At 38.0% G+C, this 1,126,537-nt stretch overlaps 4 protein-coding genes across 4 annotated transcripts; 2 read left to right on the top strand and 2 right to left on the bottom strand.

Annotated features, from left to right (window-relative positions):
- The first annotated feature begins 6,588 nt into the window (after positions 1-6,588).
- Positions 6,589-105,755, top strand: wmd (serine-threonine kinase receptor-associated protein wmd). Its single transcript, XM_090388044.1, has 7 exons — positions 6,589-6,717; positions 19,063-19,202; positions 47,379-47,529; positions 62,895-62,994; positions 84,424-84,561; positions 99,924-100,060; positions 105,451-105,755. The coding sequence occupies exons 1-7, from the start codon at positions 6,603-6,605 to the stop codon at positions 105,669-105,671; spliced, it is 1,002 nt and encodes a 333-aa protein (XP_090244170.1). The 5' UTR covers positions 6,589-6,602; the 3' UTR covers positions 105,672-105,755.
- An 11,802-nt stretch (positions 105,756-117,557) lies between these two features.
- Positions 117,558-209,239, bottom strand: ND-ASHI (NADH:ubiquinone oxidoreductase subunit ASHI). Its single transcript, XM_090387517.1, has 5 exons — positions 209,128-209,239; positions 200,383-200,600; positions 181,160-181,227; positions 154,582-154,672; positions 117,558-117,786 (listed from the first exon to the last, which is right to left on the bottom strand). Exons 1-5 carry the CDS (start codon positions 209,222-209,224, stop codon positions 117,727-117,729), a joined length of 534 nt encoding a protein of 177 aa, XP_090243643.1. The 5' UTR covers positions 209,225-209,239; the 3' UTR covers positions 117,558-117,726.
- An 18,753-nt stretch (positions 209,240-227,992) lies between these two features.
- Positions 227,993-459,152, top strand: LOC150076349 (uncharacterized). Its single transcript, XM_090387328.1, has 12 exons — positions 227,993-228,237; positions 228,401-228,608; positions 270,800-270,926; positions 330,220-330,564; positions 359,241-361,408; positions 373,312-373,485; positions 392,020-392,094; positions 395,230-395,330; positions 404,343-404,441; positions 418,905-418,984; positions 445,035-445,133; positions 458,994-459,152. Exons 4-12 carry the CDS (start codon positions 330,395-330,397, stop codon positions 459,037-459,039), a joined length of 3,012 nt encoding a protein of 1,003 aa, XP_090243454.1. The 5' UTR covers positions 227,993-228,237; positions 228,401-228,608; positions 270,800-270,926; positions 330,220-330,394; the 3' UTR covers positions 459,040-459,152.
- Positions 459,153-496,308: 37,156 nt separating this feature from the next.
- LOC150076348 (phospholipase D1-like) lies at positions 496,309-1,098,278 on the bottom strand. The gene is made up of 27 exons (XM_090387327.1): positions 1,098,236-1,098,278; positions 1,080,843-1,080,916; positions 1,080,671-1,080,740; positions 1,049,174-1,049,321; positions 1,010,947-1,011,075; positions 995,991-996,099; positions 971,048-971,113; positions 951,862-952,022; positions 915,041-915,190; positions 891,851-892,000; positions 859,881-860,049; positions 831,471-831,581; positions 816,812-816,948; positions 806,035-806,239; positions 792,064-792,213; positions 764,215-764,303; positions 753,577-753,612; positions 711,840-711,982; positions 706,122-706,240; positions 681,512-681,634; positions 634,520-634,630; positions 620,050-620,141; positions 582,526-582,689; positions 558,166-558,233; positions 518,541-518,758; positions 506,261-506,384; positions 496,309-496,533 (listed from the first exon to the last, which is right to left on the bottom strand). The coding sequence occupies exons 3-27, from the start codon at positions 1,080,684-1,080,686 to the stop codon at positions 496,309-496,311; spliced, it is 3,213 nt and encodes a 1,070-aa protein (XP_090243453.1). The 5' UTR covers positions 1,080,687-1,080,740; positions 1,080,843-1,080,916; positions 1,098,236-1,098,278.
- Between the last annotated feature and the right edge of the window lie 28,259 nt (positions 1,098,279-1,126,537).

Here is a 1,126,537-nt window from a genome sequence, read left to right as displayed (position 1 = left end):
AAGTTCGTGGTGCATCATGTTGATGGAAGGCTCAGAATTTTGCGAAAACAACATGAATCCATGGACCCATCATGTCTGACGACTACTGTGCAAGGTGGTGGGGGCAGTGTTATGGCGTGGGGAATGCTTTCTTGGCACACGTTGGGTACATTGATACCCATAGATTCATGTCATCCTGCCTAAACATCGTTGCTGACCAAGTGCATCCGTTCATGTTGACAGTTTATCCTCAGTCAGATGGCGCATTATCCTGCTGGAAGTAATTCCAGCAGGATAATGCGCCGGTGCACAAAGCCCGAATCACTATAGAATGGTTCGAGGAACATGACAATGACTTTTCTTTGCTTCAGTGGCCTGCTGAAGTCCCCAGATCTCAATCCTATTGAACATTTTTGGGATGAGCAGGAAAGGGCTGTTCGCTGCATACCTAAACCTCCGTCGAATCTCAAGGAACTGCGTAATACACTCATGTCTGCATGGTACTCCATTCCTGCACAACATTTTCAGTATCCTGTTCAATCCAGACCTAGACGAATTCAGGCTGTTTTGAAGGCTCAACACGCTGCTAGGTAGGTGTACCTAATAAAGTGGCAGCATAGTGTAGAAGCAAATTCATCAATACTCAAGGGTTACCATTGTGAACTGGTAGATTGGTCTGGGTGCGAGGTTAGCCTGTGCAGCCGTTGCTCCTTAAAGCTCTTCAAACAGAGAAGTTTTTCCTGATTTATTTTCTGCTTTATTAGTTTAAATTGTCACATTAACTTATTTTCTAGAGTAGCTTTATATTCCTAGTACGATACTTAGTTTAAAGTTTAACTTAGACAGAGATTTTGTAGATATTACTTAGTATCGGTAACGGTATCAAATCCACGTGTCACAAATTGAACGAGAGGTCTTTTTTTTTTTTTAACCAAATTTTTTTTTTAACCAATTGTTATATCAAATTATCTTCTATAAGTAGATTATAGACCTAGTGAGGATCCTTAGTTTATTCTAAATTGAGATAGCGAGATTTCGAAGCTAATCAATACTTACGAGTCCGTAGAAGTACCGTTCGAGAATTCCCGCCATTTTCACACGATAGCATAAGCTTAGTGTAGTATAGTGCATCATATAATATTGTCAATTAATCAGTAAATCTATTAATCTTGATAAACTTTATTGTCAATTAAATTGTATTTTTAACTCTATATATATATAACGACTTAATCGTAACAAATAATTGATACATAACTATAGTGGTACACGTGATACGGAAGTTGTATAAAGGGAACTCGTAGAAAACACTAGATACCGAAAAAAAAAAAAAAATAATATAACATAACTGTTTGGGATATAACTTAAGGATTTAATTTTTGTTTTGAAATTTTATTGAAATAAATCGGAATCATGACTCTGACCAGAGCAGCAAAGCAAAAGGCTCAAGCTAATGGGAGTGCTGTGGTTCAGGGGAGAACTGAGGGGGGCAGTTGCCCTCTGAATCACATGCTTTTAAAATGCACTGTTTGCTTGATGTTTGCGGAGCAGTCGGGTACGGGACATGATACTGCCAAGGGGGATGTCTTTGTGTGTGCACGATGTAAGGAGTGCAAGGAAATCAGGCGACAACTCAGCGTTGTTATGGGCCTTTATGAGAGCTTGAAGGACAGGGTGGATGCCCTCGAAGGAAATAAATTGAGGGGCCCATCAAGCTCTCAGCTGCCCACATCAACGCCAGAGCTTGCACTTGGTCATCAGGCAACACAGAGGCAGCTCCCTAGGCAGAATGCGCTGGTCCCACAGGAACTAGTAGTTGTTGGTGACTCTATTGTCAGGGAAACGGGGAACATGCTTTGTAAAAAGGATAGGTGGAATAGGACCAGGGTATGTCTGCCAGGGGCAAAGGTTGATGACGTTGTAGAGCGGATATCATCTTTTAAGGGCACGAAAGGTGATATAGTTGTACACGTTGGCACTAATGATATTAAGAGTAGGAGACCGGCGGAATTACTCAACAAGTACAGGTCACTGTTGAAAAAAAGCCATGAAATAGGGTTGAATTTGAAAGTGTCTGCAATTCTGCCCAGACACGATAGGAGGGACTATATGATGAGAGCCTTGTCGATCAATTCGGCCCTGGAGGGATTGTGCAAGGCTCAAGGGGTAGAATTTTTTTCAGCCTGGACTGTACTTGTTAACAGGAGAGATTGCTTCTACAGGGATGGGATACACTTAAATAGAAAGGGTGCAAGAATTTTTGCTGATGCTGTCGAGGCAGTGTTAGGTGGGTCGGAAAACTGCTAGTTGGGGGGGATACAAGGACTAATAGATTAACAGTAGCCACTGGCAGAGGTGGAAGTGATTCTTGCACTGCTTCTATTGAAATGAGCAGAAGCCTGAAAAACAAGATGCAGGATATTTCAGAGACTGCTGGTAGTCATTGCGGTACAAGTAAACACATGGGTTGTGTTAGGGTAGCTAAGAATAGAAACAGGTGCATGTATACCTGCGTGTACAGCAATGCTAGGAGTTTGGTAAATAAATTTGATGAATTTGAGGTATTGCTCAAAACATCAAAGGCAGATATTGTTGGGATATCAGAGACGTGGTGTCACACAGATATAAGTAATGCGGAACTGGAATTTGGGGAATACAATGTGTATAGAAAGGATAGACAGGACAGGAGGGGAGGAGGGGTTATGCTATTAATTAAGAAACACATAATGTCCAAGGAAGTGAAGCCAGTCGACATCGATGGACAGGGCAGTGTCGAGTCAGTTTGGTGTGACATAAGCATAGGGAAATCAAAATTGAGAGTAGGAGTGTGCTATAGGCCTAATGACTCTGATGAGTATAATAAGATATTGTACAGGGAAATAGAGTGGGCCAGTAAATCAGAGAGTCTCATAATGGGGGATTTTAATTTCCCAGATATTGACTGGAATTTGTGGGTTGGTCACTCGCACACTAGCAAGGCTTTTGTGGATTTATTGGATGATTGTTTTCTACATCAGCATGTTCGTGAGGCAACAAGAGGGAGCAATACTCTTGATCTGATTATCAGTAGTGATTCTTCATGCATTAAGAATCTGCAGATAAATGAACCACTAGGTGGCAGTGATCACAGTGTGTTGAAGTGGGATTTACTCAAGGAGGTAACTACCATCAGAGGTAAAGGGAAGGGCTTTTGTTTTCGTAAAGGCAACTATGATGGTCTGAGACAGTATTTAAATTCTGTACAGTGGGATCAACTGATGATGTTACCAACAGCAAACTCAAAATGGGAAGCATTCAAGGAACTAATCTTGGAGTCTACCAGGCTTTACATACCAAGTAAGAAATATTGTTCAAGGTTTAGGCCTAAATGGTTGTCAGATGAACTAATGAGACATGTGGCAGAGAAACAAAATGCATGGGCTACTTACAAATTAACACGTGACACAGAAGCCTATGATAGATATAAGTTGGTCTGTAACCAAGTCACAAAGGAGATTAGGCAGGCAAAGGCAGACTACGAAAAATCCTTGGCAAAGGATGCAAAGAAAAACAGAAAAGAGTTCTTTACATATTTGAACTCGAGAAGGAAAGGGATGAATCAGATTGGTCCACTGGATATTGATGGTTCAACAGTTGAGGATCCTGCTCAGGTGGCTAACAATCTAAACGAGTATTTTGCATCTACATTCACGCATGAGGAGTTATTCAGGAAGGAGAATGATGTAGGTAAAGTAAATATTGGCAGTGAGCTGGATGATTTTGTAATAACTGAGAGGAAAGTGGAGGAGAGATTGTTGAGGATAAACATAAAAAAGGCACCTGGGGTAGATGGGATCTATCCAGTTATATTAAAGGAGGCAGCCAAGGAAGTATGCAAACCCCTAGCCATAATTATGAGAGCTTCTTTGTACTCAGGGGAGGTTCCCATAGACTGGAGATGTGCAAATGTAACCCCAATTCACAAAGGAGGATCAAAGGCTGACACAAGTAATTATAGACCTGTTAGTTTAACTTCTGTTCCAGGTAAATTAATGGAGGCACTGGTTAAAGAAGCACTGCAGGATCATCTAGACAAGAATTCAGTTATATCTCAGACGCAGCATGGTTTTGTTAAGGGCAGGTCTTGCCTGACCAATTTGATTGGATACTATGATGTGGTCACAAAAGAACTGGATGCAGGGAATAACTTTGATATTATATATTTGGATCTTAGAAAGGCTTTTGATACTGTTGCACATGGAAGACTGCTGCACAAATTGGAGCAGCGTGGCATTGGAGGCAAGTTGCTGCTATGGATAAGGGGATGGTTGAGTGGCAGAAGACAGAGAGTGGTAATCAATGGACACTGCTCAACGTGGACTAATGTTATTAGTGGAGTTCCTCAAGGTTCAGTGTTGGGTCCGTTGTTGTTTTCGGTGTTTATGAATGATATTGATGATGGGATATCAAGTTTAATGTTCAAGTTTGCAGATGATACAAAGGTTGGCAGGGTCGTTAAGGACACTACTGACGCTATGCTGCTGCAACAGGATCTGGAAAGGTTGAACAGATGGGCTGAGAGGTGGCAAATGAAGTTTAACATTGACAAATGTAAAGTACTACATATGGGAAACAATAACCCCAGAGCAACGTATCAACTCTGCGGTACTACACTGACAGTAGTGGAGAATGAAAAGGACCTGGGGGTAATTGTGCAGGCAGATATGAAGTTCTCTGAGCAGTGCAGACGAGCTGCAAGAGTAGCTCATGGTGTCTTGTCAATGATATACAGGAATTTTTCTAGCAGGGATAAGGAGGTGATTATTCCCTTGTATAACGCAATGGTTATATCTTGAGTACTGTATACAGGTCTGGAGGCCTCATTTCAAGAAGGATGTAGAGCTGCTGGAACGGGTACAGAGAAGGGCAACAAGATTAGTGAATGGAACAAAGGGTTGCTCTTACGAAGAAAGGCTTAAGTTTTGCAAATTACAGTGTCTGGAGACTAAGCACCAGCGAGGTGATCTGATAGAGGTGTATAAAGCCTTGAATGGTTTGAGTATGCTCAATGCCAATGGGATTCTTCATCTTGCTCAGAATAATCACCTCAGAGGGCATAAATTCAAATTGAGGAAGGACGGATGTCGGATACATGTGCGGAAATTTGCCTTTGGCCACAGGGTGGTTGGTTGGTGGAACCGACTTCCATCACTTGTTGTTGAAGTTGATAGCCTAAACAAATTTAAAGCTCAACTGGACAGGTATTTCGAACGAACGGAGGGGTGAAATGGGAGTGGTTTTTTTTTTTTTTTTTTTTTTTTTGGCTGATGCTGAATAAGCTTGCTTTCTTGCATCATATGCCTCTACTAATGCTAATGCTAATGCTAATGCTAATGCTAATGCTAATTGTAATGGACTGCTGCAATTGTATATTAGTATTAGTAGTGCTAAACGATGCAAGAAAGCAATCCTATGTGCATCAGCCAAAAAAAAAAAATAAAAATAAAAAATAAAATAATATATATAAAACCCTTCCTATTTCACTTGTTCAGTCCTTCTAATAATTTCGCTAATTCTTCCTTGAATTTATTTAAGATATTTACTTCCATAACAACAAGTGGATGTTTGTTCCTATAGTCAACCACTTGCTGGCTAAAGGCAAACGTCTCTACATATATACTGCAACCATCCTTCCTCAATTTGAATTTATACCCTTTCATGTGCGTAGTCTGAACAAGAGGAGAATCCCATTAACATTAAGCTTGCTCAATCCATTCAAAGCTTAAAACATCTGAATCAGATCAACTCACAGTTGCCTGGTTTCCAGGAGCTGCAGTTTGCAGAACCAATTTCGGTGCCCTTCTCCGTGCTCGATCCAGCAGCTCTACATCCTTCCTAAAATGAGCATTCTAGATCTGTATGTAGTGTTCAAGGTGTGGCCTGACCTTTGCCTTATACAACGGAGTAATCGCTTCCATATTTCTGCTAGATAATTTCCTGTACATCATTGACAAAACACTATGATCCGTCCTGATAGCCTGTCTGTACCACTCAGACTTACCTCCATGTCTTTTTCATTTTGCATTGCACTGTAGTAACACCAAAGTGACTTACTAACACGTTACTCTGGGGTTTAATGCTAACCATATGCTAATATGGTTAGCAGTAACCCCATATATTACTGCTAACCAGTACTTTGCACAATAATAATAATAATCTGCCTAACTTTTCTAGATCCTGTAGCAGCAGCATACTGTCATGACTATTTTTAACTTTTAAATATAAAGTTTTCCAAACCCTTAAACGTGTTTTAATTAATTGAGTAAACACAATTATTATTATATTTTTTTTTCTAATAATGACATTGTTTTTCAGTACAATGTCATTATTTTAAATATCAAAAAATTGTATAAAATTGTACACTGTATTTTAAAAAAATATATACTGTATTTGTACACCCTCCTAGACCACTGGCTATTCAGGGGGTGAACCTAAGGTTAATAAACAGTTGATAATAATAATTATTTAGGCAATATTTTTTATATTCCAGAATGTTGGAATGTGGAGGTGGTTGCCCTTTCTGAAGATATTTCTCGTGGATGTTGGAGTGCCATCTATTGCTAGAAAGTTTGGTTCGAGATGTAAACATGTCAGGTTTAAGGCAGACGTCGTTAACTTGTAGTGGTCATACGCGACCAGTTGTTGATTTAGCATTTAGTCAAGTTACTCCATTTGGTTATTTTTTAATATCTGCATGTAAAGGTAAGCTTCATTGATAAAAGGAAGCAGAAAACGTGTGAACGAATATGAGAATGTTGCTACACCGGCAACTGCAGAACATTCTTATATTCAGTCATTGCTCCTTCGATCTTTAATTTGTGTTAAATCATAATTATTAATTAACTGTTTTGCAGTTTTTTTGCTGTTATTTAGTTTAGTCGCCCAGTTTAGTTTTGTGTGTTTGATGAATTTTATCCTGCATTGTTTATTTGGTAAGTTATATTTTATGATTTAGGAAGTGGTCAACAACAGTGTATCGCCACGTGCACTTTCATTCATCTATTTCGTGTTCTGTTAAAAATATACCCATAACGCGTCAGTTTAAATACCCATGAACATCGGTTTAAAATGCCATTTTTAGTTATTAAGAATTATATGTAAATTAATCGGAAAAGTATAAAACTTTTCAGTGATAAAACTAATTAATTCTAAAAGCCTAAGATTGTAGTTAATAGATTCTATCATAAGGTTCTATACTGGTTTCTCAGTTGTGTGCACGATAACCAGAACCGGCCCCAGGGCTATGAACGCCGCGTGCGAGATTTTTTAGTGCTGCTCCTCCAACTTCCTATTCGGGATAGCGACTTGAGATTTACAGCAGTTCAGTGAATTTGCGGATGCAACCCTGTGCGGTTGCATCGCTCGATCGCCTCTGAAGATAACTATCATTACTGTGTTTTGTGCTGTTAATTGTGATTGTCATTACAGCCAGGAAGTCGGCAAATAACTATACCTCTTGGAAAGTAGTGTGGCCATTTGCCACAATATTACACTTACGTAATCATTTTATTTTTATTATTATTAGTCCTATGATGCAAGGAAGCCTGAGGCTTATGCTGTACCAGCCAAAAAAAAAAAAAAAATTCCCGAGTTACCCTGTGAGAGAGATAGAGAGAGAGGGGGAAAGGAATCACCAAGAAAGAGAAGAATGATGATATCTAACTGAGGACCCTGGGTTTGCCAAGCCCATACTCACCAGATGTGAACCCCTGGGGTCGTGTAAATGCAAATGATTACGTGTATATAGTATTGTTGGTTGTAATTTATTTCTGAAAATGTCAACCTATAAATTTCAATTTAATGTTCTATTGTTGAATTTTCTTATGCATAACCTTGGTAATATTTTTCCCCCCTAATTCCCTTCCTCCCCAGTTTTAATTTTTTTTTTTTAACTTTGACAGATGCATTAGAATGAAATTCAGAAATCGCACCACTTGATTAGAGTTCTATTTCAGTACCAGATGATATATTATAAAGATCTAATTCAATGTCATCAATTTCAACATATTGCCCATCCATCCCTTTTCCTTTTCAGTCGTGATGTCCCAGGCTGTGGATCCATTATAACAACCGTTTAGGATAAAAAAAAAAAAATTATAGGAAAACACTTACATATAGTTTTATCAGTAGGCACACACTGAGGATGTTTTGTTTTTCACAAACTAAAGAATTAAAATTCAGTAAGCATAATAACTTTTCTTCTTGTGGAAAATACTGAACTATATGAATAACTTAAACATAAGCAAAGACAAAAATACTGAACTATATGACTAACTTCAACATTAACATCATTGGCTGTATTGTGATGACGATTACACTTCGTCCTTCCTTGCTTCGTTCACATTGGAACATTATACAGTAGTGTTGACTACTCGATTGAATTGTGATATTTGTGATATTTTGTATTTTTTAAGATGTCCTTGGTAGCTTTCAGAAAATGTCTATGCTTAAGAAACGAGGTGCTTATTCCTGCTGGGGCCTCCGTAGCCAGGTGAGCAGGAGCAGCAGTGCATAGCACATGCTTCTTGATTAGACCGCGGTTCGAGCTTGTGACCATCAAATACGGAGGATTCGGAAAGGTCAGGGAATGACCACCGCATATCCCCAGAGCAATATGGCCTTAGTTGCTAATGCTCCCAAAAACCAAATAACAACAACAACTTATTCCTGGCTTCAAGATGTTGGCATTATTGCAATGGAGTTATATTTCCCCTCATTACGTTAATCAGAAAGAATTAGAAGAGTTTGACAAAGTTTCTAGGGAAAATATACCATTGGTCTCGGATGGGCAAAAATGGGATTCTGCTCAGATATAGAACAGATCTGTGGAACAGATCCGCAAACTCTCGAGTCACTTGCGGTCCCAGAACTTATGCAGCTGATCGGTGATGATAGCATCGTCCGGGGAGATCTGGTGCTGCTTCTCCCAAAAATGCTTGGCCACGGTGGACTTGCCATACTCCGCATTTCTTATTGCCTTAGTGTGCTCCCCCAGAGATCTTTGAGACGGCGTTTTGTTTCCCCTACATAACACTCCCCACATTCCGGGCATCTAATACTATATACGACCCCACTTGCATTCTCTTTTTGAATGGGGTCCTTTACTTGTGACACAATTGTGTGCAGCCTCCACCCTGGAAGCTGCACACGTGTCTGATAATTTCTTAGTATTCTAGTTATATGATCGGTTAGACCCGGATAGTAGGGAATATATGCAGTGGATACTGGTGTAAAAGATTCGCCTCTCCTCTGATTTCCTTTAATATATTTTTCTATAATCCTCTGGGGGTAGCCACATTTTGTAAGATCCGTCGTGACGTGTTCATACTCTACCTTCCTATCCTCGGAGGTACTACAGTGTGATTTTGCCCTGTCAACTAATGTTCTAACCACACTGTTCCTATGATGGCTGGCCTGAGCTGATGCTATTAAGGCAGTGTTAGGTGGATTAGAAAACTGCTAGCTTGTGGGGGTACACAGAATAATAGATTAACAGTAGCTGCAGGCAGACGTGAAAGTGATTCTTGCACTGCTTCTATTGGAACATTCAACAGCTTTGAAAGAAAGGTGTTGGGGAGTTCAAGGATTGACTGCTGTGAGTCATCATAAAACAAGTAAATATACATCGGTTGTGTTAGGGTAAATAAGAGTAAGAACAGGTGCATGTATACTTGCTTGCACATCAATGCTAATAGTGTAGCTGGGATTTCAGAGATGTGTCATTCAGATATAAGGGATGCAGAATTTGAATATGGGGAGTGTAATGTATACAGAAAGGACAGATAGACTAGGAGAGGGGTTATCTTAGTTAAGAAGCAAATAAAATAAGCAATGTATCCAGTTGATATGAATGGTCAGTGCAATGTTGAGTCAGTTTGGTATGACATTAAGCACAGGGAAAGCGAAAAGAGTAGGAGTGTGGGAGTGTGTTATAGGCCTATTAGCATTAGTAGCATCATATGCTGCAAGAAGCAAGCTTATACAGCATCAGCCAAAAAAAAAAAAAAAACTTTTCATTTCACCCATCCATTCACTCCAAATGTTTGTCTAGTTCTGCCTTAAATTTATTTAAGCTGTCAACTTCTACAACAACAGATGGAAGTTTGTTCTAGCAATCAACCACATGCTGGCTTTCCTTAATTTGAATTTATGTCCCTTCAGGCGATTAATCTGGGCAAGAAGCAGAATCCCATCAGCATTGAACTTGCTCAAACCATTCAGGGTCTTATACATCTCAATCAGAACAACTCGCAGGTGGCCAGTCATCAGACACTGTAATCTGCAAAACTTAAACTCTTCTTCGTAAGAGCAACCCTTTGGTCCATTCACTAATCTTGTTGCCCTTCTCTGTACTCGTTCCAGCAGCTCTACATCCTTCCTAAAATTAGGCCTCCAGACCTGTATACAGTACTCCAGGTGTGGCCTGACCATTGCCTTATACAAAGGGATAATCATCTCCTTACACCTGCAAGAAAAATTCCTGTATATCATCGACAAGACACCATGAGCTAAACTTGCGGACCATCTGCTCAGGAACCATCATATCTGACTGCACGATTACCCCCAAGTCCTTTTCATTTTCTATCATCTCGAGTGTAGTATCATACAGTTGATATGTTACTCTGTGGTTACTGCTACCCATATGCAGTACCTTACATTTGTCGATGTTAAACTTCATTTGCCAGCTCTCGGCTGAGAGCTGGCAACTGAAGTTTAACATTGACAGATGTAAGGTACTGCATTTGTTCAACGTTTCTACATCCTCTTGCAGTAGATACTGTCATTAGTGTCATTAACAACCCCGCCAACCTTCGTATCTCCTGCAAATTTAGACATTAAGCCTGATATACCTTCATTAATATCATTAATAAATACAGAAAACATCAATGCACCCAATACTGAATCCTATGGGACTCCACAAATAACATTAGTCCCCGAAGAGCAGTGTCCACTGATTACCACTCTGTCTTCTCCCACTCAACCATCCCTTTATCCATTGCAGCATTTTGCTCTTAATGCCATACTGCTCCATTCTTTACTGTAGTCTTCCATGTGCAACAATATCAAAAGCTTTCCTAAGATCCAAGTCATCATCATCAGCCATTTTCAATCCACTGCAGGATGAAGGCCTTTCCAGCAACTTTCCAGTCCCTCGTGTTTTGTGCAATGGCCATCCATTTACTACCCACAAACTCATGAATTTCATCTGTACATCTCCGTCGTCTTCCAGGTTTTCTTCTAGCTGATCTCGGGTATCATTCTGTTACTTTCTTACTCCCTCTGTCATCATGTCTTAGAGCTATGTGTCCTGCCCAAGACCATCTTAGTTCTTTAGTTTTGATAAGAATGTCCTTTACTTGAGTTTGTTGCCTGATCCATGTGTTTCTCTTCTTATTTAACAGTCTGATTCTCAATATAATTTGTTCCATGGTGTTTTATATTAATTTGCTTTCTCCGTTAGCTGTGATATTATGTGAAGGTGATCCTTAGTTGAGAATCCTGTTCTAAAGCCAGCTTGATATTTCGGTTGATTCTCATCAAGTAGCCTTCTAATCTGTTAGTAATGACCCTTGTGAATAACTTGTAAATGTGGGATAGCAAGCTAATCGGTCTATAATTACCAATTTCTGATTTATCTCCTTTCTTATACAGCAAAACTATGATTTGCATTATTCCGCTCCTTAGGCATCACACCTTTTCTAATGCATTTTGTGAAGAGGCTTGCCAGTTTTTGTGCCACGTCTCTTCTCCCAATTTTAACAACTCTACGGTAACTTCATCTTCCCCCAGGGCTTTCTGATTCTTCATTTTCTTCAATGCATGTTCTACCTCATCAGGAAGGATATCGGGTATGTCGTATGTGTTACTAATTTGCGACCCATCTTCCCCACTGCTGGCGTCAATTCCTCGCTCCTTGTATAATTCTCTGTAATAGTCTTCTGCTATTTGAATTATGCCTTCTCTGCTATTTATAAGTACACCATCAGTATTCTTCCGTTTCATTATCATTTGTCTTTCTGTATTATTGCTCATGGCTGCTGATTTAAGTCCTTTGTTTTCCCTTAATGCTTGTTCTACTTTTCTTGTGTTAAATTTTCTTATGTCCTCTGAGTCTCTTTCTAGTGGCTTTGCATAACTCAGTATACTCAATTTTATTCTTGGCAGTGTTTATCTTGCTCTTCATTTGTTAGCTTCGGTTCATCATGACAAGTGTTTCTTGACTAATTTTTTCTTCTTTGTATTTATTTTTACTTATAGGTTTCTTGGGCTTTATCGCTGTCAGAAAGTTGTAATATTCCTCATCGATATCTTGGTCCTGAGCAGTCTGCAGAAGCTCAAACTTGTTCTTAAGTTCCAGTACATACTGCTTTTTCTCCTCTTCTGTTATCCCAAATACCTTCGTATTATTTACTCGAGTCAAGTTTTTTCCTTTCTTTTCTTATATCTATATCAAGTGTGACGCTTACCATTCTATTATTCACGATATATCTTCTGTTAGTGAAGATGAAGTCGATTTCATTAGTTGTTAATCCATTTGGACTCTTCCATGTCCACTTTCTGTTCACCCTTTTCTTGAAAAAAGTGTTCATTACTGATAATCCTCGAGATTCTGCAAATTCCACAAGTATTTCATTTCTTTCACCAATTCCAAAATTTCCTATAGTTCCCCTATCTGTGCTGTTTTATCTCTTTCCAACCGTAGCATTGAAGTCCTCCATAATGATAGTGTAGTGGGTTTTCTGCTTGTCTAGGAGACTAAATTTCTGTGTATATTTTTTCAACCTTTTCATCATCATGGCTCAATGTTGGTGAATAAATCATTATAACCTTTATTTTGAATCTCTTAGAAAGGATATACGACGGAAAGGATAAGATCCAAGTATATGATATCAAAATTATTTTTTGCATCCAGTTCCTTTGTGACCACATCATAGTATCCAATCAAATTGGGCACCTCCGTAGCCAGGTGGGAAGGAGCAGCAGTGCGTAGCAGGCACTACTTGATTAGACTGGGGTTCAAGCCTGTCACCACCAAATACGGAGGATGCAGAAAGGTCAGGAATTGACCACTGCATATCCCCGGAGCAATATGGCTTAGTTGCTTATGCTCCTAAAAACCAAACAACAACAACCAATCAAATTGGAGGCTTGAAGTGGTGGAACCCATGTTTAGTCTCTAGAGCTAAGTTCCGGTCAACCCTTCCCTATCTCTTCCATCATGCAGTATGACTGATGACTTTTGAGGTTATGATGAACATCATGGCGAGATCCAATCTTCCTTACATTTCTAAGGTACAGCTCTAAAATGGTGTTCGCAGGCCTGCCGCTAGTTAGTACACCGGACTGAACCTATTGGTAACTCTCTAGGAGGCTTCCGGATCAGCCAGTGTATAATCTTGCTACCTCTACTCTACCAGATAGTGACTGGAGGGAGTCCGAGTAGTGTGTATGCGGGGAGCATTGTTGAGGCCACGTTATGTCAAGGATCTGGGTATATTTTTACCATGTGTACGCCATATCCAAAAATTTCACTTCATACAGCATGTCCCACCCACTTTTTCTTACTATTGAATACACCATGAATTGTCAAACTAATAGAGCAAGCTTATCTGCGAAAAGATCTAAACCTCCCAAACACTTACTCATTCATTTCACAAATATACGTGGTCTCAGTTCTAATCTCAATGATGTCCAATTCCATTTGCAGTCCGCCAAACCCCATGTACTTTTCTGACAGAATCTCAGTTATCGGTTGATTCAACTACTGTTCATCTCAAATTCTCAAATTATTTGCTGTATGATTCCTTTCGCCTCAAAGGTGGTACTTGTGCATATGTCTGTTCTGATATTCCCTGTCAGAGACTTGGCAATTTGGAATCTCTTCTCTTTGATCTTCTCTGGCTTAAAATCTCTCTACCTCATTGTGTCAAATTCATCTGTTGTCTCTACCATTCTCCAAACTTCACTAATCACTTGGATTTCATTACAAAAATTTCAAAAATTTCAAAAATTTTCAAATGGAGTAATGAAAAATTTCATTACTTCATTAATTTCATTACAGCATGTCCCACCCACTTTTTCTTACTATTGAATACACCATGAATTGTCAAACTAATAGAGCAAGCTTATCTGCGAAAAGATCTAAACCTCCCAAGCACTTCCTAATTCATTTCACAAATATACGTGGTCTCAATTCTAATCTCAACGATGTCCAATTCCACTTGCAGTCCAAATGGAACTCTTTTGACTTCCTCTCTTTGCAACTTGACATTCTCCAGTGCAACTTTCCTAACTGAGGTAATTTTCCTTGGTGATTTTAATGTTCACAATTCCAGCTGGCTTCCGTTTTCTAGTCACACCAACCCATCTGGTTGAGATGCTGAGGCTTTTGCAATTACTAATGACCTTGCACAGATTGTTCACTTACCTACAAGAATACCGGACAGTCCTAATCATACAGCCAATACGCTTGATCTTTTTCTCACAAACAACCCTTCTAAATACACGGTCGAAGTGAGAGGTCCTTGAGGCACTTCAGATCACAACTTGGTGATTGTTTCTTCTCCAATGGAACCTTTATCTCATGGCTATTCCCAACCTCGTGTTGTTTGGCATTACATGAATGCAAAATGGGATGACCTGCGAGATTTCTTTTCTTTTTTTCCTTGGTCGGATTAAACTTCTGATGTCAATGTTTGCTCAGATCATGTCAGTGAAATTATTCTTGCAGGAATGGAATCCTTTATCCCAAATTCCACTTTAAAATCTCGTCCTTTATCTAAACCTTGGTTTTCCAATAAATATGCTAAGGCTGTTCAAGAGAAGAATGTTGCATTTTGTAATTGGCTTGTTTCTAATTCTTCAGTTTCATTTTCTGCCTACACCAAAGCTCGCAACAATTGTAAAGCAGTTATTAATCAGTCCAAACTAGAGTTTGAACAGGCTAAGAGTAGAAAACTTGCTTCTTGCCCTAATGGTAGCTGAGAATTCTGGTCTCTTGTCAAAGGTATTGGCCGCAACTTTTGTCCATCTCTGCTTCCACCTCTGTCAAAACCAGAAGGTTCTGTTGTCACTTCGGCCAACAATAAAGCTGACCTGCTACATCCCATTTTTCTTCAAACTCATGTATTAATGATCTTGGTAAAACACCTCCCACCATTCCCAACATGCTCCATTCAATGCCTCCTGTGGTCTTCCGTTAAAAGGATGTCAGAAAGATTTTGATGAATAAGAAAGCTCCAAGTCCTGATGGTGTTTCTCCACTTGTTTTGAAAACCTGTGCTCCTGAACTTACCCCTGTTCTTTGCCACCTCTTTTATACTTCCTTATTCCAAAGGTGTTTTTCCTTCTGCTTGGAAATTTGCTCATATCCAGCCAGTTCCTAAAAAGGGTTACAAATCCCTCCCATCCAATTATCGTCCCATTGCAATTACTTCTACTCTTTCTAAAGTGATGGAGAAATCAATTAACCACCAACTATTAAACTACCTAGAATCCTTCCATCTGATCAACAATATGCAGTATGGATTCAGTCAGCATCTCCACACTGGTGATATTTTGGCTTACGTTACCCATATATGGACAATTTCAATGAAAAAGTTCGGTGAAACACAAACATTTGCTCTTGACATCTCAGATGCTTTCGATCTTGTTTGGCATAAATGTCTTCTAAACAAGCTTCCATCTTATGGTTTGACAACTTTTTTTTTTTTTTTTTTTTTTTTTTTAATTGGTTATCCAGCTTTCTCTCTGACAGCTCACTGAGGGTGCTGGTAGATGGCTCTCTGTTTTCTAACTTCTCCACTAATGCTGGTCCCCCAAGGTCCAGTTCTTTCCACCCACGCTTCTTGTATATTAATGACCTTCTTTCATTGACTGGAAATCCTATCCATAGTTTTGCTGATGATAGCACATTGCATTCCACTTTCCAGTTTCAGAAACCTTGCCCTCAGTCAGCTTAAACTTCTCGAATATCCACTACCAATTCCTTATATGCCGATCTCCAGGTAATTCTCCAGTGGGACAAAGACGACTTGGTTTATTTCAATCCTAAAACTCAGTCCTGTCTTATATCTTGAAAAAAGGATTCTTCTGCTCCCATGCTTACTTTGGTGACACTCCGATTTCTAGGCAAGATATATCTCTTTTGCAGATTACCCTGACTTCTAATATCTCTTGGCACAAGCACATTAGAAATAGTGCTTCCTCTGCTTCTAAAAAAACTTGGTTTTCTCTTTCACTCTCGGCGTTACTTTTCTTCCGAACAGCCGTTCACTCTGTATCATGGAATATTGTTTCCACATCTGAGGCGGTGCCCCCAAAACCTCCCAGGCTTCTAGATTCCATTCAGAAGAGGGCAGTTGGGTTAATTAACGACTCATCTCTAACAGTCTCGTAGATGTACTGTTTCTGCTGCATGCTTTTTCTACAGATACTTCCATGGGCACTGTTCTTCTGAATTGGCTTCTATAATTCCTGATCTTTCAAAACAGTCCGAACACATGCCGCCACCAGCCAACATCCATTTACTGTCCAACGTCAAACTCACACAACCAACTTTTCATCTTCCTTGTTTATTCATTCAGCTGCTGTTTACTGGAACAACCTTCCTTCATATGTCTTTCCTGAAAATTACAGTCTACAGAAGTCCAAGTCTAATATCAACAAAGGCTGACATTAGACTTGGACAAATATCAACCTAGGGTCAACAAAGGTTAACGTTAGCTTGATATCTTCTCTCATCTTCTCAACTTCTGTTCCGGGTAAAATAATGGAGTCGCTGGTTAAAGATGCATTGCAGGATCATCTAGACAAGACTGCAGCAATAATTCAGACACAGCATGGGTTGGTTAAGGGAAAGTCTTGTCTGACAAATTTGATAGGATATTATGATTTGGTTACAAAGGAACTGGATGCAAAAAATAATTTTGATATCATATATTTGGATTTCAGGAAAGCTTTTGACACTGTTGCGCATGGAAGACTATTGTACAAATTGGAGCAGAATGGTATTAAGGGTAAGTTGCTACAATGGATAAAAGGATGGTTAAGTGGGAGAAGACAGAGGGTAGTAATCAATGGGTGCTGCTCTTCTTGGACTAATGTTATTAGTGGAGTCCCACAGGATTCGGTGTTGGGTCCACTGTTGTTTTGTATATTTATCAATGATATTGATGAAGGAATATCAGGCTTAGTGTCGAAGTTTGCAGATGATACAAAGGTTGGCAGGGTTGTTAATGACAGTAATGGCAGTGTGCTACTGCAACAGGATCTAGATAATTTGGGCAGATGGGCTAAGAAGTGGCAACTGAAGTTTAACCTTGACAAATGCAAAGTACTGCATATGGGTAGAAGTAACCCCAGAGAAATGTACCAACTGTATGGTACTACACTTAAGGTGGTAGAAAATGAAAAAGACCTGGGAGTAATTGTGCAGGCAGATATGAAGTTTTCTGAGCAATGCAGACAGGCTGCCAGGGCAGGTCATGGGGTTTTTTCAATGATATATAGGAATTTTGCTAGCAGGGAAAAGGAGGTGATTATCCCACTGTATAAGGCAATGGTCAGGCCACACCTTGAATACTGCGTACAGGTCTAGAGGCCTCATTTTAGGAAGGATGTAGATTTACTTGAGCGGGTACAGAGAAGGGCAACAAGATTGGTGAGGGGAATGAAGGGATCCTCTTATCAAGAGAGGCTTAAGTTCTGCAAATTGCAGTGGCTGGAGACTAGGCACCTGCGCGGTGATCTGATTGAGGTGTGTAAGGCCTTGAATGGGTTCAGCACGCTGAATTCTGATGGGATCCTTCCACTTGTTCAGATTACGAACCTAAGGGGGCATAAATTCAAATTAAGAAAAGACAGATGTAGATTGGATGTGCGGAAATTTGCCTTTAGCCAGTGGGTGGTTAATTGCTGGAACAAACTTCCATCTGTCGTTGTGGAAGTTGATAGGTTGAATAAATTTAAGGAGGAACTAGACAGGCATTTGGAGGGAATGGTGTGTTTTTTTTTTGCTGATGCTGCATAAGCTCATACATTTGCTTTCTTGCATCACATGGCACTACTACTACTTCCCACCCAAGCACGGTACTAAGTACTATAGGTTCTAATACTTCTTGTATTTGTGGTTTTCATTAAAAAAAAAAAAAAATATATATATATATATATATATATATATATATATATATATATATATATATATATATATATATATACACATCCAATGCATTTTTCTTCTCTGCCACCAAGTCTCGTCATTTCTTCTGATATCCATTTAGGTATAAGCCTAGAACAGTATCTCTTAATTGGTATTAAAAACCCTAGTAGCATCTATGATTACAACGGTGAATACTTCCCATTTAGAATTTGCTGTTGGTAACATTATCAGTTAGTCCCACTGCATAGAATTTAAAAATTGTCTGAGATCACTGTAGCCACCTTTATAAAAGCAAAATCCCCTCCCTTGCCCTTGACAGTAGTTACATCTTTAAATTAATCCCATATCAATACATTGTGATCACTGGTACCTAGTGGGTCTTTTATCTGCAGATTTTTAATGCATGAAGGGTCACTTCTGATAATCGGATTAAGAGTAATTCTTTTTCTCATTGCCTCTCATTTTTGTTTTCCTAGCGCTTATGTCACACCAAACTTACATTATGCAAGACTGGTTAAAAAATTATCCTACTATATTCAAATGGTAATAGCCATTTTTTTATGCCAAATTTTCTATATAAATTTTGATAGAATGTAGCAGTGTGAGCAGCAATCTTAGCACATTTTTTTTGTAATTAGTCCTGGCCTGCATTACGTTTTATTATTAGTACATGTCTGAAAAGAAAAAATGTAAATTATCACTAACTAGAGCTTTATTTCTTTTGCAGTTGCTGTTGCAAAATTTAAAAAAAGAGTAACACTGTTTATAGCAGCATTGTCTGAACAAGTCATAATGTTGCTAATAAATACTAGTCATAAATTAATTTCATATACCTTCTTTAATATTCAGATATGATTATTAGTATTCACTTATTATTCATTTGTTAGATGGGAAACCTATGTTACGTCAAGGTGATACAGGAGACTGGATTGGAACATTTGTTGGGCATAAAGGTGCTGTGTGGGGTGTAGCTTTGAATAAAGATGCCAGCAAAGCAGCTACTGGAGCAGCTGACTTCACAGCAAAAGTAAGCCATTAAGATATTTTTACTGATATAAGCTTCTGGATAAGTAGTATTTTTGTTAGGCTATATCATTTTCTTTCTAGTCGTGCTGCTTAATATTGAAGGACCAAATGCTTTTTGAAAGAAGTTTTAATGTTAAAAGAAAGTTTAAGTTATTATTATGATAACAATAACAGTGTGTGTATTTAAAAAAAATATAAATAAGAATTGTAAAGGAGAGCCATACGGTGAAAACTTTTTAAACATTCAGGCATAAAATTTAATGGAGTTTTATTTGAGAAAAAAAAATAGCTCCTTCAGTCACCACTAGAGGGCCATGGTTGAATTGTAAAATAATACTCATTTACAGAAATTATGGTTGTTAAGTATATTAAAGATGTTTTGTGGATTTACCTTGTTGATTTCTAACTTTAAGTAGATGAATTATAACATTACTCACACTTAATCGCATTAAGCTTGTAGAGATGGCTGTAACCTCATGTTGAAGGTTGTTCATTTAAAGATTAATGAAACATGGATGTTTTTGTAAACATAGCCTTTCAGATATCTCCGTAGCCAGAAATCTGCATGAGTGAAGTGTAGTGAATGTCGAGGCCAAGCAATTGGGAAATTCCTACTGATTATTTTATTGGCTGCAAATGCTTTGCATAGTAGAATAGAAACTTTTTGAATAATATGTGGTGGCACTCCATCATGCATGAAGACATTGGTGCATTGCAGGACAATGCTTGTAGCATTGTCCTGCAATGGTTCCATCAGAAGCGAGCTTTTCAAGAAAGAATGACCCGAAGATTAAATGAAAACTATAAAACCATCCCACACAGTCACCTCTGCAGAATGGGAGTGACCTTCTGAAATTGATATGGCTGATTTGAAAATCAAACCTCTCGACATGGGCACCTGTATGTGATGAGGGGGACCTCCCAGTGACACTGCTGGTCCTCTAGATTAGCATCACTGGGTTCCAATGCCCACAGCCTAGGTTCCAGACTAACATTATAGGAATCCAGCCTGTTTGCTGTGTGTCGCAGCCTGTGGAAATTTGGAAAGGGCAATCCTGGTGGTTGAGGGGAGCCCAGCTTCAACACACCACTTTGGCCCCTGCTTTGACAAGATAGATGGTCCTGGATGGCTGGCTAGGATCAATTGGCTAGTGGGTTTGCCTGCAAGGGTCAGTCACGTCAGTTCCTTGCCTTTACCCTCATTATCCGAGGGACAGGATTCAGGCTGGCAGCAGTGTGGGTATGGTGTCTAGGTAGCCTTGGCATTCTACTCCCAAGTGCATTTATTGCTTGTTTGCCCAGGCACTGAACCACAATAAAAACTAATATGAATCCTGATAAACTTATTTTGGCCCCAACCCCGTGCCTATCTGCAAATACGGATTGGAGAGACAGAAAGTACTATGCTGTAAAGAGACAGCAAAGGTATGTTCGTGTTAGATGGTACCTGGGATTTCTCCCATCTCCGTGTGTGTTTTGCTGTATCGAGGACAGTACACTGTCAAGCCAGAGACTTGAAAGTGTGTGGGCCATGTCTGTGCAGTGTGATATGTTGTGCCCATTGTTTATCCGGCTTATTGGCCGCCAGGCCCCTAGTGGGGCCCGACGTCCATACCCTGCCATGTGGAGGCTAGCCAGGTGTATTCAGTATCACAACAAATTGCTCTGGCAGGTCCTGCCATCTAGTTTCCTGGGATTTCAGTGGCTAGGACCTATTAAAAATAATAAATATTGCGTTTGACATTAATGCTTAATGGGATTGCTGTTAGGAAATCGCCGGTTGGGGTTGAACGCTAAAGAGATGTGTTAAAGGCCAAATAGGTCGGGCAAAATTTTGATGTTATTAAATTTAGACATGTGAGACTATACGCTAGATAAAAGCTAATAGGTGTTAGTTGTCTTAGAGATTTACACAAAACCGGTAGAATTTAGACATTGATTATAATTTGGTGGCATTGTTAAGGGTGTACTCGGTCGATTTAGTGAGGGGGGAGACTGAAGACTGGGGGGAAACAGATAGAAGAATAGGGACGATAGAGTAGGCATCCCCAAATAGGTCAGTGGAGACGAACCCCACCAGGCGAAGTCTGGGGGGTAGGCAGGGAGGAGAGGAGACAGAGATCTGTCTCCTGCTTGGGGATGGGGTTTTAAAGGGAACCAGGTTAGAGGCCGCAGAATGTCTTCGTCGGTGTCATGTCCAAGCAGTGTCGAATCTGGTATGAAGGTCAAGCTGCCCATCCCGCTCCGGGGGTGGGATATGTTAGCTGCCAGTGGGGAACCCAACAGGTGAGGGGAGTGGGAGAGACACACATTTACTTCATTCATAATCTGCATTCTCAATCTATTTGCATTCTTTTTTTTTTTTATTATTATTTTTTTTTATTTTTTTAAAATACTTTTTTCTTATTTTATATATATTTTTTCCCCAAGTTTTTTATATATATATATATATTTTTTTTCACTCAACTCATTCATCTTTTTCTCACACACCAGGAGGGGATGCAATGATGTGTAGTGTAAATTTAAATACTAATTAAAACTAGGATTAGTGTGTACTTAACTGTAGCATTTATGGTTTGTGTTCTTTTTCTCACACGCTTACACTTTTATTCATTCTTCTAGCTCTCATCTCATTTATTCTACTCTTACTTTCTGTACTGCACTCTCTGGGCACAGCAACTTACTGTTATTCTTCAGTTGTGGTGCACGCCTAGCCGCAAGGTTTTTTTTTTTTTGCAGGCCAGGGGAGAATGCAGTGATAGTGTTTATGTGGTTAGTAAATGTTTGTTGGTACAGTACAGTAATACCCCGACTTACGCGAACTCGGAGTTACGCGGTTCTCGATTTTTTCGTTTGGCAACGCTGCCGCCCACTATCTTCAAGGTCGTTTTTCATATGTTATCGATATACGGTGCGACGGCGGAGAATGAGAGCAAAAGATGAACAAAATTCAACTTTGCTGCTTTTATGTTTTTTATATCAGTGAAGGGGAAACACATTTCACCATAATAACGTAAAAACCAACACAATTCCAGCTATCGGTATAATCGCAAATGCAATTAGATCGAGTTTAGTACCAGTTTATAACAGATTTCACTAGCAGAAACGCAAATGGATTTTTATTGTTTTATGGTAGTAACCCCTAGAAATGTGAGGTGTTAATAGTGTATCTCTGCCTTTATGGTGTTGTTTATTCAGTTGCTACATGCGTGCAGCTTTGTTTATGCGTATCAAGCGTGCCTCCTCGTTTTGTAATTGTGCTTTATTCCCTAAAAATGAGTAAAATACTTAATTAAAAGGTGTGAAAAGGAAGCTTCCTGGTGAAGACACTGCAGATTCAGAGAGAAAAAGAAAAGCAATTATCGATAAACAGAGGCGGACTGGATCAAAAATTCTTACCCGGGAAAATGTATAGTGGCCTCATACTATGGTTTATGGCCAAAATCACACTGGCCCACCGGGGTTTCCCCGGTAAGGCTTATGGCCAGTCCGCCTCTGTCGATAGAGAAAAAATATGAAATTGTGAAACGCTTTGAGCGAAATGAAAGACCATGTGATATTGCACGTGCTACAGGCCTAAATGAAGCAACGGCGAAAAGCACATGACAATTGCAAACTTGACAGGTTGAAAATTGAAAAGGGCTCAATTGTAAAGGGCTTAAAAATTTTAGAAAACATAGACTCCAATGAAGAACGCGTTATAGCTACAAAGCAAGGAATAAAAAAATTATTAGCTTGCTACGAAGAAATTCTGCGTGAAAAAAAGAAGGCGCTGTGTCGTCAGACGAATTTGTTAGATTTTATGAAGCCATCTACATCGAAATAACTTTTTTACCTAAGTCATTTGTTTTTTTAATACATATTTTGTATTAATATGTATAAAGAACTGCAATTTTATTAATATTTTTCTTCTAAACTAGTGTTTTTGTTAGTCCTTGGTCCCAATTAAGCAAAATTTATATGTATTTATATGCAAAGTTGTACCCCGACTTACGCGAATTCGACTTACGCGATTTTCGTCGGACCCACCTATCGCGTAACTTCGGGGTATTACTGTATATATAAAGTAATGTAAGCTATTTTTAACTTTGTATTCTTTCGGCCAATTACATTTGCTGTTCCACTCATTCCCATTCACTCTCTCTTTCCCTCATGCTAGGTCACTCTTTCTTTCACCAAAACTGCCATTTATTCCCTTTTACCATAATTCCTAGTTCATTCAGTGCACAGCCTATTCATTCTATCTTTCATTTTCATTCATTCATTCATTCATTCATTCATTCTAATCTTTCATTCATTCATTCATTCATTGTATCTTTCATTTTCATTCATTCATTCTAATCTTTCATTTTCATTCATTCATTCTATCTTTCATTCATTCATTCATTCATTAGAGTCTGCTGACGAGGCTAGTAGGAGCCAGACGTGTTCAAAGCTGCTAAGTGGATTTTTTTTATTTATTGATTTGAAATTATTGTTTTCTAAAACTTTTGATTTAAATTTAGTAGTATAGCATTATTTTGTGATTTTCTGATTAATCTGGTGTATTTATTCTTTACTTGGCCTTGTAATTGCATAAAAGTGTATCGGTAAGGATATCAAATCCACGTGTTACAAGTTGCAACTCCGCTGAACGAGAAGTTTTTTAGCCATATTTAGCCACTTTATTGAATATTTTTTACATCAAATTATTTTCTGTAAGGAGCTTATAGACCTAGTAAGGATCGTTAGTTTATTCTGAATTGAGACAACGAGATTTGAAAGTTAATCAATACTTAGGTGTCAGTAGATTTACCGTTCGTAACTTGTCGCCTCTGTCATAGATAACGATAGTATAGTATAGGTTATAATATTGTCAGTTGATTGATAGTCTATTAAACTTGTTGAACTTCGTTGTCAATTAAATTGTACTTTTAACTAAATACATATTACGACTTAGATTACAAACATAACATAATTAATTAATACATAATTGATACGGAAGTTATATAAAGGGAACTCGTAGATAATTAATACTTGACACTAAAAAATATATATATATACCGTTATAACTGTGTTGGGATACAAGTTTAGGGTTATAATTTTGAACTGAAATTGAAATTAATAGAAATCATGACTCAGAGCAGCAAAGCAAAAGGCTCAAGCTAATGGAAGTACTCTAGCTCAGAGGAGAACTGAGGGGGGCCATTGCCTTCTGAATCACAGCCTTTTAAAATGCACTGCTTGCACGATGTTTGTAGAGCATTCAGATATGGGACATGATATTGCCATGTCTTTGTGTGTGTGTGCGAGATGCAAGGAGTGTATTGAAATCAGGCAACAACTCAGCGTTGTTATGGGCCTATATGAGAGCTTGAAGGACAGGGTGGATGCCCTCGAAGGAACTAAATTGAGGGGCCCATCAAGCTCTCAGCTGCCCACATCAACGCCAGAGGTTGCACTTGGTCATCACGCAACACAGCGCAACCCACAAGGTAGAATGCTAACTACTAGGTCCCACAGGAACTAGTAGTTGTTGGTGACTCTATTGTCAGGGAAACGGGGAACATGCCTTGTAAAATGGATAGGTGGAACAGGACCAGGGTATGTCTGCTAGGGGCAAAGGTTGACGCTGTAGAGCGGATATCATCTTTTAAGGGCACAAAAGGTGATATAGTTGTACATGTTGGCACAATTGATATCAAGAGTAGGAGACCGTCAGAATTACTTAACAAGTACAGGTCACTGTTGAAAAAAAGCCATGGATTAGGGTTGAATTTGAAAGTGTCTGCAATTCTGCCCAGACACGATAGGAGGGAGTATATGATGAGAGCCTTGTCGATCAATTCGGCCCTAGAAAGATTGTGCAAGGCTCAAGGGGTAGAATTTTTTTCAGCCTGGACTGTACTTGTTAACAGGAGAGACTGCTTCTACAGGGATGGGATACACTTAAATAGAAAGGGTGCAAGAATATTTGCTGATGTTATCGAGGCAGTGTTAGGTGGGTCGGAAAACTGCTAGCTTGGGGGAAGACAAAGACTAATAGATTAACAGTAGCCACTGGCAGAGGTGAAAGAGATTCTTGCACTGCTTCTATTGGAATGAGCAGAAGCCTGAAAAACAAGATGCAGGATATTTCAGAGACTGCTGGGAGTCATTGCGGTACAAATAAACACATGGGTTGTGTTAGGGTAGCTAAGAATAGAAACAGGTGCATGTATACTTGCGTGTACACCAATGCTAGGAGTTTAGTAAATAAATTTGATGAATTTGAGGTATTGCTCAAAACATCAAAGGCAGATATTGTTGAGATTTCAGAGACGTGGTGTCACACAGATATAAGGAAAGCAGAACTGGAATTTGGGGAATACAACATCTACAGAAAGGATGGACAGGATAGGAAGGGAGGAGGGGTTATGCTATTAGTTAAGAAACACATAAAATCCATGGAAGTGAAGCCAGTCGACATCGCTGGACAGTGCAGTGTCAAGTCAGTTTGGTGTGACATAAGCATTGGGAGATCAAAATTGAGAGTAGGAGTGTAATATAAGCCTCTGATGAGTATAATAAGAAACTGTACAGTGAAATAGAGTGGGCCAGTAAATCAGAGAGTTTTATAATGGGAGATTTTAATTTCCCAGATTTTGACTGGAATTTGGGGGCTGGTCACTCACACTAGCAAGGCTTTTGTGGATTTATTGGATGATTGTTTTCTACATCAGCATGTTCGGGAGGCAACTAGAGGGAGTACTCTTGATTTGATTATCAGTAGTGATTCTTCATGCATTAAGAATCTGCAGATAAATGAACCACTAGGTGGCAGTGATCACAGTGTGCTCAAGTGGGATTTACTCAAAGAGGTTTTTTTTTTTTTTTGGTAGTTGTTTGGCGCATTGGCTTCTGTGGCCATAGTGCACCTCCCAAAGTTTTTGCAGTACTTTGATCCAAGCCCGAGGCGGGATTCGAACCCGCGACCTTGGGGTTGCCAGGCAGGCACTTCACCTGGCTAGCCCGGTCAGCACTCAAAGAGGTAACTATCATTAGGGGTAAAGGGAAGGGGTATTGCTTTTGTAAAGGCGACTACGATGGACTGAGACAGTATTTAAAGTCTATACAGTGGGACCAAAATGATGACGTTACCAACAGCAAATTCTAAATCGGAAGCATTCGAAGAATTAATCTTGAAAGCTACTAGGCTTTACATACCAACTAAGAAATATTGTTCAAGGTTTAGGCCTAAATGGATGTCAGATGAACTAATGAGACATATGGCAGAGAAGAAAAATGCATGGGATACATTCAAATTAACACGTGACACAGAAGCCTATGATAGATACAAGTTTATCTGTAACCAAGTTACAAAGGAGGTTAGGCAGGCGAAGGCAGATTACAAGAAATCTTTGGCAAGGGATGCAAAGAAAAACAGCAAAGAGTTCTTTACTTATGTAAACTCGAGAAGGTGGTCTACTTGATATCGATGGTTCAACTGTTGATGATCCTGCTCAGATAGCTAACCAACTAAATGAATATTTTGCATCGACATTCACACATGAGGAGTTATTCAGCCAGAGGTGTATTCAACTCTGGAGTAAGCTAGAGAATCTTGAAATAACTGAGAGTAAAGTGGAAGAGAAATTGTTGAAGATAAACACAAGAAAGGCACTGGGGCGGATGGGATCTATTCAGTTATATTAAAGGAGGCAGCAAACCCTTAGCCATAATTATGAGAGCTTCCTTCCTTGGACTAATGGGAGGTACCCACAGACTGGAGATGTGCAAATGTGACCCCAATTCACAAAAGAGGATCAAAGGCTGACACAAGTAATTGTAGACCTGTGTGTTTAACTTCTGTTCCAAGAAAATTAATGGAGGCACTGGTTAAAGAAGCACTGCAGGATCATCTAGACAAGACTTCAGTTGTAGCTCGGACACAGCATGGTTTTGTTAAGGGGAAGTCTTGCCTGACCAATTTGATTGGATACTATGATGCAGTCACAAAAGAATTGGATGCAGGGAATAACTTTGATATTATATACGTGGATCTTAGAAAGGCTTTTGATACTGTTGCACGTGGAAGACTGCTGCACAAATTGGAGCAGTGGCATTGGAGGCAAATTGCTGCTATGGATAAAGGGGTGGTTGAGGGTGAGAAGACAGAGAGTGGTAATCAATGGACACTGCTCATCGTAGACTAATGTTATTAGTGGAGTCCCTCAGGGCTCAGTGTTGGGTCCATTATTGTTTTCTGTATTTGTAAATGATATTGATGATGGTATATCAAGCTTAATGTCCAAGTTTGCGGACGATACAAAGGTTGGCAGGGTTGTCAAGGACACTACTGACACTATGCTGGTGCAACAGGATCTGGAAAGGTTGAGCAGATGGGCTGAGAGGTGGCAAATGAAGTTTAACATTGTCAAATGTAAAGTACTACATATGGGAAACAGCAACGTATGAACTCTGTGGTACTACACTGACAGTTGTAGAGAATGAAAGGGATCTGGGGGTGGTTGTACAGGCAGATATGAAGTTCTCTGAACAGTGCAGACAGGCTGCAAGAGTAGCTCATGGTGTATTGTCAATGATATATAGGAATTTTTCTAGCAGGGATAAGGAGGTGATTATTCCCTTGTATAAGGCAATGGTCAGGCCACACCTAGAGTACTGTATACAGGTCTGGAGGCCCCATTTCAACAAGGATGTAGAGCTGCTGGAACGAGTACAGAGAAGGGCAACAAGATTAGTGAATGGAACAAAGGGGGTGCTCTTACGAAGAAAGGCTTAAGGGTTGCAAATTACAGTGTCTGGAGACTAGGCACCAGCGAGGTGATCTGATAGAGGTGTATAAAGCCTTGAATGGTTTGAGCATGCTCAATGCTGATGGGATTCTTCCTCTCGCTCAGAATAATCACTTGAGAGGGCATAAATTCAAATCGAGGAAAGACATATGTTGGATAGACGTGCGGAAATTTGCCTTTAGCCAGCAGGTGGTTGGTTGGTGGAACAGACTTCCATCCCTTGTTGTGGAAGTTGATAGCCTAAATAAGTTTAAGGCTCAGCTGGACAGGTATTTCGAACGAACAGAGGGATGAAGTGGAAGTGGTTTTTTTTTGGCTGATGCTGCAGAAGCTTGCTTTCTTGCATCAAATGCCTCTGCTAATGCTATCTTTCATTTTCATTCATTCATTCTATCTTTCATTCTTCTTTCATTCTACATTGTGTCCCCTTGCTACTAGCTTACTGATATTGTTCAGTTAATCTGCTTCCCTGGCTGCCTGTACATCTCTCTCCCCTACATGGTTACTTATTTGGTGTTGGCCCCCAGGTTCCTATACATGGCAGGGTAGTCCTGGGGAGTTTTGTTATGTCAGGTTTCTGTCAGGGTGCAGAATACTGCTATCCTAACAGTTTAAGTCATCGTCTGGGCATGGTGGGAAACTTGGGCAATTTTACTATTGATTATTGTTTAATTGCTGGGGGGACTGAATTGCCATTCTTTGCATTGCTCTGCGCATTTCGAATACTTTGTGTGAAAGATGTAAAAACTTTATAATTTTGCTCTTCTATGATGAACAGATGTTATTCTCCCCTTGGAAGGGGACCAATCTGTGCTATTAGCTCTGTTCTGGGGATGTTATACAAAGGGTACTAGAAAAGTTTTGCAATATGACGCAACAATGAATCACAGGAAGCTGCTTGTTGCTGCATGTTGAGACATGTTCATACGTGCATAGTAGCTGCCGCGCCAAGTCGATGGGCTCAGTTATTCATTAGTAGTGAGAGTGTAAAGTGATTGCGATGGCATCGTGGTCACGAAATGAGATAAGGACAGTTTTGCGGTATAATTTCGTGCGTGGTTTAACCATAGACCAGTGCTTAGAAGAAATGACTCTTGCACTAGATGATGATTGTCCACATCGTACAACGATATTCAGGTGGTATAGAGAATTCCAAAGGGGAAATTTCACTCTGGAGGATTCTGAGAGGCCGGGAAGGCCACGAACGTCAGTTACGGAGGAAAACGTTACTGCTGTGAGGAAAATACTTGACGAAAACAGGTGAGTGACCTACCAACAGATAGAGGATACTTTGGGCCTAAATGCACCAGCAATTCGTTCGATTCTGCAAGATCATTTGCACGTGAAGAAACTTTGTTCTCTCTGGGTGCCGCATCAACTGACTGAAGAGCAGATGACACGACGTGTGACTTGGTGCCGGTAGATGTTAAAAAACTTTGATAAGGGACAATCTCGGTATGTGAACAACATCGTGATCGGTGACGAGACTTGGCTGTACTATTACGATCTGCCGACCAAGGCTCAAAACAAAGTTTGGGTCTTTGATGATGACGACACACCCGTAATTGTCAGAAAATCCTGATCTGTAAAGAAGAAAATGATAGCTGTATTTTTCAAATCGAGTGGAATTGTGGAACGTGTCGTTTTGGACACGCAGAAGACAGTCACAGCTAAGTGGTATACTGAACAATGCCTGCCTAAAGTCATTGGATCTATGAAGAACCTGCAGCCAAAGTCAAGAATGGACACCTGGTACCTCCATCACGATAATGCTAGAGCTCACCGCGCCAAAGCCTGCACCGAATATTTGACCACGACAGGACTGAAACTTCTCGAGCACCCTCCCTACAGTCCAGACCTTGCTCCCTGCGACTTTGTACTGTTCCCACATGTGAAAATGAAGCTAAAAGGGAGGCGGTTTTCCAGTGATGAGGACCTTCTACGGGCTTGGGACAACGAGTGTGCTTTACTCCCTAGTGAAACTTGGCAGAACTGGTTTAAAGATTGGTTTCGGAGGATGGAGAGGTGTATTGAATGTAGAGGAAATTACTTTGAAAAAATTAAATAAACAAAGCTGTATTGCAAAACTTTCCTAGTACCCTTTGTATATTATACATTCATATAGAATGTGTGCCCAGTCTTCACTTTCGCTACAGGTGCAGTTTGGTCATCGGTCAGGCCTAAGGAAGTTTTAGGGAGCCGTGACCTGTCAATATAAATGTTGTAAAAAGTCCAGGGGCATACCACTTAGGTGGCTTTGGGCTAACCATTGACACCCATGGCAGAAACCATTTGGTAACCAGACCTCTGGTTTCCTGCTCCCGCTTTGTTTGCCATAGCTCGTGGAGCTTTGTGGCTATTCTTTTTCTTTTATCATTGAAGGCGATCCCCAGAAATTCTGTGGGTATGCCCTTTTTAAATCTATAATATAAGCCTCTTTTGGCTACTTCCAGGTAAAGTGGGAGAGTTCCGGACAGCAACTGTAGTGCAGGTGTGCTTACTGTGCGACATGCTCTGGTAATAGTGAGTAGTATTGTCCTTTGTATCGATTCTAATTTATTCCTATTTCTTACTATGGCTGAGCGGAAGAACCACGCACTGGCTCCATAGGTGATAACAGGTAGGAACATTGCACGGTATATAATTGCCAGGGTCTCAGCAAACTGAAATACCATTAGGGCCTGTCTCTGCTTACATCACAGAAAGTATTGTCCATGCAGCTGCAGTTGCAGTTCCAAAAATATCCAGCCGGTTTCCACTATTTCCCAAATCTTGATGGAATTCAGAATGCATAGTATCAAAAAAGCACAAAACCAAAGCCTGGAGGATAATCTGCCAATATCCCATTATTTAGACATGTATGTGCGAAGCACGTTTTATCTGACATCAGAGCCAAAGGAAACCTTGGATCCGTTTTACATCATCCATAACTCAAACTGCTAGCTCAAAAGTAGTCTGGGATAAGGTCTGGAAAATGAAGGGAAAATATCCACCAAGCCCTTCAGTGATCCTTGAGCACAATGGATGCCCAATTGCAGATTGAATTGTGATTGCAAATACTCTAGGGGAAACATTTGCAAAAATCACTGCAATAACATCATTCCCCCATAGTTTTTGGTCCTGAAAGAGAAAAGTGAGAAACGTTCACTAAACCTCTTCAAAAGTGCTTGAACCATATAAAAAACTCTTTACACAGGAACGGTAAGTGCAGCACTCTCTCTCATGCACACAAGTGATGTGGGGCCAGATGACATCCACTACGAAATGATAAACCACCTCTCACTGCAATCAAGTACTGTATCACCTTTTAATTTTGTTTAATAGAATTTTTTAACAAACAATTTCTGGATTCCTGGCAAAAGGCAATTATTCTTGCCTTCCCAAAACCAGGAAAGGATCCTAGAAATCCAAGTAAATATTGTCCTATCTCTGACAAGTTGTTTGTGCAAAGTCCTAGAAAGAATGGTTAATGCAACCTTGTATGGTAATTTGGAAACAAACAGTCAGCTTTCCAGGACACAGTGCAGTTTCAGAAAAACAGATCCCTCTGGACCCTTTAATCCAACTGGAAACTTGCATTTGTGATGCTTTTATTAAATCCAAGCATCTGGTAGCAATTTTCTTTGATATCGAAAAAGGGTATGACACAACCTGGCAATCTGGCATATTACAAGACTTCTATAACTGTAGTCTTAGTGGTAACCTTCCTGTTTTTATTAAAAACTTTCTTTTGAATCTCCAGTTTCAAGTCAATTTAGGATCCACACTCTTTTGAGTGTTTTTTTTCACTAGAGGCAGTCCCACAAAGATCTGTTCTAAGGGTCACATTTTTCACAATCAAAATAAACTCTGTTACAGAACAATTTCCACCCATGATAAACAATGCCCTCTACGTTGAAGATTTTACTATATTTTGTCATTCATGCAATATGAGGGTCATTGAAAGGCATCTGCAGAAAACCATCGAAAATAATCATCCCAGTTGTGGCAGAAGTCAGATTCCTCTGACTTATTTTCAACAAGAAGCTGATATTTATACAACATTATTCGTCAACTTAAGACAAGGTATGTTAAAGGGTTTAACATCCTTCATGCCCTTTTGTCAACTTCATGGGAGGTGCAGATTGTTCTACCCTTCTTTGTCTCTACTGAGCCCTTGTCTTCCAAACTCAATTATGAGTCTCAGGTTTACGGTTCTGCTAGAGATAGTGTACTTCAGTGGTTAGATCTAGTTTGCCATCTGGACAGCCACTGGAGCATTTCACACATCTCATGTCCAAAGTTTTTATGTTGAAGCAAATGAACCATCTCTATCTCTTCGACATAAGTAGTTGTCCTTACAGTATGCCTTTAAAATCCCTGCCAGACAATCCCACATGGGCATCGGTTTTTAAGCCATGATGGGAAAATCTGTACAACACCCATTGGACTGCCAACAGACCTTTTGGTATTTGGATCCAAGCAATGTTAAATGGACTAAACACGATGGTAGACAATGTTGCCCAGTCACCAAGGCAATTTCTTCCATCCTGGCATGCTCATCTTCCAACTTGTGACTTCTCCCTTAAAATCTGGGAGAAGGCTATTACACAGTCAGCTGTCTACCAGCAACTCTTTGCATCACATCGAGCGTAGGATTCTGACTTTCTGCCAGTCTATACAGACTGCTCGAACTCAGAATCTTAAGTGGGATCTGCTGTTGTGTTTCCTCACAAAACTTTATCTAATAAGATCTCACAAGAAACTAGCATTTATACTGCAGAGTTGCACACAATAGAAATAGCCCTTGATTACATTATAAATAGTGATTACTAAAGGTATATGATTTATAGTGACTCCTTAAGCGTGTTACGGGCTCTACTATTGATGAGGTATAACCCTCATTCGGTCCTGTCCTGGATTCGGCAGATGCTTTTTTTCTCTCATTGAATCAGAATTTGACATTCACTTCTGCTGGATCCCAAGCCAGATTTGGATCCGGGGAAATGAATTAGCTGATACTGCTGCCAAATCGGCCATTTCCTTGGATAATCATTGCCTGTCAGTCTCCTGTACAGACTACAGGCAAATAATATGCTCTAAATGATATTTCCAATGGCAAGATTCTTGGCACAGACAGGCCTCAAATAAATGACATCACATTAAACTGGTAATCATGTATTGGCAGTCCAGTCTATAGTGTCTGAAAAGAGGAAATTGTGCTTGCTTGACTCTGCATAGGTCATAGTCACCTAACACACTCCTTTTTGCTGAGGGCAGATGGACCCACCTATGTGTGAGATATATAACACTATTTTAAATGTTCGTCATGTTTTTATTGAATGTCCTGTTTTCAGAAAAGCATTTTTTAGTGCTTTTAATAATCTGGCTGAACCATTTACACTCAATTAGATTTTAGGTGACAGAGACGTGTCTGACATTTTTAACTTTGTACGCTCGATTTAAAGGACTCAACTAGTCAAAATTTATATACGAAATTTTAAGTTTATATTTTTAATTTAACTATATACCATAGTATGTCATATTTACTTTTTTAACATGGTAGCCTGTTTATAGCCTACCAAAAATGTTTGTATTGGCTTTATTTTGGCGCATTATGGCCTCAGCTGCCAATGTGCCATTAAAAACCAAATCATCATCATCATCATGAGAATGAAATGTGACTCATAATTTTTCACTGCCCTATTCAAAAATATGCTTTATCATTGCCGATATATTTAAAACATAATTTGGTTTAATTCAGACTACTCAGTGGTGGAAAACAGCAAAATCGCAGCCAAAATAAATTTCAAAGATGTCCAACTGTGAATAGTCTGTGGGCTTATGAAATGCCAAATCCTATGAAGGACAAAAGAGGACTCCTGGTTCACCTTTGCATCTATTATTAACATGTTAATAATAGTGAGACAGCTTTTCTGTTTCAAACATTAAATATTAGGCCATGTGGCACAGCGTTTGTCACAGTTCACTATACTGTTCAGGCCATGTGACTCTGTATACCATCACAGAATATTCTTTAGCATAAAATAAATCTAGATGGCCCAGCAGACCAAAATATGATTTCTATCTGCTGGGCCATCTAGATTTGTTTTCAGTTGTTTTTTTTTTTTTTTTTTTTAATAGGTCATGGTGCAGTGATCATGATAAAATTATATTTAAAGAAAATGGTGGTCCTAGGAATCTTTTTATTAACATCATGGTATTTAACATAATTAGTAGAAATACAGAAACAAGAATAACATAACGTGTATCAAAATTCAGCCATTGAATAGTAGTTACCATGATTCCAAACTCTGATCCTGTAGTGAAATGGATTCAAGTTAACTACTTAAGATAAAATGGTTGATATGCTGGTGGAAACCTTTTATGACATTTGCTGTTCCTGATTTGCAAAATTCCAGTAGTTGAGGAGCAGTCAGTGCTAAATTTTGCAGCCAAGAAAGACCTGTCATGTAATAAACCATTTCGAAGATGAATTTGCTCAAGCTTTAGATTCAGGTCAGGGTGGCGTTTATTATACAATGGTGAAATTTCAGACAATCACTTCAAACACCCTCTCTAATTGCCCTTTTTTTAGTACAGAATTATTACATACTTTGTGTTATTGTTTATTCAAATAATCAATTAATAAAGATAAAATAGTCAATATGAATTGCAGTGTTAGAAAATATAAAATTTGCAATAGGACAATATTTAAATGTTAGCTTACAAAAAATGAAAGTTACTTTTAACCTTCAAGTTCGCAGCCTAATCTTCCATTTTTGACGTCACTGTTGTCATGTCTTGAAAATGTTGTTGGTTCATTGAGCAAAGATGGAGCATCTTTATTAATCGAATTTTTATGATTTAGCATTTTTTTGCTAGAATTTTCTGATATTATTGAATCTGAGGATAAAAGTAGGTAGTTTAGATCTTCATTTGTAGAAACATGTAATGATTTTTCTTGTATGGTATTCTCTAATAAATTTAAAACCTTTATTTTTTGCCTCCTGAGCTTCTTTGCTTAACCGTCCAGTTGGTAATATGGCATGCTTAATAACTTCATACCTATGAATTAATATTTTGTGCACTTTACAGGCATATAAAACCATGGATAATTAGTCACAAATAATCTGGTAGTTTCTTTAGCATAATTGTTAAACTTCTCGGCATTGATGTTGTATCTGCTTTATGTGGTCTTCAAAATTATTCCAAATCAGCTCTTTGTTTAATCCTGTTCGTGATGTTAGTTCAGGATTACAGAAAAATGCTCTTGCAGTGTTTCTATTAGTGGAACCAAAACCAGGTTTTGGCTGGTCCACTAAAATTCCTAATTCTTGTCTCAATTTGTCAATAATTTCTTTTTTCATATTTTGTGCTTTTGATTGCTCCTCTTGCTTTATATTTTGATTGCTCCTCTTGCTTTATAAGTCTTAATGTCCAGTCAGTAGCTGATATGTAAACGACATTCTAAAAATCATATCCAGAAATGCAATATTGATAGACCAAAAGTAATTAGCATTAGCATTAGCATTAGCAGAGGCATATGATGCAAGAAAGCAAGCTTATTCAGCATCAGCCAAAAAAAAAAAAAAAAAAAAAAAAAACACACCACTCCCATTTCACCCCTCCGTTCGTTCGAAATACCTGTCCAGTTGAGCTTTAAATTTGTTTAGGCTATCAACTTCAACAACAAGTGATGGAAGTCGGTTCCACCAACCAACCACCCGCTGGCCAAAGGCAAATTTCCGCACATCTATCCGACATCCGTCCTTCCTCAATTTGAATTTATGCCCTCTGAGGTGATTATTCTGAGAAAGATGAAGAATCCCATTGGCATTGAGCATGCTCAAACCATTCAAAGCCTTATACACCTCTATCAGATCACCTCGCCGGTGCCTAGTCTCCAGACTCTGTAATTTGCAAAACTTAAGCCTTTCTTCGTAAGAGCAACCCTTTGTTCCATTTACTAATCTTGTTGCCCTTCTCTGTACCCGTTCCAGCAGCTCTACATCCTTCTTGAAATGAGGCCTCCAGACCTGTATACAGTACTCAAGATGTGGCCTTACCATTGCCTTATACAAGGGAATAATCACCTCCTTATCCCTGCTAGAAAAATTCCTGTATATCATTGACAAGACACCATGCGCTACTCTTGCAGCTCGTCTGCACTGCTCAGAGAACTTCATATCTGCCTGCACAATTACCCCCAGGTCCTTTTCATTCTCCAACACTGTCAGTGTAGTACCGCAGAGTTGATACGTTGCTCTGGGGTTACTGTTTCCCATATGCAGCACTTTACATTTGTCGATGTTAAACCTCATTTGCCACCTCTCAGCCCATCTGTTCAACCTTTCCAGATCCTGTTGCAGCAGCATAGCGTCAGTATTGTCCTTAACGACCCTGCCAACCTTTGTATCATCTGCAAACTTGGACATTAAACTTGATATCCCATCATCAATATCATTCATAAACACCGAAAACAACAACGGACCCAACACTGAACCTTGAGGAACTCCACTAATAACATTAGTCCACGTTGAGCAGTGTCCATTGATTACCACTCTCTGTCTTCTGCCACTCAACCATCCCCTTATCCATAGCAGCAATTTGCCTCCAATGCCACACTGCTCCAATTTGTGCAGCAGTCTTCCATGTGCAACAGTATCAAAAGCCTTTCTAAGATCCAAATATATAATATCAAAGTTATTCCCTGCATCCAGTTCTTTTGTGACTACATCATAGTATCCAATCAAATTGGTCAGGCAAGACCTGCCCTTAACAAAACCATGCTGCGTCTGAGCTATAACTGAATTCTTGTCTAGATGATCCTGCAGTGCTTCTTTAACCAGTGCCTCCATTAATTTACCTGGAACAGAAGTTAAACTAACAGGTCTATAATTACTTGTGTCAGCCTTTGATCCTCCTTTGTGAATTGGGGTTACATTTGCACATCTCCAGTCTATGGGCACCTCCCCTGAGTCCAAAGAGGCTCTCATAATTATGGCTAGGGGTTTGCATACTTCCTTTGCTGCCTCCTTTAATATAACTGGATAGATCCCATCCACCCCAGGTGCCTTTTTTATGTTTATCCTCAACAATCTCTCCTCCACTTTCCTCTCAGTTATTACAAAATCATCCAGCTCACTGCCAATGTTTACTTTACCTACATCATTCTCCTTCCTGAATAACTCCTCATGCGTGAATGTAGATGCAAAATACTCGTTTAGATTGTTAGCCACCTGAGCAGGATCCTCAACTGTTGAACCATCAATATCCAGTGGACCAATCTGATTCATCCCTTTCCTTTTCGAGTTCAAGTATGTAAAAAACTCTTTTCTGTTTTTCTTTGCATCCTTTGCCAAGGATTTTTCATAGTCTGCCTTTGCCTGCCTAATCTCCTTTGTGACTTGGTTACAGACCAACTTATATCTATCATAGGCTTCCATGTCACCCATTAATTTGTAAGTATCCCATGCATTTTTCTTCTCTGCCACATGTCTCATTAGTTCATCTGACAACCATTTAGGCCTAAACCTCGAACAATATTTCTTAGTTGGTATGTAAAGCCTGGTAGCCTCCAAGATTAGTTCCTTGAATGCTTCCCATTTTGAGTTTGCTGTTGGTAACATCATCAGTTGGTTCCACTGTATAGAATTTAAATACTGTCTCAGACCATCGTAGTCGCCTTTACGAAAACAAAAACCCTTCCCTTTACCTCTGATGGTAGTTACCTCCTTGAGTAAATCCCACTTCAACACACTGTGATCACTGCCACCTAGTGGTTCATTTATCTGCAGGTTCTTAATGCATGAAGAATCACTACTGATAATCAGATCAAGAGTATTGCTCCCTCTTGTTGCCTCACGAACATGCTGATGTAGAAAACAATCATCCAATAAATCCACAAAAGCCTTGCTAGTGTGCGAGTGACCAACCCACAAATTCCAGTCAATATCTGGGAAATTAAAGTCCCCCATTATAAGACTCTCAGATTTACTGGCCCACTCTATTTCCCTGTACAATATCTTATTATACTCATCAGAGTCATTAGGCCTATAGCACACTCCTACTCTCAATTTTGATTTCCCTATGCTTATGTCGCACCAAACTGACTCGACACTGCCCTGTCCATCGATGTCGACTGGCTTCACTTCCTTGGACTTTATGTGTTTCTTAATTAATAGCATAACCCCTCCTCCCCTCCTGTCCTGTCTATCCTTTCTATACACATTGTATTCCCCAAATTCCAGTTCCGCATTACTTATATCTGTGTGACACCACGTCTCTGATATCCCAACAATATCTGCCTTTGATGTTTTGAGCAATACCTCAAATTCATCAAATTTATTTACCAAACTCCTAGCATTGGTGTACACGCAGGTATACATGCACCTGTTTCTATTCTTAGCTACCCTAACACAACCCATGTGTTTACTTGTACCGCAATGACTACCAGCAGTCTCCGAAATATCCTGCATCTTGTTTTTCAGACTTCTGCTCATTTCAATAGAAGCAGTGCAAGAATCACTTCCACCTCTGCCAGTGGCTACTGTTAATCTATTAGTCCTTGTATCCCCCCCAACTAGCAGTTTTCCGACCCACCTAACACTGCCTCGACAGCATCAGCAAAAATTCTTGCACCCTTTCTATTTAAGTGTATCCCATCCCTGTAGAAGCAATCTCTCCTGTTAACAAGTACAGTCCAGGCTGAAAAAAATTCTACCCCTTGAGCCTTGCACAATCCCTCCAGGGCCGAATTGATCGACAAGGCTCTCATCATATACTCCCTCCTATCGTGTCTGGGCAGAATTGCAGACACTTTCAAGTTCAACCCTAATTCACGGCTTTTTTTCAACAGTGACCTGTACTTGCTAAGTAATTCCGCCGGTCTCCTACTCTTAATATCATTAGTGCCAACGTGTACAACTATATCACCTTTTGTGCCCTTAAAAGATGATATCCGCTCTACAACGTCATCAACCTTTGCCCCTGGCAGACATACCCTGGTCCTATTCCACCTATCCTTTTTACAAAGTATGTTCCCCGTTTCCCTGACAATAGAGTCACCAACAACTACTAGTTCCTGTGGGACCAGCGCATTCTGCCTAGGGGGCTGCTTCTGTGTTGCCTGATGACCAAGTGCAAGCTCTGGCGTTGATGTGGGCAGCTGAGAGCTTGATGGGCCCCTCAATTTATTTCCTTCGAGGGCATCCACCCTGTCCTTCAAGCTCTCATAAAGGCCCATAACAACGCTGAGTTGCCGCCTGATTTCCTTGCACTCCTTACATCGTGCACACACAAAGACATCCCCCTTGGCAGTATCATGTCCCGTACCCGACTGCTCCGCAAACATCAAGCAAACAGTGCATTTTAATAGACTGTGATTCAGAGGGCAACTGCCCCCCTCAGTTCTCCCCTGAACCACAGCACTCCCATTAGCTTGAGCCTTTTGCTTTGCTGCTCTGGTCAGAGTCATGATTCCGATTTAATTCAATAAAATTCAAAACAAAAATTAAATCCTTAAGTTATATCCCAAAACAGTTATGTTATATATATTTTTTTTTCGGTATCTAGTGTTTTCTACGAGTTCCCTTTATACAACTTCCGTATCACGTGTACCACTATAGTTATGTATTAATTATTTGTTACGATTAAGTCGTTATATATATATATATATATATATATATAGAGTTAAAAGTACAATTTAATTGACAATAAAGTTTATCAAGATTAATAGATTTACTGATTAATTGACAATATTATATTATGCACTATACGACACTAAGCTTATGCTATCGTGTAAAAATGGCGGGAATTCACGAACGGTATTTCTACGGACTCGTAAGTATTGATTAGCTTCCAAATCTCGCTATCTCAATTTAGAATAAACTAAGGATCCTGACTAGGTCTATAATCTACTTATAGATGATAATTTGATATAACAGTTGGTTAATAAATCGACTAAATTTGGTTAAAAAAAAAATTTGGTTTGTGACACGTGGATTTGATACCGTTACCGATACTAAGTAATATCTACGAAATCTCTGTCTAAGACCAACAACTCAGCAGATAATGCTGAGTTGTTGGTGTCCTTGCTGATACCCTGTCCGAATTGTTCATTTCTGTCGGTTTTGCTTTACAAGTATAGCAAGTTTGTGTGGAATGCATATTTGTCATGGCATTGAGATTTTTCCATTTACCATGGTAAGACTTTCATCAACCGGTGAAATACCACCACTTTGCTTATTGGTGGCTTGAAGTGGTGCAACCCATGTTTAGTCTCTAGAGCAAAGTTTCCGGCACCCCCTCCCCCCATACTTCTCCTTCAACCCATGCACGGTACTAAGTACTATAGGTTTTGATACCTTTCGTGTTTGGGGTTTTCATAAATAAAAAAAAAAAAAAAAAAAAAAGTACCAGTTCATAATTTACAATAATATCTTTGCTTACTCTAGTTGGATTGAGTTCATATATTTGTTTTTGAATTTATGCAGTCTCTTTCAGTCACCTCCTCAGGTTCTATAGTGAAAATAAACTTCATTGCTCTGCAAAATCTTGTTGATGATGGGGCCAGATTTTGTCTGACTTATTTTTTGTTTTCTGTATAGCACCATACAGGGGTAGAAATGAAAGGACAAAAACTGAGGAGCTATCTTCGTCTTCTGAAAAATGTTGCTTATAATAACTTAGCCCTGTACTATCACAACCCTACTTACATGTCATTGTAAATGTCTTATTCTCACTTGGCAAAGTTTGTAACACATTTTCCTGCAAACAGCAAATTTGTTGTGTTGTTAGATCCAGAATATTTTGTATTTTCACCTGAATACTTATTGAGTTCTTGGTAATCAGAACAGATGCCACTGGGTACCACTTCTTTTTTTTGTCTCCAAAATCATATTTCGAGAAGGATAAATGTGTAAATTATGAGCTTTTGCTTCTGATTTTATCAAGAGATCTGCTCTTTACTCAATTTTGCATTGATGATCAAAGATAGTGCCTCTTCTGCACTGTATTTAATGGACTGGTTTTGGCCACTTGCTGAGAGCTTATAAGCCTGCTTGTATTTGGCCCTCGGGTAATATCGTGAAGTAGGAAAGCAATTGAACATTTACATTTTCTCAGACTGGTTTGGGTTGCAAAAGATAATTCTTTCAAGATGTCTCGCTGGCCAACTTTCTGATTCTCATCTGCTTCCCTTGAATTTTACATTCTTCAAATTGTTTTAATGGACAACCAAGTCTTCTGGATGAGGTTGGTGTATTAATGTGTTCTGCTTGTTAAATTTTTAAGCTCGATTTTAGCCACTCAGTGTTTGAAGATTCGAATTTTTTATGTTACAGCTACATTTTCTCCAACAGCCTATGTTTTTTATAAATTTTAGCAGTGCCTCTTCAAGCAAGTCTTTGTTTATGTCTGCTTTGGTATGAAAAAACCCTTTGAGATGGGAATGCAGTTCTGTCCTCGTCAAACTTTTATATTTGTACCACTCGGAGAATGAGTTCAAATGTTTCATTGTGTTGGACATTCCTATAAAAACTACAATAAAGTAATATCACATAAACATGCACTTTATTTTAATAGCAGCATTTATTCAATAACCAATGATGGGAAATAATATAATTGCACTGCAAACAACTGCAATTTTTTATAGCACTATGAGCACTTTGAAGTTACAAATATTGGACATATTAACTTAATACTAAGCTAATTTGTGACAAATTTTATAGAAAATCAAAAAAATGTTAACTGATTACCTGATTGGGGACCAGCCATTTCAGCAAAATCACAAATAAAGCACACCACTTGTACATAGCAACTGTTAGCAACAAACGAAAAATGACAATTGAAAGTGCGTATTGATGCTAGAGATTGTAAACCAAGTTTCCTGGAAGCACACACCATTATGTATTAGTATTTCCTGGCAGGATTTATTGTTTAAAGTACTTGGAAATGTCTACAACAATACAAAATACTCAATTAAAAATTTTGAAATTTGGAATTCTTTTGTACTACGGATTTAATCTAGACCATTGCGTGCTGGTTTGAAATTTCACCATTATGCAATCAGATTTTCTGTTATAACACCTCTCTGTCAGTTTGGAGCCATGCAGTTGTCGTTCCTTTTCCTTAAGACTGGGAAAGATTGCCTAATCCAAGGAATTATTATCCTGAATCTTTGAATTGTCTGGGTAAATAATTAGAACAAATGGTTTGCGGAAGACTTGGTGTGCCTGGTTGCTGGAGAAATGGAATGTATTATTTCCATGAAAATTTGGTGATAGGATTGTTAATTATTGTGTTAGAGTTTATTCTAGCACAATATTCCAGCATATAAGTTGACCTTTGAAATACTAGGTTTTCAGCCTGTGTTTTGTTGGCCTCCTGAGGAGGTTTTAGGTCCAATTATGACTTCATATTCCCCATCTCTTACAGTAATCTATTTATATAAATAAAAGTGAGTTTCAAATTTTTGGGTATTACTCAGAATGGAAAAGTCTGAGAAGCACCATATTTTCAATGCATGTTTCATTGATTTTTAATAATCAAAATTTCTTTGTGACCACATCATAGTATCCAATCAAATTGGTCAGACAAGATTTCCCCTTAACAAACCCATGCTTTGTCTGAATCATTACTGCAGTCTTGTCTAGGTGACCCTGCAATGCTTCTTTAACCAGTGACTGCATTATTTTCACCAGAACAGAAGTTAAACTAACAGGTCTGTATTGACTCATGTCACTCTTTGATCCCCCTTTGTGAATTGGGGATATATTTGCACATCTCTAGTCTGCGAGGGCATCATGAGTCCAAGGATGCTCTCAATAAAAAAATTGTATATTTAAATTTTAAAAAAATTATTTTAAAATAAATAATTATTATTGCTAATTCCATTGGCACCATGATTTTTTAAAACTTTTCCTGGAGAGGACCTCCAGGACCTCCCCCCCCCATTCCTATAGGGAATTTCTCAGCATTCTGGAAGTTAGCACTAGCCAATTTCTTAACAAGCTGCCTGCACCTTTTACTTCAAGCAATAAATACCCGTTTTCACATCTCTATCTCTGAACACAAAAAAGCCAGATTAAAATCTTGGATATCTGAAAGACTAAAGACTGGACTCTTGACAAAATATACCAAATTTCATTTCTCTAAGATGAACTACTATCCTTCTGTAGAGCCTCAAAGATGATAGTTTTTGCTGTGTGACTGACTCACTCATCAGTATTCTAACGTATTTCTGATTAAGGTAGAGTGCAAATTTGGTACAGTTATAGGATAGTCTTTCCTGGTAATGGGAAAATTAACAACACTATGACAAGTTATCTAGGGTCTACATCTGTGGTTCCAAATTTTTAAAATATACACGCACACGGTTAAATATGCATCTTTCTGATAGTAGTAGGGTAGAGACATGACATTTAATGTTGACATGGTGTATCAGTTTAATAGGCTTGATAAGTAGATTCCAATGTACTGCTTGTTTTTAGATTGGGGAACAATCCCCCCCCCCCTCTAAATTAAAAAATTTAATATTGATATGCAGGGTATAAAATTAACCTGTTTGATGAGCAGATTCCAAATGTATTACTCATTTTTAGATTTGGTGGGAGATAGTCTCAAAAAAAAAAAAAAAAAAAGAGAAAAACGTTTTATATTGATGTGGGGTTTTATGGCATCACTATTATACCATATCAGTATAACAATACCCTTGCAAAAAGATTTGATATCTCAACAATCAGAGAAATGACAAACTGCAATTGTTGGAAGAGACCAACAAATTGAGAGTTATTTTTAACAATCTGGTAAACAGGTATGCTCCTCCTCCTGTTTTCATGAAACTGATCATTACAATGAATTCTTCATGATAGAAGTAGAGGTTTGACAGAATGTACTGCTTGTTTTTAGATTTGGATGGGGATGCCCACCCCCCCAATAAAAAAAATTAAAAAACATTTTATATTGACATTTTGTCTCTTCGCAGCATCAATATTGCAAAACTCTGCAAAAAAATTTGATATCTAAACAAAAAACAAATGCATAAAAAAGTTAGTCAAGTTCTTTTGCAAGCTTTTTAAAAAAAAAAATACCACGATGAAAAGGCTTGAGATTGAACAGTGATGCTAAGTTCATCATAATCTCAGACATGAAAAGCATTGATACCAAAAAGATGTACTAAGTTTGTTATAGGTTCAGCCATGAAAAGTAGTGAGATGAAAGAGTTATGCTAAGTTTGCCATTGGCTAACCAGATTAAAAGTTTCTCATACACTTGGTGGATTCACCACCTTACAAACTGGATTGAATTGCAATTTAAATAATGTGGTGAATCTACCGAGTGTATGACAGACTTTTTGGTTATCCAATCTGGTTAGCCAACAGCAGACTTAGCAGAACTTTTTTATTTCATTGCTTTTCATGGTGAGCCTATAACTTGACACATCCTTTTGATATCAGTGTTTATCATGGCTGAGTTATGATGAACTGGGCATCACCTTTTCATAGTGAATGTTTTTGCAAAGCTTGCGAAAGAATTTGGCTCACTTTTTTACAAGTTGTGGTTTTTTTTTTTTTTTTTTTTGAGATTATATTTCAAAAATAAAAAGTTCTGGTTAAACCTAATTTCATCTTAAAAATATTTTAAGATATTTTATTCTTATTTGTTTATTTTCTCATAAATACTTTTTTTCTTTTAAGTGTGATGTTTCTTTCCATTAAAACTTTTATTTTAAAATTTCACCCAAAAATAAATTTCCCATCTTTTTCAGAATTTTAACAAAAAACTTTTTTTTTTTTTTGTATTGGATTAATTCTAAGTATGGTTGGTACTTTTCTTAAAGCATAAATATAAAAATCTTGGATTGTTAGTATTATGATATAGTGAACAGATTGGTTAAGAGAACAACTTAAGTTTTTTCACATTTCTTGGTCATTAAGAAACTTGGAGAATGTTTACCCTTTGCTTGACTTTAAATTGTTTTTTATGAATCATTTTGAAAATCCTGTTGCCATACTAGCATGTTTTGTTACTTGCTTTATTATTATACTCAGTTTATCCTTTAATGCTTCTTTATGAAAATATTTAATATGTAATTCGGTCATGTTATTTGGTAATTGAACACACCATTGTAATATAGTGTGTACATTACCTAACCATTGTCTGATGTGGACTCTGTGTTTACTTACATCTCACTTAAGATGCAAAGTCCTGCAGCCTGTCAGGACAGATTTTTCTCTTTAATACAGATGCAGTTCATCCATTTATGTATTTTTTATAATGCTGATCACATGTGTAATGCTTAAGACATTAGTTTACACAAATGGAATTTGTGTGAACTCAAACTCTATACAAATGGAATATTCTTGGCACTTGGCCAGCCAGGTGACCAACTAAAGTGTGTACGAAGTAGCATATTGTAAAAATACCATCATATAACCCATTGTGAAGTGATGGAAAATATTGTAAAACAAAATTGGAGTTAATTTTTATGATCAGTTTTATAATGCAGTTCTCATTAAGGATTGTTTTTGGAGGTGAAACTGTGCTTATACCAGTTTAAGCACAGTTTCACGACCACAGTAATTGTTTCTAGAATTATTTTCATATTTCCTATGGCAAGACACAGTTATTTATATTTTTCTGTATGAATAAAAGTTTTAAATAGTGTAATATTTCTGAGAGCCACAGTTTGTGTCCAACAGCACGTGAGTTAAGCAGTGATTTGGTGAACTCTGGTATAGAAGTTTTCAATCCCAATTTATGTTATTTGGTTATTGAACACACCTTCATTGTAACACAATGTGTACATTACCTAACCATTTTCTGATGTGGACTGTGTTTACTAACATCTCACTTAAGATGCAAAATCCTGTAACCTATTAAGACTTCCATCCTGTCTGAACAAAGAGGGTATTTCTGATCTGAATGACCTGTTAGTTTGAAAAGCCATTTTTAAGTTGTTCAACCTCGTCTGCCAATGTCGATGAGGAAGATGTGAGAAACATTGCATGAAGTACACTTCCTTATATTCCCTCCTATGATGATTCAGTCATAGTGTGAGGATCCATTGTTAGAAAGGTAAACTGGGATTTTCTCCAATGCTTATTCTACCATTTCTGAGATTGCAGAGCAGTCTAACCAATGTGCTGCTTTTTCTCCTCTGGATGTTTTATGCATCCTCCTGTAAGGTTGCATGATGTTTACTATGTGACATTGCAGATTTTGTGTATTCTTCTCTAGTGTCCGGGGGGGGATGTGGGGGTTTCCTTAAAGGTTGATTAAATTTTTTGTCACTCGAAATCGATTTTTATGCTTAGGTTGTTTTCATGCTGAGGTGGGAATGAAAGAAAAGCAGATTGTGTTTTAGCATGTTTTGTTTTTTTGAGGGGGGAGATTGTTGTTCTGGAGGTGGCTCTTATAATGGCTTTGTTTACAAAATATCCAGGGTAGTGGTTGTAATCACTACCCTGGGTATTTTAGGGTAGTGATTACAAGGATTAGGATTCTAATATTGAGCTCCTTATCAGAATCTTGGTGCTTACTCAGAGGGTCCATCCCCCCACCCTACAACGCCCAATTTAATGGTCGCAGTGGAAATCCACACTTTTGCGGGTATCAGTCAGCTTTCTATAGACAGTTGTTCTGAAAGCAGGAATCATTTTTTTGATGGAGAGAAAATTCCAGGAAGGAAAGATGACTGTTCTCTTCTTGCAGCAACTTAAAAGGAAATTTAGAACATTGCACATTGAGAAACTCATCCAGGATATTGAGGCCATTCTGCCATATCACCAGAACATTGTCAATACCTTAACATCTCTCAAATTAAGATCAACCATTCCAGAAGGCCCAGGATCATTTTAGCCACAGTAACTCTTGCACCTAGAAATCAATCATTCCAGAAGGGAACAGTCCCCCCCACTAGTTTCATTGAAGCTAGCAGTTCATCCAGGCATGATGGAATGATTCTTTCTAGCACATAATAAATGAGTGCTTTCATTCTGACCATTGGGATTCATTTGTTCAAGTGCATAGATCCTCACTGATAAGACGTCAATTAGTGTTGAAGTGGCTATTTGGAAAGTGACAGAAATTTCCATGGTTTAGCTAATAGCCATCATGAGGTATTCCAAGTATTGATAATTTCAAGTATTAATGTTCATGTTAATGTTAATGTTCATGTTAATTAATGTTAATTCTTGTTAATGTTCGTGGTATAGACTTATGAAGTTTACTGAGTCAACAACATGTTCTTTTATTACTGGTTTTATTTTCCCAAAATGTTTAGAGTAAAAGTATATTGATCTTTATTTAAAAGCATTTGATTTTCTTTTACCTTTATTGTTGCATTAACATGCTTATTATGTAAATCACTAACAGAAAAGCTTTAATAATATTAATTGCATGTAATTATTTTTTAGGTGTGGGATGCTGTCAGTGGTGAGGAACTTCATAATTTCCAGCACCCTCATATTGTAAGAAGTGTAGATTTCAGTCATGATAATGACAAATTACTTACTGGCAGTAATGAAAAAAATATCCGTATTTATGATTTAAATAAATTAGATGCAGGTGTGTTATTAATCTTTTCATATTTAAAAATGTTAACTGATTTATGAAATATTTATATATCGATATTTTAATTTATTTTTATTTAAATAGGTGAGAGTTGTAACCCATTAAATATAAAAAAAATCTTGAATAACTGAACTTATAGCAGTTTTAACACAAGAGCAGAAACTTTCAGAAGATTGAATTTTAGATTTTCATCAGGAAATTCCACACAATATGTTTCAATTGATCTTAAACATACTGTATGGAAATTAATCAAAAAATGCCAACTAGAGTTTTGTCCATAATATAGGGGAAAAAAAATTGACAATTATAGTGATTTAATTATTATAGTTAGAATTTTTATTTTAATTTTTTTAAATTTGTAATTATAAAATAGATAAAACCATGTTGGCTTTTTAAAATTGATGAAAACAGGACTTTGCTTGTTTTAAATGTGAGGATTTTAAACTGCCTAGTTTAAGGTGATGTTCTTAAAGTGGCAAAGTTTGTTCTGCTGTCACAGCAGAACAAACCTTGCCATGTGTTTGAGTTGTCTTGGTATTGCACTACTTTTAAATTAATAACATTTACAAAAATATTTATCTGCATTTCTTTGAAAGATGAGACACTCCTATGATAGTCTCTTTCAGGCATTGTTAGGATCAGTTAGAAATCTAATTGATCCCTTATCAGAAAGCAGGTGATCTCTAGTAACAGTTCCCTGATGAAACAATGGAAAGTAGTTCAGCGTGAGCATGCCATACAACATCCAAGCTCATATCAAACATAAGTGAGGTTACAATATCACAGGAGACATGAACAAGACATGACTGCAGTTATAGTTGAGGCATAGTATGGGTTTGTTAAGGGGAAGTCTTGTCTGACCAATTTGATTGGATACTACGATGTGGTCACAAAGGAACTGGATGCAAAAAATAATTTTCATATCATATACTTGAATTTCAGGAAAGCTTTTGATACTGTTGCACATGGAAGACTGCTGTACAAATTGGAGCAGTATGGCACTAAGAGGAAATTGCTGATAAGGATAAGGTTAAGTGGGAGAAGACAGTGGTAATCAATAGACATTGCTCTTCGTGGACTAATGTTATTAGTGCAGTCCCCCAGGTTTCAGTGTTGGGCCCCATTGTTGTTTGTATATTTATCAGTGATATTGATGACGGTATATCAGGCTTAATGCCCAAGTTTGCAGATGATACGAGGGTTGGCAGGGTTGTTAATGACAGTAATGACAGCACGCTACTGCAACAGGATCTAGAAAAGTTGGGCAGATGGGCTGATAGGTGGCAACGGAAGTTTAACATTGACAAATGCAAAGTACTGCATATGGGTAGCAGTAACCCCAGAGTAGCCTACTAACTGTGTGATATTACACTCAGGGTAGTGAAGAATGAAAGGGACTTGGGGGTAATTGTGTAGTCAGATATGAAGTTTTGTGAGCAGTGCAGGCAGGCTGCCAGAGCAGCTCATGGGGTCTTGTCAATAATATACAGGAATTTTGCTAGCAGGGATAAGGAGGTGATTATCCCTTTGTATAAGGCAATGGTCAGGCCACACCTTGAGTTCTACGTACAGTCTGGAGGCTTCATTTTAGGAAGGATGTAGAGCTACTGGAATGAGTACAGCGAAGGGCAACGAGATTAGTGAGGGGAACAGTCGAGTGATCAGGAGTGCGTGTGTGGTAGCATACGCTCTTTGAGTGGACTGTGGTTCGAGCCTGTAACTGCTAAATGCGATTAACAATTTGTATTGGTTGATTTATTGTACTCTACGGACCTGGTGGTCCTGCCAGAGTATAAACAAGAACAAAGGGTTGCTCTTACCAAGAATGACTTAAATTCTGAAAATTGCATCTGGAGACTAGGCACCTGCGAGGAGATGTGATTAGGTGTATAAAGCCTTGAATGGTTTGAACAAGTTCAGTGCTGATGGGATTCTTTCTCTTGCTCAGATTGCACATCTCTGAGGGCATAAATTCAAGTTGTGGTTTTTTTTTTTTTGGCTGGTTCTATATAAGCTTGCTTTCTTGTTTCATATGCCTGTGCTAATGCTACTGAATCTCATTAGCCCACTAGATATGATTGGCCTAACTACTGAAATCCTGTTTAGGCTGCTGATAAACTGAATAAATATTTTGCATCATTCACACTTAAGTTTTTAGGAATGTAGGATACTAGAAGCACCTAATTCTAACTTTAAAGTAAATTATTTTATGCTAACTGGGGCTTAGAGGGGAACAGGCATTCTGTGTGTTATCAGACACTGTTTAAAACACTGATGGATCCAATATCTTTCTATCTCAGAAGATTTAGGAGATGTCCGGTTGGCTTGCCTCCCTATAATCCACTCATGCACACCTTCTCGATGGTAAGCCCTGTTACATCACTTAGGTGGCTACGAGCATGTAAGTGGTTCTCTTCAAGATGCCTGGTCAGCGTGAAGAGGAAAAGACCAAAAGACCCTCCAGCACATGACAGCACAACAAAACAAGTTGTCCTCAGTCCCTAGCGACTTTCACTCCCCCTCTTACGGGAGAGGATCTTCCACTCTGATCTTCCACTCTGATCCTCTAGCGAGAGGATCAGAGTGGAAGCAGATGGTGCTACGAATTTCTTGGTACAACCAGGCTGCCATGCACAGAAACTGAACTTGGCCTGTTACAACGTAAGATCGCTCATCGGTGAAGATGGGATATTAGAGCTGGAAAAGGAATTAGAAAATGTGAATTGGAATATCTTTGGTTTGGCTGAAACAAGAAGGAGAAATGAATCACTTATAAGTTTATCAAATGGAAATCTGCTGTACACCAATGGAAACAGTAAAAGAAGCAAAGGTGGAGTTGGCTTTCTGGTCCATAAAGATATAAAAAACAACATTTTGGAATTCAAAAGTACATCACCAAGTGTGTCAAGACTACTACTCAGGATTTCTAACAGGTACAAGCTAAAGGTTATAATGATTTATGCACCAACATCGAGCCATGATGATGAAGAGATTCAAGAAATGTACACTGAAATTGAGTCTTCTAGATGAGCAGAAAACCCACTACACTCATTTTGGGTGACTTCAATGCTAAGGTTGGAAAGAGACAAAACAGCACAGAAAGGAGAACTATAGGAAATTTTAGAATTGGTGAAAGAGGTGAAAGAATTGTGGAATTTGCAGAATCTCAAAGATTGTCAGTAATGAACACTTTTTTTCAAGAAAAGGGTGAACAGAAAGTGGACATGGAAGAGTCCAAATGGATTAACAATTAACGAAATCGACTTCATCCTCACTAACAGAAGATATATCGTGAATGATGTTACCGTCCTCAACAAGGTAAATGTTGGAAGTGATCACAGAAGTGCCTCCGTGGGCAGGAGGGGCAGTGTGTAGCACACACTTCTTGAATAGACCAGGGTTCGGCCTGTGACCACCAAATACGGAGGATGCGGAAAGGTCAGGGAATGACAACCGCATATCCCCGGAACAATATGGCCTTAGTTGCTAATGCTCCTGAAAACCAAATAACAACAGTGATCACAGAATGGCAAAATGCACACTTGATATTGATATAAGAAAATAAAGGAAAAAACTGACTCGAGTAAATAATACGAAGGTCTTTGAGATAACAGAAGAGGAGAAAAAGCAGTATGTACTGAAACTTAAGAACAAATTTGAGCTTCTGCAGACGGCTCAGGACCAAGATATCGATGAGGAATATTCCAACTTTCTGAAAGTGATATTAAAGTCCAAGAAGCTATAGGTAAAAAGAATTTTACCTATAGGCGAAAAATAGCAATGTTTCGGGCATTGGAAAGGCAAGGCATAGATACCCCATATATTATGATTTTGAATAAAATATATGAGAATGCTACCTCCTTTATTAGACTAGACAAAGACAGTAGCAAACTCAAAATTGAGAAAGGAGTTCAACAAGGAGACACAATATCTCCAAAGTTGTTTACTGCTGCCCTTGAGGAAGCTTTCAGAAGATTAGATTGGTCGCAGAAAGGAGTCAATGTGAATGGAGAATACCTAAACCATTTACGATTTGCAGATGACATTGTGGTCATAAGCGACGATCCCAAAGAATTAGAGGAAAATCTAAATCAGTTATGCAGAGTTAGTAAGGATTTTGGACTAAAGATGAATATGGCTAAAATAAAAGTAATGATGAACAAGTATGCCACAGAAAGGGATATAATGATTGAAGGAGCAGTAATTGAAAAGGTGGAGTCATATACTTATCTGGGACAAGTCATCAGCTCTAATAATGATAAATAGCTGGAAGTCAAGAGAAGAATAAATTTTGGATGGATAGCATTCAGGAATATAGTCACATACTGAGGAGCAATATCCCAATTTTTCTGAAACATAAAATAATGAACCAATGTATACTACCCACCATGACTTATGGAAGTGAAACTTGGGTCCTCATCCAAAGAATGGAGAAGCTGAGAACTACACAGTGAAGAATGGAACGAATTATATTGGGAATCAGATTGTTAGATAAGAAGAGAAACACATGGGTTAGGGAGCAAACTCAAGTAAAGGACATTCTTATCAAAACTAAAGAACTAAAATGGTTTTGGGCAGGACACGGCTCGAAGACATGATGACAGGTGGACTAAGAGAATAACAGAATGGTACTGAAGAGGAGCTAGAAGAAATCTTGGAAGACGACGCTGATGGACTGATGGAATTTATGAGTTTGTGGGTAGTAAATGGATGGCCATTGCATAAAACACAAGGAACTGGAAAGTTGCTGGAGAGGCCTTTTCATCCTGCAGTGGATTGAAAATGGCTGATGATGATGAACTGAGAGGAAAGTGGAAAAAAAATTATTGAAGCTAAAAATAAATAAGGCACTTAGTGCTGATAGGGTCTACCCAATTATATTAAAAGAAGCAGCAAAAGAGATAGTAAACCATTAGCCATAATTATAAGAGTATTCTTGGATTTGGGGGGGGGATCAAAGGGCAGAGTAAATAATCACTGAACTGTAAGCTTGATGTACTGTTCCAGGGGAAATAAAAGAGTCAGTGGTTAAAGAAGTAATGCAGTATCTTACTGACAGGACTGAAGTTATATATTAATAACAACATGGATATGTTAAGGGGCAGTCTTATCTGAGCAGTGTGATTAGCTACTTTGATGCAGTAGTAAAGGAACCGGATGCAAAAAAAATTTAATTTTGATGTCATATACTTAGATTTCAGTAAAGCTTTCAATATAGATTCACATAAAAGACTGCTATACAAGTTGAAGTAGTGTGATATTAGGGACAGATTACTGCTATGGATATAATGATGGTTGAGTGGCACGAGACAAAGTGGTTATTAATGGTCAGTGATATACAGTACTTTTAGCTTCTGGACAAGGAGATAATTATCCTGTTGTATAATGTAACGATTAGGCCACATCTTAAATATTGCATACAAGTCTGAAAGTGTTATTTAAGGGTGTGGATCTTCGCTGCCTATGGTGACAGATGAAAGCATTATTGTTCATGTTGAAGAAATCTCTTATGTTGATTGAAAAGGGAGAATTTTTGTTTCAAGTAACCATTATCCCATACACCACCTCCATAAAGATTATGGGAAGCAGGCTCAACATAAACAGAAAAGTTGAAGCTGCTGTTTGTTGCTATAGGATACTTCTATAAAATGAAGCAACAAGCTAAGCAAGTATAGCCAGGGACTCCTCATTTTGTCCTCAGAACCTTAGCTATCAGCTTCAAGCAGTGAATGAGTCATAATTTTTTGTTCCCTCTTTATGTTAGTTTTAATTTGTCACTTTTATAATAATGAATATATAATTATATATAAATATGTGTAATGTCATATGGGTTAGTGCAATTGCATAATTTTTATAAGTAGCAAATTACCCAAAGCAGATAAATGGCATCATTTCAGTTTTTTTCTCATATTGTGAAGACCTTCACAACGGGTTGCCATGATATTGCACTACCCCGAATAAGTAACACTTCACCAATGGAGAAGACTATTTTTACTTATCCTCAGCAGATATGTTTCAATGATATGTTTCAGTTTCAGTGCTATTTGGCCTCTCTTTGGTGGGTGGGAAGGTACCCTGCTGTTGCAATCGTGACAACTCATTTATGAAGCATGACTGATGCGATTTCACAAACCTTACGTCAGTAAATTCCCACGTAGCTTTGAGGCCTTTGCCCTAGAATGCTTTTAGTTTAAATTACTGCACACCGTCAAGCATCTCTCATATTGTGGAGTTACACTTCATAACTAAATTGTTATGATTGCAACAAGAGTGGGTACCTGCCCACCCATCGAAGAGAGGCCAAAAAGCCTTGGAACGGTGTCGTCTGGGTGGTGGTGGTGGTGTCCACTGATGATATGTAACAATACTCTTTTCTATTGGTGAAGCATTACTTATTCGAGGTAGTGCAATATCATGGCAACTCATGAAGGTCTTCACAATATGAGACATAATTAAAATAATGCCATTTGCCTACTTTCGGTAGTTTGCTACGTATAAAAATGATGCGATTGCACTAACCTATACGTCAGTAAACTCCTATATAAGTTGAGGCCTTTGCCGTAGAATGCTTTTAGTCTAAATGTGTATACTGTATATTTACTTTCCTTATTATTATTATAAGTATGTATGCACTGTCTCAGGTCACCATTTTTGCTTAACAAATGACTTAAAGCAGTGCCTCTTCAATCTGTTTCATATCATGGCACACATAGAAATAAGCAGTATTTGTACAGTAAGCTGGTAATAAGCTGTGAAAGTTATGGGAACAGCATATAGGGTATTTATAGAAAATTTTTATTAAATCTTTTTATACACAACAATTATGTTGAGAAAATGCAAAAACATAGTATTAGAGAAAATATACAGGGTGATTCACTACCAGTGCGACAAACTTGCAGGAGGTGTAGGGGGCACAAAGACGAATCGGAATCACATAGCATTGCAGGATCCGAAATGCCAATGGGAGTGGTTTTCCAGCGGGATCGCGCGAACAGCGATCCTGCTGGAGGTTTGCTGCCATTGCAGTTTCTCCCTGCATTCTCGGTAAGCAGACGGTGCATGTTATCAGTAGTGGCAGTAAAAGTTGAGAATGATGTATTGATTGACATGTCAGCGTGACAGGCAAAGTTAGGGAACCTTACTTTCTAACTTAACCTTTAGGGTTAGGTTAGGAAATAACATAACCTAACCACTGAGAACAATTGGAAAGAATGCAGAGAAAATAAAAGCAACATTTTTAGCATTATTGCTTTTTATATAAAAGCAATCGTAATAAAATACTTACATATTTTATTATGATTATTTATTTTGTATGGTAATGTGTTGGTTACAGATGTGTTCAGTCCTGGGTTGTTGGCATCTAACCATATTTTTCCCCATAAGGCCTGTTATTTATATTGCATGGTTTTGCATTGCACAAGGGTTTCTAGGAACACAACTACCATGTTATATTTTTCTTGGCGCTGTATAACCATAGTTGTTTTTGTGCCAGTAAAATCAAAATCAATCAGTCAATCAACCATGTTATATAAGGACTGATTGTGCTTCAGTTTGATATCTGGTTTAATGCTTGAAAGAGCTGAATGCAAGTCCTAATCCAGATTTCTTAAAAATTATCTCTTTAAATTCTTGATAGTAATCATCAACAAAAAAGCTTTGTTCACACAAGTAAGTGGTAGCAAATGGCAGAAAAATATTTACTGCTTCCTTTTTCTCTGATTGATGGAAACAACTTTTCTACATTTAGCCAGGGCACCTCCGTAGCCAGGTGGGCAGGAGCAGCAGTGCGTAGCACATGCTTCTTGATTAGACTGGGGTTCGAGCCCGTGACCACCAAATACGGAGGATGCGGAAAGGTCAGGGAATGACCACTGCATATCTCCAGAGCAATATGGCCTTAGTTGCTAATGCTCCTAAAAACCAAATAACAAACAAACAAAAACAAACATTTAGCCAGAATTTGAATAACAGAATCTCTTTAAGCATGACTGCAACAGTGCAATCATGCTTTAAATATAATAGCTCTTCCTTTTGTTTTACTGACAAATCTAATTTTAAAATATCTTGTGATGATAGTGGAAATGGATTTTGAACACAATTGAACTGTTTAATTTCATTTCAGGTAGTATCAAAGATGTAGTAGTAATGACATGTGATGCAAGAGAGCATTATTTGTCTAGATGCAAGATATAGCAGCAGCCAAAAAAAAAATACTTCACCCATCTGTACCCTCCAAGAATTTATCTAGTTCTCTTGCATTTATTCAGCCCATCCACTTCCATAACAACAGGTGGAATCCTGTTCCTACAATCAACCACCTGCTAGCTGAAGGAAAACTTTTGCACATCTATCCTGCAATCCTTCCTCAACTTGAATATATGCACACTCATGTGTTTCAGCAAGTGTTAAAATAACATTAACATTTAGCTTGCTCAATCCATTCAAGGCTTTAAACACTTCATCAGATCTCTCTCTCTGCAGGTGCCTAGTCTCCAGACACTGCAATTTGCAGAACTGAAGCCTTTTCTAGTAAGAACATCCTTTTGTCCCCTTCACCAATCTGGTTGCCCTTCTTTGCACCCATTCCAGCAGATCTACATCCCTTCCTAAAGTGAGGCCTCCAGACCTGTATACAGTACTCAAGATGTGGTAATTATCCCGTTGTACTCACTTGAATACAAAGGGATAATTACCTCCTTATCCTTTCTAGCAAAGTTGCTGTACATCCTTGACAAAACCCCATGAGCTGTTCTGGCAGCATGTCTGCAATGCTCAGAGAATTTCATGCCTTACTGCACAATTACCCCAGGTCTTTTTCATTCTCCACTACCCCGAGTTTAGCACCACACAGTTGATAAGTTACTCTGCTGTTACTGCTGTCCCTGTGCAGTACCTTTCATTTGTCAATGTTAAACTTCAACTGCCGTTTCTCTGCCCATCAACCGAATTTTCCTACATCTTGTGGCAGTAGCTCACCCTCATGACTGTCATTAACCACAATGCCAACCTTTGTATCACTGCAAACCTAGACATTAAGCCTGATTACCTTCATCAGTATCATTGATAAATATTGAAAAAACAATGGACCTTGCACTGAACTGTGGGAAACTCCATTAATAACATCGGTCCACAAAGAGCAGTGCCCACTGATGACTACTCTGTCTTCTTCCACTTAATCATTCCATTATTTGCAGCAGTAACCTACCTTAATGTCACATTGCTCCAGTTTTTACAGCAGTCTTTTATGTGTAACAGTATCAAAATCCTTCCTGAAATCTAAGTGTATGATGTCAAAATTAGTTTTTGCATCCAGTTCCTTGGTCACTGCAGTAATCTTTCAGATTGCTTAGACAAGACTGCCCCTTGACAAATCCATGCTGTAATTGCAGTATAATTGCATGCCTTCTGTAACCAGTTATTCCATTATTTTACCTGGAGGTCAGTGTAATTACATGTTGCCTTTTGGATCCCCCTTTATGAATTTAGGACATATTCACACATTTCCAGTCCATAGGGACCTCCCATGAATCCCAGGATGCTCTCATAATTATGTCTAAATGTGTGCTTACCTCCTTTCTGCCGCCCTTAATTAATATAATTGGATAGATTCCTTGTGCTCTAGGTGCCTTTTTTGTGCCCATCCTCAATTTCTCCTCCACTTTCCTTTCAGTTATCACAAAGTCATTTAGCTCCTCTCTATTTTGATAAACTTGTGGCATACCCCTTTACCTAAAGAATTTCTCATGTGTGAATTTAGATGCAAATTACCTATTCAATTTGTCCGCAACCTGAGCATAGCCATCAACAGTTACCCCATAAACATCAAGTGGGCCAATGTGATTCCACTCCTTCCTTCTACTGTTAATATAAGCATAGAAGTCTTTGGTCTTTTTCTTTGCATTTTTTTCCAGAGACTTCTCATAATCTGCCTTAACTTGACTAACCTCTTTTGTGACTTGATTACAAACTAATTGATATCTATCACTGGCTTCTTTATCAGCTGATAATATATATACATCCCATGCACTTTTCTTCTCTGCCAAATGTCTGAGTAGTTCATCTAACATCCATTTAGGTCTTAGCCTTGAACAGTACAGTGGATCCCTGCTTTTCGATATTAATCTGTTCCAGAAACACCATCATATCCTGAAAATATCATAATGTGAACCCAATAACACATTGTTTTTTGGTAATTCGTTCCAAGATCTCGGAAATTGAAATTTTCGATGTATAACTGAGCTATTTATCTCACTAAAAGGTGATTTTTAAAATGGAAATTATACATATTGATTAAAACTAATATATAGATTAAAGCACAACACAAAAAATCACTTCAACTAAAGGATGCAAAACAAAACATGTAGCCAACACATTTACAAACTCTGCTATTGGCTGTAAGGACCACTCAGACAAGACTACGTGGTTCGGTCGGAGACAATTGTAAGCCCATCCCATCACAAAGTGAAATAAGCTTTAGGCACTAGGTAACATGATCACTCTTAGTGGAATCAGCTGCTTTAATTTCAAAAAGCCAATTAAAATCATTAAAATGCACTACACTTTCATCGTTATCATATGTTCAGTTATAAGAATCAATTTTGAATGCCTTTGTGATATTTTTCTAAAGCACATTTTTTGAGGTCACTAACATAAAACAATTTGCAGTTTTTGGTTTATTGGGTTTTTCTGTTAGTGCAATTTATTATAAATGGGTAGTAAACTCAATCTTATTGCATTTGCAATAATACCGATAGCTGGAATTCTGTAGGTTTTTTTTACGTTATTATGGTGAAATGTGTTCCTTCAAATGCGGTCCTTTAAATTTTACCCTCCCCCCAAATGTTAGTGAACAGAAATATCAACTAGTTAGTATGTACAAATTACAGTATGTATTAATTAAGCTATGTATGTTAGCCTAAATTTATTTTGCTGCCCTGTGGAAAATATTCTTCTAATTTTAATGCATCATTTAATTTAGTTAATTGGTAATGTAATAAAGTGTAAATTTGTGATCTTTACTTTTATAGCCCGTGTATAAAATCCTCCTATTTTCACTTATTAGAATCGCCATTTAATAGGATTAAAATTCAATTCACAAACGTGAACACAATAACCGGTGCTTATCAAATATTGTATAGTGAACAGTATTTTATTATGGAGAGTCAATCGTAAAGCAGTTTGATCGTATAATGAACCAAGCAGGGATCCACTATATTTCGTTGTTGGTATGAAAAGCCTAGTAACTTCTTTGATTACTTCCCTGAATACTTCCCATTTAGAATTTGCTGTTAGTAACATCATCAGTTGGTCCCACTGCACACAATCCAAAAACTCTGAGACCTCTGTAGTCATCCTTACAAAAGCCGATTTACGAAAGCCTTTGCCTTTACCCTCAACAGTAATGTCGTTAATTAAATTCCACATTAGTACACTGTAATTACTGCCACCCAGTGGGTCTTTTACCTGCAGATTCTTAATGCATGAAGAATGTACGGCGATAGGCAGATTAGGAGTATTGCTTCCTCTTGTTGTTTTTCTAACATGCTGCTGTAGAAAACAGTTATCCAAGAAATCTACAAAAGTCTTGCTAGTTTGTGTGTGACCAACTCATATATTCCAGTCAACATCTGAAAACTTAAAATCCCCCATTATGAGACATTCTGATTTGCTGGCTAACTCTATTTCCCTGTATAGCTGTTTGGTATACTCATCAGGCCTATAACAAACTCCTACTCTCAATTTTGCTTTTCCAGTGCTTTTATCACACCAAATCAACTCAACATTGCACTCTTCACTCAGTCAGCTGGATACACTGCCTTAGATTTAATATTCTTCTTAACTAAGGAAATAACCCCTCCAACTGTCCTGTCCTTCCTGTATACAAGTACCTCCCATATTCAGATTCGGTATCACTTATGTCTGAGTGGCCTACTATTCCTAGAATGTGTGCATTCGATGACTTAATCAGTACTTCAGATTCATAAAATTTGTTTACAGTGCTCCTAGTGTTAGTATATGTGCATGTATTCCTACCCTTAGTTACCCCTAATACAGGCATGTATTCATTTGTTCTTTGATGACCCACAGCAGGACCTGAAATTCCAGGCACTGCTTTCCAGGTTGCTGTCCATACCAGTAATAGCAATGCAAAAATCACTTTTACCTTTGCCCGTGGCTTTAGTTACACTATTAGTCTGTGTACCCCCCCATCCCCCAAGGGCACCTCCGTAGCCAGGTGGGCAGGAGCAGCAGTGCGTAGCACACGCTTTTTGATTAGACTGGGATTCGAGCCCGTGAGTACCAAATACGGAGGATGTGGAAAGGTTAGGGAATGACCACCACATATCCCCTGAGCAATATGGCCTTAGTTGCTGATGCTCCTAAAAACTAAATAACAAACAAATAACAACCCCCCCTCCCCAAGCTAGCAGTTTTCCGACCCACATGCTTCCATAGCATCAATAAATATTCTTGCATCCCTTTTGTCCAAGTGTATCCCATCCCTGTAAAAACAGTCTCTCCTATTAACAAGCATATATCATGCTGATAAAAATTCTACACCATGAGCCTTGCACATTCTCTCCACGGCCAAATTAATTGACAAGGTTCTTAACAAATACTTCATCACATCATGTCTAGGCAGAATTGTAGGCACTTTTAAATGCGGTCCTAACTTCCGACTTTTTGTCAACATTGTCCTATACTTGTTAAGTAAGTCCTCAGATTTCTTAATCTTAATATCAACAATATCACCTTTTGTGCCCTTAAAAGATATCTGCTTTTGTTCCTGGCAGGCATATTCTGGTTCTATTCCACCTATCCTTCTTTCACACCATACTTCTGTTTCCTCTGACAGTAGTCACCTATAATAACCTGCTCCTGTGGGGCATGGTCATTCTGCCTTGAAGATTGCCACTCTGTTGTTTGATGCACAAGAGTGAGTTCTGGCATTGAGAGCTTGATGGGTCCCCTATTTCCTTCGAGGGCTTCTACTCTTCAAACTCTCATAAATGCTTATCAGAATTCTGAGTTGGGCCATAATTTCTTCACACTACACCAGCATACACAAAGACATTCTCCTTGGTTGGATCATGTCCTGTTCCAGAATGTTGCACATTTTTTTAGGCTGTGATGCATTGGAGAATCGTCCCCTTCGGTTCTCCCTCAAGCCACAGCAATCCTGCTACTTTGTGCCGGTTGGTTTGCTGCTCTAGTCTGAGGGCACGATTTCCGTTTAGATACAGTTTAATTGATTAACAATTTCCTACACTACGCTAATAGATCCCCAAATGCAGTGATATGTATTACACTATCTAGTTTTATGTTATATGTTATGCTGTCAAGTTCGAGATATACCTTACGCTATACCATAATGATCGCAATGTTAAATTAGTTATATCCTTGCTAAAAAGTAAAAAATCCTCAGCTAAATACAAAAATTATATATGTCCAACTAGTGATTAGAACCTTCGAGCTACTTATTTATCAGAATTAAAACCTTACCATTCCTCTGCACTACTCATTATATGCAACGATATTTGCGCCAAAGAACCAATACAATAATACACAAAAAACAGATAAGGTTTTTTGTAATTTCTAAAAAACTTATCTGTTTTCATGAGCATAAAATTCTGCATTCTGGCACCTGTAATCTCGTACCCAACTTATAATTTCGTATTCATTGTTGCTCCACAAGTCCTAATACTTTTTATACTTTTTCTTTAGGATTTAAATTATAATACTGATTAAATATCAGAAGTAGGCCATTTCTTTACCTCATTTTTCCAAATTAGAATTTTATCTTCGGCTCCATTAACTTTGTCCGCACAACTTAACTTATTCTCGTAGGATCCTTGCAGTTTTTGATTAAGTTCATTCAGATGATCAGATATATCAGTTAAGTAGACCATTTTTTGAAGCCAATAATTATCCTTCAGAAATTTGTATATTGAGAGTCTTTCGCAAAAATTTTTGAATTCTTTTTCTTGACAAAACTTCCTTTGAACTGTCAACACACTTCAGTATGAAACAGCAAAGATTGGTATTCTAATTCAATTTCTTTGCATAATGCTGAAAACAGATGGGACTGTAGTGGTTTTGATTTTATTGGATTTGCTGTTTTGTAATATTTAATGTGGATTTCAAACCTACAGGCAGACTTTTTGATACAAGGGCTTCTATGTGAAGAAAACAATGTATTATTTGAATCACAGGGTTTTCAAACTTGAGCTCTTGCTGCAAATCGCTTTAACCCTTCCTGTTGTTGCAGCTGCCATTGGTACAAATGCTTACACAGTTTTTCCACAAAATTTTATTTCTTTCAAAAGTATTAATTTAGTTTGCATCAATGATTCTTTGGATTAGTATTATTTCTAAGTCAACTGACATATTGACAATGCATCTTCAGTTAGTGTTATCTGAAAGTGGTACCTTTTGTACTTCCTTTGCTTTATTGGTCCCAAACACAGTGTTGACATCCTCCAGATCGGCAAAGTGAGTGATTCTGCAATTGTTTGAGACTTTTTTTGGCTATAGCTATTAATTGTGCGACTTTGTAACTTGCTTCTTGAACACAGTCTCAAGCTGTCGGAACTGATCTCACGAAAGAACTTTGTTTCTTGTTTTGTGTTTGCAGATGTTTTTAAAAGTTTAAATCTTTTTCCTCTTAAGGCATGTTTCGTGATAAGGTGCTGATGTAGTTTCCTTGGCACCATTGCTTCATTTGACAACTGTTCCAGACAAATAAGACATTTAGGTTGAGGAGGAGAACAGTTATTGAGGAACACAAAATCAAATTTCAGATAATATTCATATGTTGCCTTGGACTTTTTTGTTTTTTTGGGAACACTATTCAGCTTGTAAATCTAATGACTTCAACTTTATTTGAAATTTTGCCCATTATGATCAGCATATAGTTGCAAAAATTAAATCTGTTTAATTAGATTTATAATTATATAATAACAAAGATAATAATAAATAATAAGTATACTTGCTTTCTTTGCATCATGGGTTAGGATCCTTAGATCCTCAAAAATCAAATTGTTGAGCACAAGAATCGAATATTTGGCCGAGTGGGGGGGGGGATTAAAACCCTGATGTGATTGATTGTTTTTAAGCTTCACTTTAGTTCTGTACATAAATGTTAGTAGAAAATGTTTCTTTCTTTCTCTGGCTACAAAATGGTTGTTGATTAGTGTTAAGTGTGAATGAACACTGAAATCAGAATAATAGCACCATAAATCAATTGGACATTCCATTTATTATTATATACCTCCCACAATTACTTTCAAATTAATTAATTAAATTAATTTCAAATTAATTAAAGCGTTAACTGAAATATTTTGACATTATTTCACTAGATCCTCAGGTATTTGGTGGACATCTCTCACCTGTTAAGCATGCATTATTTCTTCATGATAATAAAAGAATTGTCAGTGCCTCAGATGATAAGACTGTAAGGTATGTATTGTTCTTTACATTTGTTAGGTGTATACAGCATGCTGAAAAGTTTTCGGAAATTGCATTTTTGATATTAAATCTCCAAACCTTTAGAGTGGTGGTTTTCAACTTGGGTGCCACGTAATTTGGGTTAAGTTACTTAAACATATATTTTTTAAAAATTTATATATTTATTTCCTTATAAAAAGGTACATTCTTATTATTGTGTTCCATAAATCACAATGACAGTATTTACATATGTAAACTGATCATTCTATTTACAATTCCAAAATAAAAAAAAAATACAAAAAAACCTCAGTTATAAAAGATAAATTTCATTACATACACCATTATGCTACAGTCAACCTTTTGTGCTCCCTTGTCGAGTGGGACTTGACATGACACAAACTTGTACCCCAGGAATTATGTATCGAATTAAGCTCGACGATAAGTTGCTTACATATATTGAAGGTATATTTGGCTACTTGGAAGAAATCTTTATTTGGATATATTATATTTTCCTGGAAATAAAAACATTTTAAATTTACTTTGTGGCAACAAGACACAGCACTGCGGAAGTAGCGTGGTGCAAAAGATATTAATTTTCATTACAAATAATGACTAAAGAGATTGGATAATCAGCTGCTATGTTTACCTACGTACTGTACTGACCCATTGCCAACACAAATTTCAGTTAGTAAAATACCCTTGATAGTGAGATGGACAAGTTTGTTATGAAGAAAACATGATGATAATTGTAGTGAAGGCAAAAAAGAAGACATGATGATGATTGTAGTGAAGTCAAAAAAGAAGACAAACATCAAGATGATTGTGGTAAAGAAGACAAAGGTAGAGGTTCGAGTAAAGAAAGAATAATTATAACTGTTCCCTCTTCGAGCAAGTCTGCTGTGAAAGTAAGGAAGAAAAATTGTCAGTATTTGGACAGTTATTTGGGACATGGATTTACTTGGTGTGGGGATAAAGGTAGTCCTGGCCCAAAATGCATTATTTGTGGTGACATATTGTTCAAAGAAGCAATGGTACCTAGTAAATTAAAGAGACATTTAACTCTAAAACATAGTCATTTGGCTAACAAGCCTAGAATTTACTTTGAGAGACTTTTAAATAACCAAAGAAAGCAGTCTGAGTTTTACCAAAATAGCCAAAATTTATAATAAAGCTCAAGAGAAGTAGTAGCCTCTCTAATGCTATATCATTTCAGTGAAGTTAAAAAAATTCCTCTTTCCGATAATACCATTAGCAGACGGATTAGTGATATGTCGGCAGGTATAGAAGAAAGTGTATGTGCCTCAGTGAAGAAAAGTGAGATTTTTGCACTCCAAGTAGATGAATCAACTGATATTGGAGGAAAGGCTCAACTACTTGCATTTATTCGCTTTGTCCATAATGATAAAATAGTAGATCAATTTTTTTGCTGTAAAGAGCTTGAAGAAACAACGATAGGCCAAAATGTTTTCAAAACATTAAGTACCTACTTGGAAATTCATGGTTTCTGCTGGAAATCTTGTGTGGGAATTTGTACAGATGGTGCTCCATCAATAGTCTGCTCAGTGAAAGGGTTTGTATCTTTAGTGAAGAAAGTTAACAGTGATGTCATAAAAACACATGGCTTTCTTCATCTTGAAGTGCTGGCTGGGAAAACATTCAGTAATGATTAGAAAAGTGTTCTAGATGCAGTTGTGATAATGGTTTACCATATAAAAGACTTAAATCGCATCTTTTTGCCAAGCTTTGTGAAGAAGTTGGGGCAAAACATGTTAATATTCTCCTTCATTGGAAACAAAATGGCTTTCTAGAGACAGTATTGCCATGAGTGCTTGAACTGTTGGTTGAGATTTGTTCTTTCTTTGCCATTGAAAAGCAAGAAGAATTTTGTATGTTACTTGCAGATGATAATTCATATGCCAAATTGTCATTTAATTGATATCTTTGAAACTTTAAACAACATTAATTTCAGTATGCCAGGCAAAGTTGAAAATATCTTATCTTCAACTGACAGAATCAAAGCTCTGAGAGATAAGTTAAGTTTGAAGGGAAGCAACGTGGATATGTTTCCATGCATTTCTACAACTGAGAATAAAGAAAAAATACCATTGAGTTCTGAGCATCTTGTAGCACTGGAAAAAAACATTCAGTACCCTTTTCCAAACTTACATACTGAAGACCAAGACTGGTAGAGGAACCCATTTATTGCATCAGTTTTAAGTCATTCTAAGCTCAGTGTCAAGATCAGGAGGAGTTAATTGAAATGCATAATGATGGCAGTTTGAAATTAAAATATAAAGAAGTATCTATCGACGAATTCTGGTTAGAGATGAGGAATGAATATCCTCATATTGTGAAAAAAGCTGTGGTAATTCTTTTGCAATTTTCTGCACCTTACCTATGTAAGTTATAAAAACTAACAACTATAAAAAACCACTAAAAACCACTATAAAAACTAACAAAGAGAGAAACTACAAATGATTGGGGAAGAAATGAGAGTATATCTCTCCAGTATTCCACCTAATGGATTGGGTGCTAGAGTACATGTGAACAGGCAAAGTTTTTACGGGTCCAGCAAATAGAGAAGTGTTTGCTTTTTTATTGACATAAATTGGCATATTAATTTATTTTTTAGAGTTGCTTTATATTCCTAGTAACAATACTTTAGTTTAAATTGAATTTAGATAGAGATTTTGTAGGTTATACTTAGTATCGGTATAGGTATCAAATCCATGTGTGGACAGGTTTTGCAGCTCCTGCGAACAAAAAGTTTTTAATTATACTTAGCCACTTTACTGACTTAATTGTTAGATTAAATTATTTTCTATAAGTAGCTTATAGACCTAGTCAGGCTCCGTGGTTTATTTTCAATTTAGATAGTGCAATTTGTAAAGTAAATAATACCTCGTATCTGTAGATTAACCGTTCGTAACTTGCCACCATTATACGATACAATGTGTGCTAGCGTAAGGTTTAACGGAAAACTAGATAGCGAGTATACTAGTATCAATTAATCAGTAAAATTTATTAATACTTATTAAATTTCATTGTCAATTGAATTGTACTTTTTTAACTAAATAAATATAGTGACCTAGTTATTACAAACGTAACATCATAAATTAATACATATAAGTTGACAGGGGATAAGAAAGCCATATAACATAACTCAGAGATAATATTCGATACCAAAATACATATATATACTGTTATAACAGCATTTGGATATAGGTTTAGGGTTATATTTTGTATTGGAATTTTATTGAACTTGAATAGAAATCATGACTCAGACCAGAGCAGCAAAGCAAAAAGCTCAAACTAGTGGAAGTGCTGTGGCTCAGGGGAGAACTGAGGGGGGGGGGTTGTCCTCTGAATCACAGCCTATTGAAATGCACTGCTTGTTTGATGTTTGTGGACAATCAGGAACGGGACATGATATTGCCAAGGGGAATGTCTTTGTGGGTGTGCGATGTAAGGAAATCAGGTGCCAACTCGGCATTGTTATGGGCTTATATGAGAGCTTGAAAGACAGGGTGGACCCTCGAAGGATTTAAATTGAGGGGCCCATCAAGCTCTCAGCTGCCCACATCAATGCCAGAGTTTGCACTAGAACATCACGCAACACAGCGGCAACCTCCAAGGCAGAATGCGCTGGTCTTAAAGGAACTAGTTGTTGTAGTGGACTCTATTGTCAGGGGAAACGGGAAACTTATTGTGCAAAAAGATAGATGGAACAGGACAAGGGTGTTTCTGCCAGGGGCAAAGGCTGATGACTTTGCAGAGCAGATATCATCCTTTAAGGGCACAAAAGGTGATATAGTTGTACACGTTGGCCCTAATGATATTAAGAGTAAGAGACCGGCAGAATTACTTAACAAGTACAGGTCACTGTTGTAAAAAAGCCGTGAATTAGGGTTGAATTTGAAAGTGTCTGCAATTCTGTCCAAACACGATAGGAAAGAGTATATGATGAGAGCCTTATCGATCAATTCTGCCCTGGAGAGATTGTGCAAGGCTCAAGGGGTAGAATTTTTCTCAGCCTGGTCTGTGCTTGTTAACAGGAGAGACTACACTGATGATGTTACCAACAGCAAATTCAAAATGGGAAGCATTCAAAGAATTAATCTTGGAAGCTACTAGACTTTTCATACCAACAAAGGAATATTGTTCAAGATTTAGGCCTAAATGGATGTCAGATGAACTAATTAGACATGTAACAGAGAAGAAAAATGCATGGGATACATATAAATTAACATGTGACACAAAGCCTATGATAGATATAAGCTGGTCTGTAACCAAGTTACAAAGAAGGTTAGGCAGATGAAGGCAGATTACGAGAAATCTTTGGCAAAGGATGCAAAGAAAAACAGCAAAGAGTTCTTTACTTCTGTAAACTCTAGAATGAAGGGGATGAATCAGATTGGTCCACTTGATATCGATGGTTCAACTGTCGATGATCCTGCTCAGGTAGCTAACAAACTAAATGAATATTTTGCATCGACATTCACACATGAGGAGTTATTCAGGGAAGGGAATGCCAGAGGTGTATTCAACTCTGGCAGTAAGCTAGATAATCTTGTAATAACTGAGAGTAAAGTGGAGGAGAAATTGTTGAAGACAAACACAAGAAAGGCACCTGGGGTGGATGGAATCTATCCAGTTATATTAAAGGAGGCGGCAAAGGAAGTAAGCAAACCTTTGGCCATAATTATGAGAGTTTCCCTGGACTCAGGTGAGGTACCCATGGATTGGAGATGTGCAAATGTGACCCCAATCCACAAAGGAGAATCAAAGGGAGACACAGGTAATTACAGACCTGTTAGTTTAACTTCTGTTCCAGGGAAATTAATGGGGGCACTGGTTAAAGAAGCATTGCAGGATCTTCTAGACAAGACTTCAGTTATAGCTTGGACACAGCATGGGTTTGTTAAGGGGAAGTCTTGTCTGACTAATTTGATTGGATACTATGATGTAGTCACAAAGGTTGTTGTTGTTGTTTTGGAGTTTCTGGCGCAAGGGCTACTTTGGCCATATTGCGCCTACCAAAAGTAGTGAAGTTCTATGTAGTCACAAAGGAACTGGATGCAAAGAATAACTTTGATATCATATATTTGGATCTTAGAAAAGCCTTTGATAATGTTGCACATGGAAGACTGCTGCACAAATTGGAGCAGTGTGGCATTGGAGGCAAATTACTGCTACGGATAAAGGGATGGTTGAGCGGGAGAAGACAGAGTGGTAATCAATGGACACTGCTCTTCGTGGACTAATGTTATTAGTGGAGTCCCTCAGGGTTCAGTGTTGGGTCCATTGTTATTTTTTGTATTTATAATGATATTGATAATGGTATATCAGGGTTAATATCCAAGTTTGCAAACGATACGATGGTTGGCAGGGTTGTTAAGGACACTAATGACAATACACTGCTGCAACAGGATCTAGAAAAGTTGAGCAGATGGGCTGAGAGGTGGCAAATGAAGTTTAACATTGACAGTTACAAATGTAAAGTACTACATAAGTGGAGCAGTAATCCTAGAGTAACGTATCAACTCTGTGGTACCACACTGACAGTGGTAGAGAATGAAAAGGACCTGGGGGTAATTGTGTAGGCAGACATGAAGTTTTCTGAGCAGTACAGACGGTCTGCAAGAGTAGCTCATGGTGTCTTGTCAATGATATACAGGAATTTTTTTAGCAGGGATAAGGAGGTCATTATCCCATTGTATAAGGCAATGGTCAGCCACACCTTGAGTACTGTATACAGGTCTGGAGGCCACATTTTAAGAAGGATGTAGAGCTGTTGGAACGAGTACAGAGAAGGGCAACAAAATTAGTGAATGGAACAAAGGGTTGCTCTTACGAAGAAAGGCTGAAGTTTTGCAAATTACGGTGTCTGGAGACTAGGCACCTGCGAGGTGATCTCATTGAGGTGTATAAAGCCTTGAATGGTTTGAGCATGCTCAATGCAGATAGGATTCTTCCTCTTGCCCAGAATAATTGCCTGAGAGGGCATAAATTCAAATTGAGGAAAGACAGTTGTACGATAGATGTGTGGAAGTTTGCCTTTAGCCAGCGGGTGGTTGATTGGTGGAACGTACTTCCATCTGTTGTTGTAGAAGTTGATAGCTTAAATAGATTCAAGGCAGAACTTGACAAACATTTGGAGTGAGTGGATGGGTGAAATAAGGTTTTTTTTTTTCTTTCTTTCTTTTTTGCTGATGCTATATAAACTTGCTTTTTTGCATCATGTGCCTTTGCTAATGCTAATATCAAAAAGATCTGCAAATTACACCAGGCACAAATATCTCATTGAAAAGTTTACATAAACCAACAAGTGTTTAAATACCTTCCATTGCATGGTATCTTTTTAATTTTTCAGTGATCTATAATTGATGTTTATTTAGTACCTCTCTATAAAGAATAAAATTATTTTATGAGTGTATATAATTTGTATTATAACTTGTAATTCTGTTTATAATTATATTATTATAATAACTATCATATAACTTTTTTTTTTTTTTTTTTATATTATATATATATATACACACGTGCCACAAAATAAAATAAATTACTTAAGGGTGCCATTATTAGAAAAGGTTGAAAACCACTGCTCTAGAGGTTAATCTTGTGTTTGGCAACCAACTTTTAGGAAAATGCACTATTTGAAATATGTATAATGGTGGACTCTTGGTTCTGCTTTTTAGTTGAATAATTATTAATGTTATGAAGTATAATGATAAAATAATAATATTAATTTGTTAATTTGAAATACTCCATGACATCAATAATTTTTGTTTAGTTATTAATGTCATGGAGAACCTCTGATATACTTAGTGAGGCATTATGATTAATTGGTTTATCCATATTCTACTTTTAAATTAAATTTTTGTTATGTATAATTAGTAGTTAAGTTCACAAAATTAGTTTCAGGCATAACATAGTTCATTATTTGAAAATAAAATAATTACAATAATATTAAATTACAAACATCTCAGAAATGAGAAACTTCTTTAAAAAAATTTAAAAAAAAATTACAAACATGTATGCATATACATCAGCTTTTAGAGTAAAACATTGAATATATTTACTTTTTTTTGTTTAAAAAATAAGTTGTATTCACTGATACTTAATTTCACAAAAGAAGCGAAAACACCATACAATAGTGAAAATTTTTTTTTTTTTTGACTCTCTGGGAATCAAATTATCAAAAATATGATGGAGCCATTATATGGTGATTGTGCATTATACAGTGAGATGATTTTTTTGATTGATTAATAAGTAATAGATAACTGAACTAGTTAAATGAGTTAACTGCTTACTATTGACATGCAAAAAGGGAGCAGCTTGTTCACTACATGAAATCAAGGTACAAACTAGTACCTGTATGAATGAAATGCAAATATGACTTTTCACTAATATTTAAATGATGGTCACCATATCATATGCCGCCTCCATAGCCAGGTGGGCAGGAGCGGCAGTGCGTAGCACACACTTCTTGATTAGACCGGGGTTCGAGCCCGTGACCACCAAATACGCAGGATCCGGGAAGGTCAAGAAATGACCACATCATATCCCCGGAGCAATATGGCTTTAGTTGCTAATGCTCCTAAAAACCAAATAACAACAACAACCATATCATATACAGACTACAGAGATAGTATTAAATGAGTAAATGCAGATTATGGATCTCTGGGCTTTAACCTTTTAATAAACACTAAGTCATGCATTAGACAACTGAGGATATTTACCACATTTAAATTATGATACATACACAAGTTACTTGTAGTATAAATTGTGATACATACACAAAGTTCCTGTTTCCTATCAAAATGAGACCTTATTAGTATTAATACAATCCACTTTGATTTGGATCACTATTTGTCTCTGTAAAATTGGGTTGTCACCAGTTTTAGGGGGAAATGTGTACAAATCCTATGGTATCTTAACTTGACCTGGAAGTCGTAAAGAAATTTGTAGACTTTTTAACTTTCTTTGCTGTGTAGACACTGCTCTTACTCGGAACTTAAAGGAATGTTCAGGTAAATGAGCAATTTCTTCACACTAATGTAGGTCATTATCTCCTGACTGTGCATATATGTAAAGTGTGTTTAGGTTCAAGCGGCACCAGGGGTTTCCCCCATCTCCGCATAGTTTACATTGTGGGTGAACCAGTTGACTGGAAAAGCCAGAGATTCAAAAGTGTATGGACTTTGTATATGTGTGATGCCTTGTACCGTTGTTCATCTGGTCATTTAGCCGCCAGACCCCTACTGAGGCCCGACGTTGTCCCACTTTCGCCCCGTGGAGGCAGACCAGGTACTCACTAGTATATAGTTCACTCTGGCATGTATGTAGTGTCCATCTCATCAAACTTCAGATTTTACAGAAGTTGCTAATTGCCAACTATATTACTACATCAGCATGGCATTATAATCCATCTGCCAAATGTTCTCTCATAAACTGTAGTATAGCTATCATAGTGCCGACCGGGCTAGCCGGGTGGGTAAAGTGCCTGCCTGGCAACCCAAAAGTTGCAGGTTCGAATCCCGCCTCGAGCTTGGATTAGAGTACTGCAAAATCTTGGGAGGTGCTTTATGGCCATAGAAGCCGATGCGTGAACAACTAACTAAAACAAAAAAAGAAGCTATCATAGTTATTACAAAAATTTTGCAGTACTGTGTATTTATAAATTCGTATAGCTTAATTTAACAACATTTAAAGTTTTTATGGTATCAGTTAAAATGTAAATAGTTTAATTAAAAGTGACATTTTAATCTGGTTAAAAAATGACTGAACACATCTCAACAAGCATTTTTTCTTTCAAAAAAAAAAATAAATAAATAAAATGCTGCCACTTACCTTCACCAGCTCGACTTTTACTGTTTGAGGAAAGGTGTGGCTTACCTCAATAGTTCATTTGGGATATTTTCTTGTAACAATTTCATTTTAAAATAAAATATACTTAATTTAATCACACAGGCTGTCTTCAAAACAACTTTGTACTTTGTGCATTTCACATATATAATATTCAGACTTTAGTGCCAACTTTTTAATGTTGGTTGCTCGAAATATTAATTATAACATGGAACTACATTTTGGCAGAAGAGGAAATTCAAAAGTTAACTGAGATGGACTATATATGTGGAACATAGTACAGTAGAGAATAATGGCACCTTTGGGGATTGTTAGGGAAACTGAGAGTAAGAACATGTGCATGTATACCAATTCTAGGAGTATAGTAAATAAATTTTATGAATTTGAAGTGCTGGTAAAGATATTAAAGGTGGATATTGTTGGAATATCAGAGACGTGGTGTCACACAGATATAACGAATGCAGAATTGAAATTTGTGGAGTACAATGAGTACACATTGTACAATGCGAGTAATTAGAGACCTGTTAGTTTAACTTCTGTTCTGAGGAAAATAATGGAGTCATTGGTTAAAGAAGCATTGCAGGTCACCTTAACAAGACTGCAGTTACTGGTTAAAGAAGCATTGCAGGTCATCTTAACAAGACTGCAGTTATTGGTTAAAGAAGCATTGCAGGTCACCTTAACAAGACTGCAGTTATAGTTCAAACACAGCATGGGTTCGTTAAGGGGAAATTTTGTCTGACCAGTTTGATTGGATACTATGATGTGGTCACAAAGGAACTGGATGCGAAAAATCAATTTGGTATCATATACTCGGATTTCAGGAAAGCTTTTGAGACTGTTGCACATGGAACACTACTGTACAAATTGGAGCAGTATTGCACTAAGGACAAGTTGCTACGTGGATAAAAGGATGGATTGAATTTGAGGTGCTGGTCAAGACATCAAAGGCAGATATTCTTGGGATATCAGAGACATGGTGTCACGCAGATATAAGCAGTGAAGAATTGAAATTTTGGGAGTACAATGTGTACAGAAAGGGTAGGAAGGGAGGAGGGGAGTTATGCTGTTAGTTAAGAAACACATAAAATCTAAGAAGGTGCATCCAGTTGACATGAGAGGACAGTGCAATGTTGAGTCAGTTTGGTGTGACATAAGCACTGGGAAAGGGAAAATGAGAGTAGGAGTGTGTTATAGGCCTAATGACAATGACTGAGTACAATGATCAGTTGTGTAGAGAAATAGTGGGCTAGTAAAACAGAATGTCTCATAATGGGGGATTTTAACTTTCCAGATATTGACTGCAATTTGTGAATTGGTCACTCGCATGCTAGCAAGACTTTTGTAGATTTATTGGAAGATTGTTTTCTACAGAAAAATGTTCAAGGGGCAACCAGAGGGAGTAATACTCTTGATCTGATTATCAGCAGTGATTATTCATGTATTAAGAATTTCCAGATAAAGGAACCACTAAGAGTAGGTAAGAGTAATCACAGTGTACTGATGTGGGATTAACTTAAAGATGTAACTACCATCAAGAGTAAAGGGAAGGGTTTTTGTTTTCATAAAGATGACTACAGCGGTCTCATTTTTTTAAATTCTGTAAAGTGTTATCAACTGATGATGTTAAAAACAGTGAATTCTAAATAGGAATCCTTCAATGAATTAATCTTGGAAGCTACTAGGCTTTTCACTCCAACTAAGAAATACTGTTCAAGATTTAGACATAAATGGATGTCAGATAATCTGATGAGGCATGTGCCAGAGAAGAAAAATGTGTAGGATGCATATAAATTATCAGGTTACACAGAAGTGTATGGCAGATATAAGCTAGTCTGTAATCAAGTCACAAAGGAGGTTAGGCAAGTGAAGGCTGATTACGAGAAATTCTTGGAAAAGGATAGAAAGAAAAACAATAAAGAGTTCTTTACTTATGTAAACTCTAGAAGGAAGGGGATGAATCACATTGGCCTACTTGATGTTGGTGGTTCGACTGTTGATGATTTTGCTCAGATAGCTGACAAACTGAATGAGTATTTTGCATCTACATTCACACATGATGAATTCTGTAAGGAAGGGGAGGACAGAAGCTTACTAAACTCTAATTGGAAGCTAAATGATTTTGTAATAACAGAGAGAAAAGTGGAGGAGAAATTGTTGAAGTGAAACATAAAAAAGGCACCTGGGGCAGACGGAATCTATCCAGTTATATTGAAGGAGGCAGCAAGGGAAGTTAGCAAACCAATAGCCATAATTATGAGAGCATACTTAAATTCATGGGAGGTCCCCATGGACTGGAGATGTGCAAATGTATCCCCAATTCACAAAAGGGGTTCAAAGGTGACAAAAATAATGTTAGACCTGTTAGTTTAACTTCTGTTCCAGGGAAAATGATGGCGTCACTGGTTAGAGGTGATACAGGAACATCTAGACAAGACAGCAGTAATAGTTCAGATGCAGCATGGGGTTGTTAAGGGGAAGTCTTGTCTGACCAACTTGATTGGATACAACGATGTGGTCACAAAGGAACTGGATGCAAAAAATAATTTTGATATCATATACTTGGATTTCAGGAAAGGTTTTGATACTGTTGCACCTAGAAGACTGATGTACAAATTGGAGTGGTATGGCATTAAGGGTAAGGTTACTTCAATGAATAAAGGGATTGTTGAGTGGTAGGTGGCAGAGAGTGGTAATAAATGGACACTGTTCTACGTGGACTAATGTTATTAGCTAATTCAACCAGGGTTCAGTGCTGAGCCCATTGTTGTTTTGTATATTTATCAATGATATTGATGAATGTTCAAGTGTGCAGATGATACAAAAGTTGGCAGGGTTGTTAATGACACAACAGTATGCTATTGCCACAGGAACTAGAAAAGTTAAGATGGGCTGAGAATTGGCAACTGAAGTTTAACATTTACAAATGCAAAGTACTGCATATGGGTAGCAGTAACTTAAGAGAAACATACCAACTGTGTGGTACTACACTCAGGGAGGTGGAGAATGAAAAAGACCTGGGGGAAATTGTGCAGTCAGATATGAAGTTCTCTGAGCAGTGCAGACTGGCTGCCAGAGCAAGTCATGAAGTTTTCAATGATAATATAGGAATTTTGCTAGCAGAGACAAGGAGGTGATTATTCCTTTGTATATGGCAATGGTCAGGCCACACCTTGAGTATTGTGTACAGGTCTGGAGGCCTCATTTTAGGAAGGATGTAGAGTTGCTAGAATGAGTACATAGAAAGGGCAACAAGATTGGTGAGAGGAACAAAGGGCGTGCTTACGAAGAAAGGCTTAGGTGCTGCAAGTTGCAGCATCTGGAGAATAGGCACCTGCGAGGTGATCTGATTGAGGTGTATAAGGCTTTGAATGGTGGTTTGAGCTAGCTCAGTGCTGATGGGATACTTCTACCTGCTCAGATTAAGAACCCGAGGGGAGCATAGATTCAAATTGAGGAAAGACAGTTGTAGAATAGATGTGCGCAAGTTTGCCTTTAGACAGCAGGTAGTTGATTGCTGGAAAAGACTTCCGTCTGTTGTTGTGGAAGTTGATAGCTTAAATAAATATAAGGCTGAACTAGACAAACATTTGTAGTGACCGGATGGGTGAAATGGGAAGGTTTTTTTTTAAATTTTTTGGCTGATACTATATAAGCTTGCTTTCTTGCATCATATGCCTCAACTAATGCTAAAGAATGGTTGAGGTGGAGAAGACAGAGAATGGTAACCAACATACACTGCTCTTCATGGATTTATTTTATTAGTAGAGTCCCCCAGGGTTTGGCGTTGTGTCTATTGTTGTTCTGTATATTTATCAATGATATTGATGAAGGTATATCAGCCTTAATGCAGATACAAATGTTGGCAGGGTTGTTAGTGACAGTAATGACATTATGCTACGACAACAGGATCTAAAAAAGTTGGGCGGATTGGCTGAGAAGTAGCAACTGTAGTTTAACAAAGTGACAAATGAAAAGTACTGCATGTGGGTAGCAGTAACCCCAGAGTTACCTACGAACTGTGTGGTATTACACTCAGGGTAGTGGAGAATGAAAAAGACCTGGTGGTAGTTGTGCAGTCAGATATGATGTTCACTGAGCAGTGCAAACCCCATGACCTTCCAGAGGAGGTTATGGTTTTTTTTTTTTTTTTTTTGTTAATGGGATACAGGAATTTTGCTAGCAGGGATAAGGAGGAGATTGACCCTTTGTATAAGACAATGGTCAGGCCACACTTCGAGCATTGTGTACAGCTCCAGAGGCTTTAACTTAGGAAGAATCTGGAGTTTCTAGAGAGAGTACAAAGAAGGACAACAAGATTGGTGAGGAGAACAAAGGGGTGCTCTTACCAAGAAAGGCTTAAGTTCTGCAAATTGCTGTGTCTGGAAACTAGACACCTACGATTTGATGTGATTGAGGTGTATAAGGCCTTCTTGCTGAGATTACACACTCAAGGAAGCATAAACTGAAATTGATGAAGGACAGTTGTAGAATAGATGTATGGAAGTTTGCCTTTAGCCAGCAGGTAGTTGATTGCTGGAACAGATTTCCATCTCTCGTTGTGGAAGTTGATAGCTTAAATAAAAATAAGGAAGAACTGAACAAACTTTTGGAGCGAATGGATGGTTGAAACGGGAAATGTTTTTATATATTAATTTTTTGTTTGGCTGATGCGGAATAAGCTTGCTTTCTTGCATCATATTCTGCTACTAATGCTAATGTTAATTGAAGGTGCTGTTATTTCAATTTTTCCGTTATCTAGAAATTTTTATTTTTATAATATTTAATGCAGAAATAATGAGGCTATATAAGAAATAGAGGTCAACAATGCAATTTTATTAACTGCACATAAAAAACATAAACATCTTATAATATGTAAACATAAAAAAACATAAACATTATTAAAAACGAAAATTATAGTTCCTCAGAGCGAACGGTTTAATATACTTAGAACATACATACAAAGAACGGTTTAATATACAAAAAGCTTTCGGCTGAGTAGACAGCCTTCTTCAGTTAAACAGAAAAAAAAATATATATATATATTAAATTAAATGTTCTAAGTATATTAAACCGTTCGCTCTGAGGAACTATAATTTTCATTTTTAATAATATGAATCCGGAGCGCATAGGCCTCTTTCACCAAACATAAACATGCTTTAGTATAAACATAAAAAAGGGAAAAAAAATTCTATTCTATCTGATCATCTTTGAATATGTCTTCTTTAGATGTAGAGGGTTCCATTTCTTTTAGGTTTCCATTGCTTCATCTGTAGCAGAGGATACATTTTCTTTAGGAATAGTAAATGCTTTTTTCAAAAATTTTCTTATAACACTTTGTTTCATTGATGTTCATTTTTTTGTTATTGTGGTGTTTCACAGCATGTGTGCTTATATTACTTCTTCTTATAGTAAAGCTTGGATTTTGTTCAAAAAACGAACAATATTTTCCATGCTTGATTCTGCAGTAGCCCAAGTTATCTTTTCAGTTGTGTCAATGTCCTCTTCTACATCTGAACAAAGTGCATCATCTAGTTTCTCAGGAGTAATGACATTATCAGTGATTTCTTGATCTGAGACTGATTGTGATAATTCAACTTCATTATCAGTAGTGAGCCATGCATCAATATCTCCAACTTCAAGTCTATGTAAAGCAGGGGTTCTTAACCTTCTTAGTTCCACGGACCCCTTTGCCAGTTAGGTGAATGCCATGGACCCCTTCTCAGAATAATGTTTTTAAATGCATAAAATAAAATTACAAAAAAACCAGTTTAATGAAATAGTTACCAAAATTTAAAAAAACATTATACAGTAATATGTTTCTTTCTTAACACATTGAATAATAATACAATACATTTAAAATATAGGAAAGTTGAAGTTAAATTTTATTTTTTAAGGACATATCAGTGTGACGATGTGTTTATCTTGAATAAGAACATTAAACTGTGGTGTGGTATCTGACAAGGCAACACGCATGTCATGTTGGACATCTAATCGATTTCGATTTTTTGTTTTCATTGTTACAAGTGCTGAAAATCCCGATTCGCACAGATATATCGTTGCAAATGGTATCAAAGCTTCCATAGCTCGCTTTACAAGACGAGGATAGGCTTCTCTCAGGGAACATCAGAATTCTCCAAGGCTTTTTGAGGTAAACTCCAATCGTAGTAAGTTTTTTGACCTAAGATCAATGAGTTCATCTTTGGTTAAGTCAACATCTTCGATACAGTTTATATCAGAAGAGGTGGCAAAAGAAGTTTAACATTGACAAATGTAAAGTACTACATATGGGAAACAGCAACTCCAGAGCAACTATCAACTCTGTGGTACTATACTGACAGTGGTAGAGAATGAAAAGGACCTGGGGGTAATTGTGCAGACAGATATGAAGTTCTCTGGCAGTGCAGACGGGCTACAAAAGTAGCTCATGGTGTCTTGTCAGTGATATACAGGAATTTTTCTAGCAGGGATAAGGAGGTGATTATTCCCTTGTATAAGGCAATGGTCAGACCACACCATGAGTACTGTATACAGGTCTGGAGGCCTCATTTCAAGAAGGATGTAGAGCTGCTGGAATGAGTACAGAGAAGGGCAACAAGATTAGTGAATGGAACAAAGGGTTGCTCTTACGAAGAAAGGCTTAAGTTTTGCAAATTACAGTGTCTGGAGACTAGGCACCTGCGAGGTGATCTGATAGAGGTTTTTTTTTTTCTTTCTTTTTTTTTTTAATGTGAACCCCAAACACAAGAGTTATTAGAACCTATAGTATTTAGTACCATGCTGGGGTTGGAGGTTGAGAAGACGAAAGAAGATATTTGTTGACATTGGATTTGAACTTCTGTAGATTGTAATTTTCAGGAAATACGTATGAAGGAAGGTTGTTCCAGAAAACGGCAGTTGAATGAATAAATGAGGAAAATGAAAAGTTGGTTCTGTGGGTTTAAAGTTGAACAGTAAATGGATGTTGCTTGGTGGCGGCATGTGTTCGGACTGTTTGGTAAGAGAGAGAGCGGGAATTATAGAAGCCAATTCAGAAAAACAGTGCCCATGGAAGTATATGTAGAAGAGGCATGCAGCAGAAACAGTATGTCTATGAGAAAGCGAGTGGAGAGACTATTAGAGATGAATCATTAATTAACCTAACGGCCCTCTTCTGAATGGAATCAAGAAGCCTGAGAGAGGTTTTGGGAGCACCACCCCAGATGTGGGAACAATACGTTAGAACAACAGAACCATCTGGTTTGGATAGAGGTGGGAGCAGAGATGGACAAAAGTTGCGGCCAATAGCTTTGGCAAGAGACCAGAATGCACAGCTACCATTAGGGCAAGAAGCAAGTTTTCTACTCTTAGCCTGTTCAAACTCTAGTTTGGGCTGATTAATAACTGCTTTACAATTGTTGCGAGCTTTGGTGTAGGCAGAAATGAAACTGAAGAATTAGAAACAAGCCAATTACGATATGCAACATCCTTCTCTTGAACAGTCTTAGCACATTTATTGGAAAACCAAGGTTCAGATAAAGGAAGAGATTTTAAAGTGGAGTGTGGGATAAAGGATTCCATTCCTGCAAGAATAATTTCACTGACTCGATCTGAGTAAATGTTGACATCAGAAGTTTTGAAACAGTAATCTGACCAAGGAAATGAAGTCGCGCAGGTCATCCTATTTTGCATTCTTGTAATGTCAAACAACACGAGGTTGGGAATAGCCATGAGATAAAGGTTCCATTGGAGAAGAGACAATCACCAAGTTTTGATCTGAAGTGCCTAAAGGACCTCTCACTTCAACCATGTACTTAGAAAGGTTGTTTGTGAGAAAAAGATCAAGCACATTGGCTGTATGATTAGGATTGTCCGGTTCTTGTAGGTAAAGGAACAATCTGCGCTAGGTCATTAGTAATTGCAAAAGCCTCAGCATCTCGACCTGCTGGGTCGGTGTGATGAGAAAACGGAAGCCAGCTGGAGTTGTGAACATTAAAATCACCAATAAAAATTACCTCACTGTTAGGAAAGTTGGACTGGAGGAAGTCAAAGAGCTCTAAGTGATTAGTGGAGTTGGGAGAACGGTAGAGACAACAGATGAATTTGACACAATGAGGTAGAGAGATTTTAAGCCAGAGAAGATCAAAGAGAGGATATTCCAAATTGCAAGTCTCTGACAGGGAATATCAGAACGGACATATGCACAAGTACCACCTTTGAGGCAAAAGGAATCATACAGCGAATAATTTGGGCATCTGAGATGAGCAGTAGTTGAATTAACCGATAACTGAGATTCTGTCAGAAAAAGTACATGAGGTTTGGCAGACTGCAAGTGGAAATGGACATCGTTGAGATTAGAATTGAGACCACGTATATTTGTGAAATGAATTAGGAAGTGCTTGGGAGGTTTAGATCTTTTCGCAGATAAGCTTGCTCTGTTAGTTTGCCAATTCATGGTGTATTCAATAGTAAGAAAAAGTGGGTGGGATATGCTGTATGAAGTAATGAAATTTTTGGATATGGCGTACACGTGGTAAGAATATACCCAGATCCTTGACATAACGTGGCCTTGACAATGCTCCCCGCATACACACTACTCGGACTCCCTCCAGTCACTATCTGACAGAGTAGAGGTAGCAAGATTATATACTAGCTGATCCGGAAGCCTCCTAGAGAGTTACCAATAGGTTCGGTCTGGTGTACTAACTAGCGGCCGACCTGTGAACACCGTTTTAGAGCTGTACCCTTGAAATGTAAGGAATATTGGATCTCGCAACGACGTTCATCCTTACCTCAAAAGTCATCAATGATTCTGCATGATGGAAGAGATAGGGAAGGGTTGACCGGAACTTAGCTCTAGAGACTAAACAAGGGTTCCACCACTTCAAGCCTCCAATAAGCAAAGTGGTGGTATTTCACCGGTTGATGAGAGTCATACCACCACCTAGTACTGCCTAGTAACATAGAGGGGCGGCATTCCTCCATGTGGTGTGGGCGCCACACCTCGACCCCTGCTTACTTTGGTTCACACCTGGGTGGTTATCCACCATGTACTTGTGCATAGAGGTGTATAAAGCCTTTAATGGTTTGAGCGTGCTCAGTGCTGATGAGATTCTTCCTCTTTCTCAGAATAATCACCTGATAGGGCATAAATTCAAATTGAGGAATGACAGATGTAGGATAGATGTTCGGAAATTGGCCTTTAGCCAGCGGGTAGTTGGTTGGTGGAACAAACTTCCATCCCTTGTTGTGGAAGTTGATAGCCTAAATAAATTTAAGGCTCAGCTGGACAGGTATTTCGAATGAACGGAGGGGTTAAGTGGAAGGTTTTTTTTTTTTTTTTTTTTTTTTTTTGGCTGATGCTTCATAAGCTTGGTTTCTTCCATCATATCCCTCTACTAATGCTAAATTGCTAATGCTAATATTCAGAGAACTTCTTTTGATAAAGTCGATAACTTTTATGGCTGTTGACAATACTTCTTTCAGGGTTGTTGGAAGAGTCTTTGTTGCCAGTGCATATCTGTGTAAAAAGCAATGAGTAACGACGACTTGAGGAGCTTCTTTTTTCACTAAAGTAGCAAAACCAGATGTATTACCAAGCATTGCAGGAGCTCCATCAGTGCAAAGAGAATGAAGTTTTCCTTTCCATTCAAAGTTTTGTTTGTGAAAAAAAACTTTTTACCATTTCGAAAACGTCAACGGCCTTTGTAGTTTCCGAAAGAGACTCACAAAATAAGAATTCTTCTTTGATGGCGTCAGCATGCACATAGCAAACAAAAACAAGGAGTTGGCTACATTGAGAAATGTCTGTAGTTTCATCCAATTGCATACCGAAGGGGAATGGCAAGGCTGCCATTTCCTCGATGACCTGCTTCAAAACATTAAAAGACACATCAACTATTCTAGAATGTATTACATCATTTGACAAGGGAACAGCTTCCAGTTTTTTTCTCTGTTCCAGTGCACAGACCAGTTCGACCATTTCCAGTGCACATGGCTTTACTAAAGTCTCTCCAATAGTGTGGGGCTTCTTTTGCTTGGCAATCCGGTAAGCAACTTTATAGGATGCTTCAAGAAAAGGTTTTTGTGAAATGGCAAATCCAAGTTTTGGAAGTGTCCCTGATTTTTCGAATTGAGATTTTTTTGCATGAAAAAAACCAGCATCTTTAGATGCATTTTCAGCATGGACAGACTTGAGATGGTCTTTCAGTTTTGCTGGCTTCATGCTTCCGTTCGCAAGAATTTTTCTGCACACAAAACACTGCGATATTTGAGTCCTGTCACGTCACGTTCATTAGTGCAAGTGAAACCAAATAATACATAGTTTTCATCATACTTCCTTTTCTTCGACATTTAAACTTAAATTTGGTCTGTAACAAATGTTAAATAATTAATGTAAAAATAATTAATGCAATATTAGCATCTAAGAAAGACATATACGAAGACTGTATGCATCGACAGACACATGGTGGGCGTGCATACACGCCTGTAGCACTGCAGGGGCCTCCACCGTTGGACCGGTATACACTCACATAGCAGCGAGGTACATGTTTGAACATACCTGGTTTACACTCGTAGCCAGCGTGTCTATTCGTGTTAAAAGTGGCCTACTAGGTGCTGATTTGCCGGATAGTTTGCCAGCTACGTCGCACGATAGTCTGTCCACAGCAGGACTGCAATCAAGTGTGATCTAGCGGCAGGTCTAATAACTGCCATAATTTCAAAGTAACGATGAGCGTAAGCAATTTTTCGAGATATTCAATAACTAAAATATGATATGAAAATATCCGTTATTTCTATTGGTGAATACAGATACAGCTAATACAGTTGTAATTTATCACATACATTCATAAGTGAAGGAAATTAATGAGTTGATTTTTTTCCCATCCAAGCTCACGGACCCCCTGAAATCCTTCCATGGATCCCTGGTTAAGAAACCCTGATGTAAAGGATTTTGTTGTGGTGGATTGAACTGTTTGCATTATTTCTTCAATAGTGCTTTGCCTTGATCTTGCATTAAAATCATCAATATCATCTTCATCAGATGGTAAGTCGGCAGGCATGACACTTGGCCATAATTTCCTCCATGCTCTCACAAGAGTGATGGGTTTCACAGTATTTGAAGCATTTGCTATAGAATATGTTGCATCTTTAGTTGTGAAGGGCTGTTTAAAGTTGACATATCCTTTGCTAATCTTTCATAAAATCACGTCTGTAATGGCATTTAAAATTTTAGATAATTCCTTGATCCATGGGCTGAATAAGAGAAGTGACATGGGATGGTAAATAACAGGAAAAAATATTTCCACAATCCGAAATTAATTTGGATTCATAAGGATGGGCCCTACAGTTATCAAGAAGTAAGACACATTTAGAATTTGGACTCTTTTCCCCATATCACGAAATGCTGAATGAATTCATGAATAACCAATCTTGAAAAATTTCCTTATCCATCCAAACATTTTTTTTTTTTTTTTGGCCTTATAAGTGACCGGCAAATGCATAATTCCCTTCAAGGCTCCTGGATAATGGTATTTACCATTCATTAAAAGCTTAATTCTGTGTTGGTCCAATGCATTTGCACACAATAAGAACTATCACTCTTTTTTTTTTATTTTGCTTAAAACCACTTTCACTTTTTTCTTTGCAACCTGCCAATGTTTTTTGTGCAAACATTTCCAGTAGAGACTGGTTTTTTTCAGCATTATGTATTTGGTTAGCTGTAAGCTTGTCATTAACAAGCTTCTGAAATGTTACACTGTATTCTTTATCCACCTCTGTCAGCAGACTGTTTTTCTCCCGCAATGTCTAATTTTCTAATTCTGTGTCTTATCTTAAATTTAGTACTCTCCAATCGTTTTAATAAAAACCAATCATGCAGCACTTTTTATCTAAGTTTTCTAATTTTTGCTTGTGTAAAATTTTTCTGTCAGCTATCTTATTGCTAGGTTCTGAACATGCAGTAAATTCTAAAAGTTCGCGCTTTGAATGTTTAATATCATACAACATTGACGATCCAATAATACACTCCTACTTACGGCCCATTCTATTTTCTATATTATATCAAGTTTGTCAGTAAGCTTTCCTTTTCTTCTCTGTATGAGGCTTATTAATGTTAGGAGCCATACTGTGGGGTTTTTAATTTAAAATAAATGTAAAACAACAGTATAATCCGTGATATCAGTACAGAATTCACTTTCAAAATGGCAAACATAAATGCAGTAATCGTGTGACTTGCCATTTTCTTTTTTTTCAGCACTGCAAGACACCTGCACCATATGTAAACATCCAGCCTCAACATGCAGTTAGCTCAAATGTTCTGTTATTTGGGGTCGCTATTTCAACAGTTTACTATAATTCTGTTGCTCTGTTAACTTTGTTGAGCAGTACACTTGTTGACCACTCATCATATAGATAGTTTCTCTTTATTAAATTCTAAATCTGTCCATTTCTAGGGCTGGAAGCCATAAATCGCTATATGTGTTTTGTTTGTTTTTTTTAAATACAGTACAACTTTCAGAAGTTTAGTTTTAATGTCATTCTTGAAATTTCATATTTATTGAAAAAAAAAAAAATGTATTTTTTGGTAACTAGGTTTTGGGACAGAGATAGCTGTCAAGAGGTTAAAAAGTTAGAATTTAATACTCCTCCAAGTAGTCTAGAAGTTTCTCAGGATGGTACTATGCTGATTGTAACCTATGGGCAGACTGTTAGTTTTTGGAATACCTTAACGTAAGTTAAAACCATGATACTCTATTAACATATGCTTTAGAAAACAAATACTGTATTTATTGAATCAATTTGAAATGTGAATAACACTAATTAAACCACTTGAACTGTGTTATCAAGTGAATTTTATCTGTATTACATTAAAAAAGTTAAACTTACACACAATAGAGCTGCTTAATAATTGGTGATATTTCTGGTTTCCACATTGAATACGGTCATGAGGCCTAAAAATTGAGATATTAATGAATCAAAATTATGCAAAGTTAATTTAGCTGCAGGGAATTTCATGAAGATCAGTAGTGAGGAAGGATGCAGTCTTTTTGTACTTGTAGGTCCGTCTTCTGTTTTGATCAGTGTGTATTTATCTTGGAAAAGGAACTGAAATGGTTGGGGAGGGTCTTAGTAAGTATTCACCTTTCTCTCCCAAGAGTTGCCCCTCCCCTTAACGCAAAATTGTATATGAATGAAATAACTAATAATAAAGATAATCAGTATACAGCCACTCCCTGACTTACGTAGCGGTTGCGTTCTGTGGAACTCTACACAAGTCGGAATTTCCCTAAATGCTTATGTAGCACTCGCAAATTTGATTGAAGCAAAAAAGAAATGTTCAACAAACATGTAAATAGAATTATTTATTCAATTTTTTTATCTCCTGCATGGGAAAAATTACAAAAATTTCAAAATTATAAAATTACAAAAAGAGAGAGGAGACAGGCATAACCGTCAGCAAGTTTTACATTTTGAGCATTGTTGCCAGAATCAACTTTCCAGCTGATAAGCATGCCGCTGCAGAAGTTTAGGCCTGTGGAGATTTAGAAGGTGTTTTTTCTAACACATCACAAAATTTCTCTGTAGCTGTAGAATCGGCACTGGCGACTTCACCGCATACTTTAATGTTTTGGAAACCAGCGCAATGCTTGGACATATTAAACCACCCGTTGCTTGCCACTAACTTGGCTTGAGGTTTGCCATACTTATCCTTAATATCTTCATAAATACTTCTTGCTTTTGCTTGAATGGCCACTGGACTTAGGGGCACTTGCTTCTGAATATGATTTTCCATCTTCGATATAGCACCTGAACGCTGTTTTGTGATCACTGTTGATCTTAAATTCGTTGATCCTTTAACATGTTCTTTTATACACACACTGTCCCTTAAAATAGTATTCACAGCAGCGAGACCTAATTCCTTGCAATAGATGACAAACTTTGTCCTGCTTCATACTGCTTAATTAATTATCTTCATTTCTAAATCAATTTTGTTTTGTGTGCTAGCACTGCCAGCACCTTGCACTTTCCATTGGTCCCTTTCCCTTCATCATAAGGGAAAGGGACCAATAAGGAAAATTTATTTATGTCTTTTATATGATTGAAGATTTCAGTGAAGGAGGAACTCATTTCATCATAATACCGTAACGTAAAAACCCACACAAGCATGTGTAAATACACAGCTGTGTATTTACACATGCACATAACTGAAAAATATATTGGACAGATTTCGTTCTATTAGTGAGCTACTGAAAATAGTATGGATTGGTAGTTCTCTTTTCTGAGATTTAATCTGTCAGTCTTCATTCACTGACCTTGTTGGGTTCACTGTCTTCTGAAAATGTCATTGTGTTGGATTTTAAAGCTTAAATTATTCTGTAAATTGAATTTTCAAAAAACAAACATTAAATCATAGATTAAAATTTAACTGTTAAATTCCAATATATGTTAATCTAAAAGTTGTTAATTGACTTAACTCATCAAAAAAAGGTTTAAAGACTTACTAACTGTATAGAGTAGGAGACTGTTGAGAAGGGGAAAGGAAAACTATATTTAAGAATCGTTTGCAGCCTAGAACCTGAAGGTACGGGAACTGTCCTTGAACCAGTCATATTTTCAGCTGAGAAACCTTTGGGATACAGGCTATCCATCATTTGTGTATGCATATACAGAGTAAAAAAAGCTTCAATTTAAGTTTTTTAAATTGTAATAGAGGAATGTGATGCAAGAAAGCAAGTTTGAGCTTATGTAGCATCAGCCAAAAAAAAAAACTAATAATAATAAAAATAATAAATAAATTAAAAAAAATTCACACAACCATTCCCTCTAAAAGTTTTTTCCAGTTCCTACTTGAATTTATTTATTTATTTAAACTTCCATCTGTCATTCTACAATGACAGATGGAAGTTTGTTCCAGTAATCAACCACCCAATGGCCAAAGGCAAATATATGCACATCTATTCTACAGCTGTCAATTTGAATTTATGCCCCTTAGGTTCGTAATCTGAGCAAGCAGAAGAATCACATCAGAATTCAGCGTGCTCAACCCATTCAAGGCCTTATACCCCTCAATCAGATCACCTTGCAGGTGCCTAGTCTCCAGCCGCTGCAATTTGCAGAACTTAAGCCTCTCTTGGTAAGAGGACCCCTTCGTTCCCCTCACCAATCTTGTTGCCCTTCTGTAAATGCTCAAGCAAATTACAACTTCCTATAATGAGGCTTCCAGGCCTGTATACAATAATCAAGGCATGGCCTGACCATTGCCTTACACAAAGGGATAATCACCTCCTAGCAAAATTCCTGTATATCATTGACAAAACCCCATGACCTGCTCTGGCAGCCTGTCTGCATTGCTCAGAAATACACACAATTACTCCCAGGTCTTTTTATTTCCACTACAGTGGTAAAAATATATAAAGTCAGTTTTCATGCTCATTTCTTGTTGATTGCTGACATAGCCATCTGCACTACTGCTCTAGTGTGAATAGAAATGGTGACAACACTGCTGTGGAAAGAGCGCAGTGCAATTTTTGGATGGAAGGAACATTGTCTATGGCACAAATTTCATAAAAGGTTCAGTAAAACTCCATGGTTAGCGTAAGACTTTTTATCTACTGATGTTCTGTGTACCACAGTAAGAAGGCTAGGGCCTTCCACAAATGAGGAGACCATTGAGGAAGTGAGAAAGGGTTTCATTAATAGTTTACACACAGAACCTATATCTTTAATTATAGGGCCATATAGAATTTGGTGTGGTGCAAAAGAAAAAAACAGCATGGAAAGTGTTGTGCAATCTTTTTCTGAAGATCTGATCCATGTATGCACTTTTTGACTTGCAGCTTTAGCTTTAAGCTGGGAAATCTACAAGTGAAATAATATAATTTATAATTATATATTAACTAGTTCTTATATGCTTAACAAAGAAAACATTGTTTAGCAACGAGTGCATGTTAGCACGGTGAATACACACAGTGAGTATTGGTGGTGGGGGAGTTAAAAATAATAGTCTTAAATCTAGAAAACTAATTGTACATTTTTAGGTAAATGCACACAGTTTATAGAGATATCAGTAGGTGAGTAGTGTTGCAATTGAAATAGGATGCACACACCTGATAATTTAGCAAATAATGTTATTTAGAAAAAGAAAAAAAAAAACTAATGAAAACAGCTACTTTTTTGACTTAATATGTTAATTTTTTTTTATGTTACTGTATTAAACTATTTACATTCAAAAACTGAATGAAATTAAAAACAAGAAAATTAATTAAAAGAATTTAACGAAAAAATTGCAAAACAGTTTTCCTTCCTGAAGCTGACAACGCTTTTCAACCTATATCATGATCACAGGAATGAAAATTACTGAATATGGATGAGCACGAAACTTAAATATGAATTAATTGTCTTCACGCACATGCGTAAAAGCCCACAAATTGGAGATCAGATATGGCCAGCAAACATTAACAGAATTCTCGTGTAATTTAATTTCTACGGTTTCTGCAATTAATAGTCGCATATAATTATGTTGAACACTTAAGTATTTTGGCCTCGTTAAATAAAAAAGTGTTTTTCGTTAATGGCGTGAAAGGCTTATTTTGATGCTGCTGAACGAGAAGCACAAACTGAGGCCGCATGTTGATTAACATGAATATTCAGAGGAAAACACATCGAACCTTGGTAAGATGAGTTGCAATCACCGCAAGAAATGTATAACAGGTCATTAATTTGTGTTGCGAATGAGGAAAGGACTGAGCGATTGTTCAGTATAGTGTGTAATTTCCGTATTGGCCTGGCCACAATTTCAAATTCGGTATCTTTAAAGAATCTGTTAAGCTGTATGTCCCACTGTTCAACATATGGGACAGAAATAAAGTATATTTTGATATTACTATTGTTGGTTTGTCTAGTATTTTGTATCCTATCCTTAGCTTGTACCCTAATTTGGTTTATTGTAGCCCCTGTTTAAGAATCTCTCGTTAATATTTGTATTTCTGAGCCAAAAGCAGATTCCGTTGTTGAATATTTATAGGCACTTAGAAATTGATTAAAGATAATCGATCTTTTGTAGGTGAATGGGTGATAGCTGTTATAATTTAGAAGCATACCTGTGTTTGTAGGTTTTCGATAAATGTTAAATTGAATTTTATTCGAGTCCCGAGCAAGTGTGAAATTTAGAAAATTTAATGATTTAGTATCTGTATCTTCCCTTTCCAATGTAAATTTGAGTCTAGAATGAATATTATTAAATGTATGTAAAATGTCTTGGATAGTACTACTATCAGTAATAACTAGAACATTGTCTGAATACCTCCCATAGTATGTGATATGGGGTCAAAAAGGTGTCAAATGTATATGCTCAATCATTGAGAGAGAGTTCTGTGATATTAAGCCGTTCAGGCTGAATCCCAATGGCAAACCAAAAATTTGTTTGTACACTTTGTCTCGAAAGGTGATATAGGCCTCAACTAACAGTTTAAGTGAAAAATTTCTTTAATAGGAAGCTTCATATAATTAATAATTAATAGTAACGCTATAGAGTTACTATTTAACATATCCCAAATAATATCTAATGTGTATTCAATGTTTACATTTATAACGAGGTAACATCTAGTGGGAATAAATTGTCATTATTGCCAAGTCTGCAGTCCTTAGGGTTATTAAATAATGTATTGTAGTTCTTAATCAAATCTTAAGCCTATGACTGATTATAGAAAAATGCAAAGAATTAAATGTTCCAGTCATTTTATGTTTTATAGATTATGCAAAATTGTGTTCAACATGAGAAATTATGGGAAATGATGACTATTATGGGTTTCCCAATCCACATAATTCAGCTGATTAGGCTACTGTACCAAGAACAGGAAGGAACTGCGAGAATGAACACGGGAAACATGGACTTTTTCTCAATAGGTAACAGTGTCAGGCAGGGCTGTATTTTGTCACCTCACCTTTTCAATCTTTATGCCGAAGATATCATACGTGAAGATTTAGAGAGTGGCATCAAAATTGGAGGACTGAAGATAAACAACCTTCGTTATGCAGATGATACTGTGCTAATTTGTAATTCTAAGGATCATCTTAAAGAAACTGTAAGGAGAGTATGTAAAGTAAGTAAGAAAAAAAGGATTGTTTCTGAATGTGTGTAAAACTAAAATTATGGTGATAATTTGATTCCAGTCAGTAAGGTGAAGGTTAATGGGCAAGATATCAAAGAAGTTGATGAATTTGATTACTTAGGGTCAAGAATAAATAAAAATATTGACTGCTCAAACGATGTAAAGAGACGACAGGCAATTGCTAAAATGTTGGTCGCTAATCTGATAAAATTATGGAGAGATCATGATCTGCCCCTAAAGATGAAACTGAGAGTCATTGATTCATTTTTCCAGTTGCCACTTATGGATGTGAAGGATGGAATCTGAAAAGAGTTTACAGGAAGAAAATTGAGGCATTTGAAATGTGGTGTTACAGGAGAATACTGCGTATTTCTTACTTGGATCGAAGAACAAATGAGTGGGTATGAGTGAGTGAATAAAATTGGCAGGCCTAAAGTTCTTCATAGCATCAACCAAAGAAAACTCAAGTTTTTTTGTCATATAGTAAGAAGGGAAAACTTTCTGTTGAAGAATATAATGGAAGGAAAAACCGAGGGGAAGAGGTGCAGAGGAAGACCTGCAACTAGGTGGAAGGATGGGATCAGTGAACTTCTGGGCATGACACTTTGCGATGCCACTTGTATAGCACACGATCGATGCAGTTGGAGGAATTTGTTGGTGGCCACAACAGCTCCTCAGGGAGCTATGTGACTGGAAGAAGTTCTTAATCCCAAATTGTATCGCCTGTCTAAAGGTTTTATAATGCTATATACATGAGTGGCCAAGGATGAAAATGCTGAGTTTCTGTAGGAAACAATGGGCCGAATAGGAAATCCAGTCTTATGTAATTTTACCTGACCGAAAAGTGCAGGAATATTGTATATTCTCACATACTATGGGAGGTATTTAGACAATGTTCTAGTTATTACTGATAGTAGTACTATCCAAGTAAATTTCACCTGAAATATTTTCATTTGCTTGAACAATTTTATTCCTAGAAAATAACTTTTACCTGTTTTTTTTTTTTTTTTTTTTTTTTTTTTTTTAGGAGCATTAGCAACTAAAGCCATATTGCTCCAGGGATATGCAGTGATCATTCCCTGACCTTTCCGCATCCTCCGTATTTAGTGGTCACGGGCTCGAACCCCGGGCTAATCAAGAAGCGTGTGCTATGCACTGCTGCTCCTGCCCACTTGGCTACGGAGGCGCCACTTTTACCTGTAATAATTGCAGTACTGTTATCAGTACTTTGCAATACAAAAATTTCTATATCTTTGCTATAATTATTATTACTATTATTATTATTTTTTATTATAATTATAATGAATTAGAGTATGAATCAGAGCTGTAATACTCAATATGTTCTACGTTGATAATAATATTAGTAAAATAATAAGAGGAGTTTACCTCTTATTATAATGAATGCAATTTAGGTACTGTGATGTAGTGAGTAGATGCAAGTAATATTCAGTATACAATTTAAAGAAATACTAAAATTATATTGTTTGTATTATATAACTTGTTAATATAAGGGGGTGACCAAAAAAGATTGAGACTAATTTTCCTGCATATAATGTTTGTTTGTTCGTTTGTTATTTGGTTTTTAGGAGCATTAGCAACTAAGGCAATATTGCTCCGGGGATATGTGGTGGTCATTCCCTGACCTTTCCGCATCCTCCGTATTTGCTGGTCATGGGCTCGAACCTTGGTCTAATCAAGAAGCGTGTGCTACACACTGCTGCTCCTGCCCACCTGGCTACGGAGGTACATATAATGTAGAATGATTATTAGTGATAACTTATATACATTTAAATCTCAGATATTCATCTCCAACAAAAATAATGCAAGCTGTTCTTGTTAATCTTAGCTTAACAAGAACAGCTTTCAGCCGTATGAAGTTAGGAATAGATCATGCCATCTTTAGCAATTTCTCTCTCTCACTCACTCACTCAATCATAAAATTTATTAATTTAAACTGCATTTTAAGGAGGGTGTGTGATAAAGTCTGCAGTATGAGTTTAAAGGAATGTACAGTATTCTAAACTATTGACTGAACCCATTTGTCTGCATTCTCTCCCTCCCCTTCCTAACCCAATTCTACTATGACCTTTAATTTTGAAATTTTAAAGTACTAGGAAGTGCTAGATAGCCGAGTAATGAGCACAGAGGAGAGGAGAGAAAGGAATGAAAGAACTGATTATCACTTAAATGTAAGATTAAATTATTAATGCAGCACCACTTTTTTTAATATAAAAAAAACAAAAAAAAACACTATTTTAAACTTAAATGCTAGTTTCGTACAACAAATTATTTAATACAACAATATATGTTGTATTTGTTTAATACAACAAATTTAAAAATCTGTGCATAAACTAGGGATCATCATCTGGTGACCTGCAGTCCATGGAATGTTTGATAAGTTAAAATGCTGCAAAACATAGAGAAGCAAGTAGCAAGTGGGATACTTTTTTTCTTAATAAAAAAAAATCAAATGGATTTATTAATTTTATATGCATCTTTTGGTGCTTTGCAGCAAGTAATATTTTAATTTTCTGTTTTGTCTGATAAATGTTAAGATAAAATGCAATGATTGACTATATAATACATGAACTTTTTAGGATCATTTGCTTATAAAATTTTTGGTGTCTCCACCATTTCTTCCTGCCTGTCAGCCTCCACATGTGAAAACTCCAGTAGACAGAATTTTGTGAAATTTTATGATTTGCTTTTTAGAAATATTTATCAAGCCATCCCAAATTTCTCTCGACCCGGCACAGCATGGTTTTAGGAAAAATCGCTCAACACTAGACCTACTTATAAAATTAGAAAACAATACACAGAATGCCTTCATCTGAAAGGAACATCACGTCATGATCTGCTTTGATATAGAAAAAGTTTGATACGGCATGGCATTGTGGAATCCTTCAAAACCTATACCTCCTTGGATTATGTGGGCATACTCAAAGTTCTTTCCGCAACAATGGGGGAGCAGATTGATATACATTTCTCAATGTTTATTGAGCAATAATTCGTTCCAAACTAGATTACGGAGCAGCTGTATGACTCGGCAAAACCAAGTGCACTGAGATGGCTAGACCCCATACACCACAGTGCTCTCCGTATAGCACTTGGAGCTTTCCAAACTTCACCTATACAAAGTCTTTATGCAGAAGCTTATGAACCTTCACTACAACATAGATGACAGAACTTGCTACTACACTATGCCATCAAGATAAAATCCATCACCGATCATCCAAATAGAGAGGTTCTGTTTTCATATAATTGGAAAAACATATACCAAGCCCATCCCTGAATGAATCTACCTGCCAACATCCTTCTGAAAGATTTACTACTAAGCCGAGAGCTTAATTATGACATTGTAGCTACTATGATTGCACAGATCATTCCACCATGGTGTGTAGTTCAATGCATATATGACACGTATTTTCAAATCTGGGGGAAAACTACTGTATGAAGAATAAACTACCAACAGTTACATGCAGCATAGAAAGAACAATATCCACATCACACTTTCATATATACAGATGGGTCTAAAACAGAGACTTGTGTAGGAGCTGAGATTCATTTTGAGGATAATACCCTCATCCAACAACTCCCAAAAGAATGCAGTATTTTTACTGCCGAATTACAAGCCATTTCGATGTCTGTAAACCAAATCAAACACAAACAGCATAATTTTCACAGACTCGCTTAGCTCTGTTATTGCTTTGCAGAATGCAAATACCACAAGACGCCCAATCCTACAACATATCCAATATTCAGTATCAAAGCTATTACAAAGAAATCACAATATCAGATTCTGCCGGATTCCAGGCCACACAGGAATAACTGGAAACGAAAGAGCAGACAAAGCAGCAAAAGAAGCTTCCACCTCTGATTATGCCTTTCACACAATACCATATACAGATTACAAGTCCTTGATGCACCAAAGAAGTATAAAACAATGGCAACAACACTGGCTAGATCAGACTAACAACAAAAAATTTGGCTAATTAAAGAAACGCTTCGACTGTGGCCTACTAGCTTCCGATCAGATAGACAGGAAGAAGTGATTCTCGCTCGATTGCGAATTGGGCATATACATATGACTCACTCTTACCTACTCAGAGGTGAAGACCCCCCCACTCAATGCCAAAACTCTCAAGTTCTGCTGACTATACATCACTTCAGGGTGAACTGTCCAAAATTTCATAGAGAACGTCAAAGAGCCTTTCAAACAATAATGAATACACAAAACAACCTAATGCTTAAAAGAATTTTAGATGACCGGCCAAATATTACCAGTTTTCTTCTTCCTTAAGTTAACTGGATACTTTCAAAACATAAAATTAATAGTATACCATTTATAGAGAAGCTACATGAATATATATATATAGCAGAATCTTGGTTCTGTCCTAAAGGAAAGTGAAAAAATGCTGATATACAAAACTCTCCTACCTAGGCTAGGCGCATTATAGCCTAAGCTGCTCTTGCACCAATAGCTTTTAAATAACAACAACATCCCAAATTTCATCAAAATTGGGCAAATAGAAATAAAGCGATTTATTTTTTTCATACATATCACACAGGCTAGCCATATATTATATTGGTTGCCATGTACACATTGAAGGAATGAATGGTCAATATGGTGGACGCATCTGCCTACACCAAAGTTTGCAACAATTGTAATGCATTTATTAAACAGTCCAAGCTGGATTTTGAATAGACTAAGAGTACAAAACTTGCTTCTTGTGCAAATGGTAGTTGAGCATTCTGGTCTCTTGCCAAAGCTATTGGGCACAGCTTCTGCCCTTCTGTATTCCTACGTCTGGTAAAACCCAATGGTTCTGTTGCCACCTCAGCTAAAGATAAAAGACTACCTGCATCCTACTTTTCTTCTAAGGCGCCTCCGTAGCCAGGTGGGAAGAAGCAGCAGTGAGTAGCACACGCTTCTTGATTAGACCGGGGTTCGAGCCCATCACCACCAAATACAGAGGATGCGGAAAGGTCAGGAATGACCACCGCATATTCACGGAGCAATATGGCCTTAGTTGCTAATGTTCCTAAAAACCAAATAACATAACAAATAACAAACTTTTCTTCTAACTCTCGTAATAACCCAGGTAAACCACCTAGGTTATTATATCAATGTTAAGTCAATATTGAACATTCAACAGTGTAATTATGTGCTTACAGCTTAATTGTGAATTGATCTTGAACTTGGGGAGTTGAAGTTATGTTATGAGGAGATGTGTAACACATTATTTCTACTACAGACGGTTTTGTGAAATTTGATTCGACCATGGCCTTCATGTTTCCTCATGAAGTAAGTTGCGTGACAGTGAATAAACTTTGGCAACTTAGTTTTTCACAATTATCTCTTCAAGAAAAAAATGCAATTGAAAAGGAAGGCCGCCCCACACCAGAGATTCAAATATCTCAAACGGGAATAAGTAATAATAAGAAATATATTTGCAGTTTTAATACTGAATGGTGGCAAAGGAAAAGTTGGCTTTGTGGTTGTGAAGTTAGAAATGCTTTGTTTTGTTTTCCATGTTTACTGTTCGGAAGCGACTTAACGTGACAAGAAGTGGCTTTACAAACAAACAAAATGAAAGAAAAAACTGGAAAACACGAGAGTTCGAAGAAACATACTGATAATGTGATTTCGCTATTGCTTTTAGGAGGTGTAAATATTAAAGAACAGCTTAGTGAGGCCTACAGACTTTCGATCTGCGAGCATAACAGAAAAACTAAGAATCATGAGGTATTATCTAAAGTAATAGACTACATTAAATTTTGTTGACAGTTTGAAATTCCTTTATGTGGACATGACGAAAAAGACTATTCTGAAAATCCAGTATTCAGAGGATTAATAAAATTCGCTTCTAAATTAGATTCCAATTTAAAGAACCATTTAGAAAGTAATGCGGCATTTAAAGGCATTTCGAAAACTATTCAGAATGATATTCTTGACTGTTTGCTGCAAATATGAAAGGATGAAATAAAAAAAAGAAATTAAAGAAGCTTCATTCATGGCTGATGACACAACAGATGTTTCAGAACATACACAAATGGTAATTGTTCTGAGATATGAACTGAATGGAGAGTTTTTGGGGGTTTTTCATTCCAGAAAACTAAACGGTAGATGGAATATTGAAGTGCATTCTAGATCAGTTAGACATAATTTCCCCTTAAAGGAAATACAGGTGACCCCCCCCTTCCCCTGCTTAACGCTGATAATTTGTTCTGGAAAAACAGAGTGCTAAGTGAATCAGCACTAAGCGAGTGCCGTATTCCCATAAGGTAACATATGTACTGTATTTGTGAGTTGCGTCAATGCCATAGGATATTTCCTAATCAATAATAAGCAGTAGTGAAAAGATGCACAAATGTCGGTCAAAATATTTAATATTCAAAAATTTGTACATATAAAATATTTTGCATTACATACGTATATAATTATGTGGTAACTACATTACGTATCAAAATTAAACTTAAAATTCCAATTAAAATCATAAATTTATTAATCCAATGGCCCTGGACTGTCGAGTTTTCATATCTTTGGTCAATTTTGGGGTTGTAGTTTGGCCCTCTTTGTGGTAAACTAAAAGGGGTTTTAATTTAACTCCCCCATACAGCGTTGCTACCCAACGATAAAGCCTACCGATCCTTCGCCGCTTTGAAGCTTGGCATGTGGTTTTCTTCTTTCATTATGAAACTTCTTTTAGGCATTCGTTTCCATAAAAGTCCTGTTTCTTCTATGTTAAAAACTTGTTGAGAAGTATAAAAATAATTATGAGAAGTATTTCAATAATTTTAACAAGTTCTTTTTTGAAAGTTTCGGCTCCTTGATTTGCACTTGATAAAGACTAGTTAGCTTCTCCCTGGATTTTAAATCTTTCAAACCAGCCGTTACTAGCTTTAAATTGTTTCACATGTTTTTTTTGAGGTGGCCTTTCTTCAGATCATCATATAGGCTAATTGTTTTTTCTTTAATGATATTTAACTTAAAGGAATTCTGCATTGGATGTTATCTTCAATAAAATTATTTAGGTCTCTCCATTTCCATCATAATAGCCAGTTTAGCTGCTTGCAGTGGAACAGCTGTTTTCCCGCTGCTAAAATTAATTATTTATTTTTTATAATTGTTCTTACAGTTAAACCTGCCAGTCCTAAATTATTGCACACATCCACTTGTCGTTAACCAGAATCGATTCACTTCAAAATGTCTAATTTAATTTTCAAATTCAGTCTTTTTCTTACCTTTATAGTCTTCGTACTGTATCCAGACCTTGTTGCTTTTTCATTCTTATCCGCCATTATTAACTCTTTGAAAATATAACTGAGTTGCATTAATTACCATACAATGTTCAAGTAAACTGTCCATTTTGGATGTCTAACACTGTACTGAATGATGACTAGACTACAGATAAATGCCTATAATGCAAATATTACAAGCAATATACTTGATCATTTTTTAAAATGTTGATCTCAGCAGTATGTAACAAGTCACTGTACTGCAATTAAATTAGCATGGAAGACAATTTCGCCAAGCGTGGAAAAATTCCTCAACTCAGTGTTAAACATGCAAAAATTCAATCTGTATGCTGGTAAAAAAAGAGTGTTATATTGAGCTGTGACAGCATTATTGTGAGTTATGGGTTATATTATAAGACCAGCGTTATAGCGAATCAGCATAAATCGAACCATGTTATAACAAGGGCCTGCTGTACTCAAAAACTGGTTGCTCAGACATTTTATGCCGCAAGTGTGATGAAAGGCAAGAAAGGGGGAGTTCAGGCTAAAATAAAAGAAGCGTACAATAATGCACATTTTATTCACTGCTATACACACCAACTGAATCTGATGATGAAAAATGCAGCATGTACTACCTGAGTTTCAAGAATATTCTTTTCGAACCTCATGTCGATACCAACATTTTTCTCGAGATCATTATAGCATCTCTCTGTTCTGCAATCATGTGGACAGCCGTGTTCCCTGTCCTTCCCCTACAAGATGGAACTTCAATATATGCACCGTGAACAGCAATTGTGAAAATTTTGAATCCTTAAAAAAAAGTGCATGGAGGAAATACAAGCTACAGCAAATGCAGATAAGACGATTTCAGAAGCAACTGGAATTCTGCACATCTTGAGTAATGAAAAATTAGTGTTCTGGTTAGAACTTTTCCATCAGATAATGCCTCATATGGAAGTTATTTATAATCAAATGCAATATTGAGAAATTGGCACATTTAAAATACATGAATATATAGCAAACTTTAAGAATGCCATTCTAAATATCAGGAATTCAAAGTACTGTGAAAATCCTTCAAAAACACTCATGATTGAAGTGAAGGAAGTATGCGACTATGTAAGTGTTGACATAGGTGCAAGATATTTTTTTATAAAGCAATTAATTGCTGCTAAATTGTTCAACAAGGAGTACTTTGTTATTTTTTGTACGAAAATGCCCTTGGAAGAGGTAAGGGAGACTACTGAGGCATATCCCATGATTGAAAGAGGAAAACTTCTGACGGAATTGCAAGTTTTCTACAGCAGACATGATCTACACAATTATTGCAAATTAATTGACGCTGAAATTTATCTCAGAAAATAATCTAGTCAATGTTCTTACAAAACTCATAAAAAAATTCTTTTGCCCATTCCGATGACTACTTCAGAGCCCGAACACTGCCATTAGAGATTAAAAAGAATAAAAACATTTTTAAGGAGCACTATGAATCAGGAAAGACTAAATGCTCAAGCAATGCTTTCAATAGAGAAAAGCTTGGTCAACAGTGCGCCAAACTCAAATGAAAGTTATTAATCTATTTTCAATAAATAAAAACCGAAGAATGGATTTAATCTTTAAATCAAATTTCAAGATTGCCCAAGTCTGTTAATGGTAAATGTCCAGTTGTTTTGTAGTATTTTTAACTTGCTTATTATTATTACTATCTATGTCTACATGTCTTATAACCAAGGCAATTTAATGTAACTTTAAGAAGCAGCACCCCCATACATCAGAGTTACAAGCCACCACTGGATGCGAGCAGCAATTAAAGTGAAGCCAAGTTTCCTTCATGGGTAAGTTCTTATCAGGAACTAATATGGAATCCATAACAGCTTTTCCCTTATGTAGGAATAGCACTAATTTTGTGGGAATGGACCAAGGCTTGGGGAGGATTACTGTCAGCAGCCGTACAACCTTTTACATCATCGGGAATGGATCACTGAAGACAGGGCGAAAAAATGAGATGATACCAGTAGTCCTTCCAAGTACCTCAGTAACTGAGGAAAGGTTTCTTTTCATGAATGGTAATGGCTTACCCATGGATTGTGGCCCTTGTCAACATGCTGAATGACAAGGGTGTCAACTACATTGACCAGTCACTGACTAGATGCCCCCTTCTTGCCCTGTTTTGTGCATGCTTTGGATGCACTGGCAGATGTATTGCTAATTGAATGGGACCATCTGTGTTTACATAGCAGCTGGAAAATGCCATTGTTGAAGAATGGTCAAGGAGTATATTTGACTCCAGGACTTAACTGGATAACCAATATAGTGGTGGTAGCAGGGGGCTGTACACCATACTAGGGACTCTCCTCCCCCTTCATGATGTTCATGTGAGTAATCACTGTTTACATAGTTTGTTTTTCTTCATTCCATTTATTTGTGATTAAAAAGATCTGTGTCCGTATGAATCCTTTTTTGCAGCTAGATTTATCTCAAGATATTTCCTCATTATTTGAGCAGCATGGAATCATGCTGTGTAGGTCAACCCCACATGCCATGGTTCTGCTTCTTTCAAAAAAAAAAAAATTTTTTCCCCCCCATTTAAAAAATAGCATGTGTGAATACATAATAAATTCTGTTTTAAAATAAATTTACCTGAATAAAATATTGTCTTAAAGGAACAAATATATAAAAAAAAAAAGTTTCCATCAAAATTGATAACATAAATGTATCTTACCTTATTGATATTAAATGTTTCAGGTGTGAGAAAACAAAAGACTTTGAGATTCCAACTCAGATATATTCAGCATCCCTGCATCCTGATAAGACTGTTTTTGTGTGTGGTGGGGAAGATTTTAAGATGTATAAATATGATTATGACACCGGAGAAAATATTGGTGAGTTAATTTATTCATTATTATTTAGTTTTTAATATTAACTTGTAAATAATTCAGTTACTTGGCAGGTTGAAATGGTCTCTAATGGTTGGCAGCTATTTGCTTTCCAATATAGCCAGGTATCCATTGGCAGTTATGGAACCTTTTATAAACTTCTCTCTCAGGTGACCTCTGCGATGTGAAATGCACCCCCATATCATTTGGCTTGTAGGGAATTTCACTGTAGACTCCATGTAGTCCGGATGGTATTCTTCACCACGTCTACGGCGAATCGTTTGTCTCCCATCATAGCCATGCAGGTTGAATTTCTTCTCATCCGAAAAAATAACTGACTTCCACTGCTCAGGGATCCATTTGACATGTTCCTTACACCAAATTAATTGGACCCTTTTCATTTTTTGTGTGAGGAGGGGCTTCTTCTTAGAACAACGGGCTACAAGTCCATTTTTGAAGAGGCATCTTCTGTTATTGCACTTGCTACCGCTCCTGTATGTTCTTCCCATTCTCTTTTCAGCTCAGATGAAGAAGCTTTACGGTTTTTTAGACATAAGCGTTTCAAAACGCAGTCCTGTTTTGGCGTAGAGACTCATTTGCATCTGGTTCCTTTTTTCCTATCAGCAGAACCAGTATTCTTGAGTTCTGCTCACTGTCTACAAGACACTCTATAAGCAATATGACGGGAAGAACATCCTTCTTCACATAAAGCAACAATAGCACTCTTTCTTTGTTGTGTCAACTGCACATAACTCGCCATCCTGACACAAGCAAGGAATGACTGCAACTTTTGCAGAGCTTGCTTATATAGCTGAAAGTAACAGCTGATGCAATATTACGTCATCACCTACGCGTGTAAATCTTATCTGATGCAATCTGTAAGAAATATTGCCATATACTTAACATTATTTGGACGACAATTACAATGTCAACCAGATCGACAAACTCAGTACCAGATTTTCTCATCTACGGTGGATCTCAAAGCAGCAGCTGCTACACGTCCGACATCCTGCCACTGTTAAAAGGTTCATCACCTCCACCGTCTACCCTGCCATTCTCTATGGTGCAGAAATATGGGCCTCTGCTGCACATACAAACCTTAAGCGGGTGTACACTGCTGAATACTGGCTACTGAAATGGGCAAATAACAAGCTTCGGCTACCTCCCGCTACCACAACTACCATGATGGCACAAGCACTCGACATCCCGAGGTTGAAGTTCCTGATCGTTGAAAAGAGGCTGGTCTTCACAGCCAAACTCATCTCAGGCCAAATATCATCTCCAAATATTTGGAATGCTTGCTCGTGGAGGATTCCACAGCCAAGCCTAAGGTCGGTACCAGCACTTGTGGCTCACCACAACAGGCTTGCACTCACCGAAAGATTTCTGCCCAAGCAGATGCTCGCTGCCCTCAACCGTGTGGACGCCGACATTGACACCATAATAAGTAAAAAGAAGGACAGACACAACTTTATCAAAGCTCTTGAAACCTGAATCACTGCCAAGTTGTATTTGTTTTTCTTATTTGTGTTCAGCTCCTTGTTTTTATTATGTATTTGTATTTCTTTTTGCATTTGTAATCTGTATTTTGTAGCCTTTTGTATGTGTTCGCTATATTTTGTAGCCATTTGAATTTGTACTTATGTTATCTATATGTGAACCCCTGGCGCTCGTTGCTGTGATGGGATATTGTGCTGTAATTCTACTTCACAATAAAGATTTATTTATTTATTTAATTTTAAGGGGTGATGCATTTTCTTTGAACACAATGTAGATGACCTGAGTGATTTATTTATTCAAACTAAAACAGTAGGTATATCAAACCTTTTTACCATCACAAGTTTCTCTGAAATTCAAAAATTACACTATGTTTAGGTGAGACAGATTCCAGCACTTCTGCTCCTGGAGGGAGGGGTGGCTATACTTGTCAAAAATGTCATACCTTCAAGACATCTACAACTACAAACCCCCTTAGAAGTTGTAGCAGTTCGGATGACAATGGGAATATCATTAACCCTTGCATCCGTTTATATCCCACCGAATTATCCCTGCTCTTAGACTGAAATTGACAATCTTTTCACACAACTACCACCTCTTGTCTGTTTACTCGGTGATTTCAACAGTCACCACCCATTGTGGGATCCTCCACTATGGTACAAGAGGCCAATTAATTGAAATATTACCAGATAACCACAACATGATTCTGATTAAATTCTGGCTCTCCAACTCATATTCTTCAACTAACTACAGATGCTACATCAGCCATAGATTTATCCATATGTTCAGCATCTCTTTTTCCAAGCATGGAATAGTCAGTGCTGAATGATCCATTCCACAGTGATCATTTTCCTATCATCAGTTCAATCCAAACACAGGTCATGTCATGTCCTAAAAGCCGTACTTCTTGGAATTTTCATAAAGCAGACCAGAAACACTCTTCCACTTATGTCCTACTTGACAATCCATACGTACAGAAACAGCATATTGATGATGTAACTGATCACATTACCAGCCTTATATTTGCAGCAGAAATTTCCATTCCAAAATCTGACCAGCGTAAGTGTGTACTCCAAAATCTATGGTGGAATGAAGAATGCTCCAAAGCGAAATGAGAAAAAAACTGTGCTTGGAACCAGTTTTGCAAATTCTCACCTACCACTGACCTAATTGCTTACAAAAAACTCGAAGCAAGACAAATTAGGAAGAAAGCAAAACGTAACTCCTGGATTAACTTTGCCTCAACTCAATACTCCTCAAACGCCTCAACAAAAATACTGATATCTGAATTATCTGGAAAAAAATACAAGCTCTCAATGGGAAATTTGTACTGCTGCAGTCCCCAATAATGCAATGGAATGGGCATGACCTATCCTCCCCAACTGATATTGCAAATGCTTTAGCAGAATCCTGTTATAACATTTTTGCTTCATCCTTTAGTTTATCTGAGCTCAAAGATCCTTGAATAAATCTCCAAATAGTGCAGCAGGACCAGACTGCATTCACTATAGTATGCTAAAACATCTTTGTGAAACCGATCTCTACACACTATTACTCTTTTTTAACTGGATCTTCTCAAAAAATACATATCCTCTGTCTTGGCATCATTCCTATGTTTGTGCTATCCCAAAACCAGGAAAAGATCCTTCTCTAATTCAGAATTACAGACCAATATCATTGACAAGCTGTTTGGGCAGAATCTTTGAAAGGATGGTACATAAGAGGCTCACCTGGATTCTAGACTCCCAAATCATTCTTTCTGATCACCAATATGGCTTCCGTAAAAACAGGTCTACCTGAATCGAACATACATAATGCCTTCGTCACGAGGCAACATCTAGTGATGGTGAACTTAGATATTGAGAAAGCATTTAATACTACTTAGCGTCAAGGTATTATTAAAGATATGCATCAGTTGGGGCGGAGAGGCTACCTTCTTCAAATCATGTAGAACATTGTAAGATTACACACCTTTCAGGTCCGATATTGAAACATGCTTCAGCATCTCACATTCAAGAAGAGGGTGTCCTGCAGGGTTCCATATTGAATGCTACCCTATTTGCGATTCGGGTCAACAACATATTGGATCTTCCAAAAACCATTCAAATATACATGTATGCAGATGACCTTGCCATATTCTGCCAGTCACAAAGTATGAATACTGTTGACAGTTACAAATTACTCTTTCCAGAATACAATCCTGAACCTTATGTAATTGATATTGTCTTGGTGAGCAGAAATCCACCACTACTCACTTCTGCAAATTATGTTCACTTCATCCTGATCTAAAGATCAATAATGTTTCAATTCCACTTGCTCACACTGTCCATTTTCTTGGCCTGGTACTAATAAAAAACTGAACTTTGAACCATCTGTTTGAAGAAGTTGAATATTCTCTGGGTGTGTGTCATCCATGTCATGGGGTACTCATCGACATACTTTGATCCATCTTTATAGGGCTCTCATCAGGTCCTGCTCAGACTATGGCTCTTCAGCGTATGACTCGGTGAGGAAAAGCACTTTAGAGTGCTTTTACTTCAAACTATGTTAAACACCATCCAGCATAGTGCTCTGAGAATTTCTCTCGGGGCTTTCAGAACCTTCCCAGTTCAGTCTTTACATTGAGGCCCATGAACATCTCCACAAAAACATTACTTCTCCTGTATGCTGCAAAAATCTGCAGTCTTCCTTCTCACCCTAATAGGAGATGCCTATACAATACCGAATGGGAGTCATTTTATAATAGCAAACCAAATGAAAACCGAGCTGCTCCCCTTAGACTTAAAGAACTAGCTGAATCATGGAATATAGAAATTGGTGATGTATGTCAGGACATGACACCATCAGATCTACCTTGGACAAATATCTCTACAATTTATGATGACTATTTTCAATAGTGGGGAAAGAACACCTTATCTCCTTCCAGTATCACACAGTTACATGCAGCTTATCTAACTGAAAGGCATGGAAGTCTATACAGATGGATCAAAAACTAAGACCCAAGTAGGTGCTGCGGCAGTCTTCCCATCATTCACCACTTCTGTCTCATTACCAGTCGAATAATGCCCTTTTTGCCACAGATTTAAAGATCTTTACCCTAAGTAATTAAGACTGCTGTCTTAATTACTTAGGGTAAAGACATTAGTCACTCTTAAAACTTTCACATATCAATAAAATTACTATCGCATGTTCAAATTAATGTGAATTTTGTAGTGGTTACATAAAATTGTGTGTGTTTTTTTTCCCCTCATATAACAGTACACCCAACCTAAATGGGCATGTAGCACGACTGCTGCCACTTTTTAACATAGATCTTGAAAGCTGTATCAGCCTGTCACTTCTTTAGTTTAATCAGTTATTCTTTTTTAATATTCTGTTATAAATCTTAGATGGCTTAATTTTTGTGCACCAGCATGGATTGCATCATTAGGTGACATTTGTCAGAACTTTTTTATCATTTATTTCTGTTTGATTGTTATTTTTATGAATTTTTTTTCTGTCATGGTCAACAAAACAAGGAAATTAAAGATGAATGACAATTTGTTTTGATTTTGTCATTTGGGACATAGAAAATTGGCCTGCAAGTTATCTGTATTATGAATGAAAGTTAAAATTACTGGTACATAATTAACGTGACTAAATCAGCAGGCCTGCACTTTGAGATTTATATAAACACATACTTATTTTTCTTAGCTATACGAAGTTTTCTTTATTTTAGTATAACCAAATAGTTATTTCAAATCTTAATTTTATGTGAACCTTGTTTAAAGTTTTCTTGTATTTAAGATACAAAACACTTGCTTCCTCCATATGCTAAATAGGATTTCACTGTATTTAAAGCTGTTGTTGAGATATACACGTATAAGGTATTTTGACTTTGAATATATTGCTCATTTCAGAATCATTTAAGGGACATTTTGGACCAGTTCATTGTGTAAGATTTTCTCCTGATGGAGAGCTCTATGCAAGTGGCAGTGAAGATGGAACACTCCGTTTGTGGCAAACTACAGTAGGCAAAACTTATGGACTTTGGAAGTGCATCATGCCAGGGGAGAATGTTGGTAATGAGACTGCTGATGGAGCAGGAGGGGATGGCCCTACAGTGAAGGCTGAAGCTTAAGCATTATTGTTAGTTCTTGATTGACTGTGGCACATTCTGAGTGCTGAAATTATAAAGTGAGTTTGTTTGTAGCCAAGTGTTATTTTACAGCCAAGTGTTATTTTACAGTTCCTTCTTGCTGATTAATGAGAGCAAGAAATATTATTTTCTGTAATAAAGAAAGTAATTAATAAAGAACTTTATCTGCTGAAAGTTCATAAACTCTTTACCACAAAAGAAAATTGTGGTACTGTATATTGTTAATTTAAAACATGCAGATATATTATCTGCATTTTAAAGTTTTGCAGAAACATAAATAAACAATTTTGGGCAGTGGATTTTTATCTTACTTTGTCTGTGTTACTTATCTGACTACAGTTTCAGAGAGGAAGCAAAATATAGGATGCTGCTTCTTGGTGAATTTTTCAAGTAAAAGTGTATTTCAAGTGTATGTCTCCCTCCACTATTATAGTTGCAATAAAAATACAGTAAACTTCTGTTATAACACTCCCACTTACAGCACTATCCTCTTTTTACATTCCTTTCTTCTGGTCCCATGATTAACCCTATATGCATTTTTTCAATAGCTGCAATTTTGTTTACTTCACAGAAATTGTTCCTGGTGATTGTTTATTTCATTTTAGTTTGAACCTTTGAAGGAATGTAGCTGCTCTTTACAACTCACTGTCTATCTATTCACTGTTGTATTTGCAAGTCCCTCTTTTTTAATTCAATATTATTCATCTGCTTTTCTTTATGGTATAGTAATAGTGTCTTTTGTGGGTTCATACAGTGAATTTCTTAAATGACAATAGTATTATCTTTCTTCTCCTTAGAGATTTTTTTTTACATCTTGCGACAGGTGACGATTGTCAGCAATCTTAAACTTCTGTCAATTGCATCCTCAGTTTAACAAAGATGCTTGCACAACTTCTAAAGGAGACCCCTTTTGTTTTAATTATAAAAAAAAAAATTTTTATTATTGAATTTGAAAATGGTAATCTTAATTATGATATGCTAAACTCAATTAAAAGCACTGAATTGAAAGAAACCAAAAATAATAATAAAAAAGTTATAATTTTTAGAATTTAAGGTCACTCATCTGGATTGGAACATAGCTCTTGGTTTCTGGCAGATGCAATACATTTTCATGTTTTGGTTATTCACGTTATCCCGTACAACACATACTTCAACACTTTCACTCTGACACAATTGATAAATTGCGGCAATCGCTCTAATGTGGTTAGAGAATTTCAGTAAACCTCGCATAACATTTTTATGCGGTGATACCCTGCTATTATGTTGGATGTAATTTTTCAACATTTCCACTCTTTTTGAATCCCGCTGTTGACTTGGAAGTAAAAAAAAAAAAAAAAAAAAAAAAACATTGAGAAATCCCTGTATTTTATTTTGTTGGGAAATCTCCGTGTTACGTTCTGTGCTATTGAACTTGTGGAAAAATCTAAATTTCAAAGTTTTATTACTATTGGATAGCACACCAGGCCATCCAAAAGATTTTAAGTCATCCAAACGTTGAAGTTATGTTCCTACTGCCATAGTTATACTAGGTTAATACAACTTCTTTCATTCAGCCATTATCAAGGCATTATATCCACCTTTAAAACTCATTACATCAGAAAATCGTTACAATGGATTTTGGAAAAAATTGATTCCGAATCTATTGAAGTGATCTCATGGAAATATTTCTCAATTGTGGACTGTATCAGAATCATAGCTTTATTGCTGAAAAAAAAGTAAAACAGTCAGCATTAAATGCATGTGGAAAATGTATGGCCATAATGAGTTCATATGGTCAAACCATCCGAAAACTGAATCGGTGTGGTAGGAGGGGAAGGTTTTGATTATATGACTACTGAAGCCCTCGTTGGTAGAACAGTTGATAGAATCGCCCTCCATTCCACACCGGGTGGAAAAGACCTAAGTTTGAAACCAGTCTATGATGGAAGGAATTTTTCATAACATGGCTGAGTTAGTTGAGCAAGGGTAGCATAGTTTTTTCTCCTGGAAATTCGGGTTTTTCATCCAGCAAAACAGAAAATCGACCTCGGGACACAAGCAATATATAATATACACAGATTAACATGGTCTTAGTTGCTGATGCTCCTATTCCGATAAAAAAAAAATAAGCTGGCGAATGGATTTGGTGAAAATGGCAACGAGGTAAAACCAAATCAATTCAGAGAATGATAGCGCAGATGAAAATTCTAAACTTCCATATTTATTTGTAAAAAGCATATGGGAAGGCATAAAGTTAGCCAAGCAATTAGAATCTTATTTTTTGAATGCAAATTCTTGAATGAAAGGAGTCCAAGGTTCAAAAGGGAACTTCAAAAATGCTTAGTTCCATACGATGAAATTCACAATGATTGATGCCAGGTGGGCAGAAGCAACAGTGCGTAGCACACACTTCTTGATCAGACCGGGGTTCGAGCCCGTGACTACCAACGGAGGATGTGGAAAGGTCAGGAAATGACCACCGCATATTCCCGGAGCAATATGGCCTTAGTTGCTAATGCTCCTAAAAACCAAATAACAACAACAACAAAGATTGATCAAGCAAACAAACCCGGATTACTGATTTCTAACAAAAACACACCAATCTAGAATGGTTTTTGTTAATGAAATGTATTTTTTTAACATTTGGAACATGACCCCCCCTTTTCATACTTTTTCTTAGTCCCGTATAACACAGTTTCGCTCAACACATTTTATAGGAACCTAACTACCGTACTATGCGACGGTTACTTGAATATATCAGTATACACCGATGAGCCAAAACATTGACCAGTGAATCGTTATGCAAATTGAAGCAACTGCAGGTGAACTATGGTGCAGGTTGGGACACGGTATAAAATACACCTGATACTGAGCTCCGATAATCAGTGTTTTTACTCTTGTTCTTCAGGCAGTGGACTTAAGTGAGTTTGACAAAGGCCGAATTGTAATGGGCAGATGACTGGGTCAGCGCATATCCAAAATGGCAAGGCTGGTGGGTGCTCACGGTCAACCGTGGTTAGTACCTACCGAAAGTGGTCAGAGGAGGGAAACCCATGAACTGCTGACGAAGTATTGGATGACTACGGCTCATCGATGCTAGCAAAGGCTCTCCCGAATGGTATGTGGCAACAGAAGGGCGACCGTGATGCAACTCGCCAGTAATTGAAATGATGGTGATGGAAGTAATGTGTATTACTCCCATCACAAAGTACACTGAACCCTGCTGAAAATGGGGTTGCATAGCCGCAGGCCGCTCAGAGTTCCCTTACTAATCACTGTTCACCGGCAACAGTGCCTACAATGGGCACACAAGCATTGAAACTGTATCTTGAGTGATTGGAAGATCGTCTGGTCTGTTGAATCACGTTTCCTGTTGCACCATGTTGTTTGTTTGTTGTTTGGTCTATAGGAGCATTAGCAACTAAGGCCATATTGCTCTGGGGATATGCGGTGGTCATTCCCTGACTTTTCCGCATCCTCCGTATTTGGTGGTCACGTTGCACCACGTGGACAGCTGGGTATATGTGCGTCTAACTGGGGAAGTGATGCTGCCTGGATGCATCGTGGGACAAAAACAAGCCAGTGGTAACGATGTCTGGCATCTCCCAAAGCATGACACCGCCCAGGCATGGATGACGACCCTGGGATACCCCGAGTCCAGTCATCCATGTGCCGGGCACTCTGACGTCTACCACCTACCTAAACATATTGCTGACGAGGTACACCCTTTCATGGCAACAGTCTTTCCCTCTGGTGGTGCCATCTTTCAGCAAGATAATGCACCATGCCACACACCACCCAGATTGTTCGAGACTGGTTCATGGAACATGAGGAAGACCTCCAGGTCCCTGGCCTCCAAATTCCCAAGACACCAGTCCTATTGACCATCTGTGGTTTGTGTTGGAACAGCAACTCTGATCTGCAGCGTCTCAGCCACGGATTACAGGAGTTAAAGGATCTGCTGCTTACGTGTTGGTACCAGATACTACAAGACACATTTAAAAATCTTGTAGTGTCCATGCTTCGCCGGGTACGAGCTGTTTTGGCTGCGCATGTAGGACCAACATCATATTAGGTAGGTGGTCATAATGTTTTGGCTCATTGGTGTATTTTCATGTATATTAGCTGGTTAAATACATTTTCGCTGATGAAACCAAAGCTGTATGGCAAGATTAGATGCCTGTCGCTGGCATCTCAGACGAAATGTGGGAATGGGAGTTGCCTAGAAGAAATATAGACACTTGCCCAACTGGCATCTGTTAAACTAAACAAATTTAATGGTTATTTGATGTTTTGTAATTCATAGTATATAGAAATGAAAGTAGAAAATACTGCATAACAGTTACAGAGAATATTGGTGGGCAAAGGTACATGGGGGAAATTTCATTTCATTTATAAACTGTAAAAAATTAAAGAGTGAAGAATGCCATACTAGCATTGGAAAGTTAATATTATGAGATTTCATAAGTTTAACCTGGATCATCTCATCCTTTTTTCAAGAGGTAACCTGCCTAATCTAATAAAGTTATTTCACTAGAGTGAAAAAAATAGTTCCAAAGACAATCTTCCAATGCTCTGAAGCTTCACTTCAGAGCATTTCATGTTTGTCTCACCTACCATATGCCACATTATGAATAATGTATCACTCAAAGAAAGCTTATTTAAACTGCTTTAAAAGATCTGATCACTGTTAGAAAAAATAGCAGTTGTCCAATTATTGAATTTTTAATTTGGAAAATGTCAAGATAGCATATCAAGATCCTCAAAGGGAATATTCTAGTTATTGCTGGTGGCTACGATTAATTTAAATCAGGTTTTACAAGTCAGGTCTTGTGAAATTTTAAATGCTACCTATCAAATTGATGTCAACTGGGCAATAATTACAATTCTAAAATCAAGTAGCCTGTATTGTAGAAGTTTGTTCTAGTCAGCAGTAACTTTCCTTTAGACTTTCTCATGCAAACATGTCTAATTTTTATATTATCAACTTACTTGTATTGAGACAGGCTTATATTAGGTTGGGACACCGATATGGTCACTGAAACTGCTATATAGGCAGTTCTCGCTTTACGAGTTTTTTTCCCCAAGTATCAACAAAATCGAAAATATGTACATTAATTGCAAAAAATGAATGTTAAACATTCATAAATACCGCATTTCAAACCACGTGTGTAGCTATACAATACAGTGTACTTCATTTTACGATATTAATCAGTTCCAGAGACACCATCATATCATTAAAATATCGTAATGTGAACCGAATAACACATTGTTTTTTGGTAATTTGTTTAAAGATCTCAGAAGTTGAAAATTTCACTGTATAACCATTTCTCTCTCTAAAATGTCATTTTTACGATCACGAGGTCGTGAGCATGGTTTGTAAATTGTATTAGTTACCAATTCAAATCATTAAAATGCACTACACTTTCATCGTTATCATGTGTTCCCTTATAAGAATCAATTTTAAAAGCCTTTATGATATTTTTCTAAAGCACATTTCTGGAAGTCACGACCATAAAACAAAAACAATTTGCACTTTCTGATTTATTGGGCTTTTCTGTTACTGCAAACAATTATAAACGTGTAGTAAACTCGATGTTATTGCATTTGCGAAAATACTGATAGCTGGAATTGTGGGTTTTACATTATTATGGTGAAATGTTTCCCCTTTACTTGAAATTTTTTTTTATTTTTTTTTATTTACTATCAGTTTATTAACACAAGGTTCACCCCCTGTACAGCAAGTGGGCTAGAAGGGTATACGACGGATAAGACTGCTGTTATCTTCACTTGTATAAAAAACAAATTTTCAGAATTTTCTCTTCATTTCTTTTTTTTTTTAAGCTTCATAAACTTGTTACTCCACGCGAATCGTGTTAGTTGCAATTTGTGTGCTGTTAAAAAATGCTTATGCGTGCAATTGTGAAATTTATAATTAAATGAGATTATCTTGGAAACAAATGCCTCTTGAAACATTTCTGAAGAAGACAACGCCTTGTGCAACAAACTGACGAGTGCCGAGTCAATAATGAGTGATCGAGTGTGCATTTAGTCTATGACGAAGAATAAACATTCTTTAACATTTGTAAGTCATAAATAATTTCTCTATTATGATATCGGTGTAGATACACCATAGTTTACCCATAAATTTGAACTACGTATGTAGTGAGAAAGGCATCGTTTTAATTGTATCTCATATTGTGGTTGCCTTCACAACGAGATAGCGGGTATTGCACTACTTCAAATAATGCTTCTCTAGTAAAGAAGACTACTGGTATTTATTTTCAGGAGATACCACCACCCAGACGACCACTTCGAAGCTTTTTGACTCCATCATCAGTGAGTGGGCAGGTATGCAACATGCCATCACAGTTGCGAAGTTATTTCCACAATATGAGAGATGCCAAATGGTGTATAAAATAATGTATTAGAAAATTTCATTTTCTAATACATTATTGGGGATACCACCACCCAGATAATTGTCTAGGTGGTGATATCCCCTGAAAATAAATATGTTGTCTTCTCTACTAGAGAAGCGTTATTTATTTGTAGTAGTGCAATATGCGCTGTCTCGTGAAGGCAACCACAATATGAGATACAATTAAAACAATGCTTTTCTCACTACATATGTAGTTCAAATTTATGGATAAACTATGGTGTATCTACACAGATATATAGTTAATTACCTAACCCCATAAGAAATTATGCCTTGTGCAGTTCATTTTCTAATACATTATTTTATAAACCATTTGGAATCTCTCATATTGTGGAAATAACTTTGCAACTGTGATGGCATGTTGCAGTACCAGGGTACCTGCCCACTCACTGATGATGGAGCCTAAAAGCTCCGAAACGATTGTCTGGGTAGTGGTATCCCCTGAAAATAAATAACAGTAGTCTTCCCTACTAGAGAAGCGTTATTTATTTGAAGTAGTGCAATACCCGCTATCTTGTGAAGGCAACCACAATATGAGATACAATTAAAACAATGCCTTTCTCACTACATATGTAGTTAATTTATGGGTAAACTATGGTGTATCTACACCGATATTATATAGATAATTTCTCTATTATTATAATTTGTTTGATTTCACAGGCTACGTTTTCATTTCTTTCAATAAATCAATCATTGTTTTAACAAACTAATTAGCTAATTAATTTCGTTGTTGAGAAAGTAACTCCTATTTTTCACCTTATGTGTGTGGGAAATAAATTCCCGCTTTACGAACGCGCTCTAGGAACGAATTAACTCGAATTACCTGTATCAGAAGCCTTCAGGGGACTTAATCTTAGATGCTACTAGGCTTTTCATACCAACTAAGAGATACTGTTCAAGGTTCAAGCCTAAATGGATGTCTGATGAACTAATGAGGCTTGTGGCAGAGAAGAAAAATGCATGGGGTGCATATAAATTATCAGGCGACAGAAGCCTACGACAGCTATAAGCTAGTCTGTAATCAAGTCACAAAGGAGGTTAGGCAGTCGAAAGTAGATTACAAGAAATCTTTGGCAAAGGACCTAAAGAAAAACTGCAGTTCTTTACTTATGTAAATTCTAGAAGTGGATGAATCAGATTGGTCCACTTAACATAGCTAGTTCGACTATTGATGATCCTGCTCAAGTAGATAATAAACTGAATGAGTATTTTGCATCTACATTCACATATGACGAGTTATTCAAGGAAGGGAATGTGAGAAGTTTATCATACTCTAACAGGGAGCTAAGTGATTTTGTAATAACTGAGAGCAAAGTGGAGGAGAAATTGCTGAAGTTAACCATAAAAAAAGGAACATGGGGCAGATGGAATCTATCCAGTTATAATGGAGGCAGCAAGAGAAGTAAGCAAACCCTTAGCCATAATTATGAGAGCGCCCTTAGAGTCAGGAGAGGGCCCCATGAACTGGAGATGTGCAAATGTATCCCCAACTCACAAAGAGGATTCAAAGGGTGACACAAATAATTATAGACCTGTTAGTTTAACTTCTGTTCAGGGAAAATAATGGAGTCACTGGTTAGAGGTGATATAGGATCACCCAGACAAGACAGCAGTAATAGTTCAGATGCAGCATGGGTTTGTTAAGGGGAAGTCTTGTCTGACCAACTTGATTGGATATGATGATGTGGTCACAAAGGAACTGGATGCAAAAAATAATTTTGATATCATATACTTGGATTTCAGTAAAGCTTTTGATACTGTTGCACATGGAAGACTGCTGTACAAATTGGAGTGGTATGGCATTAAGGGCAAGTTACTTCAATGGATAAAGGGATTGTTGAGTGGTAGTAAATGGACACTGTTCTACGTGGACTAATGTTATTAGCTAATTCAACCAGGGTTCAGTGCTGAGCCCATTGTTGTTTTGTGTATTTATCAATGATATTGATGAATGTTCAAGTGTGCAGATGATACAAAAGTTGGCAGGGTTGTTAATGACAGTATATCATTGCAACAGGATCTAAAAAAGTTAGGCAGATGAGCAGAGAAGTGGCAACTGAAGTTTAATATTGACAAATGCAAAGTACTGATATGGGTAGCAGTAACCCAAGAGAAATGTATCAATTGTGTGGTACTACACTCAGGGAGGTGGAGAATGAAAAAGACCTGTGGGTAATTGTGCAATCGGATATGAAGTTCTCTAAGCAGTGCAGATAGACTGCCAGAGCAGGTCATGAAGTTTTGTCAATGATATATAGGAATTTTGCTAGCAGAGACGAGGTGATTATTCCTTTCTATAAGGCTAGGCCACACTTTGAATACTGTATACAGGTCTGGAGGCTTCATTTTAGGAAGGATGTAGAGTTGCTAGAACAAGTACAGAGAAGGGAACAAGATTGGTGAGAGGAACAAAGGGCGTGCTTACGAAGAAAGGCTTAGGTTCTGCAAGTTGCAGCATCTGGAGAATAGGCACCTGCGAGGTGATCTGATCGAGGTGTATAAGACCTTGAATGGTTTCAGCAGGCTCAACAGGATACTTCCACTTGCTCAGACTAAGAACATGAGGGGGGCATAGATTCAAATTGAGGAAAGACAGTTGTAGAATAGATGTGGGGAATTTTGCCTTTAGCCAGTGAGTAGTTGATTGCTGAAACAGACTTCCATCCATTGTTGTGGAAGTTGATAGCTTAAATAAATTTAAGGCTGAACTAGACAAAACATTTGGAGTGACTGGATGGGTGAAATGGGAAGGGTTTTTTTTTGGCTGATGCTGTATAAGCTTGCTTTCTTGCATCATATGCCTCAACCATCATATGCTAATCTGATATATGAGGAGCATTCAATATATTATCTACCTACCTATGAAGGAAATGAGATAGACACAAAAAACCTGGTTTTATTTTTCATTGTAACTCTCCTAAACTTCAATACACTTGTTCCATTTTGTTGGCAATGAAGAAATACCAGACAAAATTGTTTGTTCTGTCCTTCAACAAATGCAGAAACAGCAGACCAGTTCATTATCATCACCAAAGCGACATCCACATGCGTTTATCTTCAGGTGTTGAAAGAGGAAATAGTCACTGTCATGTTAGGTGGATGGTTCAGTTCTGTCAAGTCACATTCTCTCAAAGCAGCAGCAGCAGCATGTGACCTATGCACTGGTGTGTTCTTGTGAAGAAGCAACACACCTCTGGAAAGTTTTCCATGGCATTTTTCCTTTATAATTATAATCCCTTAGGTTGTACAGTAGGGATGCATAAGACTTCCCAGTGGCTGCCTTGTGTTCCAAGTAGTAAATGTTCAAAATTTCCTCATCATCCCAAAAAATGATGGCCATAATCTTGCCAGCTGAAGGTTGTCTGAAATTTTTTGGGTGGGAGAGAACTCTTATGCTTCCATTGCATTGATTCTTGCTTTGTCTCAGGATTCCTGTGACAAACCCATATTTCATCACCCATAACAATTCTGGAGATGAAAGTTTCAGGATCCCTTCTGTAAAGCTCTAAATTCTCTACACCACCGTACCAGAATTGCTTCTGCAGGGATCAGAAATCTGGGAACCCACTGACCTTAGTCATCCCCAAACTTTCATGGATGGTGGTTATAATTGTTTCCTCAGATATGTCACATTCCCTAGAGACTTAATGTTTACCATTTATTGACAGACAACTCTCTAGACATTGACGCAGACTGGTACATTTCTGAAGTGGTTGCTATTACAGGCCTTCCTGAACGTGGATCATCTTTGATGGACTCTCTATCACAGTTGAATTGTTTTGACCAGAATTTCACCTAGTACTCTGAAGGTGCACTGTTGCCATACACAGCCACCATCCTTTCATGGCCCATTTTCTTCTTTGGTGAGAAATGTGATGACTGAACAATGCTCCAATTTCAACAAATCCATAATTTGATACAGGTGTCTCTTTCTGTTACAGCAGCACAACCTAAAAACAAAGTGGGATCAAAATTAGTATGATTCAAGTTGAGATATGTAGGAACATGATGAATCATTTAAATATAACTATGGGAAGTACCGTGGGTAGATAATTTATTAAATGCCTCTCATAGCAGTTTCAATTACCATAAATATGTCTGTAGGCCTTCAAGGAGACAGTAGTAAGATTGTGAATGCAAGATGCCACAATCAACTGAGATAAGACTTCCAGTATGGAATGATAATAGGTTACCACATAAGCAGTTGGTCTGCATGTGACATTTCATTGCACCTAAGGGTACTTGATGTGATCTGCAAATGAAATCAGACTGGTGCTGAAATCTTCAAAAAAAAAAAAAAAAAAAAAAAGGGGCCCAGAAAACGTCCAAATCTAGTGGACAATGACAAAGAGAGCACTGCAAAGAATCATTCACTTTGAAATCAGGTTAATATTGCAGCACACACTGGCCCTCAGTGAGACAATTAGGATCCATGTCAATGATAGTATGGCATGCAGGATATGGCATGATTGTGCAGTTGTATACACCACTAATCACCCTGACTAATGGCAGATAGTTTGATGTAATTCACCATTCTTGGACTGCAGACCAATGGAAAGCTGTGCAATGAGTCACAGTGCATGGTCCCTTAAAAGCGTGGCAAATGACCAAAAAAAGCTTCCTACCAGACTGTTGGTTCTGACAATGAAGTTTAACAAAGGCAGCATTAAGGTCTGGGGCTGCTATTTTTCATGGTCTAGCTTTGTGTAAGGTTTTGGACTAATGTAAAACTGCTTTGAAACAAGTCTCAGTGAATGATCTACCAGTCTGATGGTTGTTCCTGGGTGTGGCAGATGTATGGAAGAGGTAGTGTTGGTTTGGGACTGTTTTTCATGGTTTCTTTTTTTTTTGAACAAAACCACAAATGCCAATGTCTGTCTAGATGTCCTGGACAATGTGTTACCTACGTTGTAGCAGCACATCAAGGAAGGTCTACGTGTACCAGCAGGAAAATGCTCCACATCATACGGCTTACATTGTGATGGAAATGTGAATTACATTGTGGAAACGTCCTCCGATATTTTACAGTCTTTTGTAAACGTGTTTTGAGGTTGTCAAAGGCTAAAGGTTTCAGTTTTCCTGTTAATAAACATTATTTGTAGTAATACAGGTGTCTGGATATTAATGGTAGAGCAATGTAGCTTATTCATACATTTTTCACGAATAAGGAGATATAGTAAGGCTTACTGTGTGTGGTAAATCTTAGTAGAAGCCTTTATGTCTGAAACTTAAGGTTACCTCCTCCTCATCATTTACACATGCCACAATCTAATACATTTAACTGACACACCACACTTGTTTCATGGAGTTTCTTTCATCTGTTATATCATTTATCTTAATGTGATGGAATGTCTGCTGTTTGGCAAGTTAGAAAATGAGTTACAAATACAACTTTCAATAAAAGCATTTTCTTCCTATATACCAAGGTGTCAAAAATAGAGTAACAACTGAACTGACATTGGAAATTATTTATTTCTATTTACAGTTTTCTCTTCTGTAGCTTTCCTCCACTTCAATGAAGTGATAAAGATCTAAGAAATTATTTTAAATTAATTTTTACTTCTGTATAGATTCGTCACATCGGAGAAGGTTCATATAGTCAGGTTCATAAGTCAACCATAATTACTCAAGAGGTTCAAAAGTATAGTGGATTACTCCTGGTTGTGGATACTGTTTAGGTACCTGTAAGGGGGTAAAAGTAAAAATGCTTATTATTAGTACCAAAGAAAAGACATGATATAATATTGTATATATGTACACAGTAAATATACATGAATCTGGCCTTTTTATTATTAAAAAAAATATATTTTTTAAATAACTAACATTGCTATGGAGGAATTAGAGGAACGGATATTCTTGAGCTCATCTGTACTGATTACAATGTGGTGCAAATATGATATCTTCACCATCATCCCACATGGTTCAAAGTCAACACTGTTAGAGTACCTCAACTCCTTATCACTGTTCATCCAGTTCACTTTGGAGTTAGAAGTAAATGAGTCTCATCCATTCCTGGATGTTCCAGTGAAGCGAGTGGGTCTACGCCTGGAAACCTCCGTGTACCGTAAGCCAATGTGGTGCAGGCAGTTTAACTACAGATCAGCCCAAGCCCCTTGCCATCTAAACAACACTGCATGCATTCTATTCTCTCGAGCCTGGAGCCATTCCAGCTCAGAGCATCTAGATTTTCAGAGTAAAAGCTGGCCTAGTCAATTGTGGGTACTCAACCCATGTATTAGACAGATGCTTGCTATAAGCACAAGAACTTGCAACTCATCTAAGGCTGTTGTCCCCACGTGACAGTATGCCTACATTCCTTACTATCCGGGCACATCGGACCAGATTTCTAAGATCCTACGCGAGTACTGCATGAAATGCATACAACTCCCTGGTAGGAGCTTACGTTTTTTGGTCTCGAACTAAAAACTCCCATCATCCCTATCTTACGTAGTATACCACATAACTTGCCATGATTACGACAGTTGCTATATAGGGAAGAGCTCAAGATGCCTTCAGGATCACCTCGCAGATCGATTTGCCTAGGTGACACTGATCACTCCACAATCGTGAAACATTTCTGGTCAACCCATCATGACCTTAACCCCAGACGCGATTGTGAAGTGATCGACCAATCCCAGCATTACCGTCACTGCCTTTGGCTAGAATCGTTAAATATATCGAGCTGTCCAAAAGCACAAGATGTGGCAACTAACTCCCATTAATTGTTCAGCCATTTGCACGTTGATTGTTGTTTTATTATTTTTTATATATATATATATATATATATATAAATAAATAAAAAGCCTTAAATCGCTGCAAGGGTACAAGATGTGGCAACTATCTCACATTTCACTAACTTCCATTAATTGTTCAGTCATTTGCACATTGATTGTTGCTTTATTCTTCCTATTGGTGTAAAATTGTAATGTGGTGCCTCCAACCATTTGGTACACTTCTCACTCATGAATTCCACTGTTCACCCCCCCCCCCTTAAAAAATATATATATGTAAAAAAGCCTCGAGTCCAAAAGCCTTAAATTGCTGCAAGGGTTCAAGATGTGGCAACTATTTCACATTTCACTAACTCCCATTAATTGTTCATCCATTTGCACATTGATTATTGCTTTGAAGGCTACACCCCATCTTCGAATCAACAGTTTTGAAACTCGACAAATGCTGGCAGCAATCCCATACACAGCTGTGCACCAACAATGAACACCACTCTAGTGAATGAATGTTTGCACAATCTCGCAACCATGTGTGCATCTGAGTTCGCACAACTCATTTAGTATTTGTTTTATTCTATCTTAACGTCTATATTTTGTTAGTATTCTGTATGCTTTTATTCATTTGCTGAAGGAGGGATTCGTTTACCCTGAAAGCTATGAATTAGTCTTAACTTACTTAATTATTAAAAATCTAGTTATTGTCTCTACTGGATGTGCTGTATTAGCATTAGTAGAAGCATATGATGCAAGAAAGCAAGCTTATGCAGCATCAGCCAAAAAAAAAAAAAAAAAAACCCACTTCCATTTCACCCCTCCGTTCGTTCGAAATACCTGTCCAGCTGAGCCTTAAATTTATTTAGGCTATCAACCTCCACAACAAGGGGTGGAAGTCTGTTCCACCAACCAACTACCCGCTGGCTAAAGGCAAATTCACACACATCTATCCTACATCTGTTTTTCCTCAATCTGAATTTATGTCCTCCCAGGTGATTATTCTGAGCAAGAGGAAGAATCCCATCGGCATTGAGCATTCTCAAACAATTCAGGGCTTTATATACACCTCTATCAGATCACCTTGCAGGTGCCTAGTCTCCAGACACTGTAATGTGCAAAACTTAAACCTTTCTTCGTAAAAGCAACCCTTTGTTCTATTCACTAATCTTGTTGCCTTTCTCTGTACTTGTTCCAACAGCTCTACATCCTTCTTAAAATGAGGCTTCCAGACCTGTATACAGTACTCAAGGTGTGGCCTGACCATTGCCTTGCAGCCTGTCTGCACTGTCCGAAAAACTTAATATCTGCCTGAACAATTACCCCCCAGGTCCTTTTCAATCTCTACCACTTTCAGTGTAGTACCACAGAGTTGATACATTGCTCTGGGATTACTATTTCCCATATGTAGTACTTTACATTTGTCATTGTTAAACTTCATTTGCCACCTCTCAGCCCATCTGCTCAACCTTTCCAGATCCTGTTGCAGCACCATACTGTCAGTAGTGTCCTTAACAACTCTGCCAACTTTTGTATCATCTGCAAACCTGGACGTTAAGCTTAATATACCATCATCAATATCATTTATAAATACAGAAAACAACAATGGACCCAACACTGAACCCTCGGGGACTCCACTAATAACATTAATCCATGATGAGCAGTGTCCATTGATTACCACTGTCTTCTCCCCCTCAACAATCCCTTTCTTCAAAGCAGCAATTTGCCTCCAATGCCACACTGCTCCAATTTGTGCAGCAGTCTTCCATGTGCAACAGTATCAAAAGCCTTTCTAAGATCCAAATATATAATATCAAAGTTATTCCCTGCATCCAGTTCTTTTGTGACTGTATTATAGTATCCAATCAAATTGGTCAGGCAAGACTTTCCCTTAACAAAATCATGCTGTGTCTGAGCTATAACTGCAGTCTTGTCCAAATGATCCTACTGTGCTTCTTTAACCAGTGCCTCCATTAATTTTCCTGGAACAGAAGCTACTTGTGTCAGCCTTTAATCCTCCTTTGTGAATTGGGGTCACATTTGCACATCTCCAGTCTATGGGTACCTCACCTGAGTTCAAAGAAGCTCTCATAATTAAGGCTAAAGATTTGCTGCCTCCTTTAATATAACTGGATAGATCCCATCCACCCCAGGTGCCTTTTTTATGTTTATCCTCAACAATTTCCCCTCAGTTATTACAAAATCATCTAGCTCACTGCCAGAGTTTACTTCACCTCTGGCATTCCCCTTCCTGAATAACTCCTCATGTGCGAATGTAGATGCAAAATACTCATTTAGTTTGTTAGCCACCTGAGCAGGATCATCAACAGTTGAACCATGAATATCCAGTGGACCAATATGATTCATCCCTTTCCTTCTAGAGTTTACATAGGTAAAGAACTCTTTTCTGTTTTTCTTTGCATCCTTTGCCAAGCATTTCTCATAGTCTGGCTTTGCCTGTCTAACCTCCTTTGTAACTTGGTTACAGACCAGCTTATGTCTATCATAGGCTTCCATGTCAGTCATTAATTTATGTTTCCCATGCATTTTTATTCTCTGCCATATGTCTCATTAGTTCATCTGACATCCATTTAGGCCTAAACCTTGAACAATATTTCTCAGTTGGTATGTAAAGCCTAGTAGCTTCCAAGATAAATTATTTGAGTGTTTCCCATTTTGAATTTGCTGTTGGTAACATCATCAGTTGGTCCCACTGTATAGAATTTAAATACTGTCGTAGAGCATCGTAGTCGCCTTTACGAAAGCAAAAACCCTTCCCTTTACCCCTGATGGTAGTTACCTCTTTGAGTAAATTCCACTTCAGCACACTGTGATCACTGCCACTTAGTGGTTCCTTTATCTGCAGATTCTTAATGCATGAAGAATCACTACTGATAATCAGATCAAGAGTATTACTCCCTCTAGTTGCCTCCCTAACATGGCGATGTAGAAAACAGTCATCCATTAAATCCACAAAAGTCTTGCTAGTGTGTGAGTGACCAACCCACAAATTCCAGTCAATATCTGGAAAATTAAAATCCCCCATTATAAGATTCTCTGATTTACTGGCCCACTATTCCCTGTACAGTTCCTTATTATACTCATCAGAGTCATTAGGCCTATAGCACACTCCTACTCTCAATTTTGATCTCCCAATGCTTACGTGAAACCAAACTGACTCAACACTGCACTGTCTAGTGATGTCGACTGGCTTCACTTCCTTGGATTTTATATTGTTATTCGGTTTTTAGGAGCAGTAGCAACTAAGCCATATTGCTCCGAGACTATACGGTGGTCATTCTGTGACCTTTCCGCATCCTCCGTATTTGGTGGTGACAGGCTCGAACCCCTGTCTAATCAAGAAACGTGTGTTACACCACACTGCTGCTCCTTCCCACCAGGCTACGGAGGCGCCTTGGATTTTATGTGTTTCTTAACTAATAGCATAACCCCTCCTCTCTTTCTATCCTTTCTGTACACATTGTACTCTCCAAATTCCAGTTGTGCATTCCTTATATCTGTGTGACACCATGTCTCTGATATCCCAACAATATCTGCCTTTGATGTTTTGAGCAATACCTCAAATTCATCAAATTTATTTACCAAACTCCTAACACTGGTGTACACGCAAGTATACATGCACCTGTTCCTATTCTTAGGTACTCTAACACAACTCATCTGTTTACTTGTACCGCAGACTCCCAGCAGTCTCTGAAATACCTATTTTTATTATCTTAAAGATAATTCTGTTTTGCAGAATTATCTGAAACTTTATTGCAGCTTCCAGGAGCGTTTCAACATGTTTTCTCATGTTGAGCTTGCAAAGATTTGTTTCAAACTTTTTTATAGTAATGATAGCTGAGGGTCTCATTATTCAGGTCAACATTATGTTCAAGTACGTTCGTTTTGTGAGCCCCAAGAACCAAGGATATAATACCCTGTTCTCCCAGGACCTATCGAATGGGTGTACCACCCGGCTAAAATTTAAACGATTCTCACAGTCCTGTATGATCATGATCAGTATTAATTCGAACATACTATGCAATCAAGGTCAATGTGACAGGAGCATATAGTGTTAAATTATGCAATCAATTTTTGCTCTGAATCATTTATAAATAACAGAAAATTTTATAATATTGTGAAGTATTACACTTTCCCACCCAGCTACTTCATAATGCTACCTGGCTGAAAAAATTTTCTGGGGAGGGACACTGTATATACTCTTATGTGAAAAGTCTAAAAATACTGTAAATATCTAGTATGCTGGTGGCATCCACACACCTTACAGAAACTTGACTGAGCCCCTGTGATAAAAGACAATATAACATGGTAGATAACTCTCATCACATTAAGAATAGTGGTGATACATTAACCCCACTTTCCTTAAAGACTAGCAGTGGTGAAATCCTCTGCCGTTTGGTCTCCAAGACAAAGCTCCAGTATTCCTTACATTTTGTGGATACAGCTTTAAATAGTTTAGAGATCCACTGCTAGATATTCCACAAGATCAAACCTACTGGTTTGAACTTCTAGCAGGAACCTGGATCAGCCAGTTGAGACATGCTAATGAACATATTTATACAGGTCTATATCACTAATCTGGTTCCACCGCTAATTCGGACATAATTTCTGCAAACGTAATTTCAAATTTCCCGGGTCGGCGCACCAACTGCCGCTACTGTTTTCGTGGCATTGGTTGCAGCACAGAGTACTGCTGATGCAACTTGCATCGTGCCAACCGGTGATGCAGGTTGCAGCACAGAGTACTCTGTGCTGCAACCTGCATCACCGGTTGGCACGATGCAAGTTGCATCAGCAGTTGGCCCGAACTCGTTTACACTAGCAAACCATTCCCACTTCTTTTTCTGCATTTATTATTATAACCTGCTCACATTTAGCCCCAGCCATGGTTCTAATGCATAAAGGAAGTGTCTCTCGTGGTTTAAAGCACAAACACCGTACATTGCCCATAACAGATAAAGTTGAACTTCTGAAAAAAACTTGACAGCAGTGTCTGTGAGAAGTTTAACTCTGCTTAATTGTAAATTCCAGCAATTTCTCTCAGTTCCTCTTATTTTAGTAATTTTCTTTTGCTTTTTTACAACACACCTGTACAAACTTTTGTATATATGCAACATAAAAAAAAAAGACTTTTTTGATATTTTAAGCGAAAAAACGACAACACTGACATTACAATATTTATTTTAGAATTATAATCAAATTATTTGCTAAATATTTTTTGGCCTCCGAGGAATTTTTTTCTTAAACTAGCTTGGCAGTCAACGTGTTAAAGGTGGTTAGCTGTTGGGTAAACTGTATGTGCTAAAATAACCACTGATGATCCGGCAAACTCACTAATTCGGCACCCCACAGGTCCCAACGCTACCAGATTAGTGATGATCAACCTGTACTATGATAACACTTTCACTGCTGTGTCTGCCTTACGTCAGTCTCTGGTTTAATCCTGTCATGCTAAAACATCAATTGGTGCCCTATGTATAATTTTTGATTACCATGGCAGCCAATTCTGCTGTATTATATTGTGTGTCATTAGTGAATTGCTGGCTCAAAGAGTGTGCTGTGATTATTTAATAATTAGTGATATTTATCAGTTCCAGGAAATCAACTATGCATTTAGTTTGATACAATCTATCTGGAACCCGTTCTGCAGTTTTGTGAACTAATCAGGTAAAAATTTTTTAAGGTAAAAATTAAAATAAGTTTAATTAATTTACAAGAAATATATATAGGGTATGCCCCTGGGGCTTGATTTTAGACTTGATGGTTCGGAATTTGTTCCCAGACCAATGGTTAAATGAAACATGGAAACTAAGGGCCAGTTATGTAGAAAACTGATATTTTTTGGTAATTTCAGAGCACATTTAAAGGACACCAAACCTTGTACCACACGACCTCAATGAGTGACTGTAGTTAGGACTTTTTTTTTTATTGATAGAAATATTTTGTTGGTTACTAGCAAACCATAACTGGCTAGTACTAACTAACAGATTTCTGCCAAAGCAAATGCTGCCCTCACCACAAGTGATTGACAGGGACCTCCAAGAAGCAATCAACAACAAAAGATACAGGAAGAGAATCCTTGCTGAACTGAAAATTTAGAACTGTGCTTTTGCCTGAATAGTCTCGATGTATATCATATAACATGTATGTATTTCTCATATAGATCACTTTGTATGTTTATCTCTGTTTTCAGTATGATGTAAATATGTATTGTAAACCCCTGACACAACCATGCTGTGACAGGACTAATTGTATGTAGGTCATACTACAATTAAAGATTCTAATCTAGTTAGATGTACAGAAAAGCAATTTACTGTTTGCAGTTTTTTTTTAATTAATTGTGATTAAAAGAAAAAAATAAATGTTTCTGTTGACATTAAAAACTAATTTATCTGGGAAACATAGTAAGAGAAAAATAGAAGACTTATACAATATATTGAAACACAACAAAATAGATTCTCTTGCATTTCACATGCGAAAGCATCCCTAATCACTGCCAGACAGCAGTTTTGATTTTATCACTGCTACTCTACTGACAGTTGAGCCCACCATTTGGCAGCCTCAAGCATCAGCAAATTAACAGAACAGACTTACTGAAAGAACTAAACCTCTCCAAAACTTCTTAATTCATTTCATAAACATCTAGCTTTAGTTACTGTACATCTCGTTAACGTACATCTTTGATGCACTATGATGTTATCCTTGTAAACAACTGTTATAACTGTACACTCCCCTCGCCAGCTCAGAGCACCATTTGCACAGATAACAGCCACTATACACCTAGATGTCTGTCATAGGGATCTGCAACCATGCTTCCTGCAAGGTTTTTGACAGTGCTGGAATACGTGATGTTGTCCATACATCCCACTTCCCATTCCAAAACTTTCCACAGGTGTTCCAATGAATATCTTCATTGATATCTTCATTGTGTTCCTTGAACTACTTGTGCATAGTGCATTATTGTTTTGGAAGATTCTGTTTTGGTCCTGGAAAAAAATGCAACATTGCAGCGTGCACGTGGTTTCCTAAGAGCTGCCCGTGACCTTATTAATGAAACAGTCCATGTGCACAGGTGTTCTAGTTCTTGACAGCAAAACATGCTCCACATTAAGCATCCACCTTGGATATTTGGTATGTTGAGGGTCTTGCGGCTCCTGGGATTTCTCCCATCTCCGCGGTGTTCTCTGTATCGAGTGACAGTACCAGCAGAGATTTAAAGTGTGTGTATCGTGTATAGTGTAGTCTGTTGTGCCCATTGTTCATCTGGCTTATTGGCCATCGGACCCCTGATGGGACCCGACGTTGCCCATACCGCGCCACGTGGAGGCTAGCCAGGTGTTACCAATAAGGAATCAGTACTCTGGCAGGTCCTGCCACCTACTTTCCTCAGATTTCAATGGCTAGGACCTATATATATATATATATAAAAAAAAAAGACATTGGTTTAATCGCTGTTGGTGCTTTGTTTGGTCATAGAGATTTGCCTTAAGAGCGAGAATGGATTGTATGCCGGATGAGTTTTATTTTTGGCCGAAAAGGGTCAGGCAAGCAATTTTCGTGTAGTTACAATTTTGACATGTGGGGCTGTGCACTGTGAAGGTAGACAGATTTGGGTGGGGAAAAGGAAGGCTGGAGGGTAGAAAAAGAAGAAAGGGACCGATAGAGGAGGTGGCCTCCAAATGTTCAGTGGGCATGCCCATGCCACACCAGAGGGAAAGTGGGTTTTGCAGGGAGACAGGGGTGTCCCCCCACTGGGAAAAGGAGATAAAGCAGGCCCGGAAAGGTGTCTGATCTGGGTCGCCATTTGGCTAGTTGGCAGCAAGGCTGCAATCTAAGTCGTTCACTTTGACTCTCCAGGTGGTGGACTTAGTCTCGGCATAGGCCAGGATGCGTCACCTGCACGTGACAGGCCAACTACATCTAGGTCCCAGTGTTTGGTTGCATCCAGTTAGGACTCAGTTGTCTTTCAGTTGCTGTAGATTGTCCCCATCACTTGTGTTCAAGTCCTGTAGTCACACAGCTCAACTGCAGTCAATGGCCAGGTGTGTTCTTTCTGTCCATCGGTGGTCCAAAGTCTGAAGTTTGTTTCAGGGTGGTGGGAGTGCTCTTTGCCTCGCGAAGAGAGTTTGAGCAAAAAGCGTGAAAGCCTTATAGTTTTCTTCTTCGTGCAGCACTATGTCCTCCTGATTTCTAAGGATGGAGCGTAGTTTGGTAAACAGCAGGCCACGGAGGTCTTCATATATATTAAATTCATAGAGCAGGTGCTCCCAAGTTTCTTCTTGTCCGCATCTACACTGTGCTATGTCCGAGATTCCAAAATCGTGTAGCTTCTTCCTGAAGGAGCCATGCCCTGTCAGCAGATCAGTGGTATGAAGTCCAGGAGAGTACCAGGTCGGGGAAATAGGGTAAACATGTCCAATGTCTGGTATGAAGCTTCTAGTTATGCGGCCTTTAGTGGAGTCATTCCATCGATTCTGCCACACTGTTCTCATGTGGTCTGTAAGACGTCTTTTTTCCTGTGGTCTAGTCAGAGTTGGGTCCGTAGTGTATCCCAAATGTGTGATTACCCTTCCTTTGGCGTGTTGGTGCAGCAGCCCACGGCCGACAATGTCTAAGTCCAGAGGGAGACATCCCGCAAGGACCTGGAGAACGTGGGTGCTCACCGTGCAGCATGCTCTGGTTGTTGTGAGGAGAATTATTCGATGGATGGTTTCCAATTTCCTTCTGTTAACAGCAGTGCTTGCCTTAGCATACCAAGCTCCAGCTGCATAAGCCAGTGCCGGGATGAAGAATGCCTTGTAGAGGATGGCGAGTGCCGTCTTCTTCAGACCCCAGTCTCTGCGTGTAACTCTAGTGAATAGGCCGGAATATTTCCTGAATTTTACTCTGAGGTAACTAATATGCGGTGTGAAGCTGAGGTGTCTGTCGAGGATAACGGCAAGATACTTGACTTCTGTTTGGAGTTTAATGGTTGTTCCATTTATCTTGATCTGGGGAGGCCTCCTGGGATCAAGGGAGCCCTTGAGGAGTATTGAATGTGTTTTTTCCGGTGAGATGTTCAGTAGGTTCCCATTTGCCCATTCTTGCAGAACAGAAATGGCCTGATTTGCATGGGTCTCCAGCTGTGTCCTGCTGTGTCTTGCAGAACAGAAATGGCCTGATTTGCATGGGTCTCCAGCTGTGTCCTGCTATTAGCCTGCAGCATCAGTATAAGATCATCGGCGTATTCCTGCGTTCTTATATTAGGGATTTCCATATTGAGGAACTCATCCAGCACAAGAGTCCACAGAAGGGGCCCCAGAACTGATCCCTGGGGGCAGCCTCTGTGGACCTGCCTGGAGAGAGTGGCAAAGGGAGCAGTCACTGTAATCCTTCTGTCATCCAAGTATGATCTAAGGCAGCAGAAAAGGTTGCCTGGAATTTGGGTGCGCCGAAGTCTGGCCAGGATTCCGGGCCACCAGAGAGAATCAAAAGCGCCAGCAAAGTCTATTGATATGAGGAGAAAATACTTCATGTCGCGGTTTTTTGCTGCCTCAATTATGTTTTCCAAAGCGTCTGCCGCCGAGTGTCCTCTTCTGAAGCCGAACTGGTTCGGCGACATCATGTTCACTTCCTGGAAGTGAGTCTCTAATCTATGGTATAGAAGCCGCTCAAAAAGTTTGCTCAAGGTAGAAAGCAAAGCTATGGGTCTGTACGATGTTGGCTTATCCTGGGGTTTGGTTGGATTCTTAAGTATAAGTCTTATTCTTGCTGTTTTCCACTTATTAGTGGTAATAGCCTTCTGAAAGACAGCGATTGAAGAGATTTAGAATGATGTCTGGTATCTTCTCTACTGCCTTTTTGAGCATCTCTGGTTCAATCATGTCGTCACCAGGGGCTTTCCCGTTTTTAATGTTTGCTGCTGCTATGCTCAGCTCCATGATTGTAAAGGGGGGGGCTCAACTGCCGTGGTACAATAAGAGGAGTTTTCTTCATAGAGTTTTCTCTGTTCCTCAGTCTGGGGTTCAGTTTTAGGTAGGAAGATGTGGTCTAATATGTTGTCAATTGATGATTTCCAGGTTCTGGTATAACTTCCCGGTGCAGTTTCGGTGGCTGTAACCACTTCCCCTCTTGGGAGCTTGTTAGCGACAACTCTATAAACAATTCCCCATGGGTCAGCATTGCCATTTGCACTGACCAGAGTTTCCCATGTTTCTTTTTTCTTCTGCTTAATCTTGGCCGTGTAGTTATTTCTTGCCTCGCGATACCTCTGCCTTAACTCATCCAGCTCCGCCTGTGGCCAGGTTCTGCGTGCTCGTTGGAATGCTTTTCGGGCTCTGTTTGCTCTGTGTCTGAGGTCAGTTAGTTCTGGTGACCACCAGGGAACAGCTCTGGGAGCCAGGTGTTTCTTTTTTATGGCTATGTCCGCTGCGTCCGTGATTAATTTTGTCACCTGCTGCTGGAGGTCATTTAAGTTTTGGCCTTCAGTACGGATATTTTCTGCTCCCATCATCAGCGTCCATTCGAAGAGATCCAGTCGGCTTTGGGAATGGCATACCTTGGCGAGAGAAATCTGACGATCTGTCTTGGAATTAGGGTTCGGTGCAGACTGAGGGTTTTTTTTTTTTTTTTTTTTTTGATTTGGTAGTTGTTGGCGCATCGGCTTCTGTGGCCATATTGCATCTCCCAAGGTTTTGCAGTACTTTGATCCAAGCCCGAGGCGGGAATCGAACCCGCGACCTTTGGGTTGCCAGGCAGGTACTTTACCCACTCGGCTAGCCCGGTCGGCCCTCAGACTGAGGGTTATAACCCTATGATCAGATGTGGTCCAATGGTCCTGTACCTCCCAGGGGGTGAGGTGTCCTGCTATTGTGCGGCTTGCAAGGGTAAGATCAATGTTTGCTTCCCACATTGTACTTGAAAACGTGGGAAGTTGATTTGGTAGGTTCAGGACAGTAAAGCTACTGCTTGCTATGCACTCCTCCAGTCGCGTCCATTGTGTGTACCTCTCCTATCTGGCATCTCACTATGCCAGGCCGGGGACCTGCAATTTGCATCCATTCCAATAATAATTTTGGCACTCGGAAGCTGGCACTGTAAGGTTTGCAGATATGTTGTGATGGGAAGAATGTCCTCTCCCGGTCTGGCATATACTGAAGAGACGTAAAATTCCCCCAGCGATGAGGTAATGTGGGCACATACTGCCCAGTTTGTGCAAAGGTCGGTTACTTTTGTAACCATGAGGTCTGGGTTACAAACCACGACAGCCGCCCAAGGAGTGTCTCCTTCCACTTGGACAATCTTGAACTTTAGAGGGTAACCTCTTACTTCTCTTATTATGTGTATACGGCTCTTGGAGTATGAGCATGTCCAGGTTTTTTTCACTAGATTTCTTAACTAGCTGAGCAGCAACTGTCTTAGAATGCTGTGCATTATGTTATGCAATTTTTATCCCAAAGTGATTGTATTGTTTTGGATTACTCCCCATAATCTATCCATAGCTGTTGTGTACTCCTTCCTTTATTGTATGTTGGGCAGGCGCTATCCCTTATTGAGTGGTCATGTGGCAGCTTCAGGGATTTGCAGTTGATGCAGACCGGGGCTTCAGCTTTGTTTGGACAGTCTTTATATTCGTGGCCATCTTTGGCACAGTGGCCACATGTAGAGTCCGTTTGCCTGCAGGTGTGTGTCGTGTGGCCAAAACGACAACATCTGAAGCATTTGGGGACAGCCACATACTCCCTGTAGTGGTGACTGCCCCAATTTACATATACCCTTTTCTGTTGCTTTATGGATTTCCAGGCAACTGTGGACAGCTCCAGGACCCAGTTGACAGCACCCCCAGTCCTGGCCCTGGTCTTGAACCTCAGTGTGATGTGCTGCTCTGGCGTTCCGTCCCGTTGCAATTCATTGAGATTTTTACCTGTAGATTTCTTGGACTAACTCTTCAGTGGTGATATCATTATCTATGTCATGTATCATTATGCAGGGCCCTTTTTCCCTAGACGGTTCGGCAAGCAGCCCCAGCGAGGATATTTTGGAGTTTTTTAGTATCCCCTGTATGTCTTGTTCCGTTTCAGTTTGAATGATCACACCAACATTTCTCGTTTTCCTGATGGATTTTATTTTTGTGTGTTTAAAGTCGTCCTTCAGATTGTCCATGATGGTCTGTTTAACTGCTTGTGTGTTTCCGGTGCTGCTGGTTTCAAAACTACCAGGTGGGGTCTGGTTAGCAGGGTTTTCTTCTGCCCCATTTTGGGGCATCCTGTATTCACAATTGTGATATTTATGTTGTTCCTCAGCGTCTGTGAGTATGTGGGAATGCGCTGTGGCATTTGGTTCGTTCCACTGATTTGGAGGACCTCTAGCTTGGCTTGGGCAATCTCCTTTTCAAGTTGCGTCTGGACTAATATCGTCTCCATCTTCATCCAGATGGAGACTATCTCTGCCCTAAGGACTGCTGAAACCCTGTTTGTTTGTTCCTTGAATAAGCTCTCTAGTGCCGTTCGCAGGGCAAGGGACTGTTCCAGGGCCGTGCCCAGCGGTAGTGTCAGGTCTAACGAGGTGCCCTGAGATTTGTCCGGGGGTTTCTCCCCGATGTTGTCTACCTGTATCACAGGTTGTTCAGCAGGATCCTTATTCTCGCTTTTAGAGCGAGTCACTCTTTCCATATTTGGTGTCACATATTTTTTGTGTTTTCCTTTGTCCATCTTGGATAGTGGGCACCACATCGGCATGTTGCCCAGGTATTTGGACTTATCCAACTAGAACACTCATTTCCAGTCCTCCAGAATGCTGTTAACACCACAGCATTTGCTGTTGATGATAATGATTAGCAGTGCAGAAAGGGTCTCTCTTGGGTCACCTGCTGTGATCCCCCAAATGTCTGAGCATGCAGCACATCATTTGGGATACTGTTCTTGCATATCCCATATTGCATTGCAAAGTCAACTGTTGCATAGTGACCTGCCATTCAGCCCATATAATGAGTTGCATCCTTTGGTCACCATAAATACCCACCTTGCATAACCAGGTGTTCTAGTTACAGTTCTGTCAGTGGGAGGTGGTTTGACCCGTTCAACATCATTTTATGTACACCTTAACCACAGCAGGCTGAGAGCAACTGACAAGATGTGCTGTTTCTGATAAGGAAGAACCTGATGCACTAGCTCCCACAATCACGCCCTTTTGAAACTCCATGATATCTTTACTATGTCCCATATGCAAATTACCACTGCTCTAGTGCATGAAGCTGTTCAGCTTTTTATACTACAAGCTATGCACATAGTCCATTATTAAGGATGGGGTGATCAATGAGTGTATAAAGTGTGAAACACAAAAATGGGTTTGGGCAGTGCTAAGTACTTCCACCCCCCATGCCTCTAGCGACATAATTAAAAAAAAAAAAAAAAGCAAACATGGATTGATGAATTAAATTCCATTTAACCGGCTAATGATTCAAGAGAAAACAAAATATATTTGCAAGAATCTGAAAACTTGTATGGGAGGGGAAGGAGGATAGTAATTTTCATCCATTTAATGCAAGTTGGGAGTGGTTTTTAAAGATACAAGATCTGCACAGGACTGCATAATAAAATTTACAGAAGTTAATAGTGCAGATTTAGAAGCCATAGGTTTCCTCATCTGCTTTCTAAAATTATGGCAGGGGAATACAGTGGTATTTTGTACCAAAGTGACATATATTTAGGACATGTCATTTAATGCATTGTGAATTCTCACCCTCAAGTTAAAGTAGCATTCCTTCCCCCAAACACTGTCTCTACCCCAGCCTATGGATCACAGGGTCATTTTCACCTTTAAGCAGTATTATTTGAGAAGAACCATGGCTCAGGCCATAGGGAAGGAATGAACAAATGAAGGAAGAATCTTGGTAGCAGTTGACCTAAGAAAAGGTTTCCATTCCATGATCTACACATGTAAAATAAAAAAATGCACATATTAAAATATCAGAAAGATATTTATCCACTTTTCTCAAAAAAAAAGCAGCATACTAATGAAAATTTAGACCACATACCGAAAAAATAAATTTACGCACAATATTATAAGTCAAAAGGAACTAACTTGAAATATACAAGCCTTATCAGAAAAAATGTGCAATGCATAAACCACAATGAAAATAGAACTGAAAGAAACATACTTGAATTTAAAAGTGACTTCCATTACAATCTTGAAATAGTACCACTTAGCTATGCCACCTCATTTGTTTGTTCATATCTGATCCAAATTAAATTTACAATACTGTGGGGGGGGGTGGCAACATCTTGACAGAGTACTTCTATTGCAATCCACCATCTTTAAAACAAAAGTTACAAAATTGTCTGCCCAGCTGCACTGAAATAAAATGTCATCTTCTGAAATAGTATTATCTAATAAATTGGAAATATCTGTTGACCATTACCAGATTTGATAAGAGATTTCAATTTTGCTGCTATAATGTTTTTGTTATAAACAATATAAAAGTAACCTGTGATACTTTTTATTTTCAGAAGAAGAAAGGCTAAAACACTTATTTTTTCAATACACAGGAAATCCCCTTATAACACGGTACTTCTACAATATGGTTTCACTCTAACATGACTGATAAATTGCAGCAATCCTTGCACTTGTTAGTTAGTTATTTGGAGCATTAGCAACTAAGGCCATATTGCTCCGGGATATGTGGCAGGTCATTCCCTGACCTTTCCACATCCTCCGTATTTGGTGGTGACGGGCTCGAACCCCGGTCTAATCAAGAAGCCTGTGCTATGCACTGCTGCTCCTTCCCACCTGGCTACGGAGGCGCCTCACAATCCTTGCATGGTACTTATATAACACGATTTTGCTCTAATGATTAGAGAATTGCGGCAAACCTCACATAACACAGTAATTTTTAGCTTTTTTGCAGGGGAAACCCTGCTATTATGTTGGATATAATTTTTAAACATTTCCATTCTCTTTCGTGAATCCCCACTGTTGATTTGCTAGTAGTTAAGCAAACAAATTATTGCAGAATCTCCGTATTTTATTTTGTTGGAAAATCCTCGTGTTATCGAACTTGTGCTTGTTTGAGAAAAAAACAAATTATGATTTCGAAGCGTGGAGTTCGTGACTTTTAAGATTTTTGTTAGGTTATTTTGGTTTTTATTTGGTTGTTTTTAAATTTTTCCAGGTATGTAATTATTAAACTTTGTTCTTAAGAACTAGACTGAAATAATTTCTTTCTTTGTTTTGAATTAAATTCCAGCCCTACCTAAATTCTGCCCTCTAGAAAGTTTTTTTGGTTTTTAGGAACATTAGCAACTAAGGCCATATTGCTCCGGGATATGCGGTGGTCATTCCCGGACATTTCTGCATCCTCCGTATTTGGTGGTGACGGGGTCAAACCCAGGTCTAATCAAGAAGCGTGTGCTACGCACTGCTGCTCCTTCCCACCTGGCTATGGAGGCGGCTCCCACTAGAAAGTAAAAAAAAGCACCCCTCAAAAGAAACTATTTCTCTAGAATCAAAGATACAAATTTTGGATCATCTTAAAAAAGGGGAGAAGGTATCATACATTGCAAAAAGTTTAAATTTAAATGAAATAATCCAGACCATAAAGAAAAATGAACAGAAAATTAGAACTGCTGTTGCTGCAGGATTTTTAATTTCTGCAAATATGACAGCTCATCCCCGAGCGCCAATAAATAAGAAAATGGAAAAAGCACTCAGTATTTGGATTGATGATGGCAGTAAAAAACAGATCCCATCAGATGGCAATGTAATTAAACAAAAAGGCACTAAAAATTTATAACCATTTATAAGAGAATAAAGAATCCTCTGTTAACACGTTCGCTGCCGGTCATGAGTCAGCATGCCATCGTCGTAGCATGGCATAGAAGGAGGAGACTGTCGCCAGAAGCTGACTGTGCTTCCATAACCATAAAGCTTGAAAATTGATAATAAGGGATTGTTAGGTATACCATATCAATATTCAAGTGTTTCAAAAAGATTTTGAGATTCACATGCCAGCGCGTGATAGGAACTGGAGGTCAAATTTGGCTGTAAATGCTGCATCACGCGCTGGCGCGTGACACAAAAACATAACAATATAGTATGTAAATAATAAAACAAAAAACATGGTAACATTGAGAAATACGTATTATTTTTGTTGTAAAAGAAAATATTTAATTTCAAAGACAAATGGACTCTTAAAAAAAAAAAAAAGAGGCAATCTCTTAATAGTTAACGAGTACATAACATAAAATTCATGTCGGGGGGAGAGAGAGAGAGAGAGAGAGAGAGAGAGAGAGAGAGAGAGAGAGAGAGAGAGAGAGAGAGAGAGAATAATTTATATTTAGTGAAAAAATTTCTAAATATAAATATATACAGGGTGTCTCAAAAATATTGGTACAAACGTTTAGGGGAGGTAGGTAACATCTAAAGGAATGTGAATCGCATAAGAACCCATAACCGGAAACTTCACCATAAGTTGGTACACAGCGCTGTTCATCAGTTCGCGAGAGGGAAAATTTCTGGTTTACTCATTCAAGCAGTAGTCGCCGCATGAAGAGCATGCATCGATATACGAATTGTGAGCTGGCAGACATGCACCTAGTGTATGGATTAGCAGAGGGCCCACACAGTGTGCGCCCCCATGCAGCACAACATCGCTTCGCAATAAATGTGTGGGCAGGTATGGTCGGTGACTGCTTAGTTGGCCCATACCTGTTACCATCCCGCATGAACTCCGCTAAATATCGGATGTTTCTTGAACAAGTTCTACCAGGGTTACTTGACGATGTTCCTGCAAATGTGAGACGCAACATTTGGTTTCAACATGATGGGGCACCTGCCCATTATGGAAGATGTGTTCGTGACCATGTGAACAGGCGTTCTGGCTGTCGATGGACTGCCCATTGTGGACCCATTGCCTGGCCCCCACACTTACCTGATTTATCGAGCCTTGATTTCTTTCTGTGGGAGACCCTCAAATCTATCGTGAATGAATCGGCTGTGGAGACGGAAATGGATCTCATTGTGAGACTCATCTGCGCTGCTGCTACTGTCAAAGAAACTCCAGGTGTGTTCGACCGTGTCAACCAATCCATGCTGCATCGGTGACACGCATGCATCGCATCTCATGGTGGAACCTTCGAGCATCTGTTGTAACATCATGAAATGCATCCATCTCGTACTCCATTGTTAATATTATGTCAAATAAATGTTTGCCACTAATTTACTCTCTTGTGCCTCTGCTACTACTTTCCCGTGACGTTTTCGGTTATGGGTTCCTATGCGATTCACATTCCTTTAGATGTTACCTACCTCCCCTAAACGTTTGTACCAATATTTTTGAGACACCCTGTATAAAAAAACATTTCAATAAAAAATAAATAACTGTATGATAATTTACGGGCATTGTGTGATGTCACATAATGACGTATGTGAAGACATAAATTATGTTAATGAAACAGTATATTTAATCGATATCAGAAATTGATATGCACCAGTACAGATTACAAATACTATGTGTAAGAATGTTACTTATGTATAATGTTCACACAATCTAAGCAATAGCCGGGTGATCCTTCACAAACACTGCAGATATAGATTGTATCCTTACATTTCCCTTTGGAATAGCAATGTTTGCATTGCTTCTTCAATATCTTTCCACCTTTTCTTTCTTCCCACGGTTTGAGCACATTCCAGTTCAGGTACATCATGCACAGTATGAGGGAGATCAGATGGCTGTTTCAATAAAGATCTGATCACTGATAAATGGAAAAGTCATAAAGTTGCATCTTGTTTTGTGAATATTTAGTATAGATATGGTGTGCATTCATCATTATTAGTTGCAAAATATGCATAAATATTTTTGTAGGCCACCTAATGGTTTTCCTTTCGCAAGGATAATAGGCAAGCATTTGATCTTACTTGTCAATGCCTGACATAAACCTATTATATTCAATTATAGGCAATGTTTTTGATTTCATTTTGCCTCGTTTGTTCTGCATTTCCACCATATCATTTTGGTATTCTGTAGATATGTAACTGACATCTCTTCTGTCCTTCCACTTAGCAATCATTACACTACGGGCACACCTTGATAAAGTTTCCCCTTTCTTCAGCTTTTTTTCTCGAACCTCTTTCGGAAATGTTTTCCTATTACTTCTGATTGTCCCAGTACAATGTGTTTGTCTATCAGCGAGACACTTAACATTAGAAAGTAAACAATGATACTCAACAAACAATTATGTGTAGAGTAAGAGATATTAGAAAGAAAATGGCTACATTGTTCTGATCAACATATGTTTGCGAGCAAATTTTTTCTCACATGAAATTAAATATTTAAAAAAAAAAACAGAACAGATGAGCATCTTCATTAGGTATTGAGAATTGGTGTCAACAAATTTTCAACCACAATTTGAACAATTATCTAAATATATATTCAGTTTCAATCATCTCATTAAATGTTATGTTTTGTTCAATAAACATTATTGTGTATTGTACTTAATAAAATTTTCAAATATTTTAAATTTTAGGTGTATCATTATATTTATTTATTCACCTTAATATTGAAAAGCAGTGATCCTTTTCAGGTTGTAAGTTTTCTAAAGTGAGCATTTAAAAGCAAAAGTAAAGTATTTTTTCAAAAAACAAAATTAAGTCATATTTTTATAATTTTAATAAAATCTAAAAAATAAGTCATTGACAGATTTTTTGCACAAAAAAAATTATGTACCAGGTACATAATGAGTTGCTGCCGCTCTACTCTGAGACTGATAGTGTCACTGGTAATGTCACAGCAGCAGCCATTAAAAATGTCTTTACTACAGGAACTCATCAATGAAACTGGTACAGTAAAATAAATAAAAAAAAGTATTACTGCATTATTTTTATTGAAAAAATAATTTCAGTACAATGAAATATAATGAATGGAATTTTTCTTTGTACTAGTGTACAATTAAATAATTCGTATAAAATAGTATTAATATTAGCAATGGCTACGTGGTGCAAGGAAGCCTGTCTTATGCTGCAGAAGCCAAAAAAATAAATAAATAAATAAATAAAATAAATAATAATAATAAAAAAATAAATAACAATAATAAAATAATAATAATTAATAAATAAGAAAGAAGGAAATGGACAACCTAAGTGTTTCCCTCCTCCCGTAGGTAATTATCCAGCTGACCTTTGAATTTCCCCAAACTGTCAGCCTCTATCACCCAAGTACGCAACTTATTCCAGTAATTTATAACTTGCTGGCTCAAATAAAACTTCCTGCAATCCAGTCTAAACATCTCCCAATGTAACTTGAAATTATGGCCCCTAGTTCTAGAATCATTTATAACCATTAAAATTTCATCCCCATTCATTTTGCTTATGCCTCTCAGAGCCTTAAACACCTCAATCAAGTCTCCTCTAAGGTGCCTAGTTTCCAAGCTCTGCAACCCACATATTCAAAGTCTTTCCTCATATAGATGCTCTTTTGCTGATCTCACCAGACAAGTTACCCGTCTCTGGACCCTTTCAAGAAGAACAATGTCTTTCTTTAGGTGCGGTCTCCATACCTGAACACAGTATTCCAAGTGTGGTCTAACAACAGCCTTATACAATGGGATTATGATGTCCTTATCTCTACTAGCAATTGTCCGATACATCATCGACAGGACACCATGGGCCTTCCTTGCAATCTGTCTACAATGCTCAGAGAACTTAAAGTCTGACTGTATCGTAACACCCAAGTCTCTTTCCTCCATTACTGGCTTTAATTCAACTCTGCCAAGTGTATAAGTTATTTTGGAGTTACTGTTCCCCAAGTGCAATACCTTAACTTTGCTGGATTAAGGCATAGCTGCCATTTTTCTGACAATTCCTGAAGTCAATCTAGGTCATTCTGAAGCAGCTCTGCTTGGCGGTGATCATTAACTACTCTACCAATCTTTACATCATCTGCAAATTTGTCATCACGCCCTCTATCCCTCATCGATGTCATTTATGAAAATCCAAAACAACAGTAATCCTAATACTGATCCTTGGGGAATCCCACTTCTTACATCAACCCAATCTGAGGAATAACCATTTATCATAACCCTCTGTCTCCTGCCCTGAAGCCATCCAGCTATCCACCTAAGGATTTTACTTGTGATTCCAACCTGTTCCAGCTTATAAAGTAACCGCTCATGTGGGACTGCGTCAAATGCTTTGCTAAATCCAAATAAACAATGTCGAAATTATTCCCAAAGTTCAGCTCATGAGTGACCCTGTCAAAATAGCTGACCAGATTAATTAAACACGATTTTCCCTTTACAAAACTATGCTGAGTATCCTTCAGAATTCCATTTCTATCTAAATGATCCTGAATTCAAAAACTGACCATAGTCTCCATGATTTTCTCTACTACTGAAGTTAGACTAACAGGCTGGTAATTTCCTACTTCACTCTTAGAACCACCCTTATGTATTGGAAATACATTGGCACTTTCAAATCCAACGGAATCACTCCCGAGTCCAGTGATGCTCACATAATTAGCCTCAATGGTTCAATGCACTCACTTGCTGCCTCCCTTAAGATTATAGGGTATATGCCATCAACCCCAGGGGCCTTACTGGCCTGTAGGCTCGAAAGTTTTTTTTTATTAAATAAACATGTGAATCATTAATTACATTTTTTTCAACTTCACTCCCATAATTTCTCATTGACATTAAGGTTTTTTCTTCTGTAAAAATTGATGCAAAGTAACTGTTGAGTTCATTTGCAACTTCCGCTGGGGTTTCTAATACTATCCCATGTCCATTACATAAGGGTCCAATCTGGTTTGTTCTTCCCTTTGCATTTATACAGTGTCTCAAAAATACACGCCATAACTTCAGGAATAAGTTCCTCATATGTAGACAATAAAAATATTTTATACCAACATAGTTCTGGAAATGCTTGGTTTCCAAGTTTTGAAGGTCTGTCTATGACACTTAACTGTTCACATCACCTTATAGTAATTGTTCAAAATGTGCACCTTCCACCTGAATACAGGCCTCACATCGACGTCTCATGGGACTTGAAGACGATGCCAAATTCCTGGCATGTTTCGTATTGTCTCACAACCTGCCACAATTCAATTGCAGAGAGTTTCCACATCAGCTACCGGAGTCGAATACACCAATGACTTTAAATGGCCCCACAAGAAATCTAGTGGGTTTAAATCAGTGGGGTATGGAGGCCAGGCAGTCGGCCCCCTTTACCTATCCACCGATTAGGAAACCTTCAATTCAGGTAATTGCGGGCTAGGTGGCTGAAATGTGCGGGAGCGCCATTGTGCATGAAGTGTGCTTGTTGAAGAATGATCAGTGGCGTGTCGTCCAAGAAATCAGGCATGTTGTTTTCCAGAAAGTTTCTGTACGCCTGCCCTGTGAGTTTGTTTGGAAGTACATGGGGGCCCAAATAACTTATCACCAAAAACACACACCCAGATGTTTTTGGTGAACCGCTGTTGGTGATGTGATGGAAGAATTGCATGTGGGTTTTCCTCAGCCCATACATGCTGATTGTGAAAGTTTTAGATTCCGTCTCGTCTGAACTGTGCTTCATCTGTGAATATCACTAAGGCAGGAAAGTTAGGAATTGTACCACACTGCTGCAAGAACCACTGGCAGAACATTACTCGCGCAGGGTAATCTGCTGGTGACAAGGCCTGTACCCGTTGCAGATGGTAAGGATACAGTTGGTGTTCTTGCAACACTCTCCAAATAGTCAAACGTTGAACAGCCAGTTGCATTGCTATTCTGCATGTGCTGATTCCAGGAGTGGCATGCACAACATCCAAAATCTCCTCCTCTACTTCAGGAGTCGTAGATCTTGATCGTCCTCTGTTGGCAGCATGAGGTGTAAAGGTCCCATATTCACAAAGGTGGCGATGGATACCTTCAAACGTTTTCCTGTCTGGACATCTTCGTTCTGGGAACCTTTTGTGGTACAAACGACGAGCCTCCAGAGCTTTGCCATCCGCCGAACCGTACATAAAGTGCATATCCGCTTGCTCCTGATTTGAGTATATGGTCGGAATGGAAAACCACCAGATTCTGTCAGTACCTTGTGATCAAAGTTGGATATCTCTCGCCCTCCGTTGGTCAAGATCAACAACATTCGTCTCCCCATAGTTAAAGAGTACAAGGTTCTAGGAGTGGTAATTGATTCCAGTCTCAATTTTATTCCTCACTTGACAAACTTATCATCTAAAATACGTAGATTTACTGGTGCAATAGTTAGGGTGTCCCGTGTTGAATTGGGACTCTCCAGATAAACTTTAAGGATCTATTACAATGCAGTTTTCCTCCCTCTAATCACGTATGCTACCGGTGCATGGTTTCACAGGCACGGCTCAAACACTTCAAAGCAAAACTTGCCTCATTGCAGAGAACCATTTTGCGGTGTTTAGTTAAGGCATGCAGGACAGTCTCGACGCAAGCTCTGCAAGTACTAGCCGGAACATTACCTTTAGACTTGCAGGTTACTTATAGAGGATTTTTATACAGACTGAAAAAGTAGATTGAAACCGAATTTCTTGGAATAACCATCAACCTTCAAGATGATGCTAAAAGAGAAAGAAGGAGACTGTGGAACGAGTTAGTTAACATCTGGCAGTCTCGATGGGATACAGCTCCCGTTGGTGCAACAACGAGAAAATTTATACCACAAGTTTCATTTCTCCTTGATAAGCATGTTCAATTGTGGTTCTGCATGGACATATTCACGTCCTACCTGTTGACAGGACATGGATCGATGAACCAGAGTCTTTCTAGGTTCAATTTATCACAAACAGACCTCTGTTCGTGTGGATCACCAGAGAGTTGGGATCACATCTTGTTTCATTGCTTGTATTTCTTCGAAGGCATTCAGTGTCGACAGATCTCAACAGAATGCAGCACAATGGTTCTGCTGATGCATAGCTGGTTAGATCTCCTTTAATAATATATAAACTCAAATCCTCAAGAAGTGAAATTTTTCCTCGGCCTGCAGACAAAATTAAGTGCTTTCTTTCTTTCTTTCTTTCTTTTATGCATTTATATATTATCATTTTTTTTTTCTGTTTACTAATTTATTTTTTATTATAATTTCTTGTTTTTTTTTTCTTTTTTTTAGTAGCACCACTACCTTCTTCCATTTTACTTATATTTATTATTATTTTTTATTTTATTTTATTATTTTATATATTTTATTTTACTTTTTATTTTATTTATTTATTTTTTTATTATTTGTTTATTTATTTTTATAAATGTTTTATTTTTGAATCCAGTTTTCATGGTGCTGGATTCCAAATCCAGCACCATGAAAACTGGAAGAGATAAGACGCCTGCGGGAGATAAGACATTCCAGTTAATAACTTGGGAACCAAGCATTTCCAGAACTATGTTGATATAAAATATTTTTGTCTACATATGAGGAACTCATTACTGACGTTATGCCGTATATTTTTGAGACACCCTGTATATGTGAAGAATGATCACATGGGTGATCGTTTTTTTTTTTTCCCCTCTGGAATGGGCCCCCAGAGGATCCTGGCCTACCTTCTGACAACATTAGGTGGGTCAGAGTCTCTCTTGAGACAGTACATGCTTTACATGGACTGGCCCACCTTCCCGTGGTGTGGACGAGTACCCAGAATCATCTGCCCAGGTGACTGATGCTTCTGGGTAGCCAAGCGGCCAGAACAGAACAACAGAACACATGCAAAATACACACATATCTGGCCCATTTGTAGTGATACTGTTCTTCACAGAGATACGAGGCGGAGTTGAACAAATGTTCTAGGAGCCGCCCTTTACATATACACATGTCCAGTACCTTGTGATGAAGGAAATCACCTGCGGGAGATAAGACATTCCAGTTAATAACTTGGGAACCAAGCATTTCCGGAACTATGTTGATATAAAATATTTTTGTCTACATATGAGGAACTCATTACTGACGTTATGCCGTATATTTTTGAGACACTCTGTATATGTGAAGAATTCCTTATCCCCCCCGCTCCATGCCAGCGATTTCTCATAATCTGCCTTTGCTAGCCTAACCTTTTCTGTGGCACTATTACAGATCAATTTGTAGTTGTTATACGCTTCTGTACTTTTTATTGTTCTGTAACTTTTCCATGCTGTCTTTTTCTGCTCAATCTGGCAACTTCCTTATTCATCCAACTTGGAATCCTCCTCGCAGAGTATATTTTTAATGATATATATGCATTCAAGGCTTTTGTGATTAATGTTTTAAAGGTATACCATAGTTCAATTGTATTCGCTCTCTGTGAGCTATCTACCCAGTTAATAGAGGCCATGTAGCACCTTGAGCCGTCGTAATTTCCTTTCCTGAAGTTATAACCCATTCCTTTGCCTTTAACTACTGCTACCTCTCTCTTCATCATCCACCGTAGAACTCCACGATCACTTTTTGCTACTGGTTCCTGTACTGTCAGCCCTATTATGTCACCTGGTTCATGGGTGATGATGAGGTCTACAGTATTGTTTTCTCTAGTACTTTCCCTGACATGTTGATACAAATAGCAATCATCTAGCTGATTTAAAAATTTTGTTCCCCACGTGAAGTTTTCCTCCCATTTGCTCCAATCAATTAGAGGCAAATTAAAATCGCCCATAATAAGACATTCACACTTACTTGCCATTCCATTTGCATGTAGAGGTTCTTATCATAACCTTCACAATCACCTGGCCTGTAGATTACTCCCACTCTCAATTATACCTTTGCTTCCAACTATCTCACACCATACAGATTCTATATTAGCATGCGAAATGTCTGAATCCGGGAAGGCTTTCGTTGCGCTCAGGCTACTTTTGATAAGAAGCATAACCCCACCACCCCTTCTATCTTCCCTATCCTTCCTAAATACATTATATATACTGTACTGAAACTAGTCATCCCCTATCTCCGGGTGGCACCACGTTTCCATAAGCCCAATTATGTCAGCATTACTTGTCCTAACGAGCAGTTCGAATTCATTCATTTTATTGACGACACTTCTGACATTACTGTACAAACAATTAAGACAGTGTTCTTGTATAGTTAACTACCCTGGCACAACCCTTAAAGTTATTTATTATATTATTATAAATATATTATAACAACACAAATTATTGGCCTATGGTAACTGAAATAAGATATATAATTTTGACACTCAAATAATTTTAATTTCCAAGTGAATACTCCATCGATTGTTGTTCCATTATGTGTAGTATTTACTAAAGTATTTGACTTAATATCTAAATTGAAGACATGTTTCATAAATTTACAAAATTTCTTTCCAGCCTCAGAATTTAATTCTAGATGAAATCATCAGCGAGAACTATAGGTATACGATCCAGTGGCTCTTCCAATAATTTTCCATCTTAAATGGAATACGGCATCAAATTCTTGTTTATGAATTTTTGAATTATATCTAACATCCCCGCCAACGATGAAAATAGATTCACTATTGAATTTACACAGAGATCCACAAATGTCTCCAATTTCATCTGATACCGCTGTCACACTGCTGCTATTATGTTGTGCAAAGATATGTGGTGTACTGATGACAGCTGAACCTTCATGTTGATATATCGCAACACCACCACTATGAACATCTGACCTTTTAAATTGAGTCACATATTGGAATGGTTTAAGTAATATATGTTCATATCCAACCACGTTTCACTTAATATCAATATTTTGGATTGCTGTAAGATTGTGTCCATTTTGATATCTCGAACATGGGCCCATAAACTTTGTACGTTTATCGACGATATAGATATACCACTTTGTATGAAATTTTGCAGTTCATCCTGTAGAGACAGTAGCTTATTATTTTTCAAGCGATCTAGTTCAGCACAAAGTTTTATATTACTAGTAGCTTTGCCATGGTGAAATGTGAAATCGTCGTGAGGATTTGTAATATTTATAACCTTGCAATGAGGTCACTCGAGATAATGCAACGTATACAAGTTGCTGTTGATGATCTTTCTCATAATTATATACAACTTTGTCGAAGGTCCCTCCTTGAGATTTATGTGCCGTCAAAGCACATACTAAAGGAAATTGTGTACGTCTACATGTTAATTTCCTATTGTTCTTGAATGGAATCATAGTTGATCATTTTATAATAGGTACAGACTGACTAGGTAAATGTTTATCTTTTCACATATTGTTTATAACGAGATTGAAGGTTATGTCCTATTTTTGACTCTGGAAATTTCATCCATACTCATTTAACTGTTTCATCTTCCTCAAATTCGAAATATACTAAAGTACCAATTGCACCGTTTACCAATCCATCGACCACATCTATATTTGTAGTAATCATGTACAGTTTTTCTTTCAATAATGGTAGAATGTACGGAAGTCCTGCAGTTTCAGTCACTGAAATTTTATGAATTTTATTTTGCATACTTGCTAATTGTTCAAAATGATACCAGTTATCTGATAATTGTTCTTCAGAATGATATCCGTGGTATAAATCTTGTGCAACCACTTCATGGGTTTCATCTGCAACTAAAGCATTTGTATTATAGACATTTACATCAATATTTCTTTAAAGTAGTTGAATCCCTTGTGGATTAGTAGCATCTTCTTTGATAACAAATCTCGATTCTATAATTTTAAGTTCACCTGGTAATAATGCTTCTCCAATTGCCTATTTTTGTAAAAATTTTGGAAAATGTACTATTGGACTGTCAAACAACTTGTACTAATTCATGAAATTGTAGTGAATGCCATAATTCTGGCGCAATCAATGAGTTCTTCAGGCATTTATATATAGGTGTAGCATGCACTGGAGGCAATTGCTGTAAATTTCCAATGAAGTATATATTCATACCTCCAAATGGTATTTCATGACCACCAGTTATCTGCTTTAAATGAATATCTATAATCAATAATAGTTCTGCACTAATTATACTACCTTCATCAATTATAATAGTATGTACATTGAAATGCAGTTCTATATTGTTGAAGAATTTCATTACTAAGTTGAAGATTATTTGATACATTATAAAAGTGATTATACGTTTCCATCAATAATTTAAGAGTAAATGTCTTTCCACAGCCAGCAGGTCCAGTGAGAAATACTTGTATCGTTTCATGTATCTGATTATCAATATTCTTCAGATGGTAAGACATTCTCTCGCTTCCTAATGACAGATGATAATTTATCCATCACCGCCATTCTCATCTCTTCATCAATAGTTTTCTTGGTAAAGAAATCATCATCAATTTCTTTTGATTTAAGAAATTCTTCATTTTTTCCCACCACCAGTCCATTTTCATCATTCTCATCAAGTTTGATACAAAGTTGCCTACAAATTGCTAGCATCTTTTCAATATCAATATCAGATTCAAACTCTTTTCTTCTCAAGGTAATTATCTCTGTTGGTTTCATAAAGTTCAAAATATTTGTTTTCATTCAAAATTTCATTTTCCTCATTGATAAATGGCATATGTAAAAAAGTTACCATTTTGCGTATATGTTCAGGCATAGTAGAACTCTGTGGTTGAATTTTATTATGATTCGGAATAGTTTGAATTTCTAATTTCCTTTTCTTCCATTCATGATATTCCTTCATTATTTCAGCTTGAGTTTTTTTGGGTGCAGTTTGAAAACTCCCAGGCATAACGAAACACTTGTTGAATTTCATCTGGATTCACATTTCTGTCCAACTTCCATTTCTTTTTTTCACGATATTCCTTTGAACGCTGGACTGTAGATTTTGGCACAGTCACTTGCGTATTAATCATTATGCTGATATAATGGTATAATGTAGCACGTCACTGCTCCATTGTACTTGTTGCGTACAATTGAGTTTTCTTGGGTGCATGTGTTGTACTTGTTGCGCCACTGCACGCAACAAGTACAACATATGCAAATCGGGTTTCGTGACGATTTCTAGGTAATGTAATGCTTTTTTCCAAATAACGCCAGTAAAAATGTTTCTAACATCAAAAGTGTTAGGAATTTGCATTTATTATATATGTAGCTTGAAATTAAGAAACAGTAACATGAAAGCAGAAACTTCCTTTTACGTGTAACAAAATATGGAAAATGTAACACACTAATTTTTCTTGAATCACTCAGTGCGGCCCATGAAACAAATCTAACTTTGAATATGGCCCCCGAACAGGAAAAGGTTGGAAACCACTGCCGTAAAAGATTATCCTTGAAGTCATTTGAAAAATTTGAAAGAGTAGATCCTTCTGGATATGAGTAATTGCAAACTCCTTACATACACAATATTTACTTTAATAAATAAGCATTACGTTATAAACCCTATAACAAGTCCTTGTTCACATGAATAACGATGAAGAACAAGGAAAAAATTTGTTCTCAAACTGTTGACTTCATGTTAGCATTAGTAGAGGCATATGATGCAAGAAAGCAAGCTTATTCAGCATCAGCCAAAAAAAAAAAAAAAAAACACACACCACTCCCATTTCACCCCTCCGTTCGCTCGAAACACCTGTCCAGTTGAGCCTTAAATTTGTTTAGGCTATCAACTTCAACAATAAGTGATGGAAGTCGGTTCCACCAACCAACCACCCGCTGGCCAAAGCAAATTTCCGCACATCTATCCGACATCTATCCTCAATTTGAATTTATGCTTTCTGAGCTGATTATTCTGAGCAAGATGAAGAATCCCATTGGCATTGAGCATGCTCAAACCATTCAAAGCCTTATACACCTCTATCAGATCACCTCGCCGGTGCCTAGTCTCCAGACTCTGTAATTTGCAAAACTTAAGCCTTTCTTCGTAAGAGCAACCCTTTGTTCCATTCACTAATCTTGTTGCCCTTCTCTGTACCCGTTCCAGCAGCTCTACATCCTTCTTGAAATGAGGCCTCCAGACCAGTATACAGTACTCAAGATGTGGCCTAACCATTGCCTTATACAAGGGAATAATCACCTCCTTATCCCTGCTAGAAAAATTCCTGTATATCATTGACAAGACACCATGAGCTACTCTTGCAGCTCGTCTGCACTGCTCAGAGAACTTCATATCTGCCTGCACAATTACCCCCAGGTCCTTTTCATTCTCCACCACTGTCAGTGTAGTACCGCAGAGTTGATACGTTGCTCTGGGGTTACTGTTTCCCATATGTAGTACTTTACATTTGTCAATGTTAAACTTCATTTGCCACCTCTCAGCCCATCTGTTCAACCTTTCCAGATCCTGTTGCAGCAGCATAGCGTCAGTGGTGTCCTTAACAACCCTGCCAACCTTTGTATCATCTGCAAACTTGGACATTAAACTTGATATCCCATCATCAATATCATTCATAAACACCGAAAACAACAACGGACCCAACACTGAACCCTGAGGAACTCCACTAATAACATTAGTCCACATTGAGCAGTGTCCATTGATTACCACTCTCTGTCTTCTGCCACTCAACCATCCCCTTATCCATAGCAGCAACTTGCCTCCAATGCCACCATGCTCCAATTTGTGCAGCAGTCTTCCATGTGCAACAGTATCAAAAGCCTTTCTAAGATCCAAATATATAATATCAAAGTTATTCCCTGCATCCAGTTCTTTTGTGACTACATCATAGTATCCAATCAAATTGGTCAGGCAAGACCTGCCCTTAACAAAACCATGCTGCGTCTGAGCTATAACTGAATTCTTGTCTAGATGATCCTGCAGTGCTTCTTTAACCAGTGCCTCCATTAATTTACCTGGAACAGAAGTTAAACTAACAGGTCTATAATTACTTGTGTCAGCCTTTGATCCTCCTTTGTGAATTGGGGTTACATTTGCACATCTCCAGTCCATGGGTACCTCCCCTGAGTCCAAAGAAGCTCTCATAATTATGGCTAGGGGTTTGCTTACTTCCTTTAATATAACTGGATAGATCCCATCCACCCCAGGTGCCTTTTTTATGTTTATCCTCAACAATCTCTCCTCCACTTTCCTCTCAGTTATTACAAAATCATCCAGCTCACTGCCAATGTTTACTTTACCTACATCATTCTCCTTCCTGAATAACTCCTCATGCGTGAATGTAGATGCAAAATACTCGTTTAGATTGTTAGCCACCTGAGCAGGATCCTCAACTGTTGAACCATCAATATCCAGTGGACCAATCTGATTCATCCCTTTCCTTCTTGAGTTTAAATAGGTAAAGAACTCTTTTCTGTTTTTCTTTGCATCCTTTGCCAAGGATTTTTCGTAGTCTGCCTTTGCCTGCCTAATCTCCTTTGTGACTTGGTTACAGACCAACTTATATCTATCATAGGCTTCCATGTCACCCATTAATTTGATTGTATCCCATGCATTTTTCTTCTCTGCCACATGTCTCATTAGTTAATCGGACAACCATTTAGGCCTAAACCTTGAACAATATTTCTTAGTTGGTATGTAAAGCCTGGTAGCCTCCAAGATTAGTTCCTTGAATGCTTCCCATTTTGAGTTTGCTGTTGGTAACATCATCAGTTGGTCCCACTGTATAGAATTTAAATACTGTCTCAGACCATCATAGTCGCCTTTACGAAACCAAAAACCCTTCCCTTTACCTCTGATGGTAGTTACCTCCTTGAGTAAATCCCATTTCAACACACTGTGATCACTGCCACCTAGTGGTTCATTTATCTGCAGATTCTTAATGCATGAAGAATCACTACTGATAATCAGATCAAGAGTATTGCTCCCCTTGTTGCCTCACGAACATGCTGATGTAGAAAACAATCATCCAATAAATCCACAAAAGCCTTGCTAGTGTGCGAGTGACCAACCCACAAATTCCAGTCAATATCTGGGAAATTAAAATCCCCCATTATGAGACTCTCTGATTTACTGGCCCACTCTATTTCCCTGTACAATATCTTATTATACTCATCAGAGTCATTAGGCCTATAGCACACTCCTACTCTCAATTCTGATTTCCCTATGCTTATGTCATGCTTATGTCACACCAAACTGACTCAACACTGCCCTGTCCATCGATGTCGACTGGCTTCACTTCCTTGGACTTTATGTGTTTCTTAACTAATAGCATAACCCCTCCTCCCCTTCTGTCCTGTCTATCCTTTCTATACACATTGTATTCCCCAAATTCCAGTTCCGTATTCCTTATATCTGTGTGACACCACGTCTCTGATATACCAACAATATCTGCCTTTGATGTTTTGAGCAATCAAATTTATTTTCATCAAATTTATTTACCAAACTCCTAGCATTGGTGTACACGCAGGTATACATGCACCTGTTTCTATTCTTGGCTACCCTAACACAACCCATGTGTTTACTTGTACCGCAATGACTCCCAGCAGTCTCTGAAATATCCTGCATCTTGTTTTTCAGCCTTCTGCTCATTTCAATAGAAGCAGTGCAAGAATCACTTCCACCTCTGCCAGTGGCTACTGTTAATCTATTAGTCTTTGTATCCCCCCCAACTAGCAGTTTTCCGACCCACCTAACTCTGCCTCGACAGCATCAGCAAAAATTCTTGCACCCTTTCTATTTAAGTGTATCCCATCCCTGTAGAAGCAATCTCTCCTGTTAACAAGTACAGTCCAGGCTGAAAAAAATTCTACCCCTTGAGCCTTGCACAATCCCTCCAGGGCCGAATTGATCGACAAGGCTCTCATCATATACTCCCTCCTATCGTGTCTGGGCAGAATTGCAGACACTTTCAAATTCAACCCTAATTCGCGGCTTTTTTTCAACAGTGACCTGTACTTGCTAAGTAATTCCACCGGTCTCCTACTCTTAATATCATTAGTGCCAACGTGTACAACTATATCACCTTTTGTGCCCTTAAAAGATGATATCCGCTCTACAACGTCATCAACCTTTGCCCCTGGCAGACATACCCTGGTCCTATTCCACCTATCCTTTTTACAAAGCATGTTCCCCGTTTCCCTGACAATAGAGTCACCAACAACTACTAGTTCCTGTGGGACCAGCGCATTCTGCCTAGGGGGCTGCCTCTGTGTTGCCTGATGACCAAGTGCAAGCTCTGGCGTTGATGTGGGCGGCTGAGAGCTTGATGGGCCCCTCAATTTTCCTTCGAGGGCATCCACCCTGTCCTTCAAGCTCTCATAAAGGCCCATAACAACGCTGAGTTGTCGCCTGATTTCCTTGCACTCCTTACATCGTGCACACACAAAGACATGTTGTAAGAATCTCTAATCCAGTGCCCCCCCCCAACTTAATCTCTCACAGTTCCATATTTCTCTCTTTATTTCCATTTAGTCTAACATGGTTAATTTCTTAATAAGAAATTCAAAGTTTCTTAATGTAAAAGACAGTTTTCTTTTCAAAATTTCCATCTTCTCTATTATTAAGAAGTTCATATTGCTATATACCTTGGTGAATCCCATTCCATGCTCTGCTAATTCCAACTCTTTCCTTCATTAACATGTTTGTTGTGTTATCTATGCAAGTTTCAAACCTCCCCCACCCATTTTGTTTATATATGTTTTGCCAAATTATTTTACAAATTTTGTAAATTATCTATCTGCTCTTATTGAAGCTAAAATTAACTTTCCTTCCTTGGATGTCCCAGTCACTAAAAAGAATGACAAGCTACACTTGCAAATTTACAGAAACCTGACCCAAAATGGGTCAGGTTTCTGTGCCCAACCATAGGCAAAAAAATAAATAAATAAAAATACGTACTATCAAAAAACTATCAAAGGGATACTATATCCTGCTGCTCTCTTCGGGTCCATTTGACCTGAAATAATTCTCAGCAATTTTTTGTTTATTAATATTTTTCTTTATTATTTGACGATTTTGTGTGTAATCAAGTAAAATGGTGTTAGACCTTAAGTCAATTTATAAAAAAACTTTCTCATGTTATCAAATCAAAATTGTTACATATACTCCTAAGGTCAAAATTCCTGAATTCAAGAAAAATTAGAAATTAAATTGTTTTATTTTTTATCATTGTTGGCTGCATATGTGATGTTTACATAAATTTATGAATGCTATTGCAGTGTCTGGACACTAGGCACCCAAGGCAATCCGAGGTGTTCAAAGCTTTGAATAGATTGGTTAAGCTCAATGTTGATGAAATCCTTCTGCTTGCTCAGACTGCACACAAAGGGGCTTAAATTCAAACTGAGGATGAATGAACGAGGAAGGAAGAATTCAAACTCGGGATGTGCAGAAATTTGCCTTCAGCTAGCAAGTACTTGACTGTTGGGGAAATCTCTTATTCAGTGTTGTAGATGCACGTAGTTTGAAAGGCAATTGAAGCCTATGCTTGTGTACCATACGCAAAATCCTAGGGTTTTAAAAGGATACAGCCATTGAACTCTTACAGTCGTTTTGCATTCAAATAAAAAAGCATGGATGACCATGCTTCAAAGCCCTATTTGAAGACTGGTTTAAATCTTATTTCTGTCCAACAGTTAAAGCCTATTGCAAGGAAAATAATCTTACTTTTAAAGCTGCTCTGTTGCTTTTACATAATGCACCTGGACATCCATCAGGATGTCCAGGTGCTTCATCTAAAAATTATCTAATTATCTAAAGTGCAGAATCCAGGTGCATCCTGGACATGCACCTGGATTCTGCACTTGGCAACTTAAACGAAACAGTTGCCTTTTACCGGCGAATACGACTTTGTTATTGCAACCCATGGACCAAGGGGCGAGTGCAACTTTCAAGGCTTACTGTCACCATAGAACATTTGCACAGGTACTTGAAGCTACAACAGGAGACAATGCAATTTCTGTACCAGAATTTTGGAAAAAATATAAAATACGATTGGCCACTGAAAACATTCATGCAGCATGGGAAGAAGTGACAGCCAGCAATATGAGAGCAGTTCGGAAGCATCTTTTAGCCCACAGTGCAAACGATTTTACTAGCTTCAAAGATGCAGTTCAAAAAGTTATTGAAGACATAACTAATATTGGTAATGATCTTGGTTTCAAAGACTTGAATACGGCTAACATTCGAGAATCACCGAATTCGCATTCAGAACAGCTAAGTGATAACGATCTCCTTCAAATAGATGAACAGTGTGTGTACGAAGAAGCTGAAGAAAAAGAGTGCGAGCCAGATGACAATGTTACCCCAAAGGCGATAATGGTAAAGAACTAGGCGAAATCTTTCATATCACAGAGAACTTCAAACAAAAGGTAATGGATGTTGACCCTAACATCGAAAGAAGCACGTTATTTTGCCAGGACCAAGAGAAGCTCGTTGTCGGCTATCAGAAATTAATTATACGATGAAATAAAGAAAGTCAAAACTGTTCAAACAACTGTGTTCAAATATTTCCGTAGCAAATAGTTTCTTCATTATGTATTTTATGCAATAAACATTTAATTCTATAATTATTTTTATTGCTTTTACATGGTATGCAGTTAAAGTTATTTAAAAGGTATTTTTAAAATTCTTTATGGACATTCTTGAAGGTAATGGACCAATTATAATTTTTCCTATTGATTATTATATTCGATTAACATATTTCCATTTTGCGCAATGCGCTAGCGGGACAAATTAATCATGTTAATCGAGGCCAGCCTGTATATATGGGGAAAAGAGTTTTAAACAGATGTGCATTTTTTAATGCTATAAGCATTAAAAAATGCACAACACCACTAGATTGACCATGGGATGGAAAAACAGAGTTTTAAATACAGGACAGAATTGTAAGTAAGAGCACTATAATTGCAGTTTACTGTATGTTAAAGGTCATGTGATCACATTCACAGTTTAATACCTTCACTTCCGCTTATATTTATATATGTATGGGTCCTTCTGCATGCTTTGGGGTGCTCGAACAAGTAAACACTGCTTTTTAGTAAATGGAAGGAATTTCACTGTGAAGAATCATCACTCCAAATAACATGGGAATCTGCTGTTTGCAGCGTTCAACAGAGGAATTTGAACAATATTCAGAAGCTGCATCACTTGAATAGAATTCTATTCCGGTTTCTAATTACGCATTATAAGGAGCTAATTTAATGTTATCAGTTTCAACACTGTCTGTCCCTGTTCCTTTTTAGCTCTGATGTTCCAGGCTGTGAATCTACTGTAACAACTCTTTAGGGTAAAATTTTATAGGAAAACACTTCTTACACAAAATTTTATCAGCAGGCACACACACTAAGGATGATGTTTTATTTTTTGCAAATTAAAGAATTAAAATTCAGCAAGTGTAACTGTCAAAAAAATTTTATCTTTTTTTCTTGTGGAAAATATTAAATTTGCTAAAATAGCTAAAATAGCAAAGAACATATGAAACTGTAAACCAAATATACAACTTTTATAGTGCTCTTCAGATAGTGCAATTGACATTAAGCAAAGTCCAAGCCATAATGCAAATAGCCCATGGTTCAATCACTGTGCTGCTATCGAACAGTTGCTCATTTCATGTGCCGTTCCTTTTACAGTGCTCATTTATTGACTGCAACTAAATGGATGCAAAGCTGCATTCTGGCAGTGAACAATGTGTTAACATGGTGTCAACTGTTTTTTTTTTTAATAAATATAGTGATAAAATATATATTTGAATGTTTTAACAAAATATCAATGTTAATTTGTTAAATGTTAAGAAATTCCTCACATAGGCACTTAAATTAGTAAAATTGGTAATTGGCATGCACTGCTACATGCAGAAATTGATTTAATTGGGGCATTACATATAAGTTTTTTTGTGTGTAATGGGAATTTTTTTTGTATGTAATGGTAATTTAAGGGGAATTTCCATATCTGAATTTACAAAAGGGCAAGTCTACAGCAATATATATACAAAACAACCTTTAATAATAAAATAATAAGATGCTCACCACAGGTTTTTTTGCTTTGTACATTTCCCCAACCAAAAGGAGAGCAGACACGGTTAAGACAGCACCCAGAAACATAAGAATTTTAGCATATCTGAGGGAAAAAAAAACAAAAACAAATCAAGCTAGGGTTTATAATGGGTTTCAGGACCTAAAAACAACGGAAAAAAGTTCATATAAATATACAGTAGAAAGTCTACATAAAGACCCCCCCCCCAAGGGAACGAAAAAAACGGTTGTTATATTGATTGTTCATAAAACAGCATGAAATATTATAATGTGTAGGATGTTAAAAAGAGGGTTGCTATAAAGAGCTTCGACCGAATGTCCCAAATTGCTTAATTGGAACATATGCTTAGTCCTTATTTTTTGTGTTCCAGAAATAAACCAGAAAAACACCTAATAAACTACAAGATGGCCAAAAATTAACTTTACAACTCTCATTTCAAATAATTCCTATAATAAAAACAAAACAATAAATATTTTAACATAAATGCTTTATTTGAATCTTGCAATTATTTGTAGAATATAATGTCAGCCAAATGGCCACCTCTTGCTGCCACACAAATGTGAGCTCTTTCAAGAGCATTTCTCATAACATTTACACAAATTTCAGGCGATATTTCAACTATTGCTGCTCGAATATTGTTCTTTAGTTGTTCAATCAACGTTGGCTTGTTGGACAGACATGTCCTTTAAGATAACCCCCACAGAAAAAAGTCTGCAGCAGTTAAATCTGGCAATCTTGGTGGCTAGTCGATGTCACCGCTTCTGATTAATCGGTGTGGAAACATTCTCTTCAAAATTTCAATTGTGGCTCGTGCTGTGTGACATGTAGTGCCATCTTTCTGAAACCACGTTTTCCAAACTAAGTTCATCCAATTGCTGCGACAGAAAGTTCTCGATCATGGCAAGGTAGTGGTAGCCATTCACAGTTACAGGCATTACCTGCAGCGTCTTCGAAGAAATAAGGTCCAATAACACCTCCTGACCAAATTGCACACCACATTGTCACTCTGAGAGGCTGTAATGGTCGCTGATGAATCACTTGTGGATTTTCAGTGCCCCAATAGCTGCTATTCTGTTTGTTAACATAACTGCTGAGGTCAAAATTGGCTTCGTCAGTCATTATGATTTTCTCATTAAAATTTGGGTTTTCGTTAGAGATGAGTAAGATTGAATTACTGTAGTTGAGACAGTGTTCATGGTCTCGAGGCTGAAGTCCTTGAATCAACTGTAACTTATATGGATACATATGCAAACCTACCTTTTTTTGAGAATATTCTGCAGACAACCGTGAAATTCCAATTTGTTGGAAAAGTCGTCTTGAGGACGTTGTCGGTTCTTCAGCTACACTTTTACGCACGATTTCAGTATTCTCCACTGAGCGTGCACTTCTAACGTGGCCTGACCTTGGTCTATCTGCCACAGCACCACTTTCCTCGAAATTAGCCACTAAATGAGTAATTGTGGGTCTGGAAGATGTATTGTTTCTGCCAAGAATTGGACGCAATTTTCTGAGGGTCACCGTTACTGACTACTGATTTTCGTAGTACGTTTTAATAATAAGAATGCATTGTTGAATCTTTAAGCACTCCATAACAAATTTGCCGTGTCTACACTGCTCGACAGTCAAATCAAAATGATGGCTGTTATAAGTTGTAAAGTTATTTTTTTGGCCACCCTCTATAATAAATACCTAATAACTCTCGTGATGTATGCAAGCATTACTTTTACCCATTTGATCAGATAAAAATGAAGCTATATTATCCTTGTTTGCCTTCCAGAACAAGCAGTGTGGCTGAAAAAATATGTATCATGAATGTCACTGGCAAAATTGCTTGCTTTACCTTCATTCAAATGTATCCCATCTCTACAAAATGTTACTATCTACAAACAAGTGTAGACCATGCTGATAAAAAATTTCTCCCAGAAGCCCTGCAGTCCCTCACACTGTTAGTTAATCCACAAGGCTTTCAGCATACTGTGCCTGGGCAAAATTAGACATACACGTGCTGAAAAAATGCTGAGTTTCAGCATTTTTTCAGCATGGTCCTATATTTATCCAAAAAATCTGTGGTTCTTACACATTTAATATTATCAGTCACCCACACATATAACAATACTCTCTTTATCCCCTTTAAAATCTAGCAATCTGTTTCTCCTGACAGACACCCTGGTTATTGGCCCCCATATTTATTACAAGAAAACTATCTATTTCCCAATACACTTGATTATTCTGTTTGTTTGTTTGTTTGTTATTTGGTTTTTAGGAGCATTAGCAACTAAGGCCATAGCTGTTGGAATGATGTAGAGCTGTTGGAATGAGTACAGAGAAGGGCAACAAGATTAGTGAATGGAACAAAGGGTTGCTCTTACGAAGAAAGGCTTAAGTTTTGCAAATTACAGAGTCTGGAGACTAGGCATCAGCTAGGTGATCTGATTGACGTGTATAAATCCTTGAATGGCTTGGGCATGATCAATGCTGATGGGATTCTTCCTCTTGCTTAGAATAATCACCTGAGAGGGCATAAATTCAAATTGAGGAAAGACAGATGTAGGACAGATGTGTGGAAGTTTGCCTTTAGCCAGCGGGTAGTTGATTGGTGGAACAGACTTCCATCCTTTGTTGTGGAAGTTGATAGCCTAAATAAATTTAAGGCTGGGCTGGATAGGTATTTGGGATGAACGGAGGGATGAAATGGGAGCAAAAAAAAAAAAAAAAAAAAAAATTTTTTTTTTTTTTTTTTTGGCTGATGCTGCATAAGCTTGCTTTCTTGCATCATATGCCTCTACTAATGCTAATAACTTTTAATTTGAGACTGGTATAAACCTTACATAAAAAAAAAAAAAAAAACAGTTGAGCAATGATTACCAGCTAGATTGACCTTTGAACAGATACCACAGGAATGTATTTAAAGAGTGATAACTAGTACGAGAACAGCCTATGACCATTCCTGCCTAAGTTGCAATATCTTTGGATGAAATATCCAATGTGAATCTTATAACCACTATTAAGGTAAGAATTAAACTAACAATAATATTACAGTAATTAAGCAGTTACCAAAACTTTATTTACTCTGAACTTTATCTACTGTGAACTTAGAAATTTAAACTTACAAGGTACTGAAAAGAATATAACTTAGCAGAATTAGTTTTAGAAAAGGTAAGACAAATTTAAAAATATTACAGAAAATAACTTCACAAAATTACCAAAATTAAATTTATAAAATTACAGTAAGAAAATCCAAAATATTTAAATAAATTAAGGAAAAACTAGGGAAAGGTTGAATATAACCCTGTCAAGTTCCCTGCCAACTCCAATTCTTCCTACTACTATGTATGGGTTGAAATTAAAGAAGACAGAAAATAGGCTGACATGAACTTGAATTTCTGCAGATTATAATTTTCAAGAAATACATAAGGAATATAATTCTAAAGAACAAAAGCAGAAGGCATAAATGAGGAAAAGTCAGTTGTGGTATGAAAATGAACTGTGAATGCACAATGACTGCTTGCAGCACATGTTTGGATTTGTTAGGAAAAGTAATGAATTACAGATGCCAATACAGAAGAACAGTGCTCACAGAAGTATCTACAGGAAAGGCATATAGCAGAAACTGAATGTTTTATAAGACAGAGAGAGTGAAGAAACTAACAGATAGGTTATTAATTTTAATTAATCTGACTGTCTTCTTCTGAATAAAGCCTAGAAGCTTGAGAGAGGTTTTATGGACACCACCACAGATGTGAGAATAATCCAGGATAGAGTGGGTTTGAGATTTGTACAGTCAGCAGCTATTTAGAAGAGCAGTAATGCCAAGAGTGAAAAAGAATCCCCAGTTTTGTTTGCTGCAAAGAAGAAACATTTGTGATGTGCTTATGCTAAGGCACAATGCAAATCAGGGTAATCCCCAAAAGGAACACAATCTTGGCTAGATATCTGAAAATAATCAAGATGAGCACTGAAGCAGTAGACTTTTGTGTGCTGACAGGACTTGAAGACAGGACTTCAATTTAGAAGGACTGAAGTTAAATAAGTTTTCTTCACACTATTGGAAAATAACCTGGAGATCAGCATTTAAGAAATTGGTAGTGGATATTCAATACGGTGAAGCTGTTCGAAAGTGGAGTATACCGTATTATCATCAGTGAAACTATGAATAGGATTTCAGTCAGTGGTCATTAATACACAAGGAAAAGAGTGGGACAAAGAACTGAGCCTTGGAAACACCCTTAGTTGAGAAGTCAGAAGAGGCAATTCACCTGAAGTAGAGTTAAAGAGAAAACTGGCTACCCAATTGCAAAAAAAAAAAAAAAACAGTTGATAATCCAGGGGCTTGTTTAGAAGATCTCTATACTAAATATTATCAAAAGTATTAGAAATTCAAGAGAAGCTGCTTGAGTTTCACCAAATTTTTCCATTAAATCTGTCCATCAGTGATGAGTAACATAAGCTAATAATATCACCAGCGGACTGACACTGGCAGAATCTATACTGGTGATTACTGATCAGATGGAAGGTTTTGATACAGTTTAAGAGTTAGCAGTTGATGGATCTCTCCATTATTTTGGAAGTAGAGGCAAGTGCAACAGGATGATAACTGGAAGGAAGAAATTTGTCTTCCTTTTTAGGAATGCTGAATGAAGAAATTTCCGTGTATAAGGAAAAAACACCAGCAGAAAAAGAACATGTAAAAGGGTAACACAAAACAAGAGAAGAGGTTTGGAGAACAAGTGGAGACATGCCATCTTAGAATCAAGATTGTTCGAAATTCTAAAAACTTGTCAGAAAGCATCAAGTTGTTTGTTATTTGTTTTTTTAGGAGCATAACAACTAAGGCCACATTGCTCCGGGGATATTCGGTGGTCATTCCCTGACCTTTCCGCATCCTCCGTATCTGGTGGTCACGGGCTCGAACCCCAGTCTAATCAAGAAGCTTGTGCTATGTACTGCTGCTCCTGCCCACCTGGCTACGGAGGTGCCAGAAAGCATCAAGTGAAGTCTATTTGGTACTGTAGGAAGTGGTTTAACAGAATCACTGATAAAATAGTAAGGCAGCTCTAACTTTAGCTGAAAATGTAACACAGCTTTCAGGTTGTACTGGAGGAAAGCATATAGATGGACAGCCCCATGTGCACTGGAAATGGTCGAACTGGTCTGTGCACTGGAACAGAGAAAAAAACTGGAAGCTGTTCCCTTGTCAAATAATGTAATACATTCTAGAATAGTTGATATGTCTTTTAATATTTTTAAGCAGGTCATCGAGGAAATGGCAGCCTCGCCATTCCCCTTCAGTAGGCCAACAGCTTTGCCAAGTGATCAGAATGTGCAACAACCATTTGGACAAAAAATAACTTTTCTTCTCATAGCCTGATAAACTTAGTTTGGACTGCTTTACAATTGTTGCAAGCTTTGGAATAGGCAGAAAATGAACCTGGAGATCTAAACTGGGGGCTCGAACCCCAGTCTAATTCAAGAAGCTTGTGCTATACACTGCTGCTCCTGCCCACCTGGCTACCGAGGTGCCAGAAATCAAGCGAAGTCTATTTGGTACTGTAGGAAGTGATTTAACAGAATCACATAACAGCCTTAGCAAATTTATTTAAAAACAATGGTTTAGATCAGGGTTTCTTAACCAGGGGTCCGTGGAAGGATTTCAGGGGGGTCTGTGAGCTTGGATGGGAAAAAAATTAATTCATTAATTTACTTCACTTATGAATGTATGTAATAAATTACAATTGTATTAGCTGTATCTGTAGTCACCAATAGAAATAACAGATATTTTCATATCATATTATAGTTATTGCATATCTCGAAAAATTGCTTTCGCTCATCATTACTTTGACAGTTATTAGACCTGCCGCTAGATTGCACTTGATTGCAGTCATGCTGTGGACAGACTATCGTGCGACATAGTTGGCAAACTATCCAGCAAATCAGCACCTAGTAGGCCACTTTTAACACGAATAGACACGCTGGCTACGAGTGTAAACCAGGTATGTTCAAACATATCCTACGGTTTAGATAACAGTTGAAGTGTGTAATTTAACCTTTTCGCTGCTATGTGCCTGTCGATGCATAGAGTCTTCATATATGTCTTTCTTAGTTGCTAATATTGCATTAATTATTTTTACATTAATTATTTAACATTTGTTACAGACCAAATTTAAGTTGAAATGTAAAAATAATTAATGCAATATTAGCAACTAAGAAAGACATATACAAGGACTGTATCCGTAGCCGAGTGGGCAGGAGCGGGAGTGCAGTAGCACACGCTCTTTGAGTAGACCGGGGTTCAAGCCCCTGACTGCTGAATACGGTCGATCTGCCAACCCGCATTGGACCAGCGTGGCAGATTATGGTTCATTTCCCTCAGCATGAATTGTTGAGGCTTCCACCCTGCAGTGGGTTGATAATGGCTGCACTTTACTTTATGCATCGACAGACACACGGTGGGCGTGCATACATCCCTGCAGGGACACTTCCAAAACTTGGATTTGCCATTTCACGAAAACCTTTTCTTGAAGCATCCTATAAAGTTGCTTACCGGATTGCCAAGCAAAAGAAGCCCCACACTATTGGAGAGACTTTAGTAAAGCCATGTGCACTGGAAATGGTCGAACTGGTCTGTGCACTGGAACAGAGAAAAAAACTGGAAGCTGTTCCCTTGTCAAATAATGTAATACATTCTAGAATAGTTGATATGTCTTTTAATATTTTTAAGCAGGTCATCGAGGAAATGGCAGCCTCGCCATTCCCCTTCAGTATGCAATTGCATGAAACTACAGATATTTCTCAATGTAGCCAGCTCCTTGTTTTTGTTCGCTATGTGCATGCTGACGCCATCAAAGAAGAATTCTTATTTTGTGAGTCTCTTTCGGAAACTACAAGGGCCGTTGACGTTTTCGAAATGGTAAAAAGTTTTTTTTACAAACAAAACTTTGAATGGAAAGGAAAACTTCATTCTCTTTGCACTGATGGAGCTCCTGCGATGCTTGGTAATACATCTGGTTTTGCTACTTTAGTGAAAAAAGAAGCTCCTCAAGTCGTCGTCACTCATTGCTTTTTACACAGACATGCACTGGCAACAAAGACTCTTCCAACAACCCTGAAAGAAGTATTGTCAACAGCCATAAAAGTTATAAACTTTATCAAAAGAAGTTCTCTGAATCATCGTATTTTTAAAAGATTTTGTCAAGAAATGGGAGCAGAATATGAAGTGCTTCTCTACCACACAGAAGTGCACTGGCTTTCAAGAGGACAAGTCTTGAAGCACTTGTTTGAACTAAGGGCAGAAGTTTCACTTTTTTCTGAAAGAAAAAAAAAGAAAAAGAAAGAAAACCCACTCTTGGAACATTTTGAAAGGAAGGGTTGGCTTACCTGGCAGATATTTTTCACCATATGAATGAGATAAATCTTTCCATTCAGGGTCATGAAGTCACCATTATGGATGCAACTGAAATATTACAAGCTTTCTTCGCTAAGTTACCAATATGGAAGAAGAGAGTAGATATTTTTGAGTTGTTTAGCAGCAGCTCTCTAATTTTTGAACAGGGCTCACTGATTATTTTGGAAATCTGAAGGAATACGTTAACAGTATTGTCATAATTTGACTTCTTCATAAATTAAATTAAATTAAAAAATTTATCTCTTTAAACTTTTACGGTAATTAATTCATTCAGCAGCTTATTATAGCGGAACTCACCTCAAAATCTGTGATTCAAATTTGAAATTCATAGGAAGTGAAATGTAAAAGGAATTTAAACTGTATAAAAACTTAAAAACATGCCCTGAGGAAGGAGAAGTGTACTACTTTTTCCCAGGTTGTCATCTATAAAAGAAAATCTGGAACAGGGTACGAAAAACTGAGAGTCCCAATACAAGACTTTTGATATTGTCCTCATCAGTTGGTTTATGTGATGAAAAAAGGAGGTAACCGATTTATAGCATTTCAACTCCAAGGATGCACAACTGTATCACATGTGGGGAACTTAACACGTGTTAGGCACCATATCGGTGAAAGGTTTGTCAGTAGTTTAGTGTTTAATACCTCATATGAAGTGTTCTGTCGAAACCACTCTATAGCTAAGGCTTCATATTGTATGAAGTAGTAATTGGAATTCATAAGTAGCTACTTCATAACTAGCTTGTAATTGGAATTCAACCTGATTAAAGTTATTGTAAGGCACCTCCGTAGCCAGGGAAGGAGCAGCAGCAGTGTGTAGCACACGCTTCTTGATTAGACCGGGGTTCGAGCCCGTCATCGCCAAATACGGAGGATGCAGAAAGGTCAAGGAATGACCACCGCATATCCCGGAGCAATATAGCCTTAGTTGCTAATGCTCCTAAAAACCAAATAACAACAACAACAAAGTTATTGTGGAATCTATTAATGGGTTGTGATTAAAAGGTTGTGCATGCTGACTGAATTCAGTAACGGAATGGTTGTTCAGTAACAGAATTTTAATGAGTTCAGTAATGGAATGGTTGGATTTTAGACTATTATTAAAATCCAATAAGATAAACAATATAATAAGATATATAATATTGTTTGTATCTTGAATGTTGTATTTTTACGTTTGTCTGTAATTGCTGAAGAAGGTTCCTAGTCTATTGTACGAAGGAGAAACTAGTGTGATGTCTGTGCCTGAAAAAATGCTCCAAAGTTGTCGAGTAAACTCACTATGGTATGAGAGTGTTACTGGTATTCTGTGTGTATAACCATTGTCTGTTCTATTATGTGAGGATTATTAATTCTATTTTTTACTCTAGTTATAGTATCCTGTATTAGTTGTTTTTGGCATTTCCTTGTAATAAAGGTTTTAGTTAAGTATTATAGTTCTGTTTCTATATCTCCTTGTGAGTGACTGCATTTTACGGCATTATAAATCTGGTTGTATAAGACTGTTTTTTTTTTTTTTGCACTATAAGGATGGTGAGAATGAGAAAATTAACAGTACTTCAAGCCTTAGCTGAATAATTATTATATAACTTTTAAGGTAAGAAATTGATTTTGGTTTTAATCAAAAATATTTCTGATTCTTGTTCATTTAGTTCTAATTATACAAGTTACTCTATTATAATGGTCTCTGTAGAATTAAAGATAATTTTGAATGTTAAGATATACACTGAGTGGACAGAAATCATGGGATACCTGCTAGTAACAGGTAGGCCCACCTCTTGCCCAGATAAGGGCAGTCACATGGCGAGGCACTGAGTCGACTAGTTCACAAAAGCGTTCCACAGGTATTTCCATCTATGCTTGCTGCACTGCTGTCCATAATTCCATCGCATTCCTGGATAGAGGATCCAAAACTCTAACAGACCTATCCACAGCAACCCAAAGATGCTCTACACGGTTCATGTCCGGTGAACAGGGAGGCCATTCCATGGTGGTAAAATCTGCAGAATGCTCTTCGAACCATGTTCTAGTCACCATGGCTCTGTGGGGAGGTGCATTGTTCTGCTGGAAGATTCCACTGCCCTGTGGGTGCACGATGACCACAAAGATGACTGTCATCCTTGCAGACCACCTGCAAGGATGGACACGCAACCTGGACCATTCAGAGCTGCGTCTAGAAGTACCAGAGGTCCCAATGTGTGCCAGTTGAACATGCCCTAGACCATCCACCTGCCTGAACAGTTCCTTTTAACGAGTTCAGTAATGGAATGGTTGGATCTTAGACTATTATTAAAATCCAATAAGATAAACAATATAATAAGATATATTATATTGTTCATATCTTGAATATTGTATTTTTACGTTTTGCACGAAGCTATGCACCTGACATGACAGGTGCTTAGCTTTGTGCGGTTTCAGCCAGATATGCACCCTCCCGTCCGCTCGAAATGACTGGAAATGGGACTCGTCTAACTAGGAGACCCGTCTCCAATCATTCAAGGTTAAGTGCCAATGTTCTTTCACCCAGTTTAGGCATAGAGTCCTGTGTTGTGGTGTTAGCAATGGGACTCTGATGAGTCAGCAGATCCCATAACCTACTGTGGCTAATGATCACCTGATGGTCTTTGTGGAGACCTTTCTGGCACCTCCCTCATTGAAGTCGGCAATGATTTTCACCATTCTCACCCTCCAGTGAAGCAAGGGGGCTGCTGTATCTCCTTTCTAAGGATGCGACTAAGGAATGTCTTGGCTTCACGCTAGATCCAGCTAACAACCTAAAAATAGAGAAGAAAAGACTTTGACTCATATCTGCTGCAAGTGTGGCAGAGGTGCTGAAACGATTCAACCAAAGGTGAAATCACAAGAAAATTCATACTGGACATCTGTAAAGTTTACCCCAAGCTGCCCCACAATGATTTTTGCCTGGATTATATGCCTCTTACCAGGACATGGAGCAATCAAGGCCAAGCTCTGTGCTCTAGGCATTGAAGAAGATCCTACATGCTCCTGTGGTGGCCTAGAGAGCTGGCAGCATATTATGCATGAGTGCCAACTTTATGATGACTGGATATCAAAGGTATAACCCCAAAAAGGCAAACAGGCAGTTTTTTGCAGAATATAGAGCAGCTCAGCTGCAAAAACAGGAAAATGAGTGGTCTAGATCAGGCAACTGTAGCCCAGACAAGCAAGCACTGACTATGACAAACATTTTAACAAAAACAGCATATCTGTCTATCCCACGGAAAAAAACCGAGGAAGCAGGCAGTCCCCTGAACTGACTGTACTCAGGAGAAGGGTGCACCAGGCGAGGAGAAATTTTTAAAGAGCCAGAACATCTTGGCCACAAAATGAGGTGGATGTACTGAGAGATTCTTACAGAACTCTCAGGAATCAGTATACAGCCCTCATAAGGGACAAATAAAAAAAAAAAAAAAAAAAAAGGGAATGCTGGAGGCACTTGGTGGGAACCACTGGAAACAATAATCCCTGGAGAGTTGTCTACAGAATAGTGACCAACAAGCTGCCAAGAGGAGATGTCTTAGAAACTACTGTCAAACCAGATGGAACCCCAACCCTGTGTTCGGCGGACTCTGTAAATAACATCCTAGACAGTATTATTCAGACCAAAACTGTGGATCATTCCCCCATCCAGCTGGACATTATAAGAAAAAACACTGAATATGACAATGCCAATATTGAACCTCTGTTTACTATAGAAGACTTAGAAATAGCACTATCTAAAACCAAAAACAATAAATGCCCAGGTTTTGACCTCTTAGAAGTTGAGATTATCAAAACATTAGCAGAAATAGCATCAGACGAATTAATAGCACTAAATAATAACTGTATGACAGAAAGTATATTCCCAAAAATATGGAACAAAGCTGTATTAAGATTAATTCTCAAAAACCCTGAGAAACACCCCACTAATCCCAAATCATATAGACCAATAAGCCCTACTCCCTGTACTAGGGAAAATATACGAAAGACTAATATAGAGCAGATTAGCCCAATACTACATAGAAGCAGGTTTACATTCCAACAGTCAATATGGTTTTAGGGCAACTCTACAGAGGATGCAATACACCACCTACTGATAACAGTTAAAAACTCAGAGGAGAAATATATGCAATCTCTATTGACTTTGCTGGGCATTTGACTCACTCTGGTGGCCTAGTGTCCTTAGAAGACTCCGCCAAGCAAATGTCCCACAAAACCTATACAAGATAATAAACTACCTTACAGACAGAAGTGTCTCAGTGCGCACAAGGTTCCAGGAATTGACAAGCCCTGTGAATAAAGGGTGCCCACAGGGTTCAATCCTTGGCCCTTTCTTCTGGAACATTGTTCTGGACAAATTTTTGGCCTTGGATCTGGGCCCTGTGGAAAGCCTGGCCTTTGAAGATGACAATTTTCCTTGTAAAAGGTAAAATGTGAGTGGTTGTAGAACAAAGATCAAATGCTGCCCTCTTGTATCTGCAGGAGTGGACACAAATGCACATACTCAAAATATTGCCTGAAAAAACCAAACAAATACTTCTATAAAAGGCAACTTGGACATAAGAAAATGTTCACAAATTAAAATTAACACAACTACTATAAAAATAGTTACAGAACTAAAATATCTTGGAGTGGGCTTTGATTCTAAATTAACTTTTTATCGAAGTTTAGTGAGAAACGAAGAAAGTGAGAAATTATGCAGGTATGATTGACAGGATTGGTCGATCAGACTGGGGGCTCAAAAGAAAGACCCTGGCAATCATATACTGGTAGGAAGGGGATGCAATGTAGTGTTCCTACCTGTTATCACCTATGGAGCTGGTGCTTGGTTCACCCACTTGGGCATAGTAAGAAACAGGAATAGATTAGAATCGATACAAAGGACAATACTTCTCACCATTACCAGAGCATGTTGCACAGTGAGCATACCTGCGCTACAGTTGCTGGCTAGAGCTCTACCACTTTACCTGGAAGTAGCCAAAAGTGGCTTGTATTATAGACTTAAAAAGGGTATACCCACAGATTTTCTGGGGATAGCTGGTGACATAGACAACACCATTAAGGTTGAAAGAAAAAGAATAGCTACAAAGCTCCATAAGCTATGGCAAACAGAATCGGAACAGGAAACCAGAAGTCTTGTTACCAAAAGGTTTCTGTCACAGGTGACAATGGACAAGCCGAAAACCACCTAAGTGGTATTCCCCTGGACTTTTTACAACATTCATATTGACAGGTCACGGCAATATGAATGTTGTAAAAAACTCCCTAAAGGCAAAACTAACCTCCTTAGAGCTGACTGATGACCCAAATTGCACCTGTGGCAAGAGTGAAGACTGGGCACACATTCTGTATGAATGTATAATTTATGACATCCCCAGAAAGCTAATAACACAAATTGGCCCCCTTCCAAGGGGAGAAGAACATCTATTCATTACAGAAGAGGAAAATTATAAAGCCTTTACAACCTTCACACAGAAAGTATTTGAAATGTGCAGAACTATCCAAAGAATGGCAATTCAGCCCCCCAGCAATTAAATAATAATCCATAGTTAAAATCGCCCATATCTCCCACCACACCCAGATGATGACCTAATAACTGTCGGGACAGCGGTATTCTACACCTTGATATGGCAAAACCAGATTGATCTGGGTACCCCCCAGGACTACCCTGCCATGAGTAGGAACCTGGGGCCACCACACCAAATAAGTAACCATGTGGGGGAGGGAGATGTACAGGCAGCCAGGGAAGCAGATTAGCTGAAAAATATCAGTAAGCTGGTAGGAAGGGTTTTTTTTTTTTTTTTGGAGCATTAGCAACTAAGGCCATATTGCTCCGGGAATATGCGGTGGTCATTCCCTTGACCTTTCTGCATCCTCCGTATTTGGTGGTGACAGTCTTGAACCCCAGTCTAATCAAGAAGCGTGTGCTACTAACTGCTGCTCCTTCCCACCTGGCTACAGAGGTGCCCAGGTAGGAAGGGGATGCAATGTAGAATGAAAGAAGAATGAATAGGCTGGTCACTGAGTGAAAGAGTGAATTAGGAATTATAGTAAAAGGGGGAAAAAATGTCAGTTATTTTCGTGTCGGACCCAACACGAGGGAAAGAGAGTGATTGAATGTTATAGTGAATGGGAATGAGTGGAAGAGCAAATGTAATTGGCTGAAAGAATACAAAGTTAATAATAACTTATACTACTTTATATATATTAACAAACATTTACTAACACAAACACTATCACTGCATTTTCTCCTGGCCTGCAAAAAACTTGTGGCTAGGCCTGCACCACAACTGAAGAATAATAGTAAGTTGAGGTGCCCAAAGAGTGCAGTGCAGAAAGGAAGAGTCCAACAAATGAAATGAAAGCCAGAAGAATGAATGAGAGTGTAAGTGTGTGAGAAAAAGAACACAAACCATAAATGTTACAGTTAAGTTCACACTAACCCTAATTTTAACCTTTTACTCTTTCTTATTTAGCTTAATTATTAAGCATTAGTATTTAAATTACATTATACACCATTGTATCCCCCCCCTGGTGTGGGAGAAAGAGATGGATGAATGAATGAGTGGGAAAATAAAAAAATAAATAATATATATATATATATATATTCTAAATTATAAAAAAAAAAAAAAAGTATAAAAATAGAATGCAAGTAGAGTTAAAACGTGGATTATGAATGAAGTAAATGTGTGTCTCTCCAATCCCCCTCACCTGGTGGGTTCCCCACTGCCAGCTAACATATCTCACCCTTAGAGTGGAATGGGCAGTTTGACTATAATATCGGATTCGACAACCATCACCGATGAAGACATACTGTAGCTTTGCTGCCAACACGCATTTGGCAATCTGAACTGGGTACCCTAACCCGGTTCCCTTTAAAACTCCATCCCCAGGCAGGGGAGGGAGGGAGGAGACGGGTCTCATCAAAGCCAAATTCAAATCAGCGTCAAAAAATTCAACTGCTTTCTTGTAAACCTTTTTTGGTATTTCGAAATTCTAGTGTTCATCACCCCCCCCCCCACTTTATATATATATATATATATATAGGTCTTGCCACTGAAATCCTTGAAATTAGGTGGTGGAGCCTGCCAGAGTACTTAAATAATCTACTGGGTGGCAAAGTGTGGGCAACGGTGGGTCCCAACAACTAAATGGTCAGAGAAACAACAGAACATAACACTACACAACAAGCCACTCCCCACACCCTTTTTAAATCTCTGGCCTCCACAGAGTTCTGTGTCACTTACAAAGAATACAATGCAAAGATAGGGGAAACCCCTGGTGCCATCAGACAACTAACACACTTGTTGTACCTATATACATGCCATGCAGTGGTTTCATCCACTAGCAAGAGGAGTGAGAGCATCGCTTTGCCCAGAAACCCCATGAATTCTGTCCTTTCAGAGTATTTCAGTATTTATCCATTTTAAAACAAAAAAACTATAGTTCTGTTAACAGTGTTTTATGTTTGGTCAAGTCTAACAATGTGAACATTACACACATTGCAATGCAAACTAAAACTAACACAGCTGCTGATACATATAGAAGGAGTGAAACAAGTGGCTTATGAATTTCCAGAAATACATAATGTTTATTATAATTACAAAATACTAAAATGAAAATTAGGTAAAGCAATGGTTTCTTACTTGTTTCTGTTCTCAAAAATGAGTTATTTGACTGGTTATCAATTAGTTTGACGAAGCTAAATGGACATCTGGAAGGCACCTGATTTTCCACAGGATTCAAAGTTAAACATATACAGTTTAATATGATCCATGGAAGCAAAATTTAGCTAATACTCTAATATGCAGAGGTATGAAGTTTACTACATATTTAAGAAAGAAGACTTGACATTGACAAGCTGTTTTGGAGAAGGTTAATTTGCTAAATTTTCTTAATATCCATCGTGATTGCATACTGTTGTGGAATTGGCATACTGTCATTGTGAGGGATTTACTGAATGCAGTTACAGATAACCAATCTTGTGCTTATTCTTTGCTGAGAATCCCGTTACAGTCACATTACAAATTTGACTATCACCATTGTGGTGTTTTGGCTCCCTCCATCCCCACATCATGGAGGAAGCCAAAAGACCACGATCATTCTGATCACTTAGAACAGTGCTTCTCAAACTTTTTTGGATCACCCCCCCCTGGTTGGATCACTTCTCCCCTAAAAAAAGCCCTCACCAGGGCTTTTTTTTAGCCCACTAATATAAAGTGAAGCTAAATAACTGAAATGAATATTTGTCTGTTTGCCTCCAAAAACGTAAATGCAGCCCTGCACATGTGTGTGAATTATAAATAAAACTATTTACTGCACTTTATTCCTTCTTCGTAAAAAATTACAACTACATAAATAAAGTCAGTTGTAGTCACTTAAATTAAGTCATAAAAATTAAAGTTAATTACATAAGTCATGATATTAATGGAAATAGTTAATTATATTTTAATATTTAATGCGATGGATGAGCTTGGTGGAGATTTATTAGCTTATCAATATTAGGTTTAATATTTGTAAGCAGAAGTCGTAAATCACCAAGTTTAACAACATCCAGACAATTTCTTTGTTTTGTCAGCAATTAAGATACAGCATTGAAATCTGTTTCGACTAGATATTCATTTTCAAGGGATAGTTAGTCTGTAGCACATTGACACGGGTGGCTAAGGCTATTTGTCTGTTCAGCCTAATCATATCATTTATGTAGTCAGCATTTGGTCAAAGCAATTAAAGGTGCAAATTATTGCAAGCCACCTGTTACACACAATCATACCTAACGCCCCCCCTGTCATACACCGTCATGCCTATCGCCCCCCCTTCATGCCTAACACCCCCATGGATAATTCAAACACTCCCCAGGGGGCAATATCGCTCACTTTGAGAAGCACTGACTTAGAAGATCAAATTTGCTGAATCCATCATGATTGTATGCCATTGTAATATAGTTAGGAAAGAGCCATACACCTAGCAGAATTTGTTGGGGTGATTTTTACACTTTCAAGGCATGATGATGAATGTATTTCAGTGATTCATTAGATCTTAACTGAAACAATTTATAATCAAATAATTAAATTATGAAATAACAGGATATAGATATATTCCAATGATTACAGAAGCACGAATTTATAAACAGTAATAATAAATATAGATTAATTATATTCATTTAGGTTGACTGAATAGGTACAAGAATAATCATTGTCTCATCACAAAAACTGGACATGCTAGAGGAAAACTAAAATAAGATTGGGAATTAGTGTCCAAAGAGTCAATCTAGCCCACATTTTTTTTTCCCCAATGAAGAATATCTGATATGAGATTCCAAATTATTGTCTGTGACAGGGAATATCAGAGTGAGCATATGCACAAGTACCACCTTTGAAACAGAAGGAATCATAAAGCAAATAGTTAGCACAAATGAAATTAGTAATAGTTGAGGCAATTGATAATAATTGAGATTATTAACTAAGAAATTATGAAATTATCAACTAAGAATAGGAAAGTTTAGAGCTTTTCACAGATACGTTTATTCTGTTAGTGTGATTATTCATAATGCATAATGAAGTGAAAGTAATAGGATTTTATTTGAAGGGGGGAAAAAAAACCACAAAAACAATGGTTGTATGGGATGTTCATTCTTCATTACGAGTGTTCACCTGTGCCAGCTATATGATTATTAATTAATAATATATTAATATATTAATTTATTTTTAACTTTCTTTATTAGTAAATTAATAAGAGGAGTATACCTCAATATAGTACGTGGAACACTTCCGTATGATACCCTCCAGAAATTAAAACGGAAAAAACGACAACTTACCGGTACATTAAAGTAAAATATAAATAATTAAAGTAAAATATAAATAATTAAATAATCAATTTAACACAATTCAAAATCAATTCAAAACAATTAAAATTCAAATTAACACAATTAAAAGAATCTAACGAAAATATTGAATCTAACGAAAATATTGAAAACGATTTTCCTTCCTGAAGCTGACAATGCTTTTCGACCGACTGTCGTGATCACAGGAATTTTCATTCCTGTGATCACGACAGTCGGTCGAAAAGCATTGTCAGCTTCAGGAAGGAAAATCGTTTTCAATATTTTCGTTAGATTCAATATTTTCGTTAGATTCAATATTTTCGTTAGATTCTTTTAATTGTGTTAATTTGAATTTTAATTGTTTTGAATTGATTTTGAATTGTGTTAAATTGATTATTTAATTATTTATATTTTACTTTAATTATTTATATTTTACTTTAATGTACCGGTAAGTTGTCGATTTTTTCGTTTTTTCCGTTTTAATTTCTGGAGGGTATCATACGGAAGTGTTCCACGTACTATATTGAGGTATACTCCTCTTATTAATTTACTAATATTATTATCAACGTAGAACATATTGAGTATTACAGCTCTGATTCATACTATCAAATTAACTTTCTTTATATAAAATCAATTTACGTTTGTTTCTGAAGTATACCAATGATGTTTTTAGATTAAACATTGGAGAGGAAACAACTTCTCACTCAGGGAAAAAAATGCCATTAATTAAGCAAAATTTAAATTACAAAATTATAAAATCTAAACAGTAATACTTAGTATTTTGGCATCAAATTCAAAAAGTTCCGCTTATATATAGCAAACAACCTAAACCTAAAATTAAGCGAGATAGACCCCAATGCCTTTTAACTGAAACATTTTGTATTATACAAAACTTTTATGTACTTTTATATTATAAATACTGACATCTGTGTTATCAGTGTGAGAGTGCACACGCATTTCAGATTTTAGCCAACATGGTTGCTAAATACAGTTAATGACTTATTATTGTCAAAATTATTGGTTGTATACTCCTCTAGTCTATGTAGTCATGCTGGAGTATAAAAAGAATACATATATTTATTTTTTTACATTATAATACAAATACAAACTTTTATATTTTCTTATCTACTAAATTATTTTTCTGCAGCTATGATATATATATTCATTGTAATAACTGTACATTTCTTCAGTTTTTGATGGAAATAGGTTATTAAACAGAAAAAAAAAAAAAAAAAAAGGAAAAATAAGGTAAATTGCAGCCATTATCAACCCACTGCAGGATGGAAGCCTCCTCAACAATTCATGTTGACAGAAATGGACCATAATCTGCCACACTGGTCCAGTGCGATTTGGCAGATCAACCGTATTTAGCAGTCAGGGGCTTGAACACCAGTCTACTCAAAGAACGTGTGCAAACAATAATTAATAGTTTATATTAATTATTGTGCATATTTTATTTTGACTGAAAAAAAAAAAATTTTAATTCGAGAATAGTATCAAATTACACAAAAATTATATAGGTGGTAAATATGTTTTCAACTAGTTTTGTTCAGGAAAAGTTGTTTTGATTTCCATAGTGGAGGGAGGAGATTAGAAAATAATATTTGGTAAAAGGAAGTGTCAGACTCAAAAATGTTGGCAACTGATGTATAAATAATATATATAGCTTTTTTTTTACATTTATACATATTATATAGTGTGTGCACATGTAATCTGTACAACTTGGAATAATTATAAGTTTGAAGTGCATAATGCAATGTGGTTTTTGCACATTGTAAAGCAATTGAAGTTTATTACAATGGATTCTTTTTTTATGTTCCAACTAACTGAGCAACCCCAAAACCCAGAAAATGAACTACATCCCAAGAGAAGGCATAGTGTGCATCATGGATGTCAGATAATATACAAAAGGACACCACCAAGTAGACCATCAATACGTAATAGCATAAAATTGTAGAGATTGGAAGTTTCTCACAGCAGCCAGGATCCAGGCATAGAAGCATGAGCTAAGGATGTGAACAGATCAGAGAATCATTCGTATGCAGTCCTCAGAAATTTGTATGCATATATGACTACATTGTGTACCAAAGGAAGTACACACAATATGGAAGATCACTAATGCTGCTTCAACAATCAATGTACTCATGCTCAAGAAAACATGGAGAGAGCTAGAGTATTGCCTAGATATTCTCTGGATGACAAGGTGGACTTGCAGTGACGTGGACTAATGACAATAAGCAAACAAATTGTAAGATATTTTCCGCAATAAAGTAAACCCCATTAAAATCAGTATTCTCATTTCCTTTTCACAGCAATTCTAAGTTGTAAAGGTTTTGCGTGGTCACCCTGCAATATACACTGAGTTTCTAAATTATAATGACAAAATTATAGGGGCAATACCAAAATAAGTAAAAAATTCTTATAAACATAGATCCAATTCTGAGCTTGTATCTGAGCTCTCTCATGAAGTTCTCTATTGATGGCAAATACTATCTATAGAGAACTTAATTAAAGGAATCTTTCTGCATAATAACTAGTTGTATTTCTTTGACCTTTAAAGTACAAAAGAGCCTGTTTGCAATGATTCTAACAGCCTGTTGATTATACCCATGAGTAATGGGCACAAAGCTGTTCACTGAGGAGTGAAGTTTCACTCTTCATTTTAATTCTCAACTCACTTTCCTCTTGCCTCTGGAGGGATCAGAGAACCAGATCCCATTCTGCTAACATTGTGGAAAGACACATTTGGAAGTGTGGTTTGGTGGTGTGGGCTAAAACCTTCATATAGGTAAAACAGTTCATGTTGAGAATGCAACTGTTAATACCAGAAGTATCAATCCCATTCATGTGTAAAAGACTATGAAAACTCGGTGAATTAATCCTTACACAAGAAGGGGAATTGATACTTCCATCACTAATCAGTGAGGGAGGGCCTGTGACTGACAATCTTCTTGCCTAGAGGCTCCTAAACAAACTGTATTGGATTATGGTTTGGTGATATGGCTGGCCAGTCCATATGGGCTATAATCTCTCTCTCTGAAGGTATTTCATTAGGAGAATTCTGTGAGGACATGAATTACTGTCCTTTGAAAAAATGGCTTGGACCCACTGATGCTGCGAAAGGGTGAACAAAAGGATTATAAATCTCACCTCAATATTAAGAGCTGTGAGAGTTTCTCGCAGGAACACATGGAAATCTGTATGGACAATGACAGTGATTTCAGCACACACTATTAAATAATTTCCTCTAAACGTGTTTTTTTTAGCATTAGAAGGGCACATGATGCAAAAAAGATAGCTTATATAGCATCAGCAAACACACACACACACACACACACACACACACACACACACACACACACACACACACACACACACACACACACACACTTCTCATTTCACCCATTCACTCGCTCCAAATGTATGTCTAGATCTCACAATGTTAGCAGAACCTGGTTCTCTGCTCCCTCCAGATGAAAGTGGGTTGAGAATTCAAATGAAGACTGAATCTTAACCCATCAATGAAGATCTCTATGCTAATTGCCCCTGGGTCTAGTGAACAGGTTGCCAGTCTGTTCACTAGATCAAAGAGCAATGGGCATGGACAGTCACCTTTTGAAATTAAGGCCAAGATAAATGTCATTCTGTGTGAAGATGCCGTGACAACAGCCTTGTACAGCCAGAAATAAACTATTCACACACTTTGTACATTAGCATAGGCACATGATGCAAGAAAGCAAGCTTATATAGCATCATCCAAAAAAAAATAATAATAATAAAAATAAAAACCCCCTTCTCATTTCACCCATCCACTCGCTCCAAGTGTTTGTCTAGTTCTGCCTTGAATCTATTTAAGCTATCAACTTCTACAATGACAGACAGATGGAAGTTTGTTCCAGCAATCAACCACCCGCTGGCTAAAGGCAAACTTCCACACATCTATCCTACAACTGTCTTTCCTCAATTTGAATTTATGCCCTCTCAGGCAATTATTCTGAGCAAGAGGAAGAATCCCATCAGCAATGAACATGCTCAAACCCTTCAAGGCTTTATACAACTCAATCAGATCACCTCGCAGGTGCCTAGTCTCCAGACACTGTAATTTGCAAAACTTAAGCCTTTCTTTGTAAGAGCAACCCGTTGTTCCATTCATGAATCTTGTTGTTCTCTGTACTCATTCCAGCAGCTCTACACGTGTCTTAAAATGAGACCTCCAGACCTGTATACAGTTCGCAAGGTGTGGCCTGACCACTGCTTCATACAAGGGGATAATCATCTCTTTATCCCTGCTAGAAAAATTCCTGTGTATCATGAGCTACTCTTGCAGACTATCTACACTACTCAGAAAACTTCGTATCTGCCTGCACAATTACCCCCAGGTCCTTTTCATTCTCTACCACTGTCAGTGTAGTACCATACAGTTGATATGTTACTCTGGGGTTACTGCTTCCCATATGCAGTACTTTACATTTGTCAATGTTAAATGAGTTGGCATGTCTCAGCCCATTTGCTCAACTTTCACAGATCCTGTTGCAGCAGTGTACTATCATTAACAACTCTGCCAACCTTCGTATCATCTGCAAACTTGGACATTAAACCTGATATATCATCATCAGTATCATTAATAAATACAGAAATGGACACGACACAACACTGAACCCTGGGAGACTCCAGTAATAACATTAGTCCACGAAGAGCAGTGTCCATTGATTACCACTCTGTCTTCTCCCACTCAACCATCCCTTTATCCATTGTAGCAACTTAATGCCATACCTCTCCAATTTGTACAGCAATTTTCCATGTGCAATAGTATCAAAAGCTTTTCTGAAATCCAAGTATATGACATCAAAATTATTTTTGACATTCATTTCCTTTGTGACCACATCAGAGTATCCAATCAAATTTGTCAGACAAGACCTCACTTCAACAAACCCATGCTGCGTATTAACTATTACTGCAGTCTTGTCTAGATGATCCTGCAATGCTTCTTTACCCATTTAATTCCATTATTTTCCCCAGAACACAAGTTAAACTAACAGGGCTGTAGTTACTTGTGTCACCTTTTGAACCCCTTTGTGAATTGGAGATACATTTGCACTCTTCCAGTCCATGGGAAACTCCTCTGAGTCCAAGGAAGCACTCATAATTATGGCTAAGGGTTTGCTTACTTCCTTTGCTGCCTCCTTTAATATAACGGGATAGATCCCATCCACCCTAGGTGCCTTCCTTATGTTTAACTTCAACAATTTCTCCTCCACTTCGCTTTCAGTTATTACAAAATCACTTAGCTCCCTGTTAGAGTTTGATAAACTTCTGGCATTCCCCTCACTGAATAACTCCTTATGTGTGAATGTAAATGCAAAATACTCATTTAGTTTGTTAGCTACCTGAGCATGATCATCAATAGTCAATCCATCTATGTTAAGTGGTCCAATCTGATTCATCCCTTTACTTCTAGAGTTTACATAAGTAAAGAACTCTTTGCATCCTTTGTCAAAGATTTCTCGTAATCTGCCTTTGCCTGCCTAACCTCCTTTGTGAACTGGTTACAGACCAGCTTATATCTATCATAGGCTTCTGTGTCACCTGTTAATTTATATGTATCCCATGCATTTTCTTCTCTGCCACATGTCTCATTAGTTCATCTGACATCCATTCAGGCCTAAACCTTGAACAATATTTCTTATTTGGTATGTAAAGCCTAGTAGCTTCCAAGATAAATTATTTGAATGCTTCCCATTTTTAATTTGCTGTTGGTAACATCATCAGTTGGTCCCACTGTATAGAATTTAAATACTGTCTCAGAGCATCGTAGTCGCCTTTACGAAAGCAAAAACCCTTCCCTTTACCCCTGATGGTAGTTACCTCTTTTAGTAAATCCCACTTGAGCACACTGTGATCACTGCCACCTAGTGGTTCCTTTATCTGAAGATTCGTAATTCATGAAGAATCATTACTGATAATCAGATCAAGAGTATTACTCCCTCTAGTCGCCTCCCAAACATGCCGATGTAGAAAACAATCATCCAATAAAACCAGAAAAGTCTTGCTAGTGTGTGAGTGACCAACCCACAAATTCCAGTTAATATCTGGGAAATTAAAATCCCCCATTATAAGATTCTCTGATTTTCTGGCCCACTCTATTTCCCTGTACAGTCTCTTATTATACTCATCAGAATCATTAGGCCTATAGCACACTCCTACTCTGAATTTTGATCTCCCAATGCTTATGTCACACCAAACTGACTCGACACTGCACTGTCCAGCCATGTCGACTGGCTGTATTTCCTTGGATTTTATGTGTTTCTTAACTAATAGCATAATCCCTTCCTCCCTTCCTATCCTGTCTATCCTTTCTGTACACATTGTACTCTCCAAATTCCAGTTCAGCATTCCTTATATCTGTATGACACCAAATCTCTGATATCCCAACAATATCTGCCCTTGATGTTTTGACCAACACATCAAATTCATCAAATTTATTTACCAAACTCCAAGCATTGGTGTACACGCAAGTATACATGCACCTGTTCCTATTCTTAGCTACCTTAACACAGCCCATTTATTTACTTGTTCCGCAATGACTCCCAGCAGTCTCTGAAATCCCTAGCAACTTGTTTTCCAGGCTGCTGCTCATTCCAATAGAAGCAGTGCAAGAATCACTTTCACCTTTGCCAGCAGCTACTGTTAACCTATCCATATGTGTATCCCCCCAAGCTATCAGTTTTCCGACTCACCTAACACTGCCTCAATAGCATCAGCAAATATTCTTGCACCCTTTCTATTTAAGTATATTCCATCCCTGTTGAAACAGTCTCTCCTGTTAACAAGCACAGACTACGCTGAGAAAAATTCTACCCCTTGAGCCTTGCACAATCTCTCCGGGGCCCAATTAATCGACAAAGCTCTCATCATATACTTCCTCCTATAAGTCTGGGCAGAATTGCAGACACTTTCAAATTCAACCCTAACTCACAGCTTTTTTTCAACATTGACCTGTACTTGTTAAATATTTCTGCCGGTCTCCTACCCTTAATATCATTAATGCCAATGTATACAACAATATCACCTTTACAGCGTCATCAACCTTTGCCCCTGGCTGACATCAATTTCATGGTTTGATTTTTTCACATGCCCCAAGAATCAGTTTAATTAGCTTTTTTTTTTTTTCTTTTTTTTTTTAATTCTCTTTTGTGACATCTGTTTCCAAATCTCACTCCAGGACTACCAACAAAAAATGCTTCATTTAAAGACCTTGTACAGGGCTCCCAGAGACAGTTTAGCATTTTGAACCAGTATCATAGTCTGCTTACAGTGCTGCAAATCACACTCACCTGGCCTCTTCAGTAACACGTCAATTGAGGGTAAACATTTATTTTTGTTAACAAAGGCTTGTAGACTGCAGCTCTTCCAAGAAACTTAATGTATACAGCTCCTTACATGTCATGGAAATGCTTATAGCTCCAAACTGAGATTCTGTAATGTGTGATGCAACTATGTAAACCCTATTATGTGTAACTGATATCTTTAGAGTGTCTTCAATAGGACAATCAATAAATGCAGAAAACAGAGTTCCAAAAACAGACCTTTTTTCTCCTACCTCTAGTTATATGATTTCCATTTTGCAACAAGCTGTGCACATGTTTTTTTATGGATGCTTGTTTTGTTTCATAAATGACAAGTATTTGGTTCTATTTTAAAAAACATTTGTTTTTCTGTCTGTTCCTTAACTTTTGAGTACTAGCATGCTTGTAAATCAACGATTCATGAATTTTAGTTAGAATTATTTGGTAAACAGTAAGAAGTTGGCAGAAGACAGTGAAAAAATAGATCACATAAAAAAAAAAAAAAAAAAAAACATGATAAAAAAGAGGCTAGAGCTGAAAAATAGAAACTAACAACAAATTCAAGAGGAAACTGGTGCCATTAACCACAAAGAGAAACAAACTATGAAAGGTTTTAAGTCAAACAGTTTCAATAATACTGTTTACTGTTACCTAATTGCAACTATTTTATTATTAGTTATAATTCTTTAAGCATTTTTACATATGGTATTTTTTTAAATAAAATGCATAAGCTACTGTAACTATAAATATTGGGAAAAAAATATCTAAAAATACATGCCCTGTATGACCAAAAGGATTTGGATGTCCCTCCACAGATACTAGTACTATGCTAGAAGTCGCTTGAGTAAGTATATCAGCTCAGACATATTATACAAATCTCACGGAGTTGCCCATGCACTATTTGAAATGACAGTATGACTTGCAATACAGAACTTAGAATGTGGAAGTTGGATGCCCCATTAATAACCTTTCTGTGTGCTGTGCTTACAACAGTGACTTAGTTGTACCTCTCAAAATCCACTGTGCCAGATGTATTAATTAGCTATTATTCAAAGATTGAGGATACAGATCCTATGTCTTTGAATAATATCTAATTAATATGAAATAAAGATCTGGACAGTGTCACAGGACACACTCAATGAACCATAAAGACGGTTGTTATCTGTGGGAAACATCACAGGGCAGGTCCAAGGGGTACAGGAACATCTGAAAGGCCATCGACCACCTGTGGGGAGCTACTTACTCTTAGGTTCAATGGGAGGGCAGCTGTGTCTAAGCCCAATATTATTCTCATTGATGTTAAATGGTGTATGGAGCTGTATAGTTCTAACATTCATGACTAGAACAGTGGAAAATGGTACTATTTGAATGACAAATCTCACTACACAATGTTTCACTCTGATAGACATGTTTAGATGTGAGATTGCCCTGAGAGTACATTCTGTTTGAGTGTATAATCATAACCATGAATTTGGTGGAGGCACACTCATAGTATAGGGTGGTTTCAGGTGATTGGACTTGGTCTTGATGGTAATTTCTGAAATCACAAAGCCAATGACTTACTTGAATATTCTGGACAATTATGTGGTATTTACATTTAAGTACTATAGAAACAGTTCCTGTCAGTATTGGCAAATATTCCATATCATACAGTGAGAGTCACACAGGACTGATTTGTGGGCAAAGACATCGAAAAATTGAATGATAGGCTCACAGCATGTACCTTAATCCCCACTGAACACCTGTGGGATGAGTTGGAGCATTAGATTACACTGCAACCAAGGTGGCTCCCTTCCAAAATGATTGGGGTAGCTGCTTTGTGGAAGGAACTGATTCTGGCCAACAATTATTGAAATTAGTGGAAATTGAGAATGTCACAGGCCAAAAGCGGTCCTACTATGTATTAGGTTTTTGAATCAAAATCTTTTGCAACTACTCAGGTAGTTGCAAAAGAAGAATAATTTGGTCATACAGTACATACAGAAATGTATAAACATCAAACTTACTCTGGATATTCATGCTTGATATTAACATTGATTCTGTCTTCACCATATATATCACTGTCAATATGAAGCTGAAATAATACAGAAAAGTAAAAAGATTAAAACTGTTTCTACTGAGCTCTACTTTAAAAACAGATGCTATATACACATGTACTGTACATTTTAAGGCAGTCATGAGAATTGAGATATTCACTGCCAAATGTATTATCATCATACAGAAACATGTTTTATGAATTTGGCATGCAATAAATATTCCCTTTTCTATACTCAATGTCATAGATCTGATAACAGATGTGAATTTTGATCTGCTCATCCCATGTTTTTGGATGACACAGACTATTCACATGCTCACCAACATAACTTTTTTAAAAAATTGTTGATGAGCATAACAATCTGATTTTTCTCTTCTCATATTCTAATCATTTTATAACTAGGAAAAGTCTCTGAAATTATTTCGTTTCGTATATTCTGCAGCTCTCTGACAATTTTATTGCATTTCCACAGGCAATGTTTCAATTTGGCAGTTTATACTTAAATAACACATCGGGCTTACACTGCAGACAGGGGCAAGAATTGTTTACTTTCAGTTGGCATTTGGCCAGAAAAAAAAATTTACTCAAAAATATTGGTACACAATATTGTCATCAGGTTAAAAGAAAAAATAAATAAATGCTGCTATTGTCAATATGTCTTTTTATAGTAATGGTTTCCAAAATGCAAGGCACCCCTTAAAAGTGAGGAACACATTGGATTTTCTGGGATAGTTATTATTTTGTAAAACTGAAATGATTACAATATTGGTCAAAATTTGATATCACAATGTCAGTGATCAATTGCTAAAAGCATCAGCTCCTAAACTGTGGGGGGAGGGACACTCTCACTACCCCCAATTATAAAATTTTTTCTTATTCCTGAAATCTTCCTGAATTTTTTAATATTTGTTTAAAAAAATCATCAACACAAAACAATTTTTAATTTTCAAATTTATATCGTGAAATATCAATTTTTATGGTAGAAGGTAGAGGGGACTTGTGCTGTGACTGGTAGTGGGGTATATACAGGATGTTTCAGGAGGTGATAAAGTAAAAAAAAAAAAAAAAAAAAAAAATGTTAATACAACGCTGATCCTATTTTAAACTACTCTGGAGTTCTGGCTGTTTCAAGGTGCATGCAAGAAAAATAAACAGTATTAATGAGGTGGGTTCATTACATTTTATGAGATATACCCCAACTATCTATTCAAATTGTCTGCCACAGTTTTCAATTCACAAACCTACATGTTCCAAACAAGAGTTTTGCTGAGTACGAGAGTTTCTTTTAAAAAAACAGTTTTATTGAATAATTTCGGGTTTTTCATGTACATAAGCACAACATCCACAATCTGATGCAAGAAAATTAATTCCTCTCCATGGGTGCTTTGATCTTGTAGCCCATTCCTTTCATGAAACCCCATAAAACAAAATCAAGTAGAATTAGATGTGGCACCTAGTGTAAATGGCTTTAACTAGACTGACCAATCTCAATTCTTATAACACCAATCCAAGTAAACAGTAATTTGATGACAAAATGTAAAGACACTCCACCGTGTTGGAAAACCATCCTTCTTCTTGTCTCCAAAGACATTTCATTTATTAAAATCAGCAATTCATTCAACGGGAGGTTCAAATAATTGCCAACAGTTAAACACTGATCAAAAACAAATGGTCCAATCAGACTGCCCAAACATTCACTGAGAATCAATGTAAAAAAGTTCCATTCAAAATTGATTATACCAACTGAGGCTGAACGACTGTATTTTCTGTTTTTTTTCAAGTTTTTGTAAAATGGTTCAAGATGTCACATTTACTCAATAGTAACGGCAAATGATGTAAAGAAGCAAGCTCATACAGCATCAGAAAAAAAAAAAAAAAAACACCTTGCCACATCGCTTGTCCATTCCCTCTAATAGTCTGACTAGTTTTCCCTGAAATTTATTCAAACTACCCACCATAATACCAGATAAAAGTTTGTTCTAACAATTTCATGACATGCAGGGTCAGCCACAAGCATGTTCAACTGGTTGTGTCAAACAGGGCCATCTGCTCAAATGGTCTAAATAATAATATCACCCGCATCTTTTCTGCATTTCTATCAATGAGCCTCCCATCTTAATGTCTAGTTACCCACATTATCGTCACTCCAAGAGTGCATATGCAAGTCAACTTGAAGATTGCTAGAAGTAGAGTTCTAGTCTAGTTCTCAATGTGTATGTTTTGTTTGATATTGAACATAGGACGTTATTTAAAATGTAATTTCTATGTTACACTCACTTTCGATAATATCTGTATTGTTTTTAAGTTCTGGAGGTAAGGAAATAACGAACAGGACCCCACAAAGTAATTCTTGAACGGGACCCCGCAAATATTGGGGCCGGCCCTGACTACATACTAGCTGAAAGCAAATTAAAATCCATTCTGCAATCATCCTTCGTAAATTTAAATTTATGTCCCTTGTGTGTGCTGTCTGAGAAAGAGCAAGGATACTATCAACAATTACACTTTAAACAATTACACTCACATTTTCTCACAGGTGCCTATTTTCCAGCTGCTGCAATTTATGGAACAAGTCTTTTTCGGTAAGAGTTCTGTTTGCTAATTTCATTGCTCTTTTCTGCATCTGTAACAAGAGCTCTACATCCTTCCTAAAATGAGACTACTAGAGCTGTATGCAGTTATCATGATGGGGCCTATACATCCTTCCTAAAATTAGGCTTCCAGAGCTGTATGCAGTTATCGTGATGGAGCCTAAAAATTGTTTTGTACAACTAGATAATCACCTCCTCATCCCTAATGGCAAAATTCCTGTATATTACTGACAAAACACTGAGCTGCCCTAGCAATCTGCCTGTTACTACTCAGGGAATTTCTTGTTAGACTGTACAACTATCTCAAGGTATTTTTTGTTTTCCACTTCCTTGAGTGTGGTACTGCACAGTTGGTATGTTATTCTGGGATTACTACTACTCATTTGCAGTAGTAGTTGCATTTATCAGTGTTAAACTTCAATGTCACTTCTCAGCCCATCTGCCTAATTTTTCTAGATATTTTGCAGTAACGTAGCATGATTACTGTCATTAACTATCCCAACAACCTTTGTATCATTTGCTAACTTCATTATAAATACCAATGATCTCATATCAAGAGGAAGGATGCTGTCAGCATTTAGCTTAATCAATTTAAAGCCTTAAACACCTCACTCAGATCACCTTGCAGGTGCCTAGTCACCAAACACTACAATTTGTAGAACTGAAGCCTTTCTTCATAAGAGAACACTGTCTTTACAATCACTAATCTCATTGCCCTATTCTGCACTTGTTCCAACAGATCCACATCCTTCCAAAAATCATGCCTTCCAGACCTGTATGCAGTCCTCAAGATGTGGCTTAACTACTGCCTTATTACAATGGGATAACCACTTACTTGTCTAGTGGAAAAATTCCTGCATATCATTAACAAAACATTATGAGCTGCCCTGGCAGCATATCTACACTACTCAGAAAACTTCACGTCTGACTGAGCTCCCAGATATTTTTTTTTATTCTCCACCATTTTGAGTGTGGTACTACAATTGGTACATTATTCTGGGATTACTACTACCATATGCAGTACCTTGTATTTATCAATATTAAACTTCAATTTCCACTTCTCAGCTCTTCTCCCAAATTTTTCTAGATGTTGTTGCAATGGCATATTCTGATTGTTGCCACTAACCACCCTACCAACCTTTGTATCATCTTAAAACGTAGACATTAAGCCCAATATATACCAATTATCCCAAAATGCTCACCCACATTGAGGACAACCCTTGCTGTTAGGCAACTTGTATAGTTTTGAGCTCTACGTAATTGTCATTTTCTATCACTCATTGCTGTCAGCTGTTCTAAAGTAACGGCAAACTAGTCATCCAAACTTTGCATGACTAGGTTCCCTGTGAACTCCAATTCCAACACTATTCAAAAGGTCTGCTGACAAGGCTAGTGGGTGCCAAATGTGTTCTTTTTTTTAAATGAAAACCCCACACACGAGAGGTATTACAACCTATAGTGCTTAGTACCATGCTTGCGTTGGAGGTTGAGAAGACAAAGGTATTTGTTGACATTAGACTTGAACTTCTGTAGACTGGAAATACGTAAAATACGTTTTTTCAGGAAATACGTAAAAAGAAGGTTGTTAAAGAAAATGGCAGTTGAATGAATAAACGAGGAAGATGAAAAGTTGGTTCTGTGAGTTTGAAGTTGGACAGTAAATGGATGTTGGCTGGTGGCACCAAGTGTTCGGAATGTTTTGAAAGAGAGCGCGAGAATTATAGAAGCCAATTCAGAAGAACAGTGCCCATGGAAGTATCTGTAGAAAAGATATGCAGCAGAAACAGTATGTCTATGAGACAGCAAATGGAGCTCTGTTAGAGAGGAGTCATTAATTAGCCTAACTGCCTTCTTCTGAATGGAATCTAGAAGCCTGAGAGAGGTTTTGGGAGCACCACCCCAGATGTGGGAACAATGTTCCATGGTAGGGTGGATTTGCTATTTCTATAGAGTGAACAGCTGTTTACAAGAAAAGTAATGCTGAGAGCAAAAGAGAAAACCAAGTTTTTTAGATGCAGAGGAAGCAATATTTGTAATGTGCTTGTGCCAAGAGAGATTAGAAGTCAGGGTAATCCCCAAAAGAGATATATCATTTTGCCTAGAAATCGGTGTGTCACCAATGATAAGCATAGGAGCAGAAGAATCCTTTTTGCAAGATATAACAAAAGACTTAAGTTATAGAAGGATTGAAATCAACTAAGTTGTCTTTACCCCACTGGAGAATTACCTGGAGATTGGCATTTAAAGAATTGGTAGTGGATATTTGAGAAGTTGAAGGTGATTAAGCAGGGCAAGGTTTCTCAAAATGGCAAGTGGAATGCAATATGCTATCATCAGCAAAACTATGGATAGGAATTCCAGTCAATGGAAAAAGGTCATTAATATACAAGAGGAAAAGAGTGGAGGAAAGAACTAAATCTTGAGGGACACCAGCATTAGTTGTTGTTGTTATTTGGAGCATTAACAACTAAGGCCATATTGCTCCGGGGATATGCGGTTGTCATTCCCTGACCTTTCCGCATCCTCCATATTTGGTGGTCATAGGCTCGAACCCCGGTCTAATCAAGAAGCGTGTGCTATGCACTGCTGCTCCTGCCCACCTGGCTACGGAGGCGCACCAGCATTAGTGGATAAGTTAGAAGACAGAGAGCCATCTACCATCACCCTCAGTGAGTGATCAGAGAAAAAAACTGGATAACCAATTACAAAACAAGTTGTCAAACCATAAAATGGAAGCTTGTTTAGAAGACCTTTATGCCAAACACGATCGAAAGCGTTTTAGATGTGAAGAGCAACTGCTTATGTTTCACCGAACTTTTCCATTGAATTTGTCCATAAATGGGTAACATAAGCCAGAATATCACAAGTGGATCAACACTGACGGAATCTATACTGGTGATCGTTGATCAGACGGAAGGTGTCTTGGTAGTTTAAGAGTTGGCAGTTAATTGATTTCTCCATTACTTTAGAAAGAGTAGAAGTAATTGCAATGGGACGATAATTGGATGGGAGCGATTTGTCACCCTTTTTAGGAACTGGCTGGATACGAACAAATTTCCAAGCAGAAGGAAAACCACCTTTGGAATAAGAAAGTGAAAAAAGGCGGCAAAGAACAGGAGTAAGTTCAGGAGCACAGATTTTGAGAACGAATGGAGAAATACTATCAGGACCTGGAGCTTTCTTAGCATCACAATTCGTCAAAATCCTTCTGACTACCTTTTGATGGAAGACCACAGGAGGCAATGAATGGAGTGTGTTGAGAATGGTGGGAGGTGTTTTACCAAGATCACTGATATATGAGTTGGAAGGAAAATGGGATGCTAGCAGGTCAGCTTTATCCTTGGCTGAAGTGACAACAGAACCATCTGGTTTTGACAGAGGTGGCAGAAGATGGGCAAAAGTTGCAGCCAATAGCTTTGGCAAGAGACCAGAATGCTTGGCTACCATTAGGGCAAGAAGCAAGTTTTCTACTCTTAGCCTGTTCAAAATCTAGTTTGGACTGATTAATAACTGCTTTACAATTGTTGCAAGCTTTGGTATAGGCAAAAAATGAAACTGAAGAATTGGAAATAAGCCAATTACGATATGCAATGTTCTTCTCTTGAACAGCCTTAGCACATTTATTGGAGAACCAAGGTTTAGATAAAGGACGAGATTTTAAAGTGGAGTGTGGAATAAAGGATTCCATTCCTACAAGAATAATTTCACTGACACGATCTGAGCAAACTTTGATATCAGAAGTTTTGAAACAGTATTCCGACCAAGGAAAAGAAATCTCGCAGGTCATCCAATTTTGCATTCTTGTAATGCCAAACAATACGAGGTTGGGAATAGCCATGAGATAAAGGCTCCATTGGAGAAGAGACAATCACCAAGTTGCAATCTGAGGTGCCTAAAGGACCACTCACTTCAACCGTGTACTTAGAAGGGTTGTTGAGAAAAAGATCAAGCGTGTCACTGTATGGTTAGGATTGTCCGGTATTCTTGTAGGTAAAGGAACAGTTTGTACAAGGTCATCAGTAATTGCAAAAACCCCAGCATCGCAACCAGCTTGGTCGGTGTGACTAGAAAATGGTAGCCAGCTGGAGTTGCGAACATTAAAATCACCAAGAAAAATTACCTCACTGTTAGGAAAGTTGGACTGGAAAAAGTCAAGTTGCAAAGGGAGGAAGTCAAAGAGCCCCAAGTGATTAGTGGAGTTGGGAGAACGGTAGAGACAACAGATGAATTTTACACAATGAGGTAGAGAGATTTTAAGCCAGAGAAGATTGAAAAGAGGAGATTCCAAATTACCAAGTCTCTAACAGGGAATATTGACACGGACGTATGCACAAGTACCACCTTTGAGGCAAAAGGAATCATACAGCTAATAATTCGGGCAACTGAGATGAGCAGTATTTGAATCAACCAGTAACTGAGATTCTGTCAGAAAAAGTACATGGGGTTTGTCAGGCTGCAAGTGGAATTGGACATCGCTGAGGTTAGAACTGACACCACGTATAATTGTGAAATGAACTAGGAAGTTTTTGGGAGGTTTAGATCTTTTTGCAGATAAGCTTACTCTATTAGTTTGACAATTCATGGTGTATTCAATAGTAAGAAAAAGTGGGGGGGGGGGACATGCTGTATGAAGTAATGAAATTTTTGGATATGGCATACACATGGTAAGAATATACCCAGATCCTTGACATAACGTGGCCTTGACAATGTCCCCCCGCATACACACTACTCAGACTCCCTCCAGTCACTATCTGGCAGAGTAGAGGTAGGAAGATTATACACTAGCTGATCCGGAAACCTCCTAAAGAGTTACCAATAGGTTTGGTCCGATGTACTAACTAGCAGCCAGCCTGCGAACACCATTTTAGAGCTGTACCCTAGAAATGTAAGGAAGATTGGATCTCACCATGATGTTCATCATAACCTCAAAAGTCATCAGTCATACTGCATGATGGAAGAGATAGGGAAGGGTTGACCAGAACTTAGCTCTGGAGACTAAACATGGGAGGTTCCACCTCTTCGAGCATCCAATAAACAAAGTGGTGGTATTGCACTGGTGTATTGATGAGAGTCATCTATCACCTAGTAAAAAACATGTATAAAACATGTGATGAAAATGTATGGCTGCAAACAGATTGTTGCTTTGGTACAGTAACTTCATTAGGGTATGGTGAATAGAAGAGCATTAATGTTAGCAGAATATGCAGTCATTCACTTTGGTATGATGTACGTAAAGGAAATGCTACAGCTGCAGCTACCAAATACCTGCACTGTTTTCCAACAAGGTGACACACTAATTGGCATGTGTTTGTCAATGTCCACTGAAATATGAGGAAATGAGGTACAGTGAAAGAGCATCACAATCGAGGCTGGCCCTGATTGTGATGTGTTTATGTGTATATCTCCTCTTCCTCTGCTTGTGTATATCCTACACAAGCAGAGGAAGAGGTGCTGGATATCATGAGAATTGATCCCTCCACCAGCACATGAAGAGTTGCTGCAAGAAAGGGTCATCCCAAAACCTTTGTTTGGTGCACACTGCATGAACACGGGCTGTATGCTTACCACATGCACAGAGTTCAGGAGATTCACTTCTGCATGAGCAATTTTGTTTATGGATTCTTAATCATATCAACAAGGGCCCTGACTCTCTTGTCAATATCCTGTTGACTGATAAGGTAACGTTTACACGAGATAGGATTTCAACATGCACAATCTCCATACATGGTCAGTGGAAAATCCTCACACCAATCAGTCATCTTGTTTCCAAGTGGAGTTCCAAATGTCAATATGTAGGCTGGCATTGTAGGAGGCAACTTTATTCATCACGAGTTCCCTGCCCGCCTAAATGCTGATCATTACTTACGCTGATCTTGATCATTCCTCTGCAAAAAGGAATGTTTTTGCAGAGGAATTTGCCAATGCTTCTAGAAGATGGTCCTTCAAACTGTACATGCCAATATGTGGTTTCAGCATGGTGGAGTGCTTCCACATTTTGGACGACAAGTAAGAACATTCTTAAATGATCATTATTGGAATTACTGGCTTGGCCACCATGCTCTCCTGACCGTAACCTGTTGGATTTTTAGTGTGGGGTTACATGAAACGAATTGTTTATGCAACAGAGATTAACAACTGAGATGATTGGTTGAATCGCATCCACAAAGCTGCCATTGCTATTAAAAACAACACAGTGCTACTTGCATGTGTATGGAATTCCTTCTTGCACCATGTCAAAGCCTGTCTCCTGTCACACGGCACTTATTTCGAACATCTTTTGTGATATTTCCTTTGATCGTGCTTCAGTTTAATTTCAATACTAATAAAATTCATTTACTCCTAGTGTACAATGTTACTGGGTTTCTGAGAACTCTTCAATTCAAAGCTAAATTTTAATCAATGAACATTTGTTCTGGATTTATTGTTAACCATGTATGGTACAAGTAACATTATTCAGATACTTAGTAATAATTAAAATAAAAGCATTTTTAATTAAAGTAAGCCTTTTCATAATGATTGCTTTTTTATAAATTTACTATTATACGTAAAAAGTTAGAAGCAGAAATGACGTCACTGATCCAATGCTCTTACTCAAAACCCTGCATGAGCAATTGTTCCTACTTCAAACTGAGCGTAAACTTTTATTCTTGTATTTTAATGAACCATTCCCTCAATAAATATCGATGTCAGTTTTCAAGGACACCCCATACATTGTATGGGGGAAATGACTTCTACCGCTACTACTGATAACACACGCCATCTGTAAAAGTTGTTCTCCAATTTTAAAACAGCGGGAGGGGGGGGGGATAAACACCCCAAGACTGAGGTAGTCTGGAGGGTGTACCTGTAAGTAAATTTCAGCCACGAAAACATTCATGAACTCCAATAATCTGCTTTTAATAATGAGAAAAAACTATTCAATACATTGTTATCGACTTCTACTGCCACTACCGATAACACGTACCGTCTGTTTGCCGAGAATGCAGGGAGAAACTGCGGTAGCGGGAAACCACTTTGTCCAGTAAGTTTCCCAAAGTTTTCCATGGTTCTCGTGTTGGCTTTCTTTACCTTCACTGAAAAGACTTTTCAATTACTCAGATGACAAATACTGCTAAAAAACAGGTGAAGAAATCTTGGAAATGGATCAAGGGTAGCAAGTCTGCATCAGCAATGGGAAAAATCAATCCATAAAAGCTTGATGCCAATTAATTGATGATGGCTTCTGGTCATTAACCAAAGAGATTAATGTTTACAAGCAACAGCAAAACTAACCAATTTGGAAGAACTAAAAAAATGATTTAAGCATAAATAAACCAGCGTAAACTCAAAATGAAAGTATGTTTGCCCAGTTCCTCCTTAAATTTATTTAACTTATCAACTTCCACAACGACAGATGGAAGTTTGTTCCAGCAGTTAACCACCAACCACCTGCTGGCTAAAGGAAATTTTCTGCACATCTATTCTACAGCTGTCCTTCCTCAGTTTGAATTTATGCCCCCTTAGGTTCGTAATCTGAACAAGTGGAAGGATCCCATCAGAATTCAGCGTGCTCAACCCATTCAAGGCCTTATACACCTCAATCAGATCACCTCACAGATGCCTAGTCTCCAGCCGCTGCAGATTGCAGAACTTAAGCCTCTCTTGGTAAGAGGATCCCTTCACATTCCCCTCACCAATCTTGTTGCCCTTCTCTATACACGCTCAAGCAAAAATGCATCCTTCCTAAAATGAAGCCTCCGGACCTGTACGCAGTATTCAAGGCATGGCCTGACCATTGCCTTATACAAAGGGACAATCACCTCCTTTCCCTGCTAGCAAAATTCCTGTATATCATTGACAAAACCCCATGACCTGTTCTGGCAGCCTGTCTACATTGCTCAGAAAACTTCATATCTGACTGCACAATTACTCCCAGGTTTTTTCATTTTCTACCACCCTAAGTGTAGTACCACACAGTTGGTACATTCCTCTGGGGTTCTACCCATATGCAGTACTTTGCATTTGTCAAGGTTAAACTTCAGTTGCCACTTCTCAGCCCATTTTCCCAAATTTTCTAGATCTTGTTTACTGTCATTAAGAACCCTGCAAACCTTTGTATCATCTTGAAACTTCGACACTAAGCCTGATATACCTTTATCGATATCATTGATAATTATACAAAACAACAGTGAACCCAACACCAAACTCTGTGGGACTTCACTAATAACATTAGTTTACGAAGAGCAGTGCCCATTGATTACCACCCTCTGTCTTCTCCCACTCAACCATCCTTTTATCCATTGTAGCAACTTACCCTTAATACCATTCTTCTTCAATTTGTACAAGTCTTCCATACGCAACAGTGTCAAAAGCTTTCCTGAAATCCAATTATATGACATCAAAATTATTTTTTGCATCCAGTTTCTTTGTAACCACATCATAATATCCAATCAAATTTGTCAGACAAGACTTTCCCTTAACAAACCCATGCTGTGTCTGAATTATTGCTGCAGTCTTGTCTAGATGATCCTGCAATGCATCTTTAACCAGTGACTCCATTATTTTACCCGGAAAAGAAGTTAAACTAACTGGTCCGTAATTACTCGTGTCACCCTTCAATTCCCCTTTGTGAATTGGGGACACATTTACACATCTCCAGTCAGTGGGGACCTCCCCTGGGTCCAAGGATGCTCTCATAATTATGGCTAAGGATTTGCTTACTTCCTTTGCCGCCCTCCTTCAATATAATTGGATAGATTCCATCCACCCCAGGCGCCTTTCTTATGTTTAACTTCAACAATTTCTCTTCCACTTCGCTCTCATTTATTGGAAAATCATTAAGCACCCTGCTACAATTTGATAACGTTCTGGCATTTTCATTCCTTAATAACTTCTCATGTGTGAATGTAGATTTGAGGGATGGGGTACAGTGAGAGAGCATCACGACTGAGGCCAGCCCCGATCATATTCTGCACAAGCAGAGGAAGATGTGCTAGATATTGTAACGTTAGATCCCTCCATCAGCATACGGAGAGTTGCTACAAGAATGAGTCATCTTAAAACCTTTGCTTGGCACACTCCCTGTGACCATGGGCTATATGCATACCATATGCAGAGAGTTCAGGCATTGCAAGCAGTAGATTTACTTTCACGTGTGCAATTTTGTTAATGGATACTTAATCATATCAATAGCAGCCCTGACTTTCTTGTCAATATCCTGTGGACCAACAAGGCAATATTTACGTGAGATGATATTTCAACGTGCACAATCTTCGTGCATGGTCAGTGGAAAATCCTCAGATGTTATTCAACAATCCTGTATCTGAGTTGGGTTTAGTGTTAGTATGGTTTCCAGCATCATAGGAGATAACTTTATTCATCACGAGTTCCCTGCTCGCCTAAAATCTGATCATTACTTACAGTTTTTGCAGAGGACTTTTCCAGCGCCTCTGGAAAATGTTCCTTTAGGTGTATGTACCAATATGTGGTTCCATTATGATGGAGCGCCTCCAAATTTTGGGCAACAAGTAAGAACATTCTTAAATGAACATTGCCAGAATCACTGGAATACAGGTGACTTGTTCAATCACTTCCACAAAGCTGCTGCTATTAAAAGCAACACAATGCTATTCGCAAGTGCATGGGATTCCTTCTCATGCCACCTTGAAACCTGTCACATGGCACTCATTTCAAATATCTTTTGTGATATTTCTTTTGATCATGCTTCAGTTTCATTGTAGTACTATTAAATTCATTTATTCCTGCTGTACAACATTACTGAGTTTCTGAGTGCCCTTCAGTTCATGGCTAATATTTTCATCAATGAACATTTATTGTTCTAGATTTATTGATAACATTATTCAGATACTTAGTAATAATTAAAATAACGTTTTTACATAAAAATGTTTTTTTATGTAAAAACGTGTGCGTGCGTGTATGCGTGCACTTATGTGAACACACTGAGTTGGCTTTGCACTAGAAACACCTACCTAATACAGTGGATTCCAGTTATTTGGGCCACCGGGTAATCGGGGCAGCCGTTTATTTGGGGCAAATCTTAAAAAACAGAAACCAATCAAGAAAATAGCCAGAGTTTACTTCGCTTAATTGGGACAGCATGACGTTTAATCGGGGCAGGAGACCACAGCACCCTACGATTGTCTCCGACGATACCACGTGGTTCATTCGAAATTTTGGAGGTCACAATCATAAAACAATAAAAACAATTAACAGGCTCCTGTTTATTGGGCTTTTCTGTTGGTGAAATCTGTCATAAATGGACAGTAAACTAGATCTTACTGAATTTGCGATAATACCGACAGCTGGAATTCTGTGAGTTATTATGGTGAAATGTGTTTACACTTCCATGAAATCTTCAATCATATAAAAAAATTTATTTTCAGATCTTCTCTTCATTCCTATTTTTAAAGCTTTGTAACTCGTTACTCGGTTCTCACTTGCAATTTGTGTGTGCCATGTTCTTTGTTATTGATTGCTTATCTTTTTACTGTTTTAAATTTTAACCCCCAAATGTCAGTTAACAGAAATGTCAACTAGTTCGTATGTACATATTACAGTACGTATTAATTCTTCCAATTTTCACGTATCATTTAATTTTTTTAATTGGTAAGGTAATAAAGGGTAAATTTGTGCTTAATAAATCTTTGCTTTTATAGCATGTGGATAATATTCCTCCTATTTTTGCTAATTAGAATCGCTGTTTAATAAAATTAAAATTAAATTCACAAACATGATCACAATGACAAAGACCAATAGATTGACAGTAGCCACTGGCAGAGGTGAAAGAGATTCTTGCACTGCTTCTATTAGAATGAGCAAAAGCCTGAAAAACAAGATGCATGATATTTTAGAGACTGCTGGGAGCCATTGCGGTACAAGTAAACACATGGGTTGTGTTAGGGTAGCTAAGAATAGAAACAGGTGCAGGTATACTTGCGTGTACACCAATGCTAGGAGTTTAGTAAATAAATTTGATGAATTTGAGGTATTGCTCAAAACATCAAAGGCAGATATTGTTGGGATATCAGAGACGTGGTGTTACACAGATATAAGGGATGCAGAACTGGAATTTGGGGAGTACAACGTCTACAGAAAGGATAGACAGGATAGGAAGGGGGGAGGGTTTATGCTATTAGTTAAGAAACACATAAAATCCAAGGAAGTGAAGCCAGTTGACATCGCTGGACAGTGCAGTGTTGAGTCAGTTTGGTGTGACATAAGCATTGGGAGATCAAAATTGAGAGTAGGAGTGTGCTATAGGCCTAATGACTCTGATGAGTATAATAAGAAACTGTACAGGGAAATAGAGTGGGCCAGTAAATCAGAGAGTCTTATAATGGGAGATTTTAATTTCCCAGATATTGACTGGAATTTGGGGGCTGGTCACTCACACACTAGCAGGGCTTTTGTGGATTTATTGGATGATTGTTTTCTACATCAGCATGTTCGGGAGGCAACTAGAGGGAGTAATACTATTGATTTGATTATCAGCAGTGATTCTTCATGCATTAAGAATCTGCAGATAAATGAACCACTAGGTGGCAGTGATCACAGTGTGCTGAAGTGGGATTTACTCAAAGAGGTAACTACCATTAGGGGTAAAGGGAAGGGTTATTGCTTCCGTAAAGGTGACTACGATGGACTGAGACAGTATTTAAATTCTATACAGTGGGACCAACTGATGATGTTACCAACAGCAAATTCAAAATGGGAAGCATTCAAAGAACTTATCTTGGAAGCTACTAGGCTTTACATACCAACTAAAAATATTATTCAAGGTTTAGGCCAAAATGGATGTCAGATGAACTAATGAGGCATATGGCAGAGAAGAAAAATGCATGGGATACTTACAAATTAACACATGACACAGAAGCCTATGATAGATAAAAGTTGATATGCAACCAAGTTACAAAGGAGGTTAGGCAGGCGAAGGCAGATTAAGAAAAATCCTTGGCAAGGGATGCAATGAAAAACAGCAAAGAGTTCTTTACTTATGTAAACTCTAGAAGGAAGGGGATGAATCAGATTGGTCCACTTGATATTGATGGGTCAACTGTTGATGATCCTGCTCAGGTAGCTAACAAACTAAATGAATATTTTGCATCAACATTCACACATGAGGAGTTATTCAGCGAGGGGAATGCCAGAGGTGTATTCAACTCTAGCAGTAAGCTACAGAATCTTGAAATAACTGAGAGTAAGGTGGAGGAGAGGTTGTTGAAGATAAACACAAGAAAGGCACCCGGGGTGGTTGGGATCTATCCAGTTATATTAAAGGAGGCAGCAAAGGAAGTAAGCAAACCCTTAGCCATAATTATGAGAGCTTCCTTGGATTCAGGGGAGGTACCCATAGACTGGAAATGTGCAAATGTGACCCCAATTCACAAAGGAGGATCAAAGGCTGACACAAGTAATTATAGATCTGCGAGCTTAACTTCTGTTCCAGGAAAATTAATGGAGGCACTGGTTAAGGAAGCACTGCAGGATCATTTAGACAAGACTTCAGTTATAGCTCGGACACAGCATGGTTTTGTTAAGGGGAAGTCTTGCCTGACCAATTTGATTGGATACTATTATGCAGTCACAAAAGAGCTGGATGCAGGGAATCGCTTTGATATTGTATACTTGGATCTTAGAAAGGCTTTTGATACTGTTGCACATGGAAGACTGCTACACAAATTGGAGCAGTGTGACATTGGAGGCAAATTGCTGCTATGGATAAAGGGGTGGTTGAGGGGGAGAAGACAGAGAGTGGTAATCAATGGACACTGCTCATCGTGGACTAATGTTATTAGTGGAGTCCCTCAGGGCTCAGTGTTGGGTCCATTGTTGTTTTCTGTATTTATAAATGATATTGATGATGGTATATCAAGTTTAATGTCCAAGTTTGCAGACAATACAAAGGTTGGCAGGGTTGTCAAGGACACTACTGACACTATGCTGCTGCAACAGGATCTGGAAAGGTTGAGCAGATGGGCTGAGAGGTTGCAAATGAAGTTTAACATTGACAAATGTAAAGTACTACACATGGGAAACAGCAACCCCAGAGCAACGTATCAACTCTGTGGTACTACACTGACAGTGGTAGAGAATGAAAGGGACTTGGGGGTGGTTGTGCAGGCAGATATGAAGTTCTCTGAGCAGTGCAGACGGGCTGCAAGAGTAGCTCATGGAGTATTGTCAATGATATACAGGAATTTTTCCAGCAGGGATAAGGAGGTGATTTTCCATTGTATAAGGCAATGGTCAGGCCACACCTAGAGTACTGTATACAGGTCTGGAGGCCTCATTTCAAGAAGGATGTAGAGCTGCTGGAACGAGTACAGAGAAGGGCAACAAGATTAGTGAATGGAACAAAGGGGGTGCTCTTACGAAGAAAGGCTTAAGTTTCGCAAATTACAGTGTCTGGAGACTAGGCACCAGCGAGGTGATCTGATAGAGGTGTATAAAGCCTTGAATGGTTTAAGCATGCTCAATGCTGATGGGATTCTTCCTCTAGCTCAGAAAAATCACCTGAGAGGGCATAAATTCAAATTGAGGAAAGACAGATGTAGGATAGACGTGCGGAAATTTGCCTTTAGCCAGCGGGTGGTTGGTTGGTGGAACAGACTTCCATCCCTTGTGGTGGAGGTTGATAGCCTAAATAAGTTTAAGGCTCAGCTGGACAGGTATTTTGAACGAACAGAGGGGTGAAGTGGAAGTGGGTTTTTTTTTTTTTTTTTTTGGCTGATGCTGCATAAGCTTGCTTTCTTGCATCAAATGCCTCTACTAATGCTAATGCTAATGAATCAGGAAAGACTAAATGCTCGAGCAATGCTTTCAATAGAGAAAAGCTTGGTCAACAGTGCACCAAACTCGAATGAAAAAGTTATTAATCTATTTTCAACAAATAAAAACCGAAGAATGGACTTTGTTTTTAAATAAAAGTTCAAGCCTGTTAATGGTTTGTTTGTTTGGTTTTTAGGAGCATTAGCAACCAAGGCCATATTGCTCCGGGGATATGCGGTGGTCATTCCCTGACCTTTCCGCATCCTCCGTATTTGGTGGTGATGGGCTCGAACCCCGGTCTAATCAAGAAGCGTGTGCTACACACTGCTGCTCCTGCCCACCTAGCTACGGAGGCGCCCCTGTTAATGGTAAATGTCTAGTTAATGTTTTGTAGTATTTTTAACTTGCTTATTATTATTACTGTGTATGTCTACATGTCTTATAACCAAGGTATTTTAATGTAACTTGAAGACGCAGCACCCCAAACATCAGAGTCACGAGCCACCACTGTATGTAACATCTTTTAAGCATATATAGCATTAGTAATGGCCATATGGTGCAAGAAGCCCAAGGCTTATGTTGCACAGCCAATAAAAAAAAAATGATAGAAAGAAAAAAGTAAAATAATAATAATAATAATAATAATTAAATAAAATAAATAATTAATAAAAGGAAATGGATAACCTATGCGTTTCCTTCCTCCCATAGATAAGTATCCGGCTGATCTTTGAATTTCCCCAAACTGCCAGCTTATACCACCCTTGTAGGTAACTTATTCTAGTCATTTATAACTTGCTGGCTAAAATAAAACTTCCTGCAATCTGGGCTAACCTCCCCCCCCCCCGCACACATAATTTGAATTTATGGCCCCTAGTTCTAGAATCATTTATAACCATGAAACTTCCGCCCTCATGCATTTTACTTTTGCCGCTTAGAGCCTTAAACACATCAGTCAGGTCTCCTCTAAGGTGCCTGGCTTCGAAGCTGTGCAACTCACATATTCGAAGTCTTTCCTCATGTGGAGGCCCTTCTGCCAATCTCATCAGGCGAGTTAACTGTCTTTGAATCCTTTCAAGAAGCTCAATGTCTTTTTTTAAGTGTGGTCTCCATACTTGAACATAATCAAATGTGGTCTAAAAATAGCCTTGTATAATAGAATTATGACGTCCTTATCTCTACTAGCAAATGTTCGATAAATCATTGATAGTACACCATGGGCCTTCCTTGCAACCTGTCTACAATGCTCGGAGAACTTCACGTCTGACTTTAGTTCAACTCCATAAAGTGTATAAGTTATTTTGGGGTTACTGTTCTCCAGGTGTAAGACCCTGCACTTTGCTGGTTTAAAGCAAAGCCGCCACTTTTCTGACCATCCCTGAAGTCTAGCTTTTATTTTAAAAGCTTTTGAAAATGTTTTCACAAGTTTTAAAACGAAAGTTTAAGATTTTTTTAATTTATTTTTTATTTATTATTTTTTTTTTATGAAAACCCCAAACAGAAAGGTAGCAAAACCTATAGTACTTAGTACCATGCATGGGTTGAAGGAGAACTATGGGGGGGGGGATGCCGGAAACTTTGCTCTCGAGACTAAACATGGGTTTCACCACTTCAAGCCTCCAATAAGCCAAGTGGTGGTATTTCACTAGTTGATGAAAGTCATCTACCACCTAAGATAAAACTTTAAGAATAAAAGCAAAATAAAAGACAGAATAAGTTTTTCATTGTGTGCTGTTTTAAAAATATTTAAAAAATTGAGTTTTTTTTTATATTAAAGAATTGTTAAAAAAAGTTAATTAATTTGAGCCTAATTTTTTTACCAGCCACTTTCCTGTGTTTGACAATTTCCATAACCAGCTAGCAAATAAAAGTCAACCATAAATCTGCAAATGAAATCAATAATCGTCAATACTAATGTAATAATAAAGGTAGATTATTTTATTTTTAATATTGTGGATAATAATGATGGATGCATGCAGAACTGAACTGCCAATGCATTGGAAATTTCATGTCCATCAGCCTGCCAATGACTGCTATATTTTGTATGCCAGACTTTGCTAGCTAGATGCCAGTACTATAAAACTGGCAAATATTTATAAAAATTAAAATGACAATTTAATTATGTAATCAGCTGCTTAGAATGTAACGTCCACTAACAATAGTAAAACAACAATCTTATTAGTGACCAAACACTTGTAATCTGAATTACATTATCCACCAGAAAATTATCATCAAATTACACACCTCAAACTGAAACAACGTATAAGATACAAAATAAAAATAAATTAATGTTAGACAGTTTTTTTTCCCTCTAAAAGTAATTTTTTAAACTCATGACATTCATTTTTATTATAAACTCATGGCATTCTCAACAAAGTCCAAGCCTAGTGCTACATGAATAGGTGCAGAATGCCCAATACTCAGATCTGATTTTTTTTTATGGAATACTTCTGCAATTCCAACAAAATCATGGATGCAAATCAAGTCAAAAACATACTGAAGGAATATTAAAATTCACATTTACATCACTTTCTGATAGCCATTAAGTTTTTTTTTTTTTTTTTTTGATGTATGACATAAGATAAAAAACAGGTTTACCATAAAAGAAACTATTAATAGCACCTAAGGAATGCCAAATTCAAATTAATTTTAGTTTAGTGACTCTGTGACAGGTAAATCCATCAAGTGTGAAAAGAGGAGAGAATTTAAAAATTGACTTTTCTGAACTGGATGATAGACTTTTCTGAATGGGCAATGGGACAGATGGCCAAAAAGTATGATGGATGGTCTTAGCTATGGTGAATAAGTGAATAACATAAAATAAAAAAACTGAACTTACCGGTTCACAATAATATCGTTTTAATACTGGAAAATCAAATGGCTCGTGGGAATCTCTAGCTTCAGCTGATATAGGTGGTAATTTTGGATAGTCACCATATCCACTGCCTTCAGGATATGGTTCATAGTCTCGGAGAATTAATCCATATTTCTTAGCAGCTGCTTCTCGTTCTTTTTGGGTCTTTGGATAAGGGCCTGGCATCCAATCTTTATCAAAATCTACAAAAAAAAATAATAATAATAAAAATAAAAATGAAAAATAAATAAAAATTTAATACAGAGTCCCCTAGCACGTTATTAACACTTAAATCTAATTTTGTCAGTTTTGTGGAAAAGCTGAAGGATATATTACAAGTAAAGTTCTAAAACCATCTGTAGAAAAATAGCTTGTTGATATTGCAAAACCTGACAGGCATAACTGAAATAATGTTGCTATTTCACAGATGTCACTTGGCTTCACTTGGAGCAGGCAGGCATGTCAAAAATTTGGCCTGCCCAATGATATTGTTTTAGTAGCTCACACCGATCAGGTCACGTAATGTAGCCAGATGTATTCTAAATTCTCTAATCCTGGCAGAAAAGACTATTTGATACACATATTCATTGACTTCATATGCAGTGAGTTCAAGAGCTGCGCGGGAATAAACTTAACGGCTGGTAAGAGTAATTAGTCTTTGCCTTCTTCATTCAAACAAGACAACTGCCCAGTTGTCTTCTTTGGATGAATATATTCTGTTTCTATACTGTATTTATAAAATCCATCTGATACTACTGTTAGCAAACTAAGCATGAGATCAAAAACCAGCAAGACTGTTTCAATGCATTTTATTTGATTGTTGGGACCTTGTTTACAAGAATTTATGCAAAACAATAAATTTCCACATACTGTATAGTAACAGTATATAGTATATTGTAAATTTGCATAAAACCTTTGATATTATGATAACTTCAAAAATGATGCACATTAACTCTTCATTCACTTTTAGGAGTTTAGATAAGGGATAGAAAAACATTTGACTAAATTTTAGTATAGTGTGCCCCTGGGTATGGTGGTTGAACAGTCAGAGGCTACGTGATGAACAGGTCGCATTAGCATTAGCATTAGTAGAGGCATTTGATGCAAGAAAGCAAGCTTATGCAGCATCAGCCAAAAAAAAAAAAAAAAAAAAAAACCACTTCCACTTCACCCCTCTGTTCGTTCAAAATACCTGTCCAGCTGAGCCTTAAACTTATTTAGGCTATCAACCTCCACCACAAGGGATGGCAGTCTGTTCCACCAACCAACCACCCGCTGGCTAAAGGCAAATTTCCGCACGTCTATCCTACATCTGTCTTTCCTCAATTTGAATTTATGCCCTCTCAGGTGATTTTTCTGAGCTAGAGGAAGAATCCCATCAGCATTGAGCATGCTTAAACCATTCAAGGCTTTATACACCTCTATCAGATCACCTCGCTGGTGCCTAGTCTCCAGACACTGTAATTTGCAAAACTTAAGCCTTTCTTCGTAAGAGCACCCCTTTGTTCCATTCACTAATCTTGTTGCCCTTCTCTGTACTCGTTCCAGCAGCTCTACATCCTTCTTGAAATGAGGCCTCCAGACCTGTATATAGTACTCTAGGTGTGGCCTGACCATTGCCTTATACAATGGAATAATCACCTCCTTATCCCTGCTGGAAAAATTCCTGTATATCATTGACAATACTCCATGAGCTACTCTTGCAGCCCGTCTGCACTGCTCAGAGAACTTCATATCTGCCTGCACAATCACCCCCAAGTCCCTTTCATTCTCTAGCACTGTCAGTGTAGTACCACAGAGTTGATACGTCGCTCTGGGGTTGCTGTTTCCCATGTGTAGTACTTTACATTTGTCAATGTTAAACTTCATTTGCCACCTCTCAGCCCGTGAAGGACATGAACTGAGAAAAATAGTTGCAATTAGAAGGAAAAAACACTTACAGGGAGGGTCACGTTTTTAATAGATTTTCATTTTTGGCTAGTGAAAAAAGGTTAGGTTTTTACACCACTTCGGGACAAATTAAAGCGAAGAAGGGTGTTTTTTAATAGGCTTTCATTTTAATTTATCATTTAGTCCCTGCTTTCCAAGCTTACTATCTCACTTTCGGCAATTAGTCGAAAGCACATTACAGAGAAATGCCACTTGATGAGCAAAAGGTTACTTGACATGGCCGCTCTCTCTTCTTGTCTGGAGTTCTGTGATTGGCTGATTATTAGGAATGCATAGTTTCTTTTAAATGCTAATATGCTTGTGAGTTTAGTGGGAAGTTTGTTAGTTGTTGTTTGCCGTGGTTCAGTGTGGATGTCCTCGTGCTGGTGAGTTTTTCTTTGGTTGCTTTCATTTCTTCATGCTGCTGCTGCTGCCATTATTTGTTTGCTTCCTTGTGTTTGTTTCTGTTCAACTGTAATGGACTGAGTGACTGCAAAAATGTTGTTTCTTTCACAAAATGATGGTTGTAAGAGAGATTTATTTATGTCATGACCTTCTGCTTGTCACGAGGCTTTTCTCTATGACTAGTCACATGACAGGAGGAGGGAGCAATCATGTCATTCACTTCGATTGTTTATTGACCATGCCCAGGAGTACCCCGTTCTAAAGTATTAACAAACATTTTCTGTACTAAAGACAGAAAATGTTTTTCTGTCCTTTAGCACAGCCAAGCATGGTCTGATGATGGGTTCAGGCAAGGTTCATGAAACGTTACCTAATTGTATAGCACATTTAGTCAATAAGGCTAAACAAACTAACTTTATAAAAAACACACGTGTTATAAAAGTGGTTATTTGGAGATAAAAATTTCACGGAATATCACCACATAACTTCATTTCATAATTATAATGAAAATGTATCTACAATGCTGTAGCCCTCCATAACAGTACAGTGGTTTCGCAGCTTGTTACATGTTTGAAGAGGAGGGGTCTAGGTTCGAGTCAAATCTCTTCAATCAAAGCTATAGTTAACTAGTCTAAGGCGAAGAGAGCAGAGTTCCTGCCATTAATTATCATGGTATTTTAGTGTGCACAATACAAATGAAGCCAAACCTGTACAAACATAGGCTGATCTTTAGAATAGGGTCCCACTCCAGACTGTCCCCAAGAAGGCAGTGATTGATGGGTGAAGACTTCACCTACTAACTTCACCCCGCAGTTCTCCTTGGGTATCATCGGAGAGTTGTAGTCGTGTCATGTACCAAAACACGTGATTAGCTCTGCATACTATAATGAATGATTCATGATGCCACAAACCATTCCAGGCCGAACTGTGCCAACGAACTACGGGAAACTTACCGGCCAACTGGCTGCTACTGCCGCAGTTTCTCCGGTCAGGGTGAATGCTGAGTATTAGCAGGGGTTTGAGGGAGCAGCAGCACTCAATAAAAAAAAAAAAAAAAACACCTTAAAATGGAGTTAACATGATGTGACACATTCAGTTATGATTAACATTTTGCGGATACAGTTTACATTGATGTGGTTGTTTATTTGGAAATTACATTTGCTACGTGAGTTAGGTATTGTGAAAAAAAGTCATGATGATAGTAAGTAAGCAAGTCTGTAAGCAGGCAAGCAGGTAAAAAAATATATAAATGAAAACAAATAAAGGCACCCACATTAAAATGAATTCAGCCGAAATAAATTTAACAGAAACTACAGGAACCTCACCAGACAAACTGGGTTGCTGGCTGAAGCAACAATTAAATCCTAAATATTATGGTTTTTTCTGCTTCCACAGTTTCTCCCTTTGAGGCTGAATATTTGCAGGGTTTGGGGGCAGTAACCCCAATGCAAAAATTAATGTCTTATTTAATTGTCCTCTGATGAATTTTTGTTTGCTTTCCTTCGTTTGTTTGGAATGTCACATGGCATTCACTGTTTTTCCTTTGTTTGGAATGTCACATGGTGTTCTTTATTTCCCTCTGTTTCTTCGGATGTGCTATTCTCCCACCTCTTCTCAGTTTTCTAATTAGATTATTAGGAATGCACAAAAAAAATAATAATAAAAATTGTTTGTTTATCCTTGTTTGGGCCAGATAATTACTTGGGGGTGTGGGGGCAGTAAAAAGTTTTTTTTTTCTCTGGGGTCCACAGAAAAAAAAAAAAAAAAAAAAATCTGAAATGTCATCTGATGAAAGTGACGTGCCTACTCTCTCCCTCTCATGAGTAGTTTGATTAGGAATGCGTAATTTCCTTCATATTCAGTTTTGAACTTGTGATTCTCTTTTTTTGTTTGCCTTCATCTATGTGGATCACCACGTGCTGCTGATTTGCTTTTGCCTCAGTTTTGATTCTGTGCGATTGTATGGTTTGAAGAAAGAGGAATGTAAAGCTGAATAATTGGTGTATGAATGAGAAATTAATAGCATCTGAATATAAGTGTTTTCAGTGTGGATGTAGGATGAACTTGATGGAGTGTAAGGATCACATGGATGGATTTAAATGGGTGTGCAGAATGATCAGTTTGACTTCTACCTTGCAGAATGTATGTGGAGACGAAGTCATTCTGGCAGCAGCAACTTCATGAGGTCGTTTCTCAAAGTAATTAAGAAAATTTACAAGTAGGCAGGCAAGGACATTGAATGATTGTTTCCCACTGATCACATGGGTATTTTTCTTTTTGTGGGGGTTTTTCAGAATTTTTTTTTTGTTTTCGGCAACTTCACAGTCGTAGTTAGTCACTGACATGACTACAAAAACTGCTGAAATGGCAAGAATTGGATGAAAGCAGTGAGGGGATGGGGCTACAACTGCCCGATCACTGCCTTCTTCCTCTTCTTCTCCTGCCATTTTGGAAGGGATGGACCCTGTTCTAAAGTAGTAGTGGCAGTAGTAGTAATGGAGGTATGTCATGCAAGAAAGCAAGAGTATGAGTTTATGTAGCATCAGCCAAAAAAAAAAAAAAAAAACAATTTCACACATCCAATCGCTCTAAAAGTTTGTCCAGTTTCTCCTTGAATTTAACTTCCACAACAACAGATGGAAGTTTGTTCCAGCAATTAACCACCCGCTGGCTAAAGGCAAATTTCTGCCACATCTATTCTACAACTGTCTTTCCTCAATTTGAATTTATGTCCCCTCAGGTTTCTAATCTGAGCAAGCAAAAGAATCCCATCAGAATTCAGCATGCTCAACCCATTCAAGGCCTTATACACCTCAATCAAATCATCTCACACGTGCCTAGCCTCCAGTCGCTGCAATTTGTAGAACTTAAGCCTTTCTTGGTAACAGGACCCAATTTTTCCCTTCACCAATCTTGTTGTCCTTCTCTGTACATGCTCAAGGAACTCTAAATCCTTCCTAAAATAAGGCCTCCAGACCTGTATGCAGTACTCAAGGTGTAGCCTGATCATTGCCTTAAACAAAAGGATAAGTTCTGACCTGTTCTGCAGCCTGTTTGCATTGCTCAAAAAAATTCATATCTGACTGCACAATTACTCCCAGATCTTTTTCATTTTCTACCACCCTAAGTGTAGTACCACATAGTTGGTACATTTCTCTGGGGTTACTTCTACCCATATGCAGTACTTTGCATTTGTCAATGTTAAACTTCAGTTGCCACTTCTCAGCTCATCTGCCCAAATTTTCTAGATTCTGTTGCAGCAGCAGCACACTGTCATTAACAACCCTGTGAACCTTTTTATCATCTGCAAACTTTGACATTAAGCCTGATATAACTTCATCAATATCATTGATTAATATAGAAAAAACAGTAGACCCAACACCAAACCTTGGAGGATTCCACTAATAACATTAGTCCATGAAGAGTAGCATCCACTGATTACCACTCTATCTTCTCCCACTCAACCACCCTTTTATTCATTGTAGCAATTTACCCTTAATATCACACTGCTCCAATTCATACAGTAGTCTTCCATGCACGTGTCAAAAGCTTTCCTGAAATCCAAGTGTAGTAAGTCCCCGACATACGTAAGAGATACATTCCAAGGCTTCTTGCATGTCGAGTTTTACATAACTCGGGAATGACTAATAAAATATTGCTACTATATCCCTGATATGCCAACATTACAAAAACCACAATATCCTCAGAAGAATGAAGAAAAATAGTTATGTATTTTTCAATTAATTAGTTATATATTTTTTATTAGTTCAATTAAAACTTTATCTGGGGACAGCAATGAATCAGCCGGAGTGGCACATAAGAAAAGAAAACATAAAAGGAAGAAAAACCACATGTTATTGTACTGTAAAAATTGATATGTATTTCGTAGGTTGGTTATTAGAGTTGACTTCATTATCGCCAATCCCTTCACTGCTTCTCATATTGACTTTGTCCTTTATTATTGTGTTCACATTGACAAATCTAAATTCCGTGCGATACTTGTTAATGTTTGACCATTTTCATATGCTTATTATTTTAATTTTCTGATCCAAATCGATCACTGTCCTTTTCTTGGTAGATTTACTAGTATCGCTGTCACTTGTTCTCTCTTAATGGAAATATAACAGTCAAAGTGAAATTTTCTGTAGAGAACTTTGCAGGGTTAAGGCAAAAACACACTATTATCACCTCACACAAAATCTAATACTCATATTTTACTAAAGTACATTTCTGGAGATCACTACCATAAAACAAAATCAGTTTACTGGGTTTTGCTGTTAGAGTAACCTATTATAAATGGGTAGATAACTCAATGTTATTACATTTGCCATATGATAATACCAATAGCTGGAATTCTGTGGGTTTTTACATTATTATGGTGAAATGGTCCCCCCCGACTGAAATCTTCAGTAATGTAAAAAAACAAATTTTCAGAATCTACTTTTCAATACTATTTTTTAAGATTTGTGATCTTGTTACTCCGTATCTGACTCGTGCAATTTGTGCATGCCATGTTTGTCGTTATTGATTGCATATTTTTTTTTTTACTGTTTTAAATTTTACAATCCTAAAAAAAACTTAAGTCAGGGACTTACTGTATATGATATCAAAATTATTTTTTGCATCCAGTTCCTTTGTAACCACATCATACTATCCAACCAAATTTGTCAGACAAGACCTTCCCTTAACAAACCAATGCTCTGTCTGAATTATTACTGCAGTCAAGATGATCCAGCAATGCATCTTTAACCAGTGACTCCATTATTTTCCCCAGAAGAGAAGTTAAACTAACTGCTCTGTAATTACTCATGTCACCCTTAGATTCCCCCTTTGTGAATTGGGGATACATTTGCACATCCTCAGTCCATGGGGACTTCCCCTAATCATAATTATGGCCAGAGGTTTGCTTACTTCCTTTGCCACCTTTATTATAACTGGATAGATCCCATCCACCCCAGGTGACTTTTTTTACGTTTAACTTCAACAATTTCTTCTCCACTTTGCTCTCAATTATTACAAAATCATTGAGCACCCTGTTACTGTTTGATACACTTCTGGCATTTTCCTCCCTTAATAACTCATGTGTGAATGTAGATGCAAAATACTCATTCAGTTTGTCAGCAATCTGAGCAGGATCATCAACAATCTGATTCATCCCCTTCCTTTTAGAGTTTACATAAGTAAAGAAGTCTTTATTGTTTTTCTTTGAATCCTTTGCCAAGGATTTCTCATAATCAGCTTTCACTTACCTAACCTCTTTTGTGACTTGATTACAGACTGGCTTATATCTGCCATAGGCTTCTGTGTCACTTAACAATTAATATGCAAGCTCGCACATTTTTCTTCTCTGCCATGCCTCATTAGTTCATCTGACATCCATTTAGGTCTCATCTTGAACCTAATCTTGAACAGTATTTCTTAGTTGGTATGAAAAGCCCAGTAGCTTCCAAGATTAATTCCTTGAAGGCTTCTCATTTAGAATTTGCTGTTTTTAACATCATCAGTTAATCCCAAAGTATAGAATTTATAAACTGTCTGAGACCACTGTAGTCACCTTTACGAAAACAAAACCATTCCCTTTACCCCTGATCGTAATTATATCTTTAAGGAAATCCCACATCGGTACATTGCCACCTTTTTTTTTTTTTTTTTTTTTTGGCTGATGCTGCATAAGCTCCTACACTTGCTTTCTTGCATCATGTGCCACTACTACTACTACCTAGTAGTTACTTTATCTGCTAATTCTTTATACACGAATAATCACTGCTGATAACCAGATCAAGAGTATTATTCTCTCTGGTTGCCTCTCGAACATGCTGCTGCAGAAAACAATCATCCAATCTTGCTAGTGTGTGAGTGACCAACCCACAAGTTCCAGTCAATATCTGAGAAGTTAAAATCCCCCATTATAACACAATCTGATTTATTGGCCTATTCTATTTCTCTGTACAATTGTTCGTTGTGCTCATTAAACTTATTATTATTATTAGCCATATGGTGCAAGGAAGCCTGAGGCTTATGCTGCACCAGCCAAAAAAATTTTCTGAATTATCCCGAGAGAGAGTTATAACACACTCCTACTTTCTTTTTTGCTTTCCCAATGCTTATGTCACACAAACTGACTCAACATTGTACTGTCCATCTATATTAACTGGATGCACTTCCTTAGATTTTGTTTTTTTAATTAACAGCATAGCCCCCCTTCCTGTATACATTGTACTCCCCAAATTCCAATTTTACCCAAACACTGAAATATGATGCCTAAGCGTTGATACACCTAAAATCCAAGAACGTGAATGATAGTAGGAAATTATACATGAAATATTGTTTCTCTACCCGTTAACTGAAAATAAATCGATCAACTTGATATCATGCAACAAATGACTTAATACCCACATGATCGAACAGGTACAGCCGCAACAGCTTTCAGACCACAACCACACTTAGATTTCACAAGCATTAAATAACGACAACCTTTCAACAGTACGGCCATGATTAACGAAGTTCACTTATTCGATTGCGCCACCTTTAAAAATGTGTTATACCTATAAACATATTTTTATTTCAAAATACTGTATATACACTGTGCTGCCACTTTATTAGGTACACCCCTGATGTGCACACAAATGGTTTTTCCCACAACTTTGCAAGTCACATGACCACAGTTGTGGATATAAATGCAGCAGAACAACCTTTCTAGTATCAGTAAAGCGTACAAATCATAGTAAGAATTGGGAAAAGGAGTGATCTAAGGGACTTCAAACGTGGCATGGTAGTAGGTGCTAGACGTGCTGGACAAAGTATCTCTGAAACAGCAGTTCTCCTGAACTTTTCAGGCACCACAGTTTCAAGGGTGTATCGAGAATGGTGCAACTAACAGAAAACGTCCTCTCAATGGCACGCCTGTGGAAAAAAATCGCTTGTTGATGAGAGAGGTCAGAGGAGGATGGCTAAATTTTGCAAGCAAACAGACGGGCCACAATGTCGCACATCACGTCAGAATACAATTTTGGTGCGCAGAACAAAATATCGCAACGGACCACTAGTCGCACTTTGTCGCGAATGGGCTACGACAGCCGACGGCCACATCGTGTACTGTTGTTATCAATTAACAACAAGAGAGCACGCCTCGTGTGGGAACAGCAACACAAGCACGGGACTATCGAGAATTGGAAACAGTTACTTGGTCTGACGAGTCGACTAGCCGCACTTTGTCGCGAATGGGCTACGACAGCCGACGGCCACATCGTGTACTGTTGTTATCAATGAACAACAAGAGAGCACGCCTCGTGTGGGCACAGCAACACAAGCACTGGACTATCGAGAATTGGAAACAGTTACTTGGTCTGACAAGTCGAAGTTCCTGGTGCATCATGTTGACGGAAGGCTCAGAATTTGGCGAAAACAACATGAATCCAAGGACACGTCATGTCCGACTACTGTGCAAGGTGGTGGGGGCAGTGTTATGGTGTGGGGAATGTTTTCTTGGCACACGTTGGGTCCATTGATACCCATAGATTCACGTCTGAATGCCACATCGTACCTAAACATCGTTGCTGACCCAGTGCTTCCGTTCATGTTGACAGTTTATCCTCAGTGAAATGGTTACTTACAGCAGGATAAAGCGCCGGTGCACAAAGCCCGAATCACTATGTAATGGTTTCAGAAACATGACAGCCACTTTTCTTTGCTGCAATGGCCGCTCAGTTCCTCGGATCTCAATCCTATTGCCATCTTTGGGATGAGCTGGAAAGGGCTGTGTGCTGCAGGCCATCGAATCTCAAGAAACTGCGTGACACATTCTTGTCGGCATGGTACTCCATTCCTGCACAACGTTTTCAGCATCTTGTTCAATCCATGCCTAGACGAATTCAGGCTGTTTTGAAGGCTAAAGGAGCCTGAACACGATACTCGGTAGGTGTACCTAATAAAGTGGCAGCACAGTGTTTATATTTTTATTTTTGAGATAACATAAAATGCCTTCCGAGGGAAAAGGAACCACATATAAAATACTTAAATTGAAGCTCTCCATATCCGGCAAGACTTACTCATTTGTAATCGCTGCTCACAATATCATTTTTTGAATAGTTTTATGGCCGGCCAGCATTTCATCGCGAAACTAAAACTCATCCCACCGCTACTAATGCATTAGCATTAGTATTAGTAGAGGTATTAGCATAGTATTAGTATTAGTAGAGATATTAACATAGTATTAGTATTAGTAGAGATATTAACATAGTATTAGTATTAGTAGAGATATTAGCATAGTATTAGTAGAGGTATTAGCATAGTATTAGTAGAGGTATTAGCATAGTATTAGTATTAGTAGAGGTATTAGCATAGTATTAGTATTAGTAGAGGTATTAGCATAGTATTAGTATTAGTAGAGATATTAGCATAGTATTAGTATTAGTAGAGATATTAGCATAGTATTAGTAGAGGTATTAGTATAGTATTAGTATTATAGAGGTATTAGCAGAGCATTAGTATTAGTAGAGGCATTAGTATTAGTAGAGGTATTAGCATTAGTATTAGTAGCGGTATTAGCATTAGTACTAGTAGCGGTATTAGCATTTGTAGAGGTATTAGCATTAGTATTATTAGCAATGCATTAGCATTACTAGAGGTATTAGCATTAGTATTATTAGCAATGCATTAGTATTAGCATAGTATTAGTATTAGTAGAGGTATTAGCATAGTGTTAGTATTATAGAGGTATTAGCAGAGCATTAGTATTAGTAGAGGCATTAGTATTAGTAGAGGTATTAGCATTAGTATTAGTAGCGGTATTAGCATTAGTACTAGTAGCGGTATTAGCATTTGTAGAGGTATTAGCATTAGTATTATTAGCAATGCATTAGCATTACTAGAGGTATTAGCATTAGTATTATTAGCAATGCATTAGCATTAGTAGAGGTATTAGCATTAGTATTATTAGCAATGCATTAGCATTAGTAGAGGTATTAGCATTAGTATTATTAGCAATGCATTAGCATTAGTAGAGGTATTAGCATTAGTATTATTAGCAATGCATTAGCATTAGTAGAGGTATTAGCATTAGTATTATTAGCAATGCATTAGCATTAGTAGAGGTATTAGCATTAGTATTATTAGCAATGCATTAGCATTACTAGAGGTATTAGCATTAGTATTATTAGCAATGCATTAGCATTAGTATTATTAGCAATGCATTAGCATTACTAGAGGTATTAGCATTAGTATTATTAGCAATGCATTAGCATTAGTATTATTAGCAATGCATTAGCATTAGTAGAGGTATTAGCATTAGATTATTAGCAATGCATTAGCATTAGTAGAGGCATATAATGCAAGAAAGCAAGCAAAAAAAAACCCTTCCCGTTTTACACATCCATCCAAAGATTTATCTAGTTCGGCCTTGAATTTATTTAAGCTGTCAACTAACACAACGACAGATGGAAGCATGTTCCAGCAATCAACTACTCGCTGGCTAAGGGAAATTACCGCACATCTGTTGTACCATTGTACTTCCTCAATTTGAAATATACACAAGAAATTCAAGAGAAAACTTAAAAAATTAATTATCATAATTAAACCGGGCGTTTACAGAGAAATCTATGGATTTATCTGTGAATTTTATCAGGAGAGCTTTCGCAAAGCCTGTTAGCTCTGCGAAAGTTCTCCAGCAATATATTAATGGGAACTCTTCTGGATGGCATTTACATTTATGTGATATTGTAGTTGGTTACGGATCGCGCGGTAGTACAGAGGTTGTTATCGCCGGCCTAGGCTCGAACTACCGATAGTGATGAGAGAAATATGTACTGCCTTTTCACACTACCATTGATCAAGTTGGTCTCGGAGGAGAGTACAAGGTTTTTCCCCTGAAAAAAAAAATTTTTTTCATTCAGCAAAGAAGAAAATTAATAAGAGAACACACGCCATTTACAGAAAAAAAAAAAATTGCGCTTTATGATATACATCTGCAGGTAATACTAAGGGGAAAAGGATCTCGTTTTTGCTATGAGGTGTATTACTATTAAGTTTACATAACAATAATAATATACTGAGTAGGCCCACCTTTCGCCCGGATAAGGGCAGTCACAGGGCAAGGCACTGAGTCCAGTAGCTCACGAAACCGGTCCACAGGTATTTCCATCCATGCTTGCGGCACTACTATCTATAATCCGTCGCATTCCTCGGTGGAAGATGCCAAGCTCGAACGGACCTCTCCGCAGCATCCAAAAGATGATCCACAGGGTTCATGTCCGGTGAATGGGGAGGCCATTCCATGATGGTAAAATCTGCGGTATGCTCTTCGAACCATGTTCTAGTCACCACGGCTCTGTGGGGAGGCGCATTTTCCTGCTGAAAGAGACCATTGCCGTGTGGGTTCACTATGACCACGAAGGGATGCAGATGGACACGGAACCTGAACCGTTCAGAGATGCGTCTAGACGTACCAGAGGTCCCAACATGTGCCAGTTGAACACGCCCCAGACTACTACCGACCGTCACCTACCTGAACAGTTCCTTGTTGACATGACGGGTGCATAGTTTCGTGCAGTTTCCACCAGATACGCACCCTCCCGTCCGCTCGAATTAACTGGAAACGGGACCAGGAGATCCGTCTCCAATCATCCAGGGTCCAGTTCTGATGCTCTTTCGCCCAGTTGAGGCATAGAGTCCTATATCGTGATGTCAGAAATGAGACTCCGGTGGGTCGGCAATTCCCTTAAACATGTTATTCCGAAAACGGTGTATTTCTGATATATTATTGATACTGAACGGGGATAGTGCAATTTCTGTACCACCTCCATAGGGTTCATGTCCGGTGAGTGGAGAGGCTGAGATGGGGAAACTCCCGGTGCCGTTTGAAACTAAACACACTCTACACTCTACCACCTCCACAATGAGAGCGAAATCAAACTGTTCGCTGACGACCTACCATTGTTCACCAGCAGCGATCTTACAAAAGCGGATGTGTCGAATTTCGATCGGGAGCCAGCACAGCCACTGGAGATGCACCAGTGGCTGGAAATGGAAACTTAGACCATCAACTCCTAACTGTGACTTAATCCTATTAGAGGCAATTAAACTGGACCTGTTTTCTCCCGACAATGGCCAATGATAAGGCAAGGAAGACCCAAGAAACATCCGGAGGAGGAAAAATAAAAATAAATGCCAGCCTCCTGAATGTACTTCTTGTTTGGGATAATGGATCGATTACCTGACAGTGACTGTTGACATCGGCGACCCGAACGGGGTGCTCTAGCTCAGTTGACTTTTAATCTCCCTATCCCTTGGACAGGGGGGAGGAGTCGGAAAACTGTCCCCTCCCCTCCTCCCTGCTCCCCTTTTTTTCCTGGTGGGGCTTGTCCCCACTGGCCAGGGTGGGGCTATCTTGCCTATCATCCATTGTTTCTACCTGTCCCCCTCCCTCCCTCCTTCAGACTCTACCCCTAATCTAACTTTTCACATCACATTTTTTTTACTTTATTTATTTGCTTTTATTATGATTATTATTATTATTTTTTTTTAATTAAATTTAATTTTTTTTTAGGCTGTTGCCACCGAAATCTTCATAAATTAGGTGGCAACGCCCGCCAGACTATTTAAGTGATCCCTTTACTGCCTGATCTGCCTCCTCGGGGTTAAGTGTGGGCAACAGGGAGTCCCACTAGGGGCCCGACGGCTAAATGGCCAGAAGAGCAACATAACACTACACTATACAACGCTAACACATTATACTTTTCAAACTTCTGGCCTTCGCAGAGTTCTGTGATATACAAACGGAGTACAAAACGCGAAGATGGGGGAAACCCCTGGGGCCGTTAGACATCGAACACTTTACACTTTACTTTTGCCACCGCCACACACCGTGGAGATGGGGAAAACCCCCGGTGCCGTCACACAACTAACACATTAACACCCCCGCCACACAACTAATATACTGAATACAATTCTACAGGAACCACAGAGCAAGCTGACATCTGATCAACAGACGATCTGTCAGGTAAATGATGCATATACCACGCAGAGGATGGAACCACAATTTACAATGGACGCTGCAAGCAACTGTGCAAATGAGAAACAAAAGATGTCCTGTCCCAGATTTGCTGTAGCCAAAGATTATCAAGAAAGTGGTAGAAATAGCCCCAAACCTACTACTCCAACTATTCAACCGCTGCCTCATGGCGGGAAAATTTCCAACTAGCTGGAAATTTCCAAAAAACTGCAAATTTGAGGCTGGTTATAAAAAATCCAACCAAGAAACCGGATGTGCCGGACTCCTATAGGCGAAATGCTCTGCTCTCCACGGTAAGCAAACTGTTCTAGAGACTCCTACACATGACAATTACTAGCCACTACAACTCAGCAAGCCTCGCCTCTAGCAGACAACATGGCTTCAAACCAGACTCATCGACAGTAGACTCGAAAACCTTGTCCAAGCAGCAAAACAGTGTTCCATGAAATACTTCCTGGTTCTTTCAATTGACTTTGCAAGGCATTCGGCTCCCTTGGTAGCCGAGCGTCCTTGGCAGACTCCGGGAGATAGGCCTACCGATGAATCTATACAACACTATAAGATTATACCTACACGACAGAAAAGTGGAAGTTATAACACCGTATCAGAAAATAACGAGACCCCATACACAAAGGCTGCCCACAGGGTTCGGTGCTGGGGCTGCTCTTATGGAATGTAGTTCTTGATGATTTCCTTTCGATGGACCTTTGAGAAGTTAATAGTCAAGCGTTTACAGATGACCTCACTCTGGAGGCAAACTCAAGGGGCGGCTAAGAAATCCAGGCAAACAGGGTGCTGGAAAAGCTACTGGAATGGACAAAGTTTCACTCATTGACAATTTCGCTGACAAAGGTGGGCTTAATCCTATTAAAAGGGACACTAGACACTCGTCCGCCCCGCACAGATTAAAATTGAGGGCGCAACCACAAACCTTAGCGCGCAACTAAAGTATCTTGGAATCATTTTAGACTCAAATTTATCCTTCAAGCAACATGTCCTCTACCTAAAGGAGAAACTCAGAAAAACACGGCCATGATTAAAAGAATCACTAGAAAAGACTGGGGACTGAAACGAAGAACTATGGCACTCCACTACAAAGCGATTTTTTTCCACCGGCAATAACCTACTGCTCGCTGGTAAGATTTACAAAGGCAGTTACAGTCATTAACAAAAAGAATTCTTGACACCATCCAGAGTAATATTCTATTAACTATAACTTGTGCCTGATGTACGGTGAGCACCCATGCCCTACAAACCCTGGTGGACGTGCTCTGGTGGATTTCTCCTGTAAAGGAGAAATCACAAGAAAATTCATACCCTAGGTCAGCAGAGTCTACCCCAGGGCCCCGCATTGGTTCTTCCCACAATTACGCACTACATACCTGCTATCGGGCCATGGTGCTATAAATGCCAAGGTAAATAATATGAGAATTGTAGACGACCCAAAACAGTGGATGCGGAGAGTTCGAGACTTGGCAACACATAATGTATGAATGTGAATACTATGAGGATCTCCAAAGCATTGTGATAATCAAGACTACATACCTTCCCCGTAACCGGGAACACCTTTTACTGGACAAGGAAGAATACAAAGCGTTCAGTAAGTTCGTGCAGGATCTTTTCGTAAGGAGGAGGACATTGATTGCGCTGCATAACAACTCAGGAGATTAACAAAACACCAAACGAACAATAAAAGAATAGCAAAGAACCTAAGTAACATCACAACAGAATGGTGCCCCTATCAACAAATCCTTACTGACTGAACACCCAGAAATGACACCTAAACTTGACGCTACTAATTAGAAAAGGCAATAAACAAAGGGGAGGATGACTATGGTGACCCGACACTGATGACGGATGTGTCCCCAATCAGCCTCATGTCTGTTGGACGGAACTGACTACCCACAATGCGCCAAGTAGTAATACAAGAATCCCCACCAAATCGGAAACTAACAAATGGAAGAAATGGAAATACAACTGAAGGATGACAAATACCAATATATGGAATGACCTTCTCGTCCTACCAGTCGGAGTGTTAGGAACCGCATCCCGAAGCTGACCATCCGCCATTTGGCGATCTAAACCGGGGACCCTAATCCGGTTTCTTTAAATCGCCTACTCCTGCCTGGTTCCCGGCTCCCCCTATGCCTCCACGGGAGGGAGGGTGGCGCCACTGTTCTCTCTCTCTCTCTGTCTCTCTGTGGTTGTTTGTGTGTTTGCTCGTGTTAAATTAGTTTGTATTTGTGGATATAAAATATTCTAACACCCGCCATGGATTTCAACTGGAAGAATTAATCATCTAGGACTCTCAGGTGAATTTTTGAAATATTCTGTATGATAGATTTAAAGAAATCAACGATTGAAATATTTACATATGTAATCGTGTATATGCTATGGCTGCCATTACATACGTTTCTAGGGCGATGATATAGGCTAATGTTTACAGCTGCGTTAATGAATTAACTACTTGTTGGTGATTATACGTATTATAATGATATACTATAATGCCTATGTTATCTGCCACAGTGTGTCATTTGATTTATTGCAATGCTTATAATTCGTTAACTGCTCTTGTACACATTGCGATTACAAGTGACTGCCGTTACTTGTAAACAAAGACGCCGCCCTTGTTGTTTATATCGCCGCGATTACCGGGGAAGTGACTTTCATCTGAAATACTGGCTTAAATAATAACAAATACTGGCTTAAATAATAACAAATACTGACTTAAGTACATATACTGAAGCCATCCCTCCACGCCACGTGGCCGAGTGTAGTGCCTTCACAATTTGTGTGCAATTTTCTATCTCTCCGTTCTCCTGATAGTGAGATCGGAAAAGTGGCAGCAGGATATTACTGGAAAGAGGGAGCATCCCTCAATTACAGGCAGCCAAACTGAGTTTTCCAAACACACTACTTGTACGCAAACGAACGTGGCGAACTCCAGTAAAAATGCCAAAAAAGTGTGACAACAACCCCACTGCAAGGGAAAGAAATGTACTTATCTCAGTGGAAAAAGAATCTAATGAAGGAAATGCAGAGAAAACTACCAACAACCCTGCACCAAAGGATAGTGAACCTCGGTGAAATCTCGCCAGAAGAAATCTCCATAACGCCGGAGGACCTAAGAGCTAAACTTGACAATTCACAGGAACCTTCCATCCAACTAGTGGACATTTTATGTAAAGAGTTCCCGGCAAGGACACAAGAACAGAAAGACACCACAATAAAAGATGCGGAGGACCCAGAAGAAGTTCAGACAGCTGATGAGACTTCTCTTGATACCTCCACAATAGACTTCGTCATTGTTCTTAGAGGATATCTCCTAGACACCATGAAACAAGGTTCTCAAATCACAGAGAAACTGATATCAGACATAACAGAAATATGGAGCCATCTGGAAAGGCTTCTACTAGAAACAGCGATAGAGAAGGAGAAGGTAAAGATGGCCCTCCAAGAGAAAAAAGTACAACTAAGAACTTTACAGAAAAATACCAGGAAACAAAAGCAGAAGAGGAAGGGAAAGCGACTCAATCAGTCAAACCAGCCAACTCCCCCGATAGCAATACTGATACCCCATGCCCATAACACGGAGGCCCATGCGCACTGCTTGACATCAACGACTATCCGCATAAACCCACACATATAAGAAATGGATAAGACTGCCCAAAATTCATTTCATGGATGTACTGGATGCCCGAATAGGCAGAGCAACCCACCTATAACAGAAATAAATGACGAGCTAGAAGATACCAGACTCAGCCCTGCCTCCAAAACGACAATAGTTGTAAGATCACATAGCGAACCAAAAAAGCGACAAGACCACTCAGGCTCCGAAGTAGCAGTCTCTGACTTAACTGATGCAGCCAAACAAACAGAGACAACACATATCTTAGATCCCAGCCTGCCCGAGGGCACTGTCCTAGAGCAGTGTTGACCCTCAGAATACAGCTCGAGGATTTAACGAAGAAATCCTGTAACAGCATCACCACCGTCCTCCATGGAGACATTGTGATCCTTTGGAGCAAATTAGAAACAATCCTACTAAATACTCACCTAGAGTCTGAAAAGAAAGCCGCCAAGCTTGAAGTATTCCTTGAAAATAGGGGCAATCAAATGCCACAGCACACCCCTACCTATGCAGACGTGCTGAGAACCGATAAACTGCCCAATGTGATAAACAGACAAGTCCTAAAGAAGAAATCAACTAAGCAATCACACTAGTAGTACTTCGACCGCTTGACAAGTGTTCACCAATCTAGTGAAGGGGTTAAAACCCAAGTTATGCCCATTTTGCGAGAATAATTTAAAACAACCAGAATTAAGACAATACGAAAGACAAGAAATATAGGTGTTATTGAGACGGAGTCTACGGAGGAGGCTGAGAGAATCAAACAAAATCCAATGATCCCACGCTCGTCCTAGCAGCTGATTCCCCTGAAACCAGAGGACCCTCCATAATAATCTTCGACCTGGACAGGGATATTACTGCAGACCAACTCACTCAGGAGATATATCAACGCAACCTCCTAAGCTACTTATCCAACCAAAATAATCAGAAACTCATAATCAGAAACTTGTTGAACTGGCACCAAGCGCATGGCAGTTTCTTTATATGCAGTCAAGAATTTACATACACTGGAGCAGCCACCGCTTTCGTGAGCACGTGGCTGTTACCCAAGTGCTTTAAATGTTGCAGATTTGGGCACACATCCCACACCTGAGGTCAGGCTGTATCCACGTGTGGCCACTGCTCAGAGAAAGGGCACAATTATAACACCTGCCCAAACAAAACTCAGCAGCCCGTCTGTGTGAACTGCAAAAGCCTGAAGATGGACAATGCCCACTCAATCAGGGACAACAAGTACCCAGTATATCAAAATGCAGGAGTTACTACCAAACAAGAACCGATTATGGCTCCACACCCTAAAGGATTCAATGCAACTGTGATCAAAATCTTCCAAGTCAACGCACAGCAGGCACCAGTTATGCCTGACCAAGTTCGGCTAAAAGCGGATGAAGAAAACTCGGGTCTCATTATACTTCAGGAACCATATACCCACATGGAACTGTAAACATGAGATGGAATACTGATCTTGGGATTAGATTTTAATTTCCGAAATTAAAAATCTACAGATATTTTTATTTGTGTTTTCCTTCATTTCAGATGACATTCTGAAAACGGAGGACTGCATGCGACAGCGTTTCGCGTAACATCTCATTGGGGATATTGGCTACATGCTGTTTAATGCTTGCTTTCAAATCGACAAGCGTCTGTATGACGCAACTGTAAACTCTGTCTTTCAGGATCCCCATATCCAGAAATAACAGGGATTGATATCTGTGATTGGGCTGGCCAGAACTGCCGAGAGTCTCTAGAAATGATGCGATCATTTCCGAATGTTGAACGCAGCAGTTCCTTCACTTGTCGACCAAAGTGGGGAGGGGACACCATCTTGCATGAACATTATGGTCTCCCAGCATTGCCTTTCTTGCAAAGCGGGAATGTTACCGTACACCTTATGGGGCCATGAGGAGTAGACTCTTCAAAGAAAAATTATCTGATTATAAACTGTGCTGTGAATCCCTACCATGCTGTAACGTATGAGCTTTGTAGCGGTCTTTCATGCAGGGCAGATGGACGAGAAATTCCCCATATTTGGCAGTTTTGTGCAGTTACAGCCCCCATGAAGAGTGAAATGTGCCTCATCAGGCCACAAGGTCATTCGAGCTAATGTATCATCAAGCTTCATACATGCTAGAAATCGTAGAGCAAAGTCTATTCGTTGTTGCTGATTACAAGACTTTAGTTCTTGCACTACGTAAATCTTGTATGGGAACCAGCGTAAAATTATTCGAAGCACTTTACGTACAGTAGCCCAAGGAACGTCCAAGTCTCTTGACACACTTCTGGCACTACTGACTGGTAGAATTTCGTGTTCTGATCATTGCAACTGCCACTTCATCCACTACTTCCGTTCCGATATATGGTCGTCCCCTGCCTGGAATTACACCTAACTGCCCGGTCGCTTCAAATTTCTTTATTAGTTTTCGAAGCCCCATGGAGCGAGTCAAAGGTCCTTTACGGAATCCATTAAGTTTAGTGCTGCATTAGCATTACTATTATTCTTGAAGAACAGTTTTACTAAAAGAGCACGTTCCTTTTTTGTAGGAGCCATGATGGTTATTGACGGTGGCGTTGGCCTTTCTGCTTTTATCTAACAGGATGCCATTTCGTAAGAAGCGTATCGTGAAGTAAATGACAACTTTTACATATGTGCACCGCCGGTTTGCCCGTGGTGGCGAATATTTGAACTTTTTTTCCTCTACAAATCGCTTCCCCATACCCTAAATGACATACCCACCGATTTTCACGGCGCTAACTCTAACCATTTTGTCACTAGGGTCTCCTGAATAGGGAAACTTATTTTATAACCACCTTACATTACGAAATATTTGAATAGATCTAAAAGGTATATCAGATCGATTAAAATGCACATCAGTTGTAGATTAAACATTACATCAGTCTGTAATCTAATTACTCCTGTAAATGTATAATTGGCACTATATCATTATTAGACATATGGTGCAAGGAAGCCTGAGGCTTTTGCTGCACAAGGCAAAAAAAAAAAACTTCTGAGAGAGAGAGAGAGAGAGAGAGAGAGAGAGAAGAATGATTATATCCAGCTCAGGACCCTATAGGTACTCAAAATGTATTAAAACATTGGCATAAAAGTACTAAGTGGACCACAAAGCCAAAAGAACCTATAAGGACTAAGGTAGCCTGTGTTGGTTTAGGGGCTCATATCTTGTGAGTATGGGTTTGGCACAACCAGTGTCCTGAGCTGCATATCATCATTCTTCTCTTTCTTGGTGATTCGTTTCTACTTTTACTCTCGCTCTCAGGGTAACTTGGGAATTTTTTTTGGCTGGTGCAGCATAAGCCTCAGGCTTCCTTAAACCATATGGCTAATAATAATAATAAGGGGCGCGATGGCCCAGTGGTTGGTTACGACACTGGACTACAAGCCTGATGGACTCAGCTCCATCACGCTGGGAGACTGGTATAATAATAGTAATAAATAATAATAATAATTAATAAATTAATAGTAATAAAATTAATAATTAAATTAATAGTAATAAAATTAATAATTAAATTAATAGTAATAAAATTAATAGTAATAAAATTAATAGTAATAAAATTAATAATTAAATTAATAGTAATAAAAATTAATAAAATAAATAAGCATCGTGAAAATTGCTCCAAGGACCTACCTACCCCAAGGTCGGAGTGGCGGCTAAGGCAGATTGTGGCGTCATCTGGCGTCATTCGCGAGAACTACCACTGGACATAAGCCGAGGCTAAACATGTCCACCTCCAATAATGGATGATGTCGCAGAGAAATATTAATCATACTGCATCGAGTGTGGCGCAGGATAAAGTCACTTGCGTTCAGGCAAGTGACTTTATCCTACAAGTTCAGGCAGAGGGGTCGGTTTGAAAAGTCAGAGAGGGTCTCCTGAGGAAGACAGTGGAGCGAGTGGCGATGTTCCCCGTATGACTACCACAAGAGAAGTGAAAGACCATCCAGCCCCACCAACTGGAAGTGCTTCCTGGGCAACTGCGCTAGTGACCACCCAGGAAGGGAGAAAACGCCAATGCATGTAGAGGAGCATCGAAATGAATTCTTATATCATGCACGCATACTACGAAATGACGAAGCTGGAGACCGATATGACAACTTACAAGGCGAGACTACATACCAAGTGGCTGGAACGATTCCCGGATATTCAGGCCAGCGAATAGGGGACCAGAGAAGGACCATCATCACAAAGAACCAAATAGCTCCTGCACACTTGGAAAAACACAAGCAGACAAAGAATATGGAACCAGAGGAGGAAGAATATACCACTGCCGAACCATAGGAGGAAGAGCAAGAGGAAATACAACCTACAGCAGCTGAAGTGGAAACAGACGAGGTCATGATATCCAGAATAGAGGACGAGTGGAAGAAGGCCTTAACAGAATCCGAAGGAATGGACCCCACAAAGACTCACGTGATACGGAAGCAGAGGCCGAATAGGACCTTGTGGAGAGTCACAGACCACATGAATCGGCACATAATACCGCATTACCTCGAAAGCAATGGTGCAAAACTGGAGGCCATTCACACACAGCTGTCTATTGTGCTGCTGTATCAGCCAGAGGATTAATGGAAGAGAAGCGAGAGACCGGCAGCAGAAGAACCGAATACAGAAGGAACCACCAGCTTGGGCAAGAAGACTTCAGCAGAAGATAGAAAAATTAAGAGTCAAAATAGGCCAATTCAACCCAGACTACCAACGGGGCAATAGGAGTAAGAAATTAATTGGAAAAGTGAAGAGCATCCTCAAGAGAGACAGCGTCCATAGAAAACATGAGACAAAAAAATCAGAGAATAGGAGAGTAATTGGACACATTGAAGCAGAACCTCCTTGCACTCAGCGAGAGATTACGCCGATACAAAGAAAGCTCCCAGAGGAATATAAACAACCGAAACTTCGATGAGGACCAAAGAGGCTTCTACAGGAATCTGGGAGAAGACGGGAAACAAGGGAATGGACCACCCGAGAAGAAGCCGATTGAGGATTTATGGGGAAATATATGGAGCAGAGAAGTAAAACATAACAGTCGTGCCACCTGGATAGAACTAGAACGCAAGAAAACCAAGGATGTACAAAAAATGAGAGGGCGGGAGATTCGGGAAGAAGAATTAAAACAGACGATCAAAAACTCTCACAACTGGCGAACTCCAGGAACAGATAACGTCCAAAACTACTACTGGCAGAAGAAGCACACTTGCACACACAAGAACGTGGCAGAGCAGTTCACCCGAATGATAAGGCACCCAGAGACCATCCCGAAGTTTCTCACACAAGGAATCACATATCTGAAGCCTAAAAATGAAGATAGCAGAATCCCGACGAAATACAGGCCAATCACCTGCTTCCCTACAATGAACAAGATCCTGACCAGCTGCATAACCAGGAAGATAACAGCCCACTTGGAGAACCAGAACATAATGGCCGAACAGCAGAACGGATGCAAGTGGCTGAGCAAAGGATGCAAGGAGTAATTAACCATAGATGCTGCGGTTATGGAGCAAGCCTACAAGAAGCGCCGCAATATGTACACAGTCTACATCGATTACTGCAAGGCCTTCGACTCCGTGTCTCATAGCTGGCTAATAGAGGTGCTGAATATCTACAAAGTCAATCCGATAGTGACAAACTTCCTAGGAGAAACGATGGCGAAATGGAGTACCACCATTAAGGTTGAAAACATCACAACCAGGCCATCCCCCATCAGGAGAGGAATCTTTCAGGGAGCCCATTGTGGTTTTGTCTTGCATTTAACCCGCTATCTACCATGCTCAATAGTAGCAAGTACGGATATAACCTCAAAGAAGGAAGGAAGAACCTGTACACCCTCACCTACCTGATGTACATGGATGACATCAAGCTCTATGCAGCAACCGAGAAGCAACTCCAGCAACTACTCCGGATCACCGAAGAATTTAGCGAGAACAGGATGGAATTTAGTCTAGAAAAATTCGAGACCCACACACTGCACCAGGGAAAATTAGTCGGCCAAAACTACGAGCTGCTGACTGGTAAAGAGATCGAAGCCATGGCAGAGGGAGAGGCTTACAAATACTTGGGAATGATACAGGCTCAGCAGTTAGAGCACAAGGAAATTAAGGCCTTCTTGACCGAAAAATACCATCAGAGGCTCAGAAGCCTGCTGAAAGAAAAGCTGAACAGAGGGAACACAGTTCAAGCCATAAACACGGATGCATTCCCAGTGCTAACCTACTCCTTAGATTGGACTAACACCGAGCTGGAGGATATCAGGAGAAAGACATAAAAAAAAAAAAAAAAAAAAAATGATGACCAAGAGCCGCCAACACCACCCGAAATGTGAAGTGGAGAGACTGACAATTGCCCACAAAGTAGGAGGAAGGGACCTGATAGACTTCATTGAACAACAGAAAACAGCGATAGTTAACCTGATGGATTACTTCCAGAAACACACAGTAGCAACACTCCAGCAGGACATAAGGAAGATAAGCTGTATACCCCACTCAACCTAAGCGAGGATTCCCCCCCCCCCAAACCACTAGGTAGAAACGAAGCTAGAAAGGTGGGCAGAGAAGTCACTCCATGGCAGACACTATAATCATCTCCATCAAGATTACACAGATAAAATTGCTTCCAATGCATGGCTCACGAACTTGGCGCTCTTCCCTGAGACTGAAGGATTCATGCTCGCCATCCAAGAACAGGTAATCAACACCAGGAACTATAGAAAATACATTGCCAAGTAGCCCCGAGTGTTCGATGACTCATGTAGACGATGCCACCTGGCCTCAGAAATGATCCAACACATCACCGCGGGATGCAAGGTGATCACCCAGACTGAGTACACTCATAGACACGACCAGATAGCCAGGATAATGCATCAGAAGCTAGCAAGGAAATACCAGTTGACCAAAGAAAGTGTACCATACAACAAGCAAGAACCCCAGGGACTGCTGTACTGGGACCGCGCCATAATAACGGATAAGACCATCCCACACAGCAGACCGCACATAACCCTTGTGGACAAGATGAAAAAGGCTACCTACCTGATTGACATAGTGGTGCCCAACACTAGCAATGTCCAGAAATCCCATGAGGAAAAAATTAGGAAGTACACGAACCTGAGACATGAAGTCAAGGAGATGTGGCATATTCAAGAAGTATCGACCATCCCGATCATTGTGTCAACCACCAGTATGGTGCCAAAGACTACATAGCAGCCTAGCAACAATAGGTCTCCCAGAGAACACCTACAAGTAACTCCAGAAAGTCGCAATCCTGAACACCTGTAGGATAGTCAGAGATTTCCTCGACCAACAGTAACACCAGACATTACAACCGCCCTGTGTACTTGGCAGTAGTACCCGTCGCAGATTGGAACCCCCCAATCAGGGAGAAATAATATAAGAGCAACAATAATAATAATAATTGCTGTACCATAGAAATAAACATATAATAAGCAATTAACAATTATAATTAGCAAACATATAAATAAAAATATATAATAGAATAAAAGAAAATAATGATTATGCAGCTAATTATTGATAACATTGAATGGTACTTTTTTGAGGACTAACACCATTCAAAATATCCCAACCAATAATTAGCAAGGCTATCTGTTTCTGATTGTTATCTGCCTGTTTAACTAGCTCCAAATAATAAACATAAATGTAATCTATGCTAAACTTTAAATTTAACAGCAAACAGACAAGGTAATAGCTAGCTCAACAGATAGCTTTGAAACAAATAATGCAGAAAAAGAGTGCCAACCATAATTTTCACTTCAGTTGTAGTGTTTTTATTTATTTTATACATGTGCAAAAGAAAACTTATGCTGGCTTAAGGAGAAAGGGGGTAAAAATAAGTATAGACAGTAGTATTACTTCAATTTCCCTCGAATTACTCTAATACAGGGGTTCTCAATCACGGAGGAATTTTAGGGTTTCGGGGGGGGGATTGGGACCACAGATTGACAGGCTGAAACTGTTGGAATATTGATCCTCCTACAATTCTACAGATTGTACATAATCTACAGGACATCACATTTTATTGGATGTCACATATTGAATTACAAATAACCATAAATAGTTTACTTTTTTATCTTTTTGTAATGCACCTTTTGAGTCAGACAATTTTGGAAAGGGGGGAATGACATCAATTTTGGAAAGAGGGGAATGACATTAATTTTGGAAGGAGGGGACAATGACATCAATTTTGGAAAGGGGAGAATGACATTCTGACATATGGTGAAAAGGGAGCATGGGGAAAAAAAGTTTGAGAACCACTGCTGTAATAGATCTTGAGCAGTTAGAAAGTAAAAAGTGAAAAGCAAAGGAAATAGCGTTTTATTATTATTATTATTAGCCACATGGTAAAAGGAAGCCTGAGGCTTATGGTGCACCAGCCAAAAAAAAAAAAAAAAAAATTCCCGAGTTACCCTGAGAGAGAGACAGAGAGAGAAGTAGAAAGGAACCACCAAGAAAGAGAAGAATGATGATATCCAGCTCAGGACCCTGGGTTTGCCAAGCCCATACTCACCAGATGTGAGCCCCCGGGGTTAAATATATAATTGTACTTTGGGTTTACTGGGAGCGTAACTGTCTGACAGTAGGGCAGCTAACGCAGCGACTCGGCCAGAGCAGCCATGTGAATCAAGAACTGATGCTCCAGGAATGCTGGGATTTTGGGTTGCCTAATTATAAGATTACAATACCCATTTGACACATTCAGTCAAGTCGAATGGAAGAGGGGGTCGTCGTTCTTACAGCGCTTGCATAAAGTGGAATAAATATCGTATGCTTTATGATGTTAAGTTGGGAGGATCATAATGGAAGATTTTACAAAACGAGACGCGCCTTAATGAATTACCTTATTTTTAATATTAAGTATAATGTGACATTACCGACGAGAGAAATGGACCGAACAGCATTTCTCTGTTCTTCGGTCCGTCCGAGCCTTGATTGTATAGTAACAATTTGTATTGTACGTACTGCATGCTCTAGAATGGCTGGTTAAATATTCAGATTAAATGGCAGATTAATTAAATTGCAATAATTCACATATAATTGTTACATCCCTCCACCTTCCTATAAAAATATCACCATCATCATATTTCTGTCACCTTGAAAAACAGTGGATCGGCATATATTCTCAGTTTACTACTGTAATTTGTTATAATTTTTCTCTGTTAACGTGTGAAATACGTTTTAAGCTTAAACCCTGACAATATCGATGTTTTATTATTTTTAGAGTATCTTCCATATCAAAATTTTCATTAGAACTTTTCATTTCATTGCTTTGTGGTTAAATCGGTACCAATAGAGAAGTCTAAATATGAACACAATATTCGTATATTATGATCGTTGCCCATGGTACAATAACCAGATTCTTTATTCCGAAAGTTATAAATCATCTGTTATTAATATAGTTTAATATTAAAAAGAGATAGTAGTTCAGTGTAACAAATGCAGTTCAGTGTTTTGTTTCATCAGTGTATTGTGGCTGCAATGCTGTCACGCAAACAAGGCAAAACGGAACCAGTTTCAACAGTGCTGGTTTTAAAGTGAAATATGAAGGGGATGGAGAAAGAAGCGGTTAATTTATCATCATTATTCCAGAAGATGTTATTATAAAATGAACTGCTTCATGTGTTGGATTCAGATTTAAATATCAGTATGGTGCACTTCGTTCGTATGCCATCAAAATTTTTTCCATTGCTTATTTTAACCCCGTCAACAGAAGTAGTGTTAGATTTCTACTGCGCGTGGAATGAAAACACTTCATATTTGCGTATCTCGTAACACATCGGTTTATTCAGGAGTAAAAGACAATAACCCAATATCTTCGAAGTGCGACTATAACAAATGTACTTGAATACTGTACGTACGTTTTCATTTTCAGTACTATTTCTGATAGCTACTTTATCATATGGCAGTTCAATTTTTAAATTCCCTATGTTTGCCTTTACTTTCTATGACGCTAATACTCATCTTAAATGATGTCTGAGTAGCTAGCTACAGTATTGTTGTATTGTTTTTTCAGAATCGTTGACTTCAGGGACACTGCCCTGCTGCTATTTTTGGGGTATGCACCGGAGCTACAGTGTTAGCACCGAATTGCCTACATAAGCCACGTGTCTTAAGTTGGGACGATATCTCTAGCCGAATGCTTTTTCTCTCGAAGTGCCGATAACTGACGCGATAGGTTTGTTTCGTCTGCTGGAGTGTCTGCTTGCTTTGAGCAATTTATGGTATGTATGAGAATTAGGTTGAGCAAAACTTAAGTATGTTTTCTTCATTTAAAGAGAGGCGAAGTTAGTTTCTCGGTGTTTTTATTAGGAACTTCTTTCAGTATTCTTTCGCCTTGTAACTTTTACATTTCGTCCATTATTTTTTAAATGTTCGTCTTATCAATAAAGTTAGGATTTAACAGATTTAGTGTTCACATCGTAATATCGGTTTTGGAAACCCCTATACGTCCACTGATTTTTTTCTAAGATGACGTGATTAATGCTGTGTTTAAAAATAAATTGTTATCAAGTATTGAAGTGTAAGAACTGAAATAAACTTGCAAATTGCAGAACAGTATTATTCCAATTATAAATTACACTTTCAGGTTAGCTTTATTTGCAGTCTACAACCAGGTTTTGTGGAATATTCATAAATGAATGTGTCATACCGAAATGATCAGATATTCATTTTTTTTTAATTTTATTTTTTATATTTTTATTAGGCTGGTGTCCCGTATTACTCCTTATCGAGTAGAATGCCCCTTATTTTTCGAGTAAAGGTAAAAGTGGCCCTTTTAAATTGGTGCTGGTACCATGAATTAGTAACCTACAATGCCACCTTGGTACATGTATTACTGGACTTTGTTAGAAAATTGTTATGCTCACGTAGAACAGCTTAAAAACACAATGTACAGATATAGTGTTTACTGTGAAAATATCTAAGTTAGTTAGTTACAGCTGTGGTAATGAGGAAATGTATGTGGACACACATTAAGACAGTAGTTTTCAACTGGGGTGCCACGTAATTTGGGTTTAAGTTACTTAAACTTATTATTATTTTAAAAAATTTATGTTTATTTCATTATAAAAAGGTACATCCTTATCTTACCTATGTGAATTAGGATTTTCTGTGCTTACCACTATAAAAATTAACAAGAGAGAAAGACTACAAACTATTGAGGAAGAAATGAGAGCATGTCTCTCCAACATTTCACGTAATATCAAAAAGATCTGCTAATCACACCAGGCACAAATATCTCATTGAAAAGTTTACGCAAACCAAGTGTTCAAATCAAGTGTTCCACTGTGCGGTATTTTTTTAATATGGTGATCTGTAATTGATGTTATTTACTACTTCTGTATAAAGAATAAAAATATTATATAAGTATATATAATTTGTATTATGAATTGTAATTTTTTTTATAATTATATTATTATAATAGGTATCATATAACATATTTTTTTAATATTATATACATATATACAAAGATAGAGAGAATTGGATCTAACAGGCAGAAAACTGAGTAGGGGTACCACAAAATAAACTAAATTACTTAAGGGTGCCATTATTAAAAAAAAAGGTCGAAAACCACTGCATTAGGATATTGATCGTATCCTCAAAAAAAAGAAAAAAGTGCACAACGAGTAGACTATGCTAGTTTATCACAGCAATCAAGCAGGCACAATAAAGTCAGAAGTCTTATGGGCACCAGAGCTGTTGTAGTGTATAAACATATTTTTTTTTTTGTGATTAGTTTCATCATCATCAGCCATTTTCAATCCACTGCAGGATGAAAGCCTCTCCAGCAACTTTCCACTTCCTTCTGTTTTGTGCAGTGGACATCCATTTACTACCCACAAACTCGTGAATTTAATCCATCCATCTTCATTGTTGTCTTCTAGGTTTTCTAGCTCCTCTTGGGTACCATTCTGTTATTTTCTTAGTCAATCTGTCATCATGTCTTCGAGCTATGTATCCTGCCCAAGACCATTTTAGTTATTTAGTTTTGATAAGAATGTCCTTTACTTGATTTTTATGCCTAATCCATATGTTTCTCTTCTTATCTAACAGTCTGATTCCCAATATAATTCGTTCCATTCTTCGCTGTGTAGTTCTCAGCTTCTCTTCCATTCTTTTGGTGAGTGCCCAAGTTTCACTTGCATAAGTCATGGTGGAGAGTATACACTGGTTCATTATTTTACTTTTCAGACAAATTGGGATATTGCTCCTCAGTATGACTATATTTCCTGAAAGCTATTCATCCAAAATTTATTCTTCTCTTGCCTTCCAGCCATTTATCATTATTACAGCTAATGACTTATCCCAGGTAAGTATAGGAATTCACCTTTTCAATTACTGCTCCTTCAATGATTATATCCCTTTCTGTGGCATACTTGTTCATCATTACTTTTATTTTAGCCATATTCATCTTTAGTCTGAAATCCTAACTAATGACCAGGTTTAGGCGCATTATAGCCTTAGTCGCTAATGCGCCAATAAAACCCAAGCAGCAACAACAACAGCCTTACTAACTCTGCATAACTGATTAAGGTTCTCCGGGATTATGGCTTTTGGTCACAATGTCATCTGCAAATTGTAAATGGTTTAGGTACTCTCCATTCACATTAACTCTTTTCTGTGGTCAGTGCAGTCTTCTGAAAGCTTCCTCAAGGGCAGCAGTAAACAACTTGGGAGATATTGTGTCTCCTTGTTGAACTCCTTTCTCAATTTAAATTTGATACTATCTTTGTCTAATCTAATAAAGGAGGTAGCATTCTCATATATCCTCAAAATCATAATATATGGGGTATCTATGCCTTGTCTTTCCAGTGCCCGAAACATTGCCTTATGCTGTATGGAGTCAAATGCCTTTTCATAATCCACAAATGTCAGGCATAATGGTGTTTTATATTCATTTGCTTTCTCCATTAGCTGTGATATTACGTGAAGGTGATCCATAGTTGAGAATCCTGTCCTAAAACCAGCTTGCCCTTTTGGTTGATTCTCATCAAGTATTCTTTCTAATCTGTTAGTAATGACCCTTGTGAACAACTTATAGATGTGGGATAACAAGCTAATTGGTCTATAATTTCCAATTTATGATTTATCTCCTTTCTTATGCAGCAAAACTATGATTGCATTATTACACTGCTTAGGCGTCACGCCTTTTTCTAATGCATTTTGTGAAGAGTCTTGCCAGTTTCTGTGTCATGTCTCTTCCTCCCAATTTTAACAACTCTAGTGTAACTTCATCTTTCCCTGGGGCTTTCTGATTCTTCATTTTCTTCAACGCATGTTCTACCTCATTAGGAAGGATATCAGGTATGTCGTATGTGTTACTAATTTATGATCCCTTTTTCCCCACTGCTGGCATCATTTCTCCGCTCCTTGTATAATTCTGTATGGTAGTCTATTATTTGAATTATGCCTTCTCTGCTATTTATAAGTACACCATCTCTATTCTTCAGTTTCAGTATCATTTGTCTTTCTGTATTACTGCTCGCTGTTGATTTAAATCCTTTGTTTTCCCTTAATGCTTGTTCTACTTTTCTTATGTTAAATCTTCTTATGTCCTCTCTGAGTCTCTTTCTAGTGGCTTTGCATAATTCAGTATACTCGATTTTAACCTTGTCGTTGTTTATCTTGCTCTTCATGTGTTGTCTTCGGTTCATCATGACAAGTGTTTCTTGACTTTTTTCTTCTTTGGATTTCTTTTTACCTATAGGTTTCTTGGGCTTTATCACTTTCAGAAATTTGTAATATTCCACATCGATATCTTGGCCCTGAACAGGTCTGCAGAAGGTCAAACTTGTTCTTAAGTTCCAGTACATACTGCTTTTTCTCCTCTTCTGTTATCTCAAAGACCTTTGTCTTTGATTACATTTATATCAAGTGTACATTTGTATGATACATTTATATCATTTTGTGATCACTTCCAACATTTACCTTGTTCAGGATGTTAACACTGTTCGCAATATATATTCTGTTAGTTAGGAAGAAGTTAATTCCATTAGTTGTTAATCCATTTAAGCTCTTCCATGTCCACTTCCGGTTCACCCTTTTCTTGAAAAAAGTGTTCATTACTGACATTCCTCTAGATTCTGCAAATTCTACAAGTCTTTCACCTCTTTAATTTCTTTCACCAATTCCAAAATTTCCTATAGTTCCCCTTTCTGTGCTGTTTTGTCTCTTTCCAACCTTAGCATTGAAGTCCCCCATAATGATAGTGTAATGGGTTTTCTGCTCATATAGAAGACTCAATTTCTATGTACATTTATTCAACCTCTTCTTCATTGTGGCTCGATGTTGGTGCATAAATCATTATAACTTTTAGCTTGTACCTCTTAGAAATCCTGAGTAGTAGTCTTGACACCCTTGGTGATGTACTTTTGAATTCCAAAATGGGCAATGGTAAAGAAAGCCAACACGATAACTTACACGGAAAATTAGTTTCCCGATACGGCACTCTAGCACTGATTGCTCGGTAAACAGACGGTAGGTGTTATCGGTCTGGAGCAAAGTCGAGAATGATATATTGATTGACAGGTAGGCATGGCAAACGATGTGCTGCTTGGTGCGTGAACACAACACACGATAACCGCGTTAGAATCTTTTTAGTAGCACTGAGATGCACTAATGGTAACTTGCTCTAATGAACACTTTCCATAATGATGAAAAAGGTCAGGTTACCTCCACTTGAATCCCATGGGAGCTTGAATCCCTCCTGAAGTGGAGGGGTAACATAACCTTTTTTCTTTAGAATCACAATCATATTTAGAAATGCATTCATAAAAAAATAAATTTTTTTATGACCGTTTTTTTATTTTCTTGTTCAATAATATGTCCTAATGGTGAAAAAAGGTCAGGTTACCTCCACTTGAATCCCATGGGAGCTTGAACCCTCCCGAAATGGAGGGGGTAACATAACCTTTTTACTTTAGTATCAAGTGAACTAGCACATAAATTGTTTATTAACAAAATATTATTTTTTTATTACTGTACTTTTATTTTTAAAGACACTCGTGTGGATACACACGTATCATAACATCAATCAACACCTCAACAGCTATTCACTATATATATATATATATATATATATATATATATATATATATATATATATATATATATATATATTGAATCTTTCTTTCCTTATATTATTTCCTAACCTAACGTTTAAGTTTAGGTCACTAAATATAAGGAAACCTTTTATATTATTTCCTAACCTACCATTTAAGGTCAGGTTATAAAATATATGAAATATAATGAAAAATAAAGAAACCTTTTCCTTTTTTCGTAACGAAACCTAAATCAAAAGTATAGTAAAAATACTCATAAACTCCAAAAATCTGCTTTTAATGACGAGAAAAAAAACATAATGAAGAACATATAAAAATGAACGGAACGAAACTTTTATTAATTTACTTTTCATCAAAAAATCAACCAACATTTTATTTTCCCTACAAATTTCTTCATCTTTAAAAGATTCATCGCTACTATTACTTGTTTACCATTCATTACAAAACATTATGCACCATTCTTTACTCACAAATACACATTATAATGCCAACCAATGACTACACAGTAGCTTGTCCTCTGTCGCACCCACCACCAATCATTTCATCGTTTGCCACGCTTACCTGTCAATCAATATATCCTTCTCGATTTCGGCTCCAGACTGATAACATCTACCATCTATTTACCGAGCGAGCAGCGCTAGAGTCTGGTGTTGGGAAACTAATTTTCCGCGTAAGTTATCCGACGTTTCTCGTCATTCTCGTGTTGGCTTTCTTTACCTTTTATTTTCTTGTTCAATAAGGTTCTTTTTTATTTTCTTGTTCAAAAGTTCCTTCAAGTGGTGGAACTCTTGTTCAAGTTCCTCCACTTGAAGATATAAAAAACAAAATGTTTTTTTATACCTTTATGGACCAGAAAGTCAACTCCACCTTGGCTCCTTTCCCTGTTTCCATTGGTGTACAGCAGATTTCCACATGATAAACTTATAAGCGATTCATTTCTTCTTCTTGTTTCAGCCAAACTGAAGATATTCCAATTCGCATTTTCTAATTCCTTTTCCAGCTCTGATATCCTATCTTCACCGATGAGCGATCTTACGTTGTAACAGGCCAAGTTCAGTTTCTGTGCATGGCAGCCTGGTTGTACCCAGAGATTCTTAGCACCCTCTGCTTTCACTTAGGCGCCTCCGTAGCCAGGTGGGAAGGAGCAGCAGTGCGTAGCACACGCTTCTTGATTAGACCGGGGTTCGAGCCCGTCACCACCAAATACGGAGGATGCGGAAAGGTCAAGGGAATGACCACCGCATATCCCGGAGCAATATGGCCTTAGTTGCTAATGCTCCTAAAAAAAAAAAAAAAAAAAACCAAATCTGCTTTCACTCTTATCCTCTCGCTGCATAAGAGGGGGGAGTGAAAGCTGCTGGGGACTGAGGGCCATTTGTTTCATCGTGCTGGAGGGTTTGGTCTTTTCCTTTCACGCTGACCAGGTGTCTTGATGAGAACCACTCTACATGTTTGTTGCCACCTAAATGACATAACAGGGCTTCAGGGCTTACCATTGAGAAGGTGTGCATGAGTGGATTTTAGGGAGGCAGGCCAACCGGACTTCTAAATCTTTTGAAATAGAAAGATATTGGATCCATCAGTGTCTGATAACACACAGGATGCCTGTTCCCCTCTAAGCAAGTGATTAGTTTATCACTTGTGAACCATTTTTTCAAATATAAATTTTCAATGGGTACCTTAAGTTTTAATAATGAAAATAGCTATCAATATTAATAGTGGCAAATGATGCAAAAAAGCAAGTTTATACAGAATCAGACAGGAAAAAAAAAAAAAAAATCCTATTTCATCTATCCATCCCCTCCAGTAATTTTAGTTTTTCCTTGAATTTGCTCAAACTATCCACTTCACACAGCAACAGATGGAAGCTTGTTGCAGCTATCAAACAACAATCTGTTGAGGACACTCTCTTCCTCACATCTATTCTACAACTATTCTTCTTCTTCTTGAATTTGAATTATGCCCCCTCATGTGGATAGACTGTGCAAGAGGAACAATCCTATTAGCATTGAGTTTGTTCGAGCCATTTAAAGCCTTAAACACCCAATCAGATCACCTTGCAGGTGTGTAGTCAATAGATGCTGCAAATTGCAGAACTGTGTATCTTGTAAGTTTACCCTTTTGTTGCCCTCACCAATTTCCTTTGCACCCATTTCAGCAGATCTACAAATTTCTTAAAATGAGCCCTCCAGTCACTAAGTAGCTGAAAGGGGGGGGGGGAACATTCAAAACGTTCATTTTATAACAGTGGCATGTCATAATTGAGAAACAATTGCATATTATGGTTCTAATGCATTTGCATATAATGGGGAACACTATAAACAAATTTGGTGAAGTGTCCTGTTTTCCAAACATATAACACTGATAGATTAAATATGGTGCAGTGGAGCATCCTTTTAGCCATAGCTATATTTATTATATTATTATTATGAAGAGGCAGGACTTAAAAAGTTAAGTAAAACAAACAATACTGTGTGGGTGAGTTTTTTCTTTGTTTTATTTTATTTTACTTATTTTTTTATTTTGCCTTTACTACTTTAAACCCTACCTTGAAAAAAAAATCTTCCTATCAAGATTTTAATTTAGCACCCTCGTGCCTCCAAGGCCCACTTTTGCTACCTGACTCGTATACATAGTATATTTCACAGAAGACTGCTCAGGAACTGAGAGTAATTATCCCTTCTTTCAGTTGGCATCCAGGGCTATTATACTGAAACAAAATTCCATTTCAACAAGCAAAGTGTGTCTCTGAATAACTAACTCAAGGTTATAACCAAACATGGATTTTATTACAATTACATACACAATTATATATATACACATGAATTGATAATGTATAACATAACATACAATGGATTATTCTAAAATTGCTTAGTTATATATATAGTTGTTTCTACTACATGCTTTCCAATAGCCTTACCTTATATTAGGAACAAAGATGCTTGAAACAAGGTTCCTTGCCTTTCACCTATTATTTATCCTTTCTTCCCATTTTCTATTTTTTTTCTTTTTGTTATACAATTTCTACTCCTTTCTCTCTTGTAACTTACACAGGATACACTGTTACATTCCTTAAATGGTCACCTTATTTCCACTTCTATTACAACACATTCAATTATACCTCTATGGCATTAATAACACTTTTTATTATTAAATTTTAGATATGCCATTGATCATATTTCCCTTCATTTATTACCACAACTTCAAAAATTACTCTTAATTCCTTATTCCTCTTCCTTGTACATTTCTTATCCTGCAGCAATTACAGAACTTAATCTGATCTAACCAGAAAAATGTATTCAGAAATGCCTTTATTGTTAGGCTTATACATAAATTTTATCTCCTTATCTTTAACACTTCTATTCTTACTACAAATCCTTCCATTCACTTTCTTACTTTAACCTAACCTCTTTCCCACTATTACTCCACTCATTACCCCATTCTAAATTAATGCTTAAACCAACCATGTTTGCCTTAGATTAGATTTACCCTTTTTTGGTTCATCCATCTAATCCTATCTTTCTCATTGAATTTCCCAAATATCGCACTACAATCCTTTCTCTAACCTGTCACTTGCTTAATATAACTTATAATTTTTTTTTTTTATGAAACCCCAAACACGAGAGGTATTAGAACCTATAGTACTTAGTACTGTGCTTGGGTTGGAGGTTGAGAAGATGAAAGAAGATATTTGTTGACATTAGACTTGAACTTCTGTAGACTGTAGTTTTCAGGAAATACATATTAAGCTAATTATTAACCTAACTGCCCTCTTTATTATTAACCTAACCATAATTAACCTAACTGCCCTCTTCTAAATGGAATCTAGAAGCCTGAGAGAGGTTTTGGAGGCACCGCAGCCCCAGACCTGGGAACAATATTCCATGAGAGGGTGTGTTTGTTATTTGTACAGAGGGAACACCTTTTTGGAAGAAAAGTAAAAGCAAAAGAGAAAACCAAGTTTTTTTGGATGCAGAGGAAGCAATATTTGTAATGTGCCTGTGCCAAGAGAGATTAGGAGTCAGGGTAATCTGCAAAAGAGATATATCATCTTGCCTAGAAATCGGAGTGTCACCAAAGATAAGCACAGGAGCTGAAGAATCCTTTTTGGGAGATATAAGACAGGACTGAGTTTTAGAAAGATTGAAATCAACTAAGTTGTCTTTGCCCCACTGGAGATCGGCATTTAAGGAATTGATAGTGGATATTCGAAAAGTTTAAGCTGATTGTTGAGGGCAAGGTTTCTGAAACTGGAAAGTGGAATGCAATGTGCTATCATCAGCAAAACTATGGATAGGATTTCCAGTCAATGAAAGAAGGTCATTAATATATAAGAGGAAAAGTGTGGGGGAAAGAACTGAACCTTGGTGGAGCAGCATTAGTGGAGAAGATAGAAGACAGAGAGCCATCTACCAGCACCTTCAGTGAGTGGTCAGAGAGAAAACTGGATAACTAATTACAAAAAAACAGTTGTCAAACCATAAGATGGAAGCTTGTTTAGAAGACCTTTATGCCAAACACAATCGAAAGCCTTTGAGATGTCAAGAGCAACTGCTTGTGTTTCACCGAACTTTTCCATTGAATTTGTCCATAAATGGGTAACGTAAGCCAGAATATCAACAGTGGGTTGACACTGATGGAATCAATACTGGCAATTATTAATCAGACAGAAGGATTCTAGGTAGTTAATAGGTGGTGGTTAATTGATTTCTCCATCACTTTAGAAAGAGTAAAAGTAATTGCAGTGGGAGGGATTTGTAACTCTTTTTAAGGAACTGGCTGGATATGAGCAAATTTCCAAGCTGAAGGGAAAAAAACTTTGGAATAAGAAAGTAAAAAAAAAGGCGGCAAAGAACAGGAGTAAGTTCAGCAGCACAGGTTTTGAAAACAAGTGGAGAAATACCATCAGGACCTGGAGCTTTCTTAGCATTAAGATTTGTTTAAAATCCTTCTGACATCCTTTTAACAGGAGGCATTGAATATTGCATGTTGGGAATGGTGGGAGGTGTTTTACCAAGATCATTAATACATGAGTTGGAAGAAAAGTGGGATGCTAGCAGTTCAGCTTTATCCTTGGCTGAAGTGACAATAGAACCATCTGGTTTTGACAGAGGTGGGAACAGATTTGGTCAAAAGTTGTAGCCAATAGCTTTGGCAAGAGACCAGAATGCTCGGCTACCATTAGGGCAAGAAGTAAGTTTTCTACTCTTAGCCTGTTCAAAATCTAGTTTGGACTGATTAATAACTGCTTTACAATTGTTGTGAGCTGTGGTGTAGGCAGAAAATGAAACTGAAGAATTGGAAACAAGCCAATTACAATATGCAACAACATTCTTCTCTTGAACAACCTTAGCACATTTATTGAAAAACCAAGGTTTAGATAAAGGACAAGATTTTAAAGTGGAGTGTAGAATAAAGGATTCCATTCCTACAAGAATAATTTCACTGACACGATCTGAGCAAATATTGATCAGAAGTTTTGAAACCGTAATCTGACCAAGGAAAAGAAAACAAATCTTGCAGGTCTTCCCATTTTGCATTCTTGTAATGCCAAACAACACTAGGTTGAGAATAGCCACGAGATAAAGGCTCCATTGTAGAAGAGACAATCACCAAGTTGTGATCTGAGGTGTCTAAAAGACCACTCATTTCGACCCTGTACTTAGAAGGATTGTTTGTGAGAAAAAGATCAAGCGTGTTGGTAAAGAAGGGTTAGGATTGTCCGGTATTCTGGTAGGAAAATGAATAATCTGTGCGAGGTCATTAGTATTTGCAAAAGCCTGAGCATTTCGACCAGCTGGGTTTATGCAACTAGACAATGGAAGCCAGCTGGAGTTGTGAATATTAAAATCACCAAGGAAAATTATCTCACTGTTAGGAAAGTTGGATTGGAAAAAGTAAAGTTGCAAAGAGAGGAAGTCAGAGCTCCAAGTGATTAATGGAGTTGGGAGAATGGTAGAGACAACAGATGAATTTGACCGAATGAGGTAGACAGATTTTAAGCCAGAGTAGATTGAAAAGAGGAGATTCCAAATTACCAAGTCTCTGACAGGGAATATGAATATCGGAATGGACATATGCACAAGTACCACCTTTGAAATGAAAGGAATCATACAGCGAATAATTAGGGCAACTGAGATGAGCAGTGGTTGAGTCAACCGATAACTGAGATTCTGTCAGAAAAAGTACATGGGGTTTGACAGACTGCAAGTGGAAATGGACATTGTTGAGATTAGAATTGAGACCACGTATATTTGTGAAATGGACTAGGAAGTGTTTGGGAGGTTTAGATCTTTTAGTAGACAAGCTTACTCTATTAGTTTGACAATTCATGGTGTATTCAGTAGTAAGAAAAGTGGGAGGGACTTGCTGTATGAAGTAATAAAATTTTTGGATATGCCATACACATTGTAAGAATATACCCAGATCCTTGACATAACGTGGCCTCGACAATGTCCCCCACATACCCACTACTCGGACTTCCTCCAGTCACTATCTGGCTGAGCAGAAGTATCAAGATTATACACTAGCTGATCCGGAAGGCTCCTAGAGAGTTACCAACAGGTTTGGTCTGGTGTACTAACTAGCGGCCGGCCTGCAAACACTGTTTTAGAGCTGTAATTTCGAAATGTAAGGAAGTTTGGATCTCGCCATGATGTCCATCATAACCTCAAAAGACATTAGTCATACTGCATATGGAAGGGATGGGGAAGGTTTGACAGGAACTTGGCTCTGGAGACTAAATATGGGTTCCACCACTTCAAGCTTCCAATAAGCAAAGTCGTGATATTGCACCGGTTGATGAGAGTCATCTACCACCTAGAACTTACCATTTACTTAATACTCTGGTGAGCTGTCATCATAAGGGTCTTCCACTTCTAACTCTAATTTAGGGCCTTCCTGCATTCTAGGGCTGCTACCTTTGGCTTTCTAAGGCTGCTTCCCTCTGCCTTCTAGGGCTGCTTCCTTCTGCTTTCTAAGCTTTAGACATTCTTTAGTCTTGTGCTGTCTAGGTCTGGCCTCCGTAGCCAAGTGGGCAGGAGCAGCAGTGCGTAGCGCACACTTCTTGATCAGACCGGGGTTCGAGCCCGTGACCACCAAATACGGAGGATGCGGAAAGGTCAGGAAATGACCACCGCATATTCCCGGAGCAATATGGCCTTAGTTGCTAATGCTCCTAAAAACCAAAATAGCAACCTAATAACAACAACCTCCTCATCCTACTTTCCACAAGTTGGAATTAACTGCTTGGTTAATACCAGTTTACAGGTTAGGCCTCATCAGGGCTGTCCTTCTTGAGGATGTTTCTTTGGCGAACTTTATCATCTATATTTTCTTTGGTCTTCTTTCCTTTCCTTTTTAACTAACTCCCCCTCCATGTTCGCGCACTTTCCAAACCTGGGCAGCAAAGAACTTTCTCACGATATCACCCTGCGAAAACTTCATCCATTCTCCTTAAAGGCTCTCTCGACCTGTGTAGACCACCCCAAATTAAAATTGATGAGAGCACGATAAAATTGGCACCACAGTTGAAATACTTAGGTATTCTCCTAGACAGCATACTATCTTTTCAGTGACACCTTAAATACATCAGAACGAAGATCAGGAACTACTTGGCCCTGGTGGCCAGGGTCTCACGTAGAGACTGGGGCATCAAGGAGAGAATGCTGGCACTCTATTATAAGACAGTTTTCATCCCGGCAATCTCATATGGTACAATAAGACCATGCTAGTAGTAAATAGAAGAACACTGGATTCTACCCAGTGATCCATCCTCTGCGCCATAATCTGCACCTGCAGTACAGTGAGTACTCCAGCCTTACAAGTAATACCAGGAATGCTCCCACTAGAAATCGTTAGAACTGGAATGCTCTATTACCTTTCCAAAGGACTCCCAGTTACCTTCCTGAATTTTACAACTGATCCCACTAATAATAAGAAGGCAAAAAAAGTACGCTTACAGAACCACCTGCTGAAGGAGTGGCAAAACAGATGGGCTGGTACCACCAAAGGAGAGATCACCTGCAAGTTTTTTCCACAGACAAATAGAGTATACCCGAAATCACCATCATGGTTCTTCCCAGGACTTCATACAACGTACTTAATATCAGGGCATGACCCCTTCGATGCAAAGCTTGCTGGCTTCAGACTCGCAGAAAACCCACATTGCAATTGTGGAGAGAAAGAAGACTGGAGCCATCTTATGTTTGACTGTCCCATCTACGAAGACCTAAGATGTATTCTGATTACAAAAGTGAGATATCTTCCAAGAGGAAAAGAATTTCTCCTCCTTGAAACGGAAGAAGATTATAAAGCATTGTCACGATTTGCCCAGGACCTCTTCGTGAGAAGGGTGCAAATTGCCATACACTGAGGAAAAGAGGAAATGCCAGCTGACTATGACAACCTAAAGACATATCATATCATCAACCAGCATTTCTCCTCCTTTAAATGGAAGAAGATTAAAACTGAAAACTTGATGTCAGACTGCAAGCACAACCTCAACAACCTGAACTCCAAGTACGGGACTTGTCCCAGGAATGACCCACAACCCTCGAAGTTGATGTCTCTTTAGAAGAACTAGAACTTAAATAGAAGACCCACCATGGACTTGACCTCATTGCAGCTCTGCTGCCGTCACAGGAGATCCTATACCTGTGCTCTCGTGCATGGCACTTTCTTTCCACTTCCCTGGGGAGGGGAGGAGATGGTTTCACTGTCTCTTCCCCTTCTTGCCCTCCTTTTCCTCCTGGTGGGACATGGGCCTGCCCCACTGACCACAGGGGGTCACTTCCTCTATCGACCACTGACTTCCAGTTTCCTCCCTCCAGCCTTCGGTCTTTCCCCCTACTCTGTTCACTTTCACAGCATAATGCCACACAGTCTAAATCTTTGACCTGTGGATCCCCTTCCCTATTCACTCCATATTTCTGACTTTCCCCCGTGTCTTCAGTCCCCTACTCTGCCTAAACACAAGCGAATGTCCCACACAATGTCAAAATTCCAACTGCATAGAAAACCCTTCTTGGCCTTAACCTTTCAGCGACTACTTCCCAATACTATTAAATTATTATTATTTTTTAATTATTATTTTTTTTAAGGTCCTTGCCACTGAAATCTCAGGAAATTAGGTGGCAGGACCTGCCACAGTGGAAACTTAAAATTGCTTGGTACCTCGTCTGCCTCCACGAGGCATAGTGTGGACAACGTTGGGCCCCAGCAGGGGTCTAGCGGCTAAATGGCCAGAAGAACAACGATACACTTACAAAATCCATACACTTTTAAATCTGTGGCCTTCCCAGTGAACTGCTACACCTACAATGAAAGCAACACGGAGATGGGGGAAACCCCTGGTGCCGTTAGACACAAATACACTATACACTACACACACACCCTTATATTTCTGACACTCATGACTACTTCTTCTCAACTTTGTGTGTCGCACTTTCTTCCTTTCCTCTCTTTTATCCCCCACTATGTTTTTAGCTCTTGCTCACTTACTAACTTTCCACTTTTCCGCAAACCCTAAACAAATTATCGGTAAACAAATAATACATAAAAGTATCAGTAAGGGTATCAAATCCACGTGTTACAAGTTGCAGGTCTGCTGAACGAGAAGTTTTTTAGCTATATTTAGCCGCTTTATTGACCAATTGTTACATCAAATTATTTTCTATAAGTAGCTTATAGACCTAGTCAGGATTCTTAGTTTATTGTGAATTGAGACAGCAAGATTTGGAAGTTAATTAATACTTAAGTGTCCGTAGATTTACCGTTCATAACTTGCTGCCATTGTTATACGACACAACATTATATCCCGAACTAGATAGCGTAAGCTTAGTATAGTATAGTATATAATATAATATTGTAAATTAATCAGTAAAATCTATTAATCTTGCGCCTCCGTAGCCAGGTGGGAAGGAGCAGTAGTGCGTAGCACACGCTTCTTGATTAAACCGGGGCTTGAGCCCGTCACCACCAAATACGGAGGATGCGGAAAGGTTAGTGAATGACCACCGCATATCCCCGGAGCAATATGGCCTTAGTTGCTAATGCTCCTAAAAACCAAATAACAAACAACAACAACAAACAACTATTAATCTTGTTAAACTTCATTGTCAGTTAAATTGTACTTTTAACTAAATACATATAATGACTTAGATTACAAAATTAACATAATTAATTAATACATAACTTGATACGGAAGTTATATAAATGGAACTCGTAGATAATACTCGATACTGAAAAATATATATAGCGTTATAACTGTGTTGGGATACAAGTTTAGGGTTATAATTTTGTAATGAAATTGAAATTAAATCGAAATCATGACTCAGACCAGGGCAGCAAAGCAAAAGACTCAAGCTAATGGGAGTGCTGTGGCTCAGGGGAGAACTGAGGGGGGTAGTTGCCCTCTGAATCACAGCCTTTTAAAATGCACTGCTTGCATGATGTTTGTGGAGCAATCGGGTACGGGACATGATATTGCCATGGGGGGATGGCACTTGGTCATTACGCAACACAGCGGCAACTCCCAAGGCAGAATGCGCTGGTCCCACAGGAACTAGTAGTTGTTGGTGCCTCTATGGTCAGGGAAACGGCGAACATGATTTGTAAAAAGGATAGGTGGAACAGGACCAGGGTATTTTTTTTATGTTTTTATGAAAACCCCAAGCACGAAAGGTATCAAAACCTATAGTACTTAGTACCATGCATGGGCTGAAGGAGAAGTATGGGGGGAGGGGAATGGCGGAAACTTTGCTCTAGAGACTAAACATGGGTTTCACCACTTCAAGCCTCCAATAAGCAAAGTGGTGGTATTTCACCGGTTGATGAAAGTCATCTACCACCTGCATGTCTGCCAGGGGCAAAGGTTGATGACGTTATACAGCGGATATCATCTTTTAAGGGCACAAAAGGTGATATAGTTGTACACGTTGGCACTAATGATATTAAGAGAAGGAGACCGGCAGAATTACTTAACAAGTACAGGTCACTGTTGAAAAAAAGCCATGAATTAGGGTTGAATTTGAAAGTGTCTGCAATTCTGCCCAGACATGATAGGAGGGAGTATATGATGAGAGCCTTGTCGATCAATTCGGCCCTGGAAAGATTGTGCAAGGCTCAAGGGGTAGAATTTTTTTCAGCCTGGACTGTACTTGTTAACAGGAGAGACTGCTTCCACAGGGATGGCATACACTTAAATAGAAAGGGTGCAAGAATATTTGCTGATGTTATCGAGGCAATGTTAGGTGGGTCGGAAAACTGCTGGCTTGGGGGGGATACAAGGACTAATAGATTAACAGTAGCCACTGGCAGAGGTGAAAGTGATTCTTGCACTCCTTCTATTGGAATGAGCAGCAGCCTGGAAAACAAGATGCAGGATATTTCAGAGACTGCTGGGAGTCATTGCAGTACAAGTAAACACATGGGTTGGGTTAGGGTAGCTAAGAATAGGAACAGGTGCATGTATACTTGCGAGTACACCAATGCTAGGAGTTTGGTAAATAAATTTGATGTATTTGAGGTATTGCTCAAAACATCAAAGGCAGATATTGTTGGGATATCAGAGCCGTGGGGTCACACAGATATAAGGAATGCAGAACTGGAATTTGGGGAGTACAATGTGTATAGAAAGGACAGACAGGATAGGAAGGGAGGAGGGGTTATGCTATTAGTTAAGAAACACATAAAATCCAAGGAAGAGAAGCCAGTCGACATCCCTGGACGGTGTAGTGTCGAGTCAGTTTGGTGTGATTTGCTGAGTAGGAGTGTGCTATAAGCCTAATGATTCTGATAAGTATAATAAGAAACTGTACAGGGAAATAGAGTGGGCCAGTAAATCAGAGAGTCTTATAATGGGGTATTTTAATTTCCCAGATATTGACTGGAATTTGTGGGTTGGTCACTCAAACACTAGCAAGGCTTTTGTGGATTTATTGGATGATTGTTTTCTACATTAACATATTCGGGAGGCAAATAGAGGGAATAATACTCTTGATCTGATTATCAGTAGTGATTCTTCATGCATTAAGAATCTGCAGATAAAGGAACCACTAGGTGGCAATGGTCACAATGTGCTGAAGTGGGATTTACTCAAAGAGGTAACTACCATTAGGGGTAGTAGTAGTGGCATGTGATGCAAGAAAGCAAGTGTATGAGCTTATGCAGCATCAGCCAAAAAAAAACAAAAAAAAAAAAACCACACCATTCCCTCCAAATGCCTGTCCAGTTCCTCCTTAAATTTATTCAACCTATCAACTTCCACGACAGATGGAAGTTTGTTCCAGCAATTAACCACCCGCTGGCTAAAGGCAAATTTCCGCACATCTATTCTACATCTGTCCTTTTTTAATTTGAATTTATGCCCCCCTAGGTTCGTAATCTGAACAAGTGGAAGGATCCCATCAGAATTCAGCGTGCTCAACCCATTCAAGCTCATATACACCTCAATCAGATCACCGCGCAGGTGCCTAGTCTCCAGCCACTGCAATTTGCAGAACTTAGCCTCTCTTGGTAAGAGGAGCCCTTCATTCCCCTCACCAATCTTGTTGCCCTTCTCTGTACACGCTCAAGCAAATCTACGGCCTTCCTGAAATGAGGCCTCCAGACCTGTACGCAGTACTCCTGACCATTTCCTTATACAGAGGGACAATCGCCTCCTTTTCCCTGCTAGCAAATTCCTATATATATCATTGACAAAACCCCATGACCTTCCCTGGCAGCCTGTCTGCATTGCTCAGAAAACTTCATATCTGACTGCACAATTACTCCCAGGTATTTTTCATTTTCTACCACCTTAAGTGTAGTACCACACAGTTGGTACGTTTCTCTGGGGTTACTTCTACCCATATGCAGTACTTTGCATTTGTCAAGGTTAAACTTCAGTTGCCACTTCTTAGCCCATCTGCCCAAATTATTTAGATCCTGTTGCAGTAGCACACTGCCATTACTGTCATTATCAACCCTGCCAACCTTTGTATCATCTGCAAACTTCGACATTATGCCTGATATACCTTCATCAATATCATTGATAAATATACAAAACAACAGTGGACCCAACACCAAACCCTGTGGGACTCCACTATTAACATTAGTCCACGAAGAGCAGCCCCCATTGATTACCACCCTCTGTCTTCTCCCACTTAACTATCTTTTTATCCATTGTAGCAACTTACCCTTAATACCATTCTGCTCCAATTTGTACAATAGTCTTCCATTTGCAACAGTGTCAAAAGCTTTCCTGATCCAAATATATGATATCAAAATTATTTTTTGCATCCAGTTCCTTTGTAACCACACATAACCAATCAAAAGGGAAGGGTTTTTGCTTTTGTAGAGGCAACTACGATGGTCTCTGAGACAGTATTTAAATTCTATACAGTGGGACCAACTGATGATGTTACCAACAGCAAATTCAAAATGGGAAGCATTCAAAGAACTTATCTTGGAAGCTACTAGGCTTTATATACCAACTAAGAAATATTGTTCAAGGTTTAGGCCTAAATGAATGTCAGATGAACTAATGAGACATATGGCAGTGAAGAAAAATGCATGGAATACATATAAATTAATGGCTGACATGGAAGCCTATGATAGATATAAGCTGGTCTGTAACAAAGTCACAAAGGAGATTAGGCAGGCAAAGGCAGATTATGAGAAATCCTTGGCAAAGGATGCAAAGAAAAACAGAAAAGAGTTCTTTACCTATGTAAACTCTAGAAGGAAAGGGATGAATCAGATTGGTCTGCTGGATATTGAGGTTGAACAGTTGAGGATCCTGCTCAGGTGGCTAACAAACTAAACGAGTATTTTGCATCTACATTCACACATGAGGAGTTATTCAGGAAGGGGAATGCCAGATGTAAAGTAAACTCTGGCAGTGAGCTAGATGAATTTGTAATAACTGAGAGGAAAGTGGAGGAGAAATTGTTGAGGATAAACATAAAAAAGGCACCTGGGGTGGATGAGATCTATCCAGTTATATTAAAGGAGGCAGCAAAGGAAGTAAGCAAACCCTTAGCCATAATTATGAGAGCTTCTTTGGACTCGGGAGGTACCTATAGACTGGAGATGTGCATGTGACCCCAATTCACAAAGGGGGATCAAAGGCTGACACAAGTAATTGTATACCTGTGAGTTTAACTTCTCTTCCAGGAAAATTAATGGAGGCACTGGTTAAAGAAGCACTGCAGGATCATCTAGACAAGACTTCACTTATAGCTTGGACACAGCATGGTTTTGTTAAAGGAAAGTCTTGACTGACCAATTTGATTGGATACTATGATGCAGTCACAAAAGAACTGGATGCAGGGAATAACTTTGATATTATATATTTGGATCTTAGAAAGGCTTTTGATACTGTTTCACATGGAAGACTGCTGTAAAAATTGGAGGCAAATTGCTGCTATGGATAAAGGGATGGTTAAGGGGGAGAAGACAGAGAGTGGTAATAAATGGACACTACTCATTGTGGACTAATGTTATTAGTGGAGTCCCTCAGGGTTCAATGTTGGGTCCATTATTGTTTTCTGTATTTATTAATGATATTGATGATGGTATATCAAGCTTAATGTCCAAATTTGCAGACGATACAAAGGTTGGCAGGGTTGTTAAGGAAACTACTGACGCTATGCTGCTGTAACAGGATCTGGAAAGGTTGAGCAGATGGGCTGAGAGGTGGCAAATGAAGTTTAGCATTGACAAATGTAAAGTACTACATATGGGAAACAGCAACCCCAGAGCAATGTATCAACTCTGTGGTACTACACTGACTGTGGTAGAGAATGAAAAGGACCTGGGGGTAATCGTGCAGGCAGATATGAAGTTCTCTGAGCAGTGCAGATGGACTGCAAAAGTAGCTTATGGTGTCTTGTCAATGATATACAGGAATTTTTCTAGCAGGGATAAGGAGATGATTATCCCCTTGTATAAGGCAATGGTCAGGCAACACCTTGAGTACTGTATACAGGTCTGGAGGCCTCATTTCAAGAAGGATGTAGAGCTGCTGGAACGAGTACGGAGAAGGGCAACAAGATTAGTGAATGGAACAATGGGTTGCTCTTACGAAGAAAGACAAGTTTTGTTAATTACAGTGTCTGGAGACTTGGCACCGGCGATGTGATCTGATAGAGGTGTATTAAAGCCTTGAATGGTTTGGGCATGCTCAATGCCGATGGGATTCTTCCTCTTGCTCAAAATAATCACCTAAGAGGGCATAAATTCAGATTGAGGAAAGACAGATGTAGGATAAATGTGAGGAAATTTGCCTTTAGCTAGCGTGTAGTTGGTTGGTGAAACAGACTTCCATCCTTTGTTGTGGAAGTTGATAGCCTAAATAATTTAAGGCTCAGCTGGAGAGGTATTTTGAACGAATGGTGGGGTGAAATAGAAGTGGTTTTTTTTTTTTTTTTTGGCTGATGCTGCATAAGCTTGCTTTCTTGCATCATATGCCTATGCTAATGCTGATACTCTGGGATTACTGTTACTCATATTCGTTACTTTGCATTTGTCAATGTTAAATTTCAATTGACATTTTTCAGCCTATCTGCCTAATTTTTATAGATATTGCTCCAGTAACTTGAGTACTGCATACAGGCCTCTGTATCCAGTACTTGAGTTACTGGAGCATTACTAATCTTGAGTACTGCATACAGGCCTCTGTATTCAGTACTCAAAGTTATTGTCTGGAGGTCTCATATTAGGAAGGAAGGATGTAGAGCTGCTGGAATGAATACAGAGGACAGTGGGGTTAGTGAGAGGGAAGAAAGGGGTGCTTTTTCCAAGAAAGGCTTTAGTTCTGCTAATTGTAGCATCTGGAGACTAGGCACCTGCGAGGTGACCCGATTGAGGTGTATAAGCTTTGATTGGATTGAGCAAGCTCATTGCTGATGGGATTCATCCTCTTGCTCAGATTATGCACTTGAGGGGGCATGAATTCAAATTGAGGAAAGACAGTTGTAGAATAGATGTGCAGAAATTTGCATTTAGTCAGCAAGTGGTTGATTGCTGGAACGAACTTCTGTCTGTCATTGTGGAAGTTGATAGCTTAAATAGATTAAACAAAGAACTGGACAAATTATTGGAGGGTTGGATATGAAATTTATTCAAACAACATTTATTTCCATTTTTCATAGCACTCCGAATATAGTGGGCGCACACTTTATTTTTTTTTTTTGTAAGCTAAGGGTGGACAGATGCATTCACACCAGACAGAACTAAAAGATCCAGCATCGTTTTCTATCTGGTTGGTAGGGTGAAGAGTGAAGGCAGATCATCCCGAAGGTTTTGGGCCTGAATTATACAGTGCCACATACAGTTTAGTGGTTCAAGTTGTATAGGGGAGGTGGCATTTGTATTTTGTTTGAGGTTCTGCCTTCTTGTTTCAAATATAATTGGAGCATACTGTGTGAGAGCTTTGTAGTACTCCTCTTCAGTGATAAAGAGGTGGCCAGTCCTTGAGATAAGTAGACTGCAGGGCATCGTAGATTCAACACTAGTATAGTAAGTGTTTCCAATATTCAAGTGCACCACAAATGCATCAGATAAGCCAATGTGTATCAACTTGGGCTTGAAGGACATTCCTATTAATGGGACATGGGTCCTATTAATAGGAATGTCATATACAGTCCAGGGAGAAGTGGGTAAGTCAGGGTGGTGATTTGGGGGGGGAATCCACATTGGTTTGGAACCGCCTTGTCACTTGTTCCTTTGTGGACTGTTCCCAGTTTGTTTGTCACTGCTGTGTAAGCGTAGTGGTAATTCGTTTGCTTTCTCTCTTTGAGTTAACTGCGAAGTCTAGGGTGTTACTCAAATGATTAGTTGGCATAGCTTTTCTAAGTCTATGATAAAGACCTTGTCATACTGTTTCCAAATTCAGGAGGAGAGTACATGCCAAGACTTGCTGGGCAGGGATACTCACTGTACAGCAAGCTCTGGTTATGGCCAGTAGAACATTTCTCTGTTTACTTTCTAGTTTTCTTTAAATTGGTAGTTTTGATGGTTAACATAGATTTTCCTCTTCTCAAATACTTGTGCGGCAAAGACCTGGAATGCCTTCAGTTTGTGTGGGTTGTCTGTTAATTGGTGTAGTTGTTCCTCATTGTAGATGGAGAATTCCCTCTTTAGGTTGTTTCTTTGCTCTTGGTAGAGGGCGCAGTTGAGGAGCACATGCCTCCAATTTTCCTCCTGTCCGCAGTGACAGTGGTCTCTGTCAAGGAGTCCTAGCTGTGCAGTTTGCTATTTAGTGACCCATGCCCAGTGAGAATGAAAGAGGACTGGAGGGTTGGGGAGAACCACTTATTGGTTGCTTTGGCTGTAGTGAAAGTTACCTGTGGAAGGAAAACCCTGGTTACAGTGCCCACAGGCAAGGTGTCCCATCTGGTCTGCCAGAGTTTTGCCATTTCATTATAACAGCGTGTTTTTCTTGTTTAACTTCTGTGTTTAGGTTGATCTCTACTCCTGCTATTGCTGTTGTGACACGTTTCTTGATTCTGTAGGATAACTCCCTGAAGATAATATGGAGGTCCAATGGTAGGGCACCAGTCAATACAGTAAACCCCCGCTATTCGTGGGGGTTACGTTCCTGAGAAATGTCGCGAATACCGAAAACGCGAATACTTAGTTGTGGCTCCCATAGTAATAAAAGCGTTCCGTTCAAAAGTATGAAATATATAAGAAAAACTAGTCTAACATTTTGTCTATGTATGTATTATATGTACCTTCATAATATGACTATGTACATAGACAGTACATGGTGAAATGCAAGCATATGACTTCGAAATGAAAATAAGAAACAATTTAATATTAAATGTAATATTTGTTAGAAATTTCAAATAAATCTTTCAAACCAGCGCCTTTGCCAGCTAAAAAACTTTTCCCGTCAGTGCTATCACCAGTTTCGCTAAAGTGTTGATAAAGGAGTTTTGCCTTTTCACGAATGATGAGTGAACTTAAGGGAATTTTATTTTGAGTTCGGTCTTCTATCCACAGATTTAAAGCTTTTTACATCACGAGTTATAGAGCAAATTTTTGAAGCAATTAGCGTGTTTTCACGGACACTACGGCAAATTTTTTCTTCCGATTTCTTGATTGATCGTACCGTTGATTCATTGATTTTATAATGTTTTGCCACTGAGAAGACACTTTGACCATTAGAAAGTTTGTCTAATAACTCAATTTTATTCGCTAATGTCATCACCTTCTTTGATATTTTCATATTTCTCTTGTTATTCATAGCCATATTTTTGTAGGGGTTAGAAAGAACTTGTCCACAATAAAGTCACTTTCTTCCGTTAACACACTCGAAAAAGTCTGTTTTACTCTGCAAAACGGTAGATTTATCACTTTTGTAAGCATATCAATTTATAAATTGATAAATTTATTCAATTTATAATCATATAAATTAAAAGCAAACGACCAAACCTTCCATGACAAGCGCATAACACATACTGAACAAGGATTAGCGAGAAACATCCACGTTAGCGATTTTGTCACCCCTCTCCCCCCACCCACTGAGTGCTGTTTTGACCGGGAAAGATAATTTTAGCCATGCCCATGTTTTTTTGTGGCGGATAATATTCACGGCGCTTTAAAATTCACATTTTTTTAGGTGTCATTTTATATTAAATCGGCGATCGCGAATACGCGAACCCGCGAATACAGATACCGCGAATAGCGGGGGTTTACTGTACTTGTAATGCAGCCATGGAGACTCTGCGGCAAACTCGATGGGAGGCCAGCAGCATTGATCTTTGGATTGAAGCTAATTTTCCTTTCATTTTACTGTTCACGACCTGGTGGAACCAGACCCCTGCTGCATATGAAACAATGGGCAGAAAAATCACCTTATAATAGAGGTTCAGGGTGTGCCTTGAGAGCCTCCACTCATTCCTTGACACTCTAACCATGGATGCAGAAAATTTCTTCATTTTGTTGTGGATATGCTGCAGGTGTGGGAGGAAGGAGAGTCGATGGTGTATTATTACACTGAGAACTCTGGTTTGTTTGGTGATGGGGAATCGAATTCCGGTAATTTTGACCTGGGTCTTCTCAGATCTAATCTGGTTTTAAACACCATCATTCTGGATTTTGTTGGGCTGATCCCGAGTTTATTCAGTGTGGTCCATGATATTAGACTAGTGAGAACCGTTTGGGCTGCTTGTTCTATTGCCGTGTGTGATTTTCCAGAGACAGCGATGGTCAGATTGTTGGTGAATGCTATTACTTTTGTTTTTTCAAATGTGTAACTCAGCCAATCTTGGAGAACCAGGTTCCAAATCAGGGGCCTCAGCATAGAGCCCTGGGGGCACCCTGATGGATGGCCTTTTGGATTTGGAGGTGTTTCGATCTAATTACAATTGACCTGCTTGTGAAGTAGCTTCCTAATAGCCAGTAGAGGATTTTTGGGCACTCTGCTTTTCAGAGGCAGTCCAGCGCACTCTCCCACCAGACATTATCGAAAGCCTCCTCAAAGTTGATAAATAGTGCTAACTCATACTTAGCCTGAGACATCTCCAGGTGGAGAACTAGATCAGTGAAGGCATCTTTGCAGTGTCGAATCTGTACTGGGCTGGTGAAATAAGGTTTTTGCTTTCAAACCAGAGGGTGATGCAAACAGTAAGTTGTTCGAGCATTTTCCCGAGTTAGTATTTGGTTATTGTTATTGGTCTATACTTGCAGGGGTCTGTCAGTAATTTGTTGGATTTTGGAATAAGACTGAGCATGGCTACCTTCCAAGCCCGTGGGAAACGGGAATTTTCCAGGCATTTGTCATATAGGAGCAGAAGATGATGTGGCTTCACTTTGTAGAATCTGATTATGAATGCATATTGTATATCAGGGGTGGCCAACAAGTTGATCACAGCTTTAATTTTGGCCGATCAAGAATTTTAAATATATATAAATAAATAAGATCCCCAGGGGATCACATCTGGTGAGTATGGGCTTGGCACACCCAGGGTCCTGAGCTAGATATCATCATTCTTCTCTTTCTTGGTGATTCCCTTCTACTTCTGACTCTCTCTCTCTCTCTCAGGGTAATTCAGAAGTTTTTTCTTTTTTGGCTTGGCAGCAGATGCCTCAGGCTTCCTTGCACCATGTAGCTAATAATAATAAATAAATTAGTCAAAATCTAAATGTTATTATTATTATTAAGCACCCCACTGCATACGCTTATTAAAAAACGTTGAACCAGATGACCTCCTGTTGCCGCGCAGCTAGACTTTAGTGAAAATTCACTCAATTACAATGTTTTACAATGTAATTGTATGTGTCGAATTCTTGTTTAGTTTACATAATATTAATAGCTGGACAGTACTTATATGTTAATTTAATTTGATTTAAAATGAATACTATGAAAAGGAGTAAAACGTATTATTTTCATCAAGAGTGGGAACTAGAATACTTTTTTGTAATGATAAAAGAAAAATGTTTGATTTGCAATGCTTCTGTGGCTACACCCAAAGAAGGAAATTTAGAAAGGCACTTCGACGCACTACATGATAAATTTCTGTATTCTATATTCATCAGTGATAATGATGATGGTATATCAGGCTTAATGTCCAAGTTTGCAGGCAATATGAAGGTCGGCAGAGTATACTGCTGTATAATGACAGTATACTGCTGCAACAGGATCTAGAAAAGTTGAGCAGATGCGCTGAGAGGTGGCAACTGAAGTTTAACATTGACAAATGTAAAGTACTGCATATGGGAAGCAGTAACCCCACAGTAACGTATCCACTGTGTGGTACTACACTGACAGTGGTAGAGAGTGAAAAGGACCTGGGGGTAATTGTGCAGGCAGATATGAAGTTTTGTGAGCAGTGCAGATGGACTGCAAGAGTAGCCCATGGTGTCTTGTCAATGATATACAGGAATTTTCTAGCAGGGATAAGGAGGTGATTATCCCCTTTGTATAAGGCAATGGTCAGGTCACCCCTTGAGTACTGTATACAGGTCTGGAGGCCTCATTTTAAGAAGGAGTAGAGCTGTTGGAATGAGTATAAGAAGGGCAACAAGATTAGTGAATGGAAGAAAGGGTTGCTCTTACGAAGAAAGGCTTAAGTTTTGCAAATTACAGTGTCTGGAGACTATGCACCTGCGAGGTGATGAGCATGTGCTCATCACCTCGCAGGTGCCTAGTCTCTAGACACTGTAATTTGAGCATGCTCAATGCTGATGGGATTCTTCCTCTTGCTCAGAATAATCGCCTGAGAAGGCATAAATTCAAATTGAAGAATGATAGTTATAGGATAGATGTGCAAAAGTTTACCTTTAGCCAGCGGGTGGTTGATTGCTGGAAAAAAAACTTCCATCTGTCGTTGTAGAAGTTGATAGTTTAAACAGATTCAAGGCGGAACTAAACAAACATTTGAAGTGAGTGGATGGGTGAAATGAGAAGGGTTTTTTTTTTTTTTTTTTTGGCCGATGCTATATGAGCTTGCTTTCTTGCATCATGTGCCAATGCTAAATACCAATTAGATTTTCCACCTAATAGTGACCTTAGAAAAAATAAATTAAAAGAACTTAAATCCAGATTATTTGCAGAACAAAATTTCTTCGTGACACCTAATTTACAATCTAAAGCAGTAACTATAGCATCATTTAAAGTGTGTCATCTTTCTTGCAAAAAAATGCAAACCATTTTCTGATGGTTAATTCATCAAAGATGCATTTTTAGAAAAACAGATTTTCTTTTTGAAAATTTTAACAACCAAAATGAAATTAAAAGTGCTTTTCAAGATCTGCAATTATATTGAAATACTGTGATGCGACGCATCGAAAAAATTAGTAAAAATGTGAGCGAACAATTGCGTGCTGATATTGCTAATTGTGTGTCCTTTTCTTTACAACTGGATGAATCTACAAATGTCAGTGATACAGCTCAATTGCTTGTTTTTGTTCATATGGTTTTCGATGATTCTGCCACTAGAGAAGAACTGCTGGGTATGGTTTTGTTAAATGAAAGAACTAGAGGTCTTGATATATTTAACGCATTCAAAAATTTTATTTAAAAAATTAAATTACCACTATTTAAGCTCGTTTCAATAACAAAAGATGGAGCTAAAGCAGTGGCAGGGAAAGTGCAAAGTGTGTTAGTTGTCTGATGGCACCAGGGGTTTCCTCTCACCTCTGCGTTGGGTACTCTGTGTAGCACAGAACTCTGTGAAGGCCAGAGATTTAAAAAGTATGTGGGGAATGGACGGATGTGTAGTGTTGTGTACCGTTGTTCTTCTGACCATTTAGCCATTGGGCCCCCTGTTGGGACTCACCATTACGGCACTTGGCCGTGGGGAGGCAGGTCAGGTACCCAGTAGATTTTTATACTCTGGCAGGCCCTGCCACCTAGTTCCCAAAGATTTCAGTGGCAAAGGCTTATGTAATAAAATAAAATAAAAAAGGGGGTTAATGCTAGAAGGCCAACCCCCTTTTAATATAAAAGGCCAAGAGTAATGTAAGCATGGTTTAAATTTGGACGTTATTAATTGATAAGTTGTGTGGGGAGTACACTGCAAGATAGGCAGAGTAGGGGGGAGCTGAAGGCTGTGAGGAAAAGACAGAGGTATGGGGACGATAGAGAAGGCGACCCCAGAAAGTCATTGAGGCAGGCCCAGGCCTCACCAGGAGGAAGAAGTGGGTGGCAAGGGGGAGACAGGAACCAATCTCCTCCCCCCGGGCCGGGGAGGAGAGTAAAAGAAAATCAGGCTAGAGTGCTCGGTTTGATCGCCAATGTGGCTTATGGCAGAAAAGCTGCTGGTGTCTCCAGTGTCTGGGTTTTGAAGTCTTCAGTGGGATCAGGTTAAAATCTCTCTACCTCATTGTGTCAAATTCATCTGTTGTCTCTACCATTCTCCCAACTCCAAAATCACTTGGAGCTCTTTGACTTCCTCTCTTTGCAACTTGACTTTCTCCAGTCCAACTTTCCTAACAGTGAGGTAATTTTCCTTGGTGATTTTAATGTTCACAACTCCAGCTGGCTTCCATTTTCTAGTCACACCGACCCAGCAGGTCGAGATGCTGAGGGTTTTGCAATAACTAATGACCTAGCACAGATTGTTCATTTACCTACAAGAATACCGGACAATCCTAATCATACAGCCAATACGCTTGATCTTTTTCTCACAAACAACCCTTCTAAGTACACGGTCGAAGTGAGAGGTCCTTTAGGCACTTCAGATCAAAACTTGGTGATTGTCTCTTCTCCAATGGAACCTTTATCTCATGGCTATTCCCAACCTCATGTTGTTTGGCATTACAAGAATGCAAAATGGGATGACCTGCGAGACTTCTTTTCTTCTTTTCCTTGGTCGGATTACTGTTTCAAAACTTCTGATGTCAATGTTTTGCTCAGGTCATGTCAGTGAAATCATTCTTGCAGGAATGGAATCCTTTATCCCACACTCCACTTTAAAATCTCGTCCTTTATCTAAACCTTGGTTTTCCAATAAATGTGCTAAGGCTGTCCAAGAGAAGAATGTTGCATATCGTAATTGGCTTGTTTCTAATTCTTCAGTTTCATTTTCTGCCTACACCAAAGCTCGCAACAATTGTAAAGCAGTTATTAATCAGTCCAAACTAGAGTTTGAACAGGCTAAGAGTAGAAAACTTGCTTCTTGCCCTAATGGTAGCTGAGCATTCTGGTCTCTTGCCAAAGCTATTGGCCGCAACTTTTGCCCATCTCTGCTCCCACATCTATCCAAACCAGATGGTTCTGTTGTCACTTCAGTCAAGGATAAAGCTGACCTGCTAGCATCCCATTTTTGTTCCAGCTCATGTATTAATGATCTTGGTAAAACACCTCCCACCATTCCCAACACGCTCCATTCAATGCCTCCTGTGGTCTTCCGTCAAAAGGATATCAGAAGGATTTTGATGAATCTTGATGCTAAGAAAGCTCCAGGTCCTGATGGTATTTCTCCACTTGTTCTCAAAACCTGTGCTCCTGAACTTACTCCTATTCTTTGCCGCCTTTTTTTCACTTTCTTATTCCAAAGGTGTTTTTCCTTCTGCTTGGAAATTTGCTCATATCCAGCCAGTTCCTAAAAAGGGTGACAAATCCCTCCCATCCAGTTATCGTCCCATTGCAATTACTTCTACTCTTTCTAAAGTAGTCAGTGCCACAGTGGCAGCGTTGATCATCTGTGATGCCCAGAGACATTAATTTTTCTTGTATCGACCCGTGTCCTGTGAGGAGGTACGTTATGTACAGGCTAGGGGAAAACCAGCTTGGGGCTTTTGGGAATGTGAACGTTACTTCAGGGATGAATTTCTTTGTAATTGCTCCCTTAGTAGATGTCCATCTGTCCTGCCAGGCTTGCTGCAGGTGAGCGAGAAGGCCTTTTCTCTGTCTTGCGATTGATTGCTGGGTTGGTGGTGAATCCAATGGTGGTAGTGGAGATTCCTTTGGATAGATGATACAACATGCTGCATCTAATTATTTCAAGATCTAGAGGGAGGACTCCAGCGAGGACTTGGAGAGCAGGAGTGCTCACCGTGCAGCAGGCTCTGGTTGATGGTAAGTAGTATTGCTCTTTGAATGGTGGCTAATTTCTTCTGATTCTTGACAATAGTTGCCCGATGATACCAGACCCCTCAGCATATGAGATGGCTGGAATAAAGACTGCTTTGTAAAACAGAGCTAGGGTACGTCGGTTTAGACCCCAGTCCCTGCGGGTGACCCTTGCCACCAATGCTGTGTAATTTCTTATCTTCTTTTGGATATACTGTAGGTGTGGGAGGAAGGCCTGTTTTGAGTCCAGGATTACACCAAGGTGCTTAAGCTGGGTGCAGTGCTTGATGGTTGTGGCATTGATCTTAATCTGCGGTGGTCTGGTTGAGCTAAGGTTCCCTTTCAGGAGGATGCTGGAGGGTTTTCTCAGCCGAGATTGTCAGGTTGTGTTGGGTAGCCCACTCCTGGAGGAGCCAGAGCACTTGGTTAGCAGAAATTTCAAGCTGGGCTCTTGAGCTGGCAGGCATGGAAAGGATTAAATCAGGGCATCTTAACGTCATCGCATTGTGCCAAAAGGATCATGAATTCCCAGATTTTTTGAGTTACCTCTGTATCATCCACCAACAAGTGTTAGCCAGCGAAAGATTAAATACTAAAAGTGTTATCGACATAGCTTTCAAAATCATGAATTCCATCAGAGGACAATCTCTTTAAAGGAGACTTTTCAAAATGCAACTCGCTGAAAATGAACCAGATCTGATATTACACAGATGTGAGGTGGCTGAGATGGAGCAAGTCTCTACAGAGATTTTGAAATTTGCTGAATGAAATTAAAAAAAATTGTTGATCAAACTTTTTTGGCGAGTTGATTATCAGCAACTACAAGATATAGAGTGGTTGTGTGATCTGGCTTTTTTGGCAGATTTTACTAGTAAATTAAGTGATCTGAATTTGGAATTACAAGGCAAAAATAAAAATATAAATATGAATTTTTTGCAATGGCTAAGGATCTAAAAGAAAAAAAAATTCGATCATATTGCAAATATCCAAGGTCATTTGCAAAAATATCCTGTTTTTGAATTTAATTGTGAGAAATATGTTTCTGAAGTTGAGAAAGTTGTGGATGATCTTGAAACCAAATTCAGGGATTTTAAAAGAGTTGGAGAAATTGTTCAATGTATTTCTTATCAATTTAATGTTGACTTAGATATGAAACAAATTTCATTAAAAATCGCTGAGATTTTTCACATGGAGAAAATATTACTTGAAAATGAAATTATTACTTTGCAAAACAATATCTTCCTAAAAGCCAGATCATCAGAAAAAGATTTTTGGAAATATGTTTGCCGAGAAAAGTATCCAAATGTAAAAAAATGCAGTAAACTTTTAAATTCTTGTTTTGGTTCCACATATCTATGTGAATCGGCCTTTTTGTATTTGAAACAAAGATGAAGAAGTGCTCTACTCTTACAGACTTGCATACAGAAGATTCTTTACGGTTGGCTTAATCATAGTATATCCCCGATTTTGAAAGCTTGGCAGATGACATTAAGACAAACTTCACATAAATTAAAAATTGAAATACGTATGAATTTAAAATAAGAATTATGAATTGTATTTAATTTTAAAATTTATAAACAACATTTTTCAATGTGTGTTGATTAACTTTTTTAACCACGTGCAATGAAATTCTTGAGATGGTAGATCGCAGCATATTTTGAAGGAAAAAAGTAGATTGCCTCACAAATTAATTTGGCCACCCCTGTTCTATATGATCCATCCCCAGACATTTTTTGATGTTTATTTTTGACAGGGCAGAGTCAAGCTCTTGCAGTGAGAAGGGATCTGCTTGAGAGTCCGTTGTATATTCTGTGTTTGCTTTGGTGATGATCCGGTAGGTTCCCTTGGGGGTCATCCTCTGGGAATAATTTATCAATTATTGATCTGAGTCTGTCCAGTTGGTCGTTCAGTTGTCTGTCCAGTTGGTCGTTTCTGCACTGTCTGTTTTTACTGTGCCGTATATGTCCGTTGTGAAGATTTTATCTCTGGCTATCTTATAGAAGAGTCCCCATGGGTTGACGTTTCCTGATTCTTTTACAATTTCTGTCCAGGTTTCTTTTTTCCATATGGCAATAGCTTTAGTATAAATATTCTTCTTGTTTAGGTACTGTCTGTGGAATTGGGCAACGTCTGGCCAGTTGTTGCCCAATTCCACAGATTGGACAAGGGCTGGCTAGTCTCGGTGGTTTTAATATCTCTTCTATGCCTAGTTGACCTCTCTGCAGAGTTTGGTGATTTCTGCTGTCCATCATGCACAGGGCGTATGTCTTTACACCTTAGTTGACCGGTATGCTGCTTTGAGGATTGATTCTTGGATTATAGCAGTACTCCTCAGGGGCAGTTTGTTTGTATTTGGTTGGGGTCTGGTCATGAATGTCACCCTTAGTGGAGTCTTCAAATGTTTTACAATCTGTCATTCTCAGTGAGAACCTAGTAAACTCTGGAATTCTTGTGCTTTTTTTTGTCACTTGTTTCTTCTGTACAATGGAGAAGGAGATGACTTTGTGGTCGCTGAGGGTCCAGTCTGGAACTGTCTTCTATTCCTGGACCTGGTCCCTCGGGTCATTGGTGGTTATTGTGACGTTGATATTTGATTGCCCTGTAGAGCTGCAGTAGGTGGTTAAATGGTTTGGTAGGTTTTGTATCTGTAGATTTCTGCTTTGTATGAGTTCCTCCAGCAGAAGTCCTCAGGCATCTGGTGTTGTGCTGTGCCACATCCCGGATTTGGCATTTATGTCTGCGGAGATTAGCATATTGCATGTACCAAGGAGGTTGAATGCACAGTCTAGATATGCAAGTGAATCCTCAAAATTTCCTGCTGGTGGGCAGTAGAGGGAGATGAAGCAAAAGGACAGTGTATAGTACCTGATTTGTATACATGTTGCTTATTTTGTGCAGAGCCCATGGATGACCAGCACATCAGTTTTCTTATTTCAGATTATTATGCAAGTATTGATAGGTAGTATGACTCTGGTTTGAATGGAGTACCTGGGATTTTGTGTGTACTCCCCAGGGGGATTTTTGTGAGGAAGGGCTCTTGGATAGCTATTATATCTATTTCATGGTCCTCTGCGGCCTTCCTGATCTGCCACAGTCTGTGACCTATGTCCATTTATTTGCATTAATTTGAGGCTAAGTAATGTGTTGTTCCCTGCATATTGTCTTGCGTTCTGCCTTGGTGCCGCAAGTTTGATTATCAGTTTTTTGTGTCATTGTTGGCCTAGCCATCCGTGGTCCTTAGTCTTGCTGTCTCTAGTGATCTTTGGTATTCTGGGCATGTCGATTCTCTGACTGAGTGCTGATGTTCCCTCTTCCTTCTTTTACAGTTAACACAGCTGGGAGAGGGGGGGGGTTCATCCTGATTTGGACACTCTGCCTGCACATGTCCACTGCATGCACAGTGGTCACAGGTTAGTGAAGTGTGAGTGCAGTGTTGGGATATATGACCGAATGCCAGGCAAAGAAAGCACTTAGTTATAATTGTAAAAGGTCTGAATCTGTGTGCTGTGCATCCCAAGTAAAGTGTCTAATGTCACGACTTTCCTAAATAGGTTGGGGGACAATGTTATCACCCAGTGGGACATTGCGCTACTTCTGTCCTTTGGGCTAAATCTGAATGTGGTCTTGTCCTTGAGGTCCTCAAATCTAACTCCTAAGTCTGTCAGTTCTTATGGTATAGATCTTCAATCATCATTATTAGCCAGATTCAGGATGTCGTACACAAGAATTGATGGGCTGTTGAGCCTAGGGAGGGGGTTATGGCCACCCCGCCACCCTAAATACTGTCCAGGTCATTCTTAGTGGTGGTTTCCAATAGGACTTCTCCATTGTAGATTGGTCTAAGAGATTTAACTTTAACAGTTTTGAAATCTTTCCTCAGGGACTAATTCTTTAATCTCCACACTGTTTTTAAATTCTGAGTCTTGTGTTGCTCTCAGCATAAGAGTATGCTGAGGCTTTTGTGGTTGGGGCTTTTGTAGTCCCGAGTTCTTCTTTTGGTGCCTGGGACGACATTGGCAGAGTTTTGGCTGTTGCCCAGGACACTGGTATATGATCGTACAAGCAAGCTGTCTGTACAACTAGTTGCATTCTGATCTTCAGGCTCAATTGAAGAAGGGATGGTCTTGGTGAAAGTATCCACCACCTTCTCCAGAATAGATGACTTCTGCCTGAGTTTATTGTTTGCTGCCTTCAGCTTTTCATTCTATATAAGTGAGGTGGTGATAGCATTAGTAGAGGCATACGATGCAAGAAAGCAAGCTTATGCAGTATCAGCCAAAAAAAAAAAAAAAACCTTCCCATTTCACCCCACCATCCATTCATTCCAAATGCCTGTCCAGCTCAGCCTTAAATTTATTTAGACTATTAGCTTCCACAACAAAAGATGGAAGCCTGTTCCACCAATCAAGTACCCTGTCTAAAGGCAAATTTCCACATCTCTATTCTACAACTATCTTTCTTCAGTTCGAAACTGTGTCCCCTCAGATTCTTAGTCTGAGCAAGAGGAAGAATCCCATCAGCATTCAGCTTGCTCAACCCATTCAAGGCTTTATACACCTCAATCAGATCACTTTGCAGGTGCCAGGTGCTGCAATTTACAGAACTTTAGCCTTTCTTTGTAAGAGGCACCCCTTTGTTCTCCTCACCAATCTTGTTGCCCTTCTTTGTACTCATTCTAGCAACTCTACATCCTTCCTAAAATGAGGCCTCCAAACCTATAGGTACTCTAGGCACTACAATACTCTAGGTGTGGCCTGTTGCCTTGTATAACTGGATAATCACCTCCCTGTTCCTGCTAGCAAAATTCCTATATATCGTTGACAAGACTCCATGACCTGCCCTGGCAGCCTGCATGCACTGCTCAGCAAACTTCATATTTGACTGCACAATTAACCCCAGGTCTTTTTCTAGACCTTGGGGGGTAATTTTTTTAGTTTAATATTTAATAATTTTTATATTTTTATATTTAAATATTTTTAATATTTAATAATTTTAATAGTTTCTAGACTTGCCCAGAGCTCTTGCACATAGTTCCCTGCCGACCTTGTAAACCGGTTATTGTCATGATTGACAAAGGCAACCAGGTTTTTGTGGAGTACGATCACAACTTGGTGTAGAGAGGTGGCATCTGTTGCATTGTTAATTGGTGAGGTAGTATCTGGGATGGCCAGCCTTTTAGAAGCCGGTAGCCCAGCTGCGACTGATTTGTCCAGTGCCAATTGCAAGGATGGTTTGTTGGAAGCTGATGCTGGGTTTACTACAGCTGTATTTGTGTTGAGTTGGGTGCTGCATTAGCAGCATCTGCAGCTGGAGTAGAGGCTGAGGCTGCAGCAGTGGCTGTCGCTGTAGGAGGGATGGCTGAGGAAGCTTGCACATATTTATCTAGGGGTCCATTTAGGACATTGGTCCTTCTAAGGATGGGTGAAGCCAAAGAGAACATGCTGGTGGTAGTGTTTGTGATAACTGAGGGCAGGGTTTTGCTGAGCCATTTTAGTACCTCAGGTAAGAATGAAAAATTGCGCCCCACTGTTAATCATGGCAATGTTGGCAATTATTTAATCTTTCTTTTGGCGCCCCTTTCAGCTTTTAATCTGAGGCAAGAGCCGCATTTACCTCACCCTCAGTATGGCTCTGGCTGAGGGTGCAGTAGTGGGAGGCGGCAGATGCATGGCAGCAATTGGAGTCGGAGCGTTCACGAGGGATTCCAAGATAGATGCTGCTACAGGCGTGGACACAGAAAAGTAAGTCTAGTTCTGTAGGATTGGTTTCATCAAGTGGTGCAGCAAAGGATGCACTGATATCTCTCACCGTAGGATTAGTAGAGGTGGATGGAGGTCGGGATTTTGACCTCTTCTTGGTCTTCTTTCTCTTTTCTTTTGATTTCCCTCCTGAATTCATGGTGGAGTAGGTGACAGATGGATCCAAGTCCTCTGCTGCCTCTGGTGCTGAGTATCTAGGTGCTCATTATGAGCTCTAGGTGCTCTAGAGCTCATAATTTATCCAGTCTGTTTGATTGTATATAAGGATAACCAGTGCTGTGAGAACACTTAGAATATTAGTCTACTAATATTCTAAGTGTTCTCCTTAAAATTTGGGATTAGTCAGTGAATTTTCAGAAATTAAGTTCCAACTTCTACCGCACCGTGCCGCTGCAATCAGTGGAGAGGTGACTGCGTGTTGCTCCTGTGGTGATGTGTGACAGCATGCTTACTCTATTTAGCCTTGCCTTGTTCCAGTACATTCATACGTTACCTGTCTGTCCAGTCACTTGATTAACACTAATTTGCATAAAATCAAATTTCAACCCAGTTATCTAATGATGACGTCTCAGAATACATATTTAACAACACTATAACACTATTAAATCCAGTGAGTAGGTTCTGTCCACACCACAGGCAAGGAACAGCCAACTGTAGTGATCCTACGATGTCACATGACTTGTTGGGAACAAAGGCTTTTGTTCTTCGACTTCTGGGAAGAAGCAGTGGCCGTCCGAATGGAATGTTATTTTCCAGACTAACTACAGTACCCCCACAACTGCACTTAGAAGCTATTTAACTTCAAAATTTTTACCACTTAACACTATATAGTCAACTGCAATACTGATGATACATAATTTAGATCTAATTACTGCATTATTTTCACTAAATTCCATCATTGAAAAATTAGGTAATATTGATGGCATAATCTATGTGGCATGCCGTTATGAACAAGCACATGGCAGTCAGTACATGCCCCAAATTTTGAAATGGAAGTTTGCCACAAAAATGGTATCAATCAACTCACCAACCCAAAAGGAATCCAATGGACACTTTTAAATACTTGCTGAATCCAAAAACTCACTAAAAAATTTGACTAAACACAGAGCACCAAAATCATGCGTCTGACCAGTACTTGGTCAGCACCACCTATATCTAGTTGCCAAGTAGTTGGCACAATACCACTCTCTTCAGAAGCTTACTTAGCACAGGTAGCAGATATCATTGGCTGTCATCAGATCTTATCGGCTATCAGCCGATAAGATTTGGGTTCGGTAGGTGGCTGCTTCACATTTTTTTTTTTTTTTTTTAGATTAGTGTCCATTTCCATGGGTTGGGGAACACCCCATGGGCAAGGCAGTGATTGTAGCGGTGCAGTAGTTGGTCTAGGAAGGCTGAAGCAAATTTCTTAATGCCCTCCACCTCCAGATCTGCTTCAGGGCATTTGTTATTTTTTGTGCAGTCTGGAGCAACATCTAGTTCAACTCATGCTCAGGCTACTCACATGGGGGACATAAATTCAAATTGAGGAAGGATGGTTGTAGGATAAATGTGCAGAGGATTGCTTTCAGCCAGTGGGCAGGTTGAGAGTTGGAATAAACTTCCATATATTGTTGGGGAAGTAGGTAGTTTGAATAACTTCAAGTAAGAACCTGAGATATTAATTATTGGAGGTGATGGATAGGTGATGTGGGAATTTTTTTATTTTATTTTTTAATTGATGCTTTATAAGCTTGATTTCTACTAATATGTCACTACTAATAATAATAATAAAGGACTGCTGTGCAAATTACTGCTCTGGATAAAGGGATAGTTGAGTGGGAGAATGGTTATTAATAGATGCTGCTCTTCGTGGACTAACGTTATTAGTTGACTCTCCCAGATCTCTGTGCTGGGTCCATTGTTGTTTTATGTTTATTAATAGTATCAATGAAGGTATATCAGGCTTAATGTGTAAGTCTGCAGATGATACTAAGGTTGGCAGGGTGGTTTAATGACAGTAATAAAGTTAAGTCGCTGCAACAAGAACTAGAAAAATTAGGTAGAGGCTGAGAAATGGCATTTGAAGTTTAACACTGAACCAATGCAAGGTACTGCATATGAGTAGCAGTAATCCCAGATTAACATATGAACTGTATGTTAATCACTCAGAGTAGTGGAAAATGAAAAAAAACCTGGGGTTAACTGTGCAGTTAGACATGAAGTTCTCTGAGCAATGCAGACAGATTGCCAGGACAGCTCATGGTTTTGTCAATTATATACAGGAACTTTTCTATCAGGGATAAGGAGGCTATTATCCCGTTGTACAGGCCAGTGGTTAGTACTGTCTGTATAATGAGTACTGCATCTTGAGTGTTGTATACAGGTCTGGGGGCCTCGTTTTAGGAAGGATATAGATCTGCTGAAATGGGCACAGAGAAAGGCAATGAGATTGGTAAAGGGAAGAAAAGGGTGGCCTTACCAAGAAAGGCTTTAGTTTTGCAAATTGCAGCATCTGGAGACTCGGCGCCTCCGTAGCCAGGTGGGAAGGAGCAGCAGTGCGTAGCACATGCTTCTTGATTAGACCAAGGTTCGAGCCCGTCACCACCAAATACAGAGGATGTGGAAAGGTCAGGGAATGACCACCGCATATTCCGGAGCAATATGGCCTTAGTTGCTAATGCTCCTAAAAACCAAATAACTAACTAACTATCTGGAGACTAGGCACCTATGAGTTGATCTAATTGAGATGTTTAAATCCCTCAATGGATTGAGTAAGCTGAATGCTGATGTCATTCTTTGTCTTTCCAGCTACACAAATGAGGGAGGCATAAATTCAAATTGAGGAAGGACAGGTGCAGGATAGATGTGTGGAAGTTTACCTTCAATTTGCGGATGTTTGATTTTTTGGAACAAACCTCCATCCATTTTTGTGGAAGTGAATAGTTTGAATATTTTCAAGGAACTAGTCAAATTATTGGGGGGTGGGTGATGGACAGGTGAGAATTTTTTTTCCCCCTTTGGCAGATTCTTTATAAGCTTGCCTTTTTGTACCATTTGCCATTACTAATACTGTAAACTGTATGGAGGGTCTCTGCTTTCGAAAGCCAAATTGATTGTCATTTAGCAAAGTTTGGGTTTTTGAAAGCCAAGTTAAGCAGTTACAAATCATTCTTTCCAGAGTTTTCTCATGACAGATGGTAATTCTGGTGATTTGATAAATCTTTCCCATCTTTAAGAATGCTTCAGTTATTGAATGGTTCCAATAACTCTGTTAAACAATTTCTTGAAAAATATGGTTGTAGTAGTTTAGTAGGCTTTCTAAGTCAGTGTCATTCAAATGTTGCATTGAGTTAAAATTTCCATTGGGACTAGCAGCACAATAGTTACCTTTGGCTACAGATTGATTCAGCTCTAATAGCTAATAATCAAGGATTTGACTGTTGGGCATTTGTGGCGAGCAGATATATCTTGGGGTTGTTCTCTTCATAGGGATTACAGAGAGTTAGAGATTTGAGGGGATTAGTGGAGTAGAGTAGGATTACAGAGGTTTGAATATTGCTTTTAAGTAATTTATTTAGTTTATTATAAAGTTTAGTTTGATATAATTTTTTTTCCCTGTAATAGTTTGTAAGCTGTATGGAGGGTTTATAATATTATAAATATAATTTTTGAAAGTTACTTTCATTGATAATTAGTAAATTTTACAATGGTTGTTACAAGATCCACCTTGAACACTTTGTCAGAGAGTATCATAACTCATATGGAAATAGCCGATGGCGATTTCTGGGTGAGTCATGATTTTATCCTTTGCAGAACCTGTGGCATGTATTCCAAGGTCAACCTAGTGGATAATCATAGCTCACCTGGCGATTCTTTTCTTTGTCACCATTGTACAGATTGTACCAATCTTAAGTTAAAATTTGGTGCATTGCTAGAACAATTTGAGTCACTGAAAAAAATGGGTGCCTTTTCCCTTGAGAATAATGACTGGGAGCTCATCAGGGAATCAAGACTCTAATAACCTACCAAGTGATACACTTCCGATTCAGGCCCCAGAACAGAATAATCAAGTGCAAACTATTCTGGTTCAAAAGGACTTAGTTCTGTTAGGAGACTCCGTTGTCAGGAAAACGGGAAATATTTTTTGTAATAAGGATAGGTGGACTAGAACCAGGGTATGTCTGCTGGGAGCAATAATTAATGATGTCACCAGCAGATTGTCAGATTTTAAGGGGGGTAAAGAGAATATATAATTAGAGAATAATATATAAAGAATAATATATATTCTCATAATTAGAGAATAATATATAAAGAGAATAATAAGAGGGGCTTAGAGGGGAACAGGCATTCTGTGTGTTATCAGACACTCAGTCTAAAACACTGATGGATCCAATATCTTTCTATTTCAGAAGTCCGGCTGCTGTGCCTCCCTAAAATCCACTCGTGCACACCTTGATGGTAAGTCCTGTTATGTTACTTAGGTGGCAACGAACGTGTAGAGCAGTTCTCTTCAAGATGCCTGGTCAGTGTGAAGAGGAAAAGACCAAACCCTCCAGCACGACGAAACAAATGGCCCTCAGTCCCCAGCAGCTTTCACTCCCCCCTCTTATGCAGCAAGAGGATCAGAGTGGAAGCAGAGGGTGCTAAGAATTTCTGGGTACGACCAGGTTGCCATGCACAGAAACTGAACTTGGCCTGTTACAATGTAAGATTGCTCATTGGTAAAGATAGGATATTAGAGCTGGAAAAGGAATTAGAAAATGCGAATTGGAATATCATTGGTTTGGCTGAAACAAGAAGAAGAAATTAATCACTTATACGTTTATCAAATGGAAATCTGCTGTACACCAATGGAAACAGTGAAAGGAGTGAAGGTGGAGTTGCTTTCTGGTCCATAAAAATATAAAAAACAACATTTTGGAATTCAAAAGTATATCACCAAGGTGTCAAGAATACTACTCAGGATTTCTAAGAAGTACAAGCTCTTAGAAATTAACACAAGAAAAGTAGAACAAGCATTAAGGGAAAACAAGATTTAAATCAGCAGCCATGAGTAGTAATACAGAAAGACAAATGATACTGAAATTGAAGAATAGAGATGGTGTACTTATAAATAGCAGAGAAGGCATAATTCAAATAGCAGAAGACTACTATAGATAATTATATAAGGAGCGAGGGAATGATGCCAGCAGTGGAGAGATGGATCACAAATTAGTAACACATACGACATACCCGATATTCTTCCTGATGAGGTAGAACACGAGTTGAAGAAAATGAAGAATCAGGAAGCCCCGGGGGAAGATGAAGTTACTGTAGAGTTGTTAAAATTGGGAGGAAGAGATATGACACAAAAACTGGCAAGACTCTTCATAAAATGCATTAGAAAAGGTGTGATGCCCAAGGAGTGGAATAATGCAATCATAGTTTTGCTGCATAAGAAAGGAGATAAATCAGAAATTGGAAATTATAGACCAATTAGCTTGTTATCTACAAGTTGTTCACAAAGGTCATTACTAATAGATTAGAAAGAATACTTGATGAGAATCAACTGAAAGAGCAAGCTGGCTTTAGGACAGGATTCTCAACTATGGATCACCTTCACGTAATATCACAGCTAATGGAGAAAGCAAAGGAATATAAAACACCATTATGTCTGACATTTGTGGATTATGAAAAGGCATTTGACTTCATACAGCATAAGGCAATGTTTCGGGCTACAATTTGCAGATGACATTGTGACCATAAGCCATGATCCCAAAGAATTAGAGGAAAACCTTAATCAGTTATCCAGAGTTAGTAAGGATTTCAGACTAAAGATGAATATGGCTAAAATAAAAGTAATGATGAACAAGTATGCCACAGAAAGGAATATAATCATTGAAGGAGCAGTAATTGAAAAGGTGGATTCATATACTTACCTGGGATAAGTCATTAGCTGTAATAATGATAAATGGCTGGAAGTGAAGAGAAGAATAAATTTTGGATGGATAGCATTCAGGAAATAGTCACATACTGAGGAGCAATATCCCAATTTGTCTGAAACGTAAAATAATGAACCAATGTATACTCTCCACCATGACTTATGCAAGTGAAACTTAGGCACTCACCAAAAGAATGGAAGAGAAGCTGAGAACTATGCATTGAAGAATGGAATGAATTATATTGCGAATCAGACTGTTAGATAAGAAGAGAAACACATGGATTAGGCAGCAAACTCAAGTAAAGGACATTCTTATCAAAACTAAAGAACTAAAATGGTCTTGGGGAGGGCACATAGCTCGAAGACATGATGACAGATGGACTAAGAAAATAACAGAATGGTACCCAAGAGGAACTAGAATAAAACTTGGAAGACAACGACAGAGATGGACAGATGAAATTCATGAGTTTGTGGGTAGTAAATGGATGGCCATCGCACAAAACAGAAGGAACTGGAAAGTTGCTGGAGAGGCCTTCATCCTGCAGTGGATTGAAAATGGCTGATGATGATGAAAGAGAATATTATTCATGTGGGGAATAATGATATTAAGCACACACTATCTGATGATTTGTTAGACAAATATAGGACCATGCTTGAAGAAATGCTGCAAGTTAGGTCACAATGTCTATTTGTCTAATATTCTGCACAGACATGATAAGAGGGATTATATGCTGAAAGCCTTGTGGATTAACTCAAGACTTGAAGGACTCTGCAAGGCTTTTGGGGGAGAATTTTATCAGCTTGGCCCACACTTGTACATAGAAGGAATCTGTTTTGCAGAGATGGGTTACATTTAAACAGAGGTGATGCAAGGGTTTTTGCCAGTATTACTGAGGATACCTTAAAGCATGGTTTCCCAAACTTGTTCCATGGAACACTAGTGTTCTGTGCGATGTGAACAAGTGTTCCGTGAAAATATCTTAATTAATAAAAAATTATATATATATATTTAATATATTTTTTTCAACTTAGATTTTACGTATCTGAAGCGTATGATTAGTCAAGCATACCTGCTTGATTAGTTAAGCTGGTATGCTTGACTAATATAGTTAATTGCCATGACAAAGTCATAAAAAAAAGTTTGTGCAAGAAATAACTTTGACATTATTTTCCTTGATTTCAGTAAAACTTTTGATGCGGTTTCCCATAAAAGGCTATTGTACAAACTGAAACAAATTGGGATTAATGGCAAGATCCTTCATTGAGTTAAGGGATCTATCTAAAAGGTAGAAGACAGAAGGATAAAATTGGTGAGGGGTGCTTTTTGTATGAGTATTATTTAACATAATTTTTTCCCAGTTATTGACAGATCACATACTGTACATATGACATTCACTCAATAACTTTTTTTTTTTAAAGTAAAAGTTTTACATAAAAATTAATTTTGAATGGATTTTTAAAATACTTTATACATGTTTTACTGATAGAAATGGGGCAGTAACGATGCTTTATTTTGTTTTTTAAAATAAAATATTTTTTAAGCATTAATTATGTATTTTTAGTTCAAAAACCAAATAGCCACAAAAGACAATAAGTGTTTGGTAAATATGCTGTAAGATAGAAAGTGTTCCATGATATAAAAAGTTTGGCAAATGCTGCCTTAAAGGTTCAGGGAAACTGCTAGTTTGGGGGGGGGGGACAAAGGTAATATAGATACGTGTTTATCTGATAATATTGGTCAAAGTAACACTTGCACATATCTAGAGTGCTTGTTAGTTACTGCAACAGAACATATTAGCATTAGCATTAGCATTAGTAGAGGCATTTGATGCAAGAAAGCAAGCTTATGCAGCATCAGCCAAAAAAAAAAAAAAAAAAAAAACCACTTCCACTTCACCCCTCTGTTCGTTCAAAATACCTGTCCAGCTGAGCCTTAAACTTATTTAGGCTATCAACTTCCACGACAAGGGATGGAAGTCTGTTCCACCAACCAACCACTCGCTGGCTAAAGGCAAATTTCCGCACGTCTATCCTATATTATATATTAGCAAGATGTTTTGACGGCAGAAATGTTTCAAATGAGTGGGTAGCTAATGCCAGGGAAGTGAGCTTAAATAACTTTAAGGAGTGTGTCAGGGTAGTTAACTATACAAGAACACCAAGTCTTAATTGTTTATAGAGTAATGTTAGAAGCATCGTCAATAAAATGAGTGAATTTGAACTGCTGGTTTGGACAAGTAACACTGACATAATAGGCTTTACGGAAATGTGGTGCCACTGGAGACAGGAGGATGATGAGTTTAAGTAGGGTATGTATAATGTATTTAGAAAGGATAGGGCAGATAAAAGGGGTGATGGGGTCATGCTTCTTATCAAAAGCAGCCTGAATGCAACGAAAGCTTTCCTGGATTCAGATGTTTCGCATGCTAGTATAGAATCTGTATGGGTTTGAGATAGTTGGAAGCAGAGGTATAATGAGAGTGGTAGTAATCTACAGGCCAGGTGATTGTGAAGATTATGATGAGAGCCTCTACATGCAAATGGAATGGGCAAGTAAGTGAATGTCTTATGGGTGATTTTAATTTGCCTCTAATTGATTGAAGCAAATGGGAAGGAAACTCCATATGGGAGAACAAAATTTTTAAATCAACTAGATGATTTTTATTTTTGTATCAATATATCAGGGAAAGTACTAGGGAAAAGAATGTTCTACATATGGTCATCATCCATGAACCAGGTGACACAATAGGGCTGATAGTACAGGAACTAGTAGCAGGAAGTGATCACGGAGTTGTATTGTGGACGATGAAGAGAGAGAGAGAGAGAGAGAGAGAGGTAGCAGTAGTTAAAGGCAAAGGAAAGGAAATTACGACGGCTTAAGGTGCTACATGGTCTCTATTAACTGGGTAGATATCTCACATTATAGCCATAGCAGCTAATGCACCAATAAATAACCATCTCTCTCTCTCACACACACACACACACACACACACACACACACACACACACACACACATAGGAAGTGAATACAATTGAACCTTTAAAACATTAATCACAGAAGCCTTGGATGCGTATATACCATTAAAAAAAATACTACACGAGGAGGATTCCAAGTTGGATGAATAATGAAGTTGCCAGATTACTTCAGCAGAAAAAGATGGCATGGAAAAGTTAGAGCAGTAAAAGGTACTGAAGCTTGTAATCTATAATAGTGCCACAGAGAAGATTAGGCTGGCAAAGGCAGATTATGAGAAATTGCTAGCAAAGAGTGGGGGGATAAGGAATTCTTCATATATATAAATGCAAAGAAGAGAAAAACAAACCCGATCAGACCCTTATGTAATGGATGTGGGATAATATTAGATACCCCAGCTAATTGTTGCAGATGAACTCAACAGTTACTTTGCATCGATATTTCCAGAAGAAAAACCCTTTATGTCAAAGAAATTATGGGAGTGAAGTTGAACAGTATGTAATTAATGATATTGAAATTTCACATGAGTATTTAATGAAAAAACTTTTGAGCATTAGTAAAGGCACATGATGCAAGAAAGCAAGCTTATATAGCATCAGCCAAAAAAAAAACCCTTCTCATTTCACCTATCCACTCACTCCAAATGTTTGTGTAGTTCTGCCTTGAATCTATTTAAGCTATCAACTTTTACAATGACAGATGGAAGTTTGTTCCGGCAATCAACCAGCTGATGGCTAAAGACAAACTTCTGCACATCTATCCTACAACTGTCTTTCCTCAATTTGAATTTATGCCCTCTCAGGCAATTATTCTGAGCAAGAGGAAGAAACCCATCAGCATTGAGCTTGCTCAAACCATTGAAGGCTTTATACACCTCAATCAGATCACCTCACAGGTGCCTAGTCTCCAGACACTGTAATTTGCAAAACTTAAGCCTTTTTTCGTAAGAGCAACCCTTTATTCCATTCACTAATCTTGTTGCCCTTCTCTGTACTCGTTCCAGCAACTGTACATCCTTCTTAAAAAAATGAGGCCTCTAGACCTGTATACATTACTCAAGGTGTGGCCTGACCATTGCCTTATACAAGGGGATAATCATCTCCTTATCCCTGTTAGAGAAATTCCTGTATATCATTGCAAGACACCATGAGTTACTTTTGCAGACCATCTGCACTGCTCAGAAAGCTTCATATCTGCCTGCACAATTACCCCCAGGTTCTTTTCATTCTCCGCTGACCGGGCTAGCCGGGTGAGTAAAGTGCCTGCCTGGCAACCCAAAGGTCGCGGGTTTGAATCCTGCTTCGGGCTTGGATCAAAGTACTGCAAAAACCTTGAGAGTTGCACTATGGCCACAGAAGCCGATGTGCCAACAACTACAAAAAAAAAAAAAAAAAAAACTTTTCATTCTCTTAAAATTATAGGCTATATACTTTATAATTTTAAGGGAGGCAGCAAGTGAGTGAACCATTGAGGCTAATTATGAGAGCACCACTGGGCTCGGGAGTGATTGGAAAAGTGCCAATGTATGCCCAGTATAAGGGCAGTTCTAAGAGTGAAGTGGAAAATTACCAACCAGTTCATCTAACTTCAGTAGTAGGGAAAATCATGGAGACAATGATCAAGAGTGGAATTCAGGATCATTTAGAGAGGAATGGAATTCTGAAGGATTCTCAGCATGTTTTTGTAAAGGGAAAATCATGTTTAACAAATCTGGTTAGCTATTTTGACAGGATAACTTGTGAGCTGGATTTAGGGAATAATTTCGATATAGTTATTTGGATTTCAGCAAAACATTTGAATCAGTCCCACATGAGCAGTTACTTTATAAGCTGGAACAGGTTGGAATCACAGAGAAAATTCTTATATCGATAGCAGGATGGTTTCAGATCAGGAGGGAGAGGGCTGTGATAAATAGTTATTCCCCAGATTGGGTTGATGTAAGGAGCGGGGTTCCCCAAAGATCAGTATTAGGACCACTGTTGTTTGTTTTTGATTTTTATAAATGACATTGATGAAAGGATAGAGGGCATGATGTCAAAATATGCAGATGATGTAAAGATTGGTAGAGTAGTTAATGATCACCTCCAACCAGAACTTCTTCTGAGTGACCTAGATAGACTTCAGGGATGGTCAGAAAAATGGCAGCTATGCTTTAATCCAGCAAAGTGTAAGGCAGGCGTCGGCAACCTATGACCCGCGGGTCACCAAGTGACCCATTTGATAATTTCAAGTGACCCACTTGAGTTCCGCAAATAAAGTATAATATATAAAAATAAATTATAAAACATAAACATGAAACAAACACTTTGAGAAAATATAAATAATAAGATTAACATTTTGGTTTGATTACAAAGTTGCAGAAATGAACATAGGCGGAATACAGCGACATTGTCCTTACGAATCTCATCATTACTCGACGAGCATTTATTCACTCCTATTGGTCGGCTGGGCTGTGTGCCACCTGAAGCCGACCAATAGGAACCCTGCCCACCTGCTGATCACGCATCTACTCTTGTTTACGTTTACTTCATCTTTAACGTGAATAAACAGTAGTTCAGTTCAAAAGCACAAGAACAGTTACCTAAGCGAAATAATTATTATTTTTATTACCATGGACAAACAAACAGCAAAAAAGAGATTATTTCAAGATGTGTGGACTGAAAGGTATGGAAAATGGTGACAAATTGATATGTACTTTATGTACAGATATAATTACCGCCAGGACTTACAATATTGAGCGACACTTTTCTTCAAAACATAAAGATGTGAGTGAAATGCCAAATGATGAAAATTATGAATACATTGCTAAAAGTGTATTAAATTATGGAAAACAAAATAAATTTTTGAAGAGATTTGTTACCAGCCACAATTACGCTACATCTGCCAGCTTTGTTCCAGCTCTTAGTATTGGTACCGACGGAAAACCATTTAGAGACGGTGAATTTTTTAAAAACGCATTCATAAATTGTTCCGAACACTTGTTCAATGACTTCGCAAATAAAAAACAAATAATTGAGAGAATTAAAGAAATGCCATTGTCGGCCAGAACAGTTCAGCGTTGCATTGAAGATATGGCAAAAAATATTGACGCACAGGTCAAAAATGATTTGTTATCTAGTGAAGTAATTAGCATTTGCACTTGATGAAAGTACCAATGTAAATAATATGGCTAGGCTGGCAATTATTATTAGATTTGCATCAATAAATAGTTCGAACGTCAATGAAGAACTATGCGTTCTTGCTTCAATGAATGACACGACCAAAGGCATTGATATTTTGCGTCAAGTACAAGAGTTTATAAATTTCAAAAATGGGAAAATATTGGATTTAAAAAGTAAATTGTTTTCCATAACAACTGATGGTGCTCCAGCTATGAGAGGAAATTGGCCACCCACTTTTATCGTTCCATTGTATCATACATAAAGAAAATTTATGCAAAGGCATCTACGCAACAACTTAAGGATGTAATGGAAAAGGTTGTTAAGATCGTAAACATAATAGTAGTACGATCTGCATTAACACACAGGCACTTCAAAGCTTTTTTGGAGGAAATTGAATCAAAATATGTAGATTTGCTGTTACATGCTGAAGTACGATGGTTAAGTTGAGGCAAAGTTCTTAATAGATTTGTAGAGTGCTTTGATGATATACAAATTTCTTTACGACATCAGTGAAAATGATCTCGAACTCAATGATAAACAATGGTTTTTAAGACTTTTGTTCTTAACAGACATAATGAACCATTCTAATGATTTCAACGTACGACTCCAAGGAAATAACCACACAATTTTGAAAATGTACGAGGAATGGAAGAGTTTTTTTTTGAAATTAATATTATTTGAAACTGACATAAAAACTAAAATATTTCTTTTCTTTCCCTTACTAAAAAGCTAATATGAGAAAGAAAATATTGATGAAAGCAATCTAAATATGTTCGAAAGTTGTATTTTGAACATTAAAAGTGAATTTGAAAGTAGATTTCAAAGTTTTAAGAAGCATGGTGAAATGTTTACATTTATAATACAGCCCGACAAAATAGAGGAAAATGTTTTAGATTTGCAGTATTTTGAATATCTAAAATTTACAATTTAAGTTTAGAAATGATTTATTTTAAAAGTTCAATGTTGTGGACGGACAAATTCAAGACGTTGCGGAAAGATTTAGAAAACACAGAAGATAATCATCTTCTCATGATATCGTGTTGGGCATCACTTCCTACGAAGTTTTCATCTTTGAAAAAAATTGGCTTTGCCATTTTGTCCGTGTTCGGTTCTACTTATAAATGTGAGCAAATATTTTCACACATGAAATTTATTTTAAGTAAGAACAGGAGCAGATTAACTACCGAAAATTCAGATGCTTGTATTTGTCTTAAGGTGACTAAGTATGAATCAGACTTGACTAAATTGACGTCACAAATTCAGCATCAGGGGAGCCATTGATAACGAAGGGAACGCTTGATAAATAAAGTTCATAAATTATTAATGAACTAAAACTTGACAATTATATTTGTTTTTATAATAATTAGAATTATAATTTTGTTTTTTTTTATATTTAGTTTAAAAAGAGTTTAAAAGCATATTGCAATAGTTTTCTCAATAAAATTTATCTTATTATTCACTAACGGACTGTTTTTTAAAATGAAAATACCCATTGACCCAAACCATCTTCTTAATAGTCACATTTTGGTTGATTTTGACCCGCAGCCAAAAAAGGTTGCCGATGTCTGGTGTAAGGTATTGCACCTGGGGAACAGTAACCCCAAAATAACTTGTACACTTGGCTGAGTTGAACTACAGATGGTAGTGGAAGAAATGGACTTTGGTATTACGATATAGTCAGACATGCCTTGTAGAAAGACTGCAAGGAAGGTCCGTGGTGTCCTATCGATGATTTATCAAACATTTGCTAGTAGAGATAAGGATGTTATAATCCCATTATATAAGGTTATTGTTAAAACCACACTTGGAATACTGTGTTGAAGTATGGAGACTGCACCTAAAGGAAGAAATTGAGCTTCTTGAAAGGGTCCAAAGATGATTAACTTGCTTGGTGAGATCGGCAAAAGGGCATCCATACGAAGAAAGACTTCGAATATATGGATTGCACTGCTTGGAAACTAGGCACCTTAAAGGAAACTTGATTGAGGTGCTTAAGGCTCTGAGAGGCATAAGTAAAATGAACGAGGATGAAATTTTCACAGTTATAAATGATTCTCGAACTAGGGGCCATAAATGCATGTTACGGGGGAGATTTCACACTTTTACTTTTAAGTTATATACAAATTTTTGGATAAGCCTTCTCAAATATAGGCAGCATTGAATGTGTTAAGTTAAAAAAAAAAATCTTAGTTTAGATTTGAATGCATTTAAGTTGAGGGTCCTGTTATTGAAAATTACTGTTTTCAAAATAGGATCATGGTCTTGATTTAACCTTAGATTGGTAATGGTACTGATGTTTAAAGGAAATGGATCATAAATTTTATATGTCAATATTTGAATAAAATGTCTTATTTAAAAAATATGCAGTGCACGTATTATTATTGTATTAATTGCCATTATCATTGGCATACAAAAATTAATCCAGGTAAACTTATTTCCTGATGTTTTCTGCATATGGTGATTTCAAAAATGGCACAATTGCCATAAACTCATTAAAAAAATGTTTGCCTGTTCCAGGTAAAGTCTGAAAAGGAATCTTAACTCACAATGTATTTTTGATAGCTCTTCAGATACAGGCTTAATAGTAAATTGTTGTTGCTGTAGAAGCTCTATTACAAATTTTAAAAACTGGCTACTAAAGTTATTGATATGAAAAATAAGTATAATTTCTTAATGACTGTAAGAGATTTTTGAAAATCATAGACCATAATGATAAAAATGACTAACAAATTTGAGATAGTTACTGATGGAAGGATGGCACTGCTAGGGGATGGGGGGACTGTCATTCTACACTTTTCTATGTTTTATAAAATTATGGAAGACATTGTTTTGTTAAAACAAAGACAAAACTCTGTTAGTTTTGTCTTTGGTTTCTTTGAAAACTTGTTAAGGGTCAAAATGACTCGCATGCACTGAATTTTCATGCGGTCCACAATTAAAAAAAAAAAAAAAAAAGGTAACGTGCAACCATTATCAACCCACTGCAGGAGGGAAGCCTCCTCAACAAGTCCACAATTACTTCATCATAACAAAGAAATTACTTCCTTATCATGGAGATGACAAGAAATAAATAGTATAGAAAGAAAATAAACATTTAATGTAGATCATAGCAAAATTGAAAATAATCCGAAATGTATCTGTGTGTTAGATATACATACCTTACTGTTTTATGGTTAAAGAAGGTAGAAAAAGGTTAGCTATCAAATATGTAAGGTGTACATTCACATTTGAAGATCTTCTACCCTTTTTTTTTTTTCATTAATAAAAGTAATACAGTAATGAAACCTTTATTTTTCAGTGTAATTCCCAGAATTTAATTCGCTTCAAATCCATGGATAGAGTAGTAGTAGTAGTACTGGATTTGGTCAAGTAGTATTAATCTTCAGTGCAAAAAGAAGCTTCTTTAACCCATTGTTATTGCACAGGGATTATTTTCACTTGATTCTCATTCTTGTTCTTTTTTACTTTGTTCATCTATTTTGTAACACACAATACCTATCAGAATGGTTTTGCCCTTGGTTTCTTTGAAAACTGTTGTAAAGGGTGAAATACCTCTCATGTTACGAATTTTCATGCAGTCGACAATTACTCCATGTTAAGAAAGAAATTACTTTCTTATCATGAAGATGACAAGAAGTAAAATAGTACTGAAAGAAAACAAAAATGTAATGTAGCCCATTGCAAAATTGAAAATAATGAGAAATATTTTTTTTGTAAGTGGAAAAATGTCATTTTAGTTGGGTAAAAATGGATCAAACTTAATTTTTCTTATATGTGGCACTTAATTGAAGGCATACTAGCAAGATGTATAGTGACCTATTTCAAACATCCAATTTTAACACTTTGCACCAGTTCACATTTGGACAGTTGACAGCTGGCAGCCACTCATTTATAAGAATACAGCTATTCATTTCTTTCTCTGTTAGCTTTGAAATTGGAGACATTTTTAGTCTGACCTTTAAGATGAAAATTTAAGGATTAATTATATAAATAACATTACTACAAGAGCATTATTCATTATAATTTTATGTTATTTAGAGTATATATTTGAAAAAAAATTTAACTGAAAAAAAATGAAAAACTTTTTTTCTATTACACCTTGTTTCTTCCATTTAACATTCTCTCCCACCCCCTTTTCTTCCCCCATTAAATGTATTTATTTATTTATTTTTGGTTTTTAGGAGCATTAGCAATTAAGGCCATATTGCTCCGGGGATATGCAATGGTTATTCCCTGACCTTTCCGCATCCTCCGTATTTGGTGGTCACGGGCTCGAACCCCTGTCTAATCAAGAAGTGTGTGCTACACACAGCTGCTCCTACCCACCTGGCTACGGAGGTGCCCCATTACATGTGCTATTTAATATATATATATATATATATATATATTGCTATTAATGCAAGTGCTGTGAGAAACTTATTAGAGAGTTTAAATGGGAGGGAGGGAGTAACATGGATGAAAATTTAATTGCCGTGTGAACAGCAGTAATTGCCTCCCCCCAACAACATTTTTAAAAATCATAGAGTTTATTTAAATTTTAACACTACGCCTAAGAGTAAAGAGTCTTCAGAAAATGATAAAAATCAGCGAATACCCCGGTATCATTGATTTTTATCACGTGGCCCTAAATTCTTTTTTTTTTAGGAAGATGTAGTAGTAGTAGTAGTAGTAGTAGTAATGGCAAATGTTGCAATAAAGCAAGCTTATGTGGTATCAGCCAAAAAAAAAAAAAAAAAAAAACAGTACAGCCACCCATACACTCCAAGATTTTGTCTAGTTTCCCTTGAATTTATTCAACCTACCCACTTCCACAACAACAGACAGAATCATGTTCATCAACTACACGCTGGCTGAAGGCAAACTTCCACACATCTGTCCTGCAACTATCTTCCTCAACTTGAATTGATGCTTCCTTATGTGTAGTTTCAGCAAGTGGAAGAATACCATTAACATTCAGCTTACTAAATCCAGTCAAGACTTTAAACACCTCAATCAAATCTCCCTGCAATGATTGGTCTCAAGATGCTGCATTTTGCAGAACTGAAGCCTTTCTAGTTAAGAGCACTCTTTTGTTCCCTTCACCAATCTAGTTGCCCTTCTTTGCACCCATTCCAGTAAATCTACATCCTTCCTAAAGTGAGGCCTCCAGTCCTGTATAGCATTAGTAGAGGCATATGATGCAAGAAAGCAAACTTATATAGCATCAGAAATACAGTGCTCAAGGTGCAAACTAACCATGGCCTTAAACAAAGGGATAATTACCTCCTTATCCTTGCTAGCAAAGTTGCTGTACATCATTGACAAAATCCCATGAGTTGTCCTAGCTGCATGTCTGCAGTGCTCAGAGGATTTCATACCTTACTGCACAATTAACCCAGGTTTTTTTCATTCTCTACTACCCTGAGTTTAGCACCACACAGTTGATAAGTTACTCTGTGGCTGCTACCTATTTGCAGTACCTTGCATTTGTCAATATTAAACTTCAGCTTTTTTGTGTGTGTGTGTGTGTATAGGTAGGGTGGCTCCTAGAACATCCGTTCAAATCCACCTCGTTTCTTTGTACGTTGAACAGACTCTGCAAAACAGGCCAGCGTGTAATAGTGCAATGTTCGTGTAGTTTAATGCATGTTATGTTGTTGTGTTATGCTGACCTCTTGGCTAGGCGCCTCCGTAGCCAGGTGGGAAGGAGCAGCAGTGCGTAGCACACGCTTCTTGATTAGACCGGGGTTCGAGCCTGTCACCACCAAATACGGAGGATGCGGAAAGGTCAGGGAATGACCACCGCACATCCCGGAGCAATATGGCCTTAGTTGCTAATGCTCCTAAAAAAAAAACCAAACAAACAAACAACAAACAAACCTCTTGGCTACCCAGAAGCAGCTATCACCAGGAAGGCTGCTTCTAGATACTCATCCACACCACGGGAAGGTGGGCCAGTTCCAGTAGATGGGACGCATAAGGTCTCAGGTTATGAGACAACAACACTTAAAAAAAAAAAAAAAAAAAATCCTCTGGGGCCCAATCCAGAGCTTAAAAAAAAAAAAAAAAAAATATATATATATATATATATATATATATATATATATACTATCATTGAATTATATTAAATATTAACATAAACTAAATTATAATAAAGTGAATAAATAAATAAATAATTAGGCGTTCATTAGAGGCAGTGACATGCAATTCCTCCATATGAAGCTGAAATACATCCAATATTATAAATTAAATAAAATAAAACATAAGCCAGTAGTATGGCAAAAACTGTAGAGCGAAAATTAACATAAAAATAACCCAAATAAACAAACGAACGAAAAAAAAGAATAGACATACTATTATGGCTATTCTTTTTTTCGTTTGTTTGTTTATTTGGGTTATTTTTATGTTAATTTTCACTCTACAGTTTTTGCCATACTACTGGCTTATGTTTTATTTTATTTAATTTATAATATTGGATATATATATATATATATATATATATATCCAATATTATAAATTAAATAAAATAAATAAAAATAAAATAAATAAATAAAAAAAAAATTAAATAAATAAATAATAATAATAAAAAAAAATCCTCCTCATCATCACCATTAGTCTCTTGGGCATTCTGGACACACTTCAGTAATGTTTTCAACACACTATTTTGGTTCAACTGTTTAACAGGCGTTTCCTCAGTTCAAAGGCTCCCTTTGCAAAATCCTGGAATAATTGAAATACACTCCTATTAGATACGAACACCTCTTCCCGACCTAACTCATTTTCAGCAATATTTTCCTGATTATTTCCGTGACATTATCATAAATTATACACACATATAATATATGGTGCCAACTTTCAACCTCACCACAAAAACAGAGATCTGTATCCGAAAGTCCCAACTGAAATAATTTCGCTTTCATCGAGCCGTGACCTGTTACTAAAAATGATGTTTGTAAACTTGGTGTAAACCAGCTTCGAACTGTTCTGTCACTTAAAAAGGTAACATCAGGAATAAATTTCTTTGTCACTCGACCAGAAGATACAGTGTCCCATCTTGTTTGCCACAAGTTAACAATCTCATTTAAACATCTTCTCTTCTCCCTCTTAATGTCAGAATTTATGTCAACTTCTATGCCGACAAGTCTAGTAGATATTTTCTTCTTAATGCCATAGCATTAAACTTCAACTGCCATTTCTCAGCCCATTGACCCAGTTTTCCTATATCTTGTTGCAGTAGCTCACCCTGATCTGATCATTGTTGTTAACCACCCTGCCAACCTTTGTGTCATCTGCAAATTTAGATGTTAAGCCTGATATACCTACATCACTATCATTGATAAATATTGAAAACAGCAATGGATCCAGCACCGAATCTAGGGGAACTCCACTAATAACATTAGTCCATCAGTGCCCATTGATAACCTCTCTCCCCCTCCCTCCCTCCCTCCCTCCCCCCTTCCACTTAAACATCTCATTATCCATAGCAGTACTTTACTTTTAATGCTAAATTGGTTCAGTTTGTACAGCAGTATTTTATGTGCAACAGTATTGAAGCCTTCCTGCAATCTAAGTATAAGATGTCAAAATAATTTTTTGCATCCAGTTCTTTGGTCACTGCATCATAGTAACTTATCAGATTGGGTAGACAAGACCACTCCTGGACAAATCCATGCTGTGATTCAGTATAATTGCATGCCTGGCCAAATGGTCCTGCATTATTTCTTTAACCAGTGATTCCATTTATTTTTCCTGGAACACATTTAGCTAACAGGTCTGCAATTACTAATGTTACCTTTTGATTCCCTTTATGAATTGAGGATATATTCATAATTCTCCAGTCCATAATAATGCTTTCATAATTATGTCTAAGGGTTTTCATAATTATGGCTAAGGTATAATTGCATGCCTGGCCAAATGGTCCTGCATTATTTCTTTAACCAGTGATTCCATTTATTTTTCCTGGAACACATTTAGCTAACAGGTCTGCAATTACTAATGTTACCTTTTGATTCCCTTTATGAATTGGGAATATATTCATAATTCTCCAGTCCATAATAATGCTTTCATAATTATGGCTAAGGGTTTGCTGCCTTCTTTAATATAATTGGATAGATTCCATCCACCCCACGTACCTTTTTATGTTCGTCTTCAAAATTTCTTTTCCACTTTCCTTTCAGTTATCACAAGGTCATTTATCTCCTCGTTAGAGTTTGAGAAACTTTTGACATCCTCTACCCTAAAGAATTACTCATGTGTGAATGTAGATGAAAAATACCCATTCAATTTGTCGGCAACCTAAGCAAGATCATCAACTGTTAACCCATAGTCATCATGGCTCAATGTGATTCAAACCCTTCCTTCTACTGTTAATATAAGCATAGAACTTTGCTATTTTTCTTTGCTTTCTAGACTTCAAATACTCTGCCTAAGCTTGACTAACCTCCTTTGTGAGTTGATTTATATGTACCCTACGCTTCTGTATCACCTGATAATTCATATGCATCTCGTGTGCTTTTCTTCTCTGCCATGTGTCTCAATAGTTTGTCTGATGGTCATTTAGGTCTAAGCCTTGAACATTATTTTTTTATTGATATGAAAAATCTAAAAGCTTCTTGACTTCCCTGAATACTTTCCATTTAGAATATTTATTATTTGCCGTTGGTAATGTTATTAGTTGGTGCCACTGCACAGAAGTTAAAAACTGTCTGAGACCTCTGTAATCACCCTTACAAAAGCAAAAGCTTTCCATTTACCCTTGACAGTAGTTATGTCTAATTAAAATCACAGCACACTGTGATTGCTGCCACCCAGTGGGTCTTTTAACTGCAGATTCGTAATGCATGAAGAATCACTGTTGATAACCAGATCAAGAGCATTGTTTTCCTTTCGTTGCCTCTCTAACATGCTGCTGTAGAAAACAGTCATCAAAGAAATCACAACAGCCTTGCTAGTGTGTGAGTGACCAACCCACAAATTCCACTCAACATCTGGAAACTTAAAATCCCCCATTATGAGACATTCTGATTTGCTGGCCCATTCTAATTCCCCGTATAGCTGTTTGGTATACTAATCACAGTCATTAGGCCTATAACACACTCCTACTCTCAATTTTGTTTTTCTAGTGCTTATATCACACCAAACTGACTCAACATCGCACTCATTGCCCATGTCAACTGGATGCAGTGCTTTAGATTTAATATTCTTTTTAACTAAAAGCATAACCCGTCCACCTCTCCTGCCCTGTCTGTCCTTTCTGTATACATTGTATTCCTCATATTCAAATTCAGCATGACTTATGTCTGAGTGACACCATATCTCTCCTATTCTTACAATGTCTGTATTTGACAACTTAATCAGTATTTCAAATTCATCAGATTTATTTTCACTGCTCCTAGCATTAGTGTACATCCACATGTTCTTACTCTTAGTTACCTTAAAACAACCTTTGTATTTGCTTGTTCTATGCTGACTCCCAGCAGCCCTTGAAGTCCCCAGTACCTCGCTTTCCAGGCTGCTGCTGATTCCAGTAGAAGCAGTGCAAGAATCACTTTCACCTCCGCCTGTGGCTACAGTTAATCTATTAGTCTGTGAATCCCCCCAAGGTATCAGTTTTCTGACCCACTTAACACTGCTTCGATAGCATCAGCAAATATTCTTGCACTCTTTATATTTAAGTGCATCCTATCCCTGTAGAAACAATCTCTCCACCACGCTGAGAAAAATTCTACCCCATGAGCCTTGCACAGTCTCTCCAGGGCCGAATCAATTGACAAGGCTCTCATCATATACTCCCTCCTATTGTGTCTGGGCAGAATTGGAGACGCTTTCAAATTTAACCTTGACTCGGCTAAGGTAAAGAAAGCCCGCATGAGAAGCATGCAAAAGTTCGATGAAATTTACCGGTAAAAGTACTTTGCTGTAATGGCATTTGTATTGTTGCTTGCTCGGTAAACAAACGGTGGGTGTAATCAGTCTGTAGTAGAAGTTGAATCTCATGGGAGCTTGAAACCCTCCCGAAGTGGAGGGGGGGTAACCTAACCTTTTTTCTTTAGAATCACTAATTGAATCACGAACAGAGTCATATTGGAAGTTCTGGCGTCGTAAAAAATGTTCATAATGTAGTTTCACCGGTAAACTTTTTCGAATTTTTTTTCTTAATAAACAAGTTATCCAATAGTCCACCAGTAATTCTAAAGAAAAAAGGTCGGGTTATCCCCTCCACTTCGGGAGAGTTTCAATCTCCCATGGGATTCAATTTCTACTCCTGATGGATAACACCCACTGTATGTTTACTGAGCGAGCAACAATAGAAATGCCATTATGGCAAAGTACTTTTACCGGTAAATTTATCAAACTTTTGCGTGCTTCCCGTGTGGGCTTTCTTTACCTTCGCCCCAATGTGTATAACATTGTCACCCTTTGTGCCCTTAGATATCTGCTCTACAATGCCATAAACTTTTGCCCCTGGTAGACATACCCTGGTCCTATTCCACCTATCCTTTTTGCACAATCCATTTCCCATCTCCCTGACAATAGTCACCAACAATAACTAGCTCCTGTGGGACAAATGCATTTTGCCTTTAAGATTGCTGCTGTGTTGTCTGATGCAAAAGAGCGAACTCTGTCATTGAGTAGAGCAGCTGAGAACATGATGGGCCCACCATTTTTTTTCTTTGAGGGTGTCTACCGTACTCTTCAAACTCTCATCAGACACCCATCAGAGTGCTGAGTTAGTGCCTAATTTCTTAGCACTTCTTGCACTTAGCACAATTTATTCCTTGGCTAGATTTCTCAAATTCATTGAAAGAAACTTACTGAAGAATACTGGCTGCTAAGATGGACATTTTACAAAAGTCCATGTACAAATAATACAATGCCCAAAGATGGATATTTTACAAATCCAGTCTTCAACTTTTTTTTTTTTTTTTTTTTTATCTCAGTCCTTTCTGAATGAATGTGAGCTTTTTTCTAAATATGTTAAACAAAAGCCTACTCTTTTGTAATTTATGTCTAAAATTTACTATCCAAACATTGGAAAAATTATAAGATTGCAAGTTATAAGATCACAGACAATGAAATCAAAAATGTTGTCTTAATTGTTTATGGAAATGGCTAGACACTTCCCATTTAATCTTGTTGCAACTAGTAACTTGCTTCGGGTTGACCCATTGTGGTGAGCCCAAATAAACTTAAGAAAAAATTGTAGCAGGTACTTGCTTTCTTATTCTGTATCATACTATACAGGGTGATTCACTACCAGTGCAACAAACTTGCAGGAGGTGTAGGGGGCCACAAAGACGAATCGGAATCACATAGCATTGCAGGGTCCGAAATGCCTTCGTCATGTGGTAGAGGACGTTGAACGGGAGGTAGCGTGAACAGCGATGCCGCTGGAAGTCAGCATTTGCGAACCGGTTCCCGAGGCAGTAGGATGGTCGCGTATTCAAACGTTGAACTGGCCGACATGCACCTCGCGTATGGAGCTGCGGACTGTAACGGGCGTGCCGCTCTGTGCTTGTACCAGGAACGGTTCCCGCACAGGCGTGCTCCTCATCATACGATTTTCGCACGTGTGCACAGAAGGTTACGTGAGACTGGTTGTTTCACGAGAGGTACCATGAATCGAGAGCGAACGACGAGGACGCCAGACAATGAAGAGAATATCCTACGTCTTGCAGAAGGGAGTACGAGTACTCGAGCGATAAGCCAACGATTGGATATTTCCCAATCCACTGTATGGAGGATACTGTCAACAAACCAAATGAGTTCATACCATCTGCAATGCGTCCAATCATTGGAGCCTGCAGATTATTCACTCTGGAGGACTTTTACTACTTGGTTTCTTCAACAGAAACGGTTCGCAAATGCTGACTTCCAGCGGGATCTCTGTTCACGCGACCTCCTGTTCAATGTCCTCTACCGCATGACGAAGGCATTTCGGACCCTGAAATGCTATGTGATTCCGATTCGTCTTTGTGCCCCCTACACCTCCTGCAAGTTTGTCGCACTGGTAGTGAATCACCCTGTATACATGTAGAATGTCGTATATCTAGTAAACACCTTGAAAATAGAATTGTTTATATAAAATCTCACTTTTTAGGCATGTTTGCACATATTTATGCATATCTTTATGGCTTTAATCATGCCTGTCCGTCTGTGTCCAAGTACAACTTGACTCCCAGTGGAAGGATTTTCATGAAATTGTATAGTTGAGCATTTTAAAAATATTCGTTCAGCCATGCCAAATTTCATTAAAATCAAACAAATAGAAATCTGGCAATTATTATTTATTTTTTTCCATACAATTTGTAGGTAAAAAGAAATTCAAAGATTAAAGGTAGTTTTTTTTGCAGTATTGTTAGCTTTAGACAGTTTGTGCATGCTTCATGTGTATTGTTATGCAAGAACTCATTAATGTGGTGTCACTTGTGAAGAGATACATACTGAGAGGTGGTGCCTCCATAGCCAGGTGGGCAGGAGCAGCAGTGCGTAGCACATGCTTCTTGATTAGACTGGGGGTTCGAGCCTGTGACCACCAAATACGGAGGATGCGGAAAGGTCAGGGAATGACCACCACATATCCCCGGAGCAACATCGCCTTAGTTGCTAATGCTCCTAAAAACAAAATAACAAGAACAACAAAACATACTGAGAGGTGTGGCAATCAAGTTCTCAGACTGGTGCAGTTTCAGTCATGTTTGATGAGTTTGAAAATAAATGGAAGTGGTATGTTGTAGTTCAAACTTCCTCCAACAGATGGTGGTACAGAGGTTGCCCAATAGGTTGACAGGTTGCGAGTAACAACCAGGTTTGTTAATAGTGTTAATGTTCCATGTCACAATTTTGCAATGGAGCAACAAACAAATATAGTTCATTAATATATTCAGTGTTATTCAGTTCAAATTTTGCTTTAAACTGGAAAAATCTGCAACAGAAACATATGAAATGTTAAAAGCTGTTTATGGTGATGAAACGTTAAAGTTGTAGCAGTGTGTTTGAATGGTATAAGCAGTTCAAAGTTGAAGACGTGAGGAAGTTTGCGATGACCCAAGAAGTGGGCACCATCAACTTCTTGAAATGAGGACAGACTTGCAAAACTTTGGGAAATTGTGACAAGAGATTTTCATTTGACCATCAGAATGATGGCTGATGATCCATCAAATTCTGCTTGAAGATTTAGGTAAAAGGAAGGTATGTGCAATATTTGTGTTGCCTCACGGATGAGCAGAGGCAACAAAGAATGTCATAATGTGATTACTTCATCCAGACTTGTCAAGACAATCCAAATTTCCTTGACTCTATTGTTGCTGGAGATGAGTGTTGAGTGTTTTAGTGTAACTCATCAACTAAGTATCAGAGCATGCAGTGGGCTTCAAAGTCATCGCCAAGGCCCAAAAAGTTTCGTTTACAGAAGTCCAAAATTAAATTGATGCTGATCATGTTTTTCGACATGTAATTCACAAGGAATTTGTACCTGAAGGGCAGAGAGTCAATTCTGCATTCTGTTACAGTTGCGTCAAAGACTATTGACACATTTCCCTGGTGAGGCCACAATTTTGAGAGAAAGGCAGCTAGTTCTTGCTTTAATTTAAGGGAAAAAAAATGAACATGCCTGAAATGCAGTGCACTACATCAGGGCCGGATTTAAACTTGTTGTGCCCTAAGCTATAACATGTAAGAGGCCCTTCTCTCTTACAGTTCACCTATGACAATATTAAAAAACAAAAAAAGGATTTTTAAAGATGGAGCGAGGCCCCTTGTAATGTGAGACCCTAAGCTGTAGCTTGTTTAGCTTATGTGTAAATCTGGCCCTGCACTGTATGAATTAAGTGACTTGTTTTTTTGTGCCTTGACACATATTTAGTTTAATCATTGGTATGGTATTAAACTGTTAGTTTTGGAAAATTTCTGTTATTAACATTGTATGTCTTTTAGTATATTCAGTATATATATGTTGGGCAAATTAATGGCACTGCTCTCATTTTCAGCCCTTTTTTTGCATTTTTGGTTCAAAAATACACATTTAAATTTTTTTATGAAAAAAAAAAAATGGGAACTATGAAATTTATATCCTTGGGACAAATAAATTTCACAAATAAAATCTCACATTAACTTTGCTGGGGGGTGGGGAAATTCAGGCATGATATTACTAATGGATAAAATGTTGACTAATGGAAGTTTTTTTTTTTTTTTTTTTTTTTTTAATGGCAGTATATGATTTTTATGACATCACACAAACGACAAACACTTCAATTATTAAATTAGTTATTTTTAGCTTAATTTTTATCTTTAATTTTAATTGCAGAATTAACAACAGTTAACAATCCCTGTTAACTCTTGTTAAAATTACTACATTTACCATAATGTTTTGGCTGTTATGCCATAGCCCTTGACTACTGAAATTTGTTATTCAGAGGCTGTGGCATAATAGCTGAAATTTTACAGTAAATGTGCTATTTTTCTGGACTTTACTTATTTTTAACAAGGGTTAGCTTTGTTAATTTTTATGTAACTGCACAAGATAGAAAGCAGAATATAACTAATAATAATTATAAAATCATTATTATTATTTATTATTAGTAGTGGCATATGATGCAAGAAAGCAAACTTAAAAAGCATCAGAAAAAAACCCCTCTTGCTTCACATGTTCATCCCCTTCAATAATTTTTCTAGTTCTTCCTTGAATTTATTCAAACTATCTTATTTCCACAGTAGCAGATGGAAGTTTATTTCCAACAATTAACCGACCACTGGCTGAGGGCAACCTCTGCACATCTATCTTGCAAGCATCCTTCCCCAATTTGAATTTATGCTCCCTCGTGTGTAGTCTGAGCAACAGAAAAAATGCCATCAGCATTGAGCTTGCTTAATCTGTTCAAAGCCTTAAACACCTTAATCAGATCACCTCAAAGCTGCTTAGTCTCCAGATTCTGCAATTTGCAGAACTAAAGCCTTTCTGTATGGACCACCCTTTTGTTCCTTTACTGATCTCTTTTCCTTTCTTTGTACCCATTCCAGCAGATCAACATCCTCCCTAAATCAAGGTCTCCAGATCTCTATGCAGTACTCAAGATTTTGCCTACAATTGCCTTATACGATTGAATAATTACCTCCTCATTCCCGCTAGCAAAGTTTCTATATATCGTTGACAGAACCCCATGAGCTGTCATGGCTGCCTGTGTGCATTGCTCAGAGAACTTCTTTTCTGACTGCACAATTGTCCCTAGGAATTTTTCATTTTCCACTAAGTGTTATACTATACTATCCTGAGTATAGTATCACAGAGTTGGTACATTAATCTGGGATTACTGATACCAATATGCAGTACCTTGCATTTGTCAATGTTAAACTTCAACTGCCATTTCTCAGACAACCTTTTTTTTTTTTTTTTTTTTTTAGATCTTATTGCAGTAGCTTACCCTGATTACTGTCACTAATCACCCTGCCAACCTTAGTACCAACCTTTATCAATATCATTAATAAATATAGAAAACAATAACACTGGGAACTGAACTGGTTTCTTCACTAATAACACTAGTCCATTAAGAGCAGTATCCATTGATAACCATTCTCTGTCTTGTCCCACTTAATCCTTCCTTTATCCAGATTAGTAACCTGCCCTTAAAGCCACCCTGCTCCAATTTGTATAGCTGTCTTTTATGTGAAACAGTATCAAAAGCTTTCCTGAAATCCAAGTATGATACCTAAATTATTTTTTGCATCTAGTTCCTCTGCTACTGTATCACAGTGTCCAATCAGATTGGTTAGGCAAGATCGCTCCTTAACAAATCCATGCTGTGACTGCAGTATAATTGCATTTCTGTCCAGATAGTCGTGCATTAATTCTTTAACCAGAGACTCCATTATTTTCCCCTACAACAGAAGTCAAGCTAACTAGCCTGTAATTACTGATGTCACCTTTTGATCCCCCTTGTTAAATGGAGATACACATTTGCACATCTCCATAGGGACCACCCCCAAATCCAAAGATGCATTTAAAAAAATTACCTGTACAGTGTCCCTAAATAATTCAAGATTTTATTACATTGAAATGTCAGTATAATGAATTCATGTGGGTAAACGAAATATATTCACTATAATGAAATTTTGTCCATTCAAGCCCAGTAAAATATATTTAGAACAATAAATTACATATTAAAGGATTATACCAAGTTTTATTAAAATTATGCAATTTTTATATTTTTTGAATATAGTTAACACCAAATGGGAAGTGTTTGGCAAAATAATCCATGAAGCTGCTAAGCTTTTTTAAACTAATTAGAGGAATGTTCAAGGTTTTGGCCAAAACAGATATCTGATGAACTTAGTGGTAGAAAACAAAATTCACAGGATGATTATATATTGTCAAGATGTCGAGAATCTTAGAGTTAATATAAATGAGTCCATAATTGAGTTAATCAGCATGTTAAGCACACATAGATAACTTATGAGTAAGAGAACAAAGAAAAAAAAAAGAAAAAGAATTCTTTGCTTGTGTTATAACTAGAAGGAAAGATCTTTAAATTTAAAACTCTAAATACACATTTTCTTAAATTATTATTATTTTTTTCTGTCATATAAGTTAGTGCATTAGTATCATTTCTATACACAGCGAACAACCAAAGTTGTACAGTGGCATCATTACATAACATCTCATATTGTGAATTCCTTCCCAGTGAATTACCTATTTCATTATACCTCAAATAAGTAATCCTTTCCCAATAGAGAAGACTATTGTTACTCGTCAGTGGGCACCACCACCACCACCCATATGTCCACTTCAGGGCTATCTGGTCCTGAAATGATGAGCAGATAGGTACCTTGATGGTTTTAACAGCTGATAATCCAGTTGTGAATTAATTTCACAATGAGAAATGCCAAGTGGGATGTAGTTGATAACAGCTGACAGCCCAGTTCACAACTGGGCTGTCAGCTGTTATGCTATCGGGATACTGACCCACCCACAAACCTATGAGGGGTCAAATAGCCCTGAAACATCAGGTGTCTGGATGGTGGTGCTCACTGAGAATAAGTAACAGTTGTCTTCTCTATTGAGGAAGTGTTACTTATTCTAGGTATAATGAGATAGGCAACTCATTATGAAGGAATTCACAATACCAAGGAATTCATAAAAACCAAGGAAGTGAAGCCAGTCGACATCGCTGGACAGTGCAGTGTTGAGTCAGTTTGGTGTGACATAAGCATTGGGAGATCAAAATTGAGAGTAGGAGTGTGCTATAGGCCTAATGACTCTGATGAGTATAATAAGAAACTGTACAGGGAAATAGAGTGGGCCAGTAAATCAGAGAGTCTTATAATGGGAGATTTTAATTTCCCAGATATTGACTGGAATTTGGGGGCTGGTCACTCACACACTAGCAGGGCTTTTGTGGATTTATTGGATGATTGTTTTCTACATCAGCATGTTCGGGAGGCAACTAGAGGGAGTAATACTCTTGATTTGATTATCAGCAGTGATTCTTCATGCATTAAGAATCTGCAGATAAATGAACCACTAGGTGGCAGTGATCACAGTGTGCTGAAGTGGGATTACTCAAAGAGGTAACTACCATTAGGGGTAAAGGGAAGGGTTATTGCTTCCGTAAAGGCGACTACGATGGACTGAGACAGTATTTAAATTCTATACAGTGGGACCAACTGATGATGTTACCAACAGCAAATTCAAAATGGGAAGCATTCAAAGAACTTATCTTGGAAGCTACTAGGCTTTACATACCAACTAAGAAATATTGTTCAAGGTTTAGGCCAAAATGGATGTCAGATGAACTAATGAGGCATATGGCAGAGAAGAAAAATGCATGGGATACTTACAAATTAACACATGACACAGAAGCCTATGATAGATACAAGTTGATATGCAACCAAGTTACAAAGGAGGTTAGGCAGATTACGAGAAATCCTTGGCAAGGGATGCAAAGAAAAACAGCAAAGAGTTCTTTACTTATGTAAACTCTAGAAGGAAGGGGATGAATCAGATTGGTCCACTTGATATTGATGGGTCAACTGTTGATGATCCTGCTCAGGTAGCTAACAAACTAAATGAATATTTTGCATCGACATTCACACATGAGGAGTTATTCAGCGAGGGGAATGCCAGAGATGTATTCAACTCTAGCAGTAATCTACAGAATCTTGAAATAACTGGGAGTAAAGTGGAGGAGAAACTGTTGAAGATAAACACAAGAAAGGCACCCGGGGTGGATGGGATCTATCCAGTTATATTAAAGGAGGCAGCAAAGGAAGTAAGCAAACCCTTAGCCATAATTATGAGAGCTTCCTTGGACTCAGGGGAGGTACCCATAGACTGGAAATGTGCAAATGTGACCCCAATTCACAAAGGAGGATCAAAGGCTGACACAAGTAATTATAGACCTGTGAGCTTAACTTCTGTTCCAGGAAAATTAATGGAGGCACTGGTTAAAGAAGCACTGCAGGATCATTTAGACAAGACTTCAGTTATAGCTCGGACACAGCATGGCTTTGTTAAGGGGAAGTCTTGCCTGACCAATTTGATTGGATACTATGATGCAGTCACAAAAGAACTGGATGCAGGGGATAGCTTTGATATTATATACTTGGATCTTAGAAAGGCATTTGATACTGTTGCACATGGAAGACTGCTACACAAATTGGAGCAGTGTGACATTGGAGGCAAATTGCTGCTATGGATGAAGGGGTGGTTGAGGGGGAGAAGACAGAGAGTGGTAATCAATGGACACTGCTCATCGTGGACTAATGTTATTAGTGGAGTCCTCAGGGCTCAGTGTTGGGTCCATTATTGTTTTCTGTATTTATAAATGATATTGATGATGGTATATCAAGTTTAATGTCCAAGTTTGCAGACGATACAAAGGTTGGCAGGGTTGTCAAGGACACTACTGACACTATGCTGCTGCAACAGGATCTGGAAAGGTTGAGCAGATGGGCTGAGAGGTGGCAAATGAAGTTTAACATTGACAAATGTAAAGTACTACACATGGGAAACAGCAACCCCAGAGCAACGTATCAACTCTGTGGTACTACACTGACAGTGGTAGAGAATGAAAGGGACTTGGGGGTGGTTGTGCAGGCAGATATGAAGTTCTCTGAGCAGTGCAGACGGGCTGCAAGAGTAGCTCATGGAGTATTGTCAATGATATACAGGAATTTTTCCAGCAGGGATAAGGAGATGATTATTCCCTTGTATAAGGCAATGGTCAGGCCACACCTAGAGTACTGTATACAGGTCTGGAGGCCTCATTTCAAGAAGGATGTAGAGCTGCTGGAACGAGTACAGAGAAGGGCAACAAGATTAGTGAATGGAAGAAAGGGGTGTTCTTACGAAGAAAGGCTTAAGTGTTGCAAATTACAGTGTCTGGAGACTAGGCACCAGTGAGGTGATCTGATAGAGGTGTATAAAGCCTTGAATGGTTTGAGCATGCTCAATGCTGATGGGATTCTTCCTCTAGCTCAGAATAATCACCTGAGAGGGCATAAATTCAAATTGAGGAAAGAGATGTAGGATAGACGTGCGGAAATTTGCCTTTAGCCAGCGGGTGGTTGGTTGGTGGAACAGACTTCCATTCCTTGTAGTGGAGGTTGATAGCCTAAATAAGTTTAAGGCTCAGCTGGACAGGTATTTCGAACGAACAGAGGGGTGAAGTGGGTTTTTTTTTTTTTTTTTTTGGCTGATGCTGCATAAGCTTGCTTTCTTGCATCAAATGCCTCTACTAATGCTAATGCTAATACGAGATGTTATGTTCACTGTGTAGGGAAATGATGCTAATAGTATAGTATAGTATTCACCATATAGTGCAAGGAAGCCACTGGCTTTTACTGCACTGAAAAAAAAAAAAAAAAAAAAAAAAAGCAAAAAAAAAAAAGCAAAATATATACTGCTCTTCAAAAAGGTAACTATCCAGTTGGCCTTTGAATTTATTCAAACTGTCAACCCCAGCTACCTGCAAGGACAACTTGTTCCAGCAATTAATGACTCACTGGCTAAAAGAAAACCTCTTACAATCTAATCTAAACCTCAACCCCTGTAATTTGAAGTTACGACCCTCTAGTTCTGGAATTTTTTTTACAACAGTAAGAATTTTACCTTCATTTATTTTACTAATCCTTCTCAGAGCCTTATAACCCTCTACACTAATTAATACACTAACTTATGTTAATACATTAGCATCATAGACCCAACTCGTACTGTGGATACTCCAACGGTACTTTACCCAGTGCAGGACTTTAATGTTAGTACTGAAAGTAAAGAAACAAAAACTGTTGTGGTTATATTTGTAAATCAAGTGGGAAAATTGACGTGAAATTTATGGGACTAGTCTGTAGTGCTTGCACACTTTTGTGTTATGGTTGGGATCACCTTGACTGCAGTTAGGACGATCTGATTAGGATTATCTGAATGCATTATATTCTGATTTGATGATCCTGGTCAACAATCCATTTATGTGACAATGAAATAGCAAAATAATCACAAAATATGTAAACACTGACTGCTCATCTGACCAATGATTATTAGATGCTTTATAACTAACACTCATATAACTGTTTAGAAAAAAAGGTGAGTGGAAACAATCACTTTTTCTAAACAGATAATGAGTGTTAGTTATAAAGCCAATGTCATTTGAAGGTATACGAAGAAGGATTTAATTCAAAAAGTAGCCAGTAAAGAGTGAGAGAGCTTAAAAAAAAAAAAAATGCACTCATCCAACAGATGAATATGATTTTTATGAATGGCCATTGCCCTTCATGCACCAATGCTACAAATGGGATCCCAAAAGTTTTGTTGCTGAGGTCTCAATGTTTATAATATTTATTAATGATGTTTATGTAGGTTTTTCAAGTATAATGTCTTAAGTTTGCTGATAATATGGTGTTGGAAAAGTGGTTAGCGATAGTGTAATCATAATATGCTACTTCAAGGCCTAGATAAACAATCAGAAAACTGGCAGTTGAAATATAACACTAGAAAATGCAAGAGCTTGCATATGGTAGCAGTAATCACAAGATAACATGGGCATAATTAAGCTTAAGATAGTGAATGTCAAATAGAACAATTTGACATTAAGTTCTCTGAACAGTGCATCTCAAGGGGTTCCAGCAAATAGTATATACCAATCTTGCAAGCAGGAACAAAGAGGTAATTATCTCTTTGTATAAAGCAGTGGTTAGGCCACACCTTGAATACTGCACACAGATTTGAAAACCTAATTTTAAGTTTGGTGTAGATCTGTTGAGAGAGTAACAGAATTAGTTAAGAGCTAAAAGGGCCTTCTTAACAAGGACTTGAATTGTATAAATTTCAAAGTTTGGAAACTAGGATGTGCATGGAGATCCAATTGAGATATTATTATTAGCTATATGGTGCAAGGAAGTCCGAAGCTTATGCTGCACCAGCCAAAAAAAAAAAAAAAAATTGGATGGGAAAGATGAAACTAATTTTAAATTCTTGTTTTTCAACATGAGGTAATTAATATGTATGAAAAAGTCTTAAAAAAGCATCGTTTTTATTTTTTAAGGCCAAACTTCTTCAATAACAAAACAGTTAATATTGCAGATTGATCAGAAACACAAAACTTGAGGAATTCATAAATTGGCCTTGTCACTTGTATAGATTTTGTTTAAGGGTTTAAAAGGGTTGAGTAACTGATTGCTGCAATAAACACTAAACTAGCATTGTGCAGGTTGGGCGTTTTCATAAATTTTAAGAAGATTGCACAAATTAGCATTAGTATTATTAGTGGCAAACAATACAAGAATGCAAGCTTATGCTGCATCAGCAAAAAAACTTCCCATTTCACCCATCCATTTGCTCCAAATGTTTGTCTAGTTCTGCCTTGAATTTATTTAAGCTGTCAACTTCTACAACAACAGATGGGAGTTTGTTCCAGCAATCAACCACCCAGTGGCTAAAGGCAAACTTCCACACATCTGCTCTACAACTGTCTTTCCTCAATTTGAATTTGTCTCCTCAGGTGATTAATCTGGGCAAGAGGTAGAATCCCATCAGCATTGAGCTTGCTCAAACCATTCAAGGCCTTATACACCTCAATCAGATCACCTCACAGTTGCCTAGTTACCAGACACTGTAATTTGCAAATCTTAAGCCTTTCTTCGTAAGAGCAACCCTTTGTTCCATTCATTATTCTTGTTGCCCTTCTCTGTACTCATTCCAGCAGCTCTACATTCTTCCTAAAATGAGGCCTCCACACCTGTATACAGTGCTCAAGGAGTGGCCTGACCATTACCTTATACAAGGGGATAATCACCTACTTATCCCTGCTAGAAAAATTCCTGTATATCATTGACAAGACATCATGAGCTACACTTGCAGACAGTCTTCACTGCTCAGAAACCTTCATATTTGACTACACAATTACCCCCTAGGTTCTTTTCATTCTCTACCACCTTGAGTGTAATACCACACAGTTGATATGTTACTCTGGGGTTACTACTACCCATATGCAGTAACTTATATTTGTCAATGTTAAACTTCAGTTTCCGACTCGCAGCCCATCTGCTCAACATTTCTAGATCCTCTTGCAGTAATGTACTGTCATTAGCGTCATTAATAACCATGCTAATCTTCATATCATCTGCAAACTTAGACATTAAGCCTGATATACCTTCATCAATATCATTAATAAATATAGAAAACAACAATGGACCCAACACTGAACCCTAGGGGACTCCCGTAATAGCATTAGTCCACGAAGAGCAGTGTCCATTGATTACCACTCTCTGTCTTCTCCCACTCAACCATCCCTTTATCCATGCTAGCATTTTGCCCTTAATGCCATACTGCTCCAATTTGTACAGTAGTCTTCCATGTGCAACAGTATCAAAAGCTTTCCTGAAATCCATGTAAATGATATCAAAATTATTTTTTGCATCCAGTTCCTTTGTAACAACATCATAATAACCAATCAAATTTGTCAGACAAGACTTCCACTTAACAAACCCATGCTGTGTCTGAACTATTACCGAAATGTTGTCTAGATGATCCTGCAGTGCTTCTTTAACCACTGCCTCCATTATTTTCTCGGAACAGAAGTTAAACTAACAGGTCTGTAATTACTTGTGTCACCCTTTGATCCTCCTTTGTGAATTATGTCACATTTGCACATCTCTAGTCCATGAGTACCTCTCCTGAGTCCAAGGAAGCTCATAATTATGGCTAAGAGTTTGCTTACTTCCTTTGCCACCTTTAATGTAACTGCATAGATCCCATCCACTCCAACTGCCTTTTTTATGTTTATCCTCATCAATTTCTTCTCCACTTTGCTCTCAGATATTAAAAAATCATTTAACTCACTACTATAGTTTAATACACCTCTGGTATTCCCCTTCCTGAATAACTCTTTATGTGTAAATGTAGATGCAAAATACTCATTCAGTTTGAATCAAGTGGACCAACATCAGTATCAAGTGGACCAATCTGATTCATCCCCTTCCTTCTAGAGTTTACATAAGTAAAGAACTCTTTGCTGTGTTTCTTTGCATCCTTTGCCTGCCTAACCTCCTTTGTGACTTGGTTGCAGACCAGCTTATATCTTCCATAGGCTTTTGTGTCACCTGTTCATTTATAAGTATCTCATGGATTTTTATTCTCTGCCACATGTCACACCCAGGTTCCTGAGCTGGATATCATCATTCTTCTCTTTTTTGGTGATTCCCTTCTACTTCTGACTCTTGTTCTCTCTCTCTCTCTCTCTCTCTCTCTCTCTCTCTCTCTCTCTCTCTCTCTCTCAGGGTAATTCAGAATTTTTTTTTGACTGATGCAGCATAAGCCTCAGGTTTCCTTGCATTATATAGCTAATAATAATAATAAAATACAGGCAAAATACAGGCCAATCACATGCCTCCCAACGATGTACAAGATCCTGACCAGCTGCATAACTAAGAAGATATCAGACCACTTAGAGAGTCAGAACATAATGGCCGAACAGCAGAAAGGATGCAAGGAGCAATTAACCATAGATGCCACAGTTATGGAGCAAGCCTTCAAGAAGCACTGCAACCTATACACGGCCTACATCGATTACCGCAAGGCCTTCGACTCCGTACCTCATGGCGCCTCCGTTGCCAGGTGGGCAGGAGCAGCAGTGCATAGCACACGCTTCTTGATTAGACCGGAGTTCAAGCCCGTGACCACCAAATATGGAGGAAGCAGAAAGGTCAGAGACTACTGCATATCCCGGAGCAATATGGCCTTAGTTGCTAATGCTCGTTAAAACCAAAACAACAACAAATCCGTACCTCATAGCTGGCTAATAGAGACCCTGAAGATCTACATTGTCAATCCGATCGTGACAAACTTCCTAGGAGAGCAACAATGGTGAAATGGAGTACCACCATTAAGGTCGAGAACATCACAACCAGGCCAATCCCCCATTAGAAGAAGAATCTTTCAGGGAGATGCTCTGAGCCCACTATGGTTCTGTCTAGCACTCAACTCGCTATCCACCATGCTCAATGGCAGCAAGTATGGATATAACCTCAAAAAAGGAAGAAAGAACCTGTACACACTCACCGACCTGGATGTACATCAGGTGGGTGAGGTACATCCAGGTACATCAAGCTCTGATGTGGCAATCGAGAAGCATCTCCAGCAACTACTCCGGATCACTGAACAATTCAGCAAGGACATCAGGATGGAATTTGGTCTAGGAAAATGCAAGACCCACACACTGCACCAGGGAAAATTAGTTGGCCGAAACTACCAGCTGCTGACTGGTAATGAGGTCGAAGCTATGAAAGAAGGAGAGACTTCTAAATACCTATGGATGATGCAGGCTGAGCAGTTAGAGCAAAAGGAAATCAAGAAGTGCCTGACTGAAGCCTGCTGAAAGCAAAATTGAATGGAGGAAATACAGTTAAAGCCATAAACACCTACTAACATACAACTCCAGCACTAACATACACATTTGGGGTCATAGATTGGACTAACACCGAGCTACACGATATTGTGTGAAAGACAAGGACAATGATGACCAAGAGTTGCCAACACTACCCACCACCTGAAGTCAGCAGTGGAGAGAATAACAATACCTTGGAAAGAGGGAGGAAGGGGCCTGATAGACCTGATAGAACAACAGAAAACAGCGATAGTTAACCTGAAGGATTAGCATTAGCATTAGTAGAGGCATTTGATGCAAGAAAGCAAGCTTATGCAGCATCAGCCAAAAAAAAAAAAAAAAAAACCACTTCCACTTCACCCCTCTGTTCGTTCAAAATGGCGCCTCCGTAGCCAGGTGGGAAGGAGCAGCAGTGCGTAGCACACGCTTCTTGATTAGACCGGGGTTCGAGCCCGTCACCACCAAATACAGAGGATGCGGAAAGGTCAGGGAATGACCACCGCATATCCCGGAGCAATATGGCCTTAGTTGCTAATGCTCCTAAAAAGCAAATAACAAATAACAAAAATCGTTCAAAATACCTGTCCAGCTGAGCCTTAAACTTATTTAGGCTATCAACCTCCACCACAACGGATGGCAGTCTGTTCCACCAACCAACCACCCGCTGGCTAAAGGCAAATTTCCGCACGTCTATCCTACATCTGTCTTTCCTCAATTTGAATTTATGCCCTCTCAGGTGATTTTTCTGAGCTAGAGGAAGAATCCCATCAGCATTAAGCATGCTTAAACCATTCAAGGCTTTATACACCTCTATCAGATCACCTCGCTGGTGCCTAGTCTCCAGACACTGTAATTTGCAAAACTTAAGCCTTTCTTCGTAAGAGCACCCCTTTGTTCCATTCACTAATCTTGTTGCCCTTCTCTGTACTCGTTCCAGCAGCTCTACATCCTTCTTGAAATGAGGCCTCCAGACCTGTATACAGTACTCTAGGTGTGGCCTGACCATTGCCTTGTACAATGGAATAATCACCTCCTTATCCCTGCTGGAAAAATTCCTGTATATCATTGACAATACTCCATGAGCTACTCTTGCAGCCCGTCTGCACTGCTCAGAGAACTTCATATCTGCCTGCACAATCACCCCCAAGTCCCTTTCATTCTCTACCACTGTCAGTGTAGTACCACAGAGTTGATACGTTGCTCTGGGGTTGCTGTTTCCCATGTGTAGTACTTTACATTTGTCAATGTTAAACTTCATTTGCCACCTCTCAGCCCATCTGCTCAACCTTTCCAGATCCTGTTGCAGCAGTGTAGTGTCAGTAGTGTCCTTGACAACCCTGCCAACCTTTGTATCATCTGCAAACTTAGACATTAAGCTTGATATACCATCATCAATATCATTTATAAACACAGAAAACAATAATGGACCCAACACTGAGCCCTGAGGGACTCCACTAATAACATTAGTCCACGATGAGCAGTGTCCATTGATTACCACTCTCTGTCTTCTCCCACTCAACCACCCCTTTATCCATAGCAGCAATTTGCCTCCAATGTCACACTGCTCCAATTTGTGTAGCAGTCTTCCATGTGCAACAGTATCAAAAGCCTTTCTAAGATCCAAGTATATAATATCAAAGCTATTCCCTGCATCCAGTTCTTTTGTGACTGCATCATAGTATCCAATCAAGTTGGTCAGGCAAGACTTCCCCTTAACAAAACCATGCTGTCTGAGCTATAACTGAAGTCTTGTCTAAATGATCCTGCATTCTAAATGATTACTTCGAGAACAACACAGCACCACTCCACGAGACCATAAGGAAGATAGATAAGTGGTACACCCCCACTCAATCTAAGCGAGGAAACCCCTCCTGCCCAGACAGTAAAAGAAGCAAAGTTAGAAAGATGGGCAAAGAAGACACTACAATGACCTCCATCAAGATCACATCGACACCATTGCTTCCAATGCATGGCTCACAAGTGGGACGCTCTTCCCAGAGACTGAAGGATTCATGCTGGCCATCCAAGACCAGGTAATCAACACCAGAAACTATAGGAAATATATCGCAAAGGAGCCCAGAATGTCAGATGACACATGTTGGCGATGCCACCTGGCCTCAGAAACGATCCGACACATCACCGTGGAGTGCAAGGTGATCACCCAGACTGAGTACACTCATAGACACGACCAAGTAGCCAGGATAATACATCAGAAGCTAGCGAGGAAATACCAGTTGACCAAAGAAAGTATATCATACTACAAGTACGAACCCCAGGCAGTACTAGAGACCCGAACCCACAAGCTGTACTGGGATCGTGCCATAATAACAGATAAGACCATCCCGCACAACAGACCGGACATAACCCTTGTGGACAAAATGGAAAAGGCTACCTACCTGATTGACATAGTGGTGCCGAACACTAGCAATGTCCAGAAAACCCATGAGGAAAAAATTAGGAAGTACACGAACCTGAGACATGAGATCATTCCATTTTGGCCTCCATTTGTGAATCCACTCCCTAGGCCGAAGCCTATCGGTGGCTAATTCAAAAATGGGAAATTATGTCTAAACTGTGAATTCAACTTGTTATATTTAAATTAAACGAACAACGAAATGAACAATAAATGAACAAAATTTACTTTTTGCGTGGCCACTTAGCCTCGTGCAAGGAAAATTAACTTTGAGTTTCTCAATTCCGTCAATCTTAATGGCTCGAGTTGACGTCCCTGCCACGAGGAGGCATGCCTCTACTATCTTTGTGTTAATCTACTTCTTTTTTTAAAAACATTATTTACATATTTGTTAAAATATGAGAATAACCACTTATCATTGGCATTCTGGAGAGAGAGAGGGTCTCTCTCTCCAGAATGCCAATAGAGAGTTCCAACTGAATTCTTATGTCAACATATAGGCCGCAGTTCAGCATCACACATTCTGATGTCTCGGGTTCTCCACATGAGCACAAGCCGGTATCATGTAAGCCAAGTTGACATAGTCTAGAGGCCAATCCATGTCCTGTTATTATGAACATGGCATGTTAACCAAATTGAAGCCAATTTTTCTTTTTAGGATCAACTATGTCAACTTTTGGTAAGAACATAAAGGTCTGACGCCCTTTTTCTGATGTTTCCCAATGTTCTTGCCATTTTATCTTAATTTCATCAAGAAATCTTTTCTTTTCTAATTTTACATTGGCTTTAGTATATTCCTTATTTTCATCCGGACATGTGCTTATGCCCATTATAGTCTTCCTTATATTCCTTTTTGTTAGATATGCTAGGCCTGCTGTTAGTACTACATACTGTGCAGGTATTCTTCCAGAAACAACATGCAAAGCTTCAGAGGACACTGTCCGACATGCCCTAGTAATTCCAAGCAAGGCAAACCTTTGTGCTTGCAATAAATATTTTTGAATAATTCCATTATTTATTCTATGAACCCAAGCTCCGGCACCATAACATATTATTGGTACAAACAAGCATTCATACAGTAGATTTAAGGCTCTACCTTTAATGCCCCAGTCTTTTCTTATTACTCTCTGGAGCTTGGCATATAATGTTCTAATTTTATTTTTACGTACTTTACATGTTCCTTGTAAAATAAATGTTCTTCTAACATTAGACCTAAATATTTTGTTACTTTGGCATATCGAACAGCACTCCCCATCAGTTTCACAGTTGGAGCCCTATTCATACTTAATTTACCCTTTAAGAGCATCTGAACAGTTTTATCCTTTGAAATCTGCAGCCTATGTTTTAATATCCAATTTTCCAAAATTTTCAAAGCCTCATCGGCTTTACTCTCAATAAATGATCTAGCATTCCCTTTTATCAAAATAACTAAATCATCGGCATATACTATTCTCATAATACCAGACGTTTCCATATTTAGATACTCGTTGAATACTGTATTCCAAGCAAAGGGGCCGACTACTGAACATTGAGGACATCCTCTAGTAATTCTTTTTACAATCTGGTTATATTTCATTTTAACAACTACTTCTCTTTCAGAGAAGTATTCCTCAAATACTAAATATAAAGTTATATTACATATTTCTTTTATTCTGGACAGGATGCTCTTCCAGCAGAGATGGTCAAACGCTCCTTTGAAATCAATAAATATGCCAAGCACATATCATTCTTCACTTTCCTCAACTGTCTGCATCATTTTATAAATCGTATCCTCAGTCGAGACTCCTTTCTTAAAGCCATACTGGCACTCAGAAGTCATATTATTAAAATTATTCTTCATCATCAGGCAATTTATACATATTCTTTTGTATGTTTTTCCAATCACCGAAAGAAGTGCTATTGGCCTATGGGAACTTGTTTCATTTAACATTCGATCTGTTCCTTTTATTAATAATGATATTCGAGCCCTTTTCCACTCTGCCTGAAAAGCACCCTCCTCCAGACATTTATTAAACATATTTACATATAGTTCTGGTACTAATTTGAATGTCCTTTTTAACACAGATACTTTACCTTATCAAGGCCCGGTGATCTACCATCCTTTACCTGGTCTATTGCTTGCTCCACTTAATGTGGTGAAAATTTTTCTTCTGGTATTACTATACAATTCTGATCCCTTTTTTGCCCTAAATTTTCATACTCACTATCTTCTGGAAAGAGATCCTCCAAGATTCTGCTGACAGAGTCTTCCCAAGTTAAGGTTTGTTCACGATCGTCACCTATGGTACACGTTATGTCAGATAGGTTCCTTTTGTTAGTTATAATTTTAAAAATGGAATTCCAGGGATCTCTGGATCCTTGTTCACTTACGTACTTTCTCCACATTAACTGTTTGGCCTTGCTGACAGCCTTTACATAATCTTTCCTGTGAACTCTATAAATTTCCTTATATGCAATACTGAGTTCTATATTCCCATTTCTTCTTGCTTGCTGAAATTTTCTTCTACTATTAAAAGTTTGTTTCCTTTTGGTCATCAGTTCAGCATTCCACCAGAATACAGGTCTATTTACACTTTGTCTTTTTCTCATGCTTTTAGAGCATGCATCATTTAATATTAGAGTAAGCTGTTCTACATATTGCTTTGATGTCAAGCTTTCCCAATCTATTCCTTCAACTCTATTTAAAAAGACATCATCAAACCTAGGCCACTTCCCACCTTTCTCCTTATATCTATCTACATCATAGTATGTTCTTATACAATCATCTTTGCCACATGTAAAAGAGATGCCATTATGGTCACTTGTTGTATAGTTCTCACGAACTGTCCAATCTTTTATTTTAGCAATAATGTAATGAGTTGCCAATGTAAGATCTATATAAGATTGCCCATGTACTGTGGAATAAGTTGGAGGGTATCCAAAATTATTTAGCGCTTCCATTCCTGAGGCAGCTAAGAATTCCTCTAGCAATAAACCTGTATCATCGGATACTTCGCTGCCCCAGAGCAGAGAGGAGGCATTAGAGTCCATAGCGACTACTACCCCACATAGGAACCAATCATGCTATACATCTTATCTAAATAATCAACATATTGCTCGATACCCACTGAAGGCTGACAATACACTGTAACCACATTTAATTTTCCAAAAACACCTTGTAATTCACAACATATATAGTTCTCACTACTTAATGCTAACACTTTAGTAACAACAATATCCACATCTTTTATTATTATGGCCGTCATTGGGTTTCTACCACAAGAAACCACCTTATAACGATTAGGGTATCCTAGTACATTCCCATTTAGCACATTGGCTCCTGTAGGAGAGCCACTGAAATGTCCTTCTCCATTATTTTATTTACCCGAAGTGCTACAGCTTTAGCTTTTTGTGCATTTAATTCAAACCTTGAGTTTTTTACCCATAACATATTTTTCTTTTATAAATTTCCATAGCTTTTTGATATTCTGGACACTTCTTATCCACAGTAGCAGCATGTGCAACATTTTTCATTTTTACCCTTACAATTACAACATTGAGGCTCTCGTCCACTATCTGGACAATCCTTATATAAATGTCCTCTTGAACAGTGACCACATCTCGCATCTCTCCTACAATATTTTGCAACGTGGCCGTAGGCTAAACATTTGAAACATTGTGTTAGACTAGATTTCTTTAAATTTATATGCCATCCATCTTATGAACAACCTACTCTTTTCTTTTGCAATTTGCCATAAAATAGGTGCTAGCTGGACAACCCAGTTATTTAAATGTGTATTCTTATTCCTATTAACAGTTAAAATTTCAGCACTTTTCTTTAAACTTGTTCTCACTTATATCACTGTCCTTGAAGTTCTTAAACCACAGTTGCAAAAGTTCATCTTTTTCCACCTCCTGCTCTACATCAAACAGGACTATCTTGGGATGTATTGGTCTTGAAATTGTATATCTTAGGCCCAGATCTTAAATTTTTAGAACATGCTTTTATCTCGGAAAGGTCATCATTCGCTTCTGCTTCTACCAACACTCCCCTATCTCGTGAGCCGCCTCCGTAGCCTGGTGGGAAGGAGCAGCAGTGCGTAGCACACACTTCTTGATTAGACCGGGGTTTGACCCCATCACCACCAAATACGGAGGATGCGGAAAGGTCAGGGAATGACCACTGCATATCCCGGAGCAATATAGCCTTAATTGCTAATGTTCCTAAAAAAAAAACCAAAAAACAAACAAACCCTATCTTGTATTGTCTTTTAGATTCCGGACTTTCAAATTTAACAACATAGGTCTGACTTGATTTAAGATATCCGATTTCACATCCTCACTAGTTTTATGTTTATCAGTTGTGTCTTTAATTATCATGATCTTTGGCATCACATCTTTTAAATTGCTTTTTACAGCTGAAGAATACCTCTGTTTATTTTGTTTTTCCTCTTTTCTCTTTAGTCTGTCCTTCAGTAAAACATTCTCTAAATACACTTCTTGAGCTTTCTTCTCCAAACTGTCCCACTTATCCATGATAATCCTTATGGTTGCAATAGGGATTTTACTTTGGACATCCCACAAAAACGAATTTAACTTAGCCCTTGCATCTCACACATAATCAAAACCTTCTGTTTCCGGTCTTTCACCAATACTTTCTTCTTTGCGTTTCCTTTTCTTCCTCTTTTCACCATCACTTATATTTAATTCTGATCTTTCATTTACCCTTTTATGTTTTGCTTTCTTTTTGGGACCTTTCTGCAAGTTTTGAGACGTAACGATGATGACCTCAACTTTACAGGTGCCCTTTGCAATGTTTTCCCACCGAAGACTTCCAATTCTGTCAGTTCTTGGGTCTGAGACAATGTCTCCTTTCTTATATGCGCCTCCGTAGCCAGGTGGGAAGGAGCAGCAGTGCGTTAGCACACGCTTCTTGATTATACCGAGGTTCGAGCCCCTCAACACCAAATATGGAGGATGCGGAAAGGTCAGGGAATGACCACCGCATATCCCGGAGCAATATGGCCTTAGTTGCTAATGCTCCTAAAAAACCAAATAACAACAACAACTTTCTTATATCATCCCTTTCATCTTCTGTATGTTCACTTGTGGCTGCCAGCAATTCCCTATCATCCATAGAAATCAAATCCTCCTAACTCGAGGAAGACATTTTATGTATATTATAAAACAACTATATATATAATTAAAAACTGAGAATCAAAATTGAAAATCAGTAACTATTTACAAATTTACAATACAGTAATACCCCGACTTACGCTACCCCGACACGCGAACTCAGAGTTACGCGGTTCTTGATTTTTTTGTTTGTTGTATATCTAAAATTAGCTTACCAGTCATTTGGAAGTCAAATAATAAAGCTTGGGTGACAGCTTCCGTTTTTGAGGACTTGTTTGGTCACCACTTCATACCCAAAGTTGAACTTTATTGCAAGTCTAAACAGATTCCATTTAAAGTGATGCTTCTTATTGACAGTGCACCCGGTCACCTTCCTGCCACCCTAATTAATTTCGACCCATGTGTGAAAGTTGTGTTTTTGCCTCCAAACACAACCAGCTTGCTTCAACCGATGGACCAGGGAGTCGTCAAAACATTCAAGGCTTACTACACGAGGTGTTTGTTTGCACCTCTGAATGAAGCTATGAGACAAAATAGTGAGATATCTGTTAAAGACTTTTGGAAACAATTCAATGTTTTAGATGCCTTAAGAATCATTGAAGAATCTTGGGATGAAATTCACAAAAAAACATTGAATGGTGTCTGGAAGAAACTCTGTCCATTTTTTTTTTCAAAAACGAGACGAGACGAAAACAATGCCAGAAACTGATCATGTTGCTCATGTGATAGAAGTTGTTAATCTTGCCAAGCAATTAGATTTGGAAGTCAAAGGTGATGATGTCAACGAGCTGTTGGATTCACATAGTCAGGAGCTGGCAAGATTAACAACTATGATTTTTTAGTGTTTCTCACCAATCATTGAAGTAAAAACGAAAGACGAAAAACCAAATTCTTAAAATTTTAATATTTACAATAAATTTTGGGACTGCAAGTGGCTCGAGAGCTTACGAATTAGTTCTTCTATTGAGAATAATATAAATAGAGATAGGGGCACACGTATTCATCCCCTCTTTGAGGCGGTAATCCTTGGAGGGGATGAACGTTTTTGCCTGAAACACTCCTGAGCCATTTCCGATTCCGACGGGACAGTATACGTTTACGTGAGATGCACCGTGAACCTGCTGGTATTTAATGATGTACCGCAGAATAGAAGTACACTGTTGAGAAAGAAGGCAGAAGCCTTTGAAAGCTTCAGTTAGTATTTTAGCGCTTTTAACCTAGTATATTTTATTGTATTTTAAATTCGGTATCTGTATTATCACCTTGTATATTTACTGCATATCACAGTTGTCTTATTTTAAAATTGCTATCATCAGTAATATGGTATTTTGTTTTGTCTGTAAATAAATTTATTGTAAATATTAAAATTTTAAGAATTTGGTTTTTCGTCTTTCGTTTTTACTTCAATGGTTGGTGAGAAACACTAAAAAATCATAGTATGAATATACCCAACCCCAGAGCCTATTTGATGAAGATTAATGACTTCTTCAATCCAGAACTTCAGACCCAGTTCCGCCAGAAAAGCACATGACAAATTGCAAGCTTGACAGAAGGTCTCAGCTCAATTGAAAAGGGCTTAAAAATTTTAGAAAGCATAAGACTCCAACGAAGAACGCGTTATAGCTACAAAGCAAGGAATAAAAAAATTATTAGCTTGGTACGAAGAAATTCTGCATGAAAAAAAGAAGGCGCTGTTAGACGAATTTGACAAAGTTAGACGAATTTGTTAGATTTTATGAAGCCATCGACATCGAAATAACTTTTTTACGTAAGTCATTTATTTTTTTAATACATATTTTGTATTAATATGTATAAAGAACTGCAATTTTATTAAATATTTTTCTTCTAAACTAGTGTTTTTATTAGTCCTTGGTCCCAATTAAACAAAATTTATATGTATTTATATGCAAAGTTGTACCCCGACTTATGCGAATTCGACTTAAGCGATTTTCGTCAAACCCACCTATCGCGTAACTTCGGGGTATTACTGTATATTGTAAGTGAACAAGGAGGAGCTGTTAATCCAATTTACCGAAATGGAATATTAAAATGCACTTAGAAACCATTCAATAAGTGCTCTAAAATAACTCCACCCAAGTTTAACGGGCGGAGGTCCCAGAGACTTAATAACTTTTGCTTGAAACAATGTTAGTGCCTACAAAGGCAAAACTCCAATACCAAAGGGCACGGAAATGCTCACAATAATAATCCCAAAAATGAGGGCACAGAAATGCTCACAATAATAAAGCCCAAAAGTGAGGGCACGGAAATGCTTCGATTTACCTCAGGAGGAGAAAATTTATAAACCTTCTCTTGAGTTGAACTTATAACAAGAACCTCGTCCCCTTTTCTGGCTCAACTTGGCCAGGCAGGGGATTCACCCCTATCTGCCCACCCTGAACCACGAGGAGGTGTGAGCCCGGACGCTGAGCTTTCAGCCTTGGACAAAAAGACAAAACACCTGTGTCTCGCACAAGTATGGCACACTTACTCACTCAGTAAGAATCAACTAATTGCCCCAGCGTCGCCTCCGGGGCAGACATGAGATCAAGGAAATGTGGCATATGCAAGAAGTATCAATCATCGTGTCAACCACTGGTATTGTACCAAAGACTCTACATAGCAGCCTAGCAGCAATAGGTCTCCCAGAGAACATCTACAAGGAACTCCAGAAAGTGGCAATCCTGAACACCTGTAGGATAGTCAGAGATTTCCTCGACGGACAGTAACACCAGACATTACAACCACCCTGTGTACTTGGTAGCAGTGCCCGTCATGGAGTGGAACCCCCTAATCAGCGAGAAATAATATAAGAGCAACAACAACAATAATAATAATAATGTCTCATTAGTTCATCTGACATCTATTTAAGCCTAAACCGTGAACAGTATTTCTTGGTTAGTATGAAAAGGCTTTCAAGATCAATTCTTTGAATGCTTCCCATTTAGAATTTGCTATTGGCAATGTATGAATACACACGTTGGTAACATCATTGGTCCCACTGTATAGACTTTAAAAACTGTCTCAGACCTATGTAGTCACCTTTACGAAAGCAAAAACCCTTCCCTTTGCCGCTGATGGTAGTTACCTCTTTGAGTAAATCCCACATCAGCACACTCTGATTACTGCCATCTAGTGGCTCCTTTATCTGCAGATTCTTAATGAATTAAGAATCACTATTGATAATCAAATCAAGAGTATTACTCCCTCTGGTTGCTTCCCGAACATGCTGCTGTAGAAAACAATCATCCAATAAATTCACAAAAGCCTTGCTAGTGTGCGAATGACCAACCCACAAGTTCTAGTCATTATCTGGGAAACTAAAATCCCCCATTATAAGAAAATCTGATTTACTGGCTCACTCTGTTTCCCTGTACAGCTGTTCATTATACTTATCAGAGTCATTAGGCCTATTGCACACTCCTCCTCTCAATTTTGCTTTCTCAATGCTTTTGTCACACCAAACTGACTCAACACTGCACTGTCCACCCATGTCAACTGGATGCACTTCCCTAGATTTGATGTGCTTCTTAACTAATATCATAACCCCTTCTCCCTTCTTATCCTTTCTATCCTTCCTGTACTCATCGTACTCCCCAAATTCCATTTCTGCATTCCTTATATCTGTGTGACACCACATCTCTGATATCTCAACAGTATCTGCCTTTGATGTTTTGACCAGCACCTCAAAGTCATCAAATTTATTTACTAAACTCCTCGCATTCGTGTATACGCAAGTATACATGCACCTGTTCTTATTCTTAGCTACCCTAACACAGCCCATGTATTTACTTATTCCGCGATGACTCCCAGCAGTCCCCGAAATCCCTAGCAACTTGTTTTCCAGGCTGCTGCTCATTCTAATAGAAGCAGTGCAAGAATCACTTTCACCTCTGCTAGCAACTACTGTTAACCTATCTGTATGTGTATCCCCCCCCCAAGCTATCAGTTTTCCGACCCACCTAACACTGCCTCAATAACTTCAGCAAATATTCTTGCACCCTTTCTATTTAAGTGTATCCCATCCCTGTTGAAGCAGTATCTCCTGTTAACAAGCACAGATCAGGCTGAGAAAAATTCTACTCCATGAGCCTTGTACAATCTCTCCAGAGCCGAATTGATTGACAAGGTCCTCGTCATATACTCTCTCCTGTCGTGTATGCGCAGAATTGCACAATTTCAAATTCAACCCTAACTAATGGCTTTTTTTTTAACATTGACCTGTATTTGTTAAGTAATTCTGCCATTCTCATACTCTTAATGTCATTAGTGCCAGCGTGTACAACCATATCACCTTTTGTGCCTTTATCTGCTCTACAACATCAGCAATTTTTGCCCCTGGCAGACATACCCTGGTCCTGTTTCACCTATCCTTTTTGCACAATATATTCCCCATTTCCCTGACAATAGAGTCACTGACAACAACTAGTTCCTGTGGTACCGGCAGTGATGAAGTGGGACCAGCAAATATGATGAATAAGTGGCTATGCCCTTTTACTTTGTTGGCTTTAGTTCAGGTATGCTATCCTAAGAATATATAATATTCTCCAGTTGGTTGCAATAAATCGGTTAATTGCCATTGGGTTCAGACATAACCATTTCATCATTACCTGTGGAAGCCAGCCAACTTTGCAAGGAATGTTATTATACCATTCAAATGTGTTATTAGTATTACTAGTGATTTTTCTGCTCATTAATTTGATTTGAAAATCTAGTGATCTCTTTTTAATTTTTATGTACTTAAGTTACATCTGTAATGCTTGAATATGATGTGATTGCTTGTTTTTGAAATTCTTTCACTTTTATTGACTGAAGATGGAATTTTCAAATAAATTACTAGCTGCACTAGCTTTCAACCAGATTGGCCGTAGTTGGTCTCAATGGCTCCCAACAATTTTGGCTCCTTTTTTTTTAATGTAGTGGTAACATGCTATAAATGCTACGGCACGAGCAGTGATTGCTGCCTAGCCACCCTGGATAGTCTGTCCTTGTTTGCAACTTTTAAAGCAACTTGGTCACTTTTACTGAATTTTTTTGCTATTGGCAATGTATGAATACACATGTCCACAGTGGAGCCATGCCAGTACTTGAATGATTTGAAAAAAAATTACAAATTACAAAAACAAAACTAATCCAACATTAGTTCAAGTGTTTTGTCAGTTACTTTCACATGTTTTCTTGGCCCTGTATTTCTGCATTTCTATAGTAAGTAAGGTAGGGCATGCACCAATATCAGTTGTGAAAATGGACTGGTTTCACTTTGTCCCTTGCTCCATTTGTCCACCTTATATGAAAAAGAATCAAGGGGAGGCCCATTAACAGATCCTAGTATGTCATATAAGTTATATATATAAGTGTGTGTGTGTGTGTGTGTGGGGTGGTGGAAAATGAAAAAGACATGGGGTAATTGTGCAGTCAGATATGAAGTTCTCTGAGAATGCAGACGGGCTGCCAGGATAACTCATGGGGTTTTGTTAATGATATACAGGAATAAGGAGGTGATTATCCCACTGTATAAGGCAGTGGTTCACATCTTGAGTACTGCATACGGGTCTGGAAGCCTCATTTTAGTAAGGATGTAGATTTGTTGGAAAGGGTGCAGAGAATGGCATCGAGATTATTGAAGTGAATGAAAGGATGGTCTTATCAAGACAAGGTTTAGTTCTGCAGATTTCAGAATCTGGAGGCTTAGACACCTGTGTGGTGATCTGATTGAGGTGTTTAAGGCTTTAAATGGATTGAGCTAGTTCAATGCTGGTGTAATTCTTCCTATTGCTCAGACTACACACACATGGGGGGGCATAAATTCAAATTGAGGAAGGATAGTTGCAGTATAGATGTGGGGAGGTTTGCTTTTAGCCAGCAGCTGGTTGATTGTTGGAATAAACTTACATTTGTTGTTGTGGAAGTGGGCAGTTTGAATAAATTCAAGAAAGCACTAGATAAATTATTGGAGGGGATGAACAGGTGATGTGGGAGTTTTTTTTTTCTGCCGATGCTTTCTGACAACTTATCTACTAACAGGGCATGGGTCCCTCCGGGCTAAGTTATTTGAGCATGGCCTGGAGCCTGATCCGTACTGCACATGTGGGGAACATGAAACGTGGATTCATGTACTTCTTAACTGTCCATTGTACTCTCGGATTTAACCGAGAGTACAATGGACAGATTTAATGTCTGCAGTTCCAAACTTAATATAAATGTCTTAGTTGAAGACTATAATAATTTTACTGCTCTGCAAACCTTCTCAAGATCAGTTTTCATATTGAGGACTCAGCTAAGAACTTCAGCTTCTTCTTCTGGGAATTGACTTCACAAATGACGAAAAGATTTAAGTGTACAAAAGGTTTAAGTGTAAACAGAAGATTTAAGTTAATTGCTATTGTGTTGACTTACATGGATTGCTATTGTGTTGACTTACATGGATTGCTATTGTGTTGACTTACATGGATTGCTATTGTGTTGTTATGTTAGCGTTGCATTGATTTTGGCAAATTGTTATTGACAAGATTTATGTCAATTGTTATTGTAAAGATGTATGTTTTACAATATATCAATCTGACTCATACAAACTTTGACATAATAAAACAAGTTTGCCTAAATAATGCAACTCTAACATAACAAACACAATAGCATCATGTAAGTGAGGATAATTTGTGGAAGTTCTCCACTAGTAATTCATTTGTTGACACCCACTGGTATTGTACTACATCCGGTGGGTGCGGGACTTGTGCATTTGGCACAAATACATAACGTAAACCCGGGCCTAGAGAAGGGCACCGGGCAACGGCTGTCTTATATTGGCGGTGGTAAAATACCTTGCATGTTTTTAGGCAAGATTTGTTGAGGTTCTACACCAAAACAGATGAATTAGGTGGAGATGGGCTTTTGCCTAGGAGCCACCCTTGACTCTGGGATGCACATACGAAGTGCACCAGGAGGTATAATATGTCTTATTTATGTGTAACGAGAATATTAATGTATATAAAATTGTATATATATATATATATATATGTAATAATTGTGCGTGTACAAATAAATGGAAAAAATGCCGATGCTTTCTAAGTTTGCTTCCTTGCATCATGTGCCACTACTACTAATAATAATATCACTGAATTATGTCCATCCCATCCATAATGGACTATGCTGCATAGCTTGCAGTATAAAAGCCAAATGGCTTCCTACGCTAGCGCAGTGGTAAGTTGCATCTGGTCATGCAAGTCAAAGTGATAAAGTAGGGACATAGTAAAGATATTACAGAGTTTCAAAAATGCACAATTGTGGAAGCTTGTGCATTGGGTACTTTCAAAATAATGTCTTGTCAGTTGCTCACAGTCCACTATGGTTAAGGCTTACAAAGAATGGTGTTGAATGGGTCAACCGCCTCCTGCTGACAGAACTGTAAAGATGCTTTCTAAGTTTGCTTTCTTGCATCATGTGCCACTACTACTAATAATAATATCACTGAATTATGTCCATCCCATCCATAATGGACTATGCTGCATAGCTTGCAGTATAAAAGCCAAATGGCTTCCTACGCTAGAGCAGTGGTAAGTTGCATCTGGCCATGCAAGTCAAAGTGATAAAGTAGGGACATAGTAAAGATATTACAGAGTTTCAAAAATGCACAATTGTGGAAGCTTGTGCATTGGGTGCTTTCAAAATAAATAAATAAATAAATTTTCTGTTTATACTCCGGGACGACCAAACGGTCAGAGGGGTTCACAAGATATACAGAATACAAGAAACAGCACCGTATTCAGCAGTCACGGGCTTGAACCCCAGTCACTCAAGGCACGTGTACTTATGCACCCGTGCGCCTGACCACTTGTCAGTTGCTCACAGTCCACTGTGGTTAAGGCGTACAAAGAATGGTGTTGAATGGGTCAACCACCTCCTGCTGACAGAACTGTAAAGAATTATATAAGGTGGATGTTCATGGTTAGTGAAGAGTGCAGTGCATTGTATGGGCATAATGGCAGGTCACCAAACGACAGTTGACAATGCAACAGTATGGAGAATTCAGGAACGATATCCCAAATGACAATTTGCTGCACACTCAGCTGTATGGAGTTCCACAGCAGACAACCTAGGGATATCCCTCTCCTCACTGCTGATCATCATTGATGGTTAATGTTGTCGTGTCAGCAACACACTTGTTGGACAGTGGAGAACTGGAAATAAGTGTGCTGGTCAGATGAGTCCAAATACCTGGTACAATATGCTGATGGACACCTCCTTGTGTGGTGGAAGTAGCACAAGTTCATGGACCTATCATGTATGGTGCCTATTATCCAGGCAGCTGGCAGTGGTTGCTTAGTATGGAACATGTTTTGCTGGCGAGAACTAGAACCCGTGGTGTAAATAGACCAGTGTTTCACTGGTGAACAGGTCTGTTGGCAGCTCTTAGGAGATTATATGCACCTTGCCATGTTGTGTTTTTTTCCGGGACAAAAATGTGCAGTGTCATTGGGCCTACACCATGCACAAGTGGTTTGAGGAACACAGTGAAAGATATCACCCATCTTGGTTGACCTCCAAATTCATGTGACCTCAATCCAGTTGAACACCTGTGGGATGTTTTGGAATGGGAAGTGAAGTGTATGAACATGAAACTGTCATTTATTCTCGCACTGTGGAAATGTTTAAAAGTTTGGAATCACAGTGTATGACAACAGTTTTTGTTAATTTTTTTGAAATTAGCTATGACAATGCAAGGCTTAATATAAAAATTAAACACAATACAAATTATTTTAAGATTTTTTATTAAGTATTGAAAAATTTACAGCAAAAAAATATTGAAATGATAAATATTAATAACTACTGATTTTTCATCAAAATATTCACGAGATTTTGTCACTGCATTATGCAGATGTGGCATTCTGGTAATTATTTTTGTAATAGTGTCTTTAACAGGAATTTGGAACAATCTTGACTAACATTGTTCCAAGCAATCTGCAAGGTTTCCCATAAATTTTGTGAAGATGAGCAGACTTCATGGGCTTGATGATCTATTTGAACTCATAAATGCTCTATTACATTTAAGTCAGGTGATTAGATGGCCACACCATAATTTGCAATACCCCTTCCTGTTGTTTAGTTGCTAGAAAGTTCCTGCACAGCTGTGAGCTGTGCTTCAGGTCATTGTCTTATTGTAATATAAAATGCCTTCCATAAAGTCTAAGTCCAGCAGATATTGCATTATGTTCAAGAATGTTTTTGTCACCCACTCTGGAAAAACAGATGTCTAGTGGAGTCACTGCTTATATTATGTTGGATTTACTACTGTGTTTGACTGTAGGCACTAAACAATATGGCTCCATTTTTTCTTCAGTTGGTTGTCTCCCATAAACTCTATGGGAGATGGTCAGCTGAAGCAACGATAAATTCTATGCTTTGATTCAAAAATTTCAAATTTGGAATCACCTGTCCACAGCACGCTTTTCCACTCTTCAATTGCCTAATGTTGATGACTGTTAGTCCAAGCCAACTGTTTCTTTTGATTTTCTGGTTTTAAGAAGGGTTTTCAGACTGTTATATGACCACAGAGTTTTACAGTGGATGTGGACATGGGAGTTTCTCTGTTCCTATTGAACTCAGCTTGGATTTCAGGTGCAGTAAGTCAGTTCCATTTAGAAATCAATTATGGTCTTATCTTGTGTTATCATTGTTACGTGTGGTTGTCGTGATCATGATTTGGCCTTTAAACTGCTAGTATCCTTGAATCATTGAATGGTAGCTTGTACTCCTTTAAATGAAATACCTAGTTTTTTGCCAGTACTTTTCATGGAATAATTATCTTTATACAGAGTTATAATAGCACTTTTCTTCAACACTCAATCCCTTTTTTCTTGCCATGTGTATCACAAAACTCACACCAAACACATTTTCAGAATGATGGGTGTTTGATTTTATAAGTCAGCTCTTAATTCCTGAATTAATATTACTGCAAAACACTCTAGAAACTTCTACAGTCTTCTATAATATTGAAACGGTGTTCGCACGCCGGCCGCTAGTTAGTACACCGAACCGAACCTATTGATAACTTTTTAGGAGGCTTCCGGATCAGCTAGTGTATGATCTTGCTACCTCTAATCTGCCAGATAGTGACTGGAGGGAGTCAGAGTAGTGTGTATGCGGGGAGCATTGTCGAGGCCACGTTATGTCAAGGATATGGGTATATTCGTACCACGTGTACGCCATATCCAAAAATTTCATTATTTCATACAGCATGTCCCACCCACTTTTCTTACTATTGAATACACCATGAATTGTCAAACTAATAGAGCAAGCTTATCTGCGAAAAGATCTAAACCTCCCAAGCACTTCCTAATTCATTTCACAAATATATGTGGTCTCAATTCTAATCTCAACGATGTCCATTTCCACTTCCAATCTGCCAAACCCCATGTACTTTTTCTGACAGAATCTCAGTTATCGGTTGATTCAACTACTGCTCATCACAGATGCCCAAATTATTCGTTCTATGATTCCTTTCGCCTCAAAGATGGTACTTGTGCATATGTCCATTCTGATATTCCCTGTCAGAGACTTGGCAATTTGGAATCTCCTCTCTTTAATCTTCTCTGGCTTAAAATCTCTCTACCTCATTGTGTCAAATTCATCTGTTGTCTCTACCGTTCTCCCAACTCCACTAATCACTTGGAGCTCTTTGACTTCCTCTCTTTGCAACTTGACTTTCTCCAGTCCAACTTTCCTAACAGTGAGGTCATTTTCCTTGATGATTTTAATGTTCACAACTCCAGCTGGCTTCCGTTTTATAGTCACACCGACCCAGCAGGTCGGGATGCTGAGGCTTTTGCAATTACTAATGACCTAGTACAGATTGTTCATTTACCTACAAGCATACCGGACAATCCTAATCATACAGCCAATACGCTTGATCTTTTTCTCACAAACAACCCTTCTAAGTACACGGTCGAAGTGAGAGGCACTTCAGATCACAACTTGGTGATTGTCTCTTCTCCAATGGAACCTTTATATCTCATGGCTATTCCCAACCTCATGTTGTTTGGCATTACAAGAATGCAAAATGGGATGACCTGCGAGACTTCTTTTCTTCTTTTCCTTGGTCGGATTATTGTTTCAAAACTTCTGATGTCAACATTTGCTCAGATCGTGTCAGTGAAATTATTCTTGCAGCAATGGAATCCTTTATCCCACACTCCACTTTAAAATCTCGTCCTTTATCTAAACCTTGGTTCTCCAATAAATGTGCTAAGGCTGTTCAAGAGAAGAATGTTGCATATCGTAATTGGCTTATTTCTAATTCTTCAGTTTCATTTTCTGCCTACACCAAAGCTTGCAACAATTGTAAAGCAGTTATTAATCAGTCCAAACTAGAGTTTGAATAGGCTAAGAGTAGAAAACTTGCTTCTTGCCCTAATGGTAGCCGAGCATTCTGGTCTCTTGCCAAAGCTATTGGCCGCAACTTTTGCCCATCTCTACTCCCACCTCTGTCCAAACCAGATGGTTCTGTTGTCACTTCAGCCAAGGATAAAGCTGACCTGCTAGCATCCCATTTTTCTTCCAGCTCATGTATTAATGATCTTGGTAAAACACCCCCCACCATTCCCAACACGCTCCATTCAATGCCTCCTGTGGTCTTCCGTCAAAAGGATATCAGAAGGATTTTGATGAATCTTGATGCTAAGAAAGCTCCAGGACCTGATGGTATTTCTCCACTTGTTCTCAAAACCTGTGCTCCTGAACTTACTCCTATTCTTTGCCGCCTTTTTTCACTTTCTTATTCCAAAGGTGCTTTTCCTTCTGCTTGGAAATTTGCTCATATCCAGCCAGTTCCTAAAAAAGGGTGACAAATCCCTCCCATCCAATTATCGTCCCATTGCAATTACTTCTACTCTTTCTAAAGTAATGGAGAAATCAATTAACTGCCAACTCTTAAACTACCTAGAAACCTTCCGTCTGATCAACGATAGCCAGTATGCATTGCGTCAGTTCGATCCACTGGTGATATTCTGGCTTATGTTACCCATTGATGGACTAATTCAATGGAAAGGTTCGGTGAAACATAAGTAGTTGCTCTTGACATCTCAAATGCTTTTGATCGTGTTTGGCATAAAAGACTTCTAAACAAGCTTCCATCTTATTGTTTGCCAACTGTTTTTAGTAATTGGTTATCCAGTTTTCTCTCTGATCGCTCACTGAGGGTGATGACTCTCTGTCTTCTAACTTCTCCACTAATGCCTGTGTCCCCCGAGGTTCAGTTCTTTCCCCCACTCTTTTCCTCTTGTATATTAATGACCTTCCATTGACTGGAAATCTTATCCATAGTTTTGCCGGTGATAGCACATTGCATTCCACTTTCCATTTTGAGAAACCTTGTCCTGCTCAGTCAGCTTCAACTTCTCAAAAATCTGCTACCAATTCCTTAAATGCCAATCTTCAGGTAATTCTCCAGTGGGGCAAAGACAACTTAGTTGATTTCAACCCTTCTAAAACTGAGTCTTGTCTTATATCTTGCAAAAAGGATTCTTCTGCTCCTATGCTTATCTTTAGTGACACTGATTTCTAGGCAAAATGATATATCTCTTTTGGGGATTACCCTGACTTCTAATCTCTCTTGGCACAAGCACATTACAAATATTGCTTCCTCTGTATCTAATAAACTTGGTTTTCTCTTTCCCTCTCGGTGTTACTTTTCTTCCAAACAACTGCTCACTCTGTAGAAATCGCAAATCCGCCCTGCCATGGAATATTGTTGCCACATCTGGAATGGTGCCCCCAAAACCTCTCTCAGGCTTCTTGATTCCATTCAGAAGAGGACAGTTAGGTTAATTAATGAGTCATCTCTAACAGAGTCTCTCCACTTGCTTTCTCATAGACGTACTGTTTCTGCTGCATGCCTCTTCTACAGATACTTCCATGGGCATTGTTCTTCTGAATTGGCTTCTATAATTCCCGCTCTCTCTCTTTCAAAACAGTCCGAACATGTGCCGCCACCAGCCAACATCCATTTACTGTCCAACTTCAAACCCACAGAACCAACTTTTCATCTTCCTCATTTATTCATTCAACTGCCGTTTTCTGGAACAACCTTCCTTCATACGTATTTCCTGAAAATTACAGTCTACAGAAGTTCAAGTCCAATGTCAACAAATATCTTCTTTCGTCTTCTCAACCTCCAACCCAAGCACGGTATAAGTACTATAGGTTCTAATACCGCTTGCGTTTGGGGTTCACATAAAAAAAAAAAAAAAAAAACAATACTTCCACTTTCTAGAATATTCTGGAATAATCTACAATATTCTACCACATTCAAGTATCTCTAGAATTAGCATTATATTAGCAAATGCTAATTCAGTATCAGCCAAAAAAAACAAAAAAACTTCCGATTTCACCTCTCCATTCCCTTAGTTCTTCCTTAAATTTATTTAATCTATTATCTCCCACAACAACAGATGGAAGTTTGTTTTGGCAATCAACCACCCACTGTCTAAATGCAAACTTCCACACATCTGTTCTTCAACAGTCCTTTCTCAATTGGAATTTGTCTCTCTCTCTCATGTGTGTAATTTGAGCAATAGAAAGAATCCCATCAGCATTGAGCTTGCTCAATCCATTCAAAACCTTAAACACCTTAATCAGATCTCTCATAGGTGTCTAGTCTCCAGATGCTGCTAATTGCAGAACTGAAGCTTTTCTTGGTAAGAGCATATCTTTTTTCCCCTCACCAATCTTGTTACCCTTCTCTGTACTCCTTCCAGCAACTCTACATCCTTCCTAAAATGGGCCCGCCAGACCCATATGCAGCACTCGATGTGGCCTGACCATTGGGATAATCACCTCTTTATCTCTGCTAGCAAAATTCCTGTATATCATTGAAAAAATCCCATCTTTAGAGAACTTCATATCCGACTGCACAATTATTACCCTTAAGTGTTTTTCATTTTCCACTACCCAGAGTGTAGTACCACATAGTTTGTATGTCACTCTGGGATTACTGGTACTCATATTCAGTACTTTGCATTTGTCAATGTTAAATTTCAATTGCCATCACTCAGCTTATCTGCCTAATTTTTATAGATATTGCTGCAGTATCATACCATCATTACTGTCATTAACTAGCCTGCCAACCTTTGTATCATCTGCACACTGGCGCCTCCGTAGCCAGGTGGGAAGGAGCAGCAGTGCGTAGCACACGCTTCTTGATTAGACTGGGGTTCGAGCCCGTCACCACCAAATACGGAGGATGCGGAAAGGTCAGGGAATGACCACCGCATATCCCCGGAGCAATATGGTCTTAGTTGCTAATGCTCCTAAAACCCAAATAACAAACAAACAATAACAACATCTTCACACTTGGACATTAAGCCTGATATGCCTTCATTAATAATTATAGAAAACAACAGTGGGCCCAATATTAAAAACAATGTTCTACTATATTCAGAAACTTCCTACACCTTTCTTAAATATTGTTTCAGTTTTTTTGATTTTGATACATGAAAGAAAGTATTTTAATGAAAATTGGTAAACGTGTTGTTATTATTTTAATAAAAACTTTGAAAATTAAGAAAAATGAAATGCGATTCCAAACTTTCAGGTTGGAGTGTATATATAAAGTTTTATTTAGCATTAGCATTAGTAGAGGCATATGATGCAAGAAAGCAAGCTTATTCAGCATCAGCCAAAAAAAAAAAAAAAAAAAACACACACCACTCCCATTTCACCTCTCCGTTCGTTCGAAATACCTGTCCAGTTCAGCTTTAAATTTGTTTAGGCTATCAACTTCAACAACAAGTGATGGAAGTCGGTTCAACCAACCAACCACCCGCTGGCCAAAGGCAAATTTCCGCACATCTATCCGACATCCGTCCTTCCTCAATTTGAATTTATGCCCTCTGAGGTGATTATTCTGAGCAAGAGGAAAAATACCATCAGCATTGAGCATGCTCAAACCATTCAAAGCTTTATACACCTCTATCAGATCACCTCGCCGGTGCCTAGTCTCCAGACTCTGTAATTTGCAAAACTTAAGCCTTTCTTCGTAAGAGCAACCCTTTGTTCTATTCACTAATCTTGTTGCCCTTCTCTGTACCCATTCCAGCAGCTCTACATCCTTCTTGAAATGAGGCCTCCAGACCTGTATACAGTACTCAAGATGTGGCCTAACCATTGCCTTATACAAGGGAATAATCACCTCCTTATCCCTGCTAGAAAAATTCCTGTATATCATTGACAAGACACCATGAGCTACTCTTGCAGCTCGTCTGCACTGCTCAGAGAACTTCATATCTGCCTGCACAATTACCCCCAGGTCCTTTTCATTCTCCACCACTGTCAGTGTAGTACCGCAGAGTTGATACGTTGCTCTGGGGTTACTGTTTCCCATATGTAGTACTTTACATTTGTCAATGTTAAACTTCATTTGCCACCTCTCAGCCCATCTGCTCAACCTTTCCAGATCCTGTTGCAGCAGCATAGCATCAGCAGTTACCAATCTTTGTATTACCAACCTTAACAGCCCTGCCAACCTTTGTATCGTCTGCAAACTTGGACATTAAGCTTGATATACCATCATCAATATCATTTATAAATACAGAAAACAACAATGGACCCAACACTGAACCCTGAGGAACTCCACTAATAACATTAGTCCACGTTGAGCAGTGTCCATTGATTACCACTCTCTGTCTTCTGCCACTCAACCATCCCTTTATCCATAGCAGCAATTTGCCTCCAATGCCACACTGCTCCAATTTGTGCAGCAGCCTTCCATGTGCAACAGTATCAAAAGCCTTTCTAAGATCCAAATATATAATATCAAAGTTATTCCCTGCATCCAGTTCTTTTGTGACTACATCATAGTATCCAATCAAATTGGTCAGGCAAGACCTGCCCTTAACAAAACCATGCTGCGTCTGAGCTATAACTGAATTCTTGTCTAGATGATCCTGCAGTGCTTCTTTAACCAGTGCCTTCATTAATTTACCTGGAACAGAAGTTAAACTAACAGGTCTATAATTACTTGTGTCAGCCTTTGATCTTCCTTTGTGAATTGGGGTTACATTTGCACATCTCCAGTCTATGGGTACTTCCCCTGAGTCCAAAGAAGCTCTTATAATTATGGCTAGCTCTTATAATTATTGCTTACTTCCTTTGCTGTCTCCTTTAATATAACTGGATAGATCCCATCCACCCCAGGTGCCTTTTTTATGTTTATCCTCAGCAATCTCTCCTCCACTTTCCTCTCAGTTATTACAAAATCATCCAGCTCACTGCCAATGTTTACTTTACCTACATCATTCTCCTTCCTGAATAACTCCTCATGTGTCAATGTAGATGCAAAATACTCGTTTAGATTGTTAGCCACCTGAGCAGGATCCTCAACTGTTGAACCATCAATATCCAGTGGACCAATCTGATTCATCCCTTTCCTTCTTGAGTTTAAATATGTAAAGAACTCTTTTCTGTTTTTCTTTGCATCCTTTGCCAAGGATTTTTCGTAGTCTGCCTTTGCCTGCCTAATCTCCTTTGTGATTTGGTTACAGACCAACTTATATCTATCATAGGCTTCCATGTCACCCATTAATTTGTATGTATCCCATGCATTTTTCTTCTCTGCCACATGTCTCATTAGTTCATCTGACAACCATTTAGGCCTAAACCTTGAACAATATTTCTTAGTTGGTATGTAAAGCCTGGTAGCCTCCAAGATTAGTTCCTTGAATGCTCCCCATTTTGAGTTTGCTGTTGGTAACATCATCAGTTGGTCCCACTGTATAGAATTTAAATACTGTCTCAGACCATCATAGTTGCCTTTACGAAAACAAAAACCCTTCCCTTTACCTCTGATGGTAGTTACCTCCTTGAGTAAATCCCACTTCAACACACTGTGATCACTGCCACCTAGTGGATCATTTATCTGCAGATTCTTAATGCATGAAGAATCACTACTGATAATCAGATCAAGAGTATTGCTCCCTGTTGTTGCCTCACGAACATGCTGATTATGTACATTGTATTAAATTATTGTTTTATGTTTTGTATATGTGCTATTTAAATTTTGAAAAGGATGGTATGCATGTCAGTGCACACCCTGTGTATATTTTTTATTATATTATTGTGGGGTTTTGATTCTTGACAAGGTGTACAAAAAATATATTTTAGGTTCACACATGTCAAACTTTCAACTTCTGAAGACTTCTTATCTCAAGTTTCATTAAATTTGTTAAAATTGAATTATTCCTTTATTCAAGCCACACTTACCTATTTCAGGATCCTTAGTTTATTCTAAATTGAGACAGCGAGATTTGGAAGTTAATCAATACTTTAGAGTCCGTAGAACTACTGTTCGTAATTACCGCCATTGTAACACGATACAGCATATACGGAATTCGATAGCATTAGCTTTGTATAGTATAGTGCATAATATAATATTGTCAATTAATCAGTAAATCTATTAATCTTGTTAAACTTCATTGTCAATTAAATTGTACTTTTAACTATATATATATAACGACTTAGAGTACAAACGTAACAAATAATTAATACATAACGATACTGAAGTTATATAAAGGGAACTCGTAGATAACACTCGATACTGAAAAATAAATATAGCGTTATAACTGTGCTAGGTTACAAGTTTAAGGTTTTAATTTTGTTCTGAAATTGTAATTTTATTGACATTAAATCGAAATCATGACTCAGACCAGAGCAGCAAAGCAAAAGGCTCAAGCTAATGGGAGTGCTGTGGCTCAGGGGAGAACTGAGGGGGAGGGGGGGAGTTGCCCTCTGAATCACAGCCTTTTAAGATGCACTGTTTGCTTGATGTTTGTGGAGCAATCGGGTATGGGACATGATACTGCCATGGAGGATGTCTGTGTGTGTGCACAATGCAAGGAGAGCAAGGAAATTAGGCAACAACTCAGCGTTGTTATTGGCCTATATGAGACCTTGAAGGACAGGGTGGATGCCTTCGAAGGAAATAAAGTGAGGGCCCATCAAGCTCTCAGCTGCCCACATCAACGCCAGAGCTTGCTCTTGGTCATCTTGCAACACAGAGGCAGCCCCCAAGGCAGAATGCGCTAGTCCCACAGGAACTAGTAGTTGTTGGTGACTCTATTGTCAGGGAAATGGGGAACATGCTTTGTAAAAAGGATAGGTGGAACACCTATCCTTTGTAAGGACAGGGTATGTCTGCCAGGGTATGTCTGCCAGGGGCAAAGGTTGATGACGTTGTAGACCGGATATCATATTTTAAGTGCACAAAAGGTGATATAGTTGTACACGTTGGCACTAATGATATTAAGAGTAGGAGACCAGCGGAATTACTTAACAGGTACAGGTCACTGTTGAAAAAAAGCCGTGAAGTAGGGTTGAATTTGAAAGTGTCTGCAATTCTGCCCAGACACGATAGGAGGGAGTATATGATGAGAGCCTTGTCGATCAATTCGGCCCTGGAAACATTGTGCAAGGCTCAAGGGGTAAAATTTTTTTCAGCCTGGACTGTACTTGTTAACAGGAGAGATTGCTTCTACAGGGATGGGATACACTTAAATAGAAAGGGTGCAAGAATATTTGCTGATGCTATCGAGGCAGTGTTAGGTGGACCGGAAAACTGCTAGCTTGGGGGGAGACAAAGACTAATAGATTAACAGTAGCTACTGGCAGAGGTGAAAGAGATTCTTGCACTGCTTCTATTGGAATGAGCAGAAGCCTGAAAAACAAGATGCAGGATATTTCAGAGACTGCTGGAAGTCATTGCGGTACAAGTAAACACATGGGTTGTGTTAGGATAGCTAAGAATAGAAACAGGTGCATGTATACTTGCGTGTACACCAATGCTAGGAGTTTATTAAATGAATTTGAGGTATTGCTCAAAACATCAAAGGCAGATATTGTTGGGATATCAGAGACGTGGTGTCACACAGATATAAGGAATGCAGAAATGGAATTTGTCGAGTACAACGTCTACAGAAAGGATAGGAAGGGAGGAGGGGTTATGCTATTAGTTAAGAAACACATAAAATCCAAGGAAGTGAAGTGAGTCGACATCGATGGACAGGGCAGTGTCGAGTCAGTTTGGTGTGGCCTAAGTAAATCAAAATTTGAGAGTAGGAGTGTGCTATAGGCCTAATGACTCTGATGAGTATAATAAGATACTGTACAGGGAAATAGAATGGGCCAGTAAATCAGAGAGAGTCTTATAATGGGGGATTTTAATTTCCCATATATTGACTGGAATTTGTGGGTTGGTCACTCACACACTAGCAAGGCTTTTGTGGATTTATTGGATGATTGTTTTCTACATCAGCATGTTCGGGAGGCAACTAGAGGGAGTAATACTCTTGATCTGATTATCAGTAGTGATTCTTCATGCATTAAGAATCTGCAGATAAAGGAACCACTAGGTGGCAGTGATCACAGTGTGCTGAAGTAGGATTTACTCAAGGAGGTAACTACCATCAGAGGTAAAGGGAAGGGTTTTTGCTTTCGTAAAGGCGACTATGATGGTCTGAGACAGTATTTAAATTCTATACATTGGGACCAACTGATGATGTTACCAACAGCAAATTCAAAATGGGGAGCATTCAAGGAACTAATCTTGGAACCTACCAGGCTTTACATACCAACCAAGAAATATTGTTCAAGATGAACAAATGAGACATATGGCAGAGAAGAAAAATGCATGGGATACATACAAATTAATGGGTGACATGGAAGCCTATGATAGATATAAGTTGGTCTGTAACCAAGTCACAAAGGAGATTAGGCAGGCAAAGGCAGATTATGAGAAATACTTGGCAAAGGATGCAAAGAAAAACAGAAAAGAGTTCTTTACCTATTTAAACTCAAGAAGGAAAGGGATGAATCAGATTGGTCCACTGGATGTTGATGGTTCAACAGTTGAGGATCCTGCTGAGGTGGCCAACAATCTAAACTAGTATTTTGCATCTACATTAACACATGAGGAGTTATTCAGGCAGGGGAATGTCATAGGTGAAGTAAACATTAGCAGTGAGCTAGATGATTTTCTAATAACTGAGAGGAAAGTGGAGGAGAAATTGTTGAGGATAAACATAAAGGCACCTGGGGTGGATGGGATCTATCCAGTTATATTAAAGGAGACAGCAAAGGAAGTAAGCAAACCCCTAGCCATAATTATGAGAGCTTCTTTGGACTCAGGGGAGGTACCCATAGACTGGAGATGTGCAAATGTAACCCCCAATTCACAGCGGAGGATCAAAGGCTGACACAAGTAATTATAGACCTGTTAGTTTAGCTTCGGTTCCAGGAAAATTAATGGAGGCACTGGTTAAAGAAGCACTGCAGGATCATCTAGACAAGAATTCAGTTATAGCTCAGACACAGCATGGTTTTGTTAAGGGCATGTCTTGTCTGACCAATTTCATTGGATACTATGATGTAGTCACAAAAGAACTGGATGCAGGGAATAACTTTGATATTATATATTTGGATCTTAGAAAGGCTTTTGATACTGTTGCGCATGGAAGACTGCTGCACAAATTGGAGCAGTGTGGCATTGGAGGCAAATTGCTGCTATGGATAAAGGGATGGTTGAGTGGCAGAAGACAGAGAGTGGTAATCAATGGACACTGCTCAACGTGGACTAATGTTATTAGTGGAGTTCCTCAGGGTTCAGTGTTGGGTCCATTGTTGTTTTCTGTATTTATAAATGATATTGATGATGGTATATCAAGCTTAATGTCCAAGTTTGCAGACGATACAAAGGTTGGCAGGGCTGTTAAGGTTGGTAATACAAAGATTGGTAACTGCTGATGCTATGCTGCTGCAACAGGATCTGGAAAGGTTGAGCAGATGGGCTGAGAGGTGGCAAATGAAGTTTAACATTGACAAATGTAAAGTACTACATATGGGAAACAGTAACCCCAGAGCAACGTATCAACTCTGCGGTACTACACTGACAGTGGTGGAGAATGAAAAGGACTTGGGTGTAATTGTGCAGGCAGATATGAAGTTCTCTGAGCAGTGCAGACGAGCTGCAAGAGTAGCTCATGGTGTCTTGTCAATGATATACAGGAATTTTTCTAGCAGGGATAGGGATGTGATTATTCCCTTGTATAAGGCATTGGTCAGACCACACCTTGAGTACTGTATACAGGTCTGGAGGCCTCATTTCAAGAAGGATGTAGAGCTGCTGGAACGAGTACAGAGAAGGGCAACAAGATTAGTGAATGGAACAAATGGTTGCTCTTACGAAGAAAGGCTTAAGTTTTGCAAATTACAGAGTCTGGAGACTAGGCATCGGCGAGGTGATCTGATAGAGGTGTATAAGGCTTTGAATGGCTTGAGCATGCTCAATGCCGATGGGATTCTTCCTCTTGCTCAGAATAATCACCTGAGAGAGCGTAAATTCAAATTGAGGAAGGACGGATGTCGGATAGATGTGCGGAAATTTGCCTTTAGCCAGCGGGCAGTTGGTTTGTGGAATAGACTTCCATCACTTGTTGTTGAATTTGATAGCCTAAACAAATTTAAGGCTCAGCTGGACAGGTATTTCAAACGAACGGAGGGGTGAAATGGGAGTAGTGGTTGTGTGTTTTTTTTTTTTTTTTTTGGCTGATGCTGAATAAGCTTGCTTTCTTGCATCATATGCCTCTACTAATGCTAATGCTAATATGTTATTATTATCACTTAATTTGCATAAACCTTGGCTGTGCTTGAGTATTGCTCTTACTTTATTGGATAGAACTAAATTATTTTATAAATTATTATTTTTATTTATTTTTGGTTTTATTTATGATCTGTTGTTTGTATGCCATGTACACTAACTCTGTCTGCATTACTCATTTTAAATCCATAATGAACTACATGTGGGACATTGTTTGAACTGTGCCATTTTTGTTATTTTATTGAAACTTACCTAATCTACATGTTAGTCGTTCTACCTAGTAGCATGAGGCCTTTGCCTTTAAATATTTTATAGTTTATTGAAACTTCTAGAGAATACCTTGTATACTTCATTTAAGAAAATTGGTCATTATTTATATTTAAAACAATTTTATATGGATATATTTGTTGACTTTGTGACAATTTCTAATGTCTGGAATATTTTATTTCTAGGGTGAAGTAGATGGCATCACAGTTCCCATATCAGTTTTCATCATCCTGAAGTTTCGATACTTGCTCTATCCTCAGTTTTTAATGAGCTGAGGATAAAGTAATATTTTAAAATAAGTAAGGTATTTATTTCCTTTTTCTTTGAAAAAGGTAAAAAGAGAGAGAGAAATTATCATTAATGGGTGCTATGTTACCAAGTGGTATCATGCAAAGTGTTGCTTCTGTGGCAAATGGTCATGTATCTGCATCTAGATTTTCTCCTAAAGTTGGGAAGAACTCAAAGTATAAAGTTTCAAAGACTCGCTTAAAATCTCAAGCCAACTCTGAGAACAGGATTGTTGAAATTCAGTAAGTAAAAAAAAAAAAAAATTTCAGTTTTTATGCGTATAAAAAATTTTCATTTTTTATGGGTATTTTATGGTTATAAAAAATTTTTCATTTTTTATGGGTATTTTATGGGTAATCATTATGTTTAACATGTAGGTTAGTCCAAATGCATCATTTTAACATAGCTATCTACCAAAGTAGATAAATTAATTAATTAAATTGGAATCGTTTTTGGTTATATTTCATATTGTGAATGCCTTCACAACGAGTTGCCACGATATTGTACTACCTCGAATAAATAACACTTCACTAGTGGAGAAGACTATTTTTATTTATTCTCAGCAGATACCACCACCCAAAGGCATTCACAATATGAGGTATAACCAAAACGATGCCAATTTAATTAATTAATTTAACTCTTTGGTAGATAGCTATGTTAAAATGATGCATTTGCACTAACCTACATGTTAGTCATGCTACTTTGTAGCACGAGGCCTTTGCCCTCGAATGCTTTATATCATTATAATGTTAAAAGTTGTAAGTTGTTCAACAAAAAAAATATGTGCATAGATAATCCTCTATTTACAGCGTTTCCATTTATGTTGTTTCACTATAATATCAGTAGTTTCCTATACAAGTCACAGATTTTTTGTGACAAGTCACAGACATTGTGAATATTGAGGGATGTATCAAAATTATTTTTGTTTATGCAGCAAGACCAGCACATACACACCAGTTTATTATGCTGCTTATGTTGGATTATACATATGCAAAGTAATAATGTACAGGTTCTCTGACACTTTATTACATTGGACAGCAAAAGTACAGTAAGACCTCACTAATTCAGACCCTCTAATTCCATCTGCCCTGTTTTTTATGTATATATTTTATTCGTGCAGAATGGAGATTTTTCCCAAATTGAAAATATAATGATACATTTCATAGCACCTTTACAATTCATTCAAAGGTTTTATAGTCACTTTGTAAACAAAGTAAAATCATTCAAAAGGAAAAATTAAATGCAAATGAAAATATTGAAGAATGATTAGATAATGCATGCACCTGCACATCTTTCTGCTGAAATTTTGTCATACAACAATGGTAATATTAAATGGCTTTTCTGACCTCCCAATACTACAGTCCTCATATAACTTGTGGATCACAGATTCATACTCAACTATAAATGTTTGTATTGAAGGAAATAACTGTAAACTATCTTTATTATTATTATTATTTATTTATTTTTTTATAATTGTGACAATGAGCATGATGCAAGAGGAGAAAATCCATTATCTGATATTAAAAATTCTGACATAAAAAAGTATCATTTACAATTGGTTTATAAGCCAGAATGAAGTCGAGCACAATAGTAACTGAATCGGAAAATCTTTTAAATGATGACGATCATTATTAATTTAGATGTTATCAAAGATGAAGAATGTCAAAATGTGTTTGCATTACAATGGTGAAAAGGATATTAATCTGGGTTGTGAGAATGTGGTTAGAAGATGAGGCTGGATATCACATGGTCAGTGCAAAAAGAAATAGCAAACAGCATTTCAAGGATGTGGGGAGGGACCTGTAGGCAAAACGGAAAGCAAAGAAGGAAAAAAAAGTTAAATTGCATAAAGGTTACCTTGATAATGATACTGTTACCAAATTTGCTAATTATGATGAGGAATTCAAAAAATATTTTTACACTTTTAAGAGAAAATTCTATAATTAGCATAGCCTTTTAAAGAAATAGAACTTACCTTGTTTACTTTAAAAGGAGGTAAGTTCTTTTCTTTCTCACATTCTCACAACCCAGATTGTGCCCCGGCTGCAGAGTTCTTTTTTTAACTCTGCAGCCGGGGGGCACTACCCCCCCCCCATGAGGTATAACTCGAAAATAACAAGCCTGCATTAATTGTTGACTGAAGATAAAAGTATGATTTTCTGTACGTTAGACAAATTTTTACTTGGTTTAGTTATTGAATTTTCATGTTTTCTAGGTTTATATTGTGATTGCACCCAACCCCACCAGTTTTTTACTTTTAACTTGCAGTAACACAGTTATGAGAAACTGACTGTTACTGATGCTACAAAGCTTAGAATTGTGTGTTTGTTTCTAGTTCAAGTTATTTATAAAAGCCTCAGACTTAATCTAATGATTATTAATGGTTATAAATTACATCTTTTTGAAAGGTTCATTTAAATATTTATTATTATTTTTCAATAGTGAACATGGAAAGTGATAATCATTTGGGATAGAGTGAGGCACACAATTTCAAATTTTGTTTGCCAAATTTGAAATAAATTTTGAAAATGAAGTGAATAATAGCATATAATTATATGCAATTTTAAAACTATTTATACATATAATAAGCAGAAATATATGTACATGTGCACGTTTTAAATTTTGCATGTTTTAAAGGTTTTTTAGTTTCAAAATGAGCAGAGGCTAAGATTCATTTCCATATTTTAGCCTATAATGGTTTTTAAATTTCAACAGAATTATTTTTTTTTTGTTTTTTTGAAAATAAAATGTATAAAACACAGCACTTTTTAAATATTTAATTTTTTCAATTAAAAACTATTAAAAATGTGTACAGTAAGTATTGAATCCATTAAGAGAAGATAAAATATTGGCTCCAAGCAGAATTCAAAAAACCCAAACTTTTTTTCGGAAATTAAAGAAAGTTTACACCTGTCATGTGCAGCATCACTGTTTGTAACAGTTAGGGGGAGGGGGTACCATGACTGCAGAGTTAAAAAGCTACCAGGGGAGCATTCAATAAATTATTTAATTATGTATAAATATAGTGCAAGTGCATCAGAAATACATAGCTATATCTGAATAAATCAAAATATTCATCATCATCATCAGCCATTTTCAATCCACTGCAGGATGAAGGCCTCTCCAGCAACTTTCCAGTTCCTTCTGTTTTGAGCACTGGCCATCCATTTACTACCCAAAAACTCATGAATTTCATCTGTCCATCTCCGCCTTTGCCTTCCAGGTTTTCTTCTAGCTCCTCTTGGGTACCATTCTGTTATTTTCTTAGTCCATCTGTCATCATGTCTTCGAGCTATGTGTCCTGCCCAAGACCATTTTAGTTCTTTAGTTTTGATAAGAATGTCCTTTACTTGAGTTTGCTGCCTAATCCATGTGTTTCTCTTCTTATCTAACAGTCTGATTCCCAATATAATTTGTTCCATTCTTCGCTGTGTAGTTTTCAGCTTCTCTTCCATTCTTTTGGTGAGTGCTCAAGTTTCACTTCCATAAGTCATGGTGGGGAGTATACATTGATTCATTATTTTACGTTTCAGACAAACTGGGATATTGCTCTTCAGTCTGTGACTATATTTCCTGAATGCTATCCATCCAAAATTTATTCTTCTCTTGACTTCCAGCTATTTATCATTATTACAGCTAATAACTTGTCCCAGATAAGTATATGACTCCACCTTTTCAATTACTGCTCCTTCAATCATTATTTTCCTTTCCGTGGCATACTTGTTCATCATTACTTTTGTTTTAGCCATATTCATCTTTAGTCCGAAATCCTTACTAACTGTGCATAACTGATTAAGATTTTCCTCTAATTCTTTGGGATCGTGGCTTATAACCACAATGTCATCTGCAAATCGTAAATGGTTTAGGTATTCTCCGTTCACACTGACTCCTTTCTGCGACCAGTCTAATCTTCTGAAAGCTTCCTCAAGGGCAGCAGTAAACAGCTTCGGAGATATTGTGTCTCCTTGTCGAACTCCTTTCTCGATTTTAAATTTGCTACTGTCTTTGTCTAGTCTAATAAAGGAGGTAGCGTTCTCATATATTTTCTTCAAAATCATAATATATGGGTTATCTATGCCTTGTCTTTCCAGTGCCTGAAACATTGCCTTATGCAGTATGGAGTCAAATGCCTTTTCATAATCCACAAATGCCAGGCATAATGGTGTTTTATATTCATTTGCTTTCTCCATTAGCTGTGATATTACGTGAAGATGATCCATAGTTGAGAATCCTATCCTAAAGCCAGCTTGCTCTTTTGGTCGATTCTAATTACTAACAGATTTCTAATCTGTTAGTAATTTACTAACAGATTTACTAACAGGTCATTACTAACAGATTTCTAATCTGTTAGTAATGACCCTTGTGAACAACTTGTAGATGTGGGATAACAAGCTAATTGGTCTATAATTTCCAATTTCTGATTTATCTCCTTTCTTATGCAGCAAAACTATGATTGCATTATTCCACACATGGGTTGTGTTAGGGTGGCTAAGAGGAAGAGCAGGTGCATGTATACTTGAGTGTACACCAATGTAGGAGTTTAATAAATAAATTTGAAGAATTTGAGGCATTGCTCAAAACATCAAAGGCAGATATTGTTAGGATTTCAGAGACGTGGTGTCACACAGATATAAGGAATGCAGAACTGGAATTTGGGGAGTACAATGTCTACAGACAGGATAGGAAGGGAGGAGGGGTTATGCTATTAGTTAAGAAACACATAAAATCCAAGGAACTGAAGCCAGTCGACATCGCTGGACAGTGCAGTGTCGAGTCAGTTTGGTGTGACATAAGCATTGGGAGATCAAATTGAGAGTAGGAGTGTGCTATAGGCCTAATGACTCTGATGAGTATAATAAGAAACTGTACAGAGAAATAGAGTGGGCCAGTAAATCAGAGAGTCTTATAATGGGAGATTTTAATTTCCCAGATATTGACTGGAATTTGGGGGCTGGTCACTCACACACTAGCAAGGCTTTTGTGGATTTATTGGATGATTGTTTTCTACATCAGCATGTTCGGGAGGCAACTAGAGGGAGTAATACTGTTGATTTGATTATCAGTAGTGATTCTTCATGCATTAAGAATCTGCAGATAAATCAACCACTAGGTAGCAGTGATCACAGTGTGCTGAAGTGGGAGTTACTCAAAGAGGTAACTACCATTAGGGGTAAAGGGAAGGGGTATTGCTTTCGTAAAGGCGACTATGATGGACTGAGACAGTATTTAAATTCTATACAGTGGGATCAACTGATGATGTTACCAACAGCAAATTCAAAATGGGAAGCATTCAAAGAACTTATCTTGGAAGCTACTAGGCTTTACATACCAACTAAGAAATATTGTTCAAGGTTTAGGCCTAAATGGATGTCAGATGAACTAATGAGGCATATGGCAGAGAAGAAAAATGCATGGGATACATACAAATTAACACGTGACACAGAAGCCTATGATAGATACAAGTTGATCTGTAACCAAGTTACAAAGGAGGTTAGGCAGGCGAAGGCAGATTACGAGAGATCCTTGGCAAGGGATGCGAAGAAAAACAGCAAAGAGTTCTTTACTTATGTAAACTCTAGAAGGAAGGGGATCAATCAGATTGGTCCACTTGATATCGATGGGTCAACTGTTGATGACCCTGCTCAGGTAGCTAACAAACTAAATGAATATTTTGTATCGACATTCACACATGAGGAGTTATTCAGCGAGGGGAATGCCAGAGGAGTATTCAACTCTAGCAGTAAGCTAGAGAATCTTGTAATAACTGAGAGTAAAGTGGAGGAGAAATTGTTGAAGATAAACACAAGAAAGGCACCTGGGGTGGATGGGATCTATCCAGTTATATTAAAGGAGGCAGCAAAGGAAGTAAGCAAACCCTTAGCCATAATTATGAGAGCTTCCTTGGACTCAGGGGAGGTACCCATGGACTGGAGATTTGCAAATGTGACCCCAATTCACAAGGGAGGATCAAAGGCTGACACAAGTAATTATAGACCTGTGAGTTTAACTTCTGTTCCCGGAAAATTAATGGAGGCACTGGTTAAAGAAGCACTGCAGGATCATCTAGACAAGACTTCAGTTATAGCTCAGACACAGCATGGTTTTGTTAAGGGGAAGTCTTGCCTGACCAATTTGATTGGATACTATGATGCAGTCACAAAAGAACTGGATGCAGGGAATAACTTTGATATTATATACTTGGATCTTAGAAAGGCTTTTGATACTGTTGCACATGGAAGACTGCTGCACAAATTGGAGCAGTGTGGCATTGGAGGCAAATTGCTGCTATGGATAAAGGGGTGGTTGAGGGGGAGAAGACAGAGAGTGGTAATCAATGGACACTGCTCATCGTGGACTAATGTTATTAGTGGAGTCTCTCAGGGTTCAGTATTGGGTCCTTTATTGTTTTCTGTATTTATAAATGATATTGATGATGGTATATCAAGCTTAATGTCCAAGTTTGCAGACGATACGAAGGTTGGCAGGGTTGTCAAGGACACTACTGACTTTATGTTGCTGCAACAGGATCTGGAAAGGTTGAGCAGATGGGCTGAGAGGTGACAAATGAAGTTTAACATTGACAAATGTAAAGTACTACATATGGGAAACAGCAACCCCAGCAACGTATCAACTCTGTGGTACTACACTGACAGTGGTAGAGAATGAAAGGGACTTGGGGGTGGTTGTGCAGGCAGATATGAAGTTCTCTGAGCAGTGCAGACGGGCTGCAAGAGTAGCTCATGGTGTATTGTCAATGATATATAGGAATTTTTTTAGCAGGGATAAGGAGGTGATTATTCCCTTGTATAAGGCAATGGTCAGGCCACACCTAGAGTACTGTATACATGCCTGGAGGCCTCATTTCAAGAAGGATGTAGAGCTGCTGGAACGAGTACAGAGAAAGGCAACAAGATTAGTGAATGGAACAAAGGGGTGCTCTTACGAAGAAAGGCTTAAGTTTTGCGAATTACAGTGTCTGGAGACTAGGCACCAGCAAGGTGATCTGATAGAGGTGTATAAAGCCTTGAATGGTTTAAGCATGCTCAATGCTGATGGGATTCTTCCTTTAGCTCAGAAAAATCACCTGAGAGGGCATAAATTCAAATTGAGGGAAGACAGATGTAGGATAGACGTGCGGAAATTTGCCTTTAGCCAGCGGGTGGTTGGTAGGTGGAACAGACTTCCATCCCTTGTCGTGGAAGTTGATAGCCTAAATAAGTTTAAGGCTCAGCTGGACAGGTATTTCGAACGAACAGAGGGGTGAAGTGGAAGTGGTTATTTTTTATTTATTTATTTTACTTTATTTTTTTAAATTTTTTATTTTTTTTTGGCTGATGCTGCATAAGCTTGCTTTCTTGCATCAAATGCCTCTACTAATGCTAATGCTAACTGCTTAGGCATCACACCTTTTCTAATGCATTTGTGAAGAGCCTTGCCAGTTTTTGTGTTATGTCTCTTCCTCCCAATTTTAACAACTGTACAGTAACTTAATCTTCCCCCGGGGCTTTCCGATTTTTGATTTTCTTCAATGCATGTTCTACCTCATCAGGAAGAATATTGGGTATGTCGTATGTGTTGCTACTTTACAATCCATCTTCCCCACTGCTGGTATCATTCCCTCGTTCCTTGTATAATTCTCTATAGTAGTCTTCTGCTATTTGAATTATGCGTTCTCTGCTGTTTATAAGTACACCATCTCTATTCTTCAGTTTCAGTATCATTTATCTTTCTGTATTACTGCTCGTGGCTGCTGATTCAAATCCTTTGTTTTCTCTTTTTATGCTTATTCTACTTTTCTTGTGTTAAATCTTCTTATATGCTCTCTGAGTCTCTTTGTAATGGCTTTGCATAACTCAGTATACTCAATTTTCTCCCTGTCAGTGTTTTTCTTGATCTTCATTTGTCGTCTTCGGTTCATCATGACAAGTGTTTCTTGACTAATTTTTTCTTCTTTGGATTTCTGTTTCCCTATAGGTTTCTTGGGGTTTATCACTTTCAGAAAGTTGTAATATTCCTCGTCGATATCTTGGTCCTGAGCAGTCTGCAGAAGCTCAAACTTGTTCTTAAGTTCCAGTACATACTGCTTTTTCTCCTCCTCTGTTATCTCAAAGACCTTTGTATTATTTACTCAAGTCAGTTTTTTCCTTTCCTTTCCTACATCTATATCAAGTGTACATCTTACCATTCTGTGATCACTTCCAACATTTACCTTATTCAGGATGGTAACATCATTCACAATATATCTTCTGTTAGTGAGGGTGAAGTCGATTTTATTAGTTGTTAATCCATTTGGACTCTTCCATGTCCACGTTCTGTTTACCCTTTTCTTGAAAAAAAGTGTTCATTACTGACAGTCCTTGAGATTCTTCAAATTCCACATGTGTTTCACCTCTTTTATTTCTTTCCCCAATTCCAAAATTTCCTATAGTTCCTCTTTCTGCGCTGTTTTGCCTTTTTCCAACCTTAGCATTGAAGTCCCCCATAATAATAGTGTAGTGGGTTTTCTGCTCATCTAGAAGACTCTCAATTTCAGTGTACATTTCTTCAACCTCTTCATCATCATGGCTCGATGTTGGTGCATAAATCATTATAATCTTTAGCTTGTACCTCTTAGAAATCTTGAGTATTAGTCTTGACACCCTTGGTGATGTACTTTTGAATTCCAAAATGTTGTTTTTAAAATCTTTATATTAGTCAGAATATTAGTCAGGTATAACTTAAAACGGCATAAATCAGATATAACTTAAAATGGCATAAATCAGATATAACTTAAAACGGCATCGTTTTAAGTTATATCTCATATTGTGAATACCTTCACAACGAGTTGCCATGATATTGCAATACTTCGAATAAGTAACACTTCACCTAAGGAGAAGACTAATGTTACTTATTCTCAGATGGATACCACCACCCAGATGGCACCGTTTCAGGGCTATTTGGCCCATCTTCAGTGGGTGGGTAGGTACCCGAGTGATGCAATGATGGCAAAACAGTTATGAAGTATAACTCCACAATATGAGAGATGCCTGATGGTGTATCACTCGGGTACCTACCCCCCCACCGAATAAGGGCCAAATAGCCCTGAAACGGCACCAGGGGGAACTTGATGATGTCGGGAATTTCCAAGAATAGGTAACAACTTCTCCCTCTCCACTGGGGAAGCATTGCCTATTCGAGGAGTTTGAGTTTTTGAGTGGTGTGAGTTGAAGGAGTTACTGTCCCTTTCATTCTTCTACACCTTTTCTTTTCCTCTTCCACTCCTACTATTACTTTCCCTCTATCTTTTTGCTTTTCTAAGTCTAATAGGGACAACTGGATAGTCAAGTTATTATTCCACACAAATACAAAATAGCCGTGAAACGGTGCCGTCTGGGTGGTGGTGGTATCCATCTGAGAATAAGTAACATTAGTCTTCTCCTTAGGTGAAGTGTTACTTATTCGAAGTAGTGAAATATCGTGGCAACTCGTTGTGAAGGTATTCACAATATGAGATATAACTTAAAGCGATGCTGTTTTACTAATATTCTGATTTATTCAGATTAGCTTTGTATTTCTGATGCGCTTGCACTATATTTATACATAGTCTAGACCAGGGGTGGGCCACATCCGGCCCGCAACGATGTTGAATCCGGCCCCCTCGGTAAATGCATAAATATAGAAAATCCATACCTGACTACACTCGCCGTAAACGTTCGGCTTAATTCGGTGCAATCGGGAATCGTGGCCAGTACAACAGTAACCAAGTGATTCTACGCAGCGTCAAAGAGTTATTTCCTAATTATTATTGTAGCATCGATCGAAAGAAGTTCCTTTGGGTTTGACTTCTTATTGAAAAAAATAATATTGGCCTTTTCTAATTATTACAATTTTTAATTTAATATAATTTATAGCCCATAAAATGAGCCAATTAAAAAAAAAAGAAAAATTGATGCCGAATGCCGCATTTTCAATGATAATTGGACATTCAGATATTTTTTTAAAAAATACATTAATAATTTGGTAATTCAAGTAATATAACATTTTTTAGGTTCTGATTTTTTTTTATTAAATTGTTCAATCTATTCCGGCCCGCATCATGATGCGAAAATTTCATTCGGCCCGCATCATGATACGAAAATTTCATTCGGCCCGCTGACGAAAAAAGTTGCCCACCCCTGGTCTAGACTCTTCCATAGCTTGAGGCTTATGCCCTAAACGCTTTAGTTATTTTCTATCTATGAAGGAAATGAGATAGGGGCAAAAATCTGTTTTTATTTTTCAGTGAAACTCCCCTGAACTTCAATACTTGTTCCATTTTGTTGGCAATGAGGAAGTACCAGACAAATAAAATTCTTTTTCCTGTCCAACAAAGAATGTAGAAACAGCAGACTTCAGTTGATTATCATCAGCAAAGCAGCTTCCACGTAAGGTTTTCTTGAAGTGTCAAAACAGGAAGTAGTCACCGGGGGCCAGATCTGGCCTTTGAGATGAATGGGTAAGTTCTGTAAAGTCACAGTCTCTCAAAGCAGCAGCAACAGCATGTGAGCTGTGACTGGTGTGTTGTTGTGAAGAAGAAGCACATCTCTGGAAAGTTTTCTGTTAGGTTGTACAGTAGGGATGCATATGACTCCCCAGTGACTGTCTGCTTGTGTTCCAAGTAGTGAATGTACAAAATTCCCTCAGGTGGCCATAATCTTGCCAGCTGAAGGTTATGTCCGAAATGTTTTGGGTGGGAGGGAGAACCCTTTTGCTTCCATTCCATTGCATTGATTCGTGCTTGGTCTCAGGATCCCAGTGATGAACCCATGTTTCATCGTCCGTAACAATTTTGGAGATGAACGTTTCAGGATCCCTTCCTTAAAGCTCTAAAAATTCTCTTTTCAACACGGTATTCTGAATTTCTTCTGCACATGGGGTCAGAAATCTGGGGCCCACCTTGCACTGACCTTAGTCATCCCCAAATGTTCACGGGGGATGGTTAAAAACTGGTCCCTCAGATATGTCACATTCCCTAGAGATTTGGGATACCTATAAATGTCTGTCATTCAGCACAAGGGTTTCCACAGCTTTGCACATTACTGGAGTGGTCACTGTCACAGGCCTTCCTGGATGTGGATCATCTTTGATGGACTCTCTTGATCCCACTATGTTTTTACGTTGTGCTGCTGTAACAGAAAGAAGGAAGACACCTATATCAAATTATGGATTTGCTGAAATTGGATCATCAAGCTTCTCACCAAAGAAGAAAATGGACCAAAGGCCATTCACGAAAGGATGGTGGCTGTGTATGGCAACAGTGCACCTTCAGAGTACCAGGTGAAATTCTGGTAAAAACAATTCAAGTGGTAGATCCCACAGTTATATTTCGGTGATTCATGAATCACTGAAATATAACTATGGGATCTACCTTAGCTAGAAAATTTATTGAATTCCCCTCGTAATTGGAGAATTTTCACATTCTTGGAAATTAAAGCTAAGCTGTAAATCTAATCTCTGTTTGAAGAGAAATGAAGAATGATGTTATGAAACTACATTTCAACAAGACCTCTACTGAACAGAAAATTTTCAATTTCTTCAAAAATGCAAATATAATTATTAATACAAATGCAGATATAGTTGTTAACCTTTAACACATTAATTAAAGTTAAACGTTAAAAATCATTTTGTTTTTTTGAATGATTTGAACTCTTTATATACAATAAAACTGGAAACTCATGAGTAAACATAGTACAACAAGACTAAGAAGAAGATGGAAAAATTATCTATCCTAAACTCAACAAACAGAATGAAAAGTTGTTAGTAGCAGTATAAACTTTGTTTTGAATATTTTCCTGTTTTTTTTTTTTTTTTTCGTTTTCTTTTCATCATATTTGTGTTCATGAAATCACCCATAACAAGACATTCACACTTGCTTGCCCATTCATTCTGCATGTAGAGGTTCATATCCTACTCTTCTGATTTTTAGTGTACCCCTACTTTCATTTTACCTTTGCTACCAACTGCCTCACAACACAGATTCTCTACTGGCATAGGAAGTTTATGAATCTGGAAAAGCTTTTGTTATTCTCAGGCTCCTTTTGATAAGGGGTGTATAAAATTAATTATATAAGTAAATTAATAAACAGACTAAAATCAGACTACAGGAGTTTATGTACAGTTAGTATGTTCATCTAAATAACATACTGTATTTCAGGAAATGGTTTCACCCTCCATGGTTAAGATGTATGCCTCTTTGATATCTATTTCCAACAATGGGGAAAACATTTGGTGACCAATCACAATGTTAGAAAATTAGCATACATCCAGGGCTATTCCTAGAGTTGCAAAGCATACACTGACAAATTAAAAATGACACTGGAGTGTAAGTGTAAAGTGTGTTTAGAGTCAAACAGCACCAGGGGTTCCTTCATCTCCGCATAGTTTTCATTGTCATGTGATACAGTACGCTGTAAAGATCAGAGGTTTAAAAGTGTGTGGATCTTGTGATGTGTAATGTCATGTACCATTGTTCTTCTGGCCTATTAGCCACTGGGCCCCTGATGGGGCCCAAAGTTGCCCACGCTAAACCTTGTGGAGGTTGACCAGGTACACCACCAGTTTTAGATTTTTACTCTGGCAGGTCCTGCCACCTAATTTCCTGAGATTTCAGTGGCTAAGAGAAGAGAGCATGCTGTGAGGGTTGTACGCTGAAAATGAATAGTGCCAAAAGGTCAAGTGTTTGATTTTGATGTTTTAATTTTTGAAGTGTGGGATGTCTTCTGTTTGTTTAGACAGAGTAGAGGGGGAGACTGAAGACTGTGGGAAAGGCATAAATATGGGGATAATAGAGAAGGCACCCCCCAAGGAGGTCAGTGGAGCAGGCCCATGCCCTACCAGGAGAAGAAAAGGGGGTGGTGAGGAGGGGAGGAGATGAAAAAAGACCATCTCCTCTCCTCCACCCCGCCGGGAAGAGGGAAAGAAAGAGACCAGACAAGGCGCCCAGCTCAGATCGCCAAAATGGCGTGAAATCACAGATAAGTGTCTCAGTTTAGGTTGAAAGTGGTCATGCATGGGAGCGGAGACCCATCCAGGTTTGTGTCCAAACCAGTTAAGTCCACAGTAGTTAGTATGGTCCTGTCGTCGTCTCAATCGTTGAAAAGTGGGTCACGTTGTGCAGAGGTAGTCATTCATCAGACAATTCAGACTGCTGTCTGGTCCAGGGTAAGGTTCAGATGTCATCATTGGAGTCCTGTTTCACTAGGATTGAGACCGTTTCCCAAAGGTAGTAGGTCAAACGATCCATTCTCTTGGTTTATGCAAGTGTCATATTCGGTCTATGGTTCTGATGTCTATGATTCTTAAGGGAGTGGAAGAGTTCTCTGCCTTGCGAAGACATTCTGTGCAAATTGGGTAAATGCATGGTAGTGGTCCTCATTCTGTGTAATCTGATGTTCTTGGTTTCTCGGCAAGAAGTGTATTTTCATAATTAATATTCATTGCAGATCCTCATATAAGGGACAGTCGTGGGTAAGGTGGTCCCAAGTTTCATCCTGTCCACAGGAACAATGTGGATTCTCAGAGATGCCAAAGTCATAAGAGCTTTCTTCTGAAGGAGCCATGTCGAGTGAGGAAAAATGTATGGAGGCCAGGTGAAAACCAGGCCAGAAAGTGCAAGTAGACTTGTTGAATTTCAGGGAAGAATTTCCGTGTTACTGCCCCTTTTGTCGATGACGACCATCTGTCTTGCCATGTTTGTTGGAGGTCGGCAGTAAACCGTTGTGTCTCAGATTTATTGGTGTTCGCAGGGTCGGTTGTGAAGCCAATTCAGGTGGCAACCCTTCCTTTTGATAACTGGTGGAGTAGCCCACAGTGCACAATTTCCAGGTCCAGGGAAAGAGATCCTACAAGGTACCTGGAGCAAGTGGGTGCTGACCGTACAGCATGCTCTTGAGATTGTTAGCAAAATGGAACACTAGATGGTATCCAATTTATGCTTGTTCACGGCCGTTGTTGCTTTCTTATACCAAACACCAGCTGCATAGGATAAAGCCAGGATGAAGATGGTCTTGTGGAAGAGAGCTAGTGCCCTTTTTTTCAGGTGCGTGTGCGTGCAGCTGCATTTTTTTTCTCATTTCAGTTTCCATGGCTATAGAATGCATTGACATGCATCAACAACTTGCCCATTTCCTAGGCCATACTATACACTGACTCTTTGAGTGCACTGCCTCCTTTACAAAAAAGCCTATCACCTTCTCACCCAATAATGAAGCAAATCTGAATCTGGATGTGGTATTTTCAGAACATTAATATTCAGAACATTCCAGATATTGACTGGAACTTGTGGGTTGGTCACTCACACACTAGCAAGACTTGTTGATTTATTGGATGATTGTTTTCTGCAGCAGCATGTTCGAGAGTAACCAGAGAGGGTAATACTCTTGATCTGGTCATCAGCAGTGATTATGTGTGCATTAAGAATTTGCAGATAAAGGAACCACTAGGTGGTGATCACAGTGTACTGATGTGGGATTTACTTAAAGATATAAATACTATCAGGGGTAAAGGGAAGAGTTTTTGTTTTCATAAAGGTGACTACAGTGGTCTCATACAGTTTTTAAATTCTATACAATGGAACCAACTGAAGATGTTGCCAACAGCAAATTCTAAATGGGAAGCATTCGAGGAATTGATCTTGGAAACTACTAGGCTTTTCATACCGATTAAGAAATAGTGCTCAAGGTTTAGGCCTAAATGGATGTCAGATGAACTAATGAGACTCGTGGAAGAGAAGAAAGCATATAAATTATCAGGTGACACAGAAGCCTATGGTATATATATGTTAGTCTGTAATGAAATCACAAAGGAGGTTAGGCAAGCGAAGGCAGATTACAAGAAAGCTTTGGCAAAGGATGCTAAGAAAAACAGCAAAGACTTCTTTACTTATATAAAATCTAGAAGGAAGGGGATGAATCAGGTTAGTCCACATGATATCAGTGGTTCAACTGTTGATGATCCTGCTCAGATAGCTGACAAACTGAATGATTATTTTGCTTCTATGTTCACACATGAGGAATTCTGTACGGAAGTGGAGGAAGCTTATTAAACTCTAACAGTGAGCTTAATGATTTTGAAATAATTGAGAGCAAAGTGGAGGAGAAATTGTTGAAGTTAAACATAAGAAAAGCACCTGGGGTGAAGGGATCTATCCAGTTATATTAAAGGAGGCGGCAAAGGAAGTAAACAAACCCTTAGCCATAATTATGAGAGCATCCTTGGACTCAAGGGAAGTCCCCACAGACTGGAGATATGCAAATGTATCCCAATTCACAAAGGGGGATCAGAAGGTGACACAGGTAATTACAGACCTGTTAGTTTAACTTCTCTTCTGGGGAAAATAATGGAGTCACTGGTTAAAGATGCATTGCAGGATCATCTAGACAAGACTGCAGCAATAATTCAAACACAGCATGGATTTGTTAAAGGAAAGTCTTGTCTGGCAAATTTGATTGGATAATATGATGTCGTTATAGAGGAACTGGATGCAAAAAATAATTTTGATATCATATACTTGGATTTCAGGAAAGCTTTTGATACTATTGTGCATGGAAGACTACTGTACATATTGAAGCAGTATAGTATTAAGGGCAAATTGCTACAATGGATAAAAGGGTAGTTGAGTGGGGGAAGACAGAGAGTGGTAATCAATAGATACTGCTCTTTGTGGACTAATGTTATTAGTGGAGTCCCCAAGGGTTCGGTGTTGGATCCATTATTGTTTTGTATATTTATCAATGACATAGTTGAAGGTATATCAGGCTTATTGTTGAAGTTTTGCTGATGACACAAAGGTTGGCAGGGCTGTTAATGACAGTATGCTAATGCAACAGGATCAAGAAAAGTTAGGCAGACTGGCTGAGAAGCAGCAACTGAAGTTTATCATTGACAAATGCAAAGTACTGCATATGGGTAGAAGTAACTCCAGCGAAACGTACCGATTGTGTGGTATATATCGCTGGGGTTTCATTCTCTACTACCATAATACACTTATGGTGGTAGAGAATGAAAAGACCAGGGAGTAATTGTGCAGTCAGATATGAAGTTTTCTGAGCAGTGCAGGTCATTGGGCATTGTCAATGATATGCCAGCATTTTGCTAGTAGGGAAAAGGAGGTGATTATCCCTTTGTATAAGTACTCAAGGAATAGCTTGACCATGCCTTGAGTACTGCGTATGGACGACTCATTTTAGAAAGGATGTAGTTTCTTGAGTGAGTATAGAGAAGGGCAACAAGATTGGTGAGGGGAACAAAGGGGTTCCCTTACCAAGAAAGACTTAAGTTCTGCAAATTGCAGTATCTGGAAACTAGACACCTGCGAGGTGATCTGATTGACGTATGGGTTGAGCAGGCTCAATTCTGATTGGTTTCTTCCTCTTTCTCGGAATATGAACCTGAAGGGGCATAAATTCAAATTGAGGAAAGACAGTTGTAGATTAAATGTGCGGAAATTTTCCATTAGTCCGCAGGTAGTTGATTGCTGGAACAAACTTCCATCTGTCGTTGTGGAAGTTGAAATCTTAAAATAAATTCGAGGAACTGGACAAACGTTTAGAGGAAATTGATGCACAAAATGGTTTTTTTTTGACTGATGGTACAGTCAGAAACATAAGCTTGGTACAGTCCTGCTACATAAGCTTGCTTTCTTGCATCATGTGCCTCTGCTACTAGTACCAGTCGTTCTCTGTTGGATTCTGGAAACGTGTTGGCATTCCTGGGAATAAGCATGCAAATCAAGCTGCCAAAAAATCCTCTTTCCTCTGATCTTGCAAACTTTCAATCACTATATACAGATTATAAGTGCATCATGGAAAGGGTTAAGATACATTTGACTTTATTTATTTGGCAGACCAATACGTAGTAAATAGAAATGAAATGAATCACAGAACAGTAGTTGTGGCTGATATTTCTTTGTGGTTCTTTATTGCTTCAGATGAAATAAATAGGAGGAAGTAGTACTACTTTGAGTATATATTGGCCATACATATGTTGATTTTTTTCTACTTATGCGGTATGATCCATTACACTGTAGTGGATCATACCTCATAAGTGTCCATTATTCACTGACAGTGTCCATTATCAAAGCATCTACATTACAGGTTTTATCATACATACAGGACCATTGATATTATCACATCTTATAAGGAATAATTTAAATATTGATGAATTATTTGTGTTTTTAAAGTGTATTTAGGTTTTGACCATTTTTAATATACAGGTAATCACCGTATAACATGTTACTTCTATAACATGGTTTCACTCGAACACGGTGATATAATTGTGGCAAATCTGCATAATGCAGTATTTTTGAGCTTTTATGAGGGGGGGAATCCTGCTGGATGTAATTTTTCAACATTTCCATTCTTGTTTGTGAAGCCACACTTTTGACTCGCTTGTTGTTCTGCAAAAAAAAAAAAAATGATTGAGAAATCCCTGTATTTTATTTTTTTTGGAAAATCCCCATGTTAGATTCTGTGTTATTGAACTTGTGCTTTTTTGAGACCATAAAAAATTGACTTCGAAGCATGTAGTTTGTGACTTTTAAGGTTTTTATAAGGTTATTTTGGTTTTATTTGATCATTTATAAATTTTTTGGGTATGTATTACTAAACTTTGTTCTTAAGAACCGTATTGAAATAATTTCTTTGTTGTGAATTCCAGCCCTGAATTCTGCTCCTACGAAAGTAAAAAAGCACTGCTCAAAAGAACCTTTATTTCTCTAGAATCAAAGATACAAATTTTAGATAGTCTTAAAAAAGGGGAAAGATATCATACATTGGAAAAAGTTTAAATTTAAATGAAGCAACAATCTGGACCATAAAGAAAAACGAACAGAAAATTAGAACTTCTGTTGCTGCAGGGTTTTTCATTTCAGTAAATATCACAGTTCACCTACGAATACCAATAATTGAGAAAATGGAAAAAGCACTTGGATTGACAATAGCAGTAAAAAACAGATCCCAATAGATGCAATGCAGTTAAACAAAAGGCACTAAAAATGTTATAACCATTTAAAAGAAAATGGAGAATCTTCTGTTAATCTGGAGTTTATTGCCAGTAAAGGTTGGTTTGAGCAATTTAAAAATCACTTCTCATTACATAATATAAGAATTTAAGGGAAAAGTGCATTGGGTGATAATGAAGCTGCCAAGAAGTATGCAGAGGATTTCAGAAAATTATTGAAGAGTATGGATACACGCCACACATCAAGTTTTCAAGGCTGACGAGACAGGTCTTTGGTGGAAAAAAATGCCCAACAGAACATTTATTTCAGAAACAGAGAAAACTGCACCAGGTTTTAAGGCATCAAAAGATCGTGTAATGTTACTTATGTGCAGTAATGTATCAGGAGATTACATGATAAAACCTTGCTAGTTTATAGATCCTCTAATCCTCATGCAATGAAAGGTGTAAATAAAAACAAATGCCACACAGATATATTGGAAAGCAAATATAAAAGCTTGGTAACTACCAATTTTTTTTGAAGAATGGTTCCTAAATTTTTTTGTGCCAGCTGTGCAAAATTATTTAAAGCGAAAAAAATCTAGATTTCAGTTTTGTTACTGTGCTTGTTATTGGTTATCGGTTAATGCGCCAGGCCATCCAAAAGATTAAGTCAGCATTTCTCAAACTGTGTTTTACATGACCACTAGTGCTCCGTGAGATGTGAACATGTGTTCCACGAAAAATCGCAATTAATAATTAAAAAAATAAAATGAATTTTGCATATTTTTAGCATACACCACTTTTGTATCATTATAATATTTAACATCATTTTTTTTTTTGGTTAATATACTGGCATAGACTAATAATCAAATAGACCATGCCATGGAACACTATTTTGGCGAGCTTTGCATAGAGAAGTATGCGTAGAGATAATGACACCTACAAAAAAGTAGCAGTATAGTGATCTAATATGTGATTCATATGCGATTTAGCCTGGAGTACATGGGTTGGAGAGGAGGAGGAAGCGAACTGATAACATAACTAAACTCACTTCCTTGTATAAATTTTTTTTGATAATTATTAGTACAGTAATACCCCGAAGTTACGCGATAGGTGGGTCCGACGAAAATCGCTTAAATCGAATTCGCATAAGTCGGAGTACAACTTTGTATATATAAATACATATATATTTTGTTTAATTGGGACCAAGGACTAACAAAAACACTAGTTTAGAAGAAAAATATTTAATAAAATTGCAGTTCTTTATTAATACAAAATAAAGATATTAAAAATGAACATATTAATACAAAATATGTATTAAAAAATAAATGAGTTACGTGAAAAATGTTATTTCGATGTCGATGGCTTCATAAAATCTAACAAATTCGTCTGACGACACAGCACCTTTTTTTCACGCAAAATTTCTTCGTGGCAAGCTAATAATTTTTTTATTCCTTGCTTTGTAGCTATAACGCGTTCTTTGTTGGATTCTGTTTTCTAAAATTTTTAAGCCCTTTTCAATTGAGCTGAGATATTTTGTCAAGCTTGCAATTGTCATGTGTTTTTCTGGTGGAACTGGGTCTGAAGTGTCGGATACTTCAGTGACGTTTTGCTCACGCATCTCTATGAGCTCATTCATTGTCAGCTCCTGACTATGTGAATCCAACAGCTCTTGACATCATCACCATTGACTTCCAAATCTAATTGCCTGGCAAGATTAACAACTTCTTCTATCACATGAGCGACATGATCAGTTTCTGGCATTGTTTTCGTCTCGGTTTTGAAAAAAAAAACGGACAAAGTTACTTCCAGACACCATTCAATGTTTTTTTGTGAATTTCATCCCAAGATTCTTCAATGATTCTTACGGCATCTAAAACATTGAATTGTTTCCAAAAGTCTTTAACAGATATCTCACTATTTTGTCTCATAGCTTCATTCAGACGTGCAAACGAACGCCTCGTGTAGTAAGCCTTGAATGTTTTGATGACCCCCTGATCCATCGGTTGAAGCAAGCTGGTTGTGTTTGGAGGCAAAAGGACAACTTTCACATGTGGGTTGAAATTAATTAGGGTGGTAGGAGGGTGACCGGGTGCATTGTCAATAAGAAGCATCACTTTAAATGGAATCTGTTTAGACTTGCAGTAATGTTCGACTTCGGGTATGAAGTAGTGACCAAACCAGTCCTCAAAAACGGAAGCTGTCACCCAAGCTTTATGATTTGACTTCCAGATAACTGGTAAGCTAATTTTAGATATATACCAATCGAAAACATCAAGAACCGCGTAACTCCGAGTTCGCGTAAGTCAGGGTATTACTGTATTTCAAAATATTATTACTAAAATATTTGACCATAAATTTATGGTTGAAATGAAAAAGAACTCAATATTGTCACACTTCAAAATGAGGATGAACAATCGCAGCCTTTTGTTCTCCAGAAATCCGAAGTAAATAAACAGGAACCAACTAATAAAAGACGAAAACGAAAGTATGATGACAGTTATTTGAATTTCGGCTTTACATGTGTTGGAAATAAAGATGCTCCTGATGCACAGTGCATTGTATGTAATAAAATATTAGCAAATAGTTCTTTGGCTTCCACTAAACTTATGTTTGTTTTGTAAGTGTTCCGTGAATATGTTATGAGATGAAAAGTGTTCCGTGACTAAGAAAATTTGGGAAACGCTGATTTAAGTAATCCAAACGTTGAAGTAATGTTCCTACCACCGAATATAACTTCTTTAATTCAGCCTTTAGATCAGCGTTTCCCAATCGGGGTCCATAGAAGCTTTGAGGGGGTCCACAAGAAAAAAATTGTATTTCGGGGTTCCATAATATGAGCTAAAGGGTTCATGATAAAATATTATAAATAAAATAATTTGTTAAATAAAAATAAATAAAAAAAATAATAATAAAATAAACTAATGTCATAGAAAAGTCCAGAAATTCACAGTTAGAAGATACTCGTATTTTCTGGAACCTTCTTTAGTTGACGCAAAAAAGAAATTTCTTTCGATAGAAAATTCTTGAAGAAGAAAACATTTAAGCACCGACTAACCTAGAAAGAGTCAGTCAGTCAGAGGCAGTCATTTCATTCTATAGTAAGTAATCGGCATCGTCGTGGTGAAATCTATTGTTTGTGTTATTGAACATTATTGTTCTAGTGAACTATATTTCCATTAGTACCTACAAGCAGCGGCACGCTGCTTGTAGGTACTAATGTTGGCAAAAAGGGCAATTGCCTTGGGCCCCAATCAACAGGGGGCCCCAAAGTCCCCAAATCAATATTCTATAAACTTATTTTTGTAGTAAAAAAATCAGAAATTAAATTTCGCTCCCATATCTGGGGACCCTAGATTGCAGGTGTGATGCAGGCATATGGCAACGTATAAAATATAAACACCTTGGCGCAGGGCAGAGCGCATTGCCGTGTACAGACCAACCCTATCCTGTAATGTATTTTCTACGGGACCTTAGAGTCTCATTCTGCCCCCTATTCTGCTGACGAGGGTCGAAGGACTTCCAGTGCCCTCCAGCGGCAAAATCAGCACGGTAGTAAATGATATCTACTACTTATCAACAGTAACCAGAGCAAATATATAACTGAATTTTATTGTTTTTATTTCAAAATAGAAACCATCTCCGTGAAATGGGCCATTATAGGTGTCGATCTTAAAATCCTATATCACATTACACGGTTAGAAGAATAAAATTCAGTTACATTTGCTCTGGTTATTGTTGATAAGTAGTAGATATCATTTACCACCGCATTGATTTTGCCGCTGGAGGTCCTTCGGCCCGAATGGGATTTTAAGATTGACAACTATAATGGGCCGTGTCATCCCCGTGGTACAGATAGTACATATGGCTGATCGCTGATATCAACATAGTGTGTGCCAACAAGTGTATTGTTACCAATAAGTGTATAAGTTACAAACGTTGTTTAATAAATAAAGAGAAAATTCGAGGTAGGTACTAATACTAGTATTTTGTTTGTTTTGTTGTTAAAATATTTATTTTATATTTAATACTGATTCTAACACATGATTTGGCACAGGCTCTTTCCCGCGATAATGTACAATTAATTTAAACAAATTTTCTTTCATTTTATTTTCTGTAATTGGGGTAGAATACTGGATTTCTATTTTACATTGTACATTCAAATATTATTTTACTTATTTATGAAAAACGATTAGATGAATAAAGTAAAAAAATAATAAATTATACAATATACGAATATAAAAATAATATTTTAGGGCGATGAAAAGAATGTACAAATCTGGGTTTCAAAAAAGAAAGAAGCAGAAAGAAAGAAAGAATTAGAGAGGCAGAATTTAAAAAAGAAACAAACCTCATTACAGGATTTTGTAGCAATAAAAATCGAGATGACAGCAGCAAAACAGAAGAAAATAAGATAGAAAATGAACCTTCCAACTCTACAGTATCAGCCAGTGTTATTATTGATCAAATTGAAAACAATACCAACAACGCAACTGTTTACAATATTAATGATAACAATGATAAAAATATTAATACAAACAATATCAATGATAATAATGATCAAAATATTAATACAAACAATATCAATGATAATAATGATAAAAATACAAATGCAATACATACAAATAATATCAAACATAAAACATACACTAGTAAATAGTGTATGTTTTATGTTTCTCAATAAAACAAATTTCGCAAAACTCAATAAAATCACAAATGATTTTATTGAGTTTTGCCTTCGTGAAAAACTGCAAAATTTTGGAAACATTAAAAATTCAAATCGAAATTTTAATTGTGATGGAAAAATCATTACAAGAAAATTAAACAAATCCCATTTCTATATAAGTAGAGCTAATGGTACCACAGAAAAAAGAGTGGTTAATATTTTCAGAAACCACAAAATCTGTGTACTGTTTTATTTGTAAATTGTTTTCAGTTAAATCAAAAAAAATGATTAGTTACTGGATGTAATGATTGGAAACATATTGTTGATATTTTAAAAAGGCATGACGAGTCTAAAGAACATAAGGAAAATATGTGTGTGTACGTAAAGCGCTTGAAAAGTGTAGGAAGAATTGATTTAGAGTTGATAAAAGCTTATGAAAAACAAAAAAATTATTGGCGCGAGGTTCTAAAAAGAGTTGTTGCGACTGTGAAACTGTTAGCTTCATTAGGGTTGGGAGTCCGAGGGCATGATAGTAGTGCAGGAAATTTTATGAGTTGCTTAGAATACTTAGCTAATTTTTATGTTTTTGAAAACCCACTTAGAAACTTATGGTAAATGTGGTAAGGGAGAGGTGAATTATCTTTCTAATACTATGTGTGACGAATTCATACATCTAGTGGCCGCTAACATAAAAAATACAATTATTAATGAAATCAAACAGGCTAAATACTTTTCACTTATTGTTGACTCTACTCCCGACATAAGTCACACAGATCAATTATCATTTATTATATGATATTTAGATAAAGAAAATAAAATTCAGGAATGTTTCTTGTCTTTCCTACATACTGAAAAGCATGATGCTAGCTACTTAGAAAATATTATAACTTCAAAATTAACGGAATATGGTTTAGATATCCAAAACTGTCGAGGACAATCTTACGACAATGCAGCCAACATGTCCGGGATATACAGCGGGTTACAAGCAAAGATTAAGAGCATAGTAAAACTGCATTTTATGTCCTTTGTGCAGCTCATAGCCTAAATTTAGTGGGAAATTCTGCTGCAGAAGCTTGTGCAAAAGCACTCCATTTCTTAGGTTTTATTCAAAATTTATTTGTATTTTTCTCTTCTACAAAGAGATGGGATATTTTAATGAGAGCAACTGCAAAAGGAAATGTAACATTAAAAAAAATTGTTCTACAAGATGGTCCTCAAGAGCAGATGCAATTTTAGCTGTTAAGATGAATTTTTTAGCCATAAAAGAAACTTTATTTAAAACTTTTGAAGATTGTAATGAAAAACCTGTAACAAAATTAGAAGCAAAAAAGCTATATGAAACTTTGAAGATTTTGAAACAACACTTTTATTTTTCATATTGAATGCAACTAATAAAAGTCTTCAAAATAAAAATTCTGATTTACACAATGCCGTAAATCTTTTAAAATTGTTATCTTTGTACATATCAGAAGACATTCGAAACAACAATGAATTTTTTTGATACTATAGAGTCAGAATGTTTTGCATTAACAAACAATACAAATTATGAGTCAGACAAAGGGAGAAAACGCAAAAGAAAATTACATTTTGATGAGAAAAGAGATGGAAATGAGGATGTGCAACTGGCAGGCAAACAAGGATTTATAACGAATTGTTTGAATGTTATCTGGGATCAGTTGGTATCAGACATTCAAAGACATGTTGAGGCTTATCAAAATATTTTAAATTATTTTGCCATATTAATAAATATCAACTTAAAAGAAATTTCGCCAAATGAGTACGATGAATGTATTTTAAATTTAATAAATACATATTCAAATGACATCGATGTTAGTACTTTTAAGGAAGAACTTACCCACTTTGTACATTTTGAAAAAAAATGAAAATTTAAATTCTCCTTTATTAATGTATAAAGCGATTCAAGAAGGGCTAGTTTCTATGTTTCCTAATGTGGACATAATTTTAAAAATATATTTAACCATACATGTTTCTAACGCATCGGCAGAGCGTTCTTTCAATGTACTTAAAAGAATTAAGAATTACATTAGAAATTCTTTAGTCCGAGAAAAATTATGCAATTTTCAATATTATGCATTTAAAATGGGGTTGATTGTAATGAGCTGATTGATAATTTTGCAGCTCAAAAAGCACGGAAAGTGAACATATAATAATGTTCTTAAAATTTTCATTGTAATTACGACTTTTATTAGGTAATTTGTTATGTTCCGTTAAGAATTATTTTTAATTTATAGAAATTTGCTTTGTTATATTAAATATATATTATTCTAATTCTCGTTTAATTAATCTAGTTTATTATTTATTGCCATAAAAGTACTTAAACACCAATTGAGTTCATTTATGACTTTTTCTTGTGGATTATACTTAATCTATGTATAAAAGTTCTTTATAAATGTCATACATGTAATTTTGTTTTATTTTTAATAAAATTATATCTACAATTATTATTATTTAGCTTTTTGCATGGGTAAGAGTATACCGGAGGCGGAATATCCCCCCCCCCCCAAAGAAAAATTTAGCACTATACATGGGCCCCCCAAATTCAAATTTGCCCGGGCCCCATGAAGCTATAACACGCCGCTGCCTACAGGCATTTCCAACATTAAATATTTAATGTTAATAATATTATTATTGTTTTCAGATTACCCATGGCTCGCAAACAAGAAAACAAGACAATATTTGACTGAATATCTGCTGTATGGTTTTATTGAATCACCAGAGAATATCACAAAACCAATGTGTCTTATATGTATGTATGACTGTGCTGTCTAATGATAGCATGAAGCCAAGTAAGCCATTTCGTCACCATTTGGAGACAAGGCACAGCGAAAAGAAAAATAAATCAGTGGAGTATTTCCGAAAACTACAAGACAATTTTCGAGGAAGAAACAAATTGGATTAGATTTTTAGTAAACAAGCAAGCAATAAAGATAGTGGTTTATTAGCATCATATGAAATCAGCAAAATCTGGAAAGCCACATAGCATTGGTGAAACTGTCATCTTGCCTTCGATATCAATTGTAATTTCAACAATGTTAAACAAAAATGCACGTGAAATTACCGATAACCTTCCTTTGGGCAATAACACAATATCCAGATGCATTGATGAAATGTCTGAAGATGTAGAAAATCAACTTATTGCTCAATTATGAGTGAAACAGTTTGAAATGCAACTCGATGAATCAACTTTGATGGGCAACGAAGCACTTTTATTGGCATATGTAAGATGTATGGATGATAATCAACTCAGAGAGGAAATGCTTTTTGCAAGATTCCTCAAAACAGATACTAAAGGTGAAACAATATTTAAGGAAGTCTAATCTTATTTTAGAGAAAAAAATATTCCATTCGAAAATTTAATGGCTTGTGCTACTGATGCGCTCCTTCTATAGTCGGTAGGTACAGAGGGTTTATCACTCATTTAAAAAATGCATTGCCAAAAGTATTTTGCATACATTGCGTGATTCACCGCCAACATCTGGTGGCGAAGAGATTGAGTGGACGTCTTCATGAAGCCTTAACTCTTGTAATAAAAGCTGTCAACCTCATTAAGGCTAATGCTCTTCAAGATTGTCTCTTTCGCAAATTTTGTGATGAAAATGAAGAAGGATTTGACCGTCTTGTACTGCATACAGAGGTGCAATGGTTGTCTAAAGGCAATTGTCTTTGTTGCTTCGTCATCCTTTGGGACAGTATTGTATCATTTCTAAACGAAAAGTTGATTGGAAAACAGTTGGTCACCATGAAAACAGACATATTTTACCTCTCAGATGTGTTTGAAAAACTGAATTCTCTTAATAAGCTGCAGCAAGGACATAATTGTGATTTAATATCTAACAAAGAAGCCATTAATGCATTCCTAGGAAAACTCAAATTGTACAGTCTTAATATCTCACGCCATGCATTTGACCAGTTTCCAAACCTTGCTTCAGTTAGCAGTGATTTAAAAGATGATTATTGTGTTGTGTATGTTGATCATTTAAAAAAAAAATTATGAAGACATGCAAGTTCGGTTCAAGGACCTACTAGAACTGAACATCCCAGATTGGGTGCTGATTCCATTTGGGGTAAATGTTGCTGATGTTGAAATTGATTTACAAGAGGAACTTGTTGAATTGCGGTCTGATGAGACAGTCCGAAGTCTATTCAAAAAAGGAAAGCATGATGTATGGAAGAATAGTGACATTGCATGTAAATATCCACTTTTATGGTAGAAAGCTAAAATGTATGTCATTGTTTTACTCAATCTTATCTTGTGGAATCTGGCTTTAGTTGTGTAACACAGTTGTTAACAAAAAATCGTAATCGACTTGATACAGTAAAAAGAGGTGATCTTCATCTGACTCTCACAAAATTGGAGCCAGATATTAAAATGCTAATATCAAAACATCAGCCACAAGGATCTCATTAGTAGGGCCTATTTAATGGATCCTATTTAATAGCCTTAGGAATAAATTTATATATGTTGTTTGAAATAGTATTTAAAAAAAATTTTTTTTTACTAATTCTGTCATTACAAGTAAAAATATGTTTCAGTTTTATCAATTAAAGTTTTCAAAATTTGTAATTTACATTTTTTATATTATATTGGAATTGTTTAATTATTAGCTTTTACTAACCTACAAATAAATATTTCATTTAGGAATATTACATATGCGTGTATGGGGATCCACATACGTAAAGTTAGGACTCAGGGGGTCCACAAGCAAAAAAAGTTGGGAACCCTTGCTTTAGATCAAGAATTATAATGCCTACCTTTAAAACTCATTATGGATTTTGGAAAAAATTGATTCCAAATAAATCGAAGTGATGGAGGCATGGAAACATTTTTCATTTGTGGACTGTATTGGAATTATAGCTTTATCGCTCAAAGAAGTAAAACCATCAACATTAAATGTGTGTAGGAAAAATGTATGGCCAGAGTCAGTTCATTCTGGAAATATGGTCGAACTAGCAGAAAACTGAATCAGTGCGATAGTAGAACTTGCAATAGAACTTGCTAAATCGGTAGGAGGGGGAAGGTTTTGACGATGTGACTATTGGAGACTTTAAAGAGTTACTAGTAGAAAAAGAGGCTGCCGAAGCGGATTTGGTGGAAATGGCATTGGAGGTAAATCAAGTCAATTCAGAGGTGATAGCGCAGATAAATTCTGATGTTCCAAATACGGGAAGGCATAAACTTAGCCAAGCAATTAGAATCTTATTTTTTGAATGCAGATCCTTCGACTGAAAGGAGTGCAAAGTTCAAAAAGGAGCTTAAAAAATTCTTAGCTCCATACAACGAAATTTACAAAGATCTATCAAGCAAAAGCAAACAAACCCAGATTACTGATTTTTTAAAGCGTGCGGAAGATACACGAAATCTAAATGCTGCAGAAGAAAGTTCAGACGGTGAAGATATTCTGCAACAGAGAAAACGTTCTAGTTTGTTTGTGCTTAGCAGCAATGAGGAGGAAAAAAATTAAATGAATGTACATTATCTGACATATATGTATCACAGTTTGTAAGACATTTGTTCAGTTATTACTATTTTTAATAAAAATTAAGTTTCCAATAGTTTTAAAAAAATGGTGTATTTTTGTCAGCTTTTGGAACATAACCCCCTCATTTTTACTGGTTCTTAGTTCTCTATAACACGGTTTTGCACTACACGAGATTTTATAGGAACCACCATGTTATACGAGGGTTACCTGACTTCATTGTAATTTAATGATAGTTTATTCTGCAAAGGAAGTGGAAACACCTAGTGAATGTGTGAAAAGGCATAATTAGCCTTAGTTGCTCTTGGGCTAATAAACAATAATAACTCTGTAGATATTTTCTCTATAAATGTTTTAGTAGATTTTGAGTTGGTTTGCTTCAAAAATAATACAAGGCAGAGATTACTATTTTTATGGAGAGGTGCATGTTTTGTTTTTCTGCCATTTTTTCATGCTAGTAGTAGTGTGAATGAATTAATGTAGCAGTGATTTAAATGCTTTAACTGTCTTTTTTTTTTATAAGCTTCCTTACCAAAGGTCAGTGACATGATTATTGCATAACAATTTAGTTCTTTCACTGATTAAAGCAATAATGTTTAAAAATAATATTATGACTATTAATAAAAGATTAATGTAGGACTTATCTTTTATACCAGAAACAGTTGTGCTATTTTCGCTCTATTAAAATGTAAAGAATGAATAGTAATTTAATAGAAATCATCTACATCATATTAGTTCTTCAAAGAGTAGTCTGATTTATCTACTGAGAACTTCAGTAATTTTCTTAATTCTCTAGGAAAGATTCTAATTCCAAAGCATCAGGTGCTCTTGTGGAGACAGCTGTTGCTGAAGACTCTTGGCATGATAGCAGAGTGGACAATGATGGTGAATTCTCTTATTCTTTATCTGACTGTGACATTTCTGCAATTCCCAATTCTGAAGGTGGTAGTGCTATTATATCCAACCCTGATACTAACAATTTTACCAAAATTCTTGCTAGTAACTGCACAAATAATAATATTAATATCTCCTGCATTAATAATGAATTATGTAGCAATCAGCTTGTTATCCCTCCTGAATGTGCTCAGTTTGCTTTTCCTGTGAATGAAAATGGTTTTCTTAGTAGTAGCCGTTCTGGTTTTAGCTCCAGTAAGGAAAACATATTTTACGATACAAGAACTTCTCCACCTAGTCACTGTAATGAATATTTTGTCAATACTGTTGTCAGTGAAGATTTGGAAAGTGAAATTAATTCTCTGTCTTTACCATCTAATTCATTACTTGGTAATCAGAAGGAGCTTCATCATATTAACAGTCAGAGTTCACTTACCATGCAGGTGGAAATTGATAACAAAATTGCTTACCAAAGTAGTAACAAAGAAGATAAGAAATGCATTCCTATTTCAGGTTGTGAAGAGGAATTATTATATAATTCAAGGAATATTAATGACCCAGTTTTGTCTGATTGTTATGTCAGTTGCCAATTGTCAAGTCCTTCATCAGAAGCTATTACTGATTCTGTGACTCATGATTCAAGAATTAGTGTTGTTAAAATGAGTGATAATAATTCTAGTATTACACAGAAAGTTATTGGATCTGATAATTTGGACTCTAATGGAATTCTTCCTGTTATTTCTAGTCTTGATTATCATTCTAATCATAATATTACATGTGCCAAAGACATAGAATCTCCTCTTCTTCTTCCTCCTAGATCTGAATGTTTTGAGTTATCAGAACCTGATTTATTTAGATTAAATGGGTTTGATGCCATTATAGTTAATTCAGAGTGTTCCAGTTTGAGTTTGAATAATTCTAAACCAACTGTTTCTGGTGTTGATAATCCTACTGTATTTGATAATAGTAATTTTAATTATATTGCTAGGCCAGTTGATGCAGCATCGATTTGTAATTTGGATTGTTCATTATATGCTAATTCTAAATCTGATAGTTCAAAGCATATTACCCTAAAACCTCAATGCTCCAGTTTCCCTGCAAAACTTGAACGTTCTGTGAATATTGCATCTCCTAAATCTGATTCCAATAATTTATGTTATATTCAGGATTGTAGCATTAACTGTCCACCTATTTCTCATTCAGACAAAAACAAATCTTCCTTGTCTATTTCCACTAGTGTTAACAGCAACACTTCTGTTAACACTTGTCTTTCCTGTTCCAGTAGTCCAGAGTCTTGTATCTCCAATTCTGGCAGCATAGGTCTGTTTCCCTCTTCTAGTTCTACTAGTCCTAATAATCTTTCCTTAGTATCCAGTTCTCAGGGCTCTTTTCCTGATAGTTGTACTACCACTTCTAAACTTATCAGTTGTACTTTGCCATCTATGGATCTTCAGCCTGAATTTCTTACTGTTCATTCCCATTGTGAAACTGATTCTGTAAGTTCTTTATCTCAATGTTCTGAAATGTCACATTTTGCAATTGGCAATAACATAGTTAATATTAAAACCTCTTGTGATGCATCTCCTTCCTCAAGTTCAAAAAACCCGAAGAACACACCAGTTGCATTAGACCCAGTTTCTGAGCCTGCTTCTATTAGTTCCACTGATGTCACTAATAGCAGTATGGTTGCAGTATCTCTTGATCCTAAAAATGCTGAAAATACTGTTTGTTCTGAAAGTGTGTCTTCTGTTACTTGCTCCATTAGTACTGTTTTAACGCCTAACAGAATGACTGCTGTATGTGTGAACTCTAATATGCATAATGATGTTTTTCTAAATATTTCATCTCCTGACAAAACTGATTCTAATATAGCAACCACTATTGCTAGTAGTCCCAGTAATAGTAGCCATTCTCTCCTAAATACTGATCAAAGTAATTTAACTTTATCTCCTAATAACAATTGCTTTAAACCTAAAAAGTCCAAGAATCATCAGCAGAATGAGTCTACCACTGATAATGGATTCTCTAGTAGAACTTTTTTTCAGAGCATTCCTTCAGTTTATTATGCAGGTGAGTATCCTTGTGACTGATAAAAATTATCTTTATTTGTGATATTAGTGAAATAAATGCACAATGTGATTATATTTATTCTTATTTTGCTAATTTTTCTCATGAGATTATAAAAAATTATTCCTTTTGATCTGAAAAAAAAAAAAGCGTCATGATATATCATGATGCTTTTTTTGGTAAATTTAAATTTAGTAAATTTTAAATTAAGGGAAACATTATGAATATATATGAAGTGTACAGGGTGTCTCAAAAATATTGGTACAAATGTTTAGGTGAGGTAGGTAACATCTAAAGGAATGTGAATCGCATAGGAACCCATAACCGGAAACGTCACAGGAAAGTAGTAGCAGAGGCGCAAGAAGCAGAAATGACACAAGACAGTAATTAATGGCAATCATTTATTTTACATAATATTAACAATGGAGTACAAGATGGATGCATTTCATGATGTTACGACAGATGCTCGAAAGTTCCACCATGAGACGCGATGCATGCGTGACACCGATGCAGCATGGATTGGCGGACACGGTCGAACACACCCGGAGTTTCTTTGACAGTAGCAGCAGCGCAGACGAGTCTCGTCACGAGATCCATTTCCGTCTCCACAGGCAATTCATACACGATAGATTTGAGGGTTCCCCACAGAAAGAAATCAAGGCTCGATAAATCAGTGAGCGTGGGGGCCAGGCAACGGGTCCACCACGGCCAATCCATCGACGCCCAAAACACTTGTTCAAATGGTCACAAACACACCTTCCATAATGGGCAGGTGCCCCGTCATGTTGAAACCAAATGTTGCATTTCACATTTGCTGGAACATCGCCAAGTAACCCTGGTAGAACTTGTTCAAGAAATATCCGATATTTAGTGGAGTTCATGCGGGATGGTAACAGGTATGGGTCAACTAAACAGTCACCGACCATACCTGCCCACACATTTATTGCGAAGCGATGACATGGGGGCGCATGGGGGTGCACACCATTTGGGTTGTCATGAGCACACACATGAGCATAGTGCTGATTGAATAAGCCTTCCCGAGTGAAATAAGCCTCATCCGTGAACAAAACATAGGCTGGAAAATTCAAGTCTTGAACACTTTCTTGGAGAAACCACTGCGCAAAAGTCACATGTGCAGGATGATCTTGGGGGAGCAGTAACTGATCCCTTTGGAGATGAAAGGGGTGTAAGGAATCGTCGTGCCAGACACGCTGTACACTGCAACAAGACATTCCTAAGGCAGAGGCAACGGCACGTGTGCTGGTAGTAGGATTATTCTGGACGGTATGCAACACACTTTCTTCCATGGTGGGAGTTCGTGTCGAACGTGGTCTGCCCGCACTACTCCTCTAAATGACCCATAATCGCACAAATTTTGATGCACACGCACAAACAAATGGTGGTCCGGTACATGTCTGTCTGGGAAGCGTTCTCCATAAATTCATTGAGCGGCTCATCCATTGCCTTCTGCTAATCCATACACTAGGTGCATGTCTGCCAGCTCACAGTTCGTATATCGATGCATGCTCTTCATGCGGCGATTACTGCTTGAATGAGTAAACAAGAAATTTTCCCTCTTGCGAACTGATGAACAGCGCCGTGTACAGACTTACGGTGACGTTTCTGGTTATGGGTTCCTATGCATTTCACATTCCTTTAGATGTTACCTACCTCCCCTAAACATTTGTACCAATATTTTTGAGACACCCTGTATACAGTAAAACTTCACTAATTCAGACCCTCCATAATTTGGATTGCCCTCTGTTTTATGCAAACATTTTATTTATGCAGAATGGAGATTTTTTTTTTTTTTTGGTAAATGAGAAATACAATTCTGAAATTGTTTCATAATGGTTACAGTCACTTCGTAAAAGAATTGAAACTTGATTCTCAGGTTCTGATGGTATTTCTCCACTTGTTCTCAAAACCTGTGTTCCTGAACTTACTGCTGTTCTTTGCCGCCTTTTTTCATTTTCTTATTCCAAAGGTGTTTTTCCTTCTGCTTGGAAATTTGCTCATATCCAGCCAGTTCATAAAAAGGGTGACAAATCCCCTCCCCCATCTAATTATCATCCCATTGCAATTACTGCTACTCTTTCTAAAGTAATGGAGAAATAAATTAAATGCCAACTCTTAAACTACCTAGAAAACGTCCGTCTGATCAATGATTGCCAGTACGGATTCCGTCAGTGTCGATCCACTTGCGATATTCTGGCTTATGTTACCCTTTGTGGACAAATTCAATGGAAACGTTCGGTGAAACACAAGCAGTTGCTCTTGACATCTCAAAGGCTTTCAATCGTGTTTGGCATAAAGGTCTTCTAAACAAGCTTCCATTTTATGGTTTGACAACTGTTTTTTGTAATTGGTTATCCAATTTTCTCTCTGATCGCTCACTGAGGGTGATGGTAGATAACTCTCTGTCTTCTAACTTCTCTACTAATGCTGGTGTCCCTCAAGGTTCAGTTCTTTCCCCCACTTTTTTTCCTCTTGTATATTAATGACCTTCCTCCATTGACTGGAAATCCTATCCATAGTTTTGCTGACGATAGCACATTGCATTCCACTTTCCAGTTTGAGAAAGAATTCTTGAATATCGGTACTGGATATTTAAACTTCTTGAATATCCACTACCAATTCCTTAAATGCCAATCTACAGGTAATTCTCCAGTGGGACAAAGACAACTTAGTTGATTTCAATCTTTCTAAAGCTCAATCTTGTCTTATACCTCGCAAAAAAGGATTCCTTCTGCCCCTTTGTTTATCTTTGGTGACACTCCAATTTCTAGGCAAGTTGATATATCTCTTTTGGGGATTACCCTGACTTTTAATTTCTCTTGGCACAAGCGCATTAAAAATATTGCTTCCTCTGCATCTAAAAAACTTTGGTTTTCTCTTTTGCTCTCAGCATTACTTTTCTTCTAAACAGCTGTTCACTCTATAGAAATAGCAAATCTGCCCTACCATGGAACATTGTTCCCACATCTGGGGCAGTGCCCCCAAAACCTCTCTCAGGCTTCTAGATTCCATTCAGAAGAACAGAGCTTCTCCACTCGCTAACAGAGCTTCTCCACTCGCTGTCTCATAGATTTACTGTTTCTGCTTCATATCTTTTCTACAGGTACTTCCGTGGGAACTGTTCTTCTGAATTGGCTTCTATAATTCTCGCTCTCTCTCTTTCAAAACAGTCTAAACACTTGGTGACACCAGCCAACATCCATTTACTGTCCAACTTCAAACTCACAGAACCAACTTTTCATCTTCCTCGTTTATTCATTCAACTGCCATTTTCTGGAACAATCTTCCTTCATACGTATTTCCTGAAAATTACAGCCTACAGAAGTTCAAGTCTAATATCAACAAATATCTTCTTTTGTCTTCTCAACCTCCAACCCATGCACTGTACTAATTGCTATAGGTTCTAATACCTTTTGTGTTTTGGGTTTTCATATAAAAAAAAAAAAAATTCAGACCTTTCATAATTTGGATTGCCCTCTGTTTTATGCATACATTTTGTTTATGCAGAATGGAGATTTTTTTTTTGTAAACGAGAAATACAATTCTGAAATTGTTTCATAACGATGGATCAGCTGTTGATGATTCTGCTCAGGTGGCTAAAAAACTAAATGAGTATTTGCATCTACATTCACACGAGGGGTTATTCAGGAAGGGGAATGCCAGAGGTGAACTAAACTCTGGCAGTGAGCTAGATGATTTTGTAATAACTGAGAGGAAAGTGGAGGAGAAATTGTTGCAGATAAACATAATAAAGGTACCTGGGGTGGATGGGATCTATCCAGTTATATTAAAGAAGGCAGCAAAGGATGTAAGCAAACCATAATCAGAGCTTCCTTGGACTAAGGGAGGTACCCATGGACTGGAGATGTGCAAATGTGACCCCAATTCACAAAGGAAAATCAAAGGGCAACACAAGTAATTATAGACTTGTTAGTTTAACTTCTGTTCCAGGGATATTAATGGAGGCACTGGTTAAAGAATCACTGCAGGATCAGCTAGACAAGACTTCAGTTGTAGCTCGGACAGAGCATGGGTTTCTTAAGAGGAAGTCTTGTCTGACCAATTTGATTGGATACTGCAGTATCTATTGCTGCTATGGATAAAGGGATCGTTAAGTGAGAGAAGACAGAGAGTGGTAATCAATGGACACTGCTCTTCGTGGACTAATGTTATTAGTGGAGTTCCTCAGGGTTCAGTATTGGGCCCATTGTTGTTTTCTGTATTTATAAATGTTATTGATGATGGTATATCAGGCTTAATGTCCATGTTTGCAGATGATACGAAGGTTGGCAGGGTTGTTAATGACACTAATGACAGTAAGCTTCTGTAACAGGATCTAGAAAAGTTGAGCAGATGGGCTTGAGAGGTGGCAAGTGAAGTTTAACATTGACAAATGTAAAGTACTACATAAGGGAAGGAATAACCCCAGAGTAACTTCTCAACTCTGTGGTACTACACTGACAGTTGTAGAAAATGAAAAGGACCTGGGGGTAATTGTGCAGTCAGATATGAAGTTTTCTGTGCTGTGCAGAAGGTCTGCAAGAGTAGCACATGGTGCCTTGTCAATGATATACAGGAATTTTTCTAGCAGTGATAAGGAGGTGAGTTATCCCCTTGTATAAGGCTATGGTGAGGTCACACCTTGAGTACTGTATACAGGTATAGAGGCCTCATTTTAAGAAGGATGTAGAGCTGTTGGAATGAGTACAGAGAAGGGAAACAAGATTAGTGAATGGAACAAAGGGTTGCTCTTACGAAGAAAGGCTTAAATTTTGCAGATTACAGTGTTTGGAGACTAGGCACCTGCGAGGTGATCTGATTGAGGTGTATAAGGCCTTGAATGGTTTGAGCAAACTCAGTGCTGGTGGGATTCTTTCTCTTGCTCAGATTACTTACCTGAGAGGGATTAAATTCAAATTGAGGAAAGACAGTTGTAGGATAGATGTGCAGAAATTTGCCTTTAACCAGCGGGTGGTTGATTACAGGAAGAAACTTCCATCTGTAGTTGTGGAAATTGACAGCTTAAATAAATTTAAGGCAGAACTAGATAAACTTTCTAAGTGAATAGCTGGGTGAAATGAGAAGGTTTTTTTTTTTTTTTTTTTTGGCTGATGGTTTATAAGTTTGCTTTCTTGTATCATATGCCCCTTGTTTAAGAATTTTTATTGAGTGGAATCTTTAACTTATCCAAAAGCATCGAAAGTTAAAAAAAACCAAAAAAAAATCCCCGCTAAATAACCTGACAGTGTCGTAGTCTTGTACCATTTTGTATGCAAAATCATTATCCGTGATATACTCCTCCACCCTATTCTCAAAAATTCAGGAACCAATTAAACATGTGTAAGGCAGATGCACCCTTTATTTTAAAAATAGTTTCAATCAGACACTGTAAATGAAAGATTTTCAAACAGATTAGACCTGTATTTTGGGTTGTGGCCAACATTTTTCAAGATGGCAAATTGCAATTAGATAATGATGAAGAGAATTGCCTTATGTTGTAGTTATAATTTTTTGTGGGTCACCTATTTGTTTGCTAGATAAAATTAAATTGAAAGTACAAAAGCATTGCAATAATCAATAAAACACTAATTATAATACAATGAAATATCTTTAAAATATGCCACATTGCAATTTTTAATAGAATATAGAATTGCACAGTAATTAGAAAGTTTTGCTATCTTTTCTACAATTAGTATTCATTCTATGATACTAATTGTTCTGTGACTGCTGTATTTTGTTGAAATCAGTAGATATCGGTTGAACAGTTACACTTAAATATTAGAGGTTTAGCACCTTGCATGGATACAAGTTATTCTAAATTAATAGCAGGTCTTTCCAAGTTTGCTCCCTTTGAGAAGACCTTTTATCTGCTCGACATTGTTTTGCTAACAGATACCCAGAATTTGATTTGAAACGACAAGAATGCAATATTATTTAGTATATTGGGCTTGTCTTTTGGTAGGAAATAAGTCTTTTGTATAATTTCTATTTGAGAGATTCAATAAATAATGTAAAATTGCATAAATAATGTTGAGTTAAATTAATTATATAATTTTAAATTTTTTTATGAAATGTTATATTAAATACATTGAAATGTTTATGTTAATTCTGTAATTAATAGTAAGTACAGCCAGGCCTTGCATAACGCGAGTTCGATTAAAAAGATCGCATTTTTCAGTTACCGCTATTTGAAAAAATTATACCACTTTTCACTTTACATGAAGCAAATTTCCAGTTAACGCAATCTTTTTTTTTTATGCATTAGTTGAAAAAGATTTGAATCGTGCATCGGACGGGCAATAAACAAATGGCGGTCTGCTGCCCGCCTCAGTGTGTTCCATCAACCATCGGAAGAAGACGTGTTATTTGTCTGTCTCCTGCTAATAAAGTCAATGCAGACTTGCATTTAAAAATTTTAAATGAGCCAGATGAAAATGTTACTGCAAAGGAGATAACGGTAAAAGAACTAGATGAAATCTTTCGTATTGCAGAGAACTTCAAACAAAAGGTTTGAGGTTCTCTGCGATATTTATTTTGCCAGGGCCCAGAGAAGATTGTTGTCGGCTATTAGAAATTGATTGCTGAAAAGAAAGTCAACACTGTTCAAATATTTCCGCAACAGTCATTTCGTCATTGTGTATTTTATGTCAGAGGTTCCCAAACTTTCTCGGTTCACGGTGCCCTTAGTGTCTCAGTAATTTTTTCACAGTGCACCTAGACCAAAAGAAATACCTAAAAGTCTCATTTATTAAGTAGTTTGGTCCAAACAACTTAAAAAGAAATACTGAAACTGTGAACTACCTCGAGCTAATAGTTCGCGCAGTGTCCGACAGATGCGAGTATCGCTGTATTTCCCTCGAAAATTTAAAATATTCTGCGGCGCACAGTTTGGGAACCATTGTTTTATGCAATAAACATTTAATTCCATAATTATTTTCATTATCTTTTACATTGTATACAGTTAAAAAGTTATTTTAAAGGTATTTTTAAAATTCTTTATGAACATTCCAGAAGGCCAAGGATCAATTATAATTTTTCCTATTGATTATTATATTCAATTAACGCATTTCCGTTTTGCGCGATGTGCTCTCGCGACGAATTAATCGAGGCCAGCCTGTAATTATATATATTTTAATTACTTACACAAGTAATTTTTCATTTACACATGCACATACGGGATGGTGAAAAGTTTCTAGTCTCTTGTAGAGGGAATGCTGGAGAGTTGTGAAAACCCATTTATTTTTCAACTGGTCAACCCCCTTCCTTCCGTCAACACACTTTCTGCCTGGCCACCTCTGTAGCCAGGTGGGCAGGACCAGCAGTGTGTAGCACACGCTTCTTGATTAGACTGGGGTTCGAGCCCGTGACCACCAAATACGGAGGATGCGGAAAGGTCAGGGAATGACCACCGCATATTCCTGGAGCAATATGGCCTTAGTTGCTAATGCTCCTAAAAACCAAATAACAACAACATCATTGGGTTAGAATAATACTTAGTATTGATAGTGGCACCTCAGAAAATCAACCATGATCACTCCTTCTGAACTCAGAAGACGGATGCCATGACTTTCTCAGCCAACTTCTGCACTCGTCGAACCTTATTATGAGGGATAGAAGAGGGATGCTTCCACTGTTTCTGTTGTTTTTTTGTTTCAGGGTCGAGGTGGTTCACCTATGTTTTGCTCATAGCGAAACACCGCTCCCAAAACTGAGCTCCATTAGTTTCAAAAATGCTACACAATTTCATGACGACACCTCACTCTTTTCCACTTCTGATCTGCATTCAGTGCTTTAGGGATATATGATAAGTGGAACAGGACCAGTGTATGTCTGCCAGGCACAAAGGTTGATGACGTAGAGCAGATATCACCTTTTAAGGGCACACGTTGCCCTTAATTGTACACGTTGGCACTAATGATATTAAGAGTAGGAGACCGGCGGAATTACTTAACAAGTACAGGTCACTGTTGGAAAAAAGCCATGAATTAGGGTTGAATTTGAAAGTGTCTGTAATTCTGCCCAGACACGATAGGAGGGAGTATATGATGAAAGCCTTGTCGATAAATTCAGCCCTGTAAAGATTGTGCAAGGCTCAAGGGGTAGAATCTGTTTCAGCCTGGTCTGTACTTGTTACCAGGAGAGACTGCTTCTACAGGGATGGGATACACTTAAATAGAAAGGGTGCAAGAATATTTTCTGATGCTATCGAGGCAGTGTTAGGTGGGTTGGAAAACTGCTAGCTTGGGGGGATACAAGGACTAATAGATTAACAGTAGCCACTGGCAGAGGTGAAAGTGATTCTTGCACTGCTTCTATTGGAATGAGCAGCAGCCTGGAAAACAAGATGCAGTATATTTCAGAGACTGCTGGGAGTCATTGCGGTACAAGTAAACACATGGGTTGTGTTGGGGTAGCTAAGAATAGGAACAGGTGCATGTATACTTGGGGGTTCACCAATGATAGAAGTTTGGTAAATAAATTTGATGAATTTCAGGTATTCTCAAAACATCAAAGGCAGATATGGTTGGGATATCAGAGACATGGTGTCATACAGATATAAGGAATGCAGAACTGGAATTTGGGGAATGCAATGTGTACAGAAAGGATAGACAGGATAGGAAGGGAGGAGGGGTTATGCTATTAGTTAAGAAACACATAAAATCCAAGGAAGTGAAGCCAGTTGACATCACTGTACAGTGCAGTGTCGAGTCAGTTTGGTGTGACATAAACATTGGGAGATCAAAATTGAGAGTAGGAGTGTGCTATAGGTCTAATGACTCCGATGAGTATAATAAGAAACTGTACAGGGAAATAGAGTAGGCCAGTAAATCAGAGAGTCTTATAATGGGAGATTTTAATTTCCCGGATATTGACTGGAATTTGTGGGTTGGTCACTCATACACTAGCAAGGCTTTTGTAGATTTATTGGATGATTGTTTTCTACATCAGCATGTTTGGGAAGCAGCTAGAGTAATACTCTTGATCTGATTATCAGTAGTGATTCTTCATGCATTAAGAATCTGCAGATAAAGGAACCACTAGGTGGCAGTGATCACAGTGTGCTGAAGTGGGATTTACTCAAAGAGGTAACTACCATCAGGGGTAAAGGGAAGGGTTTTTGCTTTCGTAAAGGCAACTGTGATGGTCTGAGACAGAATTTAAATTCTGTACAGTGAGACCAACTGATGATGTTACCAACAGCAAATTCAAAATGGGCAGCATTCAAAGAACTTATCTTGGAAGCTACTAGACTTTACATACCAACTAAGAAATATTGTTCAAGGTTTAGGCCTAAATGGATGTCAGATAAACTAATGAGACATATGGCAGAGAAGAAAAATGCATGGGATACATATAAAATAACACGTGACACAGAAGCCTTTGATAGATACAAGTTTATCTGTAACCAAGTTAGAAAGGAGGTTAGGCAGGCAAAGGCAGATTACGAGAAATCTTTGGCTAGGGATGCAACGAAAAACAGCAAAGAGTTCTTTATTTATATAAACTCTAGAAGGAATGGGATGGGATGAATCAGATTGGTCCACTTGATATCGATCAGTCAACTGTGGCTGATCCTGCTCAGGTAGCTAACAAACTAAATGAATATTTTGCATCGACATTCACACATGAGGAGTTATTCAGCGAGGAGAATGCCAGAGGTATATTCAGCTCTGTCAGTAAACTAGAGAATCTTGTAATAACTGACAGTAAAGTAGAGGAGAAATTGTTAAAGATAAACACAAGAAAGGCACCTGGGGTGGATGGGATCTATCCAGTTATATTAAAGGAGGCAGCAAAGGAAGTAAGCAAACCCTTAGCCATAATTATGAGAGCTTCCTTGGACTCAGGGGAGGTACCCATAGACTGGAAATGTGCAAATGTGACCCCAATTCACAAAGGAGCATCAAAGGCTGACACAAGTAATTATAGACATGTGAGTTTAACTTCTGTTCCAGGAAAATTAATGGAGGCATTGGTTAAAGAAGCACTGCAGGATCATCTAGACAAGACCTTCAGTTATAGCTCAGACACAGCATGGTTTTGTTAAGGGGAAGTCTTGCATGACCAGTTTGATTGGATACTATGATGCAGTCACAAAAGAACTGGATGCAGGGAATAACTTTGATATTATATATTTGGATCTTAGAAAGGCTTTTGATACTGTTGCACATAGAAGACTGCTGCACAAATTGGAGCAGTGTGGCATTGGAGGCAAATTGCTGCTACAGATAAAGGGATGGTTGAGGGGGAGAAGACAGAGTGGTAATCAATGGACACTACTCATCGTGGACTAATGTTATTAGTGGAGTCCCTCAGGGTTCAGTGTTGGGTCTATTATTGTTTTCTGTATTTATAAATGATATTGATGATTGTATATCAAGCTTAATGTCCAAGTTTGCAGATGATACAAAGGTTGGCAGGGTTGTTAAGGACACTACTGACGCTATGCTGCTGCAACAGGATCTGGAAAGGTTGAGCAGATGGGCTGAGAGGTGACAAATGAAGTTAAACATTGACAAATGTAAAGTACTACATATGTTAAACAGTAACCCCAGAGCAATGTATCTCTACCACTGTCAGTGGTACTACACTGACAGTGGCAGAGAATGAAAAGGACCGAGGGGTAATTGTGCAGGCAGATATGAAGTTCTCTGAGCAGTGCAGACAGGCTGCAAGAGTAGCTCATGGTGTCTTGTCAATGATATACAGGAATGTTTCTAGCAGGGATAAGGAGGTGATTATTCCCTTGTATAAGGCAATGGTCAGGCCACACCTTGAGTATCGTATACAGGTCTGGAGGCCTCATTTCAAGAAGGATGTAGAGCTGCTGGAACGAGTACAGAGAAGGGCAACAAGATTAGTGAATGGAACAAAGGGTTGCTCTTACTAAGAAAGGCTTAAATTTTGCAAAATACAGTGTCTGGCGAGTTGATCTGGTAGAGGTGTATAAACCCTTGAATGGTTTGAGCATGCTCAATGCCGATGGGATTCTTCCTCTTGCTCAGAATAATCACCTGAGAGGGCATAAATTCAAATTGAGGAAAGACAGATGTAGGATAGATGTGTGGAAGTTTGCCTTTAGCCAGCGGGTAGTTGGTTGGTGGAAGAGACTTCCATCCCTTGTTGTGGGAGTTGATAGCCTAAATAAATTTAAGGCTCAGCTGGACAGGTATTTTGAATGAATGTAGGGGTGAAATGGGAGTGGGTTTTATTTATTTATTTTTTTTTTTTTTTGGCTGATGCTGCCTAAGCTTGCTTTCTTGCATCTACTAATGCCAATGCTAATGATCCATCTTGAAGAAGCCTCCTTCATTCCTGAAGCATTGACCACACAATTGTGGGAGATGTTGATTATTGTGTCAATGTGCTTCAATGGTATTCTGCAGCTTTGCAAGATCCGGTCATGAATGGCATCCATATTTGGAGGTGTCCTCACAGTAACTGAACTCCCACTGTCAGGTGTGTAATCAACATTTTCTCGTCCATACAAATTCTGCAACTCAGTTTTGACCATAGTGTATGAAGAAAAGATTCCTCTAATATTTGCTGCACATCTTTATGAATTTCATTCAGTGACATTCCCTTCAAATGAAGGTACTGAGTGACTGCATGGTGCTTGATTCTCTCAGCAGTCACCATCCTCATTCACCATCCACACTTGAACACCCTCTGTAAAGGAGAAGAATATAGTTACAAACCTAAAATTTTCTGTGAACACAGAAGAAGAGTCATAGCACAGATTGGCAATATTGTCTTTCATGAAAACCTTTGATCTATATTGGGCTAAAAACTTTTCAACTCCCCTCATACATACGCAGATATACAATTTTTATGTATATTATTTAGTTGTCTTTGCTTTATTAACAAAAGCTTATTTATTTCTTTAGATGTATCGCAAACTTCTTGTGATGGTGCACATATTTTACCTTTCCGTTATCCTTTAGTATTTGCAACACACTCTGGCTGCTATAGATTTATTCCTCGACACCCTGATGAGGTAGAAATTGGGAAAGGAGACCCAGTTTTTGTTCAGAAGGAATGCAGTGATCTTTGGTTTGAAGGTAAAATTAAATTAAATGTGATTATTTTTAACACTTGAATTGTGTCTGTTATGCCATTGTTTCTGCATGTATATATATAAAAGTCAAAAGTTGGTGGCTGTGATGTCTTTTAGAAATCTGTGAATAATTGACTTTTACATTGCCAAATAATATGTTTTTCATGTACTATTTAACAATGACTATACTTGGACCTCTTGAAAGGAATTTTCCCATTTTATCATCTGTAAGTTGTTGTGGTCCTGTTGATTCCCAAGCTTCATATAATTTTTTTTTTTTGTATCAGCTTTACTCGTTTTACAGTTTGTTTTGAAAAAAAAAAAAAGGAATATATTTATCATTTATTTCTTCTCGTATGTTTTTTTACTTCAAAACCCAGAAATAAGCAACATTTTTCTTTAGTTAGGCTAATCAAAATTATGCAAATTTTAATAAAATATGTATGCACGTCTGACAGTAATTTTGGTAGCTTCTGTATGGCAAATGTTGAGGCATTTGTAAAGTTGCTAGTTCGATTTATTTATTTTTTGTTTTTGGCCATCTGGTAGATTGGATATTGTAATTTCTAGATGGCTAATCATAGTTGTCTTTTAAACAACAGAATCAGAAAATGACTTAATACCAATAATACAGTCTTTTAGTTCATGAGAGTAAAATTTTGATATGTGTGCCTATTACTTGTTATATGTACCCAAAGCCGCATGAAGATTAAGCACCAGATGCAAATATTTAATGTTGCCTAATGATAAGATCTCACTGGTGCCATTTATTTTGCCACCTTAGATCTGACACAGATGTAGTCATTTTCAGGCTTCCATCATAACATGGCCTTGTGAGAAACATTTAAAGGTGATGTGGATGTTCATAAAAATTGAAATGGCAAACTGCTATCTCAGAAATCCAGGAAATATATGAAGCTGTGAAAGAGTTTTTATCCTGTGTATTGATGGTTCAAATGGACTCCTTTCCTTGATAAAGAATAAATACTAGTAAATGAAAATGGGTCATAGTTTGAAGTTGAACTAAACTGAGTCTAGGCTCCTAGACTCAGTTAAGTATCATTACTGTTTCCAAAATTAATGTGGACAAATAACTGTAACTGGCTATGGTAATTGCCAATTATTCCTTTTGTCCACAAGATGGGTTCTAATATGCCTCCGTAGCCAGGTGGGAAGGAGCAGCAGTGCGTAACATACGATTCTTGATTAGACTGGGGTTCGATCCCATCACCACCAAATACGGAGGATGCGGAAAGGTCAGAGAATGACTACCGTATATTCCCGGAGCAATATGGCCTTAGTTGCTAATGCTCCAAACAACAACAAAGCCGGGTTCTCATGAGTTAAAACAACACTATACTTATTAACTAGTCAATATATTAAGTAAAGGCTTAAAGGTCTGAGAATCTCATTAATATCAAAGTGTTAAATACAACTAGGCTGAAATATATTGTTGATAGCCTTAAAAGTTTCTAAATGCACTCTGATAAAGAAATTTTTTGATTAAATTACAGATGAAAACAAACAAAAGAAAAATGAAATGTAAGAGACGGAGACTTCGGTGGCATTTTTTGTTCTCAGGGAAAAGCCACAAGATCCCCAATTACCATCAAACTCATAGCATTTCAGTGACTGTTTGAAGCAAATTAAATTGCTTCCAAATCCATGGTCCATATATTATGTTCATATCAAGGAACTGAAAAAATTAAATAACCCACTTGTCAGCTGAACAATAGAAAAAAAATGAGGGAAGAGGGTTGCCACATCAATAACCTTGAATTTATGAAAATATTGTTAAATAATTTTTGTGTTATGTAGTGGAGTACATAATTTTTTTATTACACTTGGTTGTATTATGGCAGTCTTGAAGTATGATTGTAATAGTAATAGTATTTGCCATATAGTGCAAGGAAGCCACAGGCTTTTGCTGAATGACATCTCCTTGGTCAACATAAAGAAACAAAGAACAAGGAAACATTTTTATACAAAGTAAAGTTCATTAATGTAAAGTAAATCTAAAGTAAATAAATTCAGACCGTCTGTGATTTTGACTGCCCTCTCATTTTATGAATGTATTTTATTTATGCAGAGCACAAATTTTCCTAAATGAGAACTTAATGATATAATTGCAAACTTTTTTTAAATTAGTTTCACGGTCAATTTATAAAAGAAGTAAAATCACTCAAAAGGAAAAATTAATGCGAATTTCATTTGCATTAATTTTTCAAGAGCTTTTCTTACCTCAAGAAAAGAGCTTTTCTTACCTCAAGAAAAGAGCTTTTCTTACCTCTCAATACCGCAGCTCTCATACAACCTGTGGATCAGTGAATCATACTCAATTGTGAATGTTTGTATCAAAAGAACAGTTCGAAAAGTGTTTGGTTTTTGAAAATTCTGACAGTAGTCAATATTAAAAATTAGAGTGCAAGTGCTGTTAATAAAAGTGGGCTGTGTGTTGGAATTAAGTAAAGCAGAGTACTGTAGTAAGTGCATGGAAAAGCTGTTAAGCAATGATGATGTTGTTATTGATTTAGGTGGATTTAGAAATGTGTTGACAAAAATGGTGAAAAGGATTTTAATTTGGGGGATGTAAGAACATGGCTAGAAGATGAAGCTGGATATCATATGGTGATGGAATAAGAAACAGTGACAGCAAATGAAGCAGGAAGTGAAGAAAAAGAGGAGAAAAAGTTAAAATTATACAAAGGGTACCTTGATATTTTGTCAATTCTGATGAAAATAATTCTGATTTGAGAAATATTTTTACACCCTAAGAGAAATGAAGAATGATGTTATGATGTCATTCTTCATAATGGTTCTAGAATGGAACCCTTATTCAATACAAAATTTTTAGTCTCTTCAAAAGAGGTAATAGGTATAGTTATTTTATAGTTATTAACATTTAAGATGTTATTTAATGTTTATAGTTTAAAAAATCATACCATTCATGTTCTTATTTAATTTTGAACTCATATTCAATTTTTGAAAATATAAATATTTTGATGAAAATAGTTACGACTAGGGATTGTTTCCCGGGATCCCGGTTGATTTTTGCTGCGGGATTTATCCCGGGATTTCCCGGTCTGAATTACTAACTTTAATAATCAATACTTACAGTCTTACACACACATTATAAATATATATATATGTGCGATCATCGTGCACTGGCAAGATTCTTCATAATTTGAGATATCGTCAGCAATAAAGATGTGTATTATTTTAATTTAGAAAAATATTTATTTTCATACATTACATTTGCTATATATATATATATATATATATATATATATATATATATATATATATATATATAAAGCGAAAGGCCAGCACTTTCTTACATATCTGTATAATGTCATTGTCGTCATTTCTCGAGTCTCAACTGAGTCGACTCGAGCTCGTACACGTTCACGATTATACATGTCATTTGTCCTAGAAAGATCCTCTTGCAGTTAAGCTGCTTTATATATATTTTATTGTTTTAATATTTTGTGACGATGGAGAGATCAAAAACATTCGTCTGGCAGTACTTCATTAAATATAATCATAATGAAGAAGCAAAGTGTAGTCATTGTGGTGCAATACTCAAATGTAGAGGTTTTTCTACAAGTGGCTTGCTTCAGCATTTAAAAACTAAACATTCTATTGAGAAGCCTACGTCGGCAAATGATTGTAACCTCAAACATTCTGCAGGGGATGAATCTGTAGAAAGCTCTTCGAAATGTTTAAAAAGTGTTCATTCTCAGTCAACATTGTTTAGTTTTTTAAAGAAAGACACAAAAGAAGAAATCATTGCAAAGCTTGTAGCTGTAGATGGATTTCCTATCAGTGCCATATGTAAAAGTGAATTTATTCAGCAAGCATTCAGTGAAAAAGGTTTGCTTCTTCTTAAAAATCCCAATCATGTTATGCAATTAGTGTATAAACAGTATAATATTATAAAAGAAAATATAATAAAAGAAATTGAACAATCATTAAAAATGGTAAGAGATTCAGCCTTTCTCTAGACCATAGGTTCCCAAACTTATTTGTCCTACCGCCCCCTTTTCAGAAAAAAAATTACTCAGCACCCCCCCTGGAAATCTACCTTCTTTAAGCGAACAAACAGAAAGATATAGTAAAAAATTTGCGTTTTTTATGTATCTATATATTTACCTATATCTTAAAACATAGTAGTAAATAAAGATGTTGTAAATAAGACGCCTTGAAGCTTGAAATTATAAAATTATTTATTAAAATCAACCATAATAACATTCGCATTACACACAGAAAATTAAGATAATGAAGGATAATATGAAAATAAAAATTATGAATAACATTAAAAATGATCCTAATGAGGAGGATGAACCTGGTGCGCTGCTATCAATGTATTAATCCTCGGCTCTATTTTTGTCAGCAGTATTCTTAAATCACCGCGATTCGCTATTTGCAGTCGGTTTCTTTTTTTTGTTAACAAATTTGTGACTGCACTAAACCCACGTTCCGCTAAATATGATGAAGGAAATGCAATTAAAAACTTTTGTATTATAGCCCATAATCCAGGATAAACTATAGGTATCTGTTTTTGCAGTCAGAATTGTTGGTAGCCATCTTTGTATTTAAATTTCAATTCTTCATTTGTTGTTACCTCTATCAGTTCTTCTTGTAATTTTGGAGATTCTTCTGTGTTTGTACTTGAAAAAGGATTCAGAACCCAATCGGGTATGTTCATTTTTAAAATATCTTCAAATGGTTGATCGAAGTCAGAATGGAGAGCATCCAAGTACTAACAATAGGTCTTCATCATATTTTTCTACTGTTGATAAATTTGGAAACTGGCTGAATTCCCCTTGTCCTAAATTTTGTTTGTACAGAAGAAGTTTTGCCACAAATGCAGAAATAACAGCTTTTGTTTTTATTAAATTCAGCTCATCGCCTTGAAGTTGTAGATTTGTTTCATTAAATTTGTTAAACAAGTCTGTCAAATAAGCTATGTCATTTTTGGTATCAAGTTGGCTCGTAAAGCATCATCTTTGTTTTCCAGAAACTAGCACGGAGTTAAAGAGATTATAAAACCGATTCAAACAGGTACCTTTTGATAGCCAATGAACTTCTGTATGAATCAGCAAGCGATTGAATTCTTCATCGTTTTCAATACAAAGTTGTTTAAACAATCTGTCATTCAATGAATTGATTCTGATTTTGTTGATTGTTTAATGACATAATCTAATGACCTATTTAGGCATTCACTCAGATTTTTGGCAACTAAATGATGATGGATGACACAGTGTACAGTGAATGCATTCGGCACTGCCTTTTTTAAATATGCAAGAAACCTCTATAGCGCCCTATCATTGCTGGAGCACCATCAGTAGCAACTGATAAGATATTACTCAGGGGTATTTCTTTTTCTTTAAAAAGCTCTTCCAATGCATGAAATATCGATTCTCCTTTAGTATCAGTTTTCAAATTTTTAGCAAATAATAATTCATTGCAAATTTGTTCTTTTATGAATCACACATATGCTAAAAGTAAGGCTTCATTTCCTGGCAAAGTTGACTCATCAAACTGTATAGAGAACTGGGATGTGTTTAAATACTTACATAATGAGTCTTCAACATCTTGAGCCATTTCATAAATTCTTCTTTGCACTGTATTACTGCTCAAAGAAATTTTATTGATAATATCAGACACTGGCATGTGCAGCATAGTGCGTATTACCTCACTTACAGCTGGTACAATTAGTTCTTCACCAATAGTATGCGGTTTTCCCATTTTAGTAATCAGTAATGAAATGTTGTAAGAAGCACGCAACCCATCATCGTCATCTTGTTTGGATGCTGTTGCAAAGAGTTTTACCAATGTCAGTTCTTTCAAATGTTTTTGTTTAAGTGCTTGAAAATAAAATAAATCCTTATCTTTTTTATCAGCATGAACTTTTGCCAAATGTTCTCGTAGTCTTTGAAGGTTTCATAGCTTCATTTGATAAAACTCTCTCGCAGATCAAACCCATTGGTAATATATTGTTTGTAGGCGACTGAATAAAGCCATAGTTCAAATATTCAGTACTATATTGTCTACATTTTTTATTAAATTCGGCCATAATATTATCTGTAGAAAAAAATTATATAATTAATATTTCTACAGTCGGAACCAAAAATCTTTGCAATAGTTATGTTATACTTATTAGAATAGTGTCCACAACATCAGTGGTTTTTGTGTAAGATGGCAAAAGACAAACTAAAATACTAACAAAACTAATAAACCAGGTTTTGTTCTTTGCTCAGCATTAGATATATTTCATCATCATCATCATCATCAGCCATTTTCAATCCACTGCAGGATGAAGGCCTCTCCAGCAACTTTCCAGTTCCTTCTGTTTTGAGCACTGGACATCCATTTACTACCCACAAACTCATGAATTTCATCTATCCATCTCCGCCTTTGTCTTCCAGCTCCTCTTGGATACCATTCTGTTATTTTCTTAGTCCATCTGTCATCATGTCTTCGAGCTATGTGTCCTGCCCAAGACCATTTTAGTTCTTTAGTTTTGATAAGAATGTCCTTTACTTGAGTTTGTTGCCTAATCCATGTGTTTCTCTTCTTATCTAACAGTCTTATTCCCAATATGATTCGTTCCATTCTTCGCTGTGTAGTTCTCAGCTTCTCTTCCATTCTTTTGGTGAGTGCCCAAGTTTCACTTCCATAAGTCATGATGGGGAGTATACATTGGTCCATTATTTTACGTTTCAGACAAACTGGGATATTGCTCTTCAGTATGTGACTATATTTCCTGAATGCTATCCATCCAAAATTTATTCTTCTCTTGACTTCCAGCCATTTATCATTATTACAGCTAATAACTTGTCCCAGATAAGTATATGACTCCACCTTTTCAATTACTGCTCCTTCAATCATTATTTCCCTTTCTGTGGCATACTTGTTCATCATTACTTTTGTTTTAGCCATATTCATCTTTAGTCCAAAATCCTTACTAGCTGTGCATAACTGATTAAGATTTTCCTCTAATTCTTTGGGATCATGGCTTATGACCACAATGTCATCTGCAAATCGTAAATGGTTTAGGTACTCTCCATTCACATTGACTCCTTTCTGCGACCAGTCTAATCTTCTGAAAGCTTCCTCAAGGGCAGCAGTAAACAGCTTCGGAGATATTGTGTCTCCTTGTCGAACTCCTTTCTCAATTTTAAATTTCCTACTGTCTTTGTCTAGTCTAATAAAGGAGGTAGCACTCTCGTATATTTTCTTCAAAATCATAATATATGGGGTATCAATGCCTTGTCTTTCCAGTGCCCGAAACATTGCCTTATGCTGTATGGAGTCAAATGCCTTTTCATAATCCACAAATGCCAGGCATAATGGTGTTTTATATTCATTTGCTTTCTCCATTAGCTGTGATATTACATGAAGGTGATCCATAGTTGAGAATCCTGTCCTAAAGCCAGCTTGCTCTTTCGGTTGATTCTCATCCAGTATTCTTTCTAATCTGTTAGTAATGACCCTTGTGAACAACTTGTAGATGTGGGATAACAAGCTAATTGGTCTATAATTTCCAATTTCTGATTTATCTCCTTTCTTATGCAGCAAAACTATGATTGCATTATTCCACTGCTTAGGCGTCACACCTTTTCTAATGCACTTTGTGAAGAGCCTTGCCAGTTTTTGTGTTATGTGTCTTCCTCCCAATTTTAACAACTCTACAGTAACTTCATCTTCCCCCGGGGCTTTCTGATTCTTCATTTTCTTCAATGCATGCTCTACCTCATCAGGAAGAATATTGGGTATGTCGTATGTGTTGCTACTTTGCAATCCATCTTCCCCACTGCGGGCATCATTCCCCTGCTCCTTGTATAATTCTCTATAGTAGTCTTCTGCTATTTGAATTATGCCTTCTCTGCTGTTTATAAGTACACCATCACTATTCTTCAGTTTCAGTATCATTTGTCTTTCTGTATTACTGCTCATGGCTGCTGATTTAAATCCTTTGTTTTCCCTTAATGCTTGTTCTACTTTTCTTGTGTTAAATCTTCTTATGTCCTCTCTGAGTCTCTTTCTAATGGCTTTGCATAACTCAGTATACTCAATTTTCTCCCTGTCAGTGTTTTTCTTGCTCTTCATTTGTCGTCTTTGGTTCATCATGACAAGTGTTTCTTGACTAATTTTTTCTTCTTTGGATTTCTGTTTCCCTATAGGTTTCTTGGGCTTTATCACTTTCAGAAAGTTGTAATATTCCTCGTCGATATCTTGGTCCTGAGAAGTCTGCAGAAGCTCAAACTTGTTCTTAAGTTCCAGTACATACTGCTTTTTCTCCTCCTCTGTTATTTCAAAGACCTTTGTATTATTTACTCGAGTCAGTTTTTTCCTTTCCTTTCCTACATCTATATCAAGTGTACATCTTACCATTCTGTGATCACTTCCAACATTTACCTTATTCAGGACGGTAACATCATTCACAATATATCTTCTGTTAGTGAGGATGAAGTCGATTTCATTAGTAGTTAATCCATTTGGACTCTTCCATGTCCACTTTCTGTTCACCCTTTTCTTGAAAAAAGTGTTCATTACTGACAGTCCTTGAGATTCTGCAAATTCCACAAGTCTTTCACCTCTTTCATTTCTTTCACCAATTCCAAAATTTCCTATAGTTCCCCTTTCTGTGCTGTTTTGTCTTTTTCCAACCTTAGCATTGAAGTCTCCCATAATAATAGTGTAGTGGGTTTTCTGCTCATCTAGAAGACTCTCAGATATATTTATTTGATATTAAATTGTCAAATATCAAACTAAATTTATCAAGAAATAATTAATTAAAAAAAATACATTAATATGCAATTAAGAATTGATTAATAGTTTTTATTCAATTTTCTGTTATTTATATAATTGTTCCTTATTAACACACGTCTTATTCACCAATTAACACGGATGATTCAATAGATAGAAATAAATATTACTGGTTAACAGTTTTTTTTTATGATTTCACTCCTCTGATTTCACTAATAATGCAATAAAAATATTTTATTATTAATAAACACTAGAAGCCATAGAAATGTACAGTAGATATGTAAGAAAATGTATAAAAATATTCACATGTAAATTGCTGTTTTATTGAAACAACAATAATACAATTTGCTTTATATGTGATCCGTAATCCGTAAATATCGAATATGAATTAAAATTTTTGAATTGAATACTATTACACTTACACTATTGTTAACTGCTTGTCACACAATTCAAAAACAATCTAAACTAGATTTCATACATGACGCCTATTTATAGTATCTTCTCAACAAGTCATTACATGCACATATTCTCGCTGATGTAAGCTGGACTCGCCGACAACGCCTAACACGCTCGCCTACCTGTACTTACTTGTTAAGACCTGTCGGTGGACTTGACCGCCAATCGCTTATAACTTGCATTTTGTGTGTGTACCTGGAAAATAATGTTTCACTGTTACACAACAGGTGAAACATGTATGAATAGTTTTTCTAAATTTTCTTATCTTCTCTTCCTTCTTTATGCTTTCATCGCCCCTTTATTTTTATTAAACGCCCCCCCCAAATGCACCCGAGGCTACTGTCACCCCCCCTGATTGTTCCACTGCCCCCTAGGGGGCGGTATCACCCACTTTGGGAACCAGTGCTCTAGACGAATATTTGTCGCTTAAAAACAAACATTATTTAAATATCAATGTTCATCAAGATAAAGACAAATTTTGGAATCTAGGAATGATTGCTATTAATGGTAGAATAAATGCCGAAAAAATGGTTGAAGAAGTTATTGGAGTTTAAATTATCAATAGAGCATCATATAGTTGTGTGCGTAACGGATGGGGCGTGTGTTATGGTGAAATTTGGACAGTTGATAGATTGTGAACATCAGCTTTGCTATGCCCACGGTGTACACCTTGCAATGTGCGACGTTTTATACAAGAGACAGAATGATTTGGAAGGTGTAATTGAGGTAGAAACAACTGAAGACAGCGAGAAAGATTTAGAAGAGGATGAAATGGAAAATTACGATTCAAATCTAAGCTTTGAAAACAATCCTGATAAGGAACAAAAATGTGATTTCAGAGATGACCTATTCTCCGGTACATCAAACATAGCTAATATCATTAATAAAGTTAGAACGATTGTGCAAATGGTTCGAAAGTCTCCCTTGAAAAATGATACTCTTCAGAATTATGTTAAATCTTCATTCAAGCAAGAAAATTTAAGCCTAGTATTTGATTCTAAAACTAGATGGAACAGTTTGGTAGCCATGTTAGACCGATTCTTACAGTTAAAATCACAAATTGAAAAAACAATGATTGAATATAACATGAAAAATCCAATATGTGAAGCAGAGTATACAGCTCTTAATGACCTTGTGCATGCGTTGAAATCGGATCGCAAAACCTTTGCAGTGTCGTGATGCGACACTTCTTACTGCAGAGGGAGTTTTTTCTGTCATCATACAAGAACATTCTGAGCAAAATCTATTTTTTTGAGAAAAGTTCAGGAAGCACTAATTTTAAGGATAAACGAGAGAAGGCAAAAAGCTTTGGTTGGATTATTGAAAGTATATAAAAACTGGAAAAACATATTATAAAAGAAATAGAAAAATAGTAGAAACAGAGTTGCAACCATTTCCAAGCAAGTCAGCCTTGTTGGTTACAGCAAAATGAATAATAACTCGTCTTGGGTTTCCCTCTTCTGAATCATCGCAATCTGATTCATCACATTCCGACTCTGAGAAAGAGTGTGACAGTGAGAGTGAAAGACAGCAAATGCTTTGTGAGAAAGTGGCGCGTCAAATCCAAAAGCAAACTGAATGTGTTTCTAAAGACCCTCAACATGAAGCTGAAGGTCAATCACTTGCAAAAAATATATCCAAGGAGTTCGAAATCTTTGAGGCAACTGGTGAAAAAACAACAAATGTATTAAAATTAATTGACGCTCTCGAATCCATACCACCAACATGTGTAGAAGCTGAAAGGTCCTTTTCGCCTGCAGGACTATTTATAACCAAACTTAGAACTAGACTCAGCGATAAAAGTGTAAATTGCTTATGTTTCTTACGTTCATATTACATGTCAATTGCCAAATCAGTTTCAAAATAAACTACAGTGAAATAAATTTTTGTTTAACAATGTAGTCACTAGTCTGTCAAGGTTTAAAAAGAACATGTTAAGTTTCTGAAAAGTAAGTTTTGAATTCGTTTCAATTTGTATAATTATATATATAATTATTCACATATATATATATATATATATATGTGAATAAATAAAATGCTGTGAAATTTTCAGTTTTAATTCCACCTACAATAATCCCGGGATTACTGAAATCCGGGAAAAAGACAATCCCTAGTTACGACGCTTGACCAGAAACAGTTTAAATAGTTATGGTGATGGCAGCCTTCGCAGTTAATTGAGGTTGACAGTTTGAAGTAATTCAGAAGTAAACTGGATAGTTAACTATGTGAGGAAGAGAGCACATAATTTTTGTTTTATTATTATTATTTTTTTGGCTGGCGCAGCAAAAATTCTGTGGCTTCCTTGCACTATATGGCTAATACTAATGCTATTTCAAGTTGCCCATTACTAATTGAAGCAAGGAGGGGAACTCCATACAGGGAACAAAATTTTGAAATGAACTGGATGATTGTTATAAGGGTAAGAATATTCTAGAACTGATTTCATCAGCTAAGGTAAAGGAAGCCTGCACGAGAAGCACGCAAAAATTTGATGACATTTACCGGTAAAAGTACTTTGCCATAAAGGCATTTGTATTGTTGCTCGCTCGGTAAACAGACGGTGGGTGTTATCGGTCTGGAGTATAAGTTGAATCCCACAGGAGTTTGAAACCCTCAGGAGCAGAAATTGGGATTCAATTTCTGCTCCTGACCGATAACACCCACCGTCTGTGTACCGAGCGAGCAACAATACAAATGCTGTTACGGCAAAGTACTTTTACCGGTAAATTTAATCGAACGTTTGCGTGCTTCTCGTGCAGGCTTTCTTTAAAGATAGCCTTCTCGTGCAGGCTTTCTTTAACTTCGCCATTTCATCATATTTCAAAATGCCATCATCAGCAAACCTGATAGCATTATGGAACGAACAGCACTGTAACCTTTTATGGAGAGTGTGTATGGAGTTCGATATTGAAGAATATGGGTTGCAGTTGTTAATGGTTAGGGCATGGGTTTTAAATCAGTAAAGGGTAACTATGATAGGTGCTGCATGAATGTATTTAAGATGCCATTATCCACTTTAACCAGAAATAATTCTGTGGTCCAGCATTATTTCTGGTCCAGCTTGAAAATGAAAAAAATGAATAATGAATATGAGCTCTTTAAAAATTACTATATAAAACTGATTGATAAATATTATAAAAAATGTTTTAGACATTTTAAATGTTTATTACTTATATGAGTTTAGTGCATGGTATTTTTTGAAACATTCACCAGGATGCAGTCCTAGTTTTTTGGAGTATATCTCTCAATACCAAACTGTTTCTTTTCTTCCACCGTTGCCACTTTCTTCCTTTATAGAAATTTTTTCATATAGTCCCAGGTTAATAATCACACCAAAAAATCCTTTAGTTCATTTATTGAAACCGAAACCCAGTCAGATCATATGGAACAATCAGGACGTAGTTTATTTGAAAGTTTCTTTGGCATAATTATTTTTTAAATTCAGATTTTCGTCAAACAAAGAATCAGTAAAAAAGAGCTGAAAATATTCAAGTTCAGTTTTTGAATACAATTAGTCCCTGAATTACGTAACTGTGGACTTATATAAATTTTTTTGGTAAAATCGTAAAGATACTCTCTGTATAATTTTTAAGAGTGAAGTCAAATGAAGGAAGAATAAATATAAGTTTTTATTTTCATTGTCATACAAATTATGTTGGATAATAACCTGTGGTGTAACTGGAAGCTAGGTAAATAACTAGAGTTAACATTTCATTTTCTGCTTTAAAAATTCTGAAAAAATATTTGACAATGTGTTTGAGACAGGTGAATTACATCGAAGCACCTCAGAAAACCCCCCACAATGTTCAAGCCTAGTGGACTGTGTCGAATCAGTTATTTCTTCAGAGAATTACACTCTAGCCCTTCATCTCTACATCCTTTCCTTCCTTTCTTTCTGGATTGCAGAGTCAGTTCAGTTTTGTTTGAGAGTGAAGTGGAGCTTTTGTTTGTATTTTGTAAGTAATATTTGTTACACGTCGGGATTTGAGGTGAAGTTGAAGTTCACGTTGTCTTACCATTTTCAATGGCTTCACATCAAACTATCATCATGTAGTGTGCACTTCATTTACATGTCATAAGGTGTGACAGCATCTCTTGTAACTTAACCCTGTGTAGTTCTTTACAGAAAATTTAATTTTGACCGTTATAATAGTAGTAGTAGTGGCATGTGATGCAAGAAAGCAAGTGTATGAGCTTATGCAGCATCAGCCAAAAAAAAAAAAAAATCGCACCATTCCCTCCTATCCAGTTCTTCCTTAAATTTATTCAACCTATCAACTTCCACAACGACAGATGGAAGTTTGTTCCAGAAATTAACCACCCACTGGCTGAAGGCAAATTTCTACACATCTATTCTACATCTGTCTTTTCTTAATTTGAATTTATGCCCCCTTAGGTTTGTAATCTGAACAAGTGGAAGAATCCCATCAGAATTCAGTGTGCTCAACCCATTCAAGGCCTTATACACCTCAATCAGATCACTGTGCAGGTGCCTAGTCTTCAGCCACTGCAATTTGCAGAACTTTAGCCTCTCTTGGTAAGAGGATCCCTACATTCCCCTCACCAATCTTGTTGCCCTTCTCTGTACACGTTCAAGCAAATCGACATCCTTCCTAAAATGAGGCCTCCAGACCTGTACGCAGTACTCAAGGTGTGGCCTGACCATTGCCTTATACAGAGCGACAATCACCTCCTTTTCCCTGCTAGCAAAATTCCTATATATATCATTGACAAAATCCCATGACCTGCCCTGGCAGCCTGTCTGCATTGCTCATCCCTGTAGAAGCAGTCTCTCCTGTTAACAAGTACAGACCAGGCTGAAAAAAATTCTATCCCTTGAGCCTTGCACAATCTTTCCAGGGCCGAATTGATCGACAAGGCTCTCATCATATACTCTCTCCTATTGTGTCTGGACAGAATTGCAGACACTTTCAAATTCAACCCTAATTCATGGCTTTTGTTCAACAGTGACCTGTACTTGTTAAGTAATTCTGCCGGTCTCCTACTCTTAATATCATTAGTGCCAACGTGTACAACTATATCACCTTTTGTGCCCTTAAAAGATGATATCCGCACAACGTCATCAGCCTTTGCCCCTGGCAGACATACCCTGGTCCTGTTCCACCCAGCCTTTTTATAAAGCATGTTCCCCGTTTCCCTAACAGTAGAGTCACCAACAACTACTAGTTTCAGCGCATTCTGCCTTGGGTGTTGCTGCTGTGTCACGCGATGACCAAGTGCAAGCTCTGGTGTTGATGTGGGCAGCTGAGAGCTTGATGGGCCCCTCAATTTAGATCCTTCGAGGGCATCCACCCTGTCCTTCAAGCTCTCGTATAGGCCCATAACAACGCTGAGTTGTCATCTGATTTCCTTACACCCCTTACATCGCGCGCGCACACACAAAGACATCCCCCATGGCAATATCATGTTCTGTTCCAAAGAGTTCGGCAAACATTTCACAAGTTGCACATTTTTTAGGCTGTGATGCGTTGGAGAATCGCACCCCCTTCAGTTCTCCCCCGAGTCACAGCACTCCTACCACTTTGTGCCCGTTGCTTTGGTGCTCTAGTCTGGGGCATGATATTTTAAATTAATAAGATCAATAAATTTAATTAAATGTCAATACTACGCTATCTAATAGAAACAGTGATGCGTATTACGCTATATAATTATACGTTAGAGCTACCTAGTTAACACAATTAAAAATTTGAATTCTCTACCACCCTATACAAAAACAATGGCTGCAAGATTCGAACGAAATAACGGTTTTACGTATATTAAGTAGTAATCTACAAAAACTCTTTATCTAAATTAAAAATAAAAATAACCAGCGCAACTAGAACTATAAGACTACGTATAAAGTACAATATAAAATAACAATTAGCTAAATAAAAAGGCAAACACTTATCGCTTTTTCGGAGCCTGTAAATCACAGCTGTAATTTTTAAAGAGAGTCAGTGTCCCCTCAAACATTAACAAGTATTGCATGGAATTTAGATTTGTCAGTGTCAACAGTGAATGCGATAATAAAGGACAAAGACAGAATATGTGAAGGGATCGGCACCAATGAGTCAACTATAATAACCAAAGCTAGAACGGGACTAATAAGCGAGATGGAAAAGTTATTTTATTTATTGTGTGGATGAAAGATCAGATCTGAAAACACATCCCCTTAAGCCTCCACCTCATCAAAGCAAAATCTTGTGCCATTTTTGAGGATCTTAAGAAGAAGAGTGATGATGCTGAAACTACCTTTGTTGTGAGAGTCATGTTGGTTTTATAGGTTCTGTAAGAGAAGTGAATATCATAATGTTATCATAAATGGTGAAGCAGCAAGTGCAGATGGTGAGGCTGCCGAATAATTAAGGACAAATTGGATGAGATTATAAGTAGTGGTGGTTAATTGCCACAATAAATATTTAATGTGGATGAGACTAGCTTTGCTTGGAAAAAAATGCCTAGCAGGACTTGTATTTCTATTGAAGAAAAATCTGTGTTGATTTTAAAGCTGCCAAAGACAAGGTAATGCTCTTAGTGGGGGGTAACATAGCTCGTTATAAACTTAAACCTTTACTGGTTTATCACTCAGAAAACCCGCAGACTTTTAAGGGCATTGACAAGAAATCACTTCCTGTACACTTCAGGGCTAACTCAAAGGCCTGGGTGACAATAACCATGTTCGAAGAATGGTTTCTGACATTCAGGAGCCAATAACTGATATAATTTCTGTACCCTTTTGTCAAATGATGAGATTGTCAATATAATAATAGTATAATTTAGTACAATATGGAGATATTGTAAAAATTTTTCAGTATGATTTGCAAAATTATTGGTGTTCAATAATAAATATCCTTGCTGAAGATCAGCCACATCAGCTAGTTTCCTCCTAGTGATAAATTACTGGATACTGCTAGAACTCAACAAATACTATAAAAAAAAAAAAGAAAAACCATGTCTGAAGCTCTCTGAGAATTTTAGTTCTCCATCAGTGAGGAGAAAGGACACTTAAGGAACATAATAACACAAATAGCAAAAATGGGTGCAAACTCTTTTGTAGGCAGACTACATATTTCCTGTTGCTGTGTGTGTGTCACATGGTCAAAGCCATGTCACACAGATTATCTTCTGGCTGTTTTGGTTGCTGACTCATGATGGTTTTGTGGAGATGGAATGTGATGACATTTGTTTACCATCCAGGATTCCAAGAGGCTGTACCAGCAACAATGCTAGACTGGTGCTCTGTTGCTAGGGTAAGTTGGTTGGTTGGTTTAGGGCTTCATCGTGCATGCAAGTGTAAAAATAGTGTTTACCCAGCAGGGTAAAAATACCCTTGGCAGTGTAGAGTGATCTGATAGGAATCTTAGTTTAAAGACATACTGCACCGCTAGCTGTTGATGTCTGGTGGACAAAGATGGTTCATTTGCCATGACATACAAACTACAGTAGGAGACTTATGGCAAACCCATGTGGCAACATGAATAGCACCATGATGAACTGGATCCCACTGTCTAAGGATATTTTCTGTCTTAGCCAGATCATATGGTGGAGCATCATAATCTAGTTTCGATCGAATGAGAATTTGGTATAATCAGAGTAAAGTATAGTGATCTTCTCCCCAACTGGTTGATGACAAGATAAACATAAGACAAACTATATGAAGAAACTCAACATGTAGCATACATGTTGAGTTTCTTCATATAGTTTGTTTGCAGTTGGCAGATATGCCCAAAGGTCAACTGCTTATCTAGTATTAGTCTTAAAAATTTTACATGTGGTTTTACAGAGATGAACCCATCTAATTTCAATTCTGGATCAGGGTGAAGATTTCACTTGCAGCAAAAATCCACAAATTTTGATGTTGAAAGTCAGAATCCATTATTTAAGGCCCATGTGCTGATATCATTCTAAAGCTGCACTGATTGTTGATGAAATATTGTTTGCTCTAGGTATCATACTAATCTTGCAGTGACCAGTCTTTCCAAGACTTTACAGACACAGTTGGTTAGGGCTATGGAGCAATAGCTATTTGAGATGGAAGGATCCTTTGGGAAAGCCAGAACGATTGTTTGAAGCCAAGAATTAGAAAAAAGCATCCTCTCTAAAGATTCGGCTATAGAGGATGAGCAGAAAATCCATTGATGTTGCTGTAAGATTTAACATCTTGTAATGTCAGCAGGTCCAACTGCGATCGCTTGTGACAGTGAGAGTGCTATACAGGGTTCTTTCATTGTAAAAATTCTATTGTATGGTTCAAGTCTATTAGAACAGAAGTTTAGTCTAAGTGTTTCTAACTGGTCCTTGTTTAGGTAGGAAGGAGGTTATGGTCTTGTGATGGTAGAGCTATCATGAGAGCTAGAATGATGTGAACAAAATGGAGATTGTGTGTTCTGAAATGTTTTCAGAGCAGAATTATAGTTTAGTCTCTGCCAGGCGCCTCATAGCCAGGTAGGAAAGAGCAGCAGTGCGTAATACGCGCTTCTTGATTAGACCGGGGTTCGATCCCATCATCACCAAATACAGAGGATGCGGAAAGGTCAGGGAATGACCACCGCATATTCCTGGAGCAATATGGCCTTAGTTGCTAATGCTCCTAAAAACTAAATAACAATAACAATAGTCTCTGCCAGAATAGAGAGAAACAAAATAGAAGATTTAGGCCACATGGTCCAGGCTTAATGTTCTATTTTGTCTCCCCTATTCCATCATTCATCTCCCCATCATATTCTTATAAAAACTCTGTGCATTTAATAATCATTATTTATCATTCTGTCTATAATGCCAAAAAAAAAAAAAAAAAGTGCAGTCACATTTTGTGTTATAAAGTTGGAAATATCTGTTATTGCATGTATTTATTCCAGATTGCTGAGAAGTGTTGTTTCGAATTTCTAAAACCTAAGGAGTGATAATCTCATTGTCCTTTTTGGGTTGTTGCAGATGATTGTTTGAACACAGGTTGTCATAGAGGAAAAAAAGTTTTAATCATTCATAATGAAATTTAAGTTTACTTATGTGTAATAGTCGGTAAATGCAAATTTATTCAGATAAATTTTTTTCTTTGAAAAAATTCTTTCCTTATTTGACTTTTTTTTACTAATCACATTGATTTATTTGATTTCATTTCATTTCATTAATTTGTAAATGTGTGTATTACAATTATATTTTCTGAATCTTGCACCAAAAATTTATTTTTTTTAAGGTAGCAGAATACCTTTTTGATAATCATTCACTTATTTTTTGCAATAAGTAAATTTAGATTTTTTTTTTTTTACCCCATTCTTAATTGTTCATTAATATTTTTGTGTGTTAGGTATAAATCTCAGGACAGGTATGGCTGGAATTTTCCCTTGCATTTATGTTAAATGGAGCTCTCCCCAAAGAATAGGTAATCTTATTATTTGTATTATAATTTTATTAGATTTTTTTAAGTGTGTATATACCCTTCCTTTTGCCCACAGGTAAGTCAAAGTCAGGGTATACACATTAAAAAAAAATGGAAAAATATTATATTTGGAAAGCTTTTTTTTTTTGTTTGTTGCAGAAGGATAGTTTTAGGTGCATCATGACTGCAATAATGAACCAAGGCAATAAAGAGGCCAAGGTTTGGAAAATGGCAAAGCATCTGATGAGAGCCACAGTACATAAGCTAATTACTTGGAAGGGTAGGTACATTAAGAAATATTATGAGAAATCCTTAGCTGAGAACAGTAGCAAAGAAATCAACTGTATTGGCTTCCTTGATATATGTGGTCATAATATTGATGAACCCCAGTTGGTCGCTGATGAGCTGAATAAATATTTTGTATCCACAAAAGCTTTTAAACTTCAGGATATCATTGGTCTAGCTAATACTACTTGGAGGTGAATGATTTTATGATAACTAAAAAGGCACCAAAAATGAAATTATTATAATTAAAAGTGAAAACTACTGGAAACTGATGGAATTTATCCAGTTATATTCAAAAAAGCAGCAAAAGTGGTCATCACACCTTTATTATAATGAGAGTGCCTTTAGATACAGGTGTCAAACTACAGATGTAAATTTGACTTCTGTGCCAGGGAAGGTTATGGGGTTCTTAGTTAAGGAATGTAAAGCAGATCACCTGGACAGAAATAGAATTATAGGGAAACACAGCATGGCTTTGTTAAGGGAAGATTGTTTGATTAATCTGATTAACTACTGGATGGTTGTCATAAAGGAATTTGATGCATAGAATAATTTTGACATAATTTACTTAGATTTCTGTAAAGTTTTTAAATACAACTTCACATGAGCAGTTTTATAAATTAGAGCAATATCTCATTAGGGGGCAAGGGTTGGTTAAGTGGTAGGAGACAAGGAGTAGTTATCAGAGGCCACTGCTGTTTATGGACTAATGTTGTGAGTAAGATCTTGCAAAGTTCAGTGCTGGATGGTTAATGACAGTAATCAAGGTGTGTATTACTTCTTATTTGGTCTTCTACTTGGTTTGAAGAAGATAAATAACACTGTGTATCCTACTACTGTGTAGCCTTTATTTCATTTGCCATCCTATTTGTGTTTTTACATTGTTCTTTTCTATTATATATCTACTTGCCGACTGGGCTAGCCGGGTGGGTAAAGTGCCTGCCTGGCAACCTAAAGGTCGTGGGTTCGAATTCCGCCTCAGGCTTGGACCAAAGTACTGCAAAAACCTTGGGAGGTGCATTATGGCCACAGAAGCCGATGCACCAACAACTACAAAAAAAAAAATATATATATATATACACTCATTAATAGATTGTATGTTTCCTAATTTTTTCACTTAGCTTTATCTCTTAATGTTTTAAGAGTTATTTTCATTAATTTTTTTATTTCTTTAGTTTCATGTATTCGTTTTGTTATTGCTGTTGTACCTCTTGTCTTAGCTGCATACATTATTACAGGTCTTACTATAGTTTTATGTATTTTAATTTTAACGTGCTACTTTGAACACAACTTTAAACTAAAAGACATTTCTTGACAAGTTTACTGACATATGGGTTAGTGCAATCACATAATTTTTATGCATAGTAAACTACAAAGGTAGATGAATTGGCATTGTTTTAATTGTATCTCATATTGTGAATACCTTCATAACAAGTTCCCATGATATTGCACTACCTTGAATAAGTAACGTTTTACCAATGGAGAAGACTGTTGTTACTTATCCTCATTACCTTTTCAAGGCTTTTTGGCCTCTCTTCAGTGGGTGGGCAGGTGATATCCACTAGAATAAGCAACAATAGTCTTCTCCATTGGTAAAACGTTACTTATTCGAGGTAGTTTTAATTTTAACGTGCTACTTTGAACACAACTTAGTGTTCAAAGTAGTGCAATATCATGGGAACTCGTTATGAAGGTATTCACTATATGAGATACAATTAAAACAATGTCAATTCCTCTACCTTGGTAGTTTACTACATATAAAAAGGATGCAACTGCATTAACTAACCAATGTCACAACTTTAAATTATTTGGAGGGCTGAAAAATGGCAGCTGACATATAATGCTTGAAAATGCAACGTTTGGTATCTGGATAACAGTAATCCAAGGGATGTGCTACATAGGTAGCAGAGAACTCAAGACAGCTGATAAAGTAAAAGACTTGGGGGTAATTATATGCAGTTTGATGTAAAGATCTGTGGACAGTATAGACAGGCTGCTAGGCTAGCTCATTGGGTTTTTTTGGTGATATACAGGAACTTTGCTAGTAGAGACGAAGGGATTATTTATTTATATAAAGCAGTGCTTGGTTTGCATCTTGAATATTGTATTTCAAGCTTGGAAACACAATTTATAAAGGGTCTCTGTTGGAAAAGGTATAGAGAAGAGCAACAAGATTAATTAAGGGTATTATTGTCAAAAGAGGGAGAAACTTGATCTAAATTAAAAGTGTTTGAAAACCAGGGTGACATGATTGCAGTTTTAAGGCTTTAAAAGATTGAGTAAACTAAATGCTGAAGGCATATTTACACTTATTCATGTGACACATCCAAAGAGGTAACATTAATTAAAATTGACAGAGTATAATTCCAGAATCGATATCTGAAAATTTTCCTTTAGTCGAAGAGTGATTCATTGTTAGAATAAACTTCCATTGGGTCTTGTAGGGCTTGGAAGTTTGTCTGAATTTAAGGAGGAATTGGACAAATGCTTAAAAGAAATTGATAAATTAAGTGAGGTAACACTGGTTGCACTTTCCATCTTTTTTTTTTTTTTTTTTGTGAGGGGCCGTAATTGCATCATTCCAGTACCACAGCAAAAGTACTTCTGTTCTCTCTTTTCAGATTTATTTGCAGTTACCCTTTTTTGCACTACTGCAGAAATTACAGAATATGTTTACTGGCTTAATTTGAAATAACAGAATAATTTAAATTGATTAATGCTGCAAATGTTGCATATGTACTGGATGTGGCTAGTTTTGACTCAGTTTCTTTTTTTATGCACGTGTTTTTGAAATCTGGTAAATCTATTCAATTAAATACATTTTATTATGTATACGTGATTGAATCTTTTCAGGTAAGGGGTTTGCAAAAGAACGTTATGTGCTAGACTTCCTTGGATCAGTTGTGATTGATGCTTCAAATGGTAGTAATACTTTGAGACAGGCTATAAAAAAGGTTGGTATTTTTTGATGCTTATTCAATTTAGTGAACTTTGTATTGCATGGTATTTTGGAAGGTTTGTAGAGCTGAACTGGATTTTTGATTTTCACAATCACTGCTTTAAAGGAAAATATCCAGCTTTTTATCCAGAATTTTACACAAATGTTGTACAGTAATCAATTATATAGAATTATTTACAGCTTTGAAAAAAATACAATAAAATATGGATAACAACATAAAAATTAAACATTCAGGAAGTCAATTTTAAAAGTTGGCTTCCTGAATGTTTTTGGGAACAAAAATATCAGCCATGTTAATTAGTTTCATATCTTGAATTACTGGACTCAAAGACTAGTTCATCCTAAGAAGAGAGAGGAAGAACACATTTAAATTATAAATAAAACAGCAAAACTGAAACGATCATGTTATAAAGTTAGAGGAATTAAATGAAACCATAGGGCATTGTAATCTCTGTGATGGGAACTCTGTTGCTTGAAATAGGAATTAAATAAATTTAATTTGAATATGTTCAACTAGATTTGAAAGGTATTTCTGGGAAGGAAACCAAGAAATGGTAAAATTAATTGCTTAAAAAGGATCACAATAGCAGCTTTGTTATTGAAAGCTTAAGTATTACTTTCAAGAAACTAAGAAGCTGAAAAGCTTTGGGAACAATGTTATTTACATGAGCTAATGGATGAAGACCAAGTTGCGTTGTAATATCAAAATCTCTGAAGTGATCAGCAACTTTGATCCCTTCATGAGTGACATAATTCAACAGTACTAAAGGTTTAAACTAATGCCTAGAAAAAACTGACATATCTTACACTTCCTTGCATTCAATGACATTTTCACTGAGCCAGTATAATGAACTCAACAACTATAAAATATGAGCATCAGAATTGATAATTTTGTAGACTTTAAGATCATCAGCAAACATTTGCCATTTAACATTGAAAGTTTGGAGTGCCAATGAAAACTTAAAGTATATGATGAACATAGGAGAGCCTTTGGCACCTTGCATGAGAAAAAAGTGAAGGATGAAGCCCCTTTGAGAATGACATTTGCTGATCTGTTATTTAATAATTGAATTATACAGTCAAGTAAAGATGGTAATGCTCCATAAGGAGCATTATCACCTTTACTTGACTCTTCTTATGATTTCATTTACTTTTGGGTGAACAGAGTCAAAAACTTTGGCTCCATCTAAGAATAGAGACTCAATCTGATGACTCTGATCCAGATTAACACATGTAAAAACAAGGCCAAATTGGAATAGGTTGATCTATGGGGATTTATATAGGTTGATATATAAAAGATGAAGCTATACACTCAAATTCTTGGAAGAGCGCAGTTTTGAAGGTCCTGGCTAAAAGGTTAATAATCAAGATGGGTTGGTCATTATAGGGATCAGACCCATCTCTCGATTGTGTCCCTTCAACTGACAATATTTTAACTGTTATTTTTAATGTCAAAGATCATATCACCACAGGTCCTGATGGGCATCCAGAAGGAGTGCAGAAATTGAACATATTTGTAAGAATTGGCACTAATGCATTTAAACAATTTTTAAACAGAGTGACCAGTAGCCCATCGGGACCTATGGTGATATGCTGTATGACTTTAGAAATAGCAGTTAGAATATCATCGGGCTGAAGTTGAAATGTTCCTGAATATCAGCAATTTACTGAGAATAGTCAGGAACAGTGTTGCAATTCAGAGAGAGGAATCTGAGAAAACTTATGCAAAAAAAAGTTCACCTTTTTGGCAGGAGGAGAAAAGCAAGAATAATGTTCATAAAATAGAGTAGGTATATGTTTTGATTGTTAAACTTTTGACAAAACTTCCAGAAAGGTTTAACTTTGAATCACATAAAGGATATTCAGTGGACCTTGAGATACTGATTGAGCTGAGAATTGGTTAATTTTTTTTAACCTTTCATCTGAGATCCTAGAAAGCTGCATACAACAACTGGGTATGATTCTTAATAAAATGCTTGAGTTAGAGATCCTTGGAGTGGATCATATTTACAAGCCTATTAGACATGCATGGGGAAAGCCTTCCCACTTTGAATTAGATCCTTTTAATGGAACAAATGACAAAATCTCATCACAGAGCTTGTCATAAAAATAATCAGTATAGCAATCAAATGAACTGAAATCAGGTGTGTTCTTCCAGTCAGATTGGAGAAAAATCAGGTAAGAGATGCCCAGTCTACTGATTTGAAACATCACAATGATTTTATAAAACTGTGTAGTTTGTACTGTCAAAAACTAAATCCACTACGATTGGAATATGGGAAGTTGGGATTACCATACCTCCCTGTGACACATGAAGGACAAGTGTAAAGTGCGTTAGTTGTCAGATGGCACCAGGGGTGTCTCCCCATCTCCACGTTGTATTCTTTGTAAATGACACAGAACTCTGTGGAGGCCAGATATTTAAAAAGTGTGTGGGACATAACACTACACAACTGGTTTGTTGTGTAGTGTTATGTTCTGTTGTTTCTCTGACCATTTAGCCGTTGGGCCAATAATGGGACCCACCGTTGCTCACACTTTGCCGTGAGGAGGCAGGTTAGGCACCCAGTAGATTATTTAAGTACTCTGGTAGGCTCCCACCACCTAGTTTCCAAGGATTTCAGTGGCTAGGCATATATATATATATCTATAAAGGGGGGGGGCTGAGTACTAGAATTTGGAAAGGCCGAAAGGGGTTCACAAGAAAGCGGTAGAATTTGGCGGCATTGTTAGGGGCGTACTCGGTTGGTTTTTTACTGAGAGAGAAAGAGGGGGGAAGACTGAAGATGGGGGAAAACAGGTAGAAGGATGGGTTGGCTGAATTACCCTTCTTTGGATAATTCTATGCATTTCGAATGCTTTCTGTGAAGGTTGTAAAGGCTTTATAGTTTTCCTCTTCTATATACACCAAAATTGAGAGTCTTCTAGATGAACAGAAAACCCACTACACTATTATTATGGGGGACTTCAATGCTAAGGTTGGAAAAAGGCAAAACAGTGCAGAAAGAGAAACTATAGGAAATTTTGGAATTGGTGAAAGAAATAAAAGAGGTGAAAGACTTGTGGAATTTGCAGAATCTCAAGGACTGTCAGTAATGAACACTTTTTTCAAGAAAAGGGTGAACAGAAAGTGGACATGGAAGAGTCCAAATGGATTAACAACTAATGGAATTGACTTCATCCTCACTAACAGAAGATATATTGTGAATGATGTTACCGTCCTGAATAAGGTAAATGTTGGAAGTGATCACAGAATGGTAAGATGTACACTTGATATAGATGTAGGAAAGGAAAGAAAAAAATTGACTCGAGTAAATAATACAAAGGTCTTTAAGATAACAGAGGAGGAGAAAAAGCAGTATGTACTGGAACTTAAGAACAAGTTTGAGCTTCTGCAGACTGCTCAGGACCAAGATATCGACGAGGAATATTACAACCTTCTGAAAGTGATAAAGCCCAAGAAACCTATAGGGGAAAAGAAATCCAAAGAAGAAAAAATTAGTCAAGAAACACTTGTCATGATGAACCGAAGACAACAAATGAAGAGCAAGAAAAACACTGACAGGGAGAAAATTGAATATACTGAGTTATGAAAAGCCATTAGAAAGAGAGACTCAGAGAGGACATAAGAAGATTTAACACAAGAAAAGTAGAAGAGGCATTAAGGGAAAACAAAGGATTTAAATCAGCAGCCATGAGCAGTAATACAGAAAGACAAATGACACTGAAACTGAAGAATAGTGATGGTGTACTTATAAACAGCAGAGAAGGCATAATTCAAATAGCAGAAGATTACTATAGAGAATTATACAAGGTGCGAGAGAATGATACCAGCAGTGGGGAAGATGGATTGCAAAGTAGCAACACATACGACATACCCGATATTCTTCCCGATGAGGTAGAACATGCATCGAAGAAAATGAAGAATCAGAAAGCCCCGGGGGAAGATGAAGTTACTGTAGAGTTGTTAAAATTGGGAGGAAGAGACATAACACAAAAACTGGGAAGGCTCTTTGCAAAGTGCATTAGAAAAGGTGTGACGCCTAAGCAGGGGAATAATGCAATCATAGTTTTGCTGCATAAGAGGGGAGATAAATCAGAAATTGGAAATTATAGACCAATTAGCTTGTTATCCCACATCTACAAGTTGTTCACAAGGGTCATTACTAACAGATTAGAAAGAATACTTGATGAGAATCAACCGAAAGAGAAAGCTGGCTTTAGGACATGATTCTCAACTATGGATCACCTTCAAGTAATATCACAGCTAATGGAGAAAGCAAATGAATATAAAACACGATTATGCCTGGCATTTGGGGATTATGAAAAGGCATTTGACTCCATACAGCATAAGGCAATGTTTCGGGCACTGGAAAGACAAGACATAGACACTCCACATATTATGATTTTGAAGAAAATATAGGAGAGTGCTACCTCCTTTATTAGACTAGACAAAGATAGTAGGAAATTTAAAATTGAGAAAGGAGTTCGACAAGGAGACATATCTCCGAAGCTGTTTACTGCTGCCCTTGAGGAAGCTTTCAGATTAGACTGGTTGCAGAAAGGAGTCAATGTGAACAGAGAGTACCTAAACCATTTACGATTTGCAGATGACATTGTGGTCATAAGCCACGATCCCAAAGAATTAAGAGGAAAATCTTAATCAGTTATGCACAGTTAGTAAGGATTTTGGACTAAAGATGAATATGGCTAAAACAAAAGTAATGATGAACAGGTATGCAGAGAAAGGGAAATAATGATTGAAGAAACAGTAATTGAAAAGGTGGCGTCATATACTTATCTGGGACAAGTTATTACCTGTAATAATGATAAATGGCAGGAAGTCAAGAGGAGAATAAATTTTGGATGGATAGCATTCAGGAAATATAGTCACATACTGAAGAGCAATATCCCAGTTTGTCTGAAACGTAAAATAATGAACCAATGTATATTCCCCACCATGACTTATAGAAGTGAAACTTGGGCACTCACCAAAAGAATGGAAGAGAAGCTGAGAATTACACAGTGAAGAATGGAACGAATTATATTGGGAATCAGACTGTTAGATAAGAAGAGAAACACATGAATTAGGCAGCAAACTCAAGTAAAGGACATTCTTATCAAAACTAAAGAACTAAAATAGTCTTGGGCAGGACACACAGCTCGAAGGCATGATGGCAGATGGACTAAGAAAATAACAGAATGGTACCCAAGAGAAGCTAGAAGAAAACCTGGAAGACAAAGGGAGACATAGATAGATGAAATTCATGAGTTTTTGGTTAATAAATGGATGGCCAGTGCCAAAACAGAAGGAACTGGAAAGTTGCTGGAGAGGCCTTCATCCTGCAGCGGATTGAAAATGGCTGATGATGATGATGATGATGATGATGATGATGATGATGATGGCAGAGTAGAAAAATACATGGGATACATATAAATTAATGGGTGACATGGAAGCCTATGATATAAGCTGGTCTGTACCCAAGTCACAAAGGAGATTAGGCAGGCAAAGGCAGATTATGAGAAATCCTTGGCAAAGGATGCAAAGAAAAACAGAAAAGAGTTCTCTTTACCTATGTAAATTGTAGAAGGAATGGTATGAATCAGATTGGTCCACTGCATATTGATAGTTCAACAGTTGAGGATCCTGCTCAGGTGGCTAACAAACTAAACTAGTATTTTGCATCTACATTCAAACATGAGGAGTTATTCAGGAAGGGGAATGCCAGAGGTGAAGTAAACTTTGGCAGTGAGCTAGATGATTTTGTAATAACTGAGAGGAAAGTGGAGGAGAAATTGTTGAGGATAAACATAAAAAAGGCACCCGGGGCGAATGGGATCTGTCCAGTTATATTAAAGGAGGCAGCAAAATAAGTAAGCAAACCCCTAGCCATAATTATGAGAGCTTCTTTGGACTCAGGGGAGGTACCCATAGACTGGAGATGTGCAAATGTGACCCCAATTCACAAAGGAGGATCAAAGGCTGACACAAGTAAATATAGACCTGTGAGTTTAACTTCTGTTCTAGGAAAATTAATGGAGGCACTGGTTAAAGAAGCACTGCAGGATTATCTAGACAAGACTTCAGTTATAGCTCGGACACAGCATGGTTTTGTTAAGGGAAAGTCTTGCCTGACCAATTTGATTGGATACTATGATGCAGTCACAAAAGAACTGGATGCAGGGAATAACTTTGATATTATATATTTGGATCTTTAGAAAGGCTTTTGATACTGTTGCACATGGAAGACTGCTGCACAAATTGGAGCAGTGTGGCATTGGAGGCAAATTGCTGCTATGGATAAAGGGATGGTTGAGGGGGAGAAGACAGAGAGTGGTAATCAATGGACACTGATCATCATGGACTGTTATTAGTGGAGTCCCTCAGGATTCAGTGTTCGGTCCATTGTTGTTTTCTGTATTTATGAATGATATTGATGATGGTATATCAAGTTTAATGTCCAAGTTTGCAGACGATACAAAGGTTGGCAGGGTTGTTAAGGACACTACTGACGCTATGCTGCTGCAACAGGATCTGGAAAGGTTGAGCAGATGGGCTGAGAGGTGGCAAATGAAGTTTAACATTGACAAATATAAAGTACTACATATGGGAAACAGTAACCCCAGAGCAACGTATCAACTCTGTGGTACTACTGACAGTGGTAGAGAATGAAAAGGACCTGGGGGTAATTGTGCAGGCAGATATGAAGTTTTCTGAGCAGTGCAGATGGGCTGCAGGAGTAGCTCATGGTGTCTTGTCAATGACATACAGGAATTTTTCTAGCAAGGATAAGGAGGTGATTATTCCCTTGTATAAGGCAATGGTTAGGCCACACCTTGAGTTTGGTATACAGGTCTGGAGGCCTCATTTCAAGAAGGATGTAGAGCTGCTGGAACGAGTACATTGAAGGGCAACAAGATTAGTGAATGGAACAAAGGGGTGCTCTTACGAAGAAAGGCTTAAGTTTTGCAAATTACAATGTCTGGAGACTAGGCACCAGCGAGGTGATCTGATAGAGGTGTATAAAGCCTTGAATGGTTTGAGTATGCTCAATGGCGATTGGATTCTTCCTCTTGCTCAGAATAATCACCTGAGAGGGCATAAATTCAAATTGAGGAAAGACAGATGTAGGATAGGTGTGCAGAAATTTGTCTTTAGGCCGCGGGTAGTTGGTTGGTGGAACAGACTTCCATCCCTTATTTTGTGGAAGTTGATAGCCTAAATAAATTTAAAGCTCAGCTGGATAGGTATTTCGAACAAACGGAGGGGTGAAATGGGAGTGGGTTTTTTTTTTTTTTTTTTGGCTAATGCTGCATAAGCTTGCTTTCGTACATCATATGTCTCTGCTAATTCTAATGGGAAACATACATAAAGGGATAAGCCAAAACATTACGACCAACCTAAGGTGATGTTGGTCCTCAATGTGCAGCCAAAACAGCTCGTACCCAGCAAGGCATGGACGCTACAAGATTTCTAAATGTTTCTTGTGGTATCTGGTACTAACATGTAACCAGCAGCTCCTTTAACTCCTGTATGGTCAGTGGTTGAGCCGCCGCAGATTGGAGTTGCTGTTCCAACACAAACCCAGGTGCTTGATGGGATTGAGGTCTGGGGAATTTGAAGGCGAATGCAATAACTTGGAGTCTTCCTCATGTTCTGCGAACCAGTCTTGAACAATCCGGGTGGAGTGGCATGGCGCATTATCCTGCTGAAAGATGGCACTGCGTGATGGGAAGACCGTTGCCATGAAAGGGTGTACCTGGTCAGCAATGATGTTTAGGTAAAGTATTATTCAAAGTATTTTATTAAATTTTTGCGGGCTTCAGGGTTTCCCCTATTCGCCCAATGATGTTTAGGTAGGTGGTAGATGTCAGGGTGCCCAGAACATGGATGACTGGACCGAGGGTATCCCAGCAGAACATCGCCCAAAGCATGACACTGCCACCACTGGCTTGTGTTTGTCCCACGGTGCATTCAGGCACCATCACTTCCCCAGGTAAACAATGCACACGTACGTGGCCATCCACATGGTGCAACTGGGAACGGATTCATCGGACCAGATGACCTTCTTCCAATCACTCAAGCTCCAATTTCGATGCTCACATGCCCGTTGTAGGCGCTGTCGCCGGTAAACCATGGTTAGCATGGGCACGTGGAGCATCCTGCGACTATGCAGCCCCATTTTCAGCAGGGTTCGATGTACTGTGTGTTGTGACACATTACTTCCGTCACCAGCATTCCAATTACTGGCGAGTTGTGCCACAGTCACCCTTCTGTTGCCACGTACCATCCAGGAGAGCCTTCGCTCACCTCTAGCATCGATGAGCTCTGATCATCCAACACCCCGCCTGCAGTTCGTGGGTTTACCCTCCTCGGATCACTTTCGGTAGATACTAACCACGGCTGACCATGAGCATCCCACCAGCTGTGCCGTTTCGGATATGCTCTGACCCTGTCGTTTGGCCATTACAATTTGGCCTTTGTCAAACTCACTTAAGTCTGCTGTGTTTCCCATCTGAAGAACAAGAGTAACACTGATTAATGGAGCTCAGTATCAGGTGGTTTTTATACTGTGTCCCGACCTGTCCACACGCCATAGTTCACCTGCAACTGCTTCGATTTGCATAACGACTCGCTGATCATAATGTTTTGGCTCATCAGTGTATATGCAAAAATTTGCTTTCAGCTAGAGAATATTCGATTGTCGGAACAAGTTTCCATCTGGGTAGTTTGAAAAAATTTAAGGAAGAATTAGACTGTTATAGTGGATAAACAGATAAGTTGAGTTGTTTTTTTTTTTTTCCTTTCTTTCTTTCTTTATTTTATTTTATTTTTTTTTGGCTGATGCCATATGAGCCTCCTTCCTTCCTTCCTTCCTTGACACTTCTGATACTAACATTTTATAACAAGAATAAAAATATTAAGTTTTTTTTTTACATTCAGTATATGGTTAATAATTTTATTCCAGAAAAAATAACATTATGAAATATTCTGTTTCTCATTTAGGTATCACACTGTGCTTCCCAGAAAGATAGCTATATTTCTTGTATTTTGGAAATGTATCCACTTGAAATTCGATTAGTGAGTTACACAGTTAGTTCTCAGGTAAAGTGATTATGGATACTAATGCCATTATTCTTAGCAGTATTATATTTAAAAAGAGTATTTAAATATTGATTGGTAATATCAAAATATATAAAATATTACATTATATAATAAGCCACTATAATGTAATTTAAACTAATATAATGTGCAGTTAAATAAAACAAATAAATAAATAAATACCTATTTTATAGTTAGTGGTCAGGTACCAGGAATTCCTGTTTCCATTTAACACGGAAAATCCTGAAACTTTTTATCATTGATTCCTAGAGAATTTTAAAAATTGCCAAGAATATTTAGTGTTTTAAAATTACTTTATAATTACATTATACATTGAACTTCTTAGTGTAAAGTTAGTGAGTGTAGTTCTATTGCTTGCGATTTTTTTTTTTTTTTTTTTTGAAAAATACTTTTATGATTTCTTTGGAAAAAAAAATTTTAAATGTCACAGCTCATGGATTTGGCTTGGAGATCATAAAGTGCACAGCTATTCATTAATATAATGTCAAATGTTACTTATCCATTGCCCAGTAGATTGTAATGGCGTGTTGGTTGAAAAAATGCTGCATCACATACAGCTGGCTATCTTGTGGCTTTTGCACTGCATGTTGTTTGTTATTTATTATTTTTGCTTAGTTGCTGTCAGTTCTGCCGCAGAAACAGGCCCGTTTAATTTATGCATAAAGTCTAAAAAGCGTATACCCAGGTTGACAATTTAATTTGCATATGTATGTACATTAATTTTAATCTTTGTTACCAAGTTCTGTGCTGGTGCTCTTCTTTTTGAACTAATCTCATTTGAATTGTAAACACTTTCTCCATTGTTATTGTTGTACACGTTGCCACTAATGATATTAGCAGTAGGAGACTAGTGGAATTACTTAATAAGTACAGGTCACTGTTGAAAAAAAGCCTTGAATTAGGTTTGTTGAAAGTGTCTGCAATTCTGGCCAGACACCATAGTAGGGAGTATATGATGAGAGCCTTGTCGATCAATTTGGCCCTGGAAAGATTGTGCAAGGCTCAAGGGGTAGAATGTTTTTCAGCCTAGTCTGTACTTGTTAACAGGAGAGACTGCTTCTATAGGGATGGGATACACTTAAATAGAAAGGGTGCAAGAATATTTGCTGATGCTATCGAGGCAGTGTTAGGTGGGTCGGAAAACTGATAGTTTGGGGGGGTTACAAGGATTATAGATTAACAGTAGCCACTGGCAGAGATGAAAGTGATTCTTGCACTGCTTCCATTGGAATGAGCAGCAGCCTGGAAAACAAGATGTAGGGTATTTCAGAGACTGCTGGAAGTCATTGTGGTACAAGTAAACACATGGGTTGTATTAGTGTAGCTAAGAATAGGAACAGGTGCATGTATACTTGCATATACACCAGTGCTAAGATTTTGGTAAATAAATTTGATGAATTTGAGGTATTGCTCAAAACATCAAAGGCAGATATTGTTAGAATATCAGAGACATGGTGTCACACAGATATAATGAATGCAGAACTGGAATTTGGGGAGTACAATATGTACAGGAAGGATAGACAGGATAGGAAGCGAGTAGGGGTTATGCTATTAGTTAAGAAACACAAAAAATCCAAAGAAGTGAAGCCAGTTGACATCGCTGGACAGTGCAGTGTCAAGTCAGTTTGGTATGACATAAGCATTGGGAGATCAAAATTGAGAGCAGGAGTGTGTTAGCATTAGCATTAGTAGAGGCATATGATGCAAGAAAGCAAGTTTATTCAGCATCAGCCAAAAAAAAAAAAAAAAAAACACAACCACTACTCCCATTTCACCCCTCCATTCGCATTCGTTCGAAAACTGTCCAGCTGAGCCTTAAATTTGTTTAGGCTATCAACTTCAACAACAAGTGATGGAAGTCTATTCCACAAACCAACTGCCCGCTGGCTAAAGGCAAATTTCCACACATCTATCCTACATCCGTCCTTCCTCAAAATGGCCTAATATGCTATTGGTGTCATTAGGCCTAATGACACTGATGAGTATAATAAGAAACTGTACAGGGAAATAAAAAGAGTGGGCCAGTAAATCAGAGAATCTTATAATGGGGAATCTTAATTTCCCAGATATTGACTGGAATATTTGTGGATTGGTCACTCACACATTAACAAGGCTTTTGTGGATTTATAGGATGATTGTTTTCTACCTTAGCATGTTCGGGAGGCAAGTAGGGGAGTAACACTCTTGATCTGATTATCAGTAGTGATTCTTCATGCATTAAGAATCTGCAGATAAAGGAACCACTAGGTGGCAGTGATCACATTGTGCTGAAGTGGGATTTACTGAAAGCGGTAACTACCATCAGGGGTAAAGGGAAGGGTTTTTGCTTTAGTAAAGGCGACTACGGTGGTCTGAGACAGTATTTAAATTCTATACGATGGGACCAACTGATGATGTTACCAACAGGAATTCAAAATGGGAAGCATTCAAAGAATTTATCTTGGAAGCTACTAGGCTCTACATACCAACTTAAGAAATATTGTTCAAGGTTTAGGCCTAAATGGATGTCAGATGAACTAATGAGAACATATGGCAGAAAAGAAAAATGCATGGGATACATATAAATTAATGGGTGACATGGAAGCCTATGATAGATATAAGCTAGTCTCTAACCAAGTCACAAAGGAGATTAGGCAGGCAAAAGCAGATTATGAGAAATCTTTGGCAAAGGATGCAAAGAAAAACAGCAAAGAGTTCTTTACCTATGAAAAAAAACTCTAGAAGGAAAGGGATGAATCAGATTGGTCCACTGGATATTGATGGTTCAACTGTTGAAGATCCTGCTCAGGTGGCTAACAAACTAAAAGACTATTTTGCATCTACATTCACACATTAGGGGTTATTCAGGGAGGGGAATGCCAGAAGTGAATTAAACTCTGGAAGTAGGCTAGATGATTTTGTAATAACTGAGAGGAAAGTGGAGGAGAAATTGTTGAAGATAAACATAAAAAATGCACCCGGGGTGGATGGGTTCTATCCAGTTATATTAATGGAGGCAGCAAAGGAAGTAAGCAAACTCTTAGTTCTAAGCAAACTCATAATTATGAGAGCTTCTTTGGACTCAGGGGGGTACCCATAGACTGGAGATGTGCAAATGTGACCCCAATTCACAAAGGAGGATCTAAGGGCAACACAAGTAATTATAGACCTGTTAGTTAACTTCTGTTCCAGGAAAATTAATGGAGGCACTGGTTAAAGAAGCACTGCAGGATCATCTAGACAAGCACTTATAGCTCGGACATAGCATGGTTTTATTAAGGGAAAGTCTTGCCTGACCAATTTGATTGGATACTGTGATGTGTTCACAAAGGAACTGGATGCAGAGAATAACTTGGATATCATATATTTGGATCTTAGAAAGGCTTTTGATACTGTTGCACATGGAAGACTGCTGCATAAATTGGAGCAGGTGGCATTGGGGGCAAAATGCTGCTATGTATAAAGGGATGGTTGAGTGGGAAAAGACAGAGAGTGGTAATCAATGGACACTGCTCATCGTGGATTAATGTTATTAGTGGAGTCCCTCAGCGTTCAGTGTTGGGTCCATTGTTGTTTTCTGTATTTATAAATGATATTGATGATGGTATATCAGGCTTAATATCCACGTTTGCAGATGATATGAAGTTTGGCAGGGTTGTTAAGGCCACTAATGACAGTACGCTGGTGCGACAGAATCTAGAAAAGTTGAGCAGATGGGCTGAGAGGTGGTAAAAGAAGTTTAACATTGACAAATTTAAAGTACTACATATGGGACGCAGTAACCCCAAACATCAACTCTGTCGTACTGCACTGTACACTCACAGTGGTAGAGAACGAAAAGGATCTGGTGGTAATTGTGCAGGCAGATATGAAGTTTTCTGAGCAGTGGAGATGGTTTGCAAGAGTAGTTCATGGTATCTTGTCAATGATATACAAGAATTTTTCTAGCGGGGATAAGGAGGTGATTATCCCCTTGTATAAGCCAATGGTCAGCCGACACCTTGAGAACTGTAAACAGGTCTGTAGGCCTCATTTTAAGAAAGATGTAGAGCTGTTGGAACGAGTACAGAGAAGGGCAATAAGATTTGTGAATGGAACAAACGGTTGCTGTTACGGTGAAGGAATTAAGTCTTGCAAATTACAGTGTCTGGAGACTTGGCACCTGCGAGGTGATCTGATTGAGGTGTATAAAGTCTTGAATGGTTTGAGCATGCTCAGTGCTGATGGGATTCTTCTCCTTGCTCAGAATAATCACCTGAGAGAGCATAAATTCAAGTTTGAGGAAAGACTGATGTAGGATAGATGTGTGGAAGTTTGCCTTTAGCCAGCAGGTAGTTAGCATTAGTAGAGGCACATGATGCAAGAAAGCAAGCTTATGCAGCATCAGCCAAAAAAAACCAAAAAAAAAACCCTTCCACTTCACCTCTCCGTTCATTCGAAATACCTGTCCAGCTGAACTAGTTGATTGGTGGAACAGACTTCCATCCTTTGTTGTGGAAGTTGATAGACTAAATAAATTTAAGGCTGAGCTGAACAGGTATTTGGATAGAAAAGAGCGGTGAAATGGGAGTGTTGTTTTTTTTTTTTTTTTTTTTTTTTGGATAATGCTGCATAAGTTGGCTTTCTTGCATCATATGCCTCTACTAATGCTAATGCTAAAACCACTCATAGAAGCAATTTACAAAAGTCATTCCTTGATAAGTCTTTGAGAGTGGGTATTATTGCTTTTTGAGCTTCCTTGTCTGAGTCAAAATGCTAAGCCCTCAGTGCAATCTTCTGCTTATGGAAGAAAAAGAAGAAATGAGAGTGGGGAGTGTGCCAGTATATCTGCATCTATTAGCTGGATAACATTAGCATTAGTCGAGGCATATGATGCAAGAAAGCAAGCTTATGCAGCATCAGCCAAAAAAAATAATAAAAAAAACCTAATTCCAATTCAACCCTCCATTCGTTCGAAATACCTGTCCAGCTGAGCCTTAAATTTATTGAGGCTATCAACTTTTCCACGACAAGGGATGGAAGTCTGTTCCACCAACCAACTACCCGCTGGCTAAAGGCAAATTTCCGCACGTCTATCCTACATCTGTCTTTCCTCATTTTGAATTTATGCCCTTTCAAGTGATTATTCTGAGCAAGAGGAAGAATCCCATCAGTATTGAGCATGCTCAAACCATTCAAGGCTTTATCCACCTCTATCAGATCACCTCGCTGGTGCCTAGTCTCCAGACACTGTAATTTGCAAAATTTACGCCTTTCTTCATAAGAGTACCCCTTTGTTCCATTCACTAATCTTGTTGCCCTTCTCTGTACTCGTTCCAGCAGCTCTACATCCTTCTTGAAATGAGGCCTCCAGACCTGTATACAGTACTCAAGATGTGGCCTGACCATTGCCTTATACAAGCGAATAATCACCTCCTTATCCCTGCTAGAAAAATTCCTGTATATCATTGACAAGACACCATGAGCTACTCTTGCAGCCTGTCTGCACTGCTCAGAGAACTTCATATCTGCCTGCACAATTACCCCCAGGTCCTTTTCATTCTCTACCACTGTCAGTGTAGTACCACAGAGTTGATGTGTTGCTCTGGGGTTGCTGTTTCTCATATGTAGTACTTTACATTTGTCAATGTTAAATTTAATTGCCACCTCTCAGCCCATCTGCTCAACTTTTCCAGATCCTGTTGCAGCAGCATAGTGTCAGTAGTGTCCTTGACAACCCTGTCAACCATTGTATCATCTGCAAACTTGGACATTAAGATTGATATACCATGATCAATATCATTCATAAATACAGAAAACAGCAATGGACCCAACACTGAACCCTGAGGGACTCCACTAATAACATTAGTCCATGATGATCAGTGTCCATTGATTACCACTCTCTGTCTTCTCCCCCTCAACTACCCCTTTATCCATAACAGCAATTTGCTTCCAATGCCATACTGCTCCAATTTGTGCAGCAGTCTTCCATGTGCAACAGTATCAAAAGCCTTTCTAAGATCCAAGTGTATAATATCAAAGTTATTCCCTGCATCCAGTTCTTTTGTGACTGCATCATAGTATCCAGTTAAATTGGTCAGGCAAGACTTGCCCTTAACAAAACCATGCTGTGTCCGAGCTATAACTGAAGTCTTGTCTAGATAATCCTGCAGTGCTTCTTTAATCAGTGCCTCCATTAATTTTCCTAGAACAGAAGTTAAACTCACAGGGCTATAATTACTTGTGTCAGCCTTTGATCCTCCTTTGTGAATTGGGGTCACATTTGCACATCTCCAGTCTATGGGTATCCCCCCTGAGTCCAAAGAAGCTCTCATAATTATGGCTAAGAGTTTGCTTACTTCCTTTGCTGCCTCCTTTAATATAACTGGATAGATCCCATCCACCCCGGGTGCCTTTCTTGTGTTTATCTTCAACAATTTCTCCTCCACTTTACTGTCAGTTATTACAAGATTCTCTAGTTTACTGCCAGAGTTGAATACACCTCTGGCATTCCCCTTGCTGAATAACTCCTCATGTGTGAATGTCGATGCAAAATATTCATTTAGTTTGTTAGCTACCGAGGAGGATCATCAACAGTTGATCCATCGATATCAAGTGGACCAATCTGATTCATCCCTTTCCTTCTAGAGTTTACATAAGTAAAGAACTCTTTGCTGTTTTTCTTTGCATCCCTTGCCAGATTTTTCTTGTAATCTGCCTTTGCTGCCTAACCTCCTTTGTAACTTGGTTACAGATCAACTTGTATCTATCACAGGCTTCTGTGTCACGTGTTAATTTATATGTATCCCATGCATTTTTCTTCTCTGCCATATGTCTCATTAGTTCATCTGACATCCATTTAGGCTTAAACCTTGAACAATATTTCTTAGTTGGTATGTAAAGCCTAGTAGCTTCCAAGATAAGTTCTTTGAATGCTTCCCATTTTGAATTTGTTTTTGGTAACATCAGTTGGTCCCACTGTATAGAATTTAAATACTGTCTCAGACCATCATAGTTGCCTTTACGAAAGCAATAACCCTTCCCTTTACCCCTGATGATAGTTACCTCTTTGAGTAAATGCCACTTCAGCACACTGTGATCACTGCCACTTAGTGGTTCCTTTATCTGCAGATTCTTAATGCATGAGGAATCACTACTGATAATCAAATGAAGAGTATTACTCCCTCTAGTTGCCTCCCAAACATGCTGATGTAGAAAACAATCATCCAATAAATCCACAAAAGTCTTGCTAGTGTGTGAGTGACCAACCCACAAATTCTAGTCAATATCTGGGAAATTAAAATCCCCCATTATAAGACTCTCTGATGTACTGGCCCACTCTATTTTCCTGTACAGTTTCTTATTATACTCGTCAGAGTCATTAGGCCTATAGCACACTCAATTTTGATCTCCTAATGCTTATGGCACACCAATCTGACTCGACACTGCACTGTCCAGCTATGCCGACTGGCTTCACTTCTTTGGATTTTATGTGTTTCTTAACTAATAGCATAACCCCTCCTATCCTGTATATCCTTTCTGTAGACGTTGTACTCCCCAAATTCCAGTTCTGCATTCCTTATATCTGTGTGACACCATGTCTCTGATATCTCAACAATATCCGCCTTTGATGCTTTGAGCAATACCTGAAGTTCATCAAATTTATTTACCAAAATCTTAGCACTGGTGTATATGCAAGTATACATGCACCTGTTCCTATTCTTAGCTACACTAATACAACCCATGTGTTTACTTGTACCGCAATGACTTCCAGCAGTCTCTGAAATACCCTACATCTTGTTTTCCAGGCTGCTGCTCATTCCAATGGAAGCAGTGCAAGAATCACTTTCATGTCTGCCAGTGGCTACTGTTAATCTTTAATCCTTGTAACCCCCCCAAACTATCAGTTTTCCGACCCACCTAACACTGCCTCGATAGCATCAGCAAATATTGTTGCACCCTTTCTATTTAAGTGTATCTGATCCCTGTAGAAGCAGTCTTCTCCTGTTAACAAGTACAATCCAGGCTGAAAAAAATTCTACCCCTTGAGCCTTGCACAATCTTTCCAGGGCCAAATTGATCGACAAGGCTCTCATCATATACTCCCTACTATGGTGTCTGGCCAGAATTGCAGACACTTTCAACAAACCTAATTCAAGGCTTTTTTTCAACATTGACCTTTACTTGTTAAGTAATTCTGCCAGTATTAAACATTACAGCATATCTAACATATTAAACAGTTGTTGTTGTTTTTTTATTTAGTTTTTAGGAGCATTAGCAACTAAGGCCATATTGCTCCGGGGATATGCGGTGGTCATTCCCTGACCTTTCTGCATCCTCCATATTTGGTGGTCACTGGCTCAAACCCCGGTCTAATCAAGAAGTGTGTGTGCAACGCATTGCGGCTCCTGCCCACCTGGCTATTGAGGTGGCCTATTAAACAGTAGAGCAGTGTGTAGTCTGACATCATGATGAAAAAAAAATTGTTTATCTGAAAACTCAAGGTGGTTGTTGAGAATCTCAGAACACAGCTTTTACATTAAGATTTGAACATAAAATTCTTTATTAATGATTATAGCCACAAACTGTTTGATAAGAATATGTTTCTAGTTGAAAATGCCCACCACCAATGTTTTGTGGAAGAGAGGCTAGCTTTCAACTTTTCAGGCATGGTAAACCGTGATGTTTCCAATTACTCAATTGTTGTATTGATTTTGGATCATAATGATTGAAGGATTCAATGTGAAGAAATTCTTCACCTTGTCTCTCAAAGCATGTTAGCATTTCTTTTACACACTTTCATGCAGTTTTGTTTCTGTTCACATTTTAAATGGTGTGGGATCAAATGAGCACAGATGTGCAATATTTTAAATTGCCCTGTAACAGTTGTATATGCACTACCATATGAGATGGACATTCTGCTGCTGCTTAAGTGACAGAATGAAAGCATTCTATCTTCATCCAGGATCTCCTGGGCCTGGGCAAATCGCAAAGGCCTAGGAGATGTTGGATGAAGATAGTGGTGGAAAACCTCAGCTGTCCAGACTGTGAGTTGTCAGCCACACCCACAGATTCTTGACCTTCTTTATTGCACCTGTACCACTTGAAATTTGCAGTTTTTTTCATACACTTGTTTCCATAAACCTCTGACATTTATCTTAATTTCTTTAGCACTCATACCCATCAGTTATAATAAATATAACAACCTTTCATTATGCATATCACAAAGGCCACTTCTCACAAAACAGTTCACACTTACATCACATAACTAAGGCCACTTTTCAAGTACAAGGCAACATGTTGTTTGCAACTGTCTCAGCATATTCTTGGACATTTGCTGTCCTGCCGTCTACTGGTAGTTTGACAAAACTTGAGTTTTCAAGTTTTGTCAGAAACTTTTGCTGCTATTCAATGAATTAAATGGTCAGCCTGAGTAATAATCTTGATTCATTTTGTTATATAGGACATTGACCTTGACATCCCCCCCATTCACCAAAGCAATCACTTATATGTACTATGTAAGTGATGTTTTTTCTGTTTGACACATCCTGAACTTGAAAGAAGAAGAAGAAGAAGAATCAAGCAATTATATACACAGTAAACTGATTATGTCAAATTATGGATCTGGACTTTCAGCCATCTATATCAATGATGCCTCACTTGATTTTGTAATCAGAATTATGTAATCATGTTAGAAACCTGAATTTATCAAATTAAGGTCACATTAGACAGAACGTTTGAAGTCACATTAAATCCAGTAAGAAATGTTTTAAAATGGTCACTGCGAAATTCCTAGGCAATGTTATGACAGAAAATTATGTTAATGTTTTTAAAGAATGCTGCATGCCTTTTTAAAAATGGGCTACATAGTGAAGGCAGAATCCAACTATGATGGCTGACTATTGTTGGGGCATACTTTAGAGAAGCTTCAGATGTCAGATATAAAAGGAAAAAAATGAACAAACATATTTTCTGTTTAATTTGTTAATGTACATTATTAATAATGATACAATTTTATTTGTATATAAATCTTTCATTACCTTTCTCTTGAAAATGGTGGGTGATACAAAATTTTCAAGATCCATTTTAAATTTGACTCATTCATATTTACTAGAATTACCTATTTCCCTTTAAAAGAAAAGAAAAAGAATTCATCTTGTATGATGTTATCAACAATAATTTTTTAAAATAAATTAATGTACACCTTTTCACTCTTACAGAAATGGCACTCTTCAATTTTACTCTTTAACCAGCACATACAGAATCTCATAAAAGGGTGAATATTGGTTGTTGTGCTTCAAGCACTATTAGACCATTTTTGTCCTGATGATGACACTATAATGCCTTGCTGGAACAAGTCAGGAGAGGAAATTTCATAATTCATTTTAATTATGATATTGCAAATTAAAACGTAGTAGTAGAGGCATGTGATGCAAGAAAGCAAGCGAGCTTATGTAGTATCAGCCAAGAAAAAAAAAAAATTCACACATCCATTCCCTCTAAATGTTTGTCCAGTTCCTTCTTGAATTTATTTAAGCTATCAACTTTCACAATGACAGATGGAAGTTTGTTCCAGCAATCAAGTACCCACTGGCTAAAGGCAAATTTCCACACATCTCTCCTACAACTTTCCTCAATTTGAATTTATGCTCCCTCAGGTTCATAATACGAGCAAGAGGAAGAATCCCATCAGAATTGAGCAGGCTCAATTCTGATGGTGTCTCGTCTCCAGATGATCCAATTTTCAGAACTTAAGCCTTTCTTGAAAAGAGCAACCCTTGTTCTGCTCATGAATCTCACTGCCCTTCTCTGTACTCATTCCAGCAGTTATACATCTTTCCTAAAATGAGACCACCAGACCTGTATGCAGTACGCAAGGTGTGGCCTGACCATTCCCTTATATGAAGGGATAATCACTTCCTTATCCCTGCTAGCAAAATTCCAATATATCATTGACAAGACTATGAGCTACTCTTGCACTGCTCAGAAAACTTCATATCTGACTGCACAATTACCCCCAGGCCTTTTTCACTCTCCACTATCCTGAGTGTAGTACTGCACAGTGGTTATGTTACTCTAGGGTTACTGCTACCTATATGCAGCACTTTGCATTTGTCAATGTTAAACTTCAGTTGCCACCTCTCAGCACATCTGCTCAACTTTTCCAGATCCTGTTGCAGTAGTGTACTGTTTGTACTGTCAGTAACAGCCCTACCACGATACCTAAGATGATACCAGTCTTCGTATCATCTGCAAACTTGGACATTAAGCCTAATATACCTTCATCAATACAATTGATAAATACAGAAAACAACAATGGGCCCAACATGGACCCCTGGGGGACACCACTAATAACATTAATTCATGATGAGCAGTGTCCATTGATTATCCACTCTCTGTCTTCTCCCATTCAACTATCCCTTTATCCATAGCAGCAACTTGCCCTTAATGCCGCACTGCTCCAATTTGTACGGCAGTCTTCCATGTACAATAGTGTCAAAAGCTTTCCTGAAATCCAAGTATATGATATCAAAATTATTTTTTGCATTCCGTTCCTTTGTGACCACATCATAGTATCCAATCAGATTGGTCAGACAAGACTTCCCCTTAACAAATCTATGCTGTGTCTAAATTATAACTGGAGTGTTGTCTAGATGATTCTGCAGTGCAGTGATGCTAGTCTATGGTAGATATGGTATATCTATCATAGGCTTCTGTGTTGGCTGATAATTATCAATTTATATGTGTTGCCTGATAATCATCAGGCAACACACATAAATTTTAATTTACGTGCAACACATTTAAATTATAATGGTTTATTATAATTTATAATTATAATAAACCATTAAATTATAGTTTTCTTCTCTGCCGCGAATCTCATTAGTTCATCTGACTTCCATTTAGGCCTAAAACTTGAACAGTATTTCTTAGTTGGTATGTAAAGCCTAGTAGCTATCAAGATTAATTCCTTAAATGCTTCACATTTAGAATTTGCATTAGAATTAAAATTTAAAAACTGCCGTGTCTTACATCACTGTAGTCACCTTTATGAAAGCAAAAACCCTTCCCTTTATCCCTTATGTTAAATACCTCTTTAAGTAAATCCACCGTCAGTACACTGTGATCACTGCCACTTAGTGGTTCCTCTATGTGCTGGTTTTTAATGCATGATTAATCACTGCTGATAATCAGATTAAGAGTATTACCCCCTCTGGTTGTGTCTTGAACCTGCTGCTGTAGAAAACAGTAATGCAATAAATCCACAAAAATCTTGCTGGTGTGCAAGTGACCAACCTACAAGTTTCAGTCAATGTCTGGAAAGTTCAAGTTCCCCATTATAAAACACTCTTATTTACTGGCCCACTCTATTTCTCTGTATTTAAAGACTAAATGCACAAGGCATAATTCCATATGGTTTAAATTAACTATATAATATCGGTGTAGATACACCATAATTAACCCATAAAATTAAACTACATATGTAGTGTAAAGGCATCGTTTTAATTTTATCTCATATTGTGGCTACCTTCACAACGAAGGTAAGCAACTGCATTGGAAATTGTCACTTATGGGCTTTGACTGTTAGTGATTACAATTTCCCTGTTTTTTTTTGTCCAGTTTTTATTTATTTTTTTATGTAAAGAACAGCCTTTTTTCATTCTGCTCATTCCTTTGTCTTCAGAGGTGATCAAAGGTTGTAGAGGCAATTTTTAAAACATATCCAAAGAATAGATTTTTACAAGTGTTTAGAGTAGAGGTTCTGAAACTGTGCGTTGCATTGCCCTGGGGAGGCACAATAATTTACCAGGGGCATCATGGACGATGTAATAGTTTATGTAAGATTTCCATGGCAAATATTAAAAATGTATTAAGAATGATTTTTTTGTACTATTAGATATCAACTACTATTTGATCTGTATTATTAATGTAAATAACAGCATATTCAGAATACAACCGCATTGCATTCTGAATATGCATAGTGTCTTTCTCGTGGCAATGTCTTATCACGCATATATGAATTGAGAATGGAGATCCATTCATATCTTCATACAGAATCTCACTGCAATGCTAAAGACTTTGTGGGGCGCCTCCGTAGCCAGGTGGGAAGGAGCAGCAGTGCGTAGCACACGCTTCTTGATTAGACCGGGGTTTGAGTCCGTCACCACCAAATACGGAGGATGCGGAAAGGTCGGGGAATGACCACTGCATATTTTGGAGCAGTATGGTCTTAGTTGCTAATGCTCCTAAAAACCAAATAACAACTAAAGACTTTGTAAACAATGATTTTGTTTATAAACTAGCTTATCTTTGCAATATATTTGATAAATTAAATTATTTGATAATCAGATTTATTATCATATCATATTTGATATAATAATAAATGTGATAATAATTGATATATTTAATAAATTTCCTTGAAGAGATAAATTAATTTATCTCTTCAAGGAAATTACACCAATGTTCTACAACTGTCAGACAAAGTTTTAGCCTTTAAAAGGAAACTAGAACTTTGGAAGAAAAAAAATAAAAGAAGGTAAAAACGATTGCGTCTCACTTTTACATCATTTGTTACAACAAAATGAAGTTCATTTTAATGAAGAATTAAAATCAGTAATAGTTGAGCATTTATCACAACTCCATGCACACTTCGAGAAATATTTTACAGGAAATTTTAGGGAGTACATATGGGTTAGAGATCCCTTCAATATTTGTCTACAGTTGAAGAAGAACAATTTATTGATCTCGCATCAGACCTCTGCATCACACTGAAAGCAAAGTTTTTGTTGTTATCTTTATATGAATTTTTGTGTTTAGCAAAACACAAATACCTGGAATGTAGCAATAAAGCTTTGTGAATACTAAGCTTTATTGGATTTTCGGCATTGGCAGTCATTAAATATGAGTACAGATAAAAATTAAATATTGAAAAAGAAATATGTCGCCATTTCGAAAATGACACCTAGGTTTAATGAATTATGTAATAAAAAGCAAGCACATACATCACATTAATGTTTTTTTAAGAATAAAATAATATCTCGATTATTATTTAATGTATTAATAATTATTGTATTAACATAGTGAAAATTAGAAATTGCACAATTACAGATGTTTTACTTCAAGGGAGGCATGGGCTCAGAAAGGTTGAGAACCATTGGTTTAGAGAATGACAACAATTTGATTTACATTTAAGTATTAAAAATTAAGAATGGATTTTTACAAGTTTTTTGGAGAATATTACAACAAAATTTTGATTTACATTTAAGTAAATTATTAAAAATTTAATTGTTTTGAATTATCTTTATATTTTTGAAATAAAGTAATCATAGTAGAACAGTACTAGAGGTTGTAAATATAGGATTTTCACTTTTTTTTTTTCATTTATTCCTAATTTGCTGTGAACAAAAAAAAATGTATTTAGTTGTGGCATTGCTTTTCTTATAATTTGTATAATACTGTTAAAAATGCATTATATTTTCCTCTGTTTAGGCTCAGTGTGTCCCTCACAAAGAATACCATTTTGATCTTATGAATATAACTACTATTGGATGCTATCCCAAAGATGGCAGGTATACCTCTTAGGTTACATTACAGAAATTTAAAACTTGTAAAAATAGAATTAATCAGATGATAGTCATAATTTATTTAGCCATAAAGAATTTTAGGATAATTAATTTCTTGATAAGGTTACTGAATGTTAACAGAATGTGTATTATGTGCAATATTTTGAACCTTGCCTGTTTGTGTTGTGCACAGATAATGTGCCACTGTATGCCTACTTGCAAAGTTTCCACAATCCTAGGGCCGCCCCATGTGCCAAGCATTTCTGTGGCCAAGCAATCTGCAACTTTCTAGAGCGACTGAGTTTTTCCCTTGTTTTATTTCATTTTATGTCTTTCTGTTAATTAGATCTACTTTTTAAAAATATAAAAAGAGAGCCAGGAAAAGGAAATCTCTTTATTAGTTTGAACATAGGAATTAGTATGGCAACAAGCAAATGCTTGTTGCCATACTAATCATATCAAAATCAAATCACGCACACCATTTTTTGGCCCTACAATTCTAGCGCTATTCCCCACATTTTTTTTTTTTTTTTTAAGGTCTTAGCCACTGAAATCTCAGGGAATTAGGTGGCTGGATCTACCGGAGTAATTAACTTAAACTATTGGTGTACCTCGTCTACCTCCACAGGGCTAAGTGCGGGTAACGTTGGGCCTCAGCAGGGGTCCAGCAGCTAAATGGCCAGAAGAACGATACATAACACTACACTTACAAGATCCATACACTTTTAAATCTCTGGCCTTTCACAGTGAACTGTTACACCCACAATGAAAGCTACGTGGAGATAGGGGGAACCCCCTAGTGCCGTTTGACATCAATATGCTTTACACCCGTGCTTTTTTTGAGATGGTGCGCAATGGTACGGCATACCGCACCTTTATTAACAGTGACGTGTGACATTTGGATGCAGTGCACTTTGAAATTTGTAATATTCCGTAATTTTTTTCACATGTTTACCTACTATTCAAATAAGCTTAAAATTATTTAACTAAATTTGTATTTTTTACTGTCTATATTTAAGATATTTTCTATATAAAACTGTATAACCATTTTTATAATTCTAAATTACTCAGTCGGGCCTCCGTTCAGCGAATTATTTTGAATTCCCCCTTGGAAGTTACATTTAAAATAGTTTCCATTGAGTGAGAAAATTTTCATATAGTGAATAGATTAAGAGAGAATTAGCTCGGTACGCACTGTTTGAATTTCTGGCATTCAGGCAATTAGTGCTGCTGTGCGAACTAAGAGAGAGCTAACACATTCTACAACTTAGTGGTACCTGGTAAAACCTATCCGACCACCTGTCCCACATACGGAGGAGTCGCCCTAGTTAAGAGTGAGCAGATCGTGTATTCCCAATGGGCTCTGGCCCACCTTCTACTGCAGTGGTGTCCAACCTTTTCCTGGCAGGGGCCATATTCAAAAAAATTCAGTAAGATTTCTTTAGTGTGTTATATTTTCCATATCTTGTTGCATGTAAAAGTAAAACAGAAATATTTGAAAATTTTATTAAGTACAATACACAATTACATTTACTGAACAAAACATTTAATGAGAAAATATTTTTGATAATTAACAAAATTTAAAATGCTGTTTTAGTTCACCTTCCTTGCGGGCCATTGGTTTGGACACCTTTGTGAATCAACTGTAAGTGCCCTGTTCGAGAATTAGAAAAGTGATTTCCTTTTACCCCGACAAATAATTATCTGTTGTTTTGCGGAAATGCGTTATCCACATTTTTCCGTAAAATGTCACAGTACCTGAATATCCGAATGACACCGACATTTTGTACAGTTCCAAAAAACCAGAAAAGAAAAAATTTAAATTTAAGAACTAGTGACAATACCGATGACGAGAGAAGGAAAACGAGGACAACGAAGGTATTAATCCTTCTAAACATGAATTGTTGGCATTTGGTGAAAGTGAAGTTAAAAAATTGTCAATTAGGTTACAGTTAAATGAAAGAGATGCAATTTGTGGATATCAGGGGTGTCGAAATCCATTATATCTCATTGATAAGAAGGTTTCAGAAGGATTGAAGCATTTGACGAACACTCTGAGTTTCTTCACTACAGTTTCTAAAAATTGTAGGCCCACCGCTGACCCACTTCGATCTAGCAAAATATGTCAATTTGTGGCTGCTTCGGAAACGTCATTCAGCAACCGACACACAAAGAGGAAGTAAAGAAGTCGTCATAGGACAGGGGTCGGCAACCTGTGGCTCGTGAGTCACATGCAGCTCTTTTAACATGTAACTGCAGCTCTTTAACTTTACAGCTCACATGAAGCACAATTTTAAATGGAGTTAGAGGACTTAAAAATCGAGGACATATGGAGTGCAAGACCTGTCTTAAAACTGAAATTAAGAATTTGGAGAGGCAAAAGGCTGCCCTTGCAATATTACATAAATGGACGGCAATAGATGAGTTTAAAATGCAGACCAAATTGTGTTCGATGTGTGGTGTAGCTTACCGGACCCATATATAAATTTTGAAAATATTTGTGTTTGGACTTCTCAATTTTTGGTTCGACATATTTCTGCCAGCAAATATTTTTGAACATGAACTATATTAAAAATAAATCAAGAAACCGTCATCTGAACAATGCGAGCATGTTTAATTACGACATACTTGCATGATGTTGGAAGACACTTGCTCAAGAAGTCCATCATCAAAAGTCACATTAATTTGTACCTAATTGGATGTTTGTTTGTTTTTTCAGTATTAATAAATATTATTTCAAAAAAAAAATTTATTTTTTAATAAACACCTTCCCATTCTATTCCATTTCTTAAACAACTCTTGCCCTCCCCCCAGCTTGAGCTGAGGTGCAGCTCTTCGGATTCTCTCTCTCTTTTTTTTAATTAGATCAAAAATGGCTCTTCACTAAAAAAAGGTTGTCGAACCTTGTCATAGGGTGTCAGATGAGAACTTAATAAAAATTGGAATATTCTACAAAAACTTTATTATGAAATTATTTTACTTATGTTATTATTTTACTCGCATTTTACTTATTTTTTTATATATACTTGAATAATAAATTTATACTTAATAAACTGTGTGTTAATACACTTAATTTGTTGTACTTATTCTGAAAACATTACTACTAAAGTAACAATATCAGGAAAAAAAAATTTTCAGAGTACTTTTCATATCCTTTTAATTTTCAGTTTTTCCTGATAGCAAAGAATGAGTACTGGCACCTATTTTTTTTTACAAAAAAAGACTGCTTTACACTAACTCCTATGCTTGGCCACAAGTGGCACTGCTCCTACCTCCCCATGGCAAGGCCGGTAACCTGGGTGGAAAAGCTAATCCCCCAGGGAGGTTATAGGAGCCAACATGGAAAATTATCCAGCATTAGAGCCTCTGAGCTCAAAAAGCACAGATTGGTATAATTCAGATCAAGGTAATGTGCAACATAAGTGCTTAAAAAGAAGATAATCACCAACCATAGTATCCAACTTTCCTTATTATCCATTTCTTAAGTAGTCAATCAGTGAGCAAACTCTCTCCATTCATAATACAGAGATTCCTATAAAATGCTGCTGGATTGCTTAAAATGGTCAAAAGATTATAGTCATGGGGTTTTACTTGTTCTGAATATTTAGTTCTGAATATTTAGACGACACAGTCTAAATATTCAGAACTGTTGTTAAAGCTTACAACATTTGGGGGAATTCCTGTTAAAATCTCTCCCCACACAATCTAAATAGTTCCAAAGGTGTTGAGATCTATTGAATGTAACAGAAGAGTAACAGTTGTGCAAGAACTGAAAGAGCAAAAGGTCATACAAGCTAAGAGAATTATAACTCATAGGAATGGCAATCTCATTCCAACACATAGCATAATACTCATGCTCAATAATACAAACTTACCAAATACTGTTAAAGCTGGTTACCTAAATTGTCATATCTGCCCCTATATTTCAAATCCAATACGCTATTAAGTGCGAGAAATTTGGACACTTTCAGACATGTCGAGGAAACATACCCCAGGGGCTCACATTTGGTGAGTATGGGTTTGGCACACCCAGGATCCTGAGCTGGATATCATCATTCTTCTCTTTCTTGGTGATTCCCTTCTACTTCTCTCTCTCTCTCAGGGTAATTCAGAATTTTTTTTTTTTTTTTTTTTTTGGATGGTACAGTATAAGCCTCAGGCTTCCTTGCACTGTATAGTCAATAATAATAATAATGTGCCCAAAATGTGCTCCCAGGATCACACTCAAATAGACTGTACTGCAACATCTCCAGTTTGCCCTAATTGCAAGGAGATCATCCTGCATATTCTAAAAATTGCAGTTATGGAAAATTGGGAAAAAAATTATCAGGAAGCAAGATGACTTATCAGGAAGCAAGATGACAAATACTGAAAGATTTGTAACATTTGCATAGGTACTGTGTACCTATGCAAATGTTACAAAGAAATATAGCTCAGTTGCTACACAAACCAATTCCGTGTAACAAATCGCTTGATGAATGGGCTAGAGCTCATTCAGTTCCTCAGCCATATTTGAAGCAAAACAACAGAGACCAAACTTGTAATACCCCGATTTCCATCCCCTCTATTAATGGCATCAAGTCCCAAAGTGAGACCAGGACAGCAAAAGCTGAATCCTCTACTAAGAGCCAAATTAATACTGCAGAAATGGATATAGATGACAAAACTCGAAGAATCTATAATAGAAATTTCTGCTGAAGAAGATATGGACAGTGGACAGCCTACCTTTCCTAAAAAAGATAAAATTAAAATAGATTGCTATAAGCCTACTGCCTCTAAAAAGCATCCAGATCATTCTACCACTAAAACTAAATAATGCAGTGCATTTTACAATGGAATTGTCAAGGACTACTTACTAATACAGATGAACTCTATGACCTAATCCAAGATTTTAATCCAGCAAAGATTTTGTTTATAGGAAGCATATTTAACTCCACAAGTGACCCCTCCATAAAAAAATATACTTTGTACAAGCGTGACAGGAATGCAGCAACTGCAGCCCATGGAGTATAGTTGTTTTAGTATCCATTACTAATTCATCTAGGCAAATCTGGTTAAAAACTAATTTAGAAGTTGTTGCTGTATAAATAGAACTTGGAATAATTTTATCTCTTGTTTTATTTGTCTTCCACTGAATCAAATGTATATACTCAGAGACTTTGATGAACTCCTTGCTAAGATACCACCTCCTATTTGTTTAATGGGTGACTTTAATGGACACCACCCATTGTGGGGAAGTCTAGATATGGATAAAAGAGGGCAGCTAATAGAAACATAACTGACACACAATCTAACTTTACTGAACACAGTGCACATACTTGTGTTCATTTTCTCACTGGAGATACTTCTGCCATAGATCTGTCTATCTGCTCTCCTGCTTCGTAACCAAGTATACATTGGGCAGTATCGGATAATCCACATAGTAGCGACCATCTTCCAATTATTTGTAAATTCCAAACTAGCTCCGCCAATCTGGAAACTCACAGGAGATGGAAATTTTCAAAGGCAAACTGGATAAAATTTTACTTAAGTACAGCTTTAGATAAACATTTCATTCAGAATCAATCAATAGATGAAGCTACTGACCATATCACTAAACAGATACTAGCAGCAGCTGATAAAGCTATTCCTCAGTCATCGACTCTTCCATGCAGGCTCAAAAACTGCTGGTGAAATGATGAATGTAATAGGGCAAAAAAGGAAAAGAATAAAGCTTGGAATATTTTCCATAAGCACTACTATTAACCTTATAAACTATAAAAAACCCAATGTTAAACACGATAAATAAGAAGAAAAGCTAAGAACGATTCTTGGATACAGTTCGCATCCACAAGCACAAAAAAAACACTGAAACTAGATTAATCTGGGGGAAAATCCAACTTCTGAATGGCAAATATTCATTGTCATCCTCTCCTATATTGATCTGTAATGGTCAGGAACTATCAGGAACCCTCAAAGACATAGCAAACGCTTTTACTGAAGTTTTTGCCAAAATATCAGCAGCAAATTCATATGATGCTCCATTCCAACAAATTAAAGAGGCAGCAGACAAGCACAAGTTAAATTTCAACACTAGTCTCTCTCTCTCTTCCATATAATCAGCCTTTTACAATATCTGAATTAAAGGAATCTCTTAACAGAGCACTTAGTAGTGCAGCTGGCCCTGATGTAATTAATATTTTTTAACAGAATTTTTCAGGAACATGGAAAAGATCTCTCTGATCCGGTTAATTATCACCCAATTTCCTTAACTAGTTGTCTGGATAAAACACCGGAGAAAACGGTTCTCAAGCTGCTCACCTGGTTTCTAGGTCACATAACATCTTGCAAAAAAATCAGTATGGCTTTCGTTAAAATAGATCTGCATTAGAAATCAATGCAGAACTGTAATTTGGGGAGTACAACATCTACAGAAAGGATAGACAGGATAGGAAGAGGGAGGGGTTATGCTATTATTTAAGAAACACATAAAAACCAAGGAAGTGAAGCCAGTCGACATCGCTGGACAGTGCAGTGTTGAGTCAGTTTGGTGTGACATAAGCATAGGGAGATCAAAATTGAGAGTAGGAGTGTGCTATAGGCCTAATGACTCTGATGAGTATAATAAGGAACTGTACAGGGAAATAGAGTGGGCCAGTAAATCAGAGAGTCTTATAATGGGAGATTTTAATTTCCCAGATATTGACTGGAATTTGGGGGCTGGTTACTCACACACTAGCAGGGCTTTTGTGGATTTATTGGATGATTGTTTTCTACATCAGCATGTTCGGGAGGCAACTAGAGGGAGTAATACTCTTGATTTGATTATCAGCAGTGATTCTTCATGCATTAAGAATCTGCAGATAAATGAACCACTAGGTGGCAGTGATCACAGTGTGCTGAAGTGGGATTTACTCAAAGAGGTAACTACCATTAGGGGTAAAGGGAAGGGTCATTGCTTCCATAAAGGAGACTACGATGGACTGAGACAGTATTTAAATTCTATACAGTGGGACCAACTGATGATGTTACCAACAGCAAATTCAAAATGGGAAGCATTCAAAGAACTCATCTTGGAAGCTACTAGGCTTTACATACCAACTAAGAAATATTGTTCAAGGTTTAGGCCAAAATGGATGTCAGATGAACTAATGAGGCATATGGCAGAGAAGAAAAATGCATGGGATACTTACGAATTAACACATGACACAGAAGCCTATGATAGATACAAGTTGATATGCAACCAAGTTACAAAGGAGGTTAGGCAGGCGAAGGCAGATTACGAGAAATCCTTGGCAAGGGATGCAAAGAAAAACAGCAAAGAGTTCTTTACTTATGTAAACTCTAGAAGGAAGGGGATGAATCAGATTGGTCCACTTGATATTGATGGGTCAACTGTTGATGATCCTGCACAGGTAGCTAACAAACTAAATGAATATTTTGCATCGACATTCACACATGAGGAGTTATTCAGCAAGGGGAATGCCAGAGGTGTATTCAACTCTAGCAGTAAGCTACAGAATCTTGAAATAACTGGGAGTAAAGTGGAGGAGAAACTGTTGAAGATAAACACAAGAAAGGCACCCGGGGTGGATGGGATCTATCCAGTTATATTAAAGGAGGCAGAAAAGGAAGTAAGCAAACCCTTAGCCATAATTATGAGAGCTTCCTTGGACTCAGGGGAGGTACCCATAGACTGGAAATGTGCAAATGTGACCCCAATTCACAAAGGAGGATCAAAGGCTGACACAAGTAATTATAGACCTGTGAGCTTAACTTTTGTTCCAGGAAAATTAATGGAGGCACTGGTTAAAGAAGCACTGCAGGATCAATTAGACAAGACTTCAGTTATAGCTCAGACACAGCATGGTTTTGTTAAGGGGAAGTCTTGCCTGACCAACTTGATTGGATACTATGATGCAGTCACAAAAGAACTGGATGCAGGGAATAACTTTGATATTATATACTTGGATCTTAGAAAGGCTTTTGATACTGTTGCACATGGAAGACTGCTACACAAATTGGAGCAGTGTGACATTGGAGGCAAATTGCTGCTATGGATAAAGGGGAGAAGACAGAGAGTGGTAATCAATGGACACTGCTCATCGTGGACTAATGTTATTAGTGGAGTCCCTCAGGGCTCAGTGTTGGGTCCATTATTGTTTTCTGTATTTATAAATGATATTGATGATGGTATATCAAGCTTAATGTCCAAGTTTGCAGACGATACAAAGGTTGGCAGGGTTGTCAAGGAATTGATTACCACTCTCTGACACTATGCTGCTGCAACAGGATCTGGAAAGGTTGAGCAGATGGGCTGAGAGGTGGCAAATGAAGTTTAACATTGACAAATGTAAAGTACTACACATGGGAAACAGCAACCCCAGAGCAACGTATCAACTCTGTGGTACTACACTAACAGTGGTAGAGAATGAAAGGGACTTGGGGGTGGTTGTGCAGGCAGATATGAAGTTCTCTGAGCAGTGCAGACAGGCTGCAAGAGTAGCTCATGGAGTATTGTCAATGATATACAGGAATTTTTCCAGCAGGCATAAGGAGGTGATTATTCCATTGTATAAGGCAATGGTCAGGCCACACCTAGAGTACTGTATACAGGTCTGGAGGCCTCATTTCAAGAAGGATGTAGAGCTGCTGGAACGAGTACAGAGAAGGGCAACAAGATTAGTGAATGGAACAAAGGGGTGCTCTTACGAAGAAAGGCTTAAGTTTTGCAAATTACAGTGTCTGGAGACTAGGCACCAGCGAGGTGATCTGATAGAGGTGTATAAAGCCTTGAATGGTTTAAGCATGCTCAATGCTGATGGGATTCTTCCTCTAGCTCAGAAAAATCACCTGAGAGGGCATAAATTCAAATTAAGGAAAGACAGATGTAGGATAGACGTGCGGAAATTTGCCTTTAGCCAGCGGGTGGTTGGTTGGTTGGTGGAACAGACTTCCATCCCTTGTGGTGGAGGTTGATAGCCTAAATAAGTTTAAGGCTCAGCTGGATAGGTATTTTGAACGAACAGAGGGGTGAAGTGGAAGTGGGTTTTTTTTTTTTTTTTTTTTTTTTGGCTGATGCTGCATAAGCTTGCTTTCTTGCATCAAATGCCTCTACTAATGCTAATGCTAATGCAAACAGCAGAAATGCTTTTGTTAGAAATGACCATTGTGGTAAGTTTGGATTTAGAAAAGACATCTATACAGCATGGCATTTTAGTATTCTATGGGATCTTCACACCTTTGGACTACGATGCAGGTTGTTTATTCAAAGCCTTCTCCAGGGCAGAACTTTTCAGGCTAGTTATCTAAATGCTCTTTCTAGAATGCATATACAGGAGGAGGAGGAGGACATTCCTCATGGATCTATATTGAGTCTTCTCTATTTAATAAACAATCTCATATATGATATTCTAAGCACAGCAGATGACCTCCTGCCAAGGGAAAAATATGAATTCCATCAAGAGGCAGCTTCAGATCTCAATTAACAAAATAGAGTTCTGGATGTCTCTCAGTGCTACCACTTATCAGCACAAAAATCCATCCAACTGTATTCATTTCTGTAAAAAATGTAAGCTCCACCCTCAGCCTGAATTACAAATTAAAAATTTCGCCATACCTCTTTCCAATAGTATTAGATTTTTCGGCCTAATCCTGGACAATAAACTTCATACAGCACATTATATATCTGAGAATCATTTGCTTGAAAAAAAAAAATTAAATATTCTCAGAGTACTATTTTCATCAATGTGGGGTGCTGACCAATACACTCTGCCTTGACTATATCGGGTATTAACCAGATCTCACTTGGATTATGGATCTCCAATCTATGATTCGGCTAGATACCATCCATCACTGTGCTCTAAGGATTGTTTTAGAGCATTCAGAACACGCCCTGTACACAGTCTGTATATAGAGGCACATGAACCTCCACTCCATCTTTGGAGGAAAATGTTGCTAATCAGCTGCGCAACAAAAATGCAAAGTCTTCCCTTTCATCCTATCTAACAATACTTATTTGAGCCCCAAAAGACCACCTTTTATGACAACAAACTAATGAAAACAAGCTAGTTGGAATAAGGTTACTACAATTAATACAATGCTGGAATTTACATATTGATAATATCTTTCAGGAAGCAAACATATGTGTTTGTTTTCTCATTCCAACAATGAGGGAAAAAATCAAGCAGCAGATCTCACCATCAGGAAACTCCCTGCTAAAAATTCTCATTATTTTTAAATATATATCAATGGCTCAAAAACAAGTAGGACAGTAGGTGCAGTGGCAGTTTCTTCGGCCTTTTCTAGTTCTGTGTTTCTTCTAAATGAATGTAGCAGCTATTCTGCTGAATTTTTGCAATTAAGATAGCTCTGGATCACATGATTAATCTGTCCAGTAAGCAGTCTGGCCTTAGTAATCCATGTGTCATAAAACAACATATCCACCAACCAATCAACCGCAATCCTAGGTTTGACATAGTATCATTATTTTCAAGTATTAGGTAGTTAAACTGATAAAATTCTGTTTTATCAGTTTAACTGATTGCAAAATATGAAATTATCAGTCTGATTATTAAACTGGTAATTTATTAAATTCTTGTTTCGATATTGTTTGATATGAAAACAGAAATGTTGAAAAAAATAATTTTTTTTATAGTGATAGTACTACACAGTTTTGGTTAGGGTGCACTTATATTGCCAAGTTGTGGAAGAAGAAAAAAAATTTATGTCCATCTGTTATGTAATGTTTTCATTTGGCTGATGCTGTGAAATTTATATTTTTTCAAATTTAACCTACTATCACATTAATGCTGCAGTGCAGGAGTGTCAAACTCAGATATGCTTTCAGGCCATGCCAACAGCTCTTAGGGACTTCAGCTGCATTAGTTTGTTCACAGCATATGCTGGTATGATATTACTAAAAGAAGCATATTAAATCTTTTGAAAAAATGTATATACTGCCTGTTCGCCAGTAGAAGATATTTCAGTGCCTTGGCAACCGGAACAAACCATTTTGCAGAAAAGTAAAGGAGCACCTGACTGAGCAGTATATATGAAGTACAGGAACTCCCCAACTTATGTAATACTCAGCTTACGGAAATTTGACTTTATGTAAGTTTTTGCTGGCCAGTGCAAACTTAAAAAAATCGTGGAAATGTATTTTGCATATATTCCCATAGGAATAAATGGAAGTATCGTGAAAATATCGTAATGTGAACCCAATAACACATTTTTTTTTTTTTTTTTTTTTTTTTGTAATTCGTTCCAAGTCCTTGAAAGTTGAAAATTTCTCTATATTACTAAACTATTTATCTCTCTAAAGGGTCATATTTATAATGCAAATTGCACTACCCTTTCATTGTTATCATATGTTCCCATTATAAGAATCAATTTTGAACGCGATTCATTCAAATTTCAAAATTGAAAAAATTTGAAATTCGAATCAATTATTTTCGAAAGCACGTTCTGGAGGTCACGATCAAAAAACAATAAAAACAATTTGCACTTTCCAGTTTATTGGACTTTTCTGTTACTGTATCTAATTATAAAGGGTAGTAAACTCGATCTTATTGCATTTGCGATAATGCCAATAACTGCAATTGTGTGGGTTTTTACGCTATTATGGTGAAATGTGTTCCCTTCACTGAAATCTTCAATCATATAAAAAACAAATTTTCAGAAACTTCTCTTCATTCTTATTTTTTACGTATTACAATGATTAAGGAAAAGGGGCTGGCACTGCCAAGAAACAAAACAAAATTGATTTAGAAATGAAGATGAAAATGATTAAGAAGTACGAAGCAGGACAAAGTTTGTGATCTATTGCAAGGGAATTAGGTCTCGCTGCTTCAACATTGAATACTATTTTAAAGGACAGTGCGCATATAAAGGAATATGTCAAAGGATCAATACACTTAAGATCAACATTGATCACAAAACAGCATTCAGGTGCTATACCGAAGATGGAACAGCTGTTAATAATATGGATCGAAAATCAGATTCAGAAGCGAGTGCTCTGAGTCTAATGAACACTCAAGTAAAATCAACAAGTATTTATAAAGATATTAAGGATAAGAACGGCAAACTCCAACTGAAGTTCGTGGCAATGGGTTCGAAGCAACAGGTGGTTTAATAGGTTCAAGCATCATGCTGGTTTCCACAACGTTAAAGTATGCGGTGAAGTCACCAGTGCCGATTCTGCAGCTGCAGAGAAATTTTGTGATGTGTTGTTAAAAATTATTGATGAAGGCGGCTATTCAACGCAGCAAATTTTTAACGTTGACGAGACTGCTCTGTATTGGAAAAATATGCTGGATCAAACATACATTGCGAAAGAGGAAAATACAATGCCAGGTTTCAAGCCGTCAAAAGATAGGGCCATGCTCTTGCTTGGGGCTAATGCAGCGGGATATTACAGATTAAAACCACTGCTTGTGTACCATTCTGGAAATCCTTGTGCATTTAAGGCCATGATTAAAGCCACCCTACCCCAGGGGCTCACATCTGGTGAGTATAGGTTTGGCACACCCAGGGTCCTGAGCTGGATATCATCATTCTTCTCTCTCTCTGTAATTCAGAATTTTTTTTTTTTTTTTTTTTTGCCTGGTGTAGCATAAGCCTCAGGCTTCCTTGCACCATAATGCTAATAATAATAATAATACCCATGCATTTCCGATAGAAACAGAGAGCATGGATAACAATATCTCTCTTTGAGGATTGGTTTAAATGCTGGTTCATTCCAGAGGTTGAAAAATATTGTAAAGACAACAATGTTCCTTTCAAGATTTTGCTTCTTTTAGATAATGCTCCTGGACATCCTATGCATCTAGATGATTTCAATTCGAACGTGAGAGTCGTATGTCTACTGCAAAACACGACTTCACTCATCTAACCTATGGGTCAGGGTGTTATTTCGAATTTAAAAGCATACTATTTATGCACAACATTTGCTCAGGCTTTGTCTGCAGTAGACGGTGAGAAAACTTTTACATTAAGAGACTTTTTGGAAACCTTACAATATTTACCACGCCATCTTAAATATTAATAAGGCCTGGGCTGAAATTACTAAAAGTTGTTTAAATGGTGCATGGAAGAAAATATGCCCACGGCATGTAAAAGGCTTCAAAGGATTTGAAAAAGATGAATCATACGAAGAGGTTATATAAGATTGTAAAGGTTGCAGAGCTACTTCAGTTGGAGGTTGATGCCAAAGACATGGAGGAGTTAATAGAGGAAGAAGAGAAGGAATTATCTAACAAAGAACTTATTGACTTACAGGCAGCGCTAGTGAAAGAAGAAAATGCTGACGAAGCTCAAGATGAACCAAACAAGGAGCCGAGATGCTTAATCACCAGAGAGAGAGATGGCAATGGTATTTCGTGAAATTGCATGCATCAGCAATGGCGAGGTTTGAGAATATGGATCCTGACAGCGAATGATTCTTAAAAGTTAACAGAAGGGGTGAATAATATGCTTGCTTGCTACAAATAAATCTACGATGAAAAGAAAAAAGGCACAGTCCAGTCATTCATTAATATGTTCTTTCATAAGGTTGAGCGGCCGACCCCTTCTAAAAATCTCACAGCAGCGTACTTATCAGCTGAAGATGTTGATTCTGGCAACGATGCTTGAGAGGTAAAACTTACTGACCTTATACCTGTCTCCTCTGTTTTTTTGTAATTTTACAATTTTGAAATTTTTTTAATTGCATTCTTTTGTAATTTTTCCTGTGCATGAGATAAAAAAATTTAATAAATACAATAAATAATTCTATTCACATGTTCGTCGACCATTTCTTTTTTGATTCAATCAATTCAGTAAGCACAGTTACGAGTGCTGCACAAGCATGGGGGAAATTCTGACTTACGAAGCGTTCTGCGGAACCCAACCCTTACGTAAGTAGGGGAGTTCCTCTATATACTGCTATCATAATATATTACAATATATGCTGAGTGATCACTGAATTATGACCATCCCTATGGAAACTGAATGTGACCTGTTGACCACGTGAGGTATGGGAGTGCGGAGTTAGTCGACCTACATAGCATAGATAAGGTGTCAATGGTTCAGTAGGTAGTAAAATTCTGAGCGTGATGGGTAAAAGGAAGAATTTATCGCACTTTGAGAAAGGACAGATGGTGGGTGCTCGATGAGCTGGTGTCTCGATTTCCAAAACGGCTGAACTGGTGGGGTGTTCAAGAGCCGCCGTTGTTAAAGTGTACCAGGACTGGTGTCAAAATGGTCAAACAATGACCTGATAGCAAAAATTGCAAAGATCAGCAAAAGGTTTACGTTACAGGTGAGCACCAGGTCCGACAAAGTGTACAGGCACAGCACTGTTGAAGAGTTGACTACCCAATACAACATGAGCCAACCCGGAACAATATCTGGCATGACCATGCATCGTACGTATGGGCTAAACCAGCAGACGATCCCTATGGCATCCTCTCCTAACCAAGGTTCATTGGTGTTAAAGACTCGCCTGGTGCAAAGAGCATGCAAGTTGGATGTTAGAAGAAGGTGTGCTGGTCGGATGAGTCACGTTATTTACTCCACACCATGGATGGTCATGAATGGATTTGACGTCAACAACATGAGGCTCTTGATCCATCATGCATGGTATCAAAAGTGCAGGCCAGTGGAGTTGGTTGTATGGTGTGGGAATTGTTTCACTGGCAGGAACTTGGACCCCTGGTGCATGTGGAACAATCAGTGGTCAGTATCAGTGGTCTCCGCTATTGTCAACTGCTTGCTGACTGTGTACACCCCACTAAGCCGACTGGGCTAGCCAGGTGGGTAAAGTGCCTGCCTGTCAACCCAAAGGTCACGGGTTTGAATCCCGCCTCAGGCTTGGATCAGAGTGAAATGCAAAAACTTTGGGAGATGCATTATGGCCACAGAAGCCAATGCACCAACAACTAACAAAAAAAAAAAACAAACCCCACTATGTTACACTTTTTCCCAAATGCCGATGGTGTCTTTCAAGATGACAATGTGCTGAGCCATTGGGCACTGGTTGTGCAGTTCTGACTTCCAGCGTATCGATTGGCCTCCGAACTCCCCGATATCAATTCCATAGAGTGCTTGTGGGAAACTGTGGAAAGGCATATCAGGTGTCTGGATATACCAATCACCTCCATAACTGCATTACACACAGCTTGGTTGGCCATACCTCCCGAACACTTCCAACATATTGTTGAATCAATGCTGTGTCGGATAGCTGCTGTACTGAGGGAAAAAGGAGAACCTGCGAAGTATTAGGTAGGTGGTCATAATTCAGTGCTCACTCAGCGTATATTATAGTACAATACTGATTACAGTATATTACAATATGGCAATAACGAGAAATAACTACTAACTACTAAAACATGTTATTTATTTCACCAGTTGCATGCTCTCTTTACTTCCTGATCCCCGTTTCAGAGAATAGAAGTGCCTAAGTAGCCACATCCTCAAGCATCTTCCAGTGGCAACATACCATATACACATATGTAATTGTGAACTTTATAGAAGACAATGAAATAGTAAGAAAGAAAGAAAGAAAAGAGAGAGGGAAAGGAAAAAAAGACAATATTCATGAACTAGGGTTAATGATAGACCAACCCAACGAGCATGATGGTTAATAGTTTTAAGGGCAGAGGAATGAAGATAGATGGAGGAGTGGAGAGAAGTGAAAGAATAACAAGAAAGAGATAAGTGAGTGAAGAAAGGGAAAAGATTAGTTAAGAACTCTAAGTGAAACAACAGTAGTAAAAGAGAAAGATAATGGGGAAAGGGATGTCGATTAATGAAGAGTAGTTATCAGGAGAGAGTAAGAAAAATAGAAGACAGATAAAGAGGAATAGCAAGAAGACAAGACAAGAGAAGAGATGGAGTTAGAATGGAACATATAATAAAACAACATCATTAAAAAATGATATATTTAATACTAAATTATATAATATCTAAAGAAGAGTGGATATTTTTATGCTACGTACAATCTCCAATCTCAGCATCTTTTTTCAAGGACCAGTCACTGAAATTGTAATGAAAAAATAACATCAAGCTTGTCTCTGTTTCTGATATAAAATATATGCCAAAAAGGCATTGGTTAGTTAGAAACTTTGGGAAAGTAAGTTTGAAACTAAAGTTTCTAATTTACTAAAAGGTATTAGTTAGTTTGAAACTAAAGTTTCTAATTTACTAAACGGTATTAGTTAGTTAGAAATTAAAGTTTCTAACTAACTAATACTTTTTTTGGCATATATTTTATATCAGAAATAGAGACAAGCTTGATATTATTTTTTATATACAGTTTCTGTGATTGCTTCTTGAAAAATTATACGTTGCGTAAAAATATCCACTCTTCTTTAGATATTATCATTTAGTATTAGATATGTAATTTTTTAATGATATTGTTTTATTACATGTACCAGTTTAACACCATCTCTTCTCTTGTCTTCTTGCTATTCCTCTTTACCTTCCTCCTATTTTTTTTAACTCTCTCCTGATAACTACTCTTCACTAATTTACATCCTTTCCCCCATTATCTTTCTCTTTCACTACTGTTTCTACACCTAATGAGTTCTTAACTAATCTTTTCCATTTCTTCACTCCTCTCTTTCTCTCGCTCTTGTTATTCTTTAACCTTCTGCCCACTCTTCTATCTTCATTCCTCAGAATCAGTTTAAGCCCTAAAAACAATAAGGAAACTTTATATAAACCTATCCAAAATCGCAGTTTTCTGGTTACAGTCTATTTTATATTTCAACAGTTATCCATCTTTTTTAAAGTACTCCAAATGACTATATTGCACTTGAATATATGCCTGAACGTGACATGTTGCAGTCTGCCCGATGCATTAAAAAATTCCAGATATTGTTCAGATTGCCCATTGCCACCAATAATTCGTAAAAACTTTCTTTAAATTTAAAATACCAAATTTTCCACAAAACTAAGTGGAAGTTTATTCCAGTAGCCAATTACTCTTTGGTTGAATGCAACTTTCCACACATATATGTAATCTTTAAAATCAGTTTATATTAATGTGCTCTTGTGTGTGTGTGTGTGTGTGCGCGATTTCCTATCTGAGAAAAAGCAAGGATGTCATCAATATTTAGTTCACTTAACCCTTTTACGGCCTTATACACTTCAGTTAGATCACCATGCAGGTACCTAGTTTTCAGAGTTTTCCAATTTATAGAACCCTAGACTTTCTTGGTAAGAATATCCTTTTGTGTCTCAACTAATGTTGATTTTCTTGGCATCCTTTCCAATAGTCCTACCTGAAATGTGGTGTCCAAAGCTGCAGTGTTCCAGATATGGCCTTCTCATTGCCTTATACAATGGGGTAATTACATGTTAGTTCCTGTTGGGAAATTTCTTGTATGTCACTGACAGAAATCTGTGGGCTGTTCTAACAGCCGTTTGCACAGTACAGAGATTTTATGTCAGACTGTACAGAGATTTCATGTCCGACTGCACAATTACCACTCGGTCTTTTTCCTTATCAATCAACTCACGTTTGATGCTAGCTAAATGATACATTCCTCTGAGATTATTGCTATCTAAATGTGGAATTTTATCGATGTTAAATCTAAGTTTCCACTTTTTAGCCCACCCACTTAGTTTATCTAGATCTTCAAGTAGCATACCCTGATTACTGTCATTAACCAATGTGCTCACTTTTGTATCATCAGCAAACTTAGACATCAAAATTGAAATACCTACATTGGGGTTATTAATAAATATTAATGACACTGATGTAGGTATTCCACATTTATCTATGTTTATAACTATGTTTTTAAACTATGTTTATAACTACTCTTTGTCTCCTATCAAAACCTGCCCCATTTCTGTAGTAGTAATTTTCCCCTAATGCCACACTGCTCCTATTCATACAACAATACAAATTGGAGGTGGTGCAGTATCAAAGGCTTTACTTGAAATCTAAGTATATGATGTCAACATTATACTTTGTATTCAGTATCTAATCAGACTGGGGAAGGCATGATCTACCTTTAACAAATCTGTTTTATGATCATCTTACTCCTATCAAGATGATCTTGCATTACATATAACTGTTGATTACATTATTTTCCTGGCACAGAGGTTATACTTACAGGTCTGTAGTTGCCTGCTTCTTCCCCTGAACCACATTGATAGGAATCCAATGTATCTTTATTATGGACAAAGGTTTAGCTACCTCTTTTGCAGCTTCTTTGGACATAATTGGATAAATTCCACCAGTCAAGGTGTTTCCTTCACTTTTAGCTGCCTGCTTCCTTCACATTCAGCAAATTTTAAAATGTTCTGTGAAAGCTGCCAACCCATGGGGTTCATTTGATATCTAGAAATTTAAAAATACCAATAATGGTACTTCCTGATTTGCCAGCCCGCTCTGTATAGGTATTCATTATACACTTCACAGCTATTAGGCCTATAACACACTCCTACTCTTGTCTTTGTTTTTCCAGTATTTGTCTCATCAAACTGACTCAAAATTACACTGGTCTGTGTCTATTAGTTGTACTGGTTTAGAATTTGTGTGTCTTAACAAAATGCATAACCCACTTCTGTCATGTCAGGGACAGGGAGGTGATTATCCCGTTATACAAGGCAATGGTCAGGCCACACCTAGAGTAATGTGTAGAGGTCTGGAGGCCTCATTTTAGGAAGGATGTAGATTTGCTAGAACAAGTACAAAGAAGGGCAACAAGATTGGTGAGGGGAACAAAGGGGTGCTCTTACCAAGAAAGGCTTAAGTTCTGCAAATTGTAGCACCTGGAGAGTAGGCACCTGCGAGGTGATCTGATTGAGGTGTATAAGGCCTTGAATTGGTTGAGCAAGCTGAATGCTGATGAGATTCTTTCTCTTGCTCAGATTAAGAACCTGAGCAAGAGAAATTGAACCTCAGGGGACACAGTTTCAAAGTGAGGAAAGATAGTTGTAGAATAAATGTGCTGAAACTTGTCTTTAGCCAGCGGGTAGTTGATTGGTGGAACAGACTTCCATCCTTTGTTGTGGGAGTTGATAGCCTAAATAAATTTAAGACTGAGCTGGACAGGCATTTGGAACGAATGGAGGGGGAAATGGGAGTTTGTTTTTTTTGTTTTTTTTGGCTGATGCTGCATAAGCTTGCTTTCTTGCATCATATGCATCTACTAATCCTAATGTACATCTTTTCTGTACATTTATGATTGCCATATTTAAATTGTGCTTTCTCAGTATCAAGAATGATGCCATATTTTTGTTATATGTACAATGTCAGCATTTGATGCTTTAACCAATATTTCAATCTCATCAACTTTATTTATTGTTCTGTTGCATTAGTGTATAAGCAAGGAAATGTGTGCCTGCCTATGTTTTAGTAATTCTTGAAGAGCCCTTGTAACTGTTAGTATGTGAACCCCAGCAAGCCTTTGACTTTTCACAGCTTACTTCCCAGGCTGTTCAATTTCCCAGTAGAAGCACTGCAAGAATCAGTGTTGCATATGCTTGTGGCTACTGTTAAACAATTAGTCAGTGTATCCCCCTCCCAAGCTAGCAGTTTTCCAACCCACCTAACATTGTCTCAATATCATCAGCAAATATTCTTGCATCCTTCTATTTTAAGTGTATATCATTCCTGTAAAAACACTCTCCCCTGTTAACAAGTACAGACCATAGAATTATACTTATAGTAATGACCACTCTTCACTCTTATACTACATGAATATTAAGATAGAGTATTCAGTTAATAACTAAATTCCTATACTTCAAGGTGACCTTTCAGAGAACCTTGCCATTACCCATCATGAAACTATATATTAGATGTTGTCAGCTGAATGTCTCAATCCCTACTATGTATCCTGTAGAGAATTTCTCGATCTCTACTGTATTCTCTACAAAATACACGGTAGGGATTGAGACCTTTGGCTGACAGCTGAAGGCACCCAGTGCCAGTACCCATCATCAGACCATATCTTAGCTGTTGTCAGTCCCCTGCTTGCTGAATGTCTTGATCCCTACTGTGTATTCTGGGGTGGGTTCTAATGTTACGATGGATAGCTTTGATTGAGGTATATGGCTCTGAGAGGTAAAAGTAAGATAAATGATTCTAGTACAAAGGACCATATATTCAAATTATGGGGTGGAGAGGTTTCGACTGGATTGTAGGAAGTTTTCTTTTGGCTAGCGAGTTGCTAATTATTGGAATAAGTTGCCTCCATGGATGGTTGAGGCTGATAGTTTGGGGAAATTCAAAGCTCAGCTGGACAGGTTCCTGTGTGAGGAGGATGTCAAATAGTGGTTTATTATTTATTTTTTTTTTTGCTGGTGCAGCAAAAGTCCAGGATTCCTTGCACCATATGGCTGATACTAATACTAAATACTCTTTAGAATTTGGCTCCATATGGGGAAATTTCCATGCAGAATGAGAAACACCAGTGGAATAAAAGCATGTAAAATGATGACACAAAACAGGAGTTAGCTATAAATGCAGGTAAGAAAGAAAGAACAAGCAGGATTTCAGAAACTTCTTGACATCAGGATTGCTCTAATATCCTTTTGTTAGAAGGATAAGGAAGGCATTGGGATGAATACTCTTTGTATAGTTGGAGGAGATTTGCCAAGATTAGTGTTATTAAAATGTAACAGAGGTAGAAGTACGGGTGGACAGAAGTTTCACCAATATCATTGAAGTTTAACATTGACAAATGCATACTCTTTGTATAGTTGGAGGAGATTTGCCAAGATTAGTGTTATTAAAATGTAACAGAGGTAGAAGTACGGGTGGACAGAAGTTTCACCAATATCATTGAAGTTTAACATTGACAAATGCAAAGTACTGCATATATAGGCATTAACTCCAGAACAGCCTACCAACTGCATGGTACTACACTCAGGGTACTGGAGAATGAAAAGGACCTGTGGGTAATTGTGCAGTTAGATATGAAGTTTTCTGAATAGTGCAGACAATGTGCCAGAGTGGCTCATGGGGAAAATTTCCTATAAGGAGGTGATTATTCTTTGTATAAGGCAATTGTCAGGCCACACTTTGAGTACTGCTTACAGGTCTAGAGGTCTCATTTTAGGAAGGATTTAGAGTTGCTAGAACAAGTACAGAGAAGAGCAACAAGACTGCTGAGGGGAACAATAGGGTGTGCTCTGACCAAGGAGGGCTTAAGTTCTGCAAATTGTAATGTCTGGAGGCTAGGCACCTGCGAGGTAGTAATGGAGGCATGCATGTGACGCAAGAAAGTAAGCATATGAGCTTATGTAGCATCAGCCAAAAAAAAAAATACTAAAGCCCTGAAAGCTTGATTGCCATTTGGACACAGAAAACTTCCTATTCTTAATATAATGATGTCAATGTCATTACTACAAACATTAGATTTTCTGAGTTTTGACATGGATATTTAGACTAATTAGTAGTAGTAGTGGCACATGATGCAAGAAAGCAAGTGTAGGAGCTTATGCAGCATCAGCCAAAAAAAAAAAAAAAAAATCACACCATTCCCTCCAAATGCCTGTCCAGTTCCTCCTTAAATTTATTTAACCTATCAACTTCCACAACGACAGATGGAAGTTTGTTCCAGCAATTAACCACCCGCTGGCTAAAGGCAAATTTCCGCACATCTATTCTACATCTGTCCTTTCTTAATTTGAACTTATGTCCCCGTAGGTTCGTAATCTGAACAAGTGGAAGGATCCCATCAGAATTCAGCGTGCTCAACCCATTCAAGGCCTTATAGACCTCAGTCAGATCACTGCGCAGGTGCCTAGTCTCCAGCCACTGCAATTTGCAGAACTTAAGCCTCTCTTGGTAAGAGAATCCCTTCATTCCCCTCACCAATCGTGTTGCTCTTCTCTGTACACGCTCAAGCAAATCTACATCCTTCCAAAAATGAGGCCTCCAGACCTGTACGCAGTACTCAAGGCGTGGCCTGACCATTGCCTTATACAGAGGAACAATCACCTCCTTTTCCCTGCTAGCAAAATTCCTATATATCATTGACAAAACCCCATGACCTGCCCTAGCAGCCTGTTTGCATTGCTCAGAAAACTTCATATCTGACTGCACAATTACTCCCAGGTCTTTTTCATTTTCTACCACCTTAAGTGTAGTACCACACAGTTGGTACGTTTCTCTGGGGTTACTTCTACCCATATGCAGTACTTTGCATTTGTCAAGGTTGAACTTCAGTTGCCACTTCTTAGCCCATCTGCCCAAATTATCTAGATCCTGTTGCAGTAGCACACTGCCATTACTGTCATTAACAACCCTGCCAACCTTTGTGTCATCTGCAAACTTCGACATTAAGCCTGATATACCTTCATCAATATCATTGATAAATACACAAAACAACAGTGGACCCAACACCGAACCCTGTGGGACTCCACTAATAACATTAGTCCACGAAGAGCAGCACCCATTGATTACCACCCTCTGTCTTCTCCCACTTAACCATCCTTTTATCCATTGTAGCAACTTACCCTTAATACCATTCTGCTCCAATTTGTACAGTAGTCTTCCATGCGCAACAGTATCAAAAGCTTTCCTGAAATCCAAGTATATGATATCAAAATTATTTTTTGCATCCAGTTCCTTTGTGACCACATCATAATAACCAATCAAATTTGTCAGACAAGACTTTCCCTTAACAAACCCATGCTGTGTTTGAATTATTGCTGCAGTCTTGTCTAGATGATCCTGCAATGCATCTTTAACCAGTGACTCCATTATTTTACCCGGAACAGAAGTTAAACTAACTGGTCTGTAATTACTCGTGTCACCCTTCGATCCACCTTTGTGAATTGGGGACACATTTGCACATCTCCAGTCCGTGGGAACCTCCCCTGAGTCCAAGGATGCTCTCATAATTATGGCTAAGGGTTTGTTTAGTTGCTTTGCCGCCTCCTTTAAAATAACTGGATAGATCCCATCCACCCCAGGTGCCTTTCTTATGTTTAACTTCAACAATTTCTCCTCCACTTTGCTCTCAGTTATTACAAAATCATTAAGCACACTGCTACAATTTGATAACCTTCCATTTTCAAACTGTAATAATTCCTCACGTGTGAATGTAGATGCAAAATACTCATTCAGTTTGTTTGCTATCTGAGCAGGATCATCAACAGTCGAACCATCGATGTGAAGTGGACCAATCTGATTCATCCCCTTCCTTTTAGAGTTTATATAAGTAAAGAAATCCTTGCTGTTTTTCTTAGCATCCTTTGCCAAAGATTTCTCGTAATCCGCCTTCGCCTGCCGAACCTCCTTTGTGACCTGATTACAGACTAGCTTATATCTGCCACAGGCTTCTGCGTCACCTGATAATTTATATGCATCCCATGCATTTTTCTTCTCTGTCACGAGTCTCATTAGTTCATTTGATAACCATTTAGGCCTAAACCTTGAACGATATTTCTTAATCGGTATATAAAGTCTAGTAGCTTCCACGATTAATTCCTTGAATGCTTCCCACTTAGAATTTACTGTTGGTAACATTGTCAGTTGATCCCACTGTACAGAATTTAAAAACTGTGAGACCACTGTACTCCCCTTTACGGAAGCAAAAACCCTTTCCTTTACCCCTGACGGTAGTTACCTCTTTGAGTAAATCCCACTTCAGCACACTGTGATCACTGCCACCTAGTGGTTCCTTTATCTGCAAATTCTTAATACACGAATGATCACTGCTGATAACCAGATCAAGAGTGTTACTTTCTCTGGTTGCCTCTCGAACATGCTGCTGCAGAAAACAATCATCCAATAAATCCACAAAAGTCTGACTAGTGTGTGAGTGACCAACCCACAAGTTCCAGTCAATATCTGGGAAGTTAAAATCCCCCATTATAAGACATTCAGATTTACTGGCCCACTCTATTTCTCTGTACAATTGTTCATTGTACTCATTCAAGTCATTAGGCCTATAACACACTCCTACCCTTATTTTTCCTTTCGCAGTGCTTATCTCACATCAAACTGACTCAACAGAGCACTGTTCATCTATATTAACGGGTGCACTTCCTTTGATTTTATGTTTTTCTTAATTAACAGCATAGCACCCCCTCCCTTTCTGTCCTGTCTATCCTTTCTGTACACATGTACTCCCCAAATTCCAGTTCTGCATTCCTTATATCTTTGTGACACCACGTCTCTGATATCCCAACAATATCCGCCTTTGATGTCTTGACCAACACTTCAAATTCATCAAATTTATTTACTATACTTCTAGCATTGGTATACATGCAAGCATACATGCTCCTATGCCTATTCCTTGTTACCCTAACACATCCCATATACCCAACTATTCCATGATGACTGCCATCCGTCCCTGAAACCCCCAACACCCCTCGCTCCAGGTCTCTTCTTATTCTAATAGAAGTTGTGCAAGAATCACCTTCACCTCTGCCTGCGGTTACTGTTAAACTATTAGTCTTTGTATCCCCCCAAACTAGCAGTTTTCCGACCCACCTAACACTGCCTCGATAGCATCAGCAAATATTCTTGCACCCTTTCTATTTAAGTGTATCCCATCCCTGTAGAAGCAATCTCTCCTGTTAACAAGTACAGTCCAGTACAGTACAATTGGCACATAATAGGAAAGCAGATTATTGATAGATTATTGTACACTCCTTAACTTTTACTGAAATAATGTTCTCATGAAACATTTTCTCTGATGGGGTAAAGCTTCAATTTTGAAAAAAAATTATGTGCAATACAATGATATTTTCATATATTAATAATTAATTTAAAATAAAGCCATAAGTGGTTTTTCTGGAGCTTGAACCAATTTTGAATTCTTATTTTTCTTGCCTTTTAATGGTTTTTAGTTCTTAACCACGTGGGCTTTAGTAATGTAATAAGTATATTGCTAAGTTAATAACTGAATAGGAAAGGTAAGTGATGTGGATGGACATATAGTAATGTAAATGAATTTACTTTGAGAAAATATAAAGGTTGTTTATTTCATTACTTTTATTGATGAAGGTATATCAGGCTTAATGTCCAAGTGTGCAGATGATACAAAGGTTGGCAGGGTTGTTAATGACAGTAATGGCAATGTGCTACTGCAACAGGATCTAGAAAATTTGGGCAGATGGGCTGAGAAGTAGCAACTGAAGTTTAACATTGATAAATGCAAAGTACTGCATATGGGTAGCAGTAACCTCAGAGTAGCCTACCAACTGTGTGGTACTACACTCAGGGTAGTGAAGAATGAAAAGGACTTCGGCGTAATTGTGCAGTCAGATATGAAGTTTTCTGAGCAGTGCAGGCAGGCTGCCAGAGCAGCTCATGGGGTCTTGTCAATAATATACAGGAATTTTGCTAGTAGGGAAAAGGAGGTGATTATTCCTTTGTATAAGGCAATAGTCCAGCCACACCTTGAGTACTGTGTACAGGTCTGGAGGCTTCATTTTAAAAAGGATGTAGAGTTTCTTGAGTGAGTACAGAGAAGGGTAACAAGATTGGTGAGTGGAACAAATTTGCAGAATTTAAGGCTTAAGTTCTGCAAATTGCAGTGGCTGGAGACTAGGCACCTGTGAAGTGATCTGATTGAGGTGTATAAGGCCTTGAATGGGTTGAGCCTCAATTCTGCTGGGATTTTTCCTCTTTTACATCTATCAATTCTCTCTCTTTCCATTTTTAAGGCATAAGTGGAGTGGAATAAGATTTTTTCCCTCCACTTTCTGGTGGTAACATCTCAGTGCAATAGTTATTAAAAATCAGCCGGCCAGGCTAGCCGGGTGGGTAAAGCGCCTGCCTGGCAACCCAAAGGTCGCGGGTTCGAATCCCGCCTCGGGCTTGGATCAAAGTGCTGCAAAAACCTTGGGAGGTGCATTATGGCCACAGAAGCCGATGTGCCAATAACTACCAAAGGGAAAAAAAAAAGGGATTAAAAATCATGTTAATTACTCCTCTGCATAATCTCAGTAAGAATTAGTAATGAATTTTCTTCAGATTTTACAATTAAAATGAGTTGCTACACCAGAAATATTTCTTAAGTGTGGTGAAAGATTTCTGAAGCTTTAACAGCATATGTAATTGGCAAACTTAAATTTTTAATATATTCCCTTTTGTTTAGTTTTAATTAACCTTCATCTTTTCTAGATATTTTGGATTTATTACCAGACATCCAGACCATTCAAAATTTGCCTGTCATGTTTTTCAGAGCTACACTCCAGCACAGAAAATTACACAAACTTTAGAGTGAGCATTTTTAAATTTCCTTTTTTTAAATATTCAAGTAGATTTTTAAAAATAAGTTTATGGTAATTTTTAAATAAAATATTCCAGTTTTATTTTTTTGTTTTTGTGAGAAACATTCAGACCTGCTGACTTACAAATTTTAAAAAAGTTGGGGATGTTTTAATCCAAATTTAGTCTTGAAACTATTTTCCTGATATACTCTATGAATTTTACATTAACGTTTGATCACTAGTGAACAGTCAAGCCTCAACAGTTAATAAACTTATGCTGTATTCATTTTAAGTGAAAAATGTTTTGGCAGCTTTAAATAGCATATAAATTCAACAAATTTGAAGTGCATTACTGTGTTAGGCACATGATTATGGAGAACATTCTGTTTCCTCAAAAGATCGACACAAAGTTCTTCGTGTCAAAGCTTAGTTGTTATTTCCGATATAGAAACAAATACTACCTAATGGTTCTACCTGTCTAATATCTTATTAAATTTAAAAAGATGCATTACTGTTTTAGGTGCATGATCAGGAGAACATTCTACTCCCTCAAAAGATTGACACTAATGCTTGGTCTTATTTCTAACTTAGAGACAAATACTCTTATTCGTAGTTCTGCCTAAGTTGTTATTAGCAACTTAGGTTGAACTGTGGGTAACTTTGTTTCTATGCTGGAAATAAGACCAAGCCTTACTGCTCAGTTATTGGTGTTGATACTTTGAAGGAGCAGCATGTTCTAACAGCCACGTACCTAACACAATAATGCATTCCAAATTTGTTGATTTTGACTGCTGTGTTGAATTATATCCTGCAAGCCTATATTACTGTAGTATATAGATTGCTGAAGACTATTTTTAACTTGGGAAGTGTGCTAACAACACACATTTCATGTTACCAGTGAATGGGCTGTTATTTATGAGGCTCAGCAAAAATAACTGCTGGGCTTGATTAGAAAGTTTTACAATACTTACTGAAAATGCCATTTAAACAGTTGAGTGTGCTATTCTAAATCTCTTTAAAAGATAAAATATATCCCCCCCCATGTGTGTATTTTATCTTTTAATTAAGCCATATTTGTTTTTTCTTTGTGTGTGTGTGTGTGTATATATATACATATATATATTTATATATATATGGTGGTAGAGTAAATGCAGTTCTGTAGTTAGAATACTAGTACTTTGTATGAGTACACATAAAAAAGTTTTCAGAATTTCATGAAATAAATGCAAGAACATATTCTGCAATTTGTGTAGGCAGAAAACAAAGCTGAAGATTTGATACACACCAAATGAGATCTTCACTCACATGATCTGAACAAACATTAGAATATCCACCAAGGAAAAAGATGAATAGGACTATCATGCAGTTCATCCTATTTCTCATACTTTTAATGCCAAATGATACAGGGCTGAAAATGGCCATGTGAGAGAAAGAGAGAAGAGACTATTACCAAATTGTGATCTGAGGTGCCTAGAGATTGACTAACATGGAATGTGTATTTTGGAGGGCTGGGGTGTGTGGTTAGGATTGTAGGGTATTCTGGCATGTAAGCAAACAATAAAGTTATTAGTAATCAAAAAAGCCTCAGCATATCATCCAGCTGGGTCTGTGTAACTAGAAAACTGAAGTAAGCTAGATTAAAATTACCTCACTGTAAGGAAAGTTACACTGGAGAAAGTAGTTTCGAAGGAAGGAAGTCAAAATGTTCTTTGTGATTTGTAAAGTTTGGAGAATGATAGAGGCAACAGATGAATTCGACAGAATGGGGTACGGAGATTTTAAGCTAGAAACACGGTGCCATTCAGACATAAGAGATGCAGAATTTGAATATGGATAGTACATGTACAGAAAGGACAGGAGTGGGGGAGTTATGTCGTAGTTAAGAAGCACATAAAATCTAAGGCAGTGCAGTGTTGAGTCAGTTTAGTGTAACGTAAGCACCGGTAAAACAAAAATGAGAATGGGAATGTGTTATGGGCCAAGTGACTGTGATGTTGTATAATGCACAGCCATTCAGACAAATAGTGTGGGCCAGTAAATCAGAATGTCTTATAATGGGAATTTTAACTTTCCAGACATTGACTAGAATTTGTGGGTTGGTCAATCGCAGAGTAACAGGACATTTGTGGATTTATTTGGATGACTGTTTTCTACACCAACTTGTTAGAAGGGCAACAAGAGAACGCAGTACTCTTAACCTGATTATCAGTAGTGACTCAATGCATGAAGAATCTTCAAATAAAAGCACCACTAGGAGGCAGTGATCACAGTGTAATGATTAGCATTAGCATTAGTAGAGGCATATGATGCAAGAAAGCAAGCTTATGCAGCAAAAAAAAAAAAAAAAAACCACTTCCATTTCACCCCTCTGTTCGTTGGAAATACCTGTCCAGCTGAGCCTTAAATTTATTTAGGCTATCAACTTCCACAACAAGGGATGGCTAAAGGCAAATTTCCGCACAGCTGTCCTACATCCGTCTTTCCTCAATCTGAATTTATGCCCTCTCAGGTGATTATTCTGAGCAAGAGGAAGAATCCCATCGACATTGAGCATGCTCAAACCATTCAAGCCTGTATACACCTCTATCAGATCACCTCGCTGGTGACTAGTCTCCAGACACTGTAATTTGCAAAATTTAAGCCTTTCTTCGTAAGAGCAACCCTTTGTTCCATTCACTAATCTTGTTGCCCTTCTCTGTACTCGTTCCAGCAGCCCTACATCCTTCTTGAAATGAGGCCTCCAGACCTGTATACAGTACTCAAGGTATGGCCTGACCATTGCCTTATACAAGAGAATAATCACCTCCTTATCCCTGCTAGAAAATTCCTGTATATCAATGATAAGACACGAGCTACTCTTGTAGCCCATCTGCACTGCTCAGAGAACTTCATATCTGCCTGCAAATTTACCCCCAGGTCCTTTTCATTCTCTACCACTGTCAGTGTAGTACCACAGAGTTGATGCATTGCTCTGGGGTTGCTGTTTCCCATATGTAGTACTTTACATTTGTCAATGTTAAATTTCATTTGCCACCTCTCAGCCCATCTGCTCAACCTTTCCAGATCCGGTTGCAGCAGCATAGCGTCAGTAGTGTCCTTAACAACCCTGCCAACCTTGGTCGTCTGCAAACTTGGACATTAAGCTTGATATACCATCATCAATATCATTTATAAGTACAGAAAACAATAATAGACCCAACACTGAACCCTGAGGGACTCCACTAATAACATTAGTCCACGATGAGCAGTGTCCATTGATTACCACTCTCTGTCTTCTCCCCTCAACCATTCCTTTATCCATAGCAGCAATTTGCCTCCAATGCCACACTGCTCCAATTTGTGCAGCAGTCTTCCATGTGCAACAGTATCAAAAGCCTTTCTAAGATCTAAATATATAATATCAAAGTTATTCCCTGCATCCAGTTCTTTTGTGACTGCATCATAATATCCAATCAAATTGGTCAGGTAAGACTTTCCCTTAACAAAACCATGCTGTGTCCGAGCTATAACTGAAGTCTTGTCTAGATGATCCTGCAGTGCTTCTTTACCCAGTGCCTCCATTAATTTTCCTGGAACAGAACTGACAGGTCTATAATTACTTGTGTCAGCCTTTGATCTTCCTTTGTGAATTGGGGTCACATTTGCACATCTCCAGTCTCTTCCAATGAAAAATAGAAAAGAACTCTTTTCTGTTTCTCTTTGCATCCTTTGCCAAGGATTTCTCATAATCTGCCTTTGCCTTTGCCTGCCTAATCTCCTTTGTGACTTGGTTACAGTCCAGCTCATATCTATCATAGGCTTCCATGTCACCCATTAATTTTTATGTATCCCATGCATTTTTCTTCTCTGCCATATGTCTCATTACTTCATCTGACATCCGTTTAGGCTTAAACCTTGAACAATATTTCTTAAGTTGGTTTGTAAAACCTAGTAGCTTCCAAGATAAATTCTTTGAATGCTTCCCATTTTGAATTCGCTGTTGGTAACATCATCAGTTGGTCCCATTCTATAGAATTTAAATACTGTCTCAGACCATTGTAGTCGCCTTTACGAAAGCAAAAAACCATCCCTTTACCCCTGATGGTAGTTAATTCCACCCTTTGAGTAAATCCCAGTTCAGCACACTGCGATCGCTGCCACCTAGTGATTTCTTTATCTGTAGATTCTTAATGCATGAAGAATCACTACTGATAATCAGATCAAGAGTATTACTCCCTCTAGTTGCCTCCCAAACATGCTGATATAGAAAACAATCATCCAATAAATCCACAAAAGCCTTGCTAGTGTGTGAGTGACCAACCCACAAATTCCAGTTAATATCTGGGAATTTAAAATCCCCTATTATAAGACTCTCAGATTTACTGGGCCACTCTATTTCCCTGTCCAGTTTCTTATTATACTCATCAGAGTCATTAGACCTACAAAGTAAAAAACGTAAAGTGCAGCCATTATCAACCCACTGCATCTGCAATCCCACTGCAGGATGGAAGCCTCCTCAACAATTCATGCTGAGGGAAATGGACCATAATCTGCCATGCTGGTCCAGTGCAGGTTGGCAGATCGACCGTATTCAGCAGTCAGGGGCTTGAACCCCGGTCTACTCAAAGAGCGTGTGCTACTGCATTCCCGCTCCTGCCCATTCGGCTACGGGCCTAATACGGAGGCGTATTAGGCCTATAGCACACTTCTACTCTCAATTTTGATCTCCCAATGTTTATGTCACACCAAACTGACTCGACACTGCACTGTCCAGTGATGTCAACTGGCTTCACTTCCTTGGATTTTATGTGTTTCTTAACTAATAGCATAACCCCTCCTCCCTTCCTATCCAGTCTATCCTTTCTGTACACATTGTACTCCCCAAATTCCTTATATCTGTGTGACACCACATCTCTGATATCCCAACAATAGCTGCCTTTAACGTTTTGAGCAATACCTCAAATTCATTAAATTTATTTACCAAACTCCTAGCATTGCTGTACACGCAAGTATACATGCACCTGTTTCTATTCTTAGCTACCCTAACATAATCCATGTGTTTACTTGTACCGCAATGACTGCCAGCACTCTCTGAAATATCCTGCATCTTGTTTTTCAGGCTTCTGCTCATTCCAATAGAAGCAGTGCAAGAGTCAATTTCACCTCTGCCAGTGGCTACTGTTAATCTATTAATCCTTGTATCCCCCCAAGCTAGTAGTTTTCCGACCCACCTAACACTGCCTCGATAGCATCAGCAAATATTCTTGCACCCTTTCTATTTAAATGTATCCCATCCCTGTAGAAGTAGTCTCTCCTGTTAATAATGTGGAAGTTACTTAAAGATATAACTACTATAAAGGGCACAGGGAAAGACCTCTGCTTTTATAAAGTTAACTACAATGGTCTCTTACAGTTTTTGGAATCAATTCAAGCGAGACCAAATGTTGATGTTACCAACAGCAAATTTTATATGGGAAGCATTCAGAGAAGTAACTATAGAAGTTACTAAGCTTTTATACTATCTAAATGATAGTGTTTAGTCCTAAATAGATGTCGGATGACTTGATGAGACTGGTGGCAGAGAGAAAATGTGTGAGATGCTAATTAATTATCAGAAAATTCAGAAACCTGCAGCAGGTATAAACTGGTCTGCAGTCAAGTGACCAAGTGAGTAAAACAAGCTATCGTGGATTGCGAGAAGTCTTGGGCAAAAAATGCAAAGAAAAGTAGCAAAGACTTGTTTAGTTATGTAAACACTAGAGGGAAAGGAATGAATCACATTGGTCTGCTAGGTATGAATGGTATAAGTGATGAACTTGCCTGGGTTGCTGACAAACTGAGGAATTTTCACACACGAGGAATTTTTTTAGGGATGAGGATGCCAGAAGTATATCAGATTACAGGGAGGTAAATGATTTTTTCATAACTGAGAGGAAAGTGGAAGAGTCATTGATGCCAAATATGAATAAGGTGCCTGGGGAAGATGGGATATATCCATTATATTGAGAAAGGCAACAAAAGAGGTCTGCAAACTTTTAGCAATTTTCTTTGCAGAAGTGGGTAGTTTGAATAAATTTAAGAAGAAACTAGACAAATTATTAGAGGGGGGTCAGACATTTGATATGCATAGTTTTTTTTTACCCCAATTTAGTATAGCTTTTTCTCTTGCATCATTTGCCACAACTAAGATCACCTTTGAAGTGAAGAGAATTGTAGACCAAATAATTATGGCAAATGAAGTGAGTGGTGGCTGAGATTGGAACTAGGACCACATATATTTGTGAAATGGATGAGGAAGTTATTGAGAAGTTAGATCTTTTTACAGATCAATATGTTCTGTTAGTTTGACTGTTTGTGCATTGAGAAAATAAGGTAAAAATAGTGGGGGAGGCATGTATGAATTAATAAAAAATTTGCATATGGTGTATACACACACACACACACACACACACAGTAAGAACATACCCAGTTCCTTGACATGATGTGGCCTGAACATTGTCCTCCCCCCCCCTACATACTACTTGGACTCTCTCCATTTGCTGGCTGGCAGTATAGAGGCAGTAAGTTGATCTGGATGCTTCCTAGAGGGTTAAAAATAGGTTCTGTCCAGTGGGCTATCTAGAAGTCAGCCTGCAAACTGTTTTAAGGTGTTTGAAGTGTAGGAACATTGTATCTCACCATAATGCCCATCTGCAACCAGAATATGGTTGGGAAATTGAAGGTGTAGTGTACAAAATGAGACAAAGTTTCTCATTTTGTACACTACAAACACTATTGTTTGCAAAAATTTTGTACAAATTTCTGTAGAAATTTTGTACAAAATTTCTGCAAACAGTAGTTCCTGTGAACTTCACCATAAATTGAAGAGGTTTGTAGTATTTCTCATGACCATCAGTTTTATAAATGCGATACTGTAAACAATGAGACAAAATTCATGGAATGCGACACACAAGTAATAGATATGTTGACATTATTATACTGCTATTATGTACTATGCTACCCTGGTTACTCACAACTCACTCATTGATATGATTCATTACCCATGAGGACAAGATTACCCATGTTGGTATGCACATTTTATATGGTTTAAATTCTTTTTTTACTAATCATATTTTCATGACATAAATTTGAACATAAAAATGGTTTGTCATTTTATATGGTTTTGTAGTTCATGATTAATGTTTAATATTTCAGAAATAAAGACTTTTGAAACATACATTTATAAGAACTTTTTTTTATTTTTAACTATAGAAGGTCCCAGATGAAATTACATTGGCCAGTGATCATATACAGGCTTGATTTCAATTTGTTGGTACAGTTGATGTTGGGATGACTAATAGGTTCAAGCATGGCATTTAATTACCTGATGAAAAAATATTAGCATTAGTAGTGGCAAATGATGCAAGAAAGCAAGCTGGTACAGCATCAGCCAAAAAACACACAATACAACACCTCTCATTTCACCTTTCATTCCCTCCAATAGTTTGTCTAGTTCTTCTTTGAATTCATTGAAGCTATGCACTTCCACACACCAGATGGAAATTTGTTGCAGCTATCAACCACCCACTGGCTAAAGGCAAAATTCTGCACATCTATTCTGCAACCATCCATCCTTCCCCAGTTTGAATTTGTGGCCTCTAATGTTTGTGGTTGGTTTGAGCAAGAGGAAGAATCCCATCAGCCTCAATCCATTTAAAGCCTTAAACACTTCAGTCACATCACCTCGCAGGTGCCTAGTCTCCAAATGCTGCAATTCACAGAACTGAAGCCTTTCTTGGTAAAAGCACCCCTTTATTTCCCCCTCACCATCTCGTTGCCCTTCTTTGTACTTGATCTAGCAGCTCTACATCCTTTCTAAAATGAGGCCTCCAGACCTGTATGCAGTACTCAAGATGTGGCCTGACCATTGCCTTAAACCAGTGTTTCCTAAACTTTTTGTTACAGAACACTTTTCATCTCACAATATATTTATGGAACACTTACTAAACAAACACAAGTTTAGCGGAAGCCAAAAAACTATTTGCTAATATTTTATTACATACGACGCACTGTGCATCATGTAAAGCTGAAATTCAAATAACTGTCATCATACTTTCGTTTTTGTCTTTTATTAGTTGGTTCCTGTTTTTTCACTTCGGATTTTTGGGGAACAAAAAACTGCGATTGTTCATCCTCACTTTGAAGTGTGACAATATTGTGTTCGTTTTCATCGAGCACAGTTGCAATACAAGAAGTACACTTGCTTCTCGCTTTAAAGTTCCTTTTTTCAACCACAAATCCATGGTCATTTAAATAATAATAATTCGAAATACTGATAATTATCAAAAAAAAATTTACAAGAAAGTGAGTTTAGCTATGATATTGGTTCACTTCCACCTCTCCTTCAACCCATGTAACTCCAGGCTAAATTGGATACGAATGCCATATTAGACCACTACATTGCTACTTTTTTGTACATGGCATTACCTCTAAGCATACTTTTCTATGCAAAGCCTGCTAAAATAAAGTGTTCCCTGGTCTATTTGATTATTAGTCTATGCCAGTATATTAATAACCGAAAAAAAAAAAAAAAAAAACAATGTTAGAAATTATAATGATACAAAAGTGGTGTACACTACAAATATGCAAAATTTAATTATTAATTATGAATTTTTGCGGAACACTTGTTCACATCTCACGGAACACAGTTTGGGAAATGCTGCCTTAAACAATGGGATAATCATCTCCTTATCCCTGCTAGCAAAATTCCTGTATATCACTGACAAGACCCCATAAGCTAAGACCCTCTTGCAGCTATAAACATGAGTACTTCATATCTGATTGCACAATTTCTCCCAGGTTTTCTTCATTTTCCACTACCGTGAGTGTAGTACCAGCCAGTTGGTATGTTATTCTGGGGTTACTGCTACCCATATGCAGAACTTTGCATTTATCAATGTTAAACTTCGATTGCCATTTCTCAGCACATCTGCCTAATGTTTCTAGCTCCTGTTGCAGTAGCATAATGTCTATACTGTCATTAACCACCCTTTCAACTTTTATATCATCTGCAAACTTGGACATTGAAGAAGGCATATCATGCCTTCTTCAATATCGTTGATTAATATAGAAAACTGCATTGGGCCCAACACCGAACCCTGGGATAATAACATTAGTCCACAAAGAGCAATGTCCATTGATTACCACTCATCCATCCCTTTATTCATAGCAGCAGCTTGCCCTTAATGCCACACTGTTCCGGTTTGTACAGGCATTTTTTATGGGCAAAAGATTTCCTGAAATCCAAGTATATGATATCAGAATTATTTTTTGCATCTAGTTCCTTTGTGACCATATTGTAGTATTTAATCAAATTGGTCAAAACAAGGTTTTCTCTTAACAAACCCATGCTGTGTCTGAAGTATAATTGCAGCCTTGTCTAGATGATCCTGCATTTGCTTCTTTTACCAGTGACTCCATTATTTTCCCTGGAACAGAAGTTAAACTAACAGGTCTGTGTCATATTCAGTGAGATGATAGGCTGAAAGGCAGATTTTGAGACGTAATGTACAAGATTACTGAAGCATAGAGGAAGTGAGGTAAAATATAGATGGTATAATGTTTGGATTATGAATGAGAGCAAGGTTGCATTTCATAAACCAAAGAGCTTTTAAGAATGGTACAGTGAAACTTTGTGTAAGGGACTGAGAAAAGATGTTTAGAATCCAGCTTTACACCTAAAAATTTATTTAGTTTCCAGAGGGAATTATTTTAGATTGGATTCTAGGAGTAAATGGTACGTGCTGTGTCTCTTAGGGATTGATACACAAATCAAAAAATTCAGTATAATCCAAGAAGTCATCATTAAGTTTTTGAGTCATACACAATGGATAGAAGGCTGACATTCCTGGAAGAGGTTAATAAACATAAATGATTAGCATGTCAAACTGATTGGTGCAATAGAACATCCAATAATATGTCTGTCTGTTATCACCCTGACAGAGGAATCCGAAGGTGCTATAAAAATATGTAAATATTTTTATAGTAAGCAAACAACAAATAAGATTATGCAATGCCTTTAACAAATGTAATGTAATGATATATGCAGCTGACAGATTTGAAGGGGTTGGATCATTGGTTGTCAGCCAGATGGTCAGTGCAAAAAATTGCCATTTGTGGGGATCATGATGACTAATGGAGAGAATCAGTTGACACAATTACAATAGCCATTTACCTTATGCCATCATTCTTAATATGTTGATGGAAAGTTATGTTGAAACTATTCAACAACTGGCATCTTCTGCCCTTTCTATGTTCTATTCCAAACATCATTTTTTAACTGGGCAATGCCTATCCCTGTATGGCTCTTTATACCGACAGTGCCTAGAGGATGCGGACAGGTGCCTCCGTGGCCAGGTGGGCAGGAGCAGCAATGTGTAGCATACGCTTCTTGATTAGATCGGGGTTCGAGCCCATCACCACCAAATACGGAGGATGTGGAAAGGTCAGGGAGTGACCACTGCATATCCCCAGAGCAATATGGCCTTAGTTGCTAATGCTCCTAAAAACCAAATAACAACAACAGGATGCGGACATGCCTCCATGTTCTCGAGATTTGTTGCATGCTGAATGCATTGGTTGTTCAGTGACCTCTGCTGCTCAGCTCTTGCTACTGTAGCACAAGTGCAAGAAGTGTCTTAATGTTTATCAAGATAACATTTGCCATCTTCTCAACCATCTACTGTAATGTTTGGCTGCTAGTATTGTTGTTTGTGGAAGCTATACTTCATATTGATATGCTTCGCATTTTCCTACATAAACACTGAAGGAGTAAATCATTCTTGTGTACACTGAAATGACAGAATTCATGGGATATCTGGTTCCTGGGCAACGCGATGCTGTCACCCAACTCGCTAGTGGACAAACCCACTGCTTGGCAGGTATATAGGTACACTGCATTCGTGTAGAGAGTAATTCTGTGTCAGTATGAGTAAACGTGAGTTAACTGACTTTGAAAGAGGGATGATAGTGGATGCCTGATGCATAGGTAATTCTATTGCCGAGGTGGTACAGAAATTGCACTATCCATGTTCGACAGTATCAAGAGTGAATCAGGAATATGTCATTTCAGGAATAACATCTCATCATGGACAGCGCTGTGGGCAGAGAAAGGTGGTAGATGAACATGGCTGTTGACATCGTTGTATTGTTTTAGCCAATGGGAGAGCGAGTGGCACAAATCACCGCCGACTTCAATGAGGGAGGTGCCAGAAACATCTCCACCAAGACCATCAGGTGATAATTAGCTCCAATAGGTTATGGGGAGTCGCCAACCCACCGCAGTCCCATTGCTTATAGGACTCTTTGTTTCAAACTGGGCAAAAGAACATCAGCACTAGACCTTGGATAATTGGAGATGGGTCTTCTCTTGGTCCAGTGAGTCCCGTTTACAGTTATTTTGAGCAGACAGGAAGGTGCATATCTGGCAGAAACCGCACGAAGCTATGCACCCTGTTCAAGCAAGTGGACAGTCAGTAATGGTCTGGGGCATGTTCAACTGGCACATGTTAAGACCTCTGGTACGTCTGGACACATCTGTGAACAGTACAGGTTACGTGTCCATCCTTGCATACCTTCTGCATCCCTTCATGGTCATCATGCACCCACAGGATAATGGACTCTTCCAGCAGGTGACTAGATTTTGAACTCAAAGCATGCATTCCTTTCAGTGTTGCAGTTTCAGTAAAATCTAAAAGTGTGCAGTTTCAGTAATGAGCAGTGTATTTCTTGCCTTTTCGATAGTCCTTCTAGGGCAAGGATCGGCAACCTGCAAGTGGCCTCTAACTTTTAGCAGACATGACAAACGCGGCATGCAGCAACGTGAATATAGCATTAGTTTTGCGCAAGCACTTCTCAGTTTAATTTGCCTGTGCATCATGAGCAGAGCACACATAATCTTTTAGTTAGTTAATCTTTGTGGCTGTGGTGGGAACAAAATAATATGCTTGTGTTTGTGATAGGTACATGAATTCATATTATAAATCGCTTGACTTTTTTAAATAAGTGACGTGGTATTATTAAACAAGGGAAATAAGAGGACTTTAAAATTGCTATCATTTTTAAAATGTCAACTCAAAAGAGAAAGATTAAGCAAGAAAACTGGGAATTTAAGAAGGAATGGACTGAGTCGTATGCATTTGTGGCAAATTCTACAGGACTTTGGAGAGGCAAAAGGCTGCCCTTGCAATTCTACACAAATGGATGGTGATAGATGAGTTGAAAAAGCAAGACCAAACTGTGTTCGATGCATGGAGTAGGTTACCGGACACGTATATAAATTTGAAAATATTTGTTTGGACTTTTCTCAGATTTTGGTTTGATGTGTTTCTGCGAGCAAATATTTTCGAACATGAACTATATTAAAAATAAATCAAGAAACAGTCTGAACAATGTGAGTCTCTCAGCATGTTTAAAGATGAAAATTACGGCATACTCACCTGATGTTGAGAGACTCGCTCAAGATCAGCAGCAAAAGGCACATTAATTCCTACCTAATTGGATGTTTGTTTTATTTTTTCAGTATTAATAAATAATATTTCAAAATAAAACATCTTCCCCCTCTATTCCATTTCTTAAAATCTCTCCCCCCCCTGCCCCCAACCAGCTTAAGCTGGGGTGTGGCTTTTTGGATTCTTTTTTTTTTTTTTTTTTAATTAGATCAAAAATGGCTCTTCACTCAAAAAAGGTTGCCAAGCCCTGTTCTAGGGAATGATTAAGATTTTTTAAGCTTTTTTAATTTATAGCATACCAATGTAAAAGAAAAACTTACTAATAAACATTCATGTATGGCTGTATTAAAAGTATCTAAACTTTGGGGCACGAAAATCAGCCAGCTTTGACCAGTTAGATTTCAGAGTAATTAAAAAAAAAATAATAATAATAATACTACTACTATGACTATGAAGATGTTTCATTTCATATGCTGAGATATCCACATTTACACAACAATCACATGAAAGTGAAAAGTTTGAGTATTTATGGTACAAGGTTAGAGTAAATTTAAATCGCAAGTTTTTTTTAATTATATAAAAATCTGTTCCAGTTGAAATTACTTTTCAACTAAGAGCAAAATTTCTTACAGTTAGTTTGAAGTTATTCTTTTTTAATTTAGATCAGAGTTTCTTATTCTGAAGACTCAGTGAATTTCAAAAAAATTTTACAGAAAATGTATTATATAGTGAGCCAAAATTGTTTTATTGTGAAACTTCAAGCATAAAAGCAATTATGTGCCACATTCATTTTATGTATTAATTAAACTTTGAAATGAAAATTTGTTCAGGTTTAATATTTAAAGAATAGGGAGCATTTTTATATAAACCTAAGTAGCATAAATATCCTTGGTGTGGCAAGGAAATCCAAGTTTTATGAGGGAAAAAAGAGGGGGGATCTGCAGCCACTTAACTATTAAGAGCCACTGATTTTAGATCTGTGTTATCCCCCAGCATAATAGTTATTTGACTATTATGCTGGGGGATAACACAGATCTATGACTTGAGTGAACTCTGCTCATTCGGGCAGAAATGAGTTAGTTCACTCTAAGGGGGATCCACATGGATGGTATCTCTCTGTCTTTTAGCTTTCCCGAGAACAGAGAAATTGGTCTTAAAACACGTGCAACTTAGACAGTACATTGTTACTCCAATTTGACTTAGCAGTAAGTTGCTTTTTTTTTTTTTAAGCTGTAATATCCTCTGCCATACCTTTTTAGCTATAAAAAGGTATGGCAGAAGATAGTCTGAATACAGAAACAGAACTGTAATATTATTTTGGAAAGAAAATGGAATGATCCCAAATTCAAGTTATGGGTAATAGCTGATTTCAGAAATTGATTTTCATGTCTTAATATTTTCAGGGCTTCTCTACGTGCTATAACAGGTGTTTCCATAGATGAATGTTAGAAAAAGGAGCCAACTTTGGTGCTAGTGTCATTGTTTGATTTTGTTCATTTCTAAAGCTCATTTTTTGTATATATATGTATATAATATAATTTAAATAAATGCTAGATAGGCAGTTGAGGGTAATAATATTTATATAAAGAGATATAAAATGATATTTTATCTATTAATTGAAAAAATAGCTAATATTTGTTTAAAAAAACTAACTTATGAAAAGTACAAGGACATCATGTCATACTTTGCTAGCAAAGTTTCAATTACCTAGTAAATGCACAGTGGAATAAACTTAATGTTTCCACAAGTTGCCTTGGTATTGCACTACTTTCCTAACTTTTTGTAAATAATATTAAAATAAATCATTGTAAATGTTCAGTCAAATTCATTGATTATTGATAACATTCTCAACAAATAAGTTGTATGAGATAAAACCAAATAACAGTGTTATACATCTTTTTCTGTACAAAATTAAAGAAATAAATAATAAAATAATGGAAATAATTTTAAAATTTTAGAAAATCTGAAATGTGATTTGATTGTCATTGGTTGCAGAAATTATTCTTGCTTCATTTTTAAAATATTTTAATTACTTTTTTTTTTAAATCATATAATCACTACAGTCTTATATATGTCTTTCATGTGTAAAGATCAGATATATACATTTAAAACTGTTTATCCTTTAATTTAGTGCACAGTACAGCTTTTAAGTGCTTGTTTTATTCTCTTCTTTCAGTTAAATATAGACACTATTCTAGTTTGGTTTAAGGATTACCTATTTGCACTGTGTTGTTAATTGTCATTAGGGAATTATTTCATCTGGGCAGTTATGAGATTTTTTTTAAAGTTATTTGTCAGCCACTTTGCCGCTGCTTCATTTTATTACAATTATCATTTAAGTGCAAAGGTTTATACACTTGCTTTAATAGTTGGTGATACTACTATCTCATGTTAAAATAGCTTTATTGTAAAACCTGCATTTTCAATATATTTCTGGTCAAAAATTTTTAATACTTATTCAAAATGAGGGATATATTTGGAAAAAACATCATTGGATGTTTTAATTACATTAATTTCTATATTGTCATAGTTTTGACAGCTATAGTGGAAATATTTATATATTATTTATTTATTTATTATTTGTTTTTGTCTTAGGGCATAAATTTGTCTGAAAATGTGTGCTTATCTCCATAAAATGTCATATTTATGTTCTTGAATCATACTTTGTTGAATTTTTCAGCAGTACCATATTGATTTAATTATTATTTCTCTTAATAATTTTGAAATATTTTCTGTTCACTGTAAACCCTCTGACTTACACAAGAAATGTGGTCTTAAAGGATACATGACTTGTATAATTAAGCACATCTAAATAATACATTAAGCAAATGGAGATTGCATTCCAGACCATTGGAAGTTGTCACCATACCATACTTTTAAGTAACTTTATATCATTATTATGGATAAGTCACTAAATAAAGTTGATGGGTTGTTTACACAAGTTTTATTACAATGAGAGTACTAGTACAGAGGGGTGTCTTTTTGGAACTTTTAAAATAACCATTTGCATTGCCATAAAAAAGAAACATGAATCTATCTTTGGTTGTCTTGACTAGTAGCACTTTTATTTTTTAGGAATATACATAGTGGTTGGCATGCACTTTCAGCAAAGACCCATCTTATTTCAGATGGGTCTTTGCTGAAAGTGAAAGTTATCAGATATGTCACCATCAGCATTTAAAGCTTATGGTGATATGTATCTGATAACCTTAAAAGATTTTTGTGCCACCTGGAAAATAAGTAGCCATAACCCAATCTACACTTCACTTGTGAGCCTTAATTGTAATGGTTTTATTTTTTTATTCATCAATTTTTAAGTTGTTTGTTGAGTCCCCAAAGTAGAACTTAGACAAAATATTTAAAACTATTTTATATCAAAAGGAAAGCCTAAAATACTATTGCCTTTTTGTTGATGTTTCTGATTCAACTTTAGGTATCTGTTGTCAAGATAAAGTTAAGAGAAATGAAGGGGGGTCAAGAAGTTCTGAGAACAGGGTATATGAAATATATTAATACTTATAAAATATGTTATTTTGATAGCTTAATATTTTGCAAAATAACATGAAAAGAATTATGTCAATGTCTTATACAGTTTCTAAAATTTACTTATGTTGGTAGGTGGAAAAACAACAGGGGAATGAATATCCAGCAAATCAAGCATTGTTCAGTAATCAAATTTTTGATCGAAGAGAGCAGAAATGCTAAAGAAATCCATGAAAGAATGTTTGGGGAAGTATTACCCATTTATGTTGCTGTTGCAAGATGAGTTGAAAGAGTTCAAAAGCGGACAGGAGTCACTTGAAGATGATCTACGGTCTGGCAGCTATCCAAAGCAACTGATTCTATAATGATTGATATCATTGAAAAGAAAAAGTTAGAAAACAAGAATTAAAGTGTCTGAACTTGAATAGGTACTTAACATTTCCCATGGAAACATTTTAACAATAATATACGAGCTATAGGAAACGTCCAAGGTTAAAGTTTGTGCAAGATGGGTTCCCAGAAACCCAAACATAAGAGGTTGAATCCAAATTAGAAAGTATGCAGTGCATAAGGTATCTTCAACTCCGAAAATGTTTTGAACCCAACCATCAGCTAGAAGTGTTGGCCCTCAGTTTTCTGGGATATAAATGAATTATTGTTAATCGATTATCTTTCACCCAAAACCACAACAACAGGGGAAATAATATGCCAACTTTATGCCTAAGTTAAAAGCTAAAATTGGGGTTAAAAAGATGAGGCAAGTTGGGTCATTGTGTTTTGCCTCTCTGTGACAATGCACTTGTGCACAGGCTGTTCGCAAATGAACATCTGAACAATAAAACCACTCATTCCCTCTACAGCCCAGATCTGGTTCCCATGTAACTATTATTTTTTCTGAAAAATAAAATATAATAAAAGAATTTGAAACTACAATTACTGAATTGGAAGCCAAAGGATCTGGTTTAAGCTGGCTAACTAAAATATATGAGAGCAGTCAAGAGGTGGAAACAATTCATAACAATTAACAGGTAATAAGAATGTGAGAGGAGTTTAGACACACACACAGTGGTGAATTTTCCCAAAATTGTAGGCAAAACTCTTACTGTCTAGCAAAATACTGAAATACTTCCAGGAGACATGAGGATGTACATAATTATCAAAAATGCATATTGTTTTTAATTCTCAAATTATTTATTAATTATTATTTCTATATCAATATTTCTTAAAAAAATTTAAGATATAAATAAACAAGTACAGCCATGCCCCGATTAATGTAAGGGTTGCGTTCCATGGAACTCTGTGTAAGTCAATTTCCTCCATGCTTGTGCAGCACTCACAACTGTGCTCACTGAATTCATTGAATTAAAAAAGAAATTTTTTTTTTTTTTTTTTTTTTTTATGAGAACCCCAAACACGAGAGGTATTAGAACCTATAGTACTTAGTACCGTGCTTGGGTTGGAGGTTGAGAAGACAAAAGAAGATATTTGTTGACATTGGACTTGAACTTCTGTAGATTGTAATTTTCAGGAAATACGTATGAAGGAAGGTTGTTCCAGAAAACGGCAGTTGAATGAATAAATGAGGAAGATGAAAAGTTGGTTCTGTGGGTTTGAAGTTGGACAGTAAATGGATGTTGGCTGGTGGCGGCACGTGTTCGGACTGTTTTGAAAGAGAGAGCAGGAATTATAGAAGCCAATTCAGAAGAACAGTGCCCATGGAAGTATCTGTAGAAGAGGCATGCAGCAGAAACAGTGCGTCTATGAGAAAGCGAGTGGAGAGACTCTGTTAGAGATGAATCATTAATTAACCTAACTGCCCTCTTCTGAATGGAATCAAGAAGCCGGAGAGCGGTTTTGGGGGCACCACCCCAGATATGGGAACAATATTCCATGGCAGGGCGAATTTGCGATTTATACAGAGTGAGAAGCTGTTTGGAAGAAAAGTAACGCCGAGAGCAAAAGAGAAAACCAAGTTTTTTTTGATGCAGAGGAAGCAATATTTGTAATGTGCTTGTGCCAAGAGAGATTGGAAGTTATGGTAATCCCCAAAAGAGATATATCATTTTGCCTAGAAATCGGAGTGTCACTAAAGATAAGCATAGGAGTAAAAGAATCCTTTTTGCGAGATATAAGACAAGACTGAGTTTTAGAAGGGTTGAAATCAACTAAGTTGTCTTTGCCCCACTGGAGAATTACCTGAAGATCGGCATTTAAGGAATTGGTAGCAGATTTTCGAGAAGTTGAAGCTGATTGAGCAGGACAAGGTTTCTCAAAATGGAAAGTTGAATGCAATGTGCTATCATCGGCAAAACTATGGATAGGATTTCCAGTCAATGGAAGAAGGTCATTGATATACAAGAGGAAAAGAGTGGGGGAAAGAACTGAACCTTGGGGGACACCGGCATTAGTGGAGAAGTTAGAAGACAGAGAGCCATCTACCATCACCCTCAGTGAGCGATCAGAGAGAAAACTGGATAACCAATTACTAAAAGCAGTTGGCAAACCATAAGATGGAAGCTTGTTTAGAAGACCTTTATGCCAAACCCGATCAAAAGCCTTTGAGATGTCAAGAGCAACTACTTGTGTTTCACCGAACCTTTCCATTGAATTAGTCCATAAATGGGTAACATAAGCCAGAATATCACCAGTGGATCGACACTGACGGAATCCATACTGGCGATCGTTGATCAGACGGAAGGTTTCTAGGTAGTTTAAGAGTTGGCGGTTAATTGATTTCTCCATTACTTTAGAAAGAGTAGAAGTAATTGCAATGGGACGATAATTGGATGGGAGGGATTTGTCACCCTTTTTAGGAACTGGCTGGATATGAGCAAATTTCCAAGCAGAAGGAAAAACACCTTTGGAATAAGAAAGTGAAAAAAGGCGGCAAAGAATAGGAGTAAGTTCAGGAGCACAGGTTTTGAGAACAAGTGGAGAAATACCATCAGGACCTGGAGCTTTCTTAGCATCAAGATTCATCAAAATCCTTCTGATATCCTTTTGACGGAAGACCACAGGAGGCATTGAATGGAGCGTGTTGGGAATGGTGGGAGGTGTTTTACCAAGATCATTAATACATGAGCTGGAAGAAAAATGGGATGCTAGCAGGTCAGCTTTATCCTTGGCTGAAGTGGCAACAGAACCATCTGGTTTGGACAGAGGTGGGAGCAAAGATGGGCAAAAGTTGCGGCCAATAGCTTTGGCAAGAGACCAGAATGCTCGGCTACCATTAGGGCAAGAAGCAAGTTTTCTACTCTTAGCCTGTTCAAACTCTAGTTTGGACTGGTTAATAACTGCTTTGCAACTGTTGCGAGCTTTGGTGTAGGCAGAAAATGAAACTGAAGAATTAGAAACAAGCCAATTACGATATGCAACATTCTTCTCTTGGACAGCCTTAGCACATTTATTGGAAAACCAAGGTTTAGATAAAGGACGAGATTTTAAAGTGGAGTGTGGGATAAAGGATTCCATTCCTGCAAGAATAATTTCACTGACACGATCTGAGCAAACGTTGACATCAGAAGTTTTGAAACAGTAATCAGACCAAGGAAAAGAAGAAAAGAAGTCTCGCAGGTCATCCCATTTTGCATTCTTGTAATGCCAAACAACACGTGGTTGGGAATAGCCATGAGATAAAGGTTCCATTGGAGAAGAGACAATCACCAAGTTGTGATCTGAAGTGCCTAAAGGACCTCTCACTTCGACCGTGTACTTAGAAGGGTTGTTTGTGAGAAAAAGATCAAGCGTATTGGCTGTATGATTAGGATTGTCCGGTATTCTTGTAGGTAAATGGACAATCTGTGCTAGGTCATTAGTAATTGCAAAAGCCTCAGCATCTCGACCTGACTAGAAAACGGAAGCCAGCTGGAGTTGTGAACATTAAAATCACCAAGGAAAATTACTTCACTGTTAGGAAAGTTGGACTGGAGAAAGTCAAGTTGCAAAGAGAGGAAGTCAAAGAGCTCCAAGTGATTAGTGGAGTTGGGAGAACGGTAGAGACAACAGATGAATTTGACACAATGAGGTAGAGAGATTTTAAGCCAGAGAAGATCAAAGAGAGGAGATTCCAAATTGCCAAGTCTCTGACAGGGAATATCAGAACGGACATATGCACAAGTACCACCTTTGAGGCGAAAGGAATCATACAGCGAATAATTTGGGCATCTGAGATGAGCAGTAGATGAATCAACCGATATCTGAGATTCTGTCAGAAAAAGTACATGGGGTTTGGCAGACTGCAAGTGGAAATGGACATCGTTGAGATTAGAATTGAGACCACGTATATTTGTGAAATGAATTAGGAAGTCCTTGGGAGGTTTAGATCTTTTCGCAGATAAGCTTGTTCTATTAGTTTGACAATTCATGGTGTATTCAATAGTAAGAAAAAGTAGGTGGGACATGCTGTATGAAGTAATGAAATTTTTGGATATGGCGTACATGTGGTAAGAATATACCCAGATCCTTGACATAACGTGGCCTCGACAATGCTCCCCGCATACACACTACTCGGACTCCCTCCAGTCACTATCTGGCAGAGTAGAGGCAGCAAGATTATACACTAGCTGATCCGGAAGCTTCCTAGAGAGTTACCAATAGGTTCAGTCCGGTGTACTAACTAGCGGCCGGCCTGCGAACACCGTTTTAGAGCTGTACACTCGAAATGTTGAAATGTTGGATGAACATGTGAATAGAAGTATTTATTCAATTTTTTATCCCATGTGCAGGAAAAATTGCAAAAGTGTGCAATTTAAAAAATTTCAAAATTATAAAATTAGAAAAAAAGAGAGGCATTAATGTCAGTAAGTTTTACCTCTTGAGCATTGTTGCCAGAATCTATGTCTTCAGCCGATAAGTACGCCACTGTGGAGATTTAGAAGCCGCTCAACCTTACGAAAGAACATATTAATGGATGACTGGACTGTGGCTTTTTTCTTTTCATCATAGATTTCTTTGTAGCAAGCAAGGATATCATTCACCCCTCTGTCAACTTTTAAGAATCGTTCGCTGTCAGGATCCATCTTCTCAAACCTCACCATTGCCATCTCTCTCTGGTGGTGAAGCATCTCGGCTCCTCATTTGGTTCATCTTGAGCTTTGTCAGCATTTTCTTCTTTCACTATCACTGCCTGCAAGTCAATAAGTTCTTCGTTAGATAATTCCTTCTCTTCTTCCTGTATTAACTCCTCCATGTCTTTGGCATCAACCTCCAACTGAAGTAGCTCTGCAACCTTTACAATCTTATGTAACCTCTTTGTATGATTCATCTTTTTTCAAATCCTTTGAAGCCTTTTACATGCCGTGGGCATATTTTCTTCCTGGCACCATTTAAACAACTTTTAGTGATTTCCACCCAGGCCTTATTAATGTTTAAGATGGCGTGGTAAATATTATAAGATTTCCAAAAAGTCTCTTAATGTAAAATTTTTCTCACTGTCTACTGCAGAAAATGCCTGAGCAAATGTTGTGCATAAATAGTATGCTTTTAAATTCGAAATAACACCCTGATCCATAGGTTGGATGAGTGGAGTCATGTTTGGTGGTAGAAATATGACTCTCAACATTTGAATTGAAATCTAGATGCATAAGATGTCCAGGAGCATTATCTAATAGAAGCAAAATCTTCAAAGGAATGTTGTTGTCTTTACGATATTTTTAAACCTCTGGAATGAAGCAGCATTTAAACCAATTTCTCAAAGAGAGATATTGTTATTCATGCTCTCTGGTTCGATCGGAAATGCACGGTTAGGGTGGCTTTATTGATGCCCTTAAATGCACGAGGATTTCCAGAATGGTACACAAGCAGTGGTATTAATCTGTAATCTCCCACTGCATTAGCCCCAAGAAAGAGCATGGCCCTATCTTTTGAAGCCTTGAAACGTGGCGTTGTCTTTTCCTCTTTGGAATATATGTTCGATCCAGCATTTTTTTCCAATACAGAGCAGTCTCCTCAACGTTAAAATTTTATGCATTGAATAGTCGCCTTCAATAATTTTTTCCAGCACATCACAAAATTTCTCTGCAGCTGCAGAATCAACACTGGCGGCGGGCACCTCCGTAACCAGGTGGGAAGGAGCAACAGTGCGTAGCACACGCTTCTTGATTAAACCGGCGTTCGAGCCCGTCACCACCAAATACGGAGGATGCGGAAAGGTCAGGGAATGACCACCGCATATTCCCGGAGCAATATGGCCTTAGTTGCTAATGCGCCTAAAAATAAAAAAAATCAACACTGGCGACTTCACTGCATATTTTAATGTTTTGGAAACCAGCGCGATGCTCGAACCTATTAAACCACGCGTTGCTTGCCACGAACTTGGCTTGTGGGTTCGCCGTACTTATCCTTAATATCTTCATAAATACTTCTTGCTTTTGCTTGAATGGACTCAGGGGGACTTTCTTCTGAATCTGATTTTCCATCCATATTATTAATAGCAGTTCCATCTTCAATATAGCACCTGAACACTGTTTTGTGATCACTGTTGATCTTAAGTGTGTTGATCCTTTGACAAGTACTTTTTTTACGCACACTGTCCTTTAAAATAGTATTCACTGTTGAAGAAACAGCGAGACCTAATTCCCTTGCAATAGATGACAAACTTTGTCCTGCTTCGTACTTCTTAATTAATCATCTTCATTTCTAAATCAATTTTGTTTCAATTCCTGGCACTGCCAGCACTTGCACTTTTGTTGATCCCTTTCCCTTCATCATTGTAATACGTAAATAGGAATGAAGAGAAGTTTCTGAAAATTTGTTTTTTTATATGATTGAAGATTTCAGTGAAAAGGGGGGGGGGACACATTTCACCATAATAATGTAACAACCCACAGAATTACAGCTATCGGTATTATCGCAAATGCAATAAGATTGAGTTTACCACCTGTTTATAATAGATTGTGCTAACAGAAAAGCCCAATAAATTGGGAAGTGCAAATTGTTTTTATTGTTTTATGGTAGTGACCTCCAGAAATATGATTTAGAAAAATATCATGAAAGCGTTCAAAATTGATTTCCTATAACGGAACATATGATAATGATGAAAGTGTAGTACAATTTCCATTATAAATATGACCTTTTAGAGAGATAAATAGCTTAGTAATATAGTGAAATTTTCAATTTCCAAGGCCATGGAATGAATTACAAAAATAATTAAAAAAAAACACAATATTATTGGGTTCACATTACAATATTTTCAAAATACCTCCATTTATCCCTAGAGATGCAAGTACGTTTCCATATTTTTTTCAGTTTGCACCAGCTGGCAAAAACTTTGTGTATGTCAAGTATTATGTAAGTCGGGGAGTTCCTGTATTGTCAAAACTGAACAAAGTACATGTTTTCATTAATTTATATTATTTATGGTGCATATACATACATTGCAATTAATAGAAGATTTAGAGTTAAATTTAATCTGAGTTGCTAGAAACACATATGTCAGTCATGACACTATGTGACATGACTGACACTGTCTCTGGCCTAGATGTGTCACTTTCTGGTGCACTTGTGATGATGATGATGTGGGTATTAAGACATCCTTTGACAAGTATTGTAACTTTCTTTTGGGTCGCTTCCTGATACTTGAAATGTATGAATCTGAGGAAATCAAAAGTTGATGAAGAACATCTTCTATTACAGTTATTCTCGAAAACCTTTGCAAAAATTCCACACAATATTTATATTTTTGTTACAGGTCTCCTGTACCTCCTCTGAAAGTTTTCCAATTGCCAGTATTACAAAATAAATAACATGAGGGCTGTTTTCAGTATTTTATGAACTGTAGTAGTGCATATTATACTATCGGTACTAATAGACAAATTTTTTTGCAATTTCTAAGGCGTACGCCTGGAAATCATCAACATTCGTGTCACAGATGTTTGATATGGTTTGCAAAATTACTTGGACCTTTTCGATCACGTCTTCATCCACACCTATTATTGAGGACAATGATGAGTTTTCCAAAAATCGCTGAGCCATATTATTATCATTGGTACTTCTATATCCTGGCTTTAATCTGTAACAGTCAGTCCTAATGGTGACTTGAACTGCTGTATGCTCTTTGTTTTTGACAACTGTCTTCTTCTGCTTGCAATTTCTACTTATATATGGTCAGTTTGTACACCAAATACAACAGACATTTAAATATACATATCATGCATGTTATGTGCTAACTCCAAATCTCAAGCTTTGTTTTGTTAGTCTTTTGCTTCTCTGAGCAGATGTGGTCTTCAAACCTTCATTGCTTACCTTCCCATCTACCACCATGAATCTCAACATATTGTACATCTTTTACCATGACTTGGTATTTTCATGAATGAATTGCAATCTTATGGGTCTGCAAAATCAGGTTGATGAAGGTCGAGAATTCTGCCACAGGATTATTTTATTCTTGTCATCAGATTCACCAACTATTAGTTGAAGTGGCACAAATGATGTCACAAAGGTATTAGCATCTGAGCTACTTTCATCTAAAAATTTCTGTTTGTATTCACTCTGTCCTGAACTGCCATCACAGCCCACCTGGAGATGAGTTGTAATTTTGATAGTTGATCAGGAGTTGGTGTGCTGAGGGACATCTCTTTGCATCAGTAAAATAAGCTGAATTGTGTTATCTAACAAACTAACAAACACCAAGTTAACTTCAGCATTTGTCTCCGTTATCGTGATACCTTTGGGATAGCATTGTTTTTTAGCTTCATAAACTGCTTCGTAGTTTGGGAAATTTTTGTGCATTTAATCTGATAACTGGTATTTCATTAATTTTACCTCTACAATCATTCATAGTTCTTTATCTTCAGACAATAAAGTAACAGGGTGTAAACTACTTCTGTATGCTTTCCAATATTTTGAAGCCCTTGCAGGTGTAGAAAATGTCAGATCTTTTAGGACTTTGGTAGCATCCAATTCTCCTGAAGAACAGAGACTCATCCGGCAGCATATGACAGCTCAGAAGAATTTGATTGTAATTGTAACACTTCAGTATTCCAAAGCTCAGGACCCTCAACTGGAAAACTTATGTTTGTTTCAAGCCACTTCTGGTTTTTATTAAGAAGGTACTCATACTTTCTTGATGCTGTTTTGCCATTAAATCTTGACTTAAAAGTAAAATGTGATACCAGCTGTTTTAATTCATTTGGTAGTGTTTCTGAGGAGTGAGTTATTTTTCTCACACGTGCTTGTAAATATTCAAATAGTGCCTCGAATTTTGTTGATAGATTTCTCATGGTCTGAACCATCTTCTTTCTTTTCAAAGTAATATGCTCAGCTTGAGATCCTGTAAAAAAAAAAAAAGTATAACATAATTCGTTGTCTAACAGAGACTGGGAGATGTATTCTGGCATATTAAAAATGTCTGGGAAAGTCAGCAATTGCATTCTTTATCTACAAGAATTGCAAATACTTGAATAAATTTTTTACACTATTTGATAAAGGACTAAAAACATTGTAACACTATGCTCACAGCTTGACTATGAGTAGCACTGAATAGGCAACTATACCATTACATAAAAAAAAAAAAACATTATCAGTTTTGAATTAGTTGGCTACTGAAATTTTAAAAATGGTAAAGTAATAAAATCATATAATATAACATATCCTACAAACCTCCAGGAATGGAATCCACGTTCTTACAATTCATTCACTTCAGAAACAAAATATTACTTTGTTTCCAAAGCAGAATACTATCATTACTGCCATGTGTAAACTTGAAACACAACGCAGCCAAAATCAGACTAATGCTGCAGTCCAATTTAGTGGAATGGTGGGAATCACGTCACTTGGTGCCAAGGTCATTCACATTTCTACTGGTATGCCCCACAAAAAAGAACATTTACTTTTTAGGTTTTGCCCACAATTTTGAGCAATTTCACCTCTGTGAGACAGATCAAATTTAATCTTGAGCTTAGAGATTATAAAATTCCCCTCACATTGCCTTTGTAATTCAAATATGGAGAAGACTGTTACCTTCTTAAGTAAGTATGGATTCTATTATTATTATGAATTATACATGGTTCTCTTATGCATTTTAGTTAGCTAGCTTAAATCAAGTCCTCTGACTTTCAAATAAGCAATTACCTGACTAAAGGTATTACAAACCCACAGATATTGTTTAGAAGTTAATTAACCATAGGTGCATTATCCTTGCTTTCTTAATTTAAGTATTGTGTTCTCTTATTAACAGATTCCCAAAGTCAAATCTGAAACATTAACAAGTATGAAATATTATTTAGTATTGAGCTTGCCTTTTGGTAGGAAACAGGTTTCTATTTCATAGTCTCAAACCTTTAAAATTATGTAAATAATGCAGTCTTAAGTGTTTAAATTTTTTACACACTTAAATTAAGCCTGTGCCTTTTACAGTGTATTCATAATTTTTGCCACAACGATCATACATCCAAAATGTTTTGGGCTTTTGAAAAAAGAGCAAAACATAATATAATAAAAATAATTATCATGCTATTAAAAATTAACAACTTTTTTGAAGGAAAAAAATAAATTAGAAAAATATTTAAGTTTTGAATTTACAGTACAGCTTTTATGTTTCTTCAGATATCAGTTCATCAACACATTTAAAACTATATCCAATAAATTAAATGAATGACAGAATAATAAAATCATTAGTAAATTAGCAAGAAATACCTATGTCAAAAGAGAAAGATTAGATTAGTTATAATAATTTGAGAATTAACCTGATTTTCCTTAAGCGTATAAATTAAGATAAAAATACAAGGGAAATCGAATGGATGTAAATGAAAAGGAATATGATTAAAATTAAGTTTTGAGTATGCCTTGATGGCATTTATTATTTAAATATATAATATGTACAAATATCTAAGACAAGACAGCAAATTCAACATTAAATTAGTAAGAAATGTTTATTAAATATTTCTTCCTATTTAATAAACACATCAGATTTATAAAAGAAAGTCTACATTATTTACATTATTATTGTAAACATTATTTTTTAAATAAGTTTGAATCCAAATGATTAATTATCCTTGCCGTAATGATAGTGCAGATGATCTATGCATGTATAACTCAGTTGTAATAACTTAAGAATTTTTTGATGATTTTAATGGGCAGTGAAAAGTGACTTTGTCTAGTAAGGAAGTGGTATTTATCTCTCCCATAATTCATTTGTACAGAAAGCTGGAATTTAAAATTTCTCTTCTCCCTGATGATAAAATGTTAGTATGTAAGCCATTCTTTACAATTTTTCAAGTTAATGTTGAATTGGAGAGTTATCTCCAAAATACTCTTGTACTCTTTCAATAACTTTTATTAGGCTTTGTTTCCAAGTTATGATTGTTAAGTATATTCAGATCATTGAATGTCCTAAATAGAATCTCCATAGTTTTTGAAGGTTTTCAACAACTAATGTCAAGTATCTTTTTTCATTTTCTCACCCTTCAACCCAAGCATGGTACCAACTATTTTAGGTTCTAATACCTTTTGTGTTTAGGGTTTTTATATTTAAAAAAAAAAAAAAAAAAACCCGGTGGGGCTAGTCGGGTGGGTAAAGTGCCTTCATGGCAACCTAAAGGTCGTGGGTTTGAATCCCACCTCGGGCTTGGATCAGAGTAGTGCAAAAATCTTGGGAGGTGCATTATGGCCACAGAAGCCGATGTGGCCATAATATGCGCCAACAACTAACAAAAGGGGGGGGGGGAAAGGTGCAATATGATTTTTAAAATTGGCATCAGAGGTGTATGTGATGTCCAGATCTGGTATTGTTGGAATGAGTTATGAGTATGTTCTCCAAAGTATATGCAAATTTTACTTCTGCTTTTCTGAGGTATTCCCTAACAAAATAACTGCCAATTTTTAAAGATTTATTTTTAATTTGCAATTTATTATCCAAGTTTGAATGTGGCTTATATCTCTTTGCAGATCACTACAGTTGTCAGTGATCACTCGTGTAAGAAAAAAAATAGTTATCCTTTAAGGCAGTGGTGAGATTGTTTATGAATAAGGAAAAAGGAAAGTGACCTAATGAGGAATCCCTGTGGAACAATTATTCCTCATACTTACTGTAGCATTTTTTCTTGACAAAAAACTTTGTCCACTGTAAAGCTTGTTCTGTTATACCCATGCAATTAAACTTATAGGTCAGAAAATTAGTAGACAGAATCAAAAGCTTTCCTAATGTTGATTCACATTGACATTATGATGCTGACACTTTGATCAAAACTGGCTTTGGGGTCTTCTGCTGTTTGATTCTCTTTTTTGCTTTTGCACTCGTTGATCAGAGATGCTCTTCATTTTTGCTTTAATGGTATTAGTATCCACTGGATTGGTTGTGTAATAATTCTTTTATCATGCTCTTGTTCACTCTCATAGTGTGCATGTTTGACTTATTGATACCATAAACACATCCAAGAGCTGGATGTATTTATTGCACCTTCACCTCTTTCAAAATGCTTTAATACGGCTTCTAGCACAGGAAAAAACACAACTGCATAAAGTATCTTGTGTGAAATTTATTAGGAAATTAGAGAAAGCTACAATAACGTATTATAGATTGGTGGGTGGGTTTTCCTTGATGTTTCAGGAGCTACCTTGTTTTTTTTTTTTTTTTTTTTGAGGCTGTAAAATGGGGGAAGGCAAATCAACATTACTAAATTTTGCTTAATAGATAAAACATAAATAACAGTAATAATTTATTCCTATATAAATTGTAATAATAACTTATTCCTAATTAAATGTGCATCCTAGCATTGTCTGTCCAACTTCTAAAAATTTTTCTGCTGCCCTTGTTTTTAATCCACATCCTGGTATCTATAAGCTTTTATTTTCCCTTCTAATGCACGTGGCCTTCTTATGTAGAAAAAATGATGGGGAGGGGGCAAATAAGTTCACATCCATATGCTACAATTTCTTTAAAAATATACAATCTTAAACAATCAACTGCATTTTAAACCATTTAAATATTTAGGTCAGCTGAAGTAAACAGAAATAAGATGAAAACTACTAAGACCTAGCTGCCCAAGCAATAAATATCTACCTTATATTGCAACTTTCATTCTTCTCTTTCTTGGTGATTCCCTTCTATTTCTCTCTCTCTCTCAGGGTAACTCAAAGTTTTTTCTGGTACAGCATAAGCCTCAGGCTTCCTTGTATCATGTGGCTAATAATAATAACTTTTTAATTTCTCTAATAATATTTGAACATAATTTACACAGTCTTGGGTTCTTTTCCGTGCTATTTCTAGTCCTACATAACAAAACAACAGAAGACCCACTAAATTTACAATACATTTTTAATATCTCCATCTTAAATTCCAGGCTCAGTATTTTGTTATTTTCCAGAGCACTTTTTTACTAGACATAACTATACTACAATTATGTATAATACTTTGTGTACATAAGCAAATAAAATTGAGTTACTGCAAAACTAATAAAACAAAACCCTGAGATTTGAAAACAATAACAAACATGGTTGTATGTATACAGTGCATGCATGTTTCCAACATGTACCTTACATCAGATACAGAAAGCATGGCATGTGAGAAGGTTCTGGAATTTTTGTGAGAGGAGTAGAAGGACATCCCATCCAGAAGTTATTAAAAAGCAAAGAGGGCTTGCATCAGTTAGGCATTAAAATGTAAATCATATATAAGTGAACTTGCATAAGTCAGGTGTTTACAGTAGTACAGTTTTTAAATGTGCCAAACATTTATTGCCATGTTCCTGTATAGATTGTTATTTATTCCTTGATAAAATTTTTATTGTTGATGTTTATGTAGTGATCACTCACAATGAAAAAAAAAAAAAAAAAACCCCTGTACATATGTGTTTGTGTATTAACTGAAGCGTATTGTAAAATTAAGTTTTTTTATATTTTTGCAATGATTATATTGAAAGCATTATGATTCTGAGAGGTGAACTGTGTATAGTTTTGGTTTTAAATAATAAAAACATGCTCTTGAAGGAAAAGTAGCAGTAATTTTTATATAAAAGCAGAAAAATAAATTTTTTTGTTTTCTCATTGTTACAATTAAAAGCATTAAAAAAATTGTAAAATCAAAAACTTTGCAGCTAAATTCTTTTAAATATTAATCTGTTCTTATTTTGATCTGACTGCCCAATATTAGAGTGAAATAATTTCTAAAAATCAAATCAGAATTTAAAACAAAAAAAGACGACGGTACAACAAAATATTTAGGTCAATCCCAGTGAGGTGCTGGTCTCCTTTGATGTGGACAAAATGTTCACAAATATCCTTGTTGGAGGAGACTAAGAATGTCCTGAGCCAATCCCTGGGAAATTCTCTTAACATGGTATCCCCCCCCCCCTAAATTTCCATAAATAATAGATCCAATAGTCAGACAAAGCTGTTTCAATTTTCTTAACCAACATATCCACAATAGCATTAGAAGAACAGGTTCTGGATAACATCTTCAAGTTATCTTATTGGGGCATTGGTACGTTGACAATTTACTTACAATTAGCTATGTGGGCAATAAGAACTCCAGAAATTTTATATGTTTATTAATAGCTCCATCCCAAAATCTCTTTAAAAACTGAATCTAAACAGGTTAAAAACCTTGCCTTTTTTAGATCTAAATTTAACAATTCAAGAAGCATGATTCCTTACTACAATATACAAAAAAATAATTACACAACGTAGGTAGTTTAATTTATGGGTAAACTATGGTGTATCTACACCAATATTATATAGTTAATTTAAACCCATATGCCTTGTGTATTGAATCTTCAAATATTACAAGAAAATAATAAACACAGGTTTTACATCCCCTTGTTCATTACTTAATTCGAAAACATTGGTTATTTCAAATTATTTTTCTGCTCATTAATGTAAGAAATTTATCTTTAATTTGAAATCTGGCTTATGTTGAGTAATTCAAAGTCAGTCGTGTGGTTTTTACATGAGGAATTTGCTTTGCCATACTACTTATTTGCATAATTATGAATTTATGTTTATTCATTGTAATTAACATGATTCAACTTGGGAGAATATTGTTACGATGATCACTAATATGCTTTAGTGATCATCAACTCCAGACAATACTGTCTGGAGTTGATGATCACTCCAGACAGTATTGTCTGGAGTTGAATGTGCTACAGGTAAACATGTCTAAACGCTGTACATATATACAAGCCGAACACTTTCCACAAAAGTAGAAGTGATTAATGAAGTAGTAAAAGGAATAAAGAGGAAGTTTGGAATATGGAATTCTGCTGAACATGCTGTCCACTTATCTGGAAAACAAAGAGAATATAATGGAATCTTGGAATTCATAGGATGAACAAAGAAAACTGCTTAGAGGGGCTGATCTTCTAAAAGTGTGTATTAAAGTAGTTTAAGTAGGTATTTGACAAAAACATTTCATTGAGTGGACCAATAATAAGAACAAAAGCAGAGGATTTTGCTAAAAAGTTGGGAATGAGTAATTTTAAAGGAAGTTCGGGATGGCTGGCAGGAATTAAAGAAAGGAACAACGTTACATTTAGATAAGCTTGTGATGATAGTGCCTCAGTGGATGAAGAAGCAGCATATGATTGGATTAACAGTCTCCATATAAATTACAGAAGTATGAACCAAGAAATGTTTTTAATGTTGATGAAACTGGTTTATTTTTAAGTGTATGCCGGACAAAACATTTTCTTTTAAAAGTGATCCTTGCAGCAATGGAAAAAATAGTAAAGAAAGAAAGAAATAATGACAGTTTTGGTTAGAAAAAATATGGATGGCTTAGCAAAACTGCCATTGTTAATGATTGTAAAATTGGCAAAACCTAGTTGCTTCAGAAAACTTAAAAGCCTACCAGTGCAGTATGAGTTAAACAAAAAAGCCTGGATGACTAGTGAGCTCTTTAAAGGTTAGCTTGTTAAATTAAACAAAACATTCTCTACTAAAAATAGGAAAACTCTGCTCTTTCTTAACAACTGCATAGCTCACAGCAGTATCCCTCATTTGAAGGCGATTGAGGTAATCTTTTTACCACCAAACGTAACCTGTGTAGTGCAAACAATGGATCGGGGGGTGATTCAGAATTTGAAACACATTTGTCACAGGCTGATGGTGGCAAAAATTGTAGTTACCATTTCTTTAAAACTGTAGGTCAAAATTAATCTTTTGGATGCCAGTCAGATGATCTTGAAAGCATGGAAACAAGTTAAGCTACAAACTATTGCAAACTGTTTTTTTTAAAGCTGGGTTCAAACCATCTTTACAAAATAAAAACATGGTGGCTAACTTGCCTGTATAAGTTACTCCGATTCCAGAGCCTTAAGAATGGAAGGAACTGAAAACAGATATTTCATATGAAATGTATGTTAAAGTTGATGACGATGTGGCTATATCTGGAGAACTTATGGACATTGAGATACTCAATGATGTAACGAAGAAAAATAAGGTTGGATCATCAGAAGAGGACAAAGAACCTGTTTTTGTGACAGAATCAATACCTACAGCTAGCAAAGCAACTGAAATACTTGAACAGTTACGTAGATTTATAGAAGCACAGGACAATGTGAATGATAAAAGTTTTCAATCTCTGAAATAACTAGATTTTGCATTGTATTTAAAAAAGGAACAAAGAAAGCCAGACAAAAATTACTAGCTTCTTTAAGTAACTTTTTTAAAGGTATGTACATCAGCACTGTATAGCATTTGTACAGCTGTTATGCATTATTGATATTTCTTTTTTTTTTCATTAGCTTTCAAAATAAATCCACTAGAAGTTTGCTGCAAATTTTGGACTCTCCCTTCATATCATTAAACAAGCCTCTTGAATACTTTCCTAGAATCTGAGTAACTACAGTAGATTATTTAAACCCAGGACAATGTGTATACTATATGTTGGATAGAATGTAAATTTGTTTTTTTAAACATCAGACCAAAGTTCCAAAACTCTTCCAAAGTAAGGAAGATAATGTCTCTATTCAATACGGGCCTCCTGTCACCCATGAAATGTCAGCAATATTTTTTTTAATAAAAATAGGTGGACTAAAACCAATGTGAATTTCAATATTAATGATATTGAAATTCACATGATTATTTAACGAAAAAACTTTTGAGCCTACAGGCGAGTAAGGCTCCTGGGGTTTATGGCATAAACCCTGTGATTTTAAGGGAGGCAGTAAGTGAGTGCATTGAACCATTAAGGCTAATTATCAGAGCTCACTGGACTCGGGAGAGATTCCGTAGAATTGGAAACATGCCAATGTATCGCCAATACGTAAAGGCAGTTCTAAGGATGTAGTGGGAAATTACCGACCGGTCAGTCTAACTTTAGTAGTAGGTAAAATCATGGAGGCAATTATCAAGGGTGGAATTCAGGATCATTTAGATAGAATTGGAATGCTGAAAGATGTACAGCATGGTTTTGTAAAGGGAAAATCATGTTTAACAAATCTGGTTAGCTATTTTGACAGGGTCACTCAAGAGCTGGATTTGGGGAATAATTTCAACATTGTTTATTTAGTTTCAACAAAGCATTTGACTTATTCCTGCATCAGTGATTACTTTATAAGCTGGAACAGGTTGGAATCACAAGGAAAATCATAAGTTACCTACATGGGTGGTTGAGGTTGGGGAAATTCAAAGGTCAATTGGCTAGTTATTTACCGGAGGAGGGAAATGCATAGGTTGTTTATTTCCTTTTCTTTTATTATTTATAAGGATATTTAGCTTGCTGAGAAAAACAGATAACATTTTTCTCAGCAGGAGCACAGGTTAAATAAACAAGTTACCAAAGCTTTTGGACAGAAGTTGTCCTTCCTCAATGGAAAAAGCATTAATACAAAAAATAATAAAGAATGCCCAGTCATGTGGTCATGCAAGGTGAAATGTATGCCACATGTGCAGAAACAATTAGCAGTTGGATGGGTTGATTCCATTGTCATTTCACCAGCGGATAAGAGATGTTGAACTGTTGTTCTAAATCATTCGGTCTACGATATGAAAGCCTTATCTCTCCTACAGGGCACCTCTGTCTATAAGCCTGTACCCAAATCTCCTGTGAAGATCCTAGAGCAATGGGAGACCAGAGTCAACAGTCAGAGGGAAGCGCATAGGTTGTCTATTTCTTTTTGCTCTTATTAATTATTTTTTAAAAATTTTCTTCTTGTTATTAATATTTTATTTTTATATTTATTTTGGCTGGTGCAGCATAAGCCATGGGCTTCCTTCACCATGTGGCCATTGCTAATACAAAAATACTAATACTAAGTCTGACAAAATCTCTGGATCCTTGCGTTGGTGACTACATGCCTCTGGATGTCAGATTCCACAGTTCTACAGATTACCAAAAGTCCACAAGCAAGGTGTACCCTTATGACCCATTGTCTCCTGTTGTAATTTCCTGACATATGAGTTGTCAAAGTTCGTTGCAAACCAGCTTTCGTCCCTGGTAGGCAAGACCGTTTGTATGATTTCCAACAGCGGAGAGTTTCTGAACCTGGTTTCCGGTCTAATGATTTCAGATCAGGTTATGGCCTCGTTTGGCGTAGTATCACTCTTCACTTCAGTTCCCGTCCAACTAGCCATCACATGTGCCAAACAACTCCTAGACAATGACCAAATCCTGGGCAGTAGAACTTCACTATCTGCAAACGTTTGTGCCGCCCTCAAGTTGTACCTGACTGGTGGTGTGGTTATGTATGGTGAATCCCTTTACCGTCAAATTCATGGCACAGCCATGGGTGCACCTGTCAGCTCGGTCACAGCAAACATTGCTATGGAGGAACTGGAGGATTGAGTGTTTGTGGGTATGCCAGATCCTATAGCCTTTTGGTATTGCTATGTCGACGATGTGTTTGTCATCATTCCCTGTGAGTCAGGATACCGACTTTTTCAACACCTCAACTCTCTGTCACCTTTATTCACTTTATTCAGTTCACCATTGAATTGGAGTCGGACAATGCTCTTCCCTTTTTGGATACCCTTGTTTGGTGTGAAGACATGCATTTAAAGACCTCTGTCCATCGCAAATTGATGTGTGCTGGCCAATTCAACTACTGGTCAGCACATGCTCATAGTCAGCTTCTCGGTACCGCGAGAGCCCCTATTAACCCGTGTCTGGACCCACTCCAGTTCTACGCATGAGAGGTGCGCTGAGATTGTTAGAGTAAAAGCAGACCTGGCTAAATGTGGCTACCCTAGAAGGACCTATGATGGGGGGTGCAGGGAGTATATCGTACCGGGTCTGGGGTCCAAAAGGGGGGCCCCCCGGAGCCAAAGTATTAACTGTAACCTATATTATATGTATTGCAACAGTTCATAGCTTATCTATAGAACTTTTGTGGCCTAATGATGATAACTATGATCGCCAGCTTGGCTAAGCCTATTCAAAAGATCAGGCATCACATATTGTACATTCTGATAAGCCAATGATTTATGCTACAAAGAAACTTAAGTAGGTATGCAATTTCTACATGAATCATGAAAAGTAAAGTGTATATTAATATACAATATTAAAAATCAGAATGTCTTTTATCATTGGCTGGTGAATGTTGATATTGCTTGAACTTAGCTGTAGTAGCATGTTCTCTTAAATGACAATTTATGGCAGTACTACTACTATTAATACTAGTCTACTACCACTACTTCTACTACTACTAAATTATTAGTATATAATATTTTTTGTCTTATTGTCTTTTTTTTTCCCTTTTTTCAGATATAAAAGTATAAATTATAAATCATCTCTCCAAAATGTATTCTCACAAGTCAGGAGCCAAGAAAGAACAAGAGGAAAATGAAAAATGGGGTCAACAAACGCTCTTTCAATTTAGATTAAGTGCAGCTTCAAAAAATTTTTCATTGAAGCTCACCTATAGAATTGGAGCAAGAAGAAACTGTTGGAAACCTCATCCCCAAACAAGGAGCAGTTGATTTGGGTAATCATGCACAGGATTTTGATGAAGGGGTAGATGCAGAAAATGAAAAACAGAAAGAAATAGACATACAGGCACATGTAGAATGAATTTGGGAAATGAGAGGGGTAATCATAATGTAGGCCTTGACATTGGATGTATCACAACCAAGTTTCCATCTCAAAAGGAAATAGAAAAGTATGTTACGAATGGTCCCTCTGCCTAAAACGTTCCCAAAAGATACCTGCAATCAAGTTTTCCCAGAAAGCATAGTGATATTTCAAAGCACCAATGGAGAACTACATGCAAGAGACTGGCTTGTCTGGAGTCAACAGAAACAAGCATTATATTGCTTTCCATATCGATTATTTTGGCACAAGATAGTCAATAGTCTCAAGACTTACACTTCTGTGTCTAAATCTGCTTTGAAAAAATCAAATCTAATAAAGATTTGATTTCAAGTGGAAATATCTCATCATGTCTGAAAGTGATATGGAGAGAAAAGTTTTATCTTTATCAGAGCAATATCCTGCTGACCTTAACTGTGATGATTTTGTAAAAGAAATGCAACATTTACCCTCAGTACATAAAGCAGACTTTGTAAATGCACAGTTAAAGCCATTAGATCTGTTGATTAACAGAGTACAGACTTGGTGGCCTGTTTCCAAATGTTTGTGTTAGCTTAAGAATACTATTAACAATTCCAGCAACAGTAGCTTCTGTAGAGAGGTCATTTAGCAAACTCAAGCTGATTAAGAATTATTTAAGGTCTACAATGTTTCAGGAATGTCTTGTGGATTTGGCCAGGCTAAGTATTGAATCAAACATTGCCAGAACAATTAATTTTTATGCTGTGATTTGAAATTTTTCATAAAAAAAAGGCCAGGAAAGCTCTTTTTTTAAAGTAAATACTAAGCCTATCTACCTTTTTTTTTTACTTTTTTTTTTACTTTTTACTAATAATTGTCTTCTGATGATCTGATCTGCATGTGGCGTCTCCCTAACCAGGTGGGAAGGAGCAGTAGTGCGTAGCACACGCTTCTTGATTAGACCGGGTTCGAGCCTGTCACCGCCAAATATGGAGGATGCGGAAAGGTCAGGGAATGACCACCGCATATCCCAGAGCAATATGGCCTTAGTTGCTAATGCTCCTAAAAACCAAATAACAGCTCTGATCTGCACTGCAATTTAAAAGGATGTTTCAATGTGAATTCTTTCTCCTTATTTGTATTGTAGCATAAACAAAGATGTTCAAATCAAATGTGCTTTCTTCTCTCTGACCCTCTTTTATTTATATTTATCATGGAGGGAGTATAGGAGATAAGACCTCAAATGCAGAAAATCAACAGAGTGCTCCATTCCACCCCTCTCTCATCTTCCATACCCTTTTTGGCCTTACAGGCTACAGCTTATGGCATAAAACCATAATGAATAAAAACAGGATGACTAATGGAGAAGGGAAGGGGGCCCGAAAGAAACTTTGTACAGCCTGATAAAATTCCTCTCAGAGCCTGCCTACAGGATGCAAAATACGTTTCCACAATTTTTTTAAGTTTGCACTGGCTGGCAAAAAACTTATGTAAAGTTGAATTTGTGTAAGTTGGGGGGGTTCCTGTACATTGTGAATTCCAGACATTTCCAAATGCCGTGGTTCCTTCTATGAAATTTTAACATTATAGAGAGAATATATTAGAGACTGCATTGAAATAAATTTATATATACAATTAACCTCCGTATAACGTGGTAGTTTGGTTCCTACAAAAATCTCTGTAATGCGAAACCGTGTTATACGGGACTAAGAACCAGTACAAAAGGGGGGGGGGGTAATAACTTAATATTTTAACTTTCTTTTTATAATAGTAGTAACTTAAATAGTAATAACTGAACAAACATCTTACCTTACAAACTGTAATAATTATATGTGAGATACTGTACACTCATTTAATTTTCTTCCTCTTAATCGCTGCTAAGCACAATCTGTTCTGCAGCATCTAGATTTTGTGTGCTTTCTGCTCACTTTAAAAGTCACGAACTGCACTCTTTGAAGTTATAATTATTTTTTATGGTCTCAAACAAGCACAAGTTCAATAGCAGAGAATCTAACCCAGGGATCTCCCAACAAAATACAGTGAACCCCCGCTTTAAATGATATGTGAAAATTGGAAGAATATTTTCCAGTTAGCAAAATAAAAATAAATTCTCGATTACTTACATAGCTTAATTAATACATACTGTAATATGTACATACTAACTAGTTCATATTTCTGTTCACTGACATTTGGGGGGGGGGGGTTAAAATGTAAAACAGATAAGCAATCAATAACAAAGAACATGGCATGCAGAAGTTGCAACAAACATGATACGCATAAGTGAGATATGGAGTAATGAGTTTCTGAAAATTTATTTATGTTTTTTATATGATTGAATATTTCATGGAAGGGGGACACACAGTTCACCATAATAACGTGAAAACCCGCACAATTCCAGATATCAGTACTATAGCAAATGCCAGAAGGTTGAGTTTACTACCCGTTTATAATTGATTACACTAACAGAAAAGACCAATAAACCGGAAACTGCAAATTGTTTTTATTGTTTTATGGTTGCGACCTCCAGAAATGTGCTTTAGAAAAATATCATGAAGGCGATAATGACTAGCGAGTCAACAGCAGGGATTCACAAAAAGGAATGGAAACGTTGAAAATTACATCTAACATAGTAGCAGGGTTTTCCCTAGCTCAAAAATACCGTATTATGTGAGATTTTCCACAATTCTCAAACTGTGTTATAGCAAAACTTCATATAAGTACCGTGTTGTGTGAGGATTGCTGCAATTTATCAACTGTGTTAGAGCAAAACCATGTTGTAGAAGTACTGTGTTATTCGGGGGGTTGCCTGTACAGTGACCTCCCATTAATGCTTGCTAAACATAATAATGCCAAGGGAAAGTGAGTATTAGGAAGGAGAAGATAGGTGGTCAACACTCACTCCTGATTGGGCATAGAGGGTCTCTAGGGTACTGGTCAAGTGATATATCCTTCATTGAGCCATCACTGCAGCAGACTGAACCTCCAGCTTGGTAATGTGGTGGTGCTATTGCCTCTGCTGGAGTGGAAGATTGGAGGCTTTCCTGAAAGCTGCAGTTTGCTTTGTGATGTAGAATTGACTTGTCCTGAGTGATGCTGGTTCTAATTTGTTTTCTTATTGAAGTTATGTATGATTGGGTATGGCGATTCTACTAATGTTTCTTTTCACTGTTTTATTGTAATCTTTCCATATATGAAAGGCCTCTTTGAAAGTCTCTTGATGGTGGTGAGTGACATTCAACACTTTGGAAACCATAATGAAAGAGACATGGTCTTTGGAAATGATGCAAATGTAACATCACACAAAGTGAGAAAACACTGCCCAAAGTGACACACCAGACTGTTTCTGAAGACCACACCTTTTGCACTGTGGACCCCAAAGTGATGAATGTTGCCCACCATCAAAAAGGGAGAGATTTTCAACAGCTCTTTCATATAGAGAAAAATTCTAATAAAACAGTTGAACAGAAACATTGATAGAACACATTCCCAAATCCAGATAATTCTATTCAATATAACCAGCATCAATCAGCAAAACAATGGTTAATTTGACAAAAAAAAGCCATAGTCTCAGATAAACCTCCAACTCAGCAGTCAATAGCCCATGTGACAGCCAAGTAGGAGTTTCAGCTTGTGGCACTGACAGCTCATCACACAATCAGCATGTCTTGCAAAAGAGAATCTAGTCCCCCCCCCCATGTCCAATCGGGACTATAATTGCTAACCACCTGACCTCTTTGTCTCTGTCTTCCTAATACTTTCCCTTGGCGTCAATGTCTGGTGAGCATTAACAGGAGAACACTGTACAAATCATTTTATCGGAATGTACTCTGTAATTATATTCTCTCTTTTCAGAACACTATAGCTCTTCAGAGGAAGAACTATAGTGTTCTGAAATGTCAGGAATTTATAATTAATAGTTAAATTAAGAATTTACAGTCGAATCTCATTAATGAGTCCTAAATTTTCACATTTTGTAATAACAAGGTTCCCCAAAAGTGTCAATTATTTTACCTTTTTTTTTTTTGCTTTTTTTTATGTAAACCCCAAACACGAGAGGTATTAAAACCTATAGTACTGTGCTTGGGTTGGAGGTTGAGAAGACGAAAGAAGATATTTGTTGACATTGGACTTGAACTTCTGTAGACTGTAATTTTCAGGAAATTTGTTCCAGAAAAGGGCAGTTGAATGAATAAACGAGGAAGATGAAAAGTTGATTCTGTGAGTTTGAAGTTGGACAGTAAATGGATGTTGGCTGGTGGCGACACATATTCGGACTGTTTTGCAAGAGAGAGCAGGAATTATAGAAGCTAATTCAGAAGAACAGTGCCCATGGAAATATCTATAGAAGAGGCATGCAGCAGAAACAGTACGTCTATCAGATAGTGAGTGGAGAGACTCTGTTAGAGATGAATCATTAATTAACCTAACTGCCCTCTTCTGAACAGAATCAAGAAGTCTGAGAGAGAGAGGTTTTGGGGGCACCACTCCAGATGCGGGAACAATATTCCACGGTTGGGCGTATTTGCGATTTGTAAAGAGTGAACAGCTGTTTGGAAGAAAAGTAACACTGAGAGCGAAAGAGAAAACCAAGTTTTTTTTGATGCAGAGGAAGCAATATTTGTAATGTGATTGTGCCAAGAGAGATTAGAAGTCAGGGTAATCCCCAAAAGAGATATATCATTTTGCCTAGAAATCGGAGTGTCACTAAATATAAGCATAGGAGCTGAAGAATCCTTTTTACGAGATATAAGACAAGAATGAGTTTTAGAAGGATTGAAATCAACTAAGTTGTCTTTGCCCCACTGGAGAATTATCTGGAGATCGACATTTAAGGAATTGGTAGCAGATTTTCGAGAAGTTGAAGCTGATTGAGCAGGACAAGGTTTCTCAAAATGGAAAGTGGAATGCAATGTGCTATCATCGGCAAAACTATGGATGGGATTTCCAGTCAATGGAAGAAGGTCATTAATATACAAGAGGAAAAGAGTGGGGGGAAAGAACTGAACCTTGGGGGATACTGGCATTGGTGGAGAAGTTAGAAGACAGAGACATCTACCATCACTTTCAGTGAGCGATCAGAGAGAAAACTGTATAACCAATTACAAAAAACAGTTGGCAAACCATAAGATGGAAGTTTGTTTAGAAGACCTTTATGCCAAACACGATCGAAAGCCTTTGAGATGTCAAGAGCAACTGTCTGTGTTTCACCGAACTTTTCCATTGAATTAGTCCATAAATGGGTAACAAAAGCCAGAATATCACCAGTGGATCGACACTGACGGAATCCATACTGGCGATCGTTGATCAGACGGAAGGTTTCTAGGTAGTTTAAGAGTTGATGGTTAATTGATTTCTCCATTACTTTGGAAAGAGTAGAAGTAATTGCAATGGGATGATAACTGGATGGGAGGGACTTGTCACCCTTTTTAGGAACTGGCTAGATATGAGCAAATTTCAAAGCAGAAGGAAAAATGCCTTTGGAATAAGAAAGTGAAAAAAAGGCGGCAAAGAACAGGAGTAAGTTCAGGAGCACAGGTTTTGAGAACAAGTGGAGAAATACCATCAGAACCTGGAGCTTTCTTAGCATTAAGATTCGCCAAAATCCTTCTGACGGAAGACTACAGGAGGCATTGAATGGAGCATGTTGGGAATGGTTGGAGGTGTTTTACCAAGATCATTAATACAAGAAAATGGGATGGGATGGGAATACATTATTACAAGAAAAATGGGATGCTAGAGGGTCAGCTTTATCCTTGGCTGAAGTGACAACAGAACCATCTGGTTTGGACAGAGGTGGGAGCAGAGATGGGCAAAAGTTGCGGCCAATAGCTTTGGGAAGAGACCAGAATGCTCGGCTACCATTAGGGCAAGAAGCAAGTTTTCTACTCTTTGCCTGTTCAAACTAGTTTGGACTGATTAATAACTGCTTTACAACTGTTGCTAGCTTTGGTGCAGGCAGAAAATGAAAAATTAGAAACAAGCCAATTACGATATGCAACGTTCTTCTCTTGACCAGCCTTAGCACATTTATTGGCAAACCAAGGTTTAGATAAAGGACGAGATTTTAAAGTGGAGTGTGGGACAAAGGATTCCATTCCCGCAAGAATAATTTCACTGACACGATCTGAGCAAACAGTGACATCAGAAGTTTTGAAACAGTAATCCGATCTGGGAAAAGAAGGAAAGAAATCTCGCAGGTCATCCCATTTTGCATTCTTGTAATGCCTAACAATACAAGGTTGGGAATAGCCATGAGATAATGGCTCCCTTGGAGAAGAGACAATCACCAAGTTGTGATCTGAGGTGCCTAAAGGGCCTCTCACTTCGACCGTGTACTTAGAAGGGTTGTTTGTGAGAAAAAGATCAAGCGTGTTGGCTGTATGGTTAGGATTGTCTGGTATCCTTGTAGATAAGTAAACAATCTGTGCAAGGTCATTAGTAATTGCAAAAGCCTCAGCATCTCGACCAGCTGGGTCGGTGTGACTAGAAAATAGAAGCCAGCTGGAGTTGTGAACATTAAAATCACCAAATAAAATTACCTCACTGTTAGGAAAGTTGGACTGTAGAAAGTAAAGTTTTAAAGAGAGGAAGTCAAAGAACTCCAAGTGATTAGTGGAGTTGGGAGAATGGTGGAGACAACAGATGAATTTGACACAATGAGGTAGAGAGATTTTAAGCCATAGAAGATCGAAAAAAGGAGATTCCAAATTACCAAGTCTCTGACAGGGAATATCAGAACGGACATATTCACAAGTACCACCTTTGAGGTGAAAGGAATCATACAGCGAATAATTTGAGCAACTGAGATGAGCAGTAGTTGAATCAACCAATAACTGAGATTCTGTCAGAAAAAGTACATGGGGTTTGGCAGACTGCATGTGGAAATGGACATCATTGAGATTAGAATTGAGACCACATATATTTGTGAAACGCATTAGGAAGTGTTTGGGAGGTTTAGATCTTTTTGCAGATAAGCTTACTCTATTTGTTTAACAATTCATGGTGTATTCAATAGTAAGAAAAAGTGGTTGGGATTGGGACATGCTGTATGAAGTAATTAAATTTTTGGATATGGCGTATACACAGTAAGAATATACCCAGATCCTTGACATAATGTGGCCTCAAATGTCCCCAGCATACACACTACTCGGACTCCCTCCAGTCACTATCTGGCAGAGTAGAGGTAGCAAGATTATACACTAGCTGATCCGGAAGTCTCCTAGAGAGTTACCAATAGGTTCGTTCCGGTGTACTAACTAGTGGCTGGCCTGGGAACACCGTTTTAGAGCTGTACCCTTGAAATGTAAAGAAGATTGGATCTCGCCACGATGTTCATCATAACCTCAAAACTCATCAGTCATAATGCATGATGGAAGAAATGGGGAAGGGTTGACCGGAACTTAGCTCTGGAGACTAAACATGGGTTCCACCACTTCAAGCCTCCAATAAGCAAAGTGGTGGTACTGCACCAGTTAATGAGAGTCATCTACCACCTAGTACTGCCTGGTAACACAGAGGGGCCACATTCCTCCATGTGGTGTGGGTGCCACACCTCGATCCCTGCTTACGTTGGTTCACCTGGGTGGTCACACACTGTGTGCTTGTGCATGGAGGTTATACCCAGGATTACTAACAGTCCCACCATCGTGAAGGTGCAAGCAGAGAATTTGGCTGTTACAGTGGACCCAATTTCGGACTTCACTGAAATTGAGTCCACTTGACTTTCACCCAAATATCAGTTCCATCAGCGTTTTAGACTCCCAGATAAGAAGTACAGCTTGTCTGGCATATCTGAGAGAATGTCTGTGACAACCTAAAGGACCTAATACATATGTATATCTAAGAATATTGTGTACATATTGTATATCTAAGAATATTGTGTACATATTGTATATCTAAGAATAATAATACATAATAATATCAAAAATAAATCAATTTAAATTAATAAAATTAAACAGTAAAAATAAAACTAAATTAAAAAAAAGCCTTGTCTAACCATACAGTAATAGGAATAACATATTTTTTAAAGATTTTATTTTATTTTATTTGTAAGATAAAGCAATTAACGAAAATGAAAATATTGTACAATATATGTTTTCATATATATATATATACACACACACATACAATATTTTAGTATCACAGTAAAAAGAATTACAATCTTAATATAAAAGGACACATACAAACCATTAACTTTTTAATAAATAAATCTAATTTAAAGAATCTAATTTTGTTTGCACATTTTTTGTCCTATATGCATTTTTATCTACAGCACAGATATCATCAAATGCAATAGTTGTTTCTTTATGAACTGCAGGCCAACACATACTCCATTATGTTCGATGCATTTTAGGCATCTTTTTTTAGATGGCAGTGTGTGCGCTACTCACAACAAAAACATCATTGTTTTGTTTGGTGCTCAGCAGCTCTTCTGGTGTTGGCGTTACAGTGGTAGCAACTTCATCATCCGCCTTAACAAACCCTTCAAATTCACCAACAAAATCCATATGCTCCTTCAAATTCCTCCATTCCTCAATGTTGCTATCACATTCGTCTTCTGGACCATTTTTTTTTTTTTTTTGATGATATTCTCTCCAAAGCCACTCTTTCTAAAGCACTTGATGCAATACTGTCCCAGGCAATAACAAGATTATGGATAGCATCCAAGGCATTCCAATTTGGCTGCAAATTGTTCCCTCCTTTATGTTGCAGATCAAATACCTTATCAGGTGGGCTCTGTACGCTCTCTTGAGGTTATAAATAATGCCTTGATCCAGTGGTTGCATTAAACTGGTGGTATGGGGAGGGGGTAAAAACAACAGCCCTATATTTGTCAATTTAAGTGTCTCGGCAGAATGCTGTACAACAATCTAGAATCATCAAAATGTTCCTTTTTTCTGAAGCCATTCTTCTGTCCACTTTTGATAACCTAGACTGCAAAATGTTGACTGTAAGCCAAGCATTTCTATTGGCCTCATAATTACAGAGAAGCCGACCGGGCTAGCCAGGTAGGTAAAGTGCCTGCCTAGCAACCCAAAGGTCGCGGGTTCGATTCCCGCCTCGGGCTGGATATCACGATGGTGCCGAACCAACCGGTTGGTTGGATATCCCGGCCACGATACACGAAGGAAGCAAGAAAAAACTGGTTCCTTCGTGTATTGATCACATCATACGAAATATATATATATCACAGAGAAGTTGGTTAACTTTAAAACATCTTGGCTTGAAAAAACTTACCAATCGCAAGTGGGTGCAGTTTTGTACTGCCATCTGAATTGCAGCATAACAGAACAGCAAGCCTTTGTTTACTTAATTTTCCACCATGACAAGACTCTTCTCAAACAGCAAATGTTTTGTTTGGCAGCAAATTATAAAATAAACCTGTCTCATCAAGATTAAAAATATCCTTTGCCTCATATTTTTCAAGAAGGGACTGTACAGAACACAACAGTCTGTAGTATTTTCTTTGTTGACTAATTCAGACTCACCATAAACATTCTGCGAAACCAAGTTATTCCTGTCTTTAAATCTTTGGAGCCAGCCATTGCTGCATTTGAAGTCGCTAATTCCAAGTTGCTGAGCTAGATAATTTGCCTTTTCTTGCAAAATTGGATCTGATATCAGCAAATTATATGCATGCATTTGTTGGTACCACTCAAAAAGTTTTTGTTTCAAGCTCCTCGTGTTTTGCACCACAAATTTGTTTCCTGGTTTTCATCACTGCTCCAGTGTCACACACTTCAAGTCTTTTTTGGTTTTTCAGTATTGTAGATAAAGGGATGTATTCCTTTGCAATGTCCATTTTGCTTCTTCCCATCCTATCAGCCTCTTATATAATTTTTAGTTTAATTTCCAGGCTTAATTCCATTTGTTTACGTTTTGTCACCATAACACTGCTAGATAAGATTTAATATAAACAAATTTTAAATTAATTTAATTTGGACAAGTTCCAAAAAAGACATCAGCTCAGATAAAATGGCACAAAAAATGGATTTCTTTATACAGTAGCAAAAGACTTTGAACTGGGGTAACAATTGCAACTGACCTTATTCCTGTGGAGAGCGAGGGAGCACATGTAAACAACTTAGAAAAACATTTTATTCTTTTATAAATTTAAAAATTCATCCTTCAGAAAGATGTTTTGCAGAGTGCACTTGACGTAGCTACCATAAACTGCTTTTATTTACACAAAACTAATTTCTAACAAGTCAGTGCCATCCTTCTGGAAGTAGGGAGCCGGGTGGCCAGAGGCAATAATTGGACAGCTCTGCCAAGATTTGTATTAAACATACAAAATGACTATTTATTTCTCACAGGGTGAAAAAGAACTTTGTAATACATATTAACCGAATTTTGTAATAAATGAATATATTTACATAGAAAAGCCTATCCTTTTGCAGGGAATTGGTATGTGCTTCATATAAATGAGTACATTTTTTAAAACGAGTTTGTATTAAAGAGATTTTACTGTAATTAAATTTTGCTTATTCAGTGCAGTGTGCCCCCCCCCCCCAAAAAAAAGAAGAATACCCAATTTATATAAGGCGCCTCCGTAGCCAGGTGGGAAGAAGCAGCAGTGCGTGGCACACGCTTCTTGATTAGACCCAGGTTCGAGCCCGTCACCACCAAATACGGAGGATGCGGAAAGGTCAGGGAATGACCACTGCATATCCCGGAGCAATATGGCCTTAGTTGCTAATGCTCCTAAAAACCAAATAACAATAACCAATTTATATATATTCCCTATGCACCTTTAATAAGCAAACAAATAGCAAAAATTTCTAGAAAGTTGGGAACTAAAAAATTTAAAAATCTTTCCCTATTCCAAATCTACAACACTTGCAACCAAAGCTCCTGTTTACAAACTACAGTGTGGAGGTTATAATAACGTCTTACCTGACAGAGTAAATAGAGATTGTTTATTGGAAGTTTTACCAAACCTTAGTTATAACAGATAGTATATAAAAGCAATAGATTCTATGGAAAATCTGCTATGGCTGAGCATGTCAGGGAGGAAGATCATCAAATTTTTCCAACTATGCAATTATTGTCAATTGTTCACATAGGTATTGGCACTGGATGTGGCCAGAGAGCTTATGAATTTGTTCTTCGGAACATAATATTATTAACAGAGATAGGGGAGCTCATATTCATCTCTTTTTTGAAACCACGATCCTTCCACCTGGCACACTCCTATACCATTTCTGGTCTCCATGTATGTGTGGAGAATAATTTCTATGCTCCTCCAGTGACATGTAACAAGAGCTGTGATCTCGATGGTATTATTATTTAAGGATGTACTTTGGCTGTAAAGTTGCACTTTTGACAAAGGAGATGGTTGCCCTTGAAAGTTTTAGTGTTGTTTTTATCACTTTCCATACCTTTAATCAGTATATATATATTTTAATATTAAATATACAGTTTTATCCTGTGTTTAATTTAATTTTATTAAAGTCTGTGTCATATATGTGGGTTGGTGTATCTATGGAAGTTATTATGAGTGGTTAACAACAGCTAGTTTTAACATCTGGAGATTATATAAAGAAGCATTTATGATTTGGGGCAATAGAAAGCAACATAAATGGCCAAAGAATTGCTTAACTTTCTTGCTGCTTCTTTTAATATAAATGGATAGATTCCATCATCCCTAGGGGTGAATTGTTTACTTTTAGCTGCAGCAATTTCTCTTTCATTTTCTTCTCAGTTATAATAAAATCAATTATCTCCCAGTTATAACATGGTGTATATTGTTCCCATCACTAAAAACCTCTTCATGCGTGAATGTAAATGCAAATTATTAAGTTTTCTGGCAACCTGAATAGGATCATCAGTAGTTATACCATTCATATCTAGTGGGCCAATGTTGTTTATCCCTTTCCTTCTAGTGTTAACAAGGAAATTTTCTTTGCATTGTTAGCCAAGGACATCTCATAATCTGCCTTAGCTTGCCTAAACTCCTTAGTGACTTGATTGCAGACAGACTAGTTTTTACTTATTGTAGGTTCCATGTTGCCTGCTAATGTATAATCGTCCCATGCATTTTTCTTTTCTGCCACTAGTCTCATCAGTTCATCTGACATCCATTTAGGTCTAAATCTTGAACATTATCTCTTTGTTGGTATAAAAAGCTTAGTAGCTTCTCTCATTACTTCCTTGAATGTCTTTCATTTAGAATTTATTGTTGGTAACATTACTGAATAGAATTTAAAAACTGTCTGGGACTATTGTGGTCACTTTTACAAAAGCCCTTCCCTAACCTTGATGGTAGTTATATCTTTTGACAGCAGTTAGTCAAAACCAGAGAGGGCCTTCAAAGGGTTTAGCATAACCTACTGCAGGTCTGTAAGATAGAGTATCATAACCACAATTAAAATCTTGAGAGAAAACAGCCCTTATAAATATCTAATAGCTAACATATATGAACGTGAATGAGCAGAACATGCTAACAAGTATGCAGACATGATTAACTGTTTGAAAGAGTAAAATGCCGTGATTAATTGTGAGTTGCTTCAGGATTTACAGAAACTGTTGTTTGTTGATAGATGTGAAAAAAATTAGCAAAACTGAAAAGAGGTGGTAGATTTACAACACATGTAAAGTGCAGATAACCTTATTCAGACCCAATAAGTGAAATTGTGAGGAAGAAATGACCCTCAGGCCAAGAAGAAAAGGAAACCGTCCCTCTAGTGAAATATATCACAAATTAGTGAAGACAGAGAACTTGATGTGTTGACTACTGAAACCTGGGGTATCACTTCTGCTCTAATCAGTATAAACACGACTACTGGAATGCAAATGAGAAAAAGCTTCTTAATAAGTAACAAAGCTGTGAGCATACAAAACCCTGGAAGAAGAGAAAGAAAAATCTATTGGGGGAAGGGAGAAGACATTCCATGGCAAGTCTGAAATATAATGAACTTGAAGTGCTTCATGAATTTTGCTAAACCACTGTTACTACAAGTGACTAATATTCTGCTTAAAGAAAAATTTCTCCCTGTATATGTGATGTACTACATATGGTTATTTTGTTTCCTGCATCCTGAGGGAACGTTATGAATCATTCAACAGATAAAGCTACCTGCAAGAAACTTGAACAATGTACTTGACTACTGCTATTGTGACCTCTTACAAATAGTTCTTTCCCTCAAAAATTGGGGGGAGGAAGCCAAATCCTCTGCAAAAAACAGAACAGAGATCCAATAGGAAACTACACAGTGATAAAATAATTCATAAAAATTATTTTCAATATCATTACTACCTTTTATTCTTTAAAAGCTAGCAATACCAGAGGCAGATTGATGGTGTCAAACAAACAAAAATTATAAGAAAAGGAGCTTACCATATCTGTGGCTATGGATCTAACAAGAAATAGGATAGCACAGAGGGAAATAGCAAATGGAAGGCTAATAGACCAGGACTAATTTTTACTTTCACATCTACTGGATATAATAGATTTGGATGATGATGATGATTTGAAGTCAGTACTTAATTAAAATAAAGCAGAATCACTACTGCAGAATGTTAAAAAAAATAAAATAATTTTGAATGATATTCATTGGAATGATTCATATTCCTAGAGAATTTTGTTGTAACTAGATTTTATCGTACTTTTTTTAGTTACAACAGATGTACTATAAGTGTTCTTCTTCTTCTTCTTTAATGCTGCCGAATGGCGTTTGCGACTTCGTTTTGATATTGTTCTCTGTATAGCGCTGCGTGTAGAATTTGTGCTGTTGTCATGTGAAGCCAGGTGTTGATGTTATCTAGCCATGCCATTTTCGGTCTGCCTGGGCGTTTCTTGCCTTCGATCTTTCCCTCCAGGATGAGTGGTAGTAGGTGATATTTTTGTTGGTTCCTAGCGATGTGACCTAGGTATTTGCATTTCCTGCTGATGATGGTTTTGAGCAGGTCCCGTTCCGTGTGCATGTCCTGCAGGACCTGTGCGTTGGTTATCTTGGCTGTCCACGGAATTTTCAGCATTCTTCAGTAGAGCCACATTTCGAAGGCCTGGAGCTTTTTTGTAGTGGCTGATGTTAGAGTCCAGGTTTCTACACCGTAGAGCAGTATTGGCCAGATGTAGCATTTCAATGTGCGTAATTTGAGCATGATGTTCAAGCTTCTGTCGGTGAGGAGGGTTCTCCATTTGGTGAATGTCTGCCTGGCTTGTTCAATTCTGCTTTTGATTTCGGCCTCATGGTTCAGCTGGTCATCAATGAGTACTCCGAGATACTTGAAGCGGTGTATTTGCTCTAATTTTTCGTTGTTTAGTTTGATCGTGATTTTGCTTGCAGTCCTGCTGACCTTCATCACTTTTGTTTTCTTTTTGTTGATTCGTAGCCCCCATGCTTGGCTTTCTATGTCCACTTCGTTCAAGATGGTCTGTAAATCTTGTTCTGAATCCGCTATTAGTGCTGTGTCATCGGCATATCTTAAGTTATTGATGTAGTGTCCGTTAACGTTTATGCCGATGTTCTTGTCAGCCAGTGTTTGGTCGAAGATCATTTCCGAATAGATGTTAAAAAGAATGGGAGAACTATAAGTGTTATGTTCTTTAAACAAAAAACTGCATATTCGTGTACACTTTCCTGTAAACCCAGCTTTGAAAATTAACACTCATCCAAATTCTGTTCTTAAATGGAAACAAACGTTCAATTGTTTTTTCACTGCAAAATACCAGATTGCTACACATACAATATTAGAATCATGATGCCCTGAGAAACAAAAACTTTATACTTTCTAAGAGTCCATATTTTTAACGTGTTGTCTAGAGCCAAAATTTAAATCTAGTGCCCCAGGAAAATTTAAATTTATGGATAAACTACGGTGTATTTACACTTATATTATATAAGATATTAAAGTAAATTCTCTACAAAGCTAAAAAAAATTGTCAGGATTGTCGGTGATGTTGAAATGTTCAAAATAGATATAAAGATGTATTGTTCTTTCACTACATAAATTATAAATCAGTATAAAATTTAAACAACTGTTCCAGCTGGATGTACTATGGAAAAGAGTCACACACACACAAACCTTGATGGTTTTTTCCCAAATAAAATATATGAAATCTTTTTTCTTTTTTTATAACAAGAGAAAACCTCTGTTATATAATGTAATTTTACTCTTTTAACTAATACCAATTTCTTCAGAGAACTTATTTAATGGATACAATATATTACAGACAGAGAACTCTTTGCCACTAAAACATACCATCTTAATATAAATACCTGCATGAATAAATTTATTTTTATTGTGAACCATTTATATTTATGAAAGCCATCATGTAATAAGAAATTAATTTTTGATAATTTGCTACATTATGTCCAGAGAGAATTAGGCATTAACCCTTCCTTTGTTATTCTTGGTGGTATAAGAGTTTCTTCACATAAGAAATAAAGTGGCATTAATACTATATGACCTTTTACTCTTTCTAAAAGTTTACTACCAGTTTCTGTATCTGTAATGTTCAATCCCTGTTTGTGCAGGTATTTCCACAAAGAATCAAAGTTGCGAACTTCATCACTGGGAATACACTGGAAGACCTGTGTAAGAGAGGATGATTGGATTCGACATGGCTTATTCATAACAATGTTTAAAAAAATATATATAAATTGTATACATATATGAGAAAAATATGTTTTCAAGCCTATACTATCATTTACAAATTGGAATAGTACCCAGCTTTTTTTTTTCTAATTTCATAATTGAGAGAAAACCTCTGTTATATGATGTAATTTTACTCTTTTAACTAATACCAATTTCTTCAGAGAACTTATTTAATGGATACAATATTTTATAGACAAAGAACTCAGCTAGTAGCCAGCTAGTACTATTCTAAATATAAACTTTAAAACATGTTTCTGATTTATATTATTTTTATTGATTATGTAATGTTTAATTGTATCACAGTTTCATTAGGAATCACTAATACATTGTCATATAATTAAAAATTGCTGAAAAAAAAAAAAAATGCTTTACCAGAGAATTTGGTAAAGGAGTAAACCAATGTGGTATTCGTTTACTCCTTTACCATCAATTGTAGATTGAACATTACATCAGTCTGTAATCTAATTGGTATTATATAGGTATTCAAAGTGGATTACAATATTGGCATAAAAGTACTCAGTGGGCCATACGGCCAAAAGAACCTATAAAGATTAAGATAGTCCGTGTTGGTTTACATTGCTATACCCTAGAAATAAACATATAATTACCAATAAAATAAAATAAATTTATAATGATTATGTAGCTAATTATTGATAATCGGATACATTGAATGGCACTTTGTCGAGGGCTAACACCATTCAATATATCCCACCAATAATTAGCAAAGCTATCTGTTTCTGATTGTTATCTGCCTGTTTAACTAGGTCCAAATAATTAAACATATAGGAGAAACCTATGCTAAACTTTCAAGATAACAACTAGCCCAACAGATAGCTTTGAAATGAATAATTTTCACTTCAGATGTGGTGTTTTTTTTATTTATTTTATACATGTGCAAAAGAAAGCTTATGCTAACATAAGGAGAAAGGAGGAAAGAATAAGTATAGTAATAGTACCTAAATTTCCTTCAAATTGCTCTAATAGATCTTGAGGTATACCTCAAGGTCTATTAGGGAAATTGAGGTACTATTGCTATACTTTGAATACCTATACAGTACCAATTTTATACGTATATGATTAAATATTGGTCGATTAATTAAATTAAGTGGTATTTTACTATAGGTATTAGTGTGTATACGGATCAGGTAATCAAGCTAGCATATATAGGCTATCTTAAGTCTGTTTGGCTTATAAACATTAAGTTAATGTAAACATATTAAATTACTATGAAGAAATCAATACAAAATGATAATGAAAATTAAAATATCAGTACTAAGTGATTATGAAAATATCAATACTAAATAATAATGTGCTGAAATTTTTGAGAAAACATTCCATCACATGGCCATCAATCCACTACTTCATCAGGGGCTTGGAGCGGATCGATAGCCCGTCTGAAGGGATGTCTCATACCTATCCGTTTCTGTTGTCCCCATACCAGTTTTGCCATTCATTATTTCGCTAATATATATATAAGGGATATTTTTAGATTAAGTAGGTTTTTTATTTAGCTTTAGATACGTATAATGATTTTAGGTTTAATTTAAGAATTGGTTTGAACTTAATTTTTAAATTTGTAAGCAACCGTAGCAGCAAACTGGGATAGGTGACACAAAGCCCTTTTTTGTTTTATATGTAGTAAAGTTATTACTGCGCAGTCGCGCTAATTGTATATAGTGGTGTGATGTTGAATTAGCTTCAGGGCCCGATATCTTATGTCAATGCGTGTAGGGGGGGTTGGAGTCGGGAGAAACCTTCCGAAATGAAACGATGGTAGAAATAATGTTTAATATACATGAAATATGTTTATGAAAATGGAAGAAAATTACTATTACAAATGTGTTTACAATGTTTTTACAAATGTTTTTGCCATTCCTGGGACTGGGCCAGTATAGCTTTTCTAAATATCCCCAGGGGCTCACATCTAGTGAGTATGGGCTTGGCACACCCAGGGTCCTGAGCTGGATATCATCATTCTTCTCTTTCTTGGTGATTCCCTTCTCTCTCGCTCGCTCGCTCTCTCTCTCTCTCTCAGGGTAACTCAGAATTTTTTTTTTTTTCTTGGCTGGTGCAGCATAAGCCTCAGGCTTCCTTGTACTATATGGCTATTAATAATAATAATAATAATAATAATAATAAGACATAACGACCCGTATATGTCCAATGGAATGGCTATTTACATATTTACAGCCTCCTACTAAGTGAATATTTACCCCGTGTCACTATGTGTGATATTGTCATTGTTTTGTGGGAGTAAGCTTCCGGTGGTATTCTTAAATTTTTAAAAATACCACCAGAAGCTTACTCCCACAAAACAACATGACAATATCACACGTAGTGACACGGGGTAAATATTCACTTAGTAGGAGGCTGTAAATATGTAAATAGCCATTCCATTGGACATATATGGGTCGTTACGTCTTAGAAAAGCTATACCGGCCCAGTCCCAGGAATGGCAAAAACATTTGTAAAAACATTGTAAAAACATTTGTAATAGTAATTTTCTTCCATCTTCATAAACATATTTCATGTATATTAAACATCATTTCTACCATCGTTTTACCATCATTTCTACCATCGGAAGGTTTCTCCCGAATCCAAACCCCCCCCCCACTCATTGACATAGGATATCGGGCCCTGAAGCTAATTCAACATCACACCACTATATACAATTAGCGTGACTGCGCAGTAATAACTTCACCTATCCCAGTTTGTTGCTACGGTTACTTACAAATTTAAAAATTAACTTCAAACCAAAAACTATAAAACGATTCTTAAATTAAACGTAAAATCATTATATGTATCTAAAGCTAAATAAAAAACCTACTTAATCTAAAAATATCGCTTATATATATATTAGTGAAATAATGAATGGCAAAACTGGTATGGGGACAACAGAAACGGGTAGGTATGGGACATCCCTTCAGACGGGCTATCGATCCGCTCAAAGCCCTGATGAAGTAGTGGATTGATGGCCATGTGATGGAATGTTTTTTTAAAAATTGCAGCACATAATCATTTAGTATTGATATTTTCATTTTCATTATCATTTTGTATTGATTGCTTCATAGTAATTTAATATGTTTACATTAACTTAATGTTTATAGGCCAAACAGACTTAAGATAGCCTATATATGCTATATATATATATATATATATATAGCATATATAGGATATATATATATATATATATGATATATATATATATATATATATATAGCATATATGAGATATATATATATATATATATATATATATATATATATATATATATATATCTCACTCTCGATCAACAAGAAACAAGTGAACAGTTTAAGAAAGGAATTCTGTGTATTCCTTTCTTAAACAAGAAAAATTAGGGCCTGAATTTTTGTCTCTGACCATTGAAAATATTGTTAAAGCAAATTTATCTGCTGTCTAATTGTTTGGTATGACATTTTGAGCCAAATAAACATTACAAGCAAAATCCTCTAAGGGAGCGGTTCCGAACCCCAGTGGTTCGCAAAAGTGTTCCGGGGGGGGGGGGGCTTGCACTAAAAAATTCTGTAGTGGCATTTGCTTAGATTTACATAGGTATATTTTCGTAAACTACAAAATAGTTTAATATTAATTTATGCAGTTTGGCTCAAAATTTATATTTAGTTATGGTTTTGGGTCACATGCTCTTACATAGCGAGCATGCACATCAGGATGTTAGTAGGGGGGAGGATTGTCTGCAAACACTCCAATATGTATTGCACCGTTCAGTCATGGATCAGACAATTTTGTGTGTTAATAATAGATGTTTTGTTGATCATTATTGGTGTCCCTCGCAATTGCTGATAAGCCATTGATATATACATTGTGTCCCAATAAAGAATGGTAGTAAATGACATTATAACCCAAAGATCTTGAACCTGATTGTACAAAGCAGTCAGGTAGCTTGTGTAAAAGCTTGTGGGGGCTGTGGTAAAAGGGTTATAAAACATAACTAATAATAAAAAAAGATAGAATAAAGTAAAATTAAATTAAATATAAAGTTAAAAAAATTTCTAACAAAAGCGAAATAAACCATATCTGCCACAATTCTTTATAATTAGTTTACTATCTTATAGTATATCGTGTTAAATAAATATGTTTTCCATATTAAATTTTTTTTCGCTCTCAAAGACCATTGTTATGTACAGCACTTAATAATAATTTTATATTATTATGCAATATTACGCTTATAAAAATGTAGTACTGGAAATATTTGATAATAAAAATTCAGAATTATATGATTTCAGAGAATACAGACTTAGTGGTTCACGATACGTTGAAAGGGATTTGCGAGTCAAAAAAGGTTAGGAACTGCTGCTTTAAGGGATCTATTTTAATGTTACAACCTGTCTCCCTGCTTTTAGAATCAATTGAATACCTTAAAAATTGCAGAACAGGTGATAATTTAATTGCCTTCTAGATCAGTGTTTCCCAATTTGTGGTCTGGGACTTAATGCTAAAACAATTTTTTTTTTTTGCAGTAGGCAACAGTCATATTAACATTAGTGGGAAATATGATACACCTACAACAAACCAATGTATACCACATATTAATTATGACTACATATCATTGTATTTAAAAAATAGTTATTAATATATTTCATGACAGGGTGGATGCCCTCGAAGGAAATAAATTGAGGGGCCCATCAAGCTCTCAGCTGCCCACATCAACGCCAGAGCTTGCACTTGGTCATCAGGCAACACAGAAGCAGCCCCCTAGGCAGAATGCGCTGGTCCCACAGGAACTAGTAGTTGTTGGTGACTCTATTGTCAGGGAAACGGGGAACATCCTTTGTAAAAAGGATAGGTGGAATAGGACCAGGGTATGTCTGCCAGGGGCAAAGGTTGATGACGTTGTAGAACGGATATCATCTTTTAAGGGCACAAAAGGTGATATAGTTGTACACGTTGGCACTAATGATATTAAGAGTAGGAGACCAGCGGAATTACTTAGCAAGTACAGGTCACTGTTGAAAAAAAGCCGTGAATTAGGGTTGAACTTGAAAGTGTCTGCAATTCTGCCCAGACACGATAGGAGGGAGTATATGATGAGAGCCTTGTCGATCAATTCGGCCCTGGAGGGATTGTGCAAGGCTCAAGGGGTAGAATTTTTTTCAGCCTGGACTGTACTTGTTAACAGGAGAGATTGCTTCTACAGGGATGGGATACACTTAAATAGAAAGGGTGCAAGAATTTTTGCTGATGCTGTCGAGGCAGTGTTAGGTGGGTCGGAAAACTGCTAGTTGGGGGGGATACAAGGACTAATAGATTAACAGTAGCCAGTGGCAGAGGTGGAAGTGATTCTTGCACTGCTTCTATTGAAATGAGCAGAAGTCTGAAAAACAGGATGCAGGATATTTCAGAGACTGCTGGTAGTCATTGCGGTACAAGTAAACACATGGGTTGTGTTAGGGTAGCTAAGAATAGAAACAGGTGCATGTATACCTGCGTGTATACCAATGCTAGGAGTTTGGTAAATAAATTTGATGAATTTGAGGTATTGCTCAAAACATCAAAGGCAGATATTGTTGGGATATCAGAGACGTGGTGTCACACAGATATAAGTAATGCGGAACTGGAATTTGGGGAATATAATGTGTATAGAAAGGATAGACAGGACAGGAGGGGAGGAGGGGTTATGCTATTAATTAAGAAACACATAAAGTCCAAGGAAGTGAAGCCAGTCGACATCGATGGACAGGGCAGCGTCGAGTCAGTTTGGTGTGACATAAGCATAGGTAAATCAAAATTGAGAGTAGGAGTGTGCTATAGGCCTAATGACTCTGATGAGTATAATAAGATATTGTACAGGGAAATAGAGTGGGCCAGTAAATCAGAGAGTCTTATAATGGGGGACTTTAATTTCCCAGATATTGACTGGAATTTGTGGGTTGGTCACTCGCACACTAGCAAGGCTTTTGTGGATTTATTGGATGATTGTTTTCTACATCAGCATGTTCGTGAGGCAACGAGAGGGAGCAATACTCTTGATCTGATTATCAGTAGTGATTCCTCATGCATTAAGAACCTGCAGATAAATGAACCACTAGGTGGCAGTGATCACAGTGTGTTGAAGTGGGATTTACTCAAGGAGGTAACTACCATCAGAGGTAAAGGGAAGGGTTTTTGTTTTCGTAAAGGCGACTATGATGGTCTGAGACAGTATTTAAATTCTATACAGTGGGACCAACTGATGATGTTACCAACAGCAAACTCAAAATGGGAAGCATTCAAGGAACTAATCTTGGAGGCTACCAGGCTTTACATACCAACTAAGAAATATTGTTCAAGGTTTAGGCCTAAATGGTTGTCAGATGAACTAATGAGACATGTGGCAGAGAAGAAAAATGCATGGGATACATACAAATTAATGGGTGACATGGAAGCCTATGATAGATATAAGTTGGTCTGTAACCAAGTCACAAAGGAGATTAGGCAGGCAAAGGCAGACTATGAAAAATCCTTGGCAAAGGATGCAAAGAAAAACAGAAAAGAGTTCTTTACATACTTGAACTCGAAAAGGAAAGGGATGAATCAGATTGGTCCACTGGATATTGATGGTTCAACAGTTGAGGATCCTGCTCAGGTGGCTAACAATCTAAACGAGTATTTTGCATCTACATTCACGCATGAGGAGTTATTCAGGAAGGAGAATGATGTAGGTAAAGTAAACATTGGCAGTGAGCTGGATGATTTTGTAATAACTGAGAGGAAAGTGGAGGAGAGATTGTTGGGGATAAACATAAAAAAGGCACCTGGGGTGGATGGGATCTATCCAGTTATATTAAAGGAGGCAGCAAAGGAAGTAAGCAAACCCTTAGCCATAATTATGAGAGCTTCCTTGGACTCAGGGGAGGTACCTATGGACTGGAGATGTGCAAATGTGACCCCAATTCACAAAGGAGGTTCAAAGGCTGACACAAGTAATTATAGACCTGTTAGTTTAACTTCTGTTCCAGGTAAATTAATGGAGGCACTGGTTAAAGAAGCACTGCAGGATCATCTAGACAAGAATTCAGTTATAGCTCAGACGCAGCATGGTTTTGTTAAGGGCAGGTCTTGCCTGACCAATTTGATTGGATACTATGATGTAGTCACAAAAGAACTGGATGCAGGGAATAACTTTGATATTATATATTTGGATCTTAGAAAGGCTTTTGATACTGTTGCACATGGAAGACTGCTGCACAAATTGGAGCAGTGTGGCATTGGAGGCAAATTGCTGCTATGGATAAGGGGATGGTTGAGTGGCAGAAGACAGAGTGGTAATCAATGGACACTGCTCAACGTGGACTAATGTTATTAGTGGAGTTCCTCAAGGTTCAGTGTTGGGTCCGTTGTTGTTTTCGGTGTTTATGAATGATATTGATGATGGGATATCAAGTTTAATGTCCAAGTTTGCAGATGATACAAAGGTTGGCAGGGTCGTTAAGGGCAATACTGACGCTATGCTGCTGCAACAGGATCTGGACAGGTTGAACAGATGGGCTGAGAGGTGGCAAATGAGGTTTAACATCAACAAATGTAAAGTGCTGCATATGGGAAACAGTAACCCCAGAGCAACGTATCAACTCTGCGGTACTACACTGACAGTGGTGGAGAATGAAAAGGACCTGGGGGTAATTGTGCAGGCAGATATGAAGTTCTCTGAGCAGTGCAGACGAGCTGCAAGAGTAGCTCATGGTGTCTTGTCAATGATATACAGGAATTTTTCTAGCAGGGATAAGGAGGTGATTATTCCCTTGTATAAGGCAATGGTAAGGCCACATCTTGAGTACTGTATACAGGTCTGGAGGCCTCATTTCAAGAAGGATGTAGAGCTGCTGGAACGGGTACAGAGAAGGGCAACAAGATTAGTAAATGGAACAAAGGGTTGCTCTTACGAAGAAAGGCTTAAGTTTTGCAAATTACAGAGTCTGGAGACTAGGCACCGGCGAGGTGATCTGATAGAGGTGTATAAGGCTTTGAATGGTTTGAGCATGCTCAATGCCAATGGGATTGTTCATCTTTCTCAGAATAATCACCTCAGAGGGCATAAATTCAAATTGAGGAAGGACGGATGTCGGATAGATGTGCGGAAATTTGCCTTTGGCCAGCGGGTGGTTGGTTGGTGGAACCGACTTCCATCACTGGTTGTTGAAGTTGATAGCCTAAACAAATTTAAAGCTCAACTGGACAGGTATTTCGAACGAACGGAGGGGTGAAATGGGAGTGGGTTTTTTTTTTTTTTTTTTGTTTTTTTTTTGGCTGATGCTGAATAAGCTTGCTTTCTTGCATCATATGCCTCTGCTAATGCTAATGCTAATTTAATCTGTTTTGTGGGCTGTGGCTTCTCAAATATAAAAGCAGTGTTCTAGATGATTCAAAAAAAAAAAAAAAGATGATTAAAAAAAAAAAAAAGTTGCAAATTGAAATTGGAAATCAAACCTGAATTTGAGAAAAACAAGAATTTGCCCAAAATAGAAAGAAAATATTTAGACAGTATAATCCAGTCTGAAAGGCAGGTTTGAGTTGGTCATAAAGCATAACCATAAATTCCTACATGGATTTAGAAATTCTGTGTATAGCTAGTGATCAGTAAACTCATCTTCATCATTGATTAATACAAAGAATTAAAATATTTGTGAAAAAACCATTTCAAAGGCAATTTTCTCAACTGAATCTCTTGCAATTCATGTGCTCGAACAATTTGATGGCATCATTAGTAAATCTTTTCACGGTGCTGAGAATTCTTTTAACATTGCCAGAATCAGTGGCCAGTGCTAAAGGGAGCTTTTTCAAAGATGAAGTTAATCGAAACCTACCTCCATTCCACAATGACACGAGATTGGTTCAATGGACTGGCAACCTTATCATTTGATTATACTGTTGTCAATGGTTTAGAGCCGGATGAAATAATCCAAAGATTTACAGCTACTAAAGCAAGAAAAGTTAATCTTTGAAGCAGAAAATTTAATTTAATAAATTATATTATTTTATTTTTGAACTGATGAATCTTTTTCAGCATATGAAGGGGATAGGCATGGGTGCCAAACCAAAGTTGGCTAAGGATGCTACGACCCTTTGAACCAATTCTATTTTGCTATTGTACTTGTATTATATACAAGGTGTTTCATAACATGTGGGCCATACTTTCAGGATAAACTTAAGACCTAAAAACAATAAAAAAAGTTTACATAAACGTAAGCCAAAAATAAATTTGTTTTTGAGTTACAGCACTTTCTGTGTTCCTGAAATTATCTGGTAACAAATGTGCGGTGGTCTCTAGGCAGGCAAACCACATTATAATAGCATAGGCAGGCAGGTATAAAATTTGATTACTATTCTGATGTGCACGGCCTGAATTCATTCTGGAACAGTATTTCAGTATGCATACTCATAATCAGTTTTAAGTGCAATTCAGTGAGGGAGGAGGGGGGGGAGACCCTTAAAAGTGAGATTGCTTTCTTATTGTTTTCTTTGGATTGTAAAGTGATAACTTCTGTTTGGAAAATGTGCTAGCTTTTATGCAATTAACTGTAATCTTAGTTCAACTCTATCAGGTATAGCTTGGAATTTCCCAAACAGTTCTTTTTGTAAAATTATACTAGTAATTTTCAGCTAATTTACAAGAGTATACAATATTAAAATTAAAACTATACGTACACGTTCGTAAACTATTGTATTTTGAGTTGCTATTTTCAGCCACACATCCTTGAAAAAATGTTCAGAAATAGGATCAGATACATCTATTTTATCATCTGGATTTTCCAACAGTCCCAAATGCTCTCTATAAATAAATAATGAGAGAACCTTAATACTTGCTGTTAATAAAATATTTTATTATGGTTATTCATGTTACTGATGTGAAACACCTCTGGGGGCACCTGCAACTAAATCTGACTGGTCAAAAAATGTCATGGAAGCAACGTCATCTGTGGCTTTCACCAGAGGCACTTCCCACACTCCTACCACTAGTCTGTGCTGAGCACTCACTAGTAATGCGATCAGAGCACATGATAAATTTTTCGTGACCAGTACGATATCTCGAGTTCTAGTGAACTGATAAACAAAATTCAAATGGCATTTGTTTGAATTTCATCAAACGAAATTAGAAAAACACGATAAAAAAATAAAACTGCATGTGTACCTTATATGCACAAAAGATGTTTTATGAAAACATACTAAACTTGGAAGAGGTTAGTGAAATCCAAGCCAATTACCCATTTGTTGAATAGTATGACTGCAACAGTACAAGTATTTGTCATATGACTGCAACAATACAAATATTTGTCAATTTCTTTTTTCATCTCGCATTTTCGTTACACTTGATTGTTAGGTGGCACTATAGAAGTTTTCACATCAAAAAGTGTATCAAGTAATGTTAATATGTCCATGTTTTAATATTATTTCGTAATCAACATATACAAATCAAAATATCTAAAAGAAACGTGAAGATTGTTTCACATAAAACCATCTATGGCACGTGCCATTTTTTAAATTTCATATTTAGGCTTACCATTTGGAATTACATTTTCCATGTATTGCTAAATTAAATGGCAGTCTTAACAGGGAACTCAATTGTGTGGGAGGCAGGAAACATTCTGTAAGAAAGACAAATGGTGGACAGATCCAGCATATGTCCACTTGGGAGCAAAAATTGACAAAGTAACAAATAATTTAATATCATAATGGTTCTAGTATATGCATGGTAACGTTAACAAACCTTACTAGACCCATTGCTTCTGACAATTAGTTAGCTTACTGAAGAACATAAAATTTATATTCTAGAAGAAATCTCCCTAGTGTATATTTTTCTGCAAGATTTCCATGACTGCATTTCTGACAATGTTGGCACAGAAACTCCTACTGTGCAGGATTACTGTTTCATGTTTGTTCTATCTATCTGTCCTTGTGAACTTTTCTTCTGCTGTCTATCCTAAATCCTTTTAATTTCTGTTTCTTTTTTGTCCCATTAACTTTTGTTGATGGGTGAGATTATTGCTGGTGCCTTCAGTTTGGGCCACCGAAAATACAGGATTTTGTTGGCACCCACTGGTTTCACATTACCTCTAGTGGGTGCAAGATTTTTGTCCACAATGTGGGATGGTACACAATAGTTGTGGCCTACTTCCCTGTGGCATAGAGAGGCAGTGGCAGATTCAGAGTAGGGGCACATGTCCCCTACCCAGAATATTGTATATTCTGAGTAGGGGCACATGTCCCCTACCCAGAATATTGTATATTCTACCTTCGGAGAATATACAATATCAATTATTTAACATGGATTAACTCTAGGTTTGAGGGGTTCTGCTAGACTTATGAGGCATTATTTTTCTTTCCACAGTCAGCCTTAGATAGTAGATGGAATTTATTGTGGTACTCACTTAAACAGAGAAGGTATAAGTGGTTTGCTAATGCCATTGAGGAGGCTTTAAAGGTTCAGAGAAACTTAGTTTGGGGGGGGGGGTGCTAGGAAAGTCGGCACTCAGTTGGCTCAGGTCAATGGCATGGGACAAAGTTAAAATTGCACCCTCCCGCTCTGATGGCACTTGCGTGAAACCATTGATTACACTACACATTGAAAGTAAAAAAAAAGTCAATACAGCCACTATATGGTTATGTCTGGACACGTTATTTCGCGATCCTGATTTTTTGTGGAAATTACTAGTTTAAAATGCGTAATCAGTTTAAAAAAGTATTCTACCTGAAAGAGCTTATCTAGGGGATTCCCTAGGTTGAGATTAGTTTACTATCTACTGGGAATTTAGTAAATTACCAGCATTTATATTTATGTCCTTTGTTGCCGGACTACAATGGTCACCATGTGCCTGGCAGGCAGGACCATAGAGAGGCACTGATGTAAAGCAGTAGTCACGTTGGTAGTTTACATTTGACCTTGGGAGGTGCCCAAACTGTGTTTAAAACTGGGCAGAAAGACTGCTCTACCAAACTGTGCTGCTAACTGCCGAACTTGTATAAAATCGTGTTATCTAAACCAGAAACATTGACTCTGTACTCCCCCCCCCACCATAAACTGTCCATGTTCATGGTGAGTTCAAACTTTTTAACTGTGCAACCAATGAAAAAATTACTGTTGCCAACATCTCTGGAAGCCTCCAAAACCCCATAAGAAATTAGTTCCATCTTCCTAGGGACATTTTTGCACCCAGCTGTTCTCCCCCCCTCATTAGTGACCCAGGGGATAGCCCAAAACATCGCCAGCACTCCACGAGGTGACTCTAAATGCACGGACTTGTGTGATACCTTGTTTTATTCAGAATTTTAGTTCCTACAAGAAGGGGAAACCTACCCAATTATTCGGACACTTGTAAATCCAAAACGAGCAAATCACCCCAGGAGCAACGACAGGCAGCCTGAAATCCTGCAACTGGATTCCAACCATGAACTGACAACCACAGACCACCAGGGAGTCCCTGAAGATCCAAGGCCGATTCCCCCAGCCAAAAGAAAAAATCGGAAACAAGTAGTTCCAAAGACAAACAGGGAGACCAGAAGCTAGAGTGAATCCAACGACATTCTGGATGTCATTGACTCCCAACAAGTTGACAAACCAGAAGAAACAAAGCCAAAAGAAACCCGTTGGACCCTACCCTCCCAGAAGGGCAGCCTATGGATCAGGCTCTTATACTTCAAACAGTCTTGGAAGACCTGTTCAGAGAACAAAGCAACAGAGTGTCTGCAGACCTCAGAGGTCAAATAGTCACATTATGGACCAAACTTGAATCCATCCTCTATAAAACATACCTGGAATCAGAAAAGGCCACAGCCAAATTAGGCCTACACCGAAGAAAGAGCAATAAACATGCAACAGCGCACTCCTTCCTATGCAGACGTGCTGAGGATACTTGCACTGAGTGGCTGTATGGCCACTCAGTGCAGGTATCCAAATCAGCCGACCCAACCAAAGGAAAAAGTTACTACCCACCAACCCAACTTGGTGGTGCTCAGACACCTAAACAAAGAGGGCAGCCAGACCAATGAAAGCATAAAACAAATACTAATTGAGAATTTCTCAGAGGACCTAAGAACCACTAGAATCAAAGCAGTAAAGAAGACTAGAAGTCCAGGGGTGGTTATCGAGACTGCGACAACAGAGGACATAAAACAGATCATGGACATCCCCAAAATTGGAACATTAGGACAAAAGCTGAGTCCCAAGAAGAAAAGGGTCCTTCAATCATAATATACGATATTGACAAAGACACCAAACCAAACCAGAAGCAATCAATAAGAAACTTATGAAACCATATCCCTAACCAAGTTTCAAATGACCATGTGGTACCTAAGCACATTACTAAGACCAAGTCTGCTAGCACTGTAAATTTGGTTGTTGAACTTAAGTTGAACTTACCATATGCACTACTTTGTAGTGCATTACCGTATGCACTACAAAGTAGTGCATACGGTAATGACTAATGACTAGGTTTCTAATGACTATGGTGGCCCACCCCGTGGGCCACTTAGTCATTAGAAACCTGGATCTTACAATAACCAGAATCACCCACCTCCGCACAGCTTGGATGGCATGTGCATACGTCATATCAGTGTTAGGGGCCTTCTGTGTAATTGTGCTCTACTGCCAACCAGGTGAGGACATCATGGCAGCCACCAGGTATCTCAAAAACGTCACAAACATCCTCCATTGACCAAAAAATAATTATAGGAGTTGATGCAAACTGTAGATCGCCAGCATGCACAGTCACACTCTGGATAGACGGGACAAGGAATGAGCAGTGCCTGGAGGAATTCCTCTCCACCTCAACCTTCTCTGTGTTGAACAAACCAAAAAACCTACCAACCTTTTGTAACCTCAGGTGGGAGTCCACTATTGATGTATCCCTCGCAACCAGGAACACAGTAGGACACAACTGATTGGAGGGTTTAGGATGCTTGGACCACGTCCGACCACACGGCCCTGACCTTCCAATTAAACCAAGACTACCAGAGACATCACTCTACAGGAAGAATGCTTCATAGATATGCCATAACACACAGCTGATTGGAATCTTTTTCCAAAACATCACCACTGAAAATAATGTTCGCTAACCAAATATGGATGCAACCCAGGACCCGGATGAACTGCAAAAAACAGTTGTTGCAATCATCACCAAAGTGACAAATGCCGCAATCAAAACCAGGAAGCCTACCCCAGGTGGCGTCCCTTGGTGGAACCCTGAACTTCAAAGACTTCGGAAAGAAGTACAAAAGAGCCAGAAGCCCGTGGCCTGCCCCGGAAGTAGATGTACTTGGTAAATCTTAAAAGGAGGCAAGAAATGCATATACCTTACTCATCCGCCAAAGTAAGCAACAATCTTGGGAAACCTCGTCAAAAATTCCAACCTCTGGGAGGTGGTCTATAAAGTGACCACTAACAAGCTCCCCAGAGGGGAGGTGATGGCAACTACCAGGAGCCTGCTAGGAGAAGTCACAAACTCATGGGAGGAATCAATTAACAACATACTGGATGTGACATTCCACCCACACGTAAACCCACAAAATGCCAGAACAAATCATTATCTTCCAGGAAAACGACAAATACTGGACAGGTGCCAGGAAACGACCCTTTGCATTGGAGGAACTCCAAGCGGCCGCATGCCTCATCAAAGAAAAAAATGCCTGGTCCCGGATCTACTGGAACCAGAGATTGTTAAGAAAGTAGTCGACATAGCCCCTGATCTTCTCCTAAACTTCTATAATTTATGCCTTAGAACTGGAACCTTCCCCAGAGAATGGAAGACAGCTAATGTCAAGCTAATCATCAAAAATCCCAACAAGCCCCCAGAACAACCAAAGTCCTACAGGCAAGTCCTACTGCATACAAATAGTCCTACTATTTGTATGCAGTAAACTTCTTGAAAAGCTCCTTCTGACCAGAATTCAAAATTACTACCTTCAAGCAAACCTGGCATCATCAAAATAATTTGGCTTCCAACAGGGAATGTCAACGGTTGACACTCTGCAAAATCTCTTGACACAGGCTGCATCCACTGATCAAAAATACTTCTTGGACATTTCCATTGGCTTTGCCGGGGCGTTCAACACTCTCTGGTGGCTGAGCATCCTGGCTCGACTTAGGATGACTGGCATGCCTAAAAATCTTTACAACATAATCAAAAGTTATCAGACAGATATCAAGATAAATACCCTGTACAGACTGCTTGCGAGATGACTCCATAGAGGCTGCCCCCCAGGGCTCTGTACTAGGACCAACATTGTGGAACATAGTTATGGGCGAGTTCGTTAATATGGACATTGGCGAAGCTTCCTCACAAGTCTTTACAGACGACCTTATCGTTATGGTGGCTGCAAACAGTAGATCACAACTTGAAGGGAAGGCAAACCATGCCCTTCAAATCCTGCAAACATCGGCCAAGACACACCTCCTCATGATTTCGGAGACCAAAACAGACACCATCCTCCTTCGGGGAACTCTTGATTACAGAAGGCCTCCTCAAATCAAGATCGGCACAACCACACTGTGGCTATCTAAATAGCTCAAGTACATGGGAATGATGCTCGACATCACACTCTCTCCTTCAAGGTGCACCTCCAGTACATCAGGAAAAAAATCAGATGCTACACGGCCCTAGTCACCAGGGTTGCTAGGAAGGACTGGGGACTGGACTGCAAAACACTCAAGCTCTTCTCTAAAGCTGCCTTCATTCCAATAGTTACTTACGCTTCAGGAGTATGATACTTCAAAGTCACCATGGCAGTCAACCATAGAATATTAGAATCCACCCACAGAGCTACTAGCTATTACCTGGGCCTGCAGAACAGTACGCACTCATGTTTTGCAGGTGCTGGAAGGAACCCTCCCACTCGATCTCGAAGTGGCAAGATGTGGAGTCCTCTATGAACTATCCCAAGGTAAAGCATGCTCCTTCGTGGGCTTCAATGCGGACCCTGCAATCAGTCGCTCGATGGAAAAGAAGGAACTTACTACACATTTCACAAAAAGTTGGCAATCCCAATGGGACAACATCCCCAAAGGAGAAATCACTAAAATTCCTCCAAAATGTGTGACAAATTATTCCCGAAAGTACCACCATGGTTCTCACTAGACTACATTCAACCTTCCTATTCACTGGACTCAGAGCCGAACTCACAGCTCTGGGCATTACTGACGATCCTGCCTGCTGCTGCTGTGGAGAGTTGGAGAATTGGCACCATTTATGCATGAATGTCACAGCTCTATGATGACCTCTGCTGCCAGCTTATCACTAGGATCATCTTCCTGCCTAGAGACCGGGAAAACCATCTTGACAGCAAATAAGAATATATAGCTTGTTTGTTTGTTATTTGGTTTTTAGGAGCATTAGCAACTAAGGCCATATTGCTTCGGAAATATGCTGTTTGTTTGTTATTTGGTTTTTAGGAGCATTAGCAACTAAGGCCATATTGCTCCGGGATATGCGGTGGTCATTTCCTGACCTTCCCGCATCCCCCGTATTTGGTGGTGACGGGCTTGAACCCCGGTCTAATCAAGAAGCGTGTGATTCGCACTGCTGCTCCTTCCCACCTGGCTACGGAGGTGCCTTCGGGAATATGCGGTGGTCATTCCCTGACCTTTCCGCATCCTCCGTATTTGATGGTGAAGGCTCGAACCCCGGTCTAATCAAGAAGCGTGTGCTACGCACTGCTGCTCCTTCCCACCTGGCTACGGAGGCACCTAAAATATATAGCTTTCTCCAAATTTGTAGAAGACCTCTACAAGCAAAGATGTAACCCGATTGCACAACAACTCAACCAACCATGATAGCCATAAAAATGAGAAGGAAGCCCCAGGAAGACAGCAGAGTCTGCACTATGAGAGAGAGAGCTAGTGTGATGAAGCTTCTAATGAGGCACCTGCCTCCCACCTTTTGGCAAACTGAGCCAAGCACCCTAGCCAGCCCACTTCCTTTCCTCTCCCCTGGCATGTGGACATGTGTTTTTGTAAGGGGCAGCTCCTAGAATGTCAGTTCAACTCTGCCTCGTATCTCTGTGAAGAACAGTATCACTACAAATGGGCCAGATGTGTGTGACGTGTCCCCTGTTGTTGTGTCTGGCCGCTTGGCTACCCAGAAGCATCATTACCTGGAGGAATGATTCTGGGTACTCGTTCACGCCACGGGAAGGTGGGCCAGTCCCATAGTGCTCATACTGTCTCAATTTGAGATTCTGACCCACCTGAGGTTGCCAAAAAGTGAGCCAGGATCATCTTCCTGGACATTTATACTGATTGGGCCAGATTCTTCTGGGGGCCCACTCCAGAGGAGGAGAAGAAGAAAGAAAAAAAAAATATATATATAAATAGAATAATAATAAATAAATAATAATAGTAATAAAATAATAAATAAAAAATAAATAACAAAATAAAAATAATAAAAAAAATAATAAATAAATAAAAAGAAATAAACGTGTATATATATAAAAATAAAAAAATAAATTATCTGTTTATACTCCGGGACGACCAAACGGTCAGAGGAGTTCACAAGATAGACAGAATACAAGAAACAGCACCGTATTCAGCAGTCAGAGGCCTGAACCCCGGTCACTTAAGGCATGTGTACATATGCACCTACGGCGGCCTTCTATATATATAATAATAAACAATATGTGGGATAAAAAAAAAATAATAATAAAAAAAAAATTATAGATTAATAAAAAAAAGTCTTCTGCTGACTCCCACTTTAGTACTAATTTTTACTCTCATAATCTCAGTGAACCACCTTTCGTCTTCTTTTAAATACTTAGCAAATTCTTGCAATTTCTGAAAAGGTGCTCGAGTTGAGAGAAGATTCTCTTCTTCCCCAGGATGAAAATTAGAAACACAGCTCTACATTTGCAATCGTAAATCATCTCCCCTGACAGGGGGGAGGACAACTTCTTTGCCCCCCCACTGAGAAACCATGAAGATGGACAAAAGAACTGAATGAAGATTGAACAGTGGCTGGCTTTGGTGGCCTAAGCCAAGCACTCTTTAACTCCCCTTCCTGGCAGGGAGACGAGACGACTCGTCACCTCGCTCTCCTGCTACCCCATTCTCCCTTTGGTGGTTCATACCACTGCTAAACTTGGGGGGTGCCTTCCTTGTAGCCCCAATACTTCTACCTGTCACCCCACTGAGCCTTCAATCTCTCTCTCTCTCTCTCCCCACTCTAACTTTTGCAACCATGTATGTCAGCCCTCAGACTAAATTTAACCTGAACCCAAAATTCAATCAACCTTTAATTCTTTTGGAATAGCATTACTAAAGTGATAAGCCCCCACACATTACTTTTTTTTTTTTAGCCCCTAGCCACTGAAATCTCCAGAAACTAGGTGGCAGGGCCTGCCAGAGTGTTGAATATAAAGCTACTGAGTACCCTGACCTGCCTCCATGGGGCAAGTGTGGGCAATGGGGGGGGCTCCCACCAGGGGCCCAATGGCTAAATGGTCAAAGATACAACATACCATGACACTACACAACAGGACACTGCCCATATACTTTTTATAAATCTCTGGCTTTCACAGACCTCTGTATTACACCTACAATGCATACAATGCGATGCGGAGATGGAGGGAACCCCTTGTGCCGTTAGACATCAAATGCTTTACACATTGAAAGTGAAACTGTAACTGAAGTAAAATCTATCAATAATTTTGGATCACTAGAAAATACTTATAAGTAACTATAAACGGTGTATCAGGGCTGTTAACAAAACTTAATTTGTTAAGACTGTTTTCGATATAGTAATGCCACAAATACTTACTAAATTAAATGTTACCAAATTTGGGCCTTTGATCAAGTCAATTAATGCTGATGTCACCGAGTTTACTGAGACATGGTGCCATCAGAGATATGTGATAAAGAAAATCAATTCAACTGATACTATGTGTTCAAGGGAGGGAGGATCAGGGGAGTTTATGCCTCTCATCAAATGCTGCCTAAAGGTGGCAAAAATATTTCTGAGTCAGATCAAAGTAACACTGATGTTGAGTCAGTGTGGAGTGAAACAACTTGCAGAAAAGGGAAGATGATAGATGCTACAGCCAAACAATTCTGAGTAATATGACAAAAATTTCTAAGCAGATTGAATTGAATCTCTAAGCAGCCAAACAACTCTGAGGAATATTATTATTATTATTATTATTAGCCATATGGTGCAAGGAAGCCTGAGGATTATGCTGCACCAGCCAAACGAAAAAAATTCCCAAGTTACCCTGAGAGAGAGAGATTCAGAAGTAGAAAGGAATCACCAAGAAAGAGAAGAATGACGATATTATCCAGCTGAGGACCCTGGGTGCACCAAATCCATACTCACCAGATATGAGCCCCTGGGGTGATATATGACAAATCTCTATGCAGATTGAATTGTCGAGAGTGCGTGTGTGCGTGCAGCGGCATAGCCAAGGCTACATTATGTTGAGGAGCTGGTTATTATCTTTCCCTGTGTACTGCCATATTGAAAAATTTTATCATTTCATACAACATATCCTCTCCCACACACACAACTTTCACTTCATCATGAACAAAGAATCATTAGTAGTGTAGTCAAACTAACAGAACAAACTTATCTGTAAAAAGATCTCAACTTCCCAAAAACTTACTAATTCATTCCACAAATATATGTGGCCTCAGTTCCAATCTAAATGATTCCAATTCTACCTACCTGCAATCTGCCAAACCCACTTACTCCTTCTGATAGAATCCTAATTATTAGTTGACACAACCACATCTTATCTCAATTACTCTAATCATTGGCTCTATAATCTTTTTGCTTCAAAGGTACTACTTGTGCTGATAGTACTTCCATTGATATTCTCTGTCAGACTTACTAATTTTAAATCTCTTACTTTCCTAACATTTTAATGTTCAGAACTCCAACTGACTTCAGTTTTCTAGTTACAAGGACACAGTTGGTTGAGATGGTGAAACATTTTGTGATTGCCTTACACAACTTGGTAGTAGGCTGCATTAACAGTGACACAGCTTGTTTATTTACCCACCAGAATACCAGACAATCCTAATCAAATACCCAATTTTCTTGATCTTTAAATCACCAACAACCCTCCAAATTACACAGTCCACGTCAGTGGTCCTCTAGGAATCTCACAGATCACAACTTGGTAATGGTTTCTTCTCTGATGGAGCCTCTCTCCCATTATCATTCTCAGCCTTGTGTTCTTTGGCATTAAAAGAATGAGAAATGGGATGATCTGCAAGATTTATATTTTTATTTTCCATGGTCGGATTACTGTTTTAAATCTTATAATCCTAATCAGACTCTGTAAGTGAAATTACTTTTGTAGGGATGAAATCTGTTATTCCTTATTCCACTCTAAAATCTCATTCTTTAACTAAACCTTGGTTTTGCAATAAATGTGCAAAATATGAACATAGCATATGACCCAATTAGCTTGTATACAAATCTCCAGCTTTATTTTGTGTCTACACAAACTCACAACAGTTGTAAAAAATTATTAATCGATTCAAACTCAATTTTGAACAGGCTAAGAATAGAAAATTTCTAAATGGTAGCTAAGCCTTCTGGTTTCTGGCAAAAGCTATTGGCCCCAATTTCTGTCCCTTCATAGTTTCACCTCTATTACAACCTGATGACTCTCGACATACTCAGCTAAAGATAAAGTTGACTTAGTAGTATCCTACTTTCCCCTCTAACTATTGTATCAATGAACTTGGTAAATTACTGCCTGACTTACAAAACATATCCCATTCAATGTTTCATGTGGTCCTCTGACAGAGAAACATCATTAGAAAAATCCTGAATAATCTTGATGCCAAGAAAGGTATAGGTCCTGATGGCATTTCTCTACTTGTTCTCAAATCTTGTGAGATATTACTCCTGTTTTGTGTTGCATTTTTACATTTTCTTATTCCACTAGTGTTTTTCCTTCTACGTGGAAATTTGATGTTATTCATCCAGCTAATACCTAACAAGTTAGTTAATGTATGCAGTAAAAATCTAACACACATTTCAGGTGTGTTGGATGTTTATTTCTTAAATTAATTCCATCTATGTTACAACCTGATGGTTCTGTGACATGATCGTGGTCACTGAATCATCTGGTTGATTCACTAGTGATATCTTGACTATTTTAAAATATGTTACTATCTTTAGACAAATTGAATGGAAAATTTCAGTCGCACTCAAGCAACTGATCCTAACAGGAAGGTTTTTGATTGTGTTTGGCATAAAGGACTTCTAAACAAGCTTGCACCTTATGGTTTGCCCTCTACTTTTTGCAAATTGGGTAGACAGTTTTCTTTCTCTGCCTGCTCACTGCAGGTGATGGCTAATAGCTCTCTTTCAATTTCTCAGCTGGCAGCATTCCACAAGGTTCAGTTCTTTCTCTTGCTCTTCTCTTCTTGTGTATTAATGATCTGCCTCCATCAAATAGAAATCTTATCCACAGTTTTGCCAATGGTGGCACACTACATTTCACTTACCAGTTTGAGAAACCTTGATCTGCACAAGAAGCTTCGACTTCTCAAATATTCTAATTCCTGAAATGCCAATCTCAAGCTAATTCTTCAGTGGGATAATGAAATTTAACTTCAATACCTCCCAAACTCATTCCTATGTTATTTATCACAAAAAAGAGTCTGCTGCTCCTGGGATTATCTAATTTCCCCTTCCAAACCTCTCTCGGCTCCTAGATTCTATCCTAGAGAGAGAGAGGCAATCAGGTTAACCAATGACCTGCCTCTAATCAAGGAATGTGTCTTTTCCTCAACATATAGAATTAAAAATGGATACAAGTCCTGTTATTTATAATAATCTATATTTTTCTTAGTATGAAGCTTTTTTCAGCTCTATTTTATTTAATTATGTTTATGTGTATCAATCAGATACCACTATCAGAATCTCATTATTACATTATGGGAAACACACTACACAGATTATATAAATTGCACATTCAGCAACATTAATACCTGAATAATGTTCTACGTAAACTTCCTGAAAAATAGCCAGATTCAAATGGTTCTTCATTCATTTGTGATTTAAAAAAATGAGTATCCTCTATTATAATTGCAATTTCACTATCTCTTCTTCCCAAAAGGCTGCGATCGTTGATATTGGCTGAACCAATGATAGTTACACAATCATCTACAATCATTAGTTTACTGTGAACATATACCAACTCAGTAACCTAGATTAATAAACAGATAGGGAAAAAAATTAATATTTTATATATTGTAATTTTTTTTCACAAACTAGGAAAATTTTAAAATTTGAATGAATTTTCTATAAAATTCTGTCTCTTAAATTATTGATTTGGCAACTCTTAGAATATCTCACTCAAACAATAGAAAATAAAAAAATAATAAATAATTAGGATGGGCAAGAAAAGGAAATAGTTCTTTCCTAGGAGAGGAAGAAATCTGTAAGCTCTTCATTTGCATTTTAGCATTTCATTTCCTTCAACCCCTTGAATTCGCTCAATAATCTACAACTCTTAAAATACAGGAACTCCCTGACTTATGTAATACTCGACTTTACATAGGTTTTTGCCGGCCGGTGCAAACTTAAAAAAATTGTGGAAACGTATTTTGCATCCCATAGGAATAAATGTATCATGAAAATATCGTAATATGAACCCAATAACACAATTTTTTTTTTTTTTTTTTGCAATTCCTTCCAAGTCCTTGGAAGTTGAAAATTTTGCTATATTACTAAGCTATTGATCTCTCTAGAAGGTCATATTTATAATGGAAATTGCACTATACTTTCATCGTTATCTTACGTTCCCATTATAAGAATCAATTTTGAATGCCTTTGTGATATTTTTCTAAAGCACGTTTCTGGAGGTCATGACCATAAAATAAAAATAATTTGCACTTTCCAGTTTATTGGACTTTTCTGTTAGTGCATCTAATTATAAACGGGTAGTAAACTCAATCTTATTGCAATTGCGGTCATACCAATAACTGCAATTGTGTGGTTTTACACTATTATGGTGAAATGTGTTCCCCTTCACTGAAATCTTCAATCATATAAAAAACAAATTTTCAGAAACTTCTCTTCATTCCTATTTATGTATTACAATGATGAAGGGAAAGTGACCAACAGAAAGCGCAAGTGGTGGTAGTGCCAGGAAACGAAACAAAATTGATTTAGAAATGAAGATGAAAATGATTAAGAAGTACGAAGTAGGACAAAGTTTGTCATCTATTGCAAGGGAATTAGGTCTTAGTGATCACAAAACAACATTCAGGTGCTATATCGAAGATGGAACAGCTGTTAATAATATGGATGGAAAATCAGATTCAGAAGCGAGTGCCCCTGAGTCTAATGACCATTAAAGTAAAAGCAACAAGTATTTATAAAGATATTAAGGATAAGTACGGTGAACCGCAACCCAAGTTCGTGGCAAGCAATGGGTGGTTTAATAGGTTCAAGCATCGCGCTGGTTTCCACAACGTTAAAGTATGTGGCGAAGTCACCAGTGCTGATTCTGCAGCTGTAGAGAAATTTTGTGAAGTGTTGGAAAAAATTATTGATGAAGGCGGCTATTCAATACAGCAAACTTTTAAAGTCGACGAGACTGCTCTGTATTGGAAAAAAATGCTGGATCAAACATACATTACCAAAGAGGTAGTATGAATCAGAGCTGTACTGCTCAATATGTTCTACGTTGATAATAATATTAGTAAAATAATAAGAGGAGTTTTCCTCAATATAGTGCGTAGAATGAAGTGTTCTACGCACTATAGTGAGGTAAACTCCTCTTATTATTTTATTAATATTATTATCAACGTAGAATATATTGAGCAGTACAGCTCTGATTCATATTATCTAATTAATTTTTAAACTCTTATTGACTATTTCATTCACTTCCTGTCTCTCCAGCAGTATACAATCGATACACACAACTATGGGAGATTTTTTGAAGAAGAGTTCTACGCACTATATTGAGGTAAACTCCTCTTATTATTTTACTAATATTACCAAAGAGGAAAATACAATGCCAGGATTCAAGGTGTCAAAAGATAGGGCCATGCTCTTGCTTGGGACTAATGCAGCGGGAGATTACAGATTAAAAAGCACTGCTTGTGCACTATTCTGGAAATCCTCGTGCATTTAAGGGCATCAATAAAGCCACCCTATTCGTGCATTTCCGATCGAACCAGAGAGCATGGATAACAATATCTCTCTTTGAGGATTGGTTTAAATGCTACTTCATTCCCAAGGTTGAAAAATATTGTAAAGCCAACGATGTTCCTTTCACGATTTTGCTTCTATCAGATAATGTTCCTGGACAGCTTACGCATCTAGATGATTTCAATTTGAACGTGAGAGTCATATTTCTACCACCAAACACAACTTCACTCAACCAACCTATCGATCAGGGTGTTATTTCGAATTTAAAAGCATACTATTTGTGCAAAACATTTGCTCGGCCATTGTCTGCGACAGACGATGAGAAAAATTTTAAGGTAAGAGACTTTTGGAAATCTTACAATATTTACCATGCCATCTTAATAAGGCCTGGTCAGAAATTACTAAAAGTTGTTTAAATGGTGGATGGAAGAAAATATGCTCACTGCATGTAAAAGGCTTCGAAGGATTTGAAAAAAGACGAATTATGAAGAGGTTACATAAGATTGTAAAGGTTGCAGAGCTACTTCAGTTGGAGGTTGATGCCAAAGATGTGCAGGAGTTAATAGAGGAAGAAGAGAAGAAATTATCTAAGAACTTATTGACTGGTAGGCAGTGATAGTGAAAGAAGAAAATGCTGACGAAGCTTAAGATGAACCAAATGAGGAGCCGAGACGCTTCATCACCAGAGAGATGGCAATGGCATTTCGTGAAATTGCATCAGCAATGGCGAGGTTTGAGAAGATGGATCCTGACAGCGAACGATTCTTAAAAGTTAACAGAGGGGTGAATGATATACTTGCTTGCTTGCTACAAAGAAATCTATGATGAAAAGAAAAAAGCTACCGTCCAGTCATCCATTAATATGTTCTTTCATAAGGTTGAATGGCCGACCCCTTCTAAATCTCCACAGCCGTCAACCTCCGCAGCAGTGTACTTATCAGCTGAAGACGTTGATTCTGGCAATGATGCTCGAGAGGTAAAACTTACTGATGTTATGCCTGTCTCCTCTCTTTTTTGTAATTTTATAATTTTGAAATATTTTTAAATTGCATGCTTTTGTAATTTTTCCTGCATGTGAGATAAAAAATTGAATAAATACAATAAATAATTCTATTTACATGTTTGTCGAACATTTATTTTTTGATTCAATCAATTTAGCGAGCACAGCTGCGAGTGCTGTACAAGCATGGGGGGAAATTCCCCAACTTACGTAAAATCTTACTTACATAGCATTCTGCAGAACGCAACCCTTATGTAAGTCGGGGAGTTCCTATACTAAGTCTGCATACATTCATTTTATTGAAATGTTATAAGGAGATTTTATTTTCTGATATAAAATCAATGCTGTGGATTTATAACTGCTGGCATACCATTTCAGAAAAGATACAAATTCTCCATATATTTTTCATCACAGCACATAATTTACATAATTTTTCATTTGCATTCCTAAGACACAGTCAAAGTCTGATTATCAGTGTGTAGTTAATTTTTCTATAGTAGATCATGATATCATTGGTGTTGTATTGTTTTTTATTAATATTAATAAAGATATAACCATGCAAGGAACCCACACTTTTTAGTAACAGCTTTAAAAAAATTATCACTTGAGTGTTCTTTACTTAAGTGTTCTAGATGTAAAATTTAGGTAACAAGTTGTTCCAACAGGTAATAATAACTTTCTAAAAGAGAATTTTCTTAAATACAGCTATACTATATTTGCTTAATTTAAGAATATGTTCTCTAGTTTGTGCCATCAGCAACAGAAAAAATATTTAATTTACTAAAACTTTTCAGTGTCTTCAATACTTGATGGTCTGCTTACAAATGTGTGCGCTTAAAACTACAATCTCTCTCTTCTCTCTCTCTCTCTCTCTCTCAAAATACTTCTTTGTGCCAATAACTAACCTTGTTACTGTTTCTGCACCTTTTCCAGCATTCATTCACCAGCTCTCAGGGGGAGAAAAATAGTACTAGTACTGAGAAATTTTCATGTAGTAAGGAGGCAAAATTTTCCTCTTTGCATCCAGGAATTTAGAACACAGTTTTTAAATTTTGCAGTGCTCAGAGAGCTTCATGCTAGATAGCACAATTACATGGTGTCACACAGTTATAAGCAGTGCAGAACTGGAATTTGGGGAGTACACTGTGAACAGAAAGGATAGACAGGGCAGGAAGGGAGGAGGGGTTATGCTGTTAGTTAAGAAACACAAAATATAAGGAAGTGCATCCAGTTGACGTAGATGGACAGTGCAACGTTGAGTCAGTTTGGTGTGACATAAGCAGTGGGAAAGCAAAAATGTGAGTAGGAGTGTGTTATAGGCCCAACGACTCTAATGAGTACAACAAACAATTGTACAGAGAAATAGAATGGGCCAGTAAATCAGATTGTGTTATAATGGGGGTTTTAACTTCCTAGATATTAACTGGAACTTGTGATCACTCAAGAGTGGATTTATTGGATGATTGTTTTCTGCAGCAGCATGTTTGAGAGGCAACCAGATAGTGTAATACTCTTGATCTGGTTATCAGCAGTGATTATTAGTGCATTAAGAATTTGCAGATAAAGGAACCACTAGGTGACAGTGATCACAGTGTTCTGATGTGGGATTAACTTAAAGATATAATAACCATTAGGGGTAAAGGGAAAGGTTTTTGCTTCCATAAAGGTGATCACAATGGTCTCAGACACTTTTTAAATTCTGTACTGTGGGATCAACTGATGATGTTATCAACAGCAAATTCTAAGTGGGAAGCATTCAAAGAACTAATTGTGGAAGCTAATAGACTTTTCATACTGATTAATTCCATTTAGGTCTAAATGGAAGTCAGATGAACTAATGAGACTCATGGCAGAGAAGAAAATTGCGTGGGATGCATATAAATTATTAGGCAACACAGAAGCCTATGGCAGATATAAGCTAGGAGGTTAGGTGAGCGAAGGCCGATTATGAGAAATATTTGGAAAAGGATGGAAAGAAAAACAGCAAAGATGCTTTACTTATATAAACTCTAGAAGGAAGGGGATGAACCAGATTGGTCCACTTGATATCAACGGTTCAGCTGTTGATGATCCAGCTCGGAAACAAAGTGAATGAGTATTTTGCATCTACATTCACACGAGGAGTTATTAAGGAAGGAAAAATGCCGGATGTTTATCAAACCGCAACAGAGTGCTTAATGATTTTGTAATAACTGAGAGCAAAGTGGAGGAGAAATTGATGAAGTTAAACATAAGAAAGGCACCAGGGGTGGATGGAATATATCCAGTTATGGAGGCAGCAAAGAAAGTAAGCAAAACCTTACCCATAATTATGAGAGCATCCTTGGACTCAGGGGAAGTCCCCACAGACTGGAGATGTGCAAATATATGCCCAATTCACAAAGGGGAACTAAGGGTGACATGAGTAATTACAGACCAGTTAGTTTAACTTCTGTTCCGGGTAAAATATGGAGTCACTGGTTAAAAATGCATTGCAGGATTATCTAGACAAGACTGCAGCAATAATTCAGACACAGCATGGATTTGTTAAGGGAAAGTCTTGTCTGACAAATTTGATTGGATATTATGATGTAGTTACAAAGAAACTGGATGCAAAAAATAATTTTGATATCATATACTTGGATTTCAGGAAAGTTTTTGACACTGTTGCACATGGAAGATTACTATACAAACTGAAGCAGTATGGTATCAAGGGTAATTTGCTACAATGGATAAAAGGGTTGTTGAGTACGAGAAGATAAAGAGTGGTAATCAATGGACACAGCTCTTCGTGGAGTAATGTTATTAGTGGAGTTCCCCAGGGTTTGGTGTTGGGCCCACTGTTGTTTTTTATATATTTATCAATAATATTGATGAAGATATATCAGGCTTAATGTCGAAGTTTTCAGATGATACAAAGGTTGGCAGGGTTGTTAATGACAGTAATAGAAGGTGCTACTGCAACAGGATCTAGAAAATTTGGGCAGATGGGCTGAGAATTGGTAATTGAAGTTTATCATTGACAAATGCAAAGTACTGCATATGGTTAGAAATAACCCCAGAGAAACGTACCAACTGTGTGGTACTATACTTAGGGTGGTACAAAATGAAAAAAGATCTGGGAGTAATTGTTCAGTCAGATGTGAAATTTTTGAGCAATGCAGATAGGCAGCCAGAGCAGGCCATGGGGTATTGTCAATGGTATACAGGAATTTTGCTAGTAGGGAAAAGGAGATGATTATCTCATTGTATAAAGCAATGGTCAGGCAACACCTTGAGTATAGTATACAGGTCTGGAGGCCTCATTTTAGGAAGGATGTAGAGTTGCTTGAGTGTGTACAAAGAAGGGCAACAAGATTGGTGAGGGGAATGAAGGGGTCCTCTTACCAAGAAGGTAAGAAAGGCTTAAGTTCTGCAAATTGCAGTGGCTGGAGACTAGACATCTGCAAGGTGATCTGATAGAGGTGTATAAGGCCTTGAATGGGTTGAACATACTGAATTCTGATGGGATTCTTCCTCTTGTTCAGAATAATCACCTGAGATGGCATAAATTCAGATTGAGGAAAGACAGATGTAGGATAGATGTGCGGAAATTTGCCTTTAGCCAGCGGGTAGTTGGTTGGTGGAACAGACTTCCATCCCTTGTTGTGGAAGTTGATAGTCTAAATAAATTTAAGGCTCAGCTGGACAGGTATTTTGAACGAAGAGAGGGGTGAAGTGGAAGTGTTTGTTTGTTTTTTTTTGGCTAATGCTGCATAAGCTTGCTTTCTTGCATCAGTATACTAATGCTAATGCTAATGATTATTGTGATTAATGACCCTGCCAACCTGTGTATTAATTGCAAACCTACACATTTCCTGATATGCCTCACAAATCAAAAATTCCATCTTTCTGTCATTAACAATTTTCTACCTACAACCAACTGAACTGGTACACATATTATAACCGCTCTATTTGGTTATGTAAATTAATAAATTATTGTTACTTTTTGAGATATATTCTCTCTCTTAAAATGTGAGGCAACTATACCAGAATTACTATAAAGGTTTTTTTTTTTTCAATGTGGAGAATTCTTACTGAATAACATCTAGTTCAATATAGTTCTTATTGATGCTGATGGAATCTTCAGTTTTGGAACGTAAAGAAGGCACCATAATTTTAGATTTTTCCTATTACTGTCAGTGCCAGGTAGCTGCTTGAAAAAATTCTTTGATTATGACCACTGATCATCCATTTTTCAGGATATAAAATAAAATAAAATAAAATGAAGAGGAGTATTCAATAGAAAATATATAATACAATAATTTTAAACACAAGTGCTGCCAAACTACATGCCTAACTCTATTGCAAAACTCAAAATAAGCTGAATCTCTATTTCAAAAAAATTTGCTTTAAACCACAATTGCTGCTCCCTGCAAAATCTGAGAATTAGCATTACAACAGTCACCCAACTTAAAATATTTAGAATCCAAGAAATTAGAGCTAATCCTCTGCCGATGAATTTTTTTATTATTTTTGCATTAGATTTTTTCTTAAAGGAAAAAATTATTTTAAAAAAAGAATGCTTATCTCTAAACTAACTTAATTTGAAATATTCTACTTTTAATTTTTTTTTCCAACTTATAAAGATACTTAATAACTAAATAATAAATAATTAAAAAATTAGAGAGATTATTTTTGGTATCTTTTAACTTAAAACTTAACTTCAATCTTTGTAATCATTATTATCCTTTTCTGGTTATAGTAAATCTATATTATCTTGTATTACATTGGAAAAAACAAATTAAATATAATTCTTAGCAAAAAAACTTACGAGTAGAAGTAGTCATAGTAATGGAGCCATGTGATGCAAGAAAGCAAGTGTATGAGCTTATGTAGCATCAGCTAAAAAAAACAATTTCACACATCCATTTCCTCTAAACGTTTATACAGTTCCTCCTTGAATTTATTTAAGCTATCAACTTCCACGACAGATGGAAGCTTGTTCCAGCAATTAACCACCCGCTAAAGGCAAATTTCCGCACATCAGTTCTACAACTATCGTTCCTCAATTTTAATTAATTTCCCCCCCCCCTCAGGTTCATAATCTGAACAGGAGGAAAAATCCCATCAGAATTCAGTATGTTCAACCCATTCAAGGCCATATACATCTCAATCAGATCACCTTGCAGATGTCTAGTCTCCAGCCACTGCAATTTGCAGAACTTAAGCCTTTCTTGGTAAGAGGACCCTTTCATTCCCCTCACAAATCTTGTTGCCCTTATCTGTACACACTCAAGCAACTCTACGTCCTTCCTAAAATGAGGCCTCCAGACCTGTATACAATACTCAAGGTGTTGCCTGACCATTGCCTTATACAATGAGATAATCATCTCCTTTTCCCTACTAGCAAAATTACTGTATATCATTGACAATACCGCATGGCCTGCTCTGGCTGCCTATCTGCATTGCTCAAAAATTTCACATCTGACTGCACAATTACTCCCAGATCTTTTTTCATTTTGTACCACCTTAAGTATAGTACCACACAGTTGGTACATTTCTCTGTGTTTATTTCTAACCATATGCAGTACTTTGCATTTGTCAATGATAAACTTCAATTACCAATTCTCAGCCCATCTGCCCAAATTTTCTAGATCCTGTTGCAGCAGCACACTGCTATTATGCTTTTCATTCTCTACCACTGTCAGTGTAGTACCACAGAGTTGATACGTTGCTCTGGGGTTGCTATTTCCCATATGTAGTACTTTACATTTGTCAATGTTAACCTTCATTTGCCACCTCTCAGCCCATCTGCTCAACCTTTCCAGATCCTGTTGCAGCAGCATAGTGTCAGTAGTGTCCTTAACAACCCTGCCAACCTTTGTATCGTCTGCAAACTTGGACATTAAGCTTGACATATCATCATCAATATCATTTATGAATACAGAAAACAATAATGGACCCAACACTAAACCCTGAGGGACTCCACTAATAACAAGTCCACGATGAGCAGTGTCCATTGATTACCACTCTCTGTCTTCTCCCCCTCAACCACCCCTTTATCCATAGCAGAAATTTGCCTCCAATGCCACACTGCTCCAATTTGTGCAGCAGTCTTCCATGTGCAATAGTATCAAAAGCCTTTCTAAGATCCAAATATATAATATCAAAGTTATTCCCTGCATCCAGTTCTTTTGTGACTGCATCATAGTATCCAATCAAATTGGTCAGGCAAGACTATCCCTTAACAAAACCATGCTGTGTCCGAGCTATAACTGAAGTCTTGTCTAGATGATCCTGTAGTGCTTTTTTAACCAGTGCCTCCATTAATTTTCCTGGAACAGAAGTTAAACTCACAGGTCTATAATTACTTGTGTCAGCCTTTGATCCTCCTTTGTGAATTGGGGGTCACATTTGCACATCTCCAGTCCGTGGGTACCTCCCCTGAGTCCAAGGAAGCTCTCATAATTATGGCTAAGGGGTTGCTTACTTCCTTTGCTGCCTCCTTTAATATAACTGGATAGATCCCATCCATCCCAGGTGCCTTTCTTGTGTTTATCTTCAACAATTTCTCCTCCTCTTTACTCTCAGTTATTACAAGATTATCTAGCTTACTGCCAGAGTTGAATACACCTCTGGCATTCCCCTCACTGAATAACTCCTCATGTGTGAATGTCGATGCAAAATATTCATTTAGTTTGTTAGCTACCTGAGCAGGATCATCAACAGTTGAACCATCGATATCAAGTGGACCAATCTGATTCATCCCCTTCCTTCTAGAGTTTACGTAAGTAAAGAACTCTTTGCTGTTTTGCTTTGCATCCATTGCCAAAGATTTCTCGTAATCTGCCTTCACCTGCCTAACCTCCTTTGTAACTTGGTTACAGATCAACTTATATCTATCATAGGCTTCTGTGTCACATGTTAATTTATATGTATCCCATGCATTTTTCTTCTCTGCCATATGTCTCCTTAGTTCATCTGACATCCATTTAGGCCTAAACCTTAAACAATATTTCTTAGTTGGTATGTAAAGCCTAGTAGCTTCCAAGATAAGTTCTTTGAATGCTTCCCATTTTGAATTTGCTGTTGGTAACATCATCAGTTGGTCCCACTGTATAGAATTTAAATACTGTCTCAGACTATCGTAGTCGCTTTTATGAAAGCAAAACCCTTCCCTTAACCCCTGATGGTAGTTACCTCTTTGAGTAAATCCCACTTCAGCACACTGTGATCACTGCCACCTAGTGGTTCCTTTATCTGCAGATTCTTAATGCATGAAGAATCACTACTGATTCATGGTATGCAACAAGATCTAGACAAGGCAGATGTGCTGAGAATTGGGAACTGAAGTTTAATTTTGACAAATGAAAGATATTGCATATGGGTAGTAGTAATCCCAAAATAACATACAAAATGTAGTACCACACTCAGGGCAGTGCAGAATGAAAAAGACCTGACAGTAATTTTGCAGTCAGATGTGAACTCTGAATAATGCAGAGAGGCTACCAGAACAGCTTTTATGGTTCTGGTAGCCTCTCTGTCAAAGGTTAATGACAGTAATCAAGGTAAGAGCTACTGCAACAGCATTTAGTAAAATTAGGCTTATTGACTGAGAAATGGCAGTTGAAGTTTAACATTGACAAATGCATGGATTACTGCTACCCATATGCAGGAGTATATGGGTTTCAGTAATCCATGCTGTTCTATGGGTTCTGCTGGAACGAGTGCAGAGAAGGACAATGTGATTAATGAAGGGGATAAAAGAGTACTCTTATCAAGAAAGGCTTCATTTCTGCAAATTGCAAAATCGAGATAGGTATCCATGAGGATATTTGATTGAGGTGTTTAAGGCCTTGAATGATTGAGTAAGTGCAATGTTGGTGGCATAAATTGAAATCGAACAAGGATGGTTGCATGGTAGATCTGCAGAAGTTTGTCTTCTGCCAGTAGGTGGTTGATTGTTGAGACGGGCTTCCAGCTGTTGTTGTGGGGGTGCGTAGTTTTGCTGGACAGGTTTTTGGAGGGGATGGACGGGCAATGTGGGTAGGTTTGCTTTCTCACATCATTTGCCATTGCTAATACTAATATATTTACAGAAACATACCATCTTTCATAACAAATTTTTTTGAAAACACTTTATGACATTTTTAATTTTTGGTTCCTGTTTCGATTAATTTCCACTGTTGTAACCTAGTACCAAGGTGTTCTGCTTGTTCTTTAGATAAGTTTAAATCATGAACTAAGTCATTCAACTCTTTTTGCTTGGTGAAGTGTGGTTCATTATAACATTCTCGTTGGTAGTCCAAATTTGCTGAAATGATCAGTCCAGCAAAGTCTGTAACCAAGAATACTTGCTATATTCATCACTGTTTCCTTTATCCCATAATTTTTGGGGATCGATATTGGCTGGTTTTCATTATGTTGTTGTTTGTTATTTGGTTTTTAGGAGCATAAGCAACTAAGGCCATATTGCTCCGGGGATATGCGGTGGTCATTCCCTGACCTTTCCGCATCCTCCGTATTTGGTGGTCATGGGCTCGAACCCCGGTCTAATCAAGAAGCATGTGCTACGCACTGCCACTCCTGCCCACCTGGCTACAGAGGTGCCTTTCATTATGTGGAACAAGCCTTATTGTGATATGTTAAGTTATATGATGCCCTGCTTCTTTCTTTGGTCATCCCCGGTATTTTTATCATGCAGAAATAGCAGTCATCAAAGTGGTTGTGCAGTTCTTGTTATACCATAGGAAAAAACAGCAAAAGGCATACTTTTTTCATTTTCCCAGTTAGCCCTATCCTCAGATTTGTAGTGTAGATGATATAGCACATAGGTGGAGCCAAAGTTTTGTTTTGATCACCAATCTTGCAACCAGAGTGTGAAGAATATGCATTTAGTAATACTGTGGATTTTCTTCCTCTGAATTTTTGTTGTAAACTGTCCACACTACACTCACAGCAGAAATTATTATGGTGATTCAGACAATTCCTTTGCTTCTACTTAAATATTTTAATAATACAATTCTAACAAAACCACACAGAAGAAGCTAACATATGCAATAGATACAGAGATAAACTGTATGTATGCTCACACTACAACTGTCTTTCTATTATTGAAAGAGAGGAAGCAGGCAGACAGACAAGGTTGAACATGTTAACCTCCCAACATTACTGCCACAGATGGCAGTATTGTGATGCAAAATTTTAAGAATTATTTGTGAACTGTACCCATAAAAATTGGCTGCAAACAGCTGATGTATTAGCGGAGGTAAAAATCATGTTGGCCAGTGTACTTTTGGTCATGGAAATCATTCAGTTATGCTATTCACTAGAAAATTCATCTGCAGCAGGGTAGCTCAGGCAATCACTTCAGTGAAGTCTTTTGTTCCATTTGAAAGCAGACTTGTTTATCTCATTAAAACTTTGTTGTTAGGCCAAATTTAATTATATTTATTTTAAATTCTTGCACCATTGTGTTTGCTTACAATTTTGCCATATATTCCATGTGGGGCTTTTGGCCTGTTATATAATGAGAAAAATTAATGCAAAATTTGAAGTTAAATCATAATTGCTTTGGTTATTATTTTTTCCATATGATTTCTTTCATATGATATTATTTCTTTATAACTCAATGTGTATATTGAGATGAAGAGAATTGGTGAAATGCTAGCATGACTTTTTTTTTTAATTTCTGTATTTATTTTTTATAGATACATTAATATTACTAGTGGAAAATTAGGCAATAAAGCAAACTTATACGGTATCAGCCAAAAAAAAAAAAAAAACCCTTTCCTACATCACCTGTCCGTTCTTTCCAGTAATTTGTCTGGCTCTTCCTTGAATTTATTCGGGCTGCCCACCTTCGCATCAATAGGTGGAAGTTTGTTCCAGGTCAACCACCTGCTGCTGGCTGAAGGCAGACTTCTGCACAGCTATCCTGCAAAATTCACCCCAGGGATTCACATCTGGTGGGTATGGGCTTGGCACACCCAGGGTCCTGAGCTGGATATCATCATTCTTTTCTTTCTTTCTTGTTGATTCCTTTCTACTTCTCTCTCTCAAGGTAACTCGGGAATTTTTTGTCTGGTGCAGTATAAGCCTCAGGCTTCCTTGCACCATATGGCTAATGATAATAATAATAATAATAATAATAAATAAAAAAAAGTGCTTATCTTTACCCTGTTTCTTTATTACAACTTCACTTGGAAATATCATCATAGCGCGTAACAAAACTTGTGAAAAGAAAAAAAAGCATGTGCATATGAGTGCTGCACAGAAATTAAATCTGTTAGAGAAGTCAGACTGTACTTCTCTATCATCCTCTCACCAGTGTAAGTTACAAGTAAGTGTAGTCTAGTCAAATCATAAACTAACCTGTATACAGTGTGTCTCAAAAATATTGGTACAAACGTTTAGGGGAGGTAGGTAACATCTAAAGGAATGTGAATCGCATAGGAACCCATAACAGGAAACGTCACGGGAAAGTAGTAGCAGAGGCACAAGAAGAAATGACACAAGACAGTAATTAGTGGCAAACATTTATTTGACATAATATTAACAATGGAGTACGAGATGGATGCATTTCATGATGCTACAATAGATGCTCAAAGGTTCCACCATGAGACGCGATGCATGCGTGACACCGACGCAGCATGGATTGGTGGACATAGTCGAACACACCTGGAGTTTCTTTGACAGTAGCAGCAGCGCAGACAAGTCTCGCCACGAGATCCATTTCCTTCTCCACAGGCGATTCATATACAATAGATTTGAGGGCCTCCCCCACAGAAAGAAATCAAGGCTCGATAAATCAGGTGAGCGTGGTGGGCCAGGCAATGGGTCCACCACGGCCAATCCATCGACGCCCAAAACGCCTGTTTAAATGGTCACGAACACACCTTCCATAATGGGCAGGCGCCCCGTCATGTTGAAACCAAATGTTGCATCTCACATTTGCTGGAACATCGTCAAGTAATCCTGGTAGAACTTGTTCAAGAAAGATCCGATATTTAGTGGAGTTCATGCGGGATGGTAACAGGTATGGGCCAACTAAATAGTCACAGACCATACCTGCCCACACATTTATTGCGAAGTGATGTTGTGCCACATGGGGGCGCACACGATGTGGGTTGTTGTGAGCCCACACATTAGCATTGTGCTGATTGAATAAGCCTTCCCGAATGAAATAAGCCTCATCCGTGAACAAAACATAGGCTAGAAAATTCAAGTCTTGAACACTTTCTTGGAGAAACCACTGCACAAAAGCCACACGTGCAGGATGATCTTGGGGGAGCAGTAACCGAACCCTTTGGAGATGAAAGGGGTGTAAGGAATCGTTGTGCCAGACACGCTGTACACTGCAACGAGACATTCCCAAGGCAGAGGCAACGGCACGTATGCTGGTAGTACGATTATTCTGGATGGCATTCAACACACTTTCTTCCGTGGCGGGAGTTCGCGTCGAACGTAGTCTGTCCACACTACTCCTGTTACCTCTAAATGACCCATAATCACACAAATTTTGATGCACACGCGCAAACAAACGGTGGTCCGGTACATGTCTGTCTGGGAAGCGTTCTCCATAAATTCGTTGAGCGGCTCGTCCAGTGCCCTCTGCTAATCCATACACTAGGTGCATATCTGCCAGCTCACAGTTCATATATCGATGCATGCTCTTCGTGAGGCGACTACTACTTGAATGAGTAAACCAGAAATTTTCCCTCTAGCGAACTGATGAAAGTGCTGTCTACTGACTTATGGTGAGGTTTCTGATTATGGGTTCCTATGCGATTCACATTCCTTTAGATGTTGCCTACCTCCCCTAAACGTTTGTACCAATATTTTTGAGACACCCTGTATATTTCTTTATGTATATTGATTTAACATAAATATACATTGGTTAGGTCAGACTTACTTGTAACTTACGTTGGGAGAAGGACAATATACAATATCAGGCTTTGGTACATCTATTTCCCACATCTGTGAGGAATATGGCATGAGAAAAACAAACTGTATCAGTTTGTTGTTGTTGGAGTGGGATTTATTGGCACAAGGGCTGCTATGACCATATTGCGCCTGTTACTTTGGAGTGTTTGTCAATATAGGAAAGGAGACTATTCTAGAAGTCATTGTATGCGTTGATCATTTTTAGAAAAGTGAACAGTTCTGATAAAGTGGCATCATTTCCAAGTATGTGGCTTAGTTGCAGAGGATTTTGTGAGCTAATTAAAGATCTGAAACATGCGATTCTAGCTGAATGATAATGTGTACACTCAATGATAATATGTTTTACAGTAAGTATGGAACTACAATGCGGGCAAAGTGGAGGATCTTCTCCTAGCAGTAGAAATAGGTGTGTAAGATGTGTATGGCCAATTCGTGCTCTTGCCAGCACGACCTCTTCCTGCCTGTTTGATTGGGAACTGGATCTCCATAGCTGTGGATTCTGTTTTATTTCAAGAAGTTTGTTACCTGTTTGATTATGCCACATTTCAGACCACATCTCAGTACATATCCGCCGTATGACTGGTTTATAATCAGAAAAAGGAACTGGGATGGAATCAAAGCAAGTGGGGTGTTTTGCTGCTTCGTCTGCACGCTCATTTCCTGGAATTCCAACGTGGCTCGGTATCCAGCAAAACGTGACAGTCCGCTTATTTTTGTTGAGTTGGCATAACTGTGACCTGATTTGTGAGAGAAGTGGATGCAAATGTTGTGATTTATTCTGAGGGCATTCACCGCACTTAAAGAGTCTGTATATATTATTACTTGGGTGTTTGGAACATCGTTAAGGAGTTTTAAAGCCATTTTGATTGCGTATAGTTCGGCCGTAAAAACACTGCATTCAAGTGGTAATTGGACAGAGACAGTGCATGTAGGACTCGTTACTGCAGCTCCCACGGATATATCAGTTTTGGAGCCGTCCGTGTATATCTGAAGACTGTGAGCATTGGTCAATGCGTGATTCGCATGTAGTTGTCTAAGATTGTGGTTCGATAAGGAGTGTTTTCCCCACTGAAGAAAATAGTCGTCGCAATGAGGTATATACATTGCCCATGGTGCTTGTACTGCGTCTGTAGCTTGAAAGATATTTCCAAGGTAGATGTTCCAATTTTGAGTTACCTCTTGTAGCCGAATACCAGCAGGTTTGTTTTCGTTGGGTTTATTTCTATATAAGTTTTCCCACTGCGGTTCAAAAAGATATGTCCAGATGGGATGAGACGGGTGACTACGTAATTTGACTGCATAACTAAGAAGCAATACTTTTCTCCTAAGATGTAGTGGAGGTTCATTGGCATCTATATACATACTTTGCACTGGGGATATCTTAAAGGCCCCTAAGGCAATCCTGATAGCACTATGCTGGACTGGATTGAGCCAAGCCAATGCTGTCTTTCGTGCAGAATCATAAACTGGGGCTCCATAATCTAGACGAGATCTTATTAAGGTTCGATATAGATGTAGAAGAGTGAAGCGATCGGCTCCCCATGTCATGGAAGAGATAACTTTGAGGATATTTATCTTTTTCATGCACTGAGTTCATATTTGTCGTATATGTGCCTGAAAGGTAAGTTTGGTGTCAAGTATAAGGCCCAAGAACTGGATACTTTTGCTAAGTGGTATTTTTGGGTTCCTAATATTAGCTCTGGATCTGGATGGAGCTGCCTCTTTTTGCAAAAATGGATAGCAGTTGTTTTTGTTGCAGAGAGACGACAGCCATTGTGGGATGCCCACGACTCTATTTTGTTTATCGAGAGCTGCAATTGTCGCTCAATGGAGCGCATGCTTTGTGAATGATAGGATATAGTAAGGTCATCTGCATATAAATAGGTGTCAACATTAGCCGGAATATTTTCTGTTGCATTATTTAGCCTAACCACAAAGAGCGTTGCACTTAGAACTGATCCTTGTGGGACCCCTTCTTCTTGGACAAATGTACGGGAGAGTGAATTGCAGTAATGCACTTGAAAGGTCCTGTTTTCTAGAAAACTCTGTATGATAAGGGGTAGCTGACCACGGAGCCCTGTGGCATACAGATTTTGAAGTATGCAGTACCGCCAGGTGGTATCAAAGGCTTTTTCGATATCCAAGCAAATCATGACTAGATGTTCTTTGCGGATAAAAGTATTGCGTATGTTGGATTCTGCCTTGGCCACGAGCGTGAATTATTTTTTCTAGTGTCTTACCAAGGCAACTGCTGAGAGATATTGGCCGCTAGTTTCGTGGATCTGATTGATCCTTTCCAGGTTTAGCAAAGGCTAGAACTATTGAGTGACGCCAAGAAAGAGGAAAGTAGCCATCTGAGAATATCCGGTTGAAGTATATTAGTAATGAATTCAAAGCTTGTTTGTTTAAATGTTTAAGCATTATATAGTATATCCCATCAGGCCCTAGTGCACTATCACCCGACCTATTTAGACAGCTCTCTAGTTCAAATGGTGTAAAAGGTCGATTATATGGAGGAGATGCCCTTGTATTGAAGTTCAGGTTATGCTTTTCTGCGTTAGCTTTTAGCTGTTTAAAAGTAGACTCATATGCTGATGTTGCAGATATTTGGAAAAAGAAATCTGCCAGGGCATTTGCAATTTCTATTGGAGAGGAGAAGTCTTTACCTTTCCAGCTTATAATGAGCATTGATTCGGGGAACAGTTTACCATTCAGCTTTTTGATTTTATTCCAGATTTTTCTAATCTCTGTATTTTTAGTAATAGTGGAAGCGAACCGGATCCAAGAGTCTTTTTTCGCTTTTTTCTGCACATAACGTGCCTTTGCTTTAAGTTTCTTAAAATTAATCAGGTTGTCAGTTGTTGGATACTTGCGAAATCGATTCCATGCTTTATTCTTTTCTTTTTTAGCATCACGGCATGCATCATTCCACCAGATATTGGCATGTCTGCGAGGACCGGCTGTGGTTTTTGGTATAGCACAGGTTGCAGCTGTTATTATCTGTGCAGTAATGTGGTCGGTAACTTTATCTATGGACTGGCTTTTGATGACTTCATTATCAAAGGAAATTGAATCTGTGAACCTGTTCCAATCTGCTTTTGAAAATTTCCATTTTATGCGGCTGGCTATATGTGTGTGGTTCTGTTTGTTTGTTAATTTGCAAATAATTGGGTAATGGTCACTGTTTAGTGGGTAACTTGAAACTAACCACTGAATGATTGGGAATAGTTTTGGGGAACGTATTGATAAGTCTATGGCAGTAGATACTCCAGTGGGAAAATGAATATAAGTGTCAGCACCAGTGTTTAATAATGTGAAATTCTGGCTGTCAAGAACTGTTTCAATACGTTTTCCTCGTTTGTCTATCTGGGGAGATCCCCACATAGTGTGGTGCCCATTGAAATCTCCTAGTAGAATGAAAGGAGATGGAAGCTGCTTTATAAGGTCCTCCAGTTCTTTCGCAGTGAATTCTTTGTTTGGGGAAAGGTATACAAAGACAATGGTTAAAGTAAAATTTAAAACAATATGTACCGCTACAGCTTCTAATGTGGTCTGCAGGGAGATCTGTTTTGTAGGAACTTTGTTGTCAACTAGTATGACTACACCTCCTCTGGTTGAGTTAGTATTGCTTCTGTCTTGTTGATAGATACTATAATTTTTAATCACTGGGTCACCTGCGGGGTTAAATTGGTTTCTTGCAGGCAGAGGCTGATTGGACTGTGCTGTTTGATTAGGTCATAAATATCAAATATATTGCTTTGTAGACCTCTACAGTTCCACTGTATAATATTCTGCATTATTTAGTTTTTGGGATTGGGTATGGTTCTGTCTGTTTTTTATATCCAGCCTGCTTGTGTCGTTCTGGTTTTTGGGAAGTTAGGACGCCCAATGTCCATATCATCTTCTGCATGTAAATCTAATATTGTCTCATCCTGCAGGGTACCAGCATCAATGTCCATATTTCCTGAGCATGGTTGTTGTGCAATATTTGGGGATGATGCTTTCAATTTCACAGTTTCTGGTAGAGTATCAGTTGCAGTTGGTGGGACTGTTAGCGGAGTATTGTTAGCACAAGTCACTTTACATTGTTCTGTGGGTGGCTGCTGTGGGAACGACAGCACTGATCGAGCCCAATCGGCAATTGAGGTGGATGGAGGTACTGTGACTGCCGTTTGTGTTGTAGCTGACTGGTATTTTTTGGCTGCCGCAGCATAGGTAATTTTTGGTATACTAAGCATAACTGTTTTCCTAGCTTCCTGGTAGGTGACCTTTTGTTCAACTTTGTATTTCTGAATCTCTTTTCCTATCCTCCAGAGTTCACATGATTTTGAGTATGCTGGATGCTGGCCTTTACAATTTGGGCATTGTGGCGTTTCTGCATTGCAGTCCGTTTGTGAATGAGCTTTAGAACCACAGTTTGGGCAGATGGCGTCTCCTCAACATACTGTTTGCGAGTGTCCAAATTTTTTACACTTGAAACATCTGATTGGGTTCAGAATGTAGGGACGTATTCGGCAATTACGGTATCCGGCTTTGACACATGATGGTAAGGTTGGTGTACTAAATGTGAGGATAATATTCCTAGTGGGAACAAGTTCACCATCTTTTTTAATTATTATCCACTTTGCTTGAACTACCTTTTGATCTTTTAGTTCTTCCACTATCTCATCTTCAGTGACATTCATCAGGTCCCACTCTGCTATTACTCCTTTGGAACTATTTAAAGTGGCATGAGGGGTGACCTGTACTGGTATTCCGCCGAAAGTTGATAATTTCAGTAGAGACTGAGAATGCTGGTGCTTAGTTGTTTCGACTAGCAGATCTCCAGATCGGAGTCTTTTCACCATTTTCGGTGAACCAGCCACACTTTCCAAACATTTCTGGATTAGAAATGGTGAAAGTGAATTCACAGATTTGGCAGAAAGAGAATGTAATATGAGGAACGCTGGATATTCCTGCTGATTCTCATTTTTGCGTAGTCTCTTAGATTGTGATTCGTCACGTTTGGGTTCATTTAACTCATGACATGAGCGTCTAGGCTCAAGTACTGGAAAGTTGTCATAATCCATGGTTGCTCCTTTTAGCCCCAGAGGATAATTTTTCCTCCAGGTTACCGGCCCCGCCACGTGGAAGCAGGAGCGGTGCCCCCAATGACCAAGCAATTAGAGATTAGTGGTTAGTGTGTTATGTATGTTATTTCTATATACAAGAAGAAGAAAGGTACCTTTCCTTTTTTTTTGAAAAGCTTACTTCTTTATTTAGAAGAGCTGAAAATAAATAACTTAGCAAATGAACACTTGAAATTTCTCTGAAATCTATTAACTCTAGAGAAGGCGCTTTGAAATTCGCTTTTAGATTCGCTTTGATCACTTGCTTGGCACTCGGGGCCACTGTATCAGATATTGTAAAAAGCATGGCCTAAATAACTACAGGCAGCCTATTCTATTAAACCTTATCTCTCATGAGGGCGACTACAGTGGTCTCAGACAGTTTTTAAATTCTATGCAGTGGGACCAACTGATGAAAGCAGTAGTAGTAGAGGCATGTGATGCAAGAAAGCAAGTGTATGAGCTTATGTAGTTACCAACAGCCAATTCTCAATGGTAAGCATTGAGGGAAGTAATCAAAGACACTCCTAGGCTTTTCATTGCAAAAAAAATCTAAACCTTGAACAGTATTTCAAAGAAGAAATACTGTTCAAGGCTTAAACCTAAATAGATGTCAGATGAACTACTGAGACAGAGAAGAAAACTGCATGGGATGCATATAAATTATCAGGTGATACAGAAGCCTGTACTGTATCACCTGATGTAGGACTATGGTATATATAAATTAGTCTGCAATCAAGTCACAAAGGAGGTTAGGCAAACTAAGGCACATTATTAGAAGTCTCTGGTGAAGAAAGCCAAGAAAAGTAACAATGACTTCTATGCTTGTATTAATAGTAGAAGGAAGGGGTTCAATCACATTGTCAATGGGTTAACTGTTGATGACCCTGCTCAGGTTGTGGACAAATTTAATAGAAATTTTACATTAAAATTTACACATGAGGAATTCTTTAGGGAAGTGAATGCCAGAAGTTTATCAAACTCCAACAAGGAGCTAAATGATTTCGTAATAACTGAGAGGAAAGTGGAACAGAAATTTTTGAAGTTAAATATAAGAAAAGCACCTGGGGTGGATAGGATCCAACCAGTTATATTACGGGAGATAGCAAAGGAAGTAAGCAAACCATTAGCTATAATTATGAGAACATCCTTGAATTCATAAGAGGTCCCCAAGATGTGAAAATGTATCCCCAATTCATAAAGGGGGATGAAATGGTAACATGAGTAATTACAGACATATCAGCTTAACATCTGTTCTAGGGAAAATAATGGAGTCACTAGTTAAAGAAGTAATGTAGGACTATCTGGACAGGAATGCAATTATACAGCAGTCACAGCAGGGAGTTGTTAAAGGGCAGTCTTGTCTAACCAATCTGATAGGTTACTATGATGCAATGACCTAGGAACTGGGAACAAAAATACAGTGGACCCCCGCTTTAAATGATATATGAAAATCAGAATATTTTCCAGTTAGCAAAATAAAAATAAATTTATGCTTATATACATAGCTTAATTAATATGTTCTGTAATATGTACATACTAATTGATATTTCTGTTCACTGACTTTTTTGTTTTTTGTTGTTGTAAAATTTAAAACAGTAAAAATGATAAACAATTAATAACAAAGAACACGGCATGCACAAGTTGCAACAAACATGATACGAAGTAATGAGTTTCTGAAAATTTATTTATGTTTTTATATGATTGAATATTTCATGGAAGGGGAAACACATTTCACCATAATAACGTGAAAACCCACAGAATTCCAGCTGTCAATACTATAGCAAATGCAAGAAGATCGCGTTTACTACCAGTTTATAATTGATTACTCTAACAGAAAAGACCAATAAACTGGAAACTGCAAATTGTTTTATGGTAGTAACCTTCAGAAATGTGCTTTAGAAAAATATCACAAAGGCGATAACAACTAGTGAGTCAACAACAGGGATTCACAAAAAGGAATGGAAACATTGTAAATTACATCTAACATAATAGCAGGGTTTTTCCCAGCAGAAAAACTCAAATATACCTTGTTATGCGAGATTTCCTGCAATTATGAAACTGTGAGGGCATGTTATATAAGTACTGTGTTATACGTGGATTGCCGCAATTCTCAAAGCATGTTAGAGCGAAAACCGTGTTATATGGGGGTTGCCTGTAATATCCTGTTTACCCATAAATTTAACTACCTGAGTAGTGTAAGAGCAACGTTTGATTTTATCTCATATTGTGGCTACCTTCACAATGAGATACCAGGTATTGCACTGCTTCGAATAAATAACACTTCTCTAGTCGAAGAGACTACTGTTATTTATTCTCAGTGGGCACCACAACCCAGATGGTGGTGCCCACTGTTTTGGAGCTTACTGGTTCACTCATCAGTGGGTGGGCAGGTACCCCGATAATGGAAACATGCCATCACGGTTGTGAAGTTAATTCCAAAATCAAACGATGCCTTTACACTACTCTGGTAGTTTTACCACAGATTAATGTACCACAGTTTACCCACATTTATGGGTAAACTGTGGTACATTTACACCGATATTATATAGGTTAATTTCAACCCATAACGCATTATGCCTTGTGCATTTAGTCTTCAAAATATTATCATTATCTTCACCATTTGGCATCTCTCATATTGTGGAATTAACTTCACAACTGCGATGGCATGTTTACATTATCGGGGTACCTGCCCGCCCACCGATGAGTGAGCCAACAAGCTCCAAGACAGTGCCATCTGGGTGGTGGTGCCCACTGAGAATAAATAACAGTAGTCTCCTCAACTAGAGAAGTGTTATTTATTGGAAGCAGTGTTATTTATTGGAAGTAGCCACAATATGAGATAAAATCAAACGTTGCCTTTACACTTTACAGGTAGCTAAATTTATTGGTAAACTATAGTGTATTTACACTGATATTATATAGTTAATTTCAACCCATAACACATTATGCCTTGTGCATTTAGTCTTCAAAATATTTTCAGTGTTTCTAATACATACATAGTATGGATCAGAGCTGTAATACTCAATATGTTCTACGTTGATAATAATATTAGTAAATTAATAAGAGGAGTATACCTCAATAAAGTACGTGGAACACTTCCGTATGATACCCTCCAGAAATTAAAACGGAAAAAACGAAAAAATCGACAACTTACCGGTACATTAAAGTAAAATATAAATAATTAAAGTAAAATATAAATAATTAAAGTAAAATATAAATAATTGAATAATCAATTTAACACAATTCAAAATCAATTCAAAACAATTAAAATTCAAATTAACGCAATTAAAAGAATCTAACGAAAATATTCAAAACGATTTTCCTTCCTGAAGCTGACAATGCTTTTCGACCGACTGTCGTGATCACAGGAATGAAAATTACCGAATCAGGCTAAACCTGCAACTTAAATAGTGATTATGTGTCTTCGCGCATGCGCGTAAAGGTCCACGCATCGGAGATCAAATATGGTCGCCGAACATTAACAGAATTCTCGTGTAATTTAATTTCAACGGTTTCTGCAATTAATAGTCGCGTATAATTACGTTGAACGTTAAGTATTTTGGCCTCGTTAAATAAAAAAGTATGTTTTTCGTTAATGGCATGAAAGGCTAATTCTGACGCTGCTGAACGAGAAGCACGAACAGAGGCTTCGTGTTGATTTACACGGATATTGAGAGAAAACCGCGTGGAACCCTGATAAGACGAGTCGCAATCACCGCAAGAAATGTTGTATACTAGATCATTAATTTGTGTTGCGAACGCCGAAAGAACCGAGCGATTGTTCAGTATAGTGTGTAACTTCCGTATAGGCCTAGCTATAATTTTAAATTCGGTATCTTTAAAGAATCTGTTAAGCTGTTTGTGCCACTGTTCAACATATGGGACAGAAATAAAGTATTTTTTGATATTACTATTGTTGATTGGTGCAGTATTTTGTATCCTATCCTTAGCTTGTACCCTAATTCGATTTATTGTGTTAATGGGATAACCCCTGTTCAAGAATCTGCTAGTTAATATTTGTATTTCTGAGTCTAAAGCAGAATCCGTCGTTGAATATTTATAGGCATTTAGAAATTGATTAAAGATAATCGATCTTTTGTAGGTGAACGGGTGGTAGCTATTATAATGTAGAAGCATACCGGTGTTTGTGGGTTTTCGATAGATGCTAAATTGTATTTTGTTCGAGTCCCGGGTAAGCGTGAAATTTAGAAAGTTTAATGACTTAGTATCCGTATCTTCCCTTTCCAATGTAAATTTGAGTCTAGAATGAATATTGTTAAACGAATGTAAAATATCTTGGATAGTACTACTATCGGTAATAACTAGAACATCGTCTAAATACCTCCCATAGTATGTGATACGGGGACGAAAAGGTGTCAAATGTATCTGCTCAATCGTTGAGAGATAGATCTCTGACATTAAGCCACTCAGGCTCAAACCCATTGGTAATCCAAAAATTTGTTTGTATACCTTGTCTCGAAAGGTGATGTAGTTAGCCTCAACTAATAGTTTAATTAAGTGAAAAATCTCCTTTATAGGCAGCTTCGTATAATTAATCGGTGTCGAGTTTTTATTTAACATATCCCAAATAATATCTAATGTGTATTCAACGTTTACATTCGTATATAATGATGTAACATCTAATGAGAATAAATTGTCATTGTCGCCGAGTCTACAGTCTTTAAGATTATTAAATAATGTATCGTAATTCTTAATCCCAAATTGTATAACCTGTCTAAAAGGTTTTATAATGTTATATACATGTGTGGCTAAGGCTGAAAATGCCGAGTTCCTGTAGGAAACAATAGGTCGAATCGGAAATCCAGGCTTGTGTAATTTTACCTGACCAAAAAGTGCAGGAATATTGTATGTTCTGGACTTCAATTCCTTCAACTGAACCATAGTAATGTAGTCGTTTTTACGATATGTGGTTAACGTTTTATTGTATTGATTTACCAAATTGGTAAACAGTGTCGGGTCCACTTCACAATAAGTGGAGCTATCAGATACAACTGAATCTAACTTATCGATACACACAATTATGGGAGATTTTTTGAATGGCTTGGTACAAAATTACATTAAATCTACACTAAGGTACTCGGCCCAAAGTTACCATATTTCTTTCCTAAAATATTGCCTTCAAAACAACATCGTTCCGAAGTTTGCCAGGGTGAATTTAAATCAAAAAATTTCAGGCATAAAACAACTATCACTGGCGACATCACGTAATATTGTTAAGCTTGCCTTAAAATCTCGATATTCGGATAAACAAAAATACCTTTCCCAGGTTAGGAAGCTTCGCGATAAATTAAAAAATTATCTACATCCGAACGATTGGTCTGTATTGAAGACCTCCATAGGTTTGCGACGGGAAGCACAAGCCTCAGAAATAAAAAACAGACACATTAATAAGTTGCAAACATTATCGAATAGTTCAAGACACGTTCATGCGAATTCTAACACATTGTCGCGAGCTTGCGACCAAGGTCACACGAGTTGGGTGACATCCCCCCCACAGACACATAACGCACTACCACAGAATATGTCGGCTAGTTCACGAATACCCCCTCACCCAGTATCCAACGAACCGACATATCAACAGGTTACAAATCTTTCCTCGTGTACACTATCGCAGGACCAGATTTCACTTTTATCCAAAGGATTAAATTATAATTTACCACCTCGAAAGCTGCCAAAAAAACAATGCGTAATTGATTTTGAATTTGGACTTCGTAGTGTTCCACAAAAAGATGTATTTATTCAACAAGTTAACCAAGTAGTGAATAACATAAAAGAAACACGACTTCCTAAATTGAATACACATGACAGTTCAGCTTTACGAGAACTTCGAGAAAATAAGGACATTATTATACAGAGGGCAGATAAAGGAGATACAGTGGTAATACTAGATAAACATGATTATATTAATAAGTTAGATTCAGTTGTATCTGATAGCTCCACTTATTGTGAAGTGGACCCGACACTGTTTACCAATTTGGTAAATCAATACAATAAAACGTTAACCACATATCGTAAAAACGACTACATTACTATGGTTCAGTTGAAGGAATTGAAGTCCAGAACATACAATATTCCTGCACTTTTTGGTCAGGTAAAATTACACAAGCCTGGATTTCCGATTCGACCTATTGTTTCCTACAGGAACTCGGCATTTTCAGCCTTAGCCACACATGTATATAACATTATAAAACCTTTTAGACAGGTTATACAATTTGGGATTAAGAATTACGATACATTATTTAATAATCTTAAAGACTGTAGACTCGGCGACAATGACAATTTATTCTCATTAGATGTTACATCATTATATACGAATGTAAACGTTGAATACACATTAGATATTATTTGGGATATGTTAAATAAAAACTCGACACCGATTAATTATACGAAGCTGCCTATAAAGGAGATTTTTCACTTAATTAAACTATTAGTTGAGGCTAACTACATCACCTTTCGAGACAAGGTATACAAACAAATTTTTGGATTACCAATGGGTTTGAGCCTGAGTGGCTTAATGTCAGAGATCTATCTCTCAACGATTGAGCAGATACATTTGACACCTTTTCGTCCCCGTATCACATACTATGGGAGGTATTTAGACGATGTTCTAGTTATTACCGATAGTAGTACTATCCAAGATATTTTACATTCGTTTAATAATATTCATTCTAGACTCAAATTTACATTGGAAAGGGAAGATACGGATACTAAGTCATTAAACTTTCTAAATTTCACGCTTACCCGGGACTCGAACAAAATACAATTTAGCATCTATCGAAAACCCACAAACACCGGTATGCTTCTACATTATAATAGCTACCACCCGTTCACCTACAAAAGATCGATTATCTTTAATCAATTTCTAAATGCCTATAAATATTCAACGACGGATTCTGCTTTAGACTCAGAAATACAAATATTAACTAGCAGATTCTTGAACAGGGGTTATCCCATTAACACAATAAATCGAATTAGGGTACAAGCTAAGGATAGGATACAAAATACTGCACCAATCAACAATAGTAATATCAAAAAATACTTTATTTCTGTCCCATATGTTGAACAGTGGCACAAACAGCTTAACAGATTCTTTAAAGATACCGAATTTAAAATTATAGCTAGGCCTATACGGAAGTTACACACTATACTGAACAATCGCTCGGTTCTTTCGGCGTTCGCAACACAAATTAATGATCTAGTATACAACATTTCTTGCGGTGATTGCGACTCGTCTTATCAGGGTTCCACGCGGTTTTCTCTCAATATCCGTGTAAATCAACACGAAGCCTCTGTTCGTGCTTCTCGTTCAGCAGCGTCAGAATTAGCCTTTCATGCCATTAACGAAAAACATACTTTTTTATTTAACGAGGCCAAAATACTTAACGTTCAACGTAATTATACGCGACTATTAATTGCAGAAACCGTTGAAATTAAATTACACGAGAATTCTGTTAATGTTCGGCGGCCATATTTGATCTCCGATGCGTGGACCTTTACGCGCATGCGCGAAGACACATAATCACTATTTAAGTTGCAGGTTTAGCCTGATTCGGTAATTTTCATTCCTGTGATCACGACAGTCGGTCGAAAAGCATTGTCAGCTTCAGGAAGGAAAATCGTTTTGAATATTTTCGTTAGATTCTTTTAATTGCGTTAATTTGAATTTTAATTGTTTTGAATTGATTTTGAATTGTGTTAAATTGATTATTTAATTATTTATATTTTACTTTAATTATTTATATTTTACTTTAATGTACCGGTAAGTTGTCGATTTTTTCGTTTTTTCCGTTTTAATTTCTGGAGGGTATCATACGGAAGTGTTCCACGTACTTTATTGAGGTATACTCCTCTTATTAATTTACTAATACATACATATACTGAGTAATTTTAAATTGACAGTTATTTGGGATACAAATAGTTTCAGTGGTCTCAAATGGATTTCAACTACAGTTTCTGTCTCTTTATGTTTATTTTGCAGTGAATTCTAAGTTTGTTTAGCATTATGGTTCTTTCCTTTCATAGTTTGGTGGCATAACTGCTGCAGCCATACAAATGAGTGGCTTTGTTCCTTGTTTGATCAGTTTATGAAATGCGATTTGTCAGTCATGATATCTCAGCAGCAATCTGAGAAGTATAGGACTTGTAGCTAACATTTCTTCATCTTTTATTTTTCATTCTTTCTTTCTACTGTTTATTATATTTGTGATATTTCACAATTTAGACCTTGGCTCACTCAGTTGCTTCGAGTTCCGAGATCTCTCTCTCTCTCTCTCTCTCTCTCTCTCTCTAGCCCGGCAACATTTGTATTTTAATATTAATTTTTAGCTTTTTATTGGCAACATTATTTTTCTTCCATGTTATTAAATTAACTTACTTTGCCATTTCTATCTCTAAATCTTGGAATTACCATGATTTTAGTCTGCTAGTCTCTTTGGCAACTTTATATTTACTACCCTTTTAGTTCAAAATTATTCTTGGCTTTTATTTTTTTTTTGTTATCTTAATTTTATTTATATTTCATGGTACTACTGCTATTTTTAAAAAATCAATTTATATAGCTTACTGTGGAAGAAGGACCAGGGAACTAGCTCTCCCCCCCCCCAGCAACTAACAAAACATATGCTGAAAAGATGGTATCAATCTGACTTTTCCCTCATGTGATGCTCAAACAGTGAAACTAATTTAGATTTGTGTGTGTGTGTGTGTGTGTGTGTGTGTGTGTGTGTGTGTGTGTGTGTGTGTGTGTGTGTGTGTGTGTGTGTGTGTGATCTTAAAAGCTTTCCAGGAACCAAAAAACATGTTAAAAAAATTTACTTTTTGCACTCAAGTAATGTTTAGACATTTAAGCTAATTTAAATTTCTGTGGGGGGGGGATTAATCCTGAAAAAACCTTCCCAGAGACTAACAGAACATACTCAAATCTGATATCAACAAGGCTTTTCCTAATCAAGAAATGCCAAATATCTGAAATATACTTTGGGTTATGTAGAGAAATAATTCTTATTTGGGAGGGGGGGAAATGAACAGGCCATGAAAAATAATAAAAAAATTGACAAATTTCCACTGGCCCAATTTTAGCAAAATTTAGGATGCTTGTCAGATTTTTCTACAGGATACAAATATAAAATTTCATCAAAATATGTCCACTGGGAGTCAAGTTGTTAGATGTGGATAGACAGATGGATATGTTGAAGACAACAGGTACTTTATATACAGGCATACCTCGAATAACGAATAGGATGCGTTCCACAAAATTACTTCGTTAAGCGAAACTTCGTTTTCAGAGGTAAAAATACTATGGCCAGAATAGGGATACGTTCCTACGTAAAGAAAATGAAAATCTTTTTTTTTCGAACAAAGAAAAGTGTTATTAAATAAACAGTCAACTTACATACAAAGTGAAATCACATTTTAAAATATGAGTCTAAAGTTGATTGCTTATGCTTTTTTTCTCTTTCATTTAACAATTGCCTATACGGAGTTATTGCATTTAACACTGATCGCTTAACAATAAAACTTCTTCCTAAATCAGGATCATTTTCACCAAAAAAATTTAAAAACGTTTTCAATGTCATTTAAGCACCTTTTTAAATCTTTGGTTGTTAACACTTTTTCGGCAGGAACTTCTTTAACTTCATCTTCATTATCTTTGTCTTCGTTGCTAACAGGGTTTTCTAAATCTTCCACTGAAAAACCATCATCTTCTGCATTCAATAAATTTCTAACATCCTCTTCATCGACATTTTCGAAACCTATTGATTGAGCCATCTGGATAACTTCATTTCTAATTTCTTGGATGTTATTTTCTTCTTCTAGTACAACTTCTGGCCATATTTTGCGCCAAACTCCATTTAAGCATTTCTTAGTGACTTCTTTCCAAGAACTATCAATGTTTTCAATTGCGTTTTTAATGGTGTAGTTTTTCCAAAAAGTTTTAACTGTCATTTCCTCTTTATCCTCTAGTTCAGTTAAACTGCTTAATGCTCGACGCAGATAATAAGCTTTAAATGATGCTATTACTCCCTGATCCAATGGTGGAATCAGGGAAGTTGTGTTTGCTGGAAGGAACACAACTTTGACAGGAATGCATGTGTCCACCGTGTTAAGATCAGTAGGATGTCCCGGAGCATTGTCTAACAACAAAAGAGCTTTTTCTTCAAAGTTGTTTTTTTGACAATACCGTTTTACTTTAGGACAAAAGTGGTTAACAAACCAATCAGTAAATAACTCCTTGGTAACCCACGCTTTTCTATTTGCTTTCCATATTACAGGTAAATTCATTTTTCTGTTACCTTTTAACGCCCTCGGATTTTCTGAATGGTAAACTAATAACAATTTTAATTTATAATCACCAAAGGCATTTGATCCAAAGAGTAACGTTAAATGGTCTTTGGCTGCTTTGAACCCAGCAGCTGATTTTTCTTCAATAGAAATGAAGCTTTTTGTTGGTAGCCGTTTCCAGAACAAAACGCTTTCGTCAACACTGAACACCAAATTTGGTGGAAAATTTTCACGTTCAATTATTTCCTTTAGTTTTACTGGAAACTTATTTGCAGCTTCTCCTGTTAATTTTACACTATGAATCCTGGCCCGTTTTTTAAATTTCTCGAACCAACCACGAGAAGCCCCAAAGGTTTCCGTAATTTCTTCAGTTTGTTTAGATTTCAGGTGATTAAACTGGAATATTTTTTTAATGTTAAATGGGGCTTGAAATTGCGGACTTCGTTATATCGAAGCTTCGTTATCAGAGGTAACGTTAACCGAGGTATGCCTGTATTTGCAAATGAGTTCAGTGTTGGGCCACTGTTTTCTATATTTATCAATGATACTGATGAATGCATATCATGCTTAATGTCTTGAGATTTCAGATGATACAAAGGTTAGCAGGGCAATTAATGACAGTAAAGATGGTACACTACTGCAAAAGGATTTAGAAAAGTCAGGCAGATCGACTGCGAAATGGCAACTGAATTTAACATTGATAACATTGCAGGCAGATATGAAGTTCTCTGAGCAGTGCAGACGGGCTGCAAGAGTAGCTCATGGAGTATTGTCAATGATATACAGGAATTTTTCCAGCAGGGATAGGGAGGTGATTGTTCCATTGTATAAGGCAATGGTCAGGCCACACCTAGAGTACTGTATACAGGTCTGGAGGCCTCATTTCAAGAAGGATGTAGAGCTGCTGGAACGAGTACAGAGAAGGGCAACAAGATTAGTGAATGGAACAAAGGGGTGCTCTTACGAAGAAAGGCTTAAGTTTTGCAAATTACAGTGTCTGGAGACTAGGCACCAGCGAGGTGATCTGATAGAGGTGTATAACGCCTTGAATGGTTTAAGCATGCTCAATGCTGATGGGATTCTTCCTCTAGCTCAGAAAAATCACCTGCGAGGGCATAAATTCAAATTGAGGAAAGACAGATGTAGGATAGACGTGCGGAAATTTGCCTTTAGCCAGCGGGTGGTTGGTTGGTGGAACAGACTTCCATCCCTTGTGGTGGAGGTTGATAGCCTAAATAAGTTTAAGGCTCAGCTGGACAGGTATTTTGAACGAACTGAGGGGTGAAGTGGAAGTGGGTTTTTTTTTTTTTTTTTGGCTGATGCTGCATAAGCTTGCTTTCTTGCATCAAATGCCTCTACTAATGCTAATGCTAATAAATGCAAAGTACAAAGAGTAGGAGACCGGCGGAATTACTTAGCAAGTACAGGTCACTGTTGAAAAAAAGCTGTGAATTAGGGTTGAATTTGAAAGTGTCTGCAATTCTGCCCAGACACGATAGGAGGGAGTATAGGATAAGAGCCTTGTCGATCAATTCGGCCCTGGAGTGATTGTGCAAGGCTCAAGGGGTAGAATTTTTTTCAGCCTGGACTGTACTTGTTAACAGGAGAGATTGCTTCTACAGGGATGGGATACACTTAATAGAAAGAGTGCAAGAATTTTTGCTGATGCTGTCGAGGCAGTGTTAGGTGGGTCGGAAAACTGCTAGTTTGGGGGGATACAGGGACTAATAGATTAACAGTAGTCACTGGCAGAGGTGGAAGTGATTCTTGCACTGCTTCTATTGAAATGAGCAGAAGCCTGAAAAACAAGGATATTTCAGAGACTGCTGGGAGTCATTGCGGTACAAGTAAACACATGGGTTGTGTTAGGGTAGCTAAGAATAGAAACAGGTGCATGTACACCTGCGTGTACACCAATGCTAGGAGTTTGGTAAATAAATTTGATGAATTTGAGGTATGCTCAAAACATCAAAGGCAGATATTGTTGGGATATCAGAGACGTGGTGTCACACAGATATAAGTAATGCGGAACTGGAATTTGGGGAATACAATGTGTATAGAAAGGATAGACAGAACAGGAGGGGAGGAGGGGTTATGCTATTAATTAAGAAACACATAAAGTCCAAAGAAGTGAAGCCAGTCGACATCGATGGACAGCGCAGTGTCGAGTCAGTTTGGTGTGACATAAGTATAGGGAAATCAAAATTGAGAGTAGGAGTGTGCTATAGGCCTAATGACTCTGATGAGTATAATAAGATATTGTACAGGGAAATAGAGTGGGCCAGTAAATCAGAGTCTTATAATGGGGGATTTTAATTTCCCAGATATTGACTGGAATTTGTGGATTGGTCACTCGCACACTAGCAAGGCTTTTGTGGATTTATTGGATGATTGTTTTCTACATCAGCATGTTCATGAGGCAACAAGAGGGAGCAATACTCTTGATCTGATTATCAGTAGTGATTCTTCATGCATTAAGAATCTGCAGATAAATGAACCACTAGGTGGCAGTGATCACAGTGTGTTGAAGTGGGATTTACTCAAGGAGGTAACTACCATCAGAGGTAAAGGGAAGGGTTTTTGTTTTTGTAAAGGCGACTATGATGGTCTGAGACAGTATTTAAATTCTATACAGTGGGACCAACTGATGATGTTACCAACAGCAAACTCAAAATGGGAAGCATTCAAGGAACTAATCTTGGAGGCTACCAGGCTTTACATACCAACTAAGAAATATTGTTCAAGGTTTAGGCCTAAATGGTTGTCAGATGAACTAATGAGACATGTGGCAGAGAAGAAAAATGCATGGGATACATACAAATTAATGGGTGACATGGAAGCCTATGATAGATATAAGTTGGTCTGTAACCAAGTCACAAAGGAGATTAGGCAGGCAAAGGCAGACTACGAAAAATCCTTGGCAAAGGATGAAAAGAAAAACAGAAAAGAGTTCTTTACATATTTAAACTCAAGAAGGAAAGGGATGAATCAGATTGGTCCACTGGATATTGATGGTTCAACAGTTGAGGATCCTGCTCAGGTGGCTAACAATCTAAACGAGTATTTTGCATCTACATTCATGCATGAGGAGTTATTCAGGAAGGAGAATGATGTAGGTAAAGTAAACATTGGCAGTGAGCTGGATGATTTTGTAATAACTGAGAGGAAAGTGGAGGAGAGATTGCTGAGAATAAACATAAAAAAGGCACCTGGGGTGGATGGGATCTATCCAGTTATATTAAAGGAGGCAGCAAAGGAAGTAAGCAAACCCCTAGCCATAATTATGAGAGCTTCTTTGGACTCAGGGGAGGTACCCATAGACTGGAGATGTGCAAATGTAACCCCAATTCACAAAGGTGGATCAAAGGCTGACACAAGTAATTATAGACCTGTTAGTTTAACTTCTGTTCCAGGTAAATTAATGGAGGCACTGGTTAAAGAAGCACTGCAGGATCATCTAGACAAGAATTCAGTTATAGCTCAGACGCAGCATGGTTTTGTTAAGGGCAGGTCTTGCCTGACCAATTTGATTGGATACTATGATGTAGTCACAAAAGAACTGGATGCAGGGAATAACTGATATTATATATTTGGATCTTAGAAAGGCTTTTGATACTGTTGCACATGGAAGACTGCTGCACAAATTGGAGCAGTGTGGCATTGGAGGCAAATTGCTTCTATGGATAAGGGGATGGTTGAGTGGCAGAAGACAGAGAGTGGTAATCAATGGACACTGCTCAACGTGGACTAATGTTATTAGTGGAGTTCCTCAGGGTTCAGTGTTGAGTCCGTTGTTGTTTTCGGTGTTTATGAATGATATTGATGATGGGATATCAAGTTTAATGTCCAAGTTTGCAGATGATACAAAGGTTGGCAGTGTTGTTAAGGACACTACTGACGCTATGCTGCTGCAACAGGATCTGGAAAGGGTGAACAGATGGGCTGAGATGTGGCAAATGAAGTTTAACATTGACAAATGTAAAGTACTACATATGGAAACAGTAACCCCAGAGCAACGTATCAACTCTGCGGTACTACACTGACCAAGAGTAGCTCATGGTGTCTTGTCAATGATATACAGGAATTTTTCTAGCAGGGATAAGGTGGTGATTATTCCCTTGTATAAGGCAATGGTTAGGCCACATCTTGAGTACTGTATACAGGTCTGGAGGCCTCATTTCAAGAAGGATGTAGAGCTGCTGGAACGGGTACAGAGAAGGGCAACAAGATTAGTGAATGGAACAAAGGGTTGCTCTTATGAAGAAAGGCTTAAGTTTTGCAAATTACAGAGTCTGGAGACTAGGCACCGGCGAGGTGATCTGATAGAGGTGTATAAGGCTTTGAATGGTTTGAGCATGCTCAATGCCAATGGGATTCTTCATCTTGCTCAGAATAATCACCTCAGAGGGCATAAATTCAAATTGAGGAAGGACGGATGTCGGATAGATGTGTGGAAATTTGCCTTTGGCCAGCGGGTGGTTGGTTGGTGGAACCAACTTCCATCACTTGTTGTTGAAGTTGATAGCCTGAACAAATTTAAAGCTCAACTGGACAGGTATTTCGAACGAACGGAGGGGTGAAATGGGAGTGGTGTGTGTTTTTTTTTTTTTTGGCTGATGCTGAATAAGCTTGCTTTCTTGCATCATATACTTCTACTAATGCTAATGCTAATACTCAACATGGGTAGCAGTAACTCCAGAGTAATGTTCGAACTGTGTGGTACTATATCCTGAAAAAACCTTCCCAGAGACTAACAGAACATACTCAAATCTGATAGTGTAAAGTGAAAAAGACCTGGGAGTAATTATGCAGTCAGATAGGAAGATCTCTGGCAATGCAGTCAGGCTGCCAGGAAAACTCATTGGGTTTTTTGAATGATATACAGAAATTTTGATAGCAAGAATAAAGAGGTGATTATCCCATCACATAAGGCAATCATCAGGTTTGTTTGTTTGTTATTTGGTTTTTAGGAGCATTAGCAACTAAGGCCATATTGTTCCGAGGATAGGTGGTCATTCCCTGACCTTTCCATATCCTCTGTATTTGGTGGTTACGGGCTCAAACCCCAGTCTATCATGAAGCGTGTGCTACGCACTGCTGCTCCTGCCCACCTGGCTACAGAGGCGCTGCAATCATCAGGCCACATCTTGAGTACTGCATACAGGTCTGAAGGCCTCATTTTAGGAAGGATGTAGAGCTGCTAGAATAAAGAAGGGCAATGAGATGGTGATGGGAACAATGGGGTGCTTTTACCAAGAAAGGCTTCAGTTCTGCAAATTGCAGCAGCTGGAAACTAGGCACCTGCAAGGTGATCTGATTCAGGTGTTTAAGGCTATGAATTGATTGAATGAAGGCGTTGATCTGATTTGAATTCAATGTTGATGGGATTCTTCCTGTTGCTTAGACTATGCACATGAGGGGGGACAAATTCAAATTGAAGAAGGACAGTTGCAGAATGGATGTACAGAAGTTTGCTTTTAGCCAGCAGGTGGTTGACTGCTGGAACAAACTTCCATGTGTTGTTGTAGAAGTTTCTAGCTTCAATAAATTCAAGGAAGAAGTAGACAAACTATTTGAGGAAATGGATAGAGGATATGTAAAATGGGAAGTGATGGGTTTTTTTTTTTTTTTTTTGTGGCTGATGCTGTATAAGCTTGCTTATACAGCATGAGCAATTAAGGAAGCAATTTGCTACTACTAATGAAATAAAACAAGACAATTCATTTAATTTTTTTATTGCAAAACTGAGCCTAAGCATCTTCCATGGCCTGCATAATCACTAGACTTAAATGTTATTGAGCCACAAGTTTAGTTGTACAATTTTAGTTTATTTTACTGAAAAGATGGTTCTTAGCATATATTTTGGGAAATGCTATCATTCACTTGGCATGAATTTTTTAATTTTTTAAAATTTTTAAAATTACGTTAAGTAAAATGGCCATGATTTAATGGTAATTTCTATTCTCCAGGTCCACCCCAATTGATGGAAAGAGTACTGAAGACTGCTGTCATTTCAGTTTCAGTTGGGAGAAAGAGAGATGGTGATTTAGGCAATTCACATTTTGCTTGCTGGGGTACCCCCTCCCTGTCCACTTGAACAGGTCAGAAAGTGAATTAGATGCTTTCGTGATGCCTATTCTATGGTTCCCACCCCCACCTCCAGTCTTTTATTGTTTGACTCAGTCTCTCCTTGAGCCTTCCATCATTTACCTGGTCTCTTTCTTTCTTATTAATATTCACTTTCATGATTTGCAAATGAATGCTATATCAAGGAGGTTTGATGGCGCATAGGCTACTTTGGGCTATATCAAGGAAAACAAGAATTAAAACTTGAAACATCCACTGATATGAGTGGAGAATTTCTGATAGTGTAATCATATAATTATTGTTTGTTTGTTTGTTATTTGGTTTTTAGGAGCATTAGCAACTAAGGCCATATTGCTCTGGGATATGCAGTGGTCATTCCCTGACCTTTCCGCATCTGGCGGTGACGGGCTCGAACCCTGGTCTAATCAAGAAGCGTGTGCTACGCACTGCTGCTCCTATATAATTATTCAAATGAGGTTCAGATAGTAGAGGAACTCCTGGGTAACTCGGAAAACAGTAAAGGGCAAAACACACATTACACTCAGATAAGTTTGTTCTATTAGCCTGACTGTTCATGATACATTTGGTACATAAAGTAAAAGTAGATGGAGGGAATATGTATGAATTAATGAAATTTTTGTATATTGTGTGCACAAAGCAGGAATATACCCTGTCTCCTTGATATAAACCCCAGGGGCTCACATCTGGTGAGTATGGGCTTGGCACACCCAGGGTCCTGAGCTGGATATCATCATTCTTCTCTTTCTTGGTGATTCCCTTTTGACTCTCTCTCTCTCTCTCTTAGGGTAACTCGGGGAATTTTTTTTTGGCTGGTGCAGCATAAGCCTCAGGCTTCCTTGCACCATATAGCTAATAATAATAACATGGCTTTGATAATGCCTCCCATACGTGTGCTATTGTATGTGACTGGCAGAGTAGAGGCAACAAGATTAACTTGCTGAGCTGGATGGCTCCTAGAAAGTTAAAACATGTTTGGTCTGATGACTATCTAGCAGCCATAAAGCTGTACTCTGATACCCACCATCTCGCCATCATAACCTCAAAAGACATCACTTATACTGCATGATAAAAATCTAAACAATATTGTTTGCTACACATTAATACTTATCAGTTTGTTAAATACAACAATTATTAAAAATATTCTATTTACGATTAAAACATATACAAAAGCACATGTAAAAATTTAATTTTTATGTATATTTTATGTTTGGAAAAAGTTTATTTTTTGTTATAAATAGTTTCATTTCTGTGGCAAAGCATGTAATGAGTGGTTTATAAAGTGGCTACTGTGGCAATGTCTGTGTAAGTTAGCATATCATACTAACACTTTGAAACTTAGTAATGCTGGTAATTTTTGGAGAGAAAGTTAATGGCACAGCTAGTGCTAGTCCATGTTGCTAATGGACAGCTTATGATGACAACAACGTAACCCGTATTCAGCTAGCTGTAAAGAAGTAAAATTATTAGAATATTTATTTTTCCAGATATTTATTATTATCTGAGAAATTATTTACTGTATATCACTTAAATCTTAATTCATTTATGAGACAAACATACTGATCCTAAATGTCCATCTGCTAGCAATAATTAGTATTGTGTTAAATCCTCCATAAAGTAAGTTAAGATATAATTATTGATTTCCTTGATGCAAAAATCCTGTATATGGCAGTGTAAAACTACTTTGTATCACTCTAGAAGAATCCATCATTCCAGAAATCAAGTTTCTTAGAGATTTTAGCTTACAAGTTTGTTCAAAATTTAGTAATTAAATATTCAGAGAGGAAGAAGGAATCTTGTTCATTTCAGAAAATTTCAGGTATGGAGCATTTTCTTCCCTAATTAAACCTAACTAGAAGAGAAACTATACCACAGGAGGTATTTGGATAATGTATTCACTCCTCAGCATCAGTTAAGAAATAGTAACTGCAAGCATAATTATCACCTGTAACCTGCACTGTTAATTTATGGGATATTATTTTCTTCTCTAACAATGTTCTAATTGACATTAGAACATTGTTAGAGAAGAGAACATTTATAGGCAGGAATCCAGGAAGTTCTCTTTTCTTGCTTTTGCACCTAAACCAACTTTAACTTGTATTTTACCAGGCATCTGTAGCTTAGTAGTCAGGAGCGGGAGTGCAGTAGTACATGCTCTTTGAGTAGGCTGGGGGTTCAAGGCTCTGACTGCCAAATGCGGTCGATTTGCCAACCAGTTGGACTAGCATGGCAGATTATGATCCATTTCCCTCAACATGAATTAAATCATTGAGGAGGCTTCCATCCTCCAGTGGATTGATAATGACTGCAGTTTACTTTTTTTTTTTTTTTTTTTTACCAGTGATTGTATGTTACACTGTGTTATTATCACAATTATTACTGCTGTTTTAAATAATGCATTCTTTGAGATGTTAAAAGTTATCATAACTAAATGTTAAAGGAGGTCTCTTCTTGCACCCAATTGACTATTTAGCATTAGCATAGGATGATGCAAGAAAGCACACTTATACGGCATCAGCCAAAAAAAAAAAAAAAAAAAAAAAAAGTCTTCCCATTTCACCATCTGTTCACTTCAAAAGTTTGTCTAGTTCTTCCTTGAATTTATTTAGAGTTATATGTCATTTACAGGCAGGAATCCAGGAAGTTCTCTTTTCTTGCTTTTGCAACTTTAATTTTAGCACATTTAATTCTGTCTTGTGAATTAATCCTGGTGATACCTTAATTGTTTTATCCTAATTAGTAGCCCAGGTAAGTATTCTAGTAAATTTGCATTTATCAGAATGGTGGATAAATGCCAATATTTATTTTGCATATTTTACAATACACATTGGTCTTGGTAAACAACTATATAAAAGAAATGATTTATGTATAATTAGTAATTAAAAAATTCAAATTTCCTTAAATATGAAATTTGTAGGTTTCCTCGAGTGAATGAGTTTCATTTTGAATAATGTCATCATTTTTGGAAAAGAAGTCAATTATAAACTAGATGAACCAGGTTAAAATACAGAAGAAAAAATTTTTACCCACCAGTTTGTTATGTAGCTTGCCATGATTTCTTAATCCATAAAAGCTCAAATATATGGTGGGATCCTTTACTGAAATAAGTATGATGTTTTAGTATTCTGTATAATTTACCAAATTAATATATTAATTTAATTAACTCTAGCATTACTAGGATTACACAATATATCATGGTAAAACTACAAACAGGATCACGCTGAGGAATTCTTGTGCCTGTATGCAAAATAAGTTTAATTGTCCCTTTCCTTTTCTTTCGTTTAATTTTGAAACCAAAAAAATAAAAAAACATTCAAAACTATGCTTAAATATAATGCTTAAATAAATGAATACACATTACATTATAGTTATAAATATTTATTATTTGTAGAAGAATAGGAGAAATTACCTCAATTTGATACGTTGAACACTTCTGTATGATCCTCTCCAGAAATTAAAACAAATAAAAGATTAATGCAAAGTGATTACGATAAAAAATCAATTGAACACAATTCAAAAATTAACTAAAATTCAAAAAAAACAATTTAAAAAAATTAATTAAAAAATCAATTAAAGTTGATTTTTTACTGTAATCATTTTGCGCTAATCTTTTATTCGTTTAATTTCTGGAGAGTATCAGAAGGATGTGTTCTATGTATCGTATTGAGGTAAATTTCTCTTATTCTTCTACACCAAGGTGTAGAAGAATATTCTAATTATCTAAATTATCTTGGTTTTAGAAAATTACCTAAACCTTGGTTTTAGATAATTAGAAATTATCTAAATTATCTTGGTTTTAGAAAATTATCTAAACCTTGGTTTTCCAATAAATGTGCTAAGGCTGTTCAGGAGAAGAATGTTGCATATCGTAATTGGCTTGTTTCTAATTCTTCAGTTTCATTTTCTGCCTAACCAAAGCTCGCAACAATTGTAAAGCAGTTATTAATCAGTCCAAACTAGAGTTTGAACAGGCTAAGAGTACAAAACTTGCTTCTTGCCCTAATGGTAGCCGAGCATTCTGGTCCCTTGCCAAAGCTATTGGCCGCAACTTTTGCCCATCTCTGCTACCACCTCTGTCCAAACCAGATGGTTCTGTTGTCACTTCAGCCAAGGATAAAGCTGACCTGCTAGCATCCCATTTTTCTTCCAACTCATATATTAATGATATTAATGATCTTGGTAAAACACCTCCCACCATTCTCAACACATTCCATTCAATGCCTCCTGTGGTCTTCCGTCAAAATGATGTCAGAAGGATTTTGACGAATCTTGATGCTAAGAAAGGTATTTCTCCACTTGCTCTCAAAATCTGTGCTCCTGAACTTACTCCTGTTCTTTTCCACCTTTTTTCACTTTCTTATTCCAAAGGTTTTTTTCCTTCTGCTTGGAAATTTGCCCATATCCAGCCAGTTCCTAAAAAGGGTGACAAATCCATCCCATCTAATTATCGTCCCGTTGCAATTACTTCTACTCTTTCTAAAGTAATGGAGAAATCAATCAATCGCCAACTCTTAAACTACCTAGAAACCTTTCGTCTGATCAATGATCGTCAGTATGGATTCTGTCAATGTTGATCCACTGGTGATGTTCTGGCTTATGTTACCCATTTATGGACTAATTCGATGGAAAGGTTCGGTGAAACACAAGTAGTTGCTCTTGACATCTCAAAGGCTTTCAATCGTGTTTGGCATAAAGGTCTTCTAAACAAGCTTCCATCTTATGGTTTGCCAACTGTTTTGAATAATTGGTTATCCAGGTTTCATGACCTTCTTCCATTGACTGGAAATCCTATCCATAGTTTTGCCAATGATAGCACATTGCATTCCACTTTCCAATTTGAGAAACCTTGCCCTGTTCAATCAACTTCAACTTCCCGAAAATCTGCTACCAATTCCTTAAATGCCGATCTTCAGGTAATTCTCCAGTGGGGCAAAGACAACTTAGTTGATTTCAACCCTTCTAAAACTCAGTCTTGTCTTATATCTCGCAAAAAGGATTCTTCTGCTCCTATGCTTATCTTTAGTGACACTCCGATTTCTAGGCAAAATGATATATCTCTTTTGGGGATTACCCTGACTTCTAATCTCTCTCTTGGCACAAGCACATTACAAATATTGCTTCCTCTGCATCTAAAAAACTTGGTTTTCTCTTTTGCTCTCGGCATTACTTTTCTTCCAAACAGCTGCTCACTCTGTATAAATCACAAATCCGCCCTACCATGGAATATTGTTCCCACATCTGGGGTAGTGCCCCCAAAATCTCTCTCAGGCTTCTTAATTCCATTCAGAAGAGGCCAGTTAGGTTAATTAATGATTCATCTCTAACATCTCGCTTTCTCATAGACGTACTGTTTCTGCTGCATGCCTCTTCTACAGATACTTCCATGGGCACTATTCTTCTGAATTGGCTTCTATAATTCCCGCTCTCTCTTTCAAAACAGTCTGAACACGTGCTGCCACCAGCCAACATCCATTTACTGTCCAACTTCAAACCCACAGAACCAACTTTTCATCTTCCTCATTTATTCATTCAACTGCCGTTTTCTGGAACAACCTTTCTTCATACGTATTTCCTGAAAATTACAATCTACAGAAGTTCAAGTCCAATGTCAACAAATATCTTCTTTCGTCTTCTCAACCTCCAACCCAAGCACAGTACTAAGTACTATAGGTTCTAATACCTCTCGTGTTTGGTTTTCACATAAAAAAAGAAATATTGATATCAATGTAGAACATATTGAGCACCATAGTTCTGTTATATACTATCAAAACAGATATTACATAAAATATACATTAATTAATAGATATATACAAATACTATATAACACAACAATAATGAAAAAAAAAAAAGAACAAATTTATTAATTATATATAGATATAATATACATATATAGATATAATATACATATATAGATATAAAAATAAAAGTATCTCAAATTTATAATGGCAATACCGTTTAAAGCAAGAAAACTTTTTTTCTGGCTTTGGCAAGTGAAAACTGTAACAATTCTGTGTAAATCAAGGTAAATCTGAATAAATTTCTGTTTAAATCTGAATAAGTTATCAAATGTGGATTTGATAACTTATTCAGAGATACTGTAGTTAGAAAATGATTTTTCTATAATTAGTAAAATTATAAAATTTTTTTATTAATTTTAATATAAAAAAAAAAAAAAAATCACCAGTGGCACTAGTCAAGGAAGAGTTAAAAGAATTTGTAAAGAAAGTGCGATTATGGCCAAATATGAAAAAATGGAAAGTTTCAGGTAATAATAATAATAAATAAATTATTAATTAAAGGGTTTTTCTACTTTAAAAATCAGAGAATACTTATTACTTTTACAATAAACCTTGGGCATCCATCTCAATAATGAATAAACAACAAGAATGATCTAATTTCAATAAATATATGGAATAAAAATAAGACATTGAAAGCTATGCTATTAATTTTGAGGCGTCTCCGTAGCCAGGTGGGCAGGAGCAGCAGTGTGTAGCACACACTTCTTGATTAGACCGGAGTTCAAGCCTGTGACCACCGTCACAGGCTTGACGGTGACTTTCCGCATGGAAAGGTCAGGGAATGACCACCGCTTATCCCCGTAGCAATATGGCCTTAGTTGCTAATGCTCCTAAAAACCAAATAACAAACAAACAACATTAATTTTGAGTTAGTCTCTCTTTACTCATCAATAAAACAATTTCACTCATTTTTAAATTTGCAAAACAATACATTTATCTACCCTTCAAACACTCAACCATCCAATCAAATTCACCCTATTCCATTTGTTTATTCTGGCCAAATATTCTCATGTTTGACTTTGCTGTAGCTCTTAGCAAATTTGCAAACATGAACATGTGGATAACCACTTCCAGTACTGCAACAATAAATTAACTCCCAATAACTTCATTTATGTCACACATTCAAAACTAACAAAACTGTTGTTTTTGGTACAAGTTTTTTCAATTGTATAAACACTGTATAATAATAATATGATTATCAGCAAACCTTTACTACAAATTACACTTCTGCAGTACATGACTGTGTCCCCAATTCAAAAAGGGGAATCAAAAGGTGACATGAGTAATTACAGACCTGATAGTTTAACTTCCGTTCCAGGGAAAGTAATGCAGGACCATATCTAGACAGGAAAACAATTATACTGCAGTCACAGCATGAATATGTTAAAGGGTGATCTTGTCTGACCAATCTGATTGGATACTATATTCAGTAACAATGGAACTGAATGCAAAAAATAATTTTGACATCGTATATTTGGATTTAAAGTTTTTCATACACCTGCATATAAAAGACTGCTGTAAAAACTGGAGCAGTATGGCAGACTTTTTGAGCTCCTGCAAATGGATAAGTTTTTTGTAAATTTTTACCATATTCTTGATTAATTAACATATTAAATTGTGTTTTACAAATAGATTAAACAGATTTAGTAGCTTATTTTTTAAATTTAGCTAGTGATTTTGTAAGTTACGACTTGCTACTCATATCGCTATTGTATCTGTGTTTTAGTGCGGATATCGCAGTACATAACAAGTAGTGCAGAAGAATAGTAGGGTTTTAATTGTGAATAATAGTATTTTGAAGATTTTAATCACTTGTTGGGCATATATCTTTCGTATTTAGGTAAGGATATAACTAATTTAACACTGTGATCATTTTTTTTTTTTTTTTGTAGTTTTTGGCGCATAGGCTTCTGTGGCCATAATGCACCTCCCAAGGTTTTTGCAGTACTTTGATCCAAGCCCGAGGCGGGAATCGAACCCGCGACCTTTGGGTTGCCGGGCAGGCACTTTACACACCCGGCTAGCCCGGTCAGCATTTTGATCATTATAGTATAGTGTAATTTGATAGCATATATCTCAAACTTGATAGAATAAGGTATAACATAAAACTGGTAGCGTAATACATATCACTGCATTAACTTTGTGTAGTATTGTCAATTAATCAATTAAATTTATTAACCTTATTAATTTTTATTGTTAATTAATTAAATTCTATTTAAATGGAAATCATGACCAGACTAGAGCAGCAAAGCATCTAATAGCGGGAGTGCTGTGGCTTGGGGGAGAACCGAAGGAAGAGATTCTCCAATGCATAACAGCCTAAAAAAATGTTCAACTTGTGAAGTGTTTACGAACCTTTCTGAAACAGGACATAATCTAGTCAAGGAGAATGTCTTCTTTGTGTCTGTTAGGTGCAGAGAGTCAGAAAATTAGGTGCTAACTCAGCATTCTGATGGGTGTCTATGAGAGTTTGAAGAGTAGGGTAGATACCCTCAAAGGAACTAAAATGGGGGCACATAAAATTCTCAGCTATCCAACTCAATGGCAGAGCTCACTCTTGTGTATCAGGCAATGCAGTGGCAATCTTCAAGGCAGAATACGCTGGTCTCACAGGGACTAGTTATTGTCAGTGACTCTATTGTCAGGCAGATGGGTTATATATTGTGCAAAAAGGATAGGAGGAGTAGGGCCGAGTATGTCTGCCAGGGGCAAAAGTTGATGACATTGTAGAGCAGATATCATCATTTAAGCGCACAAAGGGTGATACTGTTGTATACATTTGCACTAATGACATTAACAGTAGCAGATCTGCAGACTTATTTAAGGAAAAAAAGTTGTGAGTTAGGGTTAAATTTGAAAGTGTCTGACCCGATAGGAGGGAGTACATGATGAGAGCCTAGTCAATCAATTCGGCCCTGGAGAAATTGTGCAAGACTCATGGGGTAGAATTTTTCACAGAGTGGTCTGTGCTTGTTAACAAGAGAGAGACTGCTTCTACAAGGATGCAATACACTTACTTAAATAGAAAGGGTGCAAGAATATTTGCTGATGCTATCGAGGCAGTGTTAGGTGGGTCGGAAAACTGCTAGCTTGGGGAGATTCACAGACTAACAGATTAACAGTAACTGCAGGCAGAGGTGAAAGTGATTCTTGCAGGGCTTCTACTGAAATGAACAGTAGCCTGGAAAGCAAGGTGCTGGGAATTTCAAGGACTGTTGGGAGTCATCATGGAACAAATAAATACATGAGCTGTATTAGGATAACTAAGAGAGAGAGAGAACAGGTGCACATATATTTGCATGTACACCAATACCAGGAGCATAGTAAATAAATTTGATGAATTTGAAATGCTGCTGAAGACATCAAAGGCTGATATTGTTGGAATATTAGAGAAGTGGTGTCACACAGATATAAGGAATGTAGAATTGGAATTTGGAGAGTACAATATGTACAGAATGAAAAGACAGGACAGAAAGGTGACATAAGCTCTGGGAAAGCGAAAATGAGAGTAGGAGTGTGTTACAGGCCTAATGTCTCTGATGACTACAACAAACAACTGTACAGAGAAATGGAGTGGGCCAATAAATCAGAATATCTTATAACTGAGGATTTGAACTTTCCAGATATTGACTGAAACCTGTGGGTTTTTCACATGCACACTAGCAAGATTTTTGTAGATTTATTGAATGACTGTTTTATACAGCAGCATGTTCGAGAGGCAACCACAGGGAGTAATACTCTTGATCTGATAATCAACAGTGATTATTCACGCATTAAGAACCTACAGATGCCAATTCTTAGCCCATCTGCCCAAATTTTCTAGATCCTGTTGCAGTAGCACACTGCCATTAATATCATTAACAACCCTGTCAAACTTTGTATCGTCTGCAAACTTCGACACTAAGCCTGATATACCTACATCAATATCCTTGATAAATATACAAAACAACAGTGGGCTCAACACCGAACCCTGTGGGACTCCACTAATAACATTAGTCCACGTAGAGCAGCGTCCATTGATTACCACCCTCTGCCTTCTCCCACTCAACCACCCTTTTATCCATTGTATCTTACCCTTAATACCATTCTGCTCCAATTTGTACAGTAGTCTTCCATTATCTATATAATATCGGTGTAGATACACCATAGACAATTCTTAAGAAACTACGAAGTAGTTGTTGCAGTAGGCATCATTTGCTCTGTTTCTCATATGTGCTCTGCCTTCACGACGAGTTGCCATGATATTGCACTACCTCGAATAAGTAATGCTTCACTAATAGAGAAGACTATTGTTACTTATTCTCAGTGAGTACCACCACCCAGATGGCACCGTTTCAAGGCTATTGGCATATCATCAATGGATGGGCAGGTACCCTGGTATTGCAGACATGATGACCCAGTTGTGAAGATAATCACACAATATGAGAGATGCCAAAAGATATATAGATTTAAATCTATACACCTTTTGGTACTCACTGAGAATAAGTAACAATAGCCTTCCCTATTAGTGAAGCGTTACTTATTCGAGGTAATGCAATATCATGGCAACTCGTCATGAAGGCAAAGCACAATATGAGAAACAGAGCAAATGATGTCTACTACTACAACTACTTCGTAGTTTCTTAAGAGTTGTCTATGGTGTATCTACACTGATATTATATAGATAATAAACTCTTAACTCTTAACGTATTATGCCTTGTGCATTTAGTTATTTTTAAATAAAGTAGTCTTCCATGTGCAACAGTGTCAAAAGCTTTCCTGAAATCCAAGTACATATCAAAATTATTTTTTGCATCCAGTTCCTTTGTAACCACATCATAGTATCCAAATCCAATCAAATTTGTCAGACAAGAGTTTCCCTTAACAAACCCACGCTGTGTCTGAATTACTACTGCAGTCTTGTCTAGATGATCCTAGCCAAAGTTACCAAATTCTAAATGGGAAGCATTTAAGGAATTAATCTTGGAAGCTATTAGACTTTTCATACCAACTAAGAAATACTTTTCAAGATTCCTAAATGGAGGTCAGATGAACTAATGAGACTCATGTCACAGAAGAAAAGTGCATGGGATTCATATAAATTATCAGGGGACAGAGAAGTCCAAGGTATATATAAGCTTTTTTTTTTTTTTTTTGGTAGTTGTTGGCGCATCGGCTTCTGTGGCCATAATGCACCTCCCAAGGTTTTTGCAGTACTTTGATCCAAGCCCTAGGCGGGAATCGAACCCGCAACCTTTGGGATGCCAGGCAGGCACTTTAACCACCCGGCTAGCCCGGCCGGCCCTATATATAAGCTAGTCTGTAATCAAGTCCCAAAGGAGGTCAGGCAAGAGAAGGCAGGTTACGAGAAATATTTTGCAAAGGATGCAAAGAGGAACAGCAAAGACCCCTTTGCTTATGTAAACCTTAGAAGGAAGGGGATGAATCAGATTGGTCCACTTGATATCGACGGTTTGACTGTTGTTGATCCTGCTCAAGTACCTAACAAACAATGAATATTTTGCATCTAAATTTACACATGAGGGAGGAGAATGTCAGAAGTTTATCTAACGATAACAGGGAGCTAAAGGATTTTATAATAACTGAGAGCAAAGTGGAGGAGAAATTGTTAATGTTGAACATAACAAAGACACCTGGGGTGGATGGGATCTATCCAGTTAAAATAAAGGAGACAGAAAAGGAAGTAAGTAAACCTTAGTCATGATTATGAGAGCATCTTTGAACTCAGGGGAGGTCCCCACGGACTGGAGATGTGCTAATGTATACCCAATTCACAAAGGGAGACCAAAGGGTGACACAAATAATTACAGATCTGTTAGTTTAACTTCTGCTCCAGGGAAAATAATGCAGTCACTGGTTAATGAAGCAGTGCAGGATCATCAAGACAAAACCACAGTTATAATTCAGACACAACATGGGTTTGTTAAGAGGCAGTCTTTTCTGACCAATTTGATTGGATACTATGATATGATATGATCACAAAGGAACTGGATGCAAAAAATAATTTTATGTGATATACATGGATTTTAGGAAAGCTTTTGATACTGTTGCAATGTAAGACTGCTGTATAAATTGGAGCAGTATGGCATTAAGGGCAAGTTGCTGTATGGATAAAGCGATTGTTGAGTGGGAGAAAACACAGAGTGGTAATCAGTGGACACTGCTCTTCATGGACTAATGTTATTAGTGGAATTCCCCAAGCTTAGGTCTTGGGCCCATTGTTTTTTTCTGTATTTATCAATGATATTGATTAAGGTGTATCAGGTTTAATGTCCAAGTTTCCAGAAGATACAAAGGTTGGCAGGATTGATAATGACAGTAACGATGGTACACTGCTGCAACGGGATCAAGAAAAGTTGAGCAGATGGGCTGAGAGGTGGCAACTGAAGTTTAACATTGACAAATGCAAAGTACTGCACTTGGGTAGCAGTAACCCCAGAGTAATGTACCAACTATGTGGTACCATACTCAGGGTAGTGGAGAATGAAAATTACCTGGGGGTGATTGTACAGTGAGATATGAAGTTTTCAGAGCAGTGCAGACTGACTGCAAGAGTAGCTTGGGGTCTTGTCAATGATATACAGGAATATTGCTGTCAGGGATAAGGAGGCAACTTTCACCTTGTATAATGCAATGGTCAGGCCAAACTTTGCATACTGCATACAGTTCTGGAGGCCTCATTTTTAGAAAGGATGTAGAGCTGCTTTGTTCCAATCACCAATCTCATTGCAGGAGGGCAATGAGATTGGTGATTGGAACAAAGGGTTTCTCTTACCAATAAAGGCTTAATTTTTGCAAATTGCAGTGTCTGGAGACTAGGTACCTGCAAGGTGATCTGATTCCACCTGTCATTCTGGACGTTGACAGCTTAAATAAATTAAAGGCAGAACTAGACAAACATTTGGAGTGAATGGATGCGTGAAAAGGGAAAATGTTTTTTTTTTTTTTTTTTTTTTTGGCTGATGCTGTATAAGCTTGCTTCCTTGCATCATATGCCTTTATTAATGCTAACTAGCTGTACCTGTTGCAAACATTTCACAATTGGTGGCAGAGTTTTTCTCTAGGTGTCCTGAAGAAATGTGTTTTGTCATGATCAGGTAACCTAGTAGGTGTCGATTCCTTTCTTATTTCTTGTATCTGAGGAAACATAAATTTTCTTTTGTTTCACCATCTTTCTGATTACTCAAAATGTGCACATTGTGTAACAATATCACACGTACAAAATGTAGTACAGTCTCTATAATACTTCTTTGAATACAACATTTTTTATATTCTTGTGCCTTTCTGGTAACATTATCTGAAAATGGAATGATCTGACCCAAGACAGTGCTACATATAATGACTACATATAGCGCTAGTAAGCAAAATTACAACTCTATCAAATGTTTGCCCTTGACTTTTATTTATAGTCATCGCAAAAGCCAGCTGAATAGGAAACTGCCATATCTTAAATGAGAATGGCAAAGTCGAATCAGATGGAGTCAAATCTACACTCGGTAAGAGTACTTGGTTTCCTTTAGCTTCTCGTGTTATTATTTCTACATCCAAACAATTCTGATGCATAACTTTAACTATAAGTCTCGTATCATTGATCAATCCTTCTGAAATTGCCATATTCTGCAGTAAAATAAAATTATTCACATTTAAAATGTAAGGCTTGACAATGAACAGTGACAATGACCTTTCACTAAGTAAGCAAATACTGTGACATATTAAATTTTTCGGATCCTTAAATGCACATTTCAGACCAATACTGGATGCATTTGCAGGAGCACAAAAACGTGTGTTTCTTCTTTGCTGCAAGGTACATTCAACATGACCAGTCAGAGAAGCATGGGGATGTAGTGGGGCTAAGGTAGGCAGCACTAGTAGACAAAACTGGCACATTCTATAAAACAAAACTCTTTGGAATTGTTATATTTTCCCATTTTCCTGCACACCTAGGAAGAAATATCTTCAATTTGACCACTTCCAGCCCAATCGGTTAGGCCTATCAATCACAATGGCTGTCTCAAAAAAAGACGCCCATATTAATATAAGATGTGAAATAAGGGCAAGTTACTGCTCAGGATAAAAGGATGGGTGAGTGGGAGAAGACAGAGAGTAGTTATTAATGGACACTGCTCTCCATGAGCTAATGTTATTAGTGGAGTCCCCAGGGTTCAGTGCTGGCTCCACTGTTGTTTTCTATATTTATTAATGATATTGACAAAGATACATCAGGCTTAATGTGTACGTTAGATGATATGATACAAAGGTTGGCATGGTGGTTAATGTTGTTTTGTTTTTTAGGAGCATTAGCAACTAAGGCCATATTGCTCCAGGGATCTGCAGTGGTCATTCCCTGACCTTTCCGCATCCTCCATATTTGGTGGCCACGGGCTCGAACTCTGATCTAATCAAGAAGCATGTGCTACGCACTGCTGTTCTTGCCCACCTGGCTATGGAGGTGCCATATCATGTTGCAATGTAATAATTTCATTTTGAAGTAATATTTTCTCCATGTGAAAAATCTCAGCTATTTTTTTCTGCAATTTGATTCATATCTAAGTCGACATTAAATGGATAAGAAATATATTGAACAATTTCTCCAACTCTTTTAAAATCACTGAATCTGGTGTCAAAATCATCCACAACTTTCTCAATTTCAGAAACATATTTCTCACTATTAAATTCAAGAACAGGATATTTTTGCAAATGATCTTACATATTTGCAAAATGATCGAATTTTCTTTTCCTTTAAGATCCTTAGCCATTGTCAAAAATTGATATTTATATGCAGAAATACTACTAATTATGTCACCCACATTTTTATTTTTTTCCCTTGTAATTCCGAATTCAGATCACTTAATTTACTGGTAAAATTAAGTGATCTGAAAAGCCAGATCACACAACCACTCCGTATCTTGTAGCTGCTGATAATCATCTCCCCAAAAAAGTTTGATCAACAATTTTTTTAATTTCATTCAGCAAATTTCGAAATCTCCGTAGAGACTTACTCTGACTCAGCCACCTCACATCTGGTTGTAATATTAAATCTGGATCATTTTTGTCAAATTGCATTTTGAAAAGTCTCCTTTGAAGAGATTGTCCTCTGATGGAATTCATTATTTTGAAAGCTATATCCATAACACTTTTAGTATTAACTTTGGCTGGCTAAGAGTTGTTGGTGGATGATACAGTGGTAACTCAAAAAAATCTAGGAATTCATCATTCTTTTGGCACAATGCGACGAATGCATTAAGATGCCCTGACATTGCTTTAGCTCCATCTGTTGTTATTGATATGAGCTTAAATAGTGGTAATTTAATTTTTTCAATAAAATTTTTGAATGCGTTAAATATATCAAGACTTCTAGTTCTTTCATTTAACAAAACCATACCCAGCAGTTCTTCTCGAGTGACAGAATCATTGAAAACCATACGAATGAAAATGAGCAATCGAGCTGTATCACTGATATCTGTAGATTCATCCAGTTTTAAAGAAAAGGACACATAATTAGCAATATGAGCGTGCAATTGTTCACTCACATTTTTACTCATTTTTGCGATGCGTCACATCACAGTATTTTGAGACAATTGCAGATCTTGAAGAGCACTTTTAATTTCATATTTGTTCTTAAAATTTTTAAAAAGAGGATCTGTTATTTCTAAAAATGTGTCTTTGATGAATTGACCATCAGAAAATGGTTTTCATTTTTTTTGCAAGAAGATGACTCACTTTAAATGATGCTACAGTTACTGCTTTAGATTTTAAATTAGGTGTCATGAAGAAATTTTTTTGTGTGAATAATCTGGATTTAAGTTCTTTTAATTTATTTTTTCTAAGGTCACTATTAGGTGGAAAATCTGACTGGTATTTACCATGGAGTGCATTGAAGTGCCTTTCTAAATTTCCTTTTTTGGGCATAGCCCCAGAAGCATTGCAAATCAAACAAGAACATTTTTCTTTTATCATTACAAAAAAATTATTCTAGTTCCCACTCTTGATGAAAATTATACGTTTTACTCTTTTTCATAGTATTCATTTTAAATCAAAGGGTATTAAAATAATGTACATGCTCTCCAAAACATAACTGCGTGAATTTTCACTAGACAAGCCTAGCGGTTGCACAATGACAAGAGTAGTCACACAGTTCAATGGATTTGTAATAAGTATGGGGCACATAATAATAATAACATTTAGATTTTGACTAATTTATTTTTTATATATATTTAATAAAATTATTCGTGATCGACCTAAATTAAAGCCTCGATCGACTTGTTGGCCACCCCTGATATATAGGAATTTTTCTAGCAGAGATAAGGAGATGATTATTCCATTGTATAAGGCAATGGTGAGACCACATCTTGAGTACATCACATCATACAGGTCTGGAGGCTTTATTTCAGGAAGGACATGGAGCTTCTGGAATGTGCAGAGAAAACGGCAATGAGATTATTATTTACTATTATTATTATTATTATTAGCCATATGGTGCAAGGGAGCCTGAAGCTTATGCTGCACCAGCAAAAAAAAATTCCCGAGTTACCCTGAGAGAGAGAGAGAGAGAGAGAGTAAAAAGTAAAAAGGAATGATCAAGAAAGAGAAGAATGATGATATTCAGCTCAGGACCCTGGGTGTGCCAAGCTCATATTCACCAGATGTGAGCCCCTGCGGTTAAATTAGCGAAGAGAACAAAGAGTGCTCTTACCAAGAAAGGCTTCAGTTCTGCATATTGGAGTGTCTGGAGACTAGGCACCTTGGCACCTTTAAAATTATTTTGATCTGGTTGAGGTGTTTAAGGTTTTGAATGCATTGAGTAAGCTTAATGCTGATGGGATTCTTCAACTTGCTCAGACCGTACACAAGAGGGGGGCACAAATTCAGATTGAGGAAGGACAGTTGTAGAATAGATGTGCGGAAGTTAACCTTTAGTGAATGGGTGGTTGATTGCTGGAACAAGCTTCCATTCATTGTTTTGGAAGTGGACAGTATGAATAAATTGAAGAAAGAACTAGACAAGCTTTGGAGTTGATGAATAGGTGAAATGGAATTTTTTTTTTTTTTTTTTTTTTGGCTGATGCTGTATAAGCTTGCATTCTTGCATCATTTGCCCTTAGACTATTACTATTCACAAATGAGAATAAAAGGGTGATGTCAGCAATTACAGACGTATAAGCTGACTTCTGTTCTAAGGAAAATAATATAGTCAGTGATGAAAGAAGTATTGCAGTATCATCTTTACAGGAATTGCATTATATGGAAATCACAGCATGGATTTGTTAAGGGGGATCCTGTCTGATCGATCTGATTAGCTACTATGACGTAGTAACAAACTGGTAACGAACTGGGGGCAAACAATAATTTAAAATAATTTTGACATAATAAATTTATATTTCAATAAAAATTTTGACATGGTTACACACGAAAGAATATTGTACAAAACTGGAGAAGTCTGGCATTAGGGGCAAGGTACTACTATGGATAAATGGACAGTTGAGTGGCAGAAGAGAAAATGTGGTTATAAATGGGCACTGCTCTTTTCGAACTAATGTTATAGTGGAGTCTCTCAGTGTTCATTGCTTGGTTCATTAGTGGCTTTTTTTCTTGGTTGATGTGCTGTATAAATTTGTTTCCTTGCATCATTTTCCACTACTAATACCAGTATTAATGGTATTAGTGTCTAAGTTTGGAGATGATAGAAAGGTTAGTGACAGGCTCGAGACAATAAGCTTAACATGCTTTCATTAATATCATTAATACTGGTATTAGTAGTGGAAAATGATGCAAGGAAACAAATTTATACAGCACATCAACCAAGGAAAAAAAGCCACTAAATGAACCAAGCAATGAGTTTTGTGGATGAAAAAAAAAAAAAAAAAAGAAAAAGAAAAAGAAAGAAAAAATCATAATTGTCAGATTTGTATTTGTCTGATTTTAATGAAATTCAAAATGGCTTGACAAATCTTTTTGAAGGCCTAAATATAAAATTTCATAAAAATGTATGCACTAAGAGCTGAGTTATTACATAAAAATGGACGAATGTGGTGAAGATGATAGGTGCATTATGCATATATTTTCTATACATAGCTTATAGACCTAGTCAAGCTCTGTGGTTTATTTTGAATTTAGATAGCACGATTTTGAAAGTAATTAAAACCTCATGTCCGCAGATTTACTGTTCATAACTTGCCGCTATTGTTATATGATACGTGACCCGAACTAGATAGCGTAAGGTTTAACGGAAAACTATATAGCGAGTATAGTAGTATCAATTAGTCAGTAAAATTTACTAATCATATTAAATTTCATTGTCAATTAAATTGTACTTTTTTAACTAAATACACATAATGACCTAGTTTTAAACAAACATAACATTACAAATTAATACATATAACTTGACAGGAGACAAAAAAGTCATATAACATAACTCGGAGATAATATTCAATACTGAAATACATATATATAGTGTTATAACTGTATTGGGATATAAGTTTAGGGTTATATTTTGTATTGGAATTTTATTTGAAATTGAATAGAAATCATGACTCAGATCAAAGCAGCAAAGCAAAAGATTCAAACTAATGGGAGTGCTATGGCTCAGGGGAGAACTCAGGGGGGAAATTGTCCTCTGAATCATAGCCTTTTGAAATGCACTGCTTGTTTAATGTTTCTGGAGCAATCAGGAATGGGACATGATATTGCCAAAGGGAATATCATTGTGTGTGAGATGTAAGGAGTGTGAGGAAATCAAGCGCATCCTCAGCGTTGTTATGGGCCTATATGAGAGCTTGAAGGACAGGGTGGGTGCCCTCAAAGGATTTAAATTTAGGGGGCCATCAAGCTCTCAGAGCTTGCACTTGAACATCACGCAACACAGTGGCAACCCCCAAGGCAGAATGCACTGGTCCCAAAGGAACTAGTTGTTGTTGGTGACACTATTGTCAGAGAAATGGGGAACATATTGTGCGAAAAAGGATAGGTGGAAGAGGCTTAGGGTATGTATGCCAGGGGCAAAGGTTAAGGGCACAAAGGGGATATCGTTTTATACATTGGCAGTAATGATATCAAGAGTAGGAGACCGGCGGAATTACTTAACAAGTACAGGTCAATGTTGAAAAAAAGCAATGAGTTACAGTTGAATTTAAAAGTGTCTGCAATTCTGCCCAGACACGATAGGAGGGAGTATATGATGAGAGCCTTGTTGATCAATTCAGCCCTGGAGAGACTGTGCAAGGCTCAAGGGCTAGACTTTTTCTCAGCCTGGTCTGTGCTTGTTAACAGGAGAGACTGCATCTACAGGGATGGGATACACTTGAATAGAAACGGTGCAAGGATACTTGCTGATGCTATCGAGGCAGAGTTAGGTGGGTCGGAAAACTGCTAGCTTGGGAGGATGTAGAGATTAATAGATTAACAGTAGCTGCTGGCAGAAGTGAAAAGGATTCTTGCACTGCTTCTATTGGAATGAGCAGAAGCCTGGAAAACAAGATGCAGGGGATTTCAGACAATGCTGGGAGTCATTGCGGTACAAGTAAACATATGGGTTGTGTTAGGGTAGCTAAGAATAGGAACAGGTGCATGTATACTTGCGTATACACCAATGCTAGGAGTTTGGTAAATAAATTTGATGAATTTGAGGTATTGCTCAAAACATCAAAGGCAAGATATTGTTCAGATGTCAGAGATGTGGTGTCACACAGATATAAGGAATCCAGAAATGGAATTTGAAGAGTACAATGAGTACAGGAAGGATAGGAAGGGTTATGCTAATAATTAAGAAACACCCAGTCGACATGGCTGGACAGTGCAGTGTCGAGTCAGTTTGGTGTGACATAAGCACTGGGAAATAAAAATTGAGAGTAGGAGTGTGTTATAGGCCTAATGACTCTGAATAGTAAAATAAACAACTGTATAGGAAAATAGAGTGGGCCAGTAAATCAGAGAGTCTTCTAATGGGGGATTTTAATTTCCCGGAGATTGACTGACTGGAATTTGTGGGTTGGTCACTCACACACACAAGCAAGGCTTTTGTGGATTTATTGGATGATTGTTTTCTAACATCAGCATGTTCGGGAGGCAACTAGAGGGAGTAATACTCTTGATCTGATTATCAGTAGTGATAATTCATGCATTAAGAATCTGCAGATAAAGGAACCACTTGGTGGCAGTGATTACAGTGTGCTGAAGTGGAATTTACTCAGAGAGGTAACTACCATCAGGGGGAAAGGTGACTAGGGTGGTCTGAGACAGAATTTAAATTCTATACGGTGGGACCAACTGATGATGTTACCAACATCAAATTCATAATGGGAAGCATTCAAAGAATTAATCTTGGAAACTACTAGGCTTTTCATACCAATTTAGAAACATTGTTCAAGATTTAGGCCTAAATGGATGTCAGATGAACTAATTAGTATTAGTAACGGCCGTATGGGGCAAGAAAGCCTATGGCTTATGCTGCACCAGCCAAAAAAAAAAAATCCGAACAAAAAAATGATATAAACAAAAATTAAATAAATAAATAAATAATAATAATTAATAAATAAATAAAAATAACAAAATGAAATAAAAAATAAATAAAAAGGAAATTAATCCTATCATCCTATGCGCTTCCCTTACCCGAAAGTACTATCCAGATGACCTTTGAATTTCCCCAAACTGTCGGCCTCTACCACCCATGAAGGCAACTTATTCCAATAATTTATAACTCGCTGGCTAAAATAAAACTTCCTGCAGTCCAATCTAAACATTTCCCCCCGTAACTTGAATTTATGTTCCCTAGTTCTAGCATCATTTATAATCTTGAAAATTTTGTCCTCATTCATTTTACTGATGCCTCTCAGAGCCTTAAACACCTCAATCAAATCTCCTCTAAGGTGTCTAGTTTCCAAACTCTGCAACCCACATATTCGAAGTCTTTCTTCATAAGGACGCCCTTTTGCCGATCTCACCAGGCGAGTTACCCAATAAATTAGACATGTAGAGAAGAAAAATGGATGGGATTCATATAAATTAACAGGTGACAGAAGCCTATGATGGATATAAACTGGTCTGTAACCAAGTCACAAAGGAGGTTAGGCAGGCAAAGGCAAATTATGAGAATCTTTGGCAAAGGATGCAAAGAAAAACAGCAAAGAGTTCTTTACTTATCTAAACTCTAGAAGGAAGGGGATGAATCAGATTGGTTCATTTGATATCGATGGTTCAACTGTTGATGATCCTGCTCAGGTGGCTAACAAACTAAATGAATATTTTGCATCTACATTCACACATGAGGAGTTATTCAGGGAGGGGAATTGCAGAGGTGTATTAAACTCTGGCAGTGAGCTAGATAATATTGTAATAACTGAGTTATATTAAATAATCCAGTTATATTAAAGGAGGCAGCAAAGGAAGTAAGCAAACCCTTAGTCATAATTATGAGAGCTTCCTTGGACTCAGGGGAGGTACCCATGGACTGCAGATGTGCAGTCCATGGGTACAGTCAATGGTGCAGTCAATTGTGACACCCAATCCACAAAGAGGGAACAAAGGGAGACATAGGTAAATAGAGACCTGTTAGTTTAACCTCTGTTCCAGGGAAATTAATGGTGGTACTAGTTAAAGAAGCATTGCATGATCATCTAGACAAGATGATCAGTTATAGCTCAGACACAGCATGGGTTTGTTAAGGGGAAGTCTTATCTGGCCAATTTGATTGGATACTATGATGTAGTTGCAAAGGAACTGGATGCAACCCTTTATCCAACCAACATTTTGCCTCCAATGTGGCATTGGAGGCAAAATGTTGCTATGGATAAAGGGATGGTTGAGTGGGAGCAGACAGACAGTGGTAATCAATGGACACTGCTCTTCGTGGACTAATGTTATTAGTGGAGTCCCCAGGGTTGAGTATTGCGCGTTCTTTGTTGTTTTCTGTATTCAGCAATGATATTGATGATGGTATATCATATCAGTATAAGTTTAATGTACAAGTTTGCAGACGGTACGAAGGTCGGCAGGGTTGTTAATGACACTAATGACAGTACGCTGCTGCAACAGGATCTAGAAAAGTTGAGCAGATGGGCTGAGAGATGGCAACTGAAATTTAACATTGACAAATGTAAATGCCTATGGGAAGCAGTAGCCCTAGAGTATCGTATCAACTGTGTGGTACTACACTGACAGTGGTAGAGAGTGAAAAGGACCTGGGGGTAATTGAACAGGCAAATATGAAGTTTTCTGAGCAGTGCAGACAGTCTGCAAGAGTAGCTCATGTTGTCTTGTCAATGATATACAGAAATTTTTCTAACAGGGATAAGGAACTAATTATCCTCTTGTATAAGGCAATGGTTACGCCACACTTTAAGTCCTGTATACAGGTCTGGAGTCATAATTTTAAGAAGGATGTAGAGCTGTTGGAACAAGTATAGAGAAAGGCAACAAGATCAGTGAATGGAACAAAGGGTTGCTCTTACAAAGAAAGGCTTAAGATTTGCAAATTACAGTGTCTGGAGACAAGGCACCTGCAAGGCGATCTCATCGAGGTGTATAAAGCCTTGAATGGTTTCAGTATGTGCTCAATGTTGATGGGATTCTTACTCATGATCAGAATAATCGCCTGAGAGGGCATGAGGGCATAAATTCAAATTGAAGAAAGACAGTTGTAGGATAGATGTGTGGAAGTTTGCCTTTAGCCAGCGGGTGGTTGATTGCTGGAACAAACTTCCATCTGTCGTTGTAGAAGTTGATAGCTTAAACAGATTCAAGCTCAGAATAAACAGATTCAAATATTTGGAGCTAGTCGATGGGTGAAATGAAAAGGGTGTGTGTGTGTGTGTGTGTGTGTTTTTTTTTTTTTTTTTAGCTGATGCTATATAAGGTTGCTTTCTTGCATCATGTGTCCTGGGTAATGCCAATACGCTGTTGGCCAGAGAGTAAATGATTGTTGGTACAAACTACCATCTGGAGATGTGGAAGTTGGTAGCTTGAATAAATTTAAGGAATTTGACATTATTTTATTAGAGGGAATGTACAGATGAGGTGGGTAGTGTTTTTTTCACTTTTATTTTTTTGGAGGATATAAGGTTGTTTGTATTCCTTGTATCATTTGCAACTACTATTACTACAACTAACAATAAATCATTCAGGCAATAGTACATTCCATTTCTCTAGTAGACAGGATAGTCACTACAACAGAATCCAATCTAATATTTTATTTAGACAGCTCATTCAAGGTTATGTGGTGATAATGCTTTGGATCATGGGGGTCTTTCCTAATCTTAAGAAGGATAATCGCATGCCTCCACACAGAGGATAGCTATTGCTACAAATATTCAATTGTAAAAGGCTAACAATATTTAGACTGTTGGGAGAGTGAAGTTTTCATCCTGACCTCAAGCAGTGTTTGTAATTGCATCTAGAACTTCAGAAAATTCAGCTCTTGCAATAGTCTCTTACATGCATGCAAAGCCCTTCTTGGTAGCAAAATTTAAATTTGACAGTACTTTGTTGACTCTCAACTGCTAGAATTCTAGTATTGATATTAGTATTAGCAAATGTAAGAAATCAAGTCTATACAGCATCATCCTCCCTCCCCCTCCACACACTTCTCAAATCACCTGTCTATTGCATCTAATAACCTTTCCAATCCTTCAGTGAATTCATTCACTACCCATTTCAAAAACAGAAGCAGATGGAAGTTTGTTCCAGCAATCAACTACCCACTACCTTAAGATAAATTTCTGCACATCTATCCTGCAACCATTTTGCTCAACTTAAATTTGTGGCCCCCTCATGTGTGTAGTCCAAATTTAAATCCATTCAAATTTAAACACCTCACTTAGATCTCCTTGCAGGTACCTAGTTGCCAGATAATACAATTTGCAGGAAAGAAGCCCTTCTTAGTTGGAGCACACTTTTGTTACCCTCACTAACCTATTTGCCCTTCTCTGCAGCTGTTTTAATAGATCCACACCTTACCTAAAATGAGGCTTCCAGACCTGTATGCAGTACTCAAGATGTGGCTTAACAACTGCCTTATACAATGGGATAATCACTTCCTTTCTCTACTGGAAAAATGTCTGTATATCATTGACAAAAACACTACAAGTTGCCCTGGCACCATGTCTGCACTACTCAGAAATTTTCATGTCTCACTGCACAATTACTCCAAGTATTTTTTATTCTCCACTATTTTGAGCGTGGTACTACACTCAGAATAGTGGGATTCTGAGATTCTGGTATTACTACCCATATGCAGTACATTGCATTTGTCAATGTTAAACTTTATTTGCCACTTCTCAACCCATCTGCCCATTTTTTCTAAATCTTTTTGAAGGAATATACCCCAACTGCTCTCATTAATCACTCCACCTACCAATATATCATTTGCAAACTTGGGCATTTAGCCTGATATGCCTTCATAAATATCATTAATAAATACTGAAAATAACAATTAGCCCAGTACTGAATTCTAGGGAACTCTACTAACAGCAAGAAGAATAGTGATAACCACTCTTTCCCTTCTCCCTAAATCTTTTTGAAGGCATATACCCCGACTGCTCTCATTAATCACTCCACCTACCAATATATTATTTGCAAACTTAGGCATTAAGCCTGATACGCCTTCATAAATATTGAAAATAACAATTAGCTCAGTACTGAACCCTAGGGAACTCTACTAACAGTACAATAAGAGTAGTGATAACCACTCTTTCCCTTCTCCCATTCAACCATCCCTTCATCTATAGCAGCAGCTTGCCTCTAATGTCACATTGCTCCAATTTATACAGCAGTCTTTTATGTTCCCCATATAAGTATTCCACATATACGTCGACAGCTTTTCAGAAATCTGAGTATACGATGCAAAAATTATTTCTTGCATTGTTTTTTGTTACTGCATCATATTATTTATCAGATAAGATTGTCCCTTGACAAATCCATGTTGTGACATCTGTATAATAGCTGAATTCTTGTCTAGATGATCCTACATTACTTCTTAGTGAACCAGTGACTCCATTATTTTGCCTGTAACAGAAGTCAAGCTAACAGTTCTGTAATCATTCAACTCTTTGATTCACCTTAGTAAATTGGAGATATATTCAAACATCTCTGGTCCATAGGGACCTTCCTTGAATAGAGTGATGCTCTCATAATTATGGCTAAAGGCTAAAAGTTTGATTACCTCTTTTGCTGCCTCTGTTAACATAATTGGATAAATCGTATCCATCACATTGTTTTATTTACATTTAGTCTCAATTTCTCTTCCAATTTCCTGTCAGTTATCACAAAATCATTTAGCACCCTGTTAGAATTGATATATTTCTGGCATCCCTATCCCTAAAAAATTCTTTATCTGCAAACTCAGATGCAAAATATCTATTCAGTTTATCAACAACCTAAGTAGGTTCATCACCAGTTAGAACATTCATAATATTCAGAATATCCAGTTTTCTTAACAAGCTTCCATCTTATGGTTATCCAACTGTTTTTTGTAATTGCTTATCCAGTTTTCTCTCTGATTGCTCACTGAAGGTGATGGTTTGATTTGATTTGGTAGTTGTTGGCGCATCGGCTTCTGTGGCCATATTGCACCTCCCAAGGTTTTTGCAGTACTTTGATCCAAGCCCGAGGCGGGAATCGAACCCGCGACCTTTGGGTTGCCGGGCAGGTACTTTACCCACTCGGCTAGCCCGGTCGGCCCTGAAGGTGATGGTAGATGGCTCTCTGTCTTCTAACTTCTGCACTAATGCTGGCGTCCCTGAAGGTTCAGATCTTTTCCCTACTCTTTCCCTCTTGTATATTAATGACCTTCTTCCATTATCTGGAAATCCTATCCATAGTTTTGTCAATGATAGCACATTGCATTCCACTTTCCATTTTGAGAAACCTTGCCCTGCTCAATTAGCTTCAACTTCTCGAAAATCTGCTACCAATTCCTTAAATCCAGATCTCCAGGTAATTCTCCAGTGGGGCAAAGACAATTTAGTTGATTTCAATCCTTCTAAAACTTAGTCTTGTCTTATATCTCGCAAAAAGGATTCTTCTGCTCCTATGCTTATCTTTGGTGACACTCCGATTTCTAGGCAAAATGATATATCTCTTTTGGGGATTACCCTGACTTCTAATCTCTCTTGGCACAAGCACATTACAAATATTGCTTCCTCTGCATCTAAAAAACTTGGTTTTCTCTTTTGCTCTCGGTGTTACTTTTCTTCCAAACACCTGTTCACTCTGTACAAATCACAAATCCACCCTACCATGGAATATTGTTCCTCACATCTGGAGTGGTGCCCCCAAAAACCTCTCTCAGGTTTCTAGATTCCATTCAGAAGAGGGCAGTTGGTTAATTAATGACTCCTCTCTAACAGAGTCTCTCTACTCGCTGTCTCATAGATTACTGTTTCTGCTGCATGGCTTTTCTACAGATACTTCAATGGGCATTGTTCTTCTGATTGGCTTCTATAATTCCTGCTCTATCTTTCAACAGTCCGAACACGTGCCGCCACCAGTCAACATCCATTTACTGTCCAACTTCAAATTCACAGAACCAACTTTTCATCTAGCTCGTTTATTCATTCAACTGCCGTTTTCTGGAACAACCTTCCTTCATACGTATTTCCTGAAAATTACAGTCTACAGAAGTTCAAGTCTAATGTCAACAAATATCTTCTTTCATCTTCTCAACCTCCAACCCAAGCATGGTACTAAGTACTATAGGTTCTAATACCTCTCGTGTTTGGGGTTTTCATAAAAAAAAAAAAAAAAAAAAATCTGCCATAGCTTGCCGAACCTTCTTTGTGTCCTAATTATGGACTAGTTTATATCTACCATAAGGTTTCTAAATCACCTGATAATTTATATGCATCCGATATATTTTTTTTCTCTTATGGGTCTGATTAGTTCATCAGATGTCCATTTAGATCTACGCTTTAAACAGTATCTCTTATCTGGTATGAAAATTCTGGTAGCTTCTACAATTACTTTACTGAATTCTTTCAATTTAAAATTTGTTGTTTGTCGTTAGTAACATCATCATCAGTTTGTCCCAATGGTAGAATTTAAAAACTATGAGACCGCTGTAGCCACCTTTAAAAAAAGCAAAATCCATTCCCTTTCCCTTCGGCAGCAGTTTCATCTTGAAGTAAATTCCACATCGGTACACTGCAGATTCTTAATGCACAAATATTCACATCTTATAATCAAATAAAGAGTATTATTTTCTTTTATTGCCTCTTTAAAAGACCAATGTAGATGTGAATGTCTAAAACAATCAAAATTCAATATATGAAGAATGCTGCATATTAATGCAGTGAAAATCACTCAGTCACCACATTTGCCTGTCATCTGGGACAGTGAACTAGTTTGTTTGTTATTTGGTTTTTAGGAGCATTAGCAACTAAGGCCATATTACTCCCGGGATATGCGGTGGTCATTCTCTGACCTTTCCGCATCCTCCGTATTTGGTGGTCACAGGCTTGAACCCCGATCTAATCAAGAAGTGTATGCTATGCACTGCTGCTCCCAGTGAACTAGTGAAGCTAAACAAAAGCCAATATTATGTATATACACAAGAGTTAATTACTACATAAAAATAATACCTATACTTATAATTATAATAACTTACTTTGATGAGAGAGATACTGGAGAAGTGAATTTGGACCACGGCACATAGATGTATAATTCCAATGACTTATTGCCTGGATTGCCATTCCACTTGCTGTACCAAGTTCTCCTGCAAATGCTGGTAGTAATGGCATCATAACATATACCCTGAAAACTCGCTTTTCTCTTGAAATATAAAAATAAAATATATAGCATTAAAAAAAAAAAAAAAAAACAGTAATGCATGGTATATATAAAACAACCTAAATTAAATTATACAAGGCTTCAGACTGACGTTGTAGAGTGGATATCATCTTTTATGGACACAAAAGGTGATATAGTTGTACCCGTTGGCACTAATGATATCAAGAGTAGGAGACCGGCAGAATTACTTAACAAGTACAGGTCACTGTTGAAAAAAAGCCGTGAATTAGGGTTGAATTTTAAAGTGACTGCAATTCTGCCCAGACACGATAGGAGGGAGAATATGATGAGAGCCTTGTCGATCAATTCAGTCCTGGAAATATTGTGCAAGGCTGAAGGGGTAGAATTTTTTTCAGCCTGGACTGTACTTGTTAACAGGAGAGACTGCTTCTATAGGGATGGGATACACTTAAATAGAAAGGGTGCAAGAATATTTGCTGATGCTATCGAGGCAGTGTTAGGTGAGTCGGAAAACTGCTAGCTTGGGGGGATACAAAGACTAATAGATTAACAGTAGCCACTGGCAGAGGTGAAATTGACTCTTGCACTGCTTCTATTGGAATGAGCAGAAGCCTGAAAAACAAGATGCAGGATATTTCAGAGACTGCTGGCAGTCATTGCGATACAAGTAAACACATGGGTTGTGTTAGGGTAGCTAAGAATAGAAACAGGTGGGTGTATACTTGTGTGTACACCAATAGTAGCATTAGTAGAGGCATTTGATGCAAGAAAGCAAGCTTATGCAGCATCAGCCAAAAAAAAAAAAAAAAAAAACTTCCACTTCACCCCTCTGTTTGTTCAAAATACCTGTCCAGCTGAGCCTTAAACTTATTTAGGCTATCAACTTCCACTACAAGGGATGGAAGTCTGTTCCACCAACCAACCACCCGCTGGCTAAAGGCAAATTTCCGCACGTCTATCCTATATCTGTCTTTCCTCAATTTGAATTTATGCCCTCTCAGGTGATTATTCTGAGCTAGAGGAAGAATCCCATCAGCATTGAGCATGCTCAAACCATTCAAGGCTTCATACACCTCTATCAGATCACCTCGCTGGTGCCTAGTCTCCAGACACTGTAATTTGCAAAACTTAAGCCTTTCTTCGTAAGAGCACCCCTTTGTTCCATTCACTAATCTTGTTGCCCTTCTCTGTACTCGTTCCAGCAGCTCTACATCCTTCTTGAAATGAGGCCTCCAGACCTGTATACAGTACTCTAGGTGTGGCCTGAGCATTGCCTTATACAAGGGAATAATCACCTCCTTATCCCTGCTGGAAAAATTCCTGTATATCATTGACAATACTCCATGAGCTACTCTTGCAGCCCGTCTGCACTGCTCAGAGAATTTCATATCTGCCTACACAACCACCCCCAAGTCCCTTTTATTCTCTACCACTGTCAGTGTAGTACCACAGAGTTGATACGTTGCTCTGGGGTTGCTGTTTCTCATGTGTAGTACTTTACATTTGTCAATGTTAAACTTCATTTGATACCTCTCAGCCCATCTGCTCAACCTTTCCAGATCCTGTTCCAGCAGCATAGTGTGAGTAGTGTCCTTGACAACCCTGCCAACCTTTGTATCGTCTGCAAACTTGGACATTAAGCTTGATAGACCATCATCAATATCATTTATAAATACAGAAAACAATAATGGACCCAACATTGAGCCCTAAGGGACTCCACTAATAACATTAGTCCACGATGAGCAATGTCCATTGATTACCACTCTCTGTCTTCTCCCCCTCAACCACCCCTTTATCTCTAGCAGCAATTTGCCTCCAATTTCACACTGCTCCAATTTGTGTAGCAGTCTTCCATGTACAACAGTATCAAAAGCCTTTCTAAGATCCAAGTATATAATATCAAAGCTATTCCCTGCATCCAGTTCTTTTGTGACTGCATCATAGTATCCAATCAAATTGGTCAGGCAAGACTTCCCCTTAACAAAACCATGCTGTGTCCGAGCTATAACTGAAGTCTTGTCTAAATGATCCTGCAGTGCTTCTTTAACCAGTGCCTCCATTAATTTTCCTGGAACGGAAGTTAAGCTCACAGGTCTATAATTACTTGTGTCAGCCTTTGATCCTCCTTTGTGAATTGGGGTCACATTTGCACATCTCCAGTCTATGGGTACCTCCCCTGAGTCCAAGGAAGCTCTCATAATTATGGCTAAGGGTTTGCTTACTTCCTTTGCTGCCTCCTTTAATATAACTGGATAGATCCCATCCACCACGGGTGCCTTTCTTGTGTTTATCTTCAACAGTTTCTCCTCCACTTTACTCCCAGTTATTTCAAGATTGTAGCTTACTGCTAGAGTTGAATACACCTCTGGCATTCCCCTCGCTGAATAACTCCTCATGTGTGAAGGTCGATGCAAAATATTCATTTAGTTTGTTAGCTACCTGAGCAGGATCATCAACAGTTGACCCATCAATATCAATGCTAGGAGTTTGGTAAATAAATTTGATGAATTTGAAGTATTGCTCAAAGCATGAAAGGCGGAAATTGTTGGGATATCAGAGACATGGTGTCCCACAGATATAAGGAATGCAGAACTGTAATTTGGGAGTACAATGTCTACAGAAAGAATAGACAGGATAGGAAGGGAGGAGGGGTTATGCTATTAGTTAAGAAACACATAAAATCCAAGGAAGTGAAGCCAGTCAACATCGCTGGACAGTGCAGTGTTGAGTCAGTTTGGTGTGACATAAGGATTGGGAGATCAAAATTGAGAGTAGGAATGTGCTATAAGCCTAATGACTCTGATGAGTATAATAAAAGAAACTGTGCAGGGAAATAGAGTGGGCCAGTACATCAGAGATTCTTATAATGGGGGATTTTAATTTCCAACATACTAACTGGAATTTGTGGAACTCACACACTAGCAAGGCTTTTGTGGATTTATTGGATGATTGTTTTCTAGATCATCATGTTTGGGAGGCAACTAGAGGGAGTAACACTCTTGATTTGATTATCAGTAGTGATTCTTCATGCACTAAGAATCTGCAGATAAAGGAACCACTAGGTGGCAGTGATCACAGTGTGCTGAAGTGGGATTTACTCAAAGAAGTAACTACCATTAGGGGTAAAGGGAAGGGTTATTGCTTTCGTAAAGGTGATTACGATGGTCTGAGACAGTATTTAAATTCTATACAGTGGGACCAACTGAAGATGTTACCAACAGCAAATTCAAAATGGGAAGCATTCAAAGAACTTATCTTGGAAGCTACTAGGCTTTACATACCAACTAAGAAATATTGTTCAATGTTTAGGCCTAAATGGATGTCAGATGAACTAATGAGACATATGACAGAGAAGAAAAATGAATGGGATACATATAAATTAACACGTGACACAGATGCCTATGACAGATACAAGTTGATCTGTGACCAAGTTACAAAGGAGGTTAGGCAGGCAAAGGCATATTACGAAAAATTTTTTTGTGAGGGACAAAGAAAAACAGCAAAGAGTTCTTTACTTATGTAAACTCTAGAAGGAAGGGAATGAATCAGATCGGTCCACTTGATATCGATGGGTCAACTGTTGATGATCCTGCTCAGGTAGGTAACAAACTAAATGAATATTTTGCATCAACATTCACACATGAGGAGTTATTCAGCGAGGGGAATGCCAGAGGTGTATTCAACTCTGGCAGTAAGCTAGAGAATCCTGTAATAACTGAAAGTAAAGTGGAGGAGAAATTGTTGAATATAAACACAAGAAAGGCACTGGGGTGGATGGGATCTATCCAGTTATATTAAAGGAGGCAGCAAAGGAAGTAAGCAAACTCTTAGCCATAATTATGAGAGCTTCCTTGGACTCAGGGGAGGTACCCACAGATTGGAGATGTGCAAAGGTGACCCCAATTCACAAAGGAGGATCAAAGGCCGACACAAGTAATTATAGACCTGTGAGTTTAACTTCTGGTTGGACATTGCTGATCGTGGACTAATGTTATTAGTGGAGTCCCTCAGGGTTCAGTGTTGGGTCCATTATTGTTTTCTGTATTTATAAATGATATTGATGATGGTATATCAAGCTTAATGTCCAAGTTTGAAGACGATAAAAAGGTTGGCAGTGTTGTCAAGGACACTACTGACTACTATGCTGCTGCAACAGAATCTGGAACGGTTTAGCAGATGGGCTGAGAGGTGGCGACAAATGTAAAGTACTACATATGGGAAACAGCAACCCCAGAGCAACGTATCAACTCTGTGGTACTACACTGACAGTTGTAGAGAATGAAAGGGACCTGGGGGTGGTTGTGCAGGCAGATATGAAGTTCTCTGACAGTGCAGATGGGCTGCAAGAGTAGCTCATGGTGTATTGTCAATGATATATAGGAATTTTTCTAGCAGGGATAACGAGGTGATTATTCCCTTGTATAAGGCAATGGTCAGGCCACACCTTGAGCATTGTATACAGGTCTGGAGGCCTCATTTCAAGAAGGATGTAGAGCTGCTGGAACGAGTACAGAGAAGGGCAACAAGATTAGTGAATGGAACAAATTGGTACTCTTACGAAGAAAGGCTTATGTTTTGAAAATTACAGTGTCTGGAGAATAGGCACCAGCGAGGTGATCTGATAGAGGTGTATAAAGTCTTGAATGGTTTGAGCATGCTCTATGCTGACGGGATTCTTCCTCTTGCTCAGAATAATCACCTGAGAGGGCATAAATTCTAATTGAGGAAAGACAGTTGTAGGATAGACATGCGGAAATTTGCCTTTAGCCAGCGGGTAGTTGGTTGGTAGAACAGACTTCCATCCCTTGTCGTGGAAGTTGATAGCCTAAATAAATTTAAGGTTCAGCTGGACAGGTATTTTGAACGAACGGAGGGGTGAAGTGGAAGTGGATTTTTTTTTTTTTTTTTTTGGCTGATGCTTCATAAACTTGCTTTCTTGCATCATATGCCTCTACTAATGCTAATGCTAATGCTAGTGCATGGCTTCACACACACACAGCTTGGATTCAGCGACGGAAAACAAAGGAAAAAGCTACTATAAATATGGGTGCACCAAGATTTCCTAAAAGAGATATAGCACATTTAATGTTTTAATACAGACAAGTGAGATGACAAGAATAACTTTGCCAAATACACCGATGAGTCAAAACATTATGACCACCTACCTAATATGATGTTGGTCCTCCACATGCAGCCAAAACAGCTCTTACCCGGCGAGGCATGGATGCTACAAGATTTCTAAATATGTCTTGTGGTATCTGGTACCAACACGTAACCAAAAGATCCTTAAACTCCTGTAAGGTCCGTGGTTGAGATGCCACAGATCGGAGTTGCTGTTCCAACAGAAACCACATATGCTTGATAGAATTGATTCCTGGGGAATTTGGAGGCCAGGGCAACCTGGAAGTCTTCCTCATGTTCTGCAACCAGTCTTGAACAATCTGGGCAGAGTGGCATGCCGCATTATCCTGCTGAAAGATGACACCACCAGAGGTGAAGACCGTTGCCATGAAAGAGTGTACCCAGTCAGCAATGATGTTTAAGTACGTGGTAGTTGTAAGAGTGCCCGGCACATGGATGACCGGACCCAAGGTATCCCAGCAGAACATTGCACAAAGAATGACACTGCCGCCACTGGTTTGTTTTTGTCCCACGGTGCATATAGGCACCATCATTTCCCCAGGTAAACAATGCACACGTACCCAGCCGTCCACAAGGTGCAACAGGAAATGTGATTCATCGGACCAGACGAGCTTCTTCCAATCACTCAAGGTCCAGTTTTGATGCTCGCCCATTGTAGGCGCTGTCGCCGGTGAACCATGGTTAGCATGGGCACTTGGAGCAGCCTGCGGCTATGCAGCCCCATTTTCAGCAGGATTTGGTTATCACAGGCTTCCATGTCACCCATTAATTTATGTATCCCATGCATTTTTCTTCTCTACTATATGTCTCATTAGTTCATCTGACATCCATTTAAGCCTAAACCTTGTTATTTGTTATTTTGATTTTTTTTAAGAGCATTAGCAATTAAGGCCATATTGCTCTGGGAATTCCCTGACTTTTTCTGCATCCTCTGTATTTGGTGGTGACGGGCTAACCCCGGTCTAATCAAGAAGCATGTGCTACACACTGCTGCTCCTTCCCACCTGGCTACGGAGGCGCCCCTAAACCTTGAACAATATTTCTTAGTTGGTATATAAAGCCTAGTAGCTTCCAAGATAAATACTTTGAATGCTTCCCATTTTGAATTTGCTGTTGGTAACATCATCATCAGCTACTAGATACCAACTAATTATGACTGCTTTAAGAAAAATACTGTTGTAGACACTGGCCTCTTTAGAATTGTTCTCTTTGGTCCAGGTATTCCTTATAAAAATGGCCCTGTTGTCTAGGCTTGGTTGTTAAGAGCATTTCCTGGCTGAATATTCTTTCACACACGGCATTACTATGAGGAATTGTTAAAATTGCAAAATGATTTGGGATAATTTCTTATATATCAAGCTTCACTGTGCACTTGTTAATTCCCCAACCAAGGATCATTGTACATCAATTCTTTCAATATAGTTTCTAGTAAGCTCTTGCACTCAGTAAACTAATTATGCCAATGCAGCTGCATTTGGACCTGAGCTTGAAAAGGGCCTGTGAAATTTGGAAGACACATTCAATTCTGAAGACAATTAACAAATTTTATTAATAAACAAGAAATTTTTTAAAATTAAATGTAACACATTCTTATCAACCTGGTGCCTGGCCGCCTGACTGATGCCATGCTTATAGAAATATTAATAAATAAAAGATAGCGGTGAAATATTCAGAAAAACTAGTGTCAAATATAAATATATATCACAGTCTGATTTTATTCTAGTGTTGGTGAATTTATTTTACATTTTTTTGTGTGTGTGTGTGTGCGTACTCTGATTGTTATCAGAGTGCAATATGTTTTATTTTACAATACACAAATTTGTCACATAACATTCTAGCAAAGGTCAGTGTTTTCACTTTAGCAACTTTCATGCTATATATATATATTTTTTTTTTTTTTTGTTTATCTGAAATGAAAAACTACAAGGAATATGAATGTGTTATTACTATGCTAACCAGAGACACATCTAAATTGCAAATCCTTTGACATTCTAAAACTGACCAGTGTATTGGGAGGAACCCTTCCTGTAATTAGCATTTATCCAGTGGTGTTCAGACAGCAGATTAAACAATGACCAGGCAGAGTAAAACATCTACTTCAGACTGAAGTTGATGCTTTTCTATACAGCTAACAGGACCTGGACTTTGTCGCTGGCCACGAATAATACATTTTATAACCCTTTTATATGTTCCTTTTATCTGTTTTGTTTTGTTTGTGGTGGGAAAATTTGTTGCAAAGTTATTTGAAGGAGTAACATGGGAAACAAAACAAAAAAATTCAGTCAATCACAGAGATTTTCATTTGCTTTATTGGCAAAGAAAGAAAATTCTGCAGCTGTTATCAAGCACCATGTACTATTATTCTACATTTTCAAGTTTCTCAGAGCAAGAAAAATGCTTTGTCAACCATTACCATTACAACCACTCTTTTCTAACATGATAGAAAGGCTGAAGCTGAATGTAAATTTATTATTCTAATTTTAATTAATTTACATGATGGATCATTCACAAATTATGAATGATCCATGATGTTGGCGATCGTAACAAGTTGTCCAGTTTTGATACCAATATATGTTACTCATTGCTATAATTTATTTATTTATTTTTACTATTCTTTGCATTTTGTTACAATTTGATGGAACAATTTGTAATTTTATTACTCTGGTGTCAATAATTTTTTTTTTAATGAAAATTTGTTGCTGGATCATTTACAGATCAGAGAAAGATATTATAATATGAATTTCCCAATCAGTCAGAAGTCTTCAACTTCCTTTCTCTGAAATTCGACTTTTTGCAGTCTGACTTTCCAAATATAGAATGTAGCTTTATGCTGATTTCACTTCTCAAATTACTGGAGTATACTGATACAGTAACTTAATTGTTTCTGTATGCAAACCACTGTTCTGAATAGGTTTAACAGCGTGTTGACGAAAACCTGTCGTTTGTGATGATTCAATTACTTTGAGTACGTAACTATTTTTTTTTTTTTTTTTTTTGCTTATGAATTTTCACATTAAAATATAGTGTGTAATTTTGTCCCTTTGTGAAAGTGAGCCAAAAAATATATTCAACACTTTTGTGATAAATGGCTCAAAGATGCTAAATATAACAACTAGCTCTGAAAATTAGAAGGTGATTATTTAAAATTTTTTTGCAAATATTGTAAAAGCATGCTGACAGCCAAATTAAGTGATATTGAAAGGCATCATAATAAAAACAAAGCACAAGAGATATATGGTAATACAGTAGGTGCAAAGGCAGAAAGTAGCATAGCATTTTTCATAGCTGTGCACTGTGTGTTGATCATTTGAGCGACCTTCATAAATTTTTTTCACACAGCAGGAATTGTAAGGACTTCAAACTATGAAAAACAAATGTACTTCAATAATATGCAATGCTATAGCACCACAAGTAAGAAAATTTTTATTATTTCCATAGCCTTATAATTTCTTTTTAGAATGGAAAAAAGAATGCAAGCACACCAAGTGGCTATGCTATAAGGAAGAAGAAAAGAGAGTCTGTAGAAGCACTGGAAAGAGAATTGAGGAAAATTCCAAAGTCGTCTTCTTTCTTCCCTGGGAGCACCATGAGTTCTTCTGTTAATACACCAATGGAAACAACGGAAGTAATAGCATAATAGGGTTCAGTTTCCGCAACATTATCATCTTTTACAACACAAACTACAGATATAGATTTTTACATAAAAAACCATATGAACACTGATGAACTATAACTATTAGAAAATTTAGTTAGTGAACAATTTTTTTTTTTTTTTGTCCTCGCTTTTTCCCATTGTATATGAGGTCAGCATTTTTTATTTTTTTGGGATGCAATTTTTATGGCCGGATGCCCTTCCTGGCGTCAACCCTTCACCCCTTTATCCAGGCTGGGGATATGCGGTGGTCATTCCCTGACCTTCCACATCCTCCATATTTGGTGGCTCATGAGCTCGAACCCCGGTGCAATCAAGAAGCGTGTGCTACACACTACTGCTCCTGCCCACCTGGCTACGGAGGTGCCAGTTAGTGAACAATTATCCAGACATAATAACAACAGATATGAAGAGATTTATCTAACATCATGGCCCTTGTAGACCTAACAGCCCATTCCCCAAAAATCACAGCAACAGGTCGTTTTCATCAAGGTGTTACAAAACAATATTTGTGGTAATGGGAAATTGTGGGAGCGAAGTTGAAAAATATGTAATTAATGATATTGAAATTTCACAAGATTATTTAATGAAAAAACTTTCGAGCCTACAAGCCAGTAAAGCTCCTGGAGTTGATGAAATATACCCTATAATCTTAAGGGAGGTGGCAAGTGAGTGCATTGAACCATTAAGGCTAATTATGCGAGCATCACTCTGGGGAGATTCCCTTGGATTGGAAAAGTGCCAATGTATCTCCCATACATAAGGGTGGCTCTAAGAGTGAAGTGGGAAATTATTGACCTGTCAGTCTGACTTCAGTGGTAGGGAAAATCATGGAGGCAATGATCAAGGGTGGAATTCAGGATCATTTGGATCGAATTGAGATTCTCAAGGATCCTCAGCATGGTTTTGTAAAGCGAAAATCATGTTTAACAAATCTGGGTCACTATTTTGAAAGGGTCACTCACGAGCTGGATTTAGGGAATAATTTCGACATTGTTTATTTAGATTTCAGTAAAGCTTTTGACTCAGTCCCACATGAGTGGTTGCTTTATAAGCTGGAACAGGTTGGAATCACTGGGAAAATCCTTAGATGGATAGCAGGATGGCTTCAGGTCAGAGGCACAGGGTTGTGATAAATGGCTATTCCTCAGATTGGGTTGATGTAAGAAGTGGGGTTCCCCAAGGATCAGTATTAGGACCACTGTTCTTTTTAATTTTCATAAATGACATCGATGAAGGGATGGAGGGCGTGATGTCTAAATTTGCAGATGATGTTAAAATTGGTAGAGTAGTTAATGATCACTGTCAAGCTGAGCTTCTTCAGAGAGACCTAGATAGACTTCAGGAATGGTCAGAAAAATGGCAGATATACTTTAATCCAACAAAGTGTAAGGTATTACACCTGGGAAACAGTAATACCAAAATAACATATTCACTTGGTGGAGTTCAACTAAACCCAGTACTGGAGGAAAGGGACTTGGGTGTTACGATATGGTCAGACATGAAATTCTCTGAGCATTGTAAACAGGTTGCAAGGAAGGTCCATGGTGTCCTATCAATGATTTATCGAACTTTTGCAAGTAGAGATAGGGACGTGATAATCCCATTATATAAGGCTTTTGTTAGACCACACTTCGAATATTGTGTTCAAGTATGGAGACCGCACCTAAAGAAAGACATCGAGCTTCTTGAAAGGGTGCAAAGACGGGTAACTTGCCTGGTGAGATCGGCAAAAGGGCGTCCTTATGAAGAAAGACTTCGAATATGTGGGTTGCAGAGTTTGGAAACTAGACACCTTAGAGGAGATTTGATTGAGGTGTTTAAGGCTCTGAGAGGCATCAGTAAAATGAATGAGGACGAAATTTTCAAGATTATAAATGATGCTAGAACTAGGGGCCATAAATTCAAGTTACGGAGGGATATGTTTAAATTGGACTGCAGGAAGTTTTATTTTAGCCAGCGAGTTATGTTGTTGTTTGTTGGATTTATTGGTGCAAGGGCTACTAAGGCCATAATGCACCTATTTCAATCTTATTTGATACATGATTGTTATATTAAATAAAAGGATTCAGATCAGGTGATATTTATTTATCAATTTGAGGAAGGTAAAAACATCATTAATATCTTGTCGGTCTCCGAGAATCTGTTGTAAGGTAAGTTTATTAGAAGAATATAGATGTGAAGAGAAAGCTGTTTTTCGTTCTCTCAGATATAATGGACATTCAATGATCAAGTGGTTTACTGTGAGTTGAGTTTGACAGTTGTTGCATCGTGGAGGGTCATCCTGAATGAGTAAATAACTATGAGTTAGGTGAGTATGTCCTATTCGAATTCTAGCAAGCACTACTTCTTCCTTTCTATTGCCTCTTAGGCTTGATAGCCACTTCTTGTGATCCTTTTTAATCTCAAAAAGCTTATTGCTCTTTTCTCCCTGCCAAATGGATAGCCATTTTTTTCTAACATTGGTATGTACGATGCGTTTTAAATCTGTGTAAGGTATCTGCATGTCTGATTTTATATGACTGGCATTCTTGGCTGCAAGATCCGCTTGTTCGTTTCCTCTGATTTCAGAGTGCCCAGGTATCCAACAGAAAATTAATTTTTGCTTGTTTGCAAGAAGCTGCGCTAACTTGGTTTGAATTTGTTGTAGAAACGGATGACTGGAAGGAAATTTACACTGAAGAGCAGATACAGCACTTAAGGAATCGGTGTAGATAATAGTTTGAGGATATAATGACTGTTTTACATTGTCTAGAGCCATCAGGATAGCATACAGTTCTGCAGTGTAAATACTGTACTCCAAAGGGAGCTGCTGGGATATTGTATTGTTTGGTAGAACTGCAGCTGCTCCAACTTTATTATCTGTCTTGGAACCGTCAGCGAGTTATAAATTACTGGAATAAGTTGCCTACATGGGTGGTAGAGGCTGACAGTTTGGGGAAATTCAAAGGTCATCTGGATAGTACTTTCGGGTGACAGAAGCGCATAGCATGATAGGTTTAATTTCCTTTTCTTTTATTAATTATTATTATTATTATTTCATTTTTTTTTTATCATTGTTTTATTTGGGTTTTTTTTTATTTGGCTGGTGCAGCATAAGCCATAGGTTTTCTTGCACCATGCGGCCATTACTAATACTAATACAATGAACAAATCGGGTCTTAAAATAAACAGATTTTGTTTGGATTATTCCCCAAAATTGGATGCAGTGTACTGTTTTTTATTTGGTTTTTAGGAGCATTAGCAACTAAGGCCACATTGCTCCCGGGATATACGGTGGGCATTCCCTGACGTTTCCGCATCCTCTGTATTTGGTGGTCATGGGCTCGAATCCCGGTCTAATCAAGAAGCGTGTGTTACGCACTGCTGCTCCTACCCACCTGGCTACGGAGGTCTGATGCAGTGTACTGTGAACCCTGTTGATATTCTCATCAAGTAAGCAAAATTCTGGATAGATAAAATGAATAAAGGATTGGCAAAATTTATCCAATAAAATTAAAGACCACAAGACAAGTGTGTTGCATACAGAGGTTTGTTATGTCAAGGAATTATGGATAGCCATCAAATGTTTGGATAAAAATGTAGAAGAAAATTTATGACAAGAATGTACTTTTTGCCATAAAGTTTTGGAGTGGCTTATTAAAATAACTCTAAAATTATCAAAAAATTCAGTTGCATTTTGAGGTCATGGAGAGAGTTTGAAAGATACACACAATGGAAACTTTTTTTCTCAGATGAAAAATTTTTAGCCGAATATGATGATACTATGAGACAAGTGTTAAATTTTCCCATTGGCAGATCAAAATATCTAATCTCTAAAATACAAAATGAGTTGATAGAATGTTTGAATTTGCATTTAAACAAACAATTAATAATGGAAATAAAAGACTCAACTCTCTTTTCTGTCATATTAGACACAACTCAGAACATTTCAAAAAAACATCAGCTGAACATTATCTGTAGATACGCAAAAATTTTAAATAACAGTAATACTGGAAATAAACCTACAGGATTAAAAATTGAGGAGTCTTTTCTTGGTTTCGTTCATCTAATTAATCAAACTGCTGCAGGTATAACAATGACTATTTGTAACACTTGAATCAAATGATTTGAATCTTTCTAAATATTGGGCCAAGGATATGATGGGGACTAAGACTATGAGTGCAGTTTATTCTGGGGTACAAGCCCCCCCATAAAATAAATGGAACCAAATGCATTATATATTCATTGTGCGGCTCATAACATCAACTTAGTGGTGAATGATGGAGTTAATGGTATCCCAGATGTATCAAAGTATTTTGCAGTTGTACAAAGCATCTATGTGTTTTTTGAACACAGCATCAATCATTGGGATTTGCTATCTGCAGATGTTACGTTAAAAAAGCTAAACCCTACATGGTGGGTTCGGCATCTTTCGTCATTAACAGCAATAAAAAAAAGATATATGGATGTTCTGAAAGTTTTAAACAAAATCATTGTGGATACTACAAAAGTAGATGAAAAAACAGAAGCAATCAGAATAAAAAAAATATGGAAAATTTTGAATTTGTTGTTATTACTGTAATAATGGAAAAGATTCTTTCAAATATAAATTTGGCATAAAAATTTCTCCAAACAAAGGATTTAGATATTTCTTAGGCAGCAACACATTTAGAAATGTATTTTTTGCAGTAAAACAACTACAAAATGAATTTGAAATTATTTTGAAGGAAGCAACTATTGTCACAAAAAAAAAATTTACATAAAGTGATTTTAAAAATGAAAGAAAACGAATAATAAGAAAAATTTATGATGAACTTGTACATAACTGATTTGAAAATTTATAGGATTGTTTCCAGTTTAATGTATTTTATAGAATAACTGACATTGTAACCAGTCAAAACTAAAGAACTGAAATGGATTGGGCAAGACACATAGCTTGAAGATATGACAGATGGACAAAGAAAATAACAGAATAGTATCCAAGAGGAGCTAAAAGAAAACCTTGAAGACAACAACAGAGATGGGCGGATGAAAATTCAAAAGTTCATCATCATCATCATCAGCCATTTTCAATCCACTGCAGGATGAAGGCCTCTCCAACAACTTTCCAGTTCCTTCTGTTTTGTGCAATGACCATCCATTTACTACCCACAAATTTATGAATTTCATCTATCCATTTCCGTTGTTGTCTTCCAGGTTTTCTCTTAGTGACTCTTGGGTACCATTCTGTTATTTTCTTAGTCCATCTGTCATCATGTCTTCGAGCTATGTGTCCTGCCCAAGACCATTTTAGTTCTTTAGTTTTGATAAGAATATCCTTTACTTGAGTTTGCTGCCTAATCCATGTGTTTCTCTTCTTATCTAACAGTCTGATTCCCAATATAATTCGTTCCATTCTTTGCTGTGTAGTTCTCAGCTTCTCTTCCATAAGTCATGGTGGGAAGTATACATTGCTTCATTTTATGTTTCAGACAAATTGGGATATTGCTCCTCAGTATGTAATTATATTTCCTGAATGCTATCCATCCAAAATTTATCCTTTTCTTGACTTCCAGCCATTTATCATTATTATGACTTGTCCCACATAAGTATATGACTTCATCTTTTCAATTACTGCTCCTTCATCATTATATCCCTTTCTGTGGCATAATTGTTCATCATTATTTTTGTTATAGCCATATTCATCTTTAGTCCAAAATTCTTACTAAATCAGCATAACTGATTCAGATTTTCCTCTAATTCTTTGGGATCTTGGCTTATGACAACAATGTCATCTGCAAATAGCAAATGGTTTAGGTACTCTCCGTTCACATTGACTCCTTTCTGTGACCAGTCTAATCTTCTGAAAGCTTCCTCAAGGGCAGCAGTAAACAGCTTCGGAGATATTGTGTCTCCTTGTCAAACTCCTTTCTCAATTTTAAATTTACTACCGTCTTTGTCTAGTCTAATAAAGGAGGTAGCATTCTCATATATTTTCTTCAAAATCATAATATATGGGGTATCTATGCCTTGTTTTTCCAGTGCCCAAAACATTGCCTTAGGCTATATGGAGTCAAATGCCTTTTCATAATCCACAAATACCAGGCATAGTGGTGTTTTATATTCATTTGCTTTCTCCATTAGCTGTGACATTACGTGAAGGTGATCCATAGTTCAGAATCCTGTCCTAAAGCCAGCTTGCTCTTTCGGTTGATTCTCATCAAGTATTCTTTCTAATCTGTTAGTAATGACCCTTGCAAACAACTTGGATGGGAGATAACAAGCTAATTAATTGGTCTATAATTTCCAAATTATGATTTATCTCCTTTCTTATGCAGCAAAACTATGATTGCATTATTCCACTCCTTAGGCATCACATCTTTTCTAATGCATTTTGTGAAGAGTCTTGCCAATTTTTGTGTCTTCCTCCCAATTTTAACAATTCTACTGTAACTTCATCATCCCCCGGGGCTTTCTGATTCTTCATTTTCTTCAACGCATGTTCTACCTCATCAGGAAGGATATCAGGTATGTTGTATGTGTTACTAATTTGCGATCCATCTTCCCTACTGCTGGCATCATTCCCTTGCTCCTTGTATAACTCTTTATAGTAGTCTTCTGCTATTTCAATTATGCCTTCTCTGCTATTTATAAGTACACCATCACTATTCTTCAGTTTCAGTATCATTTGTCTTTCTGTATTACTGCTCATGGCTGCTGATTTAAATCCTTTGTTTTCCCTTAGTGCTTGTTCTACTTTTCTTGTGTTAAGTCTTCTTATGTCCTCTCTGAGTCTCTTTCTAATGGCTTTGCATAACTCAGTATACTCAATTTTCTCTCTGTCAGTGTTTTTCTTGCTCTTCATTTGTCGTCTTCGGTTCAACATGACAAGTATTTCTTGACTGATTTTTTCTTCTTTGGATTTCTTTTTACTATAGGTTTATTGGGCTTTATCACTTTCAGAAAGTTGTAATATTCCTCATCGATGGGCAGTAAATGGATAGCCATTGCACAAAACAGAAGGAACTGGAAAGTTGTTGGAGAGGCCGTCATCCTGCAGTGGATTGAGAATGGCTGATGATGAACCAGTCAATTAAAACAAAGATTCAGGGGTTTAAAAACGACTGCTGATTTATATTGCTGACTATTGCTAGCCACACCTGAGCACTGCATACGGGTCTGGAGGCCTTAATTTAAAAAGGATGTAGCGTTGCTAGAAAAAGTACAGAGAAGGGCAACAAGATTGGTGAGAGGAACAAAGGGGTGCACTTATGAAGAAAGGCACCTGCGAAGTAATCTCAGGAATGGTTTGAGCAGGCTCAATGCTGACGTGATTAGCATTAGTAGAGGCATTTGATGCAAGAAAGCAAGCTTATGCAGCATCAACAAAAAAATAAATAAAGAAAAAATAACCACTTCCACCTCACCCCCTCTGTTCGTTCGAGCCTTAAACTTATTTAGGCTATCAACTTCCACGACAAGGGATGGAAGTCTGTTCCACCAACCACCTGCTGGCTAAAGGCAAATTTCCGCACGTCCATCCTACATCTGTCTTTCCTCAATTTGAATTTATGCCCTCTCAGGTGATTATTCTGAGCAAGAGGAGGAATCCTGTCAGCATTGAGCATGCTCAAACCATTCAAGGCTTTATACACCTCTATCAGATCACCTCGCAGGTGCCTAGTCTCCAGACACTGTAAATTGCAAAACATAAGCCTTTCTTCGTAAGAGCACCCCTTTGTTCTATTCACTAATCTTGTTGCCCTTCTCTGTACTCGTTCCAGCAGCTCCACATCCTTCTTGAAATGAGGCCTCCAGGCCTGTATACAGTACTCTAGGTGTGGCCTGACCATTGCCTTATACAAGGGAATAATCACCTCCTTATCCCTGCTAGAAACATTCCTATATATCATTGACAATACACCATGAGCTACTCTTGCCGCCCGTCTGCACTGCTCAGAGAATTTCATACCTGCCTGCACAACCACCCCCAGGTCCCTTTCATTCTCTACCACTGTCAGTGTAGTACCACAGAGTTGATACATTGCTCTGGGGTTGCTGTTTTCCATATGTAGTACTTTACATTTGTCAATGTTAAACTTCATTTGCCCATTTTCACCTCTCAGCCCATCTGCTCATCCTTTCCAGATCCTGTTGCAGCAGCATAGTGTCAGTAGTGTCCTTGACAACCCTGCCAACCTCCGTATCGTCTGCAAACTTGGACATTAAGCTTGATATACCATCATCAATATCATTTATAAATACAGAAAACAATAATGGACCCAATACTGAACGCTGAGGGAATCCACTAATAACATTAGTCCACGATGAGCAGTGTCCATTGATTACCACTCTCTGTCTTCTCCCCCCTCAACCACCCCTTTATCCATAGCAGCAATTTGCCTCCAATGCCACACTGCTCCAATTTGTGCAGCAGTCTTTCATGTGCAACAGTATCAAAAGCCTTTCTAAGATCCAAGTATATAATATCAAAGTTATTCCCTGCATCCAGTTCTTTTGTGACTGCATCATAGTATCCAATCAAATTGGTCAGGCAAGACTTCCCCTTAACAAAACTATGCCGTGTCCGAGCTATAACTGAAGTCTTGTCTAGATGATCCTGCAGTGCTTCTTTAACCAGTGCCTACATTATTTTCCAGGAACAGAAGTTAAACTCACAGGTCTATAATTACTTGTGTCAGCCTTTGATCCTCCTTTGGGAATTGGGGTCACATTTGCACATCTGCAGTCCATGGGTACCTCCCCTGAGTCCAAGGAAGCTCTCATAATTATGGCTAAGGGTTTGCTTACTTCCTTTGCTGCCTCCTTTAATATAACTGGATAGATCTCATCCACCCCCAGGTGCCTATCTTGTGTTTATCTTCAACAATTTCTCCTCCACTTTACTCTCAGAATTACAAGATTCTTTAGCTTACTGCTAGAATTGAATACACCTCTGGCATTCCCCTCGCTGAATTTCTCCTCATGTGTGAATGTCGATGCAAAATATTCATTTAGTTTGTTAGCTACCTGAGCATGATCATCAACAGTTGACCCATCGATATCAAGTGGACCAATCTGACTCATCCCCTTCCTTCTAGAGTTTACATAAGTAAAGAACTCTTTGCTGTTTTTCTTTGCATCCCTTGCCAAAGATTTCTCGTAATCTGCCTTCGCCTGCTTAAACTCCTTTGTAACTTGGTTACAGACCAACTTGTATCTATCATAGGCTTCTGTGTCACGTGTTAATTTGTATGTATCCCATGAATTTTTCTTCTCTGCCATATGTCTCATTAGTTCATCTGACATGCATTTAGGCCTAAACCTTGAACAATATTTCTTAGTTGGTATGTAAAGCCTAGTAGCTTCCAAGATAAGTTCTTTGAATGCTTCCCATTTTGAATTTGCTGTTGGTAACATCATCAGTTGGTCCCACTGTATAGAATTTAAATACTGTCTCAGACCATCGTAGTTGCCTTTACGAAAGCAATAACCCTTCCCTTTACCCCTGATGATAGTTACCTCTTTGAGCAAATCCCACTTCAGCACACTGTGATCACTGCCACCTAGTGGTTAATTTATCTGCAGATTCGTAATGCATGAAGAATCACTACTGATTATCAAATCAAGATTATTACTCCCTCTAGTTGCCTCCCGAACATGCTGATGTAGAAAACAATCATCCAATAAATCCACAAAAGCCTTGCTAGTGTGTGAGTGAACAACCCACAAATTCCAGTCAATATCTGGGAAATTAAAATCCCCCATTATAAGACTCTCTGATTTAATGGCCCACTCTATTTCCCTGTACAGTTTCTTATTATACTCATCAGAGTCATTAGGCCTATAGCACACTCCTACCCTCAATTTTGATCTCCCAATGCTTATGTCACACCAAACTGACTCGACACTGCACTGTTCAGTGATGTCGACTGGCTTCTTTGGATTTTATGTATTTCTTAACTAATAGCATAACCCCTCCTCCCTTTCTATCCTGTGTATCCTTTCTGTACACATCGTACTCCCCAAATTCCAGTTCTGCATTCCTTATATCTGTATGACACCACGTCTCTGAAATCCCAACAATATCTGCCTTTGATGTTTTGAGCAATACCTCAAATTCATCATATTTATTTACTAAACTACTAGCATTGGTGTACACGCAAGTATACATGCACCTTAGCTACCCTAACATAACCCATGTGTTTACTTGTACCGCAATGATTCCCAGCAGTCTCTGAAATATCCTGCATCTTATTTTCCAGGCTGCTGCTCATTCCAATAGAAGCAGTGCAAGAATCACTTTCACCTCTGGCGGTGGCTACTGTTAATCTATTAGTCCTTGTATCCCCCAATCTAGCAGTTTTCCGACCCACCTAACACTGCCTCGATAGCATCAGCAAACATTCTCTCCTGTTAACAAGTACAGACCAGGCTGAAAAATATTCTACCTCTTGAGCCTTCCACAATCTTTCCAGGGCCGAATTGATCAACAGGACTCTCATCATATACTTCCTCCTATCGTGTCTGGGCAGAATTGCAGACACTTTCAAATTCAACCCTAATTCACGGCTTTTTTTCAACAGTGACCTGTACTTGTTAAGTAATTCCACCGGTCTCCTACTCTTAATATCATTAGTGCCAACGTGTACAATTATATCACCTTTTGTGCCCTTAAAAGATGATATCCGCTCTACAATGTCATCAACCTTTGCCCCTGGCACACACATACCCTGGTCCTGTTCCACCTATCCTTTTTACAAAGCATGTTTCCCATTTCCCTGACAATAGAGTCACCAATAATTATTGGTTCGTTTGGGACTAGTGCATTCTGCCTTGGGGGCTGCCGCTGTGTTGTGTGATGACCAAGTGCAAGCTCTGGCATTGGTGTGGGCAGCTGAGAGCTTGATGGACCCCTCACTTTTAATCCTTCGAGATCCATACTTTAATCCACCCTGTCCTTCAACTCTCATATAGGCCCATAACAACACTGAGTTGTTGCCTGATTTCGTTACACTCCTTGCATCGCACATACACAAAGACATCCCCCATGGCAAAAGCATGTCCCATACCTGATTGCTCCACAAACATTATGCAAGCAGTGCATTTTAAAAGGCTGTGATTTAGAGGGCAATTGCCCCCCTCAGTTCTCCCCTGAGCCACAGCACTCCCATTAGCTTGAGCCTTTTGCTTTGCTGCTCTGGTCTGAGTCATGATTTCGATTTAATTTCAATAAAATTTCAATTTCAGTATAAAATTAAAACTCTAAACTTGTATCCCAACACAGTTATAACGCTATATTTATGTTTCAGTGTATCCCAACACAGTTATAACGCTATAACAGTTATAACTTCCATCTACAAGGAAGTACATTTGTATCTCGTGAGGGGGCATAGATTCAAATTGAGGAAAGACAGTTGTAGAATATATGCGCAGAAGTTTGCCTTTAGCCAGCAGGTAGTTGATTGCCGGAACAGACTTTCTGTTGTTGTTGTGGAAGTTGATAGCTTAAATAAATTTAATGCTGAACTAGATAAACATTTGGAGTGACTGGATGGGAGAAATGGAAAGGTTTTTTTTTTTTTTTTTTTTTTGGCTGATGCTGTATAAACTTGCTTATACATCATATGCCTCAACTAATGCTAATATTCATTTTCAACACCAAAAATATTACTGAACATGACAGATGAAAAAATCATTCGAAACACACCTTGCGTACAGAATGAATATTAGAATGATTTATCTGAATCTTTATCTCGTCAGTTATTACTTTTCATCAAAATGATCTGAAGGGAAATAGAGAAATTTAACACAATAAGAGTATTGGTTAAACTAGCATTGGTGCAGTATTATGATATGAACATGAGTTACGCTGAAGTGTGTTCATTACTAATGAAGTAATGTTTTGATTGTTATTAAATATATTATTATTATAAGTATGCCGATTTCAATATTTTATTCTCACTTCATTAATACCCAGTAATAAAAAAACATAATAATAATAAAGGAAAAGGTAAGTAGACAGTTGTTGGTAGAACTGCCATCCTCATGATTTTATTTCTTTGTTCGGAAAAAGTAAAACAAAAATAGCTCTGGTATTTTTCAGAAATAGTAGTAGTAGTAGTAGTAGTGGCATGTGATGCAAGAAAGCAAGTGTATGAGCTTATGCAGCATCAGGCAAAAAAAAAAAAAAAAAATCACACCATTCCCTCCAAATGCCTGTCCAGTTCCTCCTTAAATTTATTCAACCTATCAACTTCCACAACGACAGATGGAAGTTTGTTCCAGCAATTAACCACCCGCTGGCTAAAGGCAAATTTCCGCACATCTATTCTACATCTGTCCTTTCTTAATTTGAATTTATGCCCCCTTAGGTTCGTAATCTGAACAAGTGGAAGGATCCCATCAGAATTCAGCGTGCTCAACCCATTCAAGGCCTTATACACCTCATTCAGATCACCACGTAGGTGCCTAGTCTCCAGCCACTGCAATTTGCAGAACTTAAGCAATGTCCTGTGCGGACATTGCTCCTTAAAGCTCTTCAAACAGAGAAGTTTTTCCTGATTTATTTTCTGCTTTATTAGTTTAAATTGTCATATTAACTTATTTTCTAGAGTAGCTTTATATTCCTAGTTACGATACTTAGTTTAAAGTTTAACTTAGACAGAGATTTTGTAGATATTACTTAGTATCGGTAACGGTATCAAATCCACGTGTCACAAACCAAATTTTTTTTTAACCAAATTTAGTCGATTTATTAACCAACTGTTATATCAAATTATCTTCTATAAGTAGATTATAGACCTAGTCAGGATCCTTAGTTTATTCTAAATTGAGATAGCGAGATTTGGAAGCTAATCAATACTTACGAGTCCGTAGAAATACCGTTCGTGAATTCCCGCCATTTTTACACGATAGCATAAGCTTAGTGTCGTATAGTGCATAATATAATATTGTCAATTAATCAGTAAATCTATAAATCTTGATAAACTTTATTGTCAATTAAATTGTACTTTTAACTCTATATATATATATAACGACTTAATCGTAACAAATAATTAATACATAACCATAGTGGTACACGTGATACGGAAGTTGTATAAAGGGAACTCGTAGAAAACACTAGATACCGAAAAAAATATATATATATAACATAACTGTTTTGGGATATAACTTAAGGATTTAATTTTTGTTTTGAATTTTATTGAATTAAATCGGAATCATGACTCTGACCAGAGCAGCAAAGCAAAAGGCTCAAGCTAATGGGAGTGCTGTGGTTCAGGGGAGAACTGAGGGGGGCAGTTGCCCTCTGAATCACAGTCTATTAAAATGCACTGTTTGCTTGAGGTTTGCGGAGCAGTCGGGTACGGGACATGATACTGCCAAGGGGGATGTCTTTGTGTGTGCACGATGTAAGGAGTGCAAGGAAATCAGGCGACAACTCAGCGTTGTTATGGGCCTTTATGAGAGCTTGAAGGACAGGGTGGATGCCCTCGAAGGAAATAAATTGAGGGGCCCATCAAGCTCTCAGCTGCCCACATCAACGCCAGAGCTTGCACTTGGTCATCAGGCAACACAGAAGCAGCCCACTAGGCAGAATGCGCTGGTCCCACAGAAACTAGTAGTTGTTGGTGACTCTATTGTCAGGGAAACGGGGAACATACTTTGTAAAAAGGATAGGTGGAATAGGACCAGGGTATGTCTGCCAGGGGCAAAGGTTGATGACGTTGTAGAGCGGATATCATCTTTTAAGGGCACAAAAGGTGATATAGTTGTACACGTTGGCACTAATGATATTAAGAGTAGGAGACCGGCGGAATTACTTAGCAAGTACAGGTCACTGTTGAAAAAAAGCTGTGAATTAGGGTTGAACTTGAAAGTGTCTGCAATTCTGCCCAGACACGATAGGAGGGAGTATATGATGAGAGCCTTGTCGATCAATTCGGCCCTGGAGGGATTGTGCAAGGCTCAAGGGGTAGAATTTTTTTCAGCCTGGACTGTACTTGTTAACAGGAGAGATTGCTTCTACAGGGATGGGATACACTTAAATAGAAAGGGTGCAAGAATTTTTGCTGATGCTGTCGAGGCAGTGTTAGGTGGGTCGGAAAACTGCTAGTTGGGGGGGATACAAGGACTAATAGATTAACAGTAGCCAGTGGCAGAGGTGGAAGTGATTCTTGCACTGCTTCTATTGAAATGAGCAGAAGTCTGAAAAACAAGATGCAGGATATTTCAGAGACTGCTGGTAGTCATTGCGGTACAAGTAAACACATGGGTTGTGTTAGGGTAGCTAAGAATAGAAACAGGTGCATGTATACCTGCGTGTACACCAATGCTAGGAGTTTGGTAAATAAATTTGATGAATTTGAGGTATTGCTCAAAACATCAAAGGCAGATATTGTTGGGATATCAGAGACGTGGTGTCACACAGATATAAGTAATGCGGAACTGGAATTTGGGGAATACAATGTGTATAGAAAGGATAGACAGGACAGGAGGGGAGGAGGGGTTATGCTATTAATTAAGAAACACATAAAGTCCAAGGAAGTGAAGCCAGTCGACATCGATGGACAGGGCAGTGTCGAGTCAGTTTGGTGTGACATAAGCATAGGGAAATCAAAATTGAGAGTAGGAGTGTGCTATAGGCCTAATGACTCTGATGAGTATAATAAGATATTGTACAGGGAAATAGAGTGGGCCAGTAAATCAGAGAGTCTTAGAATGGGGGACTTTAATTTCCCAGATATTGACTGGAATTTGTGGGTTGGTCACTCGCACACTAGCAAGGCTTTTGTGGATTTATTGGATGATTGTTTTCTACATCAGCATGTTCGTGAGGCAACAAGAGGGAGCAATACTCTTGATCTGATTATCAGTAGTGATTCTTCATGCATTAAGAACCTGCAGATAAATGAACCACTAGGTGGCAGTGATCACAGTGTGTTGAAGTGGGATTTACTCAAGGAGGTAACTACCATCAGAGGTAAAGGGAAGGGTTTTTGTTTTCGTAAAGGCGACTATGATGGTCTGAGACAGTATTTAAATTCTATACAGTGGGACCAACTGATGATGTTACCAACAGCAAACTCAAAATGGGAAGCATTCAAGGAACTAATCTTGGAGGCTACCAGGCTTTACATACCAACTAAGAAATATTGTTCAAGGTTTAGGCCTAAATGGTTGTCAGATGAACTAATGAGACATGTGGCAGAGAAGAAAAATGCATGGGATACATACAAATTAATGGGTGACATGGAAGCCTATGATAGATATAAGTTGGTCTGTAACCAAGTCACAAAGGAGATTAGGCAGGCAAAGGCAGACTATGAAAAATCCTTGGCAAAGGATGCAAAGAAAAACAGAAAAGAGTTCTTTACATACTTGAACTCGAAAAGGAAAGGGATGAATCAGATTGGTCCACTGGATATTGATGGTTCAACAGTTGAGGATCCTGCTCAGGTGGCTAACAATCTAAACGAGTATTTTGCATCTACATTCACGCATGAGGAGTTATTCAGGAAGGAGAATGATGTAGGTAAAGTAAACATTGGCAGTGAGCTGGATGATTTTGTAATAACTGAGAGGAAAGTGGAGGAGAGATTGTTGAGGATAAACATAAAAAAGGCACCTGGGGTGGATGGGATCTATCCAGTTATATTAAAGGAGGCAGCAAAGGAAGTATGCAAACCCCTAGCCATAATTATGAGAGCTTCTTTGGACTCAGGGGAGGTACCCATAGACTGGAGATGTGCAAATGTAACCCCAATTCACAAAGGAGGATCAAAGGCTGACACAAGTAATTATAGACCTGTTAGTTTAACTTCTGTTCCAGGTAAATTAATGGAGGCACTGGTTAAAGAAGCACTGCAGGATCATCTAGACAAGAATTCAGTTATAGCTCAGACACAGCATGGTTTTGTTAAGGGCAGGTCTTGCCTGACCAATTTGATTGGATACTATGATGTAGTCACAAAAGAACTGGATGCAGGGAATAACTTTGATATTATATATTTGGATCTTAGAAAGGCTTTTGATACTGTTGCACATGGAAGACTGCTGCACAAATTGGAGCAGTGTGGCATTGGAGGCAAATTGCTGCTATGGATAAGGGGATGGTTGAGTGGCAGAAGACAGAGAGTGGTAATCAATGGACACTGCTCAATGTGGACTAATGTTATTAGTGGAGTTCCTCAAGGTTCAGTGTTGGGTCCGTTGTTGTTTTCGGTGTTTATGAATGATATTGATGATGGGATATCAAGTTTAATGTCCAAGTTTGCAGATGATACAAAGGTTGGCAGGGTCGTTAAGGACAATACTGATGCTATGCTGCTGCAACAGGATCTGGAAAGGTTGTACAGATGGGCTGAGAGGTGGCAAATGAGGTTTAACATCGACAAATGTAAAGTGCTGCATATGGGAAACAGTAACCCCAGAGCAACGTATCAATTCTGCGGTACTACACTGACAGTGGTGGAGAATGAAAAGGACCTGGGGGTAATTGTGCAGGCAGATATGAAGTTCTCTGAGCAGTGCAGACGAGCTGCAAGAGTAGCTCATGGTGTCTTGTCAATGATATACAGGAATTTTTCTAGCAGGGATAAGGAAGTGATTATTCCCTTGTATAAGGCAATGGTAAGGCCACATCTTGAGTACTGTATACAGGTCTGGAGGCCTCATTTCAAGAAGGATGTAGAGCTGCTGGAACGGGTACAGAGAAGGGCAACAAGATTAGTAAATGGAACAAAGGGTTGCTCTTACGAAGAAAGGCTTAAGTTTTGCAAATTACAGAGTTTGGAGACTAGGCACCGGCGAGGTGATCTGATAGAGGTGTATAAGGCTTTGAATGGTTTGAGCATGCTCAATGCCAATGGGATTCTTCATCTTTCTCAGAATAATCACCTCAGAGGGCATAAATTCAAATTGAGGAAGGACGGATGTCGGATAGATGTGCGGAAATTTGCCTTTGGCCAGCGGGTGGTTGGTTGGTGGAACCGACTTCCATCACTTGTTGTTGAAGTTGATAGCCTAAACAAATTTAAAGCCCAACTGGACAGGTATTTCGAACGAACGGAGGGGTGAAATGGGAGTGGGTTTTTTTTTTTTTTTTTTTTATGCTAATGCTAATGCTCTCTTGATAAGAGGATCCCTTCATTCCACTCACCAATCTTGTTGCCCTTCTCTGTACACGCTCAAGTAAATCTACATCCTTCCTAAAATGAGGCCTCCATACCTGTACGCAGTACTCAAGGCATGGCCTGACCATTGCCTTATACAGAGGGATAATCACCTCATTTTCCCTGCTAGCAAAATTCCTATATATCATTGACAAAACCCCATGACCTGCCCTGGCAGTATGTCTGCATTGCTCAGAAAACTTCATATCTGCCTGCACAATTACTCCCAGGTCTTTTTCATTTTCTACCACCTTAAGTGTAGTACCACACAGTTGGTACGTTTCTCTGGGGTTACTTCTACCCATATGCAGTACTTTGCATTTGTCAAGGTTAAACTTCAGTTGCCACTTCTTAGCCCATCTGCCCAAATTATCTAGATCCTGTTGCAGTAGCACACTGCCATTACTGTCATTAAGCACACTGCCATTACTGTCATTAACAACCCTGCCAACCTTTGTATCATCTGGAAACTTCGACACTAAGCCTGATATACCTTCATCAATATCATTGATAAATATACAAAACAACAGTGGACCCAACACCGAACCCTGTCGGACTCCACTAATAACATTAGTCCAAGAAGAGAAGCACCCATTGATTACCACCCTCTGTCTTCTCCCACTTAACCATCCTTTTATCCATTGTAGCAACTTACCCTTACTACCATTCTGCTCCAATTTGTACAATAGTCTTCCATGCGCAACAGTGTCAAAAGCTTTCCTGAAATCCAAATATATGATATCAAAATTATTTTTTGCATCCAGTTCCTTTGTAACCACATCATAATATCCTATCAAATTTGTCAGACAAGACTTTCCCTTAACAAACCCATGCTGTGTCTGAATTATTGCTGCAGTCTTGTCAAGACTCTCTGAAACATTGGCAATAGAAATGCACATGACTAAGTCAGAATCATCATTCTGGTTTAGTCTATGGTAAATCAACTTCCAAAATGAAATGGAATATTTAAAAACTCTTGGTATAATAAATTTGCACTTAACATTCAACATATCTAGGAGTAATGACTTCAGTATTATATAGATGTGGGATATGTTGGATTGAAGAGCTATGTTAAGATTTTCAAACCTTGTCATAATAATTAAAGGAAACAAGGAAATTGCTTTATTCAAGCCAGAAGAGATGAACATGTATAACTTGCTGCATGAGTGAGGATCAGCTGGTTCAGCCTGCTTAGGATTGCCTCTACCCGGCACTTGTGATTTAGAAGTTCTTTTTCTTAGAGAGTTCATTAATTTCTCTTCTTTCAAAATTTGTCTTTGAATCATGAACTGTATCTGGAAATGTTTCCATTGTGTAGCATTATCACATGCGCTTTACACGTGCAAGGTCTTCGGTTTGGTCCCAAACAGAAACACAAAGAAGTGTTTTATTTATTCAATAGCATCAGTAATTGAAATATTTGTATATATATCTTTTAACCCCTAACACTGTTGCTTATGGCTATTTCATCAGGCAGTTAAAATTTTAACTGATTGCTTGCTATACTTTTCAATTTGGTCAACACTGAAAAAAGTACTCATACAGCTTTTCTCACCAGTTTTAACCCCTTCTTTAAATAGACTTGTTAGAAGTTGCTACTTCTACCAGTCTAGTTAAACATTTACCCAAAGACAGCCAATATGTATACATACATGCTTCAAAATCTTTTTTTAATGAAGTGGCATGTAATCCTTATATTTAAAGAATAATTTTGATATCATATATTTGGATCTTAAAAAGGCTTTTGATACTGTTACACATGGAAGACTGCTGCACAAATTGGAGCAGTGTGGCATTGGAGGCAAATGGCTGCTATGGATAAAGGTATGGTTGAGTGGGAGAAGACAGAGAGAGAGTGGTAATCAATGGACACTGCTCTTCGTGGATTAATGTTATTAGTGGAGTCCGCCAGGGTTCAATGTTGGGTCCATTGTTGTTTTCTGTATTCATTAATGATATTGATGATGGTATATTAGGCTTAATGTCCAAGTTTGCAGATGATACCAAGGTCGGCAGGGTTGTTAATGACACTAATGACAGTATGCTGCTGCAACAGGATCTAGAAAAGTTGAGCAGGTGGGCTGAGAGGTGGCAACTGAAGTTTAACATTGACAAATGTAAAGTGCTGCATATGAGAAGCAGTAATCCAAAAGTAATGTATCAACTGTGTGGTACTACCCTGACAGTGGTAGAGCGTGAAAAGGACCTGGGGGTAATTGTGCAGGCAGATATGAAGTTTTTTGAGCAGTGCAGAAGGTCTGCAAGAGTAGCTCATGGTGCTTGTCAATGATATAGAGGAATTTTTCTAGCAGGGATAAGGAGTGATTATTCCCTTGTATAAGGCAATGGTCAGGCCACACCTTGAGTACTGTACAGGTACTCAAGGTGTGGTACTCAATGATGCCTCCAGACCTGTACTCAAGTACAGGTCTGGAGGCATCATTTTAAGAAGGATGTAGAACTGTTGGAATGAGTACAGAGAAGGGCAACAAGGTTAGTGAATGGAATAAAGGCTTAAGTTCTTCAAATTACAGTATCTTGAGACTAGGCACCTGTGAGGTGATCCGATTGAGGTGTATAAGGCCTTGAATGGTTTGAGCATGCTCAATGCAGATGGGATTCTTCCTCTTGCTCAGAATAATTGCCTGAGAGGGCATAAATTCAAATTGAGGAAAGACAGTTGTAGGATAGATGTGCAAAAGTCTGCCTTCAGCCAGTGGGTGGTTGATTAGTAGTAGTAGTAGTAGTAGTGGCATGTGATGCAAGAAAGCAAGTTTATGAGCTTATGCAGCATCAGCCAAAAAGAAAAAAATTTACAAAACAATTCCCTCTAAATGTTTGTCCAGTTCCTCCTTAAATTTATTTAACCTATCAACTTCCACGACAGATGGAAGTCTGTTCCAGAAATTAACAACTCGCTGGCTAAAGGCAAATTTCCGCACATCTATTCTACATCTGCCTTGATTGCTGGAACAAACTTCCATCTGTCATTGTAGAAGTTGATAGCTTAAATAGATTCAAGGCAGAACTAGACAAACATTTGGAGCATGTGGATGGGTGAAATGAGGTTTTTTTTTTTTTTTTTTGGCTGATGCTATATAAGCTTGCTTACTTGCATCATGTGCATTTGCTAATGCTAATTTGTCAAGTGGGGTCGATTTGACCCCATGTGACTAACTTCAATTTCCGCTTCATCTACTCTGTTCACACAGCTGAAACTCCTAATATCTGTTGTTGAAAATGGTTTCTTTGGATTGGTCACAGAAAATTCTAGAAATCTCTGTTAATTATTGCACAATTAGCAAAAACTGATGATTACGTTAAACCCAATTACATGCACAGGTTAATGGACATATGTTATGAAGAGATATTGATAATAATTTTGTTTTACTGAAATGCACTTTCCTCCAATCGGTAACACACTCTGGCTTTGTTACACTGATGCATCATTTGAAATCAAACTGTTTATATGTGCATTTCACATTTCATGCAGTTTATTAAAGGTCACAGTTTTTAAATTTGCAATTCTCTCTGACAGGTCTAAAGTGGGTTTTAATTTTCAAAAAAGAATAAAAAAATATACATTTTTTAAACAGAACATGGATTTTTCACAGTTGTGCTCAGAACAGATTGAAATTATAAGTGGCAACAAAAAAACAAACAATTTTTAATTATTTTTTGATGAATTTTCAATTTTTTGTGGGCACAAAGGAATTCTGCATTTTCATACAACCAATACAGGATTAATTGAACAGTTTAAATATATCTTTTCCTTTAGCACTTCTTTCTAAAGATAGTGGTAAATATCCAGCAAATATTCATTCATTCTGTGGCTCTCTTGTCACTACACCGAACTGATGATTCCAAATATAACATTTTTTTATAATTTTTTTTGGGAAAAAAGATTGAGAAAAACTATGTCACACAGATTAATGAGATGACAAGGACAGCCTAATACTACCAAGTGCTCAATCTTCTCTTTTAATACTCATCCTGCTCCATTTTTAAGCCAATCATAGCAGTGACATTATCAATGTTCCTGTTATGATAGGCCTAAAAACTGAGAGTTTTTTAAAGGACTCCTACATGCTTTCTGGTTGTTCAGAAGAAGAAGATGCCTAATGTAGAGTTATCTTCCAATGCTGCCACTGAGAACAAATTTCTTTCAATTTGATGATTTTTTTTTTTTTAATTAGAACAGATCACCATATTGAGATACAGCCTGGAGTCACTTTGATTACTGCCATTTGTAGCAATTTAAAATTTTAGTCATTACAATCTCTAATCTTTCTGAGTAATTTCACCAACAATGTCTGTTGTTTTTGTTCTTCTAGAAATTTTTTTTTTGCTATTTAAGTATTGGAAAACATTTCTTAACAACATGTCTGCATGATTATTATTATTATTATTAGCCATGTGGTGCAAGGAAGCCTGAGGCTTATGCTGAACCAGCCAAAAAAAAAAAAAAAAAAATAGATTTTCCCTGGGACCCAGAGAGAGAGAGAGAAAGTAGAAGGAAATCACCAAGAAAGAGAAGAATGATGATATCCATATAGTACAACACAGAGGAAGATTGTTTTGTAATAAATGATACTAATAAACATTCAACAAATATTACAGTATCATCATCATCATCATCACACTGAAATATTACATCTATTTTTGCATTCTTTCTACATGGTCAACACTGTCTTTATGCAAATGTCTGATTATACCATGTTTCCCATCAACTGAAATGGAAAATCACATCTATATACACAAAGCAAATATGTAACCTTTTCCAGATTTCACAATACATGGAACAATTATATATATGTCTACTGAAATTTTGTCATATTTTTTTGGCATCTTATTGAAGGACACTGTTAATAACCTTTGCACTCTTTGTACTAGACAATGAAATGTTGCAGTCACGTGTTACAGAGAACATTGCTGTTTTCTGTATTCCAACTTCCACATGTTATGCAATATAGACTAGCATGCCTGATGGCCAAATATAACATTTTTTTATAATTTTTTTGGGAAAAAAGATTGAGAAAAACTATGTCACAACAGCAAGAGGGAGAAGGGGTCAATGAGATGGATTCTCTGTTGTAAATCAGTGAGTTGTCAGCTATGTAATAAAAATGGTAATACTGAACTAACACATACTAATGACTAAACTGTGGAAAATGGTCAGTGTTACAAGCTTCACACACACATTTTTAGAAGTGGAAATGTGTTTGGAGAGATATCACGCCGTACTCATACATCCATGTAGTTTGGCATGTTGAAGTCATGGGTAGCATGCACATGATGGCATTTCAAACATTTACTCTAATGAAAATTATAAAAATTAAAATTTATGCTATTTATATCTAATCTTAGTTTTTACTGTTATTTTTCAAAGCTATTCTGTTTCATTTTGCAAATTCACTTGATGATATTTTTGTTCTTCATGAAATGTAATGATGCTTATCTGGAATAAAAAAGTGCTCTGGAAAGCATCTTGTTTATTTTTCTTACTATAGATTAAAATTTAAATCTTCTATTAAGTCCTATGTTTTATAGGAATTTTTTCCGTTTTGAGTTCCTGAATCCATAGTGCCTTGCACTCCTTCATCTGATATCTAGATAATATGAATCAAATAATTAAAATTATGTCAGTAAAAACAAGATATTTCTGTATGAAAGAACATTACTTCTTTGCATGTTCCATGGACAGATGCAAATTTAATCATCAAGGATGGCAATAAAAAATCTGGTAAAGTTTATGTAGCCTTCCAACACATGCAATTCTATGTATTGAAAGAATGATCCAATGAATATCTTATGAAAATTTTGCTGATGTAAAAAAGCCATATAAGAATTATGCTACAAAATGAAAAGAAAAGAAGTATTGTGGTTAAATAGTCTCTATGTCTTTTTATTATATGCTTCTAGATTTCCTATTTTCCCTGTTTTTTTTTTTTTAATTCTTCAGTTCATCATTATTATTATTATTATTAGCCTTATGGTGCAAGGAAACCTGAAGCTTATGCTGCACCAGGCAAACAAAAAAAAAAAAAATTCTGAATTACCCTGAGTGAGAGTGAGAGAGAGAAGTAGAAGGGAATCACCAAGGAAGGGAAAAATGATGATATCCAGCTGAGGACCCTGGGTGTGCCAAGCCCATGCTCACCAGATGTGAGCCCCTGAGTTTTTGTCTGTGCTTAACACATCAAGAGCAACTGTTTAAGTTTCACCAGATTTTTTTTATTGATTTGTTGTAAGATAAACACAATAAGCCAGTGAACTGACACTGACAGAATTCATATTGTCAGTCACTGATCAGGTGGAAAGCTTCAAGGTAGTCTGAATTGGCAGTTAATGGATTTCTCAATTACTTTGGAAAAGTACAGATAAATGCAATGGACTGATAATGGAAATTGAGGGATCTGTTACTCTTTTTTAACAACTGGCTGGATATGAGCAAATTTCCAAGCAGCAGGAAAGACACTAGTGGAATAAGAAAGTGTAAAAAGGTGACAGAGAATAGGAATAGATTGAGGAGCTCAGGTTTTTTCAAGCTTTCTTGTCATTAAGATTGTTCACAATGCTAACATCCTTTTTAGCATTAGCATTAGTAGAGGCATTTGATGCAAGAAAGTAAGCTTATGCAGCATCAGCCAAAAAAAAAAAAAAAACCACTTCCACTTCACCCCTCCGTTCGTTCGAAATACCTGTCCAGCTGAGCCTTAAACTTATTTAGGCTATCAACTTCCACAACAAGGGATGGAAGTCTGTTCCACCAACCAACCACCCGTTGGCTAAAGGCAAATTTCTGCACGTCTATCCTACATCTGTCTTTCCTCAATTTGAATTTATGCCCTCTCAGGTGATTATTCTGAGCAAGAGGAAAAATGCATTGAGCATGCTCAAACCATTCAAGGCTTTACACACCTCTATCAGATCACCTCGCTGGTGCCTAGTCTCCAGACACTGTAATTTGCAAAACTTAAGCTTTTCTTCATAAGAGCACCCCTTTGTCCCATTCACTAATCTTGTTGCCCTTCTCTGTACTCGTTCCAGCAGCTCTACATCCTTCTTGAAATGAGGCCTCCAAACCTGTATACAGTACTCTAGGTGTGGCCTGTCCATTGCCTTATACAAAGGAATAATCACCTCCTTATCCCTGCTAGAAAAATTCCTATATATCATTGACAATACACCATGAGCTACTCTTGCAGCCCATCTGCACTGCTCAGAGAACTTCATATCTACCTGCACAACCACCCCCCAGATCCCTTTCATTCTCTACCACTGGAAGGGAAACTCCTTCCAGAACAATTCCAATTTTGTTTGCTAATTTAAGAATATCACTCAACTGGCAGTTCATAAACCTCTAGAGGTTCACAAGAAAAATTTGGTAATGGTGACTTTTTCACTTTACTAGTTCAAAAGTTTTTACTATAATTTGTTATTAGAGTCCTTCAAATTTCTAAAAATATTTACTATAGTTAAATTGGAACTGTTTGCATGCTTCAGGATTATATTTTATTACAACTCCTGAGTTATGTAAATTAAAATTCTATATTATAATATTACATTTTAATATTATTTAATTATTAATATTACTCTAACTACAAGTGATGGCAATATCAAAATTCAGAATTTATTTTAAATGTGTTATATATTGAATATTACAGAGGAATTGTTTTTAAAAAATTCAATTATATAATATCGGTGTAAATACACCATAGTTAACCCATATATTTGAGCTACGATTGTAGCGTAGAAGGCATCATTTAAATTGTATCTCATAATGTGGTTGCCTTCACAACAAGATAGCTACTATTGAATTACTTCAAATAAATAACGCTTCTCTAGTAGAGAAGACTACTGTTATTTGTTTTCAGCGTACCACCACCCAGACGATCGTTTCGAAGCTTTTTGGCTTCGTCATCAGTGGGCGGGTAGGTAATACAATATGCCATCTCAGTTGCGAAGTTATATCCACATTATAACTTCACAACTGGTGGTAATGTATTTTGAAAATTAAATGCACTAGGCATAATCCTTATGGGTTTTGATAATTAACTATATAATATCGGTGTAAATACACCATAGTTAACCCATATATTTGAGCTACGATTGTAGCGTAGAAGGCATCGTTTAAATTGTATCTCGTAATGTGGTTGCCTTCACAACAAGATAGCTACTATTGAATTACTTCAAATAAATAACGCTTCTCTAGTAGAGAAGACTACTGTTATTTATTTTCAGCGTACCACCACCCAGACGATCGTTTCGAAGCTTTTTTGGCTTCGTCATCAGTGGGCGGGTAGGTAATACAATATGCCATCTCAGTTGCGAAGTTATATCCACATTATGAGAGATGCCAGAAGGGTGTGGTGGTAATGTATTTTGAAAATTAAATGCACTAGGCATAATCCTTATGGGTTTTGATAATTAACTATATAATATCGGTGTAAATACACCATAGTTAACCCATATATTTGAGCTACGATTGTAGCATAGAAGGCATCGTTTAAATTGTATCTCATAATGTGGTTGCCTTCACAACAAGATAGCTACTATTGAATTACTTCAAATAAATAACGCTTCTCTAGTAGAGAAGACTACTGTTATTTATTTTCAGCGTACCACCACCCAGACGATCGTTTCGAAGCTTTTTGGCTTCGTCATCAGTGGGCGGGTAGGTAATACAATATGCCATCTCAGTTGCGAAGTTATATCCACATTATGAGAGATGCCAGAAGGGTGTGGTGGTAATGTATTTTGAAAATTAAATGCACTAGGCATAATCCTTATGGGTTTTGATAATTAACTATATAATATCGGTGTAAATACACCATAGTTAACCCATATATTTGAGCTACGATTGTAGCGTAGAAGGCATCGTTTAAATTGTATCTCATAATGTGGTTGCCTTCACAACAAGATAGCTACTATTGAATTACTTCAAATAAATAACGCTTCTCTAGTAGAGAAGACTACTGTTATTTATTTTCAGCGTACCACCACCCAGACGATCGTTTCGAAGCTTTTTGGCTTCGTCATCAGTGGGCGGGTAGGTAATACAATATGCCATCTCAGTTGCGAAGTTATATCCACATTATGAGAGATGCCAGAAGGGTGTGGTGGTAATGTATTTTGAAAATTAAATGCACTAGGCATAATCCTTATGGGTTTTGATAATTAACTATATAATATCGGTGTAAATACACCATAGTTAACCCATATATTTGAGCTACGATTGTAGCGTAGAAGGCATCGTTTAAATTGTATCTCATAATGTGGTTGCCTTCACAACAAGATAGCTACTATTGAATTACTTCAAATAAACAACGCTTCTCTAGTAGAGAAGACTACTGTTATTTATTTTCAGCGTACCACCACCCAGACGATCGTTTCGAAGCTTTTTGGCTTCGTCATCAGTGGGCGGGTAGGTAATACAATATGCCATCTCAGTTGCGAAGTTATATCCACATTATGAGAGATGCCAGAAGGGTGTGGTGGTAATGTATTTTGAAAATTAAATGCACTAGGCATAATCCTTATGGGTTTTGATAATTAACTATATAATATCGGTACTGAGATGGCATATTGTATTACCTACCCGCCCACTGATGACGAAGCCAAAAAGCTTCGAAACGATCGTCTGGGTGGTGGTACGCTGAAAATAAATAACAGTAGTCTTCTCTACTAGAGAAGCGTTATTTATTTGAAGTAATTCAATAGTAGCTATCTTGTTGTGAAGGCAACCACATTATGAGATACAATTTAAACGATGCCTTCTACGCCACAATCGTAGCTCAAATATATGGGTTAACTATGGTGTATTTACACCGATATTATATAGTTAATTATCAAAACCCATAAGGATTATGCCTAGTGCATTTAATTTTCAAAATACATTACCACCACACCCTTCTGGCATCTCTCATAATGTGGATATAACTTCGCAACTGAGATGGCATATTGTATTACCTACCCGCCCACTGATGACGAAGCCAAAAAGCTTCGAAACGATCGTCTGGGTGGTGGTACGCTGAAAATAAATAACAGTAGTCTTCTCTACTAGAGAAGCGTTATTTATTTGAAGTAATTCAATAGTAGCTATCTTGTTGTGAAGGCAACCACATTATGAGATACAATTTAAACGATGCCTTCTACGCTACAATCGTAGCTCAAATATATGGGTTAACTATGGTGTATTTACACCGATATTATATAGTTAATTATCAAAACCCATAAGGATTATGCCTAGTGCATTTAATTTTCAAAATAAATTCAATGTATTCAGAAAGTTATTTTTACTTAAACTACTATTATTGAGGGATTTGTAAAGTGAAAAAGGTTTGAACCACTAGATTATATTATTCTTGGAGAAAATTCTTTATTTTCTCCAAGAGAATTTTATCCATCATTATTTTAGCCAAGATAATTACATAGTAGTGTGATCTTCTTAGCTATTTATTGCATGCCTTACATCATTATACAGTAAGGTCTACTTAATGCAGTAGATGAGTTTCTGAAAAGTTCATTTAAAATGTTTTCTCATAAAATGAAAACAATGTAAGTGAACATAATTTCCTCATAATAAATAAAGGAAAAGGAGGCAATTAAATTCTGGGCTAAACTCTTATATTGATATTTAAATACACTATGTTCGAGAGATATATTGACAAAACCAAATGCATCTGGTTTTGTAAAAGTGTTTTTATTTTGAAAATACAGTGAAATGCTTAATCAAACTGACCATATGAGTACATTAGACATAATAAAACTAAAATACGAAGTAGCATACAAGCCACACCAGAGATAAATACAAATATAGAATATAATGATAAGTACTTTATTGTATTCATATTCATGAAATTGTTTGTATGAAATTATAAATTATTCACATATAAATGGAATAATTGATGGTAAGTACAGGAAAGCGGAACTTACCATCAGTCACTTGAACTAATGTTACAAACAATTTTATAAATTTTAAATCATCAGTAAAAAGCTACCAATGAATATCAAACTTTGCAAATTGAGTTTTGGTGATTTTAATAAAAATAGCAATAAATATAATAAAGTGCAGTAAACATAATATAAATTATAAAATAAATTATAAATATAAGTACTACCAACACATCTCTTCAAAAATTAGTTTGTCATTGACTGCATAAAAACCATGTAATGTCAAATCAAAATGTTTCTTAATACACAAAATCATGTAATAATGAAAATATAAGCTAGACAAATCATTAGCGCAGCAGCAGCAGCAATAGGAATAACAATAATAACAACAACAACAACATATACACTGTAATATAGCCTTTCTGGACACAAGGCGCATGGTGCAAAATTAATATGGGGAATTACTGCATTTCTTTATTAATTTTTCATATAATCTAATTTCATTAATATAACAATAAAATTAATACAAAATAAAATAAAAATGTAAAATGCTTACTTGTATGCCTTCAGTATACGTTCACATAAAGCTTCCCCAATTTTATTTGAAACATCTTTATTACCAAATGCTTGAGTGATAAAGAATTGATTCTGTCCAAGTAAAAAAAAAAAGGTTTTTACCACTTTTTTTCCTCCTGTTTGATGATTAATAGGACTAACTTTCTTGTATCATTTTGATTATTCTAATACCAATAATATCAATACTATATATATCTAGAAAGTTTACAGTAGTAGTAGTAGTAATAGTAATGTGATGCAAGAAAGAAAGCGTATGAGCTTGTGTAGCATCAGCCAGAAAAGGAAAAAACAAAAACAATTTCACACAATCATTTCCTCTAAAAGATTGACCAGTTCCTTCTTGAATTTACTTAAACTACAACAGATGGAAGTTTGTTCCAGCAATTAACCACCCACTTGCTAAAGCCAAATTTCTGCACATCTATTCTACAACTATCTTTCCTAAATTTGAATTTATGCTCTCTCAGGTTTGTAATCTAAGCAAGCAGAAGGATCCAATCAGAATTCAGAGTGCTCAATCCATTCAATCCATTCAAGGCATTACATATCAGATCACCTCGTAGGCGCCTAGTCTCCAGCTGCACCAATTTACAGAACTTAATCCTTTCTTGGTAAGAGGACTCCTTCAATCCCCTCACCAATCTTGTTGTCCTTCTCTCTACACGCTCAAGCAACTCTCTCTACATCTTCTGAAAATGAGGCCTCCAGACCTGTACACAGTACTGTAGTACTGTATACAAAGGAATAATCACCTCCTTTTCCCTGCTAGCAAAATTACTGTATCATTGACAATAATATACAGACAGGCTGGCAGCCTGTCTGTATTGCTCAGAAAACTTCCTATCTGACTGCACAATTAATCCCAGGTCTTTTTCATTTTCTACCACCCAAAGTGTAGTACCACACAGTTGGTACATTCCTCTGGAGTTACTTCTACCCATATACAGTATTTTGCATTTGTCAATGTTAAAATTCAGTTGCCACTTCTCAGCCCATCTGCCCAAATTTTCTAGATCCTGTTGCAGTAGCACACTGCTATTACTGTTAATAACAACCCTACCAACCTTTGAATCATCTGCAAACTTTGATACTAAGCCTGATATACATTCATCAATATCATTGATAAATATACAAAACAACAGTGGACCCAATACCGTACCCTGTGGGACTCCACTAATAACATTAGTCCACGAAGAGCAGTGCCCATTGATTATCATTCGCTGTCTTCTCCCACTAAACCACCCCTTTATCCATTGTAGCAACTTACCCTTGATACCGCTGTAATCTGTACAGTAATCATCCATGTGCAATAGTGTAAAAAGCTTTACTGAAATCCAAGTATATGATAACAAAATTATTTTTTGCATCTAGTTTCTTTGTAACCACATCATAGTATCCAATCAAATTTGTCAGACAAGACTTTTCCTTAACAAACCTATGCCATGCCTGAATTATTGCTGCAGCCTTGTCTAGATGATCCTGCAATGCATCTTTAACCAGTGGCTCCATAATTTTACCCAGAACAAAAGTTAAACTAACTGGTCTGTAATTAATCATGACACCCTTAGATCCCCCTTTGTGAATTGGGGATATATTTGCATATCTCCAGTTGGTGCAGATATCCCCTGAGTTCAAGGATGCTCTCATAATTATGACTAATGGTTTGCTTAGTTCCTTTACTGCCTCCTTTAATATAACTGGATATATCCTATCAACCCCAGGTGCCTTTCTTATGTTTAACTTCAACAATTTCTCCTCTACTTTGCTCTCAGTTATTACAAAATCATTAAGCACCCTGTTACAGTTTGATAAACTGCTGGCATTTTTCTCTCTTAGTAACTAATGTGTGAATGTAGATGCAAAATACTCATTCAGATTATCAGCCATCTGAGCAGGTTCAACAGTCGAACCATCGATATCAAGTGGACCAATCTGGTTCATACCCTTCCTTTTAGAGTTTATATAAGTAAAAAAAGTCCTTGCTGTTTTTCTTAGCATCCTTAACCAAAGATTTCTCGTAATCTGCTTTCGTGACTTGATTACAGACTAGCTTATATCAGCCATAGGTTTCTGTGTCGCCTGATAATTTATATGCATCCCATGCATTTTCCTTCTCTGCCATGAGTTTCATTAGTTCATCTGACATCCATTTAGGCCTAAACTTTGAACAATATTTCTTAATCGGTATGAAACGCCTAGTATCTTTCATGATTAACTTCTTGAATGCTTCCCATTTAGAATTTGCTGTTGGTAACATCATCAGTTAGTCCCACCGTACAGAATTTAAAACTGTCTGAGACCAGTGTAGGTCACCTTTACAGAAGTAAAAAACCTTCCCTATACCCCTGATGGTAATTATATCTTTAAGTAAATCCCACATCAGTACACTGTGATCACTGCCACCTAGTGGTTCCTTTAGCAAATTCTTAATGCACGAATAATCACTGCTGATAACCAGATCAAGAGTATTATCCTCTCTGGTTGCCTCTCGAACATGCTGCTGCAGAAAACAATCATGCAATAAATCCACAAAAGTTTTGCTAGTGTCCGAATGACCAAACCACAAGTTCCGATCAAATCTGGGAAGTTAAAATCCCCCATTATAGCACAATTCTGATTTAATGGCCCATTCTATTTCTCTGTACAACTGTTAGTTGTACTCATTACAGTCATTAGGCCTATAACACACTCCTACTCCCCAGGGCGCCTCCGTAGCCAGGTGGGGGAGCAGCAGTGCATAGCACACGCTTCTTGATTAGACCGGGGTTTGAGCCCGTGCCCACCAAATACGGAGGATGCAGAAAGGTCAGGGAATGACCTTTCTGCATCCTCCGCAGAGCAATATGGCCTTAGTTGCTAATGCTCCTGAAAACCAAATAACAAACAATAACAAATAACATTCCTACTCTCATTTTTGCGTTCCCAGTGCTTATGTCACTCCCAACTGACTCAACATTGTGCTGTCCATCTATGTCAACTGGATGCATTTCTCGTATGTAAGGTCAGAGATTAAGATAAAGCATGGGCTCCAAAGATTTCCTGTAGCTCATGTTCAAGGACATCAACAGGCTGGCTTAGAGGTAGTGATAAATTGATATTTTGCTGTTCCAGTGATATGGTGGGAACCTTGAGACCACATAAGTGATTGTTACTTTTGCACTAATCAAATATTTCTGGTTTTTTTGGGTCATTAGTAGAGGTATATGCTGTAAGAAAGCAAGCTTGTATAGGATCAGTCAAAAAAAAAAAAAAAAAAAAAACCCTTCCTTTCACCCATCCATTCGCCCCAAAAGTTTGTCTAGTTCAGCTTTGAATTCATTTAAGTTGTCAACTTCCATGGCAACAGATGGAACAATCAATCTCAACAATCAATCAACTGCTGGCTATAGGCAAATTTCTTCAATTTGAATTTATGCCCTTCAGGTGTGGAATCTGAGCAAGTAGAAGATGCAGTTTGAGCTTGCTCAATCCCATCAGTATTGAGCTTGCTCAAACCATTGAAGGCCTTATACACCTCAATCAGAGATGAGCCACCCTGCAGGTGGCTCGTCTCTGATTGAGGATCTCCGTTTCAGAACTTAAGACTTTCTTGGTAACAGGCAACCCTTTGTTCAACTCACTCATCTCATTGCCCTTCTCTGTACTCACTCTAGCAGCTCTATAACTTTCCTAAAATGAGGCCTCCAGACTTGTATGCAGTACTCAGGTTGTGGCCTGACCATTGCCTTATACAAGAGGATAATCACCTCCTTATCTCTGCTAGCAAAATTTCTATATATCATTGACAAGACCCCAAGAGCTACTCTTGCTGCCTGTTTGCACTGCTCAGACAAATCCAAGCATAAAGTACAGTATCCCAACATACCTTCTGCTCTAAGGCTGGTTCCTTACAATGATACAATGCCAGTGTCAACTCCACCAGAAACTTATGAACTTGACTCTGATCCAGGATCAGAAAAGGAGTCTCTAGAAGATGCAGAATCCAGAATGAGTACAGATCCAGACATTTAAACTCTTGATAGTGAAAAGCCAGTATTTATTTAATGTAAATTTTATGTCATCTTAATATTTTTATGTAATCTAATGCCATTATGGAAGTCATTGTATTGCCCTATTAATGTTTTATATCACTTGATGTTATTTCATTTAATTTGTTTTATGCCCTGTATTGGCAATTTATTTATTTCTGTAATATATCTGCTTGTTATCATTTCTATAAGTGTTAACCCCTGGCCTTTTGGCCGTGAGGGGAAATTACAACATGATTCAATCATGTTACTGTCACAATTGAAGGTGGTGCAATAAAAGATTCTCTCTCTCTCTCTCTCTCTCTCTCTCTCTCTCTCTCTCTCTCTCTCTCTCTCTCTCTCTCTCTCTCTCACATAAGTGATTGTTACTTTTGCACTAACCCAATATTTCTGTTTTTTTTTGGGGCACTTACTCACTCAGGCAGAATTGAATGATTTTGTCACAGATTTGGACCTCTCCAAACCCAAGGCTTGATTATTAGGATCATGGCTGCAGCAGTGGAATCTTCTTGAAAAGGGTGTGAAGGTGTCTTTTTTTTTATAGGAAGAGGCAATCTAACATTACTCCATGGATGGTGCTTTGGTTTATGTAAGAATGTCCAGGAAGTAATGAAAGAGTTACATCTGGAGCACGTCTCCGAGCAGTGGAGGCTTTTCACTGATTCCTCCAAGGTCAGGTTGAAAGAAGTTTTATTCCATAATGGAAATAATTATCCTCTATATCATTGGCCCATGCAATACAATGACTTCCATGCAGTTCACACAAAGGAAAAACATACGAGAACATACAAGTTCTTTTGGAAAAAATATCCGATCAAGAATACAATGGAATATCTGTACTGACCTAAAAGTGGTAGTTTGCTGACTGGGTTGCAAGGTGGTGACACTAAATACTGCTGCTTTTTATGCAAGTGGGAAGCTGAGCGAACGATTGCCACTACACGGAAAAAAATGGTCATACTGTTCAGAAACTACAGCAGGCCAGAAAAATGTAGCATATTCTCCTTCGGTGGATAAGTTAAAAATAAGTCAATGGAGGTAAAAATCTATTTACCTCCATTGCACATCAAGCTAGAGTTGATAAAAATATTTGTGAAAGTGATGGACAGAAAAGGAGAAGGATTTTCTAAGGCCATATTGCTTTAGATGCTAATCCACTATATAAATAACACCCCCCCCCCTTCAATTTGAGGCCCTCACCCTGGTAGCTAACAACTATCAGTTCCTGCAGTATCATATTCTTGATACTAATCAGATCTTTGGTGAGAATCAGGTCAAGGATATATGAGCCTATTTACTCTCTGTGATATGATGGAATAAATAACAGTAATCCAGTTACAAAAATCTAATCCCACTTGGTATATTGCCATTTCATAATCTTCAGTCTATAAGAATTAAATTATATTACTCATAACAAGGTTATGAGTAATATAATTGCTCATTCAGGTTGCCTATCATCTTTCCTTTACCACTAGTGATCTCATAATACATAGGCACAACTTCCATCTGGACTTCATTAGATTTTGGAAATGATCTGGTTGCAAGCAGCCTTTCCCTTGGATGGTATCATGTTTCATTCAGCTCTACAATATAAGTTTGACCTAATATGGTTGCACAGATCAGAAGCTCAAATTCATTTATTTTTTAATTTTACAACACTCCTGGCACTAATATAATGGAACTAATATTCCATATTTGATAACCATTTACTAACCTGATACATCTCTTATAACTACCTAAGCAAGTTTTTCCTTGTAGCCTATGTCTACTGGAAATTTGAATGCCTATTTCATTTCTTCTCTTGGTGAATATAGTAATTTGAAGCACACAATTTGTTTCAACAAAGATCATATTTTCCAACCTTCATCATCTATTCAACATTGCATATGACAGCACTTTAAAACACTGTTGAAAGTAAGTTGTTTATAGCACTGCTATCATTTAATATCTGTTCAAGTTAAGAAAGCAGACTTCACCTAATTATTCACACTTAACTTACAGAAACCAAACCTATTTTATGAAAATTATCACACATAATAAAAACAGTACAATGCTGCTTATTAAAAATGAGATTTATAGCATATGATGAAAACCTCAGATCAGGAACAGCAAACAAAGAAAAGAATCTCTGACACACTGATACAGCAGTTAAAAATTTGTATACAATAAAAATACAAATAAAATATAAATGATAAAAATGGCTATTTATTATTAAAAATTAGTAAATAAATAGAATAAAAGCATGTACAAACATAAAAATCTACTGGTAGCTCTCAAAGGCTACATGCTATGTTTGTCACCCTTATATTTTTTCTAACACAGCTGCATACACACATTAGCATTAGTAAAGGCACTTGATGCAAGAAAGCAAGCTTATATAACATCAGCCAAAAAAAAACAAATCTTTTAATTTCACCCATCCACTCGTTCTAAATGTTTATCTAGTTCTGCCTTGAATCTATTTAGGCTATCAACTTCTACAATGACAGATGAAAGTTTGTTCCAGCAATCAACCACAGACTGGCTAGCACATCTATCCTACAACTAACTTTCCCCAATTTGAATTTATGCCCTTTCACGGGATTATTTTGAGCAAGAGGAAGAATCCCAACAGAACTGAGCATGCTCAAACAATTCCAGGCTTTATATACCTCAATCAGATCACCTCACAGGTGCCTAGTCCACAGACACTGTAGATTGCAAAACTTATGCCTTTCTTCATAAGGGCAACCCTTTGTTCCATTCACTAATCTTGTTCCCTTCTCTGCACTCGCTCCAGCAGCTCTACATCCTTCTTAAAATGAGGCCTCCAGCCCTGTATACAGTACTCAAGGTGTGGCCTGACCATTGCCTTATACAAGGGGATAATTACCTCCTTATCCCTTCTAGAAAAATTCCTGTACATCATTGACAAGACATCATGAGCTACTCTTGCAAACCGTTTGCATTGCTCAGAAAACTTCATATCTGCCTGCACAATTATCACCAGGTCCTTTTCATTCTCTACCACTGTCAGTGTAGCACCGCAGAGTTGATAGGTTACTCTGGGGTTACTGTTTCCCCATATGTAGTACTTTACATTTATCAATGTTAAACTTCAGTTGCCACCTCTCAGCTTTTCTAGATCCTGTTGCAGCAGCGTACTGTCATTAGTGTCATTAACCTTCTGCAATGTCTGCAAACTTGGATATTAAGCCTAATATACTATCATCAATATCATTAATGAATACAGAAAACAACAATGGACCCAACACTGAACCCTGGCGGACTCCACTAATAACATTAGTCCACGATGAGCAGTGTCCATTGATTACCACTCTCTGTCTTCTCCCCCTCAACCACCCCTTTATCCATAGCAGCAATTTGCCTCCAATGCCACACTGGTCCAATTTGAGCAGCAGTCTTCCATGTGCAACAGTATCAAAAGCCTTTCTAAGATCCAAGTATATAATATCAAAGTTATTCCCTGCATCTAGTTCTTTTGAGACCATCATAGTATCCAATCAAATTGGTCAGACAAGACTTCCCCTTCACAAAACCATGCTGTGTCCGAACTATAACTGAAGTCTAGTCCAGATGATCCTGCAGTGCTTCTTTAACCAGTCCATTCATTAATTTCCCTGGAACAGAAGTTAAACTAACAGGTCTGTAATTACTTGTGCTGCCCTTTGATCCTCCTTCATGAATTTGGGTCACATTTGCACTTCTCCCATCCACAGGTACCTCCCCTGAGTCCAAGGAAGCTGTCATAATTATGGCTAAGGGTTTGCTAACTTCCTTTGTTGCCTCCTTTAATATAACTGGATAGATCCCATCCACCACAGGTGCCTTTCTTATGTTTATCTTCAACAATTTCTCCTCCAGTTTGCTCTCCTTTATTACAAAATAATCTAGCTCATTGCCATAGTTTAATTCACCCCTGGCATTCCCCTCACGGAATAACTCCTGATGCTTGAATGTAAATGCAAAATACTCATTTAGTTTGTTAGCTACCTGTGCAGAATCATCAACAATTGAACCATCAATATCCAGTGGACCAATCTGATTCATCCACTTCCTTCTAGAGTTTACATAAGGAAAGAACTCGTTTCTGTTTTTCTATGCATCCTTTGCCAATGATTTCTCATAATCTGCCTTTGCCTGCCTAACCTCCTTTGTGACTTGGTTACAGAACACCTTACATTATCATAGGCTTCCATGTCACCTATTAATTTATATGTATCCCATGCATATTTCTTCTCTGCCACATGTCTCATTAGTTCATCTGACATCCATTTTGGCCTAAACCTTGAATAATTTTTCTTAGTAGGTTTGAAAAGCCTAGTAGCTTCCAAGATTAATTCTTTGAATGCTTCCCATTTTGAATTTGCTTTTGGTAACATCATCAGTTGGTCCCACCGTATAGAATTTAAATACTGTCTCAAACCTCTGTATTTGCCTTTACGAAAGCAAAAACCGTTCACTTTACCCCTGATGGTAATTGCCTCTTTGAGTAAATCTCACTTCAGCACACTGTGATCACTGCCACATAGTGGTGCCTTTATCTACAGATTCTTATGCATGAAAAATCACTATTGATAATCAGATCAAGAGTATTACTCCCTGTAGTTAGTTCCCAAACATGCTGCTGCTGTGGAAAAAACAATCATCCAATAAATCCACAAAAGCTTTGCTAGTGTGTGAGAGACCAACCCCCAAATTCCAGTCAATATCTGGTAAATTAAAATCCTCCATTATAAGACTCTCTGATTTACTGGCCCACTCTATTTCCCTGTACAGTTGTTTATTATACTATTCAGAAGCAACGACAGATTACTCCTACTCTTAATTTTGAATTCCCAGTGCTTATGTCACACAAAATTGACTCGACACTGCACTGTTGTGACTCGACACTGCACTGTCGACTGGCTGTCTTTCCTTGGATTTTATGTGTTTCTTAACTAATAGCATAACCTCTCCTCCCTTCTTATCCTGTATATTCTTCCTGTACTCATTTTACTCTCCAAATTCCATTTTTGCATTTCTTATATCTGTGTGACACCATGTGTCTGAAATCCCAACAATATCTGCCTTTGATGTTTTGACCAACACCTGAAATTCATCAAATTTATTTATCAAACTCCTAGCATTGGTGTACAAGCATGTATACATGCACCTGTTCCTATTCTTAGCTACCCTAACACAACCCATGTGTTTACTTGTATTGCAATGACTGCCAGCATTCTCTGAAATCCCCTACATCTTGTTTTCCAGGCTGCTGCTCATTCTGATAGAAGCAGTGCAAGAATCACTTTCACCTCTGCCAGAGGCTACTGTTAATCTATTAGTCCATGTATTCCTCCAAGCTAGCAGTTTTTCGACCCACCTAACACTGGCTCGATAGCATCAGCAAATATTCTTGCACCCTTTTTATTTAAGTCCCATCCCTATAGAAGCAGTCTCTCCTGTTAACAAGCACAGACCAGGCTGAGAAAAATTTTACCCCTTGAGCCTTGCACAATCTCTCCAGGGCCGAATTGATCAACAAGGCTCTCATCATATACTCCCTCCTATCGTGTCTTAGCAGAATTGCAGGCGGTTTCAAATTCAACCCTAATTCACGCCTTTTTTTCACCAGTGAGCTTAAATACTTGTTATGTAATTCCGCTTATCTCCTACCCTTAATATCATTAATGCCAACAATATCACCTTTTGTGCCCTTAAAAGATGATATCTGGTCTACAATATTATGAACCTTTGCCCCTGGCAGACTATTCGCCTATCCTTTTGCACAATGTGTTCCCTGTTTCCCTGACAACAGAGTCACCGACAACTACTAGTTCCTGAGGGACCAGTGCATTCTGCAATGGGGGTTGCTGCTGTGTTGTGTGATGTTTGAGTGCAAGCTCTGGTGTTGATGTGGGCAGCTGAGAGCTTGATGGGCTCCTCGATTTAGATCATTCAAGAACATCCAATCTGTCCTTCAAGCTCTCATATAGGCCGATAACAATGCTGAGTTGTCGGCTGATTTCCTCACAATTCTTACATTGTGCACACATAAAGACATTCCCCTTGGCAATATCATGTCCAGTCCCTGATTGCTCCACAAACATCAAACAAGCAGTACATTTTAAAAGGCTGCAATTCAGAGGACAACTGCCCCCAATATCTGCCCCCAATATCCTAAGGGGAGAACTGAGGCTTGAGCCTTTTGCTTTGCTGCTCTGGTCTTGAGCCTTTTTTCTTTTCTGCTCTGAAACTGAATCAAAATCTGGTCATGATAAAATTTCAATTTTAATACAAAATTATGACCCTAAACTTATATCCCAATGCAGTTATAACACTATATATATATATATATATATTTTTTTTTTTTTTTTCAGTATCGAGTATTATCTCCAAGTTTCATTATATAACTTCCGTATCTCCTATCAAGTTATATGTATTAATTAATAATGTTACGTTTGTAAAATCTAAGTTGTTATATGTATTTAGTTAAAAAAAAAGTACAATTTAATCAACAATGAAGTTTAACAGGATTAATAAATTTTACTGATTAATTGATAATACTATACTAAGCTAACAGATTTCTAATACCGTGCTGTTGTGTTTCGCTATCTAGTTTTACCTTAAACCTTCCCCCTCTAGTTTGGGATATATATTGTGTCATATAACAATGGTGGCACGTTACGAACGGTAAATCTACGAACACTAAGTATTAATTAACTTTCAAAATAAACCAAGGAGCTACTTATAGAAAATAATTTAATATAACAATTAAGTCAATAAAACATAGAATACCATACAAGTGTGTGTGCTTCCTGTGGTATGCTGGGATTGCCTCATATTATAAAGTAATGTTAATCAGTTACTAACTGGTTTAGTAAGCCTATCTAAAATTTTTTTGTTTGTTTACCCAGTATTTGTGTGTATATAGGCAGTAATCTATTGAGATGAGATGAGATGTGACTATTTACAAAGCATGCTGCTACTTTGTTTTTTGAATTAAAAAGAAAACTGTGCATTTGGAAAGTGCTTCCAATGGAAGGCAGTGTTTTTCAGTTACTGGAATATTTCCTAAAATGATTTAAACTAGATAGGTACAATAAAGGTTTCTTTTCTTTTTCTTTTTTTTTTTTATTAAAGTAACAGCTTAGTTAGTACACACTTCATATGTTGTTCATACTTTTGATCTTACTAAAACAAGAATAACAAAATCATTACACATCATTAAGTAAGTTATGATGTTAGTCATAGTTTTATTTTAGCATTAGCATTAGTAGAGGCATATGATGCAAGAAAGCAAGCTTATTCAGAATCAGGCAAAAAAAAAAAAAAAACACACACCACTCCCATTTCACCCCTCCGTTCGTTTGAAATACCTGTCCAGTTGAGCTTTAAATTTGTTTAGGCTATCAACTTCAACAACAAGTGATGGAAGACGGTTCCACCAACCAACCACCCGCTGGCCAAAGGCAAATTTCCGCACATCTATCCGACATCCGTCCTTCCTCAATTTGAATTTATGCCCTCTGAGGTGATTATTCTGAGCAAGATGAAGAATCCCATTGGCATTGAGCATGCTCAAACCATTCAAGGCTTTGTACACCTCTATCAGATCACCTCGCCGGTGCCTAGTCTCCAGACTCTGTAATTTGCAAAACTTAAGCCTTTCTTCGTAAGAAGCAACCCTTTGCTCCATTCACTAATCTTGTTGCCCTTCTCTGTACCCGTTCCAGCAGCTCTACATCCTTCTTGAAATGAGGCCTCCAGACCTGTATACAGTACTCAAGATGTGGCCTAACCATTGCCTTATACAAGGGAATAATCACCTCCTTATCCCTGCTAGAAAAATTCCTGTATATCATTGACAAGACACCATGAGCTACTCTTGCAGCTCGTCTGCACTGCTCAGAGAACTTCATATCTGCCTGCACAATTACCCCCAGGTCCTTTTCATTCTCTACCACTGTCAGCGTAGTACCACAGAGTTGATACGTTGATCTGGGGTTACTGTTTCCCATATGTAGTACTTTACATTTGTCAATGTTAAACTTCATTTGCCACCTCTCAGCCCATCTGCTCAACCTTTCCAGATCCTGTTGCAGCAGCATAGTATCAGTAGTGTCCTTAACAATCCTGCCAACCTTGGTATCGTCTGCAAACTTGGACATTAAGCCTGATACACCATCATCAATATCATTTATAAATACAGAAAACAACAATGGACCCAACACTGAACCCTGAGCAACTAAACTAATAACATTAGTCCACGTTGAGCAGTGTCCATTGATTACCACTCTCTGTCTTCTGCCACTCAACCATCCCCTTATCCATAGCAGCAATTTGCCTCCAATGCCACACTGCTCCAATTTGTGCAGCAGTCTTCCATGTGCAACAGTATCAAAAGCCTTTCTAAGATCCAAATATATAATATCAAAGTTATTCCCTGCATCCAGTTCTTTTGTGACTACATCATAGAATCCAATCAAATTGGTCAGGCAAGACCTGCCCTTAACAAAACCATGCTGCGTCTGAGCTATAACTGAATTCTTGTCTAGATGATCCTGCAGTGCTTCTTTAACCAGTACCTCCATTAATTTACCTGGAACAGAAGTTAAACTAACAGGTCTATAATTACTTGTGTCAGCCTTTGATCCTCCTTTGTGAATTGGGGTTACATTTTGCATCTCCAGTCTATGGGTACCTCCCCTGAGTCCAAAGAAGCTCTCATAATTATGGCTAGGGGTTTGCTTACTTCCTTTGCTGCCTCCTTTAATATAACTGGATAGATTCCATCCACCCCAGGTGCCTTTTTTATGTTTATCCTCAACAATCTCACCTCCACTTTCCTCTCAGTTATTACAAAATCATCCAGCTTACTGCCAATGTTTACTTTACCTACATCATTCTCCTTCCTGAATAACTCCTCATGCGTGAATGTAGATGCAAAATACTCGTTTAGATTGTTAGCCACCTGAGCAGGATCCTCAACTGTTGAACCATCAATATCCAGTGGACCAATCTGATTCATCCCTTTCCTTCTTGAGTTTAAATATGTAACGAACTCTTTTCTGTTTTTCTTTGCATCCTTTGCCAAAGATTTTTCGTAGTCTGCCTTTGCCTGCCTAATCTCCTTTGTAACTTGGTTACAGACCAACTTATATCTATCATAGGCTTCCATGTCACCCATTAATTTGTATGTATCCCATGCATTTTTCTTCTCTGTCACATGTCTCATTAGTTCATCTGACAACCATTTAGGCCTAAACCTCGAACAATATTTCTTAGTTGGTATGTAAAGCCTGGTAGCCTCCAATATTAGTTCCTTGAATGCTTCCCATTTTGAGTTTGCTGTTGGTAACGTCATCAGTTGGTCCCACTGTATAGAATTTAAATACTGTCTCAGTCCATCATAGTCGCCTTTACGAAAACATAAACCCTTCCCTTTACCTCTGATGGTAGTTACCTCCTTGAGTAAATCCCACTTCAACACACTGTGATCACTGCCACCTAGTGGTTCATTTATCTGCAGATTCTTAATGCATGAAGAATCACTACTGATAATCAGATCAAGAGTATTGCTCCCTCTTGTTGCCTCACGAACATGCTGATGTAGAAAACAATCATCCAATAAATCCAAAAAAGCCTTGCTAGTGTGCGAGTGACCAACCCACAAATTCCAGTCAATATCTGGGAAATTAAAATCCCCCATTATAAGACTCTCTGATTTACTGGCCCACTCTATTTCCCTGTACAATATCTTATTATACTCATCAGAGTCATTAGGCCTATAGCACACTTCTACTCTCAATTTTGATTTCCCTATGCTTATGTCACACCAAACTGACTCGACACTGCCCTGTCCATCGATGTCGACTGGCTTCACTTCCTTGGACTTTATGTGTTTCTTAATTAATAGCATAACCCCTCCTCCCCTCCTGTCCTGTCTATCCTTTCTATACACATTGTATTCCCCAAATTCCAGTTTCGCATTACTTATATCTGTGTGACACCACATCTCTGATATCCCAACAATATCTGCCTTTGATGTTTTGAGCAATACCTCAAATTCATCTAATTTATTTACTAAACTCCTAGCATTTGTGTACACGCAAGTATACCTGCACCTGTTTCTATTCTTAGCTACGCTAACACAACCCATGTGTTTACTTGTACCGCAATGGCTCCCAGCAGTCTCTGAAATATCAAGCATCTTGTTTTTCAGGCTTCTGCTCATTCTAATAGAAGCAGTGCAAGAATCTCTTTCACCTCTGCCAGTGGCTACTGTCAATCTATTGATCTTTGTCTCCTCCCAAGCTAGCAGTTTTCCGACCCACCTAACACTGCCTCGATAGCATCAGCAAAAATTCTTGCACCCTTTCTATTTTATGAAGAATATTTTAAAAAAAAGTAATAAAAAATTATTATTTATGCACTAACCTCAATATAGATAAAATATTTGGAATTCCGAATAGCCTCAATATATGCATTGTGTATAGAACGTTCAGTTGTTCTTATGCCAGCTGACCAAATGGAAGCACTACGTAATACCTATAATAAATATTTCTATGTATACAGAGGTTCAATAGTAAGCAACATCAGTTTTTGTTAGTTCATTAGAATATCTATCTCTTTCAAACTTCCATCTGTATTACTTTTAATCTGATTAGAATTTGTATTTTATTTTGCTTTAAACAATTTTTATACTTACTTACCTATCTGATTAGAATATCTGTCTATCTGTCTTCTTTTTTCTCTTATACTTGAAAACAAATTTCAAAGTGGGTCTGAAACATCGTCACAATTGTGGAGGATGGCTTACTTAATTTGACCAATTTTGTAATTATTACTTAGAACCAACCAATAAACAAAGAGTGAGAAGTGTTCAATTTGAACTTTAATTTATAGTAAATATCTATGTATGCTTTCATACAAGAAATATGGAGATATGCAGGTTAAGACTGTTCTTGCATTTGTCTAAAGTTCTCATTTGATTACTAGTTGAAGGAGGCACAATATGGCCTAAGTAGCCCTTGTGCCAGAAACACCCATAACAACAATAAGTAGAAGTGACCGAAACTGCATGAGACTAAGGATTAATGAAAGTCGGATATCAATCAATCAGTGATTAAATTTTTGAAAACAAAACAGAATTTTCAAGAGAATTAATGAGATGGGACAAAATGATTGTGGTGAGTTCACAACTTCGTATTTTCTAATAAATATTTTAAGTTAAACCAATTCAACTTTGGAAGAAATATAACCTCAGGGGCTCACATCCGGTGAGTATGGACTTGGCACAACCAGGGTCGTGAGCTGGATATCATCATTCTTCTCTTTCTTGGTGATTCCTTTCTACTTCTCTCTCTTTCTCTATCAGGGCAACTCAGAAATTTTTTTTTGGCCATTACAGCATATGCCTCAGGCTGCCTTGCACAATAATAATAATAAAGGTGCAAAAGGGTCTTCATAGCAGCCTAGCAGCAATAGGTCTCCCAGAGAACACCTACAAAAAACTCCAGAAGTCACAATCCTGAACACCTGTAGGATAGTCAGAGAGTTGCTTGACCAACAGTAACACCAGACATTACAACCACCCTGTGTACTTGGTAACAGTACCCGTCACGGAGTGAAATCCCCCAATCAGGGAGAAATAATATAAGAGCAACAATAATAATGATAACAATAAAAGCGGTGTGATGGCCCAGTGGTTAAGACATTGGACTACCAGCCTGATTGACCCGGGTTCCAATCATGCCTTGGTGGAAGTAAACGCGACTCTATTAAGCTAGGAGACCGATATAATAATAATAACAATAAAAGAAAAACATTGCGAAATTTGCTCCATGGGGCTTAACTTCTCGTAGGTCGGAGTGACAGCTGAGGCAGATAATGGTGCCATCTGGTTTCACCTGTGAGAACTAAAAAAACAAAACCCCACTGGACATAAACCGAAGCCAAACAAGTCCACCTCCATAGATGGATGATGTCACAGAGAAATATTAATCATACTGCATAGAGTGTGGCGCAGGATAAAGTCACCCGCATTCAGGCCTTAGGCAGAGGGGTCAGTTCGAAAAGTTGGAGAGAGTCTCCCAAGCAAGACAGTAGAGCAAGTGGTGCAGTCCCCTGTATGGCTACCACAAGAGAAGGGCAAAACCATCCAGCCCCACCAACTGAAGTGCTTCCTGCGCAACTGCGCTAGTGACCACCCAGGAAGAAAGAAGATGCCAACACATGAATTGGAGCATCGAAATGAATACATACATCACGCGAGCATACTATGAAATAACCAGGCTAGATACCGATATGACAATGTACAGGTCGCAAATACATACCATGTGATTAGAACGATTCCCAGATATTCAGGTCACTGAACAACGATTAGCGGAATAAAGAAGGCCCATCATCAAAAACAACCTTATAGCTCCTGCCATCTTGGAAAAAATCAAGCAGGATTAGAGCAATCAACTACAAAGAACAAAGAATATGGTCAATACGGAACCAGAGCAGGAACAGCAAGAAGAAATACAACCCACAGTACCCAAAGTGGAAAGAGACAAAGTTGTTGTTAGCATTAGATTAGTAGAGGCATATGATGCAAGAAAACTGCTGGCAAAAGGCAAATTTCCGCACATCTATCTTTCATCAATCTGAATTTATGACCTTTCAGGTGATTATTCTGAGCAAGAGCAAGAATCCCATCGGCATTGCGCATGCTCAAACCATTCAAGGCTTTATACACCTCTATCAGATCACCTCGCCGGTGCCTAGTCTCTAGACACTGTAATTTGCAAAACTTAAGCCTTTCTTCGTAAGAGTAACCCTTTGTTCCATTCACTAATCTTGTTGCCCGTCTCTGTACTCGTTCCAGCAGCTCTACATCCTTCTTGAAATAATAGACCTGTATATAGTACTCAAGTTGTGGCCTGACCATTGCCTTATACAAGGGAATAATCACCTCCTTATCCCTACTAGAAAAATTCCTGTATATCATTGACAAGACACTATGAGCTACTCTTGCAGCCCGTCTGCACTGCTCAGAGAACTTCATATCTGCCTGCACAATTACCCCAAGGTCCTTTTCATTCTCTACCACTGTCAGTGTAGTACAACAGAGTTGATATATTGCTCTGGGGTTGCTGTTTTCCATATGTAGTACTTTACATTTGTCAATGTTAAACTTCATTTGCCCATCTTCACCTCTCAGCCCATCTGCTCAACCTTTCCAGATCCTGTTGCATCAGCATATTATTATTATTATTATTAGTATTATTACCCAAATGGTGCAAGGAAGCCTGAGGCTTATGCTGCACCAGCCAAATAAAAATTCTGAGAGAGAGAGAGAGAATGATGATATCCGGTATCTTTGTATCTTCTGCAAACTTGGACATTAAGTTTGATATACCATCATCAATATCATTTATATATACAGAAAACAATAATGGACTCAACACTGAACCCAAAGGGACTCCACTAATAACATTATTCTACAATGAGCAGTGTCCATTGATTACCACTCTATGCCTTCTCCCCCTCAACCATCCCTTTATCCATAGCAGCAATTTGACTCCAATGCCACACTGCTCCAATTTGTGCAGCAGTCTTCCATGTGTAACAGTATGAAAAGCCTTTCTAAGATCCAAATATATAATATCAAAGTTATTCCCTGCATCCAGTTATTTTGTGACTGAATCATAGAATCCAATCGAATTGGTCAGGCAAGTTTGTTTGTTTATTTTATTTAGTTGTTGGCGCATCGGCTTCTGTAGCCATAATGCACCTCCCAAGGATTTTGCAGTACTCTGATCCAAGCCTGAGGCAGGATTCGAACCTGCGACCTTTGCGTTGCCAGGCAGGCACTTGACCCACCCGGCTAGCCCGGTCGGCCTGGTCAGGCAAGACTTTCCCTTAACAAAACAATGCTGTGTTCGAGCTATAACTGAAGTCTTGTGTAGATTATCCTGCAGTGCTTCTTTCACCAGTGCCTCCATTAATTTGGCGCCTCCCTAGCCAGGTGGGCAGGAGCAGCAGTGCGTAGCACACGCTTCTTGATTAGACTGGGATTCAAGCCCGTGCCCACCAAATACGGATGATGTGGAAAGGTCAGGGAATGACCACCGCGTATCCCCGGCACAATATGGCCTTAGTTGCTAATGCTCCTGAAAACCAAATAACAATAACAAACCTCCATTAATTTTCCTCGAACAGAAGATAAACTCACAGGTCTATAATTACTTGTGTCAGCCTTTGATCCTCCTTTGTGAAATGGGGTCACATTTGCACATCTCCAGTCTATGGGTACCTCCCCTGAGTCCAAAGAAGCTCTCATAATTATGGCTAAGGGTTTGCTTACTTCCTTTGCTGCCTCCTTTAATATAACTGGATAGATCCCATCCACCCCTGGTGTCTTTCTTGTGTTTATCTTCAACAATTTCTCCTCCACTTTACTCTCAGTATTACAAAATCATCCAGCTCACTGCCAGAGTTTAACTCACCTCTGGCATTCTCCTTCCTGAATAACTCATGTGTGAATGCAGATGCAAAATACTCGTTTAGTTTGTTAGCCACCTGAGTAGGATCCTCAACTGTTGAACCGTCAATATCCAGTGGATCAATCTGATTCATCACTTTCCTTCTAGAGTTTACATAGGTAAAGAACTCTTTTCTGTTTTTCTTTGCATCCTTTGCCAAGGATTTCTCATAATCTGCCTTTGCCTGCCTAATCTTCTTTGTGACTTGGTTACAGACCAGCTTATATCTATCATAGGCTTCCATATCACCCATTAATTTTTTTTGTATCCCATGCATTTTTCTTCTCTCCCATATGTCTTATTAGTTCATCTGACATCCATTTAGGCCTAAACCGCGAGCATTATTTCTTAGTTGGTATGTAAAGCCTAGTAGCTTCCAAGATTAGTTCTTTGAATGCGTCCCATTTTGAATTTGCTGTTGGTAACATCATCAGTTAGTCCCACTGTAAGACCCCACAGGCTCACATCTGGTGAGTATGGTCTTGGCACACCCAGGGTCCTGAGCTGGATATCATCATTCTTCTCTTTCTTGTTGATTCCCTTCTACTTCTGACTCCCCCCCCCCCGAGGGTAATTCAGATTTTTTTTTTGCAGCACAAGCCTCAGGCTTCCTTGCACTATATGGCTAATAATAATAATAAAAATATTGTCTCAGACCATCGTAGTCACCTTTACAAAAGCAAAAACCCAAAGAGGTAATGACCCCTGATGGTTGTTACCTCTTTGAGTAAATCTCACTTCAGCACACTGTGATCACTGCCACCTAGTGGTTCCTTTATCTGCAGATTCTTAATGCATTAAGAATCACTACTGATAATCAGATCAAGAGTATTACTCCCTCTAGTTGCCTCCCGAACATACTGATGTAGAAAACAATCATCCAATAAATCCACAAAAGCCTTGCTAGTGTGTGAGTGACCAACCCACAAATTCCGGTCAATATCTGGGAATTTAAAATCCCCCATTATAAGACTGTCTGATTTACTAGCCCACTATATTTCCCTGTACAGTTTCTTATTATACTCATCAGAGTCATTAGGCCTATAGCACACCCCTACTCTCAATTTTGATCTCCCAATGCTTATGTCACACCAAACTGACTCGACACTGTACTGTCCAGCGATGTCGTTGGACAGTACAGTGTTGGACTTCCTTGGATTTCATGTATTTCTTAACTAATAGCATAACCCCTCCTCCCTTCCTATCCTGTCTATCCTTTCTGCACACATTATACTCCCCAAATTCCAGTTCTGCATTCCTTATATCTGTGTGACACCAAGTCTCTGATATCCCAAAAATATCTGCCTTTGATGTTTTGAGCAATACCTCAAATTTATTTAACAAACTCCTAGCATTGGTGTACATGCAAGTATACATGCACCTGTTCCTATTCTTAGCTACCCTAAGACAACTCATGTGTTTACTTGTACCGTAATGACTGCCAGCAGTCTCTGAAATATCCTGCATCTTGTTTTCCAGGCTTCTGCTCATTCCAATAGAAGCAGTGCAAGAATCACTTTCACCTCTGCCAGAGGCTACTGTTAATCTATTAGTCCTTGTATCCCCCCAATCTAGCAGTTTTCCGACCCACCTAACACTGCCTCGATAGGATCAGCAAATATTCTTGCACCCTTTCTATTTAAGTGTATTCCATCCCTGTAGAAGCAGTCTCTCCTGTTAAGAAGTACAGATCAGGCTGAAAAAAATTCTACCTCTTGAGCCTTCCACAATCTTTCCAGGGCCGAATTGATCAACAAGGTTCTCATCATATACTCTCTTCTATCGTGTCTGGGCAGAATTGCAGACACTTTCAAATTCAACCCTAATTCACGGGTTTTTTTCAACAGTGACCTGTACTTGTTAAGTAATTCTACCGGTCTCCTATTCTTAATATCATTAGTGCCAATGTGTACAACTATATCACCTTTTGTGCCCTTAAAAGATGACATCCGCTGTACAACATCATCAACCTTTGCCCCTGTCTGACATACCCTGGTCCTGTTCCACCTATCCTTTTTACAAAGGATGTTCCTCGTTTCCCTGACAATAGAGTCACCAACAACTACTAGTTGTTGTTATTTGGTTTTTAGGAGCATTAGCAACTAAGGCCATATTGCTCTGGAGATATGCGGTAGTCATTCCCTTACCTTTCCGCATCCTCCGTATTTGGTGGTCGTGGGCTCAAACCTTGGTCTAATCAAGAAGCGTGTGCTACACACTGCTGCTCCTGCCCACTTCGCTATGGAGGTGCCTAAAAAGAAACAAAGTCATCATGATATTCAGAATAGAAGGTGCATGGAAGAAGGCCCTAACAGAATTCTAAGGAAGAATCCATGTGATACCTAAGCAGAGGCAAAATAAAATCCTGTGGAGAGTAACAGACCACCTCAATCGGGAAATAATACTACATTACCTTGACAATAATGGTGCAAAGCTGGAGACTATCCACACAGCGCCGTCCGGGCTAGCCAGGTAGGTAAAGTGCCTGCTGGCAACCCAAAGGTTGCGGATTCGATCCCCGCCTCGGGCTTGGATCACAGTAAAATGAAAAAACTTTGGGAGGTGCATTATGGCCATAGAAACTGATGCACCAACAACTAACAAGGGAAAAAAAAAAATCCACACAGCTGCCATATCATCCACTAGGATTAATGGAAAAGAAACGAGAGACTAGCAGCAGTAGAACCAAAAATAGAAGGAACCACCAGCTACCTTCAGCAGAAGATAGAATAATTAAGCATCAATATAAGTCAGCTAACCCAGTACCAATAGGGTAATAGAAGTAAAAAATTGATTGGAAAGGTGAAGAGCATCATCAAGAGAGACAACATCCACAGCAAACATGAGACCAGAAATCAGAGAATACTTGGACACACTGAGGCAGAACCTCCTCACACTCAGCAAGAGACTATGCCAATACAAAGAGAGCTCACAGAGGCAAATAAACAATTGAATCTTTGTTGAGGACCAAAGAGCTTTCTACAGGAAACAGGGAGAAGATGAGAAAACAGGAATCAGAGCACCCGAGAAGAAGAGAGTTCTGGGGAAATATCTGGAGCAGTGAAGTAAGACATAACAGCCGAACCCCCTTAGATAGAAAGAAGTAGAATGGAAGAAAACCAAGGACGTACAAGAGATGAGAGAGTGGGATATTTGAGAAGAAGAAGAAGTAAAACAGTTGATCAGGAACACTTACAACTGGAGAATCCAAGAAATTGATAACATCCACAACTACTGGTACAAGAACCTCACTTGCACACACATCATGAACTAGCAGAGCAGTTCACTCGAATGATAAGGCACCCGGAGACAATCCCAAAGTTTCACACTGAAAGAATCACATATCTGAAGCCTAAAGATGAAGATACAAGAAACCCAGTGAAATACAGACCAATCACCTGCCTTCCAACGATGTACAAGATCCTGAACAGCTGCATAATCAAGAAGATATCAAGACCACTCAGAGAGTCACAACACAATGGCCAAACAGTATCTTTTCTGCTGTTTGGCCAAACAGCAGAAAAGATGCAAGCGGAGGAGCAAAGGATTTAAGGAACAATTAACCATAGATGCCGCAGTTATGGAGCAAGCCTACAAGAAGCACTGCAACCCATACATGGCCTACATCGATTACCGCAAGGCCTTCGACTCACTCCGTATCTCATAGGTGGCTAATAGAGACCCTGAATATCAAGGACAGTCCGATAGTGACAAACATCCTAGGAGCAACAATGGTGAAATGGAGCACCACCATTAAGGTCGAGACCATCACAATCAGACCAATCCCCATCAGAGAGGAATCTTTCAGGGAGATGCTCTGAGCCCATTATGTTTTTGTCTAGCACTCAACCTGCTATCCATCATGCTTAACGGCAGCAAGTATGGATATAACCTCAAAGAAGGAAGAAAGAACCTGTACACTCTCACCCACCTGATGTACATGGATGACATCAAGCTCTATGCGGCAACCTAGAAGCAACTCCCGCAATTACTCTGGATCACCGAAGAATTCAGCAAGGACATCAGGATGGAATTTGGTCTAGACAAATGCAATACCACACACTGCACCAGGGAAAATTAGTCGGCTGAAACTACCAGCTGCTGACTGGTAAAGAGATCGAAGCTATGACAGAAGGTGCTGTTGCTGTTGTTTGGTTTTTAGGAGCATTAGCAACTAAGGCCATATTGCTCCGGGATATGCGGTGGTCATTCTCTGACCTTTCCGCATCCTCCATATTTGGTGGTGACGGGCTCGAACCCCGGTCTAATCAAGAAGCATATGCTACGCACTGCTGCTCCTTCCCACCTGGCGCTATGACAGAAGGAGAGACCTACAAATACCTAGGGATGATGCAGGCCCAGCAGTTAGAGCACAAGGAAATCAAGAAGTGCCTGACTGAAAAATATCATCATCTGAGACTCAGAAGCCTGCTAAAAGCAAAACTGTATGGAGGGAACACAGTTAAAGCCATAATCACCTATGCAGCTCCAGTACTAATATACTGCTTTTGGGTCATATATTGAACTAACACCGAGCTAGAGGATATCATGTGAAAGACAAGGACAATGATGACTGAGAGCTGCCAACACCACCAGAAGTCAGCAGTGGAGAGACTAACACTAGCTTGGGAAGAGAGAGCAAAGGACCTGATAGAGCAACAGAAAACTGCGATAGTTAACCTGAATGATTACTTTTAGAACAACACAGCAACACTCCACCAGGCCATAAGGAAGATAGATAAGTGGTATACTCCACTCAACTTGAGAAGCCTCCTTCCGCCCAGACGGCACAAGAAACGAAGCTAGAAAAATGTAATGTCTGCCACTCCATGGCAGACATTACAATGACCACTGTCAAGATCACATCGATAACACTGCTTCCAATGCATCGCTCACAAGCGGGACGCTCTTCCCCAAGACTGAAAGATTCATGCTGGCCATCCAAGACCAGGTAATCAACATCAGAAACTATAGAAACTACATCGCAAAGAAGCCCGGAATGTCAGATGACACGTCGACGATGACACCTGGTTTCAGAAACGATCCAACACATCCCCGTGGGGTGGGTGATCACTCAGGCTGAGTACACTCATAGACACGACCAGATGTATCAAAGGTAGCCAGGATAATACATCAGAAGCTAGCGAGGAAATACCAGTTGACCAGAGAAAGTGTACCCTACTACAAGTATGAACCCCAGGCAGTACTAGAGACCCTAACCCACAAGCTGGCGTGGTCCCAGTACAGCTTGTGGGTTAGAGACCCTAACCCACAAGCTGTACTGGGACCACGCCATAATAACGGAATAACGATAAGACCATCCCGTGCAACAGACCAGACATAACCCTTGTGGACAAGACGGAAAAGGCTACCTACCTGATTGACATAGCAGTGCCCAACACTAGCAATGTCCAGAAAACCCATGAGAAAAAAATTAGGAAGTACACAAACCTGAGACATGTGGTCAAGGAGATGTGGCATATGCAAGAAGGAATGACTATCCCGGTCATCGTGTCGACCACTAGTGTGGTGCCAAAGACACCATACTAGTGGTCGACATGCCTACATAGCAGCCTAGCAGCAATAGGTCTCCCAGAGAACACCTGCAAGGAACTCCAGAAAGTTGCAATCCTAAACACCTGTAGGATAGTCAGAGAGTTCCTCGATCAACAGTAACACCAGACATTACAACCACCCTGTGTACTTGGTAGCATTACCCGTCACGTAGTGGAATTCCCCAATCAGGGAGAAATAATATACTAATAATATCAAGTGAAGGACTGCCAATCTACCACCAATTCTTCAAATAATTTTCAGGGTAATTTTCAGTGGGGAGAAGGAAGCTTAGTTATTTTAGTTAATTAAAAAACTAGGCTTTATCTTTTGCTCTCACTAACTGAGAACTGCTAAATAGCTAATAACTAAGAATAAATTACAAATTTGCCCTATCAAGGAATATTGTTCCCATGACTGGGGTGAAGTCCACTAAAAACTGTCAAACTAGTCAATGATCCAGCTTTAACAAATTAACTCTCCACTCCCTGTCACATAGATGTTCAATTACTTCTGCATGCCTTTTCTACAGATATTTTTCTATGGGCACTTTTGTTATGAGTTAGAATCTGTAATTCCACTTTTCTCCCAAACCAATTTGAAAACATGCACAATCTAGTGAACATCCATTCCCAACTAAAATCCAAACTTATTGAACTAGTCCTCATTTATCCCTTCTATTTCGTTTGCATTTTTAATTCCTGAATATTACTATCTACAGAATTTCGAGCTCAAAAATCTGACCTGACCAAGTCAAATATCAACAAGTATCTTCTACTTGAGAACTGCACAAACTGAAATTTTAAAATTTTATCCAGCCTATTCTGAAGACATTTTCACCTGACCTGTATTTGAACCTGAAGGCTACTGTTCCTACCTGATTTGTACTCAGTCCTCAGCTGAGTTGGGCAGACAAGACATGAAGATGGCAGGCACACTGAGCCCATCCAGTCTTGGGAAGAAATATCAAGTGATGGACTGCCAATCTACCGCCAATTCTTCAAATAATTTTCGGGGTAATTTTCAGTGAGGAGGAGGAAGCTTAGTTATTTTAGTTAATTAAAAAATATTGAGTGGTGTACCTTCCCATACAAACTGCCAATTTCATTAGGATTTTTTCCTACATCATAGCAGTATCATGCAATTAATCAAGTTATTTATAACTCCACCCCCTCCCAGATGTTTGTTCTTAGAAGTAATAACAATTCCTAATCTCATTTTTTCCATGCTTTAAGGACCTAACATATAAATGAGACCAATATTGACTCATTCCACTTTTGTAGTTTAGCAGACAACAGTGGTGTAGCAAGGGGGGGGTAGGGTGGTCACCCCAGGTGCCAGCCAGAAAGGGGTGCCATCATTTGAAAATATGTGAAGGAAAGTATTAACTTTAACAAAATAATTTCAACTTTTTTTAAAAATTTATCTTTCTCCACTTAAATTTACAGTTGTTAATTGAAATTTCTATTTGACACAATTGACACAAGATACGACAGGATACTTTGATTTTTATATTAACCGACTGCAACTGTAATATTTGCATTTAAATTTCTGGTATGTTATTAAGCCACATAAACCTGGGGATCAAAACAATAGTCAGCTTTTACAAATGCATTTAGTTTAACCACATTTTTTTTTTTTTTTTTTTTTTTTACAAAGTTCGTATTACAAGTCATTAAGTTAGCACCACGTTTTTGGTGAGTGGATTTATATGAAGTATACAGGTCAGCCTTTGTATTTCCTGAAAACTTATTTTTCATTTTGATTTCTACTTATTTTACATTTTACAGATATTTTCCATTTTTTTAATGAACTTCTTTAGATTGGTCCCTACATATAAGTACAAAATGAAGCAAAATTGACCAGAAGAAGTTATTCAAGCAATGCCTCCATAATTGTTGAAGTATGTTACACCTTCAATATCTAGTGTGATAGATATTCAGCATGATAAATCAGAATAGCAAATACAAGAGTCATTTTCTCAAGAGAATCTAACATAGAAAGTTATTCGACCATTAGTGGAGAAGAATCTAGTGAAAATACACATGAGCAGAGAGAAGATTCTGAAAAGGAAGAGAAAATAAACATATTTTTTAAGTACTCTGATGTGACTTTTTGGCCTATCCTGGTACAGATAACTTTAGAATTTATTTTATTAAGAAGGGCATTGAATATTTTCAAAATAAGGACAGACCAGGAGAAAAGAATTAAAGGAAAATGCCGACAACTAACAACTTCCTGGTTTCATAAGACACTGTCAAATGGAAAAAAAAATTTTAAGAACATGAATGGTTTATTCACCAATCAGGAAATTTATTTTGTTTTTGCTGCAAACTATTTTCATTGGAGAATAAAGAAATTGAAACATCAAACTTTATCACGAGATTTAAAACTTGGTGGCCGACCGGGCTAGCCGGGTGGGTAAAGTGCCTGCCTAGCAACCCAAAGGTCGTGGATTCAAATCCTGCCTCGGGCTTGGATCAAAGAACTGCAAAAATCTTGGGAGGTGCATTATGGCCACAGAAGTCGATGCGCCAACAACTACCAAAAAAAAAAAAAAAAAAAAAAAAAAAGCTTGGTGGAAATTAAACCCAAAGGTTTCTGACCATGAAAATAGTAAACGGCATCTCATGCTTGGAGAGGTGGAAAAACTAAGTGCAGGGCCGAAGTTTCAACAAACTATTGACAGAGGCTCACATCTGGTATGGGCTTGGCACACCCAGGATCCTGAGCTGGATATCATCATTCTTCTCTTTCTTGGTGATTCCCTTTTAACCCTTTCTCTCTCCCTCTCTCACAGGGTAACTTGGGAATTTTTTTTTTGGCTGGTGCAGCATAAGCCTCAGGCTTCCTTGCACTATATAGCTAATAATAATAATAATAATAATAATTACTGCATCGAGTGTGGCGCAGGGTAAAGTCACGCATTCAGGCCTTAGGCAGAGGGGTCAGTTCGAAAAGTTGAAGACAGTGAAGCGAGTGGCGCTGTCCGCCCGTAAGGCTACCACAAGAGAAGGGCAAGACCATCCAGCCCACCAACTGGAAGTGTTTACTGCGGTAGTGACCACCCAGGAAGGAAAAAAACACCAACACACGAAGTGGAGCATTGAAATTAATACATATATCATGCGAGCATACTATGAAAGAACCAGGCTAGAGACCGATATGACAATGTACAGATCGCCACTACATACCAAGTGGTTAGAATAATACCCAGGTATTCAGGTCACCGAACAGCGATTAGCAGACCAAAGAAGGACCATCATCACGAAGAACCTAATAGCTCCTGCCATCTTGGAAAAAAATCAAGCAGGATGTCAGTGATTTGCTACAAAGCACAAAGAATATTGTCAATATGGAACCAGAGGAGGAACAGCATACCATGGAACCGGAGGAGGAACAGCATACCATGGAACCGGAGGAGGAACAGCAAGAAGAAATACAACCCAGAGTAGATGAAGTGGAAAGAGACAACATCATGCTATCCAAAATAGAAGACGAGTGGAAGAAGGAACTGTTATGTTTGTTTGTTTTTTGATTTTTAGGAGCATTAGCAACTAAGGCCATATTGCTCTGGGATATGCGGTGGTCATTCCCTGACCTTTCCGCATCCTCTGTATTTGGTGGTGACAGGCTCGAACCCCAGTCTAATAAAGAAGTGTGTGCTACACACTGCTGCTCCTTCCCACCTGGCTATGGAGGCATCGAAGAAGGCCCTAACAGAATTCAAAGGAATGGACCCCACAAGAACCCATGTGATACCTAAGCAGAGGCTAAATAAAATCCTGTGGAGAGTAACAGACCACCTCAATCGGCAAATAATGCCACATTACCTTGACAACAATGGTGCAATGCTGGAGGCTATCCACACAGCCGTATACTGTACTGCCATAGCAGGCACTAGGATTAATGGAAAAGAAATGAGAGACCAGCAGCAGAAGAACCAAAAACAGAAGGAACTGCCAGGTTGGGAAAGAAGACTTCAGCAGAAGATAGAAGAATTAAGAGTCAAGATAGGTCAGTTCACCCAGTACCAACAGGGTAATAGAAGTAAGAATTTGATTGGAAAGGTGAAGAGCATCCTCAAGAGAGACAGCGTCCACAGCAAACATGAGACCAGAAATCAGAGAATAGGAGAATACTTGGACACACTGAAGCAGAAGCTCCTCGCACTCAGCAAGAGATTACACCGATACAAAGAGAGCTCCCAGAGGTAAATAAACAACCGAATCTTCAATGAGGACCAAAGAGCCTTCTACAGGAAACTGGGTGAACATGAGAAAGCAGGAAACGGACCACCCGAGAAAAATACGATCGAAGAGTTCTGGGGAAATATGAGCAGTGAGGTAAGACATAACAGCAGAGCACCTTGGATAGAAGCAGAATGGAAGAAAACGAAGGACATACAAGAGATGAGAGAGTGGGAGATTCGAAAAGAAGAAGAAGAAGTAAAACAGTCGATCAGGAACACCCACAACTGGCGAACCCTGGGAACTGACAACATCCACAACTACTGGTACAAGAAGCTCACCTGCACACACAAGCACCTAGCAGAGCAGTTCACTTGAATGATAAGCAACCCGGAGACAATCCTGAAGTTCTCACTGAAGGAGTCACATATCTGAAGCCTAAAGATGAAGATACAAGAAACCTGGCGAAATACATGCCAATCACATGCCTCCCAACAATGTACAAGATCCTGACCAGCTGCATAACTACGAAGATATCAGGCCACTTAGAGAGTCAGAACATAATGGCCGAACAGCAGAAAGGATGCAAGCGGAGGAGCAAAGGATGCAAGGAGCAATTAACCATAGATGCCACAGTTATGGAGCAAGCCTTCAAGAAGCACTGCAACCTATACACAGCATACATCGATTACCGCAAGGCCTTCAATCCTGTTCCTCATAGCTGGATAATAGGGACCCTAAAGATCTACAAGGTCAATCCGATAGTGACAAAATTCCTAGGAGCAACAATGGCGAAATGGAGTACCACCATTAAGGTCAAGAACATCACAACCAGGCCAATCCCCATTAGAAGAGGAATCTTTCAGGAAGATGCTGTGAGCCCACTATGGTTCTGTTTAGCACTCAACCCGCTATCTACCATGCTGAATGGCAGCAAGTATGGATATAACCTCAAAGAAGGAAGAAAGAACCTGTAACCCTCACCCACCAAATACACATGGATGACATCAAGCTCTACGTGGGAACCGAGAAGCAACTCCAACAACTACTTTGGATCACCGAAGAATTCAGCAAGGACATCAGGATGGAATTTAGTCTAGAAAAATGCAAGACCCACACACTGCACCAGGGAAAATCAGTGGACCAAAATTACCAGCTGCTGACTGGTAAAGGGATCGATGCTATGACAGAAGGAGAGACCTACAAATACCTAGGGATGATGCAGGCTCAGCAGTTAGAGAACGAGGAAATCAAGAAATGCTTGATCGAAAAATATCATCAGAGACTCAGAAGCCTGCTGAAAGCAAAATTGAACAGAGGGAACACAGTTAAAGCCATAAACACCTATGCAGCTCCAGTACTAACATATGCATTCAGGGTCATAGACTGGACTAACACCAAAACAGAAGATATCATGCGAAAGACAAGGACAATGATGAAAAAGAGTCGCCAACACCACCTGAAGTCAGCAGTGGAGAGAATAACAATACCTTGGAAAGAGGGAGGAAGGGGCAAGGTGATCACCTAGACTGAGTACACTCATAGACACGACCAGGTAGCCCGGATAATACATCAGAAGCTAGCAAGGAAATACAGTTGACCAAAGAAAGTGTACCATACTACAAGTACAAACCCCAGACAGTACTAGAGATTCGAACCCACAAGCTATACTGGGATCGCGCCATAATAACGGATAAGACCATCCCACACAACAGACCGGACATAACTCTTGTGGACAAGATGGAAAAGGCTACCTGATTGACATAGCGGTGCCCAACACTAGCAATGTGCAGAAAACCCATGAAGAAAAAATTAGGAACTACACGAACGTGAGACATGAGATCAAGGAGATATGGCATATGCAAGAAGTATCAACCATCCCAGTCATCGTGTCAACCACCAGTATGGTACCAAAGACTCTGCATAGCAGCAATAGGTCTCCCAGAGAACACCTACAAGGAACTCCGGAAAGTCGCAATCCTGAACACCTATGGGATAGTCAGAGATTTCCTCAACCGACAGTAACACCAGACATTACAATCATGCTGTGTACTTAGTAGCAGTATCCGTCACGGAGTGGAACCCCCCCGCCCCAATCAGGGAGAAATAATATAAGAGCAACAATAATAATAATTATAATAATATTCATCAGACAGTATTGGATAACGAAAGAAAGAAATGGAGAGATGTTTTACATTGGCTTTTAGAAGAAATCTTATTTCTGGCTCTTCAGAATCTTCCTTTTTGTGGACATGATGAATTCATATTTTCCACAAATAAAGGAAATTTTAGAGAAATGGTAGAGTTTCTATTAAATTATGACACCGTTTTGAAAGAACATATTTTAAGAATTGAACTTTTATCTGATAGTAAAGAACCTTCATACTTATCGCCAGAGATTCAAAATGAGTTTATTAATATTTTAAGAAATTATGTGGAAACAAAATATAGCCGATAATATAAAACAAGATAAATATTTTGGAATTCTATTTGACAGTACACCAGAAGTATTCCACACTGACCAAATGTGTAAAATAATTAGATATGTTCACATTGAAGGTGACAAGGTTGAAGTGAAGGAGTAATTTTTAGGCTTCTTCCCCATCACTGTGGAAAGACCGCTGCCAAACTCACAAAAGAAATTTAGAAAAGGATGGACTAGATAAATCTGTGCTGTGGTCAAGGCTATGACAATGCAGTGACCATGGCAGGAATTCATGCTGGGTCCAATAAAGAAAATTAATCCCAAAGCACTGTTTATGCCTTGTTCAAACCACTCGTTAAATTTATGCAGAGGGGATTCATTTGCAAGTGTTTCGTCATGCGTAACCTTCTTCGGAACTTTGGAAAACCTTTATTTTTTTCTTTTCAGTCTCTCCACACCATTGGGAAATAATGAAAAAACATACAGGAATGACAGTCAAAAGGGTTGCCCAGACAAGGTTGAGTGCACATTATGAATCTGTAAATATGGTCAAAATGAATTTTGAAAAAAAAATAACTTCTGCTCTACAAACATTGCGTGAACCTCAAGAGAATATAGATACCAGAGGGACGCTGAAATTTTATTATCATCCATATGTGATTTTTCTTTTCTAGTTATTATACAAAAAGGTAACTTTATACAAAAATATTTACAGAATAAACCTGGAAAAATGTGTTGTAAAGTTACAGACCTTAAAATTATTTATTAATGAAGAAAGAAATAAAATTGTAGAAAGGGCTCTTCAATTCACAAATACAACTTGTGAGGAAATGGGCATTTCAATAGGAGGAAGATGAAGAATAAGGATAAAAAAACAAATGCCAGGAGAAATGATAAAGGATGCTGGACTGTCACTCCAAGATGAATTAAAAAGAGCAATGTGTAAATGTCTGGATAGATTTTGTGGAGAATTGCAGGTTCGTTCGAAAGTGATGGACTAAATTCTTTCAAAGTTTGCCATTATTCAACTGTATAATTTGGTTATTGTGAAGAAAGAAGAATATGAAATGCATATTTCAAAGCCTGACGTTTTTGATGAATTCATCATGAAAAAAATTGTATTAGAATTTGGCCGACTCAGACGTCACTTACAAGCTGCAAAAATAACTGTTGAGAGTTCAACAGTCTGTTCAAGTGCAAGCTTTATGGCATTAAGAAGCTTTATGAAGATATTGCATGTGGTTGGTAATGAGGCTGTAATGGTAAATGACGGGAAAACTGCTGCAGCACCTACAGCATTTTCAGTTTATGATCTGTCAGCGTATATTGCACAGGAATTCCAGTTGAGGTTGGCATAGGCTGCATGCAACTGTCTGATATTGGCAGAAACTAAAACATCCTTTCCCCATTGGAGAAAGTAGTCATCGTGAGAGGCATGAAAACGTAACCAAGGTGGGATAGGAAGAGTGGTGTCCTCAGAAATGTCAGATCAACATTCCAACTATGAAGATGTTCTTTAAGTCTGAGCAACGCAGGTCGGGTTTCATGTGGCTTACGCTCATAAAAGGAATTCCACCAGGTATTATATAGATACTTCCAACTTGGATGGGAAGGGAGACTTCGGATCTTAGCAGCATATTGAGACAGCAATATTTTTCTGTGAAGATGTAATGGAGGATCATGTGCCTCAACATAAAGGCTTTGGACTGGAGAAGTCCTGAAAGCTCCTTGAGCTGTCCTCAGAGCACTGTACTGTATGACGTTCAGCCATTCTAATGTGCTTACCATAGCAGAGTCATATACTGGAGAGCCGTAATCCAAGCATGAACAGATTAGGGACTTGTACAGGTGTAGTAAAGTATAACGATCAGCTCCCCGTGACATGGACAAGGCTGACTGAAGTATATTCAAATGCTTTAGACAAGTAGTTCTTAAATAAGTGATGTGAGCTTGGAAGTTTAGCTTGCTGTTCAATATCAGTCCAAGAAATCTAATGGTATTAACAAGTGGGATTGGAGTTTTGTTTATTTCTAGTTCAGGATCAGGATGTAGAGCCCCTAGCTTGCAAAAGTGAGTTGCAGCGCATTTATTTTCTAACAGTCAATAACCATTCTGTTAAGTCCAGGATTCTATTTTGGTTATGGCTAGTTGGAGATGCTGTTCGACGGTGTTCATACTTTTAGACTGACAGGAAATGGTAAGGTCGTCTGCATACATCTAAGTTTCAACGGTTTTTGGGATGTTCTGTGTCATATTGCTAACTCAAATTGCGAACAGTGTTGGACTAAGTATCGACTTGCATTTTTATATTGGATCTGAAAATACTGAAGATGCAAGAAATTCTGAATTATTTCAGGCAACTGTCCCCTTGGACCTAGATGGTAAAGATTCATACCATGATGCCAAGTAGTGTTGAATGCCTTTTCAAGATCTAAGTTGACCACAACTAGATGCTGTCTCATGACAAAGGCATTGTGAATATGAGATTCAGCTTTGATAAGCACATCTAGCATTGATCTGTTCTTCCGAAATCCATACTGGTGGTCCGGAAGGAGATTCTGTGACTCCAGGATAAGTGAGTCTTGTATGAACGATCCTTTTGAAAATTTTCTCTACACAGCTTGTAACAGATATTGGCCTATAATTTTGAACAAAGGATCTTTGCCTGGTTTTGGTATGGTGATAATGAATGAATGGCACCAGGAAGAAGGATAGGCATTTTCAGAGAAGATCCGATTGTAGAAAATCAACAGGGTACACAAGTCCTTTTCATGTAAATGCTTCAGCATAATGTAATGAACACCATCTGGCCCTGAAGCACTGTTGGGAGGTCTATTTAATGATTCTTTCAGTTCTATAAATGTAAAGGGTTGATTGAATGGAAAGAAGCGGAGTGTTGAGAAGTTAATTTTATACCATTCTGCACCATATTTAATACTCTGGAAGGAGGATGCATAGGAAGCAGAAGCAGAGATGGTGGTAAAAGATTCTGCTAATGCATTGGCAACTTCTTTAGGAGTAGATATGATTTTTCCTTTCCAATGAAGTATCGGAGAGGGCAGCCAAACAAATTTGCTATTTAGCGCCTATATCCTTCTAAAGATGATCTGTGTGTCAGTGTCTTTAGTGATGGTTGATGCAAAAGCAATCCACGAATTGCGTTTTGGTTTCCTTATAATTTGCCTTGCTTTAGCTTTTAGTCTTTTATAAGCAATTAAGTTAGTTGTGGTAGGAAGCTTCTGGAAATGATTCTTTTCTCTTGTTTGGCAATAGAGCACTCTGCATTCCACTAGTGATTTCGGTGAGTGCGATATGTCTTGGATTTTGGAGTGAAAGCATTTGCCGCAGTCAGAATCTGATTGGTGATGTAAGTAGTAGTAGTAGTGGCATGTGATGCAAGAAAGCAAGTGCATGAGCTTATGCAGCATCAGCCAAAAAAAAAAAAAAAAATCACACCATTCCCTCCAAATGCCTGTCTAGTTCCTCCTTAAATTTATTCAACCTATCAATTTCCACAACGACAGATGGAAGTTTGTTCCAGCAATTAACCACCCGCTGGCTAAAGGCAAATTTCCGCACATCTATTCTACATCTGTCCTTTCTTAATTTGAATTTATGTCCCCTTAGGTTCGTAATCTGAACAAGTGGAAGGATCCCATCAGAATTCAGCGTGCTCAAGTCATTCAAGGCCTTATACACCTCAATCAGATCACCGCGCAGGTGCCTAGTCTCCAGCCACTGCAATTTGCAGAACTTAAGCCTCTCTTGATAAGAGGATCCCTTCATTCCCCTCACCAATCTTGTTGCCCTTCTCTGTACACGCTCAAGTAAATCTACATCCTTCCTAAAATGAGGCCTCCAGACCTGTACGCAGTACTCAAGGCGTGGCCTGACCATTGCCTTACACAAAGGGATAATCACCTCCTTTTCCCTGCTAGCAAAATTCCTATATATCATTGACAAAACCCCATGACCTGCCCTGGCAACCTGTCTGCATTGCTCAGAAAACTTTATATCTGCCTGCACAATTACTCCCAGGTCTTTTTCATTTTCTATCACCTTAAGTGTAGTACCACACAGTTGGTACGTTTCTCTGGGGTTACTTCTACCCATATGCAGTACTTTGCATTTGTCAAGGTTAAACTTCAGTTGCCACTTCTTAGCCCATCTGCCCAAATTATCCAGATCCTGTTGCAGTAGCACACTGCCATTACTGTCATTAACAACCCTGCCAACCTTTGTATCATCTGCAAACTTCGACATTAAGCCTGATATACCTTCATCAATATCATTCATAAATATACAAAACAACAGTGGACCTAACACCGAACCCTGTGGGACCCCACTAATAACATTAGTCCAAGAAGAGCAGCACACATTGATTACCACCCTCTCTGTCTTCTCCCACTTAACCATCCTTTTATCCATTGTAGCAACTTACCCTTAATACCATTCTGCTCCAATTTGTACAATAATCTTCCATGCGCAACAGTGTCAAAAGCTTTCCTGAAATCCAAATATATGATATCAAAATTATTCTTTGCATCCAGTTCCTTTGTAACCACATCATAATATCCTATCAAATTTGTCAGACAAGACTTTCCCTTAACAAACCCATGCTGTGTCTGCGGAGTCTTGTCTAGATGATCCTGCAATGCATCTTTAACCAGTGACTCCATTATTTTACCAGGAACAGAAGTTAAACTAACTGGTCTGTAATTACTCGTGTCACTCTTTGATCCCCCTTTGTGAATTGGGGACACATTTGCACATCTCCAGTCCGTGGGAACCTACCCTGAACCTACCAAGGATGCTCTCACAATTATGGCTAAGGGTTTGCTTAGTTGTTTTGCCACCTCCTTTAATATAACTGGATAGATCCCATCCACCCCAGGTGCTTTTCTTATGTTTAACTTCAACAATTTCTCCTCCACTTTGCTTTCAGCTATTACAAAATCAATAAGTATCCTGCTACAATTTGATAACCTTCTGTCATTTTCAAACCTTAATAATTCCTCACGTGTGAATGTAGATGCAAAATACTCATTCAGTTTGTTTGCTATCTGAGCAGGATCATCAACAGTCGAACCATCGATGTCAAGTGGACCAATCAGATTCATCCCCTTCCTTTTAGAGTTTATATAAGTAAAGAAATCCTTGCTGTTTTTCTTAGCATCTTTTTCCAAGGATTTCTTGTAATCTGCCTTCGCCTGCCGAACCTCCTTTGTGACCTGATTACAGATTAACTTATATCTGCCAGAGGCTTCTGAGTCACTTGATAATTTATATGCATCCCATGCATTTTTCTTCTCTGTTACGAGTCTCATTAGTTCATTTAACAACCATTTAGGCCTAAACCTTGAACAATATTTCTTAATATGTATGAAACTTTTAGTAGCTTCCACGATTAATTCCTTGAATGTTTCCCACTTAGAATTTACTGTTGGTAACATCGTCAGTTGATCCCACTGTACAGAATTTAAAAACTGTCGGAGACCACTGTACTCGCCTTTATGGAAGCAAAAACCCTTTCCTTTACCCCTGATGGTAATTAAATCTTTAAGTAAATCCCACGTCAGTACACTGTGATCACTGCCACCTAGTGGTTCTTTTATCTGCAAATTCCTAATACATGAATGATCACTGCTGATAACCAGATCAAGAGTATTACTTTCTCTGGTTGCCTCTCGAACATGCTGCTGCAGAAAACAATCATCCAATAAATCCACAAAAGTCTGACTAGTGTGTGAGTGACCAACCCACAAGTTCCAGTCAATACCTGGGAAGTTAAAATCCCCCATTATAAGACATTCCGATTTACCAGCCCACTCTATTTCTCTGTACAATTGTTCATTGTACTCATTCAAGTCATTAGGCCTATAACACACTCCTACTCTTTTTGCTTTCGCAGTGCTTATGTCACACCAAACTGACTCAACAGTGCACTGTTCATCTATATCAACTGGATGCACTTCTTCTGATTTTATGTTTTTCTTAATTAACAGCATAACACCTCCTCCCTTTCTATCCTGTCTATCCTTTCTGTACACATTGTACTCCCCAAATTCCAGTTCGGCATTCCTTATATCTGTGTGATACCACGTCTCTGATATCCCAACAATATCCGCCTTTGATGTCTTGACCAACACTTCAAATTCATCAAATTTATTTACTATACTTCTAGCATTGGTATACATGCAAGTATACATGCACCTATTCTTATTTTTAGTTACTCTAACACATCCCATATACCCACCTGTTTCACGATGACTGCCATCCGTCCCTGAAACCCCCAACACCCCTTGCTCCAGGTCGTTACTTATTCTAATAGAAGTTGTGCAAGAATCACCTTCACCTCTGCCTGCGGCTACTGTTAAACTATTAGTCCTTGTATCCCCCCAAGCTATTAGTTTTCCGACCCACCTAACACTGCCTCGATAGCATCAGCAAATATTCTTGCACCCTTTCTATTTAAGTGTATTCCATTCCTGTAGAAGCAGTCTCTCCTGTTAACAAGTACAGTCCAGGCTGAAAAAAATTCTATCCCTTGAGCCTTGCACAATCTTTCCAGGGCCGAATTGATCGACAGGGCTCTCAGCATATACTCCCTCCTATCGTATCTGGGCAGAATTGCAGACACTTTCAAATTCAACCCTAATTCATGGCTTTTTTTCATCAGTGACCTGTACTTGTTAAGTAATTCTGCTGGTCTCCTAGTTACATAATTGCCCCAAACTAGAGCAGCAAGGCAACAGGCGCAAAGTGGCACCCCCTGTTCCATCTATCCTTTTTACAAAGCATGTTTCTCGTTTCCCTAACAATAGAGTCACCAACAACTACTAGTTCCTGTGGGACCAGCGCATTCTGCCTTGGGAGTTGCTGCTGTGTTGTGTGATGACCAAGTGCAAGCTCTGGCGTTGATGTGGGCAGCTGAGAGCCCGATGGACCCCTCAATTTAGATCTTTCGAGGGCATCCACCCTGTCCTTCAAACTCTCATATAGGCCCATAACAACGCTAAGTTGTCGCTTGATTTCCTTACACTCCTTACATTGCGCACACACAAAGACATCCCCCATGGCAATATCATGTTCCGTTCCAGATAGTTCGGCAAACATTTCACAAGTTGCACATTTTTTTAGGCTGTGATGCGTTGGAGAATCGCCCCCCCTCAGTTCTCCCCCGAGTCACAGCACTCCTGCCACTTTGCGCCCGTTGCCTTGCTGCTCTAGTTTGGGGCAATGATGTAAGTAGTTACATCATTGATATGTTTCTGTTGGACATAAATTCTATCTAAAAGCATTTGGGCAGAATAGCCATCCCAGTTCACCTTATTAAACGTCCAATTGGATCATTGATCAGGATTTTGAGTTACAGCTGTTTGTATCGAACAAATAATTGGAAAGTGGTCACTGTTAAAGGGATCAGATAATACTGACCATGTCAAGATTGGAAAGATGGATGGAGAGCAAATTGACAAGCCAACTGCAGGAGTAGATCCTGTAAGTAGGAGATCCAGAGTGTAGTAAATTAAGGTCACTATTATTCATAAATTGTTCAATTAATTGGCCTCTTCTGTCCATTGCAGCAGACCCCCACAATGGATGGTGTCCATTACAGTTACCGAAAAGACAAATTGGAGTTGGGAGTTGTGTAATGAGGCTAACAAGTTCTGAATGGGGAAGAAATAGAGATGGTGGAATATAAATGGTAACAAGGGTAACTGATGTACCTACTGTAATACAAGCAGCCATGGCTTCTAGATTGGTTCTTAAATGGATCAGCTTGGACGGCACGTTAACATTAACCAGGATGGCTACTCCTCCACATGCAGGAGACTCTGAGTTTCTATCTCGTCTGTACATCATATAATTGGAGAATTTTGCCGAAACTTGGAGTGACAAGAATGTTTCCTGTAGGCATAGCTGTATGCGATTGAATTGAGCTATTAAATCTCTTAAGTCATCAGAATGACTGCTTAGTCCTCTGCAATTCCACTGTATGATGTTATCCGTTATTTAGGTTTACCTGAGGATGATTGATCTGGCTGTTTTTTGTAAGCGGGGCATTTTTTCCGGTCTTTTTTTTTTTGGGGAATGTGGGGCAACCAGTATCCATAGTGTCATTGGAATGTAATTCTAAGATGGGTTTCTCATAATCTGGGTGTACATCCACTTCCATACTGTTGGTTTGTGGTTCGGCTTTCTTATAATCTTTAGTAGTTTTCATTCTACTAATGAGTTGAATTGGAGTATCAGTTGGAGTATCAGTTGGAATACTAATTGGAGTGTTTGTGGCTTTACTGGTTTTAGTTTTAGGAGTATCTTTTCTGGAGGCTGATAAGGTTTCTTTAACCCAATTTCCCAAAGAGGTGCTCGGTGGTATTGACACATCTGTTTGAGCTGCAGTTGAAAGATAGCTCCAGGCGCGACGTGCATAACATATACTGTGCATGGTCAACATAATTTGTGGTTCCATATATGTTACTTTATGTTATATTCTGTATCTTTGAATTTTCTTTCCAGTTTTCCACATATCACATGCTTTAGAAAACACAGGATGACTTCCTTTGCAGTTGGGACGTACGGGGGTTGAGGATGAGCAATCTGCTTATGTATGGTCCTTAGCATCACCTCTGCATGCTTGTTCACAACTGGTCATATTTCCACATTAAAAACAGCAAAGAGGATTCGGGATGTATGGCTGAATTCGGTAGTTTAAATAGCCAGCTTTTACAGTGGATGGCAAATCAGGAGTGCTGAAGGTTTAATTTGATGGATCGAGTTGGTATGAGATTTCCATCTTTTTTAATCATTATGCACTTTGCACTGATTACCTTCTGATAACTAAATTCTTGGACTAATTCCTCCTCAGACACTGAATGTAGGTCCCACTCTGTGGTGATGCCTTTCAATGAATTTAAAGTATTGTGGGGAGTAACAGATACTGGCAACCCACCAAATGTTTTTGTCTTCAATAGCCACTCAGAATGTTTGGTGGTGGCCGTTTCAACCAGGAGGTCTCCTGATTATAGTCTCTTCACCATTTTTGCTGATCCTGCAATAGATTCCAAATATTTTTGGATCATAATTGGTGATAACTTGCTCACAGGCTGAGTAGACAGAGTGTATCACCAGAAAGTTAGGGAGATTAGGACACTCTGCTTCTCTTCGAAGTCTTTTAGGTTGGTTCAAGTCATTTTCATTGGACATTTCTGACCTTGAGCTTGATGGCTCTAAAGGAGCAAAATTATTTAAGTCAATCTTTGCTTCTTTTAGCCCTGGAAGAGTAACTTTCTTCTCCCAGGTTACAGGCCCCACCAAATGGAGGCAGGAGCAGTGCCACCTTTGACCAAGCGGTTGAAAAAGTTAGTTCAGTTAGTATGGATTATATAGATATATAAACAAGGAAAGAAAAGTGAATTTCCTTTCTGGATTTTTACTTGAAACCTTTCAAGTATAGAATCGCTTGAGAAAACAGGAAGAGACACTGGAAAATAAATATAACTTATTCGCTGTGAAAGAGCACTCTATATATTGCACAAAAGATTGCTTGGACATTCTCGCTTGGCACTTGGAGCCTTGAAGCTGTACCTGACTACTTTTTTAACAGTGATGTCTTATGGCATTCAGACTTTGGTTTCTCTCTTTTTGGAAAGAAAGGCCGACTGGTATCCATACCTTCTTCTACGCATATTTCTAGAATCAGTTCTTCCTGTTTGGATGGGTTACCTGTCTCCATAGATGTGTCCTGAATAATCTTTTTTGAATTCAAACTGGAATTATTTGAAGTAGTAGCAATCATTGGCAGAGGAGGAGGAGACATCACTGGAATTGTATGAGACATATTACTTGCCTGGTCTGAGTACTTAAGGCCATTGGACTGTTTCTGAGAGAGTGCATCCTGAGCCAGTTGGAGATTGATATGTTTGATGTAAGTGTAACGTCAGTTTGAGTGGCCATTGATATTTTTTTGCAATATTGGTATAGGTACATTTAGGCATACTGGGTACAATTAATTTTCTTGCTTCCTGATAATTTTGTTTTCAACTTTACAATTTTTTTCTCAGTTTTCCATCTGTCACATGTTTTAGAGTAAACAGGATGGTTGCCTTTGCAGTTGGGTCATTTCTGTCGCCAAACAATCACTTTGAATGTGATTGGAGGATCCACAGTTGAGATAAACTGGGTTGCCTCTACATGTCGTTTGAGGTTGGTCATACTTTTGCCACTTATAATATCTCAACAGATTGGGAATGACAGGACGAATGCAGCAAAGTAGATAACCTGCTTTTACTGATGAGGGCAGGTTTGGAGTGTTAAAGGTGAGAATAATATTCCTGGTAAGTGTCAATATATTGTCTTTCTTAATCATAATTATTTTCACTGCAGTGACATTTTGTTCCGGAAGCTCTTGGTTTATTCAACAGGTCCAAATAGATATAAGACCCTTAGATGTATTTAGGGTTGCGTGGAGAGATACTTTCACTGGAATTCCAGAAAATTTTGTAAGTTGTAGGAGGAGTTTCTCCAAAAGCCTGCGGTTTACAGTTTCAACAAGTAAGTCTCCTGATTTCAGTCTCTTAACTGTCTTGGGAGACCCTGCAATACTTTCTGGGTGTTTCTGGATAACGAAGGGATATAGTTTATTGAATCTGAGAGGCTGGTCTGACAGCGAGTGCAATATTCAAAATGCAGTTAAATCTGTTGCTGAGGAATTTGTTTTAAACCTCTTTGGTTGTGATGTGTCATGGTCATCATCTGTGTCTGGCTGAGACTTGTTGGCTCTAAAGAGAGAAATATATTGTGTTCCATATTTGCTTATTTTGGCCCTTGGCAGATCAAATTTTGTGCCCCGCCCCAGAGGAGGCAGGAGCAGTGCCTGGTGTAACCAAGTGGAGATTAATAAGGATTAGTAGTCAAGAAAGAAAAATATAAAGAAAGGCAGCTTACCTTTCTCACTCTCTACAATGACTTTTTGTTAGAAGAGTTTTTATCAAATAAAGACTTTTAAAAAATGTGAGAACTTAAAAAGAACTACTTGTCATTCTACAGAGATCGCTGGCGCCTCCATAGCCAAAGTGGGCAGGAGCAGCAGTGTGTAGCACATGCTTCTTGATTAGATCGGGGTTCGAGCCTGTGACCACAAAATATGGAGGATGCGGAAAGGTCAGGGAATGACCACCGCATATCCCTGGAGCAATATGGCCTTAGTTGCTGATGCTCCTAAAAAAAAAAAAAAAAAAACCCAAACCCAACAGAGATTGCTCACAGAAAAATTGCCATCACAATTCACTTGGCATCTGGTCCGTTTTAAGATGCCAAGAGAAACTTAGCATTAGTAGGGCATATGATGCAAGAAAGCAAGCTTATAAAGCCTCAGCCAAAAAAAAAAAAAAAGCCCTTCCCATTTCACCCATCCATTCACTCCAAATGTTTGTCCAGTTCTGCCTTGAACTAATTTAAGTTGCTGACCACTTCCACCAAAACAGATGGAAGTTTGTTCCAACTATCAATCGCCCACTAGCTAAAGGCAAATTTCTGCATATCAATTTTACGATTGTCTTTAGTCAATTTGAATTGGTGCCCCATTAAGTGAGTAATATGAGCAAGAGGAAGAATCCAATTAGCAATGAGCTTGCTCAATCCATTCAAGGCCGTATACACCTCAATTAGATCACCTCGCAGGTGCCTAGTCTCCAGAAGCTGCGATTTGCAGAACACAAGCCTTTCCTGGTAACAGCAACCCTTTGTTCCACGCATCAATCTCGTTGCTCTTCTCTGCACTCATTCCAGCAGCTCTACATCTTTCCTAAAATGAGGTCTCCATACCTCTATACAGTACTCAAGGTGTGGTCTGACCATTGCCTTATACAAGGGGACAATCGCCCCCTTATCCTTGCTAGCAAAATTATGTATATCATTGACAAGACACCATGAGATACTCTTGCAGCCTTTTTGCACTGCTCAGAAAACTTCATATCTGAACTGCACAATTACCCCCAGGTCCTTTTCATTCTCCACAACTCTGAGTGTAGTACCACCCAGTCGATACGTTACTCTGGGGTTACTGCTACCCGTATGCAATACTTTACATTTGTCAATGTTTAACTTTAGGTGCCACCTCTCAGCCAATGTGCTCAACTTTTCTAGATCCTGTTGCAGTAGCATACTGTCATTACCAACCCTGCCAACTTTTGTATCATCTGAAAACTTCGACACTAAGCCTGATATATCTTCATCAATATTTGATAAATACACAAAACAACAGTGGATCCAAAACCGAACCCTGGGGAACTCCATAGTAACATTAGTCCATGAAAAGCAGTGTCCATTGATAACAACTCTCTGTCTTCTCCCACTCAACCATCCTTTTATCCATTGTAGCAACTTGCCCTTAATGCCATACTGCTCCAATTTGTACAGTAGTCTTCCATGTGCCACAGTATCAAAAGCTTTCCTAAAATCGAAGTATATGATATCAAAATTATTCTTTGCATCCCATTCCTTTGTGACCACATCATAGTATCCAATCAAATTTGTTAGACAAGACTTCCCCTTAACAAACCCATGCTGTGTCTGAACTATAACTGGAGTCTTGTTTAGATGATCCCGCATTGCTTTCTTAACTAGTGACTCCATTATTTTCCCTGGAACAGAAGTTAGACTAACAGGTCTGTAATTACCTGTGTCACCCTTTGATCCTCCTTTGTGGATTGGGGTCCCATTTGCACATCTCCAGTCCATGGGTACTTTCTCTGATTCCAAGGAAGCTTTCATAATTATGGGTAAGCGTTTGCTTACTTCCTTTGCTGCCTCCTTTAATATAACTGGATATCCACCCCAGGTGCCTTCCTTATATTTAACTTCATCAATCTAATTTTCCAATTGGATTGATGAAGATATATCTCCAATTTTCTCTCAGTTATTACAAAATCACTTAGCTCCCTGTAAGAGTTTGATAAACATCTGGCCCTCTCTTCCTTGAATAACTCCTCATGTGTGAATATGGATGCAAAATACTCATTCAGATGATCAGCCATCTGAGCAGCAACAACAGTCAAACCGTCGATATCAAGTGGACCAATCTGATTCATCCCCTTCCTTTTAGAGTTTATATAAGTAAAGAAGTCCTTGCTGTTTTTATTAACATCTTTTGCTAAAGATTTCTCGTAATCTGCCTTTAACTGCCTAACCTTCTTTGTGACTTCATTACAGACTAGCTTATATCTGCCACTGGCTTCTGTGTCATCTGATAATTTATATGCATCCCATGCATTTTTCTTCCCTGCCACAAGGTACATTAATTCATCTGATATTCATTTAGGCCTACACCTTGAACAGTATTGTTTGGTTGAAATGAAAAGTCTAGTAGCCTCCAAAATTAAGTCCCATTTAGAATTCAACATTGGTAGCATCATCAGTTGATCCCACTGTATAGAATTTAAAAACTGTCTGAGACCCCTGTAGCCACCTTTACGAAAGCAAAAGCCCTTCCCTTTAGCCTTGATGGTAGTTACATTTTTAAGTAAATCACACATCAGTACACTGTGATCACTGCCATCTAGTGGTTCCTATATCTGCAGATTCTTAATGCATGAAGAATCAATGCTGATAATCAGATCAAGAGTATTACTCCCTCTGGTTGCCTCTCGAACATGCTGATGTAGAAAACAGTCATCTAATAAATCCACAAAAATCTTGCTAGTGTGCAAGCGACCAACCAGTTCTATATTACTCACTTCACCCTTTGAACCACCTGTGTGAATAGGAGGGGATATATTTACACATCTCCGATCTACAGGTACCCACAAGTTCCAGTCAATATCTGGAAAGTTAAAATCCCCCATTATAAGACATTCTGATTTACTGGCCCACTCTATTTGTCTGCACAATTGCTCATTAAAGTCATCAGATTCATTAGGCCTATAACAGACACCTACTCTCATTTTCCCTTTCCCAGTGCTTATGTCACACCACACTGACTCAAGATTGCATTGTCCACCAATGTCAATTGGATGTACTTCCTTAGATTTTACATTTCTTAACTAATATCATAACCCCTCCTCCCTTTCTGTTCTGTCTATCCTTTCTATATATACATTATACTCTCCAAATTCCAATTCTGCACTGCTTAAATCTGTGTGGCACCACGTCTCTAATATCCCAACAATATCCACTTCGATGTCTTGACCAGCACTTCAAATTCATCAAATTTATTTACTAACTTGTAATAACTTGTTATATTTCATGCTTCCTTCTGCACTTGTCAGATCCCAACCAAGGATCACTATTCTACATCAGTTCTTTCTTCTACTAGGTTCTTACACTAAAAGTGATAGAATTTATCTAAAAAATATCTGTGATATTTTTTAGATAATATGATGATATTAATGATATTAATATCATTCAATGATATTAAGAAGTACTGGAAACTTTTTTTTTTTTTTTTGCGAAATCAATTTGTTTCAATTTAGTTAAAAAAAAAGTTGTTCTTCAAATAGTGTTATTGGATAACGAATTGGTTCTTTACAGTAAGTTACAGTTAGATAATATTTAACCTAATGCTTAACACATTTTATATCAGTACTAGCAATATGATGAACCTTATAGCATAAAAAAAAAAAAAAAAAAAAAGAGTTCATTTGCTCATTACTTCTAATAATCTGTTCAGACCTTCCTTAAATTTATTCAAACTACCTACCTCCAACAATACTAGGCAGAAATTTATTCCAACAACTGATTACTCTTTGGCTGATTTTAAATTCTACACATCTATTCTACAACAATCTTTTTCCAATTTATGCCTCCTTGTGTGTAAAATGAGGTTTTCAAACCTGTATGCAATATTCTAGATGTGGCCTTACCACAGCCTTAAACATAATGGGATAATCACCTTTGTCTCTGTCTCTGCTGACAAAGTTCCTGCATATTACTGGGAAAACCTTCCCATAAGCTGTTCCAGCAGCTTGTTTGCCTTGCACAGAGAGAATTTCATGTTAGGTTGTACAATTACTTCTAGTTCTTTTTCATATTCACTGCCACCCAGATGTTAAGTTATTTTGGGATTAGTAAAAAGTTATTCAGGGATTAGTGATACCTTGCATTTTTCACTGTTAAACCTTAATTGTCATTTCACTGCCTATATGCTTAATTTGTCTAGATTCTCTTGAAGTAGCATACCTTGATTACTGCTATTTTTAACTACTGTGCCCAGCTTTATATCATCAGCAAATTTAGACATCAAACTTGGAATGTCTACATCAACGTCATTAATAAACATTAAAAACAGTGAGGGAACCAATACCTATGGAACTCTGCTCATTACATTAGTCCATAAAGAGCAGTGACCAGTTATAACTACACTTTGGCTCTTACCACTTAACCACCTCTTATCCACAGGAGTAATTTTTCCCTAATGCCACACTGTACCAATTTATACAACAATCATATTTCTCATAGTTTATAATCAAATTTGTGAGGTATGACCTCCCTTTAACAAACTCATGCTGAGGTTGCCTCATAACTGCACTCCAATTAAGATGATCTTGCATTACTAGTTTAACTTATGATTCCATTATTTTCTGTAGCCAGAGGCTAATCTGACAGTTCTATATTACTCACTTCACCCTTTGAACCACCTGTGTGAATAGGAGGGGATATATTTACACATCTCCGATTTACAGGTACCTACCCTGAATCTAAGGATGCTCTCATTTTTATGGCCAAAGATATAGCTACCTCTATTACAGCTGCTCTTAATGTAATTAGAAAGAAATTGAAATGGTTAGGTGTTTCAGTTGAATGTTGGGGATGCATTTAGACATGACTACATTTATCCATGTAGTCAACCTAAAGTAACTAATATTATTTTTAATAGGAGCAGCAGTGCATAGCACACTCTTCTTGATTAGACCGGGGTTCGAGCCCGTCACCACCAAATACGGAGGATGCGGAAAGGTCGGGGAATGACCACCGCCCGGAGCAATATGGCCTTATTTGCTAATGCTCCTAAAAACCAAATAAATAAATAATAAATTATTTTTAATTTGATAACATCACCCATTAGGTGAATATATATTATCCATTAAAAACTCAAGGCTCTTTTGTGACTGTTTTCAGTCCAGTATAGTCAACTAGGATGGTTGGTTGGTTTAATTTTTTATGGCACATTGGCAGCTTAGGCCATAATGTGCCAAGTCAAAAATAAAAAGAGTTCAAAAACGTGTTTGATAACCAATAAACAGGCCATTTGACAAAGTAAATATGATGTTTTAAAACATATATAGAGTACTATGGTAAAAAAAACATAGTTAAAGAACAAAATATAAAAGTATAAATTTAAATCTTTGTGTATAAATTAATAGAGAGTAAAAAAAAGTAAAGTGCAGCCATTATCAACCCACTGCAGGATGGAAGCCTCCTCAACAATTCATGCTGAGGGAAATGGACCATAATCTGCCACGCTGGTCCAGTGCGGGTTGGCAGATCAACCGTATTCAGTAGTCAGGGGCTTGAACCCCGGTCTACTCAAAGAGCGTGTGCTACTGCACTCCCGCTCCTGACCACTTGGCTACGGAGGCCTGTTAATAGAGAGTAGAAAGCTAAAAATGTCAGACATATTGTCTCTGTCATCTAAAATCTGGCTGATTGTAAACAGTTCAGCCAAATTATTAAAAGCGGTAAAACATAAACTTTGTGCATCCGTAAACACAGGACATTCAATAAAAACATGATAAATGGTTAAAAAAGTTTCGCAATTCTCATACATAGGTGGATCATCCGTCCCCAGCAAAAAGGAATGTGTCAGATGACTATGCAATGACTATCAGAGCCGAGCAAGAATGACCTTTTCTATCCAGACCTTGCATAGAATGGACTGCCATTTCTTGATTACAGGCTTAATACAGTGTAGTTTATTTGTGACCAGTCCATGCCAAGAATCTTGCCATTGGGAGTATAATTTGGTGCATATTATTTGCCTGTAATCTGTATAGGGGACTGACAGGTAGGTGCTATTCAGGGGGTTGGCTGACTTTGCAGTGGTATTAGCTAATTCATTTTCCCTGATCCCAATGTGGCTTGGGATCCAGCAGAACTGGATATCAAAATCTGATTCCATGAGAGAAAAAAGCATCTGCTGAATCCGGGACAGGACTGAATGAGGGTTATATTTCACTGATAACATAGCATGTAACACACTTGATGAATCATATGCTTTTAGTAATCGATATCTTTGATGTGATAAAGGGCTATCTGAATTGTGTGCAACTCTGCAGTATATATGCTAGCTTCTTGTGGAATCTTGTTGGATACTGTTTTCTGTAGAAGAAAGATAGCTGATCCCACATATGATTCTGATTTCAAGTCATCCGTGTAGATTGGTAAGAAGTTGAAACACTGCACATGATGTAATAAAGAGTTACTGGTACACAGCTGGTGGTGTCGTTTGTCTTCTCCCAAATCATTAGAGAGAGGATACAAGTTGGAAAATGGACATGCCGGGGTGGAAGGAATTGCCTTGGTGATATGGCAACCTTGTCTACTGTCATGTTTAATTCATTTAACAGACATTGAATTCGAATACCAAAAAGGTTAGTTAGCAGTCCAACAGGTGTTGTAGAGATTTTCCCATCAAGGCTCAAAACTAGATGCCCACATGGGTTGATCGGGTTGGGATTTTAAGAGACACACATGTGGCCCTGCATGTGTGTGCCCATAGGCTTTGGCAGTTGAGTGAGAGAACTGAGAGTTCCTTCATAAAAACTCTCAGTTGCGAGGACGGAGCTAGTAGATGATTAGTCGTGAACCAGGCAAACTGAGACTTCCTTCCTATCGTGGATGAATTTGAACAAGTTGTTTTCTGTCTTGCTTGTAGTTGATTAGTTGTGAGCCTAACAAACTCATTTTGTAGATCGATGGTGGATGTAGTGTTTCTGAGGCTGTAGCAGAATCTCTCTGGTCGGTGAGACAATGTAAAGTCCATTGATGTCAGTTATGCGCAAAAGAGTGATATAAATCAGCTGCTGTTCATGCTCCTTTTCACAAGCACTTTCCTTACATATATTGCACAAGCCTAGTATGTAAGGAAAGTGCTTTCTTTTATCTTTTGGCACAAATTGTGCAGTTGTTGTTGTTGTTCAACAATATACTCTCGGTTCATCTTGCGAGCGGCACAGACAGTGTAGAGTGTGTTTAGTGTCAAACGGCACCAGGGGTTCCCCCCATCTCCGCATAGTATACATTGTAAGTGTGAAACAGAACACTGTCAATACCAGAGGTTTAAAAGTGTATGGATCTTGTATATGTGTAATGTTGTGTACCTTTGTTCCTCTGGTCATTTGGCCTCTGGGCCCCTAATGGGACCCAACATTGCCCCCACTCTGCCCTGTGGAGGCACACCAGGTACACGAGTATTATAGTTATTTACTTGGCAGGTCTTGCCACCTAATTTCCTGAGATTTCAGTGGCTAGGACCTTAAAAAAAAAAAACCCGCTATAGATAGGGGTCAGCCAACAAGAGTACTAGTTATGCGATTTGATGTTATTAAGTTTTTGGGTGTAGGGCTCAAGCAATTTAACAATGATTTGAACGCTAGTAGTTGTAAGTTAGAGGGGAATGGAGACTGAAGGCTGGGGGGAGACAGAGATATGGGGTCCATAGAGAAGATGACCCCTAAATCAGTGGAGCAGGCCTGACCCACCAGAGGGGAAAGATGGGCAGCTAGGGGGGGGAGAGGAGACCAGAGGTAACCTCCTGCCCAGCGAGTGGAGGCAAAGGACCACGGCTATGCGAGCAGCACAGCTGTGGGATTGATGTTTGCTTGTATGTATCTCACTACCTTCTTGCTAGCTAACTTTTTGATCTTAGGAGAGGTAAATTTGAGCCAGAATTGTTGTACCTGTTGCCTTTCGCTGTATTTGAGCTTGGATAATTTATCCACAGCACCGTAATGCCCACGTTGGTAGTGACAATATATGGCTTTCCAATGACAAGTAAGATGGGAACTAATAGGATAATCCACAAGTGTCAATAACTGACATTTTATACTTTCTAGAGAACGTGTGCTTCTTGCTCTGCATTCATGCAACCCATGAAGATGCCTTGCACAACTGATTCCACTTTCTTCTTTGCAGCAAGAGAATTGTGCAGTTGTACTTGTTGATGGAATTATTTCGCAAGTAGAGTCATATACCATTTGGGCAGAGGCAATTGGCTTCCTCCCAAGCGAAGAAACACTATTGATAAGTTCTTGCTCATTCTGATCTAATTTAGCTCCATTATCAATTTTGGTTAACACAGATGAGAACGTGACATTCGACTGGCACATAACTTGATTGAGCTTGTAGTATCTGAAGCCGTGTCAGAGAGTGGTTTGTGATATGCTGCTTTATTTGTTTATAGAAAATGGTTGCGTGAACCAGGGGCAGCTGATGTAAGTTCCTGATTAGGAACATGTCCTGCCTGCCAAAGCTCATTTCAACGTTTCCAGTTATTTGATTTAGTCTCGCATCCATTTGCGTGTGATAGCAGCTCAGCATTGATCATATTGACTTCGTCAATTATTAGCGCTCTGATGTACTTAAACAGCTTTCTGTATTGCCAAGTGACTTCCACCGATAAGGCAGATTTCTCGAATAGGATATCTTGACGGCAGTGTACACAGTGGTTCTGTCTATTGCAATGGCAGCTTTACCAGTCGAAGCACATGTAATGTAGGCATTACAATATCCATCTGTATTGCGAAGCAGTTGTATATTTCCACCAATAGGCAAATCACAAACTTTTTGCCGCAACCAGCTGGGCCAGTCAAGAATATCTGAATCAATTCATGATTGGGAGATAACATATTCCAAATTACATGCAGGAGTAGAATCTTTTGCAATGAGTACATCTCGCACTTGTACTCATTGTGATCCTGAGCCATGTAAAATTTCGATAGCGTATTATGTGTGTATACTGTAGTTTCTTGCAGATCCCATCAACAATGCATGTGTAATTTGCAACAAAGCATTACAGAGTAACATGATCCAAGTGGTGTGGTGTTTTCTCATATTTGTCAAACCAATTCATTTTCTATGTCACACAAACCCTCCACAAGTTTATCCTTGTTCATCTTTTTGTTGAACTTCCTCGCTTTCTGTCACTCAATTGGCCAAACAGTGGGAATGTAAACTACTACCATGGAGCTCTCTGACATGGGCTGATGTAGCAAGTACCAAGTGGCTTCTTGACATGATCTCGGCAGTGTTGAGCATGTTGATGGATAGTTTTCTTGTGATTTTGACGATGTCGAATTCTGAGTGCTTGTTCATGACAAGCACTCAGAATTAGACTCCTAGTAGCCTGCTGACGAGGCTACTAAGAGACGGTCGTGTTCAAAGCCGCTAAGTCGATTTTTCTTATTTATTGATTTGAAATTATTGTTTTTCTAAAACTTTTGATTTAAATTTAGTAGTATAACATTATTTTGTGATTTTCTGATTAATTTGGTGTATTTATTCTTTACTCGGCCTTGTAATTGCATAAAAGTATCGGTAAGGGTATCCACGTGTTTGCAACTCCGCTGAATGAGAAGTTCTTTAGCCATATTTAGCCGCTTGATTATTTTTTACATCGAATTATTTCTGTAAGTAGCTTATAGACCTAGTAAGGATCGTTAGTTTTTCTGAATTGAGACAGCGAGATTTGAAAGTTAATTAATACTTAAGTGTCCGTAGATTTACCGTTCGTAACTTTCCCGCCTTTGTGATACGATAGTTATATACCGTACTAGATAGCGTTAGTTGAACTTCGTTAGCAGTTAAATTGTACTTTTAAATAAATACATATAACGACTTAGATTACAAACGTAATATAATTAATTATATTTAACATGATTAATAACATAACATAATTAATTATAATTAATTAATAAATTAATAGAATCATGACTCAGACCAGAGCAGCAAAGCAAAAGGCTCAAGCTAATGGAAGTGCTGTGGCTCAGAGCAGAACTGAGGGGGGCAGTTGTCCTCTGACTCACAGCTTTATAAAATGCACTGTTTGCTTGATGTTTGCAGAGCAATCGGGTGCGAGATATGATACTGCCATGGGGGATGTCTTTGTGTGGGCGCGATGCAAGGAGTGTATCGATATCAGGCAACAACTCAGCGTTCTTGTGGGCCTATATGAGAGCTTGAAGGACAGGGTGGATGCCCTCGAAGAAACTAAATTGAGGGGCCCATCAAGCTCTCAGCTACCCACATCAACACCAGAGCTTGCACTTGGGCATCACGTGACACAGAGGCAATCCCCAAGGCAGAATGCGCTGGTCCCGAAGGAACTAGTAGTTGTTTGTGACTCTATTGTCAGGGAAACGGGGAACATGCTTTGTAAAAAGGATAGGTGGAACAGGACCAGGGTATGTCTGCCAGGGGCAAAGGTTGATGACGTTGTAGAGTGAATATCATCTTTTAAGGGCACAAAAGGTGATATAGTTGTACACATTGGCACTAATGATATTAAGAGTAGGAGACCGGCAGAATTACTTAACAAGTACAGGTCACTGTTGAACAAAAGCCGAGAATTAGGGTTGAATTTGAAAGTGTCTGCAATTCTGCCCAGACACGATAGGAGAGAGTATATGATGAGAGCCTTGTCGATCAATTTGGCCCTGGAAAGATTGTGCAAGGCTCAAGGGGTAGAATTTTTTTCAGCCTGGACTGTACTTGTTAACAGGAGAGATTGCTTCTACAGGGATGGGATACACTTAAATAGAAAGGGTGCAAGAATATTTGCTGATGCTATCGAGGCAGTGTTAGGTGGGTCGGAAAACTGCTAGCTTGGGGGGAGACAAAGACCAATAGCTTGACAGTAGACACTGGCAGAGGTGAAAGAGATTCTTGCACTGCTTCTATTAGAATGAGCAGAAGCCTGAAAAACAAGACGCATGATATTTCAGAGACTGCTGGGAGCCATTGCGGTACAAGTAAACACACGGGTTGTGTTAGGGTAGCTAAGAATAGAAACAGGTGCAGGTATACTTGCGTGTACACCAATGCTAGGAGTTTAGTAAATAAATTTGATGAATTTGAGGTATCGCTCAAAACATCAAAGGCAGATATTGTTGGGATATCAGAGACGTGGTGTCACACAGATATAAGGGATGCAGAACTGGAATTTGGGGAGTACAACGTCTACAGAAAGGATAGACAGGATAGGAAGGGGGGAGGGGTTATGCTATTAGTTAAGAAACACATAAAAACCAAGGAAGTGAAGCCAGTCGACATTGCTGTACAGTGTAGTGTTGAGTCAGTTTGGTGTGACATAAGCACTGGGAGATCAAAATTGAGAGTAGAAGTGTGCTATAGGCCTAATGACTCTGATGAGTATAATAAGAAACTGTACAGGGAAATAGAGTGGGCCAGTAAATCAGAGAGTCTTATAATGGGAGATTTTAATTTCCCAGATATTGACTGGAATTTGGGGGCTGGTCACTCACACACTAGCAGGGCTTTTATGGATTTATTGGATGATTGTTTTCTACATCAGCATGTTCGGGAGGCAACTAGAAGGAGTAATACTCTTGATTTGATTATCAGCAGTGATTCTTCATGCATTAAGAACCTGAAGATAAATGAACCACTAGGTGGCAGTGATCACAATGTGCTGAAGTGGGATTTACTCAAAGAGGTAACTACCATTAGGGGTAAAGGGAAGGGTAATTGCTTCCGTAAAGGCGACTACAACGGACTGAGACAGTATTTAAATTCTATACAGTGGGACCAACTGATGATGTTACCAACAGCAAATTCAAAATGGGAAGCATTCAAAGAACTTATCTTGGAAGCTACTAGGCTTTACATACCAACTAAGAAATATTGTTCATGGTTTAGGCCAAAATGGATGTCAGATGAACTAATGAATCATATGGCAGAGAAGAAAAATGCATGGGATACTTACAAATTAACACGACACAGAAGCCTATGATAGATACAAGTTGATATGCAATCAAGTTACAAAGGAGGTTAAGCAGGGGAAGGCAGATTACAAGAAATCCTTGGCAAGGGATGCAAAGAAAAACAGCAAAGAGTTCTTTACTTATGTAAACTCTTGAAGGAAGGGGATGAATCAGATTGGTCCACTTGATATTGATGGGTCAACTGTTGATGATCCTGCTCAGGTAGCTAACAAACTAAATGAATATTTTGCATCGACATTCACACATGAGGAGTTATTCAGCGAGGGGAATGCCAGAGGTGTATTCAACTCTAGCAGTAAGCTACAGAATCTTGAAATAACTGGGAGTAAAATGGAGGAGAAACTGTTGAAGATAAACACAAGAAAGGCACCCGGGGTGGATGGGATCTATCCAGTTATATTAAAGGAGGCAGCAAAGGAAGTAAGCAAACCCTTAGCCATAATTATGAGAGCTTCCTTGGACTCAGGGGAGGTACCCATAGACTGGAAATGTGCAAATGTGACCCCAATTCACAAAGGAGGATCAAAGGCTGACACAAGTAATTATAGACCTGTGAGCTTAACTTCTGTTCCAGGAAAATTAATGGAGGCACTGGTTAAAGAAGCACTGCAGGATTATCTAGACAAGACTTCAGTTATAGCTCGGACACAGCATGGTTTTGTTAAGGGGAAGTCTTGCCTGACCAATTTGATTGGATACTATGATGCAATCACAAAAGAACTGGATGCAGGGAATAGCTATGATATTATATACTTGGATCTTAGAAAGGGTTTTGATACTGTTGCACATGGAAGACTGCTACACAAATTGGAGCAGTGTGACAATGGAGGCAAATTGCTGCTAGGGATAAAGGGGTGGTTGAGGGGGAGAAGACAGAGTGGTAATCAATGGACACCGCTCATCGTGGACTAATGTTATTAATGGAGTCCCTCAGGGCTCAGTGTTGGGTCCATTATTGTTTTCTGTATTTATAAATGATATTGATGATGGTATATCAAGCTTAATGTCCAAGTTTGCAGACGATACAAAGGTTGGCAGGGTTGTCAAGGAAACTACTGACACCATGCTGCTGCAACAGGATCTGGAAAGGTTGAGCAGATGGGCTGAGAAGTGGCAAATGAAGTTTAACATTGACAAATGTAAAGTACTACACATGGGAAACAGCAACCTCAGAGCAACGTATCAACTCTGTGGCACTACACTGACAGTGGTAGAGAATGAAAGGAACTTGGGGGTGGTTGTGCAGGCAGATATGAAGTTCTCTGAGCAGTGCAGTCGGGCTGCAAGAGTAGCTCATGGAGTATTGTCAATGATATACAGGAATTTTTCCAGCAGGGATAAGGAGGTGATTATTCCCTTGTATAAGGCAATGGTCAGGCCACACCTAGAGTACTGTATACAGGTCTGGAGGCCTCATTTCAAGAAGGATGTAGAGCTGCTGGAACGAGTACAGAGAAGGGCAACAAGAATAGTGAATGGAACAAAGGGGTGCTCTTACGAAGAAAGGCTTAAGTTTTGCAAATTACAGTGTCTGGAGACTAGGCACCAGCGAGGTGATCTGATAGAGGTGTATAAAGCCTGGAATGGTTTGAGCATGCTCAATGCTGATGGGATTCTTCCTCTAGCTCAGAATAATCACCTGAGAGGGCATAAATTCAAATTGAGGAAAGACAGATGTAGGATAGACGTGCGGAAATTTGCCTTTAGCCAGCGGGTGGTTGGTTGGTGGAACAGACTTCCATCCCTTGTAGTGGAGGTTGATAGCCTAAATAAGTTTAAGGCTCAGCTGGACAGGTATTTTGAACGAACAGAGGGGTGAAGTGGAAGTGGGTTTTTTTTTTTTTTTTTTTGGCTGATGCTGTATGAGCTTGCTTTCTTGCATCAAATGCCTCTACTAATGCTAATGCTAATGCTAATGATCATAATGATCTTTTGCTGTAAATTGCTGATCCCTTGGTTCGTCATGTTCAATATTCAACAACATACACAGCTCAAGAGTATTCCTCTGTAATGAATTGAATGTCAGTGTTTGATTTCAAATTGTTACAGACGATCATTGAACTCATTGTGCCACTTCTCACTTGGTTGACATTTGAGAAATACTTGGGCCGATTTATTCCAGCTCTGAGCACATCCAAGTAATAGTCATAGGAGCTTACATCGTTTGAACTGAAGGCATCAATGTTGGTGTAAGCATTATCCTCTAGATTTTGCCACATCTTGTAGTGAGCGTGGTATTTTACTTTGCGTCCATCCATCTTAGGCATGGGCACTAATATTGTGGTTGAGCGACTAGGCATGAATGGTGCTTCAAATAGACATATCTGTCATTTATCCAGTGTTAATTTCTTATAACACGTGAATGCATATTTGTGACTTTGAAGCTCGATTCTCTCCAAAGTCTCACTAGTGGAGATAGACACTAAGTTGTCGATCATTGCAATGGAATCTTGTTTGCTCTCACCCAAAGGTTCTTTGGGAGTGTTATGTTGATATGGGGGTTTGATGGCGCATAAGCTACTTTGGCTATAATGCTGGGAGTGTTATTAAGCCACAATAAATATGTATGTGTGTGTGTGTGTGTGATCTACTGCAGTGTTGAAATTCTATGCACTTGAAAAAGTTAACCGTGTAAAACTGACCAAACGGGATACATTTCAACTGCAAAATGTTCATAATTACATCCACAATCTGCTTGAAGTATATCACACGTTACAGCATCTTTGTTCACTAGCATCACCTTCTGTAAGAAGTCCATGTTGCTTGTGTCATCCTCACTAATATCACGCCCATTATTCTGTAATTTGTACAATAGCTGAAGTAAGCAAGGCCAACTGATTTCATTGCCACTCAGATTCAAGAACATTGTAGGTTTATTACACTTATACTGAGCCCAGTAGTAGGTTGAGTTTAGAATTGTCCTTAGGAAGGCCAAATTGTTTTTGATGCAGCTGTTAATGTTTTCTTTGAATTCAACTTGCTCATGGGTTGGTTTAGTATCTTTACCTATGTATTTGAAAGCCACCATCAAAGCATCTCTCATTCTCAATCTCATTATCTTCATTGCTACGTAAAGGAGATGATATGGAGTAATGCCGCATCGGTCAGATCGTCTGAGCTCGCTCATTGTCATCATGAATGGAGTCATACATACATTCTCTCTGAACGTTCTGAATTGTCCAAGATAAATGCTGGGAAAGGACAGTTCCTCTACATGCTCTTCAAACAGTAAGCTCTGCATTATGTTAGTTTCTCCTGGGATGATTCTAAGATATTGTCACTTCACAACAACATTTGCTGTTGGGTGATGAGACTCTCCTTGATCAGAACTGCTTTACTTATGTTGTCTTTAGCCAAATTAATTTCCACGTGACTGTCATCAAAGAATGACTGATGTCTTGTGATTTGATACAATTGAGAGAGAGATATGTTGACCAAATACTGAAGCCTTGCTTTAACCACTTGCTTTCTTACTAACCCGATTGATAGCTGGACTTGTGTATTGTCCTACACAAGTCCAGCTATTTGACCTGGACTTGTGTACTATCCTACGTTTTATATGCATGTTTATACAATGATTGTCATCAATCTCCCTTGGCAAGCGATGGACCATCATGTTGATTGAAACTGGCACATTGATCACTTAGCCCAGAATGCCGTATTGTCCATACGTGTGTCTCAGGCACCTCATCTGCATGAATGGTATGCGAGGAGAAATGAGTCTCTCTGTCATTAAATCCAACTCTGGTAAATACGATGGAATTTATGGGTGGACAAAGCCATTCAACTTAGATAGTGCTGGAATGGTGTTCTTAAGTGATCCTCTACAACTATTACACACAAGGATCTTGTCAAGTTCAACATTGAGAAATGCAGTGCATATCAATGGTTTATCTTTAGCAGCTGGTTTCTTTGTGTAATTTTTGAACCACAGACAATTGCAAATATAGCATACAGAACAGAAATAATTTTTCATAAATCTCCTTTCAAATTCTCAATGCATGTTCTTATGTAAAAATAGTAGTCGGCGTAAGGAATACAAGCCCGATCGTTTAAACTCATCTGCTGCGAAATTGGAGAAATGTATGTTGTAAATAATTAATACTCACTTTGGGTACATCACTGTTAGATGGAGCAGCGGAATTGCTGGTTGAAGGCACTGCTAAATCCAATGTTTGGTTTTCTATCTTTTAAGCAATCTCGATACTCTTTTTCGTTCTCGCACACTCGTTGTATCTTCGTCTTTATTTTCTTAGGTTTTGTTGCTTTCATTCTTGCTCAATACTTTTGAGAATGCTTTGCACTTGACTTTGGCATCGTTGAACACCTTTTCCCAAATTATTAATGTGAAAACTTCTATAGCAGCACCTAACAATGGAACGTAATGAAAATGCGAGAAAAAGAAAGCAGTATGATCATTACATCATACTATTCAACAAATGGCTAAAATCAAATGGGTAATTAGGCTATTGGCTTGCATTTTGCTAACCTCTTCCGTGCCAAGGCTTTTTTCATATAAAATAAAACATTTTTTGTGCATACAAGATACACAAGCAGTTTTTTTGTTTTATTGTGTTTTTCTAATGCAGTTGGACTAAATTCAAGTTAATGGCATTTGACATGGAAAGAAGGTGTCCTCCAAATGAGGGATGTAGGGAGGGAATGAAGGTTGGAGACCTCTTGCCTAAGGAACCCACTCACCCAGGGCCAGGCAAAGAAAAATGGTTACAGGATTAGAGTTACCCTGCAATGGGGTGTGGCGTATGGCATTTCACACTCGTAGGCATCGTTGGCACCTGACCCACTTTTCAGTAAACAGATGCAACATCATCCCACACCTGAAGATGTCAGCAGCACATGGCCAACCTTACAGTATGCAGGTGAACAGACATCTGACACCCAAAGGTGTCAGCAAGGTTTGTGGTTAATTCTGTCCAAGAAGGGGTTTGCACTGTATCATATCCTGGAAGGGGTACTAGTTTATCTATCCTGGAAGGAGTTTGCAGTGTGTTTAGGTGAGGTTTCTCTTTGTAATACTGATGAACTGTTGCCTGGGGGATTGTCTGATTCGTACATCTGAGTTGGAATGTTGATTGAACAACCCCCTCAGTAAAGGCATGATAATAAAGCTCATCTTGAAGAAACAGATGCTCCTGACAGTGTAAGTTTCCCTGTGCTTTTGTGATCGGTCTTGTCCTGCAATCCTCCTATCAAGGACAGTTATACATTACATGCTGCCAGCTTTTGGGTTGTCCGCATGTGCAAAGTGGATTTTGTTCGATGCCCAAATCTGTTAATTTTTTCCTGAAGGGATCCGTGTCCAGAAAGTAAGAATGTTACTTGGAGGCCTGGTGAAAACCAGGGAGGAGACTTTGGGTATGCTTAAGTGACAGAAGGTATGAATAGTTTGGTAACAGCTCCTTTGCTGGTGATATTCCACGAGTCTTGCCAAATCTCAGGGAGTTTGTTTTCTATATGTTTTCTCTCTCTTTTGGGATTGTTGGGCAGATCAATGGACGTTGAGAATCTCAGTGGGAATACATTTTTTTCTCCTCTCTTGATTACCTCAAGATAAAGAGGTAGACATCCAAGCCAGGACTTGAAGGGCTGGAGTAAAACAGCGCAACAGGCTCTAGTAACTATAAGGAGCGTAGCTCTCTGAATGGAATCCAACTTAGCTCTATTTCGTTGGATGTTGGCTCTGTTACACCACACTGCTGCATCGTAGCAGATAATTGGCAAGAAGATAGTTTCATATATTAGTGCAAGCGCAGTTCATTTAAGGCCCCAGTCTGCTCTAGTAATTCTGACAATCAGTGCTGTGTATTTCCTAATTTTGGTTGCGACATGAATGAGATGGGATAAAACATCAACTTCATATCAAGGATGTATTTTACTTAAGCATTTACCTAAGTATTAAGTATTTTACTTCAGTGAACAATCTGATGGGTGCACAATTAATTTTTATGATTGTGGTCTAGTTAATTGTCCTCACTACGTACAGGTGCCCATGTCGAGGGGAGTAATCAGGATAATATTACCATATAACATTAATCGGATAACATTACCCATTAGGTGAATCCATTAGCTATTAAAACTCAACACCCTGATGTGACCAATTTCAGAACTATTTAGTTCCATAATCAGACAATAGGCAGCCCTATCAGCAACCTTATGGCAAGCAACGAATTCATGTATTGAATCTAGACAAGCAGCCAAATGGTAGATGAGAAGGAAACTTCTGATTGAAAATGTAACTTATGTTACATGTATATCAAACCACTGTTAGGTAGGCTGTGTGAGCCCAATATTAGGCGCCTCTGTAGCCAGGTGGGCAGGAGCAGCAGTACATAGCACATGCTTCTTGAGTAGACCGGGGTTCGAGCCTGTGACCACCAAATACGGAGGATGCAGAAAGGTCAGGGAATGACTACCGCATATCCCCGGAGCAATATGGCCTTACTTGCTAATGCAACTAATAAAAAAAAAAAAAAAACGCTATTACATTATGATAAGAAACAAGGTACCATTTCAGTGCAGGTTAATGCAGAAATTGAAATAGTTTTCCTCAAACAATGCTTCTCTGCATCAGGTTTTTTAGTTGACCATCTGGAGATGTTGTTGGCCCTCCACATTAGAAATGACTACCTTTGTCTATATAGTCAACCTAAAATAACTAATATTGTTTTTAATCAGATAACTTTAAAAATTCAAAGCACTATTTATTTTCATCATTAGCCAGCAGCCCTATTAGCAACTATATGTTGAGTGATGAACAGATGTACTGAATCTAGACAAGCAGCCAAATGGTAGATCAGAAGCAAACTTCCAAATGAAAACATAACTAACGTTACATCACATGTACGTTAAACCTCCATTACATATGCCAAAATAGTCCTAAAGCAGATCACAGCAGTACCTTGAGTTTTTAATGGATAATGGATGATGCTATCCAATTAAAAATGATATTAGTTACTTTAGGTTGACTATGCGGACAAATGTAGTCTTTTCTAACGAGTCAAAGCCTGAATGCTGTCACTGGAGGGAAAAAAGATGGTCCCCAAACTGTTGATTGAAAAACCTAATGCAAAGAAGTGTTGTTTTAGGAAACTATTTCAATTTCTGCATTAACTTGCATTGAACTAGTACCTAATTTCTTTATCATATTGGAACAATGGGCTCATGCCACCTACCTAATAGGGGTTTGATATAAATAGTATAAATACATTTTGCAAGAAATATATTTTTTGCAATAATGTAAATATATTTTCAATTGGAAGTTTTCTTCCAATCTACCACTTAGCTGCACATCTAGATTTGATATATCTGTTCACCGCTTGACACAAGGTTGGCTAAAGGGGCTACCTGCTGCCGATGGAACAAGACAGTTCTGAAACTGGTCAAAGCAGGGTGTTTATTATTTAATGTATAATGGATTATATTATATGGTAATGTTATCCTAGTTGACTATGTGGTTTTTTTTTAATGAGCCAAAGCCCAAATCCTGTCACTGGAAAGACAACATCTGGAGATGCTGTTGTCAACTAAAAAACCTAATACACCTAACCTTTAAACCTAATAAGTTTAAAGGATAACAGAGAAGCAGTTTTAGGAAACTTTTTCAACTTCTGCATTAACCAGGTTCATTGTTAATGTCCTGCTGTGAAAAGGAAAAGAATCATTTCAGTATACTTACTACTTAAAATTATTACTGATTAACCAGTAAATAATCATGAGCATAAAAACAACACAAACTAAAAAGTTCTTACCTGACAGTTAGCAGAAAAAAGTGTTGTTTTGCTTTTACTAAAGGGTGATGGTAAAAAAGTTTCCTCCTTATAACATTGTGGCATTAGCCATGGGTAGCGGTTGTTATATTTTGCTTTCCCTAACTGGAAATAAAAGTATAGATGAATTTTGATTAAATATGTTACTGAAGAATATTGCAGTGACCATCAATATAACACAACTAAAAATAACAGAAAAGAACCACCAGAAATAAGCGAAGTTTTCAGTTTTATAATGTTTCAAGAGGAAGAGAGCTGATTAAAATCAAAATTGATGCATGACATAACCTTATTTGAATTTATTACTGATCTGTGCTTTTGTTCATTTTGCATTTCTAAAAACTGATGTTATAAATTATTAAATGTTACATAAAGGTAGTCATATTTGTAAGTCAACAGAACAAAGTGACATGCCACCCTAAAACTGACTCTCACTGCTTATGTATAGCAAACAATCCATGCATGCAGCAATACTCCGGAACTCTTCTCCTACCGGCTCAAAGGATAATAATGTGCAAGAGCAAGATTGGTACCCATGTTCTAGTCTCATTTACTTTTGTTAATATTTATTTGCAATGAGTAAGTTCAGTAATTTAGACTATAAAGCGTTTAGGGCGTAAGCCTCAAGCTATGGAAAAGTCTAGACTATACATAAGTATAGTGCGAAAGCATCAATAATACACAGCCAAATCTGAATGAAAAGAATATTAACAAAGCGGCATCATTTTAAGTTATATCTAATATAGTGAATACCTTCACAACAAGTTGCCACGATATTGCACAACTTCGAATAAGTAATGCTTCACCTGAGGAGAAGACTAATGTTACTTATTCTCAGACGGATACCACCACCCAGACGGCACCGTTTTGAAATATGGTATGGGATAAAGTTCTCGGTTATCCTCATACAATCCCTATTAGACTTAGAAAAGAGATAAAGATGTAGGAAGGTGATAGTACGAGAGGTAGAGGAAGCAAATGCCATAGAAGGAAGAAAGGGACAGTTGCTCCTTCAATTCACACTTAAAGCTTATATTCCTCAAATAGGCAACGCTTCCCCAGTAGAGAAGTTACCTATTTGAGGAAACTTAGCTCCTTCGACTCACACACAAAGCTCATATATTCCTCGAATCAGCAACGCTTCCCCAGTAGAGAAGATTGTTGTTACCTATTCGAGGAAACTCAGTGGCCATCAGGCCCCCAGACATCACCGTTTCAGGGCTATTTTGTATTTGTGTGGGATAATAACTCGACTATCCAGTTATCCCTATTAGACTTAGAAAAGCAAAAAGGTAGAGGGAAAGTAATAGTAGGAGTGGAAGAGGAAAAGAAACGGTGTAGAAGAATGAAAGGGACAGTAACTCCTTCAACTCACACCACTCAAAAACTCATAAACTCCACGAATAGGCAACGCTTTGCCAGTGGAGAAGGCTGTTGTTACCTATTCTTGGAAACTCCGGACATCATCAGGCTCCCCTCTGGTACCGTTTCAGGGCTATTTGGCCCTTCTTCGGTGGGTGGGTAGGTACCCGAGTGATGCCTGATGGTGTATGATGTATTTAGACTATAAAGCGTTTAGGGCGTAAGCCTCAAGCTATGGAAAAGTCTAGACTATGTATAAGTATAATGCGAAACCATCAAGAACACATAGCCAAATCTGAATGAACAGAATATTAGCAAAGCGGCATCGTTTTAAGTTATATCTCATATTTTGAATACCTTCACAACGAGTTGCCATAATATTGCACTACTTCGAATAAATAATGCTTCACCCGAGGAGAAGACTAATGTTATTTCTTCTCAGATGGATACCACCTACCCACTGAAGAAGGGCCAAATAGCCCTGAAACGGTGACGTCTGGGGGCCTGATGGCCACTGAGTTTCCTGGAATAGGTAACAACAATCTTCTCTACTGGGGAAGTGATGCCGATTCAAGGAATATATGAGCTTTGTGTGTGAGTCGAAGGAGCTAAGTTTCCTCGAATAGGTAACAACAGTCTTCTCTACTGGAGAAGCATTGCCTATTCGAGGAATATATGAGCTTTGAGTGTGAATTTAAGGAGAAACTGTCCCTTTCTTCCTTCTACGGAATTTCCTTCCTCTACCTCTCCTACTATCACCTTCCTACATCTTTATCTCTTTTCTAAGTCTAATAGGGATAGTATGAGGATAACCGAGAACTTTATCCCATACCATATTTCAAAACGGTGCCGTCTGGGTGGTGGTATTCGTCTGAGAATACGTAACATTAGTCTTCTCCTCAGGTGAAGCATTACTTATTCGAAGTAGTGCAATATCATGGCAACTCGTTGTGAAGGTATTCACAATATGAGATATAACTTAAAATGATGCCGCTTTGCTAATATTCTGTTCATTCAGATTTGGCTATGTATTATTGATGCTTTCGCACTATACTTATACATAGTCTAGACTTTTCCATAGCTTGAGGCTTACGCCCTAAACGCTTTATAGTCTAAATAATCATACACTATCAGGCATCTCTCATATTGTGGAGTTATACTTCTTAACTGTTTTGCCATCATTGCATCACTCGGGTACCTACCCACCCACTGAAGAAGGGCCAAATAGCCGTGAAACATGTCTGGGGAGCCTGGTATTCACAGAGTTTCCGAGAATGGGTAACAACAGTCTTCTCTACTGGGGAAGCGTTATCTATTCGAGGAGTTTATGAGTTTTTGAGTGGTGTGAGTTGAAGGAGTTAGTCCCTTTCATTCTTCTACATGTTTCTTTTTCCTCTTCCACTCCTACTATTACTTTCCCTCTACCTTTTTTGCTTTCTAAGTCTAATAGGGACAAGTGGATAGTAGAGCTATTATCCCACACATATACAAATAGCCCTGAAACGGCACCAGGGGGAGCCTGATGATGTCCAGAGTTTCTAAGAATAGGTAACAACAGCCTTCTCCAATGGGGAAGCGTTGCCTATTCGAGGAGTTTGAGTTTTTGAGTGGTTTGAGTTAAAGGAGTTACTGTCCCTTTCATTCTTCTACACCGTTTCTTTTCCTCTTCCACTCCTACTGTTACTTTCCCTCTACCTTTTTGCTTTTCTAAGTCTAATAGGGACAAGTGGATAGTCGAGTTATTATCCCACACATATACAAAATAGCCCTGAAACGGTGCTGTCTGGGTGGTGGTATCCATCTGAGAATAAGTAACATTAGTCTTCTCCTCAGGTGATGCGTTACTTATTCGAAGTAGTGCAATATCATGTCAACTCATTGTGAAGGTATTCACAATATGCCGCTCACAATATTAAAATATTACACAATATTAAAACAAAGCCGCTTTATTAATATTCTGTTCATTCAGATTTGGCTATGTATTATTGATGCTTTCGAACTATACTTATACATAGTTCAGTAATTTATTAACAAAAAAAAAAAAAATTCTCATCACTGTAAAGAATGACAAACTTGAAATTAAACAATTAAGAGGAAAGCAATATCCTTACAAAAATATTGGCACTATCAGTTAAATTCACTAGCAACTGCATTATGATATTATTTGATGTATGATAATGACGAAACCGTGAAAGAAGTGAAGGTGGAGTTAGGTTTCTGGTCCATAAAGATTTAAAAAACAACATTTTGGAATTCAAAAGTACATCACCAAGACTGTCAAGACTAATACTCAAGATTTCTAAGAAGTACAAGCTAAAGGTTATAATGATTTATGCACCAACATAGAGCCATGATGATGAAGAGATTGAAGAAATGTACACCGAAATTGAGAGTCTTCTAGATGAGCAGAAAACCCACTACACTATTATTATGGGGGACTTCAATGCTAAGGTTGGAAAAAGATAAAACAGCGCAGAAAGGGGAAGTATAGGAAATTTTGGAACTGGCGAAAGAAATGAAAGAGCCGAAAGACTAGTGTAATTTGCAGAATCTCAAGGATTGTCAGTAATGAACACTTTTTTCAAGAAAAGGGTGAACAGAAAGTGGACATGGAAGAGGCCAAATGGATTAACAACTAATGAAATCGACTTCATCCTCACTAACAGAAGATATATTGTGAATGATGTTACCTTCCTGAATAAGGTAAATGTTGGAAGTGATCACAGGATGGTAAGATGTACACTTGATATAGATGTAGGAAAGGAAACGAAAAAACTGACTCGAGTAAATAATACAAAGGTCTTTGAGATAACAGAAGAGGAGAAAAAGCAGTATGTACTGGAACTTAAGAACAAGTTTGAGCTTCTGCAGACTGCTCAGGATTAAGATATTGACGAGGAATATTACAACTTTCTGAAAGTGATAAAGCCCAAGAAACCTATAGGAAAAAAAGAAATCCAAAGAAGAAAAAATTAGTCAAGAAACACTTGTTATCAAGGTTCAGGCCTAAATGGATGTCAGATGAACTAATGAGACATATGACAGAGAAGAAAAATGCATGGGATACATACAAATTAATGGGTGACATGGAAGCCTATGATAGATATAAGTTGGTCTATAACCAAGTCACAAAGGAGATTAGGCAGGCAAAGGCGGATTATGAGAAATCTTGGCAAAGGATGCAAAGAAAAACAGAAAAGAGTTCTTTACTTATTTAAACTCAAGAAGGAAAGGGATGAATCAGATTGGTCCAATGGGTATTGATGGTTCAACTGTTGGGGATCCTGATCAGGTGGCTAACAATCTAAACAATTATTTTGCATCTACATTCACACATGAGGAGTTATTCAGGAAGGGGAATGTCATAGGTGAAGTAAACAATGGCAGTGAGCTAGATGATTTTGTAATAACTGAGAGGAAAGTGGAGGAGAAATTGTTGAGGATAAACATAAAAGAGGCACCTGGGGTGGATGGGATCTATCCAGTTATATTAAAGGAGGCAGCAAAGGAAGTAAGCAAACCCCTAGCCATAATTATGAGAGCTTCTTTGGACTCAGGGGAAGTACCCATAGACTGGAGACGTGCAAATGTAACCCCAATTCACAAAGAAGGATCAAAGGCTGACACAAGTAATTGTAGACCTGTTAGTTTAACTTCTGTTCCAGGAAAATTAATGGAGGCACTGGTAAAAGAAGCACTGCAGGATCATCTAGACAAGAATTCAGTTATAGCTCTGACACAGCATGGTTTTGTTAAAGGGAAGGTCTTGCCTGACCAATTTGACTGGATACTATGATGTAGTCACAAAAGAACTGGATGCAGGGAATAACTTTGATATTATATACTTGGATCTTAGAAAGGCTTTTGATACTGTTGCACATGGAAGACTGCTGCACAAATTGGAGCAGTGTGGCATTGGAGGCAAATTGCTGCTATGGATAAAGGTATGGCTGAGTGGGAGAAGACAGAGAGTGGTAATCAATGGACACTGCTCTTCGTGGACTAATGTTATTAGTGGAGTTCCTCAGGGTTCAGTGTTGGGTCCGTTGTTTTCTGTAGTGGTACTACACTGACAGTGGTAGAGAATGAAAAGGACGTGGGGGTAATTGTGCAGGCAGATATGAAGTTCTCTGAGCAGTGGAGACGAGCTGCAATAGTAGCACCATGAGCTACTATTGCAGTGGAGACGAGCTGCAATAGTAGCTCATGGTGCCTCGTCAATGATATACAGGAGTTTTGCAAATTACAGAGTCTGGAGACTAGGCACCGGCGAGGTGATCTGATAGAGGTGTATAAGGCCTTGAATGGTTTGAGCATGCTCAATGCCGATGGGATTCTTCCTCTTGCTCAGAATAATTACCGGAGAGGGCATAAATTCAAATTGAGGAAAGACAGATGTAGGATAGATGTGCAGAAATTTGCCTTTAGCCAGCAGGTAGTTGGTTGGTGGAACAGACTTCATCACTTGTTGTTGAGGTTGATAGCCTGAACAAATTTAAGGTTCAGCTGGACAGGTATTTCGAACGAACAGAGGGGTGAAATGGGAGTGGTTTTTTTTTTTTTTTTTTTTGGCTGATGCTGAATAAGCTTGCTTTGTTGCATTGTATGCCTCTACTAATGCTAATGCTAACACTTGTTATGATGAACCGAAGGCAAAAAAATGAAGAGCAAGATAAACACTGACAAGGAAAAAATTGAGTATACTGAGTTATGCAAAGCCATTAGATGTAGAAAATTTAACACAAGAAAAGTAGGACAAGCATTAAAACAAAGGATTTCAATCAGCATCCAAGAGCAGTAATACAGAAAGACAAATTATACTGAAACTGAAGAATAGCGATGGTATACTTATAAACAGCAGAGAAGGCATAATTCAAATAGCAGAAGACTACTATAGAGAATTATACAAGGAGCGAGGGAATGATGCCAGCAGTGGGGAAGATGGATTGCAAATTAGCAATACATACAGCATACCCGATATTCTTCCTGATGAGGTAGAAAATGAAGAATCAGAAAGCCCCGTGGGGAAGATGAAGTTACTGTAGAGTTGTTAAAATTGGGAGGAAGAGACATAACTCAAAAACTGGCAAGGCTCTTTACAAAGTGCATTAGAAAAGGTGTGACGCCTATGCAGTAGAATAATGCAATCATAGTTTTGCTGCATAAGAAAGGAGATAAATCAGAAATTGGAAATTATAGACCAATTAACTTGTTATCCCACATCTACAACTTGTTCACAAGGGTCATTACTAACAGATTAGAAAAAATACTTGACGAGAATCAACCAAAACAGCAAGCTGGCTTTAGGACAGGAGATTCTCAATTATGGATCACCTTCACGTAATATCACAGCTAATGGAGAAAGGAAATGAATATAAAACACCATTATGCCTGGCATTTGTGGATTATGAAAAGGCATTTGACTCCACACAGCATAAGGCAATGTTTCGGGCACTGGAAAGACAAGGCATAGATATGATTTTGAAGAAAATATGATTTTGAAGATATGATATGATTAGGAAGATAATATATGAGAATGCTACCTCCTTTATTAGACTAGACAAAGACAGTAGGAAATTTAAAATCGAGAAAGGAGTTCGACAAAGAGACACAATATCTCCGAAGCTGTTTACTGCTGCCGTTGAGGAAGCTTTCAGAAGATTAGACTGGTCGCAGAAAGGAGTCAATGTGAATGGAGAGTACCTAAACCATTTATGATTTGCAGATGACATTGTGGTCATAAGCCACGATCCCAAAGAATTAGAGGAAAATCTTAATCAGTTATGCACAGTTATAGTAAGGATTTTGGGCTAAAGATGAATATGGCTAAAACAAAAGTAATGATGAACAAGTATGCCACAGAAAGGGAAATAATGATTGAAAGAGCAGTAATTGAAAAGGTGGAGTCATATACTTATCTGGGACAAGTTATTAGCTGTAATAATGATAATTGGCTGGAAGTCAAGAGAAGAATAAATTTTGGATGCATAGCATTCAGGAAATACAGTCACATACTGAAGAGAAATATCCCACCAGTTTGTCTGAAACATAAAATAATGAACCAATGTATACTCCTCACCATGACTTATGTAAGTGAAACTTGGGAACTCACAAAAAAAATGGAAGAGAAGCTGAGAACTACATAGCGAAAAATGGAACGAATTATATTGGGAATCAGACTGTTAGACAAGAAGAGAAACACATGGATTAGGCAGCAAACTCAAGTAAAGGACATTCTTATCAAAACTAAAGCACTAAAACGGTCCTGGGCAGGACACATAGCTCGAAGACATGATGACAGATGGACTAAGAAAATAACACCACCATGACTTATGGAAGTGAAACTTGGGCACTCACCAAAAGAATGGAAGGGAAGCTGAGAACTACACAGCGAAGAATGGAACGAATTATATTGGGAATCAGACTGTTAGATAAGCAGAGAAACACATGGATTAGGCAGCAAACTCAAGTAAAAGACATTCTTATCAAAACAAAAGACATGATAGCTCGAAGACATGATGACAGATGGACTAAGAAAATAACAGCATGGTACCCAAGAGGAGCTAGAAGAAAACTTGGAAGACAAAGGCGGAGATGGATAGATGAAATTCATGAGTGTGTGGGTAGTAAATGGATGGCCAGTGCTCAAAACAGAAGCAACTGGAAGGTTGCTGGAGAGGCCTTCATCCTGCAGTGGATTGAAAATGGCTGATGATGATGATGATAATGAACGACGAAACTGCATAATTCATGTCTTTTACTGGCTAATCATGACTGACAGCAACAATAAAACTGTATATAAAATAAAAGTAATAGTAATAGTGATAGAGGCATGTGATGCAAGAAAGCAAGCATATGAGCTTATGTAGCATCAGCCAAAAAAAGAAAAAAAATTCACACAACCATTCCCTCTAAATGTTTGTCCAGTTTCTCCTTGAATTTATTTAAGCAATCAACTTCCACAAAGACGGATGGAAGTTTGTTCCTACAATTAACCACCCACTGGCTAAAGGCAAATTTCTGCACATCTATTTTACAACTGACTTTCTTCAATTTGAATTTATGCCCGCTTAGGTTCATAATCTGAGCAAATGGAAGAATCCCATCAGAATTCAGCGTGCTCAACCCATTAAAGGCCTTATATACCTCAATCAGATCACCTCGCAGGTGCCTAGTCTCCAGCTGCTGCAATTTGCAGAACTTAAGCCACTCTTGGTAAGAGGATCCCTTTATTCCCCTCACCAATCTTGTTGCCCTTCTCTGTACACGCTGATGCAAATCTATATCCTTCCTAAAATGAGGCCTCCAGACCTGTATGCAATACTCAAGGCATGGGTTGACCATTGCCTTATACAAAGGGATAATCACCTCCTTTTCCCTGCTAGCAAAATTCCTGTATATCATTGACAAAACCCCATGACCTGATCTGGCAACCTGCTTGTATTGCTCAGAAAACTTCATATCTGACTGCACAATTACTCCCAAGTCTTTTTCATTCTCTATCACCCTAAGTATAGTACTTTGCATTTGTGAATGTTAAATTTTAGTTGCCACTTCTCAGCTCATCTGCCCAAATTTTCTAGATCCTGTTGCAGTAGCACACTGCCATTACTGTCATTAACAACCCTGCCAACATTTGTATCGTCTGCAAACTTCGACACTAAGCCTGATATACCTTCATCAATATACCTGATATACCCTATGGAACTCCACTAATAACATTAGTCCACGAAGAGCAGCACCCTCTGTCTTCTCCCACTCAACCCCTTAATACCATTCTTCTCCAATGTGTACAGTAGTCTTCCATGTGCAACAGTGTCAAAAAATGCCAAGTATATGATATCAAAATTATTTTCTACATCCAGTTCCTTTGTAACCACATCATAGTATCCAATCAAATTTGTCAGACAAGACTTTCCCTTAACAAACCCATGCTGTGTCTGACTTGTTGCTGCAATCTTGTCTAGATGATTCTGCAATGCATCTTTAACCAGTGACTCCATTATTTTACCTGGAACAGAAGTTAAACTAATTGGTCTGTAATTACTCGTGTCACCCTTCGATTCCTCTTTTTGAATTGTCTTATTCTTTATTTAAAAACTTTTAAAGTTAAAGTGAACAGATCTTTAATAATTATGATTACCTTAAAGCTTAGCATTGTATTAATTTAAAATACAGTCAATATAGTTCTTTCAACTGCCAACAGAAATTACACGTAACCCATGTCTCCAAAATCTATTTCAGAAAGTTCTGTCCACTATGTACTCAATGAATGAGTACATAGTGGACAGAAATAGAACAGTTAGAAATAGAATGGGTGGAAGAATATTTGCTGATGCTATTGGTGGGGTGGGGGGGATACGCAGACTAATAGATTAACAGCAATTGTAGACAAAAGTTAAAGTTGTTGTTTGGTTTTTAGGAGCATTAGCAACTAAGGCCATATTGCTCTGGGGATATGCGGTGGTCGTTCCTTGACCTTTCCGCATCCTCCGTATTTGGTGGTCATGGGCTCGAACCCCTGTCTAATCAATAAGTGGGTTCTACGCACTGCTGCTCCTGCCCACCTGCTACGGAGACGCTGAGAAGTTAAAGTGATTTTTGCAATGCTTCTATTGGAATATGCAGCAGCTGGATTTGGTTTGGTTTGGTTTTGGTTTTTGTGGCACATGGGCAACTAAGGCCATGACGCACCAAGTCCAGCGGCACCTGGAAAGCAAGGTGTCATTGGGTTACAAGGCCTGCTGGGGATCTTCGTGGGACAAGAAAATACAGAGACTGTTAGAGTTATTAAGAGTAAAAATAGGTACATGTATACTTGAGTGCACACTAATGAAAGGAGGAGAGTAAACAAATTTGATGAACTGGTTAAATCACAAAATGCAATTTTGTAAGGATATCAGACATGCCACTGAGACATAAAAGAGCCAGAATTTGAATATGGTAAGTACAATGTAAATAGAAAAAAACAGGCAAGACGGGGAAGGGGGTTATGCTCTTGGTTAAGCATATAAAATGGATGTGCACCCAGTCGATGTGAATGGCCAATGTACAACTGCATTACAGGGAAATGGCCAATGCATTACAGGAAAATGACTGTGATGAGTCTAACAAACAACTATACAGACAAACAGAGTGGGTCAATAAATCAGAATGTCTTATAATGGGAAGTTTTAAATTTCCAGATATTGAATGGAACTTGTGGGCTGGTCACTCACACAATAGCAAGACTTTTCTGGATTCATTACATGGCTGTTTTCTACATCAGTATGTTATAGAGGCAGTAAGAGAAAGAACCTTTGATCTGGTTATTGGCAGTGACTCTTCATGTATTAAGAATCCACAAATAAAGAGAAATATTAGGTGGAGTGATTGCAGGGTATTGATGTGCGATTTACTTAAAGATGTAACTACTGTCATGGGTAAAGGGATGAGATTTTGCTTTTGTAAAAGTGCTACACTGATCTCAGATTGTTTTTGAATTCTATTCAGTGGGACCAACTGCAAATTTTAAGCTTTAGGTCAATAATCATAGGGCTACTAGGCTTTTAATACCAACTAAAAGTACTGTTCAACACTCAGATCTAAATGAATGCTAGAAGAACTGATGAGACTAGTAGCAGAGAAGAAAAACAAGGGATGCATAGAAAGATATAAATTATCAGGGTGTACAGAAACCTACACTGGGTATAAACTAATTTGCAATCAAGTGACAAAGGGGTTAGGCAAGCCAAGGAACATTACGAGAAGCCACTGGCAAGGAATAAAAAGAAAAGTAGCAAAGCCTTCTTTATTTACGTTAACACTAGAAGGAAAAGGGTGTCCACTAGATATGAATAGTATAGCTGTTAGTGATCGTGCTCAGGTTACTGAACTGAATAGATATTCTGTATCTACAAGTATTTATTAGTATATATTCTGCATCACACAGGAGGAATTTTTTAGGGGTCAGGACATTAGAAGTATATCAAATTCTAATAGGACTAAATGATTTTCCAATCACTAAGAGGAAAGTGGAAGATAAACTTGAAGCTAAAAGTAATTAAGGCACCTAGGGTGAATGGATCTATTCGCATATTAAGAGAGGCAATAAAAAAGGCAAGCAAACCTTTAACCATAATTATGAGATCATCCTTTGAGTCAGGGAAGGTCCCTATGGACTACAAATTTGTGACTATATCCTCAACCCAGAAAGGGAATCAAAGAAGTCAGCTTGACTTCTGTTCCATTGAAAATAAACTGGTTAAATACAGGACCATCTAGAGAGAAATGCAATTATATGGCAGTTGCAAAATGGATTTTTTAATGGTCGATCTTGTCTGCCAATCTGATTTGATGGATACTCTGATGTAGTAACAGAGGAACTGGATGCAACAAATAATTTTAACACTGTATACTTAATTTCAAAAAAACTTTTAATGCTGTTTCAAATTGGAAGCCTATGACATTAGGGGCAAGTTACTTCCATGGACAGAGAGATGGTTGAGGTGAGAAAAGAAGGAAAGTGATTACACTAGTCAACAAATTTTCAATGTTTTTTTTTTTTGTTTCTTTGATGAAAGTATTTTTTTTGTATTGTTTTGCATGTACTAAGTTTAGAAATCAGTACTAAAAAATTATTTTCTCAAGCTTTGAAAATGGCTGTTATGTCTTATTTTCTATAAAATACACTACATAGGCCTAAAATGAGATGAAAAAAGAACATCCATCATACTGCTTTAATATATCTTATATTGAAAAACATTACAAGACAGTTAAAAATAATAAGAATTGATATATTTTTGTTTATTTAAAAAAATATTAAATTCTATTGATCAGCAAAATAGATAAAATCACTCGATTCATATTTTACACTTCTTCTTTGTATCTGGAAAAGCAGCACTGCAGAGTTCCATTTGCTTTGGTATTGCTTCTCTATTGCCAAAATGTCCTGATGGAATCTTTCACCATGCTCATCACTTAAATGTGCCACAGCTGTCCAGGAAAAAATCCAAATGGGAGTGAAGAAAGTGTATTTTTAATTACATGTTGCAGCCTAATGTAAGGTATGACAACAAAATGTTTCTCACAAGCTGTTTATAGTAATCTGCTTTGTTGTTTCCCAAAAAGTTTGTTACTACAAGTTTGAAAGCATCCCAGGCCACTTTCTCATCACTATGCAGGATCTGGTCAAAGTGTTCGTCCTTGAGAAGGTCCCATATCTGTGGACTAATTTTCCTTTATTTTGGCCTCACTAAGTTTGGAAAATTTTCCTTGAGGTAATTATTTCATAAATCCCAATTTCATGTGTAAGGGAGGTAATAGGATTTTGCTTGGCTCAACTAGTGGATTGTAATGGACATTTTTTTATCCCTGTATCAGGTGATTGTCTTGAAGACAGCCTTTTCTTGTGTGATGAGAAGACTGTATTCTACTGTGCCAATTACAAAAAAAACTAAAATTTTGTGTTTCCCTGCTATATTCCTAACGAGGTGGCAATAAGTCACTGCAAATCTGCCATTGATACACTTTGAAGTTGATGGATTCAATAAGAAGCTTCATGTTATCATATGATTCTTTCATATGAATTGCATGGCCTACTGGAATTGATGATAGTACATTGCCATTATGTAGTAGCACTGCTTTTAAACACAATTTAGAAGATTCTATGAAGAGTGTCCAGTCTTGAGGGTTGCAGTCAATATTAAGTGAGTCCACTGAACCATTGAGGTCAGTGTAGACAAAAAGGGTTAAAAACTGGGTTAAATCTTTTTGGTGGCACTTAATGGTACTCGATACAGACTCAATGGTATACAGACACTTTAACACTATCTTAAAGGAGATTCCACTGTTGTAGTCTTGAGCCTAAAAGTTCTGCCTTATTTTTTGGTAAATCACGATCTCTGATAAGTTCATTTAAATTCATTTTGCCTTATTTTGTGTGGCTCTTCAGAGGGGAAATCTCTTCAGATGACTTATCTTGGTCATCACCTGACTCTTCATCAGATTCTAAGGTGAATGGTTATTCCTTTCCTACCAGTCAAATAGCAGATAGTTTATTTGAGTAGCTTAAGGTCAACATTTCTTCTTGGAAATCCCCTGCTGAAGAGGTGGTATCAAACAAAAATAACTGTTCATTATATGATCTGAAAGCTCTCTCCATACCATAGACAGGGCGGACAGCATTGATTGACTTTTGTGATTTAACCAGCTGCGGAGATTATAAGCACAAGCATTGCAGCAAATATGAGGTGCCCAGCTTTTGCCTTGGTCCCCAACCTTGCAACAAAAATAACAGTTTTGTGCTTTTTTATTATTATTAAAGTAATGGCATGCTTCTGCAATGTAAATGTCACTTCATCACAGGCATAACAAAAATTATCTGCACTATTTACATACTTAGATGCCATGCTAAATTTTATGTATTTGCTCAGCCAAAAACGACAAGTGTAGTATGGACTACACTTGTAGTCTATACTACACAGAATAAGTTCTGTCTACTGACTGACTAGACAGAAAATAGTGTGACTCAGCATCAATAGCTGCAGTTGCCCACACAAACTGCACCTTAAAGGACAAATTTCCCCAAAAATATGCTGAAAATGACATGTATAGTATCATCAAAACTGGGGCTAATAATCCATTGTAATGGTCATATTCGTATTTAGTACGAAACATTTAGCTCTTGATCAGTGTTATCAATGGGAACCTCTCTTCTTGGACTAATGTTATTAGTAATGCTCCCCTCCCCCAAGGAATCCACTGTTGGACTCATTGTGCTGAACCCATTGTTTTCAATATTTATTAATGATATTGATGATACTAATGATGAAGGGATATCAAGCTTAATGTTTAAGTTTGTAGATGATACAAAGGTTGGCAAGGTTAATTACAATAACTGGGATATGCTACTGAAACAAGATCTAGAAAATTAGGCAGATAGGCTGAGAAGTGGCAATTGAAATTTAACAGTGACAACTGAAGGTGCTGCACATAGGTAGTAATGATCCCAGAATAACACACAAAGTGGTACCACACTCAAGGTAATGGAGAATGATGAAGAGCTAAGGGTAACTGTGCAGTCAGACGTGAAGTTTTCTCAGTAGTGCAGATGCACTGCTAGGACAGGGTTTTTTTTTCAATGATATAGAGGAATTTTTCCAGCAGATATAAAGTGATTATCCCATTCCACAAGCAATTACTGCAGTGTTAACTTTTGTATTTTTGGACACCACTGCTAAAAAGTTGATGTGTAATGTATTGCCAGAACTCACTGCATGAAGCTGTAGTAGTAAAATGAGCTCTAACAGCAGATAAAATTCTGCTTCAGTAATTTACACACATTGATTGTATTGAACACTATCAAAAATAAAGTAAAAATTCATAGCAAATAAGCATACCAACCAATAAAATTACACAATATTTACGCTGACTGATTATCAAGTAACTAAAATTTGATGGACAGAAGGGCATAGAAATGAAAGTTGCAGGCCATAAGCTAAAAAAGTTCCATTTTCATCATTTTTAATACATGGAGTGGAAGGACTGAAAAGTTTTCAGCCCAATATAGATTGCAAACGTTTTCATGAAAGACAATATTGCCAATCTGTTACTGTGTCAACACCTGCAAACGTGAATGCCATTCGTGACCTGATGATGTAAGACCACAGAATAACATTGTGGCACATTCGACAACTCCCAAAAGCAAGCTCACAATACTGTGATGAATGTTTTGGGAATGAAAATTTCTTTGAGGTGGGTTCCTGAAGCACTGAAAGCAGACAAGGGTGAGGTATTGTCAGGAGATCATGCAGCAATTTTAAGCTAATGAAGCTCAGTTTTGGGGGAGTATGTTACTATGGGTGAAAAATGAATGCACCACTTCGACCCTGAAATGAAACAAAAATGGAAACAGTGGAAGCAACTCTCTTCTCCCTCCTCCTAAAAATTTTGAGTGCAGAAATTAGCTGGGAAAGTCATGGCATCCGTGGGATGCAGGAGTAATCATGGTTGATTTCCCAGAATGAGGTGCCTATCAATTCTGAGTATTATTCTAACCTTGTGAGACATTTCTGCAAGAGAAAAGAGGTGTGAGTAATTGACCAAAGGAATCATCTTTCATCAAGACAATGCACTGGCACACACAGAATTTGTGACTGAGGCAACACTGCATGTCTCAAACCACTTGTTGACTGCATCCATCACAGTACTGTGATGGATGGAGTCAACAAGTGATTTGAGTCAAAATCTTTTGAATTTTATTTGATCAGGTTACAAAAGCTAGTGAATCGTGGCAAAAAGTGTGTCGACTTAAAGGATGGAGGGGAGAACTAAGTTGAAAAATAAATAAATTTTCACAACTTTCCAGCATTCCTTCTCCGAAAGGCTAGAAGGAATGCTGGAAGGAATGCTAGTAAAACCTTCCAGTATATTTCATAAGTGGTAACTATCTCAGTACATTTGAATTTAAAGTGCTTTTAACAGTTATTGCATTGTAAAGAATTGCAGTATACAGAAACATATATTGTATACAACATAGATATATAGAAGTTGTTAATTAGCAACTAATAAAGTATAAATTGAAGAGTAAATAATATGCAAAACATATAGCTAAAGGACGTGACTATTAAAGATGCTGCACCAACATCTGTATTTGGGTTTTGACTCAGAATGACATTACAGTAGTGTCAAAAATCTGAATGTCAATAACCCAAATGAGCCAGCATTTATTTATTTATTTTTTATACTGGTGCCATAAAATCATTACAGTGTGCCAGTTATTGTGATCACATTTGCGAATTGAATTTTGATTCTATTTAACGGCAATTCTAATAAGTGAAAATTTGGAGGAATATTATCCGCAGGCTATAAAAATGAAGATATAAAGCACAAACTTACACTTTTATTAACTTACCAATTAACAAAATTAAATGATATATGAAAATCAGAAGAATATTATCCACAGGTTAGCAAAATAAAAATAATTTTACTTTTATGTGCATAGCTTAATTAATATACATACAGTACTATCTAAACATAACACTTTGTAATCTGATATTTCACACTTTCTAATCTGATACAGTTTACCAATGATTTTATTCCGAATATCAAGAAGTATCGTGAATGAGAAGATGAAATGGGAAAGGTCTTGCTTATCCTAGACAATGCGCCATCACATCCTTCAGTGGAAACATTGAACAAAATAGATGACGGATTCGAGGTCATGTTTCTTCCATCAAACGTTACCGCACTCCTCCAATCTATGGACCCAGGGAGTCATCGAATAGTTGAAGAGAATCTACAAAAAATAAGTACTGCACCATTTACTTTTAGCAGAAAGCATTGTAGCACTTTTCTAAAAAGCTCAGTCTCAAGGACAGCTGCTACACATTAGCTGACATGTGGGAATCACTCACTGCATAGAATTAAAAAAAAAAAAAAAAAAAAAAACTGTTGTCTACTGCAGAAGAAACCGTAGGAGATGAGCAGAATCGAACTGAAGGAGATGAGCAGAACTGAACTGAAGGAGATGAGGAACAAATACTGAATGAGATGATCAACTTGTTTTAATCAAACCCTGGGTTTGAAGATTGTGATGAAGGTGATGCAAGGGTGTGGATGGAAAATGATATTAATTCTACAGGGTCTCCTGTTTTAAATGAAAACGAAATTGTGAATGTAAAAGAACCTAGAGCTCCTGAAAATGATAAGGATGAAGATGACAATGAAGAAAATGACATCAACACCAGGCCTACGCATGCCGAGGCATTTACCATGCTAGAGACTGCAATGGTTTAGTACAAGCAAAAAACTGAATGTTGCTCAACTCAACTATTCTTGCTGAAAAGAGTTAGAAACAAAGTTTGAAAATGGTGCAGCAAAAAATAAGTAATTATTTTCATTAAAGACCCAAACATATGTGTTATTTTCATTAAAGACCCATACATATGTGTTATTGTGGCTGAAAGTTCCATTTGTTTTGTTACCTAAGAATAAAAATATGTAAGTACAGCTGAGTGATGTTATCTCTAAACTTACTAAACCTTTTTTTTTAGTCTCCAGAAAGGTATTTTTGATAACTTTGAAAATTCAAAAAAATTGGAAGTCTGAACTACTCCCAGTCCCAATTAGTTCAGATTATCGACACTCTACTGTAGGTGTCTTTATACTTGCTTAAGCGTGAATTAAGTGCTTTTGCTAAATCATGCAGTGCATGCTTATATTTTCTCTTATAGTTATTTCCTGCATTAAGTAAATTAACGTTCATATTCAAAATTTAAAACAAATACACCAACCGTTTAATTATAATGATTTAATACTGGAAACTATAAAATGTACCAAACAATACTACACTGTAAAATGATATATGCAAAAGACTGATTTACAAAATAAATATACGATGAAACTTTAATATACAATAAAATATAAATAAATAAAATATTTAAAATACAATATAGATAAAAGCAATAAAACATTGACCGAAGCTTTCGGAGGCTTCCGCCTCCTTTCTCAACAACAATGATGTTTAAGCAACACATCCTTAAGTAACAGGCTCACAGCACACGTGGTTGACCAGGCGCATGCTCAATATTTCTTCCATACGATCCAGAACCGGAAGCGGCTCGGGAGCGGGGAAATATAAAACGCTCGTCTTTTGCCAGGACCACAGCTTCTAGTAGGGGGTGAAATCGAACACCCCTGTCCCTATTCATATTATTGTTCTCAGACGAGCCTATCCACAAACTCTCTAGCCACTTACGGTCCCAGAACCTATGTACCCGGTCAATGATGACAGCATTCACCGGGGAGACCTGATGATGTTTCTCCCAATAATGCTCAGCAATGGCGGACTTATTGAACTCTGCGGTCTGTATAGCTCGCATGTGCTCCCCCAGATGGTCTTTTAGTTGCCGTCCTGTCTCCCCCACATAACATTCCCCACAGTCCGGGCATTTGACCTCATATACGACCCCACTACTGAAATCCCCAGGAATGGGGTCTTTGACCTGTGACAACACTGTGTGCAACTTCTGACCCGGAAGCTGCACACAGCGTGCCTGAAAGTCATGTAGCATTCTTGAAATTCGATCTGACAAGCCCGGATAGTAGGGAATATAAACTGTGGTGACTGGAACGGACGGTATTCCATGATTAGGCTCCACGCCTCTATTATATTTATCAATGACCCTCTGGGGGTAACCGCATTTCATAAGATCCACCCTAACTTGCCCAAATTCTTTCTCTCTCTCTCTCTCTCTCCTCAGAGGTGCTACAATGCGTCCTAACCCTACCCAAAAGTGCCCTGGCCATGCTGTTTTTATGCTGGGCAGTCTGTGTTGACCTATAATGGGTGTACTGGCTCCTACACATGGGCTTCCTAAACACTGTAGTACTAAGCCTGGAGCCTTCTCTACTCACCATTACGTCCAGGAATGGGAGGGAACCATTCACTTCCACCTCTGAGGTGAACTGTATAAAAGGAGAGAAATCATTGAGAACGCTAACTACATCCTCTTCTCTCCCCTTTTGCACCAAAGTGAACATGTCATCCACGTATCTCTTCCACTTGCGCCTAGGGAACTCCAAACTTGTAAAAACCCTATTTTCTAACTCTTCCATTGCCAGGTTTGCAACAATGGCGCTAATAGGAGAACCCATAGCTGTGCCGTGAACCTGTTTGTACATCACTCCTTTATACAGCAAAGTTGTACTCGGAAGACATAATTCTACACCACAGCATATATCCTCTACATTTAGGTGCGATCTAGTACTTAGGGTATCATCTCTTTGCAGTGCCACCTTTACACATTCCACCCCATGGGCTATGGGTATACAAGCAAATAATGACACCACATCCAGCGACACCATTATTTCATTCTCCCCTACATTTTGACTTTTAACGAATTTCACAAAATCCACACTGTCTTTAACAATAAACATGGACCGTCCCACTATAGGCGAAATCAGCTGCACCAGGAATTTTGACAAAGCATAGGTAGGGCTCCCAATAAAAGAAATAATGGGTCGTAACGGGACCCCCACCTTATGTGTTTTCAGCAGCCCATAAAACCTGGGCAGCTTACACCCCGTTGCATGCATAGACCAGTACTTTGTTTGACCAACACGTTGTTCTAAACCGGCTAGAGGATTTCTGCAGATGACCTTGTATGTATTATCATCCTGTAATAAATCTAAGGCTTTTTTATGATAATCATCACTATTTAATACTACTGTGGATCTACCCTTATCTTCCGGCAGAACCACAATATCTTCATCCTGCTTAAGTTCCTTTAACGCTTTTATTTGATTATGTGTGAGATTAGGGGTAGCCTTTCTGGCCTGACATAGGATGGCTGAGGCTTTTACCCGGATACGATTAGCAATGGGTTCTGGCAATTTACGAATTGCCCTCTCAATACCCATAGCTGTCTCAGTAATCGGAGGTTTAGGGGGTAACAAGGCAAACTTAGGCTCTAAAGCCAATACCCCCCTCTTGCTCTGTAGTTAAAGGTTTACCACTCAGATTATGAATAAAATTAGATTTATTAACCCTATACATATTTGCCTGTTCTTCCAATAACATATTGAATTTGCTAATGTGCCTCATCTTATATAAATGTGCAATCCTACCAACCCTATTATGAACTAACGTCCTGACAAATGTTAAATGTAAAGGGGATAGTGTACTACTAATGTTACCTAGAGATACACCAATCAATCTCCTATTGCATCTTAAGTCATCATGTAATTTCTGTATCCAAGTGTTCAACACCTTCTTCTGATACCACATAATAATCCTCATCATTCGCACATCCTCAAACGGTGCTTTAATCCTAAATCCATGCGGAACGAGTCCATGTTTCCTACAACGGTACGCAAATCTTAGTTGTTGTTGCTGCTTAACCTCTCCTATGCTGCACTTCTGAAACTGCCGGATGTGTTGCAAAACTGTATGGCCATAAACACTGACAATATCTTCAAAAAGGCCTCTAAGGTTGGGAGAGTACATATCCAGAATTTAAAACAAATACACCAACCGTTTAATTATAATGGTTTAATACTGGAAACTATAAAATGTACCAAACGATACTACACTGTAAAATGATATATGCAAAAGACTGATTTACAAAATAAATATACGATGCAACTTTAATATTCAATAAAATATAAATAAATAAAATATTTAAAATACAATAAAGATAAAAGCAATAAAACATTGACTGAAGCTTTCGGAGGCTTCCGCCTCCTTTCTCAACAACAATGATGTTTAAGCAACACATCCTTAAGTAACAGGCTCACAGCACACGTGGTTGACCAGGCGCATGCTAAATATTTCTTCCATACGATCCAGAACCTGAAGCGGCTCGGGAGCGTGGAAATATAAAATGCTCGTCTTTTGCCAGGACCACAGCTTCTAGTAGGGAGTGAAATCGAACACCCCTGTCCCTATTCATACTATTGTTCTCAGACGAGCCTATCCACAAACTCTTTAGCCACTTACGGTCCCAGAACCTATGCGCCCGGTCAATGATGACAGCATTCACCAAGGAGACCTGATGATGTTTCTCCCAATAATGCTCAGCAATGGAGGACTTATTGAACTCTGCTGTCTGTATAGCTCGCATGTGCTCCCCCAGACGGTCTTTTAGTCGCCGTCCTGTCTCCCCCACATAACATTTATTGGGAGCCCTACCTATGCTTTGTCAAAATTCCTGGCGCAGCTGATTTCTCCTATAGTGGGACGGTCCATGTTTATTGTTAAAGACAGTGTGGATTTTGTGAAATTCGTTAAAAGTCAAAATGTAGGGGAGAATGAAATAATGGTGTCGCTGGATGTGGTGTCATTATTTACTTGTATACCCATAGCCCATGGGTTGGAATGTGTACTGCAAAGAGATGATACCCTAAGTACTAGATTGCACCTAAGTGTAGAGGATATATGCTGTAGTGTAGAATTATTTCGAGTACAACTTTGCTGTATAAAGGAGTGATGTACAAACAGGTTCACGGCACAGCTATGGGTTCTCCTATTAGCGCCATTGTCGCAAACCTGGCAATTGAAGAGTTAGAAAATAGGGTTTTTACAAGTTTGGAGTTCCCTATGCGCAAGTCGAAGAGATACGTGGATGACACTTTCACTTTGGTGCAAAAGGGGAGAGAAGAGGATGTAGTTAGCTTTCTCAATGATTTCTCTCCTTTTATACAGTTCACCTCAGGGGTGGAAGTGAATGGTTCCCTCCCATTCCTGGACGTAATGGTGAGTAGAGAAGGCTCCAGGATTAGTACTACAGTGTTTAGGAAGCCCATGTGTAGGAGCCAGTACACCAATTATAGGTCAGCACAGACTGCCCAGCATAAAAACAGCGTGGCCAGGGCACTTTTGGGTAGGGTTAGGATGCATTGTAGCACCTCTGAGGAGAGAGAGAGAGAGAGAGAGAGAGAAAGAAATTGGGCAAGTTAGGGCGGATCTTATGAAATGTGGTTACCCCCAGAGGGTCATTGATAAATATAAGTGGAGCCTAATCATGGAATACCGTCCGTTCCAGTCACCACAGTTTATATTCCCTACTATCCGGGCTTGTCAGATCGAATTTCAAGAATGCTACGTGACTTTCAGGCACGCTGTGTGCAGCTTCCGGATCAGAAGTTGCACACAGTGTTGTCACAGGTCAAAGACCCCATTCCTGGGGATTCCAGTAGTGGGGTCGTATATGAGGTCAAATGCCTGGACTGTGGGGAATGCTATGTGGGGGAGACCGCCATTGCTGAGCATTACTGGGAGAAACATCATCAAGTCTCCCCGGTGAATGCTGTCATCATTGACCGGGCGCATAGGTTCTGGGACCATAAGTGGCTAGAGAGTTTGTGGATAGGCTCGTCTGAGAACAATAGTATGAATAGGGACAGGGGTGTTCGATTTCACTCCCTACTAGAAGCTGTGGTCCTGGCAAAAGACGAGCGTTTTATATTTCCACGCTCCCGAGCTGCTTCCGGTTCTGGATCGTATGGAAGAAATATTGAGCACGCGCCTGGTCAACCACGTGTGCTGTGAGCCTGTTACTTAAGGATGTGTTGCTTAAACATCATTGTTGTTGAGAAAGGAGGCAGAAGCCTCCGAAAGCTTCAGTCAATGTTTTATCGCTTTTATCTTTATTGTACTTTAAATATTTTATTTATTTATATTTTGTTGTATATAGACTCAAGCGTTTAGGGCATAAGCCTCAAGCTATGAAGGAGTCTAGACTATGTATAAATATAGTGCAAATGCATCAGAAATACATAGCTGTATCTGAATAAATCAGATTATTAATAAAACGGCATCGTTTTAAGTTATATCTCATATTGTGAATACCTTCACAACGAGTTGCCATGATATTGCACTACTTCGAATAAGTAACGCTTCACCTAAGGAGAAGACTAATGTTACTTATTCTCAGATGGATACCACCACCACCCAGACGGCACCGTTTCAGGGCTATTTGGCCCTTCTTCGGTGGGTGTGTAGGTACCCAAGTGATGCAATGATGGCAAAACAGTTATGAAGTATAACTCCACAATATGAGAGATGCCTGATGGTGTATCATGTATTTAGACTCAAGCGTTTAGGGCATAAGCCTCAAGCTATGAAGGAGTCTAGACTATGTATAAATATAGTGCAAATGCATCAGGAATACATAGCTGTATCTGAATAAATCAGATTATTAATAAAACGGCATCGTTTTAAGTTATATCTCATATTGTGAATACCTTCACAACGAGTTGCCATGATATTGCACTACTTCGAATAAGTAACGCTTCACCTAAGGAGAAGACTAATGTTACTTATTCTCAGATGGATACCACCACCCAGACGGCACCGTTTCAGGGCTATTTGGCCCTTCTTCGGTGGGTGTGTAGGTACCCAAGTGATGCAATGATGGCAAAACAGTTATGAAGTATAACTCCACAATATGAGAGATGCCTGATGGTGTATCATGTATTTAGACTCAAGCGTTTAGGGCATAAGCCTCAAGCTATGAAGGAGTCTAGACTATGTATAAATATAGTGCAAATGCATCAGGAATACATAGCTGTATCTGAATAAATCAGATTATTAATAAAACGGCATCGTTTTAAGTTATATCTCATATTGTGAATACCTTCACAACGAAGAAGGGCCAAATAGCCCTGAAACGGTGCCGTCTGGGTGGTGGTATCCATCTGAGAATAAGTAACATTAGTCTTCTCCTTAGGTGAAGCGTTACTTATTCGAAGTAGTGCAATATCATGGCAACTCGTTGTGAAGGTATTCACAATATGAGATATAACTTAAAACGATGCCGTTTTATTAATAATCTGATTTATTCAGATACAGCTATGTATTCCTGATGCATTTGCACTATATTTATACATAGTCTAGACTCCTTCATAGCTTGAGGCTTATGCCCTAAACGCTTGAGTCTAAATACATGATACACCATCAGGCATCTCTCATATTGTGGAGTTATACTTCATAACTGTTTTGCCATCATTGCATCACTTGGGTACCTACACACCCACCGAAGAAGGGCCAAATAGCCCTGAAACGGTGCCGTCTGGGTGGTGGTATCCATCTGAGAATAAGTAACATTAGTCTTCTCCTTAGGTGAAGCGTTACTTATTCGAAGTAGTGCAATATCATGGCAACTCGTTGTGAAGGTATTCACAATATGAGATATAACTTAAAACGATGCCGTTTTATTAATAATCTGATTTATTCAGATACAGCTATGTATTCCTGATGCATTTGCACTATATTTATACATATTTTGTTGTATATTAAAATTTTCATCGTATATTTATTTTGTAAATCAGTCTTTTGCATATATCATTTTACAGTGTAGTATCATTTGGTACATTTTATAGTTTCCAGTATTAAACCATTATAATTAAACGGTTGGTGTATTTGTTTTAAATTCTGGATATGTACTCTCCCAACCTTAGAGGCCTTTTTGAAGATAAAATTCATATTATAGAATTATTGCATTAATCCAAATGCAAGGAAAAAAGTTTATCAGAGAGGAGGATGAGGGGAAAAACTGCATAAATATAAAAAACTGTTAATTTATTATAAAAATAAATGTTTTTTTTTTTCTCTTGTTTTGCAATAAAGCCGATTATAACAAAGGATATATTTATTGAAATATATTTCAACAATAAAACTACAACAAATTCTACACATAGAAAACATTTCATGAATGGTCAAATGTATGAAAAGTATAAACGATTTTACTTTGGCAAAGTTCCATCTCTGTATAAAATGACGGGCAATATCTCGGGCAACATGTCCTTCAATGTACATCCCAATGTCATGCCATGGCATTCTTGGAATAGTATGACGATCTAGAATATCTGGGATTTAGAGAAGGGATGGGGAAAATAAACAAAATCTGAATAAGTTTGTTTATAGTTTTCTGAGCAACCATTAATTTGGTAAATGTAAGAATATTATTTTAAAAATAATAATAATACTATACTATATGTAAAATTATGTTGATATTTGTGTAGGGCATTACATGCTTACAAACACAACTAAACTACTCTTACATGCTACCCTATTAGCATATTAGACAGTCAGCAGCCCAAGTATGTGAGAGTAAGACTTATGAGGCTAAATGGAATTTTACTAAATGGAATTTTGCTAAATGGAATTTTTAAGGAGTAAGAGAGTAAGAATAATGAGGCTAAATGGAATTTTACTACCTGTCACTTTGTAATGACAGGTAGTTATTGTTATTTGGTTTTTAGGAGCCTTAACAACTAAGGCCATATTGCTCCGGGGATATGCAGTGGTCATTCCCGGACCTTTCTGCATCTTCTATATTTGGTGATCACGGGCTTGAACCCTGGTCTAATCAAGAAGCGTCTGCTACACACTGCCGCTCCTGCCCACCTAGCTACAGAGGCACCTGACAGGTAGTAAAATATACTTATTAATAAGTGACACTTCATGGAATTGGTGTAGTCACTAATGACTATCAGAAAGTTCACAAAGAGTAGGACTATCAATGCCTGGGCTGTGGAAGCAACCTCTAGAGCACCAGCAGAAGTAATACTGATGCAAACTATACCAAAGATTTATAATCAGTGGAAACAAACTAAAAGCATGTAGCAACAATTACAAGGCAGGCTGGAATTAGCTGAGTGATAAATTTGGAAGTAAACAGTTACCTATGCTGTATGTTCAATAGAGCAATATTCTTGTCTCTATCCTGTAAACTTCCTACGTGGCTGTCCCAGAGCATAAACAAAAAATTAAGAACAACTTCTTTCCATGATCTCTGCAAAAAATCGAAATGTGACACTATAAAATCCTGTTCAGTAAAATAAATTCACCTTCATTGACACACAGGAAGTACCCATATAAACTAGTATCACATAACAGGCAAACAATAGGTCTATGCAGTTACCCTGTTTGCTGTAAGCCTTTTGCAAGGACAGAAGACTGTCTTACTACTGCAGACCAGGTTCTTGCATTGTTGATATTGTATCCAGATAGCATGGGGATATTCCAGGACAACAATACCACCTCATAAGATGAGAATTGTGTAGGACTGATTTCAAAAACCAAATAAATGTAGCATCTTCCTTGGCAAACCTGCCTCCCCCACTGGCCTCTATATTTAAATACAACTGAGATCCTATGGAATCACTTGGAAAGATGGCTTGCCATGTCAAAAGAGGAATACAGCATTTCAACTTACATTAAAATATCTGTTTATTTCAAGTTGAAAATCACATACAGATGAGAATCAGATACAGATGAAATGTTTCGTGGTATGTTCTTACCAATCCTTCCGTGCCTGAAAGGACAGAAAATGAAAGGTTATAAGTTACTATAGTACAATAAAATAACATAGGTCAATAATTTAAGATTAAAGTTACCATTTTAAAAAACAATCTGCATTAAAATTTACTAATTATGTAGAGGATAAGAATTAAATGTGGAAAAAAAATACACACATTTGATATCATTACTACTTTACCATTACATATATCAGAAAGGCTAAAGGTTTAACTCATGAACCAACATGGTTATTTGGTTATTAATTATGAACTAACATGGTTATGAGGAGGATCCACACACACACACACACACACACACAGGTTTTAAAAACCTGTCATTATCAGGTTGTTCTTTGTATAATCTGGTTAGCAGAAGCTTTGCTAATGATAGATTTGACTTATGAACTAATGGAAGAAGATCTCTACACTAGCCTAACATTAATAACTAGACATCTGCATAACTACAAATAATCTTTAGCTTTAGAAAGCCTCTAGTCTCTGTGGAACACTCACCACCAGTTTTTGTAAATGTCCTCTGATATTTTCTGCCATTTGGTCTTCAAAGCAGTGACTATTTCGGCTCTGCTTTTTTGGGTCATCTCTCCTCCCACGCACCCAACAATCCAATTCAACCCAGAAGTTCACTATAGGATTGAAGTCAGGGCATATTAATGGTAGGACAGTGTATACACAGAGTTTTTAAAAATTCTCATTATCAGGTTGTTCTGGTTACCAGAGGCTTTGTTAATTCTTTGTTAATTCAAAGTTTAATTCTTATTCTCTGCATAATTAGTAAAATTTAATGCAGATCAATTTTTTAAAAAAAGTAACTTTAACTGATAATCTTAAATTATTAAATAATGTTATTTCATTGTATTATAGTAACTTATAACCTTTTATCTGCTGTCTTTACAGTCACTGATGAGTATATACTAACATCACTAGGGCTACTTGTATAATCAATGCCAAGGAGAACTGCTGTGGTCATTGCCACTTAAGGACTAAATTGCTAATACAGTCAGACCTATCTTTAATGAACTTCCATACAGTGAATTTTTCTATTTAGCGAATTTTTTTGATTTTCCCATGGTCATTACACTGAAAATAGTTTCCATATATTGAAGAAAATTTCAATATAATGAACTGATTTCGAGAGGCCTGAGTAAGCATTGTTCGCACCTCTGGCCTTTAGGCAATAGAGCTGATGCTGTAGAAAGCAGAAATTAAAAGCTAAAAGGATTAAGAATTAATCCCTTTAGATTTTAAGAGCTAAAACAGTCCACTTAGTGGTGCCCATAAAACTTATACAACACTACTACCGTAAAAACAAGGTGGCAGTGACTGTATGGGTTTTACGGGCAACAGTGTCTACTGTACTGAGAAGTCGTGCTGGTAAACTGCTATCTATGTGTCTGTGGCCATTGGCAACAGTCCACTTAGTGGTGCCCATAAAACTTATACAACCACTACCACCGTAAAAACAAGGTGGCAGTGACTGTATATGGGTTTTACGGGCAACAGTGTCTACTGTACTGAGAAGTCGTGCTGGTAAACTGCTATCTATGTGTCTGTGGCCATTGGCAAAGATTAAGGCATATTCCAGAAACAGAAATTAGCTCTTGTCAACCTGTTTTCTACTGAAAGCTGCCTATTCGAGAATTAGGAGATTCATCTGTTGTTTGGCAGAAATGAGTAATCTGCACTTTCACTAAATTTCACCTGATTTAGCGGGATTCTCTTGGTGGATCCTTGTAGGGGATAAGAAAAGAAGAATCTTGAGGGGGTCACACAAGTCCGTGCATTTATTAGGAGCTGCACAGCTCTCTGTTGAAGATTTGGGCTATCCCCACAGTCATGTGAGGGAAGGGGGAAACAGCCAATTTAAAATTTGTCACAGAAGGAAGCAGCTACTTCCTCTTGGGGTATTCAGGGACATAGAAGACAATAGTAAGGTCTGTTTTGCAGCTAAAGTTATGTTCCAAGATAGATTCTGTCCATATAAAGTTTATGGCGGGGGGAATCACAAAATACGTGTTTCTAAGGCAGGAACAATGGTATATGACACAAATTGGTAGAGCACTCTTGCAGCTTGGGCTTGGCACGATATAGGGCACCTCCTCAGTGAAGTGCAACCTACCAGCATGGCAACCACTTTATATTGGTGCCTCTCTATGGCCCTGATGTCAGCCACATGCGGTCTGACAACAAAGGACACAGATAGAAAACGCTGATAAATTGCCAAATTCACAGTAAGTTAATAAGGTTTTCTCACCTAGGGGGTCCTTGAATGAAGATCAATCGATGAGCACACTTTTCTTGAATAATTAGACATTTAAAACACATATTTAGACACAAAATTCAGGAGCACTTAAAAACGTGACTGCACGTTATAGCGGCCATATTGGCTACCAGTTGCGATGTACGAACTCCAGACAGGTGATGTTCAAAATGCTCCAGTAGCAATGCATATGACTTGGCAACATACTGGGTATAGCCACCATAGTACGCTGTTTCTGGCAGATGCATACATTTGGGATACAGAATCTAAACTAGATTGGACCAGCACGATAGAGAGATGGGGTAAAGTCATCAACAAAGAAGGCACTGTTTACAGTTGGAGGAAGTTGTCAGTAAAAAAATTAACTTTAATAGCAAAAAGTGTAACACTTAGAACTGAACATTGGAGGAGCCCTTCCCTTGGCAAAAAGGTCAAGAGAGAATGGACTCCACACAAACTTGGAATTAGGGATTCAAAAAACAATATATTTTTAATAAAAAGAGCTAGATGACCCCCCCCCTAACAAGAAGATTACAGATATATTTTTTTATATTCCAAATCTCCAAGATGTGTCATATGCATTTTATATATCAAAGAAAATAGACACCAGATGCTTATGTTTGAGGAAAGCATCTTGAATAGATGTTTCCGGTCTTATTAAATGTTCAAGTGTTGATCTATTCCTTCAGAAGCCACATTGTACTTTGGAAAGGAGGTCATTTGCTTCTAAATACCACGAGATGGGCAGTGGCAACTTTTTTTAAGAACAATTGGGTGAAAATAGTTCGGAAGTTTTGGATCCTTTCCTGGCTTGGGAAAGGCAAGCACAATTGGCTTATTCCAGAAACCAGAAACCAGTCTTCAAGATAGATTCTGTTGTACAAACAAAGCAGCCGATCCATATATTCAGATGAAAGATTTTTGATCATCTCATGATGGATGTCATCTGGCCCACCAATTCACTTCTGCAATGGGAGCTCTTTTTAATAAAAAGAGCTAGATCACCCCTAACACGAAGATTATTGATATCTTTTTAGATTCCCATCACAGAGCCCAAATGGGATGTCCACTACCCAACAAGCAATAAATGCACCTGGGAACAGAATGCCAGGGCTACCCAGACATCATTCATAACTGCACCTCCACCAGCCTGAATCCTGTCTCTTGCACCATGAAAGTAGGAGCATGTTATTGACACAGTTGACCCTTGCAGGTGAACCCACTAGCCAAATGATCCTGGCCGAGCCATCCGGGGATTGCAGTGCAGGGCAAACACACTGGATTACTATGCTGTTAACCTGGAACCTAGGCTGTGGGAGTTGGATCCCAATGATGCTGCCGACCGGGCTAGCCGAGTGGGTAAAGTACCTGCCCGGCAACCCCAAGGTCGCGGGTTCGATTCCCGCCTCGGGCTTGGATCAAAGTACTGCAAAAAACCTTGGGAGGTGCAATATGGCCACAGAAGCCGATGCGCCAACAACTACCAAATCAAAAAAAAAAAAAAAAAAAAAAAAAAAACCAATGATGCTAATTTGGAAGACCAGCAGAATCAGTGGGAGGTCCCTCACCATGTGTAGATGCCCACATTAAGGGGTGTTATGTCTGTAAAAGCGTTTGTGTGTGTGTGTGTGTGTGTGTGTGTGTGTGTGTGTGTGTGTGTGTGTGTGTGTGTGTGTGTGTGTGTGTGTTCACAGGTTAATTTGCATCTTGTGTAGGCTAAAAAATCCCAACCAACCTCTTCCATGAATTGGGTACCATAACAATTATTCCATTATAATTAGCTTTTTTTTTTTTTTTTCGTTTACACTATTTTCCCTGTCATTTTATGATGGGTTCTACAATTAGATTTAATAATTATAATCAAATTTGAGTGTAGAAAATGCTTACCGTGCCATGGTTCATCTAAATGTGTTAGATCCCTTAAGATAAAATTTGAATAATCTTTTCCAAACCAGAATTTGCAAGATCCCTCCATTCCAAATGACTCAAGTGTTAAATTATTAACTGGAAAGTTGAAACTTTTATCTGCTCTACAAAATAAATAAATAAAAAAATATATATGTTATGTAAAATTGTAATTTACTTAACTTTAAGATTATGTTTAGGAAGGAATTTAAAATCTTTTCAACCTTCAAGGAGGCATTAAGAAGTTATAAATGCATAAAAGCATTTTCCAATATGACTGGGCAGTCACAGAGAGTTGTTGTTGTTATTTGGTTTTTAGGAGCATTAGCAACTAAGGCCATATTGCTCCGGGGATATGCGGTGGTCATTTCCTGACCTTTCCGCATCCTCTGTATTTCATGGTCATGGGCTCGAACCCCGGTCTAATCAAGAAGCGTGTGCTACGCACTGCCGCTCCTGCCCACCTGGCTATGGAGGTGTCAGTCACAGAGAGCAGATGTTTCTTTCTTTGCTCTATAGAGGGCAGATTTAAGTCTAGAAGATTGATGGTTAAGAATTAATGGTTAAGGTTAAGATTGAGGGTTAAGGTAAAGAATTCGGTAAGCTAATTTTTGCTTTTGCTGAATTTCTTTAATATTTTGTAAATTTAATTTTTATAATATTATAAATTAAATTTTGATCATTTTTGAAGTTACATTTTATGATATGTTCCAAATTTAATTCTTACCTTTTGTAAAGCTAATTCTGGCGAGTTAGCTTTACATAAAAATAATAAAGCATGCACAGGATAAAGAATTCAGTAGTTCATAAATATTTGGTATCTGCTTAATTAGTGTAACATTTTGTAATGTTAGTAGTGTAATACTTTGCAAATATAAATCTTACCTTAATAACGATTGTTACTAAACTGAATGCTTTATATGAGGATATCATAATTCAGAAGGAAATAGCAATAGAAAATTCTTGTATCAGTCATGAGTTCATTACATGATAGACTTTGTTAATGATGCAAGGAGTGTCAGTCTAATGTCACAGTCTAAAACTTGGTGCATTGCTCTCTCGTGTCTCTCGTGCTTGCACTGAGTCACTGAAGAAATGGGTGCTTGCACGAGAGACAAATAAAACTGGGAAGTTGTCAAGGACTCAAAGTATCTAGGGACCAAAGTATCTGCACCTTGATTTGGAGCACCAGACATTACAGTTAAATGCATACAGGTCTAGTTCAAGATGATTTAGTTTTATTGGAAGACATTATTATCAAGAAAATGAACAACATTTTCAGTAACAAGGATAGATAGACTATGACCAAGGTGTGTCTACTGGGAGCAACAGTTAATATCTCCAACAGAATGTCAGATTTTAAGAAGAGGATAAAAAAAGCATTAGTATTAGTAGTAGCAATTATAAGCAATCTTATATGGCATCAGCCAAAAAAAAAAAAAAAAACTTTCCCCATATCACCTGTCCATCCGATCCAATAGTTCGTCTAGTTTCTAGTTGAGTTTATTCAAACTATCCACACTTCAACGACAGATAGATGTTTGTTCCAACAATCAACTACCTGTTAGCCGAAGCCAAATTTCTGTACATTGATCCTGAAACTATCTTTACTCAATTTGAATTTGTGTGTGTGTGTGTGTGTGTGTGTGTGTGTGTGTGTGTGTGTGTGTGTGTGTGTGTGTGTGTGTGTGTGTGTGTGTGTGTGTGTGTGTGTGTGTGTGGTATGAGCAAGAGAAAGGGTTCCATCAACACTGCACTTACTGATAGGAGGGAGTACATGTTGTCAATCAATTTGGCCATGGAAAGAATGTGCAAGGCTCATGGGGTAGAATTTTTCTCAACGTCTGTGCTTGTTAACAGGAGAGTAGTAGTAGTAGTGGCATTTGAGGCAAGAAAGCAAGTGTATGAAAGAAGCAAGAAAGCAAGCTAAAGGCAAATTTCCGAACATCTATTCTACATCTGTCGTTTCTTAATTTGAATTTATGCCCCCTTAGGTTCGTAATCTGAACAAGTGGAAGGATCCCATCAGAATTCAGCGTGCTCAATTCATTCAAGGCCTTCTACACCTCGATCAGATCACCGCGCAGGTGCCTAGTCTCCATCCACTGCAATTTGCAGAACTTAAACCTCTCTTGGTAAGAGGATCCCTTCATTCCCCTCACCAATCTTGTTGCCCTTCTTTGTACATGCTCAAGCAAATCTACATCCTTCCTAAAATGAGGCCTCCAGACCTTTCCGCAGTACTCAAGGCGTGGCCTGACCATTGCGTTATACAGAGGGACAATCACCTCCTTTTCCCTGCTAGCAAAATTCCTATATATCATTGACAAAACCCCATGACCTGCCCTGCCAGCCTGTCTGCATTACTCAGAAAACTTCATATCTGACTGCACAACTACTCCCAGATCTTTTTCAATTTCTACCACCTTAAGTGTAGTACCACACAGTTGGTACGTTTCTCTGGGGTTACTTCTACCCATATGCAGTACTTTGCATTTGTCAAGGTTAAACTTCAGTTGCCACTTCTTAGCCCATCTGCCCAAATTATCTAGATTCTGTTGTAGTAGCACACTGCCATTACTGTCATTAACAACTCTGCCAACCTTTGTATCATCTGCAAACTTCAACACTAAGCCTGATATACCTTCATCAATATCATTGATAAATATACAAAACAACAGACGACCCAACACCGAACCCTGTAGGACTCCACTAATAACATTAGTCCACGAAGAGCAGCACCCATTAATTACCACCCCTGTCTTCTCCCACTCAACCATCCTTTTATCCATTGTGGCAACTTACCCTTAATACCATTCTGGTCAAATTTGCACAATAGTCTTCAGGAAAGCTTTTGACACTACGCAACAGTGTCAAAAGCTTTCCTGAAATCCAAATATCTGATATCAAAATTATTTTTTGCATCCAGTTCCTTTGTAACCACATCATAATATCCTATCAAATTTGTCAGACAAGACTTTCCTTTAACAAACCCATGCCGTACCTGAATTATTGAGAGACAGGATACTTGAATAGAAGGGGTGCAAGGATGATGCTATCGAGGCAGTGATAGGTGGGCCATAAAACTGCAAGCTTGGAAAGAAAACACAGACTAATAGTTTATCTAGAGCCACAGGCAGAGGTGAACGTGATTCTTGCATTACTAATATTGGTACATGATACATTTCCATCAAGAAAAGCAATGTGCCTGGGGTTTCGGGCATTGTTATAGGTCACCATGGCACAAATGAATTCATGGGCTGTGTTAGGGCAACTAAGCATAAGAACATGCACATGTACACTATGCTAGGAACATTGTAAATAAATTTGATGAATTGGAAGTATTGATTAAGTTGTTGAATGCAGACACTGTAGGAATAGCAAAGACATGGTGTCACTCCAGACATAACTGATGCTCAATTTGAATATGGTAATTACAACGTATACAGGAAGGACAGATAAGATAGGAGAGGTGGAGGGGTTATGCTCTTAGTTAATAAGAATATTAAATCTAAGGCAGTGCATCAAGTTGATTTGGATGAAAAGTGCAATGTTGAGTCAGTTTGGAGTGATATAGCATTAGCAGAGGCATATGATGTAAGAAAGAAAGCTTATGCAGCATCAGCCAATAAAAAAAAACGTTCCCATTTCACCCCTCCATTTGTTCCAAATACGTGTCCAGCTCAGCCTTAAATTTATTTAGACTATCAACTTCCACAACAAAGGATGGAAGTCTGTTCCACCAACCAACTACCCGCTGGCTAAAGGCAAACTTCCGCACATCTATCCTACATCTGTCTTTCCTCAATTTGAATTTTTGCCCTCTCAGGTGATTATTCTGAGCAAAAGGAACAATCCCACCAGCATTGAGCATGCTCAAACCATTCAAGGCTTTATACACCTCAATCAGATCACCTCACAGGTGCCTAGTCTCCAGACTCTGCAATTTGCAAAATTTAAACCTTTCTTTGTAAGAGCAACTGTTTGTTCCATCCACTAACCTTGTTACCCTTCTCTGTACTCGTTCCAACAGCTCTACATCCTTCTTAAAATGAGACCTCCAGACCTGTATACCATACTCAAGGTGTGGCCTGACCATTGCCTTATACAAGGGGATAATCACCTCCTTATCCCTGCTAGAAAAATTCCTGTATATCATTGACAAGACACTATGAGCTACTCTTCAGACCGTCTGCACTGCTCAGAAAACTTCATATCTGCCTGCACAATTACCCCCCAGTACGTCACTCTGGGGTTGCTGCTTCCAATATGTAGTACTTTACATTTGTCAATGTTAAACTTCATTTGCCATGTCTTAGACCACCTGCTCAACTTTTCTAGATCCTGTTGCAGCAGCAGCGTGCGGTCATTAGTATCCTTAACAACCCTGACAACCTTCGTATCTTCTGCAAACTTGGACATTAAACTTGATATATCATCATCAATATCATTTATAAATACAGAAAACAACAATGGACCCAATACTGAACCCCGAGGGACTCCACTAATGAATACATGAGCAGTGTCCATTGATTACCACTCTCTGTCTTTTCCCACTCAACCATCTATAGCAGCTTTATATATAGCAGCAATTTGTCTCCAGTGCCACACTGCTCCAATTTGTGCAGCAGCCTTCCATGTGCAACAGTATCAAAAGCCTTTCTAAGATCCAAATATATGAATGATATCAAAGTTATTCCTTGCATCCAGTTCCTTTGTGATCACATCATAGTATCCAATCAAATTGGTCAGGCAAGACTTTCCCTTAACAAAACCATGTTGTATCCGTGCTATAACTGAAGTCTTGTCTAGATGATCCTGTAGTGCTTCTTTAACCACTGCCTCCATTAACTTTCCTGGAACAGAAGATAAACTAACAGGTCTATAATTACTTGTGTCGTCCTCTGATCCTCCTTTGTGAACTGGGGTCCCATTTGCACATCTCCAGTCCATGGGTACCTCCCCTTAGTCCAAAGAAGCTCTCATAATTATATCTAAGGGTTGCTTATTTCCTTTGCTGCCTCCTTTCATATAACTGGATAGATCCCGTCCACCCCGGGTGCCTTTTTTATGTTTATCTTCAACAATTTCTCCTCCACTTTCCTCTCACTTATTACAAAATCATCCAGCTCACTGCCAGAGTTTAACTGACCTCTGGCATTCGCCTCCTTGAATAACTCCTCATGGGTGAATGTAGATGCAAAATACTCATTTAGTTTGTTAGTCACCTAAGCAAGATCATCAACAGTTGAACCATCAATATCCAGTGGACCAATCTGATTCATCCCTTTCCTTCTAGAGTTTACATAGGTAAAGAACTCTTTGTTTTTCTTTGCATCCTTTGCCAAGGATTTCTCATAATCTGCCTTTGCCTGCCTAATCTACTTTGTGACTTTGTTACAGACCAGCTTATATCTATCATAGGCTTCCATGTCACCCATTAATTTATATGTATCCCATGCATTTTTCTTCTCTGCCATATGTCTCATTAGTTCATCTGACATCCATTTTGGCCTAAACTTTGAACAATATTTCTTAGTTGGTATGAAAAGCCTATCAGCTTCCAAGAAAAATTCTATGGATGCTTCCCATTTTGAATTTGCTGTTGGTAACATCATCAGTTGGTCCCACCGTATAGAATTCAAATACTGTCTCAGACCACTGTAGTTGCCTTTATGAAATCAAAAACCCTTCCCTTTACCCCTGATGGTAGTTACCTCTTTGAGTAAATCCCACTACAGCACACTGCCACCCAGAGGTTCCTTTATCTGCAGATTCTTAATGCATGAAGAATCACTGCTAAGAATCAGATCAAGAGTATTACTCCCTCTAGTTGCCGATGTAGAAAACAATCATCCAATAAATCCACAAAAGCCTTGGTAGTGTGTGTGAGTGACTAACCCACAAATTCAAGTCAATATCTGGAAAATTAAAATCCCCCATTATAAGACTCTCTGATTTACTGGCCCACTCTATTTCCCTGTACAATTTCTTATTATACTCATCAGAGTCATCAGGCCTATAACACATTCCTGCTCTCAATTTTGATCTCCGAATGCTTATGTCACACCAAACTGACTCGACACTGTACTGTCCAGCGATGTCGACTGGCTTCACTTCCTTGGATTTTATGTTTCTTAACTAATAGCATAACCCCTCCTCCCTTCCTATCCTGTCTATACTTCCTGTACACATTGTACTCCCCAAATTCCAGTTCTACATTCCTGATATCTGTGTGACACCACGTCTCTGATATTGCAACAATATCTGCCTTTGATGTTCTGAGCAATACCTCAAATTTATTTAACAAACTCCTAGCACTGGTGTACATGCAAGTAAACATGCAGGTGTTCCTATTCTTAGCTACCCTAACACAACCCATGTGTTTACTTGTACTGCAGTGACTCCCAGCAGTTTCAGAAATACCCTGCATCTTGTTTTCCAGGCTGCTGCTCATTCCAATAGAAGCAGTGCAAGAATCACTTTCACCTCTGTCAGTGGTTCCTGTTAATCTATTAGTCCTTGTATTCCCTCAAGCTATCAGTTTTCCGACCCACTTAACACTGCCTCGATAGCATCAGCAAATATTCTTGCACCCTTTCTATTTAAGTGTATCCCATCCCTGTAGAAGCAGCCTCTTCTGTTAACAAGTATGCATGCAGTGCATATAACAAGTATACATGCACTAGGAAAACAAAATTAACAGTAGGAGGGTGTTATAGGCCTAATGACTGTGATAAATATAACCAAACAGCTAAACAGGGAAATAGAGTGGGCCAGCAAATCAGAATGTCTCATAATGGGGGATTTTAACTTTCTAGATGTTGACTGGAATTTGTGCATTGGTCACTCAAACACTAGCAAGACTTTTGTCGATTCCTGGATGACTGTTTTCTAATGCAGCATGTTAGAGAGGAAACAAGAGAAGCAATACTCTTGATATGGTTATCAGCAGTGATTCTTCATGCATTATGGAATGTGGGTAAAAGACCCACTCGGTGGCAGTGATCTCAGTGCAGAAATGTGGAATTTAATTAAAGACATAACTATTCCCAAGGGTAAAGGGAAGGACTTTTGCTTTCATAAGGGTGACAACAGAGGTTTCAGATTGTTTTTAAATTCTGTGCCGTGGGACTAATTGATAATGTTACCAACATCAAATTCTAAATGGGAAGAGTTAAAGGAAGATACTAGGTTTTCATATCCCTAAATGGATGTCAAATGAACTGAGACACATAGCAGAGAAGAAAACTGCATGGGATTTAAATAAATTATCAGGTGATACAGAAGCCTATAGAAGATATAAATTTTGTCTGTAATAAAATCAAAAGGATGTTAGTCAAGTTAAGGCAGATTATGAGAAGTCTCTGGCAAAGAAAAGCAGAAAAGAATTCTATGCTTATATTAACAGTAGAAGGAAGGGTTGATTCACATTGGGCTGCATGGTGTCCATGGGTTAACTGTTCATGACCCTGCTCAGGTTGTGGACAAATTGAATAAGAATTTTGCATTGACATTGAAACATGAAGAATTCGTTAGGGAAGAGGATGCCTGAAGTTTATCAAACTCTAATGACAAGCTAAATGACTTTGTGATAACTGAAAAGAAAGCAGAGGAGAAATTGTTGAGGATAGACATAAATAAGGAACATGGGGCAGATAGAATCTATCCAATTATATTAAGAAAGGCAGCAAAGGAAATCCTTAGCCATAATTATGAGAGCATTCTTGGATTCAGGGGAGATCCCCATGGACTGGAAAAGTGTGAATATATCCCCAATTCATAAAGGGGATTAAAAGGCAACATGAGTAATTACAGACCTGTTAACTTAATGTCTGTTCCAAGGAAAATAAGGAATCATGGTTAAAGAGGTAACGTAGGACCATTTGAACAGGCATACAATTACCCTGCAATTACAGCACGGATTTGTCAAGGGGCAATCTTAGCTAACCAATCTGATAGGTTACTATGATGCATTGACCAAGGAACTAGAGGTAAAAAAATAATTTTGACATCATATACTTAGATTTCAGGAAGGCTTTTGATACTACTGCATATAAAAGACTCCTGTACAAATGATAGCAATGTGGAATTAAGGGCAGGTTACTGCTATGGGTAAAGGGTGGTTAAGTGGAAGAAGACAGAAAGTGGTCATCAATGGGCACTGCTCTTCATGGACTAATGTTATTATTGGAGTTCCCCAGTGATGAGTCCATTGTTGTGTTCAATATTTATCAATGATATTGAAGAAGGTATATCAGGCTAAATATCTTAGTTTGCAGATGATGCAAGGGTTGACAGGGTGGCTAACAACAGCCATCAGGATGAGCCACTGCAACAAGATCTAGGAAAATTGGGTCAGTGGGCTGGGAAATAGCAGTTTAAGTTTAACATTGACAAATGCAAAATACTGCACAGGGGTAACAGTAATCCCAGAGGAACTTATCAACTGTGTGGTACTACACTCAGGGTAGTAGAAAATGAAAAAGACCTGGGGTACTTGTGCAGTCAGATATGAAATTCTCTGAACAGTGCAGGCATGTTGCCAGGACGGGACTGGCCCAAAACCCTGACAGCCAAAATCCCGATGACCAGAATCCCGATGGCAAAAATCCAGACAGCCCAGAATCCTGACAGTATTTACTATACTGTAAAAAATTCTATACACGGTGTCTCAAAAATATTGGTACAAACGTTTAGGGGAGGTAGGTAACATCTAAAGGAATGTGAATCGCATAGGAACCCATAACCAGAAATGTCACGGGGAAAGTAGTAGCAGAGGCACAAGAAGTAGGAATGACACAAGACAGTAATTAGAGGCAAACATTTATTTGACATAATATTAACAATGGCGTACGAGATGGATGCATTTCATGATGTTACAACAGATGATTGAAGGTTCCACCATGAGACACGAGGCATGCGTAACACCGACACAGCATGGATTGGTGGACATGGTCAAACACACCTGGAGTTTCTTTGATAGTAGCAGCAGCACAGAGGAGTCTCGCCATGAGACCCATTTCCGTCTCCACAGGTGATTTATACACGATAGATTTGAGGGACCCCCACAGAAAGAAATCAAGGCTCAATAAATCAGGTGAGTGTGGGGGCCAGGCAACGGGTCCCCCATGGCCAATCCATCGATGCCCAAAATGCCTGTTCAAATGGTCACGAACACACTTTCCATAATGGGCAGGTGTCCCATTATGTTGAAACCAAATGTTGCATCTCACATTTGCTGGAACATCGTCAAGTAACTCTGGTAGAACTTGTTCAAGAAAGATCCAATATTTATCCAATACCTGCGCACACATTTATTGCGAAACGATGTTGTGCCGCATGGGGGCGCACACCATGTGGGTTGTCTTGAGCCCACACATGAGCATTGTGCTGATTGAATAAGCCTTCCCGAGTGAAATAGGCCTCATCCGTGAACAAAACATAGGCTGGAAAATTCAAGTCTTGAACACTTTCTTGGAGAAACCACTGCGCAAAAGCCACACGTGCAGGATGACCTTGGAGGAGCAGTAAACGAACCCTTTGGAGATGAAAGGGGTGTAAGGAATCGTCGTGCCAGACACGCTGTACACTGCAATGAGACACTCCTAAGGCAAAGGCAATGGCACATGTGCTGGTAGTAGGATTATTCTGGACAGCATTCAACAAACTTTCTTCCATGGCGGGAGTTCGCGTCGAACGTGGTCTGCCCGCACTACTCCTGTTACCTCTAAATGACCCATAATCGCACAAACAAATGGTGGTCCAGTACATGTCTGTCTGGGAAGTGTTCTCTATAAATTCCTTGAGCGACTCGTCCATTGCCCTCTGCTAATCCATACACTAGGTGCATGTCTGCCAGCTCACAGTTCGTACATCGATGCATGCTCTTCGTGCGGCGACTACCGCGCCGTCTACCGACTTACGGTGACGTTTCCGTTATGGGTTCCTATGCGATTCACATTCCTTTAGATGTTACCTACCTCCCCTAAACGTTTGTACCAATATTACCACAAGCATTGAATGTTCTGAAGCCACATTTATCACAATTATGTGATAAAGTGGTTTGAAGACAATTATATATATATATGGAAGAAGCAGATGGTATGGGTAATGGTACGGTAATTCACGCTTCACCATTATTTATACCAACATTATGGTCCGTATACGATTCCATTCAACTAGGAATTCCACGCAACCAAAACAGTGTTGAGGCTTTGCATAGAAGATGGGAGTGTATACAATCTGTCCTCGTATAGCACGATAGTTGTGTTCCTAGAAACCCTCGTGCAATGCAAAATCGTGCAATATAAACAACAGGCCCTATGGGAAAAGTGGGGTTAGGTGCCGACCACCCAAGATTGAACACACATTTGGAACCAAAACATTACCAAACACAATAAATAATCGGGTAATTTTAATCGTTATAAAATACTTACATATTTTATAATGATTAAAATACGTAATAAAAAATATAATATATTTTTTTATTATAATATAATAAAAAATAAATAATTTTTATTATTTATTATATTATAATAAAGTATTTTTAGTATTTTTTAATACTAAAAAAGTATTTTTTTAGAATAAAATATATTTTATTCGTAAAAAAAATTATTATATTAAATAAAATAGTCGTAATAAAATACGTATTTTATAATACATAATTATAATACGTAAGTCGTAATAAAATGCTTACGTATTTTATTACGTAATAAAATATCGCTAATGCTTTTGCTTCTATCGTAAGCAAACTTGTTGTTTGTTTGATTTTCTATCCAAACAGATGACAGCCGTTCCATCTCTTCCAATTCTTGTCTTAATCTAATGGATTTTAATTACACTTTGAGTTGTTCCCGCTATGAAAGTTGTTTTTATTTTCTCCGCATTCTTTGTAATTCTCGGCGTTGCCTCATTTAGGTCTGTAGCACGTGCAATATCACATGGCCTTTCATTTCGCTCAAAGTGTTTCACAATTTCATATTTTCTTCTCTATCGACAGAGGCGGACTGGCCATAAGCCTTACCCGGGAAATCCCGGTGGGCCAGAGGCCGGTGTGATTTTGGCCATAAACCGTAGTATGAGGCCACTATAAATTTTCCCGGGTAAGAATTTTTGAACCAGTCCGCCTCTGTTTATCGATATTGCTTTTTTTTTTTTCTCTCTCTGAATCTGCTGTCTTCGCCAGGACGCTTCCTTTTCACACCTTTTAAGTATTTTTCTAATTTTTAGGGAATAAAGCGCAATTACAAAACGAGGAGGCACCTTAATACACATAAACAAAGCTGCGCGCGTATAGCAACTGAATAAACAACACCGTAAAGGGCGAGATACATTATTAACACCCCATATTTTACTAAAGCACATTTCTGGGGGTTACTACCATAAAACAATAAAAACAATTTCCAGTTTCGTTTCTGCTAGTGGAATCTGTTATAAACTGGTAATAAACTCCATCTAATTGCATTTGCGATTATATCGATAGCTGGAATTGTGTTGGTTTTTACGTTATTATGGTGAAATGTGTTTCCCCTTCACTGATATAAAACACATAAATACATTTTCAGAATCTTCTTCATTCATATCGTGTTGCGTTCGGTTGGGGTGATTCCACGTTTCGTTGGGGTGATTCCGCGTTCGACTGCCATTTCTTGTAAACACAAAGGCGAATCGTGCATAAGCGAATTTGGTTCGTGTTATATAAGATAACGTTCCCCTATTTATAAATCGTGTATGATCGAATTCGTGTAATGTAAACACATGTTATACGAGGACCGACTGTAGTTGGACGAGCACATGTTGTTTGTTGTTATTTTGATTTTTAGGAGCATTAGCAACTAAGACCATATTGCTCCGGGAATATGTGGTGGTCATTCCCTGACCTTTTCTGCATCTTCCGTATTTGGTGGTGATGGGCTCGAACCCCCGTCTAATCAAGAAACATGTGCTACGCACTGCTGCTCCTTCCCACCTGGCTACGGAGGTGCCTTGGACAAGCACATATTGGCATATATAGGATCATTGAGGCTTTTCAGAAAGAACAGCAGCAGCAGCTCGATAAGGAGGCTGAATGCATACTTCATAATGAATCCTGTCCAAAACACAATAAGGCAACAGTCGAGAGAGAAACAAGAATAATGACAGTTGTGAACGATTGCGAAATAGATCTGTGATGGTAATCCCTTGGCGGTATTGTGCACAATTTATAAACATTATTTTATTTTATGCATATATATATATAGTGCTGTATTTGTAAAATTATCAGAAGGTATACTCTGTGAACATTATGTATACAGAGAGTATACTGTGCTTATAAATCGGATTCCAAAGGGTATACGGTATATAACCATGTGTGTATATAATATATATATAAAAAGATAAAGATACAATGAAATTAAGAAAGTCTTATCAAATAGGAATGGGCTATAAGAGTTTATGCAAAATTTATATAATGTACATAAGACCGGGTTATGAATCCGGGAACTAGGGTAAATGCAGAAAGGATCGGTAACCATAATGAATAATAGAAAAAGGTAAAAATCAGTATATTTGTGTATATGGTAAGGAAGTTGAGCTATAAGGTGTTGTTGTTGTTTTGGTTTTTAGGAGCATTAGCAACTAAGGCCATATCGCTCCAGGAATATGCGGTGGTCATTCCCTGACCTTTCCGCATCCTCCGTATTTGGTGGTGACGGGCTCGAACACTGGTCTAATCAAGAAGCGTATGCTATGCACTGTTGCTCCTTCCCACCTGGCTACGGAGGCACCTCCTATAAGGTGTAGTAACCATGGAAGAATAGGGAGAACTTGTAAGTAAAAAATCAATTTACCTTAAATAAATATAAAATGCAATTAATAAGGGCATAATAATTGTAAGAACCAAAAGATGTGGGTCCTAGGACTTTAACTACTTCTTCAAAAGGGTCGACAGCGAAAATCGTAGGAGCCACACCAATAGTCGACGTCTCTGTTTCTGTTATTATGTACATGTAAACGGTATACATATACGTCATAGCCGACCCGACAGAGACCAGAATGAAGAATAAAATAATAAATAAACTATAAAATAAAAATAATAATGATAAATAAAAACCTGTGGAAAGAAAATATCTAAGAGATGGGGCAAAAACAAGAGAACTGACTGGCTGTATGAACCGGAAGACGTCATTGTCAATGGTGATTGAAGGAGAGCTAAGTGTTCACTTGCCATATATATATATATGTCAGTTGAAGTAGCCCCATGTAGGGGGGGGAGGAAGGGGTAAAATTGTAATCTGGCACTGTAAGGTATGACGGGGAAGTGAGCAATTAAACAGATGAGACAAAAAGCCAGCAGAGGGAGAAACAAAAACTAACAAAGTAGTGTGGAAAAGACACTAAACTTTGTAATAGAAGAAACAAGAAACGATAGTAGAGAAATAGCATCTCGATATTGCTTTTGGCCAACCTAATTGCTCACGAGAAATAAAATGTAGTAAAAAAAATGGCTGAAAGTAATTGAAATGGAGGTGAATAAAGTAGTGCTCGGGCAGTCCGGGGTTGCAAGCCCTTACCACAGATGGCCCCTGGATGGATGACTGGACAATTGCCTCGTGTGTTTAAGTCAATAATGGCAATGTTAAAGAAATCAAAGTAAGATAAAGAATGAGATAAAAAATAAAAATAAAAAATATAAGAATACAGAAAAAATGATGACAAGACAAGAAACATAATACCCTCATCAGTAGACAATCTGTGAGAAAGAGCTTTCCACACTGTGAGACACGACAGAGTCAAGGGGGTATGAAACTATGCAATATGTACAAGCCAGAATGTAAAGGACGTTAGTCTACTGACATGATGTTTAGAACTGGGTCGTAGTTTGTAATATTTTTAAATTTAATAATGTTAAATGCTTTTGAGAAGTGATGGCAGAGGAAAGCAGCCAGGAATTTATTTTCTAGTAATTTATTGTAGAGTATTTTAATGTTGTCTACTCCCGGCTGCTTTCCTTTGCCATTACTTCACAAAAGCATTTAACATTATTAAATTTAAAAATATTACAAACTACGACCCAGTTCTAAACGTCATGTCAGTAGACTAACCTCCTTTACATTCTGGCTTGTACATATTGTATAGTTTCATACCCCCTTGACTCTGTCGTGTCTCACAGTGCGCAAAGCTCGTGCCCACTGATTGTCTATTGAAGGGGGTATTATGTTTCTTGTCTTGTCATCATTTTTTGTGTATTCTTATATTTTATTTTTATTTTTTATCTCATTCTTTATCTTATTTTGATTTCTTTAACATTACCACTATTGACTATTGACCTTCCCCCCCACATGAGGCTACTTCAATTGACATATATATATATACTGCAAGTGAACACTTAGCTCTCCTTCAATCACCATTGACAATAACATCTTCCGGTCCATACAGGCAGTAAGTTCTCTTGTTTTTGCCCCATCTCTTAGATATTTTCTTTCCACAGGTTTTTATTTATCATTATTATTTTTATTTTTATTTTATAGTTTATTTATTATTTTATTCCTTCTTCCTTCGTCTCTGTTGGGTCGGCTATGATGTGTATGTATACCATTTACGTGTACATCAAAACTGAAACAGAGACCTGGACTATTAGTGTGGCTCCTACGATTTTTGCTGCCGACCCTTTTGAAGAAGTAGTTAAAGTCCTAGGACCCACATCTTTTGGTTCTTACAATTATTATGCCCTTATTAATTGCATTTTATATTTATTTCAGGTAAATTGATTTTTTACTTACAGGTTCTCCCTATTCTTCCATGGTTACTACACTTTATAGATCAACTCCCCTACCATATACACAAATATACTGATTTTTACCTTTTTGCTAACACATATATATACACAGAATATTTAATTATATATATATATATATACGGCATATATATTTAAAATAATAAAACTATAAGTATTGCTTAAGAATCAAATTCTAATAAATTAATTTTTTAATTTTCAGTAAATATTGTAATAATATTTTTTTTCAAGTCTTTCAAAAACCAGAAATAGCCAGAAGGTATATGCTATTCACCTAAAAGAATCCAGAAGGTATACAGCATATATCCTCCACTACAGTCCTGCATATATATATATATAAAGTGTGTTGTTTATTCATTATGACATAAAATATTAAAATTATCATATACTGTAATGTTTTGGTGGCCGTTTTGATTACATGAAAAACATTTTTTATCACAAACAGTTTCTGAGATATGGACTCTTGACCTTGTTTTTTTTTTTTTTTTTTTTAAATACAGTTGGTATGTCAGGATTTTGGCCGTCAGCAGTTTGGGCGGCACCGTGCCAGAACAGCTCATGGGGTTTTGCCAATAATATACATAAAATTTGCTTGGATTAAAGGAAGTGATTATTCCATTGTACAAGGCCATGATTAGGCTGCATTTTGAGTACTGTATACAGGTGTGGAGGCCTTACTTTAGGAAGGATGTAGATCTGCTTGAACAGGTGCAGAGATGGACAACCAGATCGAAAAGTGAAGAGAACAAAAGGTTGCTCTTACCTAGAAAGGCTTCAGTTTTGCAAATTGCAGCATCTTCAGACCATGCCCCTGCGAGGAGAACTGATTGAGGTGTTTAAAGCCTTGAATGGATTGAATAAGCTGAATGTTGATGAATAAGCTGGTTTGTGCTTATGAACAGGAGAGACTGCTTCTACAGGTATGGGATATACTTAGATAGAGTGGGTGCAAGAATATTTGCTAATGCCATCAGGGCAGTGTTATGTGGGTCAGAAAACTGCTAGCCTTGGTTGTTGTTGTTGTTGTTGTTATTTGGTTTTTAGGAGCATTAGCAACTAAGGCCATATTGCTCCGGAGATATGCGGTGGTCATTCCCTGACTTTTGGGGAGATACACGGACTAAAAGATTAATAGTAGCTGCTGGCAGAGTTGAAAGTGATTCTTACACTGCTTCTATTGGAATGAGCAGAAGCCTGGAAAACAAGATGCAGGGGATTTCCAGACACTGCAGGGAGTCATTGAAGCACAAGTAAACACATGGGCTGTGTTAGGATAGCTAACACAGCCCATGCAAATATACATGTGCATGCATACTTACATGTACACCAATGCTAGGAGTTTGGTAAATAAATTTGATGAATCTGAGGTGTTCGTCAAAACATCAAAGGCAGATATTGTTGGGATATTAGAGACATGGTGTCACACAGATATAAGGAATGCAGAAATGGAATTTGGGGAGTACAATGTGTACAGGAAGGACAGACAGGATAGGAATGGAGGAGGGATTATGCTATTAGTCAAGAAACATAAAATCCAAGGAAGTGAAGCCAGTTGACATCGCTGGACAGTGCGGTGTCGAGTCAGTTTGGTGTGACATAAGCACTGGGAAATAAAAATTGAGAGTATGAGTGTTTTTATAGGTCTAATGACTCTGATGAGTAAAATAAACAACTGTACAGGAAAATATACTGGGCCAGTAAATCAGAGAATCTTATAATGGGGGATTTTAATTTCCCAGATATTGACTGGAATTTGTGGGTTGGTCACACACACACACTAGCAAGGCTTTTGTGAATTTATTGGATGATTGTTTTCTACAGCAGCATGTTCAGGAGGCAACTAGAGGGAGTAATACTCTTGATCTGATTATCAGTAGTGATTCTTCATGCATTAAGAATTTGCAGATAAAGGAACCACTAGGTGGCAGTGATCACAGCGTGTTGAAGTGGGATTTACTCAAAGAGGTAACTACCATTGGGGGTAAAGGGAAGGGTTTTTGTTTTCGTAAAGGCGACTACGGAGGTCTGAGACAATATTTAAATTCTATATGGAGGGATCAACTGATGATGTTACCAACAGCAAATTCAAAATGGGAAGCATTCAAAGAATTAATCTTGGAAGCTACTAGGCTTTCCTTACCAACTAAGAAATATTATTCAAGGTTTAGGCCTAAATGGATGTCAGATGAACTAATGAAACATGTGGAAGAGAAGAAAATGCATGGGATACATAAAAATTAATGAGTAACACGGAAATCTACGATAGATATATAAGTTGGTGTGTAACCAAGTCACAAAGGAGGTTAAGCAGGCAAAGCAGATTACGAGAACTCTTCGGCATAGAATGGAAAGAAAAACAACAAAGAGTTCTTTACTTATGTAAACTCTAGAAGGAAGGGGATGAATCAGATTGGTCCACTGGATATAGATAGTTCAACTGTTGATGATCCTGTTCAGGTAGCTAACAAACTAAATGAATATTTTGCATCGACATTCACACATGAGGAGTTATTCAGTGAGAGGAATGCCAGGGGTGTATTCAACTCTGGAAGTAAGCTACAGAATCTTGAAATAACTGGGAGTAAAGTGGAGGAGAAACTGTTGAAGATAAACACAAGAAAGGCACCTGGGGTGGATGGGATCTATCCAGTTATATTAAAGGAGGCAGCAAAGGAAGTAAGCAAACTCTTAGCCATAATTATGAGAGCTTCCTTGGACTCAGGGGAGGTACCCATAGACTGGAAATGTGCAAATGTGACCCCAATTCACAAAGGAGGATCAAAGGCTGACACAAGTAATTATAGACCTGTGAGCTTAACTTCTGTTCCAGGAAAATTAATGGAGGCACTGGTTAAAGAAGCACTGCAGGATCATCTAGACAAGACTTCATAACAAACAAACATAACAAACTGTTATGTTTGTTTGTTTTTTGATTTTTAGGAGCATTAGCAACTAAGGCCATATTGCTCCGGGATATGCGGTGGTCATTCCCTGACCTTTCCACATCCTCCGTATTTGGTGGTGATGGGCTCGAACCCCGGTCTAATCAAGAAGCGTGTGCTACGCACTGCTGCTCCTTCCCACCTGGCTACGGAGGCGTCCTTCTATTTAAGTATATCCCATTCCTGTAAAAGCAGTCTCTCCTGTAAACAAACAAGCATAGACCACGCCGAGAAAAATTCTACCCCGTGAGATTTGCAGAATCTCTCCAGGACCTAATTAATTGACAAGGCGCTCATCATGTACTGCCTCATGTCGTGTGTGAGCAGAATTGCAGACACTTTCAAATTTAACCCTAACTCACGACACTTTCTTAATGTCATTAGTGTCGATGTGCACAACAATATCAACCTTTGTGCCCTTAAAAGATGATATCTGCTCTACAATGTCATATACCCTGTTATACCCTGTTCCTATCCCCCCCATCTTTTTTACACAGTATATTGCCATCTCCCTTACAATAGAGTCACTGACAATAACTGTCTCCTGTGGGACCAGTGCATGCTGCCTTGGAGATTGCCGCTGTGTTGCCTGAAGCACAAGAGTGAGCTCTGGCATTGAGTCGGGCATCTGAGAGCTTGATTGGTCCCCCAGTTTAATACCTTTAAGGGCATCTACCCAATTCTTCAAACTTATGAGAGTTTGAAGAATAAGTACTCATGAGAACGCTGAGTTGGCACCTAATTTTTTGACACTCTCTGCACCTAGCACACACAAAGATATCCTCCTTGACTAGATCATGTCATGTTCCATTCTGGAACAGGACATGATATGCCTGTTCATGATATGAACAGGACATGACGTGCTTCAGAGATTGCTGTAGTTCATTTCCTAAGTGAAGCTGCAATTTCTAGAGAAAGGCATAGTGTACATAGTGTTTGTGGTGAGGTGTCACCAGTGGTTTCTCACGACTGTGACCTTTAATACTCTTGTGCGGAAAACAGTACTCTGTAAATGTCAGAAGGGTGTGTGTGTGTGTGTGTGTGTGTGTGTGTGTGTGTGTGTGTGGTTTATGTAGTTTTGTGTCACGTTCTATTGTTCTTCTGGCTGCTTGGCCGCAGGCCCGTGGTGAGAACCTGCATTGACCATACACACCACTAGGAGGTGAGAGTCAGGCAGTTCAGTCAAGTGGGGGGGGGGGAAACAGACAAGTTTTGGAGATGTAGATAGAGCCATCCCCCAAAGAAACAATGGAAATGAATCCATCGGGCAAGTGGGGTCCAGAGATTGTTAGTAAAAGTACACTGGGTAAGAGAACCTACTGTAGATTATCAAGAGGCCCATGATCTCTGTTGTGTTGAGTCGAGTTGAGGATTTCCCTTGAGGGGAATTGCCCAGTCTTGATGTTTCCAAAGTCCAAATCGATTGGTGCCCCTTCTCAACTGAGATATTCATTTTAGGTGTCAATCCGTGTCTTGTTTCCTATGTAAGGGATAGTCAAGTCTTGTGGTTTCAAAGTCTAAATCAGGTAATGTCACAGTCCAATTGATTGATCTTGCCTGCAGGTTTAGTTGTAGATATAAGCCCAATAGAACTTGGATGCAATAGTAAATAACTCAGTTCAGTTGAGCGTCGATGAGGGTGGTGGTCGATGCTACTCGGAACGGGTGCCCAGAATCTGTCTCAAGTTATTGTTCTTGGGTTTAATAGGCTCCTTGCTGTTCTTTGTCTGTTGAAGATGTCCTGTGCAAAAGTGGTGAAGTATTTATAATTGTCATGGGTATGAATTAGTATATATTCTTTGTCCTTTGGAAAATCAGTGATCTTTGTGATCAAAATAGATCAAGTCTTTGTAGTCAGGACAGTCATACATTATGTGGTGCCAAGGTTTGTCAGTGCCACAGTAACAGCGTGGATCATCTGTGATGCCCAGGGACATCAATTTTTCTTGTATCGACCCATGGTTTTTAAGGAGGTACGTTATGTACAGGCCTGGAGAAAACCAGCTTTGGGCTTTTCCGAATGTGAACATTACTTCAGGAATGAATTTCTTTGTAATTGCTCCATTAGTGGATGCCATCCATCTGTACTGCCAAACCTGCTGCAGGTGAGCAAGAAGGTGCCTTTTCTCTGTCTTGTGATTGATTGCTGGGCTGAGTTGGTGATGAATCCAATGGTGTTGGTGGTGAATCCAATGGTGGTAGTGGAGATTCCTTTGGAGGGATGATATAATGTGCAGCATCTAATTATTTCAAGGTCTAGAGGGAGGATCCCGGCAAGGACTTTGAGAGCAGGAGTGCTGCTCACCGTGCAGCCAGTCCTGGTGTGGATAAGTAGTATTGTTCTTTGAATAGTGGTTAATTTCTTCTTATTTGTGACAACAGTTGCCAGACCCTTGCAGCATATGAGATGGCTGAAATAAATACTGCTTTGTAAAACAGGGCTAGGGTATGTCGGTTTAAATCCTAGTCCCTGTAGGTGACCCTTGCCACCAATGCTGTGTAATTTCTTATCTTCTTTTGGATATACTGTAGGTGTGGGAGGAAGGACAGTTTTGAGTTCAGGATTACACCAAGGTGCTTAAGATGGGTGTGGTGCTTGATGGTTGTGGCACTGATCTTAATCTGCGGTGGTCTGGCTGAGCTTGGTTCCCTTTCAGGAAGATGCTGGAGTCTTCCTCAGCTGAGATTGTCAGGTTGTGCTGGGTGGTCCATTCCTGGAGGAACTGGAGCACTCAGTTAGCAGAAATTTCAAGGTGGGCCCTTGAGCTGGTGGTCACAGAAAGGATCAAACTGTCCACACAGGCTTGGGACTTAACATTCCCAAGTTCTTGGTTTAGGAACTCATCCAGGACCATATTCCAGAAAGTTGGTCTTAGGACTGAACCCTGTGGGCATCCCCTGTGGATCTTTCCGATCACTCTACACAGATGGGGGTCTCTACACAGACAGATGTGTCATATAAATAGTTTTTACTGCACGAGTAGAGATTTTGAGGTATCTGTGCTTGCCTGAGCCTGCAAAGGCTCTTGACCACCAAAGTGAGTCGAACACTCTGCGATTACAAGAAAGTATTTTTCAGGTGAGGATTGAGCAGATGCTATCAGGTTATTTAGTATTGGTATTGGTGTTTAAGGGCACAAGGGCAGCCAAAATGTGCCAGGTCCTATATTATTATTGGTTATTTGGTTTTTTTTTTTTTAGGAGCATTAGCAACTAAGGCCATATTGCTCCGGGATATGCGGTGGTCATTCCCTGACCTTTCCGCATCCTCCGTATTTGGTGGTGACGGGCTCGAACCCCTATATTATTATCCTAAAGTAATATAATTTGTTCCATTTTGGCATCAGAGGAATTCATATTCATCAATCACAACTGCAACGGTTCTTGCAGTTGTGATTGAGAGTGGAAAGTACTTCTGAAATGGGAATAGTGAGGACAATCTAAACTTGACTGTAAGTGGTAGTGTACAATGTGTGCATCAAGGTGGATCATCCCCCATGAGTAGAAACATATGGGTTAGGTGTGTATGTCCTATTCTTAGTCTTGCTAGTACAACTTCTTCCTGTCTATTTTTTCTGAAGCTGGAAATCCATAATGCTGGTTCTTCTTTGATTTGGAGCAATTTGTTATTACTTTGTGACTTCCATATTTCTGTCCACTGAAATGTACAGACTAGGGCTTGCATAAAACCGAGAAATTTCAAAACCGAGTTTAACCGAAGTTTATTCTTAAAACTGGTTTTAAAACCGATTTTCTCATACTTAGGGAAAATAATTAAAAGCTTATAACACAAGTATTTATTTTATCTTGGGTAGATTGTACAAATCGTAATCAAATCTTTTAAACAAATCTATCACCTCTTATAGTAAAAAAAATAAAAAAATTAAAATGCTCCAAAAAGGTAACCAGCTTGAGATTATACAAAAAAATAATAAGCCCTATAATAATAATAAATAAATAAAAATAAACAGCTTGGGGAAATTACTTTACTATTTATTGCTCAGCTTTTTTCTGAAAATGGCCCTTTATAAAACACAGTATATTAAGCAATTTTCCTGATAGACTTGACCTTATTTTTGTGTTAAAGAGACCAGTGATCGAAAACACTCTCAGATTGGACACTTGTTGGTTTAATGGTCAGCAGTGCTCTATAAACTTTCTCCAGCTTTTCACTTCTGCTGCTAGTTGCCTCCGAAATTTTAAATTCTTTGCTGATTTCCAATTCACTCTGATATTTTGAAGGCTCTTCAGTTAATCTCTTTCATATCATACTCTCTAATAATCACTATATCACTAATAATCACTATCATGCTCTCGCATGAGTGTATCTCCGACATCGGAACTAGATGAGTCTTTGTTTTCTTCTAAAAGAACAGTTCGTTTATTTTCAGTTTCTTCATTCAACGCTAAGACTCCTTCGGAATGTTTTGCAAATAATCTCTGATAAATCTCTTCAGCATGCTTTTTCAAAACTTGCTTACTTGGAAAATCAAAAGTTCTTGAACCTGAATCTTCTTTCCTAAACTTTTTGGGGTTGTGTAGATAGCTCAGCAAAGCCACAGTTTGGCAATTTCGTCTTGCATTGTAACGCTGCAAAAGGCTTTGGTGAAACTTTAAAGCAAATGGGGTTTCTGCTGTATCAAGCTTAGCAAGCAGAAATTCTATTGAAACTCTGCTTTAAGTAAGTCTCTATCTTCTGAGGTTATAGCCTTCTATTCTGAGGTTATAGCCTTCAGAATCATTTCAACTGGTCGCAAAGTTTCACATAGCAATTCAAGTGTTTTCCAGTCATTGTCAGACACAGCTTCAGTTGACAGTACTGCACATAGAGCATTTGGAATGCAATTTTTCAATTTCAAAAATCTCTCAATCATATAGAATATGCTATCCCATCTAGTCTTGCAATCTAATATAAGTTTATATTCTTTCCCATTAAATTTTGCTTTAACAAAATTTTGTAATATGTCATTTTTGGTAGGCGATTTTCGAAAAAGCTTGTAAATTTTTCTGACTTTGTTAATAGTTTGTGCAATATTGGCCATCGGATTGAAGAAATAAATGAGCTCATCGGTAAAGTCGGTTTTATAAAGCATGCTTTGCTGTCTTTCTTCAACTTCTTCATCATCACTACTTCCTTCATTATTTTCATTTTTTTTCTTCATTGTCTTTGGGAGACCCAGAGACTGTCACACCATAATTGATTGCTTTTCCATAAAGTACATCTATAACTGACAGATGTATACAATGGGCTATACATTGTTGATGATTAGGCGTAATTTTCCTGCCAAACTTAATCATCATTGCTGCTCCATCGGTGGTGCAGGCAACAATATCCTCATCCAAGTTTTAACCAAATTCCTTCAAGTGTCCATTCACAATTTGCTCAGTTCTTCTGCTATCAAGTGAACCATTAATCTCAATAAGACCTAACGACCAATGATTGTCTTTTGAATGCACATTTATATTCATATACCTTTTATTTTGTATAGACGTATATTTGTCTAGAGTCAATGAATACCGTGCACCCGAAACCAATGAATTTTTGAAATGCTGAATGAGTTCTTCTTTCTTAGTTTTATAATAATTCAGAACCATATTTTTAATTCCATTCACTGAGGCTGGTGGTAATTTATCGTATTTATTTCTCTGAAGGTGAAGACTTGATTGTATAAACTCACTCTTGGCAACTGAATTAAAAGAAAATCCATCTAAAGCAGCTAATTTTGAAATCTCTTCTTCCATAGATTTTTTAACGATAAAGTTTTCTAATGTTCTTACCATTTTTACGGAAGGTACACTGTTATCTTGTTTAATGTCACTCTGATGCATTTTCTTTAAATGCAACATCAAAGATGATGTAGATCCTCCAGACGACTTCATTATCTTCTGACATTTCGAACATTGTGCTTCATCTTTGCTTTTTCGAGCAAAATAATTCCATACATTTGATTTCATCTTAGACATATTAAGAGTAATAAATATTAATTAGTAGGAATTTATATCACCGGCAATTTTAAATAAAAATATTGAAGATAACAAAGGCACAATACTATACGTCACTCCCGCAAGCACTGAATGAAGAGTCTAAACGAGACAAGTTTCAAAAGATACAGGTGGGAAGATAAAAGGTACCCCTCCTAGATTTGGGCCACTTGCCCATGAGATTCGTAAATAAACATAAAATAAAATAAAATAAAAAAAACATGTTTAAAACATAAAGCAGTTGAATGATCCAGATAAACGAACAAACAAAAGAAAATGTGCGTAACAAAAAACTATATTCGAGGGCGAACTAAAAAAATATTCGAATCCGGTTTTAGAAGCTCGGTTTCGGCTTTAACAACTTAATATGAAAACCGGATTTAACCGGTTTATAAAACCGGTTTGCAAGCCCTAGTACAGACTTTTTTTATATGCTTCAAATAATCTCTATATGGTACTTGGTAATTTGCTGGTGTTGTGCTGTTTGGTTTTTTGGCTGCCTGATCTGCTTTCTCATTGCCTAAGATACCAGAATGCCCTGGAATCCAGCAGAATTTCACTGAATGATTCCTACTTCGTAGATGGTTTAAACAGCAAATGATTTGTTTTTTGATTGGTTGTGATATTGAAAACTGATTGTCCAAAGCAGACACTGCACACAATGAATCAGTGTATATTACACTGCTAGCATTGTGGAGAGTTAATATTCTGTAAGGGCTAGTTTGATTGCATATAATTCTGCAGTATAACTGCTACATTCAACAGGTAGTGATATGGAGGCTGTAAAAGAAGAAAAGACAGCTGCGGCACCAACGGCAGAACCTGTTTTTGAGCCATCTGTATATATTTGGAGGCTTTGTATATTGTTGAAGGCATGTTCTTTATGTAGTTGTTTGATATTTTCATCTGCTAGGGATTTCTTTCCCCATTGCTGAAAGTGCGTATCACAGTGAGGGAGATTTACAGACCAGGGTGGATCAGGAACATCGCTCTCTTGAAGTATGTTATCAAAATCAATATTCCAGGTGTGAAGCAAATCTTTTAGTCTAATGCCAGTTGGTCTATTTTCAGTAGGCTTACAGCATTCAGGGTTGCTTTCCAACCCTGAATGGACAGCATTCAGGGTTGGAAAGCAACGGTCAAACAGGATGGACTGGAAGGCTTTGAATTTTAGCTGCATAATTTAGAAGCAGCATTTTCCTTCAAAGGTGAAGTGGAGGTTCATGTACCTCTACATACAGACTTTGAACATGGGATGTTCTAAATGAGCAGTACGAAGGGCACTGTGTTGGATGGTATTAAGTCTGATTAATGCACTTTTACTAGCTGTTGTTGTTGTTGTTGTTGTTATGGGAGTTTAAAGGTGCATAAGCTACTATGGCTATAATGCATCTACTTTTACTAGCCGAATCATATACAATAGCACCATAGTCTAAACGAGACCTGATAATAGCAAGATACAAATATAATAGAGTGTATCTATCAACTCCCCATGTCATAGCAGAAATGGATTTAAGTATATTAAGTTTCTTTAGACAAACAGTTCGGATGTACGTGATATGTGAAAAAAAGTTAAGTTTAGTGTCCAATATTAAACCTAGGAAACGAAGATTACTCGTGAGAGGGACCAAATGGTTTTTTAATCTGAGTTCGGGTTCTGAGTGTAGCTTACATTTTTTGCAGAAGTGAATTGCAATTGTTTTTTGTTCTGATAAACAATATCCATTCTGCAGTGCCCATGTCTCCAACTTATTTATGGAAAGTTGCAGCTGTCTTTCAATGGTATGAATATTTTGTGAACGGCAAGATATAGTAAGATAGTCAGCATACATATATAATTCTACAGTATTGGGGATGTTGTGTGTTATGGTGTTCAGTCTAAGTGAAATAAGGGTAGAGCTCAGTACTGATCCTTGTGGGACACCTTCTTCTTGAGCATAGGACCAAGAAAGTACAGATCGATAGCGGACCTGAAAGGTTCTGTGTTGAAGAAAATTTCTAATGAATTCTGGTAAGTGCCCTCGCAACCCTATGGAATGAAGTTCTCTCAATATGCCATACCTCCAGGTAGTGTCGAAAGCCTTTTCGAAAGGATTTTACTTAGGCAGCTGGTTAGAGAGATAGGTCGGTAATTTTCTGGAAGTGAGTGATCTTTTCCTTGTTTAGGAAGAGGATAAAATGATGGAGTGATGCCAGGAAGATGGATTTTTTTTTTTATGACAACCCCAAACACGAAAGGTATCAAAACCTATAGTACTTAGTACCGTGCATGGGTTGAAGGAAAAATATGGGGGGAGGGGGGATGCCGGAAACTTTGCTCTAGAGACTAAACATGGGTTTCACCACTTCAAGCCTCCAATAAGCAAAGTGGTGGTATTTCACCGGTTGATGAAAGTCATCTACCACCTGAAATATGTACCTTCAAGAAAAATTCGATTATAGAACATTAATAGTAAATTCAAGGCCGTACTGTTTATATGTTTCAACATAGATAATATATTCAATCAGGTCCAGCTGCACTGTTTGGTGGTCTATTTAATGCTGTTTGCAGTTCAAAGAGGTTAAACGGTTGATTACAGGCAATATATTGGGTAGCATGGAATTTATTTTGTACCTTTCATCCGAAGCTTTTATTTTAAGAAAAGAGTTGCCATATGCTGAAGTGGCAGATTTTTGGTAGAATGTCTCTGCGAGGGCGTTAGCTATTTCTTCAGAAAAAGATATTTCCTGTCCATTTTTGATTAAGATGGGAGAAGGAAGAGGTGGATATTTCCCATTTAATTGCCGAATATTTTTCCAGATGAGATTACTGCTAGTATCCTTTGTAATAGTAGAGGCAAACTGTATCCATGATTTCTTTTTGGCTTTTCTTCTAATTTGTCTAGCTTTTGACTTGAGCCTTTTATACTGAATTAGGTTGTTGGTAGTTGGGAACTTCTGGAACAGGTTCCAAGCTTTATTTTTTCCTTTTTGGCATTGGTACAAGCTTCATTCCACCAGTGTTTAAGGGGTTATTTAGTGTGTCTACTGTCAAGCGCCCTGGACGAATCCATACTAATTGTTGGTCTGTAGGTTTGCATTCGTATAATACTTGTCAATTCTGGAGAAAATGAAATGAGTCTCTCTCGACATGTTTGCTGAGAACAGTAAGAAGGGTGGTTGATCAATAAGATGTTGGCTGTTGTCACGGTTTATTTGGATTCTTGAGAAGTCGAAGATTAGCTATCTTCCAATATAGTGGAAAGGATCTTTTTTGCCAGACAGTGGTTGAAAAGGTTGAGCAGCAAGTATAGATTGTAGTCTGCCATGCTCCTGACAATCTTGGGCTCCAGAAGGTCAGAGCCTGGGCATTTCCTGTCCCTGAGTTTCAATACTGCTCAATGAAGTTCCTCCAGGGTGAAGGGTTCTTCAATTTCCTGCGTGGTGTAGCAATCATTGGAGGCACACAGTTAGGCTTGTATTGGTGTGAGGTCAGAGATTGGTAGCTGGAAAATGGTATTGAGTATATTATTAATATACTCAATACTACTACCTGGGAGCAGCTATCGTGCCTCGTGGCATGAGAGTGGTTGTCAGAATCTCGCCCCGGAGAGAGATTATTGGTGGTAACTTTATATACCACCCCCAAGGGTCGGGTTTCCCAGTCGAGGCCACCAGGTGCTCCCAAGATGTCCTTTTCCTTTGGTGGATTAGAGCCATATAAGTATTCCTGGCTATTCTGTATTTTTGTCTTAAGACATCCACCTTCTGCTCCGGCTATGATCTCCTTACTCTTTGGAGAGTTTTCCTTTTACTGTTTACCTCTCTCTGGAGAAGCTGCAGCTCCAGGACCAGGGAACAGCGCTGGGGAGTGGATTCTTTTGTTTAAAGGCTGTGGTACAGGCATTTGTATTGACCCTGGTAACAGGTCTCTGGTGCACTTCTGGGTTCAGCAAGTTATAGTCTCCTGCCAGGAGTTGCGTGACAGATATGTCTAGGGCTGCTATGAAGTTGTCCCAGTTAGCGTTTTCTATTTTGAATCTGTTCAGTGCAAGTTTGGGATTCAATGATTGATGCTGGATTCTAGACATTTGGAATGTTATGACCTGGTGGTCTAGGCCACCAGGATGACATCAATATCTGCTAGCCAGGGTGATATCAATATCTGCCAACATTTTCATCCACTAAAGAGTGGATGAAAATGTCGGCAGATTGTGTGGCCTTTTAATATAGTAAGCTGTGAATTCGACATAAACTCCTCCAATCACTGCCCACTGTGGGTGCCGCTATGGTCAATCAGGCCCAGCAAACCAAGCAGGAGAGTGGCAATTTATGTCTGCTCCCACGATAATCTTCTCATCGGGGAAGAGGGCGCTATGTTTTCCAGATAGTTTATTGTTGATAGAATACCCTCTATAGGTCTGTTATATATAGAAACCACATAAAAGGTTCCAAGGAGGAGCCTATGACATACAAGCACACTGCCCAGGATGTGCAGAGATTTGATATTTATGTGGTGGTGAGTTCCGGGTTCCTGACTACAATTGCCACCCAGGGAATTTAGTTTTGCAAGTAGGTAACCTCGCACCTGCTTGGCACAAGTATAAGGTTCTTGAAGGTTCATAATGTCGACATTGTCCTCATTTGCAATTACTTTAAGCTGGTCTGGAACTGCCTTGGCCACTGCACATTAAGTGTGATGCATTTGATCTGTTGGGCATTGAACTGTTTAAGGTGTAGGACCATAATCTGTTCTACTTTGTTGTGCTCGCTTTGCCTTTAGATAAACTGGACAACTGCATCTCTTATTAAGTGATTATTAGGAAGTTTGGAGATTTTGCAGAAAATGGGCTCACTTGTTTTGTTTGGGCATGTCCTTATACTCATGTCCCTTTTGGGTACAGTTTGACTCGGCCTGAGGCAGGTGTGTGTGTGGTGTGGCTGAACCTGCAGCACTTGGAACACCTTGGGACAGTCATGTGTTTTTTAAACGATGGCTACCCCGGTCTATATATGCTGTATTGGTTTTTTTATTGTATTCCAAGCTGGGGGAAGGTAACTCCACCACCCAGTTGACATTATTATCTAACTTGGACTTTGTATGAAATTTTGGCTTAATAAGCTCTTCTGAGGTTGAGTCAGGGTCAGGTAACGGTTCCTCGGTGATTTTCACAGGAGTGGAGCCCTTGCTGACATCAGATGTGATTACTGAGGGTTTTTTTTTTTTTTGTTCGGTTGTTCTGCAGTAAGGCCAAGCAATGAGATGGCAGGATGTTTTATGATGTCCTCTATTTCTTTTGATGTTTCAGTTTCGATCAGTATCCAAGCATTTCAGGTCTTCCTGATCAATTCAATTCTTGTAGTTTTAAAGAGCTCTTTCAGATTATTAACGATTGTATTCTTGACCTCCTCAATGGACTTAATTTCTTTGTTGTCAATGGGTTTTAGAATAACTAAATTTGGGGTTTTAAGTAGTGTTTTTCATTCCACCAGTCCAGGAACTTTAGTGCCACACCAGCTCATGAGGATAGGAGTTTAACAAAAGTTGATTGATTGATTTGGTTTATAATGGCACATTGGCAGCTAAGGCCTTAATGCACCAAGTTAAGTTTAACAGAGGAAATAATAATTATAACAATGAAAAAAATATAGATATTTAGTTATATGTAGTTCTGTAGTCAAAAAGTTATGAAAAGCAGAGAGTATACTGTGTATATTCTCTGTGTACATGACATAGAAGCCTATGAAAGATACAAGTTGATATGCAACCAAGTTACAAAGGAGGTTAGGCAGGCGAAGGCAGATTACGAGAAATCCTTGGCAAGGGATGCAAAGAAAAACAGCAAAGAGTTCTTTACTTATGTAAACTCTAGAAGGAAGGGGATGAATCAGATTGGTCCACTTGATATTGATGGGTCAACTGTTGATGATCCTGCTCAGGTAGCTAACAAACTAAATGAATATTTTGCATCGACATTCACACATGAGGAGTTATTCAGCAAGGGGAATACCAGAGGTGTATTCAACTCAAGCAGTCAGCTACAGAATCTTGAAATAACTGGGAGTAAAGTGGAGGAGAAACTGTTGAAGATAAACACAAGAAAGGCACCCGGGGTGGATGGGATCTATCCAGTTATATTAAAGGAGGCAGCAAAGGAAGTAAGCAAACCCCTAGCCATAATTATGAGAGCTTCCTTGGACTCAGGGGAGGTACCCATAGACTGGAGATGTGCAAATGTGACCCCAATTCACAAAGGAGGATCAAAGGCTGACACAAGTAATTATAGACCTGTGAGCTTAACTTCTGTTCCAGGAAAATTAATGGAGGCACTGGTTAAAGAAGCACTGCAGGATCATCTAGACAAGACTTCAGTTATAGCTAGGACACAGCATGGTTTTGTTAAGGGGAAGTCTTGCCTGACCAACTTGATTGGATACTATGATGCAGTCACAAAAGAACTGGATGCAGGGAATAACTTTGATATTATATACTTGGATCTTAGAAAGGCTTTTGATACTGTTGCACATGGAAGACTGCTACACAAATTGGAGCAGTGTGACATTGGAGGCAAATTGCTGCTATGGATAAAGGGGTGGTTGAGGGGGAGAAGACAGAGAGTGGTAATCAATGGACACTGCTCATCGTGGACTAATGTTATTAGTGGAGTCCCTCAGGGCTCAGTGTTGGGTCCATTATTGTTTTCTGTATTTATAAATGATATTGATGATGGTATATCAAGCTTAATGTCCAAGTTTGCAGATGATACAAAGGTTGGCAGGGTTGTCAAGGACACTACTGACACTATGCTGCTGCAACAGGATCTGGAAAGGTTGAGCAGATGGGCTGAGAGGTGGCAAATGAAGTTTAACATTGACAAATGTAAAGTACTACATATGGGAAACAGCAACCCCAGAGCGACGTATCAACTCTGTGGTACTACACTGACAGTGGTAGAGAATGAAAGGGACTTGGGGGTTATTGTGCAGGCAGATATGAAGTTCTCTGAGCAGTGCAGATGGGCTGCAAGAGTAGCTCATGGAGTATTGTCAATGATATACAGAAATTTTTCCAGCAGGAATAAGGAGGTGATTATTCCATTGTATAAGGCAATGGTCAGGCCACACCTAGAGTACTGTATACAGGTCTGGAGGCCTCATTTCAGGAAGGATGTAGAGCTGCTGGAGCGAGTACAGAGAAGGGCAACAAGAATAGTGAATGGAACAAAGGGGTGCTCTTACGAAGAAAGGCTTAAGTTTTGCAAATTACAGTGTCTGGAGACTAGGCACCAGCGAGGTGATCTGATAGAGGTGTATAAAGCCTTGAATGGTTTAAGCATGCTCAATGTTGATGGGATTCTTCCTCTAGCTCAGAAAAATCACCTGAGAGGGCATAAATTCAAATTGAGGAAAGACAGATGTAGGATAGACGTGCGGAAATTTGCCTTTAGCCAGCGGGTGGTTGGTTGGTGGAACAGACTGCCATCCCTTGTGGTGGAGGTTGATAGCCTAAATAAGTTTAAGGCTCAGCTGGACAGGTATTTAGAACGAACAGAGGGGTGAAGTGGAAGTGGGTTTTTTTTTTTTTTTTTTGGCTGATGCTGCATAAGCTTGCTTTCTTGCATCAAATGCCTCTACTAATGGTAATATAAGGCTTATTAATAGAATTCCAGAGGGTATACGACGTGTGTGTGTGTGTATATATACACACGCATATATATATATATATATAATCCTATATAATATAAATATGATATAAATATATATATATAAATATATATTAAAATGCACTGTTTGCTTGATGTTTGCGGAGCAGTCGGGTACGGGACATGATACTGCCAAGGGGGATGTCTTTGTGTGGGCACGATGTAAGGAGTGCAAGGAAAGCAGGCGACAACTCAGCGTTGTTATGGGCCTTTATGAGAGCTTGAAGGACAGGGTGGATGCCCTCGAAGGAAATAAATTGAGGGGCCCATCAAGCTCTCAGCTGCCCACATCAACGCCAGAGCTTGCACTTGGTCATCAGGCAACACAGAAGCAGCCCCCTAGGCAGAATGCGCTGGTCCCACAGGAACTAGTAGTTGTTGGTGACTCTATTGTCAGGGAAACGGGGAACATACTTTGTAAAAAGGATAGGTGGAATAGGACCAGGGTATGTCTGCCAGGGGCAAAGGTTGATGACGTTGTAGAGCGGATATCATCTTTTAAGGGCACAAAAGGTGATATAGTTGTACACGTTGGCACTAATGATATTAAGAGTAGGAGACCGGCGGAATTACTTAGCAAGTACAGGTCACTGTTGAAAAAAAGCCGTGAATTAGGGTTGAACTTGAAAGTGTCTGCAATTCTGCCCAGACACGATAGGAGGGAGTATATGATGAGAGCCTTGTCGATCAATTCGGCCCTGGAGGGATTGTGCAAGGCTCAAGGGGTAGAATTTTTTTCAGCCTGGACTGTACTTGTTAACAGGAGAGATTGCTTCTACAGGGATGGGATACACTTAAATAGAAAGGGTGCAAGAATTTTTGCTGATGCTGTCGAGGCAGTGTTAGGTGGGTCGGAAAACTGCTAGTTGGGGGGGATACAAGGACTAATAGATTAACAGTAGCCAGTGGCAGAGGTGGAAGTGATTCTTGCACTGCTTCTATTGAAATGAGCAGAAGTCTGAAAAACAAGATGCAGGATATTTCAGAGACTGCTGGTAGTCATTGCGGTACAAGTAAACACATGGGTTGTGTTAGGGTAGCTAAGAATAGAAACAGGTGCATGTATACCTGCGTGTACACCAATGCTAGGAGTTTGGTAAATAAATTTGATGAATTTGAGGTATTGCTCAAAACATCAAAGGCAGATATTGTTGGGATATCAGAGACGTGGTGTCACACAGATATAAGTAATGCGGAACTGGAATTTGGGGAATACAATGTGTATAGAAAGGATAGACAGGACAGGAGTGGAGGAGGGGTTATGCTATTAATTAAGAAACACATAAAGTCCAAGGAAGTGAAGCCAGTCGACATCGATGGACAGGGCAGTGTCGAGTCAGTTTGGTGTGACATAAGCATAGGGAAATCAAAATTGAGAGTAGGAGTGTGCTATAGGCCTAATGACTCTGATGAGTATAATAAGATATTGTACAGGGAAATAGAGTGGGCCAGTAAATCAGAGAGTCTTATAATGGGGGACTTTAATTTCCCAGATATTGACTGGAATTTGTGGGTTGGTCACTCGCACACTAGCAAGGCTTTTGTGGATTTATTGGATGATTGTTTTCTACATCAGCATGTTCGTGAGGCAACAAGAGGGAGCAATACTCTTGATCTGATTATCAGTAGTGATTCTTCATGCATTAAGAACCTACAGATAAATGAACCACTAGGTGGCAGTGATCACAGTGTGTTGAAGTGGGATTTACTCAAGGAGGTAACTACCATCAGAGGTAAAGGGAAGGGTTTTTGTTTTCGTAAAGGCGACTATGATGGTCTGAGACAGTATTTAAATTCTATACAGTGGGACCAACTGATGATGTTACCAACAGCAAACTCAAAATGGGAAGCATTCAAGGAACTAATCTTGGAGGCTACCAGGCTTTACATACCAACTAAGAAATATTGTTCAAGGTTTAGGCCTAAATGGTTGTCAGATGAACTAATGAGACATGTGGCAGAGAAGAAAAATGCATGGGATACATACAAATTAATGGGTGACATGGAAGCCTATGATAGATATAAGTTGGTCTGTAACCAAGTCACAAAGGAGATTAGGCAGGCAAAGGCAGACTACGAAAAATCCTTGGCAAAGAATGCAAAGAAAAACAGAAAAGAGTTCTTTACATACTTGAACTCGAAAAGGAAAGGGATGAATCAGATTGATCCACTGGATATTGATGGTTCAACAGTTGAGGATCCTGCTCAGGTGGCTAACAATCTAAACGAGTATTTTGCATCTACATTCACGCATGAGGAGTTATTCAGGAAGGAGAATGATGTAGATAAAGTAAACATTGGCAGTGAGCTGGATGATTTTGTAATAACTGAGAGGAAAGTGGAGGAGAGATTGTTGAGGATAAACATAAAAAAGGCACCTGGGGTGGATGGGATCTATCCAGTTATATTAAAGGAGGCAGCAAAGGAAGTATGCAAACCCCTAGCCATAATTATGAGAGCTTCTTTGGACTCAGGGGAGGTACCCATAGACTGGAGATGTGCAAATGTAACCCCAATTCACAAAGGAGGATCAAAGGCTGACACAAGTAATTATAGACCTGTTAGTTTAACTTCTGTTCCAGGTAAATTAATGGAGGCACTGGTTAAAGAAGCACTGCAGGATCATCTAGACAAGAATTCAGTTATAGCTCAGATGCAGCATGGTTTTGTTAAGGGCAGGTCTTGCCTGACCAATTTGATTGGATACTATGATGTAGTCACAAAAGAACTGGATGCAGGGAATAACTTTGATATTATATATTTGGATCTTAGAAAGGCTTTTGATACTGTTGCACATGGAAGACTGCTGCACAAATTGGAGCAGTGTGGCATTGGAGGCAAATTGCTGCTATGGATAAGGGGATGGTTGAGTGGCAGAAGACAGAGTGTGGTAATCAATGGACACTGCTCAACGTGGACTAATGTTATTAGTGGAGTTCCTCAAGGTTCAGTGTTGGGTCCGTTGTTGTTTTCGGTGTTTATGAATGATATTGATGATGGGATATCAAGTTTAATGTCCAAGTTTGCAGATGATACAAAGGTTGGCAGGGTCGTTAAGGACAATACTGACGCTATGCTGCTGCAACAGGATCTGGAAAGGTTGAACAGATGGGCTGAGAGGTGGCAAATGAGGTTTAACATCAACAAATGTAAAGTGCTGCATATGGGAAACAGTAACCCCAGAGCAACGTATCAACTCTGCGGTACTACACTGACAGTGGTGGAGAATGAAAAGGACCTGGAGGTAATTGTGCAGGCAGATATGAAGTTCTCTGAGCAGTGCAGACGAGCTGCAAGAGTAGCTCATGGTGTCTTGTCAATGATATACAGGAATTTTTCTAGCAGGGATAAGGAGGTGATTATTCCCTTGTATAAGGCAATGGTAAGGCCACATCTTGAGTACTGTATACAGGTCTGGAAGCCTCATTTCAAGAAGGATGTAGAGCTGCTGGAACGGGTACAGAGAAGGGCAACAAGATTAGTAAATGGAACAAAGCGTTGCTCTTACGAAGAAAGGCTTAAGTTTTGCAAATTACAGAGTTTGGAGACTAGGCACCGGCGAGGTGATCTGATAGAGGTGTATAAGGCTTTGAATGGTTTGAGCATGCTCAATGCCAATGGGATTCTTCATCTTTCTCAGAATAATCACCTCAGAGGGCATAAATTCAAATTGAGGAAGGACGGATGTCGGATAGATGTGCGGAAATTTGCCTTTGGCCAGTGGGTGGTTGGTTGGTGGAACCGACTTCCATCACTTGTTGTTGAAGTTGATAGCCTAAACAAATTTAAAGCTCAACTGGACAGGTATTTCGAACGAACGGAGGGGTGAAATGGGAGTGGGTTTTTTTTTTTTTTTTTTGGCTGATGCTGAATAAGCTTGCTTTCTTGCATCATATGCCTCTGCTAATGCTAAATGCTAATGCTTATATATATATATATATGTATAAAATTATATTTACATGGGTGTAGCGTGATGATCTGCTAATGCTGCATTCATACCGGCATCTATAGCCTAATTTGGTTCTATATATTTTCAGTTCAACTATCGTTTTGTCAGTGGTGTGGTTTGACCATGCGAGCACTAGACTTTCTTTTTTATTGTTTTTCGCTGCATAAGGACCACCGCTATGCAAATCTATTGCATCGGTGGTCTGATCTTAGTATCATTCCGTCACTGCATGGATTTGTTTAGCATTCGAAATGCAGTGATTCCCTGACTATTATTGGCCTTGTGGTCCTCTGCTGAGATGGGGCATAATGGTCAGTCTATTTTATTTCATTTTATTAATTGGTCATATAATGTTGTTAATCTACGTTTCCACTTTAGTGAGATTTCACATAATTCAGAAATGGGTGCCTTTGGGGGGGGGGGGCGCCGATAAATTTCTTTTAATTGGCTTAATTTTCTAAATTATTTTAGGAATGTTGCTTCAACACTATCCTCTTCTTCTTTATCTCTCCCCCCATATATTTTTCTGTTATTGTTATGTTATTTTATTTGGTTAAGTTCTTTTTCACTCTACTGGTTTGCCATGCTACTGGAAATATCCTATTTGAATTTAGCTTATATATATATATATATACACACACACACACACAAACATATATACATGTATATACATTGCCGTATACACATACACACAAACATATATACATGTATATACTTGCCGTACATACACACACATATGTATATATACACAGCGTATATATTAAAAATAATAAAACTATACGTACAGTAGAACTTCAATTGTCTGCCACCCTATTTACCATCAGTCTCTGCTAACCGTCACTTAATCCCACTATGCCATAATGCATTGTGATATTTGGTACAATGTGTTACTCAGTCTCTGTATACAACTCACTGTATAAGGTTGTACTTTAACCTCTTATTTCATATTTTAATAATTTTTATTTAATAAACTCATTGACATGAAAGAGAAACATAAACGACTAGTGTTGTGATTATCACAAAAAAACTGAAATAATCAATCGTCTAAGAAAAGGTGAAAGTGCTACGAGTATAGCATCAGTTTATGGAATAGGAAGAAAACAGTAAATGATATAAAGTGTGATGCAGACAAAATTTTAAATCACTTGTTGAAAATGGAAACCACTGACGGTAGGGTTAAAAGTCATAAAACAATGAAGCTTGCTAAAAAAGAACAATTAGATACTACAATGTTTCAATGGTTTGTTCAAAACGTAGCCAAGGAATTCCATTGTTGGGGCCTATAATAATTAAAAAAGCCATTGAAATAAATAAAAAACTGGGCAGAGATCCTTCATTCAAGGCTAGATCCTTCATTCATTGGATGGTTGGACAAAAAATGTTTTGCCATGGTATTAGACAGTTGTCGATCCAGGGTGAGAAGCTAAGTGCAGATAACGTAGCAATTTCTTTTTATCGTGAAAAACTACAGAAGGAAATAGCTAATCGAAGTTTGATTAAAGACAAAATATACAACTGTGATGAGACTAGCATTAATTGGAAGGCACTACCTCAAAAGACACCTGGCCTCAATGAGTGAACATATGGCACTGGGATATACGATGCAAAAAGATCGCATCACTATAATGGTATGTGCTAATGCCAGCAGTAGTCATAAATTGCCTTTGGTTGTTATAGAAAAACCAAAAGCCTAGATCATTTAAAAATATTAATTTAAATGCTTTGCCAGTTAAATATTTCTCACAAAACAATGCGTGGATGAGCCAAGATATATTTCATGATATATCTTGTGATGTAAGATCACCATGTGTAAGATCACATTTGGCATCAAAAGGTTTACCACAATATGCAGTGCTACTGATGGACAATGTGCCTACTCATCCCATACATGTATGTGATTTAAAAAGTGATGATTAAGGACCAAGGTGATTAAGGACCAAGGCGTGATTGAGAGTATGAAACACTGTTATTGCAAAATATTCATTCAAAAACTTGTTTCAGCAGAAAATTAATTAGATTAGATAGAGATTTGGAAAAGCTACACTACAAAAGATGCAATTTTGAATGTCGCTGATGCCTGAAATGATATTCCTGTTCAAACAATACAAAGAAGTTGAAATAAGTTGTGGCCAGAAATATATTCAACTGATACAGAAACTGAAATTTTGCAGGTATGTTCGAATGGTTTTAAAAATATTTCGATGGAGGAAGTAAATGATTGGCTGGATATGGACAAAATAGACGTTGGGTGCAAAATTTTAGATGACAATGAAATTACGCAAAGAGTGATGACAATTTTGGATGGTTCTGAAAATGAAGAAGAAGAAAAAGCTGCTGCTGATGGAACAACAAAAATAATTAGCCACTGTGAAGCTGAAGCTCGAACCACTTAATGTCAAAGTGCATTAAGTGGTTCGAGATAAAAGAAGATGCTACGCATGTTACTTTTGCGTAAAATTCATAACCTTTAATAAATAACACAGGGATTACCTTGGTCTCTTTATAGGAAGGCTTCTTTTCCAACTCTCCTAGTCCATCATGTAAAACAATTAAAATCGATAAAATTAATTTTATTGTGTTCCATACCAACGGTACGACAGAGATTTAATAGCCCTGAATAACCGTTGAGACCCAACCCGACTCCAAAAAATATCAACTGCGACGCAACTATCAGCATAGGAAAATATTGAGAATATAATATTTCTTATTACAATAAAATTCATAACATTGCCTCCCAAAAGGCTCGAAGGGTAATGAAACAAAATAAATTGACTGACTTTTTTAGAAAATAAATTTAATTATGTAATATTGTTTTCCTTTAAATTTCTTCAATGACATTAGGACAAAGTTGTATGTATGTAATATTGCTTTCTTTTAAATTTTTTTTATGATGCTACTAGACCAATATAAGTCAAAATATTAAAAATAGGTATGTATGTAGATATCTGTACTATGATTTTTTGATGACCCAGTAAAAAATAAATAATAATTAAAGTTTAATTAAATTCCATTAGGTTATGTATGTAATAAAAATAAACAAGTTAGATGACCCAGTCTATTGTATGTATAATGGTTTTAATGTACATATTCTATTATTAGTCTATTCAATTATCCATCATGGTCTCAGTCCCGTACCCTAGCGGATAATTGAATTTCTACTGTATTGCCTAAGAATCTAATTCTAATAAATTTATCTTTTAATTGTCAGTAAATATTTTTATAATATTTGTTTTTTCAAGTCTTTCAAAAACCAGAAAGTATACCAGCATTCACCTAAAAATCTAGAGGGTATACGGCTTATACCCGGGTATATCCTTCATACAGCCCTGCTTATATATACAGGCATACCTCGGTTAACGTTACCTCTGATAACGAAGCCTCGATATAACGAAGTCGGCAATTTCAAGCCCCATTTAACATAAAAAAATATTCCAATTTAAGGCCAACGCCTGACAATCATCCGATTGGTGACTGACGGTGACTCGTTACGTATTCCCGAGTGCTCCCGAGCTGCGGGCATGTCTGTTATAACAGTTTTGCGTGTCAATCGCGTAATTTAGTTGTTGTTTACATGATTGACGTTGTTTCAGTGTGGCGCATTGCAATAATCGACGTAGGTTCTTTATAGCATTACATATATAGATTTTGTAAATTTTAATAGAAATATTTTTGTTTTAGTTAATTAAAATGTCAGAATCAAAGAAAAGAAAAGCAATTTCTTTGGAAACTAAACTAAATATCGTACGACGTGTTAAAAGCGGCGAAAGAAAATCCGATGTGGCACATTCTTTAGGATTAGCGCAATCAACTTTAACAACCATACTAAGTCAATCAGAAAAAATAAAACAGTCTGCTCAGAATTGTACAGATGTTACAGCGGCAAAATTAACTCACTTAAGGAATCCAATTTTAGAAAAAAATGGAGAAAATGTTAAGTTTGTGGATAGATGATATGTCACAACGTCATATGCCTTTAAGTCAAATGGTGATTCAAGAAAAAGCATTATTTTTGTTTAATCACCTGAAATCTAAACAAACTGAAGAAATTACGGAAACCTTTGGGGCTTCTCATGGTTGGTTCGAGAAATTTAAAAAACGGGCCAGGATTCATAGTGTAAAATTAACAGGAGAAGCTGCAAGTGCAGATGTTGAAGCTGCAAATAAGTTTCCAGAAAAACTAAAGGAAATAATTGAACGTGAAAATTTTCCACCAAATTTGGTGTTCAATGTTGACGAAAGCGGTTTGTTCTGGAAACGGCTACCAACAAAAAGCTTCATTTCTATTGAAGAAAAATCAGCTGCTGGATTTAAAGCAGCCAAAGACCGTTTAACGTTACTCTTTGGATCAAATGCCTCTGGTGATTATAAATTAAAATTGCTATTAGTTTACCATTCAGAAAATCCGAGGGCGTTAAAAGGTAACATAAAAATGAATTTACCTGTAATATGGAAAGCAAATAGAAAAGCGTGGGTTACCAAGGAGTTATTTACTGATTGGTTTGTTAACCACTTTTGTCCTGGAGTAAAACGGTATTGTCAAAAAAACAACTTTGAAGAAAAAGCTCTTTTGTTGTTAGACAATGCTACGGGACATCCTACTGATCTTAACACGTTGGACACATGCATTCCTGTCAAAGTTGTGTTTCTTCCAGCAAACACAACTTCCCTGATTCAACCATTGGATCAGGGAGTAATAGCATCATTTAAAGCTTATTATCTGCGTCGAACTTTAAGCAATTTAACTGAACTAGAGGATAAAGTGGAAATGACAGTTAAAACTTTTTGGAAAAACTACACCATTAAAAACGCAATTGAAAACATTGATAGTTCTTGGAAAGAAGTCACTAAGAAATGCTTAAATGGAGTTTGGCGCAAAATATGGCCAGAAGTTGTACTAGAAGAAGAAAATAACATCCAAGAAATTAGAAATGAAGTTATCCAGATGGCTCAATCAATAGGTTTCGAAAATGTCGATGAAGAGGATGTTAGAAATTTATTGAATGCAGAAGATGATGGTTTTTCAGTGGAAGATTTAGAAAACCTTGTTAGCAACGAAGACAAAGATAATGAAGGCAAAGTTAAAGAAGTTCCTGCCGAAAAAGTGTTAACAACCAAAGATTTAAAAAGGTGCTTAAATGACATTGAAAACGTTTTAAATTTTTTTAGTGAAAATGATCCCGATTTAGGAAGAAGTGTTATAGTTAAGCGATCAGTGTTAAATGCAATAACTCCGTATAGGCAATTGTTAAATGAAAGAGAAAAAAAGCATAAACAATCAACTTTAACCTCATATTTTAAAATGTGATTTCACTTTGTATGTAAGTTGACTGTTTATTTAATAAAACTTTTCTTTGTTCGAAAAAAAGCTTTTCATTTTCTTTACGTAGGAACGTATCCCTATTCTGGCCATAGTATTTGTACCTCTGAAAACGAAGTTTCGCTTAACGAAGTAATTTCGTGGAACGCATCCTATTCGTTAATCGAGGTATGCCTGTATATCGTTTTGTAAATGAAAATTGTTCAGAATAAAGTTTTCTTTATTTTTAATGCTAACTGAATAATTATGGCTAATATTCTCAGGTATTTACCACCTATGTTTGTTAACAAAAAATATGTTATTTGCAGAATTTTTTTTAAAAAATTCCAGTTTTAACCAAATTTTACTACGTTTTTACGAAAAAAGAAAAAGGCAGAACAGAAACTATGCTATTGCAAAAATATGGAGGACAAAAGTACACCCCAAACTATGCTATGATATGATGATGAGATGAAGAAGAGGTCAAATTGTGTCAAAAAGATGGTCATTAATTCCAATATTAGTAATGGTACGACTCATATTGTAATTAATGTCCAAGTTACACATGGTAGTTCATCTTTAGTGTTTTGATACTTTGTGAACGAATAGTAGAATAAGGCAGCAATATCCGGCAAAAATAATGAAGCAGCTATGGGTGTTTTGTTTTGTTAGCATTACCCATTACAGTAGTTGAACAAGACAGAAATACTGGGATCAGTCAGTTTGTAAAAATCTAACACAAAAATAATGCTATAATTTGGGATAGTATAAGAAAAAAAATTGTTGGAGTAAAAATTACTCACCTCAGTTAAAACTCAGAAAAACATATAATCAATTATCCCTTGTACCAATTAGAAGATTTGAATCAGGTCCAAGTGAAGCTTCATTTGTTCAGTCCTTGTGTTTTATCCATTTAGTGAGATTATTAAGGAAATTAATAATCACTATAACAAATTAAGTAATGATTTCATTATAAAATTAAATTGCCTATAATTAAAACTACTTGGCAGAAAAAAAATTACAGAAACAATTTCATGCTTGCCATTCTTACCCTAAAATTAAATAGAAAGTCTAATATTCTAATGATCTCACCTTTCTTTCCATTTTCTTTCTTTACTTCTATCTTTCCTATTTTCAGTAATGACAAATAAGTATTCCAATATATCACTTTATGTTAAAATTTTATATTTTGATAATGTTTCTTTCAGAGTGAAATTTCAATGTTAAGCACTATATTTCTTTAGCAGACAGTAAGAAGACAAACATGTTTCTTATAAGTTCCTACATCTTTAATATGTGTTCAATACAGTACTTTGGTAAAACAAGGAGTGAATGCCACAGTAACCATAAGTTTTTACTGCTGATTACTGCAAAATTGCAAGAAATTATATCTATGTACTGTATGCTAAGAAATGAAGCATTCAACGACAGGATCACACAATATACAATATAATACACAAATAACAGTAGAGCAAACACTGAAAGTCTGCTATAGAACAGACTTTCACATAAGGGAGATACTATTATTATTATTAGCCATATGGTGCAAGGAAGCCTGAGGCTTATGCTGCAAAAGCAAAAAAAAAAAAAAAAATTTGAGTTACCCTGAGAAAGAAAGGAGGGGAACAAGAAAGAGAAGAATGATAATATCCAGCTCAGGACCCTGGGTGTGCCAAGCCCATACTCACCAGATGTGAGCCCCTGGGGTAGAAGTCTGGCTAAGAATGCAAAGAAAAGTAACAAAGAATTATTTGCTTCTTCACCAGAAGGAGGATAAGGCTCAACCACACACACACACACATGCACTAGTATACTAGGCGCCTCCGTAGCCAGGTGGGAAGGAGCAGCACACACTTCTTGATTAGACTAGGGTTCAAGCCCCGTCACCACCAAATACGGAGGATGCGGAAAGGTCAAGGAATGACCACCGCATATTCCTGGAGCAATATGGCTTTAGTTGCTAATGCTCCTAAAAACCAAATAACAAACAACTAGTATACTCAGTGGCATGTCATCCTATGGTGCAAGTGGTACAGCTGCACCAAGACATGAATTCTGGGGAAGGTAAGGGGGGGGATCCAAAAAAGGAAAACGGAAAAATCAAAATGTTACATTAAGAATAAATAAATTACTTTCACCAGGGCACAAAGCTCATGATAATATGTCACTAGGTTCAACTGATATGAATGGCACAACTATTGATATGAATTAGTTAATAAACTGACTATTGAATAAATATTTAAATTTATTCAGCAACATGCCTATACAGGTTATATTTATTCAATTTGCATATAAATATACAAATTAAGCAAATATTTTTTCATATATATTGACATATGAAGTTTCAGAGTGAGGGATACCAGAAGTCTATATATTAATAACTGGGAATTAAATGATTTTATGCTAAATGAAAGGAATATGGGAGAGAAACTGTTGCACCTAAAAGCAAATAAAGCACATGAGGCTGACAGAATTTATCTAATTACAGTAAAACCTCATTATTCAGATTAGGGTGAGAGATAGTCCAAATTATTATAAGGGAACGATAATTTTTTTATATGGCTGATAACTATATATTCTTGCTTCCTTGCATAATTTCCATTATTACCTCTACTAAATATTTTCATATTATATTTCATTAAAATAAGCATATTTAATCACATAGCAACATATGCTAATTTAAATGGTATAAGAACCCAAATAAGATTAAAAGAAAAAGAAAATTTCATGAAAATGTTTATATTTAAACAAAATGGAATATACAGGGTTCAAATAAAATAGACCATGAATAATACGATTTGTGAAACTATAACTTTTAATTATGTTAAATGTTATTGACTATAAATTTAATCAAATATGGATGGCATACATTTAATTCATTGCTTACTGCACTTACATTTATTATTACTCATTGCTTATTGCGCTTCATATCTGACTGCAAAATTACCCTAGGTCTTTTTTCATTTTTAACTACCCTGAGTGTAGTACCACACAGTTGATATGCTAATATGAGATTACTGATACCCATACACAGTACCCTGCATTTGTTAATGTTGAACTTCAACTGCTGTTTCTCAGCCCATCTGCCTAATTTTTATAGATGTTGTTGCAGAAGCATATCTTTATTACTGTTATATGTGACCCTGCCAACCTTTGTATCATATGCAAACTTAGACATTAAGCTTGCTATACCGGCATCAATAATATTAATAAATAAAGAAAATAACAATGGGCCTAGGACTTAACCCTGTGGGATTCCACTACTAACATAAGTTCATGAAGAACAGCATCCATTGATGATCACTCTATCTCCTCTCACTCAATTATCCCTTTATCTATGGCAGTAACTTTCCCTTAATGCCAAATTGCCCAATTTGTACAGCAGTCTTTTATAGTGTTTTAGTGTCAAAAGCTTTCCTGAAATCCAAGTATATGATATCAAAATTATTTTTTGCATCCAGTTCCTTTCTTACTGCATCACAGTATCCAATCAGATTGCATGTAACAAATCCATGCTCTGGCAGCATTATAATTGTATTCCTGTTTAGATGGTCCTACATTACTTCTTTAACCAGTGGCTCCATATACATTCACACATCCACAGTCCACAGGGACCTCTCCTGAATCCAAAGATATTCTCTCATAAAATTATAGCTGAATGGTATGCTTCCTTCCTTTGCTGCCTCCCTTAATATAATTAGACAGAGCTCATCCACACCATGCACCTTTTTTAAGTTTAGCCTCAACAATTTTTCATCCACTTTCCTCTCAGTTATCACAAATTCATTTGTTTACCCCTTAAGAGTTTGATAAACCTTTGGCATTTGCTTCCCTAAAGAATTCTTCATATGTGAATGTATGCAAAATACCTATTCAGTTTCTCAGCAACCTGAGCAAGATCATCAACAGTTAAACGTCAACATCGAGTAGACCAATGTGATTCAACTTAAAAAAAAACATAAGAAAACACATAAGGTGGATGGGATCTATCCAATTATATTAATAAAGGCAGCAAAGGAAGGAAGTAAACCCTTAGCCATAATTATGAGAGCATCCTTGGATTCAGGGGAAGTCCCCATGGACTGGAGAAGTGCAAATGTATCCCAAATTCACAAATGGGGATCAAAGGGTGACATGTGTAATTACAGACTTTAACTTCTGTTCCAGAAAAAGTAATGGAGTCAACTTTAATTACAGACTTTAACTTCTGTTCCAGAAAAAGTAATGGAGTCACTAGATAAAGAAGAAATGCAGGATCATCTAGACCAGTGTTTCCCAAACTGGGGTCCGCAGACCGCTGGGGGTCCTCGAGATGGACCCTCTGGAACTGGTCAAATTATTCATTCTGTGTATAGCAAATTGATGATAAAGTTATTATTATATATTTATGTAAAAATTAGAATAAAGTTGAGTTGCTTTGAACAAAAAACTTCAAATTTTCTTTTCAGCAAACCCAGTGTTCACACACACACAGAGAAACATATGCATATACTGTATATACACTGGTGTTCAAAGAAAGTGCATCACCCCTGAAAATTGTAATTGTCATCTGAATAACGTAAGTATATGGCAATATGTCTTACAGATTGCATCAGATAAGATTTACACGCATAGATGATGAAGTAATATTGCATCAGCTGTTCCTTTCAGCTATATAAGCAAGCTCTGCAAGAGTTGCAAGTCGTTCCTTGCTTGTGTCAGGATGGTGAGTTACATGCAGTTGACGCCACGAAGAAAGAGTGCTATTGTTGCTTTACATGAGGAAGGATGTTCTTCCCGTCATACTGCTTATAGAGCGTCTTGTAATCAGTCAACAGTAAGTAGATTTCTTTCCAAACTCAAGAAAACTGGTTCTACTGATAGGAAAAAAGGAAGTGAGGTGTCTTCTGAACCTCTCGGTCTCTATCGGAACTGAGAGGGTCAGAAGAAACCTTTTAAGAGAGAGAGAGAGAGAGAGAGAGAGAGAGAGAACAGTGAAGACGGTTATTAATGACATTAATATAAAAAAGACACTATTAAATCAAGTGCAAATTTTAAGAATGTTTATTAGCCCAGTTACAAGATTACCACAATACAGATACTTAACAACAATGTGACAACATACTGTAATTCAACTAAGTAACATCATCAGGCCAGGAGAGCAAAGGATGTTGCTATAGAGTACAACATATTATTCCTGGTTCAAATATTAAGGTCACTACTTCTTTATGGCAAGTTGTTGAAGTTGCACTGTTCTAATAGCTGGATGATCTGAGGATTGGGGAACCAAAAGAAACTGGTTGACAAAAAACTAGATGTAAAATGATGAATAGAGGCAACCCCCGTATAACACGGTACTTCTACAACATGGTTTAGCTCTAACATGGTTTGAGAATTGCGGCACATATAACACAGTACTTTTATAACACGGCTTCACTCTAACACAGTTTCAGAATTGCAGGAAATCTCACATAACAAGGTATATTTGAGCTTTTGTGCTGGGGAAAAAACCCTGCTATTATGTTAGATGTAATTTTCAACATTTCCAATCCTTTTTTGTGAATCCCTGATAGTTGTTATCACCTTCGTGATATTTTTCCAAAGCATATTTCTGGAGTTCACTACCATAAAACAATAAAAACAATTTGCAGTTTCTGGTTTATTGGTCTTTTCTGTTAGTGTAATCAATTATAAATGATTGATTAAATGATTGGATAGTAAACATGATCTTCTTGCATTTGCTATAGTACCAATAGCTGGAATTCTGTGGGTTTTCACGTTACTATGGTGAAATTGGTTTCCCCTTCCATGAAATATTCAATCATATAAAAAACATAAATAAATTTTCAGAAACTCATTACTCCGTATCTTGCTTGTGCGTGCCGTGTTCTTTGTTATTAATTGCTTATCATTTTTAATGTTTTAAATTTTACAACAAAAAAAAAAAAAAAAGTCAGTGAATAGAAATATCAATTAGTTAGTATGTACATATTAATTAAGCTATGTATGTAAGCGTAAATTTATTTTTATTTTGCTAACTGGAAAATATTCTTCCGATTTTCACATATCATTTAACTTTGTTAATTGGAAGGTAATAAAGTTAAATTTGTACTTTATATCTAAGTGGGGGTTCACTGTATTTTATTGGGAGATCCCTGGTTCTGTGCTATTGAACTTGTGCTTGTTTGAGACCATAAAAAATTGTGACTTCAAAGCGTGCAGTTCGTGACTTTTAAAGAGATCAGAGGTACACAAAATCTAGATGCTGCAAAAGAGATGGTGCTTAGCAGTGATGAAGAGGAAGAAAATTAAATGAACGTACATTATCTGACCTATAAGTATCACAGTTTTGTTTGTTCAGTTATTACAATTTATAAAATTTACAATTTTATAAAAATAAAGTTAAAATATTTAGTTATTACTATTACAAAAATAAAGTTAAAATATTGAGTTATTACTACTAGAAAAATAAAGTTAAAATATTGAGTTATTACTACTAGAAAAATGAAATATTACTACTGTTAAAATCCCCCCTTTTGTACTAGTTCTTAGTCCCGCATAACACAGTTTAGCATTACACACGGGATTTCGTAGGAACCAAACTACCTTATACGAGGGTTACCTGTACTGTTATTTATGAGAAGTTATTCATATGTTAATTCTGTGGATAGTTGAAGGTTGGCAAGCCAAAAGAAAATGGTTAAAGTAGGGATCAGAGGTAATTAAAGATTGTTTTTATTGGCAGCTGTTTTAAGTCTCCATTACTCTAATAGTATGAATGTGTTCAAAATTCAGTGGAGAAGGCCTTCTCCCAAACACTAACATTCTTCATTGCACCCATTATCAGTTAAACTGTGAATTCTTTACTCTAACTTTTGTTTTTCATTTATTCTCTATATTTCGGGTTCCTAATATCTTCCTTGATATGTATTTTTTGAAAATTGTAAGGTATAGAAATTTAAATCCAATGTAAACAGCTGCTCTTGTTTCCCAAATGATCAATACATCTGTGGTACTTTTTTTGGGGATATTATAAAATAAAAGTAGCATATGGACTGCAAATAATGAAGTTAATACACTAAGAAAATATCAAAATCCACACTATATTCACTAAATTTACTTTATAGCATGACACACCAAACACACCACGGAGGATACACCAGTGCAAAATTGCTGTATGCTCCAAATATCTTTCACATACTTCAAATTATCTTTACTGAATTGTAATACATCAGATTAATGTGATCCCACTAGGTTCATTTAATGATAAAAAAAATCGAAAATTAAATAATATGGAGTGATTCTGGTTTTGGAGCATTAGCAACTAAGGCCATATTGTCTGGGAATATGCAGTGGTCATTCCCTGACCTTTCCGCATCCTCCGTATTTGGTGGTGACGGGTTCGAACCCCGGTCTAATCAAGAAGCGTGTGCTCCACACTGCTGCTCCTTCCCACCTGGCTACAGAGGCGCCTAAATAAATATGGAGTGGAAATAAAATATAAAGAATTTCTCCACTGGGATCTTATTTCATTAAGAACTACAAAGCACTGACGAACAAAAAACCCAGAGGACTAGCATTTCAATAACTCCTAACAAGTCAAGGATCACACCAAGGTATTTAAGCTGGGTGCTGAGTTCGATGGTCCTGCCCTGTATTTTAATTTGCGGTGGTCTCCTGGGATTGAGATGTCCCTTGAGTAAGATGGATTGTGTTTTGGCCGGTGATATAGTGAGGTGGTGCTTGTGCACCCAGTCCTGGAGGGTTGTAAGAGCCCGATTTTCTGTAATTTCCAGTTGTGCCTGAGAATCTGCAGTGAGGATCAGTGTGAGATCATCGGCGCAGGCAAGGATCTGCACTTCACCAAGGTCCATGTTTAGAAATTCATTGAGGAAATAGTTCCAGAGCAGGAGTCCAAGAACTGATCCCTGCAGACAGCCCCAGTAAACCTGCCTGCCCACTGCAGGCAGGTTTACTGGGGACTATGACAGCTCTCTTTGTGAGAGGACTTGAGATGACACTGTATAGGTTGTCAGGGAGATTTGCACATCTGAGCCTGCAGAGGTTGCTCGGCCACCACAGGGTGTCAAATGCTCCAGCAAAGTCGACAGATATAACCAGTAGAGACTTGTGATTGCAGTTTTTGAACTACTTCGGCAATGCATTCAAGCATGTCTGTTGTTGATTTTCCCAGTCTGAAACCAAATTGGTTTTTGGCAGGCAGATGGGTGGTATTGTAGTGTATATCTATTCTCTGCCTGAGGAGCTTCTCATAGACTTTACTCAGAACAGAGAGGAAGGCGACAGAGTGGTAGGACTCTGGAAGATCTTGTTGTTTGGTTGGGTTTTTTAGTATTAGCTTTATGCTTGCCATTTTCCACTCCATTGTGGAGGCAGTGATTCAACAAGTTCGAGAACAGTGATTCGAGTTCTAGCATATCTAACCCAGGTGTCTTTTTTATTTTTGAGTTTGGCTATAGCATTTGCTAATTCTGTTTCAGTGAAGGGCTCCTCAGTCTATGCCAAGTGATAATTGTCATTGTCTTAGCAGAGTTGCATTTGCTCTGGGGTATTGTGATCATCCAGCTTCTTGAAGATGGTATCCAGGATGTTCAAAACAGAATCTTGTCAGGTGTTGGTGGTGCCTTCCTGTGGAGTTCAGGTGGAAGGGATCACCTCACCTCTGGGAAGTTTGTTAGCGATGAACTTGTAGACAATGCCCCATGGGTCAGAGTTACCCATTGTTGAGACCAGGTGCTCCCAGGACTGATGCCTGCGCTGCCTCATCATGAGAGTGTAGGCATTCCTTGTCTTCCGATACTGCTGTCTAAGATGTTCAATTTCTGCAGGGGGCCAGGTTGTCCTTGCCCGTTGGAAGGCTCGTCTTTTATAATTCACATCTCTTCTGAGTGCCTGTAGTTCCCTAGACCACCACAGGACTGCTCCGGGGAGGGGTTTTTTCTTTTTAATGGCAGCATCAGCCGTTTGTTTGATTGCTTTTGTGATTACATGCTGATGATGGTCATGGTCCTGTTCTTGCAGGTTTTCAGTTTGCAGTTCTATTTCATTGGCAATAATTGTCTCCCTAAAGCACTCCCAGTCAGCCTTTTCCACAGCATATCGGTGTTTCCTCTGTCTGTCTATTGGAATGCGGTTTACAGATCTGTTCAATGTAAAGGTAATGGCGTGGTGATCTGATGTCGTCCAACCCTCCTGCACAGTCTAGTTTCAGAGGTAGTGTGCAAAGGAGCGTGTTGCCAAGGTCACGTCTAGAGTAGCTTCCCACAGGGTGCTAGAAAAGGTCGGCAGGTTGTTCGGTTGATTAATTACTTCTATTCTACTGCTGACCAGAAACTCTCCAAGTTGTTGGCCGTTGTTTGTTCCTCTATGCTCAGGTGTTTCACTAAGCCAGAGGGGAGGGGAGTGGCAGTTGACATCTGCTGAGACAAGTATCTTGGTGCCAGGTAGACCCATGATGACTCTCTGGAGGTATTGTGTAGCAGGCAGTATGTCTTCCCCAAGTCTGCAGTACAGGGAGATTATGTAGAACTCCCCCAGTGAACTTATTATGTGGGGAGACCTAAGAGGATAGTGGACATTTTACATGCATATTTTGTTCGTTACCATATTCCTATCTTTTTTTTTATTATTATATTATTAACATTATCAACCAGTGATTTTTTTATATATTTTATTGGAATATCATTTTTCTCCCCTTTGTCAAGCCAAGCAACGTACTTGGAACATATCCCTTGTGACTGGTGATGATAACTCTATATATTTTGTGAGAATAAAGACCAGAATTATACAGTATGCAAAGTGTACCTGCTCGTGTGACTTTTTTTTTTCACATCCACTGCAGTGTTAATACAGGTTTTTCAGTTGAATTTTTATTCCTTAAAATAACCCAACCTCAAATGTTCTTCTCTGAAAAATTTTATACCAAAATTCTTATTGTAATTTCCATTAAGAAGGTGCTGTCTTTGGGGGGGAGTTATTTCTGTTCTGTATTATTTGTTTTTTTTTTGGTATTATATGTTTCAATAGCCTTCTGCCATAATAAAGCATTAGTTGCAAAGATGAGAATGTCTTAGCAAACTTTGTGTACATTTGTGAGTGACTTCCAACATGTTTTCTGATTTTAATGTAGTGTAGTGAAAAATATGTATGTACGTAAGTATTTTGTTACAGAGAATTTATATATTTTTAACTTTCTAAAAGAAATATTTATAAAGATGTGTTTATATTTTTATGTCATCTTTATTATTCTTACTTGTATTACTGTAGCTTTACAATATATGGAAAAAGTACTTGGATTATTCAGTGTTAGAATTAATACTGGCAAAATGATGCAAGGAAGTAAATATTTATACAACAGCATCCAAAAAAAAAAAAAAATTATATATATATATATATATCCATTTCAATTGTCCAACCCTCTAATAACATGTCCAATCCTTCTTTAAATTTATTCAAATTACTCACTTCCACAACACCTGACAGAAGTTTGTTAAAACATCAATTAGTCTCTGGCTGAAAGCAAATTTTCACACATCTATCCTACAAAATTTTGTTCCATTCTTTCCAATTTAAATTTAAATTTAAAATATTGTGTGTGTGTACTCTGAGAAAAAGGGTTCCATCAGCATGTAGTTTACTAGCACATTTCAAGCATTAAATACTTCAATCAGATTTATACATGTGCTTAGCTTCCAGATGCTGCAATTTAGAAGAACAGAAGTCTTCCTTAGTGAGAGTACCCTTTCTCCCCACCCCTGGCTAATCTTGTTGCTTTTCTCTGCACACATTCCAACAGATTTACATCCTTTCTAAAATGAGGCTTCCAAACCAGTATACATTACTCAAGATGTGGCCGGACCACCGTCTTACACAAAAGGGTAATCACCTCTTTCTACCTACTGACAAAATTCCCATATGTCATTGACAGACTTCTTAAAGATGTCCTAGCAGCCTTTCTGCACTCTACAAAGAACTAACTTCATGTTGGGCTATAAAATTACTCCTAACTCTTGTTCAATCTCTACTATCTTGAATCTGAGATTAGTGCTACTCGTAACTTGCATTTATCAATATTAAACCTAAATTGCATTTTTTCAGCCGGTATGTCAAATTTATCAGGGTCTTACTGAAACAGCATATTCTGATTAATGTCATTAACCACCCTGCCAACCTTTGCATCTTAAACTTTCTATGCTTTCCTAAGTATTGTTAATAAATAGAAAAAAGACAAAAAAAAAAAGTAATGGGCCACTGCACAGAACTCTGAAGGACTCCACTAATAACATTAGTCCACAAAGAGCAGTGGCCATTAATAACCATTCTCTGTCTCCTGCCACTAATTTCCTTTCTCCATAGCAGTAACTTATCCCTAAATGTCATGCTACTCTAATAGGTACAACAGTTGTTCATGTGGAATGGCATCAAAAGCTTTACTGATAGTTAGAAAGAGTATATGATACTCTTCGTAACTATCTCATAGTAGCTAATCAAACTGGTTATCAGCTAATCAGATAAAATTAGAAATAACAGGAGAAAAGGAAATAGTACTTAATATACAAACAATTTCCAGCTCAAAAAAATGATAAAGTATTGCTTGGGAAGAGGGAGGGAGGGAGTGACTGTTAGCTGCATCAGCTTGTGTTTATGACTAGATATTAGAAATAGTCACACTATTTTTATCATTTTTAATTAGTAAGTAGATAAAAACAGTGCTGTAATACAATCACTAACCTCCTTATCCAAACTTCTTTTGTTTTTTCCAATATATCATCATCAGCAGTTCTTTTTTTTCGAATACTTTCAGCTAGCCTCATAAAATACTTAAAATAAACAAGAATTCATTGATATAAAGGGCTAAATACATGAACAAGCATAAATTTTAAAAAATTTAAAAGAATGAAAAAAGTAAGAATAAAATTAAATGAGCAAGAAAAAAATTTCCAAAGGATAAACCATTACAAAATTCCAACATAGTAACAATAACACTATCCAACACAATTTTTACTTCCAAGAATTTAAATGTTGTTTTTAACCAATTTTTATGCATAGATTTAGAAAATCACCATAATAGTTTCACATCATGTCACAGTTATTAAATAAAGAGGGTCCCCAGTATCTGAGTCCCTGCAGTTATGAGGATTTGAAAATTTAAGAATTAAAGGTTTTTCCCTTGAGAAAATTGACCAAGCACTTCAATATTTTTTGTGAAAATGATCTACTTCATGATCCTACAACAGACAAGCATGAAGTTAAAGACATAACTAAATGCTAAGACAAATTTTATCTGAAAAAATACGACAAAAAAAAAAAAAACAAAAAAACCCACAAACTGTGGATTCATTCTTTGTTTGTGCAACTGACATACAGTATACCTCCAATAAACTTTACTTAACCGTCACTGTGTAACATATTATAATAAAAAATGTCTAATAAAAGAGTTTTCTAATTTTTCAGTTCCTTCATCCATTTTTTACTATATACAAGTACATAATACACATTACTATATAAAATTGGTGTAGAATCACCATATCTACTCATCCTTCACATTGAGTTGCCCATGTATTGCACTACCTCGAATAAGTAATGTTTCGTTAGCAATACCGGGGCAGGTACCCACAGGATACCTGCCCGCCCACACACCAATGAAAAGCCAACTAGCTTTGAAACGGTGCTGTCTGGGTGGTGACGCCCACTGAGAATAAGCAAAAAAATAGTCTTCTCTTTCGTTACTTATTCGAGGTAGTGCAATACATGGGCAACTCGTTGTGAAGGATGAGCACAATATGAGATACAGATGAAATGATGCTTTTTACATTGCTATCATAGTTTTTCTTTAAGAGTTGTCTCTGGTGTATCTACACCGATATTATACAGGGTGATTCACTACAAGTGCGACAAACTTGCAGGAGGTGTAGGGGGCACAAAGACGAATCGGAATCACATAGCATCGCAGGGTCCAAAATGCCTTCGTCATGAGGTAGAGGACGTTGAACGGGAGGTCGCGTGAACAGCAATCCCGCTGGAAGTCAGCATTTGCGAACCGTTTCTGTTGAAGAAACCAAGTAGCAAAAGTCCTCCGGAGTGGATAATCCACAGGCTCCAATGATTGGACACATTGCAGATGCCATAAGCATAAACTCATTTGGTTTGTTGACAGTATCCTCCATACAGTGGATTGGGAAATACTCAATCGTTGGCCTATCGCTCGAGTAGTTGTACTTGGATTGTCTTCTGCAAGACGTAGGACATTCTCCTCATTGTCTGGCATCCTCGTCATTTACTCTCGATTCATGGTACCTCTCATGAAACAACCAGTCTCACGTAACCTTCTGTGCACACGTGCGAAAATCATATGATGAGGAGCATGGCTGTGCGGGAAACGTTCCTGGTACAAGCGCAGAGCGGCGCGCCCGTTACAGTCCGCAGCTCCATACGCGAGGTGCATGTCGGCCAGTTCAACGTTTGAATACTCGTCAATCCTACTGCCTCGGGAAATGGTTCGCAAATGCTGACTTCCAGCGGGATCGCTGTTCACGTGACCTCCCGTTCAACATCCTCTACTGCATGACAAAGGCATTTCGGACCCTGCAATGCTATGTGATTCCGATTCGTCTTTGTGCTCCCTACAGCTCCTGCAAGTTTGTCGCACTGGTAGTGAATCACCCTGTATAGATATGAAATCTTATAATATTGTGCCTAGTTGCATTTAGTTTTATTTAAATAATAAACATTATGAAAATTGGTCCCCGTTTTAAGTGGATTTGTTTTAAGTGGAATTTTCTGGAACCAATTATCCTTGGATAATGAGGATCCCCTGTACTGAGGGAGTTATGTTTTACCAAAATATACCAAATTTGCATAATCTAGCCAGTAATGTATGACATACTGATTTATTTTAACAGATATAAGCTAATTCTCTTAATTTTAGCAATCACTTCTGGCCTAAGTTTTCTTGTGATAAATATAATGATATGATAAACTAATGATATTAAGAGTAGGAGACCAGCGGAATTACTTCACAAGTACAGGTCAATGTTGAAAAAAAAGTCATGAGTTAGGGTTGGATTTGAAAGTGTCTGCAATACTGCCCAGATGCAACAGGAGGGAGTATATGATGCGAGCCTTGTCGATCAATTTGGCCCTTGAGAGACTGTGCAAGGCTCAAGGGGTAGAATTTTTCTCAGCCTGGTCTGTGCTTATTAACAAGAGAGAGACTGCTTCTACAGGGATGGGATATACTTAAATAGAAAGGGTGCAAGAATATTTGCTGATGCTATCGATGCAGTGTTAGGTGGGTCGGAAAACTGCTAGCTTGGGGGAATACACGGACTAATAGATTAACAGTAGCCGCTAGCAGAGGTGAAAGTGATTCTTGCACTGCTTCTATTGGAATGAGCAGCAGCCTGGAAAACAAGGTGCAGAGGAATTCCAGAGACTGCTGGGAGTTATCGCGGAACAAGTAAATACATGTGCTGTGTTAGAGTCACTAAGAATAGGAACAGGTGCACGTATACTTTCGTGTACACCAATGCTAGGAGTTTGGTAAATAAATTTGATGAATTTGAGGTGTTGGTTAAAACATCAAAGGCAAATATTGTTGGGATATCAGAGATGTGGTGTCACACAGATATAAGGAATGCAGAACTGGAATTTTGGGAGTACAATGTATACAGGAAAAACAGACAGGATAGGAAGGGAGGAGGGATTATGCTATTAGTTAAGAAACACATAAAATCCCAAAGAAGTACAGCCAGTCAACATGGCTGGACAGTGCAGTGGCAAGTCAGTATGGCATGACATAAGAACTGGGAATGCAAAATTGAGAGTAGGAATGTGTTCTAGGCCTAATGACTCTGATGAGCATAATAAACAACTGTACAGAGAAATAGGGTGGGCCAGTAAATCAGAGTGTCTTATAATGGGGGATTTTAATTTCCCAGATATTGATTGGAATTTGTGGGTTGGTCACTCGCATACACTAGCAAGGCTTTTATGGATTTATTAGATGATTGTTACCTACAGCAGCATGTTTGGGAGGCAACTAGAGGGAGTAATACCTTTCTGATTATCAGAAATGATTCTTCATGCATTAAGAATCTGCAGATAAAGGAACCACTAGGTGGCAGTGATCACAGTGTGCTAAAGTGGGATATACTCAAAGAGGTACCCATCAGGGGAAAAGGGAAGGGTTTTTGCTTTCATAAAGGTGATTACAGTGGTCTGAGACAGTATTTAAATTCTATACTGTGGAACCAACTGATGATGCTAGGAAAAGCAAATTCAAAACAGGAAGCATTCAAAGAATTAATCTTGGAAGCTACTAGGGTTTTCATACCAACTAAGAAATATTGTTCAAGGTTTAGGCCTAAATGGATGTCAGATGAACTAATGGGACAAGTGGCACAGAAGAAAAATGCATTTGATACATATAAATTAGCAGGTGACACGGAAGCCTATGATAGATATAAGCTGGTCTGTAACCAAGTCACAAAGGGGGTTAGGCAGGCAAAGGCAGATTACGAGAAATTTTTGGCAAAGATGCAAAGAAAAACAGCAAAGAGTTCTTTTCTTATGTAAATTCTAGAAGGAAGGAGATGAATTAGATTGGTCCACTTAGTATGAATGGTTCAACTGTTGATTATCCTGCTCAGGTGGCTAACAAACTGGATGAGTATTTTGCACAACATTTACACATAAAGAGTTATTCAGGGAGGGGAATGCCAGAGGTGTATTAAATTCTGGCAGTGAGCTAAATGATTTTTTTTTAATAACTGAGAGCAAAGTGGAGCAGAAATTGTTGAAAATAAACATAATAAAGGCACCTGGGGTGGATGGGATCTATCCAGTTATACACTGATGAGCCAAAACATTATGACCAGCAAGTCATTATGCAAATTGAAATACCTGCATGTGAACTACGTCACGTGTGCGGGTCAGGACACAGTAAAAAAAACACCTGATATGAGCTCCGTTAATCAGTGTTACTGTTGTTCTTCAGATGGAAAAGGCAGCGGATTTAAACGAGTTTGACAAAGGTCAAATTGTAATGGCCAGATGACTGGGTCAGAGCATATCCGAAATGGCATGGCAGGTAGGGGTTAGCTGTGGTTAGTACCTACCGAAAATGGTACGAGGAGGGAAAACCCACGAACTGCCAGTGAGGTGTTGGATGACCACGGCTCATCTATGCTTGAGGCGAGTGAAGGGTCTCCCATATGGTACGTGGCAACAGAAGGGCGACTGTGGCACAAGTTGCTGGTAATTGGAATGGCTGGTGACAGGAGTAGTGTGTCACACACAGTATATCAAACCCTGCTGAAAATGGGGCTGCTAGCCGTAGGCCACTCCGAGTTCCCATGCTAACTACGGTTCACCGGCAACGGTGCCTACAATGAGCACGCAAGCATCTGGAACTTCAGTGATTGGAAGAAAGTCCTCTGGTCCGATGAATCATGTTTCCTCTTGCTTAAAAAGGAAACAGCCGGATACGTGTGCATTATTTACCTGATAAGTGATGGCACCTGGATGCACCGTGGGATGAAAACAAGCTGGAGGTGGCAGTGTCATGCTTTGGGCAATGATTTGCTGGGATACCCAGGGTCCAGTCATCTGTTTGCTGGGCACTCTGACGTCTAACACCTACCTAAATATCATTGCTGACCCAGTGCACCCTTTTGTGGCAACGGTCTTCCCCTCTGGTGGTGCCATCTTTCAGCATTATAATGCGCCATGGCCCACACCGCCCGGATTGTTCGAGACTGGTTCACGGAACATGAGGAATATTTCCAGGTATTGCCCTGGCCTCCAAATTCCACAGACATCAATCCCATCGAGCATCTGTGGTTTGTGTTGGAACAGCAACTCCGATCTGCAGCATCTCAAGCACGGACCTTACAGGAGTTAAAGGATTTGCTGGTTAAGTGTTGGAACCAGATACCAACACGTAATCTTGAAGCTTCCGTGCCTTGCCGGGTACGAGCTATTTTGGCTGCATGTGGAGGACCAACATCATATTAGCTTTAGCATTAGTAGAGGCATATGATGCAAGAAAGCAAGCTTACACAGCATCAGCCAAAAAAAAAAAAACCACTCCCATTTCACCCCTCCATTCGTTCGAAATACCTGTCCAGCTGAGCCTTAAATCTATTTAGGCTATCAACTTCCACAACAAGGTAAGGAAGTCTGTTCCACCAACCAACTACCCGCTTAGGTAGGTGGTCATAATGTTTTGACTCTTCGGTGTATTAAAGGAGGCATCAAAGGATGTAAGCAAACCCTTAACCTTAATTATGAGATCTTCCTTGTACTCAGGGGAGGTACCCATGGACTGGAGATGTGCAAATTTGACCCCAAATTCACAAAGGATTAAATGGTAAAACAAGTCATTACAGACCTATTAGTTTAACTTCTGTTCCAGCAAAATTAATGGAGGCACTGGTTAAAGAAGCACTCGGGATCATCTAGACCAGCAGTTCGCAAACTTTTTTGACTCACGAACCCCTTTCAATGTAATATTTTTTATCGCGAACCCCTTTCAACATAATATTTTTAATGTGAACCACTAAGCCTATATTCTCTGAAATCGTATAATATTACAGAATTTTCATTATAAAATATTTCCAGTACTACATTTTTATAAGCGACATTGCGTAATAATAAAAATTATTATTAAGTATTATTTATACTGTACTTTGTAAAGTAGTTATGAATTAGTCCAAAAACGTTTCAAACAGGCTAAGAGTAGCAAACTTGCTTCTTGTCCAAATGGTAACTGAGCATTCTGGTCTCTTGCCAAAGCTATTGGCCACAATTTTTGCCCATCTTTGTTCCCACCTCTGTGTAATATAGATGATTCTATTAGCATTTCGACCACGGATAAAGCTGACCAGCTAGCATCCTATTTTTCTTCCAACTCATGTATTGATGATCTTGGTAAATCACCTAAAACCATTCCCAGTACACTCCATTCAATGCCTCCTGTGGTCTTCGGTCAAGAGGACGTCAGAAGTAGTTTGATGAATCTAATGCTAAGAAAGCTCCAAGTCCTGGTGGTATTTCTCCACTTGTTCTCAAAACATGTGCCCCTGAACTTATTAGGGTTTTGTGTCATCTTTTTTTTTTCACTTAGATAGACAGGATAGAAAGGGAGGAGGTGTTATGTTGTTAATTAAGAAAAACATAAAATCAAAAGAAGTGCATCCAGTTGATATAGATTAACAGTGCACTGTTGAGTCAGTTTGGCGTGACATAAGCACTGCAAAAGAAAAATAAGAGAAGGAGTGTGTTATTATTATTATTATTATTAGCCATATGATGCAAGGAAGCCTGAGGCTTATGCTGCACCAGCCAAAAAAAAATTCCCGAGTTACCCTGAGAGAGAGAGAGAGAGAGAGAGAGAGAGAGAGAGAGAGAGAGAGAGAGAAGTCGAAAGGAATCACCAAGAAAGAGAAGAATGATGATATCCAGTTCAGGACCCTGGGTGTGCCAAACCCATACTCACCAGATGTGAGTCCCTTTTATAGGTCTAATGACTTGAATGAGTACAATGAACAATTGTACAGAGAAATAGAGTGGGCTAGTAAATCAGAATGTCTTATAATGGGGGATTTTAACTTCCCAGATATTGACTGGAACTTGTGGGTTGGTCACTCACACACTAGTAACACTAGTAACACTTTTTTGGATTTATTGGATGATTGTTTTCTGCAGCAGCATATTCGAGAGGCAACCAGAGAAGGTAATATTCTTGATCTGGTTATCAGCAGTGATCATTCTTGTATTAAGAATTTACAGATAAAGGAACCACTAGGTGGCAGTGTACTGATGTGGGATTTACTTAAAGATATAATTACCATCAGGGGTAAAGTAAAGGGTTTTTGCTTCTGTAAAGGTGAATACAGTGGTCTCAGACAGTTTTTAAATTCTAATTAATCATGGATGGTGTTTGTTGTTTGGTTTTTAGGAGCATTAGCAACTAAGGCCATATTGCTCCGAGAATATACAGTGGTCATTCCCTGACCTTCAGCATCCTCCGTATCTGGTGGTGACTAGCTCGAACCCTGGTCTAATCAAGAAGCGTGCGTTACACACTGCTGTTCCTTCCCACCTGGCTACGGAGGAGCCCATCGTGGATGCTACTAAAAGTTTCATACCTATTAAGAAATATTGTTCAAGGTTTAGGTCTAAATGGTTATCAAATGAACTAATGAGACTCGTGACAGAGAAGCGAAATGCATGGGATGCATATAAATTATCAAGCGACTCAGAAGCCTTATGGCAGATATAAGCTAGTCTGTAATCTGGTCACAAAGGAGGTTAGGCAAGCGAAGGCAGATTACAAGAAATCTTTGGCAAAGGATGCTAAGAAAAACAGCAAGGATTTCTTTACTTATATAAACTCTAAAAGGAAGGAGATGAATCTGATTGGTTCACTTGATATCGATGGTTCCACTGTTGATGATCTTGCTCAGAGAGCAAACAAACTGAATGAGTATTTTGCATCTACATTCACACATGAGAAGTTATTAAGGTTTGAAAATGGCAGAAGGTTATCTAATTGTAGCAGGGTGCTTAATGATTTTGTAATAACTGAGAGCAAAGTGGAGGAGAAACATGTTGAAGTTAAACATAAGAAAGGCACCTGGGGTGGATGGGATCTATCCAGTTATATTAAAGGAGGCGGCAAAGGAACTAAGCAAACCCTTAGCCATAATTATGTTGTTGCTGTTATTTGGTTTTTAGGAGCATTAGCAACAAAGGCCATATTGCTCCGGGGATATGCGGTGGTCATTCCCTGACCTTTCCGCATCCTCCGTATTTGGTGGTCACGAGTTCGAACCCCAGTATAATCAAGAAGTGTGTGCTACGCACTGCTGCTCCTGCCTACCTGGCTACGGAGGCGCCAGCCATAATTATGAAAGCATCCTTGGACTCAGGGGAGGTCCCCACAGACTGGAGATGTACAAATGTATCCCCAATTCACAAAGGGGGATCAAAGGGTGACACAAGCAATTACAGATCAGTTAGTTTAACTTCTGTTCCGGGTAAAATAGTGGAGTCACTGGTTAAAGATGCATTACAGGATTCTAAACAAGACTGCAGAAATAATTCAGACACAGGATGGGTTTGTTAAGGGAAAGTCTTGTCTGACAAATTTGATAGGATATTATGATGTGGTTACAAAGGAACTGGATGCAAAAAATAATTTTGATATCATATATTTGGATTTCAGGAAAGCTTTTGACACTGTTGCACGTGGAAGACTATTGTAGAAATTCGACCAGAATGGTATTAAGGGTAAGTTGCTACAATGGATAAAAGGATGGTTGAGTGGGAGAAGACAAGAGGGTGGTAATTAATGGGTGCTGCTCTTCATGGACTAATGTTATTATTGGAGTCCCACAGGGTTCGGTGTTGGATCCTCTGCTGTTTTGTATATTTATCAATGATATTGATGAAGGTATATCAGGCTTAGTGTCGAATTTTGCAGATGATACATACGAAGGTTGGCAGGGTTGTTAATGACAGTAATGGCAGTGTGCTACTGCAACAGGATCCAGATAATTTGGGCAGATGGGCTAAGAAGTGGCAACTGAAGTTTAACCTTGAAAAATGCAAAGTACTGCATATGGGTAGAAGTAACCCCAGAGAAACGTACCAACTGTGTGGTACTACACTTAAGGTGGTAGAAAATGAAAAAGACCTGGGAGTAGTTGTGGTCAGATATGAAGTTTTCTGAGCAATGAAGACAGGCTTCCAGGGCAGGTCATGGGGTTTTGTCAATGATATATAGGAATTTTGCTAGCAGGGAAAAGGATGTGATTGTCCCTCTGTATAAGGCAATGGTCAGGCCACGCCTTGGATACTGCGGAAAGGTCTGGAGGTCTCACTTTAGGAAGGTTGTAGATTTGCTTGAGCATGTGCAGAGAAGGTCAACAAGATTGGTGAGGGGAATGAAGGGATCATCTTACCAAGATAGGCTTAAGTTCTGCAAATTGCAGTGGCTGGAGACTAGGCATCTGGGCAGTGATCTGACTGAGGTGTATAAGGCCTTGAATGGGTTGAGCATGCTGAATTCTGATGGGATCTTTCCACTTGTTCAGATTACGAACCTAAGGGGGCATAAATTCAAATTAAAAAAAGACAGATGTAGAATAGATGTGAGGAAATTTGCCTTTAGCCAGCGGGTGGTTAATTGCTGGAACAAACTGCCATCTGTCGTTGTGGAAGTTGATAGGTGAAATAAATTTAAGGAGGAACTGGACAGGCATATGGAGGGAATGGTGTGATTTTTTTTTTTTTTTTTTTTTTGGCTGATGCTGCATAAGCTCATACACTTGCTTTCTTGCATCATATGCCACTACTACTACTACTACTTCCTTATTCCAAAGGTTTTTTTTACTTCTGCTGGGATATTTGCTCATATCCAGCCAGTTCCTAAAAAGGGTGACAAATCCCTTCCATCCAATTATTATCCCATTGCGATTACATAACTCTTTCCAAAGTAATTGAGAAATCAATTAACCACCAACTCTTAAACTACAGTACCTGGAAATTTTTCATCTCATCAACGATTGCCAGTATGGATTCTGTCAGTGTCATTCCACTGGAGATATTCTGGCTTATGTTACCCATCTATGGACAAATTCAGTGGAAAAGTTTGGTGAAACTCAAGCCATTGCTCTTTTCATTTCAAAGGCTTTTGTTCTTTCTTGGCATAAAAGTCTTCTAAATAAGCTTTCATCCTATGGTTTGCTAGCTGTTCTTTGTAATTGAATGTCCAGTTTTCTCTCTGACTGCTCACTGCGGGTGATGGTAGACGGCTCTCTGTCTTCTAACTTCTCCACGAATGCTGGTGTTCCCCAAGGTTCAGTTCTTTCTCCCACTCTTTTCCTCTTGTATATTAATGACCTTCTTCCATTGACCAGAAATTCTATCCATAGTTTTGCTGACGATAGCACATTTAGATTGCATTCCACCTTCCAGTTTAAGAAACCTTGCCTTGCCCAAACAGCTTCAACTTCTCGAGTATCCATTGCAAAATCCTTAAATGCTGACCTTCAGGTAATTCTCCAGTGGGGCAAAGATGCCTCTATCAAATCTATCAAATGCCTCTACTAATGCTAAAAAAAGATAACTTAATTTCAATCCTTCTAAAATTCAGTCATGTCTTATAAATCGCAAAAAGGATTCTTCGGCTCCTGTGCTTATATTTGATGACGCTCTGATTTCTGGGGATTACTATGACTTCCAATCTCTCTTGACATAAAGCACATTACAAATACTGCTTTCTCTGCATATAAAAACTGGGTTTTCTCTATCGCTCTCGGTGGTACTTTTCTTCCAAACAGTTGTTCACTCTGTATAAATGGCAAATCTGCCTTACCATGGAATATTGTTCCCACATCTGGGGGTGGTGCCCCCAAAACCTCTCCCATTCAAAAGAGGGCAGTTAAGTTAATTAATGTCTCGTCTCTAACAGAGTCTCTCCATAGACTTTGTTTCTGTTGCATGCCTTTTCTATAGATACTTGCATGGGTACTGTTCTTCTGAATTGGCTTGTATAATTCCCACTCTTTTTTCAAAGCAGTCCGAACCAGTCAACATCCTTTTACTGTCCAAGTTCAAACTCACAGAAGCAATATTTCTTCTTCCTCATTTATCTTCAGTTTTCTAGATCAACCTTCCTTCATAAGAATTTCCTGAAAATTACAATCTACAGAAGTTCAAATCCAATGTCAACAAGTATCTTCTTTCATCTTTTCAACTTTCAACCCATGCACGGTATTAAGTACTACAGGTTCTAAAAAAAAAGTACCTATACATAACAATGAATATGAAAATCTCCACCTCAAAAACAAAATCAATGGGACCAACATTTCTGCTGTTTATTGATTATGAAAAAGCATATGACAATGTAAACTGGGAAAAACTTTGACAGATTCTACGTGAAAAAAATATCCCAACCCAACTCTGGAAAGCAATCCAAAGCCTATATAAAAACTCAAAAGTCTGTATAAAATATTCTAATGGCCAACTATCACACCCAATTTACACCAATAAAGGAGTCAAACAAGGATGTGGACTATCACCAAATTTATTTAATATCGACATCAATAAAATTCTTAAAGAATGGAAACAAACAATTAACAACAGGAATAAAATCCAAACTATATTATATGCTGATGATCAAGTTATAATTGCAAAATCCGAAGATGAACTACAGATAGCAGCAAATGAACTTAATAAAATAGGTAAAAAGTACGAGATGAAAATCTCCACCTCAAAAACAAAATCAATAGGATTATGTGGAAAAAACATACAAAGAGTCAAAATTGTTATTGATGATAAAATAGTAGAACAAATATCTGACTTTACCTATTTGGGAAATTTAATATCAAATGAAGGGAAAGACATCCACACTAAACTACAAAAATATAATAAAACGAATGGAACGATTAAACGCCACTTCGGAAAACAAATGACAACTGAAACAATTATGACTGCACAACATCACTTCAAAACCAGCCCTCTTCTACAACTGTGAGACTTTGGTCATAAATAAGAAAGATGCACACAAACTAGAAGCAGCACAAATGAGATTTTTAAAACTATTATTAGGCTTTACAAGACTAGACCACCAAAGAAATTTGGATATCCACGAGAAATTAAAAGGAGATAACATAGTAAATGACATAAAACGGTATCAGGAAAAACGGATCAGCCACATAGAAAGAATGAACCCAGACCGGATCCCAAAATTAGCCTTTAACTACAAACCTACAGGCAAGAGAGATGTTGGTCAACTAAGACAACGATGCCGAGATTAAAGACCACCTCCAAAAGCTACAATGGAACAGGTCTTAAAAGACCTAAGTTGGACCAAGTTCATGATGATGATGACATAACAATGATCCTTGAGAATGAAAAAAAAGCTAGCATGGAAAACAGATTTATTTAACATGATATACTGTAAGATAGTAAACTAATTATAAGGAATTGTGGGAGATATGGTTTCTTTCTTTGGCAATTCTTTACTTTTATTTAATTTTATTTTACTTTATTGTTTATTATTAGTTACATTTTGTAGTTTAGAATAATATACCTATGTAAATCTAATCAGACGCCATTACAGAATTTTTAGGGCGAACCCTCTGGAACACTTTCGTGAACCCCCAGGGGTTTGCAAACCAGCTGTTGGGAACTGCTGATCTAGACAACACTTCAGTTATAGTTCGAACACAACGTAGGTTTGTTAAGGGGAAGTCTTGTCTGACCAATTTGATTGGATACTATAATGTGGTCACGAAGAAACTGGATGCAAAGAATAATTTTTAAATCATATACTTAAATGTTTGGGAAAGCTTTTGATACTGTTGGACATGGAAGACTGCTGTACAAATTGGAGCAGTATGGCATTAAGGGCAAGTTGCTACTATGAATAAAGGGATGGTTGATTGGGAAAAGCCAGAGAATGGTAATCAATGGACACTGCTCTTTGTGGACTAATGTTATTAGTGGATTCCCCCAGGGCTCAGTGTTGGGTCCACTGTTGTTTTCTGTATTTATTAATAATATTGATGAAGGAATATCAGCATTAATGTCCAAGTTTGCAGATGATACAAAGGTTAGCAGGGTTGTTAATGATATTATTGACAGCACGCTACTGCACAGGATTAGAAAAGTTGAGCAGATGGGTTGAGAGGTGGAAACAGGTTTAACATTGACAAATGTAAGGTACTACAAATGTAAGGTAATGGTGCAGACAGATATGAAGTTTTCTGAGCAGTGCAGATGGTCTGCAAGAATAGCTCATGGTGACTTGTTAATGTTATACAGGAATTTTTTCCTAGCAGGGATAAGGAGGTGATTATCCCCTTGTATAAGGCAATGGTCAGGCCACACCTTGAGTACTGTATACTGGTATGGAGGCCTCATTTTAGGACGATGTATAGCTGCTGGAACGTTTACAGAGAAGGGCAACAAGATTAGTAAATGGAATAAAGGGTTGCTCTTGCAAAGAAAGGCTTAAGTTTTGCAAATTACATTTCTGGAGACTAGGCACCTGCGAGGTGACTGAATTAGGTGTATAATGCCTTGAATGGTTTGAGCAAGCTCAATGCTAATGGAATTCTTCCTCTTGCCCAGATTAATCGCCTGAGAGGAAATAAATTCAAATTCAGGAAAACAGTTGTAGAATGGATGTGTGAAAATTTGCCTTTAGCTAGAGGGAGGTTGATTGCTGGAAAAAAACTTCCATCTGTCGTTGTAGAGAGGCTGCCAGAGAAAATGTGGTCTTGTCAATGACCAAATGACATGCAGGAATTTTGCAAGCAAGGATAAGGAGGTGACTATCTTCTTGTATGAGGCAATGGCCAACCCACACCTTGAATACTGTGTACAGGTCTGGAAGCCTCATTTTAGGAAGCATGTAGAGTTGCTAGAACGAGTACAGAGAAGGGCAACAAGACTGGCAAGGGGAACATAGGGGTTGCTCTTACGAAGAAAAGCTTTCTACAAATTGAAGGGTCTTAAGACTAGGCACCTGTGATGTGATCTGATTGAGGTGTATAAGGCCTTGAATGGATTTTACAGGCTCAATGCTGATGTGATTCTTCTTCTAACTCAGATTACAAACCTGAGGGGACAAACTGAAACTGAGGAAAGACAGTTGTCGAATAGATATACAAAAATTTTACTTTAGCCAGCGGGTAGTTGATTGCTGGAACAAACTTCCATCTGTCTTTATAGAAGTTAATAGCTTAGATAAATTCAAGGCAGAACTAGACAAACATTTGGAGTGACCAGATGGGTGAAATGGGAAGGAGTTTTTTCTTTTGGCTGATGCTGTATAAGCTTGCTTTCTTGCATCACATCCCTCTACTAATGCTAATATAGCAGAGCGCAAACCCCAGACACCTTGCTTTCCAGGCTGTTGCTGATGGTGCTGCTCATTCCATCAAGAAAGATACTGTTGCAGACCTTGCTCTTTTCAGAAATGTTGAGCTAAAGTTTTGTTAATAATAATGGCCCTGCTGTCTAGACTTGGTGGTCCGCATTTCCAAAGCTTCACCAGAACAAGAAGATCTGACCTCGATTTTTGATTTTCTATCTTGATTGAACGTTCTCTCACATTGGGCACTGCTAAGAGGAATTGTTAAAATCACAATGACGATTTGGGATAATTTATTATATTTCAAGCTTCCCTGTGCATTTGTCAGTTCCTCTATCAAGGACCACTGTGTGACCATGGCAGTAGAAATGCCTATAACTAAGGCAGAATCATCATTCTAGTTTAGCCTTCTATGGTAATTAATTTTCAAAATGGAGGTGGAAGATTTGAAAAATATTGGTAAAAAAATAAGCCTTTGCTAGAATACTGAGTTGAATAAATTTGTACATAATATTCTTCGATATATTGAGGAGTAATGACCTCAGTCCATACAGGCAAGGTATGTTGGATTGAAGGGTACAGTAGAATTTTTTTATGAAAAAAATCCCATAGACAAAACGTATTAGAACCTATAGTACTTAGTACCAAGCATGAGTTGAAGGTTCAGAACATTGAAGATATTGTTGATGTTAGACTTGAATATGTGTAGATTGTAATTTTCAGAAAACAGATGTGAAGGAAGACTGTTCCAGAATATGGAAGTTGAAGGGATAAATGAGAAAGAAAAGTTGTTCCTATCAGTTAAATAAATCAATCAACACTGGATAACCAATTACAAAAAATGGTTATCATAAGATGGCAGTTTGTTTAGAAGGCCTTTATGCTAAACATGATCAAAAGCCTCATAAATGTCAAGTGCAACTGCTTGCAATTCACCAAATGTTTTCACTGAATTTGTCCATAGATCAGTAACATAAGTGAATATATCACCCAGAGAATAAAAACTGATGGAATTCATATTGTTGATCATTAATCAGACAGAAGGTTTCCAGATAGTTTAAGAACTGGCAGCTAATGGATTTCTCCATCACTTTGGAAAGAGCAGAGGTAAGTGCAATGGAATGATAACTGGATGAGAGGGATTTGACGCCTTTTTTAGAAACTGCCTCAATATGAGCAAATGTCCAAGCATAAGGGAAAACCCCAGTCGATAAGAAAGTGTAAAATAAGTGACACAGAACAGAAGCACAGGTTTTGAAAATAAGTATAGAAATTTCAATAGGACCTGGCACTTCCTTTACATCAACAGTGTTCAAAATTCTTCTAGCATTCTTTTGACAGAAGATCAGCATTGAGTGTAGTGGGATGGCAGGAGGAGGTTTGCAAATATCGTCAGTACAAGAGTTACAAGAAAAGTACGATGCTAGCAAGACAGCTTTAACTGAGGAAAAAATAGAACCATCAGGTTTTAACAGATGTAAGATAATATGGATGAATAAAATTTGTGGCCAACAGCTTTGGCAAGAGACCAGAATGCTCGACTACTGTTTGCAGAAGAAGCGAGTTTTCAACACTCAGCCTTTTCAAAACCTAGTTTGGACTGATTAATAACTGCTTTACAATTGTTGAGAGTTTTGGTGTACACAGAAAATGAATCTGGAATTTTGGATACAAACCAATTATGATGTGCAATATTCTTATCTTGAACAGCTTTGCATATTTTTTGGAAAACCAAGGTTTAAATAAATGACAAGATTTTAAGACGGAGTAGGGAATGAAGGATTTCTTTCTAGAAGAATAATATCACTGATACAATCTGAGCAAGCATTGACATTAGAAAATTTAAAACAATAGTCTAACCAAGGCAAGGAAAATAAGAACTGAAATATAACAGATCATCCCATTTCACATCCTTGCAGTAGTAAACAATGAGAGGAGGCTGAGAATGGCCATGAGAGAAAGGCTCCAGAAGGGAAGAGAGATCATCAAGTTGTGATCTGAAATGCCTAAAGGACCACTCACTTCAACTATATACTTTGAGAGATTGTTTGTGAGGAAAGGATTAATAATACTGGGTGAATGATTAAGACTGTTTGGTATTCTGGGAGGTAAATGAACAATCTGTGTGAGCAGTGGCAGCTCGTGACTCTGATGTTTGGGGGTGCTGCATCTTAAAGTTACATTAAATCACCTTGGTTATAAGACATGTAGAAATACACAGTAATAATAATAAGCAAGTTAAAAATACTACAAAACATTAACTAGACATTTACCATTAACAGACTTGAACTTTTATTTTAAAAAAAAATACATTCTTCAGTTTTTATTTGTTGAAAATAGATTAACTTTTTCATTCAAGTTTGGTGCACTGTTGACAAAGCTTTTCTCTATTGAAAGAATTGCTTGAGCATTTAGCCTTTCCTTATTCATAGCACTCCTTAAAAATGTTTTTAGCATCAGTAGAGGCATATGATGCAAGAAAGCAAGCTTTGCAGCATCAGCCAAAAAAAAAAAAAAAAACGCTCCCATTTCACCCCTCCGTTCATTCCAAGTACCTGTCCAGCTCAGCCTTAAATTTATTTAGGCTTTCAACTTCCACAACAAAGGAGGGAAGTCTGTTCCACCAACCAACCACTAGCTGGGTAAAGGCAAACTTCTGCACATCTATCCTACATCTGTCTTTCCTCATTTTGAATTTATGCCTTCTCAAATGATTATTCTGAGCAAGAGGAAGAATTCCATCAGCACTGAGCATGCTCAAACGATTCAAGGCTTTATACACCTCAATCAGATCACCTCGCAGGTGCCTAGTCTCCAGACATTGTAATTTGCAAAATTTAAGCATTTCTTCATAAGAGCAACACTTTGTTCCATTCACTAATCTTGCCCTTCTCTGTACTCGTTCCAACAGCTCTACATCCTTCTTAAAATGAGGCCTCCAGATCTGTATACAGTACTCAAGGTGTGGCCTGACCATTACCTTATATAAGGGGATAATCACCTCCTTAACCCTGCTAGAAAAATTCCTGTATATCATTGACAAGACACTATGAGCTACTCTTGCAGACCATCTGCACTGCTCAGAAGACTTTGTATCTGGCTGCACAATTACACCAGGTCCTTTTCGTTTTCTACCACTGTCAGTGTAGTACAACAGAGTTGATACGTCACTCTGGGGTTGCTGCTTCCCATATATAGTACTTTACATTTGTCAATGTTGAACTTCATTTGCCACCTCTCAGCCCATCTGCTCAACTTTTCTAGATCCTGTTGCAGCAGCATACTGTCATTAATGTCCTTAACAACCCTGCCAACCTTCGTATCGTCTGCAAACTTGGCCTGATATAAGTCTGATATACCATCATCAATATCATTTATAAATTCAGAAAAGAACAATGGACCCAATACTGAACCGAGGGACTCCACTAATAATATTAGTCCAGGATGAGCAGTGTCCACTGATTACCACTCTCTACCTTCTCCCACTCAACCATCCCTTTATCCATAGCAGCAATTTGTCTCCAATGCCACACTGCTCCAATTTGTGCAGCAGTCTTCCATGTGCAACAGTATCAAAAGCCTTTCTAAGATCCAAATATATGATATCAAAATTATTCCTGGCATCCAGTTCCTTTTTGACCACATCATAGAATTCAATCAAATTAGTCAGGCAAGGCTTTCCCTTAACAAAACCATGCTGTGTCTGAGCTATAACTGAAGTCTTGTCTAGATGATCCTGTGGTGCTTCTTTAACAAGTGCCTCCATTAATTTTCCTGGAACAGAAGTTAAACTAACAGGTCTATAATTACTTGTGTAGCCCTTTGATCCTCCTTTGTGAATTGGTGTCACATTTGCACATCTCCAGTAAATGGGTACCTCCCCTGAGTCCAAAGAAGCTCTCATAATTATGGCTAAGGGTTTGCTTACTTCCTCTGCTGCCTCCTTTAATATAACTGAATAGATCCCATCCACCCCGGGTGCCTTTTTTATGTTTATCTTCTACAATTTCTCCTCCACTTTCCTCTCAGTTATTACAATATCATCCGGCTCACTGCCAGAGTATATATCACCTCTAGCATTCCCCTCCCTGAATAACTCCTCATGGGCGAATGTAGATGAAAAATACTCATTTAGTTCATTAGCCACCTGAGCAGGATCATCAACAGTTGAACCATCAATATCCAGTGGACCAATCTGATTCATCCCTTTCCTTCTAGAGTTTACATAGGTAAAGAACTCTTTGTTGTTTTTCTTTGCATCCTTTGCCAAGGATTTCTCATAATCTGCGTTTGCCTGCCTAATCTCCTTTGTGACTTGGTTACAGACAAGCTGATATCTATCATAGGCTTCCATGTCACCCATTAATTTATATGTATCCCATGCATTTTTCGTCTCTGCAACGTGTCTCATTAGTTCATCTGACATCCATTTAGGCCTTCAGCAATATTTCTGAGTTGGTATGTAAAGCCTAGTAGATTCCAAGATAATTTCTTTGAATGCTTCCCATTTTGAATTTGCTGTTGGTAACATCATCAGTTGATTCCACCGTATAGAATTTAAATACCGTCTCAGAACACCATAGTCACCTTTACGAAAGCAAAAACACTTCCCTTTACCCCTGATAGTAGTTACCTCTTTGAGTAAATCCCACTTCAGCACACTGTGATCACTGCCACCTTGTGGTTCCTTTATCTGTAAATTCTTAATGCATGAAGAATCACTACTGATAATCAGATCAAGAGTATTACTTCCTCTAGTTGCTTCTTCTAGTTATTGCCTCTTGAACATGCTGATGTAGAAAACAATCATCCAATAAATCCACAAAAGCCTTGCTAGTGTGTGAGTGACCAACCCACAAATTCCAGTTAATATCTGGGAAATTAAAATCCCCCATTATAAGACTCTCTGATTTACTGGCCCACTCTATTTCCCTGTACAGTTCCTTATTATACTCATCAGAGTCATCAGGCCTATAACACACTCCTACTTTCAATTTTGATCTCCCAATGCTTATGTCACACCAAACTGACTCAACATTGCACTATCCAGCGATGTCGAATGGCTGAACTTCCTTGGATTCTGTGTTTCTTAACTAATAGTATAACCCCTCCTCCCTTCCTATCTTGTCTATCCTTCCTGTACACATTGTACTCCCCAAATTCCAGTTCTGCATTCCTTATATCTGTGTGACTCCATGTCTCTGATATCCCAACAATATCTGCCTTTGATGTTCTGAGGAATACCTCAAATTCATAAAATTTATTTACCAAACTCCTAGCATTGGTGTACATGCAAGTATACATGCACCTGTTTCTATTCTTAGCTACCCTAACACAATCCATGTGTTTACTTTATTCTTTTTAATGTCGAATGGCAGCGTTTGGGCTCTGAAATAGTCATCGGAATGGTCAAAAGAGCTTTTATGAATTTTGTAAATTCACCAAGAACTTCAGCTAGTTTATTTTCTGAGATAAATTTCAGCAAGTCAGTTAATTTGCAATAATTGTGTAGATCATGTATGCTATAGAAAATTTGTAATTCCACAAGACATTTTTCTATTTCAACCATGGGATATGGCCTCAGTAGTCTAGTGTACCTCTTCCATGGGCATTTTAGTACAAAAAATAAACAAAGTTCTCCTTGTAAAACAATTCAGCAGCAATTAATTGCGTTGTAAAAGAATATCTCTCACCTATGTCAACATTTATATAGTCACATGCTTCCTTCGCTTCAATCATGAGTGTTTTTGAAGGTTTGTTTGTTGTTTGTGTTTGGTTTTTAGAAGCATTGGCAACTAAGGCCATATTGCTCCGTGAATATGTGGTGGTCATTCCCTGACCTTTCCGCATCCTTCGTATTTGGTGGTGAAGGGCTCGAACCCCAGTCTAATCAAGAAGCGTGTGCTACGCACTCCTGCTCCTTCCCACCTGGCTACGGAGGTGCCTTGTTTTTGAAGGATTTTCACAGTACGTTGAATTCCTGATTTTTATAATGGCATTCTTAAAGTTTCCTATAAATTCATGCATTTTAACTGGCTAAATTTCTCAATATTGCATTTGATTATAAATTAGCATTAGCATTGGCACATGATGCAAGCTTATTTCACCCATTGACTTGCTCCAAATATTTGTCCAGTTCTGCCTTGAATCTGTTTAAGCTATCAACTTCCACAATGACAAATGGAAGTTTGTTCCAGCAATCAACAACCCGCTGGCTAAAGGCAAACCTTCGCACATCTATCCGACAAATGTCTTTCCTCAATTTGAATTTATGCCCTCTCAGGCGATTATACAGAGCAAGAGGAAGAATCCCATCAGCTCAAACCATTCAAGGCTTTATACACCTCAATCAGATCACCTCACAGGTGATTAGTCTCCAGACACTGCAATTTGCAAAACTTAAGAGCAACCCTTTGTTGCATTCACTAATCTTGTTGCCCCATGGCGCCTCTGTAGCCAGGTGGGAAGGAGCAGCAGTGCGTAGCACATGCTTCTTGATTAGACCGGGGTTCGAGCCCATCACCACCAAATACGGAGAATGCAGAAAGGTCAGGAAATGACCACCGCATATTCCCGGAGCAATATGGCCTTAGTTGCTAATGCTCCTAAAAACAAACCAAACAAACAAAAACAGACTTGTTGCCCTTCTCTGTACGTGCTCCAGCAGCTCTACATCCTTCCTAAAATGAGGCCTCCAGACCAGTATACTACTCAAGGTGTGGGCTCACCTTTGCCTTATACAAGAGAACAATCACCTCCTTATCACTGCTAGAAAAATTCCTGTATATCATTGACAAGACACCATGAGCTACTTGCAGACCGTCTACACTACTCAGAAAACTTCATATCTGCCTGCACAATTACCCCCAGGTCCTTTTCACTCTCTACTACTGTCAGTGTAGTACCACACAGTTGATATGTTACTCTAGGGTCACTGCTTCCCATATGCAGTACTTTACATTTGTCAATGTTAAACTTCAGTTGCCACCTCTCAGCCCATCTGCTCAATATTTCTAGATCCTGTTGCAGCAGCATACTTTCATTAGTGTTATTAACAACCCTGCCATATCCTCTGCAAACTTGGACATTAAGCCTGATATACCATCATCAATATCATTGATGAATACAGAAAATAAGAATGGAGCCAACCCTGGAGGATTCCACTAATAACATTAGTCCACAAAGAGCAGTCTCCATTAATTACCAATTTCTGTCTTCTCCCACTCAACAATATCTTTATCCATAGCAGCAATTTGCCTCCAATGCCACACTGCTCCAATTTGTGCAGCAGCGTTCCATGTGCAACAGTATCAAAAGCCTTTCTAAGATCCAAATATATGATAACAAAATTATTCTTTGCGTCCAGTTCCTTTGTGATATCAAAGTTATTCCCTGCATCCAGTATCCAATCAAATTGGACAGAGAAGACTTCCCCTTAACAAACCCATGCTATGTCTGAGCTATAACTGGAGTCTTGTCTAGATTTTTTTTTTTTTTTTTTTAGGAGCATTAGCAACTAAGGCCATATTGCCCCGGGATATGCGGTGGTCATTCCCTGACCTTTCCGCATCCTCCGTATTTGGTGGTGATGGGCTCGAACCCCGGTCTAATTCCTTTCCACCTGGCTATGGAGGCGCCTCTTGTCTAGATGATCCTGCAATGCTTCTTTAACCAGTGCTTCCATTAATTTCCCTGGAAATTAATGGAGGCACTGGTTAAAGAAGGTCACATTTGCACATTTTCAGTCCATGGGTTCCCCTGAGTCCAAGGAAGCTCTCATAATTATGGCTAAGGGTTAACTTACTTCCTTTGCTGCCTCCTTTAATATAATTGGATAGATTCCATCTACCCCAGGTGCCTTTCTTATGTTTATCTTCAATTTCTCTTCCACTTTACTCTCAGTTATTACAAGATTATCTAGCTTGCTGCCAGAGTTTAATACACCTCTGGCATTCCCCTCCCTGAATAACTCCTCATATGTGTGAATATAGATGCAAAATACTCATTTAGTTTGTTGGCTACCTCAGCAGGATCATCAACAGTTGAACCATCAATATCAAGTTGACCAATCTGATTCATCCCCTTCCTTCTAGAGTTTACATAAGTAAAGAACTATTTGCTGTTTTTCTTTGCATCCTTTGCCAAAGATTTCTCGTAATCTGTCTTTGCCTGCCTAACCTCCTTTGTGACTTGGTTACAGATCAGTTTATATCTATCATAGGCTTCTGTGTCACCTGTAAATTTATATGTATCTCATGCATTTTCTTTCTCTGTAACATGTCCAATTAGTTCATCTGACATCCATTTAGGCCTAAATGACTTCCATGTGAGGCATTATCTGATGCAAAATTCCAGTTGTTTCTGAAATCGTCTTATGTGCGTTTGCTGTCGCCTGTAGTTCCTCCATGCACTTTTTTAAGAATTCAAAATTTTCATAAATTCTGTTCATGGTGCATATATTGACGTTCCATCTTGTAGAGGAAGGTCAGGCAACATGCCTCTCCACATCTATCCCCAGGGGCTCACATCTGGTGAGTATGGGCTTGGCACACACAGGGTCCCGATTTATTCTTCTCTTTCTTGGTGATTCCCTTCTACTTCTCTCTCTTTCTCTTTCAGGGTGGTTCAGAAATTTTTTTTTGGCTGGTGCAGCATAAGCCTCGGTCTTCCTTGCACCATATGGCTAATAATAATAATAATACCGGTCAACCATCACTAATCCGGTTCCACCACTAATTCGGAAATAATTTCCACGAACGTAATTTTAAATTTCCCGGGTCGGTGCACCGATTTTTTTTTTTTTTCCCCGTTAGATGTTGGCGCATCAGCTTCTGCGGCCATATTGCAGCTCCCAAGGGTTTTGATTTTCTACTCTGATCCAAACCCGAGGTGGGATTTGAACCCACGATCTTTGGGTTGCCAGGCAAGCACTTTACCCCCCGGCTAGCCCAGTCGGCTTGGCGCATCGACCTGCTGCTACTGTTTTGGTGGCGTTGGTTGCTGCATCAGCTGTTGGCGCAAACTCGTAAACTCTGGCAAGCCATCCCCACTTGTTTTTCTGCATTTATTATTATTATTATTATTATTATTATTATAACCTGCTCACATTTAGCCCCAGCCATGGTTCAATTGCATAAAGGAAGTGCCTCTCATGTTGTAAAGCGCAATCAGCATACATTGTCCATAACAGATAAAGTTGAACTTCTGAAAAAACTCGACAGCAGTGTGTCTGTGAGAAGTGTAACTCTGCCTAATTGTAAATTCCAGCAATTTCTCTCAGTTCCTCTTATCTTAGTAATTTTCTTTTAGCCATTCCTTTTTAGATTTTTTATTTTTTTTTATTTTTACAACACACGTATACAAACTTGCGGAAAAACACAACACAATATGATGGATAATACAGTGCTCTAACGAACTTGTTTTCACAAAATCTCTAACAATACTGACAAACGTATTGTGATGTTTGAGAGTTTATTTTATCGTAATTAGTTTTATTGTAGCGCTCGCCGTGCTTGTGCAATAAACTAATCACAAACAACTTTCATATGTATGCCATAATAGTGTCACACGTATGTGGCCACGTTGGCCACACGTATGCGACATAAAAAAAAAAGACTCTTTTTTTTTTTTTTTTAAATATTTTAAGTGAAAAAACGACAACACTAACATTACAATATTTATTTTAGAATTTCTAATCAAATTATTTCCTAAATATTTTTTGGCCCATGGGGAATTTTTTTCTTAAACTAGCTTGGCAGTCAACATGTTAAAGGTAGGAGGTGGTGGTTAGCTGTTGGGTAAAATGTATGTGCTAAAATAACCACCGGTGATCCGGCAAACTCACTAATCCAGCACCCCACAGGTCCCAACACTGCCGGATTAGTGATGGTCGACCTGTAATAATAATAGTAATATGCTTTCTGAGAACAGAGAGAGAGATTTTGTGGTGATCTCAAGAAAAAAGTTGGTATTGACATGAGGTTCGAAAAGAATATTCTTGAATCTCAGGTACTAATTGCTGCATTTCTCATCATCAGATTTAATTGGTGTGCATAGCAGTGAATAAAATGTGCATTTTATGTACACTTTTTTATTTTAGCTTGAACTCCCCCTTTCTTGCCTTTCATCATACTTGCGCAATCAATATCTGAGCAACCAGTTTTTGAGTATTTCCTTCGAGGATTATGTCTAACTGATCTAGAATGCATTTCAATATTCTGTCTGCAGTTTGGTTTTCCGAACTGAAAAAAACCCTAAAAACGCTCAAAAATGTCTCCATTCAGTTCATATCTCAGAACAATTACCATTTGTATATTATTATTATTATTATTAGCCATATGGTATAAGGAAGCCTGAGGCTTATGTTGTACCAGCAAAAAAAAAAATGCCTTGTTACCCTGAGAGAGAGAGAGAAGTAGAAAGGAATCACCAAGAAAGAGAAGAATGATGTTCTGAAACATCTGTTGTGTCATCAGTCATGATGGCTATGAATGAAGCGTCTTTAATTTCTCTTTTTATTTCATCATGGGATATTTGCAGCAAACAGTCAAGAATATCATTCTGAATAGTTTTTGAAATGCCTTTAAATACTGTATTACTTTCTAAATGGTTCTTTAAATTGGAATCTACTGTACAGGCAAAATTTATTAATCCTCTGAATACTCCTGGATTTTTAGAATCGTCTTTTTTGTCATGTCCACATAAAGAAATTTCAAATTGTACAAAAAATTTAATGCACTCTTATTATTTTAGATAATACCTCACGATTCTTGGTAACTTTTCTGTTATGTTTGCAGATCGAAAGTCTGTAGGCCTCGCTAAGCTGTTCTTTAATATTTACACTTCCTAAAAGTGATAGCGAAATCACATTATCAATATGTTTCTTCAAACTCTCATGTTTTAGAGTTTTTCTCTCATTCTGTTTATGTTTGTAAAGCCACTTTTTGTCCATGTTAAGTCACTTCCGAACAGTAAACATGAAAAACAAACAATGCATTTTTAACTTCACAACCACAAAGCCAACTTTTCCTTTGGTACCATTCAGTTTTTACTTCATGGGAAAGCATGGAGGCCATGATCAAATCAAATTTCACAAAATTGCTTGTCGTAGAAATGTTTTACTTACACATCACCTCATAATATAACTTCAACTTACCAAGTTCAAGCTGAATCTGCAATTAAGCTGTAATCACATAATTACACTGTTGAATGTTGAGTATTGACTTAACACTGATATTATTTAGTTACTTAATAGGAATTCGGGAGAATAAAAAAAAGACACGGACATTGTGGCTATACACATGTCACGGTCAATGATGAAATCTGCACTGTGCGCTTTACAGTGACTTTGATTCATTTCACCTATAAAAAATGTATATTGGCAAGTTGCCAATATGCTGGTTGTCAATGGCAACCAATAACCAGATATTCACTGGAATGCAAAATGTGTCACTGCCTGGCACACAGTGAGGCCCACAGTTAATTAAACTTCAAAGTTGGAAACGATTTCATGTTTTTTTAATTTATTATTGAAATGATTACTGGAAATAGAGGATGTGCATACTATATGTGGGTCCTGTTAATAAAAATATTCATTGCGTTACATTGTTCTTCAGGAAATTTCATATAACTCCGTTCATTGTATATATAGATTTAAATAGCTGGGGGGTATTGCAGCACCTATGGATGAGCCACTGCTGTGCATGAGGTCATCAGTAATTGCAAAAGCCTCAGCATCTATTACTATTACTATCTCAACCAGCTGGGTCCACATAACTAGTAAGTTGAGTCAGCTGGAGTTGTGAACATTAAAATCTCCAAGTAAATTTACTTGGAGATTTTACCTCACTGTTAGGAAAATTGGACTGGAGAAAGTCAAGTTTCAAAAAAAAAGGAAGTTAAAGAGTTCCAAGTGATAAGTAGAGCAAGGAGAATTACAGAGGAATAGAGATTTCAAGTCAAAGAAGACTGAAAAGAGGAGATACCAAATTAATAAATCTCTGATAGGAAATATCATATCAACATATGCACGAGAACCACCTTTGAAGCAAAAGGAATTATACAGTAAAGTATTAATAGAACTGAAATGAGCAGAGGTTGAGGCAACTGAAAATTGGTATTCTGCAAAAAAAAGTAAGTGGGGTTTGGCAGACTGAAAGTGTTAATGGACATCACTGAGATTGGAATTGAGACAATGTATATTTTTGAAATGAATGAGAAAGTTTTTGGGAGGTTTAGACCATTCTGTAGCTAAGTTTTATAATATTTAAAACATTGAAATTAAAGAAAATTTTTAAAGAAACAAACAAATTTCTTTATTCAAGCCAGAAGAGATAAAGACAGACTTTCTGCATGAGTGAGGATAACATGCCTTGAATTAATAGCTTACTCAGCTTGTTTAGGATTGCTTTTACCAGAAGTTATCTTTTTTTTTAGTTCAATAATTTGTCTTTATTCAAAACCTTTGCATGAACTGGAGTTGAACAATGAGTCAGTGCCACTTACTAGTGATCACTTTTACTGTACAATTTGGTAACTCTGAAAAGTGAAACTGCTTTTTTCACTGCATCTAATCTCTTTCTTAAACAGATTTTTAAAAGGTTGTCACTGTTCTATAAGTCTGGTTATACATTTAACCACAGATGGCCAACATGTACACACATTGAAAGTGTATAAATTTTGACATGCATCAGTTGAAATTGTTTAAATTTATCTTTCCTTTTTAGCACTTCTTTCTAGATAGTAGTAAATTTCCATCTAATATTCATCCACTTTCACAGGAAGACATACAGATTCCTTTCAAGCACAAATTAATAACATGAAAAAGACATTCTATTACAACCAAGTGCTTAAAAGAGGACTTTTAATAATATCCTTGCTACTTCAGTTTACAGGCTTACAATAACAGGCATATTATCAGCATTAAGTGACCAGACAGTTTTTCTGAAGAAATCCTACATGCTTTCAAGTTGATTAGATGTCCCTGTAGATCATCTTCCATTGTTGGTACTGATAGTAAGCAGCTTTCGATTTGATGAGGTTTTTTTTTTTTTTTTTTTACAAAAGGTCACCACAATGGGATATAGCTTGGAACTTGTTTGATCACTACCATCTGTAACAATCAAAAATGGTCCATTTTAAAGAACCACGCTACCTCTTCTTTCCCTGTCTACACAATTTCACTAACAATGTGGGCTCATTGTTTTTTCCCCCCACAATCATATTTTATACTGTTTCATTATTGGAAAACACTTCTGCAAAACCTGCAATTTAAAAAAAACCTGCAATCAGCACATCTTAGAAGAAGATTATGTTTGTGACAAAAGATGCAAGTAAACATTCAGCACATATGAATCGTCACCAAGAAACCTATCGATTTTTGCATTTCTTCCTGTCCACTGCACACTGTTGTTAAACTCATTTGTACAAATGTTTGATTATATCTTATTACCCACTACTTGAAATTGAAAAATTATCTTATATTTCTTTGGCATTTTACTGAAAGACATTGTAAATTAACTTCACAAAATAAATACAAAAACAGAGAACAGTGCTATAATTGTGCATTCTATTTAGCAACAATGACTACAGCATACCTGATGGTCCATACAGATGTGTGATTAAGAAATAATTTGCTATCATAATGAAGTACTATATTTTAATAATAAAAATCTCTAATATTAACTTACTGATATAGCCACTACATGTGCCCATTTTGATTTTAATGATTCAAAAAAGGATGTTCCCATTTTGTCATCAGACTTTTTTCTTCTTACTAGTAATGACTGGTTGTAAAATACTTTAGGCTCAATATCAGCAAGGCGTTTCAACAATAATACCTACACACAAAAAAAAAAAAAAAAATATATATATATATATATATATATATATATATATATATATATATATCATACAAGTATAGTGGATTCTAATTAATTGGGACACATCAGGACTAGTGCATTTTGGCCTGATTAAGCAGCTGCCCCAATTATCCAAAGTTTCACATAAATAGTTAAAAAGATGTAAAAAAAGGCAAACTGCCATTTCATTGAGCAACAAATTATTTATTCAAATAAATTTCAGAATAAATTAGAGTCAAATATTTAATATTTAAATATTCTTCATGCAGAACTTTCCATTTTCACTCATCATCAATATAAATATCATTAATGACCTGTCTGAGGATATATATATGTTGTCCTTAAAGTCCTTCTATTTAATCTTATTACAGAAAAATACACAACAAATTAGAGAAAAATATTTGATCAGCACAGATATCTAGTGCAGATAATGGACTGCCTTCATTGCCTTCCTGCATGAAGCATCGTTGTAATGCTTCAATGAATTTCCTGGCATCCTGTGTAGTCACTCGTTCAAGTTCACCTTCATCACTTTCCTTGCCTTCTGGTTCCTAGTCTTGGTGTTTTGATATAATGCTTTCAACGATTGCATCATCACAATAATTATATCTGTTGTAACATTCAATATTATTATTGAGACCTTCAAATTCCTCATAGTTCCTAACTTTTTACAGTTCTGAAAGGCTTCATATTCACTTTTGGCTGTTTCTGGTATCTCCAAGCCTGAAAACTTAAAACCAGTGAGAAAACCCCAGGGGCTCACATCTGGTGAGAATGGGCTTAGCACACATAGGGTCCTGAGCTGGATATCATCATTCTTCTCTTTCTTGTTGATTCCCTTCTACTTTTGACTCTCTCTCTCTCTCTGTCTCTCTCTCAGGGTAACTCAGGAATTTTTTTTGGCTGGTGCAGCATAAGCCTCAGGCTTCCTTGCACCATATAGCTAATAATAATGATATAACTTTAGACCTACAAATACCTATGGATGATGCAGGCTCAGCAGGTAGAGCACAAGGAAATCAAGAAGTGCCTGACTGAAAAATATCATCAGAGACTCAGAAGTCTGCTGAAAGCAAAATTGAATGGAGGAAACACAATTAAAGCCATAAACACCTATGCAGTTCCAGGTACTAACATACACCTTCAGGGTCATAGATTGGACTAACATCGAGCTAGAAGATATCATGCGAAAGACAAGGACAATGATGACCAAGAGCTGCCAACACCACCCGAAGTCAGCAGTGGAGAGACTAACAATAGCTCAGAAAGAGGGAGGAAGGGGCCTGATAGAGCAACAGAAAACAGCGATAATAAACCTGAAGGATCAGTTTGAGAACAACACAACACCACTCCACCAGGCCATAAGGAATATAGATAAGTGGTATACCCCACTCAACCTAAGCGAGGAACCCCCACCCACCCGGACAGTACAAGAAACAAAGTTAGAAAGATGGGCAAAGAAGACACTCCATGGCAGACATTACAATGACCTCCATCAAGATCATATTGATAACATTGCTTCCAATGCATGGCTCACAAGCAGGACGCTCTTCCCCAAGACTGAAGGATTTATGCTGGCCATCCAAGACCAGGTAATCAACACCAGAAACTATAGAAAATACATCACAAAGGAGCCCGGAATGTCAGATGACACATGTCGATGATAGTAAATCTGGCCTCAGAAATGATCCAACACATCACCGCGGGTTGCAAGGTGATCACCCAGACTGAGTTTACTCATAGACATGACCAGGTAGCCAGGATAATACATCAGAAGCTAGTGAGGCAATACCAGTTGACCAAAGAAAGTGTACCGTACTACAAGTATGAACCCCAGGCAGTACTAGAGACCAGAACCCACAAGCTGTACTGGGATCGCGCCATAATAACGGATAAGACCATCCCGCACAACAGACCGGACATAACCCTTGTGGACAAGATGGAAAAGGCTACCTATCTGATTGACATAGCAGTGCCCAACACTAGAAATGTCCAGAAAACCCATGAGGAAAAAATTAGGAAGTACACGAACCTGAGACATGAAGTCGAGGAGATGTGGCATATGCAAGAAGTATCGACCATCCCGATCATTGTGTCAAGCACCGGTATGGTGCCAAAGACTCTACATAGCAGCCTAGTAGCAATATGTCTCCCAGAGAACACCTACAAGGAACTCCAGAAAGTCGCAATTCTGAACACCTGTAGGATAGTCAGAGATTTCCTCAACCAACAGTAACACCAGACATTACAACCACCCTGTGTAGCAGTAGCTGTCACGGAGTGGAATCCCCCAATCAGGGAGAAATAATATAAGAGTAATAATAATAACAATAAAACAGTTCTAACTACTTAAATGAGTAAATGTAGATGGGTAAGAAGTTTATGGCCAATAAGTAACCGTGCCTCTCGTCAGTTTCACCAGGAACATTGATATCCTCATTTACTGTTTACATTTTGTTTATTTATTTACTCCATATCTGTGCCCATTTGAGTCTGCATGCCTTTCACATTGTGTGTGTTTATAATCTGTGTAAGGAAACAGAGTGCAGCCAAACAGACAATGAACTAGTCTGTTTTTGACTGCACTTTTTCCTTGGATACCTAAGTTGCCTGGTATCCAGAAAAACGTTATTTCCAAGGAAATTATTTTGTATAACTGATACCACACTAAGGGTATTTGTATAGATTACTGCAGATCATAAGGAGAGATTACATATTTCAACCAAACCTAAATGGATTGCATATAGTTGAGCTGTAAATACACTGCTTTCAAGAGGTAATGACACTGTCTACAAATGAAGGAAAAGTAAATGCTGCACCAATGTGCTTGTCAGATTTGGCATATCTGTGTATGTTTTATATTTATCTGGATTCTTCGAAGCATGCAGTTGTTGGAAGTTATGGTATGGTAATGCCTTCCTATCCCACTGTGTAATTGATACATCACAATGAGGAGTCACAATCTTCCATGGTGGATCAGGAGTATAGGTATCCTGGTGAATATCACACAGGTTCAAATTTCATTTACACAAAAGTTCTTTAAAGTCAAAGACCTGCAGGTCATTCACTAGGTTTAACTTTGTAAAAAGGAAACCACTGGGGGGAGCATAGTTATTTCCAGACAGTTGCATATATGCATAAGAGGGGTTGCCTCCTGAAACATAGTGGGGTTCATTTGCTTCTCCATACAAACTTTACACTGGAGAAGTTTTAAAAGCCCCAAGAGCTGTTCAAAGGACAGTACTGAGACATTGTAATACACACTTTTGGCTGAGGAATATACTGGGAAGGTATAATCTAGCTGTGATCTGATTAATGCTTTATATAAATGTAGTAGAGTAAAATATAAATTCTGTCTGCACTCCATGACATAGATAATACTAATCAAAGAATTAAGTTTTTGCAAGCTGTTAGTGCAATGGCATGTTACATATGCCTGAAAGACAAGTTTATTTGTTCATTACTAATCCTAAATAATTAATGGTATTTGAAACTGGAATAACACTATTCTTTATCCATAGTTCAAGGTGAGGATACAGCGCATGTCTTTTGCAGAAATGGAAGTCTGTGAATATTTGGTCAGAAATTCAATAACAATCTCATAGGGCTCAGCATTCCAACTTATTAATCACCAGTTGTGTTCTGAGAACAGCAGGATATTCATTTGCATACATGTATGGATCCACTGTATTTGGGATGTCCTGTACCTACCATGGTATTTACTCTGAGGGCAAATAATGTTGCACTGAGAATAAACTCTTGTGGTACTGGAATGTGCAGAGTGGAAAAGGAGCCCAGGTAATGAACCTGAAAAGTTCTATAATGGTGGAAGTTTTGGATCAGTTGGGGCAGTTGTCCTCTTAAGCCTATATTGTGCAAGTTGAGAAGCTTGCCATATCTCCATGTGGTATGAAATGTTTCCTCAATATCCAGGAATATCATTACCAGATGTCTCTTTACAAATGCATTTAGAATGTTATCCTCAACTTTGATATGGACATCTAAAGTGGATTTGTTCTTTCTGAAACCATATTGATGATTGCTCATGATATTTTGATTCCAAGATTTGTGTGAGTCTCTGACATACCATGTTTTCTAGAGTCCTGCCTAACCAGCTAGTAACTGAGAGTGGTCTATAGTTATTTGGTAAAGAGGGATCTTTTCCTGGCTTTAGAAAAGCTAATACAAATAAATGAAACCAAGATAATGGATAGTTATTTCCCTGAAGATTTGGTTGTAGAAAACCAGAAGGGATCTTAAAGCTTATCATTTAGGTGTTACAGCATAATGTAAAAAATGTCATCTGGTCCTGCAGCTCTGCTAGAGAAGATGTTATGATTCTTTGAGTTTATCTACTGTAAGAGGTTTGCTATATGGATAGCAAGTGATCATAGCAAAATTGATCTTAGGCTGTTCAGAATGAGTTTTAATATTCTAAAAATATGAATCATATGTAGTAGAAGCTGATATTTCAGAGAAAGAATCGGCTAGGGCTTTTGCTAGTTTAGCAGGGGAACATGGTTCACTATTTTCCCAGTGAAGAATCAGCAAGGGATTCCTTTGATATCTGCTATCCAAAGCATGTATCCAGATTAGCCATACATCTGTATTTGGTAATAGGGCTAACAAATTTTTTCCAAGAATCTTGTTTAGCTTTCCTAGTAACTTGTCATGCTTCAGTGTTGAATCTCTTGCAATTGATGAAATTAACAATAGTGGACCATTTGTGGAATTGATTCCAAGCTTTAATATTTCTTGATTTGGCAAGGGAACAGTCTATTCTGCCAGAGTTTGGTTGTAGATGCATGGTCTATTTGTTTGTGATTTTGATATCACTATCAACTGCTAATATTTGTTACTGTTACTGATGTGCACATAACATCTTCAATGGGCTCAGACCAAATTATCTGATCATCAAATGTACAAGTGCATTGTAATTATTCCAATCAGAAAATTGCCAGTTGTTGTTATGAGAGTTGCTGGTGCAAGGGCTACAAGGGCTGCTGGTGCTTAGGCCATATTGCACCTACAAGAGTATGTAAGGTTATAAGTGATAACTGCTCTGTGAGCAGTTAGAATCAATCATACATTTTAATGGGGGAGGTGGTGTTGACCAAATATTAGAAGGCAGCATGAATATAATGCTCTGTGAAGTTTTGTGATTTTTAGTAGTTCAAACTATTCAAATTGGATATATTTTATGTTCCTCAAGCTCTCAAGGTGATGGTGAGTCCACAGACACTAATTTTATGCCTAACATCTAAGGCATTCAATCGATATGGAAATTTTAAAATTCCTGAATCACGATGTTCAATCTAGCGGTCTGCACTATCGCAATGCCATATAGGTTTGCCGATTGGTTTAAACTGAAATTTTTGTGATTGAACTATGTTGCTTGTAATTATTTCTACTAGTCTAGACATTGCCTAGAACATTAGTCCATTATTCCGATTCAAAAATATATATTTTTATGATGATTGCATTTTCCATTCTTGATTTATGGCTGATTGACAATTTGAGTAGTTTAAAAATGTCACATGGAGGCAGCCATTGCTTCCTCTTTGGGTATTGAGAACAAAGAGCTTGTTGTTAGGTCACATGACCACAAGGCCCTGTTTTTATTGGCTGTAGCCGCAATACTGAAGACAGCCAGCTTATTACTGGCACGACTTGAGTACTCATATAATGATTATAATATTTCACATTAAAATATTCTATTGGCTTCTGTAATGCCAGTGCTCCCTTGTGACTTTCTGAGGGCTGAGATAGTGCCCCATCAACTTGTGACAGAAAGTATCGCGTTTATAGAGAAATACCAAGGAATTAGCATTTCTTCCCCCGCCCCACCTCTGACCACAGATCTAGCATCCCAAACCTTTGACCAACTTTTTTTTTCTGGACAGTCTACATTGTTCTTACTGCTGCCATCATTCTTAGCATCCCCCAAAATCCATGGAGAAATCAGTTCCGAGTCTCTGGGACAACTCTTTCACCTGGGCATCCCCCCCCCACACGGCTAGTGGGAATAGCCCAAAACCTTGCGGAGGGATTGCTTTGGAACTACCGGACCCACAGACTTGTGGTGTACGTCAAACAGCGCCACTTCCAACCTCTACAAGAACAGCAGAAATTAAATCCGATAATCCGTACCCTTCCCGCTAATCCGTAAATCACGGACTCAACAGAAGAACGACAAGAAGAGATAGAAATCTTACAAAGTGAGACCGGAGCCACCCGGACTGCTGACCGGACTGAAGATATGAATGATCTTAAACTAACTTCTATGACAAAGAAAAAGAATAATAAACTGGTGGTCCCCAAAAGTGATAGGCAAACCAGGAATAACTCCTCAGAGCAGAAGGAACAGGAAGAAGTAACAAACACTCAGGCTGACGTTGCAGTTCCCAAACAGCAGGACTCTTATCCCCCTGCTGGACCCTACCCTGGTAGGTGGCCCAGTGCTCACACAGATGCTAACATTAAGAACGCTACTGGAAGTGTTAATGGCCAAGTCCAACAGCAGGATCACGACAGGACTGAGAAGCGAGATAATCACTATATGGAATAAAATGGAAATTATTCTTGTCAATACAAAATGTGAACAAGAGAAAGCCACAGCTAAATTGGAGGCCTACTTGGACAAGCGGGGCAAACAAATGCAACAATGTGCCCCCTCATATGCAGATATGCTGAGGAACCCACAAAACAAGGATGCTAATGCAAAGGTACCCTAGCAGAGGAAGAAACTCTAACTTAGAGCCCCCCAACCTTGTGGTCCTCAGACCTACGGTAGACACTAACGGCACCCAGACAAGTGAGAACTAAAGAACAACCATCATGACTCAACTAAAGAACAACCTAAAAATAACAAGAATAAAGAGCATAAGAAAAACAAAGAATGTAGGAGTCCTAATAGAGACTGAAACCAGGCAAGACATAGATAACATTAAGACAAACACCAAAATTGCTACGATGGCAAAGCCTCCGAAAGGCAGGGCCCCTCGATACTAGTCTTTGATGTGGATAAAGACATCACGGCCAAACAACTGGAAGATGAGATCATCACAAGAAAGCTGCAAATGCCTAACTCGGGAGAAGAACAGGGGAGACTTGTGAAGTCAAAATATTACACAAAGTCAAGGACAGGATCGAATCACAACTGGTTTGTGGAGCTAGCCCCGGCCGCCTGGCAAGTGTTGGAGAGCCAGACAAGACTGTACATTGACTGGAGCAGTCATAGAATTTGGGAGCACATGGCTGTACCTAAGTGCTATAAATGCTGCAGATTCTGTCACACCTCCCATACATGCACCCAGGCCATTGTTCTGCCAAAGGGCATGAGTATAAAAACTGCACCAACAAAGAGCAACAACCCATTTTCACGAACTGCAAGTCCCTGAAGCTGGAGCACTCACATTCTATTAGAGGTACAAAATGTCCCACCTTTGTAAAAACGAAGACTTCTAGACTGGTAAAAGTTCTTTTACCAGTCTAGAACCGACTATGGCTATACGAATTAAAAGGTTTAACATAAGGTTACTAATATTCCAGGAGCCTCCGTAGCCAGGTGGGCAGGAGCAGCAGTGCATAGCACACGCTTCTTGATTAGATCGGGGTTCGAGCCCGTGACCACCAAATATGGAGGATGTGGAAGGTTAAGAAATGATCACCGCATATCCCTGGAGCAATATGGCCTTAGGCTCCTAAAAACCAAATAACATCAACAACTAATATTCCAACAGAATGCACAGCGGGCCAGGGCAGTGCCCGAACAATTCGGAAGAAAGGCTGATGACGAAAATGCCGATACCTTAATCATACAGGAGTCATACAGCCACACAAGACAGGTGAAGGGATACCCCAGGATGTACAAAATAGTGTACACTGAGGAGGAGAACCCATGGGCTGCAATACTAGTACGAAACCCCAACCTGATTGTCACAATAAATAACCCAACTATGCACGGCCTGGGCTACTTGTGCGCACATCATTTCACCACTAGGCCCCTTTTACATTGTCTCCTCGTACTGGAGGCCAGGAGAGGAGATCACTCCTGCAATCAGTTACCTACAGATACTGCTGAATACACTCCCAAACCAGAAGATCATCATCGGGGCAGATGTCGACTGTCAGTCCCCAGCCTGGCACAGTCAAACACCAGATAGGAGAGGCACACATAATGGGCGGCGACTTGAGGAGTTCCTGGTGAAATTTCCTATGGTAATATTAAATTAACCATGTCATTTACCAACCTTCTGTAACACTATGTGGGAGGCCACAGTAGATGTCTCTTTGGCAACCACCAACGTGGCCAGACATGTTGTGAACTGGGCCGTCCAAGACTCCTGGATGATGCAGACCATAGAGTGCTTACCTACCAAATCACCCGGACAGTTAGCAGAACTCCAGTAGTCAAACACATGAGGAACAGTTAACTGTTGTTAATCGTTTTGTGGTTAACAAGGCTGACTGGGAACTCTTTGGGAGGTTGCTGTGCCAGCCTCCCAAAGGATGGCACAGCATCCTCCCAAGCAGCAGAGGATGAGGATGACCAATGACTTGACTCAAATGAGATCCAGAGGGGGGGGGGGATCACAAAAATTATCACTAATGCTAGTGAAACAGCCATGAAGAAGAAGATTCCAACCTTGGGCACGGTTCCCTGGCAGACCCAAGAAATTGAAACATTAAGAAAGCAGGTCATAAAAGCAAGAAAAGAGTTTCAAAGGGCAAGACATATCTGGCTGGAGCCGGAAGTCAGACTGTTAAGGGAAGGATACAATATCGTTAGAAACTGCTACACAGACCTGATATGCAAAAGCAAGAGGAAGGCCTGTGTAGTCTACAAAGTTGTTACTAACAAACTCCCCACAGGAGAAATCATAAATGCAACTTGAATCTCGCAGGGCACACTAGCCATTACCTGGGAACTGTCTATCGATAACATACTCAACTAGATCTATCATGAACCAGGTGCCTGAATCTTATCGGGCAAACAGGTACAGATATGTAGAGAAAATGAAGCATACAAAACACAGAAAATAGAAAACAGCCCTTTACCATAGAGGAATTGCATGCCGCTGCAGCCCTCATAAGGAATAGAAAATGTCCCAGCCCAGATCTTCTGGAGCCGGAAATTATAAAAAAGGTAGTAGATACCACCCCAGAACTGCTCCTTAGATTATACAACGTATGATCTAAGGAAATTATAAAAAGGTAGTAGATACCACCCCAGAACTGCTCCTTAGATTATACAACGTATGCCTAAGAACAGGAACTTACCCAGCCGACTGGAAACTTGCAACCATGAAGCTCATAACCCAAGAATCCTTCAAAGCTTCCAGAACAGCCAGACTCTTATTGGTCAATTGCCCTGCTCCCAGTGGCAAGTAAGCTATTCAAAAGGCTGATAGGTAAAAGAATAACTCACCACTATAAAACAGCTGGACTAATCATGCCAACACAATATGGATTCAAGCAAGAAACTTCTACCACTGACGCCCTGAGTGGCCTTTTGAGGGCGGCAGTGGGGTGTAACAAAAAATATTTCCTTGCCATCTCAGTCAATTTCGTTGAGGCATTCGACACCATTTGGTGGCCGAGCATCCTACTTAACCAACAGAGAAATCCAGGTAATAGCACCATGTAATAAGTTGATTAGATCACTCTACAGGGGCTGCCCCTAGGGTTCAGTTCTAGGGTCACTGCTCTGGAATATGATCCTACACAAATTCCTGGCCCTGGACCTGGGGGAAGTAAATTCGCAGGCGATCTAATACTGATAGTTGCTGCTGAAAGCCAAGCACAAATGGAAGTCCAAGCAAACCAAGCACTTAAACTCTTTCAAGACTGGGCCACTGCCCACTTCTTAAAAATATCAACTATAAAAAACTAAATCTATACTGTTGAAAGGCAGCCTAAACTTAAGAAGATCACCACAAATTAAAATCCATAGCCAGACAATCAAACTAGTCGCTGAACTGAAGCATCTAGGTATCATTCTAGACACCAACCTGTCCTTCCACCCTCATCTTAAATACTTGAGAGAATAAATAAGAAGATATGCCAGATTAATAGCCAGAATAGCAAGAAAGGACAGGGGGCTCAAAAAATGCACGCTAACACTGTACTATAAAGCCTTCTTCACCCCGGCGATTATGTACGCTTCTCCCATGTGGTTCCATAGGGCCACAACGGTGGTTAACAAAAAGATCCTGGACACCACAAAATGCTCAATTCTCCTGGTCATCACCTGTACCTGCTGTACTGTTAGTACGCATGCCCTCCAAGTCCTGGCAGGGGTCCTGCCCCTCGACCTAGAAGTTATACGCTGTGGAATGACATACCACCTGACCAAAGGATTACCCTGGGGGAATACACCATCAACCTAGCAGGAAATACACCATCAACCTAGCAGGGAACAGAAGAGAAGAAAGAACTAGACTCGAGAATCATGTGCAGCAAGCATGGCAGGAAAGGTGGCCTGCTTCAACAAAAGGTGAAATTACCAGGAAGTTCCTGCCTACAGTTGGACACATATATCCTAGAGTCCTCTCTTGGTTCCACCCAGGTCTATTTACGACATTTCTCCTGACGAGCCATGGTGCCTTCAACGTCAAGTTAACTTACTTTCAAATAACGGAAGACCCCCTCTGCACATGTGGAGAGACAGAAACATGGTCCCACATTATGTACAGATGCGACCATTATGAGGACCTCCACTGTCAACTTATGACGAAACTCACATATCTACCAGCAGGACTGGAGCATCACCTTCTAGACTTGGGGGAGGAATTTCTGGCCCTCACAAAGTTTGTGCAAGAGGTCTTTTCTAGGTGGAGAACACTTATTGCTATTCATCACAACTGAAGCCAGTAACTGAATGAAACAACTCAACCTAACTGAACAGAAACATTCAAACGGAAAGATTGATCTAACCACACTAAGGACCTTCAGCAACAGGACCAGGACTGGACACGGCATCGACACAGTTCACTGCTTACCTGTCTCAAGGGCCCTCTGTGGCAGAAGACATCAGTGATCACCAAGTCAGACTTGACTCTACACATCTCCTGAACCTGACACCAGTGGCTGTAACCTCTGAGACAAACTCACTGGACATGACTATTGCTGCAGCTTGCTGCTAAGGCCACTGGCCTCCACATACCTGTGCACTCTTGCATAGTACTTTCTTCCTACTTCCTGGGTGTGGGGAAGGAGAAGTCTATTGTCTCCTCCCCTCCTTGCCACCCCCTTTTCTTTCCTCTGGTGGGGGCATGGGCATGCCTCACTGACCATCTGGGATTGCCTTCTCTTTTGACCCCACCTCTGTCTTATACCCCCAGTCTTCAGTCTCCCCACCCTCTCTCTCTAACTTTGGGACTGCGTCTAATGAAACCAAAATTATTCCAAACCCACCAACTTAAGTCAACCATGCAACAACCCTATTACCATTCGGCCTATCACCTTTCAGCATAAATTATAGTAATATAACTATACTGGGTGTACCTGGTCTGCCTCCATAGGCTGAGGCTACAAATATTTTTATGAGAAAAGCTTCTTTGAATTTCCTTCTGTTGTACTGCCTATCTGTAGAAAGGATTCTTGTATTCTTGAAATCTCAAGAGTCACTACACTGGAAAGCATAGAGGGCTGTGTCGGATTGTAGAACTCTCCCATATGCTCTCTAATTCTACATTGTAGATGTCTGTATGATTCACCTGTACCTGTATTTACCCTCACACCTACAGTCTATTTTATTGATAGGGCCTCTAGGATTGTTGGGGTTGTTTTACGATTTGCTTGATGGAGACTGAACTTTTGAAAAAGGTGAAGATACCAAATTTTTTGGCTTCTTTAGCTATTTTAGTGCTGACTGATGGTATGTATTGTATACATATGGATGCTCTCCTATCTTTGCTGTGTTGGAGTTGTGTGATGGCCTTGAAGGTGTCCTCTATAGAAGAGAATTTACTACCTTTTTTGATAATGTATACCGGAAATCCGTTCTTCACGGCAAGCCTGGTTATTACTTGTATTTCCTGTTGTAGACTGTCTTCTTTACAGATTCTGTGAGCTCTTAGGATGAGGGACTTTAGAACACCGATTTTTGTTGAGAAAGGGTGGCAGGATTCCAGTATCAGTGGGCTTCCTGTAAACTTCCATATGTAGCTCTGTGGATTTTTTTGTGAACAGGATATCCAAGAAAGGAAGGTTGCCGTTGTTTTCTATTTCCATTTTGAATTTGATTTTTTGGTGGTGGTTATTGAGAGGTTCTAGTCCACCTATTCTTATTACAAAAAAATATTTCCCATTTCCCTGAAATGGAGTCTCCTAATAAAACTATGTTCTTTTGAACCAGAGTAGTTTGCACTTGGTTATTCTGTTCTGGGGCCCAAATCAGCATGTCTTCCTTTTAGAGCTATATATTCTCTTTTCGTCTTCCACTCATTGCATACTATTGAGATAGTTGCTTTTGACACACCAGTGATTTCCTGTTTTCTTAATTTTGTGGCTCCTGCTACATGTGCTTCAACAATAACACCTTTCTGAATATCAGAAAGATCGCCTGTCTTCCCCATGACCAGATTGACTAACAAGCCCCAGGAATTATCATCATATCATACGATGAATTACATTTTCATATGGTATGTTTAATTATCTGTTGATGCCAATTACAAAAGATTCCCAATTTTTTAGCTAGTGACTGTATAAAACTATGAAAAACTTTTGAAAAGAATGGAGAGTAATGGACCTGGCTTCTAGTACATTAAATCAAAGTTTGCATGTATCACTGATGTAAAATTAGAGCATTATAGAGGGCATATTTGTAGGACTTCAATGACATCCTACTTTGTGATGCTGAATATCATTTGTAGGAACTTAAATGATATCCAGCTTCATGCAATTGTAACTACAAATTAAAAAAGCTGAATGGCATGTCATTAAGGGTGTTTTGAAAAATTTTTTTGGAAACAGAAGAGCACATAACTATGAAGAAGCAGTGAACAGAATGTTAGCAGTTTATAAAGATTTGAACTGCATTATGCCATTAAAAATGCATTAATTAGATCTGCATTGATTTCTTTTCCAAAAACTTGGGTACTGCATTGTACAGGCACAGTGAGCATTTTCACTGACATTTTAGCTATAGAAAAAAGATATCAAAGTAAATGGATAGCTGCGGTGCCTGAAAATTACTTATAGATTTTGAAAAAGGAAAAAGCCACTGATGTATTGCACAAAAGAAACACAAAAATTTTCATTTTCATAAATACTATGAGTACTTCTCAGCATGTTTACATTGCATTCCATATTCTAGTTTTTCTTTTATGCTACATGTATTATCAGTATTAAATATTATATCAGTATTAAAGGATTTATCAGAAATTTACAGTTTGAAATTAACCAAAACTGTGTGTTACTTTTACTCAGATAAGAGCACTTTGGATTATGGTTTTGAATTCAACAACAAGAAACCTATTGGCATCACCAATTTTTGAACTTGTGGCAGAAAACACAGTTTAATTTTGTTCAGTTCATATAATTCAGTTCACATCAGGTTAATAATCATCCCATTACTATTTCTGTGCATATTGCCTGGACATCAATACCTTCACAGCATTTAGCCACACTGAACACTGATGATTAATGTGGTCAATCGTCATATATTTATGGGTTTATACTAATGCACAATCTACACTGTTCCAATAATATAATATCTAATGTAATTTAGTTCATTTAATCTCAAACTACTATTCTTAAACTTGCTTGTTATCAAGATAAAGAATAAAAATTTACTTTTTGAATATCATCTTTTCTGTCCTTTAGATAGTTACATATAAAACTTTTTTCAGCTTCATCACTATGTTTCTTTATAAGTTGATACATTTTTTTCTTATTCTCCATATCAGGTTCATCTGTGGATTTTTCTGGCTGAAGAGCATCAGAATTTTTATGCTGATCCAGTACATCTTTAACTTTTTTCCCACCTAAATCTGTTAGTCTAAAAAATAAAATAAAGAAGCAGTTCAATCATTTTACTACCTAAAAAACTTTAACTGTAGCTTCAAAACAGAGCTACAAGTGCCACTGATTTTTAAAAAAAAAATAAGCCCTTATTTTCTTCTACTACTGCTATTAAACTATCATTATTTTCTTCTATTACCATTTAAAAATTACTTACGCATAGTTACAAAAAAGCAGTCTTCTTTCCACAAAGCTAAATTTATACTATTAGATTATCAACACTGTATTAAAAAAGGTTATAAGTAAACAGCTGATTGGTGATTAATTATTGCTGAAAGTAATTAAGTATCCATTGCTGGTAGCCTGGATACTAAAATTAGAGAAGCAGGAATGATAAAGTTCAGAATTTCTCCACTAGCACTGGCAGAGTTCATATGAAAACAATTAAAACAATACTGCCAACTTTTGTCACTGTTCATGTTTGTGACAGTGTTCTGTTAAACATATTTTTCAAATAAATTTTCATTTCTTAGAATTACTGCACTTTTATGTTATTAAACTATTCCATTATAGAAAAACAAGTAAATAGAGCTTTGTTAAAATTACAACATTAAAACTTTGTTAGTGTTAAAATATAGAAGGAAAACTTGATGAAAACAAAAATTGATAAAATTATGTTTAAAGTTTTCCGCTGCCTAACTGCTATTCAAAAAATTAAATATTGTACCATAGCCATGGTTTTGAGTAAAATATGTACACAGCATTTTTTAATATGTTGTGTTTTAATATTACTTTTCACATGAATATTTCACTTATTTAGGGCAAGTTTATTATTATTATTATTATTATTATTATACTATATACACAGGCAGAGCTATTGAAGTGCAAGAAGCAAGAGCAGAAATACTTTTGTAAAGATTTTAGCATTTTGAAATTATAATTTTGAATTCATTCTCTGTTTGTCATATATTACATATAATTTTTTGTCATATAATTGAGAGTATGAACAATTTTTCACAGAAATTTATGAAACTAGCATTCTAGACAAAACTGGAATTTCTTCAAAATGGGCAACATGAAACCAGACTAATGAATTCTCTGTTTCTTGTCTGTTATCCCTTCACCCCATTTTGAACCCCATAAATAAATCTCCACTTCTGTTAGAGCAGCGTTGAATTTTGCACCACAGTTGCTGTTACCCTATTTCCTACAGCTGAATTGAGTGCCACGAATAGGATCTTCTATCAATTATGAAGTATTTATAAAGTAACTAATAATCCTTTGCTTCATTTTGGAGTGAAAGTGAGGAGGAAGCATTAGCATTAGTTAAGGCACATGATGCAAGAAAGCAAGCTTATATAGCATCAGGCAAAAAAAAAAAAAAAAAAACCTTCCCATTTCACCTATCCGGTGAAATTGAAATTTAAATTTCAATTTCAAATTTAAATTTATTTCACAACAACAGATGGAAGTCTGTTCCAGCAATCAACTACCTGCTTGCTAAAGGCAAACTTCAACACATCTTATTCTACAACTGTCTTTCCTCAATTTGAATCTATGTCCCTCAGGTTTGTAATCTGAGAAAGAGGAAGAGTCCCATCAGTGTTGAGCTTGATCAAACCATTTAAGACCTTATACACCTCAATCAGATCACCTTGCAGGTGCCTAGTCTCCAGATGCTGCAACTTGCAGAACTTAAGCCTCTCTTGGTAAGAGGACCCCCCCCCCTTCGTTCCCCTCACCAATCTTATTTCCCTTCTCTGTATACACTCAAGCAACTCTACATCCTTCCTAAAATGAGACCTCCAGACCTGTATGCAGTACTCAAGGCCATTGCCTTATACAAAGGGATAATCACCTCCTTGTTTCTGCTAGCAAAATTCCTGTATATCATTGACAAGACCCCATGACCTGCTCTGGTGGCCCATCTGCACTGCTCAGAGAATTTCATATCTGACTGCACTAAGTTCAGCCTAAACAAAAAGCTTAGGCTGAACAAAGCATCTGTACTGTTTATAATAAGATAACATAGCTGCCTGGAAACTTGCACACTTTTGAATATTTTGAATACAATCTGCACAACTTAGAAGTGTGCTACAAAATTTCATTAGCAATCTTAATGCTCAAGAAAATTTAAGTCTTACATGCTGGTGTGGGAAACACAACAAAATACATATAGCCAATTTAGGGTCCCTAATTGAAAATATTTTTATAAGCGATGCAGATATCGAAAGACTGAAATTACAGAAGGTAATACCTGTTGAAATTTGTAATGATATAAAAAGAAAGTTAGCAACTTAAGGGAGCTCTAAAGTATGTGCTCTTTGGGGATATTAATCGTTTGTCAATACTAATTTGGAAATAGTTAAAAGTTTTAAGGTTTTTTTACTTGGTACTAGTTAAGTTTGTTTAGCAGAACAAAGTATAGGCATGAAATTTAAGAAGACTTATTATTTTTTTTTTTCACGACTAGAAGGTAAATGAACATGTTTGTAGCAAAAAACTATCAACATCACATCACAACACCTTCACAGAGTTGTAAATACTTGTGTAACCTAGTGTTTACTTTCTTCTCATTTGGAGCAATAAAAATTCAAGAGTTTTTGAGTAGTAAATGGATGGCCAGTGCTCAAAACAGAAGGAACTGGAAAGTTGCTGGAGAGGCCTTCATCCTGCAGTGGATTGAAAATGGCTGATGATGATGATGACTAAGTAAAATACAGTTGACCATAGTTTTTTTTTTTTTTTTTATTTTCTATTCAGCAAAGAAAATATATTGAAGTTCAGTGTTATGTTATTGTTATTTTTGGTTTTTAGGAGCATTAGCAACTAAGGCCATATTGCTCCGAGGATATGCGGTGGTCATTCCCTGACCTTTCCGCATCCTCCTTATTTGGTGGTCACGGACTCAAACACCGGTCTATTCAAGAAGCGTGTGCTATGCACTGCTGCTCCCGCCCACCTGGCTACGGAGGCGCCTTGAAGTTCAGTGAGCATAAATTACAGGGTAGTTATAGTCTATGATAATTTTTAAAATTAATAACTAAACATTGAAGCCCCATAGAAAAATTTCTGTATATCATTAATAACATAAATAAATTGGTAATGGAGATTTTTTTTAAGTGAAATAAAAGTAGTCATAAATTGCACTACCAATGGACTAAATGTGTATTTTTGTGACATTAATATCTGCTAATTATTTGTTAACAATCATCAATTATTCATTGAATAAAAAATAATAAAATTAAATTTTAAAATTAAGATTTTATTTCTTCTTCTTTCAGTGCCATCTCTGAGTTCAGAGGTCGGCGATCACTTTTTTTGGACTCTTTTCTATCTTCAGCCCATCTGACAATTTTTTCGAATCCCAGTCTCACCCATCTCTTGATGTTATCCATCCATGTGGTTTTTCATCGGCCAACTCCTCTCTTCCTTTCCATCCTTCCCTTCAGGACCACTCGCAACAACTTGTACTTCTTTCCTCTCATGATGTGTCCCAAGTATTTTACCTTCCATTTTTTCATGACATTCATCATTTACCAATTATGTCCTATAATTTGTAATACTTGTTTATTTGTCATCCACTTTGTCCATGGGAACCTCAACATTCTTCTATACATCCACATCTTGAAGGACTCCACTCTCTTCAGCTGAAGCCCTGAGTGTCCAAGTTTCAAATCCATATAGAAGTAGTGGCCACACACAGCACCTTACAAACTTCATGAGTGTTGCCAGTGCAAGGTTTTTTCCAAAACTAGTGATTTATATTTCATGAATCTGGATCTTGCAATCTCAATTCTGATCGTAATCTCTTCATCAGGGTCTAAATTTTCATTCAGCAAGCAACCAAGGTATTTGAATCTTTTTACTCTTTCAATACTCTTGCCATTTAAAATAAGGTTTGTCCCATTGACTCCAGTCTTACTGACAATCATTAATTTTGTTTTTTGTGTGTTGATGTGCAAGCCTTGATCTTCACATGCTTTTTTTACTCATTCTAACATTTTTTGCAGTTCTTTGTTGTTGCCTGCTATTAATGCTGTGTCGTCAGCATAACGAATGTTATTTATTATGTGGTCGTTTACTTTTATGCCTTTTTCCACAGCTCCCATAGCTTCCCTGAAAATATATTCGGAGCATATGTTGAACAGCAGTGGTGAGAGTATACATCCTTGCCTAACCCCTCTACTGATCTCAATGTCCCCCATTCTGACTAATGCCCTCATTTCAATAGAGATTCTTGATAGTATGTATGACTTTACAATCAAGTCCAATCAGTTGTAGCATATTGATGAGGTTGTCATGTTGTACACAGTCAAAAGCCTTTCAAAATCAATGAAAAATTTATTTAATAACATTAAATAAAAAATTATTCATTTTTTCCTTTTATAACAGACACTCTGGAGCTTCTTTGAACAGTATAGTGGGAGACACAGAGTGGTTATTAATGGCAACTTCTCTTAAGAGATTAATATTACAATTGGGGTCACCTCAGGGTTTGGTGTTGGGCTACTTACTGTTTTTAATATTTATTTATTTATTTATTAATGATACTGATGTAGGCATATCAGTTTTAATGTCTAAGTTTGCTGATGATGCAGAGGTGAACAGACTGATTAAACAGGAATCAGAGTACATTACTTATGTTCAGTGCTTTTTTTAGGATGGTACGCAACGGTACAGCATACCAGCACTTTTATTAACAGTGACATGTGCTATTTGGATGCAGTGCACCTTGAAATTTCTAATATTCCATAAATTTTTTTTCATATATTTACCTACTATTCAAATAAGCTTAAAATTATTTAATTAATTTGCATTTTTTACTGTCTATTGTTAAGATATTTCTATATAAAACTGTATAACCAAAAACATTCAAATTTAAGAACTTCAAATTTGAGAAATTCAAATTCAAAGAAATTCAAATTTGAGATGGAAAACGAGGACAACGAAGGTATTAATCCTTCTAAACATGAATTGTTGGCATTTGGTGAAAGAAAAGTTAGAAAACTGTCAATTAGGTTACAATTAAATGAAAGAATGCAATTCGTGGATTTCGGGGATACCTAATTGATAAAAAGGTTTCGGAAGAATTGAAGAATTTGATGAATACTCTGAGTACAATACCAATTTCATCGAGTGAATGTGAATGAGGATTTTCACAAATGAATCTGATCCAACCAACGCTTCATTGATGACAAAAACAGTTTCTTCACTACTGTTTCTTAAAATTGTAGGCCTGCCACTGACCCACTTCGATCCTGCAAAATATGTCGATTCGTGACTGCTTCGGAAATGTCATTCAGCAACCGACACACACAAAGAGGAAGAAAAGAAGTCAGCATAGGACAGGGGTCAGCAACCTGCAGCTCACGAGCCACGTGCAGCTCTTTTAACACATAACTGCGATTCTTTAACTTTACAGTTCACATGAAGCACAATTTGAAATGGAGTTAGAGGACTTAAAAATCAAAGACATGTGGAGTGCTGTAAAACCAAAATTGAGGATTTGGAGAGGCAAAAGGCTGCCCTTGTAATTTTACACAAATGGACGGCGATAGATGAGTTTAAAATGCATGGAGTAGCTTACCGGAACACTTATATAAATTTGAAAAGGTTTGCATTTGGACTTCTCTCAGTTTTTGTTTCAACATATTTCTGCAAGCAAATATTTTTGAACATGAACTATATTAAAAATAAATCAAGAAACCATCGTCTAAACAATGCGAGCATGTTTAATTACGACATACTCGCATGATGTTCAGAGACTCGCTCAAGAAGTTCATCAGCAAAAGTCACATTAATTTGTACCTAACTGGATGTTTGTTATGTTTTTTCAGTATTAATAAATAATAATATATATATTATATATATATATATATTATTATAATATATATTATATATTATATATATATATTATATATATATATATATTATTATAATATATATTATATATTATATATATATATTATATATATATATATTATAATAACAAAAAATACATATTTTTTAATAAACACCTTCCCACTCTATTCCATTTCTTAAAAAACTCTTGCCTCCCCCCTACTCCCAGCTCGCCTCCCCACTACTCCCAGGTGCGGCTCTTTGGATTCTCTCTCTTTTTTTTTTAATTAGATCAAAAATGGCTCTTCACTCAAAAAAGGTTGCCGGCCCCTGGCGTAGAGTGTCGGATGAGAACTTAAAAAAAATTTGGAATATTCTACAAAAACTTTATTATGAAATTATTTTTACTTATGTTATTATTTTTTACTTATTTTACTCACATTTTACTTATTTTTTTTATATACTTGAATAACAAATTTATGCTTAATAAACTGTGTTAATATACTTAATTTCTTGTTCTTATTATAAAAACATTACTACTAAAGTAACAATATCAGAGAAAAAAATTTTTAGAGTACTTTTCATATCCTTTAAATTTAAAATTTTTCCTGATAGCAAAGATTGAATACCAGCACCTATTTTTTTACAAAAAAAGCACTGCTTATGTTATTCCAACAAGATTTGGATAAATTAGGCAGACAGGTTGAAAGCAGCACTTGAGTTTTAACATTAATAAATGCAAGAATAGCAAAATAATGGTTCAGTGGTACTAAACTCAAGGCAGTGGAGAATAAAAAAGATCTGGGGGAATTGCATTGTACAGCATGAAGTTCACCTGTTAGGACATCTCATAGTGTTTTTCACATTTTTTTAAGACATTGGTTAAGTCACATCTTGAGTAATGCATACCAGTCTGAACCTTCATTTCAGGAAGGCTGTAGAACTGTTGAAAAGGGTGCAGTTACAAGCAACAAGATTATTAAGGACAAAAAAAGGATATTTTTACCAAGAAAAGCCTTGAGTTCTGTAAAACTGCAGCATCTGGAAACTAGATAGGCAATTCGAATAAGAGATTAAACAACAGTGTACTGCATGTAAATTTTAAAGGCAAAAAATAATTGAATTTACTGAAACAAGCTGTAAAGAAAACTTTACAGAAAACATTCAATAACCCAACCATTTAGAAGGAAATTTTGATGATGTTTTGAAATCTCTGAGGATATCATTTTCAAGTCTAAAGTACGGAACTGGTTATCAGCATGCAATGGTATCAGGATAAAATTTACATGGAATGTAGTGTTGTTTAATCTCTTATTAGAATTAGTTAATTCCCACATACACCGATGAGCCAAAACATTATGACCACCTACCTAATATGATGTTGGTCCTCCACGTGCAGCCAAAACAGATCATACCCAATGAGGCATAGACACTACCAGATTTCTAAATGTGTCTTGCGGTATCTGGTACCAACACGTAACCAGCAGATCCTTTAACTCCTGTAAGGTCCATGGTTGAGACGCCGCAGATCGGAGTTGCTATTCCAGCACAAACCACAGATGCTCGATGGGATTGATGTCTGGGAATTTGGAGGCCAGGGCAATACCTGGAAGTCTTCCTCATGTTCCACAAACCAGTCTCAAACAATCCGGGCAGTGTGGCATGGTGCATTATCGTGCTGAAAGATGGCACTGCCACAGGGGAAGACCGTTGCCATGAAAGGGTGTACCTGGTCAGCAATGATGTTTAGATAGGTGGTAGACATCAGTGTCTGGCACATGAATGACTGGACCCAGGGTATTCCAGAAGAACATTGCCCAAAGCATGACACCACCACCACCTTGTTTTTGTCCCACAGTGCATCCAGGTGCCATCACTTCTTCAGGTAAACGATGCACACGTACCCAGCCATCCACATCATGCAACAGGAAATGTGATTCATTGGACCAGATGACCTTCTTCCAATCACTCAAGGTCCAGTTTCAATACTTGTGTACCCATTGTCGGCGCTGTTGCCGGTGAACCGTGATTGGCATGGGCACTCGGAGCGGAAGCCTGCAGCTACACAACCCCATTTTCAGCAGGGTTTGATGTACTGTGTGTTGTGACACGTTACTCCCATCACCAGCATTCCAATTACCGGCGAGTTGTGCCACAGTCGCCCTTCTGTTGCCACGTACCATCTGGGAGAGACTTCACTCACCTCAAGCATCGATGGGCCATGGTTGTCCAACACCTTGCCAGCAGTTCATGGATTTCCCCTCCTCGGATCACTTTTGGTAGGTACTAATCATGGCTGACCATGAGCACCCCACCAGCTGTGCTGTTTTGGATATGCTCTGACCCAGTTGTCTGGCCAGAGTTTGGTCTACAGTTTGGCCTTTGTCAAATTCACTTAAGTCTGCTGCCATTCCCATCTGAAGAACAAGAGTAACACTGATTAATGGAGCTCAGTATCAGGTGTTTTTTTTTTATACCATGTCCAGATTCGTGCACACTCCATAGTTTACCTGCAGTTACTTCCATTTGCATAACAACTTGCTGGTTATGTTTGTTATTTGGTTTTTAGGAGCATTAGCAACTAAGGCCATATTGCTCCGGGGATATGCGGTGGTCATTCCCTGACCTTTCCGCATCCTCCGTATTTGGTGGTCACGGGCTCGAACTCCGGTCTAAATCAAGAAGCGTGTGCTACGCACTGCTGCTCCTGCCCACCTGGCTACGGAGGCGCCAACTCGCTGGTAATAATGTTTTGGCTCATTAGTGTATGTCTTTCTCCCGAGAAAATGGATAGTAGATGTTCTTTCTTGCCATTAGGACTTTAAATGAGCACACATGCGCATGCACACGCGCATGCACACGCGCACACACACGCGCACACACACACACACACACACACACACACACACACACACACACACACACACACACACACACACACACACACACACACACACACACACACACACACACACACACACAGTGGGTACAAATTAAAACTGGAAAAGGATGGTTGCAGGATAGATGTCTAGAAATATGCTTTAAGCTATAAAGTGATACTCTTGGGGTAGACTTTCCACTAATGTCATGGAGGTGAGTAGTACGAATGAATATAAAGAAGGCTTGGACAAATAATTAGAAGGGATAAGCAAATAAATTAAGAAAGTAAGGTAATTCTTTTTTCTTTTTGGCTGATGCAGTAAAAGTTTGCTTTCTTGTGTCATTTTGTCACTACTAATACTAAACTTGTTAAGTAACTGAATTTTGATGGAATCTTTACAGTTTCTCAGATGACACATACAAGGGAAGATAAATTTATTTTCCCTTGCAGGCATTTTACACAATTTGTTCTGGATATTTTTTCTGAGCTGGACATCATGTGACCTTCATACCATCACAGTCTTCAACAATAGTCACTTGTCATAATCAATTCTTTGTGAAGGTGGTAGGGAACTGCAAGAACATGAAAAATTTCAGCCATTCTTTAACACCTATGAACTGTAAGTTTTTATACATAGTGTTATATTGTTAGTTTAAAAATAAATTCAAGAAACAGTTAGTAGATAATGTGTATTATAAATAATATATACAATCCATTCCGGTTATTTGGGACACATCAGGACTAGTGCATTTTGGCCCGATTAAGTGGCTGCCCCAATTATCCGAAGTTTCACGTAAATAGTTAAAAATACAATGTAACTCCCCCTTTACAATTAGTTCACTGTACAATCAAATCACATTACGACGAACTCAACATAGTAAAGTACCGTTCACTATACGATGTGTAGTAAGCGCCGGTCATTGTGATTACGTTTGTGAAATGAATTTTAATTTTATTAAACATCGATTCTAATTAGAGAAAATAGGAGGAATATTATCCACAGGCTGTAAAAGCAAAGATATATAAAAAAAAAGCACAAATTTACCCTTTATTACCTTACCAATTAAAAAATTAAATGATATATGAAAATCGGAAGAATATACGTGATAATCGGAATAATTAATACGTACTGTATTAATTATTCCGAATATCACGATTAATAATTATTCCGATTAATAATTTATACGAACTAGTTGACATTTCTGTTCACTGACATTTGTGGGTGGGGGTTAAAATTTAAAACAGTAAAAAATAAGCAATCAATAACAATCAAAAGAACATGTCACACATAAATTGCAAGTAACACAATACGTGCAAGTGAGAATGGAGTTACAAAGCTTTAAAAATTGGAATGAAGAGAAGATCTGAAAATTAATTTTTTTTATATGATTGAAGATTTCATGGAAGTGTAAACACATTTCACCATAATAACCCACAGAATTCCAGCTGTCGGTAAATCGCAAATTCAGTAAGATCGAGTTTACTGTCCGTTTATGACAGATTTCACTAACAGAAAAGCCCAATAAACAGGTGACTGCTAATTGTTTTTATTGTTTTATGGTTGTGACCTCCAGAATTTCGACCGAACCACTTGGTACCATCGGAGACAATCGTAGGGTAATCTCCATGCAGTGCTGCAGTCTCCTGCCCCGATTAAACGGTAACTTCCCAATTAAGCGAAGTAAACCCTGGCTATTTTTTCGATTGGTTTCTGTTTTTTAAGATTTGCCCCAAATAAACAGCTGCGCCGATTAACTGGTGGCCCAAATAACTGGAATCCACTGTAATTAATATCTTTCATTCTTCTATCTTACTATTTATTGAACAGCCTTTGCATAATAACAAAACATTCTGACTAGGAAGAATAAAGAAAAACTTACTTACCTATGTTTACAGTCATCCCAGCGCCCATAACACATATCCAGTCCTCCTATAAAAGCAAAAGACTGATCCACACACACAATTTTTTCATGATGGGCCCAAAAGAGAACACCATCCATCATGTCAGGATGACGTAGCACCTTAGAAAGTAAATAAATAAAAAAAAGTTATGAATAATGAATTAATTATATGTGAATAACAATAATTAAATTATGCATATTGTTGTTATTAAGTGAATTTGATTATGCACAAAGTATTATATTAAGTAACTTATTAAATTCCTCACAATAAAACTACTTAATAATTGGTGATATTTCTGGATTCCATGTTGAATCCTGTCATTGAACTTAACAGAATTCAATATGAAATCTAAAAATATTGCCAATTATTTAAGTAGTTTTATTATGCGAGAATTTAACTTACTTTATTTAATGCTTTTCATACACTAAAATTCACTTTAGAAATGTTTATTTGGTTTAATTAGTGTTATTCGAATTTAATTAATTCATTATGAACAACCACACTATGTCCTTATCTCAACACTTAAAGTTATAAATATTTATAACAAAGATTGTAATTAATTAAAGTTCTATAATAGGGTTTTTTTTTTATTTCCTTATCCACAGATGTTCACATCTGGTGAGTATGGACTTGGCACGCCCTGAGTTCTGAGCTGGATATCATCATTCTTCTCTTTCTTGGTGATTTCCTTCTACTTTTTCTCTCTCTCTCTCTCTCTCTCTCTCTCTCTCTCTCTCTCTCTAATAATAATAATAATAATAATAATAATAACGAGGTTTATACAAGTAATTAGAAGCTAGTCATTTTTTTTTTTTCGTTTTATCAAAATAAAATCATGCAAGTTTTAAAAAAAATTTTATTATGTGATTCTCTTCTCACCACTGGCCTAGATAATCAGGAGTTCACTGTAGTCTAAAAAAATAAAAAATAATAAATAATGTTTTTGCTGTGGGGGTTTTATGGCGCATAAGCTGCTTTGGCTATAATGCGCCTATTCCTTTATTGTAATAATATATGATAATTTCTTGTCACGTCAGAAAAGGCAGAAATCAGAAATGACTAAAAACTCCAATTTTCTTCAGAAAGTTAAAAAATTCAGGAATATTTGTATTGTCACCAATGACATTCTCTAGAGTTATTGGTTTCCAAAAGTTAACTAAAGATAACAGGGTTGTATTTCTGTCTTGTTTATAGTATGGGCATTCAATGAGAATGTGTTTCACAGTCAAATTTAGAGAACAATGTGGACACTGTGGTGGATCATCTCCTGTGAGTAAATGAAGGTGAGTCAAATGTGTATGGCCTATTTCTTGATCTTGAAAGGAGTACTTCTTCTCATCTTGATGAACGGACACTGGAACGCCAAATTCTAGGATTCTGTTTAAATTGAAAAAAGTTTGTTATTTGTTTGAGAATGCCAGCGTGCTGTCCATTTTGTTAGGCATGCACCATGAACGATTTGTGGATAGTCTGATGCTGGAACAGGGATATTGGTTAAATCTAAGGTAGCTGGATTTTTTGCAGCTTTAGCTCAGCCAGTTCATTACAAGAAATTCCAGAATGTGCCGGAATCCAGCAGAAGGTGATCAGTTGGTGGTGCTCTTCAAACTGCAGTAAAAATCTTCTAATTTCATTTATAAAAGGGTGAACTTTATCTGAGGAGTCAGATAATGCCATAATTGAGCTGAGGGAGACAGTGTAAATAACAAATTTTAATGAGCAACAGAGATTTTCTAAGGCTAGTTTAATTGCAAATAATTCTGCTGAAAAGATACTGAATTCAGGTGGAAGGGATGCAAAAATAGTGGTATTTGGAACACTGCTGCTGCTGCTGCTCCAACGTTTGAGTTAGATTTCGAGCCATCTGTATAAATTGGAGAAAAGTCAAAATATCTGTGAGTGTGAATTGCATGAAGTTGTTTCACATTTGATGCTTGAAGAACATTTTTTCCCCACTAGCAAAGGTAAGTGTCACAAGTGGGTAGAGGAGTACGAGTCCATGGTGGTTGAGCGCATGTTACTACCTCTTGTACAGAATGTATGGAAACAGTCCAAACCTGCATCAATTCAAGAAGGCGAGGACCAGCTAGTTTTACTATACTAGGCTTAATTCTGTAGAGGATTTCTAATGGTGGATTGAATAAGTATAACTGAATTGGATGCGAGGCACAACTTTGTATTTTGACAGCATACTTCAGTAGCAGTGTTTTCCTATATAGAGTTAACAGGGGCTCATGAGCATCAATGTAGAGGATATGTGCTGGTGATGTTCTGAAGGCCCCAAGTGCAATCCTCAAGGCACTGTGCTAAACTGGATCAAGCCAGCGCAAAGCACTTGCTCTGGCAGAATCATAGACAGGAGCACCATAATCGAGATGGGATCGGATTAATGCCCTGTATAACCGAAGTAAGGAGGTGCGATCTGCACCCCATGTTAGGGCGGATAAAGTTCTGAGTATATTTAACTTTTTTAAACAGGAAGTACGTACATTTTTAATATGGTCTAAGAAATTTAATTTGTTGTCAAGGATTAATTCTAGAAATCTGATGTTAGTAGTGACTGGGATGGAGACATTGGAAATTTGAAGCTCAGGATCCAGATGGAGTTTGCGTTGTCTACAAAAATGGATAGCAACTGTTTTCTGTTGTGAGAGTCGATAGCCGTTAAGGTTGACCCATTGTTGTATTTTATTCAGTGATATCTGAAGCTGCCTTTCAATAGATCTCATGCTTTGGGAATGACAGGAAATGGAAAAGTCATCCGCGTAAAGATATGACTCAACTGTGTTTGGAAGCTGTTTAGTGATGGAATCGATTCTAAGAGCAAAAAGAGTGGCACTCAGTACAGATCCCTGAGGAACACCTTCTTCCTGAATGAAAGTTGTAGAGAGGTCATTTTGGTATTTTACTTGAAACAATCTAGTGCGTAGGAAGTTCTGAACAAATATGGGAATGTTGCCCCGTAGACTGAGAGAATAAAGATCACTAAGTATGTCATGTCGCCAAGTGGTGTCAAAAGCCTTCTGCATATCTATAGAAACCATTATCAGATGCTCGTGTTTAACGAAAGCACTGCGAATGGCAAATTCAGCCTTGATCATGAGATCTAAGCATGATCTGTTTTGTCAAAAGCCATGTTGACTATTGCTCATTAGCTGTTGTGACTCAATGATCCAGACGAGTCTACTGTGGACAATTTTTTCAAGGATTTTGCTGAGGCAGCTTGACAGAGATATTGGTCTATAGTTATGGGGAATGGTTGGATCTTTTCCAGGCTTCAGGAATGCCAAAACAATAGAGTGGTGCCAAGAAGCTGGATAAACATTTTCTAAAAAAATACGGTTGTAAAAGACCAGGAGGAGGCGCAAAGCTTTGTCATCAAGATGTTGCAGCATGACATAATAGATCCCATCTGGTCCGGTGGCACCAGATGGGATCCCTTAAAACACCATTACAAGCTGTTTTAATGGCATGCAATAGTTCAGAATATTGTAGAGGTTTGTTATATGGTAGAATGAGGGCAGTTTGGAAGTTAATAGAATACTGTTCTCGATTGTTTTTAATTCGTTGGAAAGATGTAGTATAAGCTGATGTTGCTGAGTTCCCAGCAAAAGTATTGCCAAAGCATTAGCTATATCCGAGGGACTAGATAAATCTCGCCCATTCCAGGAGAGGACTGGAGAGGGTATGGTTGGAAACTTACCAGAAAGCTGTCTAATTTTTTTCCAAATTAATTTGCTGTCAGTGTTTTTGTTAATTGTTGATGCAAAATGGGTCCAGGATTCTTTTTTGGCTTGCTTCTGTATGAAACGTGCTTTTGCCCTTACTTTCTTATAATTTATCAGATTGGCTGTGATTGGATATTGCCGAAACAAATTCCACGCTTTATTTTTTGCTTTGGTGCATTCCTCATTCCACCAATAATTATAGTGCTTACGGCCCAGTGGATTTGATAATGGTATTGTATCTTTAGCCATGTTTAAGGGATGCGACATGATGTAATCTGTCACATCACCAATATGCTGGAGACAGATTTTTTTCTCATCGAAAGAGATTGATGACTGAAATTTTGCCCAGTTTGCTCTTGTAAATATCCATTTATTGCAGAGTTTAGTTAAAGGAGTCTGTGCTATCAATACCTTGCATACGATTGGGAAGTGATCAGTGCCCATAGGATCGTTTATAACATACCACTCTATGGTCGGGACCAGTACTGGAGAACAAATGGAAAGATCTATTGCTGAAGTATGTCCAGTAGCACCCCATAGTGGGTGGTGACCATTAAAGTCCCCTAATATACAGAAAGGTGGAGGTATCTGTATGATGAGGTCTTCAAGTTCTTTTAAACAGTATGTATGGTTTGGCTGTAAGTAGATTGACACAAGTGTTAATGAAATATGGAGTGCTATATGGACATCAACAGCTTCTATTTTAGTTTGAAGTGGGATATGCTTAGTTGGGATCTTTGAATTTATCAGAATTACAACACCATCATGGGCAGCATTTGCTGTATTACGATCTCTTCGATAAAGGCAATAGTTCTTAATCGAAGGAGAAATTTGTGAAGTTAAGTAAGTTTCTTGGAGACAAAGAGCAACTGGCGAATACCGATTAATCAGATCATAGATATTATCTGTGTTGCAACGAAAGCCTCTGCAGTTCCATTGCAAAATACAAGGCATTATTTGTGTTTAACTGATGGAGCTATATCTGACTGCTTTTTGAAGATGACTGGCTTATGACGTTCTAATTTTGATTTAACTGGCCGACCAGTGTCCATTTCTTCTTCTTCTTCTTCGGCGTGAATTTCTAAAATTGGATCTTCCTGCATAGATGTGCCATCTGTATCCATGGTTGTGTCCTGGGTATTTTTCATTGTATTTGAGTTTGTAATATCGGATGTAGTAGTACTCACTGGAGGAGGAGATGCTGGTGGTATTGTCAGAGGAGTATTATTTGCCTGGTCTGAGACTTTGGGTTGTTGTTTACGTACACTTGGTTGTTTCTCAGATAGGACAGTTCTAGCCCAATCAGAAATTGATTTATTAGTGGAAATGGTGACATCTGTTTGAGTGGAGACTGATATTTTTTTACTGAATTGGCATAGGTTAAATTTTTGTTTATAGTAGGTGTAACTTGTTTTCTTGCTTCTTGGTAGCTGACTTTATTCTTGACCTTGTATTTTACTATTTTTTTCTCAAGTTTTCCATTTTTCACAAGTTTTCGAATATGCAGGGTGGTCACCTTTGCAGTTAGCGCTCGTCACTTTTGTAGCCGAACAGTCACTTTGATTGTGTTCTGAGGACCCACAATTGGGGGCAGACTGGAACTCCTCTGCATACTGTTTGCAAATGGCCATACTTTTGGCATTTGTAATATCGTAAAGGATTGGGAATATATGGGAGAATGCAGCATAGTAAATAACCTTCTTTTACAGAGGTGGGTAAGTTAGGGGTATTGAACGTGAGAATAATGTTTCTGGTAGGTGTAAGTTGATTGTCTTTTTTAGTCATTATGCGTTTTGCTTCAATGACATTTTGTCCCTGCAGCTCTTGGGTTATTTCTTCCTCGCTGACATTTAGAAGATTAGTTTCTCCGAATGTCTATGGTTAGTAGTTTACACTAATAGGTCTCCTGATTGCAGTCTCTTAACAGTCTTAGGAGATCCTGCAATACCTTCCAGATGTTTTTGAATCATAAAGGGAGACAGTTTACTCATAGGTTGACTAGAGAGGGAGTGGAAAATTAGAAACGATGGGCAGGGTTGCTCCATCCTATCAGTTTTCAGTCTTTTGGTGTTATTTCCTAAATCATGATTTGTGTCATGGTCATTGTAATTTTCTGTTCCAGAGCTCGAAGGCTCTAATGGTGGATAAGTATTTTTATCCATGTTGGCTCCTTTTGGCCCTGGGGGTTTTTCTTTACCTCCCAGGTTACCAGGCCTGCCATGGGGAAGCAGGAGCAATGCCACAAGGTGACCAAGCGGCTATTAGTTGTGTTAGTAATAAAGGAAAAAGAAACAGAAAGGTGTCTTTCCTTTCTGGGCATTTGCGTACTACTTGTAGAACGAAAGAGCTACTGAAATATAAAATGAAATGAAGAAAACGGTATTCAGAAATAAACAGAATACAGTGAAACTTCCCTTTAACGGACAGCCATGGGGAACGAAAATGTATCCGTTAGAGAGAAGTGTCCGCTAACAAGAAGTCTGGGGGAGAAAAAAAAAAAAAAAAAAGAAAGAAAGAAAAATCGTTAAACGTTTAATGTAAAATTAAATTAAATTATATACAGATTTGGCACAATATTTTTGTAAATAATATACATACAATTGTGCTATGCATATTATGACTTTATCTTATGAAAAATACATACAGTAATCACTTATTTTCTTCTGCACCGTCTTCCGGCTGATAATTTTGTTTTCAACATATGTTTGGAGTGAAGAAACCATCGAAAATCCTTCAGTAAGATACTTCAGCGGCGAAAAACATTTTTAAATGATTGATTTGTATGAGCGTTTCTTCTATTTTCATCAGTGGTTCGTCGTTAATATGTTCTTCGACATAATGACCTCCTTCCATTTCTTCATCCTCATGAGGAACTTCTTGAAAAATATCGATGATAAAGTCGTTGATATCTATAGCACCATCTTCTGTAGTGAGGTTCGAGTCTATATCTTTGTAGCCAGGGTCACTTGTAGCTGAAGTATCGTACATTATCAATAGATGAAGTTCTTGTTCTTCTTGGTGCTCCACATTGCTGTTCACAACTTCAATTTTTGTGTTTGAGAGGTCAGACTTTACAAAACAGTTCACGACAGTTTGTTTTCTAATTGCGTTTACTGAAGAGGAAATCCATTGAATCGCATCTAGGATGCTGATTTTCTTTGCAAGGTCACTCGCACATGTTACATCGTTCGTGTTTGCAATGAGATGTCTTAAAACACGTTTTCTGTAGTGAAGTTTAAAAATTTTTATTATCCTTTGATCCAAGGGCTGACACTCTGCAGATGTGTTTGGTGGCAGAAAAACGATTTGAATGTTGGACAATTCAATGTGCGGGTGAGATGCAGCATTATCCATGAAAATAATAATTTTTCTGTTTTGACGAATCATGTTTTGGTTAAAGTGCTTATCCATTCGCTCATGATATCTCGTGTCATCCACGCTTTTTTATTAGACTTCCAATCAACATTCAAGATTCAACTTTATGCCCTTGAAACAACGAGGATTTCCTATAACAAGAGGTTGTTCAAAGTCTCCCAGCATATTTGTACACAATAGTACAGTCAAGCGTTCCTTAGAAATTTTTCCGCCCTGGCACTTTTCGTTTTTTAGATTCATTGTTTTTTCAGGAAGAACTTTAAAAAACAACCCTGTTTCGTCACAGTTGTAAATATCCTTAGCTTCAAAATCACGACAAATCTTCCAATTTGACCGTCCACTCTGTTACAACCCCAGTATCAACAGATCCACCTTCACCACTTACGGTTTTCCAAGAAATTTTATGCCGAGTTTTGAACTTGTCTAGCCATCCCACAGAAGCTTTGAACTCATTTACTCCCATAGATTTCGCAACCTCCAAAGCCTTTTCCCTAATAATAGGCCCATTAATGGGAATTTTTTTAGCACATTCGCGACAAAATCACTCATACGTAACATTGTCAATTTGAAGTCCAACAGTTTTCGGGAATGATTTTTGAACCTGATCATTTCCGTGTTGTCAAAATTGTTTGAGCAGTTCATTTTTTTTCTTTAGGATGTCGCTTACCTGCGTCTTCCCGATTTTGAATTTTGCAGCGAACACTATTTTTTTGCCGATCATACGCATTAATGAGTTCGACTTTATCTTTTAAAGTTAAATGTTTAAGATAAGACATTGTGCACTTCACACGACACTGAACAAAACTGAAAACCGAAACTGAAAAGACGAAAGGCCGACCATATTCCCCCCCCCCTGCACACACCGAATTCATCAGAAGTTTTACACGTGCCTTAAAATTCTTGAAAAAGGGTTTAGAACCGCGACGTAAACCTTGATAAAATTCAGAGAATCGGAAATAGAAAATAAACACACGATTGAGGCAATACGTGGAAGAAAAGTTCCTAGAAAAAGGGCCGTAAGCTCGCCCGCTGTCCGCTATGGGGAGATCAAATTAAGTGCTAATCTAAATGAAACAGTGCAGATTGCCTGTCCGCGTCCGTTACAGAGAATGTCTGCTAGACAGAAGCTGCAAACACGTTAAAACCAACAGAGGTGAGTTGGGGAATTTGAAAATGTCCGTTGTAGAGAGATGTCCGTTAACGAGAGGTGTCCGTTAGGAGAAGTTTCACTGTATATATATTGGCAAAAACTCTTTTGATAGTTCGCTTGGATAAACGCACTCAGATCGCTTGGCCACGGAACGTGTGGCACCCGGGGCCACGCGTTTCGTGGCCCCGGGTGCCAACAATAAATAATAAGTTTTCGATTCTCACTATGTCAGTAAATTGGCACTTTATGAAGATGATTAAAAGTAGAATTAAAACACTTCTGGAAAGTTGTTAAGAACTTCCTTATCCTTTCTGTTTCCTTAAACCATTTGAATACAAAATCATTGACTTCCTTGATAGTTAATTGTTGGGCATGAAATTTATCTTTTTTCAGAATTCAGTTCCACATTGTTTATAGCTTAAAAAAAAATTTATTATTTTTCTCAAAATTATATTTACCTCACTTAAGATTTCTTATATGGTCTATAACCTGTAGTTCTATTCTGCTCATCTCCAAAGTTATAAGAATTTTATTCAAGTTTTAACTGGACTTTTTTATATTATTATTTCAATAACTATTTAATTCTGTATTCATCTGGAGTCACAAGAGTGGCTCATATTTGACCAAAAACTTTCATTATTTCTGTGATTCAGATTTATGTAATTTTTTCATAGTCATTTCATACTTCTTTCCTCTTCACATTGATTGTACTTACATGAAAGCACTTAGTCACACAGAAATTTGGCACACACAGAACAGCATCAATGTATAATCAATTTTTTTATAAAAGAAGGCTCAAAGCAAAAAGATATTCATATAATTTTGAGCACTGCACTCAACGTATACAGATAATATTTAAGGACAGCTATGAGATGGAAAGAAATTTCCCCCTCCCCACCATACTACAAAGTGCAAACAGAGGGCAATCACATGAAAAAAAAATATACTCATATTTGTATTATAATATATATTTTCTGTAGAAGCATGTGTTTACAGGTATGTTTGTATGTCGTGCAGGCTAAAAACCCTACTTCCTGGCTGAGATTGGCTAAGTATAGGCTCAACTGAAATGAGAACCTTAGAAACTCATCAAGTCATCAACAGGAATTGAATCTAGACCTCTTCAAATGAGTGGCAGTTGTGATATAGAAGGTATACTAAGCTACCATACAAAATTTGTATAAGACAGCAATGTAGAGTTATTCAAGAGCACCCCTGTTTCCAAAATATTAACAAAAGATGTTGATATTTGATCAGAAAATGAGAAGAGCTGAAGTTTCCTCTCATCATCTAGGAGATCCTGAATCACCATGGGCAGATATCTCCTTTATCTCTTCAAGTTATTAAAAGAAGTTAAACTAACAGGTCTGTAATTACTTGTGTCGCCCTTTGATCCTTCTTTGTGATTTTGGGGTCACATTTGCATATCTCCAGTCCATGGGTACCTCCCCTGAGTCCAAGGAAGCTCTCATAATTATGGCTAAGGGTTTGCTTACTTCTTTTGCTACCTTCCTCAATATAATTGGATATATCACATCCACCCAGGTGCTTTTGTTATGTTTAATGTTAGGAAATACGAGGGGTTTCTGAAAAGTAAGGTAACACATTTTTTTTCTTAATAATGGTGAAAGTTGTTATTGTTATTGTTTTGTTTTTAGGAGCATTAGCAACTAAGGCCATATTGCTCTGGGGATATGCGGTGGTCATTCCCTGACCTTTCTGCATCCTCCGTATTTAGTGGTCACAAACCTCGGTCTAATCAAGAAGCGTGTGCTACGCACTGCTGCTCCTGCCCACCTGGCTACAGAGGCACCAATGGTGAAAGTGAATGAGATGAAACGCGGTGGACAGATAGACCTGTTTATACGTTCAAAAAGACTGTCAGTGCAGTGTTGTGGTACTGTCACCTCACAGAAGATTCCAGTTGCAAAATTGCGGCTACCGTGCAAGTGTGGTCCAAAAGAAGGTGTTTGTGAAGTTATTCACTTTTTTGCAAGCAAAAGAGTCTTCACCAAGTGACATTCACTTTGAACTGGTTGCTGTGTATGGTGAATTATAATTATTCACCATACACAGCAACCAGTTAGGTAGGCAGGCAGGCCTTCATCGAGCAAGACAGAAGACATTTCACGCATCGTTCTTGAAAACAGGGGAGTGAAACTGTGTGAAATTGCACAAATAGCGAATGTGAGTAAGTCGACTGTTCATGAAATTGTTCATGATGTCCTTGGCTTTCAAAAGGTGTGCTGCCGCTGGATGCCCCGACAATTGTCAGAGGATGACAATACAGAACGCATGGGGGATGTCTCTGGAGAACCCGTTGCAATACAGCAACAAAATAGAGGATTTTTCTCGCTCCCATAGTCACAGCAGACAAAATATGGGTTCATCACTTTACCCCGGAGAGCAAACAAGACTCCATGACCTGGAAACATCCACAATCTCCTGTGTGCAAAAAATTCAAAACTGTTCCCAGTGTCTGAAAAGTCATGGCCACAGTGTTCTGAGATCACCAAGGTGTTCTGTTCTGTTGGCGGATTTCTTGCCGAAGGGAGGAACAATCAATGCACAGCTTTATTGTGCAATGTTGGAAAAATTGAAAGCCAACATTCAATGCAAACAACCAGGACTCAGAGGCATAATTGTTGGGAAACTCTGTCACATCCCCCCTACAGCCCAGACTTAGCGCCTTCGGACTTCCATTTGTTTTGCCCTCTAAATAAACATCTTTCAGGAAAGCATTTCACTACGGATGGAGGAATTTCATCAGGTGGTGCAACGTTGGTTACTGTGTGTGGGCATGGACTTCTTCAGTACTGGTATTGATAAATTGATCCATCGTTGGGACAAGTGCATCAACAAAAATGGAGACTTTGTGGAGAAGTAGTGCAAGTTCACTTATTTCTTGGTGTGTAATTTTGCCTTCATATTGTTAAACATCATCGAGAGAAAAAACGTGTTACCTTACTTTTCGGAAACCCCTAGTAGGTGAAAGTCCAATGATGCTAGATCTGGTAAATGTGGAGGATGGTCCATGATTTCAAAGTCACACTTGGGCAGTATAGCATTGCTGATTACAGACTTCTGAGTAGGTGCATTGTCCTGGTGAAAGAAGACTCCTTTCCTGAATTTTCCTCAGCATTTGTCTTTGACGTTTTCATGCAAATGCCTCATGGTATGCATAATATGCCTCTATGATTGTGTAGCCTTTCTGAAAATATCCACCAGCACTCCAAAAAACTGATACCACCACCTTGCCAGCAGAAAGAATCAACTTTGCTTTCTTTGGAGGGAAGAAAGAGCTGTGTTTCCACCAATTGGAAACACAGCTGAAAGTGATGGACTCATGTCTCATCCATAGTCACAAACCTTGCATGAAAATTTGTTGGATCTGCTTGAAAACGATGCAAATGTTCATCGCTGACTTGACAAATGCTGTGCATTTTTGATTTGCTCTCAACAACTTTGGGATTCATTGTTATTGTTACTATTTGTTGTTATTTGTTTTTTTTTTTAGGAGCATTAGCAACTAAGGCCATATTGCTCCGGGATATGCGGTGGTCATTCCCTGACCTTTTCGCATCCTCCATGTTTGGTGGTGATGGGCTCGAACCCCGGTCTAATCAAGAAATGTGTGCTACGCACTGCTGCTCCTTCCCACCTGGCTACGGAGGCGCCTAGGGATCCATTGTGATGACACCTCTTCATAATAAGAAGGTGTCAGCATGATGTTACTATTTTGGCACACACATTTAGATGAGATGCCAAAGACAATGGCAATGTACTGAACTGTCACTTGCCAATCACTCATCACCAGGTCACGCACACTGTCAACAACCTCTGGAGTGGTGGATGTTGCAGGACTTCCACAGCTTGGGTCAGCATCCAGCTTTCTCTCTTTTGTTTAAATTCTGTTGCCCACTTCTTAACCACAGAATAGGAATGGGCATCTTCTCCAATCCTGTAACCATATTCTCATGAATTGCCTTTGGGGTTAATTCTTTTTTTCATCAAACATTGAGTCACCGCACAGTGACTGATTTTCTCATTCACACAACTTTGTTGACTTTAGGACCTGTAAATAAAAAAAAAACAAAAAGAAGTTCTTTACTGAAACTGCATGAAACATGGTGTGTTACTATTTGAAGCGTTATACATTAAGTGCAGAAAATTTCCCACTAGTCACTGTACCACTAGCCATTCTTACTCAGGCCACAAAGGTTTTCAGGTTCCTCTCGTAACTGATCATGTTCAAGTTTCTGACAAAGTAAATAAATATTGTTCATGTATTCACATAATCACATGTGAAAAAATTATTTTTAGGGATGGGAAAACCATAAGTACATGTTACAAATAAAAGCTAAATGATTTTGCAAATAACTGAGAATAAGGTGGAAAAGAAATTGCTAAAGTTAAAAGTAAATAAGTCACTTAGCGCTGAGGGGATTATCAGAGCATCCTTGGATTAAGAGGAAGTTCCCACAGACCTGAGTTGTATAAATGTCCCTCCTATTCACAAAAAGGGATCACAGAGTGACATAAGCAATTATAGATCTAAGTTTGACTTTTGTTGCAGAGAAAAAATGGAGTCAATTCATAAAGAAGTACTGTGGAATGATCTTAAACAGGAATGTAATTATACAAAAAGTGGGTTTGTCAAGGAGGGATCCTGTCTGACAAATCTAATTAGCTGCATGGTAATGGGGTGTTGTCGTTTACATACAGGAATTTTGCTAGTAGGGAAAAGGAGGTGATTATCCCATTGTACAAGGTAATGGTCAGGCCATGCCTTGAGTACAGATCTGGAGGCCTCATTTTAAGAAGGATGTAGAATTGCTTGAGTACAGAGAAGGGCTACAAGATTGGTGAGGAAACAAAGGGCTCTCTTACCAAGAAATGCTTAAGTTCTGCAAATTGCAGCATCTGGAGACCAGACACCTGCGAGGTGATCTGACTGAGGTGTATAAGGCCTTGAACAGGTTGAGCAGGCTCGATTCTGATGGGATTCTTCCTCTTGCTCAGATTCCAAACCTAAGGGGGCATAAATTCAAATTGAGGAAGATAGTTGTAGATGTGCAGAAATTTGCCTTTAGCCAGCGGGTAGTTAATTGCTGGAATAAACTTCCATCTGTGAGGAACTGGACAAACTTTTAGAGGGAATGAATATGTGAAACAGTTTTTTTTTTTTTTTTGGTTGATGCTACATAAGCTTGCTTTCTTCCTTACATCACATGCCTCTACTACTACTGTGCTGCAATAACAAAGGAACTGGATGAAAAGAATAATTTTGACATGATTTATTTAGATTTCAGTAACGCTTCTGACACTTCCACATGCTGTACAAATTGCAGCAGTATTGCATTAGGGGCAAATTACTAATATGGATAGAGATGGTTGAGAGGCAAAAGGCATACGTTTGTTATAAATGGACACTACTCTAATCAGACTAATGTTACTAGTGGGGGTCCTTCTGCATTCAGTGCTGGGTTTTTTACTGTTTTAAATATTTATTAACAATAATGATAAAGGCATATCAAGCTTATTGTCAAAGTCTGCAGATGATACAAAGGTTGGCAGGGTAGTTAATGACACAACTCAAGGTGTACCACTGTAACAAGACCTAGAAAAATTAGGCAGTTGGGCTGAGAAGCGGCAATTGAGATTTAACATTGATTAATGCATGGTACTACACAGTAGAAGCAGTAATCCCAGAATAACATACCAATCAGTTGGTACTACACCCAAGGTGGTGGAGAATAAAAGAGACTTAGAGGGTAATTATACATTCTGACATGAAGTTCTCTGAGCAGTGCAGACAGGCTGCAAGATAGAAAACTCATGAGTTCTGTCAATGATATACATGAACTTTGCCAGCAGGAACAAGGAGATGATTATCCTGTTGTATAAGGCATTAGTTAAGCCACATCTTAATTGCTGCATACAGGTCTAGAAGACCCTCATTTGAGAATCTCTTAGAACAAGTGCAGAGAAGAGCAACCAGATTAGTCAAGAAAACAATGAGGTACTTCCTCATGAAAGACTTTGGCTCTGCAAGTTGCAATGAAACTGACTGAAGTATTTAAGGCTTCAAACAGATTAAGTTAAACTTAATTATGAAGGTATTCTTACTCTTTCTCAGACAACACACACATATACATAAGGAACATAAATTTCAAGAGAACAAACTACCACTTGTTGTGGACGTGGGTAATTTGAATAATTTTAAGGAAGAGTGAGATAACCCATCTCACCTGTGCATCCCCTGTAATTAAAAAAATAAATTGAAAGTGGAGAAACTGAAAAATCTTATGACAAAACTATGAAAAATCAGTACTGTTGTGCATTACAAATTCATAATCATAGATATTATAATAATAGTAACACTTACACAAATGTTTGGGTGCAACTGAGATAGCTTCTTCTTGCTATATAGACTGTTTATGCCCAATGCAATTTCTAATTCTTTGTAGAGTAGGATAAAGATTTTCACTCCTTGTTGCTTAAAAAAAAATTTTTTTTAAAGTTACATTTTTGGCTTTATATATTAAAATGGAATAATAATGGTTATGCATTACGGCTTCTCTTAATGATAAATAGTTAATCTAATAAAATAGCTAAGGTCTATAAATATATCAACTCCACCTAATGAATTAAAATTATAAAACCAGGAGTCTAATTAATTGGCTTTCTAAACTGATGTCATCCATAGCTGATAAGAGATGGTAATGAGAGGGGAACTGTAATTTAAAAGAGAGAATATATGATCCATGATTTATTTAATTTTTCAAAAGGGTTGTGAGGAAATCTTATATGATTCAGCAGTAATATTAGCAGTGGCAAATGATACTAGAAAAAAGCTTATATAGCATAAGCAAAAAAAAAAAAAACCCCAGCACTTCCATATCACCTGCCCAACCCCTCTAACACTTTGACAAGTGTAAAGTGGTTCCTTAAATTTATTCAAACTACCCACTTCTGAAACACCAGATGGAAGTTTGTGCCAAAAATGAACTACCCACTGGCTGAAAGCCAATTTCTGCACATCTATCTTGCAATCATCATTCCTTCCTCAATTTGAAATTATTCCCAACCCAATCACGTGTTTAGTCTGAGCAAGAGGAAGAATGCCATTGGCATTTAGATTATGCAATAAATTCAGGGACAGTTCCATCAGATCTCCTCATGGGGGTCTAGTCTCAGGAATGTAATTTGCAGAACTGAAGTCTTTCCTGGTAAGAGCACCCTTTTTTTTTTTCACCTCATCAATCTCGCTGCACTTATATGCACCCATTCCAGCAGCTGTACATGTTTCCTAAATGAGGCCTTGAGATCAGTATGCAGTACTGAAGATGTGGCCTGGTGACTGCCTTATACAATGCAATAATCACCTATTTATTCCTGCTGACAAAACTTCCTGTATATCACTGACTAAACCCCATGAACTGTTCTGGTAGCCTGTATGCACTGCTCAGAGAACTACATATCTGAATGCACAATTATCTCCATATACTTTTCATTTTCCATTATCCTAGTGTGAACCACACAATTAGTATTAGTATTTTATGGGATTGTTGCAGATAAAGATAAAGTTGAACTTCTGAAAAAACTCGACAGCGGTGTGTCTGTGAGAAGTTTAACTCTGTTTAGTTGTAAATTCCAGGAATTTCTCTCAGTTCCTCTTATTTTAGTAATTTTCTTTCAGCCATTCCTTTTTAGATTTTTTTTAATTTTTTATTTTTACAACATTTACTTGTGGAATTTTATTTTTACTTGCGGAAAAACACAACACAATATGATGGATAATACAATGTGCTAACAAATTTGTTTTCACAAAATCTCTAACAATACTGACAAACACTGCGACGTTTGAGAGTTTATTTTATCACAATTAGTTTTATTGCAGCACTCACTGCACGTGCGATAAACTAATCACAAACGACCTTCATATGTAGTTATAGTGTCACACATACGTGGCCAACACACGGCTTCTCAAGAAATAAAGTAACCTACTGGGCCACGCCGGCTACATATGTGCAAAACAAAAACTAATTTTTTTTGATATTTTAAGCAAAAAAAATGACAACACTGACATGACAATATTTATTTTAGAATTACTGATCAAATTATTTGCTAAATACTTTTAGGCCCCTGGGGAATTTTTTTCTTAATCTAGCTTGGCAATCAACGTGTTAAAGGTAGGATGAGGTGGTTAGCTGTTGGGTAAACTGTATGTGCTAAAATAATCACTGGTGATCCAGCAAACTCACTAATCCGGCACCCCGCAGGTCCCAACACTGCCGGATTAGTGACAGTCAACCTGTAATTACTTTAACGAGTTGTTCAACTCTCGAAAACTAAAAACCTGATTTGAAACCTAGTTATATATCCTTGTAGAGCTCTCAAAGGGCAACAATTCTGTTGCTCAATTGTACGCAACTTGTTGTGTCACTGCACTTGTTGCATACAATTGAGTTTTCTTGGGCACATGCATTGTACTTGTTGTGTCACTGCACGCAACAAGTACAATGCATTCCAAAATCTACAGCCCAGCATTTGAAGTTATATTGTGAAAGAAAGAAAGGGAAATTGAACAGAAATGTGAATCTAGATGACTCTCTCTCTCTCTCTTGCGTTCTGCCACCAACTTTGGTGCTTGCTTTTCAATGTTAGATTTGTGATTTTGACAAAATTTTTGAACACATTTAATTGATGTAACTTTCAGCATTGTTACAACTTATCTAAATAAAACACAACCACAATGCTCGACAAATGCAACGTAACTAAACAGTAGTTACTTTAACGAGTTGTTCAGCCCTCGAAAACTAAAAACCCGATTTGAAATCTAGTTATACATCCTTGTAGAGCTTTCAAAGGGCAACAATTTTGTTGCTTACTGTTTTTGTCTAATATTTATAGTTTTCAAGATATTGCAAAAACAAACTTGAAAATGCACGAATTTTTCAACTCTCAACTTTGCATCGCTATTACTCAGGAACAATAAGAGCTACATCAAAACTGTTTATAGGTGTAAAAACTACATTTCCTACTGAACAATTTTGTCTCCTACTGTTTATATCTATCTATCATAGTTTAGAAGTTATTGAGAGTGAAAGTAACCAAGACACAACAGCAAATGACCAAAATGTGAAATTTTTAGTTTTTACAAAAAAAATTATATCAAATATCAAAATTTCAAATTTTTTCTTGCATATTTGTCGACAGAATTATATAAGTATAAATTGTTTATACTATTGTCTATTAGTTTTGGAAATATAACAGTGGTTAGACATTTCACTTTTCATGACAGCCTGAGCGCAGTAGGGTACAAAAAATACTGGACCTAGAATTGAACCCTAGGAAACTACGCTAATAACAGTAGTCCAAGACGGGCAGTGCACAATGATAACAACTCTTTGTCTTCTGTCGCACAAACATCCCTTTATTCACAGCAGTAACTTTCCTCTAATGCCACACTGCTCCAATTTACAGAAATCTTTTTAATCTAAGTATATGATGTTAAAATAATTTTTGTGTTTAGCTCCTTTATTACAGCATCATAGTATCCAATCAGATTGGTCAGACAAGACTGCCTCTTAATAAATTCATGCTGTATAATTGCATTTCTGTCTAGATGCCCTGAATTACTTCCTTAACCAGTGACTCTGTTATTTTCCCTGGAACAGGAGTCAAGCTAATAGGTCTGTAATTATGCATATCACCCTTTGATTCCTCTTTGTGAATTGGGATGCATTCAGACATGACATCTAAAGTCCATAGGGCCTCCCTGATTTCAAGGATGCTCTCATAATTATGGGTAAAGGTTTGCTTACCTCTTTTGCAGCCTTCCTTAATATAACTGAATAGATCCCATCATACCATCAATTTCTTACATTCAGTTTCAATGATTTCTTTTCCACTTTTTTCAGTTATCAGAAAATCAAATAGCTTCCTGTTACAATTTGATACATGTCAGTTTTTCATGATGAGCAGATTCATCATAGTTAAACAATTCATATTCTAGTGGATCAATGTGATGCATCCTCTTCTAGTGTTTTCACAAGTAAAGAGAAGTCTTTGCATTCTTTGCAGGAAACTTCTCATTATCTGCCTTAACTTGCCTAACCTCCGTTATGACTTGACTGTAGAATAGTTTATATCTACCATGAATTTATGCATATTTCTTGTATTAAATAGATATCAAGGAAAAAAAGCATGTTTAAAGGCATTAGTAAAGTGGGCTATATAGCAATCAGTTTATTATGTGATTTTGGACCATAACTCGGAAATGAAGGTCATTTCCACAGTTATGGTCCAATCCGTAGCCGAGTAGTCAGGAGCAGGAGTGAAGTAGCACACGCTCTTTGAGTAGACTGGGGTACAAGCCCCCTGACTGCTAAATATGGTCGATCTGCCAACTCGCACTGGACCAGTGTGGCAGATTATGGTCCATTTCTCTCAGCACGAGTTGAGGAAGCTTCCATCCTGCAGTGGGTTGATAATGGATGCAGTTTACCTTCTTATCATATCTTTAATCTATATTTGGTTAATCTAGTCTTGTCTATTCTAGATTAAAGAAGAAGAAGAAGAAGAAGAAGAAGAAGAAAGAAAATATCTAGTCATTAATCAATCATTTTTGCTTTTTCCCTTTTCTTAATTCTTGCTTTTTTTCTACCTCCAACCTATTAGTGTAATGTTGTTGTTTTTAAGTTTAATGATACAAGGGCTATTAAGGCCAAATTGTGTCAGTTCATAGTTTATTTCTTATATTTCCGTATATATCTTTTTTTTATAAGGTTTATTTCCATATACCTTTTTACAACTGAATTATATAATTCAATTGTAAAAAAGAATTCCACCAGGTATTATATAGGTACTCCCACCAAGGATGGGAATAGAGACTTTGGATCTTAGCAGCACATTGAGACAGCAATATTTTTCTGCGAAGATGTAATGGAGGATCATGTGCCTCAATGTAAAAGCTTTGGATCGGAGAAGTCCTGAAAGCTCCTAGGCTGTCCCCAGAGCAGTGCTGTATGATGTTCAGCCATTCTAATGTGCTTACCCTAGCAGAGTCATATAATGGAGAACAATAATCCAAGCATAAATGGATTAGGGACTTGTACAGGTGTAGTAAGGTATACCGATCAGCTCCCCATGACATGGATGAGACCGATCAAAGTATATTCATATGTTTTAGACAAGTAGTTCTTAAATGAGTGTGTGTGTGTGTTATGAAGGTTTATCGGCACATAAGCTGCTGTGGCTATAATGTCCCTATTCACATGAAAATGCTAAAAACAAAATTTAAGCATGGCTAAAAACAAAATTTAGACATAACAGCTTGGTTGCGTTTACAGAGATATTTCAAAATTTATCATAAAGTCCAATTATTTTCAGATAAGAGAAAAACTCGTTGATGTTTGCATCATCTCCAATAATATGTTGTAATGTCATTGGTTCTCGTAGATTTCTCTGGGAACACAGACGGATGTTCTGTCCTGTTGATAGTGAGGGCAGTCAATCAGAATATGTTTGACTGTTAAATTTTCTGAACAGTATGGACATTGAGGAGGATCTTCGTCTCCGAGCAGATGGAGGTGGGTCAGATATGTGTGATATGTGTGTCCGATACGTGCCCGTGCAAGAACCACTTCTTCTCTTCGCACTGTTTTGGTGCTAGAGTGCCAGTGCTTTGGATCGTGTTTCAACTGGTAGAGTTCATTATTCGTTTGGATGTGCCATAGCTCTTTCCACTCCGCGAAACCTGCTGTTTGGAACCGGAATGGAGGTTAAATCAAAGGTTGACGGATTTTTAGCATTTTCATCAGCAAGTTCGTTATCCCCGAATGTGGATAAAGGGTAACCTTTTAAAGTGACCTTTAGCTGGATAAAGGATCCAGCAAAAGGTCACTGATTGATGGCATTCTTCAATTTGTAATAGGAGTCTTCCGATTTGATTTAACACAGGATGAGTCTTGTAGGAGAAGTTTTGCATTGCAGTTATTGAGCTGAGAGAGTCTGTGTATACAACATATTTTATAGATGGGTAGAGATTCAGGTTGTCTAAAGCTAATTTTATTGCATGAAGTTCTGCAGAGAAGCTGCTGTACTCAGGTGGAAGGGCAGCGAGATGATAGTAAAGGGAAATACTGCCGCTGCTCCAACGGCTGAATGTGATTTGGAGCCATCAGAATATATGGGCAAAAAATCATCGTATTTCTGAATATGGCTTGCATGGAGTTTCATATTGAGTGTTGGTAGATGATTTTTTCCCCACTTCTCAAGATAAGTATCGAAATATAACTGAAGAGGCGGAATCCATGGCAGTTGGGAGTAATTCATTAAATGTTGCCTGTTGAAAATTTGAACATTCCAACTCTGCATTAATTCAATGAGGCGTAAGCCTGCCAGTCTTATTTTACTGGGTTTATTTCTATAGAGGTGAAGTGGTGGATTAAAGAGGTATGGCTGAATAGGAGGATGACAGCAATTTTGTATTCGGGCTGCATACTTAAGAAGCAGCGTTTTTCTGCGGAGGTAAAGGGGGGCTCATCAGCTTCAATGCACAAACTATGAGTAGGAGATGTCCTGAAAGCACCAAGTGCAATCCGCACTGCGCTATGCTGTATAGGATCCAGCCATCGTAGTGTATTCTTACGGGCGGAATCATAAAGTGGAGCACCATAATCCAATCGGGATCTGATCAATGCTCTACATAAGAGCAACAAAGATGTACGGTCTGCTCCCCAAGACAAGGCAGATAAAGCTCTTAGTATGTTCAGCTTTTTGAGGCAGGATATACGCACAGATTTAATGTGCTCAAGGAAATTTAGTTTCTTGTCAAGGATTAATCCCAAGAATCTGATGTTGTTAGTCACTGGAACGGTAAAGTTTTGCATCTGAAGTTCGGGATATGTATGCATTTTCCGTTGATTACAAAAGTGGATTGCAACAGTTTTCTGCTGTGATATATGATAGCCATTTAACTCTGCCCACCTTTGGACTTTATTTAAAGATATCTGCAGCTGCCATTCAATGGATCTCATATTCCGAGAATGGCAAGAAATAGAGAGATTATTGGCGTAAAGGTAGGTCTCAACAGTATTTGGAAGTTCTTTTGTGATGGAATCGATTCTTAGGGCAAAAAGGATTGCACTCAGTACGGACCCTTGCGGCACTCCTTCTTCCTGTAAAAATGTCATAGAAAGCGAGTTGCGGTATCGAACTTGGAACGAACGAGTCCTGAGAAAGTTCCTGATGAATATAGGAAGGTTGCCTCGTAGACCTAGAGCATGGAGGTCACTGAGAATGCCACGACGCCAGGTAGTATCAAATGCCTTCTCTATGTCTATGGAAACCATAACAAGATGTTCATTTTTCACAAAGGCATTACGAATTGCAAACTCAGCTTTGATCATGAGATCTAAGGAGGACCTGTTCTTTCGAAAGCCATGCTGATTATTGCTAATTAGTTGTTGCGTTTCGATGATCCAAAAAACAAGGCGATTATGGATTATTTTTTCAAGTAATTTACCGAGGCAACTGGATAGAGAAATAGGTCTAGGACTGGTAGGATCTTTACCGGGTTTCAAAAAGGCAAAAACTGTGGTATGATGCCAAGAGCTGGGATAAATGTTTTCCATAAATATCCGGTTATAGTAGACCAGCAGTATTTATAAATTTCTGTCACCAAGGTTTTGTAACATAATGTAAGATATTCCATCTGGCCTAGCAGCACTGTTGCGTGTTGTTTTAATGACATGTATAAGTTCATGATATTGAAGAGGCTGATTATATGGAAAGAAAACTGAGGTTCGAAAGTTGATGGCTCGTTGTTCAGTCTTGGTCTTTATTTTCTGGAAATCCGGAGAATAATTTGATGCCGCAGAAACTTCGGCAAACGTTTTAGCCAAGGCATTTGCAATGTCTTCAGGAGCAGATAGTTCTTGCCCATTCCATGAAAGAATTGGTGAAGGGGTGGTTGGAAATTTTCCGGAAATCTGCCTCATTTTCTTCCATATTAACCTGGAGTTAGTATTTCTGTTTATGGTAGATGCAAACCGAATCCAAGAATTTTTCTTTGCTTCTCTTTGAATGCGACGTGCTTTTGCTCTTAGTTTCTTGTAATTGATAAGATTAGCTGTGGTTGGGGACCTACGAAATAAATTCCACGCTTTATTTTTTAACTTCTTAGCTATTGTGCATTCTTGATTCCACCAATAGTTAAGGTGCCGTCGGGATTGGGGATTTGACAATGGAATTGAACATTTAGCTGCAGATAGTAGGTGTGAAGTGATATAATCTGTGGCTTCATCTATCGACTGTGTTCATATATATTGTTCATCCAGGGTGACAACTGACTGAAATTTGACCGAGTTGGCTTGAGAGAACTTCCATTTCCTGCAGGGTATGGCTAATGGTGGTTGTGCAGTGAGCAGATCACAAATAATCGGAAAATGGTCACTGCCCATGGGATCGTCCATAACAAACCATTCTATAATTGGAAGCAGAATCGGGAACATATTGATAGATCGATTGCAGAGGTTTGTCCAGTTGATAGTTGTATGTGAGTGGGTGCACCAGTATTAAGAACAGTAAGGTTTTCCTTATCCAGAAAGGTTTCAATTAAGCGGCCATGTATATCTAATTTTGTCGATCCCCATAAGGGGTTGTGGCCATTGAAATCACCCAAGAGACAGACAGGGGGTACTAATTGCATTAGAAGGTTTTAAAGCAATCTGGGTTATCAAATGTACGGTGACAACTTCAATTGTAGTTTGCAAAACAATTCGCGCCCCACGGGCAGCATTTGAATTATTACGATCGTGCCAATAGATGGCATAGTTCTTTATGTTGTTGGAAATTTGCAGAGTTAGATAGGTTTCCTGTAGACAGAAACAAACTAGAGAGTAGTGGTTAATTAAGACTTGAATATCATTAAGGTTGCTACGAAATCCTGTAGAATGTAAGGCATTACTGATGTTTAGTAGAAGAAGCTGCTTCTGACTGTTTTTTTAATGTGACTGTCTTGTGACATTCAGGCTTTGGTTTGTCTTTTTTTGGGAATAACGGTCGACCGGTGTCCATTTCTTCTTCCGCATATATTTCTAAGATCGGTTCTTCTTGTCTGGATGAGTCAATAGTATCCATAGACGTTTCTTAGATATTCTTTTTTAAATTTGAGTTACGATTATTCGATATAGAAGAAATCACTGGGGGAGGAGGAGATGTAGCTGGTACTGTAAGTGCAGTATTACTTGCCTGGTTCAACTGTTTCGGGACATTGGACTGTTGCTGAGAGAGAAAAGTCCAAGCCCAGTCAGAGTTTGAGGGTTGAAGGGACTGTAACATCAGTTTGGGTGGCTACTGATTGATATTTTTGCGCAATATTGGCGTACGTACATTTCTTCATACTGGGAGTAAGTAATTTCCGTGCTTCTTGAAAGCTTACTTTATTTTCTATCTTATATTTAACGATTTGCTTTTCAGTTTTCCATCTGTCACATGTCCTTGAGTAGGCAGGATGGTTTCCTTTACAGTTGGGACAAGTCATTTCTTTTGCCAAAGCAGTCACTTTGGGTGTGATCAGCAGACCCACAATTAGGAAAAACCTGGTTTCCTCTGCACACCGTTTGAGAGTGGCCATACTTCTGGCACTTAAAACATCTCAATGGGTTAGGAATATATGGTCTAATGCGGCAGAGTAAGTAGCCTGCTTTTATCGATGGTGGTAGATTTGGCGTGTTAAAAGTTAGAATAATATTCCTTGTAGGTGTGAGTATATTTTCTCTTTTCACCATAATTCTTTTCACAGCAATGACATTTTGATCTTGAAGCTCTTTTGTTATCTCCTTCTCCGTGACATTCAATAGATCCCAGCTGGATATAACACCCTTAGATGTATTTAGGGTAGCATGGGGAGAAACTTTTACTGGAATTCCAGCAAAGCTTGTAAGTTTTAGCAGTTTCTCTGAATGTTTACAATTCACTGTTTCCAATAGAAGGTCACCTGACTTGTTGTTGTTGACCTTCTCTGTACTCGTTCCAGCAGCTCTACATCCTTCTTGAAATGAGGCCTCCAGGCCTGTACACAGTACTCTAGTGTGGCCTGACCATTGCCTTATACAAGGGAATAATCACCTCCTTATCCCTGCTAGAAAAATTCCTGTATATCGTTGACAATACACCATGAGCTACTCTTGCAGCCTGTCTGCACTGCTCAGAGAACTTCATATCTGCCTGCACAACCACCCCCAGGTCCCTTTCATTCTCTACCACTGTCAGTGTAGTACCACAGAGTTGATACGTTGCTCTGGGGTTGCTGTTTCCCATATGTAGTACTTTACATTTGTCAATGTTAAACTTCATTTGCCACCTCGAAGCCCATCTGCTCAACCTTTCCAAATCCTGTTGCAGCAGCATAGTGTCAGTAGTGTCCTTGACAACCCTGCCAACCTTCGTATCGTCTGCAAACTTGGACATTAAGCCTGATATACCATCATCAATATCATTTATAAATACAGAAAACAATAAAGGACCCAATACTGAACCCTGAGGGATTCCACTAATAACATTAGTCCACGATGAGCAGTGTCCATTGATTACCACTCTCTGTCTTCTCCCCATCAACCACCCCTACAGTTCGAAACTTGCTGCCATTGTGTAGTATCGATATGGAATAGCATATGTATATATTGAACTTGATAGTGTAAGATATAAAACTAGATAGCATAATGTCCTACTGTAGTAGTAATCTGTTAGCTTAGTATATTATTGGAAATTAATCAATTAAATTTATAAATCCTTTTAATTTTTATTGTTAATTAAATTGTATTTAAATGGAAATAATGCCCCAGACTAGAGCAGCAAAGAAACGTGTGCAAAGTAGCAAAAGTGCTGTGGTTTGGGGGAGAACCAAAGGGAGTGATTCTGCAATGCACCAGTCTAAAAAAAAATGTGCAAAATGCGATGTATTTGCAAATCTCTCTCGAATAGGACATGATTTAGCCATGGAGGATGTCTTTGTGTGTGTGTGTGTGCTAGATGCAGAGAATGTGAAGAAATTAGGTGCTAACTCAGCGTTCTGATGGGTGTCTATGAGAGCTTGAAAAGTTGGATGGATGCCCTCAGAGGAATTAAAATGGGGCACCCATCAAGCTCTCAGCTGCTCAACTCAACGACAGAGCTCACTCTTATGCACCAGGCAACACAGCACCAACCTTCAGACAGAATGTGCTGGTACCACAGGAGCCAGTTATTGTTGGTGACTCAATTGTCAGGGAAACAGGAAATATTTTGTGCAAAAAGGATAGGTGGAATAGGACCAAGGTATATCTGCTAGAGGCAAAAGTAGATAACGTTGTAGAGCAGATATCATCTTTTTAAGGGCACAAAAGATATTGTACACGTTGGCACTAATGACATTAAATGTGGAGGATCTGCAGATTTACTTAGCAAGTACAGCTCCATGATGAATAAAAAGTCACGAGTTACGGTAAAATTTGAAAGTGTCTGCAATCCTGCCCACACACAGACTAATAGATTAACAGTAGCCGCAGGGAGAGGTGGAAATGATTCTTGCACTGCTTCTACTGGAATGAGCAGCAGCCCAGAAAGCAAGTTTCTGGGGATTTCAGGAACTGCTGGGTGTCGTGAAACAAGTAAATACATGGGCTGTATTAGAGTAACTAAGAGTAAGAACAGGTGCATGTATACTTGCAAGTACACCAATGCTAGGAGTATAGTAAATAAATTTGATGAATTTGATTTTAGCCAGCAGGTGGTTGATTAGCATTAGCATTAGTAGAGGCATATGATGCAAGAAAGTAAGCTTATGCAGCATCAGCCAAAAAAAAAAAAAAAATACTTCCACTTCACCCCTCCATTCATTCGAAATACCTGTCCAGCTGAGCCTTAAATTTATTTAGGCTATCAACTTCCACAACAAGGGATGGAAGTCTGTTCCACCAACCAACTACCTGCTGGCTAAATGCAAATTCCTGTACATCTATCCTACATCTGTCTTTCCTCAATCTGAATTTATGCCCTCTCAAGTGATTATTATGGAAGAATTCCATTGGCATTGAGGCAAGAGGAAGAATTCCATTAGAACTGAGCATGCTCAAACCAAGGCTTTATACACCTCAATCAGATCACCTCGCCGGAAATGATTCTTGCACTGCTTCTATTGGAATGAGCAGCAGCCCAGAAAGCAAGTTGCTGGGGATTTCAGGAACTGCTGGGTGTCATGAAACAAGTAAATACATGGACTGTATTAGAGTAACTAAGAGTAAGAACAGGTGCATGTATATTTGCATGTACACCAATGTTAGGAGTATAGTAAATAAATTTGATGAATTTGATTTTAGCCAGCAAGTGGTTGATTGCTGGAACAAACTTCCATCTGTTGTTGTGGAAGTTGATAACTTAAATAAATTCAAGACAGAACTAGGCAAACATTTGGAAAGAATGGATCAATGAAATGGGAAGGGTTTTTTTTTTTTGGGGCTGATGCCGTATAAGCTTGCTTTATTGCATCATGTGCCTCTCCTAATGCTAATCTCCAGTTACAAGCTCATTTTATCACACGCTATATATAGCATAGGCATTCTTAATCTAAACTTTAGTAGAACCACAAACAGTTTACAAACAAAAATACATAAAACACCCAACCACACTGGTTAGTTTCTTTAATTTAAATTCATATCTGAATAGGTTAAAGAAAGAGTAAAAAAACCTGTTTTATTTACAAATAACAAAAAAACTTTCCAACAAGTATTTGGATTACCCATGGGCCTAAAGCCCTTGGCAAAACTATATTTTGCTTCTCTTGAAAATCACATCCTTAAGTGATATACCTGGATAACATATACAGTAGACTTTCGAAATAATGGCATCTTCGGGGATTCAAGATGTTGTTATTTTGATTTTTCCATAATCTAGCAAGTTTTATTTTTAATGTATTTAATGCAGAAATAATGAGGCCAAATTAGAAATAGAAGATAAGGAATGTCATTTTATTAACTGTACATAAAAAATCAAACATGTTGATGATCCAATGTTATATTCTGCCATTAATACACTTCTGATTACGCCGACCAGGCTAGCCGGGTGAGTTAAGTGCCAGCCTGGCAACCCAAAGATTGCGGGTTCGAATCTCGCCTTGGGCATGGATCAGAGTAGTGCAAAAACCTTGGGAGGTGCATTTTGGCCACAGAAGCCGATGCGCCAACAACTAACATAAAAGAAAAAAAAACAAAAAAACTTCTGCTTACACCCTGTTCTATTTTCTTTATAATATCAAGTTTAGTATGCGCATGTAGCACAGTGGTATTGTCATTGTCCTCCCCACACGGTTGAAAAGGCCTGGTTTGAATCCAGTCGACAACACAAGGAACTTTTGTGGGCATTTTTCACTCTGTGACAGTTAGTGGGTCTCAGGCGTAGATTGCAAAGTTTTTTGTTCAGCAAAACAGGCAAACTGAGCAGAGAACACACAATTTACAGACACAATACACATGGGTATATGAATTAACATGCCGACCGGGCTAGTGGGGTGGGTGGGTAAAGTACCTGCCTAGCAACCCAAAGGTCGCAGGTTTGAATCCCGCCTCGAGCTTGGATCAATGTACTGCAAAAACCTTGGGAGGTGCATTATGGCCACAGAAGCCGATGCGCCAACAACTACCAAAAAAAAAAAAAAAAAAAAAAAGAATTAACATTGCGGGCAAACCTAATGTAATAGTTTTGATTATATCAAGTTTGTCACTAACCTTTAATGTTTTTTTTTTCTTTTCTTCTCTGTATGGAGTTTATTAACTTTAGGAGTCATAGTGAGTTGTTTTTAATTTAAAATAAATGTAAAACAGCAGTATAATCCATAATATCAGTACAGAATTCACTTTGAAAATGGTGAACGTAAACAAATACAGTAATCACATGACTTGCCGTTTTCTTTTTTTGGTACTGTAAGACATCTGTGCTGTATGTATACATCCGATCTCAATGTGCTGTTATTTCGAATGTGCCATTACTTGGGGTGCAGTTATTTTGACAGTCTACTGTACTCTGCATTTAATTAACAGATGATATATTAATAATGAGCAGATACCAAGATCATACTGTATGTCTTCGATTGTAAGGCGGCATTGATTGTAAGATGCACCTTAATTTCAGAAAAAAAAAGCTTTGATTCTAAGAAAAAAAATAAATAAATAAAATAAAACACTAAAATAAATCTAACAAATATTTTTATTATAATAGAATTCAATTTACTAACAACAATAGTACCTGTATTTATCAGTAGGTATGTTATTCATCACTTCCTTCTGAATCTTCTGAGCCGTCAATATCTGCATCTGAATCAATATCAGAGTCTACTTCACATTCAGGGTCAGATTCTTCTGAGCCGTCGTTATCTTCATTATTCCATAATATATCATCTTCTGAGACATCGAGAGCATTGGTGAGGCAACATTTTTTAAATGAGTGCTTTACTATTCTTTCTGGAACGGCTTCCAAGCTGTTGATACATCAAAATTCTGCAATTCTGATGCCAGCGCATTCTTAATTTTTCCAGAAGGTGTCAGTGGAAGGTTGTCGATCAACAGCCAGGATTCATATTCCTTTCTCAAGTAATCCTTGCACGATTTTATTTTTGACATGTTCGGACAAATGTCCACAAATGCATCAAGTACTATAGTGCTAGGTAGGTTATGAAGACTTTCAGGACATTTTTTTTTTTTGGTAGTTATTGGCGCATCGGCTTCTGTGGCCATAGTGCACCTCCCAAGGTTTTTTGCAGTACTTTGATCCAAGCCCGAGGCGGGATTTGAACCCGCGACCTTTCGGTTGCAAGGCGGGCGCTTTACCCACTCGGCTAGCCCGGTTGGCTTCAGGATGTCTATTCCACACAACATTTAGCCAGTCTTCCATAAGCTCTGCCGACATCCATCCATTTTTTTGTTCACGCACAATAACATCTTTGGGGAAATTTTCATTCTTCGGTATGGTTTTTCGATTTAAAATTAAATATGGTGGCAACTTTCGACCATCAGCGGTAATATGCTGCTTTTCATAGCCCGTGCTTATAATCTTGATTTCTTTAGCACCTTTAGCGCTGACTGTGTAATATCGAGGCATATCGAAGAAGACTGGAGTTTCATCAGCATTTCCAATTTGACTAAACTCATAGTTTCTTTTTTTCCTTAATTTCATCACCTGTCACTGAAAGTTAATCAGCTTCTGTTGAAAGTCCGCAGGAATTTTTTGACACATAGAGGTTCAGTGCCTTAACGATAATCCACTACGAATCATGAGTCTGTCGCACCAGTCGCGACTGCCTTTAAAAATTAATTTCTCTATTCCGAGGGACTTGGCAATTTCTCCGGCTTTCAATTGCATGACTTGTCGAGTGATGGGTAATCCTTTTGCACGTATCTCCGTTACAAAACGTATCACAGCTTCATCGACTTGTGGAAATCTTCCTTTCTTAGGCACTGTAAAGCACTTGGTTGTTGCTTTGCACGAAAATATGGAATTGCGATCATTTCTCCAACGACGAACATTTACTTCACTATTGTCAAAATGTCGACTTGCAGCTCTATTTCCATGTTCTTTTGCATACACCATCAATGCAACTTTGTAGTGCAATCTTTTTGACATTTTAATGTGCAATAATGGATCGAAATTAACAAAATACAGTAACTCCACTTCTTACATACATTCAAAGATACAAACAAAACTTCCAAGTTTCTGCTGAGTGAGCTCCACCATAATGAAATAACAGTAGCTTCACATTTCGAAAGCACGTGAAATCACCCACGTCACTATTCTCCAATGGAATTGGAGAATGAGATAATGGTAAAACTTGGAGGTGGGGTTTCCATGTAAAAACAAAACGTGTGGTGCTGTGCAAAGCGCGGGAAAATTCGAAAAAAAAAACTGCGATTGTAAGATGGCATAGATTCTAAGACGCACCCCGTTTTTAGAGATATTTATAGGGGAAAAAAAGTGCGTCTTAGAATCGAAGAAATACAGTATATCACTTATAAATTTTCACTTATAACCACCTATTATTCAATATTACTTATGCTGTAAGCAGGTGTTTTAATTTTATTACTATTTTACTTCATAATTTATTTTATTTCATATTCTACAACATACACTACACTGGAACTACCTTGTCCATATTTTTGTGTAAGTTCTACTGCTTTACCCTTCCTACTTGCTTTCACTTTATTTTTATTTTTAAATTTCCTTTTCTTCCAGAAGTAGGGACAAGTATAGAAACACACTTTTTGATACATGATAAGTTGTAGTCTCATGAAGAAATACCTGATTATGTATCAATATTTATTTTTAGCTAACATCAGATTTTACTTTTATAATTTTTTCTCCCCCTATCTTGAACTTATAACCAAAGTATCCTACCCTGATCTGATGCTTGCTATTACTCCATCATCATCATCATCAGCCATTTTCAATCCACAGCAGGATGAAGGCTTCTCCAGCAACTTTCCAGTTCCTTCTGTTTTGAGCACTGGCCATCCATTTACCACCCACAAACTCATGAACTTCATTCTATCCATCTCTGCCTTTGTCTTCCAGGTTTTCTTCTAGCTCCTCTTGGGTACCATTCTGTTATTTTCTTAGTCCATCTGTCATCATGTCTTTGAGCTATGTGTCCTGCCCAAGACAATTTTAGTTCTTTAGTTTAGATAAGAATGTCCTTTACTTGAGTTTGCTGCCTAATCCATGTGTTTCTCTTCTTATCTAACAGTCTGATTCCCAATATAATTCGTTCCATTCTTTGCTGTGTAGTTCTCAGCTTCCTCTTCCATTCTTTTGGTGAGTGCCCAAGTTTCACTTCCATAAGTCATGGTGGGGAGTATGGTTCATTATTTTATGTCTCAGACAAACTGGGATATTGCTCTTCAGTATGTGACTATATTTCCTGAATGCTATCCATCCAAAATTTATTCTTCTCTTGACTTCCAGCCATTTATCATTATTACAGCTAATAACTTGTCCCAGATAAGTATATGACTCCACCTTTTCAATTACTGCTCCTTCAATCATTATGTCCCTTTCTGTGGCATACTTGTTCATCATTACTTTTGTTTTAGCCATATTCATCTTTAGTCAAAAATCCTTACTAACTGTGCATAACTGATTAAGATTTTCCTCTTAATTCTTTGGGATCGTGGCTTATGACCACAATGTCATTTGCGAATCGTAAATGGTTTAGGTACTCTCCGTTCACATTGACTGCGACCAGTCTAATCTTCTGAAAGCTTCCTCAAGGGCAGCAGTAAACAGCTTCGGAGATATTGTGTCTCCTTGTCGAACTCCTTTCTCGATTTTAAATTTCCTACTGTCTTTGTCTATTCTAATAAAGAAGGTAGCGTTCTCATATATTTTCTTCAAAATCATAATATATGGGGTATCTATACCTTGTCTTTCCAGTGCCCAAAACATTGCCTTATGCCATATGGAGTCAAATGCCTTTTCATAATCCACAAATGCCAGGCATAATGATGGTTTATATTAATTTGCTTTCTCCATTAGCTGTGATATTACGTGAAGGTGATCCATAATTGAGAATCCTGTCCTAAAGCCAGCTTGCTCTTTCGGTTGATTCTCATCAGGTATTCTTTCTAATCTGTTAGTAATGACCCTTGTGAACAACTTGTAGATGTGGGATAACAAGCTAATTGGTCTATAAAAAGGTGGCATGGAAAGGTTACAGAGCAATAAAAAGTACTGAAGCCTATAACAGCTACAAGGTGATATGTAATAGAGCCACAGAAAAGATTCGACAGGCAAAGGCAGTTTATGAGAAATCGCTAGCAAACAGAGCAAAGAGGGGGGATAAAGAATTCTTCACATATATAAATGCCAAGAAGAGCAGGACAAACCACATCGGACCTTTACATAAGAGAAAGGGGATAGTAATAAATACACCAGCTGCCTTTGCAGATGAACTCAACAGTTATTTTGCATCGATATTTACAAATGAAAAGCCTTTTGTGGCAATGGGAAATTGTGGGAGCGAAGTTAAAAAATATGTAATTAATGATATTGAAATTTCCCAAGATTATTTAATGAAAAAACTTTCGAGCCTACAGACCAGTAAGGCTCCTGGAGTTGATGGAATATACCCTATAATCTTAAGAGAGGCGGCAAGCAAGTGCACTGAACCATTGGGGCTAATTATGTGAGCATCACTAGACTCTGGGGAGATTCCCTTGGATTGGAAAAGTGCAAATGTATCTCCCATACATAAGGGTGGCTCTAAAAGTGAAGTTGGAAATTATCGACCTGTCAGTCTGAATTCAGTAGTAGGGAAAATCATGGAGGCAATGATCAAGGGTGGAATTCAGGATCATTTGGATCGAATTGAAATTCTCAAGGATACTCAGCATGGTTTTGTAAAGCGAAAATCATGTTTAACAAATCTGGTTCGCTATTTCGAAAGGGTCACTCACGAGCTGGATTTAGGGAATAATTTTGACATTGTTTATTTAGATTTCAGCAAAGCTTTTGACTCAGTCCCACATGAGCGGTTGCTTTATAACCTGGAACAGGTTGGAATCACTGGGAAAATCCTTAGATGGATAGAAGGATGGCTTCAGGGCAGGAGGCAGAGGGTTGTGATAAATGGCTATTCCTCAGATTGGGTTGATGTAAGAAGTGGGGTTCCCCAAGGATCAGTATTAGGACCACTGTTCTTTTTAATTTTCATAAACGACATTGATGAAGGGATAGAGGGCGTGATGTCTAAATTTGCAGATGATGTTAAAATTGGTAGAGTAGTTAATGATCACTGTCAAGCTGAGCTTCTTCAGAGAGAGACCTAGATAGACTTCAGGAATGGTCAAAAAAATGGCAGCTATGCTTTAATCCAACAAAGTGTAAGGTATTACACCTGGGAAACAGTAATCCCAAAAAAACTTATTCACTTGGTGGAGTTCAACTAAACCCAGTACTGGAGGAAAGGGACTTGGGTGTTACGATACGGTCAGACATGAAATTCTCTGAGCATTGTAAACAGGTTGCAAGGAAGGCCCATGGTGTCCTATCGATGATCTACCGAACTTTTGCAAGTAGAGATAGGGACGTGATAATCCCATTATATAAGGCTTATGTTAGACCACACTTGGAATACTGTGTTCAAGTATGGAGACCACACCTAAAGAAAGACATCGAGCTTCTTGAAAGGGTGCAAAGAAGGGTAACTCGCCTGGTGAGATTGGCAAAAGGGCGTCCTTATGAAGAAAGACTTCGAATATGTGGATTGCAGAGTTTGGAATCTAGACACCTTAGAGGAGATTTGATTGAGGATTGATCGAGTTTGGAAACTAGACAACTTAGAGGAGATTTGATTGAGGTGTTTAAGGCTCTGAGAGGCATCAGTAAAATGAATGAGGACAAAATTTTCAAGATTATAAATGATGCTAGAACTAGGGGACATAAATTCAAGTTACGGGGGGGAAATGTTTAGATTGGACTGCAGGAAGTTTTATTTTAACCAGCGAGTTATAAATTACTGGAATAAGTTGCCTTCATGGGTGGTAGAGGCCGACAGTTTGAGGAAATTCAAAGGTCATCTGGATAGTACTTTCGGGTAAGGGAAGCGCGTAGGATGATAGGTTTAATTTTTTTTATTTATTTATTTATTAATTATTATTATTTAGTTATTTATTTTATTTATTTATTTATTTATTAATTATTATTATTTAGTTATTTATTTTATTTATTTATTTATTTATTTTTTGTTTTTATTATTGGGTTTTTTTTTTGGTTTTTTTTGGCTGGTGCAGCATAAGCCATAGGCTTTCTTGCACCATGCGGCCGTTACTAATACTAATACTAATAATTTCCAATTTTTGATTTATCTCCTTTCTTATGCAGCAAAACTATGATTGCATTATTCCACTGCTTAGGCGTCACACCTTTTCTAATGCACTTTGTGAAGAGCCTTGCTAGTTTTTGTGTTATGTCTGTTCCTCCCAATTTTAACAACTCTACAGTAACTTCATCTTCCTCCGGGACTTTCTGATTCTTCATTTTCTTCAATGGATGTTCTAAGTCATCAGGAAGAATATCGGGTATGTCGTATGTGTTGCTAATTTGCAATCCATCTTCTCCACTGCTGGCATCATTCCCTCGCTCCTTGTATAATTCTCTATAACAGTGTTCTGTTATTTGAATTATGCCTTCTCTGCTGTTTATAAGTACACCATCGCTATTCTTCAGTTTCAGTATCATTTGTCTTTCTGTATTACGGCTGCTGATTTAAATCCTTTGTTTTCCCTTAATGCTTGTTCTACTTTTCTTGTGTGAAATCTTCTTATGTCTTCTCTGAGTCTCTTTCTAATGGCTTTGCATAACTCAGCATACTCAATTTTCTCCTTGTCAGTGTTTATCTTGCTCTTCATTTTTCGCCTTTGGTTCATCATAACAAGTGTTTCTTGACTAATTTTTTCTTCTTTGGATTTATTTTTCCCTATAGGTTTCTTGGGCTTTATCACTTTCAGAAAGTTGTAATATTTCTTGTCGATATCTTGGTCCTGAGCAGTCTGCAGAAGCTCAAACCTGTCCTTAAGTTCTAGTACATACTACTTTTTCTCCTCTTCTGTTATCTCAAAGACCTTTGTATTATTTACTCGAGTCAGTTTTTTCATTTCCTTTCCTACATCTATATCAAGTGTACATCTTACCATTCTGTGATCACTTCCAACATTTATCTTATTCAGGACGGTAACATCATTCACAATATATCTTCTGTTAGTGATAATGAAGTCGATTTCATTAGTTGTTAATCTATTTGGACTCTTCCATGTCCACTTTCTGTTCACCTTTTTCTTGAAAAAAGTGTTCATTACTGACAACCCTTGAGATTCTGCAAATTCCACAAGTCTTTCGCCTCTTTCATTTCTTTCACCAATTCCAAAATTTCCTATAGTTACCCTTTCTGTGCTGTTTTGTCTTTTCCAACCTTATCATTGAAGTCCCCCATAATAATAGTGTGGTGGGTTTTCTGCTCATCTAGAAGACTCTCAATTTCGGTGTACATATCTTCAACCTCTTCATCATCATGGCTCGATGTTGGTGCATAAATCATTATAACGTTTAGCTTGTACCTCTTAGAAATCTTGAGTATTAGTCTTGACACTCTTGGTGATGTACCTTTGAATTCCAAAATGTTGTTTTTTAAATCTTTATGGACCAGAAACCCAACTCCACCTTCACTCCTTTCACTGTTTCCATTGGTGTACAGCAGATTTCCAATTGATAAACTTATAAGTGATTCATTTCTTCTTCTTGTTTCAGCCAAACCGATGATCTTCCAATTCACATTTTCTAATTCCTTTTCCAGCTCTAATATCCTGTCTTCACCGATGAGTGATCTTACGTTGTAACAGACCAAGTTCAGTTTCCGTGTATGGCAGCCTGGTCGTACCCAGAGATTCTTAGCACCCTCTGCTTCCACTCTGATCCTCTCGCTGCTGTAAGAGGGGGAGTGAAGGCCGCTGGGGACTGAGGGCCATTTGTTTTGTCGTGCTGTCATATGCTGGAGGGTTTCGTCTTTTCCTCTTCACGCTGACCAGGCGTCTTGAAGAGAACCACTCTACATGTTCATTGCCACCTAAGTGGGCTTACCATTGAGAATGTGTGCATGAGTGGATTTTAGGAGGCAGGCCAACCGGACTTCTCCTAAATCTTCTGTAATAGAAAGGTATTGGATTCATCAGTGTTTTAGACTGAGAGTCTTTTTTTTTTTTTTGTCTGATAACACATAGGATACCTGTTCCCCTTTAAGCCGCCCATATATTACTTCATATATCAATCTAATTATTTTTGCTTTACAGTTCCCTTCTCTCTAATTGGCTGTCCAATTCAACCTATAATTTTTTTTAATTCATTAAATCATATAGGATATTCACATTCTTCCTTTCACAGAACTTTCAAGAAATGACCAACTAACTGAACTAACATAAATTTAAATAAAATTATTAAAATAAATAAATAATATTTACATAAAATACTAAAATGGATATAAAATGTAGACAAAACTAATAAAATATACAGTAGCTTTTTCAAGATGAAGTGCCTCTTCATCAGCTTAGTCGGTGAATGTTGTACTGCAGTATATATATGTTGGTTAAAACAGCAAAAGTCAATTGAGCATGATCACGCATCACAAGCCTGGTGTCAGTAGAGCAGAATTACGTATATGTGATGAGTGCTAGTGCTCATTGCACTGCAAAACAGTAGATTCCATAATGTGGTACAAGTGCCCTCCCCTATTGCGGTTCATGATATTATTACTGCTATGTGCAGTGCCTCAAGCCATGAGCACTGGCGGTAATCACGTGAATAGTCAACGATTTCAATGTCCCGTCGGGGATCAAGATTATGCTGCTCCACCCAATAATGCTCAGGGACTGTGGAACATTCAAAATTAGCGATTCAAAGAGCCACCTCATGTTCAGAAACCCGATCTTTAAATCTCCTGGCGGACTTACCTACAAGGACCTCCCCCACAATCCAGCCATGTAATATGGTATACAAAATGACTCCTTAGGAGTGGAGGAATGGATGTTTTCACCTTAGAAATAATAGAATATTATTTCCTCCCCGGAAGTTGCACACATCGTATATGGTGGAGATGCAAAATCCTAACAAGACGTTCTGACATGCCCAGATAATAGGGGATGTAGGTGGTAGAAATAAATTCATTCACGCGAGGAGGGTTAGACTGCAAAACAAATTCGTGAGCCTGGGGCTTACATCTATCTAGAACCTTAGGTGGATAACTGTAATTTGAAAACTCTGCTCTAATTTTGGAAATCTCCAATTGCCTGTCACCAATCAAACTAGAGTGTGTCCAAGTGAAGGATAATAAAGTGTGAGCAGTGCTGCATAAATGACCAGGTGCATGTGCAGATCTGTAGTTGGTAAATTGGCCTGCTCACATAGGCGTCCTAAAAATGGAAGTTACAAAACATGAACCCACGCGGGGGACTAAATCATCCAAAAAAAGGAAGAGTATTTATCAACCTCTAGTTCAATCGTAAATTAAATGAAAGGTGATAGGGAGCTGAGATGTTGCAGCAGTTGAGTTTCTGATCCCCGAGGGACAATGATGAAGATATCATCAACATAACAACACCAGAGGGTGTTATGAACAGATAAGTTCAAGAAAATCTGACTCTCAAGTTCTTCCATGTCGATATTGGCCATGATAGGACTAACAGGGGCACCCATAGCAGTGCCCAGTATTTGGCAAAACAGAGTCATTAAACATGATCACGCCACCCGTTAAACATAGACTGAGAGCAGTACAAACATCGTCAGTAGAGAGCAAGGTTCTGTCTCCTAATGTGGCATCCCCATTCAAAAGATGTCTCGCACAGGCAATAGCCTGTTGTACAGGAACAGAAGTGAACAGGGAAATCACATCAAAGGAGACCATAACCTCGTCCTCAGAAATAGTAAAATCTTTAATAATACGAAAAAAATGCATACTACTAGAAACATTGTAAACAGTTTTTCCAACAAGGGGTGCTAATAACTTGACAGTATTTTAGTATTTTATGTAGATATTAATTATTTTAAATTTATGTTAATTCAGTTTGTCGGTCATTGCTAGAAAGTTCATATGCAGGTGTATTGCAACAAGAGACAGTGGGCCGTAAAGGAATATCAGGTTTATGGATCTTTGGGAGCCCATAAAATGAGTTGACAACTTGTCGCATGAAGCTTCCAGTGAACGGTTCTTGGTAATCTTGTTAGCTAAAAACCAGGAATGCACAAGTTTATTAACTTTAGATTTTAACTTTGCCAACACTTTAACAGAGGAGTCTTGCACAGTTTCATAAACCTCACGATCCTGCAATAGAGTGAGGGCTTTACGAAGATACTTGGACTTGTAGGACAACAGTGCGCCATCACATGGGAAGCAGTAACCCCAGAGTAATGTATCAACTCTTTGGTACTAAACTTACAGTGGTAGAGAATGAAAAGGACCTGGGGGTAATTGTGCAGGCAGATATGAAGTTTTCTGAGCAGTGCAGACGGTCAGTAAGAGTAGCTTATGGTGTCTTGTCAATGATATACTGGAATTTGTCTAGTAGGAATAAGGAGGTGATTATCCCCTTGAATAAGGCAATGGCCAGGCCACATCTTGAGTACCGTATACAGGTCTGGAGGCCTCATTTTAAGAAGGATGTAGAGCTGTTGGAAAGAGTACAGAGAAGAGCAACAAGATTAGTGAATGGGTTGCTCTTACAAAGAAAGGCTTACGTTTTGCAAATTGCAGTGTCTGGAGACTAGGCACCTGCGATCTGTATAAAGCCTTGAATGGTTTGAGCATGCTCAATGCTGATGGGCTTCCTCTTCCTCTTGCTCAGAATAATCACCTGAGAGGGCATAAATTCAAATTGAGGAAAGACAGTTGTAGGATAAATGTGTGGATGTTTGCCTTTAGACTGCAGGTAGTTGATTGGTGGAACAGACTTCCATCTTTTGTTGTGGAAGTTGATAGCCTAAATAAATTTAAGGCTGAGCTGGACAGGTATTTGGACGAATGGAGAGGTGAAATGGGAGTGTTTTTTTTTTTTTTTTCTGATGATGCATAAGCTTGCTTTCTTGCATCATATGCCTCTACTAATGCTAATCTCTTATCTGCAGGCAAGACTACAATAGTGCCATCTTTGCACAAAGAAGTAAGAGCCTCCCATTGCACATGTCCCTTTTCATTTATGCAGCACTGCTCGCACTTTATTCGCCGAAGCTTGGACACAGTCTAGTTCGATTGTTGACAGGCAATTAGAGATTTCCCAAATTAGAGCAGAGCTTTCAAATTGTGGTTATCCACCTCAGGTTCTGGATAGATGTGAGCTCCAGGGTCACGAATTTGTTTTGCAATCTAACCCTCTTTGCATGAATGAATTTATTTCTACTGCCTACATCTCCTATTTTCCGGGCGTGTCGGAACATCTTGCTAGGATTTTGCATCTCCACCATATACTATGTGTGCAACTTCCGGGGAGGAAATTATATTCTATTATTTCTAAGGTGAAAACATTCCTCCTCTCCTAAGGAGTGGTTCCATATACCATATTACATGTCCGGATTGTGGGGGGAGTTGTATAAGTGAGTCTGCCAGGAGATTGAAAGATCGGGTTTCTGAACATGAGGTGGATCTTTGAACCACTAATTTTAAATGCTCTGCGGTCACTAAGTATTATTGGGTTGAGCAGCATAATTTTGATCTTAATGGGACATTGAAATCGTAGACTATTCACGTGATTACCGCCAGTGCTCATGGCATGGCACATAGTCAGCAGTAATCGTACCATGAACTGCAATAGGGAATTCACTTGCATCCCATTACGGAATCTGCTGTTTTTCAGTGCAATGAGCACTGGCACTCATCACATATACGTAATTCTGCTATACGGACACAAGGCTCATGATGCTTGATCTTGCTCGGTTGACTTTTGCTGTTTTAACCAACATATATATACTGAAGTACACCATTCACTAACTAAGCTGATGAAGGGGCACTTTGTCTCAAAAGCTACTGTATGTTTTATTAGTTTCATCTACATTTTATTGTATTTTAATGCTTTTATCTTATAGTATTTTAACACTTTTATTTTATATCCATTTTAATATTTTATGTAGATATTAATTATTTTAAATTTATGTTAATTCAGTTTGTCGGTCATTGCTAGAAAGTTTTGTGATATGCAACCCGAAGCTCAAAGCCTGTTTTCCAATGTTCTTTCTCTCATTTCACATGCCTTCAATATCTCCAATTTCTGCTATCCTTCTCCTATTAGTTTTGACATTTTGTGTAATTTACGCCTCTATCTTTGCACTTTTGAATAGATTTATTACTTTAACCTCATATATATAGGGTGTCCCAAAAACAATTCATACTCACTTTGGTTGTTAATAACTGCCATGTTTATTTTTTTAAATCTTATTTAATAATTTTATAATTAAGAGTAAATGTTACAATAAACATTAGATATAAAAGCATTACGTTTTATTTTTAAATGATGCATTATCTCAAGTGTTCAAAATGTCCTCCATTCTCATCAAGGCATTGCTGACATCAGTGAGAAACAGATCTACAAACATCAATTAACGCATCTCTTGCAATTGTGTGACAATCCCCTTTAATTTCTTGCTTTAATTGTATAAATGCTGTGGGTTTTCTGGCATAAACTTTGTCTTTGAGGTACCCCCATAAGTAATAATTGAGTAACATCACGATTAAAATGTGAAGGTATCTCATCTTGTTGGAAAAAAAAATTTTCTTCATCCTCAAATAGTTGAAGAATTTGTGATCACAATTGATCTCTGAAGCATGTTTAGGTACAAGAGACCAGTAACTATTTGATCAAAGAAGAATGGTCCAATCAAACCCTTGGATGATAATCCACACCACACTATAAGACCTGATAAATCTACATTAGCATTAGCATTAGCATTAGTAGAGGCATTTGATGCAAGAAAGCAAGCTTATGCAGCATCAGCCAAAAAAAAAAAAAAAAAAAACCCCACTTCCACTTCACCCCTCTGTTCGTTCAAAATACCTGTCCAGCTGAGCCTTAAACTTATTTAGGCTATCAATCTCCACCACAAGGGATGGCAGTCTGTTCCACCAACCAACCACCCGCTGGCTAAAGGCAAATTTCCACACGTCTATCCTACATCTGTCTTTCCTCAATTTGAATTTATGCCCTCTCAGGTGATTTTTCTGAGCTAGAGGAAGAATCCCATCAGCATTGAGCATGCTTAAACCATTCAAGGCTTTATACACCTCTATCAGATCACCTCGCTGGTGCCTAGTCTCCAGACACTGTAATTTGCAAAACTTAAGCCTTTCCTCGTAAGAGCACCCCTTTGTTCCATTCACTAATCTTGTTGCCCTTCTCTGTACTCGTTCCAGCAGCTCTACATCCTTCTTGAAATGCTTTCCACAGTAACAGGTGGATTCTCTGTTGATCAATATGCACAATTGTGATGGTCAACAGTACCATTCAACTCGAATGTTGCTTCATCACTCCAAACAATCTTATTGACAAGCAGTGGGTCCACTGTTAATTTTGGCAGAAACCACTCACAAAATTCAACCCAATAACGATCAGGATCATCTTTTTTCAGGGCATGCACTAATCTTGAGATGTATCTTTTGAATTATGCATGTTTTAAAATGCAATGAACACTTGATATTGCAATTCCTGTTTCACAAGCAGTTTGTCGGACAGATTTTTTTGGTGATCGTAGGGACCATTGTAGCATCTCTTCTGATTTCCTGGGGCTCGTAGATGTTTGAGGCCTTCCAGATCATTGCTTGTGTACATTTTGCACAGTACCATCAGTTTCAAATTTAGCGCAGATATATGAAATTGTAATTCGCATTGGAGGTTCTTTTTGAAATTCATTTCTCCACTATCCCTGGACTTCATTTACATTTTCATAATTCCAGTACCACTTCAGTACAAATTTTCATCGTTCAAATGTAAGTCTGTCATTATCCATTTCTAAGGCCAATTTTCATCTGAAAAACAAAAGAACTGAAGAGAATAGAGGACATTTTGAACACCTGAGATAATGCATTATTTAAATATAAAACAATGCTTTTACATCTAATCTTATTTTAATAGCATTTACTCTTAATTAAAAAATTATTAAATTAAATTTAAGAAAGTAAGCATAGTAGTTATTAACAACTAAAGTGCGTATACATTTTTATGGATGTTGGAGCACAGACATGGACAATGAAAATGGAAGGTATTGCAAGATCGGAAAATTCTGAGGAGAAGATTGAACATTACATGATCAAAGGACATATTTATTACTGTTGTATAAAGACAGTGATTAGCTCTTTTTATATTTTTCCCCAACACACACACGCACACACGCACACACACACACACACACACACACACACACACTGCAGATATAACTGGATCAGCAGAGTAGAAGGTTCACAAGGGCTAGGAGTAACTCAAAGAAGGAAGTTGGTGCAAAATAACCAAAGTACAATTTCTGCTTCCCCCCCCCCCCTTCCTTCTGAAGCACGAGGCCAGGGCAGAGTTGTTCCATTTTGTGCCATCATAGCTATGCCCCTGAACTGAATCTATAACTCAAATTGGTAATTCGATTGCAGTTTGGCTTGTAACAGATAAAGTCCTCATTGGTAAATCAATTACTTTATTACTTAATTACTTGCATTTAGGAAGATTTCAATTTATTCTTTTACTATATACATACAGTTTTATTAATTTTTTGTAATGATACCTTCACAAATGGACGGTAAATATTTGAATTGTTAAAATTGTTAGTACAAAAAACACAGCTGTTTTGGATAGCTCGGAAATCATAATGGCAGCAAACTATAAAATTTTTATAATGTACTTTTATTAAGGAGAAAAATAATTTTTAAACTTTCACCTGCTACACCTCAACAACAGTGTGTTCATATAATAAATTCTGAACATGTGAATATCTTCAAGACATAGCTACTTAGTGATGTTTTGAGGTATTCTTAGCTTATACATCAGTGAAACCATTCAACAAGAGGAAAAAATAATATTTTAAAAGCTTTTGGAAAGAAAATGATAGAACTGAAAAAAATTGCATGTATATTTTTAAAAATTTAAACTCAGATTTATAAATGGAACTAAAAATTGAATAATAATCAGTTTCACGTTTATGATGTGGTTTGACTATTTTTTATTTTGCAAAATACCAAGAATGAAATACTTACAGCTTTCCTAAGAAGTATGTAATCTAGGCGCCATATTTCACTGTTATCTTCTACAGGTCTTTCCATAAATATTTCTGGAGTCAACCACCATGCTGTGATATAAATTTCATATTGTGCATTATTAAGGATCTCAGCCACAGCTTTAAAGTAATTGGCACCATCAATAAACCTGAATTAATGAATCAGAAATGTATGTATTGCAGCTTATAGATAAGTAAGAAAAAAAATGTTTTAGGCAATTTCTATATTTATCAATAATATAATTTTGTTTTGTAATTTCATATATAATAGTAGGACAGAAATATTTCTTTGCTTACACAGCTCAGTTTACTGATTTTGAGATACTAGCAAGCAAAATAAATTAATGTGGTTATTTACTGAAATTTGGAATACTGATGATATTTAAACATTCAGATTTCTTTCTTATTTGCAAAGCAAAATAAATCAACTCAACAAGAAGTAAGACTTGTACATAATAAGTATATTTAAAACTCCTGAATAGTGATAGTGAGAAATACAGAAAATTTAAACAATTGCATTTTTCTTTTTTCTTTTTTTAAATTTATTGGTAGATATCAGATTTAATCTAAGACCCAATAGGATATCTAACACATTTGTCTATATAATATTGTCTATATGATGTGCAAAAAAATAAATTCAAGGAAGAAGTGTACAAACTTTAGGAGAAAATGGATGGGTAATATGTGAAAGTCTTTTTTATTTTATTTTTGGCTGATGCTGTATAAGCTTGCTTTCTTGCATCATATGCCTCTGTTAATGCTAATGTGCAGCAGTATCAAAAGCTTTCCTAAAATCTAAATATATGATATCAAAATTATTTTTTGCCTTTCTGACATTATAGTATCCAATCAAATTGGTCAGACAAGGCTTCCCTTAACAAACCCATGCTGTGTCTGAACTATAACTGCAGTCTTGTCTAGATGATCCTGCAGTACTTATTTAACCGGTTACTACAAAATCAGACCTGGGTTCGAGCCCATGACCACCAAATACGGAGGATGCGGACAGGTCAGGAAATGACCACCACATATCCCCAGAGCAATATGGCCTTAGTTGCAATTGCTCCTAAAAAAAAAAAAAAAACCCAAATAACAATAACAAACCAACAATACTCCAAAATTTTTCCTGGAACAGAAGTTAAACTAACAGGTCTGTTATTACTCGTGTTACCCTTTGATCACTCTTTGTGAATTTGGGATATATTTGCACATCTCCAGTCTGCAGGAAACTCCTCTGAGTCCAAAGATGCTCTCATAATCATTGGCTAAGGGTTTGCTTACTTCCTTTACTGCCTCCTATAATATAACTGGATAAATCCCATCCACCCAGGTGCCTTTCTTATGTTTAACGTCAACAATTTCTCCTCCACTGTGCTCTCATTCTTACAAAATCATTTGGCTCCCTGTTAGAGTTTGATAAGCTTCTGGCTTGCACTTCCCTAAAGAATTCCTCATGTGTAAATGTAGATGCAAAATACTCATTCAGTTTGTCAGCTACCTGAGCAGAATAACTGACAGTTGAACCTTGATACCAAATGGACCAAGTGATTCATCCCCTTCCTTCTAGAGTTACATAAGTAAAGAGGTCTTTGCTGTTTTCCTTTGCATCCTTTGCCAAAGATTTTTTGTAATCTACCTTAACTTACCTAACCTCCTTTGTGACGTGATTACAGACTAGCAAATATCTACTATAGGTTTCTGTGTCTTCTCATAATTTATATGCATCCCATGCATTTTTCTTCTCTGTCTGGGGGTCTCATTAGTTCATCTGACATCCATTTAGGCCTAAACCTTGAACAGCATTTCTTAGTTGGTATGAAAAGCCTAGTAGCATCCAAGATTACTTCCTTGAATGCTTCCCATTTAGAATTTTCTGTGGGTAACATCATTATTTGGTCACACTGTATAGATTTTAAAAACTATCTGAGACAACTGTAGTCACCTTTACAAAAGCAAAAAAACCCTTCCCTTTACCCATGATGGTAGTTACATCTTTAAATAAATCCCACATCAGTACATTATGATCACTGCCACCTAGTGGTTCCTTTATCTGCAGATTACTAATGCATGAATAATCACTGCTGATAATAAGATGAAGAGTATTACTATCTCTTCTTGCCTCTCAAACAGGCGCCTCCGTAGCCAGGTGGGAAGGAGCAGCAGTGCGTAGCACACGCTTCTTGATTAGACCGGGGTTCGAGCCCGTCACCACCAAATACGGAGGATGCGGAAAGGTCAGGGAATGAACACCGCATATCCCGGAGCAATATGGCCTTAGTTGCTAATGCTCCTAACAACAAACAACAACTGGCCTCTCAAACATGCTGCTGTAGAAAACAATCATCCAATAAATCCACAAAAGTCATGCAAGTGTATGTGTGTGAGTGACCAACCCACAAGTTCTAGTCAATATCTGGGAAGTTAAAATCCCCCATTATAAGACAATCTGATTTACTGTCCCTCTCAATTTCTCTGTACAGTTCATTGTACTCATCAGAGTCATTAAGCCTATAACACACTCCTATTCTCAATATTACCTGCTCAATGCTTATGTCACAACAAACTGACTCAACACTGCACTGTCTACCCATGTCAACTGGATGCACTTCCTCAGATTTTATGTGTTTATTAATGGCATAACCCCTCCTCCCTTACTATCCTGTCTATCCTTTTTGTACACATTGAATTCCCCAAATTCCAATTCTGCATTTCTTATATATTTCTTGTCTCCCTGACAGTGGAGTCACCGCCAATAACTAGTTCCTGTGGGACCAGTGCATTCTGCCCTTAAGATTGCCACTGTGTTGTCTCATGTACAAGAGTGAGCTCTTGCATTAAGTTGGGTAGCTGAGAGCTTGATGGGTCCCCATTTTAATTTCTTTGAAGACATCTACCCTACTCTTCAAACTCTCATAGATGCCCATCTAAATGCTGAGTTGGCGACAATTTCTTGACACTTTCTAGGTTCTTAGCCAGAATAATTTCTCCTATTGTTGGACATTCCGATTTTACCATCAGGGAACTTTGGAAACTTTGTACGATTTGTAAGGGATCAGGTTATATAAGAGGGCAAGACCATGGTATCATTTGATGTGGTATCCTTATGTACGTGTATTCCTATTGACCATTAGGTGAAATGTGCACGTGTGGCATTGGAGAAAGATGACACCCTAAGGAATAGGACTCCGTTAAGTGTGGAGGATATTTGTAGTGGAGTGGAGCTGTGTCTCTCGAGTACCACCATGGTATTTCAAACCACAATGTATAAGCAGGTTCACGGCACAGCAATGAGCTTCCCTATTAGTGCTGTCACAGCAAATTTAGCTATGGAGGAGCTCGAGTCCAGGATTTTTGATGGGTTGGTTCTCACCATGCTCGCATGGAAACAATGTTTCGATGATACGTTTGCAATTATTCGGAGGGGGAGCGATGATGAGGTGCTTGATTTCATCACTAGCTTCCCTCGTTTATTCAGTTCACCTTGGAGGTGGAAGTAGAGGGTACCCTCCCTTTCCTTGATGTGTTGGTATATAGGGAGGGCCCTAGAGTGAAAACCAGTGTGTATAGAAAACCCATGTGTCGGGGCCAATACACACACACACATTACAATATGGCCAAGCCAACCATCAAAAGAACAGCGTCATTACGGCATTATTGGATATGGGCTCGGTCCCAATGCAGTACCTCCAAGGATAGAAAAGAAGAAATTAAACGTGTCTCAGCAGATCTCAGATAATGCAGCTACCCCAGAGGATCATGGATAAATGTATCCAAGAAGCGGGGCATGGACGTAGCCATTTTCACCCATTGCCACCGCATACATTCCCTACTGTCCGGGCCTAACTGAGCATATAACTCAGATGTTGCACAACTGCCAGACACGCTGTGTGCAGCTACCAGGACAGAGATTATAGCTGTCATAGGTTAAGGACTCCATACCTATAGAATGTGTAAGTGGGGTCTTATATGAGATAATATGCCCAAATTGCAGGGAATGTTATGTTGGTGAAACAAAATGTCGGTTTAAAGATTGCATGGGGGAGCATATCAGTGCAATAAAGACCGCGGATTATGGGAGGTCTGCTGTGGCAGAGCATTTTTGGGAGGAGAACCATCAAATCTCTCCTGACGAAGCTGTTATCATTGACCGGGCCACAAATTTTGGGAGCGTAAGTGAATCGAAAGCTTGCGAATTTGCGCCTCTGAGAGTAACATTATTAATAGAGACAGGGGAATTCGGATTCATCCCCTCTTTGAAGCTGTGGTTCTTGGACGGGATGAACGGTTCCATCTGGCACACTCCCAAACCATTTCCAGTTCCAGTGTGCATGAGGAGAACACTGCCCATGTTCCTGTAGGAAGACGTGCTGTGAACCGTGAGCCTACTGATATTTAATGATGTACTGTACAATAAGCTTCACTGTTGAAAAAGGAGGCGAGGCAGACGCCTCTGAAACTTCGGTATTTTATTGCTTTTATCCGGTGTTTTATCTACATTATTTTATTTTATTGTATTTTTTTATATTTTTATTGTACAGGCAGGAATCTTATTTTATCAGTTTTACTGGTGTAATTGTACAATTCACTTTACTTATTTTACTTCATTTTTATTATTTTTATCTTAATACAACACAACTCTAATTCGTTTTATTTAATAAAAGTTTATAAGGGTTGGTGTAGGATCGTCAGCTATTGTGAACAAGCGTCTCAATTATTTTATAATACATAATGTAAAAATTATATAGCTAATGAATGGAAGATAAGAAAACAAGTAACTGTAAAATATCAAGACACACAATTATCTTGGCACATACAGATTACTGGAATGTTAATACTACTGCGTTTTTATGTACAAGCTTGTATAATAGAAAAATTTTTGGATTAAATTTTAAAGTGTCTGGAACACAACCAGAGTATCCGTCAGGGACAACAGTTAATGATATAGAACATTAATCTTTATAATAATGATATTAAGAACAGGCAGTATATGACAATGTTGAGAAAGCCAGAGAAAGAGAGACTGTAAGCCTCTATTAGCAAATGCATTTAGCCTATAACATAAATTAACATTTAAATATACACATAATAATGAGCTAATTATTATTATTATTAGTAGCAGTACTGGCAAATGATACAAGGAAACTTACAGAACATCAGCCAAAACACACACGCACATGCACACACAAGCAAGCACAATCCATCTAATCTGTTCTCTAGTAATATGCCTAATTCTTCGATAAATTTATTCAAGACCCCACTTGTACAAGGCTCATGGGGGTAGAATTTTTCTCAGCGTGGTCTGTGCTTGTTAACAGGAGAGATTGTTTCTACAGGGATGGGATGCACTTAATTAGAAAGGATGCAAGAATATCTGCTGATGGTATCGAGACAGTGTTAGGTGGGGTTGGAAAACTGCTAGCTTGGGGGGGATTCACAGACTAACAGATTAAAGGTAGCCATAAGCAGAGATGAAAGTAATTCATGTACTGCTTCTACTGGAATGAGAAGCAGCCTGCAAAGCGAGATACTGGGGATTTCAAAGGCTGCTGGGAGTCATCATGGAACAAATAAATACATGGGTTGTGTATACATTTGCATGTATACATTTGCATGTATACAAATAAATACATGGGTTGTGTATACAGGTGCATGTATACATTTGCATGAACACCAATGCTAGGAGTACAGTAAATAAATTTGATGAATTTGCAGTGCTGATTAAGACATCAAAAGTGGATATTGTTGGTGCAGAATTGGAATTTCGGGAGTTCAATGTGTACAGAAAGGATAGACTAGACAGGGCAGGAAGGGAGGAGGGGTCATGCTGTTAGTTAAGAAACACACAAAATCTAAGGAAGTGCATCCAATTGTCATTGGTGGACAATGCAATGTTGAGTCAGTGTTGTGTGACATAAGCACTGGGAAAGGGAAAATGATGTTTGTTAGTTAGTTTGTTATTTGGTTTTTAGGAGCATTAGCAACTAAGGCCATATTGCCTCCGGGGATATGCGGTGGTAATTCCCTGACCTTTCCGCATACTCCGTATTTGGTGGTGACGGGCAGGGAAAATGAGAGTAGGTGTCTGTTATAGGCCTTATGAATCAGATGAGTATAATGAGCAATTGTGCAGAGAAACAAAGCTGGCCAGTACATCAGAATGTCTTATAATGGAGGATTTTAACTTTCCAGATATTGACTGGAACTTGTGGGTTGGTCACTTGCACACTAGCAAGACTTTTGTGGATTTATATGATGACTGTTTTCTACAGCAACATGTTCGAGAGGAAACCAGAGGTAGTAATACTCTTGATCGGATTATCAGCAATGATTCTTCAAGAGTTAAGAATCTGCAGATAAAGGAACCCCTGGGCAGCAGTGATCACAGTGTACTGATGTGGGATTTACTTAAAGACGTAATTACTATCAGGAGTAAGGGGTTTTGCTTTCGTAAAGGTCTACAGTGGTCTCAGAGAGTTTTTAAATTCTATACAGTTGGATCAACAGATGATGTTACCAATGGTGAATTCTAAATGGGAAAGCCTTCATGGACTTAATCTTGGAGAGTACTATGCTTTTCATACCAACTAAGAAATACTATTCAAGGTTTAGGCCTAAATGGATATCGGATGGATTATTGCAGCATGTGGCGGAGAAGACAAATGCATGGGATGAATATAAATTATCAGCCAACACAGAAGCTTAGGGCAGATATAAGCTAGTCTGTAATCAAGTCACAAAGGAAGTTAGGCAGGCGAAGGCAGATTAGGAGAAATCTCTGGCAAAGGATGCAAAGAAAACCAGCAAAGACGTCTTTACTTATATAAACTCTAAAATGAAGGGGATGAATCAGATTGGTCCACTTGATATCAATGGTTTGACTGTAGATGATCATTCTCAGATAGCTACCAAACTAAATGAGTATTTTGCATTTACATTCACACATGAGGAGTTATTCAAGGAGGAGAGGGCCAGATGTTTATCAAACTCTAACAGGGAGTTAAATTATTTTATAATAACTGAGAGCAAAGTGGAGAAGAAATTGTTGAAGTTAAATATAAGAAAGGCACCTGGGGTAGATGAGATCTATCCAGTTATATTAAAGGAAGTGGCAAAGGAAGTAAGCAACCTCTTAGCCATAATTAGGAGAGCATCCTTGGACTTGGGGGAAATCCCACAGACTGGAGATGCACAAATGTATCTCCAATTCACAAAAGGGAAATCAAAGGGTGACACAAGTAATTACAGAACTCTTAGTTTAACTTCTGTTCCAAGGAAAATAATGAAGTCATTGCAGGATCATCTAGAGAAGACAGCAGTAATAATACAGACACAGCATGAGTTTGTTAAGGGGAAGTCTTGTTTGACAAATTTGATTCGATACTATGATGTGGTCATAAAGGAATTGGATGCAAAGAATAATTTTGATATCATATATTTGGATTTTAGGAAAGCTTTTGATACTGTGGCATCCAATAAATTGTAGCACAAATTGGAGCTGTTGTTGTTGTTGTTATTTGGTTTTTAGGAGCATTAGCAACTAAAGCCATATTGCTCCGGGGATATGCGGTGGTAATTCCCTGACCTTTCCGCATCCTCCGTATTTGGTGGTCATGGACTTAAACCCTGGTCTAATCAAGAAGCGTGTGCTACGCACTGCCGCTCCTGCCCACCTGGCTACGGAGCCGCCGCAAACAAATTGGAGCAGTATGGCATTAAGGGCAAGTTGCGACAATGGATAAAAGGATGGTTGAGTGGGAGAGGACAGAGAGTTGTTATCAATTTACACTGCTCTTCGTGGACTAATGTTATTATGGAGTCCCCCAGATTCAGTGTTGGGCCCATTGTTTTTTTTGATATTTATCAATGGTATTGATGAAGGTATGTCAGAGTTAATGTCTAAGTTTGTAGACAATACAAAGGTTGGCAGGGTTGTTAATGACAGTAATGATAGTATGCTACTGCAACGTAAGGTAAGGTAAGGGTTTCAAATCCACATGTTGTTCAAGTTTTGCAGCTCCCGCAAACGCCAAGTTTTTAATTATATTTAGCTGCTTTATTGACTTAATTGTTAGATTAAATTATTTTCTATAAGTAGCTTATAGACCTAGTGAAGCTCCTTGATTTATTTTGAATTTAGATAGTGTGATTTGGAAAGTAAATAATATCTCGTGTCCGCAGATTAACCATTCGTAACTTGCCACCATTGTTATACGATACAACGTGTGCACCGAACTCGATAGCATAAGGTTTAACAGAAAACTAGATAGCGAGTATAGAGTATCAATTAATCAGCAAAATTTATAAATCTTATTAAATTTCATTGTCAATTGTTATTGACAATGAAATAATTATAGTGACCTAGTTTTAACAAACGTAACATCATAAATTAATACATATAAGTTTACGGGGAAAATAAAGTCATATAATGTAACTCAGAGATAATATTTGATACTGAAATACATACATATAGTGTTATAACTGAATTGGGATATAAGTTTGGGTTATATTTTGTATTGGAATTTTATTGAACTTCAATAGAAATCATGACTCAGAGCAGAGCAGCAAAGCAAAAGGCTCAAACTAATGGAAGTGCTGTGGCTCAGAGGTGAACTGAGGGGAACTGTGATTCAGAGTGGTAGTCCTCTGAATCACAGTCTATTGAAATGCACTGCTTGTTTGATGTTTGTAGAGCAATCACGAATGGGACATGATATTGCCAAGGGGAATGTCTTTGTGTGTGTGCACGATGTAAGGAGTGTGAGGAAATCAAGTACCAACTCAGCATTGTTACGGGCTTATATGAGAGCTTGAAGGAGAGGGTGGATGCCCTCAAAGGATTTAAATTGAGGTGCCCATCAAGCTCTCAGCTGCCCACATCAATGCCAGAACTTGCACTTGAACATCATGCAACACAGTGGCAACGCCCAATACAGAATGCGCTGGTCCCAAAGGAACTAGTTGTTGTCGGTGACTCTATTGTCAGGGAAACATATTGTGCAAAAAGAATAGATGGAACAGGACCATGGTATGTCTTCCAGGGGCAAAGGTTGATGACGTTGCAGAGCAGATATCATATTTTAAGGGCACAAAGGGTGATATTGTATACACGTTGGCACTAATGATATTAAGAGTAGTAGACTGGCGGAATTATTTAACAAGTACAAGTCAATGCTGGAAAAAAGCCGTGAGTTAGGGTTGAATTTGAAAGTGTCTGCAATTCTGCCCAGACACAATAGGAGGGAGTATATGATGAGATCCTTGTCAACCAATTCGGCCTTGGAGAGATTGTGCAAAGCTCGAGGTGTAGAATTTTTCTCAGCCTGGTCTGTGCTTTTTAACAGGAGAGACTGCTTCTACGAGGATGGGATACACTTAAATAGAAAGAGTGCAAGAATATTTGTTGATGCTATTGAGGCAGAGTTAGGTGGGTCGGAAAACTGCTAGCTTGGGGGGATACACGGACTAATAGATTAACAGTAGCTGCTGGCAGAGGTGAAAGTGATTCTTGCACTGCTTCTATTGAAATGCAATTGAGCAGCAGCCTTGAAAGCAAGACAGTGGGGATTTCCAGGACTGCTGGGAGACATAGTAGAACAAGTAAATACATGGGCTGTGTTAGGGTAACTAAGTATATGCAGGTATATGTATACTTGCATGTACAACAATGCTAGGAGTATAGTTAATAAATTCAATGAGCTTGAAGTGCTAGTCAAGACATCAAAGGCAGATATTGTTGGGATATCAGACGTGGTGTCATAAGCAGTGCAGAATTGGAATTTGGGGAGTACAATGTGTATAGAAAGGATAGATGGGACAGGAGGGGGGGGGTTATGCTGTTAGTTAAGAAACACAAAATATACGGAAGTGCATCCAATTGATATTGGTGGACAATGCAATGTTGAGTCTGTTTGGTGTGACATAAGCACTGGGAAAGGAAAAATGAGAGTGGGTGTGTGTTATACGCCTAATGAATTTGATGAGTATAATAAGCAATTGTGTGGAGAAATAGAGTGGGCCAGTAAATCAGAGTGTCTCATAATGAGGGATTTTAATTTCCCAGAGATTGACTGGAATTTGTGGGTTGGTCACTAACACACTAGCAAGGCTTTTGTGGATTTATTGGATGATTGTTTTCTACAGCAGCTTGTTTGGGAGGCAAGTAGAGTGAGTAATACTCTTGATCTGCATTATAAGTAGTGATTCTTCATGCATTAAGAATCTGTAGATAAAGAAACCACTAGGTGGCAGTGATCACAGTGTGGTGAAATGGGATTTACTCAAAGAGGTAACTACCATCAAGTAAAAGGTAAAGGGAAGGCTTTTTGTGTTCGTAAAGGTGACTATGGTGGTCTGAGACAGTATTTAAATTCTATATGGTGGGACTGACTGATGATATACAAATTCAAAATGGGAAGCGTTCAAAGAATTAATTTTGGAAGTTTCTAGGCTTTTCATACCAACTAAGAAATATTGTTCAAGATTTACGCCTAAATGGATGTCAGATGAAGTAATTAGACTTGTGACAGAGAAGAAAAATGCATGGGATACATATAAATTAACAGGTGACACAGAAGCCTATGATAGATATAAGCTAGTCTATAACCAAGTCACAAAGGAGGTTTGGCGGGTGAAGGCAGATTATGAGAAATCTTTGGCAATGAATGCGAAGAAAAACAGCAAAGAGTTTTTTACTTATATAAACTCTAGAAGTAAGGGGATGAATAAGATTGATCCACTTGATATCGATGGTTCAACTGTTGATGATCCTGCTCAGGTAGCTAACAAACTAAATGAATATTTTGCATCTATATTCATACATGAGGAGTTATTCAGGGAGGGGAATGCCACAGGTGTATTAAACTTTGGCAGTAAACTAGATAATCTTGTAATAACTGAGAGTAAAGTGGAGGAGAAATTGTTGAAGATAAACATAAGAAAGGCACCTGGGGTGGATGGAATCTATCCAGTTATATTAAAGGAGGTGGCAAAGGAAGTAAGCAAACCCTTAGCCATAATTATGAGAGCTTCCCTGGACTCAGGGGAGGTACCCATGGGCTGGAGATGTGCAAATATGATCCCTATCCACAAAGGAGGTTAAAACGGAGACACAGATAATTACAGATCTGTTAGTTTAACTTCTGTTCCAGGGAAATGAATGGAGGCACTTGTTAAAGAAGCATTGCAGGATCATCTAGACAAGACTTCAGTTATAGCTCGGACACAGCATGGTTTTGTTAAGGGGAAGTCTTGCCTGACCAATTTGATTGGATACTATGATGCAGTCACAAAAGAACTGGATGCAGGGAATAACTTTGATATTATATACTTGAATATTAGAAAGGCTTTTGATACTGTTGCACATGGAAGACTGCTGCACAAATTGGAGCAGTGTGGCATTGGAGGCAAATTGCTGCTATGGATAAAGGGAGTGGGAGAAGAAGACAGAGAGTGGTAATCAATGGACACTGCTGTTCGTGGACTAATGTGGAGTACCTCATGGTTCAGTGTTGGGTCCATTGTTATTTTTTGTATTTATAAATGATATATCAGGCTTAATGTCCAAATTTGCAGACAATATGAAGGTTGGCAGGGTGGTTAATGGCACTAATGGCAGTACGCTGCTGTAACAGGATCTAGAAAAGTTGAGCAGATGGGCTGAGAGATGGCAAATGAAGTTTAACATTGGCAAATGTAAAGTACTACATATAGGAAGCAGTAACCCCAGAGTAACATATCAACTCTGTGGTACTACACTGACAGTGGTAGAGAATGAAAAGGACCTGGTGGTAATTGTGCAGGCAGATATGTTTTCTAAGCAGTGCAGGAATTTTTCTAACAGGGATAAGGAGGTGATTATCCCCTTGTATAAGGCAATAGTCAAGCCACACCTTTAGTACTGGAGACAGTCTGCAAGAGTAGCTCATGGTGTTTTGTCAATGGTATACAGGAATTTTTCTAACAGGGATAAGGAGGTGATTATCCCCTTGTATAAGGCAATGGTCAAGCCACACCTTGAGTACTGGAGGCCTCATTTTAAGAAGGATATAGAGCTGTTGGAACAGGTACAGAGAAGGGTAACAAGATTAGTGAATGGATTGCTCTTACAAAGAAAGGCTTAAGATTTGCAAATTACAGTGTCTGGAGACTGGGCACCTGTGGGATGATCTGATTGAGGTGTGTAAAGCCTTGAATGGTTTGAGCATGATCAATGCTGATGGGATTCTTCCTCTTGCTCAGAATAATCACCTGAGAGGACATAAATTCAAATTGAGGAAATACGGTTGTAAGATAGATGCGTGGAAGTTTGCCTTTCTGCACATTTATCCTACAACCTAATGATGATATTATCGGGAAGTGGGACTTCCCGATAATATCATCATTTGTCTCAATAAGAGAGGAAAAACTGTTAAAATATTGATTTTACATATTTTTAATTAATTCTTATTGGAATTAATGGATGTGTTAAAAATTAATTCTATTAACAAGAGAAAAATGAGAAAGTCTAAAGGCATTTTGTTCATTACTGAGTAATGAAGGAAAGAAAATGCTTGTTGAGAAAAAAAATGGTTGCAATTTTTCTCAAAATTTCCAGAAGCAAATAATTTGTCTCAAATTGTAAACTCCATATTAAGCATTCCACATTTAAATGCTTCATCAGAAAGAGTTTTCAGCTTAATAAAAACTGCTTGGCAGAAAGAGAGGAACCGTCTTTTATTAGAAAATTTAGAAGCCAAACTTATGGTGAAAGAAAACTTTTTAAAATCTTCGGAAGGGGAAGAAATTTTAAAACTAGTGAAATCTAAAGAAAAATATATAAAGTAAAAGTAGTCTTCCTTGCTATTTTTAAAATAACTCTTATAAATAATATTATAGTTTATATAGGACAAATACATATTAACAACAATCATATAACAAATAAATACTATGATTGATTGATTGATTAAAAAATGCATTTTAATTGTAATTTTATATTTTTCTTTTACTTTTTGAAGGAAAAAATGCTGTACTACACATTTCGTTTTAAGTTGTCCCATTTACCAGTTTTCGAAACATGGCTACCCTGCTTTAAAAGTTTATATGATATATCATATGGCAGTGTTTGGTTGCACAGTATTAGGAAAAACTGTTGTACAGATATTGCTTTTAACTTGTCAGAATGGCCAAGTACAGAAGTAGGGAAATATAATTATTAAATAATTAACAGAAAGGATAAACTAAATTTAATAATGTTTAGTTTAAAAATTAGAAGGAAATTAGGGATAATACATCATTAAAGAGGGTGTCTGTCAATGAATTGCAACAAGAACCACTGTGAATGCTTTGCAGAATAACATGCCTTACATGGGGATAATCAAGGACAATTCCCCTGTTAGTCACAAGCTCATCAATTATACAGCATGTGTCATTTATTCAAAGGTCAGCCTAATATAAATTTCTAGGTCAAGGTGATTATTTTCCTTTGTTCTAATGTAAGGACTGTACCAAATTTAAATTAAAACTTGGTGTATTATTAGGTGAAATTGAGGTACTAAAAGAAAGGATTGAACAGCCTACAGACCAGTAAAACTGGGAACTCATCAAGGACTCAAGTATTTAGACAATCATCAGTTATGAAGGTAATGTCCTTGCAATCAAGCCTCAGAACAGAATAGTCAGGTGCATAATTGATGCATTTAAAAAGGATTTAATTCTATTGTTCAGACTGATGATTTTACTAGACGGTTGTTAATTTTTAAGGCAGATAAGAAGCATATCTAGGGACAAATAACATTAAGCAACAACAAACTGATAACTTGCTGGATAGGGGTAAGATTAAAAAGTGCTTTGAGTTAGGTTAGAAAGTGCTTATGTCTGCAGTTTTGCCCACAGATAATAGGAGGGACTATATGCCAAGCCTTGAAAATTAACTCAACTTGAGGAACTCTGTAAAGCTTTATAGAAGAAAATTTTTATATGTGGACTCATCTAATAGATAGAATCTGTTTTGTAAAGATGGAATACATTTGCAAAAAGTTTTGCCAATATTACTGAGCAACACCAAGTAGAAATTTCTTTGAGCCTTAAGAGCTCAAAAAAACTAAAAGTAAATCAAAGTAATCAAATAAATTAAAAGTAAGTCAAAGTAATCACTGCACACATCTCAAGAGTTCTTGAGTTGTATGAGGTCTCAAAAGCTGAAATCAGAAAGATGTGCAAACGGTAGTGATGTTTTAAACAAACAGAAAACTAAAGACAAAACAGGCTTAAATGACTTCAAGGATATGTCAGAGTTATAAACAATACAAGAACACTTAATCTTAACTGTGTCTACAGTAATGTTAGGAGCGTTGTTAATAACATGAGTGAGAATGAACTGTTGGTTAGGACAACTAATGCTGACATAACAGGGCTAAACAAAAACTTGTTATTCACTATGTCATGTACACTATCCTCCTAAAAGTATATGTATATTAATATTTCATAATTCACTAGAACTTCTGATAAAGGTGATTCAGAATAGTATATAAGGAAGGCATATGAGCCACAGATGTTAGCTGTTCCTGTCATTATGTAGAGCTGATCAGACTAATTTCGAGATGGCACATTGCTGATTTTCCAATTTATGCAACTGCTAACAGCTTAAACCATCAGAAATTTTATCATGACATGGAAACATGATAGCCACCACTGTCCAGACATGCACTGGAAGACCAAGGAAGCTCACCTCCAATGTGACCAGAGGCTACTTGGAAGGGAAGGATGATAATCTCGTCAGACGTCTGTGCAAAACATCAACCAAGAGTTTAAGGTGTCAAAAAAGTCTGTATGAATGTGCTACACTGTCCAGTCAAAATATTATGGCCACATTGTTTTAGCAACCAGCCATTGCTTGCAACTTGGTAGAACATGCCATAGTGAGAGCCAGTAAATGTGATACTGCAGGTTCGTGGCATGTGGTCCATATGAAATAATTGATCGACAGGGCACAGGATTGATCCGACAAACTTCAATCATCATCATCATCATCATGAACTTGGTCCGGCTAAGGTCTTTTAAGACCTGTTCTGTTGTAGCTCGCCATTGTTCTGTGAGCTTGATCTCGCCATTGTTGTCTTGGTCGACCAACATCTCTCTTGCCTGTAGGTTTGTAGTTAAAGGCTAATTTTGGGATTCGGTCTGGGTTCATTCTTTCTATGTGGCTGATCCATTTTTCCTGATACCGTTTTATGTCATTTACTATGTTATCTACTTTTAATTGTTATGGGCCTATATGAGAGCTTGAAGGACAGGGTGGATGCCCTCGAAGGATTAAAAGTGAGGGGCCCATCAAGCTCTCAGCTGCCCACACCAATGCCAGAGCTTGCACTTGGTCATCACGCAACACAACGGCAGCCCCCAAGGCAGAATGCGCTGGTCCCAAAGGAACTAGTAGTTGGTGACTCTATTGTCAGGGAAACGGGAAACATGCTTTGTAAAAAGGATAGGTGGAACAGGACCAGGGTATGTCTGCCAGGGGCAAAGGTTGATGACGTTGTAGAGCGGATATCGTCTTTTAAGGGCACAAAAGGTGATATAGTTGTACACGTTGGCACTAATGATATTAAGAGTAGGAGACAGACGGAATTACTTAACAAGTACAGGTCACTGTTGAAAAAAATCCGTGAATTAGGGTTGAATTTGAAAGTGTCTGCAATTCTGCCCAGACACGATAGGAGGGAGTATATGATGAGAGCCTTGTCGATCAATTCGGCCCTGGAAATACTATGATTTTTAGTGTTTCTCACCAACCATGAAATAAAACGAAAGACGAAAAACCCAAATTTTAAAATATTTAATATTTACAATAAATTATTTACAAACAAAATACCATATTACTGATAGTAATTTTAAAATAAGACAACTGTGATATACAGGATAATAATAAAATACCGAATTTAAAATGCAATAAAATATACTAGGTTAAATATACTACGATCTTTGAGACGCCGTTTTGTTTCTCCCACATAACACTCCCCACATTCCGGGCATTTAATACTGTATACGACCCCAGTTATATTTTCATTTAAGACAGGGTCCTTCACCTGTGACACGATTGTGTGCAGCTTCCTGCCTGGGAGCTGTACACAACATGTCTGGTAATTCCTTAATACGCGAGCTAAACGCTCGGATAAACCCGGATAGTAGGGAATGTATGCGGTGGCTATTGGCATGAAGGACTCACTTCTACTCTACCCTCCACTAATGTATTTCTCTATGATCCTCCGGGGGTAGCCACACTTCCAAAGATCCGCCGTAACACGTTCATACTCCAAGTTTCTATCCTCTGAGGTATCATTCATACTCCAAGTTTCTATCCGCATACATTCCCTACTATCCGGGTTTATCCGAGCGTTTAGCTCGCGTATTAAGGAATTATCAGACACGTTGTGTGCAGCTCCCAGGCAGGAAGCTGCACACAATCATGTCACAGGTGAAGGACCCTGTCTTAAATGAAAATATAAGTGGGGTCGTATACAGCATTAAATGCCCGGAATGTGGGGAGTGTTATGTGGGAGAAACAAAACGGCGTCTCAAAGATCGTCTGGGGGAGCACACAAATGCGATAAGAAATGCAGACTATGGTAAATCCGCCGTAGCTGAACATTTCTGGGAGAAGCAACATCAAATCTCCCCAGATGAAGCGGTCATCACTGATCGGGCGCATAGATTTTGGGACCCCAAGTGGCTCGAGAGCTTGCGAATTAGTTCTACTGAGAAAAATATAAATAGAGATAGGGGCACACGCATTCATCCCCTCTTTGAGGCGGTAATCCTTGGAGGGGATGAACGTTTTTGCCTGAAACACTCCTGAGCCACTTCCGGTTCTGACGGGAACAGTACACGTTCACGTGAGGCGCACCATGAACCTGCTGGTATTTAATGATGCACCGCAGAATAGAAGTACACTGTTGAGAAAGAAGGCAGAAGCCTTTGAAAGCTTCAGTTAGTATTTTAGCACTTTTAACCTAGTATATTTTATTGCATTTTAAATTCGGTATTTTATTATTATCCTGTATATCACAGTTGTCTTATTTTAAAATTACTATCAGTAATATGGTATTTTGTTTGTAAATAATTTATTGTAAATATTAAATATTTTAAAATTTGGGTTTTTCGTCTTTCGTTTTATTCCATGGTTGGTGAGAAACACTAAAAATCATAGTATGAGTATACCCAACCCCAGAGGCTTATTTGAAGGCCCTGGGAAGATTGTGCAAGGCTCAAGGGGTAGAATTTTTTTCAGCCTGGTCTGTACTTGTTAACAGGAGGGACTGCTTCTACAGGGATGGGATACGCTTAAATGGAAAGGGTGCAAGAATGTTTGCTGATGCTATCGAGGCAGTGTTAGGTGGGTCGGAAAACTGATAGATTGGGGGGGGATACAAAGACTAATAGATTAACAGTAGCCACTGGCAGAGGTGAAAGTGATTCTTGCACTGCTTCTATTGGAATGAGCCGCAGCCTGGAAAATAAGATGCAGGATATTTCAGAGACTGCTGGGAATCATTGGGGTACAAGTAAACACATGGGTTGTGTTACGGTAGCTAAGAAAAAGAACAGGTGCATGTATACTTGCATGTACACCAATGCTAGGAGTTTAGTTGATGAATTTGAGGTATTGCTCAAAACATCAAAGGCAGATATTGTGGGGATTTCAGAGACGTGGTGTCACACAGATATAAGGAATGTAGAAATGGAATTTGGGGAGTACAATGTCTACAGAAAGGATAGACAGGATAGGAAGGGAGGAGGGGTTATGCTATTAGTTAAGAAATACATAAAATCCAAGGAAGTGAAGCCAGTCGACATTACTGTTGAGTCAGTTTGGTGTGACATAAGCATTGGGAGATCAAAATTGAGAGTAGGAGTGTGCTATAGGCCTAATGACTCTGATGAGTATAATAAGAAACTGTACAGGGAAATAGAGTGGGCCAGTAAATCAGAGAGTCTTATAATGGGGAATTTTAATTTCCCAGATATTGACTGGAATTTGGGGGCTGGTGACTCACACACTAGCAAGGCTTTTGTGGATTTATTGGATGATTGTTTTCTACATCAGCATGTTCGGGAAGCAACTAGAGGGAGTAATACTCTTGATTTGATTATCAGTAGTGATTCTTCATGCATTAAGAATCTGCAGGTAAATGAACCACTAGGTCGCAGTGATCACAGTGTGCTGAAGTGGGATTTACTCAAAGAGGTAAAGGAGCCTTTTTTGCGTAAATTGATTACTATTCCTGTTTCCCAATCTTTTGGTATCTGTTGCTTATGTCATATGATGTTAAATAATTTTAGTAGTGCGTTTTTTTAGTAAGGTGCCCCCATATTTAAATAGTTCTGACAAACTTCAAAAAAAGGGATAATTGTTGGGTATTGGTTGAAGGGTAGCAGTATTATGGAAACTGAAAAACCTTGTGAGATGTTTGTGGAGTGTAGTAGTTAAGGTATTCCAAGAGTGGATAGATGGTGGACAAAGCAGCAATTGCTGGGCCAGTGACAGGTACCCATGTTTCACTGATGGTTGTGGTAAATGCAAACTGTTTGCCGTGACTGCCCACCTGCTTTGTGTAAGCCAACACATGGAAAACAGTGGAACAGCTGACCATGGACTTTAACTAGGGGATAACTAGTGGTGTTTGTTGCACGATCCAACAAACCCTCCTCCGTATGGGCCACTGGAGTAGGTGCCTGGTCAAAAAAATTTGCTTATGGCCACCCACTGCCAACGATGCCTAAAGTTTGCATCTGAATGGCATCATGGATCCTTGATGACTAAAGCAAATTGATCTTTTCTGGTGTATCATATTTCCGGCTATGTGTATGGATAGTAGATGGAGAGCATGGTGACAAACTGCAGAGAACAATCACTCTGATGTCCTGGTACAACAGAAACAACAGAAGGAGGGTGGTGGCAATGTTTTGGTATTGGGGTCTTTTCCAGGGAATCTCTTGGAACCTTCATACCCCTAGACTGCACTTTGAATGCTAAAAACCATCTATCCAACCTCCATACCCCTAGACTGCACTCTGAATGCTAAAAATCACCTATCCAACCTTCATACCCCTAGACTGCACTCTGAATGCTAAAAACCACCTATCCATTATGGATGATGAGGTGCACCCCTTCATGGTTACTGTCTTCCCAGATGGCACAGGTGTGTTCCAACAGGATAATGTGTCCTGCATGTTGCTGGTATTGTGTGTGAGAGGGGGTGGGGGTTTCACCAAACATGAAAGTGACTTCCAAGTGCTAATTTCCTTCCTTTCATGCCTCAGCAGATTAAGTTAAACATTTGGTATCTCTTATCCACAAATGCAATGCTTATGTTCAAGAATTGTTTACATTGTAACATGCTATCTGAAATCTCAATTTCATCTTCTAACTGAAAGTAGCTAATCAACTCCCATCCAAGCTTCCCTGCAATAGGACCTTATGGTATCCCCGACTGCTGCCTCAAAATCAGCAGTTTTTTCTTTCTAGACATCTTTATAAATCTTCATAACCAAACTCTCAAGCTTACATACCTCCATTCTAGAAATGCTACAGAGTTACTCCTGTCCCCAAGTGTGCAAAACCACAGAAGCCAAACTACTTCAGGCATACCTTTATTTGCTCCAATTTCCTAAGTCTTTTAGATAAAATTCTCTTGAAACTTTCTAGGCAAATTTTTGCTTCTAGATGAGCTTCCATTCACTATGGCAGCTAAGCACATTCAACTGAAGCATATCTTCTTCAATTCAATTCCATGATTTATGCAACTTGGCAGAAAAAGGAAAATCTGCACTGCTGCTTCCTTAATATCACCACTACCTTCAACTCTATTGCTGTTGGTCCCCTGATATCTCTGCTGAAAGTGGTTCAACAGTTACTTTATGATTGTACTGTTATCTTCTCTAACAAATCCATAACCTGTATTTGGAAAATTAGCTTAGGCCTGCCCCAAGGAGGAGTCCTCTTGGCCTTGTGCTCAAGTCACCCAAACCTCAGCCCTTATGTTGATAATATTTTCCTGGCTTTTCCAGCCACTTCCGGCAATTTCAGCCATTTCAATTAATCATGTCAGTCTCAACAACTGATTGACTATATCCTGGATTATGCCACATTTTTTGGTTTCCATGTCAATTCCTCGAAGACTAAGTATCTACTGTTCTCCTTTGACAATTTCCTACAAGTTAGAATCCAATTTAAATTAATTCGTCATAAATCAGATTACATTCTTAGGCATATATCTGGATTCTAAACTTCTCTTCTTAGTACACTGTACACAGCTTCAGTCTACCATTCTAACAGCATTTTGGTTTATGAAGTGCGGCCTTACTCTCATTCGTAATCCACTCTACGGAAATATTTTGCTATCTATAACCTATGGAATTTTTAGAACCGTGTGTAGAATTTTTAGCACACGATTAGCACCAAATTAATTCATTTGAATTTGGTACTGAATATTTTTCTGGTTACTTCTAGTAACTGCTATACAATGTCAAAGTTTCAGACCTGTGTGATTTGGTCACGTGAAAAATTAGTAGTGAGAAAAAAAGTAGTATGAAAAATTGTTATATGGATACTGTTTTTAATGTATAAAAATGACAAACATAGAAACAGAGAAAGATAATTAATAAATAATAGGAAATATTAAACAAACTTTGATAACAATATAAGTATTTTTAAAATATATAACATGCAATTATAATATGATTTGGAATGAACCAGAAAAATTCCAAATTGGGGATATACTACTACATTATTTTTTTTTCTCACAATGGCATCTGATAAGTTATTTTTGCCCCAACAATATGGTTGCAATTTCCATTAAGAGCGCCGGGTGTATTTAATGGCTTGGTTCAAAGTGGTAATGAAACTACAAATTCTGCCCCCTGTGGTATAGACCTGGCAGTATGGTAATTTTGCCACTGGTTCAAGACATTTTAATATATACCATTTTAATAATACCGCAACTAAGGAAATGCAACTGCTTAAATCCATGACAGGGTTTAAGCAGTTTACTGATATGCTATCTTTTTTGGTTTTTTGTTTACCAAGGCCTTGTTGTTGGATTTTAGGCATATTGATGACTTAGACTACATTGCACCATTGTGTATTATGTCTGTACAAGTATGTGTTCATGGGCAAATTTACATGTTGTGAAGACTGAAAATCCCAGAATAATTCATAGGACCTACTCTCTCTGCCTGAGATTGGCACACTACAGCCTATTTACAACTTCAAAAGCAAAGGAGATGGGAATGTCTCAGCAAGCACTGTGCACTTTTGTCAGGGCCCTCCAAATATTTCCTTCGGATTTTAATGCAAAATAGTGTAAATCATTTTGAAAAGTTGGTGTGACCAAATAAAATAAAATAAAATAAAGCACAAGCATTATAATCTTCTGCATTTCCGAAGCCCTAATATCTATCAGGGAGGATGACAGCTATAGGCCGTCATAATGAGTTTTCAAGGCGTCTCCGTAGCGAGGTGGGCAGGAGCAGCAGTGCATAACACACGCTTCTTGATTAGACCGGGGTTCGAGCCCATGACCACCAAATACAGAGGATGCGGAAAGGTTGGGGAATTACCACCGCATATTCCCGGAGCAATATGGCCTTAGTTGCTAATTCTCCTAAAAACCAAATAACAACAACAATGAGTTTTCAGTATTAATGAAAACAGTTTGTACTGGAAGTAAATGCCAACTGATTACAATTCTAAGGAAAAAGAAAAGTGCTTCTGGATTTAAGGCAAAGGAGGATTCATGTTTCTGTTTTGTGTAAATGGTGATTTTAAATGATTCAAAAAATAGTGTACTAATATAGCATTTTTATAATAAAACCTGTGTAAAGAACCAGTCACTTTTATTTTCTATTTTTTTTTAACAACTTACTTGTAACGGTCATATAAACTTATTTTAGAACTTCACTAGAGCTGAGTTTTTTGTTGTCACTCATAACATAGTAATAGTAATCGTGGCATCTGATGCAAGAAAGCAAGCATATGAGCTTACGCAGCATCAGCCAAAAAAAAAAAAAAAAAAAAAATCACACAACCATTCCCTATAAATGTTTGTCCAGTTCCACCTTAAATATATTTAACCTATCAACTTCCACGACAGATGGAAGTTTATTCCAGCAATTAACTACCTGCTGGCCAAAGGCAAATTTCCAAACATCTATTTTACAGCTGTCTTTCTTCAATTTGAATTTATGCCCCCCCTTAGGTTCATAAACTGAACAAGTGGAAGAATCCCATCAGAATTCAGTGTGCTCAACCCATTCAAGGCCTTATACACCTCAAATAGATTGCCTCGCAGGTGCCTAGTCTCCAGCCACTGCAATATGCAGAACTTAAGCCTCTCTTGGTAAGAGGAGAGGCTTATTGGTGAGGTGAATGAAGAGGCTCCCTTCATTCCCCTCACCAATCTTGTTGCCCTTCTCTGTACACGCTCAAGCAAATCAACATCCTTCCTAAAATGAAGCCTCCAGACCTGTACGCAGTACTCAAATCATGGCCTGACAATTTCTGTATACAGAGGGACAATAACCTCCATTTCCCTGCTAGCAAAATTCCTGTATATCATTGACAAACACCATGATCTGCTCTTGGAGCCTGTCTGCATTGCTCAGAAAACTTCATATCTGACTGCACAATTACTCCCAGGTCTTTTTCATTTTCTACCACACTAAGTGTAGTACCACACAGTCGATACATTCCTCTGGGGTTACTTCTACTCATATGCAGTACTTTGCATTTGTCAATGTTAAACTTCAGTTGCCTCTTCTCAACCCATCTTCCCAAATTTTCTAGATCCTGTTGCAGTAGCACACTGCCATTACTGTTAACGGCAGTGTGCTATTACTGACAGTAATGACAGTAAAAGCACACTGCCATTACTGTCATTAACAACCCTACCAACCTTTGTATCATCTGCAAACTTCGACACTAATCATCACTCAATCAATATCATTGATATTCATGAGTGATGACAACTCATCAATATTATTGATAAATATACAAAACAACAGTGGACACAAAACCGAACCTTGTGGGACTCCACTAATAACATTAGTCCACGAAGAGCAGTGCCCACTGATTATCACCCTCTGTCTTAGCATTAGCATTGGCATTAGTAGAGGCATTGATGCAAGAAAGCAAGCTTATACAGCATCAGCTAAAAAAATAATAATAAATAAATAAATAAAAAATAACCACTTCCACTTCACCCCTCTGTTCATTCAAAATACCTGTCCAGCTGAGTCTTAAACTTATTCAGGCTATCAACCTCCAAGACAAGGGATGGAAGTCTGTTCCACCAACCAACCACCCGTTGGCTAAAGGCAAATTTCCTCACGTCTATCCTACATCTGTCTTTCCTCAATTTGAATTTATGCCCTCTCAGGTGATTATTCTGAGCAAGAGGAAGAATCCCATCAGCATTGAGCATGCTCAAACCATTCAAGGCTTTGTACACCTCTATCAGATTACCTCGCTGGTGCCTAGTCTCCGGACACTGTAATTTGCAAAACTTAAGCCTTTCTTCATAAGAGCACCCCTTTGTTCCATTCACCAATCTTGTTACCCTTCTCTGTACACGTTCCAGCATCTCTACATCCTTCTTGAAATGAGGCCTCCAGACCTGTATACAGTACTCTAGGTGTGGCCTGACCATTGCCTTATACAATGGAATAATCACCTCCTTATCCCTGCTAGAAAAATTCCTATATATCATCGACAATACACCATGAGCTACTCTTGCAGCCCGTCTGCACTGCTCATAAAAATTCATATCTGCCTGCACAACCACCCCCAGGTCCCTTTCATTCTCTACCACTGTCAGTGTAGTACCACAGAGTTGATACGTCGCTCTGGGGTTGCTGTTTCCCATGTGTAGTACTTTACATTTGTCAATGTTAAACTTCATTTCCTACCTCTCAGCCCATCTGCTCAACCTTTCCAGATCCTGTTGCAGCAGCATAGTGTCAGTAGTGTCCTTGACAACCCTGCCAACCTTTGTATCATCTGCAAACTTGGACATTAAGCTTGATATACCATCATCAATATCATTTATAAATACAGAAAACAATAATGGACCCAATACTGAACCCTGAGGGACTCCACTAATAACATTAGTCCACGATGAACAGTGTCCATTGATTACCACTCTCTATTTTCTCCCCCTCATCCACCCCTTTATCCACAGCAGCAATTTGCCTCCAATGCCACACTGCTCCAATTTGTGCAGCAGTCTTCCATGTGCAACAGTATCAAAAGCCTGTCTAAGATCCAAGTATATAATATCAAAGTTATTCCCTGCATCCAGTTCTTTTGTGACTGCATCATAGTATCCAATCAAATTGGTCAGGCAAGACTTCCCCTTAACAAAACCATGCTGTGTCTCAGCTATAACTGAAATCTTGTCTAGATGATCCTGCAGTGCTTCTTTAACCAGTGCCTCCATTAATTTTCCGGGAACAGAAGTTAAACTAACTGGTCTATAATTACTTGTGTCACCCTTTGATACTCCTTTGTGAATTGGGGTCACATTTGCACATCTCCAGTCCATGGGTACTTCCCCTGAGTCCAAGGAAGCTCTCATAATTATGGCTACGGATTTTCTTACTTCCTTTGCTGCCTCCTTTAATATAACTGGATAGATCCCATCCACTCCAGGTGCCTTTCTTCTATTTATCTTCAACAATTTCTCCTCCACTTTACTCTCAGTTATTACAAGATTCTCTAGCTTACTGCCAGAGTTGAATACACCTCTGGCATTCCCCTCGCTGAATAACTCCTCATGTGTGAATGTCGATGCAAAATATTCATTTAGTTTGTTAGCTACCTGAGCAGGATCATCAACAGTTGACCCATCGATATCAAGTGGACCGATCTGATTCATTCCCTTCCTTCTAGAGTTTACATAAGTAAAGAACTCTTTGCTGTTTTTCTTTGCCTCCCTTTCCATAGATTTCTCGTAATCTGCCTTCGCCTGCCTAACCTCCTTTGTAACTTGGTTACAGATCAACTTGTATCTATCATAGGCTTCTGTGACACGTGTTAATTTGTATGTATCCCTTGCATTTTTCTTCTCTGCCATATGTCTCATTAGTTCATCTGACATCCACTTAGGCCTAAACCTTGAACAATATTTCTTAGTTGGTATGTAAAGCCTAGTAGCTTCCAAGATAAGTTCTTTGAATGCTTCCCATTTTGAATTTGCTGTTGGTAACATCATCAGTTGGTCCCACTGTCTTCTCCCACTCAACCATCCTTTTATCCATTGTGGCAACTTACTCTTAATACCATTCTGCTCCAATTTGTACAATAGTCTTACATGCGCAACAGTGTCAAAAGCTTTCCTGAAATCCAAGTAGATGATATCAAAATTATTTTTTGCATCCATCCAGTTCCTTTCTAACCACATCATAATAAATTTGTCAGACAAGACTTTCCGTTAACAAACCCATGCTGTGTCTGAATTATTGTTGCAGTCTTGTCTAGATGATCCTGCAATGCATCTTTAACGAGTGACTCCATTATTGTACCCAGAACAGAAGCTAAACTAACTGGTCTGTAATTACTCTTTCACCCTTTGATCCCCCTTTGTGAATTGGGGATACATTTGCATATCTCCAGTCCGTGAGGACCTCCCCTGAGTCTAAGGATGCTCTCATAATTATCGCTAAGGGTTTGCTTACTTTCTTTGCCGCCTCTTTTAATATAACTGGATAGATCCCATCCACACCAGGTGCCTTTCTTATGTTTAACTTCAATAATTTTTCCTCCACTTTGCTCTCAGTTATTACAAAATCATTAAGCACCCTGCTGCAATTTGATAACCTTCTGGCATCTTCCTTCCTTAATAACTCCTCATGTGTGAATGTAGATGCAAAATACTCATTCATTCATTTGTTTGCTATCTGAGCAGGATCATCAAAAGTCAAACCATCGATATCAACTGGACCAATCTGATTCAGCTCCCCTTCTTTTTAGAGTATATTAGCATTAGCATTAGTAGAGGCATTTGATGCAAGAAAGCAAACTTATGCAGCATCAGCCAAAAAAAAAAAAAAAAAAAAAGTAACATAAATAAATAAAAATAACCACTTCCACTTCACCCCTCTGTTCGTTCGAAATAGCTGTCCAGCTGAGCCTTAAACTTATTTAGGCTATCAACTTCCACGACAAGGGATGGAAGTCTGTTCCACCTACCAACCACCCGCTGGCTAAAGGCAAATTTCCGCACATCTATCCTACATCTTTCTTTCCTCAATTTGAATTTATGCCCTCTCAGGTGATTATTCTGAGCAAGAGGAAGAATCCCATCAGCATTGAGCATGCTCAAACCATTCAAGGCTTTGTACACCTCTATCAGATCACCTCGCTGGTGCCTAGTTTCCAGACACTGTAATTCGCATAACTTAAGCCTTTCTTCGTAAGAGCACCCCTTTGTCCCATTCACCAATCTAGTTACCCTTCTCTGTACTCGTTCCAGCAGCTCTACATGCTTCTTGAAATGAGGCCTCCAGGCCTGTATACAGTACTCTAGGTGTGGCCTGACCATTGCCTTATACAAGGGAATAATCACCTCCTTATCCCTGCTAGAAAAATTCCTATATATCATTGTCAATACACCATGAGCTACTCTTGCAGCCCGTCTGCACTGCTCAGAGAACTTCATATCTGCCTGCACAACCACCCCCAGGTTCCTTTCACTCTCTATCACTGTCAGTGTAGTACCACACAGTTGATAAGTTGCTCTGGGGTTGCTGTTTCCCATATGTAGTACTTTACATTTGTCAATGTTAAACTTCATTTGCCACCTCGAAGCCCATCTGCTCAACCTTTCCAAATCCTGTTGCAGCAGCATAGTGTCAGTAGTGTCCTTGACAACCCTGCCAACCTTCGTATCGTCTGCAAACTTGGACATTAAGCCTGATATACCATCATCAATATCATTTATAAATACAGAAAACAATAAAGGACCCAACACTGAACCCTGAGGGACTCCACTAATAACATTAGTGAACGATGAGCAGTGTCCATTGATTACCACTCTCTGTCTTCTCCCCCTCAACCACCCCTTTATCCATAGCAGCAATTTGCCTCCAATGCCACACTGCTGCAATTTGTGCAGCAGTCTTCCATGTGCAACAGTATCAAAAGCCTTTCTAAGATCCAAGTATATAATATCAAAGTTATTCCCTGCATCCAGTTCTTTTGTGACTGCATCATAGTATCCAATCAAATTGGTCAGGCAAGACTTACCCTTAACAAAACCATGCTGTGTCCTAGCTATAACTGAAGTCTTGTCTAGATGATCCTGCAGTGCTTCTTTAACCAGTGCCTCCATTAATTTTCTGGGAACAGAAGTTAAACTCACAGGTCTATAATTACTTGTGTCAGCCTTTGATCCCCCTTTGTGAATTGGGGTCACATTTGCACATCTCCAGTTCATGGATACCTCCCCTGAGTCCAAGGAAGCTCTCATAATTATGGCTAAGGGTTTGCTTACTTCCTTTGCTGCCTCCTTTAATATAACTGGATAGATCCCATCCACCCCAGGTGCCTTTCTTGTGTTTATCTTCAACAATTTCTCATCCACTTTGCTCTCAGTTATTACAAGATTCTCTAGCTTACTGCTAGAGTTGAATACACCTCTGGCATTCCCCTCGCTGAATAACTCCTCATGTGTGAATGTCGATGCAAAATATTCATTTAGTTTGTTAGCTACCTGAGCAGGGTCATCAACAGTTGACCCATCGATCTCAAGTGGACCAATCTGATTCATCCCCTTCCTTCTAGAGTTTACATAAGTAAAGAACTCTTTGCTGTTTTTCTTTGCATCCCTTGCCAAGGATCTCTCGTAATCTGCCTTCGCCTGCCTAACCTCCTTTGTAATTTGGTTACAGATCAACTTGTATCTATCATAGGCGTCTGTGTCACGTGTTAATTTGTATGTTTCCCATGCATTTTTCTTCTCTGCCATATGCCTCATTAGTTCATCTGACATCCATTTAGGCCTAAACCTTGAACAATATATCTTAGTTGGTATGAAAAGCCTAGTAGCTTCCAAGATAAGTTCTTTGAATGCTTCCCATTTTGAATTTGCTGTTGGCAATATCATCAGTTGATCCCACTGTATAGAATTTAAATACTGTCTCAGTCCATTGTAGTCGCCTTTACGATACAATACCCCTTCCCTTTACCCCTAATGGTAGTTACCTCTTTGAGTAACTCCCACTTCACCACTGTGATCACTGCCACCTAGTGGTTCATTTATCTTCAGATTCTTAATGCATGAAGAATCACTAGTGATAATCAAATCAAGAGTATTACTCCCTCTAGTTGCCTCCCGAACATGCTGATGTTGAAAACAATCATCCAATAAATCCACAAAAGCCTTGCTACTGTGTGAGTGACCAACCCCCAAATTCCAGTCAATATCTGGGAAATTAAAATCCCCCATTATAAGACTCTCTGATTTACTGGCCCACTCTATTTCTCCGAACAGTTTCTTATTATACTCATCAGAGTCATTAGGCCTATAGCACACTCCTACTCTCAATTTTGATCTCCCAATGCTTATGTCACACCAAACTGACTCGACACTGCACTGTCCAGCGATGTCGACTGGCTTCACTTCCTTGGATTTTATGTATTTCTTAACTAATAGCATAACCCCTCCTCCCTTCCTATCCTGTCTATCTTTTCTGTAGACATTGTACTCCCCAAATTCCAGTTCTGCATTCCTTATATCTGTGTGACACCACGTCTCTGAAATCCCCACAATATCTGCCTTTGATGTTTTGAGCAATACCTCAAATTCATCTAATTTATTTACTAAACTCCTAGCATTGGTGTACACACAAGTATACATGCACCTGTTCTTTTTCTTAGCTACCCTAACACAACCCATGTGTTTACTTGTACCCCAATGATTCCCAGCAGTCTCTGAAATATCCTGCATCTTATTTTCCAGGCTGCGGCTCATTCCAATAGAAGCAGTGCAAGAATCACTTTCACCTCTGCCAGTGGCTACTGTTAATCTATTAGTCCTTGTATCCCCCCAATCTAGCAGTTTTCCGACCCACCTAACACTGCCTCGATAGCATCAGCAAACATTCTTGCACCCTTTCTATTTAAGTGTATTCCATCCCTGTAGAAGCAGTCTCTCCTGTTAACAAGTACAGACCAGGCTGAAAAAAATTCTACCCCTTGAGCCCTGCACAATCTTTCCAGGGCCGAATTGATTGACAGAGCTCTCATCATATACTCCCTCCTATCGTGTCTGGGCAGAATTGCAGACACTTTCAATTTCAACCCTAATTCACGGCTTTTTTTCATCAATGACCTGTACTTGTCAAAGTATAAGTAAATATATAAGTATAAATATATAAGTAAATATACTTGTCATATATAAGTAAAGAAATCCTTGCTGTTTTTCTTAGCATTCTTTGCCAAAGGTTTCTCATAATCTGCCTTCACCTGCCTAACCTCCTTTGTGATTTGATTACAGACTAGCTTATGTCTGCCATAGGCTTCTGTGTCCCCTGAAAATTTATGAACCCCAGGAACTCACATCATATCCAGCTCAGGATCCTGGGCTTGGCACACCCAGGATCCTGAGCTGGATATGATCATTATTCTCTTTCTTGGTGATTCCCTTCTACTTATGACTCTGACTCTCTCTCTCTCTCTCTCTCTCTCTCAGGGTAATTCATAAATTTTTTTTTTTGGCTAGTGCATCATAGGTTTGAGGCTTCCTTGCACCATATAGCTAATAATAATAATAATAATAATAATATGCATTGCAAGCATTTTTCTTCTCTGCCACGAGTCTCATTAGTTCATTTGACAACTATTTAGGCCTATTCCTTGAACAATAATTCTTAATAGGTATGAAACATTCACGATTACATCCTTCCTTGAATGCTTCCCACTTAGAATTTGTTGTTGGTAACATCATCAGTTGGTCCCATTGTACGGAATTTAAAAACTGTCTGAGACCACTGTAGTCACCTTTACGGAAGCAAAAACCCTTTCCTTTACCCCTGATGGTAATTATATCTTTAAGTAAATCCCATATCAGTAAAGTGTGATCACTGCCACCTAGTGGTTCCTTTATCTGCAAATTCTTAATACAACGAATGATCACTGCTGATAACCAGATCAACCCTCTGTGGTTGCCTCTCAAACATGCTGTTACAGAAAACAATCATCCAATAAATCCACAAAAGTCTTACAAATATAGTGTGCGAGTGAACAATCTACAAGTTCCAGTCAATATCTGGGAAGTTAAACTCCCCCATTATAAGACATTCTGATTTACTAGCCCACTCTATTTCTCTGTACAATTGTTTGTTGTACTCATTCGAGTCATTAGGCGTATAACACACTCCTACTCTTATTTTTGCTTTCGCAGTGCTTATGTCAAACCAAACTGACTCAACACTGTATTGTCCATCTATATCAACCAGATGCACTTCTTTTCATTTTATGTTTTTCTTAATTAATAGCATAACTCCTTGTCCCTTCCTGTCCTGTCTATCTTTTCTGTGTACATTGTGCTCTCCAAATTCCAATTCTGCATGCCCAATATCTGTGTGACACCACGTCTCTGATATCCCAAAAATATCAGCCTTTGATGTCTTGACCAACACTTCAAATTCATCAAATTTATTTGCTATACTTCTAGCATTGGTATACATGCACCTATTCTTATTCTTAGTTACTCTAACACATCCCATATACCCACCTGTTTCACGATGACTGCTATCAGTCCCTGAAACTCCCAGCACCCCTCGCTCCAGGTTGCTGCTTATTCTAATAGAAGTAGTGCAAGAATCACCTTCACCTCTGCCTGCGGCTACTTTTAACTTTTTAGTCTATGAATCGCCCCCCAAGCTAGCAGTTTTCCGACCCACCTAACACTGCCTCGATAGCATCAGCAAATATTCTTGCACCCTTTTTATTTAAGTGTATCCCATCTCTGTAGAAGCAATCTCTCCTGTTAACAAGCACAGATGATGCTGAAAAAAATTCTACCCCACGAGCCTTGCACATTCCCTCCAGGGCCGAATTGATTGACAAGGCTCTCATCATGTACTTCCTCCTATCGTGTCTGGGCAGAATTTCAGACCCTTTGTAATTTAACCCTAACTCACGACTTTTTTGCAACATTGACCTGTACTTGTTAAGTAAATCTGCAGATCTCCTACTCTTAATGTCATTGGTACCAACATGTAAAACAATATAAGCCTTTGTGCCCTTAAAGGATGATATAAGTTTCACAACACCATCAACTTTTGCCCCTGGCAGAAATACCCTGGTCCTATTCCATCTATCCTTTTTACACAATATATTAGCCATCTTCCTGACAATAGCGTCACCAACAATAACTAGTTCCTTTGGGACCAGTGCATTCTGCCTTAGAGATTGCCGCTATGTTGCCCGATGCACAATTGTAAGCTCTGGCGTTGAGTTGGGCAGCTGAGAGCGTGACGTGCCCCTCATATTAATTTCTTCGAGGGCATCTACCCTAAACCTCAAGCTCTCATAGACACCCATTAGAATGCTGAGTTGATGCCTAATTTCTAGACACTCTCTGCACCTGGCACACACACACACACACAAAGACCTTCTTGGCTAGATCATAATGGCATGGTGGGCCATAAAATCTCCCCCCCACCTTCAATTCATGTATTATAAGCCTCAATTTGCATAATATCTAATCATGAAAGCATGTAAGAGTGCATCCCTCATGCAAATTGGGAGGTTTACAATGCTAAACTAAGTCTATCACATTTTTTTAAATATTTTTCATAGCTGAGAAGATAATTTATGGGTATAATATATATTTATTGAAAACTGCAAATAATTATACAGCTCACACATTAAATATCAATAAAGTCAGTTATAGTAAATAAAATATCTTTTACCAGTCGCATAGAGCATTCAATCTAACAGGAGCAAATGAGCTGTAGCGATTGAGATCAATAAAATCCTTTCCAGTAGAACCTGCTGTTCTTTTCAATGACTGGATCCAGTTTCTAGCTTCGTCCTCTGTCCAAAATTTAAGATGCAAGTCTCTAAGTGGAATATAATTATCATAATATTAAGATTATTGTGCACACTTTCCTTATCAATTTCGATGAACTGTATATTACAGTGATATAAATTATAAATAATTGAATACAACACACAAATCAATGAACCATGGAATTTATATTTTCATAAAAACACAAAATTAAAAATTCAAATTATAGCTAATAATTATCTTTAAATCTTCAGTACTTGTTCTTTTATATTTAATGTACCTCTTTGAGATAAAAATGAATGCCAACTATCTATTTCATTTCTTTTACTCTTTAAATTTACTCTATCATAATTATAATCTACACTAAGGAAAAGAAACAACTAAAACAACACATTTCAATTTTATACTACAGATCTTTTATGAGTGAACCAAAATCTGCTACCATTCTTCAGCACCATTACTCCATAAACAAGCACAGTATTGCACACATTACTCCTTAAACAAGCACACTTTTGAGACTGTTTTGTATTTTAATTATTATGATACACATTAAGTTCTTAAAAATGTGAAGAACTTTTTAAGTGAATCTCTGTGTTAGAGATTCATTTAAAAGTTTCCTATTTTAAATTAATTTTCAAAAATGAAAACTGTTCCTACATCTCTAAATTGAATAAATCCTTTTTTATTTTCAATGTTCTACTGTAAGTACTATTTATGCAGTTCTCAAAACAGTTTATGAGATGCTGATTATTTACTTCAGTATGTACAAATCTAGCACCTAGAAATTTGAAATATATCATGATTACCAGATCAGTTCTCTTGAATACCAAGGTAACTAAGAAAACTGTGTTTTTATAAGGATTACTGTATATGGGTAACAGTCATCCCAGAATAACATATCAACTGAACAGTACCACACTCAACAAGGTGAAGAACAAAAAATCATACCTAGAAGTAACTGTACAGTCCAACATTAAGTTCTCTGCACAGTGTGGACAGGCTACTAGGACAACTCGTAGTGTTCTGCAAGATACAGGAATTTTTGCCAGCAGGGACAAGGAGGTGATTATTCTGTTGGATAAGTGAATTGTTATGCTACATTCTGAGTATAGCATACAGGTTTAAGGCAAAGGAGTATTCAGAGAAGAGTGAGTAAACAAGAAAGAAAAAATTAAGATTTTTTTTTTCCAGTTCTGCAGTAGGGCTTGGAAACTAGGCAAATACAAAGGAAACCTGACTGAACTCTTTAAGACTTTCAATGGATTGAATATATAAAGTGATATAAATTTAAAGCGAAATAAAGAAAGAATAGTTGCAGAATACATTTGCAAAATTTGCTTTCAGACAGAGAGTAATTGATTGCTGAAACAAACTTCCACCTGATAGTAGCAGTAATAGGAATATGATGCAAGAAAGCAAGAGCTTATACAGCATCAGCCCAAAAAAAAAAAAAAAAAAAAACCTCTTCACCCATCTGCTCACTCCAAATGTTTGTCTAGTTCAGCCTTACATTTATTTAAACTATCAACTTCCACAACAACAACAGATGGAAGTCTGTTCCAGCAATCAACTACCAGTTGGCTAAAGATAAACTTCTGCACATTCTATTCTACAACTGTTTTTCCCCAATTTGAATCTATGCCCCCTCAGGTTCTTAGTCTGGAAGTATCCCATCAGCATTGAGCCTGCTCAAACCATTCAAGGCCTTATACACCTCAATCAGACACCTTGCAGGTGCCTAGCCTCCAGATGCTGCAACTTGCAGAACTTAAGCCTTTCTTCATAAGCACACCCCTTTGTTGCTCTAACCAACCTTGTTGCCCTTTGCTGTACTCTACATCCTTCCTAAAATGAGTAAAAATCCTAAAAATCCTTCCTACTCAAGATGTGGCCTGACCATTGCTTTATACAAAGGATAATCACCTCATTGTCTCTGCTAGCAAAATTCCTATATATCATTGACAAACTCCATGACCTGCTCTGGCAGGCCGACCAGGCTAGCCAGGTGGGTAATAGTGCCTGCGTAGCAACCCAAAGGTCGCGGGTTCGAATCCTGTCTCGGGCTTAGATCAGAGCAAAATGCAAAAACTTTTGAAGGTGCATTATGGCCACAGAAGCCGATGCGCCACCAACTAAAAAAAAAATGCTCTGGCAGCATGTCTGCACTGCTCAGAGAACTTCATATCTGACGGCACAATTACCCACTGGACTTTTTCATTCTCCACTTCCCTGAGTGTAGTATCACAGGGTTACTGCTACCCATATGCAGTACTTTGCATTTGTCAATGTTAAACTTTCAGTTGCCATTTCTCGGCCTATCAGCTTATATATCATTCAACTAAAAAAATATATATATACACTTCTCCCATCCAAACCCTCCAAGAATTTGTTTAGTTCTTCCTTGAATTTATTCAAACCTTCCACTTCCACAACGATAGATGGAAGCCTGTTCCACAATCAACCACCCGCTGGCTGAAGGCAAACTTCCACACATCTATCCTGCAACCATCCTTCCTCAACTTAAATTTATGCTCCCTCATGTATGTAGTCCCAGCAAGAAGAATGCCATTCACATTCAGCTTACTCAAGCCATTAAAGGCCTTAAACACCTCAATCAGATCACCCCTAATCTTTTTTAAAGTGATACCTCCAGACCTGCATACAATTCTCAAAATGTGGCTGTTACATGGCCTTGTACAAAGGGATAATCACTTCCTTATCCCTGCTAGCAAAGTTTCTGTGATTTCAATGATTTCTTTGATATCATTAACAAAACCCCATGTCTACACTGCTCAGAAAATTTTATATCTGACTGCACAATTATACCTAGGTCCTTTTCATTTTCCACTACACTGAGTTGGAAAATGAAAAAGACACAGTACCACACAGTTTATAAGTTAATCTGAGATTACTGCTCCTATATGCAGTACCTTGCATTTGTCAATTTTAAACTTCAACTGCCATTTCTCTGCCCACTGACCCAATTTTCCTAGATCTTGTTGCAGTAGCTCACCACAATTACTGCTCAAAACCACTCTGCCAAACGCTGTATTATTTTCAAACTTTGACATTAAACCTGATATACCTTCATCAATAGCATTAATAAATATTGAAAAAAAAAAAAAAAAAAAAACAATGGGTCCAGTACTGAACCCTGGGGGACTCCACTAACAACATTAGTCCATGCACAGCAGTGCACATTTAAAACCACTCCTCTCTGTCTTCTTCCCTTTATCCAGAGCAGCAACTTTCCTTTAATGCCATATTGCTCCAGTTTCTGCAGCGGTCTTTTATGTGCAACACTATCACAAGCCTTCCTGCAATCTAAGTATAAGATGTTAAAATAATTTTTTTGCATCCAGTTCCTTGGTCACTGCATAGTAACTTTAGTAACCTATCAGATTGGTTAGACAAGACTACCCATTAACAAATCCATGCTGTGACTGCAGTATAACTACATTCCTGCCCAGATGGTGCTGCATTACTTCTTTAACCAATGACTCCATTATTTTCACTGGAGCAAATGGTAAGCTAACATGTCAGTAATTATTTGTGTTACCTTTTGAACCTACTTTATGAACTGGGGATGCATTCGCACATCTCCAGTCCATAGGGACTTCCCCTGAATCTAAGGATGCTTTCATAATTATGCTAAAGCCTTGCTTATCTCCTTTGCTGCTTCTGTTAATATGATTGGATAGGTCCCATCCACCACAGCTGCCTTTTCTTATTCAGCTTCAAAAATTCCTCTTCCACTTTCCTTTCAGTTATCAGTGCCTCCGTAGCCAGGTGGGCAGGAGTGGCAGTACATAGCACACGCTTCTTGATTAGACCGGGGTTCGAGCCCGTGACCACCAAATACAGAGGATGTGGAAAGGTCAGGGAATGACCACCGCATATCCCCAGAGCAATATGGCCTTCGTTGCTAATGCTCCTAAAAACCAAATAACAACAACAACCTTTCAGTTATCATAAACTCATTTAACTCCCCATTGGAGCTGGATAAACTTCTGGCATCCCTTACCCTAAAGATCCTCATGTGTGAAGGTAGATTAAAAATATGTATTCAATTTCTCAGCAACCTGAGCATGGTTATCAACAGTTAAACCATTGACATAAAGTGGCCCAATGTGATTCAAACCCTTCCTTCTACTCTTAATATAAGCATAGAAGTCTTTGCCAGAGACTTCTCATAATATACCCTAGATTGCCTAAATTACAGAATTTATATCTATCATAGGCTTCTCAATCACCTGATAAGTTATATGCATCCCATGCACTTTTCTTCTTTGCCACTTGTCTCAATAAGTTCATCTGACATCCATTTCAGTCTAAGGCTGAACAGTATTTCTTCGTTGGTGTGAAAAGACTAGTAGCTTCTATGAGTACTTCCCTGAATGTTTCCCATTTAGAATTTGCTGTTGGTAACATCATCAGTTAGTCTCATTGCATACAATTTAAAACTATCTGAATCCTCTGTAGTCACCCTTATGAAAGCAAAAGCCTTTCCCTTTAGTCTTGACAGGAGTTATGTCTTTAATTAAATTCCACATTAGTACACTGTGATTACTGCAACCCAGTGGATCATTTAACTGCATATTCTTAATGCATGTAGAATTACTGCTGATAACCAGATCAAGAGTATTGCTTCCTCTTGTTGCATCTCTAACATGCTGTTGTGGAAGTGGGCAGCTTGAATAAATTTAAGGATGATTAGACAAATTGTTAAGTAGGGATGTACAAAGAGGGGAGTATTTTTTTTTTTTTTTTTGCTGCATAACCTTGCTTCTCTGCATCATTAGTCACCGCCAATACTAATAACTCTGGTCTGCATTTTAAGAAAATTTTCGCTGATGTTTTACTGCTGATAAGACATCTGAACTATGTTTTTATTAGAAATTTCAAATTAACTTGAAATTTGTTCTCACTTCAGAATTTTTTACACTAAAAAAATTAAAATACTGGTGAAGATTTTACAAATAGGTTATTTTATATAAAAATATTGATAAATATAAATAAAAATACAAATATAAAAGGAGGTTACATCTACTTATCAAGCAAAGATAGCTGACAAGCTAGATTTCTCATACACCAGACTTGGGTTTAACTTGCACTTTTTTGATTTCCTAAGGCTGCTAATTTTAGTGGCTCTTGCTCTTTTTTGCATCCATCATACTGACATTCCATCCTGCTTGGTACTTTTTTTCCGAAGGACGAGGATGACAGTGATATTAAGCTCTCTGAGCAGCTCTTGGACAATACCAAAATAGCAAAGAAATGGTTGGCAGTCTGACAGGTTATACAAATTTTCCAATTGTTGCTCAAAAATGTATGTCTGTGTAGGGTGGTCTGGCAAGAACTTCAGTTCAAAAGTATATTGTAGTGACAACTGCTTTCATTAGGATGACAGAGGTGGCTCGGTTGCTTCAATATATAAACTCTGGACAGGGAATATTCTAAATACTCCAGTAGCAATGTAAATGGCTTGAACTGGATCTAGCCATCAAAGTATGCTGTTTCTAGCAGATGCGTACACTTGAGACCCATAATCAATTTAAATCATACAAGTGTACAACAGAGGTGGAGTAAAAAGTGGCAATTTGCTATCCAATTATTGATTGAAATGGCATGTAAGAGGTTCACAAAATTGTGCATTTTGTCCACAGTTGGACATGTGGTAGGAATATCACTTACTATCAAAGCACAAGCCTTGAGAATTTTGTCTTGAGTGCTAATGGAATGATGTTTTGTCCAAGCTTGAGTTCAGGTTCAGTCTGAAGGCGAGTCCTTGTTTGTGACAAAAGCATAAGTAGTTGATCTTCAGAGAGAAGAACATGAAACCTTTAGCCATTGTCTCAAGATAAGAAGGTTCATGGCTTGTTGCAATTGCCTTTTGATGGTGCTCATATTACATGAACAAGATGTAATGGCAAAATGATGTAAGAAAGCAAGCTTATATAGTATAAGCAAAAAAAAAAAAAAAACAATTCCCACTTCACCTATCCATTCCCTCCAATAGTTTGTCTAATCCTTCCTTGAATTAATTTATACTATCAACTTCCACAACAACAGGTTGAAGTTTGTTCCAGCATTCAACTACCCACTGACTAAAGGAAAACTTCCGTACATGTATCCTGCAGCTATCCTTCCTCAATTTGAAGTTGTTCCCCCCTCTCATGTGCATAGTATGAGAAACAGGAAGAATCCCATCAGCACTGGGCTTGATCAATCCATTCAAAGCCTTAAAACTTAATCAGATCACATCACAGGCCCAATCTCCAGATGCTGCAATTTGCAGAACTGAAGCCTTTCATGGTAAGGGCACCCCTTTGTTCCTTTCACTAGTCTTATTGTCCTTCTCTGTATTCATTCCAGCAGTTCTACATTCTTCCTAAAATGAAGCCTCCAGATCTGTATGCAGTACTCAAGATGTAGCCTGACCATTGCTTTATACAATGGGATAATTGCCTCCTCATTGACAAAACTCCATGAGCAGTCTCTGCAGCCTGCACTACTCAGAGAACTTCATATCCAACTGCCAAATTATCTGCAGGTCATTTTCATTTTCCATTAGCATAAGTGCAACACCACACAGTTGGTATTACCCTGGGGTTACTGCTATCCACATGCAGTACTTTGCATTTGCCAATGTTAAACTTTCTCAGCTCGTCTGCTTAACTTTTCTTGATCCTGTTGCAGTAGCATACCATCATTACTTCATTAACCATCCTGCCAACTTGGACATTTTAGCCTGATATGCCTTCATCAAGATTACTGAGATGGTTCTGTTTTCATTTCCCATTCTGTTAAAGGTTGGTTGTAGTACTCACAGTTATTTGAAGAAAACTTCAAATGTTGCTTTTGAGTTTTTTGCCAGAAACTTGGGGGTGGGGGGAGAAGATGCTTTGGTAGACACTTGAGCAAATATCTCCCCTAGATTATCCATGGTTTTGGAAATGGTGGAAACTGAGTTGATGTCTTTAGAATTGAAATTGCTGCTGCTTGGACAATACTTTCATTTCTCATTCTGTTAAAGGTTGGTTGTAGCACTCAGTTATTTGAAGACAACTTCAAATGTTGCTTTTCAGCTTTTTGCCAGAAACTTGGGGGACGGGGTGGAGATGCTTCGGTAGACACCTTAGCAAATGTCTCCCTTAGATTGTCCATGGTTTTGGAAATGGTGGAAACTGAGTTGATGTCTTTAGAATTGAAATTGCTGCTGCTTGGACAATACTTTCTGTGATGTACTTAACTGTGTGATCAATCTTCCACCATGGTATCCTCAATGGGCGGCATGGTCTCCTGTTACAAAGAGTGGATATCACAGGGAAGTGATTGCTTCGATAAAAGTCTTCAACCTCTCATGTATGCACAGGGAAGAGAGAAGGGGGCAGAGAGAGAGAGAGAGAGAGAGAGAGAGAGAGAGAGAGAGAGAGAGAGAGAGAGAGAGAGAGAGAGTGATCACAAGAAGTGTACAAGCAGGCATGTGAATAGTATCAGAACCCATATTTAGAATGGCCAGGTCATTGTTTTCGAGCATACACTCTATAGACTGACCCCTTCCAATGATGGCATCACTAACCTACAGCATTATGTCCATTGAAATCACGCAGTAATAGAAAAGGGACGACATTGCTTAATGGAATCATCAAGGTCTGCCTGGGTGGGATGTCATTCCCAGATAGCAAATAGATGCTGCAAACAGTTAAGAGAAACTCTACTGTTAGATGAACTGCTACCACGTCTAAGTTGGTAGTAAGTAGTATAGCTTGAAAAGGCATATTATTATCCACAAGAATGGTGATTTCTCCATGGGCATGTCCATTCCCAGCTCTGTGTTTGTGAATAACTGAACAGTTACCCAAGTCTTCCACTGTTGCACATGGAAGACTGCTGCACAAATTGGAGCAGTGTGGCATTGGAGGCAAATTGCTGCTATGGATAAGGGTATGGTTGAGTGGCAGAAGACAGAGAGTGGTAATCAATGGACACTGCTCAATGTGGACTAATGTTATTAGTGGAGTTCCTCAAGGTTCAGTGTTGGGTCCGTTGTTGTTTTCGGTGTTTATGAATGATATTGATGATGGGATATCAAGTTTAATGTCCAAGTTTGCAGATGATACAAAGGTTGGCAGGGTCGTTAAGGACAATACTGACGCTATGCTGCTGCAACAGGATCTGGAAAGGTTGAACAGATGGGCTGAGAGGTGGCAAATGAGGTTTAACATCGGCAAATGTAAAGTGCTGCATATGGGAAACAGTAACCCCAGAGCAACGTATCAACTCTGCGGTACTACACTGACAGTGGTGGAGAATGAAAAGGACCTGGGGGTAATTGTGCAGGCAGATATGAAGTTCTCTGAGCAGTGCAGACGAGCTGCAAGAGTAGCTCATGGTGTCTTGTCAATGATATACAGGAATTTTTCTAGCAGGGATAAGGAGGTGATTATTCCCTTGTATAAGGCAATGGTAAGGCCACATCTTGAGTACTGTATACAGGTCTGGAGGCCTCATTTCAAGAAGGATGTAGAGCTGCTGGAACGGGTACAGAGAAGGGCAACAAGATTAGTAAATGGAACAAAGGGTTGCTCTTACGAAGAAAGGCTTAAGTTTTGCAAATTACAGAGTCTGGAGACTAGGCACCGGCGAGGTGATCTGATAGAGGTGTATAAGGCTTTGAATGGTTTGAGCATGCTCAATGCCAATGGGATTCTTCATCTTTCTCAGAATAATCACCTCAGAGGGCATAAATTCAAATTGAGGAAGGACGGATGTCGGATAGATGTGCGGAAATTTGCCTTTGGCCAGCGGGTGGTTGGTTGGTGGAACCGACTTCCATCACTTGTTGTTGAAGTTGATAGCCTAAACAAATTTAAAGCTCAACTGGACAGGTATTTCGAACGAACGGAGGGGTGAAATGGGAGTGGGTTTTTTTTTTTTTTTTTTTGGCTGATGCTGAATAAGCTTGCTTTCTTGCATCATATGCCCCTGCTAATGCTAATGCTAATGCTAAGTCTCCTGTAAGTTCCTGTAAGAAAAAGCAGGAGGGCCTTGATGTCTTCACTATTTTGACAGAATCCATGGCAATTCCATTGTAAGACTTTGAATTTATTTTTATTTTTTGAGTCCATCTGATAGCTTCTGAAAGGCTATGGGCTTTGTTTTCTCAGTCCTGGATATGTTTTTCTTTGGAAAGAAACACTGACATGTGTCCATTTGTTCTTCTGTAAAGAGTACCAGGACTGAGTTGCCTGGTATTTCCTTAACCTCTACATCTATTATTTCTTTTACTGCAGGTGGTTCTTCTGGTTTTTTTGCCATTTCTTTACCACTTTGTTTTGGTAGTGTGGAGCATTAGGAGGTACTGATATTGGAGTGGCAGCTAAATGTTTTGTAGGTGGGCATATGTGGGCTCAATAACTAGCATTCAATGGGAGTGAATGATTCTCTTAGTGGAACAGTCATATCAGTTTGCATCTCAATAAAATGCTTTTTGCAACTTTCCACATATGTTGAATTATTGCTATTTACTTTTTATTACTGGCTTCACCACTTTTCTTGCCTCCTGATAAGATATGTTCAGGTCTGGTTTGAGAATTTGAATCTCTTTTTCCTCCTTCCACTGCCGACATGCTCTTAAGTACACAGGATATTCTCCTTGACAGTTAATGCATACGGGTTTTGTAGCCGAACATCCCATAATTTCATGTTTCTTTGCACCATATCAAACACAGGCAAGGGCACCACAACAGGCCATTTGCGAGTGTCCATATTTTTGACAGTTGAGGCATCGTAAGGAATTTGGTATGTATGTACAGGCTTACCTCGCTTTAAGGCGCTTTGCTAATATGCCGCTTTTCAATTATATTCATGTTTATTATTTTCAGCACTTGCCTTGCTCTTAAGGGGGTTTTTGGTGGTGACGTGCACATCAGCTGACTCTGAGCTGAATCGAGCAAGTCGACCGGCACCACTTTGTTACTCGTGCTCAGTCTGTTTACAGCATTTGTGCACTTTGACTCAGTGTTGCATTCTGGCAATTTTCAAAATTTTTCAACTTTCAATTTTTCAAACTTATTACTTGTGTTATTGTTATTATTGTAATTATTAATTACAGTACAATGACCCCTAAGTGTAGTGCTAGTGAAAAGAAGAGTCACAAGCCTCTTATTTTAAATCAAAAGCTAGAAATAATTAAGCTTAGTAAGAAGGGCATGTTGAATGCCGAGATAGGCCAAAAGCTAAATTTGGTGTGCCAAACAGTTAACACAGTAGTGAACTCAAAGGAGAAGTTCTTGAAAGAATTAAAAGTTCTACTCCAGTGAACATGAAAGTGATAAGAAAGCAAGACAGTCTTATTGTCGATATGGAGAAAGTTTTAGTGGTCTGGATAGAAGATCAAATCAGCCACAATGTTCCTTTAAGCCAAGGCCTAATCCAGAGCAAGGTCCTAACTGTCTATAATTCTATGAAGGCTGAGAGAGACAAAGCAGCTGCAGGAGAGAGAGAGAGAGAGGTTTGAAACTAGCAGAGGTTGGTTCATGAGGTTTAAGGAAAGAAGCCATCTCCACAACATAAAAGTGAAGCAGCTAGTGCTGAGATGTAGAAGCTGCAGAAAGCTATTCAGATGACTAGCTAAGGTAATTGATGAAGTTGGCTACATTAAGCAGCAGAATTTCAACGTTGACAAAACAGCCCCATATTGGAAGACGATACCATCTAGGACTTTCATAGCTAGAGAGGAGAAGTCAATGCCTGGCTTCAAAGCTGCAAAGGATAGGCTGACTCTCTTGTTGGGAGTTAATGCAGCTGATGACTGCAAGTTGAAGCCAGTGCTCATCTACCATTCTGAAAATCCTAGGGCCACCTCAAGACTTATGATAAAGCTAGCCTGCCTGTGTATTACAAATCAAACAACAAAGCCTGGATGACAGCAGATCTGTTCACTATGTGGTTTACTGAATATTTTAAGCCTACTGTTGAGGTCAACTGCTTAGTAAAAAAAATTCCTTTCAAGATATTACTGATTAGTGACAATGCACCTGGTCACTAAGAGCTCTGATGGAGATGTACAAAGAGGTTAATGTTGTTTTCCTGCCTGCTAACATAACATCTATTCTGCAGCCCATGGATCAAGGAGTAATTGCTGCTTTCAAGTCCTATTATTTATGATGGACATTTGTTAATGTTATAGCTGCCTTAGATAGTGTTACCTCTGATGGGTCTAGGCAAAATAAACTGAAAGCCTTCTGGAAAGGATTTACCATTCTAGATGCCATTAAGAACATTTGTTATTCATGGGAAGAGGTAAAAATATCAACATTAAAAGGAGTTTGGAAGAAGTTGATTCACACCCACACGGATAACTTTGAAGGGTTCAAGACTTCAGTGGAAGAAGTGACTGCAAATGTGGTGGAAATGGCAAGAGAACTGGAAGGCTTTGAGAGGATTAACGTCAATTTTTAAAGTTCTACAGCGGGTAAAATACTATCAAACAGTATAGCATGCTACAGAGAAATCCTTCGCAAAAGGAAGCATCAGTCAATGAGGCAAAGTTATTTGTTGTCTTATTTTAAGAAGGTGCCACAGCCACCCCCAACTTTCAACAGCAAGTAGCGCTACCATTCAACATCAAGGCAAGACTCTCCACCAGCAAAGGGAATAAGGTTCGTTGAAGGCTCAGATGATGAAGCTCCACTATCTCCTTCAGCTTTCTTTCCATAATTGCTTCTAAAATGTTTATTCGTCAGTCATAATAATCAAAGGACAAAAACATTTTAAGGTTAGCAACACAGAACTGTAGCATTTTTTTTATTTATTGTTTTTACTTTTGTATCATTTTTTTTTTAATCCTAATGCTATTGCACACTTAATAAATGATAGTGTAAATATGTTTTTAGGCTTTTATTTGCACTGTAACTGAAAAAAAGGCTGTGATTCGCTTTATGGCGGTGGTCTGAAACCTAACTCGCCGTATTAGCTAGGTATGCCTATATGTATATTTAAAATGGTAATTCAATTTCCTAATTGAATTACCATTTTAAATCTCATGATGTCATTGTTTGCTCAGATCGTGTCAATTAAATTATTCTTGTAGAGATGAAATCCTTTTTTTACACATTCCAGCTTAAAATTTCATCTTTTATGTAACCCTTGGTTTTCCATCAATACGCTAAGGCTCAAGATAAGAATATTGCCTATTACAAGTAGCTTGCATCCAAACCTCCAGTTCATTTTCTGCCTACACCAAAGCTTGCAACAATTGTAAAGCAGTTATTAATCAGTTTAAACAGACTAAGATAGAAAACTTGCTTCTTGTCCAAATGGTAGATGAAGATTCTTGTCTCTTGCCAAAGGTGTTAGCCACCTCTACTCCCACCTCTGTTAAAACCGGATGGTTCTATCATCACCTCAGGTAAAGAAAAAGCCAGCCTGCTAGCATCTTACTTTTCTTCTATCTCTTGTATCGATAATCTTGGTAAACCACTTCCTACCATTCCCAGCACACTCCATTCAATGTCTCCTATGGTCTTCTGCTGGAAATTTGTTCATATCCAGCCAGATCCCAAAAAGGGTAAGAAATCCCTCCCATCCAATTATCATTCCATTGCACTTACTTCTACTCTAGCATTAGCATTAGTTTAGGCATATAATGCAATAAAGCCAACTTATACAGTATCAGCCAAAAAAACCCCTTCACATTTCACCCATCCAGTCACTCTCTAAATGTTTGTCTAGATCAGCCTTAAATTTATTTAAGCAGCTATAAACTTCCATAACAACAGATGGAAATCTGTTCCAGCAATAAACTACCCACTGGCTAAAGGCAAACTTCCGCACATCAATTCTACAACTGACTTTCCTCAATTTGAATTTATGCCCCCTCAGGTTCTTAATCTGAGCAAGCAGAAGTATCCCATCAGCATCGAACCTGCTCAAACTATTCAAGGCCATATACACCTTGATCAGATCACTTCCCAGGTGCCTAGTCTCCAGATGCTGCAACTTGCAGAACTTAAGCCTTCCTTCATAAGTGCAACCCTCTCACCAATCTTGTTGCCCTTCTCTGTACTTGTTCTAGCAACTCTACATACTTCCTAAAATGAGGCCTCCAGACCTGTATACAGTACTCAAGGTGTGGCCTGACCATTGCCTTATACAAAGGGATAATCACCTCGTTGTCTCTGCTAACAGAACTCCTATATATATCATTGACAAAACTTCATGACATGTTCTGGCAGCCCATCTGCACTGCTCAGAGAACTTCATATCTGACTGCACAATTACCTCCAGGTCTTTTTCATTCTCCACCTCCCTGAGGGTAGTACCACAGAGTTGGTATGTTTCTCTTGGGTTACTGCTACCCATATGGAGTACTTTGCATTTGTCGTTACACTTCAGTTGCCACTTCTCAGCCAATCTACTTAACTTTTCTAGATTCCGTTGCAGTAGCACACTATCTTCACTTTCATTAACAACCCAGCCAACCTCTGCATCATCTGCAAACATGGACATTAAGCCTGATATATATTCATCGATAAAACATTGAAAAATATACAAAACAAGAATGCGCCCAGCACCAAACCCTGTAGAACTCTATAATAACATAAGTCCATGTAGAGCAGTGTCCATTTATTACAACTCTCTGCCATCTTCCACTCAACCATCCCTTTATCCATTGCAGTAACCTGCCCTTAATGCCATACTGCTCCAATTTGTAAAACAGTCTTCCATGTGCAACAGTATCAAAAGCTTTCCTGAAATCCAAGTATATGATATCAAAATTATTTTCTGCATCCAGTTCCTTTGTGACCACATTGTAGTATCCAATCAAATTGGTCAGACACGACTTCCCCTTAACAAACCCATGCTTTGTCTGAGCTATTACTGCTTTCTTGTCTAGGTGATCCTGTATCACCTCTTTAACCCGTGACTCCATTATTTTCCCAGGAACAGAAGTTAAATTAACAGGTCTATAATTATTTGTGTCACCATTTGAACCCCCTTTGTGAACTGGGGATGCATTTGCACTTCTCCAGTCCATGGGGACATCCCCTAACTCTAAGGATGCTTTCATAATTATGGCTAAGAGTTTGCTTACTTCCCTTGCTGTCTCCTTCATTAAAACTGGATAGCTTCAATCTGCTCCAGGTGCTTTTTTTATGTTTAACTTCATCAATTTCTCCTCCACTTTGCTCTCAGTTATTACAAAATCACTTAGCTTCCTGTTAGAGTTTGATAAATTCCTGGCATTCCCCTTCTTGAATAACTCCTCATGTGTGAATGTAGATGCAACATACTCATTCAGTTTATCAGCTACTTAGCATTAGCATTAGTAGAGGCATTTGATGCAAGAAAGCAAGCTTATGCAGCATCAGCCAAAAAAAAAAAAAAAAAAAAAAAAAAAACCACTTCCACTTCACCCCACTGTTCGTTCAAAATACCTGTCCAGCTGAGCCTTAAACTTATTTAGGCTATCAACCTCTACCACAAGGGATGGGAGTCTGTTCCACCAACCAACCACCCACTGGCTAAAGGCAAATTTCCGCACGTCTATCCTACATCTGTCTTTCCTCAATTTGAATTTATGCCCTCTCAGGTGATTTTTCTGAGCTAGAGGAAGAATCCCATCAGCATTGAGCATGCTTAAACCATTCAAGGCTTTATACACCTCTATCAGATCACCTCGCTGGTGCCTAGTCTCCAGACACTGTAATTTGCAAAACTTAAGCCTTTCTTCGTAAGAGCACCCCTTTGTTCCATTCACTAATCTTGTTGCCCTTCTCTGTACTCGTTCCAGCAGCTCTACATCCTTCTTGAAATGAGGCCTCCAGACCTGTATACAGTACTCTAGGTGTGGCCTGACCATTGCCTTATACAAGGGAATAATCACCTCCTTATCCCTGCTGGAAAAATTCCTGTATATCATTGACAATACTCCATGAGCTACTCTTGCAGCCCGTCTGCACTGCTCAGAGAACTTCATATCTGCCTGCACAATCACCCCCAAGTCCCTTTCATTCTCTACCACTGTCAGTGTAGTACCACAGAGTTGATACGTTGCTCTGGGGTTGCTGTTTCCCATGTGTAGTACTTTACATTTGTCAATGTTAAACTTCATTTGCCACCTCTCGGCCCATCTGCTCAACCTTTCCGGATCCTGTTGCAGCAGCATAGTGTCAGTAGTGTCCTTGACAACCCTGCCAACCTTTGTATCATCTGCAAACTTGGACATTAAGCTTGATATACCATCATCAATATCATTTATAAATACAGAAAACAATAATGGACCCAACACTGAGCCCTGAGGGACTCCACTAATAACATTAGTCCACGATGAGCAGTGTCCATTGATTACCACTCTCTGTCTTCTCCCCCTCAACCACCCCTTTATCCATAGCAGCAATTTGCCTCCAATGTCACACTGCTCCAATTTGTGTAGCAGTCTTCCATGTGCAACAGTATCAAAAGCCTTTCTAAGATCCAAGTATATAATATCAAAGTTATTCCCTGCATCCAGTTCTTTTGTGACTGCATCATAGTATCCAATCAAGTTGGTCAGGCAAGACTTCCCCTTAACAAAACCATGCTGTGTCTGAGCTATAACTGAAGTCTTGTCTAAATGATCCTGCAGTGCTTCTTTAACCAGTGCCTCCATTAATTTTCCTGGAACAGAAGTTAAGCTCACAGGTCTATAATTACTTGTGTCAGCCTTTGATCCTCCTTTGTGAATTGGGGTCACATTTGCACATTTCCAGTCTATGAGTACCTCCCCTGAGTCCAAGGAAGCTCTCATAATTATGGCTAAGGGTTTGCTTACTTCCTTTGCTGCTTCCTATAATATAACTGGATAGATCCCATCCACCCCGGGTGCCTTTCTTGTGTTTATCTTCAACAGTTTCTCCTCCACTTTACTCCCAGTTATTTCAAGATTCTGTAGCTTACTGCTAGAGTTGAATACACCTCTGGCATTCCCCTTGCTGAATAACTCCTCATGTGTGAATGTCGATGCAAAATATTCATTTAGTTTGTTAGCTACCTGAGCAGGATCATCAACAGTTGACCCATCAATATCAAGTGGACCAATCTGATTCATCCCCTTCCTTCTAGAGTTTACATAAGTAAAGAACTCTTTGCTGTTTTTCTTTGCATCCCTTGCCAAGGATTTCTCGTAATCTGCCTTCGCCTGCCTAACCTCCTTTGTAACTTGGTTGCATATCAACTTGTATCTATCATAGGCTTCTGTGTCATGTGTTAATTTGTAAGTATCCCATGCATTTTTCTTCTCTGCCATATGCCTCATCAGTTCATCTGACATCCATTTTGGCCTAAACCTTGAACAATATTTCTTAGTTGGTATGTAAAGCCTAGTAGCTTCCAAGATAAGTTCTTTGAATGCTTCCCATTTTGAATTTGCTGTTGGTAACATCATCAGTTGGTCCCACTGTATAGAATTTAAATACTGTCTCAGTCCATCGTAGTCGCCTTTACGGAAGCAATAACCCTTCCCTTTACCCCTAATGGTAGTTACCTCTTTCAGTAAATCCCACTTCAGCACACTGTGATCACTGCCACCTAGTGGTTCATTTATCTGCAGAATCCTAATGCATGAAGAATCACTGCTGATAATCAAATCAAGAGTATTCCTCCCTCTAGTTGCCTCCCGAACATGCTGATGTAGAAAACAATCATCCAACAAATCCACAAAAGCCCTGCTAGTGTGTGAGTAACCAGCCCCCAAATTCCAGTCAATATCTGGGAAATTAAAATCTCCCATTATAAGACTCTCTGATTTACTGGCCCACTCTATTTCCCTGTACAGTTCCTTATTATACTCATCAGAGTCATTAGGCCTATAGCACACTCCTACTCTCAATTTTGATCTCCCAATGCTTATGTCACACCAAACTGACTCAACACTGCACTGTCCAGCGATGTCTACTGGCTTCACTTACTTGGTTTTTATGTGTTTCTTAACTAATAGCATAACCCCTCCTCCCTTCCTATCCTGTCTATCCTTTCTGTAGACGTTGTACTCCCCAAATTGCAGTTCTGCATCCCTTATATCTGTGTTACACCACGTCTCTGATATCCCAACATCTGCCTTCGATGTTTTGAGCAATACCTCAAATTCATCAAATTTATTTACTAAACTCCTAGCATTGGTGTACACGCAAGTATACCTGCACCTGTTTCTATTCTTAGCTACCCTAACACAACCCATGTGTTTACTTGTACCGCAATGGCTCCCAGCAGTCTCTGAAATACCATGCATCTTGTTTTTCAGGCTGCTGCTCATTCTAATAGAAGCAGTGCAAGAATCTCTTTCACCTCTGCCAGTGGCTACTATCAATCTATTGGTCTTTGTCTCCCCCCAAGCTAGCAGTTTTCCGACCCACCTAATGCTGCCTCGATAGCATCAGCAAATATTCTTGCACCCTTTCTATTTAAGTGTATCCCATCCCTGTAGAAGCAATCTCTCCTGTTAACAAGTACAGTCCAGGCTGAAAAAAATTCTACCCCTTGAGCCTTGCCCAATCTTTCCAGGGCCGAATTGATCGACAAGGCTCTCATCATATACTCCCTCCTATCGTGTCTGGGCAGAATTGCAGAAACTTTCAAATTCAACCCTAATTCTCGGCTTTTGTTCAACAGTGACCTGTACTTGTTAAGTAATTCTGCCGGTCTCCTACTCTTAATATTATTAGTGCCAACGTGCACAACTATATCACCTTTTGTGCCCTTAAAAGATGATATTCGCTCTACAACGTCATCAACCTTTGCCCCTGGCAGACATACCCTGGTCCTGGTCCACCTATCTTTTTTACAAAGCATGTTCCCCGTTTCCCTGACAATAGAGTCACCAACAACTACTAGTTCCTTCTGGACCAGCGCATTCTGCCTTGGGGGTTGTCTCTGTGTCCCGCGATGCCCAAATGCAAGCTCTGGCGTTGATGTGGGCAGCTGAGAGCTTGATGGGCCCCTCAATTTAGTTTCTTCGAGGGCATCCACCCTGTCCTTCAAGCTCTCATATAGGCCCACAAGAACGCCGAGTTGTTGCCTGATATCGATACACTCCTTGCATCGTGCACACACAAAGACATCCCCCTTGGCAGTATCATGTCCCGTACCCGATTGCTCTGCAAACATCAAGCAAACAGTGCATTTTATAAGGCTGTGAGTCAGAGGACAACTGCCCCCCTCAGTTCTGCTCTGAGCCACAGCACTTCCATTAGCTTGAGCCTTTTGCTTTGCTGCTCTGGTCTGAGTCATGATTCTATTAATTTATTATAATTAATTATGTTATTAATTATGTTAAATATAATTATATTACGTTTGTAATCTAAGTCGTTATATGTATTTATTTAAACGTACAATTTAACTACTAACGAAGTTCAACTAACGCTATCTAGTACGGTATAACTATCGTATCACAAAGGCGCGAAAATTATGAACGGTAGCGGAGTTGAAACACGTGGAAACCTTTACCGATACGTTTATGCAATTACAAGGCCGAGTAAAGAATAAATACAACAAATTAATCAGAAAATCACAAAATAATGTTATACTACTAAATTTAAATCAAAAGTTTTAGAAAAACAATAATTTCAAATCAATAAGTAAAAAAAATCCTCTTAGCGGCTTTAGCAGGATCGTCAATAGTCGAACTATCTATGTTAAGTGGACCAATCTGATTCATCCCCTTCCTTGTAGAGTTTACATAAAGAACTCTTTGCTGTTTTTTCTTTGCATCCTTTGCCAAATATTTCTCGTAATCTGCCTTTGCCTTCCTAACCTCCTTTGTGACTTGATTACAGACTAGCTTATATCTAGTGTAGGTGTCCGTGTCACCCATTAATTTATATGTATCCCATGTTTTTCTTCTCTGCCATGAGTCTCATTAATTCATCCAACATCCATTTAGGGCTGAACATTGAACAGTATTTCTTAGCTTAGTAGCTAAGAAATAAGCTTAGTAGCCTCCAAGATTAAGTCCCTGAAGGCTTCCTATTTAGAATTCACCATTGGTAACATCATCAGTTGATCCCACTGTATAGAATTTAAAAACTGTCTGAGACCCCCTGTAGTCACCTTTATGAAAACAAAAACCCTTCTCTTTACCCTTGTTGGTATTTACATCTTTAAGTAAATCCCACATCAGTACACTGTGACCTGTCACTTAGTTGGTTTCTTTATCTGCAGATTCTTAATGCATGAATAATAGATTTCTATGCAAGATGACATATCTCTCCTAGTGATTACCCTGATTTGTATTCTCTCTTGGCATAAGTACATCACAAATATTGCTTCCTCTTCATCTAAAAAATAGGTTTTCTCTTTTGCTGTCAGTGTTACTTTTCTTCTAAACAGCAGCTTACTCCATACAAATCTAATATCTGCATTACCATGGAATATTATTCCCACATGTGGGGTAATGCTCTTAAACCTCTCTCTCTCTCTCTCTCAGGCTTCTAGACTCCATGTAAAAGAGGGCAGTTAGATGAATTGATGACCCATCTCTTACAATGTTTCACCAATTTTTTGTCTCAGAATGTTCTATTTCTGCTGCATGCCTTGTCTATGGACACTTCCATTGGTGCTATTCTCCTGAATTGGCTTCTGGAATTCTCCTTTTCTCTCCAAACCAGTCCGAACATGTACCACAACCACTCAGCATCCTTTTACTGTCCAGCTTCAAACTCACAGAACCAACTTTTCTTCTTCCTCGTTTATTCCTTCAACTTTTTTTTCTGGACACCCTAACTTCACACACATATTTCCTGAAAATTTCAATCTACAGAAATTTAAGTCTATTATCAAAGTATCTTCTTTCATCTTCACATAAGTAATAATTTTTTTTATTATTATAAACAGTAAGTATCTTTATTAGCGAAAAAAACAGATTTACAAAATTTTGAATTATTATATAAAAAATAGAGAAAAAAAATTAATACAAGATAAAATCAAAATCATGGAATCTTATTACACTCCAAGCACAATTCAAAAAAACCAAATACTTTTTACAAACAGGAAAGTCTAGGTCCTGTCAGGGTAGGTGATACTACTCGTATTACAGGAGGAGAGGTAATACTATTACCAGGTTAATAACTAGATAATGATGAATAGGGAAATGACAGATTTGAATACTAATGAGCCAGTATGAAAGTTGACTGGAAATATTTCATGAAATTTTAACTTGGATTCTTTAATTCTGCAAGCTTTCTGCATCGGTCGATGCTTACAATATTACGATATGAGGAGAAACTATGAGAAACATTTTCCAAAATTGTCTAAAAACTCTATCAAGCTGATCCTACTCAATTCTTCAATTGTTACATTACTTGAAACAAAAGGGGGATTCACACATTGAGTGAATCCCTCTAAAAGTAGAAAGGGGGATCTAAGGGTGTACAAAAAAGGATAGATAGGATAGGAAGAGAGGAGGGGTTCTGCTGTTGATTTAGAAAAACATAAAATCTAAAGAAGTGCATCCAGTTGACATAGATGAACAGTGCAATATTAGCCAATTTTTAAATTCTGACAGTGGGACAAACTGATGATGTTAGCAAATTCTAAGTGGGAAGCATTCAAGGAACTATTCGTGGAAGCTACTAGGCTTTTCATACCCTTTAAGAAACATTGTTCAAGGTTTAGGCCTAAATGGATGTCAATGAGACTCGTGGCAGGAAATAAAAATGCATGGAATGCATATAAATTATCAGGAGACACAAAAGCCTATGGCAGATATAACCTAGTTTGTAATCAAGTCACAAAGAAGATTAGGCAAGCAAAGGCAGATTATGAGAAATCTTTGGCAAAAGATACTAAGAAAAACAGCAAGAACTTCTATTATATAAACTCTAGAAGAAAGGGAATGAATCACATTGGTCCACTTAATATCAATGGTTTGAGTGTTGATGATCATGCTCAGATAGCTGATAATCTGAATGAGTATTTTGCATCTACATTCACACATGAGGAGTTATTAAGGGAAGAAAATACCATAAGTTTATCAAACTATAACAGGGTGCGTAATGATTCTGTAATAACTGAGAGCAAAGTGGAGGAGAAATTGTTGAAGTTAAATATAAGAAAAGCACCTGGGGTGGATGGGTTCTATCCAGTTATATTACAGGAGGCAGCAAAGGAAGTAAGCAAACACTTAGACATAATTATGAGAGCACCCTTGGACTCAGGGGAAGTCCTCACAGACTGGAGATGTGCAAATGTATCCCCAATTCACAAAGGGGGATCTAAGGGTGACACAAGTAATTACAGACCAGTTAGTTTAACTTCTAAAAGGTTAAAGATGCATTCCAGGATCATCTACACAAGACTGCAGTAATAATTCAGACACAGCATGGGTTTGTTAAGGGAAAGTCTTGTCTGGCAAATCTGATTGGATAATATGATGTGATTCAAAGGAACTGGATGCAAAATATAATTTTGATATCATATACCTGGATTTCAGGAAAGCTTTTGACACTGGTGTGCATGGAAGACTACTGTACAAATTGGAGAGCAGTATGGTATTAAGGGTGAGTTGCTACAATAAACAAAAGGGTGGTTTAGTGGGAGAAGACAGAGAGTAGTAATGAATGGACAATGCTCTTCATGGTCTAATGTTATTAGTGGAGCCCCCAGGGTTTGGCGTTAGGCCCACTGTTGTCTTGTATATTTATCAAAGGTGTATCAGGCTCAATGTCGAAGTTTGCAGATGATACAAAGGTTGGCACTGGTAGTGTGCTACTGCAACAGTATCTAAAAAATTTGGGCAGATGGGCTGAGAAGTGGCAACTGAAGTTTAACATTAAGAAAATGAAACAGACCTGGGGGTAATTGGGCAGTCAGATATGAAGTTCTCTAAGCAGTGCAGACAGACTGCTGGAGCAGGTCATGGAGTTTTGTCAATGATATACTGTAGTAGTAGGGAAAAGAAGGTGATTATCCCTTTGTATAAGGCAATGGTCAGGCCATGCCTTGAGTACTGTGTACAGGTCTGGAGGCCTCATTTTAGGAAGGATGTAGAGTTGCTTGAGCGTGTACAGAGAAGGGCAACAAGATTGGTGAGTGGAATAAAGGGTTGGCGTAAGTTCTGCAAATTGCAGGACCTGGAGAGTAGTCACGTGTGGGGTAAGCTGATTGAAGTGTATAAGGCCTCGAATGGGTTGAGCAAGCTGAATGCCGATGGGATTCTTCTGCTTGCTCAGATTATGATCTGAAGGGGCATAAATTCAAATTGAGGAAATTTGCCTTTAGCGGGTGGTTAATTGCTGAAACAAACTTCCATTTGTCCTTGTGGAATTTAATAGCTTAAATAAATTCAAGGAACAACTGGGCAAACTTTTAGAGGGAATGGATGTGTGAAATTTTTTTTTTTTTTGGTTGATGCTACATAAGCTCATACACTTGCTTTCTTGCATTACATGCCTCCATTACTATTACTAAAAACCCATTCTGTTGGCAGGCCACAATAACATTTTCATGGAGACTTGCATATCACACTGAAATCATCATGGGGTATTCAAGGTTGCAAAGGCAAATTTATCCTCTAGAAATTCAAAAGTGTGAAAATTTAAAAGTTGGACTCAGGTTATCATTATACTCTGAGGATCCGGCACTTCCACTTTTTATAATGTTTCAAATTATACTTCTTTGTTTTTTTTGTTATACATTTTTTTAATTATATTATTTAACTCATCTTTTACTGCTTTATTTTTCAAAAAAATAAAAATACTAATAATAATAATAAATGAAAATTGTTTCTTTAAAGAAAGTTATTTTGTTGCTTTTAAAAATTTTTGAAATTTTTTAAGTTTAATATTTTTAATTTCACTGAAATTAACTTGACAGAACCAGATGCTCTAGACAGCTGCAAGAAATAATAGGATGAGGGATTCACCACTGGACTGGAGCAAAAAATGAAGAATATTTGCTTAGTATGGTTATCTACTAAACTTATCCAAGCAATATAAATTTTGATAGCCACTCATAAAATGTGTAGGTAAAACTGAAAAGAGGGGAGATTCAGAATGGCAAATAAACACATTCACTTTACACAGAATATATTAACTAATCTAAGAATACTAACCTGCATAAAGTTCTTACACCAATACCATTTTTTATGTTCACAGACTCAGATGACTCAATTTTAAAACCCTGATCCATTAACAGAACACCTTTAACTTCCCCATCCTTGGGTTTTATATATGCAAGGAAATTATCTTTTAGCACCAGCCACCTGAAATAATGTTTACTAACTTAAATTTAAGAAGAGAGTCCAATGGTTTAAAATATACTTTTTAATTATATGAAGACTATCATAATGTTAGTGCAAAACATCAAACTACACAGCTGTAATGAAAGCAAACTGACATTTGTATAAACATCATCACTATACAGCATCTCATATTGCAAATTCCTTCAAGGGGTCCCTTCCCATGCACTTTGATAAGTAACCCTTCCCAAGTACAGCAGTCCACGTCTATTTTTATTTATTCTCAGTTGAGTACCATCACCCAGACAGCATCATTTATCGGTGGGCAGGTAGGCAACTTGAGTATAGGAGATGACAACCCAGCTACAACCTGAGTCACTCTAGTGCAAATGCTTCAAGCTACAGAAAAATTATAACAGTTATTGTATGGTCAGTGTAAAGAGTCAAATTGTATGCAGATCTAATGAAAGCAAACTGAAGTTTGAGTAAACAATATATTATGCAAAACTTTGTTTTGTTTCACTGCAGCTACATAGTATCTGTATGATTTTTTATATTTTCAAGCATTTTCTCTAAAATGCTTGTATGAAAATTAAAGCATATACAAATTCTGAATAAAAAAAAACCTGGTTTGTGACACCAGTAAGTTTATTTCTCAACACACACACACACACACACACACACACACACACACACACACACACACACACACACACACACACACACACACACACACACACACACACACACATTTATAGCACTTTTTTAAAATTGTTCCTAATCTATATTTGGTAAAGAAGGAAAGCATTGGGTCCATGTGAGGTAAGTAAATTAATTTGTTTTTAAAGTCTCCCTGAGATTATGCAGCAAACAAATTGTTTGCATGATACAACTCTAAAATTAGTTATTACACTTTTCAAGATGCAATTCTGCTAACTGAGTTTCAAAATACTTCAACATTCAAAATAAAATAAAATCATAAAAATTAAAACAAACTAAAGTGATACACACACCTTTGGCAAGGCAAAAGGAAAAATACTACATCCATAATAAATAAAATATTTCCTTGGTCAGATTATTGTTTCGAAATTTCTGATGTCAACGTTTGCTCAGATCGTGTCAGTGAAATTATTCTTGTAGTAATGGAATCCTTTATTCCACACTCCACTTTAAAATCTCGTCCTTTATCTAAACCTTGGCTTTCCAATAAATGTGCTAAGGCTGTTCAAGAGAAGAACATTGCATATCGTAATTGGCTTGTTTCCAATTCTTCAGTTTCATTTTCTGCCTATACCAAAGCTCGCAACAATTATAAAGCAGTTAATAATCAGTCCAAACTAGATTTTGAACAGACTAAGAGTAGAAAAAAGAAACTTGATTCTTGCCCTAATGGTAGACGGGCATTTTGGTCTCTTGCTAAAGCTATTGGCCGCAACTTTTGCTCATCTCTGCTCCCACCTCTGTCAAAACCAGATGGTTCTGTTGTCATTTCAGCCAAGGATAAAGCTGACCTGCTAGCATCCCATTTTTCTTCCAACTCATGTATTAATCATCTTGGTAAAACACCTCCCACCATTTCTAACAAGCTCCATTCAATGCCTCCTGCGGTCTTCCGTCAAAAGGATGTCAGAAGGATTTTGACGAATCTTGATGCTAAGAAAGCTCCAGGTCTTGATGCTGCTGAACTTATTCCTGTTCTTTGCAGCCTTTTTTTTATTTTCTTATTCCAAAGGTGTTTTTCCTTCTGCTTGGAAATTTGCTCATATCCAGCCAGTTCTTAAAAAGGGTGACAAATCCCTCCCATCCAATTATTGTCCCATTGCAATTACTTCTACTCTTTCTAAAGTAATGGAGAAACCAATTAACTGCCAACTCTTAAACTACCTAGAAACCTTCCATCTGATCAACGATCACCAGTATGGATTCCATCAGTGTCGATCAACTGGTGATATTCTGGCTTATGTTATCCATTTATGGGCAAATTCAATGGAAAAGTTTGGTGAAACACAAGCAGTTGCTCTTGATATCTCAAAGGCTTTCGATCGTGTTTGGCATAAAGGTCTTCTAAACAAGCTTCTCTTATGGTTTGCCAACTGTTTTTTTGTAATTGGTTATCCAGTTTTCTCTCTGATCGCTCACTGGGGGTGACGGTAGATGGCTCTCTGTCTTCTAACTTGTTCACTAATACTGGTGTCCTCCAAGGTTCAGTTCTTTCCCCCACTCTTTTCTTCTTGTATATTAATGACCTTCTTCCATTGATTGGAAATCCTGTCCATAGTTTTGACAATGATAGCACATTGCATTCCAGTTTGAGAAAACTTGCCCTACTCAATCGGCTTCAACTGCTCGAATATTTGCTACTAATTCCTTAAATGCTGATCTCCAGGTAATTCTCCAGTGGAACAAAGACAACTTGGTTGATTTCAGTCCTTCAAAAACTCAGTCTTGCAAAAAGGATTCTTCTGCTCCTATGCTTATCTTTGGTCACACTCCAATTTCTAGGCAAGATGATAATATCTGTTTTGGGGGTTAACCTGATTTCTAATCTCTCTTGGGACAAGCACATTACAAATATTGCTTCCTCAGCATCTAAAAAACTTGGTTTTCTCTTTTGCTCTTGGTGTTACTTTTCTTCCAAGCAACTATTCACTCTGTACAAATCACAAATCCACCCTACCATGGAATATTGTTCCCACATCTGGGGGCGGTGCCCCCAAAATCTCTCTTAGGCTTCTAGATTCCATTCAGAAGAGGGCAGTTAGGTTAATTAATGTCTCCTCCTAACAGAGTCTCTCCACTATCTGTCTCATAGATATTCTGTTTCTGCTGCATGCCTTTTCTATAGATACTTCCATGGGCACTGTTCTGAATTGGCTTCTATAATTCCCGCTCTCTCTTTCAAATCAGTCCGAACATGTGCCACCACCTGCCAACTTCCATTTACTGTTCAACTTCAAACTCACAGAACCATATTTTCACCTTCCTTGTTTATTCATTCAACTGATGTTTTTTTGGAACAACCGTCCTTCATATGTATTTCCTGAAAATTCCAGTCTACAGAAGTTCAAGTCTAATATCAGTAAATATCTTCTTTCGTCTTCTCAACCTCCAAACCAAGCATGATACTAAGCACTAGAGGTTCTAATACCTCTCGTATTTGTGGTTTTCATAAAAAAAAGAAAAGAAAAAAGTTGAATAAATGAAATGAAATGTAAGCAAATATGTTAATAATGGTTGGTCAACATGGGCACATGAACAGGTTACCTACTCCACTGGCCTAGTCACTAGAGCATCTACTCGATAGTGCATGCTCAGAACCTGTTTCTCTGTGCACCCTGGTTCTGGTCTACCATCCTGCAAAGCATGTGCCTGCTGCCATTCACCTTGCTTGTCAACCAGTGGTGGTGGTCTCCCCATCTTAGCATGTTGAGTGGTTGCATGTCCCTCTTTGCACCATTCCTGTTCCTCTATCTTCATTTCGGAAGCCCTCAAAAGATGACAATAATGCCTGCGGTTGCTCAATGAGTTGCGGTGCTAGGAAGGTACCAGCATTTGGGATGGAATTCAAATTCCATCATGTTGGATTTTGAATTCCATCCCAAATGCTTGGGATACATATAAATTAACACGTGACACAGAAGCCTATGATAGATATAAGTTGATCAGTAACCAAGTTACAAAGGAGGTTAGGCAGGCGAAGGCAGATTACGAGAAATCTTTGGCAAGGGATGCAAAGAAAAACAGCAAAGAGTTCTTTACTTATGTAAACTCCAGAAGGAAGGGGATGAATCAGATTGGTCCACTTGATATCGATGGTTCAACTGTTGATGATCCTGCTCAGGTAGCTAACAAACTAAATGAATATTTTGCATCGACATTCACACATGAGGAGTTATTCAGCGAGAGGAATACTAGAGGTGTATTCAACAGTGGCAGTAAGCTAGATAATCTTGTAATAACTGAGAGTAAAGTGGAGGAGAAACTGTTGAAGATAAACACAAGAAAGGCACCTGGGGTGGATGGGATCTATCCAGTTATATTAAAGGAGGCAGCAAAGGAAGTTAGCAAACCCTTAGCCATAATTATGAGAGCTTCCTTGGACTCAGGGGAGGTACCCATAGACTGGAGATGTGCAAATGTGACCCAATTCACAAAGGAGGATCAAAGGGCGACACAAGTAATTATAGACCTGTGAGTTTAACTTCTGTTCCAGGAAAATTAATGGAGTCACTGGTTAAAGAAGTACTGCAGGATCATCTAGACAAGACTTCAGTTATAGCTCAGACACAGCATGGTTTTGTTAAGGGGAAGTCTTGCCTGACTAATTTGATTGGATACTATGATGCAGTCACAAAAGAACTGGATGCAGGGAATAACTTTTACATTATATACTTGGATCTTAGAAAGGCTTTTGATACTGTTGCACATGGAAGACTGCCGCACAAATTGGAGCAGTGTGGCATTGGAGGCAAATTGCTGCTATGGATAAAGGGGTGGTTGAGGGGGAGAAGACAGAGAGTGCAATGGACACTGCTCATCGTGGACTAATGTTATCAGTGGAGTCCCTCAGGGTTCAGTGTTGGGTCCGTTATTGTTTTCTGTATTTATAAATAATATTGACGATGGTATATCAAGCTTAATGTCCAAGTTTGCAGACGATACAAAAGTTGGCAGGGTTGTTAAGGACACTACTGACGGTATGCTGCTGCAACAGTAGTAGTAGTAGTAGTAGTGGCACATGATGCAAGAAAGCAAGTGTAGGAGCTTATGCAGCATCAGCCAAAAAAAAAAAAAAAAAAAAAAAAATCATCACGCCATTCCCTCCAAATGCCTGTCCAGTTCCTCCTTAAATTTATTTAACCTATCAACTTCCACAACGACAGATGGAAGTTTGTTCCAGCAATTAACCACCCGCTGGCTAAAGGCAAATTTCCGCACATCTATTCTACATCTGTCCTTTCTTAATTTGAACTTATGTCCCCGTAGGTTCGTAATCTGAACAAGTGGAAGGATCCCATCAGAATTCAGCGTGCTCAACCCATTCAAGGCCTTATAGACCTCAATCAGATCACCGCGCAGGTGCCTAGTCTCCAGCCACTGCAATTTGCAGAACTTAAGCCTCTCTTGGTAAGAGAATCCCTTCATCTGCTCAACCTTTCCAGATCCAAACAGGATCTGGAAAGGTTGAGCAGATGGGCTGAGAGGTGGCAAATGAAGTTTAACATTGACAAATGTAAAGTACTACATTTGGGAAACAGCAACCCCAGAGCAACATATCAACTCTGTGGTACTACACTGACTGACAGTGGTAGAGAATGAAAAGAACCTGGGGGTAATTGTGCAGGCAGATATGAAGTTCTCTGAGCAGTGCAGACGGGCTGCAAGAGTAGCTCATGGTGTCTTATCAATGATATACAGGAATTTTTCTAGCAGGGATAAGGAGGTGATTATTCTCTTGTATAAGGCAATGGTCAGGCCACACCTTGAGTACTGTATACAGGTCTGGAGGCCTCATTTCAAGAAGGATGTTGTTGTTGTTATTTGGTTTTTAGGAGCATTAGCAACTAAGGCCATATTGCTCCGGGATATGCGGTGGTCATTTCCTGACCTTTCCGCATCCTCCGTATTTGGTGGTGACGGGCTCGAACCCCGGTCTAATCAAGAAGCGTGTGCTACGCACTGCTGCTCCTTCCCACCTGGCTACGGAGGCGCCTTCAAGAAGGATGTAGAGTTGCTGGAACGAGTACAGAGAAGAACAACAAGGTTAGTGAATGGAACAAAGGGTTGCTCTTACGAAGAAAGGCTTACGTTTTGCAAATTATAGTGTCTGGAGACTAGGCACTGGCGAGGTTATCTGATAGAGGTGTATAAAGCCTTAAATGGTTTGAGCATGCTCAATGCTGATGGGATTTTATCTCTTCCTCAGAATAATCACCTGAGAGGACATAAATTCAAATTGAGGAAAGACAGATGAAGGATACATGTCCGGAAATTTGCCTTTATCCAGTGGGTAGTTGGTTGGTGGAACAGACTTCCATCCCTTGTTGTGGGAGTTGATAGCCTAAATAAATTTAAGGCTCAGCTGGACAGGTATTTGGAATGGATGGGGGGGGGTCAAGTGGAAGGTTTTTTTTTTTCTGCATAAGCTTGCTTTCTTGCATCGTATGCCTCTACTAATGCTAATGCTTATGTTATTCCCTTTCCTAATTGCATGGGTTTCATACTGATTAATTGACAGGAATACCCATGTCATCACTATACAGGGTGTTTCAAAAGTAATGGTCAATAATTTAAAGGTGAACTGTACAGACTACAAATGCAAAAAAGCCTAGTAAACCTGGGTCCTTAAGTGAATCGTTTTTGAGATATTGCACATTTCTAGTTGGGATCCACCACTGACTTGTTTGTTTAGGTTAGGTTATGCTCATTCTCTCTCTCTCTCTCTCTTTTTCCCCTCTCTCAATGCTCTGAGACATAGCAGGCATACTAATACTTGTCAAAGAATAGTCAACAAGGAAAGAAGTTACTGCAACAAAGAATATGCGGACATGCATTTCATGTATGGTAAAGCTAATGGCAGTGCACTCGAGGCTGCACGTTTGTACCAAGAAGTATTACCCCACTGATGGCAGCCCAACAGGTGCACATTCATCAGGTACATCAATTACATCAACAGGTGCACATTCATCAGGATACATCGGGCCTTAGAGAACATGGTACTTCACACATGGATTACGAGCAGATAGGCCCAGAAGCATAACATCTGATCTTGAGGAAAGGATGTAAGAAAGAATAAGCATTCAAAGTATTTTATTAAATATTTGCAGGCTCCAGGGTTCCCCTATCCACCGCTAAAAGGTAACAGTATACATTGTGTAAAATTTAAAGCAACTATATACAATGATATTGATACATAAAGGCTATTTACAATGATAATGATACAGAATAAATACTGGGCTTCGGAATCCAGCAGATTGATCAGTACATCAGGTAAGAGAATCCAAAAATGGAAACAGTCTACAAACAAGTCAAAGTGATCAGTCCCCAACAACCAGCTGAGTGTTATAAAGATTGATATTTCAAAAGAATAGTTACAATTTCTGGTTTCCAAAACAATAGAAAGGGCCATAAACCCTTCCATCTAAAATTCAAAAAAAACCCAGTAAAGTCATTCCAATCAACCGACAAACAGCAGTCTTTTACTATCAATTAACATTGTTAGTATTTTACTGAACCTCAGGAGTAAGAATTCTTTTCCTCCGTTTAAACATTTTCTCCGCATAGGTGGAGAAGGCAGCTAATGCTCAGGACAGTTAACTAATCTTAGCAGTTCAGAGTAACTGAATATACAGGCAGTTCTCGCTTTACAAGTTTTTGCTTTACGAGCTCCCGGGTTTACGAGTTTTTTCCCCCAAGTATCAACAAAATCGAAAATATGACCATTAATTGCAAAAAATTAATGTTAAACATTCATAAATACCGCATTTCAAACCATGTGCGTAGCTATACAATACAGTGTACTCCGCTTTACGATATTAATCAGTTCCAGAGACACCATTGTATCGTTAAAATACCGTAATGTGAACCCAATAACACAATGTTTTTAGGTAATTTGTTTCAAGATCTCGGAAGTTGAAATTTTTGTTGCAGAACTAAGCTATTTATCTTTCTAAAATGTCATTTTTTCTCTCTAAAATGTCACGAGCGTGACCTTAAGGCCATATAAAAGGTCATGAGCATGGTTTGTAAATTTTATTGGTTACCAATTGAAATCATTAAAATGCACTACACTTTCATCGTTATCATATGTTCCATTTTAAGAATCGATTTTAAAAGCTATCGTGATATTTTTCTAAATCACATTTCTGGAAGTCACGACCATAAAACAATAAAAACAATTTGCACTTTCTGGTTTATTGGGCTTTTCTGTTACTGCAAGCAATTATAAACGGGTAGTAAACTCCATGTTATTGCATTTGCGAAAATACTGATAGCTGAAATTGTGTGGTTTTTTACGTTATTATGGTGAAATGTGTTTCCTATTTACTGGAATCTTCAATCGTATAAAAAACATAAATAAATTTTCAGAATCTTCTCTTCATTCCTTTTTTTTTTTAAGCTTCGTAAACTTGTTACTCCATGCGAATCGTGTTAGTTGCAATTTGTGTGTGCCGTTAAAAAATGCTTATGCATGCAATTGTGAAATTTATAAAGAAGATTATCTTAGAAACAAATGCCTCTTGAAGCATTTCTGAAGAAGACGACTCCTTGTGCCACAAACCAACGAGTGCCGAGTCAATAATGAGTGATCAACGCGTGTGCATTTAGTGGAGGATGATGATGATGATGAAGAATAAACATTCTTTAACATTTGTAAGTCGTAAATAATTTCGCTATTATTACAATTTGCTTGATTTTACAGGCTACATTTGCATTTCTTTCGATAAATCAATAATTGTTTAAACATAAACTAATTGTTAACTAATTTCATTGTCGAGAACATAACCCCTATTTTTAACCTTATGTCTATGGGAAATAAATTCCCGCTTTACAAGCGCGTGCTAGGCACGAATTAACTCATAAAGTCAAGAACTTTATAAGTTAATTTGTGTGTATTTGTGAGAAGTTGAAAGTCCAGTCTTAAAACATCATACATAGGACAATGAAAGACGAAGTGCTCAATAGTTTCTTGAGCACCACAACTGCAGAGAGGAATGTTATTTAATCCTAATGAGAACAATTGAGAGTTAAGACTGCCGTGACTGGTATATAGAAATGTAACACATAAGCTAGGATTGAACCAGTCCATTTTCTTATCATAATCAGCAAACTCGGAGAAAAAACCTAAAGGTCTCCCTACCCATGGTAGAAGCAGACCAAGTATTTTGCCACACTCTACAGCATTCATCTCTCATTCTTTTAATGTCTACATTTTCTTGGAAGTCAGTATTATACGTAAAACCATTTACAACTGCAGGAACAATTTTTCTTCTACAATATAAAAGAGAGTGTATCATTACTTCATATTGGATTGGCAATCGATGACTGAGGACCTTGAGAGCAGCTTGTTGACAGTTCAACAAGCTCTACTTACAGCGAGAAGAAAAAATCTTTGTGCTTGAGTAAGATATTTTTGAACAAAGTAATTACCAATTCTATATCCCCAGGTCCCAGCTGCATAACACGCAATTGGTATAAATATACAAGAGTAGTATAATTTAATAGAAGATTTCTTTACACCAAAAGTACTCTTGGCAATTTTACTTATTTTATAGGTTATAGCTTTTATTTTCTGAAGTACATATTTTGCATGATAATTAAATTTAAGATGGTCATCCAAATAAATTCCTAAGTATTTGTGCTGCCTAGTACTCCTAATCATTTCTCCATTTAGCTTAATAACAGGTGGTCTATTCACATCAAGGAAGCCCTATAGCAATATTTGTTTTGTTTTATTAGTCGAGATTTGAAGTTTATGTGTTTGACACCAGATATTCAAGTCCTCAAGAACTTCATTTGTTCTGTGCTCAAGCTCCCGGTGGGAAATGCCAAAATCAGAATAGCAAGGATGTCCGCATAAGTGAGCTGAAGGATGTCATCATGAACAACCAAAATCCACCCATCAATGTTCCAGCACACAGGACCAAGAACAGAGCCCTGAGGGCAGCCTCTAGTTACAGATCTTGTGACAGAACAAAATCCTGAAGTGATTGTGATGCTGCGAGAATCAAAATAATTCGAAAGGAGGCGGTAAATGGGAGCAGAGACTCTGGCCTCTCTGGACCTCGCCAGGACACTCGGCCACCAAACAGCGTCGAATGCCCCTTTGAAGTCAAGAAAGAGACCAAGGACACATTCAGAAGTGGAATTTTGAACAGCATTAAGAACTTGACAAATAGCATCAACAGAAGCCCTTCCATGGGTGAAGCCAAATTGAAGTGGGGAAACTTAGATTACTATCTAAACAGTAATTTAGAAAACGAGAAACAATTAATTTTTCTAGGACTTTGCCAAGGATGGGCAGCAGAGCAATGGGCCTGTAAGAGGCCGGATCATTGGCAAATGGAAGGTTTGTCAAAGGACTTAAGCAGAAGTTTGTCTAGCCTGTTTCCAAGGCAACGGGAATAACCCCGAAGACAGACAAACATTCATAAGATTTAATATTATTAATGGGCAATTTTTTTCAAAATCTTTTAAGAACAGAAACCTCAAGGAGGTCCATCTTAAGGTTTCCATCCCTTAAGGTTGAGATAGCTGATTCCAGCTCAATAACCGAAAATGGAGCCTCGGCACGTGGCCCTTGGTATGATAAATGACCTAATCTCATTGTAGTTTGGATGATGTTTTCACAGGAGGCAGTGTCGTCATGGAGCAACCCATCCAAAATGACATTAATTGACAAGCTCCAGTTCAGGGTTTCGTTACCATTCACAATAATAGATGAGAAAACATCACCGGGATCAATCTTGTTTGTAACATTTTGTTATTTGGTTTTTAGGAGCATTAGCAACTAAAGCCATATTGCTCGGAGATATGCAGTGGTCATTCCCTGACCTTTCCGCATCCTCCGTATTTGGTGGTGACGGGCTCGAACCCCAGTCTAATCAAGGAGCGTGTGCTACGCACTGCTGCTGCTGCTCCTTCCCACCTGGCTACAGAGGCGCCTTTGTTTGTAACAAGTTTGTAGGGTAATCCCCATGGGTCTTCATTTATGTTGTGCTGAACAAACCTTGCCCAGGCAGGTTTTTTTCTCTTGGAAGATGGTATTGAAATAACTCCTTCTATTGGATTTATACAACTCATCAAATCTGTCAGTCTCAGCCCTGGGCCTGTTAGTTCTCTTTGCTCTCTGAAAATTACAATGAGCATTTTGTAAGTTTCTTTTGAGAATAGTGAGATTTGGGGTCCACCAGGGAATACAGTTAATTTTTGTTTTTTGTTTTTTTAGAGTGGTCATCTCTTTGACCATGGTAACCTGCGTATTGGCAGGAAGAGAGCCAAGTTGGATGATTATTTCTTCAGAAGTAAGCTCACTAACTTTTACATCAAAGCTATTCCAATCAATGTGTTTTGTTTTAAACCACAAGAAGTCAAAACAGCACCTGATAGCCCTAGGATTGTTGCTATGACTGATCATAAAGGTGATGACATTGTTGTCACTTGAGCACCACGATGTATGACTAAGCCAGCTGGAAATGCTATTACCAAGAGCAGAGTTTGAAAGGGTCAATATAGGATTGACCAAGAGACGAAACAAAAGTTGGCAGATGTCCTGGGGTATTCCACAGAGTGAGATTATTGGCCTGGATAAGCTCTTCCAAGAGCTCCCCTTACAATCTGTAGTAGGGCTTTTCCAAAGCCGAGATGGACATTAGCATCCATCATAAAAATGACAGGAAAACCACACAGATTCATCAGAATGTCTTCCATATAATTTAGAAACGGCTCAATGGCCTGTCTGGTCTGACTGCATTGAGCGTACAATGAGACCACATAAATTTTTTCTAAACAGCCTTCCAAGCATGCACATGCGGCATGAGTGGAGCAAAGACTCGAAATTTTTGTTACAGTAATGGGGGGATCAGCAACCACCAGAGCAGCCCAGACCTTGGTAGCCACATTCCCCTGATTACCGACTGTAACAGGGTTTGAGGAAATAATGCGACAGCTGAGAGGGATGCCCTTGACCTCACCCTTTTAGGAATGTAATTCTTATAACCCTAAAAGTTGAAGTTTGTGTTGGACCATTAACTTAGAAAGGTCGTTTAGAACCAATAAAGATCACTGACAGTTTAACTGTAAAATATAAACCTTCAGAATTAGGTAAAGTCTGTCCGAATTTTTGTTAGCTCTTGGGCTTTCACAAATTCAGGACACTTAATGTCCTTGAAGGAATGGCCCGCATTCCTCTTCTGAAGTCAACAATTTGGGCAAACAACAGGTTCCTCCATTTTTGGACAATCTTAAATTTGGTGACCCAGGTCACTGCAGGTAAACTCGGACTGGTGGCAGTTTTTAGCCGAGTGTCCATAACTAAGACATTTAAAACAGAGTGATGCAGTGTAAAAATCCTTCATACCATGAACAGACTATCTGATAAAAACCCTGCAATTTGATGCTAAAAACACTTTTCTAATTTTGTTTGGAATCTCAAGGATCCAACGTTGATTGTTTTTGTTCTGGGATCTGATTTTAAAACGAATCTTAACAGACTCGAAATCTTCCTGGGGAAATCCCATGATCCACAAGGTTTTTATTGAATAAGTCCTCCAGAAAATCAGGATCATTGACATCTTTATGTATGTCATAAATTGACTGTTGGGTTTTAATTTTTTAGGGGAATCCACAGAAAATTTTAGTTCCTTGAACTTGGGGCATGATTTAAGTTTATTAAGATCCTTACCATTATCAGTTTCAATTAAAATTCCCTTATCTCTTATTTTTCTCATTGATTTAATCCTTAATTTTTTAAATTCAGGTTTAAGGTTTTTAGAAATTTCACCTTTAACTTCTTCACTAGTTTTACAATTACTATCTGCATTTTCTTTAACTATAAGTAAATACTTTGTTTGAACATCCCTCTGGTTAGTTAGCATCAGTTAACATCACTCTGGAATTGTTTGCCAGCGCCTAAGGCAGGCACACCCACATAGGTGGGAGCCAAAACGGTTGGCAAGACATTTTGTTGTTTCCTCTCAACATTAAGATCATTTAATTTTGTTCTCAACTTTTCATTCTCTATAGTTAGATCTATCACTAACCTTTCCATATTGTTCCAATTTTTGGACATCTCAACTACCATAAGAGGTGTCACAGTGGAGCCCTCTATAAAAGCATCTGGCATATTTGCTTTTAATCCAAAGAGATAGTCAAGAATTGCTGAACTACCAGTTCAGCTATTCATTATAAGTATGAGTAGAGTTTAAAGATCCTTGAATAGGGGAAAATTTGTCTTCCAGGTTTTTCTCCAACATAACTAGGAGCCCCTTGAAACTTGTGTCCGGAACTTCAGAAAAGGTCAGATCACCAGACAACTCGGCAATTGGAGCACTATAGTTTGGCATTTTGAATGACAAAAATATGTGTGAGGAGGAGGATCTTCAAAGCTTTCCAGGGACACATGGCCACCTTTTCCATTAGGCACTTCAGACACTGTGCTAAGGCTATGTTAACGCTGTATGATGCATCACCCTGTGGCGGGGTTCTTTTATGAGGTTTGCTTTGAGAGACTTCACCCGAGGGGGGGAGGATTATCACTCCTCTCTGACCTTAATTGGGGGTGTAACCGAAGGGCTGTAATCCAGAAGGCAGAAATCCAAACTGTTGAAAATGGCGATCTTCCACAACAGAACATGCCTGATTTGATAACGCTTGCATACAATTTGGATGTGATAGAATGAGCAGATCTGCTAGATTCTCACCTCGGGAGATATAGAACTATTCGGCTGTTGCAATGTTATGTGTGAGAACATTTAAACATTCACTTTAAGTAGAAAAATCAATGACTTTCAGGAGCACAAAAAAACAACCGCTTCACCATGCCCAAGCAGGTGCAGAATGTTTGTTAGAACGAATAGAACAAAATCCAGGAATTTCCACAAGGAGTGTTTCTCTGAAACAGCATGTACTGAGTCATAGCAGTGTGTGGCAAATTTTACATTGCCAATTACTGTACCCCTACCATATCCATTGTACAAGGTCTCAGAAATACTGACTACCATCCCATAGTGAACTTCTGCAGTGGATGCAACAATAGTGTTTCCTGAATCCCCAATTTTTAAACAACATTTTGTTCACTGACGAAGGTGGGTTTACTTGTGATGGTATTTTTAATTTTCATAACTGTCACGTTTGGTCTGATGAAAATCCTAATGCAATTCACGAGTCACAACATCAGCAAGGTTTCTTGTTGTGTGTTCTGTGCAGGACTACTAGGAGACTGTCTAATTGGATCACACTTTCTGCCAAACAGGCTAACAGGAGAGCTGTACCTTCAGTTCCTGAAGAATGTTCCTGGTTATCATCAAGGTTATCGTATCACCTTGATGATGATAATGCTCCACTTCAGCAACGCCAGAACATGTGGTTTATGCATGATGGTGCACTGGCACATTTTGCTCGAGTTGTGACTCGGTATCTAACTAGAAGGTATGGTCAAGAGTGGATAGGTAGAAGTGGGCCTGTAATGTGGCCTCCCAGATCACCAGACTTAAATCCTATAGATTTTTGTATCTTGGGTCATGTAAAGAGCTTGGATGTACACTTCTGACATTAACACAGTTGAGGAATTACAGCGCCGGGTTAAAGGAGCCTTTCAGGAAGAAATGACTCAGTAATGCCTGAGAGGATTCGCAACTCAATGTAGAGAAGACTACAAATCTGCATTCCGATGCAAGGACAGCATTTTGAACACCTTTTATAACATCCTGTAACATGTAACATCGGTAAAATCCTGTGGTGTTGAAACCAAAAATTAAAAATGTATTATCTTATGTTTAATTAAACCATCTTTAGCAAAGCATTCACAGTTTTTTGCTAAACTAGTGCTCCCATAGTCAGTGGCGGATCTTAACAGAAAATGTGCTTTATCTCGAAAACGGTTCATTTGTGATCCGATGTTCACTGGGACTTTTTGCTTATTTTAGTTTGTACTTCTCGCCTTTAAATTATTGACCGTCATTTTTGAAACACTCTGTATATTCTGTGCTGGCTGGTTATGTCACTCCTAGGTACTATGGGATGTGTCCACTAATGGAGTCACGCATGGTCATAATCTTTTGGCTCATGAACGCATATATGGCCACTGTCTTCCATATTTTAAATAAGCAAATGTAATGAAAAAGATGCTAATTTCTACATTGGTTGGTTTTTTTTTTTTTTTTTTTTTAGGAGCATTAGCAACTAAGGCCATATTGCTCCGGGATATGCGGTGGTCATTCCCTGACCTTTCCGCATCCTCCGTATTTGGTGGTGACGGGCTCGAACCCCGGTCTAATCAAGAAGCGTGTGCTACGCGCTGCTGCTCCTTCCCACCTGGCTACGGAGGCGCCTATTTCTACATTGATTCCACCAGTTAACAGGTCCAATTTTAAAATCTAATCATAATAAACAGGATAAACATAAATTAATAAATTACAATAAAACAATTCATAAAGCAAACTAAATTGCAAAAAAAATTAAACTATAATGATGAAAAAGAGAGCAGTCATGAACATGCAAACAAACAGAGTGGAAAATAAGAAAGGGGAAAACAAAAGAAAATCCAAGAGGCCAACTTAATTTAATATTACATTTAACATCTAGGTGTGGCCTGACCATTACCACTGTCAGAGTAGTACCACAGAGTTGATACGTTGCTCTGGGGTTGCTGTTTCCCATATGTAGTACTTTACATTTGTAAATGTTAAACTTCATTTGCCACCTCTCAGCCCATCTGCTCAACCTTTCCAGATCCTGTTGCAGTAGCATAGTGTCAGTAGTGTCCTTGACAACCCTGCCAACCTTCGTATCGTCTAAACTTGGACATTAAGCTTGATATACCATCATCAATATCATTTATAAATACAGAAAACAATAATGGACCCAATACTGAACCCTGAGGGACTCCACTAATAACATTAGTCCACGATGAGCAGTGTCCCTTGATTACCACACTCTGTCTTCTCCCCCTCAACCACCCCTTTATCCATAGCAGCAATTTGCCTCCAATGCCACACGCTCCAATTTGTGCAGCAGTCTTCCATGTACAACAGTATCAAAAGCCTTTCTAAGATCCAAGTATATAATATCAAAGTTATTCCCTGCATCCAGTTCTTTTGTGACTGCATCATAGTATCCAATCAAATTGGTCAGGCAAGACTTCCCCTTAACAAAACCATGCTGTGTCTGAGCTATAACTGAAGTCTTGTCTAGATGACCCTGCAGTGCTTCTTTAACCAGTGCCTCCATTAATTTTCCAGGAACAGAAGTTAAACTAACAGGTCTATAATTACTTGTGTCACTCTTTGATCCTCCTTTGTGAATTGGGGTCACATATTCACATCTCCAGTCCATGGGTACTTCCCCTGAGTCCAAGGAAACTCTCATAATTATGGCTAAGGGTTTGTTTACTTCCTTTGCTGCCTCCTTTAATATAACTGGATAGATCCCATCCACTCCAGGTGCCTTTCTTCTATTTATCTTCAACAATTTCTCCTCCACTTTACTCTCAGTTATTACAAGATTCTCTAGCTTACTGCCAGAGTTGAATACACCTCTGGCATTCCCCTTGCTGAATAACTCCTCATGTGTGAATGTCGATGCAAAATATTCATTCAGTTTGTTAGCTACATGAGCAGGATCATCAACAGTTGACCCATCGATATCAAGTGGACCAATCTGATTCATCCCCTTCCTTCTAGAGTTTACATAGGTAAAGAACTCTTTGCTGTTTTTCTTTGCATCCCTTGCCAAAGATTTCTCGTAATCTGCCTTTGCCTGCCTAACCTCCTTTGTAACTTGGTTACAGATCAGTTATTAGTTATTTTTTGGTTTTTTTTAGAAGCATTAGCAACTAAGGCCATATTGCTCCAGAATATGTGGTGGTCATTCCCTGACCTTTCCACATCCTCCGTATTTGGTGGTGACGGGCTCGAACCCAAGTCTAATCAAGAAGCATGTGCTATGCACTGCTGCTCCTTCCCACCTGGCTACGGAGGCGCCTGTTACAGATCAACTTGTATCTATCATAGGCTTCTGTGTCATGTGTTAATTTGTATGTATCCCATGCATTTTTCTTCTCTGCCATATGTCTCATTAGTTCATCTGACATCCACTTAGGCCTAAACCTTGAACAATATTTCTTAGTTGGTATGTAAAGCCTAGTTGCTTCCAAGATAAGTTCTTTGAATGCTTCCCATTTTGAATTTGCTGTTGGTAACATCTTCAGTTGGTCCCACTGTATAGAATTTAAATACTGTCTCAGTCCATTGTAGTCGCCTTTACGATACAATACCCCTTCCCTTTACCCCTAATGGTAGTTACCTCTTTGAGTAAATCCCACTTCAGCACACTGTGATCACTGCGACCTGGTGGTTCATTCAACTGCAAATTCTTAATGCATGAAGAATCACTACTGATAATCAAATCAAGAGTATTACTCCCTCTAGTTGCCTCCTGAACATGCTGATGTAGAAAACAATCATCCAATAAATCCACAAAAGCCTTGCTAGTGTGTCAGTCACCAGCCCCCAAATTCCAGTCAATATCTGGGAAATTAAAATCCCCCATTATAAGACTCTCTGATTTACTGGCCCACTCTATTTCCCCGTACAGTTTCTTATTATACTCATCAGAGTCATTAGGCCTATAGCACACTCTTACTCTCAATTTAGATCTCCCAATGCTTATGTCACACCAAACGGACTCGACAGCAATGTCGACTGGCTTCACTTCCTTGGATTTTATGTATTTCTTAACTAATAGCATAACCCCTCCTCCCTTCCTATCCTGTCTATCTTTTCTGTAGACATTGTACTCCCCAAATTCCAGTTCTGCATTCCTTATATCTGTGTGACACCACGTCTCTGAAATCCCCACAATATCTGCCTTTGATGTTTTGAGCAATACCTCAAATTCATCAAATTTATTTACTAAACTCGTAGCATTGGTGTACACGCAAGTATACATGCACCTGTGCTTTTTCTTAGCTACCCTAACACAACCTATGTGTTTATTTGTACCCCAATGATTCCCAGCAGTCTCTGAAATATCCTGCATCTTATTTTCCAGGCTGCGGCTCATTCCAATAGAAGCAGTGCAAGAATCCCTTTCACCTCTGCCAGTGGCTACTGTTAATCTATTAGTCCTTGTATCCCCCCCAATCTAGCAGTTTTCCGACCCACCTAACACTGCCTCGATAGCATCAGCAAACATTCTTGCACCCTTTCTATTTAAGTGTATCCCATCCCTATAGAAGCAGTCTCTCCTGTTAACAAGTACAGACCAGGCTGAAAAAAATTCTACCCCTTGAGCTTTGCACAATCTTTCCAGGGCCGAATTGATCTACAGGGCTCTCATCATATACTCCCTCCTATCGTGTCTGGGCAGAATTGCAGACACTTTCAAATTCAACCCTAATTCACAGCTTTTTTTTTTTTTTTCAATAATGAACTGTACTTGTTAAGTAATTCCGCCGGTCTCCTACTCTTAATATCATTAGTGCCAAAGTGTACAACTATATCACCTTTTGTGCCCTTAAAAGATGATATCCGCTCTACAACGTCATCAACTTTTGCCCCTGGCAGACATACCCTGGTCCTGTTACACCTATCCTTTTTACAAAGCAAGTTTCCCGTTTCCCTGACAATAGTCACCAACAACTACTAGTTCCTTTGGGACCAGCGCATTCTGCCTTGGGGGCTGCCACTGTGTTGCGTGATGACCAAGTGCAAGCTCTAACATTGGTGTGGGCAGCTGAGAGCTTCATGGGCCCCTCACTTTTAATCCTTCGAGGGCATCCACCCTGTCCTTCAAGCTCTCGTATAGGCCCATAACAATGCTCAGTTGTCGCGTGATTTCCTTACACTCCTTGCTTCGCGCAAACACAAAGACATCCCCCATGGCAGTGTCATGTCCTGTGCCTGACTGCTCCACAAACATCAAGCAAGTAGTCCATTTTAATAGGCTGTGATTCAGAGGGCAACTGCCCCCCTCAGTTCTCTCCTGAGCCACAGCACTCCCATTAGCTTGAGCCTTTTGCTTTGCTGCTCTGGTCAGAGTCATGATTTCGATTTAATTTCAATAAAATTTCAATTTCAGTACAAAATTAAAACCCTAAACTTATATCCCAACACAGTTATAACGCTATATTTATGTTTCAGTATCGAGTGTTATCTACGAAATCCTTTTATATTTTATATAACTTCCGTATCAAGTTAAGTATTAATTATTTATTTTTTACTAATTATTTATGTTACGTAACCCAAGTCGTTATATGTATAGTTAAAGGTACAATTTAATTGACAATGAAGTTCAACAAGATTAATTATCTGATTAATTGACAATATTATGTACTATACGATACTATATTAAGCTTATGCTATCTATTTCGAGATATTATGTATCGCGTAACAATGGCGGCTATTTATGAACAGTAAACACGTGGATTTGATACCCTTTCCGATACTAAGTAATACCTACAAAATCTCTATCTAAGTTACTTTAATCTAAGTATCGTAAATAGGAATATAAAGCTATTCTAGAAAATAAGTTAATATGCCAATTTAAGCTAATAAAACAGAAAATAAATCAGAAAAAACTTCTCTGTTCCACGAGCGGCAAAAATGTACGTCCGCACAGGCTACTCTCGTTCAAAAATTCCATTCACTAACCTTGTTGCCCTTCTTTGTACTCATTCCAGCAGCTCTACATCCTTCTTGAAATGAGGCCTCCAGACCTGTATACAGTACTCAAGGTGCGGCCTGACCATTGCCTTATACAAGAGAATAATCACCTCCTTATCCCTGCTAGAAAAATTCCTGTATATCATTGATAAGACACCATGGGCTACTCTTGAAGCCCGTCTGCACTGCTCAGAGAACTTCATATCTGCCTGCACAATTACCCCCAGGTCCTTTTCATTTTCTACCACTGTCAGTGTAGTACCACAGAGTTGATACGTTGCTCTGAGGTTGCTGTTTCCCATATGTAGTACTTTACATTTGTCAATGTGAAACTTCATTTGCCACCTCTCAGCCCATCTGCTCAACCTTTTCCAGATCCTGTTGCAGCAGCATAGCGTCAGTAGTGTCCTTAACAACCCTGCCAACTTTTGTATCGTCTGAAAACTTGGACATTAAGCTTGATATACCATCATCAATATTATTTATAAATACAGAAAACGATAATGGACCCAACACTGAACCCTGAGGGACTCCACCGATAACATTAGTCCACGATTTTGAGCAGTATCCATTGAGTGCCACCCTCTGTCTTCTCCCCCTCAACCACCCCTTTATCAATAGCAGCAATTTGCCTCCAATGCCACACTGCTCCAATTTGTGCAGCAGTCTTCCATGTGCAACAGTATCAAAAGCCTTTCTAAGATCCAAGTATATAATATCAAAGTTATTTCCTGCATCCAGTTCTTTTGTGACTGCATCATAGTATACAATCAAATTGGTCAGGCAAGACTTCCCCATAACAAAACCATGCTGTGTCTGAGCTATAACTTAAATCTTGTCTAGATGATCCTGCAGTGCTTCTTTAACCGGTGCCTCCATTAATTTTCCTAGAACAGAAGTTAAACTCACAGGTCTATAAGTACTTGTGTCAGCCTTTGATCCTCCTTTGTGAATTGGGGTCACATTTGCACATCTCCAGTCTGTGGGTACCTCCCCTGAGTCCAAGGAAGCTCTCATAATTATGGCTAAGGGTTTGCTTACTTCCTTTGCTGCCTCTTTAATATAACTGGATAGATCCCATCCACCCCAGGTGCCTTTCTTGTGTTTATCTTCAACAATTTCTCCTCCACTTTACTCTCATGGTTATGTCTCCAAGTCTATTATAAAAAAAGATACCATTAAACCACCAAAGTATTACTGCATATTAATACAGCAATTGACGTTATACTTGCAAGGTATGATTTTTTTACACTTGCAAGTATCACATCTTCCAAGACGTGATTTTGTGATTAAAAATAAAATGAACCCTTACAATTAAAAAATGCACAACTCTCTCACCCAAGGAGAAGCACACTCACACCCATCAAAGGAAGAGTATCACATCCATAATATATAAAATAAATGTGAATTCCAAAAGGATCACAGCAAAGTGTTAGCAGACATTCCTATACAATGTAGATGCAGAATGGAAAGTAACAAGTAACACGTTCACTGCCTTTATGCATATTTTTGCAACATGGCAGTAGGAGTTATATGCCATGACACACATCTGTGTTTAAAATGCACCCAAGTGCCATGGCATAACATGAGTGGTTATTCCTAGGCAGTCAACCAACATATGCTGTAAACAAAGGCATTTGAAATTAATAACTACAGTTGTTAATTTCAAAATTTCAGTCCTCGTATAGTATGATAGTTGTGTTCCTAGAAACCCTCATGCAATGCAAAATTGTGCAATATAAACAACAGGCCCTATGGCAAAAATAGGGTTAGGTGCCGACCACCCGAGATTGAACACACACATTTGTAACCAAAACATTACCAAACACAATAAATAGATTACTTAATAGTTGTAATAAAATACTTACGTATTTTATTACGACTATTACGTAATAAAATATTGCTACTGCTTTTGCTTCTATCGTAAGCAAACTTGTTTTTTGTTTGATTTTCTATCCATACAGGCCCTATGGGAAATGAGGCCATTACAAAATTAGAAGAGATCTCTTCTAATTCTTTGTCTTAATCTAATGGATTTTAATTACACTTTTAATTGTTCCTGCTATGAAAGTTTTTTTTCTCTGCATTCTTTGTAATTCTCGGCATTGGCTCATTTAGGCCTGTAGCACGTGCAATATCACATGGTCTTTCATTTCGCTCAAAGCGTTTCACAATTTCATATTTTTTCTCTATCAGCATAGGCGGACTGGCCATAAGCCTTATCGGGGAAACCCTGGTAGGCCAGAGGCCGATGTGATTTTGGCCATAAACGCTAGTATGAGGCCACTACAAATTTTCCCGGGTAAGAATTTTTGACCCAGTCCGCCTCTGTTTATCGATATGCTTTTCTTTTTCTCTCTGAATCTGTAGTGTCTTCACCAGGATGCTTCCTGTTCCCACCTTTTAAGAATTTTACTCATTTTTAGGGAATAAAGCACAATTACAAAATGAAGAGGCAAGCTTGATACACATAAACAAAGCTGTGTGTGTGTAGCAACTGAATAAACAACACCATAAAGGCAGAGATACACTATTACACCTCACATTTTACTAAAGCACATTTCTAGGGGTTACATAAAACAATAAAAACAATTTCCAGTTGCGTTTCTGCCAGTGGAATCTGTTATAAAAACTGGTAGTAAACTTGATCTAATTGCATTTGCGATTATACTGATAGCTGGAATTGTGTTGGTTTTTACGTTATTACATTGAAATGTGTTTCCCCTTCACTGATATAAAAAATTTAAATACATTTTCAGAATCTTCTCTTCGTTCCTATCGTGTTGCGTTTGGTTGGGGTGATTCTGCGTTCGATTGCCATTTCTTGTAAACACCAAGGCGAATCGTGCATAAGCGAATTCGGTTCGTGTTATACAAGATATCGTTCCCCTATTTATAAATCATGTATGATCGAATTCATGTAATGTAAACACGTGTTATACGAGGACTGACTGTACTTAGTACTGGCACATTGATTGAACACTTGGCAGTAATGCATGACTTTTGTTTATAGACTTGGCATAAGTTTTATTTGTTCTTTGCTTGTGTGGATGCTAGTTCATGTACATGAATAAACTTTTTACAAAATTAAGATTTTTTCTGATTTACAGCTCAGCACAAAAGTAAGTATTCACTTTTAGCAACAAACTCCAAAATTTTAATTTTCAACCATTACGTCTGAATTTTCTGAATGTTGATTCAGAAAATTCAGAAAAATTCAACATTTCGGAGTGTTGATTTTTTCCAACATTCTGAATATTATGACAAATTGAATGGGTTCTCTCACCTTTCGGTGGCAATGAAGGTGGTAAATTGAAGGGAAAAAAAACACTAACATCTATGCCATGACCACTGCCATTTGTAGTTTGAAAATAAACAAACATAAAAAATAAATTGCTATTTGCTACATCAACTATACCAATCAACGCGTATAAACTGAATGGTTTAAGCAAATATACAAATTAATTTTAAAACAAAATCATAGTAATTTTATTTTGAATGTTCAAGTACCTTGATACTAGGTAGTAGGACTGCAACTTCCCAAGGCTTTCTACATATACATAAAATTCTTGCACTTCCCACTGTGCAGCTTAGGATGGACAGTTTGCATGAACAATTAACAAGGGCAGCTTGTGTGGACACTGTTCAGTCTATGCTAACCATGAGATAGAAAACCAGTGCAAATCTATTTTATTCTCTGGTGCACTGGGTTATTTCAATTTTATCTTCTGAATCTGTCCAAATATCTATTTTTTTTTTATATTTATTTATGTATTCTTTTAGTTTGAGAATAGACTAGGGAAATTTGCTGAATTTATTCACAATTTACAAGTTATGTGTTGGTAAAACAGATATGTTTTCATTATTACTAGGAAACTGAACTTGATATGCAGGTTGGGTTTTTGAAGGGCAGATATCTTTTTTGATATCTGATCAATTAATCATAATTTTATTTGTATGAAGTTATAATTCCTTGTTGCAAGTTCTTGCCCCCACTCTCCCCCATGGCTATTTGAGAATATGCTTATAGCTGGTCATGGTTTGTTTGCCTGCAGAGCAGGCTGGGTTTTCTAGTATAATTTTAATTGTTGCTTACCATGCAGATCACGTTCGATGGTTTAATACAGTACAATCTCATTAATACAAAGTTCAAGGGAATTATATTTTCATGGTTTGTAATAACAAGGTTCGTAGTAATGAGATATGGCAAAAGTTCAACAGTTTATCTTTTTTTGACTACATATATCTAATAAGAATAAGAAATAATGTTTAACAATAATAAGAATGATACATACTTCCTTTTATTTTTATTTATTTATAAGATAAATTAAGAGAAAAGAAACAACATAATTGAAACAAAAATATAATATACACAGGGTGTTTCAAAAATGATCATCAATAATTTACAGGTGAAAAGTACAAACTAAATTAAGCAAAAAAGTCCCAGTGAACATCGGGCCGCAAATGAACCATTTTTGAGATAATGCGCATTTTCTGATAAGATTCGCCACTGACTATGGGAGCACTAGTTTAGCAAAAAGCTGTGAATCCTTTGCTAAGAGTGGATTTATTAAATATAAGATAATATATTTTTAATTTTTGGTTTCAACACCACAGGATTTTACAGATGTTACTTGTCACAGGATGTTACAAAAGGTGTTCAAAATGCTGTCCTTGCATCCGTAGGCAGCTTTGTAGTCTTCTCTGCATTCAGTTGCAAATCCATTCAGGCAATCCTGGATCATTTCTGATTTGCTGAAAGACTCCATAAACCCAACGCTGTAATTGCTCAACTGTGTTAAGGTCAGAAGTGTACACCAAGCGTTTTACATGACCCTAGATACAAAACTCCAGAGGATTTAAGTCTGGTGATCTGGGAGGCCACATTACAGGCCCACCTCTGCCTACCCACCGTTGATCATACCTTCTAGTTAGATACTGAGTCACAACTTGAGCAAAATGTGCCGGTGCACCATCATGCATAAACCACATATTCTGGTGTTGCTGAAGTGGAACATTATCATCATCAAGGAGGTCTGGAAGAACATTCTGCAGAAACTGAAGGTTCAGCTCTTCTGTTAGTCTGTTTGGTAGAAAGTATGGTCCAATTAGATGGTCTCCTAGTAGTCCTGCACAGACATTCAACAAGAAACCTTGCTGATGTCGTGACTCGTGAATTGCATTAGGATTTTTCGTCAGACCAAAACGTGACAGTTATGAAAATTAAAAATACCATCACGAATAAACCCACCTTCATCAGTGAACAAAATGTTGTTTAAAAATTGGGGGGCCAGGACAAGCTGTTGTTCGATCTGGGAGGGTAGTCAGTATTGCTGAGACCTTGTACACACACTGGATATGGTAGGGATACAGTAATTGGCAATGTAAAATTCGCTGCACACTGCTATGACTCAGAAATACCCTTTCCTCAACATCAGGTGTTATGCTTCGGGCCTACCTGCTCGTACTCCATGTGTGAAGCGCCCATGATTTCTAAGGCGTTGATGTACCCTGATGAATGTGCACTTGTTGGGCTGCCTTTTGTGGGGAAATGCTTCTTGGTACAAACATGCAGCCTCGGGTGCACTGCTATTGGCTTTACCATACATGAAGTGCATGTCCGCTTACATTTCATTGCTATAACCTCTTTCCATGTTGACTATCATTTGACAAGTACTAGTATGCCTGTATGTCTCAGAGCATTGAGAAGGGAGAAAGGAAGAGAATGGGCATAACCTAACCTAAACAAACAAGTTAGTGGTGGATCTGAACTCTGTACAGTTCACCTTGTCAGTGGTGGACCCCCAACAAGAAATGTGCAATATCTTGAAAATGATTCACTTAAGGATCCATGTTTAACTAGGCTTTTTTTTGTATATTGTAGTCTGTACAGTTCAGACTACAATATACAAAAATCACCTTTAAATTATTGACCTTCACTTTTGAAACACCCTGTATTTAATTAAATTAATTATTTATTTAATTTTTCTGGAAGAATTTAATTAATCTAATTTAAAGAGAGAATCTAATTTCATTTCCACAGTTTCTGTTCATATGCATTCTTAACTATAGCACAGATATTATCAAATGCAACAGTTGTTTCTTTATCAATGTTACTGTAGACTTCTCTGATGTTGGAATTGTTGCTTCATCATTCACCTTAACAAACTCCTCAAATTTGCCAATAAAACCCATATGCTTCTTCATTTCCCCATTCCTTTTCTGGACCATGTTTTTCAAATAATATTCTCAATAATGCCGCCCTCTCTAAAGCAGTTGATTATTACACTTGATGCAATACTATCTCAGACAATAACAATAAATATCGAAGACATTCCACTTTAGCTGCAAATTGTTCCCTCCTTCTAGGTTGATTTGCAACCTAGAAGAAGGGAACAAATTCCTCAAGTTATAAATAATGCCTTGATCCAGTGACTGCATAAAACTGGGAGGTAAAAACAACACTGTACATTTGAAATTTAAGTGCCCCAGCAGAATGTGTTGTGCAGTCTAGAATCATCAAAATCATCAACTTTTTTTTTTTTTTTCCTGAAGCCATTCTTTTGTACACTCGTAGCAACCAAGACTGAACATGAACAACTTTGACCAAGCGAATTCAATTGGCCTTAATCATATGGAAGTTGGTTAACTCCTAAAACACCCTGGCTTGAAAAATTTCCCAACTAAAAGTGAATGATTTTGAACTTCCGTCTACTTTTCAGCATGACAGAATGGTGAGTCTTTGGTTACTTAATTTTCCACCATTATAAGACTCTTCTTGAACAGCAAGGGTTTGGTTTGGCAGCAAATTATAATATATGCTTGCCTTGTCAAGATTAAAAATATCCTTTGACTTATATTTTTTCAAGAACAGGGAGTACAGAACACAACCAATTTGTTGCTTTTTCTTTTTCTACTGATCCAGACTCGATGCAAACATTTTGTGAAAATACATTACTCCAGTCATTAAATCTTTGGAGCCAGCTAGTGTTGCATTTGAAGTTGCTAAGTCTAGATTCTTGAGCTAGATAATTAGCCTTTTCTCACAAAACTGGACCCAATATCAGCAAATTCACTGCATGCATTTGTTGGTACCATTCGAAAAGTTTTTTTTTTTTTTTTTATGTGAACCCCAAACACAAGAGGTATTAGAACCTATAGTACTTAGTACCATGCTTGGGTTGGAGGTTGAGAAGATGAAAGAAGATATTTGTTGATATTGGACTTGAACTTCTGTAGACTGTAATTTTCAGGAAATACGTATGAAGGAAGGTTGTTCCAGAAAATGGCAGTTGAATGAATAAATGAGGAAGATGAAAAGTTGGTTCTGTGGGTTTGAAGTTGGACAGTAAATGGATGTTGGCTGGTGGTGACACGTGTTCGGACTGTTTTGAAAGAGAGAGCGGGAATTATAGAAGCCAATTCAGAAGAACAGTGCCCATGGAAGTATCTGTAGAAGAGGTATGCAGCAGAAACAGTACATCTATGAGAAAGCGAGTGGAGAGACTCTGCTAGAGATGAATATTAATTAACCTAACTGCCCTCTTCTGAATGGAATCAAGAAGCCTAAGAGAGATTTTGGGGGCACCACCCCAGATGTGGGAACGATATTCCATGACAGGGCAGATTTGCGATTTATACAGAGTGAGCAGCTGTTTGGAAGAAAAGTAACGCCGAGAGCGAAAGAGAAAACCAAGTTTTTTAGATGCAGAGGAAGCAATATTTGTAATGTGCTTGTGCCAAGAGAGATTAGAAGTCAGGGTAATCCCCAAAAGAGATATATCATTTTGCCTAGAAATCGGAGTGTCACTAAATATAAGCATAGGAGCAGAAGAATCCTTTTTGCGAGATATAAGACAAGATTGAGTTTTAGAAGGATTGAAATCAACTAAGTTGTCTTTGCCCCACTGGAGAATTACCTGGAGATCGACATTTAAGGAATTGGTAGCAGATTTTTGAGAAGTTGAAGCTGATTGAGCAGGACAAGGTTTCTCAAAATGGAAAGTGGAATGCAATGTGCTATCATCGGCAAAACTATGGATGGGATTTCCAGTCAATGGAAGAAGGTCATTAATATACAAGAGGAAAAGAGTGGGGGGGAAAGAACTGAACCTTGGGAGATACTGGCATTGGTGGAGAAGTTAGAAGATAGAGAGCCATCTACCATCACCCTCAGTGAGCGATCAGAGAGAAAACTGGATAACCAATTACTAAAAACAGTTGGCAAACCATAAGATGGAAGCTTGTTTAGAAGACCTTTATGCCAAACATGATCAAAAGCCTTTGAGATGTCAAGAGCAACTACTTGTGTTTCACCGAACCTTTCCATTGAATTAGTCCATAAATGGGTAACATAAGCCAGAATATCACCAGTGGATCGACACTGACGGAATCCATACTCGATCGTTGATCAGATGGAATGTTTCTAGGTAGTTTAAGAGTTGGCGGTTAATTGATTTATCCATTACTTTAGAAAGAGTAGAAGTAATTGCAATGGGACGATAATTGGATGGGAGGGACTTGTCACCCTTTTTAGGAACTGGCTGGATATGAGCAAATTTCCAAGCAGAAGGAAAAACACCTTTGGAATAAGAAAGTGAAAAAAGGCGGCAAAGAATAGAAGTAAGTTCAGGAGCACAGGTTTTGAGAACAAGTGGAGAAATACCATCAGGACCTGAAGCTTTCTTAGCATCCAGATTCATCAAAATCCTTCTGATATCCTTTTGACAGAAGACCACAGGAGGCATTGAATGGAGCGTGTTGGGAATGGTGGGAGGTGTTTTACCAAGATCATTAATACATGAGCTGGAAGAAAAATGGGATGCTAGCAGGTCAGCTTTATCCTTGGCTGAAGTGACAACAGAACCATCTGGTTTTGACAGAGGTGGGAGCAGAGATGGACAAAGGTTGTGGCCCATAGCTTTGCCAAGAGACCAGAATGCTCGGCTACCATTAGGGCAAGAAGCAAGTTTTCTACTCTTAGCCTGTTTAAACTCTAGTTTGGACTGATTAATAACTGCTTTACAATTGTTGCGAGCTTTGGTGTAGGCAGAAAATGAAACTGAAGAATTAGAAACAAGCCAATTATTATATGTAACATTCTTCTCTTGAACAGCCTTAGTACATTTATTGGAAAACCAAGGTTTAGATAAAGGACGAGATTTTAAAGTGGAGTGTGGGATAAAGGATTCCATTCCTGCAAGAATAATTTCACTGACACGATCTGAGCAAACGTTGACATCAGAAGTTTTGAAACAGTAATCCAACCAAGGAAAAGAAGAAAAGAAGTCTCGCAGGTCATCCCATTTTGCATTCTTGTAATGCCAAACAACACGAGGTTGGGAATAGCCATGAGATAAAGGTTCCATTGGAGAAGAGACAATCACCAAGTTGTGATCTGAAGTGCCTAAAGGCCCTCTCACTTCGACCGTGTACTTAGAAGGGTTGTTTGTGAGAAAAAGATCAAGCGTATTGGCTGTATGATTAGGATTGTCCGGTATTCTTGTAGGTAAATGAACAATCTGTGCTAGGTCATTAGTAATTGCAAAAGCCTCAGCATCTCGACCTGCTGGGTCGGTGTGACTAGAAAACGGTAGCCAGCTGGAGTTGTGAACATTAAAATCACCAATGAGTAGTAGTTGAATCAACAGATAACTGAGATTCTGTCAGAAAAAGAACATGGGGTTTGGCAGACTGCAAATGGAAATGGACATCGTTGAGATTAGAATTGCGACCACATATATTTGTGAAATGAATTAGGAAGTGCTTGGGAGGTTTAGGTCTTTTCACAGATAAGCTTGCTCTATTAGTTTGACAATTCATGGTGTATTCAATAGTAAGAAAAAGTGGGTGGGACATGCTGTATGAAGTAATGAAATTTTTGGATATGGCATACACGTGGTAAGAATATACCCAGATACTTGACATAACATGGCCTCGACAATGCTCCCCTGCATACACACTACTCGGACTCCCTCCAGTCACTATCTGGCAGAGTAGAGGTAGCAAGATTATACACTAGCTGATCCAGAAGCCTCCTAGAGAGTTACCAATAGGTTCGGTCCGGTGTACTAACTTGCGGCCAGCCTGCGAACACCATTTTAGAGCCTGTACCCTCGAAATGTAAGGAATATTGGATCTCGCCACAACGTTCATCATAACCTCAAAAGTCATCAATCATACTGCATGATGGAAGAGATAGGGAAGGGTTGACCAGAACCTAGCTCTACAGACTAAACATGGGTTCCACCACTTCAAGCCTCTAATAAGCAAAGTTGTGGTATTTCACCGGTTGATGAGAGTCATCTACCACTGTCTGGTAACATAGAAGGGCGGCATTCCTCTATGTGGTGTGGGTGCCACACCTCGACCCCTGCTTACGTTGGTTCACACCTGTGTGGTCACCCACCATGTACTTGTGCATGGAGGTTATACCCTACCTACTCATGTTTTGCACCATGAATTCATTTGCTATTATTATTTTATTTATATTTTTTTATCGCTGATCCAGTGTGAAACACTTCAGAGTTGTTTTTTTTTTCGATTTTTCAGTACTGTACACAAAGTAAGTAAAAGGATGCTATAATCTTTTGCAATGGTCTGTTTTTCTTCACTTATATTAAAGTCTTGTAAAATTTTCAGTTTAATTTCCAGGCTTAATTCTCTGTTTAGGGTTTGTCACCTTTAGATGATGATGTTTAATAGATGAGGTTTAATATAAACAGACTAGAAATTAATTTAAAGACACAAGGTCCAAAAAGATGGCTTAGATCCTTTTAAAAATGGCACAAAAAATAAATTATAACAAAAAGACTCTTTGAACACAGCATGGCAATTGAAACTGACCTACAATTAATGTTTATCAGAGTATATTTATGTTGTAGCCATCATAAACTGGCTTTGTTCATGTAAAAGTAAACTAACAATCAGTACTGTCTTTTGGGAAATGCAGAACTGAGTGGTCACACACATGCTGATAGTGGAACAATAAAAGACAAAACTGTACCAAGCTTTGTATTAACCATACAAAATGACATTATTTCTCACAGGGTAAGAATGGGCTTTCTAATATATATTAACCAAATTCTATAATAAATTAAAATGTTTTCATAGAAAAGCTTATCCTCTACATGGATTCAATATGTACTTCAAGAAACAAGAAATACATATAAACTGAATTTCTATTAATGAGATTCTATTGTAGAATTCTTATTTCTACAATAGTCTTATAGATGCAAACATGTTTTCTTTGTAATTAAGTTACTTTTTATGTGAACATTACTTTGTCCTTTACATTTTCTTTTCCCTACTTCTTCTTTTATTTTCATCTTTCTTCTATCCCACTCTTTCATTTTTGGTTTGTATGTCAATGTCCATTTCTTGTTTCACTCATTATGTTTAATTGTTTTCTATCATTTAGTTTGCTATATGGGTGGCCAGCACAATATTGAGACAGTTTGGTGTGACATAAGCACTGGGAAATCAAAAATTAGAGAGTAGGAGTGTGTTATAGGCCTAATGACTCTGACAAGTACAACAAACAACTGTACAGAGAAATAGAGTGAAGAAAAAACGCATGGGATGCATATAAATTATCAGGTAACAAAAGCCTACGGTAGATATAAGCTAGTCCGTAATCAAGTCACAAAGGAGGTTAGGCAGGCGAAGGGGCAGATTAAGAAAAATCTTTGGCAAAGGATGCAAAGGAAAACAGCAAAGAAAAAAAAATGAACAAGGAAGAAAAATTCCACAACCAAATTAATATTTAGGTTTAATTTAATTTAGTTTTAGTTTAATTTAGGTTTAGGCCTAAATGAGTGTCAGATGAACTAATAAGAGTTGTGGCAGAGAAGAAAAGTACATGGGAATGCATATAAATTATCAGGAGACAGGAGCCTATGGTAGATATAAGCTAGTCTGTAATCAAGTCACAAAGGAGGTCAGGCAAGTGAAGGCAGATTACGAGAAATCTTTGGAAAAAGGATGCAAAGACTTCTTTACTTCTGTAAACTCTAGAAGGAAGGGGATGAATTAGATTGGTCCGCTTGATATCAATACTGATGATCCTGCTCAGGTAGCTGACAAACTGAATGAGTATATTTTATCTACATTCACACGAGGAGTTATTAAGGGAGGAGAATGCCAGAAGTTTATCAAACTGTAACACAGAGCTAAAGGATTTTGTAATAACTGAGAGCAAAGTGGAAGAGAAATTGTTGAAGTTAAACATAAAAAAGACACCTGGGATAGATGGGATCAATCGAGTTATATTAAAGGAAGCAGCAAATGAAGTAAGAAAACCCTTAGCCATAATTATGAGCATTCCTGGACTCAGGGGAAGTCCTCACAGACTGGAGATGTGCTGATGTATCCCCAATTCACAAAGGGGGATCAAAGGGAAACACAAGTACTTAGAGACCTGTTAGTTTAACTTCTGTTCCAGGGAAAATAATGGAGTCACTGTTTAAAGAAGCACTACAGAATCATCTAGACAAGACTGCAGTTATAGTTCAAACACAGCATGTGTTTGTTAAGGGGAAGTCTTGGCTGATCAATTTGACTGGATACTACATTGTGGTCACAAAAGAACTGGATGCGAAAAATAATTTTGATATGATATACTTGGATTTCAGGAAAGCTTTTGATACTGTTGCACATGGAAGGCTACTGTACAAATTGGAGCAGTATGGTATTAAGGGCAAGTTGCTGCTATCAATAAAGGGATGGTTGAGTGGGAAAAGACAGAGAGTGGTAATCAATGGACACTGCTCTTTGCTCCACTAATGTTATTATGGAGTCCCCCAGGGTTCAGTGTTGGGCACATTATTGTTTTCTGTATCTATCAATGATATTGATGAAGGTATACAAAGGTTGGCAGGGTTGTTAATGACACTAATAATAGAACACTACTGCAACAGGATCTGGAAAAGTTGAGCAGATGGGCTCAGAGGTGGCAACTGAAGTTTAACATTGTCAAATGCAAAGTGCTGCATATGGGTAGCAGTAAATCCAGAGTAACATACCAACCTTGTGATACTAAACTGAGGGAAGTGGAGAATCAAAAAAACCTGGGGGTAATTGTGCAGTTAAAAATGAAGTTTTCTGAGCAGTGCAGACAGGCAGCAAGGGTAGCTCATGGGGACAATGATATACAGGAATTTTGCTAGCAGAGATAAGGAGGTGATTATCCCCTTGTATAAGGCAATGGCCAGGCCGCACCTGCATACAGGTCTGGAGGCTTCATTTTAGGAAGATTGTGGGGAGGTTGGAACAAGTACAGAGGAGGGCAATAAGATTGGTTAGGGAAATGAAGGGGTCCTCTTACCAAGAAAGGCTTAATTTCTATAAATTGCAGTGGCTGGAGACTAGTATTAGTATTAGTATTAGTAATGACCACATGGTGCAAGAAAGCCTATGGCTTATGCTGCACCAGCCAAAAAAAACCAAAAAAAAAAAAAAACGAAAGTATAAGTGTTTTCTCGTGGATAGTGAATATAATTATATTTTTACCAAATGTTTCTCCCCCCCCATCCCCACACAAAAAGTATTCCTGCTTAGGATTCAGAAAATTCTAAATCTAATGCTGGACCTAACTGCATCTGGATATAAATTTAAAGTGAAATTAAATAAGATAAGTTAAAAATTTAAATATTATGTTCGCTACAAAATGTGCTATTTACACGTCTATCAATGAAAAACTTACTGAACTAAAAGAGTTCAACATTTCACATACAGCCACCCTTTTCCCTCTGACTCTCTTATGGCCCAAAAGAGCCTCCAGTTGCAATCTTAGGAAGAACTCTCTCATTTGAAAGGCATCTTTCCTCAGAACAAATCTCATTATATATGACCTTCCCCTCTTCCCCAAGAGTATCAGATATGAAACATAGTAATTTCATTTGTGTATGGTTTTAGTAAGAATATCAGTAAAATTTAGTAACAACATCAGCAATATTGCAGCTTCTCTCAATACATGCATGTCCCCAGTTACTGCAACATTCTTCAAGTGCAAATACTAGAGGCCTGTTGTGCATGCCCAGATGTGAATGCAAGTTAGTGGTATACCAATGAGTACCACAGAAGTCTAAAGCATCACCTAAAAAAAAAAATACTAAGTAGTCAGCTTGCAAAGGTTGACATTGTTATTCCAAAAGACTACTTGCTGGTCTCAATCACAGAGACTATTTCAGAATTGCAAAGTGCTTTTTGGCATGTGATTTTTACGGAATCTTGTTTTATATATAATGCACAAATCCTACTTTTTTAATAAATGATGCAGAATCTGACTAACCTTATTATATGTTCTATGCATCCACATACAGCTGGTTCACTAATGTTTCTTTATATTATCAGCCACCTACAATCAGCTTTCCTGTTCACCAGCCTCCTGATGTTTTGAATTTTCAGCTACTTGAACCTTCAGTATTTCCTTGGCCTCCTGCAAGGTGATCTGATTGAGGTGTATAAGGCTTGAATGGATTGAGCAAACTAAATGCTGACATGATTCTTCCTCGTGCTCAGATTAGACACCTAAAGGGACATAAATTCTAACTGAGGAAAGACAGTTTTAGAATAGATGTGCGGGAATTTGCCTTTACCCAGCGGGTGGTTGATTGCTGGAACAAGCTTCCATTGTCATTATGGAAGTTGACAGCGTAAATAAATTTAAGGCAGAACTAGACAAACTTTTGGAGTGAATGGATGGGTGAAATGGTAAGTTTTTTTTTTTTTTGGCTGATGCTGTATAAGTTTGCTTTCTTGCATCATATACCTCTAATAATGCTAATATTTTTTTGTGGAATTGTATTAACTTAATTATATTATATTAACATGCTTGCAGTCTTTACTCACATATGCATAAAATGGCACTAGGAGTGATGTGCCACAATGCATATCTGAGTTCAAAATACACCCAAGTGCTGTGCTGTAAATGTAAAGGCACATGAAATTAACAACTACTCTGAACTGGTACACTGACTAAATGGTTTGCAGTAATGCTTGGCTTTTGTTTATAGACTTGGCACAAAGTTTTATTTTTTTATTTAATTTTATTATTTTTAATTTTATTATTTTCCTCTTGTGTTGACGTTAGTTTATGTATGTGAATAAACTTTTTATAAAATTTTAAGATTTGTTCTGATGTACAGCTCAGCATAAAAGTTAGCATTTTCTTTTAACAATGAATTGCAAGCTTTTAATTTTAAACCGTTAAATATGAATTTTTGGAATGTTGATTTTTTTAACATTCCAAAAATTACAGCACACTGAACGGTTCTCTCATAAGTAGCATCGAACATGTTAATGGAAAGCTAGCTGTTGAGTGAAGTGGGGGGAGAGAGAGAGAGGGGGGGTTTCTATATATATATATATATATATATATATATATAAGGTCAGTGGTGTGTTACAACTTCATGGGGCCCCAAGGGAAACTGAAATTTGGAAAGCTCCATCCAAAGAAAAAACTAATAAAGAACATTTTCAATTTAATTTTATTTTGACAAAAAAACAAACAAATTATATGACATAAGAACTAAATATAAAATTTCATCAAAGTCGGTAAAACCATTTTTGAAAAAAACATAATTTTCAAATTAATCTTCGAGTTCATTGACCTTGGCAGTTTCCGATAAAAATAATTTAAAAATATTAGTGAAAAACAGCAATGAGTTTGAAACAGTGATTCTGGGCCCCCCCCCCCCTCCGATCAGGGTCCTAGGCTTTTTTTCCCTATAGGATAATGTGCCACTGTATATGGTTGGAGTGGAAGCAAATTAGAAGATAAAACTTTTCACTTGCAGCTGGCCAGAACACTTGTAAGCAAGGCCATCAGTATAATTGTTATCAAAATAAATAGTATTTGCAATTTGTGCTATTTTAATTGGCTTATGCAAAAGGAAAGTATTTATTACTGTTTTTGAAATTAGTTTATTACTGTTTTTTCAATTGTGAAATTCTATTGGACATAGAATTTTAAAAATGCAATCTTTTAATACATCTTTACAGTATGTTTCAGGCATTAAGCACCTTGCAATAAGAACGAACACGCGCGCACGTGCACGCGACGCTGATTACTGTACCAGCTAAGAAAGTGGATGAATAATGGTGAATTTTAATAAAGCCAAGGATAGTGTGTGGATGCAACAACTAACTGAACAATGAGTTGTAAAGAATGGCCTTTCCACCTTCCAAGCTTTGAGTTAAGGTGTGAAAGAAACAAAACTCACATGCATTAGAAATGACTTCTATGAAGTAAAACAGCATGATTAAAGATTCTTAGAATTTAGTGTCTATTATCCCTTTACCAAGACCAAAATCAAGAGAAAGGAGGATTATATATTGAGGTTTATTTCTCCTTGGCACTTTAAAAAAAGCAATATAAACAGGAAAGCATTTAAACAGGAGCATTATGGCAAGAGTTTACTGGATATATATATATATATATATATATATATATATGTGAGGTAAAAGTTAGGTAAAAGTAATAAAAATAAATAGATATGGCTATGTAGCTATCATTAGAGGCAGCAAATGCACATCCTCCACATGATGCCTTTCCCTTCCCTGTTTGTTTATTTATATTATTTTGCGTTTCATTTCGCTCTGCATTCACGTCTTTTGGAACTGGTACCTTCAAGGGCGGTACCGCTAAATTATTTATAATTGGCATTATTTAAATTTATATCGTTTTTTATTAATTGGGTTTAATGACTTAATTGACTAAATTATATAGGGGATTATCGACTACCTTTTTGTCCTATTATCTCTACTTTCCCTTCCCTGTTTGTTTATTTATATTATTTTGCGTTTCATTTCGCTCTGCATTATTGCCGTACTACTGGCTGATGATTTTATCTAAATATCATATTTATTTTAATTATCAGATATATATATATATATATATATATATATATATATATATATATATATATATATACATAACAGCTGTATATATATATATATATCCAGTCCACATTTCCGTAGCCGAGTGGGCAGGAGCGGGAGTGCAGTAGCACACGCTCTTTGAGTAGACTGGGGTTCAAGCCCCTGAATGCTGAATACGGTCGATCTGCCAACCCGCACTGGACCAGCGTGGCAGATTATGGTCCATTTCCCTCAGCATGAATTGTTGAGGAGGCTTCCATCCTGCAGTGGGTTGATAATGGCTGCACTTTACTTTTTTACATAACAGCTTCCAATTATATGGTGCTCTAAGTTTGAAAATAGATACTATCTTGGTGGGGCAATGAATGCAAATTCCATATAACCAAATTAATAATTGCTTTGTAAAATATTTTCTATAAGAGCAGAAATTACCTTTCTTGCCACCATCCCAGAAAATCAAAAATCAATCGTTTCAATTTCATGAACAAAGAAAGTACACAGTAGCCACCAGGCTTCTTTTGAATCATGCTCTCCTTGCTTTTTATACCAAGATCATAGATAAATGATAATGGACTAATTTCTAAAAAGTCTAACTGTAAATACATATAAAACAAATAAAAGGATTAAAATAATACAATAAATATAATAATAATAAAAAAATATATATATCATTATTATAGTGATAGTATAATATGTACTATATAGGTACTGAATATGTATTTAAACATAGGCATAACAGTATACAGTGGGCCATATGGCCAAAAGAACTTATAAAAGGACTTATTATATATATTATATTAAAGGAGGCAGCAAAGGAAATATGCAAACCCCTAGCCATAATTATGAGAGCTTCTTTGGACTCAGGGGAGGTACCCATAGACTGGAGATGTGCAAATGTAACCCCAATTCACAAAGGAGGATCAAAGGCTGACACAAGTAATTATAGACCTGTTAGTTTAACTTCTGTTCCAGGTAAATTAATGGAGGCACTGGTTAAAGAAGCACTGCAGGATCATCTAGACAAGAATTCAGTTATAGCTCAGACGCAGCATGGTTTTGTTAAGGGCAGGTCTTGCCTGACCAATTTGATTGGATACTATGATGTAGTCACAAAAGAACTGGATGCAGGGAATAACTTTGATATTATATATTTGGATCTTAGAAAGGCTTTTGATACTGTTGCACAAGGAAGACTGCTGCACAAATTGGAGCAGTGTGGCACTGGAGGCAAATTGCTGCTATGAATAAGGGGATGGTTGAGTGGCAGAAGACAGAGAGTGGTAATCAATGGACACTGCTCAAAGTGGACTAATGTTATTAGTGGAGTTCCTCAAGGTTCAGTGTTGGGTCCATTGTTGTTTTCGGTGTTTATGAATGATATTGATGATGGGATATCAAGTTTAATGTCTAAGTTTGCAGATGATACAAAGGTTGGCAGGGTCGTTAAGGACACTACTGACGCTATGCTGCTGCAACAGGATCTGGAAAGGTTGAACAGATGGGCTGAGAGGTGGCAAATGAAGTTTAACATTGACAAATGTAAAGTACTACATATGGGTAACAGTAACCCCAGAGCAATGTATCAACTCTGCGGTACTACACTGACAGTGGTGGAGAATGAAAAGGACCTGGGGGTAATTGTGCAGGCAGATATGAAGTTCTCTGAGCAGTGCAGACGAGCTGCAAGAGTAGCTCATGGTGTCTTGTCAATGATATACAGGAATTTTTCTAGCAGGGATAAGGAGGTGATTATTCCCTTGTATAAGGCAATGGTTAGGCCACATCTTGAGTACTGTATACAGGTCTGGAGGCCTCATTTCAAGAAGGATGTAGAGCTGCTGGAACGGGTACAGAGAAGGGCAACAAGATTAGTAAATGGAACAAAGGGTTGCTCTTACGAAGAAAGGCTTAAGTTTTGCAAATTACAGAGTCTGGAGACTAGGCACCGGCGAGGTGATCTGATAGAGGTGTATAAGGCTTTGAATGGTTTGAGCATGCTCAATGCCAATGGGATTCTTCATCTTTCTCAGAATAATCACCTGAGAGGGCATAAATTCAAATTGAGGAAGGACGGATGTCGAATAGATGTGCGGAAATTTGCCTTTGGCCAGCGGGTGGTTGGTTGGTGGAACCGACTTCCATCACTTGTTGTTGAAGTTGATAGCCTAAACAAATTTAAAGCTCAACTGGACAGGTATTTCGAACGAACGGAGGGGTGAAATGGGAGAGGGTTTTTTTTTTTTTTTTTGGCTGATGCTGAATAAGCTTGCTTTCTTGCATCATATGCCTCTACTAATGCTAATGCTAATGCTAAAGACTAAGATTGCCTGTGTTGGTCTACATTGCGATACCCTAGAAATAAATAATATAGAATACAATAATGATTATCTAGCTAATTATTGATATATAGATACATTGAATTTAAATTTTTCAAGGGTTAACCCCATTCAATATATCCCATCAATAATTAGCAAGTCTATCTGTTTCTGATTGCTATCTGCCTGTTTAACTAGGTCCAATTAATAATCATAAAGACGATTTTTGCTAAACTTTAAATTTAAATTTAACAGCAAACAGGCAAGATAACAGCTAGTCCGACAGACAATTTAGAAACGAATATACAGAATATTATACAGAAAATAGAGGGCCAACCATAATTTTCATTTCAGTTGTGGTGATATTATTTGATTTATACAAAGGGTACTAGGAAAGTTTTGCAATATGACGCAACAATGAATCACAGGAAGCTGCTTGTTGCTGCATGTTGAGACATGTTCATACGTGCATAGTAGCCGCCGCGCCAAGTCGATGGGCTCAGTTATTCATTAGTAGTGAGAGTGTAAAGTGCTTGCGATGGCATCGTGGTCACGAAATGAGATAAGGACAGTTTTGCGGTATAATTTCGTGCGTGGTTTAACCATAGACCAGTGCTTAGAAGAAATGACTCTTGCACTAGATGATGATTGTCCACATCGTACAACGATATTCAGGTGGTATAGCGAATTCCAAAGGGGAAATTTCACTCTGGAGGATTCTGAGAGGCCGGGAAGGCCACGAACGTCAGTTACGGAGGAAAACGTTACTGCTGTGAGGAAAATGCTTGACGAAAACAGGCGAGTGACCTACCAACAGATAGAGGATACTTTGGGCCTAAATGCACCAGCAATTCGTTCGATTCTGCAAGATCATTTGCACGTGAAGAAACTTTGTTCTCTCTGGGTGCCGCATCAACTGACTGAAGAGCAGATGACACGACGTGTGACTTCGTGCCGGGAGATGTTAAAAAAGTTTGATAAGGGACAATCTCGGTATGTGAACAACATCGTGACAGGTGACGAGACTTGGCTGTACTATTACGATCTGCCGACCAAGGCTCAAAACAAAGTTTGGGTCTTTGATGATGACGACACACCCGTAATTGTCAGAAAATCCCGATCTGTAAAGAAGAAAATGATAGCTGTATTTTTCAAATCGAGTGGAATTGTGGAACGTGTCGTTTTGGACATGCAGAAGACAGTCACAGCTAAGTGGTATACTGAACAATGCCTGCCTAAAGTCATTGGATCTATGAAGAACCTGCGGCCAAAGTCAAGAATGGACACCTGGTACCTCCATCATGAAAATGCTCCAGCTCACCACGCCAAAGCCTGCACCGAATATTTGACCACGACAGGACTGAAACTTCTCGAGCACCCTCCCTACAGTCCAGACCTTGCTCCCTGCGACTTTGCACTGTTCCCGCATGTGAAAATGAAGCTAAAAGGGAGGCGGTTTTCCAGTGATGAGGACCTTCTACGGGCTTGGGACAACGAGTGTGCTTTACTCCCTAGTGAAACTTGGCAGAACTGGTTTAAAGATTGGTTTCGGAGGATGGAGAGGTGTATTGAATGTAGAGGAAATTACTTTGAAAAAATTAAATAAACAAAGCTGTATTACAAAACTTTCCTAGTACCCTTTGTATATGTACAAAAGAAAGCTACTACTGACATAAGGAGAAAGGAAGTAAGGATAAGTATAGTAATAATACCTCAATTTACTATACTTTTACTTTTTAAATTACTATACTTATCCTTACTTCCTTTCTCCTTATGTCAGCAGAAGTAGCTTTCTTTTGCACATATATAAATCAAATAATATCACCACAACTGAAATGAAAATTATGGTTGGCCCTCTATTTTCTGTATAATATTTTGTATATTCGTTTCTAAGCTATCTGTCGGGCTAGCTGTTATCTTGCCTGCTTGCTGTTAAATTTAAATTTAAAGTTTAGCAAAAATCGCCTTTATGACTATTAATTGGACCTAGTTAAACAAGCAGATAGCAATCAAAAACAGATAGCCTTACTAATTATTGATGGGATATATATTGAATGGGGTTAGCCCTTGAAAAAGTTCCATTAAATGTATCTATATATCAATAATTAGCTACATAATCATTATTGTATTCTATATTATTTATTTATATTATATTACTGCTAATTATATGTTTATTTCTAGGGTATGGCAATGTAGACCAACACAGGCAATCTTAGTCTTTATAAGTTCTTTTGGCCATATGGCCCGCTGTATACTATTATGCCTATGTTTAAATACATATTCAGTACCTATATAGTACATATTATACTATCACTATAATAATTAGATTAGAGACTGATGTAATGTTCAATCTACTATTGATGGCATTAATCTGATCTGACATAACTTTTACATTAATCCCAATTTTCATAATAGATTTAATACATATATATATATATATATATTTATATGATGTGCCTTTCGATGTAAGCCTCATTCAGTAATGACATTATGGTAATATTGATTATTATGTTGATTGTTTATTTTTTTAATATTGGAATTGGTATGACTTAGCTATACAGTGGAATCTCGTTAATAAAAAGGTCAAGGGACTTAAATTTTCACGTTTTGTAATTAAGAGATTTGTAGTAACAAGGTCCCCCAAAAGTGTCAAAATTTTACAGTTTTTTCTTTTCTTTTTGGTACATACTAAGATGTTTATCTAAGAATAATAGTAAATAATAATAATATCAAAAATAAATTAATAAAATAAAATAAAACAAAAGCCTTATCTAACAATACAGTAATAGGAATAACATATTTTTTAAAGATTTTATTTTATTTGTAAGATAAACTAAGAGAAAAGTAATATTAACAGAAATGAAAATATTGTACAATATATACTGTATTTTGATATATACAATATTTTAGCATCACAGTAAAAAGAATTAATCTTGATATAAAAGGAGACATACAAACCATTAACTTTTTAATAAATTAATCTAATTTAAAGAAAGAATCCAATGTTGTTTGCACAGTTTTTGTCTTATATGCATTTTTAACTACAGCACAGACGTTATTAAATGCAATAGCTGTTTCTTTATGAACATTACTGCAGGCCAACACATTCTCTATTATGCTCAATGCATTTGGGCATCTTTTTTAGGTGGTAGTGTGTGTGCACTTCACTTTCTCTGTCTGGTAACAAAAACATCATCGTTTTGTTTGGTACCCAGCAGCTCTTCTGGTGTTGGCATTGCAATGGTAGCAACTTCATCATCCACCTTCACAAACTCTTCAAATTCGCCAACAAAATCCATATGCTTCTTCAAATTCCTCCATTCCTCACTGTTGCTATCACATTCATCTGCTAGACCATGTTTTTTGATGATGTTCTCTCCAAAGCCACTCTTTCTGAAGCAGTTGATTATTACACTTGATGTAATACTTTCCCAAGCAATAACAAGATTACGGATAGCATCCAAGACATTCCAATTTGGCTGCAAATTGTTCCCTCCTTCTATGTTGTGGATCAAGTACTTTATCAGGCGGGCTCTATATGCTCTCTTGAGGTTAAAAATTATACCTTGATCCAGTGGTTGCATTAAACTGGTAGTATTGGGGGATAAAAACAACAGCCGTATAATATTTGTCAACTTAAATGTCTCAGCAGAATGTGCTGTACAACAGTCTTGAATCATAAAAATATTCCTTTTTTCTGAAGCCATTCTTCTGTCCAATTTGATAACCAAGGCTGAAAAATTTTGACCGTAAGCCAAGCGCTTCTATTGGCCTCATAATCACAGGGAAGTTGGTTAACTGCTTTAAAACATCCTGGCTTGGAAAACTTACCAATCACAAGTGGGCTTAGTTTTGTACTGCCATTTGAATTGCAGCATAAGAGAACAGTGAGCCTTTGTTTACTTAATTTTCCACTATGACAAGACTCTCCTCGAACAGAAAATGTTTTGTTTTGTTTTGCAGCAAATTATAAAATAAACCTGTAACATTTATTTTATAATTAAAACCTGTCTCGACAAGATTAAAAATATCCTTTGCCTCATATTTTTCAAGGATGGGCCATACAAAACACAATCAGTCTGTAGCCTTTTCTAAGTTGACTAATCCAGACTCACTGCAAACATTTCGCGAAACCAAGTTATTCCTGTCTTTAAATCTTTGGAGCCAGCCACTGCTGCATTTGAAGTCACTAATCCCATATTGCTGAGCGAAATAATTTGTCTTTTCTTGCAAAATCAAACCTGATATTTTCGAATTAGATGCACGCATTTGTTGGTACCACTTGAAAAGTTTTGTTTCAAGCTCCTCGTGTTTTGCATCATGAATTCGTTTCCTGTTTTTCATTATTGCTCCAATGTCACACACTTCTTCAAGTCTTTTTCAGTTTTTCAGTATTGTAGATAAAGTAGGTAAAGGGATGTTGTATTCCTTTGCAATGTCCATTTTGCTTCTTTCCATCCTATCAGCCTCTTGTATAATTTTTAATTTAATTTCCAGGCTTAATTCTGTCTGTCTACATTTTGCTGCCATAACACTGCTAGATAATATTTAATATAAACAAATTTTAAATTAATTTAAAGACACAAGTTCCAAAAAAGATATCAGCTCAGATAAAATGGCACAAAAAATAGATTGCTGTATATTATTATTATTAGTTACATGGTGCAAGGAAGCCTGAGGCTTATGCTGCACCAGCCAAAAAAGTTACCCTGAGAGAGAGAGAGAGAGAGAGAGAGAGAGAGAGAGAGAGAGAGAGAGAGAGAGAGAGAGAGAGACGGAAATCACCAAGAAAGAGAAGGATGATGATATCCAGCTCAGGACCCTGGGTGTGCCAAGCCTATACTCACCAGATGTGAGCCCCTGGAGCAGATATGATAGCAAAGGACTCTTTGAACTGGGGTAACAATTGCAACTGACATTATTCCCGTGGAGTGCGAGGGAGTGCATGTAAACAACTTAGAAAAACTTTTTATTCTTTTGTTAATTTAACAACTCATCCTTCAGAAAGATGTTTTTCAGACTGCACTTGACATTGTAGCTACCATGAACTGCTTTTGTTTACACAAAACTAATTTCTAACAAGTCAGTGCCATCCATCGGGAAGTAGGGAGACAGGTGGCTGGGGGCAATAATCGGATCGCTTTGCCAAGATCTGTATTAAACATACAAAATGACAATATTTATTTCTCATGAGGTGAAAAAGAACTTTGACCGAAATTTTGTAATAAATGAATATATTTACATAGAAAAGCCTATCCTTTTGCAGGAGAATGGTATGTGCTTCATATAAATGAGTACTTTGTATAAACGAGATTTTACTGTATATATATTGGGAGGTTAGGGGCCTTAGTAGGTTATGGTTACACCTTTTTCTTAAGCTTTATAGTTTGAAATAACAATAAATCTCGTATTTTTGCAGGGTCCGGTCCTGTCCTGTCCTGAATTTATCTAAATTATTTGGATATTAGTGTTAATTCTGCCTATATATATTACACACACACACACACACACACACACACACACACACACACACACACACACACACACACACACACACACACACACACACACACACACACACACACACACACATATTTTTTTGACACTGTGTTAAGAAAATTACAAATAATTACAATATGAAATGATGTTTGGTAGAACACTATTGCAAATGAAATATTCAACCCTGCTCTGTGTTCATGGAAAAACAAGGGAACAGCAATATTTATTTATAGCTATGCTGTTGCATACAGTATAACTGTACATGAAGTTGTAAATCTTATCAAGGAAAAAGAAAAACAGGAAGAGTTTTCTTTAAATTCAGACTTTACACTTAAAATTAAATTTCACTGTCTTGTGTAATTGATTGGTCAGGAGCAAGAGCACAGTCACTCTTTGAGTGGACTATGGTTCAAATTCATGACTGCTAAATTTGATTAACAATTGTATTCATGCTTTATTGTAAAGTTCTCTAATCTGGTAGTTGTGCCTGATTATAAATAAGAACATTAAGATACAGTAATAGAATTGTTTATCAGGGTAGAATATTTCCAAACATTAACATACCTAAGTTTTTTTTAGGTGGATTTCTGCTTTAATTATCTGTTAGACCACAACCGATTATGATTGCTTTAAAAAAGAAGTCACTCTTCAGATTTTCCTATTTAGAAATGCTGAGTCAAAGTTTTAATTATAACAATGGCTCTGCTTTATAAACTCAGCTCTTAAGAACATTTACAAAGTATCAGCAGAAAGAGATTGTCTAATATATTTTTTTTTCTCCAACCTCACTGAATATCCCCTCATACTCCTAATACAAAAGGCTATTAAAATCCCAAGCACGACTTGAGATGATTTGTTATATTTCACATTTCCTACAGCACTTGTCTGAAAAAGAAAGAACTGATCTACCAATGATGAATTCTAAATGGGAAGGCTTCAGGGACTTAATCTTGGAGGGTACTAGGCTTTTCATACCAAATAAGAAATACTGTTCAAGATTTAGGCCTAAATGAATGTCAGATGAATTAATGAGGCTCATGGCAGAGAAGAGAAATGCATGAGATGCATATATATTATCAGGCAACAAAGAAGCCTACGGAAGATATAAGCTAGACAGTAATCAAGTCACAAAGGAGGTTAGGCAGGCAAAAGCAGATTACAAGAAATCTTTGGCAAAGGATGTAAAGAAAAACAGCAAACGGTTTTTTACTTATGTAAACTCAAGAAGGAAAGAAATGAATTAGATTGGACCACTTAACATAGATGACTATTGATGATCATGCTCAGGTAGCTGATAAACTGAACGAGTATTTTGCATCTACATTCACACATGAGGAGTTATTCAAGGAGGGGAATGCCAGAAGTTTATCAAACTCTAACAGGGAGCTAAGTTATTTTTAATAACTGAGAGCAAAGTGGAGAAATTGTTGAAATTGAACTGGGGTGGATGGGATCTATCCAGTTATAATAAAGGAGGCAGCAAAGTAAATAAGCAAATCCTTAGCCATAATTATAAAAGTTTCCTTGGACTCAGGGAAGGTCCCCATAGACTGGGGATGTGCAAATGTGTCCCCAGTTCACAAAGAGAGATCAAGCAGTGACACGAGAATTACAGACCTATTAGTCTAACTTCTGTTCCAGGGATAATAATGGAGTCACTGGTTAAGGAAGCGATGCAGGATCATCTGGACAAGACTGCAGTTATAGTTCAGACACAGCATGGCTTTGTTAAGGGGAAGACTTGTCTGACAAATTTGAGTGCATACTATGATGTGGTCACAAAGGAACTGGATGAAAAGAATAATTTTGATATCATATACTTAGATTTTAGGAAAGCTTTTGATTCTGTGGCACATGGAAGATTACTGTACAAATTGGAGCATTATGGCATTAAGAGCAGGTTGCTACAATGGATAAAAGGATGGTTGAGTGGGAGAAGACAGAGAGTGGTTATCAATGGACACTGCTCTTCGTGGACTAATGTAATCAGTGGAGTCCCCCAGGGTTTGGTGTTGGGCCCATTGTTGTTTTCGGTATTTATTAATAATATTGATGAAGGTATATCGGGGTTAATGTCTAAGTTTCCAAATGATGATACGAAGATTGGCAGGGTTGTTAATGACAGTAATGATAGTATGTACTGTAACAGGATTGGGAAAAGTTGAGCAGATAGGTTGAGAGGTGTAAACTGAAGTTTAACATTGACAAATGTAAAGTACTGCATATGATTAGCAGTTACACCAGATTAATGTACCAACTGGGCAGTACTACACTCAGGGAAGTGGAGAATGAAAAGGATAATTGTGGTAATTGTGCAAGCATATATGAAGTTTTCTGAGCAGTGCAAAAAGGCTGCAAAGGTAGCTCATGGTGTCTTGTTAATGATATACAGAAATTTTGCTAGCAGGGATAAGGGGGTGATTGTCCCATTGTATAAGGCAATGGTTAGGCCACACCTTGAGTACAGTATACAGGGTTGGAGGCCTGATGTTAGGAAAGATGTAGAGCTGCTGGAACGAGTACAGAGAAGGTCAACAAGGTTGTTGAGTGGAATAAAGGGTTGGTGTTACCAAGAAAGGCTTAAGTTCTACAAACTGCAGCTTCTGGAAATAGGTACCTGCAAGATAATCTAATTGAGGCCTTGAATGGATTGAGCAGGCTCAATGCTGACGAGATCCTTACACTCGCTCAGATTACTCACCTAAGGGGACTTAAATTCAAATTGAGGAAAGACAATTGTACAATAGATGTGCAGGCCTTTTGCCACCAGGTGTTGATAGTTGGAACAGAGACTTCCATCTGTTGTAGTGGAGGTCAGCGACTTAAACAAGTTCAAGGCAGAACTAGAGAAATATTTGGAGCTAGTGGATGGGTGAAATGGGGATTGTTTTTTTTTTTTTTTTTTTTTTTGGCTGATGCTATATAAGCTTACTTTCTTGCATCATGTGCCTTTACAAATGCTGTTACAATAAACCCATTATCAGAACTCCTTGAACCAACTTCGTATATATTGGCTAATAGACTGTGTGCCTATGTATAGCAGTACAGTATCTTTGAGAATTAATTATTAATTGCAACCTAAAGGAGTAACCTCTCATGAGGGACTGAGTCAAATGCTTAGCTGAAATCCACGTAAACAATGTTGAAATTATTTCCTATATCCAGCTCATGAGTGACAGTATCAAAATACTTACTTGGTTGATTAAATATGATTTTCCTTTTAAAAAACTATACTGCATTTCCTTCAAAATTATATTTCTAACTAAATGATCCAGCATTTCACTCTTGATCATTGCTCTCATGATTTCCAACTTCTATCACCTTCTACAATGACAGATGGAAGTCTGTTCCAGCAATCAACCACCTGCTCGCAAAAGGCAAACCTCCGCACATCTATCCTACAACTGTCTTTCCTCAATTTGAATTTATGCCCTCTCAGGCGTTTATTTTAAGAAGAGGAAGAATCCCATCGCCATTCAGCATACTCAAACCATTCAAAGCCTTATACACCTCAATTAGATCACCTCACAGGTGCCTAGTTTCCAGAGACTGTAATTTGCAAAACTTTCTTTGTAAGAGCAATCCTTTGTTCCTTTCACTAATCTTGTTGCCCTTCTATCTCTGTACTCGTTCCAGCAGCTCTATATCCTTCTTGAAATGAGGCCTCCAGACCTGTATACAGTACTCAAGGGGACATAAATTCAAATTGAAGAAAGACAATTGTACAATAGATGTGCAGGCCTTTTGCCACCAGGTGTTGATAGTTGGAACAGAGATTTCCATCTGTTGTAGTAGCCTGACCATTGCCTTATACAAGGGGATAATCACCTCCTTATCCCTGCTAGAAAAATCCCTGTATATAATTGACAAGACACCATGAGCTACTCTTGCAGACCGTCTGCACTGCTCAGAAAACTTCTTATCTGCCTGCACAATTACCCCCAGGTCTTTTTCACTCTCTACTGATGTCAGTGAAGTACCACACAGTTGATAGGTTACTCTGGGGTTACTGCTTCCCATATGCAGTACTTTACATTTGTCAATGGTAAACTTCAGTTGCTACCTCTCAGCCCATCTGCTCGACTTTTCTAGATCCTCTTGCAGCAGCATACTGTCATTAACCACTGCCAACCTTCGTATCATCTGATATACCATCATCAATTATGGCTAAGATTTGCTTACTTCCTTTGTTGCGTCTCTAATATAACTGGATAGATCCCATCTACCCCAGATGCCTTTCTTATGTTTATCTTCAACAATTTCTCCTCCACTTTGCTCTTAGTTATTACAAAATCATCTAGTTCACTGCCAGAATTTGATTCACCTCTGGCATTACCCTCCCTGAATATATCCTCATGTGTGAATGTAGACGCAAAATTCTCATTTAGTTTGTTAGCTACCTGAGCAGGATCATCAACAGTTGAACCATCAATATCAAGTGGACCAATCTGTTTCATCCCCTTAATCCTAGAGTTTACATAAGTAAACAACTCTTTACTGTTTTTCTTTACATCCTTTGCCAAAGATTTCTCGTAATCTGCCTTTGCCTGCCTAAACTCCTTTGTGACTTGGTTACAAACCAGCTTATATCTATCATAGGCTTCCTTCCATGTCACCTGTTAATTTATATGTATCTCATGCATTTTTCTTCTCTGCCACGTCTCATTAGTTCATCTGACATCCATTTAGGCTTAAACCTTGAAAAATATTTCTTAGTTGGTATGAAAAGCATATTAGCTTCCAAGTTTAATTCTTTGAATGCTTCCCATTTTGAATTTGCTGTTGTTAACAAAATCAGTTAGTCCCACCATATAGAATTTAAATACTGTCTCAGACCACTTTTGCTTTTGTAAAGATGTAGTCATCTTTACAAAAGCAAAAACTCTTCCCTTTACCCCTGATGGTAACTACTTCTTTGAGAAAATCCCACATCAGCACAGAGTGATTACTACCACCTAGTGGTTCCTTTATCTGCAGATACTTAATGCATGAAGAATCACTACTGATTCTTCATGCATTAAGCTTCATGCTTGATCTGATTATACTGATAATCAGATCAAGAGTATTACTAGCTCTAGTTGCCTCCCAAACAGGCTGCTATAGAAAACAGTCATCCAATAAATCCACAAAAGCCTTGCTAGTGTGTGAGTGACCAACCCACAAATTCCAGTCAATATCTCGGAAATTAAAATCCCACGGTATAAGACACTATAATTTACTGGCCCACTCTATTTCTCTATACAGTTGTTTATTATACTCATCAGAGTCATTAGGCCTATAACCAACTCCTACTTCCAAATTTGTTTTTGCAGTGCTTATGTCACAACAAACTGACTCGACACTGCAATATCCAGCCATGTCGACTGGCTGTACTTCCTTGGATTTTATGTGTTTCTTAACTAATAGCATAACCCTTTCTCCCTTCTTTTCCTGTCTATCCTTCCTATACACATTGTAATCCCCAAATTCTATTTCCCAATTCCTTATATCTGTGTGACACCATGTCTATGATATCCCAACAATATCTGCCTTTGATGTTTTTATGAATACCTCCAATTCATCAAATTTATTTAACAAACTCCTAGCAGTGGTGTACATGCAAGTACACATGCACCTGTTCCTATTCTTAGCTACCCTAACACAGCCCGTGTATTTACTTGTTCCGCAATGACTCCCAGCAGTCTCTGAAATCCCTTGCACCTTGTTTTCCAGGCTGCTGCTCATTCCAATAGAAGCAATGTAAGAAATACTTTCACTTCTGCCAGCGGCTACTGTTAATCTATTAGTCCGTGTATCTTCCAAAGCTAGCAGTTTTCTGACCCACCTAACACTGCCTTGATAGCATCAGCAAATATTCTTGCACCCATTCTATTTAAATATATCCCACACCTGTAGAAGCAGTCTCTCCTGTTATGATGCACACACCAGGTTGAGAAAAATTCTACCCCTTGAGCCTTGCACAATCTCTCGAGGGCCAAATTGATCGACAAGGCTTTCATCATATAGTTCCTCCTATTGTGTCTGGGCAGAATTGCAGACACTTTCAAATTCAACCATAACTCTGATCTTGGTTACAGAATCTTGATCTGTAACCAAGTTACAAAGGAGGTTAGGCAGGCAAAGGCAGATTACGAGAAATCTTTGGCAAGGGATGCAAAGAAAAACAGCAAAGAGTTCTTTACTTATGTAAACTCTAGAAGGAAGGGGATGAATCAGATTGGTCCACTTGATATCGATGGGTCAACTGTTGATGATCCTGCTCAGGTAGCTAACAAACTAAATTAATATTTTGCATCGACATTCACACATGACGAGTTATTCAGCGAGGAGAATGCCAGAGGTGTATTCAACTCTGGCAGTAAGCTAGACAATCTTGCAATAACTGAGAGTAAAGTGGAGGAGAAATTGTTGTAGATAAACACAAGAAAGGCACCTGGGGTGGATGGGATCTATCCAGTTATATTAAAGGAGGCAGCAAAGCAAGTAAGCAAACCCTTAGCCATAATTATGAGAGCTTCTTTGGACTCAGGGGAAGTACCCATGGACTGGAGATGTGCAAATGTGACCTCAATTCACAAAGGAGGATCAAAGGGCGACACAAGTAATTATAGACCCGTTAGTTTAACTTCTGTTCCCGGAAAATTAATGGAGGCACTGGTTAAAGAAGCACTGCAGGATCATCTAGACAAGATTTAAGTTATAGCTCAGACACAGTATGGTTTTGTTACGGGGAAGTCTTGCCTGACCAATTTGATTGGATACTATGATGCAGTCACAAAAGAACTGGATGCAGGGAATAACTTTGATATTATATACTTGGATCTTAGAAAGGCTTTTGATACTGTTGCACATGGAAGACTGCTGCACAAATTGGAGCAGTGTGGCATTGGAGGCAAATTGCTGCTATGGATAAAGGGGTGGTTGAGGGGGAGAAGACAGAGAGTGGTATTCAATGGACACTGCTCATCGTGGACTAATGTTATTAGTGGAGTCCCTCAGGGTTCAGTATTGGGTCCATTATTGTTTTCTGTATTTGTAAATGATATTGATGATGGTATATCAAGCTTAATGTTCAAGTTTGCAGACGATACGAAGGTTGGCAGGGTTGTCAAGGACACTACTGACACTATGCTACTGCAACAGGATCTGGAAAGGTTGAGGAGATGGGCTGAGAGGTGGCAAATGAAGTTTAACATTGACAAATGTAAAGTACTACATATGGGAAACAGCAACCCCAGAGCAACATACCAACTCTGTGGTACTACACCGACAGTTGTAGAGAATGAAAGGGACTCGGGGGTGGTTGTGCAGGCAGATATGAAGTTCTCTGAGCAGTGCAGACGGGCTGCAAGAGTAGCTCATGGTGTATTGTCAATGATATATAGGAATTTTTCTAGCAGGGATAAGGAGGTGATTATTCCCTTGTAAAAGGCAATGGTCAGGCCACACCTAGAGTACTGTATACAGGTCTGGAGGCCTCATTTCAAGAAGGATGTAGAGCTGCTGGAACGAGTACAGAGAAGGGCAACAAGATTAGTGAATGGAACAAAGGGGTGCTCTTACGAAGAAAGCCTTAAGTTTTGCAAATTACAGTGTCTGGAGACTAGGCACCAGCGAGGTGATCTGATAGAGGTGTATAAAGCCTTGAATGGTTTGAGCATGCTCAATGCTGATGGGATTCTTCCTCTTGCTCAGAATAATCATCTGAGAGGGCATAAATTCAAATTTAGGAAAGACAGATATAGGTTAGACGTGAGGAAATTTGCCTTTAGCCAGGGGGGGGGGGGTTGGTGGAACAGACTTCCATTACTTGTCGTGGAAGTTGATACCCTAAATAAGTTTAAGACTCAGCTGGACAGGTATTTCGAATGAATAGAGGGGTGAAGTGGAAGTGGTTATTTTTTATTTATTTTTTATTTTTTTTTGGCTGATGCTGCATAAGCTTGCTTTCTTGCATCAAATGCCTCTACTAATGCTAATGCTAACTCACGGCTTTTTTTCAACATTGACCTCTACTTGTTAAGTAATTCCGCCTGTCTCCTACTCTTAATATAATTATTGCCAACATGTACAACAATATCTACTTTTGTGCCATTAAAAGATGATATCTGCTCTACAACATCATCAAAGGACCAGGGCCTGGTCCAGAGTTCATCAAAGGAACAGGACTAGGGTATGTCTGCCTTGGCAGACATTCCCTGGTCCTGTTCCACCTATTGTTTTTACACAATGTGTTCCCCGTTTCCCTGACAATAGCGTCACCGAGAACTGTGGGACCAGCGCATTCTGCCTTGGAGGTTGCCCCTGTGTTGCATGATGTTCAAGTGCAAGCTCTGGTGTTGATGTGGGTAGCTGAGAGCTTGATGGGCCCTTCAATTTAAATCTTTCAAGGGCATCTACCCTGTCCTTCAAGCTCTCATGTAGGCCCATAACAACGCTGAGTTTGCACCTGATTTCCTCACAGTCCTTAAATCACGCACAAACAAAGACATTCCCCTTGGCACAGGAAATCACAAGAAGAGAATAGAAACTAATTATGATTTATGTAGAAGCATCACTAGGAAACATGTGGCGCCTCCATAGCCAGATGTAAAGGAGCAGCAGTACATATCACACGGTTCTTGATTAGACAGGGGTTCGAGCCCATTACCACCAAATACAGAGGATGCGGAAAGGTCAGGGAATGACCACCGCATATCCCGGAGCAATATGGCCTTAGTTGATAATGCTCCTAAGAAAAAAGGAAACATGTGGTGTATTGGACATGCAATAAATTTCACTAGTTTGTTTGCTATATGATATTTAAGCACAATATGCTGAATCCTTCCATTAGTCAGACATTTTTCTTGTTAGTAGTCAAGGTCAGCACTGGGCAATTTGTTAATGTGAAACTTTGACAGAAACTGGATAAAACCAGAGTATATTCCACTACTTCACAGTAAAACTTCCATTGCGACTTCAATGAAGATATGGAAATGGTACAAGCCATGGGTCAGGCATATGTGTTTGTGTCACACAAACAATTTTCTGAAGGCTAAGATGAAATGGAAGAGGCTAAACACTAGATGCCCTAATACTCCCTGAACACTGGCATAATTGAAGAAGTGTACAGTGTGTATGTGCTAATTGTCAGTAGAATATTCAAGGAAAAGAGATATTGCCATGAATCACATTTGTGATGCATACTGTTTCACGTAAATTAAAAGAGAACAGAAGGAGACATTGAATGGAAATTTGTGGAGACCCAATTGAGGGGGCTAATACTCACCCCATATTCCTGAACAGAACCGCATGCAGAGATGAGTTAGTTGTTTTAGTACAATTCCCAGAGAGAGATAGAGAGAGAGAGAGAGAGAGAGAGAGAGAGAGAGAGAGAGAGAGAGAGAGAGAGAGAGAGTAGTAGCTTTCAGTTTGGAAGAACAAGTCCACACCTCACTTTGTGGGGTAAGGTGTGGAGACCCAATTGAGGGGGGGCTAATACTCGCCCCATATTCCTGAACAGAACCACATGCAAAGATGAGTTAGTTGTTTTAGTACAATTCCCAGAGAGAGAGAGAGAGTAGTAGTTTTCAGTTTGGAAGAACAAGTCCACACCTCACTTTGTGGGGTGAGGACTTGGGTACAAAAGCAAGGGGTATAAGTCATGGTAGTAGTTTTTTATGATGCCAAAGGAAGTGTTTATTATGAATTCATTCCAGAAGGCATGAATTTGTGATGAATAAGGAGATTCCACATCATCTACACAATGCTATTTGCTCTAAATGACAGATGCTGTGAGCCAACAAGAATTTGTTACTCCTGCATTAAAAATTCTTTGTCCCATTGAGTGTTAAGAATGAGTGCCAGTACTTCTATATCCTCCATACTAACAGCCAGGATTTTATCTCAGGGTTATGAAATCTTAACTGAAAGAATAGTTTCATTAGCATGGATGAATTGAAAGATGTAATGACAGTTGTGATCTGAAATGAAATCCATAAAGTAAACAGTTTCTAAGAACTTGACAGCTGATGGCAGAATTGTACAATTACTCAAGGGCACTACACTGAAAGGACAGAATTCATGGGATAGCTGGTTCCTGGACAATGCGACGCTGTCATCCCTTTCGCTAGTGGACAAACCCACTACTTGGAAGGTATATAGGTACACTGCATTCACATAGATGGTAATTCGATGTCAGTATGGATAAACATTGTGAGTTAACCGATTTTGAAAGACTGATGATAGTGGGTGCCCGACACATGGGTCACTCTATTGCGGAGGTGGTACAGAAATTGCACTATCCCTGTTTGATAGTATCAAGAGTGTATTAGGAATATGCCATTTCCAGAATAACATCTCATTGTGGACAGTGCTGTGGGCGGAGAAAGGTGGTGGATGAACGTGGCCGTCGAAGGCTGTCTCACATTGTTTCAGCCAAAAAGAGTGACAGTGGCACAAATCACAACCGACTTCAACAAGGGAGGTGCCACAAATGTTTCCACCAAGACCATCTGGTGATCATTAGCTGCAATAGGTTATGGGAGCCACCAACCCACCAGTGTCCCATTGCTAACACCACAACACCGGACTCTACACCTCAATGGGTGAAAGAACATCGGCAAAGGTCCTTGGATGATTGGAGATGGGTCTCCTGGTCCAATGAGTCACGTTTCATTATTTTGAGCGGATGGGATGGTGTGTATCTGGTGGAAACCACATGAAGCTATGCGCCCATCATATAAACTCCAAGGGCTCACATATGATGAGCGTGGGCTTGGCACACCCAGGATCCTGAGCTAGATATCATCATTCTTCTCTTTTTTGGCGTTCCCTTCTACTTCTGACTCTCGTTCTCTCTCTCTCTCAGGGTAACTCTGAAATTTTTTTTTTGGCTGATGCAGCAAAAGCCTCAAGCTTCTTTGCACCATATGGCTAATAATAATAATATCAACAAGGAACTGTTCAGGCAGGTGGACGGTCAGTAATAGCTGGGGCATGTTCGACTGGCACACATTGGGAACTCTGGTACATTTAGATGCATCTCTGAATAGTCCAGGTTGTGTGTCAATGCTTGTAGGGCCGCCTCTGTAGCCAGGTGGGTAGGAGCAGCAGTGTGTAGCACACAATTCTTGATTAGACCGAGGTTTGAGCCCATGACCACCAAATACGGAGGATGCGGAAAGGTCAGGGAATGACCACCGCATATCCCCGGAGCAATATGGCCTTAGTTGCTAATGCTCCTAAAAACCAAATAACAAACAAACAATCCTTGCAGACAATCTGCATCTCTTCATGGTTATCATGCACCCACAGGGCAATGGACTTTTCCATCAGGACAATGCACCTCCCCATAGAGCCGTCATGACTAGAACATGATTTGAAGAGCATTCTGCAGATTTTACCACCATGGAATGGGCTCCCCATTCACCAGATGTGAATCTTGTGGAACATCTTTGGGATGCTGTGGAAATATCTGTTCGAGCTTTGGATCCTACACCTAGGAATGCGATGGAATTATAGACAGCAGTGCAGCAAGCATGGATGAAAATACCTATGGAATGTTTTTTTGAACTACTGGACTCAATGCCTCACTGTGTGACTGCCCTTATCCAGGCAAAGGGTGGGCCTACCCATTACTAGGTAGGTATCCCATAATTTCTGTCCACTCAGTGTACTTTGAGGGCAGTCATCCATTATCTTAAATTTGTATCAGTAGTTGACAAAAAAAAAATCCATTATCAGAACTTTCTGAACTAACTTCATATATTTTAACAACTCTATAAGCAAACTTTGTTGCTGAAAAATTCTATTATAAAACTTACCATTTCATGATGATTTCTGTAGGCTTCAATTTTTAGAAGGTTATTCAAATACGCATTTAACTTTCTCTGAAATTTAAAATTTATACTTTTAAAACAAAAATATTGCAACCACACCTAAATATATTTTACAATTCAGCACTGTAGTTATAATATATTTTAGGGGATTCAAAAGAATGTATGTATTACATAATAAACATAATGTAGCTGAGTGATCGGAAGTGAGAGTGTAGTAGCACATGCTCTTTGAGTGGACCATGGTTCAAGCTAAATATGACTGCTAAATATGTTTAATGATTGTATTCACGATTTATTGTAAACTTCTCTGGCCTGGTGGTCATGTTGGAGCATAAACAAGAACATTTTTTATAATGAGAATGAACTTTGTAATCCCCTACCTCAAAGTTGATCCCACTGGAAGTATTATAAAGGTTATTTTTGTGACTGCAGATTGTGAAGCATGAAGTTGCAGAAGCAGGAATTCCCTCATATATGTAGTATTTGAGGTATCAAGTAAACAGCAAACAACAAACAGAGGTATCAAGTAAAACAAAAAAATTACAATAAATTTAAAATTGAACTTCACTGGTGGACGAACAAAAAAGATGCAGTTCAGTATGAATGAGGAGCAGTGGAGGAATTTGCTCCACTCAATTATTCCTTTATCCATAGCAAAAAATGTGCAAAAATGACGTACTGCCAATAGTTGTATAGCACTCATCCATGTGGAACAGGGAAAAAAAATGTCCATGATGTTGAAATTATTTTTTGCATCCAGATCCTCTGTGACTATCTCACAGTAGCTTGGGTGCAATATCAGATTGGGGTGACTGTATCTCCTCTTAACAAGTGCCTGATTACTACAAAACTGTATTCCTGTCAAGGTGATCCTGGATTATTTATTTAACCAAAGATTACATTATTTTCTTTCACACAGATGTCAAACTTGCATATCTTGTAATTACTCACCTCATCCTTGCATCTTCCACCTTTGTAAATAGGAAAGACATTTGTACACTGCTGTACTGCCGATAATTGTATAGCAGTCCAATCAACTATTCCTTTATTTATAGCAAAAATGTTCCTGATGCCACACTGCTGATAGTTGTATAGTAGTTATTCATGTGGAACAGTAAAAAGAGATTTTTCAAAATCTAAGTATATAAATAGGGACCTCCTCTGAATCCAAGGATGCTCTCATAATTATGGAAAAAGGTTTTCTGCTTCTTTTAATATAATCAGATTCATTCCATCAGCCTTATTTACTTTTAGCCTTCAACAATTTCTCTTCTACCTTCTTCTCAGTAATCATAAAATTGTTTTAAATCCAGTTACAATTAGGTATATTAGATATATTTCTCTAAAGACTTCTTCAAGTATGGATGTAGATGCACAATATTTATTAATTTGTCAGCAACCTGGATCATCAATAGTTATTCAATTTATATTCAGTGGACCAATGTTGTTCATTCCTTTTTTTCTAGTCCTAACATAAGCAATGAATTCTTTGTGTTCTTAACCAAAGACAGCTCATGCTCTGCTATGACATGCTTAACTCCCTTACTAACTTGATTATAGACTAGTTTAATTTGTAATCCACCCATGCATTTTAATTCTGTGCTACTAGTCTCATTGGTTTATCAGACATCCATTTAAGTCTAAACTTTGAATAATACCTCTTAGTTGGTACAAAAAAGCTGAGTAGCCTGTATGATTACTTTTCCAACTATTTTCGACATAGCATTTGCATTTGTTAACATCAGTTTGAATCGTTGAATAAAATTTAAAAACTAAGGCCACTTAATCACCTTTGTAAAAGTGAAATCTCTTCCCCTTCAGCCTTGACTAATAAATCTCTAAATAAATCTCACATCAAGACACTATGATCACTGCCACTTCGTGCTTCCTTTACCTGAAGATTCTTAATATAAGAAGAGTCATTATTTGCTATGTAATGAGTAACCATAAAATGAACCTTTATGGCATATATAATGAAATTAACAATATACAGTACACTACATATTATTTATAGATATATTATTTGATATCTGTAGTATTTAATATACTAAACTAATTGCTTATTTATAGATGGCATTTCTAAATCCATTTCAAGATTCTGTTATCAAATCAAAGAAAAAAAAATAAATGACTTTTCTCAGAAAGAACTGAAGAGAAGTTACTTTTAATTTCTGTCTGTGACATTACAAAGTTACAGTGTACATGTATCAGAAATTGGTGCTTTAGCAGCAGATTTAGCTGTCCAGGGTGAGGAATTTTCTTGCATTGAAATGACATTCTATCAGTGAATGAATGCTATTTCCATCTCCTAATGTCTGGTGATCTTGTTTTTTTTTTTTTTTTTTGTTAGTTGTTGGCCATCAGCTTCTATGGCCATAATGCAGCTCCCAAAGTTTTTGCATTTTCTACTCTGATCCAAGCCCGAGATGGGATTTGAACTCACAACCTTTTGGTTGCCAGGTAAGCACTTTACCCACACAGCTAACCCGGTTGGCGGTGATCTTGTGAAGTATGACCTTTTTCACAGAGGTCAAAGTTTATCAAGTTTACAAAATTAAGACAAAAACTTCAAATACAGACAATCCTTAATTTACATCAATTCTCACTCATATCAGAAACAAATTGCGAGCCATATTACTTATGGCAGTTGAACTGGACTTATGACATGCTAGTAGTATGATTCAGTTTCTAGAATAAAAAGTTACTCAAATGAATCACAAAAAGTTACTCAGTTAATCAGTGCCGCACCTACATATTTCGGCCCGGGGGCCAGGGTGAAATATTTAATGTGGCTGCCCTTGCAAAAATTAAAGATAGTATTCGTAAAATTGAAAAATAAAGGAAACACCTTTTAAAATAAAATAAAATAAAATTTTAAAAATACAGTCAGTTCCGTTTATTTGGGACACATCGGGACTAGTGCATTTTGGCCCGATTAAGTGGCTGCCCCCAATAAAAGTTTCACATAAATAGTGAAAAATACAATGGATCCCCGCTTTACATTTGATTCACTGTACAATCAAATCACATTACGACGGACTCACCATAGTAAAGTACCGTTCACTATATGATGTGTAGTAAGCGCTGTAATTGTGATTACGTTTGTGAATTAATTTTAATTCTCTTAAATGGCAATTCTAATTGGCAAAAATAGGAGGAAATTTATCCACAGGCTATAAAAGTAAAGATATATTAAGCACAAATTTACCTTTTATTACCTTACCAATTAAAAAATTAAATGATACGTGAAAATCGGAAGAATATACGTGACAATCGGAATAATTAATACGTACTGTAATATGTACATACGAACTAGTTGACATTTCTGTTCACTGACATTTGTCTGTGGGGGTTAAAATTTAAAACAGTAAAAAGATAAGCAATCAATAACAAAGAACATGGCACCCACAAATTGCAAGTAACACGATATGTGCAAGTGAGAATGGAGTAATGAGTTACAAAGCTTTAAAAATAGGAGTGAAGAGAAGATTCTGAAAATTAATTTTTTTATATGATTGAAGATTCCATGGAAGTGTGAACACATTTCACCATAATAACCCAGAGAATTCCAGCTGTTGGTATTATCACAAATTCAATAAGATCGACTTTACTATCCGTTTATGATAGACTATACTAACAGAAAAGCCCAATAAACAGGTGACTGCTAATTGTTTTATGGTTGTGACCTCCAGAAATCTGACCGAACCACGTGTATGGTCGGAGAAAATCATAGGGTAATCTCCAGTGCTGCAGTCTCCTGCCCCGATTAAATGGCATGTTGTCCCAATTAAGCGAAGTAAACCCTGGCTATTTTCTCGACTGGGTTCTGTTCTTTAAGATTTGCCCCAAATAAACGGCTGCCCTGATTAACCAGTGGCCTAAATAACTGGAATCCACTGTATATAAATGTTATTATTAGCCATATGGTGCAAGGAAGTCTGAGGCTTATGCTGCACCACCCAAAAAAAATTCCCAAGTTACCCTGAGAGAGTCAGAAGTAGAAAGGAATCACCAAGAAAGAGAAGAATGATGATATCCATTAAAGTTTAAATAAATAATTCTGATTTTAATCATTTTTTCCTTTATTTTTCTTTTATTTTTTTATTAGTTTAATAAAAATATCCACCCCTAGGGACTCACATCTGGTGAGTATGGGCTTGGCACACCCAGGGGTGAGTCCCTAGGGGCGGATATTTTTATTAAAATAATAAAAAAATAAAATTTAAAAATAAAAGAAAAATAAAGGAAAAAATTATTCAAATCAGAAATTTAAACTTTAATGATTAGTACATTATTTATTTAAACTTTAATGATTAGTACATTATTTATATAAACTTAAAAAAAGTTTTCACATCATTATCTTACGATATTTACTTGATATGAATTTGTCTATAATGTCTGATGTTTTATATCTTTTAGTACATTGTGTTTTACCGACATAATGTTCTACTGACATAATTGTTGCTCACGAATATGTTTTAATCATTTTGAGTCTTGAAAAACTCCTCTCTCTCTCTCCTGACGCAACCATAATTGGCAATGTTAATAATATCCAAAGAGAAATGGTGATGATGGAATATAATTCAACTAAGTTTAGTTTTTTCTTGAATAAATGTCAATAATCTAAGCAACCAATTTTTTTTTACCTTTTAAAACATGCTGCAAAGATTGGATTTCTTGATGTAACTCTTTGGCATCAATGCTGCTGGTCTTGTCTTCACCAGTGAGAATTCCTTCAAGGTGTTGACATTTCATTGCTTTGATCATTATTTTAATCATTATTTTAAATTTGATCATTATTTTAAAAAATTCAGTTTCAAACCTTTTGGTTGGATTCACAGAGCATTCATCTGATAAAGTTTCATAGGTAAACTTGTGCTTTTTCCTAGATACTCGCACTTCTGTTAACACTGACAATACTTCTAACTCAGTTGCAATGTCAATAGCTGTATCCATACATAATTTAAATTATGATCTAAATTCGTTTAGTTGACTAAGAGCACTTTCTATCAATATAATTGCAGTGTTCATATCAACTGTACTACTTTGCATGGCTTTACTTACTTTATTTATAATACTCAATATTTCATACTAAACAACTACACTTATAATAAATTTAAAAGAAGTAATTTCTGTTAACAAACCTTGTATTTCAGACTGCAATTCTGCATCTTTTCCTTTGACCTGTTCCTTGATTTCATTTAATAAAGTTGTAATATCCTGAAACTAATACCGTATTTCTTCAACAGCTTTTATCTTTTCTGCCCATCTTGCTTCTGGTAGAGATTTCACAGTAATTTTTAAGTGCCTTTTTAAAATATCCCACCTACTTGGCGAAGCAGCACAAATCGTGTGTAATCTTTTTAATGTTCAAAAAAATAATTGTGCTATTGTTGAAGAATGTGCTACATCATATACGACTAAATTTAAGTTATGCGTGACTCACATAAGAATAGGTGCATGTATACTTTCATGTACACCAATGCTAGAAGTATAGTAAGTAAATTTGATGAATATGAAGTGTTGGTCAAGACGTCAAAGGCAGATATTGTTGGAGAATTGGAATTTGAGGAGCACGATGTGTACAGAAAGGATAGATAGGACAGGAAGGGAGGACAGCTTATGCTGTTAATTAAGAAAAACATAAAATCAAAGGAAGTGCATCCAGTTGACATAGACGGACAGTGCAATGTTGAGTCGGTGTGGTGTGACATAAGCACTGGGAAAGCAAAAATAAGAGTAGGAGTGTGCTATAGGCCTAATGAATCGAATGGGTACAATGAACAATTGTACAGAGAAATAGAGTGGGCTAGTAATTCAGAATGTCTTATAATGGGGGATTTTAACCTCCCAGATATTGACTGGAACTTGTGGATTGGTCACTCGCGCACTAGCAAGACTTTTGTGGATTTATTGGATGATTGTTTTCTGCAGCAGCGGCATGTTTGAGAGGCAACCAGGGAGGATAATACTCTTGACCTGGTTATCAGCAATCATTCATATATTAGAAATTTGCAGATAAAGGAACCACTAGGTGGCAGTGATCACAGTGTACTGATGTGGGATTTACTTAAAGATATAATTACCATCAGGGGTAAAGGAAAGGGTTTTTGCTTCTGTAAAAGGTGACTACAGTGGTCTCAGACAGTTTTTAAATTCTGTACAGTGGGACAAACTGATGATGTTATCAATAGCAAATTCTAAATGGGAAGCATTCAAGGAATTAATCATGAAAGCTACTAGACTTTTCATACCTATTAAGAAATACTGTTCAAGGTTTAGGCCTAAATGATTGTTGAATGAACTAATGAGACTTGTGGCAGAGAAGAAAATGCATGAGATGTGTATAAATTATCAGGCGACAGAAGCTTATGGCAGATATAAGCTAGTCTGTAATCAAGTCACAAAGGAGATTAGGCAAGCAAAGGTAGATTATGAGAAATCTTTGGCAAAGGATGCTAAAATGAATAAAAATAATCCAACCCAGTAATTGCAACTGAAAGCCAAATGTCCTGTTCTGCAATTTTTTTAAATTCATAACTGTTCTGCAATTTTTAAATTCATAACTAAAATTCCTAGGCATTGTTAATATCTATATAAAATCTGCTATGTACATATACTCAATTATTTTATGTCATTCCCGTTGTATTTTTACCTGCCCCTAGCCATGTGCTGTTATGGGCTTGCTGTATTTGCAATAAATGAATATTTATTTATTTATTTATTAAGGAAAACAGCAAGTATTTTTTTACTTATATAAACTCTAAAAGGAAGGGAATGAATCAGATTGGTCCACTTCATATCGATGGTTCGACTGCTGATGATCCTGCTCAGATAGCAAACAAACTGAATTAATATTCTGCATCTACATTCACACATGAGGAGTTATTAAGGAAGGAAAATGCCAGAAGTTTATCAAATTGTAACGGGGCGCTTAATGATTTTCCTGAGATTAGGCCTGACGTAGCTGAGTGGTCAGGAGCGAGAGTGCATAGCACGCGTTCCTTGAGTGGACCGGGGTTCAAGCCCGTGACTACTAAATATGATAAATATTTGTATTGACGATTTATTATAAACTCTACTGACTTGGTTGTTGTGCCGGAGTATAAACAGAAATTTAAGGGCCTGATGTAGCCGAGTGGTTAGGAGCGAGAGTGCTTAGCACACGTTCTTTGAGTAGATCGGGGTTCAAGCCTGTGACTACTAAATACGATAAATATTTGTATTGACGATTTATTGTAAACTCTACTGACTTGGTTGTCGTGCCGGAGCATAAACAGAAAATTAAATTTTTTTTTTTTTTTTTTTACTTTAGCAATAAACCAAAGCACATTGGGAATTTTCAGGGATTTTAAGAGTTTTAATTTACTCTACCCTTTGCAAAATTGTCTGATAAAAGAGTAATGTTATTACTCACATTGGTTCTGCACTTAGATCATGATGCTGACTATTCCATTCCCAGCACACAAAAGAAACATGTCAACCAGTCACTTTGCTTCTCAACATTCTCCAATACTAAATATCTGTGTATTTTTGATAAATTTTAAGCAGTTCTGATTAATATTTAAAAATGGCTTATAAAAGGAAAGATTAGTGTTCATGTGATGATGTAAAAACACAAAAAAGGCAGACTAACTGGGTATCATTAAGTGAGAACAGAATGTTAAACTGAAACTAGAAGGCAACCAAACCTTACTCATACAACTAAGCTAGCAATCCTTCAAGAAAAGTATTTAATGCAGGATATTTAAAGTATTTAATATTCATATCCATAAAAGTTACACATCAGAGCCATAGTCAGAAATAACTTTCCTATTATCTCATATTTCTATGGGAAAATCAGTTTTAACTTATTTTCTAGGCACCATTTCTAGGAATACAACTAGCCATAAGCTAGAGAGCCACTATAGAGTAAATTCTCTTACATTTTAAATTCCAATAATAACGTAATAACCAGAAAAAATTATATCCAAATCTTACGATCCTTATCATTTTTCTAACATCACGTAATGAGTTTGTGACTTGCTAATGAAAATAGATAGGTTTGAATTTTATTTAAGAGTGAATGCACAGCACGTCTCAAACTCCAAAGAGGGCATGGTCTACGAAATCTGCTAACAAACATGTCATGATCACTTAACATTTTTCAATGTGAAAGGCATTATTTACATTCATACAGTGGAAAATCATTGTACTATGTCAGCACAGCATTACAGTAAAATTCTAAAGAAACTGAATATGTGGGCCAGAAAAGACCTGATTTGAAAACAACATGATGGTTACTGCACAATGAACAATGTAAGAGTACAACACAGCTTCAACTGTTGAGGAAATGTTACATGCATTATGTGTCAAACAGTTTCCCATCCTCCCTACAGTTCATAATTTTGCCCTTTGTGAATTTTCTATTTCCAACATTCAAGGTTGAACTAAAATGTCACTATTTGCCATTGGACACTAAGCTTAATGTTGCTGGAGTATATTAAATTGTCTCTCAAATAATGGCTTCTCTGAAGAATAGAGACTTCTCTGTTTGAGAGACTATCTCTATATCCATTTTATAATTTAAAAGAAATTATAAAATGGATGGCGAGATGGGAAAAGTGTAATAAACAAGATGGCATTATGTTGAAAGAGAATAACCATGACAAGGTCACTAAACCAATATTTTATATTTTTAATTTAATTTGTCGCAAACATTTTTGTTCACCCCTTATAGCAGTTTTACCAAAGGTAAGACAGTGAAGATACATGAAAAGCAAACCCAAAATATTGTGGTATAACATGATTAAAGACAAAAGTGTGTAGAAAGTGGTGTTCATAAATTCTTCTAGAATAAAGATATTACAACTTAAGGAAAGCATGTCTAATATAGAAGTTGAAGGGCATCTTGCCCCATGAATTGGAAGTATCGGCTAACCGTGAGAGAGAAAGACAAGTCATCCCAGTGATCAGAGCCATGAAAATGGGGGGAGGATTGGATGTGCTGCATCAGGGCCCTTGATCTAGGGGGGGAGCCCAATCGAGGGTGCCATCAAAGTCACAAGGTAAATAAACAAGGCTCCTTTTGCATCCAGACCTCCAAGTACCTTGCATGGCCCTGCCAGTGATGCTAGCTTGCCTTGTTTCAGGGCCCGTGTTGGTTCTCAATAGCCCTATGTTGTTCACTTATGAAAGACTGAAAGTCATACTAAATTTCCAAAAATTTCTTACAAATTAAGAATAAAATCATAATAATTAATACAGATCAGTCAGTGATACCATGGTTAATGATTTACAATGCTATAAACAATATTTTAGAATTATTTGATTTGTTTATGTTATAAAAATTTTTTTTTTGTTCAATTATGTAATATTGGCTGATGAAAATTTTTGAAATACAAGACCTTTTTTATTATTGCGTTGGGGGGATTATTAATAAAAGTTGCTTGCAAAAATGAACACTGAAATTAAAAGATGCAAAAAATTAATACTGACATTATAAGATGTAAAAATTGAACACTGAAATTAAAAGATATTAAAAAATAAAACCATCATAAACAATATAAAGACATCTGTCAAAATATTTGAAAAACAAATATTTTTTCATCTACTGTCTCAATGTGAAACACTAGTAACTGCAGAAACAATCAGCTTTTATATGAAATCTTCACAACAAATTAATAAATCTGTTTTGAGAAAAGAGAAAATTTTCTGCATTTTAAAATTATATAAATACAATCTAAATACACATATATATGTATTTTATATACTTTTTCCTTCCTTTATTCTTTCATATACTATAAAGCTATATACATTGTGTGCCACTTATTGTGATCATGGATGATTAGTATTACAGAAGAATGTCATTAATACAAAGTTCAAGGGATATAAATTTTCATGTTTTGTAATAACGAAGTTTGTAGTAACGTAGTTTGTAGCAAAAGTGTCAAAAATTTTCATCTTTTTTTTTTTTTTTTTTGGTACTTATATCTAAGAATAATATGAAATAAAAATAACAAAAATAAATGAAATAATAAAATAAATCAGATTAGATAAATGAAATAATAAATGAAATTAATAAAAATAACAATAAAAAAAAACACTTCTAATAATAATAAGAATAACAGACATTTTGTTCAGATTTTCTTTTACTGCAAGATATACAAAGAGAAAAGAAGCAACATAACTGAAACGAAAATACAGTATATGTATTTAGTATCTGAAACTTGTAATAGAATTATAATTTAATATAAAAGCAGAAGTGCAAATCAACTTTTTAATAAATTAATCTGACTTAAAAAAGGAATCCAATTTTATTTGCACAGTTTTTGTCTTATATGCATTCTTAACTACAACACAGACATTGTCAAATGCAATAGCAGTTTTATTATTAATTTTATTGCAGGCCAACACACTCTCTATTATGTTTATGTTCAATGTATTTTGGGAATCTTTTTTAGAAGGCAGTGTGTGTACTTCTCTTTCACTTTCATTGCTGGTAACAAAAACTTCCCATCATTTTGCTTGGTGCTCAGCTGCTCTTCTGGTGTTGGCATTGCTGACAACATCATTATTCACTTTAACAAACTCCACAAATTCACCAACAAAATCCATAAGCTTCTTCAAATTCCCCCATTACTCAACACTGCTATCACATTTTTTTGATGGACCATGTTTTTCAGTAATATTCTCTCCAAAGCCACTCTTTCTAAAGCAGTTGATTATTATACAAATGTACTTGATGCAATAATGTCCCAAGCAATAACGATTACAGGTAGCATCCAAGACATTCCACTTTGGCTGCAAATTGTTCCCTCCTTCTATGCTGCAGATCAAGTAACTTTTCAGGCAGGCTCTATATGCTCTCTCTTGAAGTTATAAATAATGCCTCAATCCACTAGCTGTATAAAACTTTGTCAACTTAAGAGTTGCAGCAGAACATGCTGTGCAACGATCCAGAATCATCAAAATGTTCTTAATTTTGACCATACGGCAAACACTTCTATTGGTCTCATATTTGCATTAGCATTAATAGAGAAAAATGATGCAAGAAAGCAAGCTTATGCAGGATCAACAAAAAAAAAAAAAAAAAACTTCACCAATTCACCCATCCATTCATTCAAAATGTTTGTCTAATTCTACCTTAAATTTATTTCAGCTGTCAACTTCTACAACATGGAAGTTTGTTCCAGCAATTAACCACACGTAGCTAAAGGCAAACTTCTGCACATTTATTTTACAACTGTCTTTCCTAAATTTGAATTTATGTCCCCTCAGGATTAATCTGGGCAAGAGGCAGAATCCCATCAGCACTGAGCTTGCTCAAACCATTCAAATCAATTATACAACTCAATCAGATCACCTCGCAAATCTTAAGCCTTTCATTGTAAGAGCAACCCTTTGTTCCATTCACTAATCTTGTTGGTCTTCTTTGTACTCGTTCCAGCAACTCTACATCCTAACTAAAATGAGGCCTCCAGACCTGGAGGTATAGTTAGTCAAGGTGGGAGGGGGGGGTCTGAAAACTACCTTATACAAGGGGATAATCATCCTCCTTATCCATGCTAGAAAAATTCCTGTATATCACTGACAAGACACCATGAGCTCTTGCAGACCATCTGCACTGCTCAGAAAACCTCATATCTGCTGCACAATTACCTCCAGGTCCTTTTCATTCTCTACCACACAGTTGATATGTTACGCTGGGGTTACTGCTACCCATAGGCAATACCTTACATTTGCCAATGTTAAATTTCAGTTGCCACCTCTCAAGTCCATCTACCCAACGTTTCTAGATCTCCTCTTGCAGTAGCATACTGTCATTAGTGCCATTAACAACCCTGCCAACCTTCGTATCGTCTGCGATCATAAATAACGGAGTGAGGTATAAGAGTTTGTATATCACTATGATATACAAACCTGTACATCACTATGATGTACAGGTTTGTATCTGTACATCACCCAATCTGTACATCACTATGATGTACAGATTGGGATATGAGGTCTTGCAGTTATGAAATGCACCAGCTTTCAACATCTCTGGCTGTTTCTGACAAATTTTTGAATATAATTTCTGACAAAAAATGTTGCAAGGCAGTCTCCAGCTATTGTCTTCCAAGTAGAATGTGATCAGTGGCAATAATGCCCTCAAGACTGCCATGATGACCACTGTTTTACATATGATTGTTGCTGGTGACATTGAGAAGTGTGTGTGGTGAAGATGGTCCTTGAGGTTGTAGTAGTAGTAGTGGCATATGATGCAAGAAAGCAAATAGTGTGAGCTTATGCAGCACCAGCCAAAAAAAAAAAAAAAATCACACCATTCCCTCCAAATGCCTGTCCAGTTCCTCCTTAAATTTATTCAACCTATCAACTTCCACAACGACAGATGACAGATGGAAGTTTGTTCCAGCAATTAACCACCCGCTGGCTAAAGGCAAATTTCCGCACATCTATTCTACATCTGCCTTTTCTTAATTTGAATTTATGCCCCCTTAGGTTCGTAATCTGAACAAGTGGAAGGATCCCATCAGAATTCAGCGTGCTCAACCCATTCAAGGCCTTATATACCTCAATCAGATCACCGTGCAGGTGCCTAGTCTCCAGCCACTGCAATTTGCAGAACTTAAGCCTCTCTTGGTAAGAGGATCCCTTCATTCCCCTCACCAATCTTGTTGCCCTTCTCTGTACATGCTCAAGTAAATCTACATCCTTCCTAAAATGAGGCCTCCAGACCTGTACGCAGTACTCAAGGCGTGGCCTGACCATTGCCTTATACAGAGGGATAATCACCTCCTTTCCCTGCTAGCAAAATTCCTATATATCATTGACAAAACCCCATGACCTGCCCTGGCAGCCTGTCTGCATTGCTCAGAAAACTTCATATCTGACTGCACAATTACTCCCAGGTCTTTTTGACCTGCCCTGGCAGCCTGTCTGCATTGCTCAGAAAACTTCATATCTGACTGCACAATTACTCCCAGGTATTTTTCATTTTCTACCACCTTAAGTGTAGTACCACACAGTTGGTACGTTTCTCTGGGGTTACTTCTACCCATATGTAGTACTTTGCATTTGTCAAGGTTAAACTTCAGTTGCGACTTCTTAGCCCATATGCCCAAATTATCTAGATCCTGTTGCAGTATCACACTGCCATTACTGTCATTAAAAACCCTGCCAACTTTGTATCATCTGCAAACTTCGACATTAAGCCTGATATACCTTCATCAATATCATTGATAAATATACAAAACAACAGTGGACCCAACACCTAACCTCTGTGGGCCTCCACTAATAACATTAGTCCACGAAGAGCAGCACTCATTGATTACCACCCTCTGTTTTCTCCCACTTAACCATCCTTTTATCCATTGTAGCAACTTATCCTTAATACCATTCTGCTCCAATTCGTACAATAGTCTTCCATGCGCAACAGTGTCAAAAGCTTTCCTGTAATCCAAATATATGATATCAAAATTATTTTTTGCATCCAGTTCCTTTGTAACACATCAAAATAAGCAATCAAATTTGTCAGACAAGACTTTCCCTTAACAAACCCATGCTGTGTCTGAATTATTGTTGCAGTCTTGTTTAGATGATCCTGCAATGCATCTTTAACCAGTGACTCCATTATTTTACCCGGAACAGAAGCTAAACTAACTGGTCTGCAATTACTCTTTTACCCTTCGATCCCCCATTGTGAATTGGGGATACATTTGCTCATCTCCAGTCCGTGGGACCCTCCTCTGAGTCCAAGGATGCTCTCATAATTATGGTTAAGGGTTTGCTTAACCCTTAACCATAATTATTAAATTAGTTGCTTTGCCGCCTCCTTTAATATAACTGGATAGATCCCATCCATCCCAGGTGCTTTTTTTATGTTTAACTTCAACAATTTCCCCTCCACTTTGCTCTCAACTATTACAAAATCATTAAGTAAAAAAAGTAAAGTAAAGTGCAGCTATTATCAACCCACTGCAGGATGGAAGCCTCCTCAACAATTCATGCTGAGGGAAATGGACCATAATCTGCCACGCTGGTCCAGTGCGGGTTGGCAGATCGACCGTATTCAGCAGTCAGGGGCTTGAACCCCGGTCTACTCAAAGAGCGTGTGCTACCGCACTCCCGCTCCTGCCCACTCGGCTACGGAATCATTAAGTACCCTGCTACAATTTGATAACCTTCTGTCATTTTCAAACCTTAATAATTCCTCATGTGTAAATGTAGACGCAAAATACTCATTCAGTTTGTTTGCAATCTGAGCAGGGACATCAACAGTCGAACCATCGATGTCAAGTGGACCAATCAGATTCATCCCCTTCCATTTAGAGTTTATATAGGTAAAGAAATCCTTGCTGTTTTTCTCAGCATCTTTTGCCAAAGATTTCTCGTAATCTACCTTGCCTGCCTAACCTCCTTTGTGACTTGATTACAGACTGCTTCTATCTACCATAGGCTTCTGAGTCACCTGATAATTTATATGCATCCCATGCATTTTTCTTCTCTGTTACGAGTCTCATTAGTTCATTAGATAACCATTTAGGCCTAAACCTTGAACAATATTTCTTAATAGGTATGAAACTTTTAGTAGCATCTACAATTAATTCCTTGAATGCTTCCCACTTAGAATTTACTGTTGGTAACATCGTCAGTTGATCCCACTATACAGAATCTAAAAACTGTCTGAGACCACTGTACTCACCTTTATGGAAACAAAAACCCTTTCCTTTACCCCTGATGGTAATTAAATCTTTAAGTAAATCCCACATCAGTACACTGTGATCACTGCCACCTAGTGGTTCCTTTATCTGCAAATTCTTAATACACGAATGATCACTGCTGATAACCAGATCAAGAGTATTACTCTCTATGGTTGCCTCTCGAATATGTTGCTGCAGAAAACAATCATCCAATAAATCCACAAAAGTCTGACTAGTGTGTGAGTGACCAATCCACAAGTTCCAGTCAATATCTGGGAAGTTAAAATCCACCATTATAAGACATTCTGATTTACTAGCCCACTCTATTTCTCTGTACAATTGTTCATTGTACTCATTCGAGTCATTAGGCCTATAACACACTCCTACTCTAATTTTTGCTTTCGCAGTGCTTATGTCACTCAACAGTGCACTGTTCATCTATATCAACTGGATGCACTTCTTTTGATTTTATATTTTTCTTAATTAACAGCATAACACCTCCTCCCTTCTATCCTGTCTGTAGACATTGTACTCCCCAAATTCCAGTTCTGCATTCCTATTATATGGGTGACACCATGTCTCTGCTATCCCAACAATATCCGCCTTTAATATCTTGACCAACACTTCAAATTCATTTACTATACTTCTAGCATTGGTATACATGCAAGCATACATGCACCTATTCCTAGTTACCCTAACACATCCCATATACCCACCTATTTCACGATGACTGCAGTCCGTCCCTGAAACCCCCAACACCCCTCACTCCAGGTTGCTACTTATTCTAATAGAAGTTGTGCAAGATTCACCTTCACCTCTGCCTGTGGCTACTGTTAAACTATTAGTCCTTGTATCCCCTAAGCTAGCAGTTTTCCAACCCACCTAACACTGCCTCAATAGCATCAGCAAATATTCTTGCGCCCTTTCTATTTAAGTGTATCCTATCTCTGTAGAAGCAGTCTCTCCTGTTAACAAGTATAGATCAGGCTGAAAAAAATTCTACCCCTTGAGCCTTGCACAATCTTTCCAGGGCCGAATTGATCGACAAGGCTCTCATCATATACTCCCTCCTATCGTGTGTGGGCAGAATTGCAGACACTTTCAAATTCAACCCTAATTCACGGCTTTTGTTCAACAGCGACCTGTACTTGTTAAGTAATTCTGCTTGTCTCCTATTCTTAATATCATTAGTGCCAAAGTGTACAACTATATCACCTTTTATGTGCCCTTAAAAGATGATATCTGCTCTACAACATCAACAACCTTTGCCTCTGGCAGACATACCCTGGTCCTGTTCCACCTATCCTTTTTACAAAGCATGTTCCCCATTTCCCTGACAATAGAGTCACACCAAACTGACTCAACAGTGCACTGTCCATCTATATCAACTGGATGCACTTCTTTTGATTTTATGTTTTTCTTAATTAACAGCATAACACCTCTTCTCTTCCTATCCTGTCTATCCTTTCTGTACACATGGTACTCCCCAAATTCCAGTTCTGCATTCCTTATATCTGGGTGACTTATATCTTATATAATGTTGAGGTTAAACTTAAAAATCTTATCTTGATAAATGCTGAATAATTAATTTAATGATTTACAAACCATAAGGTGCCTCCGCAGCAGTTCGTAGCGACGCTTCTTGATTAGACCGTGGTTCGAGCCCGTGACCACCAAATACAGAGGATGCGGAAAGGTCAGGAAATGACCGTCGCATATTCCTGGAGCAATATGGCCTTAGTTGCTAATGCTCCTAAAAACCAAATAACAAACAAACAAACAAACCATAAATGCTTACAGTGAACAGGGATGTGGGGAGAGAGAAAGGGAGATAGAAGAGGGTGTAAATGGTAAATGTAATTAGCATTGGCATATGATGCAAGAAAGCAAGCTAATATAGGATCAGCCAAAAAGAAAAGAAAAAAAAACCCTCTCATTTCACCCACCATTCACTCCAAATGTTTGTTTAGTTCTGCCTTGAACTTATTTAAGTTGTTGACCTCCATTACAACAAATGGAAGTTTCTTCTAACTATCAACCACCTAATGGCTAAAGACGAATTTCCGCACATCTATTCTACAATTGTCTTTCCTCAATTTGAATTTATGTCTCCTCTGGTGAGTAATCTGAGCCCAATAGCTTTGAGCTTACTCAAACCATTCAAGGCGTTATACTCCTCAATTATCTGCAAATTGCAGAATTTACGTCTTTCTTGGTGACATCAACCCTATGTTCCACTCACCAATCTCGTTTCCCTTCTCTGTACTCATTCCAGCAGTTCTACATCTTTGAGGCCTCCAGACCTGTATACTGTACTGAAGGTGTGGCCCAGCCACTGCCTTATACAAGTGGACAATCACCCCCTTATCCCTGCTAGCAAAATTCCTGTATATTATTGACAAGACACCATGAGCTACTCTTGCCGCCTGTCTGCACTGCTCAGAAAACTTCAAATTTATCTGCACAATTACCCCCAGATTTTTTTTTTAATTCTCCACTTCCCTGAGTGTAGTACCACACAGTTGGTATGTTACTCCGGATAACATATCATAATCTGAAAAAATTAAAGGAATAGCAATAAAATAATTGTTTCATAAATTATTAATAATGATTCGTTTTGGGAAAAATATTGGTGTATGCAGTACAGCAGGCCCCCGTTATAACGCGGTTCGCTTTACGCTGATTCGCTATAACGCTGTTCTTATATTATAACCCGTATCTGACTATAACGCTGTCACAGATCACTATAACGCTCTTTTACAGATTACATTTTTGACTTATTTAACGAAATCGTTTCATCTGATGGAGTCGATAGCTTGAAAATGAATAGCAAAACAGCATTAAAACGTTTCCCACGCCGACTTGAGCAATTTTCCCACGCTCAGTGAAATTTTCTCGCACGCTAATTTAAGTACAGTCACTTGTTACATAGTTCCGAGATCAACATGTTAAAAAATGATCAAATATATTGCTTGTAATATTTGCGTTATATGCATTTATCCGAAGCCTAGTTAGTCATCACTCAGTACAGTATTAGACATCGTGCATGACGGACAGTTTACTTGAACATTGTATCATAATTAATTCAACCAACGCAGTTATATTTTTGAAGAGCTAAGTCGGGTGCAGTACGAAGACTATAAATGTAAGAAAAAGACTGAATTTGAAAATTAAATTAGACGTTTGGAAGCGAATCGATTCCGGTCAACGACAAGCGGATGTGTGCCATAATTTAGGACTCGCAAATTTAACTGTAAGTACAATTATGAAAAAATAAAGAATTAATTTTAGCAGCGGGAAAGATAGCTGTTCCACTGCAAGCAACTAGGACTAGACCAGCTATTAGGATTGAAATGGAAAGACTAATTTTATTGAAGATAATATTCCAATGCAGAATTCAGTTAAGTTAAATATTAAAAGAGAGAGAGAGAGAGAGAGAGAGATTATCCAATACGATGATCTGAAGAAAACTCGCCTAAAAAAAAAAAAAAAAAAAAAATGTGGAACCATTTAAAACTGGTAGAATAGACTTAAAATACCGGGAGAATCCGCTAGTGCAGATTAAGGAGCCGAAATTTTCAAAAAAGAACTTGTTAAAATTATTGAAGAGGGGTATTATGTGTTATACTTCTCAACAAGTTTTTAACATAGATGAAGCAGGACTTTTGTGGAAACGAATGCCTAAAAGAAGTTTCATTTTGAAAGAACAAAAAACATGCCAAGTTTCAAAGCGGCGAAGGATCGGGACTTTATTGTTGGGTGGTAACGCTGCAGGCCATTTAAAATTAATACCCCTTTTAGTTTATTTGGAAGAGGGCCAAAGTTCAACTCAAAATCCACACATTTTTCATGATTAAATTCATCCATTAAATTAAATCAATTAAATTCATTATTTTAATTGGAATTTTGTTTACTTTTGATATGCAAGTAGTTACCACATAATTATACGTATGTAATGCAGAATATTTTATATGTGCAAGTATTTGAATATTAAATATTTTGACCGACATTTGTGCATCTTTTCATTACCGTTTATTATTGATTAGGAAATATCCTATGGCACCGACCGCAGCTCACAAATACATATGTTACCTTATGGGAAAGCGGCGCTCGCTTAGCGCGGATTCACTTAGCGCTCTGTTTTTCCGGAACGAATGATCAGCGTTAAGCGGGGGTTACCTGTACTTTGCATTTGTCAATATCAAACTTCAGTTGCCACCGTGCTGAGCCCATCTGCTCAACTTTTCCAGATCCTGTTGCGGTAGCATACTATCATTACTGTCATTAACAATCTTGGCAACCTTCTTATCATCTTTAAACTTACACATTAACCCTGATATACCTTCATCAATATCATTGATAAATACTGAAAACAACAATGGGCCCAACATTGAACCCTGGCGGGACTCCACTAATAACATTAACCCATGAAGAGCAGTATCAATTGATAACCACTCTCTGTCTTCTCCCACTCAACTATCCTTTTATCCATGTAGCAACATGCCCTTAATACCATACTGCTCCAATTTGTACAGTAGTCTTCTGTGTGCCACAGTAACTAAAGCTTTATTAAAATCCCAGTACACGATATCAAAATTATTTTTTGTATCCAGTTCCTTTGTGACCACATCATAGTATCCAATCAAAATTTGTCAGAAAAGACTTTTCCTTAACAAACCCATGCTGTGTATGAACTATAACTGCAGTCTTGTCTAGATGATCCTGCATTCCTTCCTTAACCAGTGACTCCATTATTTTCCCTGGAAAATAAGTTACACTAACAGGTCTGTAATTACGGTGTCACCATTTAATCCCCCTTCGAGAAATGGGGACAAATTTTCACATCTCCAGTCCAAGGGGACCTTCCCTGAGTCCAAGGAAGCTTCCACAATTATGGCTAAGAGTTTGCTTACTTCCTTTGCTGCTTCCTTTAATATAACTGGATAGATCCCATCCACCCCAGGTGCCTTTCTTATGTTCAATTTCAAAAATTTCTTCTCCACTTTACTCTCAATTATTACAAAATAATTTAGCAGCCTGCTAGAGTTTGATAAGATTCTGACCTCCACTTCCCTACAGATCTTGTCATATGTAAATGTAGATGCAAAATATTCATTCAGTTTGTCAACTACCTCAGCTGGTTCATCAACAATTAAACCATCGATGTCAAGCGGCCCAATCTGATTCATCCCATTCCTTGCAGAGTTTACATAAGTAAAGAAGTCTTTACTGTTTTTTCTTTGCATTCTTTGCCAAAGATTTCTTGTAATCTGCCTTTGCTTCCCTAAAGTCCTTTGTGACTTGATTACAGACTAGCTTATATCTATCATGGGCTTCTGTGTCGCCTGATAATGTATATGCATCCTATGCACTTTCCTTCTCTGCCATGAATCTCATTCGTTCATCTGACATCTATTTAGGTCTAAACCTGAAACAGAAACTAATGTTTCCAAGATTAATTCCTTGAATACTTCCCATTTAGAATTTTCTGTTGGTAACATCATCAGTTGGTCCCACTGTATCAAATTTAAAAAATCTTTAAGACCACTATAGTCACCTTTAAGAAAGCAAAAACCCTTCCCTTTACCCATAATAGTAGTTAAATCTTTAAATTAAATCTCACATCATTACACTGTGATTACTGCCACCTAATGGTTCCTTTATCTGCTGCAGAAAACAATCATCCAATAAACCCACAAAAGTTTTCCTAGTGTGTGAGTGACCAATGCACAAGTTCAAGTCTATACCTGGGAACTTAAAATCCCCCCATTATAAATCAATCTGATTTACCGGTCTACTGTATTTCTCTGTAAAGTTGTTCATTGTACTCATCAGAGTCATTAGGCCTATAACACCCTCCTACTATCAACTTGGTTTTTCTAATGCGCTGCCTTAGATTTTGCGTTTCTTAACTAACAGCATCACTCGTCCTCCTCTCCTTCTATCTTGTCTATCCTTTTCGTATACATTGTACTCCCCATCCAATTCTGCATTCCTTATGTCTGTGTGACACCATGTCTCTGATATCCCAACATCAACCTTGATGTCTTCACCAGCCCCTCAAATTCATCAATTTTATTTACTATACTCCTAGCATTGGTGTACATGCAAATATACATACACCTATTCTTATTCTTAGTTAATCTAACACAACCCATGTATTTACTTATTCCATGATGACTTCCAGCAGCCCTCAAAATCCCCAGTACATCACTTTTCAGACTGCTCCTTCCAAGAGAAGCAGTAGTCTGGAATCTCGAAAGATCTAAATTGAGGGGCCCATCAGGCTCTCAGCTGCCCACATCAACGCCAGAGCTTGCACTTGGTCATCACGCAACACAGCGGCAACCCCCAAGGCAGATTGCGCTGGTCCCAAAGGAACTAGTAGTTGTTGGTGACTCTATTGTCAGGGAAACGGGAAACTTCCTTTGTAGAAAGGATAGATGGAACAGGACCAGGGTATGTCTGCCAGGGGCAAAGGTTGATGACGTTGTAGAGCAGATATCATCTTTTAAGGGCACAAAAGGTGATATAGTTGTACACATTGGCACTAATGATATTAAGAGTAGGAGACCGGCAGAATTACTTAACAAGTACAGGTCACTGTTGAAAAAAAGCCATGAAGTAGGGTTGAATTTGAAAGTGTCTGCAATTCTGCCCAGACACGATAGGAGGGAGTATATGATGAGAGCCTTGTCGATCAATTCGACCCTGGTAAGATTGTGCAAGGCTCAAGGGGTAGAATTTTTTTCAGCCTGGACTGTACTTGTTAACAGGAGAGATTGCTTCTACAGGGACGGGATACACTTAAATAGAAAGGGTGCAAGAATATTTGCTGATGCTATGGAGGCAGTGTTAGGTGGGTCAGAAAACTGATAGCTTGGGGGGATACAAGGACTAATAGTTTAACAGTAGCAGTAGGCAGAGGTGAAGGTGATTCTTGCACAACTTCTATTAGAATAAGTAGCGACCAGGAGCGAGGGGTGTTGGGAGTTTCAGGGACGGATGTCAGTCATCGTGAAACAGGTGGGTATATGGGATGTGTTAGAGTGGCTGGGAATAGGAGTAGGTGCATGTATACTTGCATGTATACCAATGCTAGAAGTATAGTAAATAAATTTGATGAAATATGAAGTGTTGGTCAAGACATCAAAGGCGGATATTGTTGGGATATCGGAGACGTGGTGTCACCCAGATATAAGGAATGCCGAACTGGAATTTGGGGAGTACAATGTGTACAGAAAGGATAGACAGGATAGGAAGGGAGGAGGTGTTATGCTGTTAATAAAGAAAAATATAAAATCAAAAGAAGTGCATCCAGTTGATATAGATGAACAGTGCACTGTTGAGTCAGTTTGGAGTGACATAAGCACTGCGAAAGCAAAAATTAGAGTAGGAGTGTGTTATAGGCCTAATGACTCGAATGAGTACAATGAACAATTGTACAGAGAAATAGAGTGGGCTAGTAAATCGGAATGTCTTATAATGGGGGATTTTAACTTCCCAGATATTGACTGGAACTTGTGGGTTGGGCACTCACACACTAGTCAGACTTTTGTTTTCTGCAGCAGCATGTTTGAGAGGCAACCAGAGAAAGTAATACTCTTGATCTGGTTATCAGCAGTGATCATTCATGTATTAGGAATTTGCAGATTAAAGAACCACTAGGTGGCAGAGATCACAGTGTACTGACGTCGGATTTACTTAAAGATTTAATTACCATCAGGGGTAAAGGAAAGGGTTTTTGCTTCCGTAAAGGCGAGTACAGTGGTCTCCAACAGTTTTTAAATTCTGTACAGTGGGATCAACTGACAATGTTACCAACAGTAAATGCTAAGTGGGAAGCATTCAAGGAATTAATCGTGGAAGCTACTAAAAGTTTCATACCTATTAAGAAATATTGTTCAAGGTTTAGGCCTAAATGGTTGTCAAATGAACTAATGAGACTCGTAACAGAGAAGAAAAATGCATGGGATGCATATAAATTATCAAGCGACTCAGAAGCCTATGGCAGATATAAGTTAATCTGTAATCAGGTCACAAAGGAGGTTCGGCAGGCGAAGGCAGATTATGAGAAATCCTTGGTAAAAGATGCTAAGAAAAACAGCAAGGATTTCTTTACTTATATAAACTCTAAAAGGAAGGGGATGAATCTGATTGGTCCACTTGACATCAATGGTTCGACTGTTGATGATCCTGCTCAGATAGCAAACAAACTGAATGAGTATTTTGCGTCTACATTCACACGTGAGGAATTATTAAGGTTTGAAAATGGCAGAAGGTTATCAAATTGTAGCAGGGTGCTTAATGATCTTGTAATAACTGAGAGCAAAGTGGAAGAGAAATTGTTGAAGTTAAACGTAAGAAAAGCACCTGGGGTGGATGGGATCTATCCAGTTATATTAAAGGAGGCGGCAAGGCAACTAAGCAAACCCTTAGCCATAATTATGAGAGCATCCTTGGACTCAGGGGAGGTTCCGACGGACTGGAGATGTGCAAATGTATCCCCAATTCACAAAGGGGGATCGAAGGGTGACACGAGTAATTACAGACCAGTTAGTTTAACTTCTGTTCCGGGTAAAATAATGGAGTCGCTGGTTAAAGATGCATTGCAGGATCATCTAGACAAAACTGCAGCAATAATTCGGACACAGCATGGGTTTGTTAAGGGAAAGTCTTGTCTGACAAATTTGATAGGATATTATTTTGGTTTTTTTTTTTTTTTTTTAGGAGCATTAGCAACTAAGGCCATATTGCTCAGGGATATGCGGTGGTCATTCCCTGACCTTTCCGCATCCTCCGTATTTGGTGGTGACGGGCTCGAACCCCGGTCTAATCAAGAAGCGTGTGCTACGCACTGTTGCTCCTTCCCACCTGGCTACAGAGGCGCCTGATAGGATATTATGATGTGGTTACAAAGGAACTGGATGCAAAAAACAATTTTGATATCATATATTTGGATTTCAGGAAAGCTTTTGACACTGTTGCGCATGGAACACTATTGTACAAATTGGAGCAGAATGGTATTAAGGGTAAGTTGCTACAATGGATAAAAGGATGGTTAAGTGCGAGAAGACAGAGGGTGGTAATCAATAAGAGCTGCTCTTCTTGGACTAATGTTATTAGTGGAGTCCCACAGGGTTCGGTGTTAGGTCCACTGTTGTTTTGTATATTTATCAATGATATTGATGAAGGTATATCAGGCTTAATGTCGAAGTTTGCAGATGATACAAAGGTTGGCAGGGTTGTTAATGACAGTAATGGCAGTCTGCTACTGCAACAGGATCTAGATAATTTGGGTAGATGGGCTAAGAAGTGGCAACTGAAGTTTAACCTTGACAAATGCAAAGTACTGTATATGGGTAGAAATAACCCCAGAGAAACGTACCAACTGTGTGGTACTACACTTAAGGTGGTAGAAAATGAAAAAGACCTGGGAGTAATTGTGCAGTCAGATACGAAGTTCTCTGAGCAATGCAGACAGGCTGCCAGGGCAGGTCATGGGGTTTTGTCAATGATATATAGGAATTTTGCTAGCAGGGAAAAGGAGGTGATTATCCCTCTGTATAAGGCAATTGTCAGGCCACGCCTTGAGTACTGCGTACGGGTCTGGAGACCTCATTTTAGGAAGGATGTAGATTTACTTGAGCGGGTACAGAGAAGGGCAACAAGATTGGTGAGGGGAATGAAGGGATCCTCTTACCAAGAGAGGCTTAAGTTCTGCAAATTGCAGTGGTTGGAGACTAGGCACCTGCGAGGTGATCTGATTGAGGTATATAAGGCCTTGAATGGATTGAGCACACTGAATTCTGATGGGATCCTTCCACTTGTTCAGATTACGAACCTAAGGGGGCATAAATTCAAATTAAGTAAAGACAGATGTAGAATAGATGTGCGGAAATTTGCCTTTAGCCAGCGGGTGGTTAATTGCTGGAACAAACTTCCATCTGTCGTTGTGGAAGTTGATAGCTTGAATAAATTTAAGGAGGAACTGGACAGGCATTTGGTGTGATTTTTTTTTTTTTGGCTGATGCTGCATAAGCTCATACATTTGCTTTCTTGCATCACATGCCACTACTACTACTACTACTATTTTCACCTCTGCCTGCGTTTTTATCGTTAATCTATTAATCTGTGAATCCATCTAATATAGCAGTTTTCCGACCCACCTAACACTGCCTCACCCAGATAAACCCAGAAAGCTTTTCATTCGATATAAGTAAAAGTATAATATTTAAAAATCTTACTAGTCTATCAGGAAGCTGCACTTCGGTTAACAAAATATCAGGCTGATAGGAAATTTTTGGTAATTTAGGTGGCTGTTTATACTTCAAACTTTTCCTTCTTTCTCTGTGTCTGCAAAGTAAAAGAAAAACCTGTGATTACACATTTGATCTTACACTAAACCTCCTGCCAAACAGTTACAGTCAACTGCTGTTTAATTATAAATATACAAGTGGCCGTTGGACGTTTTGCTAATTACAATCCTAGAAAAGGTGGCAAAAGTTGATTTAACTTAAGTTGAATACAATTTTCCCATAAAAACAATAATAGTGTCATAAAGTCACATAGCCCAAAGCAAAAAAGGACATATTTGAAGCTGTAGTAAATAGTATTCATTATTAGCAATGACACTTGGCATCAATATGATAAATACAACAAAGCAACTGCAATAATTCAATCAGTTTGTGTCGATAGTAATGTTTCACAGTCAGAGGTCATTTGCTATACAATAGCAACTTTTTATTGTAGAAACTTATCTTGCAACAAAATCTCTGAAACAGTGCTGTGAAAACTGTGTTCAGAAATTTTAAAATGTGGAGCTGTCTAACAAGATAAATCCTGAGTTGATTCAATAGCTTAGAAAACTGGAAGCATCTCCCATAAAAAAAGAACTGAATGCCCTTCACTAATTATCGGAAGGGTGCGATATCATGGCATAGAATAATTGTTCAATTATGCTTTATGGAAATGAACAGCAAGAGGTATCAACAGGTGTCACTTGGTGAAGACAGAATTTTGTAGCTGCTGCAAGCCAATAAGTTTTCATTGAAATTTTATCGTGTTTTTGATTAGTTAGTGTATTAATTTGTGTTTTAAAAATAGATTAAATAGGCTTAGTGGCATTCGTTAGCTTATTTTTTAAATTTAGCTAGTGATTTTTTTAGTTACAACTCACTACGCCAACTGCTATCATAACGGTGTTTTTGGCAGGAATATTGTAGAGTAACCAGAAGCTCAGAAGAATAGTAAGGTTTAAATTGTAATAAATAAGTATTTTGAAGGGTTTAACCACCTTTTGGGCATATATCTGTTGTATTTTTTGATTATTTAACATATTTTTGGGTTTTACAAATAGATTAAATAGGCTTAGTAGCATTCGTTAGCTTATTTTTTTTTAAATTTAGCTAGTGATTTTATAAGATACAACTTCCAACACACACTGCTATCGTATTGGTGTTTTGGCTGGAATATCTTTAATCTTTAATCTTTATTGTATACAAACATGGTATATACAATAGACCCTTCACAGCAGCAATGCCAGGGGTTTTACATTGGTTGGTGGACAATAGCTTTGGGGGAATGGGGCCCACATCGAAGTTCGGGCTCATCCCCCAGTGCCAACAATAAAATAGAATCAATGTCAGATTATTTACAGAATATATGCTTTTGACAGTATTTACAATGAAATAATAAAGGTATTCATATTTACATTATGTTATATTATTATTTATATTCATAAAGATATTGTTGACTTTATTTACAACATATTCATAAAGACATCGTGCTTTGAACAATATTTACAATATATTGGGCATTATTATTATGCTGCCCTTATCAATGTGCACTTTGCCTGGCCAAGGTCAGGCTCTTAAGGATCTGTCTTCGGTACCTCCGATCCTTCACAAACCTACAGAGGTCGCCGTCAATTGAAACGATTGTGGGGAGCATCTCCCTGGGGAGAAAGTGGTCACTGAGCGATAGTCTGTTATAGTCAGCTGTGAGCGTGGGAGCTGACCTCAGTCCGGGTAGAGGGATTCTCCAGCCACACAGTTCCCAGATGCTTGGCTCCGAGACCATTCCGGTTGTCATCTTGACAGTGAGAACGAGGCGTTTTTCAAATACAAGATCTGGAAGTCGGGCAAAATTAAGTGAGTTCGCCATCGCAGTTGTTCTTTGCTGGGGTGGGCAACGATGTTTTTGCGTGATCCAACGAAGGAGCCAGTATTCGGCGGAGTACACGCGTTTGATGTTGGTAGGGGCCGCGGACCCCCAAATTTCCGAGGCATACAGTACGACGGAGTATACTGAGGTGTATACGTATCGACGAGTCACATCCAAATCCCTAACGTGGAGCAGTTGTTGTTTTGTGGTCCAGCGCATTTGACAGAATTTTGCTGTGAGCTTGTCAATGTGGGGGTTGAAGCTCAGTTTATAGTCGAAGACTACTCCCAAGTCTGTATGCACCTTGACCACTGGGAAGGGAATGCCGTCTAGAGAGGCTTGGATTTCAGTGGGTTGGCGCTTCAGAGAAAAGACAATTTGTGCTGATTTGGCAGGGTTAATGAGGAGGCCAAATTGACGGAGATAGGATCCTAAGTTACGTAACTTTTCACAGATCTTTTTATTGATGTTTGAGAGATGTTCGCCGGGGTTAATCTGAGTAAATATCTTAATATCATTGGCATAGCATAGTATGTCTTCTCTCTGTTGCACAAACGGAAGAAGGACTGCGGTGAATAATGCTCCGGAGAGAACTCCGCCTTGGGGAACTCCTGCAGTGATCTTTCTCCAGATTGTGTGTTGATCCGCTTTAAGAAGAATGGTTCTCTCAGAGAGCAGGGCTGTGATAAACCACAACATGTCACCTTTTATGTAGAAGTAGTTTTCTAGGAGGTGAACAAGTGAGGCGATACTGATGGAGTCGAAAGCAGCTTCCAGGTCGATGTAGGTGACAGAAAGCTCTGCTTTAGCTTCTAGTGCACTAAGAATGGTGTTGGTTATCGATGTTAAATTGGTGACTGTGGATCTACCTGGAATGCCATAGTGGATCTGTGGGGGTTTGTGAGGCATGATTTGATTGGTGATGGTGGAAAGTAATGTCTTCTCCATGAGCTTCAAGAGGCTGGAAGAATGAGAGATTGGCCTGAACTGTTTAATGAGGGTTGCAGATTGGCATTTAGGGTGTGGCCTCACAGCATATCTGTTCCAAAGAGGGGGAAAGTAGTGCTGCGTTAATACACAGTTAAAAATTGATAGTAGCGGATCGATAATAAACGAGCTAAGACATTTAATCATGAATTGTGGCACAAGATCGGGGCCTGCAGTTGCAGTGGGTGGCAATCCATTTATAGCAGTTATAAGCTGCTTCCTGGTGATGCGAACGGTGGCGAGCATATCAGTAGGGACGTTGTTAATGGGTAAGTTGCCTAGATGCACCGGGCCCACAGTTTTTGAGAACCGTGCAACGTGTTCCATCCACAGTTCAAGGTCCAGTGTCTTAGGAATTCCTGTGTGCTGAGAGTCATAAAACGATTTGCCTTTTCGTAGGGTTGAATTTAAATGCTTTTTAATTGCAAATATTTTCTGACGGTTGAAAATTGCTCGGGCTCTGGAGAAGGCAATACGATCTTGTATAGCGCCTGATTCTTTCCATCTCTTATGCAGATTTTGTTTTTGTTGAAAGCTGTTGTTCAGTGCTGGTGTCCACCAAGCTCTCGAACGGGGAGTGATGCAGACAGTCTTTGTAGCACCATAACTTGCAATGGTTCGAATCCATCTAGTCATGAGGTCCACAGCTAGCTCGAGATCACAATTATTGAGAACCTGCCAAGGTATCGAGGATGCAGCTTCGATACATCGTGGTGTATCAATGAATTTGGGTGCTGTGATGTCTTTTTTCTTTTTTGGGCCTTGGATATCAAAGTTAGGTGCGGGTAAGTGCAGGAGTAAGGCAATGGGTTCGTGATCGGATTGAAATAGGTTTTGAGGACTGTCTTCGAGGTCGCATGGTGCTGAGGAGAATATCAGATCCAAGAGATTAGATCCTCTCGTGGGGTGGCAATTAAGTAGGGCAATACCCAATGAATTCATACTACTAATGAGTTTCCTACTAAGATGTGTGAGAGTAGGTGGAAGATTGAAGTCTCCACAAATAATGTGCTTAGCAGCGGCATGGAGGTGATTTACCAGCCAGTGGATCACATCTTCAATGATGTCACTGTTTGGGTCTGGTGGAATGTATACTGTTGCTATGTCTATCAGGTTGGCATTGAGCTTGAGGGATACCATAGCAGCTTCAAATGCAAGGGATTTGGTTACCACAGAATGTGTCAATGAGAAGATAGTGGTATTATAGAATATTGCGACTCCCCCCCCTCTACGATCCTCTCTGGAGGAACTGAGCATCTGGTACCCAGCCTGAGGAGCACAGGCAAGGGAGTCCCGCCCATTCCCAAGCCACGTTTCTGCAATGCAGAGAATATCAAAGAATTTAGAGAGGAGAAGCTGTTCGACAGTGTCTAGCTTGTTACAAATACTCCTTGCATTTTGATAGACAATTCGAATGGTGGTAGCCATAGTAACTGGAGTTCGTACAGGTGGCAAGTCTCTTTTTAAGCTTCGCACTGGTCTACTGTGCATTGCGATGTGTACAGGGATATTCTTTACAGGTCTGGAGCCCTGGGGATTGTCATTATAATCTGCTGAGAGTTGGATTGACTGATATGTGGACAGTTTGTTTCCTATGGTAAGTTTGTTCTCAGTGAAGTTATCTGGTTTCTCGTGCGTTTTGTTGGCTTGGGAGCTTGGTAGCTTTAACTGCTATTGCGTTTGATGTTGATGTCCGTGGTTTATTGCGGTTCTTGGCTTCTGATCTAGGAAGGGTTTGACGAGGGTTCCAGGGGGCCAAAGCCTTGGATCCAGTACGAAGCTCATCTTCTCTGGGTGGCAGGTAAGGATGAAAGAGGCGTAGGTTGGATACTTGGTTCTTCTCTGTCTCACATCAATATTCATCCTATGTACTTCTGTAAACATGGCCTTAATGCTCTCTGGTTTAGTAGTCGGTTCCAGTCGAGATATAAAGATTCAACCACGAGTCTGAACTGCTGTGATATTGTACGAATTAGCAATAGTACCCTTCGAGGAAAGTTCTTTGGCATCTCTATTGCCATGTTGTCTTTCATGTTCCATGTTCTGATATGTTGAATATGTCATCCGGGTTTCTTTTGAGTGAACATGTTGGTCGGTGAGAGATGCCAGGGAGTAGAGGCTGCCTATGAGCCCTGCTGGTGGGATCTTTTGGTTATTCTCATCATCTTTTTTGCTGGTGACTACTTCTGCAAATGTGGGTTTTGATGCATCCTTTCCAGTATTGATTGTCTCCTTTAACCTTTTAGATTTAGTAGGATTTTGGGTCGGTATTGTGGAGAGGGCCACCTGAGAGGTCTTTAAGTGGCTGCCCCCAGTGTTATTAGATGCAGAATTGGGTGAGTTACAGTCATTCAGCTCTGCATTTTCGCTATTAAGCTGATTGTTATCTCCTTGTGTTACGGCTGCCATTGGGCTAAGGGTGATAGGCATATGAGGCATTGCATTATACATAAATTGGGGAGTATAATTCCTTTTAGCATTGGAAAAGTGTATCAATTCTATTTCTTGTGGCTTGTTTTCCGAGGTTCCCTGAGCCATGTTGTGTGGGACGTTGGATATACTGTTTTCATTTGGCATAAATAAGGTTGCTAGTTGACACACTTGATTGGTTAGGAGACCTATTTCTTGTTTCATGTCATTGTTCTGTAACACGAAGCTGCCGGTTCTCCTCAGATAAATTCTGCAGACTTTCAGAGATTGATGTGAGTTTCCACATTATGTTTTCCAGAAATTCTGTAGTTTGCATGTGGAACAATTTCATGTGTTCTGTATAGATGCCATTAATGTTTTTCAGGAACCTGTTTTGCTCATCATTAAGGAGGGCACTTTCCCCTTGGCTTTGTTTCCTACATTCCACAGGATTTTCATGTGTCGCGATGATTGGTTGTTGAAAGCAGACATCTGAGTCCATTTCACGTTCCGGGTTAACCGCTACTGAGTCAGTTTGACATGCAGCGTGAGTCTGACTAAAATTTGATGTTTGGATGTTTGTTTTGTTATTTTCGACCTCCGTGTCATTCTGGATATCCACATGTTCCGTTGCATTTGTCATTTGTTCTTTACTTTCTTTGCAGAATGGGCAGATGTACTTTTGACGTCGGTGCTTTTTGAACCGCTTGATATCACATTTGGTACAGGTCGCGCAGTAAGATTGCCGACATGACGTACATTGGATTACTGCTTTTTGATGATCTACTTTACAACGGAAGCACGTGAGAGTGCTTGTCGAAATTTCTGATTCTGCCATACTTTGCCTTTAGGTTGAAATTTGTCCGACTAATTACTTTTCTGCAGAGAATTAAAACCACTTGTATTTTAGTTGAAAGAATAGGAGAGTTTAACAAAACCCTGGGGGTTCAGCAGCGCAGGGCTTTGTGACTTCTCAAGGTTGACCACGATGTCGTCATATGCCTTTAGGGCACTAATATTTGCTGTCTGTATACGGATTAGAGCTAATATAATGGAAGCAATAGCATAAAAAAGTATAAAACATGAAGTACCTGTTTGTTTGATGATGGAGATGATAGCCAATATCATTCAAACCCCTGATTCTTATTTTTTAAGTAGAAATAGTGAAACCGCTAAGCCTAATTATCAACAATGCGTATGTGATTACAGCAAAACACGTTAGTGTGCGGTCGGCAGAATGCTAAGCCTAATGAGATTAAGTAGATAATGAGAGGGTTCTCGCAAGATAACTCTGGTAATGACAAAGATTTTCTCACCCACATAATCCGCTTGCTTAGTTCTTTCAGCTGGCACACTTTTCCAGTGGAAGAAAACACTTTAAACACATTAAATAATTCAAAATTAAGGAGCTCGAGAAATCGTGGCTGCACTGAATGACGGCCATACATTCGAGAATATATCATAGTGTAGAAAAATAGTACGGTTTTAATTGTAATAAATAAGTATTTTGAAGGTACTAATCACTTTTTCGGCATATATTTTTTATATTTAGCTAAGGATATAACTAATTTAGCATTGTGATCATTATACATTATACATTATAATTACATTATAATGTAACATTATACAATTACATTATAATGTAACTTGATAACGTATATAACAAATTTGACTCACACACTAGCAAGACTTTTATGGATTTATTGGTTGACTGTTTTCTACAGCAACGTGTTCGAGAGGCAACCAGAGGGAGTAATACTCTTGATTATTAGCAGTGATTCTTCATGCATTAAGAATCTGTAGATAAAGGAACCACTAGGTGGCAGTGATCACGGTGTACTGATGTGGGATTTACTTAGAGAGGTAATTACCATCAGGGGTAAGAGGAAGGGTTTTTCCTTTTGTAAAGGTGACTACAGTGGTCTTAGAAAGTTTTTAAATTCTATACATTAGAATCAACTTTTCATACCAACTAAGAAATATTGTTCAAGGTTTAGGCCTAAATGGATATTAGATGATTGTTAGGGTAGCTAAGAATAGGAACAGGTGCATGTATACTTGCGTGTACACCAATGCTAGGAGTTTGGTAAATAAATTTGATGAATTTGAGGTATTGCTCAAAACATCAAAGGCAGATATTGTTGGGATATCAGAGACGTGGTGTCACACAGATATAAGGAATGCAGAACTGAAATTTGGGGAGTACAATGTGTACAGGAAGGATAGACAAGATAGGAAGGGAGGAGGGGTTATGCTATTAGTTAAGAAACACATAAAATTCAAGGAAGTGAAGCCAGTCGACATCGCTGGATGGTGCAGTGTCGAGTCAGTTTGGTGTGACATACGTATTGGGAGATCAAAATTGAGAGTAGGAGTGTGCTATAGGCCTAATGACTCTGATGAGTATAATAAGAAGCTGTACAGGGAAACAGAGTGGGCCCGTAAATCAGAGAGTCTTATAATGGGGGATTTTAATTTCCCAGATATTGACTGGAATTTGTGGATCGGTCACTCACACACCAGCAAGGCTTTTGTGGATTTATTGGATGATTGGTTTCTACATCAGCATGTTCAGGAGGCAACTAGCGGGAGTAATACTCTTGATCTGATTATCAGTAGTGATCCTATATGCATTAAGAATCTGCAGATAAAGGAATCACAAGGTGGCAGTGATCACAGTGTGATGAAGTGGAATTTACTCAAAGAGGTAACTACCATCAGGGGTAAAGGAAAGGGGTTTTGCTTTCATAAAGATGACTATGGTGGTCTGAGACAGTATTTAAATTCTATACAGAGGGATCAACTGATAATGTTGCCAACAGAAAATTCAAAATGGGAAGCATTCAAAGAATTTATCTTGAAAGCTACTAGGCTTTACATACCAACTAACAAATATTGTTCAAGGTTTAAGCTTAAATGGATATCAGATGAACTAATGAGACATATGGCAGAGAAGAAAAATGCATGAGATACATATAAATTAATGGGTGACATGGAAGCCTATGATAGATATAAGCGGTCTGTAACAAAGTCATAAAGGAGATTAGGCAGGCAAAGGCGGATTACGAGAAATCTTTGGCAAAGGATGCAAAGAAAATCAGCAAATAGTTCTTTACTTATGTAAACTCTAGAAGTAAGGGGATGAATAAGATTGGTTCACTTATCGATGGTTGAACTGTTGATGATCCTGCTGTTGATGCTACTTCCTCTCTTTGCAACTTAACTTTCTCCAGTCCAACTTTCTTAACAGTGAGGTAATTTTCCTTGAAAATGTTAATGTTCACAACTCCAGTTGGCTTCCGTTTTCTAGTCACACTGACCAAGCTGGTCATGATGCCGAGGCTTTTGCAATTACTAATGACCTTATATAATCTTGCTACCTCTACTCTGCCAGATAGTGACTGGAGAGAGTCCGAGTAGTGTGTATGCGGGGGAGCATTGTCGAGGCCACGTTATGTCAATGATCTGGGTATATTTTAACTATGTGTACGCCATATCCAAAAATTTCATTACTTCATACAGCATGTCCCACACACTTTTTCTTACTATTGAATACACCATGAATTGTCAAACTAATAGAGCAAGCTTATCTGCAAAAAGATCTAAACCTCTCAAGCACTTCCTAATTCATTTCACAAATATATGTGGTCTCAATCTAATTTTAACGATGTAAATTTCCAATTGCTGTTGTTGTAGTTATTTGGTTTTTAGGAGCATTAGCAACTAAGGCCATATTGCTCTGGGATATGCAGTGGTCATTCCCTGACCTTTCTGCATCCTCCGTACTTGGTGGTGACGGGCTCGAACCCCGGTGTAATCAAGAAGAATGTGCTAGGCACTGCTGCTCCTTCCCACCTGGCTACGGAGGCCCCATTTCCACTTGCAGTCTGTCAAATCCCATGTACTTTTTCTGACAGAATCTCAGTTATCGGTTGATTCAACTACTACTCATCTCAGATACCCAAATTATTCGTATGATTCCTTTTGCCTCAAAGGTGTTACTTGGGCATATGTCCGTTCTGATATTCCCTGTCAGAGACTTGGAAATTTGGAATCTACTCTCTCTTTGATCTTCTCTGGCTTAAAATCTCTCTATCTCATTGTGTAAAATTCATCTGTTGTCTCTACCGTTCTCCCACTAATCACTTGGAGCTTTTTGACTTCCTCTCTTTGCAACTTGACTTTCTCCAGACCAACTTTCCTAACAGTGAGGTAATTTTCCTTGGTAATTTTAATGTTCACAACTCCAGCTGGCTTCCGTTTTCTAGTCACACCGACCTAGCTGGTCGAGATGCTGAGGCTTTTGCAATTACTAATGACCTTGCACAGATTGTTCATTTACCTACAAGAATACCGAAAAATCATAATCATTCAACCAACATGCTTAATCTTTTTCAAACAACCCTTCTAAGTACATGGTCGAAGTGAGAGGTCCTTTAGGCACTTCAGATCACAACTTGGTGATTGTCTCTTCTCCAATGGAACCTTTATCTCATGGCTATTCCCAACCTTGTGTTGTTTGGCATTACAAGAATGCAAAATGGGATGACCTGCGAGATTTCTTTTCCTTGGTCAGATTACTGTTTCAAAACTTCTGATGTCAAAGTTTGCTCAGATATTGTCAGTGAAATTATTCTTGTAGGAAGAAACCTTTATTCCACTTTAAAATCTCGTCCTTTATCTAAACCTTGGTTTTTCAATAAATGTGCTAAGGATATTCAAGAGACGAACGTTACATATCGTAAATGGCTTGTTTCCATTTCTTCGGTTTCATTTTCTGCCTAAACCACAGCTTGCAACAATTATAAATTAGTTATTAATCAGTCCAAACTAGATTTTGAACAGGCTATGAGAAGAAAACTTGCTTCTTGCCCTAATGGTAGCCGAGCATTCTGGTCTCTTGCCAAAGCTAGTGGGCACAACTTTTACCCATCTCTGCTCCCACCTCTGTCAAAGCCAGATGGTTGGTTCTATTGTCACTTCAGCCGAGGATAAAGCGGACCTGCTAGCATCCCATTTTTCTTCTAACTCATGTATTAATGATCTTGGTAAAACACCTTCCAGCATGCTCCATTCAATGCCTCCTGTGGTTTTCCATTAAAAGGATGTCAGAAAGATTTTTACAAATTCTGATGCTAAGAAAGCCCTGGCTCCTGATGTTATTTCTCCACTTGTTCTCAAAATGTACGCTCCTGAACTTACTCCTGTTTTTTGCCACCTTTTTTTCACTTTCTTATTTCAAAGGTGTTTTTCCTTCTGCTTGGAAATTTGCTCATATCTAGCCAGTTCCTAAAAAGGGTGACAAATCCCTCCCATTCAATTATTTCCCCATTGCAATTACTTCTATTCTTTCTAAAGTAATGGAGAAATCAATTAACTGCCAACTCTTAAACTATCTAGAAACCTTTCATCTGATCAACGATTGCCAGTATGGATTCCGTCAGTGTTGATCCACTGGTGATATTCTGGCTTATGTTACTCATCTATGAACAAATTCAATGGAAAAGTTTGGTGAAACATAAGCAGTTGCGCTTGACATCTCAAAGGCTTTCAATCATGTTTGGCCTAAAGGTCTTCTAAACAAGCTTCCATCTTATGATTTTCCAACTGTTTTTTGTAACTGGTTATCCAGTTTTCTCTCTGACCACTCACTGAGGGTGATGGTAGACGTCTCTCTGTCTTCTAACTTCTCCAGTAATGCTGGTGTCCTCCAAGGTTCAGTTCTTTCTCCCACTCTTTTTCTCTTGTATATTAATGACTTTCTTCCATTGACTGGAAATCCTATCCATAGTTTTGCCGATGATAGCACATTGCATTCCACTTTCCAGTTTGAGAAACCTCACCCTGCTGAATCTACGATCTCTAGGCAAGATGATATATCTCTTTTGAGGATTACTCTGACTTCTAATCTCTCTTGGCACAAGCACATTTCAAATATTACTTCCTCTGCATCTAAAAAACTTGTTTTTCTCTTTGGCTCTTGGCGTTACTTTTCTTCCAAACAGCTGTTCACTCTGTACAAATCGCAAATCCGTCCTACCATGGAATATTGTTCCCCACATCTGAGGCAGTGCGCCCTAAACCTCTCTCAGGCTTCTAGATTCAATTCAGAAGAGGGCAGTTAGGCTAATTAATGACTCATCTCTAACAGAGTCTCTGCACTCTCTGTCTTATAGTCGTTCTGTTTCTACTGCATGCCTTTTCTACAGATACTTCCATGGACACTGTTCTTCTGAATTGGCTTCTATAATTCCCGCTCTCCTCTCTCTCTCTCTCTCCCTCTCTCTCTCTCTCTCTCTCTCTCTCTCTCTTTCAAAACAGTACAAATACATGCCACCACAAGCCAACATCCATTTACTGTCCAACTTCAAACTCACAGAACCAACTTTTCATCTTCCTTGTTTATTCATTCAACCATTGTTTTCTGGAACAACCTTCCTTCATTCGTATTTTCCAAAAATTACAGTCTACAGAAGTTCAAGTCTAATGTCAACAGATATCTTCTTTCATCTTCTCAACCTCCAACACATGCATGGTACTAAGTACTATAGGTTCTAATACCTCTCGTGTTTGGGGTTTTCATAAAAAAAAAAAAAAGACTTTGTCACTTTATTTAAGCATGTGTTATATATGAGAATTGGTACAAAAGTAATGCCTCCTAATTTTTTGCTTTCAAATGTGGTGCCATGAGTCATTTCACGTGTCACTGAGTGGTCACTAGAAGTCTCTAGTTTCACCTTACTGAGTGGCGCTGTGACCAGTCTCATGAGTGCAACACACGAATAGTTCAAAATAGTGGATATAAATATAAAGCAAAGAGTGGTGATTGATTTTACAAATTTATGAGTGATGATGAAACCTGGGCCCACCATTATGACCCTGAAACAAAGAGTCGATGGAATGGTATCATCAAAATTCATGTGCAAAAAGAAGTTCAAAAGACAGCCTTCTGTCGGTGAAGTCATGGCAACAGCGTTTTGCGACAAAGATGGGGTCTTTCTTGTTGACATCTGGGAGCATGGCACCACATTGAAAAAGTTGAAACCTGCATCTATAGAGTTCAATAGGGCAAAAACCGTAATGAGATTCTTCTTCTCCATGACAATGCATGACCCCACACCAATCTGTGCACAATGGAAGCCATTGCAAAACTGAGATGCACTGTTCTTTCTCACCCCTCTCATAGCCCAGATCTTGCACCTTCCAACTATCACCTTTACGGCCCGCTGAAAGATGCACTCAGTGAAACCCATTTTGTGGATGACAACCAGCTCAAGCACGTGTTTGCAAAGCCCTCCAGAGCAAGAGTAAGGGCTTTTACAGGATTGGAATACAATTAGAGATGGCGGAAGTGCATAGAAAACAATGGTGACTTTGTGGAAAAATAACAGTGTGTTTATTAATGATTGAGCACTAATTGATGTAAAAGGCACAGTTGTAGGAATTACATTTTCTGAGGAAAAAATATGAGGCATTACTTTCGTACTGCTCCTTATACTTGTGTAAGAACAAACAAGCTTGTAAAACTGTTTGTTTATTCTTACGAGGTGTACTATTAAGTCTGGAACCATAGGCAACATGGTTGTACAATAACTATAGGATTGCAGGGGTATATTTCAATGTAGCAGATAATCAACAAACTTCATATGCTTTATGTGCATATTCTTCATAAGCATTGGTTTGTGCTTCGCCTTGGTGAAGAGAAAAGTTTCCTTGACTATAGACAACATCAGTAAAATCTTGACAAATGTCCTTTGGAAGTTAAAACAGATTGTTTTCATTTTCTTGAGTCAGTCTAAAGTGAGGGCTGTGAATACTTTTAATAATTTCATGCTTTACTGTGTTCGATTTCAATCACAGGGATCTTTCTACTCCCACTGATGATTGAGGGCCAAGCATTCAACCTTAAGGCTTTTTCTTATGTTCAACTTAGAGATAAATACTATTATCCATAGTTTCAAGATATGGTGTTTTACATAAGTTGCTATTTTTTGAAAATTGTATTTTTCCCATGGTACATGAAAGTAAGCCAATCAAATGAACTTCTTAGCTGTTCACTAAGATAAAATAGATAAAAGTAAATGAGATAAAAATTCACAGTTCAGTATACTTTTCTAATAGACACAATCAGCCAGCTGATGAGAAGCCAGAAAGCTTCAAAATGGCTGTCCTGGAAGTGTCTCAGATTTTTACAGGTATAAAGTACTGCTTTATACATTTAAACTGAAGCCCCACCGAAGACCGAGTACTTGGCCCTTAGTCTTCAGCAGGAGCAAAGATCCCAGTGATAACAATTAAACACAGTAGAGTGCAAAAATGTTATATGGCTTCTTTATAACTTTTTTTTGTTGCAGTTGTGAGTGATGGACTGAATGAAGAAGGATGTGTGAAAACAATTCCATGTACCCTTCTTGCTGAGTGGAGTTTCCAGTCAGCAAGAAATTTCAAGAATATTCAATGCATATCACCCAAAACAGTCCCAATTATCCATTCTTGCAAGAGGGGACTTTTGGTATGACAGTATAGTTAAGTACAAGTGTTTTGGGGGAGAGGGTAGTCTCGTAACTCATGGATGAGTGTTTAAGACACATTTGGTCCCTGGGTCAAAAGTTAGAGTGTTGATATAAATTACCTCATATACTAATGGTAAAATATATTTTACAATAAAATACCTGACAATAAACTTTTCAGGGATGTAACAATCATTTTGTTGAACTGAAATTTTATTCTAACAAATATTGCCAAAAATTATTTTAAAAGAATCCTTATTCATTTAAATAAATCCAATTTGAACAAATTGGCTTATTTTACTTAAATATTAACTTTAAAATGAATAATAAATAAATAAAATGATAAAATATGTATACTACAAGAATAAAATATTTTGTCCAGAGAGTATCATTTTGAAAGCATATTTTATTTATAAGGAATACCACACATTAATACATAAATTTTTGTATTAATGCATAAATTAATATGAAAATTCAACTTTAACACAATCAAAAATGTGTGGTTTCAAGACTGCATTAAATTGAATTCAATTACTTACACTAATACTTTTTCGGCCAATCAAGTGAATTGCTTATGAAAATATTTCTGAATCAAAAGATTTAAAATCATGAAAACATGAGATCTTGTTTTTTCTTATGATCCCATATCCTTTCAGCATGTTTTCTACAATTTGAACAATTTTTAAATTTCTTTTACAAAAAACAAATAAATAAATATAAAAGTAACTATTGGTACCCAAATTTGTAATCACACAACATCCAAAACAGAATGCAATATACAGTAATAGAGGGTGTGATGTTGAATACTTTTACATCTTTTTAAACTTCAATTATTATTATTTGGGGGGGGGGAGGAATGTTCCCATAACCATATTTACAATATGGGCTAACATTGATAAAATTTACAATAGTTTTTCTTTTGTTGTAAATCAATACAGTTTAGGCATATGCAGACTTTGGAAAAAATTTGATATAATGAGTTTTCATTAAACTATAACAAAGCATTAATAATAATGAAAGTCAGCCAGAACCAAGAAATCTTTTTGCTATTGTGAATTTTTCATTAAAACAGTTTTATCATAATGTGATTTTACTGTATATTAATATTAAGCATTAACAGACATTTACTCACTTCCGAGTTGGAACTGGAATATTTACAGCTGTACGGAAGAGTTTTAACTGGCTATGCAGATGAAGGAAGTCTTTATGTCGTTTCTTAATTATCCATTGGAACATCCCATGCTGCAAACTAATTACATACCTAATAAGAAATATACAATAAATTTCATCTCAAATTTCAATGAACATATTTATAAAACCAATTATGAGTTTCAATATATGATGTTTATAAAAACCATTTCATGTGAATTAATTTAGTTTAAGTTAATTCACATGAAATTTAACTTGCTCATTTAATTTAAAAATATATCACTGCAGGAAATAAATTAGTTTTATTTCTATTTAACACATTCACTTCCTTTTATATTTAGTCCTTTATGTGTGCCTTGGGGTGCTGGAATAAGTACACCTGTTTTTTTGTAAATGGATTTCACCTGTAAAGAATCATCACTGTTTGTAGCATTCTAATATTAACCGAAGCAAATGAATGAGATTCAGAATCTGCATCACTAGAATAGAATTCTATTTCAGTATCAGATGAAATATTATGAAGAGCAGATTCAGTGTTATCAGCTTCAAATATTATCCATCCCTGTTCCTTTTTAGTCTTGATGTCCCAGGCTGTGAATCCATTATAACAACCTTTTAAAGTAAAAATTTTTGGGAAACACTCCCTTTACACAAAATTTTACTGGTAGACATACACTAAAGATGATGTGTTTTTTTTTTTTTTTTCAAAAACTAAAGAATTAAAATTCAGCCAGCATAATCTTCAAAAAATTTTACCTTTTTTTTCTTGTAGAAAATACTAAAGTAGATAAAATAACTTCAATATAAGCAAAGAATATATGAAACTGTGAACCAAGTATAAAGTTCTCTATAAACTACGCAAAATCCCAGTCATAATGTGATAGATCGTGGTTCAGTCAGTGTGCCGATATTGCTCAGCTATTAGTTTCATGTGCCTTTCCTTTTACAGTGTTCGTTTATCAACCATAATTGAATGCATGCATATGTGCATTAAGACAGTTACACTTTGTTTGGATGCAATTTTACATTAGGGCAGCAAACATGTTAATTCAGAAACAAACAGCTGTAGTTTTCATTTAGTTCAATATTATTAATTGTTTCACAAATAATACTGAGGGGCAAAGTACTTTGGGATTCACTATGCCAGTTTAAGCAAAATACTACTCTAAGCCTGGTGGAAGTATACTATTATTATAATTAGCCATATGGTGCAAGGAAGCCTGAGGCTTTTGCTGCACCAGCCAAAAAAAAACAAAATTCTGAGTTACCCCTGAGAGAGAGAGAGAGAGAGAGAGAGAGAGAGAGAGAGAGAAAGAGGAGGGGGGGGGTCAGAAATAGAAGGGAATCACCAAGAAAGAGAAGAATGATGATATCCATCTCAGGACCTCGGGAGTACCCATGGACTAAGGATACCTAAAAAGACATCGCTTTTCAAATTGATACTTTTTCATGAAAATACATTGGCCTTATGTTCTTCCAGATCTAAGGACAAGAAAAAATGTGAAATTCTGATATTTAGGTGCAGGGAATTTGTTGTACTCAAACAAATTACAATAAAATTAATAGTGAAATGAAATGTTTATTTATCATATTAGTTACTAAGAGAACTTAATGAACTCCTTAATGAATTTAAAATCTTTATCAACAAGTTATCGTCAAGCACTCAACAAATAAAATTAGTAATTTATGAAATTTTTTACCTACTTATCATATTTTTTATCAATACAACAAAATATTAAAAAATTAGAAAAACTACAATAAAATATTAAAAAAATAAGAAATTCGGGAGGAGAGCAGAGGGAGAAAAAAATAAAACTGACTGATTTTACTAAAAAGTAATAGAGAAAATAAACTATGTTGGTTCCTACAATGACCCACTGAATTTTAGCACCTTCTTAAGTGTATTTTTGTTTGAGAATAAGTTAAAGATTGTCTAACCTTATAAACAGTTTGATAAAAACCAAAAATTAGATATTATGCCTCATATATCTTCATCAACATCGTTAATAAATACAGAAAACAACAATAGGCCCCAACACTGGGTGACTGTACTAATGACATTAGTTCATGAAGAGCAATGTCCATTGATTACCACTCTCTGTCTTCTCCCACTCAACTATCCCTATATACAAAGGGTACTAGGAAAATTTTGCAATATGACGCAACAATGAATCACAAGAAGCTGCTTGTTGCTGCATGTTGAGACATGTTCATACGTGCATAGTAGCCGCCGCGCCAAGTCGATGGGCTCAGTTATTCATTAGTAGTGAGAGTGTAAAGTGCATGCGATGGCATCGTGGTCACGAAATGAGATAAGGACAGTTTTGCGGTATAATTTCGTGCGTGGTTTAACCATAGACCAGTGCTTAGAAGAAATGACTCTTGCACTAGATGATGATTGTCCACATCGTACAACGATATTCAGGTGGTATAGAGAATTCCAAAGGGGAAATTTCACTCTGGAGGATTCGGAGAGGCCGGGAAGGCCACGAACGTCAGTTACGGAGGAAAACGTTACTGCTGTGAGGAAAATGCTTGACGAAAACAGGCGAGTGACCTAACAACAAATAGAGGATACTTTGGGCCTAAATGCACCAGCAATTCGTTCGATTCTGCAAGATCATTTGCACGTGAAGAAACTTTGTTCTCTCTGGGTGCCGCATCAACTGACTGAAGAGCAGATGACACGATGTGTGATTTGGTGCTGGGAGATGTTAAAAAAGTTTGATAAGGGACAATCTCGGTATGTGAACAACATCGTGACAGGTGACGAGACTTGGCTGTACTATTACGATCTGCCGACCAAGGCTCAAAACAAAGTTTGGGTCTTTGATGATGATGACACACCCGTAATTGTCAGAAAATCCCGATCTGTAAAGAAGAAAATGATAGCTGTATTTTTCAAATCGAGTGGAATTGTGGAACGTGTCATTTTGGACACGCAGAAGACAGTCACAGCTAAGTGGTATACTGAACAATGCCTGCCTAAAGTCATTGGATCTATGAAGAACCTGCGGCCAAAGTCAAGAATGGACACCTGGTACCTCCATCACGATAATGGTCCAGCTCACCATGCCAAAGCCTGCACCGCATATTTGACCACGACAGGACTGAAACTTCTCGAGCACCCTCCCTACAGTCCATACCTTGCTCCCTGCGACTTTGCACTGTTCCCGCATGTGAAAATGAAGCTAAAAGGGAGGCGGTTTTCCAGTAATGAGGACCTACGGGCTTGGGACAACGAGTGTGCTTTACTCCCTAGTGAAACTTGGCAGAACTGGTTTAAAGATTGGTTTCGGAGGATGGAGAGGTGTATTGAATGTAGAGGAAATTACTTTGAAAAAATTAAATAAACAAAGCTGTATTGCAAAACTTTCCTAGTACCCTTTGTACATAGCAGCAACTTGCCCTTACTACCACACTGCTCCAAGTTGTATAGCATCTGGTGAGTATGGGCTTGGCACACCCAGGGTCCTGAGCTGGATATCATCATTCTTCTCTTTCTTGGTGATTCCCTTCTACTTTTGTTTGTCTCTCTCTCTCTCTCTCTCTCTCTCTCTCTCTCTCTCTCTCTCTCTCTCTCTCTCAGGGTAACTCAGGATTTTTTTTTTTTTTTTGGCTGGTGCAGCATAAGCCTCAAGCTTCCTTGCACCATATAGCTAATAATAATAATAATGTGCAACAGTATCAAAAGCCTTCCTAAGATCCAAGTATATGATATCAAAATAATTTTTTGCATCCAGTTCCATTGTGGCCACATCATAAATTGGTCAGAAAAGACTTCCCCTTCATAAACCCATGCTGTGTCTGAACTGTAATTGCAGTCTTGTCTAGATGATCCTGCATCGCTTCCTTATAAGTCTCTAGTTACTCATATCACCCTTTGATTTCCTTTGTGAATTGGGGCCACATTTGCACATCTCCAGTCCATGGGAACTTCCTGAGTCCAAGGAAGCTTTCATAATTATAGATAAGGGTTTGCTTACTTCCTTTGCTGCTTCCTTTAATATAACTGGATAGATCCCATCCACCCCAGGTGCTTTCTTATGTTCAATGTTTAGCTTTCTTATGTTTAGCTCCCTGCCAGAGTTTAATAACCTTCTGGCCTCCACTTCCCTACAGACCTCCTCATGTGTAAATGTAGAAGCGAAATACTCATTCAGTTTGTCAACTACCTCAGCAGATTCATCAACAATTGAACTGTCGATGTCAAGTGGATCAATCTGATTCATCCCCTTCCTTCTAGAGTTTACATTAGTAAAGAAGTCTTTACTGTTTTTCTTTGTATTGTTTGCCAAAGATTTCTCATAATCTACCTATATTGCCTAACCTCCTTTGTGACTTCAGAGTCTATTGTAGTCTGGGGGATGATTTCTGTTTAAGTTCAATATAATTAAGGATACCGAACTATTGTTCTCGAAGTAATCCTTTAGGTTAACTATCGCTGTTTTCTGTTGTTCTATCAGGTATATCAGGCCCCTTCCTCCCTCTTTCCGATGTATTGTTATGCTCTCCACTGCTGACTTCGGGTGGTGTTGGCGACTCTTGGTCATCATTGTCCTTGTCTTTTGCATGATATCTTCTAGCTCGGTGTTAGTCCAATCTATGACCCTGAATGTGTATGTTAGTACTGGAGCTGCATAGGTGTTTATGGCTTTAACTGTGATTCCTCCGTTCAATTTTGTTTTCAGCAGGCTTCTGAGTCTCTGATGATATTTTTCAGTCAGGCACTTCTTAATTTCCTTGTGTTCTAACTGCTGAGCCTGCATCATCCCTAGGTATTTGTAGGTCTCTCCTTCTGTCATAGCTTCGATCTCTTTACCAGTCAGCAACTGGTAGTTTCGGCCAACTAATTTTCCTGGTGCAGTTTGTGGGTCTTGCATTTTTCTAGACCAAATTCCATCCTGATGTCCTTGCTAAATTCTTCGGTGATCCGGAGTAGCTGCTGGAGTTGCTTCTCTGTTGCCACGTAGAGCTTTATGTCATCCATGTACGTTAGGTGGGTGAGGGTGTACGGGTTCTTTTCTCCTTCTTTGAGGTTATATCCATACTTGCTGCCGTTGAGCATGGTGGATAGTGGGTTGAGTGCTAGATAGAACCATAGTGGGCTCAGAGCATCCCTGAAAGATTCCTCTTCTAATGGGGATTGGCCTGGTTGTGATGTTCTCGACCTTAATGGTGGTACTCCATTTCGCCATTGTTGCTCCTAGGAAGTTTGTCACTATCGGATTGGCCTTGTACATCTTCAGGGTCTCTATTAGCCAGCTATGAGGTACGGAGTTGAAGGCCTTGTGGTAATCGATGTAGGCCATGTATAGGTTGCGGTGCTTCTTGAAGGCTTTCCCCATAACTGCAGCATCTATGGTTAATTGCTCCTTGCATCCTTTGCTCCTCCGCTTGCATCCTTTCTGCTGTTCGGCCATTACGTTCTGACTCTCTAAGTGGTCTAATATCTTCTTAGTTATGCAGCTGGTCAGGATCTTGTACATCATTGAGAAGCATGTGATTGACCTGTATTTCGCCGGGCTTCTTGTATCTTCATCTTTAGGCTTCAGATATGACTCCTTCAGTGAGAAACTTCGGGATTATCTCCGGGTTGCTTATCATTCGAGTGAACTGCTCTGCTAGGTGCTTGTGTGTGCAGGTGAGCTTCTTGTACCAGTAGTTGTGGATGTTATCAATTCCCGGGGTTCGCCAGTTGTGGGTGTTCCTGATCGACTGTTTTACTTCTTCTTCTTGAATCTCCCACTCTCTCATCTCTTGTATGTCTTTCGTTTTCTTCCATTCTGCTTCTATCCAGGGTGCTCTGCTATTATGTCTTACTTCACTGCTCCAGATATTTCCCAAGAACTCTTCAATTGTCTTCTTCTCGGTGGTCCGTTTCCTGCTTTCTCTTGTTCAACCAGTTTCCTGTAGAAGGCTCTTTGGTCCTCAAAGATTCAGTTGTTTATTTTCTCTCTTTGTATCGGTGTAGTCTCTTGCTGAGTGCATGGAGGTTCTGCTTCAGTGTGTCCAAGTATTCTCCTATTCTCAGATTCCTGGTCTCATGCTTGCTGTGGACGCTATCTCTCTTGAGGATGCTCTTCACCTTTCCAATCAATTTCTTACTTCTATTACCCTGTTGGTACTGGGTGAACTGACCTATCTTGACTCTTAATTCCTCTATCTTCTGCTGAAGTCTTCTTTCCCAAGCTGGCAGTTCCTTCTGTTTTTGGTTTTTCTGCTGCTGGTTTCTAGTTTCTTTTCCATTAATCCTAGTGGCTGCTATGGCAGCACAGTACACGGCTGTGTGGATAGCCCCCAGCGTTGCACCATTGTTGTCAAGGTAATGTGGCATTATTTGCCGATTGAGGTGGTCTGTTACTCTCCACAGGATTTTATTTGGCCTCTGCTTAGGTATCACATGGGTTCTTGTGGGGTCCATTCCTTCAAATTCTGTTAGGGTCTTCTTCCGCTCATCTTCTATTCTGGATAGCATGATGTTGTCTCTTTCCACTTCAGCTACTCTGGGTTGTATTTCTTCTTGCTGTTGCTCCTCTGGTTCCATGGTATGCTGTTCCTCCTCTGGTTCCATGGTATGCTGTTCCTCCTCTGGTTTCATGGTATGCTGTTCCTCCTCTGATTCCTTATTGACCATATTCTTTGTGCTTTGGAGCAGATCGCTAATATCCTGCTTGATTTTTTCCAAGATGGCAGGAGCTATTAGGTTCTTCATGACAATGGTCCTTCTTTGGTCTGCTAATCGCTGTTCGGTGACCTGAATAGATGATCCTGCAGTGCTTCTTTAACCAGTGCTTCCATTAATTTTCCTGGAACAGAAGTTAAACTCACAGGTCTATAATTACTTGTGTTGGCTTTGATCCTCCTTTGTGAATTGGGGTCACATCAAATCTCCAGTCTGTGGGTACCTCCCCTGAGTCCAAGGAAGCTCTCATAATTATGGCCAAGGGTTTGCTTACTTCCTTTGCTGCCTTCTTTAACATAACTCGATAGATCCCATCCACACCAGGTGCCTTTCTTGTATTTATCTTCAACAATTTCTCCTCCACTTTACTCTCAGTTATTACAAGATTTTCTAGCTTACTGCCACTGTTGAATACACCTCTTGCATTCCCCTCGCTGAATAACTCCTCATGTGTGAATATCGATGCAAAATATTCATTTAGTTTGTTAGCTACCCGAGCAGAATCATCAACAGTTGACCCATCGATATCAATTGGACCAATCTAATTCATTCCCTTCCTTCTTGAGTTTACATAAGTAAAGAACTCTTTGCTGTTTTTCTTTGCATCCCTTGCCAAAGATTTCTCATAATCTGCCTTTGCCTGCCTAACCTCCTTTGTAACTTGGTTACAGATCAACTTGTATCTACCATAGGCTTCTGTGTCATGTGTTATTTTATATGTATCCCATGCATTTTTCTTCTCTGTCATATGTCTCAGGAGCAGCAGTGCGTAGCACACACTTCTTGATTAGACCGGGGTTCGAGCCCGTGCCCACCAAATATGGAGTATGCGGAAAGGTCAGGGAATGACCACCACATATCCCCAGAGCAATATGGCCTTAGTTGCTAATGCTCCTAAAAAACCAAATAACAACAACAACAACATATGTCTCATCAGTTCATCTGACATCCATTTAGGCTTAAACCTTGAACATTATTTCTTAGTTGGTATGTAAAGCGTAGTTGCTTCCAAGATAAGCTCTTTGAATGCTTCCCATTTTGAATTTGCTGTTGGTAACATCTTCATTTGATCCCACTGTATAGAATTTAAATACTGTCTCAGACCATCGTGGTCACTTTTACGAAAGCAATAACCCTTCCCTTTACCCCTGATGGTAGTTACCTCTGTGAGTAAATCCCACTTCGGCACACTGTGATCACTGCCACCTAGTGGTTCCTTTATCTGCAGATTCTTAATGCATGAAGAATCACTACTGATAATCAAATCAAGAGTATTACTCCCTCTAGTTGCCTCTCGAACATGCTGATGTAGAAAACAATCATCCAATAAATCCACAAAAGCCTTGCTAGTGTGTGAGTGACCAACCCACAAATTCCAGTCAATATCTGGGAAATTAAAATCCCCCAATTATAAGACTCTCTGATATACTGGCCCACTCTATTTCCCTGTACAGTTTCTTATTATACTCATCAGAGTCATTAGACCTATAGCACACTCCTACTCTCAATTTTGATCTCTCAATGCTTATGTCACACCAAACTGACTCGCCACTGCACTGTCCAGCTATGTCGACTGGCTTCACTTCCTTGGATTTTATGTGTTTCTTAACTAATAGCATAACCCCTCCTCCCTTCCTATCCTGTCTATCCTTTCTGTAGACGTTGTACTCCCCAAATTCCAGTTCTGCATTCCTTATATCTGTGTGACACCTGATATCCGAACAATATCTGCCTTTGATGCCTTGAGCAATACCTCAAATTCATCAAATTTATTTACCAAACTCCTAGCATTGGTGTACACGCAAGTATTCATGCACCTGTTTCTATTCTTAGCTACCCTAACGCAACCCATGTGTTTACTTGTACCGCAATAACTCCCAGCAGTCCCTGAAATATCCTGCCTCTTGTTTTTCAGGCTTCTGCTCATTCCAATAGAAGCAGTGCAAGAATCACTTTCACCTCTGCCAGTGGCTACTGTTAATCTATTAGTCTTTGTATCCCCCCCCAAGCTAGCAGTTTTCCGACCCACCTAACACTGCCTCAATAGCATCACCAAATATTCTTGCACCCTTTCTATTGAAAGGGTTCAAGAATAGAAGCAGTCTCTCCTGTTAACAAGTACAGTCCAGGGTGAAAAAAATTCTACCCCTTGAGCCTTTGCACAATCTTTCCAGGGCCGAATTTATCGACAAGGCTCTCATCATATACTCCCTCCTATCGTGTCTGGGCAGAATTGCAGACACTTTCAAATTCAACCCTAATTCACGGCTTTTTTTCAACAGTGACCTGTACTTGTTAAGTAATTCTGCCGGTCTCCTACTCTTGTTATCATTAGTGCCAACATGTACAACTATATCTCCTTTTGTGCCCTCAAAAGATGATATCCGCTCTACAACATCATCAACCTTTGCCCCTGGCAGACATAACCTGGTCCTATTCCACCTATCCTTTTTACAAAGCATGTTCCCTGTTTCCCTGACAATAGGGTCACCAACAACTACTAGTTCCTGTGGGACCAGTGCAATCTGCCTTGGGGGTTGCCGCTGTGTTGCTTGATGGGCCCCTCAATTTAGTTCTTTCGAGGGCATCCACCCTGTCCTTCAAGCTTTCATATAGGCCCATAAACACTGAGTTGTTACCTGATTTCGTTACACTCCTTGCATCGCGCATACACAAAGACATCCCCCATGGCAATATCATGTCCCGTACCTGATTGCTCCACAAACATCATGCAAGCAGTGCATTTTAAAAGGCTGTGATTCAGAGGGCAATTGCCCCTCTCAGTTCTCCTCTGAGCCACAGCATTCCCATTAGCTTGAGCGTTTTGCTTTTCTGCTCTGGTCTGAGTCATGATTTTGATTTAATTTCAATAAAATTTCAATTTCAGTACAAAATTATAACCCTAAACTTGTATCCCAACACAGTTATAATGCTATATATATTTTTCAGAATATGCCTAACCATTTCTGTTCTCCAGTTGCTGGGTGGTGCTGCAGTCACAGCAGTGAACGGATGGGAGCTGCGCTTGATTGTTGACAATGGACAGGGATAGTAGGATAACTTAATTTGATTTTGGAATAATACTAGGATTTTATCATAGATTTTTTTGATTTTAAGATACATGCAAATGGATGTAAATGATACATTCTGGTAAGAGTTCTGCTTACTAGTTTTCTGCTTACTAATTTTTGTGCTTTTGAGAGTATTTTTGTGCAGCATGATCGCTACAGCACTAGCGAGCTCACTGTTACTCTAGTTGACTTGCCTGCACTTTTTGCAAACACAAGAGTTTTGAGTATATTACAAGTAAAACTAGTACATTAGGCATGTTTTGGGTGGTGAATCTGATTATAACAATAGTTATAATGTATTTTCAGAACTTCAGTTAGTTTGCTTTGTTTACAGCGGTTTTCCCGCCAAAACCGGAAATCACAATATTTCAGTTTAAATGGCTGTACGCTGGAATTAGACACCCCCCACATAAGGAATAAATGAAAATGGATAAATTACTCCCCCCGCATAAGGAATAAATAAAAATTACTCCCCCCGCATAAGGAATAAATAAAAATGGATAAAATGACTGGGCAAGACAAAATACTGAGGATAAAGGACAAAAATCTGGAAATAACAATTGAGACACAGAGACAAACCCTGTAGTACAGGTCGACCATCACTAATCCAGCAGTGTTGGGACCTGTGGGGTGCCGGATTAGTAAGTTTGCTGGATCACCAGTGGTTATTTTAGCACATACAGTTTACCCAACAGCTAACCACCTCATTCTACTCCTACCTTTAACACATTGACTTCCAAGCTAGTTTAAGAAAAAAATTCCCCAGGGGCCAAAAAATATTTAGTAAATAATTTGATTAGTAATTCTAAAATAAATATTGTAATGTCAGTGTTGTCATTTTTTCACTTAAAATATCAAAAAAAAAAAAAAAGTTTTTAAAAAAAAAAAAAAAAAAGTTTTTTTTTAATGTCGCATATATGTGGCCGACATGGCCCAGTACGTTAAATTTTGAAAAGCCATGTCGGTCACATACGTGTGATGCTATTATGGCATACATATGAAGGTCGTTAGTGATTAATTTATTGCATGCGCGGTGAGCGCTGCAATAAAACTAATTGCGATAAAATAAGCTCTGAAATATCACAATAAGTTTGTCAGTATTGTTAGAGATTTTGTGAAAACAAGTTTGTCTGCACGCTATATATATGTATATGTCCATCATATTGTGTTGTGTTTTTCTGCAAGTTTGTACAAGTGTTGTAAAAAAAAAAAAATCTAAAAAGAAAAATACTAAAACAAGAGGAATTGAGAGAAATTGCTGGAATTTACAATTAAGCAGAGTTAAACTTTTCACAGACACACCGTTGTTGAGTTTTTTCAGAAGTTCAACTTTATCTGTTATGGACAATGTACGGTGTTTGCACTTTACACCATGAGAGGCACTTCCTTTATGCATTGGAACCATGGCTAGGGCAAAATGTGAGCAGGTTATAATAATAAATCCAGAAAAACAAGTGGGAATGGCTTGCGAGTATTTACGAGTTCATGCCAACGACTTCTGTGATAGGCAGGTGAGGGTCTGTGCAAAACATCTGATGTTTGGAAAATATATCAGTCGAGGGTGCCCGCAGGGATCTGTTTTGGGTCCTATATTTTGGAACACAGTTTTGGATCAGTGGCTGAATAGGCCTAGTGCCTCAAGATGCCTGCAGGTGGCGTACGCGGATGACCTGGTTGTTGGAGTTCCTGGTGGGTCTAGATTGATGCTGGAGCAGAGAATACGAAATGTTCTGGAGGACCTTTCTGAGTGGGCCTCCTTAAACAAATTAAAAATTTCATCTAAGAAAACTAACTTCATGGTGTTTAAAAAACATTTTGATTATAACCGTCCGCCCAGAGTATTGTTAAATGGAAGACAAATTCCTTTTGTGTTTAGCACTAAATACCTAGGAGTTATTCTGGATGATAGGTTGGGATTCCATTTGCACATATCACACCTCAATGATAAAATCAAGAAATTCACGTCTTCGGTGATTAGAATCTCCAAAAAAGAATGGGGACTTAACAAACGAACGATGTCACTGTATTACAAAACTATCTTCATGCCAATTGTTGCTTATGCGGCTGGTGTGTGGTCAGATCAGTGATTAAAGTAAAAATAAAAAACAAATTCATGTCATTACAAAGATCTATGTTGTTGGCCCTATTGCATGCCCCGAGGACGGTATGTACGGCTGCGCTACAGGAAATTGCTGGATCTATTCCTCTTGATTTCTACATTGCATATCGTGGAATGTTATATGCTATGAGAAAGGAAATCCCTGCTAATTATTTGGACATTTCCATCAACCTGGATGCCAGTGTTAAGGAGGAGAAACTTAGAATCTGGAATGAACTAATAGAGATTTGGAGGAATTGGTGGATTTCGTCGGAGGTGGGAGTAATAACTAGGAATATTATTCCTGCTGCGGACTTTGCTACTTCTAAAACAGTTTCGTCATGGTTTTGTCCTTCAATGTTCACCAACTATGTGCTGACAGGACATGGGTCCTTTCGAGACAAATTATGTTCATGGGGTCTGGAACCAGATCCGTGGTGTTCTTGTGGTGAGGTGGAAACTTGGCTGTATACACTGTTTCATTGCCCATTTTATAATGTTGAGAGGCGTCGTCTTTTCGAACTGATTCTCGATCTAGCTGAAAACAACGTGCAGGAGTTTGTGAATGGAGTGTCTAATTTTCAGGAATTGCAGGTTTTTGCTGCTGCAGTGTTCTCAAAGAGATCAATTATAAGGAACCTATCAGAAAATGAACTGGCAGTGTATGTTGGGAGTTTTGCTTGATTGCATCTGGGCTTGGGAGCCTCAGACCTGGAAGCTTTATGTCAATAGTATTGCACTTTCTCTTTTGGGTGTAGAAACAGGTTAATGTTTCTAAGTGTTATTGTTAAGTTAATGTCATTCTAAGTGTATGTATTTGCTATTTACATGTAAATATTTGTATAATGTTGCTTTTGTCTCAACAAGTATACATTGTTCTTAGTTGGAAATTTTTTTTTTTTTTTTTTTCGCTGGCCTCCAAGTTTGGGCAGCCTTGGGGGCAGGATTGTTGGCACCTACCAGTATAGCACTACTTCCGGTAGGTGCGGGATTTGTGCATTACAGCACACTCCGAGAATGGTTGATCCAGGTGTTGGTTAATCCCTGGTGGTGAAATGGCCTGAAATAACACTCTTTTTCAGGCCTGTTTTGCACGTTCTGAGATTTTACAGGAGTAAAAGGTGGAGATGGGCTTATGTCTAGGAGCCACCCTTCTTATCAGGATACACACAATCAAAGACTACAGTATATATAAGAGTATGTATATAAAATCTGTATATAAATATTGTATATAAATTGATTAATGTATATTAGAGAATGTATATATAGTTGTGTGTTAATAAAAAAAAAAAAAAAAAAAAAAAAAGCTGATGCAACCAACGCCACCAAAACAGTAATGGTAGGTCGGTGCACCGGCCAAGGAAATTTGAAATTACGTTTGCGGAAATTATGTCCGAATTAACGGTGGAACCGGATTACCGGTGGCCGGATTAGTGATGGTCGACCTGTAATAAGAATTTTAAGGAAAAGAACTCCCAAAAATGGCAATGAAGCTAATAATGAAGACATAGATGCATGTCGTCCAAGTCTCTTGAGTATGAAAAGGGCCAAAAAAAAGGTGAAGAATCAAGCTGAAAACAAAAAGGGTAAAGTGATAGAAAACAATGAACAGACCGATAATAAGACAGAAGAGGAAAAAAGGTTTCAAAAATAAATAAATAAAGAAAGAAATAAATGAATTGGCAGATCCAATTAAGTAAATAAAAGAGTTGGAACTGTAGTTAGTGGATTTCCTCCATAATCACCCTAAGAGAATAATATCTGTAATTATTCCCGGAGGCTCACATCTGGTGAGTATGGGCTTAGCACACCCAGGGTCCCGCGCTGGATATCATCATTCTTCTCTTTCTTGGTGATTCCCTTCTACTTTTGACTCTTTCTCTCTCTCTCTCTCTCTCTCTCTCTCTCTCTCTCAGGGTAACTTGGAAACTTTTTCTTTTCCTGGTGCAGCATAAGCCTCAGGCTTCCTTGCACCATATGGTTATTAATAATAATAAATAATAATAATAATTAGACTGCACATTATGTTAACCTTTGCTGTAAGGCTAACCAATTAACTATTGGTCAGCCTTGCTGTAAGGCTGACCAATTAACTATTGGTCAGCCTTACAGCAAAGGGTGCTAGAATTCAACACAGAAAATAGAGTGCTGAGATCTATGATAGACAATGTAACTGAGGAAAGGAATAACTACAAAAAAACGAACACCCCTAAGTTATGCCCAAGTAGTAGCAAGGGCAAGTAACACAGAAAATACCCAACCTAAGCAACCTAACAAACCTAAGAAAATACCCAGGACTACGGAAACCAATATAGTGATATTTAAAGCAAAACCAGACAGTGACTATAAGACTAATGAGGCAGTCAGAGAAGTTGTTGTGACTTAACTGAAGCCCCACCTAAAGGAGATCAGAATAAGCAGTATGAGGAAAGTGAAAGAAAATGGGGGCGCTACCGGAAGTAACAAAGAAGATTCGAAAAAGGTAGAAACTAACCCCGAAATCTTAAAACTTGGTTTAAAACCGGAGAAACCAAAGGGAAAGAACCCACATATTCTACTATTTGATGTCATACAATATACTCCTGAGAAGGAATTAATGACAGATATATATTATAAAAATTTCCAAGAAATAATGGTCATAGATGAGTTTGTTGAACAGTTCCAACTCAAAAGAGCCAAAAAAAGCAGGAAAAATGGCCAGATAAATAACACAGTGGAGATTTCCCCAAAAATCAGAGGCATCTACAAGGACAGCAAAGAATCTATGCTGGCTGGACCAGCATAGAGTCTTTGTAACAAGATGTTATAATTGTCATAAATTTGGACACACTGCCAAGAGAATACAGTCAGAAAGAATATGTCTCTGGTCACAGTGCAGTGAATGGGCATGACTATAAAAACTGTAGAAATAAAAATCAGCAGCCAAAATGTGCTATCTGCAAGGCAGCACAGCTGACTGACCATGCATATAGCATTAGGGATGAAAAAATGGCCCTGCTATAAGAAAATGATAAAGCAAATACAATCTAGAACCAACTATGGGTCAGATTGAAAACAGAAATGTGACTAGGGCTTTAAATGTCATCCAACTGAATGCTCAAAGAGCAAGAACTGTTGTAGATCGGATCAAACTCAAATTAGAAGAAAATAATAAAATATCTTGGTACTCCAAGTACCCTACACACATATGGATAGGATTCAAGGATACCCAAGAGGCTATAAAATAATAGAATACACCTCAGGTGTCCCTTCTATTGCAATAGTGGTCAAAACACTGACCTTACAGTCAAAAAGGTGGGTCACCTCTGCTCCCCAGTGGCAGTGTGTGCCCATATCACCAGTGCATTAAGACAGTTTTATATTATATCTCTTTATGCAAGATCTGGTGAAGACATAAACCTTACTATAGATTACTTACAAGCAGTCATAAATTTGCTACCTGCTGCAAATATCACAGTGTGTGCTGATGTCAACTGCCAGTCAGCCTTATGGCATAGCCGTACAAAAGACAGGGCAGGCACACAATGGCAAGATTTTATAGCCACCTCACCCTTTCAAGCAATAAATCAACCTAATAACTTACCAACTTTTAGCAGCACCATGTTGGAGAGTGACACTGATGTCACTCTTGCCGCAATTCAATAGCCTATAAAATTACAGACTGGTGTGTCCAACCAGCCTGGACCACATCAGATCATAGAACCATTATTGTCAAACTAAACAGGCAATTACAAACAACCCAAAACTCCCTGTTGGGTATCAAAAGGTATACCCTTAAAAAGGCAAACTGTCACATTTTTTCAGAACTTACAGCAGCTGAGCTGCAAAAACAGGAAAATGAGTGGTCTAGATCAGGCAACTGTAGCTCGGACGAGCAAGCACTGACTATGACAAACATTTTAACAAAAAATGTTTGTCATAGTCAGTGACCTTTCTGCACCTGTCTATCCCATAGAAAAAACCAAGGAAGCTGTTGTTGTTGTTATTTGGTTTTTAGGAGCAATAGCAACTAAGGCCATATTGCTCCAGGGATATGCGGTGGTCATTCCCTGACCTTTCCGCATCCTCTGTATTTGGTGGTCATGGGCTTGAACCCCAGACTAATCAAGAAGCGTGTGCTATGCACTGCTGCACCTGGCTACAGAGGTGCCAGCAAGGAAGAAGACAGTCCTCTGGTGGTGCCCTGAACTGACTATACTCAGGAGAAGGGTGCATTAGGCAAGGAGAAATTTTCAAGAGCCAGAACATCTTGGCCACAAAATGAGGTGGATGCACTGAAAGATTCTTATAGAGCTCTCAGGAATCGGTATATAGCCCTCGTAAGAGACAGGGACTTTCAGTGTTGTTGTGGCAGATCCCAGGGTTCCCCCATTAGCCACTGTTGTACAACTTGTGAAGAAGCTTGTGTCAAAGGCAGCCATTTGTATATAGTGTGTTGAGTGTGTACATGTAATAATATGGCCTGTTGTTGTGTAGTCAGCCAGCACTTGGCTCTTAACAGGCAAGAAACAGCAACACCTGGTCACCACGTCCCATCCCCACCACATGGAGGTGTGTAGGATCTACTAGCATCTTGCTGCACCCACCTGAGACAAAGACCCAGGGAGACACGGAAGAAGAAAATGAAATAGGATTTATAGTAAGATAAGTAAGGGATCTGGTGAGGGAAGGATATAATTATAGTATTGAAGTGGATCAAACAGATGGATAAAAAAAAAAAAAAAGAGATGAGGAGAGTAAAACTATCATCTCTGTCAACTCCTAGGAGTTTAAATGTCATCCAACTGAATGCTCAAAGAGCAAGAACTGTAGTAGATCAGATCAAACTCAAATTAGAAGAAAATAATAAGATATCTTGGTACTCCAAGTACCCTACACACATATGGGTAGGATTCAAGGATACCCAAGAGGCTATAAAATAATAGAATACACCTCAGGTGTCCCTTCTATGGGGCTTAGAGGGGAACAGGTATCCTGTGTGTTATCAGACACTCAGCCTAAAACACTGATGGATCCAATATCTCTCTATTACAGAAGATTTAGGAGAAGTCCGGTTGGCCTGCCTCCCTAAAATCCACTCATGCACACCTTCTCGATGGTAAGCCCTGTTATGTCACTTAGGTGGCAACGAACGTGTAGAGTGGTTCTCTTCAAGACGCCTGGTCAGCATGAAGAGGAAAAGACCAAACCCTCCAGCATGAGAGCACAACAATACAAATAGCCCTCAGTCCCCAGCAGCTTTCACTCTCCCTCTTACGGCAGCGAGAGGATCAGAGTGGAAGCAGAGGGTGCTAAGAATCTCTGGGTACGACCAGGCTGCCATGCACGGAAACTGAACTTGGCCTGTTATAACGTACGATCACTCATCGGTGAAGACAGGATATTAGAGCTGGAAAAAGAATTAGAAAATGTGAATTGGAATATCATCAGTTTGGCTGAAACAAGAAGAAGAAATAAATCACTTGTAAGTTTATCAAGTGGAAATCTGCTGTACACCAATGCAAACAGTGAAAGGAGTGAAGGTGGAGTTGGGTTTCTGGTCCATAAAGATTTTAAAAACAACATTTTGGAATTCAAAAGTACATCACCAAGGGTGTCAAGGCTAATACTCAAGATTTCTAAGAGGTACAAGCTAAAGATTATAATGATTTATGCACCAACATCGAGCCATGATGATGAAGAGGTTGAAGAAATGTACACCGAAATTGAGAGTCTTCTAGATGAGCAGAAAACCCACTACACTGTTATTATGGGGGACTTCAATGCTAAGGTTGGAAAAAGGCAAAACAGCGCAGAAAGAGGAACTATAGGAAATTTTGGAATTGGTGAAAGAAATAAAAGAGGTGAAAGACTGGTGGTATTTGCAGCATCTCAAGGACTGCCAGTAATGAACACTTTTTTCAAGAAAAGGGTGAACAGAAAGTGGACATGGAAGAGTCCAAATGGATTAACTACTAATGAAATCGACTTCATCCTCACTAACAGAAGATATATTGTGAATGATGTTACCGTCCTGAATAAGGTAAATGTTGGAAGTGATCACAGAATGGTAAGATGTACACTTGATATAGCTGTAGGAAAGGAAAGGTAAAAACTGACTCGAGTAAATAATACAAAGGTCTTTGAGATAACAGAAGAGGAGAAAAAGCAGTATGTACTGGAACTTAAGAACAAGTATGAGCTTCTGCAGACTGCTGAGGACCAAGATATCAGCGAGGAATATTACAACTTTTTGAAAGTGATAAAGCCCAAGAAACCTATAGGGAAAAAGAAATCCAAAGAAGAAAAAATTAGTCAAGAAACACTTGTCATGATGAACCGAAGACGACAAATGAAAAGCAAGAAAAACACTAACAGGGAGAAAATTGAGTATACTGAGTTATGCAAAGCCATTAGAAAGAGACTCAGAGAAGACATAAGAAGATTTAACACAAGAAAAATAGAACAAGCATTAAGGGAAAACAAAGGATTTAAAGCAGCAGCCATGAGCAGTAATACAGAAGACAAATGATACTGAAACTGAAGAATAGCGATGGTGTACTTATAAACAGCAGAGAAGGCATAATTCAAATAGCAGAAGACTACTATAGAGAATTATACAAGGAGCAGGGGAATGATGCCAGCAGTGGGGAAGATGGATTGCAAAGTAGCAACACATACGACATACCCAATATTCGTCCTGATGAGGTAGAACATGCATTGAAGAAAATGAAAAATCAGAAAGGCCCGGGGGAAGATGAAGTTACTGTAGGGTTGTTAAAATTGGGAGGAAGAGACATAACAATAAAACTGGCAAGGCTCTTCACAAAGTGCATTAGAAAAGGTGTGATGCCTAAGCAGTGGAATAATGCAATAATAGTTTTGCTGCATAAGAAAGGAGATAAATCAGAAATTGGAAATTATAGACCAATTAGCTTGTTATCCCACATCTACAAGTTGTTCACAAGGGTCATTACTAACAGATTAGAAAGAATACTTGATGAGAATCAACCAAAAGAGCAAGCTGGCTTTAGGACAGGATTCTCAACTATGGATCACCTTCACGTAATATCACAGCTAATGGAGAAAGCAAATGAATATAAAACACCATTATGCCTGGCATTTGTGGATTATGAAAAGGCATTTGACTCCATACAGCATAGGGCAATGTTTCGGGCACTGGAAAGACAAGGCATTGATACCTCATATATTATGATTTTGAAGAAAATATACGAGAGTGCTACCTCCTTTATTAGACTAGACAAAGACAGTAGGAAATTTAAAATTGAGAAAGGAGTTCGACAAGGAGACACAATATCTCCGAAGCTGTTTACTGCTGCCCTTGAGGAAGCTTTCAGAAGATTAGACTGGTCGCAGAAAGGAGTCAATGTGAACGGAGAGTACCTAAACCATTTACGATTTGCAGACGACATTGTGGTCATAAGCCATGATCCCAAAGAATTAGAGGAAAATCTTAATCAGTTATGCACAGCTAGTAAGGATTTTTGACTAAAGATGAATATGGCTAAAACAAAAGTAATGATGAACAAGTATGCCACAGAAAGGGAAATAATGATCGAAGGAGCAGTAATTGAAAAGGTGGAGTCATATACTTATCTGGGACAAGTTATTAGCTGTAATAATGATAAATGGCTGGAAGTCAAGAGAAGAATAAATTTTGGATGGATAGCATTCAGGAAATATAGTCACATACTGAAGAGCAATATCCCAGTTTGTCTGAAACGTAAAATAATGAACCAATGTATACTCCCCACCATGACTTATGGAAGTGAAACTTGGGCACTCACCAAAAGAATGGAAGAGAAGCTGAGAACTACACAGCGAAGAATGGAATGAATCATATTGGGAATTAGACTGTTAGATAAGAAGAGAAACACATGGATTAGGCAACAAACTCAAGTAAAGGACATTCTTATCAAAACTAAAGAACTAAAATGGTCTTGGGCAGGACACATAGCTCGAAGACATGATGACAGATGGACTAAGAAAATAACAAAATGGTATCCAAGAGGAGGAGATGGATAGATGAAATTCATGAGTTTGTGGGTAGTAAATGGATGTCCAGTGCTCAAAACAGAAGGAACTGGAAAGTTGCTGGAGTGGCCTTCATCCTGTAGTGGATTGAAAATGGCTGATGATGATGATGATGATGATGTCCCTTCTATTGCAATAGTGGTCAAAACACTGACCTTACAGTCAAAAAGGTGGGTCATGAGATTCACATCTTAGTGAAACCATCATCATGAAATAATATTAACTTCAACTGACCCTAATTAAGGGTATCAATCAACTATACAGGTTTAAATAACAGCAGGAAGTCTCAGAAACAATTATCATAGAGAAATCTTTTCTCAAAAGGCATCATCAAACCCTGCAAGGCCAAGCAGGGGTATCAGGAAGCTAGGATAAAAGCATATGCCAACTGAAGAGAACTTATTTTCATAATTTTCCTTTTCTTTTAAATATACAAAGAAAACACCATAAGTTGACAGTAGAATCCTCTCAGGAAACAAAAAAAAAGCAATCTGGCAGACAGGCTGCCATAGCATGTCATGGGGTTGTTAATGATATACAGAAATTTTGTTAGTAGGTAAAAGAAGGTGATTATCCCTTTGTATAAGGCAATGGTCAGGCCACACCGTGAGTACTGTGTACAGATCTGGAGGCCTTATTTTAGGAATGACGTAGAGTTCCTTGAAAATGTACAAAGACTAAATTCAAGGAAAAACTGGACAAACTTTTAGAAGGAATGGATGTGTGAAATTTTTTTTTTTGGGCTGATGCTTTTTTGCATCACATGCCTCCATTACTATTACTGTATGGGCACAATATCTTCAGTGAGGTTATGTCTTCTTCCAAAATGTGAAAGTTCATTAGAAGAATACATGGTAGGTTCCTTAATTAAAGAGAGCCCAAAAAATCATCATAAAACTCCAGGGGCTCACATCTGGTGAGTATGGGCTTGCCACACCCAGGGTCCTGAGCTGCATATCATCATTCTTCTCTTTCTTGGTGATTCCCTTCTACTTTCTCTCTCTCTCTCAGGGTAACTCGGAAATTTTTTTTAGCTGGTAAATAATAATCATAATAAGAGGTGACATGATGAGTCACATAAAGCAAATCACACCAGGAGATCCTGAACATGATATTTTTATCTTAAAACCCACGTTAAACTTGTTCCACCATCTTTGTCCACTCTACGTCTTCCAAAGAGCGCAAAGTTTGTTGATAGCTTAAATAAAATTTAAGACTGAACTAGACAAACATTTGGAGTGACTGGATGGGTGAAATGGGAATGTTTTTTTTTTTTTTTTGGCTGATGCTATATAAGCTTGCTTTCAACTAATGCTAATTAATGCTAAAGATGGACATCTTCTTTCTGAAGGTGTAGAGCCAATATGAAGAGCAAACACTGCGACTTCCAAAAGGTGCAAAGTTCATAAGCAAGGCTCCACACAAAAGCATCAAAACTTTGCAAGAATTCCAGAAAATATCAGAATTGGTTGATTTGCCTCAGTTCTAGTCGTCTCATAAGAGACAAAAAAAAAGGAATGCTGGAGGAAAAAAGGAATTGGTGGGAACTACTGGAAACAATGACCCTTGGGGAGTTATCTACAAAATAGTGACCAACAAGCTGCCAAGAGGAAATGTCTTAGAAACTACTGCCAAACCAGATGGAACCCTAACCCTGTGTTGTACAGATTCTGTAAATAACAACCTAGACAGTATTACTCAGACTGAAGTCAGACATTATAAAAGAAAACACTGAATACGACAATGACAATACCAAACCCCTGTTTACTATACAAGACCTAGAAATAGCACTATCTAAAACCAAAAACAATAAATGTTTGTTTACACTATATTTTGTAAACAAAAAACACTATCTAAAACCAAAAACAATAACCCCCACCAACTTAATACTTAATTATAACACTTAATTATAAGATTATATGGAAAATAACTGTGTTAAGATTACTTCTCAAAAACCCTGAGAAACCCCCTAACAATCTCAAATCATATACACTGATAGCCCTAAAATAGGGAAAATATATGAAAGATTAATATATAGCAGATTAGCTCAATACTAGACAGAAGTATGTTTACATTCCAATAATCAGTATAGTTTCAAGCAGGGAAGCTCAATGGAGGATGCCATGCACAACCTACTGACAACAGTTAAAAACTCAAAGGAGAAATATATGCTGGCAATCTCTATTTACTTTGCTGGAGCATTTGACTCACTCTGGTGATCTAGTGTCCTTAGGAGACTCTGCCAGGCAAATGCCCCACAAAACCTCTATAAGGTAATAAACAGCTACCTTACAGACAGAAGTGTCTCATTACGCATAATTTGTTATTTGTTATTTATTTATTTTTTTTGGTTTTTAGCGACATTAGCAACAAACATATTGCTCCGGGGATATGCGGTGGTCATTCCCTGACCTTTCCACATCCTCCGTATTTGGTGGTCAGGCTCAAACCCCGGTCTAATCAAAAAGTGTGTGCTACGCATTGCTCACCTGGCTACGGAGGGGCCCATTATGCATAAAGTTCCAAGAATTGACATGTCCTATGAATAAAGGCTGCCCGCAGGGTTCAACCCTTAGCCCTTTCTTCCGGAACATTTTCTGGATGAATTTCTGGCCTTGGATCTGGGCCCCGTGGGAAGCCTGGTCTTTGCAGATGACACAATTTTCCTTGTAAAAGGTAACACACGAGTGGTTGAAGAGAAAAGATAAAATGCCGCCCTATTAACTGCAGAAATGGGCACAAATGCACATGCTCAAAATATCAACTAACAAAATCAAATAAATACTTCTAAAAGGCAATTTGGAAATAACATGTCCACAAATCGAAATTAACATATAAAAATGATAACATTACTAAAATATCGTGGAGTAGTCTTCGATTCAAAATTAAATTTTCACACTAACTTATTCACAGACTAAAAGATTAACAGTAGCTGCAGGCAGAGGTAAAGGTGAGTATTGCACTGTTTCTATTGCAATGAACAACAGCCTAGAGAGCAAATTGCTGGGGATTTCAAGAACTGCTGGTAGTCATCATGGAACAAGTAAATACATGGGCTGTGTTAGGGTAAGTAAGAGTTACCATAATAGGTGCAGGTATAATTGCATGTACACAATGCTAGAAGTACAGTAAATAAATTTGATGAATCTGAAGTGCTGGTCAAGACATCAAAGGCAGATATTGTTGAGATATCAGAGACATGGTGTCACATAGATATAAGCAGTGCAGAATTGGAATTTGGGGAATATAATGTGTACAGAAAGGATAGACAGGGTAGGAAGGGAGGAGGGGTTATGCTGTTAGTTAAGAAATACATAAAATTTAATGAAGTGCATCCAGTTGACATGGGTGGACAGTGAAATGTTGAGTCAGTTTGGTGTCACTTAAAAACACTGGGAAAGGGAAAATGAGAGTAGGAGTGTGTTATAGGCCTAATAACTCTGATGAGTACAATGAACAATTGTGCAGAAAACTACAGTGGACCAGTAAATCAGAATGTCTTGTAATGGGGGATTTTAACTTTCCAGATATTGACTGGAACTTGTGGATTGGTCATTTGCACGCTAGCAAGACTTTTTTGGAGTTATTGGAGGATTGTTTCCTACAGCAAGATGTTCGAGGGGCAGCCAGAGGTGGGTATTTCTTGATCTGATTATCAGCAGTGATGATGCATGGATTAGGAATTTGTAGATAAAGGAACCATTAAGTGTGAGCGATCACAGTTTGATTTGATTTGATTTTGATTTTATTGGCGCAAAAACAGCAATCACAGTGTGCTGAGGTGGGATTTATTTTCAGATGTAAGTAATCAAAGGTAAAGGGAAGGGATTTTGATTTCATAAAGGTGACTACAGTGGCCTCAGGCAGTTTTTGAATTCTATACAGTGGGAACAACTGATGATGTTAAAAACAGCAAATTCTAAATGGGAGGCCTTCAGGGAATTAGACTTGGAAGCTACTAGGCTTTTCATACCAACTAAGAAATACTGTTCAATATTTAGGCCTAAATGGGTTGTCTGTAATCAAGTCACAAATGAGGTTAGGCAAGCAAAGGCTGATTACGAGAAATCCTTGGCAAAGGAAGCTAAGAAAAACAACAAAGACTTCTTTACTTATGTAAACTCTAGAAGGAAGGGGATGATTCAGATTGGTCCACTTGACGTTGATGGTTTGACAGTTGATGACCCTGCTCAAGTAGCTGACACACTGAATGAGGATTTTGCATCTACATTCACACATGAGGAATTCTGTAAGGAAAGGGAGGGCAGAAGTTTACTACACTCTAACAGGGAGCTAAATAATTTTGTAATAATGGAGAACAAAGTGAAGGAGAATTTATTGAAGTTAAAAATAGGCACCTGGGGTTGATGGAATCTATCCAGCTATACTGAAGGAGGCAGCGAGGGAAATAAGCAAACTCCTAGCCATAATTATCAGAGCATCCTTAGATTCAGGGGGAGGTCCCCATGGACTGGATATGTGCAAATGTATCCCCAATTCACAATGGGGGTTCAAGGATGACACAAGTAACGACAGACCTGTTAGTTTAACTTCTGTTCCAGAGAAAATAATGGAGCCGCTGGTTAAAGAAGCATTGCAGGATCATCTAGACAAGACAGCAGTAATAGTTCAGATACATCATGGGTTTGTTAAGAGGAAGTCTTGTCTGATCAATTTGATTGGATACTATGATGTGGGCACAAAGGAAATGGATGCAAAAAATAATTTTGATATATACTTGGATTTCAGGAAAGCTTTTGATACCGTTGCAGATGGAAGACTTTATGGCGTTAAGGGAAAACTGCTGCAATGGATAAAAGGAAGGTTAAGTACGAGATGACAGAGAGTGGGAATAAATGGACACTGCTCTTCGTTGACTGATGTTATTAATGGAGTTCCCCCCCATGGTTCATTGCTGGGGCCCATTGTTGTTTTGGATATTTAACAATGATAATGATGAAGGTATATCAGGCTTAATGTCCAAGTTTGCAGATGATATAAAGGTTGGCAGGGTTGTTAATGACACTAAACACAGTATGCTACTGCAACAGGATCTAGAAAAGTTAGGTAGATGGGCTGAGAAGTGGCAACTGAAGTTTAACATTGACAAATGCAAAGTACTGCATATGGGTAGCAGTAACCCAAGAGAAACGTACCAACTGTGTGTTATTACACTCAGTGAAGTGGAGAATGAAAAAGACCCAGGGGTAATTGTGCAGTCAGAGAAGAAGTTCTCTGAGCTGTGCAGACAGACTGACAGAGCAAGTTATGGAGTCTTGTTTTTTTTTTTTTTTTTTTTTATGAGAACCCCAAACACGAGAGGTATTATAACCTATAGTACTTAGTACCGTGCTTGGGTTGGAGGTTGAGAAGACGAAAGAAGATATTTGTTGATATTGGACTTGAACTTCTGTAGATTATAATTTTCAGGAAATACGTATGAAGGAAGGTTGTTCCAGAAAACGGTAGTTGAAGGAATAAATGAGGAAGATGAAAAGTTGGTTCTGTGGGTTTGAAGTTGGACAGTAAATGGATGTTGGCTGGTGGCGTGTTCGGACTGTTTTGAAAGAGAGAGCGGGAATTATAGAAGCCAATTCAGAAGAACAGTGCCCATGGAAGTATCTGTAAAAGAGGCATGCAGCAGAAACAGTGCATCTATGAGAAAGCGAGTGGAGAGACTCTGTTAGAGATGAATCATTAATTAACCTAACTGCCCTCTTCTGAATGGAATCAAGAAGCCTGAGAGAGGTTTTGGGGGCACCACCCCAGATGTGGGAACAATATTCCATGGCAGGGCGGATTTGCGATTTATACAGAGTGAGCAGCTGTTTGGGAGAAAAGTAACGCCGAGAGCGAAAGAGAAAACCAAGTTTTTTAGATGCAGAGGAAGCAATATTTGTAATGTGCTTGTGCCAAGAGAGATTAGAAGTCAGGGTAATCCCCAAAAGAGATATATCATTTTGCCTAGAAATCGGAGTGTCACTAAAGATAAGCATAGGAGCAGAAGAATCCTTTTTGCGAGATATAAGACAAGATTGAGTTTTAGAAGGGTTGAAATCAACTAAGTTGTCTTTGCCCCACTGGAGAATTACCTGAAGATCGGCATTTAAGGAATTGGCAGCAGATTTTCGAGAACTTTAAGCTGATTGAGCTGGACAAGGTTTCTCAAAATGGAAAGTTGAATGCAATGTGCTATCATCGGCAAAACTATGGATAGGATTTCCAGTCAATGGAAGAAGGTCATTGATATACAAGAGGAAAAGAGTGGGGGAAAGAACTGAACCTTGGGGGACACCGGCATTAGTGGAGAAGTTAGAAGACAGAGAGCCATCTACCATCACCCTCAGTGAGCGATCAGAGAGAAAACTGGATAACCAATTACTAAAAACAGTTGGCAAACCATAAGATGGAAGCTTGTTTAGAAGACCTTTATGCCAGACACGATCAAAAGCCTTTGAGATGTCAAGAGCAACTACTTGTGTTTCACCGAACCTTTCCATTGAATTAGTCCATAAATGGGTAACATAAGCCAGAATATCACCAGTGGATCGACATTGACGGAATCCATACTGGCGATCGTTGATCAGACGGAAGGTTTCTAGGTAGTTTAAGAGTTGGTGGTTAATTGATTTCTCCATTACTTTAGAAAGAGTAGAAGTAATTGCAATGGGACGATAATTGGATGGGAGGGATTTGTCACCCTTTTTAGGAACTGGCTGGATATGAGCAAATTTCCAAGCAGAAGGAAAAACACCTTTGGAATAAGAAAGTGAAAAAGGCGGCAAAGAATAGGAGTAAGTTCAGGAGCACAGGTTTTGAGAACAAGTGAGAGAAATACCATCAGGACCTGGAGCTTTCTTAGCATCAAGATTCATCAAAATCCTTCTGATATCCTTTTGACGGAAGACCACAGGAGGCATTGAATGCAGCGTGTTAGGAATGGTGGGAGGTTACCAAGATCATTAATATCATTAATATATGAGTTGGAAGAAAAATGGGATGCTAGCAGGTCAGCTTTATCCTTGGCTGAAGTGACAACAGAACCATCTGGTTTGGACAGAGGTAGGAGCACAGATGGGCAAAAGTTGCGGCCAATAGCTTTGGCAAGAGACCAGAATGCTCGGCTACCATTAGGGCAAGAAGCAAGTTTTCTACTCTTAGCCTGTTCAAACTCTAGTTTGGACTGATTAATAACTGCTTTACAATTGTTGCGAGCTTTGGTGTAGGCAGAAAATGAAACTGAAGAATTAGAAACAAGCCAATTACAATATGCAATGTTATTCTCTTGAACAGGCTTAGCACATTTATTGGAAAACCAAGGTTTAGATAAAGGACGAGATTTTAAAGTGGAGTGTGGGATAAAGGATTCCATTCCTGGAAGAATAATTTCACTGACACGAACTGAGCAAACGTTGACATCAGAAGTTTTGAAACAGTAATCAGATCAAGGAAAAGAAGAAAAGAAGTCTTGCAGGTCATCCCATTTTGCATTCTTGTAATGCCAAACAATACGAGGTTGGGAATAGCCATGAGATAAAGGTTCCATTGGAGAAGAGACAATCACCAAGTTGTGATCTGAAGTGCCTAAAGGACCTCTCACTTCAACCTTGTACTTAGAAGGGTTGTTTGTGAGAAAAAGATCAAGCGTATTGGCTGTATGATTAGGATTGTCCGGTATTCTTGTAGGTAAATGAACAATCTGTGCTAGGTCATTAGTAATTGCAAAAGCCTCAGCATCTCGACCTGCTGGGTCGGTGTGACTAGAAAACGGAAGCCAGCTGGAGTTGTGAACGTTAAAATCACCAAGGAAAATTACCTCATTGTTAGGAAAGTTGGACTGGAGAAAGTCAAGTTGCAAAGAGAGGAAGTCAAAGAGCTCCAAGTGATTAGTGGAGTTGGGAGAACGGTAGAGACAACAGATGAATTTTACACAATGAGGTAGAGATATTTTAAGCCAGAGAAGATCAAAGAGAGGAGATTCCAAATTGCCAAGTCTCTGACAGGGAATATCAGAACGGACATATGCAGAAGTACCACCTTTGAGGCGAAAGGAATCATACAGCAAATAATTTGGACATCTGAGATGAACAGTAGTTGAATCAACTGATAACTGAGATTCAGTCAGAAAAAGTACATGGGGTTTGGAAGACTGCAAGTGGAAATGGACATCGTTGAGATTAGAATTGAGACCATGTATATTTGTGAAATGAATTAGGAAATCCTTGGGAGGTTTAGATCTTTTCGCAGATAAGCTTGCTCTATTATTTTGACAATTCATGGTGTATTCAATAGTAAGAAAAAGGGGGTGGGACATGCTGTATGAAGTAATGAAATTTTTGGATATGGCGTACATGTGGTAAGAATATACCCAGATCCTTGACATAATGTGGCCTCGACAATGCTCCCCGCATACACACTACTCGGACTCCCTCCAGTCACTATCTGGCAGAGTAGAGGTAGCAAGATTATACACTAGCTGATCCGGAAGCTTCCTAGAGAGTTACCAATAGGTTCAGTCTGGTGTACTAACTAGCGGCCGGCCTGCGAACACCTTTTTAGAGCTGAACCCTCGAAATGTAAGGAATATTGGATCTCGCCACGACATTCATCATAACCTCAAAAATCATCAATCATACTGCATGATGGAAGAGATAGGGAAGGGTTGGCCGGAACTTAGCTCTAGAGACTAAACATGGGTTCCACCATTTCAAGCCTCCAATAAGCAAAGTGGTGGTATTTCACCGGTTGATGAGAGTCATCTACCACCTAGTACTGCCTGGTAACATAGAGGGGCGGCGTTCCTCCATGTGGTGTGGGTGCCACACCTCGACCCCTGCTTACGTTGGTTCACACCTGGGTGGTCACCCACCATGTACTTGTGCATGAAGGTTATACCCAGGATTACTAACAGTCCCACCATCGTGAAGGTGCAAGCAGAGGATTTGGCTGTCATAGACCGTCCGGACTTCGCCGAAATTGGGTCCACTTTGACTTGAGTGTCACCCGAATATCAGTTCCATCAGCGTTTTAGACTCCCAGGTAGCAAGAACAGCTTGTCTGGCATATCTGAGAGAATGTCTGTGACAACCTCAAGGACCAATGTAAATTATATATAAGAATTTTGTTTTCAGAGACAAGGTGGCAATTATCCTCTTGTACAGTTAGTCCTCCTACACTGGTGTGCAAAACTTAAGACTATTTCTAAACGTTACAACCACAAAATCTTTACTTAGGTACTCTTTACTGATGAGAGTAGATTCAGTCTCAGCAGCGATTCTGATTGTCAGCTAATCTGGCAAGAGGTTGGCACACGGTATCACCCCGCAAACATCACTGAAAGGGATTGATATGGCAGCCGAGGTGTTCTCGTCTGGGGAGGCATTATCTTGGATGGACGTACACAACTCCAGATACTGGAAGGTGGTACTGTACATGCTGCACGCTACTGTACTGAGGTAATCCTTCCCCATGTGCATCTGTTCCGAGGTGCCATTGGCCTCGAGTTCGTGTTTATGGATGATAACACCAGACTCCATCGCACTGCAACTGTTGATATTCTTTTGGAAAGTGAGAACATTGTTTGCAGTAATTGGCCTGCCCATTCCACCAATCTAAATTCCATCAAACACATATGGGATGCTCTGGGGAGACACCTAGCAGCACGTCCAACCTCACCAGAAAATGTTCACCAGCTGAAGATGCCGCTGACAGAGGAATGGACGATGTCACAAGAACTTATCAACAACATTGTTCTAAGTATGGACAGGTGGTGCAAAGCCTACATTGACATTAGGGGTGGCCTTATCTCCTACTGAGGACCACCTCTTCCCTTTGTTCCATCTTTGGCAGTGATGCATCTGTATCATGGCAGCCAGTGCTATGTTGCCATTTTTGAATAAAGTCCCTCTGTATCATTTTGTTTCCATTGTTGTGTCGGTGTTTCCTTCATCATTTCTGTATCTCACGAGGTTCCTTTGGTGTGCTTTTCCCATATCCAGGCCACTCCTATGAGAAGCTACAGGTGAAAACTTAACTGATACTTAAATTTTGCAAACCAGTGTATAACATGCATTTACACTATATGAAAACGATCATACTCGTTTTATAAACAGAGGAATGCTGTCACATATAACATGAACCGAATTCGCTTATGAACGATTCAGCTTTGTGTTTACAAGAAATGGCAGTCAAATGCAGCAGAATCACAACAGCTGAACTCGCACGCTGCTTAGTTTGTGTGTTCAAACGTGCCTTTTTGTTCTTTTTATAAAATACTTGAAAAGTATTTTATAAAAGGAAGCGTGCTGAAAAGGAAGTGTGAAAAGGAAGCGTGCTGGTGAAGATACTGCAAGTTCAGAGAGAAAAAGAAAATCAGCTATCGTGTTATCGGTAGTAGCAGTACAAGTCGAGAAAGATATACTGACTGACATGTCAGTGTGACAGACAAAGTTATGAAACCTTATTTCCTACCTTAACCTTTAGGTTTAGGTTAGGAAATAACATAACCTAAATGCTGAGAACAATTAGAAAGAATGCAGAGAAAATAACATCTACTTTTATAGCAGGAACAACTCAAAGTGTAACAAAAGACATTAGATCAAGACACAAAGAATTGGAAGAGATGGAACGTCTGTTATTTGTTTGGATAGAAGATCAAAAAAGAAGAGATGAGGAACAAGTTTGCTTACAATAAAAGCATTAGCAATTATTTTATTATGTAAAAATCGTAATAAAATAGGTAAGTATTTTATTATGATTATTTATTGCGTTTGGTACTGTTTTGGTTACAAATGTGTTCAATCTTTTGGTGGTCAGCACCTAACCCTATTTTTCCCATAAGGCCTATTATTTATATTGCACGATTTTGCATTGCACAGGGATTTCTAGGACTACAACTACCGTGTAATACGAGGATCGACTGTATAAGGCAATGGTCAGGCCACACCTTGAATACTGCTTACAGGTCTGGAGGCCTCATTTTAAGAATTATGTAGAGTTGCTAGAACGAGCACAAAGTAGGGTAACAAAACTGGTGAGAGGAACAAAGGGGGGGGCTCTTACCAAGAAAGGCTTACCAACTTCTGCAAGTTGCAGCAGCTGGAGAATAGGCACCTGTAAGATGATCTGATTGAGGTGTATAAAGCCTTGAATGGTTTGAGCAGGCTCAATGCTGATGGGATTCTTCAGCTTACTGAGATTATGAACCTGAGGGAACATAGTTTGAAATTGAGAAAAGATAGATGCAGAATAGATGTGAGGAAGTTTACCTTTAGCCAGCAGGTAGTTGATTGCTGGAACAGACTTCCATCTATTGTGGGAGTTGATTGCTTAAATAAATTTAAGGCTGAACTAGATAAACACTTGGGGGTGACTGAATGGGTGATGTGGGAAGGTGTTTCTGTTGTTTTTTTTTTTTTTTGGCTGATGCTCTATAAGTCTGCTTTCTTGCATCATCATATGCCTCAACTAATGCTAAACTTTTTATCCCAATTTGATCTACTTGGCAAAGAAAGTGAGAATTTATGCATATGATTGCCTGGATCAGTCGAGCAGACTAGGGGTTCAAAAGAAAGACCCAGGCAGTCATATACCATGCAGTGTTTCTACCTGTTATCACCTATAAAGCTGGTATGTGGTTCACCTGCTCAGCCATAATAAGAAATAGGAATAAATTAGAATCGATACAAATTACAATACTTCTCACTATTACCAGAACATGTCACACAGTACATGCACCTGCGCTACAGGTGCTGGCTGGAGCTCTCCCAATTTACTTGGAAGTAGCCATAAGAGGCTTGTATTATAGACTTAAAAAGGGAATACCCACAGATTTTCTGGGAATAGCCCTTGACACAGCTAACACCATCAAGGCTGAAAGAAAAAGAATAGTCACTAAGCTCCATGAGCTATGGCAAACAAATTGGGAGCAGAAAACAAAAGGTCTGGTTACCATACGGTTTCTGCCATGGGTGGCAATGGTTAGCCCAAAGCCACCTAAGTGTGGTATGTCCCTTGACTTTTTACAACATTTATATTGACAGGCCACGGCAATCTCTAAAGGTGAAACCAACCTCCTTGGGGCTGACTGATGACCTAAACTGCAACTGTGGTGAGAGTGAAGACTGAGCACACATTCTATATGAATGTATAATTTATGACATCTCCAGAACACAGCTAATAGCAAAGATTGGCCCCCTTCCCAGGGGAGAAGAAGATCTTTTCATCACAGAAGAAGAAAATTATAAAGTCTTTACAACCTTCACATAGAAAGTCTTCGAAATGTGCAGAACTATCCAAAGATGGGCAATTCGGACCCCCAAAAATTAAACAATAATCAACAGTTAAAAGTGCCCATGTCTCTCACCATCCCCAAAAGATGACTTAAAAACAGCCAGGATAGTAGTACTCTGTGCCTTGACAGAAACCTGACATGAAAAAACCGGATTGACCTGGGTACCCTCAGGACTACCCTACCATGTGTAGGAACCTTGAGCCCCATACCAAATAACCATGTAGGGGAGGGAGATGTACAAGGCAGCCAGGGAAGCAGATTAGTTGAAAAATATTAGTAAGCTGGTAGCAAGGGAATGCAATGTTGAATGAATGAATGAATGAGAATGAAAGAAGAATGAATGAATGAATGAGAATGAAAGAAGAATAAATGAATGAATGAATGAATGAATGAGAATGAAAGAAGAATAAATGAATGAATGAATGAATGAGAATGAAAGAAGAATGAATGAATGAATGAGAATGAAAGAAGAATAAATAAATGAATGAATGAATGAATGAATGAGAATGAAAGAAGAATAAATAAATGAATGAATGAATGAGAATGAAAGAAGAATAAATAAATGAATGAATGAATGAAAATGAAAGAAGAATGAATAAATGAGAATGAAAGAAGAATGAATGAATGAGAATGATAGAAGAATGAATGAATGAATGAGAATGAAAGAAGAATGAAGGAATGAATGAGAATGAAAGAAGAATGAATGAATGAATTAGAATGAATTAGAATGAATGAATGAATGAGAATTAAAGACAGAATAAATGGGCTGGGCACTGAGTGAATTAGGAATTATGGTAAAACAGAATAAATGTCAGTTTTGGTGTGAGAGAGTGAGTGAGAGAGAGAGAGAGAGAGAGAGAGAGAGAGAGAGAGAGAGAGAGAGAGAGAGAGAGAGAGAGAGAGAGAGAGAGAGAGAGTGACCGAGCATGAGGGAAAGAGAGAGAGGGCATGAGTGTTACGGTGAGTGGAAATGAGTGAAAGAGCAAATATAATTGGCCAAAAGAATACAATGTTAATAATAACTTACATTACTCTATATATACTAACAAACATTTACTGACAACACAAACATATCACTGCATTCTCCCCTGGCCTGCAAAAACTTGCTTCTAGGCCTGCACCACAACTGAAAAATAACAATAATTGAGGTGCCCAGAGAGTTCAGTGCAGACAGTAAGAGTCGAACAAATGAAATGAAAGACAGAAGAATGAATGAGAGCATGTGTGAGCGAAAGAACGCAAAGCATAAATGCTACAGTTAAGTACACACTAACCCTAGTTTTAATCTTTTATATTCTTACTTATTTAGCTTAATTATTATGCATTAGTATTTAAATTTACACTACACACCACTGTAGTATGTGTAGAAAATAGAAATGGTTACAAATTTGAATTTTATTACAATAATTATTAATTGTGAATTTTAAGTCTAAAGTATTAAGGTTGAATTACTGTTACAACAGAAAAGAGATATTAAATTAAGCAAATACAAAAATACATAAAGATTAAATTCTTATTTGCTGACAGACTCCTACTTGCTGATGCTGCCAGAAACCTGATGTGCATACAGGCAAGGGTGCTGCCAACAGTTAAATTATAGGTGAGGGATTAAATATATTAACCAATAGAATGGTGCCAACTTTTTTCTATCCTGAATCCAGTGGTTCTTGGGTAGTGGAAATGCTATAGTGTATGCTACAATGTAATGGTAATACTACATTATAGTGTCCAGTCACATTATTATGACCACCTATCTAGTATCCAGAATATGCGTCTTTCACAGCCTGTACCACAGCCAGCCACCGCAAGAGGGACTCAATAAGTCCGCAGAAGGTTGCTATGGGTATCTGTGACCATGCAGACTGCAGTGCACCCCAGAGTTTCTGTAGGTTCCTTGGTGGAGGATCCATCTGTCTGATGTGTCAATCAAGGTGGTCCCATAGATTTTCAATTGGGTTAAGAACCAGGTCGTCAAAACTGTCCCATTCGTCGAGTCTTGATACACTTTCACCACTGCAGTAAGTGAGCATTTCACAAAGTGCGCTGTTTAGGAAATGCTGGCACCCCTGGCCCGATAGCCGATGATCATGCCTTTTTCCAGGTCTGATAGGTTGCGTACTTTGCCCATGACAGAGGCTATTACTGTGTTCACAAATGCCAGACATCAAGCCTTATATGCTTGCGGTGTGTGAACTTGACACATACACTGTATGATTCGCTAGGAGTGTGTGTGATGTCTGCATCGGGGGGGGGGTAGTCATAATAATGTGACTGGACCCTGTATATCTCAAAGAAATTATAGGACTATCTGTCCATTCATGTGCTTTTTTGCAGCCAGCAGGATTTAAACTGGTTAGTTAAAGTAACAACCTTAATGCTCAGAGCAGAACAAAATTCACAGCAAATTTCCCTGGTATTGTGCTACTGCTTTCAAAGAAATGGTCTTACCAAAAGGTTAATTGGCTATTTGTTTAAAAGATGAGACATTGCTATAACAGCCGGTTCCTGGCTTACTGGTCTCTAATCAGATAGAGGTGGTATTTAGTGAAATACACTGACACAACAGTTGTAAACTTGTTCAATATTAGCTGCCAGGTGGTACATGAAACTACAGTTTAAAAATTATAAAATAGCTAATGTTACATGGCCTTAGAGAAATTATAAGAAATTGGGAGAATATAGTAAATACTTTATAATTTATTAAGAAAAATTTCAAACATTACATATCTGCTATTCTTAAAATATGTGAAGTATACTTTCCAAGTATAATTAACTGTATTTGTAAAACATGGAAACTGTAATTTACATTTTGGCATATTCATTTGGCATACAGTAATATTCATTTTTGTAACATTTCTTTTTAATAGCATTCATGGCTTGGGTGAGTAATCCACTTCTCATAATTTTAACTGTATCTGTATATAATATTAAATCATTAAACTATTTAAACTATAATATTTTAAAATAGTTATCATCTTATCATTTATCACTAAAAACATTTTGTCCTCACAACATTTTTTTCAACATACTGTACTACATACCATTTTTAATGTGCATTTAGAGTCCATTTCTGCATTGGAGGTCTGGATGCTTCACATCCACCAAAGCCCTCATTTTGCATAGCTCTTGTTACATTCAAATACTCTATTTGCAAAAAGCATTTTATTGTCATAACATTTTTTTTTTTCAGCATAGTCTCCACTATCAGTTCACTTTAGCACTTATTACAATGAGGGCAAATAAATATTCCCATATCACTGAGCTTACATAACACTTATAATTAATTTTAATTTTGAGAATGACCATTCTGCAGTTGAACCTGTACTGGGAGCACTTAAAAACAGTTTCAATGCCAGAGACATATCTGGAACATTGGGTAATAGAATATGTTCATAATTATTGAGTTCAACTTTGCACAATTAATCTAGATCAATCATGTGATCTAATAACCTAAGTTATCCACTTATGACAACAACGGTTCTAACAGTCTTTCAAAAGTTATTTTTGAATGATTCATTATAATTTTTGAATAATAATGAATGCATTTTATTATTACAATGTCAAAAACGGAGGGCAATATTCACTCCAGATACAGAGTTAGCAACGTGCATAATATCAAAGTTCACACACACTCTCCAACTTTAAAATAAATTTTTAAAAAATTTTAAATCGAAATGAATAATAGTATCCAATATATATTTTTTAATTCTTTTAAAACAATTTATGCTACATAATAAGCATAAATATATGCACATGAGCACGTCTGAAATTTCATATGATTAATGGTGTTTTAAACTGGAAAATGGAAGAGACCTACAGTTTCATATTTATATGCTATGCCAGTAACATATTTTTTGAGCAAAATTAATACTTTGTTTTTGTTAATAAAAGGTAAAACATAGCATTTTTGTAATTTTTTTTTATTAAAAATATTTACAAAAATTTACAATAAGTATTGCAGTCCATTAAGAAACAATGAAATATTAGAATACTCAAAGCAAAACTCAAATAAAGTTTGGCACCTATCAGGTTCTGCATCGGCTTTTTTACTTCATGTAGTATTACAATTTTTTACTTCATGTATTATTATAATTTACCTGTTTGAATTACAAAAAAAATTTTGTACTATACCATTATAATTATGGTGCACAATAAATTTTCACACATTAACTGTCAAGATTTACTCAGGAGCCAGGCCATTCTTGGAGGGAGGATCTAAATGCATGGAGCCCATTCAATTTTGGGTGTTGCAGGGTTGTCAGCATGTCACTGTGTGTATGGGAATCATGCATGCTATCTTTTGCTTGAAATAAGAAAGAGGTAGCTATTCACAGGTCCTGGTCAACTCGGGTGACCTAATGGCAGGGATAGAGTTTTGCAAAAGTATTGCCATTGTTTTTGGCTACTGTCCTCCTCTCTGTAATCCAATAAGACCTTCAGAGATTCACTGAAGGGGAAGAAATTTCTGCTTCTCTGAACTGGAGTGGTTAGGTTTTTTTTTTAATCAAGAAACTTCATTGGAGGATAACAGATGCTTGCCACACTGACAGTCAACTTGACATACTGAGCAGACTAGTTTCCTGGGTCACTTGAATCAACTAAGTCAACAGTAGCAGTTGACTCAGAAAACTAGCTTATTCAACTACATTGAGCAAATCTGGTCAGAAAGTGAATATCTGTATCAATAAGCACTAAACATGCACACCACAGATAATAAAAAGATTTGGAAGGCCTCTTTCTCTCAACGCCTGTCCCCCCCCAAAGATACATCCCAGGCTGTAGCATTTCACACAGGCATATATCAAGCAGTCACCTCTCCCACAATATGTCTCAGCTTAGCTTGTAAGAGTATATATATAGAGAGAGAGTAGAGTGGAACTATCAAAAACAATGATAATACTTCCCCTAAACTCTATCCCAGCCAGCAGGTAACATGAGTTGACAGGACCTATCAACAACACTCAGATTCCTAAGCAAGATCACATATATTTATATGTGATCAAGGGAATAACCTTGACATCTAACCTCATACACATATAGCAAATATATTGCTTTCTCCGTATGGAAACATCTAGACTTACTCTTTCATTCTTGGTTACTTTCCTTCTAAAAACTAGCAAGGAATACTGTCCCCACATTCTTTGGGTGGTGCCACCCAAAAACTCTCACAAACTCACTCCATTCCATATCACTTAAATTTTCAGTTTCTGCTGCATACCTCTTCTCCAAATATTTCCATGGGCACTGTTCTTCTGAATCAGTAATTCAACCTCTTTCTTCCAAACTAGTGCACAATTCCATGCACAATTCAACTCCAAACTTGGCAGATAAACTGTCTCTTCCTTTAAAAACTTCATTCTTACACATTTACTGAAAATTATAATCTACAGAAATACTATACCTTAGCATGATTCAAGTCAAATGTTAACAAGTATCATCTGTCTTCTAAACTCTCAACTCATATAGTACTAGAATACTAAATTTCTATACCTTTCATGTTTTGGATTACCATAAAAAAAAACATTTGTTCAAAAAAAAGCTGGTACTTTATCACCATATATCTCATTGAATTCCTTAGACAAATACATCCAAGCTATATTAACATACTGATTAACATATAATAATGACTAATATAATAACAATTAATAATAAATAAATAAAACAAACAAAAAATTAAATAAATAAAAATTAATAATAACAAATAATTAATATATATAATAATGACTAATATAATAACAAGCACATTTCTTTAAACTTTCATATGATGGCCTGCTAATTTGTGTTGGTATTTACACATTTACACACATAAAACTGAAGAGGTCTATTCTCTCTCTCTCTCTCTCTCACCCAAAAAAATTATTTGTTCCTTCCTAAAAACATTTTTTGCAGGTGCTTCTACTTATTCCTCTGTACTTTCTAACACTTCTATACTTCAATGTAACAAAGGACAAAACCAAATAGCTGTAACACATACAATATACACACAGTAATTATATGATATGAATAGAGAACAGTAATATATTTACTTACAAATAGGGATGAAGATGAGAATCTGTACCACGCTCTATTCCCAAAACCACTGCATTAATGCCAGTATTAGGAATAAGCATATTCTGCTGGGGGCTCTCAAAAGACAGTGGTTTTGTGTAGATCTTAGAATATGGAAATGTAGCAGCTTCTGCAGATGGAATATGAAGTGTAAATAGCAATTAAAAATATATAAACTGGAAAAAAAATTTTTAAAGCAACTATCATTAAATAAATTGTTTTAACCACATGAATAATTATCATAAATTAATAAATTTAGTTTAACACATTATTTTCTTAGAAAATAATCAAAAATTGGGAACATGCAACAGATATCTGTTAATTCAAAAACTGTTATAAATGAAAAATATGATCATTCCCTGTGCCAAATCTCAACCCAAATAAATAGCTGTATTATTTTCTATTGTATGCACCACTTCTTCTGGGGTTGCTAGTTGTCTGTAAATTTAGATGGTCCATAAAAAAAAAAAGAGCTAAAATTGAAGAAGTCTATAACTATATATTGAGAAGTCCATAAAAATACGGCAATAAGAAATTTTCAGGGGGTTATGTATTCATCTTATATAAAAGTATTCTCATTCTCATTCTGACTAAATTTTGAAAGGAACGTACCCTTCATTTTAACAGATACAAATAAAAAAAGAAAAGAAAAAAGTGATAAACATGCACTCTGACAAACTTGTTTTATTGTGTGAACAATGACACACTGGAGTACATAATGCACATGATTGAATCCCATCCCCACTATTTTTCTACTATTTCCAGGCTTCCTGCACTAGTGATACACTTTGTTGAGAAAACTGCTGTCATTAGCATTAGCATTAGCATTAGTAGAGGCATTTGATGCAAGAAAGCAAGCTTATGCAGCATCAGCCAAAAAAAAAAATAAAATAAAATAAAATAAAAATAACCACTTCCACTTCACCCCTCTGTTCGTTCGAAATACCTGTCCAGCTGAGCCTTAAACTTATTTAGGCTATCAACTTCCACGACAAGGGATGGAAGTCTGTTCCACCCACCAACCACCCGCTGGCTAAAGGCAAACTTCCGCACATCTATCCTACATCTGTCTTTCCTCAATTTGAATTTATGCCCTCTCAGGTGATTTTTCTGAGCTAGAGGAAGAATCCCATCAGCATTGAGCATGCTCAAACCATTCAAGGCTTTGTACACCTCTATCAGATCACCCCGCTGGTGCCTAGTTTCCAGACACTGTAATTTGCAAAACTTAAGCCTTTCTTCGTAAGAGAACCCCTTTGTCCCATTCACCAATCTAGTTGCCCTTCTCTGTACTCGTTCCAGCAGTTCTACATCCTTCCTGAAATGAGGCCTCCAGGCCTGTATACAGTACTCTAGGTGTGGCCTGACCATTGCCTTATACAAGGGAATAATCACCTCCTTATCCCTGCTAGAAAAATTCCTATATATCATTGACAATACACCATGAGCTACTCTTGCAGCTCGTCTGCACTGCTCAGAGAACTTCATATCTGCCTGCACCACCACCCCCAGGTCCCTTTCATTCTCTACCACTGTCAGTGTAGTACCACAGAGTTGATACGTTGCTCTGGGGTTGCTGTTTCCCATATGTAGTACTTTACATTTGTCAATGTTAAACTTCATTTGCCACCTCGAAGCCCATCTGCTCAACCTTTCCAAATCCTGTTGCAGCAGCATAGTGTCAGTAGTGTCCTTGACAACCCTGCCAACCTTCGTATCGTCTGCAAACTTGGACATTAAGCCTGATATACCATCATCAATATCATTTATAAATACAGAAAACAATAAAGGCCCCAATACTGAACCCTGAGGGACTCCACTAATAACATTAGTCCACGATGAACAGTGTCCATTGATTACCACTCTCTGCCTTCTCCCCCTCAACCACCCCTTTATCCATAGCAGCAACTTGCCTCCAATGCCACACTGCTCCAATTTGTGCAGCAGTCTTCCATGTGCAACAGTATCAAAAGCCTTTCTAAGATCCAAGTATATAATATCAAAGTTATTCCCTGCATCCAGTTCTTTTGTGACTGCATCATAGTATCCAATCAAATTGGTCAGGCAAGACTTCCCCTTAACAAAACCATGCTGTGTCCTAGCTATAACTGAAGTCTTGTCTAGATGATCCTGCAGTGCTTCTTTCACCAGTGCCTCCATTAATTTTCCGGGAACAGAAGTTAAACTCACAGGTCTATAATTACTTGTGTCAGCCTTTGATCCCCCTTTGTGAATTGGGGTCACATTTGCACATCTCCAGTCAATGGGTACCTCCCCTGAGTCCAAGGAAGCTCTCATAATTATGGCTAAGGGTTTGCTTACCTCCTTTGCTGCCTCCTTTAATATAACTGGATAGATCCCATCCACCCCAGGTGCCTTTCTTGTGTTTATCTTCAACAATTTCTCCTCCACTTTGCTCTCAGTTATTACAAGATTCTCTAGCTTACTGCTAGAGTTGAATACACCTCTGGCATTCCCCTCGCTGAATAACTCCTCATGTGTGAATGTCGATGCAAAATATTCATTTAGTTTGTTAGCTACCCGAGCAGGGTCATCAACAGTTGACCCATCGATCTCAAGTGGACCAATCTGATTCATCCCCTTCCTTCTAGAGTTTACATAAGTAAAGAACTCTTTGCTGTTTTTCTTCGCATCCCTTGCCAAGGATCTCTCGTAATCTGCCTTCGCCTGCCTAACCTCCTTTGTAACTTGGTTACAGATCAACTTGTATCTATCATAGGCGTCCGTGTCACGTGTTAATTTGTATGTATCCCATGCATTTTTCTTCTCTGCCATATGCCTCATTAGTTCATCTGACAACCATTTAGGCCTAAACCTTGAACAATATTTCTTAGTTGGTATGTAAAGCCTAGTAGCTTCCACGATAAGTTCTTTGAATGCTTCCCATTTTGAATTTGCTGTTGGCAATATCATCAGTTGATCCCACTGTATAGAATTTAAATACTGTCGCCTTTACGAAAGCAATACCCCTTCCCTTTACCCCTAATGGTAGTTACCTCTTTGAGTAACTCCCACTTCAGCACACTGTGATCACTGCCACCAAGTGGTTCATTTATCTGCAGATTCTTAATGCATGAAGAATCACTACTGATAATCAAATCAAGAGTATTACTCCCTCTAGTTGCCTCCCGAACATGCTGATGTAGAAAACAATCATCCAATAAATCCACAAAAGCCTTGCTACTGTGTGAGTGACCAGCCCCCAAATTCCAGTCAATATCTGGGAAATTAAAATCCCCCATTATAAGACTCTCTGATTTACTGGCCCACTCTATTTCTCCGAACAGTTTCTTATTATACTCATCAGAGTCATTAGGCCTATAGCCCACTCCTACTCTCAATTTTGATCTCCCAATGCTTATGTCACACCAAACTGACTCGACACTGCACTGTCCAGCGATGTCGACTGGCTTCACTTCCTTGGATTTTATGTGTTTTTTAACTAATAGCATAACCCCTCCTCCCTTCCTATCCTGTCTATCCTTTCTGTAGACATTGTACTCCCCAAATTCCAGTTCTGCATTTCTTATATCTGTGTGACACCACGTCTCTGAAATCCCCACAATATCTGCCTTTGATGTTTTGAGCAATACCTCAAATTCATCAAATTTATTTACTAAACTCCTAGCATTGGTGTACACACAAGTATACATGCACCTGTTCTTTTTCTTAGCTACCCTAACACAACCCATGTGTTTACTTGTACCCCAATGATTCCCAGCAGTCTCTGAAATATCCTGCATCTTATTTTCCAGGCTGCGGCTCATTCCAATAGAAGCAGTGCAAGAATCACTTTCACCTCTGCCAGTGGCTACTGTTAATCTATTAGTCCTTGTATCCCCCCAATCTAGCAGTTTTCCGACCCACCTAACATTGCCTCGATAGCATCAGCAAACATTCTTGCACCCTTATCTTGCACCCAGGCATTTTTTACATGGTCATTATACACCATGTAAAAAATGCCTGGGTTCAAATCCCATCTTAATAGGATTTCAACATAGGCATTTTTTTCTGGGATTTTAATATGCAATAACTGAGTTTTCCGATCTTCAGTAAAGGTTGTATAGTTTTTCATCCAGCAAAACAAATCATAGATGTATTCTGCACACAATACACTGATTCTTCACAGCCTTAGCTTCTTCGGAAAAAAACAAACAAACAACGAATAGTGACACATTTTTGGTGATGCATACTGAATCAAGTCATGCAAAAAATTAAGAATCACCATGGCTTAACATAGATTTTTTTTTAATTTTAATTTATTATTTTCATATATTAAACTTCACGGACTTAGGTTACTTATGCCCTTATACAAAAATATGTCCATAAAAAGTTTGGCTGTCCACAAATTTTTTCCCCTTGAAATCTCTAAAAATCATTTTCAAAGATTAGCACCCTGGAAAAAAGAGGGAGGAGGAGAGGAAGGCACTCTGGCTGGTAAATATTCCTTTCTCTAAGAAAATTCAGGTGTGTTTGTTATTACAGTTCTTCCTACTTCTGCTGAGAGGAAATTCAATTCACAAAAGAAAATTTGTTTAACACTCTTCTCACATACTATATGTCTCTTTTAGTCTATCATAGACACTGTCTCTGATATATTCTAATGATCACCCTTCAGAAAGAAAATAATCTGAAATTTTTATAAATTATCAACACAGGGTATGATAAATATCTTTTATGCCTTTCTTTCCTTTGTACCTTTATATCATCTTTTTCTTTGTTCATTCTCTTTTACATTCAGCATAGTTTCTTTAACTCCATTCTTCCCTGTCAAATGTGAGTATAATTTCATTTACTCCATTATTTCCTGTGGTGTAAGTATTAGTGTGCTGGAAAGCACTACTAATACTCACATTATCCAATGGAGGCTGCTCCATCCATTTCTTTGGTCATCCCCACAGTAACTTCCCATCAACCTCAATCTCCTAACTACACACTCCACTAACCCTCTCTGGATGTGTCCCAGTTACTTTGATCTATTCTCTCTCTCTCTCTCACACACACATTTTCTTTTCTATTGATTATGTCTTAAATTTTACCCTTATATCACTGTTTCTTATCCTATCCTTTCTGGGTTTCCTCTGCAGATCTGAGTATCCTCATCTCTGGGCCATTCATCATATTAGTTTCTCTCTTAGTTGTATCCCACCATTCTGTCCATACTGCATAATCAACCTCATCATTATTTTGTAGACTTTCTCCTTTAGTTTACTGGCATGGCATTCTCTTGTCACAGGTCACCTGTCTTCATTTATACAAAATCAAATTTATTTAATTTCTTGCAACTTTATCACACCCTCTGCTTTCCCCTGTTATATTTCTTAGGTACCTGAAATTCACAGTATGTTAAGTTCTCTTTTATGTAACTTTAAGGAAGTTATGGCTGGATCACCACATGCCATAAATTACTGTTGCTCAACCTCATGGCATTATCCTTTAATAGGCTTCTTCATCTTTCAAGTTCCTTTTCACACACAACTAGTGTTTCCTCATACAGCACAAAATCACCTACAAATAGCACAGCCCACAGTGAACTTCACCAAATGATGGCCACTATTGTACCTAACATCTAATTTTCAGTATAAACAACACATTCTCCCATACTGAGTTTATTGTCCATACAGCTGTTGCAATTCTGAGCATCCCATTTGTTTGTTCTCTCTGCTCTGGCATCCTTTCTTCCTTTATACCAAGAAGCTACTCAGTATATTATATATCACTCCTTCTCCGACAACACACATATAAGGGGACATAAACTTAAAGAGAAAAAAGGTGGTTCCAGAACAGATGTGCAAAAAGTTGCTTCAACCAAAGAGTGATTGATTATTAGAACAAACTTCCATCTGGTCTTGTGGAAGAGGACAGTTTGAATACATTTAAGAATTAAACAAATTATTAGAGAGAATGGACAGAGAAGAGTAATTTTTTTTTTATTTAGCTGATGATATATAAGCTTTCTTCCTTGTATCATTTGCCACTAATAAAATCCAGCCAACATGTTTTCCAACCATCTTGTAGTCAAAAACAGCTTGTTGATGTGAGAGGCCAATGGACAAAACTTGTGCTGGGTAACAGAAAGGCTACAGTCAGTCAGATAATAATAATTATTATTATATTTAATGGCTCCAAAGCATAACTTATATATTATAAGTGTATTATGTCTGCAGAAGTGTGTGTTCACAGACCAATGAATATTGTGTAAACTGAAAAACCCAGAATAACTCATGGGGGGGAAACCTTACACCCTCCACCTGAAATTGGTTAGTTACAGCTTCAATTGAAGAGGACTTGAAAAATTCCTCCAGTCACTGATAGGAATTGAACCCAGACCTTTCCAAACAAGAACCCCAGGGGCTCACATCTTGTAAGTATGGGCTTGGCACACCCAGGGTCCTAAGCTGGATATCATCATTCTTCTCTTCCTTGGTGATTCCCTTCTACTTCTGACTCTCTCTCTCTCTCTCTCTCTCTCTCTCTCTCTCAGGGTAAGTCAGAAAATTTTTTTTTTGGCTGGTGCAGCAAAAGCCTCAGGCTTCCTTGCACCATATGGCTAATGATAATAATAATAATAATAATAATAAGTGACAAGCAGCAAAGCCACCATACGGTCATGGAGAACCTACAGTCAATTAAATAACAAGGTACAACAGTGGTAACCAAAGAGACATTTCAAAATTCACAACTTGTCATACCTTGTAATGAATTGGGAGTATTGCAGCTGATACCTAAACTAGGTTAAGCTCCTGTCAGAAGAAAACAAGGTACAGTTAGAGTGGACTCAGGAACATTAACGTTGGACAATGATGAATTGGAAAAACATTGCCTTGTCTGACATATCCTCTTTCCTAAGCTAATGGGAAGTAGCAAAATATAGTCGAATCTTGTTAATAGAAATTACAAGGGACCTAAATTTTCACGTTTTGTAATAACGAGGTTTGTAGTAACAAGGTCCCCCAAAAGTGTCAAGATTTTACCCTTTTTTTTTTTTTTTTGGTACTTACTATATATCTAATAATAATAATAATAATTAATAATAATATCAAAAATAAATTAATTTAAATTAATTAAATAAAATAAAAATAAAAGCCATCTGACAGTAGAGTAATAGGAATACACATTTGTAACACGTTTTTTAAAGATTTTATTTTATTTGTAAGATAAACTAAGATAAAAGTAATTAACGGAAATGAAAATTACAGTATAGTAATATTTTAGAATATTATACAATATTTTAGTACCACAACAAAAAGAAATTATGAAATTAATATAAAAGGAGACATATAAACACCATATTAACTATTTAATAAATTAATCTAATTTAAAGAAAGAATCCAATGTTGTTTGCACAGTTTTTGTCCTATATGCATTTTTAACTAAGCACTAGGCACTAATTCTGCTCATATCTTGCAATCATCCTTTCTCAATTTAAATTTAAACCCTTTCATGTGCATTGTCTGAGCAAGAGGAAGGATGCCATCAGCATTTAGTGTACTCAATTCATTCAAAGCCTTAAACTCCAAAATCAGATTTCTTCATAGGTGGTAAGAGCCTTTCTTGGTAAGAGCACCATTTTCTTCCCCTCACTAATCTCATTGGCCTTCTCTGCGTCTGTTCCACATCTACATCTTTTTTAAAATGATGTCTTCCAGACCTGTATGTGGTACTCAAGATGTGGCCTAACCATTGCTTTATACAGTGGGATAATCACCTCCTTATCCTTTCTGGCAAAATTCCAATATATAGTAGCAGTAGTAGTAGTAGTGGCATGTGATACAAGAAAGCAAGTGTAGGAGCTTATGCAGCATCAGCCAAAAAAAAAAAATCATACCATTCCCTCCAAATGCCTGTCCAGTTCCTCCTTAAATTTATTCAACCTATCAACTTTCACAACGACATATGGAAGTTTGTTCCAGCAATTAACTGCCCGCTAGCTAAAGGCAAATTTCTGCACATCTATTCTACATCTGTCTTTTATTAATTTTAATTTATGGTTTGTAATCCCTTAGGTTTGTAATCTGAACAAGTGGAAGGATCCCATCAGAATTCAGCGTGCTCAATCCATTCAAAGCCTTAAACACCTCAATCAGATCATTACGCAGGTGCCTAGTCTCAAGCCACTGCAATTTGCAGAACGTAAGCCTCTCTTGGTAAGAGGATCCCTTCATTCCCCTCACCAATCTTGTTGCCCTTCTCTGCACACGCTCAAGCAAATCGACATCCTTCCTAAAATGAGGCCTCCGGACCTGTACACAGTACTCAAGGCATGGCCTGACCATTGCCTTATACAGAGGGACAATCACCTCCTTTTCCCTGCTAGCAAAATTCCTATATATCATTGACAAAACCCCATGACCTGCCCTGGCAGCCTGTCTGCATTGCTCAGAAAACTTCATATCTGACTGCACAATTACTCCCAGGTCATTTTCATTTTCTACCACCTTAAGTGTAGTACCACACAGTTGGTACTTTTCTCTTTGATTACTTCTACCCATATGCAGTACTTTGCATTTGTCAAGGTTAAACTTCAGTTGCCACTTCTTAGCCCATCTGCCCAAATTATCTAGATCCTGTTGCAGTAGCACACTGCCATTACTGTCATTAACAACTCTGCTGCCGACTGGGCTAGCTGGGTGGGTAAAGAGCCTGCCTGGCAACCCAAAGGTCGCGGGTTCGATCAAAGTACTGCAAAAACCTTGGGAGGTGCATTATGGCCACAGAAGCCTATGTGTCAACAATTACCAAAAAAAAAAAAAAAAAAAAAACTCTGCCAACCTTTGTATCATCTGCAAACTTCGACACTAAGCCTGATATACCTTCATCAATATCATTGATAAATATACAAAACAACAGTGGACCCAACACCAAACCCTGTGGGACTCCACTAATAACATTAGTCCAGGAAGAGCAGCACCCATTGATTACCACCCTCTGTGTCCTCCCACTTAACCATCCTTTTATCCATTGTAGCAACTTACCCCTAATACCATTCTGCTCCAATTTGTACAATAGTCTTCCATGCGCAACAGTCTGAAAAGCTTTCCTGAAATCCAAATATATGATATCAAAATTATTTTTTGCATCCAGTTCCTTTGTAACCACATCATAATAACCAATCAAATTTGTCACACAAGACTTCCCCTTAAAAAACCCATGCTGTGTCTGAATTATTGCTGCAGTCTTGTCTAGATGATCCTGCAATGCATATTTGACCAGTGACTCCATTATTTTACCCGGAACAGAAGTTAGCTAACTGGTCTGTAATTACTCGTGTCGCCCTTCGATCCCCCTTTGTGAATTAAGGATAAATTTGCACATCTCCAGTCCGTGGTAACCTCCCCTGAGTCCAAGGATGCTCTCATAATTATGGCTAAAGGTTTGCTTAGTTGCTTGGCTGCCTCCTTTAATATAAGTGAATAGATCACATCCACCCCAGGTCCTTTTCTTATGTTTAACTTCAACAATTTCTCCTCCACTTTGCTCTCAGTTATTACAAAATCATTAAGCACCCTGCTACAATTTGATAACCTTCTGCCATTTTCAAACCTTAATAACTCCTCATGTGTGAATGCAGATGCAAAATACTCATTCAGTTTGTTTGCTATCTGAGCAGGATCATCAACAGTCGAACAATCGATATCAAGTGGCCCAATCAGATTCATCCCCTTCCTTTTAGAGTTTACATAAGTAAAGAAATCCTTGCTGTTTTTCTTAGCATCTTTTGCCAAGGATTTCTCGTAATCTGCCTTCGCCTGCCTAACCTCCTTTGTCACCTGATTACAGACTAGCTTATATCTGCCATAGGCTTCTGAGTCGCTTGATAATTTATATGCATCCCATGCATTTTTCTTCTCTATCATGAGGCTCATTAGTTCATTTGATAACCATTTAGGCCTAAACCTTGAACAATATTTCTTAATAGGTATGAAACTTTTAGTAGCATCCACAATTAATTTCTTGAATGCTTCCCACTTAGAATTTACTGTTTGTAACATCGTCAGTTGATCCCACTGTACAGAATTTAAAAACTGTCTGAGACCACTGTACTCACCTTTACGGAAGCAAAAACCCTTTCCTTTACTCCTGATGGTAATTATATCTTTAAGTAAATCCCACATCAGTACACTGTGATCACTGCCACCTAGTGGTTCCTTTATCTGCAAATTCTTAATACGCGAATGATCACTGCTGATAACCAGATCAAGAGTATTACCCTCTCTGGTTGCCTCTCGAACATGCTGCTGCAGAAAACAATCATCCAATAAATCCACAAGTCTTACTAGTGTGTGAGTGACCAACCCACAAGTTCCAGTCAATATCTGGGAAGTTAAAATCCACCATTATAAGACATTCTGATTTACTAGCCCACTCTATTTCTCTGTACAATTGTTCATTGTACTCATTCGAGTCATTAGGCCTATAACACACTCCTACTCTTATTTTTGCTTTCGCAGTGCTTATGTCACACCAAACTGACTCAACAGTGCACTGTTCATCTATATCAATTGGATGCACTTCTTTTGATTTTATGTTTTTCTTAATTAACAGCATAACACCTCCTCCTTTTCTATCCTGTCTATCCTTTCTGTACACATTGTACACCCCCAAATTCCAGTTTCTGCATTCCTTATATCTGTGTGACACCATGTCTCTGCTATCCCAACAACCGCCTTTGATGTCTTGACCAACACTTCAAATTCATCAAATTTATTTACTATACTTCTAGCATTGGTATACATGCAAGTATACATGTACCTATCTTTATTATTAGTTACCCTAACACGCCCCACATACACACCTGTTTCATGATGACTGCCATCAGTCCCTGAAACCCCCAGGACCCCTCACTCCAGGTCGCTACTTATTCTAATAGAAGTTGTGCAAGAATCACCTTCACCTCTGCCTGCGGCTACTTTTAACCTTTTAGTCTGTGAATCCCCCAAAGCTAGCAGTTTTCCGACCCACCTAACACTGCTTCGATAGCATCAGCAAATATTCTTGAACCCTTTCTATTTAAGTGTATCCCATCCCTGTAGAAACAGTCTCTCCTGTTAACAAGCACAGACAACGCTGAAAAAAATTCTACCCCTTGACCCTTGCACATTCCCTCCAGGGCCGAATTGATTGACAAGGCTCTCATCATGTATTCCCTCCTATCGCGTCTGGGCAGAATTGCAGACACTTTCAAATTTAACCCTGACTTGCGACTTTTTTTGCAACATTGACCTGTACTTGTTAAGTAAATCTGCAAATCTCCTACTCTTAATATCATTGGTGCCAACAATATCACCTTTAGTGCCCTTAAAAGATGATATGTGCTTTACAACATCATCAACTTTTGCCCCTGGCAGACATACCCTGGTCCTGTTCCATCTATCCTTTTTACACAATATATTCCCCGTCTCCCTGACAATAGGGTCACCAACAATAGCTAGTTCCTTTGGGACCAGCGCATTCTGCCTTGGAGATTGCCACTGTGTTGCCTGATGCCCAGGAGTGAGCACTGGCATTGAGTTGGGCAGCTGAAAGCTTGATGGGCTCCTCATATTAATTTCTTTGAAGGTATCTACCCCACACCTCAAGCTCTCATAGACGCCCAGTAGAACGCTGATTTGATGCCTAATTTCTAGACACTCTCTGCACCTGGCACATACAAAGACATCCTCCTTGGCTAGATCATGTTCTGTTCCAGAGAGTTCGGCAAACATTTCACAAGTTGCACATTTTTTTTTTTAGGCTGTGATGCATTGGAGAATTGCCCACCTCAGTTCTCCCCCGAGTCACAGCACTCCTGCCACTTTGTGCCCGTTGCTTTGCTGCTCTAGTCTGGGGCATGACATTTTAAATTAATAAGATCCATAAATTTAATTAATTATTTGTCAATACTACACTATCTAATAGAATCCTAAATGCAGTGATGCGTATTACGCTGTATAATTATACGTTTCAGCTACCTAGTTACCACAATTAAAAATTTGAATTCCCTACTACTCTATACAAAAACAATGGCTGCAAGATTCGAATGAAATAACAGTTTTACGTATATTAAGTAGTAATCTACAAAAACTCTTTATCTACATTAAAAATAAAAATAACCAGCGTAACAATAACTATAAGACTATGTATAAAGTACAATATAAAATAATAATTAGGTAAATAAAAAGGCAAACACTTATCGCTTTTTCGGAGCCTGTAATTTTTAAAGAGAGTCCGCGCCCTCTTTAAAAAAATGATGACACACCTACGAGGTGATGACACACATCTTCAAATATTTCTTCCCTGTTATTGGACTGTCCTTTGCAATTAATAGAGGAAGAAGCGTGCAAAATGTGACATATTGCATCATTCAAGGGGGTAAATTCAGCATGTTTGAAGCATTTGGCAATCACTTTTTCATCAACTTGATCCCATGCTGAAACACATAAATACATTTCCTGCAGGATGTTGATTTCACACTGAATTTTGCTTTCAAGACATAGCATAATTTTGTTTAATAGCAATCTTCAGTTGTTTTCTTAAAACACTGGATTACACCTTGATAAAGTGACTGAAGAACTGATGTCATATTTGGTGGTAAGTATTCAACAGTAATTGCAGGTAGGTCATTTACTTAACAATGAGGGGTGCAGTTATCCACAGACAGCAAAATTTTTCTATTCTTTTCACTCATCCTGTGATCTAAGTCTCTGATCCATTCTTCATACATTTGTGATGTCATCCATGCCTTTTGGTTTGCACGATACATAGCTGGTAATGCATTCAAACCTTTAAAGCATCGAGGCTTCTGGACTTTCCCAATGATTAAAAGTGGAAGCTTCTCTGTGCCAGATATGTTTGCTGCTAGGAGAATGATAATCCACTGTTTGGCCTTTTTTTCTGCCACTACATTTCTTGCTGTTAAATATAAATGTTTTATCCAGTAACAATTAAAAAAAAAAAAAAAGTCCAATTTCGTCAGCATTGAAGATGTCATTGTGGTCATATGTCAGCAAAACATTTTTTAAATGAGTTTCCTTCCATTTCTTTGTAGAGGGAATGTCCACAGCTTCACTTTCGGTACACAGTGTTTTGAAAGACAAGCTATGACAAGTCTTAAATTTCTGGAACCCTCCATCTGAGCTTTTAAATTCTTCAATATCCATTCGATGTGCAAATGATTCCGCCTTAGCTTTTAAAACTTTTATCATCTACGGGAACGTTTGTTTGCATGCATCATCATTAGGCATTCCAAAAGTACCTTTTCAAGATGTGGATACTTCACCTTTTGTGCGCAAATCCTACCTCGCACAGCAAATTTTTCTAAACTTTCAATCCTTTTTCCGATCTTTCAGAACAGTGAGCAGAGCACTCTTAGGAATGCCGAACTGTTTGGCAATGTCAGTCTTAGATTGCACACCATTATCTACAGCTTGCAAAATCCTAATTTTATCTGCGATTGGCAAAGCTATCCACTTTCTTGGAGTCATACCCAGTAGCGTAGGAACACCTTGGCACTGGGGCAGATGCTAATGGTGCAGATATCAGACGGGTGCCACTGACAGGACACATCAGTTCTGTGCCAAACTATTTCGACAACCGAGGCTACCTGATGAAATGGCGCCCCTAAAGGATGTTGCATCAGGATGAGAGCAAAGGGTGGGGTGGGGTGAAAATTAATTTTCGCCAAATGCCGTTTTTAGATGGCGATTCAAGCGTGAATACATCCTTAAATCAGGATACATACTGCATAGCAGCATCAATCTATTCATCAGTACCATGTAGAAGGACTGAATAAAAAGGAAATTAAATAAAAAAATTTTTTATTTATTTGTTTTTTTTTTTTAAAACTGTCCGAAATGTCAGAGTCATTCGGATATTCAACTATGTACTGTGACCATGTAAACAGAAATAAGGGAAATTTATGGCAAAGTGTGGATGATTCACTTCCGAAAAACAACAGATGACCACTGGTCGGGGAAAAGGAAAACCATCATTAGCCATTGCAAAGGCCTCTTCAGCAACTTTCCAGTTCCTTCTGTTTTGTGTAATGGCCATCCATTTACTCCCCACGAACTCTTGAATTTCACTATCCATCTACAGCATTGTCTTCCAGGTTTTCTTCTAGCTCCTCTTGATACCATTCTCTTATTTTCTTAGTCTATCTGTCATCATGTCTTCGAGCTGTGTCCTACCCAAGTCCATTTCAGTTCTTTAGTCTTTAGTTTTGATAAGAATGCCTTTTACTTGAGTTCGCTGCCTAATCCATGTGTTTCTCTTCTTATACAATGTCTGATTCCTAATATAACTCGTTCTGTTCTTCACTATGTAGTTTTCAGCTTCTCTTCCATTATTTTGGTGAATGCCGAAGTTCCACTTCCATAAGTCATGGTGGAGCGTACATATTGTTTCATTATTTTATGTTTCAGACAAATTGGGATACTGTGCCTCAGTGACTACATTTCCAGAATGTTACCCATCCGAAAAAGTATTCTTCTCTTGACTTTCAGCCATTTGTCATTATTACAGCTAATGACTTGTCCAAGATAAGTATATAAATCCACCCAGAGCCAATGTTAGCATTTGTGGCACCTGAAAAACCTTGAAATGGCACCTAATTCATATTGTATCTTAACACACATATATGCAATGCAGCGCGGCGCCTATTTTAGACAGTGCTTGTGACACGTGCCTCACTTGCACACCCCTAGCATAAGCCTTGAATCCAACTTTTCAATTTCAGCTCCTTCAATGATTATATCCTTCCTGTGGCATACTTGTTCAGTACTTTTGTTTTAACCATATTCATCTTTAGTCAGAAATTCTTACCAATCTGCATAACTGATTAAGATTTTCCTCTGATTCTTCAGGATCATGGCTTATGATTACAATGTCATCTGAAAATCGTAAATGGTTTAGGTACTCTCCATTCACATTGCCTCTTTTCCGCAACCAGTTCAAGCTTCTTCAAGGGCAGCAGTAAATAACTTTGGAGATATTGTCTCATTGTCAAACTCCTTTCTCAATTTTAAATTTGCTACTGTCTTTGTCTAGTCTAATAAAGGAAGTAGCATTCTCATATATTTTCTTCAAAGTCATAATGTATAGGATGTCTATGATTTGTCTTTCCAGTGACCAAAACATTGCCTTATACTGTATGGAATCATATGCCTTTTCATAATCCACAAATGCCAGGCAGAATGCCATTTATAAAGAGTGGTTTTCCATTAAAGGAAACACACAGAGGTTTTCCACTAAAGGAAAACCACTCTCTCCTAAATCTCTAATAAGGTGCTTACAGTAGAAGGTTGACCACAGCCTATTGTCCAAATGTGGAATACCCCTTGATCTACCCACTGTGCAATGGATACGTAGAAAGTAGTTGACCAGCTCGACTTCTCGATACATGAGACAGGTAGTTGGATAGATTTTATGGGTACCACTAAGTTGAAGATGGTAATCTCTTAATCCGTGCTTAGCAACAGCACTATTGCCTAAATTGCTTGATGGCCACAGGTGCATACCTAGGTGCTAACAATGCATACCTAGTTATCCATTCATTATACAGAAAAATTTCTAGTTATACGGAAACTATTTAAATGTAATTATGAAAGGAAATTCCAAAAATTTTCTATAAAGTTCGTTAAGCAGAGGTTGACTGTACTTATTATTTATTATGATTTTAGCAATTGTTGAAAAAAGGTGCGTAGCCACAAATTTGCCAAGAGTGCCAAAAACCTAGCTACGCCTCTGGCCATACCGATAAATATACACTCTAACTAATGAAATTAACTTCTAGCCGATGTTCATTTCATTACTGCATTGCGAGAAAAGAGCATGGGAAATCACAACAAATGATTTCTCATGGTCAGGCTGCAAGCTCGTCAATTACTTCAATATATTTGAAACATTAAATAAAAATGTTGTAATAAAAAATTAAAATTCAGATTAAGAGGTAGAAATTTATGATCATTATAGAGAAACAAGCACAGATCATGCTGAGAAAAATTCTACCCCATGAGCATTGCATTCCCTCTAGGGTCAAATTGATTGACAAGGCTCTCCCTGTCATATCTCGGCAGAATTGCTAACATTTTCAAATGGAATTCTAACTCGCAACCCTTTCTCAACACTGCCCTGTACATGTTAAGTAAGCCCTCAGATCTCCTACTCGTAATGTATGCCAATATCATATTTTTGTACCCTTAAAAGTTGATATCTCCTCTACAACATCATCTACTTTTGTCCCTGGAAAATATATCCTCACCCTATTTCACCTATCCTTCTTACACAATATATTTCCCATTTCCCTGGTGTTTGATTAAAGTATTTTAAAATGAATAACTTATTTTTAAGATAGTATATGTATTATTACATAATACAACCACTCCCCGACTTACGCAAGGGGACTTTCGACTTGCGTAAATTTCCACGGAACTTAACGCAAGTCGAATTTTATGTAAGGCGGAATACCCTTATTGCTTATGCAGCACTTGCAACTATGCATGCTGAATTTTATTGAAGCCAAAAAGAAATTTTGACAAATGTGTAAATAGAATTATTTATTCAATTTTTTTATATCACGCGCGGTAAAAATTACAAGTGTAATAAAAAGATTATGACAAATGTCAATACAAACACCTTATAATCAAAAATAACATGAGAAGTACAAGATAGATGGCATAATGGCATTAGCAGAGTGTGGAACTACAGCCACTGGCAGTGCTGACCACCAGTGGTAGTGGTATCGGCAACGTTAGTAGTCGTAATGCCTCACTAATTTCAAAAGAGAATATATAATTAAACATCCCTTGCTATACAATTTGATTAGAACTTATAAAATTGATACAAAAAATCATCCTTAGAGAGAAAAATATACTGCCTAAAGCAATGTATTTTAAGTTGCCTAAAGAATTTCACTCAGCTTGCAGGCGTCTGATTGATTCACTTGCTGAATGAAGGAGAAGGGATGGGCATAAATTCAGCAAGTTTTACTTCTCGAGCATTATTGCCAGAATCAACATCTCAAGCTGATAAGTACACTGCTGCGGAGGTTGAGGACTGTGGAGATTTAAAAGGGGTTGGCCACTCAACCTTATGAATGAACATATGAATTGAAGACTGGATGGATGGTTTTTTCTTTTCTTTGTAGATTTCTTTGTAGCAAGCATGCATAATAAATAAATTTGATGAATTTGAAGTGCTGATTAAGGCATCAAAGGCAGATATGGTTGGGATATCAGAGGCATGGAGTCACACAGATATACGCAGTGCAGAATTGGAATTTGTGGAGTACAATGTATACAGAAAGGATAGACAGGGTAGAAAGGAGGAGTTATGCTGTTAGTTAAGAAACATAAAATATAATAAGTGCATCCAGTTGAAATGGGTGGACAGTGCAATGTTGGGCCAGTTTGGTGTGACATAAACACTGGGAAAGGCAAAATGAGAGTAGGAGTATGTTATACGCCTAATGACTCTAACGAGTACGATAACAATTGTGCATGGAAATAGAGTGGGGCAGTAAATAAGAATGTCTTGTAATGGGGGATTTTAACTTTCCAGATATTGACTGGAACTTGTGGATTGGTCACTTGCACACTAGCAAGACTTTTGTGGATTTATTGGAGGATTATTTTCTACAGCAGCATGATCGAGGGATAACCAGAGGGGGTAATACCCTTGATCTCATTATCAGCAGTGATGACACATGCATTAGGAATTTGCGGATAAGGAAACCACTAGGTGACAGTGATCACAGTCTACTGATGTGTGATTTACTTAAAGATGTAACTACCATCAAGGGTAAAGGGAAGGGTTTTTGTTTTCGTAAAGGTCACTACAATCGTCTCAGGCAGTTTTTGAATTCTAAAAGTGGGATCCAACTAACGATGTTAAAAACAGTGAATTCTAAATGGGAGGCCTTCAGGGAATTAATCTTGGAAGCTATTAGGCTTTTCATACCAACTAAGAAATACTGTGGGCCCACTGTTATTTTGTATAAATTATCAGTCAACACAGAAGCCTATGGCAGTTATAAGCTATTCTGAAATCAAGTCACAGAGGAGATTAAACAAGCGAAGGCAGATTATGAGATATCTTTGGCAAAGGATGCTAAGAAAAACAGCAAGCACTTCTTTACTTATATAAACTCTAAAAGGAAGGGAATGAATCAGATTGGTCCACTTGATATTGGTGGTTCGACTGTTGATGATCCTGCTCAGATAGCTAATAAACTGAATGATAGATGCAACTGAATGATAGATGAGGATAAACATAAAAAAGGCACCCGGGGTGGATGGGATCTATCCAGTTATATTAAAGGAGGCAGCAAAGAAAGTAAGCAAACCCCTAGCCATAATTATGAGAGCTTCTTTGGACTCAGGGGAGGTACCCATGGACTGGAGATGTGCAAATGTAACCCCAATTCACAAAGGAGGATCAAAGGCTGACACAAGTAATTATAGACCTGTTAGTTTAACTTCGGTTCCAGGAAAATTAATGGAGGCACTGGTTAAAGAAGCACTGCAGGATCATCTGGACAAGAATTCAGTTATAGCTCAGACACAGCATGGTTTTGTTAAGGGCATGTCTTGTCTGACCAATTTGATTGGATACTATGATGTAGTCACAAAAGAACTGGATGCAGGGAATAACTTTGATATTATATATTTAGATCTTAGAAAGGCTTTTGATACTGTTGCGCATGGAAGACTGCTGCACAAATTGGAGAAGTGTGGCATTGGAGGCAAATTGCTGCTATGGATAAAGGGATGGTTGAGAGGCAGAAGACAGAGAGAGAGAGTGGTAATCAATGGACACTGCTCAACGTGGACTAATGTTATTAGTGGAGTTCCTCAGGGTTCAGTGTTGGGTCCATTGTTGTTTTCTGTATTTACAAATGATATTGATGATGGTGTATCAGGCTTAATGTCCAAGTTTGCAGACGATACCAAGGTTGGCAGGGTTGTTAAGGACACTACTGATACTATGCTGCTGCAACAGGATCTGGAAAGGTTGAGCAGATGGGCTGAGAGGTGGCAAATGAAGTTTAACATTGACAAATGTAAAGCACTACATATGGGAAACAGTAACCCCAGATCAACGTATCAACTCTGTGGTACTACGCTGAAAGTGGTAGAGAATGAAAAGGACCTGGGGGTAATATTTATCAGGCAGATATGAAGTTCTCTGAGCAGTGCAGACGAGCTGCAAAAGTAGCTCATGGTGTCTTGTCAATGATATACAGGAATTTTTCTAGCAGGGACAGGGATGTGATTATTCCCTTGTATAAGGCATTGGTCAGGCCACACCTTGAGTACTGTATACAGGTCTGGAGGCCTCATTTCAAGAAGGATGTAGAGCTGCTGGAACGAGTACAGAGAAGGGCAACAAGATTAGTGAATGGAACAAAGGGTTGCTCTTACGAAGAAAGGCTTAAGTTTTGCAAATTACAGAGCCTGGAGACTAGGCATCGGCGAGGTGATCTGATAGAGGTGTATAAAGCTTTGAATGGCTTGAGCATGCTCAATGCCGATGGGATTCTTCCTCTTGTTCAGAATAATCACCTGAGAGGGCATAAATTCAAATTGAGGAAGGACGGATGTCGGATAGATGTGCGGAAATTTGCCTTTAGCCAGAGGGCAGTTGGTTTGTGGAATAGACTCCCATCGCTTGTTGTTGAAGTTGATAGCCTAAACAAATTTAAGGCTCAGCTGGACAGGTATTTCGAACGAACGGAGGGGTGAAATGGGAGTAGTGGTTGTTTTTTTTTTTTGTTTTTTTTTTGGCTGATGCTGAATAAGCTTGCTTTCTTGCATCATATGCCTCTACTAATGCTAATGCTAAAAATATTACAAACTCAAATATTTTGCATCTACATTCACACATGAGGAGTTATTAGGGGAGGACAATGCCAAAACTTTATCAAATTGTAACAGGGTGCTTAATGATTTTGTAATAACTAAGAGCAAAGTGGAGGAGAAATTGTTGAAGTTAAACATAAGAAAGGCCCCTAGAGTGGATGGGATCTATCCAGTTATATCAAGGGAAGCAGCAAAGGAACTAAGCAAACTCTTAGCCATAATTATGAGAGCATCCTTGGACTCAGGGGAAGTCTGCACAGACTGGAGATGTGCAAATGTATCCCCAAGTTACAAAGGGGAATCTAAGGGTAACGAGAGTAATTACAGACCAGTTAGATTAACTTCTGTTCCCACGGAAAATAATGCAGTTACTGGCTAAAGATGCATTGCAGGATCACTTAGACAGGATTGCAGTAATAATTCAGACAGTGCATGGGTTTGTTAAGGGAAAGTCTTGTCTGACCAATTTGATTGGATAGTATGACATGGTCACAAAGAAGCTGGATGCAAAAAATAATTCTGATTTTATATATTTGGATTTCAGGAAAGTTTTGATACTGTTGCACATGGAAGACTACTGTACAAATTGGAGAGAATGGTAAAAAAAAAAAAAAAAAAAAAGGTAAAGTGCAGCCATTATCAACCCACTGCAGGATGGAAGCCTACTCAATAATTCATGCTGGGGGAAATGGACCATGATCTGCTACGCTGGTCCAGTGCGGGTTGGCAGATCGACCGTATTCAGCAGTCAGAGGGCTTGAACCCGGTCTACTCAAAGAGCGTGTGCTACTGCACTCCCGCTCCTGACCACTTGGCTATGGAGGCCGTGAGAATGGTATTAAGGGTAAATTTCTACAATGGATAAAAGGATGGTTGAGTGGGAGAAGCCAAAGAGTGGTAATCAATGGACGCTGCTCTTCGTGGACTGATGTTATTAGTGGAGTCCCACAGGGTTCGGTGTTCAGCCCACCACTGTTTTATATATTTATCAATGATATTGATGCAAGTATATCAGGCTTAGTGTCGAAGTTTGCAGATAGCACAAAGATTGGCAGGGTTGTCAATGACAGTAATGGCAGTGTACTACTGCAACAGGATCTAGAAAATTTGGCCAGATGGGCTGAGAAGTGGCAACTGAAGTTTAACATTGTGAAATGCAAAGTATTGCATATGGGTAGCAGTAACCCAAGAGAAGCATACCAACTGTGTGGTACTACACTCAGATCACTGTAGAAGGAAAAAGACCTGAGGGTAACTGCACAGTCAGATATGAAGTCTCTTAGCGGTGGTAGATGACTTTCATCAACCGGTGAAATACCACCACTTTGATTATTGGAGGCTTGAAGTGGTGAAACCCATGTTTAGTCTCTAGAGCAAAGTTTCCAGCATCCCCCTCCCCCCATACTTCTCCTTCAACCCATGCTTTTTTAACCCAAGCACGGTGCTAAGTACTATAGGTTCTAATACCTCTCGCGTTTGGGGTTCACATAAAAAAAAAAAAAAAAGTGCAGACAGGATGGCAAGACAGCTCATTGGGTTTTGTCAATGATATACAGGAATTTTGCCAGTAGGGTTAAGAAGATGATTATCCCATTTTATAAACCAATTATGCCACAACTTGAGTATTGCATATATTTCTGGAAGCCTCATTTAAGAAGGATGTATTAGTAATAGTAGTAGCGGTATGTGATGCAAGAAAGCAAGCATATGGGCTTATGTAGAATCAGCCAAAAAAAAAATAAAAAATAAATAAATAACAATTTCACACAACCATTCCCTCTAAAGGTTTGTCCAGTTTCTCCTTGAAATTATTTAAGCTATCAACTTCCACAACGACAGATGGAAGTTTGTTCAAGCAATTAACCACCCACTTGGCTAAAGGCAAAATTTCTGCATATCTATTCTACAACTGTCTTTCCTCAAATTGAATTTATGTCCCCTTAGGTTCGTAATCTGAACAATTGGCAGAATCGCATCAGAATTCAGCGTGCTCAACCCGTTCAAGGCTTTTACATCTCAATTAGATCACCTCGCAGGTGCCTAGTCTCCAGCCACTGCAATTTGCAGGACTTATGCCTCTCTTGGTAAGAGGATCCCTTCATTCCCCTCACCAATCTTGTTGCCCTTCTCTATACATGTTCAAGAAAATCTACATCCTTCCTAAAATGAGGCCTTCAGACCTGTATGCAGTACTCAAGATGTGGCCTGACCATTGCCTTATACAAAGGGATAATTACCCTCTTTTCCCTGCTAGCAAAATTCCTGTATATCATTGACAATACCCCATGATCTGCTCTGACAGCCTGTCTGCATTGCTCAGAAAATTTCATATCTGACTGCACAATTACTCCCAGGTCTTTTTCATTTTCTACCGCCCTAAGTGTAGTACCACACAGTTGGTACGTTCCTCTGGGGTTATTTCTACCCATATGCAGTACTTTACATTTGTCAATGTAAAACTTCATTTGCCACTTCTCAGCCCATCTACCCAAATTGCATTCATTGGAATGGGTGCAGAGAAGTGCAACAAGACTGGTGAGGGGAAGAAAAATGCTCCTTCCACAAAAGGTTTCACTTTTGCAAATTGCAGAATTTGGAGATCAGATGCTGGAATCTGGAGATTTCAGCATTTAATCTTTTGAGATCTTTTTGAGGTGTTTAAGGAATTTAATGGACTGAGTAAGATAATTTTGACATCTAATGGAGCTGATGGAATCCTTCCTCTTGCTCAGACTACCCACTAGGGAACATAAATTCAAACTGAGGAAGGATGGTTGAGTTGGATGTGAGTAAATATGCCTTCAGCCTGAGGGTGGTTGATTGTCAGAACAAACTCCTATCCGGTGTTGTAGAGGTGGGTAGTTTGAATAAATTCAATGAAGAGCTACCCAAACTGTTAGAGGGGATGGACAGGCCAAATGGGAATTATTGGCTTTTTTTTTTTCTTTTTTTTTTTTTTTGGACAATGCTATATAAGCTTTTTCTTGCATCATTTTCCACTCCTACTAATAATAATAGCCACTAAAACTCACTGTTTACTCAAGAAGTTCACACTTTTTTTCCCAAGATAAAAACCAAGGAAGGTCCAGGCATCAAAGGAGAATTTATTACTCATCTTCATTAGTGTAAATCACATATGGTAACTATTTTACTTACTAAATATCTCTTTCTTTCAAAAAAGAGGGGAATATAGATTCCCACATTCCTACAAAACTGTTACCTTACTAGTTGCTTTGGGCAAAGCTCTAGAATACTTAATCTCTTTAGAGTCACTGCCTTAAAATCTACTATAAACTCATGATCTAGCCAAGGAGTATGTCTTTGTGTGTGCTACAGTGTCAAGAAATTAGCTCAGCATTCTGATGCTGAGAGTGTCTATGAGAGCTTGAGGTGTAGGGTAAATGCCCTCGAAGAAATTAATATCAGGTGCACATCAAGCTCTCAGCTGCCGGGCTCAATGGCAGAGCTCACTCCTGTGCATCAGGCAACACAGATGCAATCTCCAAGGCAGAATGCGCTGGTCCCAAAGGAACTAGTTATTGTTGGCGACTCTATTGTCAGAGAGACGGGGAATATACTATGCAAGAAGAATAGGTGGAACATGGACCAGGATATGTCTACCAGGGGCAAAAGTTGTTGACATTGTAGAGCAGATATCATCTTTTAAGGGCACAAAACGTGATATTGTTGCACACGTTGGAACTAATGACATTAAGAGTAAGAGATCTGCAGATTTACTCAACAAGTGCAGGTTGTTGAGTAAATCTGTTCAATGTTGAAAAAAGGTCAAAAGTTAGGGTTGAATGTGAAAGTGTCCGCAATTCTCCTGAGACATGATAGGAGGGAGTATATGATAAGAGCTTTGCCAATCAATTCGGCACGGGAGAAACTGTGCAAAGCTCAAGGGGTAGAAATTTTTCAGCCTGGTCTGTGCTTGTTGGCAGGAGAGACTACTTCTACAGATGGGTACACTTAAATAGAAAGGATGCAAAAATATTTGCTGATGCTATCGAGGCAGTGTTAGGTGGGTCAGAAATCTGCTAGCTTGGGGGGGTGGATGCACAGACTAAAAGGTTAACAGTGCAGCAGGCAGAGGCAAACGTGATTCCTGCACTGCTTCTATTAGAATGAACAGCAGCATGGAAAGCAAGGCAATGGAGATTTCCAGGACTGTTGGGAGTCATAGTGGAACAAATAAATACATGGTCTGTGTTAGGGTAACTAAGAATAGAAACAGGTGCATGTATACTTGCATGTACACCAATGCTAGGAGTATAGTTAATAAATTTGATGATAGTCAAGACACCAAAGGCAGATATTGTTGGGATATCAGAGAGGTGGTATCACACAAATATAAGCAGTGCAGAAATGGAATTTGGAAAGTACAATGTGTACAGAAAGGATAAACAAGACAGGAAAAAAGAAGGGGTTATGCTGTTAGTTAAGAAACACATAAAATCTAAGGAAGTGCATCCAGTTGATATAGTTGAACAATGCAATGTTCAGTTCAGTTGTTTGGTGTGACATAAACACTGGGAAAGGAAAAATGAGAGTAGGTGTGTGTTATAGGCCTAATGAATCTGATGAGTATAATGAGCAAATAGAGTGGGCCAGTAAATCAGAATGTCTTATAATGGGGGATTTTAACTTTCCAGATATTGACTGGAACTTGTGGGTTGGTCACTCGTACACTGGCAAGACTTTTTTGTATTTATTGGATGGCTGTTTTCTACAGCAGCATGTTACAGAGGCAACCAGAGGGAGTAATATTCCTGATCTGATTATCAGCAGTGATAGTCATGCATTATGAATTTGCAGATAAAGGAACCACTGGGTAACAGTGATCACCATGTACTGATATGGGAATTACTTAAAGATGTAACTACCATCAAGATTAAAGGGAAGGGATTTTGCTTTCGTAAAGGTGACTACAGAGGTCTCAGACAGTTTTTAATTCTGTACAGTGGGATCAACTGATGATGTTACCAACGTTGCATCTAAATGGGACTTAATCTTGGAGGCTACTTAATCTTGGAGGCTTTTCATTCCAACAAAGAAATGGTGTTCAAGGTTTAGGCCTAAATGGATGCCAGATGAATTAATGAGGCTCGTGGCAGAGAAGGAAAATGTATGGGATGCATATAAATTATCAGGTGACACATAAGCCTATGGCAGATATAAGCTTGTCTGTAACGAAGTCACAAAATGGAGGATAGGCAGGCAAAGGCAGATTACAAGAAATCTTTTTCAAAGGATGCAAAGAAAAACAGCAAAGAGTTCTTTACTTATGTAAACTCTAGAAGGAATGGGATGAATCAGATTGGACCACTTAACATAGATGGGTTGACTATTGATGATCATGCTGAGGTAGCTGATAAACTGAATGAGTATTTTGCATCTACATTCACACATGGGGAGGTTATTCAATGAGCGGAATACCAGAAGTTATCAAACTCTAACAGGGAGCTAAGTGATTTCTAATAACTGAGAGCAAAGTGGAGGAGAAATTGTTGAAGTTAAACATAAAGAAGGCACCTGGGGGTGGATGGGATCTATCCAGTTACATTAAAGGAGACAGCCAAGGAAGGAAGCAAACTGTTAGCCATAGTTATGAGAGCTTCCTTGGACTCAGGGGAGGTCCCCATGGACTGCAGGTGTGCAAATGTATTACCAATTCACAAAGGTGGTTCAAAAGGTGACACAAGTAACTATAGACCTGTTAGTTTAACTTGTGTTTCAGGGAAAATAATGGAGTCACTGGTTAAAGGAGCATTGCAGGATCATCTAGACAAGACTGCAGTAATAGTTAAGACAAAGCTTGGGTTTGTGAAAGGGAGGTCTTGTCTGACCAATTTGATTGGATACTATGACATGGTCACAAAGGAACTGAATGTCAAAAATAATTTTGATATCATATACTTGTATTTCAGGAAAGCTTTTGATACTGCTGCACACAGAAGACTTCTGTACAAATTGGAGAAGTATGGCATTAAGGGTAAGTTGCTACAATGGATAAAGGGATGGCTGAGTGGGAGACAACAGAGAGTGGTAATCAATGGACACTGCTCTTCATGGACAAATGTTATTAGTGGAGTTTCCTAGGGTTCGGTGCTGGATGTTGTTTTGTGTATTCATCAATGACATTGATGAAGATATATCAGGATTAATGTCCAAGTTTGCAGATGATACAAAGGGTGGCAGGGTTGTTAATGACAGTAAAGACAGTATGCTACTCCAACTGGATCTAGATAAGTTAGGCAAATAGGCTGAGAAGTGGCAACTGAAGTTTAACATTGACAAATGCAAAGTACTGCATATGGGTAGCAATAACCGAAGAGAAACATACCAACTATGTGGTACTTCACTCAGGGAAGTGGAAAGTGAAAAAGACCTGGGGGGGGGTAATTGTGCAGTCAAATATGAAGTTTGATGAGCAGTGCAGGTGGGCTGCCAGGGCAGGTCATGGAGTATTGTCAATGATATATAGGAATTTTACCAACAGGGACAGGGAGGTGATTATCCTGTTGTATAAGGCAATGGTCAGGCCACACCTAGAGTACTGTGTACAGGTCTGGAGGCCTCATTTTAAGAAGGATGTAGAGTTCCTAGAACGAGTACAAAGAAGGGCAACAAGATTGGTGAGGGAAACAAAGAGGTGTTTTCTTACCAAGAAAGGCTTAAGTTTTGCAAATTGTAGCGCCTGGAGAGCAGTCACCTGCGAGGTGATCTGATTGAGGTGTATAAGGCCTTGAATGGGGCAAGGTGAATACTGATGGGATTCTTCCTCTTGCTCAGATTAAGAACCTGAGGGGGCATATATTCAAATTGAGGAAAGACAGTTGTAGAATGTGGATGTGTGTAAGTGTGCCTTTAGCCAGCAGGTGGTTGATTGGTGGAATAGTAGTAGTAGTAGTAGTAGCAGTGGCATGTGATGCAAGAAAGCAAGGGTATGAGCTTATGCAGCATCAGCCAAAAAAAAAAAAAAAAATCACACCATTCCCTCCAAATGCCTGTCCAGTTCCTCCTTAAATTTATTCAGCCTATCAACTTCCACAACGACAGATGGAAGTTTGTTCCAGCAATTAACCACCCGCTGGCTAAAGGCAAATTTCCGCACAAGACTTCCATCTTTTGTTGTGGAAGTTGATAGCCTAAATAAATTTAGGGCTGAGCTGGACAGGCATTTGGAACAAATGGAGGGGTGAAATGGGAGGTTTTTTTTTTTTGGCTGATGCTGCATAAGCTTGCTTTGTTGCATTGTGTGCCTCTACTAATGCTAACTCTACAATTCTGTTTATCATGTCCTGCTTTGAACACAGAAGGTGCCCTTATAGCATTTCTTAATTTCCTTCAGAGTACTAGTCATAAATACTTTTGTTGTTTGTGTTGAATTTGAGGATGTTTTCAACTTAATTTGGTGGGAAAGTACTGTACTGTCATATATGTTAGGAAATCCAACTGTTCTTCACACTTGTTCCCTACCATCTGGCATTATTTTACTGATAGATCTTTGACAATTTTTTTCAGGTTTCAGACTGTTGCTCAAGTGGTTCAGCATCGGTGTCCTCAAGTTCAATTCTCAGATCTTTAATCTTAGCTCGAAAATAATTCCACTTTTGTTATGTAAGAACTTCATTACAGATCCATTACCAACAAATTCAAGCTTCAATCTCAAGGAAGAATAATAAATCAATGTTTTTTTAGGAAAGATTGAAAAGATTGAAAATTTTCCAATTCTCTGTGCGTGCACTATAAATAATTGGGTTTGCTATTGATAACAGGCCTACTTTTACTCCACCCATTGCAATGTTATCTCAAAAACTAAAAGCATTTTCGTCTATTCTCATTAGATTTCCAGACACAATGCAGGATTAAATAGTAAAGTCTCCATATTATGTATAATTCTGTGTTTTTAGCAATTGCTACCTATGCAGCAGCCACCTGGTATTGTAGTACTGAAAATTAAACTGAGATTTGCATATGATGTAGTGCTGACATCTAATACAGAAAGATACTATAGATTTTGATGGGAAGAACACAGAAAGAGAATAAAGTTATGATAGTGGGAAATAATGAAAGAAAAGGATATTAAAGTAAATAAACAGAACTACATATCTTGGAATTCTACTAACAAGTGACTGAGAAGTAGTCAAGTTTTTACAACTACAACTGAAGTTAAGATTGCATTTGAGAAGAGGAAGAAGATATTTGTATGGAGAATAGATATTGAGTTAAGTAAAAGGAAATGGATAGACAGGGTTAAAGATGAAGCAATATTTAGAAGAAGTGGGAAAAGTAGAAGTATAATAAAGAATAAAAGGCGAAGGTAAAGAAAGCCTGCACGAGAAGCATTCAAAAGTTTGATGAAATTTACCGGAAAAGTACTTTGCCGTAATGGCATTTGTATTGTTGCTCGCTTGGTAAACAGACAGTGGGTGTTATCCACAGGAGTAGAAATTGAATCCCATGTGAGATTGAAACTCTCCCAAAGTGGAGGGGGTAACCTGACTTTTTTCTTTAGAATCATAGGTGGACTAGTGGATAAATTGTTTATTAAGAAAAAAAAAGGCAAAGGAAGCCCACAGTTTTTAAATTCTGTACAGCGGGATCAAATGATGATGTTACCAACGTTGAATTCTAAATGGGAAGCCTTCAGGGACTTAATCTTGGAGGCTACTAGGCTTTTCATTCCAACAAAGAAATAGTGTTCAAGGTTTAGGCCTAAATGGATGCCGAATAAAATACTTTATTTTCCTTATAGCCTGGGGAAGATCTTGTTAAGGAATCTATATATATAAAATGCTTAGTTATGTTGCCCAAATTTTCCAACTGCTAATTGTTGCCAGTTCATGCGATTCACCTTGCATGACCACCATACCGGGCATTCTTTATTAATTTTTGTACTAACATTTTTCGACTGAAGAAAGGCAACCTATGCCTAAAGCTATCGATGTATGTTTATTTTAACTGTTAATTTTATGTCTTCAATTTTAATAAACCATTCTAAGTTTAAAGAATTAAAAATGGCTGAACAGTGTGTAAGAACTTTGAGAAAAAATGTAGAAGAAATGTTAATGAAACATTAGAGAAGAGACCTAATAGACTAAGAGACTGAAACGAGACTCTACGACTACGAAGACGGACAGAAAACATTGAAGAAAGAGAAGCAAGATTGGAAATGAAAAGACGGGCGAAATGCCGTAGGATTAATCAAATAGAAGTACCGGATGTAAATAATAAACAAGCTGTAATTAATGTGGAAGAGCATGACATAGGAAATATGTGTTACAACTGTGAGTATTGCAATGCAAGATATTGGGGACATGAGTTAAACACATTGAATAAATACACTAAATGCTGTCATGATGGAAAGGTTTCACTTGACCCACTGTCTGAGACACCTATTCTATTATGAGAGCTGCTTACAGGAGATATGAAGCAAATAACTACAAAGAACATATGCGAGAGTACAACTCAGCAATGTCATTCACATCACTGGGCACAGAGATTAAATCACTGCCTGGAAATGGTCCATACTGTTTTAGAATACACGGCCAGATTTACCATTTGGTCTCACTGACTGCTATATCCAAATGAGGCAAATAAGCCAGGATATGGACAACTTTATATTTTCGATTCTGCTGAAGCAACAACAAAACGGCTTGAAAAACAATCAAACTAAGGGTGTATGGCTGAAGTACTGCAATAATTGGATGAGATGCTGCGACAAGTTAACCCATTTGCTGAGTTATATACACAAATGCATCAAATAACCCAGGCCAATCCAACAATGAATGTGCGCATGGCATTTATAGAAGACTCAGACTTAGATAAGAGACGATATAATGCATCTACATCTAAAATGGAGGTTGCTGCAATATTTGTTGAAGAAGACGGGGAAACCACCTGCAAATAGAGACATATGCATATATCCCACAGGTGACTGCTGTAGAATTATATCACCACTAAACAAGAATGGTAAAGACTGAAGGATCTAAATTAAACTATTTATGCCATAGTCAGAAAGATGGCATATGTTACACCGGGTACAACTAGTGTAATTGAATAATTGAGGCTACTAGGTATTGTGGGCTGAAGCAAAGGCCTAGGAACAGGGAAAAATGTATTTCTAGTAGTAGTAGTAGTAGAGGCATATGATGCAAGAAAGCAAGCTTATATAGCATCAGCCAAAAAAAAAAAATGTCATTGAGTGGTAGAGAATATATGGTTGGTTGGTTGTTTTAGGATTTTATGGCGCATTAGCATCTAAGGCTATAATGCACCAAGTCAAAGGTAGAGAATATACGAGTGTTACTAATATAATACAAGGTAAGGCAACGAAATGGGCAAATTTTAAAAATTCAATAATTAAATAAAGAAAGCAGTCATACAGCATCCAGTAATACCCTGGAGGTATGAGACATCACACCATCTTGTTGAAACCAACTAGTCTCATTAACTTGAGGCTAATGATGTTTTTGTGAAACTTGAGGCTTTTGTGAATAAACAGAATTTTCTGTTTATTCACAGACCCATTTAGAAGAAAGTGAGTTTCATCACACAACCACAGATTGTGAATAGTTTTCACCATGACTGATATGAGTTAGCATTTCTTGACAAAACTTTTTATTGATAAAGAGATTGTGAGGTCTTAATTCTTAAAGTAACTGTACCTTATAAGGAAAGAAATTTAAATCTTGGTGCTATATTCGTCATATGCTCCTAATGATTAAGTCCAACGACAGTGGCAGAATGCTTTGGAACCTAGTAGCTAGTTCGTCAGTCAAAAAAGTTGCGATCATGCTAACACGGTCACAAACTTTTAGGCCTGAGTTGTTACCCTTCCATTATCATCTTCAAAAAAATATAGGCTAATAATGCTGTGAGATGAAATCGCACACCACACTGTTACCTGGTCGCTGTGCAATGGTTGCTAGTGGAATTAGCAAGAGTTTTCTTCTGACTAATAACAAAAGTTCTGTTTATTCACAAAACCATTTAGAGGAAAGTGAGTTTCATCACTTTGGATGTGAAAAAATTGCAGCTGCAATGTTTTCTGGTGTACAGGCACTTCTTAATCCACAGAGGCTTCTTTTTGAGAGCAGAACCAGTTTCTTCAAAATTATGTACCAATGTTTTAACGACATGAGCAAATTTTATAGGTACTCAACACTTATGTTTAAAATGAACACAAATAAATGTCAAGCAGCCTCAAAACTGTCACTGATTTTGTAAAATGCCTTGATGGTGAAAGTGCATTGTGCATCAATCCCCTTTCCATGGTTACTAAATAACATGATATAGGCAAGAGTGTGTCGGGTGATGCAATCTTCCCCTCACAATGGTAATCAGAAAACCACAGTTTTTAAAATCACCCATTCCTCCCCCAGCCTGTATAAAAACATTTGAAGCCTCCTATTGATTTAAATAATACTTATCAACAGTATTTTAAAAAATATATTCAAAAATCTGTTTTGCCACATATCCTTTTGTTATATCTATGAGAAAAAATTATCCTGATTTATGAATTTCTCAAAATTACTTTTGAAAAACATATGGCATTTGTAAATTGGAAGATTACTCATATGATACAAGGTTTAACAACTAGATTTACTGGCACCTTTAATGTTCTCCATAAATTATAAATCCATCACTTCGTGGCCTTCTTTATATGACACTGGTAAAGTGGGCTGCAAAGTTGAAAGAAATGTTTTAGTGGAAATTAAGGATGCAAACATAAAAAGAATGTTATTATATTTAATAAAAACACATATTTATTAGTATACAATTACTTAAAAATTCCTCCGTTCTTCAAGCCACATCTTGCATACACTGCTACAGCTGACACACAAATGTTAGTTGTTTCCTTGAATACAATATAAATACATTTTAGATGAATAACATTTGTAAAAATAATAATTATTCTGTCTTAAAAGGGATAATATTTAATTGCTGTAATGAAGATAAATGCCAAATAGGAATATCGTACAAGCAGTGCAAGTGCATTATATTTGTATGGAGTTATAATGTACAGAAAAGCAACATATGTCTCATATTGTGAAGCAAATCAAGAGTTACCTTACTCTTGTACTTCAATTAAATAACACTTCCCTTCCAATTATTTGTTTTTGGTGCTACTATCCAGGTGAAATGTCAAGTTTTACTGTCTCTTCATCTACAGGCAACTAGGCAACTTCATTGCAAGAGATGATAACACTGTTATGATAAGTTTTTCACATGAAAGATGTGAAAAAAAAAGTAGTTAAATTCATTTAAGTCAAAGATGAAAAATATTCAGGACATATAAGGTATACACCAAGCCCCCCCCCAAAAAAAAAAGTATTCAGACACCTTTTTTTCCAATGGATATTCCCACATAAACAATATTCAAACTGGAAGGCAGTGACCCACAGTCAACTGTTCTTGTCATGGCATGTATAGCCAGCCAAGCTGACTGATTTTCAGAGGGGATGTTGCTGCATTTTGTTACATCACTGGCTTGTTTATTCATGCAATTTCTTACAGCTTACACTGTCCACAGTCAACTGTTGGCAATGTTATCATGAAATAGAAGTGTGATAATGATGATGATAGTACCACTACCAAACAGACTACCTCCTTGTGACCAAGTACCCTTGGTCACAAGGAGGTAGTCTTCCTGTGCACTAGAAGTGTAGTATGAAAATTTTATCAGACATTCAAATTTTATTCAGAAATTTTATCAGAAAATTTTATCATGCAAAACAACCATCTAGAGTTTGTTTGTTAGTTTGTTATTTGGCTTTTAGGAGCATTAGCAACTAAGGCCATATTGCTCCAGGGATATGCGGTGGTCATTCCCTGATCTTTCCACATCCTCCATATTTGTTGAGCACAGGCTCGAACCCCGGTCTAATCAAGAAGCGTGTGCTACGCACTGCTGCTCCTGCCCACCTGGCTACAGAGGCACCCCACCTAGAGTGTCTCGGAAGCTCCAAATACACTACATATGGAGCTCCCCAGAGCCTTGATTTTCATGATGCATAAGCTAAACATCACCAACCAAAGGAATAGCCAACCTGTTTTGGTGATGCTTTAAATTTTAGCAATTCATGCTCTTCATCTATGCTAACTTTGATTTTTACAATAAAAATTCCAAAAACCTTTGTTAATTATCATGCAAACAGGAAAAATATGGGAATCAAATTATGCCTGATTATATGCACATTTCTGGGTGGCATCTCACACCACCAATTATTGACCCAGTGATGTAAATGCATCAGTTTGATGGTATTTACCATCAAACCGATACATTTACATCACTGAGTCCTGTATGAACAAAAAACTTGGTTTAATAGATGCATTCTATTATTAACTGATGGTAAATACCATTAATTTAAAAAGTTGAATTAATAAACAAATTTAACTCACAGTTAATGATGAAACTGATCTTGCTTTCGTTTATCAATACCATATAAAATAACTGCACAAAAAAACCAAAACATTGTATGACGCATTTTTGTTCTCTATTAGGACTACTGAAGAAAATTCTTGAAATGCTGTATTTAAGTCATTTTTCCAGTTCCTCCTATTGTGAAGGAGGAACAAAATCAAATTCATCTGCCCTGTGCCTTTTATCATAGAGAGGGCATGGGAGCCAAGATTTTCCTCCTCATAACCTTCTACCAGCTTATTGAGAGAAAGAACCTGCTCTTTCTCGCACTTTGCCCACGTAACATGATAACCCCAATGTTCAAATCTAGAGAATGCAACTAGCATGAGGTTTTTCAACAGCAGACACAATATGACTGAAATATGATTTCAGGAAGGCTTTTGATATTGTTCCACATAAAAGACTGCTGTACAAACTAGAGCAATATGGCATTAAGGGCAAGTTACTGCTATAGATAAAGGGATGGTTAAGTGGAAGAAAATAGAGTGTGGTTATCAATGGGCACTGCCTTTTGTGGACTAATGTTATTAGTATAACTCCCCAGGGTCCCCACAGTGCTAGGTTCATTGTTGTTTTCGATATTTATCAATGATATTGTTGAAGGTATATCAAGCTTAAATGTCTAAGTTTGCAAATGATACAAAGGTTGGCAGGGTGGTTAACAACAGTCATCAGGGTGAGCTACTGCAACAAGATCTAGGAAAATTGGGTCGATGGGCTGAGAAATGGCAGATGAAGTTTAACATTGACAATGTAATTTGTCAATGTTAAACTTCGACACATGGGTAGCAGTAAACCCAGAGTAACTTATCAACTGTGCAGTCAGATGAAATTCTCTTAGCAGTGCAGACCTGCTGCCAAGACAGCTCATGGGGTTTTGTCTTGTCAATGATATATAGAAACTTTGCTAGCATGAATACGAAGGAGATTATCCCTTCGTATAAGGCCATGGTTAGGCCACAGTACTGTATAGAGAGAGGTCTGGAGGCCTCACTTTAGGAAGAATGTAGATCAGTGGGAACAGATGCAGATAAGGGGAACCAGATTAGTGAAGGGAACAAAAGGGTGTTCTTACCTAGAAAGGCTTCAGTTCTGCAAATTGCAGCATCTCAAGACCAGGCACTTGCAGCGAGATCTGATCGAGGTGTTTAAAGCCTTGATTGGATTGAGTAAGTTGAATGTTTAGCATTAGCATTAGTAGAGGCATTTGATGCAAGAAAGCAAGCTTATGCAGCATCAGCCAAAAAAAAAAAATAAATAAATAAATAAAAAATAACCACTTCCACTTCACCCCTCTGTTCGTTCGAAATACCTGTCCAGCTGAGCCTTAAACTTATTTAGGCTATCAACTTCCATGACAAGGGATGGAAGTCTGTTCCACCAACCAACCAACCACCCACTGGCTAAAGGCAAATTTCCTCATGTCTATCCTACATCTGTCTTTCCTCAATTTGAATTTATGCCCTCTCAGGTAATTATTCTGAGCAAGAGGAAGAATCCCATCAGCATTGAGCATGCTCAAACCATTCAAGGCTTTATACACCTCTATCAGATCACCTCGCTGGTGCCTGGTATTCTTCCACTTGCCGAGACTACACACATGAGGGGGGCATAAATTCAAGATGAGGAAGGATGGTTGTAGGATAGATGTGTGGAAGTTTGCCTTATTATTATTAGCCATATGATGCAAGGAAGCCTGAAGCTTTTGCTGCACCAGCCAAAAAAAAAAAAAAATTTCTAAGTTACCCTGAGAGAGAGAGAGAGAGAGAGAGAGAGAGAGAGAGCAAGCAAAAGTAAGAAGCAGAAGGGAATCACCAGGGAAAGAAAAGAATGATGATATCCAGCTAAGGACCCTGGGTGTGCCAAGCCCATACTCACCAGATGTGAGCCCCTGGGGTTGGAGGGCGGTTGATTGCTGGAACAGGCTTCCATCTGTTGTTCTGGAAGTGGATAGGTTGAATAAATTCAAGGGAGAACTAGACAAATTCTTGGATAGTACGGATTGGTGAACTGGATTTTTTTTTTTTTAAGTGACACTTTATGTGCACCCCAGGCAGTTTTCATGTGGAAGTAACTTGCATCTGTGGATTGACAAAAATCATCATGAAATGATTCATCATTCCCTATCAATCTGTACCTGGCATGAGCGATGTGGCGCCATACTTAGTAGCAACCATGACCCCTACAGAGTGGCCACGGTGTAATTCACATGCATGTCACATTTACGTTTTAAATTCTATATCTCAGCTTCTAGTAGTCCAATTTTAAAAATTTAAAAACCAACATCATTCTCTACTGCATTTCATTAAAAATTTCAATGGAAAAAAATTTATAATTCAACATGCCGAAGACTAATAGTGAGCATTGTAAGGCATAGTTAAGTTACACTTAACTTCCACTATGTGTGCTAAGCACACATACACAATTTTTTTTTTTTTTGGCTGATGTAAGCTTGCTATTTTGCATCATTTGCCATTACTACATGACATGGCTGTCAATACACCACCTCTTACAAACCTAATAGGCACAAGACACTACTGTACAATAATTCTCTATTATAATTCTTATACTCATCTCTTAAAAAATAATAATTTTAAACTCTTTTTAATGAATAAATTTAAACTCCTGGTTCCATTTAATGCAGATGAAGCCTTCTTAATTTCCTATATGGGTTATTGTACTCTACATATATAGAAGATTCTTTGAAGTTAGTTATCCCTCTGAGTGCCATCTTTCAAGTCATCTTTCCTTACTCTTAGTCTATACTGTAACTAAAGCTTTTGCCGCCCGGGGCGGTCCCTGATTTTACTACCCCTCTCAATACACACCAAAAATACTACAAACGGTCAAAACGACGTATAGGGAAATAAATTAAAACACTATGTTTATTTTTGAAGTAAAACTTTAATTCCAACATTCTAAAATGTTATTTTTCTTGCTTTTCTGTTAGCAAAATCGTCAATGACATTGTCGAAGTCTATTTCATCACTCAGTTGCTGTTCTGTAGACAGTATGGCAAGATTTCTTAAATGCAAGGTACTCATATAGATCTTAGGTAATTCTTAATAAATTTTAATTTAGAAAAACTCCTCTCACAACTAGCAACACTTACAGAAATTGTGAGGAAAATTCGCAGTAGTATTACAATATTTGTTGGAACTGAGCTCTCAAGACTGTATTTTAGAATAAACTGCAAAAGTTCAAGGGGACCATCCTTCCACATCTCTGTTTCGTTTTGCGTAGCAGCAACAGAAAAAAAACTCTGAAGTCGTTTTCTCTCGACGAGGAACTCTTCCTTATTAATGTCATCGTGATCATGATTTAGTTGACATTCATATTTGTCATTCAAAAGATTCGATGGAGTAAGGAAGGCATATTTTTCAGCAAGAAATGTGAAGCTGTTGAAATCTCATGGTGATTTCTTGGATCACTCTGTCTAATGAAAAAAACATTTCTCTCCTCAACTCAGTTCTCTCCTCAAGTGCTGCTCCCAAAAAAGTGCCACCCAGGACAGACCGCCCCCCTCATCCCCCTAGCTATACCACTGCTCTTAGTCTTTCACTTCTGTAAATAAGTCCAAAGGCATCCTGCTTAAATGTTCTTGATGCAGCCATCAAGACATCTGCAGCAGTAACCATTTTAGAGATGTTCCTTAACATGCAGCTCATGACATCCTCATGACTAACGTAACTGTGATCACTTCTACCCAACACTTTCCCTCCAGCATCAGCTATTATGACACCATCCTGGTCAGCAGCATTAGCCAACGGGCAGTGGGGCTTTCAAATGCCAATTAAATTTCCATTCCATCACCAGGATACAGTCAGGTAAAGTTTGCAGGTCAAGCATGCAAGTCAGATGCCAAGGTGGTGATGACCAGCCAATATCCATATGTCTTGTTCTGGGGACTTAGTCCCAATTCAGGTCATAGATCCTCCAGACCAAGTCAATCTGCCCTTCAAGCAACCTCACCTACCATCAATGATGCTCAAACCACATCCACAGTACCCAACCTGGGAGTGTACTGATTTCCAGCCTTAGTCAAATGCTGGTTGAACTTGGCAATTGTTAAGTAGCAGCATCCCCAGTTTCTAGGAAGAATCCTTTATCCAGGTCCTCATTTTTCCATACCAGGGGGAAATGGCTGAATTATCAGTTTTAGCAATGGGAGTCTCTGATGAGCAAGGCACCTGCTGAGATCTATCATCATCCAAGCTCCAGTCAAATCCTAACTGCAAATGCAAAAAAAAAAAAAAAAAACAATAAGGACATTATATATTTAAAGTTTAAGTAAAGCTTTCCATATTGTTCCACATGAACAACTGTTGTACATATGATGGTTTAGTGGCAGGAGGTAGAGTGGAACTAATGTTATTAGTGGAGCCTCCCTCAAGGTTTGATGCTGGGGTCCACTATTTTCAATGTGAATTAATGATGGTGATTTAGGCATATCAAGTTTAATGTCTAAGTTTGCTGATAAGCAGGATAATTAATGATAGTAATCAGGACATGACCTGGATAGCTCCAACAAGACTAGATAAATTAGGCAAATGGGCAATTGATGTTTAAAATTAATAAATACAAGGTACTGCATTCAGGTAGCAATAATAATGTTATTTAGGTGGTACCAAAACCAACCTACTGGATGACATTACATTCAGAAACACCTTCAGCACATCCACCTCCTAAGCTATAGCTTATATGTGGATAATGCTACTTCAGTATTATTCTATTGCCGTAATTAAAACATTATTATTTTATAAACATCAACTATTAAAAATACAAAGCTCAATTCAACTTAAAGAGAGAAATATACCTCTTAGCCATGGCTAAGAAGAATATAGTATTGGCTACCTCAGTCCCACTTATCCTAATGAACTATGTTACCGTCCTCAGCCATGGGGAGGCGGGTACTACTATATAGCCATAATCTAATCTTGGAGGCGGGTACTACTATATAGCCATAATCTAATCTTGCTCTTTTAAAAATCAAACTCACAAATTTATTAAAACTTCCAAAAAAAGCTTCTATCCATGAACTGATCCATAGATTTCTTTGCTGAAGTCCATCCAAGCAGATCTCCAACTCATACCTGAGATCAAGATAACAGTTACAGTGCAACATGATATGTACACTGGTTTCTTGCTGTCTACAGGAACATAAATCACTTACTGCAAGCCCCAACTCGTGCAACCTTCTTGCTAATCCGTGTCCTGTGATTAAAAATGTAGCACAGAGTCCAAACTGCTGCCAAGGATTTTTTTGTACATTCAGTATGTCTACTCGTGGCAGATACATATGGGTAACTCAGAATTTCTCACTCAAATCCCATCTTTGTTGCCATACAGCCATTAACTCGCCTTTTATCCTAATCTTTTCATCCTTCACATCAGACCTCATATATATCCTTTCGGGGTCTGGACAAGAAACTATGTCCAACACTGATTTTCTAATATTATTCTTGGTGCAGTATAATAATAATGCTGACAAAACAGTCCAAATCAGCCGGTAATTGACCTGCCAGAACCTGTAAGACATCTATCGATACTATTCTACAAGCAAGAGTTGTGCACAGGAGAGCAAACCTCTGTGCTTGGAGCAAGTATTTCTTTATTACAGAATTCGTTATTCTATGCAGCCAAGCCACTGAGGAATAAGTAATAATGGGAACAAATAAACATTCGTAGAGAAGGTTCAAAGCCTTTCCCTTTATCCCCCATTCAGTTCTTATCATCCTTCTTAGCTTAGCATAAAGAACACATATTTTGTTTTTCAAATACTTCATGTGCTCAACAAGGCTCATTCTCTTCCCCCCCCACACACCCCAAGGTACTTAACGACAGTAACATACCGTATGGACATATCAAACGACCTCACAACTGGATTTCTATTCATACTTAATTGTCCCTTAAGCAGCAGTTGTACAGTCTTTGTTCTTGAGATCTGTAACTTATATAGATTGGACCATTCTATCAATTCTTCCATAACTTGGGATGCACTCATCTCTAGTTGGGATCTTGCATTACCATACACCAGTATTAACAAGTCATCGGCATATGCCACTATGTTCACACCAACATGATTTCTATTCAAAAAATCATCCATCACAATCACCCAGGCATGCAGGCCAATCACCGAGCCCCGAGGACAACCTTGAGTTACATTTCGCCTTATTTCCGTAAATCCAGTTCTCACAATAATCTTTCGCTTAGAAAAATACTCTCTAAAAACTGAATACAAATTATCTGAACAGCCAATAGTTCTTATCCTATGGAGGATTCCCTCCCACCAAAGCATATCAAATGCACCGTGAAAATCAACAAATATTCTAAGGACATAATGCCCCTCATAGCTATGCACATAAGTTACCATCTGATAGATAGCATCCTCTGTTCACTTTCCTTTTTTTGTAATCAAACTGGTTACAAGAGGACATATGATTCTCATCATATTTAATCATAAACCGACTAATACATAGCCGTTCACAAGTCTTAGCTATCACAGATAGTAAGGCTATGGGATGATATGAACCTGGTTCACTAGGAAGTCTATCAGGACTTTTCATTATTAATTTCAAAACAGCCACTCTCCATGCTTCAGGGAAGGAACCAGACTCCAAACATTTGTTAAACATTTTCATTATCAAACCAGACCTTATCTGGAACACTCGCTTCATTATCTTCACCTCGATTAGATCAGGACCAGGTGACCGGCCATCCACAACAGCATCATATATTTCTTCCATAGCAAAATTTTGCTCAAGTATATTGGAACAATATGCAGCATTGCCCTGCACCATATTATTTTGTTCTTGACTCAATTCCTGATTATCTATATCAGGGAACAGTTCATCCAGGATCATGCCCATGGACTCGCTCCAACTTAAAGTTTCAAAATTCCTATTTCTCACAGTAAAATTTATAGAATTAAAAACATATATTTCAGTTATTAACTTAAAAATAGAATTCCAGGAATCTCTTGAACTTTTTCTGATACATACGACTTCCAAGAAGTCTACTTCGCAACATTTATGGCTTTAACATAATCTCGTCACAAGTTCTTATATATAGATTTATACAATTCAATATTTATACAATTCATTTGATTATCTCCAACCTCTCTATATCACTGAAATCTCTTCCTTACTGTTCTTAAATCTACTTTCATTCGCTGCAAGTCTCCATTTCACCACATTACAGGTCTTGTTTTCATCTTTTTCTTTCTCATGCTATAATTCAAAGCTCTATAGACAGTGTCCTGGAAAGTATTTACATAATCTTCAACACTAAGTGAATCCCAATTAATTTCATTCACTATAGAATTGAAAGTCAGATCAAAGCATTCCCGATTAGCAGTCCCAACAGAGAATCTCTCTGCCTCTTTTACTTCTCTTATTCTCTCAATGCAGCTCAGCCCAAACAAAATACCATTATGATCACTTGTGGTTAGTTGATTCACAATCTTCCAGTCATGTATCTTATCCAGCATAGACACGGTACACACTGTAACATCAATATAGGACTGCCCATGTACTGAGCTATATGTTGGACAATGGCCTGGTATATTAACAACAACCATTCCTGAGACAGACAAGAAGTCCTCAAGGATCTCGCCTCTATCATCAGACTGCTCACTGCCCCACAGAACAGAATTGGAGGCCATAATTAATACATGAAAACTTTGAAGTACGTCTCGTACTTTCTCCAAGTAATTAATATATGGAATTATACTGTCAGAGTGCCAACAGTAGAGGGAAACAAGATATATTCTACCAATAGCGCCAATAACTTCAGCACAAATTATCTTTTCATTGGATAGACTAGATATCTTGGTAATCACCAAATCATGCCTCCTCACCACTATCGCAACTTTCGGACTATCACCATCTGATAGAACTCTATAATTCCTTGGATAACCACATACACTGCCCCTTACTTCATATGGTTCCTGCAATAGACTTACATCAATGTTTTTCTTTTCCATTTCCAAATGTACCTGTGCAGCCACAACTTTTGCTCTTTGTGCATTCAGCTGTAATATACTTAGATTCTCAGCCATAACTTATTTTATTTTTATATAGTTCCAAAGCTTTCTTGTACTCAGGACAATCCTTATAAATAGCAGTGTGATCACACTTCCTGCTTCTATTCCTACAATTACAGATTGGTCTCTCAGCTTTTTTACTGCAGTCCTTATAAGCATGCCCCATCTGGGCACAATGTCCACATACTGCATCTCTTCTACAGTATTTAGATACATGACCAAATCCTAGGCATTTGTAGCACTGGGCCACAGAGAATATTTCTTTATATTTATACGCCATCCAATTGGCACATATCCTCTCTTTCCGACTTATTATATTCCAAAGCCTCAATCTGACTTGCAAAATCCAATTAGACACATTTCCATTTTTAGTATTATTTATCGAAATAACTTCAACATTTTCATAGAACTCATTCCTGGACACCCCACAATCTTTACAATTCTTTATCCAAATCTGTTCTAAAAGCTCTTCCTTCTGCATATCCTTCTCAATGTCAAACAATACTATTATTCTAGAGTAAACAATCCTTGGAATCACATACATCAAACGAATTTACTGAATGCGTGGACACCCTTGAATTTTCTGAATGCGTGGACACCCTCGAATTTTCTGAATGCGTGGACACCCTCGAATTTTCTTAATATCATCCTCTCCCTCCCCCTCCAGCAAAATTCCGCAGTCCCTGACTGTTCTTATATTCTTAACTTTTACTTCTTTCAGAGCAGGTCTTAATTCTTTTAAGACTTCTTGTTTAATGTCCTCACTTGTCTTGAATCTCTCATTAGCAGCTTTAATCAGCACAACTTTTGGTGGCATCTTGGTTTTCTTCAATGGTTCTTGAACTGCATTAGCATAACTTTTCTTTTCCTTTTTCTTGCTTTCTAATTTTTCTTTTAATAACAAGTTTTCCATGTGGACATCCATAGCTTTTGTTTCAAGAACATCCCATAGATCTAAAATTGTTCTCATAGCAGCAGTTAGAACTTTACTGTGGACATCACATAAATAAGCTCTCAACCTGCCTCTAATTTCTTTGACATGCTCAAACCCTTCATAATTAGATCTTTCTTTACTTGCATCAGTTCTTCTTTTCTTATAAGAACCTGTTTTCTTTGAACTATCTTGATCCTTCTTCTCAGCACTATTGCTGCTCTGGTTTTTCTCTTCTTTGATCATTTGGACCTTGTGAATTACACTGAAGGCTATAGAGAGAGGAGGACCTAAGACTAGGAGGAGTCCTTGTCAGGGTCCAACCAGAAAACACTTCCATCTCTGTGAACTCTTGAACTTGTGACAATATTTCTCCCGTTATTTCCTCTCTTTCATCATCCGTCACCTCCGATGTTGCAGCAACCAATTCTTCTTCACTTAAGGCCTCATCTGATTCAAGGGCACTTGCCATGTATACAACCAAATTATGTACAATTAAAAGTTAAATCTCAATTTAGAGAAGCAACAACTATTTACACTATGTACAAGGCTTAAGAGTCCTGGCTCACAGCTTTTCTGAATGAAATACTAAAAGACTCTGAAATCTATCAGCAGTCAATAAAAATCATCCACGACACAAGGAGCAAAACTCAAGGGCAAGAAAATACTCTTAACAATTTTCTCTCTAACCCAGAATCAATCAGTATAGCTCGTTTAGCCAGCTGGGGAAATCTCTCCGACTGCCCACCCCAGACTATGAGGAAGTAGGGCTAGCTAAACTGGTTCTGGCACCAATTAATTATAACAAAGCAAGAAACAAGAAAGCAAAATTTTAACTCAAAACTCACAATCAAATTTTATATCTCTTGGATAACTTGCTTTGCTAAGCACCCCAGAATAGCTCCTGGGGTCTACTGGATGACAGAAAAAATTTAGAAGTCTGTGAGCAGCGTATATAAGCTGCTCACAGAACTTTTCCAACAATGACGAAGAGGTGGTTATCCTATTGTATAATACAATGGTTAAATGGCATCTTGGGTATTGCATACAGGTTCGGAAGCCTGAATTTAGAAATTATGTAGATTAGTTGGAATGGAGGCAGAGAAGAGTTAGGGAACACAAGAGTACTCTTACCAAGAAAGACTGGTGTTCTATAAATTGCAGTATCTAGAAACTAGGCATCTGTGAAGAGACTTGATTGAAGTGTTAAAGGCTTTAAATGGGTTGAGAAAACTAAATGCTGACATTTTTACTCATTCTCACACAACACACCCATATACAGTGACATAAATTACAAATGAATGGTTGAAGGACAGACATCCAGAAATTTGCTTTTAGCCAGAGTAATTGATTGTTGGAATAAACTTCCAACTGGTGTCGTGAATTTTAACCTTCCATTGCTAGTATGGCATCTGACAGATGCCACTTTTTAAATTTTTCTGCAATGTTTTAAAATTTGTAAATGAAATTATATCCTCCCATGTACTTTTTGTCTAGCAATATTCTCTAATTGATTAACAGTATTTTCTATTTACATTTCAATGTACTATGAATTACAAGACTAATATTTTATCCTCTTGAAATGGTTCAGACATATCAAGAGGACGAATGAGAGGTGTTTGCCAAGAAGAATGTTTGATTTACAATTAAATTGTATTTAATTGTAAATTAATTTAAATTTAAGTAAATTAAATTAAATACAATTTAATTTACAATTTAAATTGTAAATCAAACATTCATTGTGACAGGACATAATAAAGACCGATGCAATTAAGAGAGGAGGAAACTAGAGTGAAATCAACGGAGAGGGCATGGTGGCAAGACTTCTTACGTTGACCTGGGGAACAGCTGAATGATGATGATGATTTTTTGTATGGTGTTTAACAGACACCAAGTGAGCAAAAGTGTCTTATCTTTCTTCTAGGCAATTCCCATTCCAACATGGCATCTGTGAGATGCCAGCACCAAGTGCATAACCTTGCTGTAGAATTTGGATTTTGCTGACTATGTGCAACAGCTGACAAATATACAGACATGTTGTGTCTTGGTTTCAATCCAGGAGGTTACCAACCTTGAAAATTCTAAAAAATACGATAAAAACTTTCTTTATTAATATTATTATTGGTTTCTCTCATTTATTTTCTTTCAATATTTTTTAATTGAATCCGATAAATCATAAATAATAGATCACTGTTTTTAATTCAGTAAAAAAAGGTAAAACTCAACAATTTTTTATAATTAAAACAAAAAGGGGTATTGCACAGATGCCACATGAGTGTATATTAAATTACTGATCCAAATAGCAAAAGATTAAAGAAGAATTAGACAAATTATTGGAAGGGATGGGCAAACAAAAGTGAGTAATTTTTTATTTCATTTATTTTTTTAGTGGATGATGTATCATTCCTTGTATTATTTTGCCACTGCTAATACAAAATCAGTGATTCTTCCCCCCTCCCCCAGTTAGCAGTAGAACACCAGAGGCTGCCATTACTCCTGAAAGACACCACCCATCCTAACAAAGGCTTTATCACTCCAGTATACTAAGCTGATCTAATTCAATTACATCTTAATTTGATGAATCTTAGTACCTTAAAATAAAATATTATCCATTGCATTTGTTTTGCTGCCAGATTCAGCTAAACAAAGATTAAAACTGCATATGAAACCATCATGTGCATGGTCCAAACTGAAAAATCATCATGCTTTCTAGTCTAGCCTCCCCCCCAATTTTAATATCTACTTTATTTATTTTAACATCAATTTATCTATAATCACTTTGTGTGATACCAACAATAATATCACCACTCTACCCAAATTTGGAGAGTCTGTGGCAACATATTTTTAAAGACCCTAAAAATAAGGTCATGGGATCCCTGGACTAACAGTAACAACCGAGTTGATCTGGGCATCCTATAATCTTGAAGCTCCTGAAGAAACAGTGTCCCATACCCTCATAAACCCAGCCTTTTATACCATTCATACATTTGGGAATATTAATGAACCAATTAATGGGAATCGATTTTAATTAATTTTTCAATTTTTTAAAATTATATATTTCATTTCTTATTCTTCACTTGCCAAATCGTACTAAAATGCACTTTAGTGAGGAAAATTCCATATAAAAAAAAACAAAGCCTTTGCTGCTTTATTATTAGTTAATATGATAATATAAATTTTATTACATATTAAGTTTTATAATTAATCCAGGCTAACCTAACAACCAAAGCAGGATACTTGTTATAAACAGTGGCAAAGCAGAATGCACCCTGAAAGTCAAGACAGTACAATGGATATTTCCAAGAAACCAGGATATATGGTAACTAAAGGTACAAGGATATATGATAACTGAAAGGTGATTTGGGGGCCTGTTTGTTTTGTTACGGCAATAACCATTTAAGAAACATTTTGGGGCTCCCATCTGTTGGGAATAGATGTGTCACATTCAATACATCCATCCCTTCTTTGAATAACCCTGCTGACAGTGGGTTGATATGACTGTTAAAAAGCACAGGAAGCCATTTAAGAAACTGCTGGGAGAGGTGCAGAATTTGCAGTTTCACCACTCATCATAAAGTAGCCGTGGGCTAAATTTAGAACAGGGCGTGCACTCCAGACTATTGCTGTTTTTTAATTGTGTGTGTGTGTGTTTTTTAATAGACTTTCATTTTTGGCTAATGAGAAGAGGTTAGATTAGGTTACGTTATGTTACACCACTGATTCAGGACGGATTCACGCAATTAAGTTAATGATGTCCATAATCGATAAAATTTAGAACAGGGCAAAAGAAGTGTGGGTTTTTTTGATTTGAGATTGTAGTGGTAAATGTGAAATTATTTTCTTGGTTTTGGCATTGTTTTTGCAACTGTTTGATTTGCTGCCAGGTTTATCTTGTTCTGGTTATCGTGCTGCATCTTTGTAGTAACCTTTGTTTTTTTTGCTGCCATGTGCTGTTGTCACATATTCTTTTTCTTATTTTTGTGTTGGTTTTTTTTTTCCTTGTTCAGTCCCAATGGAATATGTGAATGAGAAATTGTTGTAGGGTTTGGAAAAGGACAGATGTAAGGCTGTGATTGACAGGTGTATGTGTGTGAAATTGATTGCCTCTGAGGTAAATGTTACTAGTGTAGATGTCTGATGAAATTGGCTGAGCAAAAGAACTGTACAGGTGGATTTGAGTGGGTGTGTAGAAAGAAAGGGGCCAATCCTCATCACTTTAAAAGATCTGTATGCAAGGGATTGTGGTTTTTCTGAAAATAAATTAAGAGTAAGATTGAGGTGCGTGCTTCTTCTCACCTATTTTAGGGTTGAGAGGTACCATATGAAATTGTTATTCATGAGATGTATGTTAGTCAAACCACAGTGAGTGACTAGAAGAGTTTTTGTAGAGAGGTTTGTGTGGATTTGTGTTTGCAAGGAGTATGATAGGTGGGGTAGGTGCTATTGTTGAAATTGATGGGAATAAGTTTGGCAAAAGAAAGTATGAAAGAGATAAACAAGTGAATGGGCACTGGGTGTTTGGTGGGGTTGAACAAGGCACTTCATGGTGTTTTTTCAGGGTAGTAAAAAATCAGAGTAAAGAAATTCTCCTGGTCATAATTAAGACTTCTATTTTGTCCAGTACCCCTGTAGTATCGGACTATTGGAAGTCCTATGATTATCTGGGGGATGAAAGTTTTAAGCATATAGCAGTAAACCACTCTCTTCATTTCACTGACCCCAAAACTGGTGCTACCACCAACAGTATCGAGGGAGCGTGACCATCTATAGTCCTCGATGGAAACTGCCATCGAGGACTGTAGATGGTCAGTTTGACTCCTACCTTGCAGAATATATGCACTCTGGTAGCAAAACTCTAATTATGGAATTCTTGAACACAATTCAGAAAATATACCCGCCTCCAAGGTAGGACTGAAGAGGTGAGTTTTCTTTGTTTCCATTTAGTTTTTTATGAAAAAAATGTTAGGTTTCGTTTAGTTTTTAGTGAAAAAAGGTTGTTTTTACTCAACTTTGGGAGGGGGTTTCAAGCAAAAACCAATCGTTGGCTGCAGGTAGGACTCACGAGATGATTTTTGTTTGTGTGGCCAAATTCGGGGTAGATTCAAGCAAAACAAGTATATAGGTATATTTGGGTCTAATGGCTCCTGGGATTTCTCTCATCTCCGCATATGTACACTGTATCGGACAAGCCAGTAATTTAAAAGTATATGGGTCATCTGGTATGTAGCATGTTGTGCCCTAGTTCATCTGGCCTGTTAGCCACCACGCCCCTAATGGGACCCGACATTACCATTCCTCGCCATGGGGAGGCCGGCCGGGTGTTACCTATATAGTACTCTGGCGGGTCCTGCCATCTACTTTCCTAGGATTTCAGTGGCTAGAGCCTAAAAAAAAAAAGTGCTGCTCGCGGTTAGTTATTAGCATTTGTTAGAATAATTTAGAAGCTTGCGAGGGGCTATACGCCGAAATAATATTTTCTATATGCCTAAATGGGTCAGGCAAGAAATTTTGTAGTTAAATTTGGATGCGTAGGGCTGAAAACGCAGTGAAAGTCAACAGTAAATGGGTGTGAAGACTGGAGGGAACAAAAGTAAAGGGCCGATAGAGAAGATGGCTCCAAGACTTTTTTTTTGTTTTGGGTAAGGTTAGATTATGTTAAAGTAGTAATTGGGACGGATTGAGCAAGAGAAGCCATTTTATCACCAAAGTAAGGAGGGGTCATCAGATTCAGGAGTTTCACAAAAAAAACCTTTTTTTTTGGACATTTTGTGTGTGCAGAAAGACGATGCCACACGTAAATGCATGTGGCATCGTCTGGTAATGGTGGGTTGCAAAAGCAGGGGTTTTGGGGTAGGAGCCCTGAATATTGTTTTGAAAGGTATTAATTTAGACATTTTGTAGATTGAGAAAGAACTATTTTATCATTAGCACATGTGGATCGTTGTTTCTGTTAGTTTTTGTGAATTTTCAGCTCCAACGTACCGATATGATGTGACATCTGCATGTAATGTGAATGAGAAGGGGAATGCAGAAAATGGGTGAAGTCACAACTTGTCAATCACTGCTTTCCCATTCTTCTTCTAGCCACCATTTTGGAGGGTGCACACTGTTATTTTTTATTATTATCATTAGCCATATGGTGCAAGGAAGCCTGAGGCTTTTGTTACACCCGCCAAAAAAAAAAAAGTTTTTGAGTTACCCTGAGAGTGAGAGAGAGAGAGCGAGCAAGAGTCAGAAGTAGAAGGGAATCACCAAGGAAGGGAAGAATGATATCCAGCTCAGGACCCTGGGTGTGCCAAGCCCATACTCACAAGATGTGAGTCCCTGTTCTGGAGTATTACCCCCAAATCTTACCGCGGCCATGTTATAATGCTGCCTCTCTTCTATAAATAAAATCGAGACGCCTGTAAAAACCCAAAAATTTGTTTTTTTATTATTTCCTTTAACGCATAGTTTCAGTAGTCCAAATGTCATTCACCGTAACAAAAGGCGTTAAAATAGCAGGAGGGCACAACAAACACTCAATATCTGTTTTAAATTTTCACGTGGCGCTTATTGAAAAATTAGAAAATACGCTCCCCATCTCATATCAACCTACGTAATTTTGTTATTCCATTCTGAAATCCTCAATATTTATTAAATATACTGAAAAAAGTTTAATTGTATAAAACAAGGAAAAAAAGGGCACAGCGTACTAAACAGGTACACCACAGAGCAACAGTCCAGGCAGTCAAAAGGTTGATAAATAAATGACTCATTACATAAGAAACAGTTTTACCATACGATAAACCGAACGGAATGATATGAACTCTGAACAAAGCACCAAATTCAAATTACCCTAATTTCGTCTATTCATAATAGGTGGGGTTGTTAGTTGTGCACAGAATTGTAACATTCTGTGTGATTAATTAGAAAAGTAGGTCAGAATTTTAAAAATGGAATCTGAGCAATTGGGGTGAGCAGTAGTACGAATGATCACTATAAATATCCTCAGTTACGTGTTGACTGGACATGTTACTTCCCACGCAAAGGATCTTCAGTTCAAATATGTGATGTTGAACACTAAATTGAATTTTTTTTCCAAACTTCGAATTAACGACAGAGTTCAAATAGGTACTTGGCATCGCCGGCTCTAGCTAAAGTAGCATTTACACCGAAGTCTACGTTAAGCGTCCCATACCATTGCTATATATATATATATATATATATATATATATATATATATATATATATATTATTTTTTTTTTTTTTTTTTTCTCCTGCTTCTTTCAGCGTTAGGGGTATCGGGTAATAACCCAGTTAGCTGGTACCTCGAGTAGTCTTCTCGTGTAACACAGTGGTATCGTCACTGTTCTCACCACGCCGGGTGGAAAAGACCCTGGTTCGAATCCAGTCGATGACGTGAGGCAGTTTAATGGGCTTTTTTTCACGCCGTGGCTCAGCTAATCGGTCTCAGGCGTGGACAGCTAGGTTTTCCCTCCAGAAACTCAGGTTTTTTTGTTGAGCAAAGCAGGCAAATCAACCAGAGAACACACGCAAGTTACAGACATAATACATAAACGGGTATTTTTAACCATTTAAGGAGACCCTAATATAATAATTTTATTTCTTTTTATTTTTTATTATTATTATTATTTTTTTTTTTTTTTTTTTTTTTTTGATACCTCGAACAGTAGTAGGATTTTATGAGCATCGGCGACTAAGGCTACCAGCATCGGCTCTCCTCCGCACTGGGGTTTCCCCGGTAAGCCTTATGGCCAGTCCGTCTTTGACTAAGGCCAAATTGCTCAGTGTATTCTGACGTTGATACCCAAGTTTCTGGGAGAAGAAACCATTCTACCCAAGCCTAGGACCAACTAATTAAGTCACGTGGCGAAAAAAGCCCTATAAAAATTGCTCACATCATCGACGGGACTCGAACTCGGGTGTTTCCCAAACAATGTAGAGAGGACAGCGATTCTACCAATTCTGCTACCCACGAGGTTCACTTCCCAAAGGCATAAGTTCGGCAAGTTGCAGCGTATGGACACAAGGCACCTGCGAAGTGATCTGATTGAGGTGTAACAGGCCTTAAATGGGTTGAGCAGGCTCAATTCTGATATAATTCTTCTTATTGCTGAGATTACGAACCTGATGGGGCATAAATTCAAATTGAGGAAAGCCACTTTGGAAATTTGCTTTTGACCAGCGGGTACTTGAATGGTGGAAAAAATTTCCATCGTCGTTGTGTAAGGTGATAGCTTAAATAAATTCAAGGAGGATCTGGACAAACTTTTAGAGGCAATAGATGTTTAAAATGTTTTTTTGGCTGATGCTACATGTACAGTATTAAGATATGTTACTGCTCTGTGTTGAACTTGAGAGTAGGAGTATGTTAGAGGCCTAACGACTCTATTGAGATTAATAAGAAACTGTACAGGGAAATATAGTGGACCAGTAAATCAGAGGGTCTTATTAGGAGGATTTTAATTTCCCAGATACTGACTGGAATTTGTGGATTGGTCACTCACACACTAGCAAGGCTTTTGTGCATTTAATGGATGATTGTTTTTTACATCAGCATGTTCGGGAGGCAATTAGAAGAAGTAATACGCTTGATCTGATTATCAGTAGTGATTCTTCATGCATTAAGAATCTGCAGATAAAGGAACTACTAGGTGGCAGTGATCACAGTGTGCTGAAGTGAGATTTACTCAATCCTTTACCCCCGATGGTAGTTACCTCTTTGAGGTAACTACCATCGGGGGTAAAGGATTGAGTAAATCTCACTTCAGCACAGGTAACTACCATCGGGGGTAAATCGAAGGGTTTTTGCTTTCGTAAAGGCGACTACGATGGTCTCAAACAGTATTTAAATTCTATACGGTGGGAACAACTGATGATGTTACCAACAGTAAATTCAAAATGGGAAGCGGAATGGTTGTTTATTGGCGAATTAGCTGCTATGGCTACAGTGCAAATGGGATGCATTCAAAGAATTTATCTTGGAAACTACTAGGCTTTACACACCAACTAAGAAATATTGTTCATGGTTTAGGCCTAAATGGATGTCAGATGAACTAATGAGACATACGAGAGAAAAGAAAAATGAATGGGATACATATAAATTAATGGATGACATGGAAGCCTATAATAGATATAAGCTGGTCTGTAACCAAGTGACAAAGGAGATTAGGCAGGCAAAGGCAGATTATGAGAAATCTTTGGCAAAGGATGCAAAGAAAAACAGCAAAGAGTTCTTTATCTATGTAAACTCTAGAAGGAAAGGGGTGTCATGTGGACACGTGCGTATAGGTAGGGTGGCTCCTAGAACGTCCGTTCAAATCCACCTCGTTTCTTTGTACGTTGAACAGACTCTGCAAAACAGGCCAGCGTGTAATAGTGCAATGTTCGTGTAGTTTAATGCATGTTATGTTGTGTTATGCTGACCTCTTGGCTACCCAGAAGCAGCTATCACCAGGAAGGCTGCTTCTAGATACTCGTCCACACCACGGGGAGGTGGGGCAGTTCCAGTAGATGGGACGCATAAGGTCTCAGGTTATGAGACAACAACACTTAAAAAAAAAAAAATCCTCTGGGGACCCAATCCAGAGCTTAAAAAAATAATAATAAATAAATAAAAATAACATATATATATATATATATATATATATATATATGTTAGCACATGTGGAAATATATAAATAAAAAAATAACTTAAAAAAATAATAATAATAAAAAAAAATATATATATATATATAAAATTAAATAAATAAATAAATAATAATAATAATAATAAAATCCTCCTCATCATCACCATTAGTCTCTTGGGCATTCTGGACACACTTCAGTAATGTTTTCAACACACTATTTTGGTTCAACTGTTTAACAGGCGTTTCCTCAGTTCAAAGGCTCCCTTTGCAAAATCCTGGAATAATTGAAATACACTCCTATTAGATAAAAACATCTCTTCCCGACTTAACTCATTTTCAGCAATGATTTCCCTGTTTATTTCCCTGACATTATCATAAATTGTACACACATATAATTTATGGTGCCAACTTTCAACCTCGCCACAAAAACAGAGATCTGTATACGAAAGTCCCAACTGAAATAATTTCGCTTTCATCGAGCCATGACCTGTTACTAAAAATGATATTTGTAAACGTGGTGTAAACCAAATTCGAATTGTCCTATTACTTAAAAAGTTAACATCCGGAATAAATTTCTTTGTCACTCAACCAGAAGATACAGTGTCCCATCTTGTTTGCCACAAGTTAACAATCTCATTTAAACATCTTCTCTTCTTCCTCTTAATGTCAGAATTTATGTCAACTTCTATGCCAACAAGTCTAGTAGATATTTTCTTCTTAATGCCATAGCACAACCCTCGATAAGCCACGAACAAATCCAAAGGGACTTCCCCAACCATCACTTGAAGTGCAGTCGTAGCTACAGTTCTACATAACCTTAATATACTGAGAAGCATTGTTCTTTGTAGTGAGTTTAATTTAGCCTGAAATCTAACAAGAGCCACTCTGTGAGACCAAACTCCCGCTGCATACGTAACCATAGGCAGAAACACCACCTTATAATATAAAAATAAAATTTTATTGGACACACCCCAATCTCCTCTTGATACTCTTATAATATAACCGGCAAATTTCCTAATCTTGCTATGTAGATGTGTTATATGCGCATAATAAGACAACTTGTGATCAATAATGAACCCCAAGTATTTAGTTTCAGAAACCATAGTCAACTGTCTCCCATTTAATTTTATTTACGGCGGTCGTCCCAAATCAAGTTTTGTTTTAAAAAGCATCATTTTGGTCTTTTGGGGGCTAATGGTAAGCTTAAATCCTTGTGCCCAAGTATTACGCTAGGGCGGCACTAGAAGTGAATAAACGGATCCTCGAAACCATTCAGAGGATCATCCTCCTTACTATGTCGAGAGCAACTAGAACGACTAGCACGGCTGCCCTCCAAGTCCTGGTAGGAGTTCTGCCCCTGGATCTCGAAGCTATCCGCTGTGGTCTGTTCTACCATCTTGCCAGAAACATATCGGCTACAATGTATGACCTTACCACTGACATCACTAATGACCGCAACTATGAGAAGAGAAGAATCACCGACCACCTCGTCCAGGTTTGGCAGAGGAGATGAAGCAACACAGAAAAAGGTGCAGTGACCAGCAGATTCCTCCCCACTGACACCAAGCTGTACCCTAAGGCGCCAGCGTGGTTTCACCCTGCTTTAGCTTTAAACTTCACCAAATTGGTGAAGTTTAAAGCTAAACTTGACCAATTTGGCATCATAAATAACGCGGACTGTCCCTGTGGCAACCCGGAGTCCTGGAGACACTTAATGTTTGAGTGCGATTTGTATGACGACCTGCGACTACAGCTAATAACGTCAATCCAATATATCCCAGACAACCAAGAACCCTTAGACACTCAAGAGGACTACAAGGCACTCAGTCAATATGCCCAGGATCTATTTTCTAGAAGGAAAACAATGATAGAAATATATCAAAGGCAACCCGACTAGAAAGAATGCAGGAGGTCAAACAAGTTAAAAAAAAAAAAACACCATACCACAGAAAGACAAGACTTTAGGATAATTTGGATGGCCTGCTGTCAACCCAAAACTGCACTCCCTTGTGTGTTTTTTTTTTTTTTTTTCGGGGAGGGGGGGGAATGGTTATTTGCTCTTCTCCTCTCCTCGCCTCCCCATATTTTCACTGTCGTGGGGCATGGGCATGCCCCACTGAAAATGGGGGGTCACCTTCCTATCCGACCCCCTCTTCTTCCTATTTCATCCCCCCCCCCCCGTCTACACCCTTCTTCCCATTACTTTCTCTTGTACAGCGACTGCCCCACATGTCCAAATTAAAATCACATCAAATTTTGCCCGACCTTTTAGGCTCTCTAGAATAGTTCTTTCAGCGTAATACCCCACGCAGCGCTTTCTAAATGCAATTTTACTTAAATCAACAGCGATAACTCCAACCTTTATTTTAGGTCACCGAAATCCCAGGAAAGTAAGTGGCAGGACCTGCCAGAATATAATTATTCTCTTGGTACACCCGGTCGGCATCCCCGGCGCTAGGTATGGTAACGCCGGGTCCCACTGGGGGCCCGGCGGCCAACAGGCCGGATGAACAATGGGCACAACAAACTACATACCACATGACCCATACATTATTTTTAAACCTCTGGCATAGACAGGATACTGTCACTCAATACATAGAACATACGCGGAGATGGGAGAAATCCCCGGAGTCGTCAGACCCTCAACATACCTATATCTACCTATTAATATCATTTATTACACGGTTTGCATTTTGCTCCAAATCGTGTCGTGATCGACCTGCCAAAATTAATGTGACATCATCAGCAAAAGCTATCACGTGACAATTTACTTGTGGTGGAACCAGCCAGTTCTGTTGCACCAAATTCCAAATGGAAGGACCTAATACAGAGCTCTGAAGGCAACCTCGCGTGATTTGTCTTTGAAGGAGAAAATGTTTAGACCTTACAGTCACATATCTCTCAGAAAAATAACTCCTTAACAGATTGTATAACTGCTTAGAACACGCAGCACGACACAGTTGAGAAAGAGCTAGAGCTACCTCCCACCATACTGAGTCGAACTCACCTTCAAAATCTATATATATATAGCAAGTTCATAATTTGAACCAGAGTTTCAAATGTATGTATGAAAATCCAAAGGCAAAGGCAGATTATGAGAACTCTTTGGCACAGTATGCAAAGAAAAACAGCAAAGGTTCTTTATCTATGTAAACTCTAGAAGGAAAGGGATGAATCAGATTGATCCACTGAATATTGATGGTACAACTGTTGATGATCCTTCTCAGGTGGCTAACAAACTAATTGTGTATATTGCATCGCCGTTCATACATGAGGACTCACTCAGCGAGGGGAATGCCAGAGGTGAATTATACTCTGGCAGTGAGCTAGATGATTTTGTAATAACTGAGAGGAAAGTGGAGGAGAAATTGTTGAACATAAACATAATAAAAGCACCCGGGGTGGATGGGATCTATCCAGTTATATTAAAGGAGGCAGCAAAAGAAGTAAGCAAACGCTTAGCCATAATTATGAGGGCTATTTTGGACTCAGAGGAGGTACCCATTGACTGGAGATGTCCAAATGTGAAACCAATACACAAAGGAGGATCAAAGGGCGACACAAGTAATTATAGACCTGTTAGTTTAACTTCTGTTCCAGGAAAATTAATGCAGGCATTGGTTAAAGAAGCACTCCAGGATCATCTAGACAAGACTTCAGTTATAGCTCGGACACAGAACGATATAGTTAAGGAAACGTTTTGCCTGGCCTTTTTGATTGGATACTACGATGTGATCACAAAGGAACTGAATGCAGGGAATAACTTTGATATCATATACTTGGATCTTAGAAAGGCTTTTGATACTGTTGCACATGGAAGCCTGCCGAACAAATTGGAGAAGTGTGGCATTGGAGACAAATTGCTGCGATGGATAAAGGGAGGGTTCAGTGGGAGAAGACAGAGAGTGGTAATCAATGGGCACTGCTCATCGTGGACTAATGTTATTGGTGGAGTCCCTCAGGGTTCAGTGTTGGGTCCATTGTTGTTTTCTGTATTTATAAATGATATTGATGATGGTATATCAAGCTTAATGTCCAAGTTTGCAGACGATACGAAGGTTGGCAGGGTTGTTAAGAACACTAATAACAGTACGCTGCTGCAACAAGTTCTAGAAAAGTTGAGCAGATTGGCTGAGAGGTGAAAAATGAGTTCAACATTTAAAATGGAAAGTACTACATATGGGAAGCAGTAAACTCAGAGTAACGTATCAACTACACTTACGGTGGTAGAGAATGAAAAGGACCTGGGGGTAATTGTGCAGGCAGATATGAAGTTTTCTGAGCAGTGCAGACGGTCAACAAGAGTAGTTCATGGTGTCTTGCCAATGATATACAGAAATTTTTCTAGCAGGTATAAGGAGGTAATTATCCCCTTGTATAAGGGAATGATCAGGCCACACCTTGAATATTATACACAGGTCTGGAGACTTCGTTTTAAGAAGGATGTAGAACTGTTGGAACGAGAACATAGAAGGGCAACAATATTAGTGAATGGAACAAAGGGTTGCTCTTATGAAGAAGGGCTTAAATTTTGGAGAGTAGGCACCTGTGAGGTTATCTGCTTGAAATATGTAAAGCTTTGAATGCGTTTAACACACTGAATTCTGATGGGATTCTACCTCTTGCCAAGATTAATCGCCTGAGGGGACAATTTTTAAAATAGATGTGAAGTTGGCCTTTAAGCAGCGGGCTGTTGATTGCTGGAACGAACTTCCGCAAAACTGGATTTTTTTTCTTCCAGCACATAGGCAAATCGACAAGAGAACACACTGATAAAATAAATATGGGTAGATGTAATCATTTTCAGGGGACCCTAGTATCCAAACAAAGAAACTAGGAGTTCTAGTCAATGGAAGAAGGTCATTAATATATAAGAGGAAAAGAGTGGTGAGAAGAACTGTACCTTGGGGGAACCGGCATTAGTGGAGAAGTTAGAAGACAGAGAGCCATCTACCATCACCCTCAGTGAACGATCAGAGAGAAAAACTGGATAACCAATTACAAAAAACAGTTGGCAAACCATAAGATGGAAGCTTGTTTAGAAGTCCTTTATGCCAAACACGATCAAAAGCCTTTTGATGTAAAGAGCAACTGCTTGTGTTTCACCAAACTTTTCCATTGAATTTGTCCATAAATCAGTAACATAAGAGAGAATATCACCAGGGGGATCGACACTAAACGAATCCATATTGGCGATCGTTGATCACACTACAGGTTTCCAGGTAGTTTAAGAGGTTAATTGATTCACCATTACTTTAGAAAGAGTATAAGTAATTGCAATTGGACGATAATTGGATGGGAGGGATTTGTCACCCTTTTCAGGAACTGGCTGGATATGAACAAATTTCCAAGCAGAAGAGAAAACACTTTGAAATAAGAAAGTAAAAGTGGCCAACAAAGAACAGGAGTAAGTTCAGGAGCACAGGTTTTGAGAACAAATGGAGAAATACCACCAGGACCTGGAACTTTCTTAGCATCAAGATTCGTCAAATTCTTCTGACATCCTTTTGAGAGAAGACCACAGGAGGAATTGAATGGAGCTTGTGTTGGAAATGGCAGGAGGTATTTTACCAAGAACATTAATACATGAGGTATTTTACCAAGAACATTAATAAACTTTATCATTGGCTGAAGTGACAACAGAACCATCTGGAAACCAGAATGGTCGGCTACCATTAGGGCAAGAAGCAAGTTTTCTACTCGTTGTCTGTTCAAAATCTAGTTTGGACTGATTATTAACTGTTTTTCAATTGCTGTGGACTTTGGTGTAGGCAGAAAATGAAACTGAAGAATTGGAAACAAACCAGTTGCGATATGCAACGTTCCTCACTTGAACAGCCTTAGCACATTTATTGGAAAACCAAGGTTTAGATAAAGGCCGAGATATTAAAGTGGATTGTGGAATAAAGGATTTCATTCCTACAAGATTAATTCACTGACCCGATCTGAGCAAACGTTGACATCGGAAGTTTCGAAACAGTAATACGACCAAGGGAAAGAAATCTTGCAGCAAATCCCATTTTGCATTCTTGTAATGCCAAACAATACGAGGTTGGGAATAGCCATGGGATAAAGGTTCCATTAGAGAAGAGACAATCACCAAGTTGTGATCTGAAGTGCCTAAAGATCCTCTCACTTCGACCGTGTTCTTAGAAGGGTTGTTTGTGAGAAAAAGATCAAGCGTATTGGCTGTATGATTAGAATTGTCCGGTATTCTTGTAGGTAAATGAGCAATCTGTGCCAGGTCATTAGTAATTGCAAAAGCCTCAGCATCTCGACCTGCTGGGTCGGTGTGACGAGAAAACGGAAGCCAGCTGGAGTTGTGAACGTTAAAATCACCAAGGAAAATTACCTCACTGTTAGGAAAGTTGGACTGGAGAAAGTCAAGTTGCAAAGAGAGGAAGTCAAAGAGTTCCAAGTGATTAGTGGAGTTGGGAGAACGGTAGAGACAACAGATGAATTTTACACAATGAGGTAGAGAGATTTTAAGCCAGAGAAGATCAAAGAGAGGAGATTCCAATTTGCCAAGTCTCTGACAGGGAATATCGGAACCGACATATGCATAAGTACCACCTTTGAGGCGAAAGGAATCATACAGCAAATAATTTGGACATCTGAGATGAGCAGTAGTTGAATCAACTGATAACTGAAATTCAGTCAGAAAAAGTACATGGGGTTTGGAAGACTGCAAGTGGAAATGGACATCGTTGAGATTGGAATTGAGACCACGTATATTTGTGAAATGAATTAGGAAGTGCTTGGGAGGTTTAGATCTTTTCGCAGATAAGCTTGCTCTATTAGTTTGACAATTCGTGATGTATTCAATAGTAAGAAAACATGGGTGGGACATGCTGTATGAAGTAATGAAATTTTTGGATATGGCGTACATGTGGTAAGAATATACCCAGATCCTTGACATAACGTGGCCCCGACAATGCTCACCGCATACACACTACTCGGACTCCCTCCAGTCACTATCTGGCAGAGTAGAGGTAGCAAGATTATACACTAGCTCTCCTAGAAGCCTCCTAGAGAGTTACCAATAGGTTTGGTCCGGTGTACTATCTAGCGGCCGGCCTGCGAACACCGTTTTAGAGCTGTACCCTAGGAGTTTAGTAAATAAATTTGATGAATTTGAGGTATTGCTCAAAACATCAAAGGCAGATATTGTTAGGATATCAGAGACTTGGTGTCACACAGATATAAGGAATGCAGAACTGGAATTTGGGGAGTACAACGTCTACAGAAAAGATAGACTGGATAGGAAGGGAGGAGGGGTTATGCTATTAGTTAAGAAATACATAAAATCCAAGGAAGTGAAGCCAGTGGACATCGCTGGACAGTGCAGTGTCGAGTCAGTTTGGTGTGACATAAGCATTGGGAGATCAAAATTGAGAGGAGTGTGCTATAGGCCTAATGACTCTGATGAGTATAATAAGAAACTGTACAGGGAAATAGAGTGGGCCAGTAAATCAGAGAGTCTTATAATGGGAGATTTTAATTTCCCAGATATTGACTGGAATTTGTGGGCTGGTCACTCACACACTAGCAAGGCTTTTGTGGATTTATTGGATGATTGTTTTCTACATCAGCATGTTCCGGAGGCAACTAGAGGGAGGAATACAATTGATTTGATTATCAGCAGTGATTCTTCATGCATTAAGAATCTGCAGATAAATGAACCACTAGGTGGCAGTGATCACAGTGTGCTGAAGTGGGATTTACTCAAAGAGGTAACTACCATTAGGGGTAAAGGGAAGGGGTATTGCTTCCGTAAAGGCGACTACGATGGACTGAGACAATATTTAAATTCTATACAGTGGGACCAACTGATGATGTTACCAACAGTAAATGCAAAATGGGAAGCATTCAAAGAATTTATCTTGGAAGCTACTAGACTTTACATACCAACTAAGAAATATTGTTCAAGGTTTAGGCCTAAATGGATGTCAGATGAACTGATGAGGCATATGGCAGAGAAGAAACATGCATGGGATACATACAAATTAACACATGACACAGAAGCCTATGATAGATACAAGTTGATCTGTAACCAAGTTACAAAGGAGGTTAGGCAGGCGAAGGCAGATTACGAGAAATCTTTGGCAAGGGATGCAAAGAAAAACAGCAAAGAATTCTTTACTTATGTAAACTCTAGAAGGAAGGGGATGAATCAGATTGGTCCACTTGATATCGATGGGTCAACTGTTGATGATCCTGCTCAGGTAGCTAACAAACTAAATGAATATTTTGCATCGACATTCACACATGAGGAGTTATTTAGTGAGGGGAAAGCCAGAGGTGTATTCAACTCTAGCAGTAAGCTAGAGAATCTTGTAATAACTGAGAGTAAAGTGGAGGAGAAATTGTTGAAGATAAACACAAGAAAGGCACCTGGGGTGGATGGGATCTATCCAGTTATATTAAAGGAGGCAGCAAAGGAAGTAAGCAAACCCTTAGCCATAATTATGAGAGCTTCCTTGGACTCAGGGGAGGTACCCATAGACTGGAGAAGTGCAAATGTGACCCCAATTCACAAAGGAGGATCAAAAGCTGACACAAGCAATTATAGACCTGTGAGTTTAACTTCTGTTCCAGGAAAATTAATGGAGGCACTGGTTAAAGAAGCACTGCAGGATCATTTAGACAAGACTTCAGTTATAGCTCGGACAGAGCATGGTTTTGTTAAGGGGAAGTCTTGCCTGACCAATTTGATTGGATACTATGATGCAGTCACAAAGGACCTGGATGCAGGGAATAAATTTGATATTATATACTTGGATCTTAGAAAGGCTTTTGATACTGTTGCACATGGAAGACTGCTGCACAAATTGGAGCAGTGTAACATTGGAGGCAAATTGCTGCTGTGGGTAAAGGGGTGGCTGAGGGGGAGAAGACAGAGAGTGGTAATCAATGGACACTGTTCATCGTGGACTAATGTTATTAGTGGAGTCCCTCAGGGCTCAGTGTTGGGTCCATTATTGTTTTCTGTATTCACAAATGATATTGATGATGGTATATCAAGCTTAATGTCGAAGTTTGCAGACGATACAAAGGTAGGCAGGGTTGTGAAGGACACTACTGACACTATGATGCTGCAACAGGATCTGGAAAGGTTGAGCAGATGGGCTGAGAGGTGGCAAATGAAGTTTAATATTGACAAATGTAAAGTACTACACATGGGAAACAGCAACCCCAGAGCAACATATCAACTCTGTGGTATTACACTGACAGTGGTAGAGAATGAAAGGGACCTGGTGGTGGTTGTGCAGGCAGATATGAAGTTCTCTGAGCAGTGCAGACGGGCTGCAAGAGTAGCTCATGGTGTATTGTCAATGATATATAGGAATTTTTCTAGCAGGGATAAGGAAGTGATTATTCCCTTGTATAAGGCAATGGTCAGGCCACACCTAGAGTACTGTATACAGGCCTGGAGGCCTCATTTCAAGAAGGATGTAGAGCTGCTGGAACGAGTACAGAGAAGGGCAACAAGATTAGTGAATGGAACAAAGGGGTGCTCTTACGAAGAAAGGCTTAAGATTTGCAAATTGCAGTGTCTGGAGACTAGGCACCAGTGAGGTGATCTGATAGAGGTGTATAAAGCATTGAATGGTTTGAGCATGCTCAATGCTGATGGGATTCTTCCTCTCGCTCAGAATAATCACCTGAGAGGGCATAAATTCAAATTGAGGAAAGACGGATGTAGGATAGACGTGCGGAAGTTTGCCTTTAGCCAGCGAGTGGTTGGTTGGTGGAACAGACCTCCATCCCTTGTCGTGGAAGTTGATAGCCTTAATAAGTTTAAGGCTCAGCTGGACAGGTATTTTGAACGAACAGAGGGGTGAAGTGGGAGTGGTTTTTTTTTTTTTTTTTGGCTGATGCTGCATAAGCTTGCTTTCTTGCACCAAATGCCTCTACTAATGCTAATGCTAATGCTAAATGTAAGGAATATTGGATCTCGCCACGACATTCATCATAACCTCAAAAATCATCAATCATACTGCATGATGGAAGAGATAGGGAAGGGTTGGCCGGAACTTAGCTCTAGAGACTAAACATGGGTTCCACCACTTCAAGCCTCCAATAAGCAAAGTGGTGGTATTTCACCGGTTGATGAGTGTCATCTACCACCTAGTACTGCCTGGTAACATAGAGGGGCGGCGTTCTTCCATGTGGTGTGGGCGCCACACCTCGATCCCTACTTACGTTGGTTCACACCTGGGTGGTCACCCACCATGTACTTGTGCATGAAGGTTATACCCAGGATTACTAACAGTCCCACCATCGTGAAGGTGCAAGCAGAGGATTTGGCTGTCATAGACCGTCCGGACTTCGCCGAATTGGGTCCACTTGACTTGAGTGTCACCCGAATATCAGTTCCATCAGCGTTTTAGACTCCCAGGTAGCAAGAACAGCTTGTCTGGCATATCTGAGAGAATGTCTGTGACAACCTCAAGGACCACGTACATAATGGAGTCAAATGTTTTGTGGTATTTTCTTACCGCTTCTTCAGTAACTGCAAAGATAGTAAAGAAGCGGTAAGAAGCGCTTCTTCAGTAACTGCAAAGATAGTAACTAAGGGTTATTAGTATGGAATTAAAATTGTTATTACAATTAAATAGTAGATTCAAGTTTCAGTAAATCAAACTGTGATCTAATTCAAATAAATTTGATTTAAGGTTAATTTTATATAGTAAACAACAATAATATGGAAACATTTACCTGCTGTCTTTGCAATATCACTATATATATATATATATATATATATATATATATATATATATATATATATATATATATATATATATATATATATATATACAGTGGTGGGATTCAGACGGTTCGGCAGAACCGATACCTAATTTTTTTGTTGAGTTCGGCGAACCGGTTGTTAAAATGGCACTTGTGATCAGGGTTCTCTCTAAGGTGGGCGCCTGGTATTCTATCGTATTTAATCTGCATAGCCTATACCATTTATTAATTCAGCAAGAAATTTCGTTTAGTATCGATAAAATTAAGAAAATGTATGTTCTGACTGATGTTTATCAATGGTATAAGCATAGTGCTTCGTTTATAAAAGTTTATGATATGACCACACGTGGACAGAACCAGTAAAATATTCAAATATATAGGCACATATCCGCTCCTGCTCTACAATATATTAAAATAAAACATTTTAAATTTTTTTTGCAGTAGCCCTTAAAAGGATGAAAAGGCAACAGTGTTTGACAGATTTTTTCAATAAGAAACCAAAATCAGAATTTGTTGTATTAGAATTGGCCTTGGATTCAGTTACATCACCAACAATTTTCGTTGAACTAGTTGAATTGGAAAAACAAGATGCAGAGACAATATGTTCTTCAGTTATGGAAAAAAACTAAGAACTACCTAGAAAAAAATTGAATAGGATTTTGCTCCGATGGCGCCAGCGTTATGCTTGAGAGAAAATCTGGAGTGAGCACTAGGATTGCAAAAGAGTTTCTAAACATAATAATATGGCACTGTTTAAATCATCGCCTCCATCTTGTTTTAGATGATTCGATAAAGGAAATAAAGCAAGTAAATCATTTTAAAATATTTATTGATAAGCTATATACTATTTTTCATCAATCCAATAAGAACCAAATTGAACTTTCCAAAATATCCGAACAACTTGGGATTGAAATTATAAAGATTGGTAGAGTTTTGGGACCAAGATGGGCTGCCTGTAGTTTAAGGTGAAATAAGAAGTACTTAGGTATGGCTGCCCGTCTTGAAAATATATATTTCATAACTGATTTGGCATTGATGATTGATATTTTAAACGAAATTTCTCTTCTTTCAAATGCACTTTAAGCAAGAAATATAGACAAAATAAAGGCTGAAAAACTCGTGATAAGATCTATTAAAGCATTTCAAATGCTTGGAAAGGAAAAGGGTCCATACTAAAAAAAGTTGATGAATTAATTACTTCAGAAACCTTCAAAAATATAAAATTTGTAGAAAATCATCGATTTGTTGGGCTTCCTCGGGGAAGACTTTTAGAAAACATCGTAACGAATTTGAAAAATAAAAAGACTAATGGATTGTGAACATTTAAGACTAATGGAATGTGAGCATTTAAGAGCATTTGTAGCCAATTTAAAGATAGGAATAAATTACGATTTCTCAATTTTTTGGAGCCAGATTACTGGAATATTGAAGAAGTACTAGTTCCATGGAAAGCAGCTGAAGAACAATTGCTCGTATTTAATGACATTTTTAATTACCAAATTGATATTAATGATTATCGAGATTTCGTGGAAAACGTTTTAAAAAATTCCCAGAATTATGCAATTCCTGAAAGTGTTCAAAGAGCTAAAAATATTGTCAGAACAATTGCTGTAAGTTCAGCAGAAGCGGAAAGGGGTTTTTCAAAGATGAACGTAATATGTTCAGAGAAGAGAAGTCGCCTAACTGTTTCTAATATATCAAACACAATGACTATTAGACTAATCGGCCTACCTCTAAAGGAATACGATCCTACTCCTACAGTGAAAAGATGGTTAAGGATAAATCACTCAGCCAATGATGCTCGGATAAAAGTGAAGAAAATTGTAAGTGAGGACGCCAATCAAAAAGCAATGTGGAAATATCTTAAATAACAGTTTTATTGTTTTTTTGTCAGGTATTATTTAATATTTTTTCATTAATATTTTAAAACTCTTTCTTATAACATAATCTAGTTTTGTGGACCTGTTTTATTGTTCTTATTTAAGTATTAACTGCATGAAATAATAAACTACCTTTCGGTATATAGTTTTTTTATACTTAGAAAGGTCATTAGAGCAGCGAACCGGTTGTTAAATTATTTGAATCCCACCACTGTGTATATATATATATATATATATATATATATATACAGAGGCATAGCAAAATCATAATAAATAATAAGTACAGTCAGACCTCTGTTTAACAAACTTCTTTATAGCGAATTTTTCTATTCTTTTTACCGATTTTTTTTTAGAATTCGCTAAATATAATTTTAATTTTCTTAGAATTTTTTCGTTTTATGGAAACGAAAACTTTCTTCGTAGAACGAGGAAGAATTTTCCCTATAATAACAACTGCATTACACACTTTACTCGGTACACATCATTCGCACGCATGGCCTTCAAGCAAGCAATAGTGAAGAACTATTTATTGTTTAAAAAAAAAAGCCCACAGCGTACACAATACCCTTCACGGCTACAAGCCAGTGCTGTTGTTATGCTCGAATTAAAAGATAAAGAGATTACCATCTGCAATCTCTGGGACTCGTAAAATCTATCAGTTTACCTGTCCCACATACCAAGAAGTCAAGCTGGTCAATTACTTTCTGGGTATCCATAGCCAGAGGACAGACCAAGGTGTATTAAACATTTGGACATTAGGCTCTGGTCAACCTTCTATTGTAAGCACCCTGCTAGAGATTTAGAAGAGAGTGGTTTTCCTTTATCCCGACAAGTGGTCATTTGTTGTTTCGTCGAAGTGAAACGGCACCGTTTCAAAGCTATTGGTCTATCATCGAGTACAATATGAGTTATTTTAAGTTAACTTCATACTTTTGTTGCAAACAAATTCATTCTGAATTTCTGGAGATAATTAGTGTGGTGTTTAATATGCGATTCCAAAGCAGTTTTCATACCAAAGTCAAATTGGCTGACAGATTTTATCAAGTTTCAAAATACAGTACTCCACAATTTTTTTTTTTTCGGTATCGATATTACTAGCATGTCCATGAAATGCCAAATTATTTTCAGCACAGAACAATATACATTTCAATATTATTTTCAATATATGATGCCATTTCAAACTTTCGCTTCTTAGTGCTGCTTGTGCAGCATCGTCAATTAGTCCACCTTTTTTGAAGACCCTTTTCTAACAATTTCCAATTTGTGAAACTGTTTATGTGTTGTAATGAATTCTGTGAAAAAGAACGTTTGGATTTAGATGTTTCCAATCCTTAAATTTATCTGAGCTGTAAAATGGAACATTAGTTGTGCCAGATACAAATAAGAGCCACGGGAAAACAATATATGGCAACTTTGTTTTTGCAAAAAAAATAACCATTTCCTGTTTTTCTTTTTTCAATACCTTCATTTTTGTATTTCCAAGAATGATTGAAACGTCGGCCATTAGTGACAGGATACGTATTTAAGACTATATGTTCGGGATCATGTTGCACCACAAGAGATCTGTTTTTGTGGGTATTAAAGTTCCATGTGGTCGGATCATTAAAATTCAGACTTACATGTTCCATGTTAATATTATTGCTGCCATCATTTTCTTCTGCCTACTGTTGTTGGTTATTGTCCATACTTTCTAATTCTTTTAAAATAACTTCAACTGTTTGAGCTTTTTCTTGGACTTCCATTCCAGTGGCATCATCATTTGTTTCATCTTCATTCGAATCACGTTCGTTTTCTTTGTCACTTTCAGGTCTGGAGTAGCTTATTGTAAGCCAGTTTTGTAAACTAGCGGAATGTTTTTTTTCTAATTTCCTCTTTATGCAGTCTTTCTATGCAGTACTGATGTTCACTTTTTTTCTTTGGTGGCATGTCTAAAATTAATTTGGCCTTTGTTTTATTTAAATTATAAATCACAATATCCACGATTATCTGTATATAACAATCACAAAAACACTATAACTTATAACTTATTCAGTTTGTACACAATGCATGAATTGCAAACTACTATGCATTTGAACATGCGCTGATGAAACGATCGCCTGATTGGTCCCTTCAAAGTTACATTCTGGACAGCAAATAGATCTATAATGCTATGTAGTATGTACTCAGATGTAAGGATGCATGCAGGCTTGAATCGTCGTGTGAAAATTTATTTTCACCCTCCTTGTGCTGTCATCTTGATTCGACATCATTGAGGGGCACCATTTCGTCAGCTAGCCTCGGGTGTCGAAATAGCTTGGCACTGTACTGATGTGGCCTGTCAGTGGAGCCCTTCTCCTGTCGGCGCCCTTGGCACCTGCCCTAATGCCAAGGCGTTCATAGTGTGTGTGTGGTGTATATATATATATATACATACACACACACACTGTGGTTTACTTAATCTCTTTACCACGTGGTTTGGTGAACAATAGTTTAAAGGACCAAGTTTGGGGCCAATTCATAATGGACAATGCTCTGTGGATGAAAATGTATGATAATCATGATCTTCACCATTGTGCGAGATTTATCTTGCTATTTTGGGCACAGAAGATGGATCTTCGACTGAGAGGACAGTGCCTTTGTTTCTGGGTCATAGCTATACATCCAATATTTTTCACCAGTAATGATGCAAGAAACAATGTATGGATCACCAGAAGCATGTTGGCAAAGATCCTGACGCATGAGAACTCTGTTATCCTCAGTGAGGATGTAAGGAACAAACTTGGCTAACTTTGCATATGGTTAAATGTCAATCGACCCTGATCAGGTCGTGAACACGAGTGACTGAATTACTATTTTTTGAAGTTGAGTGGTGGCCAGAGTGAAATTCATCTTCAGCAGAAAAGTGGCCCTATTAAGTCTTGAAAACCACTGAAAGGTCTTCAAACATTGAGCATCTTCTCTAAAAGTTGGTTTCAACATTGCAAATTTTTGTTGCATTTTCCCTTAATTTGAAGCATTTTAAGCAAATTCACTCAAAATATATAATGAAAAACAAAGTTATTCAATGTGTGCTAATTCAGAGTGACTATAAATAAATGGATGATTTATGTTACTTTATCTCCGTGTTGAAATGATACCTGAATTTCAAGGTACAAAGTCACCCCTTGAATTTTTTGATCATATCTCATAATACATAAATTTTATTAAGTCCCTCCAATTTAAGTTTATTTCAAATTTTCTGTGTCGTTTGCTAACATTGCAAAATTTCAAAATTATTTCGAATGCAAGATTATGCATTTGAACATATTTCTACTTATATATTATCCATTGAAATAATCATAAAAATTTATTTTTTGGGAAGTGGTGCCTGTGACGTGTCATGGATATAGACCAAAACAAGTCTTCAAACATTGCAACAATGGGGCTTATCAGGAAGAAAATAACAGAACTTTCATTACAAAGGAGAAGAGTTTGGTCTTCTTCACTGTAATGAGTCTTCTTCTAAAAGGCAATGCTGATGGGATTTCAAATTGAAAGTCACTCATTTATCACTTTAAGAATCCAAAAGCTCTGAAAGAATCTTTGAAAGTTAAACTTCCTGTGGTTTGGCAGTCGAGGAAGGAAGTATAGGCAATCAGGACCTTAGACAGATTTAAAGTGCATTACTACATTAGCTTGATCACAGGGAACATCCTGTTCCCTCCAAAGCTCAATTAAGCTTGATCTTATGTCCAACTTAAAGACAAATATTGTTATTCATGGTTCAGCCAAAGTTGCAAATAAATATCTTTTTAATTTGCATACCATCACACAACAGGTGAATCAGCTATGCATTTTAAAATCGGAGGCTTCGCCAGGTGGCTTCTATCAGCAAACCTATGCTAAACATGTGAATAATTATCTTTCATCTAAGTGAACAGCCAAGCAACATATGGAAGAAAAAGTCCCATTTAAACATAACCATCACGTGTGCATTCTCCCAATAAAAATTTACCCTAGGGGCTCACATCTGGTGAGTATGGGCTTGGCACACCCAGGGTCCTCAACTGGATATCATCATTCTTCTTTCTTGGTAATTCCTTTCTACTTTTGACTCTTGTTCTCTCTCTCTTTCTCTCTCTCTCTCTCTCTCCCCTCAGGGTAATTCAGAATTTTTTTTTTAGCTGGTGCAGTATAAGCCTCAGGCTTCTTTGCACCATATGGCCAATAATAATAATAATAAATGGGTTGCACTAATCCTTTGCAATATTATTATTATTATAAAGGATCGAGAATCAATCACAGCAAGGAACAGAATGTTCCCTGTGATTGGCCTAATTTAAAGTAATCCACTTTAAATCTGTACAAATTTCTAGACTTTTAAGTTTGTGTGTGTGGGCTTTACAGCACAATAACAACATGGCCATAATGTGCCTAACTATGGTAAAGTTTAGTGCTTTTTTTTTTGTTTTCATTTGGATTGTAGTTAAAGTTACAGTGTGTTATACAGTTTTATATCTTTAAGGAAAGTGAAGATTTTGTCCACATGTGGCGTATCTGCTAAAAGATGGGCAATACTCAGAGTATTCATTGCTGAAAATGAGGCAAAGAGAGTGTCACTCGTTGTAAATCAGGCAATCAATGAGTATATGCTGGAATGTAAGTTGGGTATTGCAGTTTATGCAATGTGGTGGGTCAGCGGCCGTAAGTAGATAGAGATGTGACAAGTGTGTGTGGCCTATCCGTAATCTGGCTAATAGAACTTCATGTCTGTTATCACGAATAATGGACTTCCATGGTTTGAGATATTTTTAATGCCGAATAATTTGTTGTTGGCCTGACTGCCAGATATGTTGCCATTATCCAAGACATTGTTTCTTTATAATGTACTTGTAGCCAGATGCAGGTGTAGTAAATGCTTGGGCTATAGAATCGGTAGCAGTTTTGGCAGCTAAGTCGGCCTGTTCATTTCTAGAAATTCCAGTGTGACCAGGTATCCAACATAACAGAACTTGTTTCTTCTGGTTTAACTTAGAGTATTTCAGATCTGACGAAGTATGGGATTATCATTCTTTGGGTTCTGTTGTATAGCACTAATGGTGTCTGTATATATAACACTGTGCTTGTTTGTTTGTTTGTTTGTTTGTTGTTGGGTTTTTATTGGCGCATTAGAGACTAAGGCTATAATGCGCCAAAACCTAGTCATTAAAAAATAAAATTTTTAGTGGCCTAACGAATTAGGTCACCAAGTCAAAGTATAAAAACAAGTATAAACGGTAAAAGGCAAATATCACTAAACAAGAAACCTTAAAAGAGTTGATTTTTTAAATATGGGTAAAATGGTTTACTGATTTCAAAAAAGCTAAAAATAGCAGACACATGGTCATTGTCAGATAAAATCTGACTGAGTGTATACGGCTCAGTCAGATGATTAAAAGCGGTAAAACGGATATTGCTAAAATCTGGACATTCAACTAAAATGTGTCTTATTGTTAAAATTGTGCCATAGGACTCACACATAGGAGGGTCATCAGCCCTCAGCAGAAACGAATGAGTTAAATGACTGTGTCCTATGCGGGTCCGGGCAAGAACAACTTCCTCCTTACGATTTCTGCGCAGACTAGACTGCCACGGTTCAATTACAGGCTTTATATGATATAATTTATTCGCAGTCTGTCTATTCCATGAATCCTGCCATTGGGAGTGTATCTTCTCGTGTATTATTTGCCTGTAGTCTGTATAGGGGACTGACAGGCAGCGGTTATTATTGGGAATTGCTGATTTGGCTGCGGCGTCAGCCAAATCATTTCCCCTAATCCCAATGTGGCTGGGAATCCAGCAGAAGCGGATATCATATTCACGTCCACGGAGGAAGTGAATCTTCTGCTGGATACTAGACAGAACTGGATGAGGATTATATCTCACAGATATTAAAGCCTGTAACATGCTAAGAGAGTCGGAATATAAAATGAACCGTTGGTATTGACATTTACTAATGTGATCCAAGGCTAACTCTACAGCGTGCAGCTCTGCAGTAAATATGCTGCATTCAGAGGGAATCTGCTCTGATATAGTGCTGTCTGTAAAGACAGCAGCAGATCCCACATATGATTCTGACTTCGAACCGTCTGTGTAGACTGGCGCGCAGTCGGAATATTCAGTTCGGTATGCTGAATGAAGCTGCAGGTAGACACATGATGGAGTGTCCGACTTTCCCCAGTTTCTAAGCTACAAGTCACATGCCGGGACACGAGCATGCCAGGGTGGAAAGGGTTGCTTTGATGTTTGGGCAACCTTGTCTACCTTGATATTAAGTTCTTTGAGTAGCTCTTGGAAACGAATACCAAAAGGACGATTGGCAGTCTTACGAGTATTGTATAAATTTTCCCATCGTGGCTCAAAAACGAATGGCCACGTAGGATGGTCTGGCAGGGATTTCAGTTTTAAAGCATACTTTAAAGACAACTGCTTTCGTCGAAGCGATAAAGGTGGTTCGTTTGCTACGACGTATAAGCTCTGGACAGGAGATGTGCGATATGCTCCAGTAGCAATACGTAGGGCCTGATGATGGACGGGGTCCAGCCATCGAAGAACACTGTCTCTGGCTGAGGAATATACCTGGGACCCATAATCTAGTTTGGATCGCACAAGTGCACGGTAAAGCCAAAGAAGGGTTCATCGGTCTGCTCCCCAAGATGTAGAGGAGAGCGAACGGAGAATATTAAGCCCACGTGTGTACTTCGTGCGGAGTTGACGAATATGATCCAAAAAGGTCAGTTTTTTATCGAATATGAGTCCGAAGAATTTTGTGTTTGCTGCTACTGGAATAGCATTTTGTCCGAGGCTTAATTCAGGTTCAGGATGAAGATTACGCTTGCGACAAAAGTGTACGCAAACGGTCTTCTCCGGCGAGAACCTGAAGCCATTAGCAAGTGCCCAGGAATTCAGACTATCAATGATTTTCTGCAGTTGTCTTTCAATAACCCTCATGTTGCACGACTGACAAAAAATACTAAAGTCATCAACATAGAGGGCACTGTTTACAGTTGGAGGAAGTTGTTCTGTGATTGAATTTATTTTGATGGCGAAAAGCGTGACACTTAATACTGATCCTTGTGGTACACCCTCCTCTTGGCTGAAGGAACGAGAGAGTGAGGATCCCACACGAACTTGGAAAGATCGATTGGCTAAAAAGTTTTTAATAAAAATGGGGAGACACCCTCTAAGTCCTAGGCTATGTAAATCTTTTAAAATGCCAAATCTCCAAGTTGCGTCATACGCTTTCTCCATGTCAAAGAACAGCGACACCAAGTGTTCGCGTTTTAGGAAAGCATCCCGGATGGATGCTTCCAATCTAATAAGATGGTCCAAAGTGGACCGGTTCCTTCGGAAGCCGCACTGGATGCTGGAGAGGTCATTTGATTCTAGATACCATATTAAACGAGATTTAACCATTCTCTCCAGGATCCACCACTGACAGTGGTGGAGAATGAAAAGAACCTGGGGGTAATTGTGCAGGGAGATATGAAGTTCTCTGAGCAGTGCAGACGAGCTGCAAGAGTAGCTCATGGTGTCTTGTCAATGATATACAGGAATTTTTCTAGCAGGGATAAGGAGGTGATTATTCCCTTGTATAAGGCAATGGTTAGGCCACATCTTGAGTACTGTATACAGGTCTGGAGGCCTCATTTCAAGAAGGATGTAGAGCTGCTGGAACGGGTACAGAGAAGGGCAACAAGATTAGTAAATGGAACAAAGGGTTGCTCTTACGAAGAAAGGCTTAAGTTTTGCAAATTACAGAGTCTGGAGACTAGGCACCGGCGAGGTGATCTGATAGAGGTGTATAAGGCCTTGAATGGTTTGAGCATGCTCAATGCCAATGGGATTCTTCATCTTTCTCAGAATAATCACCTCAGAGGGCATAAATTCAAATTGAGGAAGGACGGATGTCGGATAGATGTGCGGAAATTTGCCTTTGGCCAGCGGGTGGTTGGTTGGTGGAACCGACTTCCATCACTTGTTGTTGAAGTTGATAGCCTAAACAAATTTAAAGCTCAACTGGACAGGTATTTCGAACGAACGGAGGGGTGAAATGGGAGAGGTTTTTTTTTTTTTTTTTTTTTTGGGCTGATGCTGAATAAGCTTGCTTTCTTGCATCGTATGCCTCTACTAATGCTAATGCTAATGCTAATGCTAATTTTGCACAGACAGCTAGTCAGAGCAATAGGACGATAATTGGTGGTGACTACTGGATCCTTTCCTGGCTTAGGAAACGCAAGAACGATTGCCTTTCGCCAGGAGTCCGGAAACTGCCCTTCAATAAAGATTGTTATACAGAAGGAGCAGACAATCCATAGATTTTGGTGAAAGATGTTTAATCATTTCATAATGGATGCCATCTGGTCCAACAGCACTTGCTTTGGAAAGAGTGAGGGCTCTTTTCAGTTCCTCTATAGTGAATGCCCCGTTGTAGGGATAGAGGCCCTTAGACTTAAAATTAAGTGCTTGTTTTTTCAGTTTATCTTTCAGGACCAGGAACTCTGGGGAATACGAGGATGTTGCAGAGATGTTAGAGAATGTTTCCCCAAGAGCATTGGCTATTGCAGTTGGGTCTGCAATAGTGCATCCATTATAATCTAGGATTGAAGAAGGGTGGGATGTATATTTTCCCTTCATTTTCCGGATTTTATCCCAGACTACCTTAGAGTTAATAGACTGGTTAATAGATGATGTAAAACGGATCCACGATTCCTTTTGATTCTGACGACAGATGTAGCGTGCTTTGGCTCGTGCACGTTTGAAGGCTATAAGGTTGTTCGTGGTAGGATATCGGCGAAATATCCCCCACGCTTTGTTTTGATCCTTTTTTGCTGTTGTGCATTGTGAATTCCCCCAAGGTTTGGGAAATGGTTGAAACCGGGAAGATGTTTTTGGGACAGCATTAGCAGCTGCTTGGACAATGATTTCTGTGATCTACTTTACTGCGTCATTGCTAGGCTCCCGACTGACTGTACTGAGGTCAAAATTTGCCTGATGTTGGAAGGCATTCCAGTCACCCTGATCAAACTTCTACCGTGGTAACCTAAAAGGACATGGAATCCCACTGTGTAACAAGGTTATCACGGGGAAGTGATCACTTCTGTATGGATTCTCCTCCACTTCCCAGGTGAGTGAAGGGAGTAGAGAAGGGGAACAGATAGAGAGATCAATGGCAGAAAAAGTACAGGTAAGCATGTGGAAGAATGTGTTTGTTCCAGTATTTAGAAGGCAAAGGTCATTGTCATTGAGCATACGCTCTATGACTCGTCCCCTTCCGTTGATGTTAGCACTACCCCACAGGGTGTTATATCCATTCATATCCCCGAGAAGTAAGTAAGGGGGAGGCAACTGCATTACAAGATCATCAAGGTCTTCCTGGGGGATGTCAGTCCCAGGTGGCAAATAAAGAGAGCAAACTGTTAATATAAATCCCACCGAAAGGCGAATTGCAACAGCTTCCATGCTAGTTGTAATTAGCAAGGGCTGAACTGGGGTCTGATTGCCGACGAGGATAGCCACTCCTCCATGAGCAGAGCCATCCGCAATTCTATCCTTTCGAAAAATTGTGATGTTGTGCATGGTGGGATCGTCATTTGCCTTTAGATATGTCTCCTGCAAGCAAAAGCAAACTGGCTCGTGTTTTTGCAGGAGGGCCTTGATGTCATCAATATTTCGCCGGAATCCACGACAATTCCATTGTAGGAATTTAGCCATTATTTTGGCTTGGTGGGTCCATCAGGCGGCTTCCGAGGTGCTGAGGGCTTACTTTTATCAGTCTTGGGTTTATCTTTTTTGGGGAAGAATGGACGCTGTCCCGTGTCCATTTCTTCCTCCGCAAAGAGTTCCAAGACTGAATCTTCGGGTACCTCCTTCTGCTCGACCTCCATGTTTTCTTGGGTTCTAGGGGGGACTTTCCCTTTTTTAATCTTATCTTTCATAGTTACCTTTGTTGCTTGTGGAGCACTAGGAGGTACCGATATAGGAGTGACAGCCGATTGGTCCTTCTGTGCAGGTTTTTAAGAACTTAAGAGATAACACACGATGGGAGTGAAAGACTCCTTTGGAGGAATGGTCGTGTCCGTCTGAGTTCCGAACGGAACATCTCCCTGCTACCTTCTGGGCGTAGGTAGGTTTGATATTCAGGGGTTTGACTGATTTCCTTGCCTCCTGGTATGATATATTTAGCTCTGCCTTCAGCCGTTGAATTTCTTTTTCTTCTTTTCACCTCTGGCATGCTCGTGAATAGGCCGGGTGTTCGCCTTCACAGTTAATACAGGTGGGTTTTGCGGCTGAACATGCTGTTGTTTCGTGGTCCTTTGCACCGCATCAAGCGCATGCAAGGACTCCACGGCAGGCCATTTGAGAATGTCCATACTTCTGGCATTTAAAACACCGTAAAGGGTTCGGAACGTATGGACGTACTGAACAATTGATGTATCCAGCTTTAATCTCGTCAGGTTTAGGAGAGTTAAAAGTCAAGATAATGCTCCTGGTTTTAACAATTTTTCCCATCCCTTTGCGCAGTATTTCTCTTGACGGCAAGAACTCCCTGGGGTTTTAATTCGGAGCAGATTTCCTCCTTGGCTACGTCGAGGTCCCACTCCGAAATGACACCTCTCGATGAATTGAGTGTTCTGTGTGGTGTCACTGTTATGGGTATTCCACCGATTGATGTTACTCGGAGATGTTCTGATTGCCTGTCATTTTTAGTTTCAATTAAAAGGTCTCCAGAACAAAGCATCTTAACTGATTTGGGTAAACCTGCTAACCCATCTAACCCTCTTTTTTTTTGAATAAAAAAGGGCGACATTTTACCAATCGGTTTTTCACCGGTGTAGTGTATAATTAGGAACCTTGGAACAGGCCCTGATGGTACTTCAGTTCGCTGCCTCTTTTTAGCGATAATGCTATCTGAATCTTTCTCTATGCTTTCAGATAGGGACTGGGTTGGGGCCCCTGAAGAAATAAGTTTATCAGGATTCATTGAGTTTTTTTATATTGTTCAGTGCCCGGGCTCCCCACCCACCACGGAGCCCAAAGGGACGCCCACTACCTGGCATGCAATAAATGCGCTAGGGAGTGGAACGCCAGGGCTACCCAGACACTATACCCGCACCGCCGCCAGCCTGAATCCTGTCCCTTGGACCATGAGGGTAGGGGCGTGGCATTGACACGGTTGACCCTTGCAGGCGAGCCTACTAGCCGATTGATCCTAGCCGGGCCTTCCAGGACCACCCGTCTTGTCGAAGCAGGAGCCAAAGTGGTGTATCGAAGCTGGGCCCCTCAACCACCGGGATCCCCTTTCCGAATTTCCACGGGTCGCAGCGCATGGCAAACACGCCGGATTCCATTGATGTAAGCCTGGAACCTGGGCTGTGGGCATTGGATCCCAGTGATGCTAGTCTGGAAGTCCAGCAGCGTCACTGGGAGGTCCCCTCACCACGTACAGGTGCCCACGTCGAGGGGTGACACTGTGCAATATGGTTTTTGAGAGTGCATAGTTTAAGGCTATATGGATAGTACAAAGTTCTGCAGTATAGCTGCTACATTCAGTAGGGAGCTTCTTGGATATAGTTGTGTTGGGAAATACTGCTGCTGCACCAACATGATTGTCAGTTTTAGACCCATCTGTGTAAATTGGTGTGTACTGGCTGTGCGGGTTCTCAGTGCAGTATATATTTGCAGTATGTTCTGTTGGGATAAGGTGTGTTTTTCCCCATGCTGTCAATGAAAAATCGCACAGTGGTATGTAGTATGTCCAAGGTGGGACTGTATGAGAGACAGTGGGCTATATCTTACTAAGGTCAATTTGGCAATCGGCCTGCAATGAGCAAAGATGTATCCTGGTTGGTGGATTTATTGATGGATAGGCTCAGTATAGGTTTTCCCATTTAGGAGAAAAAAAAAAGTCCATTCTAAGTGGGATGCCCTTCAAGTTTTGCTGCATAGTCTAATAAAAGCATTTGTCTGCATAGCTGCAGGAGGTTTGATGTGCATACAGGCTCTGGACCAGTGATGTACGTTATGCCCCCAGTGCAAGACAAAGAGCACTGTGGTGCATAGGATCAAGCCAACGTAAAGTGCTTGGTCTAGCAGAGTATAAACTACAGAACCATAGTCTAGACGTGACTGTATTAACACATGGTACAACTGTAGTAGTGTGTAACGGTCAGCTCCCCCATGTTGTGCCTGATAAAACTCTTAAGATGTTTAGCTTTTTAAGACATGTAATCCTGAGTGTTTTTATATGTTCCAGGAAGGTGATTTTTTGGTCAAATATCGTACCAAGAAAGCGGACACTAGGAACCACTGGTATGATTTAATTTTCTAGTTACAGTTCTGGGTGTGGATGTAGGTTATGCATCCTGGAATAGGAGGAATCTTGCAGAAGTGTATACTGACAGTCTTTTGGGTTGAGAGGCGAAAACCATTGTTTTGGGCCCATTGCAGCTATCTCTCTACCATTCGCATATTAGGCGAATGGCAGGCAATACTGAAGTCATCGGCGTACAGACTAATGGATATTGTTTGTGGCAGGTCCAGCGTTATTGAATTCATTTTTATATTAAAGAGGGTAGCACTTAGCACTGATCCTTGTGGTACCCCTTCTTCCTATATGAACTTTGAAGATAACTGGTTGTGAAATCGAACTTGAAATTAGTGGTGGTGGAGACTTAAGTTCCTGATATTCAGATGGAGGGTAATTCATCCATGAAATACATATTGTACATTAAAATTAATAAAAGTATTGTTAATCTACTCTTTATTAGTATTTATTTGTTAAAAAAAAAAAATCAGCTGGGTGCATAAATTATAAGT

This window comes from Mastigoproctus giganteus, chromosome 13 (assembly GCF_048544385.1).
Source record: "Mastigoproctus giganteus isolate SK-2022 chromosome 13, ASM4854438v1, whole genome shotgun sequence".
Taxonomy (NCBI): Eukaryota; Metazoa; Arthropoda; class Arachnida; order Uropygi; family Thelyphonidae; genus Mastigoproctus; species Mastigoproctus giganteus.
The sequence above is the reverse complement of the archived record's forward strand: the minus strand, read 5'-3'. Positions and strand labels throughout refer to the sequence as shown.

What these genes read in the sequence shown, in the direction of transcription:
- ND-ASHI (XM_090387517.1), bottom strand. Translation starts at nt 209,224, where the DNA reads ATGGCCGTACTGTTGAAAGGTTGTCGTTATTTAATGCTTGTGAAATCT. An exon ending in ATCAAGCATGAATATCCAGA is followed by an intron (nt 154,673 to 181,159) that starts GTAAGTTTGATG and finishes TTTTTCCCTCAG; the next exon opens with ATATGCTAAAATTCTTATGT. An exon ending in ACAAAGCAAAAAAACCTGTG is followed by an intron (nt 117,787 to 154,581) that starts GTGAGCATCTTA and finishes ACCCCCTTACAG; the next exon opens with GTACCTAAACAGTATCCACA.
- wmd (XM_090388044.1), top strand. Translation starts at nt 6,603, where the DNA reads ATGTCAGGTTTAAGGCAGACGTCGTTAACTTGTAGTGGTCATACGCGA. An exon ending in TTTAATATCTGCATGTAAAG is followed by an intron (nt 6,718 to 19,062) that starts GTAAGCTTCATT and finishes TTCATTTGTTAG; the next exon opens with ATGGGAAACCTATGTTACGT. An exon ending in TTTAAATAAATTAGATGCAG is followed by an intron (nt 47,530 to 62,894) that starts GTGTGTTATTAA and finishes TTATTTCACTAG; the next exon opens with ATCCTCAGGTATTTGGTGGA.
- LOC150076348 (XM_090387327.1), bottom strand. An exon ending in GGTGTAAGAACTTTATGCAG is followed by an intron (nt 892,001 to 915,040) that starts GTTAGTATTCTT and finishes TATTCCACTTAG; the next exon opens with AGACTTGCATCTTAAATTTT. An exon ending in AAAGAAGTTTGGATAAGGAG is followed by an intron (nt 753,613 to 764,214) that starts GTTAGTGATTGT and finishes TACTGAAAATAG; the next exon opens with GAAAGATAGAAGTAAAGAAA.
- LOC150076349 (XM_090387328.1), top strand. Translation starts at nt 330,395, where the DNA reads ATGGGTGCTATGTTACCAAGTGGTATCATGCAAAGTGTTGCTTCTGTG. An exon ending in TGAGACAGGCTATAAAAAAG is followed by an intron (nt 395,331 to 404,342) that starts GTTGGTATTTTT and finishes TTTCTCATTTAG; the next exon opens with GTATCACACTGTGCTTCCCA. An exon ending in AAAATTACACAAACTTTAGA is followed by an intron (nt 445,134 to 458,993) that starts GTGAGCATTTTT and finishes TAATATTTTCAG; the next exon opens with GGCTTCTCTACGTGCTATAA.